This window comes from Bombina bombina, chromosome 4, assembly GCF_027579735.1.
Source record: "Bombina bombina isolate aBomBom1 chromosome 4, aBomBom1.pri, whole genome shotgun sequence".
In the NCBI taxonomy this organism is placed as follows: domain Eukaryota; kingdom Metazoa; phylum Chordata; class Amphibia; order Anura; family Bombinatoridae; genus Bombina; species Bombina bombina.
Genome location: NC_069502.1, coordinates 702,268,684 through 703,422,116, shown reverse-complemented (window position 1 = coordinate 703,422,116; position 1,153,433 = coordinate 702,268,684). Strand labels below are relative to the sequence as shown.

The following is a 1,153,433-nucleotide window of genomic DNA, read 5'->3' as shown; positions in this document are numbered from 1 at the left end:
ATAGGAGGCCGAAACGATCGTCTGGGGTTGTCATGTTCCTTGTTCAGAGGAGAATTGCCTGGTATTTCGGGGCTGGACTGACCTTACTTGGCGGGATCAGACTGATATACTTCAGGAAAGTTTTCTTCTGTGAAAAGCACACTGGTCTAAAAGAGGCTGCTTCCGGGTGGTAAATCGCCCATAGAACACAGCCACTGAGCTGTTGTCGTTCCTGTAGAGCGCTTCTCTCTTTGTATGCAAATTATTATGACCCTGGGGAAGTCTCCCTATGGGTGATGGGGGAAACCAGACGTGGACTCCTTGCCCAGTGTGCTTAGAGGAATGTGGCTGCACCTCACTGACGAGGCCCCATAGGAGGCCGAAACGATCGTCTGGGGTTGTCATGTTCCTTGTTCAGAGGAGAATTGCCTGTATTTCGGGGGCTGGACTGACCTTAACTTGGCAGGATCAGGACCTGATATACCATTCAGGAAAGTTTTCTTCTGTGAAAAGCACACTGGTCTTAAAGAGGCTGCTTCCGGGTGGTAAATCGTCATAGAACAAGCCACTGAGCTGTTGTTCGTTCCCTGGTAGAGCGCTTCTCTCTTTGTAATGCAAATATTATTACCCTGGGGAAGTCTCCCTTATGGGTGATGGGGGAAACCCAGACGTGGACTCCTTGCCCAGTGTGCTTAGAGGAATGTGGGCTGCACCTCACTGACGAGGCCCCATAGGAGGCCGAAACGATCGTCTGGGGTTGTCATGTTCCTTGTTCAGAGGAGAATTGCTTGGTATTTCGGGGCTGGACTGACCTTACTTGGCAGGATCAGACTGATATACTTCAGGAAAGTTTTCTTCTGTGAAAAGCACACTGGTCTAAAAGAGGCTGCTTCCGGGTGGTAAATCGCCATAGAACAAGCCACTGAGCTGTTGTTCGTTCCTGGTAAAGCGCTTCTCTCTTTGTATGCAAATTATTATGACCCTGGGGAAGTCTCCCTATGGGTGATGGGGGAAACCAGACGTGGACTCCTTGCCCAGTGTGCTTAGAGGAATGTGGCTGCACCTCACTGACGAGGCCCATAGGAGGCCGAAACGATCATCTGGGGTTGTCATGTTCCTTGTTCAGAGGAGAATTGCCTGGTATTTCGGGGCTGGACTGACCTTACTTGGCAGGATCAGACTGATATACTTCAGGAAAGTTTTCTTCTGTGAAAAGCACACTGGTCTAAAAGAGGCTGCTTCCGGGTGGTAAATCGCCATAGAACAAGCCACTGAGCTGTTGTTCGTTCCTAGTAGAGCGATTCTCTCTTTGTATGAAAATCATTTAAAGCTATATTTTTAAAAGCTAACATATGATCCTTATAATTTATAGACATATCAGTACATTTGGGACACATTCTAAGAGGGGGTTCCACAATGACTTCCAACATATTGAACAAGGATTTTCCTTGGTGTCAGACATGTTAAACAGGCTAGCAATGCAACAAGCAACCTTGGAAAACACTTTAATCAAAGTAAAAAACACTTAGAAATAAAACGGTACTGTGCCTTTAAGAAAAAAAGCTGCACAAGTTCTGCAAAACAGTGTAAAAAAGCAGTAAACTTAATGAAATTTTTAAAGTAGCATCCTACAGCCTTAGTAACTTTGCACAACTATGCAAATAACCAATTAACCCCTTAATGGCAAAACCGGATTGAAAAACATCAAAACCAGTAAAAAAAAAAATCAGCACCCTGCCACAGCTCTGCTGTGGCTCCTACCTGCCCTTCAGAACGATTTGTGGGGGAAAAAACCTCCTTTACAACCCTCAAACACAGCAGGAACCCTTGGAGAAGCAGTTAGATGACTCAGAGAAAAAGAAAACTGCACAACTTTGAGGCCTAGTAAAAGAAAACACCTGAGTGTTTTCTAAATAATTATGTGGGTTAAAAAACCCAAACACAAGCCACAATGACCCCTCAGTCCCTTACAAAAAAACGTTTAAAAATGCTTTCCTTTTGAAAAATAAAAAGGTTTTTATCTTTTAAAAATGGTGTCACCAGTAACAAACAAACAAGCCCTTCAAGTAAGCTGAAACTTCTATGACTTTAATCAAAGTAAATCAAATGAAATACAGCTTTCCCTTCCCTCATGGGAATATTACCAGCCTCTTCTAGAATTAACACAGTCTATCTAGAAAAATATAGCCTGAACATACATCATATGCAGCTTAGCATGCAAACTGTTCCCCCAACCGAAGTTTTTCCTGTAGTCTTCAGCCCTTGTTAGAACAGCAGTGGATCTTAGTTACAAAATGCTATGATCATAATCCTCCTTGCAGAAATCTTCATCCCTTTTCTGCCATAAAGTATATAGTACGCACCGGTACCATTTAAAATAACAAACTTTTGCTTGAGATAATAAAAAACTAACATTTTTGTCACCACACTCATTACCATTTCCTAGCAGTTAGAGTAGGCAAAGAGAATGACTGGGGGGTGGAGTTAAGGGGGGAGCTATATAGGCAGCTCTGCTGTGGGTGCTCTCTTTGCCACTTCCTGTTGGGAAGGAGAATATCCCACAAGTAATGGAGGAATCCGTGGACTCAATACATCTTACAAGAGAAATTAGATGGACATAAAAGTGCAAAAAGAAAACGCTCTTACATGTTAAAACATTAATTATTGAACTATTGCTTGCATGTTATACCTGCAAAAGGATAAAATGCATAGTTAAAGTCAATTCCAGAGCAGTGATGCACTACTGGTACTTAGCTGAACACAACTGGTCGGCTGATAACAAGAGGTATATGTGCATAGCAATCAATCCCCACATAGCTCTCAGTAGTACATTGCTGCTAAGCCTATCTAGGTATGCTATCCAACAATTAATACCAAAAGAACAAAGAAAAATTTAGAACATTACACAAGTAAATCGATGACTATTAAAATAGCATGCTCAAAACTTACATTTTATATTTACGTTTCTGCTATTTTCCCTACTTCTAGACTATCAGTCACAATTATTTAACCTCTGTTTCCTTTATCTTCTCATGTATGTACAGGGAGTGCAGAATTATTAGGCAAGTTGTATTTTTGAGGATTAATTTTATTATTGAACAACAACCATGTTCTCAATGAACCCAAAAAACTCATTAATATCAAAGCTGAATAGTTTTGGAAGTAGTTTTTAGTTTGTTTTTAGTTATAGCTATTTTAGGGGGATATCTGTGTGTGCAGGTGACTATTACTGTGCATAATTATTAGGCAACTTAACAAAAAATAAATATATACCCATTTCAATTATTTATTTTTACAAGTGAAACCAATATAACATCTCAACATTCACAAATATACATTTCTGACATTCAAAAACAAAACAAAAACAAATCAGTGACCAATATAGCCACCTTTCTTTGCAAGGACACTCAAAAGCCTGCCATCCATGGATTCTGTCAGTGTTTTGATCTGTTCACCATCAACATTGCGTGCAGCAGCAACCACAGCCTCCCAGACACTGTTCAGAGAGGTGTACTGTTTTCCCTCCTTGTAAATCTCACATTTGATGATGGACCACAGGTTCTCAATGGGGTACAGATCAGGTGAACAAGGAGGCCATGTCATTAGATTTTCTTCTTTTATACCCTTTCTTGCCAGCCACGCTGTGGAGTACTTGGACGCGTGTGATGGAGCATTGTCCTGCATGAAAATCATGTTTTTCTTGAAGGATGCAGACTTCTTCCTGTACCACTGCTTGAAGAAGGTGTCTTCCAGAAACTGGCAGTAGGACTGGGAGTTGAGCTTGACTCCATCCTCAACCCGAAAAGGCCCCACAAGCTCATCTTTGATGATACCAGCCCAAACCAGTACTCCACCTTGCTGGCGTCTGAGTCGGACTGGAGCTCTCTGCCCTTTACCAATCCAGCCACGGGCCCATCCATCTGGCCCATCAAGACTCACTCTCATTTCATCAGTCCATAAAACCTTAGAAAAATCTGTCTTCAGATATTTCTTGGCCCAGTCTTGACGTTTCAGCTTGTGTGTCTTGTTCAGTGGTGGTCGTCTTTCAGCCTTTCTTACCTTGGCCATGTCTCTGAGTATTGCACACCTTGTGCTTTTGGGCACTCCAGTGATGTTGCAGCTCTGAAATATGGCCAAACTGGTGGCAAGTGGCATCTTGGCAGCTGCACGCTTGACTTTTCTCAGTTCATGGGCAGTTATTTTGCGCCTTGGTTTTTCCACACGCTTCTTGCGACCCTGTAGACTATTTTGAATGAAACGCTTGATTGTTCGATGATCACACTTCAGAAGCTTTGCAATTTTAAGAGTGCTGCATCCCTCTGCAAGATATCTCACTATTTTTGACTTTTCTGAGCCTGTCAAGTCCTTCTTTTGACCCATTTTGCCAAAGGAAAGGAAGTTGCCTAATAATTATGCACACCTGATATAGGGTGTTGATGTCATTAGGCCACACCCCTTCTCATTACAGAGATGCACATCACCTAATATGCTTAATTGGTAGTAGGCTTTCGAGCCTATACAGCTTGGAGTAAGACAACATGCATAAAGAGGATGATGTGGTCAAAATACTAATTTGCCTAATAATTCTGCACTCCCTGTATTACTCATCTTTAGATCACAGTTCTACTGCTTTTTGCCAAGATGCCACATAAACTGTAAGTTTTTAGACTTAAAGGGATAGTAAACCCAAATTTTTTCTTTCAGAATTCAGAGAGAACATCCAATTTTAAGCAACTTTCTAATTTACTCCTATTAACAATTTTTCTTTGTTCTCTTGCTATCTTTATTTGAAAATGCAAGAATCTAAGCTAAGGAGCCAGTCCATTTTAGGATAAGCACCCTGGATAGCGCTTAGCCAGGTGCTAAACCAAAAATAGGCGGGCTTCTAAGCTTACATTCTTGCTTTTCAAATAAAGATAGTAAGAGAACAAAGAGAAGTTGATAATATGAGTAAATCTGAAAGTTGCTTAAAATTGCATGCTCTATCTGAATAATGAAAAAAAAAAACATAATTTATGCTTACCTGATAAATGTATTTCTCTTGTAGTGTATCCAGTCCACGGATCATCCATTACTTGTGGGATATTCTCCTTCCCAACAGGAAGTTGCAAGAGGATCACCCACAGCAGAGCTGCTATAAAGCTCCTCCCCTAACTGTCATATCCAGTTATTCGACCGAAAACAAACAGACAAAGGAGAAACCATAGGGTGCAGTGGTGACTGTAGTTTAATTAAAATTTAGACCTGCCTTAAAAGGACAGGGCGGGCCGTGAACTGGATACACTACAAGAGAAATAAATTTATCAGGTAAGCATAAATTATGTTTTCTCTTGTTAAGTGTATCCAGTCCACGGATCATCCATTACTTGTGGGATACCAATACCAAAGCTAAAGTACACGGATGATGGGAGGGACAAGGCAGGATTAAGTGGAAGGAACGACTGCCTGAAGAACCTCTCCCCCAAACACAGCCTCCGAAGAAGCAAAAGTATCAAATTTGTAAAATTTTGAAAAAGTGTGAATCAAAGACCAAGTCGCAGCCTTGCAAATCTGTTCAACAGAGGCCTCATTTTTGAAGGCCCAGGTGGAAGCCACAGCTCTAGTAGAATGAGCTGTAATCCTTTCAGGGGGCTGCTGTCCAGCAGTCTCATAGGCTAGGCGTATTACGCTCCGAAGCCAAAAGGAAAGAGAGGTTGCTGAAGCTTTTTGACCTCTCCTCTGTCCAGAGTAAACGACAAACAGGGAAGATGTTTGACGAAAATCTTTAGTAGCTTGTAAGTAAAACTTCAAGGCACGGACTACGTCCAGATTATGTAAAAGACGTTCCTTCTTTGAAGAAGGATTAGGGCACAACGATGGAACAACAATCTCTTGATTGATATTCTTGTTAGAAACCACCTTAGGTAAAAACCCAGGTTTGGTACGCAGAACTACCTTATCTGCATGAAAAATCAGATAAGGAGAATCACATTGTAAGGCAGATAGCTCAGAGACTCTCCGAGCCGAGGAAATACCCATCAAAAACAAAACTTTCCAAGATAAAAGTTTAATATCAATGGAATGAAGGGGTTCAAACGGAACTCCTTGAAGAACCTTAAGAACCAAGTTTAAGCTCCACGGGGGAGCAACAGGTTTAAACACAGACTTAATTCTAACCAAAGCCTGGCAAAATGCCTGGACGTCTGGAACCTCTGCCAGACGCTTGTGCAAAAGAATAGACAGAGCAGAAATCTGTCCCTTTAAGGAACTAGCTGATAATCCTTTGTCCAAGCCCTCTTGGAGAAAAGACAATATTCTAGGAATCCTAACCTTACTCCATGAGTAATTCTTGGATTCACACCAATAAAGATATTTACTCCATATCTTGTGGTAGATTTTCCTGGTAACAGGCTTTCGTGCCTGTATTAAAGTATCAATGACTGACTCGGAGAAGCCGCGCTTTGATAGAATCAAGCGTTCAATCTCCATGCAGTCAGTTTTAGAGAAATTAGATTTGGATGATTGAAAGGACCTTGTATCTAATGAAGAACAAGTATAGAGTGAGTGCACCTGGTGAGTCTTAATATTGAGAAATTGGTTTATATAACCACGCTCTAAACCCTACAAGTGTGACAGTCGTTCCTTCAAACGACTGTCAAAGAATGAAGTACGATATAACCAAGGTGAGGGGAGCTAAAAGTATAATTTGTAGTATTTGTATGTTACTGTGTAACCTAAATAAGAATTTATGCTTATACGTTTTGATTAAAGAAATAATATATTTATTTTAAAACACTTAAAACATTTTAAAACATGTGAAAAATAAAAGTAAAGAGCTCTATTACTTTAAGGCATTTAAAACAATATACAATGTATGATTTGTAATAACAATACTGGAGGATTGGAAACAGTTGCTCTAATATTGTACTCTTTTTGCTTGCTTTTGTGGTCTAAGAAGTCTCTTTTAAAGCTTAAAAAGTTTTGTGTTATTGTTATTCTAGTACTCACGATTTTGTCTTGAATGTTAAAAGACTTTTTAGCTTTATGGGATCATGAAGAACCCGTTGATGAGGCAATATACGTTTGGAGTGAATACAGCCTTTAATTTTGACAATCTTGCTTTTTTGGCTTTGAAGACTAATAGGAACCAGTTGTAGATTTGTTTTTGTTTTTGTTTCCTTTGTTAGGGGTTACAAAGTCTTTTAGGAGGGTGATACTATGTAGACCTCCTTTGGATGTGCTAAAGAAAAATTCTTAGCCGTTTTTCCTCGTTGTTGTGATGCTTGAAAATTCCTCGATGTTTAGCAGGAGTTCAATTTGGAATATCCGTTGGTCTCTGAGACTGTTTACCCTGAAAACGTCAACTTGATCGAAAATTTTATCATATATAGCTACTCATAAAATTCTAAAATTTAAAATCTAAAAATTGATCTGATTATGTTTAGTATGTGTGTGCGCCCTCCTAAAGATATTATATAGTTGTTAATAGGAAATAAACTATATATAGTTGTGAGTAGGAAAAGAAAAGGGGAGTGTTTAGACATATGTGATAACTTTGAATTTTTGTATCAGCATAACGATACTTTAATTATTTTGCAGTTTTGTAGCAAGATGCAGTTAAAGGTTGTAGCAAATTTAGATACGATGATGTTATATGGTATATTCCACTTGGAATATATGTTCATCATAATTTATTTGTAATTATAGAATGTTTAAATCTAAAAGTATTAGATCAGAAAGTTTAAATCAAACTCCATATTTAATCCATGTGGATATAAAGTTTTAAAGAAGTAAATATACTCCGCTTCTTTTCTAAGTAGGAGGTTTTCTAGATTTCCCCCTCTGGGATTAAGGAAAACTTTTTTGACTCCCCAATATTTCAGGTGGTGGATATTGCCATTATGATATTCAGTAAAATGTTTATATAGATTGGTGTTCGTTGATTTATGTTCGATATGGTGAAGGTGTTCTCTTATGCGGTCTCTGAGCATACGGCTAGTTTGGCCAAAGTATTGGTAACCACATAAACATTGTAAACAATAAATGACATTCTTGTCTGAACATCGTATGATTTCTTTGATGTTGATATATTGATTGTTATTATTAGATTTCAGGGTTTTGATATTGCTACTATGTTTGCATGATTTACAGGATATACAAGGAAAAAAGCCTTCAACTTTTTCTTTGTTAAGATCGAATGTATTGGGGTTGTGGATTTCTTTATTTTTAAATTCACTTGGTGATAGTATGTTTTTCAGATTTTTTGCTTTCTTAAAAATGATGTCTGGATTATTTTTCAATCTGTGTCCCAGAATGTGGTCATGTTTTATATAGTGCCAGTGTTTGTTTAAAATCTTTTTGATTTCATGATGTTGTGAATTGTATTGCGTTATAAAAGGTATAAATAAGGGATCATTTCTTTTTTGGTTAAGTTCTGATTTTTGTTTTGGTGCAAGTATCAAGTTCCTATCCATTTCTTTTACCTCTAATTGTGTTTTATCCAAAGATTGAATATTATATCTTTTTTCAATGAATCTTTGTTTTAAGGTTTCTGATTGGGTAGAGTATTGATTAATATCTGAACAATTTTTCCTGATTCTGGTAAATTGATTTTTGGGGATGTTTGTTTTCCATTTATTTAGGTGGCACCATTTATTTATAACAGCATCTTGCTACAAAACTGCAAAATAATTAAAGTATCGTTATGCTGATACAAAAATTCAAAGTTATCACATATGTCTAAACACTCCCCTTTTCTTTTCCTACTCACAACTATATATAGTTTATTTCCTATTAACAACTATATAATATCTTTAGGAGGGCGCACACACATACTAAACAAATTTTCGATCAAGTTGACGTTTTCATTTAAGAAATATGTACCTTTGCTAAAAATGTATCTAAAAATGGAACTGAACACACTGCTCAAATATCTACACAGAGATTGGTTAACAAAGAACCTCTAATTAACCAATCAGGACCTACCTACCCCTTTTTAAATAGGACCGCGAACACTCTCAGAGGCATCTTGATAAAGGCATCCGCCGAAACGCGTAGATCTGCCCACCTGAGTGTGCACCCTCTTTGACATTATATGCCCACACTGTGGGATAAGAACTTTCTTCTCCTCAACGGATTCAACTCTACTTAGCGCTTGAAATAAATAAGCGCAAAAGAAGCAACACATAACACCGAACTACAGACAGAACTGCCTCTTAGAGACTCCTGCAAACCCTGAGCACCTACCAGCAAAATCAAAAGGGTAAACAGTCTCAGAGACCAACGGCTATTTCTAACTAGACTCCTGCTAAAGTTCGAGGAATTTTTAAACGCTCCAAGCCTCTTAGAGACTCTTGCAAATCCTGAACACCATACCAGCAAAACAAACAGGGTAAACAGTCTCAGAGACCAACGGATATTCCAAATTGAACTCCTGCTAAACATCGAGGAATTTTCAAGCATCACAACAACGAGAAAAAACGGCTAAGAATTTTTCTTTAGCACATCCAAAGGAGGTCTACATAATATCACCCTCCTAAAAGACTTTGTAACCCCTAACAAAGGAAACAAAAACAAAAACAAATCTACAACTGGTTCCTATTAGTCTTCAAAGCCAAAAAAGCAAGATTGTCAAAATTAAAGGCTGTATTCACTCCAAACGTATATTGCCTCATCAACGGGTTCTTCATGACCCCATAAAGCTAAAAAGTCTTTTAACATTCAAGACAAAATCGTGAGTACTAGAATAACAATAACACAAAACTTTTTAAGCTTTAAAAGAGACTTCTTAGACCACAAAAGCAAGCAAAAAGAGTACAATATTAGAGCAACTGTTTCCAATCCTCCAGTATTGTTATTACAAATCATACATTGTATATTGTTTTAAATGCCTTAAAGTAATAGAGCTCTTTACTTTTATTTTTCACATGTTTTAAAATGTTTTAAGTGTTTTAAAATAAATATATTATTTCTTTAATCAAAACGTATAAGCATAAATTCTTATTTAGGTTACACAGTAACATACAAATACTACAAATTATACTTTTAGCTCCCCTCACCTTGGTTATAAAGGACCTTGTATCAGAAGGTCCTGTCTTAGAGGCAGAGTCCATGGTGGAAAGGATGACATGTCCACTAGGTCTGCATACCAAGTCCTGCGTGGCCACGCAGGTGCTATCAGAATCACTGATGCTCTCTCCTGTTTGATTTTGGCAATCAGTCGAGGGAGCAGAGGAAACGGTGGAAACACATAAGCCAGGTTGAAGAACCAAGGGGCTGCTAGAGCATCTATCAGCGTCGCTTCTGGGTCCCTGGACCTGGATCCGTAACAAGGAAGCTTGGCATTCTGGCGAGACGCCATGAGATCCAACTCTGGTTTGCCCCAACGATTAATCAACTGAGCAAACACCTCACGGATGGAGTTCCCACTCCCCCGATGGAAAATCTGACGACTTAGAAAATCCGCCTCCCAGTTCTCCACGCCTGGGATATCGATTGCTGACAGGTGGCAAGAGTGTTACTCTGCCCAGCAAATTATTTTTGAGACTTCTAACATCGCTAGGAACTCCTGGTTCCCCCTTGATGGTTGATGTAAGCCACAGTCGTGATGTTGTCCGACTGAAATCTGATGAACCTCAGTGTTGCTATACTGAGGCCAAGCCAGAAGAGCATTGAATATCGCCTCTTAACTCCAGAATATTTATTGGAAGGAGTTTCTCCTCCTGAGTGCACGATCCCTGTGCCTTCCAGGGAATTCCAGACTGCACCCCCCAACTAGAAGGCTGGCATCTGTTGTTTACAATTGTCCAATCTTGCCTGCGAAAGGTCATACCCTTGGACAGGTGTACCCCGAGACAACCACCAGAGAAAAAGAAATCTCTGGTCTCTTGATCAGATTTAGCAGAGGGGACAAATCTGTGTAATCCCCATTCCACTGACTCAGCATGCATAATTGCAGCAGGTCTCAGATGAAGGTGCGCAAATGGCACTATGTCCATTGCCGCTACCATTAAGCGATTAACCTCCATACACTGAGCTACCGAAGGTGCGCGGATGGAGTGAAGAACGCGGCAAGCATTTAGAAGTTTTGATAACCTGGACTCCGTCAGGTAAAATTTTCATTTCTACAGAATCTATAAGAGTCCCCTAAGAAGGAGACTTTTGTGAGTGGGGATAGAGAACTCTTTTCCTCGTTCACTTTCCACCCGTGCGACCTCAGAAATGCCAGAACTATCTCTGTATGAGACTTGGCAATTTGAAAGCTTGACGCCTGTATCAGGATGTCGTCTAGATACGGAGCCGCCGCTATGCCTCGCGGTCCTTAGACCGCCAAAATTGAGCCCAGAACCTTTGTAAAGATTCTCGGGGCTGTAGCCAACCCGAAGGGAAGAGCTACAAATTGGTAATGCCTGTTTAGAAAGGCAAACCTTAGAAACCGATGATGATCTTTGTGAATCGGTATGTGAAGGTAGGCATCCTTTAAGTCCACTGTGGTCATGTACTGACCTTCTTGGATCATGTGGTAGGATGGTCCGAATAGTTTCATTTTGAAAGATGGAACTCTGAGGAATTTGTTTAAGATCTTTAGATCCAAAATTGGTCTGAAGGTTCCCTCTTTTTTGGGAACCCACAAACAGATTCGAATAAAAACCCTGTCCTTGTTCCGTCCGCGGAACTGGATGGATCACTCCCATAACTAGGAGGGTCTTGCACACAGAGGTAGGAATGCCTCTTTCTTTATCTGATTTGCAGATAGCCTTGAAAGATGAAATACTCCCTTGTGGAGGGGAAGCTTTGAAGTCCAGAAGATATCCCTGAGATATGATCTCCAACGCCCAGGGATCCTGAACATCTCTTGCCCACGCCTGGGCGAAGAGAGAAAGTCTGCCCCCTACTAGATCCGTCGCCGGATAGGGGGCCGTTCCTTCATGCTGTCTTAGAGGCAGCAGCAGGCTTTCTGGCCTGCTTGCCTTTGTTCCAGGACTGGTTAGGTTTCCAGGCCTGCTTAGATTGAGCAAAAGTTCCCTCTTGTTTTGAAGCGGAGGAAGTTGATGCTGCACCTGCCTTGAAATTTCGAAAGGCACGAAAATTAGACTGTTTGGCCTTTGCTTTGGCCCTGTCCTGAGGAAGGATGTGACCCTTACCTCCAGTAATGTCAGCAATAATTTCCTTCAAACCAGGCCCGAATAAGGTCTGCCCCTTGAAAAGAATGTTGAGTAATTTAGACTTCGAAGTCACGTCAGCTGACCAGGATTTAAGCCATAGCGCCCTACGCGCTTGGATGGCGAATCCGGAATTCTTAGCCGTTAGTTTAGTCAAATGAACAATGCATCAAGAAACAAATGAGTTAGCTAGCTTAAGTGTTCTAAGCTTGTCAATAATTTCAGTCAATGGAGCTGTATGGATGGCCTCTTCCAGGGCCTCAAACCAGAATGCCGCCGCGGCCGTGACAGGCGCAATGCATGCAAGGGGCTGTAAAATAAAACCTTGTTGAATAAACATTTTCTTAAGGTAACCCTCCAATTTTTTATCCATTGGATCTGAAAAAGCACAACTGTCCTCAACCGGGATAGTAGTACGCTTTGCTAAAGTAGAAACTGCTCCCTCCACCTTAGGGACCGTCTGCCATAAGTCCCGTGTAGTGGCGTCTATTGGAAACATTTTTCTAAATATAGGAGGTGGGGAAAAGGCACACCGGTCTATCCCACTCTTTGCTAATAATTTCTGTAAGCCTTTTTAGGTATAGGAAAAACATCAGTACACACGGTACCGCCATAGTATTTATCCAGCCTACACAATTTCTCTGGTACTGCAACTGTGTTACAGTCATTCAGAGCAGCTAATACCTCCCCAAGCAACACACGGAGGTTCTCAAGCTTAAATTTAAAATTAAAAATCTCTGAATCAGGTTTCCCCGAATCAGAGATGTCACCCACAGAGTGAAGCTCTCCGTCCTCATGATCTGCATATTGTGACGCAGTATCAGACATGGCCCTTACAGCATCTGCGCGCTCTGTATTTCTCCTAACCCCAGAGCAATCGCGCTTGCCTCTTAATTCAGGCAACCTGGTTAATACCTCTGACAGGGTATTATTCATGATTGCAGCCATGTCCTGCAAGGTAATCGCTATGGGCGTCCCTGATGTAATTGGCGCCATATTAGCGTGCATCCCCTGAGCGGGAGGCGAAGGGTCTGACACGTGGGGAGAGTTAGTCGGCATAACTTCCCCCTCGTCAGAATCTTCTGGTGATATTTCTTTTATAGTTAAAGACTGATCTTTACTGTTTAAGGTGAAATCAATACATTTAGTACACATTCTCCTATGGGGCTCCACCATGCTTTCAAACATAATGAACAAGTAGTTTCCTCTGTGTCAGACATGTTTAAACAGACTAGCAATGAGACTAGCAAGCTTGGAAAACACTTTAAACAAGTTTACAAGCAATATAAAAAATGTTACTCGCACCTTTAAGAAACACAAAATTTTGTCAAAATTTGAAATAACAGTGAAAAAAGGCAGTTACACTAACGAAATTTTTACAGTGTATGTAACAAGTTAGCAGAGCATTGCACCCACTTGCAAATGGATGATTAACCCCTTAATACCCAAAATGGAATAAGAAAAGATAAAAAACGTTTTTTCAAACAGTCACAACTGCCACAGCTCTACTGTGGCTTTTTACCTCCCTCAAAAACGACTTTGAAGCCTTTTGAGCCCTCCAGAGATGTCCTGGATCATGCAGGAAGAAGCTGGATGTCTGTGTCTGTAATTTTTGCAGTGCAAAAAAAACGCTAAAATAGGCCCCTCCCACTCATATTACAACAGTGGAAAGCCTCCAGGAACTGTTTCTAGGCAAAATTCAAGCCAGCCATGTGGAAAAAAACTAGGCCCCAATAAGTTTTATCACCAAATACATATAAAAACGATTAAACATGCCAGCAAACGTTTTATATTACATTTTTATCAGAGTATGTCTCTCTATTAATAAGCCTGATACCAGTCGCTATCACTGCATTTAAGGCTTTACTTACATTAGTTCGGTATCAGCAGCATTTTCTAGCAAATTCCATCCCTAGAAAAATATTAACTGCACATACCTTATTGCAGGAAAAACCTGCACGCCACTCCCTCTTTGAAGTTACCTCACTCCTCAGAATACGTGAGAACAGCCATGGATCTTAGTTACTTCTGCTAAGATCATAGAAAACGCAGGCAGATTCTTCTTCTAAATACTGCCTGAGATAAACAGTACACTCCGCACCATTTAAAAATAACAAACTTTTGATTGAAGAATAAACTAAGTTATAAAACACCACACTCCTCTTACGACCTCCATCTTGGTTGAGGCTTGCAAGAGAATGACTGGATATGACAGTTAGGGGAGGAGCTATCTAGCAGCTCTGGCTGTGGGTGATCCTCTTGCAACTTCCTGTTGGGAAGGAGATATCCCACAAGTAAGGATGATCCGTGGACTGGATACACTTAACAAGAGAAAATGGGTTTACTATCTCTTTAAAGGTATAGTGTAGTCAAAAACAGAATTTATGTTTACCTGATAAATTACTCTTCTCCAACGGTGTGTCCGGATCCACGGCGTCATCCTTACTTGTGGGATATTCTCTTCCCCAACAGGAAATGGCAAAGAGCCCAGCAAAGCTGGTCACATGATCCCTCCTAGGCTCCGCCTACCCCAGTCATTCGACCCGACGTTAAGGAGGAATATTTGCATAGGAGAAACCATATGATACCGTGGTGACTGTAGTTAAAGAAAATAAATTATCAGACCTAATTAAAAAACCAGGGCGGGCCGTGGACCGGACACACCGTTGGAGAAAGTAATTTATCAGGTAAACATAATTCTGTTTTCTCCAACATAGGTGTGTCCGGTCCACGGCGTCATCCTTACTTGTGGGAACCAATACCAAAGCTTTAGGACACGGATGAAGGGAGGGAGCAAATCAGGTCACCTAAATGGAAGGCACCACGGCTTGCAAAACCTTTCTCCCAAAAAATAGCCTCAGAAGAAGCAAAAGTATCAACTTGTAAAATTTGGTAAAAGTGTGCAGTGAAGACCAAGTCGCTGCCCTACATATCTGATCAACAGAAGCCTCGTTCTTGAAGGCCCATGTGGAAGCCACAGCCCTAGTGGAATGAGCTGTGATTCTTTCAGGAGGCTGCCGTCCGGCAGTCTCGTAAGCCAATCTGATGATGCTTTTAATCCAAAAAGAGAGAGAGGTAGAAGTTGCTTTTTTGACCTCTCCTTTTACCAGAATAAACAACAAACAAGGAAGATGTTTGTCTAAAATCCTTTGTAGCATCTAAATAGAATTTTAGAGCGCGAACAACATCCAAATTGTGCAACAAACGTTCCTTCTTCGAAACTGGTTTCGGACACAAAGAAGGCACGACTATCTCCTGGTTAATGTTTTTGTTAGAAACAACTTTTGGAAGAAAACCAGGTTTAGTACGTAAAACCACCTTATCTGCATGGAACACCAGATAAGGAGGAGAACACTGCAGAGCAGATAATTCTGAAACTCTTCTAGCAGAAGAAATTGCAACCAAAAACAAAACTTTCCAAGATAATAACTTAATATCAACGGAATGTAAGGGTTCAAACGGAACCCCCTGAAGAACTGAAAGAACTAAGTTGAGACTCCAAGGAGGAGTCAAAGGTTTGTAAACAGGCTTGATTCTAACCAGAGCCTGAACAAAGGCTTGAACATCTGGCACAGCTGCCAGCTTTTTGTGAAGTAACACAGACAAGGCAGAAATCTGTCCCTTCAAGGAACTTGCAGATAATCCTTTCTCCAATCCTTCTTGAAGAAAGGATAGAATCCTAGGAATCTTTACCTTGTCCCAAGGGAATCCTTTAGATTCACACCAACAGATATATTTTTTCCATATTTTGTGGTAAATTTTTCTAGTTACAGGCTTTCTGGCCTGAACAAGAGTATCAATAACAGAATCTGAGAACCCTCGCTTTGATAAGATCAAGCGTTCAATCTCCAAGCAGTCAGCTGGAGTGGGATCAGATTCGGATGTTTCGAACGGACCTTGAACAAGAAGGTCTCGTCTCAAAGGTAGCTTCCATGGTGGAGCCGATGACATATTCACCAGATCTGCATACCAAGTCCTGCGTGGCCACGCAGGAGCTATCAAGATCACCGACGTCCCTCTCCTGATTGATCCTGGCTACCCAGCCTGGGGATGAGAGGAAATGGCGGGAATACATAAGCTAGTTTGAAGGTCCAAGGTGCTACTAGTGCATCTACTAGAGTCGCCTTGGGATCCCTGGATCTGGACCCGTAGCAAGGAACCTTGAAGATCTGACGAGAGGCCATCAGATCCATGTCTGGAATGCCCCACAGTTGAGTGATTTGGGCAAAGATTTCCGGATGGAGTTCCCACTCCCCCGGATGCAATGTCTGACGACTCAGAAAATCCGCTTCCCAATTTTCCACTCCTGGGATGTGGATTGCAGACAGGTGGCAGGAGCGAGTCTCCGCCCATTGAATGATTTTGGTCACTTCTTCCATCGCCAGGGAACTCCTTGTTCCCCCCTGATGGTTGATGTACGCAACAGTCGTCATGTTGTCTGATTGAAAACGTATGAACTTGGCCTCGCTAGCTGAGGCCAAGCCTTGAGAGCATTGAATATCGCTCTCAGTTCCAGAATATTTATCGGTAGAAGAGATTCTTCCCGAGACCAAAAGACCCTGAGCTTTCAGGGATCCCCAGACCGCGCCCCAGCCCATCAGACTGGCGTCGGTCGTGACAATGACCCACTCTGGTCTGCGGGAGGTCACTCCTTGTGACAGGTTGTCCAGGGACAGCCACCAACGGAGTGAGTCTCTGGTCCTCTGATTTACTTGTATCTTCGGAGACAAGTCTGTATAGTCCCCATTCCACTGACTGAGCATACACAGTTGTAATGGTCTTAGATGAATGCGCGCAAAAGGAACTATGTCCATTGCCGCTACCATCAAACCTATCACTTCCATGCACTGCGCTATGGAAGGAAGAGGAACGGAATGAAGTATCCGACAAGAGTTTAGAAGTTTTGTTTTTCTGGTCTCTGTCAGAAAAAACCTCATTTCTAAGGAGTCTATTATTGTTCCCAAGAAGGGAACTCTTGTCGACGGAGATAGAGAACTCTTTTCCACGTTCACTTTCCATCCGTGAGATCTGAGAAAGGCCAGGACTATGTCCGTGTGAGCCTTTGCTTGAGGAAGGGACGACGCTTGAATCAGAATGTCGTCCAAGTAAGGTACTACAGCAATGCCCCTTGGTCTTAGCACCGCCAGAAGGGACCCTAGTACCTTTGTGAAAATCCTTGGAGCAGTGGCTAATCCGAAAGGAAGCGCCACGAACTGGTAATGCTTGTCCAGGAATGCGAACCTTAGGAACCGATGATGTTCCTTGTGGACAGGAATATGTAGATACGCATCCTTTAAATCCACCGTGGTCAAGAATTGACCTTCCTGGATGGAAGGATAGTTCGAATGGTTTCCATTTTGGACGATGGAACCTTGAGAAAACTTGTTTAGGATCTTGAGATCTAAGATTGGTCTGAACGTTCCCTCTTTTTTGGGAACTACGAACAGATTGGAGTAGAACCCCATCCCTCGTTCTTTTAATGGAACAGGATGAATCACTTCCAGAAGATAACCTTGGGAGACTATTTCTAGCGCCCAAGGATCCAGAACATCTCTTGCCCAAGCCTGAGTGAAGAGAGAGAGTCTGCCCCCCACCAAATCCGGTCCCGGATCGGGGGCCCGCATCTCATGCTGTCTTGGGAGCAGTGGCAGGTTTCTTGGCCTGCTTTCCTTTGTTCCAGCCTTGCATTGGTCTCCAGGCTGGATTGGCTTGAGAAGTATTACCCTCCTGCTTAGAGGACGTAGCACTTGGGGCTGGTCCGTTTCTGCGAAAGGGACGAAAATTAGGTTTATTTTTGGCCTTGAAAGACCTATTCTGAGGAAGGGCGTGGCCCTTGCCCCCAGTGATATCAGAGATAATCTCTTTCAAGTCAGGGCCAAACAGTGTTTTCCCCTTGAAAGGAATGTCAAACAATTTGTTCTTGGAAGACGCATCCGCTGACCAAGATTTTAACCAAAGCGCTCTGCGCGCCACAATAGCAAACCCAGAATTTTTCGCCGCTAACCTAGCCAATTGCAAGGGTGGCGTCTAGGGTGAAAGAATTAGCCAATTTAAGAGCACGAATTCTGTCCATAATCTCCTCATAAGAAGAAGAATTACTAATAATCGCCTTTTCTAGCTCATCGAACCAGAAACACGCGGCTGTAGTGACAGGGACAATGCATGCAATTGGTTGTAGAAGGTAACCTTGCTGAACAAACATCTTTTTTAGCAAACCTTCTAATTTTTTATCCATAGGATCTTGGAAAGCACAACTATCTTCTATGGGTATAGTGGTGCGCTTGTTTAGAGTAGAAACCGCCCCCTCGACCTTGGGGACTGTCTGCCATAAGTCCTTTCTAGGGTCGACTATAGGAAACAATTTTTTAAATATGGGGGGAGGTACGAAAGGTATACCGGGCCTGTCCCATTCTTTATTAACATGTACGCCACCCGCTTGGGTATAGGAAAAGCTTCGGGGGGCCCCGGGGCCTCTAGGAACTTGTCCATTTTACATAGTGTTTCTGGAATGACCAGATAATCACAATCATCCAAATTGGATAACACCTCCTTAAGCAGAGCGCGGAGATGTTCCAACTTAAATTTAAAAGGTAATCACATCAGGTTCAGCTTGTTGAGAAATTTTTCCTGAATCTGAAATTTCTCCCTCAGACAAAACCTCCCTGGCCCCCTCAGACTGGTGTAGGGGCCCTTCAGAAACAATATCATCAGCGTCCTCATGCTCTTCAGTATTTTCTAAAACAGAGCAGTCGCGCTTTCGCTGATAAGTGGGCATATTGGCTAAAATGTTTTTGATAGAATTATCCATTACAGCCGTTAATTGTTGCATAGTAAGGAGTATTGGCGCGCTAGATGTACTAGGGGCCTCCTGTATGGGCAAGACTGGTGTAGACGAAGGAGGGGATGATGCAATACCATGCTTACTCCCCTCACTTGAGGAATCATCTCGGGCATCATTTTTACTAAATTTTTTATGACATAAATCACATCTATTTAAATGAGAAGGAACCTTGGCTTCCCCACAGTCAGAACACAATCTATCTGGTAGTTCAGACATGTTAAACAGGCATAAACTTGATAACAAAGCACAAAAAACGTTTTAAAATAAAACCGTTACTGTCACTTTAAATTTTAAACTGAACACACTTTATTACTGCAATTGCGAAAAAGTATGAAGTATGAAAATTTCACCACAGTGTCTTAAAGCCTTAAAAGTATTGCACACCAAATTTGGAAGCTTTAACCCTTAAAATAACGGAACCGGAGCCGTTTTTATATTTAACCCCCTTTACAGTCCCTGGAATCTGCTTTGCTGAGACCCAACAAGCCCAAAGGGGAATACGATACCAAATGATGCCTTCAGAAAGACTTTTCTATGTAGCAGAGCTCCACACACATGCAGCTGCATGTCATGCTGTTCTCAAAAACAAGTGCGCCATACCGGCGCGAAAATGAGGCTCTGACTATGATTAGGGAAAGCCCCTATAGAATAAGGTGTCTAAAACAGTGCCTGCCGATATTATTTTACAAAAAATACCCAGATAAAATGATTCCTCAAGGCTAAATATGTGTAAATATGATCGATTTAGCCCAGAAAATGTCTACAGTCTTAATAAGCCCTTGTGAAGCCCTTATTTACTGTCTGAATAAAAATGGCTTACCGGATCCCATAGGGAAAATGACAGCTTCCAGCATTACATCGTCTTGTTAGAATGTGTCATACCTCAAGCAGCAAAAGACTGCTCACTGTTCCCCCAACTGAAGTTAATTCCTCTCAACAGTCCTGTGTGGAACAGCCATGGATTTTAGTAACGGTTGCTAAAATCATTTTCCTCATACAAACAGAAATCTTCATCTCTTTTCTGTTTCAGAGTAAATAGTACATACCAGCACTATTTTAAAATAACAAACTCTTGATTGAATAATAAAAACTACAGTTAAACACTAAAAAAACTCTAAGCCATCTCCGTGGAGATGTTGCCTGTACAACGGCAAAGAGAATGACTGGGGTAGGCGGAGCCTAGGAGGGATCATGTGACCAGCTTTGCTGGGCTCTTTGCCATTTCCTGTTGGGGAAGAGAATATCCCACAAGTAAGGATGACGCCGTGGACCGGACACACCTATGTTGGAGAAATTAAACTTTCATGATTCAGATAGAGCAGGCAATTTTAAGCAAATTTCTTATTTACTCCTATTATCAGTTTTTCTTCATTCTCTTGGTATCTTTATTTAAAAAGCAGGAATGTAAGCATAGGAGCCCGCCCATTTTTGGTTCAGCACCCGAGTAGCGTTTTCTGATTGGTGTCTAAATGTAGCCACCAATCAGCAAGCATTACCCAGGTGCATAAACAGAAATGGGCTGGCTCCTAAGCTTACATTCAAATAAAGATACCAAGAGAACGAAGAAAAAATTATAATAGGAGTAAATTAGAAAGTTGTTTAAAATTGCATGCTCTATCTGCATCATGAAAGTTTCATTTTGACTAAACTATCCCTTTAAAGCAGGGGTATAAAACTCAAAGTATCTGGGTGCCACTGGTCAAGTGTTCTTCTCCCATGGGGGCCGCTTGAACTGAGTGAGTGCTCCGAAACTGGATATACTAGGAAATGGAAGGGACATTTATCCAAGTAGTAGTGAATAGTGGGAGTTATAGCCCACAATAGACATACACAGTTGTATATTTATCTTGTGAGTACCAAGTGAAGTGATCATCTTGGCACTGTATACCAATGTAAAAAGTGATATTTACCAAACGCAGTTCGTGGTGGGAGTCTACACTGGATGCTTTGTCTTTATATTTGTCTTGTGAGTGCCTATAGAGAATATCAACTAGTTACAACTCCTAGAACCTTAAAAAAAATTGACAGACCAAATTAATGGTTTACCTTCTAAAAAAGGGAGGGCCAGATGAAACTATCTTGAGAGCCGCATTTGGCCCTGGGGCCTGTACTTTGAGACCACTGCTTTAAAGTGATGGTGAACTTTACATGTTTTAAAATCAGGTTCTCCAATCAGCGCTCTAGCTACAGAAAAGTGCCGTACGGCTAGAGCGCCAATTGGAGAACAGTTCAAGCCGTTACGCGCAGGGTATTAAAATGGCACATTTAGATTAAAAAGTAAGTTACATCCCAATCCCAGTTCCCAGGTGGTATGTAGCACACTTACAAAAACATATTAACCTGTTCATTTGGGGGAAAATTAAGCCCAGGGTGAGCAGAGAAAACTTATATAGGACACTTGACAGGGGAGGACTGGGACTACCTTGTGTGACAGACTACTTGGATGCAGTGACTTTGCAGAGAGTGGCGGATTGGCACAGGTCAGCAGACACTAAGGCATGGGTAGCAATAGACTCGAACATCCTCAAAACCCCTGAGGTGGGTGCCCTTTGCTGGGTCCCCAAAGAACTCAGACCCCCCCAATGCACAGAGCTTGCAATACATCGCAGATCATTTGAATCATGGGATTCACTCATCAAACGGAGAAAACATATCTCAGGGGTTCGCTCTCCGCTTTTCCCAATCCCGAGAAATGCAGAATTGATAGGAGGCTTAGATAAAGGTTATAAGAGAATAACAGGCTGGGGTTACACCACCCCACTAAAAGATTTCACCACACAAGGGAAACTTAAAAAGAGAGAGGATTTGTCAGAGATAATGGGGGGTAGTTATTCCGGCTGGTTAAAATACTCTCAGCTGGCACACTTTGTCCACACATCTCCGCACAGGCACGATTTCTTGAGGGAACTTACCCCATTCGAAAGTTACTGTCTCATTGAGGGAACAGCGAAACATTCACTGTCTTTGGCAAAAAAAATGATCCAGGGAGACCAGGCTCAACAACTTCCCTCGTACACACAACAATGGCACATAGACATGCAAACAAACTTACAGAGTGAAGAATGGCATTACATTTTTATGCGTACAAGGAAAGCCTCCACCTCCACCCAGGCATTAGAACTTAATTTCAAAGTGCTATCACGCTGGTACCTCACTCCTGTGAGGCTACAATCTATCTACCCTGGGTCTTCAGGAAAGTGCTGGAGAGGATGCGGAGCAAGGGGTACCTACCTCCACATGTGGTGGCAGTGCCCAAAGGTCCAAACTCTTTGGAGTTCAGTAGAAAATCATCTCAAGCCACTTCTGGGGGGTGACATCTCACTAACACCTAGAATCGCGCTACTGAATGACTTGCCAAGGTTACCGTGTAAGCCGAGATTCACTTTACTCCAACTAGGTCTGACAGGAGCCAAAGCTTTAATAGCACTACATTGGAAGACCCCATATTCACCGACACTGAGAAATTGGACAGATAAAGTCATAGATCTTCTAATTATGGAGGGATATGGTTACGCTAAAAGGAGGAAATCACACATGCTAGCAGATATAACATTTATTTGGGAGGACGGTGGGCGAGAGGTAACTTGAACCCCTCTAATTAGCCCCGAGACCAGTATTATTAGTAAAATAACAGAAAATTCCCCTAAAAGAGTGAGGATTGAGAGGACTGACATTACTGCACACCATAAACACCTCCTATATAAAGACACCTCTATATGACGAGACCCCTTAAGTGGCTGACGGGCATTTCATTTCATTTCATCCTACTTTTCTTTTATTTTTATTTTATCTCATACATTTATTTTATCCTACTAAACATTAGTTCATTCTATTTTATTATTTTATGTTCATTATTATTTTACTCTTAGTTAGGTCCTATTACATGTCTTATTTTGTTTTATTCTAGTCTTTTTAAATGTTCTAATTGTTGTTATTGCTTGATTGTACATCTCCTACGTTTTGTTTCAAGATTAACACCGATATAGACATTTTAGCACATTTAATATATCAATACCCGGTACAACGCTTTAGATATTGAGACTTTAACAATCATCCGGGTTCCAGGATGGAGACAATCTTACATGTCAATGCTATGTTTATGTCTTACATTTTCCATCGATAAGATTAACCTCGATGATGTACTGTACAATCTCTTTTTAATTCAATAAAACTGTTTTAAAAAAAAAAAAAAAAAAAAGTAAGTTACAGCGCATCTCTATTAGAAGTGATCAATTGAAGTCCATGTAACATATTGCTTAGATTCCGGACCTGATTTTAAAACATGTCAAGCTTACCATCACTTTAACATTTAAAACTCGCTGGTTGCTTATCAAAAATATATAAACAGAAATGATGTCTTTTTAAACATTTCAAACTTGGGAGCAAATGTATTTATTTTAAATATCCAAATTAATGTGGTTATAGATTTAGGTAGACAACACCATACCAAAATATTTACAGTCCAGAAACCAGAATAAACCAAGAATATCGTCCACATCATATAGCTATTAACTAGTTTTCAATGAACTGTGAAATATTTGATGATCTGTAGTGAATTCTGTGCATGGTACAATCAGTCACTCATGACCTAAGGCTTGACATTCAACAGAAATCAATATTACTAAATCCAAGAGAGCAATTCATCATTACCAAGCTACATTCAACTTTGGAGAAATGATTCCTAAGAAACATAAGACAATAATCTACAGCTCTGCACAAACTGGAATAGAAAATCCATGGCCATATAAAATGCAGTATAACATTCTCTGTGTTAGTGAAGAACATTATACACAAAGATCAAAATCAAATATAAATAAAGAAATTATGGTCGACATTCAAACAAGGTGGTATATTCAAAACCGGGCATTCATAGCATTGAGTATGCTTCTTGTGTTCCAAATAAAGCTGTTTCAAAATTATGAGCCATCAATAATGTCATAAGCTAAATAAACAGCATTTTTTAGAAAAACATACAGATGTAGGCTCAGGAGTGTGCATGTGTCTCAGATCCTGCAGGATTGCCACAGGTTGGTAGTATCTGCCCTCTGTCTCACCCACAGTGCCTCTGCCCACGGAAAATGCCATGGTGTTCAGGATTGCCCTAGCTCTGTTCAGGACACAACTGACTCTGCCCAGCATGCACAAACCCCACCAATGACACACATGCTGCCCGCTGCTCTCCTACAGGGTACAGAGCAAGTCCTCTTTGTGCTTTTGTACTTAAAAGGGACATTAAACACTAAATAAATGCTAGATAGAATGATGCATTCAAAGACAAGATTAATCTGAGAATAACACGTAGATGTATTTTTTTAAAGTTTCATTAATTGTTTAAATATTGACAAAATAAGTGTAAAGTTTTAGTGCCTATAAAACAATGCGAGCTGCCATGTTGTAACTTAGGTTACTTTTCTGCTGTGGCCAATTAGGCACAGTTATAAATAGATCCCTAGAGTGTACAGCCAATAGTTGTGTGGAATATAACAGTGTTTTGCAATTTGCAACAGGAACTGAAAAGCTCACAATTTCAGAATGGAATTACAGGAAAAGGGGACAAAATAAATGAGAAAGAGAGAGAGAAAAAAGAGAAAGAGAGAGAGAGAGAGAAAAAAAAGAGAAAGAAAGAGAGAGAGAAAAAAAATAATATATATATATATATATATATATATAGAGAGAGAGAGAGAGAGAGAAAGAGAGAGATAGAGAGAGAGAGAGAGAGAGAGAGAGAGAGAGAGAGAGAGAGAGAGAGAGAGAGATACACACACACGCACAGTTGTATAATGGAATTACATTAAATAATATAGAGAGAAAGAGAGAGAGAGAGAGAGAGAGAGAGAGAGAGAGAGAGAGAGAGAGAAAGAAAGAGAGAGAGAGAGAAAGAGAGAGAGAGAAAACACAATTTATGCTTACCTGATAAATTTATTTCTCTTGTGGTGTATCCAGTCCACGGATCATCCATTACTTGTGGGATATTCTCATTCCCAACAGGAAGTTGCAAGAGGATCACCCACAGCAGAGCTGCTATATAGCTCCTCCCCTAACTGCCATATCCAGTCATTCGACCGAAACAAGCCGAGAAAGGAGAAACCATAGGGTGCAGTGGTGACTGTAGTTTAATCTAAAATTTTGACCTGCCTTAAAATGACAGGGCGGGCCGTGGACTGGATACACCACAAGAGAAATAAATTTATCAGGTAAGCATAAATTGTGTTTTCTCTTGTAAGGTGTATCCAGTCCACGGATCATCCATTACTTGTGGGATACCAATACCAAAGCTAAAGTACACGGATGAAGGGAGGGACAAGGCAGGTACTTAAACGGAAGGTACCACTGCCTGTAAAACCTGTCTCCCAAAAATAGCCTCCGAAGTAGCAAAAGTATCAAATTTGTAGAATTTGGAAAAAGTATGAAGCGAAGACCAAGTTGCCGCCTTGCAAATCTGTTCAACAGAAGTCTCATTTTTAAAGGCCCAAGTGGAAGCCACAGCTCTAGTAGAATGAGCTGTAATCCTTTCAGGAGGCTGCTGTCCAGCAGTCTCATAGGCTAAGCGGATTATGCTTCTTAGCCAAAAAGAAAGAGAGGTTGCCGAAGCCTTTTGACCTCTTCTCTGTCCAGAGTAAACAACAAACAAAGCAGATGTTTGACGAAAATCTTTAGTAGCTTGTAAGTAAAACTTTAAAGCACGAACCACGTCCAGATTATGTAAAAGATGTTCCTTCTTTGAAGAAGGATTAGGACACAATGATGAAACAACAATCTCTTGATTGATATTCTTAGTAGATACCACCTTAGGCAAAAACCCAGGTTTTGTATGCAGAACTACCTTATCTGCATGGAAGATCAGATAAGGAGAATCACATTGTAAAGCAGATAACTCGGAGACTCTACGAGCCGAGGAAATAGCCATCAAAAAAAGAACTTTCCAAGATAAAAGCTTGATATCTATGGAATGAAGAGGTTCAAACGGAACCCCTTGAAGAACTTTAAGAACCAAATTTAAGCTCCATGGGGGAGCAACAGGTATAAACACAGGCTTGATTCTAACCAACGCCTGACAAAACGCCTGAACGTCTGGAACATCCGCCAGACGCTTGTGCAAAAGAATAGACAGTGCAGAGATCTGTCCCTTCAAAGAACTAGCTGATAATCCTTTCTCCAAACCCTCTTGGAGAAAAGATAATATCCTGGGAATCCTAACCTTACTCCATGAGTAACTCTTGGATTCACACCAATAAAGATATTTACGCCATATCTTATGGTAGATTTTCCTGGTAACAGGCTTTCGTGCCTGTATTAAAGGTATCAATGACAGACTCAAAGCCACGCTTTGATAAAAACAAGCGTTCAATCTCCATGCAGTCAGTCTCAGAGAAATTAGATTTGGATGATTGAAAGGACCTTGAAGTAGAAGGTCTCGTCTCAAAGACAGAGTCCAAGGTGGAAAGGATGACATGTCCACTAGGTCTGCATACCAGGTCCTGCGTGGCCAAGCAGGCGCTATCAAAATCACTGATGCTCTCTCCTGCTTGATTTTGGCAATCAGTCGAGGGAGCAGAGGAAACGGTGGAAACACGTAAGCCAGGTTGAAAGACCAAGGCGCTGCTAGAGCATCTATAAGCGTCGCTTCCGGATTCCTGGACCTGGATCCGTAATAAGGAAGCTTGGCATTCTGGCGAGACGCCATGAGATCCAGTTCTGGTTTGCCCCAACGATGAATCAATTGAGCAGACACCTCCGGATGGAGTTCTCACTCCCCCGGATGAAAAGTCTGACGACTTAGAAAATCCGCCTCCCAGTTCTCTACACCTGGGATATGGATCGCTGATAGGTAGCAAGAGTGTTTCTCTGCCCAGCGAATTATTTTGGAGACTTCTAACATTGCTAAGGAACTCCTTGTTCCCCCTTGATGGTTGATGTAAGCCACAGTCGTGATGTTGTCCGACTGAAATCTGATGAACCTCAGGGTTGTTAACTGAGGCCAAGCCTGAAGAGCATTGAATATTGCCCTCAATTCCAGAATATTTATTGGGAGGAGTTTCTCCTCCTGAGTCCACGATCCCTGAGCCTTCAGGGAGTTCCAGACTGCACCCCAACCTAGAAGGCTGGCATCTGTCGTTACAATTGTCCAATCTGGCCTGCGAAAGGTCATACCTTTGGACAGATGGACCCAAGATAGCCACCAGAGAAGAGAATCTCTGGTCTGTTGATCCAGATTTAGTAGAGGGGACAAATCTGTGTAATCCCCATTCCACTGACTGAGCATGCATAGTTGCAGCGGTCTGAGATGTAGGCACGCAAACGTAACTATGTCTATTGCCGCTACCATTAAGCCGATTACCTCCATGCACTGAGCCACCGAAGGGCGCGGAATAGAATGGAGAACACGGCAAGAATTTAGAAGTTTTGATAACCTGGACTCCGTCAGGTAAATTTTCATTTCTAAAGAATCTATCAGAGTCCCTAGGAAGGAGACTCTTGTGAGTGGGGACAGAGAACTCTTTTCCTCGTTCACTTTCCACCCGTGCGACCTCAGAAATGCCAGAACTATGTCCATATGGGACTTGGCAATTTGGAAATTTGACGCCTGTATCAGGATGTCATCTAGATAAGGGGCCACTGCTATGCCCCGCGGCCATAGGACCGCCAGAAGCGACCCCAGAACCTTTGTAAAAATTCTTGGGGCTGTAGCTAACCCGAAGGGAAGAGCCACAAACTGGTAATGCCTGTCCAGAAAGGCAAACCTTAGGAACCGATGATGATCTTTGTGTATCGAAATGTGAAGGTAAGCATCCTTTAGATCCACCGTAGTCATATATTGACCCTCCTGGATCATAGGTAGGATGGTCCGAATAGTTTCCATTTTGAATGATGGAACTCTGAGGAATTTGTTTAAGATCTTTAGATCCAAGATTGGTCTGAAGGTTCCCTCTTTTTTGGGAACCACAAACAGATTTGAGTAAAATACCTGTCCCTGTTCCTCCTTTGAAACTGGATGGATCACTCCCATAACTAGGAGGTCTTGCACACAGTGTAAGAATGCCTCTTTCTTTATCTGGTTGACAGATAATCGTGAAAGGTGAAATCTCCCTTGTGGAGGAGAAGCCTTGAAGTCCAGAAGATACCCCTGAGATATAATCTCCAACGCCCAGGGATCCTGAACATCTCTTGCTCACGCCTGGGCGAAGAGAGAAAGTCTGCCCCCTACTAGATCCGTTACCGGATAGGGGGACATTCCTTCATGCTGTCTTAGAGGCAGCAGCAGGCTTTTTGGCCTGCTTGCCTTTGTTCCAGGACTGGTTAGGTTTCCAGGCCGTCTTGGACTGAGCAAAAGTTCCCTCTTGTTTTGTAGCAGAGAAAGTTGATGCTGCACTTGCCTTGAAGTTTCGAAAGGCACGAAAATTAGACTGTTTGGCCCTTGATTTGGACCTGTCCTGAGGAAGGGCATGACCTTTACCTCCAGTAATGTCAGCAATAATTTCCTTCAAACCAGGCCCGAATAGGGTCTGCCCCTTGAAGGGAATGTTAAGTAGTTTAGACTTTGAAGTCACGTCAGCTGACCAAGATATAAGCCATAGCGCCCTACGCGCCTGGATGGAAAATCCAGAATTCTTAGCCGTTAGTTTAGTCAAATGAACAATGGCATCAGAAACAAAAGAATTAGCTAGCGTAAGTGCTCTAAGCTTGTTAAGTATGTCCTCCAATGGAGTTGTTGTCTGTAAAGCCTCTTCCAGAGACTCAAACCAGAACGCCGCAGCAGTGACAGGAGCAATGCATGCAAGGGGCTGCAGGATAAAACCTTGTTGAATAAACATTTTCTTAAGGTAACCCTCTAATTTTTTATCCATAGGATCTGAAAAAGCACAACTGTCCTCGACAGGGATAGTAGTATGCTTTGCTAAAGTAGAAACTGCTCCCTCAACCTTAGGGACCGTCTGCCATAAGTCCCGTGTGGTGGCGTCTATGGGAAACATTTTTCTAAAAATAGGAGGGGGGGGGGGGGGGGAAACGGCACACCGGGTCTATCCCACTCTTTATTAATAATTTCTGTAAACCTTTTAGGTATTGGAAAAACCTCAGTACATACCGGCACTGCAAAGTATTTATCCAGTCTACACAATTTCTCTGGCACTGCAATTGTGTCACAGTCATTCAGAGCAGCTAAAACCTCCCTAAGCAAAACACGGAGGTTCTCAAGCTTAAATTTAAAAGTAGAAATATCAGAATCAGGTTTCCCTGAGTCAGATATCACCCACAGACTGAAGCTCTCCTTCCTCAGCTTCTGCATATTGTGAGGCAGTATCAGACATGGCTCTTAAAGCGTCTGTATGCTCTGTATTACGCCTAACACCAGAGCTATCACGCTTTCCTCTAAATTCAGGTAGTCTGGCAAATACCGCTGACAGTGTATTATCCATGACTGCCGCCATGTCTTGTAAAGTAATCGATATGGGCGTCCTTGATTTAATTGGCGCCATTTGAGCGTGAGTCCCTTGAGCGGGAGTCAAAGGGTCTGACACGTGGGGAGAGTTAGTCGGCATAACTTCCCCCTCGTCAGAATCCTCTGGTGATAAATTTTTTAAAGACAAAAGCTGATCTTTATTGTTTAAAGTGAAATCAATACATTTAGTACACATTCTCATATGGGGTTCCACCATGGCTTTTAAACATAATGAACAAGGAGTTTCCTCTATGTCAGACATGTTTGTACAGACTAGCAATGAGACTAGCAAGCTTGGAAAACACTTTAAATCAAGTTAACAAGCAAATATAAAAAACGGTACTGTGCCTTTAAGAGAAACAAATTTTGTCAAAATTTGAAAAACAGTGAAAAAAGGCAGTAAATCAAACGAAATTTTTACAGTGTATGTAATAGGTTAGCAGAGCATTGCACCCACTTGCAAATGGATGATTAACCCCTTAATGCAAAAAACGGATCAAAAAAACGAAATAAACGTTTTTTTAAACAGTCACAACAACTGCCACAGCTCAGATGTGGCCCTACCTTCCTCAATAAACGACTTTTGAAGCCTTGAGAGCCCTTCAGAGATGTCATATAGCATGCAGGGGACTGCTGAGGGAAGCTGAATGTCTCTGTCTGCAATTTTAACTGCGCAAAAAAGCGCTAAAATAGGCCCCTCCCACTCATACTACAACAGTGGAAAGCCTCAGGAAACTGTTTCTAGGCAAAAATCAAGCCAGCCATGTGGAAAAAACTAGGCCCCAATAAGTTTTATCACCAAAGCATATATAAAAACGATTAAACATGCCAGCAAACGTTTTATATTGCCATATTATCAGAGTATATATCTCTGCTAGTAAGCCTGATACAAGTCGCTATTAAATCACTGTTTTTAGGCTTAACTTACATTAAACAGGTACCAGCAGCATTTTCTAGTCCCTAGAAAAACTTAAAACTGTACATACCTCAATAGCAGGATAACCTGCACGCCATTCTCCCTCTGAAGTTACCTCACTCCTCAGACATATGTGAGAACAGCAGTGGATCTTAGTTACAAGCTGCTAAGTTCATAGAAAAGCAGGCAGATTCTTCTTCTAAATACTGCCTGAGATAAAATAGTACAACTCCGGTACTATTTGAAAATAACAAACTTTTGATTGAAGAAAAAACTAACTATACAGGGAGTGCAGAATTATTAGGCAAGTTGTATTTTTGAGGATTAATTTTATTATGGAACAACAACCATGTTCTCAATGAACCCAAAAAACTCATTAATATCAAAGCTGAATAGTTTTGGAAGTAGTTTTTAGTTTGTTTTTAGTTTTAGCTATTTTAGGGGGATATCTGTGTGTGCAGGTGACTATTACTGTGCATAATTATTAGGCAACTTAACAAAAAACAAATATATACCCATTTCAATTATTTATTTTTACCAGTGAAACCAATATAACATCTCAACATTCACAAATATACATTTCTGACATTCAAAAACAAAACAAAAACAAATCAGTGACCAATATAGCCACCTTTCTTTGCAAGGACACTCAAAAGCCTGCCATCCATGGATTCTGTCAGTGTTTTGATCTGTTCACCATCAACATTGCGTGCAGCAGCAACCACAGCCTCCCAGACACTGTTCAGAGAGGTGTACTGTTTTCCCTCCTTGTAAATCTCACATTTGATGATGGACCACAGGTTCTCAATGCGGTTCAAATTAGGTGAACAAGGAGGCCATGTCATTAGATTTTCTTCTTTTATACCCTTTCTTGCCAGCCACGCTGTGGAGTACTTGGACGCGTGTGATGGAGCATTGTCCTGCATGAAAATCATGTTTTTCTTGAAGGATGCAGACTTCTTCCTGTACCACTGTTTGAAGAAGGTGTCTTCCAGAAACTGGCAGTAGGACTGGGAGTTGAGCTTGACTCCATCCTCAACCCGAAAAGGCCCCACAAGCTCATCTTTGATGATACCAGCCCAAACCAGTACTCCACCTCCACCTTGCTGGCGTCTGAGTCGGACTGGAGCTCTCTGCCCTTTACCAATCCAGCCACGGGCCCATCCATCTGGCCCATCAAGACTCACTCTCATTTCATCAGTCCATAAAACCTTAGAAAAATCAGTCTTGAGATATTTCTTGGCCCAGTCTTGACGTTTCAGCTTGTGTGTCTTGTTCAGTGGTGGTCGTCTTTCAGCCTTTCTAACTTGGCCATGTCTCTGAGTATTGCACACCTTGTGCTTTTGGGCACTCCAGTGATGTTGCAGCTCTGAAATATGGCCAAACTGGTGGCAAGTGGCATCTTGGCAGCTGCACGCTTGACTTTTCTCAGTTCATGGGCAGTTATTTTGCGCCTTGGTTTTTCCACACGCTTCTTGCGACCCTGTTGACTATTTTGAATGAAACGCTTGATTGTTCGATGATCACGCTTCAGAAGCTTTGCAATTTTAAGAGTGCTGCATCCCTCTGCAAGATATCTCACTATTTTTGACTTTTCTGAGCCTGTCAAGTCCTTCTTTTGACCCATTTTGCCAAAGGAAAGGAAGTTGCCTAATAATTATGCACACCTGATATAGGGTGTTGATGTCATTAGACCACACCCCTTCTCATTACAGAGATGCACATCACCTAATATGCTTAATTGGTAGTAGGCTTTCGAGCCTATACAGCTTGGAGTAAGACAACATGCATAAAGAGGATGATGTGGTCAAAATACTCATTTGCCTAATAATTCTGCACTCCCTGTATTTTACCACTCTCCTCTTACTACCTCCATCTTTGTTGAGAGTTGCAAGAGAATGACTGGATATGGCAGTTAGGGGAGGAGCTATATAGCAGCTCTGCTGTGGGTGTCCTCTTGCAACTTCCTGTTGGGAAGGAGAATATCCCACAAGTAATGGATGATCCGTGGACTGGATACACCTTACAAGAGAAAGAAAGACAGAGAGAGAAAGAGAGAGAGAGAAAGAGAGAGAGAGAGAGAGAGAGAGAGAGAGAGAAAGAAAGGAGAGAAAGAGAGAGAGAGAGAGAGAGAGAGAGAGAGAGAGAGAGAAAAAGAGAGAGACACCTGTATCAGCAGATCTCTGCGACAAAGGTAACCTCCACTGAAGAGATGAGGACACCCCCACCAGAACCGCAAACCATGTTGATGTAGGCAACCGAGGTTATATTGTCTGATTGGAATCTGATAAACTGGGACGAACCTAGAACGGGCCAAGCCTTCAAGGCATTGAAGATATCCCGGAGTTCCAAAATATTGATCAAAAGGAATGAGTCCACAGACCTTGTGCCTTCTTGGCAACCCAAACGGCTCCCCAGCCAGAAAGGCTTGCGTCCATAGTCACAATCTCCTAGGACAGTCTCAAGAAGCACGTGCCTTGGGAAATATGATCTGGACAGAGCCACCAAGAGAGAGAGTCTCTCGACAGGTTGTCCAGCACGATCTGTTGAGACAGATCTGAATGGTCGCCGTTCCATTGTCTCAGCATGCATATTTGTAATGTTCTGAGATGGAATCTGGCAAAAGGAATGATGTCCATACAGGACACCATGAGTCCAATCACCTCCATACACTGAGCCACTGAGGGTCTCAAGGAGGCCTGGAGGGCAAGACATGCAGAATTCAACTTGCAACGTCTCTAAACTGTGAGGAATATTCTCATGGATATGGAGTCTATTATTGTCCCCAGAACGTTCACCCTTGTATTTGGAGTAAGAGAACTCTTTTCCAAGTTTATATTTCATCCATGTGATCGAAGAAGATTGAGAAGGGACTCTGAACGTTTTTCCTCTAGACGAAAAGATGGTGCTTGTACCAAGATATCTTCCAGGAAAGGTGCTACTGCAATACCTTCTGGCAACAGCTAGAAGAGCCCCCAGAACCTTGGAAAATATCCTTGGAGCAGTAGCTAGTCCAGACGGAAGAGCTATGCACTGGAAGTGCTGGTCCAGAAAGGCAAACCTCAGGAACTGAAAATGTTCCCTGTGTATCGGGACATGAAGGTATGCATCCTTCAGGTCTATTGTAATCATAAACTGTCCTTCCTGAACCATAAGAAAGATTGACCATATAGTCCTATAGTGATGAAAGGCAAAGAATGACTGGGGGATAGGGGAAGTGGGAGGGTTATGTAAGCCTTTGGCTGGGGTGTCTTTGCCTCCTCCTGGTGGCCAGGTGTTGTATTTACCAATAGTAAGGAATGAAGTTGTGGACTCTCCCTGCCTTATGGAAGGAAATACAAATTAGCTAGCACAACAAACACACATACCCACTGTATATGTAATGCCCCTGTTCAAATCCCTTAAAGACACATACCAATATCACTATAGTTTTAATTGCACACATGTCATCTATCAGCATCACTACACACTATTAAAAGGAATCAATCAACATACAGGCCATTCAACCTTTGATCTAATTGCCAAACCCATTAAAAAGCCATTTTGTTTTCTCTTAATCATGCACATTTGATTTTTGGGTCATGAATAGAGAGGTTAATGATGCAGATGATAATATTGTGTTGTGTTCAGGAGGTGATTGCGAGCTTCAGGGGAATTAATGGAATTTTGGGGTTGTGGGCACTGGAAAAACACACTGACAACACAGCAGTTCAGAAACAATTATCTATTGCAAATAAGTGCAAGACTGTGATCAACCCCTCAGTGTGTTACCTTTGCAAGCAGAAAAACATGATTGGTGATTACATGCGATTGCCACTCCTTATTAGCTGTGTTCTGCTCAGTAGTGGCTCCTAAGCAGGACTTTGCCTATGTGTATAACTCTTTTGTGGGGGTCAGACATGTAGCAAGCTAGGATAAGAAATGCAAAAATTACATATCCTAAAAAGGTATAGCATGTTACTTTTGCATTAAAATGTTTGTTTAAACTCAGGCAGAATATGTTAATGTTTGCCTTTAAATATACTTGATTGGTTAATTAATACAACACTCAGTTCCATTTTTTATGCATCATTCACTTTTATTGCTTTCAGCTTCATACAATATTATTCACCTTCCTGCCCTAGTGACCTACCTTCAAGGACTGCAGGGATTCAGAATTTGTATCACAGTACAAGATTATGTTATTGGCCATACTAAAACTTTCTCTCACACCCAGATGGTAGAACAGGGACGGTTGGCGAAAAGCATCGCTCATCTCCACCACAGCAATATCTGTATGAAACAGGAAAAGCATAGTCAGCATTATTAGAAAAAAAACACACACTTATAAATTAGAACAAACCAATGTAGGCGCAGAAAACCAAAATGCAAATGGTATTTCCCCTTTTCATATGAATACGCCCATGTTTGTCAGAAAGTGGTTTCAGCAGTAAAGCAAAAATATACGGTAAAAAGGAGATTAAATAAAAATGTAGCTTTTTGTTGCTCATGAGATGTTGATATCCCCACTTAGTGAAAATTCTATATTTACAATTTGGCAATTGTAATGGACAATTAGGTCTCACGCTGCTCTAGACCTAACCAATTTATTCTACTTCCCCTCAGATTTTATACTAAGGGTGTCCAAACTAAGTGTTTTCCACTTCTGCATCCCACACAACAGTTTTCCCTCTTCTTTTTTATACAAGTAGCACATTTCTTTCCTCTAACAGGATTTACTGTATTTGGCTATGTGTAGCTTAGTGGCACTTTTCTTGCTAATCTCAATAAAACAATAGTCTTTTGGAGTTTCAAAGTTATTCACAAGCTTTTCAAGTGTAAAAAGATTACATATGGCCCCTTGTTTATAAAGGTTGAACGCCTGGTTTTATAATATTTCCACCAATTAGTTTTTGCCCACCTCACAGTTATCCAGTAATCCTCCATAGAGATGATACTTATATAAAAAAATAATACAAAAGCAAAGGGGCTGAATATATGATAATTTTACAGAAGGAAGGTATGTATGTTTCCTGTAATCCCATATAAAAAGTCAGGAAAACATTCTGTGATCCCATATAATGAATAGTTAATCTAATTTAAAAAAAAAAAAAAAAATATTTACCTATAACCTCTATAAAATGATACCCTTTACTCTCATCACCAACCTATTACAAGCTAGCACAATGACGCTGTTAAAGTGGTAAATTTAAATTTGGTGACAATATAAAATGAGGTATTTAACAGTGTGTGATATACAGTATGTGGGTATATTATACATGTATATACGTTTTATTTATACGTATTGTATTGTATAATGCAGTAATATGTATTATAATTATTGTCATGCTTTTATAAATTGTGTTTTTTGCTTTTGGCATGTTTTTTTCTTCTTTTTATAGGAAGAAGATTTTGTGTTTGTGATATTAATAATTGTTGCCGAATGCTGATTTAAATTCTTACTATTCTGAACGTGTGACCATTACAAACAAAAATAACAGTGTAACAAACATGTTATTAAAGGGATAGTCTAGGCCAAAATAAACTTTCATGATTCAGATAGGGCATGTAATTTTAAACAATTTTCCAATTTACTTTTATCACCAATTTTGCTTTGTTCTCTTGGTATTCTTAGTTGAAAGCTTAACCTATGAGGTTCATATGCTAATTTCTTAGACCTTGAAGCCCACCTCTTTCAGATTGCATTTTAACAGTTTTTCACTACTAGAGGGTGTTAGTTCACATATTTCATATAGATAACACTGTGCTTGTGCACGTGAAGTTATCTGGGAGCAGGCACTGATTGGCTAAACTGCAAGTCTGTCAAAAGAACTGAAATAAAGGGGCAGTTTGTAGAGGCTTAGATACAAGATAATCACAGAGGTAAAAAGTGTATTATTATAACTGTGTTCGTTATGCAAAACTGGGGAATGGGTAATAAAGGGATTATCTATCTTTTAAAACAATAACAATTCTGGTGTAGACTGTCCCTTTAATATAGAACCTGTTTATTACAATGCGGTCGCAATATTATAAGTATAACACATTTAGAAGCATGGGAAATTATATAAGTAACTGCAAAAAGCAATTATAAGGGGCTAAAAGTGATGGCTGAGGGGTGTTAGTAAAAAAACACGGCACTGAAAAGAGCATTTACATTGCAGTCTATGGCAACTGTGTGTTCCTTTTAAATATATGTATATGCTTATATATATTTATGTGTTAATATGTGTATATACACATATTTATATGTATATAGTCATGTACATATATATTTACACTTTGCTGCCTATCACTGCACTACTTACCCCCTTCGCTGCGCTAGTTCTCAGGCCGTGTCTGATGACACGAGAATGAGGCTCCCATTGGAGTCTATGGAAGCACGGTCTAGTGAGCTCAATGTTTCTGTGCAATGCGAACGCGACATTGTAAGTGGGTATTACTCAGTAGAGCGCAAATATCACTTTCACAGAAGCAATATTTTACGCTCAACTTGTAATCTGGCGCAAAATGGTTTAATATGTATAGTATAAAAAAAAAAAAAAAAAACAATGTTACATACTTCATTTATTTTCCCAGCTTTTCTTGTCAGTACACTTTTAAAATTGTGTTTTCCTACTGCCCTGAGAGAGGCTCGAGTGTATCCTGTGAGATTTAGAACACAGTGATCGCTTAACAGTGCAGAAGCTCATTTATATCTGTCACAGCAAAGTAAAGGAAACAGCCGCTAATCACCAGCTAGCTCCCAGCAATGCATTGCTGTACCTGAGCCTGCTTAGCAAATGATACAAAAAGAATGAAGCAAGTTTGCTAATAGAAAGGAATTGGAAAGTGGGTTAAAATCGCATGCTTTGTCTTAATCATGAAAGTTTCATTTTGATTGTACTGTCCCTTTAAAGGGATATGAAACCCAAATGATTTTCTTTCATGATTCAGATAGAGTAGGCAATTTTAATCAACTTTCCTATTTACCCTCATTATCATTTTTTTTCTTTGTTCTCTTGCTATCTTTATTTTAAAAAAGCAGTAATGGGTAGTGCTTGCTGATTGGTGGCTAAATAGTCCTATAATATAAATAGTTTAATTATGTCCTCTGAATTGCTTTGCATTTTTTTCTTAATAAAAAAATGAGGTCTATACTGAAGGACTTCATCAATCAGATCTTGAAATTGTTAAAAGGAAAGATAAATCTCTCAGATAATAATCTATACTTGTGTACAATATATGGCCTGTACAAGACTTTTCAATGCTCAGCTAATGACATAACAGAACATAAAAAAATACATCGGCTTGCAGTACATTAATTCTTTTTGTGTTTCTTGTCTTTTCTACTTACACTAAATTACAGCTACACATAACAAAGCGGTATTCAAAATCGGCTGAACTATGACATTCAGAAATGTGCTAAAAGTCCTATTCTAAATAAATGAACATGTTTCAGCACGATTTCCTGCCAAGTCAGAGAAAATGAATAAAAGAAAATGTATAAATGCATTTCCTTAACAGCTGGCAAATGCAGGAAAAGAAAAACTTCTTTCATACTTTCCGTTTTAAACTAGAACATCTTCAGCATATTCAATACAAAAGCAGTTGCAATCTCAAACCTTAATATTATGCAGACATATTTTTAAGATGTTTTACAGAATAAATGTGCATGGGATTCATAACAGTGGATTGTGGCTTATTAAAGGACCACTCAATGCAGTAGAATTGCCTAATTAACAAGTGCATATGCAATGCAATAGGACTTGCTCTGAATTTCAAATAAGCAGTAGATTTTTTTTTTCCTGACAAAATTTGATAATGGAAGCAAATTGGAAAGTGTCTTAAAACTGGTTCTGCTCTTCTGGTTACTATAGCCTGCTATTTTTGTACTGCTCACAGGATTTTATCTGAATCATAAAAGTTTGTTTTAACTTGAGTGTCCACTTAAGTAAAACAAATTAGTAAGGGAGTATTTTTTTTTTTTTGGGGGGGGGGGGGCTATAGGGTAATATTAATAAATTATTTAAAATTAAGATGCAAATTACTGATTTAAAGAGCCATCCAAACTATTTTTGAGCCTAGGAACTTATACACATCAAATGCCCTTAAACCATTGTTCTTAATTAATACCTAGAAAGAAAAAACAAAAAAAACACAGATAGAAGTTGAGCGTACCAACTCTTTTGATAGTTAGACCACCTGTTCACAAACCTGATTGGTTTAAATGATTAACAATGATTGTCTTTAGAGTATAAAGTATCAATTTAGAAGAAGGGGTAGATTTACTAAAGGTTTAGCGGACATGATTCGCTATGCTGTCAGCATGTATCATAGCACAAGCATTTCTAGTGAAATGCTTCTGCAATGCCGCTCCCTGCACACCGGCAACCAATCGGCCGCTAGCAGGGGCCGTCAATCACCCCTGCTTCTTAACTTCCGTTTCAGGCGAGCCTGAAACAATGGGCGTAGTATGCGGCATCTGCTGCTTAATAAATCTACCTGAAGAATCAGACTGTATTGTGTGACATAAAGAAGAAGGACCTTGTTGCTGCAGGGAGAGCATAAATATGTCACAACCATAAGCAAAGGTGCTTATATTTATTTTTGCATTATTTATTTTTGTGTCCTATGGAGTACACATCTGTTATCTTTGTGTTCAGAAGACATAAGGTTTTTTTAATTACACACAAAAATCTCATGTGAATGTGGAACAAGATGAAAACAGAATTTATGTTTACCTAATAAATTTCTTTCTCCTACAGTGTATCCGGTCCACGGCTTCATCCTTACTTGTGCGATATTCTCAATCCCTACAGGAAGTGGCAAAGTGAGCACACAGCAGAGCTGTCCATATAGCTCCCCTCAGGCTCCGCCCCCCCCAGTCATTCGACCGACGGTTAGGAGAAAAAGGAGAACCATAGGGTGCAGTGCTGACTGTAGTTTACAAAAAATAAAATTTAAACCTGACCAAATGCCAGGGTGGGCCGTGGACTGGATACACCGTAGGAGAAAGAAATTTATCAGGTAAACATAAATTCTGTTTTCTCCTACATTGGTGTATCCGGTCCACGGCTTCATCCTTACTTGTGGGAACCAATACCAAAGCTTTAGGACACGGATGAAGGGAGGGAACAAGTCAGGTAACCTAAACGGAAGGCACCACTGCTTGTAAAACCTTTCTCCCAAATATAGCCTCTGAAGAAGCAAAAGTATCGAATTTGTAAAATTTGGCAAATGTATGCAGTGAAGACCAAGTCGCTGCCTTACAGATCTGTTCAACAGAAGCCTCATTCTTGAAAGCCCATGTGGAAGCCAAAGCTCTAGTAGAGTGAGATGTAATTCGTTCAGGAGGCTGCCTTCCAGCAGTCTCATAGGCCAACCGGATGATGCTTTTCAGCCAGAAAGATAGAGAGGTCGCAGTCGCCTTTTGACCTCTCCTCTTGCCAGAATAGACGACAAACAGGGACGATGTTTGCCTGAAGTCTTTAGTTGCTTTTAGATAAAACTTCAAAGCACGAACCACATCAAGATTGTGTAATAGACGTTCCTTGTTAGAAACTGGATTAGGACACAGAGAAGGAACAACTATTTCCTGGTTAATATTCTTATTGGAAACCACTTTTGGAAGAAAACCAGGCTTGGTACGTAAAACGACCTTATCTGTATGAAACACCAGATAGGGTGAATTACACTGCAAAGCAGACAATTCAGAAACTCTTCTGGCAGAAGAAATAGCAACCAAAAACAAAAAACTTTCCAAGATAGTAACTTAATATCTATGGAATGTAGAGGTTCAAACGGAACCCCTTGAAGAACTGAAAGAACTAAATTTAGACTCCATGGAGGAGCCACAGGTCTGTAGACAGGCTTGATTCTGACTAAAGCCTGTACGAACGCCTGAACATCTGGCACGGCAGCCAGACAGAGCAGATATCTGTCATTTTAGGGAACTAGCTGACAGACCTTTCTCCAATCCTTCTTGGAGAAAAGATAGAATCCTTGGAATCCTAATCTTACTCCACGAGTAACCCTTGGATTCGCACCAACAAAGATATTTCTGCCATATCTTATGGTAAATTTTCCTAGTAACAGGCTTTCTAGCCTGTATCAGAGTATCTATAACTGATTCAGAGAAGCCACGCTTAGCTAGAATTAAGCGTTCAATCTCCAAGCAGTCAGTTCAAGAGAAACTAGGTTTGGATGTTGGAATGGACCTTGGATTAGAAGGTCCTGCCTCAAAGGTAGCTTCCATGGTGGAACCGATGACATATTCACCAGGTCTGCATACCAAGTCCTGCGTGGCCACGCAGGAGCTATTAGAATTACCGAAGCCTTCTCCTTTTTGATCCTGGCTACCAGCCGGGGGAGAAGAGGAAACGGTAGAAAGACATAAGCTAGATTGAACGACCAAGGCGCCACTAAAGCATCTACCATTGTCGCCTTGGGATCCCTGGACCTGGACCCGTAATGTGGAACTTTGGAGTTCTGACGTGACGCCATCAGATCCAGATCTGGAAGGCCCCATAGTTGAGTTAACTGGGCAAAAACCTCCGGGTGAAGTTCCCACTCCCCCGGATGAAAAGTCTGACGACTCAGATAATCCGCCTCCCAGTTGTCCACTCCTGGGATGTGAATTGCTGATAGATGGCAGGAGTGATCCTCTGCCCATTTGATGATCTTGGATACCTCCCTCATCGCCAGAGAACTCTTTGTTCCTCCCTGATGATTGATGTATGCTACAGTCGTCATGTTGTCCGACTGAAATCTGATTAATTTGGCCTCCGCTAGTTGAGGCCATGCCTGGAGCACATTGAATATCGCTCTCAATTCCAAAATGTTTATCGGGAGAAGAGATTCTTCCCGAGACCAAAGACCCTGAGCTTTCAGGGACTCCCAGACCGCACCCCAGCCTAAGAGGCTGGCGTCGGTCGTGACAATGATCCACTCCGGTCTGCGGAAACTCATTCCCTGAGACAGGTGATCCTGAGACAACCACCAGAGGAGTGACTCTCTGGTTTTCTGGTCCATTTGTATCTGGGGAGACAAATCTGCATAATCCCCATTTCACTGTTTGAGCATGCACAGTTGCAGTGGTCTTAAATTAATTCGAACAAAGGGCACCACGTCCATTGCCGCCACCATTAGTCCTATTACCTCCATGCACTGAGCTATGGAGGGTTGAGGAATAGCTTGAAGAACTCGACAAGTGTTTAAAAGTTTTAACTTCCTGACCTCCGTCAGAAAGATCTTAATTTCTACCGAGTCTATTATTGTTCCCAGGAAGGGAACCCTTGTGAACGGAGACAGGGAACTCTTTTCTATGTTCACCTTCCATCCGTGAGACCTTAGAAAGGCTAGAACAATGTCCGTATGAGCCTTTGCTTTGTGAAAGGATGACGCTTGTAATAAGATGTCATCTAGGTAAGGTGCTACTGCAATGCCCCTTTGCCATAGCACCGCTAGAAGGGACCCTAGCACCTTTGTGAAAATTCTGGGGGCAGTGGCCAATCCGAAGGGAAGAGCCACGAATTGGTACTGTTTGTCCAGAAAGGCGAACCTTAGGAACTGATGGTGATCTTTGTGGATAGGAATATGCAGGTAAACATCCTTTAAGTCCACGGTAGTCATATATTGACCCTCCTGGATCATTGGTAAGATTGTCCGAATGGTTTCCATTTTGAATGATGGAACTCTGAGGAATTTGTTTAGGATTTTTAAATCCAGAATTGGCCTGAAAGTTCCTTCCTTTTTGGGAACTACAAACAGGTTTGAGTAAAAACCCAGTCTTTGTTCTGCTGTTGGAACTGGGTGTATCACTCCCATTTTTAAAAGGTCTTCTACGCAATGTAAGAATGCCTGTCTCTTTATCTGGTCTAAAGACAAGCGAGACATGTGGAACCTTCCCTTTGGAGGAAGGTCCTTGAATTCTAGAAGATACCCCTGAGAGACAATTTCTAGAGCCCAGGGGTCCGGGACATCTCTTGCCCAAGCCTGAGCAAAGAGAGAAAGTCTGCCCCCCCTACTAGATCCGGTCCCGGATCGGGGGCTACCCCTTCATGCTGTCTTGGTAGCAGCAGCAGGCTTCTTGGCCTGTTTACCCTTGTTCCAGCCTTGCAATGGTTTCCATGCTGGTTTGGGCTGGGATGCGTTACCCTCTTGCCTAGTGGCTGTAGAGGTAGAAGCCGGTCCATTCCTGAAATTGCGAAAGGAACGAAAATTAGACTTATTTTTAGCTTTGAAAGGTCTATCCTGTGGAAGGGCATGGCCCTTTCCCCTAGTGATATCTGAAATAATTTCTTTCAACTCTGGCCCGAATAGGGTCTTACCCTTGAAAGGAATATTAAGCAATTTTGTTTTGGACGACCCATCTGCCGACCAAGATTTTTAAACCAATTAACCCCTTAATTCCCAAACCGGAGCTAATAACAGCAGTTAACCGGTTAATAACACTACAGTCCCATGCCACAGTCTCTACTGTGGCCTTTACCTTCCTTATGGATTATTTAAGTAGGAAATAAGCCTCTTTGAAGTCCTTTCTGATGCTTCTGGACTCCCCACGTGAAGCTGCATGAACTGCCTAGTGAAAAACAACTGCGCAATTGAGGCGCGAAAATGAGGCCTCCTCCCTCTACATTCCAGAGTGGAGGGGCCTTTCTGACTAGATTAGGTGTCTAAGTAACTGCCAGGCGTAATACTAAACCCCATAAATGTTTCAAAGTCTGAAAAAACACCTTATTTATACTTCAAATATGCCAAAAGGCAATCGATTTAGCCCACAATAGTGTCAACCAGCATAGAGCCCTTAATATAAGCCATAATTTTATACAGAGTCTAAGAAAAATGGCTTACCTATCCCAGAGGGGATTTCTGACAGTCTTCTAGCATTACTTGGTCTTGTTAGAAAAATGACTGATCATACCTGAAGCAGTTAAGCCTGCAAACTGTTCCCCCCAACTGAAGTTCTCTGGTTTCAACAGTCCTGCGTGGGAACAGCAATGGATTTTAGTTACTGGTGCTAAAATCATATTCCTCTCAGCAGAAATCTTCATCACTTTCTGCTGCAGAGTAAATAGTACAAGCCGGCACTATTTTAAAATAACAAACTCTTAATAGAAGAAATAAAAACTACAACTAACACCACATACTCTTTACCACCCCCGTGGAGATGCTACTAGTTAGAGCGGCAAGAGAATGACTGGGGGGGGGCGGAGCCTGAGGGGAGCTATATGGACAGCTCTGCTGTGTGCTCTCTTTGCCACTTCCTGTAGGGATTGAGAATATCCCACAAGTAAGGATGAAGCCGTGGACCGGATACACCAATGTAGGAGAAAATCTATAATAAAGGAAGAAAACTGCCAATTTCTTGGCAAATATTTCCATTTAAGGGATATGAAAGAGTAAAAATATGTTAAATCAATGTAAACATAAAAAGAAACAGACTGCGTTAAAAAAACAGCAAACAACTTATTTGTTTTCTTGCTAAATAAACATTTAGAAATTGTCACTGTAGCCCTGCCTGCAAGTTCTAGCTGTAGATGTGGAAGAAGGCGGCCTTCGGCTTTTTTGGAGCCAAATTTGCACAGATCTTAGTGTGTTGCACTTTCAGAAGAAATCTGGCTCCAAAAATAGCTGAAGCTCGCGAGCGGCTGCCTTCCGCATTCACAGCTAACAAATCTGCCGAATGCACAGGCCTAGAAAACACTGACTAAAAAAAATATAATGCTCTAACAAAGCACATAATTGTATTTTTTCTCTATCTTGAATACTACTACAAGGTGAAGTTAGTTGTGTTGCCATGTATGACTTTCATGTGTATGGCCACAGGTAAGTGGTCCGCAAAAACAGTTAAAGGGACACAGTAAAAACCCTGTAAGTCTTTTTTAACGTATCAACAGGGTCTGAATGTTATTGGAACATATTAAAACCTTGCTTGCTGCAACAGATTTTTACATTTCAAAGTGTTTACTTTACTCAGCGGTTTGTGGAAACATGGTTGGATTTCAGTTGCTGCTGTCAGTTTCCTTGCAGTGTCTGCTTCTGCTCTTAAAGGGACATGAAACCTAATTATTTTCTTTAATGATTCAAATAAAGAATACAATTTTAAACAACTTTCCAATTTACTTATATTATTTAATTTGCATCCTTCTCTTGTTATCCATTGCTGAAAGGTTTATCTAGGCAAGCTCAGGAGCAGAAGAGAACCTAAGTTCTAGCTGTTGATGATAATGATGATGATGCTTGTGCAGTAAGAAATGTTGTAGGGGTGCAGTAAGAAATGTTGTAGGTGTACATTCAGTATCCTACAGGAAAACGCGGATATTGTATGCAAGCAATTTGTATTTAAAATGCCTCATTTTCATACTATGGGCTTGATTACGCTCACATGTTAACATTGCTAGATAGAGGCTTTTTGCGTGAGTTGGGTTGGGTTGCGTTCATAGGGGCCGTATTACGAAAGTGCGAGTAAACATGATAAAAACATAATTTATGCTTACCTGATAAATTTATTTCTCTTGTAGTGTGTTCAGTCCACGGGTCATCCATTACTTATGGGATATATTCTCCTTCCCAACAGGAAGTTGCAAGAGGATCACCCAAGCAGAGCTGCTATATAGCTCCTCCCCTCACATGTCATATCCAGTCATTCGACCGAAACAAGACGAGAAAGGAGAAACTATAAGGTGCAGTGGTGACTGGAGTTATTTTAAAATTTAGAACCTGCCTTAAAAAGACAGGGCGGGCCGTGGACTGAACACACTACAAGAGAAATAAATTTATCAGGTAAGCATAAATTATGTTTTCTCTTGTTAAGTGTGTTCAGTCCACGGGTCATCCATTACTTATGGGATACCCATACCAAAGCTAAGTACACGGATGATGGGAGGGACAAGGCAGGAACATTAAACAGAAGGAACCACTGCCTGTAGAACCTTTCTCCCAAAACCAGCCTCTGAAGAAGCGAAAGTGTCAAATTTGTAAAATTTGGAAAAAGTATGAAGTGAAGACCAAGTTGCAGCCCTGCAAATCTGTTCAACAGAGGCCTCATTCTTAAAGGCCCAGGTGGAAGCCACAGCTCTAGTGGAATGAGCTGTAATTCTTTCAGGAGGCTGCTGTCCAGCAGTCTCATAGGCTAAACGTATTATGCTACGAAGCCAAAAAGAGAGAGAGGTAGATGAAGCCTTTTGACCTCTCCTCTGTCCAGAGTAAACGACAAACAGAGAAGAAGTTTGTCTAAAATCTTTAGTTGCCTGTAAGTAGAACTTCAGAGCACGGACCACGTCCAGATTATGCAAAAGACGTTCCTTCTTAGAAGAAGGATTAGGACATAATGATGGAACAACAATCTCTTGATTGATATTCCTGTTAGAAACAACCTTAGGCAAAAACCCAGGTTTAGTACGCAGTACTACCTTGTCTGAATGAAAGATCAGATAAGGAGAATCACAATGTAAGGCAGATAACTCAGAGACTCTTCGAGCCGAGGAAATAGCCATCAAAAACAAAACTTTCCAAGATAAAAGCTTAATATCAATGGAATGAAGGGGTTCAAACGGAACACCCTGAAGAACTTTAAGAACCAAGTTTAAGCTCCACGGAGGAGCAACAGCTTTAAACACAGGCTTAATTCTAGCCAAAGCCTGACAAAAGGCCTGGACGTCTGGATTCTCTGCCAGACGTTTGTGTAAAAGAATAGACAGAGCTGAAATCTGTCCCTTTAGCGAACTAGCGGATAAACCCTTTTCTAAACCCTCTTGTAGAAAAGCCAATATCCTAGGAATCCTAACCTTACTCCATGAGTAACTCTTGGATTCGCACCAATATAAATATTTACGCCATATCTTATGGTAAATTTTTCTGGTCACAGGTTTCCGAGCCTGTATTAATGTATCAATAACCGAATCCGAAAACCCACGCTTTGATAGAATCAAGCGTTCAATTTCCAGGCAGTCAGCCTCAGAGAAATTAGGTTTGGATGGTTGAAAGGACCCTGAATTAGAAGGTCCTGCCTCAGAGGAAGAGACCATGGTGGACAGGACGACATGTCCACTAGGTCTGCATACCAGGTCCTGCGTGGCCACGCAGGCGCTATCAGAATTACTGATGCCCTCTCCTGTTTGATCCTGGCAATCAGTCGAGGTAGCAACGGAAATGGTGGAAACACATAAGCTATGTTGAAAACCCAAGGGGCTGCTAATGCATCTACCAGCACACAAGGAAGCTTCGCGTTCTGGCGAGATGCCATGAGATCCAGATCCGGTTTGCCCCCACGACAAATCAGTTGAGCAAATACCTCCGGGTGAAGTTCCCACTCTCCCGGATGAAAAGTCTGGCGACTTAGGAAATCCGCCTCCCAGTTCTCTACCCCCGGGATGTAAATCGCTGACAGGTGGCAAGAGTGAGACTCTGCCCAGCGAATTATCTTCGAGACTTCCAACATCGCTAGGGAACTCCTGGTTCCCCCTTGATGATTGATGTAAGCCACAGTCATGATATTGTCCGACTGAAATCTGATGAACCTCAGTTTTGCTAACTGAGGCCAAGCTAGAAGAGCATTGAATATTGCTCTTAATTCTAGAATGTTTATTGGAAGGAGTTTCTCCTCCTGAGTCCACGATCCCTGAGCCTTCAGGGAATTCCAGACTGCTCCCCAGCCTAGAAGGCTGGCATCCGTTGTTACAATCGTCCAATCTGGTCTGCGAAAGGTCATTCCTTTGGACAGATGAACCGGTGACAACCACCAGAGAAGAGAATCTCTGGTCTCCTGGTCCAGATTTAGCAAAGGGGACAGATCTGAGTAATCCCTGTTCCATTGACTGAGCATGAATAGTTGCAGCGGTCTGAGATGCAGGCGCGCAAATGGCACTATGTCCATCGCCGCGACCATTAAGCCGATTACCTCCATGCACTGAGCTACTGATGGGCTTGGAGCGGAATGAAGGACACGGCAAGCATTGAGAATCTTTGATAACCTGGATTCCGTCAGGTAAATCTTCATCTCTACAGAATCTATAAGAGTCCCTAGAAAAGGAACCCTCGTGAGTGGTAACAGAGAACTCTTTTCCATGTTCACTTTCCACCCATGCGACCTCAGAAATGCTAGAACTATCTCTGTATGAGACTTTGCATTCTGAAAACTTGACGCTTGTATCAGAATGTCGTCTAGGTACGGAGCCACCGCTATGCCTCGTGGTCTTAGTACCGCCAGAAGTGAGCCCAGAACCTTCGTAAAAATTCTCGGGGCCGTGGCTAACCCGAAGGGAAGAGCCACAAACTGGTAATGCCTGTGTAGAAAGGCAAACCTTAGGTACCGATAATGATCTTTGTGAATCGGTATATGAAGGTAAGCATCCTTTAAGTCCACTGTGGTCATAAATTGACCCTCTTGGATCATGGGTAGGATGGTTCGAATGGTTTCCATCTTGAACGATGGTACCCTTAGGAATTTGTTTAAGATCTTTAAGTCCAAGATTGGTCTGAAGGTTCCCTCTTTTTTGGGAACCACAAATAGATTTGAGTAAAATCCTTGTCCCTGTTCCGATCGTGGAACTGAGTGGATCACTCCCATGATTAAGAGGTCTTGTACACATTGTAGAAATGCCTCTCTCTTTACTAGGTTTGTCGATAACCTCGAAAGATGGAACCTCCCCTGTGGAGGAGAGGTTTTGAAATCCAGAAGGTATCCCTGAGATATAATCTTTAACGTCCAGGGATCCTGCACATCTCTTGCCCAAGCCTGGGCGAAGAGAGAAAGTCTGCCCCCCACAAAATCCGTCTCCGGATAGGGGGCCCTGTCTTCATGCTGTCTTAGGGGCGGGAGTAGGCTTTCTGGCCTGCTTGCCCTTGTTCCATGACTGGTTGCCTTTCCAACCCTGTCTGTAACGAGCAGTAGTTCCTTCCTGTTTTGGAGCGGAGGAAGTCGATGCTGCTCCTGCCTTGAAGTTACGAAAGGCACGAAAATTAGACTGTTTAGCCTTTGGTTTGGCCCTGTCCTGGGGAAGGGCGTGGCCCTTACCTCCCGGGCCCGAATAAGGTCTGCCCTTTGAAAGGAATGTTAAGTAGCTTAGACTTGGAAGTTACATCCGCTGACCAGGATTTAAGCCAGAGCGCTCTGCGCGCCTGTATGGCGAATCCGGAATTTTTAGCCGTAAGTTTGGTTAGATGTACTACGGCATCTGAAACAAACGCATTAGCTTGCTTAAGGGTTCTAACTTTGCTCAAAGCCTCATCCAAAGGCTCTGTGCGAATCGCCTCTTCCAGAGACTCAAACCAGAATGCCGCTGCAGCCGTGACAGGCGCAATGCATGCAAGAGGCTGCAATATAAAACCCTGTTGAACAAACATTTTCTTAAGATAACCCTCTAATTTTTTATCCATTGGATCTGAGAAAGCACAGCTATCCTCCACCGGGATAGTGGTACGCTTGGCTAACGTAGAAACTGCTCCCTCCACCTTAGGGACCGTCTGCCATAAGTCTCGTGTGGTGGCGTCTATAGGGAACATTTTTCTAAATATCGGGGGAGGGGAAAAAGGCACACCGGGTCTATCCCACTCCTTACTAATAATTTCTGTAAGTCTTTTTGGTATAGGAAAGACGTCAGTACACACCGGTACCGCATAGTATCTATCCAACCTACACAATTTCTCTGGAATTGCCGTGTCGCAATCATTCAGAGCCACTAATACCTCCCCTAGTAACACACGGAGGTTCTCAAGCTTAAATTTAAAATTTGAAATTTCTGAATCCGGTCTCCCCGGATCAGAACCGTCACCGACAGAATGAAGCTCACCGTCCTCATGTTCTGCAAATTGTGACGCAGTATCAGACATGGCTCTCGTGTCATCAGCGCGCTCTGTCCTTAACCCAGAGCTATCGCGTTTGCCCCTTAATTCGGGCATATTATATAATACTTCTTTCATAACATTAGCCATATCATGTAAAGTGATTTGTAAGGGCCTAGATGTACTTGGCGTCTCAATCCTACGCATCTCCCGAGCGGGAGACGCAGGTACTGACACGTGAGGAGAGTTAGGCGGCATAACTTCCCCCTCGTTGTCTGGTGATAGTTTCTTTATCGGTACAGATTGACTTTTATTCAAAGCAATATCAATACAATTGGTACACATCGTTCTATTGGGCTCCACATTGGCTTTTGAACATGATGAACAAACAGTTTCCTCTGAATCAGACATGTTTAAACAGACTTAGCAATGAAACTAGCAAGCTTGGAAATCACTTTCAATAAGTTTACAAGCAATATAAAAAACGCTGCAGCGCTTCAAAAATACAGATATAATTAAACAATTCTTAACAAGAAGTGTATTATTAGCAGAGGATTGCACCCATTAGCAAAAGGATGATTAACCCCTCAATACCCAAAACGGATAAAACAGATATCAATTAAGATTTAACGCTTTTAATCACAGTCAAGCACACTGTCACAGATCTGCTGTGACTGATTACCTCCCTCACAAATGAATTCTGCAGACCCCTGAGCTCTCTAGAGACGTCCTGGATCAAGGAGGAAGAAGCAGGAAGACTGTGCTAGAATTTTAACTGCGCAACAAGGCGCTAAAACAAGGTCCCTCCCACTCCTATCACAACAGTGGGAGCCCTGATATAACGGTTTCCATGCAGAAAAATATGTTAGCCATGTGGAAAAAAATCATGCCCAAAGAGATTTATCACCAAAGTACCTCACAAAAACGAATAACATGCCAGTAAACGTTTTATTAAAAAAACAACATTTTCCAATGTCATGCATTGCATCACTAAGCCTGCTACCAGTCGCTACCACTGCAGATAAGGCTTAAGTATTATTTCAGTTTTAACAGTATTTTCTCAGTCAAATTCTAGTCCCTAGAAAATAACTCGACTGCGCATACATTTATCAGCCTGATACCAGTTGCCACTACTGCATTTAAGGCTGTACTTACATCATACGGTAACAGCAGTATTTTCTTAGTCAATTCCATTCCCAGAAAATAAAGTACTGCACATACCTCATTTGCGGAGGACCCCGCATGCTATCCCCAGTTTCTGAAGTTACCCCACTCCTCAGAATGTCGAGAACAGCCAGTGGATCTTAGTTACGCCTGCTAAGATCATAGAAAAAAACGCAGGCAGTTTCTTCTTCCAAATACTGCCTGAGATAGAAAAACAGCACACTCCGGTGCCATTTAAAATAACAAACTTTTGATTGAAGAATAGATAAGTAAAAACTCCAGCTCCTCTCGCGACCTCCTTCTTTGTTGAGGGTTGCAAGAGAATGACTGGATATGACATGTGAGGGGAGGAGCTATATAGCAGCTCTGCTTGGGTGATCCTCTTGCAACTTCCTGTTGGGAAGGAGAATATATCCCATAAGTAATGGATGACCCGTGGACTGAACACACTTAACAAGAGAAATGTAGCGTATCATGTCCGCCGCACATCGATAAATACTGACAGTATACACTGTCAGCATTTATCACTGCACCAGCAGTTCTTGAGAAACTGCTTGTGCAATGCCACCCCCTGCAGATTCGCAGCCAATCGGCCGCTAGCATGGGGTGTGAATCAGCCCAATCGTATAGGATCAGGCGGATTGATGCCATCATCCTCAGAGCAGGGAGACAAGTTATGGATCTCTATTCGGAGCTTGATAATTCGGCCCCACTGTGTGAGTTGAAAGTAAAAAGTTAGCGCGAGAGAGATAACCTGACGTGCACCACAAGTTGAACTTCGAATATTGCGACCGCATTAACGTATTCTCCCATAGACTTTATGGACTTTAATGGCCCTTTAACAAACTGACTGCTGTTCAGTCAAAATAAAAATCATTAAAGTGGATGAGCCAAATTAAAAGCAATTTATTGGGACAAAAGTAAACCAATGTATATATATCACTGTCACAAACACTACATTTCTAGGGAACAGACAAAGGGCTCCATTTAAGAAGCTATAAACGCAGCTTTGGAGGGCCTTAGGCTGCAGCCGATAGTTAAGAAGTAGTGGTCATTAGACCTCTGCTTCCTAACCTATATGCTAGCTCTTAGCTGGCAGTTTTCAATCCCCCCATACAGGTATGACCAGGGTGATTGACAGCCTCACGGGCGATTGGGTGCTTGCAAGCGGGAGTGATGCTGTCCAAGATGATACTTGTGCAATGGTAAAAGCGAGCAGCTTATTCCTGCCCGCTAGCTGCAATACTGTGCAGACAGGTTCGGAGATGTCCGCCTGGCATTTCTTAAACTGACTCCAAAGTACTAGATTCATAGAAGCTTGTGAGGTTGAAAGGGTTCCTCAGTGTAAGGTGAGATCTTGTAGCATCGTTGGAGAGAACAAGAGGCGTCGTGAAGACTTTGCAGACAGAAGCAGGGTCAGACTTTAAGCCTTCCTTGGGAATTGATTGTGATTTTTCACCTAGCGCTCAGCCAACATGCAGAATTTATAAAGACTCTATTGCCCCTGTGAAGTATCTTGTGCCTCAGTCATGTTGCGCTGTTTCAAGGCTGACAAGGTTGTCTCGTTTTTCTTTCATTTAATCTTTTAAGTATATTTTTGTCCTTATAATAGAGTGAATTGTTTTATAGAGGGTGTATTTTTTCCTCATTCAATTAATTTGTTTTGAAGGTGTTTTTGGGATGCTGGCATCTTTCACACTGTGGGGCCGATTTTTAAAATGTCTGATCATGTCCGACAGACATCGCTGAATGCCGACAGCATATCTGCATTTAACATTGCACAAGCAGTTATGATGAACTGCTTGTGCAATGCCGACCCCTGCAGATTTGCGGCCATTCGGCCGCTCGCAGGGGGTGTCAATCAACCCGATCGTATGAGATCAGGTGGATTAATGTCCGCAGCCTCAGAGGTGGCGGACAAGTTAAGGAGCAGAGGTCTTTAAGACCGCTGCTTCTTAACTGCTGTTTCCGGAGAGCCTGAAGGCTCGCGCGGAAACAGGGGCATCAGGGGTCACTTGTTCTATGTGGCGGGAAGGGAAAGATTACAATTTTGCTTAAAGGGACATGAAACACAATTTTTTTTCTTACATGGTTCAGACAGAACATACAATTTTAAACAACTTTCCAATTTACTTCTATTATCAAATCTGCTTCATTCTTTTGGTATCCTTTGTTAAAAGAGCAGCAGTTCACTATTGGGAACAAGCATTGCATTCTCTATCTGAATCATGTGATTTCACTTTTCCTTTAACTCACAACTTGTGGCTCCAACAAGAGGAAAGTACAAATCTATGAATTTTGCTATTTTTTTGAGCTGCAATGGTTGTTGTGAGTTTTTTCCACAAGGTATTATTTTCGGAAATGGGTTTTATTGAATCTAGGCCAATATCTAATTCAACGCAAAAGCACCTCAGAAAACCCATTAGTGTATATTAAAAAGGTGTGTGTTACAAGGACAAGGATATTTTAATTATGAGCAAAACAGTAATAACTATAAATAATTAACTTGCTTGTGAAATGTAGTTAGATGATTTAATGTGCTTGCCAAAAAGAAATTGCTAATGCACTATAATTACTAAATAATGTTCTATGTAGAATATGTAATGTTTAGGGCTGCAACTGACAATTATTTTCATAATCGATTAGTTGACCGATTATTATTTAGATTAATCGATTAATCTGATAAAAAAAATATAAAAAATTAGAATAGAAACACTTGATATAGCATTGTTGTTCACACAGAAGAAAATTATAGTTTTTTATGTAATGTTAAGGTAAAAGAAATAATGTGCTATTTTAAATCAGTGGGTATTTTCTATATTGCTTTTTAAACACACACTGCATGGTACATCAAAGTTAAATGAGTGTCAGATTACAGTTACTTAAAATTCGAACAATTAACTGACTGAGGCCAACTGAACAGAAGCAATTAGATGAAAGGACCAGACAGAGGCGGAAAGAAAGAAAAGCAAGAGAACCTGTTGCCATTTGTCAAGAAAAAAAACTGAACAAAGATGATTGTTCAGCATGGATTACAGTAAAATAATTTTGGGGGTTAGTGAGTTTTTATTATGGTTTTTTTTTTTTTTTTTTTACTTTGGAGGGGGTTAGCATTAGAGAATTCAACATTGAGGGTTTACATTTTGGGGTAGTTTGCAATAGGTGGACAAGATATAATGTAAGAATTTTACAGTTACTTGGCCTGGGTGCATTCGACCATTGTGGTGGTCAGAAACCGGGAGCAAGGGTGATTAAGAAACTAGGGGGTTAAAGGTATAAGCACGCATTCAGATTTTGGCTTTTTTGGATAGGCGTGTTGGGTGGTGGGAGACTGCAGTAGGGTATCATGGAAGGATAGGTCAGCCATTAAAGGGACATTAAACACTAAATACATGCTAGATAGAATGATGCATTCAAAGAAAAGATTAGCCCATGACTAACATGTAGATGTATTTTTTAAAGTTTCATTAGTTGTTTAAAAAGTGACAAAATAAGTGTAAAGTTTTAGTGTCTATAAAACACTGGGAGCTGCCATGTTGTAACTTGTGTTACCTTCTCTGCTGTGGCCAATTAGGGACAGTTATACATAGGTCACTAGAGTGTGCAGCCAATGGTTGTGCTGGATTTAACAGTGATCTGCACTTCCATTTCTAACAGGAACTGAAAAGCTCACAATTTCAGAATGGAATTACAGGCAAAGAGGACAAAATAAATAATGAAAGTATATTGCAGAGTTGTTTTATATATACAATTTATCATTTTATATTACCATCTCAAAGTGTTTAATGTCCCTTTAAGTATTATTGTAGAATAGTTTTTTAGGAAGTAAAAATGCTGTGATGTCATTAAACAATAAAGATCTGAGTACTATCAAGTCACTAAAATGAAGCTGCTGTGTAAAATCTGATGTTGCGATATTTTTCAATGTTTTTCCGATATAGTAAATTTGATAAACGTTGCTCTATAGCCTGCAGGAGAGTGCAAAGTCAGAGAACAAGTGAATATGCCTCTTTATAAGAAACAAGCAAATTGCAAAGTATGATTTTATTTTCAGTGATTAGTGCCAGATCTTGGGGTTGATTACAAATGAACCTGATGCAAGATCCTTGAAAATGCTTAAAGAACCTTTATGTTCAAATGGCAAAATTTGAGAATTGTCCTGAACCTTGACCAATAAGACTAATATAAAGGGCTATGTCCGAATGGTCCAGTTTACACTTAGTAATTCTAAGCCAACATACTAGAGAAAATGAGTCTAACCCAATTCTTTATCAGATCTTTTTTATCAGAGGTATTGTAAAACCATAAGCTAAGAGTGGTAAATCTGTGTAAGATAAAGGGACTGTCACATATGCTGTGTTGGGGACATGTGATTTTTGAATATGTGAAAGGGAAATACAAATCATCATTCTGAATCTCACAGTTACTTCTTGAAGGACTTCAAAATAACTAGCAAAAAATCAGTTAGAACTGCAAATCACAATTTGTCACAGCCAAAGTCAACATTAATAAAAAAAAAGCCCTAATAATATGTGAGTGCTAAAATAATAATAATAATTATAATAATGATAGTAATAATAATATATTTGAAATTGGGAGCTACCAAGAATACTGAACAACCAGTTGCACTATTTTTTTTAGGAGATATAAATATATAAATAAAGGAGCTGGACATTTTTTTAGCCTTCTTGGTATGTATGGTATGAGTACTCACACACACACACATATACTGTATATATTGGTATACACCTCACTTTTACAAGTGCTCCACTACATCACTACAAATTTGTAACGAAAAAAAAAATTATATTCCTTTCATTATAACAAAACGAATATCCGAAAGAATGCACTAACTAATGTAAAGAATAACGTAATATATACAAACAAAATTCATTAGTATATATGTTACCATTTAAATTTGTTTTTTAAAGTTAAATACTTACCTATAGCGCACTGGGGAGCAATGCTAATCCGACCCTTCTTCACAGAGTCCAGGGCAGCGGATCCCAGAGCCTGCTCTGAAGGAGAAAGTCCTTTATTGCAAGATCTGGGATCCACTGCTCTAACAGGCCCATTTATCAAGCTCCGTATCGAGCTTGAAGGGCCGTGTTTCTGGCGAGTCTTTAGACTCGCCAGAAACACAACTTATGAAGCAGCGGTCTAAAGACCGCTGCTCCATAACCCTGTCCGCCTGCTCTGAACAGGCGGATAGGAATCGCCGGACATCAACCCGATCGAATACGATCGGGTTGATTGACAGCTCCCTGCTGGCGGCCGATTGGCCGCGAGTCAGCAGGGGGCGGCGTTGCACCAGCAGCTCTTGTGAGCTGCTGGTGCAATGTTAAATGCGGAGAGCGTATTGCTCTCCGCATTTAGCGAGGTCTTGCGGACCTGATCCGCAGTGTCGGATCAGGTCCGCAAGCCCTTTGATAAATGGGCCTGTAAGCCTCCAATTAACTTGGCCCTGGACTCTGCAAATAATTGTGTTGGATTGGTGCAGTTCCCTAGTGCGCTATAGGTATTAGTGCTACAGATGACACCAGCACCAAAGCAACATATACATTAGTTATAACAAAAACTAATGTAAATGTTAACAATATTCAGTATTCATTTAGTTTTAAACTAAACAAATACCAATTAGTGCAGCAAATGAATTATTATGAAAAACAAATGTGCTGTGCCTATCAGGCTGAGCTCTCATCCTCAATCTGTAAAGTCTCTCATCCAGTTTTTAAAGGGTTAATTATTCACTTAAAGGGACAGTCAGCTCAAAAAATGTTATTGTTTTAAAAGATAGATAATTATTATCCATTTCCAAGTTTTGCACAGAAAACATGGTTATGTTAAAGGGACACTGAACCCAAATTTTTTCTTTCGTGATTCAGATAGAGCATGTAATTTTAAGCAACTTTCTAATTTACTCCTATTATCAATTTTTCTTCGTTCTCTTGCTATCTTTATTTGAAAAAGCTAAGGAGCCAGCCAATTTTTGGTTCAGATTCCTGGACATGCACTTGTTTATTGGTGGGTGAATTTATCCACCCAGGTTGTTCACCAAAAATGGGCCGGCATCTAAACTTACATTCTTGCTTTTCCAATAAAGATACCAAGAGAATGAAGAAAATTTGATAATAGGAGTAAATTAGAAAGTTTCTTAAAATTGCATGTTCTATCTGAATCGCAAAAGAAAAAATTTGGGTTCAGTTTCCCTTTAATACACTTTTTACCTCTGTGATTACCTTGTATCTAAGCATCTTCTGACTGCCCCCTGATCACATGACTTTATCTAATGACTTGCATTTAAGCCAATTAGTGCTGTTTTGTTACAATTCACGGGCGTCAGCACAATGTTATCTTTATGGCTCACATGAACTAGCTTCCCCTGATGTGAAAAGCAAATACAAAAGCATGTGATCATGGGACTGTCTTTAGGGACTTATAAACATACATAAATTTAGAGGTTTAAAGATTATAAAGTATGTTAATATAACCATGTTTTTTGTGCAAAGCTGGGGAATGGGTAGTAAAGGCATTGGGGCCTATCTATCAAGCTCCGAATGGAGCTGGACGCCCCGTGTTTCTGGCGAGTCTTCAGACTCACCAGAAACAGCAGTTATGAAGCAGCGGTCTAAAGACGGCTGCTCCATAACCCTGTCCGCCTGCTCTGAGCAGGCGGACAGGAATCGCCGCAATTCAACCCGATCGAATACGATCGGGTTGATTGACACCTCCCTGATTGGCCGCGAGTCAGCAAGGGGCGGCGTTGCACCAGCAGAGCTTGTGAGCTGCTGGTGCAATGCTGAATACGGAGAGCGTATTGCTCTCCGCATTCAGCGAGGTCTTGCAGACATGATCCACACTGTTGGATCAGGTCCGTAAGACCTTTCATAAATAGAGGCCCTAGTCTTTTAAACAAAAACAATTTTTGAGTTACCTGTCCCTTTAAAACCTTCCTATTAAAAAGGAGCCTACCTACCAACCACATAAAATGTACTGCCAGTCCAAAATCAATTCTCCAAGTCAGAAACTCTGTATCCTTGACAGACAAGGCCTTCAACCAGTGCAAAACACAAGCTATATCACCATTTTTGACAAAATACTGTTAAGCTGATTGAGACAAAAGTACTCAAACACATCTATCAGTATTGTACATCAGGTCTCAAAATGTATATCTAGGTCTTACTGCAAATACAATTTTATAGCAAAAGATTAGTATGCTTTATAAGTACTCAAAAGAAAAAAGTACTAAGAAAAACAAAACAGTCGGATAATTTACCAAACAAGATGCCTAGCTGCTACACATTATTACAGACAAGTGGCAATGCAAATTTGCATAAAAACTCCATACTTTACTGGGAAAATTTTAAGACACTTTGAAATTCACTTCTATTTTCAAATGTGCTTCGTTCTCATGTTATCCCTTGTTGAAACGATCACCCCCTGACACCCCCTGCTAGGGGCCAATTGGCCGCAAATCTGGAGGGGGCAGCATTGCACAAGCATTTCACACAAAATGCTTATACAATGATAAATGCCGACAGCAAATCAGGTCTGCATCTTCATAAATCTGCCCCAAATTCTACACTAGTGGGAGCTAGCTGTTGATTGGTGCTTGCACACATTTGTCTCTTGTGATTGGCTAACTAGATGTGTTCAGGTAGCTGAAATTAGTACAATGCTGTTCATTCAGCAAAGGATAACAAAATAATTAAACTAATTTGATAATAGAAGTAAATTGGAAAGTTGCTTAAAATTGTATGTTCTATTCAAATAATAAAAGAAAATTTTCAGGTTTCCTGTCCAATTAACAGGGCCTGCCGATGTATTTTACACTTGGAGAGCTGGTGTGCATACTTCTTAAATACCACTAATCAAAATAGAAAATATGTCCAGTGCTTATAGATACACATATAACAACCATCAAATGAGCACTGCTATACCTAGATTTATTCCAGTGTGCGTCTTGCCAAAATGCCAATATCTGCCTTGTTACATGGTAACATGATTTATTTGTTATCACAGACATCCTGAAAGACACTCAGGTTTCTGTCTTCTATTATTACATAAGTTCACATTGGCTGATTATGCCGTGAAATAATTATAATTTATTTGGAAAGCACCAACAAATTCTGTAGTGCTTGGTATATAATGACTGATCCCTGAAGACAGACACATAATAGAGACAAAAGAAAACAAATACATATAGGAGAAGGGGGTCCTGTTTCAAAATAACTTATACTGCTAATATAACAACAATCAATAAGTAAAAAAAACAACAACACATTCCTGGTTTAAACACATAAAGTATTTAGTGTGAAGTGATAGAAAGACAGATCAAATGGCTGGTAGGGCCATATTGGGTTCCACAAGACTATAGGTTGAACAAGCCTCTTCTGTATAAACAAATTTAAAGTGATGGTAAACTCTCTCTTTTGTGAAAACAGACCCGGAATGTTAGTGATATTTTAGATGGAGTTTAATTAATCAGTTGTAATGAAGATGCACTGTAACTTTTTAATATATATATGAAATTTGAATACTACGCGCTCCGGCCGTCAATTTCAAAAGTCATTATTTTTGTGAGTTAAAGGTTCTCCAATCAACGCTCTCACCTTTAGGCACTTCTGTTGTAGCTAGAGCGCTGATCGGACAATTCAGACCAATAGCTCACAAAAAAAAACGGCTTTTGACATGGGTGGCCAGAGCGCCGGGTAATTGAATTTCAGCTACTAAATGTAGCCACCAATCAGCAAGCGCTACCCAGGTGCTGAACCAAAAATGGTCTGGCTCCTAACCTTACATTTCTGCTTTTTCAAATAAAGATAGCAAGAGAATGAAGAAAAATTGATAATAGTAGTAAATTAGAAAGTTGCTTAAAATTGCATGCTCTGTCTGGATCATTTTGAAAATCACTTTTGGAAGAAGAACTAGAGGCGGAAAAATATAGGCAGGTTGATAACTCCAAGGAAGTATCGATGCATCCACTGCTTCCGCCTGAGGATCCCCGGACCTGGATAGGTACCCGGGGAAGTTTCTTGTTTAGATGAGATGCCATCAGATGTATTTCTGGAAGCCCCCACATCTGAACAATTTGAAAAAACACATCTGGGTGAAGAGACCACTCTCCCGGATGTAAAGCTTGACGACTGAGATAATCCGCTTCCCAATTGTCTATACCTGGGATATGGACAGCAGAAATTAAACAGGAGCTGGATTCTGCCCAAGCAAGTATCCGAGATACTTCTTTCATAGCCTGAGGACTGCGAGTCCCACCATGATGATTGACATACGCCACAATTGTGATATTGTCTGTCTGAAAACCAATAAACGTCTCTCTCTTCAATAGAAGCCAGAACTGAAGAGCTCTGAAAATCGCACGGAGTTCCAAAATATTGATTGGTAATCTCGCCTCTTGAGATTTCCAAACCCCTTGTGCTGTCAGAGATTCCCAGACAGCTTCCCAACCTAAAAGACTTGCATCTGTTGTGATCACGGTCCAGGTTGGATGAACCAAAGAGACCCGTAGAACTATACGATGGTGATCTAACCACCAAGTCAGAGATAGTTGAATATTGGGATTCAAGGATATTAAATGTGATATCCTAGTATAATCCCTGCACCATTAATTCAGCATTGAAAACTGGAGAGGTCTCATATGAAAACGAGCAAAGGGAATCGAGTCCGATGCTGCAGTCATGAGAACTAAAACTTCCATGCATATTGTTACTGAAGGAAATAATAGAGACTGAAGGTTCCGACAAGCTGAACCCAATATAAATTGTCTCTTGTCTGTTAGAGACAAAGACATTGACACAATCTATCTGGAAACCTAAAAAAGGTGACCCTCGTCTGAGGAATCAAGGAACTTTTTTGGTAAAATGATCCTCCAACCATGTCTTTGAAGAAACAACAGAAGTTGAATCGTATTAGATTCTGCAGAACGAAAAGACTGAGCAAGTACCAAGATATCATCCAAATAAGTAAAGACTGAGAACCTTTGAAAAGAATCCTAGAGCTGTCGCTAGGCCAGAAAGGAAGAGCAACAAATTGGTAATGCTTGTCTAAAAAAAGAGAATCTCAGAAAAATGAAAATAATCTGAATGAAACAGAATATGAAGATATGCATCCTGTAAGTCTATTGTGGGCAAATAATGCCCTTGCTGAACAAAAAGCCGAAAAACCTTATAATCACCATTCTGAAAGATGGTACTCTTACATGACAAATCAAAAGATTTTCTTTCTTTGGGACAATGAATAGTTCTGAATAAAACCCCAGACCCCGTTCCTGAAACGGAACTGGTATGAATACCCCAGTTAACTCCAGGTCTGAAACACACTTCAGGAAAATCTGAGCCTTTACTGGGATTGCTGGAATATGTGAGAGAGAAAAAGACTTCTCACAGGCGGTCTTACTCTGAATCCTATTCTGTACCCATATCTAAGGAGTTTGGACCGATTTGAACCAAACAACTTTAGAAAAATCTTAACTTGCCCCCTACCAGCTAAGCTGGAATAAGGACCGCACCTTCATCAATTTGGGGGCTGGCTTTGATCTCTTAAATGCCTTGAATTCATTCCATTTTGAAGAAAGCTTCCAATTAGAAACATATTACTTGGGGAAGAATTGGGTTTCTGTTCCTTATTAAGAACAAAAACGGATATAAGCTTAAGATTTACCCTTATAACTTAATCTTGAGGCAAAAAAAACTCCCTTCCCCACAGTAACAGTTGAAAGTATTGAATCCAACTGTGAACCAAATAATTTATTACCTTGGAAGGACAGAAAATAGAAATCTGGATTTAGAAATCAAATCAGCATTCCAAGATTTAAGCCACAAAATTCTTCTAGCTAAAATAGCTAAAGACATAGATTTAACCTCAATTTTGATAATATCAAAAAATGGCATCACAAATGAAATTATTAGCATGTTGAATCAAGTTAACAATGCTAAACAAATCATAATCTGATACTTGTTGCGCTAAAGTTTCCAACCAAAAAAGATGAAACAGCTGCAACATCAGCCAAAGAAATTGCAGGCCTAAGAAAAGGACCTGAAAATAAATTAATTTTCCTTAGATAAGATACAAGTTTCCCATCTGAAGGATCTTTAAAATAAATACTATTTTCCATAGGAATAGTAGTACATCTAGCAAGAGTAGATATAGCCCCATTAACTTTGTGGATCTTTTCCCAAAACTCCAAACTAACTGCTGGCAAAGGATACAATTTTTAAAACCTTAAAGAAGGAATAAAAGTACCACCAGGCCTATTCCATTCCCTAGTATTAGGAACTGGAAAAAAACCTCTGAAGTAACCACAGGAGGTTAACAAACAGAATTTAAATGTTAGCTAGCCTTAATATCAAGAGGACTAGTCTCCTCAATATCCAATATAATCAACACTTTTTCAACAAAGAACAAATGTACTCCATTTAAGAATAAAAAAGTAGATTTGTTAGTGTCAATATCTGATGAAGGATATTTTAAATCAGATAAATCCACATCAGAGAAGGATAATTCGGAATGTTGTCGGTCATTTGAAAATTCATCAACTAAATGAGAAGTTTAAAAAAGACCTTTACATGTTTTTAGAAGGCGGGATGGCAGACAAAGCCTTCTGAATAGAATCAGAAAAATATTCTTATAAATTCCCAGGTATATCTTGTACATTAGATGTTAAAAGAAAAGCAATAGACAATGCATTAATACTGATGGACATTTTCTCTGCATGTAAAAGTTTATCATGATAACTTATTACAAGCCACAGCTAAAGATAAAAATTCATAACATTAAAATAAATTAACTTAGCTTTGGTAGGACTGATATCAGTCAGCAGGAATCCAACAGTGTTTTCTGATACAGGAACAGTTTTGAGATATCTTGCAAATGTAAGAGAAAAAAAAACAACATATAAAGCAAAATATCAATTTCCTTATATGACAGTTTCAGGAATGGGAAATAAATGCAAAACAAAATAAGCCTCTGGAAACCAGAAGCAAAAAGAAATGAAGTCTTAAATGTCAAAAGTTTAACGCCAAGTATGACGCCCACAACTGACAAAATATTTTTTGGCGCCAAAAACGTCTGCAACAAACACGAGCGTCAAAGATGACGCAACCACGTGAAAAAACTCGGCGCCAACTAAGACGCTGAAAATTATGAAATTACGTCAACAAACGTAATTCTCGCGCCAAAAAAGTCTTGCGCCAAAAATGACGCAATAAATTATAGCATTTTGTGCTCCCGTGAGCCTAACAGCCCGCAATTTAGAAAAGAGAGTCAATTTTAAAACTTCAGGTAAGAAAAAAAATAAATTATTTTTTTTATATGCATTTCCCAAATATGAAACCGACAGTCTGCAAAAAGGAAATATACTGATAAACCTGAATCATGGCAAATATAAGTACAAACATATATTTAGAACTTTAAACATAAAGTGCCAAACCATACCTGAGAGTGTCTTAAAGGATTACTTTCTGTTATAATTTTTAAGCTAAACAACTAACATATTAAAGTTAATAAACATTAATTAAAACCTACTGACCTATATTTTCTCCAAAACGAAGTTTCATAACGTTCTAAAAGTTATATCTTTTATTCGCCGATGATGTCACGTTATCCTGCCCACTATTTTCAGCACTGAGTGTTCAAAATACTTAAACCAATAACTTTGTGTTTGAAACCTAGGTATTGTAAACGGATTGGTACAGAGCAAAGGATACCCACGGAGTGGGTTTGGAAAACAATTAAATTTGCAGACAAGATTTCTGATATACAGTAGAGATATGTTAATGAAATGCTATTGATAAAAAGCGTATTTGGGGTAGTTAGTTAGTAACAGGCATAGAAAATATTTACTTACAGTGGCCCTTTAAATAAAGGAAACATACTTACCAAGACACTCATCTACATAAAGTAGATAGCCAAACCAGTACTGAAACGAGAATCAGCAGAGGTAATGGTATATAAGAGTATATTGTTGATCTGAAAAGGGAGGTAGGAGATGAATCTCTACGACCGATAACAGAGAACCTATAAAAACAAAATTTATGCTTACCTGATAAATTACTTTCTCCAACGGTGTGTCCGGTCCACGGCGTCATCCTTACTTGTGGGAATATCTCTTCCCCAACAGGAAATGGCAAAGAGTCCCAGCAAAAGCTGTCCATATAGTCCCTCCTAGGCTCCGCCCACCCCAGTCATTCGACCGACGGACAGGAGGAAAAAAACAGGAGAAACTATAGGGTGCCGTGGTGACTGTAGTTAGAGAAAATAATTCATCAAACCTGATTAAAAAACCAGGGCGGGCCGTGGACCGGACACACCGTTGGAGAAAGTAATTTATCAGGTAAGCATAAATTCTGTTTTCTCCAACATTGGTGTGTCCGGTCCACGGCGTCATCCTTACTTGTGGGAACCAATACCAAAGCTTTAGGACACGGATGAAGGGAGGGAGCAAATCAGGTTACCTAAACAGAAGGCACCACGGCTTGCAAAACCTTTCTCCCAAAAAATAGCCTCCGAAGAAGCAAAAGTATCAAATTTGTAAAATTTGGCAAAAGTGTGCAGTGAAGACCAAGTCGCTGCCTTACATATCTGATCAACAGAAGGCCCATGTGGAAGCCACAGCCCTAGTAGAGTGAGCTGTGATTCTTTCAGGAGGCTGCCGTCCGGCAGTCTCGTAAGCCAATCGGATGATGCTTTTAAGCCAAAAGGAAAGAGAGGTAGAAGTCGCTTTTTGACCTCTCCTTTTACCAGAATAGACGACAAACAGAGAAGATGTTTGTCTGAACTCTTTTGTAGCTTCTAAATAGAATTTTAGAGCACGGACTACGTCTAAATTGTGTAACAAACGTTCCTTCTTTGAAACTGGATTCGGACACAAAGAAGGTACAACTATCTCCTGGTTAATATTTTTGTTGGAAACAACCTTTGGAAGAAAACCAGGCTTAGTACGCAAAACAACCTTATCTGAATGGAACACCAGATAGGGCGGAGAACACTGCAAAGCAGATAACTCAGAAACGCTTCTAGCAGAAGAAATAGCAACCAAAAACAAAACTTTCCAAGATAACAACTTAATATCTATGGAATGTAAAGGTTCAAACAGAACCCCTTGGAGAACTGAAAGAACTAGATTTAAACTCCAGGGAGGAGTCAAATGTCTGTAAACAGGCTTGATCCTAACCAGAGCCTGAACAAATGCTTGAACATCTGGCACAGCTGCCAGTCGTTTGTGTAGTAAGACAGATAAAGCAGAAATCTGTCCCTTTAGAGAACTTGCTGATAATCCTTTATCCAAACCTTCTTGTAGAAAGGAAAGGATCTTAGGAATTTTGATCTTATTCCATAGGAATCCCTTGGATTCACACCAGCAGATATATCTTTTCCATATTTTATGGTAAATTTTTCTAGTTACCGGTTTTCTGGCTTGAACCAGAGTATCTATCACAGAATCTGAAAACCCACGCTTTGATAGAATCAAGCGATTAATCTCCAAGCCGTCAGCTGGAGGGAGACCAGATCTGGATGTTCGAATGGACCCAGTACAAGAAGGTCCTGTCTCAAAGGTAGCTTCCATGGTGGAACCGATGACATATTCACCAGGTCTGCATACCAAGTCCTGCGTGGCCACGCAGGAGCTATCAAGATCACAGAGGCCCTCTCCTGCTTGATCCTGGCTACCAGACTGGGAATGAGAGGAAACGGTGGAAACACATAAGCTAGGTTGAAGGTCCAAGGCGCTACTAGTGCATCCACTAGAGTCGCCTTGGGATCCCTGGATCTGGACCCGTAGCAAGGAACCTTGAAGTTCTGACGAGACGCCATCAGATCCATGTCTGGAATGCCCCATAATTGAGTTAATTGGGCAAAGATCTCCGGGTGAAGTTCCCACTCCCCCGGATGAAATGTCTGACGAATCAGATAATCCGCCTCCCAGTTTTCCACTCCTGGGATGTGGATCGCAGATAGGTGGCAGGAGTGATCCTCCGCCCATTCTATTATTTTGGTCACTTCTCTCATCGCCAGGGAACTCCTTGTTCCCCCCTGATGATTGATATAAGCAACAGTCGTCATGTTGTCTGATTGGAATCTTATAAATCTGGCCTTTGCTAGTTGAGGCCAAGCCCTGAGAGCATTGAATATCGCTCTCAGTTCCAGAATGTTTATCGGGAGAAGAGACTCTTCCCGAGACCATAGTCCCTGAGCTTTCAGGGATTCCCAGACCGCGCCCCAGCCTGCTAGACTGGCGTCGGTCGTGACGATGACCCACTCTGGTCTGCGGAAGCTCATTCCCTGGGACAGGTGGTCCAGGGTTAGCCACCAACGGAGTGAGTCTCTGGTCTTCTGATCTACTTGAATCACTGGAGACAAGTCTGTATAGTCCCCATTCCACTGTTTCCGCATGCACAGTTGTAATGGTCTTAGATGAATTCGCGCAAAAGGAACTATGTCCATTGCTGCAACCATCAACCCTACTACTTCCATGTACTGAGCTACGGAAGGACGTGGAATAGAATGAAGAACTTGACAAGCGTTTAGAAGTTTTGACTTTCTGACTTCTGTCAGGAAAATCTTCATTTCTAAAGAATCTATTATTGTTCCCAAGAAAGGAACTCTTGTCGACGGAGACAGGGAACTTTTTTCTATGTTCACCTTCCATCCGTGAGATCTGAGAAAGGCCAGAACGATGTCTGTGTGAGCCTTTGCCTTTGAGAGAGACGACGCTTGTATCAGAATGTCGTCCAAGTAAGGAACTACTGCAATGCCCCTTGGTCTTAGAACCGCTAGAAGGGACCCGAGTACCTTTGTGAAAATCCTTGGAGCAGTGGCTAACCCGAATGGGAGGGCCACAAACTGGTAATGTTTGTCCAGAAAGGCGAACCTTAGGAACTGATGATGATCCTTGTGGATAGGGATATGTAGATACGCATCCTTTAGATCCACGGTAGTCATAAATTGACCTTCCTGGATTGTAGGTAGAATCGTTCGAATGGTCTCCCTTTTGAACGATAGAACCCTGAGAAATTTGTTTAGGATCTTTAAATCCAGAATTGGTCTGAAAGTTCCCTCTTTTTTGGGAACTACAAACAGATTTGAGTAAAATCCCATTCCCTGTTCCGCCGTTGGAACTGGGTGTATCACTCCCATTTTTAACAGGTCTTCTACACAATGTAAAAATGCCTGTCTATTTATTTGGTTTGAGGATAAGTGAGACATATGGAACCTTCCCCTTGGGGGTAGTTCCTTGAATTCCAGAAGATAACCCTGAGAGACTATTTCTAGTGCCCAGGGATCCTGAACATCTCTTGCCCAAGCCTGAGCAAAGAGAGAGAGTCTGCCCCCTACTAGATCCGGTCCCGGGTCGGGGGCTACTCCTTCATGCTGTTTTGTTAGCAGCAGCAGGCTTCTTGGCCTGCTTACCCTTGTTCCAGCCTTGCATCGGTTTCCAGGCTGGTTTGGTTTGTGAAGCATTACCCTCTTGTTTAGAGGATGCGGAATTAGAGGCCGGTCCATTCCTGAAATTGCGAAAGGAACGAAAATTAGACTTATTCTTGGCTTTGAAAAGGCCTATCTTGTGGGAGGGCGTGGCCCTTTCCCCCAGTGATGTCTGAGATAATCTCTTTCAATTCTGGCCCAAAGAGAGTTTTACCCTTGAAGGGGATATTAAGCAATTTTGTCTTGGAAGATACATCCGCTGACGAAGACTTTAGCCAAAGCGCTCTGCGCGCCACAATTGCAAACCCTGAATTTTTCGCCGCTAATCTAGCTAATTGCAAAGCGGCATCTAAAATAAAAGAATTAGCCAACTTAAGTGCGTGAACTCTGTCCATAACCTCCTCATACGGAGTCTCTCTACTGAGCGACTTTTCTAGTTCCTCGAACCAGAACCACGCTGCTGTAGTGACAGGAACAATGCACGAAATGGGTTGCAGAAGGTAACCTTGCTGTACAAAAATCTTTTTAAGCAAACCCTCCAATTTTTTATCCATAGGATCTTTGAAAGCACAATTATCCTCGATAGGAATAGTAGTGCGCTTGTTTAGAGTAGAAACTGCCCCCTCGACCTTAGGGACTGTCTGCCATAAGTCCTTTCTGGGGTCGACCATAGGAAATAATTTCTTAAATATAGGAGGGGGGACAAAAGGTATGCCGGGCTTCTCCCACTCCTTATTCACTATGTCCGCCACCCGTTTGGGTATAGGAAAAGCGTCGGGGTGCACCGGAACCTCTAGGAACTTTTCCATCTTGCATAATTTTTCTGGAATGACCAGGTTGTCACAATCATCCAGAGTAGATAACACCTCCTTAAGCAGTGCGCGGAGATGCACTAATTTAAATTTAAATGTCACAACATCAGGTTCAGCCTGTTGAGAAATTTTTCCTGAATCTGAAATGTCCCCATCTGACAAAACCTCCCTCATGGCCCCTTCAGATTGGTGTGAGGGTATGACAGAGCAATTATCATCAGCGCCCTCCTGCTCTTCAGTATTTAAAACAGAGCAATCGCGCTTTCTCTGATATGTAGGCATTTTGGATAAAATATTTGCTATGGAGTTATCCATTACTGCCGTCAATTGTTGCATAGTAATAAGCATTGGCGCGCTAGAAGTACTAGGGGCCTCCTGCGTGGGCAAAACTGGCGTAGACACAGAAGGAGATGATGTAGAACTATGTCTACTCCCTTCATCTGATGAAACATCTTGGGCAATTTTACTATCTGTGGCAGTACTGTCCTTACTTTGTTTGGACGCTATGGCACAATTATCACACAATTTTGAAGGGGGAGACACATTGACTTTCATACATATAGAACATAGCTTATCTGAAGGTACAGACATGTTAAACAGGCTTAAACTTGTCAATAAAGCACAAAAACCGTTTTAAAACAAAAACGTTACTGTCTCTTTAAATTTTAAACAGAGCACACTTTATTACTGAATATGTGAAAAAGTATGAAGGAATTGTTCAAAATTTACCAAATTTTCACCACAGTGTCTTAAAGCATTAAAAGTATTGCACACCAAATTTCAGAGCTTTAACCCTTAAAATAAAGAAACCGGAGCCGGTTACAGTTTTAACCCCTCTACAGTCCCAGCTACAGCCTTTGCTGCGACTTTACCAAACCCAGGGGGGAATACGATACCAAATGAAGCCTTCTAGGAACCTTTCCAACTACTTTCAGATCCACACACATGCATCTGCATGTCTTGCTCTCAAAAGTAACTGCGCAGTAATGGCGCGAAAATGAGGCTCAGCCTACAACTGGGAAGGCCCTTCCTGACTGGAAAGGTGTCTAACTCAGTGCCTGACGTTAAAAAACGTTCCCCAAGCTTATAAGTGTGAATTTCAAGCATAAACATGTATAAAATGCTCAAATAAAGCAATCAATTTTGCCCATAAAAGTGTCTACCAGTTTTACAGCCCATATTAAGCCCTTTATTCTGTTTGAGACTAAGAAAATGGCTTACCGGTCCCCATGAGGGGAAATGACAGCCTTCCAGCATTACACAGTCTTGTTAGAAATATGGCTAGTCATACCTTAAGCAGAAAAGTCTGCTAACTGTTTCCCCCAACTGAAGTTACTTCATCTCAACAGTCCTATGTGGAAACAGCAAACGATTTTAGTTACTGCTGCTAAAATCATCTTCCTCTCACAAACAGAACTCTTCATCTTTTTCTGTTTCAGAGTAAATAGCACTATTTTAAAATAACAAACTCTTGATAGTAGAATAAAAAACTACAACTAAACACCACATACTCTTAACCATCTCCGTGGAGATGTTGCCTGTGCAACGGCAAAGAGAATGACTGGGGTGGGCGGAGCCTAGGAGGGACTATATGGACAGCTTTTGCTGGGACTCTTTGCCATTTCCTGTTGGGGAAGAGATATTCCCACAAGTAAGGATGACGCGGTGGACCGGACACACCAATGTTGGAGAAATAGATCCCCGTTAGGATGACCATTGTATTCAATAGGTAATACTCCCTTCACATCCCTCTGTCATTCACTACACTCTGAGAGGAATCGGGCTTCAAAAAAGCTGAGAAGCGCATATCAACGTAGAAATCTAGCACAAACTTACTTCACCACCTCCATAGGAGGCAAAGTTTGTAAAACTGAATTGTGGGTGTGGTGAGGGGTGTATTTATAAGCATTTTGAGGTTTGGGAAACTTTGCCCCTCCTGGTAGGAATGTATATCCCATACGTCACTAGCTCATAGACTCTTGCCAATTACATGAAAGAAATATCCCTTTAGACAGCATTGAATGGAAATTACATGGGTCAATTAACATGGGTCAACCTAAAAACTCAAACTATTTTGTTTCAAGAGAAGCTGGGGGGTTGTGGGTATATTGTATGTGTGTGTGTGTATACTGTGTTATATGTCTGTATTATACTGTAAGATACAATATTATGTATTTCAAGTGAGTTTGTGATTTAAATAAATGTGTTTTTAACTTTTGGTGTGTTTTTTTCTTTTTAGGAAGAAGATTTTGTGTACTGGATACTAATATATACAGTAGCTGTGGCTTTTTTGTTTTATCAAAGAGCGTTGCAGTATGGCTGCAAAATTAAAAGTAAAGTCTTCAGTACTGTGTAAAATTACTTTTAAACATTTCCATTACAATCGCACTATACCAAATGTGTTTTTAAAACAGTGTGACAGAAAATGCAGGGCCTTGTTTTTATTATTCATTGCACTTAGCTGGCAAGGCCAGTGTGAAGCCATTGCAGTAAATGGATGCTTTCCACCTCACAGCACAGAAGAACCAGCTGCATATGCGCCGTTTGTCTTCCACTTAAACAGACACTGGGTGGGTGCACACATCAGGTGACAGGTATGGACTGGGGGGGGGGTGATACTGTTCTATACCATAGTACACTGCAGAAGCTAATAGGAAATATAAAATAATATATTTCAAAGGCAATGTATTCTTTTTTTACAAAACATGAATAATGTTATTACTTATATTCATAAAACTTTTTCAAGCATTTATGAAAAAGGCACCAACACATTATAAAAGTTTATAATTGCATTATTATGTTAATTTTATTTTAAATGAAAACTAAATTTTAATATTGTGTGTACTTTCCCCAAAAAGGGTGTTCACTTCAGTTTTGTTGACAAATATTCTTTGAAAATGTTTTGTATAAATCACTGCAGGCCACAAAAGGTGCAACTCCGTGCCAGAATTGTGCACATCAAGTTCTGGAAATCTCAATTTGTATTTAAAGAGAAGACATCCTTAGAAAAATAAATACTAACGCTACAGGCTATTTCCTTTTACAGTAAGGTTTGCCAATGTTCTTGCCAACCAGAAGCATTCCTTTGGATTCAGGCTTTAGGTTCAGCTGTATTCTGCCCAACAACATTTTTATTTCCCACACTTTCCTTTTCTCTGCCAGAATCTTATACAACATTGGTTTGCCATTTTAATAAAAAATCCCACAATTATAAAAGGTGCAGGACGAGATTAATTTATTTAGAAAATTGTAAATTTTAATATAAGTTATGGAGGATATTTATATAATACATGTATGTAGCATTAACATCCTGCAGGGAACTATGCTTATAAAATGTATCTATTTATAAAGTGATTTAAAGGCACATTGTTCCCTCTTTCTTTAACCCTACCCCTCCCACTGGAAGGTTGATTTTTGCCGTTAGTTTTTTACAGTCTTTACGGCAGTGCTGATATATATATATATATATATATATATATATATATATATATGGCACAAATTCCACTTGAGATTAACTGAATATATATTTGTGGTTAATCGCTGGTAGATTTAGCATCCAGTCTCAGACTGGTCTGTGTCAGGGTTTTGCAGCCAGTTTCTTCTGAGAATGCTGCCGGGAAATCATCCATTTCTTCTGAGAATGCTGCACAGGACAAGGGATGTCCTGTCCAGTCCAGCGTATGAATGCTTTGATTACCATGTTTTGCGTGTATAAAGTGTGTCTGTGTGTGTGATAGGTGTACATGAATACAGATGAAGCTTTGTGAACGCAAGAACTAGGCAACTTGAATACACTGACATATTAATCAGTAGCAAAAATCATCATATATAGTATAGCCGAATAGCCCCCATGGCTATTGGCTAAGAGATGGAAACGTCACCTCAACAGCAAAATAGCGTTCTCCCATGGGCTGCCTGAGGAGCTTAGTGCGGTGAACGCTTCAAACAAATAAAGGAACTTCATGACTGAAAGTCCCCTTTATTTGCTCCACTGGTAAATCCTAGCATTTCACAAACGCTAGGATTTACCATCACTTTAACAGCATTAGTATCTTGTCATTTCAGTTGCCATGCCAGCTGACCAGACACCCTAGTAATGTCCAGTATGGTTAGAGCAGTAGGAGCTCTGCATTTGTAAAATTACTAGACAGGATTGTCAGTATAAATATATTTATAGGCAATCAAGAATGTTAATGTTATATTAACTTAAAGGGACACTCAATCAACTTTCATTATTCAGATAGAGCATGCAATTTTAAACAACTTTCCAATTAACTTCCATTAACAAAATGTGCAGTCTTTTTATATTTAAACTTTTTGAGTCACCAGCTCCTACTGAGCATGTGCAAGAATAAGTGTGTATGCATTTGTGATTGGCTGATGGCTGTCACATGGTACAGGGGGAGTGGAAAAAGACATAACTTAAAATTGTCAGAAAAAAAAAATCTACTCATTTGAAGTTCAGACTAAGTGCTATTGCATTGTCTTATCTTGCATTTGTTGATTATGCAAATCTACTGTGTTGACTGGTCCTTTTTATTTAATATTTTTTTATTTAATAAAACAAACAAATACCAAAAATTTTTTAGCTTTGAATAGCTCACTGCAGAATTATTAAATCATAGATTAACTGTTGAAAGAACAAAAAATAAATTTATTACAGGTCCTGGAATGTAAATTAAAACTCCAGCAGCCTAACATGGAGCAACCCAGACAGCCCCCCTCCCAGCTGTAAATCAAACCTCTACCTACAGCTGCTAAACAGCAGCAGATAGCTAACCCTAAAGCTACCAAAAAGGCAATAATTTGCCCTCTTTTTTATTTACACTCTCCTAGCCACAAAGTTAGATAAAGAGCAGTATCCAAGGAATATGAGTGTTTCATAAAGAGAGAGTCAAATAGACTCCTCTACACAGTGAAGGGGCGGAGATGCGGCTAGCAGGAGAGGCGGAGAAGACATTAGGGGGATGTGCAGCAGCACCACCGTGAATGGGCGGCATTGTGGGAATAGTAATTCCCAGCCAAGTGACACAGAAAGCAACCAGCCACGCTGGGCTCGATTTCAGGTGCGGTTCGTTGTTGCAAGTTGCGGCTAGCAAAGGTAAGTGTGGAGAACCCATGGGTGACTTGAGGCTTCAACCAAGGGCACCTAGGCCTATTTTAAGGCGCCAGTGGTGCCCTGGTGCCCATATTTTATGGACTACAATTTCCATTTAACATTTTTATAATGTCCAGACACTTCATTGTAATCGTGAATAAGCATTCTGAAGTTAAAAAAGACATTTAAAAGAGATTTAAGTAATTGTTATATATGCATTTTATATATCACCAATTAAAGGGGCAAACAAAATTATAAAACATTTCTGTGGCCTTGCTATAAAATAACCAGCCAATTCGAAATGTTACGTGTCTAACTTGCAGCAATTGTTTTTCAATAGCTAAACTCCACCCACTACTTGCCTTATTTAGAGGAGCCAATCCAGATTTGTTTTTCAAAATTTTATAAACTGCATAACTGGTTTGCAGTTATCTGTTGAAGCCAATTAGAGAAATATATAAAGCAGGCTTAGCCTAGTGAAGCCTACATGGTGCATTTCCAGCTCTGAAAATAGCAAAATTCACAATTTTTAGAGCTAAATTACATGAATAGGGGACAGAATAAATAAGGAAAGTATAATGCTAACGCTACCCAGGATGCTGAACCAAAATAGGCCAGCTCCTATGCTTACATTCCTGCTTTTTCAAATAAAGATACCAAGAGAATGAAGAAAAATTGATGATAAGAGTAAATAAGAAAGTTGCTTAAAGGGACATAAAACCCAATTTTTTTTCTTTCATGATTTAGATAGAACATAAAATTTTAAACAACTTTCTAATTTACTTCTATTATCACATTTTCTTGCTATCCTTATTTGAAAAGCAGAAATGTAAGCTCAAGAGCGTGCATGTGTCTGCAGCACTATCTGGCCGCATTCGGGCAGCGCTTACTCCTAGCGTCGGCACATATGCTGGGGTGATGACGTGGCGCTGTGGGTACGTCACCAGTTAGGGAGCTCTGACAAAACGCTCCCATCGCAATGTCCCACGTCACCATGCACTGACATAGTAGTAGGAATGCGCAAAGGGATCTGCATAGTACAGAGACGCTTCTAATTGCATATAATATTTATAATACCTTTTAAGTATTAGAAATCTCACATATGAATTATATATTTGTAATTCATTATCATGCAGCAGATCCCCTTGTGCATGCAAACTTTATTATTATTAGCTCCCTTAATTGTAAAAGTATTATTCAATTTACAACACTTATTTATATTAATAAGTGTTGTAAATTTAATAGTACTTTCACAAACTGAGATAATAAATAATGCATACATAAAAGTGAAAGTAAATCCTAGCGTTTTACAAACGCTAGGATTTACTATTGAAACAAATAAAGGGCAGTTTCATTCATTAAGTATAAGATACTTCATGTAGAAAGTTCCTTTATTTGATTTAATTCGTTCGCCGTTTTTAGCTACAGCAGCCCACGGCTAAAACAGACGTGGGGTAAATCCGGCTTGGCGCCTAAGTCCATAAAATATGGACATCAGGGCACCACTGGCGCCTTAAAATAGGCCTAGGTGCTCTCGGTTGAAGCCTCAAGTCACCCATGGGTTTTCCCCACTTACCTTTGCTACCACTTGCAACAACGAACCGCACATGAAACCGAGCCCAGCGTGACTGGTTGCTTTCTGTGTCACTTGGCTGGGAACTACTATTCCCACAATGCCGCCCATGTACGGTGGTGCTGCTGCACATCCCCCTAATGTCTTCTCCACCTCTCCTGCTAGCCGCATCTCCGCCCCTTCACTGTGTAGAGGAGTCTTTTTGACTCTTTGTCTCTTTTGTCCCTTTATGAAACACACATATTCCTTGGATACTGCTCTTTATTTAACTTTGTGGCTAGGAGAGTGTAAATAAAAAAGAGGGCAAATTATTGCCTTTTTGGTAGCTTTAGGGTTAGCTATCTGCTGCAGTTTAGCAGCTGTAGGCAGAGGTTTGATTTACAGCTGGGAGGGGGCTGTCTGGGTTGCTCCATGGTAGGCTGCTGGAGTTTTAATTTACATTCCAGGACCTGTAATAAAAAAAAAAAAATTCTTACCGTTAAGGACCAGGGCTATTTTTACATTTCTGCGGATTGTGTTTAGCTGTAATATTCCTCTTACTCATTTACTGTACCCACATATATTATATACCGTTTTTCTCGCCATTAAATGGACTTTGTTTAGATACCATTATTTTCATCATATCATATAATTTACTATAAAATAATGTAAAATATAATGAAAAAAATAAAATAAAAAAATACTTTTTCTAACTTTGACCCCTAAAATCTCTTACGCATCTACAACCACCAAAAAACTCCCAAGCTAAATAGTTTCTAAATTTTGTCCTGAGTTTAGAAATATTTACATGTTCTTTGCATTTTTGCAAGTTATAGGGCAATAAGTACAAGTAGCACTTTGCCATTTCCAAACCATTTTTCCCCCCAACATTTGAGTAAGTTACATTTTAACATTGATATCTGTCAGGAATCCCTGAAAAACCCTTCACATGTGTATATTTTTTTATTAGACAACCCAAGGTATTGTTCTAGGCCCATTTTGGTATATTTCATGCCACCATTTCACCGTCAAATGCGATCAAATAAAAAAAAATCGTTCACTTTTTCACAATTTTAGGTTTCTCACTGAAATGCTTTACAAACAGCTTGTGCAATTATGGCACAAATGGTTGTAAATGCTTCTCTGGGACCCACTTTGTTCAGAAATAGCAGACATATATGGCTTTGGCATTGCTTTTTGGTAATTAGAAGGCCGATAAATGCCGCTGCGCCCCACACTTGTATTATGCCCAGCAGTGAAGGGGCTAATTGGGTAGCTTGTAGGGTTCATTTTAGCTTTAGTGTAGAGATCAGCCTCCCCCACCTGACACATCCCACCCCCTGATTCCTCCCTGACCCCTCTAAAACAGCTCTCTTCCCTCCTCTACCTCACAATTGTCACCGCCATCTTAAGTACTGGCTGAAAGTCTGCCAGTATAAAAATAAAGGTTTTTTTTTAAAAAAAATATATAAATATATATATATATATATATATATATATATATATATATATATATATATATATCTTCTCTCTGGATCAGTAGTTGCCTAATGGGTATTGCTGCAATACCCTGCGAGCGGCTGAAAGCGAGGATCGCTTCCAGCGCTCAGTTTAACTGAGGATGTGCTATGTACGTCCTTGGACCTTAACTGCAGTTTTTTTTAAGGAAGTACATAGCCTGTCCTTGGTCCTTAAAGGGACAGTCAAGTATAAATTAAACTTTCATTATTCAGATAGAACTTTTAATTTTAATTGACTTTCCAATTTACTTTTATCATCAAATTTGCTTTTTTCTCTTGGTATTCTTAGTTTAAACTAAACATAGGTCGGCTCATATGCTAATTTCTAAGCCTTTGAGGGCTGCCTCTTATCACATGCTTTTTAAATCTCTTTTCAACACGAAGAGACAGAAAATACACGTGGGCTATATAGATAACACTGTGTTCAGGCACAGAAAGTTATTTAAGATCTAGCACAATACAATGCTAAATTTAAGACAATAGATAATAAACAGTCACAGTCATGTGATCAGGGGGCTGGAAGAAGGTTCCTAGATACAAGGTAATCACAAAGGTAAAAAGTACATTAATATAACTGTGTTGGTTATGCAAAACTGGGAAATGAGTAATAAAGGGATTATCTATCTTTTAAAACAATAACAATTCTATGGTTGACTGTCCCTTTAAGGGGTTAACATTGCATGCTCTATCTGAATAATGAAAGAAACCATTTTGGTATCATATCCCTTTAAAAATTGTAAATATAAAAAGACTGCACATTTTGTAAATGGAAGTGAAATGGAAAGTTGGTTAAAATTGCGTGCTCTATCTGAATCATGAAAGTTCAAAAAGTCTTCTTTATTAAAGGAACGCTCAAGTCAAAATTAAACACAAACTGAATGCATCTATCTTGAATAAGAGACATCTAAACAGTGTGTGCAGTAGTAGTAAGTGAAGACAAAGTTGTGTGTGTTTGTGTGTGGTCCTTTCTGTCAATCTTTATATATATTTTTATGAAAACTGAAGCAATCTATTAAAGGGACATGAAACCCAAAAAATTTCTTTTGTTTACTTCTATTATCAAATTTGCTTCTTTGTCTTGGTATTATTTGTTGAATGAGCAGCAATGCACTACTGGTTTCTAACTGAACATATGGGTGAGCCAATGACAATCTGTATTTATATGCAGCCACCAATCAGCAGCTAGAACCTAGGTTCTTTGCAGCTCCTGAGCTTACCTAGATAAAACTTTCTGCAAAGGATAACAAGAGAAGGAAGCAAATTAAACAATAGAAGTAAATTGGAACATTGTTTAAAATTGTATGCTCTGTCTAAATCACTTATGTCTAATTATGACTTTACTGTCCCTTTAAGTATAATTCTCTTGACCTCAATCTTGCCACTAGATAATTTTGATTAAAAAACAAAACAACCCACTGCCCCTTTTTACTACCCTTAGGAGAAACAAGAGTACAGAAACAAACTAGAAAATGTAGCATGTGATTAAAAGGAAGGCCAGCCAGTGACCTTAATTTTGTAAACAAATAACTAAACATGTGGCTTTTTTTTTTTTAACTATGACTTTGCATATTTGTCAGCTGAGTCTCATAGACACCAGACTCCCTCCCATTGATTACAGTCTCAGGGTCACCAATGACCAGACAAAGCAAGCATAAACAACAAAACTAATTTCCTATGAAAAAAAAAACATAAATTATGCTTACCTGATAATTTCATTTCCATCTGTATGGGAAGAGTTCACAGCTCCCGCCTATGTTCTCCGATGGGTGGCCCTAAATTTGACATTTTTTCTTTCTGCACCTTTTTCACCCTGATATTTCTCCTACTGTTCTTTGTTCCCTCGACAGAATGACTGGGGTTATGAGGAAGTGGGGGAGGTATTTAAGCCTTTGGTTGGGGTGTCTTTGCCTCTTCCTGGTGGCCAGGTTCAGTATTTCCAACAAGTAAGGAATGCAGCAACTCTTCCATTACAGATGAAAATGAAATTATCAGGTAAGCATAATGTATGTTTTTTTTCCATAGGAAATGACAGTTTTGTTGTTTATGTTTGCTTTGTCTGGTCATTGGTGACCCTGAGACTGTAATCAATGGGAGGGAGTCTGGTGTCTATGAGACTCAGCTGACAAATATGCAAAGTCAGTTTTAAAAAAAAGCCACATGTTTAGTTAACTATGACATTGCATATTTGGTATTGTCTACTGTTGCAACAGCAGGTATATACATCAAAGAATTCACGCTATGAAGTTCTATACTTAGCTCCTGCTTATATAGCAGATTTCCGATGTGAGTAGGTGAAACAAGGTAACACTATGATATATGTCACCTGATTTGTTCTTTTACAGATGGCTCACATATACAGATTATAGCTCAAACTTGCCTAGGTAAATGTTAAGATTGCTATTATGTATCTTTTAATATTCCACCGCTAGACACGCATAAGAGACTTCTTGGGAAAAGCGCAATTTGTCAAATATAACCGCTGATTTTACATATATGTTTTTAAATAAAGACACTTGGTTTTTACCTGTGTATAGTATATGCCAAAGATTATCAGGTATTAATTTGTTTGCCACTCTAACAAATCGCAACTTTCAATTTATCTAGACCACACATCACAGAGTGACTCTGTCAATTATCAAATGGCTTGAAAACTTATTTAATTTTATAACAGTCTGAATATCAGTATTGTCTTAAAGTGTATAACACAAGGACATGTAAATAGCAACAGCAGGTATATACATCAAAGAATTAACGCTATGAAGTTTTATACTTAGCTTAGCTCCTGCTTATATAGCAGATATCCGATGTGAGCAAGTGAAATAAAGTAACACTATGATATATGTCTCCTGATTTAATTATATTACAAATAGCTCACATATACAGATTATGGCTCAAATTATTGAAGCCCTGTGAATCTTATTTACAGACCCAGCATAATTTCCCTCGCTATCTTTGCTTCAAAGCAATCACAGATACTCTGCGAGCAGAAGCAATAGCCAGTAGAAAATGAACCTTCCAAGACAACAATTAAATGTCTACTTCATGCATAGGCTCCAACAGAGCCCGTTGCAAAACCTTAAGGACAAGATTTAAACTCCAAAGAGGAGCCTTAGATCTAAACACAAGTCTGATCCCAGCAGAGCCTTAACAAATGGCTGCACATCTGGAAGCTCTGCAAACCTCTTGTGCAGAAACACAGACAGGGCTGAAAACTGTCCCTTCAGGGGACTTTGCAGAAAAACCCTTCTCCAGTTCATCCTAGAGAACAGAATAAGTAGGTCCTCCACACCTTATGATAGATGAGACGAGCAACCAGCTTACGAGTTTGAATGAGAGTAAAAATAACTCTCTCAGAAAACCCTCTCTTGGCTAGGACTAAGTGTTCAATCTCCACGAAGTCAGCCTCAGAGAATCTAGACATTGATGAACACAGAGACCTTGGTCCGCAGATCCCTGCGACTAGGTAACTTCCACGGAGGAGATGATGACATCCCCACTTTATCCGCGAACCATATCTTTCGCGGCCAAGACGGAGCGGTCAGTATTACTGACGCCTGCTTGACTCGAGCCACTACCCTAGGAATTAGTGGTAACGTTCAGAAAGGATAAATCAGATTAAATCTCTGCCTGAGGATCCCTGTACCTCAACCCCTATCTGGGTAGCTTGGTATTGAGACGTTATAAGATCTTCCTCTTGCAAATCTCTGCAAGCACTCAGGATGGAGAGGCCATTCTCCCGGATGGAAGGATTGTCTGCTAAGGAAATCCGCTTCCCAGTTGTCCAAACACAGAATGTGGATAGCTGACAGCGAACAAATGCGGGTCTCCCCTACACCAGAATCCCAGATACTTCCCTCAAAACTAAGGAGCTTCTCATTCCCCCCCCCCCCCCCCCCGATGGTTGATGTAAGCCACAGAGGATATAATGTTTGATTGGAATCTGATTAACTGGGACGAACCCAGCAGAGGCTAAGCCTTCAGAGCATTGTATATTGCATGAAGATCCAAATGAGATCAGGAGGGAGCTTTACCTCCTGAGACCAGAGGCGTTGTGCCTTCCTGGCAAACCAAACATCTCCCCATCCTGACAGACTCGCAACCGAAGTCACAATTACCTAGGATGGTCTTGAGACAGACGTCCCTCAGGACAAGTGATCCGGACAAAATCACCAAGAGAGCGATTCTCCCAATTGGTTGTCCAGAGAAATCTGTTGAGACAGATCCGAATGATCGCCGTTCCACTAGTTCAGCATGCAAAGTTGCAACAGTCTGAGGTGAAACCTGGCAAAGGAAATGATGTCCAAGCTGGACACCATGAGACCAATCACCTCCATACACCGAACCACAGATGGACTTAAGGAGATTGGAGGGAAAGACATGTTGAAGCTAGCTTGCAACATCTCTGGTCTGTTAGAAATATTCTCATGTCTATGGAGACTATTATAGTACCTGAGAATTCTACCCTGGTAGTTGATACAAGAGAACTCTCTCTAGATTATCTGCCATCCATGGGATTGAAGAAGACAGAGGAGATATTCCGAATGGTCCACTCTTCGAAAAATCTCTTTATCTAGACCAAACAGAAGGGCAATAAACTAAAAGTGCTGGTCCAGGAATGCAAACCTTAGGAACTGGAAATGGTCCTTGAGGATTGGTACGTAAAGGGAGCATCCTTCAGATCTATCGTGGTCATGAACTATCCCTCTCAAACGAGGGGAGGAATGGACCTTATTGTCACCATCTTAAACGAGGGGACATTTAAAAACCTGCTTAAGCACTTTAGGTCCAGAATCGGACGGAAAGTTCCCTCCTTCTTAGGGACCACAAAAGGTTTGAATAGTATCCCATACCTCTCACTGCGACAGACACCGGGACAATAACTCCTAGAGGACAGATCCTGTACACACCCCAGAAAAGGCTTCCCTCCTTTCTGGTCAGGAAGACAGGAGGAATCTGCCCTTGGGTGGCTTAGACTTAAAACCTATCTTGTAACCTTGAGCTATGACCTCCAGGACCCATGGATCCTGCACGTCCGTGAACCAAGCGACTGAAAAGAGCGAAATACTGCCCCCTACACGATCCAGAAGAGGACCAGGGACTGCCCATTCATGCCGACGTCGACTCGGCGGGCTTCTTGCTCTGCTTGGATTTATTCCAGGACTGAGCTGGCTTCCAAGAGCTCTTGGTTTGCTCTGGCTTAGCGGAGGACTGCTGACATGGGCTTTATCAGAACGAAAAGAACAAAAATTGTCCCTTAGATTAGTTCATGTACTCTTGTGGTAGGAGGGCACCCTTGCCCCCTGAGGCCGTGGAGATAATTGAGTCCAGGCTTGGACCAGAAAAAATCACTCCCTTAAAGAAAGGGAAGAAGTGTAGACTTAGAAGTCATATCCGCAGACCATGACTTCCGCCAGAGCCCGACAGGCCTGAACAGAAAAAGCTGAAGCCATAGCATTCAAGCAAATAAACAGCCTATTAGCAGCACAGATAAAATAATTAACAACCCTCAAGGCCGTAAATCTTTTCTGAGTAACGTCGAGGGGACCCTCCACCCCGATCAATCCTATAAGGAGTCACACATGAAGGAAGTTTCTCCAGTAACCGCAGCAACAACCGCCACCGGTTGAAACAAATATCCTGTATGTTGAAACATCCTTCTTAATAGAGTTTCCATCTTTAATCCATGGGCTCTTCAAACGAAGAACTATCCTCAAACGGGATAGTAGTACGTTTAGCAGATAAGGCAAGTTCTGTTTTAATACTGAATTTTATCAACTGTTTGACTATTTTGTAAAAATGCTAAATATCTTCACATTCCTTTTTACCATCTGTCTGTTTAACAAACTATTTTACTCAATTACTCCTTACCCCTCACCACCTGCACTGCTCATTAGCCCATCTCTCTTAACCTCACCTTACTTTTGTATTCATGAACTTTACACATTCCTAAAAAAATCTCTCTCCCTCTTGCAACTCATCACAAAAACAGTCTCACTACTGCAAATCCGCATCTCATCTCATGTCACTCTCCCTCTTGCTCATACTAGCTGCTGGCGACATATCCCCCAATCCTGGTCCCCCACAACTTCCTTGCCCTGCACACCCATGTGTGCCCTTCAATAGACTTAAAAAAAAAAAACTCTGGTAACCTTAATCTTATTCCTCTTGCCACCCCCCCCTTCACTTGTGCAGTATGGAACTCTCGCTCTGTTTGCAACAAACTCACTTCTATCCATGACCTCTTTATCTCCCACTCTCTCAATCTTCTTGCTCTCACAGAAACCTTGCTCTCTCCTTCAGACACTGCTTCCTCTGCTGCACTGTCAAATGGGGGTCTCCACTTCAGCCACACTCCTAGGTCTGACAATAGACAAGGAGGTGGTGTTGGTATTTTACTTTACTCTAGTTGTACCTTTCAACAAATACAGCCCTTCTTTTCCTTCACATTTTCTTCATTCGAAACATACATGATTCGCTTATTCTCTCCCCTCTCTATACGCGTTGCAGTCATATACAGTCCCCTGGCTCCGCAACTCTATTTCTAGATCACTTTGCTGCCTGGCTACCTTACTTCCTTTCCTCGGATACCCCTGCCCTCATTCTCGGTGACTTCAATCTCCCTGTTGATAATCCCACTGCCTCCTCTGCAAAGCAACTTCTGCAACTCACTTCCTCTTTCGGTCTGTCACAATAGACTGGTCACTATCTCAAACTTCACAAACTCACCTTTTCCTATTTCTGACCACCACCTCCTCACTTGTACCATCACCTCCCTCCCTACAACTCTCCCCCCTTCTACCCCTCACACTAAACTTCACAGAAGAATCAAGTCATTAGATCAGCAACAGCTTGCTAGCTCTCTCAAACCTCTTCTCTCTTCCATCCCCTCCTTTTCCTGTACTGATGAATCCATCTGCCACTATAACTCCACCCTTACATCGGTCCTTGATAACCTGGCACCCCCTACCTTAACTCAGAAAACATACATACATCCTCAGCCCTGGCATACTCCTCTGACACGGTACCTATGCAGATGTTCCCGTACTGCTGAGCGACACTGGAGGAAATATCTTTCTGCTGACTTTCTTCACTATAAGTTCATCTTGAACTCTTACTATTCTGCCCTTAATCTATATAAGCAACATTACTTATCTCTTATCTCTACTCTTTCTTCAAACCCAAAACATTTGTTCTCCACATGCAATACTCTTCTCCGCCCACCCCCACCTCCCACCACAACTTTTCTCTCAGCCCAAGATTTTGCCAGCTACTTCAACAACAAAATCGACTCCATCAGAAATTAAATCAGCTCTCAACATACTACTGGTCTTCCTCCCCCTCAAAAGCTCACAAACATCCAAAACCCACATAGCCATAAATTTAGCTCTTTTGCCCCTGTTACAGAGGATGATGTTTCTGCCCTTATACTATCCTCTCACCTCACTACCTGTCCCCTTGACCCCATCCCCTCACAACTACTCCCCTCCCTCTCTTCTACCCTTACCCATATACTCACACACATCTTCCAACTCTCACTCACTGGTATAGTTCCCACATCTCTTAAACATGCATTAGTCACACCTATCCTCAAAAAACCTCTCAATCCAACCTCTTGATCCAACAACTGCCCTATTTCCCTACTACCTCTTGCCTCAAAGCTTCTTGAAAAGCTTGTATATGCACATCTATTCCATTTCCTTACACTAAACTCCCTCCTTGACCCACTGCAATCTGGATTTCGCCCCCTTCACTCAACAGAAACAGCAATTGTTACTGTCTCATCCTTAACCGCATCGACTACTGCAACTCTATCCTCTTTGGTCTCCCTAGCTGCCACCTAGCTTCTTTACAATCCATAATGAATGCCTCTGCCATGCTCATCTTCCTTGCACCTCGCTCTTCATCTGCCGCACCTCTCTGCCAATCCCTTCACTGGCTTCCTCTTGCCTCCAGGATAAAACACAAAATTCTCACTCTGACACACAAAGCCCTCAATTGCACTGCTCCCCCCTACATCTCAGACCTTGTCTCCAGATACTCTCCCTCCCATCCCCTTTGATCTCCTCCTTTCGTTACCTCCTCACATTCCCATCTTCAAGATTTCTCCAGATTGGCTCCCATTTTATGGAACTCTCTGCCTCGCTCCACAATAATCTCTCCTAGTTTTAAAAGCTTCAAGTGCTCCCTGAAGACTCTTCTATTCAGGGACGCTTACAACGTACACTAACCTTCCTATCTCCACTGCTATCCCCTAAAAACCCATAGCATGTAAGCCTAGTTCACCTTCATAAGAGCCGACTACAACAGTGCAACTCTCGGCAGGACCCTCTCTCCCCATTTGATCCCTGTAATCGTTTTTATATACAACCTATGTTCATAGAGCTGCAGAACCTGTTGGCGCTCTACAAATACCTGATAATAATAATAATCCAATTTAGGGACAGAACCTCACAACTCCATTGAGGGTCCAGGACCAGGGAAAATGTGTTAAAGGGAGAAGATAAAAGGAATCCAATCATGTCCCATTCATTTATAATAATGTTCGCCATCTAACAGGAGCAGGGAAAGATAAGGTACCACCCTGTCCTCAAACTCTATCCAATTTAGAAATTAAAGGTTCATCAGGCAATTTGGACTCTGGGACCTCTGAATTCGCCAAAAACTTCCTTTAGAAGAAAGCGCAAATTCCTAAACTAAAGTCTGGTTCCTTCGCAGCAGGAGGTTTAGAGGCAGCAGACTCCGACAAAGAATGTTCATACTCTGAAGTCTGAGAAAGAACTTCATCCTTGGATAACCCTCAGTTAAATCCAATAAATGATCTAATGTACTCTGGGAAGGAGTGCAATATGTAACCTTTCGCTTGCACTTAGCAGGGCGAGGTAAAGCATTAAAGGCCGCAGACACCGCTGTCTGAACTGCGCAGTGTCTGGTGAAAAAAGGGCCCCTCCAGAAAACTGCATGTGTAGAGATATAAGAATGTAGGGTACGCACCTCACTGGACGACCACTCCTCAGAGGTGGACGGCTCTGTGGTATCAAACATGTTTGATATTATCACATTATCAAGGCATATGGAACATAATTGAGAGGGCGGAACTAAGGCCACCATATAAAACAGGAATTATTCATTAGGAATAGAGGGAGTGCCCTCTAAAGTATCAAAATCCTCCATGGCTAGTGCAAAAACCGGAGAACTAGAGAAATAAAACGTCTTATTTTATTCAAAAAAACAGCACCCTTATACCCCAATGGCTGGGGCACTCACCAACTCCTATGACCCGGACAGTATTGAGATTTATGACTCCTCTCTAATAACCACCCGGTCAGGAAAAAGGGAATAATTCACATAGTGCATAATGCAGGACCGTCCCTGCTATGAGAAAGCGCGCCAAGCTTTAGCTGCATGGCTCTCAAAGTGAAAGTGAAACCTGTATATTCCATAACAGCCAATGAGCCCATAACATCTCACACATAAAAGCTGCATAAAATGAAATAAACATATAAGATTATTCCCCCCTGTTCAATAACCCCCTAAGGAGATATTAAGCCTTGATTCTATACAGATAAAAGGAGTCACACTGTGACCCTGTCTTCTTGCGTTATCATACATGCATAAAATATGAAACGTCCAAGAATCTACGCCGTGGAACAGGAACACGCCCTTCAAGTGTGACAGATAGTAGCATCACTTTGGACATGGACTTGAGTGAAGAAAGCAGGCAGTGAAACTTGTCAACGCTGATTGCCTATGAAGCTGTTAAGTCGGGATGTTTTGCAGAAAGACTCTCACTGCATCTCCGGACTCTAACTTTCATCCATGCTCTCAATGAGAGGCTGACAGGACTACTTAAAACTCTGTCCCATCTCGAAGAGTACTACCCTCCATAAGAGACTACTCCGAAATCTTCTAACACTTCTCTGCCTACCTCCTGTGATGAAAGTCAAAGAATGACTGGGGTTATGAGGAAGTGGGGGAGGTATTTAAGCCTTTGGCTGGGGTGTCTTTGCCTCCTCCTGGTGGACAGGTTCAGTATTTCCCACAAGTAAGGAATGCAGCTGTGGACTCTTCCCATATTAAGATGGAAATGTTAGAAAGCAGAATGGCTGGCTTTTGGTTACTAATTTTAGGCAAAAGATTTTCCAAGTAGGCCTTATCTAGTCATGAATCTGTTATGTGTTTGTTTGTATCAGTCTCATATACAGAACTATGTCAACAGTCTATTTTATTGTTGTAATAAAAAGGCACTAAGCAGTTGCTTATACTAAATAGAAATAATTGTAATATGTATTATTCACCTATTTAAAGTGATAGGAAACCCCAACATTTTCTCTTTTATGATTTGAATATAACTTACAATTTTAAACAACTTTACAATTTACTTCTATTAACAAATTTGCTTCGTTATATTGTTATTGTTTGCTGAAGGCACAGCATTACACTTCTGTGGGCTAGCTGAACATAACTAGCTAGCCAATCAAGAGAAAAATGTGTGCAGGCACCAATCAGCAACTAGCTCCCACTAGTGTAGAATGTGTGCATATTCTTTTTAAACAAAGGATACCTAGAGAACGAAGCACATTTGAAAATAGAAGTGAATTTAAAAGTGTCTTAAAATGACATGCTCTGTCTAAATCGTGCAAGTTTAATTTTGACTTTCCTATCCCTTTAAATTAATTGTACACTACATTTGTGCAGTGTCCATTACTTCCTGTTACAGCCCTACAAAGAAGAGGGGACCTCTGCAGGAAGATTTATTTTAGCCTGATCTCATAAAACTTCTAGGCTGGATTACTAAAAAAGTAGACAGACAAGATAACAGGGAGTCAGATTTGCTCATGCTCAGAACTAACAGAATAAAACCAGTTTTAAAAATTCTTCACTCTTATCACACTGGGGTCAGGGGCTACACAGAAAATTTGTAAGGGCTAATTTTGCAAGGAAACAAGTGAGTTGTTTAGTGTTTTATTTACAGAATCTGTTTCTTTTTATCTTTACTTTAATTTAACTTATTTGTTTTTACCAAAGGAGCACTGTTTAAAAGGGATATGAAACCCATATACAATACCATTTTAAAAGTGTCCAATTTACTTCTACTACCTCTGTTCCCAAGGTATTCTTTGTTGAAAAGATACCCATAGCTAGGTAGGTGTATGGAGCACTAAATGACAAGAAATAGCGCTGTTGTCTAGTGCTCTTGAAAATGGGTAACATTCATGCAAAACTGCTGCCATATAGTGCTGCAGACAGGTGCATGCCTCTGAGCTTGCGTCCATGCTTTTCAACAAAAGAACGAAGAGCATTTGATAATAGTAAATTATAAAGTTGTTCAAAATCGTATGTTCTATCTGAATCATGTAAGACAAAAACAAAATTTATGCTTACCTGATAAATTCCTTTCTCCTGTAGTGTGGTCAGTCCACGGGTCATCATTACTTCTGTGATATTAACTCCTCCCCAACAGGAAGTGCAAGAGGATTCACCCAGCAGAGCTGTTATATAGCTCCTCCCCTCTACGTCACACCCAGTCATTCGACCAAGAACCAACGAGAAAGGAGAAGCCAAAGGGTGCAGTGGTGACTGGAGTATAAGTTAAAAAAATTTATAGACCTGCCATAAAAAACAGGGCGGGCCGTGGACTGACCACACTACAGGAGAAAGGAATTTATCAGGTAAGCATAAATTTTGTTTTCTCCTGTTAAGTGTGGTCAGTCCACGGGTCATCATTACTTCTGGGATACCAATACCAAAGCTAAAGTACACGGATGACGGGAGGGACAGGCAGGCTCTTTATACGGAAGGAACCACTGCCTGAAGAACCTTTCTCCCAAAAACAGCCTCCGAAGAAGCAAAAGTGTCAAATTTGTAAAATTTGGAAAAAGTATGAAGAGAAGACCAAGTTGCAGCCTTGCAAATCTGTTCAACAGAAGCCTCATTCTTAAAGGCCCAAGTGGAAGCCACAGCTCTAGTAGAATGTGCTGTAATTCTTTCAGGAGGCTGCTGTCCAGCAGTCTCATAGGCTAACCGTATTATGCTACGAAGCCAAAAAGAGAGAGAGGTAGCCAAAGCTTTTTGACCTCTCCTCTGACCAGAATAAACGACAAACAGGGAAGACGTTTGTCGAAAATCCTTAGTTGCCTGTAGATAAAATTTCAGGGCACGGACTACATCTAGATTGTGTAGCAGACGTTCCTTCTTCGAAGAAGGATTAGGACACAAAGATGGAACAACAATCTCTTGATTGATATTGCTGTTAGTGACCACCTTAGGTAGGAACCCAGGTTTAGTACGCAGAACTACCTTGTCTGAATGAAAAATCAGATAAGGAGAATCACAATGTAAGGCAGATAATTCAGAGACTCTTCGAGCCGAGGAAATCGCCATTAAAAACAGAACTTTCCAAGATAACAGCTTGATATCAATGGAATGAAGGGGTTCAAACGGAACACCCTGTAAAACATTAAGAACTAAGTTCAAACTCCATGGTGGAGCAACAGTTTTAAACACAGGCTTGATCCTAGCTAAAGCCTGACAAAAAGCTTGAACGTCCGGAACTTCTGACAGACGTTTGTGTAAAAGAATGGACAGAGCTGAAATCTGTCCCTTTAAGGAACTAGCGGATAAACCCTTTTCTAAACCTTCTTGTAGAAAAGACAATATCCTCGGAATCCTAACTTTACTCCATGAGTAACTCTTGGATTCGCACCAATATAAGTATTTGCGCCATATCTTATGGTAAATCTTTCTGGTAACAGGCTTCCTAGCCTGTATTAAGGTATCAATAACTGACTCAGAAAAAACACGTTTTGATAAAATCAAGCGTTCAATTTCCAAGCAGTCAGCTTCAGAGAAATTAGATTTTGATGTTTGAAGGGACCCTGGATCAGAAGGTCCTGTTTCAGAGGCAGAGACCAAGGTGGACAGGATGACATGTCCACTAGATCTGCATACCAAGTCCTGCGTGGCCATGCAGGCGCTATTAGAATCACTGATGCTCTCTCCTGTTTGATTCTGGCAATCAATCGAGGAAGCATTGGGAAGGGTGGAAACACATAAGCCATCCCGAAGGTCCAAGGTGCTGTCAAAGCATCTATCAGAACCGCTCCCGGATCCCTGGATCTGGACCCGTAACGAGGAAGCTTGGCGTTCTGTCGAGACGCCATGAGATCTATCTCTGGTTTGCCCCAACGTCGAAGTATTTGGACAAAGACCTCCGGATGAAGTTCCCACTCCCCCGGATGAAAAGTCTGACGACTTAGGAAATCCGCCTCCCAGTTCTCCACTCCCGGGATGTGGATAGCTGACAGGTGGCAAGAGTGAGACTCTGCCCAGCGAATTATCTTTGATACTTCCATCATTGCTAGGGAGCTTCTTGTCCCTCCCTGATGGTTGATGTAAGCTACAGTCGTGATGTTGTCCGACTGAAACCTGATGAACCCCCGAGTTGTTAACTGGGGCCAAGCCAGAAGGGCATTGAGAACTGCTCTCAATTCCAGAATGTTTATTGGCAGGAGACTCTCCTCCTGATTCCATTGTCCCTGAGCCTTCAGAGAATTCCAGACAACGCCCCAACCTAGTAGGCTGGCGTCTGTTGTTACAATTGTCCAGTCCGGCCTGCTGAATGGCATCCCCCTGGACAGATGTGGCCGAGAAAGCCACCATAGAAGAGAATTTCTGGTCTCTTGATCCAGATTCAGAGTAGGGGACAAGTCTGAGTAATCCCCATTCCACTGACTTAGCATGCACAATTGCAGCGGTCTGAGATGTAGGCGTGCAAAGGGTACTATGTCCATTGCCGCTACCATTAAGCCGATCACCTCCATGCATTGAGCTACTGACGGGTGTTGAATGGAATGAAGGACACGGCATGCATTTTGAAGCTTTGTTAACCTGTCTTCTGTCAGGTAAATCTTCATTTCTACAGAATCTATAAGAGTCCCCAAGAAGGGAACTCTTGTGAGTGGAAAGAGAGAACTCTTCTTTTCGTTCACCTTCCATCCATGCGACCTTAGAAATGCCAGTACTAACTCTGTATGAGACTTGGCAGTTTGAAAGCTTGAAGCTTGTATCAGAATGTCGTCTAGGTACGGAGCTACCGAAATTCCTCGTGGTCTTAGTACCGCCAGAAGAGCACCCAGAACCTTCGTGAAGATTCTTGGAGCCATAGCCAATCCGAATGGAAGAGCTACAAACTGGTAATGCCTGTCTAGGAAGGCAAACCTTAGATACCGGTAATGATCTTTGTGAATCGGTATGTGAAGGTAAGCATCCTTTAAATCCACTGTGGTCATGTACTGACCCTTTTGGATCATGGGTAAGATTGTCCGAATAGTTTCCATTTTGAACGATGGAACTCTTAGGAATTTGTTTAGGATTTTTAAAACCAGGATTGGCCTGAAAGTTCCCTCTTTTTTGGGAACCACAAACAGATTTGAGTAAAACCCTTGTCCTTGTTCCAACCGCGGAACCGGATGGATCACTCCCATTAGTAAAAGATCTTGTAAACAGCGTAGAAACGCCTCTTTCTTTATTTGGTTTGTTGACAACCTTGACAGATGAAATCTCCCTTTTGGGGGAGAGGATTTGAAGTCCAGAAGGTATCCCTGAGATATGATCTCTAACGCCCAGGGATCCTGGACATCTCTTGCCCAAGCCTGGGCGAAGAGAGAAAGTCTGCCCCCCACTAGATCCGTTCCCGGATCGGGGGCCCTCAATTCATGCTGTCTTAGGGGCAGCAGCAGGTTTCCTGGCCTGCTTGCCCTTGTTCCAGGATTGGTTAGGTCTCCAGCCTTGTCTGTAGCGAGCAACAGCTCCTTCCTGTTTTGGTGCAGAGGAAGTTGATGCTGCTCCTGCTTTGAAATTCCGAAAGGAACGAAAATTAGACTGTCTAGCCTTAGGTTTGGCTTTGTCTTGAGGCAGGGCATGGCCCTTACCTCCTGTAATGTCAGCGATAATTTCTTTCAACCCGGGCCCGAATAAGGTCTGCCCTTTGAAAGGTATGTTAAGTAATTTAGATTTAGAAGTAACGTCAGCTGACCAGGATTTTAGCCATAGTGCTCTGCGTGCCTGAATGGCGAATCCGGAATTCTTGACCGTAAGTTTAGTTAAATGTACTACGGCATCCGAAATAAATGAATTAGCTAGCTTAAGTGTCTTAAGCTTGTTTGAAATCTCATCTATAGTTATTGAGTCAAGAGTCTCTTCCAGGGACTCGGACCAAAAAGCGGCCGCGGCCGTGACAGACGCAATACATGCAAGGTTAAACACACAAGGATGAACAGTGGCACTACTTAGACTTTTCCTCAAATAATAAGTCAATTTAGAGGTAAGAGTTAAATTGGTTCTACTGTATGTAGGAGGAAATGGTGCTTGTGCACAAATATAAACATGAACACCAAGGAAGAATGGTATGAAGGATACCAGACTACCCAAAGTATGCACTTACAGCACTCTAGGTCTGAACTAAAGGTTGGGATTCCTCAACAGGATATTAAAATATAACTTTTATTAGTATTAAAATTAAAAAACCAAAATTGTTTGGTTGATACACATACGATTAAAATATGCTCCAGTGCCCAAATCAGTATAATGAGTTTCACGTTAGATCACAATTTATGATAATTCGGCCTGAATAAATTCCACGAATAGGGGTAGGAGTGAGTTAAATATTCACTATTCAGTGAATATTTAACTCACTCCTACCCCTATTGGTGGATAATCACTTTTATTATATAATATTCATTACTTTGCTATCACCCATTATACTGAATGATGATAGCATAAGTTTATCAAGTCGAGATTACACAACCCTGATCAGAATCTGTACATGAGCTCTATCATTCAGATTTATACTATGATGGTAACCATTACCGAGTTGATTTATTGAACCATTTAGATCACTAATTACTAGTGAATTTATTCAGGCCGAATTATCATAAATTGGGATCTAACGTGAAACTCATTATACTGATTTGGGCACTGGAGCATATTTTAATCGTATGTGTATCAACCAAGCAATACATGCAAGGGGTTGCAATATAAAACCTTGTTGAACAAACAAGGTAACCCTCTAATTTTTTATCCATTGGATCTGAAAAGGCACAGCTATCCTCCACCGGGAAAGTGGTACGCTTAGCCAGAGTAGAAACCGCTCCCTCCACCTTAGGGACCATCTGCCATAAGTCCCGTGTGGTGGCGTCTATTGGAAACATTTTTCTAAACACAGGAGGGGGGGAAAAGGGTACACCGGGCCTATCCCACTCCTTAGCAATTATCTCTGTAAGCCTCTTAGGTATAGGAAATACGTCAGTACTCGCCGGTACCGCATAGTATCTATCCAGCCTATATAATTTCTCTGGGATTGCAACGGTCTTACAATCATTTAGAGCTGCTAAAACCTCCCCTAACAGTACACGGAGGTTTTCGAGTTTAAACTTAAAATTAGAAATGTCTGAATCCATTCTATTGGGATCAGAACCGTCACCTGCTGATTGAAGCTCTCCGTCCTCATGTTCAGCATACTGTGACGCAGTATCAGACATGGCCCTATTATCAACAGCGCACTCTGTTCTCACCCCAGAGTGATCACGCTTACCTCTTAGTTCTGGTAATTTAGCCAAAACTTCAGTCATAACGTTAGCCATATCCTGTAATGTGATTTGTAATGGCCGCCCTGATGTACTCGGCGCTACAATATCACGCACCTCCCGAGCGGGAGATGCAGGTACTGACACGTGAGGCGAGTTAGTCGGCATAACTCTCCCCTCGTTGTTTGGTGAAATATGTTCAATTTGTACAGATTGACTTTTATTTAAAGTAGCATCAATGCAATTAGTACATAAATTTCTATTGGGCTCCACTTTGGCTTTAGCACATATAGCACAGAGATATTCCTCTGAGTCAGACATGTTTAACACACTAGCAATTAAACTAGCAACTTGGAAATACTTTTCAAAGTAATTTACAAATAATATGAAAACGTACTGTGCCTTTAAGAAGCACAGAAAAAAGGTTATGACAGTTGAGAACTAACTATAACATCAATCTTTTACGGTAAATACACAATTTTAGCAAAGGATTGCCCCCATTAGCAATGGATAACTAACCCTGATAGCAGAAAAAAAGTACAGAAAACAGAATTTATGTTTACCTGATAAATTACTTTCTCCAACGGTGTGTCCGGTCCACGGCGTCATCCTTACTTGTGGGATATTCTCTTCCCCAACAGGAAATGGCAAAGAGCCCAGCAAAGCTGGTCACATGATCCCTCCTAGGCTCCGCCTTCCCCAGTCATTCGACCGACGTAAAGGAGGAATATTTGCATAGGAGAAATCATATGATACCGTGGTGACTGTAGTTAAAGGAAATAAATCATCAGACCTGATTAAAAAACCAGGGCGGGCCGTGGACCGGACACACCGTTGGAGAAAGTAATTTATCAGGTAAACATAAATTCTGTTTTCTCCAACATAGGTGTGTCCGGTCCACGGCGTCATCCTTACTTGTGGGAACCAATACCAAAGCTTTAGGACACGGATGATGGGAGGGAGCAAATCAGGTCACCTAGATGGAAGGCACCACGGTTTGCAAAACCTTTCTCCCAAAAATAGCCTCAGAAGAAGCAAAAGTATCAAATTTGTAAAATTTGGTAAAAGTGTGCAGTGAAGACCAAGTCGCTGCCTTACATATCTCATCAACAGAAGCCTCGTTCTTAAAGGCCCATGTGGAAGCCACGGCCCTAGTGGAATGAGCTGTGATTCTTTCAGGAGGCTGCCGTCCGGCAGTCTCATAAGCCAATCTGATGATGCTTTTAAGCCAAAAAGATAGAGAGGTAGAAGTTGCTTTTTGACCTCTCCTTTTACCAGAATAAACAACAAACAAGGAAGATGTTTGTCTGAAATCCTTTGTAGCATCTAAATAGAATTTTAGAGCACGGACAACGTCCAAATTGTGTAACAAACGTTCCTTCTATGAAACTGGATTCGGACACAAAGAAGGTACAACTATCTCCTGGTTAATATTTTTGTTGTAAACAACCTTCGGAAGAAAACCAGGCTCAGTACGTAAAACCACCTTATCTGCATGGACCAGATAGGGCGGAGAACACTGCAGAGCAGATAACTCAGAAACTCTTCTAGCGGAAGAAATTGCAACCTAAAACAAAACTTTCCAAGATAATAACTTAATATCTACGGAATGTAAGGGTTCAAACGGAACCCCTTGAAGAACTGAAAGAACTAGATTAAGACTCCAGGGAAGAGTCAAAGGTCTGTAAACAGGCTTGATTCTAACCAGAGCCTGAACAAACGCTTAAACGTCTGGCACAGCTGCCAGCCTTTTGTGAAGTAAAACAGATAAAGCAGAGATCTGTCCCTTCAGAGAACTCGCAGAAAATCCTTTCTCCAAACCTTCTTGTAGAAAGGAAAGAATCTTAGGAATTTTTATCTTGTTCCATGGGAATCCTTTAGATTCACACCAACAGATATATTTTTTCCATATATTATGGTAAATTTTTCTAGTTACAGGCTTTCTAGCCTGAATAAGAGTATCTATTACAGAATCTGAAAACCCACGCTTTGATAAAATCAAGCGTTCAAACTCCAAGCAGTCAGTTGGAGGAAAACCAGATTCGGATGTTCGAATGGACCCTGAATAAGAAGGTCCTGTCTCAAAGGTAGCTTCCATGGTGGAGCCGATGACACATTCACCAGGTCTGCATACCAAGTCCTGCGTGGCCACACAGGAACTATCAAGGTTACCGAAGCCCTCTCCAGATTGATCCTGGCTACCAGCCTGGGAATGAGAGGAAACGGTGGGAATACATAAGCTAGGTTGAAGATCCAAGGTGCTACTATTGTATCCAATAGAGTCGCCTTGGGATCCCTGGATTTGGACCCGTAACAAGGGACCATGAAGTTCTGACGAGAGGCCATCAGAACCATGTCTGGAATGCCCCATAATTGAGTTATTTGGGCAAAGATTTCCAGATGGAGTTCCCACTCCCCCGGATGCTCCTCCATCGCCAGGGAACTCCTTGTTACCCCCTGATGGTTGATATATGTAACAGTCGTCATGATGTCTGATTGAAACCTTATGAATTTGGCCTTTGCTAGTCGAGGCCAAGCCTTGAGAGCATTGAATATCGCTCTCAGTTCCATTATGTTTATCGGGAGAAGAGAGTCTTCCCGAAACCATAGACCCTGAGTTTTCAGGGGTTCCCAGACCGCGCCCCAGCCCACCAGACTGGCGTCGGTCGTGACAATGACCTATTCTGGTCTGCGGAAGCTCATTCCCTGTGACAGGTTGTCCAGGATCAGCCACCAACGGAGTGAATCTCTGGTTATTTGATCTACTTGTATCGTCGGAGACAAGTCTGTATAATCCCCATTCCACTGTCTGAGCATGCACAGGTGCAATGGTCTTAGATGAATTCGTGCAAAAGGAACTATGTCCATTGCCGCAACCATCAAACCTATTACTTCCATGGACTGCGCTATGGAAGGAAGAAGAACAGAATGAAGTACCTGACAAGAGCTTAGAAGTTTTGATTTTCTGGCCTCTGTCAGAAAAACCTTCATTTCTAAGGAAACTATTATTGTTCCCAAGAAGGGAACTCTTGTTGACGGGGACAGAGAACTTTTTTCTATGTTCACTTTCCACCTGTGAGATCTGAGAAAGGCTAGGACAATGTCCGTATGAGTCCTTGCTTTTGACAGAGACGACACTTGAATCAGGATGTCGTCCAAGTAAGGTACTACTGCAATGCCCCTTGGTCTTAGCACCGCTAGAAGGGACCCTAGTACCCTTGTGAAAATCCTTGGAGCAGTGGCTAATCCGAATGGAAGTGCCACAGGTAATGCTTGTCCAGAAAGGCGAACCTTAGGAACCGAAAATGTTCCTTGTGGATAGGAATACGTAGGTACGCATCCTTTAAGTCCACCGTGGTCATGAATTGACCTTCCTGGATGGTAGGAAGGATCGTTCGAATGGTTTCCATTTTGAATGATGAAACCCTTAGAAACTTGTTTAGAATCTTGAGATCTAAAATAGGTCTGAATGTTCCCTCTTTTTTGGGAATTATGAACAGGTTGGAGTAAAAACCCATCCCTTGTTCTCCTAATGGAACAGGATGAATCACTCCCATGCTTAACAGGTCTTCTACACAGTGTAAGAATGCCTGTTCGAAGATAATTGAGACCCGTGGAACCTTCCCCTTGGGGGTAGTTCCCTGAATTCCAGGAGATAACCTTGAGAAACTATTTCTAGCGCCCAAGGATCCTGAACATCTCTTGCCCCAGCCTGAGCCAAGAGAGAAAGTCTGCCCCCCACCAGATCCTTCCCAGATCGGGGGCCAACACTTCATGCTGTTTTGGTAGCAGTGGCAGGTGACTTGGCCTGCTTACCCTTGTTCCAGCCTTGCATCGGCCTCCAGGCTGGCTTGGTTTGAGAAGTATTACCCTCTTGCTTAGAGGGTGTAGAATTTGAGGCTGGTCCGTTTCTGCGAAAGGGACGAAAATTTGGCTTCTTTTTAGCCTTAAAAGACCTATCCAGAGGAAGGGCGTGGCCCTTTCCCCCAGTGATGTCTGAAATAATCTCTTTCAAGTCAGGGCCAAACAGTGTTTTACCCTTGAAAGGGATGTTAAGCAAAAGCGCTCTGCGCGCCACGATAGCAAACCCTGAATTATTCGCCGCTAATCTAGCTAATTGCAAAGCGGCATCTAAAATAAAAAAGTGTTAGCCAATTTAAGAGCTTGAACTCTGTCCAAAACCTCCTCGTACGAAGATTCTTTATTGAGCGACTTTTCTAGTTCTTCGAACCAGAAACACGCAGCTGTAGTGACAGGAACAATGCATGAAATTGGTTGTAGAAGGTAACCTTGCTGAACAAACATCTTTTTAAGCAAACCCTCTAACCTTTAATCCATAGGATCTTGAAAGCACAACTATCTTCTATAGGAATAGAAGTGCGTTTGTTTAGAGTAGAAACCGCCCCCTCGACCTTGGGGACTGTATGCTATAAGTCCTTTCTGGGGTCGACTATAGGAACTAATTTCTTAAATATAGGGGGAGGACAAAAGGTATGCCGTGCCTTTCCCACTCCTTATTTACTATGTCCGCCACCCGCTTGGGTATAGGAAAAACATCGGGGGGCACCGGAACCTCTAGGAACTTGTCCATCTTACCTAATTTCTCTGGAATGACCAAATTGTCACAATCATCCAGAGTAGATAATACCTCCTTAAGTAGTGCATGGAGATGTTGTAATTTAAATTTAAAAGTTACAATATCAGGTTCTGCTTGTTGAGAAATTTTCCCTGAATCTGAAATTTCTCCCTCAGACAAAACCTCCCTCCTGGCCCCTTCAGATAGGTGTGAGGGTATGTCAGAACAGATATCATCAGCGTCCTCTTGCTCTTCAGTGTTTAAAACAGAGCAATCACGCTTTCTCTGATAAGTAGGCATTTTGGAAAAAATGCATGCAATAGAATTATCCATTACAGCCATTAATTGTTGTATGGTAATAAGTATTGGCGCACTAGATGTACTAGGGGCCTCTTGTGTGGGCAAAACTGGTGTAGACGCAGAAGGGGATGATGCAGTACCATGCTTACTCCCCTCATTAGAGGAATCATCTTGGGCAATATCATATCTATGGCATTATTATCCCTACTTTGTTTGGACATTATGACACAAATATATCACATATATTTAAATGGGGAGACACATTGGCTTTCATACATATAGAACATCGTTATCTGATGGTTCAGACATGTTAAACAGGCTTAAACTTGTCAACAAAGCACAAAAAACGTTTTACAATAAAACCGTTACTGTCCCTTTAAATTTCAAACTGAACACACTTTATTACTGAATATGTGAAAAAGTATGAAGGAATTGTTCAAATTTCACCAAAATTTCACCACAGTAACTTAAAGCCTTAAAAGTATTGCACACCAAATTTGAAAGCTTTAACCCTTAAAATAACGGAACCGGAGCCGTTTTTACATTTAACCCCTATACAGTCCCAGGTATCTGCTTTGCTGAGACCCAACCAAGCCCAGAGGGGAATACGATACCAAATGATGCCTTCTATAAGCTTTTTCAGTGGTTCTTAGCTCCTCACACATGCATCTGCATGCCATGCTTTCCAAAAACAACTGCGCATTAGAGGCGCGAAAATGAGGCTCTGTCTATGACTAGAAAAGGCCCCCAGTGAAAAAGGTGTCCATACAGTGCCTGCCGTTTTTATTAAAACAATCCCCAAGATTTAACAACTATTAAAAGTAATAATCTGCCAAATATACTTAGTAAAGTAATCGTTTTAGCCCAGAAAAATGTCTACCAGTTTTTTAAGCCCTAAGGAAGCCCTTTATTCTTTTACTTAAACTAAGAAAATGGCTTACCGGTTCCCATAGGGAAAATGACAGCTTCCAGCATTACCGAGTCTTGTTAGAAATGTGTCATACCTCAAGCAGCAAAAGTCTGCTCACTGTTTCCCCCAACTGAAGTTAATTCCTCTCAACAGTCCTGTGTGGAAACAGCCATCGATTTTAGTAACGGTTGCTAAAATCATTTTCCTCTTACAAACAGAAATCTTCATCTCTTTCCTGTTTCAGAGTAAATAGTACATACCAGCACTATTTTAAAATAACAAACTCTTGATTGAAGAATAAAAACTACATTTAAACACCAAAAAACTCTAAGCCATCTCCGTGGAGATGTTGCCTGTACAACGGCAAAGAGAATGACTGGGGAAGGCGGAGCCTAGGAGGGATCATGTGACCAGCTTTGCTGGGCTCTTTGCCATTTCCTGTTGGGGAAGAGAATATCCCACAAGTAAGGATGACGCCGTGGACCGGACACACCTATGTTGGAGAAATAAACGTTTTTTATCACAGTCAGCTACAACCTCACAGCTCTGCTGTGAGTGATTACCTCCCTCAAAATAAGTTTTGAAGACCCCTGAGCTCTGTAGAGACGAACCGGATCATGCAGGGAAGACAAGAGACTTCTGACTGAATTTTTTGATGCGTAGCAAAAGCGCCAAAATAGGCCCCTCCCCCTCACACACAACAGTGAGGGAGATCAGTAAACTGTCTTAAATTAAATAAAACGACTGCCAAGTGGAAAAAAAAAAAGTGCCCAAAACATTTTTTCACCCAGTACCTCAGAAAATTAAACGATTTAACATGCCAGCAAAAACGTTTAACATCAAATAAATGAAATGACATTAGAAAGCCTGTTGCTAGTCACTGCAAATTAGGCTAAAGTCTTATGCATACAGTATTATCCCAGTGAAGTGCCATTCCCCAGAATACTGAAGTGTAAAATATACATACATGACAGCCTGATACCAGTTGCTACTACTGCATTTAAGGCTGAGATTACATTAAATCGGTATGGCAGAATTTTCTCAGTCAAATTCCATTGTCAGAAAATAATATGCTGCTACATACCTCTTTGCAGATTAACCTGCCTGCTGTCCCCTGATCTGAAGTTTACCTCTCCTCAGATGGCCGAGAACAGCAATATGATCTTAACTACGCCGGCTAAAATCATACAAAAAACTCAGGTAGATTCTTCTTCAAACTCTACCAGAGAAGGAACAACACACTCCGGTGCTGTTATAAAATAACAAACTTTTGATTGAAGGTATAAAACTAAGTATAATCACCACAGTCCTCTCACACATCCTATCTATTAGTTGGGTGCAAGAGAATGACTGGGTGTGACGTAGAGGGGAGGAGCTATATAACAGCTCTGCTGGGTGAATCCTCTTGCACTTCCTGTTGGGGAGGAGTTAATATCTCAGAAGTAATGATGACCCGTGGACTGACCACACTTAACAGGAGAAATGTGTGTTTCACGTTCCTTTAATATCCTTTTAAACAAAGAAAATCTTAAATAAGATTCTTCATTGCCCAAAGTGTTTTAGTGATGCTTTCCTACAATGAAGTGTGTGTGTGTCATTTTGTTTCTATTTCAAAAGCTAGAAGTGAGGTTTCAGCAGACACTATTGGCTATAGTACGCTACGGCGCGTTTTGCCATAACAATATCTCGACCCCGCCAACTGTAACACAGTATTACAACCTGAATGTAAACACGATCGTATATGGTATATCACAATGTGTTTGAATTGAAAGGCCTATTAATGTAGAACATTGGATCATAAAATATGCATAACGCGTTTTGGGTTTTTGTGATGTAGTAATAAGTTATCTTATGCAAATATTAAATACTGAAAAATATTAATAGTAATAATAATCATTAATTATTTGTCAGGGTTTTTTTTTATGTTGTGTTTGCCATGTGCTGCTGGCAGCCATTTTACTCACCTCTCTTCCTGACTATGGTGCATATTGGGGGGTGCTGCTCAATTCCTGCACTTCCATTTATGGCCAGACTGGTGTGCATCATCCATGTGAGACAGGATGCAGTCTCAGAATTGTGATGTCATCACTTATTATTTAAAGGGCCTCTGTTCAGTATGCTTTGCCTTTGCATTGTCTCAGACCTGTATGTGAGAGTTCCTGTGTATTACCTGGCTGCCTGACGTCCTTCCTGGTTCCTGATCCCTGGCTTGTTCCTGACTCTGCTGTTTTCCTTGTTCTTGATTCCGGCTCGTCTGACTATTTGCTTTGGCTCCTGACTCGGCTCGTCTGACTACCAGCTCTGGTTTTGATTCCTGGCTTGTTATTTGACTTGTAGACTTTTTATTATTTTTTGCTATTAATAAAGGTGTGATTATTTTTGCAATTCTTGTCTCAGTCTGATTCCTGGCACCCTGACATTATTATTATTATAGTTACTTTAAAATATATATATATATATATATATATATATATATATATTCAAATTATTTTATAGAATTTTTAAGAACATCTATAATAGTTATTTACATTAATTATTAATATTTTTCAATATTCTATAATTATTAAATACATAACGCACCTTAATATAACTCATGTTGAGTTAGCGCACACAAAGAATTAGTGCACTCCTGTCGGGTTTTGCGCACATAAACAATTTTATCACTGATCAGACAGAGTAAAAAAAAAAAAAATTCAATACTGTGTATTATTGTTGCAATTAAATATGTAATAAAGTGTGTGCACCAGTCAGTTCATTGCTGCATGTCTTCTAGGAAACCAGTGGGTTGGTGAGTTAATTCCTTGATTACTAATTTCTGGCCCAAGCAAAATGAGTGTGATATATAAATATAAATCTAACATTTCTGTCATCTACATTTGTGGCTTGCTCCTTTATTTTGAATATATTTCTTCAATCCCTGTTGGAAAAGTACAGGCCATTGTTATATAATGTATTTTCCAATTGTCTTGTCTTATCACATGTTCTTCCTTCTCTTGGTATTCTTTGTTGAAGGAGCAGCAGTGTCATTGGCTCACCCATGTGTTCTCAAAAAAAAAAAAAAAATCACAGATGAAAACAGCACCTGTTATGGGAGTGCACAGAGGAGACCAAGTCTCGAACAGCCATATACAAAGCAACAAAGCCCTCCAGCTCCTCAAATATAAAAATATCTTTATTAATGTTTCATGATGGGTCCAACAACCAGTAGTAGTGCATTGTTGCTCATTCAACAAAGCATACCATGAGAATGAAGAAAAATTGATAATAGCAGTAAATTAGATAGTTGCTTAAAATTGCATGCACTATCTGAATCATGAAAGAAAAAAATTGGGTTTCATATTCCTTTAATTTTGACTTCAATATCCCTTAAATACAATAAATACACAAGCCACAAAAAAGAACCCCTCATATTCCAATGCAGGTCACAAATATGGAGCCAATAGAACGGTTTTATTCTTCAGTATTAAAGCCATCAGGCTTCCCCTACTTCTAACAATATAAATTACTGTCTTCTGTTTTATTTTTTACTTACAATAACAGCTTCTAAAAAAAACAACTTCCTATGTTTCTGAAAGTGGTTTACTCATTGCTGCATTTAGAGTTCCTGTCTGTAAGGCTGGAAGTGATAATTATGTAGTAATGCCGCATGCAGTGTCACACAGAGTGACACTGTATAACTGTCTCTCTTTCTGCAGAACTGTATGCAAGTGCAAATTGCTAACCACCAGGAACAGGAAAAGACACTGATACCAACAGTATCTTCTGCAGACTAAGTGAAATTCATTCTGTCAGAGTACAGAAGAAAAGTTTAACAATACACAGTACTTTTAGTTTTAACATCTATTACAGATATGAGATTATAATTTAACTTTGTTAACAAAAACTTGAAATTGCTATATTCCTAAATACACAGACAGATTTAAAACAGGACTAGAAGCTCATATACATTAATTTTACTGGCACTGTTAGCAACCTCTCTGATTCGGTAGAGCTATTGTTATACAAAGCACAAACCTATGCAATAAATCTAAGAGCAACTAGCTGATGTATCAGGGGAGGGGTCAGATAGGTTTATTTCCTTTAGGGGCAAAATATATATACAGTATATTAAAAGGACACTCAAGTCAAAATTAAACTTTTATGATTTAGATAGCGCATGCAATTTTAACAACTTTCTAATTTATAATTTACTTCCATTAAAAAAATGTGCTTATTTTTTATATTTATACTTTTTGAGTCAGCAGCTCCTACTGAGCATGTGCAAGAATTCACAGAATATACATATATGTATTTGTGATTGGTTGGTAGCTGTCACATGATGCAGGAGGAGTGGAAATAGACGCTGATAGAACTGAAATCTGTTTGTCAAATGCTAGGATTGACCATTGGAACAAATAAAGGGGACTTTCATTCATGAAGTATATATATACATATATATATTTCTCCAACATAGGTGTGTCCGGTCCACGGCGTCATCCTTACTTGTGGGATATTCTCTTCCCCAACAGGAAATGGCAAAGAGCCCAGCAAAGCTGGTCACATGATCCCTCCTAGGCTCCGCCTACCCCAGTCATTCTCTTTGCCGTTGTACAGGCAACATCTCCACGGAGATGGCTTAGAGTTTTTTAGTGTTTAACTGTAGTTTTTCATTATTCAATCAAGAGTTTGTTATTTTCAAATAGTGCTGGTACGTACTATTTACTCAGAAACAGAAAAGAGATGAAGAATTCTGTTTGTATGAGGAAAATGATTTTAGCAACCGTAACTAAAATCCATGGCTGTTCCACACAGGACTGTTGAGAGCAATTAACTTCAGTTGGGGGAACAGAGTGCAGTCTCTTACTGCTTGAGGTATGACACATTCTAACAAGACGATGTAATGCTGGAAGCTGTCATTTTCCCTATGGGATCCGGTAAGCCATGTTTATTACGATTGTAAATAAGGGCTTCACAAGGGCTTATTTAAACTGTAGACTTTTTCTGGGCTAAATCGATTGATTATTAACACATATTTAGCCTTGAGGAATCATTTTATCTGGGTATTTTGATATAATAATATCGGCAGGCACTGTTTTAGACACCTTATTCTTTAGGGGCTTTCCCAAAGCTTAGGCAGAGTCTCATTTTCGCGCCGGTGTTGCGCACTTGTTTTTGAGAGGCATGGCATGCAGTCGCATGTGAGAGGAGCTCTGATACTTATATAAGACTTCTGAAGGCGTCATTTGGTATCGTATTCCCCTTTGGGTTTGGTTGGGTCTCAGCAAAGCAGATACCAGGGACTGTAAAGGGGTTTAAAGCTTAAAACGGCTCCGGTTCCGTTATTTTAAGGGTTAAAGCTTCCAAAATTGGTGTGCAATATTTTCAAAGCTTTAAGACGCTGTGGTGAAAATTTGGTGAATTTTGAACAATTCCTTCATGTTTTTTCGCAATTGCAGTAATAAAGTGTGTTCACAAATTTAAAGTGACAGTAACGGTTTTATTTTAAAACGTTTTTTGTACTTTATGATCAAGTTTATGCCTGTTTAACATGTCTGAGCTACCAGATAGACTGTGTTCTGAATGTGGGGAAGCCAGAATTCCTATTCATTTAAATAAATGTGATTTATGTGATAATGACAATGATGCCCAAGATGATTCCTCAAGTGAGGGGAGTAAGCATGGTACTGCATCATTCCCTCCTTCGTCTACACGAGTCTTGCCCACTCAGGAGGCCCCTAGTACATCTAGCGCGCCAATACTCCTTACTATGCAACAATTAACGGCTGTAATGGATAATTCTGTCAAAAACATTTTAGCCAAAATGAACCCTTGTCAGCGTAAGCGTGGCTGCTCTGTTTTAGTTACTGAAGAGCATGACGACGCTGATATTAATATCTCTGAAGGGCCCCTAACCCAATCTGAGGGGGCCAGGGAGGTTTTGTCTGAGGGAGAAATTACTGATTTAGGGAACATTTCTCAGCAGGCTGAATCTGATGTGATTACATTTAAATTTAAATTGGAACATCTCCGCATTTTGCTTAAGGAGGTACTATCCACTCTGGATGATTGTGAAAATTTAGTCATCCCAGAGAAACTATGTAATATGGACAAGTTCTTAGAGGTGCCGGGGCTCCCAGAAGCTTTTCCTATACCCAAGCGGGTGGCGGACATTGTTAATAAAGAATGGGAAAGGCCCGGTATTCCTTTCGTCCCTCCCCCCATATTTAAAAAATTGTTTCCTATGGTCGACCCTAGAAAGGACTTATGGCAGTCAGTCCCCAAGGTCGAGGGAGCGGTTTCTACTTTAAACAAACGCACCACTATTCCCATAGAGGATAGTTGTGCTTTCAAAGATCCTATGGATAAAAAATTAGAAGGTTTGCTAAAAAAGATGTTTGTTCAGCAGGGTTACCTTCTACAACCCATTTCATGCATTGTCCCTGTCACTACTGCCGCATATTTCTGGTTTGATGAACTGCTTAAGGTGATCGATAGTGACTCTCCTCCTTATGAGGAGATTATGGACAGAATCAATGCTCTCAAATTGGCTAATTCTTTCACTCTAGACGCCTCTTTGCAATTGGCTAAGTTAGCGGCTAAGAACTCTGGGTTTGCTATTGTGGCGCGCAGAGCGCTTTGGTTGAAATCTTGGTCGGCTGATGCGTCTTCCAAGAACAAGCTACTAAACATTCCTTTCAAGGGGAAAACGTTGTTTGGTCCTGACTTGAAAGAGATTATCTCTGATATCACTGGGGGTAAGGGCCACGCCCTTCCTCAGGATCGGCCTTTCAAGGCGAAAAATAGACCTAATTTTCGTCCCTTTCGTAAAAACGGACCAGCCCAAGGTGCTACGTCCTCTAAGCAAGAGGGTAATACTTCTCAGGCCAAGCCAGCTTGGAGACCAATGCAAGGCTGGAACAAGGGAAAGCAGGCCAAGAAACCTGCCTCTGCTACCAAGACAGCATGAAATATTGGCCCCCGATCCGGGACCGGATCTGGTGGGGGGCAGACTCTCTCTCTTCGCTCAGGCTTGGGCAAGAGATGTTCTGGACCCTTGGGCGCTAGAAATAGTCTCCCAGGGTTATCTTCTGGAATTCAAGGGACTTCCCCCAAGGGGGAGGTTCCACAGGTCGCAGTTGTCTTCAGACCACATAAAAAGACAGGCGTTCTTACATTGTGTAGAAGACCTGTTAAAAATGGGAGTGATTCATCCTGTTCCATTAAGAGAACAAGGGATGGGGTTCTACTCCAATCTGTTCATAGTTCCCAAAAAAGAGGGAACATTCAGACCAATCTTAGATCTCAAGATCTTAAACAAATTTCTCAAGGTCCCATCGTTCAAGATGGAAACCATTCGAACTATCCTTCCTTCCATCCAGGAAGGTCAATTCATGACCACGGTGGATTTAAAGGATGCGTATCTACATATTCCTATCCACAAGGAACATCATCGGTTCCTAAGGTTTGCATTCCTGGACAAACATTACCAGTTCGTGGCGCTTCCTTTCGGATTAGCCACTGCTCCAAGGATTTTCACAAAGGTACTAGGGTCCCTTCTAGCGGTGCTAAGACCAAGGGGCATTGCAGTAGTACCTTACCTGGACGACATTCTGATTCAAGCGTCGTCCCTTCCTCTAGCAAAGGCTCACACGGACATTGTCCTGGCCTTTCTCAGATCTCACGGCTGGAAAGTGAACGTGGAAAAGAGTTCTCTATCCCCGTCAACAAGGGTTCCCTTCTTGGGAACAATTATAGATTCCTTAGAAATGAGGATCTTTCTAACAGAGGCCAGAAAAACAAAGCTTCTGGACTCTTGTCGGATACTTCATTCCGTTCCTCTTCCTTCCATAGCTCAGTGCATGGAAGTGATCGGGTTGATGGTGGCGGCGATGGACATAGTTCCTTTTGCGCGCATTCATCTAAGACCATTACAACTGTGCATGCTCAGTCAGTGGAATGGGGACTATACAGACTTGTCTCCGAAGATACAAGTAAATCAGAGGACCAGAGACTCACTCCGTTGGTGGCTGTCCCTGGACAATCTGTCTCAAGGGATGATGTTCCACAGACCAGAGTGGGTCATTGTCACGACCGACGCCAGTCTGATAGGCTGGGGCGCGGTCTGGGGATCCCTGAAAGCTCAGGGTCTTTGGTCTCGGGAAGAATCTCTTCTACCGATAAATATTCTGGAACTGAGAGCGATATTCAATGCACTCCAGGCCTGGCCCCAGCTTGCGAGGACCAGGTTCATACGGTTTCAATCAGACAACATGACGACTGTTGCGTACATCAACCATCAGGGGGGAACAAGGAGTTCCCTAGCGATGGAAGAAGTAACCAAAATTATTCTTTGGGCGGAGTCTCACTCCTGCCACCTGTCTGCTATCCACATCCCAGGAGTGGAAAATTGGGAAGCGGATTTTCTGAGTCGTCAGACATTGCATCCGGGGGAGTGGGAACTCCATCCGGAAATCTTTGCCCAAGTCACTCACCTGTGGGGCATTCCAGACATGGATCTGATGGCCTCTCGTCAGAACTTCAAAGTTCCTTGCTACGGGGCCAGATCCAGGGATCCCAAGGCGGCTCTAGTGGATGCACTAGTAGCACCTTGGACCTTCAAACTAGCTTATGTGTTCCCGCCATTTCCTCTCATCCCCAGGCTGATAGCCAGGATCAAGCAGGAGAGGGCGTCGGTGATCTTGATAGCTCCTGCGTGGCCACGCAGGACTTGGTATGCAGATCTGGTGAATATGTCATCAGCTCCACCTTGGAAGCTACCTTTGAGACGAGACCTTCTTGTTCAGGGTCCGTTCGAACATCCGAATCTGGTTTCACTCCAGCTGACTGCTTGGAGATTGAACGCTTGATTTTATCGAAGCGAGGATTCTCAGATTCTGTGATCGATACTCTTGTTCAGGCCAGAAAGCCTGTGACTAGAAAGATTTACCACAAAATTTGGAAAAAATATATCTGTTGGTGTGAATCTAAAGGATTCCCTTGGGACAAGGTTAAGATTCCTAGGATTCTATCCTTCCTTCAAGAAGGATTGGAAAAAGGCTTATCTGCAAGTTCCCTGAAGGGACAGATTTCTGCCTTGTCGGTATTACTTCACAAAAAGCTGGCAGCTGTGCCAGATGTTCAAGCCTTTGTTCAGGCTCTGGTTAGAATCAAGCCTGTTTACAAACCTTTGACTCCTCCTTGGAGTCTCAATTTAGTTCTTTCAGTTCTTCAGGGGGTTCCGTTTGAACCCTTACATTCCATTGATATTAAGTTATTATCTTGGAAAGTTTTGTTTTTAGTTGCGATTTCTTCTGCTAGAAGAGTCTCAGAATTATCTGCTCTGCAGTGTTCTCCTCCTTATCTGGTGTTCCATGCAGATAAGGTGGTTTTACGTACTAAACCTGGTTTTCTTCCAAAAGTTGTTTCTAACAAAAACATTAACCAGGAGATTATCGTACCTTCTCTGTGTCCAAAACCAGTTTCAAAGAAGGAACGTTTGTTGCACAATTTGGATGTTGTTCGCGCTCTAAAATTCTATTTAGATGCTACAAAGGATTTTAGACAAACATCTTCCTTGTTTGTTGTTTATTCAGGTATAAGGAGAGGTCAAAAAGCAACTTCTACCTCTCTCTCTTTTTGGATTAAAAGCATCATCAGATTGGCTTACGAGACTGCCGGACGGCAGCCTCCCGAAAGAATCACAGCTCATTCCACTAGGGCTGTGGCTTCCACATGGGCCTTCAAGAACGAGGCTTCTGTTGATCAGATATGTAGGGCAGCGACTTGGTCTTCACTGCACACTTTTACCAAATTTTACAAGTTTGATACTTTTGCTTCTTCTGAGGCTATTTTTGGGAGAAAGGTTTTGCAAGCCGTGGTGCCTTCCATTTAGGTGACCTGATTTGCTCCCTCCCTTCATCCGTGTCCTAAAGCTTTGGTATTGGTTCCCACAAGTAAGGATGACGCCGTGGACCGGACACACCTATGTTGGAGAAAACAGAATTTATGTTTACCTGATAAATTTCTTTCTCCAACGGTGTGTCCGGTCCACGGCCCGCCCTGGTTTTTTTAATCAGGTCTGATATTTTATTTTCTTTAACTACAGTCACCACGGTACCATATGGTTTCTCCTATGCAAATATTCCTCCTTAACGTCGGTCGAATGACTGGGGTAGGCGGAGCCTAGGAGGGATCATGTGACCAGCTTTGCTGGGCTCTTTGCCATTTCCTGTTGGGGAAGAGAATATCCCACAAGTAAGGATGACGCCGTGGACCGGACACACCGTTGGAGAAAGAAATTTATCAGGTAAACATAAATTCTGTTATATATTTCCTGTATGGCCTAGCACTCACGGTTACCGTAGTGTACCGGGGTGCACTGCAAAGTATTCCAAAAGAAGCAAATGAGAAAGGCACTCACCGGGATTAACCAAGGGTATACTTTTTTAATCCCTTAAAATGACGTTTCGGAGTGTTACCCCTGTTTTCAAACTGACAGGACAGTCTACATTAAAATTGTTATTGTTTAAAAAGTTAGATAACGCCTTTACTACCCATTCCCCTGCTTTGCACAATCAACATTGTTATATTAATAAACTTTATAACATTTAAACCTCTAAATTTCTGCCTGTTTCAAAGGCTCTACTGATAGCCTCTTGATCACATGCTGTCTTTGCTTTTCACAACAGGAGCCTGTTGGTTCATGTGGGCCATATAGATAACTATGTGTTCACGCCCGAGAAGCACAACACAGTACTAACTGCAAGTCAATAGATAATAAATACAAAGTCATGGGATCAGGGGCCTGTCAGAAGATGCTTAGATACAAGATAATCACAGAGGTAAAAAGTATACTATATAATAAAAGGCCCAGGTATGCTTGTCAGATGCAGTCATGCGCAGTAGAGACTGCGCGAGGACAAACATACCTGGCCTTGAGCAGCAGAGATAGTAGGCCAAAGCGGCCGTGGTGCGGGGCATGCTGTCATGGGGGTGTGGCCGGGCAGGAGTGTGCGTGATGGGGGCTTGACCGACGGGAGCAGCCATAATGAGGGTAAGACCAGGCTTGAGTGGCTGTGGCCGAGAGAGAGCGCAAAAGAGGGGGGGGGGGGGAGAGCAAAACAGGGGGGGTGAGAGAGAGCAAAAGAGGAGGGAGAGAGAGCAAAAGAGGAGGGAGAGAGAGAGCAAAAGAGGAGGGAGAGAGAGAGCAAAAAAGAGGGGAGAGAGAGAGCAAAAAAGAGGGGAGAGAGAGAGCAAAAGAGGGGAGAGAGAGAGCAAAAAAGAGGAGGGAGAGAGAGCAAAAGAGGAGGGAGAGAGAGCAAAAGAGGAGGGAGAGAAAGCAAAAGAGGAGGGAGAGAAAGCAAAAGAGAGGGACAGAGAGCAAAAGAGAGGGGGGAGAGAGAGCAAAAGAGAGGGGGGAGAGAGAGCAAAAGAGAGGGGGGAGAGAGAGCAAAAGAGGGGGGAGAGAGAGCAAAAGAGAAAGTGGAGAGAGAGCAAAAGAGGGGGGAGAGAGAGCAAAAGAGGGGGAGAGAGCGGGCAAAAGAGAGGGGGAGAGAGCGCAAAAGAGAGGGGGAGAGAGCGCAAAAGAGAGGGGGAGAGAGCGCAAAAGAGAGGGGGAGAGAGCGCAAAAGAGAGGGGGGAGAGAGAGAGTGCAAAAGAGAGGGGGGAAGAGAGAGCAAAAGAGAGGGAGAGAGAGTGCAAAAGAAAGGGGATGAGAAAGTAAAAAAGAGGGGGGGAGAGAGAGAGAGAGAGAGAGCAAAAGAGAGGGGGGCGATAGATTGCAAATGAGAGGGGAAGACAGAGGGAGAGAGAGAGCAAAAGAGAGGAGGGAGAGAGAACAAAAGAGAGGGGGAGAGAGAGAGCAAAAGAGAGGGGGAGAGAGAGAGCAAAAGAGAGGGGGAGAGAGAGAGGAAAAGAGAGGGGGAGAGAGAGAGCAAAAGAGAGGGGGAGACAGAGCAAAAGAGAGGGGGAGAGAAAGCAAATGAGAGGGGGGAGAGAGAGGGAGAGAGAGAGAGAGAGAGAGAGAGAGAGAGAGAGAATGAGAGAGAATGAGAGAGAGAGAGAGAATGAGAGAGAGAGAGAGAGAGAGAGAGAGAGAGAGAGAGAGAGAGAGAGAGAGAGAGAGAGAGTGCAAAAGAGAGGGGGGAAGAGAGAGAGCAAGGGGTGGGACCGATGTACTGCAAAAAATGGCCCGTGTAAACGGGCTTTAAGACTAGTATTAATAGAACTATTTTGGTTGTCCAAAACTGGGGAATGGTTAATAAAAGGATTATCTATATTTCTATTGTAGACTGTCTCTTTAATGTATATTTATATAGGAATAGATATATAGGTATATACAGTAATATATTTTTACAATTAAAAAAATAGCCCTTTGCAGTAAAACACCTTGTCATATGCCATATATCTTTGAAACCTGATTATTTTTTTAAAAAAAGTATATGAATAATTTGTATCATATAGTGTTTATATGAGCGAAACTGTAATTTTGAATGTATTTATGTTGGATTTAGTGCAACTTATTTTTAATGCACTACCCTTTATGGGCTAGATTACAAGTGGAACACTAAATATCGCTAAATATCGCTTTGATGAAAGGGATATTTGCGCTCCACTGCGTAATCCCAGCGCATGATATCGTGCGCTGGTATTACAATTTTTCAGCAATGCAAACGTGACCTCGCATTCGCATCGCTGGGAAGCATTGTGCTCATGAGAGGCTCCTATGGCAGCTTCATTCTGATGCTGTCAGAGACGGCATTAGAACATCAGCGCCAGCGAAGGCGGTAAGTCGTGCAGTGATGGCAGCAATATAAATATATATGCTTATATACATATACAGTGGATATAAAAACTCTACACACCCCTGTTAAAATGTCAGGTTTCTGTGATGTAAAAAAATGAGACAAAAGATAAATCATTTCAGAACTTTTTCCACCTTTAATGTGACCTATAAACTGTACAACTCAATTGAAAAACAAACTGAAATCTTTTAGGTAAAGGGAAATAAAAAAAAAATAATAAAGTAATATGGTTGCATAAGTGTGAACACCCTTAAACTAATACTTTATTGAAGCACCTTTTGATTTTATTACAGCACTCAGTCTTTTTGGGTATGAGTTTTTCAGCATGGCACATCTTGACTTGGCAAGATTTGCCCACTCTTCTTTGCAAAAACACTCTAAATCTGTCAGAATGTGAGGGCATCTCCTGTGCACAGCCTTCTTCAGATCACCCCACAGATTTTGAATTGGATTCAGGTCCGGGCTCTGGCTGGGCCATCCCAAAACTTTAATCTTCCTCTGGTGAAGCCATTGCTTTGTTGATTTGTATGTATGCTTTTGGGTCGTTGTCATTCTGAAAGATGAAGTTCCTCTTCATGTTCAGCTTTCTAGCAGAAGCCTGAAGGTTTTGTGCCAATATTGTCTGGTATTTGGAACTGTTCATTATTCCATCTACCCTGACTAAGGCCAGTTCCAGCTGAAGAAAAACAGCCCTAAAGCATGATGCTGACACCACCATGCTTCACTGTGGGAATGGTGTTCTTTTGGAGATATGCAGTGTTGTTTGTGCGCCAAACATATCTTTTGGAATTATGGCCAAAAAGTTCAACTTTAGTTTCATCAGACCAGAACACTTTTTCCAACATGCTTTTGGGAAACTTCAGATGTGTTTTTGCAAAATTTAGCCGGGCTTGGATGGTTTTTTTTGTAAAAAAAAAAAAAAAGACTTCCGTCTTGCCACTCTACCCCATAGCCCAGACAAATGAAGAATACGGGCGTTTGTTGTCACATGTACCACACAGCTAGTACTTGCCAGATATTCCTGCAGCTCCTTTAATGTTGCTGTAGGCCTCTTCGCAGCCTCCCAGACCAGTTTTCTTCTCGTCTTTTCATCAATTTTGGAGGGACATCCCGTTCTTGGTAATGTCACTGTTGCACAATATTTTCTTCACTTGATGATGACAATATTCACTGTGTTCCTGTCAGCGTTTTTTTCCCTCTTTAATTTGCCATGTGCTGCTGGCAGCCATTTTACTCACCTCTCTTGCTGACTTGGTGCATTGTGGGGGATACTGTTCATTTCCTGCACTTCCTTTTATGGCCAGACTGGTGTCATCATCCGTGTGAGACAGGATGCAGTCTCAGAATTGTGATGTCTAATTTAACTTCTCCCTTGGGGGAGGAGATCCTGGCTGCACAAACCAATGCACCTCCTGAGAAACCTAGTGGAAAGTGTTTTGTTCCTGAGAATCTTCGAACTAAACTTTTGCACACTTACCACTATCCTAAAGCCGCAGGTCACCCAGGCAAGAACCAAATGATTTGGTCTGTCACTCGACAATTCTGGTGGCCAGGTCTTCGTTCTGATGTTGCTGCGTATGTTGCCTCCTGCTCAGTTTGTGCATAGAATAAGACTCCTCTACGTCTTCCTGTGGGTCTTCTTCAACCTATTGCTAATGGTGAGCGTCCTTGGACACATCTTTCCATGGACTTCATTGTCGAGCTCCCTGTTTCCAATGGCAATACTGTTATCCTTATGGTGGTTGACCGTTTTTCTTAAATGTCACATTGCATTTCCTTGATGAAGCTGCATACCGCTCAGGAGCTTGCTTCAATTTTTGCCCGGGAGGTCTTCCATTTACATGGGTTACCCAAGGAGATAGTGTCAGACCGGGGTAACCAGTTTGTCTCCAGATTTTGGCGTTCCTTTTGTGCTCAAATGGGGATCCAGCTTTACTTCTCCTCGGCATATCACTCTCAATCCAATGGGGCTGCGGAACGGTCTAATCAAGCTCTGGAACAGTTCCTCCGTTGCTATGTCTCAGATCATCACAATAATTGGTCTGAACTGTTACCTTGGGCAGAGTTTGCTCGTAATAGTGCTATTAATGCTTCCTCCAAGTTATCCCCGTTCATGGCGAATTATGGGTTTCAACCATCCTTGTTGCCCGATTCATTCATGTCTCAGGGTATTCCGGCTTTGGAGGAGCATCTCCGGCAACTCCGTTCCACGTGGGTGCAGATTCAGGATTGCCTTCATCGTTCTATGCAGCACCAAAAGTTCCAGGCTGATCATAGGCGTCTGCCCGCACCTTCCTACCAGGATGGTGAGATAGTTTGGCTGTCCTCCCGCAACTTGAACCTTCATGTGCCTTCCAATAAATTGGCTCCCTGTTATGTTGGTCCTTTTCGAATACTCCGACGGGTTAATCCTGTGGCCTACACTCTTAACCTTCCTCCTGCAATGCGCATCTCCAATGTTTTTCATGTCTCCCTCTTGAAACCATTGGTTTGTAATCGGTTTACCACTGTGTTGCCTCGTCCCTGTCCTATCTTTGTTGACAACCATGAGGAGTATGAGGTCAGCAGCATTATTGACTCTTGTATGTCCAGGGGCCGTGTACAGTATTTGGTTCACTGGAGGGGCTATGGTCCGGAGGAGCATTCTTGGGTTCCCTCCTCTGATGTTCATGCTCCCGCCCTCCTCTGTGCCTTCCATGCCCGTTTCCCCAATAAGCCTTTTGTCCTCCCGCGGGGGAGGGGTCGTTGAGGGGAGGGTACTGTCAGGGTTTTTTCCCTCATTTGCCATTCGCTGCTGGCAGCCATTTTACTCACCTCTCTTGCTGACTTGGTGCATTATGGGGGATGCTGCTAATTTCCTGCATTTCCTTTTATGGCAAGACTGGTGTCATCATCCGTGTGAGACAGGATGCAGTCTCAGAATTGTGATGTCATCACTTATTATTTAAAGAGCCTCTGTTCAGTATGCTTTGCCTTTGCGTTGTCTCAGACCTGTTTGTGAGAGTTCCTGTGTATTACCTAGCTGCCTGACGTCCTTCCTGGTTCCTGATCCCTGGCTTGTTCCTGACTCTGCTGTTTTCCTTGTTCCTGATTCCGGCTCGTCTGACTATTTGCTTTGGCTCCTGACTCGGCTCGTCTGACAACCAGCTCTGGTTTTGACTCCTGGCTTGTTATTTGACTTGTGGACTTTTTATTATTTTTTGCTATTAATAAAAGGTGTGATTATTTTTGCACTTCTCGTCTCAGTCTGATTCCTGGCACCCTGACAGTTCCATGGTATATCTAATGCCTTGGAAATTCTTTTGTACCCTTCTCCTGACTGATACCTTTTAACAATGAGATTCCTCTGATGCTATAGAATCTGTCTACGGACCATGGCTTTTGCTGTAGGATGCGACTAACAAAATGTCAGGAAAGACCTACTAGAACAGCTGAACTTTATTTGGGGTTAATCAGAGGCACTTTAAATGATGACAGGTGTGTACTGACTCCTATTTAACATGATTTTGAATGTGATTGCTTAATTTTGAACACAGCTACATCCCCAGTTATAAAAGGGTGTTCACACTTATGCAACCATATTATTTTATTTTTTTATTTTTATTTCCCTTTACCTAAAAGATTTCACATTAAATGTGGAAAACGTTCTGAAATGATTTATCTTTGTCTCATTTTTTTACATCACAGAAACCTGACATTTTAACAGTGTGTAGACTTTTTATATCCACTGTATATTTATGTGCTAATGTGTGTGTGTGTGTGTATATATATATATATATATATATATATAAATAAATATACATATATATTTACTGGGAACACAGTTCCTATTGACCGCAATGTAAATTCACTTTTCAGTGCCGTTTTTTTTCTAACACCTCACTCCCACCCGCTTTAACCCCAAAATACTGCTTAGTCCAGTACATTTATTAAAAAAAATAATAATAAACTACACCAGACAGTATTTTGGGGCCATTTGGGGCATATTTATAAAATTAACCAGAGATCTGGTCTCTGGTTTATTTTATAAGCGCTAATTTCTACTGCGAACTCGCGGTGGCAATAACCAGCTACTTTTAGTGGCTGATTAATTATCACATTATCACGCAAATTTGCCCGTTTGCAGGCACACAATAATTTAGCGCTCCACTTGTATTCCAGCCCTATGTGAGGTCGTCATTCACGCCAACCCGTAAAAAAAATATATCACTCACATGCAAAAGTTAGTGCCCCGCTTGTAATCTAGCTTATCATTTTTTTAAAATATATCTACATAGTGTTCTCAGGCTAAACTTCACTTTGAATACATAATTATATCTTTCATTTATTTACTGTTTAATAAAATGAGTGTCTCCTAAGTAAATAAGTTGACTACCATGTTTCATACAAATTTATCAACTCCCTTATTACAGTAAGTGTGATCTTTTAATATATCTTTAAACATAGCACACTCACATCTAATAAGAATATAAAATAACTTCATTCAAAGATAAATACTTAATTTAAGCATAAAACTAAATAAATTGTAAGGACTGGTAAAAAAAATTAAATGCGGGGGAGTGGCCAGGCAGCGGCCATGGACAGTCGCAATATTTGGAGCTCCTAAAGCGATGTGCATATTCCGCCGATTTATGCAAGGACTCTGCTATATTTATTGACAGCTTTCTTATCTTTAATTAGATGGAGCACAGAAGCATTGATTTTTACTACTCCTGCTGAGCGTATGACCTTTGGGATCCAAATCTGGCCCGTTAAGTTTATAGGCGGCGGCCTTTCTACAAGACTTTAACACCCCCCCCGTACCCCGGGGTATAACAGTCGTAAAATAGACTGTACACTATATTAGAGTGGAGAATCATCCGTGGGGACATTTAAGTGTAACCTCCATATTAGCGTGTATGAGGAGTAGCTACCGGCCTGACAATGGAGGCCTTGGACACGTGGGAAAAAAAGTTTGGTGCAGCTCATTGAAGACCATTATCGGAACCTGGAAACCGAGTTTACTAGACTTCTATTCACATCTGTAACCTCAGCAGCCCCACCGGCTGAAACTAATTGTGACAATGCACCTTGCTTACCTACCTGGAACGGCATGAGGGCATCTGACTCTATTAGACAAGCGGACATGGCCTGCCCAGGGAACCTCGAGGAACCAGAGAGAAAGCTAACGCCGTCTAAGTTAGATGAGGGTCTTACCATTACAGAAGCCTGGTCTCCTCATGTGCAGTCATCGACTCTTGAGCCGATGGTTGAAGATGACTATAAGAGTTTGAGTGAGGAGGTCGTAGCCTTAAAGGTGGTGGTTACCACTTCAAAGTACCCTCAAGCCGCAGATCATGGCGACACTAAGAAGCAGAGTTTGAGTGAGGAGGTCGTAGCCTTAAAGGTGGTAGTTACCGCTTCAAAGTACCCTCAAGCCGCAGATCATGGCGACACTAAGAAGCAGACAGGGTCTGGTGTCAAAGCGGTAGTCTCTGAGAACTTCTGCTGGCTCCCGCTGATAAACTCACCCTTGATTGTGTCCGGAGCTGAGGGGAAAACAAGCAGAGAGCCTCTGGTAGATCGGGGAAGCCGGGACTCGCATGCAGGGGGACACTCACGAGCCCCTAAATGGCGGGATGAACACTTCAGGTACTTAGGGTCCCACATACGAGTGACTACCTTTCTCACTGACCGACACGGAGTGGGCTGAGAATTAGCTATAGTTCTACACATGGGTACCAGGTCCGGAAATGTTGGAGGCCAAGGGGACTTGCGGGTACTAATACAGGACATTGCTAATCTTGCAGGCCTGAAGACATGATACAGAAATGTGTGTCTAAGCTCCTTATTAGTTTGAGGAGCAGAAGATGGCTGTTTTTTGTTTATAATGTTGTGCTTCCTTATTTTATTTGAGAATACTGTTTATCGACTTTTGGGTGTTTGAATGTTTCATGCCACATAGTGACTCCCACTCTGACTATTCTCAAGCTAGTTACTTGTTATGTTCTTGTTAGTCTACATACCTAACATGTAAATCTCACTGAGCCTACTTTATAATAAGGCTGCAACTTATTGCTGTGCCATTGCAATGAAGATTCCCTTACGATGTAAATACTCTTCTAAGTCCCATTGCAATCAAAGCATACTAGCATAGGTTCATTCAGCTCTGGCTAAGTATTCGTATATGGGACTGTAATGAGAACATTGCCTATTTCATGTGTAAAAATATTATTTGGTAGGCTTTTTATGACTGTTCGTTTTAGTTAGGTTAATACGGTTTGCCATGTAAACAACTCTGCAATACTTTAGTAGCTACAAACCTATCATTGTCAGTTATGTCTACTAACAGTACCTAGCAGTGCCTGGATATTTATACTATTTTATACCTACTTTGAGTTATATGAGGATATGGGAGGATATGTAGCAGCCCAAGTATAATTTCTGATCCAGCATATACAGATTATAACATTGTAATTGTTAAGCATTATGATCATTAATTTTTGTGGGGCTGGTTTTATTTAGCTCAATATATTGGGGTGCTGTCTGCGGCCGAGGCAGCGCACCACACTTTATTTTTTTAATTACCATTGCCCATATGTGATATGCTTAATGCTTACCTATTTCTTACCCTTACTTCCTCAGCTTTTAACGCTCATATAGATAATGATATACCTGTTTATAAGTTGTTATTCTTAGCCACTCATTATATAATATCCATACGGTACGGGACTTGTCAGCTAACCTTAGAGGACCTCATCTAAGGGTACCTACATACTATACTTTCCCACCCCTAAGCTTCCTGCATTTAAGTTTTGATGTAGACATTCACCCAAATGTTAACTTTTTAAATGTTAAAATTTAATAAGGATGATCCTCCCACCATTCTATGTCTACAGTATCTAGACCTAGGTCCAAGAGTGGCCTATTTTGTTATTTTTCTTTCCTCTTTAAAGTCCCCCATTATGTATATGATGTAGTCCAGGAGGCCCAAGAGAGACCTCATTAACTCGCTGGGGGAAATAAATTTTTCTCTATAGAGTACCATGCTTTAAGAGGACATTTCCTATTAAAAACTGAGGTTCATTGTGTAATACTTCTGCATACTTTCAAGCAACGTTTGTATTAATTGATGGTGTTATTTTTTATTTACTTTGTATCTGTTAATTATGTGTGTGGTTTGACATTCTGTGCAATAACTTGCTTGTCTTACTTATTTCTAACCCTCAATAAAAAAAAAATAAAAAAAAAAAAAAAAATTAAATGCAGGGTCTTTCATTCCCTTTTTGTTAGGATATTTTATTTTTAAATGAATTCCTTGTGTTTAACCCCTGTTAACAAAGTCATATACCAAAGTGTAGTGCACTGCCATCCCAACCAAGGATATGGCCAGAGAGCCAGTTAGGAAAGCCATACATACAGATCCTGCAAATACTGCATGCATTCAAATATAGAACAGCACAGGAGCATGTAAGTCACTATGTGTTTCTTTAAAAACATAATTTATGCTTACCTGATAAATTCCTTTCTTCTGTTGTGTGATCAGTCCACGGGTCATCATTACTTCTGGGATATAACTCCTCCCCAACAGGAAATGCAAGAGGATTCACCCAGCAGAGCTGCATATAGCTCCTCCCCTCTACGTCACTCCCAGTCATTCGACCAAGAATCAACGAGAAAGGAGAAACCAAGGGTGAAGTGGTGACTGGAGTATAATTTAAAAAATATCTACCTGCCTTAAAAAACAGGGCGGGCCGTGGACTGATCACACAACAGAAGAAAGGAATTTATCAGGTAAGCATAAATTATGTTTTCTTCTGTTATGTGTGATCAGTCCACGGGTCATCATTACTTCTGGGATACCAATACCAAAGCAAAAGTACACGGATGACGGGAGGGATAGGCAGGCTCATTATACAGAAGGAACCACTGCCTGAAGAACCTTTCTCCCAAAAATAGCCTCCGAAGAAGCAAAAGTGTCAAATTTGTAAAATTTGGAAAAAGTATGAAGCGAAGACCAAGTTGCAGCCTTGCAAATCTGTTCAACAGAGGCCTCATTCTTAAAGGCCCAAGTGGAAGCCACAGCTCTAGTAGAATGAGCTGTAATTCTTTCAGGAGGCTGCTGTCCAGCAGTCTCATAGGCTAAACGAATTATGCTACGAAGCCAGAAGGAGAGAGAGGTAGCCGAAGCCTTATGACCTCTCCTCTGACCAGAGTACACGACAAACAGGGAAGACGTTTGTCGAAAATCCTTAGTTGCCTGCAAGTAGAACTTGAGGGCACGAACTACATCTAGATTGTGTAGAAGACGTTCCTTCTTTGAAGAAGGATTCGGGCACAGAGAAGGAACCACGATCTCTTGATTGATGTTCCTGTTAGTGACTACCTTAGGTAAGAACCCAGGTTTAGTACGCAGAACTACCTTATCTGAATGAAAAATCAAATAAGGAGAATCACAATGTAAAGCTGATAACTCAGAGACTCTCCGAGCCGAAGAAATAGCCATTAAAAATAACACTTTCCAAGATAACAACTTTATATCAATGGAATGAAGGGGTTCAAACGGAACTCCTTGTAGAACGTTAAGAACAAGGTTTAAACTCCATGGCGGAGCAACAGTTTTAAACACAGGCTTGATTCTAGCTAAAGCCTGACAAAAGGCCTGGACGTCTGGATTTTCTGATAGACGCCTGTGCAACAAAATGGACAGAGCTGAGATCTGTCCCTTTAATGAACTAGCCGATAAACCCTTTTCTAAACCTTCTTGTAGAAAGGACAATATCCTAGGAATCCTAACCTTACTCCAGGAGTAACCTTTGGATTCGCACCAGTATAGGTATTTACGCCATATCTTATGGTAAATTCTTCTGGTAACAGGCTTCCTAGCCTGTATCAGGGTATCAATAACCGACTCAGAAAAACCACGTTTTGATAAAATCAAGCGTTCAATTTCCAAGCAGTCAGCTTCAGAGAAGTTAGATTTTGATGTTTGAATGGACCCTGTATCAGAAGGTCCTGTCTTAGAGGTAGAGACCAAGGCGGACAGGATGACATGTCCACTAGATCTGCATACCAAGTCCTGCGTGGCCACGCAGGCGCTATTAGAATCACTGATGCTCTCTCCTGTTTGATTTTGGCAATCAATCGAGGAAGCAGCGGGAAGGGTGGAAACACATAAGCCATCCCGAAGTTCCAAGGTGCTGTCAAAGCATCTATCAGAACCGCTCCCGGATCCCTGGATCTGGACCCGTAGCGAGGAAGTTTGGCGTTCTGGCGAGACGCCATGAGATCTATCTCTGGTTTGCCCCAACGTCGAAGTATTTGGGCAAAGACCTCCGGATGAAGTTCCCACTCCCCCGGATGAAAAGTCTGGCGACTCAAGAAATCCGCCTCCCAGTTCTCCACTCCCGGGATGTGGATTGCTGACAGGTGGCAAGAGTGAGACTCTGCCCAGCGAATTATCTTTGATACTTCCATCATTGCTAGGGAGCTTCTTGTCCCTCCTTGATGGTTGATGTAAGCTACAGTCGTGATGTTGTCCGACTGAAACCTGATGAACCCCCGAGTTCTTAACTGGGGCCAAGCCAGAAGGGCATTGAGAACTGCTCTCAATTCCAGAATGTTTATTGGTAGGAGACTTTCCTCCTGATTCCATTGTCCCTGAGCCTTCAGAGAATTCCAGACAGCGCCCCAACCTAGTAGGCTGGCGTCTGTTGTTACAATTGTCCAGTCCGGCCTGCTGAATGGCATCCCCCTGGACAGATGTGGCCGAGAAAGCCACCATAGAAGAGAGTTTCTGGTCTCTTGATCCAGATTCAGAGTAGGGGACAAGTCTGAGTAATCCCCATTCCACTGACTCAGCATGCACAATTGCAGCGGTCTGAGATGTAGACGTGCAAAGGGTACTATGTCCATTGCTGCTACCATTAAGCCGATCACCTCCATGCATTGAGCTACTGACGGGAGTTGAATGGAATGAAGGACACGGCATGCATTTAGAAGCTTTGTTAATCTGTCTTCTGTCAGATAAATCTTCATTTCTACAGAATCTATCAGAGTCCCCAAGAATGGAACTCTTGTGAGAGGAAAGAGAGAACTCTTCTTTTCGTTCACTTTCCATCCATGCGACCTTAGAAATGCCAGAACTAACTCTGTATGAGACTTGGCAGTTTGAAAGCTTGAAGCTTGTATCAGAATGTCGTCTAGGTACGGAGCTACCGAAATTCCTCGCGGTCTTAGTACCGCCAGAAGGGCACCCAGAACCTTTGTGAAGATTCTTGGAGCCGTAGCCAATCCGAATGGAAGAGCTACAAACTGGTAATGCTTGTCTAAGAAGGCAAACCTTAGATACCGGTAATGATCTTTGTGAATCGGTATGTGAAGGTAAGCATCCTTTAAATCCACTGTAGTCATGTACTGACCCTTTTGGATCATGGGTAAGATTGTCCGAATAGTTTCCATTTTGAACGATGGAACTCTTAGGAATTTGTTTAGGATCTTTAAATCCAAGATTGGCCTGAAAATTCCCTCTTTTTTGGGAACCACAAACAGGTTTGAGTAAAACCCTTGTCCTTGTTCCGACCGCGGAACCGGATGGATCACTCCCATTAATAACAGATCTTGTACACAGCGTAGAAACGCTTCTTTCTTTATCTGGTTTGTTGACAACCTTGACAGATGAAATCTCCCTCTTGGGGGAGAGAATTTGAAGTCTAGAAGGTATCCCTGAGATATGATCTCTAACGCCCAGGGATCCTGAACATCTCTTGCCCAAGCCTGGGCGAAGAGAGAGAGTCTGCCCCCCACTAGATCCGGTCCCGGATCGGGGGCCCTCGATTCATGTTGTCTTAGGGGCAGCAGCAGGTTTCCTGGCCTGCTTGCCCTTGTTCCAGGACTGGTTAGGTTTCCAGCCTTGTCTGTAACGAGCAACGGCTCCTTCCTGTTTTGGAGCAGTGGAAGTTGGTGCTGCTCCTGCTTTGAAATTCCGAAAGGGACGAAAATTAGACTGTCTAGCCTTAGCTTTGGCTTTGTCTTGAGGCAGGGCGTGGCCCTTACCTCCTGTAATGTCAGCGATAATTTCTTTCAAACCGGGCCCAAATAAAGTTTGCCCTTTGAAAGGTATATTAAGTAATTTGGACTTAGAAGTTACATCAGCTGACCAGGATTTTAGCCACAGCGCCCTACGTGCCTGAATGGCGAATCCTGAGTTCTTAGCCGTAAGTTTGGTTAAATGTACTACGGCCTCCGAAATGAATGAATTAGCTAGTTTAAGGACTCTAAGCCTGTCCGTAATGTCGTCCAGCGTAGCTGAACTAAGGTTCTCTTCCAGAGACTCCATCCAAAATGCTGCCGCAGCCGTAATCGGCGCGATGCATGCAAGGGGTTGCAATATAAAACCTTGTTGAACAAACATTTTCTTAAGGTAACCCTCTAATTTTTTATCCATTGGATCTGAAAAAGCACAGCTATCCTCCACCGGGATAGTGGTACGCTTAGCTAAAGTAGAAACTGCTCCCTCCACCTTAGGGACCGTTTGCCATAAGTCCCGTGTGGTGGCGTCTATTGGAAACATCTTTCTAAATATTGGAGGGGGTGAGAACGGCACACCGGGTCTATCCCACTCCTTAGTAACAATTTCAGTTAGTCTCTTAGGTATAGGAAAAACGTCAGTACTCGCCGGTACCGCAAAGTATTTATCCAACCTACACAATTTCTCTGGTATTGCAACAGTGTTACAATCATTAAGAGCCGCTAAAACCTCCCCTAGTAATACACGGAGGTTCTCCAATTTAAATTTAAAATTTGAAATATCTGAATCCAATCTGTTTGGATCAGAACCGTCACCCACAGAATGAAGCTCTCCGTCCTCATGCTCTGCAAGCTGTGACGCAGTATCCGACATGGCTCTAGTATTATCAGCGCACTCTGTTCTCACCCCAGAGTGATCACGCTTGCCCCTTAGTTCTGGTAATTTAGCCAAAACTTCAGTCATAACAGTAGCCATATCTTGTAATGTTATCTGTAATGGCCGCCCAGATGTACTAGGCGTCACAATATCACGCACCTCCCGGGCGGGAGATGCAGGTACTGACACGTGAGGCGAGTTAGTCGGCATAACTCTCCCCTCGCTGTTTGGTGAAATTTGTTCAATTTGTACAGATTGGCTTTTATTTAAAGTAGCATCAATACAGTTAGTACATAAATTTCTATTGGGCTCCACCTTGGCATTGGAACAAATAACACAGGTATCTTCCTCTGAATCAGACATGTTTAACACACTAGCAAATAAACTTGCAACTTGGTTACAATCTTATTTAACAAAAACGTACTGTGCCTCAAAGAAGCACTAAACGATTAAATGACAGTTGAAATAATGAACTGAAAAACTGTTATAGCATCAATCCTTGAAAACAACACAACTTTTAGCAAAGGTTTGTTCCCATTAGTAAAGTAACAATAATTAAATTTGAAACGTAAAAATTACAGAGCAACGTTTTTAATCACAGTCAATATATAAGTCTCACAGTTCTGCTGAGAGAATCTACCTCCCTTCAAAGAAGTTTGAAGACCCCTGAGTTCTGTTAGATATGAACCGGATCATGCAGGAAATACAAGAGTAACTGACTGGAAATTTTTGATGCGTAGCAAAGAGCGCCAAAAACGGCCCCTCCCCCTCACACACAGCAGTGAGAGAGAAACGAAACTGTCACAATTAAAACAAGCAGCTGCCAAGTGGAAAAATTAATGCCCAAACATTTATTCACTCAGTACCTCAGAAAATGCAAACGATTCTACATTCCAGCAAAAACGTTTAACATAATAAATACCTATTAAAAGGTTTAATGTACTTTTTACAGAGTAATTCCAGTGAAGTACCATCCCCAGAATACTGAAGTGTAGAGTATACATACATGTTATTATAACGGTATGGCAGGATTTTCTCATCAATTCCATTCAGAAAATAAAAACTGCTACATACCTCAATGCAGATTCATCTGCCCGCTGTCCCCTGATCTGAAGCTTTTACCTCCCTCAGATGGCCGAGAAACAGCAATATGATCTTAACTACTCCGGTTAAAATCATAGTAAAAAACTCTGGTAGATTCTTCTTCAAACTCTGCCAGAGAGGCAATAACACGCTCCGGTGCTATTGTAAAATAACAAACTTTTGATTGAAGTTATAAAAACTAAGTATAATCACCATAGTCCTCTCACACATCCTATCTAGTCGTTGGGTGCAAGAGAATGACTGGGAGTGACGTAGAGGGGAGGAGCTATATGCAGCTCTGCTGGGTGAATCCTCTTGCATTTCCTGTTGGGGAAGAGTTATATCCCAGAAGTAATGATGACCCGTGGACTGATCACACATAACAGAAGAAATAAAAATTTCTAACAAAATAGAGCTGTATTTTTATTTTTTAAATTACAATATCCCTTTAATATCTCATATTATGTACACCTGCAGCTCTCATAGACAAACCTAGGTCCCTTCTACTTTCTGTATTTCTGTAATCACTACAGAGACCTGTCCCAACATCTAAAGTTATTTAGCAGTTCTCTAGCTTGGATGAATGCTGGACAAATATATGAGCTGCAGAATGTAAGCTTGCACAACCAATCAGTAATTGAATAGCTTTATTATACAACATTGTCAAGGTATATGTAAAGATTAATATATATACATTATTAAATAGTTGGCTAATCAGTACCAAATGATTCATTCATTCATAAAACATTGAATACTTTGAATGACCAAATTCAATCCTCCCCCACTGCTGTGATCACACAGAATGGGTCACAAAGTTATTTAAAAAGGAATGTTGTAAACATTATTTTGAGAAAGAACAGAGTTTTATAACTGAAATTAAAAGATAACATAGCTTTGAAGCTCACAGCCCTGTAGGGAGTAGCAAACAAGGGCTTTTGGTCAACCAAATCAGCACACATCCTGGAATGGATGGAGACGATATTCTGAGCCATAAACTAGATAAGCAGGTAAAATTCTGACTACATAGTGATTAGCATAGACTTGTTTAACTACCCCTGCTGTGTATGGAGACAATGAAAATTTGACCAGCTAAAAACACATGTTCTAAATTACACTCTTAAACCCATTGTTAAAATACAGCATAGTAATGAATGTGTGTATGTATACATATATTTTGGAAGCATAGAATGTTTTAGGATTTAAAATGAGCATTCTAACAATTATCTCTTTCATTCCAGGCATCTAAGAAGTACATATCTAATTGATATTTTAAATGATATCCTGAGTATTTTTATCCTCTCAAAGAGAGATATACAGATATGAAATATTAATCTGTATGGAATAAAAACCTCTGTATCTCTATATTTTTCAGACATATAATAACAAGATGTCCTATGAATATGGACCATAGACAAGATTCATGCATTCAAGATTTATTAGAAATATGAAATATATTATATTCATGTTGGGATACAGTGCAGTACTGAATATGAAATATGCTGTGTTTGTATATAAATGCCAGGATACTGGTGACATTTTTAATGGATTTTAAGCTAATACGTTAGCAGTATAAATTCCTTTGATATAATATAATGTTAAAAACATAATGTGTTTTGTATCAGGGAAATCAGAAAAATGATATGATACTACCCCATCTATAATTAATATTGTAATTGATTGATGCAATGTTATAGTATTGTTTAAATGATCATTATATGGGAGACATTAGATGTAGCAAAGATGAATGTTAGGAATGAATCTGTTTGTTTGTCATGCTGCCCCCCGATGGCCAAAAATCCGGTAAATGCAGCCAAAAGATTAACTGTTAAAAAAAAATACATTTCCAAAGTATCCAATGAGAAGGGACAAGCTACTGTGGGCATGAACGGAAAAAAAAATCACCAATGATTATATAAGGAATAGTTAAATGCAGAAAGGGACAGTTTTTGTGTGACTTGCTTAGACTGGTGATTTATAACTGGCGGCCATACTTGGGAACACATTCACTTAAGCAAGGAGCTAAAACTAACCTTGATCTGTGCAAAATAACTTTTCTTCAAATGAGGTGATCTAAAGATATTTGGAAAAGACTCAAAATTGACTCAAATTGGTGATGTATGGTTATTCTAATTTTTAATATTTTAAACAAAGGTTATTGGTAAGATCATAGTCAAATTGTAAGTAACAGATTTAAGAGAGCAAGTTTGTATTTTAGCTTATATTCATAGCCTGTGTATTTTAAACAAATCCTTAATGCTAGATAATTCATCTGTGCAAATATATATATATATATATATATATATATATATATATATATATCTTAGAATTGGTTTTAATTATAACTAACTAAGAATTTGTTCCAGTTTAAATAAATGGGCATTTAAAGTGACTGTTTACATTAAGAATATATGTATTTTTAGTGTCCTAATTAGAATTGTATTAGAATCAATTGTAGCTAAATAGCTGAGTGCATTACTTGAATGTTAGTAGCTGAATATCTTGGAATCTCATTGTGTTAATTGAATGAAAGGCTATTGGGAATAAGGCTAATTTTAAAGGTAAACTTTTATGAACTTTGCATAGCATATTTTAATAGTTTTAAACGTGTATAGTATTGACTCCTACTCTGGTTCCTACAAATATATTTCAATGTGTTTATAGATATCAACTAATAAAAAGAATTCAGGAGTTTCTAGTATATGCATATTGATTAAGGGTTTAATTTAATGAAAGATTATTAAATATATTGTGTTATAACCCTGCCATATACTGACAACATTAATAACCGGACATAACAATTATATGTGGTTGTATTGCTACAAGATGATGTAGAAACCTTTTCTGATCTTTCAAACTGATTATTATGCTAACATTTTACACAGAAATCCAAATTATAACACTAAATTGCAACAAATGGTAGAGAAAAATGGTCACAATTACGCAATGGTCTATTAGGAATTTAGTAAAAACATAAATATACTATATTGTAAAAGTGGAATCACTGCATATAAGACTTAACATGTTTTCAGGTGAAAAAAAAGCTAGAAAAAAAAATGGAAAAAGTTCTTAAAGAAAATGGGAAAACTGTCATGGCAAACTATAATTAATATGACTAATATTACAAGCTGTTTTCCAAGGGTTTAATACATCTATTTCAACTTTAAAGAACTCTGTATTTCAGTATATGATGTGTCTTTAGTGTTTACAAGGGCCATGTTTGTGTATCTGGTATATTTGTAATATGAGCATTATGGGTTTAAATCTGTGTGTACAGTGTGCTGGTCTCTGTGCACAGCTTGTACCTGTCTGTACGTAAGGCATGCATGTGCTTTCTGCTTGTGTATGTTTTGTAGTTTGCTAGGATGTGTTTGTATTTTTGCTCATATGTATGCATTTAGTTTGAATTTGTATATGTTAGTATTTGGTGTTCCTACTGTGTATGTATGTAGTGTATATCCATATCCATAGTCACTGATGAGTGTGAATGTATTTATTCTGTGTGTTTAGTATTCGTGAACAATGCAGGGTATGTGTGCATATATAGGGCTCAATTTATTATAGGTCTGTGTATGTATGCGGTGTATAGCCAAATCCATAGTCACTGATGAGAGTGTGTATGTACAGTATCTCACAAAAGGGAGTACACCCCTCACATTTCTGTAAATATTTAATTACATTTTTTCATGTGACAACACTGAAGAAATGACACTTTGCTACAATGTAAAGTAGTGAGTTTATAGCCTGTATAACAGTGTAAATTTGCTGTCCATTCAAAATAACTTTTGTTGGCAACAAAAGTGAGTACACTTCTAAGTGTAAATTTCCAAATTGGGCCCAAAGTGTCAATATTTTGTGTGGCCACCATTATTTTCCAGCACTGCCTTAACCCTCTTGGGCATGGAGTTCACCAGAGCTTCACAGGTTGCCACTGGAGTCCTCTTCCTCACGTCCATGACGACATCACAGAGCTGGTGGAGGTTAGAGACCTTGCGCTTCCCCACCTTCCGTTTGAGGATGCCCCACAGATGCTCAATAGGGTTTAGGTCTGGAGACATGCTTGGCCACTCCATCACCTTTACTCTCAGCTTATTTAGCAAGGCAGTGGTCATCTTGGAAGTGTGTTTGGGGTTGTTATGTTGGAATACTGCCCTGCGACCCAGTCTCTGCTTCAGTATGTCACAGTACATGTTGGCATTCATGGTTCCCTCAGTGAACTGTAGCTCCCCAGTGCCGGCAGCACTCATGCAGGCACCGACCATGACATTCCCACCATCATGCTTGACTGTAGGCAAGACATACTTGTCTTTGTACTCCTCACCTGGATGCCACCACACACGCTTGACACCATCTGAACCAAATAGGTTCATCTTGGTCTCATTGGACCACAGGACATGGTTCCAGTAATCCATGTCCTTAGTCTGCTTGTCTTCAGCAAACTGTTTGTGGGCTTTCTTGTGCATCATCTTTAGAAGAGGCTTCCTTCTGGGACGACAGCCATGCAGACCAATTTGATGGCAGCACTCATACGTCTATTTCCCAAAGACAACCTCTGAATGTGATGCGGAGTACGTGCACTCAATTTCTTTGGTCGACCATGGAGAGGCCTGTTCTGAGTGGAACCTGTCATGTGAAACCGCTGTATGGTCTTGCCCACCGTGCTGCAGCTCAGTTTCAGGGTCTTGGCAATCTTCTTATAGCCTAGGCCATCTTTATGTAGAGAAACAATTCTTTTATTCAGATCCTCAGAGAGTTATTTGCCATGAGGTGCCATGTTGAACTTCCACTGACCAGTATAAGAGAGTATGAGAGCGATAACACCAAATTTAACACACCTGCTCCCCATTCACACCTAAGACCTTGTAACACTAACAAGTCACATGACACTGGGGAGGGAAAATGGCTAATTGGGCCCATTTTGGACATTTCCACTTAGGGGTGTACTCAATTTTGTTGCCAATGGTTTAGACATTAATGGCTGTGTGTTTAGTTATTTTGACGGGACAGCACATTTACACTGTTATACAGGCTGTACACTCACTACTTTACACTGTAGCAAAGTGTCATTTCTTCAGTGTTGTCACATGAAAAGATATAATAAAAAATTTACAAAAATGTGAGGGGTGTACTCAATTTTGTGAGATACTGTATTTATTATGTGTGTTTAGTATGAGTGAACAATGCAAGGTGTGGCTCCATTTATTATAGCTGTCAATCATCCCAATCGGATCGAGATTATTTAAATCCACTACCTTTTAGGTGGCGTATAGGAAGGGTAGATTTTATTTAAATCATGATTTAAAATCACTAGTCAGTAAGACCGTTTAAATTAATTTAAATCATGGTTTTTATTTTTAGAGTAATAACTTTTCAGATTATTTTTCTAGTTATATCAGACCATTACTAATTTGGTTATAAATCATTAGATATGCATAGATGAAATTATTGGGAGGTGAACTATCTCCAGTTTAATAGGTTAATCATTCATATTTGATCAACTTTTTATCTGTACTTTATTGGAAGGAGAAAAATAATGATTGCCTTACTAATAATAATTTCAATTGTTTCATTAAACTAAAGAAAAATAACCATTACCGTAATAACAATTTAAATAGTTGTATTTAACTAAAACAATAACATTATATTTCATTTTTACTGTTTGCCCCTCCCCCTTCACACTTAGGTCCTTGTGCAGATCTATTCTACAAGGAAATTAAGGAAAACAGGAGCACCAGTGGATGTGTGAATCAGCGTTTATTTCCACAATAACGCTGCATTAAAAGCACTCAAAAACAAACAAAAAAGTCAGCTTGTGATAGACAATAGTGCTCTGATGATACTGGCGGCAGATGATTGTTCAGTTAGGATAGGAAGGTAGAAAAACAGCTGACGCGTTTCGGCTGTAGCGCCGTAGTCTTAGAATGGATTGGACGGAATACTCACCGGGTGGTGACGTCCTGAGCCGCTGACCAATAGGAGGAGCCGCACGCGTCTGAGGAGGGTGGGGTCTGCATTTGGTTGGTAATCGGCGGAGTCAAGGAGCTCCAGGGTATCCTGGGCGCAAGACAAGGAGATTAACACATCTACGGGGATCGCGGATCACCGCTAACCAGAGCCCAGCCCTCAGACCGACCACAGAAAGAAAACCCCTCCCTAGGACCGGACGAAGTAAGTCGATTTCACAGAGTCACAGAGTTCTCCCTCAGTGTGGGACTTTTGTTCATTGCAGATCTATTCTACTCCAAACTATTTTCTAGTCATTGAGCTTCTAGAAACTTAATATGGGTTGAATCTGTGTAAATATAAATTCAGGGGAGCAATGGCATTAACGGGACAGTAAAATCAAAAAGTTAACTTTCATGATTCAGAAAGAACATGCAATTTTGAAATCATTTTCCAATGTATTTCACTTATCTAATTGCTTTGTTATCTTGGTATCCATTGTTGAAAAGCATACATAGGTAGGCTCAGAAGCAATGCACTACTGTGATCTAGCTGCTTGTCACTGTACCCAATGTGTTCAGCTAGGCCGCAGTAGGGCATTGCTCTCCTTCAATAAAGGATACCAAGAGATACCAAGAGAATGAAGCAAATTTGGAAATCTGAAAATTGTGTGTTGTATCTAAAACCCAAGTTTTCTTTAATGATTATGTCTTTTAAGGTCTATTTCTCAATTCTGTATGTTTATTTTAATAAGGGGCATGTTATTTCTGCAGACACAAATTCCCAGTTTTGAGAATTATAAAACCAAAAATATGTGAATAGATTAATGAAATTAATTTATCAAAAATAATTATATTTAATTAATTTTTTTTTTTTTTTTTTTTAATCTGAATTAAATGAAAAAATAATAAAAAAAAATTAAAATAATTATTGATTTTTATCCACCCTGCAGACAAGTTAAGCAGCATCCAGGGCTCTGACACAGCTATTGCTGCTTGGTAAATGGAGACCATATTGTGTATGTGTATTTTCTATGTACATCTCACATGTAGGCATGTGTCTGTATTTATTCTGGTTGTGTGTTTGAGTGAGTTAGTGTGGGCTGTGTGTGTGTGTGTGTATTTGACATTAAAGGAACATTTATTGTTTAAAAAGATATAATCCCTCTATTACCCAGTTTTACATAAAATAAACACAGTAATATTAATATACTTTTTACCTTTGTGATAACCTTGTATCTAAGCCTCTGCAGACTTACCCCTTATTTCAGTTCTTTTGACAGACTTTCATTTTAGCCAATCAGTGCTGACTCCTAGGTAACTCAGCAGTGAGCACAATGCTATCTATACGGCACACATGAACTATCGCTGTCTAGTGGTAAGAAAAACTGTCAAAATACACTGAGATAAGAGGTGGCTTTAAAGGGCTTAAACATTAGGCTATGAGCCTACCCAGGGTTAGCTTTCAACAAAGCATACTATGAGAACAAAGAAAATGTTATGATAAAAGTAAATTTGAAAATTGTTTAAAATTGCATATCCTATCTGGATCATGAACGTTTAATTTTGACTACACTGTCCCTTTAAGCATGAGCAATCATTTCAGAAAAGCCACTTCATAACCATATTATGATAATATATACTATTATTTATAGATGACAAGACACTGCTTGCCTGCAACCTAAAATATCCATGCTCTAAACATTTCAGCTCTCTATATAAACAAACTAAAATGTCTAGCTGCTTACATAGTTTTATGTAGACCGCTAACATTATTATAGTTATATATTTATGCATATGGTTGCACAGTTTACATAATGTGACATCCAGTTTAGAAACCAGAGAGTGATTGTATTAATGAAGACACATTATTATATTTATACAAAGTTTAGGGCTTTCAGTCTTCAGCTTTTTCTAATATTTCCACATATCTGTAAACAGGCCGTTTAAATAAAAAAATAACTAAGTACTTACATTTTTTTGTCTGGTTTCTTACATGAAATGTTGTCAATCCCTGATACACATGATGGCAATTAGTGACAACTTTATCGCAGTCACGGCACCTGAACTAATATAATTTTACATCTGCATTTTATTATTAGGCTAATCTTTGCAATGAATACACAATTATATAGTTTAATGTTCCTTTAACTCCTTGTTTGCTGCAATTGTTTCCCAATAGCAAATATTCCCCACCACTTCCATTTTGGAATGCAATCTAGCACTCGTGTCACTTTCATTAAAACAGGACTTCAAAATATGAAGCTGTCAAACCTGTTCAAGTACGATGAATATGGCTGAAAGCAATTTGCTGTAATCAGTGGCAGGAGGATTCAATTTCAGCATCTACTTACCAAGGGGTTCATTTTAAGTTGTAGGGAGAAGTATAAACAAGCCTTGTAAAAGCCACTGCAAATAATTCTTCCAAGTAAAGAAGATTATATTTTGGTCATGTAATAATGGCCTGTGGCTATTTAAACCTCCAATTTGTCATTTAAAGGAATGTTTACTTAAGGTGCTGAAAACACATGCCTCTTTTACAAGTTCTGCTGTAAGCAGAGTTAATTTACATAAAGACCCTCTAAGAGCAATTAGGATGGTTTCAACTCTAGCTAAGCTAAACTTCTGTCATCCATGAGATGAATAGGTCTGTGTCTGTCCAAATTCACGTATTACATAGCAGATAAAGATACATAACAAAAGTCCGCTTGTAAAGTCTTTCCGTGTGGGAAATATAATGCCGACTATGAGAACATAGGGAAAAGATATTTAATCATTTTTACTCAGCTATAAATTTGTTTTTAAATGTATGTAATGATAATGGTAGTGTAGCTATAGTTAAAATACTTTTGCAGCTAAATTTAAAGTGATAGCAAACTATATATTAAAATATTTCTGTTGCTTTAAGCATACTTGTTTAACCAAAACCGCATATTTTGTTTAAAAAAAAACAAAAACGTTATTTTAATAGAAAATATGTAAGAAACACTGACCTCACCAACGCTGTTTAATCTTCTCTCTGCCCCCTTAACCTTTGAGTCCTGCTTCCGAGTGACGTATAGAGGGGTCCCACCCCCTCTATATGTCAGTAGAGATAGACAGGTATAGTGCAACACAATGCATGCGCACAAGAGGCTGCTATTTATTACAGCCAGCCAGTTGGACAAAGGTGGACTACATCAATAAAAAAATTGATTGCGGTATATTTGACTGGCAGCTATCTGCAAAATTATAACAGCTTGCAGGTAGTATATAGGCAATATAAAAGCGCTACAATATTGTTCATTAGCCATATTAACGTTTGGGGAAAAGTACTGCATTTGACTTTACCATCACTTTAAAGGGACACTGAACCCAAATTTTTTCTTTTGTGATTCAGATAGAGCATGCAATTTTAAGGAACTTTCTAATTTACTACTATTATAATGTTTTCTTCGTTCTCTTGCTATCTATATTTGAAAAAGAAGGCATCTAAGCTAAGGAGGCAGCCAATTTTTAGTTCAGCACTTGTTTATTGGTGGGTGAATTTATCCACCAATCAGCAAGAACAACCCAGGTTGTTCACAAAAAATGGGCCGGCATCTAAACTTACATTCTTGCTTTTCAAGTCAAGATACCAAGAGAATGAAGACAATTTGATAATAGGAGTAAATTAGAAAGTTGTTTAAAATTGCATGCTCTATCTGAATCACGAAAAAAAAAATTTGGGTTCAGTGTCCCTTTAAGTTTGAGCCTTTAGAATATTTTTTACATTCTTATAACTTTGGTCAGAATTAACATTGAATTTTAATATATGTTTTTAGATTAGATCAAAACAGTGGATTGGTAATTTTTTTTTAGATGTTTCAGTTTGAAAAGGTAATGAGACATAAAAGAAAATGCTCTAATGTGTTACACAATTGTATTATTGATTACATACAACTATTTAATATCCTATAAACTTCAATTTAACTACTACTACTACTGGGAGCTAGCTGAATACATCTGGTGAGTTAAATTACAAAAGTTTTCAAAACTGAGAATATAAAAAAACTGAGATTTTCATACAGTATATAATATTCTGCAGATTAAACTTATTTATACTTGTAAATGAAGCTGCTATGTATATATAAATATGTAATCTTTATTCTACTTTTACGTCACACACGACAGTCCATAAAATAGTCACGTCTACTAGTTTACAGTCTACAGTCAGCCTCAGAGAATATAGGTTTTGCTAGAAGAAAGGACCTTGAGCCAAAAGGTCCAGCTTCTGAGGTAACCACCGTGGAGGAAGCAGACGATATTCTCACTAGATCCGCATACCAGGTCTGGTGTGGCCACGCCAGAGCTAGCATAATTGATGGAATTCCCTCCTGATTGATTCAAGGAAGGAGACCAATTGGAGGAAACAAATATACAAGATTGAAGTCACATGGAACTGCTAAAGCGTCCATCAGCACCACTTAAGGATCTGTCGATCTTGACTCAAATCTAGACAGATTATCATTGACATGGAAGACATCAGATCTATCTCCGGCACCCCCACCTGCAGGAGATCTTGCAAATACACCTCCTGGATCGATCCTTAGAGAAGGATATGAGACACCACTCACATTGCCCGAGAACTGCAAGGTCCACCCTGGAGATTGACATAGGTCTGACTAAAAATTGAAGAAACCAGGCGGAACATGACTGAGATCACGACTGAACAGTATAAAAGTTGGCCCCCAACTCCAGAAAGGAGATTGGGAAGACCGCTTCCTCTGGGCACCAGGTATCCAGAGGTCTTCAGGGGACTCCACACAGCACCCCAGCCTACAAACTCACATCTGTTAAGATTTCTCTTGTAAGGTGTATCCAGTTCACGGATCATCCATTACTTGTGGGATATTCTCATTCCCAACAGGAAGTTGCAAGAGGACACCCACAGCAGAGCTGTAATATAGCTCCTCCCCTAACTGTCATAGCCTGTCATTCTCTTGCAACTCTCAACAAGCAAGGACGTTGTAGGAGAGAGTGGTTAAATATAGCTAGTTTATTTTCTTCAATCAAAAGTTTGTTATTTTTAAATAGTACCGGAGTTGTGCTATTTTATCTCAGGCAGTAAATAGAAGAAGAATCTGCCTGAGGTTTCTATGATCTTAGCAGGTTGTAACTATGATCCATTGCTGTTCTCACATATGTCTGAGGGGATTACACAGATGAGGTAACTTCAGCGAGAGAATGGCGTGCAGTTTATTCTGCTATCAGGTATGTGCAGTTATAATTTTTTTCTAGAGATGGAAAACACTAGAAAATGCTGCTGATACCGGATTAATGTAAGTTAAGTCTGAATACAGTGATTTAATAACGACTGGTATCATGCTTACTCCCAGGGGTAATACCCTTATGATATTGCAATATAAAACGTTTGCTGGCATGTTTAATCGTTTTTATATTTGCTTTGGTGATAAAACTTTATTGGGGCCTAGTTTTTTCCACATGGCTGGCTTAAATTTTGACTAGAAACAATTTCCACTGTTGTAGTATAAAAGTTACAGTTGGTGCAGTTAAAATTACAAACTGTGACATCCAGCTTCCCTCAAAGGCCCTCTGAATGCTATAGGACATCTCTAAAGGGCCCAAAGGCTTTCCAAAGTCGTTTATTGGGGAAGGTAGGGCCACAGCTTGCTGTGGCAGTTGGTTGTGACTGTTAAAAAACGTCTATTTTGTTTTTTTGATCCGTTTTTTGAACTAAGGGGTTAATCATCCATTTGCAAGTGGGTGCAATGCTCTGTTAGCCTATTATACACACTGTAAAAATTTCGTTTGATTTACTGCATTTTTTCACTGTTTTTCAAATTCTGACAAAATTTGTTTCTCTTAAAGGCACAGTACCGTTTTTTATATTTGCTTGTTAACTTGATTTAAAGTGTTTTCCAAGCTTGCTAGTCTCATTGCTATTCTGTATAAACATGTCTGACATAGAAGAAACTCCTTGTTTATTATGTTTAAAAGCCATGGTGGAACCCCCCTTAGAATGTGTACCAAATGTACTGATTTCATTTTATGCAATAAAGATCATTTTCTGTCTTTAAAAAATTTATCACCAGAGGAATCTGACGAGGGGGAAGTTATGCCGACTAACTTTCCCCACGTGTTAGACCCTTTGACTCCCGCTTAAGGGACTCACGCTCAAACGGCGCCAAGTACATCTAGGGCGCCCATAGCGTTTACTTTACAAGACATGGCGGCAGTCATGGATAATACACTGTCAGCGGTATTAGCCAGACTACCTGAACTTAGAGGTAAGCGAGATAGCTCTGGGGTGAGACAAAATGCAGAGCATACTGACGCTTTAAGAACCATGTCTGATACTGCCTCACAATATGCAGAAGCTGAGGAAAGAGAGCTTCAGTCAGTGGGTGATGTTAATGACTCAGGAAAGATACCTGATTCTAATATTTCTACATTTAAATTTAAGCTTGAACACCTCCGCGTGTTGCTTAGGGAGGTTTTAGCTGCTCTGAATGACTGATACCATTGCAGTGCCAGAGAAAATGTGTAGACTGGATAAATACTTTGCAGTGCCGGTGTGTACTGATGTTTTTCCAAATACCTAAAAGGTTTACAGAAATTATTAATAAAGAATGGGATAGACCAGGTGTGCCGTTCTCTTCCCCTCCTATTTTTAGAAAAATGTTTCCAATAGACGCCACCACACGGGACTTATGGCAGTCCCTAAGGTGGAGGGAGCAGTTTCTACTCTAGTAAAGCGTACTACTATCCCTGTCGAGGACAGTTGTGCTTTTTTTAGATCCAATGGATAAAAAATTAGAGGTTACCTTAAGAAAATATTTATTCAACAAGGTTTTATCCTACGGCCCCTTGCATGTATTGCCCCTGTCACTGCTGCTGCGGCGTACTGGTTTGAGTCTCTGGAAGAGGCTTTACAGGTAGCGACTCCATTGGATGACATACTTGGCAAACTTAGAGCACTTAAGCTAGCCAATTCTTTTATTCTGATGCCATTATTCATTTGACTAAACTAACGGCTAAGAATTCTGGTTTTGCTATACAGGCGCGCAGAGCGCTATGTCTTAGATCATGGTAAGCTGACGTGACTTCAAAATCTAAGCTACTTAACATTCCCTTCAAGGGGCAGACCCTATTCGGGCCTGGTTGAAGGAGATTATTGCTGATATCACTGGAGGAAAAGGTCATGCCCTTCCTCAGGAAAGGTCCAAATCTAGGGCCAAACAGTCTAATTTTCGTGCCTTTCGAAACTTCAAGGCAGGTGCGGCATCAACTTCCTCTAATAATAAACAAGAGGGAACTTTTGCTCAATCCAAGACGGTCTGGAGACCAAACCAGACCTGGAAAAAAGATAAGCAGGTCAAAAAGCCTGCTGCTGCCTCTAAGACAGCATGAAGGAACGACCCCCTATCCGGTAATGGATCTAGTAGGGGGCAGACTTTCACTCTTCGCCCAGGCGTGGGCAAGAGATGTTCAGGATCCCTGGGCGTTGGAAATTATATCCCAGGGATATCTTCTGGACTTCAAAGCTTCCCCCCCCAAAAGGGAGATTTCACCTTTCACAATTATCTGCAAACCAGATAAAGAGTGAGGCATTCTTACACTGTGTACGAGACCTCCTAGTTATGGGAGTGATCCATCCAGTTCCAAAGGAGGAACAGGGACAGGGTTTTTACTCAAATCTGTTTGTGGTTCCCAAAAAAGAGGGAACCTTCAGACCAATTTTGGATCTAAAGATCTTAAACAAATTCCTCAAAGTTCCGTCGTTCAAGATGGAAACTATTCGTACCATCCTACTACTGATCCAGGAGGGTCAATATATGACTACAGTGGATCTAAAGGATGCTTATCTTCACATTCCGATACACAAAGATCATCATCGGTTTCTCAGGTTTACCTTTCAATACAGGCATTACCAGTTGTAGCTCTTCCCTTGGGATTAGCTACAGCCCCAAGAATCTTTACAAAGGTTCAAGGGTCGCTTATGGCGGTCCTAAGGCCGTGGGGCATAGCAGTAGCCCCTTATTTAGACGACATCCTGATAAAGGCGTCAAACTTCCAAATTGCCAAGTCTCATTCAGACGTAGTACTGGCATTTCTGTGGTCGCATGGGTGGAAAGTGAACAAGGAAAAGAGTTCTCTATCCCCACTCACAAGAGTTTCCTTTCTAGGGACTCTGATAGATTCTATAGAAATGAAAATTCACCTGACGGAGTCCAGGTTATCAAAGCTTCTAAATTCCTGCCGGGTTCTTCATTCCATTCCGCGCCCTTCGGTGGTTCAGTGTATGGAAGTAATCGGCTTAATGGTAGCGGCAATGGACATAGTGCCGTTTGCGCGCTTACATCTCAGACCGCTGCAACTATGCATGCTCAGTCAGTGGAACGGGGATTACACAGATTTGTCCCCTCAACTGAATCTGGACCAAGAGACCAGGGATTCTCTTCTCTGGTGGCTATCTCGGGTCCATCTGTCCAAAGGTATGACCTTTCGCAGGCCAGATTGGACAATTGTTACGACAGATGCCAGCCTTCTAGGTTGGGGTGCAGTCTGGAACTCCCTGAAGGCTCAGGAATCGTGGACTCAGGAGGAGTCTCTCATTCCATTAAATATTCTGGAACTAAGAGCGATATTCAAGGCTCTTCAGGCTTGGCCTCAGTTAGCAACTCTGAGGTACATCAGATTTCAGTCGGACAACATCACGACTGTAGCTTACATCAACCATCAAGGGGGAACGAGAAGTTCCCTAGAGATGTTAGAAGTTTAAAAAATAATTCGCTGGGCAGAGATTCACTCTTGCCACCTATCAGCTATCCATATCCCAGGTGTATAGCACTGGGAGGCGGATTTTCTAAGTCGTCAGACTTTTCATCCGGGAGAGTGGGAACTCCATCCGGAGGTATTTGCACAACTGATTCATCGTTGGGGCAAACCAGAACTGGATCTCATGGCGTCTCGCCAGAACACCAAGCTTCCGTGTTACGGATCCAGGTCCAGGGATCCCAAGGCGACACTGATAGATGCTCTAGCAGCGCCCTGGTCTTTCAACCTGGCTTATGTGTTTCCACCGTTTCCTCTGCTCCCTCGACTGATTGCCAAGATCAAGCAGGAGAGAGCATCGGTGATTCTGATAGCACCTGCTTGGCCACGCAGGACCTGGTATGCAGATCTAGTGGACATGTCATCCTTTCCACCATGGTCTCTGCCTCTGAAACAGGACCTTCTACTTCAGGGTCCTTTCAACCATCCAAATCTAATTTCTCTGAGGCTGACTGCCTGGAGATTGAACGCTTGATTTTATCAAAGCGTGGCTTCTCCGAGTCAGTTATTGATACCTTAAGACAGGCACGAAAGCCTGTCACCAGGAAAATTTACCATAAGGTATGGCGTAGATATCTTTATTGGTGTGAATCCAAGGGTTACTCATGGAGTAAGGTCAGGATTGCTAGAATATTATCTTTTCTCCAAGAAAATTTGGAAAAAGGATTGTCAGCTAGTTAAGCGTCTGGCAGATGTTCCAGACGTTCAGGCATTTTGTCAGGCTTTAGTTAGAATCAAGCCTGTGTTTAAACCTTTTGCTCCACCATGGAGCTTAAACTTGGTTCTTAAGGTTCTTCAAGGAGTTCCGTTTGAACCTCTTCATTCCATAGATATCAAGCTTTTATCTTGGAAAGTTCTTTTTTTGGTAACTATTTCCTCGGCTCGTAGAGTCTCTGAGCTATCTGCCTTACAATGTGATTCTCCTTATCTGATTTTTCATACGGATAAGGTAGTCCTGCGTACCAAACCTGGGTTCTTACCTAAGGTGGTATCTAACAAGAATATCAATCAAGAGATTGTTGTTCCATCCTTGTGTTACACAATCTGGACGTGGTCCGTGCTTTAAAGTTTTACTTACAAGCTACTAAAGATTTTCGTCAAACATCTGCTTTGTTTGTTGCCTACTCTGGACAGAGGAGAGGTCAAAAGGCTTCGGCAACCTCTTTTTCTTTTTGACTAAGAAGCTTAATCCGCTTAGCCTATGAGACTGCTGGACAGCAGCCTCCTGAAAGGATTAGAGCTCATTCCACTAGAGCTGTGGCTTCCACTTGGGCCTTTAAAAATGAGGCTTCTTTTGATCAGATTTGCAAGGCGACAACTTGGTCTTCGCTTCATATTTTTTCAAACTTTTACAAATTTGATACTTTTGCTTCTTCGGAGGCTATATTTGGGAGACAGGTTTTACGGGCAGTGGTTCCTTCCATTTAAGTTCCTGCCTTGTCCCTCCCTTCATCCGTGTACTTTAGCTTTGGTATTGGTATCCCACAAGTAATGGATGATCCGTGGACTGGATACACCTTACAAGAGAAAACACAATTTATGCTTACCTGATAAATTTATTTCTCTTGTGGTGTATCCAGTCCACGGCCCGCCCTGTCATTTTAAGGCAGGTAATTTTTAAATTTAAACTACAGTAACCACTGCACCCTATGGTTCCTCCTTTCTCGGCTTGTTTTCGGTCGAATTACTGGCTATGACAGTTAGGGGAGGAGCTATATTACAGCTCTGCTGTGGGTGTCCTCTTGCAACTTCCTGTTGGGAATGAGAATATCCCACAAGTAATGGATGATCCGTGGACTGGATACACCACAAGAGAAATAAATTTATCAGGTAAGCATAAATTGTGTTTTCTCATAGGAAGGATGAAAGAAGCACATTCTGTGGAAGCTAGGTTCCTGAGACAGCCACCAGGAAGGAGACTCTCTAGTCTCTGGACTAGTGATATTACCTGAGACAGATTTAAATGATCGCCATTCCATATCCTGAGCGTACATTACTGAAAATGTTCCAATTAAAGTGAGCAAAATGAATAGCTTCCCAAAGCCAATGTGCTGAACCACCAAGAGCCGAGGAGTGGCTTGCAGAAGACAGTCGGCATTAAGTTTCTCCCTGAGTTGCATTGTGAGATAGATACACATGCTGAAATATTCTACGATGATCCCCAGAAATGTTTACTCTCAAGATTGGTAAGAGAGAACCTTTCCAGAATTAAATTCCAGTCAGGCGTCCGAAGATACCATGACAATATCTCTGAGGGAAATGTTGTTGAATGTAAGATGGTGCCTGGAACCAAGATGCCGTCCAAGAAATACTCCATGGAGACCCCTGCAGTCTGACTACAGCGAGGAGGGCCCCTAAGACCTTTTAAGAATCCTGGGAGCCATAGCTAAACCAAATGGAATAGCTATGATTGAAAATTCCTGATCAGGAAAAATTCCCCTTTGGAAACTGATCTCCTTCCCGTCTTCCCCAAATTCTGAAGGAAGAACTTGTCCTATGGAGGGCAAGATTGAAAATGTGATTTGATTCAGGGAACTTAAGTACAGAACCCAAGGTTCCAGGATGGAGTGAGTCCAAGTTCCTGAGGCAGAGATAAGGACTAAGCACTATCATTGCTGAAATATGGAAAGGCTAGGAAACCATCAGATATTGTTGCTCGCCAAAAGGAAAATAAAGCATGTAAAACCACTGGTACAGCTAATATAAAAGAGTACTGGTACTGTAGACAACTACCAAAAATAAAAAAAAATCACAATAAGCATGGCAAACAAGCAGCAGACCTGTTTATGTGCCATAAAAAGTTTAACTGCTAAGACACCATCCGTTATGGCTATTTATACTGCAGTGCCTCGCCATTAACCCTTTCATTTTAGTTTCTGAATTGTAAAGCTCTAACTCCCCCCATACAATTCCTTTTATGTCTGTATCTATGTTTATTGTTCTTTTTGGTAAAATGCAAAAGTGAATAGGGATTATCTGTTGGAGCATGCCTAAAATCTGGGAACTCAGTTGAAATACAATGCCTGTGTCTAAACACTGATAAGAGGAGTAGAGTTAGCTGCTCCAGGCAGTTAAGCTATGTAATTCATTTTGATTATTTTTGAAAATTATTTTAAAATACTTCCAGTAGGGCTGCACAATTAGTCGCAAATACGATTTTAAACCGTGATTAATCGCCGTGGTTTTAAAACCGCGAGAGTATGCAATTTTTAGCCGCCGACTTGCCGTGCCCGCCTTGCGACATTGAGCCTACTTACTGGGGAGCGCTGTGGCTGATGCGGTTAACAGGGAGGGGGGTGCGCTGTGGCTGATGCGGGTTACAGTGAGGGGGCCGACTTTCCGGGGTGCGCTGTGGCTGATGCGGGTTACAGGGAGGGGGCCGACTTACCAGGGAGCGCTGTGGCTGATGCAGGCTACGGGGGGGGGGGCGACTTACAGGGGTGCGCTGTGGCTGATGCGGGTTACAGGGAGAGGCCGACTTACCAGGGAGCGCTGTGGCTGATGCGGGTTACAGGGAGGGGGGTGCGCTGGGACTTATGTGGGTTGGGGGCTGATGGTGGTTACAGGCGGTGCTTATGATGTTAAAGGGGGTGCTTGTTGGGAGTTACAGTGGGAGCTGATGGGGCTTATGTAGGTTACAGAGGGGGGCTTATGGGGGTTACAGGGGGTGCGGGGTTACAGTGGGAGCTAATCGGGCTTATGTAGGTTACAGAGGGGGGCTTATGGGGGTTACAGGGGGTGCTGACGTGAGAATCGCAATTTTTTTCCCCATATCGCCCAGCCCTGCTTGCCAGCAATTTTTAAACAATTTTCATATGCAAACTATTTTAAATGAATAAGCCCTTTCAGGATATGCACAGATCTCAACCTGTTTTATGGCACTTTAAGCATTTGTTAGCTAATAAGTCACCAGATAAGCTTATTTGCAATATAAGAAATAAAAGGTTTAACCCCTTAACGACCAGCGCCGTACACTGTACATCGCTGCCATCCTGGGCTTCTCTCTGCCGCGATCTCACTCAAAATAGCGAGATTGCGCTATTTCTGCATGCTCCACGAGTTGTCGATGCAGAGTGGCCCTCTCTGCAATGGCCAGCGATGGTGCCGATCGTTGGTGGGTGGGAGCCTTAGCAGGGAGGCGGGTGGCCCATCGCTGGAGTAGTTCTGGTGTGTGGTTTGTGATTGTTTGTCGTGTTTGGTGCACACACGTAGGGGCGGGGGCATGCATGCGATTGGGCAGAAGTGGGTGGGACCGCTACACTATGACACATAAAGTACTGTATTAATACATAGTAAGAGGGCAAAAGGATTTGGGAAAGGGATCTGGGAGGGGGAGGGTATTGAGCGGGGCAGCTACACTACAGAAAACACGGGTTCATTTATTTATTTATTTAAAAAAAATAGCACAATTTTACTGGAAACTGGGTACTGGCAGACAGCTGCCAGTACCTAAGATAGCACCTAACAGTTAGAGGGGGGAGGGTTAGAGAGCTGTTTAGGGGCATCAGGGAGGTAAGGGGGATACTACCCTGCATACAATAATTTGGGGGGGGGTGGATGGAAGAGAGCTGTTTGAGGAGGGATCAGGGGGTGGGATGTGTCAGGTGGGAGGCTGATCTCTACACTAAAGCTAAAATTAACCCTACAAGCTACTTTATAAACACCTTCACTGCTGGGCATAATACAAGTGTGGTGCGCAGCAGCATTTAGTGGCCTTCTAATTACCAAAAAGCAACGCCAAAGCCATATAAGTCTATTTCTGAACAAAGGGTATCCCAGAGAAGCATTTACAACCATGTGTGCCATAATTGCACAAGCAACATTGGTAATGTTAAGAAATCACCAGATATGTATATTTTCTATATTAGTAATAAGTGCATTTAAGCATAGGTAATGCTATTAAATCACCAATATGTCAAATTTCCATAAATAGGAGTGGAATCAAAGGTAATGTAATAAACCACCGATATACTTATTCAGTAATGCTAATAACCACATTATAATAAACTAGTCCTAAAGCATGTGTGCACAACCATTTTTTGCAGTACAGCGGTCCCACCCCTTGCTCTCTCCCCCCCTCTATTTTCCTCTCTCTCTCTCTCTCAACCCTCTCTTGCTCTCTCTCTCCCCCTTCTCTTTTGCTCTCTCCCCCCTTCTCTTTTGCGCTCTCTCTCCCCCTTCTCTTTTGCGCTCTCTTTCCCCCCTTCTCTCTTGCGCTCTCTCCCAGCTTCTCTCATGCGCGCTCTCTCCCCTCTTGCTCTCTCTCCTCCTTCTCTCTATCCCCCTTCTCTCTTGCTCTCTATCCCCCTTCTCTCTTGCTCTCTCTCCCCCCTTCTATCTTGATCTCTCTCCCCCCCTTCTCTCTTGCTCTCTCTCCCCCTTCTCTTTTGCTCTCTCTCACCCTTCTCTTGTGCTCTCTCTCACCCTTCTCTTGTGCTGCTCTCTCTCTCATGCAGACACTCAGGCAACAACGGCAGCTTCCACCCGGCCCCGCCCCGCTCAGACTCCGCCTAGCTCCGCCCCAGCACGGCATGGCCCCGCCCCTTCATGACCGGCTCCGCCTCATTCACGGGCCGGCTCCGCCCCTTCACAGATTAGGTGCCAGCAGCCAGCCCAGGTCAGTTTGTTGAAGGCCAGGTGTGTTTGTCCTCGTGCAGTCTCTACTGCGCATGACAGCTTCGGACAAACACACTTGGCCTTTTATATTATAGGATGGCTATGTATTAAAGAGATACTAAACCCACATTTTTTTTCTTTCATCATTCAGATTGAGCATGCAATTTTGAGCAACTTCAACTATCAATTTTTCTGCATTCTCTTGCTATCTTTATTTAAAAGCATGAATTTTCGGGGACGGAGCCGGCCGCTGAAGCAGTCATACATGCACACTAAGAGCTCCTGATATTTTGGATTATTTAAAAGCCATAACAGAGATTGTAAGGATACCCAATTATTTAATTTGGGTATATATACTACTGGCTTTGCACTGCGCTCTGTTGAAATGTCTTTAAATCTAAACTGGGAACGATGTTTACCCCAAGGGCCTTGGTAAAGCCATGAGGTAGCTAACTGCGGACGCCATTGTTAAGGGAGAAGCTACTAGTGTAATAGAAGTTTGTGTCCCTGTGAGACTGACAGCAGATCAGCTTGCAAGGGACTGTGTACAATAACCAGGGGGATAATCTCTGGATACTGCAAGTATGGCGCACTTGTCCTACAGGACCCTTCAGACGCTTCTTTCTGCACAACTTGTGTGCGTAGAGGAAGCGGTGAATGCAGCAATACGCTCTAAAGTGCACGAGACCTCTATAGACAAAGCAGTTGGAACACAGGGAGGTATGCGGCAGAGTCTCCCTAACCAGAGACCTAGCACGTTGGAAGTGTTAGATCCTAAAAACCGGGCTTCCCCTACGACGGAAACGTATCTAGCTACTATAGTCCTTAATGGGTTGAATGGACAGTTACCAGCAGGTCAGGACAATGGAGCAGCAGACCGAGACTACGGAAGGGAGCGACTGATCACTCGGGGGTTTGCAGATAAGCATGCAGTAATCGAGTGTCTCACTGGCTACACACGGAAGCCAGAGGTTCAACGGAAGCGGTCTCTGGAACTGAGCGTGGAAACGAAAGTGGAAATGGCCGCAATAAGACAAAAGCGGTTGCCTTTGGAGCCGGTAGTGCAGCGTCCGGTATTTGTTCTAGCCTGGCGCCTTCATGTTAAAGCTGGAGTAGGGTGAAGGAGACAGTTCTTAGTAATCCCAGGTTAATGTCCGAGTTGACTTTTTGCTACTTACTAATTTTCACTGGGGGTTTATACCTCAAACTCTTGGTTATGGTTACACTTTTTAGGACATTCAGTGCAAAAGATTATGACGATCGCTGATCTGAAATACCATTTTGTTGTCATAATTTACCAATCTTAGCTACAATCCATTTATCAATAGTTTAATCACTTTGCTATATAGTGTGTATTGCCTAACAATGAGTTTATACTGGCTCATAGACTTTAATAGCATAACGTTAGTATAAATATAATTACAGGTTATGATTAATAGGGAATACCGATTGTTTTAATATATGTGTTAACTGCACAATTACCGTAAGCACAAATGATGTATATTAAAGGGACAGTTAACTCAAAAAATTTCTCCCCTTTAATTTGTTCCCAATGATCCATTTTACCTGCTGGAGTGTATTAAATTGTTTTCAAGTATTTCCATTACCCTTATATTGGCATTTAAATTAGTTTATTTAGCCTGTGGTATCCCCACCCATCCTGAAAGTTTTTGGCCACGAGGCCAAGCTGTATTAACACAGCCAGTAAAATAAATTACACTCCCAGTGGGTTATAGAAGAGATAAGATAATAACATTTTAATTTTCCATTGTTCTCTCCAAGTATTGGTGATTGGTTTATGGAAAGATATAAGATAAAGAAGTTTTTATATGTACACAATGTGATAAAGTAATGAGATTTGATTATACCTACAAGATTCAAAACACAAAATCAGCTAATTCATATACACAAATAAGCCTTAAAAAGCCAAATCTTATACATTTTTTTTTTTTTTTAAATGTTTTTATTGAGGTACATTGAGAGGCATACAACAATTATGCGAATAAATTTTGTGCTACATGTTACATACAATAATGGCTTCAATGTTCCTGAAGTAGCGAAATAAACATATAAGAAATGAGAAGAATAACATCAGTTTACATACTATGTAGGCATTGAATATAGAAAATGCCCAACATTAAGAGACCTTTTAAAGCATTTAGATAAAGGAAGGCAAATATAGGCCAAAAAGACCATCTTTGGATCACCTCATTATACCTCGATTTTATAACCTTTAAAATGGAAGATGTAATATATTAAGTATGCTGTAACAAAATCCAAATCAAAACCAAAACCCCTTTAATAATAACGGGCAGGAACTTTAGTAGGACCTACCGGCCAACACATCAAGGTATTGACTTCTATATGTCTGGTCTTAAGAAGGACCCTGGAATATGTTGAAGAAAGAAAAAAACTTAGCAGGTATAAGTCAAGCAAGCTTATTAGTCTGGTTAAGTTAGATAAGTTCCATAATATGGTGCAATATGTAATAGAAAGAGATACTAAAGGGGCGATGGAAGGTGCGGTATAATCAAGAGAAACCGCTTTTTTAATTCTCCTAAGACTAGGAGACATATTATGTAATAGTAGGGGGGGGGGGGGTTGGGGGGGGGGGGAGGTGGTAAGATAAATACAGTGAATGGTGGGTATGCCAAAAGAGACTGTTAAGGTGTAAGGTGCCAATTATATAATGTTACTGTGTCGAGGAGGAGAGCAAGTAAAATTGTGAGAGAGACAGGGTATGTATATGGATTATGAACACAGCTAGTTAGTATTGTTGATCAGTCCAGCTGATCTAAATAGAATAAATAACGACAGGACCTTGGTATTGAGCGCAAAAGATAGGTGTGTACTATATATCATAGAATAAGTCAGAGCTGACGTATAGGTGACCAACATAGTGAGTAGTAAGTTCCTACCTTAACACAATTAAATCTATATATCTGAGAGACCATCTTAGCACAGTAAAGCTAAAAAATGCAGTAAATCATCTAATAGTGTTACATGAGTATAACCATTAGTTAGGCGTTATAGTGAAAAATAGGGAATATGGTTGTGTTATAAGCTTGTAATTTTTTATATTCTGCCATCCGGACACAGGCCCTATGTCCAAACAGCAGGCAAAGACTTGAATATGTAGGCGTATGACTCGAAGTAGTTGTCAACTTAACCTCCCTGAGCTCCTTGAATAACATTTTGAGTTTGTTTCACCTGGTGGTAACGGTAAATTCAGTAGTGACAGTGGGGATACTGAAAAAAGCCAACTATGTTTATGGGTGGCTACATGCCCCAAAAACTCTCACTATAAATTGCTAGCTACTATGCCCAATAATCAAGAAACTAAGACTTGACATTTATAGGTTGCTGGGGAATGATGGTAGAGTGTCAAATATAGAGAGTAAAGTAGTAATGCAAAGTGTACCTTTAGCTAGGCCTGGCAGTTTTGAGAGTGTGTGAGATATACAGACAGCAAGACTGCATAGGGTATGGAAGCCATAGAGAGAACTGAAAGCCTCAGATAGAACTGTTCAATGAAGGCTAGTATTAACGGATTAGTAAGACTCCCCTGGGCATATTAGTCTGACCAACAAGTATCTGATAACAATATAGTTAAGGTATTGCCACAGAGCTGACTCACCAAAAATAGCATTGTATATTAGCAAATACAGAAATTGTCCATATCTATATATAATATATTGTATAAGCAAGATTGGGCTGTAAACAGAGCATAATCTGGTTAATCCAGCCAAAACTAACTATGAACACACTGCTGTGAAACTCTTAACTTGATATTTATATTTGTAGAATAACAGAAACTGCACTATTTAAATATTGAGTAGGTGCATCCGTTAACTCATAACTATTACACATAGAACAATATGCATCCTCGTGTGCTCTGTGCCAGAGGGACTGAAAGAAATAGCAATAATAATGGAAAGTCATTGTCTCTGAGATCCTCCACACACTTTCGAAGATCCAGAGAGTCAAAATCAATAAACCTGTACTTTGGTCAGCCAACCCCGGTACGGTAGCATTCGTAGCGTCCCAGGCACATCTCATTCTGTAGCAATAATACCTCCATGAAAAACGCCACATGTAGAATCCAAGAACCGCAACAGAACCGCATGGCTAAACATGTTACCTGTGTAGCGAGTCCGCCGCCACACGCTGGAGAGACTGCCCGGTACTGGCCCGCTACTGTGCCTTTGTAAAATGAAGACCCAAGTGAAGCCAGTCCCGGCTGTTCAGCAAGAAAGCAGGCTACCAAGTAAGCACTAGGGAAAGACAGGCAGGAAGTTTCAGAGGCGATAGGGAGGTAGGAAATGTGTTGGTCCGTTCTCACACCGGCATAGATGTAATGCTGTGGGCCTAGAGACGTAGGATGTGTCGGGGCCTCCGTCCCATTATCTTCTTCTGTGACAGGAGAAAACAATACTCCATCTCCTGTCTTGCGCTGTGTCCGATTCTGCATCGGCTGGGTAGATAAACTGCAGCCATCGGTGGGATAGAGCTTAGGTAGTTGCAGATCCAGAAGTCGGACGGCTGACTCAATAAGGCCTCGTGCTATGAGCTCCCAATCCGCTGCGGCCGCCATCTTGTTATTTCCGGGGATCAACAGTGCGTCTGGTATAGGTATTGAGGCTGCTCAGGTATTTAGCTCAGTGGGTTGGGGAAATACAGCGAGTCGCTGTGTATGTAATGTGGGTCTGATTCCTACCCCAGCCGGCTCCGATCCCCTCTCTGTTGCGTCCTTATAGCCGTAATGGATGGCCTATATCGGGCTTAATTAAAGATTGTAGATGCCCTATTTTGGGATGGCCATAGGCTGTAGGATGAGATTGTCAAGGATATTATAAGTTCATATATATTAAATTGTATTTTTGCCCCCAAAATCAAGCTGTAGAGCCGGAGCTCTGGCAACATGCGTCCGGCTGGTTAGGCAGTTGGCTCCGCCCCCCAAATCTTATACATTTTATACTCTGCAGCTGGTAAAAAAAAAAGTAATTGGAAACACATTAAGGGAAAAACAATTTTATAGTATACTGTCTCTTTAATGTTCATTTTCCTTTGTCCCAATGCCAATTCACTGTATCACTATCTACTCTGGGAATTTACTTTTAGCTTTTGTGACTGTAAAATATACTGTGGCAACGTTATTAAGATGCTGATATACAGAGAGTCAGTATATAACTACAAAAGCCCTAGTTGACATAAGATATATTTTTAGTAGAGGCCGGTTATGTAACTAACATATCTCATGCTGCATGGGACAAATATTGCTAACAGGACAGAAACCTGTTTTTATCTCTCTGCCTGCTCGCAGGTTGCGAATGTTAACATACCCATATCTACTGTTATGACCTTTTTAGTATCAAGTGGCCATTAAGGCTAACTTTTCTCATCATACATTGTGAAGCTAATTGTAGAGCACTGTATATCTCATACCCATAGTGAAAGTTCTTTTGTAATGTGTCGCAATTTAATTAGGCCAGTGTTCACATGCTATACGCTCTGGCTTCCTAAGACCAAAACTAGGTATATCAAGCTCTCAATAATACAGTCTGGGTCATTCCATTACCTTAATAAATGACAACCCAATGAGACTGATATAGTGCCGTTTAAAGACATTCCTGGAAATAATACTGCGGGACCTTAATGTTACTTTATCTTGCTGTTTACTTTCATTATGTAGTTTGCTGTTGGCTTTAAACAGATGCCATGGTAGCTATATTATAGCTATATTGATTGTTGGTTACAAACAGGATACCCTTAATGATACTGATATTCCTTCCCTATGCGTCTGTCCGATCTGGGGGCATGAGGGGGCACTCAGTGGGGACAAGTATATATCACTATTGTATTCTTATGTATCATTATTTCACTTGTTTGAGACAATCCTTATACAATATGCGTTTCTCCTTCTGGGCCAGTGGCCAGGGCCCTGAAGGAGTCCACTTAAAGGAAGTTTAACCTACAAACATGCAAACCTTTGGTTAATTAATATAAACTCGTATATGCAGCGAGATAAAGGGTTAGACAGGGAATTCGATTCCATTATCACGGGATTCCTACGTTGTAGTCAAATGTGTTATTCATGTGATAACTAACTTATTCCCACAAGATAGATGTTAGCTTAAACTATTTAGTCTAGTAATGCTATATAGTAAGGCACCGCAGCATAGCAGGTGGGCTTTCAGCTCTGCAGGATATCCAGTTTTTTGCTATCCATAATTCCCTAGGGCACGTTTTATCTTACAGAAAGCTGTGGGAAGTATATTATGTCCAAAACAAGCAACATTTATTTGTAACTCCTATATTGTGTTAAGTCTAATCACCTTTATGTTTATTTATATTAGATAATCAGCACTAGGTCACCTCCCCCCCCCCCCCCCCGAATGTACAGCCCTTACCAGGGTTCTAATTAGGCAAACTATTATCGCCTCAAACCCTTTCATTTCATAAGAAATATAAGTATCCTCATTGACTTGAATCAACTTGTGTATCTCTTGAGCAGTAACCTATGATTCTATATAATGTTATTCTTTTATGTGTTTAATGTACGTTAATTCATTTCGGACAAGTGTGTTTGAATTTCATGTTTAAGTCTATCAGTGCAGGGGCCCTGCGTGACCCCAATTGTTACTTTCAACTTCTAAACCAAATAAAAATTTATTTGAAAAAAAAAAAAAAAAAAAAAGCAGGAATTTAAAGCTTAGGAGCCAGCCCATTTTAGGTTCAGCACCCTGGATAGCGCTTGCTTATTGGTGGCTACATTTAGCAAACCAATAAGAAAGCATAACCCAGGTTTCTCAACCAAAAATGGGACGGCTCTTAAGCTTTACATTCCTGCTTTTTAAATAAAGATAGGAAGAGAAGAAAAAATGATAATAGGATTAAATAAGAAAGTTGCTTAAAACTGCATGCTCTATCTGAATCATTAAAGAAAAAAAATGAGTTTAGTGTCCTTTGTAAATCCTTTGAGTAGCATTATATAGACTAGTAATGTACTGCCCCAAGTGATCAATGCACACTCTAACAATGTAGGATCACATTATAAGTCAAATAAATCAGGGCCAAATAAATTCCTTCTTAACCCGAGTATTTACATATAGGAAGGCAACGATAGTACGGCCAAATGCTTAAAATACCTTGAGGATGTTGATCCATAAGTGCCAGCAAGTTAGCTAACTGTATCACCTGCAATATACATTATTCAAAACAAAACAAAAAAGCATACTAACATAACAAGGAATGAGGGGAAAAAACGACACAGACCTAACATCCTCAAGCATTAAGGGCCGCCAAGCCACAATCAAACTTACGTGAGCGGTACCAGAATCGATAGTAACAGGCAGAAGTTATCACTTAAACTGATGTGGTATCATACTGCAATAAGCTGCTGGTCCCTCATACTGCCCAGCAATAAAGTAAGGACTCTGCACAGCAAACGGACGCTCTATCATCCCAACCAGGGAAGGAGCAAAAGCATGCGCTAGAACGCTGCCAGTGATGTGAAGCACCATTTACCCCACGCGCTGCTACAGAGCAGATAAAAATGGTGTTGTCTATTACAGACCTTCTAGAGTCTAATAAAACACCTTGCTACGGTCTATCTGGAGTGAGCTAAGGTAGCGTACCTCAATTAATCCAGCAGCTAACATACACCAAAACTCGACTAGGAGAATTACTTGGCTTTTACAATCTCCCTACCCTTGCTTGTAGGAAACAATCCATTTGAGGACAATAAATCAGAATCTTCACCAGAGCACCTCTCTCAGCTTACTCCACGAAATGAGGCAAAGAACTACTGAGAGGGTGGGTGAAGTCGGAGGGATATTTATTGCTTTGTTAGGGGTGTCTTTGACTCATCATGGAGGCCAGGTGAAGTCATGAATTAATTTGTGAACTCTAACTGCAATTAGAAAGAAATTACTCCAACAAAGGGGTGAGGCATGGCATGGCATGAGACGGTTTGCTCCAAAATGTAAAGGGGAACAAAAATGTTTTTTTGTAAATGTCAAAATTGTGATCTTCACCTGTTCCTACATCAAGGTACTCTGTTTTAATGTTCTAATCTCTTAAATGACCATTGCAGTTGTGTTTTTGCTTATGTATTGAATTGCAAAAGACCCATATACAAAATAAATGTATTTAAATAATTTGAAACTGTCACTATATAAATGATTTGCAACAAAAACAAACTTGAAAACTCTGGTCATTAGGTTTGTTTTACCTCTACAGGGAGCATAAGCCAAGCATGACTTTTACACAAAAGCAAGGTATTTTACGTCAAAAACAAACAAAATAAATCATGAAAGTATATTGCTAAGTTTTAATTATTATTATGCATATTTAAACAGTTTATATTACAATCGTAACATATTTCATGTCCCTTTAAGTGGTTTAGATTAGGTTGTTGTGGAGATTTTAAGGTCCCTTTTAACGTCATGTTGAAAGAAATTTGACTTTTCACGCTTTTGACTGCTAATCTATACCTTACTGACGCATGTAACAAATCTCAGCAGCAGCCCACACCCATGTATGTGTCACTGTCTAACAGTGGTCTGCAGAATGACTCCATCATACTGATGAGAAACCGGTCATAAGTAATAAGATATTAAAGTGCAGATGAAAAAACTATTTTAGGCTACAAAATCTCAAACCTGAAAAACAGGTTTGCAGCCAAAGTCATTAGCACAAAGCCCCAATAAAAGAAAAATATCAGGTGGTGAAGCAAAACATATTTCTAACATTACTCTTGGGATCCTGGCCAACAAAAGTGTACTTGAATGGAATAAGCCTAAAACAGAGAATATAAAACGGCAGGTGAATAATATTACATGAGATTCACTAATCCAAGCAGTGTTAATCATAATAACCTTTTCAGTACTTTACTGGCCCCAGGATCCTGAGCCGGTAGTGATTTACAACTCAAAACATACCCATATCATTTTATTCATACTGCTTCTGTGACAAATTTTATGGCAAGACAGGAGGCTTCATATTTTGCATCAAATCTTTACTGAATCCAAACAGCAGCAAAGAAAACATACAGAGAAAAAAATAACTAACGCCTAGATTTAGAGTTCTGCGTTAGCCGTCAAAACCAGCGTTAGGGGGTCCTAACGCTGGTTTTTACCGCCCGCTGGTATTTAGAGTCAGTCATGAAAGGGTCTAACGCTCACTTTCCAGCCGCGACTTTTCCATACCGCAGATCCCCCTACGCCAATTGCGTATCCTATCTTTTCAATGGGATCTTTCTAACGCTGGTATTTAGAGTCTTGGCTGAAGTGAGCGTTAGAAATCTAACGACAAGACTCCAGCCGCAGAGAAAAGCCAGGAGTAAAGAGCTTTATGGGCTAATGCCGGTATATAAAGCTCTTAACTACTGTGCTCTAAAGTACACTAACACCCATAAACGACCTATGTACCCCTAAACCGAGGCCCCCCCACATCGCCGCCACTCTATCAGCCAATCGGAATTCGAGGGACGCCATCTTGAATGACGTCCCTTAAAGGAACCTTCATTCGTCGGGAGTTCGTCGTGGAGGAAGGATGTTCTGCGTCGGCGGGATGAAGATGGAGCCGGAAGAAAGAAGATTGAAGATGCCGCTTGATAGAAGACTTCAGCCGGATGATGGACCTCTTCAGCCCCCGCTTGGATGAAGACTTCAGCCGGATGATGGACCTCTTCAGCCCCCGCTTGGATGAAGACTTCAGCTGGATGATGGACCTCTTCAGCCCCCGCTTGGATGAAAACATCGCCCGGATTGGATGAAGAATTCGGCTCGGCTGCGTGAAGACGACTCAAGGTAGGAAGATCTTCAGGGGGTAGTGTTAGGTTTATTTAAGGGGGGTTTTGGTTAGAGTAGGGGTATGTGGGTGGTGGGTTGTAATGTTGAGGGGGGGGTATTGTATGTTTTTTTTTACAGGCAAAAGAGCAGAATTCTTTGGGGCATGCCACGAAAAAGGCCCTTTTAAGGGCTGGTAAGGTAAAAGAGCTTTACAATTTTTATTTTAGAATATAGTAGGGCATTTTTTTATTTTGGGGGGCTTTGTTATTTTATTAGGGGACTTAGAGTAGGTGTAATTAGCTTAAAATTGTTGTAATATTTTTATAATGTTTGTAAAAAAAATTTTTATCTTTTGTAACTTAGTTCTTTTTTTATTTTTTGTACTTTAGTTAGTGTATTTATTTGTAGGTATTTTTATTTAATTTATTTAATGATAGTGTAGTGTTAGGTTTAATTGTAACTTAGGTTAGGATTTATTTTACTGGTAATTTTGTAATTATTTTAACTAGGTAGCTATTAAATAGTTATTAACTATTTAATAGCTATTGTACCTGGTTAAAATAAATACAAAGTTGCCTGTAAAATAAATATTAATCCTAAAATAGCTACAATATGATTATTATTTATATTGTAGCTATATTGGGGTTTATTTTACAGGTAAGTATTTAGCTTTAAATAGGAATAATTTATTTAATAAGATTTATTTTATTTCGTTAGATAAAAATTATATTTAACTTAGGGGGGTGTTAGGGTTAGACTTAGCTTTAGGGGTTAATACATTTATTATAGTAGCGGTGAGGTCCGGTCGGCAGATTAGGGGTTAATAATTGTAGGTAGGTAGCAACGACGTTGGGGGGGGGGGCAGATTAGGGGGTAATAAATATAATATAGGGGTCGGCGGGGGTTAGGGGCAGCAGATTAGAGGTTCATGGGATAACGTAGGTTGCGGCGGTGTACGGAGCGGCAGATTAGGGGTTAAAAATAATATGCAGGGGTCAGCGATAGCGGGGGCGGCAGATTAGGGGTTAATAAGTGTAAGGTTAGGGGTGTTTAGACTCGGGGTTCATGTTAGGGTGTTAGGTGCAGACTTAGGAAGTGTTTCCCCATAGGAAACAATGGGGCTGCGTTAGGAGCTGAACGCTGCTTTTTTGCAGGTGTTAGGTTTTTTTTCAGCTCAAACGGCCCTATTGTTTCCTATGGGGGAATCGTGCACAAGCACGTTTTTGAAGCTGGCCGCGTCCGTAAGCATCGCTGGTATTGAGAGCTGCAGTGACGGTAAATTATGCTCTACGCTCCCTTTTTGGAGCCTAACGCAGCCCTTCTGAGAACTCTCAATACCAGGGGTATTTAAAAGCTGCGGGGGGAAAAATACATGCGTAGCTAACGCACCCCTTTGGCCGCAGAACTCTAAATCTAGCCGATAGTAACAAGGCTGCCCCAATCAGCACACAGCAGCCTAATAAACTGTAATGAACAAGTCCAGCACTTCCTCTTTTCTTTGCTGCTTCCAGAGAGTCATGTATTCGTTTCTCTCTCCATATTTTCTAATGATATTATTCTAATTGTTGTTTAGTTATCTTCTTTAGCCTTACTAATTTATAGGGCTTTTGTCTTCAGTATTATCCAGCTTTAGTTATTTATTTTTAGTTAATAAATTGTGTATTCATTTTGTATAACAGGCATGCGGCCTGTTGCTAGGCCTCATGCAGGCGTCAGACATTCTATAGATTTATGCATCTATTAATGCTGGGAATTGGCTTCTGCAAACATGATTCAGGGTATAGTTTTATAGCTATTTGAGTTTATTTTTCTCTATTTTAAATTTGTATGCCTTTATTGTTGGTGATATAGTTTTTGCAGCAGAGTTCTATAAACTCCCCGCTGCTCATGGTTCTCCTGCCGGATCCACGGACGTTCGCTAGAATTCTTACCATCCCTCTGGAATCGTTGGGAGGAGGTTTCGACTTGCGTTCATAATCACTTCTGCAATCTGGCCATTCATGGCCTCCTTCTCTAACAATCCTAGTTCCTACATTAGTGGCAGTGGCGTCCTTCCTACAGTGATCGGGCGGCCTTATACTTTACCGCTCTGATCACTTTCTCCCTCTGACTCACGGTCTCAGGAAGGACCGCCCCTCCCACCTCCTACATTGCGCTCGTCTACTTCAGGGCCTGGCTGGGGCCTAGGCGGACGCTCCTTTGACCAGCTCTTATGCCGGTCAGCTGAGCGAGCCGCTTCTCGGCAAGGCCCTGGAGAGTAGCGAAGCTAACATTGTAACAGTACAGCTTTAGTAGCCAAGTGGCTGCAGTGCACCTATTTTAAGGATTTATCATCCAATAATCCTGTATAAGGTTATTATATATGTATATTAGTCAACATTTAGACTACATTATATGATAAGCCTTCTTTAGGTTATTAAAGATAGTATTTTGGCCTATATTAATGCTATTTTAAATAATAGCCTGTGTTTCGATTATTATTTAAGTATATTAGCCTATGTTAAGGCTACATTATATTATTCAGGTTTTGCTATTTTTAGGATATTAACTGCATTATCACTTATTAATAAGTTTTCTAGCATGTATTAGGCTATATATATTAACACTATAGTAAATTTAAGTATATTTGCCGGCATTATGACTCTTTTTTTTATAATGAGCCCTTATTAGGTTATACTAAATTTATTATATTTCCCTGTATTAGGCTACATTATATACCGTAAAGCCTGTATTAGGTTTTATTATATATAAGTATATATATATAACGATTTAGCCCGTATTACGGCTATATTTATTTATTTATTAGATAACTATTGTAAGGCTATAGGGTTTATGTTGGTCTAATGTTGCGGGTTTTTCTTTATACCTTTCAGATATAGCCTCAAACCTAGGTCAATGGTAAGTATATTAAGCCTGTATAGGCTATTTCAAATCTAAGTATATTGTGTAGCTGGATGGTTCTTATAAGAGCTTATGTCAGATCTTTTATTTAGGCCAGAGGACTGATCACTGCGGTGTAGTACTTCCTACATTTTAATATCCTCTGTTAACCTCTCTGGGGATCTGATCGGCCTCCACTAACCTTTAGAAAAACTATCTTTGATCAGAGGTGTGATATTATACTTTATTGTCCTGTCAATGTAAGGAGTATGTATCTGCAATACATGAGACAGATATATTTTTCGTTATTGTTCGAGGCGAATCTTAGCCCTCTCGACACACACTCCAGTCACTTTCGCCCTCAAGCGCCTTTGGAAGGCCTTACGACCCTCTCCCGGGCGTCATATTTAGGGGTTCTGTTTTATCTGTTCTACCTTCTTTGTACTCCTCTAATCGTCTTATTTATTTTTGCCCTTAATGTTATTCGGCTGTCTCCTCCAGTGCTGTGCTGAGAGTTCACGCGGACACGTGCCTGACCAGTGACGGTCATGCGAGCCACTGCTCAGCACGAAACTGGTCCTCGTTGTGGTTTTTATTTTGTTATGCTTTCTTATTTGATGCTTCCTTTTGGAAATGTATTTTCCTTGTGTTTCTCTCTCTCTTTCTATCTTTTTCTAAGTAGATATTGCTGACATATTACATCTTCCTTAGCCCCTTTTCTTTTCAGAGGTATCCTTTAATCCAATGAGACTCGCTCTAACCCTGTCACCCTGACGTCTAATCTATCTAGTTTAATATTAGAGTCTCTTTTTATCCGCACAATTAGCTGGGAAAGACCCCATCTCCCAGTCCCTAGTAGGGGCATATATTTTAAGCCCGATGACCGCTAGCCCCTCCCCCGGGCTTTTCACATAGGGGTGATTGAACCTCCTCCCCAGAGGTAAAAACATAATTTATGCTTACCTGATAAATTTATTTCTCTTGTAGTGTATTCAGTCCACGGGTCATCCATTACTTATGGGATATATTCCCTTCCCAACAGGAAGTTGCAAGAGGATCACCCAAAGCGGAGCTGCTATATAGCTCCTCCCCTCACATGTCATATCCAGTCATTCGACCGAAACAAGACAAGAAAGGAGAAACCATAGGGTGCAGTGGTGACTGAAGTTTTAATTAAAATTTAGATCTGCCTTAAAAAAGACAGGGCGGGCCGTGGACTGAATACACTACAAGAGAAATAAATTTATCAGGTAAGCATAAATTATGTTTTCTCTTGTTAAGTGTATTCAGTCCACGGGTCATCCATTACTTATGGGATACCAATACCAAAGCTAAAGTACACGGATGATGGGAGGGACAAGGCAGGAACTTAAACGGAAGGAACCACTGCCTGTAGAACCTTTCTCCCAAAAACAGCCTCCGAAGAACCAAAAGTGTCAAATTTGTAAAATTTTGAAAAGGTGTGAAGCAAAGACCAAGTCGCAGCCTTGCAAATCTGTTCAACAGAGGCCTCATTCTTAAAGGCCCAGGTGGAAGCCACAGCTCTAGTAGAATGAGCTGTAATTCTTTCAGGGGGCTGCTGTCCAGCAGTCTCATAGGCTAAACGTATTATACTATGAAGCCAAAAAGAGAGAGAGGTTGCCAAAGCTTTTTGACCTCTCCTCTGTCCAGAATAAACGACAAACAGGGAAGAAGTTTGACGAAAATCTTTAGTTGCCTGTAAATAGAACTTCAGGGCACGGACTACGTCCAGATTATGCAAAAGACGTTCCTTCTTTGAAGAAGGATTAGGGCACAATGATGGGACAACAATCTCTTGATTGATATTCCTGTTAGAAACTACCTTAGGTAAAAACCCACGTTTAGTAAGCAGAACTACCTTGTCTGAATGAAAAACCATATAAGGAGAATCACAATGTAAAGCAGATAACTCAGAGACTCTTCGAGCCGAGGAAATAGCCATCAAAAACAGAACTTTCCAAGATAAAAGCTTAATATCAATGGAATGAAGGGGTTCAAACGGAACACCTTGAAGAACTTTAAGAACCAAGTTTAAGCTCCACGGAGGAGCAACAGTTTTAAACACAGGCTTAATCCTAGCCAAAGCCTGACAAAAAGCCTGGACGTCTGGAACTTCTGCCAGACGCTTGTGCAAAAGAATAGACAGAGCAGAAATCTGTCCCTTCAACGAACTAGCAGATAAGCCCTTTTCCAAACCCTCTTGTAGAAAGGACAATATCCTAGGAATCCTAACCTTACTCCATGAGTAACTCTTGGATTCGCACCAATATAAGTATTTACGCCATATCTTATGGTAGATTTTTCTGGTAACAGGCTTCCTTGCCTGTATTAAGGTATCAATAACTGACTATGAGAACCCACGCTTGGATAGGATCAAGCGTTCAATCTCCATGCAGTCAGCCTCAGAGAAATTAGATTTGGATGGTTGAAAGGACCTTGAATTAGAAGGTCCTGCTTCAGAGGTAGAGACCATGGTGGACAGGACGACATGTCCACTAGGTCTGCATACCAGGTCCTGCGTGGCCACGCAGGCGCTATCAGAATCACCGATGCTCTCTCCTGTTTGATCTTGGCAATCAGTCGAGGCAGCAACGGAAACGGTGGAAACACATAAGCCATGTTGAAGACCCAAGGGGCTGCTAGAGCATCTATCAGCGTCGCTCCCGGGTCCCTGGACCTGGATCCGTAACGAGGAAGCTTGGCGTTCTGGCGAGACGCCATGAGATCCAGTTCTGGTTTGCCCCAACGACGAATCAGTTGAGCGAACACCTCCGGATGAAGTTCCCACTCCCCCGGATGAAAAGTCTGGCGACTTAGAAAGTCCGCCTCCCAGTTCTCCACGCCTGGGATGTGGATCGCTGACAGGTGGCAAGAGTGAAACTCTGCCCAGCGAATTATCTTTGAGACTTCTAACATCGCTAGGGAACTTCTGGTTCCCCCTTGATGGTTGATGTAAGCCACAGTCGTGATGTTGTCCGACTGAAATCTGATGAACCTCAGTGTTGCTAACTGAGGCCAAGCTAGAAGAGCCTTGAATATTGCTCTCAATTCCAGAATATTTATTGGGAGGAGTTTCCTTAGAAAGTGTGCACTTAAGAGCATGCACACTCCTCCAAGAACAAGCAGCTATTCTTTTACAATTGTTTATCTGCACAATCTCTAGTAAACACAAAGGGGCCGATTTATCAAGGGCCGAATGGCCCCTAATGCCCCTGTTTCCATGCGAGTCTTCAGGCTTGCCGAAAACAGCAGTTAAAAAGCAGCGGTCTTAAGACTGCTGCTTCTTGACTAGTCCACTGCCTCTGAGGCTGCAGACATCAATCAGCCTGATCCTATAAGATCGGGTTGATTGACACCCCCTGCTAGCGTCCGATTGGCCGCAAATCTGCAGGGGGCGGCATTGAACAAGCAGTTCACCAGAACTGCTTGTGCAATGTTAAATACCGAAAGTGTATGCTGTCAGCATTCAGCAATGTCGGGCAGACATGATTTGCTACAGCGAATCCTGTCCGCCCACCATTTGGTAAATCGGCCCCATGGGCTGCTGTCCTCCAACAACTAAACAAACAACTTCTCCAAGTGCATGAGATGTTATAAAATTGGGAAGTGTAATAAAGAACTTTATACACTTGCAAACACTACATCATTTACAGCTCAAGGCATATGCAGCAACCCTGAGCATATGAGATATGCTTAAGGATATTAGGAAAAAGTTGATTTGATAACAAATACATATGAAAGTATTTTTTTATTTTTTTTAAACTGCATGCTCAATGTGATTAAAGGGACAGTCAACACCAGAATTTGTGTTGTTTAAAAAGAAAGATAATCCTTTTATTACTCATTTTCCAGTTTTGCATAACCAACACTGCTATAGAAATACACTTTTTACCTCTGTGATTACCTTGTATCTAAGGTTCTGCATCTCAATCAATGCTGTCTCCGGGTTACTTCACGTGCATGAGCTCAATGTTATCTATATGAAACACATGAACTAATGCCCTCTATTGGTCAAAATGCATTCAGATTAGAGGCAGTCTTCAATGTCTAAGAAATTAGCATATAAACCTCCTAGAATTAGCTTTCAACTAAGAATGCAAAGAGAACAAAGCAAAATTGGTGATAAAAGTAAATTGGAAAGTTGTTTAAAATTACATTCCCTATTTAAATAATGAAAGTTTTTTTGGACTTGACTGTCCCTTTAATAAAAGTTTAATGGCAACATTAATGTCCCTTTAAGCATATAGGTAGAGTCCTGCTTGGGAGCTGCATGCACGGTCTATAAAGAAGCTCACATGTGCTGGACAGCTTGAAGCTTGAGCTTTTATAAATACAGCTAAAATGAGCATGAAAGTTATGGGAAGCAGTACTTTCTGTCAATTAAAGGGACATAAAAACGGGTTGAGATCTGTGCATATCCTAAAAGGGCTAATTAATTAAAAATTGTTTGCATAAAAAAATTGTTTAAAAATTGCTGGTAAGTATTTTAAAATAATTTTCAAAAATAAGCAAAAACAGAATTTATGTTTACCTGATAAATTACTTTCTCCAACGGTGTGTCCGGTCCACGGCGTCATCCTTACTTGTGGGATATTCTCTTCCCCAACAGGAAATGGCAAAGAGCCCAGCAAAGCTGGTCACATGATCCCTCCTAGGCTCCGCCTACCCCAGTCATTCGACCGACGTTAAGGAGGAATATTTGCATAGGAGAAACCATATGGTACCGTGGTGACTGTAGTTAAAGAAAAAAATTATCAGACCTGATTAAAAAAACCAGGGCGGGCCGTGGACCGGACACACCGTTGGAGAAAGTAATTTATCAGGTAAACATAAATTCTGTTTTCTCCAACATAGGTGTGTCCGGTCCACGGCGTCATCCTTACTTGTGGGAACCAATACCAAAGCTTTAGGACACGGATGAAGGGAGGGAGCAAATCAGGTCACCTAAATGGAAGGCACCACGGCTTGCAAAACCTTTCTCCCAAAAATAGCCTCAGAAGAAGCAAAAGTATCAAACTTGTAAAATTTGGTAAAAGTGTGCAGTGAAGACCAAGTCGCTGCCCTACATATCTGATCAACAGAAGCCTCGTTCTTGAAGGCCCATGTGGAAGCCACAGCCCTAGTGGAATGAGCTGTGATTCTTTCGGGAGGCTGCCGTCCGGCAGTCTCGTAAGCCAATCTGATGATGCTTTTAATCCAAAAAGAGAGAGAGGTAGAAGTTGCTTTTTGACCTCTCCTTTTACCGGAATAAACAACAAACAAGGAAGATGTTTGTCTAAAATCCTTTGTAGCATCTAAATAGAATTTCAGAGCGCGAACAACATCCAAATTGTGCAACAAACGTTCCTTCTTTGAAACTGGTTTCGGACACAGAGAAGGTACGATAATCTCCTGGTTAATGTTTTTGTTAGAAACAACTTTTGGAAGAAAACCAGGTTTAGTACGTAAAACCACCTTATCTGCATGGAACACCAGATAAGGAGGAGAACACTGCAGAGCAGATAATTCTGAAACTCTTCTAGCAGAAGAAATTGCAACTAAAAACAAAACTTTCCAAGATAATAACTTAATATCAACGGAATGCAAGGGTTCAAACGGAACCCCCTGAAGAACTGAAAGAACTAAATTGAGACTCCAAGGAGGAGTCAAAGGTTTGTAAACAGGCTTAATTCTAACCAGAGCCTGAACAAAGGCTTGAACATCTGGCACAGCGGCCAGCTTTTTGTGAAGTAACACAGACAAACATGCGGCTGTAGCGACAGGGACAACGCATGAAATTGGTTGTAGAAGGTAACCCTGCTGAACAAACATCTTTTAAAGCAAACCTTCTAATTTTTTATCCATAGGATCTTTGAAAGCACAACTATCCTCTATGGGTATAGTGGTGCGTTTGTTTAAAGTGGAAACCGCTCCCTCGACCTTGGGGACTGTCTGCCATAAGTCCTTTCTGGGGTCGACCATAGGAAACAATTTTTTAAATATGGGGGGAGGGACGAAAGGAATACCGGGCCTTTCCCATTCTTTATTAACAATGTCCGCCACCCGCTTGGGTATAGGAAAAGCTTCTGGGAGCCCCGGCACCTCTAGGAACTTGTCCATTTTACATAGTTTCTCTGGGATGACCAACTTGTCACAATCATCCAGAGTGGATAATACCTCCTTAAGCAGAATGCGGAGATGTTCCAACTTAAATTTAAATGCAATCACATCAGGTTCAGCTTGTTGAGAAATGTTCCCTGAATCAGTAATTTCTCCCTCAGACAAAACCTCCCTGGCCCCATCAGACTGGGTTAGGGGCCCTTCAGAAATATTATTATCAGCGTCGTCATGCTCTTCAGTATCTAAAACAGAGCAGTCGCGCTTACGCTGATAAGTGTTCATTTTGGCTAAAATGTTTTTGACAGAATTATCCATTACAGCCGTTAATTGTTGCATAGTAAGGAGTATTGGCGCGCTAGATGTACTAGGGGCCTCCTGAGTGTGCAAGACTCGTGTAGACGAAGGAGGGAATGATGCAGTACCATGCTTACTCCCCTCACTTGAGGAATCATCTTGGGCATCATTGTCACATAAATCACATTTATTTAAATGAATAGGAATTCTGGCTTCCCCACATTCAGAACACAGTCTATCTGGTAGTTCAGACATGTTAAACAGGCATAAACTTGATAACAAAGTACAAAAAACGTTTTAAAATAAAACCGTTACTGTCACTTTAAATTTTAAACTGAACACACTTTATTACTGCAATTGCGAAAAAACATGAAGGAATTGTTCAAAATTCACCAAATTTTCACCACAGTGTCTTAAAGCCTTAAAAGTATTGCACACCAAATTTGGAAGCTTTAACCCTTAAAATAACGGAACCGGAGCCGTTTTGAACTTTAACCCCTTTACAGTCCCTGGTATCTGCTTTGCTGAGACCCAACCAAGCCCCAAGGGGAATACGATACCAAATGACGCCTTCAGAAAGTCTTTTCTAAGTATCAGAGCTCCTCTCACATGCGACTGCATGCCATGCCTCTCAAAAACAAGTGCGCAACACCGGCGCGAAAATGAGGCTCTGCCTATGCTTTGGGAAAGCCCCTAAAGAATAAGGTGTCTAAAACAGTGCCTGCCGATATGATTATATCAAAATACCCAGATAAAATGATTCCTCAAGGCTAAATATGTGTTAATAATGAATCGATTTAGCCCAGAAAAAGTCTACAGTCTTAATAAGCCCTTTTTGAAGCCCTTATTTACGATCGTAATAAACATGGCTTACCGGATCCCATAGGGAAAATGACAGCTTCCAGCATTACATCGTCTTGTTAGAATGTGTCATACCTCAAGCAGCAAGAGACTGCTCACTGTTCCCCCAACTGAAGTTAATTGCTCTCAACAGTCCTGTGTGGAACAGCCATGGATTTTAGTGACGGTTGCTAAAATCATTTTCCTCATACAAACAGAAATCTTCATCTCTTTTCTGTTTCTGAGTAAATAGTACATACCAGCACTATTTCAAAATAACAAACTCTTGATTGAATAATAAAAACTACAGTTAAACACTAAAAAACTCTAAGCCATCTCCGTGGACATGTTGCCTGTACAACGGCAAAGAGAATGACTGGGGTAGGCGGAGCCTAGGAGGGATCATGTGACCAGCTTTGCTGGGCTCTTTGCCATTTCCTGTTGGGGAAGAGAATATCCCACAAGTAAGGATGATGCCGTGGACCGGACACACCTATGTTGGAGAAATGAATTACAGTGCTAAGCTGCCTGGAGAAGCCACCTCCACCCCCCTTATCAGTGTTTAGACACAGGCATTGCATTTCAACTGAGTTCACAGCTTCTAGGCATGCTCCAGCAGATAATCCCTATTCACTTTTGCATTCTACCAAACATCAATAGATATAGATACAGGCATAGAAGAAAATGTGTGGGGTGAGTTAGAGCTTTACAATTCAGAAACTAAAAAGAAAGGGTTAATGGTGAGGCACTGCAGTATAAATTTGCAGGTTAAGTAATTAAAGTACAAATTATTATATTTTGTCTCTATCCCAACTTGTTTTATGTCACTTTAAGAAAAGAGGAAGTTGTGGCTAGGGAATAGAAGAATTACGCTTTTACTATACGCTGATGACTTACTGGTCTTCCTAAGAGATACGCAAAAAAATATTCCTCTATTAATTCAAATTCTATGTGAATTCGGTAAGTTTGCTGGCTATAAAGTAAATCTTGATAAATCAGAGATTTTTTGGTTAAAAGAAAAAAGAGATAGTTATAAGAATGCTCCATCTAAGAATGCAAATGGAAAGTTAAAATATTTAGGTATCATACTGTCTAGAGACCCTGAAAATTGGTATACACTAAATTACCCGCAAATTTGGGCAAAATTGTCTAAGGATATGGCCAGCTGGGCTAATTTTCCACTAACCTTGTCAGGTAAAATAAACCTAATTAAAATGGTCCTATTCCCTAAAATCCTGTACTTACTACAAAATTTACCTAGATTTATCAATCGTAAGGATTTAGTATCATTTAAACGGGACTGTCTAAAATTTTTATGGGGCAACAAACGTAAAGCGATTGCATTACATAATTTGTCACTATTTAAAACAGGGGGTGGCTTAGCTTTTCCAGATATAGAGCTATATAATTTAATATGTATGGGTAAATTTGCATTAGAATGGCTAACAGAGGCAAACTATTTCGCCACAAATGATATAGAAGAATTTCTGGTGGCCCCATATGGCTTAAAAGCTTTATTACATTACAATGGGAAATTACCAGATAAAGTTAAAAAGCTATCCACCGTTAAGAATATAATTATCGCATGGCAAAAACTTTTGAAATTACTACGAGTTAGCCCGGAATACTCAAAATACTTGACTATAGTGGGGAACCCCAATTTTATACCAGCAATAGAGTCGAAAGTCTTCCATAGATGGAAAAGGAAGGGCCTAACTTTCATACAACAACTGCAAGATAGGGACACTAAAGCTTGTAGAACGTTCCAGGATTTAAGAAGTGAGTTTGGAATCCCAAACAATGAATTTTACGCGTACTTGCAAATACGGCATTTTCTAGAAACTTTTAACAAAGAATCTATACAAGATAGTTTAGGCGAAAAGATGAATATGGTACTGAATATGTATAGTCAAGGAAACTATTCTATCTCCTTTTGGTACAAGATAATAAAAAAGTTCCAAGAAACAACAAGAATAGGGGCTTTAGCAGCAAGCTGGCGACAGCCAATTGAGAGGCTACAAAAAAGTTTCAATTTAGTAGACAAAGCAACACTATCTATAGGTTGGAGAGAGTCCCAAATGAAAGTGATAAATAAGGTATATATTACACCTGCCATAAAAGCTAAATGGGATAAAAATGCCGAAAATAAATGTGCTAGATGCAGCTTCCCTTTAGCGGATCTGACCCATTGTCTATGGTCCTGCCCAAAGATTCAAAAATTCTGGAGTAAGTTGAATTTCTGGCTGAACAGAATTAACGGGAAAAAGAGGATATTATCTTTATGTATCAAACTCCCAGACAACAGATTAATTTTAAATTTGTAAATACAGCAATATTAATAGGGAGGTCTTTAATCCTGAAATATTGGAAGTCCACGAAAGCCCCCAGTTTAATAGAGTGTATTAATAAAATTAAGGGACAACTAATAGTGGAGCAATTTGATACGACAGTTAATTCTGAAACTCAGATCAAACGCTTCCTTGACAAGTGGAGGAGATTTATTCAGGCTTTTTCGGAAATAGAACAGAAACGGTTAATATACCCTTTTAGAGAGTCAGAAACATTGAATAATGCGATTGCTAGAAATGAGTTTCCAAATTGGAATTAAGTATTGGGGGCCCCCCCCCCCTTCCCTTGTTGTGGGTTTGTTTTTCCCCTCTTTTTTTTTTTTTTTTTTTTTTTTTTTTTTTTGTTTGTTCGTATAAAACTGAAGTACGAAAATTATAGTTGTAATAAGGATGAGATGATTGCCTTGTATGGCGATTTTTTTGTTTTTTTGTGTTTGTATAAAACTGAAGTACGAAAATTATAGTTGTAATAAGGATGAGATGATTGCCTTGTATGGCGAATTTTTTGTTTTGTTTTCATGATGTCGGGAATGCCCTGTCATATCTATTTGTTTTATTTTATGTACAATAAAAATTTAAAAAGAAAAAAAAAAAAAAAAAAAAAAAAAGAGGAAGTTGTAAGTCATAGGATTAGATACTATGGGTGCGATCCGATATACAGCGCAGTTTTCGGCACAAGCATGGAAACCTGCGCCGCCCGTAGTTTCAGCTCGCAACTCGAGCTATCTTATATACGGCGCCGTCAGATGCTAAAGTGCTGTAAGTCTGACAAACTAGCGATGTCCAGAAATCTGCGTAAGTACAAATTTCTGGAGTCGCCAGTGACTTACGGCACTTTAGAAACTGCCGCCGCATAAAAAAACTGACTAAGTTATAAAATCACCCGTTACTGTCTAACACGTCTCCAAAACATAGCCCGACACGTATATATACCCCTCTATCCGCAATCCCCCCTCTCACTCCTAATAATAAATATATTAACCCCTAAACCGCCGCTCCCAGACCCCGCCGCCAGCTACATATGTCTTACCCCCTAATCTGACCCCCCACACCGCCGCCAGCTACATTAAATGTTTTACCCCCTAATGTGAGCCCCATACCCCCCCGCCACCTAAATTAACTATATTACCCCCTAATATGATCCCTCTACACCGCCGCCACCTATTTAAACTACATTACCCCCTAATATGATCCCCCTACACCGCTGCCACCTATTTAAACTATATTACCCCCTAATATGATCCCCCTACACCGCTGCCACGTATTTAAGCTATATTAACCCCTAATGTGAGCCCCCTACACCGCCACCACCTATATTATATGTACTAACCCCTAATCTGACCCCCTTACACCGCCACCACCTATATTAAAATTATTAACCCCTAATCTAATCCTCTATACCGCCGCCACCTATATTAAATTTATTAACCCCTAAAATACTAAAATTTCCCTACCACTAAACCTAAGTCTAACCCTACAAATAGCCCTGAAAAGGGCCTTTTGCGTGGCATTGCCCCAAAGTAACCAGCTCTATTACCAGCCCTTAAAAGGGCCTTTTGCGGGGGGAACTTCCGGGCAGCGGCCATGATCAGCCGCACTTCTGCAAGCTGCTCCAGCAATTCAATATTATTTGCATGATATCGCCTTACTGGTGAAGAATTTCTGCAAAAACTAAGCATAATCGCAATCTGTACAGGAAAATCTTCCCTCTGAATACAATTTTGTTGAGCTTGCTGTAGGCTTCAGAGCCCGGAGACACATTTGAAGTTGTGGCCTGCAACATCAGCCACGAGGATTACCCCCCGGTGGGGTGCTATTTGGCCCCTGTCGTTAGTTGGCACCGTGTGTGCCTTACCAATACTCTCTGTGCTTCTACTAACCTGTAAGTCTGGAGTTGGCTGAAGATAAAAAAACAAAAACAAACAAAAAAAAAAAACAGTGGGAGTGACACTGAATGTGTTGGACGTTTGCAACCTGTTATGTGCTCTGTAAGCTTTATTTTCCAAACGGTAACCTTTAAGCTAATGAACTCTATAGATCTGTTTTTGTGTGGCTCTAATGCTCATTATGTTTGATAGACAATAATTTCATGCCGCATTTTAGTACACCCATTCAGAGTGCCTATTAATCTTTTTGAGATCTTCCTCTATTGCATTATCCCACGGTATAGGAATCTGATGTTGTGTTCTGTCTTTGTGTACATACATATCCATGAGGTATGCTAATCAATTTTATTAATTATCTTGAGTAATTTCAGATACCTAGGCAGTACATGCCAAGTTTATGGTGATATACTGAACATGTTTGTTAGGTGTAGGTTCCTTGTCCTTATATAGAGTGCCAATTATTACTATTTATTGTGATTTGCTCTTCGCAGAGTAGTGTCCTGTACTTTCACTAATTTGGCTATTACCAGGGGTACTTACTTAAGCAGGAAATGATCATTCAGCCCATTACTGCTCCCATTATGCTCCAGATGAGGAGGTAGCATTTATGGTCATTTAACGCAATGCACGTAATTATACTTAAGATTAGGCAGTAATACATTTGGGGGCTGGGTTGTCTGCGGCCGGGACAGCCTAGGTTACCTTTTCCTACAATGCCTAAACTTCTAAAGCCTATCTTAACATTTGTTTGTCCTGAGGGATTATATTTTTGCTAGATGAGAATATCACATATTTAACATAACTTAAACCTAATCTCTCAATAGTGGCCTTACATAAATGGGAACCCACATAGCGAGTCTGCTACTTATGGTATGAGATAACAAGGCAAGGATACACCTCACATTAATGAATGCAACTTCAACTTCACTTAGAGGGAAGGGAAATGGAAAAATAGCTAAAACGGAACAATAAAACATAATTTATGCTTACCTGATAAATTTATTTCTCTCGTGGTGTATCCAGTCCACGGATCATCCATTACTTGTGGGATATTCTCCTTCCCAACAGGAAGTTGCAAGAGGATCACCCACAGCAGAGCTGCTATATAGCTCCTCCCCTCACTGCCATATCCAGTCATTCGACCGAAACAAGACGAGAAATGAGAAACCATAGGGTGCAGTGGTGACTATAGTTTAATTAAAATTTAGACCTGCCTTAAAAGGACAGGGCGGGCCGTGGACTGGATACACTACAAGAGAAATAAATTTATCAGGTAAGCATAAATTATGTTTTCTCTTGTTAAGTGTATCCAGTCCACGGATCATCCATTACTTGTGGGATACCAATACCAAAGCTAAAGTACACGGATGATGGGAGGGACAAGGCAGGAACTTAAACGGAAGGAACCACTGCCTGTAGAACCTTTCTCCCAAAAACAGCCTCCGAAGAAGCAAAAGTGTCAAATTTGTAAAATTTTGAAAAGGTGTGAAGCAAAGACCAAGTCGCAGCCTTGCAAATCTGTTCAACAGAGGCCTCATTCTTAAAGGCCCAGGTGGAAGCCACAGCTCTAGTAGAATGAGCTGTAATTCTTTCAGGGGGCTGCTGTCCAGCAGTCTCATAGACTAAGCGTATTATGCTCCGAAGCCAAAAGGAGAGATAGGTTGTCGAAGCTTTTTGACCTCTCCTCTGTCCAGAGTAAACGACAAACAGGGCAGATGTTTGACGAAAATCTTTAGTAGCCTGTAAGTAAAACTTCAAGGCACAGACTACGTCCAGATTATGCAAAAGACGTTCCTTCTTTGAAGAAGGATTAGGACACAATGATGGAACAACAATCTCTTGATTGATATTCCTGTTAGAAACCACCTTAGGTAAAAACCCAGGTTTGGTACGCAGAACTACCTTGTCTGAATGAAAAATCAGATAAGGAGAATCACAATGTAAGGCAGATAACTCAGAGACTCTTCGAGCCGAGGAAATAGCCATCAAAAACAGAACTTTCCAAGATAAAAGTTTAATATCAATGGAATGAAGGGGTTCAAACGGAACTCCCTGAAGAACTTTAAGAACCAAGTTTAAGCTCCACGGGGGAGCAACAGTTTTAAACACAGGCTTAATCCTAACCAAAGCCTGACAAAATGCCTGGACGTCTGGAACTTCTGCCAGACGCTTGTGCAAAAGAATAGACAGAACAGAGATCTGTCCTTTTAAATAACTAGCTGATAAGCCTTTGTCCAAACCCTCTTGGAGAAAGGACAATATCCTAGGAATCCTAACCTTACTCCATGAGTAACTCTTGGATTCACACCAATAAAGATATTTACGCCATATCTTATGGTAGATTTTCCTGGTGACAGGCTTCCTTGCCTGTATTAAAGGTATCAATGACTGACTCGGAGAACCCACGCCTTGATAGAATCAAGCGTTCAATCTCCATACAGTCAGTCTCAGAGAAATTAGATTTGGATGATTGAAAGGACCTTGTATTAGAAGGTCCTGCCTCAGAGGCAGAGTCCATGGTGGAAGAGATGACATGTCCACTAGGTCTGCATACCAGGTCCTGCGTGGCCACGCAGGCGCTATCAGAATCACTGATGCTCTCTCCTGTTTGATTTTGGCAATCAGTCGAGGGAGCAGAGGAAACGGTGGAAACACATAGGCCAGGTTGAAGAACCAAGGAGCTGCTAGAGCATCTATCAGCGTTGCTCCCGGGTCCCTGGACCTGGATCCGTAACAAGGAAGCTTGGCGTTCTGGCGAGACGCCATGAGATCCAGTTCTGGTTTGCCCCAACGATGGACCAGTTGAGCAAACACCTCCGGATGGAGTTCCCACTCCCCCGGATGAAAAGTCTGACGACTTAGAAAATCCGCCTCCCAGTTCTCTACGCCTGGGATGTGGATCGCTGACAGGTGGCAAGAGTGAGACTCTGCCCAGCGAATTATCTTTGAGACTTCTAACATCGCTAGGGAACTCCTGGATCCCCCTTGATGGTTGATGTAAGCCACAGTCATGATGTTGTCCGACTGAAATCTGATGAACCTCAGTGTTGCTAACTGAGGCCAAGCTAGAAGAGCATTGAATATTGCTCTTAACTCCAGAATATTTATTGGGAGGAGTTTCTCCTCCTGAGTCCACGATCCCTGAGCCTTCAGGGAGTTCCAGACTGCGCCCCAACCTAGAAGGCTGGCATCTGTTACAATCGTCCAGTCTGGCCTGCGAAAGGTCATACCCTTGGACAGATGGACCCGAGAAAGCCACCAGAGAAGAGAATCTCTGGTCTCTTGATCCAGATTTAGTAGAGGGGACAAATCTGAGTAATCCCCATTCCACTGACTTAGCATGCATAATTGCAGCGGTCTGAGATGCAGGCGCGCAAATGGTACTATGTCCATTGCCGCTACCATTAAGCCGATTACTTCCATGCACTGAGCCACTGACGGGCGTGGAATGGAATGAAGGACACGGCAAGCATTTAGAAGTTTTGATAACCTGGACTCAGTCAGGTAAATTTTCATCTCTACAGAATCTATAAGAGTCCCTAGGAAGGAGACTCTTGTGAGTGGTGATAGAGAACTCTTTTCCATGTTCACTTTCCACCCATGCGACCTCAGAAATGCCAGAACTATCTCTGTGTGAGACTTGGCAATTTGAAAGCTTGACGCCTGTATCAAGATGTCGTCTAGATACGGAGCCACCGCTATGCCTCGCGGTCTTAGAACCGCCAGAAGTGAGCCCAGAACCTTTGTAAAAATTCTCGGGGCAGTGGCCGACCCGAAGGGAAGAGCTACAAATTGGTAATGCCTGTCTAGAAAGGCAAACCTTAGGAACCGATGATGATCTTTGTGAATCGGTATGTGAAGGTAGGCATCCTTTAAGTCCACTGTGGTCATGTACTGACTGATCTTTAGATCCAAGATTGGTCTGAAGGTTCCCTCTTTCTTGGGAACCACAAACAGATTTGAATAAAATCCCTGTCCTTGTTCCGTCCGCGGAACTGGATGGATCACTCCCATTACTAGGAGGTCTTGCACACAGCTTAGGAATGCCTCTTTCTTTATCTGGTTTGCTGATAACCTTGAAAGATGAAATCTCCCTTGTGGAGGAGAAGCTTTGAAGTCCAGAAGATATCCCTGAGATATGATCTCCAACGCCCAGGGATCCTGAACATCTCTTGCCCACGCCTGGGCGAAGAGAGAAAGTCTGCCCCCCACTAGATCCGTTTCCGGATAGGGGGCCGTTCCTTCATGCTGTCTTGGGGGCAGCAGCAGGCTTTCTGGCCTGCTTGCCCTTGTTCCAGGACTGGTTAGGTTTCCAGGCCTGTCTGGAATGAGCAACAGTTCCCTCTTGTTTTGAAGCGGAGGAAGTTGATGCTGCTCCTGCCTTGAAATTTCGAAAGGCACGAAAATTAGACTGTTTGGCCTTTGATTTGGCCCTGTCCTGAGGAAGGGTATGACCCTTGCCTCCAGTAATGTCAGCAATAATTTCCTTCAAGCCAGGCCCGAATAAGGTCTGCCCCTTGAAAGGAATGTTGAGTAATTTAGACTTTGAAGTCACGTCAGCTGACCAGAATTTAAGCCATTGCGCCCTACGCGCCTGGATGGCGAATCCGGAATTCTTAGCCGTTAGTTTAGTCAAATGAACAATGGCATCAGACACAAATGAGTTAGCTAGCTTAAGCGTTCTAATCTTGTCAATAATTTCATTCAATGGAGCTGACTGGATGACCTCTTTCAGGGCCTCAAACCAGAATGCCGCCGCAGCAGTGACAGACGCAATGCATGCAAGGGGCAGTAAAATAAAACCTTGCTGAATAAACATTTTCTTAAGGTAACCCTCCAATTTTTTATCCATTGGATCTGAAAAAGCACAACTGTCCTCAACCGGGATAGTGGTACGCTTTGCTAAAGTAGAAACTGCTCCCTCCACCTTAGGGACCGTCTGCCATAAGTCCCGTGTAGTGGCGTCTATTGGAAACATTTTTCTAAATATAGGAGGTGGGGAAAAGGGCACACCGGGTCTATCCCACTCCTTGCTAATAATTTCTGTAAGCCTTTTAGGTATAGGAAAAACGTCAGTACACACCGGCACCGCATAGTATCTATCCAGCCTACACAATTTCTCTGGAATTGCAACTGTGTTACAGTCATTCAGAGCAGCTAATACCTCCCCAAGCAATACACGGAGGTTCTCAAGCTTAAATTTAAAATTAGAAATCTTTGAATCAGGTTTCCCCGAGTCAGAGATGTCACCCACAGACTGAAGCTCTCCGTCCTCATGTTCTGCATACTGTGACGCAGTATCAGACATGGCTCTAACAGCATTTGCGCGCTCTGTATCTCTCCTAACCCCAGAGCTATCGTGCTTGCCTCTTAATTCAGGCAATCTAGATAATACCTCTGACAGGGTATTATTCATGATTGCAGCCATGTCCTGCAAGGTAATCGCTATGGGCGTCCCTGATGTAATTGGCGCCATATTAGCGTGCGTCCCCTGAGCGGGAGGCGAAGGGTCTGACACGTGGGGAGAGTTAGTCGGCATAACTTCCCCCTCGACAGAACCCTCTGGTGATAATTATTTTATAGATAAAGACTGATCTTTACTGTTTAAGGTCAAATCAATACATTTAGTACACATTCTCCTATGGGGCTCCACCATGGCTTTCAAACATAATGAACAAGTATGTTCCTCTGTGTCAGACATGTTTAAACAGACTAGCAATGAGACTAGCAAGCTTGGAAAACACTTTAAAACAAGTTTACAAGCAATATAAAAAACAAGTTAGCAGAGCATTGCACCCACTTGCAAATGGATGATTAACCCCTTAATACCAAAAACGGAATAAAAAATGACAAAAACGTTTTTTAAACAGTCACAACAACTGCCACAGCTCTACTGTGGCTTTTTACCTCCCTCAATACGACTTTTGAAGCCTTTTGAGCCCTTCAGAGAAGTCCTGGATCATGCAGGAAGAAGCTGGATGTCTGTGTCTGTAATTTTTGATGTGCAAAAAAACGCCAAAATAGGCCCCTCCCACTCATATTACAACAGTGGGAAGCCTCAGGGAACTGTTTCTAGGCAACATTCAAGCCAGTCATGTGGAAAAAACTAGGCCCCAATAAGTTTTATCACCAAACATATGTAAAAAAACGATTAAACATGCCAGCAAACGTTTTAAAATACACTTTTATAAGAGTATGTATCTCTATTAATAAGCCTGATACCAGTCGCTATCACTGCATTTAAGGCTTTACTTACATTACTTCGGTATCAGCAGCATTTTCTAGCAAATTCCATCCCTAGAAAAATATTTTAACTGCACATACCTTATTACAGGAAAACCTGCACGCTATTCCCCCTCTGAAGTTACCTCACTCCTCAGAATATGTGAGAACAGCAAAGGATCTTAGTTACTTCTGCTAAGATCATAGAAAACGCAGGCAGATTCTTCTTCTAAATACTGCCTGAGATAAAGAGCACAATCCGGTACCATTTAAAAATAACAAACTTTTGATTGAAGAAATAAACTAAGTATAAAACACCACAGTCCTCTTACGACCTCCATCTTAGTTGAGAGTTGCAAGAGAATGACTGGATATGGCAGTGAAGGGAGGAGCTATATAGCAGCTCTGCTGTGGGTGATCCTCTTGCAACTTCCTGTTGGGAAGGAGAATATCCCACGTGGACTGGATACACTTAACAAGAGAAAGGGTACTGCCACTACCTGCCTTTTGCAGGGCATTGTCACAAAGTAATCAGCTCTTTTACCTGTAATCTAATCCCCCTACACCGCCGCCACCTATATTAAATATATTAACCCCTAATCTAATCCCCCTACACCGCCGCCACCTATATTAAATATATTAACCCCTAATCCGCCCCCCCTACACCGCTGCCACCTATATTAACTATATTAACCCTAATTATATTAGGGTTAATATAGTTATTATATTATATATATTATTAATATAGTTAATAATTAATATAGTTATTATATTATATATTAACTATATTAACCCTAACTCTAACACCCCTAACTTAATTATTATTAAAATAAAGCTAAATAATATTAATAATATTAACTAAATTATTCCTATTTAAATCTAAATACTTACCTATAAAATAAACCCTAAGATAGCTATAATATAATTAATAATTACATAGTAGCTATTTTAGGGTTTATATTTATTTTACAGGTAACTTGGTATTTATTTTAACTTGGTACAATAGCTATTAAATAGTTAATAATTATTTAATAGCTACCTAGTTAAAATAATTACCAAATTACCTGTAAAATAAATCCTAACCTAAGTTACAAATACGCCTACACTATAAATAAATTAATTAAATAAACTACAAATATCTAAACTAAAATACAATTAAATACACTAAACTAAATAACAAACAAAAAAAACACTAAATTACAAAAAAATTAAAAAAAAAGATTACAAAAATTTTAAGCTAATTACACCTAATCTAAGCCCCCTAATAAAATAACAAAGCCCCCCAAAATAAAAAAATGTCCCTACCCTAATCTAAATTACAAAAAGTGATCAGCTCTATTACCAGCCCTTAAAAGGGCCTTTTGTGGGGCATTGCCCCAAAGTAATCAGCTCTTTTACCTGTAAAAAAACAGAATTTATGCTTACCTGATAAATTTCTTTCTCTTCCGATGTATCGAGTCCACGGATTCATCCATACTTGTGGGATATTCTCCTTCCTAACAGGAAGTGGCAAATAGAGCACCCACAGCAGAGCTGTCTATATAGCTCCTCCCTTAGCTCAACCCCCCAGTCATTCGACCGAAGGCTAGGAAGAAAAAGGAGAAACTATAGGGTGCAGAGGTGACTGAAGTTTTTTAAATAAAAATATACTTCCTGTCTTAAACAGACAGGGTGGGCCATGGACTCGATACATCGCAAGAGAAAGAAATGTATCAAGTAAGCATAAATTCTGTTTTCTCTTGCAAGATGTATCGAGTCCACGGATTCATCCATACTTGTGGGATACCAATACCAAAGCTTTAGAACACGGATGAAGGGAGGGACAAGACAGGTACCTTAAATGGAAGGCACCACTGCCTATAAGACCTTTCTCCCAAAAATATTTGGCGTCGCCGGCTTTTGCGGGCGACGATTTATATCGGATCGCGGCCTATATTCTTAGTTTTTAATTCCAATCCATTCATTAAATAGTCTAATTATGCAAAAAAAAAAAAAAAATTAAATTAGTTTATATAATTTAAAAAAAAAGACATTTTCAGTTTCGGTTTTGGGCCAAGTGCATCCTAGATTTTCGGTTTCGTTCCAAAATTTCCATTTTGGTGCATCACTACTGTGCACCCTTGTGTGTATCTCAGTTTGACTGATTGAAAGCATGCATTGTGTGGCTGTAGGTAGGGAGCCAGGAGGGAAGAGACCTTGACATGGTCCTAGGTTTAAACCGTTTGGCCAAATGTTGTAAATAACTCCTTTGTTTTAACTTTTAATCTTGCTGTGTGCTTGCAAGAGAGTGCCAGACCATTTGTATTTTGTGTTGATAATCTCTATATTTACCAGCTGCACCAAGTTAAATTTTATGTATGACTGGTAACGGAGGACCATGGAGGGACCCATGTGTGTCTTGAGGACTCTAAACCTGGGTCCTCGAACCTTATTATAAGGTGACAGTGGCTCACTGGCACCAGAGTTTGCTGAGCCCTGGTATAGTGTATATCAGTGTTAATTTCGTCGTCTAAAACTAGACTAAAATGACTATAAAACTAAAGAAATTCTAATGACTAAAATACGACTAACACTAAAATGGCATTTTAGTCAAAAGACTATGACTAAAACTAAATCAAAATTACATTTTAGTCAAAAGACTATGACTAAAACTAAATCAAAATTTGCTGACAAAACATTTTATGCAAGGTGTTATAATCAATCCATATCCAATTTCTGCTCTTTTGTAAAATTTACGAAACTTAATTTTATTAAATTTTAAGATAAATAAAGACATGTTATATACCACAACAGTTAAATCTGTTAAATCTGTATTGCATGTTCAAACCTTAATACCATAAATAAAAACAGGTTAATAAACCTTTACTCCAGGAATATATAATGAGTTTGGAAGTTCTAGAGCAGTGCTAATATCGTTGCCGAAATTTTTTCGAATCTGTGAACAATCAATTGATTCTTCCTATAGAAATAAGCATAACCTATGAAGATGGGTTTAAGTTATGCTGTGCCTGTGCTAGCTGCAGAAACTTTTTGTTGTGTTGAGTTACTTGATACTTGTTTTAATTATTAACAGAGAACTGTTAAAGTTTTAATATTGTTTATATAATGCATTACACTTTAACTACACCCCTTAGATTTTAGTCAACTAAAATCTACTGGAGATTTAGTCGACTAAAATCTACTGGAGATTCAGTCGACTAAAATCTACTGGAGATTCAGTCGTCTAAAACTAGACTAAAACAATTCAGATGACTAAAATACGACTAAAACTAAAATGGCATTTTAGGCAAAAGACTAAAACTAAGACTAAATTGAAACTTTTCGTCAAAATTAACACTGGTGTATATACAGTAACCTGAGCATCTAGCTCATCTGCATCTTCTCTGATTGGATATCCCATCCATATCTGTGACTGTATGTACATATATAAGTCTGTAGTCAAAAATACGGTATCAGGATTTCCAAGATGGCTGCCAAAGTGTGGCCATACAGAAAAACCTGACACCATATTTGTACAGGAAGGTTCTGCAAGTGCCTATCTTCTGTTGTAGACTAACAGGGGAAACAACAACTCACAATCATAAAGAAGCAGCTCCCCTTGCTCCTATGTGGCTGCTAGCTCAGCTTCTGCTGATTTTAAAAAGGGCATTGTTGAAATGTGGGCCCTGTAGTAGCCTTTGCTCTAGGGCCCAGTGAGATATAGTTTGACCCTGATGGGAGTAATTCAAGTTCCTTTCTCCTTAAACAGTGCATAACAGGGTGTGTTATTTAAAATACACAAGCTTCGATTTTTGCATGAACTTCATCCTATTTTTTCAGCCGATCCAGCTTATCTGCCAGGTTTCTTTGATAGAAGGCTGTTGGGTGATTACTCTATATGTGCGTATCACTCAAGGCTCTCTCAGTCTACTTCTAAAATAAAACACACTGCAGATTTTGTGAAGGGGTAGGGGTGTGCCGAAATAGATGGGGCTTTGTTTAAAATATGCAAAAACATACTATGCCTATTTTAAATGATACCCTGTTAAACCTCATTTCAACATCCCTTTAAAGGGACAGGGAAAAAAATGTTTTGTTACTTATAGTAAACCAACTCTGCATTATAAATGTCCTTATTTATTTTGTCCCATTTTCATGTAATTTAGTTTTGAAAACAGTGGATTTTCTAATCATCAGAACTTGAAATGCACCCTTCTAATTTCCCAAGGCTAACACTGCTACATATATGTTCCTAATTGGCTTTAACTCATAACAACTGCAAAACAATGTAGTTTCTATTAACATTATTACAGCGAGTAGCCTTGTTGTCTGCGGACTCAAGCCCAGCGTGGCTCCTCCAAATAATGCAAATGTTGTGTGGAATTTGGGTATTGAAAAACAAACAGTAAAAAGAATGTTAATTTGTTTTAAAAATGTTTGGCTCAGGCTGATATATTATTCTATAGCAACACAACAGAAAACAGAATTTATGTTTACCTGATAAATTACTTTCTCCAACGGTGTGTCCGGTCCACGGCGTCATCCTTACTTGTGGGATATTCTCTTCCCCAACAGGAAATGGCAAAGAGCCCAGCAAAGCTGGTCACATGATCCCTCCTAGGCTCCGCCTACCCCAGTCATTCGACCGACGTTAAGGAGGAATATTTGCATAGGAGAAACCATATGGTACCGTGGTGACTGTAGTTAAAGAAAATAAATTATCAGACCTGATTAAAAAAACCAGGGCGGGCCGTGGACCGGACACACCGTTGGAGAAAGTAATTTATCAGGTAAACATAAATTCTGTTTTCTCCAACATAGGTGTGTCCGGTCCACGGCGTCATCCTTACTTGTGGGAACCAATACCAAAGCTTTAGGACACGGATGAAGGGAGGGAGCAAATCAGGTCACCTAAATGGAAGGCACCACGGTTTGCAAAACCTTTCTCCCAAAAATAGCCTCAGAAGAAGCAAAAGTATCAAACTTGTAAAATTTGGTAAAAGTGTGCAGTGAAGACCAAGTCGCTGCCCTACATATCTGATCAACAGAAGCCTCGTTCTTGAAGGCCCATGTGGAAGCCACAGCCCTAGTGGAATGAGCTGTGATTCTTTCGGGAGGCTGCCGTCCGGCAGTCTCGTAAGCCAATCTGATGATGCTTTTAATCCAAAAAGAGAGAGAGGTAGAAGTTGCTTTTTGACCTCTCCTTTTACCGGAATAAACAACAAACAAGGAAGATGTTTGTCTAAAATCCTTTGTAGCATCTAAATAGAATTTTAGAGCGCGAACAACATCCAAATTGTGCAACAAACGTTCCTTCTTTGAAACTGGTTTCGGACACAGAGAAGGTACGATAATCTCCTGGTTAATGTTTTTGTTAGAAACAACTTTTGGAAGAAACCCAGGTTTAGTACGTAAAACCACCTTATCTGCATGGAACACCAGATAAGGAGGAGAACACTGCAGAGCAGATAATTCTGAAACTCTTCTAGCAGAAGAAATTGCAACTAAAAACAAAACTTTCCAAGATAATAACTTAATATCAACGGAATGTAAGGGTTCAAACGGAACCCCCTGAAGAACTGAAAGAACTAAATTGAGACTCCAAGGAGGAGTCAAAGGTTTGTAAACAGGCTTAATTCTAACCAGAGCCTGAACAAAGGCTTGAACATCTGGCACAGCTGCCAGCTTTTTGTGAAGTAACACAGACAAGGCAGAAATCTGTCCCTTCAGGGAACTTGCAGATAATCCTTTTTCCAATCCTTCTTGAAGGAAGGATAGAATCTTAGGAATCTTAACCTTGTCCCAAGGGAATCCTTTAGATTCACACCAACAGATATATTTTTTCCAAATTTTGTGGTAAATCTTTCTAGTTACAGGCTTTCTGGCCTGAACAAGAGTATCGATAACAGAATCTGAGAACCCTCGCTTCGATAAGATCAAGCGTTCAATCTCCAAGCAGTCAGCTGGAGTGAAACCAGGTTCGGATGTTCGAACGGACCCTGAACAAGAAGGTCTCGTCTCAAAGGTAGCTTCCAAGGTGGAGCCGATGACATATTCACCAGATCTGCATACCAAGTCCTGCGTGGCCACGCAGGAGCTATCAAGATCACCGACGCCCTCTCCTGATTGATCCTGGCTACCAGCCTGGGGATGAGAGGAAACGGCGGGAACACATAAGCTAGATTGAAGGTCCAAGGTGCTACTAGTGCATCCACTAGAGCCGCCTTGGGATCCCTGGATCTGGACCCGTAGCAAGGAACTTTGAAGTTCTGACGAGAGGCCATCAGATCCATGTCTGGAATGCCCCACAGCTGAGTGACTTGGGCAAAGATTTCCGGATGGAGTTCCCACTCCCCCGGATGCAATGTCTGACGACTCAGAAAATCCGCTTCCCAATTTTCCACTCCTGGGATGTGGATAGCGGACAGGTGGCAGGAGTGAGACTCCGCCCATAGAATGATTTTGGTCACTTCTTCCATCGCTAGGGAACTCCTTGTTCCCCCCTGATGGTTGATGTACGCAACAGTTGTCATGTTGTCTGATTGAAACCGTATGAACTTGGCCCTCGCTAGCTGAGGCCAAGCCTTGAGAGCATTGAATATCGCTCTCAGTTCCAGAATATTTATCGGTAGAAGAGATTCTTCCCGAGACCAAAGACCCTGAGCTTTCAGGGATCCCCAGACCGCGCCCCAGCCCATCAGACTGGCGTCGGTCGTGACAATGACCCACTCTGGTCTGCGGAATGTCATCCCTTGTGACAGGTTGTCCAGGGACAGCCACCAACGGAGTGAGTCTCTGGTCCTCTGATTTACTTGTATCTTCGGAGACAAGTCTGTATAATCCCCATTCCACTGACTGAGCATGCACAGTTGTAATGGTCTTAGATGAATGCGCGCAAAAGGAACTATGTCCATTGCCGCTACCATCAACCCGATCACTTCCATGCACTGAGCTATGGAAGGAAGAGGAACGGAATGAAGTATCCGACAAGTCTAGAAGCTTTGTTTTTCTGGCCTCTGTCAGAAATATCCTCATTTCTAAGGAGTCTATTATTGTTCCCAAGAAGGGAACCCTTGTTGACGGAGATAGAGAACTCTTTTCCACGTTCACTTTCCATCCGTGAGATCTGAGAAAGGCCAGGACTATGTCCGTGTGAGCCTTTGCTTGAGGAAGGGACGACGCTTGAATCAGAATGTCGTCCAAGTAAGGTACTACAGCAATGCCCCTTGGTCTTAGCACAGCTAGAAGGGACCCTAGTACCTTTGTGAAAATCCTTGGAGCAGTGGCTAAACCGAAAGGAAGCGCCACAAACTGGTAATGCTTGTCCAGGAATGCGAACCTTAGGAACCGATGATGTTCCTTGTGGATAGGAATATGTAGATACGCATCCTTTAAATCCACCGTGGTCATGAATTGACCTTCCTGGATGGAAGGAAGAATAGTTCGAATGGTTTCCATCTTGAACGATGGAACCTTGAGAAACTTGTTTAAGATCTTGAGATCTAAGATTGGTCTGAACGTTCCCTCTTTTTTGGGAACTATGAACAGATTGGAGTAGAACCCCATCCCTTGTTCTCTTAATGGAACAGGATGAATCACTCCCATTTTTAACAGGTCTTCTACACAATGTAAGAATGCCTGTCTTTTTATGTGGTCTGAAGACAACTGAGACCTGTGGAACCTCCCCCTTGGGGGAAGCCCCTTGAATTCCAGAAGATAACCTTGGGAGACTATTTCTAGCGCCCAAGGATCCAGAACATCTCTTGCCCAAGCCTGAGCGAAGAGAGAGAGTCTGCCCCCCACCAGATCCGGTCCCGGATCGGGGGCCAACATTTCATGCTGTCTTGGTAGCAGTGGCAGGTTTCTTGGCCTGCTTTCCCTTGTTCCAGCCTTGCATTGGTCTCCAAGCTGGCTTGGCTTGAGAAGTATTACCCTCTTGCTTAGAGGACGTAGCACTTTGGGCTGGTCCGTTTCTACGAAAGGGACGAAAATTAGGTTTATTTTTTGCCTTGAAAGGCCGATCCTGAGGAAGGGCGTGGCCCTTACCCCCAGTGATATCAGAGATAATCTCTTTCAAGTCAGGGCCAAACAGCGTTTTCCCCTTGAAAGGAATGTTAAGTAGCTTGTTCTTGGAAGACGCATCAGCCGACCAAGATTTCAACCAAAGCGCTCTGCGCGCCACAATAGCAAACCCAGAATTCTTAGCCGCTAACCTAGCCAATTGCAAAGTGGCGTCTAGGGTAAAAGAATTAGCCAATTTGAGAGCATTGATTCTGTCCATAATCTCCTCATAAGGAGGAGAATCACTATCGACCGCCTTTATCAGCTCATCGAACCAGAAACATGCGGCTGTAGCGACAGGGACAACGCATGAAATTGGTTGTAGAAGGTAACCCTGCTGAACAAACATCTTTTTAAGCAAACCTTCTAATTTTTTATCCATAGGATCTTTGAAAGCACAACTATCCTCTATGGGTATAGTGGTGCGTTTGTTTAAAGTGGAAACCGCTCCCTCGACCTTGGGGACTGTCTGCCATAAGTCCTTTCTGGGGTCGACCATAGGAAACAATTTTTTAAATATGGGGGGAGGGACGAAAGGAATACCGGGCCTTTCCCATTCTTTATTAACAATGTCCGCCACCCGCTTGGGTATAGGAAAAGCTTCTGGGAGCCCCGGCACCTCTAGGAACTTGTCCATTTTACATAGTTTCTCTGGGATGACCAACTTGTCACAATCATCCAGAGTGGATAATACCTCCTTAAGCAGAATGCGGAGATGTTCCAACTTAAATTTAAATGTAATCACATCAGGTTCAGCTTGTTGAGAAATGTTCCCTGAATCAGTAATTTCTCCCTCAGACAAAACCTCCCTGGCCCCCTCAGACTGGGTTAGGGGCCCTTCAGAAACATTATTATCAGCGTCGTCATGCTCTTCAGTATCTAAAACAGAGCAGTCGCGCTTACGCTGATAAGTGTTCATTTTGGCTAAAATGTTTTTGACAGAATTATCCATTACAGCCGTTAATTGTTGCATAGTAAGGAGTATTGGCGCGCTAGATGTACTAGGGGCCTCCTGAGTGGGCAAGACTTGTGTTAAACACTAAAAAACTCTAAGCCATCTCCGTGGAGATGTTGCCTGTACAACGGCAAAGAGAATGACTGGGGTAGGCGGAGCCTAGGAGGGATCATGTGACCAGCTTTGCTGGGCTCTTTGCCATTTCCTGTTGGGGAAGAGAATATCCCACAAGTAAGGATGACGCCGTGGACCGGACACACCTATGTTGGAGAAATGTATTGTAATTACAAGGTGTTTATTGTCTCACTAAAGGGACAGTCTACTTCAGAATTGTTATTGTTTAGAAAGATAGATAATCCCTTATTACCCATTCCCCAGTTTTGCATAACCAACACTGTTATATTAATATACTTTTTACCTCTGTGAAAACCTTGTATCTAAGCCTCTGCAGACTGCCCCATTATGTCAGTTCTTTTGACAGACTTGCATTTTAGCCAATCAGTGCTGACTCCGAGGTAGCTTCACGGGGGTGAGCACAATGTTATCTATATGGCACATATGAACTAATGCCATCTAACAGTGAAAACTGTCAAATGCATTCAGATACAGGACGGCCTTCAAGGGCTTAGAATTTAGCATATGAGCCTACCTAGGTTTAGCTTTCAACTAAGAATACCAAAGAAAACCAAGCAAATTTGATGATAAAAGTAAATTGGAATGTTGTTTAAAATTGCATGCCCTATCTGAATCCTGAAAGTTTAATTTTGACTAGCCTGTCCTTTTAAGGGATGTAACATTTAACAGAGCACAGGCCAAAGGAAGCAACAATATGTGTCAACCGTCTCAAGAAGAACAGAAACTGAGCATCAGAAACACATAATTTCTGTGTACATTTTTTAATTATTTTTTAAAGGGACAGTCAACACTAAAATTGTTATTGTTTAAAAAGATAGATAATGTCTTTACTACCCATTCTCCAGCTTTGCACAACCAACATTGTTATATTAATATACTTTATAACATTTATACCTCTACATTTCTGCCTGTTTCTAAGCCACTACAGGCAGCCTCTTATCACATGCTTTTTTATTTGCTTTTTTCAAGAGGAGTCTGCTAGCTCATGTGGGTCATATAGATAACAATGTGCTCACGTCCATAGCATTATTTAAGAGTCAGCACAACACAGCGCTAATTGGCTAAAATGCAAGTCAACAGATAATAAATAAAAAGTTGTGATCAGGCGGCTGTCAGAGGATGCTAAGATACAAGGTAATCACAGAGGTAAAAAGTGTATTAATATAACTGTGTTGGTTATGCAAAACTGGGGAATGGGTAATAAAGGGATTATCTATCTTTTTAAACAATAGCAATTCTATTGTAGACTGTCCCTTTAAGGAATTTATTTAACTTTTATTTGAAGAACTAAAAAAGAAATAGTACTCAAGAGCACATTTTCTTAACATCAATTGGCTGTTCATATTACAAAACAAAAAGTTACTTGAATAGCCAGATGCCTTTTAACTTTCCTTGAATTCTGCTGTTCCATGACATAAGCTCGCCAGGGAAGAAGAATTCCTAGAATTCAGACAGCGGCATTACCAAACATCACATCCAGTTCCATTACCTTGTAAAGACATAAGTGTTGCTTTACCAGCACGTAACACAGCAGCTGGGGTACACACAGACAAGTAAACACTACAGCTTACACTGGAAATATTGCTGTAGCATTTATTCTTATTTTTAACACAAATTGAGTCAGAGACAGATATTAATCACAGATTTAAAAACAACAAATTTCTCATCATTACTTCTATTATTACATTTAGCACTTTTTCTTGGTATGCTTTGTAGAAATGTTGAACCTTCACATAAAAGCATACTGAGGTAGGTTCAGAAGTGGGCATGTGTCTTGAGCATGTTACAAGAATTGCTGCAAAGTCTGCTGCCTATAGTGCATAAGACACATGCATACTTCTGAGCCTACCTTAATGTGCTTTTATGGGAACGTGCCAAGTTTAAAGTGACAGTAAGGTCAAGAACCATGAAAACCAAAACAAATTTATTTTATGGTCCAGATAGAGCATACAATTGTAAACAACTTTCCAAATTACTTCCATTTTCTAATTTGCTTTAATCTCTTAGTATCCTTTGTTAAAGAAACAACAATGCTAATGGGTGAGCCAGTAATATGAGGCATATATGGACAGACACCCATCAGCAGCAACTGAGCCTACCTAGGTATGCTTTTCAACAAAGGATACCAAGAGAATAGCCACAAAAACCTGATATCGCTTTTGTGCAAATGATAATGCTACACTCGTAATCTAGCCCTATAGCAGCTGTGTTTGCAACAATGTATAACATTGCTAAAAACAATGTTGCAAAACACTGCTGCCATAAAGTATTTATAAACATGCACATAGGAATTGGAAAGTTGTTTAAATGGCAATTGTGAAATTTGAATTACTACTTTGCTGGCTCTTTAACAAAGTAACCAAAAAGATAATAGGTAAATTTTATAATAGAAGTAAATTGTGACTTTTTAAATTACCTGAATTATGAAAGTTTCATTTTGACTTTTGTCCCTTTAATGTTTTGAAAAAATAAAACATGTCCTGAACTATATATTTTAAAGAGGGGATAATATGTGTGTAATGCAAATACAAAAACAAAACTGCCCCCAAATCCTGAAATGACAGTGGTCTCATTTATTGGACATAAATAGCATTTAGTGTCAACCACAGAGGTAAAAGCCAGAACTGAACTTAGTTGCAGTCTAAAAGTGGAGTAGATGTTAAGTGATGTAAGACAAAGATGAACATTCATTCCTTCTTGAAAAGTAACTGCAGAGATCTGTTCTGTGTCCTTATGATGCTGACACCCTTAAAAACACAAGAGTCTTTGGTTCCTTCCTCTTTACCACAAAACCCAAAATGAGTACAGTGTTTTGGTTGAGGCCAAACTGCACTCCAAACAAACAGTTTTACATTACCTCAGACTGGGTCATGTTCTTTCTGAGGCTACACGCCACACCCTCTGCATTCAACTCCCTGCAAATCTGTAAGGTTATCCTTTGGTCACGCTACTTAAAGGGACACTCAATTCAGTAGAATTGCATAATCAACAAATAAATTGTAAAAAATAATGCAAAAACACTTAGTCTGAATTGCAAATGAGTAGATTTATTTTCCTGACAAACTTCAAGTTAGTTCAATTTTATTCCCCCCATCATGTGATAGCATCAGCCAATCACAAAATGCATATATGTATATACTGTGAATTCTTGCACATGCCCAATAGAAGCTGGTACTTCAGAAAGTGTGCATACAAAAGGAATACAAAAATTGTGCACATTTTCATAATGGAAGTGAATTGGAAAGTTGTTAAAAATTGTGTGTTCTGTCATAACAGTTTGGATTTCGGAATCGTTTGGATTTTGGAATATGTGCATCTGTAAAATGGGACAGTTTAGGGAGGGGATGGGGCTAAGTGTGAACAACAATATCTTATAGCAATATTTACCTGTCATAATACAGCTTACACCTGTAACCTAATGGTAGTTTTATATTATATTAAATACTTTTGTTTACATAGTACCCTCATAAAGGTAGTACAGTAATGTAATCAGAACGGTACTATTTGTTGTTTTAAATAAATTTAGATTTATTTGCATTTTAGAACACACAAAAACAAACCAAAGACTCAGATAGAGAAGATTGTGACTTACAGGCTGGGAATAGGGTTGCCACCTGTCCCTTAAAATACAGAACACTTATAAGTTACACATGCTGCAGGGTGTGCAGGGAGGAATATAAATAGTGCTGTCCAGAAACACAATACATGTTCCTCCCTACACACCGTGCAGCATGTGTAACTCATAAGTGTCCAGGAAAACATGGCTGAGGTGGCAACCCTAGCTGGGAAGTAATTTTATTTTTAAAAAATATTAATTAAAAGGTTTGGTTTTTCAGAAGAAGTTTGCTCTATAAGCCCTTTTTAAGGGCCTGGATTTGTGGGTGCTTTTGGATAGCAGCTATGTTAGTACAATTTATCTGCCAAAATTGTAATGAGTTATAAAGCATTTTTCTTTGAAGTCTACAGTACTGAAAGGGACACGAAACCCACATTTGTTTTTATTTAATGATTTAGACGGAGCTTGTGATTTTGAACAGCTTTCCAATTTACTTCTATTATCGAATTATCGAATTTGTTTTGTTCTCTTGGTATCCTTTGTTGAAAAGGATACATAGGTAGGCTCAGGAGTTGCTGATTGGTAGCTGCACACATATACCTCATGTTATTGGCTCACCCGATGTGTTCAGCAAGCTTCCAATAGTGCATTTGTTTTTTCAACAAAGGATACCAAGAGAATAAAGCAAATTAGATAACGGAAGTAAATTGGAAAGTTGTTTAAAATTGTATCCTCTATCTAAATAAAATTGTTTTCAGCAACAGTTAAAACTTTTTTTAAAAAGTTATACAAGATAACAAAACGCTACAAGTTTCTATATTATTGTTTCTTTTTAACAAAGGATGCAGTCAAATTCTGTTAGGGGAAAAGTGATATGAATTCAGAATAATAGGTTTAAAGTAAAAGTAAATCCTAGCGTTTTACAAACGCTAGGATTTACTATTGAAACAAATAAAGGGCACTTTCATTCATGAAGTATAAGATTCTTCATGTAGAAAGCTCCTTTATTTGATTCAATCGATCACCGTTTTTAGCTGCTACAGCAGCTCACGGCTAAAAAATGTTTTGGCTAAGAGGTGAAGTTTTCACCTCTTAGCCAATAGCCGTGCGGTAAATCCGGCTTGGCGCCCATGGGTGCCGGATTAACCGCACTGCTATTGGCTAAGAGGTGAAAACATCACCTCTTAGCCAAAAAATATTTTAGCCGTGCTCTGCTGTAGGAGCTAAGAGCGGCAATTGATTGAAACAAATAAAGGAGCTTTCAACATGAAGTATCTTATACTTCATGAATGAAAGTGCCCTTTATTTGTTTCAATAGTCAATCCTAGCGTTTGTAAAACGCTAGGATTTACTTTCACTTTAAGAATCTTAATGCATTTCCTTTGGGGGATCCCGTGTTATTTGTCAATACATTTCAGAAACCAAGAAGCCATGACTCCTAAAATACTAGTGCTGGTCCTTGTTAAATTCTTGTATACATATAATAATGAATAAAAAAAATCTGTCCAAGGCTCCTAAAAAAATATCTGGCTACTCAATACTCAGGCCTGGCAAGGTTGTTTTTTTCAGTGGTCTAGGTCTTGTAACATAATACATTTATATATATATTTTTTTACATATGATTTAAACTTTGTAGGTATTGGAGATATGAATCACAAATTCTCTTAATATTACATATTACTGGGATGACAGTTTACTATGGAGAAGCTTATTCTGTCTTTTCTTACTCTGGGGAGTAATAGAAGAACTTGCTTTATAACCCATTCTCCAGTTTTGCATAACCGAAACAGTTATAATAATACATTTTTTTACCTCTGTGATTAAAGGGACACTCAAGTCAAAATTAAACTTTTATGGTTCAGATAGAGCATGCAATTTTAAACAACTTTCCAATTTACTTCCGTTAACAAAATGTGCACAGCCTTTTTATATTTACACTTTTCACCAGCTACTACTGAACATGTGCAAGAATTCACATATATGCATTTGTGATTGGCTGAAGGCTGTCACATGATAGAGGAGTGGAAATAGACATAACTAAAATTTGTCAGAAAAAAATCTACTACTCATTTGAAGTTCAGACTAAGTGCTGTTCTATTGTCTTGTTATCATGCATTTGTTGATTGTGTAAATCTATTGCATTTACTGGTCCTTTAACTTGAATCTAAGCCTCTACAGACTGCCCCCTTATTTCAGTTCTTTTGACAGAGTTGCATCTTAGCCAATCAGTGCTGACTCATAAATAAATCCATGGGAGTGAGCATAATGTTATCTATGTGACACACATTAACTAGCTCTGTCTAGCTGTGAAAAACTGTCAAAATGCACTGAAATAAAGGTGGCATTAAAGGGTTTAAAAATTAGCATATTTGTCTACCTAGGTTTAGCTTTCAACAAAGAATACCAAGACTACAAAGTAAATTTGATGATAAAAGTAAACTGGAAAGTTGTTTTAAATTGCATGCCCTACCTGAATCACGAAAATTTAATTTTAAATAGACTGTCATCCCAGAGACAGAACTTTTTTCACTTTCTGCAATGAAAAAATTTTTTTTGTGAAAATGTTTCTGCAGGTAATTTTGAAATTAAATGAAATTATAAATTAGGTAGTTATGTACGCTAAAGCACCTGCTCAATTGCAATGTCTTAATTAACTGGAAAATAAAGCTAGTTTTAAAAAGTTTAATAATATATTGCAGTAATTGAAGACTGAATTGCAACTTAGCTGCCGAGAAAAAAATAAATTGTTAAAATTTTTTAAAAATGTCTCTTGAATAAATGTGTTTCCTTTGTTCTTGGTCTAATATCATATAAATAAAAGGTAAAAATGCAATAAAAAATGTTCAGGAGTCACAGCTTTGCAGACAGGAAAGGCTATGGGCGGGGTTGAAAAAATCCCTGAGAGCCAGACACCAATCAATGTGCTACTGCTTTGCAGGGCTGCTCCGTATTCGACTGTTCTCTTCAAACAGAGCTTCACTCTGGCTGCACTGTGTTAAAGTAAACTTACTCATTGCTGATGTAGAGCAGCACTGCAATTCGAAAGCGCTAACAGTTCCTACATGTATACTGTTCTGACATCTCAGATCACAGTATGTTCTGCTTTGGGGACTGTCCCTTTAAGTTGTTAAAGCTTTCTGATCTTGTATTATTATTACTAAAAGTTCTAGTTTTTTTTTAGCAAAAGGTTTTAAAGGGACAATAAACACCTTGTAATTACAAGATAATTTTGTTGTCTTTATATAGAACTTCATATCAGCCAAGTCTAAACTAATTAACATCTTAATTGCTGCAGTTTTTCAACAACCAAAATCTATCACCATTTTTTATTTAGAGAAGCCAATCTGAGCTTGCTTACAAGAAAGACAAGGCTAACCACATCCACAGAATTACTTTAGCATAAACAGGATTGTTTTACAGTTGTTATATGCTGAAGCCAATTAAAGGGACATTAAACACTAAATACATGCTAGATATGATGTATTCAAAGAAAAGATTAGTCCATGACTAACATGTAGATGTATTTTTTAAAGTTTCATTAGTTGTTTAAAAAGTGACAAAATAAGTGTAAAGTTTTAGTGTCTATAAAACACTGGGAGCTGCCATGTTGTAACTTGTGCTGTGGCCAATTAGGGACCGTTATAAATAGGTCACTAGAGTGTGCAGCCAATGGTTGTGCTGGATTTAACAGTGTTCTGCACTTCCATTTCTAACAGGAACTAAAAAGCTCACTATTTCAGAATGGAATTGCAGGCAAAGAGGACAAAATAAATAATGAAAGTATATTGCAGAGTTGTTTTATTATATACAATTTATCATTTTATATTACCATCTCAAAGTGTTTAATGTCCCTTTAAGGAAAGCTATGTAGCAGGGTTAGCTTTGGAAATGCTGCAATGTGTATTTCCAGTTCTTAGAGCTAGAAAACCCTCAATTTTTCCAGACCTAAATGACATGAAAAGGGAGCAAAATAAATAATGAAAATATATTGCAAAGCAGTTTTACTATTCATAACTAAACATAGCAGAATGCTATTTTTCAATGAGGTGACATTTCCACCTCTTAGCCAATAGCCGTGTGGCCCAGCTAGCATTATGCCAGATAGCTACCACTCTATTGGCTAAGATCACCTCACTAAAAAAATAGCGTTCTGCCGTGGGCGGCCTGAGATGCTCAGTGCGGCATACGCTGCAGACAAATAAAGCAACTTTCATCATGAAGTATTTTAGAAATAGAAAGGAAATACGACAAAATTCTATATACATATTTTGTAAAGCACTTTACTCCAATAAAGAACAATGCATAGCAAACAAAACGGTCATCAAAATACATTTATGCACAAAAACAAACAGGATTTTAAGGTTAATCCTTTAGGCTGTTTGCTGTTGCTTGCTGTGAAGGTTGTTTACCCTCAAAGCAAGAGATAAATTATTTTATTTTGCCCTTTACTGTTATGTAATTATGGAAGGGTTATTAGTAAGAAGCTGGTAATGGAGTTGCCTTGGAGAGAAGTAGAATATTCATTTCTAACAGAATACAAATAAGGTGATTATTTCAAGACAGTCTGTATCTACAAAAGAAGACTGATTTCTCAGTGGGCTGTTTCAAGCAGAGTATGAGGAGGACAAGACTGCAGTTGTGGCTGCAAATAAAAATCCTGTAATGCTGCTATTTGCATTGAAGTCAGCGTACATTTGTATAATTGAGTATATCACAGAGAGGAGCAGCCTGTACAAATTTTATATATGTAATACTTTTTAGATAACAATGCATATATTAGATTGTCCTATTTAGCCCTAATTGGATAATTATGAGAAGTCGGGGATGGTGGCTTAATAGAGGATTATCAAAACAAAGTATCATTTTTAAAGTGACTTTAATCCTCTAGATTAGATTTATTCTCTCTAATGTGTAACTATCATGAGGGCATTACCTAAAACACTAATAGTTTCAATAGCACCTATCAGGCATGACTGTCTGCAATGTGATGAGAGCCATGTAACAGGGGAGGCTAGATAAGGTAACTTACACAAAAAACAGCTCATTTACACAACATGATTGATGCTCTGATATTCAATACTGGTGTCAAAAGCACAATACAACAATGTGTTTAATATTAAGCACTAGGGATGGGCATTCGGCAGCTTTGTTAGCTGATGAATGCAGAAGTAGATGGTTGCTTATGGACTTCGGCTATTTTAGGGGCCGGATTCATTCTTATGAAAGATCGCCACAATATGAAGCTTCTGAATTCCCATGACTATTAAACATAGCACCAGAGCAGCAATATACTACTGGGGCCTAGCACATCTGGTGAGCCAATAAAAAGAGACCAATGTGTGTAGCTACCAATCACCTGCTAGCTCCCAGGAGCACAATGCGGCTGAAGATATGAACATATGATTTTCAACAAAGGATACCAAGGGAACAAAGTACGTTTGATAATAGAAGTGAATTTAAAAATGTCTTAAAATGACGTGCTGTATCTGAATCATGAACATTTCATTTTGACTTTCATGCCCCTTTATGATGCAAAATGATCCATATTTTTTAGGAGCTTAAAAGATTTTATCCAAATACTAAAAGAAAATTTGTTTTTTTTTCTATCCCTTTAATACAGCAACATACATTCCCCAAAAATAGGTCATCCTAATGTTACATTATCGCTAAACCTGTGTTGATGTTTTTATGTTTTAAGGATACATATTGCCTCAGTTTTCCTCCCTGTGTCTACAGATATCTAGCAATATGAAAAACAGAATTTATGTTTACCTGATAAATTACTTTCTCCAACGGTGTGTCCGGTCCACGGCGTCATCCTTACTTGTGGGATATTCTCTTCCCCAACAGGAAATGGCAAAGAGCCCAGCAAAGCTGGTCACATGATCCCTCCTAGGCTCCGCCTTCCCCAGTCATTCGACCGACGTAAAGGAGGAATATTTGCATAGGAGAAATCATATGATACCGTGGTGACTGTAGTTAAAGAAAATAAATCATCAGACCTGATTAAAAAACCAGGGCGGGCCGTGGACCGGACACACCGTTGGAGAAAGTAATTTATCAGGTAAACATAAATTCTGTTTTCTCCAACATAGGTGTGTCCGGTCCACGGCGTCATCCTTACTTGTGGGAACCAATACCAAAGCTTTAGGACACGGATGATGGGAGGGAGCAAATCAGGTCACCTAGATGGAAGGCACCACGGCTTGCAAAACCTTTCTCCCAAAAATAGCCTCAGAAGAAGCAAAAGTATCAAATTTGTAAAATTTGGTAAAAGTGTGCAGTGAAGACCAAGTCGCTGCCTTACATATCTGATCAACAGAAGCCTCGTTCTTAAAGGCCCATGTGGAAGCCACGGCCCTAGTGGAATGAGCTGTGATTCTTTCAGGAGGCTGCCGTCCGGCAGTCTCATAAGCCAATCTGATGATGCTTTTAAGCCAAAAAGATAGAGAGGTAGAAGTTGCTTTTTGACCTCTCCTTTTACCAGAATAAACAACAAACAAGGAAGATGTTTGTCTGAAATCCTTTGTAGCATCTAAATAGAATTTTAGAGCACGAACTACATCCAAATTGTGCAACAAACGTTCCTTCTTTGAAACTGGATTCGGACACAAAGAAGGCACGACTATCTCCTGGTTAATGTTTTTGTTAGAAACAACTTTCGGAAGAAAACCAGGTTTAGTACGCAAAACCACCTTATCTGCATGGAACACCAGATAAGGAGGAGAACACTGCAGAGCAGATAACTCTGAAACTCTTCTAGCAGAAGAAATTGCAACCAAAAACAAAACTTTCCAAGATAATAACTTGATATCAACGGAATGTAGGGGCTCAAACGGAACCCCCTGAAGAACTGAAAGAACTAAATTGAGACTCCAAGGAGGAGTCAAAGGTTTGTAAACAGGCTTGATTCTAACCAGAGCCTGAACAAAAGCCTGAACATCTGGCACAGCCGCCAGCTTTTTGTGAAGTAAAACAGATAAAGCAGAAATCTGTCCCTTCAAAGAACTTGCAGATAATCCTTTCTCCAAACCTTCTTGAAGAAAGGATAGAATCTTAGGAATTTTTATCTTGTTCCATGGTAATCCTTTAGATTCACACCAACAGATATATTTTTTCCATATTTTATGGTAGATTTTTCTAGTTACAGGCTTTCTAGCCTGAACAAGAGTATCAATGACAGAATCTGAGAACCCTCGCTTTGATAAAATCAAGCGTTCAATCTCCAAGCAGTCAGTTGGAGTGAAACCAGATTCGGATGTTCGAACGGACCTTGAACAAGAAGGTCCTGTCTCAAAGGTAGCTTCCATGGTGGAGCCGATGACATATTCACCAGGTCTGCATACCAAGTCCTGCGTGGCCACGCAGGAGCTATCAAGATCACCGATGCCCTCTCCTGATTGATCCTGGCTACCAGCCTGGGGATGAGAGGAAACGGTGGGAATACATAAGCTAGGTTGAAGGTCCAAGGTGCTACTAGTGCATCTACTAGAGTCACCTTGGGATCCCTGGATCTGGACCCGTAGCAAGGAACCTTGAAGTTCTGACGAGAGGCCATCAGATCCATGTCTGGAATGCCCCACAATTGAGTTATTTGGGCAAAGATTTCCGGATGGAGTTCCCACTCCCCCGGATGAAATGTCTGACGACTCAGAAAATCCGCTTCCCAATTTTCCACGCCTGGGATGTGGATTGCAGACAAGTGGCAGGAGTGAGTCTCCGCCCATTGAATGATTTTGGTCACTTCTTCCATCGCCAGGGAACTCCTTGTTCCCCCCTGATGGTTGATATACGCAACAGTCGTCATGTTGTCTGATTGAAACCGTATGAATTTGGCCTTTACTAGCTGAGGCCAAGCCTTGAGAGCATTGAATATCGCTCTCAGTTCCAGAATGTTTATCGGGAGAAGAGATTCTTCCCGAGACCAAAGACCCTGAGCTTTCAGGGGTTCCCAGACCGCGCCCCAGCCTACCAGACTGGCGTCGGTCGTGACAATGACCCACTCTGGTCTGCGGAAGCTCATCCCCTGTGACAGGTTGTCCAGGGTCAGCCACCAACGGAGTGAATCTCTGGTCCTCTGATCTACTTGTATCGTCGGAGACAAGTCTGTATAATCCCCATTCCACTGACTGAGCATGCACAATTGTAATGGTCTCAGATGAATTCGCGCAAAAGGAACTATGTCCATTGCCGCGACCATCAAACCTATTACTTCCATGCACTGTGCTATGGAAGGAAGAAGAACAGAATGAAGTACTTGACAAGAGCTTAGAAGTTTTGATTTTCTGGCCTCTGTCAGAAAAATCCTCATTTCTAAGGAGTCTATTATTGTTCCCAAGAAGGGAACTCTTGTTGACGGAGATAGAGAACTCTTTTCTACGTTCACTTTCCACCCGTGAGATCTGAGAAAGGCCAGGACAATGTCCGTATGAGCCTTTGCTTGTGGTAGGGACGACGCTTGAATCAGTATGTCGTCCAAGTAAGGTACTACTGCAATGCCCCTTGGTCGTAGCACCGCTAGAAGGGACCCTAGTACCTTTGTGAAAATTCTTGGAGCAGTGGCTAATCCGAATGGAAGTGCCACAAACTGGTAATGCTTGTCCAGAAAGGCGAACCTTAGGAACCGATGATGTTCCTTGTGGATAGGAATATGTAGATACGCATCCTTTAAATCCACCGTGGTCATGAATTGACCTTCCTGGATGGAAGGAAGAATTGTCCAAATGGTTTTCATTTTGAACGATGGAACCTTGAGAAACTTGTTTAGGATCTTGAGATCTAAGATTGGTCTGAATGTTCCCTCTTTTTTGGGAACTATGAACAGATTGGAGTAGAATCCCATCCCTTGTTCTCCTAATGGAACAGGATGAATCACTCCCATTTTTAACAGGTCTTCTACACAATGTAAGAATGCCTGTCTTTTTATGTGGTCTGAAGACAATTGAGACCTGTGGAACCTCCCCCTTGGGGGAAGCTCCTTGAATTCCAGAAGATAACCTTGGGAGACTATTTCTAGCGCCCAAGGATCCAGAACATCTCTTGCCCAAGCCTGAGCAAAGAGAGAAAGTCTGCCCCCCACCAGATCCGGTCCCGGATCGGGGGCCAACATCTCATGCTGTCTTGGTAGCAGTGGCAGGTTTCTTGGCCTGCTTACCTTTGTTCCAGCCTTGCATTGGCCTCCAGGCTGGCTTGGTTTGAGAAGTATTACCCTCTTGCTTAGAGGATGTAGCACTTGGGGCTGGTCCGTTTCTGCGAAAGGGACGAAAATTTGGTTTATTTTTAGCCTTGAAAGACCTATCCTGAGGAAGGGCGTGGCCCTTACCCCCAGTGATATCAGAAATAATCTCTTTCAAGTCAGGGCCAAACAGCGTTTTCCCCTTGAAAGGTATGTTAAGCAATTTGTTCTTGGAAGACGCATCCGCTGACCAAGATTTTAGCCAAAGCGCTCTGCGCGCCACAATAGCAAACCCTGAATTTTTCGCCGCTAATCTAGCCAATTGCAAAGTGGCGTCTAAAGTAAAAGAGTTAGCCAATTTGAGAGCATGAATTCTGTCCATAATCTCCTCATAAGAAGAATCTTTATTGAGCGACTTTTCTAGTTCATCGAACCAGAAACACGCTGCTGTAGTGACAGGAACAATGCATGAAATTGGTTGTAGAAGGTAACCTTGCTGAACAAACATCTTTTTAAGCAAACCCTCTAATTTTTTATCCATAGGATCTTTGAAAGCACAACTATCTTCTATAGGGATAGTAGTGCGTTTGTTTAGAGTAGAAACCGCCCCCTCGACCTTGGGGACTGTCTGCCAAAAGTCCTTTCTGGGGTCGACCATAGGAAACAATTTCTTAAATATAGGGGGAGGGACAAAAGGTATGCCGGGCCTTTCCCATTCTTTGTTTACAATGTCCGCCACCCGCTTGGGTATAGGAAAAGCTTCGGGGGGCCCCAGGACCTCTAGGAACTTGTCCATCTTACATAATTTCTCTGGAATGACCAAATTCTCACAATCATCCAGAGTAGATAACACCTCCTTAAGCAGAGCGCGGAGATGTTCCAATTTAAATTTGAATGTAATCACATCAGGTTCAGCTTGTTGAGAAATTTTCCCTGAATCTGAAATTTCTCCCTCAGACAAAACCTCCCTGGCCCCCTCAGACTGGTGTAGGGGCATTTCAGAACCATTATCATCAGCGTCCTCATGCTCTTCAGTATTTTCTAAAACAGAGCAGTCGCGCTTTCGCTGATAAGTGGGCATTTTGGCTAAAATGTTTTTGATAGAATTATCCATTACAGCCGTTAATTGTTGCATAGTAAGGAGTATTGGCGCACTAGATGTACTAGGGGCCTCCTGTGTGGGCAAGACTGGCGTAGACGAATTAGGGGATGATGCAGTACCATGCTTACTCCCCTCACTTGAGGAATCATCTTGGGCATCATTTTCTCTAAATTTTGTGTCACATAAATCACATCTATTTAAATGAGAAGGAACCTTGGCTTCCTCACATACAGAACATAGTCTATCTGATAGTTCAGACATGTTAAACAGGCATAAACTTGATAACAAAGTACAAAAAACGTTTTAAAATAAAACCGTTACTGTCACTTTAAATTTTAAACTGAACACACTTTATTACTGAAAATGTGAAAAAGTATGAAGGAATTGTTCAAAATTCACCAAAATTTCACCACAGTGTCTTAAAGCCTTAAAAGTATTGCACACCAAATTTGAAAGCTTTAACTCTTAAAATAACGGAACCGGAGCCGTTTTTATATTTAACCCCTATACAGTCCCTGGTATCTGCTTTGCTGAGACCCAACCAAGCCCAAAGGGGAATACGATACCAAATGACGCCTTCAGTAAGCTTTTTCTATGTATCTGAGCTCCTCACACATGCATCTGCATGCCTTGCTTCCCAAAAACAACTGCGCAATAGAGGCGCGAAAATGAGGCTCTGCCTATGATTAGAGAAGGCCCCCAGTGAAAAAGGTGCCCAATACAGTGCCTGCCGGTTATTTTACATAATTCCCAAGAATAAAATAACTCCTCAAAGCTATGAACTATTAAAAATGCTTATAAATCAATCGTTTTAGCCCAGAAAAATGTCTACCAGTCTTTAAAGCCCTTGTGAAGCCCTTTATTCTTATTTAATAAAAATGGCTTACCGGATCCCATAGGGAAAATGACAGCTTCCAGCATTACCAAGTCTTGTTAGAAATGTGTCATACCTCAAGCAGCAAAAGTCTGCTCACTGTTTCCCCCAACTGAAGTTAATTCCTCTCAACAGTCCTGTGTGGAAACAGCCATCGATTTTAGTAACGGTTGCTAAAATCATTTTCCTCTTACAAACAGAAATCTTCATCTCTTTTCTGTTTCAGAGTAAATAGTACATACCAGCACTATTTTAAAATAACAAACTCTTGATTGAAGAATAAAACCTACATTTAAACACCAAAAAACTCTAAGCCATCTCCGTGGAGATGTTGCCTGTACAACGGCAAAGAGAATGACTGGGGAAGGCGGAGCCTAGGAGGGATCATGTGACCAGCTTTGCTGGGCTCTTTGCCATTTCCTGTTGGGGAAGAGAATATCCCACAAGTAAGGATGACGCCGTGGACCGGACACACCTATGTTGGAGAAACATGTTTAATTGCTGCTTAATACACCATAGCAATATTTGGAGCTTAAAGGGTCATTAAACACTAAATTAATTTTATAAGCATAGTACTGAGCTAATTAACAGCCTTCCCTTAGTAATGGGTGCTGCCATGTTGAAATCTAGCTTTAACTGCGTTATAGAATTTATCTGTTTTTACACATGTGCAGTAACTCTCCTTCAGAAACCTGTAGTGATACTTGCAGTGAAACCTAGGTCTGGCGGCACGCACAATTAGAGGGAGGTGCATGAAATGTATTTAGGGCTAGATTACAAGTTCCTCGTTTACGGGGGCACGACTAATAACCAGCCATTACAAGTGGGCTGGTTAATGCTACCGCAAGCTCATGGTAGATATTTGCATTCCAAAAATTAACCAGAGATCAGATTAATTTTAAAAATGTGCCCCAACTGCCCCCAAACTTAAATTTAAGGTTCCTTTTTAATTAAATAAAATGTAGGAATCTTATTTTTTTTTTTTAAACATAACTGCACAAAGCAGTTATAAGGGGTTAAAGTTGGCGGGTGTGGGGTGTTAGGAAAAAAAAACGGCACTGAAAAGTGCCTTTACATTGCAATCAATGAGGACTGTGTTATTCCTATAAATATAGATGTATATGCTTATATACATATATATTTATGTGTTAATCTGTGAATATACACACATTAACACATAAATATATACAGTATGTATATATTTATATACATATATATATAAATATACACACTTTGCTGCCCGTCATTGCGCGACGTACCCCCTTCGTGGCGCCAGGTTCCGTGCCGGGTCTCTCGCCTGAGAACAAGGCTTCCATTGGAGCCTATGGAAGTGCACTCTCGTGAGCGCAAAGCAGCAAAGAATAAAAAATGTGAAGGAGGTAACTTTAGATACATTTTTTTCTGAAACTGGTGAAAATAGATATTTAATGTGCTGAAATATTAATATTTAACATAAATATTAAATATAGTTACACTGGAAATACTGGAATGGGAATAATCATTTAAGCCACTAGGATACATAGATAAACACCTTTAAAAAGCAAGACATTTGTCATCTGGTATCCTGTATCATACATACTTGTCTACTGACACGCCTCTCTAGGCAATAAGTCACGGTTTCCCTAAGGACTATGATCTCCCAAACATGTAAAGAAACAAAAGAAAAATGCTCTTATTATATGCAAGCAATGCAGCAAAAATAAAATGCTCTGCGTGTTTACCCCTTGCAAAGTGGTTAAATATAAAGTCAGCTCCACAGCAAAAATGCACTTATGGAAGGAAAATGAACACATCTGGTGGACCAATGACAAGAGGCATATGTGCATAGCCCCCTATCACCAGCTACCAGTAGTACAATGCTTTTCCTGAGTATACTTAGGTATTCTTTTCAACTATATCAACAGAACTAAGTCAATTGGGAAAAAAGGATCTTTAGATTGCATTCTCTCGCTGAATTATGAAAGTATAGTTTGTACTTTCATGACCCTTTAAAAACAAGCACTTAGAGAATTATAGTTTAGAAGACTTAATATTTTAAAAGTATACTTAAAGGGGTTAGTAAAGACCTTGAGATTTTTATATAAAATATTTAGTTATGCATAAAGAAACAACTTTTCAATATATTGAAACCCCATATTTTTCTTTCATGAGTCAGACTGAGCACTTAATTTTAAACAACTTTCCAATTTATTTCTATTATCATTTTTGCTTCATTCTCTGGGGATATCCTTTACTGAAGGAGCAGCAAAGCGCCACTGAGAGCTAGCTGAACATTATAGTAAGCCAATGATAAGAGGTATATGTGGGAGCCACCAATCAGCAGCTAGCTCCCAGCTCCTGTGCCTACCTAAGTATTCTTTTCAACAAAGGATGCCAAGATAAGAAAGTAAATTAGATACTATAAGTAAATTAGAAAGTTGTTTAAAATTGTATTCTTTCTCTGAATCATAAAATAAATTTTTGGGGTTTCATGTCCCTTTTCAAACCACCTTGCTGACTTCTAAAGGCTAATTCTGCTACATATTTCCCCCTTATTGGCTTTAACTGATAACAACTGCAGACAATTAACTTTATACTAACTAACTTTGTTGCCTGCAGACCAAAGCCCAGATTGGTTCCTGCAAATAAGGAAAATGGTTGGTGGAGTTTGGCTATTGAAAAGCAATTGCAGTAAAAAGGAGATTCATTTGTTTTAAAAATGTTGAGACTTGGCTGATATGTTATATCTATTATCAACACAACAGAAAAGTCTTGTAATATCAAGGTGTTAACTGTCCCTTTAAATAGGCTCAAATGTCTTGCGTTTACGTTGGTCATCCTTAAAGGTGCTCAAACAGCCTTTACAAATTCAAACATTAGATTTATTTCTGTGTTCATTCAAAATAAATATGTATACCACAAATAACTAATTTACGGTAAAAGGTTTGATTCAATAAAACATAAAAACTTAGGTTTATCCCCCGCCGCCACCACCACCACCACCCACCAAGAAAGAAAAAAAAACACTTGTAGAGAAATGCAAAGAGGTGAGAGGAAAGAATAACAACATGAAAGTGTCACCAGTAGATTATTAGAACCAATACAATGAATGGATCTAATAAAAAAAGGATAACTATTAGAGATATCATGAAAAAAGTTTCTAATAATGACTTATTTTTGTTTCTTGTAAGTTCTCTGCCTAAATAATAAATTATTTTTTTGCCTAAATGTATTACCAATAGTTGTCCAGAGGAGAGGTGGCAAATGCCTCTCAGAATTTAAGCATATATTCAGGTTACTCTTTTGATGCCACCATTTTTAAAAATGATATGCAGCTCAACAGGCATTGTTCTACTGCTGCACATGTTGCCACTAATATTATTTTGTTCAGAGCATTTTATTTTTTTGCCCTCCCTTCTTCACATCCCTCCCCCCCACCCACTGTGGGACCATTGCTGCCGACACCCATAGTATGGCCAGTTCCAAGTGGATAAAATGCATTTTTATATTTTGTAAAGTCCAATACAGTTAGTCTTACAAGATGTATTGGTTTAATTTGGGCAGCTTTCTCAGAAGAAATCTGCTGTTGCTACTCACAGAGAAGAGTTCTGTTTACAAGATAGATGCCCCTAAACTTGCTGCCAACAACATTACATTATATTAAAGTAATGCTACAGATGCCTTATAATACATTTTAGATTAAAATCACATTTTTAAAGTTAAAAATACATTATTATTCATGAATGTAACTATAAAATTTAATCCAAGATATTACATTTGGAATAAATACAATTGTTTAGTTACCTAATGAGAAGCAAGAAACTGCTTTATTTTATTGTTTTAAGAAAAAAATTACTGTTTTCTGCTCAATGGAACAAGTTGTAAATAAAGAGCCAGACACTTTTTTTTCTTAAAGAACCAAGGAAAGATAACACATAAATCTGAACTAACATTTCCATAGAATGTAATTGAATTTAAAAAAAAGTTGTAAAACAGGATCGGTTAATGGGAATGCATTTCAAACTCATGCAGTATTGTAATAAAAAAATATATATCCTATGGGAAAAATGTATTATTCATACAGGCGGACTGGTTCGCAAGTATAGTGAACCTGTCTGTCTGCAATCGCCACTTGTGATGTTTCATCGCAGGGCGAAATTTAACATTGCACAAGAGGATTCTTGTGCAATGCCGCCCCTGCTCCGGCGCATCCAATTGTGCTAGAGCAGGGCATGTCAATCACTCTGAACAAGCGATTGTCGGAGTAATTGACCTCGCACACTTCTGAGGTGGCAGAGAGGAAAAGGAAGCAGTTTCTGCTTCTAAAATAAGCAGCAGCTTACTTATGCCAACCTGCTCAACATAGCCGAAAAAAGGCTTAAAGGGCCACTAAACACCGTAGAATAGCATTATTATTAAATGCATAATACAAAGACAATGCAAAAGCACCTATTTTGAGTTTCATGAGTTGTAGATTTCTTTAAAACATTTTAAAGTTAGTACTATTTTCCCTCCTACTGCATTATGTGACAGCCATAAGTCAATCACAAAATGCATATACGTATATATTTTGTGAATCTTGTCACATGCTCAGTAGGTGCTGGTGCCTCAGAAAGTGTGCATATAAAAAGACTGTGCACATTTAAATAATGGAAGTGAATTGGAAAGTTGTTTAAAATAGTGTGCTCTATCTGAATAATTAAAGGGCCAGTAAACATACAAAATATTGTTATATAATTCTGCACCTAGCATAACATTATCTTAGCTGCAGCTTTATATAACTAAAGCATTTCCTGATTTTTTATTTCAAAGTTGAACTCCACTCAAGGTTCTACCGAGTGGGTCTTGTTGTTTAAAACTCTTCGCGGGCGCGCTGTCTAGTCACAGCCCGCTCGGTCGCGCCATTGAAGTGAATGTATCTACTAGATCAGAGTGGGAGCAAGCTACATTCACTTCAATGGCGCGACCAGACGGGATGTGACTAGACAGCGCGCCCACAAAGCACTTTTGAACAACAAGACCCGCTCGAGCGAAGTCCAACTTTGAAATAAAAAATCAGGAAATGCTTTAGTTTCATAAACTGTGCAGAACTATATAACATTATTTTGTATGTTTACTGGCCCTTTCAAGTTTAATTTTGACTTGAGTGTCCCTTTAATAAATTTAGCTCCACAAAATATAATAATTTTTTACACTCCCCTTTGTTTTGATTCCTATTTTTTTTTTTATTATTATTAGTTTAGAAAAACATGGCTCTATGAGCCCTAACATCAACCACAAAATGAGGCTAGCTGTTACTGCCATGTGGTCATTAATAGTATGACAATCAAATGTCATTTTATTCTGACATGAAGAACCTTATTTGAACAAAGGGACCTTATTCTTTTAAAGAGGTCTTATAATATATTTATATGGTGAGGGGTAATAAAGGGCACTTAAAAATCGCCAAAAACAAAAAACTAAATAGAACCTATGCAGTGAGGTATTTGTTATTGTTACAAGCTAAGAGTTGGATGGACACAGAACCAAAATGAAGATTGATGCATTTAAAAGGAATAGTCTAGTCAAAATTAAACTTCCATGATTCAGATAGAGCATGCAATTGTAAGCAACTTTCTAACTTACTGCTATCTATTTTTCTTCATTCTCTTGGTATCTTTATTTGAAAAAGCAAGAATGTAAGCTTAGGAGCGGGCCCATTTTTGTTTCAGCACCTGGGAAGTACTTTCTGATTGGTGTCTAAATGTAACCACCAATCAGCAATCACTACACAGGTACTGAACCAAAATTGGGCCAGTTTCTAAGCTTACATTAAAGTAAAGATACCAAGAGAACGAAGACAATTTGATAATAGGTGTAAATTAGAAAGTTGCTTAAAATTGCAAGCTCTATCTGAATCATGAAAGTTTAATTTTTAGTAGACTATTCCTTTAAATAAAAGGTCTACTTGTTAAATTTGGACCAGGCTACATATTTCACCCAGTTTTCACAAACACAACACCAACATGAATACTTTGTCCTTAAAAAAACAAACAATAACAAAATTGTTGTGGAAAAACAAGTATTCAATTAGAATTATTCCTCTCAGATGCAAGGTTCAGATCTCCATGTTTACAACAGAAATGTGCCTTTACAACGTGGAATACTGAATATTTAACAATATGGGATTAAGCTAAAGAATGTATCCACTCTTTATAATAAAAAAGGCAATACCAATCACTGGACAATCATGATTTCCAAAATGTATAAAAAAAATGTATTTTAAAGAGTCATTTGAACATTTGTCGACTCCTGAATTTAAAGGGACATTTAAATAATAAGCAAATAAAATCTATACTATATAAAGGCAAATGATAGTGCAAAAAATAAAATCGTCTAGTGCTTTAGAGCATTTTGGCAATAATGTTGGCCCCAAACTATGTGTTTAACGCCAGCAAAGGCCGGTCAGCCAACCAAGAATTGCTTACCCATGTAGCTGCCAAACACTAAAGTTGTCCTGATCAAACCCAGCTCAGCCGCATGGCAGAGGAAGGAGGCTTTGATGATAGTAAAACATATAATTAGGAGCGAGCGTTAGTGCAATAAGAACAATGTTCAGCCAATCAGATGCCATACTGCCTACACCAATACACAGCAAAGACATATTCTTGCACTGCTGTAGTGCATATGACATATCAATAATCCAACATGCATGTGATGTGTATTTTGCTGTTTATTAGCAAGGATTGACAGCATCTTATTGGCTATGCCGCCAACCAAAGCTAGGCCTCGAGAGAGGGCCAGTTGCATATTCATAATTAAAACTAGTTTAACAAATGTTGTCTTCTGTTATTTATGTTTAAATTGTTTTTATTATTAAAGAAGGCAGTAAATATAAACATCTGAAAACATATCTGAACAGCGAAAAAAGGAAAAAATTACAAGAAGATTATGTCAAGATTATCCAGTGGTTGGACTCTTCATAGAACAGCAAGTCTAGCAGTCACTGAATTTAAAATGTTCATATAATACCTAACATCCCAGTGTATTATATGGTCTAAAGTCAGACATATCTCATTATAGGAATTTAGGTCTTCTCGCCTTCTTCTTATTTTTGTGAACTTATAAGAAATAAGAATAAAGAAAAGACAAAAAGAAGGAGAGGGGAAGAGGAAGAAGAGAGAAAGAAAGAAGAGATCTATAGTTTGTGTTAACCATTAATTGTAAACATCATAGTATTCGAAAATCATGAACTTTAACTTGGTATATTTGGTTGTTAGTTGTGTATCTGAGAATGGGTAGACAATCAAGTTGGTGAGAAATTAAAACCATTTCTGTAGATCCAGTAGAACCAAATTTCGTCGTTAGTGTTTTTGGTACCTAGAGACCAGGCTGCTTGGTCATACATATTATATGTGTACTGTATTTTGCATTTGATTTCCTGCCATGTCGGTGTACCTGTTTTCCAATGCTTCGCAATGTTCGTTCTTACTACTGTGCATAGGATTCTGATGAAAGTATTAATCGGCCTATTGTATTTAGGTATATACTCATGTAGTAGAGCTTGAGCCATGCTTATCTGTACTTGTTCGTCTAAAAGATGGCTTACAAGGGATGACAATGATTTCCATAAGGTCTGGACGTCAGTGCAGTCCCAAACCATATGTCGGAAGTTGCCCATCTTCCCGCATCCTCTATAACATAACCTAGAGCTAGATCGTGACATATGTGACGTCCTAAGGGGTGTTAGGTACCACCTGAACATTGTCTTCAGGGTGTTTTCTCTTAAATCAGCGCTCAACAGGCCTCTGGTAGCTGCTGCAAAAGTCGTGTACCATGTGTCTGTGTCTAGGCTAGTTTCCAGGTCTGTTTCCCATTTGAGCATGAGCGGTGTTTTAGTCTTAGTGCTTGGAGTTTGGATGTCTAAGTATATTCTGGAGATAGAGTGTTTTGGTCTGGTTGGAGATCTACATATATGTTCTAGGATGGATTTACCTCTAGGTTGGGTCGATTGTAGAAATGTATGTACGGATGAGGTTAATTGAAGATATAGATACCAAGGAACTGTAACAGGATATAGTTTGTCGTTTAGTTGGGCTTGGGTCATAATTTTGTTTTGTATGAAAAGGTCTGCCACACGATACAATCCCTTGTTCTCCCACTTATTGATTTCTCTTTGTGAGTCTTCATTTAAAAGGTATCTGATAGGTCGCAGTGTTGAGTCTTTGGGGCACATCCCCTTTTTGTATGCTAGTTCTGACCATATGTGTTGGGTAGTGTCAGTTGTGATTGGTGTCTTCTGTTATTTAAAGGGACATTATACACTCATTTTTTCTTTGCATAAATGTTTTGTAGATGATCTATTTATATAGCCCATATAGTTTTTTTTGTTTTTTTTTAAATGGATAGTTTTGCTTATTTTTAAATAACATTGCTCTGATTTTCAGACTCCTAACCAAGCTCCAAAGTTTTAGGAGAATACTGACGTATACCTACTCCAGCTTGCTCCTGTTTGTGTAAAGGGTCTTTTCATACGCAAAGGAAGGGGGAGGGGGGATTGTCTGATATTTCCCACTTGCAGTGGGTGTTCCTATAACCTTTTAAACAGAGCTAAACTGGAAGCTTCTAAGTAAGTTTTTAAATGGTTTTATACTGGATTTTTATATCAGCATCTGTGCATATTATTCTTTATAGTAGTGTTTATTACATGCAGTTATATGAAAATTGGTGTATACTGTCCCTTTAAGTCTAAGATGTGCCATGGACATTTAAAAATATTTGTGGCGTAGTAACATTTGAAATAACACATAACATCCTGAATTTAGCACCCATGACTTAAATACTACAGATTCTACAAGTGTACTTTGTGATTACTACTAAGCACAACTTCTATTCTTCTTAAAATCTCTAAATTCTAAGTGACAGATGAAAACCAGGACAAGGCGATAACTTCCCTTGCGTAAATGTTCTAATAATAAAAATAAAAAATAAGAATGATTTCGATTATATGGGTGAACTTAATAAAAAAGAGCTTTAAACAATCAAAGTAAATGTACAAAAAGATACAAAAAATGACTTATGTTAACTCTTTTGTTAGATAACATCCTCAAACCTCTCGTCTGTCCTTTTGAACATGCTTAAAGGGACGCTGAACCCAATTTTTTTTCTTTTGCGATTCAGATAGAACATGCAATTTTAAGCAATTTTCTCATTTACTCTTATTATAAATTTTTCTTCGTTCTCTTGCTATCTTTATTTGAAAAAAAGGCTCTAAACTAAGGAGACAGCACTTGTTTATTGGTGGGTGAATTTATCCACCAATCAGCAAGAACAACCCAGGTTGTTTACCAAAAATGGGCCGACATCTAAACTTACATTCTTGCTTTTCAAATAAAGATTCCAAGAGAATGAAGAAAATTTGATAATAGGAGTAAATTAGAGAGTTGCTAAAATTGCATGCTCTATCTGAATCACAAAAGAAAAAATTGGGTTCAGTGTCCCTTTAACACTGTCTTCTAAAACCGCCCTTGAATTACTGCAATATCAGTTACAAATTGGTTTCAGACAAGCGTTTCAGAGCAAGAGAGAACTTTTTGAGAAGATAAATACATAATATAATATCATGGTATTCTAATGCCCTGTACAATTCAAGGGATTTTATTTTAACCAGGTTACATTGATAGCAGTGGTTATACAACTGAAGTGGTAACAGATTAGCACATCTAATTTGGAACTTTAGAGCTTCAATAGGTTTCTCCTTCTGGAATACTTCCAAGACTGAAATCTGATTTCAAGAGTCTATTAATGTTGCTGGTGTTCCTGAGATATTTTAAATTTTGTTTTTAACCCTTTAGATGTGAAGAATGACACAATGTTTTCCTCTGATTTTGCTTTAGTGTGTGTGTGTGGGTACGATTCCCCTGAGAACATACACACACTTTAATCAATATCTATGTGGTAATAATCAGCAGCTCATTATATACGCTGCTGGTGACCAACCATGTATGAGTCATTCATCATATACTGTATAAAAAAACCGACACAATGAGGAAGTGCTCATAGCCACATGACATCACTCATTTTTCTGAGTGCCACTGTTTCTCATGTTGATATCTTCTATTAAACATTTCAATGACAGCAGCACTATATATCTGTGAATTTACATTAAGAATATGCCAAATACAACTACACAACATAATTCAGTGTTCACTAAAGCCCTGTGTGATTCACTCAGCTGCACAATGCAGACAGACATATTGAAAATGTGAACTGTCTTGAGGGTGTTATAGTATGAATTTGAATGGAACAGTGTTTTCATTAAAAGGACATGAATCCCATTTATTTTCTTTCATGATTCAGAAAGAGCATACAATGTTAAACAACTTTCCAATTTACTTTTATTATTAAATGTACTTAATTTGTCATGGTATCCTTTGTTGAAGGAGCAGTAATGTTTTACTGGGAGCTATACTAAACCCAAATATTTTCTTTCATGATTCAGATAGAGCATGCAATTTTAAGCGACGTTCTAATTTACTCCTATTATCAATTATTCTTCATTCTCTTGCTATCTTTATTTAAAAAGCAGGAATGTTAAGCTTAGGAGCCGGCCCATTTTAGGTTTGCTTATTGGTGGCTTAATTTAGAAAACCAATGAGCAAGGATAACCCAGGTTCTCAACCAAAAATGGGCCGGCTATCAAGCTTTACATTCCTGCTTTTTTAAAAAGATAGCAAGAGAACGAAGAAAAATTGATAATTGGTAAATTAGAAAGTTGCTTAAAATTGCATGCTCTATCTGAATCATGAAAGAAAAAATGTGGGTTTAGTGTCCCTTAACTGAACACATATGGTGAATCAAGGACAAAGGCAATTATGTGCAGCGACCAATCAGCAGCTATCTCCCAGCAGCAATGCATTGCTACTCCTGAATCTACCTAGGTAAGACAAAGATCTGAGCACTTGAGAGGTGAAGGGCTAAAAACAACGTTTAATGATTAAAGTTAAAAATATACAAACATGCAGAGAAAACAAGGGCCAACCCGGACCCTTGTTTCACTGCATGTTTGTATATTTTTAACTTTAATCATTAAAGTGAAGGTAAAGTTACCTTGATGTTGATCTAGAATATCATTCTTTCTTTGAAATCAGTATGACTTTCATTCATCACTTTTTTTTAATTTCACTGAAAATAAAGTTATTGCTGTTTTAAATCATGTATTGAAGGTCCGCAAAATTCAACCCGTTATTTTTTTTTTTTTTTCTGTCTCTGTCACGTTTTTTTATTACCCAATTGAAAATCTGGCCGTTAGGCGGCCGTCACTACACATCATCCGCCTCCTAGTTGATCTGCGCATGCCCAGTCATTTTTTCTGTTTATGTCGGAACCTGTGCTCCCGTTTCGCGCAAGCGTATTTATATTATCCCTTCTTGAGAGAGGATTTGCCTATTAGCGCATGGGCAGTAGGTAGTGAAATTGCCGATTTGCGCAGGCGCAGTCAAATGGAGCCTTGTGAACGCGCTTTTGTGAGACGTATAGAGCGGGTGGAACCGCTCTATACGTCACAGTCCAGAAAAGAAGGAAATAGGGGTTGGGAGGAGTTAAAACAGAAACAGTAAGGAACTATAAATATGTTTTATTTGCTAAATATAAACGAAACAGATATAAAAACTTAGCGATTAGCCCCAAGGCAGAACATACAGTGATCTGAGATGTCATCGCAGAAAATGCAGCATCTCTGCAGTAAGAACAGGACACATGCAGGAACTGTTAGAGATTTAACTTTTCAGCACTTCTCCACATCAGGCTGTTCTCTTCAAACAGCGCTGTGCTCTGGCAGCACAGTGTAAGTTTTCCTTATCACAGTGCATCCAGAGCAAAGTGTTTAAATATGCAGTAGATTTCTATATTCGACCAATAGAATAGGATTTTTTTTTATTCCAGAGACCATTTATTTTTTTGGCTGCATCTAATTTGCAATCCAATTTTCAACTACTATACTACATTATACAACTTTTTTTAAATTGCTTTATTCTCCAGTTAATCAACATATTGCAATTAAACGTGTGCTTAAGTGTAACTGCCCAATTTTGAAATTTTATTTAAAAATGAGCTGCAGAAAAATTTTCACTAAAAAAGTCTCATCGCAGAAAGTGAAAAAAAGTTCTGCCTTTGGGGCGATTAGATTATGCAAATATATACATATTTATTTGTGTGTTTAAAATGTTCAAACTTTACCTTCACTTTAAACACTGTTTTTAGCCCTTCACCTCTAGAGTGCTCAGATCTTTCTTATCGTGGCTTCTTTTTGCGGATAAGGATCGGTCCTTTCCACACACCTGTTGCACTGTTGGGCTCATGGGATATGTAGTCTGAGCCAGTACGAGTCCCCTTACACTTACAACAGACCGGTCGAGTAGCGGCAACTATGGATGATGTCACATGCTTTTTAACAAAGTATTCCAAGAAAACAAAGCAAATTACATAATAGAAGAAAATTAGAAAGTTGTCTTCATTCACATGCTCTGTCAGAATTGTGACAGAAAAATTTTGGATTTCATGTTCCTTAAAGGTATGGTAAACCCCAAAATGTTTATGATTCAGATAGAACATACAATTTTAAACAACTTTCCAATTTAATTTCATTATCAAATTTTCTCCATTCTCTTGTTATCCATTGCTGAAGGGACAGCATTGCACTACTGACAGGAAGCTGAAAATATCTATTTAGCCAATCACAAGAGACAAATGTGTGCAGGCACCAATTAGCAGCAGCTCCCACTAATGTAGGATATGTGCATATTCATTTTTTAACAAGGGATACTAAGAGAACAAAGTGCATTTGAAAATAGAAGTGAATTTAAAATTGTCTTAAAATCACATGCTCTATCTGAATCATGCACGTTTAATTTTGACTTTCCTATCGCTTTAAAGGTGTAGATTACCATAATGTCACACTATGCATGTGGTTATATGGGTACATATACTCTTGAAACTTGTAACATTTTTTGATAATTTGACTGGTAAACAAAGCTGGCACCCTTAGCAGTAAATATCCTGAATGTTGCAATATATTGGCACTATCCCTGGCTTAGCCTGAGCTGATATAGCGGTAATTAAAGGAGCGTGCTTTTTTGTTTTCGGAATCTGCTAAGTTAATTATTTTACATGTGAACTTTATATAAAGAATGGACCTTTATATTCATTTCAAATTTTGGTTGATAAAAAACATGCACAGCAGAGTTAAAGGGATAGTTTAGTCAAAATTAAACTTCCATGATTCAGATAGAGCATGCAATTTTAAGCAACTTTCTAATTTACTCCTAATGTAATTTGTTCTTAATTCTCTTGGTATCTTTATTTGAAAAAGCAAGAATGTAAGCTTAGGAGCCAGACCATTTTTGGTTCAGCACCTGGGTAGCGCTTGCAGATTGGTGTCTAAAGGTAGCCACCAATCAGCAAGTGTTTCCCAGGTACTGAACCAGAAATGGGCCAGCTCCTAATCTTACATTCTTGCTTTTTCAAATTAAGATACCAAAAGAACTAAGAAAAATGCATAATAGGATAAAATTAGAAAATTGCTTAAAATTCCCTGCTCTATCTGAATCATGAAACTGTAATTTTGACTAGACTATCCCTTTAATACACTATTATTCCCTTTATGTGAGAGAAGAAATCCCCTTTAAAACACTATATGGCAGGAGTTTTGCAAGAATGTTATCTATTTACAAGAGCACTAGATGGCAGAACTATTTCCTGCCATGTAGTGCTTCAGACATCTACCTCGGTATCTCTTCAACACAGATATCAAAGGAACACTTTTAATTTAATAATATAAGTAAATTGGAAACTTTTTTTAAAATTGTATGCTCTGTCTAAATCACAAAATAAAATGTTTGGTTTCGTATCCCTTTAATAAAGTTCATAAATAAATACATAAATTTGGCCAACAGTCACACTGACTATCCACCATAAGAGGTGCACTTATGAGAATGTATGCATTTTGTTCACTATATATTGAAACTACAACTCTAAAAAGAAATATATATACTGTATATAGACATTTCACATCGCACACCTGAAGTAGACATACTTGGTTTGATAATAAAAGTGGCTTCACCCTTAGCTAATATTTACCTGCATTATAGAAACGGTCCAGCACGGTAGTCTCCCCAAAATCCAATTTGCTGAAATGTAGGGTCTCAAGAACTGCCCCCTGACTCTCGCACGCCTCCTCCAGGCTGTGCAGCGCAGCACTCTCACAGGCCTGCAGCCCCGAGTTGACCTCATTGATCACATAGACCACTGTGGTGGAGCGGCTGCTGGTCACCGAAGCGGTAAGCACCTTAACACAACGGGCAACAGCACTTCCCCCTACTACACCGTGAAGAGAATCTTCATGCCAGAAGCTACCAGCAGCAGGTAGCCTGGTGCCGCCACCACCACCACAACCAGTTGCAGCCCCCTGATGCTTGTGCCCCGGCTTATCTTCATACATGCAGCACCCATGACCAGGCAGCGGCGAGGAAGGCACCGAAAAACTTATTCCCTCACTGCTGTCACTCATATCTCCTCTGTAGGATCTAAGGCTCCCCACTTGCCGTAAATGTAGCACCGAGGTTGGTGACTCTGCTTTACAGTAAAGCTATGTAATAATAATGTATAAGCTTTTTTCGTTTTTCAATACAACTTATTATTCTGTCTGCTAACACCCTTTGCAGCCTCGATTCTTCCCCTATTAGCACTGTAAATTTCCTCTGCGCCTTCCAGATCCACGTGTGAAATTTCTGCAGCACGACCCCCAGCTCCTACAACAAGCACCAGCAGTCATTGCTCTTGGTCATCTTTTCTTTCCAGATGTTAGATGCATAAGGTCTTGTGAATTTACATCCAGATAATTAACGAGGTTCAGTACTTTCTGTCTAGTTATATTGTATTTCCCTCTGCGTATAGTTCTCGGGGCTGTGCAGAAGCAGATCTTATAAATAAATCATGGTGTAGCTTCTTCCCCTGGCATGTTTACAGACATGCAGCTGGTTGCTAGTTGTGGGACTTGGCTAGATGACTTCAGTTTCAGTCTCCCGTGATGGCTGGTGTGATAACGCTGCCTACTGGGCGGGATAACAGCTCCCCACAAGAGACAAGCAGTACTAGAAACTATTACACAATAATAAGGAAGAAACTCAACAAATACCCTCCCCCTACTCCACCCTCATCTTTACAGTTATTGCAGAGTCCTGTAGGAAAGCCACGCCAGATTCCTCTGCTTTTTAAAACTCTGATCTTTTAAATATGTGCATTTCTCAAATTCCTTTGTCTGCTCCACATTAACTGTTTCAGTTTACGTGATTTTCAAGAAATATTTTGTTTGAGATTGGAACTGAGTACAGGCTAATTATTAATATAACCCATAAATTGAAAATGGGTAAATTTGTTAAAGGTAGTATTGCAGTATGCTGATATTTTTTTTAACAACACAAACAATAATAACATGCTAAAAGGTTTTAAGAGTTTTAGTTTGAGATATGAGACAATGCAAGATAATGCAAACCAGAACATCACAGAATTGTATCATATACCTTTAAAAAAAATATGAATATGACAAAAACACATTGGGAATGCCATTGTTTTTAAATGTCAACTCTCAGAGTATCCATAACAGAACCCCCCTTCGATCCACACCCCTCCAAAAAAAAAAAATAAAGGAAAAAAGATTTTGTTGTTCAATGAAAATATCCATAGAAATGAGATGTATCTTTTTTTCAATTGTGCTACAGATTTTCATTAACACATTCTGAATAAACTCATGAGCAAAAACTAGACAAAACCAAATAGTTAAATAATTCCATAATGAATCATTGTATATGTGAGCGTGTGTGTGCGTAAGTCTGACTAAACACACTTGAACCCCGATCCACACTTTATTTTTTTTTTAATTATTTTTGAAAAAATGTATGACAGTTCAATGACAAAAACTCATTAATGCCAGTATTTAAAGGGACACTGTACCCAAATTATTTCTTTTGTAATTCAGAAAGATAAGCAACTTTCTAATTTACTCCTATTATCAATATTTCTTCGTTCTCTTGCTATGATTATTTGAAAAAGAAGGCATCTAAGCTTTTTTTTTTGTTTCAGTACTCTGGACAGCACTTTTTTATTGGTAGATGAATTTATCCACAAATCAGCAAGGACAACCCAGGTTGTTCACCAAAAATGGTCCGGCATCTAAACTTACATTCTTGCATTTCAAATAAAGATACCGAGAGAATGAAGAAAATTTGATAATAGGAGTAAATTAGAAAGTTGCTTAAAACTTCTTGCTCAATCTGAATCACAAAATAATTTTTTTTGGGTACAGTGTCCCTTTAAGCTCCAAGTCAAACCATGGAAATTGCAAAATAAAAACACTCTACCCCAGAGTTTAATAATTTAATAATGTATTACAGAGTCACTCATAATGCTTTAGAAAACCGTATCTAATGATATTCTACAGAAAAGCGCCATTAAAGACTATGGGGATTTTTGTAGAAAAATAATTAAATAAAGGTTTCAAAAGGATTGTGAGAGACCCCTTATATTCCATCTATCTATCTGTCTGCCTGTCCTTGCGTCTGTCTGTTTCTCTATCTATTAGGAGTATTTGTGTTATTAAAAAAAATGGAAAACATAAATGACAGGGTCTCTGTGTATTTGTACACAAAGTACTTTTATTCATATGTGTTTGTCTAAACTGGACATGCATCTAGAAGAATACAGATGTGCTTGCATGAAGAAGTTAGATTTATAATTATGCAGGTTTGTTTATGAAACATGTATAGGTCCCCTCCCACTTCTCTGACTGTCTCCCTCTCACCCCTCTCTCTCCAACATTACCTGTCTAAATATAAAAGAAAAAGATTGAGATATTTATAAATGCAGTAGATTTACATAATGAACAAATACATGATAAAAAAAGACAATGCAATAGAACTTAGTCTAAACTTTAATAAGTAGTATTTTTTTTCGGACAAATTTTAGTTACGTCTATTTCTACTACTCCTGTATCATGTGACAGCCATCAGCCAATCACGTATATTCTGTGAATTCTTGCACATGCTCAGTAGGAGCTGGTGATTTAAAAAGTGTAACTATAAAAAGGCTGTGCGCATTGTGGAAGAAAATTGTAAAGTTGTTAAAAATTGCATGCTCTATCTGAATCATGAAAGTTTAATTTTGGCTTGAGTGTCCCTTTAACAGTCAGTATGTTTATTTTACAAATAATTGGTGGTTTAAAGACTATTTCAGGCTCTGCTGCATCTCCAACTGAGGAAGAATAATCAAAGAAAGAAGGAAAAAGAGGGCAGTAAATGGTCATTCAGGGCAAGCAGCAGAAAACTGTCTGAAACAGATAATCACTTTCTGTATTCTGTAGTCCTCCAAGTTCCAAGATCTTTGGGAAGCTCTATCCTTTGAAGCCAGAACTTTTTAGGATAGACCAGATATTTTAATTCTGAGCTAGAAATTGGCAGGTCAATCGTTAAATGAAAATTGTGCATTTAAAATAGGTCTTTGGTGTGGCTGCTGGTTGACATAGATTTACCTTGTTTGACTTTGTTTTTAGTCATACTTTTATCTTTTCAACTCTTTGAGATCTGTACATTGCATTCAACAGTACAATTACAGCATTTTAGACTATGGGCTAGATATATTATCACTGCAGGCGGACAAGTTTACAAATAGTGAACCTGTCCGCTTGCATTCGCCACTTGCGATGTTGCATCACACGGCAAAATGTATCATTGCACAATCATTTTTTAGTGCAATGCCGCCCCCTGCTCATGCGCAACCAATTGCACTAGAGCAGGGGATGCCGATCACACCGAACGAGCGAGTGTCGGAGGCGATTGATCTTGAAACCTTAGAGGCAAAAGAAGCAGTTTCTGCTTCTTAAAGATGTGGTAGCAGGCTCGTTTATGTGCACCTGCTCCACATAGCCGAAAAAGCTGCAAATGCACCTTAATAAATGTAGCCCTATGATCTATAGGATAGAATTTGAGAACACTACACAGTACTAGTTAATATTGCCTTCTAATGAAGCATGCAGTTGTTTCTAAATCTAAATTTTAGCAACTAATCTTTTATAAATTCCGCAATGTTTCATTCTCTGTTTCACTGGGTTATGCAACTAGTGGCATCATGGATTTTCTATACTTGCTGGTTATTCAAAGCTTCTGATATTTCTATATTTCCTTTAATTCAGCTTAATTAGGCTTGTATCTGTTTTGCCCTTTCCTGGAAATCATATTCATTTGCTATGTCATTCTTTTTCATGCTTTGTATTTTCTTCCTAATATACACCTAGATTATGAGTTTTGAGTTATGGCTCGGTACGGCTTTTAATGCTGAAAAATTGGCCATTACGCTGGAATGGTCAGGAACGCATATTACGAATCGTGTCAGTATAGCTATACCGCAAGCATTTTAGCCTGTAACGCAACGTCCATTTCGCACTCAAAAAATTAAGTTTTTTTGTGTGGGGTTTTCATAGCGTCAGTATTACAGGTTGTGCGGTCCGGCTAAAATGCTTGCGTTACAGCCTATACTGACACGATCCATACCACCATCTGAGAGCAGTAGTTATGGATTTTGTGTAACAAAAATGTTTTACAAAACTAATAACTAAAGTGTTATAAAGTACACTAACACCCATAAACTACCTTTTAACCCTCCCACATTGCAAGCACTATATTAAACCTATTAACCCCTAATCTGCCACCAACCCACATTGCGAGTATTAAATAAAGTTATTAACCCCTAATCTGACGCCCACCCACATTGCCAACACTATTTAGATATATTAACCCCTAAACCTCCGCTCACCGAACATCACCAACACAAATATAAGTTATTAACCCCTAATCCGCTGCTCCCAACATTGCCAACACCTAAATAAACCTATTAACCCCTAAACCGCCGGGCCCCCCATATCGCCAATACTATAATAAAGTATTAACCCCTAAACCCCCAGCCCCCCACATCGTTATTACTAAACTAAACATATTAACCCCTAGACCGCCTGCCCTCCCACATCGCAAAACATTAAATGAAACTATTAACCCCTAAACCTAACACCCCCCTAACTTTAAATTAAAATTGCAATATAACTATCTTTAAATAAATAAAAACTTACCTGTGAAATAAAAATAAACCTAACATTAAACTATAAATTAACCTAACATAACTATTGTAATAAAATAAAAAAATACTACCAATTAAAAACCTGAATTACAAATTTAAAAAAAACCTAACGCTACGAAAAAAATAAAAAAATCTAAAATTACAAAAAATAATAAACACTAAATTACGAAAAATAAAAAACTCTAAAATTACAAAAAATAATAAACAAAATTATCAAAAATAAAAACAACTAACCTACAATAAACTACCAATAGCCCTTAAAAGGGCCTTTTGTAGGGCCCTTTTAATTGTTTTGATTTTTGATAATTTCATTTATTATTTTTTGTAAGCTTAGTGTTTTTTATTTTTCATAATTTAGTGTTTATTATTTTTTGTAATTTTAGATATATTTTTTTTCCGTAGTGTTAGGTTTTTTTAAATTTGTAATTTAGGTTTTTAATTGGTAGTATTTTTTTATTTTATAAGAATAGTAATATTAGTTTAATTTATAGTTTAATGTTAGGTTTATTTTTATTTCAGAGGTATGTTTTTATTTATTTTAAGGTAGTTATATTGTAATTTTAATTTAAAGTTAGGGGGGTGTTAGGCTTAGGGGTTAATAGTTTAATTTAGTGTTTTGCGATGTGGGAGGGTTGGCAGTTTAGGGGTTAATAGGTTTATTTAGTGGTGGCGATGTGGGGGGCCGGAGGTTTAGGGGTTAATAAGTTTATTTAGTAGCAGCAATGGGGGGGGCAGAGGTTTAGGGGTTAATAGGTTTATTTACTAGCGGTGATGTGGAGGGCCGGAGCTTTATGGGTTAATAGCTTTATTTTGGAGTGGTGATATGGGAGACCGGAGGTTTAGGGGTTAATTTTTTGTTTTAGTGGCTGCGATGTCGGAGAGCGGCGGGTTTAGGGGTTAATCATTTTATTTAGTGGTGGCATTGTCGGAGAGCAGCGGATTAGGGGTTAATAGCTTTTATTAGTGTCGGTGATGTCGGGAGCTGCGGATTAGGGGTTAATAACTTTATTTAGGTGTCGGCAATGTGGGGGGCAGCAGATTAGGGGTGTTTAGACTAGGGGTTTATGTTAGGGTATTAGGTTTAAACTTAACTTTTTTTCCCTATAGACATCAATGGGGTTGCGTTACGGACATTTTTCATTCCGCACATCAGATATTAGGTTTTTTTTTTAACACTCTCTCCCCGTTGATGTCTATGGGAGAAAGCATGCATGAGCACGTCAAATCAGCCCTTGGATTTTGTGTGGTATGGATCTTAACGCCACCATATCACACGCACAAGGAGGCTTTTCAGTAATTTGTAATGGCAGTGCTATGGATAGTGAAATAACACAACATTTTTGGCGATAGTTTCGCACCCTGTTTAGCGCAAAACTCGTAATCTAGGTGACTATTAATTGGCTCTTTTCTGAACATTCCTTTTTCTTTTTGTTGGTTTTTGAATGTATAGTTCATTGTCTCTGTGATGACCAGGGTTAACCAACCCTGCACCAGTCATTTGTTTGGTACATAAAGGGTTAACAGACCCTTTCCACTTTAACCAATCTGTCATAGTCCAGCCACTCCAGGAAAGCTTGTGACTTAGTTCAGTGGGTGCAAGGGTTGACAACGCTCTCTAGTCTGTCCTAGACTTAGAAAAAATGCCCAAAACTCCCCTTTAATGCCACCCACACTAAACTGTCTCTAAACTGCCACCACTTGAGATTTATTATATGGGAAATTTTAAGTAAAACCCAGACTAACCAATTAAATCCCAGAATACAATTTAGCAAAACAATAATCTAAAAACACAGTATCAATACTACCAATCTCTGTCAGTAATGTAATTAAAATATTAGACAAAGGCAAAAACTTATTAAAAGGAATAATTTATTATGCAACAAAATTATGTACAGTGCATTTTTAATAAAAAGATGTTAACAAATAGAATTATACACAAGCAAACAGTTTTAAAAATAAAAAAAGAGAAATAACAGACCTAATACTTTCCTAGATTATATGTCTGTGCCAGGGAGATTGGCAATAAAAGATGGTCACTCACGCTGTAACAGCCTCCCATGTAGAATGAACAACATGTATTGTTAGACACAACATTTTATACCTGTTTCTATGATATCAAATTGCTTGACCAAACCTTCTTACAGAGGGACAAGAAATATCGACTTCTCTTTTTACGACATGTCATAAAGTTTTGGCTGACATTATATAACATCTTTTAATTTCTGATATGTATATCTATTTCATATACACAGATAGGCATTCCCTAAGTGATGTTGAGGAGTATTTTGATACCAAACATATATTTTGCATTCTTTATGTTTCTGAGGCATTATAACATATAAAAGTATATTTATATTCAAGACTGGTTGTTCTGTCAATAACCTCAGTGTAGTTCCTGGATAGAGGCATTGTGTTCCAGCATTCTGTGCTGAAAGGTTGAGGCAATAAACAATTATACCATAACGTTCTTTCTTGTGGATCTTACAAACTATTTATTAGGGCTCTGGCTTATCTAAGGAAAAGCACAGCAACACATTTCTTCGGGAAAAAAAATGTTTTTAGCACACAAGCTAAAGAAAATTAACCCATTAGCATCTAAATCATGAGGTATTCATGACAGTCTCTTTAAAGGACACTTCTTGTTTGTTAATCTAATCTACAGTGGGGGTTGTAGACCTGCAGAGAACATCACCCTCTTCCATTCTATGAACTTGAAGTTTGTAAATTCCTAATTTCAAACACTCTGATTGCTACCATTCTGTAACTGCAAGCCTTTTTTGTTCACATGGCTCCAAGCTCTCTACCACACAAACTACTTCAGCTGGTAATCTCTCTACCACACAAACTACGTCAGCAGGTAAACTCTCTACCATATAAACGACTGAAGCTGTTAAGTTGTCTACCATACAAACTAACCAAGCTGATAAGCTCTCCACCACACAAACTACATCAGCTGGTATGCGCTCTACCATATAAACGACTGAAGCTGTTAAGTTGTCTACCATACAAACTAACCAAGCTGATAAACTCTCTAACACACAAACTACCTGTATATGTTTGTTTTTATGCTCAAGGATGCCTATTTGCACAAAACAGCCAGAGGCAATCTTGGTAAAGAAGGGGATACGGTACCATTGTTCCAGTTTGTGATTTGATAACTACGTTTTATTTAGTACTTCATGTAAGAGGCCTGATGGTCAAAAACTCACTGAGATTGAGAGAAATCAAGAAGAATCTGTGGGGGGCTTTTTTTGCAGTATGATATTGTAATGTAGGTGTCTCTATTTCAGCTCTAGAATCTGCATAGCAAGATAAACAGCTCTCAAGCTATAATTTACACACGGCTAGTTGAGCGTTACGGTTATAACGCTGAAAAAATGGCAATTTCAGCGTAAAAACAGTAACGCAGCCATTACGAGTCTTGCCGGTATAGCTATTCTGCAAGCATTTTAGCCTGTAACGCAACGTCAATCCCGCTCTCAAAAAAATTACGTTTTTACATGGGATTTCTATATCGCCGGTATTACAGGTTGTGCGGTGAGGCTAAAATGCTTGCTTTACAGCCTATACCTACACAATCCATTCCGCTATCTGAAAGCATTAGTTATGAGTTTTGCGCCACAAAAATGTTTCACAAAACTTATAACTAAAGTGTTACAAAGTACATTAACACCCACAAACATATTAACCCCTATTCCACCCCCCCCAGCATCGCAAACACTATTTAAAACGTATTAACCCCTAATCTGCTGCCCGCCACACATCCCTGCCACTATAATAAAGTTATTAACCCCTATTCCGCCGCTCCCCAACATCGCTGACACTATAATAAAGTTATTAACCCCTATTCTGCCGCTCCCCGACACTATAATAAAGTTATTAACCCCTATTCCACCACTCCCCGACATCGCTGCCACTAATAAAAGTTATTAACCCCTAAACCTCCAGTCTCCCACATCACCGCCACTAAAGAAACCTATTAACCCCTAAACCACCAGCCCCCCACATTGCAAAAAACTAAACTATTAACCCCTAAACCTAACAACCCCCTTACTTTATATTAAAATTATAATATCCCTATCTTAACCCCTTAAGGACCAGCAACGTACCCTGTATGTCGCTGGCCTTTTTTTGGGACTTGATTGTTTTATAGTGCGGTCTTGCCACCAGCGTTAAGACTGCTCTATTCCACAAAGCCTTCTGGAGGGAGGGCATTAATAGCGTGTTCTTGCTAGACTTGTGCTATTTTGTCCTGAAAAAACCCTTAACGACCAGTGACATACAGGGTACATTGTAGTCATTAAGGGGTTAAAATAAATAAAAACTTACCTTTGAAATTAAAAATAGTTTAAACTAACAATTAACCTAACATAACTATTATACTAAAATTAAAATAACTACCAATTAAATAAACTAAATTACACCTTAAAAAAACTAACACTACTAAAAAAATGTAAGTCTAAAATTACAAAAAATAAAAAATACTAAATTATGAAAAATAACAAACAATCAAAAATAAAAACAATTACACCTAATCTAATAGCCCTATAAAAATAAAAAAGCCCCCAAAATAAAAACACCCCCTAGCCTACAATAAACTACCAATAGCCCTTAAAAGGGCCTTTTGTAGGGCATTGCCCTAAAATAATCAGCTCTTTTACCTGAAAAAAATACGAAGACCCCCAACAGTAAAACCCACCACCCAACCACCCCCCCAAAATAAAAAACCTAACTCTAACAAAAACCTAAGCTACCAATTGCCCTGAAAATGGCATTTGTATGGGCATTGCCCTTAAAGGGACATTCAGCTCTTTTACATAAAGCCCAAACCCTAATCTTAAAAAAAAAAAAAACACCCAAAAAGATTTAAAAAAAAAAAAAAAACTAAAACACTAACCTCCGAAGATCCACTTACAGTTTCTGAAGTCCGGACATCCAGGCGGCGAGAAGTCTTCATTCAGGCGGTGAAGTCTTCATCCATCCAGGCGATGTCTTCTATCTTCATCCAGGCGGCGTCTTCTATATTCATCCCTGCGGCGTCTTCTATTTTCATCCCTGCGGCGCAGATCGGGTACATCCTTGAAGACATCCGGTGTGGAGCATCCTCTTCATACGGTCACCGCCGTACACTGAATCTTCAATGCATGGGAGCCTTTTCAAAATGGCGTCCCTTGCATTCCTATTGGCTGATTTGATTTTTGAAATTCAAATCAGCCAATAGGATGAGAGCTACTGAAATCCTATTGGCTGTTCAAATCAGCCAATAGGATGAGAGTTAATTAAATTCTATTGGCTATTCAAATCAGCCAATATAATTTCAATAGCTCTCATCCTATTGGCTGATTTTAGGATGAAAAGGCTCCTTGCATTGAAGATTCATTTATGTAAAAGAGCCGAATGCCCTTTTCAGGGCAATGTAAAAGAGCTGAATGCCCATAAAAATGCCCCTTTTAAGGGCAATGGGTATCTTAGGTTTTTGTTAGAGTTAGTTTTTTTATTTTGGGGGGTTGGTTGGGTGGTGGGTTTTACTGTTGTATTTTTTGCCTGGTAAAAGAGCTGATTTCTTTAGGGCAATGTCGTACAAAGGGCTATTGGTAATTTATTGTAGGCTAGGGGTTTTTTTATTTTTTTGGGGGGGGGTTATTTGTATAGGGCTATTAAATTAGGTCTGATTGTTTTTATTTTTGATTATTTTGTTTGTTTATTTTCGTAATTTAGTGTTTGCTATTTTTCATAATTTAGTATTTTTTATTTTTTTGTAATTTTATACTTAAATTGTTTTAGTAGTGTTAGTTTTTTTTTAATGTGTAATTTAGTTTTTTTAAATTGGTAGTTATTTTAATTTTAGTATAATAGTTACAGTATGTTAGGTTAATTGTTAGTTTAAACTTATTTTTTTTATTTCACAGGTAAGTTTTTATTTATTTTAAGATAGGGACATTTTAATTGTAATTTAAAGTTAGAGGGTGATAGGTTTAGGGGTTAAAAGTTTAATTTAGTTTTTTGCGATGTGGGGGGCTGGTGGTTTAGGTTTTAATAGGTTTATTTAGTGGCGGTGATGTTGGAGGCCAGAGGTTTAGGGGTTTATAACTTTATTTAGTGGCGGCGATGTCAGGGAGCGGCAGAATAGGGGTTAATAGCTTTATTATAGTTTTGGCGATGTTGGGGTGCAGGGGAATAGGGGTTAATAACTTTATTATAGTGGTGGCGATGTCAGGGAGTGGCGGAATAGGGGTTAATAGTTTTTATTAGTGGCGGCAATGTCGGGGGTGGCAGATTAGGGGTGTTAAGACTTGGGGTTTATGTTAAGGTGTTAGGTTTAAACGTAACATTTTTTTCCCCATAGACATCAATGGGATTGCGTTATGGAGCTTTTCATTCTACACTTCAGGTGTTAGTTTTTTCTAAAACTCTCTTCCCATTGATGTCTATGGGGAAAGCGTGCACGAGCACTTCAAAGCAGCCCTTGGCTTTTGTGCTGTTTGGAGCTTAACGCCACCATTTCGCACGCACAAGGAGGCTTTTCAGAAACTCATAATGGCAGCGATACGGTGGGTGAAATAACTCAACTTTTGTTGCGTTCATTTCGCACCCTCTATAGTGCAAAACTTGTAATCTAGGTGACAATGACTTGCAAAATTCAGGACCTATTAGGCGCCTACAATCCAAGAGCTCCAATTATAATTAACAGTAACTGTGCAAATTGCGCTATGGAAAATTTGCCTTCCTTTCCATTTTAATCCCTCCAAAGAGTCATTAGATAAATATTAGGCACAAAATAAATATTAGCTTGGTTGGCAAGTTAAAAGGAGAGACAATGCTCTTGTACTGATCCCGGATTGTAGGAGTTTAGAATATCCTGAATTTTGCAAGTCGCTGTGTTACTTATAATCCTATATCCCCCCTCCCATTGAGAATTACATTGGCACATATTATAGGCTTTGCAGCTCAGTCTTGGTTGAGTGTTTTTTAATCTAACCTTTTGTGTGTGTGACTGCATGACTGTTAACTCAATAAACATAGATATGTAAGTGGATATAAATGTCTAAATTGTTTTTCACACTTTATTTCCTTTTCCCAAGGTGGTGACATCTAAATTCAAAATACAGGGCTCAGCACACTTTTCTTTTGTATATCTATATACAATTATTTTTTTTTTTTTTTTATTAAATTTTTATTGAGGATATAGCATACAGAATTCCAGATAAAAAATGTAAAACAAAAAATTAGACTTAACAAGAAGCCAAACCCTTCTTATTGCAATACTAAAGGTAGCATCAGGTAATGCAGGCTTTCAGATAGATCTTACAGTATGTTTTAAATTACACATATCACACAACAAGGAAATATAATCACAATTATGCCCACATTAGCTATATTATCCTCTTTTCTATTTATAGAACGTTAACTGATAAAATAAGAGGAGTGACCCCCAAATGTAAGTATCAAGGTCTATGAAAAAGAACGTGTACCCTCTTAAAATAAACAATCGCCTCTCTTGGGCTTTAAACATAACAGAAGAGTGGAAAGAGGGGCTATAGGGGTCATTCCGTAATTATTAAACATATAGGGCCTCTCTTGGACCCCTGCCGCATATATACATAGGAATATAGACAATAAGTGATATGCTGAAAAAAAGAAAAAGAAAACCTTAATGTAATTAGCTATAGATATCATTGTTGCAGACAGTAAAAGGAGGTCCGAGATTGGTCTTTCTGAAGCCAACATTATAACATCATATGGAGTAAGGAGCAATGAACATACATACTTGTGATGATATACTAATGTCAGAGGAGCTGAACCACCTGACTGTTAACGCTTAGAAGGGCAGAGGGATTAGATGGACCCAGCCTATCAACAGACTTAAAAGTAAAATTGAGGTTAACACAAGCATATAAGAAAGAACAATAGACAAGGACTCCATGGGGTGGGACAAATGACACAATTATTACAGAGCTCTGTGCATAATATCAATTCCTCCAAATGGGCTATGTCTCTATATGCATTGCATGGTTAACTGTTATTAAAAGTGGAATACTACATATCAGACACATATTGTTAGCTTAAGCTAAATTACAGACAGATTTATGTGACCATCACTAAGCACGTATAGACAAAATGAAAACGATAAGTGAATAGGAGGCACATCTAACAAATAACATGTCCCTAGGTGTGAGAGTCAGTGTATCAGTCCCACCGAGTGGTTAATTGACTCTTAGTTAACAGGGTAACACATTACCCCACTCCTGATCTGGGGCACAGTGACAGTTTGAGACCGCTCAGGTGAATCTCGAGTGTGGAAGTGATCCTGCACTGTGCTTCATATACAGAAACAAAGGGCCTCTCTGATTCAAGTGCCCGCTGCTGCAGGCTTAGATTCTGAGTTCCAATTTGGGTGTAATGCCCCATCTCACTCCGGATGGCTCTTATCAGCTGTAAGGCAAGGTCCTGACCATATGGCATTTCAGCTAGGTGATCTTTCTCCCTTTTTTGTGGTCGAGGCAGGTTTGGGGTCATGGAGCGGGTCTCAATGGTAACCGGGCTGCAGGGCATACCTCCCTGTCTTTTCTTTGCGACCTCCTCACTCTCCCTCTGTACGAAACTGTCAGCTGTACCATGCATTGTTATGCAGCTCCCAGTGCCCTGGAAGGATGTCGCTGCACAAACCACCCGGCATGTTGTCACCGCAGGCTCTATAGAGTAGGTGTCTTGTTGTAGGGTTAATTTGTCCTCCGAGGTATGCTGCAATCTCGGTGTCACTTTTTTGCAAACACTCCCCCATGTGGAATGTAGGGTCTCAGTAAAACGCAGTAAATGCTCCTGAAATAAACGGTCTACCACCCTCAGTAGAGCTACGTGATTCGACTCCATAACTATGATAAAGTTCACAGTAGTTGCTATGTCTTATAGTTTAAATTCAGCTCTTATAGCTGCTCAGCTCTTTCAGCTGCTGGACCTGACTGATCAGGAAACTGGGGAGGGCAAATGAGGATCCAGGCCAATGTTAGGCCTCCGCTGCGTACCTCATAAGTTCTGGTCTGCCAGGCTGGAAACAAGTATAAAAAATGTATAATTCTGCTCCTTTAAAGATAAGAAACAAAGTCACGTTAAGAGAAGCCTTGAATTGTAATGCTAATAAGCGATAAACAGCGGGTTTATCTGCTTGGATTCACAGCCGTAGTGGAAAAGCAGCCATTCGAGTCGGTGTTCGGACACGCCCCCCCCTATATACAATTATTTTGTAACTTTGGACAATCTGTACTACCACTATACTGCTTTTTCCAATGGCTGCAATTATAGTACTTAAAGCACCACTCAATGCAGTAGAATTACATGATTAACAAGTGCATAATAAAAAGACAATGATTAAACACATACTCTAAATTTCAAATAAGCATTGGATATTCTTCTGAGAAATTTATTTTTTTCTACCATTTTCCGGCCCCCTGTATCATGTGACAGACATCAGCCAATCACAGACTAGTATATGTTATACCCTGTGAGCTTGTGTACATGCTCAGTAGGATCTTGTTCTTGAGAAAGTGTAAATATAAAAGGACTGTGAAATGTTTTATAATTGAAGTAAATTGGAAAGTGTCTTAAATATCTGTTCTTTCTGAATAATAAACGTTTATTTTGTATTGAGTGTCCCTTTAATTGTTTATTATATATATATATATATATATATATATATATATATATATATATATATATATATATATATATATATATATATATATATATATATATATATATATATATATACACACACACACACACACACAGTATGTAAATATATACTTTCAACATACTGCCCAAAATCCACAAGCCAGGGAACCCAGGACGACCCATTATAACAGTTATGTGCTCAATGACTAAAAAAAATCTGGCCTAATATAAAGCATTCTAAAGCCCCTAATTATTAATACTGATAACTTTATACAGGACACCATAGACTTTCTCAATAAACTCAAATAAAGCCAATTCAAAATACACCCACATTTTTGAATTTCAACAACAATAGCTACTTAAAAATGACTGGGGCAGTCATGGGCACAAAAATGTCATCCCACTATGCAAATCTTTTCATGGCCGACCTGGAACAGATATTCCTAGCAACTCACCCCACAACCGGTTTAAATATAACTGCTGCATAGATGACATTTTCATAAATATAGAATAAAGCCTTCTAAACTTCTATAAATCATTTAATTTATTCCACCCATTAGTAAACCTCAACATTAATTTCACAAAACACAATGTGAGCTTCCTTGATTGTGCCATAACTGTCACCAATGACACACTTCAGTCATCTGTGTACAAAAAAATCACACAGACAGGTATAGCTTCCTCCACGATTCCAGCTTCCATCCCAATCACACAAAACAAGATGTCATCTACAGCCAGGAGATCAGATACCACCGCATTTGCTCTGACATTGAGGACAGAGACAAACACCTGAACACACTGGCAGACTTATTTTAGCAAAAAGTTTTCAATAAAATTAAATTAAAAAAATTAAATAAAATTTGCCTTAAAAACACAGCAGGAAAGGCTACTTCAATACAAATAAAAGAAAAGGACAAAAATAATCCCTCTAGGGTAGGCTGACCATATTGCTGCTTTAAAAAGGGACAGTTTTCAGGGCTGTTTAAAGAAATGGTTTTGTATAAGAACCCTCACATATGTATTTTTCATATGTGTTCCTTCTTAAAGCGGCAATATGGTCAGCCTACTCTAGGGGAAATATGCAAAATTATTAAAGACCTACAGCTAGTACTCTGAGAGGACCCCATATACAAATTAATATTTCCTCAACCCCCGATAATATAATTTAAACCACCTATCCTAAGACGAAGATTGGTGTGCAGCAAACTAACCCCAGGTTAGTAGCTTACACAGAATGGCACCATGCAGTGCAACAAATCCCACTGCAAATTGTGCCAACATATATGTGAAAATAACAGCCAGACACAAGAACAAAACATACAACATTAAAGAATCATATTAATGCACATATGCACAGTGGTGTACATGATACAGTGTGCAGCATGTGAACAAGGTTGATACATTGGAGAAACTGGCCTGAAACTGCATCTCCAGATGAACCGGCACACACACTTTATTACAAACCATGAGGAAGACAAATGCTGTACCCCAGTCAGACATGATTTCACCCAAACAGATCACTCCCTCCAAAACCTCGCTCCCTCCAAAACCTCGAAATTAAAGTACTTAAAGGGAATAGTAAGGACTTCCATGAACGGAAAATATTTGAGATAAAAATGATAACACATTTTAACACTTTGAAGGAGGGACTTAATGTAGACTCTGGTTTTCGGACACACTAGCAAAACTTCATATGAACATACTGTCCCTTTAAGGTCTAATATATCATTTTTTTTATTTATTTATTTGTTTAAATCACTTTTAGTATGCTTTCGTCACACACACACACACACACACACACACAGACACACAGACCTCACACACACACACAGACCTCACACACACACACACAGACCCAAACACACACAGACCTCACACACTCTCTCACACACACAAACACAGAGACCTCACACACAGACAAACCTCACACACACACAGATCTCACACACACACAGACCTCACACACACACAGACCTCACACACACACACAGAGACCTCACACACAACAAACAGACCTCACACACAGACAGACCTCACGTACATTATTATCTAGCTGCTATCTCCAGGATGTAAATACAAACAGCATAACTGGATGAGTCTGCATATGGGGCAGCCCAGCACCGGGAGGTGTGTGTGTAGTAGGAGCAATACGTTTGGATGACAGGCAAAGCTGTGCATATAATACAGAGGGAGAGAGAGTCCTGGCCACTTCACAGGCAGATACAGGGGACAGGGTGACCAGTCAAGAGAACCAGGACCTGTCAGGACCATCAGATAAAAAAAATGAGGTACCGTACCAGCAACAAAGCCTTATCCAACAAAGGGAAGAGTTCCTTCTCCAAGTCAGAACCTCTCACACACAGACCTCACACACAAACACACATACATCATACACACACACACACACACACAGAATCATTTGTTGCTGCCATGAATGTTCTCTATGATGAACCTTTACGCTCTACCACTGCTCGAGGTACCCTACGATCCTTACAGCCGGGGAGGAGACCAGTGGAAGACTACATTTCTGAGTTCAGAGAAGTGGCCTCTGATACGGCACTTCTGACCAACTCAAGGATGAACTTGCACGGATCGGAGTTCCCGCTACTTTAGAAGACTTAAATCGTATCAGTGACCAGGGATGGACTGGAACCAAAAAAAAGGCCGTGGCATTTTGGGGCATAGAGGCCCACTCCCCCCCTCACCACTTCTTATTTAACCGTACACATACACACATTTTCTTGGCCCTTTTTCCATCAACAAGGTGATCAACGATGTCACTGTTCAGTTACAACTCCCTGACTCCCTTAAGATACATCCTATTTTCCATGTATCGTTGATAAAACCCTTTTCTGCTAATCCTTATCCAAATCGGGTGTCAGATCTTCCTCCTCCAGTACTGGTGAATAACGATGAAGAGTTCAAAGTCCAAGATATTTTAGACTCCTGTAGGAGACGGGGACGTCTGGCGTATCTTGACCATTGGAAAGGATACAGTCTCGAGGAACGTTCCTGGGAACCTGTTGGTAATCTCCATGCTGCTGCCAAGGTGCATGTTTTCCATCAGAGACATCATGACAGGCCTTCCCGGGTTCGCGTCCAGAGTCCACTCCTTGGTGGGGGGCTCTGTGATGGGACCAGGGGTGCCTCCCTACCTGTTCGCCGATGGGTAAGACGGAGGACGCCGTCACAGGTTTCTTCCATGGCTGTGATAGCGCCTGAAAGTACGGTTGCGCCTTCGGGCGTGTGCATGGAGGATTGTCTCAGGTGCTTTCCATCAGTGTGAGGAATCCTAGAAACATGCCTCTCTTTTTTCTGCCTCATAATTGGGTACTTGGTATCCAAGGCCTTCGTTGCCCGGGATACAGGGGGCGTTCCTGGGCCTTTGTAGGTATAGATTCCAGTCTTAGCCTTGGTTTATTGCTAAGTTATTTTGACAGTTTACCTGTATAACTAAGCATTGTACCTTGTCCTGATTCCCTTCCTACTATTTGATTTTGTTGATACTTCTCAGGAGTGTCCTCCATTAATGTTGGTGTATTTATCAGCAGCAGTTGCCACCAATGTGTTAAGTATTGTAATTATGAATATTAATAATTAATAGCCAGTGCCATACCACATCCTTCTTTAGAAGATGTAGCAGTGATTTAGCCAATTCTGCATAATTATCAATACATTTGTGAGAATAATTTGTCATAAACGAATCATTCAAAAGAAAAAGAAAAATCTTCTGAGTAAAAATATCCAAGTTTAATTCATCACTTAAAATGGCAAAAAGTCATGCTTAAAGGGACACTGTACCCAATTTTTTATTTTGTAATTCAGAAAGAGCATGCCATTTTAAGCAACTTTCTAATTTACTCGTATTATCAATTTTTCTTCGTTCTCTTGCTATCATTATTTGAAAAAGAAGGCATCTAAGCTTTTTTTTGGTTTCAGTACTCTGGACAGCACTTTTTTATTGGTGGATGAATTTATCCACCGATCAGCAAGGACAACCCAGGTTGTTCACCAAAAATGGGCCGGCATCTAAACTTACATTCTTGCATTTCAAATAAAGATACCAAGAGAATGAAGAAAATTTGATAATAGGAGTAAATTAGAAACTTGCTTAAAATTTCATGCTCAATCTGAATCACGAAAGAAAAATTTTGGGTACAGTGTCCCTTTAATAATGCAATAATTTGTCATACCCAGGATTGATCTAAATTCCTTTAAGTTAGTGGGGTTCTTAGCATTTATTATAGCTTCAGCCTTTTTCTTCTGAGAATTTAACCCTTCAGAAGTAAATTAATGTCCCAAGAAGTTGACACGGGTACGGCACCATTGAGCTTTTTTAGAGATAATTTGACACCTGCCCTTTTAAGGTGGCTAGATATGTTTAAGTTCTGTGATGTGTTTTTCAAAGTCTGTGCTTTTGATTAACACATCATCAACATAGGATAACATCCCCCTTTCTAGTGCACCAGGTATAGCCTTATGCATGAATACAGCAAATTCATGTCCTGAATTTATGTATCCAAACAGAAGTCTTTGGAATGCACATTGAACTTTCTGGAAGGAAAACGCTAGTTTATACTGGTTTTCCTCATGTATCTTTATGGTCCAATATCCCTGCCCACAATCAGTGGCAGTAAATATCTTAGATCCCTGCATCTGTGCTAGGCACTGGTCAATGTATCGCACAGGCCAGCCAGACATGTACACTTATTTGTTTAGCTGTCTTAAGTCAGCACACAAACCCCATTGTCCATTGGGTTTGAGAATACCTAGAATAGGATTATTATAACAGCTATGCACCTGTCTGATGATACCCCTTTCTTCCAAGTTCCTTATGATTTTTGCAAGAGAATCATATGCGGCTAAAGGGAGTTTGTAAATGTAATACAGGTAGTGCATTGGGATCTGTTTGGATTCTTGCAGACGAGCCAACGTAATGTGCGACCGTGACGGAAGGAGGTGTCTCTAGCAGGTGATTGGTGGTCAACCAGTCACGTGTGCACTCAGGAATGTGGTGATGTCACGGTCGCACATTCCTTTGGATCGCAGATAAACTACACCGGCATTTCGTCAAAGACAAAACTAACCACGGATCAACCCCTGATAACCTCTTGCCCTGCAGATAGCATGCAGAGTACAATTTAACTCCATAGCTACCAAAAAGGGCTACAATGCACTGCTTGGGAATAAACTACAGTCCTTTATGGTAGCCAATGAGTTAAATTTTTCTCTATGCACATTCCTGGGCGAAGCATCAGCTGGGTCCTCATGTTTGACAGCACTGAACTTGCCGTAGCAGACGGATAATTAAATTAAGTTATAATTTTTTGCTACCTGTTAGATTTTGCGCAGTGACGTTGGTAGGAAAATCTAATGGGGTAGCAAAAAATTATAAATCACCGGGTGCTGCAATCTATACTCTCTTTTTCCCATAAATACCTGTGTGTGTGTTACTGCCCCACTCGCTCCAACTCCCCTATAGGCACTCCCAGAGGGTAGTCATATGTGTGCTAAAACCTCAGTGGTGTTAACCATAGCAAGACACAGTGGATTGACTAGGGGGTGGTGTCACCCCTCCCCTAAGGTGTCACCTGGTGCGGTCCGCACCCCCCACCCCCCCTAGTGATGCTACTGCTTTTCTGGGCAATGGGTAGATTAGGTTTTTTTTAGATTTTGTGGGTTGGGGGGTGGGGTTTGTAATGTTAGGGGGTGTTTGTTGTAATGATTTAGAAAAAGAGCTGTTTAACTTTGGTAGTTTATTATAGATTAGTTTTTTTTATTTTGGGGTGTTTTTTTATTTTTTAAACGGGGTATTAGAATAGGAATAATTTTATTATTTTGGATAATTTTGCTTGTTACGTTTTGTAATGGGATTTTTTTTATTTTTGGGGTGTTTTTTTTTTTTTTTTTTTAGAATAAGCATTTTTTATTTTTAATGGGCCAAAAAAGAGCTGAATGCCCTTTTAAGGGCAATGCCCATACAAATGCCCTTTTCAGCGCAATTGGTAGATAAAGTTTATTTTTATTTTATGGGTTTGGGGGCTGGGTGTTTGTTTTTATTTTTTTGCAAAAGCGCTGTTAACTTTAGGGCACTAAACTTTTTTTATTTTGGGGTGTTTTTTTTCTTCCTCTAAACAGGGTATTAGATTAGGAATAATTTTTATTGTTTGGATAATTTCGTTTGTTATTTTTTTGTAATGGTAGTTTTTTTTATTTTTTGTAATTGTAGTTTACATTTTTTAGTAATCTTATTTTTTTTATTTTTTTAATGTTAGGTTTTTTTATTTTTAGTAATGTTAGGTTTTATTAGTGTAAGATAGTGTAAGTTTGTATTTATTTTAACTAGGTAGTTAGTAAATAGTTACTGTATATTGTAGCTAGCTTAGGTTTTATTTTTATTTTACAGGTAAGTTTATATTTATTTTTTAATAGGTAGTTAGTTAATAATTGTAACTTTAATTTAGGTCTATTTTAATTATGTTAAAGTTAGCGGATGCTAGGTTTAGGGGTTAATATAGTTTAATTTAGGTTGTTGCAATATGGGGGCTGGCGGTTTAGGGGTTAATAGGTTTAGTTAGTGTTGGCGATGTGGGGAGGGGTGTGATTTAGGGGTTAAAAGGTTTAGGTAGTGTTGGTGATGTCAGGAACGGCGGTTTAGGGGTTAATAGCTTTATTTTGTGATTTAGTTAGTGTCGGCGATGTGGGGGGTGCAGTTTACTGGTTAATAGGTTTAGGAAAGGTGTTGGCGATGTGGGGGGATGGCGGTTTAGGGATTAATAGGTTTAGTTAGTTTTGGGGAATGGCGGTTTAGGGGTTAATAGCTTTAGTTAGTGTCAGCGATGTGGGGGTGCGGTTTAGGGGTTAATAGGTTTAGGTAGTGTTAGTGATATGGGGGGGATGGAGGTTTAGGGGTTAATAGCTTTATTTTGTGTCTGTGATGTGGGTTTGCTGTGACAGTAGTTTTAGATTATTTTTCCGGCAATCGCCAGCAAATTAGTTAACTTAAGTAATTTTTTCAGATCCATTCTTTATTCATATGCATTCTTCTATTCTAAACTTCAAAATAGAATAATGCATATGAATAAAGAATGGAACCCGAAAAAACGAACGGATCCAAAAAAACATTAACAACTAATTTGCCGAAACAATGTTTTTTAAAAAACTTAACTAAACTAATTTGCAGAAAATAAATTATTTATTTAACTAATCAAAATGAAACGAAACTAATTTTTTAGCGGCACACATGTCTAACGTGTATTATTATTATATGGACTATCTGGGTGGCTGGCTCCTCCCTCTGACTTACTAGAATAACTGCCCTCTCCCTCTGAAGTGTAGAAATTCCCTGAATTTAAAACATTAGATGACTGCCTATTTGAGAAGTTTAATTATGAGCCAATCGGGGTCCTCTGTATAAATTCTTAATTATGAGCCAATCGGGGTCCTCTGTATAAATTCTTCCCTAATGCCTTGTAGTTCACCCCCTCACAAATTCTTTTACGGATTTAAAAATCTCTGTGTTATTTTCATCACTAATGGAGGGGGGCTTATTATTGCTGAGTTGCTCATTTAAGAATTTTATTTTAGTGATTCATTTTTGGTTATGTTTAGCTAAGGCGGCCATGTCTTGTTTAAGTGTAACGATTTTATTTTGGGCTATTTCTAAATTTTCTTTGCATTTCCATGATGAGCGAATTTCATCTCTTAGCTGCTGTAATTGCTATTCCTTTTCTATCATGTAGGTGGATAGTTCATCATTAATGCATATTACGAGCGGCCAGGATTTGAGTATTATCTCATCCCGTTTTTTAGAACCTTTGCATTGATTCATTTTTAATAATTCTTGGAATAATTCACTTGTTTCGTTCCACATTCTATTATCAATAGAAATATTTGTGGCCTTAGTGTAAGCATATCAATATAATCATTTAAATCACCCAAAATATTAAATCTAGTTTTTATGTGGCCGATAGCATCCATTCTAAGGGAGTCTGCCTTTGTAATGGGTAATCTTGGGGAACACATTTCAATACTGTGTATATATTCATTTGAGTCACTTCTAGTGATAGACATTGTGATTTTAGCTTAGTATTTAATTAACTTAAATCACTAATACAATAAAGATTGTAACATTTTTTTATAACAATTTCTATTTACTACAAAATATATTATAGCAATGTGATAAAGAATAATGATCTACAGCAGTGCCTCCAATAATGTTGATACGTCTCAGGAGTGTCCTCCAATAATGTTGGTGTATTTATCAGCAGCAGTTGCCACCAACGTGTTACGTATTGTAATTATGAATATTAATAATTAATAGCAGTATAAAATTATTGTCAGCAATATCTACAATTAATATAGCAGAATTTTGTCGATACACTCCAGTAAGATGTTAAATCTCTGTAGTGTACCCCAAAATATCACTATTGATATATCTATAAATTTGACAACAATCTTATTATTAAAAAATAATATTTAATCTCAATATAAAATATTCATAAATTCTGATCAGTTAATCTTTATATATACATTGATTATATTTATGTAGTAGCTAAATATCACCTATGACCAGTTATATCTATCGCTTTATCAATACAATATTTATCAATACAATATTAAAATATAAAGAAGGCTATAGAGATATGTAGATTAATTACTATTAAATAGATATAGGGTCAGATTTATCAAGCTCCGAATGGAGCTTGATGCCCCTTGGTTTGCCGGAAACAGAAGTTATGAAGCAGCGGTCTAAAGACAGCTGCTCCATAACTTGTCCGCCTGCTCTGAGGCCATGGACAGAAATCATTGATTGACACCCCCTGCAGGTGGCAGCATTGCACCAGCAGTTCACAAGAACTGCTGGTGCAATGATAAATGCCAACAGCGCATGCTGTCAGCATTTATCAATGTGCGGCGGACATGATACGCTACATCGTATCATGTCCGCTCGCACATTAATAAATATACCCCATTGTCTATTATTCCATGTATGGACACAATATTTCTATAAATTGACCTTAACTCAAAATGAATCACTTAACAAATATACCACATGAATTTTACAAGAACAATTTGTATTTAATCAACAACACTTAGTCCAATGCCAAAATATGGACTACTAACTTAACAATGCTTAGTTAACAATATAACCAAATATTTCAACACAAATCTTACCAAATCTCAATAAATCTAATAGAACTTCCAGAAAAATATAATTAAACTATTTGGCCCAAATAGTCTTATAATACTTAAAATAATCAACCAGAGATTTAACTACAATGATAAATGCAATTTTTAAAACATACAGTATCGAATTTATAAATATTAATACTTGACCCTTTTCTCAATAATAATTGACTTAGCGCTTTAATATATTAAATACACTGGTCTATTTAATATTAGAGTTGCAACCATAATGTACCTCTTTAAATACCAGATTCAATTAAACTACAGCAATAAAGAATATCTTTGCTTCAAAACATTAAAAATATAACAACATCAAACCGCTTAATACATTACCAATAAACCAATTTGAGAGTTCAATATTCCAGATATTTCTTATGGTCATACATGAAGGTATCACTATTTTTGCAACGGTAGAGGTCACAAAGTATCTCTTTTGCCCAAAGAGAGTTATCTAACAAGGATTCAGAGAAAATAGGCCCCAAAGGGTGTGTATCTCTGTTTTACTAAAGAGAGTCTTTTTCCTCTTGCATTGTGTCAAAGCCTATATCAGTGATAGACCACTCCTTCATTCTCTAATCATTCCATAGAATCTTTATACGCCCTTTGAGCCGGAGCTCACCTCTCATAGGTTACTGAAAATGTAGCTCTTTTACACAATACCAAAAGCAAAATGAGAAGATCAGTTACAAAAACAAGAACAAAGTAGATGTTGCAAAGAAAACTTTTTTCCTTCATGCACCGCAGCAACTCAAACTGCAGTGTACCCAGAGCAAGTGTACATTTCAATCTTTATGTAGTAGAGATAATCAGAAAGATACAGTCTCACCTCTGCTGTCTTCCACCCGGGGAGCTTTAAACTTACAGCAGGATCCTTTGCAAGTAGAGCCGGCGTCATATACACCTTTACCCTGATCTGTATCTCCGTATCTCGTCCACCGTTACCCGGCACTTTTCCAGAGGCACCGTGCTTCCGCGCCCACCAGGGGGCGTGTCCAAGTTACAACGGATGATCCTCCAACCGGATAGCTAAACAGGTACCACGTGCGCCATCACTTCAGACGCCTCCACTCAGAATCCTCCAATCCTCAGGCTGCCTTTCGTTGCGCCTCTCTATACGGACCAATACTGGGGCTCTGGTATTTCAGCGTTCTGTGCTCAGTGTTCAGCGTAGTGGTATTTAGTATATGCTCTGGGGATAATTTGCAGCATACAATGCAGGGACACTAGCGCTCTCAGGGCAAGGAAATCCACCACAAAGAAAAACATGGAGCGCTAGCGTATGTAAAACATAACCTTTATTGTGGTTATTTAAAAACAGGACATATAGTCAATCAAAAAAGACAGAGATGGGATACCTCTGGCTGGCAGGCTTACGCGTTTCGGCAAAGCCGTAATCATAGCATACTACGCCAGCCACAGGTGTGCTTTATATACAAAATTAGAAACAACACCATTGGTTAAAAGGACATGTCATTTAAAACAACAGTACGCCCAGAGAGATTTTTGCATTTAACCCCTTACATTTCGGAGGTGAAAGAACAGATCTATCCTTGATTACATTATAAATATATATAGGTGGTATTTTGGAGACATATGAGGTTATTCACAATAAATAATTAAATAAATCGTCCATTATAGACGTTAAATAAATAGTTATTTTGTTATGTTCGCTACCTTAGATCACAGTCACAGTTAATCCCATCAATTCCATAGCCTATAGTAACGGTCTTATATTTAAACAAATTTAAACAAATTAAATTATAAATCTGTTACATAGTACAAATATGCACTTTCGTTACTAAAGACTAGAAAAGTGTCAGTATAATGATCTCAGATTGTGTCAGTCAGATATGGGGAAAGTTATGTATTTAATATATTATTGAATGGTGTTATTTAATATCTTATAATTTTATAGATATTATGAAAAAGATGGGATCGGGTATTATTATTCCCAATAGTTTATAAGGTCGAATTCTGAGTTCAGGCCTTTTGGTATCCTTGTATCCATTTTTAGGATCCACAACATTTCTCTTTTAGATAGAGTTACTCCACGGTCACCCCCTCTTTTTGGTTTAGGAACCATATCTATTGGTTGCCATGAAAAACATGTAAGGTCCTTATTATGAACCTGAGCAAAATGATGCACCACAGGGGTAGTTGCCTTGCCCCTCCTTATGGTAGACAAGTGCTCAATAATTCTTGTTCTAATGTCTCTAGTGGTGAGCCCGATGTACTGTTTTCCACATACCGTACAGGTTACACAGTAGATGACAAAGGTAGAGGTGCAATTAAGACAAAAATTGATCTCATAGGTCTTCCCTGTTACAGTAGAGGTAAAGTGTTCTGACATAGTTAAATAATCACATGCTCCACATCTTGAGCTTCCACATTTGTAGGAGCCTTTACAACTGAGCCAGGCACTCCCCTGGGTGATAGTCTTCGGTAAGACTGTTGGGGACAATATATTGCCTAGGCTCTTGTTTCGTCGGTATGAGCATCTAAGCCCTTCTTTAACACATTGTGTAAGTCTATCGTCTGCTATTAGCATACCAAAATGGTATTTGACGATTCTGCATACTTCCTCATACTGTGCACTGTATTCAGTGACAAATGTAACTCCCTTCTGGGCCTTCCCATTTGTCTGGTTTGATTTGTCCCTTAACAAATCACGTCTGTCCATTCTGTCCACCTCCCTTTGTGTCCTACTTATTACCTTTCTAGGATAGCCTCTCTGAGATAAACGTTTTCTAACTTCCATTATTTGGTTGGCACTCTCATTGGCCTCGGAACAATTCCGTTTGGCCCTTATGAGTTGTCCCTTGGCTATAGCATACGGCACATGTCTGGGGTGGCAGCTTCTTGCATGTAGTAGTGAGTTGCCTGATATAGGCTTTCTATATAGGCTTGTCTCAATCCGACCATCAGGAGTCCCACTCAGTACTACATCCAAAAAGTTAATCTTGGTCCTTTGAGTTTCACTTGTAAATTTTAGACCAATATCATTGTCATTGAGTTTCCCTAGAAACTTTTCCAAATCATCAGAGCTGCCCTCCCAGATGAGGATTAGATCATCTATAAAGCGGCGGTAGAAGGTAATACAACCACGGAGGGGGTTCTTATCTCCAAAGATGTGGGACAGCTCCCACCAACCCATGAATAGGTTGGCGTAAGAGGGGGCAAACTTCGCCCCCATAGCTGTCCCACATCTCTGGAGATAGAACACACCCTCGAATTCAAAAAAATTGTGAGTTAACAAGAACTCAGCCACTTGTAGTACATATCTCTGAAAACCTTCAGTAAGGGAGGACCAACCCCTGAGGAAGAACGACATAGCCTCCAATCCCTTTGAATGGGGAATGGAAGAATAGAGGGCTGTGACGTCTATGGTGACCCACTGGTTATTCTCTTCCACCCATGCAACATCATTTATCAGATTCATTAGGTGCTTGGTGTCCCTGAGATAGCTGGGGAGAGCTTCAACAAATGGATGTAGAGTCATGTCCAGCCATTGAGACAAGCGTTCAAAGAGAGACCCTATACCACTTACTATAGGTCGTCCCTTCACATCTGTGAGGGACTTATGCACCTTAGGTAGATGATGGAATACTGGAGTGACCGGATGTTCCACAAATATATATGACATAGTGTCCTGATCAATGAAGCCATTTTCCATTCCATCATCTAAAAGGTGCATAAGTTCTCTCTTGAACCGGCTTGTAGGGTTCGTGGTTAAAACTGAATAGCATTGTCTGTCATCCAGTTGGCGCATTGCCTCATTGACATATTGCGCCCTATTCATTACCACCACTGAACCACCCTTGTCTGCATTTTTTATGACCAGATCGTGGTTATTGGCCAGGGAGGACAACGCTTCCCTTTCAATCCTATTCAAATTATTTGTAGTATTGCGGCCAGTAGAGTCAGCCAAAAGCTTGAGATCACGCTCCACTCTTTTATAGAAATTTTCAATTACATTCCCCCTACTTTGTATTGGGTAGAATTTAGAAGGAGGTTTTAAGCTCCTTGCTTTGCTAGTGGTTTGCAAAGATTCAAGTCCCTCACTTTCCAGCATGAGAGTGTTTAGTGAAACCAAGTCACATGATTCGGGAAAGCTAAGATCAGTATTTAGATTGGTGGTGACCCATTTGGGACCCTCCCCTTCACAAATAGACATAGTATCATTGCCTGAGAAATGACCCTTTAATGTTACATTTCGGATTAACCGATTCACATCAATAATTGTATGAAAAAGATTAAAATTCATAGTTGGTACAAAGCCCAAACCAAGACTTAATACACGTATCTGGGCATCTGTTAACACAGTATCTGAGAGATTTATAACACATGTCATTTGTATTTTGTTTGATTCCTCGTTTCCCTCAACCTGTAGCCTGGCTTCTGTTGGCCTCTGGCCCTTCCCCCTCTGTCTGGATTGCTCTGGGGCAAGGAAAAAACCTGTTGCAAATGTTCTTGCCCAATATCTGAGTTGGTGGATTTAGCTAGTCCACCCCTGGGTTCTGTTAATACCTTGGCTGGTTCACTGGCTTTATATTTACTCCCTGTCTCCCTTTGTCCATTATTCTGATTGGAAATTGTATTCATATGTGTTGTTGTATGAACATTTGTGGGCTCAACCTGGCTATTTTTTAGAATACCTCTCGGTGTTGTAGTCTCATCCCCACTAGCACTGTCCCCGGACTCTGCCTCAGTGTCGGAAAAGGTCACTTGGGTCTGTCTCCTACCCCTCCTATTACGTCTCCCTCTACTACGGTTCTGTTGTCTGCGAACCTGAGTTCGTCTTGTCCGGTTCCACACATAAACTGAGTCTGTGTCATAGTCTGTCTGGTCGCGTATGTATTTATTGTGTTTAGTGTCAATAACTGATTTCTTAACCTCAACAATGGTATTCTTTAAAACCATGTCAAATCTACCATAATCTATGTCATTTCTTCTGGAATTGAGTTCTGTTTGTATTTCACATATGTTTTCTCTAACACACGACAGCATTTTTGTTTTATATTCACAAAGCAATAACATTAATCTCACAGAACATTCTGTTAATATCATGTTCCAAGCTTTTATAAATTCAGAGTCATTAGTATCAAATGTAGGATACTTGTTAATTCGTAATCCTCTTGGGACAATACACAACTCAATATACTTATTCATAGACCAAATGTCCCATTGTAGCTTTATTTCTCTGATTTTAAGCTTTTCCATGTCATCAAAAAGTTCCCCTAAAGAGGAATAAGCTTTGTCAGTTGAGAAAATTCTGGACAGTTCTGTATCCGGTTCACCTCCAGTCTCTATCGGTTGTAGTGAAAAATATTGAGAGACCATAGCATTGTCCATATTAAAGTCCCCCTGCATGTTTTAGAACTGACCTCTCGAGCGCTGCCCAGATGCGCTAACAAATACACAATACCAAAAGCAAAATGAGAAGATCAGTTACAAAAACAAGAACAAAGTAGATGTTGCAAAGAAAACTTTTTTCCTTCATGCACCGCAGCAACTCAAACTGCAGTGTACCCAGAGCAAGTGTACATTTCAATCTTTATGTAGTAGAGATAATCAGAAAGATACAGTCTCACCTCTGCTGTCTTCCACCCGGGGAGCTTTAAACTTACAGCAGGATCCTTTGCAAGTAGAGCCGGCGTCATATACACCTTTACCCTGATCTGTATCTCCGTATCTCGTCCACCGTTACCCGGCACTTTTCCAGAGGCACCGTGCTTCCGCGCCCACCAGGGGGCGTGTCCAAGTTACAACGGATGATCCTCCAACCGGATAGCTAAACAGGTACCACGTGCGCCATCACTTCAGACGCCTCCACTCAGAATCCTCCAATCCTCAGGCTGCCTTTCGTTGCGCCTCTCTATACGGACCAATACTGGGGCTCTGGTATTTCAGCGTTCTGTGCTCAGTGTTCAGCGTAGTGGTATTTAGTATATGCTCTGGGGATAATTTGCAGCATACAATGCAGGGACACTAGCGCTCTCAGGGCAAGGAAATCCACCACAAAGAAAAACATGGAGCGCTAGCGTATGTAAAACATAACCTTTATTGTGGTTATTTAAAAACAGGACATATAGTCAATCAAAAAAGACAGAGATGGGATACCTCTGGCTGGCAGGCTTACGCGTTTCGGCAAAGCCGTAATCATAGCATACTACGCCAGCCACAGGTGTGCTTTATATACAAAATTAGAAACAACACCATTGGTTAAAAGGACATGTCATTTAAAACAACAGTACGCCCAGAGAGATTTTTGCATTTAACCCCTTACATTTCGGAGGTGAAAGAACAGATCTATCCTTGATTACATTATAAATATATATAGGTGGTATTTTGGAGACATATGAGGTTATTCACAATAAATAATTAAATAAATCGTCCATTATAGACGTTAAATAAATAGTTATTTTGTTATGTTCGCTACCTTAGATCACAGTCACAGTTAATCCCTTCAATTCCATAGCCTATAGTAACGGTCTTATATTTAAACAAATTTAAACAAATTAAATTATAAATCTGTTACATAGTACAAATATGCACTTTCGTTACTAAAGACTAGAAAAGTGTCAGTATAATGATCTCAGATTGTGTCAGTCAGATATGGGGAAAGTTATGTATTTAATATATTATTGAATGGTGTTATTTAATATCTTATAATTTTATAGATATTATGAAAAAGATGGGATCGGGTATTATTATTCCCAATAGTTTATAAGGTCGAATTCTGAGTTCAGGCCTTTTGGTATCCTTGTATCCATTTTTAGGATCCACAACATTTCTCTTTTAGATAGAGTTACTCCACGGTCACCCCCTCTTTTTGGTTTAGGAACCATATCTATTGGTTGCCATGAAAAACATGTAAGGTCCTTATTATGAACCTGAGCAAAATGATGCACCACAGGGGTAGTTGCCTTGCCCCTCCTGATGGTAGACAAGTGCTCAATAATTCTTGTTCTAATGTCTCTAGTGGTGAGCCCGATGTACTGTTTTCCACATACCGTACAGGTTACACAGTAGATGACAAAGGTAGAGGTGCAATTAAGACAAAAATTGATCTCATAGGTCTTCCCTGTTACAGTAGAGGTAAAGTGTTCTGACATAGTTAAATAATCACATGCTCCACATCTTGAGCTTCCACATTTGTAGGAGCCTTTACAACTGAGCCAGGCACTCCCCTGGGTGATAGTCTTCGGTAAGACTGTTGGGGACAATATATTGCCTAGGCTCTTGTTTCGTCGGTATGAGCATCTAAGCCCTTCTTTAACACATTGTGTAAGTCTATCGTCTGCTATTAGCATACCAAAATGGTATTTGACGATTCTGCATACTTCCTCATACTGTGCACTGTATTCAGTGACAAATGTAACTCCCTTCTGGGCCTTCCCATTTGTCTGGTTTGATTTGTCCCTTAACAAATCACGTCTGTCCATTCTGTCCACCTCCCTTTGTGCCCTACTTATTACCTTTCTAGGATAGCCTCTCTGAGATAAACGTTTTCTAACTTCCATCATTTGGTTGGCACTCTCATTGGCCTCGGAACAATTCCGTTTGGCCCTTATGAGTTGTCCCTTGGCTATAGCATACGGCACATGTCTGGGGTGGCAGCTTCTTGCATGTAGTAGTGAGTTGCCTGATATAGGCTTTCTATATAGGCTTGTCTCAATCCGACCATCAGGAGTCCCACTCAGTACTACATCCAAAAAGTTAATCTTGGTCCTTTGAGTTTCACTTGTAAATTTTAGACCAATATCATTGTCATTGAGTTTCCCTAGAAACTTTTCCAAATCATCAGAGCTGCCCTCCCAGATGAGGATTAGATCATCTATAAAGCGGCGGTAGAAGGTAATACAACCACGGAGGGGGTTCTTATCTCCAAAGATGTGGGACAGCTCCCACCAACCCATGAATAGGTTGGCGTAAGAGGGGGCAAACTTCGCCCCCATAGCTGTCCCACATCTCTGGAGATAGAACACACCCTCGAATTCAAAAAAATTGTGAGTTAACAAGAACTCAGCCACTTGTAGTACATATCTCTGGGTGGAAGAGAATAACCAGTGGGTCACCATAGACGTCACAGCCCTCTATTCTTCCATTCCCCATTCAAAGGGATTGGAGGCTATGTCGTTCTTCCTCAGGGGTTGGTCCTCCCTTACTGAAGGTTTTCAGAGATATGTACTACAAGTGGCTGAGTTCTTGTTAACTCACAATTTTTTTGAATTCGAGGGTGTGTTCTATCTCCAGAGATGTGGGACAGCTATGGGGGCGAAGTTTGCCCCCTCTTACGCCAACCTATTCATGGGTTGGTGGGAGCTGTCCCACATCTTTGGAGATAAGAACCCCCTCCGTGGTTGTATTACCTTCTACCGCCGCTTTATAGATGATCTAATCCTCATCTGGGAGGGCAGCTCTGATGATTTGGAAAAGTTTCTAGGGAAACTCAATGACAATGATATTGGTCTAAAATTTACAAGTGAAACTCAAAGGACCAAGATTAACTTTTTGGATGTAGTACTGAGTGGGACTCCTGATGGTCGGATTGAGACAAGCCTATATAGAAAGCCTATATCAGGCAACTCACTACTACATGCAAGAAGCTGCCACCCCAGACATGTGCCGTATGCTATAGCCAAGGGACAACTCATAAGGGCCAAACGGAATTGTTCCGAGGCCAATGAGAGTGCCAACCAAATGATGGAAGTTAGAAAACGTTTATCTCAGAGAGGCTATCCTAGAAAGGTAATAAGTAGGGCACAAAGGGAGGTGGACAGAATGGACAGACGTGATTTGTTAAGGGACAAATCAAACCAGACAAATGGGAAGGCCCAGAAGGGAGTTACATTTGTCACTGAATACAGTGCACAGTATGAGGAAGTATGCAGAATCGTCAAATACCATTTTGGTATGCTAATAGCAGACGATAGACTTACACAATGTGTTAAAGAAGGGCTTAGATGCTCATACCGACGAAACAAGAGCCTAGGCAATATATTGTCCCCAACAGTCTTACCGAAGACTATCACCCAGGGGAGTGCCTGGCTCAGTTGTAAAGGCTCCTACAAATGTGGAAGCTCAAGATGTGGAGCATGTGATTATTTAACTATGTCAGAACACTTTACCTCTACTGTAACAGGGAAGACCTATGAGATCAATTTTTGTCTTAATTGCACCTCTACCTTTGTCATCTACTGTGTAACCTGTACGGTATGTGGAAAACAGTACATCGGGCTCACCACTAGAGACATTAGAACAAGAATTATTGAGCACTTGTCTACCATCAGGAGGGGCAAGGCAACTACCCCTGTGGTGCATCATTTTGCTCAGGTTCATAATAAGGACCTTACATGTTTTTCATGGCAACCAATAGATATGGTTCCTAAACCAAAAAGAGGGGGTGACCGTGGAGTAACTCTATCTAAAAGAGAAATGTTGTGGATCCTAAAAATGGATACAAGGATACCAAAAGGCCTGAACTCAGAATTCGACCTTATAAACTATTGGGAATAATAATACCCGATCCCATCTTTTTCATAATATCTATAAAATTATAAGATATTAAATAACACCATTCAATAATATATTAAATACATAACTTTCCCCATATCTGACTGACACAATCTGAGATCATTATACTGACACTTTTCTAGTCTTTAGTAACGAAAGTGCATATTTGTACTATGTAACAGATTTATAATTTAATTTGTTTAAATTTGTTTAAATATAAGACCGTTACTATAGGCTATGGAATTGATGGGATTAACTGTGACTGTGATCTAAGGTAGCGAACATAACAAAATAACTATTTATTTAACGTCTATAATGGACGATTTATTTAATTATTTATTGTGAATAACCTCATATGTCTCCAAAATACCACCTATATATATTTATAATGTAATCAAGGATAGATCTGTTCTTTCACCTCCGAAATGTAAGGGGTTAAATGCAAAAATCTCTCTGGGCGTACTGTTGTTTTAAATGACATGTCCTTTTAACCAATGGTGTTGTTTCTAATTTTGTATATAAAGCACACCTGTGGCTGGCGTAGTATGCTATGATTACGGCTTTGCCGAAACGCGTAAGCCTGCCAGCCAGAGGTATCCCATCTCTGTCTTTTTTGATTGACTATATGTCCTGTTTTTAAATAACCACAATAAAGGTTATGTTTTACATACGCTAGCGCTCCATGTTTTTCTTTGTGGTGGATTTCCTTGCCCTGAGAGCGCTAGTGTCCCTGCATTGTATGCTGCAAATTATCCCCAGAGCATATACTAAATACCACTACGCTGAACACTGAGCACAGAACGCTGAAATACCAGAGCCCCAGTATTGGTCCGTATAGAGAGGCGCAACGAAAGGCAGCCTGAGGATTGGAGGATTCTGAGTGGAGGCGTCTGAAGTGATGGTGCACGTGGTACCTGTTTAGCTATCCGGTTGGAGGATCATCCGTTGTAACTTGGACACGCCCCCTGGTGGGCGCGGAAGCACGGTGCCTCTGGAAAAGTGCCGGGTAACGGTGGACGAGATACGGAGATACAGATCAGGGTAAAGGTGTATATGACGCCGGCTCTACTTGCAAAGGATCCTGCTGTAAGTTTAAAGCTCCCCGGGTGGAAGACAGCAGAGGTGAGACTGTATCTTTCTGATTATCTCTACTACATAAAGATTGAAATGTACACTTGCTCTGGGTACACTGCAGTTTGAGTTGCTGCGGTGCATGAAGGAAAAAAGTTTTCTTTGCAACATCTACTTTGTTCTTGTTTTTGTAACTGATCTTCTCATTTTGCTTTTGGTATTGTGTATTTGTTAGCGCATCTGGGCAGCGCTCGAGAGGTCAGTTCTAAAACATGCAGGGGGACTTTAATATGGACAATGCTATGGTCTCTCAATATTTTTCACTACAACCGATAGAGACTGGAGGTGAACCGGATACAGAACTGTCCAGAATTTTCTCAACTGACAAAGCTTATTCCTCTTTAGGGGAACTTTTTGATGACATGGAAAAGCTTAAAATCAGAGAAATAAAGCTACAATGGGACATTTGGTCTATGAATAAGTATATTGAGTTGTGTATTGTCCCAAGAGGATTACGAATTAACAAGTATCCTACATTTGATACTAATGACTCTGAATTTATAAAAGCTTGGAACATGATATTAACAGAATGTTCTGTGAGATTAATGTTATTGCTTTGTGAATATAAAACAAAAATGCTGTCGTGTGTTAGAGAAAACATATGTGAAATACAAACAGAACTCAATTCCAGAAGAAATGACATAGATTATGGTAGATTTGACATGGTTTTAAAGAATACCATTGTTGAGGTTAAGAAATCAGTTATTGACACTAAACACAATAAATACATACGCGACCAGACAGACTATGACACAGACTCAGTTTATGTGTGGAACCGGACAAGACGAACTCAGGTTCGCAGACAACAGAACCGTAGTAGAGGGAGACGTAATAGGAGGGGTAGGAGACAGACCCAAGTGACCTTTTCCGACACTGAGGCAGAGTCCGGGGACAGTGCTAGTGGGGATGAGACTACAACACCGAGAGGTATTCTAAAAAATAGCCAGGTTGAGCCCACAAATGTTCATACAACAACACATATGAATACAATTTCCAATCAGAATAATGGACAAAGGGAGACAGGGAGTAAATATAAAGCCAGTGAACCAGCCAAGGTATTAACAGAACCCAGGGGTGGACTAGCTAAATCCACCAACTCAGATATTGGGCAAGAACATTTGCAACAGGTTTTTTCCTTGCCCCAGAGCAATCCAGACAGAGGGGGAAGGGCCAGAGGCCAACAGAAGCCAGGCTACAGGTTGAGGGAAACGAGGAATCAAACAAAATACAAATGACATGTGTTATAAATCTCTCAGATACTGTGTTAACAGATGCCCAGATACGTGTATTAAGTCTTGGTTTGGGCTTTGTACCAACTATGAATTTTAATCTTTTTCATACAATTATTGATGTGAATCGGTTAATCCGAAATGTAACATTAAAGGGTCATTTCTCAGGCAATGATACTATGTCTATTTGTGAAGGGGAGGGTCCCAAATGGGTCACCACCAATCTAAATACTGATCTTAGCTTTCCCGAATCATGTGACTTGGTTTCACTAAACACTCTCATGCTGGAAAGTGAGGGACTTGAATCTTTGCAAACCACTAGCAAAGCAAGGAGCTTAAAACCTCCTTCTAAATTCTACCCAATACAAAGTAGGGGGAATGTAATTGAAAATTTCTATAAAAGAGTGGAGCGTGATCTCAAGCTTTTGGCTGACTCTACTGGCCGCAATACTACAAATAATTTGAATAGGATTGAAAGGGAAGCGTTGTCCTCCCTGGCCAATAACCACGATCTGGTCATAAAAAATGCAGACAAGGGTGGTTCAGTGGTGGTAATGAATAGGGCGCAATATGTCAATGAGGCAATGCGCCAACTGGATGACAGACAATGCTATTCAGTTTTAACCACGAACCCTACAAGCCGGTTCAAGAGAGAACTTATGCACCTTTTAGATGATGGAATGGAAAATGGCTTCATTGATCAGGACACTATGTCATATATATTTGTGGAACATCCGGTCACTCCAGTATTCCATCATCTACCTAAGGTGCATAAGTCCCTCACAGATGTGAAGGGACGACCTATAGTAAGTGGTATAGGGTCTCTCTTTGAACGCTTGTCTCAATGGCTGGACATGACTCTACATCCATTTGTTGAAGCTCTCCCCAGCTATCTCAGGGACACCAAGCACCTAATGAATCTGATAAATGATGTTGCATGGGTGGAAGAGAATAACCAGTGGGTCACCATAGACGTCACAGCCCTCTATTCTTCCATTCCCCATTCAAAGGGATTGGAGGCTATGTCGTTCTTCCTCAGGGGTTGGTCCTCCCTTACTGAAGGTTTTCAGAGATATGTACTACAAGTGGCTGAGTTCTTGTTAACTCACAATTTTTTTGAATTCGAGGGTGTGTTCTATCTCCAGAGATGTGGGACAGCTATGGGGGCGAAGTTTGCCCCCTCTTACGCCAACCTATTCATGGGTTGGTGGGAGCTGTCCCACATCTTTGGAGATAAGAACCCCCTCCGTGGTTGTATTACCTTCTACCGCCGCTTTATAGATGATCTAATCCTCATCTGGGAGGGCAGCTCTGATGATTTGGAAAAGTTTCTAGGGAAACTCAATGACAATGATATTGGTCTAAAATTTACAAGTGAAACTCAAAGGACCAAGATTAACTTTTTGGATGTAGTACTGAGTGGGACTCCTGATGGTCGGATTGAGACAAGCCTATATAGAAAGCCTATATCAGGCAACTCACTACTACATGCAAGAAGCTGCCACCCCAGACATGTGCCGTATGCTATAGCCAAGGGACAACTCATAAGGGCCAAACGGAATTGTTCCGAGGCCAATGAGAGTGCCAACCAAATGATGGAAGTTAGAAAACGTTTATCTCAGAGAGGCTATCCTAGAAAGGTAATAAGTAGGGCACAAAGGGAGGTGGACAGAATGGACAGACGTGATTTGTTAAGGGACAAATCAAACCAGACAAATGGGAAGGCCCAGAAGGGAGTTACATTTGTCACTGAATACAGTGCACAGTATGAGGAAGTATGCAGAATCGTCAAATACCATTTTGGTATGCTAATAGCAGACGATAGACTTACACAATGTGTTAAAGAAGGGCTTAGATGCTCATACCGACGAAACAAGAGCCTAGGCAATATATTGTCCCCAACAGTCTTACCGAAGACTATCACCCAGGGGAGTGCCTGGCTCAGTTGTAAAGGCTCCTACAAATGTGGAAGCTCAAGATGTGGAGCATGTGATTATTTAACTATGTCAGAACACTTTACCTCTACTGTAACAGGGAAGACCTATGAGATCAATTTTTGTCTTAATTGCACCTCTACCTTTGTCATCTACTGTGTAACCTGTACGGTATGTGGAAAACAGTACATCGGGCTCACCACTAGAGACATTAGAACAAGAATTATTGAGCACTTGTCTACCATCAGGAGGGGCAAGGCAACTACCCCTGTGGTGCATCATTTTGCTCAGGTTCATAATAAGGACCTTACATGTTTTTCATGGCAACCAATAGATATGGTTCCTAAACCAAAAAGAGGGGGTGACCGTGGAGTAACTCTATCTAAAAGAGAAATGTTGTGGATCCTAAAATGGATACAAGGATACCAAAAGGCCTGAACTCAGAATTCGACCTTATAAACTATTGGGAATAATAATACCCGATCCCATCTTTTTCATAATATCTATAAAATTATAAGATATTAAATAACACCATTCAATAATATATTAAATACATAACTTTCCCCATATCTGACTGACACAATCTGAGATCATTATACTGACACTTTTCTAGTCTTTAGTAACGAAAGTGCATATTTGTACTATGTAACAGATTTATAATTTAATTTGTTTAAATTTGTTTAAATATAAGACCGTTACTATAGGCTATGGAATTGATGGGATTAACTGTGACTGTGATCTAAGGTAGCGAACATAACAAAATAACTATTTATTTAACGTCTATAATGGACGATTTATTTAATTATTTATTGTGAATAACCTCATATGTCTCCAAAATACCACCTATATATATTTATAATGTAATCAAGGATAGATCTGTTCTTTCACCTCCGAAATGTAAGGGGTTAAATGCAAAAATCTCTCTGGGCGTACTGTTGTTTTAAATGACATGTCCTTTTAACCAATGGTGTTGTTTCTAATTTTGTATATAAAGCACACCTGTGGCTGGCGTAGTATGCTATGATTACGGCTTTGCCGAAACGCGTAAGCCTGCCAGCCAGAGGTATCCCATCTCTGTCTTTTTTGATTGACTATATGTCCTGTTTTTAAATAACCACAATAAAGGTTATGTTTTACATACGCTAGCGCTCCATGTTTTTCTTTGTGGTGAATGTAGCTCTTTTAACAGCCAAACCTTTTGGCTGTAGTACTGTTTTTTGCCCATCGTGGGACAACAGGAATGGAAATGAGACATTCACATTTTTAAAATATTTTGTTTCTCAATTACAGGGATATATATATATATATATATATATATATATATATATATATATATATATATATATATATATATATATATATATATATATATATACACAAAATATCTATTTAATGCACTCATAATTTCCTAGCCTTAATAAACTATTTGGTCATATGGGCTATCTAATTTAACTGAGCATGTAATTTTAGGACTAAGCATTAGTATATTGATTTAGTATGTATTCTTATACATTTAAATATTAGACCAGTGCATAATATTAAATCTATATAATATACATATACATATATATATATATATATATATATATATATATACATACTTCCTACTGATAATTTCTTAAGAGATGTGCTTAAGAGTCATGTTTCTATATTCCATACGTACCTGCACTTAGAATTCTGTTGGAACCAATATCATGTTTCTATATTCCATACGTACCTGCACTTAGAATTCTGTTGGAACCAATATCATGTTTCTATATTCCATACGTACCTGCACTTAGAATTCTGTTGGAACCAATATCATTTTATTTATATATATATATAAAGACAAAGTGCACTCCTAACTTCCACAACCAGGCCTTGGGTGCAGCAAAAGTAATATCCAATGCAAGTAGAAGGAAGCGCACTCCAAAGGGCTTGTTACATATATTCACCTTTATTTTGTGAACGTTTTCAAGCTTATACAGCTCGTCCTCAGACAGGTTCATACTTTGCCTGTCTGAGGACGAGCTGTATAAGCTCGAAAACGTTCACAAAATAAAGGTGAATATATTTAACAAGCCCTTTGGAGTGCGCTTCCTTCTACTTGCATTATATATATATATATATATATATATATATATATATATATATATATATATATATATGTATATATATATATACACATACACAGTATATTTGACTTCATTATTATTGACTATATAATATATATATATTTTTTATTTGAAGTCATTTCACATGTCTTAATAATGTTTAAGAGCATGGACTCATATCTATAATTATAGTCATCGGACAATTTATTTAATATGTATTTATTTCCACTCAGTGGCTTATTAGATTCCTGGAATAAAGAAAATGCTGTTTATTCTGAAATACAGTTAAATATTTTAAATTCACCAATACAGCTACCCACTCAATACAGCAGACACTGATCTATCTTTAATAGTATATCAGGTATAAGGTATATCTCCCAGACCAATATATATATATATATATATATATATATATATATATATATTATTTTTCTTAATACAATCTGAGTATTTTAACTATATGAAACTTAAACACAAGTCATTTCATATGAGACTTAGCCTCCCCTATGCTGGCATCTGAGCTGTCACCTTTCCAGACAAGGATTGCGTATTCAAGAGTTGCAGGAATGTCAGTGTCTTGTTTATACATACATAGAGGCCCATTTATCAAGCTCCAAATGGAGCTTGAGGGCCGTGTTTCTGGCGAGCCTGCAGGCTCACCAGAAACAGCAGTTATGAAGCAGCGGTCTAAAGACCGCTGCTCTATAACCCTGTCCGCCTGCTCTGAGCAGGCGGACAGAGATTGCCACAATTGACACCCCCCTGCCATGATTGACACCCCCCTGCTGGCTGACGATTGGCCACGAATCTGCAGGGGGCGGCGTTGCACTAGCAGCTCACAAGAGCTGCTGGTGCAATGCTGAATACGGAGAGCGTATTGCTCTCTGCATTCAGCGAGGTCTGTCTGACCTGATCCGCACTGTCGGATCAGGTACGACAGACCTTTAATAAATAGCCCTCATAGTGTAAATTAAAGGGACACTCAGGTAAAATTAAATTTTAATGATTCAGATACAGCATGTCATTTTAAACATCTTTCCAATTTACTTCCATTAAAAAAAAATGTGCACATTCTTTTATATTTACACTTTTTGAGTCACCAGCTCCTACTGAGCATGTGCAAGAACTCACAGACTATATGCATTTGTAATTGGCTGATTGCTATCACATGGTACAAGGGGAGTGGAAATATACATAACTTTGAAATTTGTTAGAAAATATTCTACTACTTATTTGAAATTCAGAGTAAATGCTATTGTATTGTCTTGTTATCTTGCATTTGTTGATTATGCAAATCTGCTGTGTTTACTGGTCCTTTAACTGCTTTCCTGAAGATTCTGAGCTTCAAACATGAGTCCAGACCTGTATATGCTGTCCACAAGGGTTCCTGTGATCTAGGTAACAGGTTTATCTCATTTGAAAAGATCTAATCTCATTAAGCGATGAGGTAAAGAATCTTTTGAAACTTCTACTTTCTAGTTGGGGAACAAATGTTCTCTTTGTAGTTTTGGGACATTTTGTCTGCAATGAACTCTGAGATATGTATTTGGTCACCTTAGGCATCCTGAAATGTATGCTAATCAGTGAGGGTGGTGGAGTCATCCATCTCAGTCATTTACAAATTCTCTGCTGTGACTACATCCAAATCAATTCATATCAAAGTAGATATTAGCTAAAATTAAATATTTATTTATGTGATACATATATAGTTTATCCAATGCCACTCAGCAATACCTTGAAAACTTCCTGGTTTTGACCTTGGCCTGATCCTCGTTTATGATACATTTTGCCTGGACTTACCTCTATTATCCTGACTATGCCTTTTGGACCTTCCTCATCTGTACCTTGCCTTTGATTACTTGCTCTTTGCTATTGGGGTTCACCTCCTGCACACAGGATAACCCTGCTCCCTGACAAATTCACTCAAAAATGAACGTTTACATTGCACATATATTTGATCCCTTCTTGATAATGTTTAACATGTATTCACATTTGGACATATGTCACTGTTCTTTAAGTTATGCAAGTGAATATTGTCATTACTAATGATTTCTATATGGTAATAAGTAAGTGTATTTAACTTACAGCTGTGTTGGTGAGGTGTTGGTCACATGATTTGTGTTTTAGCCAATTAAATGGCAGTTTAATGTTTAAAAGGTATGAACTACTGGTGATACCCATGCTACGATTACGGTGGAATGCCGAAACGTGTCAGCAGGTAAACGGAGCACCACACAACTTCTTTCTTACTGTTTGCTGTTTTATTGTGAACATACAATTTTTTTACTACAATAAAAGTTAATCGATCAGTGATGCTCCTGTTGCACTTTGTTATTAACATTATAGCCCTTTGCCATTAAAGGGACACTCAGGTCAAATTCAATTTTCATGATTCAGATACAGCATGCAATTGTAAAAAACTTTCCAATTTACTTCCATTAAAAACAAATGTGCACACTTTTTGAGTCACCAGCTCCTACTGAGCATGTGCAAGAATTAACAGATTATACGTATATGCATTTGTGATTGGTTGATGGCTGTCACATGGTACAGGGGGAGTGGAAATATACATAACTTTGAAATTTATTAGAAAAAAAATCTACTACTCATTTGAAATTCAGAGTAAATGCTATTGTATTGTCTTGTTATCTTGCATTTATTGATTATGCAAATCTGCAGTGTTTACTGGTCCTTTAAGTACATGAAAACATGATAAAACATATTTATGCAATATTCATATTTAATAAAGATTTTAACTCTGTATTTCTGTAAATAATTTACGTTTTTTTTTTCAACATTTTTTTTTCTCCATTGACATCTATGGGGAAAGTGAAAATGCAACGGTGTTTGCGCGATCTCTGTTTTTTTTCAACTTTTTTCTTTCCATTGATTTCTATGATGGAAAACATGCACGCGAAAACCTAAGTAATTTTTTTTCACTATTCGGGTTACTGCTTGTGCAAAATAAGTGGTTTTGAAACTTGTAATATGAACGCAACCCAACTAGCGGAAAAAGCTTAACTGAAGCGGAATTTTCACAATTGCGAATACTTGTAATCTAGCCCTTAGAGTTAAGATCATGGGGTCAATTTATTAGTGGCCGAATTGGGCCAATTCACTCTGTTTCCACGCAAGCCTTTAGGCTTGCAGGAAACAGGAGTTAAGAAGCAGCGGTCTATAGACTGCTGCTCCTTAACTCATACGCCACCTCTGAGGCTGCGTACAGCAATCCGCCCGATCCTATGCGTTCAGGCTTATTGACACCCGCCAATTGGCCGTGAATCTGCAAGGGGCAGTATTGCACAAGCAGTTCACTAGAACTGCTTGTGCAATGCTGAATACAGACAGCGTATGCTGTCCGCATTCAGCGATGTGATGCTGTCCGCATTCAGCGAAGTCTGGCGGACATGATACGCTACAGCATATCATGTCTGACGGATTTTAATAAATTGACCCCATTGTCTTCTGATGCTTAAAGACAGTAAACACCTATATTTATACATAATGAAACAACTTTGAAGTTTATTTTCATTATTTACTTTGCCCACTTTTCATGTAAATTGAGCAATTTCTTATTCTAACAACTTTAAATGCACCCTGCTGACTTCTTAAGGCCTACTCTGCAACATATATATTACTAATTGGTTTTAACTGATAACAACTGCAAAACAATGTGTTTTATACTAACTTTATGGCAGTGGCTAGCCCAGACTGGCTCCTCTAAATAAAGAAAATGGAGTGTAGAGTTTTTTTTATTTTTAATTTAAAAATGTGCTTTGCTCTCTTGGTATGCTTTATTTAAAAGAACACCTAGGTAGCCTCAGGAGCTGGGAACTAGCTGCTGATTAGTGGCTGCACTTATATGCTTTTTGTGATTGGTTTACAGATGTATTCAGTTAGCTCCCAGTAGTGCATTGCTATTCTTTCAATAAAGGATACCAAGAGAATGAAGCAAAATTGATAAAGGAAGTAAATTGGAAAGTTGTTGAAAATTGTATGTTCTTTCTGAACCATGAAACAACATATTTTTGGCTTCATGTCCCTTTAAATGCCATTATGATGACATCCATCTCAAAACTAAACACCTGTCATTTTGTTCCTTGGTGGTATTGGCTAATACTCTGCATATTCAACTGTGCACTAATGCCACTCATTCTCCCTCCAAAGGTTGTCAGTTTTTTAAACTCTAATTCGCTGTTTGACTACTTCTATCCTACAAGATATGTGTGATCCTAGAATTCCCCATTCCATAAATGTGCTGCTGGGTACTCCGCCCTCACTTGGATCAAACCCTAGGGGCCATAAAGCACCATAGGTTTATTGGCAAGACTTCTGGGTATGTGTCTGTTCCAAAATTGATCCTTTGAAAAATATATTGTAATTCTGATACATTGAAAGACTCAGAGCTGAACATAAATTTCCCTTTCCGCTAAGAATTCCATGAGTGGTTTCACTAGTTTTAGGACTGTCTTGTAGTCTTATTAAACAATAACTTAAAGAAAGGGAAATTACAGTAATTTCAATACTGTATATAAAATAAATATTTTAAATATTTTAAATTAATTTAGCATTGCTATTTCATTTGCACAATTTACAAGGCTTTGCAAAATCAAGAAAAGTCCAGGGATACACCTCTTGAAAAGCCTGGTGGAATTCATACTCCTGGCATTGTTTGTTGTAGCCAATTAGAAGATGTAAATGAGATTGCACTCTGTGCTAACCAATCACTAATTAGCAGGATGAGGGATCGATACAAGCAACATTTTTAAAGGTACTGCACATAAAAATTTACATAAAGGGGGATATTTATCAAAGGTCTGGAAGACCTGATCCGACAGAGCGGATCAGGTCCGCCAGACCTCGCTGAATGCGGAAAAAATATGCCGCCCCCTGCAGATTCGCGACCAATCAGCCGCCAGCAAGGGTTGAATTGGAGCATTGTCTGTCTGCCTCCTCAGAGCAGGCGGACAGGTTATGGAGCAGCAGTCTTTAGACCGCTGCTTCATAACTGCTGTTTCTGGCGAGCCTAAAGGCTCACCAGAAACACGGGCCCTCAAGCTCCATCCGGAGCCTTATAAATGGGCCCCTATATTTGGTCTTTGTCATTACTTACCTTTGCAGTTGAAAACTAAACATATGCAAAGGTCTAGCAAAAAGAAAATACAATCTTGAGATGTTTTCAGTAAAAGTTATTTGTGATAGAAGGCACATGGATTGTAAATATGTTTTTTGACAATTTTTTTCATAGGAGTCGTTTTGTTTTTTTTAAAATATAAAATAATGTTGTTTAGTTTTAGTTTTGATGAAACCATAAAAGCTTAACTACGGCTCTCACTGAATGCCGGAAGTGTTTTATTGCTTATTTTTTTTAAAATAATAATTAAAAATTTACTGGGGAGAGAGGCACTTTACAAGCTCAAAATCTCTCATTGATCTTCCTAGTAACTATAATGTTCCTGCTGCATTACCTGTGACTCAGTGTTTTACAGCTGTCAATACAGTGACTTGTTTATTAAGAATAATAGGCAATAATTCCACAGTAAAAAGTAGTGCTCGATGCCAGACAGCAACTACTAAGGCAAATAACACATTATCATACAATATGAAGGGACATTGATGGAAGGCAAGAAAGCAAAATTCTGCCGTTATATAATACCCTGGTATGGAATACAGTTTTCTTCTGATTTAACTGTGGAAATTGTGGGCTTTCCAATTATATAAAGTAATAGAATCTGCCATATTAAAATCAAGATTTTCTGTATCTAATTTCCTTTGCTGAGGACAATTGGAAACAGATAAAGGGCGTAAATAATGGATGTGTGGTATTATAGCAATGTTAAAGGAACTTTAATTCCTGCTAGATAGTTACTTTAAAATTACTATATTTCACACAACAATTAAATATACTATAAATGTAAATGCGTAGTTTCTATAAAGTAATGGGTGCTGCCATGTTGGGTTCCCTTAGCCATCTTTTCTGCTGAGAGACAAATATAAAACGGACGTTAAAACAAATGCTTTGTGGATTATAGAATTGTTTTAGAAACTGTCTTATAGGGTTCCCACATAACCTTGTTTGCATACACTCTTTTATTACCTGTTTTAGAACCGTTCTCAGCAGAAGAGACAAGAGGAAAACTTAGGGTCAAACATGGTGGCCCCCATAATTACTAAACATTTTAATAAATGCCCATTTAAACAGTATATCTTCTCAGTGAGCTGGTTGTGGCATGTATCACGTAAATTAAGTAAACATGAATGTAGTACAAAGCAACACCAGCTCTCTGAGGATCCACTTTGTTTAAAATTTTGGTGCATGGAGCATATTTAGATATGCTTCACATGCACATACCCAGTAAATGCTCAAACAGTGAGTGCTTTTATTAGAAGTATTTTTGCTAATATAAGTGCATTACAGTTTTGGCTGTGATGCCCCTTTAAAGACTGCAGGAAGTTTATTCAGCACTTTTTCAGTAGGTACAGCCCCTATGAGGTCTGCAGGTTACCCTATTTAAAACGGGAATTTTTAAATTTAACTTTTAATGCATAAACTTCTCTCTTGTATAGTTTAGAGACAAATTCACTGTCTCTAATAATGTATGCACAATTTTTTTTAAGCATTCCTAATTTCATGTGTTTATCAGTAACAGAATATTTTATAGGCACATATATCACCAACATGCAGATCGTTTGCATCATGGGACACCGTTTAACAGAATCTAGAAAACAGAATATCTATCTATCTATTTCTATGACACCCCACCAGGCATCACTGATATATTTAAAAAATAAAATCTTTAGAAAGCATAGTAGTGGAAAGGTATCATGCCGTAGAACTCTCCCTCAAAATTTGCAGCCCTCCTAAATCCAGGTGCCGGGGTGCTCTAGTCATAGGCCTATTTGACCTAGGCCAAAATACACTCTGATGTTGTCTCTTCCTCACCTTACCTCTCTTTATCCCTGAAAACATTCCTGGATCTGAAATTGTGAAGAAAAAGGCAGCAAAACAGGCACAGATCTCCTATAGAGCTCTCTTCTCCAATGTAATCAGCTTGAAAAAAAAAGAAATAAAAAACCCCAAAACAAAATAAACAAAAAAACATAATTTATGTAAGAACTTCCCTGATAAATTAATTTCTTTCATATTGGCAAGAGTCCATGAGCTAGATATACAATCCTACCAGGAAGGGCAAAGTTTCCCAAACCTAAAAATGCCTATAAATACACCCCTCACCACACCCACAATTCAGTTTAAAGAATAGCCAAGTAGTGGGGTGATAGAAATAGGAGTAAAAAAGCATACAAAAAAGAGGAACTTGAAATATAATTAAGACTCCAAGGAGGAGAGATTGATTTAATAACAGACTTGATACGAACCAAAGCCTGAACAAAACAGTGAATATCAGGAAGCTTAGCAATCTTTCTATGAAATAAGACAGAAAGAGCAGAGATTTGTCCCTTCAAAGTATTTGCAGACAAACCTTTATCCAAACCATCCTGAAAAAAATGTAAAATTCTAGGAATTCTAAAAGAATGCCAGGAGAATTTATGAGAAGAACACCATGAAATATAGGTTTTCCAAACTCGATAATAAATCTTCCTTGAAACAGACTTACGAGCCTGTAGCATAGTATTAATCACTGAGTCAGAGAAACGTCTATGACTAAGCACTAAGCATTCAATTTCCATACCTTCAAATTTAACGATTTGAGATCCTGATGGAAAAACGGCCCTTGAGACAGAAGGTCTGGTCTTAGAAGAAGTGGCCAAGACTGGCAACTGGACATCCGAACAAGATCCGTATACCAAAACCTGTGAGGCCACACTGATGCTATCAGAAACACATACAATTGTTCCATTACGATCTTGGAGATCACTCTTGGAAAAAGGACTAGAGGCGGAAAGATATCAGCAGGTTGGTAAAACCAAGAAACTGCTAAAGCATCCAAAATCTCCACATGAGGATCCCTGGACCTGGACAGGTACCTGGGAAGTTTCTGTTTAGATGAGAATCTATCAGATCTATTTCTGGAAGACCCCACATCTGTACAATCTGACAAACACATCTGTACAATCTGACAAAATACATCTGGATGGAGAGACCACTCCCCGGGATGTAAGGTCTGACGGCTGAGATAATCAGCTTCCCAATTGTCTGCACCTAGGATATGCACCACAGAAATTAGACAAGAACTGGATTCTGCCCAAAAAAGCATCCGAGATACTTCTTTCATAGCTAGGGGACTGTGAGTCCCACCCTGATGATTGACATATGCCACAGTTGTGATATTGTCCGTCTGAAAACAAAATAATGGTTCTCTCTTTAACAAAGGCCAAACCTGAAGAGCCCTGAAAATAGCACAGAGTTCTAAAATATTGATTGGTAACCTCGCCTCTTGAGGTTTCCAAACCCCTTGTGCTGTCAGAAATCCCCAGACAGCTCCCCAACCTGAAAGACTTGCATGTGTTGTGATCACAGTCCAGGTAGGATGAACAAAAGAGGCCCCCTAAATTAAACAATGATGGTCTAACCACCAAGTCAGAGAGAGTTGAATTTTGGGATTTAAGTATATCAATTGTGTGATCCAAGAATAAACCCTGCACCATTGATTCAGCATACAAAGCTGTAGAGGTCTCATGTGAAAACGAGCAAAGGGGATTGTATCCGATGCTGCAGTCATGAGACCTAAAACTTTCATGCACATAGCCACTGAAGGGAATGATTGAGACTGAAGGTTTTGACAAGCTGAAACCAATTTCCTTTGTCTCTTGTCTGTTAAGGACAGAATCATGGACACTGAACCTATCTGGAAACCTAAAAAGGTGACCCTTATCTGAAGAATAAAGGAACTCTTTGGTAAATTGATCCTCCAACCATGTTTATGAAAAAATAACACTAGTTGATTTGTGTGAGATTCGGCTAAATGTAAAGACTGAGCTAGAACCAAGATATCATCCAAATAAGCAAACACAGCAATACCCTGACCTCTGATTATAAATAGAAGGGCACAGAGAACCTTCGAAAAGATCACTGTTGCTAGGCCAAATGGAAGAGCAACAAATTGGTAATGCTTGTCTAGAAAAGAGAATCTCAGACACTGATAGTGGTCTGGATGAATCGGAATGTGAAGATATGCATCCTGTAAGTCTATCATGAACATATGATGACCTTGCTGAACAAAAGGCAAAATAGTCCTTATAGTCACAATCTTGAAAGTTTGGACTCTCACAAAACGATTCAAAAACTTCAGATCCAGAACTGTCCTGAATTAATTTTCTTTCTTTGGGACAATGAATAGATTTGCATAAAATCCCAGACCTTGTTCCTGAAACTGAACTGGTATTATTACCCCTGAAAGCTCTAGATCTGAAACACACTTCATAAAAGCCTGAGCCTTCACCGGATTTGCTAGAACGTGAGAGAGAAAGAATAGTCTCACAGGAGGTCTTACTCTGAATCCTATTCAATACCCTTGAGAGACAATACTCTGAATCCACTGATTTTGAACAGGATCTGCCCAAATGTCTTGGAATAATTTCAATCTGCCCCCCACCAGCTGAACTGGATCAAGGGCCACACCTTCATGCAGACTTGGGGGCTGGCTTTGGTTTCTTAAAAGGCTTGGATTTATTCCAACTTGAAGAAGGTTTCCAATTGGAACCAGAGTCTTTAGGAGAAGGATTAGTTTTCTTTTCCTTGTTCTGTTGAAAAGAACGAAAACAATTAGAAGCTTTAGATTTACCCTTAGGTCTTTTATCCTGAGGCAAAAAAACTCCCTTCCCCCCAGTGATAGTTGAAATAATTGAATCCAACTGAGAACCAAATTAATTGTTACCTTGGAAAGAAAGTGATAGTAATCTAGACTTAGATACCATGTCAGCATACCAAGATTTGGGCCATAAAGGTCTTCTAGCTAAAATAGCTAAAGACATAGATTTAACATCAATTTTGATGATATCAAAAATACCATCACAGATAAAATGATTAGCATGTTGAAGCAAACGAACAATGCTAGACAAATCAGGATCTGTTTCCTGTTGCGCTAAGCTATCCAACCAAAAGGTTGATGCAGCCGCAACATCAGCCATAGCAATGGCAGACCTGAGAATATAGCCAGAATATAAATAAGCTTTCCTTAGATAAAATTCAAGTTTCCTATCTAAAGGATCTTTAAAAGAAGTACTGTCTTCCATAGTAATAATAGTTCATTTGGCAAGAGTAGAAATAGCCCCATCAACTTTGGGGACTTTTTCCCAAAACTCTAATCTTGCCGCTGGCAAAGGGTACAATCTTTTAAACCTAGAAGAAGGAATGAAAAAAGTACCAGGCTTAATCCATTCCTTAGCAATCACATCAGAAATAGCACCAGGAACTGGAAAAACCTCAGAAGTAACCACAGGAGGTTTATAAACAGAATTTAAACGTTTACTAGTTTTGATATAAAGAGGACTAGACTCCTCAATATCCAAAGTAACCAACACTTCTTTCAACAAGGAACGAATATACTCAATCTTGAAAAGATAAGTAGATTTGTCAATGTCAATGTCTAAGGTAAGATCTTCTGAATCAGAGAGACCTTCATCAGAGGAGGATATTTCAGTATGTTGTTGGTCATTAGAAATTTCATCAAAATTATGAGAAGTTTTAAAAGACCTTTTACGTTTATTAGAAGGTGGAATAGCAGACAAAGCCTTCTGTATTGCATCAGCAATATATTTTTTCATATCAACAGGGATATCATGTACATTAGATGTTGAAGGAACAACAGAAACTGTACTAGTACTGATGGAAACGTTTTCTGCGTGCAAAAGCTTATCATGTTATACTACAGCTGGAGATATAATCTGAGCTAACTTACAACAAATACACTTAGCTTAGAACTGTGATCAGGCAGCAGGGTTCCAACAGTTGCTTCTGAGACAGGATCAGATTGAGACATCTTGCAAAATGTAAAAGAAAAAACAACATTAAAGCAAAATTTACAATTTCCTATATGGCAGTTTCAGGAATGGGAAAAAATGCAAACAGCATAGCCCTCTGAGCATATAGAAGGCAAGAGGAATATAGGAAGTGGGGTGAAAAATAAACTACATTTTTTGGCGCCAAGTATGACGCACGATGCAAAAGGAAGTTTAATTTTTTTTGCCGCCAACAACATCTGGAAATGACGCAATTTGCATCATAACAGACGCAACCTCATGCAAAAAAATCTGGCGTCAACTAAGACGCTGGAAATGACGAACTTGCGACATCAAAGATGTATTTTTGAGCCAAAAAAATTCTCGCGCCAGGAATGACGCAAAAAATAACAGCATTTTGCGCCCTCGCGAGCCTAATTTTGCCTGCAAAATTAAAAGAAAAAAACAGTCAATTTTAAAAAAAGGACTATACCCCAGGTAAGACAAATAACCTCGTAAAAATGCTTCCTGACCTGAAACTGACAGTCTGCAAAAGGAAATATACATAGACCTGGCAAATATAAGTAAAATACATATAGTTCAAATTTTATATTAATACATAAAGCGCCAAACCATAGCTGAGAGTGCTTTAAATAAGAAAAACATACTTACCGAAAGACACCATCCACATATAGCAGATAGTCAAACCAGTACTGAAAAAGTATCAGCAGAGGTATATAAGAGTATATTGTCGATCTGAAAAGGGAGGTAGGAGATGAATCCCTACGACCGATAACAGAGAACCTATGAAAAGATTTCCCACAAAGAAAACCATAAAATCAATAAGTGATACTCCCTTCACATCCCTCTGATAAACACTGTACTCTGAGAGGAATCGGGCTTCAAAATGCTGAGAAGCGCATATCAACGTAGAATCTACGCACAAACTTACTTCACCACCTCCATAGGAGGCAAAGTTTGTAAAACTGAATTGTGGGTGTGGTGAGGGGTGTATTTATAGGCATTTTGAGGTTTGGGAAACTTTTCCCCTCCTGGTAGGATTGTATATCCCATACGTCACTAGCTCATGGACTCTTGCTAATTACATGAAAGAAACACCTATTAACCCCTTCCTGCCCTTAGGACGTTCTATGCTGTCTTAACTGCACTGGGATTTAGCACCCTTTGGACGGCATAGAACATCCTAGCCGTTTAGCTGTACTGAAAGGGACACTAAACCCAAATTTTTTCTTTCGTGATTCAGCTAGAGCATGCATTTTAAGCAACTTTCTAATTTACTTCTATTATCAATTTTTCTTTGTTCTCTTGCTATTTTTATTTAAAAAGCAGGAATGTGATACATAGGAGCCGGCCCATTTTTGGTTGAGAACCTGGGTTATGTTTGCTTATTGGTGGGTAAATGTAAGCTTCCAATAAGCAAGTGCTACCCAGTGTTCTGAACCAAAAATGGTCCGCCTCCTAAGCTTTACATTCCTGCTTTTAAAATAAAGATAGCAAGAGAACGAAGAAAAATTGATAATAGGAGTAAATTAGAAAGTTGATTTAAATTTCATGCTCTATCTGAATCATGAAAAAAAAAAAAAAAAAGTGGCTTCAGTGTCCCTTCAAGCCATAGGCGATTCCTGAAAGGTATTGCGGGCTGAAGGGGGTGCCTAGCGTCATAGGCACATGCTCCTGACAAAATCCCATCATTGAAATCACGCGCAAGTTGTTGCGATGTAGACAAATAAGTTAGGGGAGGAAGGGGTTAAGCCTTCTTTAGCCCAGCTGCGACACTATGGGCTAGATTACGAGTGGAGTGCTATTTATCGCTCCCGCTTGAAAGTTAACTTTGCTAGAAGTAAACTTTTTGCGTGCGTCGGATAAGTGCATGTTTTACAAGTCGAAAGTAAAAAGTTTTCGCTCACGTGCTTACCCGACATGCAAACAGTCAAACTTCGAATATCATTATCGCATTAACGTATTCCCCCATAGAAGTCAATGGAGCAAAAAAAGGGGGAAAAAAACACCCTACTCCGGTACAAATCTGATTGCATATTCTCAAGTGCTCTAACCCGACATGAAAATATGAATATTTCACACTCCATTATGACCTTTATAAAATTATTCTGCATATAAAAAACAGCCAATTCTGAGGGGGGCGTGTCCAACCACCGACCAAGATGGTTGCCTTTTCTAAAACGGCTGAACACAGGAGACAATAAATCTGCTGTTTATTGCCTTTCAGAGCATAATTTCCAGTTTACATCTGTGATAATTTGTGAAAACTAATACTCGAGCAACTGATTCTGCATAAAGTATTCATAATTTCAGCCTGGCAGACCAGCAACGAGGAGAAACGCAGCAGAGGCCTGCTAACGGCCTGAATCTTCCTCCACCCCTCCATATTCCTGAAGAGTCAGGTAACGCAGCTATATATGCTGATCGGGATAAAAGTCCTGGAAAAATTGGAATCATTAAACCTATATTTTTGTCATGGAACCTACTCAAATGAGTTTGTTGGAGATATTAGATCAACTTTTTTGCGATCATTTTGCGCGCCTCTCTGTGGCATTCACGCAGGCATGGGGGAAGGAAAGTGAACCGGAGCCACTGGGAGTCATATCCCCGGCTGCAGAGGACCCGCTGCCTTTACTAGATATCTCTAGCCTACAACATGTAAACACAGGGACATTGGCGATGTCAGGGATAAGTGTGCTAACGTCTACTGAAAGGCCCATGCTAACGAGTACAGCAGAGTGTGGTCCTACAACTCAAGATAACCGAGCGGTCGCGGTGGGGAGAGAGTGGTCTGAGGCTCTGGACCCTATGGCGATTTGGAATGTGTCCTGTTACCAGACAACGGACGCAGTGGACAGGGGGCAACCGATCAACTTACCGCGGAGCCATGATGCGGTAAAGACCTGCAGGAGAAGGATGCGGACTGGCCAAGTCTGTGATATTGAGGTACATCAAGAGGGTTTAGACACACTGAAATGTTCTTCCTTGAGTCATTCTCCCCATTCCAATACTAAAGGCAGGCAGCGGAGGGTATGGGCACCGGACAAACCTCTTGTTATAGGCTGCGGGCTACCTCACAAGACTGCATTTCCCGGGCCTATTGTTAGTATGAGAGGCTCCGTCACATTACACTTACCTCCTAGTTCCGGAGTGGGCTAGCTAGTTTAGAGTTGGGACTCGTTAAGCCCTCGATTGCTCAGAGGATCAATGCAAAACCCACACAGCCTACACCTTTTATGTTTTGAGTCTGACTCATTTATATACAGCAATGCCTCAATCCCCTCTACATGAAGGTCTTAAAATCTGAGATTTGAGGATAATATGAGACTTGCACTGTAATACACAGCAGTTTGTATTTTGTTTAGAACAATCTGGATGGATCTATCGTGGAAATACAATCGATATGGGACTCTGTTGTGCTATATGCCGCTGTTCATAGACATAGGTCCTCCTAGCTGTATTATGCTAGTGCTGCTTAACTACCCATTATATCTAGAACCCACTGGGGTTTACACAGACACTTCGAGTACAAGTTCAGTTACTTTATCCCCTAGATATATTAAAAGAGAATTTGTTTATATGCATTAGGGGGTTTAATTACCGGATACCTGCTCCTAACCTGTTTTGAGGGTAGTGAGAATATATATTAATATGCGTTTAACTGTTAATTGTATCAGTGTACTATTGTGTGTCTTTTATATACAGTTAGTCTTCTAGTTAGCCCTGTCAGCGACTGTGATAGGATATATTTAGCTAGTAGTCCTATATATATCATAGTTAAGATGCTGTACACCCTCAGGCAGTGCTCTCAGTGAACAGGGCTGTTTTAGTCATTTTTCTGTAGATATATAGAGCTATATTTTATGTTTTCACTCCTACTTAAAGACACAATTCCCAACCCTAAGATATTGAGTTTTTTACCACATAATTTATACTAATAAGTCCCAAGAACTCTGCATTTTAGTATGTATTTATGCTAAACCATGATAGTCCATTACTGGTTCATAGTACCTTGCCCCATTTCCCCCAGACTTGATATATAGATAGTAGGTTTGTTACATGTACTATAACTGAATACACAGCACCCCATAGGTGTTATAAGCCTTTCATACCAGGCTCCTTCCACCCCCCCCAATATAGTGCTTGCAAGATAAGCTTAGGGGCACAGACCCCATCTGAAACCCCTAATTATGTTTAGCTGTGTTTCTTTCTAGAGTTAACTGATATATCCCCTTTCCCCTTTATACTCAGTTCTAACGTGACTAATAATAATTGCAAAAATAAAAAAAAAAAATAAGAAAATAGAGGTATGTAACTCGGGATCCAAGTGTGGTCCTTTAATGTTCAAGGATGTCTTTGAAACGGCCATCACTATAGCACTATAAGGTCCAAAAGTGGCCTTTTATTCTTTCTGAAAGACATATAGTATATTTGGCAGATTTCTGAGCTATCTTGATTGATGGATATGATATAACACGTATTGTTTCTCTCTGCATTAAGTATGGTTTTTCACTGTGTAACAATGTTCTTACAAAGAATGTAATGCTGTTGATGTTTGTATGCCGCAAAATTATACCTCAATAAAAATATAAAAAATAAAATAAAAAAAACTGCCAATTCTTCTATTTGTTTTTGTTGAGTGTCCAGAGGGCAGACATTTAAATATTTCTGAGAATTTGTCTAAGAAGAATTACATCTTCACATGAATTAATTCTTCACATCTGGCACATCTCTGAATGGTAAGACACTCATGGAATGCCTAATTGTACTTCACAAAGTGGCAAAGAACGTAATGATTAGTGAAAAGAAAAACAAGAATCTCTCTCTTACACATATGGTTAAGTAAAAAATAAAATATGAAAAACATTTAAATATCCAGAGAGGCATATTCCCATGAATATAATGTAAAATTGCAATGCCAACATTTAAAAACAATCCTACACAACTAATTCATCCTTATTGGGTTCATCCTCACTTTCTCTCTGTTGTACAAGAACATAAATGAATAAGAGAAAAAACACAAGAGAATAAAAAAAAAAAACATTAATCATTTATACCATTACTCAAATATGTTAGTATATATGAGTAGAGAAAACAATTCAACTCGCTTTGGCCTTCTTTGTATCAAGTTCAGTCTAAAAACACTTTTTTTACCACAACTTCAAACTTAAACTTTCTAAAAAAAACAAACACCTACTGCCAGATTACAAGTGGCGTGGTATTTATCACTACCACTCCCACCCTATCTCCGCTATAAGTAAGCTTTTTGCTTGTGTCACGTAGTGCTCGTATTACACGTTGAAAGTAAAAAGTTTTCGCTTGCTCAAAAAGCCAAAGTTAGAATATCTTAACTGTGTTAATGTATTCCCCCCATATAAGTCAATGGAACAAAACTAATGGGGGGGGGGGGGGGGGGAAATAACACCCTACTCACGCACAAACCCGATTGCATAATCTCAAGTGTGCTTACCCGACATGAAAATATGAATATTTCACATTCCAATGTTCTTCATGTAACAGAATATGTTCTATTCATTCATAAATACATATTTCTATTTATATCTGATGGTATTTTGGTACAATATATATATATATATATATATATATATATATATATATATATATATATATATATATATATATATATATATATATATATATATATATATATATATATATATATATATAATTATATATACTTTACGTATATATAGAACATATTCCCCTATGTGAAGAACACTGGAATGTGAAACATTTACACTAAAACACAGTTAAACACTTTATTAAATATGAATATTGCATAAATATAGTTTTACAAGTTTTCATATACTAGACTGCAAAGGGCTCCAATGCACTTATATATGTATTCATATGTACATATGTATTCATGTGATTATATGTGTGTATATATCTGTAAATACATACATACACATATAAATATAAATACATATATATATATATATATATAAACATATATATACACATTTACTTTGTAAATGTAATGTATTTTTAAAAATATACACTCATTTCAAATCTCCAAAAAAGTTGGCATAGTCCAATATTTACCACTGTGAAACATCACCTTTTCATTTAATGACACTTATTAAGCGTTTAGGCGCTGAAGACATCAGTTGGTTAAGTTTAGCTAGAGGAATTTTCCCCATTCATCTATTATGTATGTCTTCAGCTGCGCAACTGTACAGGGCTTTTGTTGCCTTATTTTGCGCTTTATAATGCATCACACATTCTAAATTGGAGACAGGTCAGGACTGCAGGCAGGCCATGCTAGCACCAGCAATCTACTTATACAACCATGCACTTGTAAGCCAGGCAGAATGTGGTTTGGCTTGTCCTGCTGGAAAATGTAGGGAAGTCCCTGGAAAAGACGACGTCTGCATGGCAATATATGTTGCTCCAAAATGTATACATATCTTTCTGCATTAATGGTGCCCTCACAGATGTGCAAGTTACCCATGCCATGGGCGCTGACACCACCCATACCATGACTGGCTTTTGGACCTGATAGCAGCTTGGATGGTCCTTTTTCTCTTTGACCCGGAGAACACGGCTGTTTTTTCTAAAAACTATTTGAAATGTTGACTCGTCGGACCACAAAACAAGATTCCACTGTGCTACTGTCCATCTCAGATGAGAGAGTCTAGAGAAGTTGGCGGCGCTTCTGGACAGTGTTGATGTATGGCTTCTGCTTTACATGGTAAAGCCTTAACTTGCATCTATGGATGCAATGGCGAATGGTGTTGACTGACAAAGGTTTACCAAAGTATTGCCAAGCCCAGGTCAAGATATCCATAACAGATGCATGAAGGTTTTTGAGACAGTGATCGCGCACATTCAAAATTGGTTTTCAGCCTTGCCCTTTGTGCACCGAGATTTGACCGGATTCCTTGAAACTTTTCATTATATTGTGCACTCTAGAAGGTGAAATACACAAAATCCTACAAATTTGTCTTTGGGAAATATTGTTCTCAAAGTGTTGGATTATTCGCTGATGCATCTGTTGGCAGATTGGCGAGCCTCAACCAATCCTTGCTCTTGAAGGACTAGGCCTTTTTTGTAGGCTCCTATATAATATGATTACACAATTGCCTCACCTGTTTCCCATCACCTTCTTATTTCAACTTGTCATATCGCTATTCGTCCTAAATTGCCCCTGTCCCAACTTTTTTGAAATGTGTTGCAGTCATAAGATTTCAAATGAGTGTATATTTTAAAAAATGCATTTAATTCACAAAGTAAAACATCAAATAGTGTGTTTTCAATATAGCACAGGGTAAACTGAAATGTCAAATTACTCTTTTTGTTTGTTTTTTTGCGTTTTCCATATTGTCCCAACTTTTTCTGAATTGGGGTTCTACATCTTTAGACATGTATATGTATCTCTATGTTAAAGCCATTTGCAGTTCTTTTTTTTAATAATTCCTGAGACCTCATATATTTGAGCACTTATAACTTTTAAATGAAATATTTTTGTTTAAATAATTTTTATTAGACAGTGTTATTATGAGTGTACTGTACTGTAGAATGTATTTTTGACAATTTTTATTTGAGCTTAACAGATAACCAGAGCTCTGAGGTCACGCTATACTGATGCGCGTTGAATTCAATTGCGCTCAAGACAATGGCGCTGATTTATTAATGTCTGTCCGACATGATATGCTGTAGCATATCATGTCCGACAGACATCGCTAAATGCCAACAGCATACGCTGTCGGCATTTAAAGGGACATGAAACTCCACATTTTTTTCATGATTTAGACAGAGCATACAATTTTAAACAACTTTCCAATTTACTTCTATTATTTAATTTGCTTCCTTCTCTTGTTATCCTTTGCTAAAAGGTTTATCTAGGAAAGCTACCGATTGTCATTGGCTCACCCATGTGTTTAGTTATAAACCAGTAGTGCATTGTTGCTCCTTCAACAAATGAGAATGAAGCAAATTTGATAATAGAAGTAAACTGGAAAGTTGTTTAAAATTGTAGGTTCTACCTAAATCATGAAAGAAAAAATTTGAGTTTCATGTCCCTTTAACATTGCACAAGCAGTTCCATGTCCTTAGTCTGCTTGTCTTCAGCAAACTGTTTGTGGGCTTTCTTGTGCATCATCTTTAGAAGAGGCTTCCTTCTGGGACAACAGCCATACAGACCAATTTGATGCAGTGTGCAGCATTTGGTCGGAGCACTGACAGGCTGACCCCCCACCCCTTCAACCTCTGCAGCAATGCTGGCAGCACTCATACCTCTATTTCCCAAAGGCAACCTCTGGATATGACGCTGACTTCTTCTTTGGTCGACCATGGCGAGGCCTGTTCTGAGTGGAACCTGTCCTGTGAAAACGCTGTATGGTCTTGCTCACGTGCTGCAGCTCAGTTTAAGGGTCTTGGCAATCTTCTTATAGCCTAGGCCATCTTTATGTAGAGCAGATCCTCAGAGAGTTCTTTGCCATGAGGTGCCATGTTGAACTTCCAGTGACCAGTATGAGAGAGTGTGAGAGAGATAACACCAAATTTAACACACCTGCTCCACATTCACACCTGAGACTTTGTAACACTAACGAGTCACATGACACTGGTGAGGGAAAATAGCTAATTGGGCCCAATTTGGACATTTCCACTTAGGGGTGTACTCACTTTTGTTGCCAAGGGTTTAGACATTAAGGGCTGTGTGTCAAGTTATTTTGAGAGGACAGCACATTTTCACCGTTATACAGGCTGTAAACTAATTTCTGTCACATGAAAAGATATAATAATATATTTACAAAAATGTGAGGGGTGTACTCACTTTTGTGAGATACTGTATTTGAGCCTTTATAATTTGTTTGTGATTTTTTTTTTAAATATTTCTTATAAGATGGTGTTATTATGAGTGTAACTGTACTTTGTAATGTATTTTTGATGTGTTTTGTGCAAATTTTTTGTTTTGGAAAACAGTTAACCACAGCTCTGAGATTGCGGTAAGAATTGAAGCGTAAATTTTGCTCAACTTGTAATATCAGCGCAATTAGAAAATTCTCGCAAAAACACGATATTGCTTGCACAAAAACGTTTGCTTCTACGCGTAAACGTTTATTTAAAATTATTAAATAAAAGCTGCAGTCTATTAAATGAATCACATTTCCTTTTTCTAAAATATTTTTGATTTTGTGTTTATTAGTTTCACAGAAAACGACATATTTTAGCTTTCATTCAGTGTTTACAAAACACGATTGAAACTCAACTGTATGTATGCTGTGCTATGTATCAGTGCTCTGTTAAAAAAAAAAACCCCATACATTTATAGCCTTTTGCTGCCCTCTAGAGTTCCTACTAATGCATCTCAGGACTTAGAGATCAATACATCTCATACCCACTTTGGGCTAGATTACAAATGAGGTGCAATGGATTTTGCGCAATCGAGATTTCACGATCCATTTTTCCAGTGGCGACTCTAGGAACAATATATAGGGGGGGCACATAAGATACCACAGTCAAATCTGGGGGGACACTAATAATTTCCACCACTAAATCATTATAAAATTTAGTTGTGTATGTATGTATGTGTATATATATATATATATATATATATATATATATATATAAATTAGATTCTAAAAAAAATAAAAAGAGTAATGTGGTATGCAATGATACCTTTTTATTCTACTAACCTAATACTTAAAGGGCCCCTAAACCCAAAATCTTTCTTTCATGATTCAGATAGAGAATACAAATTTAAAAAAACATTACAATTTACTTCTATTATTTATTTTGCTTCATTTTTTAGATATCCTTAGTTGAAGAAAAAGCAATGCACATGGGTGAGCCAATCACACGAGGCTTCTATGTGCAGCAACCAATCAGCAGCTACTGAGCATATCTAGATATCATTTTCAGCAAAGAATATCAAGAGAATAAAACAAATGAGATAATAGAAGTAAATTAGAAATATGTTTAAAATTGCATTCTCTTTCTAAATCATGAAAGAAAAAATGTGGGTTTCATGTCCCTTTTAAAAGACAAGCTTTCAAGAGTTTTCCTTTCTTCCTCAGGTATTGCTTCAGACCTGAGAAAGAGAGGAAAACTCTCAAAAGATTTTCTTTATAGTTTAAAGGAATTTCAGCAAACACCGGGGCTCTGTAAATAATTCCCTATATTAAATATGTCACTAATGAAGACCAATGAACAGACCTTGAGTGTTTGTTGGTGTGTGTGTGTTTGTGTATAACTAATACTAAGAACCATGTACCAACTTTACACAGCCAGCCACTTCCTACTTCAAAATGAAAATTAGGCACACACACACACAAACGGGCACAAACACACAATCAGGCACATTCAGAGACACAGACATTTTCTCCCGCCGATATTACAAGTCGGGAGAAATCGTGATAATGCCTTTTCCGCTTTAATACCTACCACGATCTAAGAGCTGTGGTAAACTGTTTTTCTAAACTAAAAAGTTGTACAAATCACAACAAAAATACCTTACAAAGTACACTTACACCCATAAACTACACTTTTAACCCCTAAACCGCCATCCCCCACATCGCAAACTATATAAATAAACGGTTAACCCCTAAACCGCCATCCCCACATTGCAAACTAACTAAATTAACTATTAACCTCTAATCCGCCATCCCCCCACAACACAAAGTAATAAACTAAGATCTAAACTCCCTAACCTAAAACACCCTAACTTAAAGGGACATGAAACCCAAAATGTTTCTTCATGATTCAGATAGAAAATACATTTTTACACAACTTTTCATTTTACTTATATTATTTAAAGGACCAGTAAACACAGTAGATTTGTATAATCAACAAATGCAAGATAACAAGACAATACAATAGCATTTACTCTGAATTTCAAATAAATAGTAGATTATTTTCTAACACATTTCAAAGTTATGTATATTTCCACTCCCCCTGTACCATGTGATAGCAATCAACCAATCACAAATGCATATACGTATAGTCTGTGAGTTCTTGCACATGCTCAGTAGGAGTTGGTGACTCAAAAAGTGTAAATATAAAAGACTGTGCACATTTTTTTTAATGGAAGTAAATTGGAAAGTTGTTTAACACCTTGAGTACTAATGACGGCTCTGAGCCGTCTTAAATTGTCTCAGTCTGGTGCTAATGACGGCTCAGAGCCGTCACTAGCACTCTCTAACCTTGAGGGAGATCTAGGGGCTCCCACCCGCTCCTACCCAGGCGATTGGGCCTGCATAGTGACAGGCATCGCCGGGGCTTCACGTTATGCGTGGTGACATAATTATTTATTATTATTATTTATACTTAACAATGTTAAGTATAGGCACAGGGGGCATGCTGCTTAGAAGCCTGTATCTCAGGCATCTAAGCAGCTACAGACCCCCAAGACCCACCGTTGGAAAGGTAATCGTCTAACCTTTCCAACAGTGTAAGTCTTGGGGATCTGAAAGAAGAAAAAAAAGGTAAAAAAATATTTCTTTAAAAAAAAAAAAAAAAAAAAACAACCCTTAAAAAAGCTTAGCACCCAGGTGGGAAAGTGCTTAGCACTCAAAGGGTTAAAATGACATGCTGTATCTGAATCATGAAAATGTAATAAAACCTGAGTGTCCCTTTAATTTGCTTCCTTCTCTTGTTATCCTTTGCTGAAAGGTTTATCTTGGCCTGCTCAGGATCAGCAAAGAACCTAGGTTCTAGCTGCTGATTGGTGTCTGCATATATATACTGAATGCCATTGGCTTACCAATGTGTTCAGTTAGAAACTAGAAGTGCATTGCTGCTCCTTCAACAAATGATATAAAGAGAATGAAACAAATTAGATAATAGAGGTAAATTGGGAAGTTGTTTAAAATTGTATTATCTATCTGAATCATGAAAGAAAATGTTGGGGTTTCATGTCTCTTTAACCCCAATTAAAATACCCATAAATTCAATTAAAACTATCCTAACTACCTTTAAAAAAAATAAAAACTTACCTGTAAAAAAAAATTAAAACCAATGCTTACCCTAATAAAAAACTAGCTTACCCTAATAAAAAAAAACTAACATTACTTAAAAAAAAATGTTTTAATACAAAAAATACCCTTTACAAAAAAATAAAAAAAACTAACATTACCAAAAAATAAAAAAACCTAACATTTACATAAAAAACTACCATTACAAAAAGTAACAAAACCTACCCTTACAAAAAATATTAAACTAAATTACCAAACATAAAAAACAAAATATTCAAATTCTAATTCCCCTATAAAACACACCACAAAATAAAACAAAAACCTATTCTGCAAATAAACTACCACAAGCCCTTAAAAGGGCCTTTTGTAGAGCATTACCCTAAAGCAAACAGCTCTTTTGCATAAAAAAAAACAATTACCCCCTAACATTGCAACCCCGAAGCCCCTAAAATAAAAAACACATAACTAAAACAAAACTAAACTACCCATTCCATTACCCTGAAAAGGGCATTTGGATGGGCATTGCCCTTAAAAGGGCATTCAGATCTTTTGCTGCTCTAATAAAATTCCCAATTTAAAAAAAACAAAACACCCCAAAAAAAAAAAAAAAACCCTGTCTAACATCAAAATAGGTACTCACCAATGATGATGGGGGTGCTTCATCTTCATCCCGGCGGCACTCCATCTTCATCTTATTCCATTGGTGGCGGCAGTCTATCTTCTATCTTCATCCCGGTGTTGGCGGCAAGGTCAGCTGCGATGTCGGTCCTCCTCTTTAGACAATAGACACTGAGGTCCTCTTAATGCGGTCTCCAGCCGCACACTTAAGATTGAATACTCTTTATATAGTGCTAAAATAGAATAAAACAGAAGCGCAACCTGACTCAGGTGCATATAAGTTAATACATGGTAAGCGCTCACACAAATGGCTACTTACAAAAGATAAAAAGCAAGATGGCAATGTAAAAAAGTCCCTCTGGTTCTCGCAAACTCCCAGTCATCAACTTGTCTCTCCCACCACATCAGCCATCAAGCCGTACTCTGGAGTGAATAAAGATGACTCCTTGGTGCAGACATCGGTAGGGACAAACACTCCTTTTATTCTTCAAATTCAAATTAGCCAATAGGATGAAAGCAGCTTTCAGCGGTTTATAGTATTGAAGTAAAAATATAAAAATAAAATTAAAATAAAATAATATTAAAGTAACAATAAATAAAATATATTAAAATAATATTGAAATAATATTAAATTAAAATAAAATATTACAATAATATTAAAATAAAATATTACAATAATATTAAAATAAAAATAAAATAATATTAAATGGTGGGTCTTTTAAGACTATTAGTCTGTTGTGGGTTATCATTTGCAGCCTGTGGCTAGAGGTTGCTGCCTGTTGATGCTACTTAGCAGTGATGTTTGGGCACACGTGGAGCTGAGTGTGGCCAGCTCTTTTTATGCTGCTGTCTGGATGTGTCTCTAACGGTGTATCTGGAGGATCGATCACAGCTTCAGTCCAGTGTAGCATGTATATTTAATTATATGCTGTTTTTTTTTTGTTTTTTTTTAAGTCCGTGTGGGCTTGATGTGGGGTGTTTTTGCAGTTAATGACCTGATTACATTGGTATTACCACCTATCAGTGTTACCTGGTCCCGTGTGGCTCTCTGTGTGATCGGGTCCTACTTTGCCCACTTAGTCTGCCTTTCAGTTGCTTCCCAGCAGCGGAGCTCTGTATGTCCGTCGCTTCAGTATTTCTTTTGCAGCTCTCTGCTCTGCAGCTCCTGTTTGCGACTTCACTTGCCGCCTGTGACGTGTGCCGGAAGCTAGTCGGGACGTGCTGGGATTCTGTAAAAACATAATTTATGCTTACCTGATAAATTCCTTTCTTCTGTAGTGTGATCAGTCCACGGGTCATCATTACTTGTGGGATATTAACTGCTCCCCTACAGGAAGTGCAAGAGGATTCACCCAGCAGAGTTGCTATATAGCTCCTCCCCTCTACGTCACCTCCAGTCATTCGACCAAGGACCAACGAGAAAGGAGAAGCCAAGGGTGTAGTGGTGACTGGAGTATAATTTAAAAAATATTTACCTGCCTTAAAAAACAGGGCGGGCCGTGGACTGATCACACTACAGAAGAAAGGAATTTATCAGGTAAGCATAAATTATGTTTTCTTCTGTTAAGTGTGATCAGTCCACGGGTCATCATTACTTGTGGGATACCAATACCAAAGCAAAAGTACACGGATGACGGGAGGGATAGGCAGGCTCTTTATACAGAAGGAACCACTGCCTGAAGAACCTTTCTCCCAAAAATAGCCTCCGAGGAAGCAAAAGTGTCAAATTTGTAAAATTTGGAAAAAGTATGAAGCGAAGACCAAGTTGCAGCCTTGCAAATCTGTTCAACAGAGGCCTCATTCTTAAAGGCCCAAGTGGAAGCCACAGCTCTAGTGGAATGAGCTGTAATTCTTTCAGGAGGCTGCTGTCCAGCAGTCTCATAAGCTAAACGAATTATGCTACGAAGCCAAAAAGAGAGAGAGGTAGCAGAAGCTTTTTGACCTCTCCTCTGACCAGAGTAAACGACAAACAGGGAAGACGTTTGTCGAAAATCTTTAGTTGCCTGTAAATAAAATTTAAGGGCACGAACTACATCCAGATTGTGCAAAAGACGTTCCTTCCTCGAAGAAGGATTTGGGCACAAGGATGGAACAACAATCTCCTGATTGATATTCCTGTTAGTGACTACCTTAGGTAAGAACCCAGGCTTAGTACGCAGAACTACCTTATCCGAGTGAAAAATCAAATAAGGAGAATCACAATGTAAGGCTGATAACTCAGAGACTCTTCGAGCCGAGGAAATAGCCATTAAAAATAGAACTTTCCAAGATAACAACTTTATATCAATGGAATGAAGGGGTTCAAACGGAACACCCTGTAAAACGTTAAGAACAAGGTTTAAACTCCATGGTGGAGCCACAGCTTTAAACACAGGTTTAATCCTGGCCAAAGCCTGACAAAAAGCCTGAACGTCTGGAACTTCTGACAGACGCTTGTGTAACAGAATGGACAGAGCTGAGATCTGTCCCTTTAAGGAACTAGCGGATAACCCCTTTTCTAAACCTTCTTGTAGAAAAGACAATATCCTAGGAATCCTAACCTTACTCCAAGAGTAACCTTTGGATTCGCACCAATATAGGTATTTACGCCATATTTTATGGTAAATCTTTCTGGTGACAGGCTTCCTAGCCTGTATTAAGGTATCAATAACTGACTCAGAAAAACCACGCTTTGATAAGATCAAGCGTTCAATTTCCAAGCAGTCAGCTTCAGAGAAGTTAGATTTTGATGTTTGAAAGGACCCTGAATCAGAAGGTCCTGTTTCAGAGGTAACGACCAAGGTGGACAGAATGACATGTCCACCAGATCTGTATACCAAGTCCTGCGTGGCCATGCAGGCGCTATTAGAATCACTGATGCTTTCTCCTGTTTGATTCTGGCAATCAATCGAGGAAGCATCGGGAAAGGTGGAAACACATAAGCCATCCTGAAGGTCCATGGTGCTGTCAAGGCATCTATCAGGACCGCTCCCGGATCCCTGGATCTGGACCCGTAACGAGGAAGCTTGGCGTTCTGTCGAGACGCCATGAGATCTATCTCTGGTTTGCCCCAACGTGGAAGTATTTGGGCAAAGACCTCTGGATGAAGTTCCCACTCCCCCGGATGAAAAGTCTGACGACTTAAGAAATCCGCCTCCCAGTTCTCCACTCCCGGGATGTGGATTGCAGACAGGTGGCAAGAGTGAGACTCTGCCCAGCGAATTATCTTCGATACTTCCATCATTGCTAGGGAGCTTCTTGTCCCTCCCTGATGGTTGATATAAGCTACAGTCGTGATGTTGTCCGACTGGAACCTGATGAACCCCCGAGTTGCTAACTGGGGCCAAGCCAGAAGAGCATTGAGGACTGCTCTCAATTCCAGAATGTTTATTGGAAGAAGACTCTCCTCCTGATTCCATAGTCCCTGAGCCTTCAGAGAATTCCAGACAGCGCCCCAACCTAGTAGGCTGGCGTCTGTTGTTACAATTGACCAGTCTGGCCTGCTGAATGGCATTCCCCTGGACAGATGTGGCCGATAAAGCCACCATAGAAGAGAATTTCTGGTCTCTTGAATGGAATGAAGGACACGGCATGCATTTTGAAGTTTTGTTAACCTGTCCTCTGTCAGGTAAATCTTCATTTCTACAGAATCTATCAGAGTCCCCAGGAAGGGAACTCTTGTGAGTGGAAAGAGAGAACTTTTCTCTTCGTTCACTTTCCATCCATGCGACCTTAGAAATGCCAGTACTATCTCTGTATGAGATTTGGCAGTTTGAAAGCTTGAAGCTTGTATCAGTATGTCGTCTAAGTACGGAGCTACTGAAATTCCTTGCGGTCTTAGTACCGCCAGAAGAGTGCCCAGAACCTTTGTGAAGATTCTTGGAGCCGTAGCCAGTCCGAATGGAAGAGCTACAAACTGGTAATGCCTGTCTAAAAAGGCAAACCTTAGATACCGGTAATGACTTCTGTGAATCGGTATGTGAAGGTAAGCATCCTTTAAATCCACTGTGGTCAAGTACTGACCCTCTTGGATCATGGGCAAAATTGTTCGAATAGTTTCCATCTTGAACGATGGAACTCTTAGGAATTTGTTTAGGATCTTTAAATCCAAGATTGGCCTGAAGGTTCCCTCTTTTTGGGAACTACAAACAGATTTGAGTAAAACCCTTGTCCTTGTTCCAACCGCGGAACTGGATGGATCACTCCCATTAATAAAAGATCTTCTACACAGCGTAGAAACGCTTCCTTCTTTGTTAGGTTTGTTGACAACCTTGACAGATGAAATCTCCCTCTTGGGGGAGAGGATTTGAAGTCCAGAAGGTATCCCTGAGATATGATCTCTAACGCCCAGGGATCCTGAACATCTCTTGCCCAAGCCTGGGCGAAGAGGGAAAGTCTGCCCCCCACTAGATCCGGTCCCGGATCGGGGGCCCTCAATTCATGCTGTCTTAGGGGCAGCAGCAGGTTTTCTGGCCTGTTGGCCCCTGTTCCAGGACTGGTTAGGTTTCCAGCCTTGTCTGTAGCGAGCAACAGCTCCTTCCTGTTTTGGTGCAGAGGAAGTTGATGCTGCTCCTGCTTTGAAATTACGAAAGGAACGAAAATTGGACTGTCTAGCCTTGGCTTTGGCCTTGTCCTGAGGCAGGGCATGACCTTTACCTCCTGTAATGTCATCAATAATCTCTTTCAAGCCGGGCCTGAATAAGGTCTGCCCTTTGAAAGGAATATTAAGCAATTTAGATTTAGACGTAACATCAGCTGACCAGGATTTTAGCCACAGAGCTCTGCGTGCCTGAATGGCGAATCCTGAATTTTTAGCCGCAAGTTTAGTTAAATGTACTACGGCATCTGAAATAAATGAATTAGCTAACTTAAGGAATTTAAGTTTGTGTGTGATGTCATCTAGTGTGGATGATTGAAGTGTCTCTTCCAGAGACTCAAACCAAAATGCTGCTGCAGCCGTGACAGGCGCAATACATGCAAGAGGTTGCAATATAAACCCTTGTTGAACAAACATTTTCTTAAGGTAACCCTCTAATTTTTTATCCATTGGATCTGAAAAAGCACAGCTATCCTCCACTGGGATAGTGGTACGCTTAGCTAAAGTAGAAACTGCTCCCTCCACCTTAGGGACCATTTGCCATAAGTCCCGTGTGGCGGCGTCTATTGGAAACATTTTTCTGAATATAGGAGGGGGTGAGAAAGGCACACCGGGTCTATCCCACTCCTTAGTAACAATGTCAGTAAGTCTCTTAGGTATAGGAAAAACGTCAGTACTCGTCGGTACCGCAAAATATTTATCCAACCTACACATTTTTTCTGGGATTGCAACTGTGTTACAATCATTCAGAGCCGCTAATACCTCCCCTAGTAACACACGGAGGTTCTCAAGCTTAAATTTAAAATTTGAAATGTCTGAGTCCAGTTTATTTGGATCAGAACCGTCACCCACAGAATGAAGCTCTCCGTCTTCACGTTCTGCAAACTGTGACGCAGTATCAGACATGGCCCTTGCATTATCAGCGCACTCTGTTCTCATCCCAGAGTGATCACGTTTACCTCTTAGTTCTGGTAGTTTAGCCAAAACTTCAGTCATAACAGTAGCCATATCTTGTAATGTGATTTGTAATGGCCGCCCAGATGCACTCGGCGCTACAATATCACGCACCTCCTGAGCGGGAGATGCAGGTACTGACACGTGAGGCGAGTTAGTCGGCATAACTCTCCCCTCGTTGTTTGGAAATATGTTCAATTTGTACAGATTGACTATTTTTTAAAGTAGCATCAATACATTTAGTACATAAATTTCTATTGGGCTCCACTTTGGCATTAACACATATAGCACAGAGATATTCCTCTGAATCAGACATGTTTAACACACTAGCAAATAAACAGCAACTTGGAAATACTTTTCAAAGTAATTTACAAATAATATGAAAACGAACTGTGCCTTTAAGAAGCACAGAAAATATTATAACAGATAAAATAATTAAGTTATAGCATCAATCTTTGTCAGAATATACAGTTTTAGCAAAGGATTGTTCCCCTCAGCAAATGATAACTAACCCAGGCAGCAGAAAAAAATACACAAATAAACGTTTTTTATATCACAGTCAATACAATCAGCACAGCTCTGCTGTGAATGATTACTTCCCTCAAAAAAGACTCTTGAGATCCCTGAACTCTGTAGAGATGAACCGGATCATGCAGGAAGAAAATGAACCTCTGACTGAGTTTTTCTGATGCATAGTGAAAGCACCAAAATGGCCCCTCCCCCACACACATAACAGTGAGAGGGATCAGTGAACTGCTCTAATTTAAATCAAAACTATTGCCAAGTGGAAAAAAAGTGCCCAAAACATTTTTTCACCCAGTACCTCAGAGAAAAAAACGTTTTTACATGCCAGCAAAAAAAACGTTTTACCTCAATAATTAATTGTCATTTAAAACCTATTGCAAGTCCCTGCAAAATAGGTTAAGTCTATGTATACAGTTTAAAAGCCAGAGAAGTACCATTTCCCAGAAAACTGAAGTGTAAAATATACATACATGACAGCCTGATATCAGCTACATCTACTGCATTCAAGGCTGAGTTTACATTATAACGGTATGGCAGGATTTTCTCATCAATTCCATGTCAGAAAATAATAAACTGCTACATACCTCTTTGCAGATTAATCTGCCTGCTGTCCCCTGATCTGAAGTTTACCTCTCCTCAGATGGCCGAGAAACAGCAATATGATCTTAACTACTCCGGCTAAAATCATAGAAAAACTCAGGTAGATTCTTCTTCAAATTCTACCAGAGAAGGAATAACACACTCCGGTGCTATTATAAAATAACAAACTTTTGATTGAAGATATAAAAACTAAATATATCACCATAGTCCTCTCACACATCCTATCTAGTCGTTGGGTGCAAGAGAATGACTGGGGGTGACGTAGAGGGGAGGAGCTATATAGCAACTCTGCTGGGTGAATCCTCTTGCACTTCCTGTAGGGGAGCAGTTAATATCCCACAAGTAATGATGACCCGTGGACTGATCACACTTAACAGAAGAAACAGCACTTGTTTCTACTCCCGCTGTTACTTGTGTGCCTTTTCAAGCATTCCTGCCTTCCTTCTCGCTTTGAGGTATGTGATGCCCTGTTCGTGGGTTGTGAGTTCCAGCCCTGTAGCTAATTTTGCGGGGTTTTGGTAGGTAGGGCCTAGGAGCTAAAAGATTATGTGGCCATCTTCCAGCGTGGCCAAGCTCCACCCTATTGGCCTCTATTTTACCTTTAATTTTTTTTCTGTCTATCATGTGATTTCAATTTTCTTACATAATTTTCTACCAGTTTTATACATGTGATTACGCTACATTCATTGGTGATAGGATTAAAAGGTATTTCTTTTAGAGAGAACTAATGATTTTAAAGACCAATCAGTGCCCATATCTTTTTGTACAGAATTAACAACATTGTCACAATTTGCAAACCAAAGCTTCAATTTTATTTTGCGAAAGATTTTATACAATTTTTTTTCAATTTCAAAAGAGTCAATGTAAGTGAAAGGACAGAAGGATAAGCCTTTCTCCAAAAGTGCCTGTTCCTGTAAAGTTAGTTCATGTTTGGAAATATTAACGACAGTACTTTGGGGCCCATCTATCAAGCTAGGACCGCTGCTCCATAACCCTGTCTGCCTGCTCTGATGAGGCGGACAGGAATCGCCGGAATTCAACCTGATCGAGTACGATCGGCCGCGAGTCAGCAGGGGGCGGTGTTGCACCAGCAGCTCTTGTGAGCCACTGGTGCAATGCTGAATATGGAGAGCGTATTGCTCTCCGCATTCAGCAATGTCTTGCGGACCTGATCCGCACTGTCGCAAGGCATTTGTTAAATATGCCTCTTTGAGTCATCTCATTAGAGACATGGGGGGATATTTATCAAAGCTTCAACTGAAAATATGCTTGAATCCTGGGTCGTATTTGTTGCGAGATTGATCCACCATAGTTATCAATGCGTCAAGATCGTCAAATGTTGAAATTTGTGATGTAATATACACTCCCACGATCTCAATCCGATGCAGATCGATGCTTGCATCATTACAGATGTTTCAAATTCAGATTCGACTCTATTTGACCCTTTTCCAAATTTATCAAACATTTAACAGGTATGCTCACGTCTATTCTGACACAGTGTACCTAGTTTTCAATCCGCCACTCTTGAGGCCACGGATGCCATAGAACTCAATGGGAATCTGAAAACACATGTTCGATGCTGCAAGAGAATGAATTATATTACATAATAAAAGTAAATTAGAAACTTTATTAAAATTGTATACCCTTTCTAAATCAAACAATATTATTGTTCCACATTTGTTGCACTAGTAGATATAGGGATAAAAATGAAAAATACACTACTACTTATGGATTATGTTACATCTTTGTCTCTCATTACAAAGCATGGGGACAATATTTGTTGCAAAGTTTTGCCCAAAATATACATTTTAAACCATCACTAACTAATCAAAATGCTCGATACTTGTGTCATTGATTACTCATTAGAACTTGTAAGTGCCATTTGTTACATTGTGTATTATACTTTGAAAGTATGTATATGTCAAATTAGTATTAAATCTAAACATTGATGCTGACATTAGGGGACACAGTGTAATATTTTAGACAATGATTTTAAAATTCGAATTGATGTTTGATTCAATATAATCTTAAACTGATAGCTCAAAGGGATAGCCCACCTAACATTAAACTGTCATGATTCAGATACAGCAGAAATTAAAATCACCTCTTTACTGTCATGCTATTTTTAGTGTATTTCTTCCTTCTCTTGAATTTTTTTTTCAATAAGAAATGTCATCTTATATGCCAGCCCATTTTATAACACCTGTGTAGGGGTGGTTTTTAGAACTAGATTGCAATCAGGAGGGGTTACACAGGTACACAGAGAAAAGGTTTTAACATATCCATTGATTGCAAATAAATACATATGATACCCTGATTACATGTTAGATTCGCAATTATTTATGCTCAAAAAATAATTAATTTACACTATATATATATATATTGGTATAAATAAACACAGAGATATGACAAACAACATTGTTTAGAACAAAAAGGAACTTAGGGACATGTATATATGTTTGCAAAAGATTTCTGACATAACACACACACACACACATATATATATATATATATATATATATATATACACACATATACAAGTATGTGCAAAGATATATGTACAAATGCTAGCATTAATAATCATTTAAAAAAAATATGAGATAAAAGCATATCCTGTAGCTATTTCTTGGACATTAACAGATGAAAAATAAAAGATTAGCTTTAGAGAAATCTGCTTGGTCATGGACAGTAATGAAATGGTATAAATAAAGTTAGGAAGTTTACCCCTGCATGATTAAGGGGAACACCCCCACAAAGTTGCTGTCTGCAATAAAGATTTTTCTAAGAAATTAGTGCTGTGCACATTTGCCTTTACTGTTTGACACTGTTGGGGGTAGTGGCAGTCCCCCTGTCATCACAAGCACCTTTTTCAGTAGTGCTGTTTCATTTGTGTATGTACGAATTGTTACTGCCCAGCAGCCCAGGCATGAGCACACTGGAAGTTCTGAACAATGAACATTGAAAAAGGCATCAAAATGGGAACAGACGGTACAAGGATGCCTATATGGAGCTGGATGCTGCACGCATCACTACTTTAGCTTAAGGCTCAAGAGACTTTTTAAGAACTGCTCCAAGTGAAAGTTTGAGCAAGGAATTTGAACATCTTAAGCTAAAACAAATGAAGTGGGATCTACACGCTACCACTTTATCTGAGTACTATCGGGTCAAGAGGATTCCCAGGGGACTTTGTATGAGCACTTGCCCATCTCTATTAAAAACCAACAAAGAGTATTGTGATACATATGAGGCTATATTGCATAAATGCTCGTACAATCTCATTGTACTCACTGTGTAATCCTTGTTGAAAGAGATGGAGCTACAGGAGGCCAAAATAAAGAGTGATAAAGTTGAATTGCTGAAGTTGATGTCTGCAGAAGACATTGCCACTCTGGAAAAACAGATCGAAGAAAAAAATCAAAGTTCAGCAGTTGGAAACAAAAGAAAAGAATTCTTGCGAGATGAGGATGATTACCGACAGGGTAATGTTTACAAATGGCGCTCCAGTAAGTACAGCAACCGGTACTCCAATGGAGCAAGAGGGAGACGTGGGGCCAATCAGCAGAGAGCACAACAATTACATCAGAGAGGAGGGACCAGAGCATCATCCACACCTGGTAGCTCATTGGAGCAGTCCTCCTCCCCTTTAGAACAGAGTGGGGAAGAAAATACTGCCAAGAGGGCTGTGAACATGGCAAGTGGCGCAGAAGGCAGCCATGCAATGATGAGGAGGATGCACAAGAAGACCAAACAAAACTGCAAGTAAAAGGCCATGTCTCTAATGACATGACTCAAAGTACGGTCGTCAATTTTTCCAAATATGAACTAACTTTACAGGAACAGGCATTTTTGGAGAAAGGCTTATCCTTCTATCGTTTCACTTACTCTGACTTTTTTTAAATTGAAAAAGATTTGTATAAATTCTTTCGCAACATAGAATTGAAGCTTTGGTTTGCAAATTGTGACAATGTTGTTAATTCTGTACAAAAAGATATGGGCACTGATTGGTCTTTAAAAGCATTAGGTATCTCTAAAAGAATTGGTACCTTTAATCCTATCACCAAATTAATGAATGTAGCGTAAATCACATTTATTCAATAAAATAAATGAAATACAGCACCCACCAAACACTGAGCATGGAAAGGGTTAACCAAGCCCAACAGAATCAACAAAAAGAAAGTTCTCCAGCTAATGATATTCCAAAATGACCTTTAATGTGCATACAGGGTCCAAAATCAGCAACATTTCGGGCAAACAGCCCTTTATCAAGCTTAACATCAAGTGATTATTCAAGTGTTTAAATAGCCATAATGGTGCCAAACAATACAAATCAGCATCTCAATATTGCCATCTAGTGGTACAAAAAGTGAACATTTCTAACAACATTATTGCAGTATAAAAAGTATACAATATATCCATTAGCATAATAGTGCCACCTAATGGTCAACAAACATAGTGTATCAAACATAATAAATATTAAAAAATATAATAAACAATAATATAAAAAAATGTAATGAATTTTAATACAAACATTTAGAAAATAAATTAGAAAATACACAAAATGCATATGCTAAAAATTTCATAAAAAAACAATTTATTTATTAAATTTAAAAACAATTTGACTATATGAAGATAATCAATTTCCACATATCATCAATCTAACATTGGATACAAAATAAAAGATAAAAGGATTACATGATCATATAACACGTAAATCCCTACCTAAATATTAGCAGAATAATTAATTTACACCTCAATATATGTTTTTAATTTACACCTCAATATATGTTTATACACTACCAGGAAGCTGACCAATTGCATTCCCTATTAAGGCCTTTAGGCCATAAAGTACTCAATTCATTAATCCAAAAGGTCTCTCTTTTATTTAACAAAGCCTCCCTGTCACCCCTTCTTCTAGGCATATGCACTTGCTCTATGATTTGAAAGCGGAGCTGACTAATATTGTGTCCCGCTTTTAAAAAATGAGAGGACACTGGAGCTTCCTTGTCTTCACCCCTAATATTTGACTATTAATCTAGATAGATTAGACTTGTGTTGCGTGATCCTTTCGCGTGCCTCTCTAGTAGACTGCCCAATGTATATCAAAGAACATGAGCATTTAATGGCATAAATAATAAATCTTGACCTACAAGTCAAATACTCCTTAATCATATCTCCTGCCTGTGTATGGATGACAAAATGTATCCCCTTTAATCATAGAGTTGCAATTAATGCTTGATAAACATGTTAAGCATCCTTTACGTACTTTGCCAGTAATAGTTCTCTGAATATTTTTATTCTGGATATTTTACCACCATGACCTCTGAAAACACAGCTACAGTTAAGGGTACCAATACCTTTGGATACTCAGAAGAGGATGCACAAGCCATATTTTCCTCTGTATCAGGTTCATGTGACTTTCTGAATGTTGCCCCCAAAGAAAGATCAAGTAAGCGCTTGGAGAAAGACAGCGTTAAACAGATGTTGTTACAATTGCATGCTGTTACTCTGTCAGAGTACTTTAAACTACAGCGGATCCCTAGGGGCCTGCGCATGTCTACACGACCTACTCTTTGCAGATAAACCCGAGTATTGCGCCAGATTTGAGAACATTTTAAATAAATGTTCTTTTGATATTATCACCTGGACCGTTGAGTTTGCCCAGAGAGAGATTGCCAAGTATAAAGATGAATTGGATAAAGCCAAACAAGAGTTGCAACAGAGTATACCACTTGACGAATATAAAAATTTGGTTGATAAAATCTCTAAATCTGTCACTGAATATAAAAAACATTGGAAGAGAGAAAACGTACCAAGTATATGCGTGATGAACAGGATTACTTCCAGGGGAATGTTTACAGATGGTCGCAGAAAACTGATGCAAGCAGCCTCCTAAAGCCACGTTTCCAACGTCAGAGACGAGACAAGCGTTGCACACCAGGAGACACACAGAGTGAATTGGAATCGTCTTTTTTGACCGAGGACTCGGATGTCGACGCCGGAGGGGCGGTAGGAAACACCGCAAGTATGCAGCTCCTGGTGCACTGCGCCAAGAAAGCCAGGCAAACCCGTTGGAACAGTCGGGGCAGAGGTTGTTAGTTGAACTAGATTTGACGCCGGACCCGGTGAGTGATTTACCTAACTCACATAAAGAACGAATTAGTGAAACTATTTCAATCAATGTTTTGAACGCTTGTGATTCTCGTGCATTAATTGTACCGGATACCATGGCCCTACATGATAAGGCTCTATTTACAGAACCAGAACCAGGACTGGTTGCAAAGTCCTGTATTGAGAATGTTTTGATTGATACTATTGATATTAATGGCTGTAATATTGTACACAATGTCTCAGGAGTTAATTTGACTGATGTAGAGATTTTATTTCTTAAAGGATTGTCATATTGCCCCATTAATAAAGTTAATTTATTTCAGGTGAAGCATGTATTACATAAGTTTTTTCGCTCTATTAAGCTTCAATTATTTTTTTATAAAAATGCGAATGATATTGGTGTAAAAGGTCACATTACCAATAATAATACTCTTATCTGTAAATCAGTAGGTCTCAAAAGCATGAGTAAGTTCTATCCTAAAATTAATGACACTAGTGCGAACACTTTCTTTGACTTGGTATCCAGGGATGTTGAATTACAATTCCAAAAACCTGATTTTTTTGTTTCAGAAGAAAGTAATGGAATATAAAAATGACCAAACATCAATGAATGCTATTAAGTCAAAGAGGGGTTAACTGTGAAAGGTGCTGACACGGGTGGAGCCCTAGTGGTGATGGACCAGGAGGCTTATATTTTAGAGCTTTCACAACAGTTAAGTGATACAACAGTTTATGTAGCTATTGATTATGATCCAACTCATAAAATACATTATGAAATTTCTAATATTTTATCTTATGCAGTGAAGAAGGAATTCATTTCAAGTGACTTAAGAGATTTTCTAGAAGTCAAACATCCTATTAGACCAGTTATATATTGTTTGCTGAAAATTAATAAAAATAAATCTAAACCACCAGGCAGACCCATAGTAGCTGGCTCAGAATCTATCTTTACTAACATCTCTGTTTTCTTTGATACAATTTTACAACCCTATGTTATTAAATATTCCTCTTATATCAAAGATACTTATGACTTTTTGGGGAAGCTTGAGGGACTTGGTTTACAAAATCAAAAGGTAATCCTTTTTACACTTGACGTAAATTAAATTACTAATTAAATATAGTAGTGGGTTTGCTTCTGTGGCAAAAGTATTGGGAAGTGATCATAAATATAATGCAGAACAGATTCAATTCTTTTTGTCACTATTGGAGGTAATTCTTTACTATTTTCTTTTTAAAGACACCTTTTACTTCCAAAAAAAAAGGGACAGCCATGGGTTCCAATGTCGCCCCAACATATGCCAACATTTTTATGAACAATTTTGAAGAATTATTCGTCTATTATCATGTTTTGTTCAAACAATTTGGTGCCACTTAGTGGCGTTTTATTGATGACGTGTTTGGCATATGGTATGGCGACATTGGATCACTTTTAACCTTTATTGATGATTTGGCTGATCGGAACAGCCAATAGAATGCGAGCTCAATCTGATTGGCTGATTGGATCAGCCAATCGGATTGAACTTGAATCTGATTGGCTGATTCAATCAGCCAATCAGATTTTCCTACCTTAATTCCGATTGGCTGATAGAATCCTATCAGCCAATCGGAATTCAAGGGACGCCATCTTGGATGACGTCCCTTAAAGGAACCTTCATTTGTCGTCTAGTCGTCGGGAGAAGAGGATGTTCCGCGCCAGAGGTCTTGAAGATGGAGCCGCTCCTCGTCGGATGGATGAAGATAGAAGATGCCGCTTGGATGAAGATGTTTGCCGGTCCGGATGTCCTCTTCTTGCTGGATAGGATGAAGACTTCGAAGCCTCTTCCGGACCTCTTCTTGCCGGATAGGATGAAGACTTCGGAGCCTCTTCTGGACGGATCGGTGATACCCGGCGTGGTGAAGATAGAGAGATCTTCAGGGGCTTAGTGTTAGTTTTTTTAAGGGGGGTTTGGGTTAGATTAGGGGTATGTGGGTGGTGGGTTGTAATGTTGGGGGGTATTGTATGTTTTTTTACAGGCAAAAGAGCTGAATTCTTTGGGGCATGCCCCGCAAAAGGCCTTTTTAAGGGCTGGTAAGGTAAAAGAGCTGTAAACTTTTTATTTTAGAATAGGGTAGGGCATTTTTTTTATTTTGGGGGGCTTTGTTATTTTTTTAGGGGGCTTAGAGTAGGTGTAATTAGTTTAAAATTCTTGTAATCTTTTTTTATTTTTTGTAATTTAGTTTAGTTGATTTAATTGTAGATAATTGTAGGTAGTTTATTTAATTAATTTATTGATAGTGTAGTGTTAGGTTTAATTGTTACTTAGGTTAGGATTTATTTTACAGGTAATTTTGTAATTATTTTAACTAGGTAGCTATTAAATAGTTATTTAATAGCTACCTATAATTGTAGGTAGTTTATTTAATTAATTTATTGATAGTGTAGTGTTAGGTTTAATTGTTACTTAGGTTAGGATTTATTTTACAGGTAATTTTGTAATTATTTTAACTAGGTAGCTATTAAATAGTTATTAACTATTTAATAGCTATTGTACCTGGTTAAAATAAATACAAATTTGCCTGTAAAATAAATATAAATCCTAAAATAGCTACAATGTAATTATTATTTATATTGTAGCTATATTAGGGTTTATTTTACAGGTAAGTATTTAGCTTTAAATAGGAAAAATGTATTTAATAAGAAGTTGCCTGTAAAATAAATATACATCCTAAAATAGCTACAATGTAATTATTATTTATATTGTAGCTATATTAGGGTTTATTTTACAGGTAAGTATTTAGCTTTAAATAGGAAAAATGTATTTAATAAGATTTATTTTATTTCGTTAGATTTAAATTATATTTAACTTATAGGGTTTTTGAGGCGGGAGTGAGGCAGTTTAGGGGTTAATACATTTATTATAGTGGCGGCGAGGTCCGGTCAGCAGATTAGGGGTTAATAAGTGTAGGTAAGGTAGCAGCGACGTTGGGGGGGCAGATTAGGGGGTAATAAATATAATATAGGGGTCAGCGATGTTAGGGGCAGCAGATGAGGGGTACATAGGGATAATGTAGGTTGCGGCGGTGTGCGGTCGGCAGATTAGGGGTTAAAAAAAATTATTAGAGTGGCGGCGATGTGGGGGGACCTCGGTTTAGGGGTGCATAGGTAGTTTATTGGTGTTAGTGTACTTTAGAGCACAGTAGTTAAGAGCTTTATGAACCGGCGTTTGCCCATAAAGCTCCTAACTACTGACTTTTTTCTGCGGCTGGAGTTTTGTCGTTAGAGTTCTAACACTCACTTCAGCCAAGACTCTAAATACCGGCGTTAGAAAGATCCCATTGAAAAGATAGGATACGCAATTGACGTAAGGGGATCTGCGGTATGGAAAAGTCACGGCTGGAAAGTGAGCGTTAGACCCTTTCCTGACTGACTCTAAATACCAGCGGGCGGTAAAAACCAGCGTTAGGAGCCCCTAACGCTGGTTTGGACGGCTAACGCAGAACTCTAAATCTAGGCGTATGTTTGTTGACCATTAGGTGGCACTATTATGCTAATGGATATATTGTATATTTTTTATACTGCAATAATGTTGTTAGAAATGTTCACTTTTTGTACCACTAGATGGCAATATTGAGATGCTGATTTGTATTGTTTGGCGCCATTATGGCTATTTAAACACTTGACTAATCACTTGATGTTACGCTTGATAAAGGGCTAAGTGTTTGACCGAAACGTTGCTGATTTTGGACCCTGTATGCACAATAAAGGTAGTTTTGGATTATTACTAGCTGGAGAACTTTCTTTTTTTTGTAAAAAGAGTGTATAAGTCTCCAGCGCCAAAGAGTATTACTACTGTAGCTCCTATATGCAAGATCTCTTGACCAGATCTTATATAATGACAGAAAAGTAGTAGCTAAAAGGAGCGCTGAGATAACCTAAAATAGGAATCTCTGATAAGTAGAGTCAGAAATGGTTCTATTAAATTCTAAGTGAGCCAAACTTAAAAAATATACGTATTTATTATAACAAATGAGATAAGAAAAAAACAGAATTTATGCTTACCTGATAAATTACTTTACCAACGGTGTGTCCGGTCCACGGCGTCATCCTTACTTGTGGGAATATCTCTTCCCCAACAGGAAATGGCAAAGAGTCCCAGCAAAGCTGGCCATATAGTCCCTCCTAGGCTCCGCCCACCCCAGTCATTCGACCGACGGACAGGAGGAAAAATATAGGAGAAACCATATGGTACCGTGGTGACTGTAGTTAGAGAAAATAATTCATCAGACCTGATTAAAAAACCAGGGCGGGCCGTGGACCGGACACACCGTTGGAGAAAGTAATTTATCAGGTAAGCATAAATTCTGTTTTCTCCAACATTGGTGTGTCCGGTCCACGGCGTCATCCTTACTTGTGGGAACCAATACCAAAGCTTTAGGACACGGATGAAGGGAGGGAGCAAATCAGGTTACCTAAACGGAAGGCACCACAGCTTGCAAAACCTTTCTCCCAAAAATAGCCTCCGAAGAAGCAAAAGTATCAAATTTGTAAAATTTGGCAAAAGTGTGCAGTGAAGACCAAGTCGCTGCCTTACATATCTGATCAACAGAAGCCTCGTTCTTGAAGGCCCATGTGGAAGCCACAGCCCTAGTGGAGTGAGCTGTGATTTTTTCAGGAGGCTGCCGTCCGGCAGTCTCGTAAGCCAATCGGATGATGCTTTTAAGCCAAAAGGAAAGAGAGGTAGAAGTCGCTTTTGACCTCTCCTTTTACCAGAATAGACGACAAACAGAGAAGATGTTTGTCTGAAATCTTTTGTAGCTTCTAAATAGAATTTTAGAGCATGGACTACGTCCAAATTGTGTAACAAACGTTCCTTCTTTGAAACTGGATTCGGACACAAAGAAGGTACAACTATCTCCTGGTTAATATTTTTGTTAGAAACAACCTTTGGAAGAAAACCAGGCTTAGTACGCAAAACCACCTTATCTGAATGGAACACCAGATAGGGCGGAGAACACTGCAGAGCAGATAACTCTGAAACTCTTCTAGCAGAAGAAATAGCAACCAAAAACAAAACTTTCCAAGATAACAACTTAATATCTATGGAATGTAGAGGTTCAAACGGAACCCCTTGAAGAACTGAAAGAACTAGATTTAAACTCCAGGGAGGAGTCAAAGGTCTGTAAACAGGCTTGATCCTAACCAGAGCCTGAACAAATGCTTGAACATCTGGCATAGCTGCCAGTCGTTTGTGTGGTAAGACAGATAAAGCAGAAAACTGTCCCTTTAGAGAACTCGCAGATAATCCTTTATCCAAACCTTCTTGCAGAAAGGAAAGAATCTTAGGAATTTTTACCTTATTCCAAGGGAATCCCTTGGATTCACACCAGCAGATATATCTTTTCCACATTTTATGGTAAATCTTTCTAGTTACCGGTTTTCTGGCCTGAACCAGAGTATAGATCACCGAATCTGAAAACCCACGCTTTGATAGAATCAAGCGTTCAATCTCCAAGCCGTCAGCTGGAGGGAGACCAGATTTGGATGTTCGAATGGACCCTGAACAAGAAGGTCCTGTCTCAAAGGTAGCTTCCATGGTGGAACCGATGACATATTCACCAGGTCTGCATACCAAGTCCTGCGTGGCCACGCAGGAGCTATCAAGATCACCGAGACCCTCTCCTGTTTGATCCTGGCTACCAGCCTGGGAATGAGAGGAAACGGTGGGAACACATAAGCTAGGTTGAAGGTCCAAGGCGCTACTAGTGCATCCACTAGAGTCGCCTTGGGATCCCTGGATCTGGACCCGTAGCAAGGAACCTTGAAGTTCTGACGAGACGCCATCAGATCCATGTCTGGAATGCCCCATAATTGAGTCAACTGGGCAAAAATCTCCGGGTGGAGTTCCCACTCCCCAGGATGGAATGTCTGACGACTCAGATAATCCGCTTCCCAGTTTTCCACACCTGGGATGTGGATCGCAGATAGATGGCAGGAGTGATTCTCCGCCCATTGTATTATTTTGGTTACTTCTTTCATCGCCAGGGAACTCCTTGTTCCCCCCTGATGATTGATATACGCAACAGTCGTCATGTTGTCTGATTGGAATCTTATGAATCTGGCCTTTGCAAGCTGAGGCCAAGCCCTGAAAGCATTGAATATCGCTCTTAGTTCCAAAATGTTTATCGGGAGAAGAGACTCTTCCCGAGACCAAAGTCCCTGCTTTCAGGGATTCCCAGACTGCACCCCAGCCCACTAGACTGGCGTCGGTCGTGACAATGACCCACTCTGGTCTGCGGAAGCTCATTCCCTGGGATAGGTGGTCCAGGGATATCCACCAACGGAGTGAGTCTCTGGTCTTCTGATCTACTTGAATCACTGGAGACAAGTCTGTATAGTCCCCATTCCACTGTTTCAGCATGCACAGTTGTAATGGTCTTAGATGAATTTGCGCAAAAGGAACTATGTCCATTGCTGCAACCATCAACCCTACTACTTCCATGCACTGAGCTATGGAAGGACGTGGAACAGAATGAAGAACTTGACAAGCGCTTAGAAGTTTTGACTTTCTGACATCTGTCAGAAAGATCCTCATTTCTAAGGAATCTATTATTGTTCCCAGAAAGGGAACTCTTGTTGACGGAGACAGAGAGCTTTTTTCTATGTTCACCTTCCATCCGTGAGATCTGAGAAAGGCCAGAACGATGTCTGTATGAGCCTTTGCCTTTGAAAGGGACGACGCTTGTATTAGAATGTCGTCCAAGTATGGTACTACTGCAATGCCCCTCGGTCTTAGAACCGCTAGAAGGGACCCGAGTACCTTTGTGAAAATCCTTGGAGCAGTGGCTAATCCGAATGGGAGGGCCACAAACTGGTAATGTTTGTCCAGAAAGGCGAACCTTAGGAACTGATGATGTTCTTTGTGGATAGGAATATGTAGGTACGCATCCTTTAGATCCACGGTAGTCATAAATTGACCTTCCTGGATAGTGGGTAGAATCGTTCGAATGGTTTCCATTTTGAACGATGGTACCCTGAGAAATTTGTTTAGGATCTTTAAATCCAGAATTGGTCTGAAGGTTCCCTCTTTTTTGGGAACTACGAACAGATTTGAGTAAAATCCCATTCCTTGTTCAGTCATTGGAACTGGGTGTATCACTCCCATCTTTAGCAGGTCTTCTACACAATGTAAGAACGCCTGTCTCTTTATTTGGTTTGAGGATAAGTGAGACATGTGGAACCTTCCCCTTGGGGGTAGTTCCTTGAATTCCAGAAGATAACCCTGAGAAACTATTTCTAGCGTCCAGGGATCCTGAACATCTCTTGCCCAAGCCTGAGCAAAGAGAGAGAGTCTGCCCCCCACTAGATCCGGTCCCGGATCGGGGGCTACTCCTTCATGCTGTTTTGTTAGCGGTAGCAGGCTTCTTGGTCTGCTTACCCTTGTTCCAGCCTTGCATCGGTTTCCAGGCTGGTTTGGACTGTGAGGCATTACCCTCTTGCTTAGAGGATGCAGAATTAGAGGCCGGTCCGTTCCTGAAATTACGAAAGGAACGAAAATTAGACTTATTCTTGGCCTTGAAAGGCCTATCTTGTGGGAGGGCGTGGCCCTTTCCCCCAGTGATGTCTGAGATAATCTCTTTCAATTCTGGTCCAAAGAGAGTTTTACCCTTGAAGGGGATGTTAAGCAATTTTGTCTTGGATGATACATCCGCTGACCAAGACTTTAGCCAAAGCGCTCTGCGCGCCACAATTGCAAACCCTGAATTTTTCGCCGCTAATCTAGCTAATTGCAAAGCGGCATCTAAAATAAAAGAGTTAGCCAACTTAAGTGCGTGAACTCTGTCCATAACCTCCTCATATGGAGTCTCTCTACTGAGCGACTTTTCTAGTTCCTCGAACCAGAACCACGCTGCTATAGTGACAGGAACAACGCACGAAATGGTTTGTAGAAAGTAACCTTGCTGTACAAAAATCTTTTTAAGCAAACCTTCCAATTTTTTATCCATAGGATCTTTGAAAGCACAACTATCTTCGATAGGAATAGTAGTGCGCTTGTTTAGAGTAGAAAATGCCCCCTCGACCTTAGGGACTGTCTGCCATAAGTCCTTTCTGGGGTCGACCATAGGAAATAATTTCTTAAATATAGGAGGGGGAACAAAAGGTATGCCGGGCTTCTCCCACTCCTTATTCACTATGTCCGCCACCCGCTTGGGTATAGGAAAAGCGTCGGCGTGCACCGGAACCTCTAGGAACTTGTCCATCTTGCATAATTTTTCTGGAATGACCAAGTTGTCACAATCATCCAGAGTAGATAACACCTCCTTAAGCAGTGCGCGGAGATGTTCTAATTTAAATTTAAATGTCACAACATCAGGTTCAGCCTGTTGAGAAATTTTTCCTGAATCTGAAATTTCCCCATCTGACAAAACCTCCCTCATGGCCCCTTCAGATTGGTGTGAGGGTATGACAGAACAATTATCATCAGCGCCCTCCTGCTCTTCAGTGTTTAAAACAGAGCAATCGTGCTTTCTCTGATATGTAGGCATTTTGGATAAAATATTTGCTATGGAGTTATCCATTACAGCCGTCAATTGTTGCATGGTAATAAGCATTGGCGCGCTAGAAGTACTAGGGGCCTCCTGCGTGGCCAAAACTGGCGTAGACACAGAAGGAGATGATGTAGAACCATGTCTACTCCCTTCATCTGAGGAATCATCTTGGGCAATTTCATTATTTGTGGCAGTACTGTCCTTACTTTGTTTGGATGCTATGGCACAATTATCACACAATTTTGAAGGGGGAGACACATTGGCTTTCATACATATAGAACATAGCTTATCTGAAGGCACAGACATGTTAAACAGGCTTAAACTTGTCAATAAAGCACAAAAAACGTTTTAAAACAAAACCGTTACTGTCTCTTTAAATTTTAAACAGAGCACACTTTATTACTGAATATGTGAAAATATATGAAGGAATTGTTCAAAATTTACCAAAATTTCACCACAGTGTCTTAAAGCATTAAAAGTATTGCACACCAATTTTCAGAGCTTTAACCCTTAAAATAACGAAACCGGAGCCGGTTACAGATGTAACCCCTATACAGTCTCAGCTACAGCCTTTGCTGTGACTTTACCAAGCCCAGAGGGGAATACGATACCAAATGACGCCTTCTAGGAACTTTTCCAACTACTTTCAGGTCCTCACACATGCATCTGCATGTCTTGCACTCAAAAACAACTGCGCAGTAATGGCGCAAAAATGAGGCTCAGCCTACAACTGGGAAGGCCCTTCCTGACTGGAAAAGGTGTCTAACATAGTGCCTGACGTTAAAAAACGTTCCCCAAGTTTATAAGTGTGAATTATCAGCATAAACATGTATAAAATGTCCAAATAAAGCAATCGATTTAGCCCATAAAAGTGTCTACCAGTTTTATAGCCCATATTAAGCCCTTTATTCTGTTTGAGACTAAGAAAATGGCTTACCGTTCCCCATGAGGGGAAATGACAGCCTTCCAGCATTACACAGTCTTGTTAGAAATATGGCTAGTCATACCTTAAGCAGAAAAGTCTGCTAACTGTTTCCCCCAACTGAAGTTACTTCATCTCAACAGTCCTATGTGGAAACAGCAATCGATTTTAGTTACTGTCTGCTAAAATCATCTTCCTCTCACAAACAGAAATCTTCATCTTTTTCTGTTTCAGAGTAAATAGTACATACCAGCACTATTTTAAAATAACAAACTCTTGATAGTAGAATAAAAAAACTACAACTAAACACCACATACTCTTAACCATCTCCGTGGAGATGTTGCCTGTGCAACGGCAAAGAGAATGACTGGGGTGGGCGGAGCCTAGGAGGGACTATATGGCCAGCTTTGCTGGGACTCTTTGCCATTTCCTGTTGGGGAAGAGATATTCCCACAAGTAAGGATGACGCCGTGGACCGGACACACCAATATTGGAGAAATATAATAATAATAATAAGAAAAAAATAATAAAAAAAGACAATGATATTAAGCATTGACAAATCCTAAATCGTATTGAACCCTGGTTAAATAATCATACTTCTAAATGTTATTCAAACATCTGAATAGTAAGGTATACAGTGAATTAGACAAATTAAAAATTATATATATGCAGTTGCTCAAATAAAAAATAAGTGAAAAAATCCAAAATATCAAATTTAAAAAATAGGTGTACACCTACAAAAATAGTGTCAATTTCCTTGTGAATTAAAATTGTGGAAAAATAGAAAAAATATATAAAAATGTGTAAAGTTATTGTGTAGAAAGTGAAAGTTAATAGCGAATAGTCCCTTGATGAAAAAATCCAAAAATCTTCTATGTGATAGTGTATCCAATTTTATCCTTTTGGGATGTTGTTAGTGGTATTTGAATCCTAATTGTCCTAGTAATCCATTAATCAAATGCTATTTTCAAAACTTCTTCATTGTCCTAAATAGAAAATAAAAATACATAGTGCAATATTGTTGTATAAAATATGGCTAAAATTGGTAAAGAACTCACCAGATAGGGACCTGAGCCGTTTATACCAGTATAATGTCTACGCGTTTCAATCCTACTGGATCTTTCTCAAGACTGGTCTTGAGAAAGATCTTGAGAAAGATCCAGTAGGATTGAACCTTACTATTCAGATGTTTGAATAACATTTAGAAGTATGATTATTTAACCAGGGTTCAATACGATTTAGGATTTGTCAATGCTTAATATCATTGTCTTTTTTTTATTATTTTTTTCTTCTTATTATTATATTTTTTCTTATCTCATTTGTTATAATAAATACGTATATTTTTTAAGTTTGGCTCACTTAGAATTTAATAGAACCCTTTCTGACTCTACTTAGCAGAGATTCCTATTTTAGGTTATCTCAGCGCTCCTTTTAGCTACTACTTTTCTTTCTTTTTGTTGTAATCACATTTATAAAACTGGTAGAAAATTAAAATCCCATGATAGACAGAAAAAAAAATTAAGGTAAAATAGAGGCTATTAGAAATTTTACTACTACTGACCAACTAGCCCTTAAATCCCTTAAAAGTCATTCTGACATAATCCTTAAAGGGGCGGACAAGGGGGGAGCCACCGTTATTTTGGACAAAATTTTAAACATAGGGCAAATTAACTCTCAATTGCTTGATAAAAGTATGTATAAAAAGTTAAAATCTAACCCACTAATTTATATACAGAAATAAATTGCATATATTCTGAAAAAAAAGCTCATTATCAGGGGCTTATTGATACAAAACTGAGGGACCTTTTATATGTTAGCAATCCTCATACCCCTATATTTTACATAGTCACAAAAATACACAAGGACAGCCAGAGGGCCCCGGGGAGACCTTTGTCTCTAGTGTAGAATCAGTGTATTCTAATATCTCTATTTTTATTGATAGAATTTTACAAACTGAAGTCGGCAAAATTTCATCTTATTTAAAAGACACTAATCATTTCCTTGAGAAAGCAAAGACTTTAGACCTCCCTACAGATAGGTTCATATTATATTCAATGGAAGTTAAAAGACTTTACACTTGCATTAAACATGAGACAGGCATAGCTATCATCATTAAAACATTGAGGAAATGTTGAAAATTATTCTGTTCTGGAATTATTTTCTTTTCCAGGATGAAGGAAATTATTGTACAGCAAATGTTGATGCCAATCATTGATTATGGGGATGTAGTATATGTACCTGCACCGCAAACTCACCTTAATAAACTTAATACATTGTATAACTCGTTCTGGCGCTTTGTAACTACAGGGCCCGCCATTGTGACATGCTAAAATAACTAAACTGGCTGTTGCTGGAATCCAGACAGCGTTCGCACTGCTCCTCTCTGTCAGCCGGATTCCTCTAGCTTAATTGTTGGCCTTTTTACTATAAACTGCGTACTTAATTGTAATTTTAGCTTATACTAATGGCTTATTAGCACTCGTTGCACCGAATTATCTCTTTAGCTTAAAACCTTGGCTTTAACCTTTGAGGCACTGGTATTTGATACGCTATATTCGTTACGCTATACATGACTAGTTGAACACTGGCTATGGTATTTTATGTATATCTTTATACCTATCAAACTTGGTACGATACTAAATCCATATTTATATGCTTATAGGATTTTTAAGGAGTTGCATCATTGTGCAGATTGCACTAGATAACACTCCTTCTATATATACGTTTGATATGGCTGATAATGCCCCTGCTTAAAGCCTGAGAAAATACAACTATTGCATAGATAGATGTACTATAGACTGCGTATTTAATTGTAATTTAACTTATACTAATGGCTTATTAGCACTTGTTGCACCCAATTATCTCTTAAGCTTAAAACCCTGGCTTTAACCATTGATGCACTGGTATTTTATACGCTACATGGGTTACGCTATACATAACTAGTTGAACACTGGCTATGGTATTCCATGTATATCTTTACACCTATCTAACTTGGTACAGTACTAAATCCATACTTGTACGCTTATAGGATTTTTAAGGAGTTACATCATTGTGCAGGCTGCACTAGATAACACTCCTTCTATATATACGCTTGGTATGGCTTACAATGCCCCTGAGGGAATTCAACTAATGCGCAGACAGATGATGGATACTAAAGAATCAACTAGCTAGGGAGACTGGCAAACGGTACAGATTGATCACTGTGCCGTGTTCAGAGAGGACTTTGTGTGTCATCTGTTACTATGACACAGTTTTAAATTTTGTAGTGGATTATTCCACCTGTTTTTACATATGAGTCATATAAAAGCTAAGTTTTAATCACTACATACCACACAATCACACATTGTTATGTTTATCTCCCCACAAGTGTGCCATATTATGCCTTCTTCTTTCTGTCCTTTTTCTTTATAAACATGATATACACAAGCATAAGGCACTACCTACTCTAATACTTAGGTTTATACTATGTAGGTTATAGGAGATAATCATACCCCCCTCTTTTCCCTAGAGGCTTTAGGGATATTTTGCTGGAATCCAGACACACCCTCCATCTTTCCAGCCTTGTGTTTAAGAGCTTTTCTAGAAGCTCCCACCCTACTTGAGCAGAATGCTCTCCCCGGCTATTCCCACCTTCTATAACCTCTGATCCAGTACCAGCACATTATTTAGCTTGCCTCAATACAAAAAGAAAGCAGCTCGATCCTCCTTTTCCTTCAGAGCACCACAATTATGGAACGACCTCCCGCACACTTTCAAACCTATCTCAAAACAGAATGCACCTGTCATGGTTGATTATATATTTCCTACCTGTTCTATGTTAAATTTTATTTATATTGTGTATTAATATTGTTTTTGTATTTTATTGTACCCTATTGTATCAATGCAATGTTTTGTGGACCCAGGACATACTTGAAAACAAGAGAAATCTCAATGTATCCTTCCTGGTAAAATATAAAAATAATGAATGGTATGTGCAGGTCAGGGGGATGGCCATGGGCTCCAATGTTGCCCCATCATATGCCAGTTTGTTTATGAATGAAATTGAAGAAAAAGTTATTTATGAAAATAAGGACTTCAGAGAATAAGGGTCAGTATGGTAGAGATACATAGATGACATCTTTGGCATATGGTGGGGCGACATTGGATCCCTCAAAAATTTTGTAAAGCAGCTTAACTCTATTATTGAAGGATTGGAACTGACTGTCACCTATAGTGTGGAATGTGTGACATTCTTGGACACTACGATCTATAAAAGAGGTAATCATTTGGAATTTGATCTGTATATAGATACAGGAGACAGACAGAAATACTCTCCTCAAATCTGATAATTTCCACCCTAGAAAATTGTTCATTACCTAAAAGTCAGCTTCTTAGGGTTAAAAGAATAGTCAGTAATGAAAAGAACTTAGACCTAAGACTACAAGAAATGTCCACAAAATTCATAGAGAGGGGTTACCCCAAGGACCTTTTTCTGGAGATAAAGAAAGAAATCCTTAACAAGAGAAACCCTGAGAAACCAAGGGATAAGAATAACAGAATGGTTTTTATTTCTCAATGAAATCCTCTAAGTGGTAAAATATCAAAAACATTTGCAAACATTGGCATGTATTAAGGGACTGTAACAAACAGGTGGCCATTTTTAATGGTCTCCCCCTTAATGGCGCATAGAAGGGTAAAACATTTACGTCACCATCTAGTTAGATCAGGCCCTAGTCACAGTACAACACAGTACATGAGTACAAAAAATACTGGTGGATCATTGGCAGATCATTGACCATATATGTGTACTAAGAAGTGGGACTGATAGGGAAAAAATATTAAAACAAAGGAAAACATGGTGGATACACAAACTAGAGACTATGGTCCCCAAATGTCTAAACAGGGATTATGGCATGTCAGTTTTTTTGTATACTTATAGTTCGAAAAATTTATATATAAATTAATTTTATACTGTATACTATCTTTCATGAATAGAAAAGTTAACTTATTTAGCTTCATTAATTTGTATCAGATGCTTCATTGTAATTTAAAAATATATATATTTTCTTTGGTTTTAATATAATATTGTTCACTGCGACTAGGTGGAGTATGAGATGTATGGAATTTCAAATTTGAAGCCAAAATAAGGGTTTAAAAGTCTGAAGTGTTGTTAATTAACCCATGCATGATTAAGGGGAACACCAGCGAAACGTTGCTGTGTTTGAGTCTGCAATAAAGATTTTTCTAAGAAATTGGTGCTGTGGACATTTGCCTTTACTGTTACTTCATAGGCTCCAATGGGAGCCTCATTCTGATGCCGTTAGAGACAGCATCAGAACCTAAGCGCAGTAAAGGGGTTAAGTAGAGCAGCGATGGCAGCAAATATAAAAATATATGTATATGATTGTATACATATATATTTATGTATTAATGTGTTAATATGTGTATATACACATTGACACATAAATATATATAAGCATATACATACTGTATATATTTACAGGAAACACACAGTTCCCATAGATTGCAATGTAAAGGCAATTTTCATTGCCGTTTTTTTTCCTAACACTTCACTCCCGCTAACATCACCCCTAAAATACTGCGTAGTGCAGTTATTTTATAAAATAATAAAAATGGTACAATTTATATTTTTTTAATAAAATACACTACACTGTATTTTGTGGGCATTTGGGGAATATTTATACAATTAACCAGAGATCTGATCTCTGGTTACTTTTATAAGCGCTTATTGCTGCTGAGAGCTTGCAGCAGCAATAACCAGCGACTTGTAATGGCTGGTTATTTATTGCGTGCCCACAAACGGACAATTTTGTCTGTTTGCAGGTGCGCGATAAATTAGCATTCCACTTGTAATCTAACCCTTAATATTTAGTAATTTTGTTTAGATGGCTTCATATGGAACACACTTATTAGATTGTTATGTCACTCCTGGATTTTCAGTAAACACGTTTGGAATGCACACGTAACTTCTAGTTTAGACGGTATCATATGACCACTTCTAGCTTTTGTCCATGGCGCTAAAAAAAATTGTGTTTTTTAATATGTAATTTGCAAACACAGTTCACTGTTTGGTTCATGTTGTATATAATGTCTATTCACTGATTGAAGAAATATGTTAAAATTTTGAGTGTTATATACTAAATCCATTTTTACTTATTTTTTTAAATATCAAATTTACTTTGTTCTGTTAATATCCTTTGTTGTAAAGCAGGTAGGTAGGCTCAGGAGTGCACACTCTAGAGCACTATAAGGCAGCAGTGTTGCAACAATGCTTTTAACTGCTGCCATCTAAAGCTCAAAATCATTCTCACAAAACTGCTGACACATAGGGGTCGATCATTGTCCTTTAGAAAAATGTATCAAATGATTTATCTACAAAACTCCTCAGACTTTAATAGCATTTATCTTTTTACAAACATTAGATAGGTTTTTCTAAAGGATTCCATAGTGCTCCAGAAATGTGCACACTACCTACTATTATTGTCTTTAACAAAGAATAGCATGAGAACGGACTGCAGAATTAAATCCCCACACTTTTTTTCATGATTCAGTTAGAACATACAATTTTAAACAACTTTCCAATGTACATCTTTTATCAAATGTTCTTATAATCCTTTGATGAAAAGCAGGATGGTACGTTCAGCAGTGTGCACGTGTCTGCAGCACTATATGGCAGCAGTTTTGCAACAATATATTTGTAACGGTACCAACCGGATACCAAGGGTTAACACCAGGGAACAATGTCCTGCATAGGGAATCAGCAGTTCACAACCCAGCCAGTTTTCAGGTTTTAAACAGAATAACACTTTATTTGAAGGCAGCATACAGATTTATACAGGTTTTTGACCCCCCCCCCAGATGGGGGTTGAAAGAATGTTGTACATTAGATAAAAGGGAGAAGCGCCCTTGACATGATACAATAGGATTATATTACTTAAACACTTCAACCACAGGACACTCTTGACTCTCCTTATCACTTAGGCGTTTCTCTCTGGGGGTGATCAAACAATAGAATGCTAAGCATTAATTAGATTGTAGCTGGAGCCAGCCACTTGTGGTTAGAAAATAAAGTTAACACTTTCAGTCCTGACCGAAGGGTCTGTCACAGACAACCTTTCTTACGTTATAGTCCAGAAGTGGCTAGGTTTGCCACAATGCTCCCCCAGAACCAAGCCGGCATACACAGTCTGATCCCAACGGATCGGCTTGGGGATGTCCGGGGCAACAACTTTCGGCTCAAGTAAGCTACGGGGTGTTCTCCGCCATCTGCTCCAACTTGGCTCAGTACTGCCCCCACCCCAAACATGGAAGCGTCTCTTCCCGGAGGGACTGGGCTTGGGTAGTCACAGGGTTAACATTAGCGGGATCCATGGGAGCATAGGCAGAAACAAGGGGGGCCAAGTCATTTCCAAGGAGAACATCAGCAGGTAAGTCCTTCTTGACCCCCACATTCACAAGTCTAGCGCCCACTCCCCAATCCAAATGTACCCTGGCAACAGGTAGGCGGAACACAGTGCCCCCTGCTACCCTCACAGCCACAGTGTCTCCAGTGTGCTGTTTCTCAGGCACCAAGTTCTCTTGAAGCAAGGTCATGGTAGCACCAGTATCCCGTAGACAACTGACCTCCTTCCCATTCACTTTAACCCGTTGCCGGTTATTCCGGTGGGCAGCTTGCACGGGGTCTGCTTCATGTAGGCTGCCCCAGCATTCTGGCGCCTCTACGTAGCGGGCCACAGGCTGAGGATTATGTGGGATTCCGCCAGCGGGTCTTCTCCAGGACTGTGCTTGATTCGCTGCATTTAGGGGACACTCTGGTCTTTTGTGCCCTAGTTGCTTACATCCAAAGCACCGAATAGGTTGTGAGTAGCCCCGCGAATTGAACCGGGCTCTCTGAGGGTAGTTCGTGGCCGGAGGCCGTGTGGTATAGCGGTGCGCCGGGGGTTGGTAACTGGCAGCTGCTGGGGTGACTGGGGGTCTGTACTCCACTCTAGCAGTGGGCAATCGGTATACTGCTCCCCCTGCCCCTCGTACTGCCACGGATCCGCCAGTGGGTGCTGTATCCGGCACCAAATGGGGAGCTATCAGGGTTAAAGTAGCTCCCGAATCCCGAAGTCCCTGGACCGACATCACCTCATGCAGAATTCCCAGGGGTTCCTCGGCTTGGGTGCTCAACACCTCATGAGCGGCTGGCTCCGTTTGGTAATGGTGAGCAGCCGCCCTTGGGGCCAGGTTCTGTCTGACCTGGTTCCAAGCTTGTCTGCTCCGATTTTGGGTGCACTCACGTGCCATATGTCCCCACTGCTTGCAGGTGTGGCATTGTATATTAGCCCGTCCGTTGTTAGGCTGTAGTCCATGGTGCCTCCTGGCATCAAAATGCTGGTCTGCTAATCTGGCTGCTTCGGTTAAGGTGAGGGGTTTTCGATCTCTCACCCATTCTTGGGCTTCTGGGGACAAGCTGTTAAAGAATTGCTCCAACAGCATCAGTTGTCGCAATTCTTCCATGGTGGTAGCTTGGCTGGCCTGTATCCACCCCTGAGATGCTTGATCCAGCTTGTGGGCCCACTCTGCATGGGAATCTCTTTCTGGCTTGCGCAGGCCTCTAAACTTGCGCCGGTATGCCTCTGAGGTAATGGCATATCTTTCCAAGATCGCTCTCTTCACTTTAGCGTAATCCTTGCTGTCCTCCCTGGGTACAGCGCGATACGCTTCCGCTGCCCTACCGGCTAGCTTGCCTGCTAGCACCGGCACCCATACGGACTGCTCCAAATCATGTAACTCGCACAGTCTCTCAAAATCCTGTAAATACCCATCAATCTCATCCTTCTCCTCACAAAACATTTTAAATGCATGGTATGGGATTTTGGGTCTTACTGGGTTGCTGAGTGCGTCCAAAATGGATTCTGCTCGGGAGGATGCATTCCGCGGACTGTGTGCCATCACGTACTCCTGCACATCTGCCATTACCACGGATAGCATATCCCGTGGTACAGGTTGGGGTAAAAATTCCAGCCTGGTCCTCATTTCCCTCTGGTATAGGGTCTCCTCCATGGCTGCTGGAGGCGTAGCGCTGCGAGCTCTGTCTCCCTCCATCAGCTCAGCAATTAATATAGCCTTGGGTTTGCTGCTGCCTATCTTTCCCCTGGCTTCTAGCAGTTCCTTTTACGTTTGTCTCTTTAGCTTAGAATAATCCATCTCCATTCACTTCGGTCCCTGGTACTCCTTCCATCTTAGTCAGTATTGTAGTAATCCCCCTCTTCCTGAGGTTACTGCTTGTGTAGTTGCTCTTCTGGGCGATAAGGTTCATTCCGTCGCTTGCCACCAATTGTAACGGTACCAACCGGATACCAAGGGTTAACACCAGGGAACAATGTCCTGCATAGGGAATCAGCAGTTCACAACCCAGCCAGTTTTCAGGTTTTAAACAGAATAACACTTTATTTGAAGGCAGCATACAGATTTATACAGGTTTTTGACCCCCCCCCCCAGATGGGGGTTGAAAGAATGTTGTACATTAGATAAAAGGGAGAAGCGCCCTTGACATGATACAATAGGATTATATTACTTAAACACTTCAACCACAGGACACTCTTGACTCTCCTTATCACTTAGGCATTTCTCTCTGGGGGTGATCAAACAATAGAATGCTAAGCATTAATTAGATTGTAGCTGGAGCCAGCCACTTGTGGTTAGAAAATAAAGTTAACACTTTCAGTCCTGACCGAAGGGTCTGTCACAGACAACCTTTCTTACGTTATAGTCCAGAAGTGGCTAGGTTTGCCACAATATTACATTAGCAAGAGCACTAGATGGCAGCACTATTTCCTGTCATGTACTACCAGACATGTGCACGCTACCTATTTAGATATCTCTTCAACAAAGAATAAAATTAGAACAAAGCAAATTTGATAATAGAAGTAAATTGGAAAGAAAAATGTTGGGTTTCATATCCCTTTAAAAGGGACATTAAACACTTTGGGATGGTAATATAAAATGATAATCATATATATAAAAAAACTCTGCAATATACTTTCATTATTTATTATGTCCCCTTTTCCTGTAATTGCATTCTTAAATTGTAAGCTTTTCAGTACCTGTTAGAAATCGAAGTGAAGAACACTGTTATATTCCACACAGCCATTGGCTGCACAATCTCGTGACCTATTAATAACTGTCCCTAATTGGTCACAGCAGTTACAAGTTACAACATGGCAGCTTCCATTGTTTTAAAGACGCAAACTTTACACTTATTTTGTCAATATTTTGACAGCTAAAGAAACTTTAAAAACTACACCTACCTGTTACTCTCAGACTAATCTTTTCTTTGAATGCATCAATCTACCTAGCATGTATTTAGTGTTCAATGTCCCTTTAATATTATAAGCAAATTGGAAACTTAAAAATAGACATGTGCACACAGAAAAAAATTGTTTCGTTTTCATTAGTTAAATAAATAAATTTGTGTCAACATATTATAATTATCTCAAAGGGGAGGTATACATATAACAGAAGATCTACATATGATACACACAATGGATACACTAATAAACAGTATCCTAAAGCGGGTCAGTATAATACGGTATTACAAACTAGTGACCATCCTAATCAAATTAACACTTACAATAGATATACACCTTTGACCTATGAGAATCAAGGTAACACATATAGAAATAATGATGGGCCACCATAATGGTATGAACAACCCACACAATCGAGAACCGATTAACTCCTCGCAGAATGTCACTCTTGGAAATAGAAGTCATTCTATGAATCTACACAATGAGGGCAATACTAATATACCAACTGGTAATTTCAGAAATCATCACACCAACCAATATAATGATAGCCCAATACCACCACAAATGAGCAATTCAAATAATCCTTATTATATTCCTTTTTCTCAGAGTGATAATTTCATCCATCAGACTAATGGGGGCCACAATCCCAATCCACAGAACGAACAATATAACAATTCCCCTGCACCAACACCAGTTTTTTTAGGGAATCCACCCACCCCACAAATGAATCTGGCACCCCTTTGAAAGAAAGACACACAGAACCCAAACCCAAGAACCAACCAAGGTAAAAAAAGACCCCACGGGGGAGGAGAGGGAGAGGAAATACAACCAAACAAGAAAAACTGGAGAAATAAAAAAAAAGGGGATATTTAACCTCTCTGATCACCATCTATCTGATGATGAAATCAGAGTATTAGGGAAGGGATTATCTTTCAGTCCCTCCAACACTCATAACATTTTCAATTTATTTGTAGACCTAAATAGGTTTACCAGAAAATTATCTCTTCAAAGATATTTTTCCCTAAAGAAACTGAAACATCAGGGAATTGAAGGAATGCCCATATTGACATATACTATGGACATTATAGATACTGCAACAATTCATAGTGATGTTGATACACTATTGGGTGACCTCTATGAGGGATATATCCATACCAACCTCAAACCTCCATCCACATTTACACCTCCCAGAGAGGAGGGTTCCTATATTGGTTTATTCCAAGATTTAGTAATGGAAGATCTTGAGAGGATACCCAAAAATCTATTGGGCAAATCCAATATGTGGCCTAATGAAAGACATGCACTTAATCAACTACAAAGGAATCAATCCATAGAAATCTGCCAAGCGGATAAGGGAGGAGTAGTTGTTCAGAATTACACAGCAGAACTGACCGAATACTGGGTGATAAGACATATTATAGAATTCTGGACAAAGATCCCTCTGATATTTTTCTAAAAAATTAATGTCCATGATAAAACTATGGATTTAGGGATGGTATTTTACATTATGAGAAGAACTATATAACACCTGTACAACCCAACATACCATTATATTACCACCTCCCTAAAATACATAAAAAACACCAAACAACCAACCGCCAGGAAGGCCCATTATCGTGGACATAAATAGTATTACTGATAAACTATTGGCATATCTAGACCAGTTCCTACAAAAGTATGTGAGACTATTGCTCTCCTTTATTAAGGATACAACAGATTTGTTATATAAACTATCACATATAAATAAAGCCAATGGGGCATATTTCAGGCTCGCCAGAAACAGCAGTTATGAAGCAGCGGTCACAAAGACCGCTGCTCCATAACCTGTCCGCCTGCTCTGAGCAGGCGGACAGACATCGCCGGAAATCAACCCGATCGAGTACGATCGGGTTGATTGACACCCCCCTGCTGGCGGCCCATTGGCCGCGAGTCTGCAGGGGACGGCATTGCACCAGCAGCTCTTGTGAGCTGCTGGTGCAATGCTGAATACGGCGAGTGTATTGCTCGCCATATTCAGCGAGGTCTGGTCCGACAGACCTTGATAAATAGAGGCCAATGACTATTGGTGGCTATCATGCAATGTCAATGCTCTTTATTCCAATACAGCACACGATATTGGTCTAGATGCCATCAGTAATTATATGAGGGATGACATCTATATGCCCGTTGAGCAAAAAGAGTACATTTTGGATTTAATCTGATTTATCTTGGAACACAACTACTTTAAGTATCTGGATCGCTATTATCTGCAAGTAAAAGGAACGGCCATGGGGACCAGGTTTGCTCCCAGCTTTGTCAACTTAGTCATGGGTAGATTTGAAGATCTCTACATCTATGACAAAAGCTGGGAGTGAAACCTGGTCTTCTATGGTCGTTATATTGATGACCTTTTATTGATTTGGCGAGGTAGTGAGGAATCGGCCATAGACTTTGTAAAATATTTAAATAACACATTTGGTCTCACTTTTAGTCATAACATCCATAAAGACAGAATTGAATATCGAGATGTATTATGTTATCCTGAGATAAATTCGGTAACATATCATCCCAGACATACTTTAAGACAGTGGACAGCAACAATTTCCTGGAATATAGTAGCAACCACTTAACCAGTTGGAAAACTAACATGCCATACAGCCAGTTTTGCTGCATCAAAAGAAACTAACACTCTGAAGTCATATGATGCTCAATCTAAGATTTTAACACAAAGGTTTAGAGAGAAGGGGTATCGGAGTTCCCTCATAGAGGAGGGTTATTTAAAAGCAACAACAGTTAACAGGAGTGAAATATTAAATCAAGCCAACAGAAAGCCTAATAATACCAACCACCCTAGTGAAGTTTCATTTATTACTGACTACAATTCAAACTATAGGGCCATTAAGAAGGTGATCAATAAATATTGGCACCTGTTACAGAGAGATCCTGTTTTGAAACAAGTTATAGGTTCCACTCCGAAATGTATTTTCAAAAGGGCACCTACTATAAAACAGAAAGTGTCCCAGGGCAAAGTGGTGGTTACTAAGAGAAAAAAGTCAAAGCAGACCCCAACAGTTAAACAATCACATAGATGGAGTTTATAAATGTAATAAAAAATAGATGCAATATGTGTCGGAATATTACACAAAGCCAGAAAAAGGTAACAACAACAGGTTTATCTTATACCATAAATAATAAACTTACATGTAGCTCGAGTTTTGTGATCTATTTGCTCACATGCATTTGTGGCAACCAGTATTTAGGTTGCACTACTCGACCTATCAGAAAAATGTGGGGGGAACATTATAGAAATATCACCAAAGGGAGTCACAAACACATTGTCTCCAGACATCATTGTCTGTATCATTCCAACACAAAATGTGCTTTTAAAATCACCCTCATTGAACATATACTATCAATACAGAGATCCAATAGAGTTATGAAACTTAGACAGAGAGAGACCCATTGGATCTACAAGTTCAAATCATTATCTCCAATGGGTCTAAATGAGAATGTAGACATGGCAGCCTTCAATTAATTCAACACAAATGTGAGCTCATTTTCGAAGGAACTCTATATCCAAATATTAACATCCAGCATCAATGATAGTTTACACCGCAACCAAAAGATTCATCACACATAGCCCATTGACGAGCCTTAGCCCAAATGGAAACCAGTAGACAACTATGGACCACCATTTAGTTTAACTACCATACACAGATTATTAGTCCACAACCACTAAAACAACATTTCATCCACTAGGCACCAGTGGCGACTCTAGGAACAATATATAGGGGGGGCACATAAGATACCAGAGTCAAAACGGGGGGGGCACTAATAACCTCCTCATACTACACACACATACATCACAAACACACCACTCACCCTCATACACACCACACACACACCACTCACCCTCATACAACACACACCACTCACCCACATACAACACACACACACACCATTCACCTTCATACAACACACACTCACCCTCATACAACACACACTCACCATACTCATACAACACTTGCACTACTCTCACCCTCATACCACACACACACACAACTCTCACCCTCATACCACACACACACACCACACTCATACAAAACACACATACCCTCATACTACACACATACCACACACTCACCCTCATACAACACTCACCAGTCACCACACACTCACCCTCATACTACACACACCACACATACCCTCATACTACACACACACCACACACTCACCCTTATACAACATACACACACACACTCACCCTCATACAACACACATACCTCAGCACACACACTCTCATTCAACACACACAGCACAGCAGTGCAACTGTAGCGGATTCTTGTAAAAATACAGCATGCCCCCTACCATTCAAGTCTTTAAAAACCACCTCTCTGCAATATACAACGTGAAGCAGCACATAGTGAAACCAGGGCAGCATTTCACTATTAGAGTAAGACCTGCAGCTGTATTACATAAACCACCCAGGTATATACCCTGCCATACCCGCAACTTCCCTAATGGTATATATATATATATATATATATATATATATATATATATATACATATTAATATATACATATTAATATATACATATTAATATATACATATTAATATATATATATTAATATATATATATATATACATATTAATATATACATATTAATATATATATATATATATATATATATATATATATATATATATATATATATATATATATATATATATATCTCAATAAATAACTGTTTAATCCTGTATATTGTGTTGTTAATTTTAATAGTTTTATTTTATTTTTGCAAATAAACAAAAATTAGCTGAAATTTTTTTATGCAACAAAAAATCCTGAAAGGACCTCAGTTTGCATTTCAATTGGTGGGCAATTGGTATTGCTGGTGTTACTCACAAGTTGTATGGGTTTCCTCTGAAGTACTCCGTTGCAGTGCATGGGCTACTGGGGACTGGGTATACTTGTCCTCTGGGCTAAAAGCAGTCACCAGCTTGATTCTTTTAATTAAATAATAGATTGCAAGTCATTTTATCTAATCCACCTAAAAGGTTAGTAGGGTTAGACTTTCAGATTATAACTATTAACAGAAAATCCATACCTCATGTCTTTTCCTGTCTGATCTAATCATTTTAATGAAACTTCCATATCCTTTTGCAATTCATAACCAATATAATGTGCTATATGTGTCTGTATGACTGTTTACCTATGCATTTTTTTATTATATTTTTTATCTATTTATTTGTGCTAAATTTATTGGTTAACTCCCTAGATCACACATGACATTCTCTGACATACAGACAGTAGGTCATGAATAAGCTTTTGCTGGCATACTTGAAAGTGACTACAGTAAAGTTATGTTCTGGCATTTTTCACACTGAAAGTGCTGGGCTTTAATTAACAAACATGTCAATCTTTATCCCCTAATGCAAACCTGGAGTAACATTTGGGTAAAGCCTCCGCATTCCCTCCTGATTTTCATTAGCCGTGCTTACCCTTTGAGATGAACTAAGAACTCCTGCAGACATTTGATCTGAGTCTGAGCCAGTCTTCCTCCAACTGCACACAGCACCGGTCTATTTATCTGACGACTGACTGTTAAGTTTTTTAAAATATATTTTAAAAGGTTTTCCTTAGGGGACTTGAGGAGGCTGCTTTGTGCAAAGTAACGCCAGTGCGACTATGAAGCCCCCTGGGCCCTTAACCCCTGGCCGTGCATCTGCCCGCCCCCAGACCACTGCTGTGGCTCAGTGGCTGCCCTCATACCTCATCTCTACACAATGTACCAGTTGGACGGTGGGCTGGGCGGCGACTGGGTCGGGTGTCACTCACTCACGGGATCAGCTTATTTCACTTTGTGCATCAGGAGTCATCATGCAGCGCCATTCAGTGATCCATCAATCCCACGATTTCCCTCTCAGCAGACTCCAGTCCATAATGTGCGCAGGCGCAGCACACTGATAGGCGGCTTAGTGCAACAAGCAAGCTCCACACGGCACGCCCACTGTTGCACTGTAGGAAGTTGCAAGCTGTCTGTCTCAATGAGCTGTGTGCTTGTGCACAGTGCGCAGAAACAACAGTAAAAAAAACAAACTCCACCAACATTATGCAAGTGCCGGGGCTGGAGGGGGGGCAAGCCATAATCTAGGGGGGGGCAAATGTCCCCCCCTTGCCCCCCTGTAGCGACGCCACTGCTAGGCACTAATCTTATGAACGTGTTATTATTTTCTAGCAACAGTCACTTATCAGTTTATTAATCATATCCAGTTATCCGGTCATCTATACACTAATTTTACTCACATTTCCACAACCCCCCACTAATGATGCTACATGGCACCATCATTATTTCCCACTTTAGTTGTTAGTTATTACGAAATTACACCACTGGTCACATATTTATCATAAGTAAAAAATCTACCACATTACACTAACAGACAATAGTTTATTTATTAGGCGTTTATTTTTACAACACCTAATCTTCTAGTAATAATCATCACTCAATATATCAAACTCACAATATGGTTACCCTTACACTTGGATATTGACAACCCACCATCCTTTCATAACAGCTACTTTTTAGTCTATCACACTAACAATTTGTCTATTAATTCACAAGCATACTCATATCCCCACCATTCCCCACCATTCCCTCACATTATCGGTTTACACCAGTATATTCACATTTTTATTGACGTTCAGTAGATACTGTTTTTATTTATGTATATTCGTATAAACATATATCCAAATAGTTGCCATATTTTAGGTATAGGCAAAATAGTTTAAGTGATTACCTAGACACCGGGTAATATATCAGTATAAGTAACAATTCTTTGACATCAATATGCAATTCTAACACACCTTTTTAGATACGTCACTAAGGACATCCCTAAAATACATGTCTTCCACACATATGATCAACACTCCCCCCTTTTTGATACGTCACCGATGCCGTTGTCAGAATGTTGATTGTAGACACACCCCATGTAGACACGTCAAACCAATTGAAATCTTTTAACATCACTGATAACACTTCTAGAACACCCCACCCCCTGTTCTTAAGACACGGCAGCTGATTATACCCCTTTCCCGAATAAGCGATACACACTGGCATTACCATAATTCAAGTTTGATTTATCGGCAAAATAAGCTACTGTAATTTCAATTCATGATAAAGATATATTGTGAAGATTCACTGATATATTCATTGCATTTAGGTTAAGATTAACATCTAATTGCTGCATAATAAAAAAAAATTGAAGTCTATCAAGCTACGTGATTCACATACATCACAGCATTTATGTTATATACTATGCCCTTTACACACACGCCCTCTAGACACACCACTCAGATAGACATGCATAGTCAAACATATATAACTTGGAGCAAAGGTAAATCTGCTACTGAAAGGTGAGGTTGAAAGTTACTGCTTCACTTACAAGCTTTGAATGGTGCAAAAGGAGGAGGAGTTTTACTTGGTCTAAGAAACTTCAGATACTCCGCTTTGAGGATGACGTCACCGGCAGACCTTTAATGGCTTAATTATTCTCCGTGGAGAAGAATCTGAAAAGATTTTAAAGCAAACACTACAGGAGGTGAGTTCTGAATTACGGATGGTTGGAGGATTATGATGGTAGAGTTCTGCGTATGTGATCCGGAGGAGGAACTCCTAGATGCCGTTTGATACACAACCCTGGAAGTGCTGGTTGAGAGAGGGTAATCCTGTAGCAAGGTTGATACAATGTTGCAATTCCTCAGTTACGGATACAAGAGTGGAGAAATAACGATATGTAGGAAGCCAGTGGCAAATACATTTGTAATCCACAGGTATTAGCTCAGAAGACAACAGCTGTTAGTATTAACAGCTACAAAACACTAAGCAAAGACTTTTGTGAGTGCAGTAGTTTTAAAGGAGTTGTGGGCAGGGCTGAATGACACTGGAGTGAGAGGAATTAAAGGTGCAGAGCTCAGATACACAGAAATCCTGACATCTCCCCTCGCCTGGACTACTCCTGGTTGCCTGTTCGTGGGAACCATTAAGTTTGCAAAGGATAAAGAACCTATTAGGAGCATTGTGGTAATTACAATCAAAAAAGTTAGATGTGTTGGAATAATAGACTGGTATAAAAAAGTATAAAAAGAACAGAAGAACAGATATTATCCTAGTGTTCAAATTCTTGTTGAAATGATGTGGATTCGCTGTGAACGACCCAAAAAAGAAAATGTACAAACGTGCAATATCTCCTAAATAGCGATAGCCAAATAGAGATAAGCTCACCAGAAGGAAACTCGAGCCTCAATCTTTGCCAACGGGTTTCAGCTCAACTTTGGGCCTTCATCAAGACATAGTGAGGCTCTAAGTGAATTGGGCTTTTAAATGTGTATTCCACAATCAAAACTTCACATAGAATTGCGCCAAAAATTGTCAATTGGAATTCTGCATAAGCGGCATGTCATTTCCGGTTACCAAAGAACACTTACTGTTTTCATTGCGTCATATCCGTTTCCGGTGATTATAATGAATTATTCTCCATGTTGGTTATGGGCACTTGTGGATCGAGTATGGGCAACGTTAAACGTCTTATAGCATCTCTCCTATAAATATTTAAAGGGCATGCTAGTTACTATATCCTCAATATTACTATAGGATGATAACCATCTAAATTAAAGAGAGTACTGGCAATAAATATTTCTGATTACAGATAAGTAGATTGATATAATATTTATTGCCAGTACTATCTTGTGTGATTAGTAACAAAGTTTTAATTGGGCAAAACACGTTTAAAAGTCCAATTCACTTAGAGCCTCACTAATATTATTATCAGGTATTTGTAGAGCGCCAACATATTCCGCAGCGCTATAAACATAGGTGGTATACAAAATAACATTTACAGGGGTCAAGTGGGTACATGGCCCTGCCGAGAGTTGCACTGTTGTAGTCGGCTCTTTTGAATGTGAACTACAAACAGCTTGGCTCGTAGGCTTGCATGCTATGGGGTTAAGGGAGATAGTGGAGATAGGAAGGTTAGTGTAGGTTGTATGCATCCCTGAATAGTAGAGTCTTCACTATGTCTTGATAAAGGCCCCAAGTTGGGCTGAAATGCATTAGCAAAGATTGAGGCTCGAGTTTATTTGGCTATCACTATTTAGGAGATATTGCTATTGCACATTTTCTTTTTTAAGTCGTTCACAGTGGATCCACATCATTTCAACAAGAAGTTGAACACTAGTATAATATCTGTTCTTCAATTTTTCCATCTTATATTTTTATTATTTTATATAGTGCACTTTTTTCATATTTTTCACTATGTTTTGGGAATCTGCACATTACCATTGTTTCTAGGATTTATCTAGGAGTTGCATTTAAGATTATTTTTTAGGACTTGGACTTTAGGATTTAACAGTTATACCTTTTATTAACAAGATCTGCACACACTGGACAATAGTTTATCGTTCACTCACTATTTTTTGGATTTTGTATTCACTGGACAACTATTAGTACATCACATTGATCTCATTAGAGATTTGCTTTGATTTCATTGGCTCTTTTAGTTGTTTTTAAGCCGTTCATAATATATGTAACAAATTATATTTATGCTAATTGCCTGTCATCATATTTAAGCCTGTTGGCGCTCTTATTATCCACATTAATTTCTGCTAATTTAACCTGGGGTATGTTAGGTGACCCTTAATAGTAAGCTTTTATGAGTAAATCTTAGGCACTGCTAGATATTTCTTTTCCAAAACTCACACATGCACAGCTGTAAAGAAAAGGATCACAATGTTCACACACTGTATTTACACACAGCCTTAAAGGGACAGTCTACACCAGAATTGTTATTATTTAAAAAGATAGATAATCCCTTTATTAACCATTCCCCGGTTTTGCATAACCAACACAGTTATATTAATATATGTTTTACCTCTGTGATTAGCTTGTATCTAAGCATCTGCTGACTGCACCCTTAAAGGGACACTGAACCCAATTTTTTTCTTTCGTGACTCAGAGCATGAAATTTTAGGCAACTTTCTAATTTACTCCTATTATCAAATTGTCCTCATTCTCTTGGTATCTTTTTTTGAAATGCAAGAATGTAAGTTTAGATGCCGGCCCATTTTTGGTGAACTTAGGTTGTCCTTGCAGATTGGTGGATAAATTCTTCCACCAATAAAAAAGTGCTGTCCATAGTACTTAACCAAAAAAAGCTGAGATGCCTTTTTCAAACAAAGATAGCAAGAGAACGAAGAAAAATGAATAATAGGAGTAAATTAGAAAGTTGCTTAAAATTGCATGCTCTATCTGAAACATGAAAGAAAAAAATTGGGTTCAGTGTCCCTTTAAGTGCTTTTGACAGACATACAGTGTAGCCAATCAGTGAAGACTCTTAATTAACTCTACGGGAGTGAGCACAATGTTATCTATATGACACACAAACTAGTACTAACTGTGAAAAACTTTCAAAATGCTCTGAGCTAAGAGGCAGTTTTCAAGGGTTTATAAATCAGTTTGAGCCTACCTAAGTTTAGCTTTTCAAAAATAACACCAAGGGAACAAAGCAAATTTGATGATAAAAGTAAATTGGAAAGTTGTTTAAAAACTAAAATTATGCTTACCTGATAAATTGATTTCTTCTATGGTAAGACGAGTCCACGGATTCATCCTTTACATGTGGGGTATTATCCTTCCCTACAGGAAGTGGCAAAGAGCACCACAGCAGAGCCATCTATATAGCTCCTCCCTTAGCTCCACCCCCCAGTAATTCGACCGAAGGTTCAGGAAGAAAAAGGAGAAACTACAAGGTGCAGAGGTGACGGGAGTTTAAATCAAAAAATACAATCTGTCTTAAAATGACAGGGCGGGCCTTGGACTCGTCTTACCCTAGAAGAAATCAATTTATCCGGTAAGCATAAATTTAGTTTTCTTCTATAAAGGTAAGACGAGTCCACGGATTCATCCTTTACTTGTGGGATACAATACCAAAGCTACAGGACACGGATGAACAGGAGGGACAAGACAGATGGTTAAACAGAAGGCACCACTGCTTGAAGAACTTTTCTCCGAAAAATAGCCTCCGAAGAAGCAAAATGTGTAAAATTTGGAAAAGGTATGAAGCAAAGACCAAGTCGCAGCCTTACAAATCTGTTCAACAGAAGCATCATTTTTAAAAGCCTATGTGGAAGCCACCGCTCTAGTAGAGTGAGCTGTAATTCATTCAGGAGGCTGCTGTCCAGCAGTCTCATCTGCCAAACGGATGATGCTTTTCAGCCAAAAGGCAAGAGAGGTAGCTGTAGCTTTTTGACCTCTACGTTTTCCAGAATAGACAACAAACAAAGAAGATGTTTGACGGAAATCTTTGGTCGCTTGCAAGTAAAACTTCAAAGCACGAACCACGTCCAAGTTGTGCAACAGACACTCCTTATTAGAGGAAGGATTAGGACACAGAGAAGGAACAACAATTTCCTGATTGATATTCCTATTAGTAACAACCTTAGGAAGGAATCCAGGTTTGGTACGCAAAACCACCTTATCAGCATGGAAAACAAGATAAGGCGAGTCGCATTGCAATGCAGATAGTTCAGAAACTCTTTGAGCCGAAGAGATAGCAACTAAAAACAGAACTTTCCAAGATTGAACCTATGCATTCCATAGATATTAAGCTTCTAACGGAACCCCTTGAAGAACTTTAAGAACTAAATTCAACTCCATGGCGGAGCAACAGGTTTAAACACAGGCTTGATTCTAACTAAAGCCTGACAGAACGACTGAACGTCTGGAACATCTGCCAGACACTTGTGCAGTAGAATTGATAAAGCAGATATCTGTCCCTTTAAGGAACTAGCTGATAGCCCCTTCTCCAATCCTTCTTGGAGAAAAGACAAAATCCTAGGAATCCTGATCTTACTCCATGAGTATCCTTTGGATTCGCACCAATAAAGATATTTACGCCATATCTTATGATAAATTTTCCTGGTGACAGGCTTTCGAGCCTGAATCAAGGTATCTATGACCGACTCAGAGAAACCCCGCTTGGATAAAATCAAGCGTTAAATCTCCAAGCAGTCAGTCGCAGAGAAACTAGATTTGGATGCTGGAACGGACCTTGAATCAGAAGGTCCTGTCTCAGTGGCAGAGTCCATGGTGGAAGAGATGACATATCCACCAGGTCTGCATACCAAGTCCTGCATGGCCATGCAGGAGCTATCAAAATCACCGAAGCTCTCTCCTGTTTGATTCTGGCAATCAAACGAGGAAGGAGAGGAAATGGTGGAAACACATAAGCCAGGTTGAACGACTAGGGTACTGCTAGAGCATCTATCAGTACTGCCTGAGGATCCCTTGACCTGGACCCGTAACAAGGAAGTTTGGCGTTCTGAGGAGACGCCATCAGATCCAATTCTGGTGTGCCCCATTGCTGAATCAATTGTGCAAACACATCCAGATGGAGTTACCACTCCCCCGGATGAAAAGTCTGATGACTTAGAAAATCCGCTTCCCAGTTCTCCACTCCTGGGATATAGATTGCTGATAGATGGTAAGAGTGAGTCTCTGCCCATCGAATTATTTTGGTAACCTCTATTATCGCTAGAGAACTCTTTGTTCCCCCTTGATGATTGATATATGCTACAGTTGTGATATTGTCCGACTGGAATCTTATGAATCTGGCCGAAGCCAGCTGAGGCCACGCCTGAAGCACGTTGAATATCGCTCTCAGTTCTAGAATATTTATCGGGAGGAGAGCCTCCTCCTGAGTCCACAAACTCTGTGCTTTCAGGGAATCCTCTTAGGGACCGGAAAAACATCAGTGTAGGCAGGAACCTCTAGGAATCTGTCCATTTTACACAATTTCTCTGGAACTACAATAGGGTCACAATCATCCAGAGTTGCTAAAACCTCCCTGAGCAAAAAGCGGAGGTGTTCTAGTTTAAATTTAAAAGCAGTCATATCTGAATCTGTCTGAGGGAACATATTTCCTGAATCAGAAATATCTCCCTCAGCCAGCAAATCCCTCACTTCAGAACATTGTGAGGGTACATCGGATATGGCTAATAAAGCGTCAGAGGGCTCAGCGTTAGTTCTCACACCAGGCCTACTGCGCTTCCCTTGCAACCCAGGCAGCTTAGATAAAACCTCTGTGAGGGTAGTATTCATAACTGCGGCCATATCTTGCAGGGTGAAAGAATTAGACGCACTAGAAGTACTTGGCGTGCGGGCATTAACGGTTGTGACACTTGGGGAGAATTAGATGGTAAAACCTGATTCCCTTCTGACTGAGAATCATCCTGCGACATACTTTTAGTAGCTAAAATATGTTCTTTGCAATTTATTGACCTTTCAGTGCATGAGGGACACATTCTAAGTGGAGGTTCCACAATGGTTTCTAAACATATTGAACATTGACTTTCCTCAATGTCAGACATGTTGAACAGGCTAGTAATGACTACAAAGAAGCATGAAAACACTTTATTTAGTGAAAAAAATAACAATCTTAAAAAACGGTACTGCGCCTTTAAGAGAAAAAAAAGCATACACATTCTGCAAAAAAGTCTAAACATGCACCAAATTTTTAAAATTTTTGTATGTAGACCCATTATTGGTAGTTAAGATTGCACCACAATGTTTTTTTTAACAATTAACCCCTTAATGTCCAAACTGGATCGAAAATAAGCCCAGATCCGGAAAAAGACCCCTCAGCACCTTGCCACAGCCCTGCTGTGGCCCTACCTGCCCTCAGGGATTGAAAGTGTGGGGAAAATGCTTCGATTTGGCCCAAAACATACACCAGGGCCCTCAGGAGTTAGAGCTTGCTGCTTGCTGACAAACTAACTACGCATCTGAGGCGCAAAAATAGGCCCCGTCCATCTCACTCGATGTTTCCTGAGCCTCAAAGAACCGCACCAGAGCAGTTATAACTAGCCATGTGGGTTCCAAGACCCTAAAGATAAGCCATGTGTGCCCTAATAAAGTTGCCCAAAACGTTTATTGCCCACAAAAACGTTAAAGCACTCCCATCCAAAAAACGTTTGCTCACAAACATTTTACATTCAGTGTCAACCATATATGTAATTGGCCCCATAAGCAAGCTAAGTAATGCTCTTCTTTTAGCTCTAGGATTACTGCTTACCCTTACCCTCCTGGGTATAATCTCAGCCTTTCTGAAATACATAGTCTCTCCAGAAAAAATATGACTGAACATACCTCATTGCTGCATAGCATGAAACCGTTCCTCACACTGAAGTTTCCTGTACTCCTCAGCCTCTGTGGGAACAGCAATGGACCTTAGTTACAAATGCTAAGATCATCATCCTCCAGGCAGCAGTCTTCATCCATCTGCTGCCTGAGAGTAAATAGTACAAACCGGTACCATTTAAAAATATTAAACTCTTGATTGAAGAATTAAAAACTAATATTTTATCACCTCTTTCACTTTACCCTTTCTAGTACTTAGAGTAGGCAAAGAGAATGACTGGGGGGTGGAGCTAAGGGAGGAGCTATATAGACGGCTCTGCTGTGGTGCTCTTTGCCACTTCCTGTAGGGAAGGATAATATCCCACAAGTAAAGGATGAATCCGTGGACTCGTTTTACCTTTATAGAAGAAATTGCATGCTCTATCGGAATCATGAAAGTTTAATTTTGACTAGAATGTCCCTTTAAATTCCATAAATGGATGTTTTATGGTACACACCGACTTAGAGATGACTCAAGGCATTCATACACATATAGTTATAGAGATTGTATGGCATTCACACAAAGCCATGAGCTGTCGTTTGTAGTCTGTCTGTGGGGGCGGCATGAGTTCGCCCTCTAAAGGCTGTTTGTGTGCATGATATGAGCTGCCCTTTTAAGACTTTAAAGCCGTGTATTGTGACATTCTTTAACCCCTTAAGGACCACATCACTTTTCCATTTTTACGTATTTTTACATTTCTGCAGTGTTTATGTTTAGCTGTAATTTTCCTCTTACTCATTTACTGTACCCACACATATTATATACCATTTTTCTCGCCATTAAATTGAATTTCTAAAGATACCATTATTTTCATCATATCTTATAATTTACTATAAAAAAAAATTATAAAATATGAGAAAAAAAATGGAAAAACACACACTTTTTCTAACATTGACCCCCAAAATCTGTAACACATCTACAACCACCAAAAAACACCCATGCTAAATAGTTTCTAAATTTTGTCCTGAGTTTAGAAATACCCAATGTTTACATATTCTTTGCAAGTTATATGGCAATAAATACAAGTAGCACTTTGCTATTTCCAAACCACTTTTTTTCAAAATTTGCGATAGCTAAATTGGAACATTGATATCTATCAGGAATCCCTGACTATTCCTTGACATGTGTGTGTGTGTATATATATATATATATATATATATATATATATATATATATATATATATATATATATATATATATATATATATATTTTTTTTTATTTTTTTTAAATTACGAATGTGTAAAGTGAATTAAGTGGAAAGCCACTAGTGCACTATACCAAACAAGGGGGGTGTGCACCAGTAGGAAGAGCTAGTATACAGTGTCAGTGAAATAGGATACAATGTAGGTGAAGATATTAGCAATATCAATCTGTAACAATATCAGTCTGTGTGTAAGATTCTCAGTAGACAATAGATATTGAATATCTAGAGCATTTATAAGAGGTAGAAGTATATGACTAAAAATGTGGCAGTGAAAAACAAACAACAAAAATGTAGAAAAAAAAGATTATATATATATATATATATATATATATATATATATATATATATATATATATATATATATATATATATATATATATATATATATATATATATGGCATGTGTATGTTTATGTGCACAATATATATATTATATATATATATATATATATATATATATATATAAAAATAAATAAATTAATCACAATACCATTAATATAATATATGAATAAACAATGATCAGTAACAATGTTGAAAATACCAAATAAGTAGTAGGAGCAAATATGATAAATCCTAAACAGTCAAGCGTTTGCCTGCTTGGTTTTCCAGCAACTTGAGCTGACACCCCACAGGGTTCCACTTCCTGTGAACGGACTGACGTTGTCTGACTCCTCCCGGCATCGCTCATCTACAAGCATGAATCTAGCCTCCCGCTATTACCAGTGATAGTCTCGCTGGGGGGACCGGTGTGCCTCAGCTCGCCTCTCACGCACCACTAATGGTGCCTGCAAACACGTGAGTTGCCAATTGTCTTCTCTTTGCAAGTTATCACTTGTCCTTACATACTCACCCTATGAAGCGCCTCCATTTCTTATCATCCATATATTTTTTTTAGAAATTTACAAAATTTTTTGTGTGCAGATATTTGTGAACAGGTAAATAGTAAAGCAAAATTCAGCTGGCGTAACTATTCACTCCTAAATTGGAGTCCCACTTTTCGCGGGATACACTTAGCTGTAAAGATATTATATCCAATCCAACAATCCTGCTTAGTAGACAGATCTTACGTGCAGAGGTAATCCATACCACATCCACAACACATATAGTATAAATAACAGTTGTGAGATATACTTAATAATGCACAATGGCATGGAGCCAGGTAAGTATCGTATCACTCACCCTCCTTGTATGTAGCGGTATTCGTGCCTCTGTCACACACACAACAGGTGAGTATTGCTGTTGTAGGCTGTTCTGAACTCCGGAACTATTCAGGCTCTCCTGAACCCGTAGCAAAGCAAAAATTGTAAGTCTAAAACAGATTCACAGTTCCAGGGTAGAAAGGAGAGAGAGAGGTGAGGTTTCCAGTATGTTAAAACATGTACTTTATTGATATATCTTAAAACAAACCGGCACAGCAAACAGTGAAATCCTTCAGCAGAAGGATTTCACTGTTTGCTGTGCCGGTTTGTTTTAAGATATATCAATAAAGTACATGTTTTTTTTTTATATTTAAATATTTTTATTGAGGGTAATAAAGTATACAGCATACAGGTTACTCAATGAAACATATGCATTTAAAACATTTAACATGAGAATCTCACAGTATAATAGGTAGACTGGGGAGCAACCTCACTACCACCCTCTATTTTTGCCCCTCCATAAATGCTCGGGCCACTTTTGGACCCTAAATTTTACTATACACTAGCTGAGGGGATTAGTGCGCTACAGACCACTTTTGGGCCTGCAGATGACTGTCGCATAGAATACACAAAGCATTTATATAAGCGTCAAGAGATTTTCACAATGCTATCATGAAAAAACATTCTACAAGTACAATTTGTTTAAGATTGTTAATAAACAAGCTAATTTCATAGAGACCAGTGTCCATGTGTATAAATTAGCGGCAAGATTGGGAATCTGCCAACAATATCACAATATAGAAATACAGCAATGTACTTAGATTACTCTTAGTTAATGTAGTTTAGTTTTAGACACGGTAAACTGGTCGAAGTGTTATACTGAAGCAGGTCTCCATTACCTCTGCAAACATAGTTTAACACAAACACTAAACATTAGCAATAACCTACTTAATAATGAAACTTTTAACCTAGGCAATTTTTGAATACCTAGAAAATAGTAGATACAGTAAATTGCCTGTATTGAGGTCTAAAGAACCAATCTAGAGTATGTAGGAAAGACTTGTTACAAGTGATGGGGGACGGAGGGACGGAATTAATATAATAGTAGCATACTCCTCCATTTATTGGCCCACGAGCCAGGATTTAAGGTACCTCTATCAATAATGGGAAAACTAATAAATACAGATAACAAAGATTAAGCTTGAACAGCAAGACCATTAGTGCTCTGCAGCATTATAAGAGAGGGGAGCACGCTCTTAAAACCAGAGATATAATGTGGTGCTCAGGAATATTCGCAGGCATGGATAGCTGAGTGGCTACTATATACCTACGCTTATCGTTCCCACTAAGTCAAAAGGCATATATAGCCTATTTGCAGTAGCACATATCTGCTATAAAGATACCCATTATATGCTATGCTGGGGTTTATATAAGGGGGAAATAGGCACACATTTAACAAATAGCATACAGATATTATCCTGCACATTATGGAAACCTTAGATATTCCTTCACATTTTATAAAGGGAGCTATATGTACATGTCCACTCTTTGACATGTATACTTATGTAGTCTGGTTCTCAGAGACACGCAAGTTAAGTATGAAAAAGAATAGGTGCAGTAAGCAGGAACTTAAGTAAGAACTCTACAAGTATGGGGTCTGGGTAGTTTCAGAACATATGTTCTCATGAGAGCAGGATTACCCCACGTGTTGTATCTAGTATATAGTACAACGACTCACAAATCTATTCATATGAGAGGCCCTGCTAAGCAATGCTCATTCTATAGAGGTGCTGGAAAAATCTTGTTGCATATAATGGGTCATTTTCAACATCTTAATATAGAATAAATAACTGACAAGTTTATATTGTTATGGAAAAGCTTTAGACACCAACATATTTACTAAAAAGTGTTGCCTTATCCTATTATCTAGAGCAGGGGTTGCAATACTAAATCAGCCCAGGGGCTTCATAATAAACACTAGATAGTATTCAATGTCCCTTCTCTAGTAAGTTGTGGGATTAAAGTCACCAAACATCACCAGTAACAGAGTCTCAATGTCCAGTAGACTTAGATCCATATCCAGTGGCAATCTTCAACCCTCTCCTTTCCTTACACATCCCACACAAGCGTCTGCAAGCACTGTTAGTCTCCTGTGGAGGGGCCTATGCGAGATCCAAAATGGCCGACCTGCGCTGTATCCCATCCTGTGATGGGGCCTCACAGACTCCACAGTCTAAGCTACAAAACCAGGGGGCCCATCAGACACCGGGCAGGCAATTCTGACCTTACTAGGTAGTGCACTCCTGAGGGACTCTGTTGCGGGCTTGCTCAGCCGTCTCTTCTCGCTAAGAGAGCCAGTCTCAGCTTCTGCTCTCCACACCGGAGGGGTGGCCGTATCCCCCCCCGCAGCAGCCAGGGCCAAGGGGTATGGTTCCTCATTACCGGTTTGCATGGGGTGAGTATATCTGATCTCACCGGGCGTCGACTTCTGGCCAGCAAAGCGCGGCGTACTCTCTCGTGTTTCAGCAGAGCCCATCTCCCTTACTGTTGTATCCCCAGCAGGATGATCCCGGACACTGACAGCCTGCAGTTTTAATATAAGGTGATCAAATCTGGCCAGCATCACAGACTCACGCTCCGCAAGCATAGCTTGTACTGCTCTGTATAAATCCGCCATCCTAAAGGCTGTAGGGCTCTGAGCAGCGCAGATGGTAGGGCAGTGCGATGCCGCGAAGCGGTCAGATACTGTCAGGCAGCAAATATCCTGTTAATGTCTCTTAAACCTCCGTTCAGTGACAATTCGAGGGTGTGGGAAAATTAGTTGAGCTATGTACCACAATTAGTTGCTTAATTTGCCCATTTATTACTCCTTTTTATAAGGTTAAAGTCTGGAGCTCTGTTATTGTGCTTCTGCTCTGCATGGCGGTTAGCTCCGCCCCCCAAGTACATGTTTTAACATACTGGAAACCTCACCTCTCTCTCTCCTTTCTACCCTGGAACTGTGAATCTGTTTTAGACTTATATTTTTTTTAGAAGACAACCCAAAGTATTGATCTAGGCCTATTTTGGTATATTTCATGCCACCATTTCACCGCCAAATGCGATCAAATAAAAAATATTGTTCACTTTTTCACAAACTTTAGGTTTCTCACTGAAATTATTTATAAACAGCTTGTGCAATTATGGCACAAATGGTTGTAAATGCTTCTCTGGGATCCCCTTTGTTCAGAAATAGCAGACATATATGGCTTTAGCGTTACTTTTTGGTAATTAGAAGGCCGCAAAATGCCAATGCGCAGTCCTAACAGTTCCATGCAGTCCTAACAGCGGCCTAAACGCCGTAGGATGGCATGGAATGTCCTACCTTATATGAACATCCTGCAGCCTCTCCCATTGACGCATGCTAGAACCGGACCGAGGGGGGGGGGCATGCCTAGAGGTGTCCTAGAGGTGTAGGCAGTCCCTATGATCCAATCCTGGCCTTGAAATCATGTGATCGCATCAACGATCGTGTGATTTCATTTTTACATTTCCGATTGTAACACTTTGACGCTGGCACAAAGGGGTTAAGACTGTGTGAGTCGTGTGTGTATGTCCCAGTACCTTACAGTGATAGTAAACTTTCCCCTTTGTCTAAACAGATTTGGAATGTTAGTGATATTTTAGATGGAGTTTAATTAATCAGTTGTAATAAAGATACGCTATATAACTTACTTTTTAATATAGCACTGAAATTCAAATTCCCTGTGTTGACCTAGCGGTTTGAACTGTTCTCCAATCATCGCTCTAGTCATACAGCACTTTTGTTGTAGCTGGAGCACAGATTGGAGAATATTTCAAACCGTTAGCTCAACAAAATATTACTTTTGAAGTGAGCAGCCAGTGTGGGGTATTCTAATTTCAGCGCTACATTAAAAAGTTATAGTGCATCTTCATTACAACTGAAGGAGTTAAATTCCATCAAATATATTCTAAAATTATAGAACTGTTTAGACAAAGGGGAAAGTTTACTATAACTTTAAGGACTGTGTGTATAGTGTGAGTGTGTCCGTGCCTTTAAGAATGTGCAAGTGTAATGTGATCTATTCCTTCAAGGCTCTGTGTGCTGTGTTTGCGCACTGGTACCATTAAAACTGTGTACGTGTGGTGTGAGCTACCCCTTTATGTGTATATCACTTTAAGCCTGGGTGCCCCTTTAAGGCTTTGTGCATTTGGGTGTGCTTAAAGGGACAGTATACACTCATTTTCATATAACTGCATGTAATAGACACTACTATAAAGAAAAAGATGCACAGATACTGATATAAAAATCCAGTATAAAACTGTTTAAAAACTTACTTAGAAGCTCACAGTTTAGCTCTGTTGAAAAGGTAGTTGGAAAGCCCACTGCAAGTGGGAAATATCAGACACTCCCCCCTCCCCCTTCTTTTGCATGTGAAAAGACCCTTTACACAAACAGGAGCAAGCTGGAGAAGGTAGCTGACGGTATTCACATAAAACTTTGGGGCTTGGTTAGGAGTCTGAAAATCAGAGCAATGTTATTTAAAAATAAGCAAAACTATACATTAAAAAAACAAAAGACAAAAAAAAAAAAAACTTGATGGGCTATGTAAATAGATCATCTAAAAAACATTTATGCAAAGAAAAAATGAGTGTATAATGGACCTTTAAAAGCCTGTGTGCCTGTCCCTTTAAGACTATGACCAGGCGGTGAGCTGCCCTTTAAAGGGTCATGAAATTCAGTACAATCATATTTAGGGACTACATTAAAGGTAGTTTAAATAACATTTTTGCCTTATTACATTTTTCCGAAGTTAAATCCTTAGCTACATATTGCTTATCTTGTAGAGGGCATCAATCGTCTTTTTTTTTCCAGCTAGACAGCCCCTTGCCGAACTCCCTGTAATGAGCCAGCTGCAAGCGCCATTTAGAGTTCATATATAAATAAGCTAAATGCATAATAAATTAGTAAATGTGCGCTCTCAAACGTATGTGCAATGGAAATATTACTCTTTATACTGGCATGCTCAGGTCTGTAGCGTCACGTGACAAATGCTGTGCATGTGAATCGTGTGCGCACAGAGTGATGATGTCCCACTGTGCAAATTCTGTAGAATAAAAGATGGCGGCACGTGCACCTGAGGGCTACCTGTGAAGACCTCCGTGGTTGGATTTGTATAATAAGCTACACGGAGGGAGTGTAAAAAAAAAATAATAGAATTTATAATTTGAAATATCTACACATTAATGGCAATAATGAAAATACATGCATATGAGGCATTCTAATGTTTTTATTAATTATTTCCATATTTGCAATGTTTTTTATGGGTTTACTGTCCCTTTAAGGCGGTGTTGTAAGAACATTTTTTTCTCAGCAGTTTGTACTGCTTTAGGGAACATACTAAACTGCATATTGGGATGATGGGATGATTGGCTGCAATGCTAAAACACTATCACTAGATGTCATACTTATTACACACATTCATGGTAATGACTCTGCTGTAACTCAAAATATGTTGTTCTTTTCTGCAGTGCTTGATACTAAGTTGCAAACAGTAGTTGCAAATCTTTAACTATTCACTTGCTGAGATAGACACACACACACACAGTTGTACAGTATAATGGAATTACATTAAATAATATAATAGAAAAATGACCCATTACTTTTGTAGGACTAGATTACTAATTTAATATAGTACATGTATGTACAAAGGAACACATTTTACCTGTTTTGATAGGAACCTGTGAATAGATGTTTTAAACATGAGGAGTATGGGTTACACATGCCAAGGAAAATATTTGTTTTATTTCTGATAAGAATATGGTTATAATTATCTTTATACATGGGGATTATGGGTGAAATATCATGGTTACACATGCAGAGGATTTGACCTGTTTCTCATAGGAATATGGTTATAATTATTTTTCTACATGGGGATTATGGGTGGGATGATATGGTTACACATGCCAAGGAACATATTTGACCTGTTACTGTTAAGAATATGGGTATAAATATGTTTTATATATGGGGATTATGGGTGGAATATTATAGTAACATGTGCGAGGGAACATATTTGACCAGTTTCTAATAGGAATATGGTTACAATTATTTTTCTACATTGGGATTATGGGTGAAATATAATGGTTACACATGCAGAGGAACACATTTGACCTGTTTCTGATAGGAATATAGATATACTTATTTTTATACATGGGGATTATGGGTGCAATATCATGGTTACACATGCAGAGGAACACATTTGACCTGTTACTGCTAAGAATATGGGTATAAATATTTTTATATAAGGGAATTATGGGCGGAATATCATGGTTACACATGCCAAGGAACATATTTGACTGGTTTCTTAGAAAAATATTTATACCCATATTCCTATATGTGGGGATTATGGGCGGAATATCATGGTTACATGCCAAGTAATATATTTTAAAATTTTTGGGTATATGGGTATAATTTTTGTACGTGGGGATTATGGGTGGGATATCATGGTTACACATGCCAAGGAACATATTTGACTTGTTACTGCTAAGAATATGGGTATACATATTTTTATATATGGGGATTATGGGTGGAATATCATGGTTACACATGTCAAGGAACTTATTTGATTGGTTTGTGATAGAAATAGGGGTATAATTATTTTTTTACGTGGGGATTATGGGTGCAATATCATGGTTACACATGCCAAGGAACATATATTTGACCTGTTTCTGAAAGGAATATGGGTATAATGATTTTTCTACATGGGGATTATTGGTGGAATATCATTCTTACACATGCAAAGTAACATACTGTATTTGACCTGTTTCTGATAAGAATGTGTAGAAATATTTTTGTACATATTTGACTTTTTCCTGGGAATAAATATTTGTATATGTGGTGATTATAGGTGAAATAGTATGATTACACTTGCCAATTAACAAATGTGACCTGTTTCCGATAGGAATATGGTTATAATTATTTTTATACATGGGGATTATGGGTGCAAGTCATGGTTGCACTTGAAGAGGAACACATTTGACCCGTTTCTGATAAAAATATGGTTAGAATTATTTTGCTACAGGTGGATTTTGGGTGGAATATTATGGTTACACATGCCAAGTAACATATTTGACCGGTTTCTGATAAGAATGTTGGTATGTTTTTGTATATATGGGATTATGGGTGGAATATCATGGTTACACATGCCAAGGAACATATTTGACCTGTTTCTGATAAGAATGTTGGTATATTTTTGTATATATGGGATATATGGGATTATGGGTGGAATATCATGGTTACACATGCCAAGGAACATATTTGACCTGTTTCTGATCGGAATATGGTTATAATTATTTTGGGAATTATGGGTGGAATCATTGTTATACATGCCAAGGACAAATTTGACAATTTCCTGATGGAAAGAGGGGTATAAATATTTTCATACAAGAGAATTATGGGTGGAATAGCATGGCTACACATGTCAAGGAACATATTTGACCAGTTTCTGATAAGAATGTGGGTATAAATATTTTTGCATGCGGATTATGGATGGATTATCATGGTTAATCATACAAGTAACATATTTGACCTGTTGGAGTTGTAAGAATAATTTCTAAAGGTCATGCTTAAATATCTTCAAGGAGGATCCTACTTTTAAAATGAACCGTTCACTTAAAAGTTTCTTTAATACACTTTGCATTGCACGGAAACATTGCGCTCACGGGAGCACGCTTCCATAGGCTCCAAAGGATTTTTGATCTATATAATTCAGTAATAGGTTGTGTTTTAATATATGCCATTTTGATGTTCATGCTAGTTCTGTTTTTAAAAATTGTATTTCTACGATTTATATTTGCTTTTCATGCTCTTATAATAAATACACAGCAAAAAACAAAACAAAAAAACCCAAACATATTCCTTACAAAATTAAACGACTTGGAGAAATAAATAACATGAACTTTTCCTAAGTGATGCTGTTGACCACATAAAAATACATAATTGACAATTATTTCTTCATGACTAGGTAAGTAAAGAAAGGGGAGCAAATGGTCCGTTATCCCACACCTGCACACTATATATTTACCCTAATAATCAGGAGAACAAACAATCCTCCTTAGGAGTGATGGTGCAATGGCCGGTTTTATGCATAGAAAACAAAATATGAAAACATCACAGTGCAATATATCAAGAAAAAGAAAACGGTCCTTGAAGTGGGTGATAAAAACATTCACTCAAGAGCCGTAACTGCTTAGTTAACAAGGCTTAGCATGGGGCCTATCAGGTTTCTGTATTACCCTTGAAGCAATACTCAGTCTTAACAAGGAAAGAAGGAGGGATAGATCAGCAATACATATTTATTCCAGATAAAAGAAAACTATAAAAGGAATTATATATATAGACATACATATATATATATATATATATATATATATATATATATATATATATATATATATATATATATATATATATATATATATATATACATATACATATACATATACATATACATATATATATATATATATATATATATATACACCCACACACACATATACATATACAGAGAGAAGTGCACTCACAGGAACGAACAACTGGCTCATTAACATTGTTAGCCTGTTCTATGGCGATTTACCACCTGGGTGCAGCTTTTTAGCCCAGTAATGCTTTTTACAGAGTAGAACTTTCCTGTAGTATATCAGTCTGATCCCGCCTATTACGGCCAGTCCAGCGCCGAAATACCAGGCAATTCCTCTCTGAACAAGGAACACAGCAACCCCAGACGATCGTTTCGGCCTTCATTGGGCCTCGTCAGTGAGGTGTAGCTATATTCCTCTAAGCACACTGAGCAAGGAGTCCACGTCTGGTTGCCCCTTTTTCCCATAGGGAGACTAAATACATACAGAGAGAAGTGCACTCACAGGAACGAACAACTGGCTCATTAACATTGTTAGCCTGTTCTATGGCGATTTACCACCTGGGTGTAGCTTTTTAGCCCAGTAATGCTTTTTACAGAGTAGAACTTTCCTGTAGTATATCAGTCTGATCCCGCCTATTACGGCCAGTCCAGTGCCGAAATACCAGGCAATTCCTCTCTGAACAAGGAACACAGCAACCCAGGACGATCGTTTCGGCCTTCATTGGGCCTCATCAGTGAGGTGTAGCTATATTCCTCTAAGCACACTGAGCAAGGAGTCCACGTCTGGTTGCCCTATATATCTCCAAACTTGAGTGCAATCAATGTCCCAAAATGAAGGAAACGCTACTTGATTGATCTTGCTCTCCCCATATGAAACCTTGCTAGTCCATCCGTGATTCCCATAAATAAAAATAAATGATACCCATCTTCCTATCACAAAAATGACAAATGTGTTACTTGGCATGTGCAACCATGCTATGCCACCTATAATCCCCATGTATAAAAATAGTTATAACCAATTTTACATCAGGAAAAGGTCAAATATGTTCCTTGGCATGTGTAACTATAATATTCCACCCATAATCACTATGTAGAAAAATAATTATACACATGTTCTTATCAGAAACAGGTCCAATATGTTACTTTGCATGTGTAATTGCACCTATAATCCCCATGTAGAAAAATAATTATACACATGTTCTTATCAGAAACAGGTCCAATATGTTACTTGGCATGTGTAACCATGCTATTCCACCCATAATCCCATGTATAAAAATATTTATACCCATGTTTCCGTCAGGAAAAAGTAAAATATGTTCCTTGGCATGTGTAATCATTCCACCCATAATTCCCATGTAGAAAAATAATTTTACCCATATTCTTATCAGAAACAGGATAAATATGTTCCTTAGTATGTGTAACCAGGATATTTCACCCATAATCCCCATGTAGAAAAATAATTATACCCATATTTGTATCAGAAACAGGTCAAATGTGTTCCTTGGGATGTGTAACACTTATATTTCACCCATAATCACCATGTAGAAAAATAATTATACCCATATTTGTATCAGAAACAGGTCAAATATGTTCCTTGGGATGTGTAACACTTATATTTCACCCATAATCCCCATGTAGAAAAATAATTATACCCATATTTGTATAAGAAACAGGTCAAATATGTTCCTTGGGATGTGTAACACTTATATTTCACCTATAATCACCATGTAGAAAAATAATTATACCCATGTTCTTATCAGAAACAGGTCAAATGTGTTACTTGGGATGTATAACCATGATATTCCATCCATAATCCCAATATAAAAAAATGAATTATAAACCATATTTTTTTATCAGAAACAGGTCAAATATGTTCCTTGGCATGTGTAACCATGATATTTCACCCATAATCCCCATGTAGAAAAATAATTATAACCGTAATCCTATCAGAAAAAGGTGAAATGTGCTCCTTGCCACGTGAAATCATGATATTATACCCAAAATCCCCATGAATAAAAATTAGAACCATATTCCTATCAGAAAAAGGTCAAATGTGTTCCTCTGCATGTGTAACCATGATATTGCACTCATAATCCCCATATAGAAAAATAATTATATAAATAGGATAAAGGGAACTGCGGATGAGACCTTATAATATGCGTCTAAACAGTCCGTAAATCACCTGAAAACTCCGTAAAGCTAAAACCAATAGGTACTGAATTTACTGCACAAGAGAAAGTTTTGCAATGGCACTATTGTAGGCAAACCCCACTTTATTAAGTATTCAGAATAGTGAAAACTGGATGTCCTCTAGTATTATTATTTCACTGGTGTTCTTATATTTGCATCAGTGGGTTGGTTCTTGTGCATAAAATAATGTATACTACAAAATTGTGGAGCAAGATTAGTTCCACTGGAAAGTATGCACTTATAGCACTCTGCTGCCCATACTTGGGGCTAGTACTACACAGATAAATACAATTTAACTTTTATTGTTACTTTTAAAATTGTATTTCGAACTACCAAAAACATTCATACGATTAAAATCACAAATGTAAGATAGAATCAGGATAATAATCTATGTAATATAGTATTGTCAAATTCTGGATTTCACTATATCATAATATTTCTCCAATGCTGATGTGCTTGAAATAAACTGTAGTAAATGAGAGGTGCAGTGGTTTCTCACTCGATCTGATTCAGGTGTCTATACTGTAGGTGCACTATATGCTCATACTCTTGCATCTGATGGTTAAAGTACGTAAAGTTGAGTACAGTACAGCTCGTAGTTAGGAGCCGTCATATGTATATCGGAAATGCGTGTTCCTGACTAGATTTTTGGTACTGATAAAGATATTGCAACATAAGGATCACTTCAGGGTGGACTTGGTTAAGTACTGACTTAGTGTAAAGAATGTGAAAATGTATTCACCAGTGTCACACTTCTCACTGATGTAGTGAACCAATAGTCTTATTCGAAAAAGACTTTATATAATATGATGTTGGTTTTCAAATAACTCAGGTGTTAGTTCATATATAATCGTGTATCCCAACAGTAATTAATCACAACAATGAGAGTGAAAATAAATAGATATTGTGGATCATATCTGCGTATGCCCTGATGGTTTACCGAGTATTTAGACTTTAATCTACTGAATTTCAACAGTTTTATAATCACTGAATATATACTAGGAAATTACAGCAGTGGTATTAATATTATTGCTGTTTCAGTTTTTATATAGTTGTGCCATTGACACTATATTTATATAAGAATATATACAGGTATACCCCGCTCATACAGCGGGTTAGGGACCGGAGCACCACTGTAAGGTGAAAACCGCCTTAAAGTGAAACAAGGCAGTTTTAGCTTTCTTTCCACTTGCCAGTGTGTTTAAAAACTTGAAAACATGTTTTAACTAACTTATATTAAGGGTGCAATAGGGCTAAGTTTAGTTTAACACTAGCACAGCACAGTATTCAATAAATACTGTACTTGTAAAATAGTGACAATTACTGTAGTAAAATTTGCCAGACTATAGGACTGAGACACAGATTGCACTGTAATGCTGTAAACAGAGTGAACTGCGCATAACAAAATGGTGCTAGTCACTTTTCTCGCAAACTCACAATGATTACAGCACTATTTCATAATCCTTGGAGGTTGAACTTCAGCTCCACAAAGCGCTGTATTAGCGAATCGCTGTAAAGTGAAGCGCTGTAAAGTGAGGTATACCTGTATTGGGTTAACCACAGATTAACAGATGGCTTTATATTATGAAATCTACAAATATCAGTACTTGGTGTATGTTTATGCAGTAGTTATATTGTTTCCAGGGGCTATTTCAGTGTTTTATTATATATATTTTCATATTAATTCTTTAGCACTGACATGTTCTTTAAGTATTGGCATTTCCCCATATGTCTAAAGTTTGATTTAGATTTATGTTTATATTTACATATATGTCTCGGTTTTTGAATGTATATATTAACATATCTTACGTTTGTGCAATTTTGAAATTGCATTTTTTTTTTTCCTTTTTGTACTCTCACATTTGTATTTTGTATATGTATCATTCAATATTTAGTCTGTTTACATCATATCCTGTTCATTCCTGAAGTTGTTACTTGCTGACTTGGTAACTCAATTAAATAATTAGGTTCAGCATATATCACAAAAAAGGACTTAACAGCGCTAAGTTAATAGTTCCACATTTCCTGAATTATAGTAAAATCTCAATATTCCATATCGGGACAGTGCTATTTAGACAGATATTTGGCAAATATTCTCTACCAAAAGAAAGTTTTATGAGTAAAAACCACCAATAAAATAAACCACCAGTAAAATTACTAAATATTGCTGTGTGTAAACAATTAATATAAACAATAGATACAGCTAATATAAACAATAGATACAGCTAGTATCTGCTTTTCAAATAAAACAAATTTCTTAGTCCAGAGTACTTTTTCACCTCCACAAGGCACAAATGTTAATTCAGGTAATTGTTATAAGTCTGAAAATAATTCCCACTTCCTTCTCCCTCTTTGCTGCTTGTTTAAAAACTCTTCCTTCTCCAGAGTTTTATGTGATGCAGGATCCAAGACAGTATAATATAGAAGACAAAAGCGCAAAAAAGGGGATTCAAGCGTAATTAGTTAAAAAGTGCTGTCTTGCACAAACATAGACTTCTACTCACCAGAGTTAGTATAAAAGTAAGCCTTTATTGATACAATCTTTAAAACGATACTCTGTGTCCCAGGTACAACAATCCGTTTCCCAAGGTAATTGACAGCTGGAAGTTCTTAAATGCAGGATATAACCTGCGGCGGGCGTAGCCGGCTTGCCCACCCTCAGCTAGTTACTCTAAGGTTGCGGAGCTTGGGACTGGTGATAGATTAACCCCAACGCGTTTCCCCCGGTATTCGCCGGGCTTTCTCAAGGGGATCTGGATAAGCACAAACGGATGTCGGGCTTCTGTGTAATTCACACCTGTTTTTGGTGCAGAGCTGGTATTTCCAAATGGCGTACTGTCTCCTGGAATGGTGCTGTGCTCTCAATTTGTTCCAAATGTATGAGACTCTGAGATTCCCAGTGATGTGACAATCTGTAATCAGTAGTCCTGTCGATGTTCAATCAATGAAGATTATGGATGACAGGTCACTCACAGGAGGCAGCAGTCACTTCTTCCCGCCAGTGACAGCGCGTAAACCAGACAGTGCTGCGCTTTTCCTACTATACTTGGCTTCCTTCCTTGAATTTTAATGTATATCAATAAATATTTTGGATTTTATTACAAGACCAGAGACTCCTATTTTTGCATTACTCTTTCTTTACTACTCAATGCAGCCTTTTAAAGAACAATAACATTGATAAGATAAATAACATAAACATAATAAGAAGCTAACAGAAGCTTATTATAGTGAGAAAAAACAGCCAATCAGCACAGAGAATAGCCTATAAACAGAGCACACAGTTAACACTTTTCCTCTTTCTTTTGCTGCTCATATCCAGATAAGTTGTGACAGTTTTGAATAAATTCATTATTAAGGATTATTGCATTTTAAATGTTATATAGATTTTTATTCCTATGTAGCCTTATTTTTGTACCAAATACCTTTTTCCTATAACCGTTTCTATTAGATTTATTTGTTTTTTCCGTTTTCTTAACTTTTACCCTTTTTAAAAAATACTTTGGCACGAATTTCTGCCCCATTCTACTGCTGCTTTACTGTATTCACCCTCGTGCCGCTTTTTTCCCTTGTGGCTAACCTCTCCTCTCGTCCGTGTCTCCTCTCCCTCCCTGTGTTTCCTTTTCGGCTGCTCCGCCGCCATTTTGTGGGCCGTCCTCCTTCATTCCCGCCCATTTTGCTGACGCGGTACTTTACCTCAGTCAGCCGAAGTCCTCCTGTCATATCGGGTGGTAACATTGTTGCGTGTTACACTCGACTACAAATTTCATTGCTTTAAATGTTATAGTCTTAGGTTGCCATCTTCTGGCCACATATATTTAATAATTGAATAAGTTTTCTTTAAAAGCCTTTTTTTCCTTCACTGTTATTTTGAAAATTGTTTATACCACTCCTCAGTTGTTTAAAAAATCTATGTGGAATTTCACTTAAATTTTTTGTAAGATTATATTATATATGCTCATTAATTTTTTCTAAGGGAGTTATTTAATTTTAAATAATATTTATTTTTACATTGCAACTGTAAATCATAGTTAAATATTAACAATGTCTGAAATACAAACTGAGGCATCTCCCTTAACGTTACAGACTGTACAATCCATGATAGACTCCTCCATGGATAATTTATTTAACAAAATGACTTCTTTGATGGGAGAAAAACAGAGAAAAATTTCTTTAAAAAGAAAGAACCCATCTATTGCCTATAAAGCAAGTAAAAAACGTATTGATAAATCACGACAGCTGTTAGCTGATCCTAATTTTCCTCACAGCAAAGGAAGAAAAACCGCTGTTAGTAGAACCCTGCACCCCGAGGGTAACCAAACGGGGGATACTTATGTATGCCAAAAATTAAAATTTAAAACAAAAAATATTACTGAAAATCCATCTTCAGAATCAGGTTTCAGATGGTGATGAATATACCGATATTAATACTGATATTAACTCTGACAATTTTAACGAATCTGATAACTCTGATGGCCCCCCAACAGCCAAAAAACAGAGAAAAAACAAACAAAAAATCTCATGATTATAGTGAGGACGAAGAGGACTTTTTAGATTGTTTAGGCAATCCTAGATTTAAACCTGATGAATTACACCATCCCCGGTCCACCGAGTGGTGCCCCCCCCATTGATTTAGCCAAATTCATTGATCATCAGTTGCGCAAACCTCTGAAAAAACAAACCCGCAATAAAATGAAAGCTGAATGTCCTCGTCCCCTTTTACCAAAAAATGCTTCTATCACTCCAGAGGTGGACCCCAAAATATTAAAATTTATTGGCACCCCTGGATATAAATTAAAGAAAGGAGTAGACAGATCCTGGAAAATTTGCCAAGATAAACTTTTAGATTCTGTTGGGCCCCTCACCAAACTTTTTGAAATGTCTGAACAAGGTGTAGCTGAAAATTGTCCCTTGGACCCTTATGTAGTCAGGGAATGGGTCCAAAGACTTCTTTGTTTTATTGGCAATACTAATTGTGCAATGTCTGGAGAAAGACGGAATATTTTAAGAAAGATAGATCCCAAAATTTCTGATTTTTCCTCAAGCAATACCGCTTCTGATAACAAGGGTCTTTTATTTGGAGATTCATATTTAAAAGACCTTAACCAATATGTCAGTACTTTCTCTAACCTAAGCAAAGTAAAGACATCGGTAAAGAAAATTTTCTACCCTAACCAAAGTTTTTCTGACCGGGCCGGGAGAGGCAGAGGCCGCTTTCCCGGCCGCCAATCCTATTTATCCAGGTCTCACTACTACCCCCAACAATCCCAATACCAACATCAATTTCAGACACAATTTCAAAGAGGTTATTCAGACCCATCTACCTCCTCCTTCTTCCCGACAAGAGGTCGACCTTGGACTCAGAGAGGTTTTAGGACGAGAGCCAGAGCTAGACAAGCTCCAGGTAAGTTTATTACCTCCTCCCCATGTTTCTTCTTTCCCAGAAAAAATTGGTGGCAGACTCGCCCTGTTTACTCAAAATTGGGCTTCAATTACTTCAGACCCCTGGGTCTTACAGACAGTGTCAGGTATTCTCATAGAGTTCACACATCCCCCAATCCAAACCTGTCTTCCTCATCCCATTCATTTTTCTTGGGAGGACTCTCTTTTGGTCAAGAGAGAGATTTCTACTCTCTCTTCCAAAAAAGCAATTCTTCCGGTCATCCAACCCCAAGATTTTTATCTAAGCAACCTATTTCTGGTAAAAAAGAAAAACAACCAGTTCAGACCAGTCATAAATTTAAAGTCTTTAAATGCCTATGTTGTGTACCATCATTTCAAAATGGAAGGAATACACTTATTAAGAGAATGTTTAAGGGAAAACGATTGGTTGGTTTAGACCTTACAGACGCCTATCTAACCGTTCCAATCGCTCAAGAACATTGGAAATTTTTGACATTCCGTTGGGAAGACCAATTCTGGAACTTCACTTGTCTTCCTTTCGGCCTGTCTTCAGCCCCATGGATTTTCACCAAGTTACTCAAACCTGTAGTGGCCTGGTTGAGACTCCGGGGGATCCGTCTAATAATTTATTTAGACGACATTTTAATAATGGACCAAGATTTTTATTCTCTTCAGAATCATCTAACTACCACAATATCCTTACTAGAATATTTAGGTTTCATTGTGAACAAACAGAAATCGGTCCTTTACCCTACAAAATCTTTAATTTTCTTAGGTTTCAAAATCAACTCGGTGCTCTCCACTCTGAGTCTTCCTCCAAACAAAGTGAAGAACATCAAAAAGGAAATTGCCAAAACTCTATCCAAAGATTCAGTCCCCATCAGAACTATAGCCAGAATAGTAGGGTTACTATCATCCTCTATTCAGGCTGTATTTCCCGCCCCTCTACACTATCGAGAACTCCAGAGATTAAAAATTCTTCATTTGAGAAAAGGGTTTTCCTACTCTCATTTGATTCCTTTGTCCCTAGAGGCCAAAGAAGAACTCTCTTGGTGGCTTTCTCACTTGGAAGCCTGGAATGGGAGAGCCATTTTTGGCAGGACTCCGGATTTCATTATAGAATCCGACGCCAGTCTTTCCGGCTGGGGTGCGCGTTGTGGTCCTTCCATCACAGGAGGCAAATGGACATTGGAGGAGAAACGTTTCCACATCAATTGTTTGGAATTATTGGCTGGCTCGTTTGCAGTCAAAAGTTTTGCCAAATTTTCTTCTCCAGTTTCTATTCTCCTACGCATGGACAATATCTCCGCAGTGCGATATCTCAATCGTTTGAGAGGCACCAAATCAAGGAACTTGTCCAATATAACCAAGGAGTTTATTCATCTCTGTTTAGACAGGAATATTTCCATCAAAGCGGAATATATTCCAGGACAGTCGAATGCAGCTGCAGACTGGGGATCTCGTCATTTGACAGATTCCAGCGATTGGAAATTGGACAAGAAAATATTTCTATCCCTTCAATCTCTCAGAGGTCCCTTTTGTTTGGACCTGTTTGCGTCCAGGACCAATTTTCAAATTTACCCATATTTCAGTTGGCGCCCAGATCCAGAAGCAGCGGCCATAGATGCTTTTCTCCATCCATGGCCCCCTCAGAAAGCTTATGCTTTCCCTCCATTTTCGATGATCCCGAGGACAATTTCAACAGTTTGCAGGGATCTCCTATGCCTAACTATGGTGACCCCCTTTTGGCCAACCCAATCATGGTATCCCTCCCTTCTGGAGATGTCCATCAATCTTCCAATTCTCCTTCCTCCATTTCCTCACCTGTTAGTCAATCCGGAGGGCCATTATCACAGTCTAATTCTCCAAGGCTCTCTTCTTCTGATAGCATGGACAATATCAGGGGACCCTGGTCTCTCCGAGGTCTTTCGGAGGGAGCTAGATCCCTCATTCAGGATTCCTGGGCCCCAGGTACCCGCAGATGCTATTTTGCCGCATGGTCAAAGTGGTCTTGCTGGTGCTTGCGTAGGAACTTGGATCCCGTTTCTTCGGATTTAACCGAAATTATTAACTATCTGTCTCATCTTTTTGACTCAGGCCTGGCTTACAGAACTGTTAACGTTCATAGGTCAGCTATTTCAGCCAGACACAATTTAATTAATAATTTATCTGTTGGCAAACATCCTTTAGTTTGTAGAATTCTTAAAGCCATTAGATTAAAACGACCTCCTGTTCCCAAACATGAATTTTTCTGGGACGTAGATTTAATTTTCTCCCTTTTCAAATCTTGGCCAGATAATAATTTGTTGTCTCTGAAACAACTTTCAGCTAAACTTGCTACTCTTCTCTGTCTAATTTATTTTAGAAGAGTATCTGATGTGAAAGCTTTAGACTAGAATTCTAAACTTTTCTCTCCTGAAGGAGTTACCTTTTTTCTTTCTCGCAGAACTAAAACTTTATCTACTTCCATATTTTATCCTTATCTTCCTTCCGAGCCTTCTCTGTGTGTGGTTGAATGCGTAAAGTCTTATGAATCTAGAACCTTGATTTTTAGGAAAACTAACTTTAAATCAACTTCTTATTTCTTTTGTTCCTCCTCATGCTCCTATCACTTCTACCTCTATTGCTAGGTGGGTTAAATGGGTCATGAAAGAGGCTGGTATCAACATTTCTTTCACAGCTCATTCCGTCAGAGGTTCTGCTGCTTCAAAAGCCTTTTTAAAAGCGGCTCCTCTCCAACAAATTTTAAATGCTGCAGACTGGTCTTCCGATTCCATTTTTAAACAATTTTATTTCAGACCCATTCAACATGCCTCGCTTAATTTATTTTCCTAATATGCTTTAAACTTGCAAAAATAGGAGTCTCTGGTCTTGTAATAAAATTCCAATTATCCTAATTGTTTGAAGGTATAATCTAGATTTTATTAAAGACACAGAGACGAGTATTTTCCCTCCTCAAATAGATAATTGTGTTTTTTCCCACCCTGGTATTTATTATTATATGTTATTAACGTTTTTTGTTTCTTTAACAGTATCCATGTAATTCCAATCCATTCTCATCTTCTGGATTCTTTCCTTCAACTCAGAGGTCTCATCATACATCCACTGAATTCTGGACATCTAATCTGCCTTCTATCATGCTCAACATTTCATGGAGCTCCATCCATCAATTCTACAAGAAGTTAGCGTTTGTCACCCTTTGTTGTTTCGGACTTTTCATGTTTAATATCTTATTCCTTTTGAGCATCAACTAGAAAGAGGAAGAGTGTTAACTGGGTGCTCTATTTATAGGCTATTCTCTGTGCTGATTGGCTGTTTTTTCTCACTATAATAAGCTTCTGTTAGCTTCTTATTATGTTTATGTTATTTATCTTATCAATGTTATTGTTCTTTAAAAGGGTGCATTGAGTAGTTAAGAAAGAGTAATGCAAAAATACTCGTCTCTGTGTCTTTAATAAAATCTAGATTATACCTTCAAACAATTAGGATAATCTGAATTTTAATCAAACTGTCAGACTCCTCCTTTTGAATTAAAAATTATTATAACCATATTCCTAACAGAACAGGTCAAATATGTTCCTCTGCATGCGTAACCATGATATTGCACCCATAATCCCCATTTATAAAAATTATAACCATATTCCTATCAAAAACCGGTCAAATGTGTTCCTCTGCATGTGTAACCTCGATATTCCACCCATAATCCCATGTAGAAAAATAATTATAACCATATTCCTAACAGAAACAGGTCAAATGTGTTCCTCTGCATGTGTAACCATGATCTTGCACCCATAATCCCCATGTAGAAAAATAATTATAACCACAACCCTAACAGAAACAGGTCAAATGTGTTCCTCTGCATGTGTAACCATGATATTGCACCCATAATCCCCATTTATAAAAATAATTATAACCATATTCCTATCAAAAACCGGTCAAATGTGTTCCTCTGCATGTGTAACCTCGATATTCCACCCATAAGCCCCATGTAGAAAAATAATTATAACCATAACCCTAACAGAAACAGGTCAAATGTGTTCCTCTGCATGTGTAACCATGATCTTGCACCCATAATCCCCATGTAGAAAAATAATTATAACCATAATCCTAACAGAAACAGGTCAAATGTGTTCCTCTGCATGTGTAACCATGATCCCCATGTAGAAAAATAATTATAACCATAATCCTAACAGAAACAGGTCAAATGTGTTCCTCTGCATGTGTAACCATGATCTTGCACCCATAATCCCCATTTATAAAAATAATTATAACCATAATCCTAACAGAAACAGGTCAAATTTGTTCCTCTGCATGTGTAACCATGATCTTGCACCCATAAGCCCCATTTATAAAAATAATTATAACCATAACCCTAACAGAAACAGGTCAAATGTGTTCCTCTGCATGTGTAACCATGATATTGCACCCATAATCCCCATTTATAAAAATAATTATAACCATAACCCTAACAGAAACAGGTCAAATGTGTAACCATGATCTTGCACCCATAATCCCCATGTAGAAAAATAATTATAACCATAATCCTAACAGAAACAGGTCAAATGTGTTCCTCTGCATGTGTAACCATGATCTTGCACCCATAATCCCCATGTAGAAAAATAATTATAACCATAATCCTAACAGAAACAGGTCAAATGTGTTCCTCTGCATGTGTAACCATGATATTGCACCCATAAGCCCCATTTATAAAAATAATTATAACCATAACCCTAACAGAAACAGGTCAAATGTGTTCCTCTGCATGTGTAACCATGATCTTGCACCCATAATCCCCATGTAGAAAAATAATTATAACCATAATCCTAACAGAAACAGGTCAAATGTGTTCCTCTGCATGTGTAACCATGATATTGCACCCATAATCCCCATTTATAAAAATAATTATAACCATAACCCTAACAGAAACAGGTCAAATGTGTAACCATGATCTTGCACCCATAATCCCCATGTAGAAAAATAATTATAACCATAATCCTAACAGAAACAGGTCAAATGTGTTCCTCTGCATGTGTAACCATGATCTTGCACCCATAATCCCCATGTAGAAAAATAATTATAACCATAATCCTAACAGAAACAGGTCAAATGTGTTCCTCTGCATGTGTAACCATGATATTGCACCCATAATCCCCATGTAGAAAAATAATTTATAACCATATTCCTATCAGAAATAAAACACATATTTTCATTGGCATGTGTAACCCATAATCCCCATGTTTAAAACATCTATTCACAGGTTCCTACCAAACCAAGTAAAATGTGTTCCTTTGCACATACATGTACTATATTAAATTAGTAATCCAGTCCTCCAAAAGCATTGAGTCATTTTTCTATTATATTATTTAATGTAATTCCATTATACAACTGTATATCAGCAAGTGAATAGTTAAAATAGTAATAAATAGTAGCAACTACTGTTTGCAATTTAGTATCAAGCACTGCAAAAAAGAAAATCATATTTTGAGTTACAGCAGTCATTACCATGAATGTGTGTAAAAAGTATAATGACATCTAGTGATAGTGTTTAGTATTGCAGCCACTCATCCCAATATGCAATTTAGTATGTCCCCTGCTTTATGTGTCTGTGTACAGTAAAGTTACAAATGTATAAAAAGTATTAAAAAACCATTTAGTCTGAGGGTTTCATACACTGTATCCATGTAGGTGAGCAGAGCTGGCTGGCGAAAACAGGGACTTTACATCCGAAAATACGTCTCCCCTTTTTATCCCTGGAGCCACAAACACTGCAGTATTATTGGTAACCCTCATCTGAACCCCATAACAATTATTGAAGTAAAATAATGCTGTATGACCGAGAAAGACTATTGACATATTCATAGAAACTGCAAACACAAAACCCAGAGTGCACAAGCACAACCCAAGCAAAAACGTGACCTATTAGATCAAGGAACAGAATTCAACCACAAGAACAACGTGTGCACGAAACAAAACACATGACTGCAAAAGGTTCATCTGATAATCCCCCTGTTATATTACTGTGCGTCTATTCCTCCATATTTTAGCGTTGTTTGTCGTCTTTCCAATCCTAATTTACTATGCTAGGACTCTGACCCTTTTGATCACTTCCTCAGGTGCCTGTAATGTGTCCTTCCCACATCTCATTATCTACTATATTCCCCACCCCTCATGTAGTTGTATCCTATCAATATCTCACGTTGTTCTGTCATTCTCTTATTCCCCTCCCCTCATGGGAGGGGAATGAGGGGAGGCCCTATGCTTAGGCCTCAGTCCCCTCCTCTTGCTTCCATTACCGGTGCCACACGTCATTTCCCACAACATATCTACCGTGCAGTGTATGAACTAGCGGGCGATGTGCTGTGCTGGTTATGGCTGCTAGAGGTGATGTGACCCGGGCTATCCGTATCCCGGGCCGGCACGGCTATGCAGTGGAGTTCTCCCCATATAGCCCTTCTCGCCTGGCTTGTGCCTCATCTCAGAACTATGGCATATCAGGTGAAACACGCTGTCCCCAATGCTGGGCTTGTACTAAATGACAGCATTTTACCAATGTTATTAGTTGGTTTTAAGCAACATATTTTCTTTCATAGCAGTCTGATTACAAGGAATTAAAGTATATGTTATAATGGTAAATACTACATCTCCAGAGCTGCTAAATTCACAACGTATTCCCATGTATATCTTGGCAGGTTTTAACCCTAAAACTACTTTATGAAATACAGAATGGTGGTATTGGATCTTAATCTAATTAGATTATCTTCAAAACTTGTATTCAGCAGTTTCTTTATAGTATTGAAGGGCTTTTATAGTGTTTAACTTACATGTTTTAATCTATTAGAACATGTGATTTTAACACTAGCAATAATAATATGTTTTTAACCCATGCAAAGAGGTTAAACACATACTTGAAATCCTGCTCTGGACCCGCAGAGTACTGCAGGTCCAGAGCGGAAATTGATGCTAATTAAATAAGCAGCACTAGTCGCATGACCCTGCTGGGACTTTATGTGATAACCCCCCACTTTGCGGGGTTAAACATATAACATTAAAATGTTACTAGTTGTACAATTACATGCTGTAATCTATTAGAGCATGTAATTTTATCTCTATTATTATTGCCCTTTAAATAGCCATTCATAGTGGGTGGTCATAAATATGCATAGTATAATGCAGAAATAAAACACTATGTTGCAAATGATGGGATACAAAATAAATGTTTTAAAAGCATTTAAAACTCACTTTGTTTTAAAAATTTGCATTGTTTTGCAGTCTAGGGACAAACCCTTACATTGTTATAAAAATTTGCATTGTCTTGCAGTCCGGGGACAAACTCTTTGAAGAGCTTCCAGTATGTTTATTTTATCTTATGTATTATCCGTGTAGGCACAGATAGAAATGAGCTAATTTGCTGATTAAGCAATCAGTCTGTATACTTTGCAGGGTCGGGGTTCAGAATCCTGCGGTCTTCACTCCAGCCTCTTTTTGTTCAGTGGAAAAATTTCAGACTTAAATTTGCAGGAAAAATAATGAAATTACATTGCATATTTTTTGCTGCATGTAATTAAACATTTTATGAACAGTTACATTTCAGCAATAGGGATATGGTTTGACAAGAGGGATTCAGTGTAAATATGTATTTTGGTTAAAATCCGTATTGCTAAATATACTTTTTTCATATAAATATTGAGATATACAACAATCATTTTAAAGGAATAGCATGTTATCTTACTTAGTGGCACATAATGCAGATGCATGGTGCTGTGTGACGATTTGAGGCTAATTAATATATGTGGTAAGGTCAGGGCCGGCTTAAGAAATTGTGCTGCCTGGGTCCGAGTATGCAATGAATCCCTCTCCAGTAGTAACATTATTGATTAATATATCAACCTACTAGCCTGGCCGCCGTCCTTACTATGCCTGCCTACCTGCATGCCTTTAGTGCTTATGCATAATTGTGCAATAAGTGGGAGGGAAGTTGCACTTTTCCCACCTTTAATGTCAACCTTGACCGATTTTGTGTCTTTGTACATAATGGTCTGAGTCTGACAGTGGCTAAGTCACTGAAGTGCTGCCCCTTGTCAAGTGCTGCCTGGGTCCCTTGGACCCACTTGGTCCCATGGTTGAGCCGGCCCTGGGTAAGGAAAAGAATGAAAGAAAATAATTATAAACAATGCAAAATGTTAGGAGCCAGAGGTAAAATTCTAGAAGCCATAGCACACTGGCTCCCAGGATTTGTCAAGCTCTGTAGTGATAAATCTTGAGTGAAGAATTATAAAGCAGTTAAAAATACTTAAAGGGACATTAAACACTAAATACATGCTAGATAGAATGATGCATTCAAAGAAAAGATTAGACCATGACTAACATGTAGATGTATTTTTTAAAGTTTCATTAGTTGTTTAAAAAGTGACAAAATAAGTGTAAAGTTTTAGTGTCTATAAAACACTGGGAGCTGCCATGTTGTAACTTGTGCTACCTTCTCTGCTGTGGCCAATTAGGGACAGTTATACATAGGTCATTAGCGTGTGCAGCCAATGGTTCTGCTGGATTTAACAGTGTTCTGCACTTCCATTTCTAACAGGAACTGAAAAGCTCACAATTTCAGAATGGAATTACAGGCAAAGAGGACAAAATAAATAATGAAAGTATATTGCAGAGCTGTTTTATTATATACAATTTATCATTTTATATTACCATCTCAAAGTGTTTAATGTCCCTTTAAGGGAAGGCATTAATATTTTCTGATGTCAATAAAATATCCAGAATGTGTTTGCTTTTCTGTAAACTTCCTAAGTTAGTAGCCAGTTGCTCACAGCTTAAGCAATATGCTCACCTCTGTAAAAGTGTAGGCACCCAAATGTGTTCATCTCTTTCTTTTATCGCTCTTTTTTTTTTTTTTTTTACATTTCTCACATTGTGAAATATGATTCTGTCCATATTTAGAATATTTTTGGAATCCTCGTCTAATCAAAATTTTTTTTATTTTTTTATTTTAGGTTGTGGAACGCTGGTTGTGCTAGAACAAACTGAAACTGGCATTGTTGTTCTTAAGAGGTAATGTGTATATACAACGTAAAATCATTTCAAATGGATACAGAAAAAGAATCGGTCTACCATGGACAAACAGCTCAGTAGCTTGTTCTGTGGTGAGTTACCACCTGGGAGCAGCCTCTTTTAGCCCAATTGTCCTTTTCACATATAAGAACTTTCCTAAAGTATATCAGTCTGATCCCACCTAGTAAGGCCAGTTCAGCCCCAAAATATTGGGCAATTCTCCTCTGAACAAGGGAAATGGCAAGCCCGGACAATAGTTTCAGCCTTTTGTGGTAACTCGCCATAGAACAAGCTACTGAGCTGTTGTTCGTTTCTGGTAGAGCGCTTCTCTCTCTGTATGCATTTGTATTATGACCCTGGCAAAGTTTCCGTAAGGGTGATGGGGAAACCAGACATGGACTCCTTGCCCAGTGTGCTAAGAGGGATATGGCTGCACCTTACTGATGAGGCCCAAAGAAGGCCGAAACGATCGTCTGGGGTTGTCATGTTCCATGTTCAGAGGAGAATTGCATGGTATTTAGGGGCTGGACTGACCTTACAAGTGGGATCAAACTGATATACTTTAGGAAAGTTCTCCTCTGTGAAAAGCACACTTGGGCTAAACGAGGCTGTTCCTAGGTGGTAACTCACCATAGAACAAGCTACTGAGCTTTTGTTTGTTCCTGGTAGAGCGCTTCTCTTTCTGTATGTATTTGAAATAATTTCAGACTATTTGCATTTCAGAAATATCTTTTGTTTTACACTATAATTGAGTATAAAGAGCTATAACAGACTGCATATGAGATATTGATTCATTTTAAGCAACCACAGTAGTGTTGTTGGATTGAATATTGAGATTATTTTAAAACATCTGGGACATTAGGCATCCATTGCTGGAAAAATTGCTCTAAGTTTGAAGAAAAGAATCAAGATCACATCTCCTTTGTGCACCCAAACCATATCATCTCCAATCAAGCAGGCAAGATATATTAAAGGAATAGGACGGTTAGAATTGTAATGTGCATGGGTTCATTTTAATTTTAAATAGAAACATTTTTGTAATATTCTTATTAGCAAAAAAAAAAGCTTCTAGTAAAATTATAATTTTGTTTCACGGTATATGCAAATATGCTGTGAGGGCTTTTGCGGCAGTTTTCAAACACCATGAGGCCTATTTATCATATGTCTGTCGGACCTGATCCGACAGTGTGGATCAGGTCCGACAGACATCGCTGAATGCGGAGAGCAATACGCTCTCCGTATTCAGCATTGCACCAGCAGCTCGCAAGGGGGTCTCAATCAACCCGATCGATTCCTGTGCGACTCATCAGAGCAGGCGGACAGGGTTAAAGACCGCTGCTCCATAACTTGTGTTTCTGGCGAGTCTGAAGACTCGCGAGAAACACGGTCCGTCAAGCTCCATTCGGTGCTTGATAGATAGGCCCTAAGCCTGTTTTTATGAAACAAATTATGTCTTCCATGATGCAATGCAAACCACTGTCAGCAATCTGAGCTTTAATACTGGGGCAGGGGCCCTTACATCATATGTGCACTATTAAACAGTAATTACTTTTACTGGGAGCATTTTTGCTAATGGAAATATAGTGCAAAAAATGCTTCTATTTAAAATTGAAATACACCCATGCACTTTTAAATTGTGTCCTCTATATCCCTTTAAGCCTTTGATTAACTTTTTTGTTTTAAAGCCCAAAATCCAATTTTTCAAAAAAAGCCTATTATAAGTTGTGGAATAGTGATCACCTGCCATGCATAAATGTCCATTTATTTGCATAGATGTGCTGATCAAAGTTATATGACTATCCCGAAAGGCCCTTATTTTTATTAGGAAAATCCCTTTGACTCAATTTTTTTCTTTCATGATTCAAATAGAGCACAACATTTTAAATAACTTTCCAATGTATTTATATTGGCTAATTTGTGTTGTTAGCTTTGTATCCTTTGTTGAAAAGAATACCTAGGTAGACTCACAAGCTGCTGATTTTTAGCTGTGTATATACAGTTGTGCTTATAAGTTTACATACCCTGGCAGAATTTATGATTTCTTGGCCATTTTTCAGAGAATATGAATGATAACACAAAAACTTTTCTTTCACTCATGGTTAGTGTTTGGCTGAAGCCCATTATTATCAATCAACTGTGTTTACTCTTTTTAAATCATAATGACAACAGGAGCTACCCAAATGACCCTGATCAAAAGTTTACATACCCTGGTGATTTTGGCCTGATAACATGCACACAAGTTAACACAAAGTGGTTTGAATGGTTATTAAAGGTAACCATCCTCACCTGTGATCTATTTGCTTGTAATTAGTGTGTGTGTATAAAAGGTCAATGAGTTTCTGGACTCCTGACAGACCCTTGCATCTTTCATCCAGTGCTGCACTGACGTTTCTGGATTCTGAGTCATGGGGAAAGAAAAAGAATTGTCAAAGGATCTGCGGGAAAAGGTAGTTGAACTGTATAAAACAGGAAAGGGATATAAAAAGATATCCAAGGAATTTTGATTACAAATCAGCAGTGTTCAAACTCTAATCAAGAAGTGGAAAATGAGGCTTTCTGTTTGATAACATACTGCATTTATCTTGCCATCAATTCTGACCAAATTTCCTGTGCCTTTGTAGCTCACACATCCAACAAAACATCAGCGATCCACCTCCGTGTTTCACAGTAGGAGTGGTGTACCTTTCATCATAGGCCTTGTTGACTCCCCTCCAAATGTAGAGTTTATGGTTGTGACCAAAAAGCTCAATTTTGGTCCCATCACTCCAAATGACTTTGAGTTTTGAGGTTTGAGGCTTGTCTCTGTGCTGTTTGGCATATTGTAAGCGGGATACTTTGTGGCATTTGCGTAGTAATGGCTTTCTTCTGGCAACTCGACCATGCAGCCCATCTTTCTTCAAGTGCCTCCTTATTGTGCAACTTGAAACAGCCACACCACATGTTTTTAGAGAGTCCTGTATTTCACCTGAAGTTATTTGTGGGTTTGTCTTTGCATCCCGAACTATTTTCCTGGCAGTTGTAGCTGAAACTTTAGTTGGTCTACCTGACTGTGGTTTGGTTTCAACAGAACCCCTCATTTTCCACTTCTTGATAAGTGTTTGAACACTGCTGATTTGCATTCTCAATTCCTTGGATATCTTTTTATATCCCTTTCCTGTTTTATACAGTTCAACTACCTTTTCCCGCAGATTCTTTGACAATTCTTTTGCATTCCCCATGACTCAGAATCCAGAAACATTAGTGCAGCACTGGATGAAAGATGCAAGGGTCTGTCAGGAGTCCAGAAACTCATTGACCTTTTATACACACACACTAATTACAAGCAAACAGATCACAGGTGAGGATGGTTACCTTTAATAACCATTCAAACCACTTTGTCTCAACTTGTGTGCATGTTATCAGGCCAAAATCACCAGGGTATGTAAACTTTTGATCGGGGTCATTTGGGTAGTTTCTGTTGTCATTATGATTTAAAAAGAGTAAACACAGTTGATTGATAATAAATTGCTTCAGACAAACACTAACCATAAGTGAAAGAAAAGTTTTTGTGTTATCCTTCATATTCTCTGAAAAATGGCCAAGAAATCATAAATTCTGCCAGGGTATGTAAACTTATGAGCACTATTGTGTGTGTGTGTGTGTGTATGTGTGTGTATAATATATATATAATCTATCTTGTTTTTAGCTTTCAGCTAGCTCCTAGGAGTGCATTACTGCTCCTTCAACAAAGTAGTATACCATGAGAATTAAGCACATTTAGATAATAGAACTAAATTGGAAAGTTGTTTAAAATTGTGTAATCTATAGGAATCATGTAAGAAAAATGTTAGTTTTCATGTCCCTTTAGCTATAGAGTTTAGAAAAATCACACTATATTGTTTGCAACCTTATTTATTAAACATTTAATAGAAATATGCATTTTTCACACATTTTGTTGTGCAGTCCTCATATGTCATAATATATTCAAAATATAACATTATAGTGTGAATCTGTTTAGTCTGCTGAAAAATAAAAAAATATATAATATGTTTAGGTTTCTTATTAAAAAATGGCCTACAGCGGGGGGTTAAATGTAAGCAGAATCTAAAAACGCAAAAACATCCAGCACCCAGGTGGGAAATTGCTTAGCATTCAAAGGGTTAAAAGAGGATCCTGGAGTTATAGCACCACTGGGCAAGAAAGCCTAGTTGGGGTACTGGGTAGTTGTAATAAATTCCATAATTTCACCAATCCAGTTGTCATCATGTAGTCCTTTGGATTTTAATAAACTTGTATCTAGTTTGTATAGAACCAGAGTTAGCTTTTACACAGAGTAGACCACCAATTGTAGTTTTTAAGTAATATAATTACCTTGCAGGTGTGGTAGGTTTCTAGCAAGTGTATAACATACAAAAGGAATTTGAAATGACCCAGATAAACATGGAGATGAGGATACTCTTCGTTTATAATACTGTATGTTGTATTCTCATTGAGCTGACCTGGTTCAAAGGCAGGAATGAAAGACTGATTCTTGAGATTACATATTAAAATTGGAAATCATTACAAGATTGTTGTATTTTTTTTAATTCTTTTTCATTCAAACACTTGAACAAGAATCTGTATGTCTTTTTGCAGCAATGGGAACTGGGTAAATTATCTGAAGGTCCAGGAGGTCTTCATTAATTTGCACATAGACTTTCCTCAAAGAATCCTGAAGCTCATTAAACAGGAAGAGCCTTTGTCTTTTGCAGTAATTTCATTATTCATGTTTTTTTTTTTTTTTTTTTTTTTTTTTTTTAAATTCCAACTTTATTTAACCCCTTAGTGACCAGAGCACTTTTCCATTTTCTGTCCGTTTGGGACCAAGGCTATTTTTACATTTTTGCGGTGTTTGTGTTTAGCTGTAATTTTCCTCTTGCTCATTTACTGTACCCACACATATTATATACCGTTTTTCTCGCCATTAAATGGACTTTCTAAAGATACCATTATTTTCATCATATCTTATAATTTACTATAAAAAAAATTATAAAATATGAGGAAAAAATGGAAAAAAAACACACTTTTTCTAACTTTGACCCCAAAAATCTGTTACACATCTACGACCACCAAAAAACACCCATGCTAAATAGTTTCTAAATTTTGTCCTGAGTTTAGAAATACCCAATGTTTACATGTTCTTTGCTTTTTTTGCAAGTTATAGGGCCATAAATACAAGTAGCACTTTGCTATTTCCAAACCACTTTTTTTCAAAATTAGCGCTAGTTACATTGGAACACTAATATCTTTCAGGAATCCCTGAATATCCCTTGACATGTATATATTTTTTTTTAGAAGACAACCCAAAGTATTGATTTAGGCCCATTTTGGTATATTTCATGCCACCATTTCACCGCCAAATGCGATCAAATAAAAAAAATCGTTCACTTTTTCACAAATTTTTTCACAAACTTTAGGTTTCTCACTGAAATTATTTACAAACAGCTTGTGCAAATATGGCACAAATGGTTGTAAATTCTTCTCTGGGATCCCCTTTGTTCATAAATAGCAGACTTATATGGCTTTGGTGTTGCTTTTTGGTAATTAGAATGCCACTAAATGCCACTGCGCACCACACGTGTATTATGCCCAGCAGTGTAGGGGTTAATTAGGGAGCATGTAGGGAGCTTTTTGGGGTAATTTTAGCTTTAGTGTAGTGTAGTAGACAACCCCAAGTATTGATCTAGGCCCATTTTGGTATATTTCATGCCACCATTTCACTGCCAAATGCGATCAAATAAAAAAAAAAGTTACATTTTTCACAATTTTAGGTTTCTCACTGAAATAATTTACAAACAGCTTGTGCAGTTATGGCACAAATGGTTGTAAATGCTTCTCTGGGATCCCCTTTGTTCAGAAATAGCAGACATATATGGCTTTGGCATTGCTTTTTGGTATTTAGAAGGCCGCTAAATGCCGCTGCGCATCACACGTGTATTATGGCTAGCAGTGAAGGGGTTAATTAGGTAGCTTGTAGGGAGCTTGCAGGGTTAATATTAGATTTAGTGTAGAGCTCAGCCTCCCACCTGAAACATCAGACCCCCTGATCCCTCCCAAACAGCTCTCTTCCCTCCCCCACCCCACAATTGTCCCCGCCATCTTAAGTACTGGCAGAAACTCTGCCAGTACTAAAATAAAAGGTATTTGGCCCTTTTTTTAAAAAAAAAAAAGAAGCATATTTACATATGCTGATGTGTACGATCCCCCCTTAGACCCCAACCTCACTGATCCCCCCTAAAAAGCTCTATAACCCTCCCACTCTAACTTAATGGGCGCCATCTTGGGTACTGGCAGCTGTCTGCCAGTACCCAGTTTAGAAGAAAAAAATGGGTTTTTTTTACATTTATTAAAAGTTTCTGTAGTGTAGCTTCCCCCCACACAAAACCAACCCCCCACCCCTCCATGATCCCCTCCATGATCACTTTTTGTGCTTAGATTTGGGTCTTATTTATTAATACATTTTCCGTAGTGTAGCGGTTCCCACCCGCTCCCGCCCCGTGCACGCGCCCGCCCGCCACCCTCCGTGCACGCGCGCGCGCCCGTGCGCGCCCCCGACGATCGCGCCCCCCGATCCCGCCCCCCTTGACGTCATGCGGCACACCGATGGCCGCCCACCCGCCTCCCAAGTCGGCTCCCACCCACCAACGAAACCGGCCATCGATGTCCGGTGCAGAGAGGGCCACAGAGTGGCTCTCTCTGCATCGGATGGCCGTAAAAGGTTATTGCAGGATGCCTCCATATCGAGGCATCACTGCAATAACCGGAAAGCAGCTGGAAGCGAGCAGGATCGCTTCCAGCTGCTTTCCACACCGAGGACGTGCAGGGTACGTCCTCAGGCGTTAACTGCCTTTTTTTTGAGGACGTACCCTGCACGTCCTCGGTCATTAAGGGGTTAAAGTTCTTACAATATTCAAGAAGCAAATCAACTGTAGATGATAAAAAATATCCCTTATTAACTAGTAAAAACCAGTCCATTTTAGGGTATAGAACCATAAATTACTAGTACAGTCTTAAAATAGATCTGTAGACATGAGATTTCAACCTAAAAGATATTAAAGTGACAGTATGTTCACTGTGTTAGAGATCTCAACATTATGTTATTTCTCAATAGGAGTGGAGATGGTGTTGACAGTTTAAATTTGTTGGATATTATCATTATTTTCCGACTTGTATTGTGAAGATTCATTTCAGACACATAATCTTTCCATAATCAGCCATCATAATATTTTTCTCTCTAGTGTCTTGTGTGATATACCTATTTTCTTAGTATAATATTAAGTCAGTTACTTTCCATCACTGCATGTATATAGGGGGCCATTTTTCTTTTTTTTACTAGCAAGAACATAGTGCCGTTGATCACTATTTCTAATAAGCCAGACAGACCTGGTATTTTGTTTAATAACTATGTCAGTGCATTGTGTGAGGTAGTTATCGTCAATACATTTCATTACTCAGTTAATATGGCATTCCCCAAAAAAATCTTGTGCTATGGTATAAGACCACCACATATGATGCATATCACTTTGGTCAGTGCCACACTTCCTGCAGTTCTTACTTTGGTTGGGAAAGAGTGTTTTTAGCTTTTTTAGAGGTATAATACCACCTTAATGGGATGGTAAGGTCAGAATTTTTCTCTTTCATTAGTAAACAGTATTAATATATATATATATATATATATATATATATATATATATATATAACATTTCTTTCATGTAATTAACAAGAGTCCATGAGCTAGTGACGTATGGGATATACATTCCTACCAGGAGGGGCAAAGTTTCCCAAACCTTAAAATGCCTATAAATACACCCCTCACCACACCCACAAATCAGTTTTACAAACTTTGCCTCCAAGGGAGGTGGTGAAGTAAGTTTGTGCTAGATTCTACGTTGATATGCGCTCCGCAGCAAGTTGGAGCCCGGTTTTCCTCTCAGCGTGCAGTGAATGTCAGAGGGATGTGAGGAGAGTATTGCCTATTGAATGCAGTGATCTCCTTCTACGGGGTCTATTTCATAAGGTTCTCTGTTATCGGTCGTAGAGATTCATCTCTTACCTCCCTTTTCAGATCGACGATATACTCTTATATTTACCATTTCCTCTACTGATTCTCGTTTCAGTACTGGTTTGGCTTTTTACAAACATGTAGATGAGTGTCCTGGGGTAAGTAAGTCTTATTTTCTGTGACACTCTAAGCTATGGTTGGGCACTTTATTTATAAAGTTCTAAATATATGTATTCAAACATTTATTTGCCTTGACTCAGAATGTTCAACTTTCCTTATTTCCAGACAGTCAGTTTCATATTTGGGATTATGCTTTAAATTATCATATTTTTTCTTACCTCAAAAATTTGACTTTTTTCCCTGTGGGCTGTTAGGCTCGCGGGGGCTGAAAATGCTTCATTTTATTGCGTCATTCTTGGCGCTGACTTTTTTGGCGCAAAAATTCTTTTCCGTTTCCGGCGTCATACGTGTCGCCGGAAGTTGCGTCATTTTTGACGTTATTTTGCGCCAAAAATGTCGGCGTTCCGGATGTGGCGTCATTTTTGGCGCCAAAAGCATTTAGGCGCCAAATAATGTGGGCGTCTTATTTGGCGCCAAAAAATATGGGCGTCGCTTTTGTCTCCACATTATTTCAGTCTCATTTTTCATTTGCTTCTGGTTGCTAGAAGCTTGATGTTTGGCATTTTTTTCCCATTCCTGAAACTGTCTTATAAGGAATTTGATCTATTTTGCTTTATATGTTGTTTTTTCTCTTACATATTGCAAGATGTCTCACGTTGCATCTGAGCCAGAAGATACTACAGGAAAACCTCTGCCTGCTGGATCTACCAAAGCTAAGTGTATCTGCTGTAAACTTTTGGTAGCTATTCCTCCAGCTGTTGTTTGTAATAATTGTCATGACAAACTTGTTAAAGCAGATAATATTTCCTTTAGTGATGTACCATTGCCTGTTGCAGTTCCCTCAACATCTAAGGTGCAGAATGTTCCTGATAACATAAGAGATTTTGTTTCTGAATCCATAAAGAAGGCTTTGTCTGTTATTTCTCCTTCTAGTAAACGTAAAAAGTCTTTTAAATCTTCTCTCTCTACAGATGAATTTTTAAATGAACACCATCATTCTGATTCTTTGGACTCTTCTGGTTCAGAGGATTCTGTCTCAGAGATTGATGCTGATAAATCTTCATATTTATTTAAGATGGAATTTATTCGCTCTTTACTTAAAGAAGTACTAATTGCTTTAGAAATAGAGGATTCTAGTCCTCTTGATACTAATTCTATACGTTTGGATAAGGTTTTTAAAGCTCCTGCGGTTATTCCAGAAGTCTTTCCTGTTCCTAATGCTATTTCTGCAGTAATTGCTAAGGAATGGGATAAATTGGGTAATTCATTTACTCCTTCTAAACGTTTTAAGCAATTATATCCTGTTCCGCCTGACAGGTTAGAATTTTGGGACAAAATCCCTAAAGTTGATGGGGCTATTTCTACCCTTGCTAAACGTACTACCATTCCTACGTCAGATGGTACCTCGTTTAAGGATCCTTTAGATAGAAAAATTGAATCTTTTCTAAGAAAAGCTTATCTATGTTCAGGTAATCTTCTTAGACCTGCTATATCATTGGCTGATGTTGCTGCAGCTTCAACTTTTTGGTTGGAAACTCTAGCGCAACAAGTAACAAATCGTGATTCTCATGATATTATTATTCTTCTCCAGCATGCTAATAATTTCATCTGTGATGCCATTTTTGATATTATTAGAGTTGATGTTAGATTTATGTCTCTGGCTATCTTAGCCAGAAGAGCTTTATGGCTTAAGACTTGGAATGCTGATATGGCTTCTAAATCAACTCTACTTTCCATTTCTTTCCAGGGAAACAAATTATTTGGTTCTCAGTTGGATTCTATTATTTCAACTGTTACTGGTGGGAAAGGAACTTTTTTACCACAGGATAAAAAGTCTAAAGGTAAAAACAGGGCTAACAATCGTTTTCGTTCCTTTCGTTTCAACAAAGAACAAAAGCCTGATCCTTCGTCCTCAGGAGCAGTTTCAGTTTGGAAACCATCTCCAGTCTGGAATAAATCCAAGCCTGCTAGAAAGGCAAAGCCTGCTTCTAAGTTCACATGAAGGTACGGCCCTCATTCCAGTTCAGCTGGTAGGGGGCAGGTTACGTTTTTTCAAAGAAATTTGGATCAATTCTGTTCACAATCTTTGGATTCAGAACATTGTTTCAGAAGGGTACAGAATTGGTTTCAAGATGAGACCTCCTGCAAAGAGATTTTTTCTTTCCCATGTCCCAGTAAATCCAGTGAAAGCTCAAGCATTTCTGAATTGTGTTTCAGATCTAGAGTTGGCTGGAGTAATTATGCCAGTTCCAGTTCCGGAACAGGGGATGGGGTTTTATTCAAATCTCTTCATTGTACCAAAGAAGGAGAATTCCTTCAGACCAGTTCTGGATCTAAAATTTTTGAATCGTTATGTAATTGCCTTTTGTTCAGCAAGGGAATTATATGTCCACAATAGATTTACAGGATGCATATCTGCATATTCCGATTCATCCAGATCATTATCAGTTCCTGAGATTCTCTTTTCTAGACAAGCATTACCAATTTGTGGCTCTACCGTTTGGCCTTGCTACAGCTCCAAGAATTTTCACAAAGATTCTCGGTGCCCTTCTGTCTGTAATCAGAGAACAGGGTATTGTGGTATTTCCTTATTTGGACGATATCTTGGTACTTGCTCCGTCTTTACATTTAGCAGAGTCTCATACGAATCGACTTGTGTTGTTTCTTCAAGATCATGGTTGGAGGATCAATTTACCAAAAAGTTCTTTGATTCCTCAAACAAGGGTAACCTTTCTGGGTTTCCAGATAGATTCAGTGTCCATGACTTTGTCTTTAACAGACAAGAGACGTCTAAAATTGATTACAGCCTGTCGAAACCTTCAGTCTCAATCATTCCCTTCGGTAGCCTTATGCATGGAAATTCTAGGTCTTATGACTGCTGCATCGGACGCGATCCCCTTTGCTCGTTTTCACATGCGACCTCTTCAGCTCTGTATGCTGAACCAATGGTGCAGGGATTACACGAAGATATATCAATTAATATCTTTAAAACCGATTGTTCGGCACTCTCTAACATGGTGGACAGATCACCATCGTTTAATTCAGGGGGCTTCTTTTGTTCTTCCGACCTGGACTGTAATTTCAACAGATGCAAGTCTCACAGGTTGGGGAGCTGTGTGGGGATCTCTGACGGCACAAGGAGTTTGGGAATCTCAGGAGGTGAGATTACCGATCAATATCTTGGAACTCCGTGCAGTTTTCAGAGCTCTTCAGTTTTGGCCTCTTCTGAAGAGAGAATCGTTCATTTGTTTTCAGACAGACAATGTCACAACTGTGGCATACATCAATCATCAAGGAGGGACTCACAGTCCTCTGGCTATGAAAGAAGTATCTCGAATTTTGGTTTGGGCGGAATCCAGCTCCTGTCTAATCTCTGCGGTTCATATCCCAGGTGTAGACAATTGGGAAGCGGATTATCTCAGTCGCCAAACGTTGCATCCGGGCGAATGGTCTCTTCACCCAGAGGTATTTCTTCAGATTGTTCAATTGTGGGGGCTCCCAGAGATAGATCTGATGGCCTCTCATCTAAACAAGAAACTTCCCAGGTATCTGTCCAGATCCCGGGATCCTCAGGCGGAGGCAGTGGATGCATTATCACTTCCTTGGAAGTATCATCCTGCCTATATCTTTCCGCCTCTAGTTCTTCTTCCAAGAGTAATCTTTAAGATTCTGAGGGAATGCTCGTTTGTTCTGCTAATAGCTCCGGCATGGCCTCACAGGTTTTGGTATGCGGATCTTGTCCGGATGGCATCTTGCCAGCCATGGACTCTTCCGTTAAGACCAGACCTTCTGTCACAAGGTCCTTTTTTCCATCCGGATCTGAAATCCTTAAATTTAAAGGTATGGAGATTGAACGCTTGATTCTTGGTCATAGAGGTTTCTCTGACTCCGTGATTAATACTATGTTACAGGCTCGTAAATCTGTATCTCGAGAGATATATTATAGAGTCTGGAAGACTTATATTTCTTGGTGTCTTTCTCATCATTTTTCTTGGCATTCTTTTAGAATACCGAGAATTTTACAGTTTCTTCAGGATGGTTTAGATAAGGGTTTGTCCGCAAGTTCTTTGAAAGGACAAATCTCCGCTCTTTCTGTTCTTTTTCACAGAAAGATTGCTATTCTTCCTGATATTCATTGTTTTGTACAAGCTTTGGTTCGTATAAAACCTGTCATTAAGTCAATTTCTCCTCCTTGGAGTTTGAATTTGGTTCTGGGAGCTCTTCAAGCTCCTCCGTTTGAACCTATGCATTCATTGGACATTAAATTACTTTCTTGGAAAGTTTTGTTCCTTTTGGCCATCTCTTCTGCTAGAAGAGTTTCTGAATTATCTGCTCTTTCTTGTGAGTCTCCTTTTCTGATTTTTCATCAGGATAAGGCGGTGTTGCGAACTTCTTTTGAATTTTTACCTAAAGTTGTGAATTCCAACAACATTAGTAGAGAAATTGTGGTTCCTTCATTATGTCCTAATCCTAAGAATTCTAAGGAGAAATCGTTGCATTCTTTGGATGTTGTTAGAGCTTTGAAATATTATGTTGAAGCTACGAAATCTTTCCGTAAGACTTCTAGTCTATTTGTTATCTTTTCCGGTTCTAGGAAAGGCCAGAAAGCTTCTGCCATTTCTGTGGCATCTTGGTTGAAATCTTTAATTCATCTTGCCTATGTTGAGTCGGGTAAAATTCCGCCTCAGAGAATTACAGCTCATTCTACTAGGTCAGTATCTACTTCCTGGGCGTTTAGGAATGAAGCTTCGGTTGACCAGATCTGCAAAGCAGCAACTTGGTCCTCTTTGCATACTTTTACTAAATTCTACCATTTTGATGTATTTTCTTCTTCTGAAGCAGTTTTTGGTAGAAAAGTTCTTCAGGCAGCGGTTTCAGTTTGAATCTTCTGCTTATGTTTTTTGTTAAACTTTATTTTGGGTGTGGATTATTTTCAGCAGGAATTGGCTGTCTTTATTTTATCCCTCCCTCTCTAGTGACTCTTGTGTGGAAAGATCCACATCTTGGGTAGTCATTATCCCATACGTCACTAGCTCATGGACTCTTGTTAATTACATGAAAGAAAACATAATTTATGTAAGAACTTACCTGATAAATTCATTTCTTTCATATTAACAAGAGTCCATGAGGCCCACCCTTTTTTGTGGTGGTTATGATTTTTTTGTATAAAGCACAATTATTCCAATTCCTTATTTTATATGCTTCGCACTTTTTTTCTTATCACCCCACTTCTTGGCTATTCGTTAAACTGATTTGTGGGTGTGGTGAGGGGTGTATTTATAGGCATTTTAAGGTTTGGGAAACTTTGCCCCTCCTGGTAGGAATGTATATCCCATACGTCACTAGCTCATGGACTCTTGTTAATATGAAAGAAATGAATTTATCAGGTAAGTTCTTACATAAATTATGTTTTTTCTTCAAATACCTTGCGCTGCACTTTTTCGGCCGTTCCCAAGCTATTTAAAAAATGTAGACTTCCAAACCCACTGTGAGGCTAATATGCATTAGCCAATAATGGTGGGCAACCTGCGTTCTCCCTTCACTGAAGTTCCAGGTACTTGGATGAAGGCAACACATGCACTCTGATGTGCAAATTTGTAACGCATGCACATTGTATTATCAAGTCCATTGCCATCATCATCATTGGTCTAGCGGTCGCATGAAAATGATTGCATATGTGCATGCGTTGGTAGGTGTGAAAATATGTAAATGTATCCAAATAATATATGCGTCTAGTAGAGTATGCAAGACCGCCCATTGTAAGGGGCTGGAAATTTTGACATCTGAAATAGAAATAAAATATTGGTTTAAAACATGACAGAAGCTTTGTTTTCAAAAAATTGTAAGTACATTCACATATACTAGTTAAAAGTTTGCATTTAAAAAAAAGTTATATTTTTCGGTTGACTTTTCAAGTCCGTTAATATTTTTTTTTAAATGTATTTCTAATAGTTGTGTCAATATAGAGGATTTTTTGGTACAAGTCTATATTTGTAATGCAGTGGGTTTCCCGGTTATTGAAAGTTACTCTCAGACACTTCTCTGTGCTAACATTGCAGTATCTCTTGTTTCAGATATTAGTTGGACAAAATAATGTGGACACCATTATTATAGGGTTTAATATTATTCATGTAGGCTGCAGTAAAAACCACCGAAAAACAAACATCGCAATTATCTTTTGTTTATATTTTCTTTGCCTATATTCTCTAGGGTTGTATGCCAGTGTGTAGTACAAGTTGTGTTCAGCAGTTGTTAAAACACGTGGTTGGTGAAATGAATGACTTGTCAGACTTCCAAAGAGAACAGATCATGTGAGGATGTTTAGCAGAAGCATCTGTAACCGTAATAGAAAAATGTTTTGGTTTTTAAAGAACAACAGTCTCTAGGATTATGACTGGGTACACAAAACATGGTAAGACTTCACTGGGGAAGAAGAAGAATACTGGTTAAAAACTGAAATTTAATGATACGGGCCTTCGAACACAAACAAGGATTGTGTCCAAACATTACAGGACTACTGCAACAAAAGTGACAGCAGAAAACTTCACAAAGCCAACATCCATGTGAGAGCTGCAATTGCTAAACCCTTAATCACAGACACCAGCATTAAAATGTGAAAAAGATAGCGTGACGCACAGGGTTAGTGAACCCTGCACAAGTCATTTGTTTTTGGAATAAAAAGGGTTAAGAAACCCTTTCCACCTTAACTAATTAGTCACAGTCTAGTTTCTCCAGGAAAGCCTGTCCAACGGTTAACAAACACTCTAGTCCTGTTCTAGACCTATAAAAAATGCCCACAACTCCCCTTTAATGCCACCTACACTAAACTATCTCTATGCAGCCACCACCTAAGATTATTATATGGGAAATCTTAAGGAAAAACCCAAACACAATTTAGCAAAAATGAATCTAAAAAACACAGTAGTATTATGATATTATCACCAGTCTCTTTCAGTAACGTGGTTCAAATATTATGCAAAAGGAAAAACTTAATAAATGAACATTTATTAAGAGCAAAAAAAGTCAGTGCATTTATGTAATTAAAAAATGTTAACATGAAGATTTATTTTATAATACGTTACTTTTATGATTTATCTTGTAACATAAGTCTGGACTTGTTATACTGTGAGGTTGTTACTTATTTTGAAAACAAATAAAAAGTATATAAAAATATAAAAGTTTACAGATAAAATGACAAAAGGCAAAAAGTTTTAAAAATAAAATTAAAATGAGAACTTAACACTGTACTAGCTTAGATATGTGTTTCAAGGGAGCTTGGCAAGACAGATGGTCTCTTACGTTGTTGTTACACAAGGTCCCATGTAGAATGACAACATTAGTGTGTGGAAATCACAGTTAAATACAGTTCTTTCTTAGGTCAGATTTCTGACAGGCCCCTTTCAGAGTGGACAGGGAAAGTAACTACACCTCCAATTTATGACAGGTCATAAAAACTATGAAACCTTGGCTGAAATTATAGAACAACTTATAACTTCTTGCTATATATACCCAGTACATTAACACATATCGGAAATTCCCCTGTGATGACATTAGGATTATTTTGATACGAAATTTGACATGTCTATTATATTTCTTCACCCAATCACATAAGAGTGATAAAAAATGTCATATGATATATCAGGGTGTTACCTCTGATCGACCTCAGCTTTCTCTGAGTAGAGGATACTGGGGTTTTTTATCCTGTCTCTTCTTGTGCTGATATTTTTACTGACTTAATGCATCAATACTTGATATATGCAATAACATTTGGTCAAGTGGAACATAGAAGCTATTTACGGCAGGAGGTCTGGTTTTAAAGATAAACAGGGAAAATACTCAATTTGGAAAAACACAATGATTAGCACACAGAGAAAAGATTAACCCCTTACACCTAAAATCATGAGGCCTTCATGAGATGATGTCATAAAAAAGTGGACAGCTGAAGACTGGAAATGAGTGATGTGGTCCGAAGAGTCAATATTATTCCCAACAGCAGGTCGAGTTTATGAGGCCCATTTATCAAGCTCCATACGGAGCTTGAGGGCCCGTGTTTCTGGCGAGTCTTCAGACTCGCTAGAAACACAAGTTATGGAGCAGCGGTCTAAAGACTGCTGCTCCATAACCCTGTCTGTCTGCTCTGATGAGACGGACAGGAATCGACACAATATAACCCGATCGAGTTGATTGACACCTTGCTGCTGGCGGTGATTGGCCGCAAATCTGCAGGGGGCAGTGTTGCACCAGCAGCGTGCAATGCTGAATACAGCGTGCAATGCTGAATACAGACACTTGATAATTCGGCCTCTATGTCTCGAAAACCCCAAAGGAAGTGAGCAACTCAGACTGTCTGGTTCCAACTATCCAACATTGGGGTGGATCTGTAATGATTTTATCTGGCATCCAGCTTGTCCCATCATACCTTAAATGGTCGAGTTACTGCCAGCAAGTACTTGAACATTCTCAGGTTCATCATATTGTCCAAATGTTGTTTCTCAAAAATGATGCCATTTTTCAAGATGGTTTGAGGAGCACCAAGATAAACTTCAACATTTGCCCTGACCACCTTAGTCGCCTAACTTGAATATCATCCAACCACTGCGTTCAGTTTTAGAGAGCAGAGTGAGAAGCAGATTCCTCCCTCCAACATCTCTGAAGCAACTGACATGTTCTGATAGATGAATTGAACAATATTACACTGGAGGCTTCAAAAGTTGTAGGGATATATTCCGAGAAAGTTGGAAACTGTATTAAAGTCAAATGGTGGCTCAACACCTATTTCCCAGGTGTTCGCATTATTTTGTCAATTCCCTGTATATTATTTGCTATTTACGAGACTAAACATATAATCAGATGCCATTTGCTGGGCTACTTTTATATAAACAGATTGTTCCAGCTTTGCTGTACCTCTTGTTCCAGTTATTTATTTGGCATTCACTGGCCTGAGCTTATATAACCAGTTTGCTTCAGCCTTGTGGTACCTCTGATTCAAGCTACCACATTTGCCATTTGCTGGAATGAGTTTATAATATATCATTGCTGCGTCACCTGCATCATCAGTCTTTTGTCTACTGTATTCAAACCTCTAGCTAATGTGATTTCTGTTGCTTGCTTACTTATGTTGGTCACTTTATTTGTGTATCTAGCCTCTAACCAGTGGGTGAATACCAATATTATATAAGTGTATTGTGAAAACATAACATGGATAAAGTCGATCTTGTAGTCCCTGGAAAACAATATTGTTTACTCAAGAGTCTGACAAACTGGTGAACCTCATTTATTAAAGAAATCCTGCCTGCTAAAGGAAGAGATTGGCTGGGTATTGCTTGAACCTTAGATCTGTTTTTTCCCTGAGAAAACTAATTTTAAATTTTCAAGAAAATGTATGATCATCCAAACAGTTCTTACACAGCTATTATAGTAAGAGCTCTTGCTCAGAGAAGAACAAGACTTAAATTTGTTCTTTATATACCGAGGAAGAAAATAATTATCCTAAAAGTTTAAAGAAAAATGCTTGATAATTCTTGCTGCATTAAAGAGGAAATGGATGTTAGTTGTCTTTGGGTCAGATTACAAGTGGAGCACAAAATATCGCTTTCATGAAGGCGATATTTGCGATTCACTTAGTAATACCAGCGCATGCAAATGTGCGCAGGTATTACAAGTTCGGTGCAATGTGAACACGACCTCGAGTTCGCATTGCATGGAAGCATTGCGCTCACAAGAGTGCGCTTCCATAGGCTCCAATAGGACCCTCGTTCTCATGCAGTCAGACACGCATAAAAACATAGCACAGCAAAGGGGGTAAGTCGTGCAGCAATGGGCAGCAGATCTTAAATATATATGTATATGATCTCTGGTTAATTTTCTGAGCGCTAATTGCTACCGCAAGCTCGAGATAGCAATAACCAGCCAGTTGTAATCGCTGGTTACCGACGTGCGATAAATTTAGCACTCCACTTGTAATCTAGCCCTTTATGTGTATTGTTATTCTTAATCTCTCTCAGCACTGGAAATGTTCCACAAATTTGAAAGGTTTCCATCTTCCTATGAAATAAACATGCAGGGGAATTAGTCTGGACAATATACTGCTAAAGAGGTGTGTGTATTTAAAATGCAAAAACCTTTATTTTCTAGATACAAATCTACTGAAGGATACAACTACTGGTCTAGGCCCATTGAATTTTTTTTAGAGGGCTCCTGGGAATAGTTTATGCCAAGCTTATATATAAATAAATTTCATGCTATATGTAAATAAACTTCAAATGAACATTTTAGATATACAACAATGCTTGGCTTGCAAAAATTAAAGGGACACTTTACACTTATGCTAAATAGCTTTAAAATATCTTTAAAAAGCTGAAAAGAGAATATCACACAAATATCTCTATGTAAAAACAATAACAATTTAAGCTGCTTAAAGTCCGTGGATGTGTCTACTGGGGACATTTTGAGTTAAGATTTCTTCCCTTTTTACATAGAGATATATTTTCTAGTCATCTTTGTACAAAAATACTTAATCACTTTTAATGATTCAGCCTTTGCATATCATGTCCCATTAAAATAAGTGCCAGGAAAAATAATGCGCTTGTGCTATTGTACAGTCGTAGACACAAATACTGTACAGGATCTGCACCCCTATCCACACAAATTGATTGCTTGAAAAAGAATATTGTATTTATTGTTAATATAAAAGCACACAATTCATTTTAGAGAAATAGGGAGAGGATAAAACATATTGGAAGGCCACGTGGTTTGAATTTTTGGACAAGCCTGATATTTACAATAAAATTGGGGAACATAAAATTAGAACAAAAAACTTTTTTATATAGAAAATTACTCTTAAAGTGATGATAAATCCTAGCGTTTGTTCCAATGGTAAATCCTAGCGTTTAACAAACTTGCACTGGTATATGCAGAAGTATAATATGTAAAGGAGTCATAGAAAACAGGGAACATTTTCTGTGCGGTGTGCTGCTTTGGATAACGATTCTCTGCATCATAGTACAAAGCGGTGATTCCCAGTTCAGATGTCAGAAACCAAACTTAGTGGGTTTTCTCGGCTCACTAGATTAATCACTATCTTATGTTTGTTGATGAACACTGCAGTGAGTAATGGTTGATCTAGAATCAAATTGCCATATTTACTTTTACAGTAGAACTGAGCAAACTTTCATGCAATAGTAATTCTGTTTTTTTTTTTGGTGATACTGATTTAGTTTTGACTGGAGTGATGCGCTGTTTGATGTGACGTGGAGTGAGATTAATGAGAATATTGTGGTAACTGCCAGTGGAGATGGATCTCTACAGCTGTGGGATATAGCAAATCCACAAGGGCCACTACAAGTCTTCAAAGAACACACACAAGAGGTAGGAACCATAGTGTACTACACAGAAATCTATTTTTCTATATTGCTACATTTTCCAATATTAAATTAGCACAATATCTCTATCTAGTTGTTCAAGTGAAATACAATGAAATAGTTAATTGCAGCATTTATCTTACATAAATGTACATTTAAAAATGAGAACATATGAATGTATGTAAAGCTTTTAAAATTTACTGAATCTGGTCCCAAATTTCAAATTATATATATATATATATATATATATATATATTTTATATATATATATATATATATATATATATATATATTTTATATATATATATTTATATTTGTGCTGATATTATCTTTAAAGGGACACTAAACCCACATTTTTTTATTTAATGATTTAGATAGAGCATGCAATTTTAAGCAACTTTCTAATTTACTCCTATTATCAATTTTTCTTTGTTCTCTTGCTATTTTTATTTAAAAAGCAGGAATGTAAAGCTTAAAGGGACAGGTAACACCAGAATCGTTGTTGTTTAAAAAGAAAGATAATCCCTTTATTACCCATTCCCCAGTTTTGCATAACCAACACTGTTATAGAAATACAATTTTTACCTCTGTGATTACCTTGTATTCATGCCTCTGCAAACTGCCCCCTTATTTCAGTTCTTTTGACAGACTTGCCTTTTAGCCAATCAGTGCTCACTCCAGGGTAACTTCACATGCATGAGCTCAATGTTATCTATATGAAACACATGAACTAATGCCCTCTAGTGGTCAAAATGCATTCAGATTAGAGGCAGTCTTCAAAGTCTAAGAAATTAGCATATGAACCTCCTAGGTTTAGCTTTTAACTAAGAATACCAAGAGAACAAAGCAAAATTGGTGATAAAGTAAATTGGAAAGTTGTTTAAAATTACATGCCCTATTTAAATCATGAACGTTTTTTTTTGGACTTGACTGTCCGTTTAAGAGCCGGACCATTTTTAGTTTAGAACCTGCGTTAGGCTTGCGCTTTTTTTTGCTAAATGTAGCCACCAATAGGCAAGCACTATACAGGGTGCTGAACCTAAAATGGTCTGGCTCCTAAGCTTTAAATTCCTGTTTTTTTAAATAAAGATAGCAAGAGAACAAAGAAACATTCATAGTAGGAGTAAATTAGAAAGTTGCTTAAAATTACATGCTCTATCTGAATCATTAAAGAAAAAAATTGGGTTTAGTATCCCTTTAATCTCAAATTTACAACTTGGCTAGTCATATTGTGAAATCACTAATGATATACTAATGCAGGGCCTGGTTGGAAATGCTAGGCAAATCAGAAGAAACTTTAGACTATTTCTGATATAGTATGTTGTTATGAAGAAGTGTTTTAAAGTGCTAACGTGATAAAATTGCCACATAAGGATGTTAACTTTTATCTTATCTGAGAACTAGCTTGTATGTTTAATTATTTTAGATTTCTGTTTAAAAGCACAAAATATTGATATAGTTTACTAATATTGTGAGGCTTAAATTTTAGCTAATCTGTTGTCATCTTTCCTTTTGGAATAGCTATAATTCTGTGGTAGCTTTGTATTTTATCATTTCTCTCTGAAGAAGAAAAATAAAGCACAGTGTCTGACCTGGCAGACAAGTTCTACATCATGTGTAAGTTGTAGTGTAGTAAGCAATTTTTTATTTTTTTGTTTTTGTTTGTGCAGTGTTTTCCACAGAGAGTTTTGCCAGCTGGCTGGTGTTATGAAGTAGCTAGGTGGGGGATGTGTAATACTTTAATATTATATAATTGTCTGTTATTTATAAATGTTACTCAAGCTATCCAAAGCACATATTAATTGCATAATTTAACATAAATTGATTTAATGATAATTTGTGTAACAAACATTGAAATAGTTTAATATTAGCTAGCTCATTTTAGCATAATATTGGCTTAAATGTTATCTTGTAAAACAAGTTAAATGTAAACTGCTAACCTGGCGAGCATAAAAAGCCAAACTTACAATATCGCTTGCACGATAACTTATTCCCCCATACACTTCACGGGAGCACGAAAAGTGGCAAAAAAACTAACACCCTACTCACACGTAAAACTGATTGCGTTTAATCAAGTGCGCTAACCCGACATGAACTATTATTTCACATTCCAATGTTCTTCTTAAAGCAGAATATGTTCTATTTATTCATAAATACATATATCTATATTATATATATATATATATAATGTTTTTTACACAAATATATATTTATATTTATTGTAAATACACAGTATAACACTTAATTAAAAATGAATATTGCATAAATATTATTTTATATGTTTTCATCTACTTAACTGCATAGGGCTCCAATGCACATATATCTATATATATATATATATATATATATATATATATATATATATATATATATACTGTGTGTTTATGTGTGTATATATATATATATATATATATATATATGTGTGTGTGTGTGTGTATATATATATATATATATATATGTATGTGTGTGTGTTTGTGTACATATGTATTTATATGTGCGTATATGTCTGTGAATACATATAAGTACATATAAGTATCTCTACGTTAAACACCAGAGACCTCATATCTTTGAGCCCTTATAACTTTGTGCAACCAATTTTTATATTTTTTTTTATTATAGATGGTGTTATTATGAGGGTAACTGTACTTTTTGATGTGTTTTGTGACACACTGTAGTTTTGCAAAGCAGATAACCAGAGCTCTGGGGTTGTGCTAACCCGTTAACTTTAATCGTTTACTTTCAGCTTGTAAAACACCTGCGATAAACTCCTTTTCTCAGTACACTGTCCTGGAATACAAGATGGAACACATAAACAACTTTTGGAATTATATGTGGGAAAACAATTAAATTCAGCTATGGAATGCAACAGAGGGAAGGGAATAGTCACAGTTCCTGTAAGAAAGTGTAGAAACTAAAAATAATTTAAAATATTTATCAAGTCTTACTCATAGTTTTCATATTTACAGTGTTTCTTTTGCTCTAACAGGATATTCGTATTGAATCTGTCTTCCTGTTAGTAGCATTTGTTGGATGTCCATTATCTGTTGTAAATGCGTTTCAAGTCTAGATTATGTTTTTTCCCATAACTTTATTTATAATAAAGATCCATCATATACATAGGAAAACATACAGATGTTAATGAACTCCATCACAAATGATTTTACCTTAATGCGTCTCAATACATATGTTGTTTATGTAATACAAGAGGGAATATCTGTTCTCCATAAAGGGATGGGAATCTAATTTAATTTTTTTTAAATTAAAGAACATTATCAGTTTATAATCACACAATTAACATAATAAACTAATTAAATACTAAGTATTAGATGCTTGGCCTTGTCCGTACAAGATGATCTGTAGTTGTACCAGACAGGCCTATGAACAGCAAGCCAAGACATAAGCGTATTATGAACATAAGCACAAATAAGAGGCGTCTTGCTCACACAATAAATTAAATAAGTTACAGTAACAATAATGATGATGTCTGATTAGCACAGCTAAATTATGCCCTTGGGGGGACATAGCACATGTCTGTGGGAAATGTAGGGAATGAACCCCAAAAGACTGAAATTTGGTCTCACCCTGTGGCTGGTACCCTGAGGAGAATCTGGATGAAACGGGGGGCCGGCAGCCCCAGGCCACCATCTAACAATATAGCGAAGGAGATCTGGATTAGCGGTTGTACAGTAGAGTATCATGTCAAGTATATGTACTTAATCTGGTTCAGTTGGTGGAAGATACCATATACCATGTAAATTTTCATTGAGAATAAATATTGAGTTCTGAAAGGGTTACAGTACTACTTTTTGTTGTAATCGGGTAGGAATGAATTGTAAAAAGGGTTCCCATTTTTTAACAAATGCCTTGATCCTCAAATCTAAATTGCCTTGGACATCTGCCTGTTCAATAAACATTTGGGATTGTATTGCTTGAACTAGCTTCTTTAAAGGAGAGGCTTTGAGGTTCAGTATTGTAGAATTCATTTTCTGACCAATAGTACTACTAGATTTAATCATTTCCGATATTGTATGTTGCTGTGTGTGTCTTGAAGAAAGAGAATAGTTGTCAGTTTTTCCCCCCCTCCTTTGTTTGCCATGTGCTGCTGGCAGCCATTTTACTCACCTCTTGGCTCCTGACTCTGATGTTCATGCTCCCGCCCTCCTCCGTGCCTTCCATGCCCGTTTCCCCAATAAGGCTTTTGTCCTCCCGCAGGGGAGGGGTCGTTGAGGGGAGGGTACTGTCAGGGTTTTTTCCCTGCTTTGTTTGCCATGTGCTGCTGGCAGCCATTTTACTCACCTCTTACTGAATCTGGTGCTGAGTGTCTGATGCTGCTCATTTTCTGCATGCCCTCTTATGGCCGGAATGGTGTACATCATCCGTGTGAGACAGGTTGCAGTCTCAGTATTGTGATGTCATCACTTATTATTTAAAGGGCCTCTGTTCAGTATGCTTTGCCCTTGCATTGTCTCAGACCTGTTTGTGAGTTCCTGTGTTCCAGTTCCTGTGTTCCAGTTCCTGTGTATTACCTGGCTGTCTGACGTCCCTCCTGGTTCCTAATCTCTGGCTTGTTCCTGACTCTGCTGTTCTCCTTGTTCCTGATTCCGGCTAGTCTGACTATTCGCTTTGGCTCCAGACTCGGCTCGTCTGACTACCAGCTCTGGCTTAGACTCCTGGCTTGATGTTTGACTTGTGGACTTTTTATTATTTTTTTGTTATTAATAAAGGCGTGATTATTTTTACACTTCTTGTCTCAGTCTGATTCCTGGCACCCTGACATTACGCAAGGGCCATGAATCCTGATGGTGCTAATAATCCACCTTTACCTTCAACAATTTCCAGGATGGATGAACAGGATCACCGCTTAGATCAATTTGCACTAGCCTTGCAAACCCTGATGACTCGCACTGCATATTTGGACCAGAGTGTCCCACAAGTTATGGCTGCTCCTGTTTCCGCTGCTGCACCTATGCCTACCAGGAGCATGTCCGGTTCTGCACCGCTACCTCAGCATTATGGAGGCGATCCTATACAGTGCAGAGGGTTTTTAAACCAGGTGGGCATTTACTTTGAGATGTTACCTCAGGCGTTTCCCTCTGACAGAGCTAAGGTGGGATTTCTCATCTTATTACTCTCTGACACGGCTCTTGCCTGGGCTAATTCCTTGTGGGAGACTAATAAACCTGTGATTTCAAATTACCCTGAATTTGTGACCTCCTTTCGAAGGGTATTTGATGTTCCGGCTCACTCCTCCTCTGCTGCTAAACGACTTATGTCCATTCAGCAAGGTACGAGATCTGTTGCTCAGTATGCCATTGAATTCCGTACGTTTGCCGCAGAGGTAGGTTGGAACAATGAAGCCCTTGTTGCCGCCTTCTTTCATGGGCTCTCTGATGTGATTAAAGACAAAGTTGCACCCAGAGATTTACCAGAGGATCTCGAGGCATTGGTGTCTTTCTTAAACCTAATTGACATCAGACTAAGTGAGAGGCCCTCTTTCAGGGAGCGCTTGCGGAAGCCTCCTGTTACGTCTCCCACGTGTTCATTCCCACCCGTGCCTCCCTCTCCTCCCATGTCTCCTGGTCCCGAGTCACCAGGTACTGCTGAGCCGATGCAGTTGGGATTCACACATCTCTCCGCAGCGGAGAGGGCCTTTAGGAGGAGGGAGGGGCTATGCCTCTATTGTGGGTTACAGGGCCACCTTTTAAAGTCTTGTCCTACACAGCCGGGAAATGCTCGCACCTAAGGTCCTGTCAGGTGCAGACCTTGGGTAGTTTATCCTCGTCCCCTGAACCGCTAAAGGAGAAACTTTTGGTCATGGTTATCCTTTCCTGGGTGGACTCCTTCATAGTCACCCAGGCTCTTGTTGACTCCGGTGCTGCGGGCTATTTAATTGACAGGGCTTTTGTATCAAAGCACTCTATTCCTGTATTGTCTTGGTCCATTCCGTTTGCTCTTGAGGCCATTGATGGCAGGCCCCTTTAGCCCGCACACGTTACTCACAAAACTGCTCCGTTATCAATGGCTGTTGGGGCTATCCATTTTGAAACCCTCCAGTTCCAGGTGATAAACTCTCTGCATTTTCCGGTTGTTCTGGGTTATCCCTGGCTCCAAAACCACAATCCCAGTCTCGACTGGCGCAGGTCCGAAATTTTGTCATGGTCCCTGCAATGTTTTTCCACTTGTCTTCAGAAACCAGTCAAAGTCTTGTGCACTTCTTCGGTATCTCAATTGCCAGGAGTACTTACAGTTCCTAGACATTTTTGACAAGGTGCTTGCCGGTACGTTGCCTCCTCACCGGTCTTACGATTGTGCCATAGACCTGCAACCCAGAGCTATTCCTCCTTGGGGCCAGGTTTACCGTCTGTCTGTTGTGGAGAATTGTGCTATGGAGGAGTATGTTGCCGATGCTCTGTCGCAGGGAATCATCCGCAAATCCTGCTCTCCTGCAGGGGCTAGCTTCTTCTTCGTGAAGAAAAAGGTTGGCGAGTTAAGACCATGCATCGATTATAGGGGTCTTAATCGTCTTACCATTAAGAATGCTTACCCTATTCCGCTCATTACGGAACTCTTTGACCGCCTCAAGGGAGCTACGGTCTTTTCTAAACTTGATTTGAGAGGAGCATACAATCTCATTAGGATTAAGGAGGGCCACGAATGGAAAACAGCATTTAACACCAGGAGCGGGCATTATGAGTATCTTGTAATGACCTTTGGCCTATGTAATGCTCCAGCTGTTTTCCAGGAATTTAATAATTATGTCCTACGAGATATGTTGCAACAGTGTGTTGTGGTGTACTTAGATGATATCCTCATACACTCACCCACTCTTGAGGCTCATCATTCTGATGTTACACGGGTACTTCAGAGATTTTGTGAGAATGGCCTGTTTTGTTAACTCGAGAAATGTGAGTTCCATCAGACTCAAGTAATCTTTCTAGGTTATGTAATCTCCGTTGCAGGGTTCTCCATGGATCCTGACAAGTTGTCTGCTGTGGCTTCGCCCAGTTGATCTTCGCTCTATTCAACGTTTTTTGGGCTTTGACAATTACTATAGGAAGTTTATTAAAAACTTTTCTTCCTTGGTCAAACCTATCACTGACATGACCCGTAAGGAGAATGATCCACTCCATTGGTCACCTACTGCCAATAAGGCTTTTGAGACTCTTAAGACTGCCTTTGCTGCCACTCCAGTTCTGGCTCATCCTAACCCTGTCCTGCCTTTCATTTTTGAGGTCGTCTGAGACTGGAGTAGGTGTCCTCTTGTCTCAACGTCCTACGCCTGATGGTTCCTTGCATCCGTGTAGTTTCTTCTCTAAGAAATTTTCTCTGGCGGAGTGCAATTATGAAATTGGCGACCATGGAATTACTGGCCATAATTGTGGCACTCAAGGAATGGAGGTACCTTCTCGAGGGTACTAGCGTACCAGTGTTCATTCTTACTGACCACAAGAATTTGACTTATCTATCCGAAGCAAAATGTTTGTCGCTCTGACAGACCAGATGGGCGCTATTTCTTTCATGTAATTGGCAAGAGTCCATGAGCTAGTGACGTATGGGATATACATTCTTACCAGGAGGGGCAAAGTTTCCCAAACCTCAAAATGCCTATAAATACACCCCTCACCACACCCACAATTCAGTTTTACAAACTTTGCCTCCCATGGAGGTGGTGAAGTAAGTTTGAGCTAGATTTCTACGTTGATATGCGCTTCGCAGCAGGCTGAAGCCCGGTTTTCCTCTGAGTGCAGTGAATGTCAGAGGGATGTGAAGAGAGTATTGCCTATTTGAATACCATGGTCTTCCTCTAGGGGATCTATTTCATAGGTTCTCTGTTATCGGTCGTAGAGATTTCTTCTCCTACCTCCCTTTTCAGATCGACGATATACTCTTATATACCATTACTTCTACTGATTCTCGTTTCAGTACTGGTTTGGCTATCTACTATATGTAGATGAGTGTCTTAGGGTAAGTAAGTCTTATTTCTATTCATGACACTCTAAGCTATGGTTGGGCACTTTATATGTAGTTCTAAATTATATTTTTTATTTTTTATATATAAATATATATTTTTCTTACCTTAAAAAAATTTCAATTGACTTTTTTTCTAATTGAGGGCTGTTAGGTTCGCGGGTGCAGAAAATGCTTCAATTTATTGCGACATTCTTGGCGCAAAAATTTCGTCATTTCCGGCGTCATAGTTGACACCGGAAGTTTTCACGTGGTTGCGTCATTTTTGACGTAGTGTGTTGCGGACGTTTTTGGCGCTAAAAAATATGGGCATCATTCTTGGCGCCAAAAATGTGGGCGTCATATTTGGCGCCAGTTTTTTTCACATTATTTCAGTCTCACTTTTTAGTTGCTTCTGGTTTCTAGAGGCTTGTTCTGTTTGCATTTTTTCCCATTCCTGAAACTGTCATTTAAGGAATTTGATAATTTTGCTTTATATGTTGTTTTTCTATTACATATTGCAAGATATTCCAAAGACTGTTCCTGTATCAGAAAATACTGTTGGATTCCTGATGACTGATATCAGTCCTACCAAAGCTAAGTTCATTTATTTTAATGTTATGAATTTTATCTTTAGCTATGGTTTGTAATAAGTTATCATGATAAACTTTTACATGCAGAGTCCATTAGTATTTATGCATTATCTATTGCTATTCTTTTTACATCTAATGTACAAGATATACCTAGGAATCTATGAGAATGTTTTTCTGATTCTATCCTAAAGGCTTTGTCTGACATCCCGCCTTCTAATAAAATTTATAGGTCTTTTTTAAACTTCTCATTTAGTTGATGAATTTTTTAATGACCAACAACATACTGAATTATCCTTCTCTGATGATGTTTTTTCTCATTTAGAATATACTTCATCAGATATTTGACACTAACAAATCTACTTTATTTTTAAATAGAGTACATTCGTTGTTGAAAAAGTGTTGATTATATTGGATATTGAGGAGTTTAGTTCTTTTGATTTAAAACTAGCTAACATTTAAATTCTGCTCATTAACCTCCTGTGGTTTCTTCAGAGGTTTTTTTCCCAGTTCATGATACTAGGGAATGGAATAGGCCTGGGACTTCTTTTATTCCTTCTTTAAGGTTTTTAAATTGTATCCTTTGCCGGCAGTTAGTTTAATGTTTTGAGGAAGATCCCCAAAGTTAATGGGGCTATCTCTACTCTTGCTAAACATACTACTATTCCTATAGAAAATAGTATTTATTTTCCTTCAGATGGGAAACTTGTATCTTATTTAAGGAAAATTATTTTATTTCAGGTCCTTTTCTTAGGCCTGCAATTTATTTGGCTGATGTTGCAAATGCTTCAACTTTCTGGTTGGATACTTTAGTGCAACAAGTATCGGATTATGATTTGATTTAACATTGTTAAGTTGATTAACATGCTAATAATTTCCTTTGTGTCGTCATTTTTTTGATATTTTCACAATTGAGGTTTAATCTATGTCTTTAGCTATTTTAGCTAGAAGAAATTTGTGGCTTTTTCTTGGAATGCTAATTTGATTTCAATTCATATTTCTTTTTTTCAAAAGTAATCAATTATTTGGTTCACAATTGGATTACATTTTTTCACAACTGTTACTCTGGGGAAGGGAGTTTTTTGTTGCTTCAAGATTGAGTTCTAAGAGTAAATCTTAAGCTTATGTTAGTTTGTTCTTAATAAGGAACGGAATCCTAATTCTTCCCCAAGTAACATGTTTATATTTGGAAGCTTTCTTCAACATGGAATGAATTTCAGCTATTTAAAAGATCAAAGTCAGCCCCCCAAATTTGCATGTAGGTGCGGTTTTTTATTCCAGCTTAGCTGGTAAGGGGCAGGTTTTGACTTTTTTAAATTTGTTTGGTTCAATTCGGTCCAAACTTCTTAGATTGGGGTACTGAATAGGATTCAGAGTAAAACCGCCTGTGTGAAGTTTTTTTCTCTCTAGCATATTCCAGCTATTCCAGTAAAGGCTCACACTTTTCTGAAGTATGTTTCAGACCTGTATGTGTTGGGTACTTGTGAGGCGCGGCTGGTTACCCGTTGGAGTCTCAAGGCGCTGCTCAGACCTGGAGTTATCTGGGGTATTCATACCAGTTCCATTTCAGGAACAGGGTTTGGGGTTTTGTTCAAAACTATTCATTGTCCCAAAGATAGAAAATCTTTTTGATCTGTCATATGAGTTCCTTCTTTCAGAATGGTGTTTATATGGTCTATTCTGCCTTTTTGGTCAGTAAGGGCATTATTTGTTTACAATAGATACAATAGATGCATATCTTCTTCTGTTTTCATTCAGATTATTTTCATTTTCTGAGATTCTCTTTTTTTGACAAGCATTACCAATTTGTTGCTTTTCCTTCTGGTCTAGCGACAGCTCTGAGAATCTTTTCAAGGTTCTCAGTGTTTCCTTATTTGGACGATCTTGTGGAACTGGCTCAGTCTTTTCGTTCTGCAGAATCTCATACGATTCAACTTTTGTTGTTTCTTCTAAGACATGGTTGGAGGATCTTTTTATCAAAAGATCCTTGGTTGCTCAGACAAGGGTGACCTTTTTTTAGGTTTCCAGATAGATTTTGTCAATGTCTTTGTCTCTAACAGACAGGAGACAATTATATTGGGTTCAATTTGTCGGAACCTTCAGTTCCTATTATTTCCTTCAGTAGCTATATGCATGGAAGTTTTAGGTCTCATGGCTGCAGCATTGGATTCAATTCCCTTTTCTCATTTTCATATGAAACCTTTCCAGTTTTTGATGCTGAATTAATGATGCAGGGATTCTAGGATATCATTTTTAATATCTTTGAATTCCAATGTTCAACTATCTTTGTCTTGGTGGTTAGATCACCATCATATAGTTCTACGGGTCTCTTCGATTCATCCAACCTGGACCTTGATCACTACAGATGCGAGTCTTTTAGGTTGGGAGGCTGTCTGGGGATCTCTGTCAGCACAAGGGGTTTGGAAATCTCAGGAGGTGAGATTACCATTCAATGTTTTGGAACTCCGTGCATTCTCAGAGTTCGTCAGTTTTGGCTTCTTTTTGAAGAGAGAGATGTTATTGTTTTTCAGACAGACAATGTCACAACTGTGGCGTATGTCAATCATCAGGGTGGGACTCTCAGTCCTTAGGCTGTGAAAGAAGTCTCTTGGATACTTGCTTGGGCTAATTCCAGCTCCTGTCTAATTTCTGCGGTCCATATCCCAGGTTTAGACAATTGGGAAGCGGATTATCTCTGTCAATCAAGCTTTACATCCGGCAGAATGGTCTCTTTACCCAGATGTGTTTTTTCAAACTGTTCTGATGTGAGGGTTTCCAGTAATAGTTCTGATGGCATCTCATCTAAACAAGGAAACTTCCCAGGTACCTATTCAGGTCCGGGGATCCTCAGGCGGAAACAGTGTATGCATTGACACTTCCTTGGAGTTATCAATCTGCCTATATTTTTGCTCCTTCTGGTTCTTTTTTTTAAGAGTGATTTTTCAAAATCATCATGGAGCAATCATTTGTGCTGCTGGTGGCTCCAGCATAGCCGCTCAGGTTTTGGTATATGGTTCTTGTTCGGATGTCCAGTTGCCAACCTTGGTCACTTCCATTTAGGCCAGACCTTATATCTTAAGATTCGTTTTTTCCGTCAGGAAATCAAATTATTAAATTTGATGGTATGGAAATTAAAACGCTTAGTCATAGAGGTTTCTCTGACTCAGTGATTAATACTATGTTGCAGGTTCGTAAATCTGTTTCTAGAAAGATTTATTATCGAGTTTGGAAGACTTGCATCTTATGATGCTCTTCTCATAATTTCTCTTAGCATTCTTTTAGAATTCCTATGATTTTATAGTTTCTTCATAAGGTTTTGTCTGCAAGTTCCTTGTAAGGACAAATCTCTGCTCTTTCTGTGCTGTTTCACAGAAAAAAATGCTATTCTTTCTGATATTCATTGTTTTGTTCAGGCTTTGGTTCGTATCAAGCCTGTGATTAAGCCAATTTCTCCTCCTTAATTTGGTTCTGAGGGCTTAACAGGCTCTTCCGTTTGAGCATATGCATTCTTTGGACATTGAATTACTTTCATGGAAAGTATTGTTCCTTTTGGCCATCTCTTCTGCTAGAAGAGTTTTTGAATTATCTGCTCTTTCTTGTGAGTCTCCTTTTCTGATTTTTCATCAGGATAAGGCGGTTTTTGCTGTCTTTATTTACATTTTTACCTCAGGTTGTGAATTCTAACAACATTAATGGAGGAATTATTGTTCCTTACATTCTTTGGATGTGGTCGGAGTTTTGAAATATTATGTTGAAGCTACTAAGATTTCAGAAAAACTTCTAGTCTATTTGTTATCTTTTCTGGTTTTAGGAAAGGTCAGAAGGCTTCTGCCATTTCTTTGGCGTCTTGGTTAAAGCTTTTGATTCATCATGCTTATGTGGAGTCGGATAAATCCCCGCCTCAAAGGATTACGACTCATTCTACTAGGTCAGTTTCTACTTCCTGGGCTTTTAAGAATGAAGCTTCTGTTGATCAGATTTGCAAAGCAGTACTTTGGTCTTCTTTGCATACTTTTACTTAAATTCTACCATTTAGATGTTTTTTCTTCTTCAGTAGCAGTTTTTGGTAGAAAAGTACTTCAGGCAGCTGTTTCAGTCTGATTCTTCTGCTTATAATTTCAGTTTTTTTCATTATAAAGATTAAAACTTTTGATTTGGGTTGTGGATTGTATTTTCAGTGGAATTGGCTGTCTTTATTTTATCCCTCCCTCTCTAGTGACTCTTGCGTGGAGTTCCACATCTTGGGTATTTGCTATCCCATACGTCACTAGCTCATGGACTCTTGCCAATTACATGAAAGAAAACATAATTAATGTAAGAACTTACCTGATAAATTAATTTCTTTTATATTGGCAAGAGTCCATGAGACCCACCCTTTTTTGTGGTGGTTATGATTTTTTTGTATAAAGCACAATTATTCCAATTCCTTATTTTTATGCTTTCGCACTTTTTTCTTATCACCCCACTTCTTGGCTATTCGTTAAACTGATTTGTGGGTGTGTTGAGGGGTGTATTTATAGGCATTTTGAGGTTTGGGAAACTTTGCCCCTCCTGGTAGGAATGTATATCCCATACGTCACTAGCTCATGGACTCTTGCTAATATGAAAGAAATTAATTTATCAGGTAAGTTCTTACATAAATTATGTTTTTTGTCTTGGTTTAATTATGTGGTCTCCTACCTGCCTGGTAGTAAGAATGTTAGGGCTGATGCCCTCTCTCGACAATGTTCGCCTCTGTCCAAGGAGGAGTCTGTACCTATTCCAGTTATAGGAAAAGAGAGAGAGAAGGTGGTCTTGCTGATAAAAAGTTCCTTTATTTCAACAGTGCAGAAAGAGGGTGAAAGCACTAGACGGTTGACATGTTTCGGCCGTATTCCAGTTATACCTCCTGACCATATGTTGGCTACCATACGTACTAATTTGACTTCTCCATTGAGGGAGTAGATCCTGGCTGCACAAACCAATGCACCTCCTGAGAAACCTAGTGGTAAGTGCTTTTTTTCTGAGAATCTTCGAACTAAACTATTGCACACTTACCACTAGCCTAAAGTCGCAGGTCACCCGGGCAAGAACCAAATGATTTGGTCTGTCACTCGACAATTCTGGTGGCCAGGTCTTTGTTCTGATGTTGCTGTGTATGTTGCCTCCTGCTCAGTATGTACACAAAATAAGACTCCTCAACGTCGTCCTGGGGGTCTTCTTCAACCTAATGGTGAGCGTCCTTGGACACATCTTTCCATGGACTTCATTGTCGAGCTCCCTGTTTCCATTGCCAATACTGTTATCCTAATGGTGGTTGACCGTTTTTCTAAAATGTCACATTGCATTCCCTTGAAGAGGCTGCCTACCGCTCAGGAACTTGCTTCAATTTTTGCCCGGTAGGTCTTCCGTTTACATGGGTAACCCAAGGAGATAGTCTCGGACCGGGGTAGCCGGTTTGTTTATAGATTTCGGCGTTCCTGTTGTGCTCAAATGGGGATCAAGCATATCACCCTCAATCCAATGGGGCTGCGGAACGGTCTAATCAAGCTCTGGAACAGTTCCTCCGTTGCTATGTCTCAGATCACCACAATCATTGGTCTGAACTGTTACCTTGGGCAGAGTTTGCTCGTAATAGTGCTATTAATGCTTCCTCCCAGTTATTCCCGTTCATGGCGAATTATGGGTTCCAGCCATCCTTGTTGCCCGATTCATTCATGTCTCAGGGTATTCCGGCTTTGGAGGAGCATCTCTGGCTTTGGAGGAGCATCTCCGGCAACTCCGTTCCACGTGGGTGCAGATTCAGGATTGCCTTCATCTTTCTATGCAGCGCCAAAAGTTTGAGGCTGATTGTAGGCGTCTGCCTGCGCCTTCCTACCAGGTTGGTTAGAGGGTTTGGCTGTCCTCCCACAACTTGAAACTTCGGGTGCCTTCCAATTAACTGGCTCCCCGTTATGTTGGTCCTTTTTGAATACTCTAACGGGTCAATCCGGTGGCCTACGCTCTTGACCTTCCTCCTGCAATGCACATCTCCGATGTTTTTAATGTCTCCCTCTTGAAACCATTGGTTTGTAATCGGTTTACCACTGTGTTCCCTCGTCCTCGTCCTATCTCTGTTGACAACCATGAAGAATATGAGGTCAGCAGCATTATTGACTCTCATATATCCAGGGGCCACGTACAGTATTTGGTTCACTGGAGGGGCTACTGTCCGGAGGAGCGTTCATGGGTTCCCTCCTCTGATGTTCATGCTCCCTCCTCCGATGTTCATGCTCCCTCCTCCGATGTTCATGCTCCCTCCTCCGTTGTTCATGCTCCCTCCTCCGTGCCTTCCATGCCCATTTCCCCAATAAGCCTTTTGTCTTCCCGCGGGGGAGGGGTCGTTGAGGGGAGGGTACTGTTTTTTCCCTGCTTTGTTTGCCATGTGCTGTTGGCAGCCATTTTACTCACCTCTTACTGAATCTGGTGCAGAGTGTCTGATGCTGCTCATTTCCTGCACTCCCTCTTATGGCCGGACTGGTGTACATCATCCGTGTGAGACAGGTTGCAGTCTCAGTATTGTGATGTCATCACTTATTATTTAAAGGGCCTCTGTTCAGTATGCTTTGCCCTTGCGTTGTCTCAAACCTGTTTGTGAGTTCCTGTGTTCCAGTTCCTGTGTATTACCTGGCTGTCTGACGTCCCTCCTGGTTCCTGATCTCTGGCTTGTTCCTGACTCAGCTGTTCTCCTTGTTCCTGATTCCGGCTCGTCTGACTACTCGCTTTGGCTCCTGACTCGGCTCGTCTGACTACCAGCTCTGGCTTAGACTCCTGGCTTGATGTTTGACTTGTGGATTTTTTATTATTTTTTGTTATTATTAAAGGTGTGATTGTTTTTGCACTTCTCATCTTAGTCTGATTCCTGGCACCCTGACAATAGTATGTACTGATAATTTTATGTCTGCCTTAAGGATTTTCATGAGCCAGTATGTAACCTTGCCCCATAGTCTTTGCAACTTTGGACAGTCTTAGATTAGATGTATGAGGTCTGGGATGAGAACTGAGCATTTATTACACTTATCTACTGGGTTTGGGACCATTTGGTGTTCAATTTAGGCGTAATATAGGCTTGGTGTATTAGTTTAACATGGTATTCCCTCAGATACGCAGAGAGTGTGGCTTCTCTCACTATGGAAAAGCTAGAGGCTATTTTGTCCAGGGCAGGGACTTAATTCCTCATCCCTTGCCATTTTGCAGATAGTTTTTGTAAAGGTGAGTTTCCTGGAGGAGTGCAATATCTGTATAGATTGAGTTAAGGTAGTGTAATATTTTGCTCCGCTTTGCAGGGGAAGTAATACCCTCCACATTCCAAGATGTTGTATTGTATTTGTGGGCCATAAGGCAGGGATATCTGAAAACTGACGGCCAAGGGATTATCTTATAGGCATTTAATGGGATAGAGGATAAGAGTAAGAATGAAATAGAAGAGGAACTCCTCTGTTCTTGTTCCGTTACATAATTATGAGCTTGTATGTTGATATTTTAATGTTTTTTATGTGTTGAAATGTGTGGTGGTGTATGGATGGTATGATGGGCATTGTACTCACTGTGGGGTAGGTGGAGAAGGTGCAACCAGATTATAGGCCTAGGCCAGTAGGCACTAGTTCTCTGCTGTCCTTCACCTCCCAAGAACAAGGGTTTACCAGCTGAAAACAAAGGATTGAAAACAGGGATATATTATATTCAAAAAGTGATAATAATACAGACCAATATGCAGGAATATATCCAAAGTGAAAAGAGTCTTTAATGGAAACAGTCCCACAAATACAAATAGTTCAAAGGAGCTTTGTAAAAGCTAACACCAGTTGGTGAAACGATCGTTGGAGTCATCAAGCATTGTTCAGATTGGACACAAAGAAGGGTATTTTTCCGGTACAGAAAGACTACAGATATAGTGTGCAGCTTCATGCGGTCTATAACAACGGACTATCGCACACATAATATCCTTGTATGTTTGTACCTGTCACCCTTAGTGTTAGAAAAAAACTTTGGCTTTTGTTTTTAATAAATTGTACATTTGCTTTAAGAATTCGTCATTTTCTGTATCCAGTCTGCCTGGGGTCTGCACTATAGAGCTAATTGTCTTCAGCTGTTGAAGCTCTGACTAATGTATTAGTATTCTGGGTCTGCCTTCCATCTGGGGAGTGAAGATTTACACAGTATTATGCTGTGATGTGTTTCTTACTCTTCCTTTTGAGGAACATCGTTTGAACTATTTGTATTTGTGGGACTGTTTCCATTAAAGACTCTTTTCACTTTGGATATATTCCTGCATATTGGTCACTATTATTATCACTATTTGTGTGTGTTTTTTGTTGCACATTTTATTTTTAGTTTATATTATTTTCTCTGTTAACCACATTATTGTGATTTTTGTATTTATTATTATAATCAAGCATAAGTAATAAAACTGCAGCATAAAGGTTAAGCCCATAGGCAAAACACACAAACATGAAGAATAAAAATAGCAAGTAAAAGGATGATAGTAATCTTTTCCAGATTTGCTAGCGAGTAAGAGTCCAGAAATTAAGTTCTGAGCATTTGTGCTCCCTGAGGCCTACGCAATGAACTTGAAAGAGTGAGTAGAACTAAATAGGTGTATTGCTCCAGGATTTTTTCCCCCTTTTAAAGAGAATATCTGTGGTGTGTGCTCTGCTCACAACAAGACAACTTTCTCCTGATAATTGAGGCATTTAAATATGATCTGACGGGGTCTGGAAGTAGTTGCAGCTAGGCCATTATCTGGCTCTATACGATGGGCTCTTTCCACGTCAAGTGGCAGGCGATCTGGATCCATTCCCAGGAGTCTGGGGAACGTTTGTGCTGTAAACTACAGTAGTCTTTGTTTTTTTTTTTTTTTTTTTTTTTTTTTTTTATAAATTTCTTTTATTGGGCATCCAAAACAAAACAGAGTATACGTATACATACAATGGTCAATACAGGCATAAATGTTGAGATTGTACATGTGAAAATTTTACATTGTAATGACTCATTTAACAAGAGGAAAAAGTTTTGGATTCCTTTCAATAAATTTCTATGTAAAACAATAAATCAGACTGAGAACATAAAAGAAGGAAAGAAAAAAGAAAAGAAAAAAAATAAAAAGGAAAAAAGAGAAATCTAGAATGTATTCCTGACGAGTTGATTATGTAGTGTGAGCGCGCACTGCCCCTCAAAGAGCCCATGTAGTTTATTAACTATTGGTGACCCGTGAGACTCTTTGTAACTAACCTCTTCTTTGTCTGCACCTTAGCCTCTCCTTTCAGGTTATACTACCTCTGTGGTACCAATGCCATATCTCAGTGTCAGCCCTTGAATCTGTGTTTTATGTAACCCTCCCACATCTCCTTCAGCTGAGCATATATCTCCATGCATTTTATTCGCATGTAGTGATATTCTTCCATTTTTAAGATGTCATTACACTTATGTATCCATTGTGTTAGGTCTGGGGTGTTTCTCGATTTCCATTTCTGGGCTATTAGGTTTTTCATGCTGTTACTTAAAATACACAACATTTTTCTTTGTGCTGTCGTGAAGTTTTTAGGTATACATAGGAATAACCATATTTTAGGGTCTGGTGGGATCGTTTTTTCTAGTATTTTGGAAGCTTCGGTGGCTATACTTTCCCATATTGGTGATATATTGTTACAAGACCACCATATGTGTGACATTGTGCCCCTCTCCATTTCACAGCACCAGCAAGTGTTGGATCGTGTATGAAATAGCTTTTGAATCCTGACAGGTGTCATATACCACCTGTGGAGTATTTTGAGATTTAATTCTGTTAATTTGGCTGACACTGATGACTTAGCTATATTGTGGAAGACTCTCTTAGCCTCGCCTTGGTTAATATCAAGACCTAGTTCGTCATTCCATCTCTCCAAGTAATATGGGTTGTGACCCCAAGGTTGTGTCTGCAAAATTTTGTATAATATGGAAAGGGAATGGCCTATTGGTTTTGACGATGTGCACATGTTTTCGAATTGAGTTAGGGGTCTAATTAGGTTTCTCCTATCGCTGTGTTTAGAGATAAAGGAGATACATTGCTGATGAAAGAGCCAGTCCCTAAACATCTGAAGGCCCTCCTCTACTAGTTTATCCCTTGTGTAAAATGCCTGTTCATTGCCTAGTTGGCGTACCTGCAATGTTCTGCTTGTCATACTAGTACTGTAACGGGAGCAGCGAGACCCAGGGGTAAAGTCTTTGTTTTCACTAAGAGGGGTCAATGGGGAGTATCTAGAAGACACATGTGGGAATCTTAATAGGATATTACTCCAAATTTTAAAGGTCTCAGAGGTCAATGTGTGAAGCTGATGGTCCCCACCCGTACCGCCCAAGCCAGCCCAACATTGGGATCCCAAGTGGTTAAAGTCTGATATTTCATGCTCCAGCTGTACCCAGGCCTTATTTTGAAAGTTATAGTGCCAGTCTAGTATTCGTTGTAGAAAGGTTGCGTATCTGTATTTCACTAAGTCGGGGACTTCCAGCCCGCCACTCAATAATGGTGTACACATAATATTTTTGTTTATTCTGGCCGTTTTTTTGTCCCAGACAAATTCTAGGATTTTTGACTGCAGGGATGAAAGAAAATTAGTAGGGAGTGGGATAGGTAGGGCTTGCAAGACATATAATATGCGGGGCAGGACATTCATTTTAAATATGTTAATTCTCCCCATCCAGGAAGTATGCAAGGATCTCCAGGAGGATAGATCTGCTATTAAGCGTCTTTGTAAAGGGATGTAGTTAGTGTTGAATAAGTCTTGTGTGTTTTTTGTAAGCTGAATCCCCAAATATTTTAGTGATTTTTCCTGCCATCGGAAAGGACAGGTGTTTTTTAGTTGAGTAAGGTGGGCCTGATCGAGGGAAATATTAAGTATTTCTGATTTTGATTTATTAATTAGAAAATTGGAGGCGAGCTGAAAATCCCTCAGGTGTTGTAGCACATGTGGTAGTGAAGTGAGTGGATTGGTGAGGGTAAATAATATGTCGTCAGCGTACAACATGATTTTATAGTTTCTTTCTTTAATTCTGACTCCCTCTATGTCTACATCATTCCTAATTTTAACCGCCAGAGCTTCAACCGCACACGCAAACAGCAGAGGGGACAGGGGGCACCCCTGTCTCGTACCGTTGCTTATTTGGAAGGGCTGAGACAATACCCCATTCACCTGGACCCTAGCCGATGGGGAAGAATATAATGCCATAATTTTCGATATAAAGGGGGACCCAATTCCAAATTTTTCTAATATTGACCGCAAAAATTTCCACCGGACGCGGTCGAAGGCTTTCTCCGCGTCCGTGGAAATCAATACTAGTGGGATATTTTGTGATGTCGCGTAATCTATAATGTCAATGGCTCTTACCGTATTGTCCCTAGCCTCTCTACCAACAACAAAGCCTACTTGGTCCATATCAATTATCTGGGGAATGACAGGGTTCAGTCTGTTGGCCAGCAATTTAGCATATATTTTTATATCATTATTTAATAAGGATATAGGTCTAAAATTTTCCACTCTATCTGTATTCCTACCCGGTTTGGGGAGCACCACTATATTTGCAGTTAGGGATTCCTCTAGAAAAGGGTTCTTTTCCGAAATGGGTTGAAATAATTCTAATAATTGGGGGGATAATATATCAGTAAATTTTTTATAGTAGTAGGTTGTAAAGCCATCAGGGCCAGGTGCTTTCTCATTAGGGAGATCTTTAATTATGCACTTTATTTCCTTTAGTGTGAAAGGTTCGTTAAGGCGGGATCTTTCCTCTTCCCCTATATTTGGTAGCATTAGTTGATCTATAAATGTGTGGGCGTTATCCGGGGAGGGTTCCTGCAGGTTATATAATTTCTCGTAATAAGCGCGAAAAGCTTCAGCAATATGTGCAGATGAAGTGCTCTCCCCCCCCCTATGGTCTTTTATTTTCATTATAAAGGATTTATTAGTTTTGCGTTTCAGCTTCCTTGCGAAAAGCCTGCTACATTTGTTGTTACCCTCATAAGACATTTGTTTTAATTTGAGAGCGGATACCTTACACTCTTTGTCTATAATCATATTAAGCTTTCCTCTATAATCCAGCAAGCTGTCTAGTGTTTGTGTATCATTTGGGTCTTGTTTATGAGCTTTCTCCAGTTCCTCAATCTTATTCAAAACTGACTCAAAATAAGTTCTTTGCTGTTTAATTTGGTGTGCTTTTATACTCATAAGTTCCCCCCTAAGGACCGCTTTATGGGCTCCCCATCTGTGTTTAATGTCAATATCTGAATTGGAATTAAACTGGAAGAACTCCTCCAGAGCTTTTTCTATTTTTACTGTGTATGTAGGGTCGTCAAGGAGTCTGTCGTCCAACTTCCATAGGTAGCTAGTACCTTCCCTGGTATCCCAATGCATTCTGCAGCGGACCATTGAGTGGTCAGTCCATGATGTGGGGAGTATCCTACAGTTCTCAACCATAGCTAGACTAGTAACATCCGTAAGGATGTAATCTATCCTGGAATATCTAACATGGGGGTGAGAATAGAATGTGTAATCCTTCACTGTTCTGTTAAGTATTCTCCATGTGTCGTGTAGGGCTAGATCTCTAAGGTTTTTTTTTAGCTTATTAATGATTGCGTGTGCAGTAGAGGATGTCCCTGAGGAGTTATCCATTGTGGGGTCCAATGTACAATTGAGGTCTCCACATACTATCAAGGTGCCCCTCGCTGTGTCTAGTATGGCGTTAGATAGGGTTTTAAAAAATGTGTCTTGTGATGTGTTTGGGGCGTATGCGCTGACCAATGTTACTTGTTTATGAAACAACTTGCCCACTAGAATTAGGTATCTCCCTGAGGTATCCCTTATGCACTTGTGGGCTTGGAATGCTATACCCTTCCTAAACAGTATGCCAACCCCACACTTTTTTGTGTTGTTGGAAGCGTAATAAGAATCTCCGAATTTGTATTTAAACGTCTGGGGTTCTCTATTCTTTAAGAAGTGCGTTTCTTGTATAAAGACCACGTCACCCTTCCTTTCTTTAAAATCTCTCATAGCTACCTGTCTCTTGGATGGACTGTTGAGGCCCTTAGCGTTAATGGAAATGAAGGTGATTCCCTTCTGCTTATTTATTGATACCATTTATTATATTGTGTTGAGAGCACCCATAGTCACCCGGGGTTCCTGTCAGGTTAATGTGTGTATGGTAAGCCCCCCAAGTTGTCATGCGCCCCCAGTAAGTCTGGACTTTGTAATTTTTGTACGTCAGTCTATAAAAATCTAAAAAACTAACAAGAACATATAATAATTTTGTAAAAACAACCATTAAACAGTGAACTGTTTGAACAAAGTAATAATTCAGTGCAAGAAAAAGGTAAAGAAGGAGGAATGCTAAACAACAACATCTCCCTCTCATGTGAATGTACTTCCCAACCACCCAACAGGCCACACAACATTTCACATAACCAGCATGTTTAGGCATAACGTTTAACTCTTCCCATCCCCACAGAGGTAAATTGCATATACATTTTTTTTTTTTTTTTTTGAAAATTGGACACAATCTCACCCATCAATGTTCCGCTTCATGTCTCTTGGATGGTAGAACTCATGGCATTTTTGTTGATAGGGTCATTTCTGTCCTTTTTTCGTTTGCCATAGCCCACTAGCTGCCATCGGTTTCTTCCCTGAAGTGAGCTCTGATCCGATTGCTCCTCAAGATCAATGCTCCCCCGGGTATCAAAGTCCGGGGGAGTGTTGAAGGTTATGTTTAGTCCCTTGGAGAGAGTCCCTAGGTCGTGTGGTTCTTTATAGGTAAAAGACTTGCCGTCGAATGAAACAACCAAGCTAAAGGGGTATCCCCAACGATATTTAATCTTTTTGTCCCTGAGCGCTCTAGTTATAAAAGCAATGTCCCTTCTCCTCTGCAGCGTGTTGGGGCTCAGGTCCAAATAGATTTGTAGGTTGTGATCCATGTATAATATGTCTCTTAGTTGGCGGGCAGCAGTCCATACCTCCTCTTTATCTTTGTATCGTAGGAACCTCAGTATCACGTCTCTCGGAGGGGCTTTGTCTGGTGGGGGAGGTCTGAGGGCCCTGTGGACCCTATCTAATTCCAAATTTGGAGCTTGTTGGTCTTTTTTCAGATGGCGAAATAGATCTTGGACATAAGTTTCCAACTCGGTATTAGTGATTTTCTCTGGTATACCGCGAATCCTTAGATTATTTCTACGGTTTCTATTGTCCATATCATCTAGTCTGTCCTGTAGTGCGGACATTTTAGCTTCATGTATGTTAGCTTGTGTTATAATTGAATCAGTCAGGGTATTCAGTGTCTCCTGTGTCCCCTCTATATCCTCCAGTCTAAGCCCAATCTCTGAGACCTCTTTTCTTATAGTTGAAAGCTCTGATTTGATTAAGTTCTTTAAGGAATCAAAGTCTGTTTTTGAAGGGAGATTGGCAATATCAGATTTTAGTTGATTCATTAGCTCCACTGGAACCACTTGTTGTTGAATGTTGTCTGTATGAGACTGTGTGCTGCTCCCTGTGTCTCTTTGCTCCGTAATAGTCGTGTCATTGGTGCAGAAAAAGTTGCTCACAGACACAGGCAGCGTTGCTTGTTTATTAGCTTTATCCATTTTTGGGCCCTTTCTTGTTGCCATTGCGGTCGAAGAATAAAACTTCCTTTATCACACTTGGGAGTACACTGTTCCCCTTCGCCAGTTTTAATAAACACCAGCAGACCGGAGCACCAGGGAAATGAGGATGAGAGACTGTTTATTTTCCTTCCTTGTATTTAAGCTTTACATGTGGGTAGCGTGCCTGGTTTTTCGGTCACCTGTGTCTTATTTACATTACTGCTGTGCCCCTGTTGTGGTGTCGGCAAGTTCCTCTATAATTCGTCCAGCCGCATATCTAAAGTAACGGGCTTACGCCACGTGAAAGTGTAGCTCAGATCTCGGCATGTTTAATGACGTGTACCCGATTGGGGTATGTGCGGCAGTGTCGGCCAGATTGACTGTTAGTAGCCTACAGGGCTGTTTGACAGTACGCCCCGGGCTAAATGTGTTTCCACCTCTGTCACTCCATACACCCATGCAGAGACCGGGAGAGCTGATGGTATTATTAGGCAAGATGGCGCCGGTCCCCGTGGGTATATGAGCGTGTCTTTACAAGTGCTGATTACAGACCTGCGGTCACGGCATGGCTCCCCTCGGGTTTCCGCGAACGCAGGGTGTCTTTAGGTGTGAGTTGTGGCCGTCTGCAGTGTCGGTGGCCGGTGGCAGTTTGAGGGAAATGAGTTATCTAGACCGGAGCTCTATCTCAGTGCGGCCATGTTCCGGCACGGCCAGGCTCCGCCTAGTAGTCTTTGTTTTTAATGGTTTCTGGAACTCCAACACACAGAGGTTGTTGTGCCTGCTGCGGTTTTAAAGGTCGTCTACTTTGTCTTGCAGGGTTTTATTCTGTCGCAACAGCTACCTGATTGAAGTAGATGCAGTGGTTTGCATTTCTTCCATATAAGATATGCGCTTTTCTGCTTGGTTAAGCCTTGTGGAAAACTGGTGCACTTCGCTTGTAAGGATGTCCATGCCTACTTGAAGTGATTTCAAGAAAATAGTTTTAAGTTCTTGTAGTAGTGTGGAGGAATCAATAAGTACTGAGTCTGCAAGTCCTGGTGAGGAGGGGTTGTCTGTATGGGTCTCTACTCAATGTCTGCTTTTTATCGGATTGCTTAGCTTTAGAGGCCATCTTCTCTTCTGACGTAGCAGGCGCTGTCTTGAAGTATTTATCCACCTTCATATGAAAGAGTGATGGATTTAAATATATAGTAGCAAAATTCAAATGCATTTTCTATAATGTGCCACTAGGTGGTGCTGTAGGGTTGAGATTCAGATTATGCAGTTTGAGATGTTTTGGAACTGAATGTGGTGGAATACAGAGGAAACTGAATGTGGTAGTCCCCAGACTCAGATGTATAACAAAGATATTATAAAATAAGCACAGCACAAAACACTGAGTGTTGAGGGGGTAAAAGCAGGTCAACACTTGCCACATAAACTTTGGGAATAAGCACTCTCTTGTTGTGAGGAATCCAGCTGTCAGGATTAGAATTGCCCCACATTAAACAGGCTATCCCACATTCAAAGGCTTTCACAGTATTGATAAGTAAGATCAGTACTTTATGGAGTTAAAGATGTAAGCTGCAATCAGGTTGTGCAGAATGGTGGAAGGCAGGAGAACACACACCATCAAATTTATGGGCAAGACAAATATCTTGTTGCACTGGTAAAGGTCCCTGGAATAGGTTATATATAACACAACAGTTGTAGTAATACACAACAATATCCTCAATATTGATATCAGGGTGCATGAGGGATATAAGATTCAAAAAGCTTGTGTGACTTAATATAGAAAACTGCATGTACTTAGCCTTCCACAGCATCGGATGCACCTCACAAAGCTGACCAGTTGATTGAGGAGGGTTTTTCCCCTTTCTGTGAGCTGTGATAGCGCTGCGTGTCGTGGCAAAGATGGCGCCTGCACTTCACGCCTTACAACTATTGTCAGTGCTTCCGGGAGAAGGAAGGTGGTACAAAGCCCTTCACACACCTATCCGGCAGCGGCAAGGTGTAGGAAACCTGCCGGGATTGTGATCTGCAGGGATGTCCCGTGGGGTTCCATTTGATGCAGTAGAGCAGAAGCTCTGTGTTGTTGCTGCAGCTCGGTAACCCCGCCTACCGGAAGTCAAGTCTAAATTATGTTTCTTAAAGGAACAGTTTACACTAAAATTGTTATTGTTTAAAAAGATAGATAATGCCTTTACTACCCATTCCCCAGCTTTGTACAACCAACATTGTTAGATTAATACACTTTATAACATTTAAACCTCTTAATCCCTGCCTTTTTCTAAGCTACTATATACATCCTCTTAATTACATGCTTTTTTTTTTTTTGCTTTTCACAACAGGAGACTGATAGTTCATGTGGGCCATATAGATAACATTGTGTTAACGCCATAGAAGTTATTTAAGATTTAGCACAACACACTGCAAGTCAATAGATAATAAGTAAAATGCCATGTGATTAGGGGTCTGTCGGAAGATGTTTAGATACAGGATAATCACAGAGGTAAAAAGTATATTAATATAACTGTGTTGGTTGTGCTAAACTGGGGAATGGGTAATAAAGGGATTATCTATCTTTTAAAACAATAACAATTATATTGTAGACTGTCCCTTTAAATAGCTATTGCCCATCTGTCAAGGGGGGTCATAATAATTTGCATACACTTCCTTTTCCTTTGTATAGCAACGGAGAGGATGGCAGTGGAGAGGGTTGAATGGCTCTTATTGTTAAAAAACAAAAAAAAAAAAACAAATACATGCTCTTAATTAGTCATGTGATTTTAACATTATCAGCCCTATATACAAATCTATGTGTGAACACATAGTTAAAGTTCCACTTGGGAGCTGCACAGAACTGCTGGTCCAGAGCAGACAGGGCTGGTGATCCAATAAACAGCAGCAGTCACACATCACAGCTGCGCAATTGCCACTGCTGACTGTCTCATTGGCTGTGTCTGCTTTTTACCAGCAGTCATTTTGCACTATAATTACCACTTATAGGGACAGTAAAGTCAAAATTAAACTTTAATGATTCAGGTAGTAAATGCAATTTTAAACAACTTTCCAATTTACTTCAGTTTCCAAATTTGCTTTGTTCTATTGGTATCTGTTATTGAAGAGTAAAACTATGTAGACTCATAAGTGCTCAGGAGTGTGCATGTGTCTTTAGTACTCTATGGCAGCAGAGTACTTAAGACACCTGCCCACTCCTGAGCATTTATGAACCTACCTAGTTTTACTCTTGAATAAAAGATACAAAGAGAACAAAGCAAATTTGTAAACAGAAGTACATTTGAAAGTTGTTTAAAATTGCATGCTCTTTCTGAATCAAGAAAGTTTAATTTTGACTTTACTGTCCCTTTAACCCCTTAATGACAATTGACATACCAGGTACGTCCTGCAAAAACTTTCAGTTAGTGACAATGGACGTACCTGGTACGTCAGTTGTCTAAGAGAGTGCTGGAAGCGATCGCAATCGCTTCCAGCAGCTCTCAGGGTATTGCAGTGATGCCTCGATATTGAGGCATCCTGCAATACCTTTTAAAAAGCATCCGATGCAGAGAGAGCCACTCTGTGGCCCTCTCTGCACCGGTAGCGATGGTGCCGTTGGTGGGTGGGAGCTTACAAGGGAGGCGGGTGATCGGCCCATCGCTCCCCGGCATCCGGTTCCTTCAAGTGCTTTGTGCACGCCGGATGCTGGGAGCGTGCAAAGGGGGGGCCTGCGGGCGCGCGCGCGTGCATGTGTGTGTGCGCACGCAGCAACCACTACCACCAATGATCATCAAAGAGAGAGGGGGGCAGAAAACGTTTTTCTTTAAAAAAAAAAAAAAAGAAGGATCTGCTAGGGTAGGGGGATGGGGTTAGGTGGGGGGGGGGGAAGCTACACTACAGAAAACCACTGTTTAAGGAAAAAAAAACAAAAAAAACCCAACCTTTCTTTTTTGGGGAAAACTGGGTACTGGCAGACAGCTGCCAGTACCCAAGATGGTGGCAAATAGGTAGGTTGGGAGGGTTAGAGAGCTGTTTGGGGGGGATCAGGGAAGTTGGGGGCTAAGGCAGGGGTCCATCACAGATGAATAATTAAAAAAAAAATTAAAAAAAAAAAACACCTTTTATTTTAGTACTGGCAGACTTTCTGCCAGTACTTAAGATGGCGGGAACAATTGTGGGGTGGGGGAGGGAAGAGAGCTGTTTGGGAGGGATCAGGGGGTGGGATGTGTCAGGTGGGAGGCTGATCGCTACACTAAAGCTAAAATTAACCCTGCAAGCTCTCTACAAGCTACCTAATTAACCCCTTAACTGCTGGGCATAATACAAGTGTGGTGCGCAGCAGCATTTAGTGGCCTCCTAATTGCCAAAAAGCAACGCCAAAGCCATATATGTCTGCTATTTATGAACAAAGGAGATCCCAGAGAAGCATTTACAACCATTTGTGACATAATTGCACAAGCTGTTTGTAAATAATTTCAGTGAGAAACCTAAAATTGTGAAAAATTTTACTTTTTTTTTTTATTTGCTCGCATTTGGCGGTGAAATGGTGGCATGAAATGTACCAAAATGGGCCTAGGTCAATACTTTGGGTTGTCTACTACACTACACTAAAGCTAAAATTAACCCTTCAAGGTATCTACAAGCTCCCTAATTAACCCCTTCACTGCTGGGCATAATACACGTGTGGTGCACAGCGGCATTTAGTGGCCTTCTAATTACCAAAAAGCAATGCCAAAGCCATATATGTCTGCTATTTCTGAACAAAGAGGATCCCAGAGAAGCATTTAAAACCATTTGTGCCATAATTGCACAAACTGTTTGTAAATAATTTCAGTGAGAAACCTAAAGTTTGTGACAAAATTTGTGAAAAAGTGAACGATTTTTTTTTATTTGCTCGCATTTGGCAGTGAAATGGTGGCATGACATATACCAAAATGGGCATAAATCAATACTTTGGATTGTCTTCTAAAAAAATATATATACATGTCAAGGGATATTCAGAGATTCCGGACAGATATCAGTGTTCCAATGTAACTAGCGCTAATTTTGAAAAAAAGTGGTTTGGAAATAGCAAAGTGCTACTTGTATTTATTGCCCTATAACTTGCAAAAAAAGCAAAAATCATGTAAACATTGGGTATTTCTAAACTCAGGACAAAATTTAGAAACTATTTAGCATGGGTGTTTTTTGGTGGTCGTAGATGTGTAACAGATTTTTGGGGTCAAAGTTAAAAAAAGTGTGTTTTTTTTCAATTTTTTCCTCATATTTTATAACTTTTTTTATAGTAAATTATAAGATATAATGAAAATAATGGTATCTTTAGAAAGTCCATTTAATGGCGAGAAAAACGGTATATAATATGTGTGGGTACAGTAAATGAGTAAGAGGAAAATTACAGCTAAACACAAACACTGCAGAAATGTAAAAATAGCCATTGTCATTAAGGGTAAGAAAATTGAAAAATGGTCCGGTCATTAAGGGGTTAAAGGTAAAACTTTTGAGTTGCATTATATGAGGTATAAGTTCCAAATTTTCATGCAAAACAAGAAAGACTGAGGGGCCTACTTATCAAGCCTTCAACTGTGCTGCATTCGCCGGCACCAATACGCTCACCTGACATCGCCTAATTTTGCTGCTGCAGACCTGAATACGCTCTCCATATTTAACAAAAAAAGCTGACAAAAAGCCGCGCACCAAGTACGGGGCGATGAGCAGCGGACTGTTGTTAACTAACAGTCATCGATCTCGCTGCTCTTCGGCTTTTTCCCAGCTTTATTTGTATACTATCACTAAACACCCACGCTATACTAGACTGTTTAACCCCTATACCGCCGCTCCCAGACCCCGCCGCAACTAAATAAAGTTATTAACCCCTAAACCGCCACTCCTGGAACCCAGCACCACTCTAATAAACTTATTAACCCCCATTCCTCCGCTCCCGGAGCCCACCGCCACCTACATTATGCTTATTAACCCCTAATCTGCCGCCCCCTACACCGCCGCCACCTACATAAAGTTATTAACCCCTGTCCTGCCGCTCCCGGAGCCCACCGCAACTAAATAAATGTATTTACCCTTAAACCGCCAGCCCCCCACATCGCCATAAACTAAATTAACCTATTAACCCCTAAACCTAACAACCCGCTAACTTTATATTCAATATTAACTCATCCCTATCTTATAACTTTTGATTTAAATTAAACTCTGTTAAACTAATAATTAACCTACCCTAACTGTTATACTAAATTACATTAAACTATATTAAACTAATAATTAACCTACCCTGTTATACTAAAATTATTTTAAACTAATTAATTTAATCTACCCTAACTGTTATACTAAAATTACATTAAACTACAAATTAAATTAAATACATTATATATTTAAACACCTAACCCTACTCAAATAATTTAAATCTACACTAAAAAAATTACAAAGTTACAAAAAACTAAGGCCTAGATTTGGAGTTTTGCGGCCAAAGGGGTGCGTTAGCTACGCGTGCTTTTTTCTGGCCGCACCATTTAAATACCGCTGGTATTTAGAGTTCACAGAATGGCTGCGTTAGGCTCCAAAAAAGGAGCGTATAGCATATTTACCGCAACTGCAACTCTCGATACCAGCGGTGCTTACGGACGCGGCCAGCTTCAAAAACGTGCTTGTGCACGATTCCCCCATAGGAAACAATGGGGCAGTTTGAGCTGAAAAAAAACCTAACACCTGCAAAAAAGCAGCGTTCAGCTCCTAACGCGGCCCCATTGTTTCCTATGGGGAAACACTTCCTATGTCTGCACCTAACACTCTAACATGTACCCCGAGTCTAAACACCCCTAACCTTACACTTATTAACCCCTAATCTGCCGCCGCCGCTGCTATCGCTGACCCCTGCATTTTATTATTAACCCCTAATCTGCCGCGCCGTACACCGCCGCCACCTACGTTATCCCTATGTACCCCTAATCTGCTGCCCCTAACACCGCCGACCCCTATATTATATTTATTAACCCCTAATCTGCCCCCCACAACGTCGCCGCCAGCTACCTACAATAATTAACCCCTAATCTGCCGACCGCATCTCACCGCTATTATAATAAAGTTATTAACCCCTAATCCGCCTCACTCCCGCCTCAATAACCCTATAAGAAATAATATTAACCCCTAATCTGCCCTCCCTAACATCGCCGACACCTAGCTTCAATTATTAACCCCTAATCTGCCGACCGGAGCTCGCCGCTACTATAATAAATGGATTAACCCCTAAAGCTAAGTCTAAACCTAACACTAACACCCCCCTAAATTAAATATAATTTAAATCTAACGAAAAAAATTAACTCTTATTAAATAAATTATTCCTATTTAAAGCTAAATACTTACCTGTAAAATAAACCCTAATATAGCTACAATATAAATTATAATTATATTGTAGCTATTTTAGGATTAATATTTATTTTACAGGCAACTTTGTATTTATTTTAACCAGGTACAATAGCTATTAAATAGTTAATAACTATTTAATAGCTAAAATAGTTAAAATAATAACAAAATTACCTGTAAAATAAATCCTAACCTAAGTTACAATTAAACCTAACACTACACTATCATTAAATAAATTAAATACAATACCTACAAATAACTACAATTAAATAAACTAACTAAAGTACAAAAAATAAAAAAGAACTAAGTTACAAAAAATAAAAAAATATTTACAAACATTAGAAAAATATTACAACAATTTTAAACTAATTACACCTACTCTAAGCCCCCTAATAAAATAACAAAGCCCCCCAAAATAAAAAAATGCCCTACCCTATTCTAAATTAAAAAAGTTCAAAGCTCTTTTACCTTACCAGCCCTGAAAAGGGCCATTTGCGGGGCATGCCCCAAATAATTCAGCTCTTTTGCCTGTAAAAAACCCCATACAATACCCCCCCCAACATTACAACCCACCACCCACATACCCCTAATCTAACCCAAACCCCCTTAAATAAACCTAACACTAAGCCCCTGAAGATCTTCCTACCTTATCTTCAGCATGCCAGGCTCACCGATCGGTCCTCCGAAGTCTTGATCCAAGCCTCCGAAATCTTCCATCATCCGGATGAAGTCTTCTATCAAGCGGCGGCTGAAGAGGTCCAGAAGAGGCTCCAAAGTCTTCATCCTATCCAGGAAGAAGAGGAGATCCGGACCGGCAACCATCTTGATCCAAGCGGCATCTTCTATCTTCATCCGATGACGAACGGCTCCATCTTGAAGACCTCCGGCGCGGATCCATCTTCTTCTTCCGACGTCCAACTGAAGAATGAAGGTTCCTTTAAGGGACGTCATCCAAGATGGCGTCCCTCGAATTCCGATTGGCTGATAGGATTCTATCAGCCAATCGGAATTAAGGTAGGAAAATTCTGATTGGCTGATGGAATCAGCCAATCAGATTCAAGTTCAATCCGATTGGCTGATCCGATCAGCCAATCAGATTGAGCTCGCATTCTATTGGCTGATCGGAACAGCCAATTGAATGCAAGCTCAATCTGATTGGCTGATCCAATCAGCCAATCGGATTGAACTTGAATCTGATTGGCTGATTCCATCAGCCAATCAGAATTTTCCTACCTTAATTCCGATTGGCTGATAGAATCCTATCAGCCAATTGGAATTCGAGGGACGCCATCTTGGATGACGTCCCTTAAAGGAACCTTCATTCTTCAGTTGGACGTCGGAAGAAGAGGATGGATCCGCGTCGGAGGTCTTCAAGATGGAGCCGTTCGTCATCGGATGAAGATAGAAGATGCCGCTTGGATCAAGATGGTTGCCGGTCCGGATCTCCTCTTCTTCCCGGATAGGATGAAGACTTTGGAGCCTCTTCTGGACCTCTTCAGCCGCCGCTTGATAGAAGACTTCAGCCGGATTATGGATCGCCAGCCTTGGGCTTGGATGAAGATTTCGGAGGCTTGGATCAAGACTTCGGAGGACGGATCGGTGAACCTGGTATGGTGAAGATAAGGTAGGAAGATCTTCAGGGGCTTAGTGTTAGGTTTATTTAAGGGGGGTTTGGGTTAGATTAGGGGTATGTGGGTGGTGGGTTGTAATGTTGGGGGGGGTATTGTATGTTTTTTTTTTACAGGCAAAAGAGCTGAATTATTTGGGGCATGCCCCGCAAATGGCCCTTTTCAGGGCTGGTAAGGTAAAAGAGCTTTGAACTTTTTTAATTTAGAATAGGGTAGGGCATTTTTTTATTTTGGGGGTCTTTGTTATTTTATTAGGGGGCTTAGAGTAGGTGTAATTAGTTTAAAATTGTTGTAATATTTTTTGTAAATATTTTGTTATTTTTTGTAACTTAGTTCTTTTTTATTTTTTGTACTTTAGTTAGTTTATTTAATTGTATTTATTTGTAGGTATTGTATTTAATTTATTGATAGTGTAGTGTTAGGTTTAATTGTAACTTAGGTTAGGATTTATTTTAACACTTCACTCCCTAACACTGCGCTAACAGACTAAGAGAACTGCTGGGTCCCGGATGAACTTAAATTAATATCCGTGAGTCCCCAGTCACATCTGATGAATTCCCTATTTAACCTTAATAAAATACACAAATCAAGATGAGCTTCTAGGCAGAATTTTTTTTTTAACTAAAATGTCGATAGTAACAATAATAAATATATTAGAGTATGACTCACACTTATGTTAACATATGCACTTGAGATTACCAACCTATGTGCTTAACAAATCTCCACAAATTCATGTTATCTTAATGACTCGAGGAGTATGATAGAAATATTCACGTTCTATGCTCAGTATGATACAATCCGGCTTCCTCCTCACACTGATCTTGAATGCGGTGCTGCTGTCCAAGTTGCTGGACGCTAAAGAGCGCCCAGCCCAAACGAAACTGCAAACGAAAAAACAAACACAGAGCGCAACCGCAACTCAAGGTAAAAGTTTTAATTATGAGTTTAGCGCTATCAAACAAATTTGCACTTACAAGATAATTGTAAAAATATTGCCTTATAAAATATACTCTTTCCGGCTGCACCAAAGTCTTTTCCGTCCCTTCTGCTTCTGTTGTATCCCAGCGTGTACGGATGTCAATGGCGCTGATGCAGTAACACTTCCGGTGGCAGATTATTCTTCTTTGTGCAGGTATAAACAAGAGTCTGTATATCTGTCCTTTGTCCTCCTGTCTACGCGTTTCATCCGATTAGTACGGACTTTCTCAAGACCCAGGACTCATGTGAAATCATCTACGGGGATCCTCTATTTAAAAGTCTTAGTGCATTCTAATTGGATAAGAATGCTCCAATCCAGTGACTACCACGGACAAACCTTCCTTCCTATAGCGGAGCGGTGGTCAATTTGCCTCTACAGTGACTGCAACTCACAGTTAATAGCTTCCATACAATACAAAAAGTGCAAAAATTATATTCATATAACGCCAAAATTACAATAATACATTAATACATCAATACATTGACACATTGGTACTTAAAAATCATTACATATAAAAATCTAACATTTTATTCATATTTTAAAATAGTAATATTTAAATAAATAAAAACATTCATTCCCCTCAACTAATAAAAAATATATTTTAATATAAAATCTTATAAATATAGGGGCTTCTTAATAGAGATATGACAGACTTCGTTAAAAACCAAAAGCACTAAAAAACTCAATGACCCTAACATCTAAGCTAAAGATGACAATTAATTTATTTAATAATTCATTGATTAAAATTCCCACTTAACTCATACTTATTCACATCAGGATATCACACAACTCTACATCATAAAGGCTTGCAGATCTAAATCTATATTTAAGCCTTTGGGGGCCAAGCACTGAAGGTTCTGTATCCATTTAGTTTCCTTTTTCCTTAATGTAATTAATCTTTGATGGGGGTTAGAACTAACTGGCACTGTCTCTAAAATGCTAATTCTCAAACTACTGGGATCTTGCCTATGAACAATTCTAAAGTGATCTGACACACTGTGGGTTTTGAGGCCTATTTCAATGTTATTGATATGCTCATAGCACCTACGTTTTATTTTTCTTTTAGTCCTTCCCACATAGACACTCCCACATTTGCATGTTAAACTGTACACCACAAAAGTAGATTGACATGTACCTCTAGATTTAATAGGAAATTACTTGGTATTGCTTGTGTCCATCACACTATTCCTATTCCAAATTAGAGGACACATGCAACAACTTCTGCGGCCACATTTAAAAGTTCCTGGCTTCCCTGAGATCCATTGATCCAAGGTACCAGTCCTGTTTGAAATTTTTGAATCTGTATTAGATAACTTGGATGGAGCAAGAATATTCTTTAGATTCTTATTCTTCTTAAATACGATTTCTGGTTTATCTTGAATTATTCCCTTAAGTACTGGATCTGCCTTCAATATCCCCCAATGTTTATTCAAAACTTTTTTGAAGAAACCTGCTCCTTCATTAAACGTGGTAATGAATCTGATTTTATTGTCATAGGAATTTTCATTGTCGTTTTGTGTCTTTTTGGGACATAACAACTGTTCCCTAGAACACACTGTGTTTTTGTTCCTAGCTTCCCTAATAAGATCTCTGTTGTACTCTTTTTCTAAAAACTTTTTTTCTAAAATATCAGCCTCATTATTAAAATCCTCTAATTTAGTACAATTTCTGCGGACTCTATGGAACTGACCAAAAGGTATATTATGTATCCACGATCTTTTATGTCCACTCTTGGCATTTAAAAATCCATTACTATCAGTTGTCTTACGATAATTTTTCACCATCACTACTCTAGATGGCTCATCAGTGAAAAATTCCACATCTAAAAATTAAATTCTCTCTTTAGACATTTTACTAGTAAAAGATAAATTATATGTATTGTCATTAATATGATTAATGAAATTTTGAGCTACATTTACGTCACCCTGCCAAATGATAATGATGTCGTCAATGTATCTCAGATACTTCACTATATTACTCAAATAGGGATTGTTATTCCAAATTTTTATGTCCTCAAACTGGGCCATATATATGTTGGCATATGAAGGTGCCATTGGGGTACCCATGGCCGTCCCTTGGACTTGTCTATAGAAAGTCCCATTAAAATCAAAATAATTATTATGCAAGATAAATTCAGCTCCTTTGGTAATGAACTCTAAGTGTTTACTGGATATGCCACTATTCATTCCCATCATTTTGAAAGCACTGATTCCTTTATTATGAGGGATACTCGTGTACAACGAGGACACATCGCACGTCACCCACAAATAATCCTCTTTCCATTGTGTTCCTTCTAGTTGTGTGATGACGTCCAATGTGTCCCTGACGTATGACCTAATATCCCTCACAATGGGCTGCATATAGTAATCGATATAGGTGGACAAATTACTAGTGATAGATTCTACACCTGAAAGGTGGTTTTAATGGATTTTTGTGCAGTTTGGGAATGTGATAAAAGATGGGAATTTTGGGGTGCGGATTGTACACAAATCCAAACTCGTCATTATTTAATATGGTTTCTCTTTTTGCTTCTATTAAAATATTAAATAATTTTTTGTTTAATTCGACCGTAGGATCTTTTGCTAATTGTTCATATGTACTTGCATCCCCCAGTAGTCGGAAGGCTTCATTTAGATAATCCACTTTATCTAGGACTACGATCCCGCCCCCTTTATCCGCCTGTCTGATGATTCATTGTTTGTCTTCCTTTAATTTGTTAAGGGATAGTCTCTCATGCTTTCGTAAGTTATCTTTATATTTAAATTTTTCTTTGTATGTCCCTGACTCAAAGTATTTATTGATCTCATCTGTCACTAAAGCATTAAACACTGGGATATATTCCCCTTGTGTGTGTGTCGGGTTAAAGGACGAAGGATGTTTGAATTGACTGTGTTTGATTACATTTTCATCATCATGTAAACTCAAGTTTAATAACTCAGTCATTTCTGTATTGGTATTTACATCTTCATTGGTTACTGTAGACGTTAATTGATTCATTGTTCTTAATGTTTCTATATCTTTTTGATCCCATACATTATTAGTGGTATCTTTCATCTCTACCACTCTATAAGATTTACTGTTCTTAGCGTAATATCTTTTTAAATTTAATTTACGTACGAATTTCTGTATATCGATATACGTATCGAATTTATTAGGGAGTTTTTTGGGGGCAAATTTAAGCCCTTTATTAAGCAACAGTAAATCTGTATTCGTTAACTGTGTACTTGAGAGATTAAATATATTCTCTTTTGCCTTCTTTATTAATAATTCTTTTCCCTCTGTTTCTTTGGCTCTTTTTCCACTTCGCTTCCCTCGCTTGGTTCCCACTCTCTCCCTTCTCTTGGTCTTTTCCTGTTCTCCCTGTTCATTAACACTGGTTCCCCCCAATTGTCCCTGTGTGACCATGGGGGATATGGACCCTGTCCTTGCTCTAAAAAATGATAATTAGGTCCCCTCCATTCTAAATCATAATGTCTAGGGGAATGCTGATCACTGTTATAGTTATGATACTGCTGATTAGAATTTCTGTGTGGTGCATATTGTTGTTGTTGATTATTACCAGATTCCTTATAATGGGAATCAGATTGATGATTAAAATTCCTCATAGTGGTATATGGAGATTGGTGGTTTTTAAATTTATTATCATAGTTCCCATTCTTTTGGCCCATACTCTTATTCCAATTCAATGTGTTTTCTTTCGGTCTGGCCCCTCTATTTTTGTTTTTATTATGCTCCTCTATCACTGTGTTGTGACTGCTATTATAATCACTACTCTGTGTCTCATGAACTACACTTTCCTTAGTCCGGCTGGTATCTAATATTTGGATTTATTTTACAGGTAATTTTGTAATTATTTTAACTATTTTAGCTATTAAATAGTTCTTAACTGGTTAAAATAAATACAAAGTTGCCTGTAAAATAAATATTAATCCTAAAATAGCTACAATATAATTATTCGTTATATTGTAGCTATATTAGGGTTTATTTTACAGGTAAGTATTTAGTTTAAAATAGGAATAATTTATTTAATAATAGTTAATTTATTTTGTTAGATTTAAATTATATTTAACTTAGGGGGGTCTTAGTGTTAGGGTTAGACTTAGCTTTAGGGGTTAATACATTTATCATAGTAGCGGTGAGGTGCGGTTGGCAGATTAGGGGTTAATTATTGTAGGTAGCTGGCGGCGACGTTGTGGGGGGCAGATTAGGGGTTAATAAATATAATATAGGGGTCGGCGGTGTTAGGGGCAGCAGATTAGGGGTACATAAGGATAACGTAGGTGGCGGTGCTTTGCGGTCGGCAGATTAGGGGTTAATTATTGTAGGTAGCTGGCGGCGACGTTGTGGGGGGCAGGTTAGGGGTTAATAAATATAATATAGGGGTCGGCGGTGTTAGGGGCAGCAGATTAGGGGTACATAAGGATAACGTAGGTGGCGGTCGGCAGATTAGGGGTTAAAAAAATTTAATCGAGTGGCGGCGATGTGGGGGGGGCCTCGGTTTAGGGGTACATAGGTAGTTTATGGGTGTTAGTGTACTTTAGAGCACAGTAGTTAAGAGGTTTATGAACCGCCGTTAGCCCAAAAAGCTCTTAACTCCTGTTTTTTTTTCTGCGGCTGGAGTTTTGTCGTTAGATTTCTAACGCTCACTTCAGCCAAGACTCTAAATACCGGCGTTAGAAAGATCCCATTGAAAAGATAGGATACGCAAATGGCGTAGGGGGATCTGCGGTATGGAAAAGTCGCGGCTGCAAAGTGAGCGTTAGACCCTTTCCTGACTGACTCCAAATACCAGCGGGCGGTAAAAACCAGCGTTAGGAGCCTCTAACGCTGGTTTTCACGGCTACCGCCCAACTCTAAATCTAGGCGTAAGTAAGTTACAAAAAATAACAAACACTAAGTTACAAAAAATAAGCTTTAAACTAATTACACCTAATCTAAGGGCCCTATGAAAATAAAAAAGCCCCCCCAAAATAAAAAAAAACCCCTAGCCTACAATAAACTACAAATAGCCGTTAAAAGGGCCTTTTGCGGGGCATTGCCCCAAAGTAATCAGCTCTTTTACCTGTAAAAAAAATTACAAATACCCCCCCAACAGTAAAACCCACCACCCACACAACCAACCCCCCAAATAAAAAGCTAATCTAAAAAAACCTAAGCTCCCCATTGCCCTGAAAAGGGCATTTGGATGGGCATTGCCCTTAAAAGGTCATTAAGCTCTATTGCAGCCCAAGACCTAATCTAAAACTAAAACTCACCTAATAAGCCCTTAAAAAATCCTAACACTAACCCCTGAAGATTCACTTACAGTTTTGAAGATCCGACATCCATCCTCCAAGAAGCCGGGAGAAGTCCTCAGCAAAGCGGCAAGAAATCCTCAGCGAAGCCGGGAGAAGTCTTCATTCAAGCCGGCAGAAGTGGTCCTCCAGACGGGCAGAAGTCTTCAGCCAAGCCCGCAGAAGTCTTCACCCAGACGGCATCTTCTATCTTCATCCATCCGGCGCGGAGCGGCTCCATCTTCAAGACATCCGAAAGCGGAGCATCCTCTTCTGACGACGACTACCGACGAATGAAGGTTCCTTTAAATGACGTCATCCAAGATGGTGTCCCTTAGATTCCAATTGGCTGATAGAATTCTATCAGCCAATCGGAATTAAGGTTGAAAAAATCCTATTGGCTGTTGAAATCAGCCAATAGGATTGAGCTTTAATCCTATTGGCTGATCCAATCAGCCAATAGGATGAAAGCCAGGTACGCTGGGCCTGAATAGTGGCGAGCGTACCTGCTAGGAATTTGATAAGTAGCAAAAGTGGTCAGATAGTGCCGAATTTGCATTTGGAACATCTGTAGTGACGTAAGCATCGATCTGTGTCGGACTGAGACTAGCGGATCATATGTTACGTAACAAAATTCTACTTTTGCCGGACTGTAGCCTTTGATTAAATAAGGCAAATCAAGCTCTCCACAATTACGCTGCGGAATTCCAGCGTATTTGCGGTTGACGGCTTGATAAATAGGGGCCTGAGAATCAATTGGGTGCAAGAACAGCCATGAATTGTGCCCAGCCATGGTGCAGCCTAATTTAGCCTATTTGTGAAGTTCCTTGTCTTATATCAGGACAGCTCAGCACTAGAATACCAAGATATATTTGTCTGGGCAAAGGAATTTTAATATTAACCACAGTGAAATGTTTTGGTCTATTTGGACATCATTAGTAGAAGTTCTGCTATCTCTTCTTAGTCATAGTGGGCACATGCTCCATGTTTGATTGCTTCCATTTTAGTTAGGGAGACAAAATCGTTAGGGCAGTGGTAGCCCAGGGCAGAACATGCTGTGATCTGAGAGGTCATTGCAGAAAATGCAGCATGTCTGCAGAAAGAATGGGACACATGCAGGAACTAATAGCGCTTTTACTTTGCAGCGCTGCTCCACATTAGAATGTTTTCTTCAAATAGAGCTGTGCTCTGGCTGCACTGTGTAAATTTTTCATAACAGTCTGTTTGAAGAGAACAGTTAAAGGGACACTGAACCCAATTTTTTTCTTTTGTGGTTCAGATAGAACATGCAATTTTAAGCAACTTTCTAATTTACTCCTATTATCAAATTTTCTTAATTCTCTTGGTATCTTTATTTGAAAAGCAAGAATGTAAGTTTAGATGCCGGCCCATTTTTGGTGAACAGCCTGGGTTGTCCTTGCTGATTGGTGGATAAATTCACCCACCAATAAACAAGTGCTGTCCAGAGTCCTGTACCAAAAATTGTCTGGCTTCTTAGCTTAGATGCCTTCTTTTTAAAATAAAGATGTCAAGAGAACGAAAAAAAATTGATAATAGGAGTAAATTAGAAAGTTGCTTAAAATTGCATGCTCTATCTGAATCACGAAAGAAAAAAATTGGGTTCAGTGTCCCTTTAAATATTAGAGCAGCACTGCCCCCTAGCCTTTCCCAGTCTCTAAAGCTGTGACTTCTGAATGTAAGAAATTCTTGTGAATAATGCACATTTTTATTACTACATTTCTACTTTATTTAGACCAAGAGAAAAGGAAACAAATTTATTCAAGAGATATTTTAAAAACTTAACACATTTTTTTTTGCTGGTCTCCAGCTAATTTGCAATGCAATGTTCAACTGCTGCAATATATTACAAAACTTTAAAAAATTGCTTTATTCTGCAGTTAATCAACACATTATAATTGAACTGGTGCTTTAGTGTAACTGCCCAATTTAAAATTTAGTTTAATTTCAAAATGACCTGCAGAAAATCCAAATCAAAGTTTTCAGACACCCTGACTTTATAAAATAGTGCCCCTTTTACAAAGAGGCAGAGAGAGGTTAAAGAGAAAATAAAGATAGAATTAGGTAAGAGAAGATTGTCACACACTGTTAATATTTAGTCTTGTGATTATTTTTTTGATCTTCAAATTGTATAGCCTAGAACCAACTTTGTGTTAAAAGGACATTAAACCCATATTACTTTTGTAAAAAGATTTTACTTGTCCCACACTACCTAGGAAGCCAGAAAGCAAATACCTGGAAATGCTGCAAATCAAATAGCTAGATTATGCAATTTTCAGCATTTTGTAAACCTAGGTTTTGATTTTTGGCTTTTTTATGGAGTGTGGAACAAGCATAACTTTTTCATAAATGCAAGAGGTGTTGAATGTCCCATTAAGGATTATTGCATACAGTATTTTGCTGGGGAAGAATTATATAGGAATGTTCATGAATTACATTGGGAAATACCTGTACAAAGTTCTGACGGGAAGTAGATCACAAGATTGTTGTTTAATTTGCCGTTTTTTGCTACAATTTGTTGAAAGAATATGGCTTTACGTTAAAAGGATGTGTAATTGTGCTTTGAATAACAGCTGTTTCCTTGTTTGCATGCTTGTGGAGACTTGAGCTTATCCAATATATTGCTTTGGGAGTTTCCCTTATCAGAAAAGTGATAAAATTGCCTACATGGTAGAAAATGCTTGGGTTCAATACCTCGTTAATATGTGCAGTTTGACTGTGCACAAGCACACAAAAGTGGATCCCAGACATATATACACACATACTGTATATACTGGGGTCCTCTGATGACCACCAGCTGCCTAAGTAACTTTAATTGTAAACCCACATTATAAAACCTGACGCTCCCCATATTGTGATTAATCTTATGTCACAGGAATTGCAACTACAATAAAAATCAACATTCATTACCAATTATTTAAGTTCTTCAATACCTCTTCCTGTCCTAACTACAGTTATCCCTGCAGACAATTAATTCTAAATATGACCTTGGCCCTCTACATTAACTCCTTCCTACCTAAACCTTACCTCATGGAACTAATTAACATATCTGCCACCTGTCCATACCACATTAGCCCATTACTACCCTAATAATGTTTAACCCTTATCCCTAGACCTAATTACCATAAATGCAGTATTCATCCACCACATTAACCCATTCCCAATAAATGTTAACCACATCTCTAAATCTTTAAATCCACTAAAAGGTGAAACACTCCACCTGCCCATAATAGTCCCCTAAATCATAATTGGGCTTCAACAATTTAATAAAAAAAAGGGGGGTTGGGTAGGATAGGATTGTGATGCAATTGTATAAGGTAATGGGAAACACTATCTCTTGTGACCTGACAGTATTGGGATTTTCTTGTCCATGAGCTAGTGACGTATGGGATATACATTCCTACCAGGAGGGGTAAAGTTTCCCAAACCTCAAAATGCCTATAAATACACCCCTCACCACACCCACAATTCAGTTTTACAAACTTTGCCTCCCATGGAGGTGGTGAAGTAAGTTTGTGCTAGATTTCTACGTTTATATGCGCTTCGCAGCAGGCTGAAGCCCGGTTTTCCTCTCAGAGTGCAGTGAATGTCAGAGGGATGTGAAGAAGAGTATTGCCTATTTGAATACAATGGTCTTCCTCTAGGGGATCTATTTCATAGGTTCTCTGTTATCGGTCGTAGAGATTTCTTCTCCTACCTCCCTTTTCAGATCGACGATATACTCTTATATACCATTACCTCTACTGATTCTCGTTTCAGTACTGGTTTGGCTATCTACTATATGTCTTATGGTAAGTAAATCTTATTTCTATTTATGACACTCAAAGCTATGGTTGGGCACTTTATATGTAAAGTTCTAAATATATGTTTTAAACTTATATTTGCCATGATTCAGGTTAATCAGTATTCCTTCTTTCAGACTGTCAGTTTCATTATTTTTGGGAAAATGCATATGAATAAATATTTTTTCTTACCTTCAAAAATTTTCAAATTGACTTTTTTCCTTGCGGGCTGTTAGGCTCGCGGGGGCAGAAAATGCTTCAATTTATTGCGTCATTCTTGGCGCAAACTTTTTTGGCGCAAAATTTCGTCATTTCCGGCGCCATAGTTGACGCCGGAAGTTTACAGACGTGTGTTACAGACGTTTTTTTTTGCGCCAAAAAATGTGGGCATCATTTTTGGCGCCAAAAAATGTGGGCGTCTTACTTGGCGCCAAAAAATGTGGGCGTCATACTTGGCGCCAGTTTTTTTCACATTATTTCAGTCTCACTTTTTTGTTGCTTCTGGTTGCTAGAGGCTTGTTTGTTTTTCATTTTTTCCCGTTCCTGAAACTGTCATTTAAGGAATTTGATAATTTTGCTTTATATGTTGTTTTTTTTCTATTACATATTGCAAGATATTTCAAAAGCTGTTCCTGTATCAGAAAATACTGAGGGATTCCTGATGACTGATATCAGTCCTACCAAAGCTAAGTTCATTTATTTTAATGTTATGAATGTTTATATTTAGCTATGGTTTGTAATAAGTTTTTATGATAAACTTTTACATGCAGAGTCCATTAGTATTTATGCATTATCTATTGCTATTCTTTTTACATCTTATGTACAAGATATATTTAGGAATTTATAAGAATATTTTTCTGATTCTAGTATAAAGGCTTTGTCTGCTATCCCGCCTTCTAATAAAATTTTTAGGTCTTTTTTAAACTTCTCATTTAGTTGATGAAGTTTCAAATGACCAACAACATACTGAATTATCCTTCTCTGATGGTGTATTTTCTCATTCAGAATATTCTTCATCAGATATTGACACTAACAAATCTACTTTTTTATTTTTAAATAAAGTACATTCGTTTTTTGTTGAAAAGTTTTGATTATTTTGGATATTGAAGTAACTAGTTCTTTTGATTAAGACTAGCTAACATTTAAATTCTGCTTATTAACCTTCTGTGGTTTCTTCAGAGGTTTTTTTCCAGTTCCTGATACTAGGGAATGGAATAGGCCGGGAATTTCTTTTATTCCTTCTTTAAGGTTTTTAATTATATCCTTTGCCGGCAGTTAGTTTTAAGTTTTGAGGAAGATCCCTCAAGTTAATGGGACTATCTCTACTCTTGCTAACATACTACTATTCCTATAGCAGATATTATTTATTTTTTTCCTTGAGAAACTTGTATCTTATTTAAGGAAAATTATTTATTTTCAGGTACTTTTCTTAGACCTGTAATTTATTTGGCTGATGTTGCAACTGCTTCAGTTTTCTGGTTGGATACTTTAGTGCAACAAGTATCGGATTATGATTTGTTTAGCATTGTTAAGTTGATCTACATGCTAATAATTTCATTTGTGTCGTCATTTTTTTGATATTTTCGCAAATGAGGTTTAATCTATGTTTTTGGCTATTTCAGCTAGAAGAACTTTGTTATTTCAATCTTGGAATGCTAATTTGATTTCTAAATTCCATATTTCTTTTTTTCCAAGGTAATCAATTATTTGGTTCACAATTGGATTCAGTTCTTCAACTGTTACTCTGGGCTACAAGATTGAGTTCTAAGGCTAAATGTTAAGCTTTTTTTTTTTACTAAGGAACGGAATTCTAAATTCTTCCCCAAGTAACATGTTTATAATTGGAAGTTTTCTTCAATCAATTTAAGCCATTTAAAAAATCAAAGTCAGCTCCCCAAATTTGCATTTAGGTGCAGTTCTTATTCCAGCTTAGCTGGTAAGGGGCAGGTTAAGACTTTTTTAATAAATTTGTTTGGTTCAATTCGGTCCAAATTTCTTAGATTTGGATACAGAATAGGATTCAGAGTAAAACCGTCTGTGAGAAGTATTATTTCTCTCTCTAACATATTCCAGCTATTCCAGTAAGGCTCACACTTTCCTGAAGTGTGTTTCAGTCCTATATGTATTAGGTACTTGTGAAGCGCGGCTGGTCACCCGTTGGGGCTCAAGGCGCTGTTCAGACCTGGAGTTTTCTAAGGTATTTATACCAGTTCCTTTTTAGGAACAGGATTTGTGGGTTTTATTCAAAACTATTCATTATTTCAAAGATAGAAAATCTTTTTGAATTGTCATATAAATATACCATCTTTTAGAATGGAGTTTATATGGTCTATTCTGCCTTTTTGGTCAGTAATGGCATTATTTGTTTACAATAGATACAATAGATGCATATCTTCATTTTCTGTTTTCATTCAGATTATTTTCATTTTCTGAGATTCTCTTTTTTTTGTCAAGCATTACCAATTTGTTGCTTTTTCTTCTGGTCTAGCGACAGCTCTAAGAATCTTTTCAAGGTTCTCAGTGTTTCCTTATTGGACGGTCTCGTGGTACTGGCTCAGTCTTTTCGTTCTGCGGAATCTCATACGATTCAACTTTTGTTGTTTCTTCAAGACATGGTTAGAGGATCTTTTTATCAAAAGCTCTTTGATTCCTCAGACAAGGGTCACCTTTTTTAGGTTTCCAGATAGATTGTGTCAATGTCTTTGTCTCTAGCAGACAAGTGACAATTTTATTGGGTTCCGTTTGTCGGAACCTTCAGTCTCTATTATTTCCTTCACTTGCTATATGCATGGAAGTTTTAGGTATTATGGCTGCAGCATTGGATTCGATTCCCTTTGCTCATTTTCATAAGAAACCTTTCCAGTTTTTTATACTGAATTAATGGTGCAGGGATTCTAGGATATCACTTTTTATATCTTTGAATCCCAATGTTCAACTATCTTTGATTTGGTGGTTAGATCACTATCATATAGTTCTACGGGTCTCTTCTGCTCATTCAACCTGGACTATGATCACTACAGATGCGAGTCTTTTAGGTTGGGAGGCTGTCTGGGGATCTCTGTCAGCACAAGGGGTTTGGAAATCTCAGGAGGCGAGATTACCAATCGATATTTTGGAATTACATGCATTTTTTAGAGTTCTTCAGTTTTGGCTTCTTTTTGAAGAAAGAGACGTTATTGTTTTTCAGACAGATAATGTCACAACTGTGGCGTATGTCAACCATCAGGGTGGGACTCTCAGTCCTTAGGCTGTGACAGAAGTATCTCGGATACTTGCTTGGGCTAAATCCAGCTCCTGTCTAATTTCTGCGGTCCTTTTCCCAGGTATAGACAATTGGGAAGCGGATTATCTCTGTCAATCAAGCTTTACACCTGGGAGAATTGTCTCTTTACCCAGATGTATTTTTTTCAAATTGTTCAGATGTGAGGGCTTCCAGAAATAGATTTGATGGCATCTCATCTAAACAAGGAACTTCCCAGGGGCCTATTCAGGTCCGGGGATCTCTGGCGGAAGCAGTGTATGCATTGACACTTCCTTGGAGTTATCAATCTGCCTATATCTTTTCGCCTCTGGTTCTTCTTTTTAGAGTGATTTTCAAAATCATCAGGGAGCAATCTTTTGTGTTGCTGGTGGCTCCAGCATGGCCACACAGGTTTTGGTATATGGTTCTTGTTCGGATGTCCAGTTGCCAATCTTGGTCACTTCCATTAAGGCCAGACCTTATATCTTAACATTCATTTTATCCATCAGGAACTCAAATTATTAATTTGATGGTATGGAGATTTAACGCTTAGTACTTAGTCTTAGAAATTTCTCTGACTCAGTGATTAATACTATGTTGCAGGCTCATAAATCTGTGTCTAGTAAGATTTATTATCGAGTTTGAAAGATTTACATCTCTTGATGCTCTTCTCATAAATTCTCTTGGCATTCTTTTAGAATTCCTAGGATTTTATAGTTTCTTCAGGATGGTTTACATAAGGGTTTTTGTCTGCAAGTTTCTTGCAAGGACAAATCTCTGTTTTTTTTCTGTGCTGTTTTCACAGAAAAATTTGCTAATCTTTCTGTTATTCATTGTTTTGTTCAGGCTTTGGTTCGTATCAAGTCTGTCATTTAAGCCAATTTCTCCTCCTTGGAGTCTTAATTTGGTTCTGAGGGCTTTACAGGCTCTTCCGTTTGAGCATGTGCTTTCTTTGGACATTTAAATTACTTTCATGGAAAGTATTGTTCCTTTTAGACATCTCTTCAGCTAGAACAGTTTTTGAATTATCTGCTCTTTCTTGTGAGTCTCCTTTTTCTGATTTTTCATCAGGATAAGGTGGTTTTGCTGTCTTCTTTTCAATTTTTACCTAAAGTTGTGAATTTTTAACAACATTAGTAGAGGAATTATTGTCCCTTCCTTGTGTCCTAATACTAAGAATTCTTTGGAGAGATTCTTACATTCTTTGGATGAGGTAACAGTTTTGAAATTATGTTGAAGCTACTCAGATTTCAGAAAGACTTCTAGTCTATTTGTTATTTTTTCTGGTTTTAGGAAAGGTCAGAAGGCTTCTGCCATTTCTTTGGCATCTTGGTTTAAGCCTTTTGATTCATCTTGCTTATTTGGAGTTGGGTTAATCCCCGCCTCAGAGGATTACGGCTCATTCTACTAGGTCACTAGGTCAGTTTCTACTTCCTGGACTTTTAAGAATGAAGCTTCTGTTGATCAGATTTTCAAAGCAACGACTTGGTCTTCTTTGCATACTTTTACTAAATTCTACCATTTTGATGTTTTCTCTTCTTCAGAAGCAGTTTTTGGTAGAATAGTATTTCAGGCAGCTGTTTCAGTTTGATTCTTCTGCCTATAACTTCAGTTTTTTTCATTATAAAAATTGAAACTTTTGATTTGGGTAGTGGATTAATTTTTCAGCGGAATTGGCTGTCTTTATTTTATCCCTCCCTCTCTAGTGACTCTTGCGTGGAAGTTCCACATCTTGGGTATCTGCTATCCCATACGTCACTAGCTCATGGACTCTGCTAATTACATGAAAGAAAACATAATTTATGTAAGAACTTACCTGATAAATTAATTTCTTTCATATTAGCCATGAGTCCATGAGGCCCACCCTTTTTGTGGTGGTTATGATTTTTTTGTATAAAGCACAATTATTCCAATTCCTTATTTTTTTGATGCTTTTGCTCCTTTCTTATCACCCCACTTCTTGGCTATTCGTTAAACTGAATTGTGGGTGTGGTGAGGGGTGTATTTATAGGCATTTTAAGGTTTGGGAAACTTTACCCCTCCTGGTAGGAATGTATATCCCATACGTCACTAGCTCATGGACTTTTGCTAATATGAAAGAAATGAATTTATCAGGTAAGTTCTTACATAAATTATGTTTTTTTGATGCCTTCTAAGCATTGTTTCCTCAAAGGCCAGTTTTGTGAGCAGCCCAGCAATGAAACAGTTAATAAGGGAACCATACCTTGCAGTCTACATTGTGTAGTGTTTGCTAATTGCTCTAATTAACTGTTTCATTGCTGGGCAGCTCACAAAACTGGCCTTAGAGGGAACACTGCTTGTAAGTCATTCTTGTCCACAAATAATTGTGACAGGATTGAGATCTAAATGTGTTTTGTTCCATCAGGAAGATCAACAATTTATCAGTGGCACTTCAGTATAAAGGGTGGGTAGTGAGCATGCTGGGAATCAGATTTTTGTCCTCTGCCATAACTATTATTTCAATGCATTTACTCAGTTATATTGAGCCACCTAATATGATGCAGTGAACAGATGCAAATTCTGAAAAAAGCTAGGTGCCCCTACACTAATATAGAAACAGTACTAAGCCATACATGTATGCTGCACACACATATACTGCTAAATATTTAGACACATTAATGGATAGTTAGGTTTCTGAGGCTGCTGTGAGAGGGAAAGTGTAATCTGGAGAACGTTGAATTAAATCTTTATTTATATAGTGATATGTTTTCATTATAGAAATGTACACTAGAGGGCACATGTTAGTAACAGATGCATCTTCTTTGAAAGCTCAATGTTAATCGTGTAACCTCTGTCCAGACAAAACTCTGTAAGGCATGGTACAGATCACAAATATACTGGTGTCTGAGCAAAATAAAATGTGTACATTTTTATTTATTACATAAGAATACAAAGCAAAATTTAAAGCTTTGTTGCGCCTAGCTTTAGTATGTTTACTGTCACAAGAACTGTGCCCAAATATGGATTTCAAGATTTTTTTTTTTTTTAAAAACAATTTTTTATTGAAGTTAAGAGAAATGAAACCGCAAAGATTCATCCATTGACAATATTCACATAGAAATAACATATACACTCTTCTCGCATAACAAAGTAGTAGTTAGGTTACAATTTTGGGTATTAATTCTGTGCTCCTAAGGAGCAATGTATAAAAGTAATTGTTATTGAAGCAATTAAAAGGTGTGTAGCTAGAGCAATAGAGGAACTATACCCATAAAATATAGAGCAATGTTTTGTAGTATAATTGTTTATGTGAACATAGGAAGATCTACAGTATGAAATAAAGAATATAAGAGTGAAATCTCAGATTATGTTTGACTAATGTGTCAGTAAAGAGTTTGGACATAATATAGTGGAACTTCAGTTTTATAGTTATATAGGGGGGGGGGGTTCAGCGGGCAAAAGCCGCTCTATGTGAAATAAAGGAGGGGAGGGGGGGACGGAACCGTCTAAAATTACAGAGCAGTGTGGTGAAGGGAGCAAAGTGCACATGTACAAAAATATATCAATATGGTATTCTGACAAATACAATACACATGACATCAGAGAGAAAACTAAGTCAGAGGATCCCCTTGTCATGAGCAACTCAGTGTGCCTATCACATCTACCTTAAATAACTTACCTCCATACATATAAAAACCTGCTGATAAGACCAGCAATTTAGTATCATTGACATTAATCCTGCTTGATACTATCAAGAGCTGCAGACAATAAACCCTCATGTCTCGGCTGTTGACACAAGGGCCACATACAAGCAGATTGGTATTTTGTGGTAATCAATTATGAAAGGTAATGTTAGAAATATTACGTTATAGTCAGATGTGGCTGAGGGTAATCAGAGTAAAATATAAGAGTGCTCTTACAATCATTTGTGTAGCGTCAGGAAGTGGTTATAGAGAATGAGAATGTATAAATCTTAGGTGCTGGGAGTCATAGGTAAATTGTGTGTGTCCTAAGTAAGGTCAGCTTTTATATCGAGTAAGGGTTCGAGGATAAAGAAAGAAAAACTCAAATACCCCCTATAACACTAGTTCTAACATAAAAATAAATGGTGATGGCTAAAAATGGTAAATTTTGAGAAGCCCCAGAGGATGTTCATGCAAACCTAGGAAATATAGGGGACCAAGGGTAATCTTAGAGAGGTGGGTTAATAACTGTAAGTAGTATTCTAGGGGACTCCAAGAAGAAGCAATTTCAACTTATTAGCTTATATCCTGCACCCTGAGTGAGACATAAGAGACAGGGGAGGGCAGTTTATTTACAGCGGTGAGGGGTCATTGCAAGGGTACATGTGAGTAGTGATCATATGGACTGTGTCAGATAAATGAGCTATAAAAGAGACTCGGGCTTCATTCCCTAATAAAAGGATATGAATACACACAGCATATACCATATGAACCCGTGGATGTCACAAGACAAACTGTTGGTAGGGAAGGGACGTCAGTCATTTCTCTGGATTAGTATTTTTAGGAGAGAAAAGTAGAACATGTATAACCCACATATAGTACATCACCAGAAGCCACATGGAACATGTTAGCATATACAAACAAGTAATTAGGAGAATACCTTATATATAAACATCTAGTAAAGCATTGTACAGCGAAACAGTAATACATAAAGCAACCAAGCTTGGCATGTAAGTAAGTCTAGTTACCTATCACTGTAGCATTCTATTCATAATCAGCCTCCAAATTACACCTTATGTAATTTAGGGGAACATGCCAGTTAAGTATGAAAATATATCTAGGGAAATTCTAATGATGTTAACAGTGAAAACACAACTTTCAATTGACACCATAAGTGGGTTTTTCAGCCTCCTCTACCGTCCTATAACAATACTGTGAAAACCGGTAACCCATTAACATTAACTTTAATTCACATCCAGTTCATAGTGTAAGTAGGGTGAATCTATCGATCGAGAGGGTAAATGAAGATGTTATTAGCCGATACCTAATTTCAGACCTGCATAGGTATGGGGAGATCTTATCTTAATCCAAAACCTTGGGCCCGAGAAGAAAACTGAAGGCAATACTTTCCGGGAAGGAAGCTCAAGTCCAGGCCTCGGACTGCTGTAGGCCAAACTTAAAGAGTGTATTGACTGAGGCCTCTGGTACTGCGTGGCCAGACTTCGGGTAATCAGGCAAACTTTTTGGATCCCACAAGATCCCTCATCTAGGGTATTAGGAGATTGCAAGCACAAGTCCTGTAGTATCTGTGTCATCGGGTGTCTGCCACTGGTCTCAACTGAGGGGAGCTGCCCCGGAATAAGTGTCAGGTATGGACCTGGATGATCCTCTGTTTGCATTGAATTTTCTTTCTCAGCGTAGGGTATCTTTCCGGTTGCGTTCGTGGAGGAGTTCATGTCAGGAGCGAGCATATTTTCAAATAGGCCAGGTTCCTCTATTTCAGAGGTAGCTCGGGTAGCCGGCAGCCTGTGAGGTATCAACTCGATGAGAGTGCTGACGAGCTCCGACTTCATCTGTTGAAAGGAAGTCTCAATGGTCCGTAGGACTTTTCTCTCCCAGTCGTCTATATCCATCATACTTCTCTTTGAGTTCCACGGAGCCAAACACAAGCAATCCCAGCTGGGTCAGTTAATGTGTTTTAGATAGCCGGTTCAGGATATATTCAGTCACTTAGGTATGTCACTTAGGTATCGGGTGGTAGAACGTTGACCAAAGCAACTACCAGTCACATGGCGGTTGCAAAGCCCAAAGATCAGAATGAAATTCATCTTAGGTTTCAGATCTCGAATAATATTGTTAGATGAGAGAAGGACGTTTTACAAATTTCGTTTGGGTTCCCAGACACTGCATCAAACTGTTAATCTTTCCCTATTTGTAATCTTAGTAGTCAGAGCTCAGTTAATGTGCGTCCGTCCACATTGGTAGTCGGCTCCGCCCCCGATTTGAAGATTTTAAGTGACTGTTAGTCCTTGTTTTCACTAATTTCATATTTAAAGGGACATAAACCCTCAAATTTTCATTTATAATTCAGATATTGTGTTCAACCTTGGTGCTCCAGAGGTTTTGGACAGACAGTTAGTATCAGCTGACAGCATCATGAAAGAGTATATAATTTTAAACAACTTTCCAATGTACTTCTTGTATCTAATTTGCTTAGTTCTGTTTGTATCCTTTGTTGAAAAGCATACCTAGGTATGCTCAGCGCTCAGTTGGGTTTTGCTGTCCTTCAATAAAGGATACCAAGAGAATAAAACAAAATTGATAATAGCAGTAAATTGGAAAGTTGTTTAAAATTGTATGCTCTCTGAGATTACTCCTTATCTTAAGAACTTATTCAATAAAATGTATGTCAATGGCGACCCCGTAGCTACTTCTTTCTCAGCCTCTAATACCATTCTAATCCTGAAAGGCGGGAAAGATCCCTCCTTAAAGGAATCATATAGGCCTATAGCTCTCCTAAACTGAGATTATAAGATCATGTGTTCTATTATTGCAGGCCGCCTTCAGGCACCATTGGCCACTATCATACATCCAGATCAGGCTGGATTCCTTCAAGGCCGAAACTCATCAGCAAAAATCAGGGAGGCTCTGACCATTGCAGAGTATTTCAGGACCTTGGAGGCGTCGGAGGGCAGGGGGGACGGGATAACACCAGATCTGGCTATTGTTTCGATTGATGCAGAGAAAGCATTTGACTCAATACACTTTGACCATCTTTTTACTTCTTTGGCCAAATTTGGCTTTAGAGGTAAGTTTCTCAATTTTATTATGAATCTATATAAGGAACCTTATACAACTTTGATTGTACCATCCTCACGGATAATCCTCGGAAGGGGCACGCGTCAGGGGTGTCCCCTGTCCCCCCTGCTCTTCGACGTCTCAATTGAACCGTTGGCAATCATGGTCAGAAAACAATTATCGGGAATTAAACTGGGTAAACAGGTTACAAAAATCGCCCTATACGCTGATGACTTACTGTTATACCTTTCAGATACCAAAACTAGTATACCCAAATTATTAGATATTACTACTCGATTCGGCTCCTTCTCGGGCTACAAGATAAATGAAGCAAAATCAGAGCTGTTATGGCTCAGACAAAACAATAACTCCCCGTCTGATATTCCTTTCACTGTATCTAGAAACTCCCTTAAATACCTAGGAATCTTAATCCCCTCTCTGCCGGGGAAATTGTACGACCTTAACTTTCCCCCAGTATTAACAAATATTAGGGAGAAACTTAAAACTTGGCAATCTTTGCCACTATCTATCTCTGGACGGGCTGCTTTATTCAAAATGATCCTGCTCCCTAAGCTTCTGTACGTATTACAGAATATCCCATTAATTCTCTTAGAGAGAGATGTGCGCTGTTTTAACAGTGCACTTAGTAAATTCCTCTGGCAGGAAAAAAGGCCGAGAATATCTCTAAGCAAACTCTCTCTTCCCAAAGATAGCGGTGGCCTTGCACTCCCAGATATTCGTTCGTACAATTATGCCTTTTTGACTCGAGTGGTGGTCGACTGGATCTCCCATAGTAATTATGTTACGAATAATATATTAGAAGAGAACATTTGCTATCCCTACCTACCATTAGCCTTAATTCACTGCCCACCTAAAGAATTACCAGGTAGAATTAAAATGCTTAAATCTCTCTCCAACCCTCTGAAGGCCTGGTGAAAGGTGGGTAATATATTGTCTCTAAATTGTAAAGTCTCTCAACACCTTCCATTACAGGGAAATCCGAGATTTCCGGCAGGAGTAAACTCTGCAATATTCAAGAAGTGGCATAATCTAGGTCTGAATAGGCTAATACAACTATGGGATACAGAGAGGAACTGTGTTAAATCTTTTGATAATTTGAAAACAGAGTTCCAAATTGACAATAAAGATTTTTTTGCTTTTTTGCAAAGCAGACATTTATTAATCGAGTTAATGAAGGAGTCTGGCTGGAACCGGACTCTGGGTAGACTGGGAAACTGGATCACCCTGTTTAAAATTGGTATTAGTTCTATTTCCTTCTGTTATCAGTTAATTAAATTAGGAAGGGGTGAAACAGAGCTTGAGAAAATCACCAGGATGTGGAATCAGTTGCTTCCTCAGGCTGGTGTTGACGTAATAATCATTAAGTCTTCAATCCGCAAAGTGGCCCAGGCCACCCTCTCAGCCACTTGGCGGGAGATCCATGTCAGACTCCTCCATAACTCATATTTCACTCCCCAAAAGGGACATAAAATTCATAATCTCAGTTTCAATAAGTGCCCAAAATGCTCACTTCCTGCAGCTGACTTAATCCACATGATCTGGAGTTGCCCCAGAATAAGGCACCTTTGGTGGAAACTAGAGTTCTGGCTCAATAATACACTTAGAATCCCACATGTGTGTCTTTCACAAATATCAATTGTTTTTGGCCCTAAAAATCACAAGTCATGTCAGAAACTGATATGCCTCTCTATATTGGCAACCAGATACCTAATTCTCAAAAAATGGAAATCAAGAGCAATTCCATCGATCCCAGAGATAAAAAACTGTTTGAAAAAACAATGTTTGCTGGAACAGAGAGACACTAATCTAGATAACGAAGCAGAGATTAAACAATTCTTTGGTAAATGGTCAATCTTCATCAAGTCATTACCTGACACAGAAATGAATGATCTAATATTCCCTTTCAGAAACTCGGAACTGGTGTTACTGGGTGTCTGGTAATGACCAAGCAAAGTAGAGGGACTGAGTTGTCTCTTGAAGCCTACTCGGGATGGCCCCCTCTTTCCCTTCCTTCATCTTCTTCAAATTCCTGGTTCCCGGTGCGGGGGAGGTGGGAGAGGGCTTGTCCCTCTCCTCCCTTCCCTTTCTTCCCTACTCCTTTCCCTTCTTCTCCCTTCCTGGCCTCCTTCCTTTCCTTGCCTCTCTCCTATTTTTCCCCTTCCCTCTTTTTTCCCCTCCCCCCCCCTTTTTTTTGTTTGTTTTGTTTTGTTTTGATTGTTTGTGGTAATCGTTCTGTTTTTGCCCCCACGAAGATAAGGAAAATACCAACAGTAGGCACACATTATAAGCTGGATTTCAATATTTTGGGTCAAGATGTTCTGCACACCCTATACTGACTTTTGCTAGGCATCATGATATGTTTTGTAATGATGCTTGAACACTTGAAGATGTTGATTATGTTTTTTCTTTTGTACTAATGTTTAATTATGCCAACTGTTGGTTAATAAATAAAAGGTTTAAAAAAAAAATATTGTATGCTCTATCTGAATCATGATGTACATTTGTATATTGTGAGGGTGAATGTTTTGAATCCAGCTTGTGTTGACATCTGTCTACCATTTTAGCTAAACTCTCAATGGAGCAGTGCCTTTTAATCCTTCCTTCTCAGTCTCCCCTTCCTGTCTTTTTTTATTGTACCCCCTGTATAGTGCTGCAGAATATCTATCTATCTATTTATCTATTATCTATCTATCTATATCTGTGACCAGTTAGGAACAGAAATAAAATGAGCTGCCGCATTGGTCAAACAGTCACTGTGTAGAGTGTTTATGGTCAGAGTTCAGAATCCTGCAGGAGCCATCAACTTCAACCTCAGTTAAATTGCACTAAAAAATAAACAATGAAAGTACATTACAGTTTTTGTTTTTAATTTGCATAATTAAATATACTATGGATAAATTATTATTATTTTTTTGTTTGAATTACCATTACAGGCACATGAAACCCAATTTCTTTCTTCTTTTTTTTTATTGAGGATTTTTAGCATGTACAACATATACTATACATATCATTACAGCCAAAGTCAAAAGACAAGATACGTTCTGACTGAACTTGTAAAATACACAGTTAAGAGTGCTTTTAGGCGTTACTTTATATATTATCTAAGTATGTAATAGGTCTAATAACAAAAGTAATAAGCTATTTCTGACAGTAATATGAAAAGAATGTCTGATACTCAGGATGAAAATAGTATATGAGTATCGAGGACAGTGAGTGGAATATAAGTCTACAATAAAATTGAACATATTGTTATAATAGATGTAACGTTATAACCATATGTAATGTAGAGGATAGATGGCCTACTATTGGAATTCAGCATAAGGAGCAAACTAAAATACTGTATCTGTCTTATGCGTCAATAAGGGAATGTGATATGTGTCTCTGAAACCTCATTTGTAGGTATACTGTTTATTTTAGCAAATAGTAATAATGTGCAGGTATGGGCATTTAAGGAACCCACTAGTGAGAAGTGGTGCATGTTACGAGGTCAGAGGGCATAAAGTATACTACGTAAGAGACGTCCCTGGCAGTGTAAGGTAGTCAGTCACCATCCCTGAGTGGGAAATGGAGAGTTAGGTAAGTTATGGGCACGCCTGCATGTGAATATGAGCAATAAACAAGTAATTATTGAGTTTAAAGGGACACTGAACCAAACTTTTTCTTTTGTGATTCAGATAGAGCATGCAATTTTAAGCAACTTTCTAATTTACTCCTATTAGCAATTTTTCTTTGTTCTCTTGCTATCTTTATTTGAAAAAGAAGGAATCTAAGCTTTTTTTTATGGTTCAGCACTCTGAACAGCTCATTTTTATTGGTGGATGAATTTATCCACCAATCAGCAAGGACAACCCAGGTTGTTCACCAAAAATGGGCCGGCATCTAAACTTTACATTCTTGCACTTCAAATAAAGATACCAAGAGAATAAAGAAAATTTGATAATAGGAGTAAATTAGAAAGTTGCTTAAAATTTCATGCTCTATCTGAATCACGAAAGAAAAAATGTGGGTTTAGTGTCCCTTTAAGTGCTTTAGTTTGGATAATCAGCGGACAATAGCCGCTCTGAGTTAAAAAGGGAGCAGGGGGAAGGGAGGGGCGGAGCCTTTTAGTGTGAAGAAAGGTTGTGTTGGAAGGGAGGTTGACCAGTATATTGTGATATGTATCGGGTAAGTAACCACGTACTTTCAAGTTGGGTTGATCATACGTAGGGTCTTGGTTAGGGCAATAGATACCAATAGAGTTTGCTACATCTCAAAATATAGGAATGTAAACACAGTTTCTTTACTACAATGAAAGCATATTTATACAATGATAATAAGCCAGATAATGATAATGTAGGTATAACTAAGGCCTCCTTTTTATGTTTATGAGAACCTCCTAATGACATTGAGCTTAAGTATGTAAATAATGAGGTGAAGTGTAGAGGTATTGTCTAGGGCTGAATATTTGGTAAACCAACATAATACAAATATAGCATAACTGAACAGGAATTAATCTGTATCCAGCCTCGTATATATAATTTACAATTTACAAAACTGAGCTTTAAAGTATGTATGTTTAAGGAAAATGGAAGCTTACCACAAGAGCATGGGCCCTATACCCTGCGGCAAAAAGCTTACATTTCTACCAATCAGCTCTGTATATTATGCGGTTATCATTTTTATGAATTCATTACCAAGAGGGTCTAGGACAAGATAAAATTTCTTCAAGGTTTCACCTAGATCTTCAACAATAGCACTACAGCACCCTCAACGCATATGTTAAAGGAACATGAAAACCCAAATGTTTTCTTTCATGATTCAGACAGAGCATGGGATTTTAAACAACTTTCCAATTTGCTACTATTATCTAAATTGCTTCATTCTCTTGGTATCCTTAGTTGAAAAGCATATCTAGATAGGCTCAGAAGCAGCAATGCATTACTGAGAGCTAGCTGCTGATTGGTGTCTGCACAAAAATGCTTCTTTCATCGGTTCTCCAGCTGTCTTCAGAAAGCTCCCAGTAGTGCATAGCTACTCCTTCAAAAAAGGATTCCAAGAGGATGAAGCAAATTAGATAAAAGAAGTAAATTAGAAAGCTATTTAAAATCACATGTTCTATTTTAATCATGAAAGATAAGAAAAAGAAAAATGTTGGGCTCCATGTCCCTTTAACCCATTAAATGTTAAATATTTGAAGATAACCGGCCAGTAGAGTTTTAACGTAGGGTAAATTTGATTCTGGTATAACATATAATAGCGTTCTCACTATATAATAGTCTACTGTTATATGGCAATCCAAGGGCTGTAGAGCAGTAGTTTCTAAAATAGTAGTATCGTATGTCATGGGATATCAACTGCGAAGATCTAGGGGCCTTCATGGAATATTAGTTGTAGAACAAGTGAGGAGATATTTAGCTTCAGCTAGTAGTGTACTATTGAGCTTATGCAGGACTGGAACAAGATAACTCCCCTAATTTCTAGGTGGGACTATAAGAGGGATATGTTGCAAGGGCAATTCTCATGTTGGATCTATTAGAAACTACTGAAGTGCAATATAATGATTACAGAGTATATATGCAGAAAAAACTGGTTTACAATACAGGTGGCCCTCGTTTTACAATGGTTCAATTTACACCATTTCAGAATAACAACTTTTTTTTCCAGTCATGTGACTGCTATTGAAAAGCATTGAGAAGCAGTGCATTTATTAAAATAGCCAGTAGGTGGAGCTGTCCGCTTGTGTTGCAGCCAAGCAAGCTGAAATTAAACAGTTTAACCAGACCTGAGCTATCGAGCAGATTTAAAAGGAACAAGATCTTCCTGTCTATAAATCAGTCCAGATTGGAATGCATAGAAATAACTGTTTGCAGGAAAAGGCAAGTGAAGTCTGTGTTGTGTGATTATTTTATTAGTTTTATTATGCTGTTTAGCAAATGTTTTTGTTCATTTAACTTAGTTTAATTATATATTCTGTGTTGTGTGATTACTTTATTAGGTTTATAATGCTGTTTAGCATTTAAAGTCTTCATTTCAAAGCTTTAAAAATAATGTTTTAGGTGTTACTTATGACAATTGTGAGACGGGCCTGGAACCTAACTCCCTCACTTCCCATTGACTTACATTATAAACTGGGTTTCAATTTACAACGGTTTCAATTTACAACCATTCCTTCTGGAACCTAACCCCGGCGTAAACTGAGGGCTACCTGTATATATAAATCAATAAGCTATTTAACACTGAGTAAACTACGTTAAATAGATAAGTAATAGCTAGTGATGATAACTGAGTAGGGGGGAGTATGGTTAAGAGAGAATTATTAACAACAAATAGTACTTTGCAGACACTATAGGACCTTTGCAAGTAGATTAGCAGGCTAATGTCTGATTACATATGTGTTATGGGGTGAGAATGTGTAATAAGCTATACAGATACCTAGCATATAATTGTCAGAGTGCAGCCTCTGTTTCATCTCAGCAAACAATAGAATAACAATAAACTATCTAGTTGCCCTTAAATTAATAAAATCTATGCCTTATGAACTAAGTAAAATTGCGATATATATGCAAAAATAGGCAGCGATATAACCATAATATATTGAATGTGTTATAAACTTTCAACCCGTTGCAAACTGGGCATGATTTTATTGTCCCTTGTCCTTAGCATATTCCAGTTTTCCGAGGCTTGATCTGCTCTGTTACAAGTGCATAGACAGGCTTGCATAGGGTCTGGCTTCTGCTGACTGAGCGGGTTATGGCAGAGTTCTGACTAATATGAATGCTAGCTAGATCAGCACACATTCAATACCTCCTGGTAAGGGCTCTAGTCTGGCAGCTTGGATTTTTGGCTGTGCTGAAATCGCCTTCGTAGTGATCAGGTCTCTCCGTCTCAGGATATCTCCCAAGTGACCGGCCGCATTGCTCCAGGCGAGACCTAGGATCCACAGCTCCATAGGCTCACTTTTTATGATATGTGACGGTCTAGTGTACGTGCTAGCATCTGCTTGCCGAGGGGCTCTATCCATTTTGTGCCGTTCGTCTGTAGGCAGCTCTGGTAGATTTGAGGATAGCCTGTGTTGTCCTGATGGAATTCGTACTAGGCTCCGGACATCCGAAGTGGAATTCTTACTCAATGAAGAGGTGTCATGGTTGGCGATAGCCCTACATAGTGCCATAAGCTCCTCAAAGCCAGTGTCCATCTTGTGTCCTAGGTTCTCTAGAAGGATCCGCAATGATGGGTATAGATCCTCCATGATGGATTAAACAGGCAAAAACCAAGACAGTTTCAACTCAACTGTTATACCCTGGTTATCAGGGAGGGGTGTCGATGATAGAAGTAGGCCGCTGCCTTAGGCCTCAATTGTCCGGATCAGAGCCATATAGATAGCTACGGTGGTTCTCTTTTGATCTCTTGTGTGTGTCACATCTGTTTATTTGAGTTACGCTCAGTTCTGCTGCCAGATGCCTATGAAAATCAGCGGATTTAGGAGGCTTCACTAGGTGCTTCTGAAAGTGCGGCATCACACCGCCATCGCTTGGGCACGCGTGTTCCTCATTTTAGTTTTAGATGTTTAGTTTACCTGAGCCTACAGATTCTCAATAGGTGTGAAAAAGCCCCTTTCTTCATGTAATTGGCAAGAGTCCATGAGCTAGTGACGTATGGGATATACATTCCTACCAGGAGGGGCAAAGTTTCCCAAACCTCAAAATGCCTATAAATACACCCCTCACCACACCCACAAATCAGTTTTACAAACTTTGCCTCCCGTGGAGGTGGTGAAGTAAGTTTGTGCTAGATTCTACGTTGATATGCGCTTCGCAGCAGGCTGGAGCCCGGTTTTCCTCTCAGTGTGCAGTGAATGTCAGAGGGATGTGAAAAAGAGTATTGCCTATTTGAATTCAATGGTCTCCTTCTACGGGATCTATTTCATAGGTTCTCTGTTATTGGTCGTAGAGATTCATCTCTTACCTCCCTTTTCAGATCGACGATACACTCTTATATACCATTACCTCTACTGATTCTCGTTTCAGTACTGGTTTGGCTTTCTACTACATGTAGATGAGTGTCCTGGGGTAAGTAAGTCTTATTTTTTGTGACACTCTAAGCTATGGTTGGGCACTTTTATATAAAGTTCTAAATATATGTGTTTAAACATTTATTTGCCTTGATTCAGGATGATCAATATTCCTTATTTCAGACAGTCAGTTTCATTATTTGGGATAATGCATATGAATAAATCATTTTTTCTTACCTTAAAATTGACTTTTTTTCCCTGTGGGCTGTTAGGCTCGCGGGGGCTGAAAATGCTTCATTTTATTGCGTCATTCTTGGAGCGGACTTTTTTGGCGCAAAAAAATTTCTAATCATTTCCGGCGTCATACTTGTCGCCGGAAGTTGTTCGTGTTTGCGTCATTTTTTTGACGTTTTGCGCCAAAAATGTCAGTGTCACCGGATGTGGGCGTCTTTTTTGTCTCCACCTTTTTTTTACATTATTTAAGTCTCATTTTTCATTTGCTTCTGGTTGCTAGAGGCTTGTTCATTGGCATTTTTTCCCATTCCTGAAACTGTCTTTTAAGGAATTTGATAGATTTTGCTTTATATGTTGTTTTTTCTCTTACATATTGCAAGATGTCTCAGATTGACCCTGGATCAGAAGCTACTTCTGGAAAAACGCTGCCTGATGCTGGTTCCACCAAAGTTAAGTGTATTTGCTGTAAACTTGTGGTAACTGTTCCTCCGGCTGTAGTTTGTGATGAATGTCATGATAAACTTGCTAATGCAGATAGTATTTCCATTAGTAATATTCCATTACCTGTTGCTGTTCCATCAACATCTAATACTCAGGATGTTCCTGTTTATATAAGAGATTTTGTTTCTAAATCTATTAGGAAGGCTATGTCTGTTATTCCTCCTTCCAGTAAACGTAAAAGGTCTTTTAAAACTTCTCTTTTTTCGATTTGTCTGTTTCTGATGATGATTTTTCTGGTTCAGAGGATTCTGTCTCAGATATTGACACTGATAAATCTTCATATTTATTTAAAATGGAATTTATTCGTTCTTTACTTAAAGAAGTATTAATCGCATTAGAGATGCAGGAATCTAGTCCTCTTGATACTAAATCTACTAAGTGTTTAAATTCGGTTTTTAAACCTCCTTTAGTTATTCCGGAAGTTTTTCCTGTCCCCGATGCCATTTCTGAAGTAATTTCTAGGGAATGGAATAATCTGGGTAATTCATTTACTCCTTCTAAAAGGTTTAAGAAATTGTATCCTGTGCCATCTGACAGATTAGAGTTTTGGGACAAAATCCCTAAAGTTGATGGGGCTATCTCTACTCTTGCTAAACGTACTACTATTCCTACGGCAGATAGTACTTCCTTTAAGGATCCTTTAGATAGGAAGATTGAATCCTTTCTAAGGAAAGCTTATTTATGTTCAGGTAATCTTCTTAGGCCTGCTATTTCGTTGGCTGATGTTGCGGCAGCTTCCACTTTTTGGTTGGAGGCTTTGGCACAACAAGTGTCAGATCATAATACTCATAGCATTGTTAAACTTCTTCAACATGCTAATAACTTTATTTGTGATGCCATCTTTGATATCATTAGAGTTGATGTCAGGTATATGTCTTTAGCTATTTTAGCTAGAAGAGCTTTATGGCTTAAAACTTGGAATGCAGATATGTCTTCTAAGTCAACTTTGCTTTCCCTTTCTTTCCAAGGTAATAAATTGTTTGGTTCCCAGTTAGATTCTATTATTTCAACTGTTACTGGGGGGAAAGGAACTTTTTTACCTCAGGATAAAAAATCTAAAGGTAAATATAGGGCTGCTAATTGTTTTCGTTCCTTTCGTCAGAACAAGGAACAGAAGCCTGATCTTTCCCCTAAAGGAACGGTTTCTGTTTGGAAACCATCCCCAGTCTGGAATAAATCCAAGCCTTTCAGAAAGCCAAAGCCAGCTCCCAAGTCCACATGAAGGTGCGGCCCTCATTCCAGCACAGCTGGTAGGGGGCAGATTACGATTTTTCAAAGAAATTTGGATCAATTCGATTCACAGTCTTTGGATTCAGAACATTGTTTCACAAGGGTACAGAATAGGTTTCAAGGTAAGGCCTCCTGCAAGAAGATTTTTTCTTTCTCGCATTCCAATAAACCCAGTGAAGGCTCAAGCATTTCTGAACTGTGTTTCAGATCTAGAGTTGGCTGGAGTAATTGTGGCAGTTCCAGTTCTGGAACAGGGTCTGGGGTTTTACTCAAATCTTTTCATTGTACCAAAGAAGGAGAATTCCTTCAGACCAGTTCTGCGTTTAAAAATATTGAATCGTTATGTAAGGATACCAACATTCAAAATGGTAACTATAAGGACTATTCTGCCTTTTGTTCAGCAAGGGCATTATATGTCCACAATAGATTTACAAGATGCATATCTGCATATTCCGATTCATCCAGATCACTTTCAGTTTCTGAGATTCTCTTTTCTAGACAAGCATTGCCAGTTTGTGGCTCTGCCGTTCGGCCTAGCAACAGCTCCAAGGATTTTTTCAAAGGTTCTCGGTGCCCTTCTATCTGTAATCAGAGAACAGGGTATTGTGGTATTTCCTTATTTGGACGATATCTTGGTACTTGCTCAGTCTTCACATTTAGCAGAATTTCATACGAATCGACTTGTCGTTTCTTCAAGAACATGGTTGGAGGATCAATTTACCAAAGAGTTCATTGATTCCTCAGACAAGGGTAACCTTTTTAGGTTTCCAAATAGATTCAGTGTCCATGACTTTGTCTCTGACGGACAAGAGACGTCTGAAAGTTTCGACAAGCTGAAACCAATTTCAGTCTCAATCATTCCCTTCGGTAGCCTTTTGCATGGAAATTCTAGGTCTTATGACTGCTGCATCGGACGCGATCCCCTTTGCTCGTTTTCACATGCGACCTCTTCAGCTTTGTATGCTGAACCAGTGGTGCAGGGATTATACAAAGATATCACAGTTAATATCTTTAAATCCGATTGTACGACACTCTCTGACATGGTGGGCAGATCACCATCGTTTAGTTCAAGGGGCTTCTTTTGTTCTTCCAACCTGGACTGTGATCTCAACAGATGCGAGTCTGACAGGTTGGGGAGCTGTATGGGGGTCTCTTACAGCGCAGGGGGTTTGGGAATCTCAGGAGGCGAGATTACCAATCAACATTTTGGAACTCCGTGCGATTTTCAGAGCTCTTCAGTCGTGGCCTCTTCTGAAGAGAGAATCGTTCATTTGTTTTCAGACGGACAATGTCACAACCGTGGCATATGTCAATCATCAAGGGGGGACTCACAGTCCTCTGGCTATCAAAGAAGTATCTCGGATACTTGTATGGGCGGAATCCAGCTCCTGTCTAATTTCTGCGGTTCACATCCCAGGTATAGATAATTGGGAAGCGGATTATCTCAGTCGCCAAACGTTACATCCGGGCGAATGGTCTCTTCACCCAGAGGTATTTCTTCAGATTGTTCAAATCTGGGGACTTCTAGAAATAGATCTGATGGCCTCTCATCTAAACAAGAAACTTCCCAGGTATCTGTCCAGATCCAGGGATCCTCAGGCGGAGGCAGTGGATGCATTGTCACTTCCTTGGAAGTATCATCCTGCCTATATCTTTCCGCCTCTAGTTCTTCTTCCAAGAGTGATCTCCAAGATTCTCGTTTGTTCTGCTGGTGGCTCCAGCATGGCCTCACAGGTTTTGGTATGCGGATCTTGTTCGGATGGCTACTTGCCAACCTTGGACTCTTCCATTAAGACCAGACCTTCTATCTCAAGGTCCTTTTTTCCATCAGGATCTCAAATCATTAAATTTGAAGGTATGGAGATTGAACGCTTGATTCTCAGTCATAGAGGTTTCTCTGACTCCGTAATTAATACTATGTTACAGGCTCGTAAATCTGTGTCTAGGAAGATATATTATCGAGTCTGGAAGACTTACATTTCTTGGTGTTCTGCTCTTCATTTTTCTTGGCATTCTTTTAGAATTCCTAGAATTTTACAGTTTCTTCAGAATGGTCTAGATAAAGGTTTGTCTGCAAGTTCTTTGAAAGGACAAATTTCTGCTCTTTCTGTGCTGTTTCACAGAAAGATCGCTAACCTTCCTGATATTCATTGTTTTGTACAGGCTTTGGTTCGTATAAAACCTGTCATTAAGTCAATCTCTCCTCCTTGGAGTTTGAATTTGGTTCTGGGGGCTTTACAAGCTCCTCCGTTTGAACCTATGCATTCTCTGGATATTAAATTACTTTCTTGGAAAGTGTTGTTCCTTTTGGCCATCTCTTCTGCTAGAAGAGTTTCTGAGTTATCTGCTCTTTCTTGTGAATCTCCTTTTCTGATTTTTCATCAGGATAAGGCGGTGTTGCGGACTTCATTTAAATTTGTACCTAAAGTTGTGAATTCTAACAACATTAGTAGAGAAATTGTGGTTCCTTCATTGTGTCCTAATCCTAAGAATTCTAAGGAAAGATCGTTGCATTCTTTGGATGTAGTTAGAGCTTTGAAATATTATGTTGAAGCTACTAAAGATTTCCGAAAGACTTCTAGTCTATTTGTTATCTTTTCCGGTTCCAGGAAAGGTCAGAAGGCCTCTGCCATTTCTTTGGCGTCTTGGTTAAAGTCTTTGATTCATCATGCTTATGTCGAGTCGGGTAAAACTCTGCCTCAAAGGATTACAGCTCATTCTACTAGGTCAGTTTCTACTTCCTGGGCGTTTAGGAATGAAGCTTCGGTTGATCAGATTTGCAAAGCAGCAACTTGTTCTTCTTTGCATACTTTTACTAAATTCTACCATTTTGATGTGTTTTCTTCTTCTGAAGCAGTTTTTGGTAGAAAAGTACTTCAGGCAGCTGTTTCAGTTTGATTCTTCTGCTTATAATTTCAGTTTTTTTCATTATAAGATTAAAACTTTTTGATTTGGGTTGTGGATTATTTTTTCAGGGGAATTGGCTGTCTTTATTTTATCCCTCCCTCTCTAGTGACTCTTGCGTGGAAATTCCACATCTTGGGTATTTATTATCCCATACGTCACTAGCTCATGGACTCTTGCTAATTACATGAAAGAAAACATAATTTATGTAAGAACTTACCTGATAAATTCATTTCTTTCATATTAGCAAGAGTCCATGAGGCCCACCCCCTTTTTGTGGTGGTTATGATTTTTTTGTATAAAGCACAATTATTCCAATTCCTTATTTTTATGCTTTTACACTTTTTTCTTATCACCCCACTTCTTGGCTATTCGTTAAACTGATTTGTGGGTGTGTTGAGGGGTGTATTTATAGGCATTTTGAGGTTTGGGAAACTTTGCCCCTCCTGGTAGGAATGTATATCCCATACGTCACTAGCTCATGGACTCTTGCTAATATGAAAGAAATTAATTTATCAGGTAAGTTCTTACATAAATTATGTTTTTCTAATATTGGGTCAGTGACTAAAATCAGTGTCAGGCTTTTCCTTATAATCCATTTACCTTATTTAAAGAATGATACTTACACTAGTCTTATAACAAAGGATACATTTATTAAATGACAAATCTATACATGAGTGGTGAGAGAAGTGTCTAACATACAAGGCTCTATTCCTCTAACCTATCTACACTATAGACTAATGCTTGTGGGTGGGTGCATGCAAAGAAAGCTGGAGTCTGTCTCTATTACCTTTGGTGTTATTTTGTCCTTCCTACCTGTCTGTTCTTTACACAGCATATTTAAAGCAATATAGCCCCACCTTGCAGATTGTCTTAACCAATCAAATGCTTAATTTATGTCCAGTTGATAAATCCCAGCAAAAGTAGCCAACTACCTGTAGGTGTCACTCTTGTCCAAGAAATGACATTTGACAGGACATAAGCTGTTAGCCTCCTTTGATGTTGGACAATGCTGTTTATGACCCTTTTATAAGAACATGGGCTATATACGTCCTTTAAAGTCCCAGGAATGATATGAAGTTATGGTACTGACCCTCCCAAGGACTTCATAAGCCTTTAGCTCTGTGATGACTCTGTGATAAGGACATACTTGTAAGTTCTGTTCAGAGATACTATCTGTTGTATTCCAGTCTAGTACATATTTGCAATGAGATACCACTCTTAAGAAACTGGTTTAATCCTTTGAAGCTCTGTTCAGAGATACCATCTCCACTTGTCCCAAGAAACTGGTTTATACCTTCTCCAGTTAGTTTCACTTGTCTGAATAAACTGGTTTAGATATTAAGTCTGAATTCAGCAAGAAATTGTAATCCAAAATTATACTTATTACAATAGGGGTAAAATTTAGAATCCTGAACGGTCACTAAGCTTGTTTTTATATATAATGTAGCCGGAGCTGCTGTGATGTGCGATTATCCAGCTTCATAGTTAGCTCCGCCCCCCAATTTCTTTCTTCTTGATAAACTTTCCAATTTACTTGTACTTCTCTTATCAAATTTGCATCTTTCTCATGGTATCCTTTGTTGAGGGAACAGCAATGCACTATTGGGAGCTTGGTGAACACACTGGGTGGTCCAATGGAAAGAGGCATGTATGTGCAGCTACCAATCAGCAGCTAGCTCCCAGTAGTGTATTGCTGCTCCTGAGCCTACCTATGCATGCTTTTCAATAAAGGATATCAAGAGAACAATGAACATTGGATTATAAAAGTAAACTGGAAAGTTGTTTACAATTGTATGCTGTGTCTGAATTGTGAAAATGTTATTTCTTCTGTTAAGTGTGATCAGTCCACGGGTCATCATTACTTGTGGGATATTAACTGCTCCCCTACAGGAAGTGCAAGAGGATTCACCCAGCAGAGTTGCTACATAGCTCCTCCCCTCTACGTCACCTCCAGTCATTCTCTTGCACCCAACGACTAGATAGGATGTGTGAGAGGACTATGGTGATATATTTAGTTTTTATATCTTCAATCAAAAGTTTGTTATTTTATAATAGCACCGGAGTGTGTTATTCCTTCTCTGGTAGAATTTGAAGAAGAATCTACCTGAGTTTTTCTATGATTTTAGCCGGAGTAGTTAAGATCATATTGCTGTTTCTCGGCCATCTGAGGAGAGGTAAACTTCAGATCAGGGGACAGCAGGCAGATTAATCTGCAAAGAGGTATGTAGCAGTTTATTATTTTCTGACATGGAATTGATGAGAAAATCCTGCCATACCGTTATAAAGTAAACTCAGCCTTGAATGCAGTAGATGTAGCTGATATCAGGCTGTCATGTATGTATATTTTACACTTCAGTTTTCTGGGAAATGGTACTTCTCTGGCTTTTAAACTGTATACATAGACTTAACCTATTTTGCAGGGACTTGCAATAGGTTTTAAATGACAATTAATTATTGAGGTAAAACGTTTTTTTGCTGGCATGTAAAAACGTTTTTTTCTCTGAGGTACTGGGTGAAAAAATGTTTTGGGCACTTTTTTTCCACTTGGCAATAGTTTTGATTTAAATTAGAGCAGTTCACTGATCCCTCTCACTGTTATGTGTGTGGGGGAGGGGCCATTTTGGTGCTTTCACTATGCATCAGAAAAACTCAGTCAGAGGTTCATTTTCTTCCTGCATGATCCGGTTCATCTCTACAGAGTTCAGGGATCTCAAGAGTCTTTTTTGAGGGAAGTAATCATTCACAGCAGAGCTGTGCTGATTGTATTGACTGTGATATAAAAAACGTTTATTTGTGTATTTTTTTTTTCTGCTGCCTGGGTTAGTTATCATTTGCTGAGGGGAACAATCCTTTGCTAAAACTGTATATTCTGACAAAGATTGATGCTATAACTTAATTATTTTATCTGTTATAATATTTTCTGTGCTTCTTAAAGGCACAGTTCGTTTTCATATTATTTGTAAATTACTTTGAAAAGTATTTCCAAGTTGCTGTTTATTTGCTAGTGTGTTAAACATGTCTGATTCAGAGGAATATCTCTGTGCTATATGTGTTAATGCCAAAGTGGAGCCCAATAGAAATTTATGTACTAAATGTATTGATGCTACTTTAAAAAATAGTCAATCTGTACAAATTGAACATATTTCACCAAACAACGAGGGGAGAGTTATGCCGACTAACTCGCCTCACGTGTCAGTACCTGCATCTCCCGCTCAGGAGGTGCGTGATATTGTAGCGCCGAGTGCATCTGGGCGGCCATTACAAATCACATTACAAGATATGGCTACTGTTATGACTGAAGTTTTGGCTAAACTACCAGAACTAAGAGGTAAACGTGATCACTCTGGGATGAGAACAGAGTGCGCTGATAATGCAAGGGCCATGTCTGATACTGCGTCACAGTTTGCAGAACGTGAAGACGGAGAGCTTCATTCTGTGGGTGACGGTTCTGATCCAAATAAACTGGACTCAGACATTTCAAATTTTAAATTTAAGCTTGAGAACCTCCGTGTGTTACTAGGGGAGGTATTAGCGGCTCTGAATGATTGTAACACAGTTGCAATCCCAGAAAAAATGTGTAGGTTGGATAAATATTTTGCGGTACCGACGAGTACTGACGTTTTTCCTATACCTAAGAGACTTACTGACATTGTTACTAAGGAGTGGGATAGACCCGGTGTGCCTTTCTCACCCCCTCCTATATTCAGAAAAATGTTTCCAATAGACGCCGCCACACGGGACTTATGGCAAATGGTCCCTAAGGTGGAGGGAGCAGTTTCTACTTTAGCTAAGCGTACCACTATCCCAGTGGAGGATAGCTGTGCTTTTTCAGATCCAATGGATAAAAAATTAGAGGGTTACCTTAAGAAAATGTTTGTTCAACAAGGGTTTATATTGCAACCTCTTGCATGTATTGCGCCTGTCACGGTTGCAGCAGCATTTTGGTTTGAGTCTCTGGAAGAGACACTTCAATCATCCACACTAGATGACATCACACACAAACTTAAATTCCTTAAGTTAGCTAATTCATTTATTTCAGATGCCGTAGTACATTTAACTAAACTTGCGGCTAAAAATTCAGGATTCGCCATTCAGGCACGCAGAGCTCTGTGGCTAAAATCCTGGTCAGCTGATGTTACGTCTAAATCTAAATTGCTTAATATTCCTTTCAAAGGGCAGACCTTATTCGGGCCCGGCTTGAAAGAGATTATTGATGACATTACAGGAGGTAAAGGTCATGCCCTGCCTCAGGACAAGGCCAAAGCCAAGGCTAGACAGTCCAATTTTCGTTCCTTTCGTAATTTCAAAGCAGGAGCAGCATCAACTTCCTCTGCACCAAAACAGGAAGGAGCTGTTGCTCGCTACAGACAAGGCTGGAAACCTAACCAGTCCTGGAACAGGGGCAAACAGGCCAGAAAACCTGCTGCTGCCCCTAAGACAGCATGAATTGAGGGCCCCCGATCTGGGACCGGATCTAGTGGGGGGCAGACTTTCCCTCTTCGCCCAGGCTTGGGCAAGAGATGTTCAGGATCCCTGGGCGTTAGAGATCATATCTCAGGGATACCTTCTGGACTTCAAATCCTCTCCCCCAAGAGGGAGATTTCATCTGTCAAGGTTGTCAACAAACCTAACAAAGAAGGAAGCGTTTCTACGCTGCGTACAAGATCTTTTATTAATGGGAGTGATCCATCCAGTTCCGCGGTTGGAACAAGGACAAGGGTTTTACTCAAATCTGTTTGTAGTTCCCAAAAAGAGGGAACCTTCAGGCCAATCTTGGATTTAAAGATCCTAAACAAATTCCTAAGAGTTCCATCGTTCAAGATGGAAACTATTTGAACAATTTTGCCCATGATCCAAGAGGGTCAGTACTTGACCACAGTGGATTTAAAGGATGCTTACCTTCACATACCGATTCACAGAAGTCATTACCGGTATCTAAGGTTTGCCTTTTTAGACAGGCATTACCAGTTTGTAGCTCTTCCATTCGGACTGGCTACGGCTCCAAGAATCTTCACAAAGGTTCTGGGCACTCTTCTGGCGGTACTAAGACCGCAAGGAATTTCAGTAGCTCCGTACTTAGACGACATACTGATACAAGCTTCAAGCTTTCAAACTGCCAAATCTCATACAGAGATAGTACTGGCATTTCTAAGGTCGCATGGATGGAAAGTGAACGAAGAGAAAAGTTCTCTCTTTCCACTCACAAGAGTTCCCTTCCTGGGGACTCTGATAGATTCTGTAGAAATGAAGATTTACCTGACAGAGGACAGGTTAACAAGACTTCAAAATGCATGCCGTGTCCTTCATTCCATTCAAGAGACCAGAAATTCTCTTCTATGGTGGCTTTATCGGCCACATCTGTCCAGGGGAATGCCATTCAGCAGGCCAGACTGGTCAATTGTAACAACAGACGCCAGCCTACTAGGTTGGGGCGCTGTCTGGAATTCTCTGAAGGCTCAGGGACTATGGAATCAGGAGGAGAGTCTTCTTCCAATAAACATTCTGGAATTGAGAGCAGTCCTCAATGCTCTTCTGGCTTGGCCCCAGTTAGCAACTCGGGGGTTCATCAGGTTCCAGTCGGACAACATCACGACTGTAGCTTATATCAACCATCAGGGAGGGACAAGAAGCTCCCTAGCAATGATGGAAGTATCGAAGATAATTCGCTGGGCAGAGTCTCACTCTTGCCACCTGTCTGCAATCCACATCCCGGGAGTGGAGAACTGGGAGGCGGATTTCTTAAGTCGTCAGACTTTTCATCCGGGGGAGTGGGAACTTCATCCAGAGGTCTTTGCCCAAATACTTCCACGTTGGGGCAAACCAGAGATAGATCTCATGGCGTCTTGACAGAACGCCAAGCTTCCGCGCTACGGGTCCAGATCCAGGGATCCGGGAGCGGTCCTGATAGATGCCTTGACAGCACCATGGACCTTCAGGATGGCTTATGTGTTTCCACCTTTCCCGATGCTTCCTCGATTGATTGCCAGAATCAAACAGGAGAAAGCATCAGTGATTCTAATAGCGCCTGCATGGCCACGCAGGACTTGGTATACAGATCTGGTGGACATGTCATTCTGTCCACCTTGGTCGTTACCTCTGAAACAGGACCTTCTGATTCAGGGTCCTTTCAAACATCAAAATCTAACTTCTCTGAAGCTGACTGCTTGGAAATTGAACGCTTGATCTTATCAAAGCGTGGTTTTTCTGAGTCAGTTATTGATACCTTAATACAGGCTAGGAAGCCTGTCACCAGAAAGATTTACCATAAAATATGGCGTAAATACCTATATTGGTGCGAATCCAAAGGTTACTCTTGGAGTAAGGTTAGGATTCCTAGGATATTGTCTTTTCTACAAGAAGGTTTAGAAAAGGGGTTATCCGCTAGTTCCTTAAAGGGACAGATCTCAGCTCTGTCCATTCTGTTACACAAGCGTCTGTCAGAAGTTCCAGACGTTCAGGCTTTTTGTCAGGCTTTGGCCAGGATTAAACCTGTGTTTAAAGCTGTGGCTCCACCATGGAGTTTAAACCTTGTTCTTAACGTTTTACAGGGTGTTCCGTTTGAACCCCTTCATTCCATTGATATAAAGTTGTTATCTTGGAAAGTTCTATTTTTAATGGCTATTTCCTCGGCTCGAAGAGTCTCTGAGTTATCAGCCTTACATTGTGATTCTCCTTATTTGATTTTTCACTCAGATAAGGTAGTTCTGCGTACTAAGCCTGGGTTCTTACCTAAGGTAGTCACTAACAGGAATATCAATCAGGAGATTGTTGTTCCATCCTTGTGCCCAAATCCTTCTTCGAGGAAGGAACGTCTTTTGCACAATCTGGATGTAGTTCGTGCCCTTAAATTTTATTTACAGGCAACTAAAGATTTTCGACAAACGTCTTCCCTGTTTGTCGTTTACTCTGGTCAGAGGAGAGGTCAAAAAGCTTCTGCTACCTCTCTCTCTTTTTGGCTTCGTAGCATAATTCGTTTAGCTTATGAGACTGCTGGACAGCAGCCTCCTGAAAGAATTACAGCTCATTCCACTAGAGCTGTGGCTTCCACTTGGGCCTTTAAGAATGAGGCCTCTGTTGAACAGATTTGCAAGGCTGCAACTTGGTCTTCGCTTCATACTTTTTCCAAATTTTACAAATTTGACACTTTTGCTTCCTCGGAGGCTATTTTTGGGAGAAAGGTTCTTCAGGCAGTGGTTCCTTCTGTATAAAGAGCCTGCCTATCCCTCCCGTCATCCGTGTACTTTTGCTTTGGTATTGGTATCCCACAAGTAATGATGACCCGTGGACTGATCACACTTAACAGAAGAAAACATAATTTATGCTTACCTGATAAATTCCTTTCTTCTGTAGTGTGATCAGTCCACGGCCCGCCCTGTTTTTTAAGGCAGGTAAATATTTTTTAAATTATACTCCAGTCACCACTACACCCTTGGCTTCTCCTTTCTCGTTGGTCCTTGGTCGAATGACTGGAGGTGACGTAGAGGGGAGGAGCTATGTAGCAACTCTGCTGGGTGAATCCTCTTGCACTTCCTGTAGGGGAGCAGTTAATATCCCACAAGTAATGATGACCCGTGGACTGATCACACTACAGAAGAAAGGAATTTATCAGGTAAGCATAAATTATGTTTTTGACTTTCATGTCTTTAACATGCATGATATGCACAGTAAAATGTTTCACTGATAACATTTACTGGAAGCACATTGCAAAAACTGAAATACACTGATGTGCGTTTCTGTTCTGGATGAAATGTCCTTTTAACACTAAATTGGAAACATGGATACTATGTCTATAGGTGTATACATATATGCTCACTGTTCTTTGAGTTCTTACTATGTTGTGGAAGATATGCTCTTGGTTGTGTGTATAAGTACTTTTACATTTATCATATATTTAAGTTGGCCTCATATTTTTAAGTGACGTATGTTGTTATTATTATTACTATTATCGTTTATTTGTATAGTGCTGCAAAATTATGTAGTGTGTTGCCATTGCTCGACGACAGACAGATAGATATGTTGGTGTATTTGTCTTAATGTTGCCACCAATTATATTATATTTAATCTTGATTAAAGTAATTCCTAAGTTTTGACCAGTTAATCTTTATGAAACACAATGATTATATTTGTGTAGTAAACCGAATATCACTTATGACCAGGTACAGTATATATATATATTTATTAAGTGGTTATTGCAATCTTAAAGGACCAGTCAACACAGCAGATTTGCATAATCAACAAATGCAAGATAACAGGACAATGCAATAGCACTTAGTCTGAACTTTAAATGAATAGGAGATTTTTTTCTGACAATTTTTAAAGTTATGTCTATTTCCCCCTGTACCATGTGACAGCCATCAGCCAATCTCAAATGCATACACATACCATGTGACAGTCATCAGCCAATCACAAATGCATATACGCTTATTCTGTGAATTCTTGCACATGCTCAGTTAGGAGCTGGTGACTCAAAAAGTTTAAATATAAAAAGACTGTGCACTTTTTTTAATGGCAGTAAATTAGAAAGTTGTTTAAAATTGCATGCTCTATCTGAATAATGAAAGTGTAATTTTGACTTGAGTGTCCCTTTAAATTAATTTAACACGCTATAAAAATCTTTAGATCAAATAATATTTAATTAATCGTCTGGTACCTCTGTATTATGGAAACAATATATATACATCTACCTTAACTCAAAATGAATTAATTATCAAATATCACAATTAAATTTTACTAGAATAATTTATAATTGCCAGAAATATTAACCAATTCAATATATATATAGCTTAACAATGTTTAGTTAACCATTTAATCAAATATTTCAACACAAATCTTACCAAATCTCAATAAATCTAATAGAACTTCCAGAAAAATTTAATTCCACTATTTAGCCCAAAATAGTCTTTTAACGCTTCAAATAATCAACCAGAGATTGTTACAACAATTCAACATATATCCAGTAATATAGTATTAAATAATCCAATTTAGCCACAATAACTAGTGCAATTTCTAGGAGATATCACAGTGAATTAAAAATGAATTTGTGAATATTAATGCCTAACCCTTTTCTCAATAATTATTGACTTAGCGCTAGTATATTTAGTATATGAAATACACTGGTCTATTTAATATTAATTTATAAATACAAAATTACACTTTTAAATCACAGATTCAATTTAACTACTGAAATAAAGACTATCTTTGATTTAAAATATTAAAAATATAGGGACATTAAATCGCTTATACATTACCAGATACCAGAGTCCAGTCCTCAGAAATTTCTTTTGTCATACGTGAAATAATTCACTATTTTTGCATGGATTACAGGTCACAGAGTTATATCTCTCTTTCCCCAAATAGAGTTTTCCAGCTAGGGTTCAGAGATTTGTCCAAAAGCAAGTGTGTGAGTCTCAGGATAACAAAGTGAGTCTGTCCCTCTCTTGCATAGTTTAAAAGCTTATCTCAGTGATAAACTCCTCCTTCATTACTAAATCACCCAATAGAAAATTGAGTACGCCCTTTGAGTCTGAGATTAGCTCTCATTGGCCCATGGTAATGTAGCTCTCCTTACAACCAAATACCTTTTCTTGGAACGGCCACCGGGGGACAACAGAAATTGTAAAGTAGTTTTTATTTCTCTATAAAGTGAAAGGTTATTTAAATCCAGGAATATATATATTTTAATTATATATATATATATATATATATATTATAAAGTGACCATTTAATACATTTAAAATAGAGATATTGAGTTATCTGAAGTCATTCCTTAATAAAGTATAGGAGTATGGACTCATATCTATGATTATAGTCATAGGACAATTTATTTATTATGTATCAGTCATCTCAGAGGTATATCAGATTTCTAAGAAAGAAAATGTTTATCAAATATTTCACATTAATACAGCTACTTATTTAATATATTGTGCAACATGTATGAGATATGTCCCTCAGAACCCATATACAGTGGATATAAAAAGTCTACACACCCCTGTTAAAATGTCAAGGTTTCTGTGATGTAAAAAAATGAGACAAAGATAAATCATTTCAGAACTTTTTCCACCTTTAATGTGACCTATAAACTGTACAACTAAATTGAATAACAAACTGAAATCTTTTAGGTAAAGGGAAATAAAAATAAATAAATAAAATAATATGGTTGCATAAGTGTGAACACCCTTTTATAACTGGGGATGTAGCTATGTTCAGAATTAAGCAATCACATTCAAAATCATGTTAAATAGGAGTCAGTACACACCTGTCATCATTTAAAGTGCCTCTGATTAACCCCAAATAAAGTTCAACTGTTCTAGTAGGTCTTTCCTGACATTTTGTTAGTCGCATCCTACAGCAAAAGCCATGGTCCACAGAGCGCATCTAAAGCATCAGAGGGATCTCATTGTTAAAAGGTATCAGTCAGGAGAAGGGTACAAAAGAATTTCCAAGGCATTAGATATACCATGGAACACAGTGAAAACAGTCTTCATCAAGCGAAGAAAATAAGCTGCAACAGTGACATTACCAAGAACTGGATGTCCCTCCAAAATTGATGAAAAGACGAGAAGAAAACTGGTCTGGGAGGTTGCCAAGAGGCCTACAGCAACATTAAAGGAGCTGCAGGAATATTTGGCAAGTACTGGCTGTGTGGTACATGTGACAACAATCGCCCGTATTCTTCATATGTCTGGGCTATGGGGTAGAGTGGCAAGACGGAAGCCTTTACAAAAAAAAAAACATCCAAGCCCAGCCAAATTTTGCAAAAACAACAAGTTTCCAAAAAGCAAGTTGAAAAAGGTGTTCTGGTCTGATGAAACCAAAGTTGAACTTTTTGGCCATAATTCCAAAAGATATGTTTGGAGCAAAAACAACACTGAACACCACCAAAAGAACACCATACCCACAGTGAAGCATGGTGGTGGCAGCATCATGCTTTGGGGCTGTTGTTCTTCAGCAGGAACTGAGGCCTTAGTCAAGGTAGAGGGAATAATAAACAGTTCCAAATATCAGACAATATTGGCACAAAACCTTCAGGCTTCTGCTAGAAAGCTGAACATGAAGAGGAACTTCATCTTTCAACATGACAATGACCCAAAGCATACATCCAAATCAACAAAGGAATGGCTTCACCAGAAGAAGATTAAAGTTTTGGGATGGCCCAGCCAGAGCCCAGACCTGAATCCAATTCAAAATCTGTGGGGTGATCTGAAGAGGGCTGTGCACAGGAGATGCCCTCGCATTCTGACAGATTTAGAGTGTTTTTGCAAAGAAGAGTAGGCAAATCTTGCCAAGTCAAGATGTGCCATGCTGAAAAACTCATACCCAAAAAAGACTGAGTGCTGTAATAAAATCAAAAGGTGCTTCAATAAAGTATTAGTTTAAGGGTGTTCACACTTATGCAACCATATTATTTTAGTTTTTTATTTTTATTTCCCTTAACCTAAAAGATTTCAGTTTGTTTTTCAATTGAGTTGTGCAGTTTATAGGTCACATTAAAGGTGGAAAAAAGTTCTGAAATGATTTATCTTTGTCTCATTTTTTTTACATCACAGAAACCTGACATTTTAACAGGGGTGTGTAGACTTTGTATATCCACTGTATATATACATTTATATGTTACCGAGGCATCAATTTAACATATGGAAATTATCTAACAATTTATTTAATCCTTACGATTTAAATTCTTATATGGATTCTAGCTTACACAGGGTTAAAGATACTTTCTCCTTCTATATTCAATACTGAAACAAATCTGAGGTTTGTATATTGGAACTCAGTATGGAGTAATTAACTCTTACATGCAAAATATTTAAATTTGTGGTCCATTCTGAAATCTTTTCCATACTTCAGACTTTCGGTCTCCCTGACTACAGGGAGGGTCTATGATGAACTAACTTTATTACCAACTCTTCAGGCAGGAAGTTCTTTATATGGAAGTTCAAACCTGAGAATACAATGTGATAAGGTCCCTTTTGAAGTGATCTAATTTAATTTGTGACAATTGTCTTCTCTTTAATTGTATTTTTAGATAACTTGATTAGGGATGTATATTCAACTAGCAACTGGTCTGAGTCAATTCCGAGTTCAGAATTTAATGAAAGTCTGTAACATTGCAGTACAGAGTTTTAATAAGATCTTTTATTTCAAATAAATGACAATATTAATCTGAATAAGATGTATAATATGGATACCATACAATTGTCACTCACCTTTTACATGATAGATAGATACTTTTGATAGATATATAGATAGATAGATAGATAGATACTGTAGATACATAGACACTGTAGATAGATACAGTATATAGATACTGTAGATAGATACTGTAGATAGATAGATGATAGATAGAAAGATGGATACTGTAGATCGATACTATTGGAAAGATACTGTAGATACATATACACTGCAGATAGATACTGTAGATGGATCTTTTGGAGCTACCTCCCCATATTTTTCGAAAACATAAACATTGATATATATTAATACTAAGACATTTTTAAACCTGAGAGAAAATTTACATGGAATCAAGCACTACATTGTATCAGACAAGCTTAATTACAATAATTACTGGGTTTTTCTATGTACTTTTGGTTTTAACACTGCTACATCTGGATCTCTCATATACACATAAAAGTAACTCCTATATCAGGTTTTAAAATAGCACAGCAGAGAAGATAATTTGAGTGCACCTGTCATAGTAACTGGGAATAACTTCTCAAAGTCTGGAAAAAATTGCTGCCTTAGTGATAATAATTAAGGTCCACAGCAGAAAAATATGATGTGACTGTTATAGAATTTTCTGCTGAAATCTTAAAAGTGCAATCCCCGTTGCTTTAAAACATTTTGAAGTTCTCTCCCCTTCTATTATGTTAAAGGTAATTTCCTTGTAAAACGAAGTTATTGGAAAACGTATGGGCTCATTGATAGTAGGATTTAAAGTAAATTGGGTACATTTACTCATTTATATTTATTTTGCATTGCATAATAACAATCCAAATAGTGTAATCTCTATAGTATTGACAGCCCTGGTTGCTCCTTGACAAATGGCAATGGCTACTTGCAACAGATATATAATAAGCTTAAACAGAAACACAAAGGGCCAGATTACAAATTGAGCGCAAAATATCGCACTGGTATTACAAGTGAGGTGCAGTGCGAACGGGAACTCGCGTTTGCATTGCATGGAAGCATTGCTCTCACGAGAGCACGCTTCCATAGACTCCAATCGCACATGGCATGAGAACTAGCGCAGCGAAGGTGGTAAGTCGTGCAGCAATGGGCAGCAAATATAAATATATGAATATATACATGTATATTTATGTGTTTATATGTGTATATACACATAATAACACATAAATATATATGTTTATAAGCATATACATATATATTTATAGCAAACACACAGTTCCCATAGGCCACAATGTAAAGGCACTTTTCAGTGCCGTATTTTTTCTAACACCCCACACCTGCCAACTTTAGCCCCTGAAAACTGCTTAGTGCATTTAAAAAAAGAAAAAGAAAATATGCTCTTATTTTTTATTTTAAAAAAGGCACACTACTGTATTTTGAGGGCAATTGAGGCACATTTAAAAAATTAACCATAAGCCTGACCACTGGTTTATTTTTTGAGTCGTAATTGCTACCACAAGGTCAATGTAAAAAGTGGCTGGACAGATAGCTCAGCATTTTTTCTAACACCCCACACCTGCCAACTTTAGCCCCTGAAAACTGCTTAGTGCATTTAAAAAAAGAAAAAGAAAATATGCTCTTATTTTTTATTTTAAAAAAGGCACACTACTGTATTTTGAGGGAAATTGAGGCACATTTAAAAAATTAACCATAAGCCTGACCACTGGTTTATTTTTTGAGTCGTAATTGCTACCGCAAGGTCAATGTAAAAAGTGGCTGGACAGATAGCTGAGCATGCTAAGGCACTGTGGCTGAGCTGTGTAGCAACCCAAGGGTTTCAGGTTCGATCCCCAGCGAGGTCCACTCACGGAATCATCAATTACTAGTGGGAATATCACCCCTGACCAGCAGGAGGAGGCAAAGAGCACTACAGCAAAGCTGCTATATATGTCACTTCCCTTACCCATAATCCCCAGTCATTCTCTTTGCCTGCGGTGCAAGGAGGAGGTGAAGTTACCACGTATTATATCCTATTGCCACAGCTCCCAGAATATTCACAAAGGTTCTGGGAGCCCTATTGGCAGTAATCAGATCCCAGGGAATTGCTGTGGTGCCTTATTTAGACAACATCTTGGTTCAGGCGTCATCTTTTCAACTAGCAAAATCTCATAAGGGGTTTTGTTGTCTTTTCTACGTTCCCATGGGTGGAAGGTGAATCTGAAAAAAGAGTTCTCTAGTTCCAACTACAAAAGTGTGTTTCCTAGGAACAATCATAGTCTCCCTGTCCATGAAGATTTTCCTGACCGAGGTCAGAAAATCCAAGCTTCTTGCTTTCCTGCCTTTCTCTCCAGTCTGCTTTTCGTCCATCAGTGCCTCAATGCATGGAGGTGATTGGTCTGATGGTGGCTGCCATGGACATCATTCCCTTTGCACGGTTATATCTGCGACCGCTGCAGCTTTGCATGTTCCGTCAGTGGTACGGAGAAAATTCAGATTTATCGCAGAGGATTAATCTGGACCCCCTATCAAGATACTCTCTCTTGTGGTGGATTTCACAGGAGCATTTGTCTCTGGGCACTTGCTTCCTGATACCTTCCTGGGTAATTGTGACAACGGACGCCAGCCTGTCAGGCTGAGGAGCTGTTTGGGGTTCTCTGAAGGCTCAGGGCCTATGGTCTCGGGAAGAGTCTTCCCTTCCCATAAACATCTTGGAGTTGAGAAAAATCTTTCAGTGCCTTAACAGCGTGGCCCTAATTATCTTTAGTCCAGTTTATCAGATTCCTGTTGGACAACATAACCTTAGTGGCTTACATCAACCACCAGGGAGGAACTCAGAGTTCCTTGGCCATGAAGGAGGTGACTTGCATTCTGCAGTAAGCGGAAGCTCATGATTGTTTCCTATTTGCCATCCACATTTTAGGAGTGGACAATTGGGAGGCAGATTTTCTGAGCAGACAGACTTTTCATCCCTGGGAGTGGGCTCTCCATCCGGAAGTGTTCTCTCAGATAACCAAGGTTCCAAAGTACGGTTCAAGATCAAGAGATCCTCAGGCCGTTCTGATAGATGCTCTAGCGGTTCCTTGGATCTTCTCTCTGGCATATAGTTTTCCTCCTTTTGCTCTCCTTCCATGAGTCATTGCTCATATGAAACAGGAGAGAGCATCAGTAATTCTAATGGCTCCTGCATGGCCTCGCAGGATCTGGTTCGCGAATCTGGTAAGGATGTCATCTCTACCTCCTTGGAGGTTACCTCTGAGGAAGGACCTTCTAATTCAGGGTCCTTTCCTCCATCCAAACCTGGATTCTCTGAAGCTGACTGTTTGGAGATTGAATGCCTAGTTCTGTCTAGACGTGGTTTTTCTGAAGCGGTCATTGATACTATGCTTTAGGCTCGCAAACCTGTTACTCGCAAGATTTACTATAAGGTATGGCGTAAATATCTTTATTGGTGTGAATCTAAGGGTTTCTCCTGGAGCCGGATGAGGATTCCCCATATTTTATCTTTACTTCAGGATGACCTGGAGAAATGTTTGTCAGTCAGTACTCTGAAGGGTCAGATTTCTGCACTGTCTATCCTATTGCACAAACATCTAGCAGATTTACCAGGTTTTCAAGCTTTTGTACAGGCTCTGGTCAGAATCAGGCCTGTGTTTAAACCTGTTGCTCCTCCTTGGAGCTTTAATCTAGTTCTTCAAGTTTTGCAGCAGGCTCCATTTGAGCCGATGCATGTTGTTGATATAAATTTGTTATCTTGGAAGGTTTTGTTTCTCCTTGCTATTTCTTCCGCTCGCAGAGTTTCTGAGCTTTGAGCTATGCAGTGTGATTCCCTGTACCTTTCATGCAGAAAAGGCGGTACTTTGTACTAAATTGGGTTTTATCCCTAAGGTGGTCGGATCGAAACACTAATCAGGAAATTGTTGTTTCTTCTTTTTGTCCTAATCCTTCTTTTCATAAGGAACGTCTTTTGCATGACTTGGAAGTTGTGCGCGCTCTAAATTTTACTTACAAGCTACTAAAGATTTTCGGCAATCTTCTGCCCTGTTTGTTTTCTTCTTGGGAAAACGTAAGGGTCAGAAGGCCACTTATACTACTCTTTCTCTCTGGTTTGATTTGTTTTGCTTATGAGACTGCTGGACAGCAGCCTCCTGAGAGAATTACGTCTCATTCCACTAGGGCTGTCTCCTCTTCTTGGGCTTTCAAAAATGAAGCTTCTATGGAACAGATTTGCAAGGCGGCTACATGGTCCTCTCTGCATACTTTTTCCAAATTCTACAAATTTGATACTTATGCCTCGGCTGAGGCCTCTTTTGGGAGAAAGGTTCTTCAAGCGGTGGTGCCTTCTGTTTAGGTCCTTCAGCCTTGTTCTCCCTCCCTGTTCATTCCATGTCCTCTAGCTTGGGTTTTGGTTCCCACTACTAATTGGAATGACGTTGTAGACTCTCCATGCTATAGGAAAGAAAACAAAATGTATGCTTACCTGATACATTTCTTTCTTTCTGGGCATGGAGAGTCCACGACCCCGCCCTCTTTTTTTTAATTATAATCTTCTTTTTCAATTTTCCTTTGGCCGAATGACTGGGGATTATGGGTAAGGGAAGTCGCACTTAACAGCTTTGCTGGGGTGCTCTTTGCCTCCTCCTGCTAGCCAGGAGTTAAATATCCCACTAGTAATTGGAATGACGTTGCGGACTCTCCATGCCCGGAAAGATGAAATTTATCAGGTAAGCATAATTTTTTTTTTTTATAAATGTACTTGTTCAAGGGACAATAGTGCTAGCCCAATCTGCTTGTTCCCCTTGACAATCTGCTTGTCTTGACACAAATAATAATTTGAACAAAATAGTATTTAAATAAGGTCTTTATTGATAGCAGCCCCGAGACAGCCCATTCTATGCAGTGTATCAGAGGCTTAGTTCTGTCTCCCGGTGACATCACCTAAACAGCTGCCCCCTACTCAAGAATGATTTTCATTCACAGCAAAGCTCTTTTCTGCCTCCTGATAACGCTACTACTTGAGCAGCACATTGTTCTTGTCTGGAAGGCTGCATCTAAAATGTAAAGGACTTAATAGGATAATAACGTCAAAATTAAACTTTCATGATTCAGATAGAGCATGCAGTTTTAAGAGACTTTCCTTCCATTATCTAATTGTGCATAGTCTTTTTTGATCTGCAAACTTTCTGAGGCACCAGCTACTACTGAGCATGTGCAAGATTTCACAGTGTAAATGCATATGAGTATGTGATTGACTGATGGCTGTCACGTGATAAAGAGAGCCAGCAAGTATGTGCTATTCCATTGTCTTTTTTATTTTTAAACAAGCTTTATTGAAAAGTCATTGTCGTATGTACAATAAAAAGAAACAGTTTCTCCACCAACAGACTGGTGTCTACAATATAACAATGAGAAGGTTACATATTTGGTTGTAAAAGAAACTTAATATTATAACATGTTCTCAGACTGTTCGAGCAGATGGACCAGTACCTTAAAAGATAAAACTCTCTCATGTTTCTGTTTTTTTAGCTTGGTTCTTTTCTTGTTTTCTTTAAACAGATATCATATTAATAAAATATATTTCTTAGACCATGTGTCAGGTACTAATAGAAAATAAGAGAGTCTAGGGTGACAAGAAGTGGGGAAAAAAAGAGGGAGAAGGAGGGGAGAAAAAAAGAGGGGGGAAGTCAGGTATTGTCCGGACCTATGTTCCTTTAATGATTTAACACGTATGGTGTTGTGTTTCAAATGGGGGTCCCTTTCCAGGTGGTCAGCATCACTTCGTAAGTGTCAATTTGGGGTATTTTGTGGCAAGGGAATCTTTCTAAGAGTAATACGTCTTCAACTGAGGTCTTCCACTCCTCAGTAGTTGGTACTTCTTTTGCCTTCCATTTTTTAGGAATGAGCTTTTTAGCTCCTGTGATCATTATCAAGAGAAGGGCTCGTATATGTATTGCATTGATTTTAGGTAGATGAAGGAAGAGGATTGTCTCCGGAGAGTTTGGTATTATTATTTGTAGTTTATCGTAAATAAGGTCAATCACCTCCGTCCAAAAATTCTGAAGCCTCGGGCACAACCACCATATGTTGAGAAGTGAGCTGAGCTTGCCACAGCCTCTCCAGCATAAAGGGCTTGCGGTTGGGAAATAGCTATGTAGTCTTCCAGGAGTAAGATACAACCTGCTTACTAATTTGAGCGGTATTTCTTCGACAGTGGCTGATATTGAAGAGCATTTTGTTAGTTCGAATGACTTTAGCCAGGCCTCATCAGGTATATCATTGTTAAGATCTCTATTCCAAGCTGTGGTATATGTTGGTAGTTGTGTGTCTGGGGGGCAAGTAGTAATTTGTATACATGAGAGATCAGTCGTCTTGTAGGTTTAGTCGATGTACATAAAAGTTGAAATGGAGTGAGTTCCCTAGTGAAGTTATCCTTGTTTGTATGATGTGCTTGCCATATCGCATCCAAGAAAAGAAGATGTCCCCGTATCTTTCCACCATGTGTTGTTGTGTGCATAGTCGCCCATTTTCAGTCGCATAATGTAGAGTACCCATTCTCAGACTATAGGGTTTACACATACTTGTTCCCAGCCTATAGTAAGATAGTTCAGGGTTTTCTATGATGGGTAGCAGCAGTGATTATTTAGGAGATATGTGCATGCTTGTGGCTACCAATTTATCACATTCATGTAAAATTTCTAGTGACGTGGTATTTTTGCAATATTTTGGGGCGCTGTATGGATGGGAGCGTGCCCACATTGTGTAAGTTGAGTATTTGGCCGTCTAATCGGACCCATGCCTTGTGTGCCCTGTTATGTGACCACTCAATTAACCTTTGTAGCAATATTGCACGCCTATAACTAGTCATGTCAGGGAATCCCAGCTCCCCTTTGTCTCTGGGAAGGTACATAGTTTTTCTAGGGACCCTTGGTTTTGCTCCTGTCCAAACAAACTGTTCTATAATTTTTTGTAGCCGAGACATGAAGTCCCTTGAAAGAGAGATAGGTATAGTTTGAAAGATATACAGAATACGAGGCAAAACGTTCATTTTGATCACTTCAATTTTTCCAAGCCATGAGAGTGGCTTATTTTTCCATGAGGAATGATCCCCAATTATCTCTTCCTTTAGTTTAAGGTAGTTGTCTTTGTACAAGTCTTGGGGGTTAGCCGATAGGTAAATACCCAAATGTTTTAACATCTGCGTGGCTATGGTAACATTGTAGTTTGTCTGTATTGTATATGGTCGCTGGGCGCGTTAATATTGAGGAGTTCAGACTTTGCTAAATTTAGATGAAAGTTTGAAAGTAAACCATATATTTCTATTTCTTTGAGAAGCTCTGGGACGGAGGTGTAAATATTTGTGAGAGTGTAAAGTATATTGTCAGCATAAAGTGCTTGTTTATGCTCTACATCTCCGATTCTGATCCCCTCTATTTTTGGATTATTCCTAACTTTATGCGTCAGTGCTTCTATTGAGAGGACAATTAACAGAGGGGGCATCCCTACCTAGTGCCGTTCGTTATGTAGAATGTGTCCGAAAAAGTTCCGTTTACTCTAACCCTGGCATTCGGAGTGGAATATAGTGCAAATGTCATAGTGCAAATGTCATATTTATAAAAGATTTGCCAAAACCCGTAGTCCTCATGACCTGACGCAGAAAAAGCCAACTGACGCGGTGGAAGGCCTTCTCTGCGTCCGTCGAGAAGAGTGCCATCTGAGCTCCCTCCTACACGGGCATAATTTTTCAGCTGTAGGACATTGGTGGTGTTGTCCCCGGCCTCACTGCCCGGGACAAAACCCACCTGATCAGTTGAAATTAAGTTTGGAAGGTATTTGTTTAGGAGCTTTGCCAAAACCTTTGCTAAAATTTTAAAATCTGTATTTAACAATGAAATGGGCCAAACATTTTCAAGAGTATTAGGGGTTTTTCCAGGTTTGGGGATGATTGCAATATGCGCTTTCAGCATTGATTTAGGGAGATGGGGATTATTATTAAATTGTTAAAACGTTGGAGCAGTAATGGGGCCAGTCACTTAATGAATGCTTTATAGTATCATGGTGTAAACCCATCTGGGCCGGGGTTTTTCCCGTTTGATAAATCTTTAATCGCTTGTGTTAATTATTCTAACAAGATAGGAGCGTCAAGATGATCTATTTCCATTTGGTTTAATAAGGTTAGATATGTTGCTATGCCTTGTTGCTTTGAAGGTGTTTCCTCAGAGTATGTCTTTTCTTCAGTTGTTTTATCAATATTGTAAAGAGCATTATAGTAGGAATGGAAGGTATGTGCTATTTGTTTACTACCTTTTAACAACGAGCCGTTGGCAGTTTTCAAGTAGTGTATATGAGTCTTAAGCTGTCTTCTACGAATAGACCTATCCAATAGCTTGCCAGGTTTATTACCCCCTCTCAAAATATTGTTGTTTGATTGCTATCGATTTACGCTGATATGCTTCCATCAGATGTTGTTTAAGCTCCGTCCTCATGTGAGTGAGTGTTTTTCTAGTGTCGTCATCGAGAGTGTTCTGTTTGTTTTTAGCTTCTAATGTTGAAAGGGTTTTAAGCAAATATGAGTGCTTTTCTCTATATTGTTTGAGTATACGCGCCTTGTGCTTGAGGAATTCTCCACGCATCACGCATTTGTGTGCTTCCCATAGCTTTGTCAATGATGTGTGGGTGGGGTCATTGAGAGCAAAGTATTCATCGAGGGAATTTTGCAATTCTGTCTATATAAGTGGTTTGTCTAGTAATGAGTCATCAAATCTCCACATATATGTGGTGGGAGGTGTCAGGCCAATGAACTGTGCAAGTAACAGGGGCGTGGTCAGACCATGCAATTGGGCCAACCTCACATGAACCAACCATGTCTAGTCCCACCGTACCTGTAAATATGAAATCGATCCGCAAATATTTGTTGTGAGGAGGCGAATAATAGGTAAAATCCTTACTAGTGGGATTCATTGTCCTCCAGACATCATGCAGTACGAGGTCTGTAAGACTTGTTTTAACAGATTTAATTTCTGCTTGGAATATTAGCTGTACCATTAGAGGTGTTAACTTGGGCGTCTAGAGGCAGGTAAAGATCACCAGCAAGAAATATTGAACCCTTCGCATGATCTAACAGTATTTTTGTAATTCGTTTTATGAACTGATGTTGACCAGTTTTTGGAGTGTAAATCATTGCTAGAGTTATGGGGTGGTCATAGAGTGTGTCTGTTTAAACAAGGTATCTCCCTTCTGGGTCTTTTTCTATGTGTGCTGTCTTTAGAGGAACCGATTGATGTACAATTATTCCCACCCCACATTTTGTAGATGGCCCAGAGGCAAAATGTGCTGTAGGATATTGTATATTATACCATTTTGGTTCCCTCCCCTTTCGAAAATGTGTTTCTTGTAGAAAAATATAGTGACTGTGCAGGTGTTTGAGTTCTCGGAAGGCAATTGACCTCTTACCTGGATCGTTAAGGCCCTTTGCATTGATAGTGGTGAAGGTCAGACCATGTGTTCCGAACTTGCTGGCGCGTCTATCCATTCTAAGAAGAAAAAACAAAACAAAAGGGTTAAGGGTAGGAGTAGAAGAGGAGGGAAAGTGAGTAGTAAGATTATATGGTGAAGGTATGAGATGAAGATAAGGAGGTACGAATAAAGAGGAGGTCAGGTACAAATGAAATGTTAGTAAATAAATTACCTGACACACAGAGCAGATAACAAGTATAACGTTAGGCTATTGGTTATCTCAACTAATAAGACACCTAAAACTTTGTCTATGTATAAGACAACCGTTTAACAATAAACAAATGCAGTAGGGGTAGTAACCCTTAAGCATGTACAACTTGCTAAAATATAATACATCCAAGTGATGTGTTTTCACAAACCTAGGTGTTTATGTTAGTATAGCATATAGAAAAAATGTTATATAGTTTTCTATTCACAGTATCCAATGAAACCTATTCTTATGGATATAACAAACCCGACTCCCATCTAGGCCCGGTAGTTCCGGCCAGCAAGGGCACGGCTGAGGCATGAGGTCAGAACTAATACTACAGTAGTGTATGGTGGAGAGGCATCCATTACCTATGTTTACGAGGGCTGCAGGGACGTGGTAGCCAAAGGCTAGTGTGTGTCACCTATCTGAGCATGCTCTCACTAAAATGAAAAATCGTGCCCTCCTTCTCCAATCTGTCAGGTATCACTGAGTTTTAAATAGGGGGTCTAATCCTCATTTTTCTGCTTATATCTATCTTATTGTAGTGTGCAAATTTGTTTACAAGAATATTGAACCTCACATATTGTCAAAACATACTCCCCCTCGGGTACTAGTGCATCAATTATTTAGGTCACATTAAGAATCTGTAATCACATTGTCACAAGATCAGTATATTAATACTTTAAATTTGAATTTGTACCAAACATTTCCCAAAGCATGACCTGAAGTAAGTCTCTTCCGAACAATGGTCAGAACTTATAGTTACTCTCAAAAGGATGTCTTATGGAGCAATCATTTATTTTTTTTCCCCCTCAGTTCTTTGGTTCCAGTCTCAAGTGAGGGTAGGCTAGATGTTGCAGAAATCCCAGCATCAGTGTAATTTTCAGAGATTTGGGTAGTATTAGCAATTAATAGTTCTGTGTAGAAGGCCTGTAGGTCAGCTCTGGGTCTAAATATAGCCGTCTTGTTGTTGTTGGTGGCGATCAGGGACACAGGGAAACCCCATCGATGTTGAATTGTATTGGATCTCAGCTTAGCCGTAATGGGAGCAAGCTCCCTTTTTTTTTGCAGGGTGGTTGGTGAGAAATCTGAAAACAATTGTATTTCCTCCTGTCAGGTTTTTTTCCCCTGCTTTGTTTGCCATGTGCTGCTGGCAGCCATTTTGCTTAGCTTTTTCTTGCTGAATCTGGTGCAGAGTGTGTGATGCTGCTCATTTCCTGCACGCCCTCCTATGGCCAGGCTGTTGTACATCATCCGTGTGAGACAGGTTGCAGTCTCAGTATTGTGATGTCATCACTTATTATTTAAAGGGCCTATGTTCAGTATGCTTTGCCCTTGCGTTGTCTCAGACCTGTTTGTGAGTTCCTGTGTATTACCTGGCTGTCTGAGGTCCCTCCTGGTTCCTGACTCGGCTGACTTCTCGCTTTGGCTCCTGACTCGGCTCGTGTGACTACCAGCTCTGGCTTTGACTCCTGGCTTGTTATTTGACTTGTGGACTTTTTTTTTTATTAATAAAGATGTGATTATTTTTGCACTTCTCGTCTCAGTCTGATTCCTGGCACCCTGACATTACGCAAGGGCCATGCATCCTGATGGTGCTAATAATCCACCTTTACCTACAATCATTTCCAGGATGGATGAACAGGATCACCGCTTGAATCAATTTGCACTAGCCCTGCAAACCCTGCTGACTTGCACTGCACATTTGGACCAGAGTGTCCCACAAGTTTTGGCTGCTCCTGTTTCCGTTGCTGCACCTAGTCCTACCAGGAGCCTGTCCGGTTCTGCACCTCTACCTCAATGATACGGAGGCGATCCTATTCAGTGCAGAGGGTTTTTGAACCAGGTTGGCATTTATTCGAGATGTTACCTCAGGCGTTTCCCTCTGACAGAGCTAAGGTGGGATTTCTCATCTTGTTACTCTCTGACACAGCTCTTGCCTGGGCTAATCCTTTGTGGGAGACTAATAAACCTGTGATTTCAAATTACCCTGAATTTGTGGTCTCCTTTCGAAGGGTATTTGATGTTCTGGCTCGCTCCTCCTCTGCTGCTAAATGACTCATGTCCATTCAGCAAGGTACGAGATCTATTGCTCAGTATGCCATTGAGTTCCGTATGCTTGCCGCAGAGGTAGGTTGGAACAATGAAGCCCTTGTTGCCGCCTTCTTTCATGGGCTCTCTGATGCGATTAAAGACGAAGTTGCTGCCAGAGATTTACCAGAGGATCTCGAGGCATTAGTGTCTTTTTTTTTTATCCTGATTGACATCAGACTCAGAGAGAGGCCCTCTTTCAAGTAGTGCTTGCGGATGCCTCCTGTTCCATTTTCTCCTGCATGTTCGTTCCCACCCATGCCTCCCTCTCCTCCCATGCCTCCTGGTCCCGAGTCACCAGGTACTGCTGAGCCGATGCAGTTGGGATTCACGCATCTCTCTGCGGCGAAGAGGGCTTTTAGGAGGAGGGAGAGGCTCTGCCTCTATTGTGGGTTACAGGGCCACCTTTTGAAGTCTTGTCCTACACGGCTGGGAAAGGCTCGCACCTAAGGTCCTGTCGGGGGCAGACCTTGGGTGATTTATCCTCGTCTCCGGAACCGCTAAAGGAGAAACCTTTGGTCACGATTGTCCTTTCCTGGATGGACTTCTCCATAGTCACCCATGCTCTTGTTGACTCCGGTGCTGCGGGCTATTTCATTGAGAGTGCTTTTGTATCAAAGCACTCCATTCCTGTATTGCCTCGGTCCGTTCTGCTTGCTATTGATGCCATTGATGGCAGGCCCCTTCAGCCCGCACTCGTTACTCACGAAACCGCTTCGTTATCCATGGCTGTTGGGGCTCTCCATTTTGAAACCCTCCAGTACCAGGTGATTAACTCTCCGCATTTTCCGGTTGTTCTGGGTTATCCCTGGCTCCAAAAGCACAATCCAATTCTCGACTGGCGCAGGTCCGAAATTTTGTCATGGTCTCCGCAATGTATTTCCACTTGTCTTCGGAAACCAGTCAAAGTCTTGTGCACTTCTTCGGTATCTCAATTGCCAGAGGAGTACCGAGAGTTCCTAGATGTTTTTGACAATGTTCGTGCCGATAAGTTGCCTCCTCACCGGTCTTACGGTTGTGCCATAGACCTGCAACCCGGAGCCATTCCTCCTCGGGACCGGGTTTACCCTTTGTCTGTTGCGGAGAATTGTGCTATGGAGGAGTATGTTGCCGACGCTCTGTCGTGGGTGATCATCCACAAATCCTGCTCTCCTGCAGGGGCTGGCTTCTTCTTTGTGAAGAAAAAGGGTGGCGAGATAAGACCATGCATCGATTATAGGGGTCTTAATCGTCTTACAATTAAGAATGCTTACCCTATTCCGCTCATTACGGAACTCTTTGACCACCTCAAGGGAGCTACGGTCTAAACTTTATTTGAGAGGAGCGTACAATCTCATTAGGATTAAGGAGGGCCACGAATGGAAAACAGCATTTAACACCAGGAGCGGGCATTATGAATAGCACTGTGGAATCTGTTGGCGCTCTACAAATACCTGATGATGATAATAATAATAATAATAATAATAATATCTTGGAATGCCCTTTGGCCTATGTAATGCTCCTGCTGTTTTTCAGGAATTTATTAATGATGGCCTACGAGATATGTTGCAACAGTGTGTTGTGGTGTACTTAGATGACATCCTCATACACTCACCCAGACTTGAGGCTCATCGTTCTGATGTTACACGGGTACTTCAGAGACTATGTGAGAATGGCCTGTTTTGTAAATTCGAGAAATGTGAATTCATTCAGACTCAAGTAACCTTCCTAGGTTATGTGATCTCCGTTGCAGGGTTGACAAGTTGTCTGCAGTTCTGAAGTGGCCTCGTCCAGTTGGTCTTCGCTCTATTCAACGTTTTTTGGGCTTCGCCAATTACTATAGAAAGTTTATTAAAAACTTTTCTTCCTTGGTCAAACCTATCACAGACATGACCCGTAAAGAGAATGATCCACTTCATTGGTCACCTACTGCCATTAAGGCATTTGATAGTCTTAAGACTGCCTCTGCTGCTGCTCCAGTACTGGCTCATCCTAAACCTTTCCTGCCTTTCGTTCTTGAGGTCGATGCGTCTGAGACTGGAGTAGGTGCCCTCTTGTCTCAATGTCCTACGCCTGATGGTTCCTTGCATCCGTGCGGTTTCTTCTCTAAGAAATTGTCTCCAGCTGAGTGCAATTATGAAATTGGTGACAGGGAATTACTGGCCATAATTTTGGCACTCAAGGAATGGAGACATCTTCTCGAGGTTACTACCGTACCAGTGCTCATTCTTACTGACCACAAGAATTTAACTTATCTATCCAAAGCAATACGTTTGTCGCCCCAACAGGCCAGATGGGTGCTTTTTTTGTCTCGGTTTAATTATGTGGTCTCCTACATGCCTGGTAGTAAGAATGATAGGGCTGATGCCCTCTCTCGACAATTTTCGCCTCTGTCCAAGGAGGAGTCTGTACCTACTCCAGTTATACCTCCTGATCATATTTTGGCTATCATACGTACTAATTTGACTTCTCCCTTGGGGGAGGAGATCCTGGCTGCACAAACCAATGCACCTCCCAAGAAACCTAGTGGTAAGTGCTTTGTTCCTGAGAATCTTCTAACTAAACTTTTGCACACTTACCACTATCCTAAAGCCGCAGGTCACCCAGGCAAGAACCAAATGATTTGGTCTGTCACTCGACAATTCTGGTGGCCAGGTCTTTGTTCTGATGTTGCTGCGTATGTTGCCTCCTGCTCAGTTTGTGCACAGAATAAGACTCCTCGACATCTTCCTGTGGGTCTTCTTCAACCTATTGCTAATGGTGAGCGTCCATGGACACACCTTTCCATAGACTTCATTGTCGAGCTCCCTGTTTCCAATGGCAATACTGTTATCCTAATGGTGGTTGACCGTTTTTTCTAAAATGTCACATTGCATTCCCTTGAAGAAGCTGCCTACCGCTCAGGAGCTTGCTTCAATTTTTGCCCGGGAGGTCTTCCGTTTACATGGGTTATCCAAGGAGATAGTGTCGGACCGGGGTAGCCAGTTTGTCTCCAGATTTTGGCGTTCCTTTTGTGCTCAAATGGGGATCCAGCTTTCTTTCTCCTCGGCATATCACCCTCAATCCAATGGGGCTGCGGAATGTTTAACCAAGCTCTGGAACAGTTCCTCCGTTGCTATGTCTCAGATCACCACAATAATTGGTCTGAACTGTTACCTTGGGCAGAGTTTGCTCGTAATAGTGCTATTAATGCTTCCTCCCAGTTATCCCCGTTCATGGCGAATTATGGGTTTCAACTTTACTTGTTGCCCGATTCATTCATGTCTCAGGGTATTCCGCTTTGGAGGAGCATCTCCGGCAACTCCGTTCCACGTGGGTGCTGATTCAGGATTGCCTTCATCGTTCTATGCAGCGCCAAAAGTTCCAGGCTGATCATAGGCGTCTGCCCGCACCTTCCTACCAGGTTGGTGAAAGGGTTTGACTGTCCTCTCGAAACTTGAACCTTCGTGTGCCTTCCAATAAACTGGCTCCTCGTTATGTTGGTCCTTTTCGAATACTCCGACGGGTCAATCCTGTGGGTTATTAATAAAGGTGTGATTATTTTTGCACTTCTCGTCTCAGTCTGATTCCTGGCACCCTGACACCTCCCCTGCGTGTTGTATGGGGTGCTTTTCCTTACTCCTTAGCAAGGAGTTCTTCCATGTCTTTGAAATTCAGGAACCGGGCAATAATGTTCCTAGGCAGGCCTTTGCCGGCGGTCTTGATCTTAGGGCTCTATGGGCCCGCTCCATTACAATGTCTGGAGATGATTGAGTCCCAATCACTGTACGGAATAGGCTTTGCAAGTTACCCTCTATTGCTGGAGGGTGTATGGTCTCAGAGACCCCCCTGATTGTTTCTTCAACCTCTATTGTCGAGGTCTTCCACTTTGTCTGTTCACGATTGTATTGTATCTAGTTAGTACTGGAGGTCTGTGGATGTTTGCTGCAAGGAGGCTGCATTTGTGGCTTGTGCTGCTTCAACTTGTGCAACTCTTGTATCCAAGGCTGTGATGTCTTTTCTCAGGTCATTAAAAAGACCTTGCATTTCCTGCATCACACTTTTTATATCTTCCTTGGAGGAAAGAAGCTGTGGGTCCTCTGGTGATAGTATGTTGTGGTTGTGTGTCAGGCAAGCAAGGTTGTGAAGGGGTTATTTGTTGTCGGCCCGCCATGTCTTTTATTATAGAATTACTAGGCTGCTCCACTTGCTTTAGGAATTTGCTGAGTGGCCGTGTAGATGCACTCTTCTCTATTTTATTTTGCTTTTTGCCAGGCATTACTCCACAAACCCTCTTAGTTTTGGCCCAGAATCCAACTTGAAATAGGTATTTTAAGTGACACTACACACTTAGCTTGTTCGATTTTACTTTATTTTGTATAACCTCTAAATATTTCACTCCCATTCCCCCGCGTCTGCTGTTATTATTTCTAGTATCCCTTTAGTGAGATAATAGGCCCCCTTAGGGAGTTGAGGAACTTGGCTTAAGTGAATTTACTGTTCATTTATGGGAACAGGGATCCTCTACCTATTATTTGGCATGCATTATTTTTCTTGTGAGATAAGATCTCAAGTGTTGTGTACAAACTGTATATGGTTCAGATGGACATCCCACTGCATACTGGACTGCCTTTTCTCTCTGGTATCTCTATTAGGCTGCAAACTCCACCAGAATCCTCACTTTCCAGTTCTGGATTATAATCTCGTCAACGTGGCACTAATCTGTGTTTTGTTGCAGAAATGCAGGTATATGCATCACGCTGGTTAGCCCAAAAGCTATTAGATGCAGCGTTCACTATATTTGTGCTGTGTAAGCAGGAGTAATAATGGCGCCGTTCTCAGAGGTGAGTTATTCCCCCCCCCCCTTCCTTTCTTGCAGTCTGTCGGCAGCAGTCTCCCTGTCTAGTGTGCTTTGCACCCTGTGTCGTGCCTGTCTTATTTGCGGGTATAACTTGCTTGGGCAGTGTCTCCACTAGATTTTGATATTTACCCTTGACGTTATTCTGCTCGATGTCCTGTCTTTTTTTACGTCTCCGCTCTGATCAGTGAACGGCTGGTATGTCTGCTTCAGGTAGCAGGTTTCTGGGCTTCTCCGCACTACACTGCCCGCCTGGTGCTAAACAGATTATGCCTTCACTATCCGGTACCAGACGCGCAATGCTGAAGGCCCAGGTATAGCCTCACCGTAGTTGCGTGCTTCTCGTCAGTTCTTGCGGTCTTACTGAGGAGGGTTCCGTTTTCAGATGTTCGCTCCAGTATCAGGATAGTTTCCCAAATAATTACCACATCAGTATAGGTATTGTGATCTTTATATATGCCATATTATTAGGTTGTACTACTTTAGGGATTAGGAGCTCCTTTAGAACATGGCCATCTGCCTGCGTGGCCAAGCTCCGCCCCCTGCATTGTCTTTATATTATGCATATGTTGATTATGCAATTCTGCTGTATTTGAACGGACCTTTAACCCCTTAACGACCAGAGTCATACCCTGTACAATGCTGGTCGTTATGCCTTTAAGGACCTGGGCTTCTCTCTGCTGGGATCTCACTCAAAATAGCGATAGTGCGCTATTTCTGCATGCCTCACGAGTGGGGCACTGCAGAAATAGACTTGCAGAATTGTGGGTGGGACTGCTCGGCCATGCTACAGGACAGTAAAGTAAGAAATAAATAAATGTGTCATTGAGGGTAAAGGAGGGAGGAGGGGCAGTAAGGGGGATCCCATGTGGAATCCGTTAACAGAAAGAGATCTGGGAGTGGGAGGGGGGTAGTGTATTGAGGGGGGGGGGCAGCTAAACTACAGAACTTTTTTGCTGCCAGTACCTAAGATGGTGGCAAATAGGTAGAGGGGAGAGGGTTAGAGAGCTTTTTTGGGGAGATTTAAGAAAGGTAGGTTGGGTGGTTAGGGGGGAACCTACACTGCAGCAAATATATTTAAAAAACAAAATATATGTAAAAAAAAAAGGCTTTTATTTTCATACTGGCAGACTTTCTGCCAGTACTTAAGATGGCGGTGACAATTGTAAGGTGGAGGAGGGAATAGAGCTGTTTGAGGTGGTCAGGGAGGGATCAGGGGGTGGGATGTGCAGGTGGGAGGTTGATCTCTATACTAAAGCTAAAATTAACCCTACAAGCTACCTAATTAACCCCTTCACTACTGGGCATAATACAAGTATGGTGCACAGCGGCATTTAGCGGCATTCTAATTACCAAAAAGCAATTCCAAAGCCATATATGTCTGCTATTTCTGAACAAAGGGGGTCCCAGAGAAGCATTTACAACCATTTGTGCCATAATTGCACAAGCTGTTTGTAAATAATTTCAGTGAAAAACCTAAAATTGTGAAAAAGTTTTTTTTTTTTTATTTGATCGCGTTTGGCAGTGAAATGGTGGCATGAAATATACCAAAATGGGCCTAAATCAATACTTTGGGTTATCTGCTAAAAAAAATATATATAGTTTTGATAGGTAAAATCCATTTTTTTTTACTCGTGATTCAGATAGAGCATGCAATTTTAAGCAACTTTCTAATTTACTCCTATTATCAATTTTTCTTCATTCTCTTGCTATCTTTATTTGAAAAAGAAAGTCCAGAACCTGGACAGCACTTGTTTATTGGTGGATGAATTTATCCACCAATCAGCAAGAACAATCCAGGTTGTTCACCAAAAATGGTCCGGCATCTAAACTTGCTTTTCAAATAAAGACACCAAGAGAATGAAGAACATTTGCTAATAGGAGTAAATTAGAAAGTTGCTTAAAATTGCATGCTCTATCTGAATCACAAAAGAAAACATTTAGGTTCAGTGTTCCTTTAAAAGAAGAAAACTTTGCTCACATAATTTCCAAATGTCTGCCTAAAACACTATAAAAAGGGGGATGTGGAGGTGTTACCTTTTGATGAATAGTGTGGTAAAATCCCAGATATAGTTAAATTCTCTGGAATCAAACAAGATCTTCCTCAAAAACTCTTGTAACCATATTTGAAAATAGAGTCCAAATAATTTCTACCATGACTATGTGAGTGTTTGCCACAAAAGTCAGTTGAAAAATAAATAAATAAAAATGTCCCAATTTACTTTTATCATAAAATTTATCTCTTGGTATCCGTTGTTGAAACATAGCTCCTTTTCATGGGAGCGTACTAAGGTATTCTCAGGAGCACATGTGTCTTCAGTACTATAAGTGTAACTTTGTTTAAATTTTTTTTGCTGCATTCACTACTGTCATATAGTGTTCAAGACACATGTACACGTTTGAGACTACCACAGTATGCTTTCATATAAAGGAGAAAAGTTTCTAGAAAGGATACCAAGGAAAAAAGTAAATCTGAATTCCTTGTCCCTTTAAGGAAACTCTGACTGTTGTTGCTTTATGACAGTATTTTGTTGCTTCTTTCTCCATTACACCATTGCACCATACTTTTCAGAGATATTTTAGCCTCTTCACAGCCACATTTGACAAATGCAGGATGTTGGCATTTTGTTACGACTGTCATATAGATATCCTGCTGTTAACATTTCAGTAGGAAAAGCTGTTTCAATATAAAGTGCTGCTTCTAAGGGCATTTGGGAAGATTTCAAACTCATCTAATATGTTACTCTAGGATTGGCCAACTGGTGACCCATGGGCAGTATGCGGTTCTCTGCACTAGCTTTTGCAACCCCAGGGAAAAAGCAGAACTTATTATTTGCTTTGGGGACCTCTGGTGGGTGGACAAACTAGGTGGCCCCAACTTAAAAGAGAGGAGAACAGCAGAGCTCCTAACCTGAATTTGGCCCTGTGTCACTGGATAGGTTTAGAAAATATTTTGTTTAAATATGGTGCTTAGCCGAAACGCATAAGCTGTTTTAGGGCTTGCTAGTTCTTTTATTGTCTGTGAGCTCTCTATGTATATTAAGCATATGCTAATAAAAGGTCATTTTTGAGGATACTGAACCGCTTCTTTCCTTTTTAATGTATTGTCTGTTTGATAGCCATAAATCTATATGCGGCTCTTAAAGGGACACGGAACCCAAATTTTTTCTTTCATGATTCAGATACAGCGTGTAATTTTAAGCAACTTTCTAATTTACTTCTATTATCAATTTTTCTTTGTTCTCTTGCTATCTTTATTTGAAAAGAAGGCATCTAAGCAAAGGAGCCAGCAAATTTTTGGTTGAGGACCATGGACAGCACTTGTTTCAAGGTGCTGTCCAATCAGCAAGGACAACCCAGGTTGTTCACCAAAAATGGGCCGGAATCTAAACTTGCATTCTTGCTTTACAAATAAAGATACCAAGAGAATGAAGAAAATTTGATAATAGGAGTAAATTAGACAGTTGCTTAATATTGCATGCTCTTTCTGGATCACAAAATAAAAAATTTTGAGTTCAGTGTCCCTTTAAGGGCCCACGTGTGTTTGGTAGTGGTCCATCACTATTACTATGAAACTTTTTCATTATGAAAAGTTTTTTTCATTTAACATGATTTATTTGTAACTGTAATTTAGAAAAATTACTTTATATTGTGTGATGTTACACATTTTTACAGTTGAAAAGTAATATACATCTATATATGCACTAAATGTTTTTTTAGTCTTTACCAAACTGTTATTTTAAAATCCCTACCTTTTTTCCCTCAGCTAGATAGCAGTTTGCACATATTCTAGACATAAACATATCTCTTTCCTTAGCCTTTTATAATTGGGAAACTTACTCTGCAGGCAAATCCTTTTCATTGGAATACAAAAAAATATTATGCTTAGAAATAGGCAACATGTGTATGCTTAGAAAAGCTTCTTATACACAGGAATAATTTAAGCTAATACTACATTGTAGTCAGCATTATCAATTTTTGAAGCTGACTGTGTGGGCAGCAATATAATTTACCACATGAATAATCAATATTGGATGTAATGAAATGTCCCCCATAATTCTCTAGATGCTACTTGTGCACTTTAGAAAAATTACTTCACAAATGTCTTTCTAAAGCTTGTGCTGTGATAGATACATAATGAGCAGAAGTATTTTATGAGGGCCAGACTGTAGATAATGACAGGTTCTTTCAGTTTCAAAGAGAACTTTTTGTATGGCAGTCCTTTAAAGAAAATAGGACATGAATTTTAATGTATAAACCAATTAATGGAAGCTACTTTGTAGAGCCAACTCTTTTTCTTTTTCCTTGAGTGGGGAATTGTGAACAAGCATTACTATCATAAAGCCAATCAAGCTAATTTTATAGTAGTACATTTCTTTACTTTTAAAGTGTATTTCTTTCCTATGGCATGGAGAGTCCACAAAACATTCTAATTACTAGTGCGATATTCACTCCTGGCCAGCAGGAGGCGGCAAAGAGCACCCCAGCAAAGCTGTTAAGTATCACCTCCCTTTCCCATAAAGGTTGGTTACTCTGTTCTTTCTTTTCTATAAGTCCCTGGTAGATATGGAGAAGCTGCCACGCCTCAGAAAACAGCTCCTCTCTGACAGAGCAGGATCCACAGGTAAGTGCTTTCCCTTCTAGGTTCGAAGGTACCGGCACTATAGGGGTTTAATCCTTGTGGAAAGCATTTGAATCTGTTTTAGGGGCACTGCTTATATGTGAAAAGAGTCATCATATTTTATGGGGGCTCAGAGATGGAGAGTGTTTAAAATGTTCGATATGTGTTTGTTTTACTTTTAACGTGTTGCAATCGCTTTTCAGCTCAGCTTATTTGGCCCAATCACTTTGCTGTGCTGCTGTTGATTGTTGCGCCTTTTTTTTTTTGCTGCAATCAAAAAAAAAAAGATTTTTATTTGCAGTCACGTGACTGCTCCTTGGCACTTCCGGTTTTCGGCTTCTCTGTTCAGATCGGAGTTTGCTGTGGCGAGTGTGGAGGTTGCAGTTTCCTCTGGAGGGGGGATTCTACAGTTGCAAGTGGATTTGGGCTGTTCTAGTAACAAGGAGGTGTATTTTGCTACCGGGTGTGTCCGGTTTTCTGTGCTAGAGGGGTAAGACCTCAGCAGAGCTGAGGGTTTTAGGTTCTTATTTATGTTTTATTGCTTCATATAAATAAACCTAATTTAGAATTTAAAATTCTTGTTAATTGCTAGGAACTGATGCCCAATTATAGACACTAATGCTGAAGTTGATTCATTTGAAAAATGCTTATTGTGTTTGGTGGCTAAGATCATTCCTCCTGTACAGTTTTGCTCTTGATGTCTACATAACACTTTAATGTTTAAAGATAAGATGTCTCTCCCTGAGCCTCCTGTCTCTCAGGATAGTGTTATCCTAGCTACCCCTCAGCTTTCCCTTCAAGCTTCCCAAACTTCACATGCAGTGCACTGAGGTTCCTCTTATCCTCCTGGGGGTGTTTTTTTACCTGGTGATTTTGCTGCGCAGATTACTTCTGCTGTTTCTGCAGCTTTATCAGCTTTTCCAAAGGTTTCTGGTAAGCGTAAGAGGAAATCTAAACATATTGATGTTAGTAAGGCTGACTCTGTTAAGGCTGCGTTAGTCAGTTTGTCTCAATATCTGATGAGGATGATTCTTCCGTGGCTTCTGAGGGGGAATTGTCAGATTCTGATACTGTAGTGACCAATTCTGCAGATTCAGAGGAAATTAATTTCAGATTTAAGTTAGAACATCTTTGGAAGAATTCGACGCTTCTGTTGTGGAGAATCCAAAGAGGTCTAGTAAGCTTAATAGGGTAAATGATGTTCCTCCATCTGTGGAAGTATTTCCAGTTCCAGACCGTAGGGCAGATATTATAATTTAGAAATGGGATAAACCAGGGATTCCTTTTTCCCAGTCCCGTTTTTAAAAAGATGTTTCCTGTTGCTAATGCTATTTGTGATTTGTGGCTCACGGTGCCCAAGGTAGAGGGAGCTATCTCTACTCTGGTTAAGAGAACTACTATTCCTATTAAAGATAGTTCTATCAAGGATCCCATGGATAAGAAGCTTGAAGCTTTTTTGAAGATGATGTACATTCATCAGGGAATACAGTGGCAACCTGTTTCTAGTATTGCTACAGTTGTGGGGGCAGCATTTTATTGGTGCAATGACTTATCTAATCCTATCCTAGAAGAGACTACAATTGAGGAGATCCAAGACAGGATCAATGCTCTCAAACTAGCCAATACCTTTATTTGTGATGCCAACATGCAAGTTCTTATGCAGGGTGCTAAAATTTCCGGTTTTACTGTTTTAGCTCGCAGAGCTCTGTGGTTAAAATCTTGGTCTGCAGATGTTACATCTAAGTCCAAGCATTTATCTCTGCTTTATATGGGTAAAACCTTGTCTGGACCAGGTCTGGCAGAAATCATTTCTGACATTGCAGGTGAAAAGAGTTCTTTCCTACCTCAGGATAAAAAGAATAGACCTAAGGGTCGCCAGAATTCTAATTTTTGTTACTTTCGTAACTTTAAGTCTTCCTCTTCCAAGTCGGATCAATCCAAGTCTTCTTCTTGGAGGTCCAGTCAGCCTTTGAAAAGGGGGAAGCAAGCCAAGAAGCCTTCTGTTGATTCTAAATCAACATGAAGGGGTTGCCCCCGATCCTATAGTGCATCAAGTGGGGATCAGGCTTTCTTTTTTTCGGCAGGCTTGGATACGTGATGTTCCAGATCCTTTGGCCATAGATAAGTATCCCACGGTTACAGAATAGGATTCAAATCTTGTCCTCCCAGGGGCAGATTCCACCTGTCAAGGTTATCTGAGAACGAGATAAAGAGAGAGGCCTTCTTAAACTGCGTAAAGGACCTATCATCCCTAGAGTGATTGTTCCAGTTTCTCTAGAGGAACGGGGTCTAGGATTCTATTTAAATCTGTTTGTAGTTCCCAAAAAGGAGGGCACTTTTCGTCCCATTCTGGACCTAAAGTGTCTCAACCAATTCCTCAGGTTTCGTTCTTCAAGATGGAGACCATCCATTCTATTCTTCCTTTGGTCCAAAAGGGTCAGTTCATGACGTCCATAGATCTGAAGGACGCATATCTTCATGTTCCTATTCACAGGGATCATTATCAGTATCTAAGGTTTGCCTTCCAGGACAAACATTTTCAGTTTATTGCCCTTCCTTTTGGCCTTGCTACAGCTCCCAGAATTTTTACAAACGTTCTGGGGGATCTTCTGGCAGTGGTGAGGTCCCAGGGTATTGCTGTAGCGTCTTATCTAGACAACATTCTAGTTCAAGCGCCATCTTTTCATCTAGCAAAATGTCATACCGAGATGTTGTTGTCTATTCTACGTTCCCACGGGTGGAAAGTGAATTTGGGAAAGAGTTCCCTGGTAACAGATACAAGGGTGTGTTTCTTTGAAACAATCATAGATTCCCTGTCCATGAAGATTTTTCTGACAGACGTCAGAAAATCCAAACTTCATGTTTCTTGCCTGTCTCTCCAGTCTGCTATTCGTCCATCTGTGGCTCAATGCATGGAGGTGATTAGACTGATGGTTGCTTCCATGGACATCATTCCTTTTGTTCGGGTTCCATCTGAGACCTCTGCAACTCTGCATGCTCAATCAATGGAACGGGGACCACTCAGATCTCTCTCAGAAGTTAAACTTGGATTCCCCAACAAGAGTCTCTCTCTCGTGGTGGATTTCACAGGGCCATCTGTCTTGGGGCACATGCTTCCTGAAGCCTTCCTGGGTGATTGTGACCACAGACACCAGCCTGGGGTTTCTTAAAAGCACAGGGTGTGTGGACTCTAGAGGCGTCATCTCTTCCAATAAACATCTTGGAGTTGAGAGCAATTTTCTATGCTTTAATAGCTTGGCCTCAACTAGCTTTGGTTCGATTTATCAGATTTCAGTCGGACAGCATCACGTCGGTGGCCTACATCAATTACCAGGGAGGAACTCTGAGTTCCTTGGCAATGAAGGAGATGACTCACATTCTCCAGTGGGCAGAGTCTCACAATTGCCATCTCAGAATAACCTAGCACGAGGTAGAGGACTGTCCAGTCTTTATAGGCCCATAAGAACCAGAAACACCACTGCTGCCATGGAAACATAAAAGCTAAAACCCTAGGAGCCAATAGGAGATCCATCTGACATGGAAGTAATCTCTGAACTCTTCCCGTGCTGTTGTGACGTCAGGAGAACGCGCGCACGCATGCACAACCCGCACCAACGCCTGCACAAATACCGCGCACCTGTCTGCCTTACGGCTGCGTGGAGAAACCGCGAGGACACCCGCCGCTGGAATCAGTGACCCCCAGGTAAGGGCCCCCTACCAAGGCACAATCTCCGGGCGCGAACAGGGGATGGCCTGTCAGGATTTCTCAGATGAAAAGCTTGTACCTTGGCTGCAGCGTCGAGATGCCCAACATGCCCCCAAGAAGGCTCTTCAGGACTGTAACCTTTCCAGTGCACTAGATACTCTAGTCTGCCACATCTCTTCCTGGAATCCAGGATCTCCTGTACTTCGTATTCATCATTGTCTTGGACTTGGATAGGCAGAGGAGAGGGTTCACGATTAGGGAAATGATTCTCATGCCAGGGTTTGAGTAAAGAGACGTGAAAGACTGGATGTATCTTATACTGAGGAGGCAGAAGAAGCCTGACAGCAACATGACTAATTATTTTGGATATGATGAATGGACCTAGAAAACGAGGAACAAATTTCTTTGTGGGACAAGAAAGACAAAGATGTGCTGTAGAGAGCCAAACTTTCTCCCCAATTTGGTACTTAGGAGAAGGAGTCCTCCGTTTATCGGCTTGATGTTTTTGTTGCGCTTGGGCTGTAGTTAACTTTCGGACTAGAGTGCGTAACTGTGTGCAAAGAGTGTATAGGCGAGAAGATAACTCGGGTACAGTAGTAACAGAAGGTAGATCGGGTAGCGTGTTGGTATGGTATCCATAATTGGCGAAGAAGGGTGTGAAGCACTTTGGTGGTTGTTATACGCAAATTCTGCCAAAGGCAGAAGATCTATTCTATCATCCTGTAGGTATGAAGAAAAACTGCGTAGATACTGTTCGAGAGTTAGGTTTGTCCTCTCTGTTTGCCCATTAGATTGGGGATGATAAGCTGAAGACAGTCTCCAGGTGATGCGTAAGCAGCGACAGAAATGAGTCCAGAATCGTGAATTGGGATCCTCAATCAGTGACTATGGAACGAGGTATCCCATGAAGACGAAACACATCTTGTAGAAACAGGACAGAGGTTTGTTGTGCTATAGGTAAATTAAGAACAGGAATGAAGTGTGCTATCTTGGTACATCTGTCAACAACTACCATTATAGTAGTATAACCTTGAGAAGGAGGTAAGTCCATGATGAAATCCATAGATAAGTGCTTGAGTGGACACAGGCAAAGGTTGGAGTAAACCAACAGGTTTGCCACCAGAAATTACGTTGTATTGTTTCTGTCGTATTTTGAACTCCACAATGTCCAGCCATGGGGTTGTGGTGATGGTGTTGCATCACTTTCAGACGATGAGCAGGAGGTACATATATCCGTTGTTGATGGTATCGCAGACCCTGAATAACTGGTAGCTGTATTGCTTCACTCTGAACATTTCTATTAGCTCTCTTAATAACATCTATGAGAGAACTTTCAGTAGCCAAGAAATATGAAGTACTTAGGATTTTTTCAGTAGTCTGTGACTCAGTAGGTCCTTTTACAACATACCTACGAGATAAGGCATCAGCTTTGCCGTTCTTTGAACCAGGGCGGAAAGTGATTTGCAGGTCAAAGCGGGCAAAGAATAATGCCCAATAAGCTTGACGAGGTCGTAGCCGTCTTGCGGAATGGAGATATTCTATGTTGCGATAATCCATATAAACTGTTACAGAATGTACAGCACATTCGAGCCAGTGCCTCCACTCCTCCAGAGCAGATTTAATAGCCAGTTGTTCTTTTTCACCAACATCATAATTCTTCTCTGCATTAGATAGTTGAGGAGATTTTGTCCAGGTGAAGAATGAATAAAAATTGGCAAATCCCATAAATTGTTGAACCATCTTTTTATTCTTAGGAGTAGGCCAGTCCATGATGGCTTGGATCTTCTTACAGTCCATCTCAATATGACCTGGAGATAGAAAATAATCAAGAAACTCAATAGTGTCAACGTCAAAGATGCTCTTTTCCAGTTTTCTATACAGTTGATGTTGTCTTAGACGTGTTAGCACATTCTTGACATGTTGTTCATGTTCAGGAAGTAACTGAGAAAAAAATGAGGATATCATCCAAATAAACAATAAGAAATGTATCCAGTAGATCACAGAAAATATCATTAATAAAATGTTGGAAGGTAACAAGAGCATTACACAACCCAAAGAGCATAATCCTGTACTCATAATGACCATTGTGGGAGCGGAAGGCTGTCTTCCACGCACATTATCCTCTTACTCTGATGAGAATATAGGCTCCCCTGAGATCAATTTTTGTGAACACCTTGGCATCTTTGACTCTGTTGAGGAGTTCTGGAAATAAAGGTAAAGGGTATTTGTTTTTGTTACTGATAGCATTAAGGGCTTGATAATCCACACGGTCGTAATTCTCCATCCTTTTTACCTACAAAAAAAATTCCATCACCAACTGGTGAAGTGGATGGTCTTATGAAAGCAAGATTTCTTCAATTTATTCTTTCAAATGCTTTGACTCTGGTTCAAATAGAGAAAAAATTAAGATAGGACAGTCATAAGACCTGTGAGGTGGCAAGATGTCAGCTCCTTTTTTGTTGAATACATCAGAGTAATCCCCATATTTCAGGGGTAAAAAGGATGGTTCTGGGGGCGGAGCCTGGCTGATCAGGAAGATGGCCGTGTGAAGTAAGAGCTCCCAGGCCCTGATCCCTTAAAACCCTGATATAACCCATGCGACACCTGTTTTATATATGATAATTGATCCCCCCTTGTCAGTTAAGCCCCCCCGGAGTCCCCTTGCAACAACCTAAGAAACAAAGGCTGAGTAAAAAACCTCACCGGGCTCACGCAGTGATCACGGCCCAAACTGAAACAGCGCGCACTTCCTTGCGCATTTAGGAAGAGCCGAGACACAGGTGCACACATCGGGCAGAAGAAGTCAAGCACAAGGGAATAAACACGCAGCGGACCGGAGAGCGCAGAGAGTGAGAACTGACCGGGAGTCAAGAGGGAGCGGCATTAGACTCGGCGGCCATAGCAGCGGTATGTAGAGACACGCTATAAAGCGTGGGAGTAGCCCAGACACCACAACCATAAAGCGGAGCGCTTTGAAAGTACCCGCTGAGCACACAAACTGCAGGTGGCAAAAAGGTGACAAGAAGGGGTATAAACTACACATAAGCAGCACACAGTGGGAGAAAGGCCCTGCATAGCAACAGTGTGGCACAAGACAGTAACAAAGAAATTGTGCTGGCTGAACACCCCCTACATGACAGGGAAAAAAACAGACCTAAGAAAGTGGAAATCAAATAAATAGACAGACAATTACATAAAAATACTCTGGGTCACTTTATAATAGAAACACGGCAGCTAAAGCTTCAGGCAGCCATTTAAATAAAGAAGCTGCACAGACCTTAAAGAACTGCGACAACAGATTTAGAGAGCACACTGCTTATGAATAGACTCCAATCCTTGCAAGCCTCACTCTGAAGGGCCCATTGAAAGTTTCTTACTCCAGTGGAGGTGTATGCAGAGCAGGCCAAAGAAAGCAAAGACACTACTAACAAGCTACAACCAACCATCTATTACACGCCACATGCTGGAGGGTGCTAGCAATATGCCAGGCCGCAGACTCAATAGAACAGATAATACACCACGTTCTAAAACTTTACAACAATATTTGAGACCTGTAGATCAGACATCCATCCTGAAACAGTAGGGATGGACCAGCAAAGAGATATACCGACTGACACAGGAGACACTGATCTAACTGCAACAGGGCTCACGAAAGAGGACTTGTTGCCACTCTGTACGAAGCAAGCCCTAAAAGAGATACTATCAGAGGTCAAAACCTGGTACGGGGGAGTTGAAAAAAGATATCACCCGTATAACGCAGAGAATCACGACACTAGAGGAGGGCCATAATATCATGGACACCGACATACAACACATGTCGCAGTTGGTGTATACACAAGATGACACTATCCACCATTTACTTGAAAAAGTGGAGGACCTGGATAACCGAGGGAGGAGAAATAATATGAGAATACGTGGAATCTGAGAGTCCATTCTCCCAGCTGCTTTAGAAAGTTGTCTACAGGCCCTGTTCAGAACAATCAAAGACGATAACGCACCAGAAGTGCAGATAGAAAGGGCGCATAGAGCGCTAAGAGCAAACCCCCCCCCAAGGCCCCCCCCCCCGAGAGATGTGATTCTAAAAATGCTTCACTTTAAGGACAAAGAAGAAATCATGAAACACGCTAGAGCAAAACAAGAGATTACACATGCGGGAAATCGGATACAAGTCTTTCAGGACCTCAGTCCTATCACGCTCCAGAAGAGGAGAGATCTCCAATATGTCACAAGAGTGCTACAGGAGCATAGAATTACATACAGATGGGGTTTCCCAGTCTGCATCATTGCTACAAGGGGAAGTAACACAGCAGTACTCAAGACTGCAGAGGATTTGCCACACTTCTGTGACATCTTGCAAATAAAAATTCAGCCCCCAGAGATGACCCAACAAACAGGAAATAGCCGCCATCAAACAGACCAGAGGGCACCACCATCGACATCACGAAATTCAGACAAGCAAGGGAGAGATCCCGGTGTGAAGAAACAACTGCAGGGGGAACCTGCACAGGGACTGACTGCTGATGAGTAACACCAAAAGGGGACATTTGATATGAAACATAAACTTCAGGTCGTATGCTAAATAAATCTATCTATATTTTTTCTTTTTTTTAACAGGGTTTGGGGACAGGGATACTGCCCTCATTATATTGTTTACATTGTTTATACTGTTTAAGAGTTGTATTGTTGCACAGTTTGCTCTTTTGCATTTTCTTGTATAGCTTGAATTTTGGCTTAAATCAATTGCTACTATTAACAGTTACACAATAGAGCTTGGCGTCAGGACACTGTGATTTAATGTTTTTGTTACATTCATCTGATATTCTTTCCTTCCTCGTTAGACACGCACACGTAACCAGAGGTCCACAGAGACACACAATACATCAGCGCATACGGTAGACCCACTTTGCACTCAGACACCTAAGAGCATCTAAAACTAGAGGTAACACTCTACAGCTAACACTTAAAATTATGTCACAACAACCCGGAGACACTGGGGACTATACCTCACCCAGACACATTACATTGCTGACAATAAACGCAAAGGGACTCAGCCCGGAAAAGCGCTCCATTGCCTTTAACAATCTGTACAGGGAGTCAGGTGATATCCTATTCATTCAGGAAACACACTTCAAAAAGGGCAGAGAGACAAAAATTTTGAGCAGCAAGTATAAAACCTCATATCTAGCCTCAGGAAACTCCAAGAAAGGGGGGGTGGGAATCTTCCTAAGAAATAATATTCATTTTAGCCCGATCAGAGTTATAAAAGACCCCAATGGCCTATATTTAGTGGTAATGGGGACAATGTTTGGCACACCTACCACATTGGTAAATATATACCTTCCCAATCAGGGACAGCAGTTGGTATTCAAACAGGTTATGAACCTGATACTAGAACACTCAAAAGGAATAATTCTATTAGGGGTTGATTTCAATCTTCCACTAGACCCCACACTAGACACCTCTTTGGGGCACTCTAGCACTCATCAAAGAGTAATCAGAACAATCTGTGTGGCGGACAAGGAATCCACAAAAACGTGACTACACTTTCTATTCACACCCACACCACCTCTACACTAGAATAGACTACCTCCTTACAGATCAGATAGGCTTGGCGAGAGTAGTGAACTCCACTATTTTACCAATGACATGGTCAGACCACGCCCCAGTTGTATGCAAACTGCACTGGCCAGACCTACCTATAAGACCTTTTATGTGGAGGCTAGATGAACATATGATCAGTGATACGCTGACTAAATCAGAGATAGATACAGCATTAGGACACTACTTCAGGGAAAACCCGGCTGGAGATACCTCGGCCTCCACGGTATGGGAAGTGCACAAATGTGTGCTGAGAGGGGAGTTCATTAGGCTCAAGGTGAGGGAAACAAGGAATAATAGCCAGTTTGTTAACTCTACAACATCCCAAATCAAGTACTGGGAAACCCAACTCAAGCTTAGCCCCGACTCTCCGGAAATTTTAAGGAGACTGACTGCTGCCAGACAAGACTTAAATAACCACTTGCTGAAGGTATACCAAGAGCAGGCTACCAGACTACAACAGAAATATTTCGACAACAAAGACAAAATAGGACCCGCATTAGCTAAGACGCTCAAGAGAAAGCAATTAGACGCACATATATACTCCATGACGGACCACACAGGGCAAACGCATAGGGACAGTCCACATATAGCAGAAACTTTCAGGCGCTACTATCAGGAACTCTATAACATTCAAAACAATGATAGTCAGGAAGAGATAGAGGGATTCTTAGCGGACACACAACTGAACACCCTAGAGAGGGAGGACAGTGAGTACCTGGACTCACCTATCACACACGAAGAAATTAAGACTGCAATAAAAAACATGCCCAGCGGTAAAAGCCCAGGACCTGACGGACTAAGCACACGCTACTATAAGACCTATGTGCACCACCTGTTGGCCCCGCTGTCAGCTTTATTTAATTCTATATTAATAGAGAAGGGATTCTCAGACAATATGCTTGCAGCACACATAACAGTAATCCACAAGACAGGCAGAAAACCAGACAAACCGGAAAACTACAGACCTATCTCTCTGCTGAACACCGACATCAAGATATTTGCAAAGATATTAGCCACTAGGATTAATAAATTTCTCCCAGACTTAATCCACCCAGATCAGGTGGGGTTTGTGCCTGGCCGAAAGGCCAGGGACAACACACTAAGAACATTCCAAATTATAACACATGTTAAAACACAAGAAATCCCTATGATATTAATCTCCACAGATGCTGAGAAAGCGTTTGATAGGGTACACTGGAGCTTTCTCAGGTCAGTTTTACAAAAGATGAAGTTCAGCGACACCTTCATAAAATTGATTTTCACTCTTTACACGAACCCCACGGCTCAAGTGAAGGTGAATGGCCTACTATCAGATAGCTTTGCTATCAGGAACGGTACGAGGCAAGGCTGTCCCCTTTCCCCTATACTTTTCGCTATCACGATTGAAGCCCTAGCCCAAAAAATTCAGAATGATACCCAAATAGAAGGAATTCAGATAGGCTCAAACATATATAAGATAGCTTTATACGCTGACGATGTCTTGCTCACCTCGACCAATGTTAGCACCTCCATAAACAGAACATTAGAGATATTTGGACAATTTGGCAGAGTTTCCAATTTTCAATTAAACCTTTCTAAGTCTGAGATCCTTAACATTACTTATAACGCAGCTGCACTCGACCAGTCTTTACAGGGTTGTCCACTCAAAAAGCAAGACACTAAGATGAAGTATTTAGGCATATTCTTATCCCCAGACCAGCAGGTGGTGCATACGGCCAATTACAAAAAACTAGAGACAGATATAGTTGCGGACTTGTCGAATTGGAAAAATAAACCCATATCCTGGCTGGGCAGGGTAAACGTGATAAAGATGAATATACTGCCTAGGCTCCTATACCTTTTACAGACTACACCAATTCCCTTACCGCCTAATTATCTATCCAAACTGCAAAACACAATAGAGCACTATATCTGGGGGAATATTAGGCCCAGGGTTAAGAAAGCTACATTATACCTGCCCAGAGACAGAGGTGGACTGGGGCTTCCTAATATCATGATATACAAACAAGCCATTTCATTGCGAAAGCCACTAGATTGGTGCGGAAACGACCCTAACAAATTGTGGGTTCAGATAGATCGCTCAATACTGGGCACGGGAAACGCAGGAGGAATGGCCTGGCTCTCAGAAAGGGACAGGCCATTGGCAATATCCAAGTACCCGCTGTTCACTGACTTTTATGCCACATGGGACAGATTGTTAAACACCTCTACAAACATCTCCACTCGCATATCCCCTCTGACACCAACATACCAGAATCCTGCTGTGCCTTGGAATCATAGAGAAACAAGCTCTAGTTACACAGTTTTATACAGGGAACGCACACTTTCGACACTACTGGAAGGGAACAGATTGAAAACACTAAACATGATAAAAGAAAATGCCCCAGACATTGGAATGAATTGGTTGGAGCATGCCCAGCTCGGTCATTTTATGTTGACGCATAAGCAGAAACATAACATCTTTAGACAATTGACAACCTACGAGACCTTGTGCACAAGGGAAAACCCAACAGAGCATGCAATCTCATTATTATACAAGCTCCTCCTGATAGAGGATGCTCAGACACTACCATCATACACTAAGGCGTGGGAGAGAGAACTGCACACAGACATTGACACCTCAGATTGGTTAACTGCCTTCCACATTACAAAGCGGGCTTCGGTCTCAAGTAGGGTTCAAGAATCCGGATATAAGTTTTTATCTAGATGGTACCTCACTCCCATCCGGTTAAATAAGATATATAAAACGGCCTCAGGAAAGTGCTGGAGAGGATGTGGAGGGGAGGGCACTTTAACGCATATATGGTGGGATTGCCCGGGGCTAGACCGGTTCTGGACTGGGGTGTTAGAATACATCAGGAAAGCAACAGGGAAAATGTTACAAAACAGTCCAAAAACACTACTTTTCCTGTCTCTTCCCACATTAGAAAGCACTGCTAGTAGGGCATTGAGAATGGTTATGTTAAATAGCGCAAAGATGCTAATCCCGAGGTATTGGAAAACCAAAACGATACCAACAGTAGAGGAGTGGAAAGGACAGGTTAGTTTATTACTGAATCTGGAAAGGTACCACCACCTACAGAACGACACAATAGACACACATGAAATTATGTTAATGCAGTGGAAGGAATGTAATACTGAGTGAAGTTGAGAAGGGTAGAGATATCTACAAACTTAAAACATAAGGCTTACTTAATGTGTTACCCCAAGCTGGAAGGGAAGGGGAAGTATGGGAATATGCTGAACGTGCTTAGTAGCATATCACTTGAACTGTTATAAAGACAATACGTGAAAGTGACTAAATGTCATGAGGGTTGGATGCTACGCTTTTTCTCCCTGACTACTAGTCACGGGACAACTGTGAAAGACTAAAAAGGACAATCAAGATTTGGAAGATAGATGAACCAAATACCCTTGGGGCACAATTGTTGTGTATATTTTGTCATTTAGATAATAAGACGCAAAAAAGCAAGCTCACTATGATAGAGATATGTGGGCAGTTGTTGAGTTATTGTTGATTTATGTACTTATGCACTGATACTGGTTGTGCAATTGTCAATTTCTCCAACATAGGTGTGTCCGGTCCACGGCGTCATCCTTACTTGTGGGATATTCTCTTCCCCAACAGGAAATGGCAAAGAGCCCAGCAAAGCTGGTCACATGATCCCTCCTAGGCTCCGCCTACCCCAGTCATTCTCTTTGCCGTTGTACAGGCAACATCTCCACGGAGATGGCTTAGAGTTTTTTAGTGTTTAACTGTAGTTTTTATTATTCAATCAAGAGTTTGTTATTTTAAAATAGTGCTGGTATGTACTATTTACTCTGAAACAGAAAAGAGATGAAGATTTCTGTTTGTAAGAGGAAAATGATTTTAGCAACCGTTACTAAAATCCATGGCTGTTCCACACAGGACTGTTGAGAGGAATTAACTTCAGTTGGGGGAACAGTGAGCAGTCTTTTGCTGCTTGAGGTATGACACATTCTAACAAGACGATGTAATGCTGGAAGCTGTCATTTTCCCTATGGGATCCGGTAAGCCATTTTTATTCAGACAGTAAATAAGGGCTTCACAAGGGCTTATTAAGACTGCAGACATTTTCTGGGCTAAATCGATTCATATATAAACATATTTAGCCTTGAGGAATCATTTAATCTGGGTATTTTGGTAAAATAACATCGGCAGGCACTGTTTTAGACACCTTATTCTTTAGGGGCTTTCCCTAATCATAGGCAGAGTCTCATTTTCGCGCCGGTATTGCGCACTTGTTTTTGAGAAGCATGACATGCAGTCGCATGTGTGAGGAGCTCTGATACATAGAAAAGACTTTCTGAAGGCGTCATTTGGTATCGTATTCCCCTTTGGGCTTGGTTGGGTCTCAGCAAAGCAGATACCAGGGACTGTAAAGGGGTTAAAGTTAAAAACGGCTCCGGTTCCGTTATTTTAAGGGTTAAAGCTTCCAAATTTGGTGTGCAATACTTTTAAGGCTTTAAGACACTGTGGTGAAATTTTGGTGAATTTGAACAATTCCTTCATACTTTTTCGCAATTGCAGTAATAAAGTGTGTTCAGTTTAAAATTTAAAGTGACAGTAACGGTTTTATTTTAAAACGTTTTTTGTACTTTGTTATCAAGTTTATGCCTGTTTAACATGTCTGAACTACCAGATAGACTGTGTTCTGAATGTGGGGAAGCCAGGGTTCCTTCTCATTTAAATAAATGTGATTTATGTGACACTGAAAATGATGCCCAAGATGATTCCTCAAGTGAGGGGAGTAAGCATGGTACTGCATCATTCCCTCATTCGTCTACACGAGTCTTGCCCACTCAGGAGGCCCCTAGTACATCTAGCGCGCCAATACTCCTTACTATGCAACAATTAACGGCTGTAATGGATAATTCTATCAAAAACATTTTAGCCAAAATGCCCACTTATCAGCGTAAGCGCGACTGCTCTGTTTTAGATACTGAAGAGCATGAGGACGCTGATGATAATGGTTCTGAAATGCCCCTACACCAGTCTGAGGGGGCCAGGGAGGTTTTGTCTGAGGGAGAAATTTCAGATTCAACAAGCTGAACCCGATGTGATTACATTTAAATTTAAGTTGGAACATCTCCGCGCTCTGCTTAAGGAGGTATTATCCACTCTGGATGATTGTGAGAATTTGATCATCCCAGAGAAACTATGTAAAATGGACAAGTTCCTAGAGGTCCCGGGGCTCCCAGAAGCTTTTCCTATACCCAAGCGGGTGGCGGACATTGTAAATAAGGAATGGGAAAGGCCCGGTATACCTTTCGTCCCTCCCCCCATATTTAAAAAATTGTGTCCTATGGTCGACCCCAGAAAGGACTTATGGCAGACAGTCCCCAAGGTCGAGGGGGCGGTTTCTACTCTAAACAAACGCACCACTATACCCATAGAAGATAGTTGTGCTTTCAAAGATCCTATGGATAAAAAATTAGAAGGTTTGCTTAAAAAGATGTTTGTTCAGCAGGGTTACCTTCTACAACCAATTTCATGCATTGTCCCTGTCACTACAGCTGCGTGTTTCTGGTTCGATGAGCTAGTAAAGGCGATCGATAGTGATTCTCCTCCTTATGAGGAGATTATGGACAGAATCCGTGCTCTCAAATTGGCTAATTCTTTCACCCTAGACGCCACTTTGCAATTGGCTAGGTTAGCGGCAAAGAATTCTGGGTTTGCTATTGTGGCGCGCAGAGCGCTTTGGTTGAAATCTTGGTCAGCTGATGCGTCTTCCAAGAACAAACTCCTTAACATTCCTTTCAAGGGGAAAACGCTGTTTGGCCCTGACTTGAAAGAGATTATCTCTGATATCACTGGGGGTAAGGGCCACGCCCTTCCTCAGGATAGGTCTTTCAAGGCCAAAAATAAACCTAATTTTCGTCCCTTTCGTAGAAACGGACCAGCCCCAAGTGCTACGTCCTCTAAGCAAGAGGGTAATACTTCTCAAGCCAAGCCAGCCTGGAGACCAATGCAAGGCTGGAACAAGGGAAAGCAGGCCAAGAAACCTGCCACTGCTACCAAGACAGCATGAAATGTTGGCCCCCGATCCGGGACCGGATCTGGTGGGGGGCAGACTCTCTCTCTTCGCTCAGGCTTGGGCAAGAGATGTTCTGGATCCTTGGGCACTAGAAATAGTCTCCCAAGGTTATCTTCTGGAATTCAAGGGGCTTCCCCCAAGGGGGAGGTTCCACAGGTCTCAATTGTCTTCAGACCACATAAAAAGACAGGCATTCTTACATTGTGTAGAAGACCTGTTAAAAATGGGAGTGATTCATCCTGTTCCATTAGGAGAACAAGGGATGGGGTTCTACTCCAATCTGTTCATAGTTCCCAAAAAAGAGGGAACGTTCAGACCAATCTTAGATCTCAAGATCTTAAACAAGTTTCTCAAGGTTCCATCGTTCAAAATGGAAACCATTCGAACAATTCTTCCTTCCATCCAGGAAGGTCAATTCATGACCACGGTGGATTTAAAGGATGCGTATCTACATATTCCTATCCACAAGGAACATCATTGGTTCCTAAGGTTCGCATTCCTGGACAAGCATTACCAGTTCGTGGCGCTTCCTTTCGGATTAGCCACTGCTCCAAGGATTTTCACAAAGGTACTAGGGTCCCTTCTAGCGGTGCTAAGACCAAGGGGCATTGCAGTAGTACCTTACCTGGACGACATTCTGATTCAAGCGTCGTCCCTTCCTCAAGCAAAGGCTCACACGGACATAGTCCTGGCCTTTCTCAGATCTCACGGATGGAAAGTGAACGTGGAAAAGAGTTCTTTATCTCCGTCGACAAGGGTTCCTTTCTTGGGAACAATATTAGACTCCTTAGAAATGAGGATTTTTCTGACAGAGGCCAGAAAAACAAAACTTCTAAACTCTTGTCGGACACTTCATTCCGTTCCTCTTCCTTCCATAGCGCAGTGCATGGAAGTAATAGGTTTGATGGTAGCGGCAATGGACATAGTTCCTTTTGCGCGCATTCATCTAAGACCATTACAACTGTGCATGCTCAGTGGGGACTATACAGACTTGTCTCCGAAGATACAAGTAAATCAGAGGACCAGAGACTCACTCCGTTGGTGGCTGTCCCTGGACAACCTGTCACAAGGGATGACCTTCCGCAGACCAGAGTGGGTCATTGTCACGACCGACGCCAGTCTGATGGGCTGGGGCGCGGTCTGGGGATCCCTGAAAGCTCAGGGTCTTTGGTCTCGGGAAGAATCTCTTCTACCGATAAATATTCTGGAACTGAGAGCGATATTCAATGCTCTCAAGGCTTGGCCTCAGCTAGCAAAGGCCAAGTTCATACGGTTTCAATCAGACAACATGACGACTGTTGCGTACATCAACCATCAGGGGGGAACAAGGAGTTCCCTGGCGATGGAAGAAGTGTCCAAAATCATTCAATGGGCGGAGACTCACTCCTGCCACCTGTCTGCAATCCACATCCCAGGAGTGGAAAATTGGGAAGCGGATTTTCTGAGTCGTCAGACATTACATCCGGGGGAGTGGGAACTCCATCCGGAAATCTTTGCCCAAATTACTCAACTGTGGGGCATTCCAGACATGGATCTGATGGCCTCTCGTCAGAACTTCAAGGTTCCTTGCTACGGGTCCAGATCCAGGGATCCCAAGGCGACTCTAGTAGATGCACTAGTAGCACCTTGGACCTTCAAACTAGCTTATGTATTCCCGCCGTTTCCTCTCATCCCCAGGCTGGTAGCCAGGATCCGTCAGGAGAGGGTGTCGGTGATCTTGATAGCTCCTGCGTGGCCACGCAGGACTTGGTATGCAGATCTGGTGAATATGTCATCGGCTCCACCATGGAAGCTACCTTTGAGACGAGACCTTCTTGTTCAAGGTCCGTTCGAACATCCGAATCTGGTCTCACTCCAGCTGACTGCTTGGAGATTGAACGCTTGATCTTATCAAAACGAGGGTTCTCAGATTCTGTTATTGATACTCTTGTTCAGGCCAGAAAGCCTGTAACTAGAAAAATTTACCACAAAATATGGAAAAAATATATCTGTTGGTGTGAATCTAAAGGATTCCCTTGGGACAAGGTAAAGATTCCTAAGATTCTATCCTTTCTTCAAGAAGGATTGGAGAAAGGATTATCTGCAAGTTCCTTGAAGGGACAGATTTCTGCCTTGTCTGTGTTACTCCACAAAAAGCTGGCAGCTGTGCCAGATGTTCAAGCCTTTGTTCAGGCTCTGGTTAGAATTAAGCCTGTTTACAAACCTTTGACTCCCCCTTGGAGTCTCAACTTAGTTCTTTCAGTTCTTCAGGGGGTTCCGTTTGAACCCTTACATTCCGTTGATATTAAGTTATTATCTTGGAAAGTTTTGTTTTTGGTTGCAATTTCTTCTGCCAGAAGAGTTTCAGAATTATCTGCTCTGCAGTGTTCTCCTCCTTATCTGGTGTTCCATGCAGATAAGGTGGTTTTACGTACTAAACCTGGTTTTCTTCCAAAAGTTGTTTCTAACAAAAACATTAACCAGGAGATAGTCGTGCCTTCTTTGTGTCCGAAACCAGTTTCGAAGAAGGAACGTTTGTTGCACAATTTGGATGTTGTTCGCGCTCTAAAATTCTATTTAGATGCTACAAAGGATTTTAGACAAACATCTTCCTTGTTTGTTGTTTATTCTGGTAAAAGGAGAGGTCAAAAAGCAACTTCTACCTCTCTCTCTTTTTGGATTAAAAGCATCATCAGATTGGCTTACGAGACTGCCGGACGGCAGCCTCCTGAAAGAATCACAGCTCATTCCACTAGGGCTGTGGCTTCCACATGGGCCTTCAAGAACGAGGCTTCTGTTGATCAGATATGTAGGGCAGCGACTTGGTCTTCACTGCACACTTTTACCAAATTTTACAAGTTTGATACTTTTGCTTCTTCTGAGGCTGTTTTTGGGAGAAAGGTTTTGCAAGCCGTGGTGCCTTCCATTTAGGTGACCTGATTTGCTCCCTCCCTTCATCCGTGTCCTAAAGCTTTGGTATTGGTTCCCACAAGTAAGGATGACGCCGTGGACCGGACACACCTATGTTGGAGAAAACAGAATTTATGTTTACCTGATAAATTAATTTCTCCAACGGTGTGTCCGGTCCACGGCCCGCCCTGGTTTTTTAATCAGGTCTGATAATTTATTTTCTTTAACTACAGTCACCACGGTATCATATGGTTTCTCCTATGCAAATATTCCTCCTTAACGTCGGTCGAATGACTGGGGTAGGCGGAGCCTAGGAGGGATCATGTGACCAGCTTTGCTGGGCTCTTTGCCATTTCCTGTTGATGAAGAGAATATCCCACAAGTAAGGATGACGCCGTGGACCGGACACACCGTTGGAGAAAGTAATTTATCAGGTAAACATAAATTCTGTTTTTATCTGCATTGGATTATACTCAATAAAGCTTTTGAAAAAAAAAAAAAAAAGATGGTTCTGTAGTGGTTACCATGAGAGTGGAAAGAGAAGATGTTTGTAGACAAGTGGTAGTACAAAAAGATGAAGTGAAGAATAGCCTGCCCGTTACCCAATCAATGATAGAATTGTGTTCTTTGAACCAAGTAATTCCTAGAATGACAGGAAACAGCGGAGATGGAAGTTGATCCCAGATGATGTCTTCTTGATGTTTGTCCCCTATCCAGAGGACTGTTGAATGTGACTGCAGGGAAACAGGACCCATCTTAAGAGTTCTACCGTCAACCATATGGAGTAATGAGGGATGTTCTTTCTTGCAAGTTGGTACTTGTAGTTGAGTAGCGAGTGTGGTGTCGAGAAAACAACTACTAGCTCCGGAACCAGAATGGCAGTCAAGTTGATGAAATTATTTTGCAGCTGCAGGGTGATAGGAATAGTTAGATGAGTAGATGTAGGGTACAAAGGAAGATTAAGACAAATGCTATAAGGATAAAACATACCAGACTGGGGTCTCGATGGACAATCTTTTAGGATTCAATCAGATTTGGCACAATACAGACATAAACGAAGGGTCCTCCTTCTGGTCTTTTCTGTAGCAGACAAAGGTCCACGAACCAGACCGATTGCCATGGAATCACCTTGATCTGAGGAAGTAGCATCAAGGATAGGAGATCTAGAGGAGTCAGTATATCTAGGCATTGGAGCAATAGTATTTTGTTTTTCTTGCCTTCTCTCGCTATAGCGTCTATCTAATTGATTGCTATGCGTTCTAGTTCATCTTTTAGATTATCAGTAAGACCAATACGGAACTGATCGATTAAGGCCACATCATTTAGAGCAGTAACGGGAGTCAATTTACGAAATTCAGCAATATAATCCTCCACAGGATGCCTTCCCTGGCGTAAAGAACGAAGGGTATTTATTACATGCCGTAGATGAACGGAGAGGTTCATCATACAAGGGGTTCATGGCAGCCACGAATGACTCCCATGTAGACAGCACTGGGCTATTTTTATGGAGCAACTGATGGGCCCATGTTTGAGGAGGTCCAGTGAGCAATGATATTGCAGTGTGTACTTTAATGAAGTCAGATGGGTAAGTACGTGGTTTCAAAGAAAATAGTAACTCACAGGAGGTAATAAAGGTATGGTGTTCCTCCCTTTTACCTGAAAATTTCTCAGGCATAGCAATAGTAGGTTCAGAGGCAATGGCTTCATGAAAACGTGGGGGCTGTGTTGGTGGAGATGGAGGCAATGCTGTTGCCTCAGCAGCCCTTCTATCTCTAGCTCTCTCTCTTTGTAATAAAGCCTCTTAGTCTGCTTGAAGCTCTTGTTATGGCCTGTGTCATTTGCGCCAATTGCTGGGTAAGCGCAGTCATAGGGTCACTAACTCCTGTGGGTTCCATGATGTGGGCTAGGTTATTGTGTAATCTGGGGAGAGGGACTCTCCCAAAAGCAGGACTGAAACCCAGTGACAGGAGATAAAAGAAAAGAGAATAAATAAAACTTCCAAGACGTCAAACCAGGCAGGGAGAATAGAAGAGACTCAGAATATCCATGGTCAGGGCAGGCAGCAAGGTCAAGTGGTTAGCCAAAGGTCAAAAGCCAGGAAGTCAGTAGCTGGAAAAGGACTCAGGAACAAGTACAAGGAAAAAGCTTGGTCTCTGGACAAAACAGGCAGAATAACCTAGTACTGAGGTAGAAGACTGTCCAGGGTTTATAGGCCCATAAGAACCAGGAACGCCCCTGCTGCCATAGAAACATGGAAGCTAAAACCCTAGGAGCCAATAGGAGATTCAGCTGACAGGGAAGTAACCTCGGAACTCTTCCCACGCTGCTGTGACGTCAGGAGAACGTGTGCATTCCCCCAGTGCGCACGCTTGCACGACCAGGCACCTGCACCAACATCGAGCCACGTGTGTGCGCGCGCCCTCGTCAGTCATAAGGGCCGCGCGGGGAAGCTGCGAGGACACCCGCCGCTGGAATCAGTGACCCCCAGGTAAGGGAACCCCTCCCGGTTCCGTGACATAGGGTGAGCTGTTTGTTGTTACAGTGGCTATTACTATCCTTGTTCCTATTTTCTTAATAATTTCTCAGGAAAATTTGTATAATTGCTATGAGCTTGTTAGTTTACACAAAGCTTATAACACCTGTGTGTCTTTGATTTATGCTACTTATTCTGCACACTTACCTGTTTTGGTATTGTGAATGAAACTCAATAAAAAATCTAGTTAAAAAAATTCAGGAACTGTAGATTTATGACTTATAATTTTGCCTCCGACTCCTAAATATTTAGATTATTCTTTATGTAAAGTAGAAACAAAAACTATAACTTTGTAAAGTCTTTATTTATGTACTTGCTACCATTAGTGTGAGAGGGTTATAGATTCACAAAGCCAGGTATGGAGGAACTTTTATTGCATGAACACCTACAAAATCCCTTAATCATTAAGGCTTAATGATTGAAAAACAGACTGGTCTGCATTTTAAATAATTTGTGTTTGATATGCATATATTAAAATAGATACGACTTAAAAAAGACAAAAGAAAAGTAGAGCTGCAACAACTAATCGGCATAATCGATAATAATTGATTCTGAAAATAGTTGTCAACGAATCTCATATTCGATTAGTTGGTTTCCAATTAGTTTGTCTGTGCACAGCACCAGCTGCTTTACTCATATGAGCTCCTGCACATGATATTGTGTTTTATGGTTATGCCCTTAGTCTAAAGGACGTCTACAGACATTTTACTTTTCGCTTTTTTAGGACACATTCTTATTAATTTTACAACTACTCCTGTCTTATGTGCAACCCAGAAATAAAATAGGAGTTACAATTTGGATAGTTTATATAAAATTAGGGGATTTGGGACTATGCTTTGCATGATATAGTGCCAAGCTTGTTATTTATACCTAGCACTAGATTGATGGCATTTGTTATATGAATTGATGTCACTATTACCTGTTTGCACAATTTTTAGCAGATCCCCTGCTATTGCTGATATATGTACCCTATAGATAAATGTGCAAGGCTGTGTCCTTTTACTGATATATAGGAGTCAATTTATGTGCAAGCGGACATGATAAGATGTAGCTGTCGGCATTTATCATTGCACCAGCAGTTCTTATGAACTGTTGGTGCATACCGCCTCCTGCAGATTTGCTGCCAATCAGCCGCTAGCAGGGGGTGTCAATCAACCCGATCGTATTCGATCGGACTTATTTCTGTCCGCTGCCTCAGAGCAGGCGGACAGGTTATGGAGCAGCTGCTTCATAACTTTTGTTTCCGGCGAGCCTTCACGGGGCATTAACCTCCATACTGAGCTTGATAAATTGACCCCATAGTCTTTAGCCGTTTTGCCTTTTTTCTTTCTATTTTTAATTAATTGGAATATGTACCAAATTCAACCTCTGTAAGTATATATCTGTTATTTTAAGCGTGGGCTAGATATTTTCCCCCCTAACCTTATAAGATGGTTATTTACCACTGCATATAGATATTCAAGATATTTTTATGTTAAAATTAAGTCCAGGCTTACTTTGTTGAGAGGCCCCTTGCATTGGTGGAGTACTAACAAAGATAAATAGCACACCTTGGTGAAATTGGCAAAATCCTACTTATGCATCTCAGGCACCTCAACACCATCTGAGCGCCTCTTCTCTGCTGCAGGCAAAATAGCTTTAAAAAAAGAGAGCCAGTCTCAGCCAGGAGCATTTCAATGCAAAGTTTCTGAAAGAGTGAATAACAGAATGTTATAAACAGTGGTAGTCTCCCTCTTACTAGTTCTACCTTTTTTTAAATCAGTTTGTGGTTTGTTTTGCTTAATTATAAAAATGTGCTCTGTTGCTAAAAAATAGACCAACAGTTGTTTCAATGTAAAGTTTTAGTCTGAAGTTTATCTTTTTAACACTCAGTATGTGGATTTTATTTTAAATATAGGGCAAAATTAATTAATTTATTTTTTTATCCGATTAGTCGATTAATCAAAAACATAATCGTCCGATTAATCGATTATGAAAATAATAGTTAGTTGCAGCCCTAAAAAGTACCTATACTGAGTCACATTATTTAAGTAACTTAGTGCGACTACGAGTAGTGCACTTATATGAGCTGTTAGATTGTATCCACATGCAGCAAAAGTAGCTGTAAATGATATATGTTGTTCAAGTTGTGGTATTATTTCTTGTCCTCAAACTTAATTTATTGAGGACTTCATACCCTCATATACTCTGTGTCTGATGAACCTGTGTATTGCGTTGTTTTCAGTGACAAAACCCTTTATGAGCTGTTTTTTTTTGTACATTTATATTTCATCAGATGTAAGATGTTTGCAAGATCAATATAGCCCAATTTGGATGACAAGTCCGCACTTACCGCTTAGCAGTATTACATGGTCTAATGTTCATGAACACCTTGGTTGCCAAATCGGCATGCTCCCGGTGTCTCATTGCTTGGTATGCTTTTTGCTAACAGCAGGTGACATCATGAGTTAGGGCCGGAGGATTTTTCCCCCCTCTTTTTTTTCTTCCTCCTCCATATTAGGGACAACCTATTTCATGTTTTGGTTGTAGTTGTCGGTTTATGTTTCCAAATCTGTTAATGTTGCAGCACCACAGTTGGTTTTATTTTACCCTTTATAGCAGTTGATATCACTGGGGAAAGAACAATCTTTGCGTGTTGCAAATGCAGCATTTAGAGGGTTAAATATGATGCTTATAAATACCTACCTGTAGAGGGCATAAATTAACCCTGACTAATTTCTGTTATCAGGCACAAAACGCGTAGGTTCATGTGGGGCTTGTCAACTGGCCCTAACATTATACTATTTTCTATTTCCAAACAGCTTTCCAAATCTGTTAATACTGCAGTTGGTTTTATTTTCTTCATGTATCTCGTGTTTTTGTTTTTAATAGTGCTTTTTTTAACCCTTTTTATAGCAGTTGATATCACCAAGGAAAGAACAATCTTTGTGTGTTGCGATTGTGGAATTTAAGGGGTCAAATAAGATGCTTATACTTATCTGTAGAGGGCATACAGTAACCCTGACTAAGTGTTATTAGGCACAAAACACGTAGGTTCATGGGGGAGTTGTCAACTGACCATAACATTGTTCTATTGCCAAACAACTTTGGAATTTTTCAAGTTTTATATTAAAAGAAGACCTATATGTCCCTTAAAGTAGGGAGACACCTTTTTTTTTTAAAATGTTGGTGATTTTGCTAAAATAGGTTGTGATTATAATAACAAATATAATAAAAACTAAGCATATTAGAGGGTGAACTAGACTTTCTTTTGCAGCATAAGATCAGTTCAACATAACTTTTTTAAAGGGAGTTAAACACTAAATACATTTCATGCACCTGCCTGTTTGATTCATCAAATTAATTTAGGCTACATTTTCAACTAAGCATAAATTTGCGATACAGCATATGAACAAAATGATATGCCTATAGATCAATATGGCTTGTTGCCGTTTGGAAACCATGGTAACCAGTAATACTACAAATAGACGCACTAGATGCATGGCCAGACCCTAAACCCTGACGAAGTCACGTAATCGTGACGAAACGCGTCAGTGGGAGGGGCTTATGGGTAGCGTACATGCCAAAATATCGGCATCTGGAACTTGTTGTGGGTAGTTAAAATGAAAGAATATTACGGCTATGTGAAATAGCTTGCTACAACTTATGTAACTCTCTGAGGATTATTTGTAACAATTGATACAATAATGATTATGAGCATAACTATTTAGTAATGTAGGATCGTAAACTCTAATCCGTGTCTGCTATAGAGGGGATACTTAATGATACTAGCACCTATTTAAATGGTTCTATAGTTTAAAAGGCATAATATGCATAACGGATAGAGATTGTCTGCCTTTAAATACACATACTGACCTTATAATTTGATAACTTATTGTTGCCTGTAAAATTTTGGCACTTTAGACAGTTGATTACAGTATGAAAGGAATCAGCTTGTGTGTGTGAATAACATATTGAGTGGCAACTGAATGACTCTGTTTGCCTTTAATTACACAAACTGACCTTACTGCCTGAGAACTCATGGGTGCCTGAAAATATCGGCACCTTAGACAGCTGATAAAAGTATAAAAGGAAACAGTGTGTCTGTATGATTAATATATAGATCGGCAACCAAAGATCCTGTGATACATTAAAACTTTGCTATATGCACTGAGAGTAACATGATATACATCAGATAAGTTGCTTCTTTGAATCCTATCTGCCCACTAATAAACAATATGCTCACACATTCTTATATCTGGAGTTGATTATACTACCACTATTCAAGTAAGGTGGTCAATTAAATAAGTTATAAGTTACCATCCAGTGAGTGTATTAAAGATATAGACACCCACTATATAAGGGATTGATAAGTAACTTTCTATGCATTGATAAATACACATATATACTCTTATATAATGATAACAGTTAAACTATGAATTATTGTATGCAATTACCCTAAGCCCGTGGCCCAATTTTAAATATATTTTCTCTTGTTAAGTGTATCCAGTCCACGGATCATCCATTACTTGTGGGATATATTCCCTTCCCAACAGGAAGTTGCAAGAGGATCACCCACAGCAGAGCTGCTATATAGCTCCTCCCCTCACATGTCATATCCAGTCATTCTCTTGCAACCCTCAACATAGATGGAGGTCGTGAGAGGACTGTGGTGTTTTATACTTAGTTTATTTCTTCAATCAAAAGTTTGTTATTTTTAAATGGCACCGGAGTGTGCTGTTTTTTCTCAGGCAGTATTTGGAAGAAGAATCTGCCTGCGTTTTCTATGATCTTAGCAGAAGTAACTAAGATCCACTTGCTGTTCTCACACATTCTGAGGAGTGAGGTAACTTCAGAAAGGGAATGGCGTGCAGGTTTTCCTGCAACTAAGGTATGTGTAGTAAAATATTTTTCTAAATTTCCCCCCCCAGGTAACTGGGTTACGAGTAGTCCTACTTGACTACACATTTTGCTGTAATGGGTGTCGATATACGATTTTCTGATGAAGCTATATATGGGATGCTCAACGAGCACTTTGCTGGCCTGAAAAATTTAATTGCGCAGTGTTACACTGACTACCCTTCTCCACGTGGCTCCCGTGATCGGGACTCAGAGGCACATGCTGATCGGACCGTGGAGCCCATGTTGGAAATACAGAAAAGAAACCCAGTGAGACAGAGCCCTGTACCTCCCATCTCTCCCCATAGTATCCCGCAGCCGCAACCTGCGGTCACCCCCGTACAGGGAAATATCCGCCTTGTACCTGGATGTGGAGCAGTAGTGTACACTGGCACTTTGCCAATGGGGGCCGCTGGAAAGATGAGAGTGCTGTGCCCGAGAGAAACCCCAGCTGTGCCACTCGGTGTGGACACGCCGATGCTGAGAACAGACTTGTTGGCTGGTAGGGGAGAGAGACTTGATCGAATTGCTTTTGGCATTGCACCTACCTACTCGCTCACGCAGGCCGCACGGCTCCCATCATCTTTTGCTGCCCTTCTACTTGAGGACCCACTGTTCCTGGATGTACAGCGCTGCATAACTCCCTACGCAGAAGTGGACTCTGCGTATTTATGCAATGATGGCGGTGGCACTTACCATGAACCAAATTGCAACTTGACCTGGGCGCCTGTTGTTCCCAAGACGGTGAGACTTGGTGCACTGTACTTGCAGATCTTTGCCTCCGGACAGCCTGTGTCTTCTGCCGGGCCTTGGCTCCATAATTCTTTAACTTCTCTAGATGGGACATGCAACACCCTTCACTCTCGTGGGGCTGCTAGGTTTGCTATTAAAGTAGGAGTGGGCTAAATGGCGTTTAAGGTACCCACTAACCCCCAGCTCTGGGGACATGACATTGGCAGACTCATGATAGAAAGCCCCAGGTTCTGACATGCGTTTTGTATGCTAGGAATTTTTGTTATTTACAGGGGCTATGTATAAATATGTTTTCCCCACTAATGCAGACTGTAGAGGAAGCCCCCTTTGCATTGATGTGTTACCTCTGGGGTTGCAGGCTGAACCGATCCTCCATAGTTCATGCTTTATACCTAGCACTCTAGTATTATCCATTAAGTTTTATGTTGACACACGTTGTTTGTAATATTTTAACTGCTATTATGTGCCATGCTCCATTGCTGGCCCTGCACATTATAAGTGACACTAAACTGTTTCCCTCTTTGTATATAATCGTGTTTTTACAGTTTCAGACCCAAACGTGGCTATGGTCCAACCTACCAGTCCTCCATTAAAAAACCTTAATCTATAAGAGGGTCCAAAAGTGGCCTACTCAAATTTTGGGAGGTATATATCTTTATGTAAAATGAGGTTTCTATTAGTTTGCCTATTTGTAGCTCATATGAAGTTGTGACAATGCATATATATCTATATATATACATATTGGTTTTACTTGTGTGGGATGAACACTGTATCTACATTTTTATTTGCACACTTCCCTGCATTTTGTATTGATTTTGCTTTTGTGTTGGTATGGCAAACTCTCTTATGCTTTGTAATTGTTTTACACACCTCAATAAAATTTATTTTAAAAAAAATATATATATATTTTTCTAAGGAATGGAATTGACTAAGAAAATGCTGCTGATACCGAAGTAATGTAAGTAAAGCCTTAAATGCAGTGAAAGCGACTGGTATCAGGCTTATTAATAGAGATATATACTCTTTAAAAAATGTGTTTTAAAACGTTTGCTGGCATGTTTAATCGTTTTTTAACGTACATTTGATGATAAAACTTATTGGGGCATAATTTTTCCACATGGCTGGCTTAATTTCTGCATAGAAACAGTTAACTGTGGCTTCCCACTGTTGTAATATGAGTGGGAGGGGCCTATTTTAGCGCTTTTTTGCGCAGTAAAAATTCAGACTCAGACTTCCTGCTTCTTCCTGCATGATCCAGGACTTCTCTAGAGGGCTCAAAAGGCTTCAAAAGTCATATTGAGGGAGGTAATCAGTCACAGCAGAGCTGTGACAGTGTGTTTGACTGTTTTAAAAAACGTTTTTCTCTATTGTTTATCCGTTTTGGGTGTTAAGGGGTTAATCATCCATTTGCAAGTGGGTGCAATGCTCTGCTAACTTAATACATTTACTGTGAAAATTTGGTTGGTATAACTGCTTTGGTTCATTGTTATTTCAACTTGAGACAGGTTTTGTGCTTCTTAAAGGCGCAGTAGCGTTTTTTATATTGCTTGTAAACTTATTGTGAAGTGTTTTTCAAGCTTGCCAGTCTTATTGCTAGTCTGTTTAAACATGTCTGACATAGATGAATCTACTTGTTCATTATGTTTGAAAGCCAGTGTGGAGCCCCATAGAAATATGTGTACTAAATGTATTGATTTCACTTTAAATAATAAAGGTCAGTCTTTATCTATAAAAGAATTATCACCAGACAACGAGGGGGAAGTTATGCCGACTAACTCTCCTCACGTGTCAGTACCTTCGCCTCCCGCTCAGGGGGCGCATGCTATTATGGCGCCAAGTACATCAGAGACGCCCATAGCAATTACTTTACAGGACATGGCTACAATCATGAATAATACCCTGTCAGAAGTATTATCTAGATTGCCAGAATTGAGAGGCAAGCGCGATAGCTCTGGGATTAGGAGAGATGCAGAGTGCGCTGGTGCTGTAAGAGCCATGTCTGATACTGCGTCACAGTTTGCAGAACATGAGGACGGAGAGCTTCATTCTGTGGGTGACGGATTTGATCCGGGGAAACCTGATTCAGAGATCTCTAATTTTAAATTTAAGCTTGAGAACCTCCGTGTATTGCTTGGGGAGGTTTTAGCTGCTCTGAACGACTGTAACACAGTTGCAATTCCAGAGAAATTGTGTAGGCTGGATAGATACTATGCGGTGCCGGTGTGTACTGATGTTTTCCCTATACCTAAAAGGCTTACAGAAATTATTAGCAAGGAGTGGGATAGACCCAGTGTGCCCTTTTCCCCACCTCCTATATTTAGAAAAATGTTTCCAATAGACGCCACTACACGGGACTTATGGCAGACGGTCCCTAAGGTGGAGGGAGCAGTTTCTACTTTAGCAAAGCGTACCACTATCCCGGTTGAGGATAGTTGTGCTTTTTCGGATCCAATGGATACAAAATTAGAAGGTTACCTTAAGAAAATGTTTGTTCAACAAGGTTTTATCCTGCAGCCCCTTGCATGCATTGCGCCTGTCACTGCTGCTGCGGCATTCTGGTTTGAGTCTCTGGAAGAGGCCATTCACACAGCTCCATTGGATGAAATTATGGACAAGCTTAAATCACTTAAGCTAGCTAACTCATTTGTTTCTGATGCCATTGTACATTTGACTAAACTAACGGCTAAGAACTCCGGATTCGCCATCCAGGCGCGGAGGGCGCTATGGCTTAAATCCTGGTCAGCTGACGTGACTTCTAAATCTAAATTACTTAATATTCCTTTCAAGGGGCAGACCTTATTCGGGCCCGGCTTGAAGGAAATTATTGCTGACATTACTGGAGGTAAGGGGCATACCCTTCCTCAGGACAGGGCCAAATCAAAGGCCAAACAGTCTAATTTTCGTTCCTTTCGAAATTTCAAGGCAGGAGCAGCATCAACTTCCTCCGCTCCAAAACAGGAAGGAACTGTTGCTCATTTCAGACAGGCCTGGAAACCTAACCAGTCCTGAAACAAGGGCAAGCAGGCCAGAAAACCTGCTGCTGCCCCCAAGACAGCATGAAGGAATGGCCCCCTATCCGGAAACGGATCTAGTGGGGGGCAGACTTTCTCTCTTCGCCCAGGTGTGGGCAAGAGATGTCCAGGATCCCTGGGTGTTGGAGATCATATCTCAGGGATATCTTCTGGACTTCAAGGCTTCTCCTCCTCAAGGGAGATTTCATCTTTCAAGGTTATCAGAAAAACAGATAAAGAAAGAGGCATTCCTACGCTGTGTACAAGACCTCCTAGTAATGGGGGTGATCTACCCAGTTCCGCGGACGGAACAAGGACAGGGATTTTATTAAAATCTGTTCGTGGTTCCCAAGAAAGAGGGTACCTTCAGACCAATTTTAGACCTAAAGATCTTAAACAAATTCCTAAGAGTTCCATCATTCAAAATAGAAACTATTCGGACCATCCTGCCCATGATCCAAGAGGGTCAGTACATGACCACAGTGGACTTAAAGGATGCCTACCTTCACATACCGATTCACAAAGATCATTATCGGTTCCTAAGATTTGCCTTTCTAGACAGGCATCACCAATTTGTAGCTCTCCCCTTCGGGTTGGCTACGGCCCCGAGAATCTTTACAAAGGTTCTGGGCTCACTCCTCACGGTTCTAAGACCGCGAGGCATAGCGGTGGCTCCGTATCTAGACGACATCCTGATACAGGCGTCAAGCTTTCAAATTGCCAAGTCTCGTACAGAGATAGTTCTGGCATTTCTGAGGTCGCATGGGTGGAAGGTGAACGTGGAAAAGAGTTCTCTATCACCACTCACACGAGTCTCCTTCCTAGGGACTCTGATAGATTCTGTAGAAATTAAAATTTACCTAACGGAGGCCAGGTTATCAAAACTTTTAAATGCTTGCCGTGTCCTTCACTCCGTTCCACGCCCGTCAGTGGCTCAGTGCATGGAAGTAATCGGCTTAATGGTAGCGGCAATGGACATAGTGCCATTTGTGCGCCTGCATCTCAGACCGCTGCAATTGTGCATGCTAGGTCAGTGGAATGGGGATTACTCAGATTTGTCCCCCCTACTAAATCTGGATCAAGAGACCAGAGATTCTCTTCTCTGGTGGCTATCTCGGGTCCATCTGTCCAAGGGTATGACCTTTCGCAGGCCAGATTGGACGATTGTAACAACAGATGCCAGCCTTCTAGGCTGGGGCGCAGTCTGGAATTCCCTGAAGACTCAGGGATCGTGGACTCAGGAGGAGAAACTCCTCCCAATAAATATTCTGGAGTTAAGAGCAATATTCAATGCTCTTCTAGCTTGGCCTCAGTTAGCAACACTGAGGTTCATCAGATTTCAGTCGGACAACATCACGACTGTGGCTTACATCAACCATCAAGGGGGAACCAGGAGCTCCCTAGCGATGTTAGAAGTCTCCAAGATAATTCGCTGGGCAGAGTCTCACTCTTGCCACTTGTAAGCGATCCACATCCCAGGCGTGGAGAACTGGGAGGTGGACTTTCTAAGTCGTCAGACTTTTCATCCGGGGGAGTGGGAACTCCATCCGGAGGTGTTTGCTCAACTGGTCCATCGTTGGGGCAAACCAGAACTGGATCTCATGGCATCTCGCCAGAACGCCAAACTTCCTCGTTACGGATCCAGGTCCAGGGACCCGGGAGCGACGCTGATAGATGCTCTAGCAGCTCCTTGGTCCTTCAACATGGCTTATGTGTTTCCACCGTTTCCTCTGCTGCCTCGACTGATTGCCAAGGTCAAACAGGAGAGAGCATCGGTGATTCTGATAGCGCCTGCGTGGCCACGCAGGACCTGGTATGCAGACCTAGTGGACATGTCGTCCTGTCCACCATGGACTCTACCCCTGAGACAAGACCTTCTAATACAGGGTCCTTTCAATCATCCAAATCTAATTTCTCTGAGACTGACTGCATGGAGATTGAACGCTTGATCCTATCAAAGCGTGGTTTCTCTGAGTCAGTTATTGATACCTTAATACAGGCACGAAAGCCTGTTACCAGGACAATCTACCATAAGATATGGCGTAAATACCTGTATTGGTGCGAATCCAAAGGTTACTCATGGAGTAAGGTTAGGATTCCTAGGATATTGTCTTTTCTCCAAGAGGGTTTGGAAAAAGGCTTATCTGCTAGTTCGTTAAAGGGACAGATTTCTGCTCTGTCTATTCTTTTGCACAAGCGTCTGGCAGAAGTTCCAGACGTCCAGGCTTTTTGTCAGGCTTTGGCTAGGATTAAGCCTGTGTTTAAAACTGTTGCTCCTCCGTGGAGCTTAAACTTGGTTCTTAAGGTTCTTCAAGGAGTTCCGTTTGAACCCCTTCATTCCATTGATATTAAACTTTTATCTTGGAAAGTTCTGTTTTTGATGGCTATTTCCTCAGCTCGAAGAGTCTTGGAGTTATCTGCCTTACATTGTGATTCTCCTTATCTGATTTTCCATTCAGACAAGGTAGTTCTGCGTACTAAACCTGGGTTTTTACCTAAGGTGGTTTCTAACAGGAATATCAATCAAGAGATTGTTGTCCCATCATTGTGCCCTAATCCTTCTTCAAAGAAGGAACGTGTCTTGCATAATCTGGACGTAGTCCGTGCCTTGAAGTTCTACTTGCAGGCAACTAAAGATTTTCGTCAAACATCTGCCCTGTTTGTCGTTTATTCTGGACAGAGGAGAGGTCAAAAAGCTTCGGCGACCTCTCTCTCCTTTTGGCTTCGAAGCATAATACGCTTAGCCTATGAGACTGCTGGACAGCAGCCCCCTGAAAGGATTACAGCTCATTCTACTAGAGCTGTGGCTTCCACCTGGACCTTTAAGAATGAGGCCTCTGTTGAACAGATTTGCAAGGCTGCGACTTGGTCTTCGCTTCACACTTTTTCAAAATTTTACAAATTTGACACACTTGCTTCTTCGGAGGCTGTTTTTGGGAGAAAGGTTCTACAGGCAGTGGTTCCTTCCGTTTAAGTTCCTGCCTTGTCCCTCCCATCATCCGTGTACTTAAGCTTTGGTATTAGTATCCCACAAGTAATGGATGATCCGTGGACTGGATACGCTTAACAAGAGAAAACATAATTTATGCTTACCTGATAAATTTATTTCTCTTGTAGTGTATCCAGTCCACGGCCCGCCCTGTCTTTTTAAGGCAGGTCTAAATTTTAATTAAACTACAGTAACCACTGCACCCTATGGTTTCTCCTTTCTTGTCTTGTTTCGGTCGAATGACTGGATATGACATGTGAGGGGAGGAGCTATATAGCAGCTCTGCTGTGGGTGATCCTCTTGCAACTTCCTGTTGGGAAGGGAATATATCCCACAAGTAATGGATGATCCGTGGACTGGATACACTACAAGAGAAATAAATTTATCAGGTAAGCATAAATTATGTTTTTGTTTGTATCCTTGATGTCAGTCTGATTAGCGATGCTGCGAAAGGGCGAGACTGATAATTAACCCTTTATTCAGAAGACTGAAAGGAATTTTATGTGTGTATTAGTTCCTTTGTCTTAAGGAATTTTTTAATATGGTTACAATAAAATTTCACTTTTTAATGTTTTTTTTTTCTTCATTAACTCCACAATCTATATACTGTTTATTTAATTCTGTGCTCAATTTAGCATAGTGGAGATACCTGTTCCCATAAATTTTTGGTTTCAATGCAGTGATCTGAAGGAGAGTTGCTGCACATGTGCAAACAGGTCAGTAAACGAAAAAACAAAAATGAATGTTTCAGCTTACCCTATCCAGCACTAGACCATATACCTTAATTTAAGACAAAACCAGTAAGTTACCAGGGGCAAATAAGATTCAGTGAGGCAGCATTTATATGAAAACACCAGAATTTATTGGTAAATGGTAGCTAAAAAAAATACCTCTTCAGCACTAAAATTATATAAATATACAAATTAATGCCAAAAAATCCAAAAGTCATTTAGAAGGGTAAATGTCGCTAGAAACAATGTTACAGAGGATCGTAAGCACGGACTTTGCAGGATTATCGTGTTAAGTGTATTTGCTGTAAACTTGTGGTATCTGTTCCTCCAGCTGTTGTTTGTAATGAATGCCATGACAAACTTGTAAATGCAGATAAGATTTCCTTTAGTAATGTTACATTACCTGTTGTTGTTCCATCAACATCTAATACTCAGAGTGTTCCTGTTAACATAAGAGATTTTATTTCTAAATCCATTAAGAAGGCTATGTCTGTTATTCCTCCTTCTAGTAAACGTAAAAGGTCTTTTAAAACCTCATTTTTCAGGTGAATTTTTAAATGAACATCATCATTCTGATAATGATTCCTCTGGTTCAGAGGATTCTGTTTCAGAGGTTGATGCTGATAAATCTTCATATTTGTTCAAAATGGAATTTATTCGTTCTTTACTTAAAGAAGTCTTAATTGCATTAGAAACAGAGGATTCTGGTCCTCTTGATACTAAATCTAAACGTTTAAATAAGGTTTTTAAATCTCCTGTAGTTATTCCAGAAGTTTTTCCTGTCCCTGATGCTATTTCTGAAGTAATCTCCAGGGAATGGAATAATTTGGGTAATTAATTTACTCCTTCTAAACGTTTTAAGCAATTATATCCTGTGCCATCTGACAGATTAGAGTTTTGGGACAAAATCCCTAAGGTTGATGGGGCTATCTCTACTCTTGCTAAGCGTACTACTATTCCTACGGCAGATAGTACTTCCTTTAAGGATCCTTTAGATAGGAAAATTTAATCCTTTCTAAGAAAAGCTTACTTATGTTCAGGTAATCTTCTTAGACCTGCTATATCTTTAGCGGATGTTGCTGCAGCTTCAACTTTTTGGTTAGAAGCTTTAGCGCAACAAGTAACAGATCATAATTCTCATAGCATTGTTAATCTTCTTCAACATGCTAATAATTTTATTTGTGATGCCATCTTTGATATCATTAGGGTTGATGTCAGGTATATGTCTCTAGCTATTTTAGCTAGAAGAGCTTTATGGCTTAAAACTTGGAATGCTGATATGTCTTCTAAGTCAACTTTGCTTTCCCTTTCTTTCCAGGGTAATAAATTATTTGGTTCCCAGTTGGATTCTATTATTTCAACTGTTACTGGAGGGAAAGGAACTTTTTTACCACAGGATAAAAAATCGAAAGGTAAATTTAGGTCTAATAATCGTTTTCGTTCCTTTCGTCACAATAAGGAACAAAAGCCTGATCCTTCCCCTACAGGAGCGGTATCAGTTTGGAAACCATCTCCAGTCTGGAATAAATCCAAGCCTTTTAGAAAGCCAAAGCCACATGCAGGTGCGGCCCTCATTCCAGCCCAGCTGGTAGGGGGCAGATTACGATTTTTCAAAGAAATTTGGATCAATTCAATTCACAATCTTTGGATTCAGAACATTGTTTCAGAAGGGTACAGAATAGGCTTCAAGATAAGGCCTCCTGCAAGAAGATTTTTTTCTTTCCCGTGTCCCAGTAAATCCAGTGAAGGCTCAAGCATTTCTGAAATGTGTTTCAGATCTAGAGTTGGCTGGACTAATTATGCCAGTTCCAGTTCTGGAACAAGGGCTGGGGTTTTACTCAAATCTCTTCATTGTACCAAAGAAGGAGAATTCCTTCAGACCAGTTCTGGATTTAAAAATATTGAATCATTATGTAAGGATACCAACATTCAAAATGGTAACTATAAGGACTATTCTGCCTTTTGTTCAGCAAGGGCATTATATGTCCACAATAAATTTACAGGATGCATATCTGCATATTCCGATTCATCCAGATCACTATCAGTTTCTGAGATTCTCTTTCCTAGACAAGCATTACCAGTTTGTGGCTCTGCCGTTTGGCCTAGCAACAGCTCCAATGATTTTTACAAAGGTTCTCGGTGCCCTTCTGTCTGTAATCAGAGAAAAGGGTATTGTGGTATTTCCTTATTTGGACGATATCTTGGTACTTGCTCAGTCTTCACATTTAGCAGAATCTCATACGAATCGACTTGTATTGTTTCTTCGAGATCATGGTTGGAGGATCAATTTACCGAAAAGTTCATTGATTCCTCAGACAAGGGTAACCTTTTTAGGTTTCCAGATAGATTCAGTGTCCATGTCTGACAGACAAGAGACGTCTAAAATTGGTTTCAACTTGTCGAAACCTTCAGTCTCAATCATTCCCTTCGGTAGCCTTATGCATGGAAATTCTAGGTCTTATGACTGCTGCATCGGACGCGATCCCCTTTGCTCGTTTTCACATGCGACCTCTTCAGCTTTGTATGCTGAACCAGTGGTGCAGGGATTATACAAAGATATTGCAATTGATATCTTTAAAACCGATTGTACGACACTCTCTGACGTGGTGGACAGATCACTATCGTTTAGTTCAGGGGGCTTCTTTTGTTCTTCCAACCTGGACTGTGATTTCAACAGATGCAAGTCTGACAGGTTGGGGAGCTGTTTGGGGGTCTCTGACAGCACAAGGGGTTTGGGAATCTCAGGAGGTGAGATTACCAATCAATATTTTGGAACTCCGTGCAATTTTCAGAGCTCTTCAGTCGTGGCCTCTTCTAAAGAGAGAGTCGTTAATTTGTTTTCAGACTGACAATGTCACAACTGTGGCATATATCAATCATCAAGGAGGGACTCACAGTCCTCTGGCTATGAAAGAAGTATCTCGAATACTGGTATGGGCGGAATCCAGCTCCTGTCTAATTTCTGCGGTTCATATCCCAGGTTTAGACAATTGGGAAGCGGATTATCTCAGTCGCCAAACGTTACATCCGGGAGAATGGTCTCTTCACCCAGAGGTATTTCTTCAGATTGTTCAAATGTGGGGACTTACAGAAATTGATCTGATGGCTTCTCATCTAAACAAGAAGCTTCCCAGGTATCTGTCCAGATCCAGGGATCCTCAGGCGGAAGCAGTGGATGCATTGTCACTTCCTTGGAAGTATCATCCTGCCTATATCTTTCCGCCTCTAGTTCTTCTTCCAAGAGTAATTTCCAAGATTCTGAAGTAATGCTCGTTTGTTCTGCTGGTGGCTCCAGCATGGCCTCACAGGTTTTGGTATGCGGATCTCATCCGGATGGCCACTTGCCAACCGTGGACTCTTCCGTTAAGACCAGACCTTCTGCCGCAAGGTTTTTTTTTCCATCAGGATCTCAAATCCTTAAATTTGAAGGTATGAAGATTGAACGCTTGATTCTCAGTCAAAGAGGTTTCTCTGACCCTGTGATTAATACTATGTTTCAGGCTCGTAAATCTGTATCTAGGAAGATTTATTATCGAGTCTGGAAGATTTACATTTCTTGGTGTCTTTCTCATCATTTTTCCTGGCATTCTTTTAGAATTCCGAGAATTTTACAGTTTCTTCAGGATGGTTTGGATAAAGGTTTGTCTGCAAGTTCCTTGAAAGGACAAATCTCTGCTCTTTCTGTTCTTTTTCACAGAAAGATTGCTAATCTTCCTGATATTCATTGTTTTGTACAAGCTTTGGTTCATATAAAACCTGTTATTAAGTCAATTTCTCCTCCTTGGAGTTTGAATTTGGTTCTGGGGGCTCTTCAAGCTCCTCCGTTTGAACCTATGCATTCACTGGACATTAAATTACTTTCTTGGAAAGTTTTGTTTCTTTTGGCCATCTCTTCGGCTAGAAGAGTTTCTGAATTATCTGCTCTTTCTTGTGAGTCTCCTTTTCTGATTTTTCATCAGGATAAGGCGGTGTTGCGAACTTCTTTTAAATTTTTACCTAAGGTTGTGAATTCTAACAACATTAGTAGAAAAATTGTGGTTCCTTCATTGTGTCCTAATCCTAAGAATTCTAAGGAGAGATCATTGCATTCTTTGGATGTAGTTAGAGCTTTGAAATATTATGTTGAAGCTACTAAGAATTTCCAAAAGACTTCTAGTCTATTTGTTATCTTTTCCGGTTCTAGGAAAGGTCAGAAGGCCTCTACCATTTCTTTGGCGTCTTGGTTGAAATCTTTAATTCATCATGCTTATGTCGAGTCGGGTAAAACTCCGCCTCAAAGGATTACAGCTCATTCTACTAGGTCAGTTTCTACTTCCTGGGCGTTTAGGAATGAAGCTTCGGTTGATCAGATTTGCAAAGCAGCAACTTGGTCTTCTTTGCATACTTTTACTAAATTCTACCATTTTGATGTGTTTTCTTCTTCTGAAGCAGTTTTTGGTAGAAAAGTTCTTCAGGCAGCTTTTTCAGTTTGATTCTTCTGCTTATAATTTCAGTTTTTTTCATTATAAGATTTAAACTTTATTTTGGGTGTGGATTATTTTCAGCGGAATTGGCTGTCTTTATTTTATCCCTCCCTCTCTAGTGACTCTTGCGTGGACGATCCACATCTTGGGTATTCATTATCCCATACGTCACTAGCTCATGGACTCTTGCTAATTACATGAAAGAAAACATAATTTATGTAAGAACTTACCTGATAAATTCATTTCTTTCATATTAGCAAGAGTCCATGAGGCCCACCCTTTTTGTGGTGGTTATGATTTTTTTGTATAAAGCACAATTATTCCAATTCCTTATTTTTTATGCTTTCGCACTTTTGTCTTATCACCCCACTTCTTGGCTATGCGTTAAACTGATTTGTGGGTGTGGTGAGGGGTGTATTTATAGGCATTTTGAGGTTTGGGAAACTTTGCCCCTCCTGGTAGGAATGTATATCCCATACGTCACTAGCTCATGGACTCTTGCTAATATGAAAGAAATGAATTTATCAGGTAAGTTCTTACATAAATTATGTTTTTTCCCAGTAACTTCCTGTTTTTTCCCATTATGTTAAGGAATATGGCTGGATAGACTAATCTGAAATCTTAAGTTTTTTTTGTTTCCTTTATTAAATTATTTTTTTATTTATGTATTTACTATTCAGTGGTACAAAAAAATTGTGGTCCACTTGGTATGAAAATGTAGAAAAAGCCTTAGTTACTCATCCACTGCAGATTTTTTTTTATACTAGTCCAGAACTATATTTTTAGTTCTAATTATAACCTATTATATAGAGTCCTCAATTTACTATCCCTGCTTCGAGACATGTCTAGAAATAACTATTTAAAGGAACACCAAAGTCAAAATGAAGCTTTTATGTTTGAGATAGAGCATGCAATTGACTAATGCACTTACCTATTCCCTTCCATCATCAAAATACGCAGTATTTTTATATACACACTTTCTGAGGCACCAGCTCCTAATGAGCATGTGCAAGAATACACAGTATATATGTGTATGCAGTTTGTGATTGGCTGATGGCTGTCACATGATGTAGGGGGAAGGAAAATTGACCTACCTTTTTGAATTTTGTCAGAAAAAAATCTCCTACAGGTACTGAACTGTAATTCAGACTGTGCTTTTGCATTTTCTTTGTATGCATTTGTTGATTATGCAATTCTACCGTGTATAATGGTCCCTTAAGCTTTGGTTACAGATTATTATTTCCGGATTTAAATTTAGACAGGATTAAAAAGAGTAACATTTGCTTGAGTTCCATTCCATTGGAAAATCACAATCTGTTTCTAAAAAAAAAAAAAAAGTACAGCACATATATACTGTAAAACAAATATATTTGAGGGAAAATGTGTACATTGCTACATGACTGTTTTCTTTGTTTTTTTTAGGTTTACAGTGTCGATTGGAGCCAAACCAGAGGAGAGCAGCTGTTAGTATCTGGTTCATGGGATCACACAGCAAAACTGGTAAGTAAATATACAAGCAAAAAACTAAATGTGCATAATACATGAATTATAAGTCAGCTGGTGTTGATATTGTATTCTTGTAATACAATGTGGCCGTCTCTACCTGTATTTGTTTTTATTAATTACTTGTGTTGGTGTTAGGAATATTAACCCCTTAACGACCGAGGACGTGCAGGGTACGTCCTCAGAAAAAAGGCAGTTAACGCCTGAGAACGTACCCTGCACGTCCTCGGTGTGGAAAGCAGCTGGAAGCGATCCTGCTCGCTTCCAGCTGCTTTCCGGTTATTGCAGTGATGCCTCGATATGGAGGCATCCTGCAATAACCTTTCACGGCCATCCGATGCATAGAGAGCCACTCTGCGGCCCTCTCTGCACCGGACATCGATGGCCGGTATCGTTGGTGGGTGGGAGCCGGTGTGGGAGGTGGGTGGCGGCCATCGATGGCCCTGGTCATGTGGAGGGGGGCGGGATCGTGGGCGGGTAAGCCCGGGGGCGCGCGCAGGCGCGCGCACGTGCACGAGGGGGCGGGCGCGTGCACGGGGAGGGAGCGGGTGGGAACCGCTACACTATGGAAAAAATGTGTCCCAAAACAATAAAAGTGGGACAAAATTTAAATAAATAAAAAAGCCCTTAGGTGTGATTTAGGTGGTGGGGGTTGGTCCGTGGGGGGGGGGGGGGGAAATTGAGCTACACTACAGAATATTTTTAAAAAAAAATAAACATTTGATTGTTCAAAATGGGTACTGGCAGACAGCTGCCAGTACCCAAGATGGCCCCCAATAAGGCTTAGAGGGAGGCTTAGAGAGCTGTGTTGGGGGGGATCAGGGAGGTTGGGGGTTAAGGGGGGGATCCTAAACACAGCATATGTAAATATGCTTTTTTTTTTTTTTCTCTTAAAAAAAAAAACCACTTTTATTTTAGTACTGGCAGACTTTCTGCCAGTACTTAAGATGGCGGGGACAATTGTGGGGTGGGGGAGAGAAGGGAGCTGTTTGGGAGGGATCAGGGGGTGGGATGTGTCAGGTGGGAGGCTGATCTCTACACTAAAGCTAAAATTAACCCTGCAAGCTCCCTACAAACTACCTAATTAACCCCTTCACTGCTAGCCATATTACACGTGTGATGCGCAGCAGCATTTAGCGACTTTCTAATTACCATAAAGCAACGCCAAAGTCATATATGTCTGCTATTTCTGAACAAAGGGCATCCCAGAGAAGCATTTACAACCATTTGTGCCATAATTGCACAAGCTGTTTGTAAATAATTTCAGTGAGAAACCTAAAATTGTGAAAAAATTAACGTTTTTTTTTTACTTTGATCGCATTTGGCGGTGAAATGGTGGCATGAAATATACCAAAATGGGCCTAGATCAATACTTGGGGTTGTCTACTACACTACACTAAAGCTAAAATTAACCCTAGAAGCTCCCTACATGCTCCCTAATTAACCCCTTCAATGCTGGGCATAATACACGTATTGTGCGCAGTGGCATTTAGCAGCCTTCTAATTACCAAAAAGCAAAGCCAAAGCCATATATGTCTGCTATTTCTGAACAAAGGGGATCCCAGAGAAGCATTTACAACCATTTATTCTATAATTGCATAAGTTGTTTGTAAATAATTTCAGTGAGAAACCTAAAGTTTGTGAAAAAATTTGTGAAAAAGTGAACAATTTTTTTTATTTGATCGCATTTGGCGGTGAAATAGTGGCATGAAATATACCAAAATGGGCCTAGATCAATACTTTGGGATGTCTTCTAAAAAAAAATATATACATGTCAATAGATATTCAGGGATTCCTGAAAGATATTAGTGTCCCAATGTAACTAGCGCTAATTTTGGTGGTTTGGAAATAGCAAAGTGCTACTTGTATTTATGGCCCTATAACTTGCAAAAAAAGCAAAGAACATGTAAACATTGGGTATTTCTAAACTCAGGACAAAATTTAGAAACTATTTAGCATGGGTGTTTATTGGTGGTTGTAGATGTGTAACAGATTTTGGGGGTCAAAGTTAGAAAAAGTGTGTTTTTTTCCATTTTTCCTTCATATTTTATAATATTTTTTATAGTAAATTATAAGATATGATGAAAATAATGGTATCTTTTGAAAGTCCATTTAATGGCGAGAAAAACGGTATATAATATGTGTGGGTACAGTAAATGAGTAAGAGGAAAATTACAGCTAAACACAAACACCGCAAAAATGTAAAAATAGCCTTGGTCCCAAACGGACAGAAAATGGAAAAGTGCTGCGGTCATTAAGGGGTTAAACTCCCAAATGTTCTATCTGTCATCTTTATCCAGCAATTAGATTGCAGACTAGATCTACACATCACTTTCAATGGATGTGTAGTCAAGCAGCCACACAAAACAGGTTGCTAAATGCTTATAGTATGTGCTTAAACAACAGAAACACATATGATGTATAGATTTATGTGCACTTATTTTTCAGATAATTCTTTATGTAAAAAAAAAAAAAAGTGTAACGTTTAAGCTGTTCTCTTTTAAATGGATGTTCCAAATTGATTTAATCCTTCTACTCTAGCATAATTTACTGCTGTAAATTGCACAGTATTACTCATTAAAATACTAAATGCTAAATAGATGCTAGATAGAATAATGTATTCAAGGTAAAGCTGTGTTTTAATTTTTTTTATATTATTTGTTTATAAAAATAACAATAAAAAAAAAAAAATATGTATATAAAAAAAAAAGTTATGTTTTAGTCTCCATAAAGCAATGCCCGTCGCAATGTTGTAACCCATGTTTGCTTCTCTGCTGAAGCCATTCAGTGACAGCTATTATTAGAGTGTGCGACCAATAACTGTACATACAAAAGTGTTAAGTCTGGAGTCTACTTCTAAGAGGAACTGTAAAGCCTACAACTTTATTTGTTTATTTTTAACCATACGCTGTTGGCATTTAACATTTGTACAAGCATTTCTAGTCAAATGTTTGTGCAATGCCGCCCCCTGCAGATTTGCGTCCAATCGGCCACTAGCAGGGGGTGTCAATCATCCCGATCGTATCTGATCGGAATTATTGCTGTCTGCCGCCTCAGAGGTGGTTGGATAAGTTATGCTTATTAACATGTTTCCTGCGAGCCTGACGAAAATCTGCCCCATTAACTCTACTCTTTTAGCACAATAAATCTGTGGCGTAAAACTACTAAAATTAAGATTTAGGGTTTCCGGTGGGCGTGACTTCTGGATGGCAGCAACGGGTGTGAGCTCTGCTCCCAATCTACTCCAAAAAAGTTTTTTTTGCACCCCTTAGAGTAACCATCCAGACCCCACAATGTTATTTTCTTCTGGGAGACTTTCCATAGGTCATCGCCAGTGAAACTTGTTGATTGTGCGGGGCGCTCCATCTGCCCTGGCCCCCGGTTGGGAACATCGCGTCAATACACGTGGCCACGGACCCAAGCACTGAAGAGAAGTGTGGCGCCACAAAAAGGAACCCCGGATCTGCCTGTGACTCCGCTAAACTACAGTGGGGAAGCAGCGGTCACCCTATATCAGGCGACTTCATTGTCTCTATTGGCAAGCGGCTTGGGCGTTTGGTGGTGAGTGCACGGCTGGGCCCTTCACAAGGTAACCCGCTTGTTTGAATGGTGCTGCACCGGAGGAAAAATAACTATACCTCACACGACCCCCCCCCCCCCACATACTCTTCGGGCTGGAGGTTGGATAGGGCTGTAGCTGAGTGCCGGCCCTTGTATATATTAAGTCTACTGAATGTGTGCATAAAACCACGTGCACCATTTTAAAGAGCTGGAGGCCTTACTGCTCAGAGTGGGAACACCGGTGGGCCTGAACTGATACATATAGTACCTAAAGCTGCCTGAATAACACAACACCCTATCACTTACCACACATCGGCTGATAAGTACACAATTGCACCACACATTGGGAGCCCTTGTTATAGTGGGACTGTAATTTTTCTCTTGACTCAGACATTTGGAATTACCAATTAGCCCATTATATCCTGCCAGTGAATGCTAACCCCTGTGACTCAGGAGAACACTGTCTGTGTGGCCTCTTACACCTGGAAAACTACCTATCTAACCCTATAGGCTTGCTCATGAAAGTGGACAAATATTTTCAGAAACTCTCGCCTCCATTAAAAGAAAACATGAGCCACAAAGCGAAAACCACTGAAAGGAGGCAGAGGCACACTGCAGACCCACATATTGAAACTCACCAGGGTCTAGATTCTCTAGCTTCACCAGCCGGAGGCCATGCCTCATTACTGCAAGAGTTAAAATCTTTTTTTTTTACCTAAGATGGATTTGTTACAAACTGGAGTTGACACGCTAGCAACTGAGATCCTCCAATTCTCCTCTCGTCTTAATGTAGCAGAGACACGCATATCAGAGGTGGAAGATAGACAAGCAACCTCAGATACCTCTCTCTGACAGCTCCGTAAAGAGAACCAACATGTACAAGATTGCATAGATGATCTGGGAAACGGGAGCAGGCGTAATAACCTGCGCATAGTGGGGGTCTCGGGAACCAGTTAAGGGGAAGGATCTGCTGGAATTTACTGCCTTGACCTTTACTAGATTACTTGGACTCCAGATATTTTGCCTATTGATGTAGAGAGAGCCCATCGGGTAGGCCCTGAGCGTACCCTGGAACATGCCAAGATGAGACCAAGGCAGATTATTTTCAAATGCCTCAATTTCCAGGAGAAGATCAAAATCCTTAGAGCCTACAGAACACATAAATAGGTCATGTTCGAGGGCTCCAGATTGCTCCTGTTCCAGGACTACTCGGCTGAGGTTACTAAGCTAAGAAAATAATTTGCACCCTTCTGCTCCCGCCTGCACGAACAGGGCCGCCAGGTGGCGCTGCTGTTTCCTGCCAAACTGTGCTTCCACATGGCTTCGGGAATCAAGATTTTCCACTCACCCAAGGCTCTTCAGAGCTATCTTGCAACTGAGAAACGTCAGGCAGGCACCTGAATCTCTGTGGCTGCTGCCATCATGGTGGTGAAATTATCTAAATGTAGCCGTCTAAATGGCTAAAGAATTCTTAATATTTGACAGCTTTCTCTTCCTACATACCTGCCTATTGCCGTGGAAGTTAAGGACTGCCAAATTTTATAATCCAAATGTTTATGTATTGCTTGTTGTTTATTGTAAAGTTTAGTATTGTTGGGTGGGTGAGTGCTGCTTTGCTGGCCTCGTTTTTCCTCTCCTGGGGCCCTGGGCTGATCATAAATTATGCCCCCAGTTGGCCGCTGCCTCGCCAATGGGCCTCTCTTGCCTTATGCCTCGGGAGTTGTGAAATGAGTGGCAAAGGCTCTGCGTATATTCATTTTGTGCCCTACTCTCCCAAAACTTTTTTTAGTTTGTGTGTTGTTGGTTCTGAAGGATTGCTCTGCTCTATAAAGAATGTATGCTGCTTTAGTGTCACCATAGACAAAAGTATCGTACAGACTGCCTACTGGCTGCCTGGATTCCCCCATTGCTGGCGACAGTCTCTCGTTGGCCTCACTACGAATATTCAGGGATACAAGATAATATCTATCTGGCATAAAATCTACATGATGCCTGCCTTTTTACTGTGGAAGGAACCACTCCCCAATATAGCCTACGGGCCCTACTTCCACTGTTACTTACTCCTTTACATCTGGCTTCCCCAAACACAGAATAGGAGACTGTCAGATGATAGGTTATTTGTGTCTATGATGTGACTGTATAACATGTTTTTTTTCCAGGTACAGGGCTCATCTGGCCTAGTGACCGAGGTGCTTCTCTGCCCTTCCTCCTCTCTCGGTCCCTTCCCCCCTCCTCTCTCTGCTCCTCCCGGGACACGTAATTTTAGGGGTGCTCCTCTTTTGTCCCAGATAATGCCGGAATATGACGCTTCAATTACTTACCTGGAATGTTGGCGATGTCCACTCCTCCATAAAACGTAGGTCGATTTTAACACACATGCGCAGATTAAAGGCTGATGTGGCCCTTTTGCAAGAGACACATTTGGGGGATGAGGAACATGAAAAGCTAAGATGCGATTGGGTAGGGAGGGTTTTGTATTTGTCACATAACTCCTCTAGCAGAGGTCTAGCTATTTTATTTGGCAAGCGTCTACAGGTTGACATTCTCCATACGGTTGCTGATCCAGAGGGCAGATTTCTTATTGCACAGATTTCCATAGATTCCACAAAATACACCTTATGTAACATGTATGCACCAAACCACAATTTAATTGCCTTTTGGGAAACTTTAATACAAACCTTAGCCCCATTTGTGGGTTCAAATTTAGTAGTTAGTGATTTTAACCTATCCCCACAACCCCTTTTGGATAGAACTTGGGTGCAGGAGGTCCCCATGGCAAAAAGGTTACGGAACTATAAAGGGAAATTTGAAAAAAGAGTCTTTGATTTACTTGCTAACTCTCTGGCTGTAGTTGACATCTGGCGTAGGAGACATCCTGAAGGTAGAGACTATACCTGTCTGTCCAAGGCCAATGCCTCACTGTCCCGTATAGACCTATTTTTGGTGACGGACGCTCTTATCGCACGGGTGACTTTGGAGACCATACATGACATTGTGGTTTCTGATCACGCTCCTGTAGAGATTATTTTGGGCGATGCTTGCAGGCGCCCTACCAGGAATACCCTGCGATTCCCTTCATACCTAGTCACCTCTGAACCCTTCCAGAAAGCACTCATACACGCATGGAATGACTATTACACCGACAATAACATGTTGATAATCCTCAGCTGTTCTGGGAGGCAGCTAAGGCAGTACTCACAGGCCATATTATATCATATGTAGCGGAGCTTAAGCATAAAACCCAATATACATACAATAATTTACAGACTGCGCTGGGCCAAACCTACCTAGCATACTGCACCCATAGGTTGCGTGACTTGTATGATAGCTATATTGCGGCCAAGCTAGAGCTAGATACTTTTGTTAGGCAGAAGATGGCTGCCGGTCTACTAAAAACGGCAAGTAAATTCTACCGTTTTGGTAATAAGTCGGGAAGGTTGTTGACCACCCTTGTAAAACCTCAGTGCGCCAAAAAGGATATTGCAGGGCTTAGATTTCAAGGGAAGACATATAGAACCCCCACAGGGCTGGCACATTGCTTGGTGACCTATTATGCTCATCTATACATAAGCCAGCCACCAACTGACTCAAATTCACAAATAGACTTTTGGAGCACCCTTACGACCCCACATCTTACAGTGGAACAGATAGAGGCCCTGAACACCCCGGTATCTCCCGAAGAGATACAATACACTATCAAATCCCTTTCTTTGGGGAAAACCCCTGGTCCAGATGGCCTCCCGGTAGAGTTCTTTAGACTGCTGTCCCCCCAGGTGTCCCCTACCCTCTCGAAGGTATATAACACGCTCTTCCTGGAGGATAGCCTACCCTCCAATTCGTTTGTTTCAGCACATATCACCTTAATCCCTAAACCCGGAAAGGATCATTCCCTCCCAGAGTCATACCGCCCAATCTCCCTGTTAAATACCGATTACAGGATATTGATGAAAATTTTAGCTAATAGACTCCAAAAATGTATCCCCTCCTTGTTGCATGCCGATCAAATTTTGGATGGGGGCAGAGGCCCTACGGCGACAGGGAAATCAGGAGGCCTTCCTGTTATCTTTAGATGCAGAGAAGGCCTTCGATAGAGTGGAGTGGCCACATCTGTTCTATACCCTAAGACAATTCCATTTTGAAGGCCCTTTCCTTAATTTTCTAGGCAAAATGTATTCTTCTCCAATGGCAAATATATTGGTTAATGGCCTTCTTTCTCCTACCTTCACCCTACAGAGAGGCACGCGTCAGGGTTGCCCTCTGTGCCCCCTGCTTTTTGACCTGGCTTTGGAGCCACTTGCCCTTAAAGGGATACTTAACCCATTTTTTTTCTTTCGTGATTCAGATAGAGCATGACATTTTAAGCATCTTTCGAATTTACTCTTATTATCAAATTTTGTTCATTCTCTTGGTATCTTTATTTGAAATGCAAGAATGTAAGTTTAGATGCCGGCCCATTTTTGGTGAACAACCTGGGTTGTTCTTGCTGATTGGTGGATAAATTCATCCACCAATAAAAAAAGTGCTGTCCAGAGTGCTGAACTAATAAAAAAGCTTAGGTGCCTTATTTTTCAAATAAAGATAGCAAGTGAATGAAGAAAAAATTCTAATAGGAGTAAATTAGAAAGTTGCTTAAAATTGCATGCTCTATCTGAATCACGAAAGAAAAAATTTGGGTTCAGTGTCCCTTTAAACTAAAACAGACATATCCGGGAATGCTATTGATGGACCATACTGTGAATATGGCACTATTTGCCGATGATATGCTCCTTTTCATCACTGACCCCGCTTTATATGTCCCTAGGATTATAGACGTCCTAAATACTTTCCGAGACTTTGCAGGATATAAAGTTAACATGAGCAAATCTGAAATCTTATGGCTAACCGACCACAAATCGGGCAAATCCCTATACCCTTTTGCTGTGCAGCCTGACACTCTGACCTATCTGGGAATCGAGCTTCATCGTAATCTGCATAAAATTTATGACCTTAACATTGCAAAGCGATGTGGTCAACTACAGTCTCAGCTAAAAGCCTGGTCCAAACTCCCCCTCGGTTTATCTGGTCGAATTAACCTTGTGAAAATGTCGATTTTGCCTAAATTGTTGTATCCTATGTTGATGCTGCCCTTTCTTATCACCAAGGGAGACTTGGTGATGACCAATAAGACAATGCAACAATTTATTTGGAAGGGGAAGAAAACGTGTATTGCCGCTTCAAATTTACATCAACCCTACCTTAACGGAGGCCTGGCCCTTCCTAACCTGAGGTGGTACAACTGGGCAGCATTGATACGGTTAACTCTAGACTGGCAACTCCGCTCGGCACACTTTACTGACCCCTCTCTGGAGGGGACCATGGTGGCGCCGCATTCCCTAGCATATCTCCCTTACATTCCACTTCGGGACCTTCCACCAGAAATGAAACATAACATAATGTATAACGATATAATGAAAGCCTGGTGGTCGGCTTTTGGGTATCTGGGTAGGAGGCTTCCCTCCCCCAGGTTCATCCCACTGATGGGAAATAAAGACTTTCCAGCCGGGAGCGAGTCAGTACCATTCCAGATGTGGAGGGCAGTAGGCATTGACTCTATTGGCACTCTCCTGGACCCCCTGTCACACACTGTCAGAACCTTTCAGGACATAAGGTGTTAGTGTGGCTTGCCTAACACTCATTTTTATGCATACCTACAGTGCAGACACTACGTAAATACTCTTATAGCCCAAGACCCTGGTTTTTGGGACCTCTCCCCTTTCGCTATTATTCACACAGCCTTTAAAGTAGGTAATTTTTCCTTGTCTCCGATCTATTAAGGACTGTTCAGACGCACAGCGGACACCACTGTAGCTCACATTGCAGCTCGAATGAGGGGTGAGGGCATAGTTGACGTTACTGCTGATGACATTAAGAATAGCTTGACTATGACTAAAAAGGCTATCCTGGCGATTCCCCACAGAGAAATGCAGACTAGATTGCTTAATGGAGACTATATTACCCCTGCACGCCTGGCACATTGGAATCTTACGTACCCAAACAGATGTATTAAGTGTTCTCTGCCCAAACCCATAATTAGTCATTACTTCTTTGACTGTCCCTGTGTCAGACATTTCTGGTGCCAGATACAGTACTGGATCAAGATAACCCTGAAAATTATCGTAACCCTAAATGTGAAGACAGTATACTTACTTAGGTGGGAGGGACAGATTGGCGCCATGCAGGTTTTGCTTACCCTGTGCATCCTTCTGGCTCTGCAGTGTATTCTGGCCCTCTGGATCACTAACAAGCCCCCCTCCCTAGTTTAAAAACCGGTTACTCAGACAACTTTTTGTAGAACAGCTGGACACCAAGCTGGACACGGGATGCAGATTGAAGTCATTCTTGAATAAATGGAGGTGCTTCATACAGACCCTCCCCCTTACACTACAGCATCACTTATTACTACCATTTTCACGTCATGAATTGTTCTTGGAGGCATCCCTTAGGGGAGAGGGGAATGGTCTCGACTTTGAACAGGGCAGTGTAGCACAGTCCATTAGATGGGAGGAGACACTGATTGAGGGTTAACATCTCTCGCAGTCAGGAATAACCGAGTACTATGACCACATTGTGCTTTTGATGGCGGAATTGGAGGAGTGGAGAGAGTCCCCCCCCCTTTTTTATTTTCTTACATGTACGGGTCCTACCCTGACACTGTGATATTCATACCCAGGCGTTATATTTGGAGGGTATTGCAATTTGTTAGTTATTTGTTAGAGTTATTGTTTAGTTGGAAAATGTGAAAATGTAAGTTGGTATTTGGTAGTTTGCATGGACTCTTACATCTTAAACCATCAACAAAAGCCGCTGCAAACCTGGAGATGTATGCACTTTTTAAGACTTTTGAGCACTGTTATCTCTATATCTATGTAATGGTATAACTTGTGTGTGTAACATTCAGCCGGGAAGGCTATGCATACCTGTTGTTTATTCATGTGAACCCAAATTAAATAAAAATAATTTGAAAAAAAAATAATTCAGATTTAGTATAATATATATATATATATATATATTTTTTTTTATTTATTTATATTTATTTTACACCTTTTAAATTTAAAGGGACAAAAAAAAATATTTTTTCTTTCATGGTTTGGATAGAACATTCAATTTTAAACAACTTTCCAATTAAAGTGAAGGTCCATGAGGGGGGCGGAGCCAGCAGCCTAGAAGAATAGACGCATGTTTCTAGAGCTCCGGCTCTAAATGCTTCAAAATGTGCAGTAGGATACTAATTTAATTCAAATTTAAGCCTCAAGAAGCTTTGAACTAACTACTCGATTGCAGACTGGAAAGAGGACCACTTTTCCATTCCAACGCAGCAATTTGATAGGGAGATTGGTGACCTACATAAAACCTCTACATGCAGACAGCAGCCATATCTATCACCTCGTAGGCCAACTATATAGATAATGATGGAGAGCTCTCACTGGATTCTTTCTGAAATTAGCAAACTCCTGGAATCATATCAGCATGCATTCACAGCCACCTTACACAAGTCGCTTGGATCTGTAGTTGATAATGTGGCTTGGCCAGAAGAATGCTTACGCGCAGTGGACGACGTGGGAGCTAGCGGAGCTACACCAGAGCTACAAGGCTCATTGCACACTCCTGATCTCGCTCTGAGAGCGGATGAAAGCTCAGCATCTCAGGGGCCTGAGCATCGGCTTGCAGTACACACAGCAATGCGAGCTAGAGCTAAAGCAGGCGTGTTGGTGCCTAATAGAGGAGAGGATCTGGATCTCGGACCTTTTACTTTTCAAACAGCTGACCACTTATGGAACTTACTCCCGACATCTAAACCTGACGGCAGTAGAGATTGGTTGCTCCAGTACAGGGAGAGCTGGGGAGGCTTTCCGTTTCTATCTGGAGTCGGAGTTGATCTGTTACCTAGCCGCACTCACGGCTCGGCTCTCCTCACAGCATACTTCGATCAGCTGGAACAGTTAGCCCGAAGTGAATGCTCTAGCTTGCGGTCTGGTGTGGGGTGAAGAGTCTACCTTGATGTAACATTACTTCGCCTCATTGTCCCCTACCCAGTTTCACAGACGATAGTGAGCCAATGTGTTTTGTGATCTCTTATAAGACTTACCCTTACCTCTGTGATAGTATTGACATGATGCTTTAATTCTGGTACCCTTGGCCTACTTAACGCCACCCTGCTTTCATGGTTCAGCTAGTTTGTTTTCCCGCCAGATGCCTTGTGCTCCCAATGTTGTTCATATTGTTCCTATTATTACTGCATATTCAAGCTCTTAGTTAGCATACATATGTTTTCATTCTCTTTGTTTGGGTTGTGAGCTCTAATTCTGTACAAACCTGTTTTTGATATTTTACTCTGTGTATGGTCAAATGAATGCCCACACTGTACTGGCTCCTTAAGTGTATAACTAACTGTTTATTTGGCAAATGTAAAGCTGCTTTATAACCACCCTTATCCTGCGCTGATGCACCCTCTCTGACTAGTATGATGAGGCACCCAGGTCACCTATTGCCAGATAGTCATGAGCCCTTACTGCATCCCTCCTTGATATTGTCTCTGACTTTACTATGCTAAATAGGGACCACTGTGTTATACCCTTTGACATGGTTGCCTAGTATATACATCTTTAGGTGTTCTCCTGCCGACGGGCATAGGACCCGTGCCCAGGCGGCGGGATGCATACCTATTTTTTGGTTTTTGATTCTTCTATGTTTTGAAAGTTTCTGAGACTGTTGTTATTATTTACTGTGCCTGCCTTCTTCATAAACGATAGTGGCCCCCTTGACAATCACTAAGCATTCTAAGGGATAACTAGAGGGAGCAGAAGACAACCTCACAGCCTAATATAAGCATATCAAATTACCAGTAAGGTTTCTCAGTGCAGGCTGGTCCTGCACTATCAATAACAAACATGGTCTCCTTTTTTATTGTGCCTTAAATGAAGTATGAACATCACACCAAACTTTTGAGCCTGCTTATTCAAAGTCTTCCTTGCTGGATGAAATCTAGATACAATAGGCAATCAGTGCTTTCTCTGTAAATAACTTAGCTGCTCGTGAGTCTCCCTATATAGACTAGTCGCTTAATAACATTTAAACATTAGTATTCAGAGGCACCATGCAATAATAGTTCTTGCCCCTCAATAAAAGCACAGAACTTTTCATTATCCTTGAGTATAGGCTGTTTATCTTATCATACCACATCTAAGTAACAACACCCCCCCCCCCCCACACATTTATACTTAATATACCTCCTTGATAAGGAGATCGAATTATGCGGTTTGTCTTGCCTATACCGCACCCTAAATTTTTTATTTCATAAGTTACAACTATACATTGCCAGTTGTTCACATTGTGAACTATACCGTAACTCTAACTACCTTTTGCATATTATTTTTCCACTATAGCATAATGTTGGCATTCTCTATCTTCTCCAGTTTGGGAATTCACACAGCTTGGGTTCCCCCTATGAGTTTTGTGAGTTTGTCTAGTATATATGTATTTCTATATAATAAACTAATCTAAGCATATAGGTCTTGAAGTGACAGTTCCAGTAACTTAAATTCCTCTCTCAAGAGTTTATCACACGTTTTTCAAGGCACAAGAGTTGCCTATAATGTCAAGTGAGGAAACAGACTCTGTTTAGCCCATGTCAAAAAGAAAAAGAGGTTTCAGTTTTCTGTATAGTATCTAGTATAATGCGAATTTTGTATATCTATATTGCAGTCGTTGAATTGTATTACACCATTTTAAGTTTGACTTACGACATGTTACTCAATATAAGTTGTAATGTTTCGCACAACCTCAATAAAAATCTATATAAATAAAAAAAAAAAAAAAAAAGTGAAGGTCCATTTTAATTCATCAAAATTGACATTTCACTGTTTTCTTCAAAAACTTACCTTTTTTACCTGGCAGCCGCTCCAGCACTTCCTCCGCCCGTCGCAAGCCGTCTTCGCGGGTCCAAAATGGCGAATCCGGCTTTCTCCAATCACAGCGTTGCATCAGGCCAAGATTCCCCCGGGGGGGGGGGGAGCTGTGATTGGAGGAAGTCTGATTCATTATTTCTGACGTCTGCACAAGCTTCCGATGGCTGGGGGAATCGCTGGAGCGGCATTCAGAATTAAAAGATACGTTTTTGAAGAAAACAGTGAAATGTCAATTTTGATGAATTAAAGTGCCCTTGTTTTTAATAGGTTTATTAAAAACCGGGCACTAATTCATCAAAATGGACCTTCACTTTAACCTCTATTATCAAATTTGCTTCATTCTCTTGTTATCCTTTGCTGAAGGAACAGCATTGCACTACTGGCTCTGAACATCTAGTTAGCCAATCACAACAGACAAATGTGTGCAGGCACCAATCAGCAGCCAGCTCCCACTATTGAAGGATATGTGCGTAATACCAAGAGAACAAAGCACATTTGAAAATAGAAGTGATTTTAAGTGTCTTAAAATGACATTCTCTATATAAATCATGCAAGGTTAATTTTGCCTTTCCTATCCCTTTAGTGCTTAAGATTTTTTATTATAAACATACTCTGTTGGTTTGTCTTCATGACCTTTAGTCATCATTATCCAAACTAACTTTCACACCAGTATGTTCTTATTTAAACCTGCCCTTTTACCAAGAGTGCGTGCTGTGCCGCATCCAGGAACATTTGTTTAGAGATATGGAGCTCCTGAGTGAATCAGGGAAGCCTCCGGGCATGCAAGAGGGTGCTGACTGAGCACGAACATACTCATTTCCAGCAGTGATCGCCCTGACTTCAAATCAAGGCTAATTAGGTCTATTGTACAGACCAGAACATTCATAACACTTAACATTTCCACTACTGGGATAACATTATATCAATAATCAAAATTATTTTTGGGATATACATAAATATATATATATTAAATTATTGCAGCAAAATAAAGCAGGGAAAGTCCTGGTTTAGTTTTCTCTTAAAGGGTAATGGAGTCAAAATGTATTTCTCCAACATTGGTGTGTCCGGTCCACGGCGTCATCCTTACTTGTGGGAATATCTCTTCCCCAACAGGAAATGGCAAAGAGTCCCAGCAAAGCTGGCCATATAGTCCCTCCTAGGCTCCGCCCACCCCAGTCATTCTCTTTGCCGTTGCACAGGCAACATCTCCACGGAGATGGTTAAGAGTATGTGGTGTTTAGTTGTAGTTTTTTATTCTTCTATCAAGAGTTTGTTATTTTAAAATAGTGCTGGTATGTACTATTTTACTCTGAAACAGAAAAAGATGAAGAATTCTGTTTGTGAGAGGAAGATGATTTTAGCAGACAGTAACTAAAATCCTTTGCTGTTTCCACATAGGACTGTTGAGATGAAGTAACTTCAGTTGGGGGAAACAGTTAGCAGACTTTTCTGCTTAAGGTATGACTAGCCATATTTCTAACAAGACTGTGTAATGCTGGAAGGCTGTCATTTCCCCTCATGGGGACCGGTAAGCCATTTTCTTAGTCTCAAGCAGAATAAAGGGCTTAATATGGGCTATAAAACTGGTAGACACTTTTATGGGCACAATCGATTGCTTTATTTGGGCATTTTATACATGTTTATGCTGTTTTTTTCACATATATAAACTTAGGGAATGTTTTTTAATGACAGGCACTATGTTAGACACCTTTTCCAGTCAGGAAGGGCCTTCCCAGTTGTAGGCTGAGCCTCATTTTCGCGCCATTACTGCGCAGTTGTTTTCGAGAGCAAGACATGCAGATGCATGTGTGAGGACCTGAAAATAGTTGGAAAAGTTCCTTGAAGGCGTCATTTGGTATCGTATTCCCCGCTGTAGCTGGGACTGTAGAGGGGTTAAAACTGTAATCGGCTCCGGTTTCGTTATTTTAAGGGTTAAAGCTCTGAAAATTGGTGTGCAATACTTTTAATGCTTTAAGACACTGTGGTGAAATTTTGGTAAATTTTGAACAATTCCTTCATATTTTTTCACATATTCAGTAATAAAGTGTTCTCTGTTTAAAATTTAAAGAGACAGTAACGGTTTTGTTTTAAAACGGTTTTTGTGTTTTACTGACAAGTTTAAGCCTGTTTAACATGTCTGTGCCTTCAGATAAGCTATGTTCTATATGTATGAAAGTCAATGTGTCTCCCCCTTCTAAATTATGTGATAATTGTGCCAAAGTGTCCAAACAGAGTAAGGACAGTACTGTCACAGATAATGAAGTTGCCCAAGATGATTCATCAGATGAAGGGAGTAGACATGGTTCTACATCATCTCCTTCTGTGTCTACACCAGTTTTGCCCACGCAGGAGGCCCCTAGTACTTCTAGCGCGCCAATGCTTATTACCATGCAACAATTGACGGCTGTAATGGATAACTCCATAGCAAATATTTTATCCAAAATGCCTGCATATCAGAGAAAGCGCGATTGCTCTGTTTTAAACACTCAAGAGCAGGAGGGCGCTGATGATAATTGTTCTGTCATACCCTCACACCAATCTGAAGGGGCAATGAGGGAGGTTTTGTCAGATGGGGAAATTTCAGATTCAGGAAAAATTTCCCAACAGGCTGAACCTGATGTTGTGACATTTAAATTAAATTAGAACATCTCCGCGCACTGCTTAAGGAGGTGTTATCTACTCTGGATGATTGTGACAACCTGGTCATTCCAGGAAAATTATGCAAGATGGACAAGTTCCTAGAGGTTCCGGTGCACCCCGACGCTTTTCCTATACCCAAGCGGGTGGCGGACATAGTGAATAAGGAATGGGAGAAACCCGGCATACCTTTTGTTCCCCCTCCTATATTTAAGAAATTATTTCCTATGGTCGACCCCAGAAAGGACTTATGGCAGACAGTCCCTAAGGTCGAGGGGGGTCAGTTTCTACTCTAAACAAGCGCACTACTATTCCTATCGAGGATAATTGTGCTTTCAAAGATCCTATGGATAAAAAATTGGAGGGTTTGCTTAAAAAGATTTTTATACAGCAAGGTTACCTTCTTCAACCCATTTCATGCATTGTTCCTGTCACTACAGCAGCGTGGTTCTGGTTCGAGGAACTAGAAAAGTCGCTCAGTAGAGAGACTCCATATGAGGAGGTTATGGACAGAGTTCACGCACTTAAGTTGGCTAACTCTTTTATTTTAGATGCCGCTTTGCAAATAGCTAGATTAGTGGCGAAAAATTCAGGCTTTGCGATTGTGGCGCGCAGAGTGCTTTGGCTAAAGTCTTGGTCAGCGGATGTTTCATCCAAGACAAAATTGCTTAATATCCCCTTCAAGGGTAAAACTCTCTTTGGGCCAGAATTGAAAGAGATTATCTCAGACATCACTGGGGGAAAGGGCCACTCCCTCCCACAAGATAGGCCTTTCAAAGCCAAGAATAAGTCTAATTTTCGTTCCTTTCGTAATTTCAGGAACGGACCGGGCTCTAATTCTGCATCCTCTAAGCAAGAGGGTAGTACCTCACAGACCAAACCAGCCTGGAAACCGATGCAAGGCTGGAACAAGGGTAAGCAGGCCAAGAAGCCTGCCGCTGCTAACAAAACAGCATGAAGGAGTAGCCCCCGATCCGGGACCGGATCTAGTGGGGGGCAGACTCTCTCTCTTTGCTCAGGCTTGGGCAAGAGATGTTCAGGATCCCTGGACGCTAGAAATAGTTTCTCAGGGTTATCTTCTGGAATTCAAGGAACTACCCCCAAGGGGAAGGTTCCACATGTCTCACTTATCCTCAAACCAAATAAAGAGACAGGCATTCTTACATTGTGTAGAAGACTTGTTAAAAATGGGAGTGATACACCCAGTTCCAACGGCGGAACAGGGAATGGGATTTTACTCAAATCTGTTTGTAGTTCCCAAAAAAGAGGGAACTTGCAGACCAATCCTGGATTTAAAGATCCTAAACAAATTTCTCAGAGTACCATCGTTCAAGATGGAAACCATTCGAACGATTCTACCCACAATTCAGGAAGGTCAATTTATGACTACCGTGGATCTAAAGGATGCGTATCTACATATCCCTATCCACAAAGAACATCATCAGTTCCTAAGGTTCGCCTTTCTGAACAAACATTACCAGTTTGTGGCCCTCCCATTCGGGTTAGCCACTGCTCCAAGGATTTTCACAAAGGTACTTGGATCCCTTCTAGCGGTTCTAAGACCAAGGGGCATTGCAGTAGTACCATACTTGGACGACATTCTAGTACAAGCGTCGTCTCTTTCAAAGGCAAAGGCTCACTCAGACATCGTTCTGGCCTTTCTCAGATCTCACGGATGGAAGGTGAACATAGAAAAAAGTTCCCGGTCTCCGTCGACAAGAGTTCCCTTCTTGGGAACAATAATAGATTCCTTAGAAATGAGGATTTTCTTGACAGAAGTCAGAAAGTCAAAACTTCTAAACGCTTGTCAAGTTCTTAACTCTATTCCTCGTCCTTCCGTAGCTCAGTGCATGGAAGTAGTAGGATTGATGGTTGCAGCAATGGACATAGTTCCTTTTGCGCGAATTCATCTAAGACCATTACAACTGTGCATGTTGAAACAGTGGAATGGGGACTATACAGACTTGTCTCCAGTGATTCAAGTAGATCAGAAGACCAGAGACTCACTCCGTTGGTGGCTAACCCAGGATCACCTATCCCAGGGAATGAGCTTCCGCAGTCCAGAGTGGGTCATCGTCACGACCGATGCCAGCCTAGTGGGCTGGGGCGCGGTCTGGGAATCCCTGAAAGCTCAGGGACTGTGGTCTCGGGAAGAGTCTCTTCTCCCGATAAACATTCTGGAACTAAGAGCGATATTCAATGCTCTCAGGGCTTGGCCTCAGCTAGCAAAGGCCAGATTCATAAGATTCCAATCAGACAACATGACGACTGTTGCGTATCTCAATCATCAGGGGGGAACAAGGAGTTCCATGGCGATGAAAGAAGTGACCAAAATAATGCAATGGGCGGAGAATCACTCCTGCCACCTATCTGCGATCCACATGCCAGGTGTGGAAAACTGGGAAGCGGATTATTTGAGTCGTCAGACATTCCATCCGGGGGAGTGGGAACTCCACCCAGAAATCTTTGCCCAGTTGACGCAACTATGGGGCATTCCAGATATGGATCTGATGGCGTCTCGTCAGAACTTCAAGGTTCCTTGCTACGGGTCCAGATCCAGGGATCCCAAGGCGACTCTAGTGGATGCACTAGTAGCGCCTTGGACCTTCAACCTAGCTTATGTGTTTCCACCGTTTCCTCTCATTCCCAGGCTGGTAGCCAGGATCAAACAGGAGAGGGCCTCTGTGATATTAATAGCTCCTGCGTGGCCACGCAGGACTTGGTATGCAGACCTGGTGAATATGTCATCGGTTCCACCATGGAAGCTACCTTTGAGACAGGACCTTCTTGTTCAGGGTCCATTCGAACATCCAAATCTGGTCTCCCTCCAGCTGACGGCTTGGAGATTGAACGCTTGATTCTATCAAAGCGTGGGTTTTCAGATTCCGTGATAGATACTCTGGTTCAAGCCAGAAAACCGGTAACTAGAAAGATTTACCATAAAATATGGAAAAGATATATCTGCTGGTGTGAATCCAAGGGATTCCCATGGAATAAGATAAAGATTCCTAGGATTCTTTCCTTTCTACAAGAAGGTTTGGATAAAGGATTATCTGCAAGTTCTCTAAAGGGACAGATTTCTGCTTTATCTGTCCTACTACACAAACGACTGGCAGTTGTGCCAGATGTTCAAGCATTTGTTCAGGCTTTGGTTAGGATCAAGCCTGTTTACAGACCTTTGACTCCTCCCTGGAGTTTAAATCTAGTTCTTTCAGTTCTTCAAGGGGTTCCATTTGAACCTTTACATTCCATAGATATTAAGTTGTTATCTTGGAAAGTTTTGTTTTTGGTTGCTATTTCTTCTGCTAGAAGAGTTTCTGAGTTATCTGCTCTGCAGTGTACTCCACCCTATCTGGTGTTCCATTCAGATAAGGTGGTTCTGCGTACTAAGCCTGGTTTTCTACCAAAGGTTGTTTCCAACAAAAATATTAATCAGGAGATAGTTGTACCATCTTTGTGTCTGAATTCAGTTTGAAAGAAGGAACGTTTGCTACACAACTTAGATGTAGTCCGTGCTCTAAAATTCTACTTAGAAGCTACAAAAGAGTTTAGACAAACTTCTTCTCTGTTTGTCGTCTATTCTGGTAAAAGGAGAGGTCAAAAAGCAACTTCTACCTCTCTTTCCTTTTGGCTTAAAAGCATCATCCGATTGGCTTATGAGACTGCCGGACGGCAGCCTCCTGAAAGAATCACAGCTCATTCCACTAGGGCTGTAGCTTCCACATGGGCCTTCAAGAACGAGGCTTCTGTTGATCAGATATGTAAGGCAGCGACTTGGTCTTCACTGCACACTTTTGCCAAATTTTACAAATTTGATACTTTTGCTTCTTCGGAGGCTATTTTTGGGAGAAAGGTTTTGCAGGCCGTGGTGCCTTCCGTTTAGGTTCCTGATTTGCTCCCTCCCTTCATCCGTGTCCTAAAGCTTTGGTATTGGTTCCCACAAGTAAGGATGACGCCGTGGACCGGACACACCAATGTTGGAGAAAACAGAATTTATGCTTACCTGATAAATTACTTTCTCCAACGGTGTGTCCGGTCCACGGCCCGCCACCACGACACCCTATGGTTTCTCCTATTTTTTCCTCCTGTCCGTCGGGCGAATGACTGGGGTAGGCAGAGCCTAGGAGGGACTATATGGCCAGCTTTGCTGGGACTCTTTGCCATTTCCTGTTGGGGAAGAGATATTCCCACAAGTAAGGATGACGCCGTGGAACGCACACACCGTTGGAGAAAGTAATTTATCAGGTAAGCATAAATTCTGTTTTTTTTATATTCAGATAGAATGTACAAAAGACAAACAAAATACTTTTACTTTTCTATTATAAAATGTTCCTGTTTTCATAAATGGAAAGAGTCCACAGCTGCATTCATTACTTTTGGGGAAATAAGAACCTGGCCACCAGGAGGAGGCAAAGACACCCCAGCTAAAGGCTTCGATACTCCTCCCACTTCCCTCATCCCCCAGTCATTCTTTGCCTTTTGTCCCAGGAGGTTGGCAGAGAAGTGTCAGAAGTTTTCGATAGTCTCTTATGGAGGGTAGTACTCTTCGGAATGGGACTGGAGTTTTAAGTAGTCCTTTCAGCCTCTCAGTGAGAGCATGGATGAAGGTTAGAGTCCGGAGATGCAGGGAGAGTGTTTCTGCGAAACCATCCTGACTCATATTAACAGCTCCACAAGCAATCAGCGTTGACGAGTTTCGCTGCCTGCTTTCTTCTCTCAAGTCCATGGCAGAGGCGACGCTACTATCTGTCACACTTGAAGGGCCGTGTTCCTGTTCCATGACGTAGATTCCGGTAAGATCGTTTCATTTTACTTTCTCATGAATGTATTGTATACTGATGTTTTTCCCGATAGGCTACCACCTTGTGGGACTAACTATAATGCAGGGTCTCAGTGAGGCTCCTTTTGTATCTTGGAATCAAGGGTTAATATCTCCTAAGGGGGGGGGGGGGGGCTATTGAACAGGGTTTTTATTAATCATGTTTTGTTATGTGATTCAACCTGCTTATGTGTAGTGTTACTTTGGCTTGAGGCCTTGTGGAACATAACGGCCTTGGTAGTGATGCGGCCTTTGCGGTCGGGTGCGCTTTTGTTGGACTGTACGGCCTACCTTGTGACCGGGCGTAGTCACATTTTTGCCTCTCCAGTTCCGCATTCCTGACTGTGTCGGGGACGGAAAGATTCTGGCCCGCTGGTGTCTGGTACTAGGAGGTGGTGAGTGCCCCAGCCATTGGGGGTGTAAGGTGCCGTTTAGGTTTATTTGTCTACTTAGTCCAAACTTTTTGTATTCATTCCCAGCTATGGGGGACTCTGATGTTGAGATTCAAGTAGTCTCTGATTCAGATTCTATTTCTTGTGATGAATACGAACCGGCCCAGATAGAAACATAGAAACATAGATATTGACGGCAGATAAGAGCCATAGGCCCAGCAAGTCTGCCCCACCTTACCTAACAGTATAAACTTATCTAGTTCGTAGGATAGCCCTATGCTTGTCCCATGCATTTTTAAAGTCCCCCACAGTGTTTGTTGCTACTACCTCTTGAGGAAGTTTATTCCATAAATCAATCACTCTTTCTGTAAAGAAGTGCTTCCTCAAATTACTCCTGAATCTACTACCCTTTAGCTTGAGCTCATGACCCCTTGTTCTTGAATTTTCCATTTTATGTAAAATACCCACAGCCTCAGTTTTACTAAACCCTTTAATGTACTTGAAAGTTGCTATCATATCACCTCTTTCCCTTCTCTCCTCTAAGCTATACATATTTAGGTCATTGAGCCTATCCTGGTAAGTTTTATTTTTTAGACCATGTACCATTTTGGTAGCCCTCCTTTGCACAGATTCAAGTTTGTTAATATCCTTCTGAAGATATGGCCTCCAGAACTGCACACAATACTCAAGATGAGGCCTAACTAATGATCTATAAAGTGGCATAAGAACCTTACTATTTCTGCTGCAAATACCTCTACCAATACATCCAAGCATTCTGCTAGCCTTACTCGCTGCCTTACTACATTGTTTACTAAGTTTTAAATCATCTGAAATAATAATTCCCAAGTCCTGTTCCTCGTCTGTAACAGTCAGTAAAGTGTCATTGAGTCTGTAATTAACATTTGGATTTTTCTTCCCTAAATGCATTATTTTACACTTTGCTGTGTTAAACTTTAGATCCCAGTCGTTTGTCCAATCCTCCAATTGTTGTATATCACTTCTCATTTTGTCTACCCCCCCTGGAACATCCACTCTGTTGCAAATTTTTGTATCATCTGCAAAGAGACATACTTTCCCCTGTAGCCCTTTGCTGATATCGCAGATAAATATGTTAAACAAAACAGGCCCCAGAACTGACCCCTGAGGAACACCACTAGTAACAGCCCCCTCTGCTGAATGAACTCCATTTACTAAGACACTTTGTTTTCTGTCCTTAAGCCAGCATTCCACCCAGTTCACAATTTTTGAATCTAGACCAAGGAGATATAGTTTGTGAATAAGTTTATTGTGTGGGACGGTGTCAAATGCTTTGCTGAAATCTAGATATGCTACATCAACTGCTCCTCCCTTGTCTAATACTTTTGTTACATAATCAAAGAAGTCAATTAGATTAGTCTGACATGATCTCCCTGAAGTAAAACCATGCTGATTTTGGTCCTCTAAATTGTTTGTCTTTATGTAAGTCATAATTCTTTCCTTTAAGAGGCTTTCCATTAATTTCCCTACTACTGAAGTTAAACTAACTGGCCTGTAGTTGCCAGATTCTTCTCTACTGCCCTTTTTATGAAGAGGTATTACATTTGCTATTCTCCAATCATCTGGGACAGCTCCTGTTAATAGTGACTGATTAAACAGATCAGTTAATGGGACAGTTAGCACTGAACGAAGTTCTTTTAAAACCCTTGGATGAATATTATCAGGACCCACTGCCTTTGTAACATTTATTTTTGATAATGCTAACAAAACCTCATCCTCTGTAAAAAGATTACTGTTAAGCTTGTTTCTATTTTGCATAGCATCCCTTAATGTAGACATTGTATCTTCACAATCTTTAGTGAAAACAGAACAGAAGTAATCATTGAGACAGTCTGCAATCTGCTTATCTCCTTCTATTATTCTACCATCAACTGATTTCAATTTTACTATTCCTACCTTATTTTTTCTTCTTTCACTGATATATCTAAAGAATGTTTTGTCCCCATGTTTTACTGACTGTGCTATCTTCTCTTCTGCATCAGCTTTAACCTTCCTAATTAACTGCTTAGTCTTTTTTTGTTGGAGTCTCCATATTTTCATATCATCATCTGCTTGTGTGTGTCTGTAATTTTTATAAGCTATCTTTTTTGTCTTTACAGCATGTGCTACTTCTTTGGAAAACCAAATTGGTTTCCGCTTTCTTTTACTTTTACAGACATGTCTAATACAGTGTGCGGTTGCATCTAAAATGGCACCTTTCACAAATTCCCACTGTTCTTGAACCCCTGTAATAAGATTTTTCCCCTTTAAATAGTTTTTTAGGTATTCTCCCATTAATGAAAAATCTGCCGTCCTAAAGTCTAAAACTTTTGTTTTAGTCTGGGTGTACAGTTCCTGAACATGAATACTAAACCAAACAGATTGATGATCACTGGATCCTAAGTTCTCACCTACAGACACATCTGAAACTGTATCACTGTTTGTAAGTATTAGATCTAATATAGCTTCCTTACGAGTTGGTTCCTTGACTAATTGTTCAAGTGATTCCCCTAGCAGAGATTCAAGAATATACCTGCTTCTAGCCGATCTAGCAGAAGGAATCTTCCAGTCTATATCTGGCAAATTAAAGTCCCCCAGTACTATAACCTTACCCTTCATGGTCATTTTGGTTATTTCATCTAATAACAGATTGTCCAGTTTTTCATCCTGCAATGGAGGCCTATATACAACCCCTATTCTAAAAACATTTTTATCTCCAATTTCCAAAGTCACCCAAATACTTTCCACCTCATCATTTGTTCCTACAATTTCAGTAACCTTTATATTTTCATTTACATACAAAGCAACTCCTCCACCTTTCTTTCCTACTCTGTTCTTTTTAAATAACCTGTATCCAGGTATGACTATGTCCCAGTCATGCAAATCATTGTACCATGTTTCTGTTATAGCTACTAAATCCAAGTTGTCCCTAGTCATTATTGAAATGAGTTCAGGTAATTTATTTCCTAAGCTGCGAGCATTTGTGCTCATGGCACGAAGAATTTTTCTACTAGAATTTCTAGAATTGTTACTTGGACTAACAGTTTTGGCATGCTGTGGGGGGCAGGTGGATATATTAATGCTACCCCCCTTTATTAGTTTAAATGATTTCTAATAAAGTATTTGAACTCCTCTCCCAGATACTCTGTTCCTTTAGCAACCAAATGCAAGCCATCTCTCCTAAATAACCTAGTATCTTTCCAAACAGAGCTATAATGGCCAATAAAACCAAATCCTCGTTCCCTGCACCACTTATCTAACCAAGAATTAAATGTTGTTATCCGCTCCATCTTTCCTGCTTCCTGGTCATACACAGGTAAAATAGCAGAAAATGATAGAGTTGATGCCACAGTCTCTAAATGATTACCTAGGTCACAAAACTCTTTCTGAACAGCAGCAACATGATTACTAGCCAGATCATTTGTTCCTAAATGAACAATCACATCCAACTCACTTCCCTTTCCTGCTGCCTTAACAATTCTCAAAATACGATTCCTATCCCTGTGAGCAGTAGCTCCTGGAAGACATCTAACCTCCCTTGTTTCTCCTTTACTTTCACCTAAATACACATTCCTCAAAATAGAGTCACCCACTAACAGTCTTTTTCTCAAAAACACATCTGCAGTTCTTTCCTGTGTTATGTTACCTGGAGAATCAGGTGCCAATAGATTTAAATTACCTGTTACAGCTTCAGAGGGCTCAGAAACAGCAATCTCCTCATCACAAGTGTATTCGGCAAGAGCAGCATAGGAGTTTTGCAATGGCAGAGGTTGTGGGCAATGCTTCTGGTCTACTGTTCTAATTCTTCCAGAGCCTACAGTGATCCATCTGCCTCTCCTTGCTGATCTCTGGGGTAGAGGGGCTTCTTTCTGAGGCAGCTTTGTAGAGGTAACAGGTATGTTACTTACCTTAGCTTGAAGTTTAGCTATTTCCTCCCTTAACAGGGAAAACTGCTTACAAACAGGACAGCCCCTAAATCTCCAAAAAGTAGAACGATTAAAAAGTGCAAAACACCCATTGCACTGTATCTGAGACATTTTAAACTATGCAACACTTTAACAATAAGAAAAATATAAGTATTATTTTCTACTGAATAAGCCTGAATAACCCTGAATAACTCCTGAAATAACTCAAATATCCTTATGTATTTAATCCTTTTGTAGTTTGATCTCTTTGCTAAGAAGCAGAGCTAAATGTTTAGCAGAGCTAAACAGATCTCTTTAAATACCCTCAGAAAGATAGGGTGGGGTCCCTCCTAATTGCTCACCTATGCAAACAATCTAATTGTTATCTAATTGCAATACTAAAAACCAGAATACAAAAGAATGTAAATTAACTCAAACCTTTAACTATTCAATTTCTGTAGTGAAACTAATTCACAGTTCAGGTCTACCACCTTTAACTATTCAATTTCTGTAGTGAAACTAATTCACAGTTCAAGTCTACCACCTTTCTGAAATAACTCAAATATCCTTATGTATTTAATCCTTTTGTAGTTTGATCTCTTTGCTAAGAAGCAGAGCTAAATGACGCATGACAGTCAGTTATGTTCCAATGGCCGTCCTAGTGGGCCCAATTCCTCTGGACCGGGGAATCAAGGGGTCGCTGAACCATCCGCCTCTGGGAGTTCTGTCCATTGAGTGGCGAGTTCCCTACCACTTACTGTTGCTACACGTGCAGGTGACCCAGATTAGGCTTATCCTTCCCTGGACGGCAGTTTGTTCACTCCGGAGGTTGCGGCATATTTCCATATTCAAATTTTTATGGCGTAGGCACATCTGCAGCTTCCAGATGTTTGCTTAAGATTGTGTTTGTGTTCCTTCAACCCAGGTTCCGTAGGCATGGGATGGCCCGTTCACTTATCCAGGGGAGCGACTGTTCCTGATGCTCCGGCGGAGGTGTGCTGTGCTTTTCAGTACAGACTGGCGTGTTTTGCTATGGCACATCCTGGCGTTGTTGGAGGATCCCATCCTTAATGAATATAGGGGTTCTGGGTCTTCCTTTCCGAATAGCTCTCAGAATTAATTATAAGGGGATAAAGTAATCTTATAATCTGAGTTGAGTATCCTTTCCTATCTGACCTTGGTCTGGCAGGGTTCCGTTGGGCTGGTCCTGCGGGTGTGCCTGTTGCCATTGGGCATTAACCTATGGGTTGCCTTTTCTTCTTTTCTTCATAAATGGAAAGAGTCCACAGCTGCATTCATTACTTTTGGGAAATAAGAACCTGGACACCAGGAGGAGGCAAAGACACCTCAGCCAAAGGCTTAAATACTCCTCCCACTTCCCTCATCCCCCAGGAGGTGGGCAGAGAAGTGTCAGAAGTTTTTTTTTGTCTCTTATGGAGGGTAGTACTCTTCGACATGGGACGGGAGTTTTAAGTAATCCTGTCAGTCTCTCAGTGAGGGCTTGGATGAAAGTTAGAGTCCGGAGATGCAGGAAGAGTCTTTCTGCGAAACCATCCCGACTCATTTTAACAACTCCACAAGCATTCGGCGTTGTCGAACTTCGCTGCCTGCTTTCTTCTCTCAAGTCAATGGCGGAGGCGAATCTACTATCCTTCACACTTGAAGGGCCGTTTTCCTGTTCCACGGCGTAGATTCTGGTAAGTTCTTTTCATTTTACTTCTTCATGATTGTACTGTAACTCATTTTTTCCTGCGAACTCACAATCAAAAATACAGGGTCTCAGTGGGACTCCTTTAGTATCTTGGAATCAAGGGTTAATATCTCCTGAGGGGGATTATTGAACCTGGGGGGGGTTCTAACCATGTTTGTTATGTGATTCAATTTACTTATGTGTAGTGTTAACTGGGCTTGTGGCTCTTGGAACATAACAGCCTTTCGAAGTGATGCGACCTTACGTTTGGGCCCACTTTTTTTGGACTGTACGGTTCACCTTGTGACCGTGCATGTTTACGTTCTGGTCTCCCATTTCCGCATTCCTGACTGTGTGGCGATGGAGAAATCTAGTCTGCTGGTGTTTGGTTCATAGGAGGTGGTGAGTGCCCCAGCCATTGTGGGTGTCAGGTGCGTTTAAATTGTTTTATATTTAGTAAATTTTTTGGTATCCTTTATCCAGTTATGGATGATACTGATGTTGAGATTGTTCAACTTTCTGATTCAGATTCTTCGTCCTGTGACGAATGCGAATTGGCCCCATTGACTCAGGTCGGTCAGTTATGTTCTTTATTCTGTTCTAGTGCGCCTTGTTCCTCGGGCTCGGGGATTCAAGGGACTGCTGAGCCATCCACCTCGGGGGGCCCTGTCCTCCGGGAGGCGAATTCCCTACCGCTCTCTACTACTACACATGCGGGTAACCCAGGTTGTGTTTTTTCCTCCTTGGAGTGTGGATTGTTTCCCCCCGGAGGTTGTGGCACGTTTTCGCTTTTACATGCTTTTTGCGCTTGCACGTCTACAAAGTCCAGATGTTTATTTGTGATTGTGTTCGTGCCCGATTGCCCCAGGTCTCTCGGCCACAGGAGGGTATGTGCAGTTCCTTGCGGCGGTAACTGTTCCTGAGTGTTGTGCCTTTTGTTATAGACTGGCTTGATTCGTGTTTTACTCAGACACGTTTTTGAACTGTTTGGGGACCCTACCCTTCGCGGTTATGGGAATCATCAGTCTCCTCCTTCGAATGGCTCACCTCGTTAGACATGGGGAGGGATGAAGTAACCTCCTTTAAGTCTTGTTATCGAGATCCTTCCCAGTTTTGTTGGAAGAACAGGGTTTCCGTTAGGCTGGTCCTGCGGATCTTTCTGTTCTTCTTGGGCGTTAACCCTCGGGTTGCCTGTCATTTTATTTTATCCGATTATTTTTCATATTATGTTTCCTGCGGGAACTTTCTCTGGGATCTATACTTGCTGTTTGCTTCTACGGTAGTTGTTCGGGACACGTTAGTCCCATGTTTGTCTCTTTTTTCTTCCTCCCTCTCTGAGGGCGGATTTAGCCAGCTTGGCATTTATGACCCTGGTTGCAGGTTGGTCCTGTTTGGGTTCAGATCTTATGTCTCGCGGCTTATTCAGACACGTGGCGCCTCTTATACCTTTCTGGTCAGGTTGGGGTCCGAGTGCTTTCAACATTATTTATGTTTCTTGTTATTTGTTTTACAAGTTTCAGCTAAACATTTTCAAGAGGACTTGCAGGTCTGTGCGGCTCTCGGGATTGTTTCAGTCCTAAATAGCTGTCTATCTGGTGACTGGGTCAGTGAATTTTGCTGCGTCACTCTCTGTTGCTTCCTATACCCTCAGAACCTAGAGTATTCCTTCCCACGTGGTGGGAAAATTAGAGGGTGTAGCGCCTCTTTTTCGCCTGTCGGGGCGGTGTGTCTTTAGGAAATTGTCCTTTTTGGACTTGTTCCTTTAGTGGTTCTCTTCTTCATTGAGACCTTCTTGGACTTGGTCCGTTTCTCCTTGTGGATGGGTCACCTTCGGGGGACTTGGATTCCCTTCAGGAGTTGGTTGTTCCTTTTTCAGGACATTAGACAGTGAGGTCTTTTTGGGCTCCGGTTAGGGGTCCTTCACCAGTGTTGGGAATGCTCTGCATCTCCTTCTCGGGATAGAAGAGGTCCTAGTGGTATTGCCATTCAGGTGGCATCCTAGCTCATGTTTTACTGTCCTCTGATTTAGAATCTGAGGTGATGTGGAGGCTTTATGTTGCACTGTTCAGGTGACTTGTCCTCATTGTTCCCCTTGTATATGGAGCTCGTGGCTAGCTGGACAGCTAGCTGGACAGCTAGCTCAGCATACTAATGCTCTGTGGCTACTCTGTACTGAAGCAAACCGAGGGTTGCTTGTTCGAGCTGAATAGCCATCCGGGCCCGGTGACTTGCCGAGTTTTAGGTCGTTAATGACTCCCTGGACTTCCTCCAGGTCTACGGGTGCCGTCAGTTTATATCCATCTGTCTCTGAAAGTTGTGGGAGATGAAGGGTGTCTAGAAATGATTGTATGTCCGTAGGAGTACGCGGGGAGAGTTCCAAGTTGGCTTCGATATTATATAGTGAGTGGTAGAAAGATTTAAAAGTTTCGCTGATGTCCCTAGGAGAATATACAGAGTTATTGTTATTCGTCTTAATTGAGGTTATTCTAGATTGGGCAGTGCGGAGTCTCAATTTAGATGCTAAAAGGGAAGAAGCTTTATTACCTTGATAGTAGTATACTCGTTTGAGTTTCTCTAAGATAGTATGGGCTCTGTGAGTTTCAAGTAACTGCATTTGTGACCTCTAATATTTCATCGTTAACTAAGCTTGAGTACGAGGTACTAAGTTGTTGTCTCAGAGTTCTCAAACGTGTGGTGAGTAGCGATAGGGGGGCTCCTTGTTTTTTATGTATATCAGTGTCTCTTTTAATAAAATATCCTTGAAGGAACGCCTTAAGTGAGGCCCATAGGGTCTCTGACGAGGTTTCGAGGTTATCGTTTATATGTAATAATTCAGAGATCTGACCATGCAGGTCCTGTTTAGAGGCGGAGTCTATGATTAACCTATCGTTTAGACTCCACACCGGTGAAGAAGTGTCCCGTGCAAGGGGGCCAAGTAGTAAAGAGAGAGCATCATGATCCGACCAAGAGATTAGGGAAATTCTGGAGTACGAGATACGATCTAACATCCTCGAACTTATGAAGAAATAATCAATTCGTGTATGGGATTTATAGGGAGAGGAGTAAATGGTAAACTCTCTGTCTTGTGGATGGAATGATCTCCAGGCGTCATAAAGGTCGTATTGACTAAGGAGCATCTGAAAGGGATTGGGCTGCTCTTTGAGTTGTTATTTTTCATCTGGGGAGCTGTTCGCTCCACATTGAGACTTAGTTGGGTAGCTTTGCTAGATCACTTTGGGTCTAACGCCTGCTCGATTTGCTTTAGGTTGAAGTGGCTGTGTCCATTCTTCCACACTTTTGTGGGCAGGTCTTCTGTTCCCTTGCTTTCAGATCTGCCGTTGCTTGGGCTGGTCCGGCTAGGTGTAGGATCTGAGATCTGTTGTTTATCCTCAGATTTTGGGGGTGCAAGTGGACCTTTTTGTGAGAGGTTCTGTGCCTCTTCCCCTTTGAGATCTGTGAGTAGGTCTGGCGGCCTGGATTGCCTGGAGTGTGTCCTCTGCCTTGGAGGATTGGAAATCTGCTAGTTTGTTTGGCCGCTTTTTCCTTACGGAGAGTGTTTTCTCAGTGTCTTCCTACGGATGGCCGCGTTACTGGACTCAGATGTTTATTTTCTGAGTTTGCTACTTGTAATTTTTCTGTTTGCTCAGTCTCTGAGTTCTGATGTTTTGAGGACTTTTCTTCAGCTGTCTTTTCAGTGCTGTTGCACGATATTTAGGAGATGTTTCTTCTCCTTGGTAATGCCCGGTTGCTCCTTGTGGGTTGGGCGTCGTCTCCCCTTGTTCTCGGGATCCATTTGGGTCTCTGTGGACTTGGCCTTTTTTTGAAGGGGGCTTTTCCGTTATTGGATTTTGCTGTATCTTTTGGGTATCCCTTTTGTTCACCCTTGTCCTCTCCCCTTTAGGGATTGTGGTACTGTACTAGCAAGGGTTGTGTGGGGACTGACTGCTGGGCGACGGTTCTCCTGGAGGATTGTTGGCTCAGTGAGTCTGCTTTGCGGTCTCTAGTTCGGCCTTCAGACTATCTGTGGGTCAGCGTCCTTGGGGCATTTTCCTTCTAGTTTTTTTGCCCGGCTCCGACGAAGCAGTGTTTGCTTGGGTTGTGGTTTTTTCAGGCCTGGTGCCCTCAGAATGGGCCGCCTAATGTACCCTCCCGTTTTTGCATTCAGTATCCTCTATAGATTGGGTATTGTTTTCACAAAAGTAATAAATGCAGCTGTGGACTCTCCATTTATGAAGAAAAGCTTAAATTATGCTTACCTGATAATTTTCTTTTCTTTAGATGGAAAGCGTCCACAGCTCCCCATCTCTTATTTTTTATTCTTTTGGCACCTTTTCACCCTGGTATTTCTTCTACTGTTTCTTGTTCCTCGGCAGAATGACTGGGGGATGAGGGAAGTGGGAGGATTATTTAATCCTTTAGCTGGGGTGTCTTTGCCTCCTCCTGGTGGCCAGGTTCTTATTTTGCAAAAGTAATGAATGCAGCTGTGGACTCTTTCCATCTGAAGAAAAGAAAATTATCAGGTAAGCATAATTTAAGTTTTTTACACCGGTTAGGATGTCTCTTATTTGATTTTACAAGCTCATGTTTTGTTTTATATTCCTTCAGGGATCTACTCTCTGGAATCCTTCCCTGCGTGGGTTGAGGATTGGAGGTTTTGGACCTCTTTGCCGCCATTTTTGGTGGTATTGCCTTCCCAGGGCTATCGGACTTAGGGTCGAGATCTCTGGTCTGGGTACTTTTTTTTCCTTTGCGGTTGAAGCCGCCATATGGGAGGGCCTTGAGAATATTTGGCTGTTTTTTTATCTTAGCTATGTCTAGGGGTTGTTTCCGGAGTGGGGATACTATGCATTCTCCTCCCTGGATGTTGTCCGCTGGGTTTGTATTCAAAGGAAATTATGAGGCCTAGCCTTACTATCTCGATCTTCGGGTGACTTTGTCCCTGACGTTTTCCCCTCTGTTATGGAAGTGTGGGTAATGTAGCCTGTTGGACTTAGAATCTTCTAGGTTCTGGCGTGCCCTATTACTTTTTGGAGTCGGACTTCTGTACGGGGTACTCTCTTCCCCTTGGGTTGGGATTTTTTGTGTGAGTCTTCAACCCGTTCTACGGGTTGGTCTTACTTCCCTGTATAGTCTGTTTTTTTCTTCAGATGGAGTATGGTGTTCCCTGGGAAATTGTTTGTCTAGACAATTCTGGGGCTCGGGCTTTCTTTTGGAAATTTTTATATTTCCATGTCTGGTCCAGAAGCCCTTATTCTCCAGGGAACGTGGACTATCTCATGGTCTTTCTAATTGTGCTACTAGCAGCTGGGCCAGGAGCTCTGTGTGCTTAGGCTCCTTGCGGCCTGCCTTGTTCTTGAGGGTATGTGCTTTCCTTTTTGAGAGTTCCTCTTTCATGTTCATCAGGGGCGCCTGGATGATTTTTGTTCAGCTCTACTTATGGCTTGGCCTTGTGAGCTTGTGCACCGTCCTTGTCTGTGCCCTTCCCTTGAGGTGGGTTGTCTTGCTTCCTTAGAGGTGAGGTTTCCTTTCTCTCAAAGATGTTGCCCTATCCTGTGTGCAGGAGGGTGGGACAGGTTGTCCTATTAAGAGGGGATTCTCTTTCTGGGATTGTTCTGTTCTGCCTGTGACTTTGCAGTTTCATACTGGTCCGAATATCTTATCTTTATAGGTTCTTCTTTGGAGTGCCATTGTGGATACTAGCTTGGCCTAGTGGTTGAATCCGATGCTTCTGGAATGAAGTTTGAATCCAAGTCTTCATCCTTGCAGTTTGCTTTGCCTATGTGGCCGACTTTTAAAGAGTGCTATGTGGAGTCCGCCATAGAGTGTCGGGTTAGATCATGAGCGGTCTTTTCTACCTATCTCTATGGGGATCTTCCTCTGAAGTATCTGTTTTTAGGTGCTTTTGGAAGACTTCCGAGCTCTGTTGGGGTGTCTGGGGTCATCCTTTCCGCCCTTTTTTTCTATGACTGGTGGTTGGGACCTTTTCTGCTCCCCTGTATTTTAGTCCTGTTGCTTGGGCTGGCCCAGTGTGGACTAGGTTCTGAGATGAGTGGTGTCTCCTCGGTTTGTGGAGGTCTGGAGAGCCTTTTTTTGAGGTTCTGGGCTCCTTGTTGCCCCAGCTACGTGTGTTGGCCTTGCGGCTTTGGATATCCTGAGTGTACCCACTAGTTGGTGGATGTTACTCTATCTTCAGCTACCTTTTACTTGCCTGCAAGTGTTTCCTTGTTTTCAGTCGTTGGTATGACTGCTGCGTTTGGTACTCAGTGGCTGCTTCTCTGGGGTTATCGCACGTGTTGGTTGGAATATGTTGATATTCTGAGTTCCTGGTGATTTGGGACTATGGTTTCAGTCGTTTATTCAAGGCAATTGCTCTGATTTTTTCAGAGAAGTTTGCTTCTTTGTTCTGTTTCCCGATCCAACCTTGTGGTTCAGAGCTGTCGGGTCTGGGCATTGTCTTCCCTTGTTTCGGGACACCTTGGGGTCCCTGTGAGCGTGGTTTGCTTTTTGGGTTCCATTTTTATTTGGATTATATTGCACCCTGTTTATGGTTTTCTGGGATTCCTTGTTAATCCTCCATAGCCTCTCCTTTTTTGGTGTTTTTCGTTGTCTCCCTTTCTATGAAGGGGTGTGTGGTTATAAGAGGAACAGCAATTTGAAAGATCTCCTGATGAAAACTGATCCTATACAATGCTACAAGCAGGAACACTGGTTGAAGACCAACAAACAAGGATAAGACTGATTGATATTAGAAAGAGAATGGCAAACCATCGCAGTGCCATCAGGGTGGCTTTGGACACCACGAAAACTGGTCAACCTGTGGCACGGCACTTTTTGGATGCCCAACATATTGTCAAAGATCTAAGATTCATCCTGATATACCATGTTGCCCCCCCCCCCCCCCCGACAGGAAGAAGAACCTGCTACAGGTGGAGGCCAGATGGATTTTTAGATTAGACACATACCCAATGCTAATATTGATTGGCACTGTTTTATGTGAAGTGCCCAAAATCTCCATCTGTTTTAGATATGATTCTGGTGATTGACTAAAGTGTAAGATATGTTATGAGCCACTTATACATAATGGCCATATAGTAGCCTAGTAATATCTATACTTCATGTTTAGGGATAGACTTTCTTCTGCTTACTTATGTTGTCTCCATCTCTAGTGATTTTTGCAGATGTTTGTTTATTTATACACATAATACATTGAGAGCATACATACATCTCTTGTTTCCCTAGGACAATTTACGTTATAACTATGATGCTCCCTGCGAGAATTCATGATTATTCACTGTGGCTATATAGGCTTTGCAGCCTTATTTTTTCATCATAGATTTATTCCCACAGCTGCAGGAGCATAGCTTCATTAGGGATTACCTACATATGGTATTACTAAATAATAGCTATACCTGTCCCTGTCAGACTAGATTCAGCTAGTTTGATCGTAAGCCCCATGATCAGGTGGGTTTGTGTTTACTAACACAAACACTGTCATCCAACACACGCGCTATGATTGGCTAGTCCACAATGCTTCACAGCCATGAGCGTTATGATCACGCTGGTAAGCCCCGCCACCTCAAGCCCGTGAAATCGGCTGGTGAGTTACACCATAGATACGATATGGATGGTGTCCTGTTCCACACACAGACATCTTTATCGGTCAGTAAATGAATACCCTACCTTCATATAATTTAAGGTACGATTGGATTCTAATTGACACGATTTCCTACTTGCTAGTTTGACTAAAGAAATAAGTCTGTTCTATTGGCCTTTTAACATTAAGCACAAAAAGAATATGCATATTATAAATATAGGTCTACGTTGGGAAACACGCTCCCTTATACACATGATTAGTTTGTTTTTGTACACATGCATGAGTATAATTAGCTATGCTCACATTAATTGGCTATGATATTATTAGCTGCTTATTAACAATATTATCAATAGGTTTGAATAGAATTTGTATGAAATTGTACACTTATGATAGCACATGGCTTTGTTGTTTAACATGTGATTGGTGGAGCGCTGTGGGAGGGGCTTTGAATGTCTTTATATCTTTTCATTGTTCACTGATTTTTTGTGAGGAATGGGTGAAAACCTTAAAACGTCACGGATTAAAGCTTGTTGAATTTATAAATCCAGAAAGTGCATTTTCTCTATCTATCTATCTATCTATCTATCTATCTATCTATCTATCTATCTATCTATCTATCTATCTACATATTGTACATAACTAGTATAACCATAGGTAGGTTTACATGAAGAGAGAGAGAGAGAAATATATAGAGATATATATATATATATATATATATAGAGAGAGATATATAGATATATATATATATATATATATATATATATATATATATATATATATATATATATATATATATATATATATATATATATATATATATATAGAGAGAGAAAGAGATAGATATTAGTGAGGTTAGTGTTTGGCTGAAGCCATTTATTATCAATCAACTGTGTTTACTCTTTTTAAATCATAATGACAACAGAAACTACCCAAATGACCCTGATCAAACGTTTACAAACCCCAGTTCTTAATACCGTGTATTGCCCCCTTTAACATCAATGACAGCTTGAAGTCTTTTGTGGTATTTGTGGATAAGGCTCTTTATCTTCTCAGATGGTAAAGCTGCCCATTCTTACTGGCAAAAAAAACTCCAGTTCCTGTAAATTCTTGGGCTGTCTTGCATGAACTGCACGTTTGAGATCTCCTCAGAGTGGCTCAATGATATTGAGGTCAGCAGACTTAGATGGCCACTCCAGAACCTTCACTTTATTCTGCTGTAGCCAATAACAGGTCGACTTGGCCTTGTGTTTAGTATCATTGTCATGTTGGAATGTCCAAGTACGTCCCATGCAAATTTTCCCCAGTATTATTTGATAACATACTGCATTCATCTTGCCATCAATTCTGACCAAATTTCCTGTGCCTTTGTAGCTCACACATCCCCAAAACATCAGCGATCCACCTCTGTGTTTCACAGTAGCAATGGTATACCTTTCATCATAGGCCTTGTTGACTCCTCTCCAAATGTAGCGTATGGTTGTGTCCAAAAAGCTAAATTTTGGTCTCATCACTCCAAATGACTTTATGCCAGAAGGTTTGAGGCTTGTCTCTGTGCTGTTTGGCGTATTGTAAGCAGGATACTTTGTGGCATTCGTGTAGTAATGGCTTTCTTCTGGCAACTCGACTATGCAGTCCATCTTTCTTCAAGTGCCTCCTTATTGTGCATCTTGAAACAGCCACACCACATGTTTTCAGAGAGTCCTGTATTTCACCTGAAGTTATTTGTGGGTTTTACTTTGCATCCCGAACAATTTTCCTGGCAGTTGTGGCTGAAATTTTAGTTGGTCTTCCTGACCATGGTTTGGTTTCAACAGAACCCCTCATTTTCCACTTCTTGATTAGAGTTTGAACACTGCTGATTGGCATTCTCAATTCCTTGGATGTCTTTTTATATCCCTTTCCTGTTTTATACAGTTCAACTACCTTTTCCTGCAGATCCTTTGACAATTATTTTTCTTTCCCCATGACTCAGAATCCAGAAACATCAGTGCAGCACTGGATGAAAGATGCAAGGGTCTGTCAGGAATCCAGAAACTCATTGACATTTTATACACACACACTAATTACAAGCAAACAGATCACAGGTGAGGATGGTTACCTTTAATACCCATTCAAACCCCTTTGTGTCAACTTGTGTACATGTTATCAGGCCAAAATCACCAGGGTATGTAAACTTTTGATCAGGGTCATTTGTATAGTTTCTGTTGTCATTATGATTTCAAAAGAGTAAACACAGATGATTGATAATAAATGGCTACAGCCAAACACTAACCATGAATGAAAGAACAGTTTCTGTGTTATCATTCATATTGTCTGAAAAATGGCCAAGAAATCATAAATTCTGCCAGGGTATGTAAACTTATGTAAACTTATGAGCACAATTGTGTGTGTATGTATATATATATATATATATATATATGTGTATATATAGATATATATATATATTTATATATATGTGTGTGTGTATATATATATATATATATGTGTGTGTGTGTGTATACATACTGTACATAACTAGTATAACCATAGGTAAGATTACATTATGTACAGTATATATGTGTGTGTGTATATATATATATATATATATATATATATTTTTATATACACACATACTGTGCATAACTAGTATAACAATAGCTAAGTTTACATTATGTATATATTTACACATTTTCTCCAACATAGGTGTGTCCGGTCCACGGCGTCATCCTTACTTGTGGGATATTCTCTTCCCCAACAGGAAATGGCAAAGAGCCCAGCAAAGCTGGTCACATGATCCCTCCTAGGCTCCGCCTACCCCAGTCATTCTCTTTGCCGTTGTACAGGCAACATCTCCACGGAGATGGCTTAGAGTTTTTTTAAATGGTTGGAGTCTCAATTTAGTTCTTTCAGTTCTTCAGGGGGTTCCGTTTGAACCCTTGCATTCCGTTGATATTAAGTTATTATCTTGGAAAGTTTTGTTTTTAGTTGCAATTTCTTCTGCTAGAAGAGTTTCAGAATTATCTGCTCTGCAGTGTTCTCCTCCTTATCTGGTGTTCCATGCAGATAAGGTGGTTTTACGTACTAAACCTGGTTTTCTTCCAAAAGTTGTTTCTAACAAAAACATTAACCAGGAGATTATCGTACCTTCTCTGTGTCCGAAACCAGTTTCAAAGAAGGAACGTTTGTTGCACAATTTGGATGTTGTTCGCGCTCTGAAATTCTATTTAGATGCTACAAAGGATTTTTTTTTTTTATAATAATAATTTTTATTGAGGTTAGGATAGCATATACACAACAGTCTCATAAAAAGATAAAAACTCAACAAGATACATTCTATTGACGTGACATGACATTTAGGTACCTCATTTTTGAGTCTAGCAGGTTTGCAAAGTCCTCAATCTATCCGGCCCAGTCAAAGGACCAAAAATTAAACAAGGCACTTGAGGACATGTGAACGGAGATAACAGTACACATCTCAGTTTCAGCATATATAGAATGATACAAGTTATGGAATGAACATACAGTATTCAAATAGAACAAACTTCAGTTTCTAATCTATACTTAGTGTCTGTTAGCACTGAACTTGTATTGAAATATATGAATTGTTAGTACTATTATCTAAAGGAAAACTGCTAAGGGACAGGAAACTATAAACAAAGTTTAATTACCTGTTTTGAAACCCCGAGAGCCATTCTAGGGAAATACAGGAAAAGTTTTAGTCAAGGCTCTGCAGGTTGGACAGAGACTACTGAACTCTGTCAAAAGATATGCGGGGAAGAAAGAGATCTTCCCTAATCGCACAAAAAAATGGTGGGGGGCGGAGGGTAGGCCGCAAATAGTGTACATTTCTGATGTACATTGTACATGTACATTTCTGATGGCAGTATACATATCTAGCATCTTTAGTATCCATCTAAATGGCTGCTTCAATTCTATGTAAGAATTACGTTATATAGAGTATGTTCTGACTACACTAGAAACATAAAATATTAGTGAAGCCACTTAACAATATCTAAAACTGAGTATAAGGGGAGTAGTAAAAGGGGGCTCGAGTGGCATAGGCTAGGGACCGGTATACAATTAATAAACAAGAGCTGTTGGTCTCTAAACCCCTGCCACTGTTCTGGAAAACAAACATTAACATAGAACTTCTTAAAGCTTGTTAGGTTACCATAGGCATAGCATTTACAGTAAATATACTTTAGTATGAAGGTATTTTACCTTAAAGTCTCCCTTATCTATCACTGAAAAATAGATAAACCCATAATCCAGGTATTAGGTATGATAGGTTGTATAAATGTATACAGTCCTGCCACAGAAAGAACTGCTCAAGGCTTACTGGGTAACTATAGGTTTAGGAGTTGCAATAAATATTCTACCCTAAAGTCTCTATTATTTATCTCTGAACAATATGGTATGAAGGTGTGCAGACCCCAGCAAATGTGTGAAAGAAGCAGTCCACATATGAGAAGCAAATAACTTTCTGGAGTAAGTGCATAGTAAAGGGTAGGTACTACTAGCAGTATAGCACAAAATATCATAGGGCATAGTAAAGGCATCAGATATTGTTAAACAGCTAAGCATTGACAGCTATTTTCATCCCCATTAGCCCCTCACAAATTATATACAGCACGAGGAGTCAGCTACACAATCTACACATTTTCAGGTATTATTCGTCACAAATGCAGATTCCTCACTTTCAATTCTAATATAGTAATTATAAGAGTCCAAGCACCAAACTTAATTGAGAGCACACAAACTATGTAAAATGATGCTGCAGGCCAGAACACACAGCATCCACTGCCGCTACAGGACTGTCACCCAATTCCAATTTTTATACTGGCCCAGCCAGTCTTTCCAGCATTTTGAGGAGGCTTCGCAAACACATGCACAGCGGAGCTATTGTACCGCAAGTCCAGAGAATGGAAAAAGAGAGCCCACTCGGCAAGGTAGCTTGCCTCCAAAGTTGTAGCTTCCTGCTTGATCGTGACCGCAAAACTGTCTCCAATGTTACCAGTGGCCTCATCTTCAGCGCTCCCCACAGCTATTCCCTCCTGGGAGCATAAACAAATGTCACTTAGGTCGCGATCGCCGACCGCCTCTCCCAGGGCAGAGGAATATGGTGAGCGACCTCCGCTCTCGCGGGTTGGAGTGGCTTCTAAGGAGTAGGCTGTCTCCGATGGGGGGTGCCGAGTGGGAGTCTCCCGGGAGATAATCCTGTGTATGCCTGGATCCAAAGCTGCTCTCTCACAGGATTCAGCGCTATCCGCTCCTTTATTCCGGTGTATAGCAATCGCAATAAGCCGGTCTAACCTGTTCTGAAGATAACGGTCATACTCCTCAAAGAGGGCTAGGACAGCCATGCGTGAAACCTCCATGTTTGCAACTTCTTGTGGCTAGGCCGCAATGGGTCTCTCTGGCAGTGGGCTGCGAAAAATGTTCCGGTTCTTCTGCAAATCCTTTTATAAGGCTCTTAGATAGGGGTTCAGAGTATATCTGTCATCCGTTATAGGCTCTGAGATTCAAAAAACATCCCCCAAATCTCCATTGAAGCCGGGAGCCATTGCAGTATGCGTCTAGTTACTTTGGCGGTTAGCTCCGCCCCCCCGCTACAAAGGATTTTAGACAAACATCTTCCTTGTTTGTTGTTTATTCCGGTAAAAGGAGAGGTCAAAAAGCAACTTCTACCTCTCTCTCTTTTTGGATTAAAAGCATCATCAGATTGGCTTACGAGACTGCCGGACGGCAGCCTCCCGAAAGAATCACAGCTCATTCCACTAGGGCTGTGGCTTCCACATGGGCCTTCAAGAACGAGGCTTCTGTTGATCAGATATGTAGGGCAGCGACTTGGTCTTCACTGCACACTTTTACCAAATTTTACAAGTTTGATACTTTTGCTTCTTCTGAGGCTATTTTTGGGAGAAAGGTTTTGCAAGCCGTGGTGCCTTCCATTTAGGTGACCTGATTTGCTCCCTCCCTTCATCCGTGTCCTAAAGCTTTGGTATTGGTTCCCACAAGTAAGGATGACGCCGTGGACCGGACACACCTATGTTGGAGAAAACAGAATTTATGTTTACCTGATAAATTACTTTCTCCAACGGTGTGTCCGGTCCACGGCCCGCCCTGGTTTTTTTAATCAGGTCTGATAATTTTTTTCTTTAACTACAGTCACCACGGTACCATATGGTTTCTCCTATGCAAATATTCCTCCTTAACGTCGGTCGAATGACTGGGGTAGGCGGAGCCTAGGAGGGATCATGTGACCAGCTTTGCTGGGCTCTTTGCCATTTCCTGTTGGGGAAGAGAATATCCCACAAGTAAGGATGACGCCGTGGACCGGACACACCGTTGGAGAAAGTAATTTATCAGGTAAACATAAATTCTGTTTTTAAGAATTATATTTTGGAATTTACTAACTGAATGACAGAACTGAGAGAATACTTACAAATGACAGATGAAGGGTGAGTGCCAACTTTTGAGCTGCAAACAGAGAGGGAGAAAGTGGGGAAAAAAAGAATTATGTTTAAAAGGACCACAAGACTTCCAAGTTACCTCCCCAGTTAGGAATTATTAAAAACTCATAAATTAATTTTACATCAGAAAGCTCTCAATATGGATGTGAGCTAACCACGACTGATGTTACTGGCAATTACTATAATACTGGCGGGATATGGCTGATCTGCTGGATGGCAATTACTGGAATTCAGGTGGAATGGCTTTGTGCGCGGGAAAATTATTAGAATGAAAAATAATTAATATTTAATAAATTAAAAAAAAGAAGATGGAGGGGAGGAAGACAAACAGTGATGTAAATCCATCTGAAGGAATTAGGAAAACTACTACAAAGAGACAGGTAAAGGGAAGAAAATAAATGAAATATGAGGTAAATTTTTGTTTTTGTTTTTTAAGATTTCTTTTTTTATATACTTTAATACCACTATTTCAAGCCAAGGCTATACCAACCTCTGCTGGCTTTAGAATGGAAACATCTTCCTCTGAGCAGCGCGCCGGGCGAGAGGAGTTAAAAATACAATCTAGCTACGCAAGTTGCGCAGTGCTACACAAGGTGCGTAGGGAGATTGTAATGTATCTCCTCCGTCGGTTTTCACTGATTTCCAGCCAGGCACTATAGGGAGTTGTGACGCGATGGAGGTGACACCATCAGAGGAGATTAATTCCTGCTTGATGGTGTCACGGACCACCAACATCTTCTTGTGGACCACCAGTTGGCGACTGCTGCCCTAGAAGACTGTGGTTTAAAGTGTTCCTTGTCACACACACATATATACATTATGGCCTCTCATATATTTCATAACCCCCTTCCCCCGTATCAAAGCTTCCCACGTGCCCCCACCACATATCAAGGTTTCTAACTTCTCCCTGATATCAGGGACTCTAAAAATAATGCCCTGCCTTTGTTAGACCCTCGCATACCACCCCAAAAAAAATGTCACACGATCCCTTGGTAACTGTACACTCTATCTGGTTCCCTCAGTTTCTCACCTGACTCCAAATACTGCTCTGCACGGACGCACAGCAAGCAAGGACTTCCACCACCGCTCTCCCGCTTTCCAAACCATGTACAATTAGAACTCCTGAAAATTTAGTAATAAAAAATTCAAAGGCTTAGTGAATCCTAGAATGCCACCATTGATCTAAGTTTGTGCAGTAAGGAAAAGTAATGTGGAGTCCATTCGGTACAGCGGATCGAAATTAGGGTGTCACGAATTGTCCCAGAGGCAGAAAATGCAAGACGTCTAGTCACCTTACTGATAATGCTATAGGTACAGAGCAGTGTGACAGTGGCAGGATGATAGAATGACATTGAGATTTGTAGTGATGTAATGGCTACAGAAAAACTATGTAAAGAAGTGGCTACAGTTTTAATCATCCTACCAGGGGTATGAGAGAGAGGTGCTAAAATGTTTATTTTCATATACGTATATACAGCCAGAGATAAGAGAAGTGAGTCTTTGTAATTATAGAGCCCATTGTAATAGGTTGTGTGTTCAAAGAACAAAGTAATTTCATATCTAAAAATAAAAATAAAGGTGCAATTTCCAATACATTTTATACTCAGCAGCTCATATTACAAGTCATTGGAAACATTAAGTGTAAATCAATTCTACGTTACACTTCATTTAAAGGGACATAAAAGTGCCAAAAGAAAATGATGTAAAGCAATAGTGTTTGCCTATAACTGTGCTTAACCCATGCAAATGGTATAAACACATAGTTAAAGTCAATCCACAAAAAAACGTTCAAGGCAGACAGCGTAAAGAATGGTAGTGGAAAGTAAAACATATAACACAAAGTGAGTACAAAATTCATACCCAAGGCTATACGGAAAGACATAGAGTTAAAGTCAGCCTCAAAGCAGCAGTGCACTAAGGCAACCTAACTGAACATATTTGTAGCCACCAATTAACAGCTAGCATTGCTTTTTCTAAGCCTACCTATACTTTTCAACAGAGTATACTAAGAGAAGAAAGTAAATTTGATAATTAAAGTAACTAGAAAAGTATGTTAAAAGGTCATGCTCTATCTGAATGATGAAAGTTTAATTTTGAATTTTTGTTACTCCACCTTTGATATTGTGATGTCTGTTGCAATAACCTTTCACTAGCATTATGAGCCCATAATACACAGTTATTAAATATGTATCTTCTCTTTATATAATACAAATATGTGAGTTTAATAACCAATGTGCTTAAAGGCACATTAAAGTGATTGTAAAATTTTCTGATTTACTACGCAGTATATGAAATCAATCATAAAAACAGGGGCACTTAAAATGTTTAAGCATGCTTCCTTTGTAAAATATTTACCATTTAGTTACGGTAAACATTGCGCCATTCCCCCACCCGCTTATAATACTTTATTTAGCAGATAGATTATGTATCCGGCTTCATCCAATCGTTGCGTGCCCCACAAACTGGATGCCAAGTGGGGCATGCAACAATTGGATGAAGCCAGATTCACCATCGATCTGTTAAATAAAGTAATAGATGCGGGCGGAGAAACGGCGCAGTGTTTACCATCTCTTGTTTCTTGTCATTATCTCACCCATTGTTTAAATTCAAGGGATATAAAACCAAAAAAAAAATATTTTGTGATTCAGACAGAGCATATCCTTTTAATAAAAAGTTTTCAATTTATTTACTTTTATTATCTTCGTTTCTGTGATATTCTGTGTTGAAGAGTTACCTAGGTAGGCATCTGGAGAACTACATGGCAGGAAATAGTGCTGTCATCTAGTGCTCTTGTAAATAGATAACATTTGTGCAAACCTGCTGCCATATTATGCTCCAGAAATGGGCCCCTACCTAAGCATACATTTCTGCTTTTCAACAACAGATACCAAGAGAATGAAGAAAAAATGATGATAGAAGTATATATGAAAATTGTTCAAAACCACATGCTCTATCTGAATCATGAAAGAAACATTTTAGATTTACTATCCCTTTCAGCTAGCTTCCAGTAGTGTATTGTTGCTCCTTCAACAAAGGACACCAAAAGAACGAAGCAAACATGATAACAGACGTAAACTGGAAAGTTGTTCAAAGTTGCACTCTCTATCTAAATCATGACATAATTTTGTCCCCCTGTCCCTTTAACCATTTATTTACTGAAATAAATGATTACATTTTATGTTTGGAAATAAAAATATTTGTTTTCTCTGTTATTACAGTGGGATCCATCGGTTGGGAAGTCACTCTGCACCTTCACAGGTCACGAAAATATTGTATACAGCAGCATTTGGTCACCCCACATTCCTGGCTGCTTTGCCACTGCTTCAGGTAATCAGATATAGTTGTAATATTATTTTATTTATATATTACACATTTGTATAACATTTATATATATTGTTCTGCCTTTAATTCATCAGCATAGAACAATCTATTTCCTTATTTGCTTGTATGGCATATTTTTCCCTATTAAAACTTTAAAGGGACAGTCTAGTCAAGATAGGACATGCAATTTTAAACAACTTTCCATTTCACTTTTATCATCAAATTTGCTTTGTTCTTTTGGTATTCTTTGTTGAAAGTTAAACCTAGGTAAGCTTATATGCTAATTTCTAAGTCCTTGAAAGCCGCCTCTTATCTCAGAGCATTTTGACAGGCTTTTACAGCTAGACAGTGTTAGTGCCATATAGAGAAATCAGATAAAGGGGCAGTTTGCAGATTCTTAGATACAAGGTAATCACAGAGGTAAAATGTATATTTAATAACTGTATTGGTTGTGCAAAACTGGGGAATGGGTAATAATTGGATTATCTATCTTTTTAAACTATAACAATTCTGGAGTAGACTGTCCCTTTAAAGGTACACATTAGAAAGAAATACTTGTTTTTTTATTATGATGGTTATTTTTTTGGTCAAGCAGCATATGAAAAGCTGTTAAATTGTTAGAAATAGTGGCAAATAAAAAAAATACCAATATAATTCGCCCTCTCACCCCCTTTGAAAACATGTGCACTAATCCATTACCTAACAAGGGTATCCTCTCTTTGGTACACAAACAGATTTTAGCATTCTATTCCAAAACGTTGCCTACCTACGTTGGCAAATGGGAAAGAGAAGCTGAGAGCTCCCTTCCCAAACAGACATGGTGCGACATATTCGTACGCATGAGTAAATCTTCCTCCTCAATATCCATTTTAGAAATGAACCTCAAACTGATGTGCAGATGGTATTATACCCCTGCTCGTCTCCATCAGCTTTTTCATAACGCTTCAGCAACATGCTGGAGAGGCTGCCAAGATAGCGGGACACCGTTCCACATCTGGTGGCAATGCCCAATAGCTAAAACGTATTGTGAATCAATCAAAAAGGAAATTGAACAGGCACTGAACATCTCCTTACCTTTTAATACTTGGACCTTTCTTCTTAACCTTTTCCCTAAAATAACATGTAAACGTAGGCTAGCACTTTTGACAAATATGGTGAACTCTGCAAAAAAACTAATACCCTCGAGTTGGAAAACAATTAACCTCCCTTCAGTTGCTATATGGAAAGAAACAGTTACACATACCCTAAAATTAGAAAAATATCATTACGGACAGACTAACCGACAAGATGACTATCACTCCTTGTGCTTTATATGGGAGGAATATCTGCGACACCCCAAATAACATAAACTAAGACAAAGATAGGGAATGCTGGTAACCATTCTTGGATAACTGCATGTATATTGGTACTTTTCTTACTTCCCAGGTAACAGGGAACATTTCTGTCTGCAAACTTGTTTCTCCAACATAGGTGTGTCCGGTCCACGGCGTCATCCTTACTTGTGGGATATTCTCTTCCCCAACAGGAAATGGCAAAGAGCCCAGCAAAGCTGGTCACATGATCCCTCCTAGGCTCCGCCTACCCCAGTCATTCTCTTTGCCGTTGTACAGGCAACATCTCCACGGAGATGGCTTAGAGTTTTTTAGTGTTTAACTGTAGTTTTTCATTATTCAATCAAGAGTTTGTTATTTTCAAATAGTGCTGGTACGTACTATTTACTCAGAAACAGAAAAGAGATGAAGAATTCTGTTTGTATGAGGAAAATGATTTTAGCAACCGTAACTAAAATCCATGGCTGTTCCACACAGGACTGTTGAGAGCATTAACTTCAGTTGGGGGAACAGTTTGCAGTCTTTGCTGCTTGAGGTATGACACATTCTAACAAGACGATGTAATGCTGGAAGCTGTCATTTTCCCTATGGGATCCGGTAAGCCATGTTTATTACGATTGTAAATAAGGGCTTCACAAGGGCTTATTTAGACTGTAGACATTTTTTGGGCTAAATCGATTGTTATTAACACTTATTTAGCCTTGAGGAATCATTTATTCTGGGTATTTTGATATAATAATATCGGCAGGCACTGTTTTAGACACCTTATTCTTTAGGGGCTTTCCCAAAGCATAGGCAGAGTCTCATTTTCGCGCCGGTGTTGCGCACTTGTTTTTGAGAGGCATGGCATGCAGTCGCATGTGAGAGGAGCTCTGATACTTATAAAAGACTTCTGAAGGCATCATTTGGTATCGTATTCCCCTTGGGTTTGGTTGGGTCTCAGCAAAGCAGATACCAGGGACTGTAAAGGGGTTAAAGCTTAAAACGGCTCCGGTTCCGTTATTTTAAGGGTTAAAGCTTCCAAATTTGGTGTGCAATATTTTCAAGGCTTTAAGACACTGTGGTGAAAGTTTGGTGAATTTTGAACAATTCCTTCATGTTTTTTCGCAATTGCAGTAATAAAGTGTGTTCAGTTTAAAATTTAAAGTGACAGTAACGGTTTTATTTCAAAACGTTTTTTGTACTTTCTTATCAAGTTTATGCCTGTTTAACATGTCTGAACTACCAGATAGACTGTGTTCTGAATGTGGGGAAGCCAGAATTCCTATTCATTTAAATAAATGTGATTTATGTGATAATGACAATGATGCCCAAGATGATTCCTCAAGTGAGGGGAGTAAGCATGGTACTGCATCATTCCCTCCTTCGTCTACACGAGTCTTGCCCACTCAGGAGGCCCCTAGTACATCTAGCGCGCCAATACTCCTTACTATGCAACAATTAACGGCTGTAATGGATAATTCTGTCAAAAACATTTTAGCCAAAATGAACCCTGTTCAGCGTAAGCGTGGATGCTCTGTTTTAGTTACTGAAGAGCATGACGACGCTGATATTAATATCTCTGAAGGGCCCCTAACCCAATCTGAGGGGGCCAGGGAGGTTTTGTCTGAGGGAGAAATTACTGATTTAGGGAATATTTCTCAGCAGGCTGAATCTGATGTGATTACTTTTAAATTTAAATTGGAACATCTCCGCATTTTGCTTAAGGAGGTATTATCCACTCTGGATGATTGTGAAAATTTGGTCATCCCAGAGAAACTATGTAAAATGGACAAGTTCCTAGAGGTGCCGGGGCTCCCAGAAGCTTTTCCTATACCCAAGCGGGTGGCGGACATTGTTAATAAAGAATGGGAAAGGCCCGGTATTCCTTTCGTCCCTCCCCCCATATTTAAAAAATTGTTTCCTATGGTCGACCCCAGAAAGGACTTATGGCAGTCAGTCCCCAAGGTCGAGGGAGCGGTTTCTACTTTAAACAAACGCACCACTATTCCCATAGAGGATAGTTGTGCTTTCAAAGATCCTATGGATAAAAAATTAGAAGGTTTGCTTAAAAAGATGTTTGTTCAGCAGGGTTACCTTCTACAACCCATTTCATGCATTGTCCCTGTCACTACAGCCGCATATTTCTGGTTTGATGAACTGATTAAGGTGCTCGATAGTGACTCGCCTCCTTATGAGGAGATTATGGACAGAGTCAATGCTCTCAAATTGGCTAATTCTTTCACTCTTGACGCCTCTTTGCAATTGGCTAAGTTAGCGGCTAAGAATTCTGGGTTTGCTATTGTGGCGCGCAGAGCGCTTTGGTTGAAATCTTGGTCGGCTGATGCGTCTTCCAAGAACAAGCTACTAAACATTCCTTTCAAGGGGAAAACGCTGTTTGGTCCTGACTTGAAAGAGATTATCTCTGATATCACTGGGGGTAAGGGCCATGCCCTTCCTCAGGATCGGCCTTTCAAGGCAAAAAATAGACCTAATTTTCGTCCCTTTCGTAAAAACGGACCAGCCCAAGGTGCTACGTCCTCTAAGCAAGAAGGTAATACTTCTCAGGCCAAGCCAGCTTGGAGACCAATGCAAGGCTGGAACAAGGGAAAGCAGGCAAAGAAACCTGCCACTGCTACCAAGACAGCATGAAATATCGGCCCCCGATCCGGGACCGGATCTGGTGGGGGGCAGACTCTCTCTCTTCGCTCAGGCTTGGGCAAGAGATGTTCTGGATCCTTGGGCGCTAGAAATAGTCTCCCAGGGTTATCTTCTGGAATTCAAGGGACTTCCCCCAAGGGGAAGGTTCCACAGGTCTCAGTTGTCTTCAGACCACATAAAAAGACAGGCGTTCTTACTTTGCGTAGAAGACCTGTTAAAAATGGGAGTGATTCATCCTGTTCCATTGAGAGAACAAGGGATGGGGTTCTACTCCAATCTGTTCATAGTTCCCAAAAAAGAGGGAACATTCAGACCAATCCTAGATCTCAAGATCTTAAACAAATTTCTCAAGGTCCCATCTTTCAAGATGGAAACCATTCGAACTATCCTTCCTTCCATCCAGGAAGGTCAATTCATGACCACGGTGGATTTAAAGGATGCGTATCTACATATTCCTATCCACAAGGAACATCATCGGTTCCTAAGGTTTGCATTCCTGGACAAACATTACCAGTTCGTGGCGCTTCCTTTCGGATTAGCCACTGCTCCAAGGATTTTCACAAAGGTACTAGGGTCCCTTCTAGCTGTGCTAAGACCAAGGGGCATTGCAGTAGTACCTTACCTGGACGACATTCTGATTCAAGCGTCGTCCCTCCCTCGAGCAAAGGCTCACACGGACATCGTCCTGGCCTTTCTCAGATCGCACGGCTGGAAAGTGAACGTGGAAAAGAGTTCTCTATCCCCGTCAACAAGGGTTCCCTTCTTGGGAACAATTATAGACTCCTCAGAAATGAGGATTTTTCTAACAGAGGCCAGAAAGACAAAGCTCCTGGACTCTTGTCGAATACTTCATTCCGTTCCTCTTCCTTCCGTAGCTCAGTGCATGGAAGTGATCGGGTTGATGGTAGCGGCAATGGACATAGTTCCTTTTGCGCGCATTCATCTAAGACCGTTACAACTGTGCATGCTCAGTCAGTGGAATGGGGACTATACAGACTTGTCTCCAAAGATACAAGTAAATCAGAGGACCAGAGACTCACTCCGTTGGTGGCTGTCCCTGGACAACCTGTCACGAGGGATGACATTCCACAGACCAGAGTGGGTCATTGTCACGACCGACGCCAGTCTGATGGGCTGGGGCGCGGTCTGGGGATCCCTGAAAGCTCAGGGTCTTTGGTCTCGGGAAGAATCTCTTCTACCGATAAATATTCTGGAACTGAGAGCGATATTCAATGCTCTCAAGGCTTGGCCTCAGCTAGCGAGGACCAAGTTCATACGGTTTCAATCAGACAACATGACGACTGTTGCGTACATCAACCATCAGGGGGGAACAAGGAGTTCCCTAGCGATGGAAGAAGTGACCAAGATCATTCTATGGGCGGAGTCTCACTCCTGCCACCTGTCTGCTATCCACATCCCGGGAGTGGAAAATTGGGAAGCGGATTTTCTGAGTCGTCAGACATTGCATCCGGGGGAGTGGGAACTCCATCCGGAAATTTTTGCCCAAGTCACTCAACTTTGGGGCATTCCAGACATGGATCTGATGGCCTCTCGTCAGAACTTCAAAGTTCCTTGCTACGGGTCCAGATCCAGGGATCCCAAGGCGGCTCTAGTGGATGCACTAGTAGCACCTTGGACCTTCAAACTAGCTTATGTGTTCCCGCCGTTTCCTCTCATCCCCAGGCTGGTAGCCAGGATCAATCAGGAGAGGGCGTCGGTGATCTTGATAGCTCCTGCGTGGCCACGCAGGACTTGGTATGCAGATCTGGTGAATATGTCATCGGCTCCACCTTGGAAGCTACCTTTGAGACGAGACCTTCTTGTTCAGGGTCCGTTCGAACATCCGAATCTGGTTTCACTCCAGCTGACTGCTTGGAGATTGAACGCTTGATTTTATCGAAGCGAGGTTTCTCAGATTCTGTTATCGATACTCTTGTTCAGGCCAGAAAGCCTGTAACTAGAAAGATTTACCACAAAATTTGGAAAAAATATATCTGTTGGTGTGAATCTAAAGGATTCCCTTGGGACAAGGTTAAGATTCCTAGGATTCTATCCTTCCTTCAAGAAGGATTGGAAAAAGGATTATCGGCAAGTTCCCTGAAGGGACAGATTTCTGCCTTGTCGGTGTTACTTCACAAAAAACTGGCAGCTGTGCCAGATGTTCAAGCCTTTGTTCAGGCTCTGGTTAGAATCAAGCCTGTTTACAAACCTTTGACTCCTCCTTGGAGTCTCAATTTAGTTCTTTCAGTTCTTCAGGGGGTTCCGTTTGAACCCTTACATTCCGTTGATATTAAGTTATTATCTTGGAAAGTTTTGTTTTTAGTTGCAATTTCTTCTGCTAGAAGAGTTTCAGAATTATCTGCTCTGCAGTGTTCTCCTCCTTATCTGGTGTTCCATGCAGATAAGGTGGTTTTACGTACTAAACCTGGTTTTCTTCCAAAAGTTGTTTCTAACAAAAACATTAACCAGGAGATTATCGTACCTTCTCTGTGTCCGAAACCAGTTTCAAAGAAGGAACGCTTGTTGCACAATTTGGATGTTGTTCGCGCTCTAAAATTCTATTTAGATGCTACAAAGGATTTTAGACAAACATCTTCCCTGTTTGTTGTTTATTCAGGTAAAAGGAGAGGTCAAAAAGCAACTTCTACCTCTCTCTCTTTTTGGATTAAAAGCATCATCAGATTGGCTTACGAGACTGCCGGACGGCAGCCTCCCGAAAGAATCACGGCTCATTCCACTAGGGCTGTGGCTTCCACATGGGCCTTCAAGAACGAGGCTTCTGTTGATCAGATATGTAGGGCAGCGACTTGGTCTTCACTGCACACTTTTACCAAATTTTACAAGTTTGATACTTTTGCTTCTTCGGAGGCTATTTTTGGGAGAAAGGTTTTGCAAGCCGTGGTGCCTTCCATTTAGGTGACCTGATTTGCTCCCTCCCTTCATCCGTGTCCTAAAGCTTTGGTATTGGTTCCCACAAGTAAGGATGACGCCGTGGACCGGACACACCTATGTTGGAGAAAACAGAATTTATGTTTACCTGATAAATTTCTTTCTCCAACGGTGTGTCCGGTCCACGGCCCGCCCTGGTTTTTTAATCAGGTCTGATAATTTATTTTCTTTAACTACAGTCACCACGGTACCATATGGTTTCTCCTATGCTATTATTCCTCCTTAACGTCGGTCGAATGACTGGGGTAGGCGGAGCCTAGGAGGGATCATGTGACCAGCTTTGCTGGGCTCTTTGCCATTTCCTGTTGGGGAAGAGAATATCCCACAAGTAAGGATGACGCCGTGGACCGGACACACCGTTGGAGAAAGAAATTTATCAGGTAAACATAAATTCTGTTTTTGAAATTGTTTGTATTTTGAAGCCACATTTCAGATATGTATACCTTCATATGCTGATGTACGCATAGGAATTCCTTAATAAAAAGTAAAAAAAAAAAAAAAAAAAATACCAATATTTTTCCACCAGGTGGTGGTACAATAATTTGAAAATGCTTTTTTGGAACAAACCATTATGCTAACATTTGTGTTTCTGTTCTTCAGTGACTTCGATAACATACATTTCTTCAATATAGAAACTTTTTGTGTTTCTTTCAGTATTGCAGTAAAAAAATATAAATAAATATATATATATATATATATATATATATATATATATATATATATATATATATATATAACGGTTGCACATCTAACTGTTTTGAACATAACAATATAGTTTTATGCTTTAGTTTTTAATTTTTTTCTTTTCCCTTGTACATACTTGCATCTGTATTGCACTTAATGCTTTTCACATTGTTGTTAATTTATATTTTTATACGGCTATGATATAACCATTTGTGGCTTAACATGTTCACATGATTTATCAACACTGTGGTTGCTATGGCAACTTTTTTTTATTAGGGGGAGGGGTTTATGATATTTATTGTTTGATTGTGTATAAATTGTTGCACTGCACATTGTCACTTTGTCGGAGCAAGTGTATATATACCGTACATATGTATATACAGTTATATATATATATATATATAATCTATGTATATGTACTGTACATATATATATATATATATAGTTATATGTATATTTATATATAATATATATATATATATATATATATATATATATATATATATATATATATATATATATATATATATATACTATGAAACAAACCAGCACTCACAAGTCCGAATGCCTAAAGCAGGTTACCTCCTAAGTTGTATGTAGTGTTCAAGTGATATAAAGAGCACTTATATAAAGAGCATTAGGTTAAAGTGATTGTAAACTTTGGCTATTGAATCCACACTATAATTATTCATAAAAAGAGGGGCACTTTTATTTATAAAAATAATTAAAGACACTTCATTCTTAAAATAATTACCATATAGTGATCGTAAACATCCTCACAGTTCCTCCGCCAGTATCTCATACATTTTTTTTGTCTTTGATGACGAATCCAGCTTCAGCCAATCGTTGCATGCCCCCCTTTTGGTGTACAGCTTGTGGGGTAGCCAATGATTGGCTGAACACAAAAGAAGTATGAGATACGGGCAGAGGAACGGCACAGTGTTTACAATCACTAAATGGTAATTATTTTAAGAATGAAAGTGCCCCTCTTTTTATGAATAATTATAGATAGTGTGGATTCAAAAGCCAAAGTTTACAATCACTTTAACGTTTTCAGGGTCTCACCCCTGTCATTAGATATTTAAAGAATAATTATATAATTATTACTCTTTAAATGTCTGATGAAGGGGGTGAGACCCCCAAAATAACCAAATAAAGAAAAAGGTGGATTATAACTTTCTGCAAGTTCTCTCTATATCACTGGAACCCTATATATATATATATATATATATATATATATATATATATATATATATATATATATATATATATATATATATATATATATATACATTTCCTAAACGTTTGATCATGGAAGAACATACATATATTCTGCATAGAATAAAATATTTTGTTTGTAGATGCCTTTGCTTTGGGAATGGCTAATATTTAGTGCTTTACTGGTTGGGACACTGGCAATCCTATTTTTCATCTGTCCATTCTCTAATTAATGTGATAAAATATATATTATCTCTCTGTTGCTCCTTCCTCTGATTCTCTCCCATTTTTGTCCTTTTGTTTTTCTCAGCGATATTACGCAAACCCTTATCGGGATTACCCAGCCTTTCCTCAGAATGTTGATTCTCCTTTATGCCCCTTTATTGTTAGGCCCTGCCCCTGCGCATCCCAGAGTGTGCTCAGGATCGCCAACTCCTTTTCATGGACCTTCCAGACACTGTTCTTCAACTTCCCAGCCCCCACCTCTTGTCCCTGGTCCTGAGCTATAATATGCCAGTGTTGAGAAGTATAAACATACACATTTTTGTTATTTCTTAAAAATTAGAAGTATCACTTAGGGTGTGTCGTCTGGCGTGCATTATAGCAGATTTTGGGGAGGGAGCATTACATTTATTCTTAGAGTCAAGCTCCAGGTCTTTTAGAAATTCCAGTGAGACACCAGCATGCGTGTTTGCTAACCAATTTCATAACGTATTCTGTAGATAAAGCATTAAAATGTTAAGTGAAGCATCACAAGTTATTTTTTTCTGAAATCAGTACAGATACAATAATACATATACAATAATATAGTAAAGAAACAGCGGGTACAAGAGTGTTGTGCACAGCTGGCATAAAAATGTGTTGAAATGAACAGACAATGGGTAAGGGGAAGCAAGCTCCCGAACGCCTACAATAGGCTGAAATGGAGATACATAAAAATTCAATGCCGAGATATAGCATCACTTCTAAGCAATGAGGACAATAAATTGGTTTGAGATTTATAGAGTTTGGTGGCCAGAACTATAAAGAGCTCCATTAATATTTTTCTGCCAGTGAAAACGTTAAGAAAAAGTCTGAACACAGCTAAATTCAGAGCAACAGTGGGCGGAATGCTGAGTACTACAGGTCATTTTTTTTCTTAAGTATTGCAACCTACAGTGATATTGGGATGACAAATTCTTTTATTATTGCCTTAGAATGGTTTATGTAACCCCAAGGATGGTTTTTTAAATGCCATCCACTCATTCTTCATTTTAAAATGTTATTTATTTATTTTTGTATTCAAGTTTCTGTACACAGTGCAATGACAGACCACAATATTACACTGCTTCATTGGCATTATTACTCATGAAATCTTTCTCAGAAATCAATAAATAGAGTAATATAGTTATCGGAAAAGAAATTCCCTACAAAAATATGCCAATAATCTATAAAACATGAAACACTTATGACTTACAACAGTGCTATATAAACCTGGTGGAAAGCAAATGTAATTATTGTATGCAACAAGATACTAGAGAGAGTAAATATTTATGAATTATTTTATTTCTTGCAGATACCCCTTTTAGAATCTTCCTTAGAAGGACATAAAACCCCCACAAAATATTTAATAATTCAGATAGAGCATATCATTTTAAACAACTTTCCAATTTACTTCCATCTAATTTTGTTTTGTTTTATCGGTATCCTTTGTTGAAAAATTATACATAGGTAAACCCAGGAGCTGCTGATTGATAGCCACACATATTTGCCTCGTGTTATTGCCTCACCCATGTGCAATAGAATAAAGGAAATTAGATAATAGAAGTAAATTGTAAAGTTGTTTAAAATGGTATTCTCTATCTGAATTATGAAAGAGAAACATTTTGGGTTTCATGTCCCTTTAAGAAAAAGGTTAGGCCAGTCATGGGCCTCTCACTTGACATTTGCTTTACAGAGAGGGAAGGAGAAATAAAATTAGATTTATTAATTAGTACTGTACCCCAAAATCTATAGGAGTTGCATGTATAAGACAAAATACAACGCGAAGTACCTTTAACGCTCCAATAATGGTTACTCTATAATTAAGTGTGCACCCAAGAAATAGAATTATGGCCCCTTGACACATTTAATATAATGTCAAACTGGAATCTGGCTTATTAGAAAAATAACCTACTGGGGTAGCAACATAGCCAACTGCAAAAATCCTGTACATGTGTTAAGGTCCTATGAGTCCCACTGCAGGGACTTTGTGGAGTCTAAGCAAAAGATACATTGCAAGAATATAAAATAACGACATCAGATTATCACCTGGGTAGCCTTTGTCCACAGCAATTGCACCAGTCATAGTCTTGCATCTAGTGGGTGAACTTATATGTGGCATGTCAGATTTCTGGGCCACATTCCTAAATAGGCTGCTGCTTATCCTTGATCAAATATGATCTATTTTGTCAGGATGCTTTTGATAAGGGATTCTCGCCTGAGGTACTCATAATAAACTACTTCAAGGCACATTTAACGCAAAAGTTTCCTTCCGTGATTTAAATAGAGCATGCGATTTTAAACAACCTTCTTATTAGATTCTAATATTTAATTTGCTATGTTGTCTTCGTATTCTTTGTTGAAAAGCATACCTAGGTAGGTTAATGAGCAGAGATGCACTACTGGGAGCTAGCCTCTAATTGGTGGCTGCACACATATGCCTCTTATCAATGGCTCACCTGATGTGTTCAGCTAGCTCTGTAGTAGTTCATTGCTGCTCTTTCAACAAAGGATACCAAGTGAATAAAGGTAATTAGATAAAAGAAGTAAATTGGAAAGCTGTTTAAAATTGTATGCTCTTTCCTGACCCATTTAAGGAGTTCTTCAATCTTCTACTCAATGTGCTGTAAATACAACATAAACAGTATTTGCTCTGTAATGGTCACTGTTTTTGACAAGTAGCGCAACAACAACAAGATAATACTGGGGTGTGTTTAACTAGAAGCTGATACAACTGTATGTTACAGGCCTCACAGTTCTGGATAATAGAATAAAAATGTATTTCTCTTGTTAAGTGTATCCAGTCCACGGATCATCCATTACTTGTGGGATATTCTCCTTCCCAACAGGAAGTTGCAAGAGGATCACCCACAGCAGAGCTGCTTTATAGCTCCTCCCCTAACTGTCATAACCAGTCATTCTCTTGCAAGCCTCAACCAAGATGGAGGTCGTAAGAGGAGTGTGGTGTTTTATACTTAGTTTATTCGTCAATCAAAAGTTTGTTATTTTTAAATGGTGCCGGAGTGTACTGTTTATCTCAGGCAGTATTTAGAAGAAGAATTTGCCTGCGTTTTCTATGATCTTAGCAGAAGTAACTAAGATCCATGGCTGTTCTCACATATTCTGAGGAGTGAGGTAACTTCAGAGAGGGAATGGCGTGCAGGTTTTCCTGCAATAAGGTATGTGCAGTTAATATTTTTCTAGGGATGGAATTTGCTAGAAAATGCTGCTGATACCGAAGTAATGTAAGTAAAGCCTTAAATGCAGTGATAGCGACTGGTATCAGGCTTATTAATAGAGATACATACTCTTATAAAAATTTAATATAAAACGTTTGCTGGCATGTTTAATCGTTTTTATATGTATTTGGTGATAAAACTTATTGGGGCCTAGTTTTTTTCCACATGGCTGGCTTGAATTCTGCCTAGAAACAGTTTCCTTAGGCTTTTCACTGTTGCAATATGAGTGGGAAGGGCCTATTTTAGTGCTTTTCTGTGCAGCTAAAAACACTGACAGAGACATCCAGCTTCTTCCTGCCTGTTCCAGGACTTCTCTGGAGGGCTCAAAAGGCTTCAAAGTCATTTTTGAGGGAGGTAAAAAGCCACAGTAGAGCTGTGGCAGTTGTTGTGACTGTTTGAAAAAAAAAACAAAAAACGTTTTTGTCTTTTATTATTCAGTTTTGGGTATTAAGGGGTTAATCATCCATTTGCAAGTGGGTGCAATGCTCTGCTAACTTGTTACATACACTGTAAAAATTTCGTTAGTGTAACTGCCCTTTTTCACTGTTATTTCAAATTTTGACAAAATTTGTGTTTCTTAAAGGTGCAGTAACGTTTTTTATATTGCTTGTAAACTTGTTTAAAGTGTTTTCCAAGCTTGCTAGTCTCATTGCTAGTCTGTTTAAACATGTCTGACATAGAGGAAACTACTTGTTCATTATGTTTGAAAGCCATGGTGGAGCCCCATAGGAGAATGTGTACTAAATGTATTGATTTCACCTTAAACAGTAAAGATCAGTCTTTAACTATAAAAGAAATATCACCAGAAGATTCTGACGAGGGGGAAGTTATGCCGACTAACTCTCCCCACGTGTCAGACCCTTCACCTCCCGCTCAGGGGATGCACACTAATATGGCGCCAATTACATCAGGGACGCCCATAGCGATTACCTTGCAGGACATGGCTGCAATCATGAATAATACCCTGTCAGAGGTATTATCCAGGTTGCCTGAATTAAGAGGCAAGCGCGATTGCTCTGGGGTTAGGAGAAATACAGAGCGCGCAGATGCTGTAAGGGCCATGTCTGATACTGCGTCACAATATGCAGATCATGAGGACGGAGAGCTTCAGTCTGTGGGTGACATCTCTGATTCGGGGAAACCTGATTCAGAGATTTCTAATTTTAAATTTAAGCTTGAGAACCTCCGTGTGTTGCTTGGGGAGGTATTAGCTGCTCTGAATGACTGTAACACAGTTGCAGTACCAGAGAAATTGTGTAGGCTGGATAAATACTATGCGGTACCGGTGTGTACTGATGTTTTTCCTATACCTAAAAGGCTTACAGAAATTATTAGCAAGGAGTGGGATAGACCGGGTGTGCCTTTTTCCCCACCTCCTATATTTAGAAAAATGTTTCCAATAGACGCCACTACACGGGACTTATGGCAGACGGTCCCTAAGGTGGAGGGAGCAGTTTCTACTTTAGCAAAGCGTACCACTATCCCGGTTGAGGACAGTTGTGCTTTTTCAGATCCAATGGATAAAAAATTGGAGGGTTACCTTAAGAAAATGTTTATTCAACAAGGTTTTATTTTACAGCCCCTTGCATGCATTGCGCCTGTCACTGCTGCGGCGGCATTCTGGTTTGAGGCCCTGGAAGAGGGCATCCATACAGCTCCATTGACTGAAATTATTGACAAGCTTAGAACACTTAAGCTAGCTAACTCATTTGTTTCTGATGCCATTGTTCATTTGACTAAACTAACGGCTAAGAATTCCGGATTCACCATCCAGGCGCGTAGGGCGCTATGACTTAAATCATGGTCAGCTGACGTGACTTCGAAGTCTAAATTACTCAACATTCCTTTCAAGGGGCAGACCTTATTCGGGCCTGGTTTGAAGGAAATTATTGCTGACATTACTGGAGGTAAGGGTCACACCCTTCCTCAGGACAGGGCCAAAGCAAAGGCCAAACAGTCTAATTTTCGTGCCTTTCGAAATTTCAAGGCAGGTGCAGCATCAACTTCCTCCGCTTCAAAACAAGAGGGAACTTTTGCTCAATCTAAGCAGGCCTGGAAACCTAACCAGTCCTGGAACAAAGGCAAGCAGGCCAGAAAGCCTGCTGCTGCTTCTAAGACAGCATGAAGGAACGGCCCCCTATCCGGTGACGGATCTAGTAGGGGGCAGACTTTCTCTCTTCGCCCAGGCGTGGGCAAGAGATGTTCAGGATCCCTGGGCGTTGGAGATCATATCTCAGGGATATCTTCTGGACTTCAAAGCTTCCCCTCCACAAGGGAGATTTCAACTTTCAAGGCTATCTGCAAATCAGATAAAGAAAGAGGCATTCCTATGCTGTGTGCAAGACCTCCTAGTTATGGGAGTGATCCATCCAGTTCCGCGGACGGAACAAGGACAGGGTTTTTAGTCGAATCTGTTTGTGGTTCCCAAAAAAGAGGGAACCTTCAGACCAATTTTGGATCTAAAGATCTTAAACAAATTCCTCAGAGTTCCATCTTTCAAAATGGAAACTATTCGGACCATCCTACCCATGATCCAAGAAGGTCAGTACATGACCACAGTGGACTTAAAGGATGCCTACCTTCACATGCCGATTCACAAGGATCATCATCGGTTTCTAAGGTTTGCCTTTCTAGACAGGCATTACCAATTTGTAGCTCTTCCCTTCGGGTTGGCTACACCCCCGAGAATCTTTACAAAGGTTCTGGGCTCACTTCTGGCGGTTCTAAGACCGCGAGGCATAGCGGTGGCTCCATATCTAGACGACATCCTGATACAGGCATCAAGCTTTCAAGTTGCCAAGTCTCATACAGAGATAGTTCTGGCATTTCTGAGGTCGCATGGGTGGAAAGTGAACGAGGAAAAGAGTTCTCTATCCCCACTCACAAGAGTCTCCTTCTTATGGACTCTTATAGATTCTGTAGAAATGAAAATTTACCTGACGGAGTCCAGGTTATCAAAACTTCTAAATGCTTGCCGTGTTCTTCACGGTAGCTCAGTGTATGGAGGTAATCGGCTTAATGGTAGCGGCAATGGACATAGTGCCATTTGCGCGCCTTCATCTCAGACCGCTGCAATTATGCATGCTGAGTCAGTGGAATGGGGATTACACAGATTTGTCCCCTCTGCTAAATCTGGATCAAGAGACCAGAGATTCTCTTCTCTGGTGGTTGTCTCGGGTACACCTGTCCAAGGGTATGACCTTTCGCAGGCCAGATTGGACAATTGTAACAACAGATGCCAGCCTTCTAGGTTGGGGTGCAGTCTGGAATTCCCTGAAGGCACAGGGATCGTGGACTCAGGAGGAGAAACTCCTTCCAATAAATATTCTGGAGTTAAGAGCGATATTCAATACTCTTCTGGCTTGGCCTCAGTTAGCAACACTCAGAGACAACATCACGACTGTGGCTTACATCAACCATCAAGGGGGAACCAGGAGTTCCCTAGCGATGTTAGAAGTCTCAAAAATAATTGCCACTCTTGCCACCTGTCTGCAATCCATACCCCAGGCGTGGAGAACTGGGAGGCGGATTTTCTAAGTCGTCAGACTTTCCATCCGGGGGAGTGGGAACTCCATCCGGAGGTGTTTGCTCAGTTGATTCATCGTTGGGGCAAACCAGAGTTGGATCTCATGGCGTCTCGCCAGAACGCCAAGCTTCCTTGTTACGGATCCAGGTCCAGGGACCCAGAAGCGACGCTGATAGATGCTCTAGCAGCGCCTTGGTTCTTCAACCTTGCTTATGTGTTTCCACCGTTTCCTCTGCTCCCTCGACTGATTGCCAAAATCAAACAGGAGAGAGCATTGGTGATTCTGATAGCACCTGCGTGGCCACGCAGGACTTGGTATGCAGACCTAGTGGACATGTCATCCTTTCCACCATGGACTCTGCCTCTAAGACAGGACCTTCTGATACAAGGTCCTTTCAATCATCCAAATCTAATTTCTCTGAGACTGACTACATGGAGATTGAACGCTTGATTCTATCAAAGCGTGGCTTCTCTGAGTCAGTCATTGATACTTTAATACAGACACGAAAGCCTGTTACCAGGAAAATCTACCACAAGATATGGAGTAAATATCTTTATTGGTGTGAATCCAAGAATTACTCATGGAGTAAGGTTAGGATTCCTAGAATATTGTCTTTTCTCCAAGAGGGCTTGGACAAAGGATTATCAGCTAGTTCCTTAAAGGGACAGATTTCTGCTCTGTCTATTCTTTTGCACAAGCGTCTGGCAGCGGTTCCAGACGTCCAGGCATTTTGCCAGGCTTTGGTTAGAATTAAGCCTGTGTTTAAACCTGTTGCTCCCCCGTGGAGCTTAAACTTGGTTCTTAAGGTTCTTCAAGGAGTTCCGTTTGAACCCCTTCATTCCATTGATATTAAATTTTTATCTTGGAAAGTTCTGCTTTTGATGGCTATTTCCTTGGCTCGGAGAGTCTCTGAGCTATCTGCCTTACAATGTGATTCTCCTTATCTGATTTTTCATGCAGATAAGGTAGTTCTGCGTACCAAACCTGGGTTTTTACCTAAGGTGGTTTCTAACAAGAATATCAATCAAGAGATTGTTGTTCCATCATTGTGCCCTAATCCTTCTTCAAAGAAGGAACGTCTTTTACATAATCTGGACGTAGTCCGTGCCTTGAAGTTTTACTTACAAGCTACTAAAGATTTTCGTCAAACATCTTCCCTGTTTGTCGTTTACTCTGGACAGAGGAGAGGTCAAAAAGCTTTGGCAACCTCTCTTTCCTTTGGCTTCGGAGCGTAATACGCCTAGCCTATGAGACTGCTGGACAGCAGCCCCCTGAAAGGTTTACAGCTTATTCTACTAGAGCTGTGGCTTCCACCTGGGCCTTCAAAAATGAGGCCTCTGTTGAACAGATTTGCAAGGCTGCGACTTGGTCTTCGCTTCACACTTTTTCAAAATTTTTACAAATTTGATACTTTTGCTTCTTCGGAGGCTGTGTTTGGGAGAAAGGTTCTTCAGGCAGTGGTTCCTTCCGCTTAATCCTGCCTTGTCCCTCCCATCATCCGTGTACTTTAGCTTTGGTATTGGTATCCCACAAGTAATGGATGATCCGTGGACTGGATACACTTAACAAGAGAAAACATAATTTATGCTTACCTGATAAATGTATTTCTCTTGTAGTGTATCCAGTCCACGCCCCGCCCTGTCCTTTTAAGGCAGGTCTAAATTTTAATTAAACTACAGTCACCACTGCACCCTATGGTTTCTCCTTTCTATGTTTGTTTTCGGTCGAATGACTGGTTATGACAGTTAGGGGAGGAGCTATAAAGCAGCTCTGCTGTGGGTGATCCTCTTGCAACTTCCTGTTGGGAAGGAGAATATCCCACAAGTAATGGATGATCCGTGGACTGGATACACTACAAGAGAAATACATTTATCAGGTAAGCATAAATTATGTTTTTTGCTACTTAGAACAAGCTATGCCTCACACAACACATCTAAATCTCTGAGCATTGATGGTGGATAGCAACTCTAGCTGATGATGTGTGGCAGAATTCACAGCTTCGCTCTTCTGCGTCTGACAAAGGCGCCCTCAAAGTGTTCCTGTTTTTGTTTTTACCAGTAATTTATATTATATACTATAATGTGGGGTTATGTCACAGAATGGGACTTGATGCAATATAATTCAATTTAGCACCTCTGTATTAACATCAAACAGCAGCAACTTATGTATCAACTCTTAAAGGGACATGAAACTCAATTTTTTTCTTTCATGATTTAGAAAGAGCATGTCATTTTAAACAACTTTCTAATTTACTTCTATTATCTAATTTGCTTCATTCTCTTGATATCACTTGCTGAAAAGCATATCTAGATATGCTCAGTAGCTGCTGATTGGTTGCTGCACATTGAGGCCTTATGTGATTGGCTCACACATTTGCATTGCTATTTCTTCAACAAAGGATATCTAAAGAATTGAGCAAATTATATAATAGAAGTAAATTGGAAAGTTGTTTAAAATTGCATGCCCTATCTGAATCATGAAAGTTTAATTTTGACTAGACTGTCCCTTTAATTTTTATTGCATAACCAAAACTAACAACGTTGTAGTCTTTAGACCTTATTAAAATGTTTTGGGTATTAAATAAATATGAACAATTGATAGAGACTTGCTGGCTTTTGTTCTACAGATGAGGTGTGTGCGTGTGGCAAACCGAATACCGCTATGTTCATATATTAAATTATTATCTGTTACACAATCAGGTGTGATGCTCTAATGATTTAGTATTTTAGAAACATTAATTACTACATATTATGCCTATTAATAAAACACATGAATACTACTAGCTCAGTCATTTGTTTTAGGGAAGTTTATCCTTGTAATACTTTATTTAACTGTGTTGCTGCACAAGAAGGTTTCCTTTTGCCGCTTCATGAACCACTACTCACTGTCGGTGCAATCTTGAAAAATAAATGATTGATATGATCTTGTGTTAAAGATTTTGTTACTGGCCTTGATTTAATAAAACTCATTCATGATACTAAAATCTTGCTGAAAAAAATGTGATTTGTAACTGCCCCTTTGTAACTGCCCCTTTCAATCTGAAGGATACTGACATCACAAAAAGGCAGTCCACTCTAACATAATCTCCACTCTAACAAAATAAAAATTAACAACCTTGCCATCTTTAAAATATAGAAACGTGACCATGGAAAAATATACCTCACAAGGGCAATAGAGTCTTTATAAGTTTTGCATGCTTGAACCAGGTTTAGTTGAAAACCTCCCATCACCCCTCTAGAATTCCTCGGAGCAGCCACGGTCAGCCCCTTGTTTGCTCCGGCAAGAGTTCTGAGATGGTTCACATTCTATCCAATATTTTGCAAGCTGTGGTTGTGATAACTGCTTTTCCGAGTTGCTATGGGTTCTTGTTTGCTGCATGAAATATCAGGTATTGATGCACTTAACAAAACCATGGGTGGTAATGGGACGAACACGGACTAATGAAAGAGAAAATATAAGTGAAGAAAGACTTTCTTAATTGTGAACATGATCCAGCCTCAACAACAAAGCCTTATGGTAGCCTAACAAACGTCTATGAATCTATCTCATTGTTTTGTTAGATTCAAAATCAAGTGGAGCTGTGCTGCATATTTGAGAAGCTGATAAACTCAAGTGAAGCTGTGCTGCATATTTGAGAAGCTGATGTCTTTGTAGTTACGGTTTTATAGGAATGATTGTATCCTCTTTCATCATCTTTCCGTAGAGGGACATTCTAGAATTAGCAGAACCTCTGCATAATTTTCTAAGCAACTTTGTAAAATAAATTCTGTATGAAAAAGGCCTGTACTGGAAATTGTATAAGGTGCCTATCTTAGAGCCTTACAAGATTCTGATTGGTGAGTATGCAACATCTCTGATAATCAAGTTTTTTGCAAAGGACATATGCACCAATCAGAGACTCCTGAGATTGGCACCATATTTTAAAGCCTCAGCATGGTTTACCTTAGAATGTCCCCAGTCTCAGGTGGCTCCTGTGACAGTGGAGTAGACTGTAGGAAGCATCCAGGACTTGTAATCAGCAGTATGGGTTGGTAGGAGGATAACAATGCTATATGTATCTTTTTTTTATCACTCAGATACACACAATTCTTTTTTTCTTCTAATAGCCAAATTTAAAAGGATCCTCTGCATGAGTGCATGTATATTTTCTAATAATGCACGCCCATACCGGTCAAGTATGGCTGTGTATTAAAAAGAAAAGTAGCAAATAACTGTGACCCATAATTCATGGATGTGTATGTGTGTTGCACTCACCAAATTAAAGATTTTCCACAGACTGATAGCCATTAAAATGGCTGTGGAAAACAATTAGAACTCTTGGTTCTATACATATTTGTCATATAACTTTGTATTTGTTTGTTGCAGTGCAGCAGCTTAGGGTAATTTTTTGGCTCCACTTGAGTTAATAACAGCTTATAAATTTTCATTCAGTTTACACAGAAGTGAAACAACAAAGTTGGCGTAACCAAATGTTCTCATTAATCAACACAGAACCCGACTAGTAAAGGGAGAGAATGGCCTCTAGCATTAGTGGATGTGAAATACAAATATATATATTAAATATTCGTATTTTAACCCCTTCATGCCAGGGTGCAAGTTCTTAGATTGGTACAAAGCACCGAAGTTAACACTTGGTTTAAAAATGAAATCACACGATCGTCAATGCTTTTACGTTATTTCAAGACCGGGATCATACCATGGGGGACTGCCTACGCTGCTAGGCACGCCCCTCAGTCTGATTCTTGCTTGCATCAAAGGGGAGGCTGCAGGATGCCATGTAAGGTAGGACGTTCCATGCCGTCCTTTGGCGTTAAAGCCCAGCACTTTTTGGATGGCATATAACGTCGTAATGGCTCCAAGGGGTTAAGATGATGTTCACTATAATGTATTATATGTATCTATAAATTTTCAATTAATTACAACCAGTATTTTTTTAATGCAAAATCATATATTTCAATATAATACAAATCATATGAACAATGGATTAAAGCTGCTAAGCAACTTTGAAACAGAACTTTTAAAAAACAACAAAGGTATAAAATGTTGAATGTAGATGTGGGTTGTGTTAACCATAACACTTGACAAAATGTTTGTGTGCTTGTAAATTTAATTCAGGAGGAGTCATGTAACCATTCACTTCACATTTATTCAGTCTCTTACAATGGTTTTCCAGCCTCCCATCCTCTCCCATCTTCTTCTCCGTTCCCTTTCTTTCTCTTCTGTCTCTACTTCCTGCTTACTTTAATTTTCTTCACTACCCTCATACCTAACTTTCTCAACTATCTTTTTGTTTTTTTCCCTTTTACCCTTCTAGCCAATCTTGTCCTTTGTTCGCTCTCTCACGGTATTAGTGTTATCATCTCTGATCTTCTCTTTATCTTCATTTCCATACCTCTCGCCTCTCTAGTCTAGTATTTCCTTCTCTTACATTTTTGTTTTTTTCCTCGTCAGCTTCCCAGCTCATTTCCTCTTATTTTTAACTGGTTTCTATCAAAATATTGGCTCAAATTTTATGGGTTCCATTTATGAAGCTGCAAATGCAGATTTTGAGTTATTGAGGTACAGGTTGTGAGAGAGGGAGTGGCTACAAACATTTTGCGGTTGCTTGATGCAGGCTGACAACCTTAAAGTGATTAACTTGAGCATAGTTGCTCATGTCATGGGAAAGACAAATGTGTAGGATATACTTATCTTCTGAGATTTTCACCTTTTAATGCCAGAACGGTAAGCATCGTTCCTCCACCCGCCATATTGGTCAATTGATTGACGGATGACTCATCTCCAATCCACTAATCATTGAAGCAATGATTAGTGGATTGCAGATTCGTCATCTGTCAATCAATGACGATTATGGCGGGCGGAGGAATGGCGCTTACCGTTCTGGTATATACTACACATTCGATGAATGAAAGTCTCATTAATTTTTTTAATTCTTTCCTATGCCTTGAGCGATTATGCTCAAGTTTACAATCACTTATCTGATCAATCATTAATAAATGCAAGTCTGTAGCTTCTGGGCAATTGCCTGCATATTTTTGTATGTATGTTCGTTATAAGGTGGGTATAAGAAGGAGCAACATATTGCAGAGACAACTATTCCTAGAACATTTATCCCTAGCTTGGAACAAATGACCCTATGGTTTGACATAAACATTTAAAATACACTTCATTGCGATTTTGTGGTCGCGTGGGCACTTCTAAGGAATAATATATAATATAATAGAATTATGTTTTCTAAGTTCATTTTTCGATCTTTTGGGTCGAATTTTCTTGGACCTTGGACAGTTCTGGAGTGTCCTTATACCAGGCAGGTACTGGTCGAATGCTTTTCTGCCGTTACCTAGGTTCATGTCACCCTCGTGGTGCTGATTTAATCCTGTCGTATTCTGAATGTCACTTGGCCTATTGATATGGACTCTGGGCTTGGATCCTATTTTGAAGTATGAAGCCTAGTGTGTTGATTCAACGCCTCTGAATGGAGGGTTGTGAGTACCTATCTTTTCTGGCTACTCGTCTGGGATACGGATCTGTCTTTTCAGACATCATTATGGTTCTTTCAGGTCCCTGGGGACTCAGAACCGTAGTTTCCATTATTTTGGAATTGGGAGATGTGAGTGACCTATGTTGTCTAGTGTTCCGAGTGGTGAACAATTTACGTCTTCACTTGAGGTTCTTCCGGATGCTGACTCTTTAGCCTAATAAACATTTTCTTGCGGTGGCAGAGTCTCCTCCCTTCCTGCCTTGGGTGGGTCATCTGGTCTGGAAGCGCGGGCATGTCCTTCTTCCTTTGCTCAGAGTTGCGTTACTCTGAGAAGTGGAGTGCAGGGTCCCTGCCTTCTGTGGGGAGCTGTGAGGCTTCAGCTTTTACCCTGTTAAAGTTTTTTTTTTGGAAGATTGATCCTGCAAGGATCTCTGGCTGTTGTCTCTTCCATATATTACCCTTGGTCTGACAAGGGTCTTCGACATTTGGGTGTTATCCGCGTCCTCATTGCATCTCTAGCCTCGGGGCTTAACAGTGAAAAGCCGAGGTCGGTTTCAGATGTTCGCCCTTCTGAGGTCAGTTAGTTGACCATTTATCCTCGATACTCCGTTAGGGGCTTCATGGAGGGTAGTTTATGTCTAACTCACTGGGATGGCAAGCAAGGTCCAAGGTTCACATTCACCTTCGTGTGTTGGTGGTTACCTGTCCAGCATGTGCAACACGTGGTTATGCTTGTCTACGAGATTTTTCCTTGCGATCCAGGAGCACTGGGTGCCGAATTCCTAAACTGTTTAGGAGTTCTTTCAGACTCTTGGGTTTGAGGCTGTTGCTAGATCGCCAAGTCTATGGACATTTGATGGTGCGCTCCTATTCATAGGAGGCAGCTTAGGGTTCCTCAGGAAGTTAGATCTTTCGATCGATTCAGTTTTTGAGGACTCTGGCCTAGGACCATGTCTCTCCCTGGATAGGTGGGGACAGTTCGGTGTCACCTTAGGTTTTTGTGCTCCTGCGTGCCTCTCTGAGGGGGATGAGGCTCTGTTTCTCATGGGAGATGCCTATCTGCCTGTGGCTTAGGTTCTAGGTCTCTCTGACAGGTCACTACTGGTCTTCTGGCGCATTTGATGTTCCTTGTAGACTCCAGGTGTCTTTCAACTGGGTTGGCGATATAGCCGAGGAGTCTTGCCTCTATAGTAGGGTGGTTTCCATTGCTTTAGTCCCCTTCTCTCCTAGAGTAGGGGATGGGTTCTCCTGGATCGGCGTTACCTTAGAATCTGTCCTTCTTTTCTTACCTTGTAAGGGTCTTTCCCTTCTTGGGTTTTCAGAATCCTGGAAAGGGAGATGTGGAGTAGTAACTGGTTCCACCGTTACTGTAGCAGGAGGTTGGGCGTTTGAACCCTGATTGGGCTCCTGTTAAATGTTGGATTCTGATATTTAGATGCTGGGGGTCTGAGAACCCTCTTCCCTTGGGAAGTGTTCCTCTTTAAGGATGACAGCAGTGTAGGGGGTCTCGTACCCGAGCACAAAGTCTGTCCTGACTCACAGTAGCATGCCGTTTTGAGGGGCTTTGCTCCTCATAGATCCATCTTTTTTTTTCCTTCCAGAGGTCTGGGACTCTTGTCTTCGGTCTTTAACTAGCCTTTGGGCTGGGACCAGTACCCTGGAGGGAAGGTTGGGGATCGGTTAATCTATGTAGTGTTGACCGTTTTCTTCTAGAGTCGGTCCTCCCCTTTGGTGGGAGGACTTTCGATGTCCTCCTCTTTTCTACCGGCATCTGGTGCTGGGAGGGGACACTCCTTGGAACCCGGTATTCGGAGGGCTGTTGTGGAGTTTTTGGAAGGTTTGCAGTTTGAAACCAGCTATTGCTATTTGCACCTTGAATGTGTGTTAGCAGGCTTTAAGATGCCTTTCGGTGGTTTGGGTTCCAAGATGGCTTAGTCAGCTTTCCCACCTGGGAGCTGGCCATTGAGAGTTCCTGTTCAGATGGTTTGGTGTTCTCTTGGAGAGCTCTTTGCTAACTGCTGGGATAGTTATCCTATTTCTGCTGTCTATGCTTGCCTAGCCTGCAGGTTTCGATCTGATATGAGACAACAGAGAACTCATATTTTTCTGGAGTACCTTATGGTATGGTACTGTGTCAGGGATATGAGGGTGTACCTCGAGTCCTCTTTGGGATGTATTTCCCTGAGTATGGATTTTTCATCAAGTCCTTGTGTATCTAGGGGGTTCCTCTCCCTGGGCACTACTATCATAGGACAACCGTGGGTTGTTCTATGTTTATTGAGCCGTGTGGAATGATCCTTTGGATTCTTCTGGGAATCTGTTCTCCCTTTTGGGGGCAGGTAGCGGTCCTTGTCTTTCGGCCGGGTACTCTTCATGGGAGTCGAGAGCCACGGGGCTGACTCTTTGGAGGCTGTTTGTGCTCGACGGACTCTGGGACTGAGTGGTCTCTAGCTTGGCTTTGCTGGTGGCGTAACTAATGTGCAGTTACCTGGGCTTCAGTTTTTTTTCCCGTGCTGTTTATATATTTATAGGGTGTTGGGTAATTTTCAGGCTGTGGTTCCTTTCGAAGGGGCCGCCTTTTTGTACCCACCCGTTGTTTGCATTCAGTGTCCTTTAGCTTGGGTATTGTTTTCCCAAAAGTAATGAATGCAGCTGTGGACTCTTCCCTTTTAAGAAAAAAAACATAAATTATGCTTACCTGATCATTTTCTTTTCTTCTGACGGGAAGAGTCCACAGCTCCCGCCTGTGCTTTGTCTATGAGTCTATGAAGCGGTAGAATTAGAGGTTATGGGGGGATAATTGGAGTTGAGTAATAACAGATATGGTCCCTTTTATTAGTATTACAACACATATATTTATATCTATATGTTATATTGAGTATTGCCAAGTAGGATCCATAGCTGATGTGGGATCTCAGAAAACAGAACTAAACAACTAGAAAAACTAATTGTATAAGGAATACAATAAGATTCACAGCTGAGATTGCCACCAATTTTTATATCATATGAACTCCAAATAGTGAATTCAGATAAAGATTATATTATATATTTAAAATGTTCCATATCATTCATGCCTTTATATCTTTATTAATATGCCTAGGAACCAACATTCACACAGTAGTAGCGAAGAGAAAGTTAAAAACACTTGAACCCAGTCATAAATAGTTAATATGCTGAAAAATCAATAATTTCACAAGTGCCTGCTAGCAAATATCTAAAGTAAGCTAAGCCCTTACAATCCGAGGGCTGGTTAACTTTTAACTTTTAATCTAAGCAGGCACCATATAAGCGACTATTAGAGAGAAATATATGGTTTAGACAAGGGTAAGCAAATTAAAAATGGCAGACAGGAGAGACAACGCTGCTCCTGCTGGACCCCTGACGCGCGTTTCACAGAACGCTTCCTCAGAGGGGGTGCGGGCCGCCGCTACTCAGCGTTATTTGAGATCCTGTTGAGCCCACCTTCCTAACATAATAGGTTGCCCTATGTAGATTCGAAGTATCTGATTTGTTCTCAGATCCGTCAATCAATACTGTCAATTCTGACGTGTGAAGTTTCACAGCGTGACCGGAGGGCGTAAGTGGTAAGGCGTATCTATGAAGCGGTAGTAATTTTTTGTTCTTCTGGCACCTCTCTTTTGGATGTTAAAGGCAGACACCTACATTGCAAATAATAGCTCAAAAAAGCTAGATCTCTCTCTGTGTCAGTTTTTGATCATCAGGGCCTTAGAGAGAATGGGAAATTAACATTTCATTGCGTATCTCTCCAAACCCCCAATGGGAACGTTATTTCTTCTGTTGTCCATGTTTACACAGTATAGAAACTTGTTGCCGATATAAAGATAAAGGTGCTATTTGTACACTCCAGCAGGTAAAATTGATTATTGGTATCAAATTAAAGCAGGAATTTTTTTAGGGTAAACTATCCCTTTAACTTAAACTGCATTTTTGCAGTGTGATTTTCTTGAGACTTGATCAGAACTCCTTGCATGTAGAAATGTTAAAGAGCGTATTATACATTTTCTCAGAGGCATTTTTGCAAATTAAAGTGCGTTGCATAACAGTGTTCTCCACAGAAAATGTTGGCAGCCGGGTGGCCATATGAAGTTGCCAGGTGGGGGCAGTATTAAAATGTTCTGTTATTTTTAAATTGATTTAAGCTACCCAAAGCACACATTAATTGTATAATTTAATATAAATTGGTTTAATAATAAATTGTGCGATGAACATTGAAAAAAGTAAAAAAAAAAAAAGCTTATGCTGGGTGGTCACTAATATCATCCAGGTGGTGTGCCCAGTAAATAGAACATAATATGCTTCTATGTCAAATTTAAAATGCACTGCTATGCAAAAATATATTTGAATTTTATGTTTCTTTAAAAATGAATGAACTGTAGTTTCATGCTATATGGACATAAACCATGTAATGTCGTTTTTAAGACTATATACCAATATTATATTGGTGTATCCCTGGTCTGTTATTCTTTCTGCTTCTATGTGTTTAATCTTTGAGACACTAGATAAATGGATAAGCCCAATTTCCTCAATGCCATATAGCAGTGTTTTTGTTCTTCTTTAAGGAAAATTGAACATTTTCCTTGTTGTGCTTATTTGCTTAAATGAATATTAAGAAATGGATAAAGAACCATATTATTTTACCACCTGCTATTAATCAAACAACCTTACCTCTTGGCATAGATATAGAAGATTCCCCTTTTTTTTTTTTTACACTGAAAAGCAGTCTTTACAATAAACTTGTTTTAACAAATATTTAAATGCAAGACTAATAATAAACAAGGCACTTGATGATAATTTGGTACGTTATGCATCTTGAACAGAGTATGGTATTACAGGAGCAAGCAAGTGGCAGGCGCACTGCCACCGACACAAGATCTCTTTGTAGTGTTTGGAAACTAATGGGATGTAATCCCTAATTTAAGTTGTCTGTTTCTAGGTTACTGATCTTTGTGGTTTCCTAAGGTACACGCAGCTCTGACACGGCCTTAACATATTGTAATTATTAGATAATTGTTACTTTTGTTACTGAAGGGGAAAATGCTTCATGGATCTAGGAAAAGATATATAGTTTGCTTTTGTAGACGGAGCACACACTTTGAATCCAGATTTCCTAGAATGTTAAAGGGATAACATTAAACTGGTATTGATTTAGATAGAGCATGTCATTTTAAGATAATTTTAAATTCACTTTTATTTTCAAATATGCTTTGTTCTATTGGTATCTTTTGTTGAAAAATAAACACACTTATCCTAAACAAGTGGGAGCTAGATGCTAATTGTTGCCTGCATACATTTGTCTCTTGTGATTGGCTAACTAGATATGTTCATCTAGCTGCCAGTAGTGCAATGCTGTTCCTTCAGCAAAGGATAACAAGATAATGAAGCACATTTGATAATAGAAGTAAATTGGAAAGTTGTTTAAAATTGTTCTATCTGAATCATGAAATAAATGTTTTGAGTTTCCTGTCCCTTTAAAGATTTTTTATGCTTAAAGTGACATGAAACCCAACATTTAATGATTCAGACAGAGCATATATTTTAAAACAACTTTTCAATTTACTTCTATTATTAATTTTACTTAATTCTCTTGGTTGAATGTACAGCAATGCACTAATGGGGGCCTGCCGAACACATTAGTAAGCCAAAGACAAGTCCTATATGTGCAGCCACCAATCAGCTGCTGGTACCCACTTCCTGAGCCTACCTAGGTATGCTTAAAGGATATCAAGAGAACTACGTGAACTAAATTGGAAAGTTGTTTAAAATTGTATGCTCTATCTGAATAAAAAAAAAATAGGGTTTCATGTCCCTTTAACATACTTTTTTTTTTCTCACTTTATTCATAATTACACTGTTCTGTGTGTGTTTATAGTTTATTTGCACACACATACACACACACACACATATATATATATATATATATATATATATATATATATATATATATATATATATATATATATATATATGTATATGTATTTGTGTACTATGACAAAAACATTTATTTTAATTTTAATATGATCTGTCTGTGTTCTGCAGTGCATTCAAGCTCTTTGGATGATTTAAAATGGCTGGCATAATGTATACTAATACATGCTTGGATTCAGGGTGGATAAAAATCAATGACTTAAATTTTTTTTTAATTTAAATAAAATGTTTTTTTTTTTTTTATAAATAAAATGCTTTTTTGATGAAATATCTAATTCCATTAATCCATTCACAATGTCATGCTCTCCCAGAGTTTTCTGTCAGATTATTTTTGGCATTTTTTCTGCCTAGAAGTTATCACATAATTCTGTGTTTTGTAGTTTGCAAAGCTGTGAATTTGTGTCTGCAGAAATAACATGCCTCTACTTCACAACAAATGTTATAAATAAACATAAAAAGTAGAGAAATAGACCTTAACCCCTTAACAACCAAGGACGTGTCAGGCACGTCCTACAAAAAGTGTCAGAGGAAAATTACAGCTAAACACAAACACTGCAGAAATGTAAAAATACGGTAAGAAAATGGAAAAATTGTCTGGTAACTAAGGGGTTACAGGGACATTAAACCCCAAATTTTTCTTTCATGATTCAGATAGAGAATACATATTAAACAACTTTCCAATTTACTTCTATTATTTAATTTGCTTCCTTCTCTTGTTATCCTTTGCGGAAAGGTTTATCTAGGCAAGCTCAGGGGCAGCAGAGAACCTAGGTTCTAGCTGTTGATTATCAGCTTTATATATATATATATATATATATATATATATATATATATATATATATATATATATATATTGATTGTGATTGACTCACCAAAGTGTTCATTTAGAAACCATTAGTGCATTGCTGCTCCTTCAACAAATGATACCAAGAGAATGAAACAGATTAGATAATAGAAGTAAATAAGAAATTTGTTAAAAATTGTATTCTCTATCTGAATCATGAAATACGTTTTTTTAGGTTTCATGTCCCTTAAAAGACATAAACCCTAGTTTTTTTTTCTTTCATGGTTCAGATAGAGCATATGATTTCTTTCCAAAGGCAGGGAGAGTCCATGACTTCATTCCTTACTGTTGGGAAATACAACACCTGGCCACCAGGAGGAGGCAAAGACAACCCAGCCAAAGACTTAAATATCGCTCCCACTTCCCCCCATCCAGAAAAATCCAAAAGAACCAGCGAGTTATTCAAAGCGCAAGTAAAAATGTTTAATATTAGAAAATATAAAATAAAGATAAATAAACAATCAAGATAAATAAACAAAGATTAAAAACAACAGTGTGCACAAGTGCTGTCTAACGCATTTCGGCCCGCAAGCCTTCTATATAGACATAAGGTACAGATGTTTTATCATCATCATTTAAATAGGCTGTAAACCAATTTATTAAAGTGCATGCTGTATGCCATTGGCTGTGTCTATTTACAATTTGGAGGGGATGGACTATGTTAACCCCATGTTGTAAAGTTACATTCAGTATGATAAAATTTCAATAGTTATTTTAAACCTATATTTTGAGTGTCCTCAGTAAGTTGTAAGTATACAAACGGTATATTTAAAGCATTACATATATATATATATATATATATATATATATATATATATATATATATATATATATATATATATATAAAATAAGACATAAAGTCAAACCATGATCTGTATAAACCCACGGACAGCATACTGAAGTATGTTATGCTAACAAGCGGATAATAAATATAAAGATAAGTCAGATTGATTAGAGTACTCAGGGTAATGCAATAATATAATGTTTCAAACACATAGACTCAAAAATATCAGTTATACTAATCAATATTTATGCAAACATAGTTACGTTCTAAAAAATGTATCTAATTTATAATTAGAAGGCTTAAACTCTCACTGGTATATTCGCTTAGGTTGAGGAGAAGGGGTAGGGAGAGAAAAGGCAGGAGAAAGAAGAAGAAAGGGAAAGATCTGGAAAATTGGTGGACCAGGCTAAACAAAGAGGCCACTAGTAGAAAACATAAGGGGTAATCACAGTTGCTGCCAAAATTTAATGACATCTCCCTCTATGTTTAGACCCAGTGGTCTCCTTGTTTGTAATTGAAATATCCAATACGCCTCTCTATAAAGAAGCCTCCTGATCCTATCACCTCCCCTAGGCTTAGGGCGTACAATCTCTATTACTTGCCAATTCCAATCAGACAATATAACCTCAGTGGCTTACATCAACTATCAGGGGGGAAGAAGAAGTTCCTTGGCGATGAAGGAAGTATCCCGGGTGTGGACAACTGGGAGGTGGATTTTCTCAGCAGGCAATCCTTCCATCCAGGGGAATGGTCTCTCCATCCTGAGGTGTTTGCAGAGATATGCAGCAAGTGGGGAACGCCGGAGATAGATCAAGGGATCCCCAAGCGGATCTAATAGATGCACTAGAAGTGCCCTGGAGGTTCAAACTCGTATATCGTTTTCCTCCATTACCGCTTCTTCCTCGAATGGTGGCCCGCATCAAGCAGAAGCGGGTATCAGTAATCCTGATTGCTCCATTGTGGCCGCGAAGGACGTGGTTTGCGAATCTAGTAGGAATGTCCTCCGTGGAAGTTACCTTGTTGCAGAGACCTGCTGATACAAGGTCCATTTGTTCATCAAAATCTAGATTCTCCGAGGCTGACTGTGTGGAGATTGGATGCTTAGTCTTAGCCAAGAGAGGTTTCTCTGAGAGTGTCATTGATACTCTTATTCAAGCTTGTAAACCAGTTACTCAGCGTATCTACCACAAGGTGTGGAGGACCTACTTATTCTGGTGTGAAGAGCGTGGTTTTTCCTTGGGCAGAGTTAAGGTTGCCAGGATTTTATCTTTTCTCCAGGATGGGCTGGAGAAGGGTCTTTCTGTTAGTTCCCTGAGGGGACAGATTTAGTCCCTGTCGGTTTTATTGCACTAGAGACTGGCTGAGATTAAAGACGTGCAGTCCTTTGTTACGGATCTAATTAGGATCAGAACAGTGTTTAGATCTGGGGCTCCTCCTTGGATCCTAAATCTTGTTCTTCCGGTTTGGCAACAGGTTCCGTTTGAGCCTCTGCATTCCGTTGACATTATCTTGGAAGGTTCTCTTTTTATTGGCTATTGCCTCTGCGTGCATAGTTTCTGAGATCTCTGATTTGCAATGTGAGCACCGTTATCTGATTTTTCATGCAGATAAGGCAGTTTTACTTACTAAATTAGGTTTTCTTCCTATGGATGGGTCAGATCGCAACATCAATCAGAAGATTGTGGTTCCTTCCTTGTGTCCTAATCCTTCTTCATCGAAGGATTGTTTACTTCACAATTTGGATGTGGTTCACGCCATGAAGTTCTATCTTCAGGCTACTAAGGAGTTTAGACAAGCTTCCTCCTTCTTTGTTGTCTATTCGGGGAAGCGTAAGGGGCAGAAGGCTACTTTGACTTACCTATCTTTTTGGTTAAGGAGTGTCATCCGCTTAGCTTATGAGACAGCGGGACATCGTCCTCCTGAGAGGATAACGGCTCATTCCACTATAGCAGTGGCTTCCTCTTGGGCCTTTAAGAACGTGACCTCTATGGATCAGATTTGTAAGGCGGCTACCTGGTCCTCCTTACATACTTTTTCAAAATTTTACAAGTTTGATGTTTTTGCTTTGGCTGAAGCAGCTTTTGAGAGAGAAGTTTTGCAGGCTGTGGTGCCCTCAGAATAGAGTCCGCCTCTTCCTTTTTGTTCCCTCCCGTTATTCATTCAGTGGAGCTTGGGTATAGTTTTCCTAACAGTAAGGAATGAAGCCGTGGACTCTCTCTATCTTAGGAAGGAAAACATAATTTATGCTTACTAGATAAATTCCTTTCCTTCCGGATAGGTAGAGTCCACGGCCCCCACCTGTTTTTTCTTGTCTATCGGCCTTCCTCTATTATTTATCTTATTCTTCTGGCACTATTTTTACCCTAATGTTTCTCCTACTTTGCCTTGTTCCCTCAGCAGAATGACTGGGGTAATGAGGAAGTGGGAGGGATATTTAAACCTTTGGCTGGGGTGTCTTTGCCTCTTCCTGGTGGCCAGGTGTTGTATTTCCCAACAGTAAGGAATGAAGCCGTGGACTCTCCATATCCAGAAGGAAAGGAATTTATCTGGTAAGCATAAATTATGTTTTTCAGATTTATTTATTTTATAAAATTTGCTTCATTCTCTTGGTATCCTTTGTTGAAGGAGAAAAATGTTCTTCTGGGAGCTAGGTGAACACATTGGGTGAGCCAAAGACAAACAGCTAGCTCATAGTAGTGCATTGCTCCTGAGTCTACCTATGTATGCTTTTCAACAATGCATTCCAAGAGAACAAAGCTAATGAGATAATAGAAGTAATTTGGAAAGTCGTTTAACATTGTATGTTCTATCTGAATCATGAAAGTTTCATTTTTACTTATTATCCCTGTAATGCCAATGCTCCCCTGCAAATCTATATACACAGAATCAAACCTTACTAAGTTTTAAGAAGCTCACTGAATAGAATATTGTTTGGAGTGGAATAGATCTGCACAAGGACCTCAGTTTGAGGAGGGAGGGCAAGCAGTAAAAATGAAATATTGTTTTAGTTAAATAAAGCTATTTCAATTTATATTATTAGGGTAATCATTTTTCTCATTCCAATAAAAAACAGCTGAAAAGTTGTTCAAATATGAAACTTTTAAACTGCAGATAGTTCACTTCCTAATAATTTCATTAATTTTAATGATCTATCTATATATTTTTAATGTTATAAAACTAAATTAATATTTTCTGATATAATTGGAAAATTATCCTGAATTTGCATTATTTTAAAAAAGAAACCTTAATGTAGAAAACCATGATTTAAATTGATTTAAATTGTGATTTGAATCATATCCACCCTGCTTGCATTGCTGTAAAACGTATGATTTATTTGAGGTGTTCCCTGCCTATTCACATAAACCACACTGAAATACATTTTTTCATATGCAGGACTTTTGTAAAAGTCTATTATCCAAGCATATACATTAGACAAAAAAAGTGGGATTTAGAAACAATACCAATTGCAGTGTTTTTTTTTCTTTTGCATTATACTTGCTTTTTAAAAAAATGTAAGGGACATAATGCTCATATGCAAAATCACTTGAAAGTGATGCAGCATAACTGTAAAAGCTGACAAGAAAATATCACCTGAGCATCTCTATGTAAAAAGGGAAGATATTTTAACTAAAAATTTCTTCAGCTCACCAGAGTAAGTGCTGTGTAAACAGTTATACTTTAGCTGCTGTCCAGCTGCAAGTTGAAAAAAATAAAAATAGTAGCCAGTCAGCAGTGCTGAGGTAATGCTTTTGCTTTGCTGTGATCTCATGAGATTTCACTGATGTTCAGGAGATATTTTCTAGTCAGCTTTTTCCTGCTATGCTGCATCACTTTCATGTGCTTTAACATTTGGGTATCATGTCCCTTTAGGTTAAACACTAGCACTGCTGAAGTTACTTTTATTGTGCATGCAACTTGTTGCTCATCTGGTGGATAAGCTTTGAGCATGAACATTTGCCTCCGGTTCATGGTCACACGGTTGCGGCATCATATGGAATATGTGTAGTCCATATATCAGTTTGCATGTGGCCTACTGAAAAGAGGCATATGTATATAGCCGCTAGCTACTAATTGTCTGCCACTAATACATTGCTGCTCCTGAGCCTTACAGGATATATGTATCTTAAAATTGCACACTCTATCTGAATCATATTTTTTTATGTCCTTTCAATAGTAAACATAATACTTATTTAAGACAAGGAGGTTTAACTCGGCAGCATTCAGCTCTTTTCAGAGCTGGATATATCAGTGTGAAAGTGCAACACACACAAATCGTGATTTGCACAGATCTTTTTGTGTGTTGCACTTTTATATTAACATATCCGGCTCCGAAAAGCGGAGAATGCTGCAGCTTGCACCATACTTGGCATTCGTTTTGCCGAATAGGAATTTTCTCCCATACCTACTTGACAAAAAACATCAGTGACTGAAGGCAGATGTATTGGACTAATGAATCTGCATCTTTATATCCTCTCTCATTGGCAGGGTTGTTTTTATGGGGTAGGGCGAACAGTGCAGCTGTGTCATTGATTTCCTAGTTGTAGGGGAGAGAGCAGTCTAGATGAGTTGTGAGGACAGAAGCAGCCTTGCCTTGATAAGAGGGTCATAAAAGTCTTTGTTACATAGTTTTTAGAAATATTGAAGGTTTAAACATATTATTTATCATTGTAAAAGAACATAATCCATTTTTTTCAGATTTTCAGAAATAAATATGGGGAACCCCCCCCTAAAAATACTAGTTTTTTAATCTATCTGCCCCCCCCATTTTTCCATCCCCCCCCCCCAAGGCTTTCCCATCTCAAACTGAGCTGTGTTGTATAAGGATATGCCAGAAGAGAACTTGAAGGCAATACGCAAGTAAATGAGAAGGCTTATAATGGGGTGTTTCTTTGGTTGTAGGTCTTGTGGATGAACAAAAATATTCCATATATATAATATGTCTGACTATTTTACAAGTTTTGTCTTTTTCACAAAAGAACATATATATTATTTTCTCACGCTCTTTCAGCTGCTTCTTCATTGAAATGTTGCCGTTTACTTTAATGTCCTGCCAGCCTCAGGAAATAAAGTCTCCTTTTTTCAAGTGTGCCATTTCCTAATGGTACTTGAATTTGATTTTGCTGATTTTGTAACCTCCTACATTTAAAATGTAGCATCAAGGTGCCTTTAAAGGAACAAGAAACCCACATTTTTTTCTTTTGTGATTTAGAAAGAGCATTCAATTTTAAACAACTCATTTACTTCTATTATCTAATTTGATTCATTCTCTTGATATCCTTTGCTGAAAAGCATATCTAGATAGGCTCAGTAGTTGCTGATTGGTGGCTGCACATAGTTGCCTCGTTTGATTGGCTCACACATTTGCATTGATATTTGTTCAACAAAGGACATCTAAAAAATGAAGCAAATTAGATAATAGAAGTAAATAAGAATGTTGTTTTAAATTGTATTCTCTGTCTGAATCATACAAGAAAAAAATTGTGTTTAATATCCCTTTTAGGCTATTAACTTTTAAGATTATTTTGCTGGTGATCTTGTCCACAGCTACTTGAGTTTCAAAACTAGGTGCCCCATCTGTGATGAATACGTCTCTTCCTTCACTTCTTTTTCCCGAATATCAGTTCTGAGATTTTAGTTAGTTTGTTCTCTCCCACATCTGAGACTCCATGTGCAACAAGATTGGGTTGTAAAAAATGTTGCTCTTGGAATTAAAACTCTACAGTGAAGCTTTTTTTAATTCATCTATGTTAGAGACTGTCAAAATCCAACAAAGTCTCTGCTTCACAGATTGGATTTGGTTGGAAAGTGTAGTGTAAAGTATTTGGCAGATGTGTAAAAGGTAATGATGTCTACGAATATGGAGCCCTTTGTGATGTTTATTTATTGTGCAGATGCTGAAGGGCAGGCAACTGCATACATGATTTGGGAACAACATATGAGCCTGTGTATGGTCCGAGATTGAGAACATATAAAATATGTCGATCTCAGAGACATACCTTTACAGTAAGGCTATTTTAATGCAGCTATATACCAGACATGCTTAAAGGGACACTCAAGTCAAAACAAACTTGTATGCTTCAGATAGAACATGCAGTTTTAAGACACTTTTGCAATTTACTTCCATTTTTATATTCACACTTTCTGGGGAACAAGATCCTACTGAGCATGTGCACAAGCTCACAGGGTATACGTATACTAGTCTGTGATTGGCTGATGTCTGTCACATGATACAGGGGGCCGGAAAATGGGAGAAAAAATACATTTGTCAGAGTAAGTGTTATTGCATTGTTTTTTTTTATTGTGTACTTGTTAATTATGTAACTGTTCTGCATTGAGTGGTCCTTTAAAATATATACTGGGACATTTAGCTACATTATTTTGTGTCCCTTTAAGTATTATTTAAAAGCCTCAAAGGAAATTAGGAAAAATGTTAACTTACTTGCCCTTCATTCTAATTTAAAGGGACATGAAACCCAAAAAATTTCTTTCATGATTTAGGTAGAACATAACATTTTAAACAACTTTTCAGTTTACTTCTATGATTAAATTTGCTTAAAGGGACACTGAACCCAAAAAAAAATATTTTGTGATTCAGATAGAGCATGCAATTTTAAACAACTTTTTAATTTACTCCTATTATCAATTTTTCTTTGTTCTCTTGCTATCTTTATTTGAAAAAGGAGTCGTCTAAGCTATTCTTTGGTTAAGGACTATGGACAGCACTTGTTTATTGGTCGGTTAAATTAATCCACCAATTAGCAAGAACAACCCAGGTTGTTCACCAAGAATTGGCCGGCATCTAAACTTACATTCTTGCTTTTCAAATAAAGATTCCAAGAGAATAAAGAAAATTTGACAGTAGGAGTAAATTAGAAATTTGCTTAAAATTGCATGCTCTTTCTGAATCACGAAAGAAAACATTTGGGTTCAGTGTCCTTTTAATTCTCTTTGGTATCATTTGCTGAAGGAGCAGCAATGCACTACTGGTTTCTAACGGAACACATGGGGTGAGCCAATGACAATCGGTATATATATATATATATGCAGCCACCAATTAGCAGCTACAACCTAGGTTATTTGCTGCTCTTGAGCTTACCTAGATAAACCTATCAGCAAAGGATAACAAGAGAAGGAAGCAAATTAAATAATAGAAATAAATTGGAAAGTTGTTTAAAATAGTAAGTTCTGTCTAAATCATGAATGTCTTATTATGACTTTACTGTCCCTTTAAGAAAATAGTTCCTAAAACATATTTAGCCAGTTTGATTAATTCTTAAATGCTAATCGCCAATTAGTTAAGTAAGAAATCCCTTTTTTTTAAGGTGTGGGCTCATTTTACTGGTGTTATAGCTTCCTTATTGGATAGCTCTTCTAAATGTAGTGTGGCAGCCACTAGGTTTTCTTTGCATCCATTCAAGATGTTTCGACATTCAATGTGCTAGCTAATAAATGTTTTACAGACATTTTGTTAGGACTAGGCAGATATTTTAATCCCACCCTTACATTCATATGGGTAGCAGTGTTTCTATGATAGTATGGGAGAAAACTTAATTCATGATTGTCAATAAACTCATTTTTACATTTTACATTGAACAGTGTAAAGACTCATTAATTCAGCATTGCGGTGAACGGGCAGCATGTGCAGCCCACATTTACCAGTGCACAATCAATTGTTGCTAATGTATGTTGGATGGACCATTGAACATTGAAATACTGTTGTTATCACATTCCTGACCCTCTGTAAAAGATTAGAGTGTCATCTAAAAGGGATAGTAAAGTCAAAATTAAACTTTCTTTGGATAATACATGGAATTTTAAACAACTTTCCAATTTAATTCTATTATCAATTTTGCTTAGTTCTCATGGTTTCCTTTATTAAAGAGTAATCCTAGGTGAACTCAGGAGCATGCACGTGTCTTAAGCCATCTGATAGCAGTGTTTATATTAATGTTATACATAGTTACAAACACTGCTGCTATAGATTGCTATAGACGCGTGCACGCCTTTAAACTCCTATAAGCCTACCTAGGGTTAGTCTTCAACAAAGGATACCAAGAGAACAAAGCAAATTAAATAATATAAGTAAACTGCAAACTTGTTTAAAATTGGATGCACTATCTAAATCTTGTTTAATTTTGACTTTACTGTCCCTATAATGCAAAGAAGCATTTTTCTTGTTCTCTAGTGTAATGTTGATGTGTGACATCATGCTTTGTCTTCACAGAGTCACTTCATCATTGCTAGTCGTGCAGGTTGAGAACCTTCATTTGAAAGACAGCCCTTTCAAATGTCCTTTGGCTGCTTTAAAAAAAATAAAAAATTAAAAAAAATGTCTGAGTTGTGTGCAAAAGACTAAAAATGGCTTTACCACACAGGCAACGCAAAATGGCTTAGCACTAAAGGGGTTAAGAATACCAAAAAGTAGTCAGTTGGAAACATTGATTTTGAACAGTAAATTCTAAAAAGCTATAATATACTCCCTAGTGTGTGTGTAATGTATTTATTAGGTATCTGTACTTAAATCACTCAGAATGATTTCACTGCCATGCTGTTTCCATGCTGCTTCTATAGACTGTACAGATAGAAAAAAGTATTAAGAATAAGTTACCAAATTGTCTTGTTATTTAATATAATAAAAATTTGTTTTGCATTAAATCCTGCAGGACTGGAATTCAATTTGTAGACTGAAGATTTGTTTTTCTGCACTAATAGTTTAAAAACACATACATTTAGAACATGCAATCTGTAATACATTTTCAACAGCAGGTGTCCTATAAGGATTAGTAAATATTTAGTAATTGATATTTAGGGAAATATACTAACATTAAAACAGTGGTATCTGTTGTTTTGTTTCTTTTGTTTGTAATATAGCATTTATTTAAGTGAAATATCATGTTATTTTAAGGCCTTATTTATTCTGGTCTTATGTTCAGGATTACTATATATAATGTTTCATCATCCGCACAATGTTTTAAAGGGACAGTTAACTCCAACATTTTTATTGTTTAAAAATATAGAAATTATGTTATTACCCAGTTTTGCACAAACAACATGGTTCTATTAATATACTTTTTACCTTTGTGATCACTTTGCATCTGAGCCTCTTCTGACAGCCCCCTGATCACATGACTTTATTGATTATTTATTGACTTGCATTTTAACCAATTAGTGCTGCACAATGTTATATAATATGTCCCACATGAACTGGCTGTCTCCTGTTGTGAAAAGCAAATTAAAAAAAGCATGTGATAAGAGGTTGTCTGTAGTGGCTTAGAAAAAGGCAGAAATTTAGAGCTTTAAATGTTATAAAGTATATTAATATAACAATGTTGGTTGTGCAAAGCTGGGCAATGGGTAGAATAGGCGTTATCTATCTTTTTAAACAAAAACAAATGTTGTTGAGTGTCCCTTTAAAGTGATACTGAACCCAATTTTTTTATTTAAGGATTCAAATAGAGCAGGCAATTTTAAGCATCTTTCTAATTTACTGCTATTATCAATTTTTCTTCATTCTTTTGGTATCTTTATTTAAAAAAGCAGGAATAGAGGCTTACGAGCTGGTCCATCTTTGGTAATTAAAATCTAGTAATTTCTGCACTTTATTTAAATAATGTACATTAAACACAAACTGGACAACTAGTAGGTTGCAGCTTAGCTATTGTAAAATGTATTAAACTGATTTAGCTAAAGATACAGACCAGCTGGCTTATCTAGGTTTTCTATTATCACAGTTTTATTATTAGTAGTATTTAGGGGTCGATTTATCAACATCTTCGGCAGGCTTTCGCCTGCTTATGACTGCAGCTTCTCAGAAGAAAACCTGCACACCATATTAAACAAGCAGCGGTCATCAGACCGCTACTTCCCTATCCTTTTGCCACCTCTTAGGTGGCGAATTTCAATCTCCCCGGTGTAGTCCAACCTTGAAGATTGGCAGCTCCTTCCCTTGCAAAATAGTGCTTGTGTGCAATGCTGAATTCCGCCAGGGAAATTCAGCCTGCCAGAGACGAGCTGCGGCAGACAGGGGCGCGTATAAGCTTGATAAATCGTCCCCTAAGTATTTACTCTAAATAATTAGTAAGCCATAACAAGATCCAAGTTACTGCACTTTCAACTTTACTGATAACTAGATATATATTATGACAAAAGATAGATTTTCCAAGTAATAGCATATATAATATATGAAATTAATTAGGATCCACACTTTTCTTGAACCTAAAACAGAGCACAAAGCTGCGTATAGTATTATTTCAAATGCAATATTGTGTATGTGTTTAAAGTCAGATAAATAGAACTTGCAAGTCAACTATGCTGGTTGGAGCATCATTTTGTGAAAAAAGTCTGCCAGTCTCCAAAATATAGAACCAGTAATAATGTGGTTCATATCCGAACTTTAGCTACACAATCCTTCAGGTTCCTCTAGTTCTTGTCAGCATTTACATTAAAGGGACTTTAAATACTAAAATGCATTTTTTTATATAAGCAGCGTATTAATGTCATTTCCTAGCATCCTCTAGTCATGAGTGTCACCATGTTGAAATGTAGGTTTTACTGCATTTCAGTGCTCATGTGTTTGCACATGTGCACTAACGCTCCTTCATATACTTGCAGTGTAACCTAGGTTCCAAAATGGCAGCACTCATGATTAGAGGGAGGTGCATGAAATATATTTAGTGTTTAACGTCACTTTAAGATGTGTGGACTAATTCTGCAAATCTGACAAATTCTAACAATTAGTAACGAGAGAGGAAAGATAATAAATGTGAGAGATATTATTTCAAGTTGGCAAGAAATACAGCAAAGAAATAAAACATTAGTGTCCCTTTAACTATATAAGCATTCTAAACACTAAGGGCTAGATAACAAGTTCAGCGCTAATTTATTTTGCGCTCGTAAGTGGGAAAATTCACTGTGTACGGGCATGCGATAAATAACCAGCCATTACAAGTGGCTGGTTATTGCTACCGTGTGCTTGCGGAAGCAATAAGCGCTCAGAAAATTAACCAGGTAAGTCCTCTGGTTAATTTTCAAAATTTCTCTCAATTGCCCCCCAAAATACAGTGTATTCATCTTTATTAAAAAATAAAAATAGCAGGATCTTTATTTTTCAATAAAGTAACTGCACAAAGCAGTTATAAGCGGCTAAAGTTGGCGTCTGTGGGGTGTTTGGAAAAAAAAAACGGCACTGAAAAGTGCCTTTACATTGTGGTCTATGGGAACTGTGTGTTCCCTGTAAATATATATGTGTATGAATATATTCATATATATTTATGTGTATATACTCATATAAACACATAAATATATATGTATATATTCATATACATATATATATTTGCTGTCCATCTCTGTGCAACTTACCTACTTTGCTGTGCTAGTTCTCATGTCGTGTCTCACGGCATGAAAATGAGGCTCCCATTGGAACCTATGGAAGCGCGCTCTCATAAGTGCAATGCATCTGTGCAATGCGAATGTGACATTTGAGTGCTCTGATATTACTAAATTGAGCTGAAATATCGCTTTCGCAGAAGCAATATTTTGCGATCAACTTGTCATCTGACCCTAAGTATTTTTCATCACCTCCTTCTGATTATTAGTGCTGCCATTTTTGAGCATAGGTTGCACTGTAGGTAAGATATTTATCCTGTAATAAGCTGCCTTTTGTTATTGCACTATTGTATATAGCCACATGCTTAACCCCTGCAAAGTGAATACACTGTATACACATATAGTTAAAGTCAGCTCCTGAGTAGCAAAGCACTGAGCTGGGTGGACCATTTTGATTAGGTTTAATCCGGCTAAGGAAATGTGTTTAAAAATAAAATGCTCCAAAGAAATTGTAATTTCTTGTAAATTACCTTTAGATTATTTGAAACTTGGTACCTCTTCTGTGAAGCATTCCTTTATACCTTTTATGTGAAAGTTTTCTAATTCTAATGATTATTGCTCATTTAAGAACATAAAAGACAAAATAAATAACTGCTTTATATCAACAGAGAGTGACACATTGCAATTATTAATAAGTTGCTGTTTGCTTATCCGAACACATTTAATATACACACATTTATAAGACTGATATGAAAGTACTGTGTGGATTTTCTGCCTTTAGTTGTGCTCAGTATTTTTTATAGAACCTATTTTCGACAACCTGCAGTTACTCATAGCTTGTTATGAAAAATGTGCCATTCATGCTTTGTGTCATACAGTTTTTTCAACAGGCAAGAGAGGTGTGTGTACCTGCAGACACAGAGAAAAGAAAAAAAGATCTGCACAATTATTGAAATTAATTTTATATTAACCAACAGTATAGAGATTACAGACAAAAGCCAATGCGACTGATGTATTACAATTTAAAGGGACATAAAACCCAAATTTTTATTTCATGATTTAGAAAGAGCATGTCATTTTAAACAACTTTCCAATTTACTTCTATTATCTAATTTGTTTAATTTTCTTGATATAATTTGTTGAAACGCGTATCTATATAGGCTCAGTAGCTGCTGATTGGTGGAAGCACATAAATGCCTTGTGTGATTGGCTCACCCATGTGCATTGGTATTTCTACGACAATTGAACAATTAAGCAAATTAGATAATAGATGTAAATTGAAATGTTGTTTAAAATTGTATTCTCTATCTGAATCATGAAATAAACATTTGGGGTTTCATGTCCCTTTAACACAAAGCTGTGCCATATTTTTTTTAATTGTTACAGAAATTATAATCTACCAACGTTTGTGTTCCAGTACATCTCTATGATTCAAAAGAGGTCATGTAAGAGTCACTTGGCTTTTGAATTTATCAGGGTAACAGCTTGTCCAATTTAGCTAAAAGACCTTCAGTGATCACATACTGAGAGTTACAGGAAGCAAAAGGATGGGAGACTCAAATCATAGGGATCTGCTGTTTCACCTGCAGCTCTGTGTTTGGATCTTGCATTGAGGGGCAAAAGAAAGATTTGTTGTTTGAATTTATGTTAAAAAAAATTAAACATAAAAGTGGGAGAAGACTGAAGAGAATCCTTGTTTTCATCATATAGTTTTAATGTTTTATTTTTTAAATTTTGTATATAAAATAACTTAATTCTTTGTCCCCAAAAGTCTATTGGGATTCTATTTTGTCAATCACCCCTGTCATTCAATAGAAAACAGCTATAATTCCACGTAATCTCACTCTTAGAACCTGCTACAATACTTGGGGAATATATTTGGCAAATATCTCTTGGATATACTGTATCACCAAATTTTGTTGCCATGAGATTTTTAATTCTGCATCCCAATAAAGTCTATTGACTTTCCATTTTGTCATTCGCACTTGTCATTTCAGAGAAAACCGCTATAATCCCATGTAATCTCACTCTCAGAAACTGCTACTGTACTCGGGAAATATATATTTACCAAATATCTATGTATTATGTTTAAAATGTTTGTCTGTGTCACATTTAGTTGTCCCCCCATTAATGTCTATAAGTATTCCATTTTGTCATTCACCCTTGTCATTCCAGAGAAAACCGCTATAATCCCATGTAATCTCACTCTCAGAAACTGCTACTGTACCTGGGGAATATATTAGCAAAATATCTATTTGATATCTTGCCAGGTTTTGTTGCCATGGTATGTTTAATCTCTTATGATATTCACGTTTATGTGCATTCCTTTTTGTAATTCACCCTAGTCATTACTTTTATTTTGCCCCAACAAATTGCATATATATTTGGCAAATATATTCCCCAAGTACTATAGCAGGTATTGAGAGTAAGATTATGTAGGATTATATCTGTTTTCCACGGAATGACAAGGGTGAAAGACAAATTAGATTGCCCATAGACTTTAATGGGATATAAAATAAAAATCTCATCACAACAAAATTTGGTGATATATCACATAGATATCTGGCACATATAATCCCTGAATACTGTAGCAGGTTTTGAGAGTGAGATAACGTGAGATTAGAGCTATTTTCTATGTAATGACAAAGGTGAATGATAAAGTAGAATGCCCATAGAATTTAATTAGATATAAAATTTAAAATATCATAGCAACAAAACATGGCAACATATCACATATTTACCAAATATATTCCCCAAATGCAGTAGCAGTTTCTGAGAGTGAGATTATATGGGATTTTCTTCAGTCTTCCCCAACATCCATGTGTCATTCTTTTAAAACATTAATTCAAGCAACAAATCCTTCTCTTGCCCCTCAATATAAGTTCCAAACCTATTAATTTGAGTCCCCCGCCCTTTTGCTTTCTTGAATTCTCAGTATGTGATGACTGATAAGGTCTTTTAGCTAAACTGTATCTAGCTATTACCCTGATTACATTGTAGGTAAGTATTCTTGACAGTTATCTCCCGCATCAATGCTTCCTTTATATCAAACATAAATGCAGGCAATGAATCCTCCTCTTGCTTCTCAATACAAGGTCTAAACACAGAGCTGCATGTGAAACACATAGCAGCAGAGGCGTAACTAGAAACCACAGGGCCCAGGTGCAAGAATTTAAGAAGGGCCCCCCACCCAAAAAAAAGTGAATTTGATACATATCTTTTTTCTCTTGTAAGGTGTATCCAGTCCACGGGTTCATCCATTATTTGTGGGATATTCTCCTTCCCAACAGGAAGTTGCAAGAGGACACCCACAGCAGAGCTGTCTATATAGCTCCTCCCCTAACTGCCACCCCCAGTCATTCTCTTGCAACTCTCGACAAGAAAGGAAGTATCATGAGATATGTGGTGACTTAGTGTAGTTTTACCTTCAATCAAGAGTTTGTTATTTTTAAACTGTATCGGTGTTGTACTGTTTTACTCTCAGGCAGAAATTAGAAGAAGAATTCTGCCTGGAGGTTTGATGATCTTAGCGGTTTGTAACTAAGGTCCATTACTGTTCTCACACATAACTGATGAATATGGGAAAACTTCAGTTGGGGGAACGGCCTGCAGTTTACCTGCTTTGAGGTATGTTCAGTATTTTTATTTCTAGAGAGATGAATGAGTTCTAGAAAATGCCGACAGAGCCTTGTGTATTTGAGGTAAGCCTGATGCAGTGATTTAACAGCGACTGGGATCATGCTTACAAAACAGGGTAATACTCATGTTAATATTCATATTACTTAGTGACAAAACGTTTACATGATTTCATAAATAGGACGTTTTTTCTCTGAGGGAGATAAATCTTTATTTGGGGCCTAGTTTCCACATGGCTAGTCAGATACTCCTAGGAGTATTTTCTTAAGGCCCCTCTGACATCCAGTACATGGTGGGAGGGGCCTATTTTAGCGCTCTAACTGCGCAGTTTTAATTCAGACTGAGACATCCAGCTTCCCTAGAGGAGTCCTCTGGCATCTGAGGACCATTTCAAAGGGGTTATTTCTGCACAAAATCGTATTTAAGGGCAGATAGGAGCCTCAGCAGAGCTGTGGCAAGGTGCTCAATTGACTTTTAACGTTTTTTTTACGTTTTTCAATCCGGTTTGGGGCCTAAGGGGTTAGTCATCCATTTGCAAGTGGGTGCAATGTTGCTTTAGTCCCTTACACACACTGTAAAAAATTCAAAGACTTTACTGTATTTTTACACTGTTTTGCAGTTTAAGTGCTAGTTTTTTTCTCTTAAAGGCACAGCAACGTTTTTGTTTAATTACTGTTTCACATTTATTAAAGTGTTTTCCAAGCTTGCTTGTTTCATTACTAGTCTGTTAAACATGTCTGACATAGAGGAAACTCCTTGTTCAATATGTTTGGAAGCCATGGTGGAACCCCCTCTTAGAATGTGTACCAAATGTACTGAAATTTCTATAAACTATAAAGACCATATTATGGCGCTTAAAAATTTATCTCCAGGGGATTCTCTGAAAAGAGGTTTGATTATGCCATCTAACTCTCCCCATGTGTCAAAACCTATAACTCCCGCTCAAGTGACGCCAAGTACATCTAGCGCGTCTAATTCTTTTACCTTACAGGACATGGCGGCAGTTATGAATTCTACCCTCTCAGAGGTATTCTCCAAACTGCCAGGGCTACAAGGAAAGCGAGACAGCTCTGGGGCTAGAACTAATACAGAGCTTTCTGACGCTTTAATGCCTGTGTCCGATATACCCTCACAATGCTCAGAAGCCGAGGCAGGTGAGCTTCTATCTGTGGGTGACTTTTCAGACTCAGGGAAGGCGTTACTTCAGTCTGATTCTGAAATGACAGCGTTTAATTTTAAGCTTGAACACCTCCGCTTATTGCTTAGGGAGGTTTTTAGCGACTCTGGATGACTGTGACCCCATTGTGGTTCCAGAGAAATTGTGTAAAATGGACAAATACTTTGCAGTGCCTGTTTACACTGATGTTTTTCCAGTCCATATGAGGTTTTCGGAAATTATTACTAAGGAATGGGATAGACCAGGTGTGCCGTTCTCTCCCCCTCCTGCTTTCAAAAAGATGTTTCCCATAGATGCCACCATATGGGAATCGTGGCAGACGGTCCCTAAGGTGGAGGGAGCAGTCTCTACCCTAGCTAAGCGTACAACTATCCCCGTCGAGGACAGTTGTGCTTTCCTAGATCCTATGGATAAAAAATTGGAGGGTCTCCTTAAGAAAACTTTTATACATCAAGGTTTTATTCTCCAGCCTCTTGCATGCATTGCCTCAGTTACTGCTGCAGCGGCTTTTTGGTTTGAGTCTCTTGAGGAGGCTATACAGGTGGAGACCCCGCTAGAAGATATTCTAGACAGGATTAAAGCTCTTAAGTTAGCTAACTCCTTTATTTCTGACGCCATTTTTCATGTTTTGCCATTTTGGCGCGTAGGGCGCTATGGCTTAAGTCCTGGTCAGCAGACGTTACTTCAAAGTCTAAGCTTCTTAACATCCCCTTCAAGGGACAGACCCTATTCAGGCCTGGGCTGAAGGAGATCATTTCTGATATTACTGGAGGAAAAGGTCACGCCCTTCTTCAGGATATGTCCAATAAGTTAAGGACCAAACAGAATAATTTTCGTTCCTTTCGAAACTTAAAGAGTCGCGCAGCTTCAGTTTCCTCTAATGCAAAACAAGAGGGAAATCTCGCCCAGTCCAAACCAGTCTGGAGACCTAACCAGGCTAGGAACAAGGGGAAGCAGGCCAAGAAACCTGCGGCTGCCTCTAAGACAGCATGAAGGAGTAGGCCCCGATCCGGGACCGGATCTAGTAGGGGGCAGACTTTCTCTCTTCGTCCAGGCTTGGGCAAGAGACGTCCAGGATCCCTGGGCATTAGAGATTGTTTCCCAGGGATATCTTCTGGACTTCAAAGCTTCATCTCCAAAGGGGAGATTTCATCTCTCACAATTATCTGTAAACCAGATAAAGAGAGAGGCATTCTTACGTTGTGTTCAAGACCTACTGGTTATGGGAGTGATCCACCCAGTTCCAAGGGAGGAACAGGGGCAGGGCTTCTATTCTAATCTATTTATAGTTCCCAAAAAAGAGGGAACTTTCAGACCGATCTTGGATCTCAAGATCCTAAACAAATTTCTCAGGGTCCCATCCTTCAAGATGGAGACTATCCGAACCATCCTCCCTATGATCCAGTAGGGTCAATATATGACTACCGTGGACTTAAATGATGCTTATCTCCACATTCCAATTCACAGAGATCATCATCAGTTTCTCAGGTTCGCCTTCTTAGACAGGCATTAGCAGTTTGTGGCTCTTCCCTTCGGGTTAGCCACGGCTCCAAGAATCTTTACGAAGGTTCTGGGGTCCCTACTGTCGGTTCTAAGGCCACGGGGCATAGCAGTGGCTCCTTACCTAGACGACTAGAGTTCTCTCTCCCCTCTCACAAGAGTTTCCTTCCTAGGAACACTGATAGATTCAGTAGAAATGAATTTTTTTCTGACAGAGGTCAGGTTGTCAAAGATTCTAACTTCCTGCCGTGCTCTTCATTCCACTTCTTGACCGTCAGTGGCTCAGTGTATGGAAGTAATCGGCCTAATGGTAGCGGCAATGGACATAGTTCCGTTTGCCCGCCTACATCTCAGACCACTGCAACTTTGCATGCTCATTCAGTGGAATGGGGACTACACAGATTTGTCCCCTCTGCTAAATCTGGATCAAGAGACCAGGGATTCTCTTTTCTGGTGGTTATCTCAGGTCCATCTGTCCAGAGGAATGTGTTTCCGCAGGCCAGAGTGGACTATAGTGATGACAGATGCCAGCCTTCTGGGCTGGGGTGCGGTCTGGAACTCCCTGAAGGCTCAGGGTTCGTGGACTCAGGAGGAACCCCTTCTTCCGATAAACATTCTGGAACTGAGAGCGATATTCAATGCTCTTCATGCTTGGCCTGAGCTAGCTGCGGTCAGGTTCATCAGATTTCAGTCGGACAATATCACGACTGTAGCCTATATCAACCATCAGGGGGGAACAAGAAGCCCCCTGGCAATGTTGGAGGTTTCAAAGATAATTCTATGGGCAGAGGTTCACTCTTGCCATCTCTCAGCTATCCATATCCCAGGAGTAGAGAACTGGGAGGCGGATTTTCTAAGTCGGCAGACTTTTCATTCGGGGGAGTGGGAGCTCCATCCGGAGGTATTTGCCCAGCTGATTCAACTATGGGGCAAACCAGAACTGGATCTGATGGCGTCTCGTCAGAACGCCAAGCTTCCTTGTTACGGGTCCAGGTCAAGGGATCCCCAGGCAACGCTGATAGATGCTCTAGCAGTGCCCTGGTCCTTCAGCCTGGCTTATGTGTTCCCACCATTTCCTCTCCTCCCTCGTCTGATTGCCAAGATCAAGCAGGAGAGAGCTTCAGTGATTTTGATAGCACCTGTGTGGCCACTCAGGACTTGGTATGCAGATCTGGTGGACATGTCATCCCTTCCACCATGGACTCTGCCGCTGAGCCAGGACCTTCTACTCCAAGGTCCATTCAAACATCCAAATCTAATTTCTTTGCGGCTGACTGCTTGGAGATTTAACGCTTGATTTTATCAAAATGTGGTTTCTCCGAGTCGGTCATTGATACCTTAATTCAGGCTTGAAAGCCTGTCACCAGGAAAATCTATCATAAGATATGGTGTAAATATCTTCATTGGTGTGAATCCAAGGGTTACTCATGGAGTAAAGTCAGGATTCCTAGGATATTATCCTTTCTCCAAGAAGGATTGGAGAAGGGATTGTCAGCTAGTTCCTTAAAGGGACAGATTTCTGCTCTGTCTATTCTTCTGCACAAGCGTCTGGCAGATGTTCCAGACGTTCAGGCATTTTGTCAGGCTTTAGTTAGAATCAAGCCTGTGTTTAAACCTGTTGCTCCACCATGGAGTTTAAATTTAGTTCTTAAGGTTCTTCAAGGGGTTCCGTTTGAACCTCTACATTCCATAGATATCAAGCTTTTATCTTAGAAAGTTCTGTTTTTGGTAGCTATCTCTTCGGTTCGAAGAGTTTCAGAGTTATCTGCCTTACAGTGTGATTCCCCTTATCTGATCTTCCATGCAGATAAGGTAGTTTTGCGTACCAAACCTGGGTTTCTTCCTAAGGTGGTATCTAATAAGAATATCAATCAGGAGATTGTTGTTCCGTCACTGTGTCCTAATCCTTCTTCAAAGAAGGAACGTCTATTACACAATATTGACGTGGTTCGTGCTTTAAAGTTTTATTTACAAGCTACTAAGGATTTTCCTCAAACATCTGCATTGTTTGTTGTCTACTTTGGACAGAGGAGAGGCCAAAAGGCTTCGGCATCTTCTCTTTCTTTTTGGCTGAGAAGCATAATCCGTTTAGCTTATGAGACTGCTGGCCAGCAGCCTCCTGAAAGAATTACAGCTCATTCCACTAGAGCGGTAGCTTCCACATGGGCTTTTAAAAATGAGGCCTCTGTTGAACAGATTTGTAAGGTGGCGACTTGGTCTTCGCTTCATACTTTTTCTAAATTCTACAAATTTGATACTTTTGCTTCCTCAGAGGCTATTTTTGGGAGAAAGGTCTTGCAGGCAGTGGTGCCTTCCATTTAAGTTCCTTCCTTGTCCCTCCCTTCATCCGTGTCCTAAAGCTTTGGTACCCTACCCGCCCCAGTACTTTATAAAATGACCACAGAAGTCTGTGACATGGTCCAGCCCCCCCGTACTGTATATAGTGGTACTGTATAGGCTGACACTGTTTACCCCCTGCCCCCCCATGCTGTAATAACAAGGTCTGTAATTTGCTGGTTCCACAAACATACACACACAGTCACATACATACATACACATACACACAGTCACATACATACATACACACACACACATAAACACCAATGGGTAAAACAGAAACACTAACCCCTGTAGTCAGAGACACTAGTGAAGCATCATGTCACACTCACATGATATCAGTGCAGGCAGTGGCAGGTCAGCCCAGTCGCAATTGCGACCTCTGCACCCCCTGTAGTTTCGCTCCTGCATAGCAGATTTCTGTTAATTTGAGTATCCTACAGTTTTGCTTCTTGTAGCTCTCTGTATGTAATCATAGCAGAAGGTGCTTTAACTAAATGCTTCCCTGATAAATGCAAAAGCTAAGTGACTGTTACATCAACCTCTTTTGGTCACAAGCAATTTTGGATAAGCAGAAGTTTCAAGTGACTCTGTCCGTGACACTGACCTTTGATGGTCACAGGGTATTTTGGATAAGCACAAATGTCAAGTGACTCTGACAGTGACATTGACATTTGATGGTCAAAATCAAGGCCACACATCATTTTGGATAAGCAGAAATGCCAAGTTCCTTGGTCACAGTCATGGTCACAAGGTATTTTGTATATACAGAAATGCCAAGTGACTCTGACAGTGACAACAACTAGGACCTTTAGGGTGTCACACATCAAATTGCAGTGTCATTTGGAAATTTGCATTAAATCTGGTATGTGACTATGACATTTGACAATGTCCAAAAATGTACACTGTACAGCAGTTATCCATTGAGCTGCTTTTTCATGCAGCTGCTGGGAACTCCCTACATGAACTGACATAGGTGTTCATTCATCAATGCCTCATCTGAGACAGCATTAAGGAGCAATGTTTTGCTTGTTAATCATTTATATTTGGTAGACAGATGGGTCGGTTGTTGCCAAACCAAGATATCTTCTCTCATGTTGATTGTGTGGCTTTGTTCCTAAAGCTTTGATGAATTATCTTATGTGATGAACAAGAGAAAACTGGAATTTTGCCGTTAGTGTTAAATCCTTTTCTTCATGTTGTAAGTAACAGGTCTGCTGCCATTTTAGCCTGAATCTTCTTTCCTTTTATCTACAGTTGTCTCCCTTTGCTTGGCTAAGTTAAAACTAGAAGAAAAGGAAAGAAGTTTCTACCTTTGTTTGAGAGGTGGCTTAATTACCTCCTGCTTAAAGGGACACTGAACCCAAATGTTTTCTTTTGTGATTCAGATAGGGCATGCAATTTTAAACAACTTTCTAATTTACTCCTATTGTCAATTTTTCTTCGTTCTCTTGCTTTCTTTATTTGAAAAAGAGGGCATCTAAGCTATTTTTGGTTCAGAACCATGGAAAGCACTTGTTTATTGGTAGGTGAATTTACCCACCAATCAGCAAGAACAACACAGTGTGTTCACCAAAAATGGGCCGGCATCTAAACTTACATTCTTGCATTTAAAATAAAGATACCAAGAGAATGAAAAGAATTTGATAATAGGAGTATATTAGAAAGTTGCTTAAAATTGCATGCTCTATCTGAATCATGATAGAAAAAAATTGGGTTCAGTGTCCCTTTAATGTGCTTTTACTAAGAACTTGAAGAAAGGGATTTAACATCGAAGGGCCATTATAGTAAAAAAAAATGACATTCTCTAACTCATTAGTGAGTTTAATTTTAAAACTAGCAACATTGCACCTCTATGTGTTTAACCCTGCAAAGTGGATAAACACAATCACAAAGTACTGCTCAGGACCTACAGAAGACTGCTAGTCCCGAGTGGAAAGTGCTCCTTAGCACAATTTATAAATAATAGCCCCTACCTGGCTACTTCATAACGCCACCCGACTGGTAAACTTTTCTTTCTTTTTTGGAGAACACTGATATGGAAAAATGCCACATTCCATTTGTCTGAAAACAGTGTCAATACCAAAAGTAATGGAACTGGATTTTATGGATTACATTTTCAAGTCCTTTCTATTTACCCAAAACTTTGCAGAATATGGAGAAAACAATCTTTTTTTAAAGAGACAGTAATGCATTGGTACCAGTTTGCAATATATGAGTCAGGGCTCCAAAAATACACTTTGCAAATCAGTGTCTTGCTATGCACATGCTCAGAATAAAGTTTACATATTTGTGTTTTGTGGATGCATTATCACTTGCTAGGCAGAGTAAATATTCAGGTACAAATCCCCCAGAATTCTAAAATCCAGAATTTGTCCGAAATCCAGACTTTTTATTATATATATATATATATACAGATTTATGTATGTATATATATATATATATATATATATATATATATATATATATATATATATATATATATATATATATATATATATATATATATATATATATATATATATATATAATATGTATGTATATATTTTTTTTAAATAAATGTATTAAAGGGACATAATACTCATATGCTGACAGGAAAATATCACCTGAGCATCTCCTATGTAAAAAAGGAAGATATTTTACTTCACAATTTCCTGTACAGCTGCAGGTTTAAAAAAAGAAAAGAAAAAAGGAAGTAATGAACTGCAGCCAATCAGCATCAACAGTGCTGAGGTCATGAATTGTGATTTAATAGTTATCTTCCTTAAACTGAATAGGGAAATAACATGAGCATAAGGCATGCTCCCTTGCAAGTCTTGGGACAGACATACTGATTTGCTGCTTAAAGTCCTTTACAATGGGGTTTGAAGACATTTTGAGATAAGATATCTTTCTTTTTTACATAGAGATGTTAAGGTGATATTTTCTAGTCCGCTTTTTACAGCTATGCTGCATCACTTTCAAGTGTTTCAACATTTGAGTATCATGGCCCTTTAAATTGACAATTTTCCCACACCAATTATTCACAATTTTCTCTGTTGGCATCTTTGTTTTTTTTGTGTTCTAAAATGGAGATACTAGTCTGTATTTATTAAAAACAACTATTACCTTTTTGATTACAGTACTGTACTATCTTTATGAGTGTACAAAATATTAAAAAAACTATCTAAAACTACATTTAGGTTGCAGTTATAAGCAGCATTATAACATTTAAATATTGCCTAAATGACATCAGATGTTGTTTATACGTGGTCCCATTTTACAATATATAAATATTCCAAAAGCCAAACTTTTTCCAGTCCCAAGCAGTTTGGATAAAGGGTTTTGTACCTGCACAAGGTTTGTTTTGTTTTGTTTTTTACATACTGAAATGTGCAAATAAAGGAAAGTGATGTTAATGTTCAATCTTTTATCTCACAATTGTATTGCAATCAGCATCTTTGTTATTGAGAATGTAAGTAGCAAAATCAATAGCATGCTTTTTGTGCCATGTAAAAGCTGTGCATATAAAAGAAGTAGACCCACAGCAAAAGGACTTAAAAATGATGCTTCTTTGGAGGGTCACATAATTGTGATACTTTTCAGTACGTAGCTACCTCCTCCACCTGTGCTGTCAAAAATAAAATCTAAATGTTGTTATGGTAGAACTGTATCTTTGAATATGAAGTACTTTTGAAATGTCATCCACTAACTGAAAAGTGGCTAAGTGAATACAAAAACATAGCTTTTAATGGCAGATACAAACTTCTAATCTAGGAGATACAGATTTACAGTCCTCAAGGGTTATAAACAGGTCTGTTATAAACCCCTTGGTTGCTGGGGAGTCATGCAAAGCATTTAAAGGGATAGTAAAGTAATAAAAGAAAGAAACATTGGATCAGCGAAAAGTTGCTTGTCTTAATGCGCTAACAAATCAGAGCATGTAATTTTTGGTCTATTATGGCCTTTTAAAATTGTTTGCTGTATCTGAATCATGAATGGAAAGTGTTGAGTTTTCTGTCCCTTTAAAGGGATAGGACAGTCGTAATTAAACTTGCATGATTCAGCAAGAGCATTTAATTTTAAGACACTTTTAAATTCACTTCTATTTTCAAATGTGCTTTGTTCTCATTGTATCCCTTGTTGAAAAAGAATATGCACGTTTCCTACACAATTGGGAGCTAGCTGCTGTTTGGTGCCGCACAAATTTGTTTCTTTTAATTGGCTAATTAGATGTGTTTAGCTAGCTTCCAGGAGTGCAACACTATTCCTTCAGCAATGGATAACAAGATAGTAAAGCAAATTTGAAAAGTTATTTAAAATTGTATTTTCTATCTGAATAATGAAAGAAAATTTGGGGAGTTTCCTGTTCCTTTAACCCCTTAAGGACCACAACACTTTTCCATTTTCAAACCGTTTGGGACCAGGGCTATTTTTACATTTCTGCAGTGTTTTTGTTTAGCTGTAATTTTCCTCTTACTCATTTACTGTACCCACACATATTATATACCGTTATTTCTTTCATGTAATTAGCAAGAGTCCATGAGCTAGTGACGTATGGGATATACATTCCTACCAGGAGGGGCAAAGTTTCCAAAACCTCAAAATGCCTATAAATACACCCCTCACCACACCCACAAATCAGTTTTCTCCAACATAGGTGTGTCCGGTCCACGGCGTCATCCTTACTTGTGGGATATTCTCTTCCCCAACAGGAAATGGCAAAGAGCCCAGCAAAGCTGGTCACATGATCCCGCCTACCCCAGTCATTCTCTTTGCCGTTGCACAGGCAACATCTCCACGGAGATGGCTAAGAGTTTTTTGGTGTTTAAATGTAGTTTTTATTCTTCAATCAAGTGTTTGTTATTTTAAAATAGTGCTGGTATGTACTATTTACTCTGAAACAGAAAAGAGAAGAAGATTTCTGTTTGTAAGAGGAAGATGATTTTAGCAAACGTTACTAAAATCGATTGCTGTTTCCACACAGGACTGTTGAGATGAAGTAACTTCAGTTGGGGGAAGCAGTTGGCAGACTTTTCTGCCTGAGGTATGACTGGCCACATTTCTAACAAGACTTTGTAATGCTGGAAGGCTGTCATTTTCCCTATGGGGACCGGTAAGCCATTTTCTTAGATTAAGTAAAAGAATAAAGGGCTTTATAAGGGCTTAAAAAACTGGTAGACATTTTTCTGGGCTAAAACGATTACTTTGCTAAGCATATTTGGCAGATTATAACTCTTTATAGTTATTATAATCTTGGGGATTGTTGTTAAAAAACGGCAGGCACTGTATGGACACCTTTTTCAGATGGGGGCCTTCTCTAGTCATAGGCAGAGCCTCATTTTCGCGCCACTAATGCGCAGTTGTTTTTGGAAAGCAAGGCATGCAGATGCATGTGTGAGGAGCTAAGAACCACTGAAAAAGCTTATAGAAGGCGTCATTTGGTATCGTATTCCCCTCTGGGCTTGGTTGGGTCTCAGCAAAGCAGATACCTGGGACTGTATAGGGGTTAAATGTAAAAACGGCTCCGGTTCCGTTATTTTAAGGGTTAAAGCTTTCAAATTTGGTGTGCAATACTTTTAAGGCTTTAAGACACTGTGGTGAAATTTTGGTGAATTTTGAACAATTGCTTCATGCTTTTTCGCATATTCAGTAATAAAGTGTGTTCTGTTTAAAATTTAAAGTGACAGTAACGGTTTTATTTTAAAACGTTTTTTGTGCTTTGTTGACAAGTTTAAGCCTGTTTAACATGTCTGAACCATCAGATAAGCGATGTTCTATATGTATGAAAGCCAATGTGTCTCCCCATTTAAATATATGTGATAATTGTGACATAGTGTCCAAACAAAGTAGGGACAATGATGCCACAGATAATAATAGTGCCCAAGATGATTCTTCAGATGAAGGGAGTAAGCATGGTACTGCATCATCCCCTTCTGTGTCTACACCAGTTTTGCCCACACAAGAGGCCCCTAGTACATCTAGTGCGCCAATACTTATTACCATGCAACAATTAACGGCTGTTATGGATAATTCTATTGCAAATATTTTATCTAAAATGCCTACTTATCAGAGAAAGCGCGATTGCTCTGTTTTAAACACTGAAGAGCAAGAGGACGCTGATGATAACGTTTCTGACATACCCTCACACCAATCTGAAGGGGCCAGGAGGGAGGTTTTGTCTGAGGGAGAAATTTCAGATTCAGGAAAAATTTCTCAACAAGCTGAACCTGATGTTGTAACATTTAAATTTAAATTAGAACATCTCTGCGCACTGCTTAAGGAGGTATTATCTACTCTGGATGATTGTGACAATTTGGTCATTCCAGAGAAATTATGTAAGATGGACAAGTTCCTAGAGGTTCCGGTGCCCCCCGATGTTTTTCCTATACCCAAGCGGGTGGCGGACATAGTAAATAAGGAATGGGAAAGGCCCGGCATACCTTTTGTTCCTCCCCCTATATTTAAGAAATTATTTCCTATAGTCGACCCCAGAAAGGACTTATGGCAGACAGTCCCTAAGGTCGAGGGGGCGGTCTCTACTCTAAACAAACGCACTACTATTCCCATAGAACATAGTTGTGCTTTCAAAGATCCTATGGATAAAAAATTAGAGGGTTTGCTTAAAAAGATGTTTGTTCAGCAAGGTTACCTTCTACAACCAATTTCATGCATTGTTCCTGTCACTACGGCAGCGTGTTTCTGGTTCGAAGAACTAGAAAAGTCGCTCAATAAAGAATCTTCGTATGAGGAGGTTATGGACAGAGTTCAAGCACTTAAATTGGCTAACTCTTTTATTCTAGATGCCGCTTTGCAATTAGCTAGATTAGCGGCGAAAACTTCAGGGTTTGCTATCGTGGCGCGCAGAGCGCTTTGGCTAAAGTCTTGGTCAGAGGATGTGTCTTCCAAGACAAAATTGCTTAACATCCCTTTCAAGGGCAAAACACTGTTTGGTCCTGATTTGAAAGAGATTATTTCAGACATCACCGGGGGAAAGGGCCACGCCCTTCCTCAGGATAGGTCTTTTAAGGCTAGAAATAAGCCTAATTTTCGTCCCTTTCGCAGAAACGGACCAGCCTCTACTTCTACATCCTCTAAGCAAGAGGGTAATACTTCTCAACCCAAACCAGCCTGGAGACCGATGCAAGGCTGGAACAAGGGTAAGCAGGCCAAGAAGCCTGCCACTGCTACCAAAACAGCATGAAGGGATGGCCCCCGATCCGGGACCGGATCTGGTGGGGGGCAGACTTTCTCTCTTTGCTCAGGCCTGGGCAAGAGATGTTCAGGATCCTTGGGCACTAGAAATAGTTTCTCAAGGTTATCTCCTGGAATTCAAGGAACTACCCCCAAGGGGAAGGTTCCACAGGTCTCAATTATCTTCAAACCAAATAAAAAGACAGGCATTCTTACATTGTGTAGAAGACCTGTTAAAGATGGGAGTAATTCATCCAGTTCCAATAGGAGAACAAGGGATGGGGTTTTACTCCAACCTGTTCATAGTTCCCAAAAAAGAGGGAACATTCAGACCAATTTTAGATCTCAAGATCCTAAACAAATTTCTCAGGGTTCCATCGTTCAAAATGGAAACCATTCGAATGATCCTTCCTACCATCCAGGAAGGTCAATTTATGACCACGGTGGATTTAAAGGATGCGTACCTACATATTCCTATCCACAAGGAACATCATCAGTTCCTAAGGTTCGCTTTTCTGGACAAGCATTACCAGTTTGTGGCACTTCCATTCGGATTAGCCACTGCTCCGAGAATTTTCACAAAGGTACTAGGGTCCCTTCTAGCGGTTCTAAGACCAAGGGGCATTGCAGTAGTACCGTACTTGGACGACATCCTGATTCAAGCGTCGTCTCTGTCAAAAGCAAAGGCTCATACGGACATCGTCCTAGCCTTTCTCAGATCTCACGGATGGAAAGTGAACATAGAAAAAAGTTCTCTTTCCCCGTCAACAAGAGTTCCCTTCTTGGGAACAATAATAGACTCCTTAGAAATGAGGATTTTTCTGACAGAGGTCAGAAAAACAAAACTTCTAAGTTCTTGTCAAGTACTTCATTCTGTTCTTCGTCCTTCCATAGCGCAGTGCATGGAAGTAATAGGATTGATGGTTGCAGCAATGGACATAGTTCCTTTTGCACGAATTCATCTAAGACCATTACAACTGTGCATGCTCAGACAGTGGAATGGGGATTATACAGACTTGTCTCCGACGATTCAAGTAGATCAAAGGACCAGAGATTCACTCCGTTGGTGGCTGATCCTGGACAACCTGTCACAGGGAATGAGCTTCCGCAGGCCAGAGTGGGTCATTGTCACGACCGACGCCAGTCTGGTGGGCTGGGGCACGGTCTGGGAACCCCTGAAAGCTCAGGGTCTATGGTCTCGGGAAGAATCTCTTCTCCCGATAAACATTCTGGAACTGAGAGCGATATTCAATGCTCTCAAAGCTTGGCCTCATCTAGCAAAGGCCAAATTCATAAGGTTTCAATCAGACAACATGACGACACTTGCATATATCAACCATCAGGGGGGAACAAGGAGTTCCCTGGCGATGGAGGAAGTGACCAAGATAATTCAATGGGCGGAGGATCACTCCTGCCACTTGTCTGCAATCCACATCCCAGGAGTGGAAAATTGGGAAGCGGATTTTCTGAGTCGTCAGACATTCCATCCGGGGGAGTGGGAACTCCATCCGGAAATCTTTGCCCAAATAACTCGATTATGGGGCATTCCAGACATGGATCTGATGGCCTCTCGTCAGAACTTCAAGGTTCCTTGTTATGGGTCCAGATCCAGGGATCCCAAGGCGACTCTAGTAGATGCACTAGTAGCACCTTGGACCTTCAACCTAGCTTATGTATTCCCACCGTTTCCTCTCATTCCCAGGCTGGTAGCCAGGATCAATCAGGAGAGGGCTTCTGTGATCTTGATAGCTCCTGCGTGGCCACGCAGGACTTGGTATGCAGACCTGGTGAATATGTCATCGGCTCCACCATGGAAGCTACCTTTGAGACAGGACCTTCTTGTTCAAGGTCCATTCGAACATCCGAATCTGGTTTCCCTCCAACTGACTGCTTGGAGATTGAACGCTTGATTTTATCAAAGCGTGGGTTTTCAGATTCTGTAATAGATACTCTGATTCAGGCTAGAAAGCCTGTAACTAGAAAAATTTACCATAAGATATGGAAAAAATATATCTGTTGGTGTGAATCTAAAGGATTCCCCTGGAACAAGATCAAAATTCCTAAGATTCTATCCTTTCTACAAGAAGGTTTGGAGAAAGGATTATCTGCAAGTTCTCTGAAGGGACAGATCTCTGCGTTATCTGTTTTACTTCACAAAAGGCTGGCAGCTGTGCCAGACGTTCAAGCGTTTGTTCAGGCTCTGGTTAGAATCAAGCCTGTTTACAGACCTTTGACTCCTCCCTGGAGTCTTAATCTAGTTCTTTCAGTTCTTCAAGGGGTTCCGTTTGAACCCTTACATTCCGTAGATATTAAGTTATTATCTTGGAAAGTTTTGTTTTTGGTTGCAATTTCTTCTGCTAGAAGAGTTTCTGAGTTATCTGCTCTGCAGTGTTCTCCGCCCTATCTGGTGTTCCATGCAGATAAGGTGGTTTTGCGTACTAAGCCTGGTTTTCTTCCGAAAGTTGTTTCCAACAAGAATATTAACCAGGAGATAGTTGTACCTTCTTTGTGTCCGAATCCAGTTTCAAAGAAGGAACGTTTGTTACACAATTTGGACGTAGTCCATGCTCTAAAATTCTATTTAGAGGCCACTAAAGATTTCAGACAAACATCTTCTTTGTTTGTTGTTTATTCTGGTAAAAGGAGAGGTCAAAAGGCAACTTCTACCTCTCTTTCTTTTTGGCTTAAAAGCATTATCCGATTGGCTTATGAGACTGCCGGACTGCAGCCTCCTGAAAGAATCACAGCTCATTCCACTAGGGCTGTGGCTTCCACATGGGCCTTCAAGAACGAGGCTTCTGTTGACCAGATATGCAAGGCAGCGACTTGGTCTTCACTGCACACTTTTGCCAAATTTTACAAATTTGATACTTTTGCTTCTTCAGAGGCTATTTTTGGGAGAAAGGTTTTGCAAGCCGTGGTGCCTTCCATTTAGGTGACCTGATTTGCTCCCTCCCTTCATCCGTGTCCTAAAGCTTTGGTATTGGTTCCCACAAGTAAGGATGACGCCGTGGACCGGACACACCTATGTTGGAGAAAACAGAATTTATGCTTACCTGATAAATTACTTTCTCCAACGGTGTGTCCGTCCACGGCCCGCCCTGGTTTTCTTAATCAGGTCTGATGAATTATTTTCTCTAACTACAGTCACCACGGTATCATATGGTTTCTCCTATGCATATTTCCTCCTGTACGTCGGTCGAATGACTGGGGTAGGCGGAGCCTAGGAGGGATCATGTGACCAGCTTTGCTGGGCTCTTTGCCATTTCCTGTTGGGGAAGAGAATATCCCACAAGTAAGGATGACGCCGTGGACCGGACACACCGTTGGAGAAAGTAATTTATCAGGTAAGCATAAATTCTGTTTTTTTTTTTTTTTTCATTATAAGATTTAAACTTTATTTTGGGTGTGGATTATTTTCAGCGGAATTGGCTGTCTTTATTTTATCCCTCCCTCTCTAGTGACTCTTGCGTGGAAGATCCACATCTTGGGTAGTCATTATCCCATACGTCACTAGCTCATGGACTCTTGCTAATTACATGAAAGAAAACATAATTTATGTAAGAACTTACCTGATAAATTCATTTCTTTCATATTAGCAAGAGTCCATGAGGCCCACCCTTTTTGTGGTGGTTATGATTTTTTTGTATAAAGCACAATTATTCCAATTCCTTATTTTTTATGCTTTCGCACTTTTGTCTTATCACCCCACTTCTTGGTTATGCGTTAAACTGATTTGTGGGTGTGGTGAGGGGTGTATTTATAGGCATTTTGAGGTTTGGGAAACTTTGCCCCTCCTGGTAGGAATGTATATCCCATACGTCACTAGCTCATGGACTCTTGCTAATATGAAAGAAATGAATTTATCAGGTAAGTTCTTACATAAATTATGTTTTTCATCATCTCTTATAATTTACTATATTTTTGTTTTTTATAAAATATGATGAAAAAATGGAAAAAAACACACTTTTTCTAACTTTGACCCCCAAACTCTGTTACACATCTACAACCACCAAAAAACACCCATGCTAAATAGTTTCTAAATTTTATCCTGAGTTTAGAAATACCCAATGTTTACATCTTCTTTGCTTTTTTTGTAAGTTATAGGGCCATAAATACAAGTAGCACTTTGCTATTTCCAAGCCATTATTTTTTAAAATTAGCGCTAGTTACACTAGAACATTAATATCTTTCAGGAATCTCTGAATATCCATTGACATGTATATATTATTTTTTAGTAGACATCCCAAAGTATTCATCTAAGCCCATTTTTGTATATTTCATGCCACCATTTCACAGCCAAATGCGATTAAATACAAAAAATTGTTCACTTTTTCACAAACTTTTGGTTTCTCACTGAAATTATTTACAAACAGCTTGTGCAATTATGGCTTAAATGGTTGTAAATTATTCTCTGGGATCCCTTTTGTTCAGAAATAGCAGACATATATGGCTTTGGCGTTGCTTTTTAGTAATTAGAAGGCTGCTAAATGCCACTGCGCACTACACGTGTATTATGCCCAGCAGTGAAGGGGTTAATTAGGGAGCATGTAGGGAGCTTTTAGGGGTAATTTAGTGTAGTGTAGTAGACAACCCAAGTATTGATCTAGGCCAATTTTGGTATATTTCATGCCACCATTTCACCGCCAAATGCGATGAAATAAAAAAAAAAGTTAAATTTTTCACAATTTTAGGGTTCTCACTGAAATAATTTACAAACAGCTTGTGCAATTATGGCACAAATGGTTGTAAATGCTTCTCTGGGAACCTTTGTTCAGAAATAGCAGACATATATGGCTTTGGCGTTGCTTTTTGGTAATTAGAAGGCCGCCAAATGCAGCTGCGCATCACACGTGTATTATGGCTAGCAGTGAAGGGGCTAATTATGTAGCTTGTAGGGAGCTTGCAGGGTTAATTTTAGCTTTAGTATAGAGCTCAGCCTCCCACCTGAAACATCAGACCCCCTGATCCCTCCCAAACAGCTCTCTTCCCTCCCCCACACCACAATTGTCCCGCCATCTTATGTACTGGCAGAAACTCTGCCAGTACTAAAATAAAAGCTATATTTGGTCTTTTTCCCCTCAGCATATTTACATATGCTGCTGTGTAGGATCCCCCCCTTAGCCCCCAACCTCACTGATCCCCCACTAAACAGCTCTCTAACCCTCCCCCTCTGCCTTAATGGGCGCCATCTTGGGTACTGGCAGCTGTCTGCCAGTACCCAGTTTAGTAAAAAAAAGTATGTTGGTTTTTTTCATTGCCCTTTTCTGTAGTGTAGCTTCCCCCCCAAGACCAACCCCCCACCCCTTCCAGATCCCTTAGATACTTAGATGCCATTTGTAAATAATTTTTTTTTTACTTTTATCAGCTTTGTTTTTCTGCAGTGTAGCGGTTCCCTCCCGCTCCAGCCCCGTGCACGCGCCCGCCCGCCGCCCCCCGTGCACGCGCCCGCCCGCCCGCTGCCCCCCGTGCACACGCCCATGCGCGCCCCCGTCTGTCCCGCCCCACTCCACTCGGCCCATCGATGGCCGCCCACCCGCCTCCCAGACGGGCTCCCACCCACCAACGATACCAGCCACCGATGTCCGGTGCAGAGAGGGCCACAGAGTGGCTCTCTCTGCATCGGATGGCCAAGGGGGTTTATTGCAGGATGCCTCGATATCGAGGCATCACTGCAATAACCGGAAAGCAGCTGGAAGCGAGCAGGATCGCTTCCAGCTGCTTTCCAGACCAAGGACGTACGCCACACGTCCTCGGTATTTTTTTGAGGACATATGGCGTACATCTTTGGTCGTTAAGGGGTTAAAAGGGCTTTTTGCGGGGCATTGCCCCAAAGAAATCAGCTCTTTTACCTGTAAAAAAAAATACAAACACCCCCCAACAGTAAAACCCACCACCCACACAACAAACCCCCAAATAAAAACCTAACTAAAAAAACCTAAGCTCCCCATTGCCCTGAAAAGGGCATTTGGATGGGCATTGCCCTTAAAAGGGCAGTTAGCTCTTTTGCGGCCCAAAGCCCTAACCTAAAAATAAAACCCACCCAATACACCCTTAAAAAAAACCTAACACCTTACAGGTAAGTATTTAGTTTTAAATAGGAATAATGTAGTTAATTATAGTAATTTTCTTTAGATTTATTTAAATTATATTTAAGTTAGGGGTTGTTAGGGTTAGGGTTAGACTTAGGTTTAGGGGTTAATAAATTTAGAATAGAGGCGGCAACGTTGGGGGCAGCAGATTAGGGCTTAATAAGTGTAGGTAGGTTGCGGCGACATTGGGGGCGGCAGATTAGGGGTTAATAAAAATAATGTAGCTGTCGGCGATGTTGGGGCAGCAGATTAGGGGTTAATAAGTATAATGTAGGTGGCGGCGATGTCCGGAGCGGCAGATTAGGGGTTAATAATTTTATTATAGTGTTTGCGATGCGGGAGGACCTCGATTTAGGGGTTAATAGGTAGTTTATGGGTGTTAGTGTACTTTTTAGCACTTTAGTTATGAGTTTTATGCTACGACGTTGTAGTGTAAAACTCATAACTACTGACTTTAAAATGCGTTATGGATCTTGGAGGTAGAGGGTTTAGCACTCACTTTTTGGCCTCCCAGGACAGACTCGTAATACCAGCGCTATGGAAGTCCCATAGCAAAAAGGGTTTACGAAGTTTACGTAAGTCGTTTTGCAGTAAGGCCAAAGAAGTGTGCGGTGCCCCTAAACCTGCAAGACTTGTAATATCAGCGGTAGTGAAAAAGCAGCGTTAGGACCTGTTAACGCTGCTTTTTCAGCCTAACGCACAACTCGTAATTTAGCCAATAGATTAAAGTAGCTGCCGAAAATTCTGAAGTGTAAACTTAACTTCTATTATAGACTTATGCATATTCCAGGCATGCTTCAGTTTACTTGAGTATTTGTAGTATTACTAAACAATATGTCAAAATTACTTTCTACCTTATTATATAATATGTGTTAAAGGGACAGTACACTGTAAAATTGTTTTCGCATTAAGGTGTTTCTAATGACAGCTCTGTATGCAACAATACAATTCTGCCTTTAACAGGAGTGCAGTATTGAAAAATGACTTGCAGGAATGTTAAATGTACAACCCCATAAAACAAACCAACAACAAAAACATTTATTTATATAATCAATACACCCTTGAGGAATAGAAATATATAGATTTTGTACATCAATAGAGTATAGATTGCTATCTTTATTTACAAAATCAATTTCCTTCATTTTATTTAAGAATTGTGTTGTATCTTTCAAGCATGCTTCAGTTTCATCCTTTTGGGATTGCGTAAATTGCTAGTAACCTCAATAAATAATTTTAACAAGATACAATAGGACTCCCTGGAAACTACTTTACATTTTATGGAGTTTAGGGAGGAAATATTTAACTGAAAACCATGGTTCATTATTTAACAACAAATCTCTAATTTCTGTTTTAGCGATTACCTTCATTTGCTGAAGCTATTTCTCCATTCTTTCTTAATTTTTATTTATCTCAAGGCTTGGTTTAAACAATTAGGCTGATTCTTCGATGCACTTTTTCTATCTTTATGACCTTCATCAATTTTAAAATATTTACAGCTACACAATGTTTTGAATATGTTAGGAAAAAAATGTATATATCCTTTTTATGAGATTTATTTACATGCCATCTTTTAGCCAACTCCTATTCAAGTACGGTATGCGGTGTTTCAATTTAAGGATTTAATCTGAGACATATGTTGATTTATTTTTTAGTTTGCTAGCCATGTTTCTCTAATTAGTTTGTGTGTAATAATAATAATCATAAAATGTAACTTAACCCTTTAAGGACAAGGCCATCTTTCAATTTCCTTCTCTTAAGGACCAGGGCTATATTTTTACATTTCTGCGGTGTTTGTGTTTAGCTGTAAATTTCCTCTTGCTCATTTACTGTACCCTCACATATTATATACCGTTTTTCTCGCCATTAAATGGACTTTCTAAAGATACCATTATTTTTATGATATCTTATAATTTACTATAAAAAAAATTTATAAAATGAGGAAAAATTTAAAAAATAAAAACACTTTTTCTAACTTTGACCCCCAAAATCTGTTACACATCTACAACCACCAAAAAACAACCATGCTAAATAGTTTTGTAAATTTTGTCCTGAGTTTAGAAATACCCAATGTTAACATGTTCTTTGCTTTTTTTGCAAGTTATAGGGCAATAAATACAAGTAGCACTTTGCTATTTCAAAACCACTTTTTTTTTTTCAAAATTAGCGCTAGTTACATTGGAACACTGATATCTTTCAGGAATCCCTGAATATTCCTTGACAAGTATATATATATATTTTTTTTAAAAGACATCCCAAAGTATTGATCTAGGCCCATTTTGGTATATTTCATGCCACCATTTCACCGCCAAATGCGATCAAATAAAAAAAATCGTTCACTTTTTCACAAATTTTTTCACAAACTTTAGGTTTCTCACAGAAATTATTTATAAACAACTTGTGCAATTATGGCATAAATGGTTGTAAAAGCTTCTCTGGGATCCCCTTTGTTCAGAAATAGCAGACATATATGGCTTTGGCATTGCTTTTCGGTAATTAGAAGTCTGCTAAATGCCACTGCGCACCACACGTGTATTATGCCCAGCAGTGAAGGGGTTAATTAGGGAGCATGTAAGGAGCTTGTAGAGTTAATTTTAGCTTTAGTGTAGTGTAGTAGACAACCCCAAGTATTGATCTAGGCCCATTTTGGTATATTTCATGCCACCATTTCACAGCCAAATGCGATCAAATAAAAAAAAAACGTTACATTTTTCACAATTTTAGGTTTCTCACTGAAGTTATTTACAAACAGCTTGTGCAATTATGGGAGAAATGCTTGTAAATGCTTCTCTGGGATCCCCTTTGTTCAGAAATTGCAGACATATATGGCTTTGCTTTTTGGTAATTAGAAGGCCGCTAAATGCCGCTGCGCATCACACGTGTATTATGTCTAGCAGTGAAGGGGTTAATTAGGGAGCTTGTAGGGAGCATGCAGGGTTAATTTTAGCTTTAGTGTAAAGATCAGTCTCCCAACTGACACATCAGACTCCCTGATCCCTCCCAAACAGCTCTTTTCCCTCCCCCACCCCACAATTGTCCCCGCCATCTTAAGTACTGGCAGAAAGTCTGCCAGTACTAAAATAAGTTATATTTCAATTTTTTTTATTATTTTGAAGCATATTTACATATGCTACTGTATAGGATCCACTCTTAGCCCCCAACCTCCCTGATGCCCCCGCAAACAGCTCTCTAACCCTCCACCCTACCTTATTGGGAGCCATCTTGGGTACTGGCAGCTGTCTGCCAGTACCCAGTTCACCAAAAAAAGATTTATTTTTTATTTTTATTAGTTTTTTCCCTAGTGTAGCTCCCCCCCCCTCCCAGATCACTTAGATAATAAATGTAAGTATTCCCTCCCCCCTCTCTCCCACTTATTGCAAATGAAATGTTCCGTAGTGTAGCGGTTCCCACCCGCTCCCTCCCCGTGCACGCTCCCGCATTCCGCCCACCGTGCATGCGCACATGTCCGTGTGCGCCCCCGACGATCCCTCCCCCCACTTCCTACTTGAAATTCTAGATTGTATAATGCATTCAAAGAAAAGATTAGTCTGAGAATAACTTGATGTATTTTTTTAAAGTTTAATTAGTTATTTAAATAGTGACAGAATAAGTGTAAAGTTTTAATGTCTATAAAACAACGAGAGCTGCCATGTTGTAACTTAGGTTACCTTCTCTGCTGTGGCCAATTAGGGACAGTTATAAATAGGTCACTAGAATTTTCCGCCAATGGCTGTGTGCAATATAACAGTGTTCTGCACTTCCATAGATACATGCAGTTATGGGAAGTTGATCCTTCTTTGGCTTTTAACTCACCATGGACTTCCCTTAGGTGTGGTCCCTCTTAGTTACTCATTGATAATAGGGGTGTTTATGACTCTGAGGATTCTTCCTCTGAGGATAGACTTTCTGATTCTCAGGACCCTGTTGCTGAAGAAGTGTCTTTTAATTCAGGCTTGAGAATATTCATGCTTTTTTACATAAGTTTTAATTGCTTTAAAATTGAAATTAATTTTACAGTTAAGCAACAAGTTAAAAGGATTGATAAATTCTTTAAAGGTACAGTGTACCCTAATTTTTTTCTCCCCTTTAATTTGTTTCCAAAGATCCATTTTACCTGTTAGTGTATTAAAGTGTTTACAAATAGCTATTTATCTTTATTTTGGTATTTTAAATAGCTGATTTTGTCTGTGGTATCCCTATCTATACTGGAAGTTTCTATACTTAAAGGGACAGTCTAGTCATGTTTCAGATAGGGAATGCTATTTTAAATAACTTTCCAATTCACTTTTATCATCATATTTGCTTTGTTCTTTTGGTATTCTTGGTTGAAAGCTAAACCTAGGTAGGCTCATATGCTAATTTCTAAGCCCTTGAGGCTGCCCCTTATTTCATTGCATTTGGCAGTTTTTCACAGCTAGAGGGCATATTTTATGTGTGCCATGCAGATAACGTAACCACGCCCGTGGAGTTACAAATGAGAGGGCACTGATTGGCTAAATGCAACTCTGTCAAAATAACTGAGATAAGGGGACAGTCTGCATAGGCTTAGATACAAGGTAATCACAGAGGGAAAAGTATATTTCTATAAAAGTGTTGGTTATGCAAAACTAGGGAATGGATAATAAAGGGATTATCTATCTTTGAAAACAAAATAATTCTGGTGTAGACTGTCCCTTTAAGTATAGTATATAAAAAGCTGTGTAAACAGCGAGCATGAGAAATTACCTTCCCAGTGGGTGTTAGGAGAGATATGTAATAAAATAATTGTCAATTGTTCTCGCTAAGTATACAGGCAGATATAATATAAATAAGAATGTGTGTGTACAGAAAATGATAAAATAAGGAGATCTGATTTTCCTGCAATCTTGTGGTTTCAAAGAACAAAATTGGCTGTTTCATATACAAAAATAAACATAAACAATTTCTTAGACATTTTATACTCTGCATCTGCAGCTAGTATAGCATGTCATTGGAAACACATTGAGGGAAAAGCAATTTTACTGTACACTGCCCTTTTAAGGATGCCGCAAACAGCTTCTTTCTTCCCATGCCTGATTCAGTTTCTGAACTAATTTCTAAGGAATGGCAGAAGCAATGTATTTATTTTGTTCTATCTGCAAAGTTTAAATCTTTGTTCCCTCTCTCTTTTCCTAACACAGATATTTGGGAAACTATTCCTAAGGTGGATGCAGCAATTTCCACTCTTGCAAGGGGTACAACTATTCCTTTAGAGTATAGGTGCTCTTTTAAGGATCCTTTGGATAGAAAACTTGAGGGTTTTCATAGATGATCCTTACAGCTTGCACATTTAATGTTTAGGCCTGCTGTCAGTGTTACCTGTGCAGCTGCTGCTATAGCTGTTTGGTGTGAAAACTTTTTAGAACTAGTTTTTTTGGGAAACTACTCTGGATAAGCTTCAGGGTAGCTTAAATCTCCTGAGAGCAGCAAATAGCTTTATTTGTGATGCAGCTGTGGAAATAATTCACAATAATGCTAGAAATGCTGCTTTGGCTAAACAAGCTTTATGGCTCCAATCTTTGTCTGCTGATGCGGTTTCTAAATGCAGATTACTTTCTTTCATATAGGTGGCAATAGTCCACAAACTTGTTACTGATGGGATATGCATTCCTACAAGGAGGGGGCAGTTTCCTATTCTTCAAATGCCTATAAATACACCTCCCGCCTCACTCACACCTCTGTTTTAAAACTTTGCCTCATTAGTAGGTGGTAAAACAGTGTCTCCCAAACCCAGTACTCAAGGCTCTTACTCAGGCCAGATATTCCTTAAAGGGACAGTCTAATCAAAATTAAACTTTCATTATTCAGATAGGACATATAATTTTAATCAACTTTCCAATTTACTTTTATCATCAAATTTGCTTTTTTCTCTTAGTATTCTTAGTTGAAACTAAACCTAGGCAGACTTGTATGCTAATTTCTAAACCTTTGAGGGCTGCCTCTTATCACAGGCTTTTTAAATTCCTTTTCAACACAAAGTGACTAAAAGTACACGTGGGCCATATAGATAACACTGTGTACAGGCACAGGGAGTTATTTAAGATTTAGCCCAAAACAATCCTAACTGCAAGACAATAGATAATAAACAGTCAGAGTCATGTGATCAGGGTGCTGGAAGAAGGTTCTTAGATACAAGGTAATCACAGAGGTAAAAAGTATATTAATATAACAGTGTTGGTTGTGCAAAACTGGGGAATTGGTAATAAAGGGATTATCTATCTTTTAAAACAATAACAATTCTATGGTAGACTGTCCTTTAACTAGAGCACAGGTGAATTAATCAGCTGATGGGTGAGCTGATTGTTTGTTTCACCTGTGCTCTAGTTAGGATATAATGAATATTTGGCCTGAGTAAGGGTCCTGTGGATTGGGTTTGGGAAACACTGTGGTAAAGCATGATGTGCTTGATTCTTCAGTGAAAGGCGCTTCTAAGCATATTGAAGCCCAGTTCCTCTGAGGGATGTGTTTGTCTGAGGGATGTGAAGGGAGTATTACCTGATGATACCATGTTTTCATGGAAAGGCCCTCTATTTTGTTCTTAATGTATATATATATATATATATATATATACCGGTGTGTGTGTGTGTGTATATATATATATATATATATATATATATATATATATATATATATATATATATATATATATATATATATATATATATATATATATATATATATATATATATATATATATATATATAGGCCATGAGACAGGTTGTTTTTATTTTCCTTTAAGTGTCATGAAATACAGTATTAGTATTGGAAATTTTGCTTACAAATTTGAATGTGGGGTTTTAGTTATTATTTAAAAATGCTTACCTTTAAGACCTCATTACCCCTGCATTCTCGGAAAGGTTCTTTTTTCGCGCACGTGATATTGATATTAACTATAACGGTTTTTTTAATAAGCACTGTTTCCCATTCCTGAAATCTGCTGTGTATTTAAGGAGAATGTGATATTTTGCAACTAATGTTACGTTTCATTTTTGTTTGTTACATTTTTTTGCCATGATGTACCAAACTGAACCTGCCGCCGATGTTATCATAGAAACTGAACTGCCTTAACATATATCTTCCAAAGCTAAGTGTGTTTGTTGTAAAAAAGCTAATTTCAATTCTTCAGCCCAATAATGTGGTTTCTGTTTTGATAAATTATTACACGCTGATAATATTTCTATGAATAAAAATGCATCCACTGTTATTCCATCTCAGTCTAATGCAAAAGGCATTTCTGTTTTGATAAATTATTACACGCTGATAATATTTCTATGAATAAAAATGCATCCACTGGAGGGGCGGAGCTAGCCAGCCATGGAGCAAGACGTGTTTAGTTGAAGCTCCTGACTCTATATTCTTTCTAACAGAAGTTATCATTGAAAATCATCACCAAGGCTATGAGATTTAGCGTCTCAGACGGAATAACAGCAGTTATTAAGATAAAGAAGGGCTGGTGGACATACAGCTTAAGGGGATCCTACTTTCTTGCCGAGGATCAGCCATGCGACCATGCTTATTACAGAATGGAGAGTTACCGAATAATATGGCTCCTCTATTGCAGTATACTGGTCGATAAGAATTTATATGGTTAGATGCGACAACAATACTTGACATTCTAGCCCGCAGAGATAACTTTGCAAAAGACATATTAAGCTATAATAGAGCTGAACCTTTTTCAAGATGGCGATCGTCATTCTCTTATTGCGACAGCTGGAAACAAAACTGGATTTCTACTCCCTCGGGTTGCAAGAAGCTCTTATTACAGAAGGGAGTATAAACGGAGAGATAGACAGACCCCACACTAGGAAGCTACAATATGTGGCTAAATCATCAGCCGTTTCTTCCTCCCCCCCACCGCAAGTGGAAAATGGCGCTTGCCATTCATATATAGCCGATCACCAACCTAATACTTCAGCGGATATTGCCCGGTCTTCACAGAGGGCACAGATCCGCACGGTGAACCCGATCTCCAGCATCAACACTGACAGAAATTTTTCAGAGAGAGAGAGGGAGACTGCCGACCTGTCGATTCAAGATGGTGACGGGAACGCTTTGACCGTTCCCCCAGTTGTCAGAAATAGAGACTTAAAGGTCAGGTTGTATTCGGTGGGGAACACTGCTACCGGAGACCATTGGTACATTAGCCCAACAAAACCACAGAACAATCTCCAGTCGAGGGGTAAGCTTCTACTCTTACTGATGGCTGTACGGATGGTATTGCAGTCCGAGGGAGATGGCCATAGCTTTATAGAGGTCTCAGGTACAGAACTGCTAACAGAGATGCCTCATAGACTGGGAATTGGATAAGTGACTTTTGCGTTCTTAGGGCTGGGGGGGTATCTACCTCTCGGAAGACCTAGAGACCCAAGATTTATCTCCATATAAACTGAATACTGTTTCAGGACCTGGTATATAACTTGTTCCCGCATATTCCCATATATACAGAGTGCTCAGAGTTGCTACCTAAAAGATGTTTGTTTTCTCTAGGTCAATGTAGTGATGTAAAAGTTATTTTAGTTAATATATTACTCTGCACCAATAGGTTTTTGTTATGGGTGAAATATGTCCATTACTTGTTTACCAATTACTCTAGATCTTGATAGTTTTAAAGTTTATTTCATAGGCCCTTATACATACCATACCCCTCAATGTACTTTATGCTAGTTACTTTGTTTTACTAGGCGGCTTGGTTTATCTCTGTTTGCACACGCTATATCTCTGATAAGTATTGATGTCATCTGCACAGAGCATATTTATCCTCTAACAACTGAGTCATTTATCTATAAATTTGGGTCCCTACTATATGTATAGGCTATGAAAGTTATTGGTTAGAGTTTATAATTCACTGAAGAAATTTCTATTAATGTTAATATTCATTTAGTTCAACACAGTATACAGTCACACTATACGACCCGCACTGATATATACTTATAGAAGTCTATGTTAATATTTTTATGTTTAGAGGTTCTGTTTACTAAAACTAAAAAATTGCAAGCCTGGAGTATTTCCCTTCAAGACTGGTTACCAAGAGATGAAACCTCATTCTTTAATTAGCCCCAGATTGCCCACGTCCTCAGATGCTACTTATGTTCCATGGTCCTTTATGCCATATTTCTTGCCCAGCACTGTATATTTTGTGCACTAGGGTTGGAATTGTGTTGTGGCCTTGGGGTATAGGTGTTATCTATTTTCTTATGCTAAAACGGATACCCCAAGTTGATATCATTGCTTACATTTAAATGCACTTCAATAGGGCTCCTATTCAATAACATAAGCTTGCTCCAGATAGGTAACCTTTTCTTGGTATATCACTGACATCTGTCAAGGTTATACTTTCAAATCATTCTAAGTTAGAAAGTTCACTTTAGACACCCTAATTGTGAGTCAGGATGTTGCAGTATACATGGATAATGTATGTTTACTTAGAAGGGTTCGGTATACTAATCTAGGCTTGTTCTGCTGGTTGCGGCCGGGCCAGTGGAATTGGCATTATACGTAAATAATACAGAAGGGACTCCTCTCCTTCCTTTCCCGCCGGTACTTGTTGCCTGCGGGTCATACCCCTACTCCCTTTTCCCAGTGGCGTCACTAGGGTTGGTGTCACCCGGTGCGGTAAGTTATGGTGTCACCCCCCCCCCAGAAAGCAGACACACACAAAAACACAGGCAAGCACACATACAAACACTCAGACACACTTAAAAAATACTCAGATGCACACACAAACACTTATGGCCAATTACCTCTGCACTCTGCCCACCCCCAGACCCCCGCCCGCCCTCCTACCTGTTCAGTGTGCACTTAGTGTACCGTAACCGTAATGGTCTGGTGGGCATCATATGTGGCTCCTTCATTTTAAAGACAGTGTCAAACAGTCATGCGGTCAGGTGCTAGCCATCCCCTCATGATTTGCCAGTTCCCGTTTAGAGAGACAGCACAGCAGTGAGTGACTCCACTGCTCCACATGTCACTGAGCAGTGAGCACAGATAGGCAGGCAGGTTTAGGCTAGCAGCGCAACTTTGCAAGCCCCACGGCATGCCCACAACATTCATAGCGAAATTGGGCAGGGGAGAAGCAAAGTACAAACAAGCAAAAGTAGCCGGGAAAACTATTTGTTGAAATTGCAGCACTGGCTCAAGTGGCAAAAAAATTGTGTGTCTACATCTTCCCAAGTCCCACCAATGTTCACAAATGCCAGCCTCTAATAAAATAATCTATGCATCTCAACATTGTATTTCTTTGAATTTCAATAAAATTTAAAAAAAAAAAAAAAAAAAAAAAAATTTTTTTTTTTTTTTTTTTTGGTGTCACCCCCTGGTGGGTGTCACCCGGGTGCGGCCCGCCCCCCCCTAGTGACGCCACTGCCTTTTCCCTTGTCGCCGGTAGATGGCATCTCCCCAGGAGAGGAGCTCCTCTAGAAGCACTTTATATCTCGTTTTATACTATGTTTCATATTACCTACCTTATATCTCATGTTACATACATCCTGATACTCTACTAAGAGAATAATTGTTCCAGAATGTAATCTGACCCGTATTATACACAAAAACCCAGGATATTTGAGCAGGTTTCTACGCAAGCGTATGTATAGAGTTCAGCTATAATGATGACAGCCTGGAAAGTTTGTAAATTCTAATAGCATCTATAGCTCCGTCCCCCGCCCTCATAGCTATAATCCACTCTTATATTAGGTGGATAAATAAGCGGTATTAACCCGCTACAAACATCACTTTGTCATAAGTTGCTCTTAGTCTTTTGTTTATCATGAAAATGAGGCTCTTTGCCCCCTGTTCACGTGTATCTAATAGGAGCAACTTGTTATGATTCCCTATAATTTGTCAATCCTTCAAAAATAAATACACCTCTATTATAATTAATGTATCACTCTATAGGAAGTATAACTTACCAGGGTTGTTTAAATTCTATCATTTTATCATTTTATTATGTATCTACATAGGAAACAAAACAAAATAGAAAAGAGGGAACGCCAGAACGTGATTATTTTATATTATACTGGAGACTTTAGGAATGTACAAGCCTGTGATGTATAATGTATTTACTTTTTGTATAATGTTTATTGTGCTTTAATTTTGTACTCCTGGTATCCCTCAATAAAAAACTTTGATTTTCAATAATCTTAAAGGCACGTTAAAAAAAAAGAAAAAAAAAAAAAAGAAAATGCATCCACTGTTATTCCATCTCAGTCTAATGCAAAAGGCATGCAAGATTTTATTGCTGCAGCCATAGAGACGGATATGACTGCTATTCCGCTTTCAAATAAACGTAAAAGTACTTTACAAACTTTTCCTAAGTCTAGTGAATTTTCTACTGACGAACAGCATACTGATGTCTCTTCTACTGATGGGGGTTCCTCTGATTAAGAGGATCCTATATCAGAAACAGAAATTGATCAATCTTTTTTCCATCTTAATATGAGGAGAGTCCACGGCTTCATTCATTACTTGTGGGAATACAGAACCTGGCCGCCAGGAGGAGGCAAAGACACCTAAGCCAAATGCTTAAATACCTCCTCCACTCCCCTCATCCCCAAGTTATTCTTTGCCTTTCGTCACAGGAGGATGGCAGAGAAGTGTTGGAAGTTTTCGGAGTAGTCTCTTATGGAGGGTAGTACTCTTCGAGATTGGACTGGAATTTTTAAGTAGTCCTGTCAGCCTCTCAGTGAGAGCATAGATGAAAGTTAGAGTCCGGAGCAGCAGGGAGAGTCTTTCTGCGAAACCTTCCCGACTCGTATTAACAGCTCCTTAAGCAATCAGCGTTGACGAGTTTTGCTGCCTGCTTTCTAACACTCAAGTCCATGTCAGAGGCGATGCTACAACACTGTCAAACTTGAGAGGCCGTGTTCCTGTTCCATGCATAGATTCTGGTAAGATCGTTTCATTTTATTCATTTATGATAACGTAAGAAGACAGGGTCACAGTGTGACAGGGTCACAGTGTGAATCAAGGGTTAATATCTTCGGAAGGGGGTTATTGAACAGGGGGGATTTATACATGATTACTTTATTGTGTTTTTTGCTGTGACATGTGTGAGATGTGGCTCTGGCAATATGTGATCAGTCAGGTTCTTCATTTGTTCTTGATTAACTGCGCAGTCTGTTTAGTTTGGAGCATTTTTTCTCGGCTGCAGGGGCGTTCCTGCATGGCACTCCATGTGACCGGGTGTGGCCTCATTATCTTCTTTTTTCCTGACCATCGGTTGCAGGAAACAAAGCGTTTTCTCTGTGGGCCTAGGTTATAGGAGATGGTGAGTGCCCCGGCCATTGGAGGTATAAAGGTGCCATTTATATTTTTTTCTGTAGTCCATATTAAAGGCGCAAGCTATGGAGGACACTGATGCGTTAGAGGGTACTCCCTCTTTGCCTAGATCTAATGCCTGTGTTTTTTTGTGAGGAGGTTATGGTATACCCACCTGCTCAACTATGTTCCACATGCCTTGATAAAATAATGGTATCTAAAAGGAACAAGATGTTTAGTACCACTGAGCTGTCCACCTCTGAGGGGTTTCCGTCCCGTGAGGTGCGTTCCCTACAATCATCTCCAATTACACATGCAGCTCCACAGTGCACTACTAATCCTCCTGCGGGAGGGGCCCTGTGGCCTCCAAATTTTGCTGATCAGTTTCAAACGGCGGTGTCTGCGGCCTTTAGTGCTTTACCTCACCCTGCTGAGCGCAAGCGAAAGGATAAACATTGCTATCCTTCCCAGGGGTCATCTACTCCGTTAGATGTATCTGAATCTACGTTATACGCTGATGATGAAGTCTCTGATACGTCGGAAGACTCTCTGTTTGGGTCGGAATCTGCAGCCTCTAAACCTCCAGCTGCGGAGGAACCTGACTTTAGGTTTAGGATTGAGCACGTACGCCTTTTTATTAAAAGAGGTGTTAGCTACTCTAGAGGTTCCAGAACCGAAGTTACCCGAGGAACCTTCTATTCCTAAACTTGATAACGTTAACGAGGACAGGGTAGTGCCCCAGACTTTCCCGGTTCCCGTTAAGTTGGCGGATATTATTAAGAATGAATGGGAGAGACTTGGATCTCCTTTCTCCCCTTCTTCTTTGTTTAAGAAGTTGTTCCCGGTTCCTGACTCTCAGCTAGAATTGTGGGGGGTCTGTTCCTAAGGTGGATGGAGCTATCTCCACGCTCGCTAAGCGCACCACTATCCCTCTTGATGATAGTTCGTCGTTTAAGGAAGCCATAGATAAGAAATTAGAGACTCTGTTAAGAAAAATGTTTCAGCACATGGGGTTCTTGTTTCGGCCTGCAGCGGCAGTCGCTGCAGTGGCGGGAGCCGCTACCTAATGATGTGACTCTCTGTCAGATATAATAGAGGTGGAAACTCCTCTCAATGAGATACAGGAAAGAATTAAGTCCCTGAGGGTAGCTAATTCATTTATCTGTGATGCAAATATGCAGATTATTCACTTGAATGCCAAGACAAGTTGTGGTCTGCTGACATGACGTCCAAATCTAGCTTACTCTCCCTTCCATTTAAGGGGGAAGGTTCTTTTCGGTCCAGGTCTGGACTCTATTATATCCACAGTCACGGAGGGCAAGGGCATGAACAGATCGTGTAGGGGGCAGACTATCTCTTTTCGTGGAGGATTGGATGAGAAACGTACAGGGTCCTTGGGTTCTGGAAGTCATTGCCCAGGGTTACAGGATAGGTTTCAAATCTTTCCCTCCCAGGGGCAGATTCCTCTTGATCTCTCCTCTCTAGGAGTAATTGTACCAGTACCTCTGGCAGAAAGAGATCTAGGGTACTATTCAAACCTTTTCGTGGTCCCAAAGAAGGAGGGTACGTTTCGCCCGATTCTAGACTTAAAGTGCTTTATGTCAGTCCCATCGTTCAAGATGGAAACAATAAGGTCCATTCTGCCCCTAGTTCAAGAGGGACAGTTCATGACTACGATAGACTTGAAGGACGCTTACCTTCATGTGCCAATTCACAAGTATCACTTTAAGTTCCTAAGATTTGCATTTCTGGACCAGCACTTCCAATTTGTAGCTCTCCCCTTTGATCTGGCTACTGCTCCAAGAGTCTTTAAGAAGGTTTTGGGAGCTCTGCTCGCGGCGGCGAGATCCAGAGGTATTGCAGTAGCGCCTTATCTGGATTACATCCAGGCTCCGTCCTGCCGGCTGGCAGCAGACACTTTTGAGAGCTCTTCTACTTCGATCTCATGGATGGAAAATAAACTCAGGAAAGAGTTCTCGGGCTCCCAGTACCAGAGTGGAATTCATGGGAACGATAATAGACTCCATATCCATGAAGATATTCCTGACAGTCCAGAGTTGTTGCTAAATTGTCTCCAGCTTTCTTGCCCTTCAGACCTCCTCAAGGCCATCTGTGGCCCGGTGTATGGAGGTGATTGGGCTCATGGTATCTAGCATATATGTCATTCCATATGCCAGGTTCCATCTCAGACCTCTTCAGTTTTACATGCTGAGGCAATGGAACGGCTATCACTCAGATCTATCCCAACAGATTTCTCTGGATGGCCGAGCGTGAGAATCCCTTTCTTGGTGGCTCAGTCCAGTTTGGCTGTTCCAGGGGACATCCTTCTTGAGACTATCCTGGGAGATTGTGACTACGGACGCGAGCCTCTCAGGATGCTGAGCTGCTTGGGGTGTCAGGAAGGCACAGGACAGGTGAACTCGGGAAGAGTTGCTTCTTCCAATCAACATTCTGGAACTTCGAGTGATCTCCAATGCTCTGAGGACGTAGCCCCTACTGGGTTTGTCCCAGTTCATCAGATTCCAGTCGGACAACATTTACCTTTGTGGCTTACATCATCCATCAAGGGGGAACAAGAAGCTCCCTAGCCATGAGGGAAGTATCTTGGATTGTGGAATGGGCGGAGACCCACAACTGTTCGCTGTCAGTGATCCACATTCCGGGTGTGGACAACTGGGAAGCGGATTTTCTCAGCAGACAATCGTTTCATCCGGGTTAATGGTCTCTTCACCCAGAGTTGTTTGCAGAGATTTGCATCAGATGGGGGACATCGGAGATAGATCTCATGGTGTCCAGACTCAACTTCAAGCTACCCAGATACGGGTCGCCGTCCAGTGATCACCAGGCAGAACTGATAGATGCCTTAGCAGTGCCTTGGGGGTTCAACCCGTCTACATTTTTCCACAGTTACCACTTCTTCCTCGAGTAGTGGCCCACATCAAGCAGGAGCAAGCTTAGACTATTCTGTTTGCTCCGTCGTGGCCGCAAAGGATGTGTTTTGCCGATCTGGTGGGGACGTTATCGTCTCCTCCATGGAGGTTACCATGTCGCAGGAATCTGCTGGTACAGAGTCCCTTTGTGCATCAAAATCTAGATTCTCTGAGGCTGACTGTGTGGGGATTGAACACTTAGTCCTAGCCAAGAGGGGGTTTTCTAAGAGTATGATTGATACTCTCATTCAAGCCAGGAAGCCGGTCACCCAACGCATCTATCATAAGGTGTGGAGGACCTACGTATTCTGTTGTGAGGCCCGTGGGTATCCCCGGCATACTTCTTTCAGGACGGTTTGGAGAAGGGACTTGCCGCCAGTTCCTTAAAGAGACAGATTTCGGCTCTTTCTGTGTTGTTACACAAGAAGCTCGCTGAGCTTCCTGATATTCAGTCCTTTGTTCAGGCTTTGTCCAGAATCAGGCCTGTGTTTAGACATTCCGCTCCTCCTTGGAGTTTATATGTGGTTCTTAATGTTTTGCAGAAGGCTCTGTTTGAGCCCATGCACTTGGTTGACATTAAATTACTGTCTTGGAAGGTTCTTTTTCTACTGGCTATTGCTTCGGCGTGCAGAGTCTCTGAGATGGCGGCCTTGTAATGTGAGCCTCCTTACCTGGTTTTTCATGCTGATAAGTCTTCGCACTGGGTTGGGTTTTCTCCCTATGGTTGTTTCTGATCGCAACATCAATCAGGAGATTGTGGTTCCTTTCTTGTGTCCTAATCCTTCTTCTTCGAAGGAATGGTTACTTCATAATTTGGATGTGGTTCGAGCTTTGAAATTCTATCTTCAGGCTACAAAGGATTTTAGACAGACCTAAGCATTTTTTGTTAAGCGCAAAGGGCAGAAGGCTTCTTTCTCCAACATTGGTGTGTCCGGTCCACGGCGTCATCCTTACTTGTGGGAATATCTCTTCCCCAACAGGAAATGGCAAAGAGTCCCAGCAAAGCTGGCCATATAGTCCCTCCTAGGCTCCACCCACCACAGTCATTCTCTTTGCTGTTGCACAGGCAACATCTCCACGGAGATGGTTAAGAGTTTTTTGGTGTTTAAATGTAGTTTTTTATTCTTCTATCAAGTGTTTGTTATTTTAAAATAGTGCTGGTATGTACTATTTACTCTGAAACAGAAAAGGATGAAGATTTCTGTTTGTGAGAGGAAGATGATTTTAGCAGACAGTAACTAAAATCAATTGCTGTTTCCACATAGGACTGTTGAGATGAAGTAACTTCAGTTGGGGGAAACACTTAAGGTATGACTAGCCATATTTCTAACAAGACCATGTAATGCTGGAAGGCTGTCATTTCCCCTCATGGGGACCGGTAAGCCATTTTCTTAGTCAAGCAAACAGAATAAAGGGCTTAATATGGGCTATAAAACTGGTAGACACTTTTATGGGCTAAATCGATTGCTTTATTTGGGCATTTTATACATGTTTATGCTGATAATTCACATTTATAAACTTGGGGAACGTTTTTTAACGGCAGGCACTATGTTAGACACCTTTTCCAGTCAGGGAGGGCCTTCCCAGTTGTAGGCTGAGCCTCATTTTCGCGCCATTACTGCGCAGTTGTTTTTTGAGAGCAAGACATGCAGATGCATGTGTGAGGATCTGAAAGTAGCTGGAAAAGTTTCTAGAAGGCGTCACTTGGTATCGTATTCCCCTCTGGGCTTGGTTAGGTCACAGCAAAGGCTATAGCTGGGACTGTATAGGGGTTAAATTTGTAAACGGCTCCGGTTCCGTTATTTTAAGGGTTAAACCTCTGAAAATTGGTGTGCAATACTCTTAATGCTTTAAGACACTGTGGTGAAATTTTGGTAATTTTTGAACAATTCCTTCATACTTTTTCACATATTCAGTAATAAAGTGTTTTCTGTTTAAAATTTAAAGAGACAGTAACGGTTTTGTTTTAAAACGTTTTTTGTGCTTTATTGACAAGTTTAAGCCTGTTTAACATGTCTGTGCCTTCGGATAAGCTATGTTCTATATGTATGAAAGCCAATGTGTCTCCCCATCTAAATTTGTGTGATAATTGTGCCATAGCGTCCAAACAAAGTAAGGACAGTACTGCCACAGATAATGAAATTGCCCAAGATGATTCCTCAGATGAGGGGAGTAAACATGATACTACATCATCTCCTACTGTGTCTACACCAGTTTTGCCCACGCAGGAGGCCCCTAGTACATCTAGCGCGCCAATGCTTATTACCATGCAACAATTGACGGCTGTAATGGATAACTCCATAGCAAATATTTTATCCAAAATGCCTACATATCAGAGAAAGCGCGATTGCTCTGTTTTAAACACTGAAGAGCAGGAGGGTGCTGATGATAATTGTTCTGTCATACCCTCACACCAATCTGAAGTGGCCATGAGGGAGGTTTTGTCAGATGGGGAAATTTCAGATTCAGGAAAAAATTCTCAACAAGCTGAACCTGATGTTGTGACATTTAAATTTAAATTAGAACATCTCCGCGCACTGCTTAAGGAGGTGTTATCTACTCTGGATGATTGTGACAACCTGGTCATTCCAGAGAAATTATGCAAGATGGACAAGTTCCTAGAGGTTCCGGTGCACCCCGACGCTTTTCCTATACCCAAGCGGACATAGTGAATAAGGAGTGGGAAAAGCCCGGCATACCTTTTGTCCCCCCCCCCCCTATATTTAAGAAATTATTTCCTATGGTCGACCCCAGAAAGGACTTATGGCAGTTTCTACTCTAAACAAGCGCACTACTATTCCTATCGAGGATAGTTGTGCTTTCAAAGATCCTATGGATAAAAAATTGGAGGGTTTGCTTAAAAAGATTTTTGTACAGCAAGGTTACCTTCTACAACCCATTTCGTGCATTGTTCCTGTCACTACAGCAGCGTGGTTCTGGTTCGAGGAACTAGAAAAGTCGCTCAGTAGAGAGACTCCATATGAGGAGGTTATGGACAGAGTTCACGCACTTAAGTTGGCTAACTCTTTTATTTTAGATGCCGCTTTGCAATTAGCTAGATTAGCGGCGAAAAATTCAGGGTTTGCAATCGTGGCGCGCAGAGCGCTTTGGCTAAAGTCTTGGTCAGCGGATGTGTCATCCAAGACAAAATTGCTTAACATCCCTTTCAAAGGTAAAACTCTATTTGGACCAGAATTGAAAGAGATTATCTCAGACATCACTGGGGGAAAGGGCCACGCCCTTCCACAAGATAGGCCTTTCAAGGCCAAGAATAAGTCTAATTTTCGTTCCTTTCGCAATTTCAGGAACAGACCGGCCTCTAATTCTGCATCCTCTAAGCAAGAGGGTAATGCCTCACAACCCAAACCAGCCTGGAAACCGATGCAAGGCTGGAACAAGGGTAAGCAGGCCAAGAAGCCTGCTGCTGCTAACAAAACAGCATGAAGGAGTAGCCCCCGATCCGGGACCGGATCTAGTAGGGGGCAGACTCTCTCTTTTTGCTCAGGCTTGGGCAAGAGATGTTCAGGATCCCTGGGCACTAGAAATAGTTTCTCAGGGTTATCTTCTGGAATTCAGGGAACTACCCCCAAGGGGAAGGTTCCACATGTCTCACTTATCCTTAAACCAAATAAAGAGACAGGCATTCTTACATTGTGTAGAAGACCTGTTAAAGATGGGAGTGATACACCCAGTTCCAATAAAGGAACAAGGAATGGGATTTTATTCAAATCTGTTTGTAGTTCCCAAAAAAGAGGGAACTTTCAGACCAATTTTGGATTTGAAGATCCTAAACAAATTTCTCAGGGTACCATCGTTCAAGATGGAAACCATTCGAACGATTCTACCCACTATCCAGGAAGGTCAATTTATGACTACCGTGGATCTAAAGGATGCGTACCTACATATTCCTATCCACAAAGAACATCATCAGTTCCTAAGGTTCGCCTTTCTGGACAAACATTACCAGTTTGTGGCCCTCCCATTCGGGTTAGCCACTGCTCCAAGGATTTTCACAAAGGTACTAGGGTCCCTTCTAGCGGTTCTAAGACCGAGGGGCATTGCAGTAGTACCTTACTTGGACGACATTCTAATACAAGCGTCGTCCCTGTCAAAAGCAAAGGCTCATACAGACATCGTTCTGGCTTTTCTCAGATCACACGGATGGAAGGTGAACATAGAAAAAAGTTCTCTGTCTCCGTCAACAAGAGTTCCCTTCTTGGGAACAATAATAGATTCCTTAGAAATGAGGATTTTTCTGACAGAGGTCAGAAAGTCAAAACTTCTAAGCACTTGTCAAGTTCTTCATTCTGTTCCACGTCCTTCCATAGCGCAGTGCATGGAAGTAGTAGGGTTGATGGTTGCAGCAATGGACATAGTTCCTTTTGCACGAATTCATCTAAGACCATTACAACTGTGCATGCTCAAACAGTGGAATGGGGACTATACAGACTTGTCTCCAATGATTCAAGTAGATCAGAAGACCAGAGATTCACTCCGTTGGTGGCTGACCCTGGACCATCTATCCCAGGGAATGAGCTTCCGCAGACCAGAGTGGGTCATTGTCACGACCGACGCCAGTCTAGTGGGCTGGGGCGCGGTCTGGGAATCCCTGAAAGCTCAGGGACTATGGTCTCGGGAAGAGTCTCTTCTCCCGATAAACATTCTGGAACTAAGAGCGATCTTCAATGCTCTCAGGGCTTGGCCTCAGCTAGCAAAGGCCAGATTCATAAGATTCCAATCAGACAACATGACGACCGTTGCGTATATCAATCATCAGGGGGGAACATGACTATATGCAATTTACCACTGCCGGTTGTCCCAGATTCAGAGGTGAATCTAAGTTTTATCCTATACAATCTAGAGGCCACCTTTTGGAAAAGTTTCACAAAAGGGTTGAAGAGGATCTTAACAAATTGGCTTACACCTCTGAATCTGGGTCAAAAGACAATTTGACCCCCAAAGAAAAATCTGCACTAAAATCTTTGAGTGAAAACAAAGATCTGGTGATAAGAACAGCAGATAAGGGGGGCTCTATAGTGTTGATGAGTAGAGATTTCTTTGTGAAGGAAGCACACAGACAGTTAGAAAATCCTCAACAATATACCATATTAGCTTTTGATCCTACTATTAGGTTTCAGAGAAAATTATCTCATCTAGATGATGGTAAGGAAGCAGGATTTTTAGATGAGGATACCAGCAATTTCCTTTATAACAAAAATCCCAGGGTTCCTACCTTCAACCTTTTACCAAAGGTACACAAATCTTTGGTGAATGTTGAGGGTAGACCTATAATCAGTGGGATAGGATCTATGCTTGAGCCACTCTCTAAATGGCTGGATTCGCTACTCCAACCATTAGTTGGGGAGCTTTTAAGCCACTTGAGAGATACAAAGCATCTTCTAAAGGAAATAGAAGAGATTACCTGGGAAGAAGGCTATGGCTGGTTAACCATCGATGTTAAAGCATTATATTCATCCATTCCGCATGATCGAGGTCGGAGTCCATTGCCTTCTTCCTCAGGAGATCCACTACCTATGATACACCATTCATCAGGTTTGTTCTAAAAATAACAGAATATCTTTTGACACATAATTTTTTTGAGTTTGAGCAGGTATTCTTTCTCCAGAGATGTGGCACGGCTATGGGGGCGAAATTCGCCCCCTCATACGCCAACCTATATATGGGTTGGTGGGAGCTGTGCCACATTTTTGGAGATAGAAATAAATTCAAGGACAATATTGTCTATTATCGTCGTTATATAGACGACCTGCTCATTGTCTAGAAAGGCAACAAAGAGGAAGCACAGGATTTTGTAAAGAGTTTGAACATAAACAATGCCAACCTCCAATTCACATATGAATACGGGGAGTCCAAGATAAATTACTTGGATGTAACTCTCCTAGGAGAAAAGGATGAAAATGTGAGGGTTGAGCTCTTTACAAAAACGATCACAGGGAATACCCTGCTGCACGCTAAGAGCAGCCATCCCAAGCAGGTTTTCAGATCTGTTCTCAAGGGACAATTCACTAGAGTGAAGAGAAATTGTTCCAGAGACATTGAATATTTCAAGCATGAGAAAGAGTTGTCTAAGAAATTCTTAGAGAGAGGGTACCCTAAAAAGGAAATAGACAGGATACGTAAGGAAATAATGGATAGAGACAGAAGGAACCTTTTGGAGGATAAAGTAAGGCCCACAAAAAATGATATTGGTAGCAAACAGATAACGTTTATTACGCAATATAGCAAACAGTACAATCAAATCTGCAACATCATACGTAAATCTTACAATGCTTAAAGCAGACGATGACTTGGCACAGGTGGTGTCACAAGGATGTAGATTTGCTTTTAGGAGAGGAAAGACACTAGGGAATCACCTAGCACCTACACAACTAAAAAAAAGACACAACCAGGGACTCTTCTTGGTTAAGATTTAAAGGGGTATACAAATGCAGCTATAGAAACTGCATAGCTTGCAAGCATGTAAAAATGGGGAATGTCTTTAAGAGTGCATACACAGGTGAAGTTTTTTCACATAGAGCACTTTTTAATTGCAGATCCTCGTATGCAATTTATATACTAAACTGCGACCTATGCAATATTCAATATACAGGCCTAACGACCCGCCAAGTTAGGACCAGGATTAGGGAACATATAAGCGACATCAAACAAGGTAAATTAACAACAGCATTAGTTAGTCATTTCAAAGACATACATAATCAAGATCCCCTATCCCTTTCATGGACTATTGCAGAAGTGGTACACACTGACAGTAGAGGAGGGGATAGGGAAGCTCTCCTTTCTAAGAGAGAAATTTTCTGGATACACAGGTTAAACACCAGAGTTCCCAATGGGTTCAACTCTGAATTTGATTTAATAAATTACTGGTGTTGACCTGTGTGTCCAAAGAAAATGTGCTGTTCATTCATTTAGCTTATTATATATATAATAAGTAATGTAAATAGGTCCGTCCTTCCTCTAAAATTTAAGAATTTGGTGCTTCAAAATATCTCCAGCTGGGCTTTTGATCTCTTTTACATATATATATGTGAGGGTTTGGGTTATAATGGATAGTAAATGACTAACACTAAGATATGATGTAAGGTCATACACTCCACACAGTATATATATACCCATACACCCACATCCACAATTTAGATAAACTAGGCTGTCAATATAGGAGATGAGCACTAGGACCGTGAAGTGTTAAACTCACAATTTAACTTATAGTGCTGTTAGTGATTTGGCAACCGAGCAGAACAGGCAAGACATAGGAGTAATCATATGATTTGGCAAGTGGAGGTGTGTCTGTCACATGGTACAATTTTTAACCAATGATTTAATGCTATATGGTTTAAATACAAGTTTGGTAGAGATACCCTTCAGCTACGATTACGGCAATAGCCGAAACGCGTCAGCGTTAGGGTACATGTAGTACCACCATCCACTTTGTTGTTGCCTGAAGGGTTTGTGTTTGTAAAACCCGTTTAATTCCATGTTATTTTATCACCTAATAAAGGAACGTATATAAGTGTTCAAGCTGGTGCCTGCTGCTTCATTATTTGATTGATTGGTTATGCTGAGGACATGAGCAAGGCACAGATGAACTTCCTTTGATAACCAGCGGTACATCGTGTCTCCCGAGAAGAACGGCACCTGGGGACGCAAACGGAGTATTCCCCCAGTTCACCTACATCACTCCCCTCCCCCTGGACATACGTCAGACGCCAACTCACCCAGAACCCGGAAGAGGGTAGAAGTCCTTCTCACACACACACGCGCTACATGCCATAGGGACCACGACTACGGAGACCGGGCAAGGGCTGGCCGGCAAACAGACGAGTGTGGACAAATATCCCCAGGATTGGCAGTATGCATCATTTGGAGATAGTAAGTACAATGATCTTACTACATGTGTGACTGTTTGTTCTGGCTAACATAAGTAATATTGAGGAGGGGAGTGTCGAGCTGAAGCCGTAACAGGGGTAAGACATGAAGGCAATACTCATATGAGATATATATTTATACATGTGTATCACGGACACAGCAGGTGCTACGAATGTCATTTGGTTTATTTGGGAACAAGGAGTTCCCTGGCGATGAAAGAAGTGACCAAAATAATTCAATGGGCGGAGGATCACTCCTGCCACCTATCTGCGATCCACATCCCAGGTGTGGAAAACTGGGAAGCGGATTATCTGAGTCGTCAGACATTCCATCTGGGGGAGTGGGAACTCCACCCGGAGATCTTTGCCCAACTAACTCAATTATGGGGCATTCCAGACATGGATCTGATGGCGTCTCGTCAGAACTTCAAGGTTCCTTGCTACGGGTCCAGATCCAGGGATCCCAAGGCGACTCTAGTAGATGCACTAGTAGCACCTTGGACCTTCAACCTAGCTTATGTATTTCCACCGTTTCCTCTCATTCCCAAGCTGGTAGCCAGGATCAAACAGGAGAGGGCCTCTGTGATCTTGATAGCTCCTGCGTGGCCACGCAGGACTTGGTATGCAGACCTGGTGAATATGTCATCGGTTCCACCATGGAAGCTACCTTTGAGACAGGACCTTCTTGTTCAGGGTCCATTCGAACATCCAAATCTGGTCTCCCTCCAGCTGACGGCTTGGAGATTGAACGCTTGATTCTATCAAAGCGGGGGTTTTCAGATTCTGTGATAGATACTCTGGTTCAGGCCAGAAAACCAGTAACTAGAAAGATTTACCATAAAATATGGAAAAGATATATCTGTTGGTGTGAATCCAAAGGATTCCCATGGAATAAGATAAAAATTTCTAAGATTCTCTCCTTTCTACAAGAAGGTTTGGAGAAAGGATTATCTGCAAGTTCTCTAAAGGGACAGATCTCTGCTTTATCTGTCTTACTACACAAGAGACTGGCAGCTGTGCCAGATGTTCAAGCATTTGTTCAGGCTCTGGTTAGGATCAAGCCTGTTTACAGACCTTTGACTCCTCCCTGGAGTCTAAATCTAGTTCTTTCAGTTCTTCAAGGGGTTCCGTTTGAACCTTTACATTCCATAGATATTAAGTTACTATCTTGGAAAGTTTTGTTTTTGGTTGCTATTTCTTCTGCTAGAAGAGTTTCAGAGTTATCTGCTCTGCAGTGTTCTCCGCCCTATCTGGTGTTCCATGCAGATAAGGTGGTTTTGCGTACTAAGCCTGGTTTTCTTCCAAAGGTTGTTTCTAACAAGAATATTAACCAGGAGATAGTTGTACCTTCTTTATCTCCGAATCCAGTTTCAAAGAAGGAACGTTTGTTACACAATTTGGACGTAGTCCGTGCTCTAAAATTCTATTTAGAGGCTACAAAAGATTTCAGACAAACATCTTCTTTGTTTGTTGTCTATTCTGGTAAAAGGAGAGGTCAAAAAGCGACTTCTACCTCTCTTTCCTTTTGGCTTAAAAGCATCATCTGATTGGCTTATGAGACTGCCGGACGGCAGCCTCCTGAAAGAATCACAGCTCACTCCACTAGGGCTGTGGCTTCCACATGGGCCTTTAAGAACGAGGCTTCTGTTGACCAGATATGTAAGGCAGCGACTTGGTCTTCACTGCACACTTTTGCCAAATTTTACAAATTTGATACTTTTGCTTCTTCGGAGGCTATTTTTGGGAGAAAGGTTTTGCAAGCCGTGGTGCCTTCCGTTTAGGTAACCTGATTTACTCCCTCCCTTCATCCGTGTCCTAAAGCTTTGGTATTGGTTCCCACAAGTAATGGATGACGCCGTGGACCGGACACACCAATGTTGGAGAAAACAGAATTTATGCTTACCTGATAAATTACTTTCTCCAACGGTGTGTCCGGTCCACGGCCCGCCCTGGTTTTTTAATCAGGTCTGATGAATTATTTTCTCTAACTACAGTCACCACGGTACCATATGGTTTCTCCTATATTTTTCCTCCTGTCCGTCGGTCGAATGACTGGGGTGGGCGAAGCCTAGGAGGGACTATATGGCCAGCTTTGCTGGGACTCTTTGCCATTTCCTGTTGGGGAAGAGATATTCCCACAAGTAAGGATGACGCCGTGGACCGGACACACCGTTGGAGAAAGTAATTTATCAGGTAAGCATAAATTCTGTTTTCACTTCCCTATCTTTTTGGCTGAGGAGCATGATTCGCTTGGCTTATGAGACAGCAGGATATAAGCCTCCTCAGAGGATTACGGCTCACTCAACTAGAGCTGTGGCTTCTTCATGGGCCTTCAAGAATGTGGCCTCTATGGAGCAGATTTGTAAGGTGGATACCTTGTCCTCCTTACATACTTTTCTTTCATGTAATTAGCAAGAGTCCATGAGCTAGTGACGTATGGGATATACATTCCTACCAGGAGGGGCAAAGTTTCCCAAACCTCAAAATGCCTATAAATACACCCCTCACCACACCCACAATTCAGTTTTACAAACTTTGCCTCCCATGGAGGTGGTGAAGTAAGTTTGTGCTAGATTCTACGTTGATATGCGCTTCGCAGCAGGCAGGAGCCCGGTTTTCCTCTCAGAGTGCAGTGAATGTCAGAAAGATGTGAAGAGAGTATTCCCTATTTGAATTCAATGGTCTTCCTCTAGGGGATCTATTTCATAGGTTCTCTGTTATCGGTCGTAGAGATTCATCTCTTATCTCCCTTTTCAGTTCGACGATATACTCTTATATACCATTACCTCTACTGATTCTCATTTCAGTACTGGTTTGGCTGTCTACTATATGTAGATGAGTGTCTTAGGGTAAGTAAGTCTTATTTTTTTATGACACTCTAAGCTATGGTTGGGCACTATATAAAGTTCTAAATATATGTGTTTAAACGTATATATTTGCCATGATTCAGGATAATCAGTATTCCTTATTTCAGACAGTCAGTTTCATTATTTGGGATAATGCATATGAAATATTTTTTTTTTCTTACCTTAAAAGAATTTTTTTTTTTTTTTTTTTTCCAATTGACTTTTTTTCCCTTTGGGCTGTTAGGCTTGCGGGGGCTGAAAATGCTTCAATTTATTGCGTCATTCTTGGCGTGGACTTTTTTGGCGCAAAAATGTTGTCATTTCCGGTGCCCTAATTGACACCGGAAGTTTGTGCATGGTTGCGTCATTTTTGACGTTCAGACTTTTTTTGCGCCAAAATTGTGGGCGTCGTTTTTTTCGGCGTCACAGGATGTGGCGTCATACTTGCCGCCAAAAATATGGGCGTTGTACTTGGAGCCAATAATGTGGGCGTCATTCTTGGTGCCAAAAAATGTGGGCGTCATTCTTGTCTCCACCTTTTTTTCACATTATTTCAGTCTCATTTTTCATTGCTTCTGGTTGCTAGAGGCTTGTTCATTTGGCATTTTTTCCCATTCCTGAAACTGTCATTTAAGGAATTTGATAATTTTGCTTTATATGTTGTTTTTTCTATTACATATTGCAAGATGTCTCAACATGACCCTGGATCAGAATCTACTTCTGGAAAGACGCTGCCTGATGCTGGTTCTACCAAAGTTAAGTGCATCTGTTGTAAACTTTTGGTAACTGTTCCTCCGGCTGTTGTTTGTGATAACTGTCATGATAAACTTTCTAATGCAGATTGTGTTTCCATTAGTAATAATCCATTACCTGTTGTTGTTCCTTCAACATCTAATGTTCAGGATGTCCCTGTTAATGTAAAAGAATTTGTTTCTAAATCTATTAGGAAGGCTCTGTCTGTTATTCCTCCTTCCAGTAAGCGTAAAAAGGTCTTTTAAAACTTCTCATATTTCAGATTAATTTTTAAGTGACCGTCATCATTCTGACTTATCTGTTTCTGAAGAGGATCTATCTGGTTCAGAAGATTCTGCCTCAGATATTGACACTGATAAATCTTCATATTTATTTAAGATGGAGTTTATTCGTTCTTTACTTAAATAAGTGTTAATTGCATTAGATATGGAGGAGTCTAGTCCTCTTGATACTAAATCTACTAAGCGTTTAAATTCGGTTTTCAAACCTCATGTAGTTATTCCTGAAGTTTTTCCAGTTCCTGATGCTATTTCAGAAGTAATTTCTAGGGAATGGAATAGTCTGGGTACTTCATTTACTCCTTCTCAAAGGTTTAGGAAATTGTACCCTGTGCCATCTGATAGATTAGAGTTTCGGGATAAAATCCCTAAAGTTGATGGGGCTATTTCTACTCTTGCTAAACGTACTACTATTCCTACGGCGGATAGTACTTCCTTTAAGGATCCTTTAGACAGGAAGCTTGAATCCTTTCTAAGGAGAGCTTATTTATGTTCAGGTAATCTTCTTAGACCTGCTATTTCTTTGGCTGATGTTGCTGCAGCTTCAACTTTCTGGTTGGATGCTTTAGCGCAACAAGTGTCAGACTATAATGCTTATAGCATTGTTAAACTTCTTCAACATGCTAATAACTTTATTTGTGATGCCATTTTTGATATCATTAGAATTGATGTCAGATATATGTCTTTAGCTATTTTAGCTAGAAGAGCTTTATGGCTTAAATCTTGGAATGCAGATATGACTTCTAAGTCAACTTTGCTTTCTCTTTCTTTCCAAGGTAATAAATTATTTGGTTCACAGTTGTATTCTATTATTTCAACTGTTACTCGGGGGAAAGGAACCTTTTTGCCTCAGGACAAAAAATCTAAAGGTAAATACAGGGCTTCTAATCATTTTCGTTCCTTTCGTCAGAATAAGGAACAGAAGCCTGACCCTTCCCCTAAAGGAACGGTTTCCGTTTGGAAACCTTCTCCAGTCTGGAATAAATCCAAGCCTTTTAGAAAGTCAAAACCAGCTCCTAAATCCGCATGAAGGTGCGGCCCTCATTCCATCACAGCTGGTAGGGGGCAGGTTAGTATTTTTAAAAGATATTTGGATCAATTCGATTCAGTCTTTTTCGATTCAGTCTTTGGATTCAGAACATTGTTTCTCAAGGATACAGAATAGGTTTCAAGATAAGACCTCCTGTGAGAAGATTTTTTCTCTCTCGCATTCCAGTAAACCCAGTGAAGGCTCAGGCATTTCTGAAATGTGTTTCAGATCTAGAGTTGGCTGGGGTAATTGTGCCAGTTCCAGTTCTGGAACGGGGTCTGGGGTTTTACTCAAATCTATTCATTGTACCAAAGAAGGAGAATTCCTTCAGACCAGTTCTGGATCTAAAAATATTGAATCGTTATGTAAGAATACCAACATTCAAAATGTTGACTATAAGGACTATTCTGCCTTTTGTTCAGCAAGGGCATTATATGAACAAAAGAATAGTAGGGGGCGCCCTTGAGAACACACAAAGTGAATATTATTGATTAAAATAGCTTATACTAAATATACAGATAGATAGATAGATATATATATGAATGTATAATATAAATAGATAGATAGAAATATGTAAGTATATATAATATCACACCATAGAGTAAACCTATTGGTACAAAATGTTGGTTAACACACAGTAATCATGGGACTAATTATATATCACCGAATGGAGATAGAAATCAATTGAAGGTACAGAGAGTATAAAATGTCCTTTTAGTGATAAATCTTGAAAGTGGAATACAGAGGCAGCAATCTGTGGTGGTCCAGGCCAGGATCCAATTGCAGCAATCTAGAACAACAAACAAAAACAGATGCGCCACATGGCCCAATATTGCAGGTTCCAGAGGATGATCTATATGATAAATTATTGCACTCACATGTATTGAAGCACCCCAAATGGTGCAAATGACACAGTCTGGGATCTATAACAGTCACCCAGCAGACCGACCTCCCGAATTGATACAGGGTCTGTATAAAAGATAGAAAGCACAAAAAAGCCTATATGGCCTAGTATTGTATGGCTAGGGTAATACCACACCAGTAAGATATAAAGTTTAGACTCACATTTGGTGAAGCATCTCCAATGATGCTATAGAGGCAAGCTGGGATCAATTCAGTCACCCAACAGACTTAATACCATGGCATACAGCAGTCCTATTTGCTTGTCTATAGGTCAGTAAGGTCCTCAAAAAATAACCAATTCTCAGGCAGCAAGTGTTTTAGTAAAAGTTAAAATCACTTTAATAAAATATAGGATAATTGAGACGCGTTTCTCAGTCTCAGACTGTTTCCTCAGGCATAATAAAATAGTTTACAAACACTTGCTATATATACCTAACCAAACCAATTACCATAATTGATAACACTTGTTGTGGGTGTAGTCTATGACATCATTAGTATCCTAGCCACAAATATACTTTGACAACAAATATAAACACAATTTGTATGTTATAAATCAAACAATAAAAATGCACATCCAAGCTTACAATGCATGATTTAATCACAGACAAATTAAACAATAAAAATATATATAAGAATATATAAGAACAATTTGCGTGTTTTTTTTTTTTAAAAAAACCCAGTACAAATATTCATTGTAGCTTGTGGTAGATAAATTAATCATAGATGATCGCTATTAATATACCATATGTGAACAGGTCGGTCTGCTGGATGACTGTTATAGATCCCAGACTGTGTCATTTGCACCATTTGGGGTGCTTCAATACATGGAAGGGCATTATATGTCCACAATAGATTTACAGGATGCATATCTTCATATTCCAATTCATCCAGATCACTATCAGTTTCTCAGATTCTCTTTTCTAGACAAGCATTACCAGTTTGTTGCCCTTCCGTTTGGCCTAGCAACAGCTCCAAGGATCTTTTCAAAGGTTCTCGGTGCCCTTCTCTCTGTAATCAGAGAACAGGGTATTGCGGTATTTCCTTATTTGGACGATATCTTGGTACTTGCTCAGTCTTTACATTCTGCAGAATCTCATACAAATCAACTTGTGTTGTTTCTTCAAAAACATGGTTGGAGGATCAATTTACCAAAGAGTTCTTTGATTCCTCAGACAAAGGTAACCTTTTTGGGCTTTCAAATAGATTCAGTGTCCATAACTTTGTCTTTAACAGAAAAGAGACGTCTGAAGTTGGTTTCAGCTTGTCGAACCTTTCAGTCTCAATCATTCCCTTCGGTAGCTTTTTGCATGGAAATTCTAGGTCTCATGACTGCTGCATCGGACGCGATCCCCTTTGCTCGTTTTCACATGAGACCTCTTCAGCTTTGTATGCTGAACCAGTGGTGCAGGGATTATACAAGGATATCACAAATAATATCCTTAAATCCCAATGTTTGATCTTCTCTGACTTGGTGGTTGGATCACCATCGTTTAATTCAAGGGGCTTCTTTTGTTCGTCCAACCTGGACTGTGATCTCAACAGATGCGAGTCTTTCAGGTTGGGGAGCTGTATGGGGATCTCTGACAGCGCAGGGGGTTTGGGAATCTCAGGATGCGAGATTACCAATCAACATTTTCGAACTCCGTGCGATTTTCAGAGCTCTCCAGTTCTGGCCTCTTCTGAAGAGAGAATCGTTTATTTGTTTTCAGACGGACAATGTCACAACCGTGGCATATGTCAATCATCAAGGTGGGACTCACAGTCCTCAAGCTATGAAAGAAGTATCTCGGATACTTGTATGGGTGGAATCCAGCTCCTGTCTAATTTCTGCGGTTCACATCCCAGGTGTAGACAATTGGGAAGCGGATTATCTCAGTCGCCAGATGTTACATCTGGGCGAATAGTCTCTTCACCCAGAGGTATTTCTTCAGATTGTTCAGATCTGGGGACTTCCAGAAATAGATCTGATGGCCTCTCATCTAAAAAAGAAACTTCCCAGGTATCTGTCGAGATCCAGGGATCCTCAGGCGGAAGCAGTGGACGCGTTGTCGCTTCCTTGGAATTATCATCCTGCCTATATCTTTCCGCCTCTAGTTCTTCTTCCAAGAGTGATTTCCAAAATTCTAATGGAACGTTCATTTGTTCTGCTGGTGGCTCCAGCATGGCCTCACAGGTTTTGGTATGTGGATCTCATTCGGATGGCCAGTTGCCAACCTTGGACACTTCCGTTAAGACCAGACCTTCTATCTCAAGGCCCATTTTTCCATCAGGATCTCAAATCATTAAATTTGAAGGTATGGAAATTGAACGCTTGATTCTTAGTCATAGGGGTTTCTCTGACTCAGTTATTAATACTATGTTACAGGCTCGTAAATCTGTGTCTAGGAAGATTTATTATCGAGTCTGGAAGACTTATATTTCTTGGTGTTCTTCTCATAAATTCTCTTGGCATTCTTTTAGAATTCCTAGAATTTTACAGTTCCTTCAGGATGGTTTGGATAAAGGTTTATCTGCAAGTTCTTTGAAAGGACAAATCTCTGCTCTTTCTGTTCTTTTTCACAGAAAGATTGCTAATCTTCCTGATATTCATTGTTTTGTACAGGCTTTGGTTCGTATCAAGCCTGTCATTAAGTCAATCTCTCCTCCTTGAAGTCTTAATTTGGTTCTGAGGGCTTTACAGGCCCCTCCGTTTGAACCTATGCATTCTCTGGATATTAAATTACTTTCTTGGAAAGTTTTGTTCCTTTTGGCCATCTCTTCTGCTAGAAGAGTTTCTGAGTTATCTGCTCTTTCTTGTGAATCTCCTTTTCTGATTTTTCATCAGGATAAGGCGGTGTTGCGGACTTCATTTCAATTTTTACCTAAGGTTGTGAATTCTAACAACATTAGTAGAGAAATTGTTGTCCCTTCATTGTGTCCTGATCCTAAGAATTCAAAGGAGAGATCTTTACATTCTTTGGATGTAGTAAGAGCTTTGAAATATTATGTTGAAGCTACTAAAGATTTTAGAAAGACTTTTAGTCTATTTGTTATCTTTTCTGGTTCCAGGAAAGGTCAGAAAGCTTCTGCCATTTCTTTTGGCGTCTTGGTTAAAGTCTTTGATTCATCATGCTTATGTGGAGTCGGGTAAGTCCCCGCCTCAAAGGATTACGGCTCATTCTATTAGGTCAGTTTCTACTTCCTGGGCTTTTAAGAATGAAGCTTCCGTTGATCAGATTTGCAAAGCAGCAACTTGGTCTTCTTTGCATACTTTTACTAAATTCTACCATTTTGATGTTTTCTCTTCTTCTGAAGCAGTTTTTGGTAGAAAAGTACTTCAGGCAGCTGTTTCAGTTTGATTATTCTGCTTATGATTTCAGTTTTTTTCATTATTTAGATTAAAACTTTTGATTTGGGTTGTGGATTATTTTTTCAGCGGAATTGGCTGTCTTTATTTTATCCCTCCCTCTCTAGTGACTCTTGCGTGGAAGTTCCACATCTTGGGTATCTGCTATCCCATACATCACTAGCTCATGGACTAATTACATGAAAGAAAACATAATTTATGTAAGAACTTACCTGATAAATTCATTTCTTTCATATTAGCAAGAGTCCATGAGACCCACCCTTTTTTGTGGTGGTTATGATTTTTTTGTATAAAGCACAATTATTCCAATTCCTTATTTTTGATGCTTTCGCTCCTTTCTTATCACCCCACTTCTTGGCTATTCGTTAAACTGAATTGTGGGTGTGGTGAGGGGTGTATTTATAGGCATTTTGAGGTTTGGTAAACTTTGCCCCTCCTGGTAGGAATGTATATCCCATACGTCACTAGCTCATGGACTCTTGCTAATATGAAAGAAATGAATTTATCAGGTAAGTTCTTACATAAATTATGTTTTTCAAAGTTTCACAAATTTTATGTTTTTGCTTCAGTGGAAGCAGCTTTTGGGAGAAAGGTTTTGCAGGCTGTGGTGCCCTCAGAATATGGTCCGCCTCTCATTTGCCCTCCCGTTTTTTTAATTCAGTGTCCTCTAGAGCTTGGGTATTTGTTTCCTACAAGTAATGAATGAAGCCGTGGGCTCTCCTCATATTAAGATTCAAATAATAAATTATGCTTACCTGATCATTTACTTTCCATCTTTATGAGGAGAGTCCACGGCCTCTGCCCGGTTCTCTGTTGGGCAGACCTAAATTTCATTTGTTTTCTTCCTGCACCATATATACCCTGATATTTCTCCTACTCTTCCTTGTTCCCTCGGCAGAATGACTGGGGGATGAGGGGAGTGGGGGAGGTATTTAAGCCTTTGGGTGGGGTGTCTTTGCCTCCTCCTGGTGGCCAGGTTCTGTATTCCCACAAGTAATGAATGAAGCTGTCGACTCTCCTCATACAGATAGAAATGAAATTATCAGGTAAGCATAATGTATGTTTTTTTTTTATATTTAAAATTGAACATATTTGCTCACTTTTGAAGGGAGTTTTATTTACTTTGGGCATTAAGGGGTCTAAACCTTGTAAATCTTGTAATCAATTAAATTCTGTATTTAAGACTACTGTTATTACACCTGAAGTTTTTCCTTCCTGATAAAGTACTACCATTCCTATGGAAGACAGCACTTCTTTTAAAGATCCTTTAGATAGGAAGCTTGAATCTTATCTTAGAAGGGCGTATTTACAAACTGGCTATATTCTCTGACCAGTTGTATCTATGGCTGATGTTGCTGCATCTTCTACTTTTTGGTTAGTCAGTTTAGCTCAGCAGTTGTCTTCAGACCCTGAATTATCTAATTTTATCCTTTTACTTCATCACGCAAATCATTTTCTTTATGATACTATTTTTGATGTTATGAAAATCATTGTCAAGTCTATGTCTAGCTATTCTGACTATAAGAGTATTATGGCTTAAATCTTGGAATGCTGGCATGGTGTCTAAAACAAGATTACTGTCTCTTTTCAAAGTAAAAAACCTTTTTTGGTTCTGAATTGGATTCTATCATTTCCACTATTACTCGGGGAAAGGGAGTTTTTCTTCCCCAAGACAAAATATGTAAGGGAAAATTTAAAGCTACTAATTATTTTCGTTCCTTTCGTCAGAATAGAGAACAGAAAACTGCTCCCTCCCCTAAAGCCTCTGGCTCTAATTGGAGACCATCTCCAAATTGGAATAAATCAAGCCATATAAAAAAACGAATCCAGACCCTAAGCCTGCATGAAGGTGCGGCCCCCAATCCAATTCTTCTGGTGGGGGGCAGACTAAAGCTATTTCAAGAATTTTGGGCAGAATCTGTCCAAAATCAGTGGATTCAGAATATAATTTCTCAGGGGTATCGAACTGGATTCAGAAAAAGGCCTCCCATCCCAAAAAAAAACCAGTAAAAGCCCAAGCATTTCTAAAATGTGTTTCAGATCTAGAACTCTTGGGGGTAATTGTCTCAGTTCCTCTTCAGGAACAGGGGTTGGGTTTTATTCAAATCTTTTCATTGTCCCAAAGAAGGAAAATTTGTTCAGGCCAATTTTGGATCTGACAACTTTAAATCGATTTGTAAAAGTCCCAACTTTCAAGATGGTGACCATAAGGACTATTCTGCCTTTTGTTCAGCAAGGTCAATTTATGTCCACAATAGACTTACAGGATGATTATCTTCACATCGCAATCCACCCAGATAATTATCAATTTTTGAGATTCTCATTTTTAGTAAAGCATTACCAATTTGTCGCTCTTACATTTGGTTTCGAACAGCTCCGAGAATATTCTCAAAGGTTCTCGGTGCCCTTCTATCTATAATCAGAAAGCAGGGTATTGCGGTGTTTTCTTATTTGGACGATATCTTGGTACTAGCTCAATCTTTTCATTTAGCAGAATCTCACACAACACAGCTATTGTTGTTTCTTTGAAGACATTGTTGATGGATCAATTTACCAAAGAGTTTCTTGATTCCTCAGACAAAGGTCACTTTTTTCTGTTTCCAGATAGATTTAGTGTCCATGACTCTATCCGTAACATAAAAGAGACAATTGCAATTGGTTTCATTTTGTCTAAACCTTCAGTTTCTATCATTCCCCTGGTGGCTATGTGCATGAAGTCCCCTTTGCTCGTTTTCACATGAGATCTATTCAGCTTTGCATGTTGCACCAATGGTGCAGTGATTACACTCAAATATCACAACTTATATTCTTAAATCCCAACACTCAACTCTCTCTGACTTGGTGGTTAAACCACCACTTTACTATTCAAGGGGCCTCCTTTGTTCATCCTATCTGGTCTGTGATCACCACAGATGCAAGTCTTACAGGTTGGGTAGCTGTCTGGAGGTCTCTGACAGTTCAAGGAGTTTGGAATCCTCGAGAGGCAAGGTTACTAATCAATATTTTGGAACTCGGTGCTCTCTTCAGAGCTCTTCAGGCTTGGCCTCTATTGAAGAGAAAACCTTACATTCGTTTTTAGACAGACAATATCACTACAGTGGCATATGTCAATCATCAAGGGGGAACTCACAGTCCCCTAGCTATGCAAGAAGTATCTTGCATACTTTCTTTTGCGGAATCCAATTCCTGTCTAATCTCAGCAATTCATATCCCAGGTGTAGACCATTGGGAAGTGGATTATCTCAGCCTGCAATCTCTACATCCAGGGGAGTCATCTCTCCACCCAGATGTATTCTATTGGATTGTACAGATGTGGGGTTCTCCAGAAATGGATCTGATGGCCTCTTGTCTGAACAAGAAACTTCCCAGGTACCTTTCCATGTCCAGGGATACTCAGGCGGAAATGATGGATGCTCTAGAAGTTCCCTGGTCTTACAAGCCTGCTTACATTTTCACCCCTCTGGTTCTTCTTCCAAGAGTGATCTCAAAGATCATAATGGAACAATTGTATGTGTTTCTAATAGCACCAGTGTGGCCTCACAGGATTTGGTATGCGGACCTTGTCCGAATGTCCATTTGCCAGCTTTGGCCTCTTCCTCTAAGACCAGACCTTCTTTCTCAAGGCCCGTTCTTCCATCCAGATCTCAAATCTCTGAATTTGATGGCATTGAAATTGAACATTCAATCCTCAGTCATAGAGGTTTCTCTATGTGGCGTGTTGGGGGGGGGGGGGGGGAGTTGATTTTTCTTTGCTGCACTAAGGGAAATTTTGTAAGGATAAGAGTATATATAAAATGAGGCACCACTCTTCTCTGTAACTGCAACATTGTGCCGTTTTTAAAGGGATAGTCTAGTCAAAATTAAACTTTAAAGATTTAGATAGAACATGCAATTTTAAGCAAATTTCTAATTTACTCTGATTATCAATGTTTCTTTGTTCTCTTGGTATCTTTATTTTAAAGAGCAGGAATGTTAGCTTAGGAACCAGCCCATTTTGTTTCAGCACTCTGGGTAGTGTTTGCTGATTGGTGCCTACATTTAGACACCAATCAGCAAGTGCTACCCAGGTGCTCAACCAAAAATGAGTCGGTCCTAAGCATTCTTGCTTTTTCAAATAAAGATACCAAGAGAATGAAGAAAAAACTATTGTAGGAGTAAATTAGAAAGTTGCTTCAATTTGCAATGCTCTTTCTCAATGTTTCCCAAACCCAATCCTCAAGCCAGATATTTATTATATCTTAACTAGAGCACAGGTGAAATAATCAGCTGATGGTTGAGCTGATTGTTACACAAGTGCTCTAGTTTAGATATAATGAATATCTGGCCTGTGTAAGGGTCCTGAGGACTGGGTTTGGGAAACACTGCTCTATCTGAATCAAGAAAGTTTAATTTTGTCTAGACTATCCCTTAGTGTATTGTATAGCTGGACAAAATATTTAAACACATATCCGTTAAATGTCTTTTGGGACAGAAAATTGATGCTAAATGTTAAAATATAAAGGGTTTGTTTATTAACAAAATAACTAGAAAATTAAATAAAAGCACTTTTTTGCTTTCTGTGTGGTGTACACTAGCAGTATTATTGAAAATTGTATGATCTAGTGTCCTGATGAACCTTCAATTCCTAAACTGGATAGAGTTTACAAAGACAGGGTTGTTCCTCAGACTTTTTTTGTCCCTTTAAAGATGGCAAACATTATTAAGAACGAATGGGAGAGGATTGTATCTTCCTTCACCCCTTCATCTGTTTTTTAGAAAGTGTTCCCGGTTCCGGACAACCGGAGTTGTGGGGTTCCTTCCCTAAGTTGGACGGCACTGTTTCCATGCTTGCAAAATGCACTACTATCCCACTGGAGTATAGTTTGTCGTTTAAAGAGCCCATGGATAAAAAGATGGAAACTGTTAAGAAAGATGTTTCAACATTTGGGATATTTATTACAACCAGCTGCGGTAGTTGCCGTGGATGCGGGAACGGCTACCTACTGGTGTGACTCATCGGAATTAATCGAGGTGGAAGGTCCACTCGATATTATTCTTGATAGAATTAAGGCTTTAAGGGTCGCTAATTCTTTTATTTGTAATGCGAATATGCAAATTATTCATTTAAATGCTAAAACTGCTGGGTTTTCTGTTCAGGCCCGCTGGGCTCTGTGGCTGAAGTCTTGGTCTGCGGACTTGACTTCCAAGTCCATACTCCTTTTCCTTCCATTCAAGGGTAAGATTTTTTTTTGGCCATGCCTGGACTCCATTATTTCCATGGTTACTGTGGGCAATGGTGCCTTCCTACCGCAGGATAAAAAGAACAGATCTAAGGGGCAACCTAACAATTTTCGTTCCTTTCGTTCTGACAAGTCCCAGCACCAGCAATCCTCCGCTAAGACCGAGCAACCTAAGAAGGGGGCAAACTTTTCCTCTTCTCAGAAGCTTGGTTCACGGATGTGCAGGATCCTTGGGTCCTGGAGGTTATTGCTCAGGGTTACAGAATTGGGTTCAAGTCTCTTCCGCCCAAGGGAAGATTCCTCCTCTCAAATCTGTCATCAAGACCAGAGAAGAGGGAGGCCTTTCTGGGGTGCATCCGGGATCTGTCATTCTTAGGAGTCATTGTCCCTGTTCCCATAGAGGAACGAGGCTTGGGATACTACTCAAACCTTTTCGTGGTCCCAAAAAAGGAGGGAACTTTCCGTCCGATTCTGGACCTAAAGTGCTTAAACAAGTTTCTGAACGATCCCTCATTCAAGACGGGGACGATAAGGTCTATCCTTCCCTTAGTCCAGAAGGGACAGTTCATGACCACTATAGATCTGAAGGATGCTTACCTTCATGTCCCAATCCACAGGGAACACTTTCAGTTCCTAAGGTTTGCCTTCCTGGACCAGCACTTCCAGTTTATTGCTCTTCCATTTGGCCTAGCTACTGCCCCAAGGATTTTCACGAAGATTTTGGGAGCTCTCTTAGCCGTGGCCAGAACCCAGGGCATTGCAGTAGCACCGATATTCTGGTACAAGCACCATCCTTTCATCTAGCGGAAGAACATTCAGAGTCTCTTCTCTCTCTTCTTCGATCCCACGGATGGAAGATAAACTTAGAAAAGAGTTCTCTTATTCCAAGCACCAGGGTAGAATTCCTGAGCACTATAATAGACTTACTAGTCATGAGGATATTTCTTTCAGACCAGAAACACTGCAAGCTGGCTTCGGCATGTCTTGCCCTCCGGACCTCCTCAAGGCCCTTTGTGGCGCAGTGTATGGAGGTGATTGGTCTCATGGTGTCCAGCATGGACATAATTCCCTTTGCCAGGTTCCACCTCAGACTATTACAAATCGGCTCAGGGTCTTTGGTCTCGGGAACTTCGAGCAATCTTCAATACTCTGAAGGCTTGGCCCCATCTGGGTTTGTCCCAGTTTGTCAGATTCCAATCAGACCAATATCACCTCTGTGGCTTACATCAACCACCAGGGAGGAACGAGGAGCTCCCTAGCAATGAGGGAGGTATCTCGGATTCTGGAGTGAGCGGAGGCCCACAACTGTTCGCTGTCAGTGATCCACATTCCGGGTGTGGACAACTAGGAAGTGGATTTTCTCAGCAGACGATCCTTTCATCCGGGGTAATGGTCTCTCCATCCCGAGGTGTTTGCGGAGTTATGCAACAGGTGGGGGACTCCGGAGATAAATCTCATGGCGTCCCGTCTCAATACCAAGCTACCCAGGTATGGGTTGAGATCCAGCGATCCACAGGCTGTGCTAATAGATGCATTAGTGGTGCCTTGGAGGTTCAGTCTAATATACCTTTTTTCCGCCATTACCTCTCTTTCCTCGAGTAGTGGCCCGCATCAAGCAGGAGCTGGCATCAGTGATACTGATTGCTCCATCGTGGCCGCGAAGGATGGGGTTCACAAATATAGTGGAGATGTCGTCATCTCCTACATGGAAGTTACCTTGTCGCATGGATCTGCTGGAACAAGGTCCCATTGTTCATCAAAATCTAGATTCTCTGAGGCTGACTGCGTGGAGATTGAACACTTAGTCTTAGCCAAAGGAGGTTTCTCTGAGAGAATTATTGATACTCTCATTCAAGCTCGTAAGCCGGTTACTCGTCGCATCTATCATAAGGTGTGGAGAACTTATTCTGGTGTGAAGAGTGTGGATTCCCCTGGAATAAGGTCAGGGTTTCCAGGATTCTTTCTTTTCTCCAGGATGGTCTGCAGAAAGCCTTTCTGCTAGCTCCCTTAAGGGATACATTTCGGCCCTATCTGTTATACTACACAAGAAGCTCACTGAGCTTCCAGATGTTCAGTCCTTTGTTCAGGCTCTGGCTAGAATCGGGCCTGTGGTATAGATCTAGCGCTCCTCCTTGGTGTTTAAATCTTGTTTTTAAAGTTTTGCAGAAGGCTCTGTTTGAGCCTATGCATGTAGTTGACATTAAATTACTGTCTTGGAAGGTTCTTTTTTCTACTGGCTATTGCTTTGGCGTGCAGAGTCTCTGAAATGGCTGCCTTGCAATGTGAGCCTAGTATTTCATGCTTATAAGGCTGTTCTTTGTTCTAGGTTAGGTTTTCTCCCTAAGGTTGTTTCAGATCGCAACCTCAATCAGGAGATTGTGGTTCCTTCCTTGTGTCCTAATCCTCCTCCTTCAAAAGAACGGTTACTTTATAATTTGAATGTGGTTCGGGCCTTGAAGTTCTATCTTCAGGCTACGAAGGCATTTAGACAGACTTCTTCTTTTTTTGTTGTCTGTTCTGGGAAGCGTAGGGGGCTGAAGGCCTCGTCTACTTCCTTATCTTTTTGGTTGAGGAGCATTATTCGCTTAGCTTAAGAGACAGTGGGTCATACGCCTCCTCAGAGGATTAAGGCTCATTCAACTAGAGCAGTGGCTTGCTCTTGGGCCTTCAAGAATGAGGCCTCTATGGAACAAATTTGTAGGGCGGCTTCTTGGTCCTCCTTGCATACCCTTTCTAAATTTTACAAATTTGACGTTTTTGTTTCGGCTGAAGCAGCTTTTAGGACAAAGGGTTTTGCAGGTTGTGGTGCCCTTAGAATAGGGTCCACCTTACTTTTACCCTCCCATTCATTCAGTGTCCTCTGAGCTTGGGTATATGTTTCCCACAAGCAAAGAATGAAGCCGTGGACTCTCCTCATATTAAGAAGAAAAGCATAAATTATGCTTGCCAGATACTTTCCTTTCCTTCTGTATGAGGAGAGTCCACGGCCCCCCGCACGTTTTCTCTGAAGGACGGACCTAAGTTTTGTTTTGTTCTTCTGGCACCGTTTATACCCTGATATTGCTCCTACTTTTCCTTGTTACCTTGGCAGAATGATTGGGATATGAAGGAAGTGGGGGAGGTATTTAAAGGGACATAATACTCATATGCTAAATCACTTGAAACCGATGCAGTATAACTGTAAAAAAACTGACAGGAAAATATCACCTGAGCATCTCTATGTAAAAAAGAAGATATTTTACCTCACAATTTCCTCAGCTCAGCAGAGTAAGTGCTGTGTAAAAAGTTATAATTCAGCTGTTGCTCAGCTGCAGGTAAAAAAGAAAAAAAATTAAGAAATGAACGGCAGCCAATCAGCATCAGCAGTGCTGAGGTCATGAACTCTTTTACTGTGATCTCATGAGATTACACTTAACTCTCATGAGATTTCATAGTAAATTTCTTTAAACTGAATAGGCAATATATGCACGTAAGCTCACTCCCTTAGCTGTCCCGGGACAGACATACTGATTTGCTGCTTAGAAGTCCTTGGCTACTGAGGAATTTTTGAGGTAGAACCAGGATATTATCAATACGATCATCTTAGTGGTCTGTAAGCTGATCTTGAGAAATTGGAAGAGTAAGAAATCCCCCTCGTTTAGGGTATTTACTGAAGCAATTAAAATGCAAATTACTTTTGAACAACACAATATAACAAGTGTACAGAATAAACAAGTGCAAGATTTTTTTTAGTAAATGGTTGAGAACTATCCAATCATTTCCAATCTCCACTCAATACATACTGACCAAAACGTTTCATAAATCTAAATACTTTGAGGGTTTAATATTAAGAGACTTATTTCCAGTTTCTTGGTATTAAGTTACTAAACCTGGTATTTAAGATAGTCTGTTTAGGTTATTTGTGGAGGCTCGGGGGGAGAGGAGGGAGGGTGTTTTTTTCCCCCTTTCCCCCCCCCCCCTCTACCCATTCTTTATATTCGCATCTGAGCCGATTTATTTAGTATGATGTCTGTTTCACTCCTTATTAGATATGTAAAATATGATGATATGGCTACTTGTTCAATTAATTAATAATGTTGTGTAAAAATTCCTTAAAATCTCCAGCAGTGTATGTTTATTACTAAGAACGCCAGCCAGGGGCAAAATGTATCGATGTTTAATTTCCATAAAGAAACTGCTTTTTTTTTTGCTATGTTATGTTATATTCTATCTGGCCCTGTGTGGCACAATAATTGTAATTTGATTTGCTTTTTTCTGCATCCACTGTTGGTTATAAATAAAAACTTTAAAAAAAAATAACTCTCATGAGATTTCATAGTAAATTTCCTTAAACTGAATAGGGAAATAAGATGAGTGTGCACGTAAGCTCACTCCCTTAGCTGTCCCGGGACAGACATACTGATTTGCTGCTTAGAAGTCCTTGGCTACTGAGGAATTTTTGAGGTAAAATATCTTTCTTTTTTACATAGAGATGTTCAGGTGATATTTTTGAGTCAGCTTTTTACAGCTATGCTGCACCACTCTCAAGTGTTTCAACATTTGGGTACCATGGCCCCTTAAGCCTTTGGCTGGGGTGTATTTGCCTCCTCCTGGTGGCCAGGTTCTGTATTTCCCACAAGTAAGGAATGAAGCCATGGACTCTCCTCATACAGAAGGAAAGGAAAATTTCTGGTAAGCATAATTTATGTTTTTAACCTTTTAACGCCGTTATGCCGTTCTATTCCGTCATATTTACACTGGGCTTTAAAGCCGTTATGACGGAATAGAACGTCATATCAAACGGCTGTCCTGAAGCCTTCTGCGCTTCAAGGACTTGATCGCGGTCTGGAGGGCGTTCCTAGGGTTGTAGGGACGCCCCCCAGATGCGATCCAATAATTGAAATCTCGCGATCGTATGCACGATCGCGTAGTTTCAATTTGTCTACATCGGAACAGGTGTTCCGATGTAGACACTTTAACCCTGTCACGAAAGGGTTAAGCATCAGACATTTCATTTTGCTGTTCCATAATGTCTTGTTTCATAACAAGGCTGATGTATGAGATTTATTTCTAAGGAGTCGATTTATCAAAGGCTTCACAAGCCATTAGATCCCATACGACTGCAGGTTTTCACAAGAGAACCTGCACGCCGTATTTAACAAGCAGCAGTCATCAGACCGCTGCTTTCCTAACCTTTCACCACCTCTAAAGTGGCAAATTTCAATCTCTCGACCAGGGAGATTGACAGCTCCTACCCGCGCGTGGTGACCGTACGCGGGCAGGGGGTGGGATTGCACGCGAGTGCAAAATAGCGCATGTGTACAATGCTGAATTCCACCAGGGCAATTCAGCCCGCCAGAGGCAAGCTGCGGCGGACAGGAGCACCCCTGTCTGCCTCAGCTTGATATATCGCCCCCTAAGATCACATATTCAAAATATAGTCAGTTTATATGCAAACACTGCTTTTTTGCTTTCTTGAAAGGCAAGTAATTAACGACCATGAACTGCTAATTGTCCCTGTGTCCTTTATTAAACCTAATCATTGACTGATGTCACAGGTAATTTCAGAACTGATAAGATAAGCCAGGAGCCTAAGAGGACGTGCTCCTGCAACACAGGCCTGATCAATGTCTAGCTAACAAAGAAGCTCCTGTCATCTGGAAAATGTGATTAAACAAATGACATAAATAACAATGGCCTAGTGGCTGAAAAGGTTGTAATGAGTCAATGTGCTTCTTGTGCAATGGCTCCTTTTTATTACTGGGAAATAAAAGTGATTTGCAGTTAAGAATCTCAATAGAAAGGCACACACAAGCTAGTTCAACTACAATATGCCTAGGATAACTTTCATGCCAAGATTATTTGTCCTTACATGTTGTCTTAATTTACTTCAGTATATTTAGTCTTAATGCAGGCATACAGTAATCTGCAAATAGTGATTTTGATACAGTTTTTTTCAGGATGATGAAGTATTTGCTTTTTATACCACGATTGTTGTATAAAGACTGTGAGATTGTGTTTTCACAGATTAAAGGGACATTAAACTAGTGAGTACAACTACAGTAGGACGGTTACTACTAATTATGCTATATTTTTCCCAGCTGTACCTGCTGCTCTCTTTAAAGCTGTTATTATATTTTTACTCAGTACAGAATACAATTGGTAAAGCTCTGCATTTTAAGGTGCCGCCAATCTTTTTGACTCCTGTGATAGATAGGAGCTGTGCACTTTCACAGATTTGGCAGCTGTACCTTTCACTTCACTTTAGCTCACATAATAGAGAACAAAAGTATTACATTGTTGCAGAGTTTAAAAAGTAAATAATAAATATAAGCTCCAAGATGGTGGCGCCCAGTGTGAAGATTCAGAGCTTCATTAATACTTGTAAAGGGTTAAAATAAGAGAATGACTTTGAAGAGAGCTGCAGGCACATGAGGAAAACAAATATCCTGGTGGGTAGTAACCATTCTATTGTAGTTGTACTCAGCAGTGTAATGCCCCTTTAAGCAGCAGTCGGCTATAGTTAAGAGAGTATGGACATATTCATTACAACATTGTTATGCGCTAGTGTATGTATTCAGGTAATAGAAGGGTTGCAGTCTATGCTTTTTGGCAGTTTCATATTCTTCTGTTTTCATTCACTGGCTATTTACTTATATTGTACTCTCACTCTCTCAACTTTTCCACGTTGTACACACTTACTTCATGTCTCACACACACACACACTTCTCTCATCTTAAATGGATACTAAACACAATTTTTTTCTTTCATGATTCAGATAAAGCAAGCAATTTTAAGCAATTTTCTAATTTACTTTTATTATCAATTTCTCTTCATTCTCTTGCTATCTTTATTTAAAAAGCAGGAATATAAAGCTTAGGAGCCGGCCCATTTTAGGTTCAGCAACCTGGATAGCGCTTGCTTATTGGTGGCTACATTTAAGCCACCAATAAGCAAGCATAACCTATGTTCTGAACCAAAAATGGTCCGGCTCCTAAGCGTTACATTCCTGCTTTTAAAATAAAGATAGCAAGGGAACGAAGAAAAATTGATAGTAGGTGTACATTCAAAAGTTGCATAAAATTGCCTGCTCTATCTGAATCATTAAAGAAATTTTTTTTGGTTTAGTATCCCTTTAACCCCTTAACGACCGAGGACGTGCAGGGTACGTCCTCAAAAAAAAGGCAGTTAACGCCTGAGGACGTACCCTGCACGTCCTCGGTTTGGAAAGCAGCTGGAAGCGATCCTGCTCGCTTCCAGCTGCTTTCCGGTTATTGCAGTGATGCCTCGATATGGAGGCATCCTGCAATAACTTTTTTAAGCCATCCGGTGCAGAGAGAGCCACTCTGTGGCCCTCTCTGCACCGGAGATCGGTGGTTCCCGGCGTTGGTGGGTGGGAGCCGGACCGGGAGGCGGGTGGCGGCCATCGATGGCCCTGGTTATGTGCAGGGGGGGCGGGATCGTGGGCGGGGATGAGCGGGGGCGCGCATGGGCGCGCGCGCGTGCACGGGAGGGCGGGGGCGGGCGCGTGCACGGGGAGGGAGCGGGTGGGAACCGCTACACTACAGAAAATGAGTTAGTAAAAATGTTTAAATGCCCTAATATTTTTAAAAAAAAAAAAAGATCAGCAAGGTGGTGGGGGTTTGTCTGTGTGGGGGGGAAGCTACACTACAGAAAAAAGACAAATAAATATAAAAAAAGCCCTTTTTTTTTGCAAACTGGGTACTGGCAGACAGCTGCCAGTACCCAAGATGGCCCCCAATGAGGCAGAGGGGATGGTCAGAGAGCGGTTTTGGGGGGGATCAGGGAGGTTGGGGGCTAAGGGGGGGATCCTACACCCTAGCATATGTAAATATGCTAAAAAAAAATTATTTATTTTTTAAAAAACCCTTTTATTTTAGTACTGGCAGACTTTCTGCCAGTACTTAAGATGGCGGGGACAATTGTGGGGTGGGGGAGGGAAGGGAGCTGTTTGGGAGGGATCAGGGGGTGGGATGTGTCAGGTGGGAGGCTGATCTCTACACTAAAGCTAAAATTAATCCTGCAAGCTCCCTACAAACTCCCTAATTAACCCCTTCACTGCTAGCCAGAATACACGTGTGAGGCGCAGCAGGATTTAGCGGCCTTCTAATTACCAGAAAGCAACGCCAAAGTCATATATGTCTGCTATTTCTGAACAAAGGGGATCCCAGACAAGTATTTACAACCATTTGTGCCATAATTGCACAAGCTGTTTGTAAATTATTTCAGTGAGAAACCTAAAATTGTGAAAAATTTAACTTTTTTTTCAATTTGATCGCATTTGGCGGTGAAATGGTGGCATGAAATATACCAAAATGTGCCTAGATCAATACTTGGGGTTGTCTACTATACTACACTAAAGCTAAAATTAACCCTACAAGCTCCCTAAAAGCTCCCTAATTAACCCCTTAACTGCTGGGCATAATACACTTGTGGTGCGCAGTGGCATTTAGCGGCCTTCTAATTACCAAAAAGCAACGCCAAAGCCATATATGTCTGCTATTTCTGAACAAAGGGGATCCCAGAGAAGAATTTACAACCATTTATGCCATAATTGCACAAGTTGTTTGTAAATAATTTCAGTGAGAAACCAAAAGTTTGTGAAAAAATTTGTGAAAAAGTGAACGATTTTTTGTATTTGATCGCATTTGGCGGTGAAATGGTGGTATGAAATATACCAAAATTGTCCTAGATCAATACTTTGGGATGTCTACTAAAAAAAAATATATACATGTCAAGGGATATTCAGGGATTCCTGAAAGATATTAGTGTTCTAATGTAACTAGCGCTAATTTTGGAAAAAAGTGGTTTGGAAATAGCAAAGTGCTACTTGTATTTATGGCCCTATAACTTGCACAAAAAGCAAAGAACATGTAAAAATTGGGTATTTCTAAACTCAGGACAAAATTTAGAAACTATTTAGCATGGGTGTTTTTTGGTGGTTGTAGATATGTAACAGATTTTGGGGGTCAAAGTTAGAAAAAGTGTGTTTTTTTCAATTTTTCCTCATATTTTATATTTTTTTTTATAGTAAATTATAAGATATGATGAAAATAATGGTATCTTTAGAAAGTCCATTTAGTGGCGAGAAAAACGGTATATAATATGTGTGGGTACAGTAAATGAGTAAGAGGAAAATTACAGCTAAACACAAACACCGCAAAAATGTAAAAATAGCCTTGGTCCCAAACGGACAGAAAATGGAAAAGTGCTCTGGTCACTAAGGGGTTAAGGCTACAAAAATGAATACCCTTCAGAGGAATGGCACAAGTCTTCATAGATAGCCAAGAAACAGCACCACAGTCTGGGACTAAAGAGTAGTGGTTCATGCCAGTTTTGAAACAAGACCTCCAGTTAAAGCCGGTTGCATTGGTTTCATAAAACATTGTCTTTCAAATATACTGACACACAATTTTTGTTCTAAAAACAATAGAACACCAGTTCCACTTAAACACAATCCATATTCAGATTTCCAATCTTGTGGCCAAACGTATCAAGATAGTTTAGAACATGTTAATAGACAAGTGAAGGAAATGGTTTATATTCTGTTTATTGCCCTGAAAAAGGAAGATTACATGCTAGGTTATAATTAAATTTTTCAGTAAAGGATACCAGGAGAACAAACCAAATTACATAATATAAGTACACTAGAAAGTTGTTTAAAACTGCATGCTCTATCTGAATCAGGAATGATACATTTTGGGTTTTAAGTCCCTTTAATGCAACAACTATTTTCAGATAAAGGTAGTGTGAAGATGAAGCGAGGGCGCTAACAATAGCGAAAGGAATAAGTGGAAAATCTAATTTTATAAAACTTCCTAAATTAGGAAAGTGCGATGTGCGTTTGTAAGGCAAAAAGTGCAAAGATGTATAAATATTTTCCTTATTCTGTAAATGAGTTTAATATAAGAAGATTAGAGCAAAAGTTTAAAAAGGTAGGATACAATAAGGTGCTGAGTATAATATGGGGTGTGCAATTCAAAGTGCAAGTGCTAAAAGATATGTAGATATTTCCATTGATATACAGTGTGGTCTATATTTTAAATAGAATAAAATGTGCCGTAAGTAGTGAATGTGTAATGACCTATAATTGGTTAGAAAGACGTACAAAATATATATTTCATTACAAGTTATATGGCCGTTATATTAGATGCAATGTGCAAAGAGGGATTAAATATACCTATACGATGTACTACAGATTAACTACAATTATTTAAAAAACCCAGTGTTTAGACAAAAAATAGGATATTTGGGACGTCTCCCAATATAGTGATCACAGTATCTTATTGGTTTACCTATATATTCAACTTTATAGATGCATCAATATGATCAAGCAAGAGTGAAATATCTCACAATAGTCCCAATATAAACAATTGTGGCAATTTCCACCTTAAACAAGTTGTAATGTGTAGTACACCGAATGCTGAGGTAAACAGTTCTTTGGTACTTGGTAAAACACTGCCCTTAGTGTCGAACATGCAGTGATATCGAAACAAATAGACACATTGAAATTTTCAGAGTAATATGTTTCTATAATGTACCGTAGGTTTTGAGTTACTTTATATCTTTTGTGAACAACTGCCCTTAGTGCTATGCACACAGTTTTAATGTAGCCTTTGTTTTGTTAACATTTAACAGAGTGAATTGTCTTTGAAATGTACCATCAAGTTCAAGTTACCTTTTTTCTTAGAGGTTATGGTTCTTATGAAGTCTCTGACAAATGTCTTTGTTGCTTCTTTGTAGAAGCGGTCCGTCTTACCGCTTGGCTGATAGTGCTCTCAACTCTGCCGCATGTGTTGGCGTCTGATGTCACACTCCCTATGGGAGGAAGTTATGCGATTAAACTTTTTTCGGTTTGCTCCAGTGTCACTTTGTTTGCAGACACATAAAATAAAACTGCACTTAGTGCTATGCACGCAGTTTAGTTTGGTTTTCTGTAGATTAGTTGGTAGTAGAAATATGCAGTAAAGAAAGTATATTGATAACCCGGGTTAAAAGTGTACAATCTGTTCCTGAGATTGACAGAGTTTAAAAAATTCTAAAAAATTGTAAACAATCAAGTCACACAGCTCGCCGCGTTTCGCTCTATCCAGAGCTTTATCAAGATGCCTCTTTTTTTAGTCCCTTTAATGCAACAACTATTTTCAGATAAAACCCTTTAAAGGTGTTTGGTTACAGATACAGTTTCTTTCTTTCATTCTTTCTTTCTTTCTTTCTCCCTTTCTCTCTTTCATTCCCTTTCTTTTTTTCTTTCTTTCTTTCTCTCTCGCTCGCTCGCTCTCTCTTTCTTTCTCTTTCTTTCTCTTTTTCTGTTTCTTTCTCTTTTTCTCTTTCTTTCTTTTTCTCTCTTTCTCTCCTTTCTTCCTTCTCTCTTCTACTTTCCTCCCTTTCTCCTTCTCACCCTTTCTCCTCTCCTTCTCTCTCTTTTGCTCTCTCTCTTGCTCTCTTTTTTCTTCCTTCCTTCCTTCCTCTTTCTTTCTTTCTTTCTTTCTTTTTTCCTGCCTTCTCTCCTTCCTCCTTTTCTGCCTTTCTCCTTTCTTCATTCTCCCTTCCTCCTTCTCTCATTCTCTCCCTTTCTCCTCTCCTCTATCTCTACTCTACTCTGCTCTCTTTCTTTCTTTCTTTCTCTCACTCTTTCTCTCTCTCTCTCTCTCTCTCTCTCTCTCTCTCTCTCTCTCATGACACGGTGAGTCCACAGATCATCATCAATTACTGTTGGAAATATCACTCCTGGCCAGCAGGAGAAGGCAAAGAGCACCACAGCAGAGCTATTAAGTATCACTTCCCTTCCCACAAACTCCAGTCATTCTCTTTGCCTCTAGTGCAAGGAGGAGGTGAAGCAGGTCTATGTGGCCTAGTGGTTAGCTTGTCTGTCTTGCAAGCTGAAGATCTTGAGTTTGAATCCAGCTGAGGCTTATTAGTTGCTCTACCTATATATTTATTTTTCAAATAGCGAAAGGGGGACCCCCAAGCGCCTACCAAGCTGGAGGCAGAGGAAATAGCACTACGAGTAAATGTACTAAAATATTTAATAACAATATCTAAAAACAATGTAAATCATGGATCCATGAAGAGCAATAAAAACAGTAAAACAAATGTAAAAACAATATGCAGAAAATAGTCGACAGTAGATATTCAGCAGTAGATAATCAGCAACAGATAATCACAGGTGTTAGACTGGGTAATAAGAATAATCTGAATTATAAAGAATGTCACGTGTCCAAAAAATGTGTAGAAGTGTAGAAAAAATAAAAATACAAAATCAAAAAATCATCGTGAAAAATGTCTCAAAAGAATAAAGAAAAATAGTGTCTTAGTGAAAACAGTCTAGTGTATTCAATGCTGTGAATTGCAATTCAGTGATGAAAAATTGAGAAAAAATTGAAAAATAAGGTGTAAACCAAGATGAAAGTAGTCACCCAAACTTAAATGGATATTCCTTGTAGTGATCCCACAGTGTAGATATATCCTTGGAGGTGTGAGGAGAAGAGGGGCTGGGTCCACAGGAGTGTGAAACAGGATCAGAGTCTGAACCATATATGGCCCAAAAAAACGATATCCACCTAAAAATATAAAGGAAAATATGGTGCAGATAACTTCACACAATAGTACATAAATGGGAATAGGCTTACCAATACTCAGTCGATGCATTTCGGCCCCAATAAGGCCTTTATCAAGACTGAGTTTATTTAGAAAGTTGTATCCTTATAAAGGGTATTGTAGCCAATAGACATTATGAGTTTTTGTTCCAAAACTTTAAGCTCCACCCACTTCCTGTTGGATGCATTGTGGGTATGGGCATTGTATTCATAAGTGTGGGCATTGTTTTCCAATGTAAATCCTTTATTTAATTCTAGCCAGAATATCTATATGTACTTAAATTAAAATAGGTTCTAGACAAGATTTACGTCTCCTATGTGTAGTTAGCTAGAATTAAGAGTGGTATCGGATTCTGACTTCCGGTTGTTGTTGACAGTGATGTCACTTCCGGTACAACTGTGTATCCGCACAAAGTAAAGTAACTTTCTATAACAGACTCGTTGTGCCAAAGACTATAGTGATACATCTAGTTAGAAATGATAGATAATAATTCATAATTGCAGAGATTGGAGAGTATCAAGAAGTGTCAAGAATTGCCTACAGAGTTTTATTTCCGGTTTCGGCAAAATTGTGACGTCATTTCCGGTTCAGAGCTGTCCCCGGAGTTGTATTTCCGGTTTCGGTAATTTCCGGTCTGGTTACTAAATATATAGAGCCGTAGTGTCTCTTAAGGAGTTCGAGCGTGATCCCAATAAATGGCCCAATATGTGATAGGTAAAGACCGCTACAGAGTACTGCCCTGATGCATGTATGTGACCTCTGATCCACAGATAAACGCACAGAACCTGACTTATATCCAATAAAGCAAATTTCTCTAAAATTAACGCTTGTTTGTGTGTATTAATTATAGCTCACTTGCAGCTATGTATAGAGATAAGACAAATTGCTATGTGGAAGATCATATTAACGTGAACCAATAGAGATAGTTACTTGAGTAGAGTACTAGAAAACCGATAATGGCATAATAAATTGATGTAATAGAATTCTTATAAACATATCAAAAGACAGTGGACAATATTTGGTCAAATGACATATCTAAAAACAATATAAAAAGTTTAGTGAGCTAATGCTAGCTCATAATAGCTCATATTGTCTAATATTGTCTAAGTACATATTAATAAATAAATAAATAATGGTAGTGATATACCAAATTTGTAAAGGAGGGAATGTCATATAAGGGACAATTATCCTTTAATCCCCAGAGTTGTGACGTCACAACCAAATTTAAGATGGATTTTGTATTTTTAGCTAGTTGCTGAAGTGGGCAACTGGGCCATGGATCGCATTAGATCCATATCTAAACCAAATTGGATGCTAGAGAAGTACGCATCGAGACTACATTTAGATGATATATGTGGTGTATCTATGGTCAAACTGGGCCGATTACCGGCACTGACTAGGTCGTGGGGTCACGACGACACATACAACGCTATTGGTGGTTAATATAGTATGGACTAGTGAACTATCTCTTATCCAGGCATAAAGACAACAGGGGGCTAATTTAGACTCATAAGCCTTATTAAAGAATAGATAGAATCTCTCTTGGTCTAGTAATGTAGAGGAGGAACTAGTGGTATGGTATGGGAGGGGACTGGTGTATATCTAAAAATTGATTGTAACTAATAATTATAGCAGTAGCTATATAGATTCATGAAGACGTGGCCTTACAATAGTATAAAACATTCCAGAATATACCCCCCAGAGCGATTAGGATATAGGGATTAAAAAATGGAAACCTCATAATAACTATATATTGTAAAGTCCGACTCTCTACTTGCTTAGAGAAGAGGGATAGTGGGACTATTCCTTAATAGAAATAATTTATATGGAATGAGTGGAGCTCAAGTTACTATTGTAGTAAGGCACACATCAGTCATATAGAGCAAACATCTTCAATGGGTTGCGAAGGGTTGCAATTTCCGTGATGGATATAGTATCTAAAGGAAGCCCTAATCTAGTACCCAATCAGTGATAGAAGGCTAAGGGAGAAACACAATAAGGTCGGAAATGTTCATGATACATAGGTGCTCCTAGAGATATAAGGAGAGGGCTTATGCAAGGCGGGATTAAGGTAATTTTAAACAAATGGGAGAAGTCCTCTTTGTTGTTTAATCCCTTGGGATGAAGGCAATCTAGGGTAAAGATCCATTTGGATTCTGTAATAAGTCGTTTTTTCTCAAAATTACCTCCTCGCCATCCTTTGTTGACTTTCTGGATGCCCATAAAGGACAGATCTCTAATGTTTCCATTGTGTTTTAGAGTGAAATGTTTGTTTAATGATGTTTCCATGCTGCACTTCTCAATTTGTAACAGATGTTCTCGTATCCTGTCTCTTAAAAGCCTTGACGTTTGGCCCACATATTGTAGGCCACATGGGCATTGTAACATATATACAATCCCTTTATCTTGACATCGTATCATGTCATGGATCTTGTGTGTTACTCCTGTATTATTGCATTTGAATGTTGCAGATTTAGTTCCACACTTGCAGGCTTTGCAGGACGGGCAGGGAAAGAATCCTCTAATCCTCTTCCCAAATACATCTTTTACTCCGACCGTCTCCTTTTTAAGTACACTGGGTGCAATCCTATTCCTCAGATTTTTAGTTTTTCTATATATGAATCTAGGTTTGGGATGTAATTTCTCACCAATCAGTTCATCCTCCTTCAGAAGAGCCCAGTGCTTATTGAAGATGTTCTCAATAATATCCCTATTCTGGCTGTATTCGGTAATCATTTGTATATTGAGGAGATCGCTCTTCTCATCATTTGCTTTCGCCTCGTATTTGATCAAATCTGTGCGTTCAATCTTTCCTACTTCGGATATTTTTTGGTCCAACATCCATTCATATATCCTCTCTCAAGGAATTTCGATTTTATCACTTGGGATTGTTCTTCCCACTTTTCATGGTTTGAGCAATTCTTCCTCATTCTTAACAACTGTCCTTTAGGGATGTTATTCTTCCAGTTGTTATGGTGGCAGCTCATCATGTGAATATAGTTGTTACTATCCACATCCTTGAAGTATGTGGAGCTTTCTATCTCTCCTTTATTGATCTTTATCTTCAGGTCAAGGAAGGTTATTTCCTTAGTGCTCCACTCATACGTGAATTTCAAGTTGTTTAGGTTGTTGTTCATCACTTCAATAGTGAAGTCCAGATCCTCCTTAGTCCCCTTCCATACTATTAGGATATCATCTATGTAGCGCCGGTAGAGGACCAGGTCCGCGCTCACTGGGCAGGACTCCCAGAAAATTTGTTCCCACCTCCCCATATAGAGGTTGGTGTAACTTGGCGCGAACCTGGTCCCCATAGCCGTGCCACAGACTTGTTGATAGTAATTTCTATTATCGTAGAAATAGTTATGATTTAGAATAAATCTGATACTATCCAGTATGAATTCCATTTAGTCTGTTGGCATTTCGGGATCTTTTGTGAGAAAGAATTCTACCGCTTCTATCCCTTGTTGGTGTGGGATGCTGGTGTACAGGGATGCTACGTCACATGTCACCATGATGAATCCTTCTTCCCAAACAAATTCTTCCAACAAATTCAATACTTGAGTCGAGTCTTTGAGGTAAGATGGAAGTTGTCTTACATACTTTTGTAGATTTAAATCAACATACTCGGATAAATTGCTGCTTCGGGAGTCAATACCGGATATTATTGGTCTCCCTGGTGGACTTTGAAGAGATTTGTGGATCTTTGGAAGATGGTACATCACTGGAGTAATAGGATAGTTCACTTTGATATAGTTAAATTCTTTCTCATTCAGAATTCCTAGTTCTTTAGCTCCATTCAGCATATTCACTAGTTCCTTATTGTATATATCCACTGGGTTTGTTGGTAATCTCTTATAGGTGTTCAGGTCGCCAAGAATCCGTTCATTTTCCCTTCTATAGTCACTCTCGTTTAGGATGACAATGCCTCCCCCTTTGTCTGCTGGCTTAATTACTATCTTGTGATTTTTCTCCAAGTTTGTGATAGTTTTGATTTGTTGGTTCGTAAGGTTATGCTTCTTGATCTTCAATCTTTTTGGTTGGAGATCCCTTATTTCTTTACATACGATGGTATTGAAGGCTTCTATTGCTGATCCCTTGCTATTAGTCGGATAAAACACTGACTTGGGTTTTAGCCCAGTATGTCTATAGGGGTCTCCCTCTTCAATGATAGTTTGTTTCTTTGATACCCAAGTAGAATTTTCTACTGGTGATTTGGCAAAAAACCTCTTAAGGGTGAGTTTTCTGATGAATTCCTTCACATTGATGAAGGTCTGGAATTTGTCAAGGCTCCTAGTGGGTGCAAATGAGAGCCCAAATTTGAGAATCGTTATCTCATCGCTTGTTAATATATGGTTACTCAAATTAAAGATGCCATCAGTATTCTTCTGGTTTTCTGTGTCAATTACATCCGTGTCAGATTTTTTCTTTATTTTGACCCCTCCTCTACTTCCTCTATGGGTCTTCTTCCTGCTCTGGAGGACGTTGGCTCTTCCCATTCCACGGTTTTCTGTGATCTCAGGAATCTTTCTCTGTTGTGAGTGTGGTCCAGCCCTAAAAAAGAAGAGGAAGATGACTCTGCTCCATTGGTAGCAGGATTATTTCATGGTTCTTTCCACGCTGCACGTTGTTGGGTATTCCACTCATCTCTTATGTTCATATCTCTTGGAGATTCTCCAGATTGGTTATTACTGGGTTTTATCAGTCCTCCTTTCCATATAGGGGTCTTGAATGTGTCTCTGTTGTCATAGTCATAATTTGTCTCACGACTTGTTCCAAAATCATCTGAATAGGAATCCATTCTGTTATATTCATATGGCTTTTCATAGCCTCCTCGTCTTCCTTGATAGGAGCTGTCCCTATCATAGTCATTTCTTGGTTGATCATAATAGTTCCTCCTTGGCTGGTCAAAGTGATTTCTCCGTCTGTGTGGGTATGATGGTGTCCTCCCATGGGTCTGGTTCCTCCTATTTTGCCAAAAGCCTCTCCTCCTCTCTGGAGAGTATTCTTCTCTCCATCTCATATTTGAATTTGCATCCTGGTCCCAATTGTCAGGATGTCTTGTATGATTATAATTGCTCCTGGGTCTTTCCCAATAACCCCTCCTGTAATGGGGTGGTTGGGTATATCTATTCCGATCATATTGTGATCTATGATAATCGCTGGGGGCACTGTGTGGATCATAAACATTTTTCTTTTTATAATGACCAAGTCTATTAAGGTTTGTTTTGTGTTTTTGATCAAGTACCAGATCCTGACACTTAGGTGTGAAACTAGAGGTTCCCTCCTTGGTGTCAATCTGTGACGTGACATTCTCCCTCCTAGTGTCTGATTCTCTCTGTTCTGCCATATCCGCGTCCCTACTTTCTAGTTCTCTAAGCAATTTTCAGTTTTTTTTTTCAAAATTACATCCTCTCTTACCTTCTTAACCTTTTTAATTAGATTCTCTTTTTTATCAGAGATATCTTTGGATTCATGTCCTAGGCTCTCTAGGTTTAATAAAATGTCTTCAATTGTCTTTATCTCACGATCCATCTCTAGAGTTAGGGACTCTCTATTTTCTATGATCAATCTCATCAATTGTCTCGATGTATTGATTAATACCATTCTCCAGTTTTCAGATATAACATCTGAAAGAGGGAACGCACAATCTTTGTGAGTGATGAGTCCCTTGGGTATAATATCCAATTCTAGACATTTTTTAAGGAACAAGATTTCTGCCTTAAATTTAACTTCTGAGGTTAACAATTTCTCCAAGTCTTTAAATATAGATTGTATGTCCAAGGTATCATCATCTTCTATTATTGGATTAGCTTTAGTAATCGAGTGTACGTCTATAGATATGTAAAACAAAAACAAAGTATCAGCGCTACTGATATGGAGATGTCTAAATAGAGTATATACTATATAAGTAGTCTAGAGGTAGTATGTGAATAAGTTAAATATTGCACAATAATAAAATACCAAATATTGAATAGACCACACAATATTTAAAACCGGTAATACAAAATTTAAAATATAAAATGAGAAATAAGAATGATAACACACTGTTTAAAATGCTAATAAGAAGCTGCAGATGTGCAATGTTAAAATGCCAAAATAGAATGTAGCCAAACAGTATATAAACAAATAGTCCCAATAATAAATGAATATAAAAAATAGTCTTACAGATTGTGGCTGTATAGTAGAATTTAAACCATTGATCCTCACCAGACACGCTGGTGTATGCTGCTCTCCAAGAAAGGGTGTATCATGGGCAAAGTCCCTTTGTGCAAGGCATAAAACTGAAAAACAGAAAAAGAGAAGAGCGCAAGCTGGACTCAAGTGTAGTTTATTAAACAAATGGCACACAACATTAAAATATCAGGGCAGTAGGTATTCTGCGTACCAGAAGTTAAAGGGTAAAAGCATGTACAGAACAATCTTTAGGCAGTATAAGTTACCGCTTCACCGCTCCTCGTTTCTAAGAAGTCTTTTGTGAGGCTGTAAATCTCCTTTGCTCCTAACGTTAAGGAATGTGACCAGCTGCTCAGCTGAAATGAACTCAGGAAAACCGGCTTTCCTGAATTCATTTCAGCTGAGCAGCTGGTCACATTCCTTAACGTTAGGAGCAAAGGAGATTTACAGCCTCACAACAGACTTCTTAGAAACGAGGAGCGGTGAAGCGGTAACTTATACTGCCTAAAGATTGTTCTGTACATGCTTTTACCCTTTAATTTCTGGTACGCAGTATACCTACTGCCCTGATATTTTAATGTTGTGTGCCATTTGTTTAATAAACTACACTTGAGTCCAGATTGCGCTCTTCTCTTTTTCTGTTTTTCAGTCTATAGATATGTCTTGTCTGAGGTGGGCTAAGCTCTCCATCTGGGAGATGTGGTGATGTTAATAAAACCAATAAGTGGCAATCAGATATAAAGTAAATAAATAAATGAGAGTGGCAGCTAGGACCTACTAGGTGTGAGAAACAAGTATTAAAGGGATGGGACTAGCGCCTACTCTATCACCCTTAGCTTGGGGAGGGGTGTAACCTAGTAACCACCAATAGGAGTCAAGTAGTGAAAGGGGGACCCCCAAGCGCCTACCAAGCTGGAGGCAGAGGAAATAGCACTACGAGTAAATGTACTAAAATATTTAATAACAATATCTAAAAACAATGTAAATCATGGATCCATGAAGAGCAATAAAAACAGTAAAACAAATGTAAAAACAATATGCAAAAAATAGTCGACAGTAGATATTCAGCAGTAGATAATCAGCAACAGATAATCACAGGTGTTAGACTGGGTAATAAGAATAATCTGAATTATAAAGAATGTCACGTGTCCAAAAAATGTGTAGAAAAAATAAAAATACAAAATCAAAAAATCATCGTGAAAAATGTCTCAAAAGAATAAAGAAAAATAGTGTCTTAGTGAAAACAGTCTAGTGTATTCAATGCTGTGAATTGCAATTCAGTGATGAAAAATTGAGAAAAAATTGAAAAATAAGGTGTAAAACAAGATGAAAGTAGTCACCCAAACTTAAATGGATATTCCTTGTAGTGATCCCACAGTGTAGATATATCCTTGGAGGTGTGAGGAGAAGAAGGGCTGGGTCCACAGGAGTGTGAAACAGGAATAGAGTCTGAACCAGATAAGGCCCAAAAAAACGATATCCACCTAAAAATATAAAGGAAAATATGGTGCAGATAACTTCACACAATTGTACATAAATGGGAATAGGCTTACCAATACTCAGTCGATGCGTTTCGGCCCCAATAAGGCCTTTATCAAGACTGAGTTTATTTAGGAAGTTGTATCCTTATAAAGGGTATTGTAGCCAATAGACATTATGAGTTTTTGCGCCAAAACTTTAAGCTCCGCCCACTTCCTGTTGGATGCATTGTGGGTATGGGCATTGTATTCATAAGTGTGGGCATTGTTTTCCAATGTAAATCCTTTATTTAATTCTAGCCAGAATATCTATATGTACTTAAATTAAAATAGGTTCTAGACAAGATTTACGTCTCCTATGTGTAGTTAGTTAGAATTAAGAGTGGTATCGGATTCTGACTTCTGGTTGTTGTTGACAGTTATGTCACTTCCGGTACAACTGTGTATCCGCACAAAGTAAAGTTAAAAGTAATAGTCAAGTTCTCTGAATTAGTATAACGGTTAGAGCAACAACTTTGACAACTCAGGTTTGATTCCCATTAAAGGGAAATACATTTTATGACTTGGCTCAGTTATCTTTCAGGTGTTCCTTGTCATGAATGGCATGGGTTGCCTGGTGGGCAGACGCCCAGTTCGTTGCTTATCCTCCTTCACTTTCTGAAGTGGATTTTGGGAGTGGAGAGTTTCTCAGGACACTCTGATTAATGCTGGTGGTTCCTTGGGGTTCAGGCTGGTATTTCTGTTTTTTTCTGGTTGTTCTCCTTCCACGAGCCATTGCTCGCGTCAAACAGGAGAGAGTGTTGGTAATCTAATAGTCTCTGTGTTTCCTCTCAGGCTCTGGTATGTAGACCTAGTGGGAATGCCATCTCCTCTATGTGGGAGAACCCCTCTGAGGAAGGATCTGCTGATTCTGGGTCCTTTCCTTCATTTAAATTTCATTTCTCTGCTGTTGTCTGCTTGGAGTTTGAATGCTTAGTCTGTCTAAGCATAGTTGCTGAGTCGGTCTTTGTGACCATGATTCCGGTTTGTAAGCCTGTTAAGAGGATATTTTTCCATAAAATGCTGTTAAGGGTGTGTATCCAAGGGTTTCTCTTGGAATAGATCAGGCTTCTTAGAATTTTGTCCTTTCTACAGGAAGGTCTGAGAAAGGTTCTGTCAGTCAGTTCTCTGATGGTCAGATTTCTGCTTTATCCTTTTTCCTACATAAGCGTCTGGCTGTCGCGCCAGATAGGCAATCTTTTTGTCTGGCCTTGGTTAGTTTTAGAACTAAACAAATGGAAGTGATCCCAGAATTGCTGGAAAAGGCAAAAACTATATTATCTCCCAGCTGACCTTGTTGTCTATATTATAGAAAGAGGTAACTGGCTGGGAGTGTGCTTAGAGCATATTACAACATTTAAATTAAGGAAAAAACCCTTTTAAGAGAATATTGAAAAGTATGCTCTTTCTACACATAAAGTATATATTTTTCCACTTAAAATTTAACTTTTACTAGTTGTAGTTAAAAAGGCAGCAAAAATAGAAGTTGTATCTAGCATGCCAGAAAAATAGTTAAAAACACAACTCTGTAACTGTGACTTTTATAAAGTACTTCAATGTTGCTAATTTTAGGTTGTCTATCACGTATGTGGAGGAGGGGAAAAATCAACGATATTAGGTAAATGTAAGAGCCTCTATTTAGGAACTGTGTCCTGTATTGCCCTATATTAGGCTAGATAAGCCACTTTTTTTTACAGTAAACATGCTATATATCCCTTCCCCATCCTTCCCACAATATGCCCCAAATGTTACAACAAATGTTACAACAACAAATAAAAATATCAATTGGTAGATAGTCTGAAATTAACAGAGTGCTGTTAAAATAAACACAAAGCCCGTTTTCCTTGATTTCCTTGGTTAGTTTTAGGCCTGCGTTTATCCTCTTGGGAGCATTAACTCAATTTGAGCCTTTACATTCCATTGATATTAAGTGTTATCTTGGAAGGTTTTGTTCTTGTGCTTTCTCTTCAGCGGAGAGTGATGGAACCCTCAGCTTTGCAGTGGGATTCGCCTTATCTTATCGTTCATGCCAATAAAGGCGGTGTTTTTTGCTAGTTAGTTTCCTTCCTAAAGAGGTTTCGGAAAGAAATTTTGTCAGGATATGGTGGTCGCTTTTCTTGTCATGATTTTTCTTTTCTGAAAAACACGTGTTGCGCTCCTTAGAGGTTATGCGTGCTTTACAGTTTTTGTTTACAGTTTTTCTGGGCAAAAAGCTTTTGCTACTTCTCTTTTTTTCTGGTTGAGTAGTATATTTGGTTTGTTTGAGACTGCGGTTCTCTTGTACAGTTTTGCTTGGGTATTGATTCCCAACAGTAATTGATGATGATCCGTGGACTCACTGTGTCATTAGAAAGAAAACAAAATTTATGCTTACCTGATAAATTTCTTTCTTTCTTGACACGGTGAGTCCACTGCCCTCCCTGTTTTTCAGACAGTTTTTGTTATATAAACCTCAGGCACCTCTTCACCTTGTGTTATTTCCTTTCTCAAAAAAGGGAGGGATATTTAATGTAAACTATACAAGCATAAAAAGTACTGGTAAAATAATTGTTTAAAAAAAAAAAAATCAGTATCTAATTTAATATAAATTTTTTGTTAGTTTACCTCAGTTGTATATAAGCAATAGATAATTAGGAATGGTGATAGATATAAACCCCACGCAAATAGCATAAATAAAAAATACAATATTTCTCTTGTTAAGTGTGTTCAGTCCACGGGTCATCCATTACTTATGGGATATATTCTCCTTCCCAACAGGAAGTTGCAAGAGGATCACCCAAGCAGAGCTGCTATATAGCTCCTCCCCTCACATGTCATATCCAGTCATTCTCTTGCAACCCTCAACAAAGAAGGAGGTCGCGAGAGGAGTTGGAGTTTTTACTTAATTATTCTTCAATCAAAAGTTTGTTATTTTAAATGGCATCGGAGTGTGCTGTTTTTCTATCTCAGGCAGTATTTGGAAGAAGAATCTGCCTGCGGTTTTCTATGATCTTAGCAGGCGTAACTAAGATCCACTGGCTGTTCTCGACATTCTGAGGAGTGGGGTAACTTCAGAAAATGGGAAAATGGGTTCCCCGCAAATGAGGTATGTGCAGTACAATATTTTCTGGGAATGGAATTGACTAAGAAAACACTGCTGTTACCCACATGATGTAAGTACAGCCTTAAATGCAGTAGTAGCGACTGGTATCAGGCTGATAAATGTATGCGCAGTTGAGTTATTTTCTAGGGACTAGAATTTGACTGAAAAAATACTGTTAATACTGGAATAATGCTTAAGCCTTATCTGCAGTAGAAGCAACTGGTAGCAGGCTTAGTGATAACTTTGCATGACTTTGAAAAAGTTTGTTTTTAAAACGTTTACTGGCATGTTATTCGTTTTTGTACTTTGGTGATAAATCCTTTTTGGGCATGATTTTTTCCACATGGCTAACGTATTTTTCTGCATAGAAAACGTTATATCAGGTCTCCCACTGTTGTAATATGAGTGGGAGGGACCTTTTTTTAGCGCCTTGTTGCGCAGTTAAAATTCTAGCACAGTCTTCCTGTTTCTTTCTCCTTGATCCAGGACGTCTCTAGAGAGCTCAGGGGTCTCCAAAATTCGTTTTTGAGGGAGGTAATCAGTCACAGCAGACTTGTGACAGTGTGTTTGACTGTGATAAAAGCGTTAAATTTTAATTTTATATCCGTTTTTGGGTATTGAGGGGTTAATCCTTTTGCTAAATGGGTGCAATCCTCTGCTAATTATTACATTTACCGTTAAGAATTGTTGACTATAACTAAATTAGTTCTTTGTTAATTCAACTGTGTTTTTTAAAAGCGCTGCAGCGTTTTTTATATTGCTTGTAAACTTATTGAAAGTAATTTCCAAGCTTGCTAGCTTCATTGCTAGTCTGTTTAAACATGTCTGATACAGAGGAATCTGCTTGTTCATTATGTTCAAAAGCCGATGTGGAGCCCAATAGAAATATGTGTACCAATTGTATTGATATTACTTTGAATAAAAGTCAATCTGTACCGATAAAGAAATTATCACCAGACAACGAGGGGGAAGTTATGCCGTCTAACTCTCCTCACGTGTCAGTACCTTCGTCTCCCGCTCGGGAGATGCGTGAGATTGAGGCGCCAAGTACATCAAGGCACTTACAAATCACTTTACATGATATGGCTAATGTTATGAAAGAAGTATTATACAATATGCCCGAGTTAAGAGGCAAGCGCGATAGCTCTGGGTTAAGGACAGAGCGCGCCGATGACACGAGAGCCATGTCTGATACTGAGTCACAATTTGCAGAGCATGAGGATGGAGAGCTTCATTCTGTCGGTGATGGTTCTGATTCGGGGAGACCGGACTCAGAAATTACAAATTTTAAATTTAAGCTTGAGAACCTCCGCGTGTTGCTAGGGGAGGTGTTAGCGGCTCTGAATGATTGTGACACGGTGGCAATCCCAGAGAAATTATGTAGGCTGGATAAATACTATGCGGTACCGGTGTGTACTGACGTTTTTCCTATACCAAAAAGGCTTACTGAAATTATTAGCAAGGAGTGGGATAAACCTGGTGTGCCCTTTTCCCCTCCTCCGATATTTAGAAAAATGTTCCCTATAAACGCCGCCACACGAGACTTATGGCAGACGGTCCCTAAGGTGGAGGGAGCAGTATCTACTTTAGCCAAGCGTACCACTATCCCGGTGGAGGATAGTTGTGCTTTCTCAGATCCAATGGATAAAAAATTAGAGGGTTACCTTAAGAAAATGTTTGTTCAACAAGGTTTTATATTACAGCCTCTTGCATGCATTGCGCCTGTCACTGCTGCAGCGGCATTCTGGTTTGAGTCTCTGGAAGAGGCGATTCGCACAGCACCATTGGATGAGACTTTGAGCAAGCTTAGAACGCTTAAGCTAGCTAATGCATTTGTTTCGGATGCCGTAGTGCATTTAACCAAACTTACGGCTAAAAATTCCGGATTCGCCATACAGGCGCGCAGAGCGCTATGGCTTAAATCCTGGTCAGCAGATGTAACTTCTAAATCTAAACTACTGAATATTCCTTTCAAAGGGCAGACCTTATTCGGGCCCGGCTTGAAGGAAATTATTGCTGACATTACTGGAGGTAAGGGCCACTCCCTTCCTCAAGACAGGGCCAAATCAAAGGCCAAACAGTCTAATTTTCGTGCCTTTCGTAATTTCAAGGCAGGAGCAGCATCAACTTCCTCCGCTCCAAAACAGGAAGGACCTACTGCTCGTTACAGACAAGGTTGGAAAGGCAACCAGTCATGGAACAAGGGCAAGCAGGCCAGAAAGCCTACTTCCACCCCTAAGACAGCATGAAGACAGGGCCCCCTTTCCGGAGACGGATCTAGTGGGGGGCAGACTTTCTCTCTTTGCCCAGACTTGGGCAAGAGATGTACAGGATCCCTGGACGTTGGAGATTATATCTCAGGGACACCTTCTGGATTTCAAAACTTCTCCTCCACAAGGGAGGTTTCATCTGTCAGGGTTATCAACAAACCTAGTAAAGAAAGTGGCATTTCTACAATGTGTACAAGACCTCTTAGTGATGGGAGTGATCCACCCAGTTCCGCGAACGGAACAAGGGCAAGGGTTTTACTCAAATCTGTTTGTGGTTCCCAAAAAAGAGGGAACCTTCAGACCAATCTTAGACTTCAAAATCTTAAACAAATTCCTAAGGGTTCCATCGTTCAAGATGGAAACCATTCGGACCATCCTACCCATGATTCAAGAGGGTCAATATATGACCACAGTGGATTTAAAGGATGCCTACCTTCACATACCGATTCACAAAGATCATTATCGGTACCTAAGGTTTGCCTTTCTAGACAGGCATTACCAGTTTGTAGCTCTTCCCTTCGGGTTAGCTACGGCTCCGAGAATTTTTACAAAGATTCTGGGTTCGCTTCTGGCGGTACTAAGACTGCGAGGCATTGCGGTGGCTCCGTACCTAGATGACATTCTGATACAAGCGTCAAGTTTTCAAAATGCAAAGTCTCATACAGAGATAGTTCTAGCATTTCTGAGGTCGCATGGGTGGAAAGTGAACATGGAAAAGAGTTCTCTGTTTCCACTCACAAGGGTCCCCTTCCTAGGGACTCTTATCGATTCTGTAGAGATGAAGATTTACCTGACGGAGTCCAGGTTATCAAAAATTCTAAATGCTTGCCGTGTCCTTCATTCCATTCCAAGCCCATCAGTAGCTCAGTGCATGGAAGTAATCGGCTTAATGGTCGCGGCAATGGACATAGTGCCATTTGCGCGCCTGCATCTCAGACCGCTGCAATTATGCATGCTAAGTCAGTGGAATGGGGATTACTCAAATCTGTCCCCTTTACTGTATCTGGACCAGGAGACCAGGGATTCTCTTCTCTGGTGGTTGTCTCGGGTTCATCTGTCCAAAGGAATGACCTTTCGCAGAACAGATTGGACGATTGTAACAACAGATGCCAGCTTACTAGGCTGGGGCGCAGTCTGGAACTCCCTAAAGGCTCAGGGATCGTGGACTCAGGAGGAGAAACTCCTTCCAATAAACATTCTGGAATTAAGAGCAATATTCAATGCTCTCCTAGCTTGGCCTCAGTTAGCAACACTGAGGTTCATCAGGTTTCAGTCGGACAACATAACGACTGTAGCTTACATCAATCATCAAGGAGGAACCAGGAGTTCCTTAGCGATGTTAGAAGTCTCAAAGATAATTCGCTGGGCAGAGTCTCACTCTTGCCACCTGTCAGCGATCTACATCTTAGGCGTGGAGAACTGGGAGGCAGACTTTCTAAGTTGCCAGACTTTTCATCCGGGGGAGTGGGAACTTCATCCGGAGATATTTGCTCAACTAATTCTTCGTTGGGGCAAACCGGAACTGGATCTCATGGCATCTCGCCAGAATGCCAAGCTTCCGTGCTACGGATCCAGGTCCAGGGACCCGGGAGCGGTGCTGATAGATGCACTAGCAGCCCCTTGGGTTTTCAACATGGCTTATGTGTTTCCACCTTTTCCGTTACTGCCTTGACTGATTGCCAAGATCAAACAGGAGAGAGCATCGGTGATTCTAATAGCGCCTGCGTGGCCACGCAGGACCTGGTATGCAGACCTAGTGGACATGTCGTCCTGTCCACCATGGTCTCTGCCTCTGAGGCAGGACCTTCTAATTCAGGGTCCTTTCAACCATCCAAATCTAATTTCTCTGAGGCTGACTGCGTGGAGGTTGAACGCTTGATTCTATCGAAGCATGGTTTCTCGGAGTCGGTTATTGATACATTAATACAGACCAGAAAAATTTACCATAAGATATGGCGTAAATATTTATATTGGTGTGAATCCAAGAGTTACTCATGGAGTAAGGTTAAGATTCCTAGGATATTGTCTTTTCTACAAGAGGGTTTAGAAAAGGGTTTATCCGCTAGTTCGCTAAAGGGACAGATTTCTGCTCTGTCTATTCTTTTACACAAGCGTCTGGCAGTGAATCCAGACGTCCAGGCTTTTTGTCAGGCTTTGGCCAGGATTAAGCCTGTGTTTAAGACTGTTGCTCCTCCGTGGAGCTTAAACTTGGTTCTTAAAGTTCTTCAGGGTGTTCCGTTTGAACCCCTTCATTCCATTGATATTAAGCTTTTATCTTGGAAAGTTCTGTTTTTGATGGCTATTTCCTCGGCTCGAAGAGTCTCTGAGTTATCTGCCTTACATTGTGATTCTCCTTATCTGATCTTTCATTCAGACAAGGTAGTCTTGCGTACTAAACCTGGGTTTTTACCTAAGGTTGTTTCTAACAGGAATATCAATCAAGAGATTGTTGTTCCATCATTATGTCCTAATCCTTCTTCAAAGAAGGAACGTCTTTTGCATAATCTAGACGTGGTCCGTGCCCTGAAGTTCTACTTACAGGCAACTAAAGATTTTCGGCAAACTTCTTCTCTGTTTGTCATTTACTCTGGACAGAGGAGAGGTCAAAAGGCTTTGGCTACCTCTCTCTCTTTTTGGCTTCGTAGCATAATACGTTTAGCCTATGAGACTGCTGGACAGCAGCCTCCTGAAAGAATTACAGCTCATTCCATTAGAGCTGTGGCTTCCACCTGGGCCTTTAAGAATGAGGCCTCTGTTGAACAGATTTGCAAGGCTGCAACTTGGTCTTCACTTCATACTTTTTCCAAATTTTACAAATTTGACACTTTTGCTTCTTCGGAGGCTGTTTTTGGGAGAAAGGTTCTTCAGGCAGTGGTTCCTTCTGTGTAATGTTCCTGCCTTGTCCCTCCCATCATCCGTGTACTTTAGCTTTGGTATTGGTATCCCATAAGTAATGGATGACCCGTGGACTGAACACACTTAACAAGAGAAAACATAATTTATGCTTACCTGATAAATGTATTTCTCTTGTAGTGTGTTCAGTCCACGGCCCGCCCTGTCTTTTTTGAGGCAGGTTCTAAATTTTAAATTATAACTCCAGTCACCACTGCACCCTATAGTTTCTCCTTTCTCGTCTTGTTTCGGTCGAATGACTGGATATGACATGTGAGGGGAGGAGCTATATAGCAGCTCTGCTTGGGTGATCCTCTTGCAACTTCCTGTTGGGAAGGAGAATATATCCCATAAGTAATGGATGACCCGTGGACTGAACACACTACAAGAGAAATAAATTTATCAGGTAAGCATAAATTATGTTTTTATTGAAAGAAGTTGAAAATAAATTATATATCTAAATCATGCATGATTAAAAATCAATTATTTAGGTAGTACTACTAACGAATTCTTTAAAAAATATATGTTCCTTTAAAAAAATATATATTCTTTTAAAAAATGTCCCTTAAAATGTCTCAGGAAGAAATAAAAAAATGATTCAAAGTCAATATGCACAGGAGATGTGCATGTGTGCGAACAAAACAGTTCCTGTACCAGATATTGTGCAACAGTTTGTTGTGATATATACAACCTTCTCTTATGCATAGATTTAACCCTTTGAGTGCTAAGCTGAATTCTATATTTTTCAGTTTTTCACTATTTTAAAAAAACTTTTTTTTTAACTTTTTTATCCCCCCCCCAGATCCCCAAGACTTACACCATTGGTAGGTCTTGGGGGTCTTTAGCTGCTTAGATCCCTGAGATACAGGTTTCTAAGCAGCATGCCCCCTTTCCCTATACTTTGTATGGACAATTTTAAATAAAGTTTCACGGTGACGTCATCACGTCATTGCGCATGATGTCACCACACGTAACGGGAAGCCCCGGCGATGCCTGTCACTATCGCTGGGGTAGGAGCTGGCGAGGGCCCCCAGAATGGAAAAAAGTAGTTGAGTGCTAATGACGGCTCTGAGCCGTCATTAGCACTCAAGGGGTTAAGAGATGATAAAAAAAAATATATATATTTCCTTTCTCTCCTTTCCCTTGGTCGAATGACTGGGGTTTGTGGGAAGGGAAGTGATACTTAACATCTCTGCTGTGGTGCCCTTTTCCTCCTCCTGCTGGCCAGGAGTGATATACCCAAAAGTAATTGATGATGATCCGTGGACTCACCGTGTCAAGAAATAAATACATTTATCAGGTAAGCATAAATTTTGTTTTCTCTCTCTCTCTCTCTCTTTATTTCTCTTTCTCACTCTCTCTCACTATCTCTCTGTTTCTCTCTCTCTCACACTCTATTTCTCTCTCTTTCTTCCTATTTCTCTCTCTTTCTTAGAGTATATGATGGGATGATATTGAAGAGGGTCGTTCATTGTTGCTTCGGTGGACAGAATAGGCCGGCTTGGAAAGAATCTAGCTGCCTCCTCCTCCTGTCTGCTGTTAAGAATTATCATTATCCAATCTGTAGCATAAAGTTACATCCATATAATTACCAATTACATAAAGGACAGCTAAAAACACATGGTGTAATGTCTTATGAGCTTTGATCATTTTAGGGAAAATCTATTTCACATTGCTATAATTATGAGTAATTTACTGGTTTCTTGCCTGATTGCTTACTTTCATGATGTAGAATAGAAGTATTTTGATTCATCTTTGTGTGGAATTTTAGGTATTGGAACAATGAAATGTCGAAAAGAATAACTGGTTTATGAAATCTTCATTATGTATATTTTCAAAAGGCCTAGCTATTCGTGACTTGAGAAGCTTGTTCTGTTATTTCTATAGTGCCTAGATTATTCACTTGAAAATATAAAACTAAGATATAAATGACTATTTAAAACTTGGCTGCTGAGAGCTTTTTCTAGAGACTGTTAATTTAAAATAGACACTGCGATGGGAAGTATAATTGCCAGCCTTAGTTGTAAGTAATACTGTAAACTTACGCGTGAACATGCTAGTTAACCAGTTACAAAATAGAGAACAGCCTGCAGACTATATGTGGAGAGAATGCAAGCTAAATAGTACGATACATCATTAGAAGACAACAGAAATGTATAATATAGTTTTTGTAATGGAATTATTAAAGGGACGTGCTCAACTATCACTTATATAAAGGAGCAGAATTTAAACAATGTTGACTTTTTTTGTCTAAAGGAAATGAAGCAAACCCAGTTTAAATGCAAACACAAAAAAAGGACTGATGCTAATGTACACTTGTGTAGTACTCCCCTTCCTAAAAAAGAGGCTATTGTATTAGAAGAGCATATTTAATAGTTTCAAAGGTGGAGTGAAATGCTAGGATTTAAAATATAACCTTTATTAGGAAATTTAAAACAAAATATCAACATACAGACACATACAAATTTAAAAACACAGGGGGATTTGCCTGGTAATAAATGCTTGTGCACTGTGTAACAGTCTGAAAAATGATTTAATTATGAGTATAATCTCTCACCTAGGATGTCATTGTTAATCCATAGTAAGGATATATACAAATAAATTAGGTTAGTATCGTGTATCTTGAGTATCGTTATTAAGCTGCTTTCTGTGGAATGGATGTAAATTTATGATAGTATCGGTCCAATCCGATGACTATAGTGGTAATCTCTATATAAAGGGTTAATATACCTCTAATTCCTATGGCTCCGTATAAAAATGGATATTCCAGTAACTAAAATAACTATTAGATCTCACTATGTGTATCTATATGGATGTTTTCAGGAAATAACTATCAATGATTGCCAAAAGTCTTTGTCTCTCTTGGTTATCTAGTAAAATAGTAATATTAGTCTTTTGTTTGAACTATTTCAGTTCCTAAATGATCTATAACTTTAAGAGAGACCAATCAAGACCTAGGCTCCAGGTTATGACTTACACGCGCTCACATCCGCAACGTGTTATAGGTTTAAACGTTGGTCTTAAATCTCCTAGATATAATCACACCTAAGATCTATTTTGTAATTTACTGGTATAAATATTAATGTTTATTTACTTCACTTCAATTTTATGTGTTAAGTTGAACAGCTCTAATCTCAATTGCCTCATCTTTTTCTGTCAAGATGCTCACAAAACCGTGGCTTTGCTTAGCATGCTGGTAAATACCTTGTGATTGCCATTTACTTATATTGCGGTATAATAGAGACTTAGTTTGCGCTTGTCCTTATCCTTATATCTGTTAAGTGTCACTCGTTCAATATAGTTGTAATTCAATGTAGGCTATATTGTTGCACAGTATCTCTGCGCTTGTTCGTTCTTAAAGATACTTTTGTACGGTTATATTGGGGTATGTGTCATGAATCAGGATACGATTCTTATAGGATACCGGCAGACTATTGGGATAAATTGGTTATAAGTTCAATTTATCACACACCAACATCCACTGCGTGTAAATAATTAAATTATATTTCCCTATATATATATAACCCTGTTAAGTGATACTTGTTTAGTGTAGTTGTAACTACCTGTAAGTTATATTGTTGCACAATATCTCTGTGCTTATTCCTTCTTGAAGCTACTTTTATACAATTATATTGAGGTGCATGTTATGAATTAGGATGTGGTTCTTATGGGATACCAAACTAAATATTGGCATAGATTAGTTATAAGTTCAGTCTATCACGTGCTGACATCCGCTGCGTGTAGGCACTTGGATTGTGTTCACATTAAGTTTAAACTGTTTAAATATACCTATTATGTGACACTCATTCAGTATAATTGTAGCTAACAGTGCACTGTATTGTAGCACAGTTTCTCTGTGCTTAGTCGTACTTCAAGATACTTTTATGCGGTTATACTAAAGTGCATGTGTTAAATCAAAATGCGTTTTTTATGGGATACCAACATACTATTGGCATAAATAAGTTACAAGTTCACTCTATCACGCGCCAACATCCGCTGCGTGTAGACACTTATATTATTTAATATGTGAGTAGTAGCGGTGCTCCGCTGACTTGCACTAATCCGAACTGCTAACAGTAGGCTGCAATAAACAGATCAGATAGCCTCACCTTCCCCGGTTTGCTCATCAGTTTCACCTGTCTGATCCTGGTCATTCCATAGCCTTGGTTCCCGATCTCACCACATGTCCATGATTGCGGGGTTCCTCCGATGGCGTCTGACGTCACTTCACTCGTGACCACTTCTGACCAATCACGGGACAGACTTGACAGACTGATGTCGATCTGCAAACAATTATTTGCAGCAGTCACTGATCTTGGCAGTTTGAAGTAAGCGTATATCCCCGGAGCTCCAATGGGTAAACTCGGGCGGAAAGCCCAACTGCAGCAAACAACGGCCCTCTCCTCATCCGTAATGAATCCAAAAAGAGTAGAATGCCACTTAGAATAAAACGTTCATATTTATTTAGTACAATTAAAAACTTGATGCTAACATGCAGTAACAAGTGTGATAAAACAGCTGTTCATGTCACAAACAGGCCAGTCTGACGCGTTTTGGCTAATATGCCTTATTCATAGACTCAGTTATCTAGTTTCACCTGTGGAGCTTTATATGCCCCCTCACAATATTATTGGTTGCCTGTATAGGTGTGTGAACTCTCTCCTCCCCTTGACTCATCTACCATTGGTTACTATTCTCCCACTACCTTCTTATCCTCCTTTGAACACAGTTAGTGATACAATGTCTGTATGAATATAAGTGTACGTTTTTCTTCATATCGGATTATGGAGTATTGTGTAAATTATCAGATTGAGGTTTCAAATACCCCATGCATAGCACTGGAAACTCGGCTGACACCTTACACAATCATCCCACAACCAGCATGACACAAACTCTTATCAGGCTGATGTCTTTCTTTGCGTAATAATGTATGAATACAGAGATACTGGTTAAAAGCTGCGATAATGTCCTCTGTTACTAATGTCTCATGGGCTCTGTTTATAAACAGGATAAGTGACAATTATCGACATGTAGTTTCTATTGTAAATTGTGGTAAATTGTCAATTTAAGGTTTCAAATGACCCATACATTACGCCAAGGAATCGGCGGACACCTACACAGTCAATATGACGCTGCCTCTTATTGGACTGGTATCTTTCTTTGCGCAATGTTATGTATATGCTTGATAAGAATTACACAAATGACGTCTGGTAGCGGTGTCTTATGGTCTCATTTCTAGATAAGACAATAACAATTGGCAACACTTAATGTTTGCCATACGGGTTATCCGTCTATGCTCAACTAGTAATTGGTCAAAAACTATTATGACTGACTGTCATTCCCTTATCAGAGACTATGTCTAGTTTATAAATAATGGTCGTCAATGTTCTTCTAGCTCTGCTTCTGGACTTTTATACCCATCTCTGTGTCGTTATATTATTCTAACTTAGTGTGCCCCAATTTCAGGATAGAAAACTCTGATATAATATATTTCAGTCCCATTTTGGGTGAATTTATCTATCGCTCTTATTTGGTCATTATAGTTGAATTAAAATTAAATTAGAATTTAGCCAATAGACTGTAGTTAAGCCTGCTTACAATTGTATCGTATTGTGTATTATATACTTGGGTAGCAGATATACTTGTATTTGTCTAACGTCCTGATCTTTCCCAAAAATTGATAATATCATCTGCTATATTCATGCCAGCTGGTCTGCTTGTGTTGAGGGTAAAAATCCAGTACGCCTCTCTACGAAATAGGTCTTGCATCCTATCACCCCCTCTGGGTTTCTTTCCTATCACATCAATGATCATCCATCTAAGGGTGCTTACATTGCCCTGATGATCAAACAAGAAGTGTTTGGCTACTCCTGTGGTTGTTTTCTCTTTGTCAATATCATTGATGTGTTCCCTAATTCTCGCTCGAGCCTCTCTAGAGGTACACCCCACATACTGAAGTTTGCATTCATTGCATTGCACCATATATATAACATATTCTGTTCTACAATTGGTACACTGTTTTCACTCATATACTTTTTGGGAATATGTCGATTGAAACACTTTGCTGATTAATGTATAGCTGCAAGCTGTGCAGCTTCTAGTGCCACATTTATAATGTCCCTTGCAGCTCAGCCAACTACTCTCTTTCCTCGGTTTCTTTAACATAATGGGAGAGATCATATTCCCAATTGTAATATTTCTTTTGGATACAAATCTGCAACCTTTGTCAATGACATTTTTCAATATGTCATCACCTCTTAGGATTTGGAGATTCTTTTTAATGATGTTGCAAACATTACTATACTGGCTAGTATAAGTAGTCACAAAAGTAATCTCACTTTTCTCTTCCTGTCTAGGGGGTTTAGACTGCAATAATGTCTCTCTGGGCATGTGTTGCACTTCCCTCAGGGCTCTATTAATTGGGCCCTCTGGGTAACCCCTTTCTCTCAGTTTCTGAATCAATGCCTTACTTTCTTTGACATAGTCAGCATTATCTGAGCAATTCCACTTAGTTCTGATTAGCTGGCCTTTAGCCACGCCATAATGCATATGGCGTGGGTGACAGCTTCTTGCGTGAATCAAAGAATTCGCTGAAATGGGCTTAGTGAAAAGCTTTGTTTTAACCCCTCCAGCAACGGTGTCGCCTATCAGAGTGACGTCCAGGTAATCCACCTTCGACGTATCAAATGAAAAGTAAAGGACAAGCCTACACCGTTGCTGTTGAGGTATTTTACAAATTGTTCACTGGCTTCCCTACTCCCTGCCCAGACAAACAGAAGGTCGTCTATGTAACGTTTATAACCTACTATCCAATCACCAAAGGGATTCATATCTCCAAAGACGTGGGAAAGCTCCCACCAGCCCATGAACAAATTGGCATAGGCTGGTGCGAACTTGGCTCCCATCGCCGTCCCACGTCTCTGCAGATAGAACTGACCACCAAAATTGAAGTAATTGCGATTCAGCAAAAATTCGATGACACGCAAGATGTAATCCTTAAGCTAAGGTGTATAGTCACTCAGAAAGTCTAGCATGTATTTAACAGCTTGTAGGCCCTTATCATGTGGGATGGCGGAGTATAATCCCACTACATCCACTGTTAGCCAACAATAGTCAGGAAGCCATTTTATTTCTCCCACACTTAATAGCAGATGTTTGGTGTCACGTAGGAAAGTCGTCAACTTCCAAACTAGAGATTGTAACAGAGATTCGATCAAATTTGACAAGTTTTCAAAGAGGGAACCGATTCCTGAAACGATCGGTCTCCCCTTTACATTTTCAATGGACTTGTGCACCTTCAGTAAGTGATGAAAAATAGGTATCACAGGTTCCTTTACATATAAATACTCAAAGGTGCACAAGTTCATTAAACCCTCCTCCAATCCATCATCAAGCAGATGTTTAAGTTCTGCCTGAAATCTTGTCGTTGGATCATATGGCAAACTCTGGTAGACCTCCCTGTCCCCTAGTTGTCTATCGGCCTCTTGTATGTAGCTTGATTCATTCATGACAACGATGGTGCCACCCTTATCGGCATACTTTATAACTATGCCTTTCTCTCTTTCAATTTTTTCAGACCTATCTTTTCTATGTGTGAGAGATTGTGTTTTTGCTTATCACTTTCTGATTTTAGTTTTATCAAATCCTCCTCTACCCTCTTGTGGAAGCTCTCCAACACTTCACCCCTGAAATGGGTGGGGTAGATTATTTACACCTATTACCATTACCTCCCTGCTTCTAAAAAAATGCTTATTGCATTAGAGCTTACTTTTCCCTGACATGTTTCGCCACATTTGGCTTTATCAAAGGGTCTAAATGTAAACTGGAATGCCAGTATTAGTTGTGCACTAATGCGTATTGGCTTATAGCTACCTCCTACTATTGTACAATGACAATTTGTACCTATCAACCAATGAGCAAGAAGTACTTATCAGACAATATGCATTAGTGTGAATTACACAACTGCAATATTAGTTTCAATTCACACAACTTGTATGCCACATTTTTTCATGAAAATAAATCAACATATTTAGTAGCTGTTCTTTGATCTGGATATATACTGTATATATATATATATATATATATATATATATATATATATATATATATATATATATATATATACATACTGTATATATACTACTGAAGCTCATCCCCCAATACTATGATAGATTGTTAAGGTCACATTAAAGGGACATGAAACCCATTTTTTTCTTTCATGATTTAGAAAGAGCATACAATTATAAACAACTTTCTAATTTGCTTCATTCTCTTGATATTCTTTGCTGAAAAGCATATCTAGATATGCTTAGTAGCTGCTGATTGGTAGCTGCACATAGATGCCTCCTGTGATTGGTTCACAGTGTGCATTGCTATTTCTTCATTAAAGTATATCTAAAGAATGAAGCAAATTAGGTAATAGAAGTAAATTGGAATGTTGTTTAAAATTGTATTCTCTACCTTAATCATGAAAGAAAATGTTTGGGTATAGTGTCCCTTTAAAGTTATTTTTTTTAGTCTATATTTGAAATCATAAATCGCTGTTTTTGAACTTTTGTCCTGTGACTGAAGAGTTTTGCAATGTCATACATATATTTAGGAGCATGTGTCAGGGAGAAAAGAAAATAATACATTTTTTTTTATATAATGTGTATGTGTGTAGTGGCTGTAGGTAAAACTGTCCTTCAAAAATAAAAAGTCAGAAAATATTTAGTGACTTACCACTAACCCAACATATTTAACAGACAAAATAATAAATCTCTTCAACATTTAGTATATGACCCTCTGTTGGGGAATACAGTTATACAGTATCTATTGTTATTGGTATCTTTAATGTGTCTGGAATGTCAATGACCACTGATTGGAGAATGGAATCCAATCAGTCACCTACTCTTTCAGTGAATTCACACCTGAAACATAAGATCTCCCTGGTGGGTTAACTGAATCTTTGTGTATATTTGGCATTATTCTGAAACTATGTTGTTTTAGTTGTGTCAAGTGAAATTCTGTCAAAAACTGTTTAAGTGGAGATTTGGTATATGTGTGCGCTATTTAAGGAGCAGGAGCCTACACAGCTACTCAATGTCCCTCCATGAGCAGTACAAGCTGGTTAATATGGTGTCCCCCAAGCACGTGTGTTTATATATACTAGACATGCATGCTTAAATTGATGATACATTTTCACATAGTAGAACTAAAAACTGGAATAAACGTTAGCTTTAAGTATAAAGTTAATTGATAAACATTTTCTGCACCAAAACGAAAGTTATACCTTAAGCTGACATCCTCTTCTTCCGTAGCTCCGTCTGCCCTTTACTAGACTGCTGTTTTTTTGTTTTATGTCGTTTTCGTGTGGCTACCAATCAGTATTTTCTTTAGTGCCATATGGCATGCAATATGATTGCTGCATGAAAACGACGGACGGAGCTATGGAAGAAGAGGATGCCAGGTTAAGGTATAACTTTCATTTGGCACAGAAAAGTGTTTATCCATTAACCTTTTATTAAAAGTTAATGTTTATTCCAATTTTTAGTTATACTATGTGCAAATTCACCATCAATTTAAGCATGCATGTCTAGTATATATAAACGCATAAGCGTGGGGGACACAATATTAACCAGCTTGTGCGGTTCATGCAGGGACATTGAGTAGCTGTGAAGGCTCATGATCCTTATAGAGGTGGTATATACATTTTTGGTGTATAAAGGTCATCCTTTCAGATTTCTAGGAGGCCTCCAATATGTCCATTCTCATTAGGGATAAATGCACTGGGACATAATTTTGGCTAGGGTTAATTGCAGTTGGAGAGTTCATTAGAGTGTTAATTGTGGTTAGGGGAGATTAGGGGTAAAGGTTATAACACTACCACATATGTAATGTAACCACAACAGAAAAAGTCCACAGCCCCAAATAAAGAGGAATATTCTTGTCTTTATGTCTTTATTTTCTTAGCTTGCAGAAAGCATATAGGCACACAGCAACAACAAAAGCAACGTTTCGGGTTATTCACCCTTAATCATGCTAATACAGAACACCTGTATGTTGCTACTAGAATACCATGTCCTTTAACCCTTACAATACCATTTACAAAAAAATCACTAAAATACACATAATTTACTGGCACCTAGTGGCCACTATATAATACAACATTAATTATTTTCTTCTTAAAAGGGAAGAGTCCACAGCTGCATTCATTACTTTTGGGAAATACAGAACCTCGCCACCAGGAGGAGGCAAAGACACCCCAGCCAAAGGCTTAAATACCTCCCCCACTTCCCTCATCCCCCAGTCATTCTTTGCCTTTCGTCACAGGAGGTTAGCAGAGAAGTGTCAGAAGTTAGAGATAGTCTCTTATGGAGGGTAGTTCTCTGGGACTGGAGTTTTAAGTAATCCTGTCAGCCTCTCAGTGAGAGCATGGATGAAAGTTAGAGTCCGCAGATGCAGGGAGAGTTTTCCTGCGAACCCATCCCGACTCAAATTAACAGCTCCTTTGTAATCAGCGTTGACGAGTTTCACTGCCTACCTTTCTTCACTCAAGTCCATGTCAGAAGCAAGGCTACTATCTGTCCCACTTGAAGGGCCATGTTCCTGTTCCACGGCGTAGATTCCGGTAAGATCATTTTATTTCGATATATGAATGTGATGTTAACGAAACAAGGTAGGATCACAGTGGGACTCCTTTTATCTTAATAAGGAATCATGGGTTAATATCTCCTAAGGGGGGTTATTAAACAGGGGGGACTTTTAATCATGTTTGTTATGTGGTTCTATCAGAAGAAAAACATAAATTATGCTTACCTGATAATTTAATTTTCTTCTGAATGGAAGAATCCATAGCTCCCGCCCGTGTTAGTATTCTATGAGGCGGCTGTAATTTTTTGTTCTTCTGGCACCTTTTTTCACCCTGATATTTCTCTTACTATTCCTTGTTCCCTTGGCAGAATGACTGGAGGATTTGGGAAGTGAGGGAGGTATTTAAGCCTTTGGCTGGGGTGTCTTTGCATCCTCCTGGTGGCCAGGTTCTGTATTTCCCAAAAGTAATGAATGCAGCTATGGACTCTTCCCTTCAGAAGACAATGAAAGTATCAGGTAGGTATAATTTATGTTTTCTTTTTACAAGAACTACTTTTACATGTCATTTTTAAGTTATCTCATATATATTATGATGCAATCATGCTGTATGAAGCCTATTTAGAGATGGTTATGTTACAACCCACAATTTATATATATTCTCATCACAGAAATACTGACATGTCAATCTCCCTGTTGATACCCTTAGGTGTTAATGTGTCCAATTTATATATCCAAAGGGAGTGCTGGAGTAGAATCAGTCTTTAGCAACATAGCAGTATACTTAGATAAGATCTTACAACCAGAGGTAATGAGAGCAACTTCTTATATTAAAGACACTAATGACTTCATAGAAAAGCTTAAAAATCTTCCACTAGATAACACTAAGTATATTTTATATACACTAGACATTATTAGTTTATACACGTCAATAAAACATGAAAGTGGTATTGGAGCTACTATGGCCAAAACAAATGTATATGGTGTAGCTAATTTACAGTTTTTTTGAGGAGCTTTTGAGATTGGTTTTATATTGCAACTATTTTTTGTTTGATGACAGGTGGCATCTGCAATTAAAAAGAACAGCCATGGGGTCCAATGTGGCCCCATCATACGCCAACCTCTTCATGAGTTGTTTTGAGGACTAATTTCTCTATGAGAATAGTTTATTCTTAAAATATGGAGCTGCTTGGCGGCATAGATGACATGTTTGGCGTGTGGTGGGGTGACATTGGATCCCTAATGGCATTTGTTAACTAGCTTAATGGTGCGGTACAGGGTTTAAAATTTACCCTAAATTTTAATGAGACTAGGATAGCGTTCCTGGACACAGAAGTGTACAAGAATATGATAACGGGCAGTTTAAATATTGATATATACAGAAAAACAACTGACAGAAACTCTATGTGGAATTATGGGAGTTTTTACCATGAGTGCCTTAGGAACTCCTTACCCAGAAGCCAAATGATAAGGGTTCAGAGAATAGTCAGTGAGAGTTTCTTGTTGGACCAAAGACTAGATGAAATGGCAAATAGGTTTATCTAAAGGGGATATCCACCCAAGCTAGTAGAGGTTGAAAGAAGTAAGGGTGTTGGCAGTACAAAAACAACTCATAATCATAAACCTAAGGAAAAGCATGATAGACTTGTATGTGTTACACAATAATAACCCATATAGTCAGGAAATAGCCCAGATCTTAAAGAAGCATTGGCATGTTTTAAAAAAATGTAAAAAAAGAAATCAAAACATTTCAACAATTTCCCCTTATGGCTTATAGACGGGTCCCTAACATTAGAGATTTGGTGGTTAAAAATGACATAGGACCTGTTAAACACAAACAACAAACGTACATTACCTCCAAAAACAATGGTACCAACCCATGCCTAAATTGTGCCAGCTGTAATTCTGTAATTAAAGGTAAAGAATTTGTTCATCCACACATAGGCAAAAGATTTAAAATAAATGGTTTCTACACATGTGAATGCACGCATGTGGTATATTTAATAAAATGCTGTAACATAACCATCTCTAAATAGGCTTCATACAGCATGATTGTATCATATCATATAAGATAACTTAAAAATTACATGTATACATAGTTCTTTTAAAAATAAATAATTATTTTTGTATTATATAGTGGCCACCAGGTGGCAGTAAATTATGTGTATTTTAGTGATTTTTTTGTAAATGGTATTGTAAGGGTTAAAGGATATGGTATTCTAGTAGCAGCATACAGGTGTTCTGCATTAGCATGATTAAGGGTGAATAACCCGAAACGTTGCTTTTGTTGTTGCTGTGTGCCTATATGCTTTCTGCAAGCTAAGAAATTAAAGCCATAAAGACAAGAATATTCTTCTTTATTTGGGGCTGTGGACTTTTGCTTTTGTGGTTTTATTGAGAGGCGTTTGCAGTGGCCCTCCACTACCTGCACCAGGTATTGTGCTGTTTGTCTATACTGGACATGTGTAATGTAGATAATTGTGTGTAATTGTGTTGTATGAACTAGTGTCAGAAGCCTCTTGGCTGGTCATTGTGACAAGTTTAAGGAGCCACTGTGAACAATCTTCTACCATTAGACTCTTGCTCAAAGATAGATAAATCAGAAGTTGATGATCATAAAGCCATGAACCCACAAGAAAAGTCAAGGAATAGATACTGATCAAAGGAACAGGGACACCTAAAAGCTAAGGATGGCAACAAAGCGAAAGCACAAGACACTAGTGATCTCCACTCTTATGAGATTATCTAAGCAGTCTGGTCAGTACTGAGGTCCCTCAAAGTATTTTAGATTGGCAAAGTTTAGCTTGAGAGCTGTTAAAAAACTAGGTTATGGGTGTGAAGGGGAGGCATATACATTACCAAATAATTCTCAATAAAAGCCCTAAAAAATGTGTGTGATTTCTCTCCATGCCAGTGAGTTTTTGATTGTTGGGCCTAAGCATTACGATGTGCTCACTTCTGAATCCTTTTATAGTTAGTGTTATAAACAGGGACTGCTGATTCAGAATTACCAGAGACTACATGGTTAAACACTTAAAACTGACAATCTCATTGAGGTCACATGCCAGTCTCTGCAATCTACCTTTATTTTTGTATTTCTGTATAGCATTTAGCATAATTTACAACAGAGTATAGTATAGCAGGGATTAAGAAATGTATTTTAAATGTAGCAGCCAAAAAGGACTAAGAATATGTAAGTTCAAATATTTTTATTATGATCTGTGTACTGCACAATATAACAAAAGTGGGTTTGCTACCAATTTTGATGAACTGAGTATTTTAGATGTTCATAGTTTTATAGTTCATGATGTCTTTATGATTTATAGTTTAAGAGTTAAAACAATAACAACCTATAGTTAAATCTCAAACAGAACCAAACAGAAGGCTGTGGGGTATTTTAATTAAAGCACAGTATCGGAAAATGGTCTTTTATCTTCACAATACTTAGCCAAGAGCTACAATCTGGGTTAAGTTAGAACCCTCCGTGTTAAATAATGTGTGTAGTTTACTTAAAATGAAATCAGTGAACTGAACGCTTGCAATCTGTTTGTGTCACTCAATAAATTAACAGCATGATTTGTATTGTTATTTAGTTACAGCTTTTTTTCAGAACTTACTAAGGATGGAATTTTATAGACTGGTTATATATTGAAGTTATTAACAAACTATAAAGTAAACTGTTAAACTTATAAATAATATTTATATTATCGATTTAGGGCCAAAAAATATGTCATATATTGTTCAATTGACTTTTTAATATCATTGTAAGGCTATTTTCTTTTTCTCTCCTTGCAGTTATTCTGATATTTTTAAGGAACAATCAAGAAAACAAAGACATTGTTTTTATAAGTCAATAAATTTTGCTTCTCTTTACCTCATTTTAAAGGCTATTTTAGAGTCCTGAGAAATCCTCCTTTAGTAATCTTGTCAAAACATGCTGTGATCCTATTAGGGCACTATGCCTCATTTAAAGGGACAGTCTACACCATCATTTGTATTGTTTGAAAAAATAGATAATAGCTTTATTACCCATTCCCTAGTTTTGCATAAACAACACAGTTATATTAATATACTTTTTACCTCTGTGATTACCTTGTATCTAGACTTCTGCAGACTGCCCCCTTATTTTAGTTATTTTAACAGCCTTGCATTTTATCCAATCAATGCTGACTCCTAGGTAACTTCATGAGCATAATGCTATCTATATGGCACACATGAACTATAGCCCTCTAGTGGTGAAAAACTGTCAAAATGCATTCAGATAAGAGGCAGCTTTCAAAGTCTTAGAAAATAGCATATGATCCTACCTAGGTTTAGCTTTCAACTAAGAATACCAAGAGAACAAAGCAAAATTGGTGATAAAAGTAGATTGGAAAGTTGTTTAAAATTACATGCCCTATCGGAATCATGAAAGTTTATTTTGGACTAGACTGTCCCTTTAATGACTAAATGTTCCATAAGGTAGAATCTTACTTTCAGAGGCTTATGGAAGTTGTAGGTTCTTCCCTCCCACAACGTCGACCATGTATGTAGTTACAATCATTGACATCTGGCTGGAATTTTTCATGGAGATTCTCCAGGACGGTTTAAACAAGCTTGTTCTAATTTCTTCATATGTGATGCTTTCATGGTTTCTTTATGTCCGTCTGAAAATGCATCTAGACTTTTTTTGTGCTCTGTGCTAAACACTTGGCCAACATATATTGCTTCTAAAAAAAAAGCCCATTTTCTGGCTGAGGGCAAACTTTTATTGGTTTTAAACCTAATGTTTCTCATAAAAAAATCATAGGGTGTAGAAGTTCCTTTCTTCACTAGGAAAAAAACAGAAACCATACTCCGTGGCACAGGGAGATGTCATGTCTTCCCCAGATACTGTGTCGCCAAATGGTAACCAGACCTGCTTTCTTCCTAAACCCTCCCAGTAATGCTGCTTTCCTTTTATATTGGTTCATACTACATTATGTCTCATTGTCATCATAGAGACTACATGTGATTGCTGAGAACTGGGTTAAGCATTTCTCTCACCATCTGTGGCACGATCTAGAGATGCCTGCAAGGCTTTTACTGCAGTGATAGATCTCTGCAATATGTCTCCCCATGAGAGAGATCTGTCACTGCCCTTATAGGATGAGCCTGGCAACTGCTCCATAAGAAACTCAGTGCTATTAATAGTAATTAGTTAAAACTATGCTCTGGGTTCGCTGCCCTAGACCGATTGATGGCAGTGGCCATACCACAATGCATTTGCTCGATATCAAGGGTGCATTTTTGACAGTTGCTTTGTGCAATTAGAAAATAATTTCAGTGTTTCATTTTAGGAATACACCTTTTAGAAATCTAATGCTAATGTGAAGTAGCAATATTTCTTTGTAAGCAAATAAGACCTTGGTGGTCGGGGGCAGATTCCCTACAGTATTGTAGTGGACCCAATAAATTTAGGGACCAAGTCTGGATGGTTTGTGACAGGGTTTGGGCCATCTGTCTGATTATGTTATTACTGTTTCAACAGCATACACACATATGCTTTTTGTGACTAGAGGATCAAAATTCAAACATCATGCCTGCTCAGAGAGCTTTAAGGTATTGCATCAGTGAAGTCTTCATTGGTGTCATACAAGCCACTGCTGACTCTGAGGGCCAGATCATCTAAATTGCCATGAGGCGGCGAGATTAATCAAAAGGGATCCGTCACAATTTTGAGAAAGTTGGTGAAATATTCCAATCAGAGGACATCAGTTTTTAATGGCAACCTCGCCAAAAGGTGTTTTACAATATGGGTGGCGATGTTGTTGGCAAAATATTTCAAGCAGCATTGCCACCTACATTGACAATGTAAAGTATAGGATCTCTTTTACACATATCACTCAACCAAGTCAACGTACAGCAGCCTGCATAAATACCACCTAATCCACAATAAACCACCATCACTATTAAAGTGACAAAATAGAAATGCACGTAGAATAATTAAATCTCTGGATAGAAACATATTTAAAATGTACATGTATTGGCAGAAATGGTTCTAGTAAACGTTATCACTGTTTTAGTGTTAGCATTTTTCACGTGCATGTGACGTGCATGTGAAGCATAGCTAGATATTCTCAGTGCATTTTTTTTAAAAACACTACTAAAAAAATGCCCTATCATAAAACTACCCTTATAAAAATTACCCTTAAAAAAAGCCCCAATAAAAAAACCTATACTAAAATAACCCCATATAAAACAGAATGTTATCTTCCAGCACTGGTGATTGGAGTGCAAGCTTGAAGAGCTGCTGCCAAAGCTCCAAACAAATAGATCAAATGCAAAAAGTTCAAGCAGCACCTCCATTTGTACAAAATATTCAATTTTATTGTACCAAGGCACACAAAATCATGACGTTTCGGTCTCAAATGCCCTTAATCATATATCAGATATATGATTAAGGGCATTTGAGCCCGAAAAGTCGTAAACTAAAATAACCCCACAAATAAAAAAAAAAAACATCTTTAAAAATCTAAATATTGCCCTGAAAAGCGCATTTGTCAGGCAGTACCCTAGTTTAATTGATTATAGCTCTTTTGCAACCACCCCTCCAAAAAAATGGCGGGTCCATAGCGGCCCTCCTCAATCTTCTTGGACCGTTCTCTTTTGAACTTCCATCCAATCCTTAGTCATGTTGTCACACACTGAAGATTGAATGCGAGGTTCCCCCATATATGTCTTGCATTTCTATTGGCTGATTTTAGAATTCTAATTCGAATCAGCCAAAAGAAGATCGATGAGCATTGCAAAAGAGCTATAATCACTTTTGCAAAAGAGCTATTTTCAGGGCGATATTTAAGTTTTTTTAAATGACAGTTTTTAATTTTTTGTTATTTTGTGTGGTTATTTTAGTTTTTGTATAGGTTTTTTAAGGGTCTTTTTTTTAGTGTACTTTATTTTTTTGGTAGGGCTTTTTTTTTTTACTGGTAGTATTTTTTTTTTAGTTTTTGTAAGCTTACGTGTTAAGTAGTGTAGGGGTTATTGTAGCGAGGGTTGTGGCAGTTTAGGGGTTAATAGGTTAGAGGTTATTGTGGTATGGGTTGTAGCGGTTAAGGGGTTAAAAGTGTAGGAGGTTAAAAGCAATGGGGGGTTATGGAGGATTAGGGCTTAATAGTGTAGCAGGGTTACGTTGCGCTGGGGGTGAGAGCATAAGGGGTTAATAGTTTAGAGGGGCATTATATGTATAATACAATGTTTTGTTTATATGCATTTTGTTGTATAATGCATATTTTAATTATTGTATTGATTTTAAACAGCTGTTTTTTGTTTTTTTTGCGTGTTCTATTTTTTAAAAAGCAATATTTCTTTCTTTCATGTAATTGGCAAGAGTCCATGAGCTAGTGACGTATGGGATATTCAATCCTACCAGGAGGGGCAAAGTTTCCCATACCTTAAAATGCCTATAAATACACCCCTCACCACACCCACAATTCAGTTTTACAAACTTTGCCTCCTATGGAGGTGGTGAAGTAAGTTTGTGCTAAGATTTCTACGTTGATATGCGCTTCTCAGCATTTTGAAGCCTGATTCCTCTTAGAGTACAGTGAATGTCAGAGCGATGTGAAGGGAGTATCACCTATTGAATGCAATGGTTTTCCTCACGGGGATCTATTTCATAGGTTCTCTGTTATCGGTCGTAGAGATTCATCTCCTACCTCCCTCTTCAGATCGACAATATACTCTCATATTCCATTACCTCTACTGATAACCATTTCAATACTGGTTTGGCTATCTGCTATATGTGGATGGGTGTCTTTGGTAAGTATGTTTTCATTTACTTAATACACTCTCAGCTATGGTTTGGAACTTAATGTATTTATATAAAGTTCTAAATATATGCATTGTTCTTATATTTGCCATGAGTCAGGTTTCAGTATATTTCTCTTTGCAGACTGTCAGTTTCATATGTGGGAAATGCCTTTTTGTAGGAAAATGTATTTCTTACCTGGGGTATAGTCTTTTTGCAATTGACTGTCATTTTAAATTCGCGGGCAGAATTAGGCTTGCGAGGGCGCAAAATGCCAAACTATATTGCATCATTTTTGGCGCAAGATTTTTTTTGGCGCAAAGTTACGTTTGATGACGCAAATTCATCATTTCCAGCGTCTTTGTTGATGCCGAGTGCTTTCACAAGGTTGCGTCTTCAATGACGCGAGTGTGTCATTTACGGACGTTGTTAGCGCCAAAATGTTTTCTCTGTTTGTGCGTCATCAGAGGACTATGCTGTTGCATTTTTTTCCCATTCCTGAAACTGCCATATAAGGAAATTGATAATTTTGCTTTATATGTTGTCTTTTCTCTTACATTTTGCAAGATGTCTTAATCTGATCCTGTCTCAGAAAACACTGTTGGAATCCTGATGACTGATAACAGTTCTACCAAAGCTAAGTACATTTGTTGTAATCTTATGGAGATTATATCTCCAGCTGTGGTTTGTAGTAAATTGTCATGATAAACTTTTACATGCAGAGAATGTGTCCATCAGTAATAATACATTGCCTGTTGCTGTTCTTTTAACATCTAATGTACAAGATATACCTGTGAATTTATAATAATGTATTGCTGATTCTATTTAGAAGGCTTTGTCTGCCATCCCGCCTTCTAATAAATGTAAAGGTCTTTTTAAACTTCTCATATAGTTGATGAAATTTCAAATGACCGACAACATACTGAATTATCCTCCTCTCATGAGGATCTATCTGATTCAGAAGATCCTTCCTCAGATATTGACACTAACAAATCTACTTATTTATTTAAAATGGAGTACATTCGTTCTTTGTTGAAGAAGTGTTCATTATATTGGATATTGAGGAGACTAGTCCTCTTGATTTTAAAGCTAGTAAACATTTAAATTTTGTTTATAAACCTCCTGTGGTTATTTCAGAGGTTTTTCTTTCAGTTCCTGATGCTATTTCTGATATGATTTCTAAGGAATGGAATAGGCCTGGTACTTCTTTTATTCCTTCTTTAAGGTTTAAAAAATGGTATCCTTTGCCAGCAGTTAGATTGGAGTTTTGGGAAAAGATCCCCAAAGTTGATGGGGCTATCTCTACTCTTGCTTAATGTACTACTATTCCTACGGAAGATAGTATTTCTTTTTAAGATCCTTTAGATAGGAAAATTGAATCTTATCTAAGGAGAGCTTATTTATTTTCAGGTCGTCTTCTTAGGCCTGCAATTTCTTTGGCTGCTTCAACTTTTTGGTTGGAAACTTTAGCGCAACAAGTATCAAATCATGATTTGTCTAGCATTGTTAACTTGATTCAACATGCTAATAATTTCATTTGTGATGCCATTTTTTTATATCATCAAAATTGATGTTAAATCTCTGTCTTTAGCTATTTTAGCTAGAAGAGCTTTGTGTCTTAAATCTTGGAATGCTGATATGACTTCTAAGTCCAGATTGTTATTTCTTTCCTTCCAAGGTAATAAATTATTTGGTTCATTTGGATTCAATATTTTCAACTGTCACTGGAAGGGAGTTTTTGTTCTTGAATAAGGAACAGAAACCTAATTCTTTCCCAAGGAATCTGTTTCAAATTGGAAGCCTTCTTCAAATTGGAATAAATCCAAGCCATTTAAGAGATCAAAGCCAGCCCTAAGTCCGCATGAAGGTGCGGCTCTTATTCCAGCTCAGCTGGTAGGGGGCAGATTAAGATTTTTTTAAGATGTTTGGATCAATTCGGTCCAAAATCATTGGATTCAGAATATTGTCTCTCAGGGGTACAGAATAGGATTCAGAGTAAGACCGCCTGTAAGAAGATTTTTTTCTCTCACGCATTCCAGCAAACCCGGTAAAGGCTCAGGCTTTCCTAAAGTGTGTTTCAGACCTGGAGTTATCTGGGGTAATCATGCCTGTTCCGTTTCAGGAACAGGGTCTGGGGTTTTATTCAAATCTATTCATTGTCCCAAAGAAAGTAATTTCATTCAGACCAGTTTTGGATCTAAAAATTTTGTATCGATATGTAAGAGTACCAACTTTCAAAATGGTGACTATAAGGTCTATTCTGCTTTTTGTTCAGCAAGGGCATTATATGCCCACAATAGACTTACAGGATGCATATCTTCATATTCCAATTCATCCAGATTGCTTTCAATTTCTGAGATTCTCTTTTTTAGACAAGCATTACCAATTTGTTGTTCATCCTTTTTGGCCTAGCGACAGCTCTAGGAATCTTTTTAAAGGTTCTTGGTGTCCTACTCTCTGTTATCAGAGAACGGGGTGTTGCAGTGTTTCCTTATTTGGATGATATCTTGGTACTTGCTCAGTCTTTACGTTCTGCAGAATTTCACACAAATCAACTACTGTTGTTTATTAAAAAACATGGTTGGAGGATCAATTTACCAAAAAGTTCCTTGATTCCTCAGACAAGGGTCACCTTTTTAGGTTTCCAGATAGATTCAGTGTCCATGACTCTGTCTCTAACAGACAAGAGACAATTTAAATTGGTTTCAGCTTGTTGGAACCTTCAGTCTCTATTATTCGCTTCAGTAGCTATGTGCATGGAAGTTTTAGGTCTCAGGACTGCAGCATCGGATGCGATTCTTTGCTCGTTTTTATAGGAGACCTCTCCAGTTTTGCATGCTGAATCAATGGTGCAGGGATTATACAAGGATATCACAATTAATTTCCTTAAATCCCAGTGTTCGACTATCTCTGACTTGGTGGTTAGATCACCATCGTATAGTTCTAGGGGCCTCTTTGGTTCGTCCAACCTAGACTGTGATCACAACAGATGCAAGTCTTTTCAGGTTGGGGAGCTGTTTGGGGATCTCTGACAGCACAAGGGGTTTGGAAATCTCAAGAGGCGAGATTACCAATCAATATTTTGGAACTACGTGCAATTTTCAGGGCTCTTCAGGCTTGGCCTCTGTTGAAGAGAGAACCGTTCATTTGTTTTCAGACAGACAATATCACAGCTGTGGCATATGTCAATTATCAGGGTGGGACTCACAGTCCCCTAGCTATGATAGAAGTATCTTGAATACTTTCTTGGGCAAAATCCAGCTCTTGTCTAATTTCTGTGGTACATATCCCAGGTGTAGACAATTGAGAAGCGGATTATCTCAGCCTCCAGACTTTACATCCGGGGGAGAGGTCTCTCCATCCAGATGTGTTTTCTCAGATTGTTCAGATGTGGGGTCTTCCAGAAATAGATCTGATGGCTTCTCATCTAAACAAGAAACTTTCTAGGTACCTGTCCAGGTCCAGGGATCTTCAGGCGGAAGCAGTGGTTGTGTTGACACTTCCTTGGTGTTATCAACCGGCTTATATTTTCCCGCCTCTAGTTCTTCTTCCAAGAGTGATATCCAAAATTATCATGGAACAGTTATTTGTATTGCTGGTAGTTCCAGCATGGCCTCACAGGTTTTGGTATGCGGATCTTGTTCGGATGTCCAGTTGCAATCCTTGGCCTCTTCCATTTAGGTCGGATCTTCTGTCTCAAGGTCCGTTTTTTCTATCAGGATTTCAAATCATTAAATTTGAACGTATGGGAATTGAACGCCTAGTGCTTAATCATAGAGGTTTCTCTGACTCAGTGATTAATACTTTGTTACAGGCTCGTAAATCTGTTTCTAGAAAGATTTATTATCGAGTTTGGAAGACTTATTTTCATGGTGTTCTCATAAATTCGCTTGGCATTCTTTCAGAATTCCTAGAATTTTTCAGTTTCTTCAGGATGGTTTGGATAAGGTTTTGTCTGCACGTTCCTTGTAGGGACAAATCTTTGCTCTTTCTGTCTTATTTCACAGGAAGATTGCTAAGCTTCCTGATATTCACTGTTTTTAACAGGCTTTGGTTTGTATCAAGCCTGTCATTAAATCAATCTCTCCTCCTTGGAGTCTTAATTTGGTTTTGAAGGCTTTACAGGCTCCTCCATTTGAGCCTATGCATTCTTTGGATATTAAACTACTTTCTTGGAAAGTGTTATTCCTTTTGGCCATCTCTTCTGCTAGAAGAGTTTCTGAATTATCTACTCGTTATTGTGAATCTCCTTTTCTGATTTTTCATCAGGATAAGGCGGTTTTGCAGACTTCATTTAAATTCTTTCCTAAGGTTGTGATTTCTAACAACATTAATAGAGAATTAGTTGTCCCTTCCTTGTGTCCTAATCCTATGAATTCTTTGGAGAAATCCTTCCATTCTTTGGATGTGGTAAGAGCTTTGAAATATTATGTTGAAGCTACTAAAGATTTCAGGAAGACCTCTAGTCTATTTGTTATCTTTTCTGGTTCTAGGAAAGGTCAGAGGGCTTCTGCCGTTTCCTTGGCTTCGTGGTTAAAGCTTTGGTTTCATTCAGCTTATTTGGAGTCTGGTAAATCCCCACCTCAGCCCCGTCTCAGAGAATTACAGCTCATTCTACTAGATCATTCTCCACTTTGTGGGCTTTTAAGAATGAAGCTTCAGTTGATCAGATTTGCAAAGCAGCAACTTGGTCTTCTTTGCATACATTTACTAAATTCTACCGTTTTTTATGTATTCGCTTCTTCAGAAGCAGTTTTTGGTAGAAAAGTTCTTCAGGCAGCTGTTTCAGTTTGATTCTTCTGCTTATGTTTTAAGTTTTTTCTATTCATTTAATGAGAATTAATTTATATTTTGGGTTGTAGATTATTTTTTCAGCGAGAAATGGCTGTTTTTATTTTTATCCCTCCCTCTCTAGTGACTCTTGCGTGGAGTTCCACATCTTGGGTATTGCTATCCCATACGTCACTAGCTCTTGGACTCTTGCCAATTACATGAAAGAAAACATAATTTATGTACGAACTTACCTGATAAATTAATTTCTTTCATATTGGCAAGAGTCCATGAGGCCCACCCTTTTTATGTTGGTTATAATTTTTTGTATAAAGCACAATTATTTCCAAATTCCTTTGTTGATGCTTTTTACTCCTTTCTTTATCACCCCACTTCTTGGCTATTCGTTAAACTGAATTGTGGGTGTGGTGAGGGGTGTATTTATAGTCATTTTGAGGTTTGGGAAACTTTGCCCCTCCTGGTAGGATTGTATATCCCATACGTCACTAGCTCATGGACTCTTGCCAATATGAAAGAAATTAATTTATCAGGTAAGTTCTTACATAAATTATGTTTTTTCATTATATAAATATGTTATTAAAGTCAGCAGCCGAAACTTTAATTTTTTACATAACTACATTTGTTTAACTTTGTAGTGTTAAACATTATGCAGTTATATAAAATTATAAAGTTGCCGCTACTGACTTAAAAATAAATAACATTGTTAAAAAAGGCAAGCTGTTTAAAATAAATAGAATACTTAAAGAGACATTAGACACTTGGAGATGGTAATATAAAATGATAAATATATATATATATATATATATATATATATATATATATATATATATATATATATATATATATATAAAAATAAGTCTACATTATACTTTCATTATTTATTTTGTCAATTTTGCCTGTAATTCCATTCTGAAGTTATGAGCTTTTCAGTTCCTGTTAGAAATGGAAGTGCAGAACACTGTTATATTCCTCACAGCTATTGGCTGCACACTCTAGTGACCTATTTATATCTGTCTTTAATTAGCCACAGCAGAGAAGGTAACCTAAGTTACAACATGGCGCCTCCCGTTGTTTTATAGACATTAAAACGTTTAACTTATTTTGTTACTACTACAACTAATGAAACTTTAAAAAAAATGCATTTACATGTTATTTTCAGACTAATCTTTTCTTTAAATGCATCATTATATCTAGCATTTATTTAGTGTTTAATGTCCCTTTAAAATACATAGTATTGCATTGTGCAATATGATACGCATACATGAAACATTGTATATACATGTATCAACATAGCTACTATAGTTTTATAGGAAGGGTTGCTTTTTTTTTGTTGCAAGGTAGATCACAGTCACAACATAGATATAGGCATTCTGTGGGAGTTTGCTGGGCATTTCATGGAAGTAATCTGCATTTTAATGGAGGAACATAGCTAGTAGTGCGATATATTTCGAAGCCCTGCCCTGCAGGTTAGGTACAGGTTTTCAGACATATTGTCTCGCCACCTTTTCAGTGGCGAGACTTTCCAATGTGAGGCATGTTGTAGGTACTGTAAAACTAAGGTTGCACAGTCATTATTTGAAGCATTCCTACACCTAAACCCTCTTGTTTCAGCGAACGCGCTGTGCAGTGCAGTGAAGGAACACTTAGACTACAGTCCTCCCGCCGCTCATTTTACAGATGAGTGACGATGTGGACGGAAATTTGCTGAAGCTTTGATCCCTATTATTTCCTATAGGAGACCCATCGGCACTCGTCAACACAACGTTTAGCCCACTTTTTAGAATATATTGACAAACCGATGGGCTGCAAGACTGGCGAACTCAAACTGGCAGTTTCTCACTCTGTCACTGTTTTAAATATCAGGGCCTAAGAAAGTGACGTGTTTGAATGCTGGTACACAGGTCCTCACAGCATATGTTTGTATGCCAGGTGCACAGGCCCTCACAGCATATGTTTGTATGCCAGGTGCACAGACCCTCACAGCATATGTTTGTATGCCAGGTGCACAGGCCCTGACTGCATATGTTTGTATGCCACTGAAAAACAATAATAACTTTTACTTGAAGCTTTTTAGCTAATGGAAGTATATTGCAGAAATACTTTAAATTAAAATGTAAATGTACACATACCCATTTAAATTGATCTTTCTTCTATAAGGTACGACGAGTCCACGGAATTCATCCTTTACTTGTGGGATATTATCCTCCTGCTAACAGGAAGTGGCAAAGAGCACCACAGCAGAGCTGTCTATATAGCTCCTCCCTTAGCTCCACCCCCAGTCATTCTCTTTGCCTACTCTAAGTACTAGGAAGGGTAAAGTGAAAGAGGTGATAAAATATTAGTTTTTAATTTCTTCAAGCAAGAGTTTTTTGTTTTAAATGGTACTGGTGTGTACTATCTACTCTCAGGCAGCAGATGGATGAAGACTTCTGCCTGGAGGATGATGATCTTAGCATTTGTCACTAAGATCCAGTGCAGTTCCCACAGAGGCGGAGGGGTATAAGAAACTTCAGTGTGAGGAACGTTTTCATGCTATACAGCAGTGAGGTATGTTCAGTCATTTTTTCTAGAGAGACTGTGTATTTCAGAAAGGCTGACAGTATCCCCATGAGGGTAAGGGTAAGCAGTAATCCTAAGAGCTATAGATAGGCATTACTAAGCTTGCATAAGGGGCTAATTAAAAAATGGTTGACACTGAGTTTTGAATGTTTGTGGGCAAACGTTTTTTGAACTGGGAGTGCTGTTAACGTTTTGTGGGCAATAACGTTTTTTGGGCAACTTTATTGAGGGTACACTTGGCTTATCTTTTGGGTCTCAGAACCCACATGGCTAGTTTTAAACCGCTCTGGTGCGGTTCTTTGAGGCTGTAGAGACATCGAGTGAGATGGACGGGGCCTATTTTCGCGCCTCAGATGCGCAGTTGTTTTCTCTCTGCAAGCAGCAAGCTCCAACTCCTGAGGGCCCTTGTGAATGTTTTGGGCCAAATCGAAGCTTTAACCCCATATTTACAATCCCTGAGGGGCCACAGCAGGGCTGTGGCAAGGTGCTGGGGGTGTTTTTTCCGTATTTAGGCCTTATTTCAATCCGGTTTGCACAATAAAGGGTTAAATGTTAAATTTTCATGTGGAGCAAACTTAACTACATATATTGAGTCTGCTATAAAAAAATAAAAAAATTTGGTGCTTTTTAAAGCAGTTTTGCAGAACGTGTATGCTTTTTTTCTCTTAAAGGCACAGTACCATTTTTTAAGATTGTTATTTTTTTCACTAAATAAAGTGTTTTCATGCTTGTTTGTAGTCATTACTAGCCTGTTCAACATGTCTGACATTGAGGAAAGTCATTGTTCAATATGTTTAGAAGCCATCGTGGAACCCCCACTTAGAATGTGTCCCTCATGCACTGAAAGGTCAATAAATTGCAAAGAACATATTTTAGCTACTAAAAGTATGTCGCAGGATGATTCTCAGTCAGAAGGGAATCAAGTTATGCCATCTAATTCTCCCCAAGTGTCACAACCATTAACGCCCACACAAGCGACGCCAAGTATTTCTAGTGCGTCTAATTCTTTCACCCTGCATAATATGGCCACTGTTATGAATACTACCCTCACAGAGGTTTTATCTACGCTGCCTGGGTTGCAGGGGAAGCGCAGTAGGTCTGGTGTGAGAATAAATGCTGAGCTCTCTGACGCTTTATTAGCCATATCCGATGTCCCCTCACAATGTTCTGAGTTGGGGGTGAGGGATTTGCTGTCCGAGGGAGAGATTTCTGCTTCAGGAAAGATGTTCCCTCAGACAGACTCAGATATGATGGCTTTTAAATTTAAACTAGAACACCTCTGCTTGTTGCTCAGGGAGGTTTTAGCGACTCTGGATGATTGTGACCCTATTGTAGTTCCAGGGAAATTGTGTAAAATGGACAGATTTCTAGAGGTTCCTGCCTACACTGATGTTTTTACGGTCCCTAAGAGGATTCTGGACATTGTTACTAAGGAGTGGGATAGACCAGGTATTCCGTTCGCTCCCCCTCCTACTTTTAAGAAAATGTTTCCCATATCAGACACCATGCGGGACTCGTGGCAGACGGCCCCTAAGGTGGAGGGAGCTATTTCTACCCTGTCTAAGCGTACAACTATACCTATTGAGGACAGTTGTGCTTTTAAAGATCCTATGGATAAAAAATTAGAGGGTCTCCTAAAGTCTTCAGGTTGAGACCCCATTAGATGATATTCTGGATAGAATTAGGGCTCTCAAGCTAGCTAATTCTTTCATTACAGATGCCGCTTTTCAACTGGCTAAATTAGCGGCAAAGAATTCAGGTTTTGCCATTTTAGCGCGTAGAGCATTATGGCTTAAGTCCTGGTCTGCTGATGTGTCATCAAAATCTAAGCTTTTAGCCATCCCTTTCAAGGGTAAGACCCTATTCAGGCCTGAACTGAAAGAGATCATTTCAGACATCACTGGAGGGAAAGGCCATGCCCTTCCTCAGGATAAAACAAAATAATTTTCATTCCTTTCAAAACTTCAAAGGTGGTCCCTCTACCTCTTCCCCTGCTGCAAAGCAAGAGGGGAATTTTGCTCAATCCAAGTCAGTCTGGAGGCCTAACCAGACTTGGAACAAAGGTAAACAGGCCAAGAAGCCCGCTGCTGCCACCAAGACAGCATGAAGGGGTAGCCCCCGATCCGGGACCGGATCTAGTAGGGGGCAGACTTTATCTCTTTGCTCAGGCTTGGGCAAGAGACGTTCAGGACTCCTCGACTTTAGAAATCATAACCCAGGGGTACCTTCTAGATTTCAAAGATTCTCCTCCAAGGGGGGAGATTCCATCTTTCTCAATTGTCTGTAAACCAGACAAAAAGAGAGGCGATCTTATGCTGTGTAGAAGACCTATATACCATGTGAGTGATCTGCCCAGTTCCGAAAACAGAACAGAGGCAGGGGTTCTACTCCAATCTGTGGTTCCCAAAAAAGAGGGAACCTTCAGACCAATTTTAGATCTCAAGATCCTAAACAAATTCCTCAGAGTCCCATCCTTCAAGATGGACACCATTCAGACTATTTTACCAATGATCCAGGAGGGTCAATATATGACCACCGTGGACTTAAAGGATGCGTATCTACACATCCCTATCCACAAAGATCATCACCAGTTCCTCAGGTTCGCCTTTCTGGACAAGCATTACCAGTTTGTGGCTCTTCCCTTCGGGTTGGCCACAGCTCCCAGAATTTTCACAAAGGTGCTAGGGTCCCCTCTGGCGGTTCTAAGGCCGCGGGGCATAGCAGTGGCACCTTATCTGGACGATATTTTAATTCAGGCGTCGACTTATCAACTAGCCAAATCTCACAAGGAAATCGTGTTGGCTTTTCTAAGATCTCACGGGTGGAAGGTGAACGTAAAAAAGAGTTTACTTATCCCTCTCACAAGAGTTCCATTCCTGGGAACTCTGATAGATTCGGTGGATATGAAAATTTTTCTGATGGAGGTCAGGAAATCAAAGATTTTAACCACCTGCCGAGCTCTTCATTCCATTCCTCACCCATCAGTGGCTCAGTGTATGGAGGTAATCGGTCTAATGGTAGCGGCAATTGACATAGTTCCGTTTGCTAACTTGCATCTCAGACCACTGCAACTGTGCATGCCCAAACAGTGGACTGGGGATTATGCAGATTTACCTCCTCAGATAAATCTGGATCAAGAGACCAGAGACTCTCTTCTTTGGTGGTTGTCACAGGACCATCTGTCCCAGGCAATGTGTTTCCGCAGGCCAGCATGGGTCATAGTGACGACGGACGCCAGCCTATTGGAATTCCCTGAAAGCACAGGGTTTGTGGACTCAGGAGGAGGCTCTCCTCCCGATAAATATTCTAGAGCTGAGAGCAATATTCAACGCGCTTCAGGCGTGGCCTCAGTTGGCTTCGGCCAGATTCATAGGATTCCAGTTGGACAATATCACGACTGTAGCATATATCAATCATCAGGGGGGAACAAAGAGTTCTCTAGCAATGATGAAGGTTACCAAAATAATTCGATGGGCAGAGACTCACTCTTGCCATCTATCAGCAATCTATATCCCAGGAGTGGAGAACTGGGAAGCGGATTTTCTAAGTCTTCAGACTTTTCATCCGGGGGAGTGGGAACTCCATCCGGAGGTGTTTGCACAATTGATTCAGCAATGGGGCACACCAGAATTGGATCTGATGGCATCTCGTCAGAACTCCAAACTTCCTTGTTACTGGTCCAGGTCAAGGGATCCTCAGGCAGTACTGATAGATGCTCTAGCAGTACCCTGGTCGTTCAACCTGGCTTATGTGTTTCCACCATTTCCTCTCCTTCCTCGTTTGATTGCCAGAATCAAACAGGAGAGAGCCTCAGTGATTTTGATAGCACCTGCGTGGCCACTCAGGACTTGGTATGCAGATCTGGTGGACATGTCATCTCTTCCACCATGGCCACTGAGACAGGACCTTCTGATTCAAGGTCCGTTCCAGCATCCAAATCTAGTTTCTCTGCGGCTGACTGCTTGGATATTGAACGCTTCATTTTATCCAAGCGGGGTTTCTCTGAGTCGGTCATAGATACCTTGATTCAGGCTCGAAAGCCTGTCACTAGGAAAATTTATCATAAGATATAGCGTAAATATCTTTATTGGTGCGATTCCAAAGGCTACTCATGGAGTAGGATCAGGTGTCCTAGGATTTTGTCCTTTCTCCAAGAAGGATTGGAGAAGGGGCTATCAGCGAGTTCCTTAAAGGGACAAATATCTGCTTTATCAATTCTACTGCACAAACGTCTGGCAGATGTTCCAGACGTTCAGTCGTTCTGTCAGGCTTTAGTTAGAATCAAGCCTGTTGCTCCGCCATGGAGTTTGAATTTAGTTCTTAAAGTTCTTCAAGGGGTTCCGTTTGAACCTATGCATTCCATAGATATTAAGCTTCTATCTTGGAAAGTTCTGTTTTTAGTTGCTATCTCTTCGGTTCGAAGAGTTTCTGAACTATCTGCATTGGAATGCCACTCGTCTTATCTTGTTTTCCATGCTGATAAGGTGGTTTTGCGCACCAAACCTGGATTCCTTCCTAAGGTTGTTACTAATAGGAATATCAATCAGGAAAGTGTTGTTCCTTCTCTGTGTCCTAATCCTTCCTCTAAGAAGAAGCAGCTGTTGCACAACTTGGACGTGGTTCGTGCTTTGAAGTTTTACTTGCAAGCAACCAAAGATTTCCGTCAAACATCTTCTTTGTTTGTTGTCTATTCTGGAAAACGTAGAGGTCAAAAAGCTACGGCTACCTCTCTTTCTTTTTGGCTGAAAAGCACCATCCGTTTGGCATACGAGACTGCTGAACAGCAGCCTCCTGAAAGGATTACAGCTCACTCTACTAGAGCGGTGGCTTCCACATGGACTTTTAAAAATGATGCTTCTGTTGAACAGATTTGTAAGGCTGCGACTTGGTCTTTGCTTCATACCTTTTCCAAATTTTACAAATTTGATACTTTTACTTCTTCGGAGGCTATTTTTGGGAGAAAAGTTCTTCAAGCAGTGGTGCCTTCTGTTTAACCATCTGTCTTGTCCCTCCCGTTCATCCGTGTCCTGTAGCTTTGGTATTGTATCCCACAAGTAAAGGATGAAGGGTTGAAAGCGGTAAGGTTCTATTTGGAAAAAGATGTGGAAATTCCCACTAATCAATGTGATTTTATTTTGGACAGTATCCACTATATACTACACAACAACTATTTCTGCAACAACGGAAAATTTTATAGACAAGTTTGCGGTACGGCTATGGGGACCAGGTTCGCGCCTAGCTATGCCAACCTATACATGCAAAATGGGAAGAGATATTTTGGGAATCATGCCCAGCAGGCGCGGACCTGGTTCTCTATCGTCGGTACATTGATGACATCATATTAATTTGGAAAGGGTCACAAGAAGACCTAGAACACACTATTAGTGTTATGAATAAAAATGAAGCCAATCTACACTTTACGTATGAAATGAGTGAAACATCATTGACCTATCTTGATCTAAATATAGAGGTTAAGGGAGGGAAGATTGAAACATCTACATTTTTCAAGAAGGTGGACAGCAACAACTATGTCCACCAAACAAGTTGCCACCACACCAACTGGAAAAGGAATATTCCGAAAGGGCAACTCCTTAGAATGAGGAAAAATTGTTCTGAGCCTTCAAAATGGGAAGAACAAGCACAGATTATTAAAACTAAGTTTATCGACAGAGGTTATAATGAAAAACTATTGGACCAGAAAATAGATGAAGTAAGATCTGTGGAAAGAAAAAGTCTAACAAAAGATGTTGAAGATTCCATTCATCACAGAATACAGCCAAAATAGCCGACTGATTGAAGATATCTTTAGGAAACATTGGAGTATATTGAAGGATGATGACATCATAGGAGAAAAACTTCCAGAAAAACCATTTTTCGTATACCGAAGGACAAATAATTTAAAGAACAAGCTGGCACCAAGTGTGCAAAAAAAGAAATTACCCATAATTAAAGATCCATTTGGGAAAATGGTGAAAGGTTTTTTTCCATGCCATACATGCAAAGCATGTAGAAGTGGCATAAAAACCACAGAATTCAAATCTAATCATAGCACAAAGAAATACAAAATTGAAGAACTGATTCGATGTCACGATAGGAATGTCATCTATCTGCTCCAATGTCCTTGTGGATTACAATACGTCGGACAGACGTCGAGGCCATTGAAAGATCGAATACGTGAACATCTTCTCTGTATCGAAAAACTGAACAAAGAAACCGCCCTCTACAAACATTTCTTTGACAAACATCAAGGGGAGACAAAATCCTTGAAATATATGGGAATAAAAAAGGTCCATATGAATTGGAGAGGTGGTGATCATGAAAGAAAACTTCTGATCGAAGAATCCAAATGGATCTTCTATATGGATTGTCTATACCCAAGAGGGTTAAACAACAAGGAGGATCTATCCCATCTTTGGAATTTAAATTAAAACACAAAATTGAAAGATACGGACTATTTATAACCTCTGTGAAAGAAGACTTCCCCCCTTTTTTTCCTTTTTTTTCCTTTTCCGAACAAACTATACCAACTGAGCCATATCAACAAGAAAAACCTCTGTGAAAGAAGAAAGATTCTCTCCCCCCCCCCTGCTTTTCCGAATATAAGAAGTGAGAGAGAGTACAAAAACCTCTGTGAAAGAAGAAAAGACTCACTCGTTTTTCCGAATAAACCAACTGAGTCATATCTATAAGAAGAAGAGTGGGAGAAAATATAAAAACATCAAAAGAAGTACGGAAAAGTGATAAAGCCTTATCCTATTGAAATAAACAAACTTGTCTAAGAAAATCTGAAGAAGAAGAAAAGAGAACCAATAAAAGTCCACATTACATTATTGAAATAAACAAACTTGTCTAAGAAAATCTGAAGAAGAAGAAAAGAGAACCAATAAAAGTTCAATTGTCTCCACATTACAGCATCTGACCTATTCAATAACTAATATTGGTTTTGGAACTTAAGAGCCATTACAAACCCCTCTTGAATTGAAGGAGTCTGATAATAAACCAAAAAACATGGTAACCTAAATATACAAAATATATGGTAACCAATAAGAATATTGGAATTTGATATACACTTATATACAAGTGGAGCTAAAAAAAGATTCCATGACAAAAAAACCTTGTAAAAGTATTTATACACAGTCTTTTATTTATACCCAAAAAATTTTTTTGGAACATATCCCTTTTAGTCTAAGAAAAAAGGAAACTTTAAGAAGAGAAGATCCCTTCCTGAATATATGGTCCCTTTTATAGTGGCCCTTGTAAAATTGTCTCAAAAATCTCTTTCAGAAATTGAATGAAAATGTTACCCATTAAGCGGTTAAATTTTAACTAACAACCCGAAATGTAGTATAAGAAGAGTATAAAGAAAAAGCGATCACAAAGTAAGAAAGTATGCCATCACAAAAATCTCTCTTAGAAGTAGAGATTTCAGACCAAATTAGAGGATAATTTATTACAAACAAATACATAAAGCTGTAAGAAGGGTTTAACTAATTCCAGAAAATGAAAGGAGCCAAAAACACATTTGGAAATAATTTACGTAATGTCTTAACACATGCAGAAAAATAACTTTATTGTAAATAGAAAGAAAACATTATTATAAAAAATTTTTTTAGGAATGTATTATAGTTTGCACAATTTAATGTAGAATGAAGAAATTGTCCTCAATACTAAATCATAGCAGTAGTAAGATCAGACAATGAATAACGAAAAAGCATAATTGTAAGAGCAAAAATATAGAATGTGAAAAAGAATCCATTTCTAGTACACAGTAGTTTTTACTAACATGCACAAACGAGGATAAAAGAAAAGTTAGAAGTGATGGTGTTCACCAAACCTCAAAGAATACAGAAAACTTATCGCAACAGGAGTAACGTTCAATGAATCATATATTACACACCCCCAGTATTAGCCAACCATATAAGGGAAAAGAACTGTTTATCTGACCAATAGAAACTACTTAACACCGGCAGATTTCATTACACACCCCCAATATTAGCCAATATTAGCCAATCACGTAAGGGAAAAGTATTTTCTCTATCCAATAGAAATGACGAAAAACCGGCAAAATTTAAAACATAGGACATAAAGTCTAAGCAAATAAATTAAATCATACTTCTAGACATACTAAGCTTTAAGAACATTGCAAGTGAGAAAACAAAGAAAAAAAGCCAACATGAGAAAAATAGAAATATAACCGGAGAGTTAGACTATTCACTTCCGGTATCGGAAAAAGGTCATATCAAAAGAGGTATAAAAACACCTCAATTAGAGAATACAAACCAGTCTTGAAAAAGGTCGAGGAACGACCGAAACGCGTTGGCTGGTAAGAGCACTTCTAATCTTTGAAATTATATCAGGCAGTCTGCACTATTGTTTATTCTGTTTTTACAGAGGGACCGTTTTGCTTAGAATCATCCATAAGAACAGGGAGCGAACAGCATACAATTGTAAACATACCGAAGAATCGATACTCACACAAAAAGAATAGGAACATTAGACATTTCATCGGCCCTGGGGCCCTGGGACCGTGTACATACATCTGGGACTTTACCCCTAACCGGGGACTAGAGACAACCAAACTTTGGATCAGGTTTTTAAAGGATTTATAGCACTATCTATCACGGCACATTTTATGTAATACTCACCATTATAACCGTAGAAGGAAAGCTGAAGATACTAGCAGAAGGAACTCTTTTCTAACAAGTAGTTTATTGTATCCAAGTCATAGAAACACATACACAATATTATATAGTTTTATAAGTTTTGAATTTTATAATTTTATAGTTTGTTCACGGATTGAAGATAGCGTGATTCACACATACAATCACATAATTGTCACAGCAAGCATTTTTGGAGTGAATTGTTTATTTATTTATTCTTTACTCATTTTTTATTCACACATTGTAACATTTTTGCGAGGAGATTCGTCCCAATTACTTGTACTGATCACCATTGTATAACTTGGCAAAGTTGCTATATGGGGCAAAAATATATCACACTGTAACATTTTTGTGAGGAGATTTGTCACAATCACTTGTATTGACCATTATTGTATAACCTGTCAAAGTTGTTATATTGTGCAAGAATTAAGGATTTTTTTTTTCCCCAAGATTTATATACTGCTTGTCCAAGTAAAATATTTGGGCAAAACATTTTACACGGGTAAATCATTGGCGTGAAAACGCCGTGAAAAATCAACCCACAGCTGAACACTGAGATCTGAGTAAAACCTTAATAGTAAAACAGCATTGCGGCTTAAGCTTACCAGATCCCAGCAGTCAAGGGCTAAAATACCCTGCATTCAGCCATTGATACAATATATGAACAGCAAGAAAATTGCTGGAAGTTAATACTCGCACCTTATAAACAACTAGACCATTTTAGACTGTTAACATGGATCCATGAGGGAGCATTAGGATTTTAATCATTGATAAAGATTATCGTTGATAAACTTAATTTTCATATTTTAAACTAAATTGTATTGAAGCTCAAGTCTGCTTATTCTAATAGGAAGTTCTCTAACAAGAACAGATTAGAATCATTTCATCCATACTTAATTGTTATCCTCATAAAGTAATTTTTACATTTTTATATAAATTTTAAACTGTTCAATAAATTTATTTTATTTATAACCCTATATGTCATAGACCCTGCCGTATTTGTGTTGGCGCTCTGATAGTAAGTTGTAAAGTTTCTATATTTATTGACCACTAGGGGTCAGTTTATCTCAGCTAAGGGTCTAAACATCAGGCGCTAGGTGATAATAATTTTGTTATATAAAGGATGAATTCCGTGGACTCGTCGTACCTTATAGAAGAAAAGTAAATTTATGCTTACCTGATAAATTAATTTCTTCTATGGTACGACGAGTCCACGGCCCGCCCTGTCATTTTAAGACAGATTATATTTTTTGATTTTAAACTTCAGTCAACTCTGCACCTTTGAGTTTCTCCTTTTTCTTCCTGTACCTTCGGTCGAATGATTGGGGGGGTGGAGCTAAGGGAGGAGCTATATAGACAGCTCTGCTGTGGTGCTCTTTGCCACTTCCTGTTAGCAGGAGGATAATATCCCACAAGTAAAGGATGAATTCCGTGCACTCGTCATACCATAGAAGAAATTAATTTATCAGGTAAGCATAAATTTACTTTTCTATTTCTTTCAAGTAGGAGTGCTGGCTAATATATATACTTGCAGAGATAGGCGCACTCTCACAAACAGATGTAACATTGCCAGGGTGCTGAATGCAGGTTAGGATATAGGTAATAGAAGACAGCACTCACTGGTCTTTAGAGAAGCAAAAACAGCTTTGATTGACGTTTTGGGGACAGCTGTTTTTGCTTCTCTAAAGACCAGTGAGTGCTGTCTTCTATCTATTTTATATATATATATATATATATAATTTGTATAACCTTGTTTATCAAATAGTTGCCTTATATATGTAAGTATTTTGACCTCCTTGTGCCATCAGCAAGTTTCTATTTTTGTGATTGTCATTTTCTTTATTTAATGGAATTATGGGCTAATTTAGAAAGCAATTATACTTGTATTTTTATTTTTTTCTTACTTGTATTAGAATTCAAATTGTGTGTTTTATTCTTTAAATAACTTTTCCTATTTGTTGGTCGGTAACTTCAATTATTTAAAGAGAACTAGATATGGAAAATGTTGTGCAATGGAATAATTGCAGCCCACCTTTTTTGAAAGAGGCATATACTGCACTGGTAAGGCTAACAGTCCTTTATTTATTTTATTTATTTTCTCCCACTTTCTATTTTTCCGCCCACCCCATAAAAATCACTTTGTGTAATTCAGAATCATTTTGTTCAGGAGCTTGCCTGAACAGCTGCAGCAATAGTATACGAAAATAACAAGGCGGAAACAAGTTCTGATTAGTAAGACGTTATTTTCACTGTGCAAATAATATAACAATCAGGTTTTAAAGATAGATAAATATGTATGAGCATGCTTGTTGACACTTTATAATATTCATAGTTATTTAGAATAGTTTACCATTATTGTTTCATCTGCTCATTATAGGATATTCAAAACTCTTGCTGTTTGTGTTTTGTTGCTGCTGTTTTCTTTGGCAGATATAATTATTAAAAATGTTATTTTCAACCTATGACATTATTTTGTTTTTGTTAAATGTTTGATTCATTTTTAGATTCTTTAATATTGTTTTGCTTAAAATGATGTAATATGTATGAGCTATAAAATACAGAAAATCATTATAAGCAATTGCTTGCACTAAACAATTTCCCGTATTTTGATCTTAGACTATTATTGTTATTAATACTACTACTACTACTACTATTATTATTATTATATAAAGCCACGGAGTGGCCACTTTGCAAACTTGTTTTAATCATGCATAGGATTTAGCAAAACGTGCACGATTAAGCAATTTATTGTCCATCTCCTGCACACATTTTATTGAATCATGTTCACAATTTCTAAAATCATGAGCACATTTCAGTATTTCTTTCTTAACACAGTTTATTCTAAGGAGAGATAATACACATAACTCAGCTACCTGGGATCATAAACATAAACCAGATTTGTGAGTTTGTTTATGTTTTGTAAGGTCATTATTAGGGCTGCAACTGACGATTATTTTCATAATCGAATAATCGGTCGATTATTTTTTCGATTAATCGACTAATCGGTAAAAATATATATATTTTTTTCCTATATTTAAAATACAATCAACATACTGAATGTTACAAATATAAACTTCAGACTAAAACTTTACGTTAAAGGGACAGTCAAGTGCAAAAAAAACTTTCATGATTTAAATAGGGCATGGAATTTTAAACAACTTCCCAATTTACTTTTATCACCAATTTTGCTTTGTTCTCTTGGTATTCTTAGTTGAAAGCTAAACCTAGGAGGTTCATATGCTAATTTCTTAGACCTTGAAGACTGCTTCTAATCTGAATATATTTTGACCACTAGAGAGCATTAGTTCACGTGTTTCATATAGATAACATTGAGCTCATGCTCTCTAGTGACCTAGGAGTGAGCACTGATTGGCTAAACTGCATGTCTGTCAAAAGAACTGAAATAAGGGGGCAGTCAGCAGAATCTTAGTTACAAGATAATTACAGAGGTAAAACGTGTATTATTATAACTGTGTTGGTTCTTCAAAACTGGGGAATGGGTAATAAAGAAATTATCTTTCTTTTTAAACAACAAAACTTCTGGTGTTGAATGTCCCTTTAACACAACCTTTGTCCAATTTTTTAAGCAGCAGAATTAATTTTTATAATTAAGCAAAACCAAACCTCAAACTGTTTCAAAAGAGGTAGAACTAGAAAGAGGTAGACTATCACTGTTTATAACATTCTGTTCACTCTTTCAGAAACTTTGCATTGAAATGTAAAAATATCATCATTACCACGTGCTCCTGGCTGTGGATGGCTCTCTTTTTGCAAGCAATGTTGCCTGCAGCAGAGAAGAGGTGCTCAGATGGTGTTGAGGTGCCTGAGATGCATAAGTAGGGTTTTTGCCAATTTCACCAAGGTGGGATATTTATCTTTGTAAGCTCCACCAATGCAAGGGGCCTCTTAACAAAGTAAGCCTGGACTTCATTCTAACATAAAACATGAGCTTGAATATCTATATGCAATGGTAAATAACCAGCTATAAGGTTAGGGGGAAAATATCTGCTCTTAAAATAATAGATTTATACTTAAAGAAGTTGAATTTGGTACATATTACAATTAAGCCTTACACATTTATCTATACAGTACATATAATCAATAGCAAGCAATCCGCTAATTGTTCAAACAGATAATAGTGCACATCAATTCAAATAATTCCCATTAATCTAGAGCTCAGTATAAATGACAAGATCAGCACTATGTCATGCAAAGCATAGTCCCAAATCACCTGATTTAATATAAACCATCCAAATGATGACTCCTATTTTATTTCTGGGTTGCTCATAAGCCGAGAGTAGATGTAAACTTATAATGTCCTGAAAAAGTGAAAAGCAAGCATCTATAGACGTCCTTTAGGTTAAGTGCATAACCATAACACACAAAACCATGTGCAGGAGCTCATTGGAGTGAAGCAGCTGGTGCCATGCATAGACCAACTAATTGCAAACCAACTAATCGATTTTGAGATTCGTTAACAACTATTTTCATAATCGATTATTATCGATTAGTTGTTGCATCTCTAGTCATTATGACGAGAGATTTATTTAATTAGATGATACCTCAGTATGCCTAAAAATGATGTATTGATAACCCTACGCTTGTCATTGTTGTTACTTTCATACATGGTGCACACATGCTTGTACTTTGTGGGTTCGATTTGTGAAAGTGTCTACATGTTATATTTATTTTTGACCACATTTTAATTAAAGTAAAGTAAAAAAATTAAACGTTTATGATTCAGATAAAGCATGCAGTTTTATACGAATTTCCAGTTGACTTATTTGATCTAATTTGCTTTGTTCTCTTGGGACCCTTTGTTCAAATGCATAACTAGGTAGGCTCAGGAGCAGCTAGCTGCCTCTTATCATCGATTCATCTGATTTGTTCAGATTGCGCCTAGTAGCAAAGGATACCAAGAGAATGAAGCAAATGAGTAGAAGTAAATTGGAAAATCATGAAAGAAAAATTTTGGGTTCTATGTCCCTTTAAAGAAAATGTGTGCATGACTAAACACATCATACGCATGAATAAATAAATCATGGCCTTGTTTTGCTAATTCGTGCATAGTATGTGAAAAAAAATGCATTGCCACTCATTGGGATCCTTAATTGTTGTTGTTATTATTTTTATATTTGTATTTTTTATTATTATTTTTAGAGAAATTTAGAGATTAATATGGTTATTTTAGTGTGTTTTGCTTAATTCTCAGTTTCAGCTTCAGTGCAGAATCTTAAAAGGAACTTTTCTTCATCTAAAAATTTTTCCAGCGCTGTGCCCACTTGTTTCCAAATATATCCTCACTTAAGATTTTTTTTTTACTTTACACTATGTATTTTCTGTAGAAGTTCATGAACCATAAGATTTCAAATGAAAGTTACAATTAGTGTATACATTAGACCTGTCATTCTGTGTTTGGACACATTAATCTGTCACAGCCCTAGGGTAACTGTGTCACATAATCAGCGATGAGGGTGAAGAATTGGTAATGATCTTTCTTTCATTATATGCTATCTTAAAGTGATCGTAAACCACAGGTATACATGAAGTGTAAAATCCAAAAGGTTATGTAATTGCAAGCTACATTGCTTTTACATTTGTGATGCTAACTTCTTACATATATGTAATAATTTACATTTTTTTTTTTACTGCTTGTAGCGCTTTACTCCACACCCCTTAAACAGCTCTTCTCAACAGCATTGAAATGCAGAGCAGTCCCACCTGCTTTACATGTCATACTAGATGCACTCTCCCAAGTCAAAGTAAAAATTGTGCATGCGCTAAACAATGACTCGTAATAACCGATCTGATTTACTGTTTACTTGGATATCATCGGGGTGTCCCACTTTGATTAAACATGCATGCACTAGGGTTGCCATGCACGCGTACAGTGAGACTAGCAGAAGGAAAAAAATTCTACTTGCATCGACTTTGCGCATGCATGTTTCAACCACCCATTGAGTCCAACGACAATGCTGTGGATGGATGCCACACTGTACAGATCTGAAAAAAATGCATTAGGATGGGTGACTGGCAACTAAAGAGGCAAGCTATAATCTTTTGGGTATATAAACCAAAAAGTTTACATTTGTTAAGGACCTTGTAATGGAATACACTATATTTAAACACAATATTGTAAAGGGACACTAAAGACTCATGCACCTCCCTCTAATCATGGGTGCTACCATTTTGGAACCTAGGTTACACTGCAGGTATATGAAGAAGAGCTGCTACACATGTGCAAACTCATCAGCACTGGAATGTAGTGACAGCTAGATTTCTACATGGTGGCTTCAATGACTATAAGGAAGTGGGTATAAAACTCAATAATATGCTTATAAAATCTATTTCTCTTGTTAAGTGTATCCAGTCCACGGATCATCCATTACTTGTGGGATATTCTCCTTCCCAACAGGAAGTTGCAAGAGGATCACCCACATCAGAGCTGCTAAATAGCTCCTCCCCTCACTGCCATACCCAGTCATTCTCTTGCAACTCTCAACAAAGATGGAGGTAGTAAGAGGAGAGTGGTGTATTATAGTTAGTTTTTTTCTTCAATCAAAAGTTTGTTATTTTTAAATGGTACCGGAGTGTACTATTTTCTCTCAGGCAGCATTAGAAGAAGAATCTGCCTGCGTTTTCTATGATCTTAGCAGAACTAAGATCCACTGCCGTTCTCACATATTCTGAGGAGTGAGGTAACTTCAGAGGGGGAATGGCGTGCAGGTTAAGGTATGTGCAGTTAACATATTTCTAGGGATTGAATTTGCTAGAAAATGCTGCTGATATCGGATTAATGCAAGTTAAGCCTAAATACAGTGATTTAATAGCGACTGGTATCAGGCTTATTACCAGAGATACATACTCTTATAAAAGTGCAATATAAAACGTTTGCTGGCATGTTTAATCGTTTTTATATATGCTTGGTGATAAAACTTATTGGGGCCTAGTTTTTATCCACATGGCTGGCTTGATTTTTGCCTAGAAACAGTTTCCTGAGGCTTTCCACTGTTGTAATATGAGTGGGAGGGGCCTATTTTAGCGCTTTTCTGCGCAGCTAAAATTACAGACAGAGACACTCAGCTTCCCTCTGCATGATACAGGACATCTCTAAAGGGCTCAAAAGGCTTCAAAAGTCGTGTTTGAGGAGGGTAACAACCACAGTAGACCTGTGGCGGCAGTTGTGACTAGTTTTAAAAATGTTTTTTTCATTTGTTACTCCGTTTTTGGTATTAAGGGGTTAATCATCCATTTGCAAGTGGGTGCAATGCTCTGCTAACTTGTTATATACACTGTAAAAATTTCATTAGTGTAACTGCCTTTTCTTTCATGTAATTAGCAAGAGTCCATGAGCTAGTGACGTATGGGATATACATTCCTACCAGGAGTGGCAAAGTTTCCCAAACCTCAAAATGCCTATAAATACACCCCTCACCACACCCACAAATCAGTTTTACAAACTTTGCCTCCCGTGGAGGTGGTGAAGTAAGTTTGTGCTAGATTCTACGTTGATATGCGCTTCGCAGCAGGCTGGAGCCCGGTTTTCCTCTCAGTGTGCAGTGAATGTCAGAGGGATGTGAAGAGAGTATTGCCTATTTGAATTCAATGGTCTCCTTCTACGGGATCTATTTCATAGGTTCTCTGTTATCGGTCGTAGAGATTCATCTCTTACCTCCCTTTTCAGATCGACGATATACTCTTATATACCATTACCTCTACTGATTCTCGTTTCAGTACTGGTTTGGCTTTCTACTACATGTAGATGAGTGTCCTGGGGTAAGTAAGTCTTATTTTTTGTGACACTCTAAGCTATGGTTGGGCACTTTTATATAAAGTTCTAAATATATTTGTTTAAACATTTATTTGCCTTGATTCATGATGATCAATTATTTCAGACAGTCGGTTTCATTATTTGGGATAATGCATATGAATAAATCATTTTTTCTTACCTTAAAATTGACTTTTTTCCCTGTGGGCTGTTAGGCTCGCTGGGGCTGAAAATGCTTCATTTTATTGCGTCATTCTTGGCGCAGACTTTTTTGGCGCAAAAAATTTCTTTGTCATTTCCGGCGTCATACTTGTCGCCGGAAGTTGTTCGTGTTTGCGTCATTTTTTTGACGTTTTGCGCCAAAAATCTCAGTGTCACCGGATGTGGCGTCATTCTTGGCGCCAAAAGCATTTAGGCGCCAATAATGTGGGCGTCTTTTTTGGCGCTAAAAAATGTGGGCGTCATTATTGTCTCCACCTTTTTTTCACATTATTTAAATCTCATTCTTCATTTGCTTCTGGTTGCTAGAGGCTTGTTCATTGGCATTTTTTTCCCATTCCTGAAACTGTCTTTTAAGGAATTTCATAGATTTTGCTTTATATGTTGTTTTTTCTCTTACATATTGCAAGATGTCTCAGATTGACCCTGGATCAGAAGCTACTTCTGGAAAAACGCTGCCTGATGCTGGTTCTGCCAAAGTTAAGTGTATTTGCTGTAAACTTGTGGTAACTGTTCCTCCGGCTGTAGTTTGTGATGAATGTCATGATAAGCTTGCTAATGCAGATAGTATTTCCATTAGTAATATTCCATTACCTGTTGCTGTTCCATCAACATCTAATACTCAGGATGTTCCTGTTAATATAAGAGATTTTGTTTCTAAATCTATTAGGAAGGCTATGTCTGTTATTCCTCCTTCCAGTAAATGTAAAAGGCCTTTTAAAACTTCACATTTTTCAGATGAATTTTTAAATGAACATCATCATTCTGATTTGTCTGTTTCTGATGATGATTTTTCTGGTTCAGAGGATTCTGTCTCAGATATTGACACTGATAAATCTTCATATTTATTTAAAATGGAATTTATTCGTTCTTTACTTAAAGAAGTTTTAATCGCATTAGAGATGGAGGAATCTAATCCTCTTGATACTAAATCTACTAAGCGTTTAAATTCGTTTTTTAAACCCCCTATAGTTATTCCGGAATGCCACTCTAAATACTGACAGGAAGTGCAGCACATCATAAGATAGGGATGATCAGAATTATAAGTAGGGAGCTCAACATATAGTAAATATAATAACAGAGAAACCTGTATATGCACATATATATGTGAACGTGCTGTTTGACCTGCAACGACATTTATATAGTTTTCAGGGTGTCATACTTAGAACTAATAGGCATCAGGTAAGTGGATCAATCCACCAAGGTGTGATCACATAGGAAAAAGTAAATTCTTTGATCCTGGCTTGCCATGAGGTCCCCTGTCAGTATACAAGTTAAAAATGTGGAAGGCTCAGACATCTCGGCCGCAGATGTCCAAGCTCCCGGTGGCATTTAAACTAGTAGGGAACATCATAGCAGAGATCCCCTTAAGAGAGTATACATAGCAGGCTAACACATGTAGAGGGAGGGAAAAAGGACATTGGTTGGTAATTTAGTTGAGCCATAAATAGTACCGTAGTACACATCCCATTCAGCACAGAAAAAACAACCCTCAAGGGGAGCATTTATAACTACTTAACATAATAAACTTGTCCAGTTGGAAACAAGGTATAATAAACATCATATCTTTCACTCAAAATCCATATAGACTATATATATATTTTTGTAAGCACAAACCCACACTGCTAACGCCCAAAAGTTCAGTAGCACCCTGAAATTGCTATCCCCATAATATATTGCCATAGTTAGCAGTAAATAGCATATTACATTCACTTTATGTAAATTTAACAAAAACCCTAAGGGCAGTAGGCTATGGCAGAATACTGACATAATGCTGATAATCAGAGACTCAAATGCTGGCTTGCAAAAATGAGGTACATAGGTAAGGTTAAGCTATGGACATGACACACTCTGGGAAAACTAATCAATATTTTGTGGTAGGTGACATGTTTAGAAGCCTACACATTTGGATTAAAATAACGGGTGAACATATGCATTTCTATATTGCAACCAGTGGAGATTAAACACAGTCCGATAAAATACAAACATGTCTGTCCCAGAATATTTTACCGCTGCAGGGGTCCAGCTGGGAGTATATGTGCTAGCCGATACCGGCCCTATGAGAAGTTGGTGGATTTCCCTGTAGCGTTAGTGTCTGAGCCGAAATTACCCCACAGTCAAACAGCACCAAAAAGAGAGTCAGCTTAAGAAGTAGAAAAACGGACATTGTATGGGCCAAATAGAGCGGCATGTATTGAAGGGGGATTTGCACCCCTACTGACTTTGTATCTATTGTTGCGCTGCGCAGTTTCAGGGACCCGCCGTTATGTCCGTGAGTCAAATCTGGAGTGAGAGCTGTGGGTGGGTTTGTACTGGTGTGAGGGAGGGTGTCCGCAGCTACGGTAGTACTTACAGCTGCCGGAAAATCAAGATGGCCTGGTTCTTTTGATGTGTCGCCCGTCTGTTCCACCATTGTTGTGTTGCAGTCAGGGGGAAAGCGCCGGGGCCCCGCAGCGCCACTCCCATCTCGTTCACTTATGATTGACTCAGCAAGGTCGGGCTGCTGAGGCCGACAGCCGCCATTTCTTTGAGGAGCAGCATACAGCTTGTCAGCCAGACTAGCGTGGTGGCTTTCGAGTAGGTATCTTATCTCCTCCAAAAAGTGAGATGGAATCATCATAGTGCAGGATAGGTCGGAACCCTTGAGAGATAGAAGGTTTACAGCTGCCTGTGAGTGGGGTAGATGGCTAGAGGTCTGCAAGATGGCGGCTCTCTCCCTCAACTCTGTAGTGTATAGCAGTGATGGAAGGCTGGTGCAGTCTCTCCGGACCCCAAAAAGTTCATAGGAATACGCTTTCAGTTCTTAGGTCTATCCACCTAGGTTCAGGGTTGAAAAAGATCACAATAAAGTGTAGAAAGACCTCTAAATTAAGATCCTGGGCCCGGGAGCTGCACCAGAACACGTCCTATCAGCTCTGCAGTTGGCTCCGCCCCCCGCAATATCAGAGGCAAAACTGACTGCAACTAAAGATTTTCGTCAAACATCTTCATTGTTTGTTGTCTATTCTGGAAAGCAGAGAGGTCAAAAGGCTACGGCAACCTCTCTTTCTTTTTGGCTGAAAACATCATCCGTTTGGCTCATGAGACTGCTGGCCAGAAGCCTCCTGAAAGAATTACTGCTCACTCTACTAGAGCAGTGGCTTCCACACGGGCTTTTAAAAATGAGGCTTCTGTTGAACAGATTTGTAAGGCATACTTTTGCTTCTTCGGAGGCTATTTTTGGGAGAAAGGTTCTACAAGCAGTGGTGCCTTCCGTTTAGGTACCTGTCTTGTCCCTCCCTTCATCCATGTCCTAAAGCTTTGGTATTGGTATCCAACAAGTATTGGATGAATCCGTGGACTCGATAAATCTTGCAAGAGAAAACAAAATTTATGCTTACCTGATAAATTTCTTTCTCTTGTGATGTATCGAGTCCACGGCCTGCCCTGTCTATTTAAGACAGGTAGTATATTTTATTAAAAAACTTCAGTCACTTCTGCACCCTATAGTTTCTCCTTTTTCTTCCTAACCTTCGGTCGAATGACTGGGGGGTGGAGTTAGGGGAGGCGCTATATAGACAGCTCTGCTGTGGGTGCTCTCTTTGCCACTTCCTGTAGGGAAGGAGAATATCCCACAAGTATTGGATGAATCCGTGGACTCGATACATCGCAAGAGAAAGATATTTATCAGGTAAGCATAAATTTTGTTTTTAGCGATGTTTTTAAGGTGGAAGCGGCAGGCTTTAGCCAAGGACTGAATGTGAGGAGTGAAAGAAAGATCTGAGTCCAGTGTGACTCCAAGACATCGGGCATGTGAGGTTGGGGTAATGATGAAGTTATCAACAGTTATGAAGACATGGGGGGGGGGGGGTGGAGATTTTGGAAGAAGGGGGAAAATAAGGAGCTCAGTTTTGGAGAGATTTAGCTTGAGGTAGTGAGAGGACATCCAAGATGAAATATTAGAGAGACAGTTAGTGACACGGGTTAGCAAGGAAGGAGGTAGTTCTGGTGCAGAGAGGTAGATTTGGGTATCGTCGGCATACAAATGATAATGAAACCCATGGGACTTTATTAAGGAACCTAGTGAGGACGTGTAGATTGAGAATAGAAGGGGACCGAGGACAGAGCCTTACGGTACCCCAACAGAAAGAGGTAACAGGGCAGAGGATGCCCCAGAGAAGGCTACACTAAAGGTACAGTTAGACAGATAGGAAGAGAACCTAGAGAGAGCTGTGCCACAGATGCAGAAGGATTGGAGGGTATGGAGCAAAAGAGGGTGGTCGAAAGTATCAAAGACTGCAGACAGATCAAGGATAAGTAGAGAGAAGTGGCCTTTTGATTTTGCTGTAAGTAGGTCGTTGGTAACCTTAACAATTGCTGTCTCTGTTGAGTGAAGGGGGCAAAATCCAGACTGCAGTGGGTCAAGGAGAGAGTTTAGTGTAAGGAAATGGGATAGACATGCATATACTAGCTTTTCAAGAAGCTTTGAGGCAAGAGGTAGTAGGGAAATAGGGCAGTAGTTGGATGGGGAGGGTGGCTCGAGAGAAGGTTTTTTGAGGATAGGTGTGACTAATGCATGCTTAAGAGATGTGGGAACTATACCAGTGCTGAGGGAGAGTTTGAAGATGTGTGTGAGTATAGGGGTAAGGTGCAATATTGCTTATAAATAATCCTTAGTTGAGTTCTTGTGATGTCACAAGTAAATCAAATTAAACTGAGCGGTACTAAAATTATAAAAGTAAACCAGTACCAATAATTTTAAATTAGATTAAAAAAAAAAGTAAACTGAACTATTTATCAATTAGAGATTGATAACAAATGTATATTTGCTCAAGGTTTGTGAATGGATAGGAACTGGAATGTTGCCATTATGCTATAATAATAATATATATATATATATATATATATATATATATATATATATATATATATATATATATATATATATATATATATATATATATACATACAGGGAGTGCAGAATTATTAGGCAAGTTGTATTTTTGAGGATTAATTTTATTATTGAACAACAACCATGTTCTCAATGAACCAAAAAAACTCATTAATATCAAAGCTGAATAGTTTTGGAAGTAGTTTTTAGTTTGTTTTTAGCTATAGCTATTTTAGGGGGGATATCTGTGTGTGCAGGTGACTATTACTGTGCATAATTATTAGGCAACTTAACAAAAAACAAATATATACCCATTTCAATTATTTATTTTTACCAGTGAAAACAATATAACATCTCAACATTCATAAATATACATTTCTGACATTCAAAAACAAAACAAAAACAAATCAGTGACCAATGTAGCCACCTTTCTTTGCAAGGACACTCAAAAGCCTGCCATCCATGGATTCTGTCAGTGTTTTGATCTGTTCACCATCAACATTGCGTGCAGCAGCAACCACAGCCTCCCAGACACTGTTCAGAGAGGTGTACTGTTTTCCCTCCTTGTAAATCTCACATTTGATGATGGACCACAGGTTCTCAATGGGGTTCAGATCAGGTGAACAAGGAGGCCATGTCATTAGATTTTCTTCTTTTATACCCTTTCTTGCCAGCCACGCTGTGGAGTACTTGGACGCGTGTGATGGAGCATTGTCCTGCATGAAAATCATGTTTTTCTTGAAGGATGCAGACTTCTTCCTGTACCACTGCTTGAAGAAGGTGTCTTCCAGAAACTGGCAGTAGGACTGGGAGTTGAGCTTGACTCCATCCTCAACCCGAAAAGGCCCCACAAGCTCATCTTTGATGATACCAGCCCAAACCAGTACTCCACCTCCACCTTGCTGGCGTCTGAGTCGGACTGGAGCTCTCTGCCCTTTACCAATCCAGCCACGGGCCCATCCATCTGGCCCATCAAGACTCACTCTCATTTCATCAGTCCATAAAACCTTAGAAAAATCAGTCTTGAGATATTTCTTGGCCCAGTCTTGACGTTTCAGCTTGTGTGTCTTGTTCAGTGGTGGTCGTCTTTCAGCCTTTCTTACCTTGGCCATGTCTCTGAGTATTGCACACCTTGTGCTTTTGGGCACTCCAGTGATGTTGCAGCTCTAAAATATGGCCAAACTGGTGGCAAGTGGCATCTTGGCAGCTGCACGCTTGACTTTTCTCAGTTCATGGGCAGTTATTTTGCGCCTTGGTTTTTCCACACGCTTCTTGCGACCCTGTTGACTATTTTGAATGAAACGCTTGATTGTTCGATGATCACGCTTCAGAAGCTTTGCAATTTTAAGAGTGCTGCATCCCTCTGCAAGATATCTCACTATTTTTGACTTTTCTGAGCCTGTCAAGTCCTTCTTTTGACCCATTTTGCCAAAGGAAAGGAAGTTGCCTAATAATTATGCACACCTGATATAGGGTGTTGATGTCATTAGACCACACCCCTTATCATTACAGAGATGCACATCACCTAATATGCTTAATTGGTAGTAGGCTTTCAAGCCTATACAGCTTGGAGTAAGACAACATGCATAAAGAGGATGATGTGGTCAAAATACTCATTTACCTAATAATTCTGCACTCCCTGTATATATATATATATATATATATATATATATATATATATATATATATATATAATTTTATTTCCTCTTAAAAAGGGTTAATTAAATCTGTTTAAATTTATGCTAATACCATCTACAAATGCATGTACATAACAATGGCTGATAGAGGTAAATCCTAAACCATAAACCTCAGTGGAGGACACAGACAAATCTGAAAATAAAAATGAAAGAAAACAATAGGTTTATTCAGCATACATAGGAACATACATTACAATTGTTACACATATCAATATATTCCTGTTTAGATAAACATTATTAAATAAATGCGTTAATAAATAAACAGCAACAGTAGATAACATCCTTTCTTGTCTATCACAATAAAGAAGGATATTTTTTTTTTTTTAAAAAGACAATATTATAAACGTATATTGAGCTGTTAAATCTCTGACTTTTTTTTTTTTTTAATACTGGTGTGTAGATTCAACAGCATCTAATGTAAACCAAACGGATCGGCCTTATGAAGCATTTTATGCTTTTTAGACTATAGGTGATCATAGCTGCTTTTTTCTGTATTAAAAGTCAATATTGCACCTTTATTTTGATAGTTCATACAAAACAATTCAATTTACTTCTGTAGTCAAATTTAATTCTACCTCTTGGTGTCTTGGTAATGTAGCTCCTCTCAATGACAGAATAAACATTGTTTAAGCACAAACATAATGCTCACGATGTATGCGCTCTCCTGGGTTTACCTCAGATTACTGTTGTGAAAAATAGCTAATTTTCTACAAATGGTACAATCAGAAATTTGATAATAATGTAAATTTGAAAGGTTTTCTTATGTTGTACAGGCTCTCTGAATCATGTTTAGATGTCCTTATGTCCCTTTAAATAAAATGTCCATTTTCTACCTTACCTTTTTCAACATATGTTGTATATAATGTTTATTTTATAAACAGAGATTTTAAAGGAAATTCTGATGCGAAAATTATCTTATTCATTAGAATTTTAATTCCTTAGCAGGAAGCCAGTGGTCATGCGCTAAATGCATCTAGAGGTCAAGTGGCGCGGGAACGCATGGTTATGGAGTTCGTGCACTATTTTTGCAGGAGGAACTAAGTTCCCTCTGGACAGAGAACAGAAATGCTTCAGTAAACACTACTGCTGCTGGTGGGAGGAACTGGGGCACAGTCTGGTTAGAGGGATAGTGAGATCCTCTAGTAATGAGCAGTAACACTTCCCACAATACACTAAATACAAGCCTGTCAGCAGTCCTGCTGTGTGATCACCCTGCACTGTGTGTAACACATGGTGCTTACATTTCCGTGTGACTTGATCAGGGGTTATTTAGTCCCCTCAGCAGAAATAGGACTATTGTACCTTAAGCGGGTGAGACTCTGTGACAGAGGAGGATTCTCAAGCCCAAAGGCAACCATTCAACCCTTCATTGCATTTAGTTTGCTTTCATTACCAAAGTGTATAGGTTATATACATATAAATACAGTGTGTGTGGGTGTATACAAAACAATATTAATTGTGAGCGGGGGTGCAAGTCTTGGTGAGTTTCTACACTTTTTTTTGTAGGACTTGACCCCTGAGTAAACCCATGAGCGTGTAGTCACCAATCAAAATCCAGTACCCAGTAATGCATTGCTGCTCTTTTGAAGACTTTAAACAGATAGTTATATTCAAGCAATAGTACAATTATAAAATGCTTTAACATATTAGAGCATATTTGTTGCACTTTTATGTCCCTTTAATTGAATAGATTAGTTACTGAATACATTAGATCTATCAGGCTTTAACCCTGTAACTGCTGAGCCATTTCCACCCCTGTTCTGAGCTGTTTTGATGTTTGATGTTTACACACATAATGGACTCCATTTATGAAACAGCGGATGCTGCTTTAGAGGCCCATATTTTCTGGCTCCCCTGAAACGGAAGTTAAGAAGCAGCGGTCATAAGACCACTGCTCCTTAACCTGTCCGGCACCTTTTAGGTGGCCGATTGAAATCATCCAAATCCGATCAGGATTATTGACAGCCCCGATTGGCCGCCAGTGAGCAGGGGCGGCATTGCACAAACATTTCACTAGAAATTCTTGTGCAATGATAAATGCCGACAGCGAATCATGTCCGCTCGACATTTAGTAAATCTACCCCTTAACCTTTACTTTAGGCCATTTTCAGTGAGAAACCAATACATATTATATATTGTTGTTTTTTTGTCCAAGCAGATTCACACTATGCCATTATTTAATGCATATATCATGGCATGTGAGATCTGTACAATAAAACGTAAAAAAAAAGTGCAAATATTTCTTAACATTTTAACAATAAGGTTGTAAACTGTAGTGTGCGTGTTTCTTTGTAAACTCTTAAAAAAATGGTTAACCTCATAAATGGGGGGGCTTTGGGTATAGTTCTATACCTTTGATGTGCACCTAGGTCAAATTAATGCACATTTATTCGAGCCAGGTGATCACTATTACTGTAGTGATCACTTGGCTATTAAACTCTATAGAGGGGCTTTTAGTATTTAAAATAAGGGGTCTTGGGAGGTCTCTAGGCCATTGTGATGGGCTGTTATATGTGCCTAGAGACCCCTTTATTAAAAAAGTGTGTTTTTTTAGGGCTTAAAGGGACATGAAACCCAATTTTTTCTTCCATGATTTGGAAAGAACATGCAGTTTTAAACAACTTTCTAATTTACTTCTATTATCTAATTTGTTTAATTCTCTTAATATTCTTTGCTGAAAAGCATATTTAGATCGGCTCAGTAGCTGTTGATTGGTGGCTGCACATAGATGCTTCGTGTGATTGGCTCACCCGTGTGCATTGCTATTTCTTAAACAAAGAATATGTAAAGAATGAAGAAAATTAGATAATAGAAGTAAATTAGAATCTTGTTTAAAATTGTATTTTCTATCTGAATCATGAAAGACATTTTTGGGGTTTAATGTCCCTTTAAGGGAGCTGAAATTGAGGGGTTGTAATTCTTACTCCCCCATCCATTACTCCCACAGCTCCCTTAAGCTCTTCTAACCACTTCCTGGTCTCCAGATTAATGATGTCGCCAGCACCGCAGGATACCCAAGGCGATGCAGAAACCTTGACGACCTCGTACGGGCCTTTAATTGCACGTGTGTCCAGGATCAGCTCCAAACCCCCCCTTCCCATCAGATGACAACACAGGGTTGTCATCCACAGCTAAGGCATTGAGCAGATAACAAACTATTTAATTTACTTCTATTATCAAATTTTCTTCCTTCTCTTGGTATCTTTTGCTGAAAAGCAGGGATGTAATCTCAGGAGCCTGCATCTCTGGAGCACTATATGGCAGCAGTTTTGCAAGAATGTTATCCATTTGCAAGAGCTCTAGATGGCAGCTTAATTTCCTGTCATATAGGGCTCCTAACACCAACCTAGGTGTCTTTTCAGATCGCAAGAGAACAAAGAAAAATTGATAATAGGAGTAAGTTAGAAAGTTGCTTAAAATCGCATGCTCTATCTGAATCATGAAAGTTTAATTTTGACTAAAAAAAAATCAATCAGATATATCAAGGGATAGTAGCACTAGATCACAGAGAGGGTCAGTGTGAGTGGCACTAGATCCCAGATAATATCAGAAAGAGGCGCCTCACCAACTCATAAATCAAATGTGTAAAAGCAATAAAAATGACTAAATATATATATACTGTATAAGAAAAGTATGTAACAAATCCACTTCAATATATATAAGAATAAAAATGCAGGTGCTATATAAAATTATTAAACAATAGATACAATGATAAAAACAAAAACAAGGTGGACTAGAAAATATATATAAAAAAGCACACATTCATAATGTACAAATAGAGTCTAAGGAGTACCAAATACTAGCGCCAGGGGTACCAAATGACTTCCAGAAGTCAAACAGGGGTCTCCAAATCTATAAAATGGCACCAGATACCAGGCAGCTCCTCTAGGACATCTGGCCAGACAGAAGAGAAGGTTCTATAATACAAAAAGTAGAGAGCGCCTTATGGTGCAGACCAGTGCGATATGCAACAATAACGAATTGCAGACTCAGACTAATCACATGTAGTGAAGCACTAGATGTGCACAACTAGCAAGCCGAATCCAAAGAGTCGTCCGGCAGACTCACTCACACAGCAGCAACAACGGTCCTCGACAACCAGTGCAGGAATCCAAAGGTCCTTTTCTAGTTGTGCCCATCTAGTGCTTCACTACATGTGATTCTACATGTGATTAGTCTGAATCTGCATATCGTTATCATTGCATATTGCACTGGTTTGCACCATGAGGCGCTCTCTACTTTTTGTATTAATTTTGACTAGACTATCCCTTTAAGCAGAAGATTTGACAATAGCTAGCTGTAAGCATTATATAAATAGATGGTTGCCAAAGGCATGTTGCTTCAAGACTATTAATTAGGTTTGTCTTAGAGAGAGGCTAATGTAGTCTTTAAACTTCAATGTTATTCATTAAAAGAAAAAGAATGCGGTAGGGGGAAGCCGTCCATATAATAAGAATTTCAGGAACTTATATTTAGGATAATTACACTATACTGCTAGATATAGTGAATACATTTTTCCTGTCTATTACACTGATGAAAATAATACAGGGTCTTGCTTGTATTGAAGCCCAACTGCCAAACATTATTTATGCAGCCTATATATGAAGAGGAGCAGCAAAATAACTTACTCAAGTGAGTCTCACTTGCTCAGCAGCCTATATATTAAGTGTTGCAGGTCTAACAAACCTTTAATAGGCACCAAGTTCAAAGGAGCTCCAAAAACTAGAAACTGGTAAGATATTGCAAGCTAGAGGAAGCTCATATCTACCATATGAAGGCTGCCAGCATATACATCAGACAAAAAAGTCATTATAATTAAACACCTAGCATTCACCATATGTAAGATGTAAATGGCAGTGGGACATTGCTGCCATGTAGATCAATCATTCATGAAAGAGATATCTTTATTTCAATGGGTTTAGCATCCATTAAAATACTCCCTTTTAAGGTGTAGAGTGCATGTGTCCTTATCCATAGCTGGTTCTGTAAAATGAGATGGAAATCCCCAGCTGATGTAATTGAAAAGAGAAGGTAAATCAGAAGGGCTTATTCGTAAGCATAAGCAGGTCTAGGTTTCCAGCTCCTCAGCCATCAGAACCAGGGGCGAAACTACAGGGAATGCAGAGGTTGCAATTGCGACTGGGCCCCCAAGTGTGGGGGCCCAGCTTAAAAAAAATAAAAAAAATTTTTTACTATAAAAAACGTTGACCTGACACTGCCTGCACTGATATAATGTGAGTGTGACATGATGCTTCACTAGTGTCTCTGACTACAGGGGTTAGTGTTTATGTTTTACCCATTGGTGTTTATGTATGTGTGTGTATATGTGTGTATATATATATGTGACTGTGTGTGTATGTGTGTATGTATGTATGTGACTGTGTGTGTATTTATGCATGTATGTGTGTGTATGTTTGTGGAACCAGCAAATTACAGACCTTGTTAAACAGTGTCACTATACAGTACCACTATATACAGTACGGGGGGCTGGACCATGTCACAGACTTCTGTGGTCACTTTATAAAGTACTGGGGTGGGTAGGGTCAGGCCAGCCATCTCACTGACAGATTACAGACTGTGTCACTGACTCACTATATACAGTACTGGTGGGTTAAACAGTGTCACTATATACAGTAATAGGGGGTCAGACCATCTCACAGACTGTGGGCACAGGGTACCTCCTTTTTCAGACATGTAATCTGATTCACATTTTTTTTTCCTGTGTTAAATGTAAAAAAAAGAAAAAGAAAAAAAGATATGTATCAAATTCACTTTTTTTGGGGGTGGGGGGCCCTTCTTAGATTCTTGCACCTGGGCCCTGTGGCTTCTAGTTACGCCTCTGATCAGAACTCTAGAATTAAACATATGAGGGCCCCTATTACTACTCAGCTCCTTTACATTCATGATAACTTGTCACTCTGTTGACCAGTTCCAAAGAAAGCTCACACTGTGCACCAGGGAGCTGTCCACCCTACCCTGCGCACCAGTTACTGATGACTGCACATCAGGCTTTCGCCAACTGCTATAATTGCGGGAATCATTATTTGTTGCAAGAGTCCACTGGTCGCTGACTGGCAGGGGGCTGCTCTATGTTCCTTTGAGTAAATCTCTTGTTATTTATGTTCATATTCTCATGAGTGTATCGCAGAGGGAGTCTCTTTGACTTGTTTAATTCATTGTTTTAGAGTATATTTCTTTGCCATTTTATATGTTTTCTTACTCTTAAAAGGATAGGAAAGTCAAAATTAAACTTGCATGATTCAGATAGAGCGTGCCATTTTAAGACACTTTTAAATTCACTTTTATTTTCAAATGCACTTTGTTCTCTTGGTATCCTTTGTTGACAGGATATGTATTTGTCCTACACTAGTGGAAGCTAGCTGGTGATTGGTGCCTGCACACCTTTGTCTCTTGCTATTGGCTGATAAGATGTGTTCAGCTAGCACTCAGTAGTGCATTACTGCTCTTTCAACAAAGGATATCAATGGAATTAAGCAAATTTGATAATAGAAGTTAATCGGAAAGTTGTTTAAAATTGTATGTTCTATCTGAATCGATTCACATTTTTTTGTCCTTTTAAATTATACTTTATGACAATTGATACTTTTCCTGACTTTTTGGTCAGGACTATACGTTTCTATAGGTGTCAGGGCATATTCTATAATGATAAATAAAAACATTTTTCTATTTATTGCAGTGAATAAAATATATTTGCAGTATACATCTTTGATTTTTTTAAACTCATGCTGTTTAAAATGACCACTGTCGTCAAATAATTTTGCAAATATTTGATGAGTTTTCCTTAAGTATTTTGCTTTTGATAGTGAAAATACATATGAAAAATTGCTGCTGCATAAATTAATTCTTTGCCTTATCTTAAACTGTAGGATTATTAGCACAAGATGTAGAAAAAATGTATATTATGAATATAAATGAGACACAAATAATTAAACTATATGCATGAAAATAGCTAAGTAAAATTGTTTTTCATTTTATTTGAACCTGGCAGGAAATAGTGTTGCATACCTGGGTATTAATGGCTCATTGGGGTAGATATAAATAATGAGGCAGGTTTATTCAACACACAAAAACAATTAATTTTAACACTACCGAACCTGCAAGCCTATGTTTTTAAAGATGTTAATTATACACACAGTTAAATAATCAGTCAGGGTCTGCAGAGAGCTGTAGTTTCTGTTTAACCCTTTTGTGGGGTAAAATACACGAGCGTTCAGGAAGGTAGTGGTAAAATTACATTAGAGCACGTCATTGTTGCTCTAAAATATCCCTTTAAAAACAACAGTAATACAATTTGGAAGAGGTGGACTAAAGAAACAAATATAATGTATTTATATGTATGTATAATGTATATTCTGTCATATGTATGTATAATTTATAGTATTGTTATTATATTGTAATTACAATAATTATTTTTTCAATGATGGCTTTGGAGAATGTTGTATAAGTTCTATTTGTCTGATCATGAAATTGTTTCTTTTAGGTGATCAGACTCTGAGGATTTGGGATGTGAAAACACCTGTTTCAAAGCTAGTGATTCCAGCCCATCAGACAGAAATATTAAGCTGTGATTGGTGCAAATACGATCAGGTAAATTACAGTTAGTGAAAGTCTCTCTTTATCGATGCCTATATGATTTTGGAACTGTTCTTTTCATAAACATTTGCCTTTAAATCACAAGGATAGAACTAATTTTTGAGAAAAGATAAATGCATATGATATCTATGAGCTACAAGGTTTAATGAAAGCACTAAAGGCTTATTGAACACTAAATAAATGAGACATGCTAGATAGAATGATGTATTCATATTAGCCGAAGGATAATATGCTGATGTATTTTTTATAATTATGTTAGTTGTTTACATATTGGAAAATATATGTGTAAATCCATCAGCAATGTTGTAACCTAGGTTTCCTTCTATATCCAGGCAAATTAGGAACAGTTATAAATGGTTCACTGGAATGTACAACCAATGACTTTGTAGAATATAGCAGTGTTAGGTCTGGAGTCCGCTCTTCCACGTTTAACAAGAATTGGGAAACTAAATCAAACCCTTTAACTAAAGAAAAGTTGTGACAGAGCTAGTGCGATAAAATAAATTAACTGAAATATAGTGAATTAAAAAATACATTTAATTTAAAATTGTGAATGTATAACAATACATTAAAAAAATAATAATCACATAGAACAAAATACAAATAATACTTGCACTGATAAACGCTTGTAAAAAGAAAAGTCTCTACATAGAGATACGCAAATTAAAAAACACAGAATCACCGGCCGGTGGATCCTCTACAAACACTACGCGTTTGAAGGAAACCTCTTCATCAGGTGGTATATAGATATAAGGCAGGACATGACAAATATGATTTGAAAATCTAGGAGCCAGCACAAAAATACATTTCCTTCTTAAGATAGGGAGAGTCAACGGCTTCATTCCTTACTATTGGGAAATACAACACCTGGCCACCAGGAGAAGGCAAAGACACCCCAGCCAAAGGCTTAAATACCCCTCCCACTTCCTCATTATTTGCCTTTCATCACATTAGGAGGTGGCAGAGAAGTGTCAGAAAATTCGGAGAGTCCTGAAAAAGGTTATCTGCCCTTCGAGATAGGACTGAAGTTTTAAGTAGTCATGTCAACCTCTCATTAAGAGTATTGATGAAAGTTAGAGTCTGGAGATGCAGGGAAAGTTTTTCTGAAAAACCATCCAGACTGTCGCTAACAGCTCCTAAACAATCAGTGTTGACGAGTTTCACTGCCTGCTTTCTTTTACTCAAGTCCATGTCAGGAGCGCTGCTATAAGACTGTCACACTTGAGAGGCTGTTCCACAGCATGGATCCTGGAGATAAGATTGTTTCAATTTTTAAACATAAAATGCTATAACAGGGTCACAGTGTGGCTCCTTTATACCTTGATAGGATCCTGGGTTTATTGAACAGTTGGGGTTAATTAATCAGTGTATTCATTATTTACTTGCTGCTTTGTGGGATGTTTTCCTGTGCTGATAGACTGCGTGTTTTTGGCTGGAACAAACAGGTTTAACTTTTAAGTTTCACTTTCGTTTTTGAAAGTGTTGCACAGCTCCTATTACTTGCTGTACTTGTAATAACAGGGGAAGTACTGTCTTGCACTCCATGTGACCGGGTGTGGTTCCTCCATTCCGGCTGAGACTTGAACCTGAGGAGAGCGTTTCCTCTGTTAACTGTCTGGGTCTAGGAGGTGGTGAGTGCCCCAGCCATTGGGAGTATAAAGGTGCAGTTTTCTATATTAATAAAAGTTTTTATTTGTGTCCTTCTGTGGGTATAACCTGAGCTATGGAGGACTCTGTCATGTTAGAAGGTACTCCTTCTGTACTAAATCATACCTGTTTATATTGTGAGGAGGCCATGGTTTTCCCGCCCACTCAATTATGTTCCACATGCCTTAACACCGTTATAAAGTCTAAGAAGGGAGACAAGCCTGGTAAGGCTCTTAGTTCCTCTGAGCCGTCTACCTCTCAGGACTCGGCGTCCCGTGAGATTACTACCCTTGCTACATTATCCACTCCACATGCAGTTCCCCGTAGCACATCTAATCCTCCATCCGGAGGGGGCCTTTTTCCTGTGGACTTTGCCGCACAGTTACAAACGGCGATGTCTGCGGCCCTCAGTGCATTACCTCGCTCTAGCAAACGCAAGAGAAAGGTTAAACATAGCTCTCCTGACCCGTAGTCATCTAAATATTTATCGGCTTTAGCTAATATGTCCCAGTTATCCGATGATGAGTTAAACTCTGTAGCTTCAGAGGGGAAATTTTCTGGGTTGGAGTCCTTAGCGCCTAAGCCTCCTGCTGCGGAGGAACTGTCCTTTTAGATTTAAAATTGAGCACTTGCGTTTTTTATTAAAGGAGGTTCTGTCTACGTTAGAGGTTCCAGAGGCCGCACTGCCTGAAGAACCTATGATACCTAAATTAGACAGAGTTTACGAAGACAGGAAAGTTCCTTTGACTTTTCCTGTGCCGGTTAAGATGGCGAACCTTATTAAGAACTAATGGGAAAGAATTGGTTTTTCCTTTTCCCAACTCGTCTACTTTTAAAAATTTGTTCCCGGTCTCATACTCTCAACTGGATTTGTGGGGCTCCATTCCTAAGGTGGATGGTGATATCTCTACGCTTGCTAAACTTAATACTATACCTCTTGAGGATAGTTCTTCGTTCAGAGAGCAGATGGATAAGAAAATGGAAACCTTTCTGAGAAAGATGTTTCAACATACAGGATTTTTGTTTCAAGGGGCGGCTGCAGTTGCTGCGGTTGAAGGAGCAGCTAGCTACTGGCGCGACTCTTCGTCGGAACTCATTGAGGTGGAGTATCCCCTCGTGGATATTCAAGACAGAATTAAAGCTCTGAGAATTGCTCATTCTTTTATCTGTGATGCGAACATGCAAATTATTTGCTTAAATGCAAAGGCCTCCTGCTTTGCGGTCCTATCCCGCCGGGACTCTGGTTGAAGTCTTAGTCTGCGGATATGACTTCTAAGTTCAGACTCCTTTCTCTTCTCTTCAAGGGAAAGATTTTATTTGGTCAAGGTCTGGACGCCATTATTTCTGCGGTTACCAGAGGCAAGGGTGCCTTCCTACCGCAATATTAAAAAACAAGTCTAAGGGACGACAATCTTCTAATTTTCGTTCCTTTAGTTCTGACAAATCCCATCGACAACAATCCTCCTCCAATCCCGAGCAACCCAAAAGTACTTGGAAGCTTGCTCAGTACTGGAATAAATCCAAGCAGAATAAGAAGCCCGCCGAAAACAGATTGGCATGTAGGGGTGGCCCCCGATCCGGGATCGGATCGTGTAGGGGGGCAGACTGTCTCTTTTTTCAGACACCTGGTTCAAGGACATTCAGGATCCGTGGGTCCTGGAGGTGGTATCTCAGGGATACAAGATAGGCTTCAAGTCTCATTCGCCAAGGGGCAGAATCTTTCTCTCGAATCTGTCTACCGGACCAGAAAAGAGGGATGCATTTCTAGGGTGCGTTCGGAATCTATCCTCTTTAGGAGTTGTTGTCCCAGTGCCTTTTGAAGATAGAGGTTTGGGGTTTTATTCAAACCTTTTCATGGTCCCAAAGAAGGAGGGAACTTTCCGCCATATCTGGACCTAAAGTGCTTAAACAAATTTCTCAGTCCCTTCCTTCAGGATGGAGACAATAAGGTCCATCCTTCCTTTAATTCAGGAAGGGCAGTTTATGACCACTATAGATCTGAAGGACGCTTACCTTCATGTTCCAACCCACATGGAACACTTTCAGTTCCTGAGGTTTGCATTCCTGAACCAGCACTTCCAGTTTATTGCCCTTCCGTTTGGCTTAGCTACTGCTCCAAGAATCTTTACATTGCTAGAACTCAGGGTATTGCAGTAGCCCCATACTTGGACGATATTCTGGTGCACCATCATTTTGTCTTGCGGAAGAATTCTCAGAGTCCCTTCTCAGTCTTCTTCGATCACATGGATGGAAGATAAACTTGGAAAAGAGTTCTCTTATCCCAAGTACTAGGGTGGAATTCCTGGGTACTATAATAGACTCCATATCCATGAGGATATTTCTAACAGACCAGAGACGTTGCAAGCTAACTTCGGCATGTCTTGCCCTCCGGACCTCCTTGAGTCCCTCTGTGGCTCAGTGTATGGAGGTGATTGGTCTCATGGTGTCCTGCATGGACATCATTCCTTTTGCCAGGTTCCGTCTCAGAACTTTACAACTGTGCATGCTGAAGAAGTGGAATGGCGATCATTCAGATCTGTCTCAACAGATTGTATTAGACAGCCAGTCCAGAGAATCGCTCTCTTGGTGGCTCTATCCAGATCATCTGTCCTGAGGGACATGCTTCTTTAGACCATCCTGGGAGATAGTGACTACGGACACAAGCCTTTCCGGATTGGGAGCTGTTTGGGGTGCCAGGAAGGCACAGGGGTTTTGGACTCAGGAGTTGACCTCCTTCCTGATCAATATTTTGGAACTGCGGGCAATCTTCAAGGCCTTTAAGGATTGGCCACTTCTGGGTCTGTCCCAGTTTATCAGATTCCAATCAGATAATATAACCTCGGTGTCTTACATCAACTATCAGGGGGGAACGAGAAGTTCCTTAGCGATGAAGGAAGTATTTCAGATTCTGGAGTGGGCGGAGGCCCACAGCTGTTCCCTGTCAGTAATCCACATTCTGGGTTTGGACAACTGGGAGGCAGATTTTGTCAGCATGCAATCCTTCTATCCAGGGAATGGTCTCTCCATTCCGAGGTGTTTGCAGATATATGCAGCAAGTGGGGGACGCCGGAGATAGATCTCATGGCGTCCCGTCTTAATACCAAGCTACTCAGGTATGGGTCGAGGTCGAGGGATCCCCAAGCAGACCTAATAGATGCACTAGTAGTGCCCTAGAGGTTCAAACTCATATCTTTTTCCTCCATTATCGCTTCTTTCTCGAGTGGTGGCGCACATCAAGCAGGAGCGGGTATCCATAACCCCGATTGCTCCACGAAGGACGTAGTTCATGGATCTAGTACGGATGTCCTCATCTCTTCCATGGAAGTTACCTTGTCACAGAAACCTGCTGATACAAGGTCCATGTGTTCATCAAAATCCAGATTCTCTGAGGCTGACTGCGTGGAGATTGAACGCTTAGTCTTAGCCAGGAGAGGTTTCTCTGAGAGTGTCATTGATACTTTTATTCAAGCTTGTAAACCAGTTACTCAGCGTATCTACCACAAGGTGTGGAGGTCCTAATTATTCTGGTGTGAAGAGCATGGTTTTTCCTGGCACAGAATTAAGGTTGCCAGGATCTTATCTTTTCTCCAGGATGGGCTGGAGAAGGGCCTTTCTGCTAGTTCTCTGAGGGGACAGATTTCGGCCCTGTCGGTTTTATTGCCCAAGAGACTGGCTGAGCTTCCAGACATGCAGTCCTTTGTTAAGGCTCTGATTAGGATCAGACCTGTGTTTAGATCTGGGGCTCCTCCTTGGAGCCGAAATCTCGTTGACATTAAATTGTTATTTTGAAAGGTTTTCTATTTATTGGCTATTGCCTCTGTGTGCAGTTTCTAAGATCTCTGCTTTGCAATGTGAGTCCCCTTATCTGATTTTTCATGCAGATAAGGCAGTTTTACGTAGTAAATTAGGTTTTCTTCCTAAGGTTATGTAAGATCGCAACATCAATCAGGAGATTGTGGTTCCTTCCTTGTGTCCTAATCCTTCTTCATCGAAGGAACGCTTACTTCACAATTTGGATGTGGTTCGCACCTTGAAGTTCTATCTTCAGGCTACTAAGGAGTTTAGACTAGCTTCCTTTTTGTTTGTTGTCCTTTCTGGGAAGCGTAAGGGGCAGAAGGCTACTTCGACTTCCCTATCTTTTTGGTTAAGGAGTGTCATCCTCTTAGCTTACAAGACAGCCGGACATCGTCCTCCTGAGAGGATAACGGCTCATTCCACTAGAGCAGTGTCTTCCTCTTGGGCCTTAAAGAGGCCTTTATGGATCAGATTTGTAAGGCGGCTACCTGGTCCTCCTTACATACCTTTTAAATTTTTTATAAGTTTGATGTTTTTGCTTCGGCTCAGGCAGTTTTCGGGAGAAAAGTTTTCCAGGCTGTGGTGCCCTCAGAATAGGGTCTGCCTCTTCCTTTTTGTTCCCTCTTGTTATTCATTCAGTGTCCTCTGAAGATTGGGTATAGTTTTCCCAACAGTAAGGAATGAAGCCTTGGACTCTCCCTATCTTAGAAAAGAAAACATATTTTTATGCTTACAAGATAAATTCCTTTCCTTCCGGATAGGGAGAGTCCACGGCCCCCGCCCGTTTTTTCTTGTTTATGGGCGGTCCCCTATTATTTATTTTATTATTCTGGCACCATTTATACCCTAGTGTTTCTCCTACTTTTCCTTGTTCCCTCGGCAGAATGACTTGGGTAATGAGGAAGTGGGAGGGATATTTAAGCCTTTGGCTGGGGGAGTCTTTGCATCCTCCTGGTGGCCAGGTGTTGTATTTCCCAACAGTAAGGAATGAAGCTGTGGACTCTCCCTATCTGGAAGGAAAGGAATTTATCTGGTAAGCATAAATTGTTTTTTGGGGATACAATAATATGAGAAAATATTATATTATATACACACACACCCTACATAGAAAGTCTGTCACTCTATTGCAAGCACACAGCTAGATTAAAAGCGAAATGGTAGTGTTAGTTGGTGAAAGCCCAGGTCCAAGTCAAGGTCTATTCCTTCCTGGGTTCCTAACCTACAGCCACACAATGCATGCCTCCAACCAAACACACTCATATACAAACAAGGGTGACACAGTTCTTTTGTAATTTACCTGGACACATACAAAACACGGAAATAGACTACACCTTCAAACTACGTCCCATTCTACTGCAAAACTAACAGCCCTGGGTATTCACCAGCACTCTTAAACAGCTGCACAGCTCTCAGTAACTCTAGACCAGCCTTGGTGCAAAGTCGATTGGGAGAATTACAAAACAAAAAAAATAACACATAGAAAGTCTGGTTCTTCTTGCAAGCACACAGGTAGATTTAAAGTGAATAAAAGAGTAAGTAGCTGTATGCACTTCTTTTTGCCTTTTTGTTATTTTATCAAAGTCTATTATCTGTGTTTAAGTGAATATCCAGAAGCGGCAGTGAGGGTGTAAATACCAATGAAGTGCATTATAATAGGCATTTATCTTTTACCAAATTGACTGGTATTGATTGAGAGGCTTTTTTAACATAATTGTGTTATCCTTTATAAAGATTGAAAATGATAACCTCTTTTTTTTAAAGCTTATTTTTATATGCTTTGAAACATTTATACTATCCTATGCATGTGTACAAATTACAGTACTAGCCCTTTAACATGCATAATGAAGGCATAACCCAAAACACACAATTTTGCCACTGAATCAAAGTCTGGCACAAACTCACCCTGCATATGGATCATAGTTAAAAAAAAAAAATTACAGAATTAGAATAGGTTTAAACAATTACAACAAAATTGATAAAGGTAATGTAAGGTTTAAAGGGACATGGAACTCCACATTTTTCTTTCATGAGTTAAGTAGAACATACCATTTTAAACAACTTTCCAGTTTACTTCTATTATCAAATTTCCTTCATTATCTTGGTATCATTTGTTAAAGGAGCAGCAATGCACTATTGGTTTCTAACTGAGCACTTGGGTGAGCCAATGACAATCAGTATATATATATATATATATATATATATATATATATATATATATATATATATATATATATATATATATATATATATATATATGCAGCCACCAATCAGCAGCTAGAACTTAGGTTATTTTAATGCTCCTGAGCTTTCCTAGATAAACATTTCAGCAAAGTATAACAAGAGAAGGATGCAAATTAAATAACAGAAGTAAAATGGAGAGGTTTTTTTTAAATTGCATGCTCTGTCTGAATCATGAATGTTTAAATTATGACTTTTCTGTCACTTTAAGTTGTGAATAGAGGTTTGTATGATATGGGTCAGTTATTTTCTGGAAAGCATACTCTTGAGAGTTCATATTACTTTATTAAATTATATTCAGTGTAGGCCATTGGCAGGATCAATTTATACCAATGTATTTTGAATGGGACGAGAGGTAAAGGAGAGGATTTAACTTAAAGAAAAGAGTTTTTGGCTTTATAATCTTAACGTCTTGGTATAGAAAGTAAGAAAGAGTGTCTATAAAATTATATTCAGAATTTGGATTCCTGGATTATAGTAGAAATTAACAAGGTTGTAGCATTGACTTGCTAAATTACATGGTTTATTAATGGTAATTATTCTGGATATGGATAATGAATCTGTTTCTGGACCATCCTTTTGATTCACATTTAAATGATCACCAGGGCAATTGTTCTCAGATACCAACAATTCTATTAGCCCTTCTAGGCATGGTTATACTTTCCTAACTTCTTTATTTAACCAAGCACTCTTGAAACTGTAGTCAACTCTATAGTGCAGAGAAAGTACTGGGCATACAAGTCAGGGCCTGAGGCAGATGTTGGTGGTAGGAGACTCTATTATTAGGAAGGTTGATAAGGTAATTTGTCAGCCAGACCCTTTAAATAGAACAGTTTGCTGTCTTCGCAGTCATGGTGCATATTGGTACTAATGAAGTAATCGGCGGGAGATGGAGAGTCCTAAAAAATTACTTCATGGGGTTAGGTAGCAAGCTTAAAGCAAGGACCTCCAACGTAATATTTTCTGAGATATTACCAGTGCTGTGTGCTAACTCAATAAGGCAGAAGGAGCTAAGGTCTGTTAATTCATGGTTAAAAACATGGTGTAAAAATCAGGGGTTTGACTTTTTAGAGCACTGGGCTGATTTTTCATTAGGGTACAATTTGTACAGTAAGGATGGATTGCATCTGAATGACATGGGTGCTGGTGTGTTGGGGGAAAGGATGGTAGCACGTTTAGAGAACCTTTTAAACTAGGCAAAGGGGGGGAGGGTCTGTTAGAACACAATAGTACAGAGAGATCAGTCTGTGAATAGGTCACTTCCTTAATATCTCAAGGAAGAGATGACTTAAGAAATGTCACATTAGAAAGTATAGAGGAAAGCACACCAAGTAGCAGCAGAAAGCACATGAAAATTAAATGTATGACAACAAATGCAAGAAGCATGACAGGTAAAATGGGGGAGCTGACGCTCTTAGTTGAAGAAGAGGACTATGATGTTATCAGTATAACTGAAACTTGGTGGGATGATTCACATGACTGGGCAGTTAACTTAGAGGGGTATACTTTATTTAGGAGGGACAGGAATAATAAAAGGGGTGAAGGAATCTGCATGTATATTAAACCTAACCTTAAACCTACAATAAGGGAAGATATTTATGATACAATTGACAATGTAGAGACCCTGTGGGTTGAAATAAAGAGTGGGGGGGGGGGGAATCCTAAAAAAATATTACTAGGAACATGCTACAAGCCCCCTAACATTAGTGACCTGGAGGAAACTCAACTACTAATGCAAATAGGTAAGGCTGCTAATAACAGTGCTGTAATTATGGGAGATTTCAACTACCCTGATATAAACTGGGCCAATGAAACTAGTAATTCAGCTAAGGGGGATAGATTTTTAAATGTTCTCAGGGATAACTTCTTGTCACAATTAATAGAGGAGCCAACTAGGAGTAAAGCTATAATGGATTTAGTGCTATCAAACAATACAGATATAATATCAAACATAGAAGTCAAAGAACATTTGGGTAACATTGATCATAACATGGTCACATTTGAAATCTCTTTTCATATGCATTGTCTTAAAGGATTAACTAAGGCCTAGATTTGGAGTTCGGCAGTAAAAGGGCTGTTAACGCTCCGCGGGCTTTTTTCTGGCCGCACCATAAAATTAACTCTGGTATCGAGAGTTCAAACAAATGCTGCGTTAGGCTCCAAAAAAGGAGCGTAGAGCATTTTTACCGCAAATACAACTCTCGATACCAGAGTTGCTTACGGACGCGGCCGGCCTCAAAAACGTGCTCGTGCACGATTCCCCCATAGGAAACAATGGGGCTGTTTGAGCTGAAAAAAAACCTAACACCTGCAAAAAAGCAGCGTTCAGCTCCTAACGCAGCCCCATTGTTTCCTATGGGGAAACACTTCCTACGTCTGCACCTAACACTCTAACATGTACCCCGAGTCTAAACACCCCTAGCCTTACACTTATTAACCCCTAATCTGCCGCCCCCGCTATCGCTGACCCCTGCATATTTTTTTAAACCCCTAATCTGCCGCTCCGTAAACCGCCGCCACCTACGTTATCCCTATGTACCCCTAATCTGCTACCCCTAACACCGCCGACCCCTATATTATATTTATTAACCCCTAACCTGCCCCCCACAACGTCGCCGACACCTGCCTACACTTATTAACCCCTAATCTGCCGAGCGGACCTGAGCGCTACTATAATAAAGTTATTAACCCCTAATCCGCCTCACTAACCCTATCATAAATAGTATTAACCCCTAATCTGCCCTCCCTAACATCGCCGACACCTAACTTCAATTATTAACCCCTAATCTTCCGATCGGAGCTCACCGCTATTCTAATAAATGGATTAACCCCTAAAGCTAAGTCTAACCCTAACACTAACACCCCCCTAAGTTAAATATAATATTTATCTAACGAAATAAATTAACTCTTATTAAATAACTTATTCCTATTTAAAGCTAAATACTTACCTGTAAAATAAATCCTAATATAGCTACAATATAAATTATAATTATATTATAGCTATTTTAGGATTAATATTTATTTTACAGGCAACTTTGTAATTATTTTAACCAGGTACAATAGCTATTAAATAGTTAAGAACTATTTAATAGTTACCTAGTTAAAATAATAACAAATTTACCTGTAAAATAAATCCTAACCTAAGTTATAATTAAACCTAACACTACCCTATCAATAAAATAATTAAATAAACTACCTACAATTACCTACAATTAACCTAACACTACACTATCAATAAATTAATTAAACACAATTCCTACAAATAAATACAATTAAATAAACTAGCTAAAGTACAAAAAATAAAAAAGAACTAAGTTACAGAAAATAAAAAAATATTTACAAACATAAGAAAAATATTACAACAATTTTAAACTAATTACACCTACTCTAAGCCCCCTAATAAAATAACAAAGCCCCCCAAAATAAAAAATTCCCTACCCTATTCTAAATTAAAAAAGTTACAAGCTCTTTTACCTTACCAGCCCTGAACAGGGCCCTTTGCGGGGCATGCCCCAAGAATTTCAGCTCTTTTGCCTGTAAAAAAAAACATACAATACCCCCCCCCCAACATTACAACCCACCACCCACATACCCCTAATCTAACCCAAACCCCCCTTAAATAAACCTAACACTAAGCCCCTGAAGATCTTCCTACCTTGTCTTCACCATCCAGGTATCACCGATCCGTCCTGGCTCCAAGATCTTCATCCAACCCAAGCGGGGGTTGGCGATCCATAATCCGGTCCAGAAGAGGCTCCAAAGTCTTCCTCCTATCCGGCACGAAGAGGACATCCGGACCGGCAAACATCTTCTCCAAGCGGCATCTTCGATCTTCTTCCATCCGGAGCGAAGCGGCAGGATCCTGAAGACATCCAGCGCGGAACATCCATCCGGACCGACGACTGAACGACGAATGACTGTTCCTTTAAGGGACGTCATCCAAGATGGCGTCCCTCGAATTCCGATTGGCTGATAGGATTCTATCAGCCAATCGGAATTAAGGTAGGAATTTTCTGATTGGCTGATGGAATCAGCCAATCAGAATCTAGTTCAATCCGATTGGCCGATCCAATCAGCCAATCAGATTGAGCTCGCATTCTATTGGCTGATCGGAACAGCCAATAGAATGCGAGCTCAATCTGATTGGCTGATTGGATCAGCCAATCGGATTGAACTTGATTCTGATTGGCTGATTCCATCAGCCAATCAGAAAATTCCTACCTTAATTCCGATTGGCTGATAGAATCCTATCAGCCAATCGGAATTCGAGGGACGCCATCTTGGATGACGTCCCTTAAAGGAACAGTCATTCGTCGTTCAGTCGTCGGTCCGGATGGATGTTCCGCGCTGGATGTCTTCAGGATCCTGCCGCTTCGCTCCGGATGGAAGAAGATCGAAGATGACGCTTGGAGAAGATGTTTGCCGGTCCGGATGTCCTCTTCTTGCCGGATAGGAGGAAGTCTTTGGAGCCTCTTCTGGACCGGATTATGGATCGCCAACCCCCGCTTGGGTTGGATGAAGATCTTGGAGTCAGGACGGATCGGTGATACCTGGATGGTGAAGACAAGGTAGGAAGATCTTCAGGGGCTTAGTGTTAGGTTTATTTAAGGGGGGTTTGGGTTAGATTAGGGGTATGTGGGTGGTGGGTTGTAATGTTGGGGGGGGGGTATTGTATGTTTTTTTTTACAGGCAAAAGAGCTGAAATTCTTGGGGCATGCCCCGCAAAGGGCCCTGTTCAGGGCTGGTAAGGTAAAAGAGCTTGTAACTTTTTTAATTTAGAATAGGGTAGGGAATTTTTTATTTTGGGGGGCTTTGTTATTTTATTAGGGGGCTTAGAGTAGGTGTAATTAGTTTAAAATTGTTGTAATATTTTTCTTATGTTTGTAAATATTTTTTTATTTTCTGTAACTTAGTTCTTTTTTATTTTTTGCACTTTAGCTAGTTTATTTAATTGTAGGAATTGTGTTTAATTAATTTATTGATAGTGTAGTGTTAGGTTAATTGTAGGTAATTGTAGGTAGTTTATTTAATTATTTTATTGATAGGGTAGTGTTAGGTTTAATTATAACTTAGGTTAGGATTTATTTTACAGGTAAATTTGTTATTATTTTAACTAGGTAACTATTAAATAGTTCTTAACTATTTAATAGCTATTGTACCTGGTTAAAATAATTACAAAGTTGCCTGTAAAATAAATATTAATCCTAAAATAGCTATAATATAATTATAATTTATATTGTAGCTATATTAGGATTTATTTTACAGGTAAGTATTTAGCTTTAAATAGGAATAAGTTATTTAATAAGAGTTAATTTATTTCGTTAGATAAATATTATATTTAACTTAGGGGGGTGTTAGTGTTAGGGTTAGACTTAGCTTTAGGGGTTAATCCATTTATTAGAATAGCGGTGAGCTCCGATCGGAAGATTAGGGGTTAATAATTGAAGTTAGGTGTCGGCGATGTTAGGGAGGGCAGATTAGGGGTTAATACTATTTATGATAGGGTTAGTGAGGCGGATTAGGGGTTAATAACTTTATTATAGTAGCGCTCAGGTCCGCTCGGCAGATTAGGGGTTAATAAGTGTAGGCAGGTGTCGGCGACGTTGAGGGGGGCAGATTAGGGGTTAATAAATATAATATAGGGGTCGGCGATGTTAGGGGCAGCAGATTAGGGGTACATAGGGATAACGTAGGTGGCGGCGATTTGCGGTCGGAAGATTAGGGGTTAATTATTTTAAGTAGCTGGCGGCGACGTTGTGGGGGGCAAGTTAGGGTTTAATAAATGTAATACAGGGGTCGGCGGGGTTAGGGGCAGCAGATTAGGGGTACATAAATATAACGTAGGTGGCGGTCGGCAGATTAGGGGTTAAAAATTTTAATCGAGTGGCGGCGGTGTGGGGGGACCTCGGTTTAGGGGTACATAGGTAGTTTATGGGTGTTAGTGTACTTTAGGGTACAGTAGTTAAGAGCTTTATGAACCGGCGTTAGCCAGAAAGCTCTTAACTCCTGCTATTTTCAGGCGGCTGGAATCTTGTCGTTAGAGCTCTAACGCTCACTTCAGAAACGACTCTAAATACCAGCGTTAGAAAGATCCCATTGAAAATATAGGCTACGCAAATGGCGTAGGGGGATCTGCGGTATGGAAAAGTCGCGGCTGTAAAGTGAGCGTTAGACCCTTTAATCACTGACTCCAAATACCAGCGGGCGGCCAAAACCAGCGTTAGGAGCCTCTAACGCTGGTTTTGACGGCTACCGCCGAACTCCAAATCTAGGCCTAAGACTTTTAACTTCAAAAAAGCAAAATTCAACAAATTAAGGAAATCATTAAATAATATAAATTGGGACAATGTATTCTCTAATAAAAATACAGAGGATAAATGGATAATATTTAAAACTTTGTTAAATAAATATACATATCAACAAATACCATATGGTTATAAAAATAAAAATAAAAAATCAAAGCCCTTGTGGATAAATAAAAATGTGTTAAGAGAAATTAGGAAAAGACGTAGGGCATTTAAATTATTCAAAGAAAATAGTACAGACTCAACATACAATATTTATAAGGAATGTAACAATGCATGCAAAAAAGCAATCAAATTATCCAAAATTGAAAATGAAAAATTAATTGCAAAGGATTCTAAGTCTAACCCTAAAAGGTTCTTAAGTACATAAATAGCAAAAAATCTAAGAAGGATAATATAGGTACATTAAAATGCGTGGAGGGTAGCATGATAAATAATGACAGGGAGAAGGCTGAGGTACTAAACCAGTTTTTTTCTTCAGTATACACAGGAGAGGAACCATTGGATGATACTTTGTAACAAAATAGAACATGCCAGTCCATACCATTAACTGGGTTATGTTTAGAGGATATCAGGAAAAAACTGGATGATAATAAGGTAAATAAAACTCCAGGCCCAGTATGGAATACACCCAAGGGCGTTAAGGAAACTTATCACTGTTATAGACAAACCTCTACTCTTAATTTTTCAAGACTCATTATCCTCAGACATGATACCCCAGGATTGGCGTAAAGCTGATGTGGTGCCACTCTTCAAAAAGGGAAGCAGGGATGATATAGGAAGCTATAGACCAGTTAGTCTGACATCAATAGTGGGGAAGATATTTAAATGGATTATAAGGGATTATATTGATGAGCATATTCGTGTAAACAAGATTATGACTTCTAATCATCATGGTTTTAGGAGAAATAGATCATGTCAAACTAATCTAATTAGATTCTATGAGGAAGTAAGTAAAAATACAGATAAAGGGGAATCAGTTGAAGTGATATACTTAGATTTTGCAAAGGCATTTGATACAGTGCCTCATGAGAGATTAATGCACAAAATTAAGGAACTGGGAATAGCTGAAAATGTTAGCTCATGGATAAATAACTGGATAAAAGACAGGGAGCAAGGAGTAGTAGTGAAAAAATCATACTCAGATTGGACAAAGGTAATCAGTGGAGTCCCCCAGGGATCAGTACTGGGCCCTGTTCTTTTTAATATTTTTATAAATGACTTGGAGCAAGGATTAAATAGCGACATCTCTATTTTTGCAGATGATACTAAGTTAAGTAAGGTCATTAGGTCAGAGCAGGATGAACTTTCATTACAAAGAGATCTGCAAAAATTAGAAGTGTGGGCAAGTAAATGGAAAATGAGATTTATTACGGAAAAATGCAAGGTTCTACATTTTGGAAGTAAAAATAAGCAGGCAACGTATTTTTTAAATGGAACAAGACTTAGCCAAACAGAGGAGGAAAGGGATTTGGGAGTAGTAATAGATAACAAGCTAAAGATGGGTGCACAATGCAAGGCAGCAGCTTCAAAGGCTAATAAGATACTAGCATGTATTAAAAGAGGCATTGATTCAAGGGAGGAAAGCATAATTCTGCCACTATATAAAGCCCTGGTAGGACCTCACCTTGAGTATGGAGTGCAGTTCTGGGGACCGATCGCAAAAAAAGATATTGCAGAACTAGAAAAAGTTCAGAGAAGGGCCACAAAGCTAATAAGGGAATTGGAGAAATTAACCTATGAGGAGAGGCTAGCCAAACTGGGTCTGTTTTCTTTAGAAAAAAGGCGCTTGAGAGGTGACATGATTACTTTATATAAATATATTCAAGGCCCATATTCAGAGATGGCAGAAGCTTGGTTTATTCCAAGAAAATTGTTTCTGACAAGAGGTCACAATTTAAGGTTGGAGGAAAGGAGATTTAATCTCCTGCAACGGAAACGTTTTTTCACTGTAAGAGCAATAAAATTGTGGAACTCATTACCAAAGGAGGTAGTGAATGCCAATACCCTAGATACATTTAAAAATAGTCTGGTTACATTTCTGTATATAAACAAAATTCATGGATATAATTGCTAGTATTAAATGGGTCATCTTTTAGTGGGGTTATTTAAGCTTAACTGGAGCTTTTTGTAAGTATTTTAGATTTGTATAGGTTGAACTCGATGGACTTCAGTCTTTTTTCAACCTTATCTACTATGTCACTGTTTCTTTCCTTGCATTTAGTAAATTATGCACTCTTATGTATTTGATGCAGTGTGATGTATTGTACATGCGGAACTAAAGTAGAAGGAGCTTTAACCAATTAAAGTAAGAGGTTTTAATAGCTTTATCAAAAATAAAATTAAGTCTGTGGGTCCAGATAATATTCAAGGATAATATTCAAGGATTATATGGGAACTTCAATCTGTGATAGCTACTCCATTAGCCGATTTATTCAATCGATCACTGGTAACAGGAGTTGTTCCAGAAAGACTAGAAAATTGCTAATGTAGTCTCTCTTCATAGAAAGAGTATTAGTGTAGACATGGGCACTCTGCAGCTTTGTTAGCTGCCAAATGCGAAAGTAGGTGACCCCTTTGTTGACTTTGACTTTTTCAGAGCTGGATTTATGCTTATGAAAGATCACCACACTAAGGTCTTTGGAAATCCAGTGAGGTGATTTTTCTCAAACATAAATCCGGTTTTCTGAAAAGACCCGAAGTTAATGAGGGGCTTTCTGCATCCGCATACGGCAGCTAACGAAGCTGACGAATGCCCATGTCTTGTATTAGGGAAGACTCTGATAACAATGGACAAGTCAGATTGATCTAAATTGCAATTGAAATGAATGGAAAGTATTTTAAAGGAAAGACAAGTGTCTTACTTTCAGACAAACAACTTAGAAGACAAAAGACAGCATGGTTTCACTGCTGGAAGATCATGTTAGACTAATTGATTTGTTTGACCATGTAGCTAAATTAATAGACCAGGGAGGAAACCATGGATGTAGCACTTTAGCAAAGCATTTGTTACTGTCCCACACAACAAACTGATTCACAAAATGTCAGTAATGTACCTTTGAAACTGTAATTTGCCTTTGGGGTTTTGGATCCTGTGTGCATAATTCTGCTTTTGGTAATCCTACATTTTAGATCCCAATTATTTGCCCAGTCCTCCAGAATTTTTTTATATCCCTGCTCATTTGATCCATCCCTCCTGGAAGATCAACTCTGTTACTCTGTTGCCTTGGAGTAGATTCTAAGAGTATGGGTAGAATGCTGGTGTAAAGGGACAGTCTATTCTAAAATGAACTTTCATGATTCAGATAGGTCATGTAATTTTAAATAACTTTCCAATTTACTTTTATCACCAATTGTGCTTTGTTCTCTTGGTATTCTTAGTTCAAAGCTAAACCTAGGAGGTTCATATGCTAATTTCTTAGAACTTGAAGGCCACCTCTTATCTGAAAGCATTTTGACAGTTTTTCACCACTAGAGGGTGTTAGTTCATGTGTGTCAGATAACACTGTGCTCACGCACGTGGAGTTACCTAGGAGTCAGCACTAGATGGCTAAAATGTAAGTCTGTCAAAAGAACTGAAATATGGGGGCTTTTTGAGGTAAAAAGTGTATGAAAATATCAGTGTTGGTTATGCAAAACTGGGGAATGGGTAATAAAGGAATTATCTATCTTTTAAAACAATAACAATTCTGGTGTAGGCTGTCCCTTTAAGGATAGAAGACATACAGCCAGATTACGAGTTTTGCGCTATGGCTGGTTTGCGAATTACTTGTAAGTTATTTTTACCGCTCACCTTTCATAGCGCTGCTATTACAGGTTTGCAAAGAAATGGCTTGTGTGGGCAATATGGTTGCGTTGAGCTCAATGCTTCACCCAAATACAAGCGCTGTTTTGACGTGCTCGTGCAAGATTTCCCCATAGACATCAATGGGGAGAGCCGTCAAAAAAAAAAAAAAGCCTAACACCTGCGATCGCAGAAACAAAAGCTCTGTAACGCAGCCCCATTGATGTTTATGGGAAAAAAAATGTATGTTTAAACCTAACACCCTAACATAATCCCTGAGTTGAAACACCCCTAATCTGCCACCCCAATGTCGCCGCCACCAACCTACACTTATTAACCCCTAATCTGCCACTCCCAATATTGCCACCACCTACCTACACTTATTAACCCCTAATCTGCCGCCCCCAATGTCGCCACCGCCACTATACTAAAGTTATTAACCCCATAACCTCTGGCCTCCCACATCACTAACACTAAATAAATATATTAACCCCTAACCCTAAGTCTAACCCTAACTTTAACATAATTAAAAAAAATCTAAATAAAACTTACTATTAATAACTAAATCAAATTTAAAACTAAATTCTTACATGTAAAATAAACCAGTGGAGGCTCCTCCATTTGAGCACAATCGCACGTGCCCCCCTTCCGGACCACAGGAAGAAGAAAAAAAATCTGAATAAAATATAATTTTTCCAATAGCCCACCTATTGGAAAAATTATATTTAATTTGTAGCCCAAAAAAAAATAAAAGCCAAATTGTTTTTTATTTTTAAATGTAAAAAAAAAAAAAATTAAGTTTTTTTTATATGTTCTAACCCCTAACCGCACGTGCGGTAGCTAACATATGGCAGTGTCTATGCATAAATTAAATTTTCCTGCAGTCACCGCTCTAAGCCTCCACCCATCCCCATACTCTCTTGTTCGCACACTTCAGACTGTGCGAGGGGGGGAGGTGTTTAATGATCAGACAGGCAGTGATACAGGATACGTCATCTCTCACAGTCATGTGATGACGTTTGGCATGCTCCTCCCAGCTCAACGGCGCGAAATCTCATTGTGGAGATAGCCGTTGAGCAGAGAGGAGCGAGCCTGAGAGGGAGCAGAGTTGAGAGAAGGAGCAGAGTTGAGAGAAGGAGCAGAGTTGAGAGAAGGAGCAGAGTTGACAGAAAACTGAGAATAGGTAGATCCGTTATGTTTTGCTATTAGCAGTAAAGGGATGTTAGAAATTTGTAAATGGTGACGCAGCTCCATCTTCAAATTGCGTGTTAACTGCAAAATGTTGCTGGAGCAGGATATGTGGGTGTGTTTGTATCAGGCTCCGGTGCCTGTAGGAAAGATATGCTCAGAGACTCTGTGGCTGTAAGGATTAGTTATGTTATATTTTGTTAGCCCCAGACAGAGACCCTGCACATTACACAGCACTTTCCAGGTCTCCTGCATTTAATTCTCAGTTCTCCTGCTCACAGCACTTTTCATTGTGTTAGCAATGCTTGAAATGCTGTGAGCAGAGAAACAGAGATTTAAATGCTGGAGAACTTGCCTGTAGCAGCCTTTGCTGACATCTGGAAGCTCACGGATGCCTGTCCTGACAGCTGACAGGCGAGAGAACAGGCAGCTATAAAGGAGAATATGGGACCTGTGTTAGATGCAGAGCTGGAGCTTTCTGAACGGTGGTGTGGGGGGATGGGTCTGAAGTTGTGTACTCTCCGTTTCCCATGCTGCATTCCTCATCTCCAGTCAGCCATCAGTAATCTGTTTTATAACATATTTTAGAGCTCACACGGCCAGGCTGTGAACAGCAGTGCTGATATAATCTAGGGACCACTGCTGCACAGCCTGACTCTGAGAACTCTAAAAGCTGTTATAACAAATTACTGAGCAGACTGGTAATAAGGAATGCAGCATGTGTTCAAGTGTCCCACAAACGTCTCTGACATTGAAGGGGTTAAGCAATACTGTTGTCCTTGGTGGGCTAGGAGTCTCATCTGCCATAAATGAGGTAATCTGTTGTCACTTATCAAAATAAAAATAAAATATGTGATGTCACTGTGTGTTTAAAAATGTGCAACAGGGTCAAGAAATGTATTTTGCAATAATAAAACATTTCATTCATATTTATGGGTATTTACTGTAATTGCTGCTGCAATAAGTTTATCTGTCCTGGAAACATGGGGGTCCAATGCATTGCAACTCTGACTGCTTAGTGGCACTAAGCACTTCTGGTCTTATAGATAAAATGTAAAATAAAATTCACTGTAAATATGTACAACAAATTCTTATCAGGAATATGAATATATGAAAAACATAGTTAATTCCCTGGTTCCATTTTTTTTTAAAATTCTTTTAAAGAACAGTGGGACTAGTGTATACCGGTTCAAATATTTTGAGCCATTGGAGGGGCGGGGCTCTATTTCAAGGGGCGGGGTCAGGGGCGGGGCCACGTGCACCACCATCTTCAAAATTCACCAGCCGCCACTGAAATAAACCCTAAGCTAGCTACAATATAACTAATAGCTACATTGTAGTTAGCTTAGGTTTTATTTTTATTTCACAGCTGAGTTTGTATTTATTTTAACTAGGTAGACTAGTTAGTAAATAGTTATTAACTATTTACTAGCTACCTAGTTAAAATAAATACAAAGTTACCTGTAAAATAAAACCTAACCTGAGTTACACTAACACCTAACATTACAATAAAATTAAATAAATTAAATTAACAAAATACAATTATCTAAATTACAAAACAAAATAAACACTAAATTACACAAACTAAAAAAAGAAATGATCAAAAATAAAAACAAATTACTCCTAATCTAATAGCCCTATCAAAATAAAAAAGCACCCCAAAATAAAAAAAAACCCTAGCCTACACTAAACTGCCAATGGCCCTTAAAAGGGCCTTTTGCGTGGCATCGCCCCAAAGAAATCAGCTCTGTTACCTGAACAAAAAAAATACAAACAACCCCCCAACAGTAAAACCCACCACCCACACAACCAAACCCCCCAAATAAAAACCTATCTAAATAAACCTAAGCTCCCCAAGGCCCTGGAAAGGGCATTTGTATGGGCATTGCCCTTAAAAGGGCATTTAGCTCTTTTACATTGCCCAAACCCTAAGCTAAAAATAAAACCCACCCAATAAACCCTTAAGAAAAAACTTACACTAATCCCCGACGATCCACTTACAGTTTTTGAAGACCAGACATCCATCCTTATCCAGGCGGCAGAAGTCCTCATCAAAGCGGGCAGAAGTCCTCATCAAAGCGGGCAGAAGTCCTCATCAAAGCGGGCAGAAGTCTTCATCCAAGCGGGCAGAAGTCCTCATCGAAGCTGGCAGAAGTCTTCATCCAAGCGGGCAGAAGTCTTCATCCAGACGGCATCTTCTATCTTCATCCATCCGGCGCGGAGCGGGTCCATCTTCAGGACATCCGGCGCGAAGCATCCTCTTCTTATGATGTTCGCGGAAGAATCAAGTTTCCCTTTAAATGATGTCATCCAAGATGGCGTCCCTTACATTCCGATTGTCTGATAGAATTCTATCAGCCTATAGGAATTAAGGTGGAAAAATCATATTGGCTGTTGCAATCAGCCAATAGGATTGAGCTTTCATTCTATTGGCTGATCCAATCAGCCAATAGGATTGAGCTCACATTCTATTGGCTGATTGTAATAGCCAATAGAATGCGAGCTCAATCCTATTGGCTGATTGGATCAGCCAATTGGATGAAAGCTCAATCCTATTGGCTGATTGCAACAGCCAATAGGATTTTTTCCACCTTAATTCCTATTGGCTGATAGAATTCTATCAGCCAAGCAGAATGTAAGGGACGCCATCTTGGATGACGTCATTTAAAGGGAAACTTCATTCTTCAGCGAACATCATAAGAAGAGGATGCTCCGCGCCGGATGTCTTGAAGATGGACCCGCTCTGTGCCGGATGGATGAAGATAGAAGATGCCGTCTGGATGAAGACAACTGTAAGTGGATCGTCGGGGGTTAGTGTTAGGTTTTTTAAGGGTTTATTAGGTGGGTTTTAATTTTAGCTTAGGGTTTGGGCAATGTAAAAGAGCTAAATGCCCTTTAAGGGCAATGCCCATACAAAAGCACTTTTCAGGGCAATGGGGAGCTTAAGTTTATTTAGATTTAGAGTTTTTATTTGGGGGGTTTGGTTGTGTGGGTGATGGGTCTTACTGTTGGGGGGTTGTTTTTTTTACAGGTAAAAGAGCTGATTTCTTTGGGCCATTGGCAGTTTAGTGTAGGCTATGGGTTTTTTTTTTATTTTGGGGGGGGGGCTTTTTTATTTTGATAGGGCTATTAGATTAGATTAGCTGTTCCGATCAGCCAATAGAATGCGAGCTCAATCTGATTGGCTGATTGGATCAGCCAATCGGATTGAACTTGATTCTGATTGGCTGATTCCATCAGCCAATCAGAATATTCCTACCTTAATTCCGATTGGCTGATAGAATCCTTTATCATTTATTAAAGGAACCGTCATTCTTCAGTTGGACGTCGCCGGATGAAGATGGGTCAGCGGTGGAGGTCTTCAGGATGGAGCCGGTCCTCATCGGATGAAGATAGAAGATGCCGCTTGGAAGATGTTGGTTGCCGGTCCGGATCTACTCTTCTTCCCGGATAGGATGAAGACTTTGGAGCCTCTTCTGGACCTCTTCAGCCGCCGGAAGATGGATCGCCAGCCCCCGCTTGGGTTGGATGAAGATTTTGGAGCCAGGACGGATCGGTGAACCTGGTATGGTGAAGACAAGGTAGGATGATCTTCAGGGGCTTAGTGTTAGGTTTATTTACGGGGGGTTTGGGTTAGATTAGGGGTATGTGGGTGGTGGGTTGTAATGTTGGGGGGGGGGGTATTGTATGTTTTTTTTTTTTTACAGGCAAAAGAGCTGAACTTCTTGGGGCATGCCCCGCAAAGGGCCCTGTTCAGGGCTGGTAAGGTAAAAGGTAAAAGAGATTTGAACTTTAGTAATTTAGAATAGGGTAGGGCATTTTTTATTTTGGGGGGCTTTGTTATTTTATTAGGGGGCTTAGAGTAGGTGTAATTAGTTTAAAATTGTTGTAATATTTTTCTTATGTTTGTAAATATTTTTTATTTTTTGTAACTTAGTTCTTTTTTATTTTTTGTACTTTAGTTAGTTTATTTCATTGTAGTTATTTGTAGATATTGTATTTAATTAATGTATTGATAGTGTAGTGTTAGGTTTAATTGTAGGTAATTATAGGTATTTTATTTAATTAATTTAATGATAGTATAGTGTTAGGTTTAATTGTAACTTAGGTTAGGATTTATTTTACAGGTAATTTTGTAATTATTTTAACTAGGTAACTATTAAATAGTTCTTAACTATTTAATAGCTATTGTACCTGGTTAAAATAATTACAAAGTTGCCTGTAAAATAAATATTAATCCTAAAATAGCTACAATGTAATTATAATTTATATTGTAGCTATATTAGGATTTATTTTACAGGTAAGTATTTAGCTTTAAATAGGAATAATTTATTTAATAAGAGTTAATTAATTTCGTTAGATAACAATTATATTTAACTTAGGGGATTGTTAGTGTTAGGGTTAGACTTAGCTTTAGGGGTTAATACATTTATTAGAATAGCGGTGAGCTCCGGTCGGCAGATTAGGGGTTAATAATTGAAGTTAGGTGTCGGCGATGTTAGGGAGGGCAGATTAGGGGTTAATACTATTTATTATAGGGTTAGTGAGGCGGATTAGGGGTTAATAACTTTATTATAGTAGCGGTGCGGTCCGCTCGGCAGATTAGGGGTTAATAAGGGTAGGCAGGTGGAGGCGACGTTGAGGGGGGCAGATTAGGGGTTAATAAATATAATATAGGGGTCGGCGATGTTAGGGCAGCAGATTAGGGGTACATAGGGATAATGTAGCTGGCGGCGCTTTGCGGTCGGCAGATTAGGGGTTAATAAGTGTAGGTAGCTGGCGGCGACGTTGTGGGGGGCAGATTAGGGGTTAATAAATATAATATAGGGGTCGGCGGTGTTAGGGGCAGCAGATTAGGGGTACATAAGGATAACGTAGGTGGCGGTCGGCAGATTAGGGGTTACAAAAATTTAATCGAGTGGCGGCGATGTGGGGGGACCTCGGTTTAGGGGTACATAGGTAGTTTATGGGTGTTTGTGTACTTTAGAGTACAGTAGTTAAGAGCTTTATAAACCGGCGTTAGCCCAGAAAGCTCTTAACTACTGACTTTTTTCCTGCGGCTGGAGTTTTGTCGTTAGATTTCTAACGCTCACTTCAGACACGACTCTAAATACCGGAGTTAGAAAAATCCCATTGAAAAGATAGGATACGCAATTTACGTAAGGGGATCTGCGGTATGGAAAAGTCGCGGCTGAAAAGTGAGCGTTAGACCCTTTTTTGAGTGACTCCAAATACCGGAGGTAGCCTAAAACCAGCGTTAGGAGCCTCTAACGCTGGTTTTCACGGCTAACGCCAAACTCTAAATCTAGGCCTAAAATAGCTACAATATAACTATTAGTTATATTGTAGCTATCTTAGGCTTTATTTTACAGGTAAGTATTTTTTTTTTAAATAGGAATTATTTAGGTAATAATAGTAAGTTTTAGTTAGATTTATTTTAATTATATTTAAGTTAGGGGGTGTTAGGATTAGGGTTAGGTTTAGGGTTTAATAGGTTTATTATAGTGGTGGTGTGAGTGGATGGCAGATTAGGGGTTAATAATATTTAAATAGTGTTTGCAATGCAGGAGGGCGGCAGTTTAGGGGTTAATAGGTTTATTATAGTGGCGACGATGTTGGGGTGCGACGGAATAGGGGTTAATACATTTTAATAATGGCAGCGATGTCCGGAGCGTCAGATTAGGGGTTAATAATTTTATTTTAGTGTTTGTGATGCGGGAGGGCCTTGGTTTAGGGGTTAATAGGTAGTTTATGGGTGTTAGTGTACTTTTTAACACTTTAGTTATAAATTTTATGCTACAGCTTTGTAGTATAAAACTCATAACTACTGACTTTAGATGGCGGTACGGATCTTGTCATTTTAGGCTGTACCTTTCACTTTTTGGCCTCACAGCAAAACTTGTAATACCGGCGCTATGGAAGTCCATTGAAAAAGGACTTTTTTAAAAGTGCAGTACTGACATTGCGTGACGGCCAAAAAGGTGTGCGGTACAGCTATTCTGACAAGGCTCGTAATACCGGCTTTAGTGAAAAAGCATTGTTATGGGCCGTAACGATGCTTTTCCACTCATAACGCCAAACTCGGAATCTAGCTGATAGAGTTTCAATTCATGGAGTACTTGAAGGTGTGCTTGTTCGCTGATGATACAAAAACTTGTAACAGAGTTGATCTTCCAGGACGGATGGATCAAATGAGCAGGCATAAGAAAAAATACTGGAGGAATGGGCAAATAATTGGGATCTAAAATGTAAGATTACCAGGAGCAGGGTTATGCACACAGGATCCAAAAACCCAAAGGCAAATTACAGTTTCAAAGGTACATTAGTGACTGTAACTAAAAAGGAGAGGGACTTGGGAAGTATTATTTCAGATTATTTAAAATTTGGTAGCCAATACAGAAGTGTTACTGGTAAGGCCAGTAGAATATTTGTTTGTATTGGGAGAAGTATTAGTAGCAGGAATAGCAAGGGTCTTATGCCACTTTACAGATCACTAGTTAGGTTTCATCTAGAATATTGTGTACAATTTTACAGACCATATGTACAGAAGGATATAAATAAATTAGAAACTGTCCAAAGGAGGGCTACTAAAATGGTACATGGTCTAAAATATAAAATGTACAAAGAAAGACTCTATCCTCTAAAAATGTATAGTTTAGAGTAGAGAAAAGAAAGAGGTGACATGATAGAAACCTTCAAATATATGAAGGGTTTTCATAAAGTAGAAGCTGAAAGCATTTTCCACAAAAAGTAAATATCAAAACAATGGGTCACAATCTTATTTTTGAGGCTATCGTGAGAGATGTGAGGAAGCAGTTTTTTTAACAGAAAGAATGGTGAATTAATGGAATACATTTTCAATAGTGGTGTTTAACACAAAAGCTGTAAAACAATTAAAAAAAATGCCTGGGACATGCATAAGGCTGTCCTAAGAAATAAGTAAGATTACACTGCACAAGTAATGCGGATAGACTTCATTGGCCTTTATGTTTTTTATCCTGTCAAAGTCTATGTTTCTAAAATTTTAAATACCTTGTTCTACATTCTGTCAGCATATGCCCACATGTGTAGAAACAGATTTTATACATTGTTTCTGTTAATGAAGAAAGAATAAGCCAAAGTAAGAAAAAAATGTTAGATTGTTATACATATATAATAAATATGAACCTCGAATAGAAACTCGAATGGAGCATGCCATTTTAAACAACTTTTCAATTTACTTGTTATAAAATTAGCTTTGTTCTCTTGCTATCTTTTATTGAAGAGTAAAACTAGGTAGGATTAGGAGTGTGCACGTGTCTTTAGTAATCTATGGCAGCAGTGTTTTACAACAATTATTTATAGCTTTTTTTATACAATGTTGCAAAACACTGCTGCCATTAAGTACTTGAGATACGTGCACACTCCTGAGCTCTGATGATACCACCTAGTTTTACTTCTCAGTAAATGATATCAAGAGAATGAAGCAAAATTTGATATCAGATTTAAATTGGAAAGGTGTTTAAAATTGCATGCTCTACCCAAATCATGAGTTTAATTTTGACTGTACTGTCCCTGTAGTAAAACCAATAACGTATGTCTTTTGCAACAAACACTAATGCTTCTTTATCTGGTTCTGAAGATGCTAAACAAAAACAGTTTAGATGAAGCACTGTGTTGGAATTACCTATAATAAGTAACAAACATGAAACATGTATAAAGACTATAGGAGATCAGATGCTGCTGTGCATACACTAGAATGTAAAACACGCATTACATTGTTTTTTCACAATCATCTCCATATGACTTCCTGTGTCCTGTCTGAAAAGAAATAACTGGCAGATGCCTGTGAGACTTGTACAAAAGTACGTTATTCGCGGTTATGCGTCTTTGTCGTGTGGGTTGCCATTCTAATTGCTGTACATTCTCTTACCAGTCTTCAGTCGGTGAGCTGGAACAACAATTATTTTGCAAGCAGATTTCAATTTATTAAAAGTAATTGAATTTAATATGGGCAAAATATACATACCCTCACAAACACTGATTTGGGAAAACATGGTTTAGATAGAATATGTTATTTAAATAAAAGAAAAGAAATCCAATTAACTTCTGTGTTCAAATTTGATTCAGATAGAATATGTTTTGTTAAGCAACTTTCTAATTTACTTCTATTTCCAAATTTTCATCATTCTCTTGGTATCTTTATTTGAAAAGCAGGAATTTAAAGCTTAGGAGCCTACCCCATTTTCGGTTCAGCACCCTGGGTAGGGCTTGCTGATTGGTGGCTACATTTAGAAAGAATAAAATGTGGGTTTGATATCCCTTTAAGCTATAGGTTGTAGAGTGCTGAGGACACCTACAAACTCCTGAGACTTCATGAGTATACTCTTCAAAGCACACTAAGTGAACAAAGCAAATTATTATAGTTATAGCTATGTTTTACAGTTGTACAATCAGTATGTATGCTTTAAAGGGACATTCCAGTCAAAATATAAATGCACATAGATTTTATTACATCTTTGAATAGAAACATATTTGAAATATACATGTACAGGTATTGGCAAAAATGCTTCTAGTAAAAGTTATCACTGTTTTAGTGTTAGCATTTTCTTGTCTGCACGTGCATGTGAAGCATAGCTAGATATTGTTACTGCACCCACATTTTAAATAATGCAGCTGCTCAGATCATCAGTGGGGCTTGTATCAATAACCAAATTGATAAATTACCAGATGGCACAAGCACCTTATGCTCTCTGAGCAAGTGCTGTGTATAAAATGCTGGTGCACGGTGCATACTTAAATACACATTTGAAACAGCTATAGCTTTTATTAGAAGCATTTTTGCTAATACATGTATATTACAAAAATGCTTCTGTTCAATACCCAAATGCACCCGTGTGGTTTCCAATTTTGGCTGGAATATCCCTTTAAACATATTTGGACAACTCAAAGACATCTGCCTTATAATTTGAGGCAACATGAATTATCTTTATTCTTATTTAGGTCTGCAGAAAATAAATCTTTAGGATCTTTTCATTTTGTTTGGACTGTTTCTGTTTACTGGTTATTTCACTGTGCTTTGCATGTGCTTTTAAACATTGCAAATATTTTAAGGGACATGAAATCCATTTTTTTTTCTTTCATGATTCAGATAGGGCATACAATTTTAAAAGCGTTTCCAACTTACATGTGTTATTAAATTTACTAGGTAGGAAAAGCATGCACATGTTTAACCCCTTAACGACCGACGACGTATGCCATGCGTCCTCAAAAAAAAAGCACTTAACGACCGAGGACGTATGGCATACGTCGTCGGTTTAACAGAGCACTGGAAGCGATCGAAATCGCTTCCAGCTTCTCTAACAGTATTGCAGGCTTGCCTTGAGGTCTAGGCATCCTGCAATACTGTTCCCGAGTGCCGGGACCGGATTGATCACTCCCCCACGAGTGATCACTTCCGGTTTCGCTCCACGTGGAGCCCGGCAGTGTTTCAGAGCATCGGAAGCGATCGGACACGCTTCCGATGCTCTGCTTGTGTGCTAAGTACCTCGGTGGGTCGAGGCACTTAGTTGGTTATTAAATAAAAGTAATAATTAAAAAAAAAACGAATGAAATAAAAAAAAGCCCTAAATAGCCCCCCCCCTCCCCCTTCACTAGGCATCCAAGATGGCGATGCCCAGTGCATCATGGGGCCTCTGGGGGTGTCCCTAGCCTGCATCATCATAGGGGCAAGCTAGGGTCACCCAATCTGAGCCTCCCACCGTAAAAAAAATAATAATAATAAAATACCCCATTTGTCTGATCATGTCAATATTTGTAAATATTGACTATGATCAGTGTGGATCTCCCTCCCTCTCCTCACTTGCCATTTTGTTGGAGAGAGAGAGAGAGACCTGTATTTAGCAGAGAGAGAGATTTATTTCTTTTATTTGTTAAAAAATATAGAACCAAAGGCTCTTTTCAGAGCCATTAACCCCTAGCTTGCCAGTGATCACTATATATCACTGGCAGTAACATAGGTGCACTTTTTTTTGCTGCATTTTGCTGTCTGTGCATTTTTTTAGGGGTTAATTTTGTTGTTGTAATTTTTTAAAAACCCAAAGGCTCTTTTCAGAAACATTTAGTTAATTTAATTTTCAGAGCCATTAACCCCTAGCTTGCCAGTGATAACTATATATCACTGGCAGTAGCATAGGTGCACTTTTTTTTTGCTGCATTTTGCTGTCTGTGCATTTTTTTAGGGGTTAATTTTGTTGTAATTTTTTAAAAACCCAAAGGCTCTTTTCAGAAACATTTAGTTAATTTAATTTAATTTTCAGAGCCATTAACCCCTAGCTTGCCAGTGATCGCTATAAATCACTGGCAGTTGCATAGCTGTACTTTTTTGCTGTCTGCGCATTTTTTTAGGGGTTAATTTTGTTGTTGTAATTTTTTAAAAACCCAAAGGCTCTTTTCAGAAACATTTAGTTAATTTAATTTAATTTTCAGAGCCATTAACCCCTAGCTTGCTATTAGCCCCCTTATCGCTATAAATCACTGGCAGTAGCATAGCTGTACTTTTTTGCTAGTTAATTTAGTTAATTAATTTAGTTAATTTAATTTTCAGAGCCATTAACCCCTAGCTTGCCAGTGATCGCTATAAATCACTGGCAGTTACATAGCTGTACTTTTTTGCTGTCTGTGCATTTTTTTAGGGGTTAATTTTGTTGTTGTAATTTTTTAAAAACCCAAAGGCTCTTTTCAGAAACATTTAGTTAATTTAATTTAATTTTCAGAGCCATTAACCCCTAGCTTGCCAGTGATCGCTATAAATCACTGGCAGTAGCATAGCTGTACTTTCTTTCATGTAATTAGCAAGAGTCCATGAGCTAGTGACGTATGGGATATACATTCCTACCAGGAGGGGCAAAGTTTCCCAAACCTTAAAATGCCTATAAATACACCCCTCACCACACCCACAATTCAGTTTTACAAACTTTGCCTCCGATGGAGGTGGTGAAGTAAGTTTGTGCTAGATTCTACGTTGATATGCGCTCCGCAGCAAGTTGGAGCCCGGTTTTCCTCTCAGCGTGCAGTGAATGTCAGAGGGATGTGAGGAGAGTATTGCCTATTTGAATGCAGTGATCTCCTTCTAAGGGGTCTATTTCATAGGTTCTCTGTTATCGGTCGTAGAGATTCATCTCTTACCTCCCTTTTCAGATCGACGATATACTCTTATATATACCATTACCTCTGCTGATTCTCGTTTCAGTACTGGTTTGGCTATCTGCTATATGTAGATGAGGTAAGATGGGGTAAGTAAGTCTTCAAGTTAAGGCCTCCTGCTAAGAGATTCTTTTCTTTCCCGTGTCCCAGTTAACACAGCAAAGGCTCAGCATTTCTGTAATGTGTTTCAGATCTAGAGTTGGCTGGAGTATTTATGCCAGTTCCAGTTCTGGAACAGGGGCTGGGGTTTTATTTTATCTCTTCATTTGTACCAAAGAAGGTCAATTCCTTCAGACCAGTTCCGGATCTGTCATTATTGAATCGTTATGTTAGGATACCAACATTCAAGATGGTTACTGTAGGACTATCCTGCCTTTTGTTTAGCAAGGGCATTATATGTCTACAATAGATTTACAGGATGTGTATCTGCATATTCCGATTCATCCAGATCACTTTTAGTGTCTGAGATTCTCTTTTTAGACAAGCATTACCAGTTTTGTGGCTCTACCGTTTGGCCTAGCCTCAGTTCCAAGAATTTTTTTCAAAGGTTCTCGGTGCCCCTTTTTTCTGTAATCAGAGAATAGGGTTTTGGTATTTCCTTATTTGGACGATATCTTGGTACTTGCTCAGTCTTCTCATTTTCGAAGAATCTCATACGAATCGACTTGTGTTGTTTCTTCAATTTCATGGTTGGAGGATCAATTTACCATTCAGTTCATTGATTCCTCAGACAAGGGTAACCTTTTTAGGCTTCTAGATAAATTCAGTGTCTATGACTCTGTCCTTGTCAGACAAGAGAAGTTTAACATTGATATCAGCTTGTCAAAACCTTCAGTCACAATCATTCCCTTTGGTAGCCTTATGCATGGAAATGTTGGGTCTTAGGACTGCCGCATCAGATGCGATCTCCTTTGCTTGTTTTCACATGCGACCTCTTCAGCTCTGTATGCTGAACCAATGGTGCAGGGATTACTCAAAGATATCTCAATTAATATCTTTAACCCGATTTTACGACACTCTCTGACATGGTGGACAGATCACCATCGTTTAGTTCAGGGGGCTTCTTGTTCTTCCGACCTGGACTATAATCTCAACAGATGCAAGTCTTACAGGTTGGGGAGCTGTGTGGGGGTATCTGACGGCACAAGGGGTTTGGGAATCTCAGGAGGTGAGATTTCCGATCAATATTTTGGAACTCCGTGCAATTTTCAGAGCTCTTCAGTCTTGGCCTCTTCTCAAGAGAGAGTTGTTCATTTGTTTTCAGATAGACAATGTCACAACTGTGGCATACATCAATCATCAAGGAGGGACTCACAGTCCTCTGGCTATGAAAGAAGTATCTCGAATTTTGGTTTGGGCGGAATCCAGCTCCTGTCTAATCTCTGCGGTTCATATCCCAGGTATGGACAATTGGAAAGCGGATTATCTCAGTCGCCAAACGTTGCATCCGGGCGAATGGTCTCTTCACCCAGAGGTATTTCTTCAGATTGTTCAAATGTGGGAACTTCCAGAAATAGATCTGATGGCTTCTCATCTAAACAAGAAACTTCCCAGGTATCTGTCCAGATCCCGGGATCCTCAGGCGGAGGCAGTGGTTGCATTATCACTTCCTTGGAAGTATCATCCTGCCTATATCTTTCCGCCTCTAGTTCTTCTTCCAAGAGTAATCTCCAAGATTCTGAAGGAATGCTCGTTTGTTCTGCTGGTAGCTCCGGCATGGCCTCACAGGTTTTGGTATGCGGATCTTGTCCAGATGGCCTCTTGCCAACCGTGGACTCTTCCGTTAAGACCAGACCTTTTGTCTCAAGGTCCTTTTTTCCATCAGGATCTGAAATCCTTAAATTTAAAGGTATGGAGATTGAACGCTTGATTCTTGGTCAAAGAGGTTTCTCTGACTCTGTGATTAATACTATGTTACAGGCTCGTAAATCTGTATCCAGAGAGATATATTATAGAGTCTGGAAGACTTATATTTCTTGGTGTCTTTCTCATCATTTTTCTTGGCATTCTTTTAGAATACCGAGAATATTACAGTTTCTTCAGGATGGTTTAGATAAGGGTTTGTCCGCAAGTTCCTTGAAAGGTCAAATCTCTGCTCTTTCTGTTCTTTTTCACAGACAGATTGCTATTCTTCCTGATATTCATTGTTTTGTACAAGCTTTGGTTCGTATAAAGCCTGTCATTAAGTCAATTTCTCCTCCTTGGAGTTTGAATTTGGTTCTGGGGGCTCTTCAAGCTCCTCCATTTGAACCTATGCATTCATTGGATATTAAATTACTTTCTTGGAAAGTTTTGTTCCTTTTGGCCATCTCTTCTGCCAGAAGAGTTTCTGAATTATCTGCTCTTTCTTGTGAGTCTCCTTTTCTGATTTTTCATCAGGATAAGGCGGTGTTGCGAACTTCTTTTGAATTTTTACCTAAGTTGTGAATTCCAACAACATTAGTAGAGACATTGTGGTTCCTTCATTATGTCTTAATCCTAAGAATTCTAAGGAGAAATCGTTGCATTCTTTGGATGTTATTAGAGCTTTGAAATATTATGTTGAAGCTACTAAGTCTTTCCGAAAGACTTCAAGTTTATTTGTTATCTTTTCCGGTTTTAGAAAGGCCAGAAAACTTCTGCCATTTCTTTGGCATCTTGGTTGAAATCTTTAATTCATCTTGCCTATGTTGAGTCGGGTAAGACTCCGCCTCATAGGATTACAGCTCATTCTACTAGGTCAGTTTCTACTTCCTGGGCGTTTAGGAATGAAGCTTCGATTGATCAGATTTGCAAAGCGGCAACTTGGTCCTCTTTGCATACTTTTACCAAATTCTACCATTTTGTTGTATTTTCTTCTTCTGAAGCAGTTTTTGGTAGAAAAGTACTTCAGGCAGCGTTTTCAGTTTGAATCTTCTGCTTATGTTTTTTCATTAAACTTTATTTTGGGTGTGGATTATTTTCAGCAGGAATTGGCTGTCTTTATTTTATCCCTCCCTCTCTAGTGACTCTTGTGTGGAAAGATCCACATCTTGGGTAGTCATTATCCCATACGTCACTAGCTCATGGACTCTTGCTAATTACATGAAAGAAAACATAATTTATGTAAGAACTTACCTGATAAATTCATTTCTTTCATATTAGCAAGAGTCCATGAGGCCCGCCCTTTTTTTGTGGTGGTTTTGATTTTTTTGTATAAAGCACAATTATTCCAATTCCTTATTTTATATGCTTTCGCACTTTTTTCTTATCACCCCACTTCTTGGCTATTCGTTAAACTGAATTGTGGGTGTGGTGAGGGGTGTATTTATAGGCATTTTAAGGTTTGGGAAACTTTGCCCCTCCTGGTAGGAATGTATATCCCATACGTCACTAGCTCATGGACTCTTGCTAATATGAAAGAAATGAATTTATCAGGTAAGTTCTTACATAAATTATGTTTTTTTGCTAGTTAATTTAGTTAATAAATTTAGTTAATTTAATTTTTTTTAGTAATTGTTTTCTGTGACAGATACAAAAATGTCACAGAAAAGATATAGTGCTGAGGAGGCGTATGCCATCCTTGCGTCAGAGTCAGATTCCTCTATTTCTGACTCAGACCCCAATTTTGACCCTGCCATGTGCTCAGATACATCACTAGATGCAGTCTCAACTGATAGTGATTTATCTGTGGCTGCTAGCCCCCCTGCCAGCCCCCCTGCTACCCCCCCTGCCAGCCCCCCTGCTAGCCCCCCTGCCAGAAGGAGGCGTGTTGCTGCCATTGCTGCTGAAGAGTGGGTAACGCCTCATCTCCAGAGGCCAGATATCCCACCCTTCACAGCAAATGCTGGCATAAATATAGATGTGGCAGGTTTTAGCCCCCAGCAGTTTCTGGAAGTGTTTCTGGGCGATGATATATTGGGGAACATTGTCGCCCAAACTAATTTATATGCCCATCAGTTCCGTGCTGCAAAGCCTGGAACATATTTGGCAAAGCAGCAATGGGCCCCCATCAATGTGCCAGAATTCAAAAAATTCTGGGCATTGACTATGCTGATGGGCATCATAAAGAAACCCTCCATTCGCTCCTACTGGAGTACTAGCCCCATCTGCTCTACCCCCATTTTCTCCCAGACTATGTCGAGGAAGAGGTATGAAATGATTCTGCATTTCATGCACTTCAGCGACAACAGCCTGTGCCCCCCTAGGGAGCATCCCCAATTTGACAGGCTGTATAAAATCCGCCCCCTGATAACCCACTTTTCTGCCAGGTTTGCAGAGGCTTATACACCTGGAAGGAATATATGCGTTGATGAATCCCTAATGAAGTATAAGGGAAGGCTGGGATTCAAGCAGTATATTCATTCCAAACGCTCCAGATATGGGGTAAAGGTGTATAAGCTCTGTGACAGCGAGACTGGGTATACTCAGGCCTTCCGGGTGTATGAGGGAAAGGATAGCCACCTTGACCCTCCAGGTTGCCCAGAACATATGGGAACCACTGGCAAGATTGTCTGGGACCTGATATTACCCCTAATGAACAAAGGGTATCACTTGTACTTAGACAATTTTTATACAAGTGTCCTTTTGTTCAAGCTACTGTATTGCTTTGATACAGTAGCTTGCGGTACAATTAAAAAGAACCGCGCAGGTTTCCCAGGACAGCTTGTACGAACCCGGCTACGAAGGGGGGAGACCTCAGCTCTGCGCCAAGAGGAGCTGTTGGCACTGAAGTACAGAGACAAGAAGGATGTATACCTTCTTACCACCATCCACACAGAGAGGACGGTGGCGGTTTCTGTACGTGGCAGAGCTGAGATCATAAGGAAGCCAGTGTGCATCAAGTCTTATAACCGGCATATGGGTGGGGTTGATCTGGCTGATCAGCTGCTGCAGCCCTACCTAATTATGCGGACAAGGGCCTGGTACAAAAAGGTTGCAATTTACCTAATGCAGATTGCAACCCACAACGCTTTTTTGTTGTTCAAAAAAGCAAACCCCAGAGTTAAAAAGACTTTTTTACAGTTTCAGCTCCAGATTATTACGGGGATTTTTTACCATGATGCACCTGCTCCCCGGGCGGTGATGGGAGAGAGCAGAGTTGGGGCTACCCATTTTATTTTTAAAATCCCCCCTACTGCCACAAAGCAGAAACCACAAAAAAAATGCAGAGTCTGTACCAAGAGGGGGAAGAGAAGGGACACCATATATCACTGTCCTGATTGCCCTGGACAGCCTGCACTCTGCATTGGGGACTGCTTCAAGCGGTACCATACAATGGTCAATTTTTAAAAAAATAAATACATTTGCTGTTACATATATATATATATATATATATATTTTTTTTTTGGTTATGTTTACAGTTAGATGTTTTTTTGTTTTTTTTACTTTTACTGTGCCAGATTTTTACATTTCACTACTCTATTTTTTTCTAAAATTGGGCCTGTTTTTTTTTAACCAAAACCCCTGTCAAACCTATGCATGGGGGACATAGGTGTTCTCAGGGTGCCTTGCAGAAAACAACCTGAAGTATGTTTTTGTAATAACTTACAACAGTCTCTCCTAAATTATAGTCAAAAAGCAATGTGTCTGTAAAAATGGAAATTGAAAAATTACCACCATACACTTTCTCCAATTTTTTGGGCTAAAACGGTTGCTTCAAAGGCATCAAAGCACACCATATACAATACCTTGGGGTGTCAACATTTAAAAAATATACACTTTCATGGCAATAAATAAAAGTGGGGTATGCTATAGGCCCCAAACTAAAGATAGGCCTATCAGAAGAAATACTCTCATTTTTAATAACTAAAATCACAAGTCATAAAATTGTAACATAACCTTCCCAAAATCCTGGCAAACCTATGCATGGGGGGCATAGGTGTACTCAGGGTGCCTTGCAGAAAACAACCTGAAGTATTCTTTTGCAATAACTTACAACAATCTCTCCTAAATCATAGTCAAAAAGCAATGTGTCTGTAAAAATGAAAATTGAAAAATTACCACCATATACTTTCTCCAATTTTTTGGGCTAAAACGGTTGCTTCAAAGGCATCAAAGCACACCATATACAATACCTTGGGGTGTCAACATTTAAAAAATATACACTTTGAATGCAATAAATAAAAGTGGGGTATGTGATAGGCCCCAAACTAAAGATAGGCCTATCAGAAGAAATACTCTCATTTTTAATAACTAAAATCATGTAACATAACCTTCCCAAAATCCTGGCAAACCTATGCATGGGGGGCATAGGTGTACTCAGGGTGCCTTGCAGAAAACAACCTGAAGTATTCTTTTGCAATAACTTACAACAGTCTCTCCTAAATCATAGTAAAAAAGCAATGTGTCTGTAACAATGAAAATTGAAAAATTACCACCATATACTTTCTCCAATTTTTTGGGCTAAAACGGTTGCATCAAAGTCATCAAACCACTCCATGTATAATACCTTGGGGGGGTCAACTTTTTAAATATAATCACATTTATGGAAAACAAATAAATTGGGGTATGTTAAAAGACCCCCAAAAAAGACGATAGGCAAAGAAAATATGTTAAATGTGAAAAAAAATCACAAACACATGTCAGACATTTGGCATTGCACCGCCCAAACAAGCCACCAAACCTATGCATAGGTGGTATCACTGAACTCAAGAGATGTTGGTGACCACATAGTGGTGTCTTCTTTGGTAGTAACACATAACAGGAGCTGTGAATCCATGTCTAAAGTACAATGTATGTGAAAAATAACACAAAGAAATGAATGCCCAATAGTTTGACAAAGACTAGTGGTTGAATTAGTGTATGGAAAGTGTTAAAACACCTGCATTTGAAATACCCTAGGATGTCTACTTTTCAAAAATATATGGTTTTATGGGGGTAAATTACATTGGCCGGCTTCAGAAATGTCTTAAATAGAACATGGGTGCATGGGATGTGAAAATGGGAAGTGTAAAAAATGGAATGCGCTTCCTAAAAATAAGGCCTTCTAGCCCCCAGAGAACCCAACACACCTATACATGGGTGGTATCACTGTACATAGGAGATGTTGTTGAACACATATTGAGGTGTTTTTTGGCAGTAACACATAACAGGAACTGAGAATCCATGCCTAAAGTACAATGTGTGTGAAAAATAACACAAAAAAATGACTACCCAAAAGTTTGACAAAGACTGGTGGTTAAATAAGTTCATGGAAAGTGTGAAAATACCAGCATTTCAAATACCCTAGGGGGTCTACTTCTCAAAAATATATGGTTTTATGGGGGTAAATTTCATTGACTGGCTTCAGAAATGTCCCAAATAGGACATGGGTGCATGATGACCGATGTGAAAATTCCAAGTTGAAAAACTGGAATGCGCTTCCTAAAAATAAGGCCTTCTAGCCCCCAGAGAACCCAACACACCTATACATGGGTGGTATCACTGTACTCAGGAGATGTTGTTGAACACATATTGAGGTGTTTTTTGGCAGTAACACATAACAGGAACTGAGAATCCATGCCTAAAGTACAATGTGTGTGAAAAATAACACAAAAAAATGACTACCCAAAAGTTTGACAAAGACTGGTGGTTAAATAAGTTCATGGAAAGTGTGAAAATACCAGCATTTCAAATACCCTAGGAGGTCTACTTCTCAAAAATATATGGTTTTATGGGGGTAAATTTCATTGACCGGCTTCAGAAATGTCCCAAATAGGACATGGGTGCATGATGACCGATGTGAAAATTCCAAGTTGAAAAACTGGAATGCGCTTCCTAAAAATAAGGCCTTCTAGCCCCCAGAGAACCCAACACACCTATACATGGGTGGTATCACTGTACTCAGGAGATGTTGTTGAACACATATTGAGGTGTTTTTTGGCAGTAACACATAACAGGAACTGAGAATCCATGCCTAAAGTACAATGTGTGTGAAAAATAACACAAAAAAATGACTACCCAAAAGTTTGACAAAGACTGGTGGTTAAATAAGTTCATGGAAAGTGTGAAAATACCAGCATTTCAAATACCCTAGGAGGTCTACTTCTCAAAAATATATGGTTTTATGGGGGTAAATTTCATTGACCGGCTTCAGAAATGTCCCAAATAGGACATGGGTGCATGATGACCGATGTGAAAATTCCAAGTTGAAAAACTGGAATGCGCTTCCTAAAAATAAGGCCTTCTAGCCCCCAGAGAACCCAACACACCTATACATGGGTGGTATCACTGTACTCAGGAGATGTTGTTGAACACATATTGAGGTGTTTTTTGGCAGTAACACATAACAGGAACTGAGAATCCATGCCTAAAGTACAATGTGTGTGAAAAATAACACAAAAAAATGACTACCCAAAAGTTTGACAAAGACTGGTGGTTAAATAAGTTCATGGAAAGTGTGAAAATACCAGCATTTCAAATACCCTAGGGGGTCTACTTCTCAAAAATATATGGTTTTATGGGGGTAAATTTCATTGACCGGCTTCAGAAATGTCCCAAATAGGACATGGGTGCATGATGACCGATGTGAAAATTCCAAATTGAAAAACTGGAATGCGCTTCCTAAAAATAAGGCCTTCTAGCCCCCAGAGAACCCAACACACCTATACATAGGTGGTATCACTGTACTCAGGAGATGTTGTTGAACACATATTGAGGTGTTTTTTGGCAGTAACACATTACAGGAACTGAGAATCCATGCCTAAAGTACAATGTGTGTGAAAAATAACACAAAAAAATGACTACCCAAAAGTTTGACAAAGACTGGTGGTTGAATTAGTGCATGGAAAGTGTTAAAATACCAGCATTTGAAATACCCTAGGGTGTCTACTTTTCAAAAATATATGGTTTGATGGGGGTAAATTCCATTGGCCAGCTTCAGAAATGTCCCAAATAGGACATGGGTGCATGATGACCGATGTGAAAATTCCAAGTTGAAAAACTGGAATGCGCTTCCTAAAATTAAGGCCTTTTAGCCCCCAGAGAACCCGACACACCTATACATGGGTGGTATCACTGTACTCAGGAGATGTTGTTGAACACATATTGATGTGTTTTTTGGCAGTAACACATAACAGGAACTGAGAATCCATGCCTAAAGTACAATGTGTGTGAAAAATAACACAAAATAATGACTACCCAAAAGTTTGACAAAGACTGGTGGTTGAATTAGTGCATGGAAAGTGTTAAAATACAAGCATTTGAAATACCCTAGGGTGTCTACTTTTCAAAAATATATGGTTTGATGGGGGTAAATTCCATTGGCCAGCTTCAGAAATGTCCCAAATAGGACATGGGTGCATGATGACCGATGTGAAAATTCCAAGTTGAAAAACTGGAATGCGCTTCCTAAAATTAAGGCCTTTTAGCCCCCAGAGAACCCGACACACCTATACATGGGTGGTATCACTGTACTCAGGAGATGTTGTTGAACACATATTGAGGTGTTTTTTGGCAGTAACACATAACAGGAACTGAGAATCCATGCCTAAAGTACAATGTGTGTGAAAAATAACACAAAATAATGACTACCCAAAAGTTTGACAAAGACTGGTGGTTGAATTAGTGCATGGAAAGTGTTAAAATACAAGCATTTGAAATACCCTAGGGTGTCTACTTTTCAAAAATATATGGTTTGATGGGGGTAAATTCCATTGGCCAGCTTCAGAAATGTCCCAAATAGGACATGGGTGCATGATGACCGATGTGAAAATTCCAAGTTGAAAAACTGGAATGCACTCCCTAAAAATAAGAGCTTTTAGCCCCCTGAGAACCCGACACACCTATACATGGGTGGTATCACTGTACCCAGGAGATGCTGCTGAAGACATATGAGGGTGTTATTTGGCAGTAACCCTTAATATTATCAGTAAATGTATTCTTAAATTGCTATTTTGTCAAAAAATCAAATTATTTTTTTCCCCCCCCCCCAAACTTTGGCATAGATTGGTGGTAAAATGGTTGCATGAAAAAAGTCAAAATACCCCAAGTTTAATACCTTAGGTTGTCTTCTTTTAAAAAAACATAATTTATGCTTACCTGATACATTTATTTCTCTTGTAGTGTATCCAGTCCACGGATCATCCATTACTTATGGGATATTAACTCCTCCCCAACAGGAAGTGCAAGAGGATTCACCCAGCAGAGCTGCTATATAGCTCCTCCCCTAACTGCCATTACCAGTCATTCGACCGAAAACATGCAGAGAAAGGAAAACCATAGGGTGCAGTGGTGACTGTAGTTTAATGGAAAAATTACCTGCCTTAAAGTGACAGGGCGGGCCATGGACTGGATACACTACAAGAGAAATAAATTTATTAGGTAAGCATAAATTATGTTTTCTCTTGTTAAGTGTATCCAGTCCACGGATCATCCATTACTTATGGGATACCAATACCAAAGCTAAAGTACACGGATGACGGGAGGGACAGGCAGGCTCTTTATACGGAAGGAACCACTGCCTGAAGAACCTTTCTCCCAAAAACAGCCTCCGAAGAAGCAAAAGTGTCAAATTTGTAAAATTTGGAAAAAGTATGAAGAGAAGACCAAGTTGCAGCCTTGCAAATCTGTTCAACAGAAGCCTCATTCTTAAAGGCCCAAGTGGAAGCCACAGCTCTAGTAGAATGTGCTGTAATTCTTTCAGGAGGCTGCTGTCCAGCAGTCTCATAGGCTAACCGTATTATGCTTCGAAGCCAAAAGGAGAGAGAGGTAGCCGAAGCTTTTTGACCTCTCCTCTGACCAGAATAAACGACAAACAGGGAAGACGTTTGTCGAAAATCCTTAGTTGCCTGTAGATAAAATTTCAGGGCACGGACTACATCTAGATTGTGTAGCAGACGTTCCTTTTTCGAAGAAGGATTAGGACACAAAGATGGAACCACAATCTCTTGATTGATATTCCTGTTAGTGACCACCTTAGGTAGGAACCCAGGTTTAGTACGCAGAACTACCTTGTCTGAATGAAAAATCAGATAAGGAGAATCACAATGTAAGGCAGATAACTCAGAGACTCTTCGAGCCGAGGAAATCGCCATTAAAAACAGAACTTTCCAAGATAACAACTTGATATCAATGGAATGAAGGGGTTCAAACGGAACCCCCTGTAAAACATTAAGAACTAAGTTCAAACTCCATGGTGGAGCAACAGTTTTAAACACAGGCTTGATCCTAGCTAAAGCCTGACAAAAAGCTTGAACGTCCGGAATTCTGACAGACGTTTGTGTAAAAGAATGGACAGAGCTGAAATCTGTCCCTTTAAGGAACTAGCGGATAAACCCTTTTCTAAACCTTCTTGTAGAAAAGACAATATCCTCGGAATCCTAACCTTACTCCATGAGTAACTCTTGGATTCGCACCAATATAAGTATTTGCGCCATATCTTATGGTAAATCTTTCTGGTAACAGGCTTCCTAGCCTGTATTAAGGTATCAATAACTGACTCAGAAAAACCACGTTTTGATAAAATCAAGCGTTCAATTTCCAAGCAGTCAGCTTCAGAGAAATTAGATTTTGATGTTTGAAGGGACCCTGGATCAGAAGGTCCTGTTTCAGAGGTAGCGACCAAGGTGGACAGGATGACATGTCCACTAGATCTGCATACCAAGTCCTGCGTGGCCATGCAGGCGCTATTAGAATCACTGATGCTCTCTCCTGTTTGATTCTGGCAATCAATCGAGGAAGCATCGGGAAGGGTGGAAACACATAAGCCATCCCGAAGGTCCAAGGTGCTGTCAAAGCATCTATCAGAACCGCTCCCGGATCCCTGGATCTGGACCCGTAACGAGGAAGCTTGGCGTTCTGTCGAGACGCCATGAGATCTATCTCTGGTTTGCCCCAACGTCGAAGTATTTGGGCAAAGACCTCCGGATGAAGTTCCCACTCCCCCGGATGAAAAGTCTGACGACTTAAGAAATCCGCCTCCCAGTTCTCCACTCCTGGGATGTGGATTGCTGACAGGTGGCAAGAGTGAGACTCTGCCCAGCGAATTATCTTTGATACTTCCATCATTGCTAGGGAGCTTCTTGTCCCTCCCTGATGGTTGATGTAAGCTACAGTCGTGATGTTGTCCGACTGAAACCTGATGAACCCCCGAGTTGTTAACTGGGGCCAAGCCAGAAGGGCATTGAGAACTGCTCTCAATTCCAGAATGTTTATTGGTAGGAGACTCTCCTCCTGATTCCATTGTCCCTGAGCCTTCAGAGAATTCCAGACAGCGCCCCAACCTAGTAGGCTGGCGTCTGTTGTTACAATTGTCCAGTCCGGCCTGCTGAATGGCATCCCCCTGGACAGATGTGGCCGAGAAAGCCACCATAGAAGAGAATTTCTGGTCTCTTGATCCAGATTCAGAGTAGGGGACAAGTCTGAGTAATCCCCATTCCACTGACTTAGCATGCACAATTGCAGCGGTCTGAGATGTAGGTGTGCAAAGGGTACTATGTCCATTGCTGCTACCATTAAGCCGATCACCTCCATGCATTGAGCTACTGACGGGTGTTGAATGGAATGAAGGACACGGCATGCATTTTGAAGCTTTGTTAACCTGTCTTCTGTCAGGTAAATCTTCATTTCTACAGAATCTATAAGAGTCCCCAAGAAGGGAACTCTTGTGAGTGGAAAGAGAGAACTCTTCTTTTCGTTCACCTTCCATCCATGCGACCTTAGAAATGCCAGTACTAACTCTGTATGAGACTTGGCAGTTTGAAAGCTTGAAGCTTGTATCAGAATGTTGTCTAGGTACGGAGCTACCGCAATTCCTCGCGGTCTTAGTACCGCCAGAAGAGCACCCAGAACCTTTGTGAAGATTCTCGGAGCCGTAGCCAATCCGAATGGAAGAGCTACAAACTGGTAATGCCTGTCTAGAAAGGCAAACCTTAGATACCGGTAATGATCTTTGTGAATCGGTATGTGAAGGTAAGCATCCTTTAAATCCACTGTGGTCATGTACTGACCCTTTTGGATCATGGGTAAAATTGTCCGAATAGTTTCCATTTTGAACGATGGAACTCTTAGGAATTTGTTTAGGATCTTTAAATCCAAGATTGGCCTGAAAGTTCCCTCTTTTTTGGGAACCACAAACAGATTTGAGTAAAACCCTTGTCCTTGTTCCGACCGCGGAACCGGATGGATCACTCCCATTAATAAAAGATCTTGTACGCAGCGTAGAAACGCCTCTTTCTTTATTTGGTTTGTTGACAACCTTGACAGATGAAATCTCCCTCTTGGGGGAGAGAATTTGAAGTCTAGAAGGTATCCCTGAGATATGATCTCTAACGCCCAGGGATCCTGGACATCTCTTGCCCAAGCCTGGGCGAAGAGAGAAAGTCTGCCCCCCACTAGATCCGTTCCCGGATCGGGGGCCCTCGATTCATGCTGTCTTAGGGGCAGCAGCAGGTTTCCTGGCCTGCTTGCCCTTGTTCCAGGACTGGTTAGGTCTCCAGCCTTGTCTGTAGCGAGCAACAGCTCCTTCCTGTTTTGGTGCAGAGGAAGTTGATGCTGCTCCTGCTTTGAAATTACGAAAGGAACGAAAATTAGACTGTCTAGCCTTAGGTTTGGCTCTGTCTTGAGGCAGGGCATGGCCTTTATCTCCTGTAATGTCAGCGATAATTTCTTTCAACCCGGGCCCGAATAAGGTCTGCCCTTTGAAAGGTATATTAAGCAATTTAGATTTAGAAGTAACGTCAGCTGACCAGGATTTTAGCCACAGTGCTCTGCGTGCCTGAATGGCGAATCCGGAATTCTTAGCCGTAAGTTTAGTTAAATGTACTATGGCATCTGAAATAAATGAGTTAGCTAACTTAAGGGCTTTAAGCTTGTGTGTAATCTCATCTAATGGAGCTGATTCAAGTGTCTCTTCCAGAGACTCAAACCAAAATGCTGCTGCAGCCGTGACAGGCGCAATGCATGCAAGAGGTTGCAATATAAAACCTTGTTGAACAAACATTTTCTTAAGGTAACCCTCTAACTTTTTATCCATTGGATCTGAAAAGGCACAGCTATCCTCCACCGGGATAGTGGTACGCTTAGCTAAAGTAGAAACTGCTCCCTCCACCTTAGGGACCGTTTGCCATAAGTCCCGTGTGGTGGCGTCTATTGGAAACATCTTTCTAAATATCGGAGGGGGTGAGAACGGCACACCGGGTCTATCCCACTCCTTAGTAACAATTTCAGTAAGTCTCTTAGGTATAGGAAAAACGTCAGCACTCGCCGGTACCGCAAAATATTTATCCAACCTACACATTTTCTCTGGTATTGCAACTGTGTTACAATCATTCAGAGCCGCTAACACCTCCCCTAGTAATACACGGAGGTTTTCCAGCTTAAATTTAAAATTTGAAATATCTGAATCCAGTTTGTTTGGATCAGAACCGTCACCCGCAGAATGAAGCTCTCCGTCCTCATGTTCTGCAAATTGTGACGCAGTGTCTGACATGGCCCTAATATTATCAGCGCACTCTGTTCTCACCCCAGAGTGATCACGCTTACCTCTTAGTTCTGGTAATTTAGCCAAAACTTCAGTCATAACAGTAGCCATATCCTGTAATGTGATTTGTAATGGCCGCCCAGATGTACTCGGCGCTACAATATCACGCACCTCCCGAGCGGGAGATGCAGGTACTGACACGTGAGGCGAGTTAGTCGGCATAACTCTCCCCTCGTTGTTTGGTGAAATATGTTCAATTTGTACAGATTGACTTTTATTTAAAGTAGCATCAATACAGTTAGTACATAAATTTCTATTGGGCTCCACTTTGGCTTTAGCACATATAGCACAGATATCTTCCTCTGAATCAGACATGTTTAACACACTAGCAAATAAACTAGCAACTTGGAAATACTTTTCAAGTAATTTACTATAATATGAAAACGTACTGTGCCTATAAGAAGCACAGAAAAAGTTATGACAGTTGAAAATTAATAAACTGAAAAGTTATAGCATCAAATCTTTGTAAAAAACACAATTTTAGCAAAGGATTGCTCCCATTAGCAAAGGATAACTAACCCTGATAGCAGAAAAAAAATACAGAAATAAACGTTTTTTTATCACAGTCAACTACAATCTCACAGCTCTGCTGTGAGTGATTACCTCCCTCAAAACAAGTTTTGAAGACCCCTGAGTTCTGTAGAGATGAACCGGATCATGCAGGGAAGACAATAAACTTCTGACTGAATTTTTTGATGTGTAGCAAAAGCACCAAAAAAGGCCCCTCCCCCTCACACATAACAGTGAGAGAGATCAGTAAACTGTCATTAATTAAATAAAACGACTGCCAAGTGGAAAAAAATAGTGCCCAAAACATTTTTTCACCCAGTACCTCAGAAAATTAAACGATTTTACATGCCAGCAAAAAACGTTTAACATTAATAAATTGAGTGTTATTAAAAAGCCTGTTGCTAGTCCCTGCAAATTAGGCTAAAGTTTTATGCATACAGTATAATTCCAGTGAAGTGCCATTCCCCAGAATACTGAAGTGTAAAATATACATACATGACAGCCTGATACCAGTTGCTGCTACTGCATTTAAGGCTGAGTTTACATTATATCGGTATGGCAGAATTTTCTCATCAATTCCATTGTCAGAAAATAATAAGCTGCTACATACCTCTTTGCAGATTAATCTGCCCGCTGTCCCCTGATCTGAAGTTTACCTCTCCTCAGATGGCCGAGAAACAGCAATATGATCTTAACTACTCCGGCTAAAATCATAGAAAAACTCAGGTAGATTCTTCTTCAAATTCTACCAGAGAAGGAATAACACACTCCGGTGCTATTATAAAATAACAAACTTTTGATTGAAGGTATGAAACTAAGTATAATCACCACAGTCCTCTCACACATCCTATCTATTTGTTGGGTGCAAGAGAATGACTGGTAATGGCAGTTAGGGGAGGAGCTATATAGCAGCTCTGCTGGGTGAATCCTCTTGCACTTCCTGTTGGGGAGGAGTTAATATCCCATAAGTAATGGATGATCCGTGGACTGGATACACTTAACAAGAGAAATATATACATTTGAAGGGTTATTCAGGGATTCATGACAGATATTGGTGTTACAATGTAACTATCGCCAATTTTGAAAAAACATGGTTTTGAAATAGCAAAGTGCTACTTGTACTTATTGCCCTATAACTTGCAAAAAAAGCAAAGAACATGTAAACATTGGGTATTTATAAACTCAGGACAAAATTTAGAAACTGTTTAGCATTGGTATTTTATGGTGGTTGTAGATGTGTAAGAGATTTTGGGGCTCAAAGTTAGAAAAAGTGCATTTTTTTTTCATTTTTTCCTCATATTTTATATTTTTTTTTATAGTAAATTATAAGATATGATGAAAATAATCATATCTTTAGAAAGTCCATTTAATGGCGAGAAAAACAGTATATAATATGTGTGGGTACAGTAAATGAGTAAGAGGAAAATTACAGTTAAACACAAACATCGCAGAAATGCAAAAATAGCCTTGGTCCCAGATGGTCAACAAATTGAAAAGTGGTCTGGTCACTAAGGGGTTAAAGAACTATACAACATTTTTGCTAGAATGCTTTTGGCAGCAGTATTTTCACAATGTAGAACACAGTTAAAAGCATTCTGTTAAAACTGTTGCTATGTACTTCTCCAGACACATGCACGCACCCACCATAGCCTTCTTACCTGCTTTTTTATACTAAGGATAGCAAGAGAACAAAGTCAATTTTATTATAGAAGTGAATGTGAAACTGTTTTCAAATTGTATGATTTATCTGAATCATGAAAATAAAAAAAATAGTTTCATGTGCCTTTAATACAGAATTTAAGAATTCAATAATTTATGGAAACTGCTTTCATAGTTTATAAGGCTTTTATATTATTTCCTTTTTATTTTACTAATAATGAAGCCAATTACAAACACATGCATGGATCTTCCTACCTTCTCAATCATTTGATAAGAACTAAATAACCATATTTATTTGCTGAAAATAAAATGCAAAACTTAAACTGGTATCCATGGCTGTGGGATATTAAAGGGACTCTGTACCCAAATTTTTTCTTTCGTGATTCAGATAGAACATGACATTTTAGGCAACTTTCTAATTTACTCCTATTATCACATTTTCTTCATTCTCTTGGTATCTTTATTTGAAAAGCAATAAAGTAAGTTTAGATGCCGGCCCATTTTTGGTGATCAAACTGGGTTGTTCTTGCTGGTTGGTGGATAAACTCATCCCCCATTAAAAAAGTGCTCTCCATAGTTCTGAATAAAAAAAAAGCTTAGATGTCTTCTTTTTTAAATAAAGATAGCAAGAGAACGAAGAAAAATTGATAATAGGAATAAATTAGAAAGCGGCTTAAAATTGCATGCTCTATCTGAATCATGAAAGAAAAAATGTGGGTTCAGTGTCCCTTTAATGTTTTAAAACCATTGTAAGTGATAATAAATATAGTAGCTCTGCTAGTAAGCTTAGCGTGCCACCTAGAAATAGTAAGTGACCAAGTATTGTTAGCAGGGATTTATCAGCAGCTAGTCTTTTGTTAGCAAAAGTTATAATCCAGTCATTTTCATGAGGCTTCTCATAAGACCAAACAAAAAAAGGGGCAAAGTATTATTGCAATACTAAAAAACACAACCAAGATTCAAAGGAATTGAATTATTTATATAGTAGTGACTTTAACTCTGACATTTGAGTTGGTGTCTAGGGGGAGATTTTAAAATTAAATAACAGATTTAAATTAAGTTTGGGTAGAATTCTGGATTAAAAAAAAAAAGATTATATTTGTTCAAACAATGAAGAATTCTTATTATTTTGATATTTAATGAAAAAAGATATTCAGACCTAACAGCACTATAAAACATTGCCTCTTTTGACTTTGACACCTTGGGGCTTTTTATATTAATAATACACATCTAGTGTTTTTATTAATGGTACAAGATTAGCATATGTAGTACCAAAGATCATTTTAACTCAGTTTATGTAGACTTTTAAAGTAAAAGTGTGTGTGTGTGTGTGAGTATATATATATATATATATATATATATATACATTATATATATATAGTGTGTATGTGTATATATATATATATATATATATATATATATATATATATATATATATATACAGTACTATGCAAAAGTTGTAGGCCACCATTAGATTTGTTGTTTTAATGACCATCCATATATTTTTTTCGGTCTATTTATTAAGATACAAACAGAAAATACAGGAAATATGTACACAAAATATGACAAAAAATCATAATTTTCAGTACAAAATGGCTTCAAGGCAGTATTTATTGAGACCTCCCTTGGCACTAAGCACATCTTGAACTCTTTTGGGGAGACTGTCCTGAAGTTTTCTGAAGTAATCTTCTGGTATATTATACCAGGCATCTTTCAGCACTTCTTTAGATTGTGGATGTCTTTTATTTCTTTCTCTGTCCAGGTGATCCCAAACTGCCTCTATAACATTCAGGTCAGGCCAGGCCATGACTGTCAGTGTTTTATCAGCTGTTTTTCTCTCCAAATATGATTTCACTGCATTAGCAGTGTGTTTGGGATCATTATAATGCCGAAAAATAAAACAGTTCCCAATCAGGCGCTTTCCAGAAGGAATGGCATGATGAATTAAAACCTGTCTGTACTTTTCAGCATTCATGATCTCATCAATTCGGACAATATCGCCAACACCACTGGCACAAAAATGCAGCCCCAAACCAGGACAGACCCACCATGTTTTACTGAAGGCTGCAAGCACTCATTCTTCATTCTCTTGCTATCTTTATTTAAAAAGCAAGACATGTAAATCACCTTCTCAAGAGCTGACTACAACAGTGCAACTCTTGGCAGGGCCCTCTACCCATTTGATCCCTATAACTGTTTTTTTTTTTGTACTCCGCCTTTGTTAATAGCGCTGCGGAATCTGTTGGCGCTCTACAAATAACCGATAATAATAATAATAATGTAAAGCTTAAGAGCCAGCCCATTTCGAGTTCAGCAACCTGGATAGCGCTTGCTTATTGGTCACTACATTAAGCCAACCAATAAGCAAGTGTAATTGCATGTTATATCTGAATCATTAAAGAAACCATTTGGATTTAGTATCCCTTTAATGCATAGTGTAATTGCACTGCAGATAATAATAATTTTGTTGATTTACAGATGTATTTTGTTTACACTTCCTACGTGTTTTTAACTTTTTTTCTCTAGGACTCCATTTTATAACCACATCTTTATTGAACCACCTTTCACATTTGATTCACAATTTATTTGCAAATATTTAATATATTTCTTTCTTTCATGTAATTGGCAAGAGTCCATGAGCTAGTGACGTATGAGATATACAATCCTACCAGGAAGGGCAAAGTTTCCCAAACCTCAAAATGCCTATAAATACACCCCTCACCACACCCACAATTCAGTTTTACAAACTTTGCCTCCTATGAAGGTGGTGAAGTAAGTTTGTGCTTGATTTTTATGATTTCTTCTATGATAAGCGCTTCTAAGCATTTTGAAGCCCAATTCCTCTCAGAGTACAGTGTTTGTCAGAGGGATGTGAAGGGCGTATTGCCTATTGATTTTATGGTTTTCCTCGCAGGAAATCTACCTCCCTTTTCAGGTCGACGATATACTCTTATATACCATAACCTCTGCTGATACTTTTTCAGTACTGGTTTGGCTATCTGTTATATGTGGATGGGTGTCTTTCGGTAAGTATGTTTTTCTTATTTAAGACACTCTCAGCTATGCTTTGGCGCTTTATGTATTAATATAAAGTTTTAAATATATGTATTTTACTTATATTTACCATGAGTCAGGTCTATGTATATTTCCTTTTGCAGACTGTTAGTTTCAGTTTGGGAAGCATGTTTAGGAAGTTATTTGTCTTACCTGGTTTATAGTCCTTTTTTCAAATTGACTGTTTTTTTTGTTTTAATTTCGCAGGCAAAATTAGGCTTGCTAGGGCGCAAAATGCTGTTATTTATTGCGTCATTCTTGGCGCGAGAATTTTTTGGGCGCGATGGTATGTCTTTGATGACGCAAGTTCATCATTTCTGGCGTCTTAGTTGATGCCAGGTTTCCTTGCACGAGTTGCGTCATTTCCGGATGTTGTTGGCGCCAAAAAAAAATTTAACTTCTCTTTGCATCGTGCGTCATACTTGGCGCCAAAAAATTTAGTTTATATTTCACCCCACTTCCTATATGCCATTTGCCTTCTATATGCTCAGAGGGCTATGCTGTTTGCATTTTTTCCCATTTCTGAAACTGCCATATAAGGAAATTGTAATTTTGCTTTAATATTGTTTTTTCTTTTACATTTTGCAAGAAGTCTCAATCTGATCCATTCTCAGAAGCAACTGTTGGAACCCTGCTGCCTGATCACAGTTCTGCCAAAGCTAACTGTATCTGTTGTAAATTAGCTGAGATTATATCTCCAGCTGTAGTATGTAACAGTTGTCATGATAAGCTTTTGCACGCAGAAAACGTTTCCATCAGTACAGTTTCTGTTGTTCCTTCAACATCTAATGTACATGATATCCCTGTTGATATGAAAAATTATATTGCTGATGCGATACAGAAGGCTTTGTCTGCTATTCCGCCTTCTAATAACCGTAAAAGGTCTTTTAAAACTTCTCATAAAATTTCTAATGACCGACAACATACGGAAATATCCTCCTCTGATGATGATCTCTCTGATTCACAAGATCCTACCTCAGACATTGACAAATCTAATTAGATTTTCAAGATTTAGTATATCCGTTCCTTGTTAAAAGAAGTGTTGGTTACTTTGGATATTGAGGACTCTAGTCCTCTTGATTTCAAAACTAGTAAACGTTTAAATTCTGTTTATAAACCTCCTGTGGTTACTCCTGTTCCTGATGCCATTTCTGACACGATTGCTAAGGAATGGATTAAGCTTGGCACTTCTTTCATTCCTTCTTCTAGGTTTAAAAGGTTGTACCCTTTAGCAGCGGCTAGATTAGAGTTTTGGGAAAAAGTCACCAAAGTTGATGAAGCTATTTCTACTCTTGCCAAACGTACTACTATTCCTATGGAAGACAGTACTTCTTTTAAAGATCCTTTACATAGGAAACTTGAACCTTATCTAAGAAAAGCTTATTTATATTCTGGCTATCTTCTCAGGCCTGCCATTGCTATGGCTGATGTTGCAGCTGCATCAACCTTTTGGTTGGATAGCTTAGCACAACAGGAAACAAATCCTGATTTGTCTAGCATTGTTCATTTGCTTCAACATGCTAATCATTTTATCTGTGATGCTATTTTTGATATCATCAAAATTGATGTTAAATCTCGTCTTTACTTATTTTAGCTAGAGGAGCTTTATGGCTCAAATCTTGGAATGCTGACATGGTATCTAAGTCTAGATTACTATCTCTTTCTTTCCAAGGTAACAATTTATTTAGTTCTCAGTTGGATTCAATTATTTCAACTATCACTGGGGGGAAGGGAGTTTTTTACCTCAGTATAAAAGATCTAAGAGTAAATTTAAAGCTTCTAATCATTTTCGTTCTTTTCGACAGAAAAAAAAACACAATCCTTCCCCTAAAGACTCTGGTTCCAATTGGAAACCTTTTTCAAGTTGGAATAAATCCAAGCCTTTTAAGAACCAAAGCCAGCCCCCAAGTCTGCATGAAGGTGCGGCCCTCAATCCAGTTCAGCTGGTGGGAGGCAGATTGAAATTATTCCAAGATATTTGGGTAGATTCTTGTAAAAATCAGTGGATTCAGAGTATTGTCTCTCAAGGGTATCAAATAGGTTTCAGAGTAAGACCTCCTGTGAGAAGATTCTTTCTCTCTCACGTTCCAGCACATCCGGTGAAGGCTCAGGATTTTCTGATGTGTGTTTCAGATCTAGAGCTTTCAGGGGTAAAAATACCAGTTCCGTTTCAGGAATAGGGTCTGGGGTTTTATTCAAATCTATTCATTGTCCCAAAGAAAGAAAATTCATTCAGGCCAGTTCTGGATCTGAAGTTTTTTAATCGTTTTGTAGGAGTCCCAACTTTAAAGATGGTGACTATGAGGACAGTTTTGCCTTTTGTTCAGCAAGGTCATTATATATCCACGATAGACTTACAGGATGCCCTATCTTCAAATTCCAACCATCCAGACCACTATCGGTTTCTGAGATTCTCTTTTCTAGACAAGCATTACCAGTTTGTCGCTCTTCCATTTGGCCTAGCAACAGCTATAGTCGGTGCCCTTCTATCTGTAATCAGAGAACAGGGTATAGCGGTGTTTCCTTATTTGGATGATATCTTGGTACTAGCTCAGTCTTTACATTTAGCCGAATCTCACACAAATCTACTAGTGTTGTTTCTTCAAAGACATGGTTGGAGGATCAATTTACCAAGGAGTTTCTTGATTCCTCAGACAAGGGTCACCTTTTTAGGCTTCCAGTTAGATTCAGTGTCCATGACTCTATCCTTAAAGGGACACTGAACCCAAATTGTTTCTTTTGTGATTCAGATAGAGCATGAAATTTTAAGAAACTTTTTAATTTACTCCTATTATCAAATTTTATTCATTCTCTTGGTATCTTTATTTGAAATGCAAGAATGTAAGTTTAGGTGCCGGCCCATTTTTGGTGAACAACCCGGGTTGTTCTTGCTGATTGGTGGATAAATTCATCCCCCAATAAAAAGTGCTGTCCAGAGTTTTGAACCAAAAAAAGCTTAGATGTATTATTTTTTAAATAAAGATAGCAAGAGAACGAAGAAAAATTGATAATAGGAGTAAATTAGAAAGTTGCTTGAAATTGCATACGCTATATGCATCCTTTAACAGACAAGAGACAAATGAAATTGGTTTCAGCTCGTTGATCATTCCCTTCAGTGGTTATGTGCATGGAAGTTTTAGGTCTCATGACTGGAGCATCGGACGCGATCCCCTTTGCTCGTTTTTACATGAGACCTCTACAGCTTTGTATGCTGAATCAATGGTGCAGGGATTATACTCAGATATTGTGACAGATTCCCCGGCTACCCCGACTGGGTAGCTCCGCCAAACGGGTCCTGCTCTCTCCCTGCCGACTGCAGCTATGTAGATGGCAAGTGACCACAGCCTGTAGCCACCCCTGATGACCGACAGCACCAGTACTCAGGGTCCCACCCTGTGGCAGACCTCCAGCTACCCGACTGAATAGCTCTGCCAGAGGGTCCTTCCTTTGCCTGCAACAGGCTGCTATGTAGCCCAGGAAAGTGATTTTAGCTGGAGCCAACCCAAATAATTGATTCGTTACTGGGGACTGGAGAGTTACAGTCCGTTGAAGTTATGGGGTTAGGGGTGTCCAAAACCCCCAGTTCCCAAATGAGTACCTCAGCTCTTGTCCTCCCTAGGGACTACCAATCCCCAAAAGAGCGGAGCTCTGGGGCAAAGGGCTGCTGGAGCGACCAGGCGTAAATTTAGCAGATGTTCTGCTGTCCTGTGGCCGACCGGGAGTTCCAGGAGCCTGGCCAGCCTGAGAGGGGTTAGGCGGGTGTCCATTGTGAGGCAGCCGACCGGGAGTTCCAGGAGCTCGGCCAGCCTAGGAGGGTTTTCCTGGTCATAAACCAACTCTTCTCTGAAAACAAAAACAAACCAACACAAAGCAAACAAACGGTCTCCAGAGATGGTGGTTGCTCTGAGGAGCCCAAAACCACTGAGAAACAACAATGGTGAGGTTGTAGGGGAGTGGGGCTTAGCTGTCTGGTATCCGTGACAGGGGGCAAGGGTTCAGCCCCTGCAGCCCAGTATCCGTGACAGATATCACAATTGATATACTTAAATCCCAACATTCAACTCTCTCTGACTAAGTGGTTAGACCATCATTGTTTAATTCTGGGGGCCTCTTTTGTTCGTCCTACTTGGACTGTGATTACAACAGATGCAAGTCTTTCAGGTTGGGGAGCTGTCTGGGGTTCTCTGACAGCACAATCTGTTTGGAAGCCTCAAGAGTCGAGGTTACCAATCAATATTTTAGAACTTCGTGCTATTTTCAGGGCTCTTCAGGTTTAGCCTCTGTTAAAGAGAGAACCATTCATTTGTTTTCAGACGGACAATATCACAACTGTGGCATATGTCAATTATCAGGGTGGGACTCGCAGTCCCCTAGCTATGAAAGAAGTATCCCGGATACTTTCTTGGGCAGAATCCAGCTCTTGTCTAATTTCTGCTGTGCATATCCCAGGTGTAGACAATTGGGAAGCGATTATCTCAGCCGTCAGATCCTACATCCGGGGTCTCTCCATCCAGATGTATTTTGTCAGATTGTACAGATGTGGGGTCTTCCAGAAATAGATCTGATGGCTTCTCATCTAAACAAGAAACTTCCCAGGTACCTGTCCAGGTCCAGGGATCCTCAGGCGGAGATGGTGGATGCTTTAGCAGTTCCTTGGTTTTACCAACCTGCTTATATCTTTCCACCTCTAGTTCTTCTTCCAAGAGTGATCTCCAAGATCATTATGGAACAATCGTTTCTGATAGTACCAGCGTGGCCTCACAGGTTTTGGTATCCAGATCTTGTTCGGATGTCCAGTTGCCACCATTGGCCACTTCCTCTAAGACCAGACCTTCTGTCTCAAGGGCCGTTTTTTCCATCGGGATCTCAAATTGTTAAATTTGAAGGTATGGAAATTGAACGCTTAGTGCTTAGTCATAGAGGTTTCTCTGACTCGGTGATTAATACTATGCTACAGGCTCATAAGTCTGTTTCAAGGAAGATTTATTATCGAGTTTGGAAGACCTATATTTAATGGTGTTCTTCTCACTTCTTCCTATAATTTTACAGTTTCTTCAGAGTGGTTTGGATAAAGGTTTGTCTGCAAGTACTTTAAATTGGACAGATCTCTGCTCTTTCTGTTTTATTTCATAGAAAGATTGCTAAGCTTCCTGATATTCACTGTTTTGTTCGGGCTTTGGTTCGTATCAAGCATGTTATTAAATCAATCTCTCCTCCTTGGAGTCTTAATTTGGTTTCGAAGACTTTGCAGTCTCCTCCTTTTGAGCCTATGCATTCTTTGGATATTAAACTACTTTCTTGGAAAGTGTTGTTTCTTTTGGCTGTCTCTTCAGCTAGAAGAGTTTCCGAATTGCCTGCTCTCTCTTGTGAGTCTCCTTTTCTGATTTTCCATCAGGATAAGGCTGTTTTGCGGACTTCGTTTACATTTCTTCCTAAGGTTGTGAATTCTAACAACATTAGTAGGGAAATTGTTGTTCCTTCCTTGTGTCCTAATCCCAAGAATGCTCTTGAAAGATCTTTGCATTCTTTGGATTTTGTAAGAGCTTTGAAATATTATGTTGAAGTTGCTAAAGATTTCAGGAAGACTTCTAGTCTATTTGTTGTCTTCTCTAGTTCTATGAAAGGTCAGAAAGCTTCTGCCATTTCTTTAGCATCTTGGTTAAAGCTTTTGATTCATAAAGCTTATTTGGAGGCAGGGCAGTCCCCACCTCAGAGGATCACAGCTCATTCTACTTGATCAGTCTCCACTTCTTGGGCTTTTATGAATGAAGCTTCAGTTGATCAGATTTGCAAAGCAGCAACTTGGTCTTCTTTGCATACATTTACTAAATTTTACCATTTTTATGTATTTGCTTCTTCTGAAGCAGTCTTTGGTAGAAAAGTTCTTCAGGCAGCTGTTTCAGTTTGATTCTTCTGCTAATGTTATAAGTTTTTTTTCTTTCAATTTATGAGAAAAACTTATTTTTTGTGGATTAATTTTTTCAGAGGAAAATTGCTGTTTTTATTTTATCCCTCCCTTTCTAGTGACTCTTCTGTGGACTTCCACATCTTGGGTATTTCTAGCCCATACGCCACTAGCTCATGGACTCTTGCCAATTGCATGAAAGAAAACATAATTTATGTAAGAACTTACCTGGTAAATTAATTTCTTTCATATTGGCAAGAGTCCATGAGTATAAAAGCACAATTATATTTCCAGTTTCTCTTTTTTGTATGCTTTTTTTTACTCCTTTTTTTATCACCCCACTACTTGGCTATTCATTAAACTGAATTGTGGGTGTGGTGAGGGGGTGTATTTATAGGCATTTTGAGGTTTGGGAAACTTTGCCCCTCCTGGTAGGATTGTATATCCCATACGTCACTAGCTCATGGACACTTGCCAATATGGAAGAAATTAATTTATCAGGTAAGTTCTTATATAAATTATGTTTCTTATTTATTTTACAAAATATTTGTGATCCCAATATATGTAATTAATTCCTGATCCAAAAGAACAGTTTTCTAAATTAAGGTGGTCTTTTTATTTTTGAAATAAAGAATATACATCTTTCTTTGTAGTATCTACTAAAATCCTTAAAGTGATGGAAAATCCTAGCGTTTCAAAAAAATGCTAGGATTTACCATCAGTAAAAATAAATAGGACTTTCAGTCATTACTTTATAAAACAAGTGTGCTAAACTTACCCTTTCTATGTCGCAGCCTCCTCGCTAAACTCAGCAGCTCCGGCAGCCCACAGCACAGCAATCTGAGGTGACGTTTGCACCTCTTAACCAATTGCTAGCATACAGAACAGTGCTATATGACTACCACAGCTATTGGTTTAGAAGTGGAAACGTCACCTCATTGTAAAAAGAGCGTTGTGCCGTAGGCGCCCGGAGCTGATGAGTTTAGCAAGGAGTCTGCGGCACAGAAATGGTAAGTTTAGCACACTTTTTTATAAAGTGATGACTGAAATTCCTATTTCTTTCCTAAGATATGGAGAGTCCACAACGTCATTCAATTACTAGTGGGAATATCACTCCTGGCCAGCAGGAGGAGGCAAAGTGCACCTCAGCAAAGCTGTTAAGTGTCACTCCCCTACCCATATTCCCATAGGGAGACCCATAATCCCCAATCATTCTCTTTGCCTCTGTCAATGAAGGAGGTGAAGTTTGGTGTCTGAAGAAATTAATTCCTTTTTTCGGGTGCAAGCAAGGATTTGGGTCTAGCTGAGTGCACGTCAATCTCTTAAGTAAAGTTGTGGTGGCTTTTAAGCAGTTAGGAAGTTGTGAGGTAGTCCTTGCATTTATTTCCTAACACATTGCTGTCCATGGTACAGAAAGCCAGAGTTGGTTACTCTGTTCTTTCTTTTTCTACAGGTCTCTGTAAGGATTATGTGTCCTTTCACGCCTTGTGAGCTGTCTTCCTGCCAGACAGCTAGACGACTGCAGGTAAGTGCTTTTGTCTTCTAGGTCTTGGAGACTTGCACTTCAGAAGAATATGTCATATGCAGTAGATGGGGACATTTTTAAAATCCTTTATACAGGATTTTCTTTGGCAGTGGGCAGGCACATTATGTATGTTGAGACTAGGGGTTAATCTTCCCTTTATTGGGATGTTTTTCCTCTTTGGGCTAATTTTGTTGAAATACTTTATTAGTATGTGTGTGACTTATGTTTTATACAGGGATTTATGTATAAACTTAAAATTTGGCAGTTGGTTTTCTTTGCTTGCTTAGCTAGAACAGGCTAACGGACAGACTGCTTGAGCGTTTGTGTAAATTAAGCTCCAGTGTTGTAGGCAGAGGGAATTGCGTGCCTTTTACTTGCTGCGTAGTTTCCTTTCTCTGCCGGTTATGTGACTTTTCTCTGCTGTCGGATATTCGCGGAGCAGCGTCATTGAATTTCAGTCTCTTCAGTGTCGATCTACTATATGATGGTTTTAGAGACTTCTATCAGCCAAATTGTGTATAAGTGTTACGGTAAGACACCTGAGTCTGGCCTGATTGGTTTATTATTTTAAAGAATTTTTGCATAACGTTAAGCGGCTGTGGTATTTAAAATTCTTAAAGTGACAGTGTTTTTAAAAAAATTTTTTATTTAGTATTATGGACATGTACCAAGAATCTGTGTCTTTTGATAAATGCTTGTTATGCCTTGAGGCACACATTGTTTTGCCTATGCAATTCTGTGCTGCATGCTTAGCTAGAACACTTCAATTTAAAGATAAATTGTTGCCCTCTGAGCCCAATGTCTCTCAGGATGATGCTGTTCAGGCAATACCACAGCTTTCTCCTCAAACATCCCAAACCTCTATGGCGTCACATACAGTGCCCTGCAGTTCCTCTCAGCCTCCTGGAAGAGTTTATTTGCCTGCAGATTTTGCTGCACAGGTATCTTCTGTGGTATCTGCAGAATTATCTGCTTTTCCTATGCTGGGAAAATGCAAGAGGAAATATATACATTCAGATAGTAAGGTTTCTGTTCCACCTACTGCTGCGCAGGTTGCCCTCCCTCATAAGTCTGATGAGGAGGATACGTCGGTAGCCTCTGAGGGTGAAATCTCAGATTCGGACAGTATTATTTCTTCATCTGATACTGAAGAAGTAAACTTCAGACTTAAGCTTGAACACCTTTGTTTACTGTTAAAGGAGATATTTAATTTTTTCTTTTTTTTTTATAAAGTATTTTATTTGTTTTTCCAAAAATAAATAAGTACCACTGCTGTACGACCAAAGTGTACTACATTTTCAGGTTCTCATATAAATCCAATTGTGTAGATAAAATATAACAAATATAGTAACTACAGGAGAAACAATATGCAAAAAGAGATCCCAGCTCATCCTCAGTCTCCTAACAGGGGCGATTGGGACCGTCTGTACTTATTGGGAAATGAAGGGGATGTGGGGGATAAGGTAAAAAGGGGAGGGATCGTAATGGAGGAATTAGAGAACTGAGAAAAGTAAGGGGACAAGGCCTAAGGTGGAGTTTTCAGGCCATTCAGAACTAATCTGGGACAGCGGGCGCTTCCTATAGGCAGGATGGGAAGTTATCTTAAGTCTCGAAGCTAGGGAGCCTTGAGGTGTCAAATCTACTCTTCCATTCCGACCACACTAGTTCAAAGAAGTCAGACCTTCCACTAGTGTAGTATATGTTTTTCTCCATAGAATAAATGTATGCCATGGTGAGGACAATATCTGACCACGCTGGGGGATGCACTCTTTTCCATGATCTGGCTATATTAAGCTTGACAGCTGAAAAAAGATTTATGCAGAGTGTGCCATATTGTCTGGGCAGTTTGCAAGTGCCTAAGTGAAATAAGACTGTCTGTGGGGTTCTAGGAAGGGAAATACCCATATTCGCAAGTGTGGCGAAGCACCTACTCCAGATAGGCCTAAGTTTGGGACAGCTCCACCATATACGAGTCATGTCACCCATGCGTGAACAGTCTCTCCAACGGATCGGAGAGGCCCTAGGGAAGATTGTGGCAAGCCGTGCTGGAACATAGTACCAGTATGTGTGTAGTTTAATGTAGGTTTCATAAATGGTGACACAGTGGAGTGCTTTTTTCATAAGAAGAAGCGTACGGTGCCATTCCTTAGTGGGAGCAGTAAAGTCTAACCTCTGTTCCCATTTATGAATGTGAAGGGCTTTGTCTACCGGTGTCGCACCTTCCATAATAGTGTAATGTAGGGATAAAGGTTTACCTAACTGGAGCCCCTGCTGCCACCTGGCTTCCCATATGGTTAGTTGGCGGGAAAATGAAGGCTTGAAACCCCAACTGGACAACCCTGGTATATTCGAATTTCATGTATAGTGGAGTAGGTGAGGAACTTTCAAGATGGTTAAAAGTAACAAATGCATCTCAAGGGGACGTGGACCAAAGGTCCGCGACCCTCAGGATACCCAGCCTGGCCCAAGATGCCGGGTGTGAGTCCGGTAGGCCAGAGAGGAGGCCAGCCATGGAAGTAATTGGAGATGGATAGGGGGCTACTTGAGTATAGTGTCGCATTTGTTCCCAAGCGGCTAAGCGTACACAAATTATCAAGTTTACTACTGCGAGATTTCTCCTACAGTGTGGAGGCGTCCATATCAGGTCCCTCAGAGTTGAGTCATATGGCAAGGAAGCCTGTTCAATCGTCCTCGATTTACTATCGGAGTCTTTTACCCCCCACTGGAAAATGTGCGCGAGCATGGCTGCCTCAGCATATCTGGAAATGGATGGGGAGGCCACTCCCCCGTGTATCCTGGGGTACTGCAAAATTTTATGGGCAACTCGCGGGGGTTTTCCCTGCCAAATGTACTTAGTGCATGCGCTCTGAAACTGGATATACGTCCCAACCATGAAATGCTCCTGTAGTTCCACTTCTGGTTTAAAGCACAAAGTTTGGCCAAAAGAGGTTTATAGTTATCGTCTATTATTTGGGCGAGTGAATTGGACAATTTGACTCCTAAGTGGGAGATATAGGTATTGTTGGGTACTAATTTGTATTTATCGTGCAAGCTTTTAGAAATGTCCTCAGGTAAGCCATATGTGTATAATTCCGATTTAATTTGTAAAATGAGAGGACGCTAAATGTCTCTAGCAAGGACAGAAGCCTAGGGACCTCCTTCAGGGGTCTGGAGGAGAATATTCTGGCGTCATCGGCAAGCAGGGCCACCTTGTGAACCGTACCATGAAGTGTAATTCCTGCAATTTCCCTGTCTGCTCTAATGACTGCAGCTAAGGGTTCAATAGCGAGCGCAAAAAGGATGGGGGGAGTGGGGACAGCCCTGTCGAGTGCCGTTTGAGGTGGAGAAGGGAGCGGAGCTAAACCCCAGTCCCCTGACTGAGGCCGTGGGAGCTGAGTACAGGGCCCGCACAGCTTGTATAATCTGCGTCGGTAACTGGAAGGTTTCCAAGACCTTCCACAAGTATTTCCATCGGACCCGATCAAACGCTTTCTCAGCATCAAGGGAAAGCACAGCAAGTGGCTTATTGAGCCTCTTAGCCTCTAGAAGAATGTTGAGTTACCTTCTAGTGTTGTCTGGACCTTCCCTCCCAGGAATAAAACCCACTTGGTCAGGATTAATAAGAGCTGGCAGCAGTCTTGCTAACCTATTGGCTAGTATTTTGGAATATATTTTAACATCAATGTTAATGAGTGAAATGGGTCTGTAATTAGCACATAATGTTGGGTCTTTGTTGGGTTTGGGGATTGCAATGATGGAGGCCTGGAGAAGTCTAGTAAACTTAATAAATACTATGATGTTTCTTCTTCTGTGGAAGATTTTCCTTTCCAGACCGTGTGATGGCGATTATTTCACAGGAATGGGAGAAGCCAGGGATTCCTTTCTCCCTGTCTCCTGTATTTATAAAGATGTTTCCTGTTGCTTATTCCATTAAAGATTCTTGGTGCACGGTGCCTAAAGTAGAAGGGGCTATTTCTACTCTGGCTAAGAGAACTACGATCCCTATAGAGGATAGCTGCTCCTTTAAGGATCCCATGGACAAAAAGTTGGAAGCTTATTTGAAGATGTATGTTCATCAAGGTCTTCAATGGCAACCTGCAGTTTGTATTGCCACAGTAGCAAGTGCGGAATCTTATTGGTGCAACGCCTTGTCTGAATCAATTTTAGTAGAGACTCCGTTTGAGGAGATACAAGATAGAATTAAGGTTCTCAAACTAGCCAATTCCTTTATTTCTGATGCTAACATGCAAGTTATTAGACTGGGAGCCAAGATGTCTGACTTCTCTGTCCTAGCCCGTAGGGCATTGTGGCTAAAATCTTGGTCAGCTGATGTTACCTCTAAGTCCAAGCTTCTGGAGCTTCCTTACAAGGGTAAGATCGTGTTCGGACCTGGTCTGGCAGAAATAATTTCTTATATTACGGGTGGAAAGGGGTCTTTTCTACCACAAGACAAGAAGCAGACTCAAAGGACGTCAAAGTAATTTTCGTTCCGTTCGTAACTTCAAAGGTCAAAAGTCTTCCTCTCCTTCAAAGAAGAAGCAGTCCAAGTCTTCTTGGAAGCCCAATCAGTCTTGGAATAAGGGGAAGCATTCAAAGAAACCCTCAGCTGAGTCTGTCAGAATGAAGGGTCGGCCCCCGGTCCAGGAACGGATCAAGTGGGGGGCAGACTTTCCCTGTTTTGTCACGCGTGGAGATGAGATGTCCCAGATCCTTGGGCTGTGGACATATTATCTCAGGGTTACAAAATAGAATTCAAATCTTGCTGGTTGTGATAGTTCCAGTAAGGGAACAGGGTCTAGGATTCTATTCAAATCTGTTCGTAATTCCCAAAAAAGAGGGAACTTTTCGACCCATTTTTAGACCTAAAGTGCCTCAACAAGTTTCTCAGGGTACCGTCCTTCAAAATGGAAACCATTTGTTCCATTCTTCCTTTGATCCAAGAGGGTCAGTTCATGAGGACCATAGACCTGAAAGACTCGTATCTTCATGTTCCCATCCACAGGGATCATCACAAATTCCTGAGATTCGCCTTTCTAGGTAAACACTTTAAGTTTGTGTCTCTTCCGTTTGGACTTGCCACAGCTCCCAGAATTTTCTCAAAGGTTCTGGTGGCTCTCTTGGCAGTGATCAGGTCTCGGGGGGAATCGCTGTGGCGCCATACCTGGACGACATATTGGTTCAGGCGCCATCTTTTCAGCAAGCAAACTCTCATACAGAGATCTTGTTGTCTTTATACGTTCCCACGGTTGGAAAGTGAATCTGGAAAAGGGTTCCCTTGTTCCAGCTACAAGGGTGGTTTTCTTAGGGACCTGACGGAGGTCAGAAAATCCAAAATTCTCTCCTCTTGCCTCTCTTCAGTCTACTGTTCGGCCATCAGTGGCCCAATGTATGGAGGTAATTGGTCTGATGGTCTCTTCCATGAACATCATTTCCTTTGCTCGATTCCATTTGAGAGCTCTGTAATTATGCATGCTCAGACAATGGAACGGAGACCATTCTGATCTGTCTCAGTGGATAGATCTAGACCAGTCGACAAGAGACTCTCTCCCGAGATGGCTTTCTCAGGACCATTTGTCTCAGGGCACATGCTTCCAGAGACCTTCCTTGGTGATTGTGACCACGGACACCAGCCTGCTAGGATGGGGAGCAGTCTGGGACTTGTTAAAGGCACAGGGACTATGGACTCGGAAGGAGTCTGCTCTCCTTATAAACACCTTGAAGTTGGCTTGACCTCAAATGTCTTTACCCGGTTTATCAGGTTTTAGTTGGACAACATCACCTCAGGGGCTTACATCAACCACCAGGGAGGAACTCGGAGTTCCTTAGCCATGAAGGAGGTGGCACGGATTATTCAGTGAACGAAATCTCACAATTGTGGTCTGCCATCCACATTCCTGGAGTGGACAACTGGGAAGCGGATTTCCTGAGCAGACAGACATTTCATTCCGCAGAGTGGGTTCTCCATCCGGAGATGTTCTCCAGGTTAACCCTCAAATGGGGGGTGCCAGAGTTGGATCTGATGGCGTCTCGGCAGAACACAAAGCTTTCAAGGTACGGTTCAAGGTTAAAAGATCCTCAGGCCGCTCTGATAGATACTCTGGCTGTTTCTTATTGCTACCTCTTCTGCTTGGAGCATTTCGGAACTCTCGGCTTTGCAGTGTGATTCGCCTTACCTTATCTTTCATGCAGATAAGGCCGCTCTTCGTACTAAATTGGAGTTACTTCCTAAAGTGTTTTCAGATAGAAATATTAATCAGGAAATTGTTGTTCCTTCTCTCTGTCCCAATCCTCCTTCCCATAAAGAACGTTTGTTGCACAACTTGGATGTTGTGCGTGCTCTAAAATTCTACCTACAGGCGACTAAGTATTTTTGCCAGTCTTCTGCCCTGTTTGTTTGTTTGTTTCTCAGAAAAGGGTCAGAAGGCTACTTCTACTTCTCTTTGCCCTCTGGTAGAAAAGTATGATTCATTTTGCTTATGAAACTTCTGGACAGCAGCCTCCTCAGAGAATTACAGCTCATTCCACTAGGGCTGTCTCCTCTTGTTGGGCTTTCAAAAATGAAGCTTCTGTGGAACAGATTTGCAAGGCTGCAACTTGGGCCTCTCTGCACACTTTTTCCAAATTTGATACTTTTGCCTCGGCTGAGGCCTCTTTTGGGAGAATGGTTCTTCAAGCGGTGGTGCCTTCTGTTTAGGTCTGCCTGTCTTGTTCTCCCTCCCTATTCATTCTGTGTCCTCTAGCTTGAGTATTGGTTCCCACTAGTAATTGAATGATGTCGTGGACTCTCCATATCTCCATATCTTAGGAAAGATATGCTTACCTGATAAATGTCTTTCTTTCCGGATATGGAGAGTCCACGACCACACCCTTTAATAAGACAGTTATTTTTTACTAAACCTCAGGCACCTCTACACCTTTGTGTTATTACTTTTCCTTTTCCCTTTGGTCGATTGACTAGGGATTATGGTTAGGGGAGTGACACTTAACAGCTTTGCTGTGGTGCTCTTTGTCTCCTCCTGCTGGCCAGGAGTGATATTCCCACTAGTAATTCAATGACATCGTGGACTCTCCATATCCGGAAAGAAATACATTTATCAGGTAAGCATGCATTTTGTTTTATTTTTAGTAATGATAAATCCTAGCATTTTTGAAACTCCCAGATTTACCATCACTTTAAGCAACATGAAAACAATTCCAGAAAAAACATGCAATTTAGAAGTAATACTGGTATCCTGCTACATTCCATTTCACGTCTAGGCTAATGCAGATACAGTCACAAGAGTTATCAAATACCCCAACAAGTACTTATGTATAATATTATACTTGTACACTACATGTCCATCTGTTGTTGTTGTTTGATAGGCAATGTAAAGTGTGGTGAATGGAAATAAAAAGCAAGCTTTGACTATATGTATAGATATATAACAACAGTAAGTAAAATGTTCTACTTTAGTTGCAATATTCATCCCTCTGTAGCCTGTCAAGTTATGGTATCTTTTTTTTTTTATGCAAATTTTTAAAAGTGTAAAATATTATTGGAGGCTTTCTAGTCAATAGAGTTAAATTTAGTGTTTGCATTTAAATATGAGATTATTTTTTTTTCTCTCTCCAATTTGTTTCTCACTGAGGTAAAAGCTGCTTCCTATATATTTTATTTCTTATCACTACCAGACCTGACTTACTATTGACCCATTTACAATACATAAGGTCAGAAAATGCCTTAGGGAAGATTTCTTAATGAATGAATGCGTATAGCAAGATAGTTCATTTTCAATACAATAAATGAAAGGATATTCATCTATACAGTCTATGTATGGAACGTACCAGTCAGCAATAACATACAACATAAAAAATCTATAAATGAACATTAATTAAAAAAGACATTCAAACTAAATTAAAATATAAAATTAGCAATTATTATTTGATATAAATTTGCAGATGATGCATTAAATTATCTTAAAACACTGGTAATGTAATTATTTAGCCCTTTTCATGTTTTATCACTGTCATGAGTATTTTTATTTCTTTGCTCAAAAACTGCATTTACTGCATGTCACAGAGAAATAAATATTAATAAATAATTTATATATGAAAATGGCTTCAGAAGACTATGTTTATGGAAACGAAGGAATGACAAGAATGAATATACAGTGTTTCTTTACAATTATCCTAAGTATTCAAATTAAATGCAGAAAAACATCATTTAAATGCAATAATTACAACAGTTCCAAGTGAAACATGACTAAATGTAAAAAGCAGAACCTTGGCACACACATCTGACACCAGAGTCGGAACTTCCATTGGTGCACCAGGGCCCAGTTGCTAAGGGGTCCATAGTATCCAGTCTATACATTGGCAAAAGCAGAATCTGTACAATTCTAATGCAAGGGAACGTTTTATTAGTGCAGGTTGCAGGTCTACCCATCTATCCTCAATATCATTTTACAGAGCAGCAAGTATATTATTTATATTGCTTATTACTGTTACCTTTTGGGGGGGGGCAAAAAGGATTTTGCACCAGGGTCCTCTGTTGAGTAGGTCCGCAACTGCCTGACATGCTACCTGCAAAAATGCACCCTTACTGCATAACGGCACTGGAAGAAAATGTACTCCTATTATCAATTTTCTTCGTTCTCTTGGTATCTTTATGTAAAAAAGCATGAATGTAAGCTTAGGAGCCAGCCCATTTTTTGTTTAGCACCTGATTGGTGCTTGCTGATTGGTGTTTAAATGTAGCCATCAATCAGCAATTGCTACCCAGATGCTGAACCAAAAGTGGGCTGGCTAGACACTATTCAGCAAGTGCTACCGAGGTACTGAACCAAAAATGAGCCAGCTCCTAAGCTTACATTCTTGTTTTTTTTTTTTAATAGAGATAGCAAGAGAACAAAGAAACATTTATAATAGGAGTAAATTAGAAAGTTGCTTAAAATTGCCTGCTCTATCTGAAACATAAAAGTTTAATTATAGATGATATTTCCAACTTTCTGCTTGTTTGATTTTATATATACAGAGTATTTTGCACAGGAAGGTTGGCCTACCTAGAGACACTATCGGCTAGATTTAGAGTTTGGCGTTAGCCGTCAAAAGCAGCGTTAAGGGGTCCTAACGCTGCTTTTTACCGCCCGCTGGTATTTAGAGTCAGGCAGGAAAGGGTCTACCGCTAACTTCCTTACCGCAACTCCAGGCTACCGCAGATCCCCTTACGCCAATTGCGTATCCTATCTTTTCTATGGGATCTGCCTAACGCCGGTATTTGGAGTCTTGGAAGAACTGAGCGGTAGACCCTCTACCGACAAGACTCCTACCGACAAAAAAAGTCAGTAGTTAAGAGCTGTATGGGCTAACGTGGGAACATAAAGCTCTTAACTACTGTGCTACAAAGTACACTAAAACCCATAAACTACCCATGTACCCCTAAACCGAGCCCCCCCCCCCACATCGCCGCCACTATAATAAAAAAATTTAACCCCTAATCTGCCGACCGGACACCGCCGCCACCTACATTATACCTATTAACCCCTAATCTGCCCCCCCCCCCCCAACGTCGCCACTACCTAACTACAATTATTAACTCCTAATCTGCCGACCGGACCTCGTCGCCACTATAATAAATGTATTAACCCCTAAACCGCCGCACTCCCGCCTCGCAAACACTATAATAAATAGTATTAACCCCTAATCTGCCCTCCCTAACATCGCCGCCACCTACCTACAATTATTAACCCCTAATCTCCCGCCCGCAACGTCGCCGCTACTATAATAAAGTTATTAACCCCTAAACCTAAGTCTAACCCTAACACCCCCCTAACATAAATATAATTTAAATTAAACGAAATAATATTCCTAAAATTAAATAAATTATTCCTATTTAAAACTAAATACTTACCTATAAAATAAACCCTAATATAGCTACAATATAACTAATAATTGCATTGTAGCTATTTTAGGATTTATATTTATTTTACAGGCAACTTTGTATTTATTTTAACTAGGTACAATAGCTATTAAATAGTTAATAACTATTTAATAGCTACCTAGTTAAAATAAGTACAAAATTACCTGTAAAATAAATCCTAACCTAAGTTACAAATACACCTAACACTACACTATCATTAAATTAGTTAAATAAATTACCTACAATTAGCTAAACTAAAATACAATACAATAAACCATTCTATAATACAAAAAACAAAACACTAAATTACAAAAAATAAAAAATAATTACAAGAAGTTTAAACTAATTACACCTAATCTAAGCCCCCTAATAAAATAAAAAATCCCCCCAAAATAAAAAAAATGCCCTACCCTATTCTAAACTACAAAAGTAATCAGCTCTTTTACCAGCCCTTAAAAGGGCTTTTTGAGGAGCATTGCCCCAAAGTAATCAGCTCTTTTAGCTGAAAATAAAAATACAATACCCCCCCAACATTACAACCCACCACCCACATACCCCTACTCTAACCCACCCATACCCCCCTTAACAAAAAACTATCGCTAACCCCCTGAAGATCATCCTACCTTGAGTCGTCTTCACCCAGCCGAGCCGAATTCTTCATCCAAGGTGCGCAGAGGAGGTCCTTCATCCGGTAGAAGTCTTCATCCAAGCGGGGCAAGAAGAGGTCCTCCATCCGGTAGAAGTCTTCATCCAGGCGGCGTCTTCAATCTTCATCCATCCGGAGCGGAGCCACCTTCAAAGGAGCCGATGCGGAGCCATCCTCTTCAACCGACGACTTCCCAACGAATTAAGGTTCCTTTAAGGGACGTCATCCAAGATGGCGTCCCTTCAATTCCGATTGGCTGATAGGATTCTATCAGCCAATCGGAATTAAGGTAGAAAAAATCTGACTGGCTGATGCAATCAGCCAATCAGATTGAAGTTCAATCCGATTGGCTGATCCAATCATCCAATCGTTTTGAGCTTGCATTCTATTGGCTGATCGGAGGCGGGAGTACGGCGGTTTAGGGGTTAATACATTTATTATAGTGGCGGCAAAGTCTGGTCGGCAGATTAGGGGTTAATAAGTGTAGTTAGGTGGTGGCGACGTTGGGGGGGGGAGATTAGGGGTTAATAAATATAATATAGGGGGCAGCAGATTAGGGGTTCATAGGGATAATGTAGGTTGCGGCGGTGTCCGGTCGCCAGATTACTGGTTAATAATATAATGTAGGTGTCGGCGATAGCGGGGGCGGCAGGTTAGGGGTGTTTAGACTCGGGGTTCATGTTAGGGTGTTAGGTGTAGACTTAGAGAGTGTTTTCCCATAGGAAACAATGGGGCTGCGTTAGGAGCTGAACACTGCTTTTTTGCAGGTGTTAGGTTTTTTTCCAGCCCAAAATGCCCCATTGTTTCCTATGGGGATATCGTGCACGAGCACATTTTTCCAGCTTACCGCTACCGTAGGCAACGCTGGTATTGAGGGTTGAAGTGGAGCTAAATTAGGCTCAACGCTCCCTTTTCTGAGCCTAACGCAGCCACTCAGACAACTCTAAATACCAGTGTTGTTTGAAGGGTGCGCTGGGAAAAAAAGCAGCGTTCGCTATGCGGGTCTTTACCGACAAAACTCTAAATCTAGGCGTATATGTTTTAACACAGATATTTGTTTTTTTATTATGATGTGTTTTAAATTGTGTTTTTTGGAACAATATTAAATCTTATTGATTTTATCGGAGCATCACTCTTTTGGTTCTTAGTGTATGTATATATATGTATAGCAAAAAACAAGCGCAACCCAGATTCAAGGTAATACGTCACTTTATTAAAAAGCCCTACTGCACAACAATATGCACTTACAGGAGGGAAGTAAAAATGTGCCTTTAAAATGTGGTTTAAAAAGGACGCCTTGGCTCATATACCATCATTACAGGTATCTGTCTGACTTCAAGTCCTTGGATGAACAGTTCATAGACAGGATAGAGCTTGTAAAACCAACAGATTAGCATGATGAATACTAACAGACCGGCTTCTCTAATCTTTTTATGTACCTCAACACGTTTCCTCTGCACTGAGCAGAATTTTTCAAGAGGATTTATGTAACAGAGTGAATACTCGTTCCCTAACTAGCCGGTTTAAAACTTGTGTTTCTAAACACACCCCCTATTAGCATTGGACACTCCGTATAATAAAACTACCAATCGGTTTGTCAGAATAGAGACACACATCTGAGCATAGTGCCGTCCGTATAAAGAGTTTGTCTGACCTGCATACTAAATCTCAGAAAGCTAAATACGGAGCCTAAGTTAACATGGTGTATGAGAGTTAATTACCACAACGAATGCTTTAAGAGGGTGATATATACAGTATATATATATAACACTTCCCTTATTTGCCATAAACCTTATCCATGAAGAACACATAAAATGATATCCCTATAAACCCTTTATGGTTACGAAAGAATTGTTAATATCGATGTAAATGATACCTAGATTCTAATTTTATATTTTGTATATATATAGACTATATTTTTTTGTTAACTTCTAACCAGACTGCTGTATGCAGAAACTAATCACCCACATAAGATATTTATAGAGACACTATTCCATTATATAGGCTTAGGCTCCCTCTTTGAGGAACGCTGCTTTTTCTCATCTTTGCATTACAATCCCTTTTTGGAGCTGATTATTTCACCTGTGTTCTAGTTAAGATATATTGAATATCTGGCCTGTTGAAGGGTCAGTCTACACCAGAAATTTTATTGTTTAAAAGGATAGATAATCCCTTTTTTATCCATTCCCTAGTTTTGCACAACCAGTTACAGTTATATAAAGTTATATAAATACACTTTTTACCTCTGTGATTACCTTGTATCTAAGCCTCTGCAAACTGCCCCCTTATTTCAGTTCTTTTGACAGACATCCATTTTAGCCAATCAGAGCTGGCTCACCTGAACTCCACATGCGTGAGCACAGTGCTATCTATATGACACACATGAACTAATACCCTCTAGTGGTAAAACTGTCAAAATGCCCTGAGAGAAGTGGCGGCCTTTAAGGGCTTGGAAATTAGCATATAAAGTATGAACCTCCTATGTTTAGCTTTCAACTAAGAATACCAAGAGTACAAAGCAAAATTGGTGATAAAAGTAAATTGGAAAATTGTATAAAATTGCATTCTCTATCTGAATCATGAAAGTTTATTTTGGACTAGACTGTCCCTTTAAGGGTCCTGAGGAGTGAGTTTGGGAAACACTGATATAGAGCATGCAATTTTGCACAACTTTCCAATTTATTTTTGCTATCTAGTTAACTTTGTTCTATCTGAATCCTTTGTTGAAAAGCATACTTAGGTAGTTTTGGGCGCAACAGTGCACTACAGTGAGCTAATTGATTAATGGTGGCTACGCATATATACCTCTTCTCATAGGCTCACCTGATTTGTTCAGCTAGCTCCCAGTAGTGCATTGCAGCTCCTTCAACAAAGGATACCAAGAGAATAAAACAGGGCATACAATTTTAAGTTGTTTAAAATTGTATGCCCTATCATAATCATTAAATAAAACATGTTGCTTTATCTCCTATACAATATAAACCTAAATAATCAATTTAAAAGCTGCAAGAATAAATTTTAAGGGCTAGATTACGAGTGGAGCGCTATTTATCGCTCCTGCTCTCATGCTTACTGTGCTCAACTTTGGCTTGTTGTGCACATCACATAGTTATGTAGTAACCCGAAGCACGCAAAAAGCCGAAGTTATATCGCAATTGTGTTAACGTATTCTCCCATAAACTTGAACAGAGTGCAAAAAGTGGGAAAGAAAACTAACAACCAACAAGTTGCGCAAACCTGATCGCATTTTCTCAAGTGCACCAACTTGACATGAAATATTAATATTTCACATTCCAATGTGTTTCACGTTGTAGAATATGTTGTTGTTTTTTAATTACATATTTCTATATACTTTAGATTTTTTTTGGTAAAATATATATCTATACCTATATAAAGTTGACAATATATAGGCATAGATATATAGAGATGTATATAGGAATATCTATTTATAAATACTTAGAGCATATTACCCTATGTGAAGAACATTGGAATGGGAAATATTTATTGTAAATAAACACTTTATTAAATATGAATATTGCATAAATATATGACATGTAGGGCTGCACGATTAATCATGGATGTGGTTTTAAACCGTGATTAATCGCCGCGGTTTTAAAACCGCGAGAGTACGCAATTTTTTAAAAATAAATCCTCAGATTGACCTGAAAACGGAGGCGGAGAGGGAGGAGGAGTGGCAGACCAGTGTGCGGCCATGGGCGGACCTAAGAATGCCTGCAAAACGGCCATTTTGGAAGAGATTGAAGAGTGTGTGGGAGTCATCTGGGATTAGTGTGGGGGTGGTTAAGCAGTGGTGTGGCGGTGGGACAGCTCAAAAGTGTGAGCAATAAAGTGCCTTACTGACTTTTTTTTTTAACTACTTTTGTGGTTTGTATTTTTATGCTCCAAGAGTGCATTGGACATTGAGAAACATGTACAGTAAGATTCTGTAGTGTTTTCAGCTATTTGACTGCAAAGGGCTCCAATGTCCTTATATAGTTTTATGTCTATATAAGTATACGTATGTACTTAAACATATTAATGTTAGTAAGGCTGACTCTGCTAAGCCGGACAGATAGCTCATTGTGCTAATGCACTGTTACAGAGCTCTGTGGCAACCCAAGGGTTGCAGGTTTGATCCCGGCAAGGTCCACTCAGACTTTCATACTTCCGAGGTCAGTAAAATGAGTACCATTAAGTTCTCTCTCTGTCTCTAAAAATCAAATAAAAAATGATTACATATTATTAAACATAATGTAAAATATTCTAAATAATCCACAGAAAATATCTATTTTACAGTAGGTTTAATAATTTTAGATAATTTTAATACATTTTTAAAAATATTTTATATGTAATATTAAATGAATGCGTCTTAAGAATGCTAAGTTCTCATGCACTAACCCGAACACGTTAAGATCAAAATCTAGAAATATGATGTGCAAAATGCATATTTTATCTTCCTATGTTCTTCACATAGATAATAATGTCATTTTTATTATTAAAGGGACACAACCCCCCAACATTTTCTTTCATGATTCAGATAGAGAATATAATTTTAAACAACTTTCCAACATTTACATCTATCATCTTATTTGTTTTATTTTCTTGGTATCCTTTGTTGAAGCAGCAGCAATGCACTACTGGGAGTTAATGCATTGGGTGAACCAATAACACAAGGCATATATCTGCAGCAACCAATCAGCAGCTTCTGGGTCTACCTAGGTATCATTTTCAACAAAGGATATCAAGAGAACTACACAAATTAGATTACAGATACATTGGAAAGTTGTATAAAATCACATGCTCTACCTGAATCATGAAAGAAAACATTTGGGTTTTATGTCCCTTTAAATATATATTTCTATTAGAGCTGCAACAACTAATCGGCATAATCGATAATAATCGATTATGAAAATAGTTGTCAACGAATCTCATAATCGATTAATCGATTAGTTGGTTTGCAATTAGTTGGTCTGTGCACAACACCAGCTGCTTCACTCCAATGAACTCCTGCATATGGTATTGTGTTTTATGGTTATGTCCTTAGCCTAAAGGACGTCTACTTTTCACTTTTTCAGGACAATATACGTTTACAACTACCCCAGGCTTATGTGCAACCCAGATATAATAGTCATCATTTGTATTGTTTATATTAAATCAGGTGATTTGGAACTATGCTTTTCATGATATAGGGCTCGGCTTGTTATTTACACCTAGCCCTAGATTGATGGGAGTTATTTAAATTGATGTGCACTATTATCTGTTTGCACAATTATTAGCGTATTGCTTGTTATTGCTGATTATATGTACTGTAAAAATAAATGTGTAAGGCTTTGTCCTGTTATTGATATATAGTCCTTAGCGCTTTTGATCTTGTTTTTTATTGTTTTTTTTTATATTTTTAATAAATTGTGGTAATATGTACCAGATTCAACCTCAATAAGTGTATATTCGTTATTTTTAGAGCGGACTAGATATTTCCCCTCACCTTATAGCTGGTTATTTACCATTGCATATAGATAGTCAAGATATTTTTATGTTAGAATGAAGTCAAGGGTTACTTTATTCAGAGGTCCCTTGCCAAGGTAGAAAACACTTAGCATTGGTGAAGAGCTAACAAAGATAAATATCCCACTTTGGTGAAATTGGCAAAACCCTACTTATACACCTCAACAGCCTTTTCTCTGCTGCAGGAAATATAGCTGCAAACAGAGAACCAGCCTTAGCCAGAAGCATGTGGACATGTTGAGATGTTTGCATTTCAATGCAAAGTTTCTGAAATAGAGAATAACAGAATGTTATTAACAGTGATAGTCTAACTCTTTCTAGTTCTACCTCTTTTCAAGCAGTTTGTGGTTTTGTTTAATTATAAAACTGTGTTCTGCTGCTTAAAAATTGAAGAAACAGTTGTGTTAATGTAAAGTTTTCGTCTGAAGTTTATATTTGTAAAACTCATTATGTGGATTTTATTTAAAACATAGAAAACTATTATTGATTCTCTTTTTATCCGATTAGTCGATTAATCGAAATAATAATCGGCCGATTAATCGATTATGAAAATAATCGTTAGTTGCAGCCCTAATTTCTATATATATCTGACACTGTTCATGTAAAATACATATCTATACCTATATATCTATAGGAATAGATATGCAGGTATTGGTACTGTATATACATATATACATACATATATAAATATTTAAGAATAAAATTAAAGATATCCTGTAAGTGAAGAACGTTAGAATGTGAAATATGTGCAGCAAATATGCAGTAAAACACATAAATACATATGTACACACAAATATAAATATATATATATATATATATATATATATATACACAGTATATATCTATACACACACACATACATATTTAGACATGTATATGTGTGTATCTCTTTTTTTCCCCTAACACCTGAGACCTCATATCTTTGAGACCCTATAACTTTTTATTACCTCAGCTCTGCTGAGTTAAGACCTCAGCAGAGCTGAGGGTTTTAAGTGCTTATTTTTGTTTTATTGCTTCATATAAATAAACTTAATTTGGCATTTCTTTTTTTTGTTAATTGTGAACTGATACCCAATAATTCCTCCTGTACAGTTTTGCTCTTCATGTTTAAATAAAACTTTAAAGATAAGATGTCTCTCCCTGAGCCTCCTGTCTCTAAGGATAGTGTTATCCTAGCTACCCCTCAGCTTTCCCCTCAAGCTGCCAAAGCTTCACATGCAGTGCCCTGCGGTTCCGCTCAACTTCCTGGGGGTGTTTTTTTACATGGGGATTTCGCTGTTCAGATTACTTCTGCTGTTTCTGCAGCTTTATCAGCTTTTCCAAAGGTTTCTGGTAAACGAAAGAGGAAACCTAAACATATTGATGTTAGTAAGGCTGACTCTGCTAAAGCTGCGTTAGTCAGTTTGTCTCAATTATCTGATGAGGATGATTCTTCAGTGGTTTCTGAGGGTGAATTGTCAGATTCTGATACTGTACTGCCAAATTCTGCAGATTGAGGATATTAATTTCAGATTTAAGTTAGAACACCTTTGAGTTCTTGCTACTTTGGAAGAATCCGAATCTGTTACGGAAAATCCAAGAGGTCTAGTAAGCTTAATAGGGTATATGATGTACCCTCATCTGTGGAAGTATTTCCAGTTGCAGACCATATGGCAGATATTATAACTCAGCAATGGGATAAATCAGGGATTCCTTTTTCCTTGTCCCCTGTTTTTAAAAAATATGTTTCCTGTTGCTGACTCTATTCGTGACTCGTGGCGCACGGTGCCCAAGGTAGAGTGAGCTATCTCTACTCTGGCTAAGAGAACTACTATTCCTATTGAAGACAGTTGTTTTTCTAAGATCCCATGGATAAGAAGCTTGAGGCATTTTTGAAGAAGATGTACATTCACCAGGGATTACAGTGGCAACCTGTTGCTAGTATTGCTACAGTTGCGGGGGCAGCATCTTATTGGTGTGATGATTTATCTAATCTTATCCTAGAAGAAACTACTATAGAGGAGTTCCAAGACAGGATCAAGGCTCTCAAGCTAGCCAATACCAATACCTCGCAGACCTGACATTACAGGTGGAAAGGGTTCTTTCCTACCTCAGGATTAAAAGAATAGACCTAAGGGTCGCCAGAATTCTAATTTTCGTTGCTTTCGTAACTTTAAGAGACAGAAGTCTTCCTCTTCCAAGTCGGATCAATCCAAGTTTTCTCGGTGGTCCGGTCAGCCTTGGAATAGGGGGAAATAAGCTAAAAAGCCTTCAGTTGATTCTAGTGGATCAAGTGGGGGGCAGGCTTTACTTTTTTCAGCAGACTTGTATAGGCAATGTTCCAGATCCGTGGGCCATAGATATAGTCCTGGGAGGACAAGATTTGAATCCTATTCTGTAACCGTGGGGGTTACAGAATAGGATTCAAATCTTGTCCTCCCAGGGGCAGGTTCCACCTGTCAAGTTTATCTGGAAATCAGATAAAGAGAGAGGCCTTCTTAAACTGCATAAAGGATCTATCATCCCTGGGAGTGATTGTTCCAGTTCCTCTAGAAGAGCAGGGTCTAGAATTCTATTAAAATCTATTTTGTAGTTCCCAAGAAGACTTAAAATGTCTCAATCAATTCCTCAGGGTTCCGTCCTTCAAGATGGAGACTATCCAATTTATTCTTCCATTGTTCCAAAAGGGTCAGTTCATGACGGCCATAGATCTGAAGGATATGTATCTTTATGTTTCTATTCACAGGGATCATTACCAGTATGAGACAGGGGTGTCCGGAACACGGTCAAACCATCAGTCCGTGCATACAGGCTAGACAATACAGTTATGAATGCGCTCTGCTACAAACGATACTTGGAGTGCCTCAGCTTAACGGCAGATCAGGCCGTGTAAAGCAAAGGGACAAAAATGAATGCAGGCACTGCTGTGTTAGAAAAATAGTTAAAACATACCTTTATTTAGTGCATAGTCTATGAATAAGCGCCACTAGGGGGCGCGAAACGCGTTAGACTGTCCTTGTTTTCATGTCTGCCCTCTGTTGTGGGAACACCCCATGTTTTATTCCCCAACAGGAGTCTCACTCTCATGGTGGGTTTCAAAGGACCATCTGTTTCGGGGCACATGCTTCCTGAGGGCTTCCTGGGTAATTGTGACGCCAGCCTGTTAGCCTGGGGAGCAGTTTGGGGTTTCTTAAAGACACACAATTTTCTATGCTTTAATAGCTTGGCCTCAGCTAGCTTTGGTCCGATTTTTTTAGATTTCATTCGGACACCATCACCTCGGTGGCTTACATCAATCACCAGGGAGGAACTCGGACTTCCCTGGCAATGGAGGTGGGCGGAGTCTCACAACTGCCATCTATCTGCCGTCCACATACCAGGGGTGGACAACTGGGATGTGGATTTTCTAAGCAGGCAGACTTTTCATCCCGGAGAGTGGGCTCTCCACCCAGAGGTTTTCACAATGATAACTCTCAGGTGGGGTGGTTCTGGAGTTGGATCTGATGGCGTCTCGTCAAAACCCCAAGCTTCCAAAGTATGGTTCAAGGTCAAGAGATCCTCAAGCCGTTCTTGTAGATGCTCTAGCAGTTCCTGGGAGCTTCAACCTAGCATACCTGTTTCCTCAGTTTGCGTTGCTTCCACAAGTAATTGCTCTCATCAAACAGGAGAGAACTTCTGTGATTCTAATAGCTCCTGCATGGCTTCGTAGGATCTGGTTCGCGGATCTGGTGACGATGCCATCTTTTCCGCCGTGGAGGTTACCTTCAGGAAGAACCTTCTATTTCAGGGTCCCTTTCTTCATCAAAATCTTGTTTTTTCTGAAGCTGCCTGCTTGGAGATTGAACGTCTAAGTTTGGCTAGACGTGGCTTTTCTGAGAAAGTCATAGATACTATGCTTCAGGCTCGTAAACCAGTTACTTGCAGAATTACCATAGGGTAGGGTGTAAATACCTTTATTGGTGTGATTCTAAAGGTTTTTCTTGGAACAAAGTAAGGGTTCTTTAAATTTTGGATTTTTTCAGGAGGGCCTGGAGATGGATTTGTCAGTCAGTACTTTGAAGGGTCAGATTTCTGCTCTGTCTATTCTTCTGTATAAACATCTGGCAGTTCTGCCAGATGTTCAGTCTTTTGTTCAGGCCTTGGTCAGAGTGTGTTTAAATCTGTTGCTTCTCCTTGAAATCTTAACCTTGTTTTTATAGTTTTGCAGCAGACTCCGTTTGAGCCAATGCATTATGTTAGTATTAAATTACTATCTTAGAAGGTTTTGTTTCTTCTTGCTATTTCTTCTGCACGCAGAGTTTTTGAACTTTCGGCTCTGCAGTGTGATTCCCCTTATTTTTCATGCTTATAAGGCGGTCCTTCGTACTAAGCTGTGGTTTCTCCCTTAGGTAGTGTTGGATCACAATCTTAATCAGGAAATTGTTGTTCTTTCTTTTTGTACTAACCCTTCTTCCCAGAAGGAACGTCTTTTGCATAACTTGGATGTTGTGCATGCTCTTAAATTTTACCTTCAAGGAACTAAAGATTTTCGGCAGACTTCTGCCCTGTTTGTTGTTTTCTCTGATAAGCGTAGGGGTCAGAAGGCCACTTCTACCTCTCTTTCTCTCTGGTTGAGAGGTGTTTTCCAGGTAGCTTATGAGACAGCTGGACTGCAGCCTCCTGAGAGAATTACGGCTTATTCCACTAGAGCTGTTTCATCTTCATAGGCTTTAAAAAATGAAGCTTATGTGGAGCAAATCTGTACGACGGCGACTTGGTCCTCTTTACATACTTTTTCCAAATTCTACAAATTTGATACTTTTGCCTCAGCTGAGGCTTCTTTTGGGAGAAAAGTTCTTCAAGCGGTGGTGCCTTCAGTTTAATTCTGCCTGTCTTGTTCTCCCTCCCTATTCATTCTGTGTCCTCTAGATTGGGTATTGGTTCCCACTAGTAATTAAAACGTTTCGTGGAATCTCTATGCCATAGAAAAGAAAACAAAATGTATGCTTACCTGATAAATGTATTTCTTTCCGGGCATAGAGAGTCCATGACCCACCCTTGTTTAAATTCAGACGACAGTTTTTTTGTATAAACCTCAGGCACCTCTATATCCTTGTGTTACTTCTTTTTCCGTTCCCTTCAGCCGAATGACTGGGGGTTATGGGTAAGGGAAGTAATACGTAACAGCTTTGCTGGGGTGCTATTTGTCGCCTCCTTCTGGCCAGGAGTGAATATCCCACTAGTAATTAGAATGTTTTGTGGACTCTCTATGCCCGGAAAGAAAGACATTTATCAGGTAAGCATATTTTTTTTTTCCATTATTTTTTATGAAATTATACTTTTTAGTATGAACAAATAATTGAACACATGCTGCAAATGTACATTATTAACCTTTTTTCAACCAGGATTACCCAGATTTTTTAAGCTCTTTTTTTAATTTACAGCGTTCTTAAAGGGACTTAAAACCCAACATTTTACTTTCTTGATTCAGAGTGTACATTTTCAAAAAACAAATGTATTTCTGTTATCACATTTACTTTGATGAAAATTTGGTGGATAGGCTCAGGAGAGTGAACATGTCTGGAGCAACTATGTTGTATCAGTTTTGCAAGAATGTTTTTAACAATGTTGTGAAAACCTCTGCAATCCAATTCTTCAACCAAGAATGCCATGAGAATTTGTGGTTCCATGTCCTCTCTAATGGAACTACAGTTTTTGTCAAAATCTCAAGTATTGTCCATACGGTAAAGGCCTTTTAAGACGTGTTGAATGCAAGTTATTCAACAGTAACACATAGCTGCTGTCAGTTTCTTGCAATTAGAAGAGGATTTTATTCCATCATATTTTAAAATCAATAAATTAAAGTTATTTTGCCTTTAATTAGATTAAAATGTTTGGGCAGTATTACACCATACTAGAATGTTTTCTTTATTATAGCATCTCCAAAATAGAATATGGCAATTATTCATGGAGTGATTAATTATCATTTCTTTCACCAGCTAAGAAATATATTTTGCATATGTATGAAGTGTTCTCTCCATGATCTGTTTAGCAGTTGCACCACCCATCTGATTTTACTGAGCACCCAGCTAAAATTTTAGCCAATATTAACCCCTTGAGTGCTAACAACGGCTCTGAGCTGTTGCAGAGTTTCCCACTCTGGTGCTAAAGACGGCTCTGAGTCATCGCTAGCACTCTCCCAACTTGAGGGAGATCTGGGGGCTCCCACCTGCTCCTACCCCGGCGATCGGGCCTGCATAGTGACAGGCATCGCCGGGGCGTCACATTTTGCGCTGTGACGTCACGCGCAATGACGTGATGACGTCACTGCGAAACTTTATTAACAATTTCCAATGCAAAGTATAGGGAAAGGATGCATGCTGTTTAGAAACCTGTGTCTCAGGCATCTAAGCAGCTACAGACCCCCAAGACCCACTGTTGGAAAGGTAATCACTTAACCTTTCCAATGGTGTGAGTCTTAGGGATCTGAAAAAAAAAAATACAAAAGTAAAGAAACAAACAATTCAATAAATTAAAATTAAAAAAAAATACACCTTAAATCAGCTTAGCACCCAGGTGGGAAAGTGCTTAGCACTCAAAGGGTAAGCTAAAATGAGCTAATATTAAAAATGTTAAATTTTTATTGCACAAATTGTCATAAAATATGTATTATCATAAAATACATTTATGATGAATTATGCAATTCATTTGTGCTTTGGATAGTAGAAAATTACATGTTATTAGAAAATATTACACTGCCCCACCCGGCTACTTCATAATGCCACCAGTTTGGCAAATGTTTCTGCGGAGAACACTAGCATATGCTCAATGAGATATAAAGTATAGATCATCGGCATATAGGGTAACTAATACAGACCACACATTAAGGGCGATTCTGCTACACACATCAGGGAAGCGAAATCCTGATGATTGTATATAATATATAGACAACTTTATTATTGTTTCTATTTTGCAGCAAAAATGTTTAGGATATATGAAGGGTTAAATTGAGAATTAATCAATGTCTAACAGCTGCTTATACGGGTGTGACAACACACTTGTGTTTCTATTGGTCAAGTTTAGTTTAGAGCTCAGAGCTCTCAGTCGGGTTGTAGATGCCTGATGAAACAGCGTGTCAGCTGAGAAACTAGTTGCATGATCTTAATACATAGTGGCAACTTTTGTACACTTTGTTTTATAAACTGTATTTTATTAAAGTGATTTTATACATTTCACTTGACTGAGAGCCTGAGTTCTTTTCGTTTGGAGGAAATGCCCTAGACGGACGTGTGTGGGATCCCAAGAGCAGTAAGCTGGGACACTGAGAGATCCCAGTAGGTGCCACTAATCACGAGTGGGTGCTGCTACACTTGTGAGTACCTGTCGATTGTAATTGTGCATATGTATATAGTCTGTACTATATCACACTAGGAGGCGCCCTTCTGTGTTTTGTTTGCACTCTCACAGATCTGTCTCGACATCCTTTTGGAAGGAGCGTTCCGTCACTGGAAGATTGAGATACCAATGGGTGCAGGTCCAAGTGGGGACTACACTAATAGAGACTGATTATCCTATGGACTGATAATTCTTAGTATATTAGATGTATTATAACCATTGGTTTATATTGTTATCATTGTATTGTTTGTGTGGTGTTTTTGGACCATTGGGTTCGTTTGCTCCCCCTTGAGTGGTGACGAGTAATTGTCACCAGGTTGGTTTTTCAGTGTGTACTAGTTGTTCTCCTAATACAGCTTATTGTTAAACTAGAAAACAGTTTAAACATTAACCTTGTATTCACAACCTACCTCTGGTCATTCTATCATTGACCTTATATGTTGTAAGATATCTAAACTCATGCTAAGAATTTAAACAAGTGTGGGAGATTCCATTTCGTGAACCGCTCAAAAATGTTGGATTATTCCAAGACCAAACTGCGTTGATTAGGTGTGTTGGATAGTGTATTGTCGGGGGCTTTCAAGCACAAAACATGCAATTTCTTTAAGATGGACAATACCTAAAATTAGCACCAGATGCAAAAAGACTTCAGTGATACATACTTACTACCTACCTTCATGGTGTGCTGCAGATTGGCTTCAGACATTGCTAAAGAAAGCTTTGAGTATGAATTCCTGCTAATCAGTATTGATGTGTAAAAAATGTTTGCATAGTATTAATACACCAATTTACAGTAAAGTCAAATTTAAACTTTCATGATTCATGCAATTTTAAGAAACTGCTTACCCCAGAGGCAGAACTTTTATTCACTTTCTGCAATGAGATTTTGCTGCTTTGTAGCGCTACTGCATATTTTGGCTGCTCACTTCAAACAGCACTTTGCTCTGGATGCTCTGTGTTAAGGAAAACGTACACACTGCAACCAGAGCACAGCTTTGTTTGAAGAGAACTGTCTAATGTGGAGCAGCACTATAAAGTTCAAGTGCTAACAGTTCCTGCGTGTGTCCTGTTCTTTCTGCAGACATGCTGCATTTTCTGCGATGACATCTCAGATCACTGTATCTTCTGCCTTGGGGCTGCTCACTTTACCTCTATTGCAGGGACATGTCTTCTGCCTCCCTTTATAGATCTACATAATTCTCTGTGTCCTATTCCATAACCTCTGCTGATATGTTTCAGTACTGGTTTGGCTGTCTGCTACTGGTTTGATAGTGGACGAGTGTCTATGGGCTTAAATCCTGGAATGCTCACATGGTGTCTAAATCTAGATTATTGTCTCTTTCCTTTTAAGGAAAGAGGTTATTTGGGTCTGATTTAGATTCTATTATTTCTACTATTACTGGGGGTAAAGGAGCTTTTATTCCTTTATACAGGAAGTCTAAAAGAAAATCCAAAATCCCTAATCGTTTTCATTCCTTTCGTTAGAATAAAGAGCAGAAAACTGATTCCTCTGTACAAAAGCAAAGTTCCTCTGGTTCAGTCTGGCGACCTAATGCTAATTGGAACAAGTCCAAACAGGGTAAGAAATGTGTTCCCGCTTCTAAAACAGCATGAAGGTGCAGCCCCCAATCCAGTAGTCTTGGTAGGGGGCAGATTAAAATTATTTCAGGCGTCTTGATTTCAATCTGCTACAGATGCCTGGATTCAGAATATTGTTTCTCAGAGATATTGGATTCAGAACAAGGCCTCTCAAAAGAAAGGTTTCCATCTTAATATTAGGATAGTCAACGGCTTAATTCCTTACTTGTGGGGATACAGAACCTGGCCACCAGGAGGAGGCAAGGACACCCCAGCCAAAGGTTTAAATACCTCCCCTCATCCCCCAGTCCTTCTTTGCCTTTCGTCACAGGAGGATGGCACAGAAGTGTTGGAAGATTTGGAGTATTCTCTTAGGGAGGGTAGTACCCTTCGGTATGGGACTGGAGTTTTAAATAGTTTTGTCAGCCTCTCAGTGAGAGCATGGGCGAAGGTTAGGGTCTGGAGATGCAGAGAAAGTCTTTCTGCGAAACCATCCAGACTCGTATTAACAGCTCCTAAGCAATCAGTGTTGACGAGTTTCGCTGCCTGCTTCTATCACTCAAGTCCATGTCAGGTGCAATGCTACAAGACTGTCAAACTTGAGAGGCGGTTTGTCTGTTCCACGACAATGATTCCGGTAAGATCATTTTATTTTATAATCATATGATAACGCAAGAAGACAGGTTCACAGTGTGACTCCTTTTATCTGTATGGAATCAAAGGTTAAAATCTCCAGAAGGTGATTATTGAACAGGGGGGGGATTTACGCATAATTTGCTTTATCATGATTTATGCTGCGACATGTGTGAGATGAGGTTCAAGCAAATGTCGGAACATTCAGGTTTTACTTTAATTTTTGGATATCTGCGCGGCCTGTTAGGTTTGGCGCGATTATTCCAGAAGCAGGGGCGGTCCTGTATGGCACACCATGTGACCGGGTGTGGTCTCATTGATTTCCTCTTTCCTGACGGTTTACAGGAGACAAAGTGGTTTCTCTGTCAGGCCTGTGTCATAGGAGGTGGTGAGTGCCCCAGCCATTGGGGGTATGAAGGTGCCATTTATCTTTTTCTATAGTCCATTTTGAAAGCGCAAGCTATGGAGGACTCTGATATGTTAGAGGTTACTCCTGCTTTACCTAAATCTAATATATTTTTCTCTTGTAAGGTGTATCCAGTCCACAGATTCATCCATTACTTGTGGGATATTCTCCTTCCCAACAGGAAGCTGCAAGAGGATCACCCACAGCAGAGCTGTCTATATTGCTCCTCCCCTAACTACCACCCCCAGTCATTCTCTTGCAGCTCTCGACAAGGGAAGTAGCTAGAGAGATGTGGTGCATTAATGTAGTTTATCTTCAATCAAAGTTTATTATTTTCAAATGGTACCGGAGTTGTACTATTTTAGCCTCAGCCAGAAAGTTGAAGAAGAGTCTGCCTGAGGTTTTTGATGATCTTAGCGGTTTGTAACTAAGATCCACTGCTGTTCTCACACATAACTGAAGAGATGGGTAACTTCAGCTGGGGGAATAGCATGCAGGATTACCTGCTCTGAGGTATGTGCAGTTTTAAATTTTTCTAGAGAGATGATAAGCTAGAAAATGCTGACAGTGCCTGATTTATTTAAGGTAAGCCTGATTACAGTGATTTAATAACGACTGGTATCATGCTTGCTGTAAAGGGTAATATTTTTGTTATTTACTCTCATTACTTAATAGATATAACGTTTGCTTGATGTATATAAATGTTTCTCTTGTAAGGTGTATCCAGTCCACGGATTCATCCATTACTTGTGGGATATTCTCCTTCCCAACAGGAAGCTGCAAGAGGATCACCCACAGCAGAGCTGTCTATATATCATGAAAGAAAATCTTTGGGTTTAATGTCCCTTTAAGGCCTTGAGGGTAGCCAGTTCTTTTATCTGTGTGGCAAATATGCTGATTATTTGCCTGAATGCCAAGACATCAGGTTTTTCTGTTCTAGCCCGTAGGGCACTCTGGCTGAAGTCTTGGTCTGTGGACATGACTTCAAAATCTAGACTACTTTCCCTTCATTTAAGGGGAAGATTATTTTCGGTCCAGGCCTGGACTCAATCATATCCACAGTTACTGGGGGCAAGGGTGCCTTCCAACCGCAGGATAAGAAGAATAAACCTAAAGGACAGGGTCCTAATTTTCGTTCCTTTTGTTTCGCCCTCCGCAAAGCCTGATCAGTCTAAGGGGACTTGGAAACCGTCTCAATCTTGGAATAAATCCAAGCAGAACAAGAAGCCTGCGGAAACAAAATAGGCATGAAGGGGCGGCCCCCGATCTGTCGATGGATCGGATCGTGTTGGGGGCAGACTTTCTCTCTTTATGGAGGCTTGACTTGGGGACGTGCAAGACCCTTGGGTTCTAGAGGTGTGTGTACCATTGATTGCAAAGACAAAGAGAAATCTTGCAAAAAAAGGGAGAGGCCTGCCTTTCTCTAGATAAATGTCTTGACAGATACCCACTGTTGTAAATTATCAAAATATTGTGGTAAAATTGTGTAAGAGAACAACACTCTGTGTCATAGGGTAAATGGAACCACAGATACCCAATGGAAATTACTTGTATAGTTAAAATTGTCTCAGAAAATTACCATTCATACTGAAAAACTTTATTGGAGACAAATGTGAAGTCCAGCAGGACTCAGACAAACACTCACACATACACTGGTTAAAAATAGCTCAAGCTCCTACATGAAATTTGAAGAGTCAAATATATAGCGAGGGGAACAGAAATAATAGTATTACAGCAGTCTCTGCAAATAATACTCTCAAGGATATCCTTTATAAGCCAATGCTGTAAGATTCCTTAGAATATCGATTGTGTGCAGACTAACTTAACACAGTAAATTATGGATCATTAGATGGTGTATTACAATGATAATAACCAGGATTTATATTCATATAACGATTTTTCAGCCAAGGCTTAAATTTTGGTTACGTGTTTAGTATCTCATAATACTCAATGTTGTGTAGAATTATAGTAAACAGGAATTGCAACCGATATAATAGTAATGGGTTAAATATATTTCAATGTATCTAAGGTCCTATGAATTAGCTGTGTGTCTCAAATTGACACTAGCATGACCTGATCGATATCATATAACCCAGTACTGTGAGTGGATTAAAAAGTATCCACGCTATTGCTAGTAAATGAGGTTTAGTATAGGATGTATATTTGATACTTGTAAGCACAACCGGATAACCAAACCGATACAAAGTATACTTCAATAGCAGGGAATCATTTGCTAGACTGAAGAGTAGTTATTAACATTGCTTAGTCAGTGAGAAAATACATTTATGTTGCGGTATATAGAAAGGTACTAAAGGCTGTAATAGTAAATGATTTATACCATGTATATTAGTAATGTACCAATTGTTTTTTCCGTTTTTTGTATTCCGCACTTACATCAATTATAAATATATAATAAACCCAGCACTTGTATCAAGTTACCACCTTAATTACCGAACACATATAAGTAAAGATATTGTGAACTGTCTGTGTTCAACATTACAAAGTAAGAGACCCATGTAACAACTGGCTAAGATAAGCCTCTTCTATAGCGGAGGCTGTAATTAATATTACTTCTGGCTAATAGAAATCAAACTTTCACACCACCATCTGAAGAAGTCTCTACTATATCGGAGACTGTGTTAATATTATGCTGCACAGGTTCCACACGCATATATTATATGAATATTAAAGATATTCTGTCAAGCGAGCGACTAAAAACAGTGAGGTACTATGACCTCGTGAACAGTGCTCCTGACGCGCGTTTCACATAACGCTTCTTCAGAGGGGTACGCACCGACCGAACTCGCCATGTAATATTCATTTCAAAGACCCAGACAGGATCATTGATTGGCTCATTGAATTTTAAGTTGCCAAACGCTATTGGTCACTTTGAATGAGACACACCTTTGAATGACCCAATCATTATATTTCGTTTGTGAACATCATTCGTTGTCAGGTAGAAATTGTAAGGGATACAATTGTTGGTCTGGTTTGTGGTTAGGGAAGAAACTGTCAAACAAGTTTATTTGGTCAATTGCAAATCAATTTTATTGCAGCAGAAAAGCAGAGTCTGCTTCAGCCATAGTATACTTGGGTATACAAATATCCTTAACTATTACGGATTATATATGTCCGTGTCAGTATATTATATTTATATAATAAACAATCTAATTAAAAGTGCTTTATTGTTATAAACCTATCATATTTGAGTAAATAGGTGGGTGATTATGCGTGCTGGAAGGAATAATAGAAGTGTGTGGAAAAATTGTGCCAGGATAAGTGTGGAAAAACCTATTGTCCAATGACATTAATATATAATATAACTATAAAAGGTGATGACTTGAAATACGAAAAAATTTAAAAATAAAATAAAGATACAAATAAAATAAATAAGAAGAAATAAGAAATTAAAAAATAAGAATTGAAAAATTAAATAAAAATTGTCATAGTTGAATGTTATAAATTGCAGTGTACATAATGGATACTATTAATCTTAAGAAATAGTTTGACAAAGTAATATACTGAAAAATAGCCTTAAACACCCAAATTTCATCAATGGTGTTATCATTGAAAGTCAGTGATAGTGATGAAAAAATAACACATAATGATAAATAAAGTGAAGTTGAATAGTGAAAATCTAACAAACTGAGTAACACTTGGAATGAAAAAATGTAAATAAAATGCCTTAAAAAAAATAAATGACAGCAATTATGTTTGCTGATGTGTGCCCATATTGATAACCTAAGATTACCCAAAAATAAAAAGCATAAAAATTCATTAAAAGGTTGTTTTAAAGGAGAATAAACTGATATATTAAACCATATAAATAATAACTGTGTTAAGTTGGCAAATAAACATTGTAGTTGTTATGCTCGTTCAATCCAGACGGGTGTACAGTGTTGAGGAAATGTATCCATCTGCACTCTGCCTTTAGCAGTGCATTCTCTACACTGCCACCTCTTATGCCCAATGATATTTTTTGTAATACTGAAAATTTCATTAGATTGTATTGGCTTTTATGTTTGAATAAAAAATGTTTTGCGATGCTAGTGATCTTTTTACCATTCTGGAGGTCATTTTCAGCATTTTTTATATTATTTTTATGTTCCAGTATTCTTACTCGTGCCTCCCTAGTAGTCATGCCTACATAGGCTTTTTCACATTCGCAAAAGATGATGTAAATTACACCTGTGGTCCTACATGTAAAGTGTTGTTGGAGTTTATGGACCATGCCGTATTTATCTTTAATCTGTTTTATCTTATTGACAAAAGGACATGCTGTACAGGTACAACAGGGGTACATGCCTGGGTCAGTGTCTCTTTTTCTTGGATTGTGTACGTAGTGACTCTTGACCAATTGGTCCTTTAAATTTCTGGGTCTTTTGTATCCGATTTTAACTCTGTCTCCTATTATATCTTTAAGGTCAGAATCATTCTCAAGAATGAACCAATTTTCATTAAGTATTTTGATTACATGTTGCATTTGGGGATTGTAAGTGGTAATTAACCTAGGAGTGATGTTAGAGGTATCTTTCTTTTTTGGATGAAGTTATGTAGATCTTTCTGTTTTTAAGGCTTTAAATTTGGCCTTTTTAACAGACCTCTTGCTGTATCCCCTTTGGAGTAATCTTGTTGTTAGATGTTTGCTCTCATTTTCAAAGATTGTAGTATCTGAACAGTTGCGTCTGAGTCGAAGAAATTCTCCATAAGGTATTGCTTTTAATGTGCTATTTGGATGAGCACTAGATTCATGTAATAATTAGTTGGTTGACGTTTCCTTTCTATAGATCTTAGTTTGGATTGTTCCATCTAGGTTTTTGGTTATTGTGAGATCCAAAAAATTAATCTCATGTAGTTCTGCTTGGTATGTTAATTTGATATTAAGATTATTAATATTGAGAACTGATAGAAATTCATCTAACATCTCACGTGTGCCTTCCCAAATGAAGAGCACATCATCAATGTACCTTAGCCAGAGTACTACATGGTTGGTGAATTTTTCCATGATGTCTGTAAAGACTATTTTTTGTTCCCAAAAGCCTAAGAATAGATTGGCATACGTAGGGGCACACGAGGTGCCCATTGCTGTGCCTTGTGTTTGAAGGAAAAAACTGTCTTTAAAAGTAAATATATTATGGGTTAAGACAAATTGCAATAGTGAAATGACAAATTCATTATGTTCTTTGTTATCAGAAGAATTCGTGGATAGAAAATACTTTACTGCTTGTATGCCATCTTCATGTGTAATACTGGTATATAAAGATTCCACATCTGCTGTAATAAGCCAGGTATCATGTCCCAGATAGAGATTTTGTAAAATCTGTAATACTTCCATTGTATCACGGACATAAGATGGTAAAGTTGTTAAGTATTCCCTCAACCTCTGATCTACATATTTACTTGCAGCCTCTGTTAGATTATTATTGCCGGATACTATTGGTCTACCGGGAGGTTTGGCTAGATTTTTGTGAACCTTAGGCAAGAGATATATAGTTGCAAGAGTGGGGTTTTTTTGTATTAGAAACTCTTTTTCAGTTTTTGTGATGATTCCGTCTTTCCACGTTTTTGTAATGAATTTGTTATACGAATTCATGTAATCTGTTTGGGGATTCGAGAATAATTTTCTATAACAGTCTTGATTTTTTAATTGTCTCATTGCTTCTTCAACATAGTCTTTTTTTTAGACCATAGGACAATATTGCCGCCCTTGTCAGAGGGCTTAATGATTATATCATTCCAGGTTTTTATATCGTTCAGAGCGCTTATTTCAGAGTAAGTTAGATTGTTATTGACATTGTAAATAGGTAGTTGTTCAATTTTGTTACATACTATCTGTGAAAATACATTTATTTGTGGAGAAATTGTTGTAGGGGGCATATAGGTGGATTTAGGTTTTAAATCCTTTTTCCAAGAGGTTGATTGAATATCAATATCTGATTGAATATCAGTTTCAGTTTCAGTTTCACTTAAAAGATCCTCCAAATCTCTTAGGGAGTCCAAATCTTCATTAGAAAGGGAGAGATCAGCCTTATGAGAGTACATCTTTTTTAATAAGAGCTTACGTGTGAATAAATGTATATCTTTGATTATTTCAAACTTATTAAGTTTGTTAGTGGGACAGAAAGTCAGGCCTTTAGACAAAACTAGTTCATGGTTAGTATTAAGGACATGATCACTTAAATTGATTATTCTCATGAGTTGGTCCTGATTTTTGTAAATTGACTCATCTCTCTCTTTCTCTCTGACTGTCTCTGAGGTCCTGTGTTTTTCCTTTTGTTGCCTCTTGTTTTGTTTACTTGCGTCGAATTCTGCACCTGTTGTTGTCTGTGGCTTAATGCTAAAAAAGACATCTGTTGGGGAGGTTGTGGTGTTGACAGTATAGAGCTAGTTTGAGCTTCAGTTGCTGGAAAGTTTCTTGTCATTGGCTCACTATCATCTCTATTGTTTTCATTGTCTGAGATGTCTGTTTCAGTATCTGTCCCACTGTCATTTTCTCTTACTTCATTTCTCTGAGATCTAGATCTATTAAAATTATGATTTCTCCACCTGTAAACTCTTTGATGTTGAAAATCATCTATGTCTCTCTGTAATTTTTGTTTCTTAATCTGAATCAACTCACTTTCTAATTTGTCAAGTTCTTTTTGATACGTTTGATAAGTCTCCACAAAATTAAATTTTTCTTCAAATTTTTTAAAAATTTTATTTTGTTTTTTAATTTCTACATCAAGGTTGTTAAGTTCTAAAGAGTCATGTTTTTTGAGGATTTGAATCAGTTTGAGTGAACATTCTGTTAGGGTGCCTTCCCATTCTTTAATTAATTCCTCATTATGTAAAGTGAAGGCTGGAAACATTTTGATTCTGAGACCTCTAGGTATTATACCACGTTCTGCATATTTATAAAAAAAATGCCAATTCCACCATCTTTTAGTATGTTTATATAAAGTTTGGTGTAGTTGGCATAGTGTGTTATTGAGTTCATCTTTAGTTATCTGAATATCTTCAATATTAGGTTTGTAAAATAGTTGATTTAATTCTTTTAATCTTTTTTCTTGTCTTACAATTAAATCTTGTTGAAAATTCATGTTAATTAAATTTATATGCCCTCAAAAAGAAACACTAGGATATACCTAGCAATAATCACTATTAGATAGAGAGAGGGGGGCTGAGGGCAAGTGGGTTGGAAATAAAAATTATAGGGCAAAATAATTAATTATACCAATATGTTAGCCCTATAATTTCAGAGAGAGGCTGGAAAGATACATGTGTGTGTACCATTGATTGCAAAGACAAAGAGAAATCTTGCAAAAAAAGGGCAAGGCCTGCCTTTCTCTAGATAATGTCTTGACAGATACCCACTGTTGTAAATTATCAAAATATTGTGGTAAAATTGTGTAAGAGAACAACACTGTGTGTCATAGGGTAAATGGAACCACAGATACCCAATGGAAATTACTTGTATAGTTAAAATTGTCTCAGAAAATTACCATTCATACTGAAAAACTTTATTGGAGACAAATGTGAAGTCCAGCAGGACTCAGACAAACAATCACACATACACTGGTTAAAAATAGCTCAAGCTCCTACATGAAATTTGAAGTGTCAAATATATAGCGAGGGGAAAAGAAATAATAGTATTACAGCAGTCTCTGCAAATAATACTCCCAAGGATATCCTTTATAAGCCAATGCTGTAAGATTCCTTAGAATATAGATTGTGTGCAGACTAACTTAACACAGTAAATTATGGATCATTAGATGGTGTATTACAATGATAATAACCAGGATTTATATTCATATAACGATTTTTCAGCCAAGGCTTAAATTTTGGTTACGTGTTTAGTATCTCATAATACTTAATGTTGTATAGAATTATATTCTCGACAAAATATCTTTAATATTCATATAATATATGCGTATGTGGAACCTGTGCAGCATAATATTAACTCAGTCTCCGATATAGTAGAGACTTTTTCAGATGGTGGTGTGAATGTTTGATTTCTATTAGCCAGAAGTAATATTAATTACAGCCTCCGCTATAGAAGAGGCTTATCTTAGCCAGTTGTTACGTGGGTCTCTTACTTTGTAATGTTGAACACAGACAGTTCACAATTTCTTCACTTATATGTGTTCGGTAATTAAGGTAGTAACTTGATACAAGTGCTGGGTTTATTATATATTTATAATTGATGTAAGTGCGGAATACAAAAACGGAAAAAACAATTGGTACATTACTAATATACATGGTATAAATCATTTACTATTACAGCCTTTAGTACCTTTCTATATACCGCAACATAATTGTATTTTCTCACTGACTAAGCAATGTTAATGACAACTTTTCAGTCTAGCAAATGATTCCCTGCTATTGAGGTATACTTTGTATCGGTTTGGTTATCCGGTTGTGCTTACAAGTATCAAATATACATCCTATACTAAACCTCATTTACTAGCAATAGTGTGGATACTTTTTAATCCACTCACAGTACTGGGTTATATGATATCGATCAGGCCATACTAGTGTCAATTTGAGACACACAGCTGAATCATAGGACCTTAGATACATTGAAATATATTTAACCCATTACTATTATATCGGGTGCAATTCCTGTTTACTATATTTCTATACAACATTGAGTATTATGAGATACTAAACACGTAACCAAAATTTAAGCCTTGGCTGAAAAATCGTTATATGAATATAAATCCTGGTTATTATCATTGTAATACACCATCTAATGATCCATAATTTACTGTGTTAAGTTAGTCTGCACACAATCGATATTCTAAGGAATCTTACAGCATTGGCTTATAAAGGATATCCTTGGGAGTATTATTTGCAGAGACTGCTGTAATACTATTATTTCTGTTCCCCTCGCTATATATTTGACTCTTCAAATTTCATGTAGGAGCTTGAGCTATTTTTTTTTTATTTTTTTTTTTCTATGCAAAGGTATTATTAAGGAAGCAATACGCAAATACATCAAGAAGAAATACATTTCAAATCTGGTGATGAAGATAGACAATATCTCAGGCGAGACAAAATAGAACTTCATTTTATATTAAATTAACAGCGTATGAACTCCACATTCTAACGATATCTTACCTAAGAACAAAATATCAGCCTGTGGAGAGTTAGTATAAGTGTCAGCCACTCTTGGGCCGAGATATATAGGGGGGGGGGGGAGGATATTCAGCGGATAAGCACCGCTATACGCATAGGGAGAGGGGTGGGGGAACGGAGCCATATATATATATGTAAGTAACATAGGGTATCTGGTGTGGGCTTAGTAGTGTCCAATCTTAAGAACCGTATATCATTGAAGCTTAAATATTGTCAATGTAGATTACAGCATATATGGAGCTAAGTGAGAAGGTTAATAAAATCCCCTAGAGTTACATATAGGCTAAGGAGTCGAAGGGGTGCAGGGGGGTTGTTTCAAGTTACAAAATTAATGTGCCTGTATGAGATGGAGCAGATGCTTAATTACCTGAACTAGTAGTTGTTGTCTTGGTCCTGAATATCTAGCTATTGGGATATGCCAAGAGTTATGTGGTGTCGTGAAGTACACAATTTTTCAGCAGTGTATCCCATGATCCAATACCAACTATCTGGACAATCACTGTCACATAGTACAATACCAGGGTTATTTGGGCCTCAGGTCCCCCCATAAACATGAATTGTGTATATAAAGTACAATAACCAACGTTTTAAAGGGTATAAAGGCTAGGAATGTTAATTAATATGTACCCAAAGATGCGTAAGAACGTGTAAGTAGCGGTCAATAAAACTAATAAGGCTGCTAATAATTAAGAGATTAAGCTAGATCCAGTAGTACTCTTTGCATATAAAACTGTAAGCATGAGTAATAGGGTAATGGATTTGTGTATAAACTAGCTAAATAGCCAATCAAGTTGACAATTGGTATCTAAAATATGCAAATGAGCTCATTGTACATATAATCCGCATTAGTGCTATCAGAAGGGTAGCAGACCATATGTTAACTGTTATGTTGGATGGTAGTCTAGAGCCAAAATATTTATTAAATACTTGGGTATAAAGTAAAATAGATGAGAATACTCCTTCAACTCTAAGAATTTGAGTTATCACTGCTCTAATATGAGTATATTCCTATATGTGAATAGCATGACAGAACATCATGAATCTCTAATGTGAAAACATAACTAATATAGGCTAAGGAACCTACCTGGGTATGATACAATTATTATTTTATATAAGTTAAGCCTGTAATTTAGGTGACCCAGTCAAATAAGCAAATGTCTAATACTGAGTTACAGTGGTACCACTGCAGCAAAAAAGTTGCATGCAGCAAGTTAATACAAGCGGCATTGGCTAGGATTAGATTAGTGGGAATCATAGGAGCCACTACTATTCACTAGTTGCAGTGATGAGTCCTGCTATAATAAAACTACTATTTGCGTCTTATCTAATAAACATTATAAACATTACAAACATTAGGGACATGAAACATAGAAAATAGAAGGAGGCCCTGAGAGCTTTACATGAGTAAGCTGGCAAGCTGAAGTCCCTCTTCATAACTTTACAGCATTATAAAGGGTGACAGTGTGAAGTAAACTCCTCACAGCCGGATACAATATACACCTTACCATGTGACTGTATATAAATATAATAATATCACAAGGCCTTTATTATTATCTTGACTTAAAATGCTATTCAATATATTTATAGCCATTAGCAATGGAGGCTAAGTGTAGGGGAGCACATATTGAGATGAGGGGGAAAGCTGGATTGACTGAGGAGAGTGGAGAAAGATTCAACATTCTCATATGTGGTGTAGATACTGTAACTAAAACTTATTAAACATATGAGCATATTACAGAACTGCACTACACATAACTAAACGTGTTGTTATGAACATACCCTAGATAATTAAGCCAAACATTTTGCTGTGTGAAATCACATATGGCCAAATACCACAGGGCTTGTGTACAAGGATATGCCCCCACTAGGGAGTAAGCTGTGAAGTAGAACGTTAATCACATATTTATAGCAAGCAACAGTGACAGTGTAGTTTGAACTACAGAGATATATATGAGAACGGCATAGGTTGTGAATATCCCGGTTCCCTTTCTAAAATGTTCTAATAGATAACAAATAAACAGCCTATCGGCACATAGGGTTTTGAGAGTTATCATATTTTAGCCTATTCCGTGCCATTAGTAAATGGAGTAGCATGCTAAGATTACCACTGGGCTGTGGGGTTGTGATATTCAGCAGTTCTGTAAATAGCATGTAAAGTTTTTTTATTTTTTTTATTTTTTTATTCTGGCTGGTTAGGGAGTGTGGACAGAAGATGTGAAGCGTCTTTCCCTTAGCCTGAGAGAACATAGGGATAAATGTAGAGACTTGGGAGTAAAATAAAAGCAATCTAAAAGTCTCATAAAATGTTGTGTGATCTACTTACAACATAATAATAAAAACCGTTTCATTTGCATGTCTAACTAGTAAAATGACTAACGGTAAACTATTCAGATAACAGGCGTAGAATAAACAGTCGTACTCCACTCTAATATGAGAAACATATAGGCATGAGTATATGAAGTAAGAGACAGGCATCTCAACATTGGATATATAACATAAATAAATTAGCTTTTATGCTTATAGCTAAAAGCTCTCTTTAATTAGTAGCTCGCAGGATTTCAGTGCCAGTTTTGTCAAGACCTGCTACAGATAGAAAAGTCATCCTATACCCATTTTCTCCAAATAATTGCTATAATACTTATGAGGGCGGTTTCCCAGTGACTTAGTGTTGTTACAAGCATGTCTCCACAAGCGGAGGGCGTCATCAGAGATCAAGTCCTGCAGCCAGACCTCACCGTGTGAAGGCAATAACATTCCAGGCCCCGCCGGATCAGCAGGTAGGAAATCTAACCTCAAGCGAGTAGTAATGACCAGATCAGCTATGCAGGTCAGTATGTGGGGTGTCGCTCTCATGAAGACATAAGTGCCGGACTCTGCATCCTTTCCCTCCTCCGGATCTCCGGTGTGAGAAATGCCCGGCTTTAGTATGCTCTCTGGTAAGTTCTCGTCATCAGAGTAAGGATCGGTCTCCTCCGCTAGAGCATGTGCCGCTTTGAAAGGAATGGGGTTATTGGTTACAGATAAGAATTTCGGCTGGGTTACTCCGGTTGCTCCTGGGCTATCGCCGCCATTTTGCGCGCCACATAAGCTGTCAATCTGTTCAAGGAGATGCGCAAATAGCTGGCCAATTTCTGAGTAATGATCTTCTAGCAGCCCACAGACACGATCCTCAAAGTCGTGTAGTGCTGCCTCTGGATCCATTTGGTTAATTTTGAGAATGAGATGTCACACATATGCTATAGTGAGATGCGTCCACACCGCCCGGTGAGCTGTTATAGGCCCTAGATTGAGCCGCCACCAAGATAGGTCCAAAAGTCCACAAGTCCAGTTTTTGCACTCCAAAAAGGTATTAGGTGTACTTATCTTTAGACTCTGCCCAAGTTCAGTCACTAGGCTATTAAAAAGTGAGGTATTTGTCCATTTTTAAGTATTTGTGGCAGAGGAGCTGCAGGGATGCACGTCTGCTCACTTTACCAGTTGGCTCCGCCCCCCTATCTCCAGCTTGAGCTATTTTTAACCAATGTATGTGTGAGTGTTTGTCTGAGTCCTGCTGGACTTCACATTTGTCTCCAATAAAGTTTTTCAGTATGAATGGTAATTTTCTGAGACAATTTTAACTATACAAGTAATTTCCATTGGGTATCTGTGGTTCCATTTACCCTATGACACACAGTGTTGTTCTCTTACACAATTTTACCACAATATTTTGATAATTTACAACAGTGGGTATCCGTCAAGACATTTATCTAGAGAAAGGCAGGCCTTGCCCTTTTTTTGCAGGATTTCTCTTTGTCTTTGCAATCAATGGTACACACACATGTATCTTTCCAGCCTCTCTCTGAAATTATAGGGCTAACATATTGGTATAATTAATTATTTTGCCCTATAATTTTTATTTCCAACCCACTTGCCCTCAGCCCCCCTCTCTCTGTCCTTGGGTTCTAGAGGTCATCGCTCAGGGTTACAGGATAGGTTTTAAATCTCATCCACCCAGGGGCAGATTCCTCTTATCAAACCTGTCTTCAAGACCAAAAACACAAGAAGCTTTTCTAGGGTGCGTCTGGGATCTCGCCTCCCTGGGAGTAATTGTGGTGGTACCTCTAGCAGAGAGAGATCTAAGATACTACTCAAATCTTTTTGTGGTCCCAATGAAGGAGGACATATTTCTTATGATTCTGAACCTAAAGTGCTTAAACAAGTTCCTGTTGGGCCCATCGTTCAAGATGGAGAAGATAAGGTCCATTCTGTCCTTAGTTCAAGAGGGACAGTTCATGACTACGATAGACTTTAAGGATTTTAAGATTTGCGTTTCTGGACCAGCACTTCCAGTTTGTTGCTCTTCCATTTGGTCTAGCTACTGCCCCGAGAGTCTTTACGACTGGTTTAGGCACCGACCTGTCGGCTGGCAGAGGATCATTCAAGAGCTCTTCTTCTTCGATCTCATGAATGGAAGATAAACTTAGAAAAGAGTTCTCTGGTTCCCAGTACCAGGGTGCAATTCATGGATACGATAATAGATTCCATATCCATGAGGATATTTCTTACAGACCAGAGATGTTGCAAAATTACTTCAAATTGTCTTGCCCCACAGACCTCTTTAAAGGGACATAATACTCATATGCTAATGCAGTATAACTGTAAAAAGCTGAGCATCACTATGTTAAAAAGGAGGATATTTTACCTCACAATCTCCTCAGCTCAGCAGAGTAAGTTCTGTGTAAAAAGATATACTCGGCTGCTGCCCAGCTGCAAGTAAAAAAAAAAAAGAAGAAATGAACAGCAGCCAATCAGCATCAACAGTGCTGAGTTCATGAACTCTCTTACTGTGATCTCATGAGATTTTACTTAACTCTCATGTGATTTCATAGTAAACTTCCTTAAACTGAATAGGAAAATTAGATGATTGTGAAAGCTCACTCCCTTAGCTGTCCCGGGACAGACATACTGATTTGCTGCTTAGAAGTCCTTTACTGTCAGCATTTGGTTTTTCACTACACCTTTAACACCAGATCTCCTCCCCAATTTGAATCCTTTTTAAGTTCACATTTTCCCAGGATTCATGGCTTGATTATTCTGTGATAACTAGGTTCAATATAGTTTAATATTATTTCAAGAAATCTTATAGATTATAAATTAAGTAAATGTTTGTATTCTAAATCTCCATAAAACCACTGCTTATATATTATGGTTATGTTAGAATACATTTTTACTAAATGATTTGTATATGAATTCACATCTAAATAACTCTTTAGTTGTGAATAACTCAAAATGAGTTTAGGTAGAAAAATGGATAAACATATGGTAATGAAATATGAAAAGCAATGAAAGATGATTGGTATCAGTCACAGATAATATTATTGGTGGTTCAGAGGAATTATGTGACTTTTCACATAAGGATAACAACTCTGATAATAAGCTTTAGAGTAAATGATAAAAAATCAAATATCTAAGTTGTCAAATTAGCTTGAGTAATAATGATCCAAAAAATAGAAAGTCAGGTTATGAAATTGTACGAAGATGATATAACTACACCAGATGATATAAGTTAGGAAAGTTCAGTAATGCATTACTATTTGTTGTTGTTCCAGCATGCTTAAATAATCGTTGGTGCACATACCTTTCAAAGATAGTTTTGAGTGAGATCGAAAGTCTTACTTGTTACACGGAGATCCCAGCAAGTTTACAAGGAGACAGGAGTGCAGCGTTCAGTGTGACCAGCGAGGTTACCGACTCCGGCGTGCTGCGCAGAAGAACCACTGTGAGCGGTGATGACGTCAGCTGATCAAGGAGCGTCCGTTCAGAGTTAGACTCGGCAAGGAGCTGCAGTTTGTCGGCTGAATGGTTTAAGCTTCCACATAAAGTTATACAAAGCAGAATATGATATTCTGTAAATGCCCTCAAGATATGGGAATAAGTGTGAATGTATCACAAATTTTGAAGTAAGAGTTTAGGTTAGATTTGGCTCAAAATAAAATGGAGATTAGAGAGACTAAGTGATAGTCACCTAACACACTTTAATAATCAAGCAATGAATCCTGGGAAAATGTGAACTTAAATAGGATTCAAATTGGGGAGGAGATCTGGTGTTAAAGGTGTAGTGAAAAACCAAATGCTGACAGATCCCCCCATTCAAGAGCCCCTTCCAGCAGACCGAGATCCCGGTTTAAAGGGAAAGGCAAGATGAAAGTCCTTCAATAAATCGGGTGCATTTAAGTCACGCAACAGAACCCACGAGTTCTCATCATCACCATAATCCTTCCAATGGACTAGGTATTCAAGTCTGCCTCTATGAATTCTGGAATCCAGAATTCCATCAACCTCATAATCCTCAGGATCAGGCAAAGTCAGTGGTGAAGCATCCATAGTAGGAACAGTGGAGCCCAAATAAGGCTTTAAGAGTGATACATGAAATGATGGGTGGATTCTCATTGTAGCAGGTAATTTCAGTCACAGCATTCTCATTTATTGTTTTGAGTATTGGGAATGGACCTATAAATTGGTCAGCCAATTTCTTACTTGGTACTGGCAATTTGATATTTTTCGTGGATAACCAAACCATATCATTTGGTTTATATACAGGAGGTGGAACCCTCTTTTTGTCGTAGTACTTTTTCTGTGTTTCTTTAGCAGTAACTAAATGGTTCTGCAAAGTTTCCATTACCTCTTTCAATGATTCAGTATAATTGGTAACTGATGGTGAATGAGAACAAGTTAGTGTATTTGGATAAGTTCGTGGATGAAAACCATAGGTAGCGAAAAAAGGAGAAACTTTTGTTGATGCATGGACTGAATTATTATAAGCGAATTCAGCGCTTGGTAACCAATCGTACCAGTCATCCTGTTGAGAAGAAATTAAACATCTCAGGTACTGTTCGAGGGTTTGGTTCAGTCGTTCCGTTTGGCCATTAGACTGCGGATGGAACGCGGTTGTGAACCTGAGTGAGATTTGCAATGTTTTACATAGGTATTTCCAAAATTTTGAAGTAAACTGACTTCCACGATCTGTCACAATGGATGCTGGTAAACCATGTAGCCTAACTACATGACTATGAAAGAACTTAGCAGTTGTTGAAGCAGTAGGAGTTCTTTTTAATGGGATAAAATGTGCCATTTTAGTTAAATGGTCTATTACAACCATTATGATGTTATGACCATTGGATATAGGTAAATCCACAATAAAGTCAATTGCTATCATATCCCAAGGTTTTATGGGGATGGGTAAAGGCGATAGGAGACCATAAGGCCTATGATGTTCCTTCTTTTTCTTTGCGCAGGTTTCACAGTTCCTAATATAAGAATATATGTCTGTTTTCATCTGAGGCCACCAGTATTCTCTACTGATAAGTTCAGTAGTTTTTTCAATACCTGGATGACCAGCTAAAGGGGTATCATGATGTTGTTGGATGATCTGTTGTCTCAGGGATTGTGGAACATATATTAGACCATTGTGCATATACATTCCAGATTCGGAATCTGGAGTACAAATAGGTGGAATTTCAGTATCAGAATGTTGTGCCTGAATTATGTCAGATGTTTCTAGTTCTATTGCAGCAATGATTTTAGATGGCGGAATTATATATGTGTTGATTTGAGAGTCTTCTATTGTTTCAAATGATCGGGATAATGCATCAGCTTTTATATTCTTTGTTCCTGGTATATGAGTAAGGGAGAAATTAAAGCGATCCAAGAATAAAGCCCAACGTACCTGTCTTGAAGACAGCGTTTTATTTTTCTTCAGATACTGAAGGTTCTTATGATCTGTGAAAACTTGGAAAGGAATTGTAGTTCCCTCCAAAAGATGTCGCCAATGTTCCATAGCTGATTTCATTGCTAACAATTCCTTATCACCTATTGAGTAATTACTCTCTGCAGGAGTTAATCTATGAGAATAATAGGCGATAGGATGGAGATGTTCTCCTTGTTTTCCAGGTTGTGAGAGTATGGCACCTATTCCTACATTGGAAGCATCCACCTCCAAGGTATAAGGCAATTCAGGATCAGGTAAACTTAACACAGGCGCTGTTGTAAACTTCCCCTTTAAATCTTGGAAAGCTTGCTCAGCGCTGGAATCCCAAATGAATTTTTGTTTACCTGTCAAACGGGTTAAAGGTTGAACAATGGTTGAAAAGTGGTTAATAAACTTTCTGTAAAAGTTTGTGAACCCCAGAAATCTTTGTAAAGATTTCAAACTTGTGGGTCGTTGCCAATTGATTATAGCTGTTACCTTCTCTTGATCCATTTGAATGCCTTGAGGAGATATTATGTATCCCAAAAATTTGATGGTGTCTTTGTGGAACTGACATTTTTCCATTTTAGCGTATAACTGATGATCTCGAAGAGTGGATAGAACCCATCTTACGTGTTTTCTATGATCCTCTAGATTTATGGAATATATAAGAATATCATCTAGATATACTATTACGCACACATCCATAAGTTCTTTAAAGATCTCATTTATGAAAAATTGGAATGTGGCAGGAGCGTTCGTCAGACCAAATGGAATTACATTATATTGGAATAGCCCATATCTGGTTCTGAAAGACGTTTTCCACTCATCTCCGGATCTCATACGTATTAAATTGTATGCTCCCTTAAGGTCTAACTTAGTGAATATGGTAGCTCCACTAAGTCGTTCGATTATCTCCGGGATGAGTGGTAACGGGTATCTATTTTTTATGGTGACAGCGTTGAGGGCACGGTAATCTATAATTGGCCTAAGAGTGCCATCCTTGTTAGTTACAAAAAAGATAGCTGAGGCAACAGGAGATGAGGATGGTGAAATAAAACCTTTTTTAAGGTTTTCGTCCAAGTATTCTCTAACCTGTTTCAATTCTTTTTGTGAAAGAGGAAATATTTTTCCTGATGGTATTTCTACCCCTGGTTTGGTGTCAATGGGACAATCAAAATGCCTATGAGGGGGGAGAGAATCAGCATTTTTTAAATTAAACACATCATTGAACTCATGGTATTCATTAGGTAAACTTGAGGCTATGTGTCTAATATTAACATATGGATAACATGTCTTTAAGCAGTATTGTGATTTGAAAGTGATTACATTTTTGGTCCAATCTATTGAAGGGTTATGTTTTTGTAACCATGGTAACCCAAGTATTATGGGATGAATAGAACTGGGGATAATGTCATATGTTAAAAACTCTTTGTGACCATCTGGTGTGATGGTTAATAATGGAATGGTGTGATGAGTGATAGGTCCCTTTAAGATCTGAGTACCATCTATTACCCTTACAAATACAGGAGATGATTTCTGTGATAACTAGGTTCAATATAGTTTAATATTATTTCAAGAAATCTTATAGATTATAAATTAAGTAAATGTTTGTATTCTAAATCTCCATAAAACCACTGCTTAGATATTATGGTTATGTTTGAATACATTTTTACTAAATGATTTGTATATGAATTCACATCTAAATAACTCTTTAGTTGTGAATAACTCAAAATGAGTTTAGGTAGAAAAATGGATAAATTAAACATATGGTAATGAAATATGAAAAGCAATGAAAGATGATTGGTATCAGTCACAGATAATATTATTGGTGGTTCAGAGGAATTATGTGACTTTTCACATAAGGATAACAACTCTGATAATAAGCTTTAGAGTAAATGATAAAAATCAAATATCTAAGTTGTCAAATTAGCTTGAGTAATAATGATCCAAAAAATAGAAAGTCAGGTTATGAAATTGTACGAAGATGATATAACTACACCAGATGATATAAGTTAGGAAAGTTCAGTAATGCATTACTATTTGTTGTTGTTCCAGCATGCTTAAATAATCGTTGGTGAACATACCTTTCAAAGATAGTTTTGAGTGAGATCGAAAGTCTTACTTGTTACACGGAGATCCCAGCAAGTTTACAAGGAGACAGGAGTGCAGCGTTCAGTGTGACCAGCGAGGTTACCGACTCCGGCGTGCTGCGCAGAAGAACCACTGTGAGCGGTGATGACGTCAGCTGATCAAGGAGCGTCCGTTCAGAGTTAGACTCGGCAAGGAGCTGCAGTTTGTCGGCTGAATGGTTTAAGCTTCCACATAAAGTTATACAAAGCAGAATATGATATTCTGTAAATGCCCTCAAGATATGGGAATAAGTGTGAATGTATCACAAATTTTGAAGTAAGAGTTTAGGTTAGATTTGGCTCAAAATAAAATGGAGATTAGAGAGACTAAGTGATAGTCACCTAACACACTTTAATAATCAAGCAATGAATCCTGGGAAAATGTGAACTTAAATAGGATTCAAATTGGGGAGGAGATCTGGTGTTAAAGGTGTAGTGAAAAACCAAATGCTGACATTTACAATAGGATGTGGCTACTGAGGAACTTTTGAAGTAAAATATCTTTCTTTTTTACATAGAGATGTTCAGGTGATATTTTCTAGTCAGCTTTTTACAGCTATGCTGCATAGCTTTCAAGTGTTTCAACATTTGGGTATCATAGCCCTTTAAGGCCCTCTATGACCCAGTGTATGGAGGTAATTGGGCTCATGGTGTCCATCATAGATATCATCCCATTCGCCAGATTTAATATCAGACCTCTTCAGCTTTGCATGCTGAGGCAGTGGAATGGCGACCACTCAGGTCTGCCACAGATTTCTCTGAACAACCGGTCGAGAGAATCGCTCTCTTGGTGGCTCTTTCCAGATTGCCTGTCCCAAGGCATCATCCTTGAGACCATCCTGGGAGATTGTGACTACGGACGCAAGTCTATCAGGATGGGGAGCTGTTTGGGGTTCCTCTCGATCAACATTTTGGAACTTCAAGCGATCTTCAATGCTCTGAAGGCTTGGCCTCTTTTGGGTTCATCTCAGTTTATCAGATTTCAATCAGACAACATAACCTCGGTGGCTTACATCAACTATCAGGGGGGAATGAGAAGTTCCCTAGCAATGAGGGAAGTGTCTCAGATTCTAGAATGGGTGGAGACCCACAACTGCTCACTGTCAGCGATCCACATTCCGGGCGTGGACAACTGGGAGGCATATTTCCTCAGCAGACAATCCGTTAATCTGGGGGAATGGTCCGAGGTGTTTGCGGAAATTTGCAACAGATGGGGGACGCCGGAGATAGATCTCTTGGCGTCCCGGCTCAATTCCAAGCTACCCAGATACGGGTTGCGGTCCAGGGATCCTCAGGTGGAGCTAATAGATGCATTAGCAGTACCTTGGAGGTTCAGTCTGGTTTACATCTTTCCACCTTTACTACTTCACCCTCAGGTAGTGGTCCGCATCAAGCAGGAGCAAGCTTCAGCAATACTAATTGCTCCATCATGGCCACGAAGGATGTGGTTCACGGACCTGGTGGGGATGTTGTCATCTCCTCCATGGAGATTACCTTTTCGCAGGGATCTGCTGGTATAGGGTCCTTTTGTTTATCAGAATCTAGATTCTCTGAGGCTGACTGCGTGAAGATTGAACGCTTAGTCCTAGCCAAGAGAGGTTTTTCTTAGAGAGTGATTGATACTCTCATTCAAGCTAGAAAGCCGGTCACCCGTCGGTGTGGAGGACCTACTTATACTGGTGTAAAGAGCGTGAATTCCCCTGGCATTAGGTCAAGGTGTCCAGGATTCATTCCTTTTTCAAGAGGGTTTGGAGAAGGGACTTGCCGCTAGTTCCTTAAAGAGACAGATTTCGGCTCTATCAGTGTTATTACACAAGAGGCTCGCTGAGCTTCCCGATATTCAGTCTTTTATTCAGGCTCTGTCTAGAATCAGTCCTGTGTTTTGGAATTCCACTCCTCCTTGGAGTTTAAATCTGGTTCTCAAGGTTTTGCAGAGGGCTCCGTTTGAGCCTATGCCTTCAGTTGACATTAAATTACTGTCTTGGAAGGTTCTTTTTCTACTGGCTATTGCTTCGGGATGTCGAGTCTCTGAGATGGTGGCCTTGCAATGTGAGTCTCCTTACCTAGTTTTTCATGCTGATGAGGCTGTTCTTCGTACTGGGTTGTGTTTTCTCCCTAAGGTTGTGTCTGATCGCAACATCAATCAGTAGTTTGTTTGACTAACTAAGACTGATTATATGTAACACCCCCCCGCTACCCTACAGATAAGAAGTCACTTCTGAGATAGCAGGTTCCATATTCCCCTCTTCCCTTACTCCTCCCACCCCCCTTTTTTCCTTCTTCTTTTTTTTTTAAAACCAGAAAGTAAACAGGATGCACATAAGGTCCAAATTAATTTATGTATTCCAATGTTCAAAATTATATAAGTGGTTCCTGTAAAGATCTTGGATACTCAGGTTATTGTATCAATTAAACTTTTCCGTTGTTATTGACATGACGGAATACTTATTTGTTTCAGTTGCCTTTTACGGCATCTATACTATTTTGTATTATATACTGGTGAAGTTTTGATGTGGTACTGTCTGCTGATTACAATAGATTAATGTAAATCTGTTTAATCATTCCAAAGTGTCGAAAATGTATTTTGAGGTACCAGTAAAAGGGTATATTTTTACTTTTCTTTTATTTGTGTTTATCCATTTTAAAAAGGAGACTGTATAGTTTAATTTTTTTTCTCCTTTCTATTTATCTTGGTGTGTTCAATATACAAAACACCAAAAATGTGTACATATTGTATTATCTACAGTTAAATGCTATCTAATTTTTAGAACATTATAAAGGATACTATATCAGCATAGACCATAATACTATTGTTACCTATTTAATTGTGGGTATTATTTCTTTTTCCATTTTGCACACTGTATATTACGACACTATGCCCTGCCCTTGTGACTTGTATGATTTGTACCCAAAGTTGGTTTAAAAAAAAAAAATCAGGAGATTGTGGTTCCTTTCTGGTGTCCTTATTCTTTTTTCTTCGAAGGAACAGTTACTTCATAATTTGGATGTGGTTCGGGCTCTGAAATTCTATCTTCAGACTACGAAGGACAGACTTCGGCATTGTTTGTGGTCTATTCTGGGAAGCGTTAAGGGCAGAAGGCTTCTTCCACTTCCCTATCCTTTTAGTTGAGAAGCATTATTATGGCTCACTCAACTAGAGCTGTGGTTTCTTCTTGGGCCTTCAAGAATGAGGCCTCTATGGAGCAGATTTGTAGGGCGGCTACCTGGTCCTCCTTATATACTTTTTCAAAGTTTTACAAATTTTACCTTTTTGCTTCGGCTGAAGCAGCTTTTGGGAGAAAGGTTTTGCAGGCTGTGGTGCCCTCAGAATAGGGTCCCCCTCTCTTTTACCCTCCCGTTTCATTCAGTGTCCTCTAAAGCTTGGGTATATGTTTCCCACAAGTAAGGAATGAAGCCGTGGACTCTCCTCAAATTAAGATAGAAAACATAAATTATGTTTACCTGATAATTTCATTTCCATCTGTATGAGGAGAGTCCACGGCCCCCGCACGTTTTTCTCCGTTGGTGCGGACCTAAATATTTTGTTTGTTCTTCTGGCACCATTTATACCCTGATATTTCTCCTACTGTTCCTTGTTCCCTCGGCAGAATGACTGGGGGATGAGGGGAGTGGGGGAGGTATTTAAGCCTTTGACTGGGGTGTCTTTTCCTCCTCCTGATGGCCATGTTCTGTATTTCCCACAAGTAAGGAATGAAGCCGTGGACTCTCCTCATACAGATGGAAGTGAAATGATCAGGTAAGCATAATTCATGTTTTTTTGTCCATTGTTCCAAGTAATCCTGTAAAAGCTAAGACTTTTCTTCAATCTGTCTCAGACCTGGAAGATATGGTTGTGGATTTATTTTTTCAGTGAAAAAATCCCTCCCTTTATGTTATTACCCATGGACTGCCACAACAAAATCCAATTGCACACTGACCGCAGTCCACTCTTTCAAATACTTCGGTATGTTGTTAGATCCTAATCTATCTTTTGGCCCCCACATAGAAAAACTTGCATATAAACTTTATCCAAAACTAGGCGCCCTGTACAGAAACAAATCCTGCCTCAGCCCTACAGTAAAGGAAAAGATTTTACAGCAAATGCTGATGCCTGTCATGGATTACGGGGACGTAGTATATGCACCTGCACCACAAACTCACCTTAATAAACTTAATACATTGTATAACTCGTTCTGCCGCTTTGTGCTACAATGTAACTACAGGACCCACCATTGTGAAATGCAAAAATAACTAAACTGGCTGTCGCTGGAATCCTGACACACCCTTTCCTGCCTTGTGTTTAAGAGCCTTTCTGGGAAGCTCCCACCTTACCTGAGCAGAATGCTCTGACCTGCTATTCCCACCTCCTATAACCTCTGATCCAGTACCAGCACATTATTTAGCTTGCCTCCATACAAAAAGAAAGCAGCTCGATCCTCCTTTTCCTACAGAGCACCACCGTTATGGAATGACCTCCCGCACACTTTAAAACCTTCCCCAAGCCTAATATCCTTTAAGAGATCCCTCTCTACATATCTCAAAACAGAATGCACCTGTCATGGTTGATTATATATTTCCTACCTGTTCTATGTTAAATGTTTGCATATATTGTGTATTAATATTGTTTTTGTATTTTATTGTACCCTATTGTATCAATGAAATGTTTTGTGGATCCAGGACATACTTGAAAACGAGAGAAATCTCAATGTATCCTTCCTGGTAAAATATTTTATAAATAAATTAGTTCCCATTAGTAATGGATCATGTACTCTCACCACCTTTATGAAAGAAAACATAATTTATGCTTACCTGATAAATTAATTTCTTTTATGGTGGTGAGCGTCCATAAGACCTCTCCCTTTGTTTTTTTTCCTTAGGTTTGATTTATTTTTTTAACACTGCTCCTTTTATGGCTCTTATTCCCTTGCTTGGCTATATGTTAGACTAAGGTGTGTGTAAGGTGAAAATGGGGTTTTATAGAGCTCTTGGGATTTGGCAATCTTTGCCTCCTCCTAGTGGTAGAGAAGAGTATTTACCATGAGTATTGGATCGTGGACTCTCACCACCATGAAAGAAGTAAATTTATCAGATAAGCATAAATTATGTTTTTTAACAATGGGGCACATTGTTGCGAACAATAATACCATCTGGTACTGCTGCCATATAGTGCTCAGGATATATGCTGATCTAGGTATGCTCTTCAATAAAGGATACCAATAGAACAAAATAAGTTTTGTAATAGATGTAGTTTTTTTTTTTAAATTGCACGCTCCTCTCGGAATATTTTTTTTTAATTGCATGCTCTGTCTGAATAATGAAACTTTAATTGTGAATTTAGATGCAGCCAAATGAAGTGACTTTTCGGTAAGAAAAATGATAATGAAAGCAGTGCTACAGTGTTTTATTTAATGCTTTTAAAGTCTGGTTAGAAAATACAGGTTTATATATAACAGGATTCAGGAAATATGCAATAATTTAAATGTTCTATGCTACTTACTTTGCATCTCATGTATGATACTTAGGTTATCCGGTTGTCTATTTTTTTCCCCTAGAATTTGCTTGTGACTGGTGCAGTTGATTGCAGTTTGAAAGGCTGGGACTTGAGATCTGTACGGCAGCCTGTCTTTGATCTTCACGGTCATACATATGCAATCAGGCGAGTTAAAGTAAGTATTCTGGGTAATAGTATATCACAGAGTGAACACTAATGCCGCTTTACCTTTATTTTGTGTAATGTTGTTTGTTCATTCTGTGACAGCAGTGTATTTCCTTTAATCAATGTATTGGACTAGTATTTTATATCATCTCTGATGTTGAAAAAAAACAGAGTTAAAGGAACATGAAACCCAAATTTTTTCTTCCTTGATTCAGATAGAGAATACAATTTTAAAACATTTTAATTTACGTATATTTTCTAATTTGCTTCATTCTTTAGGTATCCTTTTTTGAATAAATAGCAATGCACATGAGTGATCCAATCACACGAGGCATATATCTACAGCCACCAATCAGCAGCTACTGAGCCTATTTAGATATGCTTTTCAACAGAGGATATCAAGAGAATGAAGTTACTAAATGGGTTACTAAAACACTGAGATTGTGAATTATATATCTAAAGTGGCTTTATAACTTAAAATATATAGTTACATACTTCTTTTCCATAATACTATTATTCATACAACTCTTATTAAACAATATAAATGTAATTTTAAACCAGATTTAACCAGATTTTCTATTTATCAACTACTTTTTTTAAGTGTTTGATGAAAACATATTTGTCAAAAATGTATACTACAAACATAAAATAGCCAGTGGAAAGCGATCATTCCAATAGTTATGGCAAAACCAAGCTTTGTTGTATTTTGCAGCTTTCAGATGTGTTTCTTTTAAAGGGACAGTTGACGCAAAAATGTTTATTGTTTAAAAAGATAGATAATCCCTTTATTACCCATTCCCCAGTTTTGCACAGTAAACATGGTTATATTAATATACTTTTTACCTCTGTAATTACCTTGTATCTAAGCCTCTTCTGACAGCCCCCTGATCACATCTATTGACTTGCATTTAAGCCAATTAGTGCTGTGTTAGAATCCACCGGCGTCAGCGCAATGTTAGATATATGGCTCACATGAACTAGCTTCCCCTGATGTGAAAAGTTAATACAAAATATGTGATCAAGGGACTGTCTTTATTGACTTAGAATCAGACAGAAATTTAGAGGCTTAAAGGTTATAAAGTATATTAATATAACCATGTTTTTGTGCAAAGCTGGTAGTAAAGGCATTGTATAGCTTTTTAAACAATACATTTTTTGGATTGACTGTCCCTTTAAATCCACAGATAATACTTCATACACTCAGTGGGTAAGCTTGCACTGGTGGTGCTATTCATTTTGGCTGATAGCCATTAAAGTGGCAGCACAGAAAGCTAACACCAGCCAGTAGTTTACCAAGCTGTCTTATTTTTGTTTTGTGCTCTTCACGTTTCGATAGTGGAATGTTGTATTTGTTTCTCCCAACAAACAATGATGTAAAACCCACACAATTCAATAAAATCATACGCATATGTTGACTCTAAATGCCTAAAGGGTTAATAACCTATAAAAAAAGTTTAAAGACATACAGTCATTCATTTTCTTGTTTGTGCTGTAAACGGACTCCTAAAATTGTGTTTGTTAGACTTCCACCTAGAGAGCCTGGAGTTACTCCATTATACTTAAAAGGACAGTAAAGTCAAAATTAGACTGTCATCATTTAGATAGCGAATACAATTTTAAACAATTTTTTCCAATTTACTTCTGTAATCTAATTTTCTCAGGAGCAGCCATGTAATTCTGGGAGCTAGCTGCTGATTAATGGCTGCACATATATACCTCTTGCTATTGGCTCTCTTAATATGTTCAGCAAACCCCATAATGCATTGTTGGTCCTTTAACAAAGGGGTAGCACGAAAATGAAGCAAATTTGATAATGGAGACAAATTGGAAAGTTGTTTAAAATTGTATGCTTTATCTAAATTCTGAAAGAAAAATTGGGGTTTCATGTCCCTTTAAAGGGACATTATACACTAGATTTTTCTTTGCATAAATGTTTTGTAGATAATCCATTTATATAGCCTATGCAGGGTTGTTTTTTTATATAGTTTTGCTTATTTTTAAATAACATTGAGCTGATTTTCAGACTCCTAATCACGCCCCATAGTTTTAAAGTATACTGATGTATACCTACTCCAGCTTGCTCATGTTTGTGTAAAGAGTCTTTTCATATGCAGAGGAAGGGGGAGGAGGGAATGTCTGTGGTTGTTTTTTGCTATAGAACCACTTTCAGTGGGTGTTCCAGCTAACCTTTTCAACAGCGCTAAACTGGGAGCTTCTAAGTACGTTTTTAAAAAGTTTTATACTGGATTTTTAGATCAGTATCTGTGCATATTTTTCCTTATAGTAGTGTCTATTACATGCAGTTATATGAAAATTGGTGTATACTGTCCCTTTAAGTATTGGGACATTTACCTGAGCCTGTATCATTCTACACAGTGATTTGTCAGCCCATATCACAAGTTAATATACATATGTCTTTGTGACAGCAAAGGAAGTCAGGAACATGAATCACACCAGGATTTTTAAGAGGGGTATTACTGAAGGGGTCTTGATTTGCAAAATATTCTAAAATGGAGTAAAAGAATGACAGAGTTAAATTATTTTAAAAACTTTCTTTTACAATGCATTAATTACTTGCTTATATATGCTATAAGTTTAATGCCCCTTTAATAACCAAGGCTGTATTGTCAAAATCAATGTTGAGCTTTCTGTACACAATTAAAATAAAGTGCCTTTTTATATAATTTTCTCACACTCCTACAAATACTATATCACATACTACTCCCAACCATGCAAGATAACTTAATGACTATTGGCTTCTGAATTACTTTTATGACACAAGAGATTACGCTTTTTCTGAATCAGAAGAAAAAATCCAAATCTATCTTCAATTAATGTGTCATGTTTTATCCTAGTGCTCTGTTTTATTGATTTGTCATATCATATGATATCCGCATAGCTACAAGTAATGTAATTTCTTTCTCTTGCAAAAATAAAAAACATTCAGATGGGAACACAAAATAAATTACATTGCAATTATTTGATTCAGAGCAATTGTAGTTCTTATGTTATATTAAATTCAGTAGCAAAAAGGGAGAAAATCCCAGGGTTAAAATGATCACTTAATAGAAATTTGGGATTATAATGAATTTCTTGTTCCTATATAAATGATTTTGTTAGCGAATTAAAGAAATTACATTTCTTTGATTTCCGCTGTGAGCATATGATACTTAATCAATGAAGTCTAGTTTTTTACCTAGGTAGTCTTGAATGTTAACATTAAAGGGACAGTCAACTCAAAAATGTTATTGTTTAAAAAGATAGATAATCCCTTTATTACCCATTCCCCAGTTTTGTACATCCAGAATGGTTATATTAATATACTTTTAACCTATGCGATTACCTTGTATCTAAGCCTCTTTTGACAGCCCCCTGATCACATGACTTTTTAGTTATTATCTATTGCCTTGCATTTTATCTGTGTTGTGCACAACCTATGGGCGTGAGCACAATGTTATCTATATGGTCTACATGAACTAGTAGTCTCCAGTTGTGAAAAAACAAATAAAAAGTCATGTGATTAAGAGGCTGTCTATAGGGGTTTAGAAACAGGCAGAAATGTAGAGGTATAAATGTTATAAAGTATATTAATATAACAATGTTGGTTGTGCAAAGCTGGGGAATGGGTAGTAAAGGCATTATCTAACTTTTTAAACAATAACAATTTTAGTGTAGATTGTCCCTTCAACAAACACATATACAATAAAAAATTTCATGGCAAATATTGTGTAGTCTAATTTTTACATTGCCTGAGCTGGGGCATATTTTTTTTGAAGAATTTGCTGTATTAAAAAGATGTGCTGCTGATGATGAAAAAAAATTATATATATATATATATATATATATATATATATATATATATATATATATATATGTGTGTGTGTGTGAATTTAAAAAACCCTGCAATCTGTCGCCGACTTCAAAAGTAATTTTGCCTGTAAGCTTAAAGGGACACTGAACCCACATTTTTTCATTTGTAATTCAGAAAGAGCATGCAATTTTAAGCAACTTTCTAATTTACTCCTATTATCAATTTTTCTTCGTTATCTTGCTATCATTATTTGAAAAAGAAGGCATCTAAGCTTTTTTTTTTGTTTCAGTACTCTGGACAGCACTTTTTTATTGGTGGATGAATTTATCCACCAATCATCAAGGACAACCCAGGTTGTTCACCAAAAATGGGCCGGCATCTAAACTTACATTCTTGCATTTCAAATAAAGATACCAAGATAATGAAGAAAATTTGATAATCGGAGTAAATTCGAAATTTGCTTAAAATTTCATGCTGAATCTGAATCACGAAATTAAATTTTTGGGTACAGTGTCCCTTTAAGGTTTGAACTGTTCTCCAATCAGTGCTGTCCCCAAAAGTCACTTTTGTTGTAGCTAGAGCGCTGATTGGAGATCAATTCAAACAGTTGGACTTTTGAAGTGGGTGGCGAAGCGCAGGATATTTAAATTTCAGTGCTACATTAAAACATTAATAAAACAGCCACCAGTTGGCCGAGAAACGCGTTGCTTGTTTTTATGTATTTTATTAAAGTAAGTTTTTATATACTTACCACTTGCTGCCATACTGTTTACATCTATACCTGCATTCTGGTTGATGCATCACCATTTTGTGGACTGTTGTATCTTGTATCCTGACTCTTTTGGAGTTCCTTAGCGCACCGGAGGCCAGTCTGCTGGGTGACTGTGAAATTCCAGCCTGCTTCTAATACACCGAGAGGTGCTTCACCAAATGTGAGTGCAATTTTTATTGATACTATATTTCTCACAGCAATACGGTACTAGGCCATATTGGTGTGTTTGTTTGCTTTCTCCATACCATCCACAGATTGCTGTTTTGATACTGAAGATCAGTCTGCTGGGTGACTGTTTGATTCCAGCTTGTCTCTTCTGCACTACCAGGCGTGCTCTACCAAATGTGAGTGTAATACACTACACACCAAATTTTATTTCACTTACCCATACAATACTAAGCCATGTGACGCTTCTGTCTCTCTATGTTGCTTACAGATAATTGGTCCTGGATTGAGGCCTCGATCCATCACAGATAACTGCCTGGGGCTGAATTTGATAACCATCTCTGGGGTTCTTGTTTATTATTATATCTCTCTGCATATGGGACTCTAGCACATATTATTGTGTCATATTGAATTGCCATCTGCTATATGGTTTTGATTTTGTTTTTGTCCAAACACTCTTGTATTTTATACTTATTGTCTCTAGTTTAAATACTCTTGTATTTATACCCATTGTTTGTGCTTCAACAAGGTCGCCCCCTATATATATATATATATATATATATATATATATTTTTTTTTAATAACTTTATTTATAAATAGCGAGGACAAAATGATCCACCACATACATGACAAGTTAACAATAGGAAATGCCAAAGCACATGTAAGATTCGCCAAGGATATTGTATTACTTTTAAGGAGGTTGCTATATTTTATGGAGTGCCTTTTCTAATGACTTCAACTTATATATATATATATATATATCATCCACCTAAAATATCACTAACATTCTGGATCTATTTTTATAAAGGGGTGAATTTACCATCACTTTAAGATCCTCAAATGTTTTTGAACATTGAGTACTGACAGGAGGAAACCAACTTCCCTTTAACTGAGCCACTGTAGATTTGTTTTCACATTTCTAGAAGATTAATGGATTGCTCCATTTTCAAAGAAGATTAAAACCATTATGATTTGCAAATAAATAATTTTTTATTTAAAACAAAAGCATACAATGAATTTATGTACATTCTAATAATTGTAAAATATGTACACCCCTAGTTTTAAACCAACCATCAGACTGATATACTTCAGGAAAGTTTTCTTTGGGAACAGCACAATTAGGCTAAAAGAGGCTGCTTCTACTTGGTGACTCGCAATAGAACAAGCTATTGAGTAAAGCTGTAACAACTAATCGTCATAATCGATAATAATCAATTATGAAAATAGTTTTTAACGAATCTCATAATCGATTCGTTGGTTTGCAATTAGTTGGTCTTTGCACAACACCAGCTGCTTCACTCCAATGAACTCCTGCACACGGTATTGTGTTTTATGGTTATGTCCTTAGCCTAAAGGACGTCTACAGACGTCTACTTTTCACTTTTTCAGGACAGTATTTGTTTTCAACTACCCCTGGCTTATGTGCAACCTAGATATAATAGTCATCATTTGGATTGTTTATATTAAATCAGGTGATTTGGAACTATGCTTTTCATGATATAGTGCCAAGCTTGTTATTTACACCTAGCCCCTAGATTGATGGGAGTTATTTAAATTGGTGTGCACTATTATCTGTTTGCACAATTATTAGCGTATTGCTTGCTATTGCTGATTGTATGTACTGTATAAATAAATGTGTAAGGCTTTGTCCTGTTATTGATATATAGTCCTTAGCGCTTTTGATTTGTTTTTTATTGTTTTTTTATATTTTTAATAAATTGTGATATGTACCAGATTTAACCTTTATAAGCATATATCCGTTATTTCTTTCATGTAATTAGCAAGAGTCCATGAGCTAGTGACGTATGGGATATACATTCCTACCAGGAGGGGCAAAGTTTCCCAAACCTTAAAATGCCTATAAATACACCCCTCACCACACCCACAATTCAGTTTTACAAACTTTGCCTCCGATGGAGGTGGTGAAGTAAGTTTGTGCTAGATTCTACGTTGATATGCGCTCCGTAGCAAGTTGGAGCCCGGTTTTCCTCTCAGCGTGCAGTGAATGTCAGAGGGATGTGAGGAGAGTATTGCCTATTTGAATGCAATGATCTCCTTCTAAGGGGTCTATTTCATAGGTTCTCTGTTATCGGTCGTAGAGATTCATCTCTTACCTCCCTTTTCAGATCGACGATATACTCTTATATATACCATTACCTCTGCTGATTCTCGTTTCAGTACTGGTTTGGCTATCTGCTATATGTAGATGAGTGTCCTGGGGTAAGTAAGTCTTATTTTCTGTGACACTCCTAGCTATGGTTGGGCACTTTGTTTATAAAGTTCTAAATATATGTATTCAAACATTTATTTGCCTTGACTCAGAATGTTCAACTTTCCTTATTTTTCAGACAGTCAGTTTCATATTTGGGATAATGCATTTTAATTTAACATTTTTTACCTTAAAATTTGACTTTTTCCCTGTGGGCTGTTAGGCTTGCGGGGGCTGAAAATGCTTCATTTTATTGCGTCATTCTTGGCGCGGACTTTTTTGGCGCAAAAATTCTATTTCCGTTTCCGGCGTCATACGTGTCGCCGGAAGTTGCGTCATTCTTTGACGTTATTTTGCGCCAAAAATGTTGGCGTTCCGGATGTGGCGTCATTTTTGGCGCCAAAAAGCATTTAGGCGCCAAATAATGTGGGCGTCTTATTTGGCGCGAAAAAATATGGGCGTCACTTTTGTCTCCACATTATTTAAGTCTCATTTTTTATTGCTTCTGGTTGCTAGAAGCTTGTTCTTTGGCATTTTTTCCCATTCCTGAAACTGTCATTTAAGGAATTTGATCAATTTTGCTTTATATGTTGTTTTTTTCTTTTACATATTGCAAGATGTTCCACGTTGCAACTGAGTCAGAAGATACTTCAGGAAAATCACTGCACAGTGCTGGAGCTACCAAGCTAAGTGTATCTGCTATAAACTTTTGGTATCTGTTTCTCCAGCTGTTATTTGTATTGCATGTCATGTCAAACTTATTAATGCAGATAAAATTTCCTTTAGTACTGTTACATTACCTGTTGCTGTTCCGTCAACATCTAATTTTCAGAGTGTTCCTGATAACATAAGAGATTTTATTTTTTAAATCCATTAAGAAGGCTATGTCTGTTATTTCTCCTTCTAGTATACATAAAAGTCTTTTAAAACTTCTCTTTTTTCAGATGAATTTTTAAAATGAACATCATCATTCTGATACTGATAATGGTTCTTCTGGTTCAGAGGTTTCTGTCTCAGAGGTTGATGCTGATAAATCTTTGTATTTGTTCAAGATGGAATTTATTCGTTCTTTACTTAAAGAAGTGTTATTTGCATTAGAAATAGAGGATTCTGGTCCTCTTGATTCTAAATGTAAACGTTTAAATAAGGTTTTTAAATCTCCTGTAGTTATTCCAGAAGTGTTTTATCTCCCTGATGCTATTTCTGAAGTAATTTCCAGGGAATGGAATAATTTGGGTAATTTATTTACTCCTTCTAGACGTTTTAAGCAAATTATATCCTGTGCCATCTGACAGATTAGAGTTTTTTGAGACAAAAATCCCTAAGGTTATGGGGCTGTCTCTACTCCTGCTAATGTACTACTATTCCTACGGCAGATAGTACTTCATTTAAGGATCCTTTAGATAGGAAAATTGAATCCTTTCTAAGAAAAGCTTACTTATGTTCAGGTAATCTTCTTAGACCTGCTATATTTTTAGCGGATGTTGCTGCAGCTTCAACTTTTTGATTAGAAGCTTTAGTGCAACAAGTAACAGATCATAATTTTATAGCATTATTATTATTCTATAACATGCTAATAATTTTATTGGTGATACCATCTTTTGATATCATTAGAGTTGATGTCAGGTATATGTCTCTAGCTATTTTAGCTAGAAAAGCTTTATGGATTAAACTTGGAATGCTGACATGTCTTCTAAGTCATCTTTGCTTTCCCTTTCTTTCCAGGGTAAATAATCATTTTAGTTCCTTTCCTCACAAGGAACAAAAGCCTGATCCCTCATCCTCAGGAGCGGTATCAGTTTGGAAACTATTTCCAGTTTGGAATATATCCAAGCCTTATAGAAACCTATAGCCAGCTCCTAAGTACCTATGAAGGTGCGGCCCTTATTCCAGCTCAGCTGGTATGGGGCAGATTACGTTTTCTTCAAAGAAATTTGGATCAATTCCGTTCTTAATCTCTGGTTTCAGAAACATTGTTTCAGAAAGGTACAGAATTGGCTTCAAGTTAAGGCCTCCTGCTAAGAGATTCTTTTCTTTCCCGTGTCCCAGTTAACACAGCAAAGGCTCAGCATTTCTGTAATGTGTTTCAGATCTAGAGTTGGCTGGAGTATTTATGCCAGTTCCAGTTCTGGAACAGGGGCTGGGGTTTTATTTTATCTCTTCATTTGTACCAAAGAAGGTCAATTCCTTCAGACCAGTTCCGGATCTGTCATTATTGAATCGTTATGTTAGGATACCAACATTCAAGATGGTTACTGTAGGACTATCCTGCCTTTTGTTTAGCAAGGGCATTATATGTCTACAATAGATTTACAGGATGTGTATCTGCATATTCCGATTCATCCAGATCACTTTTAGTGTCTGAGATTCTCTTTTTAGACAAGCATTACCAGTTTTGTGGCTCTACCGTTTGGCCTAGCCTCAGTTCCAAGAATTTTTTTCAAAGGTTCTCGGTGCCCCTTTTTTCTGTAATCAGAGAATAGGGTTTTGGTATTTCCTTATTTGGACGATATCTTGGTACTTGCTCAGTCTTCTCATTTTCGAAGAATCTCATACAAATCGACTTGTGTTGTTTCTTCAAATTCATGGTTGGAGGATCAATTTACCATTCAGTTCATTGATTCCTCAGACAAGGGTAACCTTTTTAGGTTTCTAGATAAATTCAGTGTCTATGACTCTGTCCTTGTCAGACAAGAGAAGTTTAACATTTATATCAGCATGTCAAAACCTTCAGTCACAATCATTCCCTTTGGTAGCCTTATGCATGGAAATGTTGGGTCTTAGGACTGCCGCATCAGATGCGATCTCCTTTGCTCGTTTTCACATGCGACCTCTTCAGCTCTGTATGCTGAACCAATGGTGCAGGGATTACTCAAAGATATCTCAATTAATATCTTTAAACCGATTTTACAACACTCTCTGACATGGTGGACAGATCACCATCGTTTAGTTCAGGGGGCTTCTTTGTTCTTCCGACCTGGACTATAATCTCAACAGATGCAAGTCTTACAGGTTGGGGAGCTGTGTGGGGGTATCTGACGGCACAAGGGGTTTGGGAATCTCAGGAGGTGAGATTTCCGATCAATATTTGGAACTCCGTGCAATTTTCAGAGCTCTTCAGTCTTGGCCTCTTCTCAAGAGAGAGTTGTTCATTTGTTTTCAGATAGACAATGTCACAACTGTGGCATACATCATTCATCAAGGAGGGACTCACAGTCCTCTGGCTATGAAAGAAGTATCTCGAATTTTGGTTTGGGCGGAATCCAGCTCCTGTCTAATCTCTGCGGTTCATATCCCAGGTATGGACAATTGGAAAGCGGATTATCTCAGTCGCCAAACGTTGCATCCGGGCGAATGGTCTCTTCACCCAGAGGTATTTCTTCAGATTGTTTAAATGTGGGAACTTCCAGAAATAGATCTGATGGCTTCTCATCTAAACAAGAAACTTCCCAGGTATCTGTCCAGATCCCGGGATCCTCAGGCGGAGGCAGTGGATGCATTATCACTTCCTTGGAAGTATCATCCTGCCTATATCTTTCCGCCTCTAGTTCTTCTTCAAGAGTAATCTCCAAGATTCTGAAGGAATGCTCGTTTGTTCTGCTGGTAGCTCCGGCATGGCCTCACAGGTTTTGGTATGCGGATCTTGTCCGGATGGCCTCTTGCCAACCGTGGACTCTTCCGTTAAGACCAGACCTTTTGTCTCAAGGTCCTTTTTTCCATCAGGATCTGAAATCCTTAAATTTAAAGGTATGGAGATTGAACGCTTGATTCTTGGTCAAAGAGGTTTCTCTGACTCTGTGATTAATACTATGTTACAGGCTCGTAAATCTGTATCCAGAGAGATATATTATAGAGTCTGGAAGACTTATATTTCTTGGTGTCTTTCTCATCATTTTTCTTGGCATTCTTTTAGAATGCCGAGAATATATGAGCTTTGAAATATTATGTTGAAGCTACTAAGTCTTTCCGAAAGACTTCAAGTTTATTTGTTATCTTTTCCGGTTTTAGAAAGGCCAGAAAACTTCTGCCATTTCTTTGGCATCTTGGTTGAAATCTTTAATTCATCTTGCCTATGTTGAGTCGGGTAAGACTCCGCCTCATAGGATTACAGCTCATTCTACTAGGTCAGTTTCTACTTCCTGGGCGTTTAGGAATGAAGCTTCGGTTGATCACATTTGCAAAGCGGCAACTTGGTCCTCTTTGCATACTTTTACCAAATTCTACCATTTTGTTGTATTTTCTTCTTCTGAAGCAGTTTTGGTAGAAAAGTACTTCAGGCAGCGTTTTCAGTTTGAATCTTCTGCTTATGTTTTTCATTAAACTTTATTTTGGGTGTGGATTATTTTCAGCAGGAATTGGCTGTCTTTATTTTATCCCTCCCTCTCTAGTGACTCTTGTGTGGAAAGATCCACATCTTGGGTAGTCATTATCCCATACGTCACTAGCTCATGGACTCTTGCTAATTACATGAAAGAAACATAATTTATGTAAGAACTTACCTGATAAATTCATTTCTTTCATATTAGCAAGAGTCCATGAGGCCCGCCCTTTTTTTGTGGTGGTTATGATTTTTTTGTATAAAGCACAATTATTCCAATTCCTTATTTTATATGCTTTCGCACTTTTTTCTTATCACCCCACTTCTTGGCTATTCGTTAAACTGAATTGTGGGGTGTGGTGAGGGGTGTATTTATAGGCATTTAAGGTTTGGGAAACTTTGCCCCTCCTGGTAGGAATGTATATCCCATACGTCACTAGCTCATGGACTCTTGCTAATATGAAAGAAATGAATTTATCAGGTAAGTTCTTACATAAATTATGTTTTTTAGAGCGGACTAGATATTTTCCTCTAACCTTATAGCTGGTTATTTACCATTGAATATAGATATTCAAGATATTTTTTATGTTAGAATGACGTCAAGGGTTACTTTATTGAGAGGCCCCTTGCAAAGGTGAAAAACACTTTGCATTGGTGAAGAGCTAACAAAGATAAATATCCCACTTTGGTGAAATTGGCAAAACCCTACTTATACATCTCAAGCACCTCAACACCATCTGAGTGCCTTTTCTCTGCTGCAGGAAATATAGCTGCAAACAGAGAACCAGCCTTAGCCAGAAGCATGTGGACATGTTGAGATTTTTGCATTTCAATGCAAAGTTTCTGAAAGAGTGAATAACAGAATGTTATTAACAGTGATAGTCTAACTCTTTCTAGTTCTACCTCTTTTCAAACAGTTTTTGTTTTTGTTTTGTTTAATTATAAAAATGTGCTCTGCTGCTTAAAAATTGGACAAACAGTTGTGTTAATGTAAAATGTTTAGTCTGAAGTTTATATTTGTAACACTCAGTATGTTGATTTTATTTAAAATATAGGAAACAATTATTGGTTCTTTTTTTATCTGATTAGTCGATTAATCGAAAAAATAATCGGCCGATTAATCGATTATGAAAATAATCAGTTGCAGCCCTACTATTGAGCTGTTGTTCGTACCTTGTAGAGTGCTTCTCTCTTTGTAGGCATTTGAATAATGACCCTGGGGAGGTCTCCCTATTGGTGATGGGGGAAAACCAGACATGGACTCCTTGCCCAGTGAAGCTTAGAGGAATATGGCTGCATCTCACTAATGAGGCCCATAGGTGGCCGAACGATCATCTGGGGTTGTCATTTTCCTTGTTCAAATGAGAATTGCCTGGTATTTTGGGTCTGGGCTGACCTTACTTGGCAGGATCAGACTGATATACTTCAGTAAAGTTTTCCTTTGTGAAAGCAGAACTGGGCTAAAAGAGGCTGCTTTCAGGTGGTAACTCTCATAGAACAAGCAACTGAGTTGTTGTTCATTTCATGGTAGAGTGGTTCTCTCTTTGTATGCATTTATACCAAAATCTATCTTTTTAATATTAAAAAAAATTGCTTAGGCGAAGTAACTTATGACACATGTGTAATGTTTGGGCACTCACAGTGCTGCGCTGAAGGAAGACTTGTCATTGGGTTCCATGCTTGCCAATACCTAACAATAGGTTAAATATGGATATGTGGCTGACAAAATGGTTGCAGGGCTAGGACTCTGATTTGATGGCGTAATGTAACTGATAAAGGTGTTGTACAGTCAGGAGTCTGATTCAGTCATTGTATGTGACTTATAGAAGAGTTGCAGAGCCTGTGAAATGATCTGATTTTGTTATATATTATTATTACTTTACTACTACTAATAGTATTACTTCAGCACAGTGCAGATGAATGTTTGCCAGCTACTGGCTTAAGCGCTTCCTTAAAGGGAGAGTCTAGTCCAAAAAAATGTTCATGATTCAGATAGGGCATGCAATTTGAAACAACTTTCAAATGTACTTTTATCACCAATTTTGTTTGTTTCTGTTGGTATGCTTAGCTGAAAGCTAAACCTAGGAAGGTTCATATGCTAATTTCTAGGGATACCCCGAACCAAAAACGAAACCGAAAATTACTCTAACATCCACCAGCTCTGTGATGTCATCTTGGAGGAGTGGAAGAGGACTCCAGTGGCAACCTGTGAAGAGGGTTAAGGCAGTGCTTTCATAACACATTGCTGTGTATTACCTTCTATTACTATGGAGCATTCTGGTACTGTCCCCATTTCTGACATTCCTTTAAAGGGAGAGTCTACACCAGAATTTGTATTGTTTATAAAGATAGATAATCCCTTTTATTACCCATTCTCTAGTTTTGCATAACCAAACACAGTTATATAATACACTTTTTACCTCTGTGATTACCTTGTATCTAAGCCTCTGCAAACTGCCCCCTTATTTCAGTTCTTTTGACAGAAATCCATTTTAGCCAATCAGAGCTAGCTCACCTGAACTCCACATGCTTGAGCGGCAGTGTTATCTATATGACACACATGAACTAACACACCACTAGTGGTTAAAAACTGTCAAAATGCCCTGAGAGAAAAGGTGGCCTTCAAGGGCTTAGAAATTAGTATATGAAATCTCCTAGGTTTAGCTTTCAACTAAGAATACCAAGAGAAAAAAGCAAAATTGGTGATAAAAGTAAATTGGAAAATTGTTTAAAATGACATTATCTATCTGAATCATGAAAGTCTATTTTGGACTAGACTGTCCCCTTTTAAAAGGACAGATCTTCTGATCATTTATGTAAATGCATTGTATGACCTTTCTCATGCACTCTAATAGACACTCTCATGCTTTTGTTACCTCTAAATAAGTCTTTCCTCCCTCTGTTAGTACAGTACAAGGAAGTGATTTGACTTAAAGGGACAGTATACTGTAAAATAGTTTTTCCCTTAATGTGTTTACAATTGCTTTTTTTACCAACTGCAGAGTAAAAAATGTATGAAAATTAGCTTTTTAAGGTTTATTTCTGTATATTAAAGCTCGGATTTTGTGTTTTGAAGCCACAGCCTAATAAAATAGGTTGAGCTTGTAGGTATAATCAGATCTCATTACTGTATCACATTGTGCACATATACCTGCTTCTTTATCTTATATCTGTCCTTAAAACAATCACCAATACTTTGAGAGAACAATGGAAAATCAACATTTTACTACCTTATCTCTGCTTTATCACACTGGGAGTGTAATTTCTTCTGCTGGCTGTGTTTACAAAGCGTTATCTATAGCTGGTACGCGCGGCCACAAACCTTTCAGAATAGGTGGGGATACACATGCTAAATTAACAATTTCAAATGCCAATATAAGGGTAAAGGAGCTACTTGTAAACAATTTAATACACTCCAGGCAGGTAAAGTGGATCATGGGGAACAAATTAAAGGGAGAGAAAAGTTTTGAGTAATACTGTCCCCCTTTAAAGCATTGGTGCTCCACTGTTTCTGAGATGTTGCTGACCATGCCCTCCTCCAAGTAACTGCAAAAAAACCCTATGTTATCTGATTTACCCAGACTTATGATCTTCTTAAGATCTGAACAGCCTAAAAAGTTACTTACATATTCAGATTCTAACTCCTCAGACCTTGTCTTCTGAGGGAAAAGTATTTCACTACTCTGCTATAGGTTTAAGATTGAACATCTGAGAACCTTATAAAGATAGGTCTAAGTACGTTAGGGGCACACGATCTAAACCTGCTAGAGAAAGATTTGTTAAGCAATCGATTTAATTTTAGCAGTTAGTATTTCCTGTACCATTAAGTCGGTTATTCCATTTAGTCCCTTCTTCTGCATTCAAAAGGATGTTTCTGCTTCCTACCTCTAGCGTAGATCTTTGAGAAACAATTGCCAAGGTAGATGGTGTCATTTCTACTCTGAAAAAGTGGACTACTATTCCTTTAAGAGCCTGGCTTCTCAACAGCCGGGCCGTGGCCCAGTACGGGCCGTGATAGCCTGCTGGTGGGCCCCGACCTGTCATGCCCCCACTACACACCAGGGGCAGACTGAGACCAATCAAGGGCCCCAGGAACACTATCTCACACTGACCAAAATGTATTACATTTTATGCAAATGAACATGGTAGCCTCCCTGCCCTGCCCCAACAGGCCCCTCAACTCCAGAGCCAGGACCCACAACATTAAGGTCCAGAGAAAGGGCACCCAACCTCCAGGGCCAGACCCCACACTCCATGGCCCTCACAGCAACAGACCCCTGCCAGGGCCCCACTAAACCCACACTTTTTTGCTTAGTTACTGATAGGCAAACTGAAAAACTCCCAGCTTAAGGAATGCACCAGGATCTGTAGAGATGCTATTTGGGCCCCCTACTTGCTGGTCCCTCAGCCCAGGTCCTATTCTGCCTGGCTGATCAGCCCGCCCCTGCTGCTCATTTTATATATATATGTGTGTGTGTGTGTGTGTATTGTATGTATATATATTCTATTATATATATATATTATATATTATATATAAACTACCGGGCCCTGGACATGTCTAGCTAAAATTTACTGGCCTTGAGGTCACTTTGGTTGAGACCACTGCTATAGAGGACAGTATATCCTTTCAAAGACCCAATGGACAGGGAATTAGAGTCTTTCCTCATGAAAACGTTTATTTAGCAGGTGTTATTTATTTAATCCAACTGTTACCATTGCTTGTGTGGCAGCTGCTTCTACACACCTGGTGTTACCAGTTATCTGATTTTCCTTAACACTCTGCAAATTACGTTCTGCAAATACGTTTATTTGTGATGGTATTGTTGACATTATCAAACTAAATGTAAAAAATATGGCATTAGCATTTTTGAGAGGGCCTGACCTTGTGGCTCAATTCTTGGTTTGCTGACATGCTCTCCAAATCTAGACTCTTATCTCTTTCCCTTTCAGTGAAAGATTCTATTTTGGCCTGGTCTAAATGCCATAATTTCTAAAAGTCATGGAGGAAAGGGAGCTTTGTCTCTCAGGACATGAAATTTAAATGAAAGAATGTCTCATCCTTTTGTTAATTCCGCCAATAAAGGGACCAAAGATCCTCATCTTCTTCTCAGAAGCAGGAATCTCCAGATTTTCCTGGACATCTAATGCTTCCTGGAACAAATCCTCAAAGAAACCTACATCTTCCTACTAAAACTGCATGAAAGTGTGTCCAATGATCAAGATTCTCTTCTTGTAGGTGGCAGATTTAATACCTTTTTCAGAAGCCTGGTTTCAATCCCTTCGGGATCATTGGGTTCTCAACATAATATCTGGGATACAGAATTGGTTTCATATCACAGGCCTCCCAGGGAAGGTTTCTCCTAGATTTGAAGACTCTAAACAAAGGTCCCTTATATTCAAAATGGATACAATTCCCACAATTCTTCCAGCAGGGACAGTTTATGTCTATAGTACATTTAAAGGATGTTTAACTTCATATTCCTATCCTCAAAGATCATCATCTGTTTCTTTGATTTGCATTTATAGACAAACATTTTCAATTTGTGGCTGTACCTTTTTGTCTGGCTATGGCTCCCAGAATTTTTACAAGAGTTCTGGTCTCTTTATTATCTGTGATTCAAGCTCAAATGTATTTAAATAGCTCCATCCCCTGTACAATATCTTGATTCTTTACATTTAGCAATTTCTCTCACCAATGAGATCTTATTGTTTCTGCGCAACCACGTTAGAAGATCAACATTCAAAAGAGCTCTTTTGCTCCTCACCAGAGTCTCCTTTCTAGGAGTCATAATAGGACCTCAGTGTGAATAAACTTAAATTGACGGGTCAAAGAAAGAAAAATTGAAATCTACTTGTGACAAGCTTCATTCTTTTCCAAATCCAACTGTAGCTGGTGCCATTTCTACTCTGGCAAAGCGGACTACTATTCCTTTAGCGGACGGTATATCTTTCAAAGACCTAATAGACAGGAAATTAGAGTCTTTCCTCATGAAAATGTTTATTTAGCAGGGTATTTATTTAATCCAACTGTTACCAATTGCTTGTGTGGCAGCTTCCTCTACACTCTGGTGTTAACCAGTTATCTGAACAGAAATTTGATGATTGTCATTAACATCTTAAGCTAGTTTGTTCTGCAAATGCATTTATCTGTGATGGTATTGTTGACATTGTCAAATTAAATGCAAAAAATATGGCAATAGCAGTTTTGAGAAGGCTGACCTTGTGGCCCAATTCTTGGTTTGCTGACATGCTCTCCAAATCTAGACTCTTATCTATTCCCTTTCAGGAAAGATTCTATTTGGGCCTGGTCAAATGCCATCATTTCTTAAAGTCATGGGAGGAAAGGGAGCTTTTCTCCCTCAGGACATGAAATTTAAATGAACCCTTTTTGTTCATTTTGTCAATAAAGGGACCAAAGATCCTCATCTTCTCAGAAGCAGGAATCCTCCACGATCTTCCTGGAAATCTAATCCTTCCTGGAACAAAATACTCAAAGAAACCTACATCTTCCTCTAAATCTGCATGAATGTGTGTCCCACGATCAAGATCTCTTCTGGTAAGGGGTGAATTAACCTATTTCAGAAAGGTCTGGTCTTAATCCCTCCAGGAACCTTTTGGTTCTCAACATAATATCTCAGGGATACAGAATTGGTTTCATAGCGAGGCCTCCCAGGGAAAGGTTTCTCCTAGATTTGAACACTCTAAACAAAGGGTCTTTATGTTCAAAAATGGATACAATTCCAACAATTCATCCTCTAGTCCAGTAGGGACAGTTTATGTCTATAATACATTTGAAGGATGTTTAACTTCATATTCCTATCCACAAAGATCATCGTCAGTTTCCTTCGATTTTGTATTTATGGACAAACATTTTCAATTTGTGGCTCTACCTTTTTGTCCGGCTATGGCTCCCCGAATTTGTACAAGAGTTCTGGGCTCTCTATTATGTGTTATTCAAGTATAAGGTATTTCAATAGCTCCATACCTGTACAATATCTCGATTCAAGCTCCATCTTTACTTTTAGCAATTTCTCTTACCAATGAGATCTTATTGTTTCTGCACAACCATGGTTGAAATATCACATTCCAAAGCTCTCTTTTGCTCCTCAGACCTAAGTCTCCTTTCTAGGAGTCATAATAGACTCAGAGTCAATAAAACTTAAAATTGACGGAGCAAAGAAGAGAACAATTGAAATCTACTTGTGCCAAGTTTCAAACTATTCCAAATCCAACTGTTAGCTTTATGTATGAAGTCCTTGGTTTGATGATTTTGTCATCAGACAAAATCTCTTTTGCTTTATTCCACATGAGACATCTTCAGCTTTGTATGCTTTGTCAATGGAACAAGGACTTCAATCAACTTTCTCAAAGGATTCTTTTGGTTCCGACTACAAGACATTCTCTATCTGGTGGACCGACTACAAGACATTTTCTATTCTGGTGGATAAACAATCAATCCATTTCCTACGAGGGCATTTTGGACAATAAAGAATAAAGTGATTTACGCTGTAGGTAGAAATACTACAAATATATATAGATCTGATCAAAATTGCTGTATTTAAACTATAATTATCTATGGAACTTTTGAGTAGATTTACTTTCTTTTACATATCTGATTTGCAACATAAAAAGCACATCAGTCTATTATCTAATGTTTCTATCTCTATATTTGTATTTTCCTGTCTTAATCCTGCAGAAGTTTTAGAGTAATAAAATCATTGGAAAAAAAATCATTTGTTTCTCTAATTTGCTGATAGCCTGCTTACCTTGCTTTACCCGGGTTAGTCTAAACCCCTTTAGAAATTCTTTAAATACCCAAAGCTAATTGGTTTTTTTTGTTTTGCTGTATTTTTTCCTATTACCAAGACGGGTTACCTTTGCTTGCAAACCGCCCTAATATAACTGTGTTATTCAGAATGCCCATTCAATCCATAGTAATAGCAAAACATGATTCTCTTCTTGTATCCTTTTGACAACTATTTGCTGCTTTTGTAATATAAATGATTAGAAATATTATATATATAATATATATATATATATATATATATATATGCACATCAGATTAAAATGACTATGTTTAAAAATTAAGATTAAAATTGCTATATTTAAATAAGGTGTCAAAAATAATCGGCACAACGATGCATCACGATGCAGCCTTTAACGATGCTGCATCGATGCAGTGAAGAGCCGAATCGATTCACGCAATGTCACGTGACCCCTCCTCCAGAAATAAAGTTTTTTTGTTGTCATTTTAATAGCGGCCAGCGGGGCGTTGCGGTAGTGGGGAGAAGTGAACTGAGTGTCTTGAGGGCGGAGTGAGTGGGAAAAGAATATGAATATGCTATGAATTACGTACTTCCAGCAGTGCTGACAATAGCACTTCAGTTTCTACGCTCTTCTGCTCTTTAAAAAAGTTGAGTCGCTCCTAACCCAGTAGTAAGATCACTAAGGGACATAGAGGTAAATATATTCAGGAAGGAGTACATTATTTAATCAGACAAACACAAGGAAACAAGTTTGTATACATCAATCATGAAGTGTCTGCTCTCTGAAGGAAAAAATATGCAGGTATTAAACAGAGTGACGTTAATAAAGGATGTCAAACCCTTTACTAGAGCAAGTTGTTCCTATGAAGAAACACAGGCTTCTGTAGAGAGGGGTGAGTGTAGTTACATGTTTAGAGCAGGCGTGCTTTAAACAGAGGCTTGAAATGAAAGTGGCCGCTCAGAATTGCCAAGTACCCGCCCACCCCTCTCTACACTGAAGCCTGCGTTTCTTCATTGGAACAACTCGCTCTAGTAAAGGGTTTCACATCCTTTATTAATGTCACTGTTTAATATCTGCATATTTTTTCCTCAACTTCTGGTTAATGAATTCCCTGATTTCTACAATCTACTCTTACCCGGGGGCCAGAGAGCAGACACCTTTCATGGTCGTTGTATACAAACTCGTTTCCTTGTGTTTGTCTGATTAAATAATGTTCTCCTTCCTGAATATATTTACCTCTATGTCCCTTAGTAATCTTACTACCGGTTAGGAGCGACTCGCTTTGTGCAAAAAGAGTGACTCAACTTTTTAAAGAGCAGAAGAGCGTAGAAACTGAAGTGCTATTGTCAGCACTGCTGGAAGTTGTCATAAGATCATTGTTCCTTATATGAATAACTCGCTCCTGCAGGACCAGCACATTCTATAGTCCTGTATATAGAAGTGAAGACAGGAAGCAGGAATCCCTGCAAATGCAGGCTGTTTAGAATTAAGTACACCCTCTTTGCACAAATAATAACTTGTACTTCTGAAATGTGTTTTGGTATATGTATGTGTGTCTGTATGTATGTATGTGTGTGCATATGTGTGTATGCATATATATTTGTGTGTATTTATATATGTACTCTATATGCTTGTATGTATGTGTGTGTATGCATCTATGTATGTGTGTGTATCTGTATGTATGTATATATGTATATGCATGGTATGTTATGTATACTATATGTATGTGTGTGCATATACATCTGGTACTCTCCTTATACACAGGTACACATGCTTATACTCATTATGGAGCAGTAGCATTTTATATATATATATATATATATATATATATATATATATATATATATAAATTCATGAAAATCATGGGCAGCAATCGTGATGCATCGCCGAATTGAATCGTTACCATGATAATCGTAATTGAATCGTGAGAACAGTGAAGATGCGCAGCCCTATATTTAACATTGTAGGGTATCTTTGGAACTATTGAGTAGATTTACTTACTTTTTCATATTGGTTTAGTTTTTGCTAAGATATTTCTACATACCAAATAAGAACAAATTCCATTTAGCAATTTAGCTGTTGGTCTTATATAGGGGAAAGTAAGTGAGTGAGAGAGCAAATTTAATTTAAATATATCATTATGGATATGTGATTTATTTTTTTAATTCTATGATAAAAATGAAATTGGGATAATACTGGGCAGAATATGTTTTATTGTTGTTTAAATAAAAAAATAGATCTAAAATAATCACAATTGATAAATTATATCCAAAAACATAGCATTTTGATAAACAGACATAAGCTAGCGCCCGATATTTGTCATGGTCACTGTACATTATGTTTTTCTATCACAGGAATCCTGGGGGACAGCACAGTTTTCATATGGTGCTTAAGGGAAAGCAGCTGTCAATATATAACTTTCAGTTAACTTTTGTTTCATTCTGTGCTCTATTAGAGGCATATTAATGTTGATAAAAGCCATGGCAGATGTATTTTACCATGGCTTTCTTCTGGGCATCACTGTAGCTGACATTCATGCTTTTAGCTATATTGTGTCATGGAAGTTCATTGCTTTATTATTTGTAAGCATATTTTATTTATTTTTATATAGTCTTTTTTTTTAGAACTGATGTTCTTGGAAGATGATTGCATAGCTTTTCTCTTCTCTAAGCACCCACATTTAAAATTAGTTTGGTTTTGGCCACTTCCTTCCTTGTATAAGGGAGTTTATCTTTCATATGGACCATCAGATGACAACATAATTCAAATTGTTACCTGGATTTCTACAATTGACTCATTTACCTAAGATTGTATAAAGATGGTAGCTCCAAGTATAGCTTAAGCAGAGCTAGTCCAGCCTTATTAAAGGGACATAACACCCAACATTTTTCTTTCATGATTCAGATACAGCATACAATTTTAAACAACTTTCCTATGACCTTCTATTACCAATTTTTCTTTGTTTTCATGTTATCCCTTTATTGAAAATCATGAAGGTAACTTCAGGAGCGTGCACGTGTCTGCAGCAGTTTTGCAACTATGTTATACATTAGCAAGAGCACTAGATGGCAGCACTGTTTCCTGTCATGTAGTGCTCCAGACATGAGCACGCTACCTATCTAAATATCCAACAAAGAATAACATGAGAATAAAGCAAATTTGATAATAGATGTATATTGGAAACTTTTTTTAAATAGTTTTTAGGATTAGGGAAAATCCTAAAAAAATATTACTAGGAACATGCTACAAGCCCCCCAACATTAGTGACCTGGATGAAGCTCAACTACTAATACAAATGGGTAAGGCTGCTAATAACAGTGCTGTAATTATGGGAGATTTTAACTACCCTGATATAAACTGGGCCAATGAAACTAGTAATTCAGCTAAGGGGGATATATTTATAAATGTTCTCAGGGATAACTTCTTGTCCCAATTAATAGAGGAGCCAACTAGGAGTAACACTATATTGGATTTAGTGCTATCAAACAATACAGATATAATATCAAACATAGAAGTCAAAGAACATTTGGGTAACAGTGATCTTAACATGGTCACATTTGAAATTTCTTTTCATAATCAGTGCCTTAAAGGTTTAACAAGACTTTTAATTTTAAGAAAGCAAAATTCAATGATTTAAGGAAATCATTAAATAACATAAATTGGGGACAATGTATCCTCTAATAAAAATACAGAGGATAAATGGATAACATTTAAAACTTTGTTTAATAATATAGCATATCAACAAATACCATATGGTTATAAAAATAAAAATCCAAGCCAATGTGGCTGAATATAAATTGTTTAAGAGCAATTAGGAAAAAACGTAGGGCATTTAAATTATTCAAAGAAAATAGTACAGACTCAAAATTCCATATTTATAAGGAATGTAACAAAAGCATGCAAAAAGCAATCAAATTAGCCAAAATTAAATTAAAAATTAAATTGCAAAGGATTCTAAATCTAACCCTAAAAGATTCTTTAAGTACATAAATAGCAAAAAATCTAAGAAAGAACAATATAGGTACATTAAAATGCGGGGAGGGGTAGCATGATTAACAGTGGCAGGGAGAAGGCTGAGATACAAACCAGTTTTTTCTTCAGTATACACAAGAGAGGAACCATTGGATGATACTTTGGAACAAAATAGAACATGCCAGCCCATACCATTAATTGGGTTATGTATAGAGGATATCTTGAACAAATTGGAATAATATTAAGGTAAATAAAACTCCAGGCCAGATGGAATACACCCAAGGGTGTTGAGGGAATTTAGCACTTTTATAGACAAACCTCTACACTTAATTTTTCAAGACTCATTATCCTCAGGGCATGGTACCCTAAAGCTGATGTGGTGCCACTCTTCAAAAAGGGAAGTAGGGATGATCCAGGAAGCTATAGACCAGTTAGTCTGACATCAATAGTGCGGAAGATATTTGAAGGGATTATAAAGGGATTATATTGATGAACATGTTCGTGTAAACAAGATTATGAGTTCTAATCAGCATGATTTTATGAGAAATAGATCATGTCAAACTAATCTAATTAGATTCTATGAGGAAGTAAGTAAAAATATAGATAAAGGGGAATCAGTTGATGTGATATACTTAGATTTTGCAAAAGGCGTTTGATACAGTGCCACATGAGAGATTAATGCACAAAATTAAGGGACAGGGGAAAAAGCTGAAAATGTTAGTTTGTGGATAAATAACTGGATTAAAGATAGGTAGCAACGAGTAGTAGTAAATGGATCATAACTCATATTGGACAAGTGGAGTACACCAGGGATCAGTGCTGGGCCCTATTCTTTTTAATATTTTATATAAATAACTTGGAGCTAGGATTAAATAGCGACATCTCTATTTTTGCAGATGATACCTAAGTTAAGTAAGGTCATTAGGTCAAAGCAGGAATGAACTTTCGTTACAAAAGGACCTGCAAAAATTAGAAGTAAGGGCAAGGTAGATGGAAAATTAGATTTAATATGGGAAAATACAAGGGTCTACATTTTGGAGAGTAAAAATAAGCAGGCAACATATTATTTAAATGGACAGACTTAGCCAAACACAGAGGGAAAGGGATTTGGGAGTAGTAATAGATAACAAGCTAAAGATGGGTGCACAATGCAGGGCAGCAGCTTCAAAGGCTAATAAGATACTAGCATGTATTAAGAGGCATTGACTCAAGGAGGAAAGCATTATTCAGTCACTATATAAAGCCCTGGTAAGACCTCACCTTGAGTATGGAGTGCAGTTCTGGGGACCGATCGCAAAAAAAGATATTGCAGAACTAGAAAAAGTTCAAAGAAGGGCCACAAAGCTAATAAGGGGATTGGAGAATATAACCTATGAGGAAAGGTTAGCCAAACTGGGTCTATTTTCTTTAGAAAAAAGGTGCTTAAGAGGAGACATGATTACTTTATATAAATATATTCAAGGCCCATATACAGAGATGGCAGAAGCGCTGTTTATTCCAAGAAAATTGTTTGTGACCAGAGGTCACAATTTAAGGTTGGAGGAAAGGAGATTTAATCTCCTGCAACGGAAACGTTTTTTCACTGTAAGAGCAATACAATTTTGGAACTCATTACCAAAGGAGGTAGTGAATGCCAATACCCTAGATACATTTGAAAATTATTTGGATACATTTCTGTCTATAAACAAAATTCATGGATATGCTAGTATTAAATGGGTCACCTTTTAGTGGGATTATTTCATTTTAACTGGAGCTTTTTGTATATATTTTAGATTTGAATAGGTTGAACTCGATGGACTTCGGTCCTTTTTCAACCCCATCTACTATGTTACTATGTTACTATGTTACTATGTATTCTCTATCTGCATAATGAAAGAATCTGTTTGGGTTTCATGTCCCTTTAATAGTTCTCTTCTACTAAAGTACCCATATACCTCTCTGAAGTATAGGCTCAATTAACCCTGTTGCTAGCCTTAGGCAGACTTAACATGAATCAGAAGTGGACATTCTTGCCTGAATTATGAAGAGCTTACAACTTACGATATTGGGCTCTTGTGTTCATTTGCTCACAGGTTAAATTGCGCTGGTATTACAAATATTGAAAGTAAACGCAATCGCTTTAGAACAATCGCGACTTATGCTAGAATGATCACCAAATCCTCAGAGCTATTTTTAACTGTTTTGCTAAACAAAAAAAATGTGTCACAAAACACATAAAAAATACATTACAAAGTACAGTTACACTCATAACACCAGCTAATGAAATATTGCACAAAAAAGTTATACGGGCTCAAAAATATGAGGTCTCGGGTTTTTTTTATCAGACATTGTTTGTATGCGTGAAATTGTACTTTTAAGTGTATTTATGTTTTGTTTAGTGCAGCCTACCCTTTACGCGAGCTCTCAAGTCGCACTAACCCGACAAGCGTGAATCATCATTGCGCTCGAGCAAATGCATTTACTTTTTAACTTGTAATACACACGCTGTTTACTTAGTGTAAAAAGCCGGAAAAAAACGCAATATCTCACGGAAGTTATCGATCCACTCGTAATCTAGCCCTATATAAGAGAATGACACTCACATTTTTTTTCTAATGCATTTCTTCATGTTTTTATTATCTTTTATTTTATATAAATGAAAAACTGTGAATAAAAATAAACTCGTGAAAACCTCAAGGGCATTTTTATGCTACAAAGTAATTTATGTAAAAAAAAATAAAAGCAAGCTTCTAAAAAAAGGCAAAAAGTGCCAATCTGTTGAAACAAATTAACATCTTTTAGTAAATGAGTGGACACATTTGAGTAAAATGGAGCTAGCACCTTTTGGTAAATAAATATTACTATCTGGAAAAATAACACATTAAAATCATTTATAGTTTTAAGAATTTTGAGGATGATTCAATTATCTGTATATTCTCTTGGGTACACTTACTTTAGAAGCCATAAATAATATTTTATATAAATATGTTAATAAAATAATATCTTTTTGCTTTTGTGTATTGCTTCTTTAAATATATTTGTGTTTTGTTTCTCTTTTTACCTTTTAGTTTTCACCGTTTCATGCCAGCATGTTGGCATCGTGCTCCTATGACTTCACTGTGAGGTATGATTTCCTGAATTCTACAGTAATGTGTATTAACACTGTTTTTAATATCTCTGAACACACAGGTCTATTTGTCTTATTGGTAAAAACATTATAATATCAATATTTGTTGCCTTAAGTGTTAGGAAGCGGTAAGGATGGTTTTTAGAGTTCTTTTATATATTTTCCTGCTCCTCCACCGTCTTCTTGTATTATTAATTAGTTACTGAAGGTTAACCAAACAGCTTGTTTAAAGAATATCTGATATGACAGGTGCCTGGCATATTCACATTTTTCCCACACTTTAAATAAAGTAGCACGGTTGTTTTGACATAGAAGAGGAGATAAGCTGCCAAAGCTGTTGTACATTTTATTTTCCCTGTGCTATCCAGCTTGCCTTTTCCCTATATTAAATAAAATGTATTTGGGTTTATCACATATAATTGTGTGATTATAAAATTCTTAAAGGGACCTCTCCAGTCAAGATTGAAATCCACATGGGATGCATTTCAATTTGAATAGAAGCATTTCTTCTAATAAAAGCTATAGCTGTTCCAAAAGCGCATTTAAAAGGGACATTCCAGTCAAAATATAAATGCACATAGGTTTATTATATCTTTGAATAGAAACATATTTGCAATATACATGTATTGGCAAAAAATGCTTCTAGTAAGGAGTTATCACTGTTTAGTGTTAATATTTTTTCTCTGCACGTGCATGTGAAGCATAGCTAGATATTGTCACTGCATCCACATTTTAAATAATGCAGCTCTCAAGTCATCAGTGGTACTTGTATCATGTCAGCAATTAACAAATTGGAGTCATTACCAGATGGTAACAAGCACCTTATGCTCTCAGAGCAAGTGCTGTGTTTAAAAATGCTGGTGCACGGTGCATACTTAAATACACTTTTTGAAACAGCTAATAGCTTGTATTAGAAAGCATTTTTGCTAATGCATGTATATTAAAAAATTGTTTCTGTTCATAACGAAATGCACCCATGGGATTCCAATTTTGGCTGGAATATCCTTTTAAGTATGCATCGTGCACCAGCATTTTAAATACAGCACATGCTCCTAGAGCCTAAGGTGTTTGTGCCATCATGAAATTACTTAATTTGTTAATTGCTGACTTGATACAAGCCCCACTGATGTTCTGAGCATGTGTAGTATTTAAAATGCTGGTGCACTGAGAATATCTTGGTTATGCTTCACATCACATGCAGAGAAACATGCTAACACTAAAAACAGTGATAACTTTTACTAGAAGCATTTCTGCCAATACATGGTGTATTGAAATATGTAATTCACCTATTTGTATTTAAATGTTGACCGGTATATCCCTTTAAGTAATCCCCCATAAAATGTTTCCTTAGACACAGGATTTTTTTTTTTTCTACAGAAATGTGTAGCTTGGTGGTTAAACGACATTGTGCATATACATTAAACAAACTGACCTATCTTTTAAATTTTCCCCCCAAACTACTATATATTATAATTTTGCATGTTTTTTATTCATATGCCAGCTTGTAAATAAGTTGTTAACCTATAGTTTTTGGGCTACCATAATATATAAACACTATATGGCCATAACTATGTGGGATTCCTCTACTAATTATTTAGTTTAGGTGTTTTAGCCACACCCATTGCGATCAGGTACATAAAATCCAGCACATGGCCATAAAACTCTCCATAGACAATCACTGGCCCTAAAGTGGGTTTAGCTGAAGGGGGGGGGGGCAATGTCCGGGTAGAGCCATGAGAGGAGGCAAAGTCAGAGGACCCTAGACTAAGATTGTCAATCTATCCAAATATTTAAGACATCAAGCAACATAAATGGCAAAATATTCTCTAGTCAACTTCACAAAAGTCTGCTGACCACCTAAATATCAAGATTTGTTGGATTTATGCCGCCTACTCCCTAATTCGGAACATTGAGGCCTTTTCCAGCAGGACCCTTGACACCCTCCCCAGATATGCCAGATATAATAGTCAATTATTAAGCTGCACTTATAATGGAGGAAGGCTCAGAAGATACTACATCTCTTACTGCAAGATTTGGATTGTCAGCTAGAAAGATGTTTTCTCAGGACTTATCTGGCACATTAGAAGAAGTAACCTGGGGAGTAGCCAACAATTCACTAAATGGCTTGGAGTCAGGAGTCATATCGACAGAGCAACTCCTCGGAATGCCTGCTAGCGCTACCTCACAAACAACAGCAGCGATTCTGGGGACATATCACAGGCTCTACCTGGATCACACTTTTACCGACCACGCCACAAAGAGATCTGAGGATCCGGTAATCACTGGAAGTTCCATGGCAATGCCGGAGCTGACTTCGCAGAACTCGACATCTCAGCAACTTTCTGACCCCAAACCTCACCTCAAAGCAATTGAGTCGATTGACATTTCATTATTGCAACGGTTTTCTTCTCCAGCTATAGAGCAGGCTCCTAGAGGTGCTCACATATTTGTGGAGGCCTCCTATGGAGTGTAGTTGTGGACTCTATTATACAGACTTGGCAATGGGTAAACCACTATTATTATAATGTTATTCCTGCAGCCCCACTGTAGATATCCCAGGGTCTGGAGATCTCCTTATGTTAATTACTTTGCCCCCACTATAAGGCCATATCACTGAGTGCTCACCCCAAACCTTTATATATTCCTTCCTCATGTCTGTCATTATGCACATGTTTGGATTATAGCCACTATTAAGCTATCTAAACTTATTTTTAATGTACATCCTGCTTCAATGAATAAGAGACATTTACAGCAGAAAATGTTATACTTACCCATACTGAATGTTATCTTAAGTTTGTGGTCTATGTTTAGACTTTTCATGGCGATCACGCCGAGTTTATTTGGTTTCCTCTTTATACTTAGAATAGGAGGTATCACTGCAGATAGTTTGGTATGCTAATGTTCATCTTTAAAATAAGAATGCCATTTTATAGAATTGCATAATTGCTCGCCTCCCTACTTTGCTTTAGCAATGTACTAGTAGGTTTAAAGCCTAGCGTTGTAAAATCCCCTTCCTCCATTTAGCTATGGTTTGAGATCTTCTATTTTTTCTATTACTCATTGCATTTATTCTAACTTACTAGATCCGTAGCCGATATGTTTAACTAGGCTTAGTATTATGTTCTGTAGGCGAATTAATAAGTCATATATCTTCTATCAGTGGGTATATAAATCAACCTGATTATAGCTTGCTTATTTAGGCCGTATTATGTTATGTTCAGCTCCCTCTGATCTCCCCATAGGAGGTAGTTTTCTACATATTAGTGTATTTAACTTGTCTTTGAGGATAACTATATCTTTATCCTAAGGTGAGGGATCTTTACACTACCTGTCATCTGGGTATAGGGCCCGTACCAGGGTGACAAGGTACATATTCCCAAGCTTCCAGAGTTACATTTTTAGTACGGCGAGTTTACTAATTAATTCTCTGCCCTCTTATTTTATTTTACTTTCCATTTGTCTGATGATGAGCCCAAGAGAGCCCTTCTTGATAGCAAGCCTCATGATAATAACAATACCACACCCAATAATTGCCTAGACGCGACCCCCCCGTCCAACATCCTAACATTTATATCCCTATATGCCTAATATGAAGACGCTATATAGAGGTGTCATATATACTGGCTTGCTTACTTCATTCTAAGCAAATTAATGGATGTACGTAACATACCCAGCTTTCAGTCTGGGATTTAGCAGAGAGCTGCTTTGGTCTGCTATTCCCCATACAGTTATACTGGAATAATATAAATGTATCCTTTTAAGTTTCCTATTTGTTATATTAATTGTATAAATGTTCAATTGCATATTTATGCATATTTATGAGTGTCTGACCTTTTCAACATTAGATATTACATGTAACTTATCTGTGATAAGAAATTGTACCTCCCAAATAAGAGAGTATGTTTTTGCCTGCGATAGGTTAGCATAAAAGTATCATCCTATTCGGCAGCAAAACATAATAAAGAGGTTCTATCGAAAGACCTGTTTATAAAGTAAAAATTTAAGGTATCAATGTCAGTTCTGTACTGTTCTGGTTTGTGATATAATTGTTAAATATGAAGATACTATATTTTACAGTGAAGTTAACAAGATTTATGTTATTGATCTATTCTTTTATATGTTTGACAAAATATGAAACATACTGATGTAACTGGAGTTGTGTGACTTATCAATACCTTAATAAAAAATGGGGTTTAGCTGAAGAGATCAGTGAGTTTAAATTGACTCTGTCATTGGATTCCACCTTTGCCAGTCAGCTTGTGAAATTTTGGCCCTACTATATCTACTCTGGTCAACTACGAGTGATATTATTGTATTGCCTTTGGAAGCAACATCAGCACACGGAATGTGTGCATTGGGAGCTTCATGAAATGGGTTTCCCTGGCTGAGCAGTTGTACACAAGCCTCACATCAACATGAAGTGGTGTAAAGCAAGTGGAAATGTGTTCTCTGGAGTGGTGACTCATGCTTCACTATCTGACAGTCTAATCAATTGCATCTGGGTGTTGCTGATGCCAGGAGAATGCTACCCTATGGAATGCATAATTCTTACTGTAAAGCTTGACTGAGGAGGTTTAGTGGTCTAGGACTGTTTTGGACTAGGCTAGAAAGTTCCAGTAAAAGGTTATCTTAATGCTACAGGATACAAAGATATTTTAGACAATTTGGGTGCTTCCAACTTTGTGGCAACAGTTTGTGGAAGGCCCTTTCCAGTTCCAGCATGATTGTGCACAAAGCACGGCCCATGAAGACTTCATTTTACACATTTGGTGTGGAGGAATTCAAGTGACTGGCACAAAGCCCTAACCTCAACCCTATTAAATATGTTTGGAATGAATTGTAATGATATTTGGGGAGCTAGACCTTCTCTTCCAAGTCAGTGCTTCAACTCACAAATGCTCTTTTGGCTAAATGGGCACTAATTCTAACAGACACACCCCAGAATCTTGTGGAAAGCCTTCCCAGTAAAGTTGTTCAACAGAGGGGATTTATACATAACTTGCTTTATTATGTTTTATGCTGTGATATGTGTGAGATGAGGCTCAGGCAGATGAACATTTAGGCCTAAGTTTGACTAAGTTTGAATAGCAGTTTTGCACTATGTTATATTTGTTTTATTACAGGTATATCTTTGAATGAATTGATCCCTGAGACATAGGATCCATTTCTGTATTTTTTCATCGTTTACACACAGGAATAACTTTTTAGGAGCATCTCTTCACATCTTGTATTCACATAAGGGTCACTTTATAAGTGTGTTATTCACTTTAACACATCCTAAATATTCATTTGGATTATTTTTTCACATTTTTTCCTTTTTCTTTTTTCATTTTTGTGTACACACATTTTTGATTATTCACGCCCACTTCATCACATCATCTTTTCAGGATTTTTTTTGGATATTCACAATAATTTTTGAAATTTGATTTGAAAACCACTACGTTTTTCTTTTTTACACACTTCATCAATTCACCGTTTTATCGAGGGATATATAAGGATAACTGTTTTAAAATAGAATCTTCATATTGGACATTCACTCTTTGGAAAGAATTTAAAGTTTGGGACCTACATATTTATGGACACCTACTCAGTAAATTGATGTTTTTATATATTTTATATTTTTTATCCAACCATCAACAGCTGTTTTATTGTAATTTATTTTGTGATTAAGATTGTATATTGTTGTGTTTTTTAACCACAATTGTATTGTTTTTTTATATAGATATATGCATATTTTATTGTTAATTTTAGTGGATCCACTTTTGTATCTTGTTTGTATATTTTAGCTATAAGTAGCTTATAAAATATTTTATATACCCCTATAGAATTTCAATATATTTTTTATTTAAATAATCTTGTCACTACTAGTGTCTTAGCCTTTTAGGAGGCGCTCTGTGTATTTATTTTTAGCACTACATTCACCTTTTTGGGGGTGCTGGTACCCACAATACTAGGAGCTACAGACACAAGGTTGAGCGCTGTCAGATTTTAACAGATGAACATTTAGGTTTTACTTTCGTTTTTGAGATAACTGCGCTGCCTGTTATTTTTTGGTGCGTTTCTCTCCTGGAGCGAGGGGCGGTCCTGCATGACACTCCATGTGACCAGGTGTGGTCTCATTGACTTCCTCTTTCCTGACTGTGCGGTTTACAGGAGAAGAAGCGTTTTTTTCGATGGGGCCTGGGTCATATGAGGTGGTGAGTGCCCCTGACATTGGGGGTATAAAGGTTCCATTTATCTTGTTCTAGTGTCCGTCTTAAAAGCACAAGCTATGGAGGACTCTGATGCGTTAGAGGGTACTCCCTCTTTTCCTAAATCTAATACCTGTTTTTATTGTGAGGAGGCTATGGTATTCTCGCCTGCTCAATTATGTTCCACATGCCTCCATAAGTTAATTATATCTAAAAAGACAAAGATGTTTAGTACCCACTGAGCCCTCCACCTCTGATGGGGTCTCCTTTCCCGTGAGGTGCGCTCCTTGCAATCATCTCCTATTACACATGCTGCCTCCCATCGCACTGCTAATCCTCCTTCGGGAGGGGCCCTCTTACCGCCAGACTTTTCTGAACAGTTACAAACAGCAGTGTCTGCGGCCTTCAAGCGAAAGGTCTAATATTGCTATCCTTCGCAGGGGTCATCTACCAATTTGTTGGATTCATCTGATACTAGATTATCAGTCATCTACCAATTTGTTGGATTTATCTGATACTAGATTATCCGCTGATGAAGACGCCTCTGATAGTTCAAAGGAGGCTCTTTCTGGGTCAGAATCTACTGCCTCTAAACCTCCGACTGCGGAGGAACCAGACTTTAGATTTAGCATCAAGCACTTACGCTTTCTTTATTAAGAATGAATGGGAGAGCCTTGAATCTTCTTTTTCCCCTTCTTCTTCTTTTAAGAAATTGTTCAAATTCCAGGCTCTCAATTAGAGTTGTGGGGTCTGTCCCTAAGGTGGATGGAGCTATCTCCACACTTGTTAAGCACACCACTATCCCGCTTGACGATAGTTCGTCGTTTAAAGAGCCCATGGATAAGAAGCTAGAAACTCTATTAAGAAAAATGTTTCAGCACATGAAGGGTACTTGTTTTAGCCTGCAGGAGGCGGTTGCTGCGGTAGCTGGAGCCGCTACCTTATAGTGCGACTCACTATCGGAGATAATCGAGGTGGAAACTCCCCTCAACGAGATCTAGGAAAGAATTAATTGAGGGTAGCTAATTCTTTCATCTGTAATGCAAACATGCTGATTATTCGCCTGAATGCTAAGACATCAGGGTTTTCTGTTCTAGCCCGTAGAGCTCTCTTGCTGAAGTCTTGGTCTTCAGACATGATTTCAAAGTCTAGATTGCTTTCCCTTCCATTTAAGGGGAAGATTCTTTTCGGTCCAGGACTGGACTCTATCATATCCACGGTCACTAGGGGCAAAGGTGCCTTTCTACCGCAGGATAAGAAGAATAAACCTAAAGGACAAGGTCCTAATTTTCGTCTCTTTCGTTCGGATAAATCCCAACTCCAGCAGCCCTTCGCAAAGCTTGATCAGTCCAAAGGAGCTTAGAAACCATCTTAATCTTGGAATACATCCAAGCAGAACAAGATGCCCGCAGAAACAAAGTCAGCATGAAGGGGCGACCCCAATCCAGTGTTAGATTGTGTTGGGGGAAGACTATCTCTCTTTGTGGAGGCTTGGTTGGGGACATGCAAGACCCTTGGGTTCTAGAGGTCATCGCTCAGGGTTACAGGACAGGTTTCAAATCTCATCCACCCAGGGGCAGTTTCCTCTTATCAAACCTGTCTTCAAGACCAGAAAAACAAGAAGCTTTTCTAGGGTGCGTGAGGGATCTCTCTTCCCTGGAAGTAATTGTGCCAGTACCTCTATCAGAGAGAGGTCTAGGGTACTACTCAAACCTTTTTGTGGTTCCAAAGAAAGAGGGGGTACGTTTTGCCCGATTCTAGACCTAAAGTGCCTAAACAAGTTTCTGTCGGTTCCATCGTTTATGATGGAGATAAGGTCTATTCTGCCCTTAGTTCAAGAGGGACAGTTCATGACCACAATAGACTTAAATAATGCTTACCTGCATGTGCCAATTCACAAGGATCACTTCAAGGTCTTCTGATTCGCTTTTCTGGACCAGCACTTCCAGATTGTGTCTGGCTACTGCTCCAAGAGTCTTTATGGAGGTTCTGGGGCTCTGCTCGTGGTGGCAAGGTCCGGAGGTATTGCAGTAGCGCTATACTTGGACAACATCGTGGTCCAGGCTCAGTCCTGCCGGCTGGCAGAAGACCATTCAAGAGCTCTTCTTTTTCTTCAATCTCATGGATGAAAGATAAACTTAGGAAAGAGTTATCTGATTCCAAGTACCAGGGCGGAATTCCTGGGCACGATAATAGATTCCATATCCATGAGGATATTCCTTACAGACCAGAGACGTTGCAAAATTACTTCCAATTGTCTTGCCCTCCAGACCTCCTCAGGGCCATCTGTGGCCCGGTGTATGGAGGTAATTGGGCTCATGGTGTCCATCATAGATATAATTCCATTCACCAGGTTCCATCTCAGACCTCTTCAACTGTGCATGCTGGGGCAATGGAACGACGACCACTCGGATCTGTCTCAACAGATTTCTCTGGACAACTGGTCGAGAGAATCTCTCTCTTGATGGCTCTGACCAGATCGCCTGTCCCAAGGGACGTCCTTCTTGAGACAATCCTGAGAGATTGTGACTATGGACACAAGTCTCTCAGGATGGGGAGCCATTTGGGGTGCCAGGAAGGCACAGGGCTGTTGGACTTGAGAGGAATCTCTTCTCCCGATCAACATTTTTGGAACATCGAGCGATCTTCAATGCTCTGAAGAATTGGCCTCTTCTGGGTTTGTCCAAGTTTTTCAGATTCCAATCAGACAACATTACCTCGGTGGCTTACATCAACCATCAGGGGGGAACAAGGAGCTCACTAGCATTGAAGGAAGTATCTCAGATTCTGGAATGGGCAGACGGCCACAACTGCTCGATCCACATTCCGGGTGTGGACAACTGGGAAGGTGGATTTCCTCAGCAGACACTCCTTTCATCGGGGGAATGGTCCTCTCCATCCCAAGGTGTTTTGTGGAGATTTGCAACAGTTCTTAAGGTTTTGCAGAGTGCTGCGTTTGAGCCCATGCATTCAGTTGACATTGTTACTGTCTTGGAAGGTCTTTTTTTTAATGGCTATTGCTTCGGCACACAGAGTGTCTGAGATGGTGGCCTTGCAATGTGAGCCTCCTTACCTAGTTTTTCATGCTAACAAGGCTGTTCTTTGCACAGGGTTGGGTTTTCTCCCTAAGTTTGTGTTTGATCGCAACATCAATCAGGAGATTGTGGTTCTTTTCCTTGTGTCCTAAACCACCTTCTTTGAAGGAACAATGTGGTTAGGGCTTTGAAATTCTATCTTCAGGCCACAAAGGATTTTAGACAGACTTCAGCATTGTTTGTTGTCTATTCTGGGAAGCGCAGAGGGCAGAAGGCTTCCGCCACTTCCCTATTTTTTTTGGTTGAGGAGCATTATTCGCTAAGCATATGAAACAGCGGGACATAAGCCTCCTCAGAGGATTATGGCTCATTCAACTAGACCTGTGGCTTCATCTTGGGCCTTCAAGAATGAGGCCTCTATGGAGCAGATTTGTAGGGCGGCTACCCTGGTCCTCCTTACATACTGTACTTTCTCAAAGTTTTACAAATTTTACGACTTTGCTTCGGCTGAACCAGCTTTTGGGAGAAAGGTTTTGCAGGTTGTGGTGCCCTCAGAATAGGGTCCGCCTCTCTTTTACCTCCCGTTTTCATTCAGTGTCCTCTAGAGTTTGGGTATATGTTTCCCACAAGTAAGGAAGGAAGCCGTGGACTCTCCTCATATTAAGATGGAAAACATAAATTATGCTTACCTAATAATTTCCTTTGGCTGGGGGTGCCTTTGCCTCCTCCTGGTGGCCAGGTTCTGTATTCCCACAAGTAAGGAATGAAGCCGTGGACTCTCCTCATACAGATGGAAACAAAATTATCAGGTAAGCATAATTTTACTAGTTAGTAATTACCCTCTTCTCTTTCCATTTTGTTCCATTTCCCTTTATTAATATTAACACTTAATTATTAATTTTCTTTATAATCTCTATTTGTTTGGCTTTAAAAAGGCTGTCTTCAGCATACAATTTCAAGATCTCTTTAAATTTCTCAACCTCTTCAGCTAACAGTCCTAGTGATCTTATTCTGGCTTTTATTATCAGATGATGCCTTTTCTAAAACTCCATACCACTCTTGGGCATGGTGGTCATCTAATTCAAATGTGCAGTTTTTTCTTTAGTCTGAGTCCCCTAGGGACCATATTTAGATCATTTATTTATTCCTAAAGTCTAGTTCTACCTTCTGTTTAATTTTTTTAACTATGATTTCCTCTAGTTTAGTTATGGAGTCATATAAATTCAGTTTAGTGGGTGTTTCCAAGCTTATTGCTTTCTCCATATCTAAAAGAAGGAAATCTCTGGTATTAAACAGATCCATAAATAGAGTCTATGTTACCAAACTATAAGGGAGATAAGGTACAGTTAATAGATACTTAACAAAGTAAAGTCAGAAGGCTCTCACCCTATATGCTCACCCAATATTGTCTGCGATCCCCCAATACACAGACTATATATAGCACATGGAAAAGATTACAACCTGGGAGGCGCTAAAAAAGCTAGGGTTATAAAATCAATAAAAGGACAAATGTATAAAAAGAAGTATCAAAATATATAATTTACTATACACAATGCATTAAAAATTATGCTGTGGCCACAACACTAAATCATATATACATAAATAGAAACATAATAAAAGGTGGTCCTATACTGTATTGAGCGTCTCGTAATACAAATCTTCTCTGATGGAGATGTGTGGAGAAAAATCATATCCACCTACAAGCAAGTATCTCGGTCCGAAAACCAGATCCTCAGATTATTTAGGAAGGACTTTAAAAAAAACAGATAACAAAAGCTTTATTGTAAACCACTCCTACCAGACCCTGTTACACACACACACACACACACACACACACAAAAACAACACATACACACACACACAAACACACACAAACACACACACACACAAACACACACACAAACACACACACACACACACAAACACACACACACACACAAACACACACACAAACACACACAAACACACACACACACACACAAACACACACACACAAACACACACACAAACACACACACAAACACACACACACACACACAAACACACACACACACAAACACACACACACACACAAACAACACACACACACAAACACACACACAAACACACACACAAAACACACACACACACAAATAAATCAGCGGTGTCAAAGATATTTTAAAATTATGCCAATAGTGTCCCCCCACAAAGAAAAAGCTGCCAACCACTATATATAAATATGTACTACTAAAAAGGAAGCTTAGAGTGCCAAATCCCTTAGGTGTAATATGGCTGTATGCTTTAAAAAATTTATTTTCTGGGCCATTTTGTTTTATTACCTTATAATGAATTATGAGACGCCATAAGGTTTAACTAAAAGTTTGCACTTGAGACAAAACATGGATGATTCAGTATCAAAGAAGGTAAAGGCCCTTTAAGACTCCGAGGTGACGATTCTGTGTAATGGCTTTTTTTCCGCACTGGTTGCGTTTACACAGAGCTGCCACATTTTTCTGCAAGTGCTGTGTAAGACTAAGATTAAATGCTGACAAGCTTTCCCTAAAATTAGAATGAATGGACCTGTGACGGAAATTAGTGTAATTGAAAGCCATAAGTAAATCAGAAATTGCACAAACTTCTTCATCTGACTGTTTTTTTTAATTCACTTTAGTAAGAATTGTGAATCATAGCCAATAACTAAACTAAAAGTTTCCATTACAATTACTGGTTTTCAGGGGGAAAAAATAACTATATTCGTGAACTTATGACCCCTGATTATTTGCTAGAATCTTTGTAGCTTTTTTATATTTAGTTATCTGTTTTATATTTGTATTACTTACAGATAAATATAATAAAATAAAACAATCAAAGAAGTAATAAACCTATACAGGTAGCCCTTAGTTTACGCCGGGGTTTAGGTTCCAGAAGGAATGGTTGTAAATCGAAACCATTGTAAATTGAAACCCAGTTTATAATGTAAGTCAATGGGAAGTGAGGGAGTTAGGTTCCAGGCCCCTCTTAAAATTGTCATAAGTAACACCTAATACATTATTTTAAAGCTTTGAAATGAAGACTTTAAATGCTAAACAGCATTATAAACCTAATAAAATAATCACACAACACAGAATATATAATTAAACTAAGTTAAATGAACAAAAACATTTCCTAAACAGCATTATAAACCTAATAAAATAATCACACAACACAGACTTCACTTGCATTTTTCTGCAAACAGTTCTTTCTATGCATTCCCAATCTGGACTGATTTATAGACAGGAAGATCTTGTTCCTTTGAAATCTGCTCGATAGCTCATGTCTGGTTAAACTGATTAATTTCAGCTTGCTCGGCTTTGCTGCATCACAAGCAGACAGCTCCACCTACTGGCTATTTTAATCAATGGCACTGCTTCTCAATGCTTTTCAATAGCAGTCACATGACTGGAAAAAAAGTTGTTCTGAACGGTGTACAATTGAAAACCGAGGGGCCACCTGTACAGCATTAGCACAGTTTGGACAATTCAGTTAACAATAATGATCTTTTTTAACCTAGTGCAACATACTGTAGTATTTCAGGTATAAAATGGCATCAGCTTTAAATAATGTTTTAAGAACAACAAAATAAATTAGTTTTTAAACACATGTATCATTTTTTGCTCTGCTGTCACATGCAGCTTAAAAGTGCCATAAAACATGTTGAGATCTGTGCATATCCTAAAAGGGCTAATTAAGTAAAAATAGTTTGAATTAAAAAAAATGGGTAAAAAAAAAATGTCTGTCAAGTATTTTAAAATAATTTCCAAAAATAAGCTAAATGAGTTACATAGCCATGCTGTCTGGAGTAGTCTGATCCACCCCCCTTCTCAGTGTTTAGCATCAGAAACACAGGCATTATATTTCAAATTAGTTCACAGCAGCTTATATGCTGCTAGGCATGCTCCAGCAGCTAATGCGTTAAAGTTAAAGTCTGCATTTTTACTAAATCAATGATAAATATAGATGCAGCCATAAAAGGAATTGTGTGGTGGGAGTTAGAGCTTTTACAATTCAGAAACTAAAAAGAAAGGGTTTAATGGTGAGGCACTGCAGTATAAATTTGCAGGTAAAGTAATTAAAGTACATATTATATTTTGTCTCTATCCCAACTTGTTTTATTGTCCCTTTAACTTTTTTGTTTTTTTTTGAATGACTTGGCTTTCTTATAAGTTACATTTTGTATTCCTTCTGGGGATTTTATACAGAAATATGCCTGAGATACCGGACCTAATATTTTGTATCCGAATACAATTTCTTGTATAAGGCACACATACATGATAGTGCAACATGATTTGCATATGAATCTCTATTATAATTTAAAGCATTAAACAAACTGTTCTTTTTTATGCCCAAACTGGTCCATATGCGTTAACCAAACAGTCACTTTTTGGCTTGTTCATGAGACCCACAAAAACGACTAACTCTTTTATCAACAAGACAATTTAAGATTGCATAGTCCCTATGCCATTAGGGTAATTCTTAGACAAACAAAAAAAAGAATTAAAACTTAAAATTTTGAGTCTTTACATTTTTTTTTTCAAATAAAAACAAATTCACAATACACAGAAAATTACTTTGTCACCCCATTTTTGTTAGAGTAGCACTGAATTATTGTGCTGCCCCAAATGGGAAAGTTTGCCCGTTTGCGGGAGCGCGATAATTAACTAGCCATTACAAGTGGCTGGTTATTGCTACCACAAGCTCGCGGTAGCAATTAGCGCTCAGAAAATTAACCAGTGAGCCATCTCTGTCAGCATCAGAACAAGGCTCCCATTGGAGCCTATGGTAGTATGCGCTGGTATTACAAAGTAGAGCGCTCCACTTGTAATCTAAATGTTTGATGTTTACATGGCCTTAAATGTTGTCCTTTTTGGGTAACCAACTAGAGCGTCTTAACCAGCATAAATGCAAATGTTGTAGCACAAGACTGAGTTGTAGCTCATTAAATTTTCAAGTATTCCATGCACAAAATATCCTGTGTATATTGTGCAATCCTAATACAAGAACCGTCAGAAACAAAAATAATCCAAATAGATGAAACGCGATTCAATCTATGGAATCTGTTTGTATTTTAAGTTTAGGTGTCATTCCTATTGCAGTCATATTAAACAAGGAAATGTTACAGTTAAAGGGACAGTCTAGTCAAAAATAAACGTTCATGATTCAGATAGAGCATACAATTTTAAACAGCTTTCCAATTTACTTTTATCTTCAAATGCTTTGTTATCTTGGTATTCTTTGTTGAAAGCTAAACCTTGGTATGCGCATATGCATATTTCTAAGACCTTGAAGATCACCTTTTTTTTTTTTTTTTTTTTCAAAAGTAATTTTTATTTTAAGATAAACTTGTTAATGACAATAACATGTTAGACAGTTTCTTGTATATACATAGGTCTTTCGGAAATCATAGTGAGAATGTCACCATAAGCAAAGACAGGTTATACCATACACCCGCAAGGGTTTTTCAGTTTACAAAAACATATAAAAAAGGACATTACATTTTGACTGACCTTAATTATAGTGATTGGTAGAATACAATAATCATAGATATTCACTCAACATTGTAGGTAATTTCAACAAGTCAGGCCTAGGGAAAACCATTTACCATGCTTCTCTCAGTGACCCGACGGATCAATTCCAGTGTGCATCTCCAGGCGGGGCAAGCCGCCCCAGAAGAAATAGGAGCAGTGGAGAGTAAGGGCTGGGGTAGGGATAGTAGGTTACATAGTATGAGAAGAGAGGGTGGGGGGAGAGGGGAACAGAAAAAGGAGGGGAGAGAATATGGGTCAGTGATTGCAGATAAAAGAGAGCAGATGGGGGGGGTCTGTAACAAAAGTCAGGGTCCGCCCATCTATCTAGAGTTTTCTTGGTAATGAAACCAAGGTTTCCCAGATCTGCCAGTAAAGATCTTCTTTATCCATATTAAGTAGTAACCCTGTTCCATCTTGGCATATGTCTGTATTATGGAGGTGATAGCTGCAATGTCTGGGGGCTGTGTCTGTTTTCCAAGCTCCTCGCTATCGCCAACTTAGTGGCCAGCGGAGAACAAAGATTAATAGTTTAGACAAGGGGGGCCAGAATGTTTCGCGGGAAATATGTGTAGTAGAGCTATATCAGGGGTAAGTGGTCTATTCAGCCCAAGGGTAGAACAGAGGGGAGGACACTTGTGTCCACAGATGCTTAAACTTAGGACAGTCCCACCATATATGTATATCTGAACCTCTTAATTCGCAGTCTCTCCAACAGAGAGGGGGATGTTGTAGGAAACATCTGTGAAAGTCTAGAGGGGGTATAAATACCATTTCAGAAACAATTTCATATACGATTCTAGAGTGTTCGCGCAGTGTACTGTCTTCTTGGTTAGTGTCATAGCCATGTGTAGATCTTTGTCAGTAATTGGTCTGGACAAGTCTCCCTCCCAAGCTCTAAGTTGCCAAGGTCTGTCCTTGTTCGTGGACGACTGTAGTAAGCTATAATGGAATGAGATAAGTTTAGGGGTCCTAACAGGGAGTTGCCACAATTTTTTCCCAGGCAGTCAAAGGTCTATTGGGGCCTTTAGGGAATCCCCAAGACATCAGGAAAGCGTATAGTCTAGAGTATTCAAATTTAACCCACACGGGGGGGGGGGGTTTAATGACAGATCCTATATTGCTCGGGGATGACCAGAGTGCCCGAGGGATATAGCTGGGAGATCAGTTTCAAATCCCAAACACCCCAGCGCGGCACATGTTTTTTTTAGGCAGGGGCTGCGAGCAAAGCGGAGCAAAGATTGTATAGGAGATGGGTGTGGAGCAACCTCTGGTAGATTCCTAAGGTTATGCCAAATTTTCAGATTTTTCTCTAACAATGACATTCTTTATTCCCAGAGTGTGTCTACCGATAGTTAGGGATCCATGGCAGGTCAGCTAAGCCCAAACCTATAGGGAGATCACAAGCCTTTATGATCTTCCATCCTTGCGGTTCACCCTTGTCTGCCCATGCTAAAATATGTGAGAGCCTGGCAGCCTCATAGTACCCCCGCGAATACTAGGCATAGCTACACCTCCTTGTTCGTACTTTTTCTGAAGTATCTTTGCTGGCAATACGAGGCTTAGATTTACCCCAGAATATATTTTTGACCAAGAGATTGGAGCTTATCTATAAGGGCACTAGGAACATTGAGAGGAATGCAGCGAAAGTAATAAAGAATTTTGGGTAGAACCGTCATCTTGAAAGATGCTATGCGGCCCAGCCATGAGATCTCTTTAAAGTTCCATGTAGTGGTGAGCTCAGGGACCTCTTTAATAATGTCTGAGTAGTTTATAGCAAGTACGGCTTTCGGGTCTGGGCCAAGCTGAATCCCCAAGTGTCGGATGGTGGATTGTGACCATTGAAAAGGAGTATGATGTTCACAAGAACATCCAGTTCAAAAGCAGGAAGACCAACAGGCAAAGCCTCGTTCTTAGAGACGTTGACCTTATAATAACTATGGGCACCAAATTTGGAAACAAGATCAAGGAGGGCAGGTAGGAGCCTAGCGGGTTTGTGAGGAATAATGTCACGTCATCCGCGAACAATGCTATTTTTGCAGTTCGTCCGGCAAACTGTACTCCCTGTATCGTACGTGAGTTTCTAATGGCTTGGGCCAAAGGTTCAATGGCCCAGTGTGAAAATTAAGGGCGATAGGGGACACCCCTGTCTGGTACCATTAGTGATACGAATTTCCGGAGAGGCAAAACCCAGGCCCTTAACAACCGCAGATGGACAGGAGTATAAGGCTCGGATCGCTGTTATCACTTCGTCTGGTATGCCGAATTGAGTTAGTGTGCACCACAAGTAATCCCATCTGACCCTGTCAAACGCTTTTTCTGCGTCTAAAGACAGGGCCAGCATGGGAAGTTTTAAACGAGACGCCTCTGTGAGGATGTCCAGAATTTTTCGAGAATTATCTGGCCCTTCCCTACCAAAGGTGAACCCGACCTGGTCTGAATGTACTACCTTCGGGAGTAGAGTATTAAGGCGGTTGGCCCAAAGTTTGGCATAGAGCTTTACATCTCCATTAATCAATGAGATTGGTCTGTAACTGGTACATTGTGTTGGGTCTTTGTTTGGCTTGGGAATAGGTAGAATTATTGCCTGCAGATATTCTTTAGTAAACAGACCTGACTCTCGGGCCTCCGAAAAAACCTTGAGAAGGATTTTATTTAAATCAGCCTTAAAGAGCTTGTAAAAGGACGCCGGGTACCCATCTGGGCCCGGGGCTTTATTATTTTGGGTATGCTTGATGGCTAAGTTAATTTCAGTTAGAGAGAATGGGGCCTTAAGCGTTTCTTTATCCTCCTCTGATAGAGTAGGCAGGTTAAGATTTTGTAGGAAATCCTTCACTTTTGGTATAGGGGATTCCTCACCAGCCATTGAAGGGTGGAGATGGTATAAATCAGAATAGTAGGCCGCAAAAGTTTGCCCAATTTCTTTAGGTTGAAGATCACCTTTTTATTGCAGTGCATTTTGACAGTTTTTTACAGCTAGACAGCAGTAGTTCATGTGTCTCATATAGATAAAATTGTACTCACTCCCGTGGATTTATTTATGAGTCAGCACTGATTGGCTAAAATGCAAGGTCTGTCAAAATAACAGAAATAAGGGGCAGTCTGCAGAGGCTTAGATACAAGGTAATTACAGAGGTAAAAAGTGTATTAATATAACCGTGCTGGTTGTGCAAATCTAGGGAAAGGGTAATAAAAGGGGTTATCTATCTTTTTAAGCAATACAAATTCAGCAGTAGGCTGTCCTTTTTAATTTCCATTAACATTTAGTTATGCTGAACTTAACGGGACATGAAACCCAATTTTTCTTTCATGAATCAGATAGAGCATGCAATTGTAAACAACTGTCTATTTCACTTCTATTATCAGTTTTTGCAAGAGTGGTATCCATTTGCAAGAGCACTAGAGCATTATTTCCTTTCATGTAGTGGTATAGACGCCTACCTACAGTAGGTATCTCTCCATGGGAACAAAGCAAATATGATAATAGAAGGAAATTGGAAACTTTTTCAAAATGGTATGCTCTGGTCTGACTCGGAAAATATTTTTTGGGGGATTTTATATCCTTTTAAGCTGAGATGCAGTAGCTATATTGGATTTAGTGCTAAACAGAAATAATATCAAACATAGAAGTCAAAGAACATTCGGGTAACAGTGATATAACATGGTCACATTTGAAATCACTTTCCATAAGCAGTGTTACGAGGGGTTCAACCAAGACTTTTAATTTTCGGAATTCAATCATTTAATGAAATAGTTAAATAGCATAAATTGGGACAGAGGTATTCTTAAATAAAAACATAGAGGATAAATGGATAACATTTTAAAAGTTTGTTAAAAAAATGAACATCAACACATACCACATGGTTATAAAAGTAAAATAAATAAATCCAAGCCAATGTGGAAAAATAAAAATGTGTTAAGAAAAATGTAGGGCATTTAAATTATTCTAAGAAAATAGTATAGACATTCCAAATATTTAAGGAATGTAAACAAAACATACAAAAAAAGCAACCAAATTAGACAAAACTCAAAATTTAAAGATTAATTGCAAAAGATTCTAAGGCAAATCCCAAAAGTTTTTTTAAGTATATAAATGGCAAAAAAAAAATTAAAAAGCTGATTGTGGTGCCACTTTTTAAAAAAGGAAGCAGGGCTGATCCAGGAAGCTATAGACCAGTAAGTCTTACATTGGTAGTGGGGAAGATACTTAAAGGGATTGTATTGATGAGTATATTCATGTAAACAAGATTATGAGATCAAATCAGCATGTTTTTTTTTTTTTTGAGAAATAAAACATGTCAAACAGATCTAGCTAGATTCAATGAGGAAGTAACAATAATGATAAAGGGGAATACATTGATGTGATATACTTGGTTTTGCAAAGAGTTTGTTACAGGCCCACATGAGAGATTATTGTACAAAATGAAGGGACTGGAAATAGCTGAAAATATTAGCTCTTGGATAAATAACTGGATAAAAGACAAGTAGTAGTAAATGGATCATACTAAAATTGGACAAAGGTAAGTAGTGGAGTCCCCCAGGGATCAGTACTGGGCCCTGTTTTTTGTTTGTTTGTTTGTTTTTTACATTTTCAACAGCAGTACATAATGAAATACTACTTCACATATGAAAACATATTAAGAGAAATGTACAAAACAATAAAACAATTACTCAGTCCAACTGTAAATGTGTCTCTTTTCAATTTAAAACTGTCAGTAGGTTTCTAAGAGACCATAAAGAAGTCCAAAGGAAAGACAAAACACTCCTGTTCTTAGGTATAATAAGCAAAACTTACTAGTTGTAACTGACAGATTTCAATAACCACTTAGAACTGCTTAAACCTACATAGACTATATTATATATCATATTCTCAAACACTTTTAGATAGATAATGCTATAACAATATATAGAACCTCATAGATTAGGGTTATTGCATGTCAAATGATTTATACACTACGTTTAGATCCAAGTCATCCACTGTAAACCTGACAAGATGGAAACTGCACTTTCCCTCAGGCAGAAATAGAGGGAAAAAGGGGGGGGTTAGGAGGGAGATTTTTTTTTCCGTCCAGAACATTGTAGCCAGAGATTTCAAATATCCCAATAGGTAACTAATTTATTATAGCCCTAGTAGAAACCTCTCTACATTTTTGCAAAATAATCAATCTCTTTGAAAATAACTCCTAATAATGGAAGGGTCCCTGTTCTTTTTAATATTTGTATTAATGACTCAGAGGAAGGATCAAATAGCATAATCTCTATTTTTGCAGATTGTGCAAAGTTGTGTAAGGTCATTAGGTTAGTGTAGGATAAAATTGCTTTGCAAGGGGATCTACAAAATTGGTAGAATGGGCTGGTAAATGGACAATGAGATAAATACTGGAAAATGTAAGGTTCTGTATTTTGGAAGTAAAAGTAAGCAGGCTACCTATTATATAAATGGGACTAGACTTGGCAAAACAGAGGAGGAAAGGGATTTGGGTGATTTTATATTTAACAAACTAAAAATGGGGGAGCAATGCAGTGCAGTGGCTTCTAAGGCTAAAAAGATACTATCATGTATTAAAAGAGGCTTTGATGCAAGGAAGGAAAGCATAATTTTGTCACTATATAAATCCCCTAGTTAGACCTTACATTGAGTATGGAGTGCAGTTATGTGGACCAATTTAAAAAAAAAAAAAAAGACATTGTAGAATTAGAAAAATTTCAGAGAAGGGCCACAAAACTAATAAGGGAAATGGACAATTTAGACTATGAAGAGAGGTTAGCCACACTGGGTCTGTTATCTCTAGAAAAAGGACACTTGAGAGATGATATGATTACTTTATATAAATATATTCAAGGCCCATATACAGAGTTGGCAGAAGCTCTGTTTATTCCAAGGAAATTGGAGGTCACAATGTAAGGCTGAAGGAAAAGAGATTTAATCTCCAGCAATGTAAATGTTTTTTTCACTCTAAGAGCAATCAAATTGTGGAGCTCATTGCCTAAGGAGGTAGTGTATGGCAATACCCTAGATACATTTCAAAATGGCTTTGAAACATTTCTGGCTAAAAACAGAACGGAGATGGTGAAGAGTATGTGGTGTTTAGTTCTTTCAGTTCTTCAAGGGGTTCCGTTTGAACCTCTACATTCCATAGATATCAAGCTGTTATCTTGGAAAGTTCTGTTTTTGGTTGCTATTTCTTCTGCTAGAAGAGTTTCTGAATTATCTGCTCTGCAGTGTAATCCGCCCTATCTGGTGTTCCATTCAGATAAGGTTGTTTTGCGTACTAAACCTGGTTTCCTTCCAAAGGTTGTTTCCAACAAGAATATTAACCAGGAAATAGTTGTGCCTTCTTTGTGTCCGAATCCAGTTTCAAAGAAGGAACGTTTGTTACATAATTTAGATGTAGTCCGTGCTTTAAAGTTCTATTTAGATGCAACAAAGGATTTCAGACAAACGTCTTCTCTGTTTGTCGTTTATTCTGGCAAGAGGATAGGTAAAAAAGCTACTGCTACCTCTCTTTCCTTTTGGCTGAAAAGCATCATCCGATTGGCTTACGAGACTGCCGGACGGCAGCCTCCCGAACGAATCACAGCTCACTCTACTAGGGCTGTGGCTTCCACATGGGCCTTTAAGAACGAGGCTTCTGTTGATCAGATATGTAAGGCAGCGACTTGGCCTTTTTGGGAGAAAGGTTTTGCAAGCCGTGGTGCCTTCTGTTTAGGTAACCTGATTGGCTCCCTCCCTTCATCCGTGTCCTAAAGCTTTGGTATTGGTTCCCACGAGTTATGGATGACGCCGTGGACCGGACACACCAATGTTGGAGAAAACAGAATTTATGCTTACCTGATAAATTACTTTCTCCAACAGTGTGTCCGGTCCACGGCCCGCCCTGGTTTTTTAATCAGGTTTGATAAATTTCTTTCTTTAACTACAGTCACCACGGCACCCTATAGTTTCTCCTTTTTTTCTCCTGTCCGTCGGTCGAATGACTGGGGGGGGGGCGGAGCCTAGGAAGGACTATATGGACAGCTTTTGCTGTGCTCTTTGCCATTTCCTGTTGGGGAAGAGAATATTCCCACACGTTATGGATGACGCCGTGGACCGGACACACCGTTGGAGAAAGTAATTTATCGGGTAAGCATAAATTCTGTTTTTTGTGCATATTTATGAGACATACATCAAGAAGTGCCTTACACTTTAAAATCTTTTATATTTCACAAAACAGTGTCTCTCATTAGCTCACTAAAAATGACACAATTTTTGCCCCAATGTTGTTGCTGTGAGTCTCTTATGACAAATGTATTATCCGGTTCTGTCCTGCTGCTTCTGGCTAAAATTTACCATCCTGAGAGATCTTGGTTAATATTTTGTAACACCTGACAATCTCAAACGGAATTTTTTTTTTATAAATCAAAACGGAAGACCGCATGAATCCATAGCTTAAATACATAACCTGTAATAGTATATGTCAGATCCTTATAAATTACAGTTAACAAAGTAAAATTAGGCTCATTTACTGTCTTGTATAATAAAGGCTGCATTATGTTGACCTTTCCCTAAATACCTATATTCGTTACATTCTGACTATAGGCTGCCATTTTGTTTAGCACAAGATTTATTTCAGTTACCACAAAGGGTCACATAATACCTAGGAACCTTCTAGTGACTCACTGTTGCATTGTGCTATTACATCTACAATGCGCTCTGATTATATTGTGATATGCGCACACACCAAATGATGCGTACCTATATTTTTTACGATTCATTGCTTCATTCTGTTGCTGTAATTGCTCTCATTTACAATTCGGACGTTTAGGACTAAAGCAAGATTGAGGAAGACTTATTGTTGAACTAGAGCACATGGAAGATGTTGGAATAATGGAAATGTTGGTAGGACATAAAACTGCAAAATATTTTAATACATTAGAACATTTTATTATTGCACTATTACTTATATATAACTATGGGCTCCATTTATCAAAGGCCGGGTGGGCAAGGTTTGCTGTCTTGAGCCTTAACTTCCCAGCCTTGCAGCGAGCGGCAACAGAAAGTTGCCTGCAGTTAACATTGCGCAATTCGCTGATTGTGCAATGCCGCCACCTACTTGCGCGCTGTCAATCATCCCAATCCGATCAGATTGAGATGATTGCTATTCATCACCTAAAGTGTCAGATTAAGTAGGTTTTACGAACACTGCTACTTAACTGGTCCTCTGAAGCAGCTATCGCTACTTGGTAAATGGAGCAAGCTGAATACATCTAGTGAGCCAATGGCAAGAGGCACATGTAGCTAGCCTTCAATCACTGGTTAGCTTCCAGTAGGGCAGTACTGCTGCTGAGGGTATGTACATATGCTTTTGAACAAAGGATAACAAGAGAACAATCCAATTTGATGATAGAAGATAATGCATACTGCTGTAAGATCAGGAGTGTGCATATGTCTGTAAAACTTGAAAACGATATATGTTTGACATTAATACAAACATTTCCTTTTTATGAGTTAATATTGAAGTAGGAAAAACTTGCCATAGTTAATAAGGCTTAGGTATTAAAGGGATAGTAAACACCAAAAATGTTTAAAAGATAGATTAACCCTTTATTTATTTTTCCCCAGTTTTGCATAACCAACACTGTTATATTAATATTTCTGTAATTACCTTGTATCTAAGCTTCTGCTGACTGCCTCCTTATCTCCGATCTTTTGACAGACTTGCATTTCAAGCAATTAGTGCTGACTCTTAAATAACTTCACATGCATGAGCAGAGTGTTATCTATATGAAACACATGAACTAACACCCTCTAGCTGTGAAAAACTGTCAAATGCAGAGGTGGCCTTCAAGGGCTTAGAAATTGGCATATGAGCCTACCTAGGTTTAGCTTTCAACTAAGAATAACAAGAGAACAAAACAAATTTGATGATAAAAGTAAATTAGAAAGTTGTTTAAAATGACATGTCCTATCTGAATCGTGAAAGTTTAATTTGGACTATCCCTTTAACTATCTTTTTTTGTCCCTAAATGGGGACTTTCATACATTTAATTATTTTCTTTATTTTTTTTTAGCTAACTTACTTTGTGATTTCATTTACAAGGTGCTCCTGGGAAGGTTTTGTATAATGTAAAAATGAATGCAGCGTCAGTCTCCCAGTGGAGAAATATTAGGGTGGGATAACATTTATATAAGCAAGCTTTAATGCAGAGGAATTTGAAGTACAGTTACTGCCTCACACAGATCCCTTTGGATGGTGAATGATTATGATTTGAGTCCAAACAACACTTTAAGGTCCAGTTAGTGGAAGAATAAAATATCTCAGACTAAGATGATTGACAAACCCTGCTCTTCCACAATTGGTTGCACAAGTGAATTTGGCAGAGATGAAAAAAAGATGCTGCCTCTCTCTCCACAAATGCGGGTGGACAGGGTCCCTCTCTGAATTTTTTTTTTTCCCAGTGTGGGTTAATATGTGGGGACCTTTTTTGTCTTCAAAATACTGAAAAGTGTAGGCATAATGTCAGCTATTCCGAGCAGTTAAGTGATTATAACATTAAAAAAAATTAAACGTTGCTTTAAGCTTTTCACATAAAGGGACATAAAACTGTAACAATAAAATGCTCTTATTTGATATTTGTAATTTTAAGTATTAAATTTAGCAGGATGAAATATTTGATTAAAATTTACTTGGTGCGCTGTTCCAATCAGCCAATAGAATGCGAGCTCAATCCTATTGGCTGATTGGATCAGCCAATAGGATTGAACTTCAATCCTATTGGCTGATTGCATCAGCCAATAGGATTTTTCCTACCTTATTTCCGATTGGCTGATAGAATTCTATCAGCCAATCGGAATTGAAGGGACGCCATTTTGGATGACGTCACTTAAAGGAACCATCATTGTTCAAGAAGACGTCGTCAGAAGAGGATGCTCCGCTTGTCTTGAAGATGGAGCCGCTCCGCGCCGGATGGATGAAGATAGAAGATGCCGTCTGGATGAAGACTTCTGCCCGTCAAGAGGACCACTTCTGCCCGTCTGGAGGACCACTTCTGCCGGCTTCGTTGAGGACTTCGGCCCGTTTGGGTGAAGACTTCTCAAGGTAGGGTGATCTTCAAGGGGTTAGTATTAGGTTTTTTTTAAAGGGGAATTGGGTGGGTTTCTAGAGTAGAGTTGGTTGTGTGGGTGGTGGGTTTTAATGTTGGGGGGGTTGTAATTTTTTTTTACAGGTAAAAGAGCGGATTACTTTGGGGCAATGCCCCGCAAAAGGCCCTTTTAAGGGCTATTTTTAATTTAGTGTAGGGTAGGGATTTTTTATTTTGGGGGGGGGGGGCTTTTTTATTTTGTTAGGGGGATTAGATTAGGTGTAATTAGTTTAAAAATCTTGTAATTTGTTTTTTATTTTCTCTAATTTAATGGGGGTTTTTTTTTTGTACTTTAGATCATTTTATTTAATTTTATTTAATCGTATTTAGTTTAGGGAATTAATTTAATTATAGTGTAGAGTTAGGTGTAATTGTAACTTAGGTTAGGTTTTATTTTACAGGTATATTTGTATTTATTTTAACTAGGAAGTTATTAAATAGTTAATAACTATTTAATAACTATTGTACCTAGTTAAAATAAATACAAAGTTGCCAGTAAAATAAAAATAAACCCTAAGATAGCTACAATGTAACTATTAGTTATATTGTAGCTATCTTAGGGTTTATTTTCCAGGTAAGTATTTAGTTTTAAATAGGAATAATTTATTTAATGATAGTAATATTTATTTAGATTTATTTAAATTATATTTAAGTTAGGGGGTGTTAGGGTTAGGTTTAGGGGTTAATAAATTTAATATAGTGGCGGCGACGTTGGGGGTGGCAGATTAGGGGTTAATAAATATAATGTAGGTGGCGGCAGTGTAGGGGCAGCAGATTAGGAGTTAATAAGTATAATGTAGGTGGCGGTGGGCTACGGGAGCGGCGGTTTAGGGGTTAATAAGTTTATTTAGTTGCGGCGGGGTCCGGGAGCGGTGGGATAGGGGTTAATAACTTTTATTTAGGTGTTGCGGTGTAGGGACGGCAGGTTAGGGGTTAATAAGTATAATGTAAGTGGTGGCGGTGTAGGGGGCGGGAGATTAGGGGTGTTTAGACTCGGGGTACATTTTAGGGTGTTAGGTGTAAACGTTCCCATAGGAATCAATGGGATATTGGGCAGCAGCGAACATAAGCTTTCGCTGCTTTCAGACTCCCATTGATTCCTATGGCATCTGCCGCCTCCAGGGCGGCGAATTGAAAACCAGGTATGCTGGGCCGGAATAGTGGCGAGCGTACCTTGTAGATATTTGATAACTTACAAAAGTAGTCAGATAGTGCCGAACTTGCGTTCGGAACATCTGTAGTGACGTAAGCATCGATCTGTGTCGGACTGAGTCCGGCGGATCCTATGTTACGTCACAAAATTCTACTTTTGCCGGTCTGTAGGGTTTGATAACTAAGGGGAATCAGGCTCGCCACAAATACGCTGCGTAATTCCAGCGTATTTGCGGTTGACGGCTTGATAAATAGATGCCACTGTGTTGTTCTTGCTGATTGGTGGATACATTCACCTACCAATAGACATGTGCTTTCTTCTACTAGATACGACGAGTCCACGGATTCATCCTTGCTTGTGGGATATTATCCTCCTGCTAACAGGAAGTGGCAAAGAGCACCACAGCAGAGCTGTATTTTCTCCCTTCTCTCCACCTCCAGTCATTCTTTTTGCCTATACTAAGTAATAGGAAGAGGTAAAGTGAAAGAGGTAATAAAATGATAGTTTTTATTTTCTTCAAGCAAGACTTTTTTATTTTAAATGGTACCGGTGAGTGCTATTTATTCCCAGGCAGCAGATGGATGAAGATTTCTGCCTGGTGACTGATGATCTTAGCAGTTGTTACTAAGATCCAGAGTAGTTCCCACAGAATGGCTGAGGAGTACTTGAGAAACTTCAGTGTGAGGAACGTTTTTCATGCTACAAGCATTGAGGTATGTTTAGTCATTTTTTTCTGGAGAGACTGTGTTATTTCAGAACTGGCTGACAGTATTCCCATAAGGGAAGGGGTAAGCAGTAATCCTACATGTGATAGAAGGGTATTACTGGGACCTATATGTTATGGGCTGCAAAATGGTTGACACTGATAAAAATTTAAAGTTTTTTTGGGTACAAACGTTTGTAACTTTTGGTGGCACTGGAGGGTTCACATGGCTTTCTATACTAATTGGTTATATGGAAACCCACATGGCTAGGTTCTAGACTGCTTTTCAGTGGTTTTTACTAGGCAGTGAGACATCGATGTAGATGGGCGGGGACTATATTCGCGCCTCAGATGCGCAGTTGAATTCCCCATGCAAGCAGCAAGCTCCAGGGGGTCTAAACTGAAGGATTTGGCCTAAACGAAGTGATAGAGTGAATTAGCAGACCCCTGAGGGGAGGTAGGCGCCACATCAGAGCTGTGGCGAGGTGCAGGGGGTTGATTGTTTAATTCCATAACGTTTTCGAGTAACGTTTAATTCCATTAAGGGTTAAGCATTCCTTATTTATGGTGCAATCTTAGCTGACAAGATCAGGCACATATATACTAAAATTGGGATAATTATAACATTTTAGAGCAGTTTTGGAAAAATTGTACACTTTTTTTACTCTTAAAGGCGCAGTACTTTTTTCAGATTGTTTTTTTTTCACTAAATAAAGTGTTTTCAAGCCTGTTTGTGGTCATTACTAGCCTGTTTCAACATGTCTGACATTGAAGAAAGTCAATGTTCTATGTGTTTAGAAGCCATTGCGGAACCCCCACTTAAAATGTGTCCCTCATGTACTGAAAGGGCCTTACATTGCAAAGAACATATTTTAGGTGATAAAAGTATGTCTCAGGATGATTCTCAGTCAGAAGAGAATCAAGTTATGCCATCCAATTCTCCCCAAGTGTCACAAGCTTTAACGCCCGCTCAAGCGACACCTAGTACTTCTAGCGCATCTAATTCTTTCACCCTGCAAGATATGGCTGCAGTTATGTCTACTACCCTTACAGAGGTGTTATCTAAACGGCCAGGTTTACAGGGTAAGCGCAGCAGGTCACATATTAGAGTAAATGCTGAGCCCTCTGATGCTTTATTGGCCATCTCCGATGTACCCTCACAATGTCCTGATTTGGGCGTGGGGGAATTACTGTCTGAGGGAGAGCTTTCAGATTCAGGAAAGATGTTCTCTCAAACAGACTCAGATGTGACGGCCTTTAAATTTAAGCTTGAACACCCCCGCTTGTTACTCCGGGAGGTTTTAGTGACTCTGGATGATTGTGACCCTATTGTCATCCCACCAGAAAAATTGTGTAAAATGGATAAGTATCTAGAGGTCCCTACTTACACTAATGTGTTTCCAGTTCCTTGAAGAATTTCGGACATTGTTACTAAGGAATGGAATAGACAAGGCATTCCGTTCTCTCCCCCTCCTACTTTTAAGAAAATGTTTCCCATATCTGACACCATTCGGGATTCTTGGCAGACGGTCCCTAAGGTGGAGGGAGCTATTTCTACCCTGGTTAAGCTATTTCTACCTTGGCTAAGCGTACAACTATACCTATTGAGGACAGTTGTGCTTTCAAAGATCCTATGGATAAAAAATTAGTGGGTCTTCTAAATAAATTGTTTATTCATCAGGGTTTTCTTCTACAACCTATAACGTGCATTGTTCGAGTAGCTACTGCAGCAGCTTTTTGGTTTGAGGCTCTAGAGGAGTCTCTTAAGGTTGAGACCCCATTAGATGATATTTTGGATAGAATTAAGGCTCTCAAGCTAGCTAATTCTTTTATTACAGATGCTGCTTTTCAAATGGCTAAATTAGCGGCAAAGAATGGAGGCTTTGCCATTTTAGCCCGTAGAGCGTTATGGCTTAAGTCTTGGTCTGCTGATGTGTCATCAAAATCCAAGCTTTTAACTATTCCTTTTAAAGGTAAGACCCTATTCAGGCCTGAACTAAAGGAGATCATTTCCAACATTACTGGAGGTAAAGGTCATGCCCTTCCTCAGGACAAGACGGTTAAAATGAGGGCCAAACAGAATAATTTTCGTTCCTTTCGAAACTTTAAAGGTGGACCCTCTACTTCCTCCTCCGCCACAAAACAGGAGGGGAATTTTGCACAATCCAAGTCAGTCTGGAGAGCTAACCAGACCTGGAATAAAGGTAAACAGGCCAAGAAGCCCGCTGCTGCTACCAAGACAGCATGAAGGGGCAGCCCCCGATCCGGGACCGGATCTAGTAGGGGGCAGACTTTCTCTCTTTGCTCAGGCTTGGGCAAGAGACGTTCAGGATCCCTGGGCATTAGAAATTGTGACCCAGGGGTATCGACTAGAATTCAAGGATTCTCTCCCAAGAGGGAGATTTCATCTTTCACGTTTGTCTGTAGACCAGACAAAAAGAGATGCGTTCTTACACTGTGTAGAAGACCTATATACCATGTGTGTAATCTGCCCAGTTCCAACACTAGAACAGGGGCAGGGGTTTTACTCAAATCTGTTCGTGGTTCCCAAAAAAGAATGAACCTTCAGACCGATTTTAGATCTCAAATGCCTAAACAAATTTCTCAGAGTCCCATCGTTGAAGATGGAGACCATACGAACAATTTTACCAAATATCCAGGAGGGTCAATATATGACCACCGTGGATTTGAAGGATGCGTATCTTCACATTCCTATCCACTAAGATCATCACCAGTTTCTCAGGTTCGCCTTCCTGGACAAACACTACCAGTTTGTGGCCCTCCCTTTCGGGTTGGCCACAGCTCCCAGAATCTTCACAAAGGTGCTAGGGTCCCTTCTGGCGGTTCTAAGGCCGCAGGGCATAGCAGTGGCGCCTTATCTGGAAGATATTTTGATTCAGGCATCAACTTACCATCTAGCCAAATCTCACACGGACATCGTGTTGGCTTTTCTAAAAACTCACGGGTGGAAGGTGAACATACAAAAAGAGTTCACTAGTTCCACTGACAAGAGTTCCATTCCTAGGAACTCTGATAGACTCGGTAGACATGAAAATTTTTCTGACGGAGGTCAGAAAGTCAAAGATCCTAACTACTTGCCGAGCACTTCATTCCATTCCTCGGCCATCAGTGGTGCAGTGTATGGAGGTCATTGGGTTAATGGTAGCGGCAATGGACATCGTTCTGTTTGCTCGCTTACATCTCAGACCACTGCAGCTGTGCATGCTCAGACAGTGGAATGTGGATTATGCGGATTTATCTCCTCGGATGAATCTGGATCTAGAGACCAGAGACTCTCTTCTTTGGTGGTTGTCACAGGATCATCTGTCCCAGGTAATGCGTTTCCGCAGACAAGCATGGGTCATAGTGACGACGGACGCCAGCCTCTTGGGCTGGGGTGCAGTCTGGAATTCCCTGAAGGCTCAGGGTGTTTGGACTCAGGAGGAGTCCCTACTACCAATAAATATTCTGGAACTGAGAGCAATATTCAACGCGCTGGCCTCAGTTGGCCTTGGCCAAATTCATAAGATTCCAGTCGGACAATATCACGACTGTAGCATATATCAATCATCAAAGGGGAGCAAAGAGTTCTCTAGCGATGATAGAGGTCTCCAAGATAATTTGACAGGCAGAGACGAACTCTTGCCATCTATCAGCAATTTACATCCCAGGAGTGTAGAACTGGGAAGCAGATTTTCTAAGTCGTCAGACTTTTCATCCGGGGGAGTGGGAGCTCCATCCGGAGGTGTTGGCGATATTGATTCGTCAATGGGGCACACCGGAATTGGATCTGATGGCATCTCGTCAGAATGCCAAACTTCCTTGTTACGGATCCAGATCAAGGGATCCCCAAGCAGTACTGATAGATTCTCTAGCCAGTACCTTGGTCGTTCAACCTGGCTTATGTGCTTCCTCCTTTTCCTCTCCTGCCTCGTCTGATTGCCAGAATCAAACAGGAGAGGGCTTCAATAATCTTGATAGCACCTGCGTGGCCACGCAGGACCTGGTATGCAGATCTAGTGGAAATGTCAACTCTGCCACCATGGAAACTGCCACTGAGACAGGACCTTCTCATTCAAGGTCCGTTCCAACATCTAAATCTAATTTCTCTGCAGCTGACTGCCTTGAGATTGAATGCTTGATTTTATCTAAGCGGGGATTCTCTGAGTCGGTTATTGATACCTTGATTCAGGCTCGGAAGCCTGTCACTAGGAAAATTTACCATAAGATATGGCGTAAATATCTTTATTGATGCGAATCCAAAGGCTACTCATGGAGTAGGGTTAGGATTCCTAGGATTTTGTCCTTTCTCCAAGAAGGATTGGAGAAGGGATTATCGGCTAGTTCCTTAAAGGGACAAATGTCTGCTTTGTCAATTTTACTACACAAGCGTCTGGCGGATGTCCCAGACGTTCAGTCCTTTTGTCAGGCTTTAGTCAGAATCAAGCCTGTGTTTAAACCTGTTGCTCCGCCATGGAGTTTAAATTTAGTGCTAAATGTTCTTCAAGGGGTTCCGTTTGAACCTATGCATTCCATAGATATTAAGCTTTTATCTTGAAAAGTTTTGTTTTTAGTTTCTATCTCTTCTGCTCAAAGAGTTTCTGAGCTTTCTGCATTACAATGCGACTCGCCTTATCTTATATTCCATTCTGATAAGGTGGTTTTGCATACTAAACCTGGATTCCTTCCTAAGGTTGTTTCTAATAAGAATATTAATCAGGAAATTGTTGTTCCTTCTCTATGTCCTAATCCTTCTTCTAAGAAGGAGCGTCTGTTACATAATCTGGACGTGGTTCGTGACTTGAAGTTTTACTTACAAGCGACCAAGGATTTCCGTCAAACATCTTCTCTATTTGTTGTTTATTCTGAAAAGCGTAGGAGTCAAAAAGCTACGGCTACCTCTCTTTCTTTTTGGCTGAAAAGCATCATCCGTTTGGCATACGAGACTGCTGGACAGCAGCCTCCTGAAAAGATTACAGCTCATTCTACTAGAGCGGTGGCTTCCACATCGGCTTTTAAAAACAATGCTTCTGTTGAACAGATTTGTAAGGCTGCGACTTGGTCCTCCCTTCATACCTTTTCCAAATTTTACAAATTTGATACTTTTGCTTCTTCTGAGGCTGTTTTTGGGAGAAAAGATCTTCAAGCAGTGGTGCCTTCGGTTTAGGTATCTGTCTTGTCCCTCCCGTTCATCCGTGTCCTGTAACTTTGGTATTGTATCCCACAAGAAAGGATGAATCCGTGGACTTGTCGTATCTAGTAGAAGAAAAGGAAATTTATGCTTACCTGATAAATTGATTTCTTCTACGATACGACGAGTCCACAGCCCTCCCTGTCAATTTAAGACAGATTATATTTTTGTGTTCAAACCTTCAGTCACCTCTGCACCTTTTAGCTTTTCTTTTCTCTTCCTATACCTTCGGTCGAATGACTGGGGGTGGAGAGAATGGAGGAGCTATATATACAGCTCTGCTGTGGTGCTCTTTGCCACTTCCTGTTTGCAGGAGGATAATATCTCACAAGTAAGGATGAATCCGTGGACTTATCGTATAAGAAATCAATTTATCAGGTAAGCATAAATTTCCTTTTCCATGGTTCTGCATGAAAAAATATCCTAGATGCCTTCTTTTTCAAATAAAGAAAGCAAGAGAACGAAGGAAAGTTGATAATAGAAGTAAATTTGAAAGTTGTTTAAAATTGCATGCTCTATCTGAATCACGAAAGAAAATATTTGGGTTCATTGTCCCTTTAAGAAAAACCCAAACAAATCTGGTCTTCACTTTTTATTTTTTTCACGAGAAAAAAAATCTGTACTATCCTATGTAGCTAATTTGTGAATGGATGAGAGAGCTGGACAAAACGTAGTCATCCGCATAGGATGTAATAGAATATGGAGACGTTTTTATGAATCTATTACATGGTTTGGATTGGTTGCTTCAAATATTTATACATATGTATTTTTTTATACTTTTTTGTATAAATTCAATTTTAATTTAAACTACCAAATTGCATATATTAAGTTTTATAATCAGGTTGCATATATTACATGTAATAATATGCAGAACAGAAATATGCATATTTGTAATTACTATCATTCATTCCACAAATTATAGTAAAATAAGACGTGTATTTTGTTTCATTAACGAAGAAATGCATATATTCCAGATGGTGCATCTCCCTGTGGGAAAACAAAAGATAATTCTCTGATTTAAAAAATAAATAAAAAAAAATGTTTATATTTTTGGTATAACTGAAGTAAAAATAATGGTTTATGGTTCAGACAATGCTTGCAAAGCAATGTGTAAGTTCTTAGAAATCCTTAGGATGGAATTACTGAAATATACAAGGAGCAAATAATTTTAATTATATGTATTAAGTCTTTTGCAGACATAGTATAATGGTGATGCTATAACTAAAACCAATTGCACCAAAATTGTATAATAGTGTATAGTTTATTAACTTTCTTAAGAGTTGGTATATACGAGTGACACGTTTGTATATACCAACTCTTGAGAATACCCCAACAAATAGGGATAACATGCGTAGAGAACTTTAGTGCAGATCTTTAACATATGAAGTTCAATTTACTGTCGGAGGTAGTCAGTATCCTAGTCACGTATTCACGGCTGGCACGTGAGAGGGACGGGGTGACTGAGGAGACGAGACATGAAACCCAAAATATTTATTTCATGATTCAGATAGAGAATACAATTTTAAACAGCATTCCAATTTACTTCTATTATATAATTTGCTTCATTCTTTAGATATCCCTTGTTGAAGAAATGGCAATGCACATGGGTGAACCAATAACAAGAGGCATCTATGTGCAGCCACCAATCAGCAGATATGAGCATATCTAGATATGCTTTTCAACCAAGTATATCACGAGAATGAAGCAAATTAGATAACAGAAGTAAATTGGAAAACTGTTTAAAATAGCATGCTCTTTCTAAAGCATGAAAGAACATTTTTGGCATGAGTCTGGTGATGGTTTTATTGCGTGTTGTTTTACACCATTGAGTACGTGTATTTGGATGAGTGTCATCCCCAATAAAGTGCGATTTTACCTTGAATTATGGGGCGCCTTATTGTAGATCACTTGTTAGCACAAAAGTATAAAACATGGTTACAGGGCCGGCTCAAAACACTGTGATGCTTCGTCCAAGAATAAAAATATGACCCCCTCCCCCAACTTTCTGTCCACTATAGTCTAAACCTAACTAAATGCGGCTGTCTCAAAGAGTAAAGTTCTGCAAATTGGAATCTTATACAATACATTTTTTATACCCAGCTAATAGACCTCATATGATATCTCTTAAATACTATCAGCTAGATTATAGTTTCCCACGCGTCAACCCTGTCAAATGCTGCTTGGTTCCCATGGTCCCTCTGATCCAAATAAAGGGCCTGCATTGCATAAATTAAAATGGAACTACCCAATTATATAAACCCGTATTCCTTTCAATTCCAAAGACTATGCATTTCTGTTTATTTGTTTCATAGTCTTTCAGAGCATTGGATAATTGTGTTTTTAATAGATCAGAAAGACAATAAATCTGAGTTAAGTTTTACAAAACATTAGTTTAAAGACTTTTTCAAAGTGATAACTGGATAGCAATGGATTTGGACTAAATAAGCACACTTTATAATTCATCACCTTTTCTTGTAAGGAAATTGCAACAAAAAAAAGCTGTACAATTGCAATAATAATGTATAGCTTTGCTGGTTTACATTGTTATTTATCAATGACAGCCTGTCTATCACATAACTCAGACTGGCATTAAGAACAGTGCTGACATTCACTGCTAAATAAAATAATTAATCTAAGTGACTGAATCATTCAACTTTGGAACATCAGCATTCATTACTAATTGCTTAAGTGAAGAAATATCATTTATCATCTAGTGATTTTTTTTACAGGATTACAGCGTGCTTCAATTAGAACAATTGCAGTGCCTTGTTCTGCACATATCTGAGATACCGAATGTATTCTACATAGGGCGTCAAAGTCTGTATCTGATGTGCACTTTTATTAAGCAATAATAACTATTATTAAGCAATAATAATTAAACGGTTACAATATTACAACACAGAAGCTTATATTATTGTGAACATTCAAAGCACAAGGATATACTGAGATAAAAAAATATATATATAACAAAAATAGCTTCTTTAATTAAATGTGTATTAATAAAAAAAAATGTCTGTAATGAATATATTTACTTCAGTTGTGTTTTGTTATTTCTAACAGTCATGGTTAGCATAGAGAATTGTTTGTGGTGGTAGACTTGGACTTAGAGATGTCATATATAGACCTAGGTACTTGTCTTTTTAAATTGTTAATTATTGCGAGCCATTAATATTTATGGGGAATAAGGATGCTAAATGCCAGTTGGGCATAAGTAATTACATTTGAGGGTCCATCAAGCACATTTGTTTTATCTCTAGGGAAAAATGTGTTTCTATTTTGGTGAGTTTGCTTGTTTCTTAGGGGACCTCATTCTTAATGATTGTAATAAGTAAAATAATGTACATAAATAATATGATCACATTTATTGACATTTTGGCCAATACATACTTTCCAGCCCTTGGAAATTAACTTACTATATTTTTTTTCTGATGTTTTGTTGTCACAGCTACCTCCTGAGAGTTATTGACTTTGTCATTATATTTTTAGAGCCAGGGTTCATTAGATTGCATTGCAACAAATGGCAGATGATGCTCTGTATGTACAATACATTGTGTTGTTTAGAGTCAATGGCAAAAAACTTACATGGGTTTTATTTCTCCTCTAAAAAAAGTTAAAAAAATGAAACTGTGTACTTTCCATGTAAGAAAACGGAATGAGCACATGATCTCCTTACAGCTCAGCAAGCAAACAGGTAAGCACATCTTATAATTAAGGACGTCTTCATTTAACAACATTCTTTTTTTAAGGGAGGTTAGAGTAGATTTTAGATTAAATGAGTACTGAAACCAGGAATTTGCCTGCTTTTTATGTTCAAGTAGAAGTATTTCTTCTAATATTCAGATTGTTAAATCCCATATTTTAAAGTAAAATATTTTAAGCATGAGAAATGCTTTAGACTTTTTGTAATGTGAGCACATTTTTAAGGAGCCAATAAGCCCACTTAGCTAATTCATAATATCGTGTCTAAATACCTGTATGGCCTGACTCATGAAAGTATGCATAAGACCTTTGAAATGAATGTCATGATTTGATGATGCAAAACCAAATCCCAGATACCTTTAAAGGGACATTGTACACTAGATTTTTCTTTGCAGATATGTTATATGTTTTGTAGAAGATCTATTTATATAGCCCATCTAGGAGAGTTTTTGTTACTATGTATAGTTTTGCTTATGTTTTAATAACATTGTGCTGATTTTCAGATTCCTTACCAAGCCCCACCGTGTAAGATGTATACACACGTTTACAGACTCCTGCTGGCTCCTGTTTATGTTATCTGTCTTTTCATATGCAGGTGGGGTGGTCTGCTTTAATGGTTTTTCCAGCCCCTTTCACTGGGTGTCCCAGCCTAACCTCATCAGCCGTGCTAAACTGGGAGATTCTAAGTACTTTTTAAAAAGGTTTTATACTGGATTTTTAGATCAGTATCTGTATATTCTTCTTTATAGTAGTGTCTATTACATGCAGTTATATGAAAATTGGTGTAACACTGTCCCTCTAGCTTCCAAAATCACTGCCAGATTTAATTAGAATTATGCTCTATAGTAGGTTGGTTCTCTATTCCAGTTGATGTAATCCAACAATTAAATGAAAAGTTATGATGATCAATCTAACTAACCTTAAAATCAATTTACATGTTATGTGCCAATGTAAATCACAAAAATAACATATAAAGTTATGTTAAAGAGACACTGAACCCAAATTTTTTCTTTTGTGATTCAGATAGAGTATGACATTTTAAGCAACTTTCTAATTTACTCCTATTATCAATTTTTCTTCATTCTCTTGGTATCTTTATTTGAAATGCAAGAATGTAAGTTTAGATGCCGGCCCATTTTTGGTGAACAACCTGGGTTGTTCTTGCTGATTGGTGGATACATTCATCCACTAATAAAAAAGTGCTGTCCAGAGTCCTGAACCAAAAAAGCTTAGCTGCCCTCTTTTTCAAATAAATATAGCAAGAGAACAAAGAAAATTGATAATAGGAGTAAATGAGAAAGTTGCTTCAAATTGCATGCTCTATATGAATCACAAAAGAAAAAAATATGGGTTCAGTGTCCCTTTAACAAACACCACTACAATATAATTCATAAATTAAATAAATGTGTATTAGTTCTGCTATAAATGAATAGAATCTGAGAAACAACAAGCAATATAAAAATAATGAAAGTAAAGGATATGAGCCCATGTTTGCAATACAATGAAGACCAAAGCCAAATCGGTGGAAAGGAGCAATATATTGTGTTTGAATATGGGTGCAGAGGCCCTCACAGAATATGTTCGTATGCGGTTGAAAAACAGTAATACCTTTTACTAGAAGCAGTTTGGCTAATGGAATTATATTGCAAAAAAATGCTTCTATTTGAAACTAAAATGCATTCATGCACATTTACATTTTGTCCTTTCTATCCCTTTAAGGGAAGCAATGCCCCGTTGTCAGGGGAGCCATAGATTTTACCCATGTGACCACCCACAAGATCAAAAAACCCTTAATAGGAAATGCAAAATGTTCCACTCTATTACTGAATAAATGTTTTGTGATAATTTTTTTTATTTTATTGTTTTGTGAATCATGAATGCATTATGCCTGGAAAGTACTCATAACTATAATAACATAAATATTCTGCTCTACTGTATTTACGCTTTGGCACGTTTAACCCCTCCATGACCAGACCACTTTTCAATTTTCTGACCGTTTGGGACCAGGGCTATTTTTACATTTCTGCGGTGTTTGTGTTTAGCTGTAATTTCTTCTACTAGATACGACGAGTCCACGGATTCATCCTTACTTGTGGGATACTATCCTCCTGCTAACAGGAAGTGGCAAAGAGCACCACAGCAGAGCTGTATATATAGCTCCTCCCTTCTCTCCACCCCCAGTCATTCTCTTTGCCTACACTAAGTAATAGGAAGAGGTAAAGTGAAAGAGGTGTTAATATGATAGTTTTTATTTTCTTCAAGCAAGACTTTTTTATTTTAAATGGTACCAGTGAGTGCTATTTTTCTCTTGTTAAGTGTATTCAGTCCACGGGTCATCCATTACTTATGGGATATATTCCCTTCCCAACAGGAAGTTGCAAGAGGATCACCCAAAGCAGAGCTGCTATATAGCTCCTCCCCTCACACGTCATATCCAGTCATTCTCTTGCAACCCTCAACTAGATAGGAGGTCGTGAGAGGACTGTGGTGTTTTATACTTAGTTTATTTCTTCAATCAAAAGTTTGTTATTTTTAAATGGCACCGGAGTGTGCTGTTTTTTCTCAGGCAGTATTTGGAAGAAGAATCTGCCTGCGTTTTCTATGATCTTAGCAGAAGTAACAAAGATCCACTGGCTGTTCTCGCACATTCTGAGGAGTGGGGTAACTTCAGAAAGGCAATAGCGTGCGGGGTCTTCTGCAAATGAGGTATGTGCAGTAAAATATTTTTCTAAGGAATGGAATTGACTAAGAAAATACTGCTGATACTGATGTAATGTAAGTAAAGCCTTAAATGCAGTGAAAGCGACTGGTATCAGGCTGATTAATGTATATACAGTAAAGTAATTTTCTAAGGAATGGAATTTGACTAAGAAAATACTACTAATACTGAAGTAATGTAATAAGCCTTAAATGCAGTAGAAGGACTGGTATCAGGCTTATCTATAGAGATACATACTCTTTAAAAAAGGATGTTTAAAACGTTTACTGGCATGTCTAATTGTTTTTGTGAGGTAGATTGGTGATAAAACTTATTGGGGCATAAATTTTTCCACATGGCTGACTTATATTTCTGCATAGAAACAGTTAACTGAAGCTCCCACTGTTGTAATAATGAGTGGGAGGGGCCTATTTTAGCGCTTTTTTGCGCAGTAAAAATTCAGTCTCAGTCTTCCTGCTTCTTCCTGCATGACCCAGGACGTCTCTAGAGAGCTCAGGGGACTTCAAAAGTCATTTTGAGGGAGGTAATCAGTCACAGCAGACCTGTGACAGTGTGTTTGACTGTGTTAAAAAACGTTTTTTTCTCTATTGTTTATCCGTTTTGGGTATTAAGGGGTTAATCATCCATTTGCAAGTGGGTGCAATACTCTGCTAACTTAATACATTTACTGTAAACATTTGGTTGCTATAACTGATTTGGTTCATTGTTATTTCAACTGTGACAGTTTTTTTGTGCTTCTTAAAGGCGCAGTAGCGTTTTCTATACTGCTTGTAAATTTATTTTAAAGTGTTTTCCAAGTCTGCTAGCCTTATTGCTAGTCTGTTTAAACATGCCTGACACAGATGAATCTGTTTGTTCACTATGTTTGAAGGCCAGTGTGGAGCCCCATAGAAATATGTGTACTAAATGTATTGATTTCACTTTAAATAATAAAGGTCAGTCTTTATCTGTAAAGGAGTTATCACCAGACAACGAGGGGGAAGTTATGCCGACTAACTCTCCTCACGTGTCAGTACCTTCGCCTCCCGCTCAGGAGGCGCGTGATGTTGTGGCGCCAAGTACATCAGAGACGCCCATACAAATCACTTTACAAGACATGGCTACTATTAGGAATAATACCCTGACAGAAGTATTATCTAAATTGCCAGAATTAAGAGGCAAGCGCGATTGCTCTGGGATAAGGACAGAGCACGCTGCTGCTGGGAGAGCCATGTCCAATACTGCGTCACAGTTTGCAGAACATGAGGACGGATAGCTTCATTCTGTGGGTGACGGATCTGATCCAGGGAAACCGGATTCAGAGATCTCTAATTTTAAATTTAAGCTTGAGAACCTCCGTGTATTACTAGGGGAGGTTTTAGCGGCTCTGGATGACTGTAACACAGTTGCAATTCCAGAAAAATTATGTGCATACTGACGTTTTTCCTATTCCTAAAAGGCTTACAGAAATTATTAGCAAGGAGTGGGATAGACCCGGTGTGCCCTTTTCCCCACCTCCTATATTTAGAAAAATGTTTCCAATAGACGCCACTACACGGGACTTAGGGCAGACGGTCCCTAAGGTGGAGGGAGCAGTTTCTACTTTAGCTAAGCGTACCACTATCCCGGTGGAGGATAGTTGTGCTTTTTCGGATCCAATGGATAAAAAATTAGAAGGTTACCTTAAGAAAATGTTTGTTCAACAAGGTTTTATTTTACAGCCCCTTGCATGCATTGCGCCTGTCACTGCTGCTGCGGCATTCTGGTTTGAGTCTCTAGAAGAGGCCATTCACACAGCTCCATTGGATGAAATTATGGACAAGCTTAAAGCACTTAAGCTAGCTAATGCATTTGTTTCTGATGCCATTGTACATTTAACTAAACTAACGGCTAAGAACTCCGGATTCGCCATCCAGGCGCGCAGAGCGCTATGGCTTAAATCCTGGTCAGCTGACGTGACTTCTAAATCTAAATTGCTTAATATTCCTTTCAAGGGGCAAACCTTATTCGGGCCCGGCTTGAAAGAAATTATCGCTGACATTACTGGAGGTAAGGGTCATACTCTTCCTCAGGACAGGGCCAAATCAAAAGGCCAAACAGTCTAATTTTCGTGCCTTTCGAAACTTCAAGGCAGGAGCAACATCAACTTCCTCCGCTCCAAAACAGGAAGGAACTGTTGCTCGTTACAGACAGGCCTGGAAAACTAACCAGTCCTGGAACAAGGGCAAGCAGGCCAGAAAACCTACTACTGCCCCTAAGACAGCATGAAGGGATGGCCCCCTATCCGGAAACGGATCTAGTGGGGGGCAGACTTTCTTTCTTCGCCCAGGCGTGGGCAAGAGATGTCCAGGATCCCTGGGCGTTGGAGATCATATCTCAGGGATATCTTCTGGACTTCAAGGCTTCCCCTCCTCAAGGGAGATTTCATCTTTCAAGGTTATCAGAAAACCAGATAAAGAAAGAGGCATTCCTACGCTGCGTACAAGACATCCTAGTAATGGGGGTGATCCACCCAGTTCCGCGGACGGAACAAGGACAGGGATTTTATTCAAATCTGTTTGTGGTTCCCAAGAAAGAGGGTACCTTCAGACCAATTTTGGACCTAAAGATCTTAAACAAATTCCTAAGAGTTCCATCATTCAAAATGGAAACTATTCGGACCAACCTACCCATGATCCAAGAGGGTCAGTACATGACCACAGTGGACTTAAAGGATGCCTACCTTCACATACCGATTCACAAAGATCATCATCGGTTCCTAAGATTTGCCTTTCTAGACAGGCATTACCAATTTGTAGCTCTCCCCTTCGGGTTGGCTACGGCCCCGAGAATCTTTACAAAGGTTCTGGGCTCACTTCTGGCGGTTCTAAGACCGCGAGGCATAGCGGTGGCTCCGTATCTAGACGACATCCTGATACAGGCGTCAAGCTTTCAAATTGCCAAGTCTCAGACAGAGATAGTTCTGGCATTTCTGAGGTCGCATGGGTGGAAGGTGAACGTGGAAAAGAGTTCTCTATCACCACTCACAAGAGTCTCCTTCCTAGGGACTCTGATAGATTCTGTAGAAATGAAAATTTACCTAACGGAGGCCAGGTTATCAAAACTTTTAAATGCTTGCCATGTCCTTCATTCCATTCCACGCCCGTCAGTGGCTCAGTGCATGGAAGTAATAGGCTTAATGGTAGCGGCGATGGACATAGTGCCATTTGCGCGCCTGCATCTCAGATCGCTGCAATTGTGCATGCTAGGTCAGTGGAATGGGGATTACTCAGATTTGTCCCCCCTACTAAATCTGGATCAAGAGACCAGAGATTCTCTTCTCTGGTGGCTATCTCGGGTCCATCTGTCCAAGAGTATGACCTTTCGCAGGCCAGATTGGACGATTGTAACAACAGATGCCAACCTTCTAGGCTGGGGTGCAGTCTGGAATTCCCTGAAGGCTCAGGGATCGTGGACTCAGGAGGAGAAACTCCTCCCAATAAATATTCTGGAGTTAAGAGCAATATTCAATGCTCTTCTAGCTTGGCCTCAGTTAGCAACACTGAGGTTCATCAGATTTCAGTCGGACAACATCACGACTGTGGCTTATATCAACCATCAAGGGGGAACCAGAAGCTCCCTAGCGATGTTAGAAGTCTCAAAGATAATTAGCTGGGCAGAGTCTCACTCTTGCCACTTGTCAGCGATCCACATCCCAGGCGTGGAGAACTGGGAGGCGGACTTTCTAAGTCGTCAGACTTTTCATCCGGGGGAGTGGGAACTCCATCCGGAGGTGTTTGCTCAACTGGTTCATCGTTGGGGCAATCCAGAACTGGATCTCATGGCGTCTCGCCAGAACGCCAAACTTCCTTGTTACGGATCCAGGTCCAGGGACCCGGGAGCGACGCTGATAGATGCTCTAGAAGCTCCTTGGTATTTCAACATGGCTTATGTGTTTCCACCGTTTCCTCTGCTACATCGACTGATTGCCAAGATCAAACAGAAGAGAGCATCAGTGATTCTGATAGCGCCTGCGTGGCCACGCAGGACCTGGTATGCAGACCTAGTGGACATGTCGTCCTGTCCACCATGGACTCTACCTTTGAGGCAAGACCTTCTAATACAAGGTCCTTTCAATCATCCAAATCTTATTTCTCTGAGGCTGACTGCATGGAGATTGAACGCTTGATCCTATCAAAGCGTGGCTTCTCCGAGTCAGTTATTGATACCTTAATACAGGCACGAAAGCCTGTTACCAGGAAAATCTACCATAAGATATGGCGTAAATACCTGTATTGGTGCGAATCCAAGAGTTACTCATGGAGTAAGGTTAGGATTCCTAGGATATTGTCCTTTCTCCAAGAGGGTTTGGAAAAGGGCTTATCAGCTAGTTCGTTAAAGGGACAGATCTCTGCTCTGTCTATTCTTTTGCACAAGCGTCTGGCAGAAGTTCCAGACGTCCAGGCTTTTTGTCAGGCTTTGGCTAGGATTAAGCCTGTGTTTAAAACTGTTGCTCCTCCGTGGAGCTTAAACTTGGTTCTTAAAGTTCTTCAAGGAGTTCCGTTTGAACCCCTTAATTCCATTGATATTAAACTTTTATCTTGGAAAGTTCTGTTTTTGATGGCTATTTCCTCGGCTCGAAGAGTCTCGGAGTTATCTGCCTTACATTGTGATTCTCCTTATCTGATTTTCCATTCAGACAAGGTAGTTCTGCGTACTAAACCTGGGTTTTTACCTAAGGTAGTTTCTAACAGGAATATCAATCAGGAGATTGTTGTTCCATCATTATGTCCTAATCCTTCTTCAAAGAAGGAACGACTTTTGCATAATTTGGACGTAGTCCGTGCCCTGAAATTCTATTTACAGGCAACTAAAGATTTTCGTCAAACTTCTTCCCTGTTTGTCGTTTACTCTGGACAGAGGAGAGGTCAAAAAGCTTTGGCAACCTCTCTCTCCTTTTGGCTTCGTAGCATAATACGTTTAGCCTATGAGACTGCTGGACAGCAGCCCCCTGAAAGAATTACAGCTCATTCCACTAGAGCTGTGGCTTCCACCTGGGCCTTTAAGAATGAGGCCTCTGTTGAACAGATTTGCAAGGCTGCGACTTGGTCTTCGCTTCACACCTTTTCAAAATTTTACAAATTTGACACTTGCTTCTTCGGAGGCTGTTTTTGGGAGAAAGGTTCTACAGGCAGTGGTTCCTTCCGTTTAAGTTCCTGCCTTGTCCCTCCCATCATCCGTGTACTTTAGCTTTGGTATTGGTATCCCATAAGTAATGGATGACCCGTGGACTGAATACACTTAACAAGAGAAAACATAATTTATGCTTACCTGATAAATTTATTTCTCTTGTAGTGTATTCAGTCTACGGCCCAACCTGTCTTTTTTAAGGCAGATCTAAATTTTAATTAAAACTCCAGTCACCACTGCACCCTATGGTTTCTCCTTTCTTGTCTTGTTTTGGTCGAATGACTGGATATGACGTGTGAGGGGAGGAGCTATATAGCAGCTCTGCTTTGGGTGATCCTCTTGCAACTTCCTGTTGGGAAGGGAATATATTCCATAAGTAATGGATGACCCGTGGACTGAATACACTACAAGAGAAATAAATTTATCAGGTAAGCATAAATTATGTTTTTCTCAGACAGCAGATGGATGAAGATTTCTGCCTGGAGACTGATGATCTTAGCAGTTGTCACTAAGATCCAGAGTAGTTCCCACAGAATGGCTGAGGAGTACTTGAGAAACTTCAGTGTGAGGAACGTTTTTCATGCTACAAGCATTGAGGTATGTTCAGTCATATTTTTCTGGAGAGACTGTGTAAGCAATAATCCTACATTTAATAGAAGGGGTATTACTGGGACCTGTATATTATGGGCTAAAAATTGGTTGACACTGGTAACATAATGTTTTGAGACAAAACGCTTTTATGCTTAGAGGGCAACATAACATTTTTATGAGCAAACGTTTTTATTTTTGATGCCACTGGAGGGTTTCACATGGCTTACAGTGGTGGATTGGGAATATGAAAAACCCACATGGCTAGTTTCTAGACCGCTTTACAGCGGTTTTTACTAGGCAAAAAGAAATCAATATAGATGGGCGGGGCCTAATTTCGCGCCTCAGATGCACAGTTGAAATTTCTATGAAGGCAGCAAGCTTCAGCTCCGGTGGGCCTAAACTGAAGATTTAGCCAAAACGAAGTGATAACAGAATTTATGCTTACCTGATAAATTACTTTCTCCAACGGTGTGTCCGGTCCACGGCGTCATCCTTACTTGTGGGATATTCTCTTCCCCAACAGGAAATGGCAAAGAGTCCCAGCAAAGCTGGTCACATGATCCCTCCTAGGCTCCGCCCACCCCAGTCATTCGACCGACGGACAGGAGGAAATATATATAGGAGAAACCATATGATACCGTGGTGACTGTAGTTAGAGAAAATAATTCATCAGACCTGATTAAAAAACCAGGGCGGGCCGTGGACCGGACACACCGTTGGAGAAAGTAATTTATCAGGTAAGCATAAATTCTGTTTTCTCCAACATTGGTGTGTCCGGTCCACGGCGTCATCCTTACTTGTGGGAACCAATACCAAAGCTTTAGGACACGGATGAAGGGAGGGAGCAAATCAGGTCACCTAAATGGAAGGCACCACGGCTTGCAAAACCTTTCTCCCAAAAATAGCCTCCGAAGAAGCAAAAGTATCACATTTGTAAAATTTGGCAAAAGTGTGCAGTGAAGACCAAGTCGCTGCCTTACATATCTGGTCAACAGAAGCCTCGTTCTTGAAGGCCCATGTGGAGGCCACAGCCCTAGTGGAGTGAGCTGTGATTCTTTCAGGAGGCTGCCGTCCGGCAGTCTCATAAGCCAATCGGATAATGCTTTTAAGCCAAAAGGAAAGAGAGGTAGAAGTCGCTTTTTGACCTCTCCTTTTACCAGAATAAACAACAAACAAGGAAGATGTTTGTCTGAAATCTTTAGTAGCCTCTAAATAGAATTTTAGAGCACGGACTACGTCCAAATTGTGTAACAAACGTTCCTTCTTTGAAACTGGATTCGGACACAAAGAAGGTACAACTATCTCCTGGTTAATATTTTTGTTGGAAACAACTTTCGGAAGAAAACCAGGCTTAGTACGCAAAACCACCTTATCTGCATGGAACACCAGATAGGGCGGAGAACACTGCAGAGCAGATAACTCTGAAACTCTTCTAGCAGAAGAAATTGCAACCAAAAACAAAACTTTCCAAGATAATAACTTAATATCTACGGAATGTAAGGGTTCAAACAGAACCCCTTGAAGAACTGAAAGAACTAGATTTAGACTCCAGGGAGGAGTCAAAGGTCTGTAAACAGGCTTGATCCTAACCAGAGCCTGAACAAATGCTTGAACATCTGGCACAGCTGCCAGTCTTTTGTGAAGTAAAACAGATAAAGCAGAGATCTGTCCCTTCAGAGAACTTGCAGATAATCCTTTCTCCAAACCTTCTTGTAGAAAGGATAGAATCTTAGGAATTTTTATCTTGTTCCATGGGAATCCTTTAGATTCACACCAACAGATATATTTTTTCCATATTTTATGGTAAATTTTTCTAGTTACAGGCTTTCTAGCCTGAATCAGAGTATCTATTACAGAATCTGAAAACCCACGCTTTGATAAAATCAAGCGTTCAATCTCCAAGCCGTGAGTTGGAGGGAAACCAGATTCGGATGTTCGAATGGACCCTGAACAAGAAGGTCCTGTCTCAAAGGTAGCTTCCATGGTGGAGCCGATGACATATTCACCAGGTCTGCATACCAAGTCCTGCGTGGCCACGCAGGAGCTATCAAGATCACCGAGGCCCTCTCCTGATTGATCCTGGCTACCAGCCTGGGGATGAGAGGAAACGGTGGGAATACATAAGCTAGGTTGAAGGTCCAAGGTGCTACTAGTGCATCTACTAGGGTCGCCTTGGGATCCCTGGATCTGGACCCGTAGCAAGGAACCTTGAAGTTCTGACGAGACGCCATCAGATCCATGTCTGGAATGCCCCATAATTGAGTTATTTGGGCAAAGATTTCCGGATGGAGTTCCCACTCCCCCGGATGGAATGTCTGACGACTCAGAAAATCCGCTTCCCAATTTTCCACTCCTGGGATGTGGATCACAGACAAGTGGCAGGAGTGATCCTCCGCCCATTGAATTATCTTGGTCACTTCTTTCATCGCCAGGGAAGTCCTTGTTCCCCCCTGATGATTGATATATGCAACGGTCGTCATGTTGTCTGACTGAAACCTTATGAATTTGGCCTTTGCTAGTTGAGGCCAAGCTCTGAGAGCATTGAATATCGCTCTCAGTTCCAGAATGTTTATCAGGAGAAGAGACTCTTCCCGAGACCATAGACCCTGAGCTTTCAGGGATTCCCAGACCGCGCCCCAGCCCACTAGGCTGGCGTCGGTCGTGACAATGACCCACTCTGGTCTGCGGAAGCTCATTCCCTGTGACAGATTGTCCAGGGTCAGCCACCAACGGAGTGAATCTCTGGTCTTTTGATCTACTTGAATCGTCGGAAACAAGTCTGTATAATCCCCATTCCACTGTCTGAGCATGCACAGTTGTAATGGTCTTAGATGAATTCGTGCAAAAGGAACTATGTCCATTGTTGCAACCATCAATCCTATTACTTCAATGCACTGCGCTATGGAAGGACGAGGAACAGAATGAAGTACTTGACAAGAGCTTAGAAGTTTTGATTTTCTGACCTCTGTCAGAAAAATCCTCATTTCTAAGGAATCTATTATTGTTCCCAAGAAGGGAACTCTTGTTGACGGGGACAAAGAACTTTTTTCTTTGTTCCCCTTCCATCCGTGAGATCTGAGAAAGGCTAGGACGATGTCCGTATGAGCCTTTGCTTTTGACAGGGAAGACGCTTGAATCAGGATGTCGTCCAAGTAAGGTACTACTGCAATGCCCCTTGGTCTTAGAACCGCTAGAAGGGACCCTAGTACCTTTGTGAAAATCCTTGGAGCAGTGGCTAATCCAAATGGAAGTGCCATAAACTGGTAATGCTTGTCCAGAAAAGCGAACCTTAGGAACTGATGATGTTCCTTGTGGATAGGAATATGTAGGTACGCATCCTTTAAATCCACGGTAGTCATAAATTGATTTTCCTGGATAGTAGGTAGGATCGTTCGAATAGTTTCCATTTTGAACGATGGTACCCTGAGAAATTTGTTTAGGATCTTTAGATCCAAAATTGGTCTGAATGTTCCCTCTTTTTTGGGAACTATGAACAGATTGGAATAAAATCCCATTCCTTGTTCTCTTATTGGAACTGGATGTATCACTCCCATCTTTAACAGGTCTTCTACACAATGTAAGAATGCCTGTCTCTTTATTTGGTTTGAAGATAATTGAGACCTGTGGAACCTTCCCCTTGGGGGTAGTTCCTTGAATTCCAGGAGATAACCTTGAGAAACTATTTCTAGCGCCCAAGGATCCTGAACATCTCTTGCCCAAGCCTGAGCAAAGAGAGAAAGTCTGCCCCCCACTAGATCCGGTCCCGGATCGGGGGCTATCCCTTCATGCTGTTTTGGTAGCAGTGGTAGGCTTCTTGGCCTGCTTACCCTTGTTCCAGCCTTGCATTGGTTTCCAGGCTGGTTTGGGTTGTGAAGTATTACCCTCTTGCTTAGAGGATACAGAATTAGAGACTGGTCCGTTTCTGCGAAAGGGACGAAAATTAGGCTTATTATTAGCCTTAAAAGACCTATCCTGTGGGAGGGCGTGGCCCTTTCCCCCAGTGATGTCTGAAATAATCTCTTTCAAATCAGGTCCAAATAATGTTTTACCTTTGAAAGGAATGTTAAGCAATTTTGTCTTGGAAGACACATCCGCTGACCAAGACTTTAGCCAAAGCACTCTGTGCGCCACGACAGCAAACCCTGAATTTTTCGCCGCTAATCTAGCTAATTGCAAAGCGGCATCTAAAACAAAAGAGTTAGCCAATTTAAGTGCTTGAACTCTGTCCATAACCTCCTCATACAAAGATTCTTTACTGAGCGATTTTTCTAGTTCCTCGAACCAGAAACACGCTGCCGTAGTGACAGGAACAATGCATGAAATTGGTTGTAGAAGGTAACCTTGCTGTACAAAAATCTTTTTAAGCAAACCCTCTAATTTCTTATTCATAGGATCTTTGAAAGCACAACTATCTTCGATAGGAATAGTAGTGCGTTTGTTTAGAGTAGAAACCGCCCCCTCGACCTTGGGGACTGTCTGCCATAAGTCTTTTCTTAAATATAGGGGGGTGGGAACAAAAGGTATGCCGGGCCTTTCCCACTCTTTATTTACTATGTCCGCCACCCGCTTGGGTATAGGAAAAGCGTCGGGGGGCACCGGAACCTCTAGGAACTTGTCCATCTTACATAATTTCTCTGGAATGACCAAATTGTCACAATCATCCAGAGTAGATAACACCTCCTTAAGCAGTGCGCGGAGATGTTCTAATTTAAATTTAAATGTCACAACATCAGGTTCAGCTTGATGAGAAATTTTTCCTGAATCTGAAATTTCTCCATCAGACAAAACCTCCCTCATGGCCCCTTGAGATTGGTGTGAGGGTATGTCAGAACAGTTATCATCAGCGTCCTCTTGCTCTTCAGTGTTTAAAACAGAGCAATCGCGCTTTCTCTGATAAGTAGGCATTTTGGATAAAAGATTTGCTATGGAGTTATCCATTACAGCCGTTAATTGTTGCATGGTAATAAGTATTGGCGCACTAGATGTACTAGGGGCCTCCTGTGTGGGCATAACTGGTGTAGACACAGTAGGGGATGATGTAGTATGTTTACTCCCCTCATTTGAGGAATCATCTTGGGCAATATCATTATCTGTTGCATTACTGTCCTTACTTTGTTTGGACACTATGGCACAATTATCACATAAATTTAAATGGGGAGACACATTAGCTTTCATACATATAGAACATAGCTTATCTGATGGTACAGACATGTTAAACAGGCTTAAACTTGTCAACAAAGCACAAAAAACGTTTTAAAATAAAACCGTTACTGTCACTTTAAATTTCAAACTGAAAACACTTTATTACTGAATATGTGAAAAAGTATGAAGGAATTGTTCAAAATTCACCAAAATTTCACCACAGTGTCTTAAAGCATTAAAAGTATTGCACACCAAATTTCAGAGCTTTAACCCTTAAATTAACGGAACCGGAGCCGTTTTTACATTTAACCCCTATACAGTCCCAGAATGAGGCTCTGTCTATAACTAGAAAGGCCCCCATCTGAAAAAGGTGTCCAACACAGTGCCTGCCGTTTTTCTAAACGTTCCCCAAGATTATAATACCAATAATTAGTTAGAATCTGCATAATATGCCTAGTAAAGCAATTGTTTTAGCCCAGAAAAATGTCTACCAGTTTTTAAGCCCTTTTTGAAGCCCTTTATTCTTTTATGTTTAACTAAGAAAATGGCTTACCGGTCCCCATGAGGGGAAATGACAGCCTTCCAGCATTACATGGTCTTGTTAGAAATATGGCTAGTCATACCTTAAGCAGAAAAGACTGCTAACTGTTTCCCCCAACTGAAGTTACTTCATCTCAACAGTCCTGTGTGGAAACAGCAATCGATTTTAGTTACTGTCTGCTAAAAATCATCTTCCTCTTACAAACAGAAATCTTCATCCTTTCTTTCATGTAATTAGCAAGAGTCCATGAGCTAGTGACGTATGGGATATACATTCCTACCAGGAGGGGCAAAGTTTCCCAAACCTCAAAATGCCTATAAATACACCCCTCACCACACCCACAATTCAGTTTTACAAACTTTGCCTCCGATGGAGGTGGTGAAGTAAGTTTGTGCTAGATTCTACGTTGATATGCGCTCCGCAGCAAGTTGGAGCCCGGTTTTCCTCTCAGCGTGCAGTGAATGTCAGAGGGATGTGAGGAGAGTATTGCCTATTTGAATGCAGTGATCTCCTTCTAAGGGGTCTATTTCATAGGTTCTCTGTTATCGGTCGTAGAGATTCATCTCTTACCTCCCTTTTCAGATCGACGATATACTCTTATATATACCATTACCTCTGCTGATTCTCGTTTCAGTACTGGTTTGGCTATCTGCTATATGTAGATGAGTGTCCTGGGGTAAGTAAGTCTTATTTTCTGTGACACTCCTAGCTATGGTTGGGCACTTTGTTTATAAAGTTCTAAATATATGTATTCAAACATTTATTTGCCTTGACTCAGAATGTTCAACTTTCCTTATTTTCAGACAGTCAGTTTCATATTTGGGATAATGCATTTTAATTTAACATTTTTCTTACCTTAACCCCTTAATGACCACAGCACTTTTCCATTTTCTGTCCATTTGGGACCAAGGCTATTTTTACATTTTTGCAGTGTTTGTGTTTAGCTGTAATTTTCCTCTTACTCTTTTACTGTACCCACACATATTATATACCGTTTTTCTCGCCATTAAATGGACTTTCTAAAGATACCATTATTTTCATCATATCTTATCATTTACTATAAAAGAAAATATAAAATATGAGGAAAAAATGGAAAAAAACACACTTTTTCTAACTTTGTCCCCCAAAATCTGTTACATATCTACAACCACCAAAAAACACCCATGCTAAATAATTTCTAAATTTTGTCCAGAGTTTAGAAATACCCAATGTTTGCACGTTCTTTGCTTTTTTTTGCAAGTTATAGGGCAATAAATATAAGTAGCACTTTGCTATTTCCAAACCACTTTTTTTCAAAATGAGCGCTAGTTACATTGGAACCCTGATATCTGTAAGGAATACCTGAATATCCCTTGACATGTATATATTTTTTTTTAGAAGACATCCCAAAGTATTGATCTAGGCCCATTTTGGTATATTTCATGCCACCATTTCACCGCCAAATGCGATCAAATAAAAAAAATTGTTCACTTTTTCACAAATTTTTTCACAAACTTTAGGATTCTCACTGAAATTATTTACAAACAGCTTGTGCAATTATGGCATAAATGGTTGTAAATTTTTCTCTGGAATCCCCTTTGTTCAGAAATAGCAGACATATATGGCTTTGACGTTGCTTTTTGGTAATTAGAAGGCCGCTAAATGCCACTGCGCACCATGCATGTATTATGCACAGCAGGGAAGGGGTTAATAAGGGAGCATGTAGGGAGCTTTTTGGGGTAATTTTAGCTTTAGTGTAGTGTAGTAGACAACCCAAAGTATTGATCTACGCCCATTTTGGTATATTTCATGCCACCATTTCACCGCCAAATGCGATCAAATAAAGAAAAACGTTAAATTTTTCAAAATTTTAGATTTCTCACTGAAATCATTTACAAACATTTTGTGCAATTATGGCACAAATGGTTGTAAATGCTTCTCTGGGGTCTCCTTTGTTCAAAAATAGCAGACATATATGGATTTGGTGTTGCTTTTTGGTAATTAGAAGGCCGCTAAATGCCACTGCGCACAACACGTGAATTATGCCCAGCAATGAAGGGGTTAATTAGGTAGCTTGTATGGAGTTTGCAGGGTTAATTTTAGCTTTAGTGTAGAGATCAGCTTCCCACCTGACACATCAGACCCCCTGATCCCTCCCAAAGAGCTCTCTTTCCTCCCCCACCCCAAAAATTGTCCCCGCCATCTTAAGTACTGGCAGAAAGTCTGCCAGTACTAAAATAAAAGGTATCCTTTTTTTTATATATAGCATATTTACATATGCTGCTGTGTAAGATTCCCCCCTTAGCCCCCAACCTCCCTGATCCCCCCCAATACAGCTCTCTAACCCTCCCCCTCTGCCTTATTGGGGGCCATCTTGGGTACTGGCAGCTGTCTGCCAGTACCCAGTTTGCATGTAAAAATGTCTATTTTTTTTTTATTTTTGTTTTTTCTGCAGTGTAGCTTCCCCCCCCCCCCAAGACTAATCCCCCACCCCCTCCCAGATCCCTTAGATTACTTTATTCAGGGATTTTATCCCTCCTTTCTCCCCATAATAAAAAAACCCTTTCTGTAGTGTAAGTGGTTCCCACCCGCTCCCTCCCCGTGCACGCGCCCCCCCCACCACCCCCCGTGCACGCGCGCGCGTCCGTGCGCGCCCCCGGCGATACCGCCCCCGATCCCGCCCCCCTCTTTTACCAAGAAGCCATCGATGGCCGCCCACCCACCTCCCACTTCAGCTCCCACCCACCAACGAATGCGGCCATCGATGTCCGGTGCAGAGAGGGCCACAGAGTGGCTCTCTCTGCACCGGAGGGGTAAAAAATGTTATTGCAGGATGCCTCAATATCGAGGCATCCTGCAATAACCGGAAAACAGCTGGAAGTGATCAGGATCGCTTCCAGCTGCTTTCCACACTGAGGACGTGCAGGGTACGTTCTCAGGCATTAACTGCCTTTTTTCTGAGGACGTACCCTGCACGTCCTCAGTCGTTAAGGGGTTAAAATTTGACTTTTTCCCTGTGGGCTGTTAGGCTCGCGGGGGCTGAAAATGTTTCATTTTATTGCGTCATTCTTGGCGCGGACTTTTTTGGCGCAAAAATTCTATTTCCGTTTCCGGCGTCATACGTGTCGCCGGAAGTTGCATCATTTTTTTGACGTTATTTTGCGCCAAAAATGTCGGCGTTCCGGATGTGACGTCATTTTTGGCGCCAAAAAAGCATTTGGGCGCCAAATAATGTGGGCGTCTTATTTGGCGCGAAAAAATATGGGCGTCACTTTTGTCTCCACATTATTTAAGTCTCATTTTTTATTGCTTCTGGTTGCTAGAAGCTTGTTCTTTGGCATTTTTTCCCATTCCTGAAACTGTCATTTAAGGAATTTGATCAATTTTGCTTTATATATGTTGTTTTTTCTCTTACATATTGCAAGATGTCTCACGTTGCATCTGAGTCAGAAGATACTACAGGAAAATCGCTGTCAAGTGCTGAATCTACCAAAGCTAAGTGTATCTGCTGTAAACTTTTGGTAGCTATTCCTCCGGCTGTTTGTATTGATTGTCATGACAAACTTGTTAAAGCAGATAATATTTCCTTTAGTAAAGTACCATTGCCTGTTGCAGTTCCTTCAACATCTAAGGTGCAGAATGTTCCTGATAATATAAGAGATTTTGTTTCTGAATCCATAAAGAAGGCTATGTCTGTTATTTCTCCTTCTAGTAAACGTAAAAAATCTTTTAAAAACTTCTCTCCCTACAGATGAATTTTTAACTGAACATCATCATTCTGATTATGATGATTCCTCTGGTTCAGAGGATTCTGTCTCAGAGGTTGATGCTGATAAATCTTCATATTTATTTAAAATGGAATTTATTCGTTCTTTACTTAAAGAAGTACTAATTGCTTTAGAAATAGAGGATTCTGGTCCTCTTGATACTAATTCTAAACGTTTAGATAAGGTATTTAAAGCTCCTGTGGTTATTCCAGAAGTTTTTCCTGTTCCTAATGCTATTTCTGCAGTAATTTCCAAAGAATGGGATAATTTGGGTAATTCATTTACTCCTTCTAAACGTTTTAAGCAATTATATCCTGTGCCGTCTGACAGATTAGAATTTTGGGACAAGATCCCTAAAGTTGATGGGGCTATTTCTACCCTTGCTAAACGTACTACTATTCCTACGTCAGATGGTACTTCGTTTAAGGATCCTCTAGATAGGAAAATTGAGTCCTTTCTAAGAAAAGCTTATCTGTGTTCAGGTAATCTTCTTAGACCTGCTATATCTTTGGCTGATGTTGCTGCAGCTTCAACTTTTTGGTTGGAAACTTTAGCGCAACAAGTAAGACATCGTGATTCTCATGATATTATTCTTCTTCTTCAGCATGCTAATAATTTTATCTGTGATGCCATTTTTGATATTATCAGAGTTGATGTCAGGTTTATGTCTCTAGCTATTTTAGCTAGAAGAGCTTTTTGGCTTTAAACTTGGAATGCTGATATGGCTTCTAAATCAACTTTACTTTCCATTTCTTTCCAGGGTAACAAATTATTTGGTTCTCAGTTGGATTTCATTATTTCAACTGTTACTGGTGGGAAAGGAACTTTTTTACCACAGGATAAATAATCTAAAGGTAAAAACAGGGCTAATAATCGTTTTCGTTCCTTTCGTTTCAACAAAGAACAAAAGCCTGATCCTTCATCCTCAGGAGCAGTTTCAGTTTGGAGACCATCTCCAGTCTGGAATTAATCCAAGCCAGCTAGAAAGGCAAAGCCTGCTTCTAAGTCCACATGAAGGTGCGGCCCTCATTCCAGCTCAGCTGGTAGGGGGCAGGTTACGTTTTTTCAAGGAAATTTGGATCAATTCTGTTCACAATCTTTGGATTCAGAGCATTGTTTCAGAAGGGTACAGAATTGGTTTCAAGTTGAGACCTCCTGCAAAGAGATTTTTTCTTTCCCGTGTCCCAGTAAATCCAGTAAAAGCTCAAGCATTTCTGAAATGTGTTTCAGATCTAGAGTTGACTGGAGTAATTATACCAGTTCCAGTTCCGGAACAGGGGATGGGGTTTTATTCAAATCTCTTCATTGTACCAAAGAAGGAGAATTCTTTCAGACCAGTTCTGGATCTAAAAATATTGAATCGTTATGTAAGGATACCAACGTTCAAGATGGTAACTGTAAGGACTATCTTACCTTTTGTTCAGCAAGGGAATTATATGTCCACAATAGATTTACAGGATGCATATCTGCATATTCCGATTCATCCAGATCATTATCAATTCCTGAGATTCTCGTTTCTGGACAAGCATTACCAGTTTGTGGCTCTGCCGTTTGGCCTAGCTACAGCTCCAAGAATTTTTACAAAGGTTCTCGGTGCCCTGCTGTCTGTAATCAGAGAACAGGGTATTGTGGTATTTCCTTATTTGGACGATATCTTGGTACTTGCTCAGTCTTTACATTTAGCAGAATCTCATACGAATCGACTTGTGTTGTTTCTTCAAGATCATGGTTGGAGGATCAAATTACCAAAAAGTTCTTTGATTCCTCAGACAAGGGTAACCTTTCTGGGTTTCCAGATGGATTCAGTGTCCATGACTCTGTCTTTAACAGACAAGAGACGTCTAAAGTTGATTACAGCTTGTCGAAACCTTCAGTCACAATCATTCCCTTCGGTAGCCTTATGCATGGAAATTCTAGGTCTTATGACTGCTGCATCGGACGCGATCCCCTTTGCTCGTTTTCACATGCGACCTCTTCAGCTCTGTATGCTGAAGCAATGGTGCAAGGATTACACGAAGATATCTCAATTAATATCTTTAAAACCGATTGTTCGACACTCTCTAACATGGTGGACAGATCACCATCGTTTAATTCAGGGGGCTTCTTTTGTGCTTCCGACCTGGACTGTAATTTCAACAGATGCAAGTCTCACAGGTTGGGGAGCTGTGTGGGGATCTCTGACGGCACAAGGAGTTTGGGAATCTCAGGAGGTGAGATTACCGATCAATATTTTGGAACTCCGTGCAATTTTCAGAGCTCTTCAGTTTTGGCCTCTTCTGAAGAGAGAATCGTTCATTTGTTTTCAGACAGACAATGTCACAACTGTGGCATACATCAATCATCAAGGAGGGACTCACAGTCCTCTGGCTATGAAAGAAGTATCTCGAATTTTGGTTTGGGCGGAATCCAGCTCCTGTCTAATCTCTGCGGTTCATATCCCAGGTGTAGACAATTGGGAAGCGGATTATCTCAGTCGCCAAACGTTGCATCCGGGCGAATGGTCTCTCCACCCAGAGGTATTTCTTCAGATTGTTCAAATGTGGGAACTTCCAGAAATAGATCTGATGGCGTCCCATCTAAACAAGAAACTTCCCAGGTATCTGTCCAGATCCCGGGATCCTCAGGCGGAGGCAGTGGATGCATTATCACTTCCTTGGAAGTATCATCCTGCCTATATCTTTCCGCCTCTAGTTCTTCTTCCAAGAGTAATCTCCAAGATTCTGAAGGAATGCTCGTTTGTTCTGCTGGTAGCTCCGGCATGGCCTCACAGGTTTTGGTATGCGGATCTTGCCAACCGTGGACTCTTCCGTTAAGACCAGACCTTCTGTCACAAGGTCCTTTTTTCCATCAGGATCTGAAATCCTTAAATTTAAAGGTATGGAGATTGAACGCTTGATTCTTGGTCAAAGAGGTTTCTCTGACTCTGTGATTAATACTATGTTACAGGCTCGTAAATCTGTATCTCGAGAGATATATTATAGAGTCTGGAAGACTTATATTTCTTGGTGTCTTTCTCATCATTTTTCCTGGCATTCTTTTAGAATACCGAGAATTTTACAGTTCCTTCAGGATGGTTTAGATAAGGGTTTGTCCGCAAGTTCTTTGAAAGGACAAATCTCTGCTCTTTCTGTTCTTTTTCACAGAAAGATTGCTATTCTTCCTGATATTCATTGTTTTGTACAAGCTTTGGTTCGTATAAAACCTGTCATTAAGTCAATTTCTCCTCCTTGGAGTTTAAATTTGGTTCTGGGAGCTCTTCAAGCTCCTCCGTTTGAACCTATGCATTCATTGGACATTAAATTACTTTCTTGGAAAGTTTTGTTCCTTTTGGCCATCTCTTCTGCCAGAAGAGTTTCTGAATTATCTGCTCTTTCTTGTTAGAACTTTGAAATATTATGTTGAAGCTACGAAATCTTTTCGTAAGACTTCTAGTCTATTTGTTATCTTTTCCGGTTCTAGAAAAGGCCAGAAAGCTTCTGCCATTTCTTTGGCATCTTGGTTGAAATCTTTAATTCATCTTGCCTATGTTGAGTCGGGTAAAACTCCGCCTCAGAGAATTACAGCTCATTCTACTAGGTCAGTTTCTACTTCCTGGGCGTTTAGGAATGAAGCTTCGGTTGACCAGATCTGCAAAGCAGCAACTTGGTCCTCTTTGCATACTTTTACTAAATTCTACCATTTTGATGTATTTTCTTCTTCTGAAGCAGTTTTTGGTAGAAAAGTACTTCAGGCAGCGGTTTCAGTTTGAATCTTCTGCTTATGTTTTTCGTTAAACTTTATTTTGGGTGTGGATTATTTTCAGCAGGAATTGGCTGTCTTTATTTTATCCCTCCCTCTCTAGTGACTCTTGTGTGGAAAGATCCACATCTTGGGTAGTCATTATCCCATACGTCACTAGCTCATGGACTCTTGCTAATTACATGAAAGAAAACATAATTTATGTAAGAACTTACCTGATAAATTCATTTCTTTCATATTAGCAAGAGTCCATGAGGCCCGCCCTTTTTTTGTGGTGGTTATGATTTTGTATAAAGCACAATTATTCCAATTCCTTATTTTATATGCTTTCGCACTTTTTTATCACCCCACTTCTTGGCTATTCGTTAAACTGAATTGTGGGTGTGGTGAGGGGTGTATTTATAGGCATTTTGAGGTTTGGGAAACTTTGCCCCTCCTGGTAGGAATGTATATCCCATACGTCACTAGCTCATGGACTCTTGCTAATATGAAAGAAATGAATTTATCAGGTAAGTTCTTACATAAATTATGTTTTTCTGTTTCAGAGTAAATAGTACATACCAGCACTATTTTAAAATAACAAACACTTGATAGAAGAATAAAACTACAAAAAACTCTTAACCATCTCCGTGGAGATGTTGCCTGTGCAACGGCAAAGAGAATGACTGGGGTGGGCGGAGCCTAGGAGGGATCATGTGACCAGCTTTGCTGGGACTCTTTGCCATTTCCTGTTGGGGAAGAGAATATCCCACAAGTAAGGATGACGCCGTGGACCGGACACACCAATGTTGGAGAAAGAGTGGTTTATCAGACCCCTGAGGGCAGGTAGGTGCCACAGTAGAGCTGTGGCGAGGTGCAGGGGGTTGCTATCTTAATTTTTATAACGTTTTTGTGTAACGTTTTTTTCTATTGAGGGTTAAGTATACCTTAGTTGTGGTGCAATCTTAGCTGGCAAGATAAGACGCATATATACTAAAATTGTGATAATTATAACATTTTAGAGCAGTTTTGGAGAAATTGTAGGCTTTTTTACTCTTAAAGGCGCAGTACCATTTTTCAAATTGTTGTTTTTTTCACTAAATAAAGTGTTTTCAAGAGTTTTTGTGGTTATTACTAGTCTGTTCAACATGTCTGACATTGAGGAAAGTCAATGTTCTATGTGTTTAGAAGCCATTGTGGAACCCCCACTTAAAATGTGTCCCTCATGTACTGAAAGGGCCTTACATTGCAAAGAACATATTTTAGGTGATAAAAGTATGTCTCAGGATGATTCTCAGTCTGAAGAGAATCAGGTTATGCCATCCAATTCTCCCCAAGTGTCACAACCTTTAACGCCCGCCCAAGCGACGCCTAGTACTTCTAGTGGGTCTAATTCTTTCACCCTGCAAGATATGGCTGCAGTTATGTCTACTACCCTTACAGAGGTATTATCTAAACTGCCAGGTTTACAGGGTAAGCACAGTAGGTCAGGTATTAGAGTAAATGCTGAGCCCTCTGATGCTTTATTGGCCATCTCCAATGTACCCTCACAGTGTTCTGATTTGGGGGTGGGGGAATTGCTGTCTGAGGGAGAACTTTCAGACTCAGGAAAGATGTTCCCTCAAACAGACTCAGATGTGACGGCCTTTAAGTTTAAGCTTGAACACCTCCGCTTGTTACTCCGGAAGGTTTTAGCGACTCTGGATGATTGTGACCCTATTGTAATTCCACCAGAGAAATTGTGTAAAATGGATAAATATCTAGAGGTCCCTACTTACACTAATGTTTTTCCAGTCCCTAGAAGGATTTGGGACATTGTTACTAAGGAATGGGATAGACCAGGCATTCCGTTCTCTCCCCCCTACTTTTAAGAAAATGTTTCCCATATTTGACACCATTCGGGATTTCTGGCAGACGGTCCCTAAGGTGGAGGGAGCTATTTCTACCCTGGCTATGCGTACAGCTATACCTATTGAGGACAGTTGTGCTTTCAAAGATCCTATGGATAAGGGTCTGTTAAAGAAATTGTTTATTCATCAGGGTTTTCTTCTACAACTTATAGCGTGCATTGTTCCAGTAACTACTGCAGCAGCTTTTTGGTTTGAGGCTCTAGAGGAGTCTCTTAAGGTTGAGACCCCATTAGATGATATTTTGGATAGAATTAAGGCTCTCAAACTGGCTAATTCTTTTATTACCGATGCCGCTTTTCAAATGGCTAAATTAGCGGCAAAGAATGCAGGCTTTGCCATTTTAGCGCGTAGAGCGTTATGGCTTAAGTCTTGGTATGCTGATGTGTCATCAAAATCTAAACGTTTAGCTATTCCTTTTAAAGGTAAGACCCTATTCGGGCCTGAACTAAAGGAGATCATTTCCGACATTACTGGAGGTAAAGGTCATGCCCTTCCTCAGGACAAGACGGTTAAAATGAGGGCCAAACAAAATAATTTTCGTTCCTTTCAAAACTTTAAAGGTGGACCCTCTACTTCCTCCTCCGCCACAAAGCAGGAGGGGAATTTTGCACAATCCAAGTCAGTCTGGAGACCTAACCAGACCTGGAATAAAGGTAAACAGGCCAAGAAGCCCGCTGCTGCTACCAAGACAGCATGAAGGGGCAGCCCCCGATCCGGGACTGGATCTAGTAGGGGGCAGACTTTCTCTCTTCGCTCAGGCGTGGGCAAGGGACGTTCAGGATCCCTGGGCATTAGAAATCGTGACCCAGGGGTATCGACTAGAGTTCAAGGATTTTCTCCCAAGGGGAAGATTTCATCTTTCACGTTTGTCTGTAAACCAGACAAAAAGAGAGGCGTTCTTACGCTGTGTAGAAGACCTACTATATACCATGGGTGTAATCTGCCCAGTTCCAAAACTAGAACAGGGGCAGGGGTTTTACTCAAATCTGTTCGTGGTTCCCAAAAAAGAGGTAACCTTCAGACCGATTTTAGATCCCAAATGCCTAAATAAATTTATCAGAGTCCCATCGTTCAAGAGACCATACAAACTATTTTACCAATGATCCAGGAGGGTCAATATATGACTACCGTGGACTTGAAGGATGCGTATCTTCACATTCCTATCCACAAAGATCATCACCAGTTCCTCAGGTTCGCCTTCCTGGACAAACACTACCAGTTTGTGGCCCTCCCCTTCGGGTTGGCCACAGCTCCCAGAATCTTCACAAAGGTGCTAGGGTCCCTTCTGGCGGTTCTAAGGCTGCAGGGCATAGCAGTGGCGCCCTATCTGGATGATATTTTGATTCAGGCGTCAAATTACCAGTTAGCCAAATCTCACACTGACATCGTGTTGGCTTTTCTAAGAACTCACGGGTGGAAGGTGAATATACAAAAGAGATCACTAGTTCCACTGACAAGAGTTCCATTCTTAGGAACTCTAATAGACTCGGTAGACATGAAAATATTTCTGACGGAGGTCAGAACGTCAAAAATCCTGACTACTTGCCGAGCACTTCAGTCCATTCCTCGGCCATCAGTGGCGCAGTGTATAGAGGTCATTGGATTAATGGTAGCGGCAATGGGCATCGTTCCGTTTGCTCGCTTACATCTCAGACCACTGCAGCTGTGCATGCTCAGACAGTGGAATGGGGATTATGTGAATTTATCTCCTCGAATAAATCTGGATCCAAAGACCAGAGACTCTCTTCTTTGGTGGTTGTCACAGGATCATCTGTCTCAGGGAATATGCTTCCGCAGGCCAGCATGGGTCATAGTGACGACGGACGCCAGCCTCTTAGGCTGGGGTGCAGTCTGGAATTCCCTGACGGCTCAGGGTGTTTGGACTCAGGAGGAGTCCCTACTACCAATCAATATTCTGGAACTGAGAGCAATATTCAACGCGCTTCAAGCGTGGCCTCAGTTGGCTTTGGCCAAATTCATAAGATTCCAATCTGTAGCATATATCAATCATCAAGGAGGAACAAAGAGTTCTCTAGCAATGATAGAGGTTTCCATGATAATTCGATGGGCGGAGACTCACTCTTGCCATCTATCAGCAATCTATATCCCAGGAGTAGAGAACTGGGAAGCGGATTTTCTAAGTCAGACTTTTCATCTGGGGGAGTGGGAGCTCCATCCGGAGGTGTTTGGGCATTGATCCATCAATGGGGCACACCGGAATTGGATCTGATGGCATCTCATCAGAATGCCAAACTTCCTTGTTACGGGTCCAGATCAAGGGATCCCCAAGCAGTACTGATAGATGCTCTAGCAGTACCTTGGTCGTTCAACCTGGCTTATGTGTTTTCTCCTTTTCCTCTCCTGCCTCGTCTGATTGTCAGAATCAAACAGGAGAGGGCTTCGGTAATCTTGATAGCGCCTGCGTGGCCACGCAGAACTTGGTATGCAGATCTAGTGGAAATGTCATCTCTGCCACCGTGGAAACTGCCACTGAGACAGGACCTTCTCATTCAAGGTCCGTTCCAACATCCAAATCTAAATTCTCTGCAGCTGACTGCCTGGAGATTGAACGCTTGATTTTATCTAAGCGGGGATTCTCTGAGTCGGTCATTGATACCTTGATTCAGGCTCGGAAGCCTGTTACTAGGAAAATTTACCATAAGATATGGCATAAATATCTTTATTGGTGCGAATCCAAGGGCTACTCTTGGAGTAGGGTTAGGATTCCTAGGATTTTGCCTTTTCTCCGAGAAGGATTGGAGAAGGGATTATCGGCTATTTCCTTAAAGGGACAAATTTCTGCTTTGTCAATTTTACTACACAAGCGTCTGGCGGATGTCCCAGACGTTCAGTCTTTTTGTCAGGCTTTAGTCAGAATCAAGCCTGTCTTTAAACCTGTTGCTCCGCCATGGAGTTTGAATTTAGTTCTCAAGGTTCTTCAAGGGGTTCCATTTGAACCCATGCATTCCATTGATATTAAGCTTTTATCTTGGAAAGTTTTGTTTTTAGTTGCTATCTCTTCTGTTCGAAGAGTTTCTGAGCTTTCTGCGTTACAATGTGACTCGCCTTATCTTATATTCCATTCGGATAAGGTGGTTTTGCGTACTAAACCTGGATTCCTTCCTAAGGTTGTTTCAAATAAGAATATTAATCAGGAAATTGTTGTTCCTTCTCTGTGTCCTAATCCTTCTTCTAAGAAGGAGTGTCTGTTACATAACTTGGACGTGGTTCGTGCCTTGAAATTTTACTTACAAGCGAACAAGGATTTCCATCAAACATCTTCTCTATTTGTTGTTTATTCTGGAAAGCGTAGGGGTCAAAAAGCTACGGCTACCTCTCTTTCTTTTTGGCTGAAAAGCATCATCCGTTTGGCATACGAGACTGCTGGACAGCAGCCTCCTGAAAAAAATTACAGCTCATTCTACTAGAGCGGTGGCTTCCACATGGGCTTTTAAAAACAACGCTTCTGTTGAACAGATTTGTAAGGCTGCGACATGGTCCTCCCTTCATACCTTTTCCAAATTTTACAAATTTGATACTTTTGCTTCTTCTGAGGCTATTTTTGGGAGAAAAGTTCTTCAAGCAGTGGTGCCTTCTGTTTAGGTATCTGTCTTGTCCCTCCCATTCATCCGTGTCCTGTTGCTCTGGTATTGTATCCCACAAGTAAGGATGAATCCGTGGACTCGTCGTATCTAGTAGAAGAAAAGGAAATTTATGCTTACCTGATAAATTGATTTCTTCTACGATACGACGGCCCTCCCTGTCATATTAGACAGATTATATCTTTGTTTTCAAAACTTCAGTCACCTCTGCACCTTTTAGCTTTTCTTTTCTCTTCCTATACCTTCGGTCGAATGACTGGGGGTGGAGAGAAGGGAGGAGCTATATATACAGCTCTGCTGTGGTGCTCTTTGCCACATCCTGTTAGCAGGAGGATAGTATCCCACAAGTAAGGATGAATCCGTGGACTCGTATCGTAGAAGAAATCAATTTATCAGGTAAGCATAAATTTCCTTTTTCCTCTTACTCATTTACTGTACCCACAGATTTTATATACTGTTTTTCTCGCCATTAAATGGACTTTCTAAAGATACTATTTATTTTCTTCATATCTTATAATTTACTATAAAAAATATATAAAATATTATGAAAAACTGAAAAAAATCACACTTTTCCTAACTTTGACCCCGAAAATCTGTTACACATCTACAACCACCAAAAAACAACCATGCTAAATAGTTTATAAATTTTGTCCTGAGTTTAGAAATACCCAATGTTTACATGTTCTTTGCTTTTTTTGAAAGTTATAGGGCAAAAATTGGCGATAGTTACAGTGGAACACTGATATCTGTCAGGAATCTCTAAATATCCCTTGACATGTATATATTTTTATTTTAGTAGGCCACCCAAAGTATTGATCTAGGCCCATTTTGGTATATTTCATGTCACCATTTCATCGCCAAATGCAATCAAATAAAAAAAAACAATTTCACTTTTTCACAAACTTTAGGTTTCTTACTGAAATTATTTACAGCTTGTGCAATTGTGGCACAAATGGTTGTAAATGCTTCTCTGGGATCCCCTTTGTTCAGAAATAGCAGACATATATGGCTTTAGCATTGCTTTTTGGTAATTAGAAGGCCACTAAATGCCGCTGCGCACCACACTTGTATTATGCCCAGCAGTGACGGGGTTAATAAGGTAGCTTGTAGGGAGCTTGAAGGGTTAATTTTAGCTTTAGTGTAGAGATCAACCTCCCACCTGACACATCCCACCCCCTGATCCCTCCTAAACAGCTCTCTTCCCTCCCCCACCTCACAATTGTCCCCGCCATCTTAAGTACTGGCAGAAAGTCTACCAGTATAATAAAAAAAAGTTTTGTTTTTTTTTAATTATATATTTTCTGCAGTGTAGGATCCCCCCTTACAACCCAACCTCCCTGAGCCCCCCCAAACAGCTCTCTAACCCTCCCCCCTCTCACTATTGGTGCCATTTTGGGTACTGGCAGCTGTCTGCTAGTAATTTAAAAAACAAGTGTGATAGTCAACAAAAACTAATTGGGATAGCTGCTGCACCAAAAATGACACTAAACTCCTCAAAAGATAGTGTGATAAAATGAAAAAATAAAAACCAGTAGGTGGCGCTATAGGGCAGTGGTTATAAATGTACCTATTCCTTTATATTATTTCATTCGGTAATTATTTCAAAAAATGTGTTTTTACAAATAAGAAAATATTTATTCATTATATTCACAAATTATTTAAAAGACATGTCACAATGGAATAAGTATAAAATCAATTAGATGTGATCTCAATTTTTTAAAAACATATAAAATATCGACACCGGTGTCAAAATGATATTCTGTGCAAATTAATAATATGTACAAGAATATAACAAATGCAATTTAGAAACAATAAATATTTGTTAAGAAATAGAAAATTTATGTTAATTAGTTCTTCATCAAAGGGTCCAATGTTAGATAAAGATGGGTAAGGTTGATTAGCTGATTCACCAGATCTGGTAATAAGTCTTTAATATTTTGTCTTTAATAAGTGGCAGTAGCAATATGTTAGTTGTTAATAGTGACTATTTTAGTTTGTATCACATAGAAGGTAGAAAGGTTATTTAGTTTCAGATGTTAATTTCCTATGTACTTTCCTTGGGTCTTATACAGATGTAACCGTTATTTTTCAAATGTCCCTTTAAAAACAGCCTCACTTACGATTTTATGGACACAAGCTCCACAACTGCTAGCCCCTCAGAAAGAATGTTCCTTGGACTCCGTTTCGCTTGGGATGCTTTAGGTGGATGGCTGGTATTAACGGTGTTGCTCAGATATCCTTTTTGAAAGTTAATAATACTTGCGGTTCTGCAGCATTATATGATCCTTATAAGAACAAGCTCCACAACGGCTAACCTCTCAGGATATTTGTTCCTAAGTTTCCGTCCTGCTTGTATATCCCCTTGTAAGTCTTTTTAGTGGATGTAGAATAGAGATGGTAATGTTCCTATTTTTAGCGTTCTTACCGGTCTTATTCTCTTTGATTCAAATGCCGGTGATGTGTGCACACAAACAGTTTCAGTGAAATCCTGGTCAGGTGATCTACGCGTTTCAGCGGGATGCCTTTGTCAAGATACCTGATGTAATTCAAATCCTCCTTTTAAGTGCTTGCAAGTTAACCCTTTATTCTTTTTTCCCAGTAGCTTTGTTTTAAATATTGCTTTCCACTTCTTTTTTTTTGGAAAGCAATATTTAAAACAAAGCAACTGTGAAAGCAGTTCAGTCCCGCACGCACCGGGGACTGATCCGACACTGCTGGCCGGAAGTTAGCCAGCGATGGGCCGCCCACCCGCCTCCCCGCAGCTGCTCCCACCCACCAACGATCGGCACCATCACTGGCCGATGCATCGGTGTGCCAAAAAAGGTATTGCAGTGATACCTTAATATCATGGCAATGCCTTGAAAGCGACTGGAAGTGTTTAGGATCTCTTTCAGCCGCTTGAAACCCCTGAGGACATCCTTGGTCGTTAAGGGTATTTTTTTGTAGAACGTTTCTGGCAAGTCCTCGGTCGCAAAAGGGGTTAAAGGGACACTCAAGTCAAATTTAAACTTTCATTATTCAGACAGAGCAGCAATTTTAAACAACTTTCCAATTTACTTCCATTAACAAAATGTGCATAGTCTTTTTATATTTACACTTTTGAGTCACCAGCTCCTACTGAGCATGTGCAAGAATTCACAGATTAAACGTATATGCATTTGATATTGGCTAATGGCTGTCACATGCTACAAGAGGAGTGGAAATAGACATACAGTTTTTTAGACTGTAACCCAATCTCCACTAGCAAACATGGAAATATAAAAATATGATAAATGACATTTTTAAGAGGTAATTGTTTAGTTTAAAAATGGGATTTTCCAAAAATGCTGCATTTGCATATCTACCAATAGCAAATACAGTGTTCAATTTTAACAAAAAAGAAAGTGACTAAAGAAAATTTGTACTTCAGTCTATTTCTTTGTATTGATTCAATAAGTTAAGCACTAATCAGCATGAGATTCCCCATTTTCTTTGCACTCCTACTTTATCTTTGCTTCCTACGTTTTAAATCTCGTTGTTATTCCTACTGCTAGTGAACTGGAAAAATCTATCACTTTGCTAATTGCTCCTTTCAGGTAGCAAAAGCCAGAAATCCAATTGTGGCCTGTTTAAGTGCTGCATGATCCACAGCTTAACCTCTGCCAATGCTGAGTCAGCTTACTGTCTGCAGTAAATTGTTTAATTTTTATTTGTATCTAAAACATGTTTCTAATAGAATACAGCAGAGTTCATGAGGACACATTATTTATGTGTTCCTGATTAATTTCCTTTCCTGGTTTGGTGCCAACTATCAGACAATAAGGGGAAAAAAAACTTTTTCCAAGAAGAGTTTATAAAAAAACAAACAAAAAAAAAAACTATTCTTGAAATGGTCTCAATGGGACATTTATAAAATGTCAGTGGTTATAAATCAGCAGTATGTGTGGAGTTTTGTTTTATATTTCCATAGGGGATGTTTTATTATGTCAGTCAGCTTATTGCTAGACTGGGAAACAGAAGTGTAGAACTAGAATATGCTGCTTGAAGAGACATCAGATCTTTTGTTCTATTGATGCCATGGGTTGGGTAACATTGCCATATGTAAACTCTCATATCTGGCCGCTTTGAAATTATTTTATATATTAAACAACAAAATCTTAATGCAATACAGTTCCACTAACTGCATGAAGTCTACATACAAGTACAAATTCTTAAAAGGACATGAAACCCAAACATTTTCTTTCAATTGTAAGCCACCAATCAGCAGCTAGAACCTAGGTTCTTTGCTGCTCCTGAGCTTACCTAGATAAACCTTTCAGCAAAGGATAACAAGAGAAGGAAGCAAATTAAATAATAGAAGTACATTGAAAAGTTTTTTTAAATTGTATCCTCGGTCTAAATAATAAATGTCTAATTATGATTTTACTGTCCCTTTAAAGGGACAGTATACACCAATTTTCATATAACTGCATGTAATAGACACTGCTATAAAGAAGAATATGCACAGATGCTGATCTACAAATACAGTGTAAAACCTTTTAAAAACATACTTAGAAGCTCCCAGTTTAGCACTGTTGATGAGGTTAGACTGGGACACCCACTAAAAGGGGCTGGGAAAACAAGAGGAGCAGACACTACCCCCCCCTCCCTGCATATGAAAAGACAGATAACATAAACAAGGAGTCTGTAAACGCATGTATACATCTGACACTGTGGGGCTTGGTTAGGAGTCTGAAAATCAGCACAATGTTCTTAAAAAATAAGCTAAACTACACATTTTTTTAAAAAAGCACTCTCAGGTGGGCTATATAAAGGGATCATCTATAAAACATTTATGCAAGGAAAAGTCTAGTGTGCAATGTCTCTTTAAATCCAGAATTAAAAAACCCAGAATTATTAATTAAAGTCATGGGTGCATTCAGTATTGAACAGAAGCATTTTTGTAAAAAAACATATACAGGTAGCCCTCAGTTTACGCCGGGGTTAGGTTCCAGAAGGAATGGTTGTAAATCGAAACCATTGTAAATTGAAACCCAGTTTATAATGTAAGTCAATGGGAAGTGAGGGAGATAGGTTCAAGGCCCCTCTCAAAATTGTCATAAGTAACACCTAATACATTATTTTTAAAGCTTTGAAATGAAGACTTTAAATGCTAAACAGCATTATAAACCTAATAAAATAACCACACAACACATAATATATAATTAAACTGTTAAATGAACAAAAACATTTGCTAAACAGCATTATAAACCTAATAAAATAATCACACAACACAGACTTCACTGGCATTTTTTCTGCAAACAGTTATTTCTATGCATTCCAATCTGGACTGATTTATAGACAGGAAAATCTTGTTCCTCTGAAATCTGCTAGATAGCTCAGGTCTGGTTAAACTGATTAATTTCCGGTGGCTTGGCTTTGCTGCAACACAAGCAGACAGCTCCACCTACTGGCTATTTTAATAAATGCACTGCTTCTCAATGCTTTTCAATAGCAGTCACATGACTGGAAAAAAAGGTTGTTATTCTGAAATGGTGTAAATTGAACCGTTGTAAAACGAGGGCCACCTGTATTAGCAAAAATGCTTCTAATAAAAGCTATATATGTTTCAAAATTGTATTTTAAGTATGCACCGTGCACCAGCATTTAAAACAAACACTTGCTCAGAGAGCCTAAAGTGCTTGTACAATCTGGTAATAAATGAATTTGTTAATTGCTGACATGATACAAGCCCCACTGATGCTCTGAGCAGCTGCAGTTTTTCAAATGTGGGTGCAGTGACAATATCTAGCTATGCTTCACATGCAGAGAAAAATGCTAACACTAAAACAGGGATAACTTTTACTAGAATTATTTTTGCCAATACATGTATATTGCAATAATGCTTCTTTTCAAAGATGTAATAAATCTGTGCATTTAAATTTTGACCGGAGTCAGCCCCTTTGCACAAACGTCACGGCCCGGGGGGAAACGATTGGTTGATTGCAGATGAGTCATCTGTCAATCAATTGCTGAATATGGCTGGCGGAGGATCGTCTCTTATCCTTATAGCGTTACAAATAAATATCTGAAGATAAGATAAACATTTCATGAATGAAAGTCTCATTCATTTTTGAACTTCTATCGTATGATAAGCTCAAGTTTACATTCACTTTAACAGGGGTATTTGAGATTGTTAGAGGGTGTGCACTTTATTAAACATATTTTTATTGACTGCAAGAAAGAGAGTTGCTCATACACAGTTAGCTTTGTAGGTTCAATGGATCGACAGCTAAAAAAAATACATTTGTGGTAGATTCTATATGAGATTAAAAGCTTATCATTTTGAAAACAATTAATTCTGTATTAAAGTGAATGTAAATTTTGATGCTAAAGTGCCCGGTTTTTAAAAATTTGATTAAAAACAGTGGCACTTTAATTAATCAAAATTTACATTTTACTCGTGTTGTGAAAAAAACCTACCTTTTAAACTTGACAGTCGCTCCAGCTTCCTCCGCCCGTCGCAAAGCCTCTTCCTGGGTCTAAAATGAGAAATCCAGCTTCCTCCAATCACGGCGTGGAATCAAACACTGATTCCCCCGGGGGGGAAGCCGTGATTGGAGGATGACCTATCCATCATTTCTGATGTCAGAAATGGCTTGCGACGACCAGGGGAAGCTGGAGCGGCTTTCAAGTTTAAAAGGTAAGTTTTTTTTCACAACAGGAGTGAAATGTAAATTTTGATGAAGTAAAGTGCCCCTGTTTTTAATCGAATTTTTAAAAAACGGGCACTTTAGCATCAAAATTTACATTCACTTTAAAGTCTACAGGAATTGTTTTTTGTAAATACATATTGTAACATATTGTCTTTAGGCAACATAAAATAAAGACCATTGAAACAGAAAGTACATCTGCCATACTGACTATAAACACAGTGACACTTCAAAGAAAAGAGATAATCCAAGACAGCTATTATTGAGCTGTGTAAAATTAAGATGTCCACCCTCCATCCACTAAATTAGCTGCAGTCCAGATTAATTGCAAGTATTATGATAATTACATGCCCTCAGGGTGCACATAATGTGAATGGGAAATACTTTAAATGCACAGTATAGGTAGTAAACAATATATTACAGTTCTTCAGCATCTACTAAACTGATCAAGCATTTAAAAACAATCTCATACAGACACACAGTTCTTATTCCAAAGACAACACATGAAATCTATTCTCTCCATTGAAATAGTGAGTAAAATAATGAACACATTATTGCTTTAAGGTTAATACTAGCACAATCCTAAACTAGCACCTGAGTGGTTAACCTGCAAAGAGGTTAAGCACATAGTTAAAATCATCTAATTTGCTGCAATGTAAGACCACTACTGAGCAGGATGTGGCAAACCAAAACACCACAAAATTTGCCTTCTTAAGGTCCCGATTTTTTTTTATATAAAAAATTAAAACAGACAAATTCATACAGATACACTATATGTTAAACAGTATGTGGACACCCCTAATAATTATTCAACTGGTGAGCTAGCAAGTGCGTAAAATCCAGGTCATAGCCATGACATGCCGAACAATGGCGATACAATGGGTCATACCAAAGAGCTCAGACACTATAAATGTGGCACTGTCATAGGATTGCATATTTGGCACAAGTCTCTGTGTCAAGTAGAAGCATCTACGCGCAAACTCACAGAGTGAGGCTGCCAAGTGCTGAAGTGCGTAGAGTGTAAAAATGGCTTATCATCTGTTGCATCACTCAATGCAGAGTTCCAAACTGCCTCCCTAAACAGCATCGGCACAAGTTCTGTGCATCAGGAGCTTCATTAAATGGGTTTCATGGATAAGCAGCTGTACATCATCGCCAAGCATTGCCTTGGATTGATGTAAAGCACTCTGCTACAGGATTATGGAGCAGTGGAAACGTGTTTCCTTGAGGGATAAATATTCACTATATGGTAATGTGATGGAAGAGTCTAGTTGTGGTGGATGCCAAAAGATTTAAGGTCCATAAAGGTATGGTTTGACAAGTTTGACTTTTGACCATAAGGTATAATATGCGCATATCTCTTATGGAGATGTTAAAAAGGGGCATTATGGGTATAGTAGGCGTTTGTGTTGGGTTATGGCTTTTGTTATTAAACGTTTTTGCAATAATAAAAATTTGTTTTTTTTGGTTTTTTTTACTTTGATGGAGCAGGAAGTGTTTATATCTGTTTGGTGACTTCATCCAAATGGCAGGTAATGTCAGTGGATTTTGGTCCATGAGCACACAAAAAACATATTTAGGAATACAGGGTAATTAGTGAAAAAAGTGTTGTTTGTGGTTGATCAAATATGTTTCACTGTGGAATTCAATCAATAAAAAATAGCCTGTAAATGTGCCATTAGGTACCGAGAATAAGGATTGTGATCAGCAAAATTAAAAACAAAGACCTGATAATTAATGAAAATTATTGTTATCGGTTTGACATAAGTAGGTCTCATCTGCAGCTATTTACATGACAATAATTATTAAATGGTACATTATTATTAATCCCATAGTAAGGGGCATGCATTTGTACAATGCAAAACAAGGAAAAAAGGAAAAAAGTGGTGTGAGTGCTAGCTGGAAGGTATATTGCTATCTGTCCCTGTAGGGGATCATTGATTCCTAAGAAATGATCCAAAAAGGATGTATACAAAGAAGATGTGTGGGACAGAAGCGCTCCAGTTTGTGGAGTGCTTCTGTCCCGCACATCTTCTTTGTATACAATGCAAAACAAACAATACCGTCCAGCACCCAGGTCACTTGCACGCCACGTAGGGGTACAATGACACACTACCAATGATCCCAAAAGGATTCCAAATAATGTGGCAGCAATGGTGAAGTCAAACAAGTTTATTTAGCACAGCAAACACATCAAACACAGTGCTGTGCTAAATAAACTTGTTTGACTTTACCATTGCTGCCACATTATTTGGAATCCTTTTGCATGCATTTGTACAACAATCTGAAGCTCCAGTATATCCCTCTAAGGAACAGATTGTTACAAAGGTTGAGACAGTTCTGCTAACAGACAATACTATAACTCAACGTACATTAAATGTACAGCTTCACATTCACAATAATGTTTATTCTGTCTTCCTGACCTCCTGCATAATGCTTTCTGATCGACAAAATGTAAGGTGTTGCTCTTCATCATTCTTAAATACCTTAAATGCCTTTCTGAATTTATTAATTTCTTTATTTCAATGAAAACAGCATTCATATAAATTTCCTTTAATTCTGGTTCCAAAAAACAGCTGCACATTGCAAGCTGGGTAGTCAGAGCCTGAATCATAAACATAGGCTGATAAGTCTATTTTCCAACTTATGAGTTCACTTCTGTTGTTGTAGTTTCCCGCACATAGCAGGATGTCCCGTTTTTTTTGGCTCTGATCTCTTGTCGCATATTAAACAAGATTCATATACTGGCCGTGTACCAGCTTAATAGCTTGTTTTAATTCATCATTGTCTCTGCTTTGGCTGCCATTAAATTGCTCTAAATTAATGTATGTATACTAAATGAAGGATGGGAATAGGAATGAAGATTGTATAAAAGTTCTGCAATACTGTGATAAAATATAGTAAAGGGGATTATGCAAAAATGCGTCGCTCAATATTTACTAAATTGTTTGCATAAACTCCAGGGACTTTATTCGACATAGTTATTTACATAGAGGAGGATTTTTATCTTAGTTTTACCAACATAAACAACTATGGTAATAATTTGCTGAGCATAAAATAGTCAATGGCTGTTGAAAAGCAGTTGTGCCTATCTGCAAGTTATTTTGCACATTCAGCAAAAGTGTTCATAATCTTCAACCGCGACACACATCTGAAATGCAAATTCCTTCATCCTTATATGCTATGCTTTGAAAAATCTTCCCCTATTTATATCATCAGTGTTGTATAAGTATCATGTAATGACAATTATAGAATGTCACAAAAGTATTTCCATCTTGGTACTGATTTTTTTTTTTTTTTAATTAGCTTCTTAAACTATTCTCTGCAGATGTTATTACTGATATGAAGCTTTACATATTTTTTGCAGCAACTTAGTAGTAATAGTAAGTATTTCTTCAAAGAACAGATGAAATCAGTGTAAAAAACTGTTGGGTGTTTTTTCTTGCTTTCTATTTATATTTTATCAGGGCTTCAATAAGATGAAACAGGTGGGAAAAAAAGAATTTTCTGCTTAGATCTCTAAATACAAAAGGATTTCTCACCCCTATTTGTGCCAGCCTTTTCTGTACACTAAGGGGTCCATTTATAAAAGTTTCAAAAAGTAGAAGCAAGCGTATGTGAGAATAACTGCGTCACTTCGTGCCCTCAGAATTAGCGTCCAACGTCAAAATTGATCAAAATAAGACTCGTATATATTTGTGGCAAAGACTGATAAATTAGAAGCCAGACTAGCCGTGGATACATGGATTTATTAAACTATCTGCATTATAGAAAGGTTTAATATTTTGCCCTGTAGGACAAAATAAGCCAAGAGGTATCTGCACAAGGAATTTTTCTTAAAGACGTCTATTCCTGTAAGAAACGGTTTTCTGATATCAAGAGGTTCATGAAGGGGAAGCTGTCCAAAGAAAAACTGACAGCTTGCGGTACTGGTGGTGGCCTAAGGTATGTCACAGAGCTCAATGATTATGAGCGCTGTATCTTGGAGCGTCTGGGTCCTAAGGTAGTTGATGGAGTAAATGCACCTGGCAACAGCGAGCATTTACCCAATAAGTTGTTTGTCATACATGTCGCAAATAGGCTGGCATAACTAAATGTATAATTATTTTAAGTTGAATAAGTAAACCTTTCATATATTTACATATTTTTCTCTCTCTCGTGTGTTTAATGCCATGAAAGTATAATGTTATGTTACACAAACACACACACACATATATATATATATATATAATTTATTTTTAATATAATTTTGTATACATACTTTTGTTTTATAAATATATTTAAATAAATAAAGATATTGATTTCATAATATTATAAATAAATAAAGTTGCATATTGTATCTGCAAGCAACAGGTGGTGGAAGAATCGGGAGAGTTTGGACTTTGATAGACAAATGTTTGAGTGGCAGCAGCACATGAACATTGCACGTCAATCACGTGAACAACTGGATGTGATTAAAGGGAATCTGAATAGTGTGCTGCAGCTACTCAAAGACATAGAAATAACTGCTGAGTACACAAAAGGTTTATATTTTTTTATATTTACTGTTATTCTTAATGTTTTCCCACATTGAGGGCCAGATTACAAGTGAAGCACTAAACCTACAAGCGCAAAAAAAACGAACTTAGAATATTGCGTGCACGTTCATGTATTTCCCCATAGAAGTCAATGGAGAAAAAAGGTGGGAAAAAACATCCTACTCGCACGTAAACCCTTTAGCATATTCTCATGCATCCGGGGAGCTTTAAAACTTTAACTTTATTTCAAGCAGGGTAGAATCCAGGCAAAGTTCATCTGCGTGTATAGACAAACATGTAAAAGCACTTGTCTAGTTCCAGCAACGTAACAGGTCAGCTGACGCATTTTGGACAATGGCCTTAGTCATAGCTCCCCCTTAAAATAACGTTGTTGGGTAAAAACAAACATGATGTTGCTTAGCCTTCACCTATCGAATTTTAGCTTATCATAATACATGCTGTTCTTATTGTTTACCAAACATAAACATTAACATTTGTGTTCATCAATATTATACATATTTTCTCAAATGCTGTTACTTAAATGATACAATCTTCGTAGTTACGGACCCTTTGCTTAATGCTAAACATTTTTAGCTGGATAATAAAATGGAACAAACTCTTTTCAGTGCTATCCTTCTATGCCAAAATGCCAGCCTGTCTGTAGTTGAAAACCCCCCTCCTTGCTCTTTTGCCTATTCTCTTATAAACGGATCATTGTATTTTTACCATATGCCCTATATGCTTTACATAGAGCGCTAGTTGTATGATATTTGGGGATTTCTTATAGCCTTGCATTATGGTATTGGACAAAGCTTTTTCAGTCTATATAATACTGCATTGTATGTGTAGTGTGGACAAAATGAAATTTATATCTTCTTTTAAACTTAATTGTTTTCCCCTATGGATATACAAAGTACTGAGACTGTCACATAACTTACAAATTCTTCAATGCATTTATATATAAACATATTGCCTCATCTTGGTAGATTCAGTGTGGTCATAGCGAGAAATGTTTAGGGAAGAAAGCGTGACATTTTGTTTTATTTTATCCATACTTTGGTTTGATATGATGTTATCAATTAAACCTAATACATTGTATTATTTCATTACCAGAAATTTACTAGGTCAAGCTCTGAGTTCAGTCCTTGTGGCATCCTAGTTTAGAGTTTAAAAATCCAAAGCACCTCTTTTTTGGCAAGTAAATAATCCAAATCGCCACCTCTTTCTTGATTTTTAACTCTTTGTATATTAGTCCATCTAATTATTCAGAGGACTTAGAGTGTTTGTAGGTAAAATGTTAAATAATCCGTACTGTCAGGCTCCCTGCCTTAATGTTTGTCAAATGTTCACAAATTCTGCTTCTGGCCTCTCTCATTGTGAGGTCTACATATTGGACATTACAAATTGTGCATGTGAGAAGATAAATTATATCGGCCCTCTCTATGTTCAAATACTCTGACTGTGGCATCACTTCTGAATAGATTTCCTTGGGCCAAAAAATCACATGCCTTGCAGGTGTGATTACAGCATCTAAACACCTCCTTACTTGATAACCATGAACTAGTAGAAGCAGTTAAACTTGGTTGGTGCAACCATATTACTTATGGTCTTAGGCTTTCTGAAAGAAAACGTACATCCCCTTAATACCATTTGTACCAAGTCGTCATCTGCCATTAACAGGGAAAGATACTTCTTGACAATTCCACAAACCTTATCATAATGGTCACTAAAATGAGTCACAAATGTGACCCCTTCATATCTTTATTTTGTGGGAATATGCCTACTAGCCAAAAGATCCCCCCTTCTCAGTGACTGTACCTGGTCCCTCACTTCTCTAACCATGTATTTATCATACCCTCTACTCACTAGCCATTCAGTTAGATCCTCGGCATGTAACCTGTAGTCCTCTGTGGAGGTGCCGTTTCTTTTTAAACGTATAAACTGCCACTTTGCTACAGCTCTGAACACCTTTTTAGGGTAACAGCTTCTTGCTTAAAATAGTGAGTTACTTGATATAGGTTTCCTATATACTTCAGTTTTTATTCCAACAGTGTCTAATCCTGTCAGTCTGACATCTTGATAGTCTATCTGATCTTTTGCAAATTCAAATGTAAAACTAATCCTTATACTATTATTTTTCAAATAATCAATAAAGGGAAGTACCTGTTGTCCACTACCTGCCCAGACCATAAGGAGGTTGTCTCTATACCTCCTATAAAAAGATATACATGGCCTGAAAGGGTTTCTATCTCCATAGATGTGGGACAGTTCCCACCAACCCATGAAAAGGATGGTGTATGATAGCGTAAATTTTCCTCCATCGATGTCCCACATCTCTGGAGGTAGAATTTCCCCTCAAATGAAAAATAATTATGGGTCAAAAGAAACAAAGTAACCCTCAAAATATATTCACAAAAGGAAGGACACCATATAGGGCCCATATATTAACTGTAAGTCACCTTCGGCTAGATTACGAGTTGTGCGTTAGGCTTAAAAGCAGCGTTAAGAGGTCCTAACGCTGCTTTTTAACGCCTGTTGGTATTACGAGTCTTGCAGGTACAGGTGTACTGCTCACTTTTTTGGCCAGACTTTGAAATACCGCAAATCCACTTACGTAAATTGCGTATCCTCTTTTTTCAATGGGACTTGCATAGCGCCGGTATTACGCGTCTGCCAAAAAGTTAGCGGTAGACCCTCTCCTGTCAAGACTGGTACCGCATTTTCGTCAGTAGTTAAGAGTTTTACACTACAACGCCGTAGCATAAAACTCTTAACTAAAGTGCTAAAAAGTACACTAACACCCATAAACTACCTATTAATCCCTAAACCGAGGCCCTCCCACTTCGCAAACACTAAAAGAAAATGTTTAACCCCTAATCTGTCGAACCGGACATCGCCGCCACCATAATACATATATTAACCCCTAAACCTCCGCACTCCCGCCTCGCAAACATTAGTTAAATATTATTAACCCTAATCTGCCAACCCTAACATCGCCGCCACCTACCTACATTTATTAACCCCTAATCTGCCGCCCCCAACGTCGCCGCCACTATATTAAAGTTATTAGCCCCTAAATCTAAGTCTAACCCTAACACCCCCTAACTTAAATATAATTAAAAGAAATCTAACTAAAAATTCCTATCATTAACTAAATTATTCCTATTTAAAACTAAATACTTACCTGTAAAATAAACCCTAAGCTTGCTGCAATATAACAAATAGTTACATTGTAGCTATTTTAGGATTTATTTTTATTTTACAGGCAAATTTGTATTTATTTTAACTAGGTAGAATAGTTTTTAAATAGTTATTAACTATTTAATAACTACATAGCTAAAATAAATACAAAAGTACCTGTAAAATAAAACCTAACCTAAGTTACAATTATACCTAACACTACACTACAATTAAATAAATTAACTAAATTAAATACAATTAAATAAATTACATACAATTACCTTAATTAAATAAAATTAGCTAAAGTACAAAAAAAACACTAAATTACAGAAAATAATTAATTATATAATAATAATAACAAATTACAGAAATTTAAACTAATTACATCTAATCTAATAGCCTTATTAAAATAAAAAAGCCCCCCCAAAATAAAAATAAACCCTAGCCTAAACTAAACTACCAATAGTCCTTAAAAGGGCCTTTTGCGGGGCATTGCCCCAAAGTAATCAACTCTTTTACCTGTAAAAAAAATACAAACAACCCCCCCCCAACAGTAAAACCCACCACCCACACAACCAACCCCCCAAATAAAAACCTATCTAAAAAAAACCTAAGTTCCCCATTGCCCTGAAAAGGGCATTTGGATGGGCATTGCCCTTAAAAGTGCAGTTAGCTCTTTTGCCACCCAAAGTCCCTAACCTAAAAATAAAACCCACCCAATACACCCTTAAAAAAGATCGACTTACCGGGAGACGTCTCCATCCAAGCCGGGCGAAGTGGTCCTCCAGACGGGCAGAAATCTTTATCCAAGCCGGGCAGAAGTGGTCCTCCAGAAGTCTTCATCCAGACGGTATCTTCTATCTTCATCCATCCGGTGCGGAGCAGGTCCATTTTCAAGACATCCGACACGGAGCATCCTCTTCTGGCGACGACTAAAACCGAATGAAGGTACCTTTAAGTGACGTCATCCAAGATGGTGTCCCTTAGATTCCGATTGGCTGATAGAATTCTATCAGCCAATCAGAATTAAGGTAGAAAAATTAATATTGGCTGATGCAATCAGCCAATAGGATTGAAGTTACACCAGCTCACCGCTGACTTAAGCAGCGCTGGTGTTGGAGTGCAGTAATGAGCAAAATTTTGCTCAACGCTCACTTCCTGTATTTTAACGAGGAGTTTCTGAAAACTCGTAATACCAGCGCTGTAGGTAAGTGAGCGGTGAGGGAAAACTGCTTGTTAGCACCGCACAGCCTCTAACGCAAAACTCGTAATCTAGGTGCCTGATTGGTTGTCCCATTTCATGTCTGACATTAGTACCAGTAATTCTTTAGTATCTCTTGGGTATGAGTATAGATTTTCCTCTAAGGGATGCAATATTTCATCTAGATATTGGGAAAACGGCTCTGTAAGTGATCCTATTCCACTTACGATTGGCCTACTGGTCACATTCTCAAGTGACTTATGCACTTTCGGTAAGTGGTTAAATATCGGTATCACAGGTTGGTCCACTAGTAAGAAGGAGGTTTTATCCTGGTTAAAAATACCCAGGTCCCTTCCCTCATCTATCAGGTGACTGATTTATCTTCTGTACCTTGCTGTGGGATCACCCTGTAATACCGAATATTGTGATGTGTCTTCTATTTGTTTCCAGGCTTCTCTCATGAACCATATGTTGTCCATCACTACCACAAAGCCCCCTTATCAGCTGCCCTGATAGTAATGCATTTGTTGGACTTCAAGTCTCTAAGGGCCTGTTTCTCTTTCCATGTTAGATTGCCCTTGTGGGAGTGATCCACCGCATATGCTAATTCAGTGAGATATTTCTCTACTCTCTTTTGAAAGATCATTCGCATAGAACCCCTATCCTGTATGGGGTAGAACCTAGAGGGCCATTTAAAATTAGGGAGGTTTGCTGAAAAAATCTCCCCATCCCTTTGTAATGTACTGCAAATGGCTCATGCTATATGTTACAAATAGAAATCAGAGGTACTTTTTTACTCCCTCCCTGTGGACCGGGTTACCTATAAGGGATAATGGAATTATTAACCACACCACCAAGTTTATCTTTTTTCCCTGGGATTATTGGTGTATAATAAGTGGGCTTTAAAATTGACTTTGACGTTTGTTTTTTGGATTATGATATAAATATTTCACATTCCAATGTTCTTCACATAGAAGAATATGTTCTATTTATTCATAGATAAATATTTCTACATATATATAATGGTATTTTGATACAATATATATCTATAGCTATATTTTCTTTTCTAAGATATGGTGAGTACACGGATTCATCATTTACTGTTGGGAATACCACTCCTAGCCAGCAGGAGGAGGCACAAAAGCACCACAGCAAAGCTGTTAAGTATCACTTCCCTTCCCACAACCCCCAGTCATTTTCTTTGCCTTCAGTGCAAGGAGGAGGTGAAGTTTTGGTGTCTGAAGAAAATTGGATTTATCTAACTTCAATCAAGATTTTATTATTTTGTAAGCCAGAGTAGGTTTGCTCCGATCTTCCCTCTCAAGATTGGGTCTAGCCGTACTCCACGTTAGTCCCTTCAGTAGGGCAATGGTGGCTTTAAAGCAGTTAGGGACTTGTGAGGTGGACCTTGCTGCATTTTCCAAACATATTTGCTGCCCATGGTACAGAAAGCCAGAGTAGGTTTACTTTGTTCTTTCTTTTTTCTCCAGGTCTCTTTGAGGAGTGGCATCCTCTCACACTGTGTAGCAGTCCTCCTGCTGGATGATCAGACTGCACTGCCTTTTGTCTTCTGGGCATGGGAGACTGTGCATTTTAAAGGATCCTGCAAGATACTAATTTGGGACATAATATATCATAGTTAGGATATTACTTATAGCAGTGAGCAGGCACTTAATGTAAATTGTGAGAGAGACTGTATTACCCCTTTATTGGTGATGAAGGGGTTAATCGTTTTTAGTGAGGCTAATATTTTATTTGTGCACTGGCGCTTTTTAACATTTTAAGAGGTTTAAAGGGACAGTCTAGTCAAAATACAAAAACTTCCATGATTCAGATAGGGCATGTCATTTTTAACAACTTTCCAATTTACTTTTATCATCAAATTTGCTTTGTTCCCTTGGTGGTATTTTTTAAAAGCTTAACCTAGGTAGGCTCAAACTGATTTCTAAACCGCCTCTTAGCTCAGAGAATTTTGAAAGTTTTTCACAGTACTAGTTCATGTGTGTCATATAACATTGTGCTCACTCCCGTAGAGTTATTTAGGATTCTGCACTGATTGGCTAAACTGCATGTCTATCAAGGGTACTGTAATAAGGGGGCAGTCTGCAGAGGCTTAGATAAAAGGTAATCCCAGAGGTAAAACATATATAAATATAACTGTGTTGGTTATGCAAAACTGGGGAAGGAATAATAAAGGGATTATCTTTTTAAACTATAAAAATTCTGATGTAGACTGTCCCTTTAATGTGATCTACAGTCTGGTGGACGTCAGGCCAACGGGCTTATATCTTGTTCCTACAGCGATATTGCAGTACTGGTAACTGCATATCGGGACATTAGTTTTATTTTCATGCTTTATTTAACCTTTACTCTTCATGTCTCTCAGGATGAGATAAAGAGTCTGGGATTTAGCACGCCATATATATTTATTGCGCTCTGTGTTTTTTAAACTGTTGGCTCCGCCTCCATATTTTTTAGTAAGAATGGAGCAGCGCCATTTTGACTGTTGCGGTAGCGCTCACGTGACCCGGCTCCTTCTCTGTCTAAGAACGGAGTGGCGGGCTTGTATACAGTCGCAGTGTTTAGAGACTGTATTGTCGTCAATGCACAATGTTTTTTGTTCCTTTCTTTCATGCGGCTGCTAGTTAATGTCGCTCTAAGAGAAGCGCTTTTGATTGCTCTTTGCCTAATGTAAAAATTTATTTTAAGTATCATCACGACTATTTAAATATTTGTCCCAATAAAGTATTTTCTTTAGTTAGAGGGAATTGGGGTAATTCTCTTTGGAGCAGGGGTCTGTTCCTATATATATCTAGGTTAATCCTGTTTTAAAGCCTCTATGCACTTAAAGTGACAGTGCTTATTTTTAAGTGGTTGATGTTTTGAATATTTTTTTAATGTTTGTTTGTTTATGGAGCTTGAGTCCTGCTCCAACGAACAAGTGTATGTTCTGCAAGGAACTTTTAAAATTAAAGCAATTATGTTTTAGCTAGCCTCATGACTCTCAGGATGATGCTGTTTAGGCAATGCCACCTTGTTCTCCTTAAACGTCCCAAGCCTCAATGGCGTCACATGCAGTGCCTTGCGGTTCCTCTAAATCTCCTATAGGAGTTTATTTTCTGGCAGAAATTGCTGTTCAGATATTATCTGCAGCATTGCCTGTTTTTTCCTTTTTCTAAAGGGAAAACGCAAGAGGAAAATTTGAGATTTAGATAACAAGGTTTCTGTTCTTCCCAATGCTAACCATGTTGCCTTCCTTCCTAAGTCTACTGAGGAGGATATGTCGTTAGCTTCTGATGGTGAAATCTCAAATTCAGACAGTATTATTCCTTCATCTGATGCTGAAGTGGTATCCTTCAGATTCATGCTTGAACACCTCGTGTATGGTTAAAGGAGGTTTTAGCTACTTTGGACGACGCTGTTACTCCTGTCGTTGTCAACCCTAGGAAGTTTAGTAAACTTTATTATTTCTATGATGTTCCTTCCTATGTGAAAGTGTTTCTATACCGTGATATGGAGATTTTTCACAGGAACAGGAGAAGCCAGAGATACCTTTCTCTCTGTCTCCCGTCTTTTAAAGGATGTTTCCTGTCATTGTCTTCATTAAAGATCATGGTGCACAGTGTTTTAAGTAGAAGGGATTTTTTCTACTATGGTTTTAAGATACAACCTCTATAGAGGATAACTGCTCCTTTCGGATCCATGACCAAGAAGCTTGGGGTTAAATGGATCATCTTGATTTTCAATTGGAAACCTGCAGTTTGTATTGCCACTGTGTCAAGTGTTGCATCTTTTGGTGCGATGCCTTGTCTGAATCATTTCTGATAGAGACTCCTTGACGGAGATCCAGGACAGAATTAAGGCTCTTAAGCTAGCCAAGTCTTTTATTTCTTTCATGTAATTAGCAAGAGTCCATGAGCTAGTGACGTATGGATATACATTCCTACCAGGAGGGGCAAAGTTTCCCAAACCTTAAAATGCCTACAAATACACCCCTCACCACACCCACAATTCAGTTTTACAAACTTTGCCTCCGATGGAGGTGGTGAAGTAAGTTTGTGCTAGATTCTACGTTGATATGCGCTCCGCAGCAAGTTGGAGCCCGGTTTTCCTCTCAGCGTGCAGTGAATGTCAGAGGGATATGAGGAGAGTATTGCCTATTTGAATGCAGTGATCTCCTTCTAAGGGGTCTATTTCATAGGTTCTCTGTTATCGGTCGTAGAGATTCATCTCTTACCTCCCTTTTCAGATCGACGATATACTCTTATATATACCATTACCTCTGCTGATTCTTGTTTCAGTACTGGTTTGGCTATCTGCTATATGTAGATGAGTGTCCTGGGGTAAGTAAGTCTTATTTTTTGTGACACTCCTAGCTATGGTTGAGCACTTTGTTTATAAAGTTCTAAATATATGTATTCAAACATTTATTTGCCTTGACTCAGAATGTTCAACTTTCCTTATTTTTCAGACAGTCAGTTTCATATTTGGGATAATGCATTTTAATTTAACATTTTTTACCTTAAAATTTGACTCTTTCCCTGTGGGCTGTTAGGCTCGCGGGGGCTGAAAATGCTTCATTTTATTGCGTCATTCTTGGCGCAGACTTTTTTGGCGCAAAAATTCTATTTCCGTTTCCGGCGTCATACGTGTCGCCGGAAGTTGCGTCATTCTTTGACGTTATTTTGCGCCAAAAATGTCGGCGTTCCGGATGTGGCGTCATTTTTGGCGCCAAAAAGCATTTAGGCGCCAAATAATGTGGGCGTCTTATTTGGCGCGAAAAAATATGGGCGTCACTTTTGTCTCCACATTATTTATGTCTCATTTTTTATTGCTTCTGGTTGCTAGAAGCTTGTTCTTTGGCATTTTTTCCCATTCCTGAAACTGTCATTTAAGGAATTTGATCAATTTTGCTTTATATGTTGTTTTTTTCTTTTACATATTGCAAGATGTTCCACGTTGCAACTGAGTCAGAAGATACTTCAGGAAAATCACTGCACAGTGCTGGAGCTACCAAGCTAAGTGTATCTGCTATAAACTTTTGGTATCTGTTTCTCCAGCTGTTATTTGTATTGCATGTCATGTCAAACTTATTAATGCAGATAAAATTTCCTTTAGTACTGTTACATTACCTGTTGCTGTTCCGTCAACATCTAATTTTCAGAGTGTTCCTGATAACATAAGAGATTTTATTTTTTAAATCCATTAAGAAGGCTATGTCTGTTATTTCTCCTTCTAGTATACATAAAAGTCTTTTAAAACTTCTCTTTTTTCAGATGAATTTTTAAATGAACATCATCATTCTGATACTGATAATGGTTCTTCTGGTTCAGAGGTTTCTGTCTCAGAGGTTGATGCGGATAAATCTTTGTATTTGTTCAAGATGGAATTTATTCGTTCTTTACTTAAAGAAGTGTTATTTGCATTAGAAATAGAGGATTCTGGTCCTCTTGATACTAAATGTAAACGTTTAAATAAGGTTTTTAAATCTCCTGTAGTTATTCCAGAAGTGTTTTATCTCCCTGATGCTATTTCTGAAGTAATTTCCAGGGAATGGAATAATTTGGGTAATTTATTTACTCCTTCTAGACGTTTAAGCAAATTATATCCTGTGCCATCTGACAGATTAGAGTTTTTTGGGACAAAAATCCCTAAGGTTATGGGGCTGTCTCTACTCCTGCTAATGTACTACTATTCCTACGGCAGATAGTACTTCATTTAAGGATCCTTTAGATAGGAAAATTGAATCCTTTCTAAGAAAAGCTTACTTATGTTCAGGTAATCTTCTTAGACCTGCTATATTTTTAGCGGATGTTGCTGCAGCTTCAACTTTTTGGTTAGAAGCTTTAGCGCAACAAGTAACAGATCATAATTTTATAGCATTATCATTATTCTATAACATGCTAATAATTTTATTGGTGATACCATCTTTTGATATCATTAGAGTTGATGTCAGGTATATGTCTCTAGCTATTTTAGCTAGAAAAGCTTTATGGACTTGGAATGCTGACATGTCTTCTAAGTCAACTTTGCTTTCCCTTTCTTTCCAGGGTAAATAATCATTTTCGTTCCTTTCCTCACAAGGAACAAAAACCTGATCCTTCATCCTCAGGAGCGGTATCAGTTTGGAAACTATTTCCAGTTTGGAATATATCCAAGCCTTATAGAAACCTATAGCCAGCTCCTAAGTACCTATGAAGGTGCGGCCCTTATTCCAGCTCAGCTGGTATGGGGCAGATTACGTTTTCTTCAAAGAAATTTGGATCAATTCCGTTCTTAATCTCTGGTTTCAGAAACATTGTTTCAGAAAGGTACAGAATTGGCTTCAAGTTAAGGCCTCCTGCTAAGAGATTCTTTTCTTTCCCGTGTCCCAGTTAACACAGCAAAGGCTCAGCATTTCTGAAATGTGTTTCAGATCTAGAGTTGGCTGGAGTATTTATGCCAGTTCCAGTTCTGGAACAGGGGCTGGGGTTTTATTTTATCTCTTCATTGTACCAAAGAAGGTCAATTCCTTCAGACCAGTTCCGGATCTATCATTATTGAATCGTTATGTTAGGATACCAACATTCAAGATAGTTACTGTAGGACTATCCTGCCTTTTGTTTTGCAAGGGCATTATATGTCTACAATAGATTTACAGGATGTGTATCTGCATATTCCGATTCATCCAGATCACTTTTAGTGTCTGAGATTCTCTTTTTAGACAAGCATTACCAGTTTTGTGGCTCTACCGTTTGGCATAGCCTCAGTTCCAAGAATTTTTTTCAAAGGTTCTCGGTGCCCTTCTTTCTGTAATCAGAGAATAGGGTTTTGGTATTTCCTTATTTGGACGATATCTTGGTACTTGCTCAGTCTTCTCATTTTCGAAGAATCTCATACGAATCGACTTGTGTTGTTTCTTCAAGTTCATAGTTGGAGGATCAATTTACCAATCAGTTCATTGATTCCTCAGACAAGGGTAACCTTTTTAGGTTTCTAGATAAATTCAGTGTCTATGACTCTGTCCTTGTCAGACAAGAGAAGTTTAACATTGATATCAGCTTGTCAAAACCTTCAGTCACAATCATTCCCTTTGGTAGCCTTATGCATGGAAATGTTGGGTCTTAGGACTGCCGCATCAGATGTGATCTCCTTTGCTCGTTTTCACATGCGACCTCTTCAGCTCTGTATGCTGAACCAATGGTGCAGGGATTACTCAAAGATATCTCAATTAATATCTTTAAACCGATTTTACAACACTCTCTGACATGGTGGACAGATCACCATCGTTTAGTTCAGGGGGCTTCTTTGTTCTTCCGACCTGGACTATAATCTCAACAGATGCAAGTCTTACAGGTTGGGGAGCTGTGTGGGGGTATCTGACGGCACAAGGGGTTTGGGAATCTCAGGAGGTGAGATTTCCGATCAATATTTTGGAACTCCGTGCAATTTTCAGAGCTCTTCAGTCTTGGCCTCTTCTGAAGAGAGAGTTGTTAATTTGTTTTCAGATAGACAATGTCACAACTGTGGCATACATTAATCATCAAGGAGGGACTCACAGTCCTCTGGCTATGAAAGAAGTATCTCGAATTTTGGTTTGGGCGGAATCCAGCTCCTGTCTAATCTCTGCGGTTCATATCCCAGGTATGGACAATTGGAAAGCGGATTATCTCAGTCGCCAAACGTTACATCCGGGCGAATGGTCTCTTCACCCAGAGGTATTTCTTTAGATTGTTCAAATGTGGGAACTTCCAGAAATAGATCTGATGGCTTCTCATCTAAACAAGAAACTTCCCAGGTATCTGTCCAGATCCCGGGATCCTCAGGCGGAGGCAGTGGATGCATTATCACTTCCTTGGAAGTATCATCCTGCCTATATCTTTCCGCCTCTAGTTCTTCTTCCAAGAGTAATCTCCAAGATTCTGAAGGAATGCTCGTTTGTTCTGCTGGTAGCTCCGGCATGGCCTTCACAGGTTTTGGTATGCGGATCTTGTCCGGATGGCCTCTTGCCAACCGTGGACTCTTCCGTTAAGACCAGACCTTTTGTCTCAAGGTCCTTTTTTCCATCAGGATCTGAAATCCTTAAATTTAAAGGTATGGAGATTGAACGCTTGATTCTTGGTCAAAGAGGTTTCTCTGACTCTGTGATTAATACTATGTTACAGGCTCGTAAATCTGTATCCAGAGAGCTATATTATAGAGTCTGGAAGACTTATATTTCTTGGTGTCTTTCTCATCATTTTTCTTGGCATTCTTTTAGAATGCCGAGAATATTACAGTTTCTTCAGGATGGTTTAGATAAGGGTTTGTCCGCAAGTTCCTTGAAAGGTCAAATCTCTGCTCTTTCTGTTCTTTTTCACAGAAAGATTGCTATTCTTCCTGATATTCATTGTTTTGTACAAGCTTTGGTTCGTATAAAGCCTGTCATTAAGTCAATTTCTCCTCCTTGGAGTTTGAATTTGGTTCTGGGGGCTCTTCAAGCTCCTCCATTTGAACCTATGCATTCATTGGATATTAAATTACTTTCTTGGAAAGTTTTGTTCCTTTTGGCCATCTCTTCTGCCAGAAGAGTTTCTGAATTATCTGCTCTTTTTTGTGAGTCTCCTTTTCTGATTTTTCATCAGGATAAGGCGGTGTTGCGAACTTCTTTTGAATTTTTACCTAAGTTGTGAATTCCAACAACATTAGTAGAGACATTGTGGTTCCTTCATTATGTCTTAATCCTAAGAATTCTAAGGAGAAATCGTTGCATTCTTTGGATGTTATTAGAGCTTTGAAATATTATGTTGAAGCTACTAAGTCTTTCCGAAAGACTTCTAGTTTATTTGTTATCTTTTCCGGTTTTAGAAAGGCCAGAAAACTTCTGCCATTTCTTTGGCATCTTGGTTGAAATCTTTAATTCATCTTGCCTATGTTGAGTCGGGTAAGACTCCGCCTCATAGGATTACAGCTCATTCTACTAGGTCAGTTTCTACTTCCTGGGCGTTTAGGAATGAAGCTTCGGTTGATCAGATTTGCAAAGCGGCAACTTGGTCCTCTTTGCATACTTTTACCAAATTCTACCATTTTGTTGTATTTTCTTCTTCTGAAGAAATTTTTGGTAGAAAAGTACTTCAGGCAGCGGTTTCAGTTTGAATCTTCTGCTTATGTTTTTCATTAAACTTTATTTTGGGTGTGGATTATTTTCAGCAGGAATTGGCTGTCTTTATTTTATCCCTCCCTCTCTAGTGACTCTTGTGTGGAAAGATCCACATCTTGGGTAGTCATTATCCCATACGTCACTAGCTCATGGACTCTTGCTAATTACATGAAAGAAAACATAATTTATGTAAGAACTTACCTGATAAATTCATTTCTTTCATATTAGCAAGAGTCCATGAGGCCCGCCCTTTTTTTTTGGTGGTTATGATTTTTTTGTATAAAGCACAATTATTCCAATTCCTTATTTTATATGCTTTCGCACTTTTTTCTTATCACCCCACTTCTTGGCTATTCGTTAAACTGAATTGTGGGTGTGGTGAGGGGTGTATTTGTAGGCATTTTAAGGTTTGGGAAACTTTGCCCCTCCTGGTAGGAATGTATATCCATACGTCACTAGCTCATGGACTCTTGCTAATATGAAAGAAATGAATTTATCAGGTAAGTTCTTACATAAATTATGTTTTTTTATGCTACCAGGCAAGTGTTTAAGCCAGGAACCAAGATCTGGCTTTGATGTGCTAGCCACAGGGTGTTGTGACTTATTATTGGTCAGTACAAACTTCTAACGCTTCCTTACAAGGGTGAGACCTTGTTTGGTCTTGGTCTGGCAGAAATATTTCTAATATTATGGGTGGAAAAGGGTATTTTCTACCACAAGTCTAGAAGAATAGATAAAGACCTTCAACTGAGTCTGGTTCTGTATGAAGGATTTGCTCCGGTCTGGGATCGGACCAAGTGAGGGGCTCAATTTCTCTGTTTCCTTCTATCATAGATATGAGATGTCCCAGATAAGCTGTGGACATAGTATCTCAGGGTTACTAGATAGAATTCTAAACCCGCCCAGAGGTAGGTTCCATCTCTCAAGTTTATCTGCAGATCAGATAATGGAGAGGCATTTTTGGATCTGATGGCATCTTGACAGACTGCTAAGCTTCAAAGGTGCGGTCTAAGGTGAAGAGATCCCAGACCGCTCTGCTAGATGCTCTGGTGGTCCATTGGGATTTCAGGCAGGTATACCTGTTTCTTCCATTTGCTCTCTTTCCACGAGTCATTTCTTGTACAAACAAGAGAGAGCATTGATGATTCTAATAGTCCCTGCGTGGCCTCGCAGGATCCGGTATGCAGACCTAGTGGCCATGTCATTTCTCCCACCTTGGAGACTATCTCGGAGGAAGGACTTTCTGATTCAGGGTTCCTTCATCCAAATCTAGTTTTCTCTGAAGCTGACTGTTTGGGGTTGAAAGCTTAGTTTTGTCTAAGCATGGTTTTTCTGAGTCATTGAGACCATGACTCAGACTCTCAAGCCTGTTACAAGAAGGATTTGGCGCAAATATCTTTATTGGTTTGAATCCAAGGCTACTCTTGGAATAGGGTTAGGATTCCTAGAATGGTCTGGAGAAGAGTTTGTCAGTCAGTACTCTGAAGGGTCAGATTTCTGCTTTATCTGTTTTGCTGCATAAGCGTCTGGCAGACGTGCCAGATGTGGAATTTTTTTGTCAGGCCTTGGTCAGAATCAGACCTGTGTTTAAGTCTGTTGCTCCTCCTTGGAGCCTTAACCTTGGTCTTTAAGTTTTACAGCAGGCTCCGTTTGTGCCATTGGATTCCATATATATTAAGTTATTATCTTGGAAGGTTTTGTTTCGTATTGCTATCTCTTCTGCTCGGAGCGTCTCTGAACTCTCAGCTTTGCAGTATGATTCACCCTATCTTATCTTTCATGCCGATAAGGGTTTTTTTTCGTACTGAGGTAAGTTTTCTTCCTAAAGTGGTTTCGGACAGAAATATTAATCAGGAAATTGTTGTTCCTCTATGTCCTAATCCTTCTCACAAAGAACATTTGTTGCACAACTTGGATGTTGTACATGCTTTGAAATTTTATTTACAGGCGACTAAGGATTGCCCTGTTTGTTTGTTTCTCTGGGAAACGTAAAGGTAAGAACACTACTGCTACTTCTCCTTCTCTCTGATGGAGAAGTATAATTCATTTTGCTTATGAGACTGCTGGACAGCAGCCTCCTGATAGAATTACAGCTCATTCCACTAGGGCTGTCTCCTCATCTTGGGCATTCAAAAATGAAGCTTCTGTGGAACAGAGTTGCAAGGCTGCAACTTGGTCTTCTCTACATATTTTTTTTCCAAATTTTCCAAATTTGATATTGTTACCTCGGCTGAGGCTTCTTTTAGGAGAAAGGTTCTTCAAGCGGTGGTACCTTCTATTTAGGCCTGCCTGTCTTGTCCCTCACTATTTATGTGTGTACTGTAGTTTGGGTATTGGTTCCCAACAGTAAATGATGAATCTGTGGACTCACCATATCTTAGGAAAGAAAACAAAATTTATACTCAGGTACATATTATATATTATATATTTGAAAACTATGTAGAAAAGACTCTTATGTTTTCAACTTCCTATATTACCCTCCTTAGGCATAGACAATCCTCTAAGTTTATATATATATATATATATATATATATATATATGTGTGTGTGTGTGTGTTATTTGAGTATTTTAAATAGATTTGAAAATTATAACAATTCATTTCAAATGATTCTTTCAAAGTTTCTACCTTATGCTTTCAACCATACATATGTTTCAAAGTAGATTACTTTGCTATTCCATGGAGACGTGACGTCTAAACTTTGTGTATTTGAACTCAGTATTGGACAATTTAACACCTAAATGATGAGAGCTACATCCTCTAAGAGTGTTTGTATATTCCATTATCCTTACAGACAGACCGTCTGATCCTTCAGATAGTAAAAATCCTTATACAGGCTTCCTTTGAAGTGGATAATTGAGACATCCTGGCCTCTAATGTGTATCTGGTCACAGCAGGCAGTCTGTGTATTGAATGTAGAGGGGGTTTGGGGCTGGAAATTCTGATTTTAGAAATTAACTTACATTAGCCAGTTTCATCTACAAATTAATTATTTTATCTTATCATATATAGGTATGTGTCTATATATATATATATATATATATATATATATATATATATATATATTATCGAATGTCACTCAGCAATAGCCTGACATAAAATATATACAGGTATATGAGAATATCTATTTACAAATTGGAACATGAAATATTTACAGTTAATACACAGTATAACACTATTTAATATAAATATTACATAAATATGTTTTTCATCTACTTAACTGCAAAGGGCTCAAATGCACATATATACAGTATCCCACAAAAGTGAGTACACCCCTACATTTTTGTAAATATTTTATTATATCTTTTCATGTGACAACACTGAAGAAATTACACTTTGCTACAATGTAAAGTAGTGAGTGTACAGCCTGTTTAACAGTGTAAATTTGCTGTCCCCTCAAAATAACTCGAAATACAGCCATTTATGTCTAAACCATTGGCAACAAAAGTGAGTACACAAGTGTCAATATTTTGTGTGGCCACCATTCTTTTTCAGCACTGCCTTAACCCTCTTGGGCATGAAGTTCACCAGAACTTCACAGGTTGCCACTGGAGTCCTCTTCCACTCATGACGAAATCACAGAGCTGATGGATGTTAGAGACCTTGCGCTCCCCCACCTTCCGTTTGAGGATGCCCCACAGATTTTCAATAGGGTTTAGGTCTGGAGACATGCTTGGCCAGTCCATCACCTTTACCCTCAGCTTCTTTAGCAAGGCATTGGTAGTCTTGAAGGTGTGTTTGGGGTCTTTATCATGTTGGAATACTGCCCTGCGGCCCAGTCTCCGAATGGAGGGGATCATGCTCTGCTTCAGTATGTCATGGCATTCGTGGTTCCCTCAATGAACTGTAGCTCTCCAGTGTTGGCAGCACTCATGCAGGCCCAGACCATGATACTCCCACCACCATGCTTGACTGTAGGCAAGACACACTTGTCTTTGTACTCCTCACCTGGTTGCCGCCACACACGCTTGACACCATCTGAACCAAATAAGTTTATCTTGGTCTCATCAGACCATAGGACATGGTTCCAGTAATCCATGTCCTTAGTCTGCTTGTCTTCAGCAAACTGTTTGCTGGCTTTCTTGTGCATCATATTTAGAAGATGCTTCCTTCTGGGACGACAGCTATGTAGACCAATTTAATGCAGTGTGCGGCATATGGTATGACCCCCCACCCCTTCAACCTCTTCAGCAATGCAGACGCTGAGCATGTGCACTCAACTTCTTTGGTCGACCATGGCGACGCCTGTTCTAAGTGAGAGAGTGTGAGAACGATAACACTAAATTTAACACACCTACTCCCCATTCACACCTGAGACATGAAACCGGGGAGGGAAAATGGCTAATTGGGCCCTATTTGTACATTTCCACTTAGAGGTGTACTCACCTTTGTTGCCAACAGTTTAGACCTTAATGGCTGTGTGTTGAGTTATTTTGAGAGGACAGCAAATTTAAACTGTTATACAGGCTGCACACTCACTACTTTACATTGTAGCAATGTGTCATTTCTTCAGTGTTGTCACATAAAAAGATATAATAAAATATTTACAAAAATGTGAGGGGTGTACTCACTTTTGTGGATACTGTGTAAAATATATATATATATATATATATATATATATATATATATATATATATATATATATATATATATACTGTATATGTCTTGTCACTGGTTCACATCTTGTCACAGGTTCACATAGAAAATAAAATAAAATTATAACGGTATACGCGCACATTTGCTATTAAAACCATGGATGATAACAGAAACAATGGGGGGCTCTGCATCTGAATATTTCTGCTAGGGGCTTGTGCACAAATAGTACCAGGAGATGGTACTGGTCTGGCCAGAGGCGTAACTAGAAACCACAGGGCCCAGGTGCAAGAATCTAAGAAGGGGCCCCCCACCCCAAAAAAAGTGAATTTGATACATATCTTTTTTTTTTCTTTTTTTTTACATTTAACACAGAAAAAAAATGTGAATCAGATTACATGTCTGCAAAAGGAGGTACCCTGTGCCCACAGTCTGTGAGATGGTCTAACCCCTATTACTGTATATAGTGACACTGTTTAACCAACCAGTACTGTATATAGTGAGTCAGTGACACAGTCTGTAATCTGCCGGTGAGATGGCTGGGCTGACCCTACCCGCCCCAGTACTTTATAAAGTGACCACAGTAGTCTGTTTCATTGTCCAGCCCCTGTACTGTATATAGTGGTACTGTATAGACTGACACTGTTTACACCCCACCCCCCCATGCTGTAGTAACATGGTTTGTAATTTGCTGGTTCCACAAACATACACATACACACATGCATAAATACACACACAGTCACATACATACATACATACACACACACACACAAACACCAATGGGTAAAACAGAAATACTAACCCCTGTAGTCACGTCACACTCACATGATATCAGTGCAGGCAGTGGCAGGTCAACGTTTTTTTGTTTTTAGCTGGGCCCCCACCCTTGCACCCCCTGTAGTTTCGCCCCTGGGTTTGGCAACAACCTCTGCCTTCATCTGCTCTGTGTACCCCCATGATGCTTTATGTCTGTTGTAATGGTTGGGCTGACTAAAAAGGACTCTAGTAAAGCTAGGCGCGAATGATCACTCCTTGGGGTTATCTTTAAAAAATAAGGTCTCAGGTGGTGTGGTGGCCTAACACTGAGTATTGGTTATTTCTTGATATTTGAAAACACATCACAAGATATTTTTACATAAATAATAATTATATTTTATATACTCAATAATATTTTTGGTATATATTAGTTTGTAAAAGCATTTGTTTAGTATTAGTTAGGTAGTTTGCTTGTTAGATGCTTAATAGATAGATACATAGAAAGACAGATAGAAAGATAGATTGATATTGATAGATAGATATTTAGATTAATAGATGTTAACATAGATATTTAGATTGATATACATTAAGATAGATATTTAGATAGATTTTTAGATAGATAAATAGATAAATTGATAGATTAAATAATTTATAGTTTTATGATTTTATATATCATTCTGTTTGAAATACATTTGTTAATATTTATTACTGATATTTATCTCAATTTGAAGAAAATTTAGTAGAAATATATAAAGTGCTTTAGATAAACAAATGCAGAGATAGATAATCCCTTTATTACCAATTCCCCAGTTTTGCACAGCCAACATAGTTATATTAATATACTTTTTACCTCTGTGATTACCTTGTAATCCTCTTCTGACAGCCCAGTTATCACATGACTATTATCTATTGACTTGCATTTTAGCCAATTAATGTTGTGTCCTGCACAACTACACAGGACAGAGCACAATGTTATTTCTATGGCTCACATGAACCAGCAGTCTCTTGTTATGAAAAGCTAATAAAAAAACATGTGATAAGAGGCAGTTTGTAGTGGCTTAGAAACAGGTTTTAATATTATAAAGAATATTAAACTAATAATGTTGGTTGTGCAAAGCTGGGGAATGGGTAGTAAAGGCATTATCTATCTTTTGAAACAATAACAATTTTGGTGTAGACTGTCCTTTAATATTTTTTTTAAAACAACTTCTACTACAGGCAGCTAGAAGATTCTTTATAGATTTATAGTAACCCTTTTTCCTTATACATAGGTCACTATTAAGATATTGACGCTGCATCAGTTTAATGCCGTTGACCTTGTACATATGTTGTAGCACCGAATAAACTGCATGATCATTGCTGTCTTGTACTAATCCCCTAAGACCACTGATACGCCTAGGAAAGCAATGGCTCATACTCTACACAACAATCACACAAGTTGTAATATAGAGTGGTTAGACTCGTTATTTTGTGACGCGTCAAAGCAGGTGCATATCGATATTTTATTTTTTTTTAAATATTTATGCAAATCTAAAAAAACAGAAAGGAATCTTACTTTGGAATATTTAAAAATATTGACAAGTTTCTATAATAAGGATTTAGAAGAAATATAAAATTTTTTTTAATGAAAAAAAGTTTTTTATTGATTTTTCAACATTTTACAAATATAAAATCAGACCAACCGTGTTACAATTTCAATTGATTTACAATTCTTTGTGTTACTAAATAATATGATTAAAGGTATATAACAAAAAGACCACCACATAGCAGACAATAAGTAATAAGTAGATGTGCTTAACGCGACCGTTAGTTGACAGTCCTGTCCCTAGAGGACTCTTTAATGCTCCATTTAGACCCTCTCAGGAGGAGGACCCGGCTCAGCATTCATGACCTTAAGTTGTTACCAAAATTTCTAGCCCCTACCACAGGAAAATTGGATTCAACTCTTAAAGAGGGGAGAGGGGGATGTGTTGTGACCCACCCAGACTAGCTGGGCAGGAGCGGAAGTGGCAGGGGTCAGACTCATATCTCCTTTCCTTGCCTCACTTAGCTCTTCTATCTATTTCTAGCCTCGGTATACATTATCCAGGGCTCCCACATTAGTAGAAACTGTTCTTTTCTATCTAGAATATCTGCGGAGGCGCTGCTCATTTGGTAATAATAGTCAATTTTATTCTTGATTATCAAAAAAGAGGGTACTGTGGTCTTCCAATATCTTGCTATAGTTAGCCTGGTTACAGTGCAAATCAGCGCTACTAATTTGTTTGCATTTCTGGATAGATTTGATATAGGCTCGTGTAACAGTGCCTGGGAAGGAGTTAAGTTAATTTGCCTATCTAGGATTTCACTTAGGAGCTCTGATGTTTGGGACCATATGCGTGATACATGACAGCAGTTCCACCACATATGTGCATATGTGCCGCTTTCATTACAGCCACGTAAACAACTTGTGTTCGCGTGCGCTGCGTGGATTCTCGATGGGTGGAAGTACCATCTGTAAGCTACCTTGAGAAAGTTTTCCTTCAAATGCGCACAAATAGAGAAGGAAGTACCAGATTTCAAAATATCGCACCACTTTTCAGCGGTCCATATAATATTGAACTCTGTCTCCCATTTTATCATAAATGGTAGTTTATTAAGTTTGGATGGGATATTAAATAGGATATATAAGTTAGAGATCGCCCCTCTCATTCGTTCAGTGGCCAAGCAGAGTCTCTCTAAATAAGAACTAACAGTTAGCTGATTTTGTCCTATAACTTCATCTACTCTCGCTCTTAATTGCAGGTAATGAAACCAACTCTCTCTTCCTTGTTTATTTAAATCGGCATATTGTTGGAATGTGAATAGCTTGGTGCCTTCCAGGGCATCTGCAATGCGGTACAGGCCCTTGTTAGCCCACTTTTCCTGTGTAGTTAGGTCATAATGGGTAGATAATGTCACTAAGGGGGTCGCCTTCGACCCTTTGGGTATCAAAGTGTATTTGGTTGTTAGTGTTTCCCACAGTGCCAGTGTGTGTGCTATAGTAATAAAGCTTCTCCATTTAGGGGGCCTATCTTTTTTAGCAGTCCACAACAATTTATAAATGGGGTGTATCTTCATCATATCTGATTCTATTTGAACCCATTGAATTCTATCTAGGTGGTTATGCCACAGAGAGGACTGTACGCCGTCAGGTCTGGGCATTCCCATCCCCCCTCCTGTTTTATGTCTGAGAAGTGTTTGTTTATTAACTCTGGATCTTCGGTATTTCCAAATGAACGCTACCAGGTCTTTTTGTGTTTTCCGTAACACAGTGGTGGAAACGTTTATAGGTAGTGAACGAAAGAGATACAAAATTTTGGGTAGAACCGTCATCTTAATTGATGTCAACCAGCCATATAAAGAGATGTTTAGTTTGTTCCACCTTGATAGTAAAGTTTTAATATGAGTGAACATAGGTGTGTAGTTCAGTTTGTAAAGATGGTCCAGGTTGTTCGGGATTATGATACCCAAATACTTTATGCCCTTGTCAGCCCAATTAAAATCAAAATTCAGGATCAATAATTTTTTGGTATGTTCTGGGAGATGTGTACTGATTGCCTCGCACTTATCATTGTTAATCTTGTATCCCGAGATGTTGGCGAATCTATTAATCGTGGAGTATACTAGAGGGAGGGAAATCATGGGCTTAGTAATTGACAAAATTACGTCATCTGCGAATAGACTGATCTTGTGTTCCCTGTCGCCTATCTTAATGCCATTAATATCTACATTTTGCCTGATGCTTGTTGCCAGCGGTTCAATGCATAGGGCGAACAGCAATGGTGATAATGGGCACCCCTGTCTGGTTCCATTAAGAATTTTTATAGGTGAGGATTTATAGCCCGCTATTCTGATGAAGGCGGAAGGGTGGGAGTATATTGCCGAAATTGCTGTACAAAAATTTCCCCTAAAGCCCATATTTTTTAGCACTGCGGTGAGGTAATCCCAATTTACACGATCAAATGCCTTCTCTGCGTCCAATGAAAGAAACAGAGAAGGCACATTTTGTTTGGCAGCATAGTCCACAAGATCAATAATTTTCCGAATGTTATCTGGGGCCTCTCTATTACGGATAAAGCCCACCTGATCTTGATGGATGAGCTTTGGAAGAATGTCATTTAGTCTAGTTGCTAAGATTTTTGTAAATAACTTAATATCTAGATTAATCAGGGAGATAGGCCTATAATTTTTACAGTGTTGTTTACATTTCCCAGGTTTAGGGATTACCGATATACCAGCCTCAAGAAGTTCCTTGGGTATAGTCCCCCCCTCTAGTATGTGGTTGAAACTCTCAACTAAGATGGGGCCAAGATCCTGTGCAAACGTTTTATAGAAAATACCTGAGTACCCATCGGGGCCTGGCGCCTTACACATCTTTAAATTTCGTATCGCTAAATTCACTTCATGGATAGTTATTGGCGAATTTAGCTTATCTAGGTCTTCTGTTGCTATTTTGGGTAAGTTACAATCCTGTAGGAATGCATTTGTATCCCTATCTAGTGTGATAGGATTTTTGGATGGGGGCAGGGCATAAAGTTGCTGGTAATACTGGGCAAAAGTGTCAGCAATGATCTGTGGATGGTTTGAGATCTGCCCATTTGTCATTTGAATTTGTGGTACTGTGGATGTCCTAGTCATTTCTTTTAATTTAAATGCTAACAGTTTATCAGGTTTGTTGGCTTGTATGAAGTATTGAGTATCAATCAGTTTTAGGGACCTGGTAGCCTCCTTTGTCAACAGCTGATCCAGAGCATTTTCTTTGTCTCTCAGTAGCTTTAATGTTTTGTCATCTAGTGATAGCTGGTGCTGTGATTGCAGGTGTTTAATCTCGCTTCTAGTACTTTCTAGCTGAGTCAAATACGCTTTATTCTGTTTGTTAGATTCTTTTATTAGAATTCCCCTGGCAAAGGCTTTTAAAGCTCCCCAAATATACAAGGGGTTAGATACTGAGTTTTGATTAAGTGTTAAAAAGTGAGAAATTTCTGTCTGCAAATTTTGCGTAAATAATTTATCTCTGAGCAAAGTTGGGTTTATAGTCCAGCTTCTGCCCCTATAAGGGTCAATTAAGCCACTTAATTTTGTTAGTACTACGTTGTGATCCGACCATGTGGTTGGTATAATATCTGAGGCTAATATCAAAGGGGACATAGTTTGGCTAACCAGAATATAGTCTACTCTTGAGTAAACATTGTGTGAGGTGGAGTAGAATGAATAATCTCTTGTTTTTGGGTTTATATATCTCCAGCTATCTACAAGATTATGGTCAAGAATAAAATCAAACAGAAGCTTCTTGGAACTTTGAGATGGAGATGTGCGTGGGATCGCTGACTTGTCTAGTTCAATATTGGCTACTAAATTGAAGTCTCCCCCTATGATTAAGCGAGATTTTTTCCATGTGGTTAGCATCATTCCCAACTTAGACAAAAATGGGGCCTGAGATTCATTAGGGGCATATATTTTCCCAATATAACATGTGTGTCGTGTATCCTGCCCTTAACTATAATGTATCTCCCAGCCTTGTCAATAATTACCTCGTCCTCCTTAAAATTTAGCTCTGAATGGACCAGAATGGAAACACCGCATTTCTTGGATTGGCAGGTGGCATGAAATTGTGTGGGGTAATTTCTATCCCAATTTTTAGGGGTTTTTATTTTTGTAAAATGGGTTTCCTGCAATAGGATGATGTGGGCTTTCATAGATTTATATGTGTCTAAGGCTTTACGTCTCTTGATGTGGGAGTGTAACCCTCGAACATTATGTGTGACTATATTTAAAGACATTTCCTACCTACGTGTACGGTGAGAGTGTGAGTAAAGAAAAATAAAGAAGACTCCTGAAACACAGGTAAAGAAGCTTACCACTCGTTGGCTGGCCGGGACCCCCTCCCTGTATGAAAGTAGAGCTGTCAAGTCTGTCTCGTGGAACACATAGCTGCTGTAACATACCTCTATGTAATATATGACATGCTAAGATGAGAAAATATGTAACGGTTAGTCTGAGCAATAACAAATCAATGAACGACTGACCTTGTTCGGTCCGAACTTGGATCTTTGATCCAGGAATGCAATATGACATAGCAATAACAAATAAAATAAAGAAACTAGCAAACATAAATAACTAATACAACAAAAGAAACTTTGGGCATACATTATTGGCATATTGAATGCCTATTACCTCGGTGATATAACCAAAACAACTTTGACTCTGGATAAGGGTGAGCCCTATGATTCTGGACTTATAACAATAATCTAACTATTTAGAAACATTAAGTCCAGGTCAAGAGTCATTTCATTTCTTTCGGGCTTGTTCTCAGAATTTAAGCCCCCCTTAGTGGTGATACTTCCCTTTAGGGAACGTGCAGAATTATACTCATAGCTTGGGAATTATTTCTGCAAGTCAGGTCGGGCTCTCCGGTTCTTGATTTGTCTTCTTAGCCTTCCCATTTTTAAGCACCGGTGTCCAGGTGCGGCTCAAAGCTTTCCTTTGCGGCTTGGGAGACTGTGATGGTGACTGTGATGGTTTCTCAATATGGAGCTTGTTTAGAATCGATTGTCCCTCATCAATTGTGGCACAAGAGTATGTTGTTTTGTCCACTGTAAAGGACAACTTGAAGGGGAATCCCCATCTGTATTTAATTTGGGCGTTAGCCAGGGCTGCTACTATCGGCTTGAATTCTCTTCTCTTCTTCAGAGTGATAGGGGAGAGATCCGCAAATATTTGAATTTTATGGTCCTCATAAGTGATCTCTGGAACTCCCCGCACTGCTTGCATAATTCTATCTTTAATATGGTAATAATGAAGTTTTGTTATCACATCTCTGTGGGCCCCTGGTGTTGGAGGCTTAACTAAGGCTCGGTGAACTCTGTCCATAAGAAGGAAAGATGCATCTTCCTCTGGTAGTATTTGTTGGAAGATTTGTGTAATAACGTCTTGAAGGTTATTATATTTTTCAGGTAAGTTGCGTATGCGGATGTTCGATCTCCGAGATCGGTTTTCCAGATCTTCCAGGTGGTCCTCCAGTTTTTGTATTTGCGCTTGTTGTGCGCTCACTGTTGCTTGTAACTCTGGGATCTCCTCTATTAAGTCATCGACTTTATCCTCAATTGCTGAAGTTCTCTCACCAATGTCAGCAATCTCTTGTGTTAATTCTGAAAGGGCCACTCTCATTTCTTCATGAAACATTTGTTTTATCTGCTTTAAGAGGGCCTCATTGGAGGAGGTTGATTTCTGGGAGACAATGGGGGGATCCTCCGTGTCTTCTTCTTGTTCCATCCGTTGAGATAGGTCTAGCATAGCCTGTTTCTTTTTCTGTTGTGACTTGGAAAGGCACTCTTTAACCGATTGCGTGCGGCTTTTCATCTTCTAGATGTATCTTCCCAAAGCAGGGAGTGTTGGTTGGTGCTGAGGTTTCCGTGCTTTTGAGAACCTATCGCTCTGATAGCTACGTAGCAGCCCTGGGAGCCTTAATCTTTTTTTTAGAGAGCCACTCTGCCCCTTGACTTTACACAGACATGCCCGAAGTAATCTTCATCTAGATCATTTAAGCATTTATTATATCCATTAGTGCTTGAGAGTAGAGGGAGTTTGGCATATAAAAGACAATCTTTCCTGATAGGGTGAGATGAGTTAGGGCCTGCAGTAATCACCTCTCTTGTTTTCCCTGTCGCCTCAGTTGCTGCGGGCTAAAGGATGAGAGAGCAGCGGGTGGAATCAGCCCTTATAAGTAATAAATCACCCTATCTAGAGTCCATTTATGTGATGTAGATCATCCAGGAAAAAGTATAGAAAGTCTCTATTTTCTGGGTTCAGTTAATTTTCAGTTAGCACTCACCTCCCCTGGGGAGTCTGTCCTCACAGGACCATCACGGGCAGGGGATTTTGGATATGACCCACCAGCAGGCTAACTGGCAGGAAAGGGGTGAGGAGGGAGTGCTATTTTTTCACAAGTAATTAACAGTGTAGTGTAGCTGGTGAAGGCAGGCAAAGACAGTTCCAGACTGCTCCAGGTTGCAGGCTAGCTTCCGATGACTTTTTCCCCCCCCCCCCCTCTACTAGGAGAGATATTGCGTTAAAGCTAGTGCCCAAGTTGTATGTTCAGCTCTGAAATTAGTGCAGCCTGGGAGCAAGTAATAATGTATGTGGTATGCTGCAGACTTGTGAGGCGTTTTCAGGTCTCTCTCTTTGCTTAATTGCAGCTGAATGTAATGTCTTACATACCCCCAACTAGTCTCTTATAATGTCCCAGATGTCCAGAAAGTATTTGTGTGTTAAGATGTCAGAGAGTGCTTAAATGCGTACCTTGAAAATGGCGGTTCGCGCCAAATCCCGTTTTTTCCTGCTTTCCTTTTACATTGATTGCAGCCGTTCTTGTTGATTAATTGGGGGTAATTGTTCACTGTGTATCTTAGTCGTGGCCGGTATTATGGCCTCAGTGATGTTTGAAGGCCTCCGGTGCAACTTTCCGGTCTGGAGTAGGCCGCAGCCCCGGACTCTCCTAGTTTTCTTCTGGAGCTCAGGTCCGGATCGGATTCCGACTTCCAAAACTTTGCGGTTTGCAAGCTGAATTCGAGTGTCCAGGCTGAGGGTACTACTCTGTGCTTAGTAATAGCCTTTCAGGTCTATATAGATCACTTTTTGCCAGTTTAAAAACTTTTTCTCTCAGGAGCTCTTCAAAAGCACTGCTGCATCGATGGCTGGCTAGCTCCGCCCCCGAAGAAATATAATTTTATTGGCAAAACTATTATATGCGCGGATAGGGTGGGTGGAGGCAGAGTTGATGTGTACTCTAGACCCTGGTTTCTCAACAGCCGGGCTGTGACAGGTCTGCTGCTTCACACATAAGGAATACTGGGCAGGCCTGTAAGAGTGCCAGTGCACATGTTGCACATATAGCAGCAGCTCAGTGGGAGAACAGCGTGGGACACGGAGCAGATAGGACTGGACCTGGGAATCTCAGTTAAGTGATACCAGCCCACTGACACCATGAATGTATATATTTTCTTCCCCCACTTACACCAATGCAATATATATATATAGGGATGGAAAAAATATCACCGTGGTTTACTAGTCAAGGTTTAAAAGCTACTAGCCCAGAGGGAAAAAAAAGTTAATAGTCAACTCAATGTTAAAGATAGGAAAAAGTAAACTTTCAAAGTCGTCTGCCGCAATTTCTAGCCATATGTATAGGCTTATCAGAAGTCCCAATTTGACTGGGATTCTCCCTGTTTGGAGGCGCTGTCCCAGTGTCCCACCCGATTGTTCATTCTGTCCCAGTCGTTGCCGGCATTACAAATACCTGCAATGCAAAAGCCGTTTTTTTTACATTCTGATTGCAATTGGCTAGCATAGCTGACATGGGCGGTATATCATGAAATTCTAAACTGTGTACATCCTCGAATGCCCCATCTAAACTCAAAATGAATTGCAAGTACCACACATCCCTCTGATTGGAAAACCACATTCAGTGACATGCCCAAATAGCTTTTTTCATCCAATCCAAAAACGCGCTGCGGTGAGAGGAATTTAAGGTGTCATCTGACAAAACACTGACAGCAGCAGTGAGAGTGCAGGGCAGCACCGGGGCTATAAGGAACTGATAATAATCATGGAAGAAAAGGAAAGAAAAGACACAAAGAGAGTCAGTAATGAAAGCAAAGCAGGACCAGGAAAGAGTTAATCATAACCGTGGCACCAAGGCACACAGCGCAGAACAGGAGCGAATAAGACCAGGAATATCTAAGCTCCCTCCTGTACACACTACCATGCCGCCCCTCAGACTGAGCATAATCGGTTCAGGACATTAGTGAGTCAGAATCAGCAGTCATCACTGTGCCACAAGCAGTGAGTATCACTCATTTGGGTCATAGTGTCATAAGGACTGACCCATTGAAACTAGGAGGTAAATAATAAATGCAACCAACTGTGAGCTTGGTGTAGTATTATCCAGTACTGATATTTATTTACGGGAGCAACAATTACGTCACTTAATTTCCTAAAACTAGACCCTCTTATTTTACTGGTACAGTCTCATCAATAAATGGTCAAATCCTAATCTTTTCACTGTTTGTGTCAGTGCTTACTATGAATACTACGTGAATAGGAATGTAGTTGTTATCCCTCCCAAAGCTCTAGGGAAAAGCATTAGACATCTTTTTCTGTCTCTTCTCTGTCTATTATACAGCAGACACAGAGAGGTTTACTAGAGATTTAAAAATTAGCCTTTGTTGTCCCCCCAAATGAAGCATTCAAGTGCAACAGATCAAATGACTATTCTTTTATATGGGTGAAAAATAAAAGGGAAAGGTGTAAAGGAGGGGCTTATTTTTTTTACATTTTGCTATGGTACCTAGAGTTTCTTTAGTTATACCCCAGACTGGTCAAGCAGTAGCCTCCCATCAATGAGCATTCTGCCCCTGCTCTTCAACTACTGACTGTTCATTCAGTTGTATTACTAAAATCTGGTCTGATAATTAACACTGCAAACACAGATGCCAACATGTATATTGTTCAATATAATATAATTCCTCTATATATGTAGAAATACTAATTTGCATAGCCATATTTTCACCATCTCTGAGTAGTTTCTTCTTTAATTACTGACTTTTTCAACCCTAACCACTTTTATATAACTGAATGATCTAGTGCCTTTTATTGATACCTTCTATTCCAGTCAGAGTCTATTTTTAAAGAGATTAAACTATGCATTTGTGAGTTTTTTTAAAAATTAGTTCCGGTCAACAATTTTCCATGCCCCTTGAACACACCCCTGACCACACCCCCACTGGCACCGCGCCAGGTGGTCCCAGTTTTACCTCTAAAAATGATGGTAAGCCTACATATATATACATATAGACATCCTCATTACAGGGCTTACTGGACATAGGCTTAAATTTACTGGGCCTTGAGTTAATTTGGGTTCAGAACCACTGCTCTAGATGATGTGGAAGAGTGGTTTTCTCTATAACAGAGACAATGTGCCAGGTGAGTAATGTATTGAGAGAGCAGCAGTATAATAATTCTGGTTCTTTTGTAATGTGATGTTCTTGACCCTCATATTTTGAAATGAATAATTGTAGCATGGCAAACCTTCTAATCTTATAACAATACAGAGCAGTTTATTTTTTAATTATTTTTATTTATTTATAGCCAACTATGTATATAAAATATACATAGAATATGTTCTTGCCCAACGCAGGGCTAAATGAAAAAAGTACAGTGATCATTATAAAAGAACATGCACATTCAGATAATTAACATTGCAATCAGATTATAAGACAATCACCTGCAAAATATGTATCAACATTGTTGGGGTTCTAATAATTTGATATTCTAACCTAAACAAGAAAAAAAGAAGAAAGAAGAAAAAAAAGCATTTTGAACATATAGGGCTTAGATTACAAGTGGAGCGCTAAATTATCACGCTCCCACAAAGACGCGATAATTAACCATCCATTGCAAGTGGCTGGTTATTGCTACCGTGAGCTCTGGTTAATTTCTAAAATTGCCCCAAATACCCTAAAAACATAGTTTTTTAATAAATATATAAAAAAATCTAGGCAGTTTTGGGGATTTAAAGTTGGTGGGAGTGGGGAGTTAGAAAAAAACGGTACTGAAAAGTGTCTTTACATTGCGGTAACAATGTAAATATATTTGTATTGTATTTGTGTTAATATGTGTATATACACATAACACATAAATATATATGTATTGTATTTGTGTTAATATGTGTATATACACATAACACATAAATATATATGTATTGTATTTGTGTTAATATGTGTATATACACATAACACATAAATATATATGTATTGTATTTGTGTTAATATGTGTATATACACATAACACATAAATATATATGTATTGTATTTGTGTTAGTATGTGTATATACACATAACACATAAATATATATGTATTGTATTTGTGTTAATATGTGTATATACACATAACACATAAATATATATGTATTGTATTTGTGTTAATATGTGTATATACACATAACACATAAATATATATGTATTGTATTTGTGTTAGTATGTGTATATACACATAACACATAAATATATATGTATTGTATTTGTGTTAGTATGTGTATATACACATAACACATAAATATATATGTATTGTATTTGTGTTAGTATGTGTATATACACATAACACATAAATATATATGTATTGTATTTGTGTTAGTATGTGTATATACACATAACACATAAATATATATGTATTGTATTTGTGTTAGTATGTGTATATACACATAACACATAAATATATATGTATTGTATTTGTGTTAGTATGTGTATATACACATAACACATAAATATATATGTATTGTATTTGTGTTAGTATGTGTATATACACATAACACATAAATATATATGTATTGTATTTGTGTTAGTATGTGTATATACACATAACACATAAATATATATGTATTGTATTTGTGTTAGTATGTGTATATACACATAACACATAAATATATATGTATTGTATTTGTGTTAGTATGTGTATATACACATAACACATAAATATATATGTATTGTATTTGTGTTAGTATGTGTATATACACATAACACATAAATATATATGTATTGTATTTGTGTTAGTATGTGTATATACACATAACACATAAATATATATGTATTGTATTTGTGTTAGTATGTGTATATACACATAACACATAAATATATATGTATTGTATTTGTGTTAATATGTGTATATACACATAACACATAAATATATATGTATTGTATTTGTGTTAGTATGTGTATATACACATAACACATAAATATATATATGTATTGTATTTGTGTTAGTATGTGTATATACACATAACACATAAATATATATGTATTGTATTTGTGTTAGTATGTGTATATACACATAACACATAAATATATATGTATTGTATTTGTGTTAGTATGTGTATATACACATAACACATAAATATATATGTATTGTATTTGTGTTAATATGTGTATATACACATAACACATAAATATATATGTATTGTATTTGTGTTAGTATGTGTATATACACATAACACATAAATATATATGTATTGTATTTGTGTTAATATGTGTATATACACATAACACATAAATATATATGTATTGTATTTGTGTTAGTATGTGTATATACACATAACACATAAATATATATGTATTGTATTTGTGTTAGTATGTGTATATACACATAACACATAAATATATATGTATTGTATTTGTGTTAGTATGTGTATATACACATAACACATAAATATATATGTATTGTATTTGTGTTAGTATGTGTATATACACATAACACATAAATATATATGTATTGTATTTGTGTTAGTATGTGTATATACACATAACACATAAATATATATGTATTGTATTTGTGTTAGTATGTGTATATACACATAACACATAAATATATATGTATTGTATTTGTGTTAATATGTGTATATACACATAACACATAAATATATATGTATTGTATTTGTGTTAATATGTGTATATACACATAACACATAAATATATATGTATTGTATTTGTGTTAATATGTGTATATACACATAACACATAAATATATATGTATTGTATTTGTGTTAGTATGTGTATATACACATAACACATAAATATATATGTATTGTATTTGTGTTAGTATGTGTATATACACATAACACATAAATATATATGTATTGTATTTGTGTTAGTATGTGTATATACACATAACACATAAATATATATGTATTGTATTTGTGTTAATATGTGTATATACACATAACACATAAATATATATGTATTGTATTTGTGTTAATATGTGTATATACACATAACACATAAATATATATGTATTGTATTTGTGTTAGTATGTGTATATACACATAACACATAAATATATATGTATTGTATTTGTGTTAGTATGTGTATATACACATAACACATAAATATATATGTATTGTATTTGTGTTAGTATGTGTATATACACATAACACATAAATATATATGTATATATTCACATATATATTTAAAAAAGCTGCGCTACTTACCCCTTTCACTGCGCGAGGTTCTGATGCCGTCTCTGACAGCATTAGAACGTAGGAGCCTTTTGAAGCGCACTCGCGTTCGCATAGTGATTTAATTGTAATAGCAGTGCAGACTATTGTGTGCTGGTAAGTGGAGCTAAACTTCGCTTTTAATCTAGCCCATAGAGTATGAATAAAAGGGTAAATATATTGCTGTTGTACTCTTATTGGCATAGATTTAATTAGGTTGCCCCATTTTTTAAAAAAAAAAAACCACCAAAGGCAGTGAAGAAGATTAGCAGATGGAAAACTGCATCTGTAGCATCCGATAATCTTATTAGGGGTTATATATACGCCATTAATTTTAAATGTGATTCCCTCCAAGAGGTCAGAAACGTTGCATTCCGTGATCTATTAATAACTCTTTTGTATAATACTTATACTAACATCTTGGACCATTTTTGAACTGGTTTAAATTTCCTTGACCCTCTTTTTGTAAAAGCAATGAGTAACAATATAATATAGAGCGATAACCCTCTTTGACCAGTGCAATCCCATTATCTAAGCAATCCCAAGGTTTATGATTTATCGAGTTAAGGAAATGTATATTCTGAAGATAGCCAAAGAAATCTCGCTTGTCAATATTACATTTCAGTTTTATAAAAAAAAAAAAAACAGTTTAATAGTGGCTTATAGGGAATTATGTGTTTGGTAAATTGGACTGAATATAAGATCTATAAAATGTCTGACACTTATGGCACTAAAATAAACCATTGTTAGCAATTCCTCAGCTTGATGTTTTGAACAAAAGTAAATCATTTTTAAATTCTTTACTAAAGAAACTGGGATACCAATCTGAAGTTACAATCTAAAATACAACACTTATATTTCTCATAAAACCAAATGCTTCTTTTAAATTCTTTCTGAGAAATTGGTAGTCATTTTGGCTCATCTTTAGTGAGTCTTTCTAGGTCACATGTATTTATCTGCTACGTTAACTTAAATTATTATTGAGTTCTGCAAAAACAATTCATTTAACTATCTTCTAAAATGTACTGGGTTTTATTCATTGCATGTTGTTCAGATCTTCTCTATGATATGAATAATATTTTAGAAATAAACTGACTTGTGCATACACTTATTAACACTCTATTGCCGCTATCACTATGGGTAGTTTTGAAATGAGAACAATAATAAAACTTTACCTTCATTAAAATTGTGAAATATAAAAATGGAATACTTTCTCAGTTTAATTACAGTGTTTGGTTCATTTAAATCAAGATCTCTTTAACAGAATGTTAGTTTTATTTTACATAATAATAACATGCATTTTATATATATATATATATATATATATATATATATATATATATATATATATATATATATATATATATATATTATATATCTATCGTTGTGTAAATTAACATTAAAGGGGCATGAATCAAAAACTTTTTCTTTCATGATAGAGCATATGATTATATACAACTTCCCAATTTACTCATATTATCTAATTTACTTTGTTTCTTGTTATCCTTTGTTTAAAAGCATAAATATGTAGGCTCAGGAGCAGCAGTGTACTGCTAGGAGCTAGCTGCTGATTGATGGCTGCACATATAAGCCTCTTGTCATTGGCTCATTAGATGTGTTCAGCTATTTTCCTGTAGTGCTTTTTTGCTCCTTCAACAAAAAGATATCAAGAGAATGAAGCACATTTGATAATAGAAGTAAGTTGGAAAGTTGTTTAAATTTGTATGTTCTTTCTTAATCATGAATAAAAAAATGTGGGTTTCATGTCCCTTTAACAATGTACGCATTTTTAATCAATATGTCCTGCAAAAGAGAGACAGAGAGAGACCGCCCGCCAGCCAGACTCTCTATGTCAGACGTCTGACATAGAGAGTCCAGCTGTTGGCCGATGCTGTGGCTGTATCCAGCTTTGTTTATATGACATGTTGTCTTGAAAAAGGCCTGATGTAAGGCTGAAACATCGACCCTTTAAATATTAACTACAATAAAACCTGAATTATATGTTAAATCCTGTGAGTGCCCATATCTATGAAATCTCTATATAAACTGTAACCTTGGACTGCACCCAGGTCACTTGTGGGATCACATAAGGTGGAGTGCTTGGTATACAACACTGTACTATATATATATATATATATATATATATATATATATACAGGTAGCCCTCAGTTTATGCCGGGGTTAGGTTCCAGGAGGAATGGTTGTAAATTGAAACCCAGTTTATAATGTAAGTCAATGGGAAGTGAGGGAGTTAGGTTCCAGGTCCCTCTCAACATTGTCATAAGTAACACCTAATACATTATTTTTAAAGCTTTGAAATGAAGACTTTAAATGCTAAACAGCATTATAAACCTAAAAATATAGATTGTATCATCATCAAACTAAGTTTAATGAACAAAAACATTTGCTAAACATCACCTAATAAAATAATTATACAACAGACTGCATCATCATCAAACTAAGTTTAATGAACAAAAACGTTTTTTTTCCTTGCATTTTTCTGCAAACAGTTCTGTGCCTGATAAATTTTGCTCGATAGATCTGGTCTGATCTGTGTACACAGATCAATTTAAGGCTGTTAAGTTGCATAACTTTGCTGCAAAACAAGCGGACAGCTCCACCTACTGGCTATTTTAATTAGTGCATTGCTTTCCAAATGACTGAAAAAAAAGGTTGTTATTCTGAAACGGCGCAAATTGAACCGGCGTAACTGAGGGCCAACTATATATATATATATATATATATATATATATATAGATAGATAGATAGATAGATATATAGATATATAGATATATATATATATAGAGGTAGATATAGGTAGATATAGATATAAGCACAAAGACAGGTCACAGGAAGGAAGAGTGAAATCTCTTTTACCAGGGGTTGCTTCAGCGTCTCTCCTGGAGCTGCAATGACTGCTGAACTTAGCGTTTGCAATCAAAATAGACAACAAGAAGAATGTTCACCTTTGTGGTAAACCCAAGGTGGGGTAAGATGCAGACTTGTAGAAGGCACATAAATAACTGCTAAGGAGTATAAGTAAAACGCATACCTTTATTGAAAGCGGTTAAAACAATCACAGCAGTTGTAAACATGGCAGTGGCCAAGCAGCGTAGGTACTATCGGAGGATGATGTCATCTGACGCATTTCATGCCCTTCTGTCAATTATATATATATATATATTTTGCCATGTGGTTTTAGTTAGTATAGTGGATGGAAGAAACATTTTCTCCCCATTGCTTTATCTTCCATAAGCAACCAACCAGACCTAGCAAATTTCTTCTCCCCACATTTGTAAAGGGGAAAAAAAATTTTCATCTTACTTTATAAAGGACATCAGTATCATAAAGGTTAAATATGCAGATACAAATGATGTTTTGGAGTCTTGAGATCAAGATAGAGAAAAATTTTAACCGGGCAAATATGCCTCATGCGTACTTACCCAGGAACCTACTAATAAATGCTTAGAACTCATGTCCTATTTTAATTAGGCATATAGTACAATGTGTTGTCCTCTCCCTTATACCACTTAATTATTCATAAAATTATAAATAGTTTAATTGTTGAAAGAGGAGACAAAATATGTTTGACAATTTATCCCCATAAGCAACTTTTTCCAGGGAATAATTTAGTGCACAATATCAGAGCCAATGCTCATATTTATACTGTACCTAGGCATAGTAGGTGTGCACCAAGGCCCTCAGGATTTTAAGTGGACGCCATATTTTGAGTGGCAGCATACTGCCCTACTGTCTTTCACTCGTCAAAGCTTTTATTTATGTTATTTAGGATTATCCACTCTGCTTGGATCATGTTAAGGAAGCATCACCCCTTTATTTTGCCACATGTGCACCTATTTATTTCTGCAACCCTCTTTTTGTCTGCAAATACTTCATGTCTGGTGGTTGTAAAAGGGCCATTATAGCATTATAATGACATGCTCTAATTTATTAGAGCATGCAATTTAAACACTAGCAACAATGCAATACTATGTATTTAACCCCTGCAAAGGGATTACATACATGCTTAAAGTACTTCTTGGGAGACAAAGAAATGTTAAAACTATAATGGCTCTTTAATCCTTTAAATCAAATGGACTTTGCCCAGCATACCCTGTTGATATAGTACCTTTGTCTAACAGTCTGGCTCATGCTGTGGTACTTGCTGTCAGCTTTGACAATGGAGACTGCAGCCAGGACAGAAGGTATCTACTTTTATATGGTAAGGAGGAACTGATCATTCTTCCTTTACCATATGAAGGCAGGTTACTGGTACAGACAGTGACAGGGGGATAGCTGCATTACAGATTTATTTTTATTTTTTTGTTAATAAATCATTTTAAAAAAAAATAAGACTAAATACTACAAACTCAGTACTGTCATACAGCTGCCAGTACCTAAGATGGTGGCTTCTGGTGAGGAAGGAGAGTTAGAGGATCAGGGAGGTGGAAGGGATTAGGGAGGTGGGAGGGTTGAGTAGGGATCTCTACAGTGAATAAAAGAATTTAAAATTATTTAAATGTCCTATTTATACAAGTCCTAAAACTACAAACTGGCAGATTGTCTGCCAGTACCTAAGATGGTGGTGACCAGTCGGGGTGAGGGAGGGAAGAGAGCTGTTTGGTAGGGATTTGGTAAGGATTAGGGGATGGGAGGTGGCAGGCTAATCTTAGTTCTGATAGGTAAATAAAAAAAAAATATGTTGCAAAAATGCAAAAAATTCTCTGCTACTTTGGGCAAGTTTTTCTCTGAAATTCCAGGTACATTTTTTCTTACGCTGCAAAAAAATGTTTTCTACCATATGGAAATGTTAACTGAAGACTAGAAGTACACATAGGGTCAAGATCCTAGATGGCTATGGGATTTATGGGGGGTTAATCACACTGCTGTACATGTTGTTGCATATAAGGATAATGCTGCTTTGTACATGGCTCCTGGAAGTATTGAAAGGAGTACATACTATATATGGTTGACGTCTCTTCATGTAGGTACCTGAAAGGAGTTAATCACACAGCTCTATATTGTCTGGAAGCTTTAATCACTGCTTTGTAGGTCTGGATTGAAGGGCATAAACACAGATATATGTGTACTTGGCTGGAATAGTTAAAGGGATAGTCGTCAAAATTAACCTTTCATGATTCGGATAGAGCATGCAATTTTAAGCAACTTTCTAATTTACTCCTATTATCAATTTCTTTTTCTTTTGGTATCTTTATTTGAAAAAGCATGAATGCAAACATAGAAGCCCACCCATTAGTTCAGCACCTGGTTAGCACTTTCTGGTTGGTGCCGAAATGTAGCTATCCAATCAGCAAGCGCTACCCAGGTGATGAACCAAAAATGGGCCGTCTCCTAATCTTACCTTTGAATAAAGATATCAAGAGATTGAAGAAAAATTGATAATAGCAGTAAATTAGAAAGTTGCCTAAAATCACCTTGTCTATCTGTATTATGAAATTTTAATTTCGACTAGACTATTTCTTTAACCACTGATTTAGATCTGCCTGGCTGGAGGTAGTTAATCAGTGTGATCCATGTGTACCTGACTTGAAAGGATTATATTGGATCCCAGTCTACTTGTCCTTCTGGACAATCTATTTGTCTTGACTCGCTAGGGCTAGTTATTGGCAGGTGTAGTCTGAACAACTGTACAAAAATACCAGCACACAGGTTTCCATTTGGCCATATCCTAGTCCTGGTTCATGTAGAAATGATATATTTAGTAGACTATTATATATTACCTACTTCGAAGTCTAAGCCCATTCCCTTTCATTAGATATATTTACATTATTCAACATATGCTCTTATCACTTAAACTACTACTACTGATTTCTCAAAAAGGTTTGTAATTTATTCCTCATAAGTTCCTTTTGCATTGGTATAAAATGGAATGTTTAAGGGGGAGGTTTGCGGTTTCTGGCCTGTAGGTTATAATCAATTGCTTTAGTGCACTGGTTGAGAATCTTGTCCTGACCCCAGTGGTCTGAATTGATTTGATTTTTTCCATCAATAGGTGGTTTATATGTAGTGTTTTGTATATTAATGTTTGTCATGGATATATTAACATAACTACTTACAAAAATGTTTTATAATATTAGTAAATACGTCTCCAGAGAACAGTTGAGCCCTCAATATTATAGATTTATATAGACATATTTGTCTGTGTGTGTTTTGAGTATATAATAGTGCTCTAATAGGTAAGCATATTTATATATTCTAGTTCTGCCAAATGATCTTGTATTTTTTTATTAGGTATATGTCCACCCCTGACAACGGGCCCAATGATCTAACTTTCCTCAGCCTGGCCCTCACATGGGCAGACCTCATACAATAATCTATAAAAAAAAAAACGGTTGAACCAGGAATTCCTTGCAAGTTGTGAGTTTACCTCCATAGAAACTAATGAAGCTCACAAGAATACAGATTTTTTTAAAGGGAGACTGAGTGTGATAGGGACAACCTGCTTTAATAGTAACATTTTTCTTAAAACACATTTAATTGTTATTTTACTAATGTGTGCATTTTAACATATAATATCATTCTGCTGTCAGATGCTAGGATTAGGGTTGCCATCCAGCTGGGATTTTACTGACATGGCCGGTATTTTTTAAGGTTCAGGTTAAAGTTGAAAAAAAAAGATTAAACATAGAAGTACGGGTGTTAATAAACAAATGATCATTTACAATCAGTAAATATGCAAATGTATGCTAATTAGTACAGCCGGTAATTTTTTTTTAGAGTTCTCCATCCTAGGTGCGATGGATTCACAAATCTATTTGCTCTTACTAATCTTTGATCTCAATGAAGACAGCTCAACCAATGACAAGTTCTAATTGAGGTCATTTTTAGGAAAGTTAAACAGCCCTTGCTTTTTGCTGTGTATCGACTATTGCAACCTACTCCTAAATGGCCTTCCTAAATCCTGCCTCTTTTCCCTCCTATCTATCATGAATGCTTCAGCGAGACTCAGCTTCACGGCTCTGCTAGGCCCTACACTGGCTCCCCTTTTACAGAACAATTCCCCTAACCTATAAAGCAATCCCAACTATATTTCTTTACTTATCTCCAAATACTCCCCAGCCAATTCTCTTCTCACCATTCCAATTATTTATTCTCCCGTCTTTCACCTCTAAGACTTCTCAAATGCTGCTCCTGTCCTCTGGAACTCTCTACCCCGCTCCATCAGACTGTTTCTAGTTTTGTATAGTGTTAGGTGCTCTTTGAAAACCCACCTATTTAAACTCTCCTAGAACTGTTTTTTATTCTTACCAAAATAAAACTTGAACTGCCTTTACTAATGTGCTGTCACATTAGTAAATCTTATGTTACTGCACCCGCCTGTAAGCTCTCCTCCTTGTTTTGTTTAGTCTGTAATTTATTTGTATATTGCCATAATCTTTGTCATTGTATACCACTACTTTTGTACCAAGCACTACGGAAATTTTGCGGCACTATAAAATTAAATTATAATAATAAAAATTGTTCTTTTTTTCCCCACATTTCCTAGAGATGCTAAAAAGCAAAATCTGTAACCTAAGGATTCCAAATACTCCTAATTGCCTAAACTAGTTTTTTGATTTGCAGCATTTGCAGGTTACAGATTTTGCTTTTTGGTCTCCTAGGGAATGTAGGAAAAGCACAATAGCAAGAGGTGTTTATTAATGTGTGCTTGTTGGATACGTAAATAATGAATTTAATGTTATGCTATGTGAAACTGTTTGTAAACTTTGGGCTCCATTTAAGAAGCTGCTTCTTAATTACAAAGTGGCACTTCTCAATCCACCAGGAGATTGACAGCCCCTGCTTGCAGGGCGTGGCATTGCATACCCAGTGAATTGTGCAATTATAAATACAGTGTATTGCTGCCCACAAGCCGTTATGCCGGATGGATAGGGGAGGAGATGTCCGCCTCTGTCTGTCCGGCCCTTAATTGGAGCCCTTTATATGAGGCATTATAAATAGTGACATTACCATGAAAATCAGTGTCATATCCTTGTTTTTGCAAAATATTATATCTTAGCACATAGGGAAGTGGTAATATCCTCTCTTTTATTGCGTCAATATAGTATCTACGTCTAATATGTGTATTCAGCTGCTGTTTTAAGTGCCAGAAAAACTATTTGTTTTGTGCTGTAGCTGTGCTTTTTTCACCTGGGCACAATTTAGTAAAATGCTTGCTATAGCGTATCCTTTAGAGATGCTGAACCTTTTTGTTCGCTTAGCATGGTAATAATGTGTTCTGCTAAGCAAACTTACTTCCTGGTGTTTGTTTAACCTGTGTGGATTTTAGTATGCTAAAGTGACTCAGCGAGATTTTGCTCTCCCTTGTAATTTATCATTTCCTTTTGAAAAAAATGCAATTGTTGTGAGCACTGCAAATTGTGAAGAGTAACATATTTTACGTCAACATTGTATTTTTGAACATTAACCAAGAAGGAAAAAAAAGATTGTGAAGACAAAAAGGTAGGCAGATAAGCATTTAATACCTATTAAATTCAGTAAATAATTTTGCTTTCATGTTAAAATGTCTTTTTCCTTGCACATTTGCTTCAAGAAGAACATAATTTTTTTATGTAGCTACTGTGAGTATTAAATAATATTTTAAAGCATAAATATTAAGGTTCAAATTGTAATTTTAGCACTTTGAAAATTTGTAAGACTTGAAAAAGAGGTGAATTAATCATGCACATACTCGTGGCAAAAATACTGAAAAAATACACATCTGTAATAAATAAATATATAACAATTACGAAGTAGAGATATTTGGGCAAAATGGATCAAAAAAATTAAGCAGCAAAACTCTCAATTGTCTAAGAAGTAATGCTTAATTATTTAAGGGGAAATTGCAATCATTTTATGTATGCACAGTAGTTTAAATACAATGTTTAAAATGTATTATATTGCATTTTTGTTGTTTGTTTTTTAATGTCTCAGTGGTGAATACACTGTGGGAGCTGTCCCTATCAGCCAATGAGCAATAGAGTACCAGGACCCACATGGCATAATCAGGCACTTCTTGTTAGTTTAAATTTAAACAGATTCTATTAAACATGTTCAAAAAAGAATTGTGTATAAAAAGTTCATAAGTATTATAGAGGAACTGTGATCATCTTAAATGAAAGGGACATGAAACCCCAAAAATGTTTTTCATGATTCAGCATACAATGTTAAACAACTTTCCATATTATATAAATGTACTTTGTGCACTTGGTATCCTTTGTTGAAAAAACATATCTAGGCAGGCTCAGGAGCATCAATGGACTATTTGGACCTTGCTGCTGATTGATGATTGCAAATATATGATGCTAGCTTCCAAAACTTCCAAACGATATATCAAAAGGAAGCAAAACTGATCATAGAAGTAAAATATTTGAGGTTTCATGTCCCTTAAAAGCACACATTTCTGAAAATAGCAGAAAAAATGGAAAATCAATTACTGTGCATTTTTATGTTCTAAATTTATTAAATTGAACAATAGAAATAAAAAAATAGCATGGTATATAAAAATATTACAATCTAGACAACTAACAAAGAAAATGTATACTGAGTGGTTAATGTAGTCCTTGATCACCTTATATTTACCTAGATGAGGGAATGCACAGTAATACACCAATGAATGATTAGCAATGTGTAACAGTGCATAGGGTCGAGACTTACAAGACATTACTTGGATAGAATACTCAGTGTTTGACAAAAGAATACAAAAAAAGAGAAGAAAAAAGAACACAATAGAAATAGTATTTAATTTAAAGGTTTAAAATAAGAACCATGTATCAAAGTCTTGTAATATCTAAGTCTCATACTCATCCTAGCATGGATACAATACCTCAGGCTGAAAGCTAATTAGCTGAATACTAATAAACAAGACGACCAGGGAGATAGTGTCACGCCTCAATTTGGGAAGCAGAAAATATGTTCAGTGGCAGTGGACTCACCAGGTCACCCATCCTTTGTAGTTTAATGTGTAAAGTTCTATCTACATTTTAGAATTTAGCCATTGGATCCAATAAAACGTCATGTCTATAAATAAATCTTGCTTTCCTTTCAAATTGTAATGAGCCTTTTCTAAGTATAAGAAACCCACTTCTGTGCTCTTCTGATACCTAGGTATTAAACGCTTTGTACAATTCAACATTATTTTAAAGAGTGCTGATTTTAATTTGCAAGGGATCCGGATATTTCCATGCATGAGGATTGTTGTAACGTCACCTTGTAGTTGGAAAGAAAGTACCAATCACCAATGACCAATAATTTTCAACTCCTTTTTAAATTATTTTGCATTCCCACCAGATATGTAGGTGTGAGCTCTCCTTGCAACAACCCCTCCAACATCTTCTGAACATGTCAGGTAGATATGGGGCAATCTCTGTGGAGTGAGGTACCATCTTCTGTTTGATATTGGTGTCTTGTCTTGGATAGGCTTGTTCTTGTTATGCTTCCCAATTTTTGCTACGGAGGAGGAATTTGTGGGATACCATGCTAACGTTAACAATTTATAGCAAATTGATAGAATTCCATGAGCGAGGTGATTATTATTGCATAGATTTTCAAAGGGTGTTAAAGGTCTACCAAAGTGCTTTTTTATATGATAAAGAAGCTCCTTGCTTGGAAGTATGCTAACCAAATTTGAATGTGAATGGAAAGTCTGCCTTAAGGTAATTGAAGTCTTTTAAACCATCGTCACACAAAATAAGGAGAATTGGTATGTTGTAGGGTGAACCATTGAGTTCTATTGGTGTTGGTGGTTATCCATAAGGGAGAAGGGGATTGTTTAGTAACGGCATTAAGGGGGATAGGATAGTAGAAATTTGTGCTTTAGACTTGATTATTTTGTCCCAAATTGATAGGGTCTCTTTGATCAGTAGAATTTTCAAGCAGGTAAATTTACTGCATTGTTTATCTAGCCAGCATTGGTCTCCCAATCTGTTAGTTTGTGAAAGATTGTTTTCCAGTTGGACTTATGCTTGGCATTAATTCCACAACACCAGTGGACTATTCTACCCAAGCACAATTGTAAAGTAACAAATTAGGTGTACCTAAGCCTCCGCTATCAGGTTAAAAGTAACTTGATTATTTAGTTTTTGCTTTTTGTCTTTCCAAATACATTATTTTGCTCCTTTATGGGCATTGTAGTTATTAAGATTCGTGTTCTTACTAAACTATTTTGCTATTTTAATCCATGAGATCCATTTTAAGACACCATCATCAAATTGATTTCTCAAGATGGGAACATACACCCCATGGCTTACATATCCTAAGTAGCCAATTTAAAAAAAATAAATAAGGAAGATGATTTCTTCTAGCTGAATGTAAACGGCAGCAATGATGTGAGGCATGATTTACATGAATGTGCCCTTCACCTGACATCAAGTAAACAGAAAATTTTATTCTTGTGGGAGCTGATATACGGGCTTAGTAATTCGCCCCCCATCCGCCTGAATTACTGTCTCTAACTACCTGATGACATCATAAGACCCGCAAGAACGAGACAACGATAGGGATGGGGAGTGCATATCCTTTCCCCATCTGCAATAGGGGGGGTCTACAGGATCTAGACTAAAACTACTCCAGGATGATGACACATGTTCATTATCCTCACAGCAGAAGAAAAAGAGTTTAGGAGGGTACACTGGTGTGGGTGTCCTTAAAAAAATCCATCTCTGCCAGGCATTTTAAGGCAGGGCCCAGATTTAAAAAAAAAAAAAAAAAATGGAGTGTCACACTACATATGTATTCACCTTGTTTACACATTGAACCACACTGTTGGATATCTCCACATTTTTCCTGCTTTTTTCAACCCCGTAAATTATTTGAATACAAAGTTCAAGTACTGCAGTAGCTATACTGCCAAGTGAATCCTGAGTAGAATTTTAGTTATGTAATTAGTTTGTGGGTGTCTTTCGGAAATAAACTAATGCCAAATATGGCAGCCTCCAGCAACATTTAGCTATTTTCTGAGCCAGATTTCTTCTTGTGAAAGTGCAACACACTAAGATCTGAATTTGCACAGATCTTAGTGTGTTCTCTAAGCTCTGAAAATAGCTGAATGGCTCTTGTGGCCACCATACTCTGCATTAGTTTGCTTCTGAAAGACACAAATACACGTGGAGTGTTAAACATATAGGGGCCAGCATTAGTACAATAATAAAATGTTCTGGCCAAAAGTTTTGAGAATGACACAAATATTAATTTTTTACAAAGTCTGCTGCTTCAGGGTTTTTAGATCCTTTTTGTCAGATGTTACTATGGTATACTGAAGGATAATTACAAGCATTTCATAAGTGTCAAAGGCTTTTATTGACAAATACATTAAGTTTATGCAAATAGTCAATATTTGCAGTGTTGACCCTTCTTTTTCAAGACCTCTGCCCTGGCTTGCTGTCAATAATTTTCTGGGCCACATCCTGACTGATGGGAGCCCATTCTTGCATAATCAATGCTTGGAGTTTGTCAGAATATGTGGGGGGGTTTTGTTCACCCGCCTCTTGAGGATTAACTACAAGTTCTCAATGGTTTTAAGGTCTGGGGAGTTTCCTGGCCATGGACCCAAATTTTTGATGTTTTGTTCCCCAAGCCACTTAGTTATCACTTTTGCCTTGTGGCAAGGTGCTCCATCATGCTGAAAAAGGCATTGTTCGTCGCCAAACAGTTATTGGATGGTTGGGAGAAGTTGCTCTTGAAGGATGTTTTTGTACCATTCTTTATTCATGGCTGTGTTCTAAGGCAAGATTGTGAGCCCACTTATTGGCTGAGAAGTAACCCCACACATAAATGGTCTCAGGATGCTTTACTGATGGTAGCACTCACCTTTTCTTCTCCGGACAAGGTTTTTTCCAGATGCCTCAACAATCGCAAAGGGGATTCATCAGAGAAAATTATTTTACCCCTGTCCTCAGCAGTCCAATCTCTACCTTTTGCAGAATATTAGTCTGTCCCTGATGTTTTTCCTGGAGAGAAGTGGCTTCTTTGCTGCCCTTCTTGACACCAGGCCATGCTCCAAAAGTCTTCATCTCACTGTGCATGCAGATGCACTCACACCTGCCTGCTTCCATTCCTGAGCAAGCTTCTGCACTGGTGGTGCCCCGATCCGGCAGCTGAATCAACTTTAGAAGATGGTCCTGGAGCTTTCTGGACTTCCTTGGGCTCCCTGAAGCCTTCTTCACAACAATTGAACTTCTCTCCTTGAAGGTATTAATGATTCGATAAATGGTTTATTTAGGTGCAATCTTATTAGCAGCAATATTCTTGCCAATGATGACTGCACGTGTTTCCTTGCAGGTAACCATGGTTAACAGAGGAAGAATAATGATTTCAAGCACCGCCCTCCTTTTAAAGCTTCCAGTCTGTTATTCTAACTCAGCATGACAGAGTGGTCTCTAGCCTTGTCCTGTCAACGCTGACACATGTGTTAATGAGAGAATAACTGACATGTCAGCTGGTCCTTTTGTGGCAGGGCTGAAATGCTGTGGAAATGTTTTTTATTGGATTAAGTTCATTTTCATACCAAACTGAAATCTGCTACACTATTGTGAGCTCTTTTATTTTGGAGGTGAAAGCAACAAGGTAGACTCGGAGGATGTGGGCAGCTCACTTCCCTGGAAGTGACACAGCGCCACCACTTTCAACACTTTCTGCTTCTATACACGGTTTGGGAGAACCGGGGCTGGCAGCGAGCACCTGAAGGGAAGTGCTAATATTACTTCATACTTTATCCTTTCTAATACACTTCATTCCATAAGTGTAGGATTCTATCAGCCAATCGGAATTAAGGTAGGAAAATCTGATTGGCTGATGGAATCAGCCAATCAGATTCAAGTTCAATCCGATTGGCTGATCCAATCAGCCAATCAGATTGAGCTCGCATTCTATTGGCTGATCGGAACAGCCAATAGAATGCGAGCTCAATCTGATTGGCTGATTCCATCAGCCAATCAGATTTTTCCTACCTTAATTCCGATTGGCTGATAGAATCCTATCAGCCAATCGGAATTGAGGGGACGCCATCTTGGATGACGTCCCTTAAAGGAGCCGTCATTCGTTGTAGTCCGTCGGTGAAGAAGGTGGTTCCGCGTCGGCGGAAGGAAGATTCAAGACCCGGCTTGGAAGATGACTTCGCCCGGATAGAAGACCTCTTCAGCGCCTCTTTGAAGATGACATCGGCCGGATCGAAGACTTCTTCAGCGCCGCCTGGATGATGACTTCATCGGATGGAAGATTTCTTCAGCGCCGCTTGGAGGATTAACTTCTTCCGCTCCGGATGTCCTCTTCAGTTCCATCGGTGGCTCGGCTGAGTGAAGACGACTCAAGGTAGGATGATCTTCAGGGGATTAGTGTTAGGTTTTTGTAAGGGGGGTTTGGGTTAGATTAGGGGTATGTGGGTGGTGGGTTTTAATGTTGGGGGGGGTTGTATTTTTCTTTTACAGGCAAAAGAGCTGAACTTTTTGGGGCATGCCCCCACAAATGGCCCTTTTAAGGGCTGGTAAGGTAAAAGAGCTTTGAAATTTATGTAATTTAGAATAGGGTAGGGATTTTTTTATTTTGGGGGGTTTGTTATTTTATTAGGGGGCTTAGATTAGGTGTAAGTAGCTTAAAATTGTTGTAATATTTTTAACATGTTTGTAACTTAATTTTTTATTTTTTGTAACTTAGCTTTTTTTATTTTTTGTACTTTAGTTAGTTTATGTAATTGTATTTCATTTTAGTTATTTGTAGGTAGTTTATTTAGTTAATTTAATGATAGTGTAGTATTAGGTTTAATTGTAACTTAAGTTAGGATTTATTTTACAGGTAATTTTGTATTTCTTTTAGCTAGGTAGTTATTAAATAGTTAATAACTATTTAATAACTATTCTAACTAGCTAAAATAAATACAAAGTTACCTGTAAACTAAATATAAATCCTAAGATAGCTATAATATAAGTATTAATTACATTGTAGCTATCTTAGGGTTTATTTTACAGGTAAGTATTTAGTTTTAAATAGGAATAATTTATTAAAGTATAGTGTAGTGTTAGGTGTAATTGTAACTTAGGTTAGGATTTATTTCACAGGTACATTTCTCTTTATTTTAGCTAGGTAAGCTATTAAATAGTTAATAACTATTTAATAGTTATTGTACATGGTTAAAATAAATTGAAAGGTACCTGTAAAATAAAAATAAATCCTAAGATAGCTAGAATATAATTATTATTTATATTGTAGCTATATTAGGGTTTATTTTAAAGGTAAGTATTTAGTTTTAAATAGGATTCATTTAGTTAATAAGAGTTAATTTATTTAGATGTATTTAATTAATATTTAAGTTAGGGGGCGTTTGGGTTAGGGTTAGACTTAGGTTTAGGGGTTAATAATTTTATTACAGTGGCGGCGGCGTAGTGGGGGGCAGGATAGGGGTTAATAAATTTATTATAGGTGGCGACGGTGTAGGGGGGGCAGATTAGGGGTTAATACATTTAATATAGGTTGCGGCGGGTTCAGGGAGCGGCGGTTTAGGGGTTAATACATTTATTATAGTTGCGGTGGGCTCTGGGAGCGGCGGTTTAGGGGTTAATATGTATAGAGTAGCTTGCGGTGGGCTCCGGGAGCGGCGGTTTAGGGGGTAATAACTTTATTTAGTTGCGGCGGTGTAGGGGGGGTCAGATTAGTGGTGTTTAGACTCGGGGTACATGTTAGGGTGTTAGGTGTAGACAGCTCCCATAGAAATCAATGGGATGTCTGTCAGCAGCGAACTTGTACTTTCGCTATGGTCAGACTCCCATTGATTCCTATGGGATCCGCCGCCTCCAGGGGTGGCGGATTGAAAACCAGGTACGCTGGGCCGTAAAAGTGCCGAGCGTACCTGCTAGTTTTTTGATAGCTAGCAAAAGTAGTGAGAATGTGCCGCACTTGTGTGCGGAACATCTGGAGTGACGTAAGAATCGATCTGTGTCGGACTGAGTCCGGCGGATCGAAGCTTACGTCACAAAATTCTACTTTTGCCGGTCTCGAGCCTTTGATAACTAAGGCGAATCAGCCTCGCCACAAATACGCTGCGGAATTCCAGCGTATTTGAGGTTGACGGCTTGATAACTACCCCCCATGGAATAGTATGGATTAGAAAATATTGTTAAGCCTATCTAGCTGAGGAAATATCTGAAGAAGGATTGGTATTTTTAGAAAAAGGGTGTTGAAAGATGTTCACCTAGATTACGAGTTTTGCGTTCCAGTTTTAACGCTGAAAAAATGGCCATTTCAGCGTAAAAACACAGGAACGCAGCCATTACGAGTCTTGTCGGTATAGCTATACCGCAAGCATTTTAGCTTGTAACATTTTTGCGTGGGATTTCCATAGCGCCAGTATTGCAGGTTGTTCGGTGAGGCTAAAATGCTTGCGTTCCAGCTTATACCGACACGATTAGTTCCGCTATCTGAGACCAGATACACAAAACTCATAACTAAACTGTTACAAAGTACACTAACACCCATAAACTGCCTATTAACCCCTAAACTGAGGCCCTCCCGCATCGCAAACACTAAATTAAACTTATTAACCCCCAATCTGCCGCTCCGGAAATCGTCGTCACTAATAACATTTATTAACCCCTATTCCGCCGCTCACTGACAACGTCACCACTATAATAAACTTATTAATCCCTATTCCCCCGCACCCCAAGATCGCCCACACTATAATAAAGCTATTAACCCCTATTCCGCTGCTCCCCGATATCGCCACCACTAAATAAAGTTATTAATCACTAAACCTCTGGTCTCCCACATCACCGCCACTAAATAAACCTATTAAACCCTAAACCGCCAGCCCCCCACATCGCAAAAAAATAAATTAAACTATTAATTCCTAAACCTAATAACCCCCTAACTTTAAATTAAAATTACAATATCCCTATCTTAAAATAAATAAAAACTTATCTGTGAAATTAAAAAAAAATTTAAGTTTAAACTAACAATTAACCTAACAACTATTATACTAAAATTAAAATAACTACAAATTAAATCAACTAAATTACACACTAAAAAAAACTAACACTACTAAAAAAAATAAATTCTAAAATTACAAAAAATAAAAAATAGTAAATTACAAAAAATAACAAACACTAAATTACGAAAAATAACAAATGAAATTATCCAAAATAAAAACAATTACACCTAATATAATAGCCCTATAATAATAAAAAAGCCCCCTCCTCCAAAAAAAACCCTAGCCTACAATTAACTACCAATAGCCATTAAAAGGGCCTTTTGTAGGGCATTGCCCTAAAGAAATCCGCTCTTTTCCCTGTAAAAAAAATACAAAGACCCACCCAACAGTAAAAACCCACCACCTAACCAACCCCCCAAGATAAAAAAGCCTAACTCTAACAAAAACCTAAGCTACCCATTGCCCTGAAAAGGGTATTTGTTTGGGCATTGTCCTTAAAAGGGCATTTAGCTCTTTTGCATTGCCCTGTAAAGGGAATTTAGCTCTTTTAAGAAAACCCAAACACTAACCCCCGACGATCCACTAACAGTTTTTGAAGTCCGGACATCCAGGCGGTGAAAAGTCTTCATCCAGGTGGCGAGGTCTTCATCCATCCAGGCGGCATCTTCTATCTTCATCTAGACGGTGTCTTCTATCTTCATCCCGGCAGCATCTTCTATCTTCATCCCGGCGGCATCTTCTATCTTCATCCCAGCAGCGCAGAGCTGGTCCATCTTTCAAGACATCCGGCGCAGAGCATCCTCTTCATACCATTGCCGCCGTACACTGAATCTTCAATGCAAGGGGGAGCCTTTTCAAAATGGCGTCCCTTGCATTCCTATTGACTGATTTGATTTTTGAAATTCACATCAGCCAATAGGATGAGAGCTACTGAAATCATATTGGCTGTTCAAATCAGCCAATAGGATGAGAGCTACTGAAATTCTATTGGCTGATTTGAATAGCCAATAGAATTTCAGTAGCTCTCATCCTTTTGGCTGATTTGAACAGCCAATAGGATTTCAGTAGCTCTCATCCTATTGGCTGATTTGAATTTCAAAAATCAAATCAGCCAATAGGAATGCAAGGGACGCCATTTTGAAAAGGCTCCCTTGAATTGAAGATTCAGTGTACGGCGGCGACCGTATGAAGAGGACACTGTGCGCAGAATGTCTTGAAGGATGAACGCGCTCCGCCGGGCTGAAGATAGAAGATGCCGTCTGGATGGATGAAGACGCTGCCTGGATGGATGAAGACTTCGCCTCCTGGATGTCCGGACTTCAAAAACTGTAAGTGGATCGTCAGGGGTTAGTGGTGGGTTTTTTTTTCTAAAAAGAGCTAAATGCCCTTTTTAGGGCAATGCAAAAAAGCTAAATTTTGTTTATTTTTCGTAAATTTAGTATTTTTTATTTTTTGTAATTTTAGAATAATTTTTTTTTAGCAGTGTTAGTTTTTTTTTTAATGTGTAATTTAGTTTATTTAATTGATAGTTATTTTAATTTTAGTCTAATAGTTATGTTAAGTTAATTGTTAGTTTAAACTTAGGTTTTTTTAATTTCAGAGGTAAGTTTTTATTTATTTTAAGATAGGGATATTGTAATTTTAATTTAAAGTTGGGTTTTTTTAGGTTTAGGGGTTAATAGTTTAATTTTGGTTTTTTTGCCATGTGGGGGGCTGGCGGTTTAGGGGTTAAAAGGTTTATTTAGTGGCGGTGATGTGGGAGGCCAGAGGTTTAGGGGTTAATAACTTTATTTAGTAGCGGCAATGTCAGGGAGCGGCGGAATAGGGGTTAATATCCTTGTTATAGTGGCGGCGATGTTGGGGTGCGGGGGAATAGGGATTAATAACTTTATTATTGTGGCGGGGATATCTCCATTCTGCGCTTCAGGTGTTAGCCAACAAATGTTTTAAACTAAATTTGTATTTCTGATTTGTGTGCTATATACTACATACGGTTGTTATAAAAGAGGTTTACAGTATTTAAAAAGAGCATATGGGGGGGCGTGTCTAGCAGCCATCATGGTCGGTAGCATTATTGGAAGTGGAGTAAACGGGGCTTATGGAATGGCCGTTTTTCTACCAACCACAGACATTTAGCTTGATTTCTCCAGCAAAGAAGATCTCTCTGTCAGATACTGAACCATTTGTTATCTTTCTTAAGTGTGATATACCTTTGGTGCACACTACGGACCATTAGGCCTTATTGTGGCGCATTACCGCAAGTATTACAGACTCCCCTCCCCCCCTTGTGCCGGGGGTTATCGGCACAACATCCCTCAATTAATTTTTACAGCGGAGGCTCTCAGATGACTTTTACGGCGATGGAGGAAGAAGATTATGCATTAATAACGACCTTACTAGCTGGGTTTGAAAATAAAATGGCAAAATACTTTGACCACCTCATACTTCTGGCACGCATCCAACACGCGGAGGAGGATGACAGCGTGTGTAAGACAGAGGGGTCAGAAACTACAGAGCATCACTACAGTGAACAACCCGAGGATACTGACCCTTTTCTTGTGGCCCGGGTAGCTCAGTAACAAGCCAGGGACTCTTACTGTATAGGTGCTGCGGAACGGAGCGACATACAGGATGCTCGGCAGCGTGAAAGTGGATGTAACTCAATTCCTCTCGCCGCTATTGAGCATAGGGCACCAATGAATCTGAACTTGTCCTCGGTCACGGCCTGGAGAGATGCGGCCGGTCTGCCGTGTGGTGTCTGGGACATAAGTAAATCTCTAGAATTCAGCAGTAGTGTCCTTTTGAAGAGGTGGGTAGTAAGAGGTCACGATCTCCCCTCAGACTGCGCAGCAGATATGCAGCCAATGACCCATACAAGGAAGAACCCTTTTGACTTTATGTCTGGAACCCTGAGCCCATGCAAAGTCGGAATAGGATAAAGGCCTTCTATCCATCTAGGATATGCAGAATACTTTTGTTCAAGTCTGCATTTTTTCCCCTAATTCTGTTCAAGCACTTTGCATTCTAGTGACTTTATCCACAGTTGAACTGTCTGTATGTTATGTTTTTGTGGGGAAGTCTCAAGGTTTGGTAGTTAAGGCACACGTTTATGTGTTTATTTCATGACCGTTATAGTTTAATTGTTAAGTTCACCTATTTTGTGCTGATGTTGGTATCTAGGACTCATAATAGTTCATAAGTAGCTGCCAGCTCAAACTAGGCAATTCCTCGGAACCCCTTGCCGCGTTAGTATGCACACCCTCCAGTACCATGTCCCTTAGTATATACTGGCCGGAGCAGTATAGTAGACCTTGTGCCTACAGTAATTCTACTCAACTAAACATCTGCTTTGTTAACGGGTGCATGGTGACTGTATTTATGCCAGGATTGCTATCAGTTGAACGTTAGTTTGAGATATTACATTACTCTATCACTTTATTTTCATATGTTATAACTTGTTTTGACTCCTCTAAATATTGCTCTATTTAATTTTACTCTGTGTTCTGGGAACCTTAGATAGTTAAGTTTGATCATTTCTGTGAGTGCTATTAATGAGAGAGGGGCTTACTGCTTTTTATACATTTACAACAAGATAGACTGTCTACCAGTTATGTTCACAAACATATGTAGTACACTATAGCAGGATATATAATATTTACTACTGCTTTCTTGTTAACATATGAAAACTGTACTTAACTAATATTTGTCTGTTTAATATTTGCCTTCCTAGATATTCGGTTATTGCTGAATATACATGCTACTCCTTATCTATAAGTCTTTGCAACTCCACCATAGTTGAGATGAAAGAATATTTAGCTATGTGCCAGCAAGTTTCCCTCTCCTGCTCCTTTTACTCCAAACAAATATCCAGAGCACTTACCAGGTTCATCTTCTCCCTTTTTATACCAGCTACATTTCATGTAGAGCAATCTATTATAGCTCCGCCTCCCCCCCCTTATACTGGGTCCTATACCCATTTTTCTTTAATCCAAGCGGCTCTTGTCGGCTGTAATCTTTTCCTTCTCTCACAGTATTCTTGTTAGTTATATCCCTCCATCGCTACAGATCTCTTGAATAATCCAAAAATCCCAGTCAGCTATCTGATAAATATTTTTCTCACCACAAGTGGACTTGCTGATTTCTCACTATATTATCATTCTGTATCCACTTCAGTTTACAGGGAGTGGTCTACTTGGCCTAACCCTTCACGACACAGGGATATAACTCTGTCAACTTATATTCGTAATACCCCTCATAACACTAAAAAGAGACCCTATATTTACTCCTGAGAAATTCCACCTCTATACTCACCAGCAAATGAAGAACTATGTATGTGTTAAGTATAAGATGATAATTATTACATCATTGTCTAAGACTTATTGTATACCTTTTTATGTTTGTAATTTCTATGCACATACCCATGTGGAGTTGTATTACTTTATTTTCTCCTGTTTGTCTCAATAAAAATATAAAAAAAAAAAAAAGAGCATATGTTGCAAATTAAATAACTTCTGTAAGTAAATGTATATGATTGCAAAGTGATACAAATACCTTGTCGAGGGAAACACTAGAATATGCTCCAGATTAATCATCTAGACCTGAGAGTATAAAGTTTTAAAGTATAAGGGACATATAGAGGTCTAACACCTCTCACTATGAGAGCTCTGAAGAGAATATGCAATATGGGGCTTACTAAACTATATCAGTTTGTTAAATAAGAACTGAAATTTAAAGTAGTTCAATAAATTAACCAAATCATTTATTGTAAGTTTTACAGCAATATACATTTAAAATAGTAATTAAATAAAAATGTAAGGTAGTTTGGCCCATAGTGTTTATAGAAATGTTTTACTTTACCATGTTTGTAAGAGTAGTAGCTTTAAAATTACATTTATAGAACAGATATATTGATTTAAAGGTTGATATTCACTAAGATAAGAGAGAGTGAATACTATTGGATTTTTAAAATGCATACCTTTATATCCAGATTGATTAAATAAAAAGATTGATCTGTCTATTTTCTGATGCTATTGGCTAGATATATTAACATCTGAAAGTCCTCATTTGAGCCAGCAACTGATATTTATAAAGTAGCGGTTTAAACCTCTACTTCAGGTGAAATGCGGACAGGTTCACAGAAAGTGAGACTTGTATGTTTGCAAATTGATAAATGTAGCACTATATTTGGGGAATCAATTGAATATATATGATAGAAATAGATTTAATATGTGAATAATTTGGGTATTATATTATGCCATATTATAATGGTAGATATTAATCGTAGTGAAGGGATTATCAGGTAGCTTGTAAGGTTAATTTTAGCTGTAGTGCAGAGATGACCCTCCCACCCCCTGATCCCTATTGGATCCCTCCCAAACCGCTATCTTCCTTCCCTCACCCCACTGGTCACCACTATCTTAAGTACTGGCAGACATTCTGCCATTATGATGTTTAAGGAAAGTTTTTTTGTTTTGTTTTTTTTTAAATGTATTTAATGTATGGAACCCTCATTCCCCCCCGCCACCCCGAACAGCTCTCTAACCCTCTCCTCTTCACTAGGTGCCACCATCTAAGGTACTGGCAACTGCCTGCTAGTACCCAATTTGTATTTTTTTATTATTATTCTTTTTACTACTTATTTATTTTTTAAATATTTTTCTGTAGTGTAACGATCCCCCGTAACCCTTCCCTCCAACCAATTGCTTGAGTGACCCTCCCTCCCCCTTTACTATATTGTTGGGGATTCCTCCTCCTCCCTCACCAAACATATTTATTGGGAGTGGAGGTGCTTTTATGGTTCATGCAAGCCAGGTGTGAACTACCTGAGCAGTTTAGAAGTTGCAGCCTGTGGCTACTCACCAGGCATGGTGTTAGAAGTAGAATAGGTTATCTTCTGATGAATATGACAGTGTGATATGTTATGTGGCGCCCCTTTTGTGTGTTCAGTGAAGAGGATTGAGGATGAGTACACACCGTGGTATAGTTTGAACAGACACTGATTTGATTAATTAATTTGTACTGGATCTGATTTATTGTTAAGACAGTTGCATTTGTAATACACATTATATATTATTTTATTTTTTTAATTGTTCATTGTTGTGGTGTGGCTGTTTATTATTCACTTCACCTTCTATTAGGGTGTTTCAATTGATATTTTTTTGTTGTAGCACTATTATTTTTAACACCACATATTAATATTAGGTTTGAATAGCAACACCATGTAGATTGCTTTCATCCATAATGAATGCCTCTGCCAGGCTCATCTTCCTTACACGTTGCTCTTCATCTGCAGCACCTCTCTGCCAATCCCTTCACTGGCTTCCTCTTGCCTCCAGGATTAAACACAAAATCCTCACTCTGACATACAAAGCCCTCAGCTGCACTGCTCCCCACTACATTTCAGACCTTGTCTCCAGATACTCTCCCTCCCGTCACCTTCGCTCTGCTTATGATCTCCTTCTCTCCTCCTCTCTTGTTGCTTCCTCACATTCCCATTTACAGGACTTCTCCACACTGGCCCCATCTTGTGGAACTTCCTGCCTCGCTCCACAAGACTCTCCCCTAGTTTTAACAGCTTCAAGCACTCCCTAAAGACTCTACTATTCAGGGATGCATACAGCCTACGCTAACCTTTACTAACTCCATTGCTTTCTCCTTTAACCCCTTAGCATGTAAGCCTATGAGCCCAGCTGTCTCGGCAGTGCCCTCTACCCATTTGATCCCTGTAAATGTTATCTTGTATGCTGCCTATGTTTGGCGCTCTACAAATACCTAATGATAATAATAATAAAAACCATTGTTTTATATTTTTTTTGGTCTTGAGCAATATATATTTTTCTACAAACAAAACATAAAGTATTAAAGGTACATGTCACCCATATGTTAAAGGGACATGAAACCCAATATGTTTCTTTTTAATGATTCAGATAGAGCATACAATTTTAAAAAAAGGTTTCCAATTTACTTCTATTATCAAATTGTTCTTCTTGATTGATAAGATATCTAGATAAGTAACGTGCACATGTGTGGATCACTGCTTAGCAGGAAATAGTGTTGCCATCTAGTGCTCTTGCAGTGCTACAGATATGTGCACGCTCCTGAGCTTACCTTTCTGCTTTTCAACAAAGGATGCCACAAAAAGCAAATACATTTGATAATTTAATCAATTGAAATATTGTTTAAAATTGCATGCTCTATCTGAATTGTGAAATAAAACTTGGTTTTATGTTCTTTTAAATCACTTGAGTATAGGAGTATATCTGAAAATATCATCTCTGTGTAAAAAAAAAAAGGAAGTTGTTTTACCTACAAATTTCGTCAATAACCACATCCTATTGTAAAGGGACTCTGCACATCCAATCAAGATGCTAGTTCAAGGATTTGCAACGATACATGCATCTGGCATATATAGGCACAGTCAGTTTAATTCCCTTCTCAGTTTACTATGAAATGATTATGGCGAAATTCCACTATATCACGGTGAAGCTGATGGTGCTGATTGGCTGTTTATTTTCACCATTACCGCAGCTGAAAGATAACTGTTCACTGAGCTGAAGATATTTTGAGGTAAAATATCTTCCTTTTTACTTAATGATGTTGATGTGCTGTATCACTTTCAGGTGATTTAGCATATGGGTACCATGTACCTTACATAACAATATGTAAAGAAAAGAAATCAGGTGGTGATTAACAAGTAATCCTGAGAAAGCTTAAAGGGACATAATACTCATATGTTAAATCACTTGAAACTGATGCAGTATAACTGTAAAAAGCTGACAGGAAAATATCACCTGAGCATCTCTATGTAAAAAAGGAAGATATTTTACCTCACAATCTCCTCAGCTCAGCAGAGTAAGTTCTGTGTAAAAAGTTATTCTCACCTGCTCCCAGCTGCAGGTAAAAATAAAAAAGAAAAGAAGAAATTAACAGCAGCCAATCAGCATCAGCAGTGCTGAGGTCATGAACTCTTACTGTGATCTCATGAGATTTGACTTAACTCTCATGAGATTTCATAGTAAGCTTCCTTTACCTGATTGGTGAAATAATATGAGAGTGCACGAAGCTCATCCTTTCAGCTGTCCCAGGACAGACACACTAAAATGCTGCTTAGAAATCATTTACAATGGGAGGTGGCTACTGAGGAACTTTTGAGGTAAAATATATTTCTTTTTTACATAGAGATGTTCAGGAGATATTTTCTAGTCCGCTTTTTACAGCTATGCTGCATCACTTTCAAGTGTTTAAATATTTGGGTATTATGGCCCTTTAACAAATCAGGTAACAGAAGGTTAGACTGTATTATTGTTATTATTATTATTATTAACCATTATTTGTAGAGCGCCAACAGATTCCGCAGTGAATAGGGAGAATAGAAAATATATAAAATATACATATATATGTGTGTGTGTGTGTTCCAGTTACGTTTTTGTGTTGTTCCTCAGTTTAACCAAATAAACACGTAATTAGAGCTATAATTTAAGAACGCATTCTTATTACAGTTGTTATTAATGAAAAATCCCCTTGCACCTTAAGCCTTTGGTTGAGGCATTATGCTATTCCCTTTTCTAGATTGTTCTTGTAGGACTAAAAAGCAATCTGTAAACATATAAGGCGATACATGTTATAAAGATATTTTCTGTATAATCATACTGGCTTTCACGAAAAACCTACAGGAATGTTTTCTGCTTAATGCTGCTTTTCTCTATTTCAGTCTCTAAAGATTTATTAAATGTTGATAACACATGCAGCAGTGTAAAATAATGTGTGTGAGGGTGCACTGCCCTGCTTAAATAGCCGTGAGGTCTAATTCTGTCTGAATCTAGTAGACATCAGCCTAGCTTTGTCTGCCTGTTCTATGCAATGAGATTAAATGAAACCCAAATTGTTTCTTACATGAATAAGATAGCGATTTTAAACAACTTTCTAATTGACTTTTACTATCTAATTTGTTTTGTATTGTCTTGGTATCCTTTGTTGCAAAAAGATACCTAGGTAGGCTCAAGAGCTGCTGGTTAATGACTGCACATATATGCTTTATGTTATTGGCTCACCCAGTGCGTTAACTAGCTCCCAGTAGTCAATAAAAGATACTAAGAGAATGAAGGGATTATGTACCTTTTTGAACAACAAAAATGCTGGTGTTTACTGTCCCTTTAATGTTGTGCTTTTTTAAATGACTATATACTTTTGGGATAATGTGTAATCTGGTTATATATTTTTATCTTGATAGATTTTGGGACTTTTCCAAGCCATCACCCCTTATTGAAACTGTGGAACACCATACCGAATTTGCCTGTGGCCTTGATTTCAGTGTTCTTGTTCCTGGGCAGGTAATACAGAGTTTAATAGCTCTTTCTTTAGTAATGTTTAGAAAAAAGGTCTATATCCATCTCCTTTTATTATTTATAATATTAGTAGTTATTTTAACCTAAAGTAGATCTGTACAATAATTATTGTTTGTATTAACCTTTTTATAGCACTTCCATTACAACTGTATATATAGTTAAGACAAAAAAGAAAAAAATCTTTTGATTAGTATGTTTCCTCTTTGGGGGGGGGGGGGGGAGGGGGGGTTTATTTCAGCTTAGTTTTACAATCAATCATGACTGATTTCTTTTTTATTTCGAACCATTGTTTTTTGCACTTCAACTTTGCCCTAAACATAATGTTACACACATAGCAGTTTAATTGAGCACTGACAAACTGAAAAAGAGCCACACAGATTATATAAGAGAAATAAAAAAGATTAATCTGAGCTTTTAAAGTGTTTTAGAAAATTAAGTAAAATTTTTCTGCATAATAAATAAATCTTAAAACTCTTAACATAAGTAAAATAAATCAGAAACAAATTCTAATTGGGTAAATAAAATGATTTGTGTAAACATAGATGAACAGTAGGTCTATTAATTAGTATGAGAGCACCCTACATCTACTAATGAGCCAATTCCCGATAATACTACTGAATCTACGATTTGTTATCATCTTAATGGAGATGCCTCTTATTTAGTAATGAGTTTAGAGCACTGACATATACAAAAATCCATACCTACACACGCAACTGCTGACACCTAAAGATCCATAGTTGCACACATAAAAACAGCTTGTGTATGCACATAAACAAATACAAATCTGTATACACAAAGAAGCACAAAGTTTCAGACCTAAAGTTCAGCAGGGTGCTTATATATGTAACCGCAACTTAGCTTGAGTTTTAAATCCAAAAATGGAAATAAAACAAAATGTTGCTGGTATAGGCACTATAATAGGCAATATTAATTTCTTTCATGTAATTGGCAAGAGTCCATGAGATAGTGATATATGGGATATACAATCCTACCAGGAGGGGGAAAAGTTTCCCAAACCTCAAAATGCCTATAAATACACCCTCCCTAAGGAGGTGGTGAAGTAAGTTTGTGCTTGATTTTCTTCTGTGATATGCGCTTCTCAGCATTTTGAACCCAGATTCCTCTCAGATTACAGTGTTTGTCAGAGGGATGTGAAGAGAGTATCACCAATTGATTCTATGGTTTTCCTCACGGGAAATCTTTTCAAAGGTTCTCTGTTATCAGTCGTAGAGATTCATCTCCTACCTCCTTTTTCAGATCGACGATATACTCTCATATTCAATTACCTCTACTGATACTTTTTCAGTACTGGTTTGGCTATCTGCTAAATGTGGATGGGTGTCTTTCAGTAAGTATGTTCATTACTTAAGACACTCTCAGCTATGGTTTGGTACTTTATGTATTAACATAAAGTTTTAAATATATGTATTGTACTTATATTTGCCATGAGTCAGGTTTATGTATATTTCCTTTTGCAGATTACTAGTTTCAAAATTGGGAAACATGTTTAGGAAGTTATTTTTTTTTACCTGGGGTATAGTCTTTTCTTCAAATTGACTGTTTTTCATTAAATTCCGCGGGTAAAATTAGGCTTGCAAGGTCGCAAAATACTGATTTTTTTTTGGCATGAAGGTACGTTCGGTGACGCAAATTCGTAATTTCCGACATCTTAGTTGACTCCAGGTTTCCTTGCACAAGGTTACGTCTGTTATGACGTGGGTTGCGTCATTTCCGGATGTTGTTAGCGCCAAAAAATTTCATTTTGCTTTGTGCGTCTTACTTGGCGCCAAATAATTTAATTATTTAAACCCCACTTCCTATATGCCTCTTGCCTTTTTTTATGCTTAGAGGGCTATGCTGTTTGTATTTTTTTTGCATTCCTGAAACTGTCATATAACAAAATTGATAATTATTGCTTCATATTTTGTTTTTTTCTCTTACATTTGCAAGATGTCTCAATCTGATCCTGTCTCAGAAACAACTGTTGGAACCCTGCTGCCTGATAACAATTCTACCAAAGCTAAGTGTATCTGGTGTAACTTAGCAGAGATTATATCTCCAGCTGTAGTATGTAAAAGTTGTCATGATAAGCTTTTACATGCAGAGAATGTATCCATCAGTACTAGTACAATACCTGTTGTTCCTTCAACATCTAATGTACATGATATCCCTGTGAATATAAAAGATTTTGTTGCTGATGCGGTTCAGAAGGCTTTGTCTGCTATTCCGCCTTCTAATAAACGTAAAAGGTCTTTTAAAACTTCTCATAAAGTTGATGAAATTTCAAATGACCAACAACATTCTGAATTATCCTCCTCTGATGAGGATCTATCTGATTCAGAAGATCCTTCATCAGATATTGACACTGACAAATCTACTTACCTCTTTAAGATGGAGTATATATGTTCCTTGTTAAAAGAGGTGTTAATTAATTTGGATATTGAGGAATCTAGTTCTCTTGATACTAAAACTAGTAAACGTTTAAATTCTGTTTATAAACCTCCTGTGGTTACTCCAGAGGTTTTTCCAGTTCCTGATGCTATTTCTGATATGATTTCAAAGGAATGGGATAGGCCTGGTACTTCTTTTATTCATCCTTCTAGGTTTCAAAAGTTCTACCCTTTGCCAGCAGCTAGATTGGAGTTTTGGGAAAAAATCCCCAAAGTTGATGGGGCAATTTCTACTCTTGCTAAACGTACTACTATTCCTATGGAAGATAGTGCTTCTTTTAAGGATCCTTTCGATAGGAAACTTGAATCTTATCTATGGAAAGCTTATTTATTTTCTGGCTATATTCTTAGGCCTGCTATATCTATGGCTGATGTTGCAGCTGCATCAACTTTTTGGTTGGAAAGCTTAGCCCAACAGGAAACAGATCCTGATTTGTCTAGCATTGTTCGCTTGCTTCAACATGCTAATCATTTTATCTGTGATGCTATTTTTGATATCATGAAAATTGATATTAAATCTATGTATTTAGCTATTTTAGCTAGAAGAGCTTTGTGGCTCAAATATTGGAATGCTGACATGTTATCTAAGTCTAGATTACTATCTCTTTCTTTCCAAGGTAACAATTTATTTGGTTCTCAGTTGGATTCAATTATTTCAACTGTCACTGGGGGGAAGGGAGTTTTTTTGCCACAGAATAAAAGATCTAAGGGTAAATCTAAAGCTTCTAATCGTTTTCTTTCTTTCCAACAGAATAAGGAACAGAAAGCCAATCCTTCCCCCAAGGAATCTGGTTCTAATTGGAAACCTTCTTCAAGTTGGAATAAATCCAAGCCTTTTAAGAAAGCAAAGCCAGCCCCCAAGTCTGCATGAAGGTGCAGCCCTCATTCCAGTTCAGCTGGTAGGAGGCAGATTAAAAAAATTTCCAAAACATTTGGGCAGATTCTGTCCAAAATCAGTGGATTCAGAGTATTGTCTCTCAAGGGTATTGAATAGGATTCAGAGTAAGACCTGTGAGAAGATTTTTTTCTCTCACACGTTCCAGCAAATCCAGTGAAGGCTCAGGCTTTTCTGAAGTGTGTTTCAGATCTAGAGCTTTCAGAGGTAATCATACCAGTTCCGTTTCAGGAACAGGGTCTGGGGTTTTATTCAAATCTATTCATTGTCCCAAAGAAAGAAAATTAATTCAGGCCAGTTCTGGATCTGAAAATTTTGAATTATTTTGTAAGAGTGCCAACTTTCAAAATGGTGACTATAAGGACTATTCTGCCCTTTGTTCAGCAAGGTCATTATATGTCCAGGATAGACTTACAGGATGCATATCTTCATATTCTGATTCATCCAGACCACTATCGATTTCTGAGATTCTCTTTTCTAGACAAGCATTACCGATTTGTCGCTCTTCCATTTGGCCTAGTGACAGCTCCAATAATTTTTTTGAAGGTTCTCGGTGCCCTACCCTCTGTAATCAAAGAACAGGGTATTGTGGTGTTTCCTTATTTGGACGATATCTTGGTACTAGCTCAGTCTTTACATTCTGCCGAATCTCACATGAATCAACTAGTGTTGTTTCTTCAAAGACATGGTTGTAGGATCAATTTACCGAAAAGTTACTTGATTCCTTTTTAGGTTTCCAGATAGATTCAGATTTACAGACAAGAGACAAATTAAATTGGTTTCAGCTTGTCGAAACCTTCAGTCTCAATCATTCCCTTCAGTGGCTATGTGCATGGAAGTTTTAGGTCTCATGACTGAAGCATCGGACGGGATCCCCTTTGCTCGTTTTCATATGAGACCTCTTCAGCTTTGTATGCTGAATCAGTGGTGCAGGGATTATACAAGGATATCACAATTAATATCCTTAAATCCCAATGTTCAACTCTCTCTGACTTGGTGGTTATATCACCATCGTATAGTTCAAGGGGCTTCTTTTGTTCATCCAACCTGGACTGTAATCACAACAGATGCAAGTCTTTCAGGTTGGGGAGCTGTCTGGGGATCTCTGACAGCACAAAGGGTTTGGAAATCTCAAGATGTGAGGTTATCAATCAATATTTTAGAACTCTGTGCTATTTTCAGGGCTCTTCAGGTTTGTCTGTTGAAGAGAGACCCATTCATTTGTTTTCAGACGGACAATATCACAACTGTGGCATATGTCAATCACCAGGGTGGGACTCACAGTCCCCTAGCTATGAAAGAAGTATCTTGGATACTTTCTTAGGTGGAATCCAGCTCTTGTCTAATTTCTGCGTTATCCCAGGTGTAATTAATTTGGAAGCGGATTATCTCAGCCGTCAGACTTTACATCCGGGGGAGTGGTCTCTCCATCCAGATGTGTTTTTTTCAGATTGTTCAGATGTGGGGTCTTCCAGAAATAGATCTGATGGCTTCCCATCTAAACAAGAAACTTCCCAGGTACTTCTCCGGATCCAGGGATCATCAGGCGGAGTCGGCGGATGCGTTAGCAGTCCCTTGGTTTTACCAACCTGCTTATATCTTTCCGACTCTAGTTCTTCTTCCAAGAGTGATCTCGAAGATCATCATGGAACAATCGTTTGTGTTTCTGGTAGCACCAGCATGGCCTCACAGGTTCTGGTATGCTTGTCTGGATATCCAGTTGCCAACCTTGGCCACTTCCTTTAAGACAGACCTTCTGTCTCAAGGACCGTTTTTCCATCAGGATCTCAAATCGTTACATTTGAAGGTATGGAAATTGAATGCTTAGTGCTTAGTCATAGAGGTTTCTCTGACTCAGTGATTGATACTATGTTACAGGCTCGTAAATCTGTTTCTAGGAAGATTTATTATCGAGTTTGGAAGACTTATATTTCATGGTATTCTTCTCATAAATTCTCTTGGCATTCTTTTAGAATTCCTAGAATTTTACAGTTTCTTCAGGATGGTTTGGATAAAGGTTTGTCTGCAAGTTCTTTGAAGGGACAAATCTCTGCTCTTTCTGTTTTATTTCACAGAAAGATTGCTAAGCTTCCTGATATTCACTGTTTTGTACAGGCTTTGGTCCGTATCAAGCCTGTCATTAAATCAATCTCTCCTCCTTGGAGTCCTAAATTGGTTTGAAGAAGAAGGCAGCTACGTAACGGTGGGGGGAGTCCGGCTGCCATATTTACCCGGTATTAGACAAGTTAGCGAAAGTGATTACTACAGAAGCAAGGCGGCATGGCAGAAGGGTATACCCCTTCTGCCATGCCGCCTTGCTTCTGTAGTAATCACAGAAGCAAGGCGGATCTTCGGTTCTTATATTTCTATCTCAAATAATGTTAACAGTAGTGTTGACTGTCCCTTTAATAAGACAATAAATACCTTGAGATTTTAATATACTGTATAGTGTTCGTTATGGGTAGTAAAACAATTTTGCACCATATTTTCATTAATTATTTTGCCACCTGTTCTTGCATATTAGCTTTTCAAAATGTTGGACTTTCTAGTTCTCGGAGCTGGATATGTACCCTGCTGGCTTCTCAGACTGCAGAACAATGTTCTTTATACTAACATTATGACTGTGTCTAGGCTTGTTGTTTGCAGATTCAATCTTAGATTGGCTCCTCCAAATGGTGGAGGGCAGTTTGAAAAACAACTGCAGGAAACAACATGTTTTTTTAAAAAAAAAAATGTTTGCTCATGGCTGATATGGTATTCTAAAGTAAGACAACAGAAATGTCATGTAATTAGAAAGTGTTTACTGTCACTTTAAATCTGTATGCACATTTCCATATTCAAAATGTATAAACTATATTCCGAGTGGAGAAATAACCGATAGTTACAATTGGCTGACTTTTATTTCTCTTAAATCGCGGGCCCACGTACACTACTCACTATCAGATGTTAAAGCTTCATTATACAAGAACATTCGGGCGAGGGCAGATAAGCTCCAGAGTGTTGTAATCGGTGCCTCGGGTTCCACAACCGCGTCTGGGAACCTAACCATGGGTCCCACACCCCACAACGTACTTTTAACACATTCCCCTTCCCATACATATCCTATTACCTTCCCCGTAAATATAATTATAAGTTAATATATTATAAAAAATAATAAATATGTAAGTTAATATATTATAAAAAAAATGTTAAATATAAGCTGGTTAATATATTATAAATAAATGTTAAATATAAGCTGATTTAATTGTTTTATGTTTGTGTTTTTTGTAATATTTTAATTTAAATAAAGATTCACTATACATCATGACAGAGTGAGGCTGTGATGGGTCCATGCGGAGAGGAGCATGAGTAGAATCGGAAGTTGCAGCCGGACTGTTATCCGACGGACATTTGTCTGTCGGACTATTATACGTTGTACAAAAGTCTGTCGGATAACAGTCCGGCCATGGTTAATACAGTATTATAATTTAAATATAAGCAATGTAGAAAATCTTATGTCTGAAAAAATGTGGATTCTTATTGTCTCTGACCAATTGAATGCAGGCTCATCTGTAATTTAGTCAATATATTCACTTAGCTGACAAATAGTTGGTTCTTCATTGTATCATCTGGCTTTTTATATTCAAGGTTGTAACTGCAGTGGTCTCTAAATTTCCATATGTTCTACATGTAGTTAATTGTCATGCTGTGATTATTTTTTCTGATATTTTTGTTCTGACGGCATAAATTTTTTATTTATTTTTTTATTGTGCAGCTAAGACGCCACCCTTGCAAAGATACTTATTTTAATTTTTACATACAAGCCATTTCATTTCTTATCATTTCATAATTTTTTTTTCCCTTTTATCTCTCAAGTTAGTTTATTTAATGTAGCTTAGAAATCTCCTTAAATAAAGCTACACATCATCTTCTACTTGTGAATAATGTGCATCTGCATAGACCAGAATCTGTATAATTTCAGATAGCAAAACCCTAATTTTTTTAATTATTGCAGAGATTACCCTCTGTTTCGATGGCTGACATAAGTGTACTGTTAAAAAGCAATGCGTGCGTCTTCATTTTCTTCCAGTTGAAACCTTGCCTCAACAGGCAAAATGAAAAGATACAACAATTAAAAGTGACATTTTTATTAATGTATTATGCATAATGTCTAAAAATAAATTATCACTTTTATGTGTGGTGAGTCCATTGGTACTTGGCAGGGGTAGTGTTACCAATTTTTTTTTTATCAGAAAATAAGGGAGACTAAGGAATCAACAAATTTTACATAGGACATAGACAGATTATGCAGTAGTTACTGAGACAACATTTTTTACAATAAAATTGTTCATACAAATCATCTTTATTCACACAGTCTAGTTTAATACATTCAACAACTTTCTGCAAATCTGTGAATTCTATTTCTCATTTAGGGCACAGTGGGAGTAAAGACATTAAACTATCGGATACATCAAAATGAACTGTTGTTAAAAAAAAATGGGAGAAAAATGTTCTAAGAGCAGATAAAATAAGGGAGCCTGGGAAACTATAACAAAAAGTTTGTGCAAATGAGGGCAATTCCTGGGAATAAGCGATGGTTGGTAACTCAAAGCTTTATTAGTGGTTATGTGTGTTAGGTATTAAATAGCCAACTGTGCAGTTTTAAAGGAACATTGAACACAAAATTAGCTCCTCCATGAGTTGTTTAATTGACCAATCAGAAAGGGCTAGATTATGTGTGGCACTCTATCGTTTGCGTGCAAGTGATATCATGTTTTTGCGATGTTTGTGCACAAATTAAATTACACTCGTATTACAAGTTGAAAGTTAATGCAAACATGTGAGCGCAATCACAATTTATGCTAGAATGATTACCGGAAATTCCGAGCTCTAGTTAACAGTTATGCAAGTCAAAAAAGTGTCACAAAATACATCAAAAATACATTTAAAAGTACAGTTAAACTCATATCAACACTATTTTATACAAAAATGAAAGAAAAAAAAAATATTGCATAAAAACGTTATAAGGGCTCAAAGATATAAGGTCTCAGGTGTTAGAAAAAAAAGGCATTCAAAGGGCTTTAATAAAGAAATGCATACATATACATGTCTAAATATCGATATATACTGTGTGTATATCTATATATATATATATATATATATATATATATATATATATATATATATATACACACAGTTGGGCTCATAAGTTTACATACCCTGGCAGAATTTATGATTTCTTGGTCATTTTTCAGAGAATATGAATAATAACACAAAAACTTTTCTTTTACTCATGGTTAGTGTTTGACTGAAGCCATTTATTATCAATCAACTGTGTTTACTCTTTTTAAATCATAATGACAACAGAAACTACCCAAATGACCCTGATCAAAAGTTTACATACCCCAGTTCTTAATACCGTGTATTGCCCCCTTAAACATCAATGACAGCTTGAAGTCTTTTGTGGTATGTGTGGATGAGGCTCTTTTCAGATGGTAAAGCTGCCCATTCTTCCTGGGAAAAAGCCTCCAGTTTCTGTAAATTATTGGGCTGTCTTGCATGAACTGCACGTTTGAGATCTTCCAAGAGTGGCTCAATGATATTGAGGTCAGGAGACTGAGATGGCCACTCCAAAACCTTTACTTTATTCTGCTGCAGCCAATGACAGGTCGACTTGGCCTTGTGTTTAGGATCATTGTCATGTTGGAATGTCCAAGTATGTCTCATGAGCAGCTTCCGGGCTGATGAACGCAAATTTTCCTCCAGTATTTTTTTATAACATACTGCATTCATTTTGCCATCAATTCTGACCAAATTTCCTGTGCCTTTGTAGCTCACACATCCCAAAAACATCAGCGATCCACCTCTGTGTTTCACAGTAGGAATGGTGTACCTGTCATCATAGGCCTTGTTGACTCCTCTCCAAATGTAGCGTTTATGGTTATGGCCAAAAATCTCAATTTTGGTCTCGTCACTCCAAATCACTTTGTGCCAGAAGGTTTGAGACTTGTCTCTGTGCTGTTTGGTGTATTGTAAGCGGCATACTTTGTGGCATTTTTGTAGTAATGGCTTTCTTCTGGCGACTCGACCATGCAGCTCATCTTTCTTCAAGTGCATCTTGAAACAGCCACACCACATGTTTTCAGAGAGTCCTGCATTTCACCTGAAGTTATTTGTGGGGTTTTCTTTGCATCCCGAACAATTTTCCTGGCAGTTGTGACTGAAATTTTAGTTCGTCTACCTAACCTTGGTTTGGTTTCAACAGAACCCCTCATTTTCCACTTCTAGAGTTTGAACACTGCTGACTGGCATTCTCAATTCCATGGATATCTTTTTATATCCCTTTCCTGTTTTATACAGTTTAACTACCTTTTCCAACAGATCCTTTGACAATTATTTTGCTTTCCCCATGGCTCAGAATCCAGAAACGTCAGTGCAGCACTGGATGAAAGATGCAAGGGTCTGTCAGGAGTCCAGAAAGTCATTGACCTTTTATACACACACACACACACTAATTACAAGCAAACAGATCACAGGTGAGGATGGTTATCTTTAATAGCCATTGAAACCCCTTTGTGTCAACTTGTTTGCATGTTATCAGGCCAAAATCACCAGGGTATGTAAACTTTTGATCAGGGTCATTTGGGTAGTTTCTGTTGTCATTATGATTTAAAAAGAGTAAACACAGTTTGATAATAAATAGCTTCAGCCAAACACTAACCATGAGTGAAAGAAAAGTTTTTGTGTTATCATTCATATTCTCTGAAAAATCCATCAGATATATATTTAAATATCTATTTAAGATTAAATTGAACATATTCTGCTATGTGCAGAACATTGGATTATGAAATATTATTAAATAACTGTGATCATGTGTGCGCAACTTGTGGGTGTTTGTTGTTTTTTCAACTTTTTCAGCTTCATTGAATTCTATGGGCAAATGCTATTTTGCGTTCGCAACTTCTCAAAGTCTATTTGTTATTGTGACGTTACAAACACAAGAGTGCAAACTATTTTTACTTTCAACTAGTAATATGAGCACGAACCTCAGAGTGCAAAAAATAATACTTCTAGCAGTTTTAAAGGGATACTGAGCCCACATTTTTACTTTTGTGATTCAGATAGAGCATGCAATTTTAAGTAAATTTCTCATTTAATCCTATCATCAATTTTTCTTAGTTCTCTTAGTATCTTTATTTGAAAAAGCAGGAATGTAAGCTTACAAGTTGGTCCATCTTTGGTTTAGCACCTGGGTAGCGCTTTCTGATTGGTGGCTAAATGCAGCCACCAATCAGCAAATGCTTCCCAGGTGCTGAACCAAAAATGGGCCAGCTCCTATGCTTACATTCAAATAAAGATACCAAGAGAACAAAGAAAAATTGATAATAGGAATAAATTAGAAAGTTGCTTAAAATTGCCTGCTCTATCTAAATCATGAAAGAAAATAATTGGTTTCAGTATCCCTTTAACGCTCGAACGGGAGCGCAAACTACCTCTCGACTCAAAATCTAGCCCAAAGTGTTCATAGGCAGAGGCATTTACTCGTTGCTGGTGGTGTGGGGTTAGCCAGTTACAGAGGCCAGTGTTTTGACCTCTTCAGCCCATAGAGGGACATGCCTGTCTGAGATGCAGTTAATGTCCCTCTAATATGTAGGTAAACATTAAAAAAACATAGCTTTTCTGTATATTTTTGCTGCACTGAGTTTGAAAAAAAGTAGGAGCATATATGATTTTTGTAAAATCTGGAGCATGATTTCTTTGAAATCAGATTCTTTTTAGCTTTAAATTTATCTAATATTATATGGTTAGATACTTGTTTAAGAAGATGGTGCAGTGTGAATGCAAAAACATTAGCTGATTATTTTAAATACTAATTTGTATTTATAAAATAAACCTACATTTTGATGCGTTTAAAAGGAGAAATGGTGCTGAACGTGTATTAAAGGGACAGTCTAGGCCAAAATAAACTTTCATGATTCAGATAGAGCATGTAATTTTAAACAATTTTCCAATGTACTTATATCACCTATTTTGCTTTGTTCTCTTGGTATTCTTAGTTGAAAGCTTAACCTAGGAGGTTCATATGCTAATTTCTTAGACCTTGAAGCCCACCTCTTTCAGATTGCATTTTAACAGTTTTTCACCACTAGAGGGTGTTAGTTCACATATTTCATATAGATAACACTGTGCTCGTGCACGTGAAGTAATCTGGGAGCAGGCACTGATTGGCTAGACTGCAAGTCTGTCAAAAGAACTGAAAAAATGGGCAGTTTGCAGAGGTATATTATTATAACTGTGTTGGTTATGCAAAACTGGGAAATGGGTAATAAAGGGATTATCTATCTTTTAAAACAATAAAAATTCTGGTGTAGACTGTCCCTTTAAATATTTAGGAAGTAAGGGGCCACACTGCAAGTGCATGACAAAAATGCAAGTAGTATGGATCACTGATACTATTTGCTCAAAATTCATACCGCTTTTACTATAATATTGGAAATAGTTGGGTATTTTTTTATGATGTGTAATAATTTTGTAAATGGTGCAGATCGCTATAGTTATAACAAGGTAGTTGGAGTAGCACAATGTTTAGAGAAGGCACAAATAATTATCTAAATATAAAAAGCATTATTTCATAAACTGCCAACACCCCTATCCCATTTAACTCTAAAACCAACATACACCCCACTGCTAAAACCTCTAACCACTAAAGCACCATAACCCCCTCATACAATAACCCCACCGCTAAAACCTTCTAACAGATATTAACCCCCTTAACTGCCATAACCCTCAACAATAAACTCCAACTCTGCTATTAAATTCCTAACCGCTACAACCCTAAAATACCTCCTCCACTAATAACTTCTAACAATCACAACCTCAAAAATAAAACTTTTTGTTATTGATGCCCTTAGTGCCACACCGCACAATTCTAACCCCCCTTCAATAATAACCCCTAAAACACCAGGCCTCCATTCCAAAAATTCCTATTTAACCCCATCTAATCTTAGACCTACCTTAAGACCTCATGAAAATCTTCCCCCAAACAAAATTATCAAAAAAATTTACAGGGAAAAAGTTGCCATTAAAAAAGTGACTATTAAAAAAGTTATGGTTAAACAGAAGTTGCTAAAAATATAAAACAAAAACATAATTTATGTAAGAACTTACCTGATAAATTCATTTCTTTCATATTGGCAAGAGTCCATGAGGTAGTGACATATGGGATATACATTCAGAAGAACTAGAAAGGGAGGGATAAAATAACAACAGCTATTTCCACTGAGAAATTAAATCCACACAATAAATAAGTTTTCCTTGAAAACACTTAAATCAAAAGCAGTAGAATCAAACTGAAACAGCTGCCTTAAGAGCGTTTTCTACCAAAGACTAAAATCTAAATCATGAAAGAAGCAAATACATAAAAAATGGTAAAAACAATAAAAGTATGCAAAGAAGACCAAATTACTGATTTGCAAATTTGCTCAACCTAAGCTTCATTCTGAAAAAGCCCAAGAAATGGCGACTGAACTTAGTAGAATGAGCTGTAAAACTCTGAGACGGAGCTTGCCCTGCCTCGAAATAAGCCTTGAAAAAACAAAAGTTTAATTAGGATGCCAAAGAAATGGCAGAGGCTTCCTAACCTTTTCTGGAACCAGAAAAACAGCAGATAGACTAGAAGTCTTCTGAAAACCTAGTTACCTCGATATAGAATTATAAAGCTCTTAACAGATCCAAAGGATGTAAAGAACTCTCAAAGAATTCTTTAGGATTAGGACACAAAGGAGGAACAACAATTTCTCTTCTAATGTTGTTCAAATTCACAACCTTAGGGAAAAGTCCACAAAACAATTGAAAAAGGACTTTTAAAAAAGTGCGGTAGTTACGTTGTGTGACAGCCAAAAAAGTGTGCGGTACAGCTGTACCTACATGACTCGTAATAGCAGCGGTAGTGAAAAAGCAGCGTTATGAGGCTTTTTCACTCATAACGCAAAACTCGTAATCTAGCCGATAGTTAATAGGAGGACTAGACTCCTAAAAAAGACCTGGTAAGTTTACTTAAAGGCATAATAGCAGTCATAACCTTTTATGATATAAGCAACAACATGTGATCTTTGCAGATGAAATCAAGTACATGAACTGAATATGTAAAAAACAGTAAATGTTATTGTACATGTAGAAACATTGCTAGCATAAAACAAGATACATAAATGCCACATAATTGAGCTGAAGAAATAACAACAGCTTAAAAAATGTAAAGAACACACTTAGCTTTGTAGAATTGTGTTCCAGGGCATCATAGTTTCTCCAGTAACATCAGAGTCAGGATCAGAATGAGACATCTCGCAAAATGCAACAGAAAACGAAAAATAACATTAGGCAAAACATTCAATTTCCACAATGTAACAGTTTCAGTAGAGAAAAACAAAAACAGGCATAATAGCTTTCAAAGTTCATGAAAACAGCGAGCAATAGAGGGAGAGGGGTAAAATATCTCAAATTTGGTGCCAAGAATGACGCATTACGCAAAAAGAAGTTAAACATTTTTGGCGCAAAGCTAACACCAGGAAATTACACACCGCGATTTTGCAACTAGCATCAACAAAGACACAGGAAATTACGAAATTTGCCCCAAAAATGACGCAATAAAAAACAGCATTTTGCGCCCTTGCAAGCCTAGATTTGCCTGCGAAAAAATGAAAGTCAAATTGAAAAAGACTGAACCCCAGGTAAGAAAGAAGTTTAAATAAACTTCCTATACATGATTCCTATACTAAAACTGTTTAGCATGCAAAGGGAAATACATCTAGACCTGACTCATGGCAAATATAAGTAAAATCCATATATTTAAAACTTTATATTAATACATAAAGCGCCAAACCATAGCCGAGAGTGTCTTAAATAATGATACATACTTACCGAAAGACACCCATCCACATATAGCAAGTAGCCAAACCAGTACTGAAAACTATCAGCAGAGGTAATGGTATATAAGAGTATATTGTCGATCTGAAAAGGGAGGTAGGAGATGAATCCCTACGACCGATAACAGAGAACCTTTGAAAAGATTTCCCACAAGGGAAACTATAATATCAATAAGCGATACTCTCTTCACATCCCTCTGACAAACACTCTACTCTGAGAGGAATTGGGCTTCAGAATGCTTAGAAGCGCTTATCATAGAAGAAATCACAAACTTACTTCACCACCTCCATAGGAGGCAAAGTTTGTAAAACTGAATTGTGGGTGTGGCAAGGGGTGTATTTATAGGCATTTTGAGGTTTGGGAAACTTTGCCCCTCCTCGTAGGATTTTATATCCCATACGTCACTAGCTCATGGACTCTTGCCAATTACATGAAAGAAATACTCTGGTTTTTTTAAAATGCCACAGCCCCCTTAAAACGTATTCTTCTTACTGCCTCAAGGTTTCTGTCTTGATTGCGCACATTGTGGTGTCCTTTTCTTCGTTGCTACACTCTGTCTCGTCTCCTGCATTTTTCCCATCTTTATTTATTCCTATTAGATAATCTATTTCAGATCATCTATTTTCAGAATGTGAAAGAGGGATTATTACTAATTATGCTTTAAAACATTTGAGCCTATAAAATGTAACTTTTTTTTATTACCCCTTCTTCCTGGGTTATTAGCAGTTAGGGAGTTAATGAGTGAGGGTTAACGATGATGGTCTTGTGGTTAGGGGATAAAATCAGAGGGAGATTTTTTTTAACTTTGAGGCTGTTGCAGTTAAGGGGGTTGTGCAGTCAGGAGGTAAATGGCAGAGGGTGTTTTTTTCTGCGCAGGGGCTTGTGAAGGTGCTTTTAGTGTTAGGTGTAATGGCTGTTAGGGGGGTTTATCATTGTTGATGGCTGAAAACAGTGATAGGAGAGTGGGTAGTCAGCTATGAGACTGGAGAAGACCGAGATGAAACAAAAACTAGAAATAACTGCTAATCAGACGACAAGAAAAGGATATTTGAATCCAGAATAAGAGGAGGAAATATGAGAATCACATGTTAAACTCACATTTTCAGCAATAATACCTTTTTTCCCCCTGAGGGATTAACAGGTGTGAAATAAATGATAACCTCCAGGTAAATCAATAAAGTGTTTTCAATTCTACAACTTTTAATATCTCTGCATCCTCTGTGGATATATATAACTATACTCTATGTAAAAAAGAATAGGGAAGTTTGTTATTTATAACTTTTTTTTTTTTTAAAGGGAAAGCTATTTCATGTGTAAATAACACTCCTCATTGCTTCTTTTTATGCTACAGCTATATGTAACCACTGTTGTTGGCTGCTGTATTGAAGAATTGTAGCCACAAAACAATAACAATACTTTCTCCAGCAAACAAATGGAGAACTTTTGTAACATATAGTAGTAACAGTATATGAGGGTGATAGAAGACAAAAGTCCATCGAGTTCAACCTATACAGATTGTACCTGATTTACAATAAAGAAGCAATTGAACATACATTAAGACAATTTGAAATCTGACCCATTTAACACAAGTAATCATATTTCCCTGAATTCTGTTTTTAGCGCCAATTGTATCTAAACCATTTTTACATTTATTTAAGGTATTGGTATTCAGTACCTCCTTAGGCAATGAGTTACACAATTTTGATTGCTCAAAAAACATTTACATTGCTGGAGATTAAATCTAATTTTCTCTAGCCCACTGGTTTTCAAACCTGTCCTCAGGCCTCCCCAACAAATTAGATTTTCAGGATTATTTTGGATGAGAGCAGGTAAAATAACCATGTTTACTAAATACCTGATTATTTCACCTCTGCTCCAGTCCAGATATCCTCAAAATCTGGCCTGTTAGGGAAGCTTGAGGACAGGTTTGAAAACCAGTGCTATAGCTTTAAACTATGACCTCCATACATGCTAGTATCTTATTTGCCTTGGAAGCTGCTGCCTTGTATTTCACACTTATTCTTAGCTTGTTATCAATAAGTAGACCAAAATAATTTCCTTCCTCTGTTTTGCTAAATCTTGTCCCATTTAAATAATAGATTTTGCTAATGAGACTTTAAGGGACATTAAAGCCAGAACGATGGGAGGGGCGGAGCTAGCGCGCCGAGAGAATGGCCGCTTGAGACCGGAGCTCCGCTAACAACTGGCCTTAATGAAGCGCAGAAAACCAGCATAACATCCATTATGCCAAAGGCATCAACTGGGGAACATCACTAGGCGACCAGGGACTAAGCAGAAGCTCACTGATCGAGAGCGGACGACAATAACTCCGGTGAGAGACCCGACGAGAGCGCAATAAGTAAGTGCGCCATTACCAAACCCCGGAACTGCAGGCATCTTACATATAAGGGAAATAGCTGCGGGTGTTATACATACAACACCAATAAGGCCATCAGTGATCACTGCTTTGTTAACCCACATATAACCCATATACAATAAAAGCAGGCACCGGGTGGAGGAGTTATTAAAGAATGCACCACAGACTGTACTTTGCACGCAGCACTAAATTTTGCATATCAAGGCCGCAGACCTCGCTGTACTGCCGGAACAACAGCTTGGGAGACATTTAGTGTAACAAGCATTAATATTCAAGGATAAAGTGGAATGGACTGCATAAATATTCAATCCGCTCAAAGGGCCTTATAGAAATTACCATGTCAGTGGCTTAGGTGCCCAGGATGATAAAAGTGTCCCTTGTCATCAAAATATCTTAAAGAGTCAAACTAAGCTGAGTTAAGAACTGACAAAATGTTTTAAACACCAAATTCTTATAAACTTCAGGCTGCATTTCTACTACATACTTCTGAACTGTAACTCACAAGATATAAATCTTCAGTACTATATGATTGGTAGTACATATTAAAGAGCACACGTGTATATGCCGTTTAAAAAGTGCATCCCAAATCTTGCAACCCCCTCTCTGCTACTATTTTCTACCCTGTCTATTGCAAGATCCCGCTAATTAATCACAGGCAGAGCATTAACATCATGGCTGCTAGGAAATCTGGGAAACCGGATAAAGCTAACAAAATGAATGCTTATTTCAAAACGCTTGACACGGAAAATACTGAAACTACCCCATCATCACAATCTGCCAATTCTAAAAATGGGGACCAAACAGAAGACGATACAGTTGCTATAACCAAAGCTGACCTTAAACTTCTGCCCTCTAAAGAGGACTTTTCGCAATTAATACTCCAGGTGAGCCAGCTTATTAAAGAGGGCCTGGCAGAAGTAAAATCTGATATCTCACAGTTAGGGCACAGAGTGGAACAGTTGGAAGAAACAACAGACACCCTAGCTACTGATTCAGAAAATATGGCGGAACAGCTAAAAGCCCAGGGAGCCACTATCAATTATCTGCAGGATCATATTGAGGATCTTGATAACCGGGGGCGCCGTCAGAACCTAAGAATCCGGGGAATACCGGAGACGGTTACGCAAATCCAACTGGGTCCCTTTTTACAAAGATTCTTTCAACACCTCCTTAATACACAGGAGGATCAAGAGTTACAACTAGACAGAGCACATAGGGCCCTTCGTCAACTTCCAAAAGACGGCGCTCCCCCAAGGGATGTAATTCTCAGATTTCACCAATTTGAAGATAAAGAAAAAGTATTAGTTGCAGCCAGAAAGATGAAACAATCACAATTTGAGGAAAGCAGCCTGCAAGTTTACCCTGACCTATGCCCACAAATGCTTATAAAACGCAGAGAAGCCAGATATCTCACCCTGCACCTGCAGGACTTAGGTATCAAATATAGATGGGGGTTCCCCTTCTGCCTACGTGTAGAAAAAGAAAACCAAATTGCCATTTACCGGGGCCCTGATGATATCGCAGACTTCTGCTCTAAACTCGGCATAGCCCAACCATCCCTGCCCTCTCTAACAAGAGAGGAGAAAGACAATCCCTATAACCCTCTTGGTACCAGAGAGCAAAGACAACCATGGGTCAGAGTAAACAGAAAACGCCAAAGAGGAGCAGGAGATAAGACATCCGAGCATACTTCCAGCAATCTCACCACCTGAGCTCCCAATAAGCTCATCTCTTGAACTATAATCGATAGTTTGATGGACAAAGTCATTGCTAATGAACAGTGATCCCAACTCTGAAGGAAATCTCAGTATCAGATAATCCTATTGTTTATCCTTAGGCTATAATAGTTCCTTATTGACATAGAAAGCCTTAATACTTGTGTTGGTTTAGCTGTGTTTACTGTTTAATTATTGCTATTATGCAAGTTGTGAGTCATGTCTAGCACATGATCCCTCTGCTACAAGTTGTAGCGCACAGATCCCTAGACGCTGTATTCAGCGGACTACTGCTGGCGACCCGCTCGAACGTTCCTTTGGAGCGGAGCGCCATTAGTATGGATCAAAAAGTTAATATGTTTTGTTATTGTCAATCTGTTCTTATTTGTTTTTGTTTTCTATTACTCAGGTCAGTGCGAAATTTAAACACCAGTCCTTTTGATCTCTATGCTACATGTCCTCTACATAATCTAATGCATATTCTCTTCCACAGGACGGAGGGTTCTCCTTGGGTGAGTTGTAAAAATGTAATTTACTATCTTGTCTACTTACAAGCTAGTCAGATTAATCTGATGTTTTCTTTCTTCTGTTACTACAAGTCATTTAAAATTCCCTAATGGCGGCTCATAAGTTAAGAATTCTTTCACAGAATGTGAAAGGCCTGAACTCCCCAAACAAAAGGTCAATGGCACTTAGTTGGTTTAAACGACACAAGGGGGATATAATTTTTATGCAGGAAACCCACTTCGACATAAATAAGCAACCGAGATGTAGCTCAAATATATATCCTACTGGGTATTTCAGTTCAGCAAACTCAAAAAATAAAGGAGTAGGTATACTATTACACAGAAAGGTCCCATTCCAACTCATTCAAAAGGAAGTAGACCCGGAAGGTAGATTTGTGATCTTGGTGGGTATTTTGTATAATAGGCCGGTGACACTGGCCAATATATATTGCCCGAATCAGAAACAGCTCCCCTTTATAAGAAAAGTGATAAACAGAATAATGGATATTAAAAAAGGTACAGTTTTATTAGGGGGTGATTTTAATACGTTACTAGATCCACAATTAGATAGCTCACATCCTAGAGGGGCTAGGTCTAGAAGAGATTCTATTAAAATGGACAAATACCTATGGGAGTTAACCCTTCTGGATGCTTGGCGCACCTTACACCCAGATTACCGCCAATATACTTTCTATTCCCACCCAAGACAAGTCTATTCGAGAATAGACTACCTATTAATAGACCAGAATAGCATACCAATGGTTTCTAATACGGACATAGTCCCAAATGCATGGTCAGATCACTCCATGGTTACCATGGACCTGGTTTGGTCATCCATGCCGATGGTCCCTTACCTGTGGCGCCTTGATGAAGCACTACTTCACAAACCTGAGGTGGTCAAGAAAATTGCAACAGCTATGAAAGAGTATTTCACACACAACACCTGCAAACAACAGAACCCCACAGTTATTTGGGACGCTCATAAGGCGGTACTAAGGGGAGAATTCATCAAAATCCAGGCCTCCCTCAAAAAAACATACCAACAAAAATATAGATCCCTGCTAAATAAATTAAAAGACATCGATAGACTACATCAGCTTAACCCAGCTGACACCACCATCTCAAAGAAAAGACAGGAGATAAGACTAGAATTAAGAAACCTCCTACAGGAGGAGACTCATAAAAGAGCTTTATACCTCAGTAAAATCTACTTTACGGAAAGTAACAAGGCTGGTGCCTGCCTAGCTAGAACTCTCAAACAAAAATCATCCTACAATCACATTAGAGAAATAGCCATAGATGGAACACATCTGGTCTCAGATAGTGAGAAGATAGCTGAGACATTCAGGAAATATTATGAAGGGTTATATAACATTCCCAAAACTCACACCCCAGATGTAGACATACTCATGGAAAGATACATCACCCAAGCTGACCTCCCATCCCTAGAGCCAGACAAAAAAGCAGCCTTGGAGGCTCCTATAACCTCCTTGGAAGTTATGACTGCAATAGACTCCCTACCTGCAGGTAAAAGCCCTGGCCCGGATGGGTTTAGCAACAAATACTATAAAACGTTTAAAGACATTCTAACACCTCACCTTACCACTTTATTTAATTCAATCGATGAGCAAGGGGCATTTTCCAAAGAGTTTCTTCTATCACATATAACAGTAATCCCCAAACCCAATAAAGCCACAAATTTAACCAGTAATTATAGGCCTATTTCACTGCTAAACTCGGATCTAAAGATATATTCTAAAATACTGTCGGCTAGAATCAATAAAATCCTCCCTGAGATAATACACGTAGATCAAGCGGAACAGGGAAGCCCGGGATAACACGGTCAGAGTACTCCAATTGATAGACTATGCAAAACTTAAAAATATCCCATCAATTTTAATATCCACGGATGCTGAAAAAGCTTTCGATAGGCTAAATTGGAAGTTTCTGGAAAAAGTACTGCGAAATATAGGTTTCGGAGAAAAAATGGTTAATAGAATTTTTAGTTTATATGCCGACCCTTCAGCTATGGTTAAAGTTAATGGAGTATTGTCCCTCCCCCTTTCCATCCGCAATGGTACACGTCAGGGCTGCCCCTTGTCCCCGGCTTTATTCATCATAACAATGGAGGTTCTGGCGTCACACATCAGAAAAAATAGTAACATCAAGGGCATACAAATCGGGCAAAATGATTATAAATTAAATATGTTTGCAGATGACGTGTTAATATCTTTATCATCTCCCGAAAAGACCATACCTCACCTACTAAAGGAATTTAAAAAATTTGGTGAATACTCAAACTTCTTAATAAATGGCCAAAAATCAGAGATTCTTAACTTAAATCTACCTCCCCAGGAACTTGATAATCTGGGGCGAATTTGTGAATATAGAAGGAAATCGGATGCGATTAAATACCTTGGAATTGAGATAACAGCCCAACACTCAAAACTTTTTGATCTAAATTACACAGCACTGCTGAAAAATATAGATTCAGACCTACATAAATGGGTCAAGAATAAAACTTCCTGGTGGGGTAGAATCCAAACTATCAAGATGAACATATTACCTAGAGTACTGTACCTCTTTCAGGCGGCCCCAATTTATTTGTCACCCACGTTCCTCAAAAAGCTCCAAAACAGTATAAACTCCTTTATCTGGGGCACACACAAACCTAGAATATCAAAGAATACTATATATCGTTCCTTAGATGAAGGGGGGCTGGGAGTACCTAATGTTACGTTGTACTATCATGCAGTCACACTACAAAGAGTTATAGAGTGGCACACTGGAACTAACTCTAAAGCATGGGTATCACTTGACTCACAAATATTAAAGGCGCCGCGGGTGGGGGCCTTATGCTGGCTAGCCAAAAGACACAGACCACGAATAATCCAAAAAATCCACTTGCTAAAACAAGTGTTTCAGAACTGGGATAAAATATTGGGGAGTTACAGGGGCTTATCGACCATAAAATCACCTATGTCCCCTGTATTTGCAAATGCTGAATTTAAAAGAGGGTTAGAAATAGGAGACAGTAAAAGTGGGGAACTCGGTTACTCGACACCGATCTATACATTAGTCAATAATAATAAAGTAAAGACAAAGGAAGAACTAAGAGACATGGCGGGGGGAATATATGCAAACTGGCTGAAATATGCCCAGCTAACACACTTAGTACACACATCCCCATTTAAAGATGACTTTCTTCGTAGGCCGACAGACTTCGAAAACATATGCTTGACCGCAACCCCAACCAGGGGCACACTATCAAGGACTAGGAAGCTATTAAGTAAGCTTAGGTATACCTCCCTACCCACATATGTAGATAGGTGGCAACAAGAGCTGAAGGAAGACTTGTCTCATAAGCAATGGAAACAAATGTTCTATCGCTCTCATAAAGTCTCAGGGTCAGCTAATATCTTAGAACTTAATTTTAAAATCCTTACAAGATGGTATTTGACGCCACACAGATTGAAACACTTATATCCCAGCTCCCTAGGTACCTGCTGGCGCGGATGTGGTGAAGTGGGCAACATGACACATATCTGGTGGGGCTGTAGTAAACTCCATACCTTATGGACAGAGGTTGAAAAACTAGGAAAATTCTTATTTAGTCCAAATTATACACTGTTAGCGCCTCATGCCTTATTTAACCAGAAAACTGGTAATTATTGATAAGACAGGTAGTCTTTCAGATAGCACTAAACAGTGCCAAATCTATTATAGCCAGACAGTGGAAATCAACAACACCGCCCACTAGACAAATGTGGATAAATAGAACAGATGAATTATTTTTCCTAGAAAAGTACGGTTTTTATAAAAAACAAAAACTTGATTTCTTTCACGATGTACAATTTTATTGGGATCAGTATAAATCTACTAGCCTGCCATCCTCCTCTTAGCAATGTGACAGGAGAACCTTCCGTCCTTCCACCTATATAAATAATCTTGATATCCGACAGGTATTTCATTAAGAATACTATATGGAAGCACTGACCAAAGAGTTTATTTTATGTTGTTATTGTACTTATTTCGCACAAATATTCTTAAGTCTCGTGAAATGTTTATAATAGGTTATCTCAGAATGATATGTATGCCTATAAACATTGTATGATCCTTAATGCACTTTTTCCTGTAATGTGAAAAATTTAATAAAAACATTAATAAATAAATAAAGCCAGAACGATTCTTTCATGATTCAGACAGAGAATACAATTTTAAACAAAATTCGAATTTACTTCTAGTATCTAATTTGCTTCAATATTTAGATATACTTTGTTAAAGAAATAGCAATGCACATGGGTGAGCCAATCACATGAGGCAAATATGTGCAGCCACCAATCAGAATCTACTGAGCCTATCTAGATATGCTTTTCAGGAAGGAATATCAAAAGAATGAAGCAAATTAGATAACAGAAGTAGATTAGAAAGTTGTTTAAAATTGTATTCTTTATCTGAATCATGAAAGAAAAATGTGGGTTTAATGTCCCTTTAATACTGGTAAAGGTAAGCTTCTATACATTTACCAACTGATTAACCTGTATCTATATTCTTACTTGGTTCCTCATAAAATGTAATTGGATTAGTTTGGCATGATCTATTGCTCATAAAACTATGCTGAATTTAACTCATAATCTTGTTTTCACTAATATATTCTTGAATATAATCCCTTATAATCACTTCCATTATCTTCCCCTCTACTTATGTCAGACTTTATAGTTCTATAGTTTGCTGGATCAGCCCTTCCTCCCTTTTTAAAAAGTGGCGCCACATCAGTTTTACACCAGTCCTGGGGTACTATGCTTGAGGATAACGAGTTTTGACAAAATAAGAATAGATGTTTGGCTATGAATGTGCTAAGCTCCTTTTAGAACCCTCGGGTGTGTTCCATTCTAACCTGGAGTTTTATTTACTTTGATATTATCCAGTTTTTTCCTGATATCATCTAGACATAACGCATGTATTGGCATAGGCTTGAATGTTCTAGTTTGTTTCAAAGTCTCTCCTATCAGTTCCTCTCTTGTGTATACAGAAGAAAATAAATGGTTTAGCACCTCAGCCTTCCCCCAGTTATGGTATGTATATAAGGTACATCTATATCACAAACGTTTGCTTTATCCCCCACACACACCTTATCTTTTTTTAACATTTGTTCATGAATAATTGTTATCTTTCCCACACTAACTTAACATATGTACATTTTCCACATTAACAGTCAAGTATTCTGTTGTCCTGGACATTATATATCAACAGATTTATATATCGATTAATACACATCTATAATATCAATGTGAAACCCGCCCACTTTTATGATTTCAGGAGACACCATTGGTTTACCTATTATTTAGCATGTTATAGTTGTGGGCTTAATGCTGGTATCAATATGGTACCGGTATATACACTGAACACCCATGACACCTGTAAAACTAGGTGGGAAATGTGCCATTTAATATTGCTACTGTTTTGAATGCAATATATGTAGATGTTTAAAGCAAAATCTGTTCATGTATATCAATGGAATAAATGTATTCAAAGACTTACATTGTGACAATACTGCAATTTTGTTTTAATTATGAGGAACATTTTACTAAGTCGGAATATTGGTTTTAGGTTTGGATTAGCAAAAATATTACATTGCATCAATATGTTTGAAATCTAAAATTCCATATTGTGCAGTCATTTTTAGGACTAATAACCCAACAACACAAATGAACTGTCTATTAGGTATGTGCATTTGCATCCTTCGTTAGGATATGAATGAGGAAATATGCGCTATTTGGCTTTTTTTGGAGCCAGATTGATTCTTGTACAAGATCACCACGGGAAGATATATGGAAATCCAGATCTTATCGTAGTGATCTTGCACAAGAATCAATCTTGCTCCGAATAGCGCTTACTTAAGCATTTGGATCCTAACAAAGGATCTGAATGCACGTCTACTGTCTATTTACATATACAATGAAGTCTGCTGTATATTCCTCTCCCTCTCTGTCATTAATATACCCCAACAGCTTTTCTCTCTGTGTAAAACAAGCTCTTCGTAGTAAAGGATTATTTTAATTCAAAATGTTCAAACTGATTTTCTTGTTGATTTTTGGTTTATTTGTTTAGTTATCTTCACATTTCTTTATAGTTCAGATTAAATTACACAATTTATATAGCATAAATCTTTAGTATATTTTAAGTTTCTAAAAGTACAGTGGGTTCACTAGGTCTCCAAAACCTATGTTAAGAGAAAAAAAAAAAGTTAATATTTAATAGATATTTATCTTGTATTAAAGGGACACTCAATCAAAATTAAACTTTCATTATTCAGATAGAGGATGCCATTTTAAACAACTTTCCAATTTACTTCCATTAACTAAATGTGCACAGTCTTTTTATATTTAAACTTTTTGAGTCACCAGCTCCTACTGAGCATGTGCAAGAATAAGTGTGTATGCATTTGTGAATGGCTGTCACATGGTACGTGTATGCATTTGTGATTGGCTGATGGCTGTCACATGGTACAGGGGGAGTGGAAAAAGACATAACTTTTAAAATTGTCATAAAAAAAAATCTACTACTCATTTGAAGTTCAGACTAAGTGCTATTGCATTGTCTTGTTATCCTGCATTTGTTGATTATGCAAATCTACTGTGTTGACTGGTCCTTTAAAGGGATATGAAACCCAAAATTTTTCTTTCATGATTCATATAGAGCATGTGATTTTAATCAGCTTTCTTTTTTACTTCTAATATCAATTTTTTTTTGTCTTGATATCTTTTGTTGAGAACCAGGGACATACGCTTAGGAGCGTGTCTGTAACACTATATGACACCAGTTTTGCAAGAATGTTATCAAATCGCAAGAGCACTAGATGGCAGCATTATTTCCTGCCAAGTAGGGCTCCAGATGCCTACCTAGGTACCTCTTTAACACAGAATACCATGAGAACTAATCAAATTTGATAAAAGAAGTAAATTTGGAAACTTTTTTAAATTGTATGCTCTGTCTGCATATGTTCTATATCTCATAACAGATATTTCTTATTGCACCTACAAAGTATAAAAACTCCTTAAATTGTGTTTGTTGAAACCGTGAGGTCAGTTACAGAACAGTATAAATGTATTAAAAAATCACTTTATATCTAGCTTCTAATGTACAGTATATATGAGTCCTGAAAGCCTGGCCATATTTCATTGTGAGTCTATCATGAACAATATCATTAAAGAATATAGATAGAAAATAAAACACATTTGCTGCAGTAAACAGACATTGCACATTATGTGGAACCTGATATATAACTTATTGAACAGATATATTGCTCAATCATTTTTAATATTACATTTAGCACCTTAGATATCTCCAGGCCATATAGCGCATCAGTAGGCAAGCAATCTATATACATTTTCAAGAATAGAAAATAAATGATACCATAATTTTCTTTAACCTTTGTTGATGGGTTCTAACCTTTCAGGGACAGTGCATATAATCTGTTAAGATCTCAGTGTATGTCTTCATATTAAACTAGATAGATAAATAAATAGATATGAAATATAGTATTTTATAGACAGATCGTTGTATGTATGTTTTTACACGTAGAATTACATTGTTTGAACAAAATAAAGCTGATATTCAAAATTAGATTACTATAAATAATGTGCAGACTATGGAATGCACGATTGCAACCTTTTCAAAAAGCATAGCTAGATTATGCATTGAGGAGAGATTTTTTGAAAAAAAAGTAATGAGTTGTTTATTTGCAGTATAAAAAGCACAGCCAATATATTCTCAAAATGAATCTTGAACTGCATTGACTCACTTCTGCAACTACAATCCATGTGACAATTTACCCCAAACCTGATGTCTCTGCACCCTCAACCTGTAGACTATAAGCTCTTTGAATAAGGACAATCCGCCTATACTAGTTTTCTTTAGTCTGCTATGTATTTGTATCTTACCATGAATCTTTGTCATTGTATACTCCTACCTCTATATAATAAATGATAATACTAATAAAACAAAAATGCTACTAATAATAAAATAGATAGATATGTACTGTATGTATGTGTGGGTATCTTTACATACAAGGTTAAGTATTAGGAAAAACATTATAAAAAAAAAGTTGACTTAAGAAAGAATGAATCAACACAGGATAGAGTTGTTTCACTTAACAAGAGATACAACCAGTCTTGTATTGGCTTGATCAGTGAGGTTTAACCATAATCCTCTAGATATAGTAGGAAATTTATTCACATTTGCTTACTCTGTATTTTAAGTTACTAAAAAAAATCATTTACAATTGGTTTAAGTGCAGTATCTATTTATTTTTTTAATGTCATTGTCAGTTATACTGTGTTTGCATGAAGATGCAAAGTTTATTTCCGGAACTTTGAATTTCCATGTTTTTTTTAAGAGTATGTATGTGTTTGTGTATATATATATATATATATATATATATATATATATATATATATATATACATATATATATATATATATATATATATATATATATATATATATATATATATATATATATATATATATATATATATATACTATAGTTTCTCTAGTTGGTGCAAAATGCTACTAGTCCAGATGTAATATGTTACTAGTCCACTCAATGTTAAACTGTGGACTAGTAAAAATTTAAAGCCCTGTTTATATTTATTAGGGATGTACATTTGAATCCTTTATGAGGATCCAAATGCGGAAGTAAGCAACAGCTCCTGCCCTTCGGATATTTTTGTAGCCATATTGATTTTTGTAAAAGATCCTCACTCTAAACATCTAGATTTGCACTGATCTTAGTGTGAGGATCTTTTACAGGAATCAATCCTGCTACAAAATATCCGAAGGACACGTCGTGAATGATGGGAATGTAGATCCCTTTTATATATATATATTAAAATGGTGATCACAGGGGGAGTTGAAATGATAGATTTAGAAGTGAGATACCCTATGTGCCTATTTTTGTTTTTATGAAGGTTTAGATCAAGGCATTCAGACAATATGGATCAATAAACAAAGTTTCAGTGCAGTACATAAGTCAAATACTACTTTAGAATATTTGGATCTTCCCATATTGATAATTAGATAATCAGTAAAAAATTCCAGTAAAAATAGTCATACTGTATGCCAACTGTAAATCATCTAACCCACTTTTTTTTTTCTCCATTGACTTCTATTGGGGAATACGTTATCGTGCGCGATATTGTAAGTTCAACTTTTTACGCTTGGGTTAGTGCGCAAGCGAAAATGGTTTATTTTCAATAATACGAGCGTAACCCAACATGTCCAAAAACCTCAATTCTAGCACAGTTAACACTCGAGTGGGAGCCTTAAATAATGCTCCACTTGTAATCTGGCCCTAAGTATGAGAAAAGACAATTAAAGGTTCATAAGAACCCTAAATTATCCTCAAAACTCTAATAACATAGAGCATGTATTTTAACCTATGTTAGCAAGTAATAAAGACAAAATATAAAAGACGATATGCTGGTGCAGAAATTTCTTTATAACATAAGTTGCTTAACTTTCGCCAATCCATATAACATAAAAAAATCAGTATTTTAGAATATCTCAGAGGAGCCGACTGATGTGGTAAGAAAGCTACTAGGCGAAGCACACTCAAATTATAGCTGTCAGTTAAGGGGCTCATTATGTGGTTACTGTACTTAGTTTCAGTCCCACTCGCTGTCCCTCCCAGTTCAAACAACTCACGTATCTGATGGGGGAGCAAGTCCCAACCTGTAGCTTCCTTATAAACACCCAGTGACTATCCTGTGTCTAGTGTCCCATACAATTGTGCCAGATAGTTATCTATTGTCTCCATGATGAGAGCTTTGTTTGCAGGTAAAATCCTCAGACAGCCTCAGTAATTCAAAGAGAATTCTAAAATGCATCTTCTATGATATATAGAAGCAGAGCTCCAAATCCACGTTAGTCTCTTCATTAGGGCTGTGGTAGCTTTCAAGCAGTTAGGAACTTGTGGGGTGGGCCTCACTGCATTTTCCTGACAAGATTGCTGCCCTCAACAGAATGCCAGAGTAGGCTTACTCTGTTCCTTCTTCTATCCACAGGTCACTGTGAGGAGTGGCTTCCTCTCATGCCAGGTGAGCTGTCCTCCTGTCGGACAGGCAAGTGTGCAAGTAAGTGCCATTTTTTTTTTGAGACCCTGGCACTAAAGCCAATAGGCTGCACCTTATTTGGGGCTACGTTATTCCTGAGAGTCAGGATAGATTAGACAGGATGTAGGGCACTGTGTGGCGGTATCAGGACAGAGTCCTTGGAGAGAAAGTGGTTAACATTATAGGGTATGTTAACACTATTTTCGCAGTTGTTTACTTTGAGGGCTTTTTTGTGCAGTTTTTTTTATGGCACTTGCGGTCCGTATACAGAGCCGGCTGTGACCTCATGAGGGGCTGGGCTTCACTCTAGACACAGTGCACGCTGTTACTTGGCGCCCTTTTCCTTCCTAAAGAGACTTAATGGCTTTGGTGGCCCTTTCCCTCACTCAGGAGCTGATCCGTTGTCTTCTACTTCACTCCGTATTAGAGAGGATCTGGTAGGCACCTCAGCTTAGCACTGAGGTGTAGAGGGTGCCAGATAAGTTTCCTAGGAATTTTAAGACCTTTTCTTTGGGGATTTGTAAAATTTGCCATAAGGTTATTTACAGATAACAGATCCGTTATACTGAATGTTATTGCTAATATTTTGAGCAATATCAGTTAAAGGGAATGGACATAGTTCCCTTTGCTCGATTCCATTTGGAAGCCCTACAGCTATGCATTGTCAGTCAATGGAACGGGGATTATGCAGACCTGTCTCAGAGGAAAGTTCTGGATCAATCAACAAAAGACTCCCTGCCATGGTGGCTCTCTCAAGAACATCTGTTACAGGGGACATGCTTTCGGAGACCCTCATGGGTAATTGTGACCAGATGCCAGCATGATGGGTTGGGTAACAATCTGGGACTCGTTGAAGGCGCAGGAACTTTGGTCTCAGGAGGAATCTGCTCTCCCCATAAACATTCTGGAGTTGAGAGCGATCTTCAATGCCTTGATGGCTTGGCATCAACTGGCCTTAGCCCGGTTTATCAGGTTCCATTCAGACAACATAACTTCAGTGGCTTACATCAACCACCAGGGGGGGACTCGGAGTTGCTTAGCCACGAAGGAGGTGGTGCAAATCACTCAGTGGGCGGAGGCTCACAATTGTTGTCTATCTGCCATACAAATCCCAGGAGTGGACAGTTGGGAAGCGGATTTCCTGAGGAGACAGACTTTCATCCCGGGGAGTGGGAACTCCATCCGGAAGTGTTCTCCAGGTTAACAACCAAATGGGGGTTACTGGAATTGGATCTGATGGCGTCTCGGTCAAGAGATCCTCAAGCCTTTCTGATAGATGCTCTGGCAGTTCCTTGGAACTTCAGGTTGGCATATCCGTTTCCTCCATTTGCTCTCCTTCCATGAGAAATGGCTTGGATCAAGCAGTAGAGAGTGTCAGTGATTCTAATAGCTCCTACGTGGCCTCGCAGGATATGGTATGCAGATCTAGTGAAAATGTCATCTCTACCTCTGGGGAGACTTCCTCTGAGGAAGAACCTTCTGCTTCAAGGGCCCTTTCTTCATCCAAATCTTGTTTCTCTGAATCTGACTGCTTGGAGATTGAATGCTTGATCTTAGCTAAGCGTGGTTTTTCTGAGTCGGTCATTGAGACCATGATTCAGGCTCGTAAGCTTGTCACTAGAAAGATTTACCGTAATATATGGCGTAAATATCTTTATTGGTGTGAGTCTAAGGGATATTCTTGGAGTAGAGTCAGGATCCCAAGAATTTTGTCTTTTCTCCTGGAAGGCCTGGAGAAGGGTTTTGAAGGGTCAGATCTCTGCATTATCTATTTTGTTACACAAACGTCTGGTGGATGTGCCAGATGTTCAATCCTTTTGTCAGGCCTTGGTCTGAATCAGGCCTGTGTTTAAATCTGTTGCTCCCCCTTGGAGTCTTAACCTTGTTCTTAAAGTTTTGCAACAGGCTCCGTTTGAGCCGATGCATTCCATAGATATTAAAGGGACACTGAACCCAAATTTTATCTATCGTGATTCAGATTTTTTTCTTTTTTTTTTTTTTACAGAATATATATTCATATTTATGTAAAAACATAATGAAAATTAATACAAAGCCAACAAAGAGCATGACATTTTAAGCAACTTTCTAATTTACTCCTGTTATCAAATTTTCTTCATTCTCTTGGTATCTTTATTTGAAATGCAAGAAGGTAAGTTTAAATGCCAGCCCATTTTTGGTGAACAACCTGGGTTGTTCTTGCCGATTGGTGGATAAATTCATCCACCAATAAAAATGTGCTGTCCAGAGGGCAGAACTAATAAAAAAGCTTAGATGCCTTCTTTTTCAAATAAAGATAGCAAGAGAACAAAGAAAAATTGATAACAGGAGTAAATGAGAATGTTGCTTAAAATTGCATGCTCTATCTGAATCACGAAAGAAATTTTTTTGGTTCAGTGTCCCTTTAAGTTATTATCTTGGAAGGTTTTGTTTCTGACTGCTATCTCTTCTGCTCGGAGGGTTTCTGAACTCTCAGCTTTGCAGTGTGAATCTCCTTATCTTATATGTCATGCATATAAGGCAGTTCTTCGTACCAAGTTTGGTTTTCTTCCTAAAGTTGTTTCGGACAGAAATATTAATCAGGAAATTGTTGTTCATTCTCTTTGTCCTAATCCTTCTTATAAGGAATGTTTCTTACACAACCTTGACATTGTGCGAGCTCTTAAATTTTATTTGCAAAATTGTATGATCTATCTAAATCATAAAATAAAAAATGTGAGTTTTATTTCCCTTTAACCTTTTTTTCCATTTCACTATGATTATTATTATTGGTTATTTGTTGAGCGCCAACAGATTCCGCAGCACTATAAACATAGGCGGAATACAAGGAAACATTTATAGGGATCAGACGGGTAGAGGGCCCTGCCAAGAGTCGCACTGTTATAGTCAGCTCTTATGAAGGTGATCTACAAACAGCTAGACTCATAGGTTTACATGCTAAGGGTGTTCAAGGGGATAGTAATGGAGGAGAGGAACTGGTATAAAGAAAGGTTAGTGTAGGTTGTATGCATCCCTGAACAGTAGAGTCTTTAAGGAGCGCTTGAAGCTTTCAAAACTAGGGGAGAGTCTTGTGGAGCAAGGCAGAGAGTTCCACAAGATGGGAGCCAGTCTGGAGAAGTCCTGTAAACGGGAGTGTGTGGAGGTAACAAGAGAGGGGGAGAGTAGGATGTAATGAGCAGAGCCAAAGGGACAGGAGGGAGAGTATCTGGAGACAATGTCTGAGATATAGGGGGGGAGCAGTGCAGTTGAGGACTTTGTATGTCAGAGTGAGAATTTTGTGTTTAATCCTGGAGGCAAGAGGAAGCCAGTGAAGCAATTGGCAGAGAAGTGCAGCAGATGAAGAGCGACGTGTAAGGAAGATGAGCCTGGCAGAGGCATTCATTATGGATTGTAAAGGAGCTAGACGGCAGCTGGGGAGAGTTGCAATAATCGATGCGGCAAAGGATGAGAGAGTGGATTCAATCTTAGTTGTGTCTTGTGTAAGGAAATGTCTAATTTTAGAGATGTTTTTAAGGTGGAAGCGACAGAATTTAGCCATGGACTGAATGTGAGGAGTGAAAGAAAGATCTGAGTCAAGTGTGACCACAAGACATCGGGCATGCGGGTAATGATGGAATTGTTGACAGTTATAGAGAGATTGGGGGTTGAGATTTTGGAAGAAGGGGGGGGGAATAAGGAGCTCAGTTTTGGAGAGATTTAGCTTGAGGTAGTGAGAGGACATCTAGGAAGGGATGTGAGAAAGACAGTTCACGGGTTAGCAGGGAAGGAGATAGGTCTGGTGCAGAGAAGTAGATTTGGGTGTCCTCGGCATAGAAATTATATTGGAACCCGTGGGACTGTATTAGGGAACCTAATGATGACGTGTAGATTGAGAAGAGAAGGGGACCAAGGGCAGAGCCTTGCGGTACCCCAACAGAAAGTGGTAATGGGGCAGAGGAGGCCCCAGAGAAGGCTACACTAAAGGTACGGTTTGACAGGTAGGAAGAGAACCACGAGAGAGCTGTGTCATAAATGCCAAAGGATTGGAGGATAAGCAGAGAGAAGTGACCTTTTGATTTTGCTGTAAGTAGGTTGTTAGTAACCTTAACGATTGCTGTCTCTGTGGAGTGATGGGGACGAAATCCAGATTGTAGTGGGTCAAGGAGGCGGTTCAATGTAAGGAAATGGGATAGGCGTGCATTTATTAGCTTTTCGAGAAGCTTTGAGGCAAGAGGTAGTAGGGAAATAGGGCGGTAGTTTGATAGGGAGGTTGGATCAAGAGAAGGTTTTTTAAGGATAGGTGTGACCAGTGCATGTTTCAGAGATGAGGGAAAAATACCGGTGCTGAGGGAGAGGTTGAAAATGTGTGTGAGTATAGGGGTAAGGGTAGAAGAGAGGGAGGGGAGTATTTATGAGGGGATAGGGTAAAGGTGACAGGTAGTGAGGTGAGAGCGCCGTATAAGTGCAGAAACTTCTTCCTCAGTAACATGGGAGAAAGTGCTAAATTTATGGCTGTTTGGGTTGTGATTGATTGCGAGCGTTTGAGGGGGTGAGAGAATGGAAGTATGCTGAGAGCTGATTTCATTTTTGATGGAGTCGATTTTGTTATTGAAGTGGCTGGCAAAGTCTTGAGCTGAGAGAGAAGTTGTATTAGGGGGTGGGGGTGGGGGGAGAAGAGTATTGAAAGTGGAGAACAGACGTTATGGGCTTGAAGAAAGAGTAGAGAAGTAATGTTGCTTATAGAGAATAAGGGCAGAATAGTAGGAGTTCAAAATGAACTTGTAATGAAGGAAATCAGCTGAACGTCGGGATTTTCTCCAGTGCCGCTCAGCAGTATGGGAACATCTACGTAGGTACTGTGTCAGTGGAGTATGCCTCTTTTGGGATTAAAAACTACAATCCCAAAAGCTAAAGTTACAAAAAATAAAAAATAAAAATTACAGAAAAAAATAAACAAAGGTATCCAAAATAAAACATTTAAACCTAAAAATCCCACCAAAATAAAAACACCCCCTAATCTAATACTAAATTACCAATAGCCCTTAAAATGGCCTTTTGTAGGGCCATTTTAAACAGCTCTTTTACCTCTAAAAAATACTAAATCCCCCCTAACAGTAAAAACCTCCCACCCACCAAAAAACTAACACTAAAAAAACTAAACTACCCATTGCCCCTAAAGGGGCATTCAGCTCTTTTACAAGCTTAAAAAAACCCTAATTTAAAAAAAAAACACCCCAAAAATTTAAATAAAAAAGCCTAAAACTAAGCCCCAAATAGGTACTCACTGTTCCTGAAGTCTGGCAGAGAAGGTTTTCTTCCAAACGGATCCATCATCTTCTATCTTCATCCAAAGTGAAGGAGGCGGGTAGCGGAGGTGCGGAGCTGTGTTCCCGATGCCTGGATCCTCAGCGGCGGTCCTCAACGGCGGTGGCGGTCCTTGGCGGCATGGAGGCTCCACTTCATCCGATGTCTGTTGTAGACTGAAGATTGAATGCAAGGTACCACAATCATTTGGGGTACCTTGCATTCCTATTGGCTGATATTTTGAAATCAGCTAATAGGATTAGAGCTACTCATCCTATTGGCTGATTTTAAAATATAAGCCAATAGGAATGCAAGATATCCCAATAAATATGGGGTACCTTGCATTCAATCTTCAGTGTGCGGCGGACGATCGCATGAAGAGGAGCCTCAGCGTTGCAGAGGAGCGACACATCTGGGAAGATCGCTCTGCACCGCCTTCACTGTGGATGAAGATAGAAGATGATGGACCCGCCTGGTAGAAGACCTTCTCCGCTGAACTTCAGGAACCGTGAGTACCTATTTGGGGCTTAGTGTTAGATTATTTTTTTTTAGTTTTTTTTTTTTTTTTTTAAGATTTGGGATTTGAGCTCTGTAAAAGAGCTGAATGCCCTTTTAAGGGCGATGCCAATACAATTGTTTTTTTAGTGTTAGGTTTTTTTTATTTTGGGGGATTTGGTGGGTGGGGGGTTTTACTGTTAGGGGGACTTGGTTTATTTTCAATGTAAAATAGCTGATTTCTTTAGGGCAATGCCCTACAAAAAGCCCTTTTATGGGCTATTGATAGTTTATTCTTAGATTAGGGGGTGTTTTTATTTTGGGGCGACTTTTTTATTTCATAGGGATTAGGTTTAAATTTTTTATTTTGGATAATGTGGTTTATTATTTTGTGTAATGTTAGACTTTTTTTATTTTGTGTAATGTTAGACTTTTTTTAATTTTCTGTAATTTTAGATTAGTGTAAACTTAGTTTTCTTTATTTTTAAAGTAATGTTAGGTTTTTTATTTTAATTGTAATTTAGGATTATTTTAATTTATGTAATGGGGTTAATTTAGAGGGTGTTCAGTTAGGGGGCTAAGTGATAAGTTATTTACGTTGTGGGGTTTGGCGGTTTAGGGGTTAATAGATTTATTATGTTAATTGCAATGTTGATTAATGGCGGTTTAGGGGTTAATAGATTTATTAGGTTAATTAGCGATGTGGGTTGATGGCGGTTTAGGGGTTAATAGATGTGTTAGGTAGTTTGCTATGTTGGGGTTGGCGGATTTAGGGGTTAATAATTTTTATTAGGTAGTTGGGTGGGGGGGGTTCTAATGGTTATTGCGGGCGGATAGTTTTTTTTTTAATACTTATTGCAGTCGGTTAGGTTTTTTTTAATGCTTATTGCGGGCATTTAGGGGTTTTTTTAATACTTATTGCGGGCGGTTAGGTTTTTGTTTTTGTAATGCTCCGTTTGCCTTCGCTGCATCCAGGTGGATTCTTTTGGCTGTCTTGCGCTGCCAACATTCCTTTGTGAATGCGTGCGCAACTGGCGACACCGAGGGACGCGTTACAAAGGCGATTATAGTATAGATTATAGTGGCAGATAGATAGAGCAGGAAAAGGAGGAGATGGATGAGAGGAGAGGTTCGAGGGAATTAGCAAGCTGTTGCTGATAAGGTAATTAATTAATTGTTTGGTTCTTTCATAATATACAGATGCTGTATTCAACTGTAATAAGAATATACCTTATCCATACAACACCAAGAAAACATTTTGGGGTAAAACATGGGAGAGTAACAATGGCCTTCATCACAATCTATCTGAGCTTTTCTGGCTGTCTTTCAGGCCAATAAGGCTACTTCCTAATTCAGCTCGATTTTGGCTGATTCTTGCACTTCCAGATGGAGTTTTGGACAGTAGAATAAAAGTCCTATTTACCCTATGGATCCAAAAGCTCCTCTGCAATTAAAATACATTATTGGCTCACTTTTCAACTACTTTTTGGCTTACCGAATTTGGCACCTCAGGGCAGTTGATAAGTCCTCAGAAGAGCTTTTTGTACACCTGGTAGACTATTTCACGGCTATTTCTAAGCAGTCTTTTAGCTTGCACTTATGTTAAATGTTTACTGGAGACATTCTAGAGGTTGTTATGTGGTATTGATTCATTAAACCTCCATTCATCCCTATTGGAGATGCTGTATACAGTCAACAGGGAATACATTTACATATGTATAGGCACATATACATGATTTTTTATTGGTCTCTGAAAATACATGAAATAAGCCCATTCTATTTATTGCAATTTTGTTAATTTACAAAAAACACCAATGACAAGAGACATATATGTGCAGCCACGAATCATCAGCTAGCTCCCAGTAGTGCATTGCTGCTCCTGCGCTAACCTAGCTACACTTTTCAACAAAGGATATCAAGAGAACGAAGCACATTCGATAATAAAATTAGTTTGAAAGTTGATTACAATGAATGATCTATCTGAATTATAAAAGTTTAATTTTGGCTTTAGTGACCCCTTTAAGTAGGGAAAATAGTCAAGCTTGTAATGTGTGTCACCAGACCCCCCCTTGTTGCCATTATTATCTCATAATCCACTTTTACCCATTCTGTCTCCTCCCTCATCTTTCTCTCTTCTCATCTCTCTCAATTGCATTTTAAAAACTGGAATAAGTAATAGTAGCATAAATTTCCTACAAAGGACATGACATACATTTACATAAAAATATATTAGATTGATTTCCATTGTGATTTAGTATTGTAGCTTTGTTAGACAGTGTATACAAGAACATATTAAAGATCTCCCCTACTGCAGAAAATAAAATTACAATTCCAAACCTCATTGACCACTAATTTTGTTAGGTTGCAGATCAGTGAAACAGAAATTCATGCAGCTACCACATGAAAGGAATGAAATTAACTTTGTATGTGAAAGAAAGAAGAAAATAGTGTGTTTACAGAGCACAATTAAATGAGCTTTTGCTATATGGGGCTATGTCTGTCTCTCGGTTAATGTCAGAAATCATTAAGAATCTTAATACTCATAAACTATTATGGATTCTGAACTCAATTTTATAGTCTCAAGCATTTTTTTACCACCTCTGTTATAAATGAATAAAACAAAAACAGGGTTTCAGATTTTGTCATTTATTCTGTTATCTGTGAAATGTAAATATCTTAAACACCCATCATGGTTTTTAAGTATTAAGTTGTGTTCATTTTTTTATATGTGTCCAAAATCATGCACTCCTTAAAGGGACGTGAGACCCCAACATTTTCATTCATGATTAAGATAGAGCATATAATTTTAAACAACTTTCCAGTTTGCTTCTATTATCCATTTTGCTTTATTCTCTTTTTAACCTTTATTGAAGGAGCACCAATGCACTAATGGGAGCTAGCTGAACACATCTGTAAGCTAATGTCAAGCGGTATATAAATGCAGCTAGCTTACTGCTCCTAAGCCTACCTTGGTACGGTATGCTTTTCAACAAATAATGCCAATTGAATAAAGAAAATTAGATGAAAGAAGTAAATTGGAAAGTTGTTTAAAATTGAATGCTGATTCTGAATCTTGAAAGAAAAGTATTTGGGTTTCATGTCCCTTTAAGTGATAAAACAAGCTTTATGCCCAAACCTCTAAAAAATACATATGGAAAGGTACCAATCTAAAAGCGCTTATTCATAGATAATTTAAACCCCAACAGCATGCAGTATTTAAAAGAGGCAAAAGCCAATCAAAAATAGGTATTGGGTTACACAAAATTAACCCTTAAATACAAATGTCAATACACTTTTAAAACCCAAAATGAATACACCAAAAGGACTGTAAAAGAGCTGCAAAAAAATTGTTAAAATACTTTATATAATATATAAATATTGAACAGAACAAAACCAATGATAACGACAACACATGTCCAAATACACAATAACAAATTAATCATATGAATGTTAATATTTAAATGAAACCATAAATGTTATTACTGTGTATTAAAATACATCTCACCGACTTCCGGTGGGACGGGCTTGAGAGCAGCAGCGTGTGTGTGGAGCTCCGTGCACAGTACCCCTAAATTGAGTGCTTTTCGCAGACTTCAGCCTCAATTTTTGCCCGAGCCTAACTGCCCTTGACAGTCATCGTGTCTGGACACTGAAGAGGCGGAACTAGACCATCTTTCCCCCACGGAGGTCCGTGAAAAACCTTGGCTCTCTTGGCGGGAGCGGCGGCGGCCATATTGGCGTCTTAAAGCAGAGAGGGACAGAGCTGTGTACATAGCCGCGGAACGAAGCGGACACAGTGAATCGACCAGGAGAAGTGTCTACTGCAGCTGCAGCAAGTGCCGCTTGCAGTGGTGGTACCGGAGGAGGTTCTGGAGGAGCGCATTCACATATCCAGACTGCCCAGGACGCGCTGCGGTACCGGAGATCGGTGGGGAACTCAGCGATAAGCATTAAAAGGCCCTGCAGACCTGTCCCACGCTTTGCTACCACCTGGGAGACAAGCATCAATACCCAACCTGGAATTGGGGCAAATCTTGGCAAAGGGCTCTCCTGGCCTACACTTAGGTACTATCTGGCTAATGAGGACACATGGACGGTGACGGCTTTTACAGTGGCGGTTGGTAAGCCTTTAACACAGCCTGATTTACAGTCCCTACTACTTAGTGCCACCTTGCTAGTTCAACTTATTGTACTGGGGCCCTCCTGACTTGGGAGTATCGAGACTTGGGATAAATAAGAAAGCCCTAAGCCTGGGACACACAGTTAAATGAGCCCCCTGCAGCACTCATAATATAGCGGGGAAATAACACTACATCATATTTCTGTGGCATAGCCACGTGGGATGGCCTCCAACATTTCTTATCCACTTACTACTAAGGCCCTTACTTGGGAGCTATTAAAGACCGGCTACATCAGAATTGAAGTGTGATACATCCAGTTATTTGTTGTTGCAGAACCCTGCTTGTGTGCAGCCTTGAAAGAGCAAGCTTTGTTTTTCAATACCCCCTAAGGACTTTCAGTATCTGCAGGCACCTGTGAGGTAAAACAAAGTACTAGGGTGGTGGAACATAAACTTTCTTGCCAAATTAAAGACTCACTTCTCTGCTCAGCTTGTGATATTTTACCCTATACAAGGGCAACTTTGTTTAGTATATTGTGGGACCCTGACTCACACCAGTTGTTCTGGGGCCACGCAAGTGGACGAAGACTAAAAAGGACCTTTTATTACAAGTGCTTTTGATGGTGTTGATGTATCTAACCTTCCCTTTATTTCCTACAGGTGTACTTTTTAAATTGTTGATTTAACAAGAATTGTGTTTTGCTGGTCCTTATATTTGTGGTTATATAGGTACATTTGGTGTGACTCTCTAGAACTCATTACTCTTTTGGCAAAAAGGTTGATGTATGGTGTACCTTAAAACATAGCTGTGTGTGTGCATGGAGAAATATCTCATACCAGACCCAATGGCAAACCGCAATAAGAATGCTGAGCGTAGGGCCAGACAGGGCTCAGAAGCTGTAGAACAAGGACCTTCCTATGAGGTCCAGCAAGACCACACTTTACTTGATCCACACCCTATAGTCAAGCAGATTTCCACCCTGTTTCTGCCCAAAATAGAGAACCTCCAAAAGAGAGTACATACCCTGGTGGAGGAGGTGAAACAATTCTCCACTAGAGTAACTGAGGCAGAGACCAGGATCTCTGATCTCGAGAACACGCAGGTTGCCACCACTAGTAAATTAGAGGCCCTAGAAAAACACTCTCTGGTCTTGCAGCAAAAAATTGATGACCTCGAGAATCGCTCGAGGCGCAACAATGTTCGCCTACTGGGGCTCCCTGAGTCGATTAAACCAACGGAACTTTTAAAATTTGTAGAAACTGTTCTCCCGACACTGCTAGATATCCCATTTGATAAGTTGGCGGGGAGTGTTGAGCGGGCACATAGAGTAGGCCCAGAAAGACCCGCCATAGATCGCGACACTCAGGCCCGCCCAGTAATGATAAAGTTCCTCCATTTCCAAACTAAACTCATAGTTTTGAGGGCATATAGAAGAGTTGAGGACTTAACCTATGATAACTCCAGGCTCCTGCTGTTTCAGGACTATTCTGTAGACTTGATGAAAAGGCGTAGGGAATTCTCTGCGCTATGCTCTAGATTGCACCGTGAGGGTAGACAGGCTTACTTGCTGTACCCGGCCAAATTGAAAATCTCGACCCCGAGGGGACCCAAATTTTTTGACTCGCCAGAAACGGCGCAAGCTTTTCTAGAAGTAGAACGGGGAGACATGAGCCCAGGGAGAGCAAGGGGTGGGGAGGGTTGAAGACTTTGACACATTTGCAACGCTTACATTTTCTCCATTATAATGTGTTAAATGGCTGCAGTAGCCGAATCAAGATGGTGGTTGCCCAACCTTTGGACACCCAGGTTGATATTATATAAGTTTAGACTGTTTATAAGTTTAATGTTTGAGTTCCTGAAATTGCTTATAGTAAAAATACCGAGACCAATGCCCAGCAACAAGGGCTTACTCTCATATGCAAGGTTTAACCTGTTGATGCTTATCCTGCTTATATTTATATCTACTGAGATCGCTGAATATTGTATGTTAAAAAACAGTAGTTTATCCACTGATCTTTCTATATTGCATTTACAACTGCTACCAAAGGGCTGGAACAGCCTTCCCCTGGCCCTGCAGCGTGGGCTCTTAGGACCTAGTGTAGAATGTTTGTTCAGCAACTTAGGTTGTAATAAGCTGCTCACTGATATAAGCTGTGTTGATGTTTGGTTGACATTTTGTATCTTATTGTTCTTTTGTAGCTTACAAGACCCTGTATTACATAGGAGAACTGAAAACTATCAAGAGGTAGGTGACAGCGTGAAGATCCCCTACCTCCTTCCCTCCCCCTTTTTTTTTTTTTTTTTTTGTGTTGTTTTTGTTGTTGTCTCTCACGAGGTATCTCACTTAATACTATAATTTAATATATACTCCTGGAATGTAGGAGGTATCCACTCCCCTATAAAGAGAAAGACCATACTTACTCAATTGAGGAAAAAAAGAGCTTTCGCGTTCTTGCAAGAGACGCACCTGACTGACATTGAGCACGCTAAGTTGGAGAGAGACTGGGTGGGTAAAGCTGAGTTTGCTTCATATAAGAGTGCCAGCCGAGGGGTGGCGATCTTGTTTGGGAAGAAACTAGACCTCATAGACACGACAGTGACTAAAGACCCAGAGGGCCGGTACCTTATTGTACAAACCACAATAGACAATAAAAAATATGTTCTATGTAATGTTTATGCCCCCAACCAGAGGGATAGGATGTTCTGGGAAAATCTGATTGGAGTCCTGACTCCTTTTCTGGGCTCTGCCCTTATCATCGGAGGGGATTTTAACTTGGCTCCCAACCCGCGGTGTGACAGGCTCAGGGACGCCTCTAGGGCTGCCCCTGGAACGCAAATTACATCGGATGGTAAATTTGAATTTGAAATTTTTCAAGCTCTAACTGCCTCTCTGGATGTTGTCGACATCTGGCGCAAACTCTATCCGGACGGAAGAGACTATACATGTGTCTCCCGGGCTCTGCCCTCAATGTCCCGCATTGACATGTTCCTGACCTCTAACTCTTTGATTCCGCGGATCATAGATGCCAAGATAGGTGAGGTAATGGTGTCTGACCATGCCCCTGTGGGGCTCTTCCTAGATGCGGTAGATCCACCAAATCAGAGGCGAACTCTTAGGTTCCCACAATACCTAATCACATCTCAGGAATTCCATCAGTACATGGTCAAATGTTGGGATGATTTCCACTCAACCAATGCGCAACATCTGGCAACGCCCGAACTTTTTTGGCAAACTGCAAAGGTGGTGCTAGCAGGAGACATCTTGGCTTTTCTCTCCCGCAAACGAAAAGTACATGCAGAGAGACTGGAAGCACTTAGAACCGGCTTAGCTGCCGCCTACTCAACCTATCGTAATGGACCCACGAGGTCAAACCACCAGAAATACATTGCTGTCAAAAATGAGTATGACGCACTCCTGGCTTATCAGGCATCTCAGACCCTTTTAAGGACCAGAGGTAAATATTACAGGTACAGTGACAGATCAGGTAGGTTGCTGGCCTCCTTGGTCAATTTAAAAACCTCAAAACGCTTTATACCTGCCCTCAAAGAAGGCGACAAAGTGGTCAGGGAACCCAAGAGAATAGCAGAGGCATTCGCCTCCTACTACTCCCGGCTGTACACCAGTGACCGAAGCTGTTCTGAAGAGGTCCTGAGAGACTTCTGGAGCTCAATTCACTTACCACGGATCTCAGATGATCAGTTGGACAAACTGAATGCGCCTATCTCCAGGGAGGAAGTAGGTAAAACAATAGCATCACTAGCATTGGGCAAGGCGGCTGGCCCTGATGGATTGCCCATCGAGTTCTATTGCATGCTGAAACCACAGGTAGTCCCAGTGTTGACAGACCTGTTCACGGCATATTTTTTGACGGCTGACACACCGTCCAGTGCTTTTTCAGCGGCTTATATTACCCTTATCCCTAAAGCGGGAAAGGACACTCTTCTCCCTGAATTGTATAGACCAATATCGCTGCTTAATGCAGACTATAAGATTCTTACGAAACTACTTGCAGAGCGCCTCAAATTCATCCTGCCAGACATGATCCATGAAGACCAAACCGGCTTTATGCATGCGAGATCATCAGTAGTTAAAGGGACACTGTACCCAAAAAATTTCTTTCGTGATTCAGATTGAGCATGAAATTTTAAGCAACTTTCTAATTTACTCCTATTATCAAATTTTCTTCATTCTCTTGGTATCTTTATTTGAAATGCAAGAATGTAAGTTTAGATGCCGGCCCATTTTTGGTAAACAACCTGGGTTGTCCTTGCTGATTGGTGGATAAATTTATCCACCAATAAAAAATTGCTGTCCAGAGTACTGAAACCAAAAAAAAGCTTAGATGCCTTCTTTTTCAAATAATAAAAGCAAGAGAACGAAGAAAATTTGATAATAGGAGTAAATTAGAAAGTTGCTTAAAATTGCATGCTCAATCTGAATCACAAAAGAAAATGTTTGGGTACAGTGTCCCTTTAATATCCGACGAGTGTTGCACTTGCTTCGGTATTTCTGGGATGGAAATCACAATGGAGTGAAAAAAACGCTTCCGGAGGCCTTCCTGCTGTCCCTGGATGCAGAGAAGGCCTTTGATAGGGTGGAATGGAGTCACCTGTTTCACACTATGACCAAGTTCAATATCTCGGGGCCCCTTCACGGCGTTCCTCAAAAACCTATACTCCTCTCCCGTGGCGAACATATGTGTAAACAATACGTTCTCCCCCAATGTGACTTTGGGATGAGGCACCAGACAGGGCTGCCCCCTGTCGCCGCTCCTATTCAATATGGCCCTAGAGCCACTGGCAATCAAGCTGCGCCAGATCTTCCCAGGTATCGACATAGGAGGGGGCCCCCCAACAACTGGCATTATATGCGGACGATATGATGTTGTTCATACAGGATCCGAAGCTGCATATCCCCTCGATTTTGCAAACCTTGAGTGACTTTGGCTCCTTCTCGGGGTACAAGGTCAATATGCAAAAATCAGAGATTCTGTGGTTAAATAAAAAAAAAGGCAGCGTGCATGCCTACCCATTTGTAACGGCCTCCCGGAGTCTAACTTATCTTGGAATTCATATTCCTGTTAATCCTAATAAGATATACTCTATGAATCTAACCCCCCTGTGTACCAAGCTCTGTAGTTTAATGAGAAGCTGAAAATCTCTTCCCTTGTCACTAGCGGGTAGGATCAGCCTAGTGAAGATGGTGGTTCTTTCCCGCCTCATATACCCGCTACTTATGCTGCCTCTATTACTGACGAAGTCAGATGTGAAATTATTGAATGCGGCAACACGACTTTTTGTCTGGAGGGGGGGTAAACCCCGCATATCGACAGATAAATTATCTATGCCTTACCTAAAAGGGGGTCTCTCCCTACCGGATTTTAAACTTTACAACAGGGCAGCACTGATCCGTTTGGTTCTCGACTGGCAGGTGGATACACAACATTTCTATAGGCCTACCTTGGAACGTGCAGCCCTTGGGGGTATCTCCCTGGCATATTTGCCACATATGGCGAAATCTGGAGCAGCTAAATTGGTGGGCATGAACTTGCTATACCATGACCCATTAAAAGCCTGGCACCAGGCACATAAATTTTTTAAAAAAAGCTGCCACAGCTCTGTCTTTCTTCCCCTCCATAATAATCCGGACTTCCCAGTGGGGCTGGATATGAGACCCTTTGACTATTGGGAGAAGCTAGGTCTGAAGTCGGTGGGATCCTTACTGGAGCCCCTGACTTGCTCGGTCAAATCCTTTTCTACGCTGCAAAGGGAGTTTAATCTTCCGAATGCCCACTTTTATGCTTACTTGCAGACGCGTCATTACTTGAACACACTGATTAGGGATAATCCGGACTTCTGGGATGGTTCCCCTTTTCGACTTACCCAGTCCCTCTTTAAAATGGGCAGATTCTCCCTATCAGAGATTTATCAAACCTTCCTACAGGATAGACTGACGAAAATACAGTCGTCTGCTGTGATGGGATGGGAGAGAGAGGGAGTCTCGGGGATTACAGTGGAGGAGACCCGGAAGGCATTGGAGAAAGTTAGAAAGGCTACTCTCTCAGTGAATCTCAGAGAGACCCAAACTAAATTTTTACATAGAGCTTACCTGACCCCTAAAAGACTGGTCAAATGGGTACCTAATTGCCCTAATAAATGCTCTAAATGCGCGGCGGAAGCCCCGGGTCTGTTACAATGTATATGGGATTTCCCAGTGATTCGACAATTCTGGCATCAATTGCAATACTGGATCAACAAGAAATTGAAGATCCCTATCTCCCTCAATTCCACAGATATCCTGTTTCTAAATTGGGGTGCCCAATATAAACACTGTGACATAGAACTGACCATGACTATCCTACTGGCACGAAAGTGTATCCTAAATCACTGGACCAAGAGGACAAGACCTACTATAGCTTACTTTCGTAACATCCTGAAAACTCACTTATTTATAGAACAGGTTGACACCAGGGTAGATGTCGGTAATAGGCTTAACTTGTTCTTAAGGAAATGGCGCAGACTGATTTTGACCTTTGAACTCCAGATCCAAAGACAGATCTTACTACCATTTCAACACTCTGAGATATTCTTGGAGAACTCCCTGAGGGGCGAGTGGGCACACATACTTTATCCAAAGAACTCCTAAAGACTACAGAAGGAGAGAGAGGTGGGAGAGACAATTGTATCCCTTCCTTTCCCCCCCCCCCCTTTTTTTTTTTTCTTCACGCTGTTCACTAAGTAACATATTAAAAAGCTAGCTCAGGAGGTCCTATAAGTTTGGGCCTACAGGGTGTGGGAGGGAGTTTTGACAGTTTGGGTAGAAGTTAGGGAGGGTGGAGGGGTGGGGGTGAGGGGTACTATAAAATACAAAATTAGTGAGAGGTGAACACATTTGGGATAAACTCATGACATAAACATGTTACAACCATTGGTAATAAGGTTATGTTGCTAGATTAAGATATGACAATGTGCCCAACTGTGTTGGTGCTTGATTCTGATGTTCTTTTGATATCTGATGTAACTATGTGTTTTCATGTGTGATACTCTCAATAAAAAGAATTAAAAAAAAAAAAATACATCTCACCAGTGTTATGAAAACACCAGTACATAACAGATTCTTTAGCTGTCAATAAAATAGGAGATATCACATTCTTAATTTATCCCCATGGGCTTTTTGTTTTAAAGGGACAGTCTAGGCCAAAATAAACTTTCATGATTCAGATAGAGCATGTAATTTTAAACAATTTTCCAATTTACTTTTATCGCCAATTTTGCTTTGTTCTCTTGGTATTCTTAGTTGAAAGCTTAACCTAGGAGGTTCATATGCTAATTTCTTAGACCTTGAAGCTCACCTCTTTCAGATTTAACAGTTTTTCACCACTAGAGGGAGTTAGTTCACGTATGTCATATAGATAACACTGTGCTCGTGCACGAGAAGTTATCTGGGAGCAGGCACTGATTGGCTAGACTGCAAGTCTGTCAAAAGAACTGAAAAAAGGCGCAGTTTGCAGAGGCTTAGATACAAGATAATCACAGAGGTTAAAAGTATATTATTATAAATGTGTTAGTTATGCAAAACTGGGAAATGGGTAATAAAGGGATTATCTATCTTTTATAAAAATTCTGGTGTAGACTGTCCCTTTAAGTTTCAATTTCCATAAAAAGCTCTCTTTTGGTTAACAGCTTGTGTCTGTTGCCTCCTCATAGGGGTTTGTGAACAGTCTCAATGATGTTACATTAGTACAATGAATAAGGTTAAAGTGCCTAGCAACAGCAGAGTCCTTCTTATATTTGTCCACATCATTTAGATGTTCCCTGACCCTACACCTGAACTCCCTTGAGTTCTTCAAATTAAATACCTTACCAGTGACTGTACTCATAAAAAGACACCCAGGGCAAACACTCCACAAGTTTTGCAAGTGCTATGGCCATCTTTAAAATTGCATTTAGAGGACCTTAACCAATTCCTGGAAGCATCCTTTGTTTAGAATTATGATTAACCTTAAAAGTGTTTACCTAGAAGCACTCCACACCAATTATACCACCTACTAATAGGTTACCACAATCTGTATAATGGAAGTGTAAGGAAATTTTAAAACATAACTTTTATTGAGAAAAAAATAGTAATACAATTGGTTTGAAAAAAATTAAAATTAAATAAGTGTGATTGGTGTACTTTAAAAGAGAGTAGATTATCTGTTGCACTTTAAGCAGTAAATATGTATTGGTTCTGCTATGTTAAAAAAGCAGTGACGTAAATTAGCATAGAGATCTAGTCAGTATTCAAATTGTTACTAGTCTGGTTGATATTATTTAATTATTCTGTGTGGAGTATCAGCTAGTAGCTAAATAAGTAGTCACTGATACCATGTATCTATATAGGTTAATGCATTGAGATTTAAAGGGACACTGAACCCATTTTTCTTTCTTTTGTAATTCAGAAAGAGCATGCAATTTTAAGCAACTTTCTAATTTACTCCTATTTTCAATATTTCTTCGTTCTCTTGCTATCATTATTTGAAAAAGAAGGCATCTAAGCTTTTTTTTTTGTTTCAGTACTCTGGACAGTACTTTTTTTATTGGTGGATGAATATATCCACCAATCAGCAAGGACAACCCAGGTTGTTCACCAAAAATGGGCCGGCATCTAAATTTACATTCTTGCATTTCAAATAAAGATACCAAGAGAATGAAGAAAATTTGCTAATAGGAGTAAATTAGAAAGTTGCTTAAAATTTCATGCTCTATCTGAATCACGAAAGAAACATTTTGGTTACAGTGTCCCTTTAAGTCACAGTGGCTTTATGCTTAAAGGGACACTAAACCCAAATTTTTTCTTTCATGATTCAGATAGAGCATGCAATTTTAAGCAACTTTCTAATTTACTCCTATTATCAATTTTTCTTTGTTCTTTTGTTATCTTTATTTTAAAAAGAAGGCAACTATGCTAAGGAGCCAGACACATTTTGGTTTAGGAATGCTGGACAGCACTTATTTAATGGTGGGTGCATTTAGCCACCAATCAGCAAGCACAACCCAGGTTGTAAACCAAAAATGGGCCAGCTTCTAAACTTACATTCTTGCTTTTCAAATAAAGATAGCAAGAGAATAAATAAAAATTGATAATAGGTGTAAATTAAATTGCATGCTCTATCTGAATCATGAAAAAAATTGGGTTCAGTGTCCTTTTAGGCACAAAGCCACTGTGACTTAAATCTCAATGCATTGACCTATGTAGATGCATGTTAACAGTGACTACTTTTTTAGCTACTAGCTGTTAGTCCGCATGGAGTAATTAAATAATATCAACCAGACTAGTAACTATTTGAATACAGACTAGATCTCAATGCTAATTTATGCAGCCAAAGCATCACTGCTTTTTTTTTTTTTTTTTTTTATTTATTTTTTTATTGAGGTTTAGTTAAAGGCATACAAAGGTCATAGTAACAAATTCTTATGCTACATTAGATAAATTATTACATGGGTAATACAATAGACATAAAATAGGCAAATAGTCAATAAGTTACATAGTTTGTAGATATTATTCTAATAGAATGCTAATCTTTTATGAACCTTCCATATGACGCAATAATTTACTCTTGGGCCAACAAAAGCAACAGGCAGCAATGAAGCGAAGGAAGGAAATTACAACTGGAAAGATCACTTTTGGATCTTATTGATAAACCTCGGGCGTTTTTAGCTTTTTAAATTCAACAACTAGTTTGTTCCTGAGGCTCTGAGGATTTACGTAGCATAAAACAAGGGGGGTAGTAACTGGGAGTAATAATGCATCCTCAGGGCTACTCATAGGATATGTAAATCATTAAAGTAGGTAAGGAAAATGTTGTGATCTAAATGTTTGTTAAAGTATGGCATAGGCAAGATAAGCCATATAGATAGCCCTCCAACTTCCGGAGGTACCTTACAGGAGGGGGGGGGGGGGGAGGTGGTAAGTGAGATAAGGTTTATGTAACTTATGTGATATACCATGAGTAGGGATGTGAGAGTAACAGAGCAGGTCCAGCCTAGACTAAAAACCTATTCACTACTGTTATATGATAAGCCTGAAAATCACAATGTAGCCTTATCAGGCTCATAGATTAAACTATAGCACAAGTTCTATCTTCTATTTAAATGGTTTGGAAGGGTCTATTGCAGAAAGGGAAGAAGACACATAGACATAGATAACCTAGTAAAGTTAGCGGCATGCAAGGATTAACCAAGACCCCTAGCATGGGATGTAGGAAATTATGATACGTATGGCTCACCACCTCGGCCGCCGGCGGTGTCACCATACAAGACCAGTAAGCAGGGGCAATATACAAATAGTTCCAACAACCAAGGAATACAGAATACATATATAACCTACCCCTGGTCTGGAAAGCTAGAGGAGCATTGATGTTGGGGTTAAGCAGTGGTAAAGTGAGAAAATTAGGTTATAAGCAGGTATACAGTCAGTCCTTTGCAAAGGTCAATTTAAGATAGAGAGCAAGGTAGTCGTAATGGGCTCTTAGGGGTACTCTTAATGGATATGACCTAAATTATATTATGAATGTGCTAGTAGTAGTATTAAAGGTGTGAGACATATAATGGACAGCTGGATTGAAAAGAAAGCTGCAAAAAACAGGGGGTTATGTAGGGCTATATCAACTCTTTCCAGAGAAAACATCAACGAGAAAGGTTATGTATGACAAACATTTAGCGTATAGGCAAGACAGAACTATATAAACAATACATAACAGTGGTTATCTTTCTGTGTATGTTATTATAGGAAGACAAAATATGCATGCATAACATCCTAAGAATACATTGCATCAAACAAGCTAGGGTATAAATCTGTGAGAAAAGTAGTGATGCTACTAGCCATCTAGGTGCCTTAGGAGATAACATATTAGAGATCATTATGGTTTTGGGTTATACTTGTAACAGGTTATAGTAGCATCAGCACTCATAAAAATAATCACCTAGAATTCTAGATATTATTAGCCCAGATATACCTATTTAGGTGTTCAAAATGTTATGGAGTCTGTGAGATTACGTTATTGGGGCAGAGTGAAACACTGAACTATAAGTACAGAGAGGGAGCAAACTCACAACTTCAGGGTATATAACTTATACAACAAGATAGCATACAGAGTGTAATAAACAGCCTTAATTGTAATGGTATAGATGGAGATAAAATTACATCTGTACAACTTTGTGTGTAGTTAACAACTAAGCATTTTTAAGGTTAGAATTCTCCTATTATGAGCTCCTTAGCCAAATAGGATGCAATAACAAATACTCCGATTAACCTACACCTGTCTTGCTTAGTGTCCGGTATGAATGTTCTGGGGGGCTTCTAAACAGTAGAACAAAGCTGAAAAATAGCAGAAAGTTCCGGTAATATGGACTCATATACCGGCAGCTGGGTTCTGCCAGACCGCTGAAGTGTCGCTGCTGCAAAGGTGTAGGTAAGTTCAAATGAATGTCCGCCTTGGCCTTAACTGAAAAATACAACTCACAGGAGACTTCCTTGTGCCCAGACGGCATGGGTCTATCTCGCTCACTCTCACTGACGATCGGCTCAAGGTTCCCACATATGGTGTCGTCGCAAGGAACATGCGGTTCAGCTAGAGACTTCGGGCGGTCATCAAGCACAAGATTCCTCTCGAGGACTTCCAGAAGAGCTGGCTTCAGTTGTAAGAGCTGAGCGTGCAATTGCTGCAGGATCTCTTCACTCCATGAGGTAGTCGCCATCTTGGATCTATGCACAGCGGTCTGTGATGTCCCATATGAAGATCCTCAAAACCGATGGTGAGTAATCCAGCCGTGCTGTAGGTAATATTTATCAGCTGCTTATAGCCTTCACTCGTTTAGACTCTTAACGGCTACTATTAAGTTGATTCTTTTCTGCCGACCATTGCAAGCCACATGGGTTCCCAAGTGTGTAGTTTAGCTGGTGCGGTTGTTCTCTGCGTATCTCCGATCTTCTCAATTTCCCTGCAGATAAGTGTATATCTGTTCATACACTGTGATTCAGCTAATAAAGGCAACTTATCAATAGGCAAAAATAACAAAACACAGTATAAAGCTGAGTTATTAAGCAGGAGCCCATGAAAAACACGTCTGTCCTCTCTGAAAGCTGGCTCCGCCCCCCGCATCACTGCTTTTTTAACACAGCAGAACCAATACATATTTACTGCTTAAAGTACAACTGATAATTTACTCTCTATATACAGATACACATGCTATGATATTCCTGTGAATGTATCACTAAGAATTAAAGTACACCAATCACACTGTCATAATTTAATTTTAAGTTTGTCAAACCCATTTTTTCTCAATCAAAGTTATGTTTTAACATTGCCTTACACTTTCATTATACAGATTGTGGTAACCTATTATTAGGTGGTATATTGTATATGTATATGTGTGGAGTGCTTCTAGGTAAACGCTTTTATGGTTAATCACCATTCTAAACAAAAGTTGCCCTTTGGTATACAGCACCCACCTCCCTAATAAAATGATACACATATATAGTAATTTATATTGGGAACCTAATTCAGGAGTGCCATTCACTTTCTCTTTTCTTTTTCGTCCTTTTCTTTAACAAAAGTACTGGAAGCATGTATTTTGTCATATACAAAACATGGACATAAACAAGCCACAAATTTGCACTGTCTAACAACTGACCCTAGCACAACATCAGACTTCAAATTTCCCTTTATGATGTTATATATTGCATGAAACTGTAATGTATATTCAGTGCTAAACACCAGGGCCAACCTTAGCATTTGTGGGGTCCTGGGCAGGATACATTTGTGGGGCTTCTCAACCCAATGCCTTTATTCCCCTCTCCTGTATTCCTTGCCCCTTGTATGTCCCTCTCCTGTGCCAACATTTAGCGATACCTATAAAAAAGAATAGCACAAAATATTTGACATCTTGATGCTATAAAAACATTTCATAAACTAAATACAACATATCAACATATACATTGCACCATCCCATAGCCTTACCTCTGACATTGTGGGGCTCCCCAAGGAGCGGTGCTCTGGGCGGGTGCCCCTCTCGCTCTACCCAAAGTGCAGGCCTGCTAAAGACTATAATATTATTTTCAGAATACAAGAAAAGCTTGATCTCATCTGTAAAATCAGTATTCCTGTCAAGAAAAAAATTCAACTGCCTTGATCCCCAAATCGTAAGGTATTGAGGAATAAAGAGAAACCACATCCTTAGTGGCCCAACCATATTCTCTTCTCCAGTCAACCTGTCTCAAAATCTGCAACAATTGTCCTAAATCCCTAAGGTAACGGTATAAGCTCTGGACAATTGGCTGTAAAATTGAGTCCTACCATTCAGACAGGGGCACTAAAATGGAGTCCATGTATGAAACAATTGGATAACCAGGCGGGTTCACCCTAATTTTATAAATTTCAGAGTGATGATGAAATATGCGAATAATTGGGAATTCAGGTCCTAATGATCTTGCTTGTTCCCTAGTAAAGATTCCAGAAAAATATTCCTTCATTAACTAGTGCATTAAATTATAATAACTCTAACTTTCGATAAGTCAAATCCTCATCGAGTTGTCTCTCAATTGTCTCTCAGCTTCTGCCAAATAATCAGCCTTATTTAGGATCACAATATAACCTCCTTTGAGTTACATATAACAATCCGTTCACTTTATCTTCAACCAGCAAAAGGTTCTGTTTAGATCTACAAGAATTACAATCTAAATCTAAGCTCTCTTTTTCTATTTTCTTTTGAAAAGCATCATTGTAAGGTCCCCTGCTATGAACAAGAGGCATTCTGCCTTTATCATTCAAGCTTTCTAAAGTTTCCAAAGCACAAAAATCCTTAAAAACGAACTTGGATCCTGAATGAAAAGGCTGAAAGGGCCCCTAATAATTATTAAAGCTCAACTCCGGTGATGCAGAAATACTAGAATCATCATTAGTTAAAAAACATTTTTGTTGACAAAACTGTTCACATCAAGTAATTTTCTAAACACTAAAAAATTTGTAACTGATGCAAACTCAAGCCCTTCAGTTATTGTGATCTGAGAGTTATCTGTCAGGCAAGAATTATCCAGGGAGGCAGAAAAATCACTATCTGATGAGTTAAAATGTGTTAAAGAGAAGGCAACCTTTTTCTATCCCATATTCATTTTCTTTAGGATTGACATAAATTTACTATTCACTGGAACTTCTTTCTGCAACTTTTGTTTTCTAGATGAGAGTGAGTGTCTTGTTCTTCTTTAGAACCTAGACCAGTTATAGACCTTGGGGTTCTCAGAATCCTGACAATCACGGTCAAACGTAGTTCCCTTTCTTTCAGATTTTTAATTTCAGCTTTAGCAATGCAGGTTTTTGTATCATTTAAAGATCTATAACTTGATTCAGATTTTAATTTATTTAACTCAAATTTTTATATATCTTTTCATTTCTCTCTCCTTCTCTGCTTGTCTTTAATCAGAATAATCATTAATGTTAATGAACAAGTGGATAAAGCCTCATTCCACTGATCAATCAAATCTTGATCTTCAAATTAAAAGGGGGGGGGGGGGCATTTCTTAATTCTTAAACCCCTGGGAACACTATTAGAGTCTATATAGTGCTCAAAAATGTCCCACATTAACTTTAAGCCACTCAAAAGAAGCATCTTAGTTGTCAAGTCAGTAAAAAACTGACTTGACAACTGAGATGGGAACAATACTTAAAAACCAAACAACCCAGGCAACAAAAGACAAACATTAAATAACACCAACATTGATGGGTATCTCCCTTCATTTGGCCTTGCCTCCTCCTCATCATCACTTAGGTTTCAGGCAGAAAAGTTACTCTGTTGCTTAACTGGGTAGCAAGGTTATATGTGCTTTTTGTTGGTCAGTGTATCTGACCATGATCTTGTCAATGGATTTTAAACAGTCTGCGGATTAAAAGTTATGTTTTACTCACCGCTGTTTACAGTTTCTTTCTGAGATTGATATATTAAACAAAAGACACACAAGATCTGCTTATATTTCTACATTGTGTTTTAGTTTAATATATATTTTAATTTACTTTTTTGTTTATTGTATTGTTTTTCACCTAAAACTTCAAGAATCTGTATTCTGCCTACTTGTACATCATAATGTGACATGTACTGAACTATTTAATTTTGTACTCTATGAAGAAAGATTCTTTAAAATAAATTGACTTTATGTTGTCATCTCTCTTTGAGGACCCTCTTTGGAACAAAACACTTTTGCAAAGAATTGTTGTCTGATCTTGGAATAAAAAAATCCAAGCTAATTTCCAATGGTACAAATGTTTCCATAATATTTTTTTCTGTATCTACACGAGACACAGTTCTTTGTTTATATATGGTTTTGTTTTATCTCAACAAAAATGTGTAAAAATGGAAAAACACCAAACACACTTTCTTCTACAAGATATGACGAGTCCACGGATTTCATCCTTACTTGTGGAATTTATCCTCCTGCTAACAGGAAGTAGCAAAGAGCACCACAGCAGAGCTATCATGTAATCGCCTCACAAACATATTAAGAAAGACAGTTTTAACACCACTAGTGTATTATTGCTAATAGAAGACTGTACACTGGAAAAAATAAATCTTTTTAATTAAACATTTAAGTTTAAAACATAGATATGAACAGTATAAGTAGCGGGGCTTAGTAAAATGTGAATAAAGCTGAATTATTCTGTTTTCAGTTATAATATATCATTAAACACCTACACCATTAAAAAAGAAATATAACATTGATAATGGATAAAAAAAATAAATTGTGCTGGAAATATTGGGTATTACTTTTGCATTTTTGGGGGACTTAGGTGCCTTACAGGAATAAGACTAATAAGACTTCTTTATTAATTGCATGCCATTCTCTGGGACATTAAAGTCAAAATTAAACTCTCATGATTCACATATTAAAGGGACATGAAACCCAAATTTTTTATTGCATGGTTTAGAAAGAGCATGTAATTTTAAACAACTTTCTAATTTACTCCTATTATCTAATTTGTTTTCTTTTCTTGATATGCTTTGCTGAAAAGTATATTCTAGATAGACTCAGTAGCTGCTGATTGGTTGCTGCACATAGATGCCTCGTGTGATTGGCTCACCCATGCGCATTGCTCTTCCTTCAACAAAGGATATCTATAAAATGAAGCAAAATATATAATAGAAGTAAATTGGAATGTTGTTTAAAATTTTATTCTCTATCGGAATCATGAAAGAAAAAATTTGGGTTTAGTGTCCCTTTAAGTGCAATTTCAAACAACATTCTATTATCACATTTGCTTTTTCTCCTGCTTTGCTGAAGATTAAACCAAGGTAGTCTGATAGGAACTTTACTGTCTTTTTAAGCACCTTTGAGGTGAATGAACCCAGAAACACTCCTAAATCTAATACTAAGGCCCTAGACAAACAGCCTTCTATTTTCCTTATTCCTTAATCAGTGTCTAACCTTGTGTCTAAGGAGTTGAAAAAGCCAGAAGTACCCTTTGTTCCTTCCACCATGTTTAATATTTTTCCTTAACCCACCTCTAATCTAGAGGTCTGGGAAACCGACAATACAGTTGACAGATCTATCTCAACTTTATCCAGGTGGACAACTATTCCCTTAGTGGAAAGCACCACCTTCATAGACATAATAGCTCGTAAACATGAAGTTTTCCATAGGCACTACATTCAGTAGATGGGTAATTTATTTCGCCCTGCATTCAGCGTGGCTTGCATGGCAGAAACCATATTTTTTTGGTGCTTTCTTTCTGAGTTTGCATCTGGTGAAGGATCTTTGGAAGAAATCCAGATTTGAATGAAGTTGCTAACAGCTTTATTTGGGGTGCAGCAGTTGAAGTAATTTGCTGTAATGCAAAAAACTGCTGGTATGGTTGTTTCACCTAGACAAGACTTTCTGCCCTTTCAAGGTTAAAATATTTTTGGGCCTGGCCTGGATGCTATCATATATATGGTTCTGGGGATAATGGAGCTTTCTTGGCACAGGCTAAGAACTCCAATGGCAAGGGACAAGCTTCGGGATGCTTTCAGCATTGATCTCAAAAAGCTTTTTCCTCTTTTTTAATCAAGCTACAAAATCCCCCTGATCTAAGACCAAGCAGGCCCAAAATTATACTTTTAAGTCAGCATGAATGTTTATTCCTCTGTCAGAATTTCCTTCCTTTGTGGGGCAGACTGTGACTTCTCAGAAGGTTTAGGAGCACTTATTTTCAGATTCTGCGGTCATAGAAATAATATCACATGGATAGAGAGTCAGTTTTTCCTCAAAGCCTCCACAAGAAAGATCTCATGTGTCTGGACTCTTGTGTGTCTAAAAGTATGGAGGTAGTGGGGTTTATGTTTGCCTCTTCGGATGCAGTCTCCTCCAGATTTCATCTAAGATTTCTACAACTTAAGATAACAAGTGTTTGTATCAGGTTATCTCCCTAGATCAGGTAAGGAGACTGTCCCTGGACTAGTGGAAAACTATTCCCCTATTCTGTTATTTAGGGGGCCTCTTTTTAATGGCTGAATTGGAGTGTCATCACCAACTGAGAGCCTGCTAGGTTGGTCGGTTTTAGGGGTCTGTTAGGGCACAAGAAGATTTCCAGATTTGCTATGTTTCAGACAGGAACCTTTTATTTGAGTCAGAACAGCAGCTATAAATGACTAAAACATTTGATATTGTGCCCTAAGCAAAAAATAACAAAAAATATTCCAACTAACTGTGAATAAAAAACAGAAGTAATAATTGAGTCAAAATTGGATTCTCAGTCAAATACAATATTAGATCGTTAAACCAGGGAGTTAAATAATAAAAACAATATGATAATGGTAAACATAAAAACACTTGTGTATTAAGTATGTAAATAAAGTCTCTGGAGAGGAGATGGAGGCAGCTATCTGTGGAGATCCAGGCCAGGATCCAGGAACAGCAATCTAAAGAGACAAGAAGAGACAGATGCGCCACATGGCCCAATATTGTTTGGTCCAAAACTTATAGGTAGATAGGTAAGAAATTAACTCACATTTGTGAAAGCACCTCAATCAGTGCTGTAGAGGCAGTCTGGGATCTATTCGGTCACCCAGAAGACCAACTTCCAGCACAAGATGTGGTATCTGTATAAAAACAGTAAAAGGGACACAAGGTACCTATATGGCCTAGTATTGTTGATATAGTGGTGACTGAGGGCGAAATAATAGAAATGGTACTCACAATATTGATAACATCTCCCTTGATGCTATAGGAGCAGGATGGGATCAATACAGTCACCCAACAGACTTGTGTTAAGGCACTCAGGAAAAGGCAATGATCCAAAGGTCCAGCAGCAGTCAGGAAAAAACAGATAATTCCTCAACAAAAGGGACAGGTCCCAGAAAAGAGGCAGCAAGTGTTCAACACGCTCCCATTGGTAGATTTGCGATGGGAGTGTTCTGTGATTCCTAAGACGGCGTATTACACGCCCTTCATCTCGTGACGTCAGCGGGTTGTTGTCCTATTGGTCATATTAATCCACGTCATGAGTCCTATTATTTGGCCCTCAGTCACCACTATATCAACAATACTAGGCCATATATGCACCTTGTGTCCCTTTTACTGTTTTTATACAGATACCACATCTTGTGCTGGATGTTGGTCTTTTGGGTGACCGAATAGATCCCAGACTGCCTCCACAGCACTGATTGAGGTGCTTTCACAAATTTGAGTTCATTTCTTACCTATCTACCTATAAGTTTTGGACCAAACAATATTGGGCCATGTGGCGCATCTGTCTCTTCTTGTCTCTTTAGAAAGCAGTGGCTTATGCTAATCATCATGGAGGAACTCTTAAGTTCCTCATTTATGAGGGAAGTGTCTTGCATCATCAGGTGGTTTGAGACCCATCAGAGTTTTATACAGTGGCGGCTGGTGAATTATGAAGATGGAGGTGCACTTGGCCCTGCCCCTGACCACACCCCTTGAAATAAAGCCCCGCCCCTCAGATTGCTCTCCAATATATAGAAATACATATATATATATATATATATATATATATATATATACACACACATATACACACAGTATATATACACACACTAGTCCCACTTTTATTTAAAAAAATAAAAATAAAGGGAACTTGTCATACATGATATTTCCAGTGAATATATATATATATATATATATTATTCTTTTTCTCTGTGTATAATTAATTCTGTTTCTCTCTCCCAAGCTGCATGTTGTGTGTGTGTGTGTGTGTTGGGCTCTATAAAAAGAGGTATTTTTTCTAAAGCAGACAGGCAAATCAGGCTTTATTAGCTCAATAGTTCACTCAGCCAATCACATTTTTTATGTTCCTGGAGTGGTCTATGCATTTAAATTGGCAAGGCAAATTGGGTTGACTACCATTGTTATTAAGCTATTATGGGCAAGTGCCCCAAAGCAGATCCCTATCATATATGCTGCAGCTATTTATTATGATGACTTACAGTTACAGGGTTGGACGGTTACCTCAGATCAATCTTCTCCTGTCTTCAAGTTTTGCTGCTGCCTGTCAGTGTTGCAAGCGCTTCCCGCTTCCTCCTCTCTGTCCTGGCAGGTTGTGATTCCAGCTCTGCCCACCTCCCTATTAATCTCTGGTCACATTCCTCCTGGTGGTGCTGCAGCTGCTGTATAATTTATTGAGGAATGTGACCAGGTATGGAGCGACTGTCTGTGATAGATGAATGGTGGGGGCCTGGGTGGGGAGCCATCCGAGCAAGCATGGGGCTGGGGGAGCCAGGATAAAAAAAAGGCACCACTAAGTTCTTGCCTGCTCAGCTGGCCTGGTTGGTGTGTGATAAACCCCCCCCCCCCCTCGAATTTGTCACGCTCGTGCGGTCCGGTCCAGGTCCGGTCCTCATTACTGCCGGTGGGGGGTGCGGCTCTGCAGTTTGCAAGTTAGTTGGCTAACGGCTGGGCTGGTATAATGAGACTGAGACAAAGAACTTCTTTAGTTGCTCCTCCTCCGCAGTCTACTCCGGCACTCACAGTGTGTGACTGGCAGCTCACTGATGCGTCTCACTCCGCGCCTCTGTCTATCAGCTCTTTCTCCCGCTGATTGGCTGGGCTACCAACATAACCTCATCACCTCCCACAGCTCGCACAGGCTGAAGTGTGCGGTACACAAAGTATAGGGATGGGGAGGCTGGGAGCTGCGCAGGCTGCAAATTTAGGATGCGCATAGCACACTGCCATATGTCTTAGCTACCGCACGTGCAGTTAGGGACAGGGTTAGTGTATAAATTATATAATAAAATTTTTTTTTTTATTCCTTATTAAACAAACTGTTTGGATTTTTTGGGGGACAAAAAAATATATAATTTTTACAGTAGGGGGCTATTGGAAAAATTATATTTTTTTATTCTGTTTTTTTTTCTTTCTTCTGGGCTGCTTTGGGGGGCACGTGCGAGTGTGCTCAAATGGAGGAGCCTCCACTGGTTTTATATCAGCCATTCTTGCTTCCAGGGTCAACAAATGGGAAGCAGACTTTCTAAGTCAAAATGTAGAAAGACAATTCCAGCCTGTTGTTCATTTAAAAAGGACCCTTTCAAGATAAAGGGTCTAAGGAAAACTATTTTCGAGTTAACTTTTACAGCTTGGTGAGCTTAGTTGATAGAGCCTTGTTTGACCACTAACTGAGGGAGACTGATAGCAGACTTATCTGTCATAAGGTCTCGAAACCTTATTTAGCTAAGAATTTTTCATTGGAAGTCCTGTAGAATCCTATATCATATGAAGCTTGCCAAAATTCCTGATATACAGACTTTTGTTCAGTTTCTGATCCATATAATATCTGTTACTCAACCTGCAACACCATATTGGAGTTTTTATTTGGTCCTAGGGGTGCTTCAGGCACCTCATTTTGAAACTGTACGTGGTCTAGATATTTAGCTCTAGCCATTTCTTTGTCTCCCTGTGTCTCTAAACTCTGTCTTGTAAAGCCTCATTTGCTGATTTTTTCATCAGTATAAGGCTGTTCTCAGAACCAACCTTTCCTTTATTCAGAAAGTTGGTATCCACAAACACACTTAAACAGGACATGTTTTGCCTTTTTTTAGCTTCTCGGAATTCTAAGGAGCATGCTCTTCACATCCTGGATGTGGTGCAGGCTTTTAGGTTTTACTTGTGTTAAGTTTTACCATTTAAATCTTTATGCTTTTGCTGAGGTGGCCTTGGCTGAGTATTGTGGGCCTTATGAATATCATCCCTTAATTTCATAGCCCTGCCTTATTCACTGCTTAGATATTAGCTTTCACATGTGATGATTCTTGGACTCTCACCATCATATGAAATAAAACACAATTTATGCTTATCTGCTAAATGTATTTATTGTAAGATGGTGAGATTCCACAGCCCCACCCCAGCGACAGGTCCTGTTTTTTACTTCATTTACACAACTTTGGTCCTTTTCTGTTTTCTAGTTTTCCTACTGTGAATGGCAGGGAAATATTGGGAAATGAGGAGGATCAAAGTTCTTTTTTTTATTTTCTTTTGACAAGTGGGCAATGGTAAGCAAATTACCGACCTTATTGAAATCTATAGCAGCAAATTCTTGGGGCTTTGATTGCAAGCTGTGTGTGCAGAGTTTGTAGGGCTTCCCGTTGTTACGCTAAGTAAACAGTTAATCAGCTGTGTTAAAGATATCATCCAAGAAAAGCATTGTCAGCAACTTTTTAATAATATTTAAAATCTTATTATATTCTATCTTATGTTCTCGTTTAATTCATTTATGGGACAATAGGGTATTTATCAGCACAATGTAAGGCTTTAAACATATTTCTCCAGACTCTGTCACTTTCCCCACTAATAAATTACTATGTGGGCCTCGTAGATTAATGTCCTGTAATTAGATTTTTATAGTTTTATGTTTTGAGAATAGTCATGTGCATCTGCTCTGATATCAGTAGGAAAAAAGGTCTAAAGCACAGTAGTGTTTGTTTTCTAGTTGAGAAAATATGTTAATTCCTTAGCAATTTCCCTTTGGTAGTAACTGTGGATATAACATTTACAATTTAAGCTAAGTACATGTATGATACATATCACATGCATACCCAAATATAAGTTATAAATAATTCATAAAGATATAGATTCATGGAATATACTTCCATTAGCGGTTGAAAGAGACAAACAATGTGGGTTGGTAGGAGGGCTTCAAGGTGGGTGGGGGGGGTTTACTGTTAGGGGGTTTTTTGTTTATTTTTAATGTGAAAGAGCTGTTTAACTTAGCGCAATGCCCTACAAAAAGCCCTTTTAAGGGCAATTGGTAATTTAGCATTAGATTAGGGGGTGTTTTTATTTTTGGGGGGCTTTTTTATTTTCATAGGGATTAGGTTTAATTTTTTTAATTTTGATAATGTGTTTATTATTTTCTGTAATATTAGGTTTCTTTATTTTCTTTAATTCTAACTTAATTTAAACTTAGATTTTTTATTTTTAAAGTAATGTTAGGTTTTTTATTTTAATAGTAGCATTAGCATTTTTTAATTTAGTTAATTTGGATTAATTTAAGGGGGTTAGGTTAGGGTTTAGTAATTTAATTATTTATTTGCATTGTGGGGAATGGCAGTTTAGGGGTTAATAGTTTTAATAGGTAGTTTGCAATGTGGGTTACTGGCGGTTTAGGGGTTAATAGATTAGGTAGTTTGCAATGTTGGGGTTGGCGGATATAGGGGTTAATAATTGAATTATTACTTGCGGTCTGGGTTTGATGGTGGATACAGGGGTTAATAGTTGAATTATTACTTGCGGTGTGGGTTTGATGGCGGATATAGGGGTTAATAGTTTAATACTTGCGGTGTGGGTTTGATTGCGGATATAGGGGTTAATAGTTTATTACTTGCGGTGTGGGTTTGATGGCGGATATAGGGGTTAATATACTTTATTAGTTATTGCGGTGGGGGATTGCGGTTGACAGGTAGATAGATATTGCGTATGCGTTAGGTTAATATTTTCAGGCAGTTACGAGAGTTACGGTTCTCACATACTCAGCTCAAGGCTTGCTGCGGCTGCCTTTGTGTGGCGAGGTGAAAATGGAGTAAAATTTCTCCATTTTCACCACGTAAGTCCTTGCACTGAATATTGGATACCGATTTGCAACGTGGTCCCATGTTAGCTTATGGGAGTAAAAATTGCGACCGACGGGTGAAATATATGTGCCGCATTTATATGTGGCGCTGTATATTGGATACTAAAACCACGTAAAAACCGGTGTCGCCGACTTTTGAATGTGACATCGCCACATATACAGGGAGTGCAGAATTATTAGGCAAGTTGTATTTTTGAGGATTAATTTTATTATTGAACAATAACCATGTTCTCAATGAACCCAAAAAACTCATTAAAGTGAATGTAAAGTCACCTCTAGTGCTTAACACAATATTGTGAAGCAATTCAATTAAGGGGGACTTTCATTCATCGATTTTCCCAACTTTATTATTAAATCGTAAAATTTACCTTTTTATCTCCGTTTTCGTGCTGCGCTTCCTCCGCCCGCCATATTGTCCCTCATTATTGCAATGATTGGCAGCTAATCTTGCTAATCCGCTTTTTTCACCCCATGGCGTTCAACCCCTTTTCAGGTACGTCATGGGCCTCTTCAGCGCATGCGTTAGAAATTTTTATCCACCTTCAGATGCAATACGCGTTCACAGGACGCGCAATTTAACGTTCTCAACAATCTCTGCAATCTAATTGGTCAGTGGGCACACACCTTCTAAATAAAATGACCAATTGGCTATCATATGCTCACAGATGTCCCACCTCAAAACAACTATCAGCTGCTGCATAGTGCTCTGAGATGCGGTCTATGACCGCACCGCTATTCGAATAATGTAGATACTTATCCTAGACCGGCGCCCTATATGCTAAAACTCAGGAATCCTGACGAGGCTAGAGGAAAGAAATGCACGTAAGGGGTTATAATGTTTGGTTGCTCCGGACTTGTAATGTCCTAATTAGACTAAACACTATAGCGGAGATGCTGCTGCTCTCGACAATATAATAGTACTCAATGAATGTAGTAATTCATTCATTGAATACTATTTGTTATTTAAAATATTGCAGAGTTTGACGCCTGCGCAGTTTAAAACACGATCGTGAACGCGCTTTACCAGGAGAACAGGAAGTTGGTTTGGGGAGGAGTTGGCAGTGAAAAGGTAGAGATTTTAAAATATATATATTTTAATAACGAAGGATATAATATTAAAAAAAAATAGCGACTACATTAAGGTACTGTTAAGAAATGCATTGCAGTCGTCAGTAAGTGTAAAATTTACATTCACTTTAATATCAAAGCTGAATAGTTTTGGAAGTAGTTTTTAGTTTGTTTTTAGTTATAGCTATTTTAGGGGGATATCTGTGTGTGCAGGTGACTATTACTGTGCATAATTATTAGGCAACTTAACAAAAAACAAATATATACCCATTTCAATTATTTATTTTTACCAGTGAAACCAATATAACATCTCAACATTCACAAATATACATTTCTGACATTCAAAAACAAAACAAAAACAAATCAGTGACCAATATAGCCACCTTTCTTTGCAAGGACACTCAAAAGCCTGCCATCCATGGATTCTGTGAGTGTTTTGATCTGTTCACCATCAACATTGCGTGCAGCAGCAACCACAGCCTCCCAGACACTGTTCAGAGAGGTGTACTGTTTTCCCTCCTTGTAAATCTCACATTTGATGATGGACCACAGGTTCTCAATGGGGTTCAGATCAGGTGAACAAGGAGGCCATGTCATTAGATTTTCTTCTTTTATACCCTTTCTTGCCAGCCACGCTGTGGAGCTCTGAAATATGGCCAAACTGGTGGCAAGTGGCATCTTGGCAGCTGCACGCTTGACTTTTCTCAGTTCATGGACAGTTATTTTGCGCCTTGGTTTTTCCACATGCTTCTTGCGACCCTGTTGACTATTTTGAATGAAACGCTTGATTGTTCGATGATCACGCTTCAGAAGCTTTGCAATTTTAAGAGTGCTGCATCCCTCTGCAAGATATCTCACTATTTTTGACTTTTCTGAGCCTGTCAAGTCCTTCTTTTGACCCATTTTGCCAAAGGAAAGGAAGTTGCCTAATAATTATGCACACCTGATATAGGGTGTTGATGTCATTAGACCACACCCCATCTCATTACAGAGATGCACATCACCTAATATGCTTAATTGGTAGTAGGCTTTCAAGCCTATACAGCTTGGAGTAAGACAACATGCATAAAGAGGATGATGTGGTCAAAATACTCATTTGCCTAATAATTCTGCACTCCCTGTATAATGGAGCCCCAGATTTTTGACTATTGGTACGTAGGTTTTCACTGTAGCTTTATTTTTTTTTAAAAAAACATTATATGGAAGCATTAACAATTTTTCATATCTTAATATTTTAATAGTTCAGAACCAATTTCCATCTAAAGGGGAGGAGAGTCCACGACTTTATTCATTACTGTTGGGAATTAAGAACCTGGCCACCAGGAGGAGGCAAAGACACCCCAGCCAAAGGCTTATATACCTCCCCCACTCCCCTCATCCCCCAGTCATTCTTTGTCTTTCGTCACAGGAGGACGGCAGAGAAGTGCCGAAGATCGGAGTAGTCTCTTATGAAGGGAAGTACTCATCGGAATGGGACTGGAGTTTTAAGTAGTCCTGTTAGCTTCTCAGTGAGAGCCTAGGTGAAAATCTGGAGATGCAGGGAGAGTCTTTCTGCAAAACCATTCCTACTCATATTAACAGCTCCACAAGCAATCTGCATTGACGGGTTTCGCTCCCTGCTTTTTATACGCAAGTCCATGTCAGGAGCGAGGCTGCTAACCTGTCACACTTGAAGGACCATGTTCCTGTTCCACGGCGTAGATTCTGGTAAGATCGTTTAATTTTTTTATAAAATGATAAAACGGAAGACAGGATCACAGTGTGACGCCTTTTATCTTTAAAGAATCAAGGGTTAATATTCCTGGAAAGGGGATTATTGAAAAGGGGGGTTTATACATGAAATTGTTTATTGTGTCGTTGCTGCGTTATGTGCGAGATGAGGCTCTGGCACTGTGTGGAACTTTCAGGTGACTTACGGGAGTATGGCGTGGCCCTTTTTTGGTGCATTTTTTCCTTAGGCAGGGGCGGTTCCTTACGGGCATTCCACGTGACCGGGTGTGGCTATCTCTTCCTCTGTTGATGAGCGGCGCAGGAGGCAAAACGGTTTCTGTAGTTTGGGTCATAGGAGGTTTTGAGTGCCTCGGCCATTGGAGGTTATAAAGGTGCTTATTTATTAAGTTAATCTAGTCCTTAATAACAACGCAAGCTATGGAGGACTCTGACGCGTTGGAGGGCTCGCCCTCTTTAACTAGGTCTCATTCTGGTGTTTATTGTGAGGAAGTTCTGGTAGATCAGCCTGCTCAACTATGTTCCAAATGCCTTAATAAATTTATGACATCTAAGAGTAAACGGATGTCTAGTACTACTGAGCCATCCACCTCCAAGGGGTCCCCGTCCCGTGAGGTGCATTCCCTGCATCCATCTCCTATTGCACATGCACCGCCCCAGGGTCCAACCATTACTCCTGCGGGAGAGATTCGTTGGCCATCAGATTTTGCGGATCAACTGCAAACGACGGTATCGAAAGTGATCCATGCCTTACCACTTTCTGCTAAGTGCAAGCGTAGGGCATATCATGGTGTCCCGGCCCAGGGGTTGTCTACGCCCGTGGAAATTTCTGAGGAGTTATACAATGATGAGGCCCACTCCGATTCTTCGGAGGAGGCCCCTTCTGGGTCGGATTCCGTGTCATCTAAACCTACGGCTGCGGAGGAGCCTGACTTTTTACGTTTAGGAGGGAAAATTTGCGCTTTTTGCTGAGACAAGTGCTTGCTACTCTGGAAGTTCCGGAATAGAAACTTCCATAAGAACCTGCGATTCCTAAGCTTCATATGGTATATGAGGACAGGGTGGTGCCTCAGGCCTTCTCGGTTCCTGTTAAGATGGCAAATATTTTTAAGAGTGAATGGGAGGAATTAGGTTCTTCCTTTTCCCCTTCGTCTTCCTTTAAGAAACTGTTCCCCATCCCTAAGGTGGATGGTGCAATCTCCACGCTCGTGAAGTGGACAATTATTCCCCTTGAGGATAGTTCGTCGTTCAAAGAGTCCATGGATAAAAAGTTGGAAACATGTTAAGAAAGATGTTTCAACACACAGGGTTTGTTTTTCAGCCGGCAGCAGCTGTAGCTGTGGTCGCCGGTGCTGCAACATTTTGGTGTGAATCCCTGTGTGAAATGGTCGAGGGGGAGACTTCCATCGACCAGATACAGGACAAGATTAAGGCGCTGAAGATCGCCAATTCTTTCATATGTGATGCGAATATGCAAATTATTCGTCTGAACGCTAGGGTGTCATGTTTTTCCGTTTTAGCTCTCAGGGCTCTGTGGCTAAAGTCTAAGTCGAGGCTGTTGTCCCTGCCTTTTCAAGGAAAGATTCTGTTCGGTCCAGGATTGGATTTGATCATATCCATGGTTACGGGAGGCAAGGGAGCTTTCCTACCGCAGGATAAGAAGGATAAGCCTAAAGGATCTACTTTTCGTCCCTTTCGTGTGAACAAGGCTCAGCGCCAGCAGCCCACCGCAAATGCGGACCAGTCCAACTGAAGTTGGAAACCGGCTTTTTTTTGGAACAAGTCTAAGCAGAGCAAGAAGCCCGCAGAGACCAAGTCGGCATAGTCTCTGGACCAAGTAGGGGGCAGATTATCTCTCTTCTCAGAAGCATGGTTCCAGGATCCTTGGGTTCAGGACGTTGTTTCCCAGGGCTACAGGATAGGGTTCACATCCCATCCACCCAGGGGCAGATTCCTCCTATCAAACCTGTCTTCAAGACTGGAAAAGAGAGAAGCCTTTCTAGAATGTGTGAGAGATCTCTTCTCTCTAGGTGTCATCGTACCAATACCCCAAGCAGAAAGGGGTCTAGAGTACTATTCAAATCTTTTTGTGGTTCCAAACAAGGAGGGCACGTTCCACTCAATTCTGGACCTAAAGTGTTTAAACCAGTTTCTGAGTGTTCCATCGTTCAAAATGGAAACGATCAGATCTATTCTGCCCCTAGTTCAGGCCCTTCCCTTTGGTCTGCCGACAGCCCCGAGAGTCTTCACAAAGGTTCTGGGGGGCGCTACTTGCGATGACCAGAGCCAGAGGCATTGCTGTGGTGCCCTATCTGGACGACATCCTAGTCCAGGCGCCGTCACTCAGTCTCGGAGAGGATCATTCGAGGACTCTTCTTTTTTTGCTCCAATCTCACGGTTGGAAGATCAACTCAGGAAAGAGTTCCCTGATTCCCAGCAACAGGGTGGATTTCCTGGATACGATAATAGACTCTATGTCCATGAAAAAATTTCTGTCAGACCATCGACGCAGGAAGATTGCGTCCTCTTGTCTTGCCCTTCAGTCCTCCTCAAACCTCTTGGTGGCTCAGTATATGGAGGTGATCAGACTTATGGTTTCCAGCATAGACATCATTCCATTCGCCAGGTTCCATCTCAGACCTCTTCAATTGTGCATGTTGAGACAGTGGAATGGCGATCATTCAGATCTATCACAGCAGATATCCATGGATGCTCGGACTAGGATCTCCCTCTCGTGGTGGATACGTCCGGAGCAACTGTCCATTGGGCCATCCTTCTTGAGACCGTCCTGGGAGATTTTGACCATGGATGCGAGTCTGGCAGGATGGGGAGCTGTTTGGGGTGCCAGGATGGCACAAGGAAAATGTTCCCGGGAGGAGTCCCTCCTTCCGATAAATATTCTGGAACTCCGAGCAATCTACAATGCTCTGAAGGCATGGCCTTTTCTGGGGTCGTTCAGCTTTATCAGATTCCAGACCGACAACATTACCTCGGTGGCTTACATCTACCACCAGGGGGGTATAAGGAGCTCCCTAGCCATGAGGGAGGTGTCTCGGATCTTGGAGTGGGCGGAATTCCACAACTGCTTGCTCTCAGCGATTCACATTCCAGGTGTGGACAACTGGGAAGCAGACTTTCTCAGCAGGCAATCGTTCCATCCGGGCGAATGGTCTCTTCACCCCAAAAGTGTTTGCGGAGATTTGTCTCAAGTGGGGATCGCCGGAGATAGACCTCATGGCGTCCAGACTCAATTGCAAGCTACCTCGATACGGGTCGAGGTCCAGGGATCCGCAGGCAGAACTAATAGATGCTTTACCTATGCCTTGGGGGTTCAGCCTAGCCTACATTTTTCTACCGTTACCACTTCTACCTCGTGTAGTGGCACGCATCAAACAGGAGCAGGCTTTGGCCATTCTGATTGCTCCATCGTGGCCGCGTAGGACGTGGTTTGTGGATCTGGTGGGGATGTGCAGGGATGTGCTGGAGCAGGGCCCCTTTCAACATCAAAATCTTGATTCTCTGAGGCTGACTGCGTGGAGATTGAACGCCTAGTCTTGGCCAAGAGAGGCTTTTCGGAAAGTATGATTGATACTCTCATTCAGGCAAGGAAGCCAGTCACTCGTCATATCTACCATAAGGTGTGGAGGACTTACTTGCCCTGGTGTGAAAAGCATGGATATCCTTGGCAGAGGATGAAGGTATCCAGGATTCTTTCTTTTCTCCAAGACGGTTTGTAGAAGGGTCTTGCCGCTAGTTCCTTAAAGGGACAGATTTCAGCATTGTCAGTCTTATTGCATAGGAGACTCGCTGAGCTCCCTGACATCCAATCTTTTGTTCAGGCTCTGTCTAGAATCAGGCCTGTCTTTAGACAATCTGCTCCCCCATGGAGTTTAAACTTGGTTCTTAAGGTTTTGCAGTGGGTTCTGTTTGAGCCTATGCATTCCATTGATATTAAGATTCTGTCCTGGAAGGTTCTCTTCCTGTTGGTCATTGCATCGGCACGCAGAGTATCTAAACTGGCTGCCTTGCAATGTGAGCCACCTTATCTGGTTTTTCATGTGGATAAGGCTGTGCTTCGCACTGGTTTGGGGTTTCTTCCCAAGGTGCTGTCTAACCGTAACATCAATCAGGAAATAGTGGTTCCTTGTTTGTATCCTAACCCTTCTTCTTCTAAGGAGAGGATACTTCATAATCTGGATGTAGATTCGGGCCCTGAAGTTCTATCTTCAGGCTACGAAAGATTTCAGACAGTCTACATCTCTTTTTGTGGTGTATTCAGGGAAGAGCAAGGGGCAGAAAGCCTCTTCTACTTCTTTGTCGTTTTGGTTGAGGAGCTTGATTCGCTTGGCCTATGAGACAGCGTTTGTTTGTTGTCTATTCTTGGAAGCGCAGAGGGCAGAAGGCTTCCGCCACTTCCCTATCTTTTTGGTTGAGGAGCATTATTCGCTAAGCATATGAAACAGGGGGACATAAGCCTCCTCAGAGGATCACGGCTCATTCAACTAGAGCTGTGGCTTCTTCTTGGGCTTTCAAGAATGAGGCTTCTATGGAGCAAATTTGTAAGACGGCTACCTGGTCCTCCTTACATACTTTAACTAAGTTTTACAAATTTGATGTTTTTGCTTCTGCAGAAGCTGCTTTTATGTGAGAGGTTTTGCAGACTGTGGTGCCCTCAGATTAGGGTCCGCCTTTTACCCTCCCGGTATCATTCAGTGTCCTCTAGAGCTTGGGTATATGTTCCCAGCAGTAATGAATGAAGCAGTGGACTCTCCTCCCCTTTAGATGAAAAACATAAATTATGCTTACCTGATAATTTCAATTCCATCGAGGGGAGGAGAGTCCACGGCTCCCGCCCGTACCTCCACTGGACTGACCTAAATTTTATTTATCTTCTGGCACCATTTATACCCTGATATTTCTCCTACTGTTCCTTGTTCCCTCTAATGACTGGGGAGTAGGGGAGGTATTTAAGCCTTTGGCTGGGGTGTCTTTGCCTCCTCCTGGTGTCCATGTTCTTAATTCCTAACAGTAATGAATGAAGCCGTGGACTCTCCTCCCCTCGATGGAAATGAAATTATCCGGTAAGCATAATTTATGTTTTTCTTTAAACTTTCAGTTTAAAGTGACTACCAGTTAGCTTTTAAAAAAATACTCTTTCAGTCATTTTAAAGTTATAATCTTTTTGAAAACCAACATTGAACATGGTTAACATGTAAGGAAATTTATAGTGTTGTACGTCTATAGTTGCTGTGGTCTTGAAGGTGTCTATAAAAGGATTAAGCTGGCAGGAGCGATTATGTTTCTTTCATGTAATTAGCGAGAGTCCATGAGCTAGTGACGTATGGGATATACATTCCTACCAGGAGGGGCAAAGTTTCCCAAACCTTAAAATGCCTATAAATACACCCCTCACCACACCCACAATTCAGTTTTTACAAACTTTGCCTCCGATGGAGGTGGTGAAGTAAGTTTGTGCTAGATTCTACGTTGATATGCGCTCCGCAGCAAGTTGGAGCCCGGTTTTCCTCTCAGCGTGCAGTGAATGTCAGAGGGATGTGAGGAGAGTATTGTCTATTTGAATGCAGTGATCTCCTTCTACGGGGTCTATTTCATAGATTCTCTGTTATCGGTCGTAGAGATTCATCTCTTACCTCCCTTTTCAGATCGACGATATACTCTTATATATACCATTACCTCTGCTGATTCTCGTTTCAGTACTGGTTTGGCTTTCTACAAACATGTAGATGAGTGTCCTGGGGTAAGTAAATCTTATTTTCTGTGACACTCTAAGCTATGGTTGGGCACTTTGTTTATAAAGTTCTAAATATATGTATTCAAACATTTATTTGCCTTGACTCAGAATGTTCAACTTTCCTTATTTTTCAGACAGTCAGTTTCATATTTGGGATAATGCATTTCAATTAATCATTTTTTCTTACCTTCAAAAATTTGACTCTTTTTTCCCTGTGGGCTGTTAGGCTCACGGGGGCTGAAAATGCTTCATTTTATTGCGTCATTCTTGGCGCGGACTTTTTTGGCACAAAAATTCATTTCCGTTTCCGGCGTCATACGTGTCGCCGGAAGTTGCGTCATTTTTTGACGTTATTTTGCGCCAAAAATGTCGGCGTTCCGGATGTGGCGTCATTTTTGGCGCCAAAAGCATTTAGGCGCCAAATAATGTGGGCGTCTTATTTGGCGCTAAAAAATAAGGGCATCGCTTTTGTCTCCACATTATTTCATTGCTTCTGGTTGCTAGAAGCTTGTTCTTTGGCATTTTTTCCCATTCCTGAAACTGTCATTTAAGGAATTTGATCAATTTTGCTTTATATGTTGTTTTTTCTCTTACATATTGCAAGATGTCTCACGTTGCATCTGAGTCAGAAGATACTACAGGAAAATCGCTGTCTAGTGCTGGAGCTACCAAGCTAAGTGTATCTGCTTTAATTTTTGGTATCTGTTTCTCCAGCTGTTGTTTGTATTGCATGTCATGACAAACTTATTAATGCAGATAAAATTTCCTTTAGTACTGTTACATTACCTGTTGCTGTTCCGTCAACATCTAATTTTCAGAGTGTTCCTGATAAACATAAGAGATTTTATTTTTTAAATCCATTAAGAAGGCTATGTCTGTTATTTCTCCTTCTAGTTTACATAAAAGTCTTTTAAAACTTCTCTTTTTTCAGATGAATTTTTAAATGAACATCATCATTCTGATACTGATAATGGTTCTTCTGGTTCAGAGGTTTCTGTCTCAGAGGTTGATGCTGATAAATCTTTGTATTTGTTCAAGATGGAATTTATTCGTTCTTTATTTAAAGAAGTATTAATTGCATTAGAAATAGAGGATTCTGGTCCTCTTGATACTAAATCTAAACGTTTAAATAAGGTTTTAAATCTCCTGTAGTTATTCCAGAAGTGTTTAATCTCCCTGATGCTATTTCTGAAGTAATTTCCAGGGAATGGAATAATTTGGGTAATTCTTTTACTCCTTCTAAACGTTTAAGCAATTATATCCTGTGCCATCTGACAGATTAGAGTTTTTTTGGGACAAAATCCCTAAGGTTATGGGGCTGTCTCTACTCCTGCTAAATGTGCTACTATTCCTACGGCAGATAGTACTTCATTTAAGGATCCTTTAGATAGGAAAATTGAATCCTTTCTAAGAAAAGCTTACTTATGTTCAGGTAATCTTCTTAGACCTGCTATATTTTTAGCGGATGTTGCTGCAGCTTCAACTTTTTGGTTAGAAGCTTTAGCGCAACAAGTAACAGATCATAATTTTATAGCATTATTATTATTCTATAACATGCTAATAATTTTATTGGTGATACCATCTTTTGATATCATTAGAGTTGATGTCAGGTATATGTCTCTAGCTATTTTATCTAGAAAAGCTTTATGGATTAAACTTGGAATGCTGATATGTCTTCTAAGTCAACTTTGCTTTCCCTTTCTTTCCAGGGTAATAAATTATTATCTCAACTGTTTCTGGAAGGAAGGGAACTTTTTTACCAAAGGATAAAAAATCTAAGGTAAATTTAGGTCTAATAATCATTTTCGTTCCTTTCCTCACAATAAGGAACAAAAGCCTGATCCTTCATCCTCAGGAGCGGTATCAGTTTGGAAACCATTTCCAGTTTGGAATATATCCAAGCCTTATAGAAAACCTATAGCCAGCTCCTAAGTACCCATGAAGGTGCGGACCTTATTCCAGCTCAGCTGGTATGGGGCAGATTACGTTTTCTTCAAAGAAATTTTGATCAATTTCGTTCTCAATTTCTGGTTTCAGAACATTGTTTCAGAAAGGTACAGAATTGGCTTCAGTTAAGGCCTCCTGCTAAGAGATTTTTTTCTTTCCCGTGTCCCAGTTAACACAGCAAAGGCTCAGCATTTCTGAAATGTGTTTTCAGATCTAGAGTTGGCTGGAGTAATTATGCCAGTTCCAGTTCTGGAACAGGGGCTGGGGTTTTATTCTATCTCTTCATTGTACCAAAGAAGGTCAATTCCTTCAGACCAGTTCCGGATCTATCAATATTGAATCGTTATGTAAGGATACCAACATTCAAGATGGTTTCTGTAGGACTATCCTGCCTTTTGTTTAGCAAGGGCATTATATGTCTACAATAGATTTACAGGATGTGTATCTGCATATTCCGATTCATCCAGATCACTTTTAGTGTCTGAGATTCTCTTTTTAGACAAGCATTACCAGTTTTGTGGCTCTACCGTTTGGCCTAGCCTCAGTTCCAAGAATTTTTTTCAAAGGTTCTCGGTGCCCTTCTTTCTGTAATCAGAGAACAGGGTTTTGGTATTTCCTTATTGGACGATATCTGGGTACTTGCTCAGTCTTCTCATTTTCGAAGAATCTCATACGAATCGACTTGTGTTGTTTCTTCAAGTTCATGGTTGGAGGATCAATTTACCAATCAGTTCATTGATTCCTCAGACAAGGGTAACCTTTTTAGGTTTCTAGATAGATTCAGTGTCTATGACTCTGTCCTTGTCAGACAAGAGAAGTTTAACATTGATATCAGCTTGTCAAAACCTTCAGTCACAATCATTCCCTTTGGTAGCCTTATGCATGGAAATTTTAGGTCTTAGGACTGCCGCATCAGATGCGATCTCCTTTGCTCGTTTTCACATGCGACCTCTTCAGCTCTGTATGCTGAACCTATGGTGCAGGGATTACTCAAAGATATCTCAATTAATATCTTTAAACCGATTATACGACACTCTCTGACATGGTGGACAGATCACCATCGTTTAGTTCAGGGGGCTTCTTTGTTCTTCCGACCTGGACTATAATCTCAACAGATGCAAGTCTTACAGGTTGGGGAGCTGTGTGGGGGTATCTGACGGCACAAGGGGTTTGGGAATCTCAGGAGGTGAGATTTCCGATCAATATTTTGGAACTCCGTGCAATTTTCAGAGCTCTTCAGTCTTGGCCTCTTCTGAAGAGAGAGTTGTTCATTTGTTTTCAGATAGACAGAGTCACAACTGTGGCATACATCAATCATCAAGGAGGGACTCTCAGTCCTCTGGCTATGACAGAAGTATCTCGAATTTTGGTTTGGGCGGAATCCAGCTCCTGTCTAATCTCTGCGGTTCATATCCCAGGTATGGACAATTGGAAAGCGGATTATCTCAGTCGCCAAACGTTGCACCTGGGCGAATGGTCTTCACCCAGAGGTATTTCCTCAGATTGTTCAAATGTGGGAACTCCCAGAAATAGATCTGATGGCTTCTCATCTAAACAAGAAACTTCCCTGGTATCTGTCCGGATCCCGGGATCCTCGGGCGGAGGCAGTGGATGCATTATCTCTTCCTTACAAGTGTCATCCTGCCTATATCTTTCCGCCTCTAGTTCTTCTTCCAAGGGTATTCTCCAATATTCAAAAGGAATGCTCGTTTGTCCTGCTGGTAGCTCCAGCATGGTCTCACAGGTTTTGGTATGCGGATCTTGTCCGGATGGCCTCTTGCCAGCTGTGGACTCTTCCGTTAAGACCAGTCTTTCTGTCTCAAGGTTCTTTTTTCCATCAGGATCTCAAAACCTTAATTTTAAGGTGTGGAGTTTGAACGCTTGATTCTTGGTCAAAGAGGTTTCTCTGACTCTGTGATTGATACTATGTGACAGGCTCGTAAATCTGTATCTAGAGAGATATATTATAGAGTCTGGAAGACTTATATTTCTTCAGGATGGTTTAGATAAAGGTTTGTCCGCAAGTTTCTTGAAAGACAAATCTCTGCTCTTTCTGTTCTTTTTCACAGAAGGATTGCTAATCTTCCTGATATTCATTGTTTTGTACAACCTTTGGTTCGTATAAAACTTGTCATTAAGTCAATTTCTCCTCCTTGGAGTTTGAATTTGGTTCTGGGGGCTCTTCAAGCTCCTCCTTTTGAACCCATGCATTCTTTAGTCGTTATATTACTTTCTTGGAAAGTTTTGTTTCTTTTGGCCATCTCTTCTGCCAGAAGAGTCTCTGAATTATCTACTCTTTTTTGTGAGTCTCCTTTTCTGATTTTGCATCAGGATAAGGCGGTGCTGCGAACTTCTTTTGAATTTTTTACCTAAGGTTGTGAATTCTAACAACATTAGTAGAGAAATTGTGGTTCCTTCATTATGTCCTAATCCTATGAATTCTAAGGAGAAATCATTGCATTCTTTGGATGCTGTTAGAGCTTTGTAATATTATGTTGAAGCTACTAAGTCTTTCCGAAAGACTTCTAGTCTATTTGTCATCTTTTCCGGTTCTAGAAAAGACCAGAAAGCTTCTGCCATTTCTTTGGCATCTTGGTTGAAATCTTTATTTCATCATGCCTATGTTGAGTCAGGTAACACTCCGCCTCAAAGGATTACAGCTCATTCTACTAGGTCAGTTTCTACTTCCTGGGCGTTTAAGAATGAAGCTTCGGTTGATCAGATTTGCAAAACAGCAACTTGGTCCTCTTTGCATACTTTTACTAAATTCTACCATTTGATGTGTTTTCTTCTTCTGAAGCAGTTTTTGGTAGAAACGTACTTCAGGCAGTGGTTTCAGTTTGAATCTTCTGCTTATGTTTTTTCATTAAAATTTTATTCTGGGTGTGGATTATTTTCAGCAGGAATTGGCTGTCTTTATTTTATCCCTCCCTCTCTAGTGACTCTTGTGTGGAAAGATCCACATCTTGGGTAATCATTATCCCATACGTCACTAGCTCATGGACTCTTGCTAATTACATGAAAGAAAACATAATTTATGTAAGAACTTACCTGATAAATTCATTTCTTTCATATTAGCAAGAGTCCATGAGGCCCGCCCTTTTTTGTGGTGGTTTTGATTTTTTTTTATATAAAGCACAATTATTCCAATTCCTTATTTTATATGCTTTCGCACTTTTTTCCTTATCACCCCACTTCTTGGCTATTCGTTAAACTGAATTGTGGGTGTGGTGAGGGGTGTATTTATAGGCATTTTAAGGTTTGGGAAACTTTGCCCCTCCTGGTAGGAATGTATATCCCATACGTCACTAGCTCATGGACTCTTGCTAATATGAAAGAAATGAATTTATCAGGTAAGTTCTTACATAAATTATGTTTTTTAGTTACTTTCTGAGGTGGCATTTTATGATTTGAAAAGGTTGAAAGCTTCATATAGTTTGAGAATTAGGAAGAATTTTGGCATGTATTTTCATGATATTATAGTAGCATTATGTTTTATAAAATAAGGGCTAGATTACAAGTGGAGCGCTAAATTATTGTGCACCCGTAAATGGGCTAATTACAATTAGCTGATTATTGCCACCAACTCCACTAGGTGCCTTTACATTGCGGTCTATGGGAACTGTATGTTCTCTATAAATATATATGAATATGAATATATACATATATATGTATGTAATAATATGTGTATATACAGTATAGGCTTACCAGAAGTCCCAGTTTGACTGAGATTGTCCCTGTTTGGAGGCGCTGTCCCAGTGTCCCACCCGGTTGTTCATTCTGTCCCAGTAGGGTTGCAACCTCCTAGTTTCCAATCATGTGTCCGGGTTTCAGACCGCCTGGCACCCGGACACATTATTTAAAATGACCGGACTGTGAGTCTGTGGCAGTGGTTCTCCAGCATAGTTGGATGCTGATACTTTGTTACATACAGCCCTGCTTAACGTGTTCGTGCCCTTCAAAGTTCACATTTAGTAATATAGGCTGAGTGAGCAGCATAGGGTTTTTTAATTTTGTAGTACTACTTTGTTTATTTTTCTAGTAATTTAACACCCCTCGACCCCTGGTGACATCACCGGTGATACACGTTTAGGGGAATCATGTGGGTATAACCAGGAAGTGCAGACAGGCAGGATTTTTGGCGTGGATCTTGCTTTACTTCATGAGGGATAGCATTTTGGCTGTAATCTTCCTGCATTATAGTATAGCGTAGCCTGTTAAACAGCTTTAGCAGGTACGTGTTTCTTTTTTTACTGTTTTTCATTCAATGTTGTATTAATGCCTTATGAGTATCCAGTTCTGTCCCTTAATTAGACACATAAAACACATATTACACTGCAGATATTAAATTGTGTGATCTATATGCTTTTCACTATTTTATGAAATTGGTAATTATGCTTGATGTTTGGCATTCTTTAGAATCTGAGATTTCGATTAATGATTTATTTGCTCATGTTGTGTATGATTGCCATGACAACGTATTGGTGCCTTTTTCACTAGGGGGTGGTGTTATGGTCTATTTAAACTGTGTGATTCACTTATTGCTTGACTGATGAAGGGTAGAGTATCCTCGAAACATTACGCACATAAAAGCTACTTCTTTAAAAGGACCAGTAATCAAAACGCCCCCTTGACTACGCCCCTTACCACACACCTACGGGCACTGCGCCAGGTGGTCCCAGTTTCCCCTCTAAAAATTATGGTAAGCCTATATATACACGTATTAACATATAAATATATATGTATAAAGTCGTATACATATATATTTAGAAACTGCTACCATTGCAGGGCTACTCACCCCCTGCACTGAGCGAGGTTCTGATTCTGTCTCTGATGGTGTCAGAACAAGGCTCCCATTGGAGCCTATGGAAGCACGCTCTCATGAGCGCAATGCTTCCCAGCTCGCGTTCGCATTGCTGTTAATTTGTAATACTAGCGCACATTAGCGTGCGCTGATATTACAAAGTAGACTCTAATTTGGCTTCCTTGAAAGCGATATTTAGCGATCCACGTGTAATCTAACCCTAAAGCTATTATAACAAAATATGCTACAAAATAGTAAACAAAAATCTTTAAAAAAATAATACATGTAAATTCAAAACACAGGAGACGCTTAAATACTGAGGGATATTTATGATTAGGATCTTAATTATATTTCTCTGTAGTAAACTACAAGCCAGGATGTTCCTGGGCTATAATCCTGGATAATAGTTGTAATTGTATTAGCTTTAAATGAGATTACTTTATTGTTGACTACAAGATTCTCTTTGGTCTTTAGTTTGTGCTAAAGTGTTTAAAGCTGTTGTTTTGTTTAATAGAATTTAAAAATTGGATTTACTGTTGTGTAAAGATTAATGATGTGTGTTTGATTTATAGAGTTCAGTAGGTCCTGTACTAAGGATAAAGGCTATTGCAGTAAACTAGGGGTGTGGTTGTGCCTGTTAGTAAAACTAGACAGTCACTATTTCACATCATTGAATCCATTAATTATGCACAAAGGGATTCCACTCTGTAAATATGTTTGAGGAGTGAAATTTGCCTTCTTATTTGACAGATGGATTTTTTCTAAATAGAGGGTATTATTGTACTGTCATTTCAGAGAAAGCCCAAATTGTGATGTTTGGAAATTAAATTCCAGCATAGTTTGTGAGATGCCAGATCTATTAACCATAAAACAATATGAGTTATTATTTAAAAAAATAAAAAAAAATAATTAACACTCATAATCTAGAATGATGAAGCCAATGTTTGAAGTAGAGAAAGCATAACACATATAGAGCATAAACAAAAGGCAGGTGAGATGTTAACTCTTTATTTACTAAAGGACAATCTTAACATTTGCTCATTCATCAAGCTGTTATTTTAGGGACATTAACCCCTTAATGACCACAATGTACCCTGTATGTCACTGGTCGTTAAGGGTTTTTTCAGGACATAATAGCATAAGTCTAGCATGAACACGCTATTAATGCACTTCCTCCAGGAGGCTTTGTGGAATAGAGCAGTCTAAACGCTGGTGGCAAGACTGCGCTATAAAACAATCAAGTCCCAAAAAAAGGCCAACGACATACAGGGTACGTCGCTGGTCCTTAAGGGGTTAAACACATACTATAAACTGTATGATATTATACCTTGTATCAACACATCTAAGGATACAGAGTCATTTAATGTATCTATGGACCTGGCTAGACTGCTGAGGTCTAAGACGGTGCCCATTCATACAGGTCCCCCCCCCCGGTTTACCGGTCAGCACAGAAGTTGACTGCTTTCCTCATAACTACCAGCATATCCATATACATCACTTTTATATGCCAAAGACTGCGTTTATCTGACAGGCTTTTGAAGCATCTACATTGCAGAACATGACTGCCACAGCAATACAATCTCTATATTGATTGGAACAACTTCTGCACCGTGTTCTACAAAAACCCCTTCCGTTTATTTGAACATATAATTTGAGTAAGTTCACTTTGGAGGAACTAAGTGTAAACAGAGAAAATGACTACGCTAAAGAGGTGCCTGATACAAGCATCGTTATGCCAGAGGAATATAAGCTGAACGAGGGCATTATGAGTGTACATGATAAAAACCTCAGCCACACTGCTATAATCACTCAGGCTCTACAGTTCAATAAAACAAGCTTCAAGACGACCCATCTCATGCAGGCTATGAAGACACCCCTGCTAACTCAATTGTCCTATACAAAGAAACCTTGCCTTATCAAAAGATGATTATACCCACGGATTTGGCACAAAAGACAAGCGGTAGAATATGCTGGTCGTCATTTAAAGACTAATGTTTTCTACCATCTTTAAAATTTTCATTCTTCAATTCTTCCACTAATTGACTCTGAGACTACTTACAGTCCTCGCTATAATTCCGCACATTCTTCATTCCGTAAACTAGAGAGTGATAAAGCAGGTGTGGGCTAAAAAGAGACTTATACTAACCATATTGTTCTGCCACCTAATCAAGGATAGATTGCTAATGTAGCAGTATTTTGCACTCGCCATTAAAATGGCTAGAAGGGTTTTTTGTGCACAGAGATTTGCAAAAAGTACAAAGTTGTGCTCTTGTGTACGTAACCTGGTAACAAATAGACTTTGAGAAGTCACAAACATAAAATCGTATTCCCAGAGACTTCAATGTAGCCGAAAAAGTTGAAAAAAGCCTAACACCCACAAGTTGCGCAAACACAATCACAGTTATTAAAAAGCGCAAAATAAGAAGATAATATTGCATATTTCATAATCCAGTGTTCTGCACACAGCAGAATATGTTCTATTTATTCTTAAAGAGATATTTAAATATATACAGTCATGTTAAAAAAGAAAGTAACACCCTCTTTGAATTCTATGGTTTTACGTTCAGGACATAACAATCATCTGGTCCTTAGCAGGTCTTAAAATTAGGTAAATACAACCTCAGATTAATAACAACTCATGACATATTACACCGTGTCATTATTTATTTAACAAAAATAAAGCCCAAATGGGTGAAAAACTAAGTACACCGTTACTTCTTTCAAAGGAATTAAGAGGCTAATTAAATGCCATTGATTAATTGTTCATTAGCAAGTGTGACCACCTCTATAAAAACCAAAGTTTTAGCAGTTTGTTAGTCTGGAGCATTCAGGTGTGTGTTAACACAATGCCAATGAGGAAAGACATCAGCAATGATCTTAGAGAAGCAATTGTTGGGAAGGGTTATAAGGCCATTTCCAAACAAAGTCAATTATTCTACAGTGAGAAAGATTATTTACAAGTGGAAAAAAATTCAAGACAGTTGCCAATCTTCCCAGTAGTGGACATCCCAGCAAATTCCGCCCAAGGTCAGACAGTGCAATGCTCAGAGAAATTGCAAAAAAACAAGAGTTACATCTCATACTCTACAGGCCTCAGTTAGCAAGTTAAATGTTAAAGTTCATGACAGTACAATTAGAAAAAGACTGAACAAGTATGGTTTGTATGGAAGGGTTGCCAGGAGAAAACCTCTTCTTTCTAAAAAGAATATGGCAGCACAGCTTAGATTTGCAAAGTTGCATCTGAACAAACCACAAGACTTCTGGAACAATGTCCTTTGGACAGACGAGATCAAAGTGGAGATATTTAGCCATAATGCACAGCGCCACAATTGGCGAGAACCAAACACAGCATATCAGCATAAACACCTCATGTCAACTGTCAAGCACAGGAGTGGAGGGGTGATGATTTGGGCTTGTTTTGCAACCACAGGACCTAGGCACCTTGCAGTCATTGAGACAACCATGAACTTCTCTGTATTTCAAAGTATTCTAGAGTCAAACATGAGGCCATCTGTCCGACAGCTAAAACGTGGCTGAAATTGGGTCATGCAACAAGACAATGATCCCAAGTACACCAGCAAATCTACAACAGACGGCTGAAAAAGAAAAGACTCAAGGTTTTGCAATGACCCAGTCAAAGTCCAGACCTTAACATGATTGAAATGCTGTAGCGGGACCTTAAGAGAGCTGTGCATAATCGAATGCCCGCAAACCTCAATGAACTGTAGCAACATTGTAAAGAAGAGTGGGCCAAAATTCCTCCACAATGATTTGAGAGACTGATAACGTCATACAGAAAATGATTACTTCAAGTTATTGCTGCTAAAGGTGGTTCTACAAGTTACTGAATCATATGGTGTACTTAGTTTTTCACACATGACTTCTCCATTTCGGCTTTATTTTTGTTAAATAATTCATGACACGGTGTAATATGTCATGTGTTGTTGTTCATCTGAGGTTGTATTTACCTTATTTATGTCCTGATACGTAAAAACCAAAGATTTCAAAAGATGTACTTCTTTTCCACATAACTGTATATGATGGATATTTACACAAATATATATATATATATATATATATATATATATATATACATGATTATATAAAGGTATAGATATATACAGATACATAGAACAGATTCTGTTATGAGCAGAACATTGGAATGTATAATATATATAAATATATATATATATATATATATATATATATATATATATATATATTAAATAATTGTTATTGAGGTTTACATAAACAGATGACATCTGGTTTGCACAATGCCACATACACATCCAAAAGAGCAATAAGATCATGTGTCTCCATACAAATTAACATGACAAATTGCAATCTTAAGCAGAATATCTATGTAGATCAACACACATTTGGAAGAGTCGAAATTCAATCTTTAACCAAATATTTAAAATTTAAGGTGCAAACTAGGAAATAAACCTCTTTTTGCTTTTTCTTGTTTAGCTCTCCTATAACAACTGAGGCCACTTTTGTGCCTGTAACACAGAAAAGGGTAACTACCAGGAGTAATATATATGATGAAGGCCACTCTTTGACCTTCATAATGACATAGTACTCAACAAGATTTCTGAACTATATTCTATAGTACAACTAATCTAAACATATAACCATTAACCACCTATATATCACTCTATAGAACCCCTAAACCAGTGTTTCTCAACCTTTTTGTAACAAGTACTCCTGTAGGTATACACTTGTTTTCTATGTACCCCAACTGTAGTACAAATATTATTGATATTTTACATGAGCAAAAATGTAAACCATGTGTATTACTTGATTTCACAAGATTATATCAGATATGTTAATGAAGTAAATATATAGGAATCAAAGATTTCTTTTATGTTTTCCGGAATTTAATAATTTACAATATTAAAACACAGATATATATATATATATATATATATATATATATAGTCCATTGATCTTAATATTCATATGCAATTAATGTGCTTCTTACATTAAAAAAGAGGAAAATAAACTCTTTTCTGCATGATGAGGAAAGTAATATTTATGGTACTTTCTATTTTTAATTACCATTTCCTACACAGTTTATCTGTCTCATTTTACTGCGGCACACTTCAGAACGATGCAGTTTACCTATTTTCACAGTGGCACATTTATCTGACACTTGGTTACAGTTATACACTTTCTCACTTCATTTCAGTGAAGCTCAAATCCAGCCCTCATATGTCACTAACAAGCCAGCATTTTTTTTACCAATTTGAAGTGAATCAGTGATTGAGCAGTAGTCCAACCTAGGCAGGGAAATACTCACACTCTGTCCTGTTAGGGGTGCTCAAGGGTAGAAATGAGAAACACAGCTTTTGTTGATATGTCATATTTACAATAGCTACATCAGGAGAAAAAATGGAGCACCCGGAGTACCCCTTGCCGATGCCCCAAATACCCCCAGGGATACACGTATCACAGGTCGAGAAACTATAAGATAAGTTAAAATATGTAACTAGGCCAAAATGTAAATTGGAGGTCTCACTTGAACCACACAGACTGAAATGATGTGTTAATGGGGCCATAAAGGGTTATAACAATTATACCCTAATTCTGAAAAGGAATATATATATATATATATATATATATATATTATTGACAAACATGATAATACAAATAAGTATAGTACCACAACTATTCTGAGCATATAAACATAAGCAACCTATATAACACACTCTCTCTCTATCTCTCTCTATCTCTCTCTCTCTCTCTCTCTCTCTATATATATATATATATATATATATACCTTAAACTATAAAATTAGCTTGGCCCAAATATAGATTGGTAGTCTCTTATGAACCACCCAAACTAAGATTATCGGATAGATTTATCGAATGTCAGGTGGACATGATCCGCTGTCGACATTTATCATTGCATAAGCATTTCTTGTGAAATACTTGTGCAATGCCGCCCCCTGCACATTTGTGGCTTATCGGCTGCTAGCAGGGGGTGTCAGTCATCCCGATCGTATCCGATCAGGCTGATTGCTATCCGCCACCTCAGAGGTGGTGGATGAGTTAAGGATCAGCGTTCTTACGACCGCTGCTTCTTAACTTAAGTTTCTGGCGAGCCAGAAGACTTGCGCGGAAACAGCAGCATACACTGCTTAATAAATATACCCCTGTGTGTTAAAGGGGTCATGAGAGGTTATATCAATGATACAATATTTCTGAAAAGGAAGTTTTTCACTTTGTCAAACTTATTTGTGAAAGAAAAAGGGATATATACAGCACCAATTAACTCAAATAACACAACTGCTGCGAAAATATCATATGTCAGTACAGTATCATACATCATACAGGCTAATACATGTGGAGAATGTTATCTACCGGTCTATGCAACAAATAGACAAAACCTTCACTGACATTATGCAAATAATATAATCACAGAGTCTTCTAGGCTTCCTATTAAGACCTATCTTATATATAATGCTAGGTACGTGAGCTAACAAAGCCTTAGTTAAGCCCAGATATGGGTTAAAAAATATTAACCCAAGTATACACTTTGGCAAATATGATTAAAAAATAGATTTAGCCTAAATGTTAATTATAGCATGGTATTGGGAAACAGTAGAATCCCTGCTTACTGGAGAAAATAGTGAAAGACTGGAGCTAAGAGGTAAGTACATAAATCCTTATTTCTTTCATGTAATTATCAAGAGTCCATGAGCTAGTGACGTATGGGATATACATTCCTACCAGGAGGGGCAAAGTTTCCCAAACCTTAAAATGCCTATAAATACACCCCTCACCACACCCACAATTCAGTTTTTACAAACTTTGCCTCCGATGGAGGTGGTGAAGTAAGTTTGTGCTAGATTCTACGTTGATGTGCGCTCTGCAACAGGTTGGAGCCCGGTTTTCCTCTCAGCGTGCAGTGAATGTCAGAGGGATGTGAAGAGAGTATTGCCTATTTGAATTCAATGATCTCCTTCTACGGGGTCTATTTCATAGGTTCTCTGTTATCGGTCATAGAGATTCATCTCTTACCTCACTTTTCAGATCGACTATATACTCTTATATATACCATTACCTCTACTGATTCTCGTTTCAGTACTGGTTTGGCTTTCTACTACATGTAGATGAGTGTCCTGGGGTAAGTAAGTCTTATTTTTGTGACACTCTAAGCTATGGTTGGGCACTTTTATATAAAGTTCTAAATATTTGTGTTTAAACATTTATTTGCCTTGATTCAGGATGTTCAATATTCCTTATTACAGACAGTCAGTTTCATTATTTGGGATAATTCATTTGAATAATCATTTTTTTCTTACCTTAAAATTTGACTTTTTCCCTGTGGGCTGTTAGGCTCGCGGGGGCGAAAAATGCTTCATTTTATTGCGTCATTCTTGGCGCGGACTTTTTTGCCGCAAAAAATTGTCTTTGTTATTTCCGGCGTCATACTTGTCACCGGAAGTTGCGTCCTTTTTGACGTTTTTGCGCCAAAAATGTCGGCGTTACTGGATGTGGCGTTATTTTTGGCGCTAAAAAGCATTTAGGCGCCAAATAATGTGGGCGTGTTTTTTGGCGCTTAAAAATATGGGCGTCATTATTGTCTCCACATTATTTAAGTCTCATTGTTTATTTGCTTCTGGTTGCTAGAAGCTTGTTCACTGGCATTTTTTCCCATTCCTGAAACTGTCATTTAAGGATTTTGATCAATTTTGCTTTATATGTTGTTTTTTCTATTACATATTGCAAGATGTCTCAGATTGACCCTGAATCAGAAGATACTTCTGGAAAATCGCTGCCTGATGCTGGACCTACCAAAGTTAAGTGTATTTGCTGTAAACTTATGGTATCTGTTCCTCCAGCTGTTGTTTGTAATGAATGTCATGACAAACTTGTTAATGCAGATAATATTTCCTTTAGTAATGTTACATTACCTGTTGCTGTTCCATCAACATCTAATACTCAGAGTGTTCCTGTTAACATAAGAGATTTTGTTTCTAAATTCATTAAGAAGGCTATGTCTGTTATTCCTCCTTCTAGTAAACGTAAAAGGTCTTTTAAAACTTTTCATTTTTCAGATGAATTTTTAAATGAACATCTTCATTCTGATTCTGATAATGTTTCCTCTGGTTCAGAGGATTCTGTTTCAGAGGTTGATGCTGATAAATCTTCATATTTATTCAAAATGGAATGTATTCGTTCTTTACTTAAATAAGTTTTAATTGCCTTAGAAATAGAGGATTCTGGTCCTCATGATACTAAATCTAAACGTTTAAATAAGGTTTTTAAATCTCCTGTAGTTATTCCAGAAGTCTTTCCTGTCCCTGATGCTATTTCTGAAGTAATTTCCAGGGAATGGAATAATTTGGGTAATTCATTTACTCCTTCTAAACGTTTTAAGCAATTATATCCTGTGCCATCTGACAGATTAGAGTTTTGGGACAAAATCCCTAAGGTTGATGGGGCTATCTCTACTCTTGCTAAACGTACTACTATTCCTACGGCAGATAGTACTTCCTTTAAGGATCCTTTAGATAGGAAAATTGAATCCTTTCTAAGAAAAGCTTACTTATGTTCAGGTAATCTTCTTAGACCTGCTATATCTTTAGCTGATGTTGCTGCAGCTTCAACTTTTTGGTTAGAAGCTTTAGCGCAACAAGTAACAGATCATAATTCTCATAGCATTGTTAATCTTCTTCAACATGCTAATAATTTTATTTGTGATGCCATCTTTGATATCATTTGGGTTGATGTCAGGTATATGTCTCTAGCTATTTTAGCTAGAAGAGCTTTATGGCTTAAAACTTGGAATGCTGATATGTCTTCTAAGTCAACTTTGCTTTCCCTTTCTTTCCAGGGTAATAAATTATTTGGTTCACAGTTGTATTCTATTATTTCAACTGTTACTGGGGGGAAAGGAACTTTTTTTACCACAGGATAAAAAATCTAAAGGTAAATTTAGGTCTAATAATCGTTTTCGTTCCTTTCGTCACAATAAGGAACAAAAGCCTGATCCTTCCCCTACAGGAGCGGTATCAGTTTGGAAACCATCTCCAGTCTGGAATAAATCCAAACCTTTTAGAAAGCCAAAGCCAGCTCCCAAGTCAACATGAAGGTGCGGCCCTCATTCCAGCCCAGCTGGTAGGGGGCAGATTACGTTTTTTCAAAGAAATTTGGATCAATTCGATTCACAATCTTTGGATTCAGAACATTGTTTCAGAAGGGTACAGAATAGGCTTCAAGATAAGGCCTCCTGCAAGAAGATTTTTTCTTTCCCGTGTCCCAGTAAATCCAGTGAAGGCTCAAGCATTTCTGAAATGTGTTTCAGATCTAGAGTTGGCTGGAGTAATTATGCCAGTTCCAGTTCTGGAACAGGGACTGGGGTTTTACTCAAATCTTTTTATTGTACCAAAGAAGGAGAATTCCTTCAGACCAGTTCTGGATTTAAAAATATTGAATCATTATGTAAGGATACCAACATTCAAAATGGTAACTATAAGGACTATTCTGCCTTTTTTTCAGCAAGGGCATTATATGTCCACAATAGATTTACAGGATGCATATCTGCATATTCTGATTCATCCAGATCACTATCAGTTTCTGAGATTCTCTTTCCTAGACAAGCATTACCAGTTTGTGGCTCTGCCATTTGGCCTAGCAACAGCTCCAAGGATTTTTACAAAAGTTCTCGGTGCCCTTCTGTCTGTAATCAGAGAACAGGGTATTGTGGTATTTCCTTATTTGGACGATATCTTGGTACTTGCTCAGTCTTAACATTTAGCAGAATCTCATACGAATCGACTTGTATCGTTTCTTCAAGAACATGGTTGGAGGATCAATTTACCAAAGAGTTCATTGATTCCTCAGACAAGGGTAACCTTTTTAGGTTTCCAGATAGATTCAGTGTCCATGACTCTGTCTCTGACAGACAAGAGACGTCTGAAATTGGTTTCAGCTTGTCGAAACCTTCAGTCTCAATCATTCTCTTCGGTAGCCTTATGCATGGAAATTCTAGGTCTTATGACTGCTGTATCGGACGCGATCCCCTTTGCTCGTTTTCACATGCGACCTCTTCAGCTTTGTATGCTGAACCAGTGGTGCAGGGATTATACAAAGATATCTCAATTAATATCTTTAAAACCGATTGTACGACACTCTCTGACGTGGTGGACAGACCACCATCGTTTAGTTCAGGGGGCTTCTTTTGTTCTTCCAACCTGGACTGTGATTTCAACAGATGCTAGTCTGACAGGTTGGGGAGCTGTTTGGGGGTCTCTGACAGCACAAGGGGTTTGGGAATCTCAGGAGGTGAGATTACCAATCAATATTTTGAAACTCTGTGCAATTTTCAGAGCTCTTCAGTCATGGCCTCTTCTAAAGAGAGAGTCGTTCATTTGTTTTCAGACGGACAATGTCAAGACTGTGGCATATGTCAATCATGAAGGAGGGACTCACAGTCCTCTGGCTATGAAAGAAGTATCTTGAATATTGGTATGGGCGTAATCCAGCTCCTGTCTAATTTCTGCGGTCCATATCCCAGGTATAGACAATTGGGAAGCGGATTATCTCAGTCGTCAAACGTTACATCCGGACGAATGGTCTCTTCACCCAGAGGTATTTCTTCAGATTGTTCAAATGTGGGGACTTCCAGAAATAGATCTGATGGCTTCTCATCTAAACAAGAAACTTCCCAGGTATCTGTCCAGATCCAGGGATCCTCAGGCGGAGGCAGTGGATGCATTGTCACTTCCTTGGAAGTATCATCCTGCCTATATCTTTCCGCCTCTAGTTCTTCTTCCAAGAGTAATTTCCAAGATTCTAAAGGAGTGCTCGTTTGTTCTGCTGGTGGCTCCAGCATGGCCTCACAGGTTTTGGTATGCAGATCTTGTCCGGATGGCCACTTGCCAACCGTGGACTCTTCCGTTAAGACCAGACCTTCTATCGCAAGGTCCTTTTTTCCATCAGGATCTCAAATCCTTAAATTTGAAGGTATGGAGATTGAACGCTTGATTCTCAGTCATAGAGGTTTCTCTGACTCTGTGATTAATACTATGTTACAGGCTCGTAAATCTGTATCTAGGAAGATATATTATCGAGTCTGGAAGATTTACATTTCTTGGTGTCTTTCTCATCATTTTTCTTGGCATTCTTTTAGAATTCCTAGAATTTTACAGTTTCTTCAGGATGGTTTGGATAAAGGTTTTTCTGCAAGTTCCTTGAAAGGACAAATCTCTGCTCTTTCTGTTCTTTTTCACAGAAAGATTGCTAGTCTTCCTGATATTCATTGTTTTGTACAAGCTTTGGTTCGTATAAAACCTGTTATTAAGTCAATTTCTCCTCCTTGGAGTTTGAATTTGGTTCTGGGGGCTCTTCAAGCTCCTCCGTTTGAACCTATGCATTCGCTGGACATTAAATTACTTTCTTGGAAAGTTTTGTTTCTTTTGGCCATCTCTTCTGCTAGAAGAGTTTCTGAATTATCTGCTCTTTCTTGTGAGTCTCCTTTTCTGATTTTTCATCAGGATAAGGCGGTGTTGCGAACTTCTTTTAAATTTTTACCTAAGGTTGTGAATTCTAACAACATTAGTAGATAAATTGTGGTTCCTTCATTGTGTCCTAATCCTAAGAATTCTAAGGAAAGATTGTTGCATTCTTTGGATGTAGTTAGAGCTTTGAAATATTATGTTGAAGCTACTAAAAATTTCTGAAAGATTTCTAGTCTATTTGTTATCTTTTCCGGTTCTAGGAAAGGTCAGAAGGCCTCTGCCATTTCTTTGGCGTCTTGGTTAAAGTCTTTGATTCATCATGCTTATGTCGAGTCGGGTAAAACTCCGCCTCAAAGGATTACAGCTCATTCTACTAGGTCAGTTTCTACTTCCTGGGCATTTAGGAATGAAGCTTCGGTTGATCAGATTTGCAAAGCAGCAACTTGGTCTTCTTTGCATACTTTCACTAAATTCTACCATTTTGATGTGTTTTCTTCTTCTGAAGCAGTTTTTGGTAGAAAAGTACTTCAGGCAGCTGTTTCAGTTTGATTCTTCTGCTTATAAATTCAGTTTTTTTCATTATAAGATTTTATTTTGGGTGTGGATTATTTTCAGCGGAATTGGCTGTCTTTATTTTATCCCTCCCTCTCTAGTGACTCTTGCGTGAAAGATCCACATCTTGGGTATTCATTATCCCATACGTCACTAGCTCATGGACTCTTGCTAATTACATGAAAGAAAACATAATTTATGTAAGAACTTACCTGATAAATTCATTTCTTTCATATTAGCAAGAGTCAATGAGGCCCACCCTTTTTTGTGGTGGTTATGATTTTTTTGTATAAAGCACAATTATTCCAATTCCTTATTTTTTATGCTTTCGCACTTTTGTCTTATCACCCCACTTCTTGGCTATGCGTTAAACTGATTTGTGGGTGTGGTGAGGGGTGTATTTATAGGCATTTTGAGGTTTGGGAAACTTTGCCCCACCTGGTAGGAATGTATATCCCATACGTCACTAGCTCATGGACTCTTGCTAATATGAAAGAAATGAATTTATCAGGTAAGTTCTTACATAAATTATGTTATCTATAGGAGCTGCTAAGCTAGATCACTGACACATGATTCTCTTTGACCTTTAATGCGATACAGTGACAAGTTAAATAAAAAATACATTTATATAAAAAAAAAATCAGTATACTACTGTAGCCATCTAACACGTACTGTACATCCAATCGAAGGATTTCATTTTTAATATGCTAGTCTTCCTGTGTAAACTTGTCTATTATTCACAAGTATATATGATATTTGGTATATTACTATAACAAAATATCAGGACTGCATGTGTATGAATAGTATAATCACAAAACATACTCATTGCTGCTTTGTCATAATCCTATGTACTATCACTTAGGTAATATTTTGTAATATACAGCTAGTATAACGCAAATAATTAACCAGGGTTAGCAGAACAGTAGACAAACAGAACACAAAAAATGGGCATGTATAATACAATAGGCAATCGCAAATGTTTAAAATCTCAAGCCTTTGTAGCATACTCTACAGGACAAATTAGTGTTGTTCCTAAACTATTGTACATCAGACCGCAAGGCCATCATTAAGACAGTCAGAAAGGAGGATGACACTGTAATAAAGCCCTTTTGCAAAGGCTATATACAACAGCACCATTACCCATTGCCAGTGCTGAGAGGTGAAATTGCCACAGTTCCAGTAAGTAAGTCCACAGACATAGCCCAATTTCTCTTGTTAAGTGTAGTCAGTCCACGGGTCATCCATTACTTATGGAATATATCTCTTCCTAACAGGAAGCTGCAAGAGGATCACCCAAGAAGAGCTGCTATATAGCTCCACCCCTCACATGTCATATTCAGTCATTCTCTTGCAGCCTAACTAAAGATAGGTCGCTGTGAGAGGTCTGTGGTGTTTTTTTAACTTAGTTTATTTCTTCAATCAAAAGTTTGTTATTTTAAATGGCACCAGAGTGTGCTGTTTGTTCTCAGGCAGCATTAGAAGAAGAATCTGCCTGCGTTTTCTATGATCTTAGCAGACGTAACTAAGATCCACTGGCTGTTCTCATCTGAGGAGCGAGGTAACTTCAGAAAAGGGGAATAGCATGCAGGGCCCCCCTGCAAAAGAGGTATGTGCAGTAAATTATTTTTCTGAGGAATGGAATTGACTGAGAAAATACTGCTGATACCAATGTAACGTAAGTTCAGCCTTAAATGCAGTGATAGCGACTGGTATTAGGCTGATGAGTGTGTGTACACTGAATGTATTTTTCTAAGGAATGGAATTGACTCTGAAAATACTGTTAATACTGAAGTAATGTATGAGCCTTAACTGCAGTAAAAGCGACTGGTAGCAGGCTTATTAATAACACTTCATAACTTTTAAAATGTATGTTTAAAACGTTTACTGGCATGTTAATCGTTTTTTGTGAGGTACTTGGTGATAAAACTTATTGGGGCATGATTTTTACCACATGGCCATCTTTGTTTTCTGCATAGAAACAGTTATCTGAGCTTCCCCACTGTTGTAATATGAGTGGGAGGGGCCTATTTTAGCGCTTTTTTGCGCAGTAAAAATTCAGTCACAATCTGTCTACTTCATCCTCCATGATCCAGATCGTCTCTAGAGAGCTCAGGGGTCTTCAAAATTCATTTTGAGGGAGGTAATCAGTCACAGCAGACCTGTGACAGTGTGTTTTGACTGTGATAAAAACGTTAATTATTAAATTGTTATCCGTTTTTGGGTATTAAGGGGTTAATCATCCATTTGCTGGTGGGTGCAATCCTTTGCTAACTTAATACATTTACTGTGAAAAATTGGTTGCTATAACTATTTTGGTTCATTGTTATTTCAACTGTGACAGTTTTTTGTGCTTCTTAAAGGCACAGTAGCGTTTTTTATATTGCTTGTAAATTTATTTAGAAAAGTATTTCCAAGCTTGCTAGTCTCATTGCTAGTCTGTTTAAACATGTCTGACACAGATTAATCTCTTTGTTCACTATGTTTAAAGGCCAATGTGGAACCCAATAGAAATTTGTGTACTAATTGCATTGATGTTACTTTAAATAAAAGTCAATCTTTACATGTAAAGAAATTATCACCAGACAACGAGGGAGAAGTTATGCCGACTAACTCTCCTCACGTGTCAGTACCTTCGCCTCCCGCTCAGGAGGTGCGTGATTTTGTGGCGCCAAGTACATCAGGGAGGCCCTTACAAATCACTTTGCAAGACATGGCTACTGTTATGACAGAAGTATTATCTAAATTGCCAGAATTAAGAGGCAAGCGCGATAGCTCTGGGTTAAGGACAGAGCGCGCGGATGAGGTGAGAGCCATGTCAGATACTGCGTCACAGTTTGCAGAACGTGAAGACGGAGAGCTTCATTCTGTGGGTGACGGATCTGATCCAGGGAGACTGGATTCAGAGATTTCTAATTTTAAATTTAAGCTTGAGAACCTCCGCATATTGCTAGGGGAGGTATTAGCGGCTCTGAATGATTGTAACCCAGTTGCAATTCCAGAAAAATTATGTAGGTTGGATAGATACTATGCGGTACCGGTGTGTACTGACGTGTTTCCTATACCTAAAAGGCTTACAGAGATTATTAGCAAGGAGTGGGATAGACCTGGTGTGCCTTTTTCCCCTCCTCCCATATTTAGGAAAATGTTTCCTATAGACGCCACCACACGAGACTTATGGCAGACGGTCCCTAAGGTGGAGGGAGCAGTTTCTACTTTAGCTAAGCGTACCACTAACCCGGTGGAGGATAGTTGTGCCTTTTCAGATCCAATGGATAAGAAATTTGAGGGTTACCTTAAGAAAATGTTTGTTCAACAAGGTTTTATCTTACAGCCCCTTGCATGCATTGCGCCTGTCACTGCTGCGGCGGCATTCTGGTTTGAGTCTCTGGAAGAGGCCATTCGCACAGCTCCATTGGATGAAATTATGAACAAGCTTAAAGCACTTAAGCTAGCTAACGCATTTGTTTCTGATGCCGTCGTACATTTAACCAAACTTACGGCTAAGAACTCCGGATTCGACATCCAAGCGCGCAGAGCGCTATGGCTTAAATCCTGGTCAGCTGACGTGACTTCTAAATCTAAATTGCTTAATATTCCTTTCAAAGGGCAGACCTTATTCGGGCCCGGCTTGAAAGAAATTATCGCTGACATTACGGGAGGTAAGGGCCATGCTCTACCTCAGGACAGGGCCAAATCAAAGGCCAAACAGTCTAATTTTCGTGCCTTTCGTAACCTCAAGGCAGGAGCAGCATCAACTTCCTACACTCCAAAACAGGAAGGAGCTGTTGCTCGTTACAGACAAGGCTGGAAAACTAACCAGTCCTGGAACAAGGGCAAGCAGGCCAGAAAACCTGCTGCTGCCCCTAAGACAGCATGAAGAGAGGGCCCCCTATCCGGAAACGGATCTAGTGGGGGGCAGACTTCCTCTCTTCGCCCAGGCTTGGGCAAGAGATGTCCAGGATCCCTGGGCGTTGGAGATCATATCTCAGGGATATCTTCTGGACTTCAAAACATCTCCTCCACGAGGGAGATTTCATCTTTCAAGGTTATCAGAAAACCAAATAAAGAAAGAGGCGTTTCTACGCTGTGTACAAGACCTCTTACTAATGGGGGTGATCCACCCAGTTCCGCGGACGGAACACGGGCAAGGATTCTATTCAAATCTATTTGTGGTTCCCAAGAAAGAGGGAACCTTCAGACCAATCTTGGACTTAAAAATCCTAAACAAATTCCTAAGAGTTCCATCATTCAAAATGGAAACTATTCGAACCATCCTTCCCATGATCCAAGAGGGTCAGTACATGACCACAGTGGACTTAAAGGATGCCTACCTTCACATACCGATTCACAAGGATCATTATCGGTATCTAAGATTTGCTTTCCTAGACAGGCATTACCAGTTTGTAGCTCTTCCCTTCGGATTAGCTACGGCTCCAAGAATCTTTACAAAAGTTCTGGGCTCACTTCTGGCGGTACTAAGACCGCGAGGCATTGCGGTGACTCCGTACCTAGATGACATTCTGATACAAGCGTCAAGTTTTCAAACTGCCAAGTCTCATACAGAGATAGTTCTGGCATTTCTGAGGTTGCATGGGTGGAAGGTGAACGTGGAAAAGAGTTCTCTATCACCACTTACAAGGGTTCCCTTTCTAGGGACTCTTATAGATTCTGTAGAGATGAAAATTTACCTGACAGAGGCCAGGTTATCAAAACTTCTAAATGCTTGCCATGTCCTTCATTCCATTCCACACCCGTCAGTAGCTCAGTGCATGGAAGTAATCGGCTTAATGGTAGCGGCAATGGACATAGTACCATTTGCGCGCCTGCATCTCAGACCGCTGCAATTGTGCATGCTAAGTCAGTGGAACGGGGATTACTCAGATCTGTCCCCCCTGCTAAATCTGGATCAAGAGACCAGAGATTCTCTTCTATGGTGGCTTTCTCGGCCACATCTGTCCAAAGGGATGACCTTTCGCAGGCCAGATTGGACGATTGTAACAACAGACGCCAGCCTTCTAGGCTGGGGCGCTGTTTGGAACTCCCTGAAGGCTCAGGGACTATGGACTCAGGAGGAGAAACTCCTCCCAATAAATATTCTGGAATTAAGAGCGATATTCAATGCTCTCCTAGCTTGGCCTCAGTTAGCAACTCTGAGGTTCATCAGATTTCAGTCGGACAACATCACGACTGTGGCCTACATCAACCATCAAGGGGGAACCAGAAGTTCCCTAGCGATGTTGGAAGTCTCAAAGATAATTCGCTGGGCAGAGTCTCACTCTTGCCACCTGTCAGCGATTTACATCCCAGGCGTGGAGAACTGGGAGGCGGATTTTCTAAGTCGACAGACTTTTCATCCGGGGGAGTGGGAACTTCATCCGGAGGTTTTTGCTCAACTGATTCATCGTTGGGGCAAACCAGATCTGGATCTCACCAGAACGCCAAGCTTCCTTGTTACGGATCCAGGTCCAGGGACCCGGGAGCGGTGCTGATAGATGCTCTGACAGCCCCTTGGGTCTTCAACATGGCTTATGTGTTTCCACCATTCCCGATGCTTCCTCATTTGATTGCCAAGATCAAACAGGAGAGAGCTTTGGTGATTCTGATAGCGCCTGCGTGGCCACGCAGGACCTGGTATGCAGACCTAGTGGACATGTCGTCCTGTCCACCGTGGTCTCTGCCTCTGAGACGGGACCTTCTAATTCAGGGTCCTTTCAACCATCCAAATCTAATTTCTCTGAGGCTGACTGCATGGAGATTGAACGCTTGATTCTATCAAAGCGTGGCTTCTCGGAGTCGGTTATTGATACCTTAATACAGGCTAGGAAGCCTGTTACCAGAAAAATTTACCATAAGATATGGCGTAAATATTTATATTGGTGCGAATCCAAGAGTTACTCATGGAGTAAGGTTAGGATTCCTAGGATATTGTCCTTTCTACAAGAGGGTTTAGAAAAGGGCTTATCTGCTAGTTCGTTAAAGGGACAGATTTCTGCTCTGTCTATTCTTCTACACAAACGTCTGGCTGAAGTTCCAGACGTTCAGGCTTTTTGTCAGGCTTTAGCTAGGATTAAGCCTGTGTTTAAGACTGTTGATCCGCCGTGGAGCTTAAACTTAGTTCTTAACGTTCTTCAAGGCGTTCTATTTGAACCCCTTCATTCCATTGATATCAAGCTGTTATCCTGGAAGGTTCTGTTTTTGATGGCTATTTCCTCGGCTCGAAGAGTCTCTGAGTTATTTGCCTTACATTGTGATTCTCCTTATCTGATTTTTCATTCAGACAAGGTAGTTCTGCGTACTAAACCTGGGTTCTTACCTAAGGTAGTTACTAACAGGAATATCAATCAAGAGATTGTTGTTCCATCACTGTGTCCTAACCCTTCTTCAAAGAAGGAACGACTTTTACATAATCTGGACGTAGTCCGTGCCCTGAAGTTCTATTTGCAGGCAACTAAAGATTTTCGTTAAACTTCTTCCCTGTTTGTCGTTTACTCTGGACAGAGAAGAGGTCAAAAGGCTTCGGCTACCTCTCTCTCTTTTTGGCTTCGTAGCATAATACGTTTAGCCTATGAGACTGCTGGACAGCAGCCTCCTGAAAGGATTACAGCTTATTCTACTAGAGCTGTGGCTTCCACCTGGGCCTTTAAAAATGAGGCCTCTGTTGAACAGGTTTGAAAGGCTGCAACTTGGTCTTCACTTCACACTTTTTCAAAATTTTACAAATTTGACACTTTTGCTTCTTCGGAGGCTATTTTTGGGAGAAAGGTACTACAGGCAGTGGTTCCTTCTGTTTAATGTTCCTGCCTTGTCCCTCCCTTCATCCGTGTACTTTAGCTTTGGTATTGGTATTCCATAAGTAATGGATGACCCGTGGACTGACTACACTTAACAAGAGAAAACATAATTTATGCTTACCTGATAAATTTATTTCTCTTGTAGTGTAGTCAATCCACGGCCCGCCCTGTCTTTAAGGCAGATCTAAATTTTAATTAAACTCCAGTCACCACTGCACCCTATGGTTTCTCCTTTCTCGTCTGCTTTTGGTCGAATGACTGAATATGACATGTGAGGGGAGGAGCTATATAGCAGCTCTGCTTGGGTGATCCTCTTGCAGCTTCCTGTTAGGAAGAGATATATTCCATAAGTAATGGATGACCCGTGGACTGACTACACTACAAGAGAAATAAATTTATCAGGTAAGCATAAATTATGTTTTTTAGACACAGAGAAGAAGGATTCAGCTATACAGCATCTACTTCAAAATTGTCAGATGCAATTGCCCGATCCTTGTTCCACTGTTCCACATAAATATATAGGATCACGCTCACACTAAGGTGGGAAAGACGAGTCCCTCTGCTTACATCCTTAGGTGAGTCGAGGACGCCCATATCCCATTGCTGTGTAGCTGATTTAGAGATATCTGCTGGGGTCTTCTGCAGCACTCGCCCTCTGTTTACTCCCTCCTCTGGTCTGGGATTATGTAAAGACTGCAAGGGGGACATATGTAGTCGCTCCCTCCATCCCCAGGCTTTGCAATACATTGTGGGTCAAACTGGCTCTTGACTGTAAAGCAACAATAATTCTATCTATCCACTCAGAGAACTTCTTTTCTAGGTCTGCAATGAGTTCCTGAAAATAGTGCCCAGCTCCTCTATGGCTAAGATTTACCCAGTAGAAAAGGTGTAAGTTAAGTTATACCACAGACTGCTTTACAGCAAGTATCCATTCTAGCCTAAATCACGATTGCGCTCACTTGTTCACATTTACTTTCAACTTGTAATACAAGCAGAATTTTACTTGCACACAAACCCAATATCTCTCGCAGAAACTATAGCGTGCCGCTCGTAATCTGGCTCCCATTTGACAGTTCTCTTCAGGACATTTATAGAACCGTTGAGTTTAAGACTCATAAAGTATAAGGACTATGACAATTTAAAGTGTATTACTAATTAGTTAAGAGTTTTGCAAGTAGTTTAATTGGAATTAAGCAAATTATTTTACTTAGAATAACTTGTTACTTATTTTGCTTTTGCTCCCCAAGGTAGAAGATAGAATTTACCCATTACTACTGAAATGAGGACTCTTGTTTTCTTTAGGATCATAGATTTTGTTTTTCAGATCTCTTAAGGGAATTGCTTATTTATATAACCCCATTGCCTACTGCTCAGTTTAATATAGATTTGCAATACCTTTGGTTAAGTGTGAGGCTTCTTTGGGGTAACATTATATCTAATTTATTTTCACCCCTTTTTTCACACCAACTTTGTGCAGCATTAACTTTAAGCATAACTATGTATATTTCCAACAATATTTTCTTATCCTTTACTGGTAAACAACTATGGCTGTAGACCTGTCTCCTACAGCCAGGGAGGCAAGGTATGAAATTTATGAAATTGATGCCTGAGGAAACGGCGATTTTATAGCCGAGAAACGCGTTGCATTAGGGGGGCTACATGTCTATGCCCTCAGATCACTTGAAGCTTTTGTTTTTATGTGAGTTTTAATAAAGCTTGTGTTTTACATAAGCCAAGTGTTAGCACATTACTTTTATCCCTATCGCTCTTTGAGGCGAACTGCATTCAGTACTCCATCTGGGTACTGCATCTGGTGTTCCTGAGTGTTACCTGCTGCCTGGGTTAGCCGATACACCCTGAGTTATTAGCCTGCTACCACAAGCACACAAGGGTGCTTCAGCTAAATGTGAGTATCCATTTGGCTTTCTATTCAGTGTGGGATTTGTTACATCTCTGATCTACACATGAGGCGCCCCTTTGTCTTTTGTATCCATGTCTAGAGCCTGATCGAGAGTGATCTGCAAGAAGGAGAGCAGCCCTGTATCTGGGAATTATGGACTAACCGTTTTGTGAGATAAGAATATCTCTGACTTATCCTCTCATATATTGGACTTGTACTGTAGTTGCGATATTTTATATTACTTTTTATGAATTTGCGATTGATCTGATGCATTTGTGATTGATTATATGTTATTTATTTTATTTGTTTTAATTCATTTTGTGCTTTTTTTTACTTTTAGATGGTCATATATTCATTTATGTAGTAGAGAGCGCCCCCTAGCTTGGTTAATTTTTGGGTTCTAGTTTAAACAGTTAGACAGATTATTTATCCATGCAATGTGGTGCATTAGAATTTTTTTTCCTATAATTTACATATGTTGTAAGACTTGCTTTATTTAGCCTTGGGGTAGATTTATCAAGGGGCGAGTGGACATGATTCGCTGTAGTGGATCATGTCTGCTCGACCTCACTAAATGCCGACAGCATATGCTGTCTGCATTTATCATTGCACAAGCAATTCTGGTGAAATGCTTGTTCAATGCCGCCCCCCGCTCACTGGCAAGGGCCGTCAATCATCCTGATCGATATGACCGCTGCTTCTTTAACTTCCGTTTCAGGCGAACCTGAAACGATGGGGCTCCGAAGCAACATCTGCTGCTTAATAAATGGACTCCTTGGTGTATACATGGGTTATTAATGCTGGGTCATTAATATGTCCCAATTCTTTTTCCAGGCCCATTGGCTTGGACTCCTAACCCCTTACCCCACCAGTAGTTTGTCACACTTGGGGGTCCAAAAGAAGCCGTATTAATTGCTTTTGGGGGTTTTCTTAGTTTATTTATAATGTGTTTCAAGTCTATCACAGAATACTAAACTTTAGGTTAATTATATCTAATAGTGTATACAAATATCTCTAAGCTTACAAATATTTTTTGTACATTATGGCCTTTGTACATGATGTTAGAAGTTTGTTTCATTTTAATTCTATACTTTAATTTCATAACCTCAATAAAAATATAATTTAAAAAATCTACCGTTAGGTTTACATGTATAAGCTGTATTATGACATGTAAATATTGCCTAATTTACGTAAAATATTGTTATTAATACTTGTTTTCACCCCCTTGGCAAACTGTCTAATTTTACAGATACAAACATTCCAAAATCCATACTATCCCAAAATCCAAACCTTTTCTGTTCCCAAGCAGTTTGGATAAAAGATTTTCTACCTGTATATACATATACTGCACATTGTGTTTTGTAATAAGCTAATGTTTTTCTTCTAAAGTTCAGCTCATTTTTAAATGCTGCTATTGTCTACGTATCTTAAAAAGGACAACAGATCATGCACATATGGTATTTTGTACTCATATCACCACAAGGCAGGGATGAGCATTTTAACTGTGGTTCAATGAATTTAGCTAATTTCTTTTAAATATCTCCCCCTTAGCATGTCTGCTGAAGGCAAAACCAGCACTTTGAATGCTGTATATAGATATGCTTCAAGTGTGCATTTTAAATATTTTTATTTGTGCTTTACGCTGACAAAAAAGAAATCCATTGAATATCAACTTTCCATAAAAATAAAAAATCTATACTTTTTTTTCTTTTCTTTTAAAGGGACATGATACCCATATGATGAAGCACATGAAAGTGATGCAGCATAACTGTAAAAAGCTGTCTAGAAAATATCACCTGAACATCTCTATGTAAAAATATTTTTACCTCAAAATTTCCTCCATTGTAAATGGACTTTAAGTTGCCAATCAGGATGCTAGTCTTGGGACTTATAAGGGAGCCTGCATCTGGCATTTGCAGGCCCAGTTATGTAATTTACCTCCTCAGTTTAAGGAAGTATACTCTTGTAAGATTTCAGTGAAATCTTATGACTTCAGAGCAAAGCAAACTGTAGCGTCTTCACTGATGAAGCTGATTGGCTGCTGGGTTTTTTTCAACGTGTAGATAGCTGATGGTAGCTGAAGAATAACTATTTATAGAGCACTTTCTATTGTGAGCTGAAGAAATGTTGAGGTAAAATCTTCCTTTTTTTTACATGGAAATATTCAGGTGATATTTTCTTGTCAGCTTTTTACAGTTATGCTGCATCACTTTCAAGTGATTTAACATGTGAGTATTATGTCCCTTTAAATTCTATTTTACTTAAAGGGAAACTAGATTTTAAAACCTACTGTAATGCATATTCAGTATTACATTAACTAGACAGTATATATTCGTTGCATGTAAACAGGATGTACAGCCAATAGGATGCCATCACCACCCGCCTCATACACAGTAACCAAAGCTAACTTCTGCTACTCTCTCCATCAGAGACTTTTCAATGACATTTTAAGAAGCATTACTGTTTAACCTGTGTATGGTGCAGGCAGCAAGGGATCTGATTGTCTGTATTGTCTGAAAAAAAGGATTTTAACAACAGCGAAAGCACTAGAATACACATACCTACAGGGTTACAAAATAACACCTTCTACTGTTTAACATTTACTTGTCCTTTAAGTAACTTTGGTGGCTGAGCTACGTAAATAATATATAATGTACCAATGAAATCTAGTTTCTAGTTAGCTGCAAATATTTGTAATTCTATCAAAAACTGTTTGCATTTTATGAAATCTATATCTCGTTGTAAAGTTAAAGTACTTTATTTAACTAAAATCATTTTTTTTTTTGCAAATCAACAGTTTCTTGCAAAATACCAGTATTTTTTCATATTCTCCATTATGTTTGCATGAAAATGCCACCATATGTTTTTTGATTATTACAATTATTATTGCTGTGTTCAACCCCATGTTCACTTTCAGCATTGGTAAATAACTTCTGAATGAAGAAAAGGGTCATTGGATACATATTTACTAAATCTTACAGTTAATTTACCTCATGTTTCTTTTATGCAAATAAACTTGGCAGCAGGGATGCAAATCTTTCACAGTGGTTAATTTATGTGCACACTACAATATGCATCACTACATACAGAAGATGATTATCCGTTACTTACCAGGATTCAAAGCAAAAAGTGTTATAAATAATATGGTACGTACCAGTGGTATAAAATTCTTAGTATGAGAAGAAAATCTTTTTGAAAAGTAAGATATCCATCAATGCTTTTGCAGTGATAGCTGCATGAGTTTGATTTTAAATTGATGATTAATTATTCTGTTTACCAATAACAGAAAAAAAAATAATAATTGCTTACACGAGACTTCATATTAAACAGACATGGCAATAGAAATCCTGTAGACAGAAGCATAACTAGAGCTCACTGGGCCCCAGGGCATAGTCAGTGGCAGGCCCTCCTCATTTGAACAGCACCTCTTCTAACGCATAGCTAATGAGCAATATATTTACTGTATATATATATATATATATATATATATATATATATATATATATACTGCATATACATACAGTGTGTTATATACTGTGTATATATATAAATATATATACATATATATATATATATATATATATATATATATATATATATATATATATATAGATCCAATCCCAACAAAGGCAGGCACTCTCCGGATTTAAGCAAAACTATTTTAATCAATACGAAAATGTGACGTTTCGGGGTTTTACCCCCGCCACATTTTCGTATGGATTAAAAGGCAGGCACTCTCCGAATTTAAGCAAAACTATTTAATCCATACGAAAATGTGACGTTTCGGGGTTTTACCCCCGTCACATTTTCGGAGGGTTCCTGCCTTTGTTGGAATCTGTGTATTGTCTGCTGAGCACCCCGGTCCAATATGGGATATCGTGAGTGCTAAACCCCAGTAATATATATATATATATATATATATATATATATATATATATATACATATACAGTATATATATATATATATATATATACATACACCCACACGTGCACACACATATACACATAAACATACATGCACACATACAAATACGTACATACACACACGTATATTTACACACATACATAATATGTGTTACATATACAGTCATAGAGAGATATATTCATAGTAAAATAGCTGCTTAAGAACATCCCATTGAAAGTGTGATCATTTAGTAAGCAAAATCTACTATTACAAATCATTTGAGGCATCTCTGTGGATTACAAATCAGAAACTATAGATGCTAAATGCTATAAAGCAACTTGAAGAGAGAGAGAGGAGATCAATGGAGGGAGGGTATACTGGTTAGCTCACAGCACCTATTCTGGACATCATTAGCAGAGGTGACACTGACTGCTCCTAAATCCAGCGTTGCTGCCGTGCTTCGCCCACCTACTCCTTCCCCTCTCTCTAAAGAAGCCTGTGCAGTGCTGATTTATAGCAGGTAGAGGGGCATAAAAGTTAATTAAAAATAAATACAACTAATAAAATGAGTAAGTGCATAGCTTAGAGGGAGCAGTGGCTTTGGGCCCCCTAAAAGGATTGGCCTAGTAGCATTGGTTACCCTGTAGTTAGGCCTCTGCCTGTAGATACATTTTCAGCTTAAGTCTGTATGCATTTGACAACAATAATATTCTGTTATTACTCATTATTAATTAACATAAAGATTGTTATTTTGATGAAAAAAAGAAGGCACAGAAGTGCCATTCTATTCATTGTGCAATTTGCAACAATAATTACTTCTGCATACTGACCATAAATTAGTTTTGTGGTTTCTCTCCCACTACCACCTCTTTTCCAGTTTTCTCTCTCGCTCCCTCATCTCTGTCATATAATATAGTCTGTAAAGTCATTAATAGCATAATTTGTCATGTGCATTACCATCAATCCTGTCATTGACGGTATATAAGCAGTTATCAGTCAAGAAATGGTATTGGATACAGAATTTTATTTGCCAAAAATGTTCTATAGTTTTTTGATTTCTCAAAAAAGAAAACAAAAAAAGGAAGACTATAATATATATGTTTAGAATATATATACAGGTGGCCCTCGTTTTACAACGGTTCAATTTACACCGTTTCAGAATAACAACCTTTTTTTCCAGTCATGTGACTGCTATTGAAAAGCATTGAGAAGCAGTGCATTTATTAAAATAGCCAGTAGGTGGAGCTGTCCGCTTGTGTTGCAGCAAAGCCAAGCAAGCTGAAATTAATCAGTTTAACTAGACCTGAGCTATAGAGCAGATTTCAAAGGAACAAGATCTTCCTGTCTATAAATCAGTCCAGATTGGAATGCATAGAAAGAACTGTTTGCAGAAAAATGCAAGTGAAGTCTGTGTTGTGTGATTATTGTATTAGGTTTATAATGCTGTTTAGCAAATGTTTTTGTTCATTTAACTTAGTTTAATTATATATTCTGTGTTGTGTGATTATTTTATTAGGTTTATAATGCTGTTTAGCATTTAAAGTCTTCATTGCAAAGCTTTAAAAATAATGTATTAGGTGTTACTTATGACAATTTTGAGAGGGGCCTGGAACCTATCTCCCTCACTTCCCATTGACTTACATTATAAACTGGGTTTCAATTTACAACAGTTTCGATTTACAACCATTCCTTCTGGAACCTAACCCCGGCATAAACTGAGCGCTACCTGTATATAGTTTTCTTGGCCATAAAACTCAAGATTAAATCTCCTTTCCTTAAAAGTTAAGCACAGCAATGCACTTATTAATATTTAATTTGCCTGCTTTTCATGTCCTTTAAATCTGAAAGTCATAGTGGGGGTTTTTTTTAAGCTGGCGTGCATTCTATGGAATTCAGAACCCTCACCCTTCTACCTATTGCGTGGTGATTGCTTGATCAGTGCAATAGCTAATTTATATATTTTCCTAATTGTCTACAACAAAAGAGAAAAGATAAAGATCACTCAAGAGTTTTTCTGAACTGCTAACAACAAAATAACTGTTTAAATACTTTCAAAACATGTATTCTATATGCAGATCCTTTAAAATACAGTGATTAATATCTGACACTTGACTTTTATTTCCCTTTAATCCTTTGATGCTCTGAAAATTAATGTTGCAAATAGGTTTTCCAGATTGTGTCTGTTGCAGGGAGCCACCACATCATGGATTAAGCCTTTCTTACTGCCTACAGATCAGTGTTATAGGGTGGGCAGGAATAATTCTAGATAAAAGAGTGGGATAACTATTGATTTCAGTTCCGTCATAAGAGCAGCACTAGGTATCATCATCCTCCTCTGGAAATGCACTGGTACAGTTCTGAATTGCTCTTATTGGCTTTTAAAGTTCTTTCAAAAACATAAAAGAATATTGTAACAAGAAGTAATCATAAAATACAGGAGCAACATCAACCCAGCAAAATGTCTGCTTTTTATCAGAAAAGATCAAAAGATCAAATAATACACCTAAGGAGCTATTTCAAATTCTAACACAGAGCACTGGCACTAACTATCTGAACAACTAAATCAGATAATCAATAATGAAATACAAAAAATGTGAACAGTACTTTGCAAGTAATGTCTTAGAATTCATCAGTATGATATGAAATGCGAATGAACTATTCCAAGCATGAACACTGGCAATTATCTATTCTTCGGTTTCCCCTCCATATATGACCTAATTACCATCATACCCATGGTAGGGCCTACTTCATATAAATTACATAAGACTGAGTGCCTCAGCGCTCTATTAGGAAATAATAATTCTATGAACAAATCATCATAGTATTGCTTTAACATGATTGCTATCATCTGATGTATACCAAAATAAACCCTAATAAAAGGATCCCAAAATGAAAGATAATACTCTCTCTCTGATACTCCTGAGCATAGGAAATATAATGGAATAAAAGAAGATACAAACCCATTTTTTCCATGAGATAAAATAAGTTAATTTGAAGAATTTGCAAAGATTTTTAAAAACAAATATGATAATGTACACAAAATAATCATAAGGACAAAAACCCTTATGAATAAGTAGTATTTGGGATGCTAATAACAATTAATGGGTGTCTGACTAGACATGCTTGGGATTATAAAAAAAAAGTTTACTAATAAAAAACCAGAATAAAACAATGTTTAAATTATGTAAAATCTACTTACTATAGGGCTTATTCCATGAACTGATTGCAATGCTTTACATGAGTTCAGGGGTGTGTCAATGGTACTTGCTACCTGGCGAGCTTCATAAAATATTACCACAACATGGGGAAAAAATACAAAGTCACTTTATTGAAAACACAAATAAAAAATCCATTACAAGATACAAGGGTGATATAGAAAACAATCTGTTTGGCTCACTTCCTCAGAGACTGCTTGCTGTAGGAATATGGAGGGGATGGAAGAGGAATTAAGGTTCTTTAATTTAGGGTGTGAGAGCAAGACACATGTTAGGGAGCCACTGCCACAATGCACCAAGCACTGGTACACAGTCGCCTATGCCATGGGTTTTCCCAAGATTTTTTAGTTTAGGGTAACTTAAATCGATCGGGAAACCAGGTTTTCAAATTAGTTTGAATAATGGAAACCACTAAGACACTTGGCATCAAAACACCTCCTCAACAATATTCAAGTCCATAAAAAAAACGTAATTCTTAGATTTTCACGTTTTTTTTTTTTAGATTTATGTGGTTAGGCAGCCTTATTCACTTGAAAACCTGTTTAGGCTTTTTCACTCATCATAACTTGTTCTTTCGCATAATTTTATTTTATACCAAAGCTGCTGTAGGTACACCCTTTCAAATAGGCTGGTCTCTCTCTCCCTCTCCTACCTTTTCTATTGCTAATACTGCAGTAGTGACATTTTCAGTATAGGTTGTGGTATCAACAGGATAAAATAAAGGTAAATGAGCTATGTGTAAACATTTAATATACACTAGCAGGTAAAATGGATAACTGGAAACACATTAAGGGCCAGATTACAAGTGAGTGCTAATTAATGCTCCCGCTCGAGCGTTAATTGCTCTAAAAGTTAGCTTTTTGCGCTCGTCCAGTTGCGCTTGTATAATGAATTGAAAGTAAACTGTTTTTGCTCACACTATAACACGATGAGCACAAAAAGCTGAACTTAGAATATCGCGTGCGTGTTCACATATTGCCCCATAAAAGTCAATGGAGAAAAAACGATCAAATATTCTCATGTGTGCTAACCCGTCATAAAAAGATGAATATTTTACATTCCCATGTTCTTCACATAGAAGAATGTTCTATTTATTCATACATAATTATTTTGGTACTATATATATATATATATATATATATATATATATATATATATATATATATATATATATATATATGATTATAAATAGGTATAGATATATACAGGTATATATATAAGAGTATCTATTTATAAATACATATAACATATTCTGTGAAATATTCACAGTAAATACATAGTTAAACCATTATAAGATATGAATATTGCATACATATGTTTTTACATGTTTTCATCTACTTGACAGCAAAGGACTCAATGCACTTATATATGTCTATATATGTGTACATATGTCTTTATATGTGTATATATGTCTGTAAATACATATATACACATATAAATACAAATGTACATATATATATAAACATATATATATATATATATATATATATATATATATATATATATACAGGGAGTGCAGAATTATTAGGCAAATGAGTATTTTGACCACATCATCCTCTTTATGCATGTTGTCTTACTCCAAGCTGTATAGGTTCGAAAGCCTACTACCAATTAAGCATATTAGGTGATGTGCATCTCTGTAATGAGAAGGGGTGTGGTCTAATGACATCAACACCCTATATCAAGTGTGCATAATTATTAGGCAACTTCCTTTCCTTTGGCAAAATGGGTCAAAAGAAGGACTTGACAGGCTCAGAAAAGTCAAAAATAGTGAGATATCTTGCAGAGGGATGCAGCACTCTTAAAATTGCAAAGCTTCTGAAGCGTGATCATCGAACAATCAAGCGTTTCATTCAAAATAGTCAACAGGGTCGCAAGAAGCGTGTGGAAAAACCAAGGCGCAAAATAACTGCCCATGAACTGAGAAAAGTCAAGCGTGCAGCTGCCAAGATGCCACTTTCCACCAGTTTGGCCATATTTCAGAGCTGCAACATCACTGGAGTGCCCAAAAGCACAAGGTGTGCAATACTCAGAGACATGGCCAAGGTAAGAAAGGCTGAAAGACAAACACCACTGAGCAAGACACACAAGCTGAAACGTCAAGACTGGGCCAAGAAATATCTCAAGACTGATTTTTCTAAGGTTTTATGGACTGATGAAATGAGAGCGAGTCTTGATGGGCCAGATGGATGGGCCCGTGGCTGGATTGGTAAAGGGCAGAGAGCTCCAGTCCGACTCAGACGCCAGCAAGGTGGAGGTGGAGTACTGGTTTGGGCTGGTATCATCAAAGATGAGCTTGTGGGGCCTTTTCGGGTTGAGGATGGAGTCAAGCTCAACTCCCAGTCCTACTGCCAGTTTCTGGAAGACACCTTCTTCAAGCAGTGGTACAGGAAGAAGTCTGCATCCTTCAAGAAAAACATGATTTTCATGCAGGACAATGCTCCATCACATGCGTCCAAGTACTCCACAGCGTGGCTGGCAAGAAAGGGTATAAAAGAAGAAAATCTAATGACATGGCCTCCTTGTTCACCTGATCTGAACCCCATTGAGAACCTGTGGTCCATCATCAAATGTGAGATTTACAAGGAGGGAAAACAGTACACCTCTCTGAACAGTGTCTGGGAGGCTGTGGTTGCTGCTGCACGTAATGTTGATGGTGAACAGATCAAAACACTGACAGAATCCATGGATGGCAGGCTTTTGAGTGTCCTTGCAAAGAAAGGTGGCTATATTGGTCACTGATTTGTTTTTGTTTTGTTTTTGAATGTCAGAAATGTATATTTGTGAATGTTGAGATGTTATATTGGTTTCACTGTTAAAAATAAATAATTGAAATGGGTATATATTTGTTTTTTGTTAAGTTGCCTAATAATTATGCACAGTAATAGTCACCTGCACACACAGATATCCCCCTAAAATAGCTAAAACTAAAAACAAACTAAAAACTACTTCCAAAAATATTCAGCTTTGATATTAATGAGTTTTTTGGGTTCATTGAGAACATGGTTGTTGTTCAATAATAAAATTAATCCTCAAAAATACAACTTGCCTAATAATTCTGCACTCCTTGTATATATATTTATATATATTTTTAAAGATTACATTTTATTTCATAGTGTTGAGAGTCCATGAACCGTGACCTGTGGGATTGAATTCCTGCCACTAGAAGGATGCAAAGAACCCCAACAACAAGAACTTTAAACCATCCCACTACCCAGTTTTGTTTTTTGCATCCCAGTAGGAAGGTGAGGATTTGAGGTGTTCCAGTTTCTACATTGACAGGGGTGCCCAGTTCTATGTGAGACCTGTTACCACTCTGGTTTGTTGATTTCTGAAATCTGGCGTATAGGAGAACTTGGTTATTGGGGCAGTATTTCCTTATGGGATTTCAGCCATAACCCCCCTCAGGTGTTGCAGAGACTTGTCCCTTAGACTCCTCCTGTGGGATCATCGTGTACTCCTCTCCTATATCCTCTGCTGTTACATTCACAGTACTAGATGGGTTCTGTACTGGATAGAGCTTTTTCTCATTTTCTGGCTTACAGGTTAGGTTTTCAAACCAGACCTCCTCAAGGACAGTTCTTTCTGTCACATATCCCCAAAGATCCTTGAAGGCGGTTGCCTTTTTTTCAATGTGTTCAAGACTTGGAAATGATGGGAGTTATTCATCTGGTTCCAGTCTTAGAACAGAGTCAGGGGTTCTATTCCAGCTCCTTTATTGTTCCAAAAAAGGAGGACATTTTCAGACCCATATTGGTTTTAAAGACTTTAAACAATTTCTTGAGAGTTATAACCTTCAAAATGGAGACCATTTAATTTTACCACTAGTACAAAAAGGTCAGTTCATGTCCACAATAGTCCTGAATGATGCATACCTTCATATCCCTATTTACAAGGAATATTATCCATTCCTCAGGTTTGCCTTATGGGACAAACATTTTCAGTTTGTTGCCCTTCCATTTGGGTTTGCCACTGCCCCGCATATTCATGAAAGTTACTTTTGCTTGGTTTAATTTACATCTTCATCTGAATATGCTAGAGCAATGGACGAAGAATTATGTTCAGTTAGATCAACAGATTGTTCTTTATTCCTTAGTAAAACAATCCCTATACTGGGGGATAGACAATCAGTCTTTGGCCCTTAAAGCTTCATTTCTTCATCCATCCTGGGCTGTAGTGATGACTGATGCCAGTCTTTAGGGCTTTGAGGAGCTTGGAGAGCACAATGAGTTTGGTCTACTCAGGAGGCGAGATTACCAATAAACATCTTGGAGCTTTGGGCAATTTTTCAGGTTCTCCAATCATTACCTCTCCTAAAACAAGAAAAGTGTATTTGGTTTCAGACAGACAATATCACAGCAGTGGTATACATCAGTCATCAGGGAGGGACCTGGAGTCCTTGAGCATTGAAAGAAGTATCCCAGAACTTGTTCTGGGCTGAACAACATCATTGTATCCTCTCAGCAATCCACATTTCTGGAGCTCAGAATTGGGAAGCAGACTATCTCAGTCATCAGTCCCTACCCCCAGGAGAATGGTCCCTCAATCAGAGGGTCTTCAATCAGCTTGTCTCCAGGTGAGGTCTTCCAGACCTCATGGCTTCCCACCTCAATTATAAGCTTCCCAGATACTGTGCCAGATCCAAGGATCCAAGAGCAGAAATGCTTTGGTCAATCCGTGGAATTTTCACCTAGCTTATATTTTCCCTCCATTTGTTCTCCTGCTAAAGATTTTGTCTCGACTAAAACAAGAGAGGGCATCAGTCATTGTGATTGCTGCAGCTTGGCCCTGCAGGACCGGGTTAGCAATTCTAGTTCAAATGTCCAGCTCAGTCTCTGTGGCTTCTTCCTCAACATCAGGACCTATTATCTTAAGGTTCTCTATTTTTCCAATTCCTAAAATCTCTAAGTTTGACATTGTGGAGGCTGAACTCTTAATTTTAAAGCATAGAGTTTTTCAGATCCAGTAATTGACACCCTTCTGCAGGCTAGAAAGCCGGTGAGTAATAAAATTTATGATAAATCTGGAAAGTATATTTTTCCTGGTGTGAGTCTCGTGGTTTCAATGGGCTTTCCTTTAGAATTCGTCAGTGTCTTCAGAATGGATTAGACAAGGGAATGTCTTTGAGTTCCTTAAAGAGTCAAATATCAGCTCTTTCTTTTTTGTTTCACAAAAAGATAGCAAAGTCACCTGATGTACAGACATTTGTGCAGGCCTTGATTAATATTAAACTTGTCTGTTTTGCAGGGCCCCCTATAGATATTGTTTCTATCTTGGAAGGTTCTCTTTCTCTTGGCAATTTATTCCACTAGGAGAGTTTTGGAGCTTCCAGCTTTATCATCTGTATCTTCTTTTCTCATTTTTCACAGAGATAAAGCAGTCCTGTGTATCAAATTGGATTTTTTTCCGAAGGTTGTTTCTTCTGAAAACATAAACCAGGAAATTGTGGTCCCTTCTTTGTGTCCTAATAGTTTCAGTTTTAAAGAGTGACTACTTCATAACCTACATGTGGTTAGGGCCTTAGTTTTATTTTCAGGCCACTAAAGATTTCAGACAGAGTTCCAATTTATTTATCCATTTTTTTGGTCCTAGTAGGCGACAAAAGGCTTCAGCAGCTTCTTGGCTAAAACAGGGGATTCACAAAAGCTTACTTGGTGGTGTGGAAGTCACCCCCTAAACGTATCACTGCTCATTCCACTGGATCAGTTTCTACTTTTCAGGCTTTCAAGAACGAAGCTTCAATAAAACAGATTTGCAAAGCTGCAACTTGATCTTCCTTACACACATTTGCCAAATTTTATCATTTTTGATGTATTTGCCTCCTTTGAGAACTTTTTTGGCAGGAAAGTCCTTCAAACCGCAGTGTCTGGCAAATAGGAACTGCCTTTTCTTCCACCCTTTTTTAGGTTGGGTATTAGATCCCACACCACAAGGCTTGTGAGCTCTCACCACATTATGAAAGAAAAGATAATTTATGCTTACCTGATAAATTAATTTCTTTCATTGTGGTAAGAGTCCACGATACCTCACACAGTTTATTTTGTTCTTTTGGCAGCAGTTTAATTTGCACTTTTTTATCCCCTGCTTTGTCTTTCCTACCTTTCTCTTCACCTTTCTCTGCTCTGCTATACGTTAAACTGAGTAGTACAGGGAGGTGGGAGGGTTTAAAAGTTTTGTTGGGGTTCTTTACCTCAGAGTGGCGGAATTAAATCCCACACATCAAGGCTTGTGGACTCTCACCACCATGAAGGAAATTAATTTATCAGGTAAACATAAATTAGGTTTTTACAAGCTTCTCAGTGTAAAATAATCTAATATAAATGTACATGAGCATGAAAAAAGAAACACAAGTAATATAAGAAAAACGCAAATTTATATGGATCTTCTATAGTTTTCTCCTGGCTAGTTATATAGTTGTATATATATTTATATCACTTAATTTTACCCTTCAGCTTTATAAAGATTTCAGTTTGCGTAACACTATAAAAACTGCGTACATATGTCCTTGGGCTGTCCATACCACTCATTTAAAATCAATAATATATAGTAATGGAATGAGACGTTCTTAGTGTGCTTTTTCAGCATGTATGTGATATCTGAAATGGATAGGGTTTATTTCTGTGAAGACTAGTTACTCTACCTTACTGCAGCAAAATTATAAGATTGCTGGGTGACTCCTGTGTGCCACCCAGCATAGGAAAGCTCTGTGTGTTTGGGTGTATTTGTATATATAGTGAAAAGCTGTCACATACATACAAGAAATACAACAAATTGAGCTGTATGGACACGCATAAATGTTTTATTTTCAAATGTACTCATTTTTACATTATATATATATATATATATATATATATATATATATATTCTTAATCTGTTTTTAGGATTTTTATTTATGGCTTTAAGCAAATAATTTATTTACTTTGAATCATGTGTATACAAATTGAACAATGCTTTATGTGGTAATTGAAGAGAGAGATTATTTAAAGGGTCAGTTTAGTCAAAATTAAACTTTCATTATTCAGATAGGACTTAATTTTATTCAACTTTCCATTTTACTTTTATCATCAAATTTACTTTGTTCTCTTGGTATTATTAGTTGAAACTAAACCTAAGTAGGCTTATATGCTAATTTTTAAGCCCTTGAGGGCTGCCTCTTATCACATGCTTTTTAAATTGTTTTTTACAACAAGTGATTGATAAGTTCATGTGGGCCATATAGATAACACTGTGTTAACGCCCGGGGAGTTATTTAAGATTTGGGAAAGCCCAATACTAAATGCAACTCAATAAATTTTATGTAGTCACAGTCATGTGATCAGAGGGCTGTCAGAAGGTTCTTAGATACAAGGTAATCACATAGGTAAAAAGTGTATTAATATAACTGTCTTAGTGATGCAAACCTAGGGAATGAGTGATAAATGGATTATCTATCTTTAAAAACTATAAAAATTCAGTGTAAAGAGAGTCCCAAGAGTAGTCCTCTTGGAACTCTCTTCACACTGAGGTATTCATTAATAAAAATACATTCTGTTTTGTGACATATTTCTAAAATAAGTTTTTTTCTCTAATTGGTCTAGACATTCTAAAATTGTTTCTCTTTCTTTAGTATTTGGAATATGTTTTTTGTCCCTTCTTCAAAGATGTAGTGAATATTGTCATATATAGATGACCTAAGTTCAAAGATATCTTCCCTGTTTGAGGAGGTTTTTATTTTATTTTTCATTATATTCTGTGTATCAGTATTGTGAGTGATTATATCACTAGATCCACTCTCCATTTCTGTGGCAGAGAAATATATAATGAGGATTTGGAGAAATTTAAAAAGAAGAATATAAAAAAAGAATGTTTCTTTAAAAGTGACTCACAAAACTTTAAGGATAGGTGGAGGGAAATTTTAGAAGAGACCTCCTTTAAACTTATGAACATAATTAAAGAACATAGAGAATAATTACTTCAACATAGGTAATGAGATTAACAAACTAGAATCTAAATTACAATCATATAAAGAACTCAATGAGTACAAAAAAAAGAGAAACCCTAAAAAAATTAATTAAACAAACTAAAGAAGAGTTAGTAAGGTTGAAACTGAATAAGTTTGAGAGGGACAGAGAAGATTATGATACACATCTAAAACACAAACAAAAAAAACAATGAAGAACACTATATTAGCCATAGAGGGAGGGGAACACAAAAGGAATCCAATAATTTGGGACTAAAAAACAAAAACAAGGCAAACATAGAACCAAAACAGTGGATTCCTACTGAAATACATAGACCTCACAATAAGAATAGAGTCTACCCACAACAGAAATACACAAGCAATAAAGATACCAGAAATCATCAATATAACACTATCTCAGATAACCATAAATAATACCACTATGACAACAAACCTAGGGATGTAAACCTTAGACCTGCCTGGTAAAGGGTTGAATATAATAATAAACATGAAGAAAATAAAAGATCACAGGAATATTCATTATATTATAACAGGAATACACGACATGAGAGACAACCCTATGATAGACAATATGAAAATCCAAACATTAACAAAATGTGGAGGGATGAGAGAATAACGATCCCCAATAAGAATAGATTCGATCTACTCACTAATTACACAGAGGGGAAAAGCAAAGAGCACACGCAAGCAGCAAACACATCCAGAGAATTAGAACATAACCATACTAATAACTACAGGCAAGACTTACATTTTTAGGGGTAGGCCACACAAGTCATGGCACAAGAAGAAAAAGATACGTATCAGAGGAAGAGGAAATAGAGGAAAAGGATATAAGGCAAAGATTGAATGAACCACAAACAGTAACCCACAACCAGAAAATAAAAAGAATGAGCTAGACATAAAATGAAGATATAATCTTAGCAGTGTCAATTTAGAAAAGAACCATATGGAGATACTCTCCAAAGGCCTAACCTTTGCACCAACAAGAAAATTAGATAAATGTAATGCTTATATAGATGCCAACAAGTTCATTAGAAACTTTAAAAAATGTTTTCATGAAGACACCAATAGAAAGAAATATAACACCAAACACAAATACTACAAGTGCAGTGCAAGACACAGAAGGATATATACACTCTGGTCTAAAAAAACAAATCAAACTTCTGTCCTAAGCAAGAAAAAGGCAAATTTATAGAAACCTTTAAAAACTGGTTCTAGACGACATTAACAAAATACAACAAACGGAAAAAATCAAACATAATATAAGTCTAAAACAAAGGAATCTCATTAGAGAACTAGAAAACAATAAAGACATAATCAAACCAGCAGACAAGGGAGGGGGATAGTTATCCTAGATAAAATAAAATACAACGAAATGGTAAACACACTGATTAATGACGAATTAACGTATAAAAAACTTAAATGCAACCCCACCCAAGTCTATAAAACATTTTTAAAACACCATCTGGGTAAAGCTAAGGAGATAGGGATCACAAATGATAAAGAATTTGATTTCTTCTACCTATAAGACCCTGTTATACCTGTCCTATATGCTCTTCCAAAGATCCACAAGTCTATAAGTAACCCCCCAGGAGGCCGATAATCTCCGTATCAACTCCCTTACATCTAATCTATCAGCATATATAGATAAATATCTCCAAAAATATGTGACCCAACTACCATCCTATCTAAGAGATTCTACTAATCTACTGATCTTACTTAACAATATAAAATGAGAACTAGACTATATACTAATCACGTGTTTATACACGTGCATCAAACAGGATGATGGCATAAAAACTGTTGACAAGTTCATTAGCTCAGACACAGACATCAAAAAAGAACAGAAAAACTTTATTTTAGACAGTATTAGATTCATATTAACACATAATATCTTTGTATATGAAGACAAATTCTATGAAAAGATTTGCGGCACAGCGATGGGCACAAAATTTACGCCCAGCTATGCAAATCTGTTCATGGGTCTATGGGAATCTCAGTTCCTCGAATCCACTCCATTTAAAAACAACTATATCATCTACAAAAGATATATAGATGATGTCTTCTTTATTTGCAGGGGAGTGAGAGCGATTTATCTATGTGCTTAGACCAAATGAATATAAATGACATGAACCTGAAATTTATGGCAGAGTACAGCACAAATAAAGTACACTATCTAGATATTAAGCTCAAAATAGAGAACAGCGAAATAAACATCAGAACTTACTTTAAAGAAGTTGATTCAAACAACTTTATACGCGAGTCAAGTTGCAATCTATACAGATGGAAGCATAATATACCAAAAGGCCAGTTTCTTAGAATCAGACATAATTGTAAAAAAGATAAAGACTCAATCACTAACGCTAAAGAACAAGTTTGTAGAAAGAGACTATAATACAGAGGATATTGAAATAGAAAGAAAGAATATACAACAAGTTAAGAGAACAGATATACTTCAGTATAGAAAAATCAGAGGTTATAAAAGCAGACCCACATATAGGCCTCTATTTATGAAAGGTCTTGCGGACCTGATCCGACAGTGCGGATCAGGTTCGCAAGACCTCGCTGAATGCGGAGAGCAATACGCCCCCTGCTGACTTGTGGCCAATCAGCTGCCATCAGGGAGGTGTCAATCAACCCGATCGTGTTCGATCGAGTTGAATTGCGGCGATTCCTGTCCGCCTGCTCAGAGCAGGCGGACAGGGTTATGGAGCAGTGGTCTTTAGACTCTGAAGACTCACCAGAAACACGGGCCATCAAGCTCCATTCGGAGCTTGATAGATATGCCCCATAGGGAATAGCCTACCCATTGCTCCCAAATTTGTCTACTGCAAAACAAGAAACTTGAAAAGCATCCCAGCACCCACGGTGAAACATAATACTTGTAAAATTGAGAAAGGAGTCACGGGTGAAATCCTACAAGGTTTCTATCTGTGCAGGATCTGCAAGGCCTGCCACCAAGACCAAAATATTCAAATCTAATCAAACTGGTAAGGAATTTAAAATAAAGAATACAATAAGGTGCATGGATAAAAATATCATATACCTTATAGAGTCCCAAAAAATGCGGTAAGCAATATACCGGAGAAACGGCGAGAACAGTAAGAGAGAGAACTAGGGAGCACATTCTCTCTATAGAACATGCAGGCGGAGACAGAAACAAAGATCTCCCAGTCCCAAAACATTTTAGGAAGTGTAGTAATGGCAATTTAAAATTCTTCAGTTTTACAGCTATTGCAAGAAATAAAACCCAATAAAAGTGGGGGAAACCTGTCTAGTACCCTCCTTAAAAATGAAGCTAAATGGATATTCGAGTTGCAAACACTACGCCCTAAAGGTCTAAATATAGACTTCAATATTAACTGCTTTCTCAAATAAAACATATCTGTGCCAATATAGAGTAATCTCTCTTCTCACTTAAATAAAAACATCATCCTACACTAATTCTCTAAAAAAAAAAACACATGATGAACAATTGTGATTGAAACATTGCGATGTATGAAAGTTTCTATGCAAAATTCATGAATGTTTAAAAATGTTTGAAATAAAATGTCTAACAATTGCAACTTGAAAATAGCAAGTAATGGGATTCAACAAAAATAGCAGACTATTGCTTATATATTGTGTTTTTATACAAATCAGTCAAGCATAATAAACAGCTGCTATTTGGTTGTCAAAAGACTTCTAAAAAGGACAGAATAGAAGAATATGCATCGATCTGAATTCTTACTTTTTTCAACATTGTATTTGCCAAAATTTGACCATATCATATACAAATTACTTGTGGCTCGCTATTCAAAGCCCCCAGATGTACAGAACAACAGATCTTTTTGAATATAATACAATCTTATGTTGTTTTCGTTGAGTGGGAACAAATCAATTATAACCAATTAACAATCAGGATCTAATCAAGTTTAGGTATAAATGGCCCCTAAATACAAACAGGTGTTTGCTTGAGAAAGGCTGGTAACACAGCCGAAATGCATTGCAATACACCTATTACAAATCTCCTGTTCACAGTGTTCTCCTTGAACACTCCAGCTTGCCGTAGAGCAGCCTTCACCCACGTGAAGCGCATTTATACAGCTGCGACCGCATCTCACACTGCCAGAAGGTCTGAAGCTCCATAATCGGCGAAATACACGGAAAGAAGACATCAGGACCTAGAGGGCACTTGGATCTGTTTGTCCATTAACAGACGCCAGGACAAACTAAGGTCAGAGCGTATAATTCACAGCACGACAAGCGTCCAGTGCAGTCAGGTTAGCATGTCCGCTTGGCTCTTGTGACCTAAATGGGATACATGGATGTTCTCTAAATACATTTGCAAGTATATTCTGAAACTCTGATACACTTAACATACCGGATTATCTCTGTTGCACTTCTACTTACAGGATTAACTTGGTTACACAAATTTGGATGCTTTAGCTGAATCGGATGATTTCTAACAGTTGCCTATAACGGTTACTTTTGACAGCTGTTTATAATAGTTACTTAAAATAGTAACTTATGCACTTTGTTTCTGTTTATCTGGTTGAGATTGTATATCATAGAACCGAGAGACACATTTGGCTACACATTATCAAAATATAACGGAATAGCATTGATTCCACCATTACATTGTACTTTTTTACAGTATTGAAAAATCTCATTTGTATGCATATGGTACTTTTTATATTTAGTTTGGCCAAACTTAATTTTCTTCTTTTTTTATGTATAAGAAATAACTTTTTATGTGTTTGATCAATATATTTTTTTACTTTCTACTTGAGGATCTTCTTTTCTTTTTTATTCTGTATATACCTCTATATAACTATATATATATATATACCTCTGAATAAATCTTTATTTGTATACTATCATCTGCATACTATTACTTGCATCATCTGTGTTCATTACACATATTAACCCTAGGCACTCTAGCCTCCGATATCCTTACATACACTCCCCATAAGTTTGTAGAAGCTTGGTATAGCACTTTCTTTACCTACCCCCCCACATCTCTTAGTTGCTCCCATAGTTCTAGAGGAGAACTTTTGGTTTAGAGAGCTTACAAACACTCAGCACAGGAAGTATAAAACTAATTTTTCAATTTGTTGAAAAGCATACCTAGGTAGTCAGGAGCAGCAGTTCACTACACTGCTGAATAGTATTTGCACATATATGCCTCTTGTCATTGGCTCACCTAATGTGTTCAGCTAACTCCTAGAAGTGCATTGCTGCTCCTTCATGAAAGGAGATCAAGAGAATGAAGCAAATTTGATAATAGAAGTACAACTGCTGCTTTAGAGTTCCCTCTGACCTTGTTATGCTTTATAGCAGCAATCCATGTAGCTTCCAAAAGAGTTTAACCCATTTATCTAGGGCTAGTAATGTAAAAATAGCATCCTCTAAATCTTAATTTTTGTTTCCCTTTATGTTTTTTTTTTTTACCATAGAGAGACAAATATTGCAAATTAAGATGTCCTGAAATTTATAAGGGAAAAGCAACATCATTTGAGAGTTAAGGCATTTTATATAAGCTCAATTCCACATAACAACTTATATTGACCCAGCAGCAAAGGAAAACCCACTGAGCCATGTATTTCATTAAAGCTTTATTGGCTGACTCACTCAGTGAATGCATCAGCGTATTTTACTTATGCCCAAACTCATACAAGTAAATATTAGTGGCTCCTTATATATAACATGGCAGTAGCCTACATAATTTATTGTACTCATTGAGATGTCACATGATCTACTGTATTTCCTGATATAAAAGATGTATCTAATATTTATAGAAAACAGCTTGGGGACCACTGAACATCTTTCCAATAGAATATAAAACATGACATTTAAAGGGAATTTTTGTAGATAAATCACGTGATACGCTTTTCAGAAAGATTGCGATTGACCCCTATATATTTAACCCCCTGAAAAGGGTTAAATATATAGGTAAATCTTGCTTACAATACTAAAAGGGACACTAAACTCATTTTTTTTCTTTCATGATTCAGATAGAGCATGCAATTTTAAGCAACTTTATAATTTACTCCTACTATCAATTTTTCTTCTTTCTCTTGCTATTTTTATTTAAAAAGCAGGAATTTAAAGCTTAGGAGCCAGCCCATTTTAGGTTCAGCACCCTGGATAGTGCTTGCTGATTGGTGGCTACATTTAGCAAACAAATTAGCAAGCATATCCCAGGTTCTCAACCAAAGATGGGCCGGCTCTTAAGCTTTACATTCTTGCTTTTTAAATAAAGATAGCAAGAGAACGAAGAAAAATTGATAATAGGAGTAAATTAGAAAGTTGCTTAAAATGTCATGCTCTATCTGAATTACACTTGGGTTTAGTGTCCCTATTTAAGCATTAGTTTTCCCATGCAGTAAACTTGTGATGATTGGCAGCTACAAGAAACTGCTGCTTTAGATTTGCCCACTGACCTTGCTATGCTCTGTAGCTGCAATGCTTGTAGCTTCCATGTGGTTCTTTAGCCCCTCACGAAAGAGTTTAACACAGTTAAAGGGACACTCAAGTCAAAATAAACTTTTATGATTCAGAAAGAGCAGTAGTTTCAAGACACTTTACCAATTTACTTCCATTATTACGTTTGCACAGTCTTTTTATATTCATACTTTCTGGGGAACAAGCTCCTTCTCACAGGGTATAGTTATACTAGTCTGTGATTGGCTGCTTATTTGAAATTCAGAGTATGGGTCAATTTATTAAATGCCGGGCGGACATGATTCGCTGTAGTGAATCGTGTCCACCCGGCATCGCTATATGCCGACAGCATACTCTGTCGGCATTTAACATTGCACAAGCATTTCTTGTGAAATGCTTGTTCAATGGCCGCCCCCTGCACATTCGCAGCTAATCAGCCGCTAGCAAGGGGTGTCAATCATCCCGATTGAGGTGGCGGAGAACTTACGACTGCTGCTGATCAACTTCTGTTTGCCGCAAGCCGGAAACAACATGGGTAGATTGCAGCATATACGCAATTCTACTGCATTGAGTGGCCCTTTAACACATTTATCTAGGTCAATAACATGCTCTAATTTTTGCACCATAATGACTGTTTAGGATGAACCTGATTTTAACCCTGTGTTATGGTGCAACATATTGTGTTTACATTTTTTTTATTTCTCAGCTACATCATTTTTTTTCTGTTTAAAATATTTGTATATTTGTATTTACAGGTAGCGGACTGTGCTTGGGATGAAACAGTGAAAATATACACTCCGTCCTGCTTTCCATTACTTCTGTCAAAATAAGTTTTCCTGATACAGTAATACAAGAAGAGGGATGAAAATATCTGTGGTCAATAATGAAGAGTTTTTTAGATCTGATCTTTTTTTTCAGCAATTCCTGTTTTGTCTCTTTTCTGTTTAATTAACATTGATCTTGAGAAATATTTTTGTGTTCAATGGGTACTGTGAGTAAAGGAGAAGCTATCTGTGTTATGGTGTTATCATATATACTCTATGATAATCCGTTTCTTCACATTCAGAGTGACAGGTGTTAGAAATCTGCTCATACATTGCCCCACATTCTGCTTGTTTTTCATGAGGTTTCTTTCCTTCTAACCTGGCTGTATCCTAACCTGTGACCTGGTAGAAAGAAGAAGAGTATATACAAAATGAGCCATAATACCATTAGCATTTAGAAGGTTTCTATGTTCTGTAACTTAGTGTAAGATAAGCTAAAGAATGCTCATAGACTGTCACTGGACATGAAGATGTTGATTTATTGTATTCTTGTTATTTATGCCTGAAGCTTGTTAATTACAAATATCCTTAGATGATACAGACTAGGTGCTCTTGAGACTTCATAAAGACTTAGGGGTAGATTATGAAATTTTGGACGGACATGATAAGCTGTAGCGAATCATGTCCACCCGACATCGCTAAATGCCGACAGCATACACTGTCTGCATTTATCATTGCACAAGCATTTCTGGTAAAATGTTTGGTGTCAATCATCCTGATCGTATCCAATTGGGAAGATTGCTGTCCACCACCTCAGAGGACCGCTGCTGTCCACCACCTCAGAGGCTCGCACGAAAACAGCTGTGTCCGCAGCATAATAAATCTACCCAATAATATGGACTTATTTGAAAACTGAGTTTTGATACTACTGTTGCACCTAGTAAGAAGCACCAGCTATTACATAAATAAAATGGTTTCATTTGATACTGCATACTCAGTGGCAATTTCAAATAAACGAAAGATTTTAATAAATGTCTTTGTTAATTGGTCCTCTCGATAAATTATTTTGAGTCAGTTTAATGATGGACAGATACTATTATTCATTGTAATGAACATTTTTTCTTGACCTTTCATTCAGTGTAAGTTAATGTATGCTGTTTTAAAGACAGGATGGCATTTATGAAAGAAATAACCAAATTTATTTATAAAATTTGTTTAAAAATCAGAATATGTTACACTGACATATACATGCTGCTGGTGTTTTTATTAAGGGTTATTATGCAAAGTCATTTTTTTAAAGGGACAGTCTTGTCAATATTAAACTTTCATGATTAAGATAAGTCATGCCATTTAAAAAAAAAAAGTTCCAATTTACTTTTATCATCAAATTTGCTTTGGTCTCCAGGTATTCTTTTTTGAAAGCTAAACCTAGGTAAGCTCATATGCTAATTTTTAAGCTCTTAAAGGCCACATTTTTACAGTTTTTCACAGTAAGACAGTGCTAGTTCATATATTCCATATAGATAAACATTGTGCTCATTCCTGTGGAGTTATTTATAAAAGAACTCAGATAAGCGGGCAGTCTGTAGAGGCTTAGATACAAGGTAATCACAGAGGTAAAAAGTGTATTAATATAGCTGTGTTGCTTATGCGAAACTGGATAATGAGTAATCAAGGGATTATCTATCTTTTTAAACAATAAAAACTCTGGATTAGACTGTCCCTTTTAGTACTTTCTTGCAAAATGACAATTATTTCTTATAGATATTTATATGTTATAAATTAACATTTACTTGAGTTACCATATGGCTCTAATGGTTGACAGTGGAATGCGGTGACAAGCATAGGAGCACAAAATGGCTATTTCTTTTATAAGATATGGTGAGACCACAACGTCATCATTTACTGTTGGGAATATCACTCATGTCCAGCAGGAGGAGGCAAAGAGCACCACAGCCAAGCTGTTAAGTATCACTCCCCTTCCCACAAACCCCAGTCATTCTCTTTGCCTTGGTGCATGGAGGAGGTGAAGTTTTGGTGTCTGAATAAAATTGGATTTCTTGGGGTCGGAGCTAACTGCCGAGCTGGCTGGAGGCATAGTGAAGGAGCTCCGTTAAAAACTAGCAGTCTTTTGACTAAAAATAGTAGTTTCTGGCAAACTTTAGTTTTTATTTTCATTCAGTGCCTGGCTACCAGGTGTTAACACCTCAGATCCTGCGTTTTGACTCTGTGGCTTTGACTATTGGCGACCCAGCCTGCCTACTTATAGTCACACTCCCGGACAACACATCTGAGGTTGAACAGACATCTACGTCTCCGGAGGGTCGGGGCTCCGCTCAGGAGCCGTCACTATTACACCCGGACTCATCTAAAAGAACATCCTGCCCTGGACGCTCTGGCTGCGCTGTGGCCTCTCAAGGACCATAAGTATTAAAAACAATAGAAGCGTCCAGGCTGCATCAGGGGGCCAGCACGTAGGCTCTAACAAACTCACCCTGCCGCCAACACCTTACCCTTTTTTGCTGGGGGCCTTCCCAGATCAAACACAGACGTCTTCTGCGCATACAAACGGCCGCTATCTTGACCGTGGCCTAGCAAGAAGAACAGCAACAGAGGGGTGCAGTAGCCAGGAGGGTGTATTGTAATTTGGCAGTAAAGGGACTTTGGTTTTACTGCACAGAGCCGCTTCTCAGCCATGGACTGATAATAGAAGAAAGGAACAGGTGCTGGGTTCCAGAAAACCACGCTCCCACTGCATATACGTGGTGCTGCTACCCCTGGTGACAACCCTGAAGCACGGGGGGGGGGGACTTAGCAACCGAACCTTATATTTGGGCATATCACTGAATACATACATTGAGGCCTATATGCGCCCTTCCACTCTGGCATTATAACTAGAGCCCCCCCCCCCTTCAAGAACCCTGAAGCAGGGCTGGGCCTATTGCATTCTGGGCCTACTCCGGAAGGACACCTAGGCAAATATCAAACTCTGAGACTAGCCTTTAATAATAGGGCACCACTCTGTACCGCATCAAACCTGGCACAGTCCATTCAGAGCCTTACACAATTTTTGATTCTCCTCCCATACTCGAGAGGCTAAACAAGGCCATATCCCTTTGGTAGAAGAAAACAGTACTAGGGAGCGCTCAAAAGAGCTAAAGAGTATGAAAAACTAAAAACTATCAGATCAAACCGATATATATATATATATATATATATATATATATATATATATATATATATATATATATATATATATAATCAGTATTTTATAACTTACAGCTGCAGAAGATTAACCACAAAAGTAAGGACAAATACGACAATAATAAATAGTCGTATTTGTACTTACTTTTGTGGTTAATCTGCAGCTGTAAGTTATAAAATACTGATTATATATATATATATATCGGTTTGATCTGATATTTTTTAGTTTTTCATACTCTTTAGCTCTTTTTAGCGCTCCCTAGTACTGTTTTCTTCTATTTTGCGTTTTTTATAGGTTTATTGAGAGATTCCTATATTCTAGTTGGAGTGTGTAGTATTAGTATTTTCTGGCGCTGGTCCCTTTATTCTGTTTGTCCATATCCCTTTGGTGCCTCATAGCCCTGATTCACATCAAAAGCAGCTACACTGCCACATCATAGAATTAGGAACAGAGAATCAACTTACCGCAGCTCACAGAGAAACCACTGTCCTAGCAATTCCCCTGTTTCTGCAGGTCATCCCCTCCTCTTAGACACAGCACAGAGCTACACGCTCTCCACCCCCCTTTCCCGCTGCCCTTGGTGACAGCGGGTCATACTCCACTTCCCCTGCCTGTGATCTCCCTGTGAGGGCATTTTCCCTGGGGAGAGCGGGTGGGGGTTGTCTTCTTTACGCTTCAAGACATCACAGTAGCTGGGAGGGGTCAGTATCTCTATATCTCAGAGTACAGTACCCACGTTGCATGACAATAACAACCTATCCCATCTGGGGCATGCCTGCTTGGCGTAAAATGGCAGCTTGCTAAGAACAAAATTGCGCTAGGGCTTGGGCCCAGGGGTGAACTAAAGTTATTCTACAGCAACATGAGGGCATCTTTTAACCCACGTCATCTTTCATAATCCACACCGGAGGTACCCGCCATATTCCACACTACCTGTTTACAAGCATTTCTCTGGTGGGAAAATGGCACAGGCCCAGAGGAGAAAATCAAAAGGTCTCACAGGCCCGAAAAGAACAATGAAAGATCATTTTCAGCAATCCCGAAGAGATCTGGAACAATGCTCAGAGGATGATCTATCCTACTCAACTTGCCTTTCAGAGCCAGGTAACGAGAGAGACCCTAATGCCACTTTTCAACCTGCAAGTCTGGCAGATATCGCAAGTGCTAGCAATAACATGATGGATCAGATAAAAACCATGCTGGCATCACACCATGAATCCATCTGCAAAAGGTTCGATAAATCATGCTCAGAACTAAGGAGAGACATAGCTGTAATCGGAGAATGCACTGACACCCTGAAGCGTAAACAGGTAGACCTTTCAGTGGATCATGCCAATCTGGTCTCATATTCAGAATGTCTTGCAGGGCAAATTACAGCACTTGAGTCTAAATTGGCAGACCTCGAAGACCGCTCCAGTCGTAACAACGTCCGCTTGAGGGGCATCCCTGAAAGTGTCCTCCCTAAGGAATTGCAAACCTACCTGCAGGAAGTATTTATGGCTGCACTGGGACCCCTACAAGATCCTGAATCTCTCATTGATAGGGCCCACAGGGCAACCAGACCGAGAGCCATGTCCGATGACAAGCCGAGAGATGTGGTTGTGAGGCTACATTACTACACCTTCCGGGAGAAATTCCTGAGAGCAGTTAACTCCGGGTCCTTAAAAACCACGAGGTTTGACAACCTACAGATCTTTCCAGACCTCTCCCCTCATTCTTTACAACAACGAAAGGCGTACAGAGACTTTACAAGAATCCTTAGGGATAAGGATATTAAGTACAGGTGGGGCTTTCCAGTAAGATTATTTGTGACTAAAGATGACATCCAGCACATTATCACCTCTCCGGAGCAAGCCAGAAACCTCTCTAAATGGGATCTTCTACCTGATAGATCTCCCACTTCAACCTCTAAAGCCCCCGCTGGGGATTTGAGAGTGGAGGCCCCTCCGTGGAAACCACTTACTCCTAGGGATAACAACAGAAACTCCCTGCAGGCTTCCTCATCCAAATCCCCACCTCCCGCCTGTGAAGCTGTGTGAGGCCCAGGGAATACCTCTCCTGACCTCCTTTCCTTGGTTCCTCACTGAGCTGGAGTACCTTTAGCTTAGAGCTAGGGCAATTGACCTTCGGCCTCCCTGATCTGGAGGGTCCTATTCACTACCATTTGTATCCTTCTTGACTGTCTACTAAATGGACCTTGAGTTATATACAGTGGACATTTTAAACCTGACTTATAGATATGGATACAAGAGACCTTATAAATGTTGTTGTTGTTGCTCTTGTTCTTTTCTTCCCTCAGGTACACAGTCCCAAAGTATCGGAGGATCCAAAGGACATGCTGGAAGATAACTTGGCCTGGGCTTTAACCCCACAAGAGTAAGAGGAAGGGGTCGCTGACTTCAGCACCCCCTCTAAACACTATGTTAGACATGTTTTGGTTTAGTTATGTTACTGTTTAAGTTGCCTGGTTAAAAATGTTATATTGTTAAGGGACTGCAACATGAGATCCCAAGGCTCTTCCCTCCACAAGACACCTAGGTAGCACTTGACTCCCGGAGTGGAACTGCTTAATTCCTCCCCACTCCCACTCTATAGACCTACCCCAGAGGCTTTCCCCATAGATTTAACTCTACATCCAGCTTACTGGTCACCCCCTCCTTTAGCTGCTCAGGGAGGGATTTAATTTCATTTAATTTCATTATCTTATCCCAGTGTTAGGGCCTAATGGGTTGAGTATCAGTCACTCCGGCCCCATCTAGCCCCTCACCTCGCTTAAAGATCACGCTTCTTTCCTTCTAGTTGTTAAAAGGGGGGAGCAGAGGGTAAAGAGTCTTATTATCCTAATGTTATAATTTAACTGTATTAATTTATGTTGCCTCAGTTTTACTTTTACTCTTACTTTCATCTAACCTTTTGTTGTTATCATGTCATTACATGCACTTGCTGTTATACACCAGCTGGAAACCTATTGTTGTTTTGATGATAGTCAATGTTTGCTGTAATAATTGTCCATTGTGAATGCCCATCCCAATCATTCCGGTTCACCCCCCCCCCCCCCCCCACTCTTGGATCTGCTTTGGTCTTCGCTGTTTAGGGAAGCACACCGCAGATATTGGCTGTGTTCTTTTATCACAGACCTTAGTTAATGTCACACACCTGAAGTATTTCACTCTCAAACAGTCTAAGAAACATTCGGCTAGATTACGAGTCTTGCGTTAGCCTTAAAAAGCAGCGTTAAGAGGTCCCAACGCTGCTTTTTAACGCCCGCTGGTATTAAGAGTCTGGCAGGTACAGGTGTACCGCTCACTTTTCTTCCACGACTCGAGCTTACCGCAAATCCCCTTACGTCAATTGCATATCCTATCTTTTCAATGGGACTTGCCTAACACCGGTATTACGAGTCTTGGAAGAAGTGAGCAGTAGACCCTCTCCTATCAAGACTCCTACCGCATTTAAAAGTCAGTAGTTAAGAGTTTTATGGGCTAATGCCGTAACATAAAACTCTTAACTAAAGTGCTAAAAAGTACACAAACACCCATAAACTACCTATTAACCCCTAAACCGAGCCCCCCCCCCCCACACACACACATCATAAACACTTAAATAAAGTTTTTAACCCCTAATCTGCCGACCGGACATCGCCGCCACTTTAATAAATATATTAACCCCTAAACCACCGCACTCCCGCCTCGCAAACACTAGTTAAATTTGATTAACCCCTAATCTGCCGCCCCTAACATCGCCGACAACTACCTACATTTATTAACCCCTAATCTGCCGTCCCTAACATCGCCGACACCTACCTACATTTATTAACCACTAATCTGCCGCCCCCAACGTCGCCGCCACTATATTAAAGTTATTAACCCCTAAATCTAAGTCTAACCCTAACCCCCCCCCAACTTAAATATAATTACAATAAATCTAAATAAAATTCCTATCATTAACTCCATTATACCTGTTTCAAACTAAATACTTACCTATAAAATAAACCCAGAGATAGCTACAATATAACTAATAGTTACATTTGTAGCTATCTTAGGATTTATTTTTATTTTACAGGCAACTTTGTATTTATTTTAACTAGGTACAATAGTTATTAAATAGTTATTAACTATTTTAATAACTACCTAGTTAAAATAAAGACAAATATACCTGTAAAATAAATCCTAACCTAAATTACAATTACACCTAACACTACACTATCATTAAATTAATTCCCTAAACTAACTACAATAAAATAAAATAAAGTACAAAAAAAACAAACACTAAATTACAGAAAATAAAAAATAATTACAAGAATTTTAAACTAATTACACCTAATCTAATCCCCCTAATAAAATAAAAAAGCCCCCCAAAATAATAAAATTCCCTACCCTATATTAAATTACAAATAGCCCTTAAAAGGGCTTTTTGCGGGGCCTTGCCCCAAAGTAATCAGCTCTTTTACCTGTAAAAAAAAATACAATACCCACCACCCACACTCCCAACCCTACTCTAAAACCCACTCAATCTCCCCTTAATAAAACCTAACACTACCCCCTTGAAGATCACCCTACCGTGAGCCGTCTTCACCCAGCCAGGCACAAGTGGTCCTCCAGAGGGGCAGAAGTCTTCATCCAGGCAGCATCTTCTATCTTCATCCATCCGGAGTGGAGCGGGTCCATCTTGAAGCCAGCCAACGCGGAGCATCCATCCAGACCGACGACTACACGACGAATGAATATTCCTTTAAATGACGTCATCCAAGATGGCATCCCTTGAATTCCGATTGGCTGATAGGATTCTATCAGCCAATCGGAATTAGAGTAGAAAAAATCCTATTGGCTGATTGGATCATCCAATAGGATTGAACTTCAATCCTATTGGCTGATCCAATCAGCAAAAAAGATTGAGCTTGCATTCTATTGGCTGTTCCAATCAACTAATAGAATGCAAGCTCAATTCTATTGACTGATTGCATCAGCCAATAGGATTTTTCCTACCTTAATTCTGATTGGCTAATAGAATCCTATCAGCCAATTGGAATTCAAGGGACGCCATCTTGGATGACGTCATTTAAAGGAACCTTCATTCGTCGGGAGTCGTCAGAAGAAGAGGATGCTCCGCGTCGGCTGGCTTCAAGATGGACCCACTCCGCTCCGGATGGATGAAGATAGAAGATCCCGCCTGGATGAAGACTTCTGCCCGTCTGGAGGTCCTCTTCTGCCCGGATCGGATGAAGACTTCTGCCCCTCTGGAGGTCCACTTGTGCCTGGCTGGGTGAAGACGGCTCACTGTAGGGTGATCTTCAAGGGGGTAGTGTTAGGTTTTATTAAGGGGGGATTGGGTGGGTTTTAGAGTAGGGTTGGGAGTGTGGGTGGTGGGTTTTATTGTTGGGGGGGTATTGTATTTTTTTTTTTACTGGTAATAGAGCTGATTACTTTGGTTCAATGCCCCGCAAAAAGCCCTTTTAAGGGCTATTTGTAATTTAGTATAGGGTAGGGAATTTTATTATTTTGGGGGGCTTTTTTATTTTATTGGCGGATTAGATTAGGTGTAATTAGTTTAAAATTCTTGTAATTATTTTTTTATTTTCTTTAATTTAGTGTTTGGTTTCTTTTGTACTTTAGTTTATTTAATTTAATTGTAGTTAGTTTAGGTAATTAATTTAATGATAGTGTAGTGTTAGGTGTAATTGTACAGGTGTATTTGTCTTTATTTTAACTAGGAAGTTATTAAATAGTTAATAACTATTTAATAACAATTGTACCTAGTTAAAATAAATACAAAGTTGCCTGTAAAATAAAAATAAACCCTAAGATAGATACAAATGTAACTATTAGTTATATTGTAGCTAGCTTAGGGTTTATTTTATAGGTAAGTATTTAGTTTTAAATAGGATTAATTTATTTAATTGTAGTAATTTTATTTCATTTTATTTAAATTATATTTAAGTTAGGGGGGTGTTAGACTTAGGTTTAGACTTAGGTTTAGGGGTTAATAAATTTAATATAGTAGCGGCGACGATGGGGGCGGAAGATTAGGGGTTAATAATTGTTGGTAGGTTGCGGCGACATTGGGGGCGGCAGATTAGGGGTTATTAAATATAATGTAGGTGTCGGCGATATTGGGGGCAGCAGATTAGGGGTTCATAGGGATAATGTAGGTGGCGGCGGTGTCCGGAGCGGCAGATTAGGGGTTAATAATATAATGCAAGTGTCGGCGATGTCGGGGGTGGCAGATTAGGGGTTAATAAGTGTAATATTAGGGGTATACAAAATCAAATATAGACTGCGCTTCTCTGACCCCACAACAAAAAAATACAAAGAAATATATGCTGAAAATAAATATATATTTTTCAGTCTCTACTAAAAGCTTCTATGTAATATAATTCGAATCTCACAGGTATAAACCTTAAGAACATGAAACTTTAATGAAGCAGGTTTTACACAATATCTAAAACATGACATATACAGGTATACCTCACTTTACAGCGCTTCACTTTACAGCGATTCGCTAATACAGCGCCTTGTGGAGCTGAAGTTCAATATCCAAGGATTTTGAAACAGTGCTGTAAATCATTGTGAGATTGCGAGAAAAGTGACTGGCACCATTTTGCTATGCTTAGTTCAATGTTAACTGCATTGCAGTGCAATCTGTGTCTCAGTGCTATAGTCAGGCAAATTTTACTACAGTAATTGTCACTATTTTACAGGTACAGTATTTATTGAATACTAATTGAATACTTGCTGTGCTAGTGTTAAGCTAAACATATCACTATTGCACCCCTAATATATGATAGTTCAAACATGTTTTTAAGATTTTAAACACTGAAAAGAAAGCTAAAACTGCCTTGTTTCACTTTAAGGCGGTTTTCACTTTACAGCGGGGCTCCGGTCCCTAACCCGCTGTATGAGCGGGGTATACCTGTAATTATATTTCAATAAGTGAAACAATACTTCCCAGAGAGAAAAACGCTGAGAAGACAGGTGGATGGAAGGGTGCTGCTCTGTTGAAGGGTGCAATGAACTGTGTTCCTGCTCCCAAGGAATAGACTGTAAAAACAAAAAGAACACAGAGCGCAAACCACTCTGAACGTAAAACTGTTTAATGTGAATTACAACTAGTAAACAGACATATATGGGCAAAGACGTACATAACACATAAAAAATGCAGGCATTAAAAGTCACCACTCGGCAGTAACACCGCTGGGCACAGACAATCCTCCGTCTCTTTCCAGCACACAGGGTCTTTCCACCGGCTAAGCTGTTAGAGATGTCCGCTATCCAATCAGGAAGTCCAAGACGTAACCGGAACTGATCACGGCAAGGGTAGCCTCACGGATTCCTGACAGTTAGATGTTATTTGTTGTTGTAAGCTACTTCAGTGTAGCTCAATACTCCTCAGTGCACAGAACTCTACGCGTTTCGTTGGGTTGCGACCCGACTTTTTCAAGAGAATATCATTACCCTGATTATGGCTTCCTATTTAAACATGGCGGGGAGGGGCACACCTCCAAAATAAAAAGATCTGATAGGTTGATATTCGCTGGATACACCCAATCAATGGATGAATGAAGTCCATCATATGCCCTTATAGTGAGGGGCTACGAGTATTTCTAAAAAAACACAGAGGTAAAAGGCGAGTCAGAAAACAATGTGATTGCTGCTAACCGCCCTTATAATGTAATATATATGAGAACAATTCATGCAGTATTTTAATATTTTTCTTCATAAAAGGAACATTAATAATAAATATTGTAAAGACATAAAACATACCTAACAGTGATTATTGTTAGTGAAGTTCATAAAAATACATAAAAATACATACACATGCATAATCTCTTAAACACAGATAAAAATGAATAAAAACACTTTACATATATCTAAAACATCAGTTCATAAAAGACATATTTCCTCAACCATAATTAATATAAATATAAGAGCACCTTCCCATCAATAAGTATACAAATACACTTCCCAAAGTAGTGCTATAAATTTACTCCAGAATGTGCTCCTATGGAACATAATAGAGCCATGTCTGATCCCCCTTTCTAGGGTCTAGGTACACATGACTCTAATAAAATACACTCTAGTCAGTTCCTAGACGTTCCCTTATTCTTACATAAAGGCCTGCAGGTCCAAATCTATATTTAGTGTAAGGAGGATAGGTGAGAATTGGAGCTTATATCAACCCTAATGCCAAGTATAGAAGGGTCTCTCTCTAAGAACCCTGAGGAGGATAGTAGAATAATTTAAGCGGAAATACTGGCGCTGAAAGCAGGGTAGTACACAAATACAATATACGGGTAACCTAAAAGGGTCTACCTTAGCAGAAATATAATCGTTATAAAAGTTAATAAATGGTAATAGCCTAATATATATCTTAGAAAATATATTTAATAGTGTAAAATTACAATACAATCAAGATTATAAAATCAGTGTTAATAAAATCAGTACATATATACTAAAAAGTAATTAATGGGGCCCTTTAAATTAGTTTGAAAAAACATACAGAAAGGGGAAAGATTAACCACAAATCTATATATATATATATACTGTGATTGAGGATAGAAGAAAACTATACTCAAATATAAGTATAAAGAGGGCAGAGATATTCAAACAGTATAAATAAAAACAAATAGCAGTACAAACAGACTTAATAACTGGACGTCCAGCGTAAAAAACAGGGGTTAAAACAGTAATAATATGGGGTTAAAACAGTATTAACCTGAAAGTGCACTATAGTGAACAAAAACACTTGTGACTAGATGATCATACTAATAGCATTGGATTAAGCTAATGGGCGAGTGAGGTACCTTGCGCTAATCTGTGGAGCACAGATTGAATATTGTTCGTCCTGTACCTCCTCCTGAGGTGGGTGTGTACTCCTAGCGTAGTTCACTTACATCACCCTTTCTGAAAATGTCCAGATGATTTCGGGAGGAACAGAGTGTAAACGATCTCTGGGGTAATAGCAATCCTTTAGATGATGGTAGATAGTAACTTCAAGGCACTCTTGTTCTGTGGTGCTTAGTGCAGGTACTAGATCATCTGGCAGTATATTCAATTTGTAGACTGGTGCGCTCCCTCAGAGAGCTGTATTCAAATTCACAGGCCTTGGGGGTAGTGAGCCAGGCGTTGGTAGTTGTCCTGTGTGCTTTTTCAACACAATAGCGATCCTTTCGGCGGCTGTATCAAGTTCACAAGCCTTAAAGGAGTTCAGCTTAGCAGTAGTTCTTCCTGTAGGAAATGAGACACAGTCATCAACCGGTTTCTCCCCTCACTTGGGGCTTTTTCAAGATGTGTTCTCATTGCTGGCAGGTATTCCTTTATAGGGCTATCCTGCATCCTTATTGGTTAGTTCAAAGGGGTGTGTGATCCCAGTTAAGGTGGAAATTGAGTTATATCCCTTAAACTTTTGTTCCTCCCGAAATCAGCTGGACATTTTCAGAAAGGGTGATGTAAGTGAACTACGCTAGGAGTACACACCCACCTCAGGAGGAGGTACAGGACGAACAATATTCAATCTGTGCTCCACAGATTAGCGCAAGGTACCTCACTCGCCCATTAGCTTGATCCAATGCTATTAGTATGATCATCTAGTCACGAGTGTTTTTGTTCACTATAGTGCACTTTCAGGTTAATACTGTTTTAACCCCATATTATTACTGTTTTAACCCCTGGTTTTTACGCTGGACGTCCAGTTATTAAGTCTGTTTGTATTGCTATTTGTTTTTATTTATACTGTTTGAATATCTCTGCCCTCTTTATACTTATATTTATTTGAGTATAGTTTTCTTCTATCCTCAATCACAGTATATATATATATATATATATATATATATATATATATATATATATATATATATATATATATAGATTTGTGGTTAATCTTTCCCCTTTCTGTATGTTTTTTCAAACTAATTTAAAGGGCCCCATTAATTACTTTTTAGTATATATGTACTGATTTTATTAACACTGATTTTATAATCTTGATTGTATTGTAATTTTACACTATTAAATATATTTTCTAAGATATATATTAGGCTATTACCATTTATTAACTTTTATAACGATTATATTTCTGCTAAGGTAGACCCTTTTAGGTTACCCGTATATTGTATTTGTGTACTACCCTGCTTTCAGCGCCAGTATTTCCGCTTAAATTATTCTACAAATCTATATTTAGACCTTTTGGATTATCAATATTGAGGGTTCTGAGTTCGTGAATCCAAAAGGTTTCACGTTGTCTCAGACACCTCAATCTATTGTTGGAGCAATTTGGAGGAATCCAATCGAGTATCATGACTCTTAGGCTTTTATTATTAGCCTCATGGAACTGTTTAAAATGAAAGGGTACACTATGGTTTTCAATTTTATTTTTAATTTTCCCCAGATGTTCATTAAACCTACTTCTGATCATTCTTTTGGTTCTACCTATATAGTAACAATTGCAGTCGCATATAAGGAGATACACCACAAAATTGGATGTACATGAAAATTTATGTTTAACCTTATATGATTTGGTCAGATCTATATTTTTGAACATATCTCCTCCAATAATGCGACTGCACATGTTGCAATTCTTAGCCCTACAAGGCCAAGTTCCGTTTTTTTCTACTAAGCCAGTGGTTGTTAGAGCTTATGGAGGGAGCTTTTGTAGATGTAAATCTGGAAGGAGCTAACGTATTTTTAAAATCCCTATTTTTTCTAAAAGTGATGGTGGGCTGGTTTGGTAATAGTTTCCCTATGATGGGATCGGATGTTAGAATTCTCCAATGTTTTTTCAGGATATTACTTATTTCTCTACTTCCCTGGCTATAGGTAGTAATGAATCTAATTTCCTCTTTCCCTGTGTCCAGATTCTTGTTTTTATTCGTGGGCTTTAACATGGTTCCCCTGTCCAAATTAGAAATTTTTTCTTTGACAGTATTCAGGAGATTCTTATCATATCCTTTTTCTATAAACCTGAGGTCTAGTAACTTAGACTCTTCCAAATAGTCCTCATAGTGGGTACAATTACGGCGTATCCTCTGATACTGACCCAGGGGGATATTGTTCTTCCACCTCGGAAGATGTCCACTTTTGGCATTAAGAAAGCCATTTTTATCTGTGGGCTTCCGAAAGTTCTTAACGGCAACCTGATTATTATGGTCTATGTACAGAATTAGATCTAAAAATTCCATAACGTCCCTATGGATCTTACTGGTAAATCTGAGATTCATGTTATTATTTAGATGTGCAATAAATTCACTTGCCTCATCCTCCTGTCCCTTCCATATAAAGATCACGTCATCAATGTACCGAAAATAGTTAATAATTTTAGTGCTAAAAGGATTATGATTCCAAACATAACTATTCTCAAAAAAATTCATAAAAAGATTTGCATAGGATGGGGCAAATGTGGTCCCCATCGCTGTGCCTCGTAGCTGTAAATAAAAATTAGAATCAAATTAGAAATAGTTATGCTTTAAAATGAACTCAATTCCTCTCAAAATAAAATCTTTTTGTAATTGGGGAAGGGGACTATTTTGTAGACTATCCTCTATTGCCATGATACCCAGGTCGTGGGGGATACAGGTATAGAGGGCCGTGACATCGCACGTCACCCATAAAAACTCCTTTTCCCATCTAATACCTTCAAAGGTCCTGATTGTTTGGGTAGTGTCTTTCAAAAAGGACCTAGTGCTCCGAACCAGGGGTTGTAAAAAGTGGTCAATATAAGTGGAGAGGTTGCTAGACAGGGACCCTATTCCATAATATTAGGGGTGATTAGACTCGGGGTTCATGTTTTTAGGTGTAGACATAACTTTTATTTCCCCATAGGAATCAATGGGGCTGTGTTAGGAGCTGAACGCTGCTTTTTTGCAGGTGTTAGGTTTTTTTTTCAGCAGATTCTGCCCCATTGATTCCTATGGGGAAATCGTGCACGAGCACGTTTAGCCAGCTCACCGCTACCGTAAGCAACGCTGGTATTGAGGTGAGATGTGGAGCTAAATTTTGCTCTACGCTCACCTTTTTGCGGCTAACGCCGGGTTTAAAGAAACCTGTAATACCAGCGTTGTCTTAAGTGAGCGGTGAAAAAAAAAGGTTCGTTAGCAACTCACCCCTGTTACCGCAAAACTCATAATCTTGGTGTATATTTTTACTAGTTTGTGTTGTAGTAGATAGAGAACATTACCCACTAATCCTTACCTCCCTTCCCTCCATCTTCCTTCCCCCCCTTTTTCTTTTCCCTTTCTTTCTAGTATGGCTCTTAAATTTGCCACTTCGAATACTCAAGTACTAAATTCTCCTTCAAAGAGAAGCCTCCTCCTTCGCTACCTTTTAAAAAATGGCATGGGGGTTGCCTTCCTCCAGGAGACCCATTGTCCTCAGGGATCCTCTTTCCAGCAGAATTCTAAACTGTTCCCGATCTGCCTGTCTGCCTCTCACCCAACAAAAAAGAGAGGGGTCACCATCGTTGCTCACAAGTCAGTTGCATGTGTGATCCAACACGTGGAGAGGGACCCGAAGGGCAGGTATTTACTGGTAGTCTGTACTCTGGATGGAGCCCAATACATCCTTGCTTCGCTGTACGCCCGAATGTTGGCCAACTCGCTTTTTTGATATTGGTTCTCCCCCAGATAGACCAACTGTGCAGAGGCATTCTTTTGATAGGGGGGATCTTAACATCGTATGGGACCCAATTCTGGACAGGAAATCCCCCAAGCACAAACTTCTAGACCCCGTAGCCAAACGGACCTCAAACCAGTTCAGATCATTAATGTACCAGTACAATTTGTATGATGCATGGCATTGCCTGTCCCCTTCGGAGAAAGATTTCACTTTCTACTCAAACCCCCACCTCTGCTACTCAAGAATTGATTACCTGTTATGCCATTCCCCCCTTTTAGACAGGCTGTCTCACCCTTCTATTCGGGTTTGCCCATGGTCAGACCATGATATGGTCTCCATCGCCTTGACAGGCACTCATCTTCAGGGATCCCCCTACCCCAACTGGAGACTACATCCCTTGTTAATATCTGGACCGGCTGGAGTTGACACCTCCAAGGTTATATCTGAATTTTTGGTCACCATTGACAATGCAGTGACTGATGATCCTGTACTATGGGCAACCCTGAAGGCTTTTATGAGGGGCCACTTTATAAAACAGGCTTCAATAAAACACAATCTCATGGGAAAGCCCCTGGCTCAATTATATTCAGAGTTACGTTCTATGGAAAACCTCAACAGAGGAGGCCCCTCGAGACAGCTGAACAAATAGCAGCCATTAGATCCAAAATTAATGTAATCAAGGAAAAAAGGGTGCAATCAAACCTTTTGAGCCTCAAACAACTGTACTATTACAAAGGTATTAGAGCCGACCGACTCCTAGCCCATAAGCTCAGAATCTGTACACAGCAACGCCGAATCCCGTCTGCTAAAACCCCTAAAGGGACTGTATACGCCCCTAAAGACATAGCAAGCGCATTTGCTCATTACCACACCGCCTTATATAATTTGGACTCCTCCCCTGAGAACTTTAAAGCCCCAAAATGGCAGATTGAACAGTTCCTGTCTTCCCTCCCCCTCCCAGTCCAATCGGAAGAAGATGCCCAAAGTCTCTCTTGCCCTCTGACTGCCGAGGAATTGAAAAAGGAAGTGATTTCTTCACTCCAGTCAGATAAAGCCCGGGGACCAGATGGGTTTACCACCTTATTTTAAAAAACGTATTCCTCGCAATTGATACCTCTCCTTACCAGATATTTCAACTTTACCTTCAATACAGGCGAACTCCGCCCTGAATTTCTTGAGGCTTTTATCATTACTCTGCCTAAAGAGGGTAAAGATCATTCTCTATGCGAGAGTTACAGGCCAATCTCTCTCATTATCCTAGATATAAAACTATACGCGAAAATATTGGCCACAAGATTAAATAGATTTCTCCCAGAACTAGTCGACCCAGACCAGGTTGGCTTTATCCCAGGTAGAAAGGGTTTGGATAACACGAGGCGTCTCCTGAACATTTTTACTGAAGCTGCAGACATGGGGGTCCCTCTCCTTGCCCTGTCAATGGACGCCGAAAAAGCGTTGGACAGGGTGAGATGGGACTACATGTTCTCAACTCTATTAGCATTTGGCCTTCCGGAGTCCTTTGTTACTGCAGTAAGATCCCTGTACTCTTGCCCCACGGCGAAGGTGAGAGGCCTGGGCTTTTGCTCAGACAATGTGCAGATCTCTAACGGCACAAGACAAGGATGTCCCTTGTCCCCCCTACTGTTTGCCCTAGCTATTGAACCGCTGGCTGCGGCAATAAGGACCTCAACCCAAGTCAGGGGTCTAGTTCTGCATGACACTCCCCAGAAATTAGCCCTTTATGCGGACGATTTGACTCTTTTTATCACAGCCAGAGGAATCACTTCCTGCACTATTCGACCTTTTAGACTGGTTTGGCAACATCTCTTACTACAAATTGAACTGAAGTCAAACAGAGGCATACCCCTTAAACCTACCCAATTCCGAACTAAACTCACTCAAAATGAAATATCACTTCCAATGGTCCTTATCAGGACTAAAACATCTCGGGGTGTTTCTCTCTCATGGCATTAGCACAGTTCTAGCTAAGAATTTCCATACCTTTCTCTCCCAACTCCAAACATATCTGTGCTCCAGAAGATATGATGAAATCTCCTGGTTTGGGAGAATAGCCGCAGTCAAGATGATGCAGCTCCCCAAGTTAACCTACTTCTTTCGTTGCCTGCCAATAAAAGTCCCACTCTCACTGCTTAATAAATTCCAAGCGGTAATTGGTACATATGGAACGGGAAGAGGCCTCGCATCGCAGCCTCCTTGCTACAACGCCCAGTTTTGGCTGGTGGCCTAGGTCTTCCGAATATAAGGCTTTACTGCGAGGCCGCCCTCTTATCTCATATCTCAGAATAGAACACAAAAAAGGCCATTCCCCGCTGGCTAGAATGAGAACAGGCCTCCATACCGGCCCACCTAACTTTGATGGATCTTATCTGGATCCCTTCTCACTGTGCCTCTGATTTTTCGATTCACAACTAAATCATCCTGCTCTGCAGGAACTCCTGGTCAAACCTTCGCCACCATAATCTGGTCTCTCTGCATCCCTCGCCATGTCACTCAATGTCGGGCCTCCTGCTAGGGCTCCCATTCGCGGGGCTGGCAGTGCGCCGGGCATTCTCCGCTCTTAAAATCATGGACCTCTTCTCAGGAGGTAATCCAGTAGCCCCTGAAGTCCTGGCCCATAGCCATGATATTCAACCCAAATTTAGATTTGATCTACTAAGGCTCTTCTCGATACTAAAGTCATGGGAATTCCTGGGTGCCCCTCCTAGACCGCAGACACCATGCGAGAGTCGGTTATCTACAGACTCTCAGCACATCTCCCCCTTGTCCTCCCCTTATCAAAATCTTCTTGATGCTTCAAAACTCACTAAAACCAGGCAAATGGGGGACTGGGAGAGAGACTGGGGTTGATTTATCAATAGAGGTTTGGTCGGAAGCAATCCAGCATACTAAATCATCTATTCATTGCATAACGCTCTTTGAGCTGTTCTACAAGCTGCTGACTAGGTGGCATTACGTTCCTTCAAAGCTACACAAAATGTTTCCAGGCAGTTCCCCCCACTGTTGGAAAGGTTGTCAGCAGGTGGGCGACCCCCAACATATTTGGTGGGCCTGCCCCTTCATTGCCCCCTTGTGGAGCAAACTGGAAGTTCTGTGCTGCCGCCTGGGATTGGTAGCGTCCCTGCCCCCGGAAATGGCCCTAGTTCATGCCGGTCTATGACCCCTCCCTGCACCAAACCGCATCCATCTGATAACAATCACGATGGCGGCAAAACTATTAATTGCTAGAAACTGGAAGAAACCTGACTCCCCCAACTGGCAGGCCTTGATCCAACTCATTTCCTACTTTCAGTTTATGGAGAGCTATGTATATAGCTCCCACCAACAAACAGACCTGTATGCTATGATTTTGGAACCCTGGGACTCACTGGCGGAGGGCATGATTCTTTCTATGTAAAAGGAAGGTAGCTGATACCAACATCTTGCTGTGTTTTCCTAACATATTTGCTGCCATGGTATAGAGAGATAAAGTAGGTTTACTCTGTTCTTTCTCTTTCTACAGGTCTCTGTGAGGAGTATATGTCCTCTCATACCCTGTAAGTTGTCCTCCTGCCGGACGGCTAGATACAGATAAGTGCTTTGGCTTCTATGTATGGGGGCTTGCACTTTTGATATTCAGTCTGAAACTTTATTTGAGACATGTATATCCTTGGGAAGAATATCTTAGTCAGGATACAGGCACTTTCTGGTGACATGGAGACTAGGGGTTAATACTGTTATGTATATAGTATTCCCTAACTAACTATTTTGGTCTTATTATGGCTTGTGCTAACGTTTCAGAGGCTCATTAGGGGTTAATTATTTCCTCTATTTATGCCTTTTTGTTTTGATTCATGAAGATTAATCTTCTGTTAATCTATTTTTATTTTAGGGGGGATTTGTTGTAATATACCCCTGTAGGTCTGACACAGTATATTCTAATGAGCGATTTTCCCTGTTACGAGTGCGCCCTTTTTCAATCCTCTAGCCTGTTGCTAGTGTCTCAAGCGAGCTGCGCCATTATGGACTTTCATGACAAGGGTGCTGAAATTCTTTTAGCTGTGAGCTAGTCATGTAACGCTTAATGTACTGTAGTTTATCTCCTACTGAGCCGGTCATGTGAACACGCCCCTTTTCTCCGGCTCGATCGGAGCGGTTTCCTTATTTAGCATGTCTCTGTATGTTGAGAGACGTTAAATTCTATCAGAGCTGCTTATTAAATATTCATTTGAATTCTTTCAGTGTATTGTGTTTTTTTTTTTTTTAATTCTTTATTTATATCCAGCACTGAACAAAGCAACAAATGGTATATACAACAAAATTCCGCAAAATACAAAAACATAAATTGCTACTCTGAACAGTACTGTATTTTATATTATTCTATATTCCCTTAACTGAGCTACTCCAGACAATTCCTACTTCTCTCTCTCCTCATCTATCCTAATTTTTGCCAAGTTGCCTCACATATTCTTATTTATCAGGTAATGATAGTGTTTGCACAAACTAATAACATAGACAAAAAAAAATTCCTTCAGGAGTCTCTGGCGTTTTGTATTCTTTTCCATAGATTAAGTCTTTATAGCTCTATTATAAATGAGTCTCTCATTCAACAGTAGGTTTAATTTATCATCCAGTTGATTTTCCCCTTCCTCCCCATTCAGGTCTGATTCCTACTTTCTCCTAACCTATTACAAGGTGCTTCCCCAGGGTCCTGTCTCTCCCTCCCGTCTCACTTTGGTCACTGATCTGTTATGTTGTTGATTGATAAATTAAAAGATGTTCCATCCACCACGCAATTGGGCTTCCAGCAGAAAGAGTCTTTGAGTGGGTACAGAATTTGTCTCTGATGTGCTAAATCTAAGCTGGAAATTAAAGGTTCCCATTTGTTTAGGAAGTGTTTAGTCCTTATTGTGATGTCTCCCTGTGTGTCTACTTGTTCACGGGTCATTTGCTGTTGTAGTTCTATTTTAAGTTGCGTTAGGGTTGGTGGGTCGGGTACAATCCACTTCTTGAGGATTAATTTTCTAGCGAACAGTATGACATTGTGAATAAACGCTGTATGTTTTTTTATATCTGACTGTGTGTGGAGGAATATGACTGTGGGTATGGCCAGCTCTATGTTCCCTCCAGTAACTTTCATTGCCCATCTTTGTGTCATGTTCCAGAATTTCGTAAGTTTTGGACATTGCCATATCATATGAAGTATGTTAGGGTTTGGGTATGAACATTTTGGGCATAATCCCGAAGCTTCGGGACTCCACCTACGAAACATCTTCGGTGTTATGTATGCGTTATGTAGTAGTTTAGTGTGTGACTCTCGGATGTCATTTGACAGGGATGCTTTTCTCACCTTTAAGACACTATTTTCAATGATTTGGTCTGTAACTGGCTGTTCAATCCGTGCACTCCATATATTCTGGAGTTGGTCTCTGGTGGTCGTGTTAGTCACAGTTTGCAGTGCTTTATATGTATGCGAGATTGAGGTCAGTCCTCCCCTTGTCAGGGTCAGTAGCTTGTAGATTTCGCAATTACTGTCCGGCAAGTCACCCGCTCCCAGAAGGCTCTGTGCGTAATGTCTTATCTGCAGGAATGCAAAGTGATGTTTATTGGGTAAGTTAAAATCTATTTGCAAATCAGCAAATGTTCTGATTGATTTCTGGTCTGGTGTCAGGATCTGTTTGATAGTAGTCAGTCCTCTCGTTTCCCACTGTCTAAAAGGTACGGTGGTGAAACCTGCCTGAAAGTTTGGGTTTCCTCGCAGTGTATTGTGTTTTTTATCCCCTAGAACAGTGGTTCCCAACCTGGGGTACGCAAAAATATTGTTGGTAATGGCGGAACCACACACAATGGACTTATATTTGCACGTCGCCTTTAAATTCATAACAAGTGACTTTATCTTTGATCTGCCTGGGATTCTATCTACGGATCAGATACTGGTGTGTTTTGGGCTAGAGGTGATGTAGGAGTCGGTCTGGTGGTTTGGACCGGGTTGGGGCTTTCGGAGTCAGGTGGTAAGGAAGTGCGGAAGAGAGAAAGCGGAGTTTCCGGCGGCGACAGTCCTGGGGCCAAGTACTTACTCGCAACTCTGGTAAGAGTTTACCTTTACAATGTACTCAACACCTGTACGTAGCCTCTGACACTGTCCCTTACATAACTGACATAGCCCACTGAGCGATCTCCTCCCTGAAAGGTTCACACACGACCAAGTTTTGAATACACTTCAGTTTCTCTTGCAGATACAAAGACAGCAATCCTATTCCGTTTTGAGCTTAGTACACATGCTTTGGGACCGACTACTTTTGAATGTGTATTAATAGGCCTAGCCCGCCTAGATCGTTCTTTTTTTATGAGTGCTTAATTTTAAGTGTTTAGCTATTATTTATTGATTTGAGTGATTTTGTGTGCCCCAAAATGGATAAGTGGTTGAAAAAAGAGTTGCACTGCACACATTAATGTATATATACATGTGAATCCTTCTTTTTCTTTTCTGTCAACCAGAGGGGTTTCAGAGCCTTATTCACAACCTCTATTGTCTGGTTGGTTGTTCAGTATAAGTCATCCATTTTCCATACGAAAATGCCTCATACTTCTAGAAGACACCCGAAAACTCCTGGATCTGTGAAAAAAACAGTCCTGGACCACTTTACACAACCTTCCAAGGAGCACTTAGGAGAATCCAATGATGGTCAGAGTGACTCTGAATCAATGGGTGATGGTTCTCTGCCCGATCCTATGCCAACTGCCAAGCCCCAAAATTTTATCACGGAAGCCACCCTCAAAAAAATGCTTGCAAACCAAACCCATTCCATAACTAAGGAGATCCAGCGAAGCCATGCTGAACTTCAAAAGGACATCTCAGAAATTGGAGGAAGAGTAGACTCCTTAGAGAGAAAACAGGACGATATGGCCACAGACCAGACAAACCTCCTGGCATACTCAGAATCCCTAGCCAAACAGATAAACCTGCTGGAGTTCAAGCTTGCTGATGTGGAAGATAGAGCCCGCAGAAATAATGTTAGGTTTAGAGGGATTCCGGAGGATGTGCAACCTGCTGATTTACAAAACTTCCTAAAGGACCTCTTCAAGGATCTTCTTGACCCAACAGGAGGGATGACTGACACCATGGAAAGGGCCCATAAAGCCTTGCGTCAGCGAACGGTTTCGCAAGAGAAACCGAGAGACGTCATTGTCTGCTTCCATAGCTTTTTATACAAGGATAGACTTATGCAGGCTGCCTTTCGCAAACCAGAACTTTCGGAAAGGTTTAAAGACATCCAGTTGCTGCCCGACCTCTCAGCACATACCTTGCAGCACAGAAGATATTTCCAACCAGTTACACTAATTCTTCGGAGGGCAAGTATCAAGTATAGGAGGGGATACCCTACCAAATTGATAACAAAAGACAACAAATTACACACGGTGTTCTCTCTACCTCAAGGGACCGCTCATCTCACACAGTGGGGTCTTATGACTGACGACGTGAGGGAATCCCCCTCTTCACACTCGAAATTGAGAGTCACCGCTCCTGAATGGTCTGCCAAAGACCAGAGACCCAAGAGGTTGAAAACCCAGCAGATTCGGGACCCCCCTGGACCACATACTCTATCTCCTTGACTCCGAAACTAATACTGACAGCCTTGTTTTCCCCCTGGTATCTTCTGACATTCTTCATGTAGTTTAGGAGGTTGACATGGAGATATCAGGGCCACTTGGAGAAATAGTTATCTGAACAACATTCTAATGTACAGGCCTAATCAGGTTGATAGGGCTTCTTCTCCCTTAATGTCTGCTGTAATGCCTTATATGCTTAGGAGCAGTGTTGGTACATTATTAAATGTGTTATTTCTCCATTTTGACAGATAAATTTAGTTGTTAGTTCTGTTTACAGTAATTATCTGCGCATGGTTGTTGAAAAGTTTGTTGATGCCTCATAAGAGGCCCTACTGGTTGACGAATGTTAATTATTCATGACTTGTTTAGATCACTTTGTTCACGGAGTGGGGCTGGAGCTTCTGGCTCCCACACCCATAGTTCTACTCTTAGCTCCCCCCCATAAAGGGTAGCACACGCCAGGGTTCCATCTAGGTGGACTATTTCCACCTCATATTGTCGATACATCCTTCTGACTTAAGTGTTGTTTGACTTCCTTTCCCCTTCCCTTTCCAACTCCCTCCCCCCCACTCGGAGATCACCACTCGACAGGGCACCAACTCGCTTCTCCCTCCTCCCCCCCCCCTTCATCCTACTTTCATTTCAGGAATAGACCTAGAAAATGAACCGCCTTAGAATCCTCACACACAATTCCAGAGGCCTTAACTCCCCCTTTAAGCGTAGTCTACTTACCCGTATGCTTAAGTTTCATAACCCGGATCTTGTATTTTTACAGGAAACTCATTGGCAGATAGACACTCCACAGATTTTATTCACGTTCTTATACGACTATAGAATACTCCCCATTTACAAAGAAAGCCAGAGGAACAGCAGTAATAATACATAAGAGGATAGCTTTTGAACAAATACTGGTAATAAAAGACCCCCAAGCCAGGTTTACACTTTTTAGTCTGTAAGCTAGACCATGTCCTACACACCTTAGCCTCAATATACTTGCCCAACTCCCACCAACCCGCGTATTTTAGGAAAATTCTACCGATAGTAGACCAACACAGACAAGCTAGGGTTCTTCTGGCAGGAGATTTTAATATGATTTGGGACACTAAAATGGACCGTAAAACTCTGACCCCGACTAAAGTTCACCCCCAATTGAGCCTTCTTTCCACAAGGTTCAAGATCATTATGTCAGAATTTGGATACTTTGATATGTGGAGGTCGCTGCACACGACAGACAGGGATTACACCCATTATTCTCACGCGCACAAAACCTACTCCAGATTAGCCACATATTCTGTTCAGCAGCGATACTAGACTCAGTTTCTCACACTAGCATTTCCCTCTGCTTATGGTCAGACCAGTCCTCGCTGACTTACGACCCAGTGACCAACACCTAAACAAAGACAAGTGGTCCTTACCTCGCAACATTCTGTCAGACACTCCCTTTCGGGAAGAGTTACGCAGAGATATAATTGAACTCATCCAACATAATGATAACGGACAGACTGCAGACGACACACTTTGGGGGTCCATTAAAGCCGTAATTAGGGGGGTACATCATTCGTAAGCAAGCTCTCCCTGGCCCAGGCCCATTGCAAACTTAGAATGTTGGAAACCGCTAATCGGGCCAACATTACAGATGAAAGGCTAGCACAGATTTCGGCCATTCGGACACACATTAACCAATTAGAATTGCGTCGCACCCAAGAAAATCTTACAAAGCTCAGGCATTTATTTTACCATAAAGGCAATAGAGCAGACACTATGCTAGCCCATAAATTACGTCATCGGAATGAGGCGTCCTGAATTCATCAAATTCAATACAATAACAAGGTGATTAGACTGCCCTCATTGATAGGGGATTGTTTCGCAGATTATTACTCCAAACTATATAATATTGAAAAACATGAAAATAAATATCCTGCCCCCACACAACACGTTAGACAATTTCTTAGCTCTCTAAATCTTCCGACTCTAACGTTGGAACAATTAGAGTAATTGACTAGCCCATTCACTCTGCTTGAACTTAAACAAGTAATCAAGCATCTGAAACCCTTTAAGGCCCCTGGGCCAGATGGATTCTCCGCACAATTTTATAAGACCTATTGCCAAGAGCTGACGCCATTGCTTCTCAGGTTTTTTAGCTTAGTGAGACAGGAAGGTAGCTTTAAGCAAGAATTTTTAGAAGCCAGCATTGTCATGATCCCCAAGCCAAACAAAGACCCCTCATTGTGCCCTAACTACAGGCCCATCTCATTGATCAACATAGACATCAAATTATATTCAAAATTGTTGGCCAACTGTATTCGCAAACTTTTACCTAGCTAAATCAATCCGGACCAGGTAGGATTTATATACAATCGAGAGGGCCCAGATAACACAAGGCGTCTTGTTAATGTTGTGTGTGAGTCGATGAGAATGAACAAGCCTTTCCCGGTTATCTCTTTAGATGCCGAGAAGGCCTTTGATCGGGTTAGATGGGTTTATCTTTGGGAGACATTGAGAGCCTCCAAGTTTCCCTCGGACACGTGCCTTGTGGTACAAGCCTTATATTCCAGGCCGACGGCAGTGGTTAGGGGTTTAGGTTTCCAATCCAATCCATTCTCAATTTCTAATGGAACGAGGCAGGGTTGCCCACTCTCCCCGTTATTGTTTGCCCTAGCCATCGAGCCTCTAACAGAAAAAATATGTTCTGATTAGGGTCTGGAGGCAATTACGTTGTCTGGATCCAAACATAAAATCGCTCTGTTTGCAGACGATGTTACTGTGTTTTCAGCAGATCCGCTTTGTACAATTCCCAGACTCATGGAAATCTTGGAAGCCTTCGGCGCCCTCTCCTTTTACAAACTGAATGTACCTAAAACAGAGATATACTGGTGGGGGTATCCGGAAAGTTACATTCTGGATCTGCAAAATAAATTCAGCTTTAAATGGTCAAACAAGCAGGTTACCCACCTCGGAGTTAAGATCTCTAATAGTCTAGGGCAGATGGTCATAGATAACTATCTCCCTTTATTGGCAGATCTACGCACTCTTAAAATGAATGGGACCACAAGTCTATATCCTGGATGGGCCGCATAGCTTCTCTCAAAATGTCTTTCCTCCCTAGGCTTACTTACCTTTTTCGGTGTCTCCCAATCAGGATACCTACCCACCTTATATTACAATTTCAAAGTGAATGTACAAAGTTTATTTGGCAGGGAAAGACTCCCAGAGTTGCCCATAGAACCCTACAATTTCCTATCCACCTTGGAGTGTTTGCCTCCCCATCCATAGTTAAATACTATGAAGGGGCTATGCTTACGCATATATCCCAATGGGGGGGTGCTTCAGGCACAAGATAGATGGAGAGAAATTGAACAAGCTTCATTGCCATATAACATTTTTCTCAAAGACCTAGCCTGGACCCCAGCCCATAGTCGCAGAACTCTGGGCATAACTTACCACGTAATACTAGAATGTCTGTCTGTCTGGGATATGATTCGACACCACAAGTTGATTTCACCCCACCCTTCCCCGATTACATCTGTCCCAGGCCTCCTTACAGGCCTAGCGGAAACGCATCCTAACACGTGGGCTCGAATAGGAATTAAACAAGTATCAGACTTTTGGTCAGGGTCCAGCCAAGATGGCTTTATCTCGTTGGCCCAAGATGCACCTTGCGAAAACATCCCGTCCTTCCTTCACTTTGAACTTACTAGAATTAAGAGTTTCCTCTCTAGCTGGGGATTTCTCCCCAATGCTACCCGCCCGCTAACCCCATGGGAATCCATCTGGCATGGGGGACACAGACTGATTAAGCCTCTATCGAGACACTATGGCTTACTCGATGGTACCATACCACCTGAACCGGCACCGCACTTACTCATGTGGAACACTTCACTTCATACTCACATTTCTGTAAATGCCTGGCAAAAGTCCATTACGCTAACTAAAAAAACATTACACTGCATAACAACGTTTGAAACCTAATATAAAGTCATAACTCAATGGTATTTGGTCCCCACGCGATTATCTAAAATGTTTCCTCAGACTTCCCCTCTATGTTGGAGGCAGTGCGGTCTTCCGGGTGATATGCTCCACATGTGGTGGGAGTGCCCAAAAATCAAACCCTTATGGAACTTGTGCTTTCATACTCTGTATTTAAGATTATGATACCTAAAAGCCCAGCTACGGCGCTCTTTCACCTAAATTTACATACCCTTCCTATACACCATATATCTACTGTCTTCTGTCAAAACTAATATTGCGAGGTCTTGGAAGAAAGAGCTTCCCCCACGATGGACTGAGATCCTAAACACTATGGCCTATCTGCACACAATGGCAAAAGACATATACTATAGTTTGAAATGGCCTGGGCTGACTGGAAGGACAAATATGACACTTTATGGAAACCACTGGCCAAGACTTTAGAAGTCCCGTCCCTGCGTAAGTAAAGAGGACTAACTGAAAAGTCCCCTTCCTCCTTCTCCCTTATCCTTGTTCTTCCCTCCTTTCCCCCCATGTGACTACGATGTGATGTAGCGACTACACTCTTGTTTCCGAGTATAACTGCTTACCACCTATTTTATTATTGTTCCCTCTCATCAGTTAGAGAGATTGTTGAATTTATATGACACGTGATGTTAAACTTGTGCATCTGCACACTTGATACGTATTCATATGTGTAGGGGTCCTGCGAGTCCCCAGATGTTATTTGTAATGTTTAAACTGAATAAAATTAATAAAATAATTTATATACAAAAAAAAAAAAGAGTTGCAGTTAGCATTGAAATTCGACCTGCTGATTCGGCAGCTGCAAGTACTAAAAAAAAGTTAAAAAAAAAAGTTTTTGGAGGGATGGGGGGGTAATGAAGAGAGGGGGTACTCATAAATTAAAAGCCTAATCAAGGGGTACGGGAAAGAAAAAAGGTTGGGAACTGCTGCCCTAGAAGGATTTAGAAATAATGCTTATTGCCACTGTAGTTTAGTGGTAATCGTATTAAATTTGGCAGTTTTGGCTAATCCAGCCTAAGATGTGTTAAGCCTTTTTTTCACATAGTGACTTGGGACATATTGTTCATGATTTTGGAACAAAGGCCTGTTCCTATGAATATATAATTGTTGTCCTTTGAGATCCAGAATTCTTTTTCCTAGACATTTCTGTTCCTCATTTTCGGAATTAAAATAATTTTTTTGGTTTGAGCCATCATGTTTCCCAGGATAATGCTGTTTAGGCAATGCCACAGCTCTCTCCTTAAATGTCCCATGCCTCAATGGCATCACATGCAGTGCCCTGCAGTTCTTCTAAATCTCCTGGAGGAGTGTATTTGCCTGCAGATTTTGCAATTTAGGTATCCTCGGCGATATCTGCAGCTTTAACTGTTTTTCCTTTCCTACAGGGAAAACGCAAGAGGACATTTAAAGATTCAGATAGTAAGGTTTCTGCTCCACATTCTGCTACACAGGTTGTTCTCTCTCCTAAGTCTGGTGAGGAATTCGCCGGTAGCTTCTGAGGGTGAAATCTCAGATTTGGACAGTATAATTCCTTCATCTGATGCTGAAGTAGTCACCTTCAGATGTATGCTTGAACACCTCATGTATTGTTAAAGGAGGTTTTAGCTACTTGGACGACACCGATACCCCTGTCGGTGTCAACCCTTGGAAGTTTTGTAAAATGTATCATTTATATGATGTTCCTTCCTATGAGGAAGTGTTTTCTAGACTTGCTATGGATTTTTCACAGGAATAGGAGAAGCTAGGGATATCTTTCTCCCTTTCTCCCACAAGTATTTGTCGCTGTCTCCATTAAAGTGCACGGTGCCCTAGGTAGAAGGGGGCATTTCTACTATGGCTCAGAGAACTTCAATCCCTATAGAGGATAGATGCTCCTTTACGGATCCATGGATAAGAA

The 1,153,433-nt window shown here is 39.3% G+C and overlaps 2 protein-coding genes across 4 annotated transcripts in view; one reads left to right on the top strand and one right to left on the bottom strand.

Moving 5' to 3' along the window:
* MAP3K5 (mitogen-activated protein kinase kinase kinase 5) overlaps nucleotides 1–213,431 on the bottom strand; it is a 690,524-nt gene extending 477,093 nt beyond the window's left edge. For all 3 annotated transcript variants that reach the window (XM_053710886.1, XM_053710887.1, XM_053710888.1), the window contains exons 1-2: nucleotides 212,450–213,431; nucleotides 34,447–34,586 (exon numbers count right to left, since the gene is read on the bottom strand). In XM_053710886.1, coding sequence (XP_053566861.1) covers nucleotides 34,447–34,586; nucleotides 212,450–212,879 — 570 coding nt within the window. In that variant the 5' untranslated portion in view covers nucleotides 212,880–213,431. The remainder of the gene's footprint in view (nucleotides 1–34,446; nucleotides 34,587–212,449) is intronic.
* Nucleotides 213,432–347,081: 133,650 nt separating this feature from the next.
* On the top strand, nucleotides 347,082–1,125,160 carry PEX7 (peroxisomal biogenesis factor 7). Its single transcript, XM_053710885.1, has 10 exons — nucleotides 347,082–347,297; nucleotides 349,799–349,856; nucleotides 369,213–369,363; nucleotides 506,773–506,850; nucleotides 551,081–551,189; nucleotides 736,699–736,805; nucleotides 844,574–844,687; nucleotides 870,739–870,794; nucleotides 1,003,788–1,003,887; nucleotides 1,124,120–1,125,160. The coding sequence occupies exons 1-10, from the start codon at nucleotides 347,171–347,173 to the stop codon at nucleotides 1,124,192–1,124,194; spliced, it is 975 nt and encodes a 324-aa protein (XP_053566860.1). The 5' UTR covers nucleotides 347,082–347,170; the 3' UTR covers nucleotides 1,124,195–1,125,160.
* Nucleotides 1,125,161–1,153,433: the final 28,273 nt, after the last annotated feature.

Coding starts and splice junctions, on each gene's coding strand:
- PEX7 (XM_053710885.1), top strand. CDS start 347,171: ATGGCTGCTAGAGGTGATGTGACCCGGGCTATCCGTATCCCGGGCCGG. Junction 506,851..551,080: donor GGGATCACACAGCAAAACTG/GTAAGTAAATAT, acceptor CTGTTATTACAG/TGGGATCCATCGGTTGGGAA. Junction 736,806..844,573: donor ATTGGTGCAAATACGATCAG/GTAAATTACAGT, acceptor TTTTTCCCCTAG/AATTTGCTTGTGACTGGTGC.